Source organism: Onychostoma macrolepis, chromosome 20, assembly GCF_012432095.1.
Source record: "Onychostoma macrolepis isolate SWU-2019 chromosome 20, ASM1243209v1, whole genome shotgun sequence".
Taxonomy (NCBI): domain Eukaryota; kingdom Metazoa; phylum Chordata; class Actinopteri; order Cypriniformes; family Cyprinidae; genus Onychostoma; species Onychostoma macrolepis.
In genome coordinates this window covers 15981413-17026484 of record NC_081174.1, presented here as the reverse complement: position 1 = coordinate 17026484, position 1045072 = coordinate 15981413, and the positions used below count along the sequence as shown (strand labels likewise).

The 1045072-nt window shown below is 37.2% G+C and overlaps 49 protein-coding genes, 1 long non-coding RNA gene and 2 pseudogenes across 112 annotated transcripts; 29 read left to right on the top strand and 23 right to left on the bottom strand.

Moving 5' to 3' along the window:
* The first annotated feature begins 12969 nt into the window (after window positions 1-12969).
* exoc2 (exocyst complex component 2) lies at window positions 12970-39285 on the top strand. Its single transcript, XM_058756771.1, has 28 exons — window positions 12970-13085; window positions 15698-15826; window positions 16689-16865; window positions 17303-17429; window positions 18338-18451; window positions 18529-18653; window positions 21014-21094; window positions 21710-21855; window positions 22873-22954; window positions 23083-23185; window positions 23985-24103; window positions 26221-26325; window positions 26741-26865; window positions 26971-27039; window positions 27667-27824; window positions 28437-28558; window positions 29315-29376; window positions 29474-29554; window positions 29647-29706; window positions 29793-29854; window positions 30309-30375; window positions 32355-32471; window positions 33782-33923; window positions 36786-36841; window positions 36990-37112; window positions 37224-37285; window positions 37388-37447; window positions 38540-39285. The coding sequence occupies exons 2-28, from the start codon at window positions 15709-15711 to the stop codon at window positions 38631-38633; spliced, it is 2757 nt and encodes a 918-aa protein (XP_058612754.1). The 5' UTR covers window positions 12970-13085; window positions 15698-15708; the 3' UTR covers window positions 38634-39285.
* A 1684-nt stretch (window positions 39286-40969) lies between these two features.
* On the bottom strand, window positions 40970-46884 carry irf4b (interferon regulatory factor 4b). 3 transcript variants are annotated; one of them, XM_058756674.1, is made up of 9 exons: window positions 46595-46884; window positions 46227-46424; window positions 45416-45638; window positions 45238-45323; window positions 45057-45159; window positions 44864-44971; window positions 43416-43748; window positions 42353-42465; window positions 40970-42255 (listed from the first exon to the last, which is right to left on the bottom strand). In XM_058756674.1, the coding sequence occupies exons 2-9, from the start codon at window positions 46422-46424 to the stop codon at window positions 42088-42090; spliced, it is 1332 nt and encodes a 443-aa protein (XP_058612657.1). In that variant the 5' UTR covers window positions 46595-46884; the 3' UTR covers window positions 40970-42087. The 3 variants fall into 3 exon arrangements, with proteins under 3 accessions (XP_058612657.1, XP_058612656.1, XP_058612658.1); XM_058756673.1 differs by having other exon boundaries at window positions 40971-42255; window positions 46568-46881; XM_058756675.1 differs by having other exon boundaries at window positions 40973-42255; window positions 45452-45638; window positions 46568-46876.
* Window positions 46885-51826: 4942 nt separating this feature from the next.
* On the top strand, window positions 51827-58317 carry si:dkey-25e12.3 (adenosine 5'-monophosphoramidase HINT3). 2 transcript variants are annotated; one of them, XM_058756676.1, is made up of 5 exons: window positions 51827-52261; window positions 53196-53313; window positions 53611-53683; window positions 53768-53888; window positions 57382-58317. In XM_058756676.1, the coding sequence occupies exons 1-5, from the start codon at window positions 52139-52141 to the stop codon at window positions 57460-57462; spliced, it is 516 nt and encodes a 171-aa protein (XP_058612659.1). In that variant the 5' UTR covers window positions 51827-52138; the 3' UTR covers window positions 57463-58317. The 2 variants fall into 2 exon arrangements, with proteins under 2 accessions (XP_058612659.1, XP_058612660.1); XM_058756677.1 differs by having other exon boundaries at window positions 51829-52261; window positions 53614-53683; window positions 57382-58316.
* Window positions 58318-58840: 523 nt separating this feature from the next.
* On the bottom strand, window positions 58841-61593 carry stx11b.1 (syntaxin 11b, tandem duplicate 1). 2 transcript variants are annotated; one of them, XM_058756200.1, is made up of 2 exons: window positions 61027-61593; window positions 58841-60298 (listed from the first exon to the last, which is right to left on the bottom strand). In XM_058756200.1, exon 2 carries the CDS (start codon window positions 60291-60293, stop codon window positions 59406-59408), a length of 888 nt encoding a protein of 295 aa, XP_058612183.1. In that variant the 5' UTR covers window positions 60294-60298; window positions 61027-61593; the 3' UTR covers window positions 58841-59405. The 2 variants fall into 2 exon arrangements, with proteins under 2 accessions (XP_058612183.1, XP_058612184.1); XM_058756201.1 differs by lacking the exon at window positions 61027-61593 and adding an exon at window positions 60420-61016.
* A 278-nt stretch (window positions 61594-61871) lies between these two features.
* stx11b.2 (syntaxin 11b, tandem duplicate 2) lies at window positions 61872-64308 on the top strand. The gene is made up of 2 exons (XM_058756245.1): window positions 61872-62027; window positions 62583-64308. The coding sequence occupies exon 2, from the start codon at window positions 62598-62600 to the stop codon at window positions 63471-63473; it is 876 nt and encodes a 291-aa protein (XP_058612228.1). The 5' UTR covers window positions 61872-62027; window positions 62583-62597; the 3' UTR covers window positions 63474-64308.
* Window positions 64309-64955: 647 nt separating this feature from the next.
* On the top strand, window positions 64956-101958 carry mthfd1l (methylenetetrahydrofolate dehydrogenase (NADP+ dependent) 1 like). 2 transcript variants are annotated; one of them, XM_058756496.1, is made up of 28 exons: window positions 64956-65331; window positions 66986-67070; window positions 67344-67394; window positions 67572-67625; window positions 67706-67830; window positions 68884-68984; window positions 70950-71086; window positions 71232-71343; window positions 71737-71819; window positions 72664-72761; window positions 72886-73059; window positions 74288-74424; window positions 75162-75208; window positions 75676-75783; window positions 75963-76037; window positions 76796-76898; window positions 78904-78980; window positions 79893-80033; window positions 81244-81312; window positions 86120-86231; window positions 92307-92446; window positions 92559-92600; window positions 93392-93492; window positions 95149-95326; window positions 95850-95957; window positions 96498-96650; window positions 101536-101660; window positions 101809-101958. In XM_058756496.1, exons 1-27 carry the CDS (start codon window positions 65093-65095, stop codon window positions 101623-101625), a joined length of 2940 nt encoding a protein of 979 aa, XP_058612479.1. In that variant the 5' UTR covers window positions 64956-65092; the 3' UTR covers window positions 101626-101660; window positions 101809-101958. The 2 variants fall into 2 exon arrangements, with proteins under 2 accessions (XP_058612479.1, XP_058612480.1); XM_058756497.1 differs by having other exon boundaries at window positions 65133-65269.
* Window positions 101959-105933: 3975 nt separating this feature from the next.
* Window positions 105934-144614, top strand: akap12b (A kinase (PRKA) anchor protein 12b). Of its 2 annotated transcripts, XM_058755021.1 has the most exons (4): window positions 105934-106239; window positions 126257-126359; window positions 136314-141020; window positions 142810-144614. In XM_058755021.1, the coding sequence occupies exons 1-3, from the start codon at window positions 106129-106131 to the stop codon at window positions 141014-141016; spliced, it is 4917 nt and encodes a 1638-aa protein (XP_058611004.1). In that variant the 5' UTR covers window positions 105934-106128; the 3' UTR covers window positions 141017-141020; window positions 142810-144614. The 2 variants fall into 2 exon arrangements, with proteins under 2 accessions (XP_058611004.1, XP_058611005.1); XM_058755022.1 differs by lacking the exons at window positions 105934-106239; window positions 126257-126359 and adding an exon at window positions 132716-132982.
* A 259-nt stretch (window positions 144615-144873) lies between these two features.
* zbtb2b (zinc finger and BTB domain containing 2b) lies at window positions 144874-154728 on the bottom strand. The gene is made up of 3 exons (XM_058755023.1): window positions 154147-154728; window positions 151539-151719; window positions 144874-148193 (listed from the first exon to the last, which is right to left on the bottom strand). Exons 2-3 carry the CDS (start codon window positions 151709-151711, stop codon window positions 146765-146767), a joined length of 1602 nt encoding a protein of 533 aa, XP_058611006.1. The 5' UTR covers window positions 151712-151719; window positions 154147-154728; the 3' UTR covers window positions 144874-146764.
* Window positions 154729-157176: 2448 nt separating this feature from the next.
* armt1 (acidic residue methyltransferase 1) lies at window positions 157177-164203 on the top strand. Its single transcript, XM_058755669.1, has 5 exons — window positions 157177-157429; window positions 157940-158045; window positions 158169-158410; window positions 159324-159489; window positions 162407-164203. The coding sequence occupies exons 1-5, from the start codon at window positions 157377-157379 to the stop codon at window positions 163184-163186; spliced, it is 1347 nt and encodes a 448-aa protein (XP_058611652.1). The 5' UTR covers window positions 157177-157376; the 3' UTR covers window positions 163187-164203.
* A 152-nt stretch (window positions 164204-164355) lies between these two features.
* On the top strand, window positions 164356-186459 carry esr1 (estrogen receptor 1). Its single transcript, XM_058755668.1, is given in 12 exon segments — window positions 164356-166629; window positions 166632-166652; window positions 166655-167087; window positions 173921-174138; window positions 176337-176453; window positions 182200-182214; window positions 182217-182537; window positions 183338-183476; window positions 184514-184647; window positions 185193-185376; window positions 185495-185711; window positions 185713-186459. Coding segments are annotated over 12 exon segments (1986 nt in total). The 5' UTR covers window positions 164356-166607; the 3' UTR covers window positions 185878-186459.
* A 2347-nt stretch (window positions 186460-188806) lies between these two features.
* Window positions 188807-336075, bottom strand: syne1a (spectrin repeat containing, nuclear envelope 1a). 3 transcript variants are annotated; one of them, XM_058755665.1, is made up of 146 exons: window positions 335843-336075; window positions 318758-318819; window positions 311669-311764; window positions 311015-311098; window positions 309082-309102; window positions 307003-307095; window positions 306689-306867; window positions 306357-306553; window positions 304873-304982; window positions 304611-304649; window positions 303466-303573; window positions 302042-302179; window positions 301660-301824; window positions 301407-301519; window positions 301110-301278; window positions 300790-300886; window positions 299447-299643; window positions 299198-299362; window positions 298826-298975; window positions 295596-295739; window positions 295045-295194; window positions 294689-294847; window positions 293828-293992; window positions 293614-293748; window positions 293362-293520; window positions 293072-293280; window positions 291064-291136; window positions 290793-290957; window positions 290395-290538; window positions 290083-290178; window positions 288233-288373; window positions 287987-288147; window positions 285865-286015; window positions 285496-285723; window positions 285296-285394; window positions 284440-284627; window positions 284207-284330; window positions 283930-284096; window positions 283461-283614; window positions 282740-283365; window positions 280769-280948; window positions 280218-280368; window positions 279962-280126; window positions 278835-279017; window positions 278626-278727; window positions 278304-278507; window positions 277875-278082; window positions 276618-276730; window positions 276192-276397; window positions 273017-273178; window positions 272615-272888; window positions 272127-272299; window positions 271170-271479; window positions 270903-271067; window positions 267984-268343; window positions 266759-266895; window positions 265220-265397; window positions 262560-262742; window positions 261757-261900; window positions 260557-260712; window positions 259117-259281; window positions 258805-258977; window positions 258512-258665; window positions 258197-258340; window positions 256451-256615; window positions 256029-256346; window positions 255776-255931; window positions 254200-254370; window positions 251982-252308; window positions 249713-249865; window positions 248969-249136; window positions 248599-248775; window positions 246775-246921; window positions 246533-246658; window positions 245960-246136; window positions 245132-245397; window positions 242842-245005; window positions 242398-242735; window positions 242094-242238; window positions 241787-241996; window positions 240399-240679; window positions 239905-240070; window positions 239631-239786; window positions 239237-239389; window positions 238537-238719; window positions 238265-238402; window positions 237977-238162; window positions 233833-233955; window positions 229693-229875; window positions 229228-229371; window positions 227718-227921; window positions 226339-226473; window positions 223723-223845; window positions 223479-223640; window positions 222992-223192; window positions 222361-222534; window positions 220544-220735; window positions 219708-219839; window positions 217814-217914; window positions 217529-217685; window positions 216952-217071; window positions 216663-216821; window positions 216355-216573; window positions 216147-216248; window positions 215934-216053; window positions 215627-215827; window positions 215120-215293; window positions 214885-215016; window positions 214192-214388; window positions 213923-214055; window positions 213649-213831; window positions 213387-213536; window positions 213096-213272; window positions 212632-212787; window positions 212336-212491; window positions 212055-212225; window positions 211831-211964; window positions 211556-211739; window positions 211196-211378; window positions 210287-210433; window positions 210055-210209; window positions 209804-209951; window positions 209140-209234; window positions 208826-209060; window positions 208547-208741; window positions 206792-206917; window positions 205328-205483; window positions 204601-204759; window positions 204239-204405; window positions 199820-199982; window positions 199121-199308; window positions 198138-198288; window positions 197621-197803; window positions 197085-197222; window positions 196481-196672; window positions 196079-196379; window positions 195891-195959; window positions 194635-194738; window positions 194416-194542; window positions 194119-194330; window positions 192875-193075; window positions 192288-192416; window positions 191748-191960; window positions 191511-191603; window positions 190918-190976; window positions 188807-189724 (listed from the first exon to the last, which is right to left on the bottom strand). In XM_058755665.1, the coding sequence occupies exons 1-146, from the start codon at window positions 335907-335909 to the stop codon at window positions 189463-189465; spliced, it is 26199 nt and encodes an 8732-aa protein (XP_058611648.1). In that variant the 5' UTR covers window positions 335910-336075; the 3' UTR covers window positions 188807-189462. The 3 variants fall into 3 exon arrangements, with proteins under 3 accessions (XP_058611648.1, XP_058611649.1, XP_058611650.1); XM_058755666.1 differs by lacking the exon at window positions 195891-195959; XM_058755667.1 differs by lacking the exon at window positions 304611-304649.
* A 2448-nt stretch (window positions 336076-338523) lies between these two features.
* On the top strand, window positions 338524-342028 carry myct1a (myc target 1a). 2 transcript variants are annotated; one of them, XM_058756147.1, is made up of 2 exons: window positions 338524-338872; window positions 340692-342028. In XM_058756147.1, the coding sequence occupies exons 1-2, from the start codon at window positions 338818-338820 to the stop codon at window positions 341276-341278; spliced, it is 642 nt and encodes a 213-aa protein (XP_058612130.1). In that variant the 5' UTR covers window positions 338524-338817; the 3' UTR covers window positions 341279-342028. The 2 variants fall into 2 exon arrangements, with proteins under 2 accessions (XP_058612130.1, XP_058612131.1); XM_058756148.1 differs by lacking the exon at window positions 338524-338872 and adding an exon at window positions 340190-340387.
* Window positions 342029-342736: 708 nt separating this feature from the next.
* On the top strand, window positions 342737-351785 carry serac1 (serine active site containing 1). Of its 2 annotated transcripts, XM_058755287.1 has the most exons (17): window positions 342737-342852; window positions 343161-343387; window positions 344139-344175; window positions 344373-344515; window positions 344854-344943; window positions 345977-346108; window positions 346304-346425; window positions 346510-346638; window positions 346988-347101; window positions 347320-347482; window positions 347562-347712; window positions 348117-348258; window positions 348396-348496; window positions 348600-348697; window positions 350464-350646; window positions 350765-350908; window positions 351021-351785. In XM_058755287.1, the coding sequence occupies exons 2-17, from the start codon at window positions 343297-343299 to the stop codon at window positions 351155-351157; spliced, it is 1977 nt and encodes a 658-aa protein (XP_058611270.1). In that variant the 5' UTR covers window positions 342737-342852; window positions 343161-343296; the 3' UTR covers window positions 351158-351785. The 2 variants fall into 2 exon arrangements, with proteins under 2 accessions (XP_058611270.1, XP_058611269.1); XM_058755286.1 differs by having other exon boundaries at window positions 342752-343387.
* Window positions 351786-351824: 39 nt separating this feature from the next.
* Window positions 351825-353245, top strand: gtf2h5 (general transcription factor IIH, polypeptide 5). Of its 2 annotated transcripts, none has more exons than XM_058755291.1 (3): window positions 351825-351973; window positions 352130-352215; window positions 352643-353245. In XM_058755291.1, exons 2-3 carry the CDS (start codon window positions 352181-352183, stop codon window positions 352821-352823), a joined length of 216 nt encoding a protein of 71 aa, XP_058611274.1. In that variant the 5' UTR covers window positions 351825-351973; window positions 352130-352180; the 3' UTR covers window positions 352824-353245. The 2 variants fall into 2 exon arrangements, with proteins under 2 accessions (XP_058611274.1, XP_058611276.1); XM_058755293.1 differs by having other exon boundaries at window positions 351893-351973; window positions 352110-352215.
* A 590-nt stretch (window positions 353246-353835) lies between these two features.
* Window positions 353836-361581, top strand: si:dkey-12h9.6 (macoilin). Its single transcript, XM_058755288.1, has 11 exons — window positions 353836-354287; window positions 355557-355698; window positions 355905-356031; window positions 356160-356283; window positions 356398-356567; window positions 356999-357428; window positions 357565-357723; window positions 358404-358574; window positions 358794-358920; window positions 360048-360222; window positions 360403-361581. The coding sequence occupies exons 1-11, from the start codon at window positions 354211-354213 to the stop codon at window positions 360588-360590; spliced, it is 1890 nt and encodes a 629-aa protein (XP_058611271.1). The 5' UTR covers window positions 353836-354210; the 3' UTR covers window positions 360591-361581.
* A 209-nt stretch (window positions 361582-361790) lies between these two features.
* nrbp1 (nuclear receptor binding protein 1) lies at window positions 361791-373438 on the bottom strand. 2 transcript variants are annotated; one of them, XM_058755289.1, is made up of 18 exons: window positions 373232-373438; window positions 372627-372710; window positions 371537-371860; window positions 371326-371448; window positions 369583-369684; window positions 369406-369495; window positions 369024-369064; window positions 368532-368791; window positions 368372-368430; window positions 368192-368290; window positions 367091-367223; window positions 366895-366982; window positions 366736-366786; window positions 366453-366588; window positions 366191-366244; window positions 366040-366103; window positions 365445-365500; window positions 361791-363455 (listed from the first exon to the last, which is right to left on the bottom strand). In XM_058755289.1, the coding sequence occupies exons 3-18, from the start codon at window positions 371771-371773 to the stop codon at window positions 363360-363362; spliced, it is 1689 nt and encodes a 562-aa protein (XP_058611272.1). In that variant the 5' UTR covers window positions 371774-371860; window positions 372627-372710; window positions 373232-373438; the 3' UTR covers window positions 361791-363359. The 2 variants fall into 2 exon arrangements, with proteins under 2 accessions (XP_058611272.1, XP_058611273.1); XM_058755290.1 differs by having other exon boundaries at window positions 368532-368615; window positions 368697-368791; window positions 372627-373428.
* A 936-nt stretch (window positions 373439-374374) lies between these two features.
* capn3b (calpain 3b) lies at window positions 374375-388252 on the top strand. 2 transcript variants are annotated; one of them, XM_058756091.1, is made up of 21 exons: window positions 374375-375210; window positions 376311-376380; window positions 377514-377632; window positions 377718-377851; window positions 377996-378164; window positions 379081-379164; window positions 379513-379676; window positions 379804-379964; window positions 380311-380468; window positions 380826-380837; window positions 381138-381346; window positions 382140-382173; window positions 385552-385575; window positions 386077-386145; window positions 386225-386282; window positions 386350-386414; window positions 387048-387116; window positions 387227-387305; window positions 387398-387514; window positions 387646-387704; window positions 387863-388252. In XM_058756091.1, exons 1-21 carry the CDS (start codon window positions 374929-374931, stop codon window positions 387887-387889), a joined length of 2163 nt encoding a protein of 720 aa, XP_058612074.1. In that variant the 5' UTR covers window positions 374375-374928; the 3' UTR covers window positions 387890-388252. The 2 variants fall into 2 exon arrangements, with proteins under 2 accessions (XP_058612074.1, XP_058612076.1); XM_058756093.1 differs by lacking the exons at window positions 374375-375210; window positions 376311-376380; window positions 377514-377632; ... (3 more) ...; window positions 379513-379676; window positions 379804-379964 and having other exon boundaries at window positions 380338-380468; window positions 380826-380882.
* On the bottom strand, window positions 387750-393828 carry znf106b (zinc finger protein 106b). 2 transcript variants are annotated; one of them, XM_058756094.1, is made up of 12 exons: window positions 393379-393828; window positions 392835-392896; window positions 392544-392753; window positions 392317-392392; window positions 391913-391974; window positions 391238-391435; window positions 390472-391095; window positions 390035-390284; window positions 389897-389948; window positions 389456-389604; window positions 389156-389216; window positions 387751-388987 (listed from the first exon to the last, which is right to left on the bottom strand). In XM_058756094.1, the coding sequence occupies exons 1-12, from the start codon at window positions 393460-393462 to the stop codon at window positions 388950-388952; spliced, it is 1866 nt and encodes a 621-aa protein (XP_058612077.1). In that variant the 5' UTR covers window positions 393463-393828; the 3' UTR covers window positions 387751-388949. The 2 variants fall into 2 exon arrangements, with proteins under 2 accessions (XP_058612078.1, XP_058612077.1); XM_058756095.1 differs by lacking the exon at window positions 391238-391435 and having other exon boundaries at window positions 387750-388987.
* Window positions 393829-394380: 552 nt separating this feature from the next.
* churc1 (churchill domain containing 1) lies at window positions 394381-396304 on the top strand. Its single transcript, XM_058756523.1, has 4 exons — window positions 394381-394537; window positions 394881-395016; window positions 395089-395159; window positions 395282-396304. The coding sequence occupies exons 1-4, from the start codon at window positions 394499-394501 to the stop codon at window positions 395372-395374; spliced, it is 339 nt and encodes a 112-aa protein (XP_058612506.1). The 5' UTR covers window positions 394381-394498; the 3' UTR covers window positions 395375-396304.
* Window positions 396305-396348: 44 nt separating this feature from the next.
* ttbk2b (tau tubulin kinase 2b) lies at window positions 396349-409226 on the bottom strand. Its single transcript, XM_058756522.1, has 15 exons — window positions 409000-409226; window positions 407209-407349; window positions 406171-406318; window positions 405897-405970; window positions 405638-405778; window positions 405403-405507; window positions 404769-404834; window positions 404566-404658; window positions 404369-404494; window positions 404126-404283; window positions 403842-404037; window positions 402693-402904; window positions 402149-402602; window positions 400581-401200; window positions 396349-398147 (listed from the first exon to the last, which is right to left on the bottom strand). Exons 2-15 carry the CDS (start codon window positions 407275-407277, stop codon window positions 397823-397825), a joined length of 2787 nt encoding a protein of 928 aa, XP_058612505.1. The 5' UTR covers window positions 407278-407349; window positions 409000-409226; the 3' UTR covers window positions 396349-397822.
* A 231-nt stretch (window positions 409227-409457) lies between these two features.
* On the bottom strand, window positions 409458-414382 carry slc35f6 (solute carrier family 35 member F6). Its single transcript, XM_058755929.1, has 6 exons — window positions 414151-414382; window positions 412880-412952; window positions 412446-412617; window positions 411995-412210; window positions 411716-411826; window positions 409458-410988 (listed from the first exon to the last, which is right to left on the bottom strand). Exons 1-6 carry the CDS (start codon window positions 414225-414227, stop codon window positions 410510-410512), a joined length of 1128 nt encoding a protein of 375 aa, XP_058611912.1. The 5' UTR covers window positions 414228-414382; the 3' UTR covers window positions 409458-410509.
* A 4503-nt stretch (window positions 414383-418885) lies between these two features.
* mideasa (mitotic deacetylase associated SANT domain protein a) lies at window positions 418886-437283 on the top strand. Its single transcript, XM_058755230.1, has 13 exons — window positions 418886-419332; window positions 420380-421952; window positions 423015-423245; window positions 423722-424034; window positions 425221-425287; window positions 425371-425513; window positions 425626-425729; window positions 426441-426516; window positions 426684-426772; window positions 426865-426987; window positions 427221-427337; window positions 427499-427710; window positions 436281-437283. The coding sequence occupies exons 2-13, from the start codon at window positions 420609-420611 to the stop codon at window positions 436513-436515; spliced, it is 3054 nt and encodes a 1017-aa protein (XP_058611213.1). The 5' UTR covers window positions 418886-419332; window positions 420380-420608; the 3' UTR covers window positions 436516-437283.
* Window positions 437284-437385: 102 nt separating this feature from the next.
* On the bottom strand, window positions 437386-447046 carry zgc:153896 (uncharacterized protein LOC569930 homolog). Of its 5 annotated transcripts, none has more exons than XM_058755240.1 (6): window positions 446910-447046; window positions 440437-440564; window positions 439343-439488; window positions 438136-438762; window positions 437628-437859; window positions 437386-437525 (listed from the first exon to the last, which is right to left on the bottom strand). In XM_058755240.1, the coding sequence occupies exons 2-6, from the start codon at window positions 440468-440470 to the stop codon at window positions 437452-437454; spliced, it is 1113 nt and encodes a 370-aa protein (XP_058611223.1). In that variant the 5' UTR covers window positions 440471-440564; window positions 446910-447046; the 3' UTR covers window positions 437386-437451. The 5 variants fall into 5 exon arrangements, with proteins under 5 accessions (XP_058611223.1, XP_058611220.1, XP_058611222.1 ...); XM_058755237.1 differs by having other exon boundaries at window positions 440437-440686; window positions 446910-447041; XM_058755239.1 differs by having other exon boundaries at window positions 446899-447038.
* exoc1 (exocyst complex component 1) lies at window positions 441186-460020 on the top strand. Of its 6 annotated transcripts, XM_058755231.1 has the most exons (21): window positions 441186-441342; window positions 441977-442108; window positions 442198-442328; window positions 446956-447115; window positions 447407-447424; window positions 448040-448227; window positions 448730-448957; window positions 450144-450276; window positions 450370-450479; window positions 450662-450730; window positions 451903-452052; window positions 453214-453322; window positions 454775-454819; window positions 455340-455503; window positions 455871-455972; window positions 456057-456130; window positions 456225-456453; window positions 456541-456724; window positions 457663-457862; window positions 458024-458218; window positions 458320-460020. In XM_058755231.1, exons 2-21 carry the CDS (start codon window positions 441985-441987, stop codon window positions 458470-458472), a joined length of 2766 nt encoding a protein of 921 aa, XP_058611214.1. In that variant the 5' UTR covers window positions 441186-441342; window positions 441977-441984; the 3' UTR covers window positions 458473-460020. The 6 variants fall into 6 exon arrangements, with proteins under 6 accessions (XP_058611214.1, XP_058611215.1, XP_058611217.1 ...); XM_058755232.1 differs by lacking the exon at window positions 447407-447424; XM_058755234.1 differs by lacking the exon at window positions 450662-450730.
* A 3525-nt stretch (window positions 460021-463545) lies between these two features.
* Window positions 463546-468118, top strand: chst14 (carbohydrate (N-acetylgalactosamine 4-0) sulfotransferase 14). Its single transcript, XM_058756225.1, has 2 exons — window positions 463546-464408; window positions 466112-468118. Exons 1-2 carry the CDS (start codon window positions 464136-464138, stop codon window positions 466937-466939), a joined length of 1101 nt encoding a protein of 366 aa, XP_058612208.1. The 5' UTR covers window positions 463546-464135; the 3' UTR covers window positions 466940-468118.
* A 767-nt stretch (window positions 468119-468885) lies between these two features.
* Window positions 468886-486865, bottom strand: cep135 (centrosomal protein 135). 3 transcript variants are annotated; one of them, XM_058756203.1, is made up of 26 exons: window positions 486493-486862; window positions 485974-486115; window positions 482699-482889; window positions 482443-482610; window positions 482202-482346; window positions 481651-481735; window positions 481165-481293; window positions 480808-481023; window positions 480276-480341; window positions 479259-479409; window positions 478913-479145; window positions 477846-477998; window positions 477595-477735; window positions 477276-477353; window positions 476464-476615; window positions 476194-476309; window positions 475627-475781; window positions 475409-475464; window positions 475143-475311; window positions 474871-474981; window positions 472881-473066; window positions 472596-472805; window positions 472296-472498; window positions 470874-470978; window positions 470390-470545; window positions 468886-469480 (listed from the first exon to the last, which is right to left on the bottom strand). In XM_058756203.1, exons 2-26 carry the CDS (start codon window positions 486090-486092, stop codon window positions 469459-469461), a joined length of 3516 nt encoding a protein of 1171 aa, XP_058612186.1. In that variant the 5' UTR covers window positions 486093-486115; window positions 486493-486862; the 3' UTR covers window positions 468886-469458. The 3 variants fall into 3 exon arrangements, 2 of the variants coding, with proteins under 2 accessions (XP_058612186.1, XP_058612187.1); XR_009267619.1 differs by lacking the exon at window positions 468886-469480 and adding an exon at window positions 471171-471309 and having other exon boundaries at window positions 470528-470545; window positions 486493-486865; XM_058756204.1 differs by lacking the exon at window positions 468886-469480 and having other exon boundaries at window positions 470386-470545; window positions 486493-486863.
* Window positions 486866-487734: 869 nt separating this feature from the next.
* Window positions 487735-517419, top strand: cracd (capping protein inhibiting regulator of actin dynamics). Of its 5 annotated transcripts, none has more exons than XM_058756211.1 (10): window positions 487736-487984; window positions 502469-504987; window positions 506032-506200; window positions 506352-506481; window positions 506706-506867; window positions 507496-507702; window positions 508014-510321; window positions 510860-511050; window positions 511353-511512; window positions 515630-517419. In XM_058756211.1, exons 4-10 carry the CDS (start codon window positions 506440-506442, stop codon window positions 515788-515790), a joined length of 3231 nt encoding a protein of 1076 aa, XP_058612194.1. In that variant the 5' UTR covers window positions 487736-487984; window positions 502469-504987; window positions 506032-506200; window positions 506352-506439; the 3' UTR covers window positions 515791-517419. The 5 variants fall into 5 exon arrangements, with proteins under 5 accessions (XP_058612198.1, XP_058612196.1, XP_058612194.1 ...); XM_058756212.1 differs by lacking the exon at window positions 487736-487984 and having other exon boundaries at window positions 502480-504276; window positions 504859-504987; XM_058756215.1 differs by lacking the exons at window positions 502469-504987; window positions 515630-517419 and adding an exon at window positions 513011-513120 and having other exon boundaries at window positions 487735-487984.
* Window positions 517420-517468: 49 nt separating this feature from the next.
* aasdh (aminoadipate-semialdehyde dehydrogenase) lies at window positions 517469-525386 on the bottom strand. Of its 4 annotated transcripts, none has more exons than XM_058756207.1 (15): window positions 525018-525386; window positions 524837-524901; window positions 524603-524723; window positions 524247-524509; window positions 523862-524054; window positions 522908-523149; window positions 522470-522576; window positions 521845-522017; window positions 521412-521727; window positions 520819-520937; window positions 519597-520461; window positions 519245-519408; window positions 518705-518830; window positions 518386-518517; window positions 517469-518046 (listed from the first exon to the last, which is right to left on the bottom strand). In XM_058756207.1, the coding sequence occupies exons 1-15, from the start codon at window positions 525048-525050 to the stop codon at window positions 517603-517605; spliced, it is 3363 nt and encodes a 1120-aa protein (XP_058612190.1). In that variant the 5' UTR covers window positions 525051-525386; the 3' UTR covers window positions 517469-517602. The 4 variants fall into 4 exon arrangements, with proteins under 4 accessions (XP_058612190.1, XP_058612191.1, XP_058612192.1 ...); XM_058756208.1 differs by having other exon boundaries at window positions 525120-525385; XM_058756209.1 differs by having other exon boundaries at window positions 524820-524901; window positions 525120-525384.
* A 271-nt stretch (window positions 525387-525657) lies between these two features.
* On the top strand, window positions 525658-529817 carry si:dkeyp-117h8.4 (uncharacterized protein LOC572032 homolog). Its single transcript, XM_058756222.1, has 10 exons — window positions 525658-525864; window positions 526032-526098; window positions 526250-526302; window positions 526607-526637; window positions 526749-526774; window positions 526869-526938; window positions 527135-528687; window positions 528847-528880; window positions 528996-529047; window positions 529524-529817. The coding sequence occupies exons 1-10, from the start codon at window positions 525781-525783 to the stop codon at window positions 529561-529563; spliced, it is 2010 nt and encodes a 669-aa protein (XP_058612205.1). The 5' UTR covers window positions 525658-525780; the 3' UTR covers window positions 529564-529817.
* A 22-nt stretch (window positions 529818-529839) lies between these two features.
* On the bottom strand, window positions 529840-540650 carry ppat (phosphoribosyl pyrophosphate amidotransferase). The gene is made up of 11 exons (XM_058756223.1): window positions 540515-540650; window positions 533857-533923; window positions 533516-533722; window positions 533303-533415; window positions 533028-533173; window positions 532843-532915; window positions 532573-532724; window positions 531148-531275; window positions 530834-531055; window positions 530627-530747; window positions 529840-530492 (listed from the first exon to the last, which is right to left on the bottom strand). The coding sequence occupies exons 1-11, from the start codon at window positions 540640-540642 to the stop codon at window positions 530329-530331; spliced, it is 1521 nt and encodes a 506-aa protein (XP_058612206.1). The 5' UTR covers window positions 540643-540650; the 3' UTR covers window positions 529840-530328.
* On the top strand, window positions 535395-546602 carry paics (phosphoribosylaminoimidazole carboxylase, phosphoribosylaminoimidazole succinocarboxamide synthetase). Of its 6 annotated transcripts, none has more exons than XM_058756217.1 (15): window positions 535395-536152; window positions 536828-537217; window positions 537308-537376; window positions 537476-538204; window positions 538824-538901; window positions 539305-539480; window positions 541249-541285; window positions 542051-542248; window positions 543194-543372; window positions 543507-543686; window positions 543812-543925; window positions 544158-544241; window positions 545079-545259; window positions 545455-545613; window positions 546268-546602. In XM_058756217.1, exons 1-15 carry the CDS (start codon window positions 535774-535776, stop codon window positions 546432-546434), a joined length of 3120 nt encoding a protein of 1039 aa, XP_058612200.1. In that variant the 5' UTR covers window positions 535395-535773; the 3' UTR covers window positions 546435-546602. The 6 variants fall into 6 exon arrangements, with proteins under 6 accessions (XP_058612200.1, XP_058612199.1, XP_058612201.1 ...); XM_058756216.1 differs by having other exon boundaries at window positions 537467-538204; XM_058756218.1 differs by lacking the exon at window positions 537308-537376 and having other exon boundaries at window positions 537467-538204.
* Window positions 546603-548728: 2126 nt separating this feature from the next.
* Window positions 548729-557999, bottom strand: LOC131526778 (cytochrome P450 2J4-like). The gene is made up of 9 exons (XM_058755269.1): window positions 557755-557999; window positions 550829-550991; window positions 550588-550737; window positions 550351-550511; window positions 550089-550265; window positions 549854-549995; window positions 549585-549772; window positions 549320-549461; window positions 548729-549206 (listed from the first exon to the last, which is right to left on the bottom strand). The coding sequence occupies exons 1-9, from the start codon at window positions 557944-557946 to the stop codon at window positions 549031-549033; spliced, it is 1491 nt and encodes a 496-aa protein (XP_058611252.1). The 5' UTR covers window positions 557947-557999; the 3' UTR covers window positions 548729-549030.
* A 2048-nt stretch (window positions 558000-560047) lies between these two features.
* Window positions 560048-565506, bottom strand: LOC131526780 (cytochrome P450 2J4-like; annotated as a pseudogene).
* On the bottom strand, window positions 564554-573179 carry LOC131526777 (cytochrome P450 2J3-like). The gene is made up of 9 exons (XM_058755268.1): window positions 572618-573179; window positions 572319-572481; window positions 572034-572183; window positions 571767-571927; window positions 571506-571682; window positions 570969-571110; window positions 570692-570879; window positions 568298-568439; window positions 564554-567800 (listed from the first exon to the last, which is right to left on the bottom strand). Exons 1-9 carry the CDS (start codon window positions 572807-572809, stop codon window positions 567625-567627), a joined length of 1491 nt encoding a protein of 496 aa, XP_058611251.1. The 5' UTR covers window positions 572810-573179; the 3' UTR covers window positions 564554-567624.
* Window positions 573180-575090: 1911 nt separating this feature from the next.
* Window positions 575091-590020, bottom strand: LOC131526775 (cytochrome P450 2J4-like). 3 transcript variants are annotated; one of them, XM_058755262.1, is made up of 11 exons: window positions 589817-590020; window positions 589502-589664; window positions 586382-586531; window positions 586104-586264; window positions 585839-586015; window positions 585605-585746; window positions 585319-585506; window positions 585038-585179; window positions 584209-584304; window positions 577436-583390; window positions 575091-576859 (listed from the first exon to the last, which is right to left on the bottom strand). In XM_058755262.1, exons 1-10 carry the CDS (start codon window positions 590006-590008, stop codon window positions 583302-583304), a joined length of 1500 nt encoding a protein of 499 aa, XP_058611245.1. In that variant the 5' UTR covers window positions 590009-590020; the 3' UTR covers window positions 575091-576859; window positions 577436-583301. The 3 variants fall into 3 exon arrangements, with proteins under 3 accessions (XP_058611245.1, XP_058611244.1, XP_058611243.1); XM_058755261.1 differs by lacking the exons at window positions 584209-584304; window positions 585038-585179; window positions 585319-585506; ... (4 more) ...; window positions 589502-589664; window positions 589817-590020 and having other exon boundaries at window positions 577436-577624; window positions 578419-584133; XM_058755260.1 differs by lacking the exons at window positions 584209-584304; window positions 585038-585179; window positions 585319-585506; ... (4 more) ...; window positions 589502-589664; window positions 589817-590020 and having other exon boundaries at window positions 577436-584133.
* Window positions 590021-590706: 686 nt separating this feature from the next.
* Window positions 590707-592511, bottom strand: LOC131526614 (cytochrome P450 2J2-like; annotated as a pseudogene).
* A 1412-nt stretch (window positions 592512-593923) lies between these two features.
* Window positions 593924-604297, bottom strand: LOC131526776 (cytochrome P450 2J2). Of its 4 annotated transcripts, none has more exons than XM_058755265.1 (10): window positions 603902-604297; window positions 599886-600153; window positions 599598-599760; window positions 599369-599521; window positions 596633-596793; window positions 596328-596504; window positions 596023-596164; window positions 595646-595833; window positions 595165-595306; window positions 593924-595065 (listed from the first exon to the last, which is right to left on the bottom strand). In XM_058755265.1, exons 2-10 carry the CDS (start codon window positions 600093-600095, stop codon window positions 594890-594892), a joined length of 1512 nt encoding a protein of 503 aa, XP_058611248.1. In that variant the 5' UTR covers window positions 600096-600153; window positions 603902-604297; the 3' UTR covers window positions 593924-594889. The 4 variants fall into 4 exon arrangements, with proteins under 4 accessions (XP_058611248.1, XP_058611249.1, XP_058611246.1 ...); XM_058755266.1 differs by having other exon boundaries at window positions 599886-600058; window positions 603979-604297; XM_058755263.1 differs by lacking the exon at window positions 603902-604297 and adding an exon at window positions 601083-602132 and having other exon boundaries at window positions 599886-600058.
* Window positions 600141-613399, top strand: LOC131526779 (cytochrome P450 2J2-like). Of its 5 annotated transcripts, none has more exons than XR_009267534.1 (11): window positions 605477-605819; window positions 605957-606119; window positions 606229-606378; window positions 606487-606644; window positions 606746-606922; window positions 606996-607137; window positions 607312-607499; window positions 607576-607717; window positions 607861-608013; window positions 608845-608986; window positions 609078-613399. XR_009267534.1 is itself a non-coding variant. In XM_058755272.1 (10 exons), the coding sequence occupies exons 3-10, from the start codon at window positions 606032-606034 to the stop codon at window positions 608034-608036; spliced, it is 1221 nt and encodes a 406-aa protein (XP_058611255.1). In that variant the 5' UTR covers window positions 600141-600422; window positions 605716-605819; window positions 605957-606031; the 3' UTR covers window positions 608037-608322. The 5 variants fall into 5 exon arrangements, 3 of the variants coding, with proteins under 3 accessions (XP_058611255.1, XP_058611254.1, XP_058611253.1); XR_009267533.1 differs by having other exon boundaries at window positions 609073-613398; XM_058755272.1 differs by lacking the exons at window positions 608845-608986; window positions 609078-613399 and adding an exon at window positions 600141-600422 and having other exon boundaries at window positions 605716-605819; window positions 607861-608322.
* Window positions 613400-616052: 2653 nt separating this feature from the next.
* LOC131527162 (cytochrome P450 2J2-like) lies at window positions 616053-619864 on the top strand. 4 transcript variants are annotated; one of them, XM_058756044.1, is made up of 11 exons: window positions 616053-616928; window positions 617219-617314; window positions 617475-617562; window positions 617746-617908; window positions 618022-618171; window positions 618272-618429; window positions 618536-618712; window positions 618762-618927; window positions 619014-619201; window positions 619285-619426; window positions 619663-619864. In XM_058756044.1, the coding sequence occupies exons 2-11, from the start codon at window positions 617262-617264 to the stop codon at window positions 619836-619838; spliced, it is 1461 nt and encodes a 486-aa protein (XP_058612027.1). In that variant the 5' UTR covers window positions 616053-616928; window positions 617219-617261; the 3' UTR covers window positions 619839-619864. The 4 variants fall into 4 exon arrangements, with proteins under 4 accessions (XP_058612027.1, XP_058612025.1, XP_058612028.1 ...); XM_058756042.1 differs by having other exon boundaries at window positions 616053-617314; XM_058756045.1 differs by lacking the exon at window positions 617219-617314 and having other exon boundaries at window positions 616055-616928.
* Window positions 619865-622045: 2181 nt separating this feature from the next.
* Window positions 622046-625347, top strand: LOC131527163 (cytochrome P450 2J2). Of its 2 annotated transcripts, none has more exons than XM_058756047.1 (9): window positions 622046-622673; window positions 622861-623023; window positions 623181-623330; window positions 623716-623876; window positions 624022-624198; window positions 624316-624457; window positions 624574-624758; window positions 624904-625045; window positions 625166-625347. In XM_058756047.1, exons 1-9 carry the CDS (start codon window positions 622491-622493, stop codon window positions 625339-625341), a joined length of 1479 nt encoding a protein of 492 aa, XP_058612030.1. In that variant the 5' UTR covers window positions 622046-622490; the 3' UTR covers window positions 625342-625347. The 2 variants fall into 2 exon arrangements, with proteins under 2 accessions (XP_058612030.1, XP_058612029.1); XM_058756046.1 differs by having other exon boundaries at window positions 622834-623023.
* A 6943-nt stretch (window positions 625348-632290) lies between these two features.
* Window positions 632291-636856, top strand: LOC131527164 (cytochrome P450 2J4). The gene is made up of 9 exons (XM_058756048.1): window positions 632291-632617; window positions 632926-633088; window positions 633354-633506; window positions 633588-633748; window positions 634244-634420; window positions 634535-634676; window positions 635233-635420; window positions 635596-635737; window positions 636226-636856. The coding sequence occupies exons 1-9, from the start codon at window positions 632426-632428 to the stop codon at window positions 636399-636401; spliced, it is 1494 nt and encodes a 497-aa protein (XP_058612031.1). The 5' UTR covers window positions 632291-632425; the 3' UTR covers window positions 636402-636856.
* hook1 (hook microtubule-tethering protein 1) lies at window positions 632532-652813 on the bottom strand. Of its 4 annotated transcripts, none has more exons than XM_058756039.1 (23): window positions 652548-652795; window positions 650946-651031; window positions 650344-650416; window positions 650202-650252; window positions 649834-649966; window positions 649645-649712; window positions 647879-647941; window positions 647143-647226; window positions 643719-643882; window positions 643390-643530; window positions 643097-643298; window positions 642897-643007; window positions 642729-642816; window positions 642304-642370; window positions 641667-641807; window positions 641490-641577; window positions 641305-641336; window positions 641121-641203; window positions 640856-640956; window positions 640441-640542; window positions 640229-640297; window positions 638608-638706; window positions 632532-632670 (listed from the first exon to the last, which is right to left on the bottom strand). In XM_058756039.1, exons 1-23 carry the CDS (start codon window positions 652590-652592, stop codon window positions 632665-632667), a joined length of 2097 nt encoding a protein of 698 aa, XP_058612022.1. In that variant the 5' UTR covers window positions 652593-652795; the 3' UTR covers window positions 632532-632664. The 4 variants fall into 4 exon arrangements, with proteins under 4 accessions (XP_058612022.1, XP_058612023.1, XP_058612020.1 ...); XM_058756040.1 differs by having other exon boundaries at window positions 632535-632670; window positions 638555-638706; window positions 652658-652813; XM_058756037.1 differs by having other exon boundaries at window positions 632535-632670; window positions 638555-638706.
* On the top strand, window positions 651615-658930 carry si:dkey-183n20.15 (RING-HC_RNF170 domain-containing protein). Of its 2 annotated transcripts, none has more exons than XM_058756050.1 (7): window positions 651615-652455; window positions 654880-654970; window positions 655927-655993; window positions 656373-656418; window positions 657331-657404; window positions 657887-657997; window positions 658464-658930. In XM_058756050.1, the coding sequence occupies exons 1-7, from the start codon at window positions 652323-652325 to the stop codon at window positions 658767-658769; spliced, it is 828 nt and encodes a 275-aa protein (XP_058612033.1). In that variant the 5' UTR covers window positions 651615-652322; the 3' UTR covers window positions 658770-658930. The 2 variants fall into 2 exon arrangements, with proteins under 2 accessions (XP_058612033.1, XP_058612032.1); XM_058756049.1 differs by having other exon boundaries at window positions 651621-652455; window positions 656331-656418.
* Window positions 658931-659130: 200 nt separating this feature from the next.
* Window positions 659131-678145, bottom strand: pfas (phosphoribosylformylglycinamidine synthase). Its single transcript, XM_058756036.1, has 29 exons — window positions 678019-678145; window positions 677163-677290; window positions 675691-675823; window positions 675491-675596; window positions 675194-675392; window positions 672030-672135; window positions 671798-671938; window positions 671589-671713; window positions 670961-671089; window positions 670741-670872; window positions 670424-670552; window positions 669912-669985; window positions 669634-669790; window positions 669487-669548; window positions 669240-669401; window positions 669051-669155; window positions 668713-668844; window positions 668169-668399; window positions 665813-665993; window positions 664782-664865; window positions 664512-664667; window positions 664168-664287; window positions 663466-663611; window positions 663128-663335; window positions 662950-663041; window positions 662631-662745; window positions 662233-662379; window positions 661969-662109; window positions 659131-660195 (listed from the first exon to the last, which is right to left on the bottom strand). Exons 2-29 carry the CDS (start codon window positions 677284-677286, stop codon window positions 659888-659890), a joined length of 3945 nt encoding a protein of 1314 aa, XP_058612019.1. The 5' UTR covers window positions 677287-677290; window positions 678019-678145; the 3' UTR covers window positions 659131-659887.
* A 1937-nt stretch (window positions 678146-680082) lies between these two features.
* On the top strand, window positions 680083-682457 carry mrpl19 (mitochondrial ribosomal protein L19). Its single transcript, XM_058756096.1, has 6 exons — window positions 680083-680238; window positions 680456-680573; window positions 681012-681130; window positions 681224-681358; window positions 681663-681844; window positions 681965-682457. Exons 1-6 carry the CDS (start codon window positions 680163-680165, stop codon window positions 682184-682186), a joined length of 852 nt encoding a protein of 283 aa, XP_058612079.1. The 5' UTR covers window positions 680083-680162; the 3' UTR covers window positions 682187-682457.
* A 1345-nt stretch (window positions 682458-683802) lies between these two features.
* itsn2a (intersectin 2a) lies at window positions 683803-730820 on the top strand. 4 transcript variants are annotated; one of them, XM_058756284.1, is made up of 39 exons: window positions 683803-683980; window positions 701877-701937; window positions 706253-706345; window positions 706759-706822; window positions 707426-707589; window positions 708511-708636; window positions 708826-708886; window positions 710666-710808; window positions 710905-710968; window positions 711333-711470; window positions 711553-711647; window positions 712404-712699; window positions 714721-714858; window positions 714972-715112; window positions 715684-715765; window positions 715885-716024; window positions 717790-717956; window positions 718340-718611; window positions 719909-720030; window positions 720122-720285; window positions 721739-721811; window positions 721979-722157; window positions 722549-722604; window positions 722729-722895; window positions 723033-723066; window positions 723168-723289; window positions 723473-723569; window positions 723703-723894; window positions 725491-725612; window positions 725736-725842; window positions 727003-727186; window positions 727532-727630; window positions 728252-728419; window positions 728528-728737; window positions 728852-728973; window positions 729174-729256; window positions 729344-729427; window positions 730403-730576; window positions 730663-730820. In XM_058756284.1, exons 2-39 carry the CDS (start codon window positions 701931-701933, stop codon window positions 730818-730820), a joined length of 4908 nt encoding a protein of 1635 aa, XP_058612267.1. In that variant the 5' UTR covers window positions 683803-683980; window positions 701877-701930. The 4 variants fall into 4 exon arrangements, with proteins under 4 accessions (XP_058612267.1, XP_058612266.1, XP_058612264.1 ...); XM_058756283.1 differs by having other exon boundaries at window positions 683804-683980; window positions 708445-708636; window positions 722549-722592; XM_058756281.1 differs by having other exon boundaries at window positions 683804-683980; window positions 708445-708636.
* Window positions 730821-731895: 1075 nt separating this feature from the next.
* Window positions 731896-737621, bottom strand: fam228a (family with sequence similarity 228 member A). Of its 2 annotated transcripts, none has more exons than XM_058756287.1 (8): window positions 737294-737621; window positions 734159-734300; window positions 733997-734074; window positions 733721-733915; window positions 732726-732806; window positions 732519-732606; window positions 732221-732365; window positions 731896-732119 (listed from the first exon to the last, which is right to left on the bottom strand). In XM_058756287.1, the coding sequence occupies exons 2-8, from the start codon at window positions 734225-734227 to the stop codon at window positions 732047-732049; spliced, it is 729 nt and encodes a 242-aa protein (XP_058612270.1). In that variant the 5' UTR covers window positions 734228-734300; window positions 737294-737621; the 3' UTR covers window positions 731896-732046. The 2 variants fall into 2 exon arrangements, with proteins under 2 accessions (XP_058612270.1, XP_058612269.1); XM_058756286.1 differs by lacking the exon at window positions 737294-737621 and adding an exon at window positions 736272-737018 and having other exon boundaries at window positions 731982-732119.
* Window positions 737622-740283: 2662 nt separating this feature from the next.
* On the top strand, window positions 740284-745991 carry LOC131527498 (uncharacterized). 2 transcript variants are annotated; one of them, XM_058756640.1, is made up of 7 exons: window positions 740284-740325; window positions 743164-743216; window positions 743317-743344; window positions 743440-743790; window positions 744037-744162; window positions 744400-744611; window positions 745858-745991. In XM_058756640.1, the coding sequence occupies exons 1-7, from the start codon at window positions 740306-740308 to the stop codon at window positions 745947-745949; spliced, it is 882 nt and encodes a 293-aa protein (XP_058612623.1). In that variant the 5' UTR covers window positions 740284-740305; the 3' UTR covers window positions 745950-745991. The 2 variants fall into 2 exon arrangements, with proteins under 2 accessions (XP_058612623.1, XP_058612622.1); XM_058756639.1 differs by having other exon boundaries at window positions 744034-744162.
* Window positions 745992-747408: 1417 nt separating this feature from the next.
* Window positions 747409-767216, top strand: LOC131527563 (uncharacterized). Its single transcript, XR_009267678.1, has 4 exons — window positions 747409-747502; window positions 761004-761077; window positions 763520-763670; window positions 764061-767216. It is a non-coding gene; the product is annotated as an uncharacterized LOC131527563 (long non-coding RNA).
* ccn2a (cellular communication network factor 2a) lies at window positions 748515-751287 on the bottom strand. Its single transcript, XM_058756759.1, has 5 exons — window positions 750971-751287; window positions 750598-750814; window positions 750254-750505; window positions 749856-750067; window positions 748515-749731 (listed from the first exon to the last, which is right to left on the bottom strand). The coding sequence occupies exons 1-5, from the start codon at window positions 751028-751030 to the stop codon at window positions 749435-749437; spliced, it is 1038 nt and encodes a 345-aa protein (XP_058612742.1). The 5' UTR covers window positions 751031-751287; the 3' UTR covers window positions 748515-749434.
* Window positions 767217-783516: 16300 nt separating the features above from the next.
* On the bottom strand, window positions 783517-807667 carry moxd1 (monooxygenase, DBH-like 1). 2 transcript variants are annotated; one of them, XM_058756132.1, is made up of 12 exons: window positions 807233-807667; window positions 805820-805966; window positions 805381-805548; window positions 804847-804930; window positions 800721-800903; window positions 800546-800648; window positions 799159-799325; window positions 798107-798298; window positions 797218-797277; window positions 788725-788867; window positions 784616-784784; window positions 783517-784459 (listed from the first exon to the last, which is right to left on the bottom strand). In XM_058756132.1, exons 1-12 carry the CDS (start codon window positions 807500-807502, stop codon window positions 784298-784300), a joined length of 1848 nt encoding a protein of 615 aa, XP_058612115.1. In that variant the 5' UTR covers window positions 807503-807667; the 3' UTR covers window positions 783517-784297. The 2 variants fall into 2 exon arrangements, with proteins under 2 accessions (XP_058612115.1, XP_058612117.1); XM_058756134.1 differs by having other exon boundaries at window positions 800724-800903.
* Window positions 807668-958063: 150396 nt separating this feature from the next.
* epha7 (eph receptor A7) lies at window positions 958064-1041322 on the top strand. Of its 3 annotated transcripts, none has more exons than XM_058755676.1 (17): window positions 958064-958250; window positions 959672-959736; window positions 961093-961762; window positions 976969-977124; window positions 985481-985816; window positions 1019462-1019586; window positions 1021289-1021475; window positions 1023079-1023187; window positions 1024022-1024077; window positions 1027693-1027806; window positions 1028259-1028444; window positions 1032727-1032788; window positions 1032990-1033199; window positions 1033420-1033569; window positions 1036101-1036294; window positions 1037518-1037673; window positions 1037949-1041322. In XM_058755676.1, exons 1-17 carry the CDS (start codon window positions 958157-958159, stop codon window positions 1038061-1038063), a joined length of 2985 nt encoding a protein of 994 aa, XP_058611659.1. In that variant the 5' UTR covers window positions 958064-958156; the 3' UTR covers window positions 1038064-1041322. The 3 variants fall into 3 exon arrangements, with proteins under 3 accessions (XP_058611659.1, XP_058611657.1, XP_058611658.1); XM_058755674.1 differs by having other exon boundaries at window positions 1027681-1027806; XM_058755675.1 differs by having other exon boundaries at window positions 1021289-1021463; window positions 1027681-1027806; window positions 1037949-1041321.
* Window positions 1041323-1045072: the final 3750 nt, after the last annotated feature.

Here is a 1045072-nt window from a genome sequence, read left to right as displayed (position 1 = left end):
AAACCGCTGGCAACAAACTGTACACCACTAAATGAAAATGTCCAAATTGGGCCCAATTAGTCATTTTCTCTCCCCGGTGTCATGTGACTCGTTAGTGTTAAAAGGTCTCAGGTGTGAATGGGGAGAAGGTGTGTTAAATTTGGTGTTATCGTTCTCACTCTCTCATACTGGTCACTGGAAGTTCAACATGGCACCTCATGGCAAAGAACTCTCTGAGGATCTGAAAAAAAAGAATTGTTGCTCTACATAAAGATGGCGTAGGCTATAAGAAGATTGCAAAGTCCCTGAAACTGAGCTGCAGCATGGTGGCCAAGACCATACAGCGGTTTAACAGGACAGGTTCCACTCAGAACAGGCCTCACCATGGTCGACCAAAGAAGTTGAGTGCATGTGCTCAGCGTCATATCCAGAGTTTGTGTTTGGGAAATAGACGTATGAGTGCTGCCAGCATTGCTGCAGAGGTTGAAGGGGTGGGGGGTCAGCCTGTCAGTGCTCAGACCATAAGCCGCACACTGCATCAAATTGGTCTGCATGGCTGTCGTCCCAGAAAGAAGCCTCTTCTAAAGATGATGCACAAGAAAGCCCGCAAACAGTTTGCTGAAGACAAGCAGACTAAGACTAAGATAAACTTATTTGGTTCAGATGGTGTCAAGCGTGTGTGGCTGCAACCAGGTGAGAAGTACAAAGACAAGTGTGTCTTGCCTACAGTCAAGCATGGTGGTGGGAGTGTCATGGTCTGGGGCTGCATGAGTGCACTGGGGAGCTACAGTTCATTGAGGGAACCATGAATGCCAACATGTACTGTGACATACTGAAGCAGTGTTGGCAGTAGTCCAACATGATAACGACCCCAAACACACCTCCAAGATGACCACTGCCTTGCTAAAGAAGCTGAGGGTAAAGGTGATGGACTGGCCAAGCATGTCTCCAGAGCTAAACCCTATTGAGCATCTGTGGGGCATCCTCAAACGGAAGGTGGAGGAGCACAAGGTCTCTAACATCCACCAGCTCCGTGATGTCGTCATGGATGAGTGGAAGAGGACTCCAGTGGCAACCTGTGAAGCTCTGGTGAACTCCATGCCCAAGAGGGTTAAGGCAGTGCTGGAAAATAATGGTGGCCACACAAAATATTGACACTGAGGGGTGTACTCACTTTTGTGGCCAGCGGTTTATACATTAATGGCTGTGTGTCGAGTTATTTTGAGGGGACAGCAAATTTACACTGTTATACAAGCTGTACACTCACTACTTTACATTGTAGCAAAGTGTCATTTCTTCAGTGTTGTCACATGAAAATATATAATAAAATATTTACAAAAATGTGAGGGGTGTACTCACTTCTGTGAGATACTGTAGAGATAGATAGATAGATAGATAGATAGATAGATAGATTCTTTATTGAGTAATGAAAAGTGTTTTTGTCAACTAGCCTTTTAACCATTAGTTCACCCACAATAGGTCTCATTCTTGGCAGCATCTCATAAGCCATTTCAGCACTTCCAAATAAATAATATTCCTGGCTGTTATGGTCTTTTCACATCTCAAGCACCATCCCTTAGTCCTTTTTCTCTTAAAGTGCTTTTCTCATTATTGTAATCGCTGTTTGTGTAAATTTGCTGGCAGCAGTTGAAACAGGGCTTGTAAACAAACCTTGAGCATTTACAAAGCTATCGTTTTATCACTTCATTCCTGCTTTTCGTCTTTTAAAGGATTACGTGAGGGTATTAAAGAGGAAAGTTTTCAATCACTTCTGTCCTCTTCTTTCTGTTTAAGCTCTTCAAGCAGAAATTACTGATAAAATCCATGTTTGAAGGAGGGTTGCCAAATCTTTTTAAATTGCACAGTTGTTTGAGTGTTATTGTCATGTTGCAGAACATTTATTCTCCAGTCAGATCTTCAATGTTAATTAAATGAAAATAAAGATATTATTCAAAAATACAAGTTAGCATTTTTGTAGTTAGTAGTTGTATTAGCAAAAAAGTGAAATGCTAACTTATGATTTTAAATATAACACATGGTACATTTTATGAATCATTATATATCAGATGGACAAACGTGATAAACAATTTCTGAATAAAGATGTGGTACACGAAAGCTCCAATTTCAATTACCTTTAAAAATAGCAAGCACTCTGCAATATTCCGGCACTTGCACAACACTACAGTGATAAGATAAAATACAGGAGTTTGTGACATGTACTTTAGGAAAAGGACACTTGTTGTCTGAATATTAGCGATTATGTTTATTATTGTTTATTTGCATATTTCAAAGCAATGTTGGCATTGTATTTGTTCAGTTGTTGCAAATATAGTTTGCCATAATTTGTTAAAAAAAAGAATAAATATTAAATAAAAATAAATATATTGGTGAATTTTACTGTATAGCATTTTTGTTATACCGTTTTATAGTGTGTGTGTGTGTGTGTGTGTGTGTGTGTGTGTATATGTAAGTTGTGTAGGCCTATCTAAGTTCAAGGCCAATGAGGAACATGAATCATGAAGATTATTGAACTTTTGAGAAAAAAAAGACCTATAATACACAAAGCTTTCCTGAAATAGATACATACGCCATACGCACACATCACTACGCAAACATGGCCTGACAGACACAAGCCCTGACTAGTTTTATTATCAGTCAGCTGGCCACTGGCTGTCATTCATTTCCAGTGCATAAAGCTTCAGCATGAAGTCAGTCATTATTATTCAAAGTCCTGTATAAATGCAGCTAATCAGAGGGAAAGATAAACACACAGAGTATAGCAGTGTGCTCGTAAAGTTATGTAAACATGCTGATTAGGGTATAATGAGAGATAAGGATACGGGTGTTGAATTGATTTTGATTTCTTTGTATGATTTATATATTTATTACCAAAGGGCAGACAAATAAACCAAGCTTTGTTAAACCCATTTTCTTAAAAAATCATAAACCTTAAAGCCTTCTAGGTTAAACGTTACTTCAGTTACCTTAGCTTTATTTGGCTTTATATGACAATGGGTGTGTTTTGTGTCTTAACTCAGTTAATTTCTCTTCCTCAGCGCACATTTGTCAGATTAATCATTTTATTAGTTGATTAATTGCGCCCGTAATATTTCCACCGCTGTGACACAATCACATTAACCTGTTCTACATTCTAAAGGTCTCACTTCTATCTAAACCCAAAGGTTATGAATGGTCTTATTCAACTCCAACCAGACTGATCTCTTAACCCCAGAGGTCCGAGAGTGATTTCTGTTTAGTTCAGTCTGAATTGGACCTCCTCTAACCATTGTAGCAGGTAAAAACGACCGACATCAGACTACACAGAGAGCATCCATGATTTTTTTTTCACAGAAATGTGTACATTTATGATCTTAAATTCATTTATTTATTCATAAATGTATGGTAATCGCCGTTCTGCCCATCACAGCAGTGCTTTACCCTCAATCTCTGCCCCATTGGACTCGTGGTACTTCAGTTCCTGGTTTTAGATGAGAGGCAGGGTGACAGTGATTGATGAGTGGAGGTTTCAACATAGTAATGTACTAATTATGTCTCAGCAACGTCATTTTTACTATTCTAGCTCCTTGTCCTTAACTGACCAATGTCCAGACACGTCGGCAACTATGAACATGCCACAAAACCGTCAAACAGAAATTTGAGCGGAAATTGACAAATATGACAAAGTGACAGTTTTAAAAAATACTAGTGAAGTTGAGTAGTACATGTTTATGGAACTGGGTGGCAGGATGGCTTAAAGTGTGTGTTTGTGCTTACATGCAGAAATGAGCATTTACAGGAAGTTTATTGTCGCTACATCTATTTCTTTTTGTGTATCTGGGATCGGCTCCTGTTTAGGTAATAACTTACTGTGTAATCCTGAAGGCAGGTGACTCTGTGGAGCAGCCGCTCACACACACACATACATTTTCTATCTCCCCCCACTTTCTTTCTGTCTCTCGCACATTTCAGGATTAGACTGAACTGCTGCATAATCCACTACTTTTCTTTTATTCACTGGTGTCTTTTAAAAAGCACAAAAGAAATGATAGACTGCATGCAAATGATGCGTGTTTGTCATTTCATATGCATTACCATATGTGGTTGGAGGTTAATATTTTCATTTGAAATTGAGGTAAAGTAGGTTAAGAAAAATTCATAATGTTAAATATTAATTTTATTTTGTTAGTAGTAACATGTGACCCTGGACCACAAAACCAGTCATAAGGGTCAATTTTTCGAAATTGAGATTTATACATCATCTGAAAGCTGAATAAATAAGCTTTCCATTGATGTATGGTTTGTTAGGATCGAACAATATTTGGCCGAGATACAACTATTTGAAAATCTGGAATCTGAGGGTGCAAAAAAATCAAAATACTGAGAAAATCATCTTTAAAGTTGTCCAAATTAAGTCCTAAGCAATGCATATTACTAATCAAAAATTAAGTTTTGATATATTTACAGTAGGAAATTTACAAAATATCTTCATGGAACATGATCTTTACTTAATATCCTAATGATTTTTGGCATAAAAGAAAAATCTATAATTTTGACCCATACAGTGTATTGTATATGGCTATTGCTACAAATATACCCCAGCGACTTAAGACTGGTTTTGTGGTCCAGGGTCACATATAATGTTAATATTAATGAAAAATATAATCTTCATATGAGCTATATTGTTTTAAAAAGGTGTGAGAAATTAATTTTATATCTAATTTTTCAAAGTGCAAAATAGTGAACAATTCATGCAAATATACTGTATTATTGTAATCACCTTAAATGGTTTCTACTTAGGTTATTTTGACTTCAAAATCACTTTTTTTTAACCACTGGACTGTGATTTATTGAGGCTTTCACTGCTGTTCATTATCAGCAATCACTTTCATCAGAAGTCGTGTAAGCAATGATGTCAGATCATTATGTACATCAGGGGAAACATTTCCTCATTTAAAAACTGTGGTAACGTTTACAGACTCAAACTTTTCCAATAAAAATAGAAAGGAGACACTTGAGGTAAAGTTAAAATTAGATTCAGAAACACTAAATGCCCTTTAACTAACAGCCCACACCTTTTTTTTAAAAAAAAAAAAAGGTTCTTTATTGGCATCAGTTCTATGAATTATCTTTAAAATCAATGGAAACATGGGGAACCAAAAATGAACCTTCTATGACATGCAAAACACACTTTTTTTGGAATCTTTATTTTTAAAAGTGCAAAAGGATAATATAATATAATATAATATAATATAATATAATATAATATAATATCACACGAGTAGAAGTGAGATATGGCTGTATATCTCCACGGCTGTGATTCGGCCGTAGGTAATCACAGCCGTGGCGATATACAGCCATATCTCACGTCTACGAGTGTGATATTGTGTTTATACAACAGTTCAACGGCACTAGTGTGTAAATAATTTAGAAACAACAACGGAGTATCTTTAAAAGCCCCCCTTTTGTGCAGAACTACTTTCTTCCGCCACGGATTTAAATCTGAAATTGACAGTTTAACAGCTGATCCCCAGTTTCCATTACTAATTCCAAAACATCACTTTAGAGCTAGTAACGAAGGAACTTTGAGTTGCTTCTTTGAAAGCTTTGTATTACTGTAGTAAAAGCTTGTTGTATATTATGTAAAATAAGCATTATGAAATAGAGATGGGCTGAGCGACTGTAATTACCTGCATCTGATACAGGCATCTCATTCTCAGTCTTTGTCGTAATGTCAATATCCTTTCATTGATTTCTGATGATGGCGCTCCTCAGTGCATTTGTTAGCTGCGTCAAGCTGTTGTTGTAAGTAAAAATATCTTCCGTTTAGAAAAGCGTTTAATTTCAAAGTAAAAGTCTTTACTGCAGCGCTGACTCATGAAAATAGTCTGTCACTATTAAATGGCGGAACAATGTAACTAAAATCTAAAAACAATGTAACTCATTGGAACAAATAATAGTTTAATGAGACCAAGGACTGGCCGTCAAATTTACCCAACATGAATTTATATCTCGTGTTTTTTAACCACTATAGAGACATCAGAGCCAGCGGTAAATTCCAGAAGATCTGGCCGCGGTGAGGCGCTCTCTGCGGGTGTAATGAGCGCTGAACTGCCGCTGAACCGCTTGAGATCCAGTCTCCGAAAACGTTGAAGCACATTTTCAAATAGACCTTATCTCTATTAACAAACCACATATTTTAAGTCCAAGCAAGCATATTCTCGCCTAAAAAATCCTTAAAACTGCATTCCGTGACATAAAACAGTATTATTTTTCAATTATAGTGGATTTGGGCGTCCGCCATGACACTAGATAGACAAAACATAGAAAGACCCGGCTAGAACAAGCGGAGTGATACAAAATTGTGAACGGGCGTTCCTGTAGCGATACCAGTACAATATCTCACGGTTCTAAACCAATCAGATTTGAGAACCAGAACAAACTGTTGTATAAAATATTATATTATGTAATATTATATAATATAAATAATAATAGATTTAGTATACTTTTTTTTTTTTTTTGCATATATAATGCATATAAAATTTATGTTTATATATATATGCAAAAAACACAGATGGCACAGAGTACAAAAGTCATGACAAATATAAAGCACTGCCTGTAAAAACGGTTGTGTAATGTTACAAATGGAAAAATATATGCACTCACGGGGAACGGTGTTAGGAACAACAGACATGTAATTTAAATCCTGAAATTCAACTTGACAGTTAGTCCAGGACAGAGATGGAATGAGACACAAACACCTCTAACAAAGGGAGGGAGCTTTATATCAGTTAGAGACATCTTATCTCTGCATTCAAATGTGCGTTTCATGAGTAACAACTCATTTTAAGACACGCTAGCTGCCCACACTCCCTGTAATTATTGATGAGACGTTGGAAAAAAGAGAGAGGGAAAGCAAGAGATTGAATGAATGGGGTGAGAAGGAGCAAAAAGACTCACAAATCCCTGAATAACTTTAGTTTGAATAAGACTGCAGATGTTTGTTACGCTGCAGCTGATCATGCTGTCTTTGAAGTGGAACGGACTTGAAATGAGTGGCACTGAATTGAACTGACGTGCATTCTGAGGGAGTGAATTAAACTGCATTTAAGAGACAGAGAGCGAGAGGCTGTGTTGCGTGCATGACACACAGTGTTGGAATGTGGGCCGCAGGCTCTGTACAGCCATCTATGTGAACTTTTGTAAACAAACTTATAGCAGGAGAGCAACCAGACCACACACAAACACACACACATTACCATAAACACAGATATGAAAGCAGTGCTAGGATAACAGATGAAAACAAGACTTTCCAAAGACAAAAAAGACTCTTCATATATTTTAAAAACTTAATTTGATGGTAGTAGTATTTGCACACAACTATGCTATCTATCGTACAACAATATATCTGTGTAAGCTTTCTCATAAATCTTTTAAAGGGCATTTACTGAATGATGCGATTGTGAGATTAGTTCACACTGTAGTCTTTGATTGACATTCTATATGTGGATGGTGCTTTCAAATATACCATTAAATAAATTTAAAAAATATTAATTTGTTTAACCTAACACTGGCTTGTTGAATCAGTTAATGCTAGTTATACACACATATGGTAACACTTTACAATAAGGTTCCATTTGATAACTATATTTAATGTTTTAACAAACAATGAGCAATACATTTGTTACAGTATTTATTAGTCCTTGTTAACATTAACAATAATACAACTGTTCATTGTTAGTCTTAGATCAGGTCCATAAAATAACATTAATAGATACTTTTTAGAAGTATTTTCAAAATCCCTTTCATTTTTCATTATTAGTTTATGTTAACTAATGTAGTTTACTAATATTAACAAATGGAACATTATTGTAAAGTGTTACCATACATATTTCTTAATTAATTTATTCATTTAATTTCAAATATTAAATTATTTTTTTTTATTACTGTTATTAAAGTATTATTATGAATATTAATTCATAATTTAAAAATTATAAAAGACAAAAGGTATAATATTTATTTATTTATTTTAAAGGTTGCAAAATAAAAACAAATTTAAAGTCATTGTCTAATTTAAGAAGAATCAATATGTATATATATCCATATCAATATTTTATTTAATTTTTGTTTTATTTCAAAATGCTAATGTTAAAATAAATATTAAAATAAAATAAACTGTAAAAATGCTAACAATTTTCTTTTGTGGGTTGGGTTTGATTTATAGTCTGTAATTATCATTAGCATTATGTGAAACCATTGAAGTCTATGATATGTACTCATTTAGACAGGCATGTGAACGTGTTTGTGTGTGAGTTATGATTTAGGTATTCTTTGGTAATCATTACTGTGACTAATGTATACCTGGAACACCATTACCCCAACAATCCTGTTCTTACTGTGGTTATGAAACCATATTAGGCAATGCAAATTTCTACTCTTTCATTTCCTGTTAGATGAGGGAAAAGAGTTCAAGGTAATTAAAGCAATGGAGAAGATTGATTCTCAATTTACATAGTCCCACATTGTCCTTTATTACATCCCACTGGAAGAACTCAAAACACACACACTTTATATGCCCACACAGATCCTGTTCAGCAGAAACATACACCACATTTATAAACCCTAACCATCTTACATTAATACGTATTTTCAAAGTGGTGCAAAATAGAAATATCAAATATTAACTTTTTGGATTTTCTTCACATTTTTACCTCTTTATTTTGATATAAAGGAGGGTTTGTTGTGATAAACAAGGTTTGCAGGATGCATAAAAGTTTTCAGCATAAACGTTTTACGAATGAATCTCAACATAATCAGCATCACATTTGTTCCGATTTGTTCATTAGTTCATGTAATTTACATTTGCCTTGATTTGCATCCAGCCGTTTATCCCGCTGTCACCAGCTCGTCTCAGAAGCGTTCCTATCTGTTCTCCCTCAGGTCACACACACACAAAGTTGGGGAACAATGTGTCATAAGCATTTCCATGTCCTGCTGGATGTTCCCATAACCTGCACCACAGGCCTCTTTGATATTACAGAGGGTCTACAGAGTCATGTCATTTCCATCCTCTGCATGCACTGTATACGTGGACAGTGGAGTGTCTTTTATTTATGTCAAGCAATTGGCTTTTCAGCTATCATCCCGTATTTGTGTGTGTGTGTGTGTGTGTGTGTGTGTTCTGTATGTTGCGATGTGACAGCCTGCAGGTGAATCAGAGTTCAGATGTTGTCTCTGCTCTAGTGAATGCAGAAGGTGAGCAAGGTATGAGTGGGTTGACACATCAATCAGGTTTATATTGGCATTAAAATACTAAGTGATTTACACAGAGTGGGTGGAGATAAAATCTCAGTCTTACAGAGAGAAAAAAGAAAGAGAAACAGACAGTGTAGCGGTAAGCAAATATTTAGCAAAAGCAATAAGCTATACAATTACAAAAACACTTCAAATTATATATATTTTTTTGGTCACACTTTATTTTAAGGATCAATTCTCGCCATTAACAAACCAGTATACATCTTTTGTTTCAAGAAACTCCTAATTTGCTGCTTATTAATAGTTAGTAAGTTAAGTTTAGGTATTGATTAGGGATGTAACATGGCCATGCAAAATATGTGCTTTACAAGTACTAATAAACAGCCAATATGTTAATAATAGGCATAATAAGCAGCTAGTGAGAATTGGTCCCTATACTAAAGTGTTACAATTTTTTTCAGTAATAATATATTAAGCCATATAAACAATAGCTGATATAGTTTAGGTTATAAACAACACTTTATGTTTAGATTATAATTTTTATTAGTGAATAATGTTTCGGCTACTATTGCAATAAAATATCGTTTTATATATATAATATCTATATATAACAATATATATATATATATATATATAAATAATATATACTTTATATATATATATATATATATATATATATATATATATATATATATTCTAACAGAAAGTACAGTATGTGCAGCTTATACAGAAGTTCCATGAGAGAGGTTGAAATAAAGGAGAGAGTTTGTTAAAGCAGTAAGGTAGAGATGAATGGGGACCCCTCCTCTTCTCTTTCTCTGCAGCACAGGATGTCTTTTATCCACCCTTTCCAAGAGGATCAAAAGCCCGTTAAAACTGACCCCTATGTATTTTTCTCTCACACACGTAGTTTCCTCTGTCAGGTACCCCTTTTATCAACATTGTGGAAATGAACCCCTATTTCCTTTTTTAATGCTTAGTTCATTACTCACGCACACACTTATACATTAGGATTATACAATTAGATGAATGTCCTGCCAAATTCAAACACCCTATTTACGCTAAACTTCCTCTAGCTCATAAATTCAGAACACCGACTGTAAACAGGTTAGGTCTGCTTGTGTAAATATAGAACTGTATAACCTTGTAAATAAGTCTTCAGTGTAGGTCATATATTACATTTCCGTGTGATATTTTGCTGTCAGACAGAAAGCAAACCAATCACTCATATTTTACGCATTTTAAGAGAATTCTTTTCACGTGTTGTGAAAAGCAGTAGCCTAGTTTTTATGACTGTACGCACATATGGCATGCGTATGATTTAGAATAACTGCTCAGCAATCTCTGCTTTTGTAGCGCCCCCAGCTGGTCAAGATTGGCACATACATTACATTTAATACTTGTAAATAGACAAAATATTTCAGTTCTACATAGAACATTTTATTTCTACTTTTCCACTGCTACCCAGAAATTAGAGATGTGTACATTATGTTAATATGTGCCACATTTAATATCTTCATGCTTTCATTTTATTTTTTACTTTAATTCACTTAATTGTTATCTATTTTAATGGAAACAATATTGACATAACATACAATAATTAAATATTACCCTAGGTGTTCAGTGATTAGTGTGTGTTAACACAATTTCAAAAATAGGAAACAAATTATATACAATATAGCAATAAACCACAAATGTATCTTGCTGGTGTAGTATTCTATAAGTCAAATTATACAGAATATTTACAAATAAATTACCTTTGCAAATAAAATACAATTTACTAATACATATAGATTATGAATAACTGAAGAAAAATAGCAAACTATTCAAATGCATATAACCAAACTTTTGAATTGCCTGTTGGCTTGACCAGAAAGAGACCAGGAAGCCCTACAAAAATCTCTGTTAAATGATTTTAAAACGGTTTTTAGTGCTATAGGATCTTATCTTCTTATGTACAGTATCAATGCAACTTATTCAATTTACTGTGCTATGCAGTTAATCAAGACGTCAAGAGCTCAAAATAATGTTATTACAGTAACAGTGCTCTGTGAGAGTAATGTTTAGGTGTGTGTGTAATAGGAAGCCTATTCACAGTATTTCCTGTGCTGGCTCAGGACCCATGGGAACACACTGACGAACACATTCAAGCAGAACAATAATGCAGAAAAATTTCATTCTTCTGCCCCCATCGTGTGTACTCAGTGCCATCAGAATATGAAAGTGAATTTTAAAAAACACTTTTTAACCAGAAATTACCACGAGTCAGCGCTAATTCATAACCTGGTCAAAAATGATATTTCCCTGTTATTCACTCTGTATTATTTGTCCGTTGCACTCTCACTCTGTACCATACTGTTGTTTTTGGTCATTTTGAGGCCTTATTGCTGTGTTGTGACCCATGGTGTAGTAATTGCCACTTTCATATCAGGAATGTGGAGCCATCATCAGCAGTGGGTAAGCTGAACAAACAAACAGTCGAGATCTTATGTGAGTTATCTTATTTTACTAACATTTTCTCTGTTAATTAGCTAGATGGATCTTTGGCGGTGGCCCTCTTGAGAAAATAGCCAAGGCTACATGACGTGTTTACAATGTTGAACATCCCCTGTGGTGCCGTCACACGCAACACAGCGCACTGAGGCCGCAGAAAGTCAGATTGGATTTGATTCCTCAGATTAGTTCAGAATGATTGAAAAATTGACGTTCCCAAGAGCCCGAAAGGCCTTATCTGAGGGAAAGTATCTCTGCCGTGCACTATTTAAGGAGATAAGAGAGGGCATAATGGTGTACGGTGCTTGGGTGGTCTGTGTTGTGTGGTGTTATGGTGCGGCGCTTTCCCAGAACAAGTGGAAGTAACGCCATATGCATTGTGAAAATGGTTCATAATCTACATGTGACCTCACAGGATGACTTTGATGTGAAACTTTGTGTAATTGAAATACAATTAGTTAAATTGAGTGCTGCATCATAGCTTGCAACTCAAAGTAAAATCTGGAGCATGATGTTATATAGGCCTATTATATGAAATGATTAATAACTTTCAAATTATAAACAAAACATTATTTGAATTTGAATTGTTCATTCAAAAAACTAGAAATTTCATGAAAGATGTTCATGCTTATTTTAATGAACATATTATTAAAATAAGTTGCCTTACCAGAACCATCTATCTATCTATCTATCTATCTATCTATCTATCTATCTATCTATCTATCTATCTATCTATCTATCCCTTGTTTACATTGTGTATATTACCATTTACATAAAAATTAAGATTTTATACATATTTAATGATGATTAATTTAAAATACTAAATAACTTTAATGCGCAACGTTTCGGTCAGAAGACAGCTACGAAACGTTGCATATTAAAATTATTTAGCAAGTTACGAAGCAAGTTCGATTGGTGAAGATTTTTCATTCTTTTGTTTTATTTTGAACTTATATTCGACACATCTACAATAGATTCGGTGCGAGGTACTATATATATATATTATGATGGTAAAAATTAAAAGTGTTAAAATGTTGAAAGTGCTATGTTTTAGCTTTCTGCCACTCACTCATTCTCCAGAAACAAAATTTTCCAGCAAACATCAACCGTTCAGATAATCAGTCTCTTCTTTTTCACTGCACTGTCATTTGTAGGCATTTACACTTTTAAAATAAAGAAGAACTAGCCTACCATATGTCTTAAAATTACATTGCACTTCACACATCTACACTCAATAAGATGCATTATTCATGCACTGTCATGTGATTCGTCGTGTGGGCGGAGCCGCAGCGTCTAAACCGGAACTGTTTTTCAGGGGAAAGAGGTGTTGTATAGAGATTCTCTCCACTGCTTTTACTACTGTAAGTAATCACAATGTTTTGTTCTACCTTGCTTTGCGGATGATAAAGCAGGGTTCTTATTATGTGGAAAAGCTATTGTCTCAATAAATTCGTTGTCGTCTGCTCTGCTTGTAATTTCTGTCAGATTGTTTTTAGCATTAGCCAGCTATTGTCATCTGTCAGAGCTGCTGTTTATGTTCATGTTTTGTCTGACAGCCTCACCGTCATGTATGTAAATTAGTTTGTATTTATCTTCAATGAGTTATGTATTTTATCTTTGTAAATATTCATGTTTGTTCTAATTAATGAGGATAAACTGCTTGTTAACACTCACCGTAAAGTTCATTACATTGTAAGTAACTCATCACACACACATCTGCAATATTATAAATCCTTAATCCAGTTTGCATGCATAATAATTTTAGCTAAGTAATAGCGTATAAATCAAATTTGACTTGACTGGAGTCTGATAACTAGATATACTTATGTGTAATCAGTATCATTTGTTTAATTTGGTTTGATTTCATTTCTATGAGAGATCTAACATCTTGTTTTGTTTTGGGGGCTTAAAGCAAAATGAGCATTCAGACATGTTCTGTTTGTGCTTTTCTTCTGTCTCATCTTCAGTTATGTGTTTTTCATGATTGTCAGTGTTAAATAATAGCAGCAACTTAAAATGCAACCCAGGGCCCATCATGATTTGCAAGAGCTCAGTTTTCTTTTGAAGTATTATTATAGCTGAAATCATAATGTAAATTGAAATCAGATTATAGCTACATTATTAATAATAGTTAATTATCCTTTTTTATGTGTTGATTATTGAATGCATGTTTTCTATTTTTGCTGTTTGGTGTTTACTGGCTTCGGCTTTTAGAGACTTGGGTAAAGTTGGTTTTATATTGGCACATTCGGACTTCTGCATTCAATTACTTTGTTAACCACAATACATTGGACATTCAGCGGACATTCGCAAGTATGACATTAATACTTACTTGCCCATTTTGATCAATTGTGAAAAAAATTTAGTAGGTTGACAATGATGTTGCTGATTAGAATTTGCAAAAAATAACTTTATTGCATGTATAATTAGAAAGTTATTGAAAGCAGAAATGTGTGAATGTTGCGAATGTGCCAATATAAAACCAATTTTACCCAAGTCCTTTAGAGATTATACTCCCTGCTGCAGTAAACGCTGCAAATCTATTTAACATGTCTTGCAAACACAAACTTGCAGTTAATTAATAAAATTCTTGCTGATAAAATAAGATCATAATTATTTATATCATGGCCAATATTTAAAATGTATACTATTGTGTCTAATAAAAGCCCTAAGTAGTCATTTTGTAAATGTTGAAAAATTATATGCAGTCAGCAGTATGATGCTCTCATGTTAAATAGTTTGTTCAAGCTCCTGCTATTACATGTCAAGTGTTAATTTCTCCTGCTGAGAGAGTGTGTGCTGTAGGAGGGGGGTCACTGTGTTTATGAAGGGGGCTGAGTGTTGATAGGACGGTGCTTAGTAATTTGTCTGAGACGAGCTGTTATTCCATAGAGACTCTTAGGTGTCAATCATCTAAGCAGTCAATCATTCCCAAATGTCGCCACACAGAAGTGTTTGTGTGTGTGTGTGTGTGTGTGTGTGTGTGTGTGACTTTACTATTTTCATTTCTATCAGATTTTGTTGTAATTGAGCAGTAGACATTTTTTTAAAGTTAAAATGTAATCCTTTTATTGGGTTGTTTTGTGATTCGTTTTTTCCCCCACCCTTTCTTTCTTTCTTTCTTTCTCTCCCACTGATTTTTGGTTTGTCGAGTAATAATAAAAAAAATAATGATAAAAAAAATCCCAAGCTACTTAATAGATTGTATTTTTCCCATTGTCTTAATTTATTTTTTTAATTGATCGTTGTCACCCTGACATTGCTGGGACACTTTTGAGTCTTAAATTAAAACATGCTCATCATAAAAGAAGTGTATTTAAATCATAGTATTCATGAATTGTATTTTAATGAACATCCAGACAAAACCAAAACAGGGCACCATTGACCTATATAATTTATAAGGACAATTTCACTCTTTCCCAAAATATTGGCATCACCATAAAATCTCTGCAGTGAATATACATGTCAGACACCCAGTTTATTTTACTGCTAGACGCGGCAAGACGTCTTCTGAATCTGCACTGTGGACTTTGAGGTCAGCTGTAGAACTCAACCATCACCCTGTTCCCCTTTAGCTCTCTCTCTGGCCCATGCCAGAGACCACACAGATGCAGAAACACACCCTCCCAGACCACACAGAGTCAGTCATGGGGTCTTGCATGCAAACCGCCCTGGAGCTGTCAGTCTTGTTCTCCGTGTGGGTGTTTGTATAAGAGAGAGTGTGTCTGTGACAGTGCAAAAGCCACAGAAAAAATGCCTTGATTGCTGAGCTACTAGTCATATTGTATATAATGTTGCATCTCCGAACAGTAACACATTCGCTCTGTGTGAGCCGGATGGGTAGATTTATTTGTTCATGTCTAACAGTCTTTAAATGCACTGAACGTGCTGAATGTTTAATGTGTCGCCTTCAGCAGTTATGAGAATGTCTCCTGAGCCTAAACAAAACTCTGTTTACCTGTGTCTCACCTAGGTGTGTGAAGGATGTCTCGTGCACGCCAGCCTCCTTTGGTGACTGGCATCTCACCCAACGAGGGCGCGCCGTGGACCAAAGTCACTATTCGTGGAGAGAACCTGGGCACTGGACACAATGACCTCATAGGTAATACACATGGACATTTGAACAAACATACACTAGCGTTCAAAGGTTTGGGGTCATTAAGCTTTTTTTTTTTTCTTTTTTTTAAGAAATTAATGTTTTTATTCAGCAAGGGTACATTAAATTGATTGTAAGTGACAGTAAAGACATGTTGCAAAAATGTTATGTTATTTTAAATATTCTATTTATCAGAATGGTTTTCAACTTTGATAATAATAAGTAATAGTGATAATAATCATAATAAAAACTTTTTAAAAAATGTTAATAATATAAAAAAAACAATTTTAAAAATGAAATAAATGCAGTCATTGTGAGCACAAGAGACATCTTAGAAAAACATTTAAAAATCTTATCGACCCCAAACTTCTGAACACTTAAATTCAGACATTTTCTTAATTTCACACATTTTCTTCTAATTTAGCAAAGTGAAAAAAAACCATGGAACTGTTAAAATGAATGTCTTCATACAGAAATTTAATTTTAAATTTACAGAAGTTTAGATGCTTCATAATATTTTATTATGAGTCTGCAACTCAGTGAATCTGTGAAGCAAGAGGTGAAACTAAATTCTAAGCAAAAATCTGTATTTTTTATTCTTAGCTATATTAAACACAGATCTTTTTTCTTTTTTGTAATTAAGCAGCAAAAACAAACAAACAAACAAAAAAACAGACAGTACAGTCCGATGTTCACAAAGCTGATCTACAATATAATAATTTGTTTGTTTTTTTAACGGGCCTGGATGGTCACATCAGATTAGATCGGCACTCTGAGTAAGATGTCATTAAGGACCTGAACTGAGGCAAATTTGGCCACTTTATTGACTTCCTTTTTCTCTTGGTCTTTGTCTGTCTCTGTCTGTCAGGTCTGTCTATCTGTGGTCATAACTGTTTGCTGACAGCAGAATGGATGTCTGCTAGTAAGATAGTGTGTCGAGTGGGTCCTGCTAAAGATGACAAGGGCGAGATTATCGTTACCACCAAGAGCGGAGGCCGAGGGACGTCCACGGTCTCCTTCAAACTGCTCAAACCCGAGAGGATCGGTGAGCCACACACTCAAACTCACGTATACACACTCTGTGCATGTTTACAAAGCTCAATCCTACAACCAATTATGCTTAACCCTGACAAGTTGTAAGGTCACGTAAACACATTAACTGTGCCCTTTCATTGCGTAAAGATCTGCTTAATCAAAAAACAATTGCCACACATTTTTATACCAACTGAAATCAGTTTATTTTTTGATGTCAAATAAAAAAAAAAATTATGATAATTTCGGATCTCATGTAAACTTGTTTTTTTTTTTGCAGTATCAGCATATTATTGTGCATGTAAACACTCTCAATGTCTGTTATAGGCAAAATCACAATTTCGGTTTGATTTGATTACACACTCCTTAAATGTACACATATGCTCTTTGAAGACTGCAATGGATTTTAAGCACTCAACCAATGAGTATGTGCATGTTTTTTGTGTTTAGGCATTCTGGATCAGTCTGCGGTCTGGGTTGATGAGTTGAATTACTATGACATGAGGACCGATCGCAACAAAGGAATCTCTCCTCTCTCGCTGAGGCCGGCCAACCCTTTGGGCATCGAAATAGACAAGTAACGAAACATTCACAATTGAGTTTGTGTTGTCCTCTTATAAACTCACAAAGTAGTAAATTTACACCTACAACTAAGCACATGCATTGCTGTGCTCGACTTACACACGTGTGCTTCATTTCTGACTGTCCTTTTAAAACACACACTCACATAGACCAAAACAAATGCATATCCTCACACACTTCACCCAAAAAGCACTGCCCTGTGTTTATAGAAGTAGACTGCTGTGTTTATAAGGAAGGAGGTTCAGCAGAAAGTAGAAACGGCCCATTGTGTGTATGTCTTCTACCTGGGTGATGTCATTGGTACACCATTTCCTTAGATAGGAAGTGAATCTCTTCCTTTCCCTGACCCTGCAGCTCCTCTAACATTTACTTATTTGGATCTGTATATTCAGTCAAATGAGACATTACACTACATCTCAAAAGTTTGGGGTGAAAAGGTTTTGTAATGTTTTTTAAAACCTTTATCTTATACTCACCAAGTCTGCATTTATTTGATTAAAGATACAGTAAAACAGTAATTTGTGGAATATTATTACAATTTAATATGATCTATTAATAACATTTAATATATTTTAAATGTAATGTGTTGGCAAAGCTGAAATCTTTCTAATATGCCAATTATTGTATTTCTTTCAATAATTAAATCTTACTGTACCCAAACCTTTCAGCGGTGTATGAGTCATATGTATTTCATCAGTCTATTCTGTGTGACACATCAAAAGACGCAGTGGGTAGGCGTTTGCAGTGCTGTTTATATGTGGACAGATCTGGTTTGTGCTCTGTCTGGTTTTCTCTATGGTCTGTTGTGTGGTAAAGCAGATGGCCTATGATCTGTGATGTTTTCATGATGGGTCTTTATAGATCAGCTGTGTGGGTGTCTAACTCTTGTCTTTTGTTTTTCAGAGGGAAGGTTCCTCTGAAGGATCTGGAGAACATGTTCACTGGTATGAGTGGAGACTTCACTAGCGAGAATTTCTCTGCCACCTGGTATCTCATCGAGAACCATTCTTCAACCAGGTTGGTCAATATACCATTTGTTAATCTGCCGAAATAGATTTGTGTGTGATGTGGTGTTATGTTTGTTGCTGTTGTAGCTTTGAGCAACTGCGTCTGGCTGTGGGAAATCTTAAGAAACAGGCCAGTAAGAAGAATGAGGGCAGTCTGGCCTATGTGAAAGGAGGTCTCAGCACTTTCTTTGAGGCTCAGGATGCTCTTGCAGGTATGCGTGCTTGGTGTGTGCATTTAAAAACATATAAACACAACCTTAAATAATTAAGTAGCCGCAAGTAAAGACAACATAAAATGGCTTTCTTGTGTTTGACTGAAGGAAACAGAAGCAGTTTTGAGGGAAACAGAACAGTGTGTGGGAAGTAATATAGGGTGGGACTGGATTGTGTCCATGAGGGTTTTGTTGCCTTTAGGTCATGCTGGAATCATTGTGTTAAAATTACTCATCCCGTGAATACAATGTTGTAATGACCATTGGGAAGCATAGGATCTCCTTTGAGTTCCTTTTTGAGTTGATTGGAATTAAAGACTGGGAGAAAAATTGGAATTGATCATAATACAGTATAGTTTTCTGGACTTTTTGGACACGTTTTGTGGACTTCTGGTAAAGAATTGCAAAGCTTGCCAGAAAACATTGAGATTACCAAAACGTCAGTGAAATTATGGTTTAAAATACACACTGTTTTTCTGCTATCTTGGAAGTCCTCTGAGGAATATAATCTTGTTCTGATAGAAACATTTGTGATTGCGACACATTTTTTTTCCACAAAGAAAGTTATTTTGAATACTGAATACTTTTTGACAACTCACTGAGTTGGTGCCTGTATTAAGAAATAAAGTACAGCCTATTTAGACAATATGAATACTAGCTCTGCCGTTTAACCAAATTTTTTTTTTTCCACTTCTTGCGTCATTGTACACAGGTGTATGTGTCTCTACTCAGACTGCTCTCATCAGAGGTCAATGTCACCATGCCGATTCTATTTTCAAATCTGTCTGTGTGTGTAGGACTTGTCTCGGGTCACTTGTCTCGAGTCAAACAGAAGAGCTATTCTTAGCACTGCATGTCCATGTGATTGACAGGCATGGGGACGGATAACAAGGCGTGGTTGTCATAATGTTTAGATGAGGTTGTAATAAGGTTGTCATTGTGCTGAGAGGAAACGAGAGCAGCAAACGGAAGCTGCACTGATTCCCAGAGAAGACTCCCAAAACTTACCAGGCAGAAGTCAAAACATACCTCAGAGACAGAGGAAGCGTACCACACAGCATTCCGGACCCCGGGGGGAGCCGGAGGTTAGCTCTGACGTCATTGTGTACAGAAGTCTCCCAAATCCAGATGTGGAGAGAGAAAATAGACTTCATTTAGGTCTTTGTGCAAAGGTTTATCTTCCAGTTTAAAGGCACTCTGTAATATATATACATATGATCTGTTTGCATCCCCTTAAAAAGTCTTAAAATGTCTCAAATTCAGTTTTATCAAATTTAAGGTCAAAACGTCTTAAATGGTATTACACAAGTTGTAATTATCATTTAGGAGATTTTAAATTTGGGGCAGAAGAAAAGGAATTATACAGTCTAATGTGATTATTAAACTTCAAAAGGCTGTGATTAAATTAAATTATTGTGAGCGCTACACATTCAAAGGCAAAACGCTGCGCTGTTGTAGGTTCTACAGGCTTGTGGTTTCAGAGCAGTTTGCAATCAGTGAATACTGCACATTTATGCCAAGTGATTATATATGGTCTACTGTTGATGAATTATGACAGTGTTTACGTTATGGGGTTTATATTGTAAAATGTTGTAGGTGGTTGCAAGAGTTCTTATTCTATTTGTAGTTTGGAGTAGTAATGCATAGACAATTCAAAATAAGAGTATATTTTGCAATTGTTTAGAATTAAAACTCCTGAATTATTCACAAAATCTTTATTATTGTTATTATTTGTAATTTGGTTACAAAAAAAAGTTGTATCCAGCTCTTTATTCAACAATGTCTTTTAGCTTCTCTTTGGGCTGCAGAAAGTCACAGTAAGGAGAGACTAAGAACATTATTTAACACATTCAATAAATAGGTTTCTCGTTAATGCATTATTATCAAATCAGCAAAATCTAATATTAGTTGACCTCCCAAATTATATGTAATCTTGCAGTTACCCTGTTTTGCTGATAAGCAGTGGTAAGTCTTCATTGAATGTATGTGGTCTGTTTAATTAATTGAATTACGTGATTTATTTTGAGATTGTATAGATTTGTTCTGTATGGACATACAGTATGAAAAGGTTTAGTTTAAAAAACTGCATATACCCAGTGTTTGTTAAGACGTAATTGTAAGTGATACGTAATACGTAAGTGTAATATAAAGTTCAAAAGAACAACATTTATTTGAAAAGAAAATCTTTTGTTATATTATAAATGTCTTTACTGTCACTTTGATAAATTTTTTTGCATCCTTGTTGAATACAAGTATTATTTCTTTTAAAAAAAAAAGACTGACCCCAAACTTTTGAGCAGTAGTTCAGATGCTCTCAAACATTAATTTTTTTTTCTCTCTCTCCCACTTTCTACATCTAGCTATCCATCAGAAGCTTGAATCGGATGGCACTGAGAAGGTGGAGGGCTCTATGACCCAGCGACTAGAGAACGTCCTTAACAGTAAGACATAAAACTAAACACATGCTCAAAATCACACACGATTACACAAAGCAGCTAAATTTAGGATCAGACTTGCATATGCATTCTCTTTAGACCATCAAAGCCACACATTTCACACAGACCTCGGCGTGGTTCTGTGAGTGCGTCTGCGTGTGTTCGAGTCCACTCATATCCCAATCATATCTCCATGTCAATTCTCTCATGTGACGGTAGGTCAATAAACACGCTCGTTTCCTGCGCGCCGCACAAATAAACCAGTCACACACTGACATGCTTTCATCGCCAACCCCTCCTCATCCTCCTCACCACCCATCTTTACAAGTACATTTAGATGTATGTTCTTACCAAAGCCACTTACTGCCTTTGACTCTCAGCCAATCACAAACAGACTCAATGGTGGAAAAAAGGCTGGTCAGACTTTTATAGTGGTCAGGGGGCTGGTTCTTATTAAATCTGGCCAAGGGAATCCAGAATAGCTCTGACCACCCAAGAAGAGGGAGCACAAGAGATCTTGAATTTAGTTCAAACCGAGTGAGGATGATTAAACCACTTTTTATCAGCTGTTGTCCTTCTACACCCTTTTCTCATCTCTTTCCATTTACTCATTCCTCTCAGGAGCAAGTGAAACTGCTGACACCCTGTTTCAAGAAGTGTTGGGCAGAAAGGACAAGGCCGACTCCACACGCAACGCTCTCAATGTCCTCCAGAGATTCAAATTTCTATTTAACCTGCCACTCAACATAGAACGCAACATCCAGAAGGTGGCATCCTCCATACATATACATATACACAGCTTTTTTTCTCTAATGCTTTCTCCTACACACTACCGTTCAACAGTTTGGGTACAGGGATATTTGGGATATTTATTTAATTCATATATTTATTCAGTAAGGACACATTAAATTGATCAAAAGTGGCAGTAAAGAATTCTATATTGTTGCAAAAATTTTTATACATGCCGTTCCTTTGAAAGTTTATCAAAGGATGAATGTATCACAGTTTCCACCAAAATATTAAGCATCACAATTGTTTTCAATATTGATGATAGTAAAAAAAGGTTTGTTTCTTGAATACCAAATTCGGCATATTAGAATGATTTCTGAAGAATTTGACACTGACGACTGAAGTAATGGCTGCTGAATATAATAGTAAATTAATTTTAAATAGAATATTAAAATAGAAAACAGTTATTTTAAATTGTAATAGTGTTATTATCACAAAATGTGACCCTGGAGAACAAAACCAGTCATAAGTAGCACAGGTATATTTGTAGCAATAGCCAAAAATACATTGTATGGGTCAACATTATCGATTTTTCTTTTATGCCAAAAAGTAAAAATCATATTCTATAAAGATATTTTGTTTCCTACCATAAATATATTAAAACTTAATTTTTAATTAGTAATATGCATTGCTAAGAACTTCATTTGGACAACTTTAAAGTTTTTTTTTTTGCACCCTGATTCCAGATTTTCAAATAGTTGCATCTCAACCAAATATTGTCCTATCCTAACAAACCATACATCAATGGAAAGCTTATTTATTTGTTTTTATTTTACTCATTTTCAAAAAATTGGTCCAGTTTTGTGGTCCAGGGTCACATATTTCACAAGTATTATGAAGTATTTTTGATCAGAAAACTGCAGCAGAAGTGACTTCTTTTAAAAACATTGCAAAATCTTACCATCCCCAAACTTTTGAACGGTAGTATATACACTGTATAAATATGATCTCTGAATGTTAAACTGACTGTGTATATGTGTATGTTTTCCTTCCAGGGCGATTATGACGTTGTTATCAATGATTATGAGAAGGCCAAATCTCTGTTTGGGAACACAGAGGTCCCAGTCTTTAAGAAAGGTGATCTGAGCTTCATTGATAATGGCTGATAACATATGTTAATGTGACACGCATCCTCTTTTATACATTCACATTAGCTGGAGTGCTGTGTAAATGTTAAGAAGGATCGTCTGCGTATGTGTTTGTAGTGTATTCGGAGGTGGAGACGCGGATAGATGCCCTGAGGAAACTGCTTTTGGATAAACTTCTGGAGACGCCATCCACTCTACATGATCAGAAACGCTATATCAGGTGTGTGACACAAGCGACTTGAACTGAAACAGCAGTGACACAAATTTAAGAAAAGCTTAAATTATGAGTGCAGACTCACATTATTCATCACCTGTGACAGGGGTTTTTATGCTATTTGATGCCAAGGACCCTCAAATATGAAAAAATAAAAAATATAAATCAAGTAAAAAGACCCATACTGTGTGAGAAAGTAAAATCAAAAATGTTCATTTTAACTATAAATATTGATTTATTATAACATATTCACTACTGTTCAAATGTTTTGCATGTTTTCCTAGGCTGCATTTATTTGATCAAAACATTTATAAGGTAAAAACAGTAATATTGAGAAATATTATTATAATTTAATTTGTTGTTGTTGTTTTTGAATATATTTTTAAATGTAATTTATTCCTGTGATGCAAAGCTGAATTATCAGCATCATTACTCCAGTCTTCAGTGTCACATGATCCTTCAGAAATAATAATAATAATTCTTATTATTATCACTGTTGAAAACATTTTTTTCAAGATTGTTTGATGAATAGAAAGATTACAAGAAAAGCGTATTTGAAATAGAAAATGAAGTAGTCTTTCCTGTCACTTTTTGATCCTTCCTGAATAAAAGTATTAATTTCTTTATCAAAATGTCCAACTGACCCTTAGCCTTTGAACGGTAGTGTAAATATTTTATACTTAATTATTTATCTTAGGTAATTACATTCCCTGCCTTACATGAACTGTCATTGTGAGAGGGGTTTAAGGGGGTCCTGTAAAGGACAGTTATATTGATCTAATGATTTTCTCCCATTTTACTCAAGATATCTGTCAGATCTACATGCTCCAGGTGACCCAGCATGGCAGTGTATAGTCGCTCAACACAAGTGGATCCTGCAGCTGATGCAAAACTGTAAAGAAGATTTTATCAAAGAGCAGAAAGGTACACACACACGCAGCTAGTCTGAAATAAATTGATGGTTCCTCTTTGGCTCCGAAGAGTGAAAGCAGTGTGTGTGTTCTGCCCTGTGTGTGTGTGTGTGTGTGTGTGTGTTTAGATAGAGAGCAGCCCGTGTGTGGTCTGGTCATGACCCTATAGAGAACAGGAAGTCCACAGAGCTCTATAGTGTGGCAGAGCTGAGGGGGGGGGTTTGCTGTAGAGAGAGACAGACATCGGGGAATACAAGAAGAGAGAGGAGCATAGATAAACACAGGAGATGATTGGACACCTGGATCAACACCAGCACTCATTTTTTACCTAAACAAAGAGAGTAAATGTCCAAGTGGCTGAATGGTATACATCTTTATCTGTGAGAGAGAAACATGACATGTGTACACTATCTGGACATATTGAGTGTTTCAAACTATAGCAACAATTTAATCAAGACTCAGGAAGAGCCGCAGAAAGACCTTTAGTGCCATCTACTGTCAGAGAAGAGCTACTGCACCCTACTTACCAGTTGGTCTTTGCTTGGCAGAGCTGGGTAGTAACTGATTACATGTAATCTGGATTACGTAATCAGATTCCAAAAATTAAGTACTTGTAATTAGAGTTTAAAATACATTTTAAAATACCCGTAATCAGACTATAGTTACTTTTTTTATGGATTACATGATTACATATTATTCACACAATAGCAATAAATTATTCAGATTCTCCCTAATTTCTCTTTATCATCTTTTAAATTTTCCTTTCTAAAATAGCCTACCGATTATATACATTCAGAAAGTCCAGTTTTGTGGACATTCACACATAGACTAGTCATTAGTAAGGTGGCGATACAGCATTTGACCACTGGATTTACAAAAATCATTTCAGGTTTAAGATAGGTTTCAACATTGCATCAACTACTGATGAACACATTCATTTTTATTTGAATTATCACTCAGGGTTTTTTTTAACCATGTATTATTATGCCTTTTGGAAGGCTTTTGTCTTTCAAACTCATTAAAATGCATTTATTCACATTATTTTTTATTTACATGTAATACAGGCATTCACTGCAGCGGCCGTTAGAATCTCCGGATCTCATAGAAATCTGAGGCTAGACCAGCCAATGCGCATGCACGGTTATAAGCACGTTATGACTGTGCATGCGCATTGTCTGGTCTAACCTGAAAAATAAGCTTTTTAAATGCTATTTGAACATAAGAAACAACATTCATGGGTCAATTAATTTCAGATTTTTGTTGCTGATTTGACATGTGTAATTTAATTGCGAGTTCAGCGGGCAGTTTTTGAGATTTCAGGATTCGTCTTGTATGAGCTGCCTGGAGGCATTGCAAATATGGCCGCCGAGTGAAGAGACTTTCTTTGAAAGGGACTTTGTTTTAAAATTATTTATTTTAATTTTAATTTTTTTATGATTTAATTAATTGTTAGCTTTTCATTAAACTCATAAACCCCCTGCAGTTCCTTTACGAACCCTAGTTTGGGAAACCTTGATGTAATAATGTTTAATACACTTCATGTTGTAAATTACAATGAATGAATTACAATATCTTTGCATTTTTTACGTCATTATGGTACAAGATAATCCCATTTAAATCAATGTGATAAACGAGTTAGGTCAAAAGTAATCTAAAAGTAATCCAAAAGTAATCTGATTATATTACCTAAAATGTGTAATGTAATGGATTGCGTTACTGACTAAAATTTTTGTCATGTAATCTGGAATCAGTAACGGATTACAATTTGTAAGTAATCTACCCAGCTCTGTTTGCTGGTAACCAAAAGGTTGTAGATTTGAACCTTACCACTGGGCGACTGTCCTATGATAAGTATTTTGAAAGTCACTCAAATCACAGCGAAAGAAAAAAAAATGGTGTAGACCTCAAATCACCTCGACCAGTGTTTCCCCATGAGCAAAGCTCAAATTTGCTTTCATCAACATCAGACCAGAAATGTTTCTTTTGATTCGAGCATGAATTGTCACTCTTAACTGACTGACATATCGTCCATGTAATGGGTTAACCGAAACCCTTTACTTTTATAAATGTGATTCATTTGTTAAACGCTGACATCTGTAGATGAACATTCATTGTGTCTCTCTGTGTTAGTGGGTGGTGTCAGTTTAGAGATGGATCGGTCCTCAGCTCTGAACAGGATCAGCCTCTCAGCTCCGGTGAAGAGAGGAGGCAGCTTCCAGACACCTAAAGATGACTGTGAGTACAATAACAGAATGATTAACATGATTAACTATTTTTTTGTGTGTGTAATTGAATGTTTTCTGAAAAATGCAGCTTTGCCATCAAATGCATAAAGTATGTTTTTAATTATATTAAAATAGAAAACAGGTATTGTATTAAAATTTCACAATATAATTGTTTTTACTGTTTTTAACCTGTTGAGCATAAGATACTTCTTTTAAAAATTTTATATGGAAAATGTTCTGATTTGCTGTGATTTTGTTGCATTTGTGCTGAATTTCGCATTCAGTTGTCAAAAATGATTTGATGTTTGAAACTGTGCCTAGTTAGGAAGAGTTGTGAAATTCATAGAAAGATCATTGTCAGCTGTTTCATTTCAGAAGCAGAATACAGCTGTCTTCGTAATATTATATCATACATATTTTCTCAGCGTGGCACTATAAGAGCCCTCAGCAGGTGAGGTTTGTGGAGAAGCTCTCAGACGTGGTTATCAGCCAGCTGCCCAACTTCTGGAAACTCTGGATCTCTTACGTCAACGGCAGCCTGTTCAGTGAGGTAGATGCACGGACAAATACTCAGGAGTGTTAGAAACAAGGGCTAGTATAATTCTGTTTTGATTGCATACACATTGACTCTTGTTGACTGTGTTGTCTTGGACAGACGGGAGAGAAGTCTGGTCAGGTGGAGAAGTTAAAGAAGAACGCCCGGCAAAGACAGAATGACTTTAAGGTCAGTAAAGCAGCTGTAATGGTTTTGTGCTTGTAGTCTGGAGATTAAGAGTGTGCACGTGAACCACTAGGATTTAAGACTAATGATGCACCAAAAGTTCTGAAACCGAAAATATTTGGCCCAAAAATTAATTTTCAGTTTCGGCTGAAACCGTTTAGAGGGCTGAAATCATTGACTGAAACTGTGGTGTATAATCTGTGTTTCTTCCATACCACATTTTGACTGTGTCAGTGTTTGTTTCATGTACAGAACAGGTGATGATATGTGTGGGCACTAGGGCTGGATTGACAATATAAAAATATAAATTTCTGTTCATTTTCATTTTGATGAACCAAGATCTTAGTTATAGCATGGAATAATCATGAATTAACATAAGTAGGTATGTCGAAAATCACAATATTTATATTTACTCAGCCTGTTGTCTTGAAAATATCTTTTTTTATAGTCACCATGTAAATATTTAAATTTCAAATTTTAAGTAGAAGCATAAGTATATCATTACAAAGTTGATATAAATATTGCCTTTTGTGCAATTTAAGTGTTTGTATATAACTCCGCTTTTATATGAGTGTTGATTTGGTAAGTGCTATTTTCTTTGCATAATAGGTTTGGCACATTTGTGTTTAGGGCATGATTGAGGAAGTGACCCGTCGTTTGGTGCAGTTGGTTCGAGGGGCTCTGTTACCCTCCTCTCTTACTGAGCTGCAGCTGAGGCAGTATGGAGGCTGGGACACCAAAACCCCTCTCAGTGGAGCCTGGCTCACTCAGGTCATCCACACCGTCAGGTATGTGAGCAAGTTTGTAGTAGAAATGTAGCAATTAGTAATCGGTCAAAATTAAAATTCATGGACTTCTGTAGACTTAAAAGGATAGTTCACCCATAATTGAAAATATTGTCATCATTTACTTACCATCGTGTCGTTCCAAACCTGCACGGCTTGCTCTCTTCTGTGGTTAACACAAAAGAAAATATTTTGAGAACTGTGTTGTTTTTTTGTGCATACTGTGAATGATTACCAACATTTTTTTTATATATATATATTTTTATTTGCACAAAAGAAAGACAATTATGGGTAAACTTTAAGCAAGTTTGTTGTGCTATTGCGTTCATCTGTTTCATGTAAACTTGAATTGTAAAACAACTAGTTTTTTTCCAATTCAGTCATCTTCATCATTTGCATTAGATCCAGCTAAACCAGCAACATTGCAAATGCAGGCTGCTGTTTTTTTATGTCACTGATTCTGTTATTAAATGTTAAAGTACTGGTTTATTTTGTCATTTTCAGCCTTTTTTTCACTTTCAGTGGCAGAAATTTTGGTCAATCCTTAGTAGGAAGGATTTTTGTTCATTCTTTCCTTGTATTTTCAAATAAAGCTCATTTGATTTTCTCTCTTAGGTTAAGTCATGAAGCTCTGTCAGCTTTAGAGATTCCTAATGACCTGCTGCAGGTGATTCAGGATTTAATGCAGGACCTGCGTGTGCACTGCCTGCTGACCACACTGCAGCACACCGAAGAGGGTAAAACTATTCACTGGGCTTTTGTGAACGTCTTGGTTTCATTTTAGGCAAACAATGGCAAATGAGATTTCTGAAAAGTTCTACAGAATATGTGATTAAAATGACTTGCAGATAAGGTTATTGGTCAGCACTGATCATCTCAAGATGGACTGGTTTAAATATCAGTCTGTCACTTATGTTGATTGCTCCAGATGAAAACAACAGAGGGAGCTCTAGAGCTCTCAACTAAATGTATTTTCATTCAAGTTCAGTATAAACAGCTCATTAGTCATTTTAGGGTTGTATCAAAATGGCTCTAGTCAACTATAGTTTTATTCACAGAATTAACCATAGATATATTGGCAAACACTAGCTAGTCAACATCTGCAGCAGTATAAACTACATTTTTAGTAGCCAAACAGAATATTTTCAAAACCTCACCAAATTGCAGAAATCCCTGAATCTTCTCTTTTTTTTAGCAAAATACTGCTGTGAACTCTGCTGTCTATCACTAGGATTTTGACTTTTTTTTTTTTTTTTTTTTTTTATAAATTAGGATGGTTTATTTTGTGTTTATGTATGTATGGTATATGGTATTTTGCTGTAAATTTGTAAGTTTGTTTTGTTGTAATAGCTAATAGCCAACTATAGACCAGCTGTTCGAGTTAAAAGTAGTTTCCTTAGTACTGATGTTGAGAGAATGGGAGAAGAGTTTTAATGTTTTGATTTAATGGTATTGATTATTTAATATTGATTCAACTTTGGGGTTTTTTTTAGACGTAAAGAGACTTGCAGAAAAAGAAGACTGGGTTGTGGACAATGAAGGAATCACATCACTGGTACATGTTTTATACTTTTATTATATTTTATCTAGTTTATTTCATTCTAAAAAAGTGAAGATCAAAGACCTAAGGATACATGGTGTGTCTGTTTCAGCCAGCCCAGTTTGAGCAGTGTATGGTTCAGATGCTGCAGTCTCTAAAGGAGCCGATGGAATGTAAACCCGGAGAGATCAATGTACAAATATTCACACAACACTCATCCTCTGCCCTTCCACTGCAGATTATATGGAGAGTAATCAGAAATATTTGTGTTTTTTTTGTCCTCAGATCTTTAATCTGGATGTGGTTCAGGACAAAGCTTGTGAACAGTGTGTTTCTATCATGAAGGTAGTGTGCTGTTTTCTGTGTATGTTGGGATTTGTAAATATAATCATGCTGTATAAAAAGAATTTGTATGTTTCTGCTTGGTTTAGGTCTTCATTAAGTGCCTTGAACAGCTCAGCACCAAGACTGATGGAGACATCGATACCTCTCAGTGAGATTCATTTTATATAAAGTTCATTATATATGAAAATTATACCATTTCAACAGTAATTTTGATTTAATTTTCAAATCTCAGGTGGTGTAAAATTCAGTAAAAATATTTGTTAAAATATATACAGGAAAAAATATATTTTATAAAATTATTTAAAAATATATATATATATTCTGTCTCTTAATTTTCTTGTTATATGACACCTAGTTGGCTTCCTACATGCTTGTTATGCCACGCTTACTTTGATTTAGCAAACAGGTGTTTTTCAAATGTGTGTGTGTGTGTGTGTGTGTGTGTGTATATATATATATATATATATATATATATATATATATATATATATATATATATATATATATATATATATATATATATATATATATATATATGTAATCTTTAGGCTGAATGTTTAAGTTTACAGTGGGAGTATAATATCAAGGTCTTTCTCTTTCAGTTTGTCTGTGGACTTGGCTTCACCTGATCTTTTTGGAAGCATCCAAGAAGACTTCAGTTCAAAACCAGTAAGGCCATCTTACCTGATTTCCAACTTTGTCCGTGTCCATCTTGTCTTTCTCTCTATTCACGCTAATAATGCATATTAAAAAAATTACTGTTCTATAAAAATACATGCAGGTGATTTAAGTATTCATATAAAATACAAATGAATTGTGGCCTAGCAGTTAGCACATCAAGCTGTGGTGCTCATATGGAGAGCCAGGTTTGAATCTGACTTGTGTTGAGTAATCATTACATTCCTCCTTCTTCATTTTTTTTTGATAATACACTTTCACTGTCAACATAATATCAATAAATGGCCACATAAATAAAATGCAGTATGTGTGGACTGCAGAGTTGGATGTCACTGTAAGCAACAGGATATTAGTGTACGGAGAATAGGAAGTGAGTGTAGATAACAGCTGCCTTCACGCTGCTCTGACATGTTCAGCTCCTCACCTTATTTTAAACGATTAGTCACTGACTGAAATCCAAATAACACTGTGGATGTGTAGTATCGGAACTAGAGTCACAGTAGTACTGAAAGCTGAAAACCTTATAGATGAAAAGATGGAGAAAGAGAGAGAGAGAGAGAGAGAAAACCAGGTAATGAGGCCATGTGTTTAAAAAATTATCAAAACGAAACCTTGTTGATTGAAGATATTCACAGACCTCAAGTAACCTTGAAGTGCTTCCTCCCTTCATTTAATCCGTTCCTTTGTGCTTATTCAGTAATGCTGTATGTATGTGTGTATGTGTGTGTGTGTGTGTGTGTGTGTATGTGTGTGTGCAGAAATGCTTGAGTAAAAGTTTAAACCACAGAAATAGAGTTTACAGTAACCCCAAGGTAGATTTAAAATGGCTTAATTACTTTACTTTAGATACAAAATATCAAAATAAATAAGCATTAAAATGCCAGGCATCATCTAAGAACAAACTTCAGTTTTTTTCAAGCCAATTGTTTTAGCAATTACTTTTGCAACTAACTGGTCATGAAGGGGTATTTTTAGTGTCCATATGAAGTCACTTCCCTTACGTTTGCACAGGTGTCCTAGCAGAGCAGCCACAGGTGTACTTCATCACATCAAATATGTACATGTTCCACTAATATTTGGCAACCAGAAAGTATGCAAATATTTTCTGTGCAGATGTTGAACTGTACATATGCTTTGTAATTTGAAATGTGACATTTTGGTTAAAATATTTGCACTATATTTCAAATAAATGCCATTTGCCATAAATCACTTTAATCATAAAGTGCAAAAAAAAAAAAAAAAAATTTCCCCCCAAATGCCTCGTATATATTTTGTTGTTGTGTGTGTTATTTATTAGTTCTAAAGAACCTTTTCCTGAGAAAACATCCTGTGTTCCGTTATGGATGCCTTTGTCACAGTTTCCATCTGCAACACAGCAAACATTCAAACATCACGCACAAGAGTCATGTGTTGTGAAAAACAGCAGCTTTCTCCTCAGAGAGCACAATGCAGCAGCCGCTCACATGGGGTTTCCCCTAGCCTGCAGTGGAAGGGCTGCAGGTTTCCCCTCTATCACTCTTTTTTTTCTCTATTTTACTCTCTCTCTCCTTCACAGACTGCTTTATGGTTAAGTAAAGGCACAAATGTACCCAATCATATCTGTAATAGTATTGCTTCACACACTCTTAGACTATTTCTTGCTATTTCTTGCTCATGTGTGTGTGTGTATATGTACAAGTTAGGGGTTAGTAGTATTTTTTAAAAGTCTCTTATGCTCACCAAGGCTGCATTTATTGGATCATAAATACAGTAAAAACAGTCATATTATGAAGTGTTATTGCAATTTAAAATAACTTGTTTTCTATTTGAAAATATTTTTCAAAAATATAATTTTAACTTGTGATGGCAAAGCTCCAATCTTAAGTGTCACATGATCCTTCAGAAATCATTCTAATACAACTTATTGCAAAAATCTCTCTATGTATGTTTATTGTAACAGTTGCTGTGTGTGTTTGTTCTGCCCCATGTAGGAGCAACGTCTCCTCATCATCCTGAGTAACTGTCAGTATCTGGAGAGACATACATTTCTCAATCTGGCTGAGCACCTCGAGAAGAACGGCTTCACCACTGCAGAGAAGATCATCAGGGTACAAAGACACATGCACACTTCCCTTTTACTCCAGTCCACAGTTGGCATTTTCTTTTTTCTAAGTGATAACAGATGTGTTTCCAATTTATGTATCTTTTACTGAAGTGAGAATGACTCACTTAGATTAAGGAGAAGCTCAAGGGTTTTTCGTAGCGGCATTGCACACACTCACCCTAAGTGGCTTTTGCGCCGTGCAGAGGAGAGGGTGAAGCCCTCACGAAAGGTTATGGTTGGCCTTTCCAGTAAATGCAGATGGTTTTGATGCAGATCGTAGTGAATCAGTGTGATGGGCTCAAAGGGTTTGTGTAGATCAGTGAAGTGCAATGAGAACACACTTTGCATTGCTCTTTTCTGAGAGATTTAACTCTGAATAAGAGCTTGATGACTCATGGGAGAGGTTTATTACGTGATCATAAAGTGATTCTGACATATCTATCTTAGTACAGACAAGAAAAAAAGCATTGATTATTAATTGTGCATTAAAGTCATTTTCAAAGTCATTTAGAGCTGCATCACTATTGTTAATTATGATAAAGGATTTGAATAAACCCTTTACTCTAAAATAAGGTTTACACTGACAGTGACCGTTAGCAGAGCAGCAGCTACCAATGACAGTGCAGAAAGGGATCTGCCTGATAGAGTTGGACACCGCGGTTGATCTACCTACTACAAACCAGCAGCTCAGAGAACCGGCCCTGATTTAATCGCTGAATTTTAAACCGCAGCTTTAGAATTCTGCAAAATCTGCAAATGGGGTAAGAAAAATAAAATAAAGTTACTTAATTTTAAAGCAAAATTCAGGAATCGGGAATTGGGTTATTTGTGCAAAACCAGGAACTGCATAGCAACACAACAGAACACTCAGAACACCAAATAACAACAATCTTGCAACCATGCACAAACTGCATGGACAAGGCTTTTTCATTTTCTTCAAAATATGTCAAAGTCTAGTTAAAAATGTATTTTTAAAACAGCATTTGGACTACTACTCAGAGAAGATTGACATTCATCTGTCAGGACAGATGTCCATCTCTGGTTTTTACTGAGTTCCCAGAGATTTTGTCCCCTTTTGAGATGGTGCTTTCCATTCTGGTTTTTGAGGACTTCCCTAAAGTTCAACACACATCAGAATGATGGACATGCATGAGTGGTCTCTACTCATTCTGCAACAAAGTGTGTGATGAGCAGTGATCGTGTGTGATTTTAATGGTTACTTAAGGTCACATGCACTTCTGTGTTACAGGAGAGAATCTTGTATGGCCAGTGGTTTGTGATTAAACTGAATGAATGCATGCTCATGTTCTTCAGGTCAGCATAGAGGCGTTGAGACAGCTGGATGAATATCTGTTTGAGACATATGTCGAGAAAAAATCCGATCCTATCGTCGGCTCTCTGGAGCCTGGCATCTATGCAGGATACTTTGACTGGAAGGACTGCCTGCCACCTACAGGTAACACACACCTCAATCACGTAACCTGCATGTTGACAACACTCTGTGGACGTTTCTAGAAGACTTTGTCTGTTTGAAACACCATCACCATGGAGATGGTACTAATAGAGAAAGTTCCACAGACACTTTTGCTAGTCTTGATTCTGCAGTTTCAGTCTGCCATCATTGCTTTTATATCAGTTTCAGTCATGATTGTGTGTGTGTGTGTGTGTGTGTGTGTGTGTGTGGTGTGTATCTTTAGTATGATTGGGTCTGTTGGTGCATACTTGACTAAATGCTATTGGTTATGTGAATCATTTGTGAACTTACAAGAACTTGTCCTGCTTATGAGACATTATAAGAAGAACTTGTTGAACTGTGTAAAACCAACCCACTACACTTCACCACTGCTCTGATTTAGCTCCCAATCAGTTTGAAAAATCATTTTCTTTAGCTCCAAAATAGACAAACAAATGTTCTAAATACTTTTATTCAGCAAGGATGCATTATATTAATCAAAAATCACAGTGAGACATGTTGCAAAAGTTTTGTTTCAAATACAGTGGTGTGAAAAAGTGTTGGCCCCCTTCCTGATTTTAAAATTTTTTGCATATTTGTCACACTTGAAAGATTCAGATCATCAAACAAATTTTAATATTGCACAAAGATAATGCAAGTAAATTTAATAAATTTTCATTTATTAAGGGAAAAAAGCTGTCCAAACCTACCTGGCCCTACGTGAAAAATGAATTGTCCCCTCCTATTAAATCATGAAAGAACTGTGATTAACCACATTATTTTAGAAAGCTGAGTTAAATTTCACTAGCCAAACCCAGGCCTGATTACTGCCAGACCTGTTGAATCAAGAAATCACTTAAATAGAACCTGCCTGACAAAGTGAAGCACGCTTAAAGAGCAATACATCATTCCGCGATCTTAAGAAATTCATAAACAGATGAGAAACAAAATAGTTTACATGAATCAGTCTGGAAAGGGTTATAAAGCCATTTCTAAGGCTTTGGGACTCCAGCAAACCATGGTCAGAGTCATTATCCACAAATGGAGAAAACTTGGAACAGTGGTGAACCTTCCCAGGAGTGGCCGGCCTACCAAAATTACTCCAAGAGCACAAAGACGACTCATCCAGGAGGTCATAAAAGAACCCAGAACAACATCTAAAGAACTGCAGGCCTCACTTGCCTCAATTAAGGTCAGTGTTCATGATTCAACAATAAGAAAGAGACTGGGCAAAAACAGCATCCATGGGAGAGTTCCAAGGCAAAAGCCATTGCTGGCCAAAAACAATACAAAGGCTCGTCTCACATTTGCCAAAAAATATCTTGATTATCCCCAAGACTTTTGGGCAAATATTCTGTGGACTGATGCGACAAAAGGTGAATGTTTTGGAAGGTGTGTGTCCCGTTACATCTGGCGTAAAACCAACACAGCATTTCATAAAAAGAACATCATATCAACAGTCAAACATGGTGGGGGTAGTGTGATAGTCTGAGGCTGCTTTGCAGCTTCAGAACCTGGATGACTTGCCATAATTGATGGAACCATGAATTCTACACTCTAAGAAAATCCTGAAGGAGAATGTCCGGCCCTCTGTTCGTGACCTCAAGCTGAAGCGAACTTGGGTTATGTAGCAGGACAATGATCCAAAACACAGCAGCAAGTCCACCTCTGAATGTCTCAAGAAAAACAAAATGAAGACTTTGGAGTGGCCTAATCAAAGTCCTGACCTGAATCCTATTGAGATGCTGTGGCATGACCTTAAAAAGGCGGTTCATGCTCGAAAACCCTCCAATGTGGCTGAATTACAACAATTCTGCAAAGAAGAGTGGGCCAAAATTCCTCCACAGCGATGTGAAAGACTCATTGCCAGTTATCGCAAACGCTTGATTGCAGTTGTTGCTGCTAAGGGTGGCACAACCAGTTATTCGGTTTAGGGGGCAAGCACTTTTTCACACAGGGCCATGTGGGTTTGGATTTTGTTTTCCCTTCATAATACAAAACTTAATTTAAAAACTGCATGTTGTGTTTACTTGTGTTATCTTTGATTAATATTTAAATTTGTTTGATGATCTGAAACATTAAAGTGTGACAAACATGCAAAAAAAAATAAAAATCAGGAAGGGGGCCAACACTTTTTCACACCACTGTATATAAATGTTGTTCATAACAATTTCATCAAAGAATCCGTTTCGACAAAATATTTAACTGTTTTTAACATTTGATATCTAAAAGAAATGTTTCCTGAGCACCAAATCAGCATATTAGAATGATTTCTGAAGGATCATGTGACACTGAAGACTGGAGTAATGTTGCTGAAAATTCAGCTTTTCCATCACAGGAATAATTACACTTTAAAGTATATTAAAATAGAACAGGTGCTTTAAATTGTAATCATATTTCACAATATTAATGTTTTTCTGTATCAGATAAGTGAACCTGGGTGAGCATAAGAGACCTGTCCAAAATAGTAAAAGAATCTTACTCACACCAAACTTTTGAACTGTAGTGAAATATTCTCTTTGAAATAATAATTATAATGGTCTTACAGAGCAAATATTTTTGTAATGGTAAAATAATATAAGTTTGGTTCTTTTAATTGCTCCTTAAAAATCATGTGATTTATATTATTAAGCATTGCATGGTATTTAATACCACTAGAGTGACTTATAAATTTGGATTTCACACATAGAGAACCAAGAAGTGGTTACTTTAACAGTGCAAAGAAAGTAAATAAACAAACATTTGAAATATGTTAAAGGGGATTATTTTGCTTGACCTCAGTATGGAGTATGTTAGACTTCTGACAAAAGAGAAGCTGATAAGACTCATTGATCTACCTTTTATTATTCTCTCTTTCTGACTCAGGTGTGAGGAGTTACTTGAAGGAGGCTTTGGTCAGCATTATCTCTGTTCATGCTGAGGTGAGATTCTCAAACCTTCAGTCGACAAATCACTCGTCTTTGCTTTAAAAGATACGCTGTTATCTTACACCTTAAGAATGCCACAGCAGCCATATTGGTGAAGTTAATAGACAGAGTCTCCAAGAATCTCTGTTTTTTGCTCTTTCAGGTTTTCACGGTTTCCAAGGAGCTGGTTCCTCGTGTTTTATCAAAGATCATTGAGGCTGTAGCTGAAGAAATGAGCCGTCTGATGCAGTGTGTGTCCTCCTTTAGTAAAAATGGTGCACTACAGGTACAAGTCACACCTCCCTCATATACACTTATCAGGACAGTTAGCATTTGATCTTAAGGTATTGAAACCCACATCTTCATTTTTCACCATCATTAATATTTTTCTGGTTAGGCTCGTTTGGAAATCTCTGCACTGCTAGACGCCATAGAGCCATTCCTCACATCAGAGAGTCGGTAAGATAAAAAAACTCGTTCAACACAGATGTCTTACTACCATTAAAACCAAAAAGTGTTAGTATAATGTGGGTGTGTGATGTTGTCTCATATGTGTCTCAGCACTAGTTTTAAGCAGGCATTGGAAGCTTTACCACAGCTACAGAGTGGAGCTGACAAGAAGTAAGTTATCACAGTAACATTAGCATTTATTTTAAACGCATGTTAGTCATCAGAGATGATGATAATTAGCGCTGAGCTCAAATGTCATGACATGACGTCCAAGTGTTCGGTTTACTCTTATTTTAGATGATGGGAACATCCTGGTATTTAAATTTTTCTCACATGCTACTGATAAATTGCCATGTGTTTGACCACTTTGAGGGTGTAAATTATAAATAGCTGAGCAAGTCCTGATAATATAAATCACTTAAAAGTATGAAACTGTATGAAAGCATGGCTTTCTCCGTAGTGACTGACTTGCACTGAAAGTGGCCTGTGTTAAGATGCGAAATTGCATTTTAAATGGGCTGAAGATTGTAAACAGATCAGTAATGTTTTGGATTGCATGCCATCATTTTCCAGCCAAAGTGTGTTTATGAATTTATAGCTGTTACGGAGTTATGTAAGTTGTAACACTACCAGATATAACTGCCGGTTAAAAAAAAGTTGACTTACAGATTCAAGCAAATACATATTTTAACACACACTAACGTTCAAAAGTTTGGGGTTGGAATTTTTTTTTTTTCATGTTTTTAAAGGAAGTCTCGTATTCTCATTAAATACTTTATTTAATCAAAATACATTTATATTATTATTATTATTATTATACTTCTGTCAATACTACCATCAATATATGTTTTTAAATATAAATGTAATTTATTCCTGTGATGGCAAAGCTAAATCTTTAGTGTCTTCAGTGTCACATGATCCTTCAGAAATCATACTGATTGCTGATGCTGATTTCATGCTCAAGAAACATTTCTAATTATTATAATACTGTTGAAAACAATTGAGCTGCTTAATGTTTTAGTGGAAACCAGGACACATTTTGTTCAAGATTTTCTGGTGAAATATAAAAGAAAATCAGAATTGAGTGGGTGTCCTGGCACAGTAGTGCTTATTTGAATATAGTGTCTCAGACTTGATAATTTATTCAACTTGCAAATAAGTACAGATGTCTTTTAGTGATGATTTTGTTTATTGAGGTTAAGTTTGGCTTGTTTAATAGTTTCCCATTTTTTTTCTAATACGTCCCTCTCTCTCTTTTCTCAGGCTCTTGGAGGAGCTACTGAATAAGTTTAAGAGTAGCATGAAGCTACAGCTTAACTGCTTCAAGCCTGCCTCTTTTCAGCCTGTGAAACGATAAGCCTTCACAAAACCCCAACATTTCAACAGCGCCTCTTCGTTGTAACACTAAGACACCATTTCAGTTTTAAAAACATTAAGAACCATGAAAAGTCAATATAGTGCCATTAATCTAGCCTTTTCTACTTGTTTTTGTCAGCATGTAGCAGCCTGTTGTACTGCCTTTTTGTCCACCTTAATGACCAAAATAAATCTATGTGCTCTTACACAGAGTGGGTTTTCTGCAAACGTTGATGTGCAAGACAGTTGCTAGAGTAATTGCCAGGTTTGTGTATTTGTGTGTGTGTGTGAGAGAGATAGTCTTGGCAAGAGTTTTGCTCTTGGTGGATGAAACTGTTGAGTTCTGAAATGACTCTTGTTCTCATTTTTATTAAGAGAGTCGTTTTATGTTGAAGTCTAGTACGACCACACGATCAGCGATTCATGCACACACCCTGACTAGTGTCAGACGGAAAGATACACACCCTGCCCCTCCTTGGCAACGCAGGGGTTATTTTACCTGTCCCAGGAGGAAGTGTTCAGTATTGGGAGCTGTCCGTTGCTGTAAACTGCTATTAAATGCCGGGTAACCCAGCATTGGCATGTGGTTTAGGAGTTTTAATATATAACTGACTATAATACAAGAGCACAGGCTGCCATCATAAACTCTCTACAATGATCTGAATATTTGTTTTTACCTTTGTCGTCTCATAACTCATTCCGCTATTTGTGTGAACCTGAAAATTTGTTGTGAAATGACGCAAACATAGCTTTTTCCCAACAGTGTTTTTTGTTGATTTCTATTCTTCTAAATTTAGAGCACTTAACACCCACTCATTTAAGGGAAGCAATTTGACAGAACAGCATCAAAGCCACGTGCGGCACCAGGTGAAAGAGTGGGTGTACTGATCTCAGGCTGTACAGCTTAAGGGAAGTTTTTAATGATTGCACCTTTCCGCTCTGTAGGCAGCGGAAAATTATCCAAAACATGTTTGTGTAATTGAGAGCTGTAAGCCCATAAACAGTGGAAAACTCGAAGAATTTTTGTTTATGTAAAACATCTCGAAAATTTCTAAGAATGTCCCATACATCCCAAAGTGAGCAGTCTCACCCTATAGCATAGTTTCAAGACTTTTTTCAACCTGATTAGTTACTTTACATCGGAATTAGGCCAATCAGTTTTCAATTTCACGTAGTACACAACATTGTTCATTATAGCTTTAAGGGCAACAAAACAACAAGCAATGAGGCATTCTGGCTGTTTTCATTGAGAAGGAAGAATAAAATATACTTCTGTCAGTCTGCCTCTTCCTCTGTGATGTCATCAAGTTGAGACTGCCCGCTCCATCCTGTCTCCAAACCACAAACACCATCCTGTGTGTGTGCTGTCACTTGCTCACACACCCTGTCTATATTCTCTGCAGATAACATATTGCTTCTGCTCAATGTAAACGAGGGCTTGACGTCCCACCAGATCCACACACGTTCATGGGGATTCCAGTGTTTGTAGTGGGGGCTAAAAGTATTCCCCTTCTGTGTTTTACAAAGGCTTAGCTTAGTTAACCACAGTCAGCCCACCAGTGATGGAGAGGCTCAGGCAAATTATGTCCAATTCTGTTTAGAAAGAATCCTCTCTAGTAGAGGTGAACTTAAAAGCAAAATTAGTGGAAAAGAGAAAAACAGTGCTATAATTTTGAGATTCAATATTGTTCAAAAGTTTAGGGTCGGTAAGATTTTTTCATGTTTTTGAAAGAAGTCACCAAGGCTGCATTTATTTGACCCAAAATATAATAAAAACTTTAAAGGGATAGTTCACCCAAAAATGAAAATTCTGTCATTAATTACTCACCCTCATGTCATTCCAAAACCGTAAGACCTTTGTTCATCTTCGGAACACAAATTTAGATATTATTTTTATGAAATCCAAGAGCTTTCTGACCCTCCATTTTGTTTTCTTTGCACACAAAAAGTACCACTGATGTCACATGGAGTATTTTAATGATGTCCTTACTACCTTTCTGGGCCTTGATCATGGTAGGACCCTTGCTGTCTATGGAGGGTCAGAAAGTTCTCGGATTTCATCAAAAATATCTTAATTTGTGTTCAGAAGATGAATGAAGGTCTTATTATTGCAATTTAGTATAGCCGTTTTCTATTTGAATAGATTTTTAAAAATGTAATTTATTCTTGAGATGGCAAAGCTGAATTTGCAGTAGCTATTGCTCCAGTTTTTGGGGTCACATGATCTTTCAGAAATCATTTTAATATGGTGATTTGGTAATGAAGACATTTCTTATCGTTATCATCATTGAAAACAGTTGTGCTGCTTAATATTTTAGGTGTGATTTTTACCCTGTACAGGTCAGGAATCAGAGCACATGCACTCATTTTTCTACATTTTTTTTTTTTATTATTAAAACCAAAGTTGTCATCAATGTTGAGGCATTTCAATAACATAAAAGAGCAAAAGTAGTGGAATAAAAAAGTAGAACATTGTCAGAATTGTACACAAAATTTTTTATAAAAGAACTGCAATTTGAAAACAAAGGTTTTTTCTAAATGCATAGCCTATATACATCAAATTCTTTGGCTTTTATATTCTGAATGCAGCTCAAACACAAATGTTGCAAGAAACAAACACAGCTAATATTCACACTTTACATTCTTTTGTCATGTCAGCCCACACATTTGACGGTATGCCGACATAATACAATCATTCATCCTTGTGAGTTGTACACACATTTACGTCTTTCTCAGTATTAAACATGACAACGGTCTTGCATCTGATGTCGTCTGTTATCGCTCCAGATTATCCAGGTATAATATCCCGAGAGGCTTCCAAAATTTACCTTTTACACTTTAGCTTACAAGACTTGGGCGATTTTTACAGTTAACCCAGGGTTAACAGGCCTGTTTAAAGCTTGTTTAAACTTCATCCTGGGTTAACATTTTGTCCTGGGTTTTTAAGTTTTAGATTTTTCACTGTACATATTTAAACCTTGGGTTAACAATCTTGTTCGCACATTGATTGGACAAGTATGGCACTTGTTGAGCATGTAAAGTCTTTCAATAACTGCTTGTCCATCATCTGTTCATAAGCAAAGCTTTGTAACCCTGAGTTAAAAATGGCGCTAACCTCCTTTCAAAATTACAAGAAAATGAAAATTCTGTCATTTACTCACCCTCATTTCATGCTAAACCTGTATAAAAGCAGTTTTAGAAATGTCTTTTTTGTCAATACAATAGAAGTCAATGGGTTGTTTGGTTCTCAATGTTCTTCAAAATACCTTATTTTATGTTCCACAGAAGATGGAAATCTTACAGGTTTGGAACAACATGAGGGTGAGTAAATGATGACAGAATCTTTTTTCTTTTTTTGTGAACTATCCCTTTAACCCAGGATTAAAACTTGCTTTAACCCTGGGTTAAACAAGATGATGATCCAGGATTAAGTGCGAAGTGACAAGCCACCAGAGTCAGTTTTGAGGGCCACTGTTAGGGAGATGCGTGATGACTCTGTGGTAGTCTTGGGTCGGGGAGAGGGTGTGTTCAGCAGGCAGGTGTGAAAGCTCATGGCTGCGGATGTAGTTCATGCTGCCGGGATGACTGAGGAAAAGAAGCTGACGAGCAAACAGTGGCTCAACCTGTGACATGATGACAAAAGCAAATTAAGATGACATGAATATCATTTATGTTTTGTTCATAACTTTATCGGTATTACAAGGAACCAAAGAAATGTACCTGCACTGTGAAGGTCCTTCTTGGTCTTTGAGCATCGGTGCTCTCATCCTCAAAGAATAGCAGGACTTGAGAACATGGAGCAGGACGAGCGTGCAGGGCGTAACTCTGCAACTCTACAGAAGATATGGAGGAGGACACATTTTAATCGCATCCAATGACAGGTGAGAACTTCAGCAATACAATCCAGGACTCTTTAATGAACAGGTGTTTCAAAAGAACAGTATTTATTTCAAATAGAAAACATTTGCAATATTAGAAATGTCTTAAATATATCTTTGTTAATTGAATGCATAAAACTGCTGAATAAAAGTATCAATTCCGTTAAAAACAAAATCATACTGACCCCAAACTTTTGAATGTCTGTATAAAATGTGTTAGGTTACTCAGATTAATGGTCATTCAAAATGATAAAATCTTAAACTATTATCCTGAATCTTGAATATTTAAGTACATCCTCGTTACAAAGTGTTTATTTGTGAATGGCATGTAATTGAACGTTTCTTAAGCCATTGGGTAAAGTATAATATGATCTTATCACTTCCTGTAATACAGATTTTGTTTCTCATTCTCCATTTGCTTTCCATACTATGAGCTTTAGGTGTAATGTGGCCCATGTGATTTCTGTGGTATTTGAGTCGTGTTCATATGCTGGAAAGTTTTGTGAGAATCACAACAATCAGTGAATCTATGACAGAAGGTGGGCGTGAATGAGTTGTAACTCATAGATGACTGACTGAGTGACTGTCACTAAATATCAACCCACAGATAATGTGACACACTATTTACTGTAAAAGTTTTTTGACGTGTTTGTTTACAGTAAAATGTGTGTATTTTGGAGATGTGCAAATGTGATGTATACAAACAGAGAATTAATAGACCGTTATAAAGATTTACCATAAATGACTGTCAGCGTTTACTGAAAACGATGAGTGATGAAGTAACCTGTTCATGTATTTATTTATTTTCTGCTTGTTTTCCAATGAATGGCATCAGATCATTTATCATAATCTTAGTGTAATTAACCTCAGATGCCTTATACGTGAATATGTTCCTATGCTCTAACCTGTTATGAACAGATGAGTGTCCAGCAGTTTGCAGTTCTGCTCTCTCTCCAGCTTGTTGGGCTTGTCGGTAGGTGGTGCGTGAGCTCCCTCCCAGTACACCCTGCAGGGGCAGCGGCGGCGGGCGTAGAGCCCGTCAGGGGCCATCCAGAGTATAACGCCACGCTCCAGAGATGCCCCTTCGGCATGAGGGAGTTCAATCAGCTCTGGGGCCCCGGGTGAAGAGTACGCCTGTCCCTCTCTGCTAGGCCCCAGCTGACAGCCTTCTGGACTACTCACTGTTACCTCTCGCACCAGACTTTCCCGGTAAAACACCACCACATGTAGGCGGTAATCTATTTGAGAAGAAGATCAAATTAAATAAACACTTCGATGACCTGGCATCATCTTAACGCTCAATTAATAACTTTTTAAACACAATTTGATAAAGCAGCAGTCACTCTAGTCTTTTTTTGTATTAATATAAGAGGCTTTGTTTGCTTTTTAGGGTGACTTTTTAACATTTTGTCAAATGAAAAATAGCATTTTGGCTAATTCTGGCACATTTGCAGTAATGTTCATTAATGTGCATTGCCCATGTAAACAAATAAACTTGAACATACACAATACAGACACTTTAATGGCTGTAGTATGATGTCATACTACGCCATACATACGTCTTTTTAAAAAACGTAATTCAGCATATATAGAAATATGCAGTCTACTCCACTGTACTGCAATCCTGCACATTTAATACACCATGACGTATCACTCTTCTATTGGTCACATGTCTTCACGTGATATAAATTCACAGGTCAGAGTTCACCAAACTTATATTTTGGGATGCAGCGGAATTCAAATGAGCTTGCATTTCAGGTCTCCCATATTTGCATGCATTTGAATGGAATTCAATGGAACGCCTCTTGTGATCACCTCCTACCACCGTTAAAGTCGGAATGAAATTAAATTTCATCTATTTTCTAAATGCATATTATTGATTTTATTGAATGATTCATTCATTCTTTTTTTTTGACCACATAATTTCTTATTAAAATTTCATAAATTGTCTGGTAAAAACTTCTCTCTGTATTCTACACCATGTATTCTGGACTTTTGCAACTGTTTAGTCTTAAACACCTTTCTTACAATCCAAATTTGCACTTTGCCTCCTTCCAGTCAACAACTGATGGATAGAACCAAGCCCCTGTTCTACATTTTTGATAATCTGCTTCATTCAAAATATGGAAGAATAGATCAGTTGCTACTTCTGTTACACTGTGACTTTAAATCTTTAGTAGCAATCTTTAGTCAAAATATAAATTTTTCATTCAGTACATCATAATGTTGTGATTCCTAAATGAATTTGTAGTACTTAAAATGACTGATTTTAGTTCTGTCTCTACTACTTAAAGATCAATCCACCTACCCGGATTGAGCCTGTCACTGTCTCTGTGTGTTTATAATTATGTACCTGAGAGGGCCACTGCCTCAGCAGATCTCATGCTGGTGTCCAGGGTGAAGGGTGATGGCTGTGGATCAGATGCATTGCAACTGTAGAAAGAGCCACTGAACTGGTACCCTGCACATACAGAAATATGTCAATGCAATTGCATGCTATCTGAACTTGCAGTAGTTGTACTTTCTCTCTCAAACACACAAAGTACCAGGTTCCCAGCGTGAAGTGTAGGGACTCTGGCTGTAAGGGATCTCAGATAGGGTTGAGTAATCCCTCCATCCTCTGTCTGCTGGAGAAAGATAGTTGCACACCTGTAATGACAAGCACATATGGTGATCTGAAGTGCAAAGATAGGAACGCACAAATCAAAGATTGTGTTTGATTCTAACCTGAGATGGAGCTGGTGCATAGGTTGGGTGTATTGGATAACTGGGTGAGCTTGAATTGGACTGTGAATCTTCAAGAGATCTGGGTCCTGCAACATTAAAATATTTTTTTTTTGGTTGTTTGTTTTCATCACATCTAAAAAGTATTTAATAGACAAATGGCAGCAAACAGCTGTTCTACCGCTTGATGTCATTTGATGTTTTTCTTCTTCCTTGCCTTTTTTGGATCCTTCCGGAACAATCCTATAAACTTTATAGGGGTCTGATATGTCAAGCTGACTGCGCTCCACAAGCTCCTCAAAGTCGTTGCTCTTGTTAAGAGCACATCGAAGACGTGTTTTCCAAGTTGGTGGGTCAGGTTTGTCAATACCCTCCCGGTGCTTGCCTTTGAATAGGGCCCAAGCCTGCAGGAAAGCCAATATATGGGTCAATGTTATACTAGGATGCCCTTTTTTTTTTTTCAAGAAATCTAGTTTAAATTACACGTGGCAAGTTTCTAGAAAAGTAACCTTGGTTTTGTGTTGGTTTCATACATTTTTCAAAGATTTTTTTATTTATAGATGTGGTGTGACCATTTCCTTAGTACTTAATTGTTGCTTTCAAAAAAAAACGTTTTCAAACATATTTTAGTAAGGTAATATTATTTAACAAAAACTGAATTTTTGAATCCTGAATAAGACGTTTGACCTGTAGAAAAAAACGTACTTTCTCATAAATAGTGATTATGCAAACACTGCACTACTTAATGATTTCAGCCTTGTAATGAGATTTTGACTCCAAACAGTAGACATTTTTTTAGGCACCACAGAAATGTAAAAAAAAACTATTTGAATTCGACAACGTTAAGAATTGAATTTGAATGTATTTTTATAACACAAATGAACGATCACGTACTGTATGCACTGTATGCAATATTATTAAAATCACATGAGAGCTTTACTGACGCTGCATGTGTCTGTGTCATGTGTCCTCAACGTTCATCCTGACTGTACCTTGAAGAGCGCAGCATCCTCATCCCTGTTGTAGTCCTGTTTGCCCGCGTGCTTCCACGGAATCCGAAAGATACTCTTCTCCTCGTTCTCCCACACGAGTCCAGGGTATTTTCCGGTGTCCACCTGCTCTATCAGCCATTGACGCAACTTTCCGTTACCGGAGCCCCCCGCCATCGAGCGCTCTTCATCTGAACACATCTGAAAGCAAAAGCGTATATAATTCAGCTTTTTTAAAATTTGGCACTACTAAATTAAATGTAAAAACCAATATGGTTAAAGCTAGTAGTTAAACAAATAACTAAAAATGCAGGAAGTCTGAATTGAAAAAGACATATGCCTACTGCAGAAAGTACAGGAGCGCGTGCTACCCTCTTTCAGAGCTTTCGAGTTTTGAAATGTGTCAGTAACGTAGTTCAGCTTTCGACCGCGACTTTTCTTCAGTCTTTTGCATTGACAGAGGGGCGGAGCGTTCATCCACGCACCTGCAGCGCGCGTGAGATATGACGGACGTCCCGTAAGCACGCGGGGCTTCACATCATGATGTCTAGCCCACGCGCTGCAGCGGGACTTTTGGCGTTTAATAAAAGAATTTTAATTTCTTTGAATTCGGTGACGTTGAAATGTCAGCTGTTTGTTATAGATATAGCCTAAGTGTGATTTGTGCGTTCAAGTCTTGACTAGATTCTAAAGTGGGCACAACTACATAGAGACACGTGTGGGCTCGTTGAATAATACAAAGCATCCATCAACCGATAAAATGGGAGAGAGAAAAAAGAAAATCTAGGTAAATTCTGAAATATATTAATACATCGTACTGATTTGTTTATGGTAATGGTGAATTCTGGTGAAGTGGGACGCTTTATTTACCGTTGAAACATGTTCCAGATGGTTAGCCCCTCACATAATACCATTTAAACTACTGTATTGCCGTTCTTTTAAACAACGCATTTTTATCATATTTTAATCTGATTGTGTGCCATAGAAATATATTAGTCCTACCACAAACTAACCATCACATATTGCTATTTTATAACGTTAACATGATTTGCCGCATAAGGCCATTTTACGAGCTATATATAGTGTTTGAGCTGTTTTCCGTCATCCGAAAGCTTAAAAGTTATGTAAAATTTTGGTCTCAGTGGAATTCCTCAGTAAGCCTGATCTCTGTCTATTTGTAGCCAACAGAGGGCAGTAACGGGCCACTCTAAAAAAGCAAGCCAGCTTTGCAATCCAGAAGTTTCCGGGGGGCGCTACTGTAAAAAAGAACATGGGTAAAACTTCCGGTGAGGCGGCGGAAGTAGTATACCAATTGTATTTTATGTGCTAATTAGCGAAGAGGCTAAGCCTGCGTACCAATGTGCATACTATCCACCCTATCTGCCCTAAATAGTATTGAAAATTACTAATGTCACACAGAATTTAGGATGGATAGTATGCACATTGGGACGCAGGGTAAGTTTTTTCAGGTCTTTTCCACTGTCGGAGCCAGTGTTTTAAACGGGCCGGGCGGGGCCAATAACCTCAGACCTGTTTTACAATAATAAGTGCTACATTGACTAATTAGTTTGTGTCAGGATAGGGGTTATGCGTAACACACTTCCGTATTCTGCTAACCAGGTCTCCTTGCTTCCGGTTCACGCGTTTTGCAAATGCCCTGTTAAATATGAAGCTGTTTTACTCAAGATGCCTTCAAAGTAGACACTAAAGATAATCATTACCAATGTCCATCACATATGTGGATTGATATATAAAAGTTTTTTATTTTTATTATTTTCAGTAACATTTATATATAAAAGTCGAATAAAACGTCAACAATAAAAACATCTAGCTAATTTAACTGATTACCTTAAAAGTCCATTGATATCGCCATTATTTAATACTGCTATTAATACGTTCTCCGACAAGCGGAAGCGATGAGACCTGTTTTCCGGGTTTGGTCAGGTGACGTTCGACATATACCCTATTGATAACTAGTCACACAGAAATAAAGTGGTATTTACTGTTATTTCACAAAAGAAAGACACACACAGCCTAGTCGCGTTTGTTTCTGTTTATTTTAGTCACAGACAGTTTAGATCTACATCACATTTAGAAGATGCGGTCGTATTTACTATGTTTACCATGGTAATGCGTGCATAGTCTTTTGCATCGCATATTTCTGCTTTGCTGTTAATCTACATCAGATCCCACACAGAAGTCATTTCAAACACTTACTGCAGCCTGAAAGTGTGTTTTGAGCTAAAATTATTTTACAAGTCTTTAATGTTTATGTTAGCTGGTAACTACAGATGCTGGTCATACAATTAGAATATCATCAAAAAGTTGATTTATTTCACTAATTCCATTCAAAAAGTGAAACTTGTATATTATATTCATTCATTACACACAGACTGATATATTTCAAATGTTTATTTCTTTTCATTTTGATGACTATAACTGACAACTAAGGAAAATCCCAAATTCAGTATCTCAGAAAATTAGAATATTTACATTTGAGTTTCAATTAATGACCATCCCTACAGTATAAATTCTGGGTATCTCTTGTTCTTTGAAACCACAATAATGGGGAAGACTGCTGACTTGGCAATGATCCAGAAGACGAACATTGACGCCCTCCACAAAGAGGGTAAGTCACAGAGGGTCATTACTGAAAGGTGTGGCTGTTTACAGAGTGCTGTATCAAAGCATATTAAATGCAAAGTTGACTGGAAGGAAGAATTTGGGTAGGAAAAGGTGCACAAGCAACAGGGATGACTGCAAGCTTGAGAATACTGTCAAGCAAAGCTGATTCAAACACTTGTGAGAGCTTCACAAGGAGTGGACTGAAGCTGCAGTCAGTGCATCAAGAGTCACCACGCTCAGACGTCTTCAGGAAAAGGGCTACCAAGCCACTTCTGAACCAGAAACATCGTCAGAAACGTCTTACCTGATCTGTGGAGAAAAAGAACTGGACTGTTGCTCAGTGGTCCAAAGTCCTCTTTTCAGATGAAAGTAAATTTTGCATTTCATTTGGAAATCAAGGTCCCAGAGTCTGGAGGAAGAGTGGAGAGGCACAGAATCCATGTTGCTTGAAGTCCAGTGTGAAGTTTCCACAGTCAGTGATGATTTGGGCTGCCATGTCATCTGCTGGTGTTGGTTCGCTGTGTTTTCTGAAGTCCACAGTCAACGCAGCCATATACCAGGAAGTTTTAGAGCACTTCATGCATCCTGCTGCTGACCAACTTTATGGCGATGCAGATTTCATTTTCCAACAGGACTTGGCACCTGCACACAGTGCCAAAGCAACCAGTATCTGGTTTAAGGACCATGGTATCCCTGTTCTTAATTGGCCAGCAAACTCGCCTGACCTTATCCTCATAGAAAATCTATGGGGTATTGTGAAGAGGAAGATGCGATATGCCAGACCCAACAATGCAGAAGAGCTGAAGGCCACTATCAGAGCAACCTGGGCTCATAACACCTGAGCAGTGCCACAGACTGATCGACTCCATGCCACGCCGCATTGCTGCAGTAATTCAGGCAAAAGGAGCCCCAACTAAGTATTGAGTGCTGTACATGCTCATACTTTTCATGTTCATATTTTTCAGTTGGCCAAGAATTCTAAAAACCATTTTTGTATTGGTCTTAGGTACGGTAATATTCTAATTTTCTGAGATACTGAATTTGGGATTTTCCTTAGTTGTCAGTTATAATCATCAAAATTAAAAGAAATAAACATTTGAAATATATCAGTATGTGTGTAATGAATGAATATAATATACAAGTTTCACTTTTTGAATGGAATTAGTGAAATAAATCAACTGTTTGATGATATTCTAATTATATGACCAGCACCTGTATATGAAATGATCCGCGGCGCTGACGCTCTCCACACGCGGAGAAACTCCGACAGTCCCGCTTGTTTACTTCGAACTGAAGACACTCTCACTTTTGACGCAAGGCCTCATGGGGCGTAGGAAACTTGTGGTATTTTAAAATGAAGAATTTTCATCCTACACAAGACATTTTCATTCAGTAATAGTGGGAGAATATGCTTAGATGGGTTCATTTCTGGTTCACACTGTCATAACACTGCCACAAATAAAAAAAGATATATTAAAGTTTGCTGTCTGATATTGACTGAGTCTTTCAATATATTGAAATGAATCCAGCATATCAAGGTATGAGGGAACTTGTAACCTTTCTTTGCCAAAACAAAAATTAACTGATAAATAATTATAATTAAAAAAAATTGAAGAAATGTAGGCCTGAATATTATTTTAGGCTTAGCTTGGGCTAAACCAGTTAAATCGTGATATAAGATATGAAAGCCTGTGAAAAATTGTCACATGGCAGTCAAAATTTACAATGAATAGTACAAAGGGGATTGCTGGCACAATTCTTTTACTTCATCTGATGGTATGGAACTTTTCAGCTTTTTTTCTTGTGTCGTTTGAAATTCAAATTCAATCTCTGAAATGTTTTATCATGCCTTCATCATCTATTTTGGCTACTTTTCAAAACACTTAAACAAAACACACTTTTTTTTTTTTTACCCATGTCCCAGATCCAGACATTCCAATAGAGAATTATGTTATTATATGTTTTAAACTATAATCCAAAATGATAATAAATTAGGCTACTTTAATTGGCCTATATTATTATTATTATTATTTATTTATTTGTATTTTTTTAGCAAAATAACAAGTTAAATAAGATGTGGGGGAAGACACCTAACACATGTGGATTTACTTTCAAAATGTAACATATAAGTTTAGCATGTGCCTGATGGTGATGTATCAGGCAATGTGTTATTACAGGAAATAAATAGAAACATTTGCTAATTTAGTTGTTATTGCACAAAATGTAAAATATTAAAGGAGGGATAACCCCCCAACTTTTTTTTATGTCATTAATATAAATCATATTTGAAATTGAATTTTGAATTTAGCAAGGGTGTCTAAAATATCTAATTCATGAAAATAATAGGCTAATATTAAATAATAATATAAAATAATAATTAATTCCACAAATTACAATAACTATTAAATTAAAAAATAATAACACTAGTAACAACCCTAGTCCCTTCTGTGCCAGTTCTGGTATCATTTGATCTTTTTCCTTTAAAATGAAAACTATAATTTTACTAAAACTAAAAATATACTCCACAAATCCAAAAACACTGATATATCCATTAGATCAATCAACCTCAAAACTGTTTCAACTGTCTAAATCTCAAATGTTGGTAGATTAGAAAAACAAACAAAAAAACAGCATAGCTATTCATCAAAAGTGCTGAGATGAGATTTCGAGCCATATGTGATCAAGAGAAAAATTAAGATGAACAGAACATATTTATAGCTATTGTGCGTCAATAAACATAGTTAGTAGGCGTATTAAATAAACTTGAGCGTGTAAAAATCATCCTGGCTAAAAGTGTCCATAGCTGAAGAGAAACAATAAGTTGAAACTCAAAACTATGAAACCTCCGACCCTAGTGACGTAATGTAAAAAAAAGAAAAGAGGCAGCGGCCATATAGTTTACACGTTTGTTTGCTTTGATATTTTATTATTACTACTGTAACCTGGAGCGCTCTCTTTGTCATAAAACAGTTGAGTATTTGATATAGTGTTTAATTACTTTATTATCTTCTTAATCAACAACAAAGAACACGGCGTGATTATAAGCGTTGTCATTGACTAGACACGAATAATTTATTAGGACAAACAAACGCTGATCAGTTGTTTTAGTAATTCTGACACGACCTGAAAGCAGGCCTATTTTGTAATCTGCACTGTGGGCGTTATAAATGAGCTCATATGTTATTGTGTTAAATGAACGTTAAACAGTTTTAACACGGAAGAACATATGGCATAATTAAAGGGAGCTTGAGGGATCAGTAGTTTCATTTGTCCCGAACACTAGTCTGTGAATGGCTGGAGAAAAGTGTGCCTCTGATGATAAGCAGGATTCTTCTGAAGACTGCAGGGAAGAGACTTGTATTTTCTGTAAAATCGCAAACAGAGACGATCCATCCACTGAGATATTGGCGGAAGTAAGTTGATCTTTATCGACTTGATTTCTTGTTGTCTGGGTAGCTTAACTTCAAAGGTGAATTAGGTAAATTCGCTCCTCTTTCTACATTATAATATTCGGCCTATAGCCTATATTTGACAGTTCTTCAAGAGTTCATTATAGTCATCATTCAACTTGAAGGAAGAAAGATGAACAGGGAAGGAAATAATCAAGATTTGTTCCGTCGAGAATAGTTCTGTGATACACGAAGCGCTTTATATAGAGGACAAACTGTTCTCGATGTATTTATTTCTATACTGACATTATTAATGAGTCATTTAGAGGTTCTCATTCAAATGACATAAAAAGTACAGCGGCAGTAGAGCTTTCCTTTCACTTTCTGTAATAACACGATTGCAGGCTTTTATTGGAAAGGAGGAAGAGCTTTAGGGAAAAAAAAGGTAAATGCTGTTAACTAATATGGTATATGATTATGAAATATGAAAAAGAAGCAAATATAGTCATTTAATATTCATAATAAAACAATTTTTTGACGTCCTCAAAATGGGCAAGTGGCATGAAATTGTCCTTATCTCAAAAATATCTTTAAAGAGTCATAACTTCTGCTGTGATCTCAGGAGGGTGTAGTCGTTCCACCCTAGTCATTTGAATTTGAATCACTACGGTACGCCTATAATAAGTGTTTATATTCGGACTATGTTAGACTGGTTCGGGTGGGTACCGCCGCGGAGTAGCCCGGAAGGGAGAAGTAGCTCCGGCAACAATGTTCTTCCGCAGCTTTAAGTCATTTACATTGTGAAGTGTGTTACTTTGAACTATTACAAAACAAATTCACAATGTTTCCCCTCTGTAACATACAATAATAATAAATGATTTTAACATAATTAGTATCATATACTCTTAATGCCAAGGTAAAGAAAAATGTAATGCGCTTTTCTTTTCTTTTTTTACAGGATGAGGACATTGTTTGTTTCCAAGACATTGATCCAGGTGCACCTCATCACTACCTGGTTATACCAAAGAAACATATCCATAGCTGTTTGTCACTCCAAACAGATGATATAAATCTTGGTAAGATGATGGGTGTGCATTTGATTATTAAATTGTGTATTACTGTTTTGTGAATGGCTTTTGTATTTCTAGCCAGCAGAAGGTATTGAGAAGTATTGATCTCTGGTTTATTTAGCTTATTTTTAGACTGATTATATATTGATTATCGTGATGATATTAATAGACAATATAATTGCAATACAATTAACAAGCAATACCGTACTGAAGACAGGGCTGATGTTTCAATTAATTGATTTACAATATTTACATACAGTGATTAAATGGGATTTTCAATAATCTGAATGTTATTATCCTAAGCAGTGAAGAAGATGGCATATATGGGAAGAGATGTACTGAAAGCCAAGAATGTCACAAATTTGGAAGACATCAGGTTTGAAGACAACACTACTGTCATATTAATCAAACATTTATTTGGATGAAGCAGTTATTAATTGAGAACATGACTATATTTCAGTCTAGGTTTCCATGTGCCTCCATATATCACTGTCCCCCACCTGCACCTCCATGTTCTAGCACCTTTTAGTCAGCTGTTTAGATGGGCGATAGGCAAGCACACTTCCTTCTGGTACCTCACTGTGAGTAAACTAAAGATGTTTCAAGCATTTCTTTGATTACACTTGGTTGTACAGTAATGGTCAGGATTATTGTCACCCTTGGTAAATATGATCAAAGAAGGCTGTGAAAATTAATCTGCATTGTTAATCCTTTTGATCTTTTATTTAAAAAATATGGATTAAGAAATATCATAAGAAATATCATTATGAAATAAATGTTTTTCTCTAATACATGTTGGACACAATTATTGGCACCCCTAGAAATTCTTATGAGTAAAATATCTCTGAAGTATATTCCCATTCATATTCACAATTTTGAGCACTCCAGGGTGATTATGAACATCCAGCCATGGCTTCCTGTTTCACAGAAATATAAATAGGAGGGGAAACAAAGCCCAAATTATCTTAATCATCCAAAACAGTGAGAAAAAACAAAAAATATATTTCTGATGTGCAGTAAAAGATAATTGAGCTTCACAAATTAGTGAAGTGGCTTTAAGAAAAGAGCTAGAGCAGTGAAAATTCCCATTTCCACCATCAGGGCAATAATTAAGAATTTCCAGTCAACATAAAATGTTACGAAACTGCCTGGAAGAGGATGTGTGTCTATATCGTCCTAATGCACGGTGAGAAGGAGAGTTTGAGTGGCTAAAGACTCTACAAGGACCACAGCTGGAGAATTGCAGAAAATAGTTGAGTCTCGGGGTCAGAAAACCTTTAAAAAAAAAAGTCAAACAGTACCTACATCACCACATGTTGTTTGGGAGGGTTTCAAGAAAAATTCTCCTCGCTCATCCAAGAACATACTACAGAATATTCAGTTATCAGACACGACTGGAACTTCACATAGGACTGGCTTCTATGGTCAGATGAAACTAAAAAATGAGCTTTTTAGCAGCAAATCTCAAGATGGGTTTGGTGAACACAGGGATAAAAAGTACCCCATGTGTACAATGAAATATACTGCTGTATTTTTGATGTTGTGGGCCTATATTTCTGCTGGAGGTCCTGGACATCTTGATTAGACACATGGCATCATCAATTCTATCAAACACCAACAGATAAAAAATCAATAAGTGACTGACTCTGTTAGAAATCTTATAATGGGCTATGTTTGGATCTTCCAACCGTACAATAATCCAAACACAAACCTCAAAAACAACACAAAAATGGGTCACTGAGCACAAAACCAAGCTTCTGCTGGCCATTCCAGTCCTCTGACCTGAACCCTGTAGAAAATGAGTGGCGTGAACTGAAGAGAAGAAGCACCAACATGGAGCTGGGAATCTAAAGGGTCTGGAGTGATTCTGGATGAAGGAATGGTCTCTGATCTCTTGTCAGGTGTTCTCTAACCTCATCAGGCATCATAGGAGAAAATATAAAGCTGTTAAACTGGCAAATGGAGGTTTCAAGAAGTATTGAATAAAAGGGTGCCGTTAATTGTGGCCGATGTGTATTAGAGAAAAACATTTACCGTATTGACCCGAATATAAGACGATGTTTTTTTCTTGAAAATACTTATGAAAAAACGCGGTCGTCTTATATTCGGGGTCTAGGCTTTGACATGTCAGTAATACACCCACAACAACAGGTGGCGCCAAAAACACATAAAACGAGTGTGCTATGAAATATGTAATGTAATGTGTGTTGAAAAGATCGCAAGTGAAAACAAAAGAAAAAGAAAAGCTTACAGCGGCACGAGTCGTGACTCGTGTTTGTTTGTCGGTCTTGTTAAGCCGGGCTCACACTGTGCGATTTTTTAAAAGTCCTTTAGGATTGTACTTGTCAGACTGTACGAACATGATGATCATGTCACACTATGGGATCTCAGTTGTCATTAATGTCAGACTGTACGACAGTCAAGACACGTTAAAAACGGCTGCGCACAAGAAAACTTGTCCGGAGTTTTACATTATAAACCTATACACGTCCAGTGGCCGCGAACTGCACTGCACACGGGACCGAAATGTTGGCTGTCATGAAAAGTGTACGAACGGCGGTAATACCGGCGTGTTTAAGAAGAATAGTGTATATATTCATACACACGCAGATGAAAACAGCGGCGCAACCAGTGTTTATATAAAAAAGAAACATATCAGATGAATTCCGTGAGCGGAGAACGGGAGCGCCGGAATTTATGGCTGAGAGAATAATTCTCTAGCATTAATTCTGCTCATAGCTTGCCTTGAAAAACGGAGACAGATTGACATCCATCGTAGGGGTAGTCACACTGCAGGACTGTTTGCCAAATCTTCTGACACTGCCAGAATTTCGTCGGAGGTGAAATTTGATCGCAACGGCCATTAATCGGCTGTCGGTGAACATGTCAAACCAGCGATCAAAGACTACGGATTTTAGCCTAGGATTATAGGAATCTTTTAGGATTTTCAAAATTTGTCCCAGACGACCAAATCGTGGCCAAAATCGCACAGTGTGAGCCGGGCTTTAGTGGCGCCGGCTACAAACGCAGTTAAAGTTAAAGTGATGAGTAATGAAGTTGGGCTCAGGTTGTTGTGCTGTGGGATGTGTTTCACATACATTTATTTATTTGTGGCGACCCGCCACGATATCAAAACGGACCGATTTTCCAAATGTCTTCGTTGAATAAACATGAGCACGTAATGCACGTTTAAAAATCAAAACGAGGCGCGGGTGTTTTTATATCACTGTATTTCTGAAGGAACACTGTCTTTAGAAAATGTTCGATGTCATTTTCATTTCATCTAGCAAGTTATATGCCTGATAAAGCAGCGTTTGTAAGCTCAGCGCTGCTTTGTGTAACGTACAGCCCAAGCCGTTTCTGGGGAAACCTCTAGTTCTCCCGCTTTAAAGCGCCTCCTGCTGGCAGAGGATGAGTTTGCATTTTTGATAAGTCCGTCCAAGTAGTTATCGCTGCATCTCAGTCCGTCTGATTTACGCAGCAAACATATTTTGCTTGTTATCAAAACATAATCTACTAGCTGTTGTTACTGATTGTATTTGGATGTCTACCGGAAGTTAAGTTAGGGCCACAAAAGCGCGCATGCGCAGTAATGTTTGTTTATGTTGTTGCCGTTGAAACCGTCTCAAAAAAGTGTATATTTTTCAATGTCATTGTTAGTACATTTTACCAGTATTTACCATACTTTCAAAACAAAAATTAAAATAGGAAAAATATGCAATTTGAAAATAATTTAAGAAAAATGTTTTACAGAGAAAGAGAAAAAAAAAAAAAGATTTAGATTTCAAAAAGCCTTTTTCCGAAAGGTACATCTGGAAAAAGTGGGGTCGTCTTATAATCAGGGTCGTCTTATATTCTGGACAATACGGTATTTCATAATATTTCCCCCATTTTAAATTCTTAATATCCAATGAAAGTTTAGATTTTTGTGAAATTTTTAAATAAAAGATCAAAAGGATTAACAATGCAGATTAGGGTGCCAATAATTCTGACCACTACTGTATATGAATTTATAAAGTTTTAACAATTCATCATGATATCTCTTTTTGTGTGTGTGTGTTTTCTTTCTTAAAGGAGGAGAAGCTGATTCAGAAACTGACGGAGAATAAAAAAGAAAAAAGGAAAGGGCATGTAACAGTTGCATGCCGCCATTAGCTATGTGAGCCTTATTACTGAACTAAAAAACTTGAAATCACAAGGCACTTTAGTGAAGATCAGTAGTCATTGTTTTTTTCTTTCTCATTGTTTGGTTAGAGCCTTAAAAGCCTGCCATTTAACTTTATTTTTATATTTTTAATATAAAAACCAGGATGGTATCCTTAAAACTGACAATCATTTAACTGACAATTTTTAAGTGTAATAAGATCAATAATGTCTAATGTTATTAAATGAATGGAAATGTTGATTTTTGTGTAATTGATTATTTATGTTTGTACACATTCTACATGCTATATTGTGAAAGATTTCATTTATCATACAGTGAGCCATCAACACATTCATAGTCACACCCAGGGGTGTCGCTGGGAGGGGCCCAGAACAATGGTCTCTGGGGTCAGAATCCCCCCATCCCCCTGAACATGATTTTGAGGAGGCCCAGAAAAAATCAGTGCAGTGGGCCCAGAAATCCTAGCGACATCACTGGTCACACCATTATGTTTTCTTCAGTGTTCATGCTCATGCACTTTACATTTTGATCAGAGGGGCACATCCTGTCCATGCGTGCAGTTCTTGGCATGGACAAAGGTTAAACAGACTTGCAATTCAATCATCGAAACATGGGAGCATGGATCAATAACAACTTGACCATCTAACACCAACTCTCTTCGATTTCTATTCTATCTATGCTTTATTCTTTGTATTTTATATTTATTATTAAAAAAGAAAAAACTTGTGCTGCATTAGACCATCCGAGACCTGTCACATCACTTACATATTGTTGCACTTTTGTTGGTTTGATTGCTTCTATTGTCCTCATTTTAAGTCACTTTGCATCTGATAATGCTTAAATGTAAATGTAAATAAAAGATTGTTTTCCATAAGTTTCCAGTAGATCACATCTGTGGCAAGTATGGTATTTGTCAGGAACAAGGAAATGTTCCTCGTTTTATATCCAAATAGCTTTAAAATCTGTAAGCTGTTAAAAATAGATGACAGTTTAAGCAAAGTAAAATGTATAATTCATCAGTGTGACAAGGCAGTCATAATAGCACAGTCAACACATTTATCTTAAAGTAGCCTACTTAAAAACCCTAGACTGTTATTTTCTGTTTCCTCATTCTAGCTAAGGCAAACTAAAAAGAGTGAAAATGTTTTATTTGTTGATGATATTGTATATATATCCAGTTGACTCATAAAGATGAAAGAATAGCCTTATGTATTAAAAATAATTCATTAAAGATTTGTAATATATTGTTGGCCTACCTATCAACAAGAATATTTTCTGATAATCCAGTATACTAATTACATTTGAAAAACCATAAAGACCCAACCATTTTGCCACATGCAATTAATTTAATAATAAAGACAAAGCAAGTAAGAATTATATAAGATCTTTTATTTAGCTGATATTGCTTCAGAAAAACTAATTGGCTGAAAAAACAGTGATCAACTTGCACTGAAAACATGGCAAAACATGGCAAATGCTTCATATTCCGGATTATTTAATGTAAAAAGGTCTAGAAAGTGCGTATTCAGTTCAGCCGCATTAGAATGATGAAAGATATAATAATGTAAATTATGTTAATAAATTATAGCCTATGCATATGTTGCAATATTACACAATTTCTAGCATTTACATATATGTTTACAAGTTTCAAACTGCAAATGAAAAGGCATTTTTTTATGAAGGCAAATAGCAAGGACTGTATGTTGTGAAGTTGAGAAGACTGTCTTTCTTTGGTTTGTTTTAGCTGTTTAATTTGCTGTCATATGTTATTGTTCACTTCAGTAGCATCAGGTTTAATGATCGCTCAGAGAGCTTAGTTTTGGAAAACTATGGTCCTTTTCCCTACATATATCTGGCTACCCATTTTTAAAATGATAAACTGAAAAACAAAAGTCAGCCCTCCATTGCACAAGTCCTCACTGTTCAAAATCACTCAAGTTTTAGCGCATGGAAAGCATCCACAGAACATTTTCTTGAATGGGTTGTTACTGTCATGTCTCTTGGCCTGTCCCAGTTTGATAAGGACTTCACCAAGCATAGCATCTGTTTTCTGAACATTGTTTAAGATGTAGTCTGTCATGGGTCCTTGTTCCTCTACAAGCATAGCCACATCCATGAACACTTCATGAAGGCTCTGGAGTCGGCTTTCTAAATCCAGCAGGTCGCGATGTCGGCTCTCAATCTGGTTGAGCGCTGAACGAGCCGTCTTCCCTTCTGACATGACGTTATCGTTGAAGATGTTCCACTGACCATTCTCCAGCATCTCCTCAATCTGGTCACCTGTCACCTCTCGGCCCACAATCTCCATTTGCCTTTGAATATGACGCTTGCACGATTCTTTGTGATCCATCTCAGCATCATTGTACTCTGTCATTGCATCTCGGAAGCTGTTGCTTAGGGTGGCGTACTGTGTTCGGGCGATTCTCGCCACAGCTGAGTTGATGCCATTCTCCTCTTCAAGCTCTTTGGCGTGGGCGTCCATTTTTTGTAGACGTGCCAGAACGTCCTGTCCACGGGTCTTGATGTTTCCTACGATGACATTGGCATCATGCTTTACGTGAGTTGTACGAGTCGGTTCGCTAAGTATGCGTGTGTTTTGGTCCCTGAGACGCTTCACCTCCAGGCGGATGAGCTGAATCTCACGTCTAGTGTCTTGAGCCTCATCGAGCACAGTGTCCATCTCATCACTGTTGTCAAAAATGATTGCCTGTTGGCTGAAATCCTCCTCCAGGTCCACATTGCTGAAGGAGTCTGATTTCACCTCCTCTAGCTGGGTTTTAGACTCTGAAATGGTCTGAAGATGATCCAATCTGTCCCTCATGATTGCTAGAGGGGAGAATGAACGGAAAAGGACACTCAGTGCCACCAGAGGTGATAGAAAATATGTGATCTGAAGTAGGCTAAACAATCTAAAACAATATAGCATAATGATAACGTTCATATTTACATCATTATCCCTCATGTAGTCCTTGTTTTCAAGAATAAAATCATTTTCATTCCTTGTGTACCTTCTGAAACTGACTGTAAAAGGGGGAGATAATACTTCCTTTTCAACACTGAAAAAGTCACACGTCTAACAAGTTCATCTGCGAAACTATTTCTGACTGGCGTCACTCACCAAACAAGTTTGAATGGATTGAATTGATAGTTCAGCTTTTGTTTCTTTACATATGGTGTTCTTTTCAATTGTTTTACTATGAAACGTATAAATAAGATAGCTAAAAATATCGAACATCGAACAAAAATAGCTTTACAATTTACAAGATAAATGCATTAACCTGTCTCTTCCAACTTCTCAAAAATCTTTTAAGATTTAAAGATTAAGTTTCTCAAGCCAGCATTTTACCATTTGTTTCATTATAAAACAATGTTGTATAGGCTATATTTTCAAGCATTTTACATTTTTACACTAACAGCATTCGAACGAATGTATTTAGGCCTATTACAGGAATAGCCTAATTATCCATAAATCAGTAAAGTAGAAGGGATGAGCTGGAAAAAAAAAGATGAAAAGAAAGAAGGAAACTCATTGGCATTCTCTACAAAGTACTTACCTTATGTTTTTGTCCAAAATTATGAGCACTTCTGTCGATATGTCATCTCAAGGCTGCAGCTGCAAGGAATGCGCGTTCCAGGGCGTAACTGTGACGCCAAACCTGTTCGCTGAATAGAATGTCAGACGTGAGTCTCAGCGACACTTGACATAATCTCTGTTTTGCGAAACGGGACCGAGTACGATGCCTTCTTTATGTCTTCCATGTCGTATAATACATTTAATTAAAACAAATTGTGAAGCCTAATATTGGGCCCTGACTTGCACAAATGTTTGCAAAGTCAAGGATTAAAACGTTTGAGCAACTTCGAGCTTTAATTTACTGAGTGTAGGTTATAGTTGACAGAAAGTAGATGATTCGCCTGTGTAACTAAAGAAATTAAACTGAAATTTTCTTCACTAAAAAATGTAAGGGGCAAAACAGAAAACCAAATATTTTCTTCCAATAGCCTAAATATAATTAATTGTAGCCTAATAATTAATTAAATTATTAGCATATAATAACCAACTGGTCGGGGAATGTGCATATTGGTTGTTTATACTAAATATGTTTTGTTTTTTCTTCTGTTTTCTTATCTGCCTTTCTCAATTAATCTGGCTATCCTCTGTACGTTAAACAACACGACCAGCGCAATTGCAGTAGACTTAAAATGTAGCCTACATCCATTAATATTAACATTAAAAAGAAAAAAAAGAAAAAAAGATGAGTGTTTTATTTACAATAAAAAAGAACATTGAGTAGGCTACACGTTCCCTCAGTTCTTATCGCATCTGAAGTGTCTCGTCTCTGCTGCCCCCTGTCGGACACACCTGACTGATCTCTTCACACCTGACTTGGGGCGGGGTCTGTGTGTTGTGTCATCACGTACGCGCGGTGTTGGACAAGAAGAGGTGAAATAATGTAAATGTGATTTTTATTTTTCTTGGACAGATAATAGCGTGATTTTCGGAACCTGCAAAGCGGATTTTGCAAAGATTACACAGAGAAGGACATAATTTAAGGTAGGCCTATTTGTAGAGTAGCCTATTTGTGTTGCCAAGCATTAAACGTAGGTCAGGTGTAATTAAAGAGTTTAAAACATTTTCTCCAGTGATGCGATGCCTATGTCAAGTCTGATTGTACGTATTTGGGATAATATTTGGTTGACGCTTTTTTATGTAGCTACTAAATCAATAAACTCTTTTTTTCCCCTTTATTTATTGAGTATAACTAAATACAGTTAATAAAAATGCGGTTTTTGCCTTCTGTTCAAATTATATAAAATGCATGATAATGAGGCAGAGTCTAATAGAAAACGTAAGGAGAGTAAAAGAAAACTTTTATTTTTAAACGTGGACTTACAAACAAGTCTATCTTGTCTGACAGGTTTTTAGTGACACAAGTGTACTTTTCCACAAGTCAAAACATTCTTACATGTGGGTTACGTCTGTTTTTTTTTAGAATTGTTTTTTTGTTGTTACCCATATATAGCCAACTGTATATTTTACCGGCTGCTGTTTTATGTGTGTTCGCTTTGTAATGAATTTATAGACCAAACATGTTTTAAACTTTTTCAGTTCAATATTCCAGTCATGAGGGACAGACTTGGACATCTCCAGGCAGTATCACTGTCTAATGGCACTGCAGCAGACCATGAAACTGCCCAAGCTCTCTCTCCATCAGAAAACACAGACTATGTTGACCCTCCTCAGGACCCCAGCACCAACCCTGACATGGAAGCTGTCTTTGATGAGGCACAGGAGGCTCGCCGTCAGATTCAGTACATCCGCCTGGAAGTTAAGCGTCTCAGGGAGCGAAACTCGCATATTTTTACAGGCACAGTCTGCTCTAGTGCTTCTAATACCTGTGACTCTAATGCTATTGCAGCTGACATCAAAACTCGTGGACAGGAGATGCTCGTGCACCTTCGCAAGATGGATTCCCACAGGAAAGAGTTAGAGGGAAAGTATGGCGTCAATTCACCGGTGACGAGAATCGCCCGAACACAGTACGCCAGCTTAAGCAACAGTTTCCGTGATGCCATGGTGGAGTACAATGACGCTGAGATGAGCCATAGGGAGTCCTGCAAGGCGTATATTCAACGGCAGATGGAGATTGTGGGCCGAGAGGTCACAGGTGACCAGATCGAAGAGATGTTGGAGAGCGGTCAGTGGAACATCTTCAGTGAGAACATGGTTTCAGAAGGTAAAACGGCACAGTCTGCACTCATCCAGATCGAGAGCCGACATACGGAACTGCTACAGTTGGAGAGACGCATTCAGAGCCTTCATGAGGTTTTTCTGGATGTGGCCATGTTAGTAGAAGAGCAGAATTCAATGATAGACTACATTCACACCAATGTTCAGTCAACTGAGATGGAGGTCAGGGACGTCCTTGTGAAGCTGGAGCGAGCCAAGAGACATGATAGGAGCAATCCGTTTAAGAAAATGTTCTTCCGGAAACGATGACATGGACACAGATATCACAATGTCAAAAAATGCATACTAAGTAATCAGCTTTTTTTGTTTATTTTATAATTTTTTGTTCCTATTCCTTATTTTTGCTAATTTATATTCATCTTTGTGTGTGTGGGGGTTGAAACCCGAAGTATCTCAAATATTTACATTTTGTTTATTATAAACATGCATTTTTACAGCTTGCAGTTGTGGCAAATAACTCATTTTGTGCCTTTGGAGATTTGGAAATCCTTTTTTCTGTGGTTTGCCCTTCATCAAGTGTTTATTCTTATGTAAAATATATCTTGTCAATATAACTGTAAATTTTTTAGATAAGTTAGGTATTGGATGATGGTTAGTTGTAATGGATTCAACTATTTCATGTGTACACAAATGTTTTATCAGCTATGTCTCATTTGGTGTGCATTCATTCAAAGTTTTGTAGCATATGTCATAAATTAGAGTGTAATTTTGTTACCCTAATTAGATCCCATGTGCCCACCTCGTGTGAAACGTGATGTCCCCTGCTCACAACTATTAAAATAACACATGCCAAGATACAAAAAACTTTTCTGACTATATTGTAAAGAAAGTTGCTAAAAGGATGTTGCTATATAATACTTTGTTAAAATTTTGTTCCAGGGACAACTGTGTAATGTATGGTGATGCGTAATAAACAGGAAGATGTAATGTAAATTCTGTTCTGTTGACCCATACACTTCTGTTCAAAGGTTTGGGGTCAGACTTATTTTTTTGAAAGAAATTAATACTTTTATTAAGCAATGATGCATTCAATTAATCAAAGGTAACAGTAAACACATAAATAATTGTTTAAAAGATTTTTATTTCCAATAAATGCTATTTAAAAAAATCTTTTTTTTTTACTTTATTCTTATCAAAGCATATTAAAAAATGTATCACGGTTTCCACTAAACATTAAGCAGCACAACTGTTTTCTACATTGATAATAAGAAATGTTTCTTGAGCAGCAAATCAGCATGTTAAAATGATTTCTGAAAGACCATGTGACACTTTAGACCTGTGTAATGGCTGCTGAAAATTCATCTCATCTCATCTCAGGAAAAAATACATTTGGGTAACACTTTATTTTAAGGTGTCCTTGTTATACATGTTACATATACTTACTATTATAATAACAATTAATTATGCATAATTACATGCAAGTAACCCTAAACCAAACCCACTTATCACTTATTAAAACAACAAAACATATTTTTTTATTTTATAAAAAAAAAAAAAGGTCACACTTACATATAGGTATTTTTTTAAATATAAGTACATTAATTCAAATGTAAGTACATAGTAGTTAAGGCCACCTAATATAAAGTGGGACCAAAAAAATAAAAAATACTAATCTGTAATACGGATTTGTAAAGAGAGAGAAAATAAGGTTACGAAAAGAGTTGCCCAATGCCATGTGAGTAATTTGTCTTGCTCAGACTTGTAATAATTATTCAGGCGTTTCCTCTTTGGCTGCAGTACGCGCGCTCGCGCAGTCGCTCTGTCTGGCACGCACGCGCTAGTCCAGCTCTGCTCAAGATCACCTGAGCATCAGACCAGACACCACTGTGCTTAGACCCCAGACCCGGTGGACGTTTTCTAGGGGAAAGATGAGACTGTCGGTCGCTTTTCGCCATGCACATCGGAGCCACGCCAGTATACGACGATCAAGAGCGGGTGTCAAAGTATTAAACTCTGAGAAAAGACTCACAACGTTACCTGATAACAGCGCGGTTTCTTATCCATGGGTTCGGGAAGCTAGTTCGACCAGCGGCACAAATGAAACGGTAACGAGTTTTAAAAGTCATCCACGAAAAAACGATGGACCGCTGTGTGAAAGTGCTGTTTGGTAAGAATAAAACACACGCTATAAAGTCTCTAAACCTAAATGCGACACAACTTTTATTTTCTAAAACACGCTGAATGACTTTTGTGATTGTAACAGTTTGGTTCTAAAATATCATAAAATAACAGTTTGGACTGAAATATCTATTGTCTTGGCGTTGATTTGTTTCCACGTGCTACCGGTGTCTGGCCGCCAGCTGATGTAACTTCTGCCTCCCATTAGTCTTCGTCTATACACCCTTTTTAATATGAACTGTGTTGTGTGCTAATTCAGCTGCATATTATCATTGTGTTACTGTATGAATTCAAGTTTTCTTTTGTTTTAACTAAGGCTGAAAACATGTCGTTATTTGTAGGTCAGTGTTACAGTGTATGTGTGCGATCACGATACCGACATTATTTACAGATTCATACAGTCAGTAGCTATGCGTAATATAGGATTTTGCTACATTTAAAACAGGAAAAGCTTATTTTTTAAAAGACATGGGAGTATTGTAACACAGGTTGAGTTATAACACCATTTTTGAAAATATATTGCTACACCAGTGAAATCTCTGTCGTACACGACGACCATCTCCAGTGTGACATGTTGTAAGACTATAGAAGTAGAATGCAATATAAAGAATTTACAGGACCCAATTTAATTAAATGGGTATTATAGTAAAGCTTTCAAAAAACGGAGTTACACTAATTGAACTGTGTTACCACAGTCTCCCCTGAAAGTCTTTAACAGATGAAAACTGTGTGGAACTTGTGTATCATTGCCCAATCAAACCCTACAAGTGAACCCTATGCATCTTTTTGATGTCTGTAAACAGAGTCAAAGGTCAGGTATCTGCTACAGAGGGTTAAAATAATCAGTAAAGATGCCTTTGCTGCCAGCCTTACAAAGGATGCTTACAGTGATGCAATAGACTCCACGATAACACAAGACAAGATAAGTTAAATCTGCTGCTAGTCAAAATGTGTTGGCCAACCTGCTTAAAATTATTATAATCAGCTGAGCGAATAAGACTGATCACTATTTATTTATTTTGCCTTTATTGCTTTCTGTCATAGTTAAAAACTGAGCACCAGTCTAGTTATGATTTGTGTGGAAGAGATGCCAGTATAAAAGTTTTAAACCTCATCTGGGCAGGCACAGGGAGAACTTGTCTTTAAGTGTTAAGAGAGGTTGAAGATCTACTTGGCTGTGGAAGTAAAAAAAAAAAAAAAACCTTTCTTTTTGTTTATAGTAGCAATCATTGTGTTAATATTAATGATACACGTTTCGGTCTAAAACTTGCAGCTAATGCTGTGCTTCTATCTGAGGTTCCTAGTCTGTATTTCAGAGAATAAAAACTAAAAAGCAGTCAAGAACAGGCAAATGGAAATGATGGAGTGCTGTTTAATACATGGTTAAAATTGATTTTTTCCTACAGTGCAGTCAGGGATAGATAACCGAGTTGTTTAAAATGTGTATCAGCTTCATAAGCTTGATAAGTAAAAAAATTAAAATAAATAATAATAATAATAAAAACTAATGTTGTACTAATTGTATTGGATGTGTCTTATGTTCATTCAATGAAAAGTTTTGTTCTCTAAGTGGAAGTTAATGAACATGCATGTTCTATGTGCTTCGTTGTTAAATATGCACTCTGTGTCCATCTCATTTACAGTGACATTATTCAGAGGAGCAGAGAGGAGCTCAAAGCTATCAGAGAAACCAACCCAGGCCTCAAACCTACACTGGCTATCATACAGGTGTGTCTTTGTGTTTAGACCAGGGGTGTCAAACTCAGTTCCTAGAGGGCCACAGCCCTGCAGAGTTTAGCTCCAACATTAATTAAACACACCTGATCCAGCTAATCACATCCTTCAGGCTAATTTGAAAACTAGATGGTTTGTGTGTTGGATCAGGGTTGGAACTAAACTCTGCAGGGCTGCGGCACCCCTGGTTTAGATAAAAAGTGTGTATCTGGTGCTATGTGAATGAATCTGAGACACTAAAAGCTGGTTTGCTTTTACTTATGATAGGCTGGTGAAGATGACGGTTTGCTGGAGGTGAATAAGAAAATGGCTGGAAAGGTATAACTGTTTTGTCTTCCCTTCTGTTCAACATACAATAAATAAATACAAATAACACTAATCTTTAGATTATACTTTTACGTTACATTTTAGTAGATGTTTTGCTATCGATAAGATTAATGGGAAAATTAATAGCTTATGCAGTGTTATATACCTGCTGATTTTGTATCCACATAGATCGGCTTGAACGTTATGCAGATTTGTCTTCCACACCAGTGCACAGAGGAAGAGGTCAGTGATGCTGCAAATTCTGAAAAGCAAATTAGAGTTGCTTTTTTGATTAAACAGAAACTATCCTCTTTATTCTGCAGGTGACTGAGGAGATCTTGAGATTAAATGAGGATTCTCGTGTTCATGGCATGTTTTTACACCTTCCTCAGTCCTTCCTCTCCAAAAGTGTCCGTAATGCCATCAAGCCACAGAAAGATGTGGATGGGTAAGCTACAGTTTTTACAGTTCACTATTTGTGTGTAACCAAAAATAAAAATAATAGTGCCAATGGTGGTTGATTTGAGAATTTTCTAGCTATGAATGTTTCCCATCTGCCATGATATTGTATGGTATATGTAAGGGATAGATAATCAACGGCTAGCCGTGCATTAAAGGATTGGTTGCATCCGCGAAGTGCATTTAAAATCCTTTAATGCACGGCTAGCCGTTGGTTATCCCACTTATTCCATGGTCATTTGCCAAGTTATAGACAAGTTAAAACTAGTATTGCTCTTTGCAGTGCAATATTTGTGCGGAAGGGTAAAAATTATGGTTATTTTCGTCAATTACGGCTCGTTAGATGGTAGCGCTAGCATTCTGCCCACTTCAAATCAGACACAGAGATGAAACAGTGCAGTAAGATCACATTTATTTGAATGTATTATAGCATTTATTTGAATTAATTATCGATCGAGAGAGAAATAGAGAGAGAGAGAGATGCAACTGTGTGTACGCGTTTGCACGTCTCTCTACAAACAATCAAGCCGTGTTTAGTTACTTCAAGAATAGCGAGTTTACCACCTCGTTGCTGAGGAATATAATGTAGCGATCTAGTATCTCTAGGCTATTTTATTAATAAGTCACGGGGCAGCGTTGACAAGTTTGTTTGAGTGTGTGTGTGCAGCGCAATCTGCGATCTCTAACCTCTCTCTCTGTGTGTGTGTGTGTGTGTGTGAGTGATGTGTGTGGGTTTGTGTGCATCAATTAAAGCAGCGCATTAATTTGGAACGGTGATTAAACTGACTTGGAACTACCTGTGCATTAAACGGTTTTAATGCATACCTGCCAGCCAATCAGAATCGAGTATTCAGACAGACCGTGGAATAAATTAAAAATAATTGTATTCTTATGACAGGGATATTCATTGTAGGATACTTTAAAATGTATTATAGATACATTTACTTTATTTAATTGAATAAAGTACAACAAGAAGTGTAATTTTGGGGTAGAAACTGAATGTTTTCCACACAACGTCACATAGGCCTATATGTGTTTGCAGGGTCTCTGATCTTAATGTTGGCCGTGTGGTGTTGGGGGATCAGAGAGACGGCTTTGCTTCACCTGTAGCTGGAGCTGTGCTGGAGATTCTTGCCAGGCACGGTGTGTATCTGTTTGTTTATGCATTTCGGCATACAGTATGTTATTACATTTGCATTCAAAAGGTGAAATGTTTCATAAACACTGCTAATTATACTGAATGGAGTACTAAGCAAATATCCATATTTATATGGGCCATTCTACAGAATTGGTGAAAACTGGTGTCCCACAACCAAAAAACACATTTAAAAAGCGTTTAAGTATTCAAATCTTAGATGTTTATTAAGATCCTTCTATTATCTATTGAAACCCACAATGATATTTAAAATATTAGTAAGCTTATGATATATAAAATCATCATTTAATGGGTACTTTCAGTTGGGAGGTGGCTGTCCCACAGTAATTGAGCTAGGTTCAAAAGTATCACTACTGAAACATTTAGTGGAGTTTTGGTTGACATATTTGTTTTTTGGTTGTTATCCCATAGAATTGTCACTACCGAAACATGTCATCATTGTTTCGGTAGTAACAAAAGGGAACACACAATCCTCATATTTGGGGAAAATAAACTAAATTTTAGTACAGTTATGCAATTTTTTTTTTTTTTTTATTTTAGTATGCGAGTTAAAATTCTATAATGTGATGTGGTTGCTACCAAAGCATTACGGTTACTACCGAAAATGTGCCGTCACTATCGAAACATGGGATGTTTTGTCAAAAATAAAGTATACTGAATTATCAACTAAGATGTTATGATAGTTTTTGGTTCAATGTATATTCAAACTAATGAATCCTTAACTTTGAAATCAGTGTGATCAACTTCTTGCCTTTTACAAAGAAAAATTGTATTCAAAATACAACAAATCTCATAAATTACACTTGAAATATTGGAAAAAAGTAAAATATTATATAAAAGTAAAAAAGGAAAAAATATTGATTTACCTCTAAAAAATTTTTTTTTTTTTTTTTTAATAAAATAGCCAAAAAATATATTTACAATCTAGATGTAAGCAAAATCTAATATAACCCTTCTAATTAAATTGTTTTATTTATTTATTTTATTTATTTGACGTGTGGCCAAGTATGGTGACCCATACTCAGAATTTGTGCTCTGCATTTAACCCATCCAAGTGCACACACACTTGGGCAGCCAATGCTGCAGTGCCCGGGGAGCAGCTGGGGGTTTGGTACCTTGCTCAAGGGTCTTACTTCATTCGTGGTATTGTTGGTATTATTATTACTGTGTTTCGATAGTGACCAATTTGGGGAGAGGACAAATATTCCAAAACTTTGTGAAAATACAATATGAGAATTAACTGCACAGTTACTAGAAATGTGTACCTTGGATATTATACAATATGCATACAAATGTTTTGGAAAAATACACATTTTTTTCAAGACATTTCCAACTCTGACTTTAGACCAATTCTGTAGAATGTCCCATATATCTATATATTAAAAATATCCTCCGAAAATTGAATGTACACTACCTTTCAAAAGTATATGGGGTCTGTAAGTTTATTTATTTTATTTTTTAATGAATTTAATTTATTTATAAATATTATTGCAATATAAAATAGCTGTTTTCTATTTTAATATATTTTAATACATAATTTATTCTTGTGATGCAAAGCTGAATTTTCAGCAGCCTTCAGTGTCACACAATCCTTCAGAAATCATTCTAATATGCTGATTTGGTGTTCAAGAAACATTTTATTATTGTAAATGTTGAAAACAGCTGTCCTGCTTAATATTTTTGTGGAAACCATGATACTTTTTTCAGTATAGAGAGAGTTTTTATTTTAAATAGGATTTTATTTTTTTTGTAACATTATAAATGCCTTTGCTGTCAATTTTGATCAATGTGTGCTTGCTGAATAAGTGTTAATTTCTGTCCAAAAATATCTTACCTCAGATTTTAGAATGCTAGTTGTTTTATTGTAGCATAACGTAATGTTGAGTTTATGGTGAATTGATTAGAGCCAGTTTAAATATACAGTATTTACTTTTTTTGTAACACTCCTTTAGATGCCCCATTGATTGGTAAGATGGCAGTGCTGGTGGGTGTTGAGGGACCCCTGAAGGCAACTCTTCAATTTTTGTTGCAAAACAATGGCATGATGGTGCAAACCTGCCAGTGGAGCTCAAAGCACTTGCAAAAACAGGTAAATTGATAACTGGGAGATTTATTTTTCAGGTCAGTTTTAGGTGTAGTTTGCTATTTTCAGCAGCAGAGGGCAATGCTGCTTTGTTTCAGGAGGGACATCTGGATAAATCATATCAGGCATACACTAACTTTCTTTCTTTCAGGTCATGGTTTCGGATGTGGTGATTTTGTTAGAGACCGACCACAAGGGCCTCCCACCCACTTGGTTAAGACCGGGTGTGGCAGTCATCAACCTCAGCTCAGCCCTAATGGAAGGTATATTTCTTCAAAGTAAAGATATTAAGCTTGGCATTCATTATAACAACTGATTTTTACTTTGCTAAAATAAAACGTATAGATCCCTCCCTCATCCCTTCCTTACTTGAGAAGTTCCATTTGAGAATCGAGGAAGCTATTATAATTGTAGTTCCATGGATGTGAAAGACAAGCATGTGATTCCTCTGAAGCCGATTAAGTTTGGCACGCAGTTTTCTCCACCTTTCATTACCTGCCATCTCCAGGAGATCTTAATGGATATAGAGGCCCATGCTATTTCCTCCATAACCCACAAATTCCATTAGTGTGGGAACATAATAAGACACCACTAATTGTATTTCCTTAGATGCTCAGTCCGGGCCAACTTTTCATACTTGTGATCTTATTTCCTAGAACACCCTGACAGCTGGGAGCACAGGGCTGAAGCTGAATCTGGTGCAGGAGTTGGGCCTCTAAGTGCTGCGCTAAGAATGCAGGTGAGAGGCCTGTTGTTGTTTCTTCTTTCTATTCAAGTCTTTAAAATAGGATAGGTTATTCTATCAATTTAATATAAAACCTTAAGAACCTGTGATTTACCAATTTAAAGATTAATTTATTTGACAGTTATAACTATTATTTGTAGTTTTATAAAGGTGCATTTTTTTAATACACACACTACCATTCAAAAGTTGGGAATAAGTTTTTATTTTTTAAAGGGGATCACCAAGGCTGCGTTTATCTGATCAATAAATAAATACTGTCAAATACATATAGTCAGTAATATTGTAAAATATTATTCCAATTTGAACTAATTGTTTTCTATTTGAATATATTTTAAAATGTAATTTATTCCTGGCATGGCAAAGCTGAATTTTCAGCAGGCATTATTCCAGTGTCACATGATCCCTCAGAAATCCTTATGATATGCTGGTTTGAAAAACTGATCATTCTTACAGCAGAATTAAGTTTTGTTTGCATCATTGAAACATTAATTTGATTTGAATTTGGTGCTCAATAAACTATTATTATTATTATCATTGTTGAAAACAGTTGTGCTGCTTAATATTTTTGTGCAGACAGGGTTTCAGGATTCTTCAATAAATAGAAAGTTGAAAAGAACTGCTTTTATTTGATATTGAAGTCTTTTGTAACATTATAAAAATCTTTGTCACTTTTGTTCAATTCTGAATGGTAGTGTTATACCAAATCAAATAGTCATTGCCAGTATGTTTTTTGTAGTTTATATTTGTGCACAGTTTGTGTACATAATTATTATGCAATGAGTGAAGTTGTCATTTTGAAGTGTTCACTGAGATGATTGTAGCTGTTGTGATCTGCCAGCATGTAGTGAGGAGCAGCAGGAGGTGGATACAAGAACAGCAGTACCAGCCATGGAGGCTCTGCCCACTAAAGCTCCAACCACTTTCACCTGTGCCTAGGTACGAGCAGCCTTGCCTTTTAGTTTCTACAGAATATGCATCACTCAGACCTTTTCTTGTTCATTTGTGCACGGAGCTAATTGGTCTTTCCATCTTTCTTTTTGCATGTTTCTGTAACCCTCAGTGATATAGAGATCTCCAGGGCACAGACTCCCAAACCCATATCCCAGCTGGCTCAGGAGATTGGACTGCTTCCAGAGGAGCTGGAGGCCTACGGGAAGACCAAAGCCAAAGTCCAGTTGTCCCTCCTCAACCGCCTCCAACATCAGCCTAATGGCAAATATGTCCTGGTGGCAGGGTGTGACATCAGTTTTTACTTTCATTGAAGTTTAATTAATCTCATATTACTTATTTAAGGGTGTGTTTATGCTTGGAAGGTTTAGTTTAATTTGATTGGTTTGGTTTTTACAGCAGATCTTTGTTTGCATGCAAGAATTCCTGGCAATATTTTGACTCATATGCATATTTCATAAGCTTTTTTTAGTGAGTTTTAAGCTGGTAGAAATACCACTATATATATATATATATATGTACACGCATGCAACGAGCACAATTAGTCTGACACTAAGCATTGTGTTGGATATTTGGTCTTTTTTTTTTTTTTTTTTTAATAAAGCTATCTAATCAGGTTATCACCTTATCCTTATGCTTTTTGTTTTGTATCTTTAGATTCAGTCTTAAAAAATGAATGAATGCCGAGCTAACCAGGACTAAATGTTTTTTGGTTCAGACCAAAAGAACTAAAAGATCCAAAGTACATGTGTGAACACACCCTGAAATGATACAATACGAAAGTAATGATACACATTTTTATTGAACAACGAAGTTGAACCAAAACTGTATTGACTTAATTTGTTGAACAGGTTTTAATCTGTCAATTTGAAGACACTGGAATCTTTTTCATCAGTTAATGGCAGATAGATTGATCATTTTTGCATTGAAATAACTTAAATAAGAGAAATGGGTTTAAACTTCAGGTCAATGTTTGTATGTTTTCACGCTCACGTCCGTGTACACGTTTGTACTCTGCCTCTAAATTCCTAGAGAGAGTGATTGGTGGGCCCAGGGATCTTATCTACTGCTGGCTCTTGAACCCACCAGAAGCCTCCCTTTCATCCGTGTGTGTGAAGCGTGGCTCGGTCAGTTCCAAATGGGGCCCAGGGTCTCTTTCATGTGTGTGGGGAATGCGCAGACCCCTGGCTTTATCAGCAGCCCCTTCCCTCTCCCCTTAACTCTCCTTCTTTAAGTCTCGCTCTTTGTTCTGCCTACAGACGCTGTGAAGCAGCACTGCCCTCCCCACCCAGCCTACTCAATTACTGTCAGCCACTGGCATGCCTTTACTGCGCTGCCAAAAGAGCCGCTCCACAAAGACTGAGGGAGAGGGTTTATGCCGGCAGTCTAATGTAGTGAGATCAGGGAAAACGAAAAGAGAAAGGCAGAAGAATGAATAGATGTATAGTCACAACCTTCTCCCTTTAAATGTGGGAAAGCATGTGTTGTTGATGTTCTCTGTCTATGTTTTTCAGTATAACTCCCACCCCCCTGGGTGAGGGGAAGAGTACAGTGACCATAGGTCTTGTCCAGGCCCTGTCCGCTCATCTAAAGCTCAACTCTTTTGCTTGCCTGCGACAGCCTTCCCAGGGCCCAACGTTTGGTGTCAAAGGTGTGTTTTTGTGTGTTTGCTTTACCTTAGTTTAATATTGTAGTATATAGATAACAATAAGTACCGGAACAACATTTCAGGGAATCACAGATGCACTTCCTGTAGGTTGCTCCAAAATGTAGGCATTATATTTATGCAACTTTCTAAGATGCACTCATTTTAAGGCACTGTAACTTGTCCTTTGTAGAATAGGCAATCCCAAAATGCCCTGCAATGAGTTCAGTAAAACAAATAAATCCAAGATGGTGGAAAAGGAGAGAAATGTTAATCTAAATTTATCAGTACTGAAAAAGAATTAAAAATGAAATTAGACAGTTAATTATTGAAATAAAATGTAATTTGAATTTATTGTAAATATACAAATAAAAATATACTTTGTGTATGTATATATATATATATATATATATATATATATATATATAGACACACTGTATTTTTAAATTCATAATGTAATTTTATTATAATTACAATTTATCTATATTTATATATGCATGCTTTTTATATATTTATTTATAGTTTATCTATGGATATATGTATAAATATAGAGTATGTAGAGTTTCAAACCAGTCATTTGTAATGTTTTATGATAGTTAGGATGCTGCTTATTTAGGCAGTGCACAGCGAGGCAGTTCACTAGATTTTGGCTCGAGCTCATGTCTGGCTTTATCAGACGTATTGTCTTGTGTTTTCATTGCTGTGTGTTTGTCAGCCTGCTTCATTATTTCATCTCCCTGCAGGAGGAGCGGCGGGTGGGGGATATGCGCAGGTCATTCCTATGGAGGAGGTGAGTGACTACAGACATCCTGTCTCCCGCTATCACAAAGCCCTTTCCCTAGTATGCCACAACTGATGACAGCCCTTAAAAAACTCACACAGCCATTGAGACCAAGTCAAATAAAGTACAATGTCCAAAACTCTGAGATCACTGGTGAAAATGTTTTGGGTTTGTTAAAAATTCTAATTGAATTTTTTTTCTCATTACCAATAAATATTAGCATATCATTTTGAAAAATTTCAATGGAAAAATAACGTAATTTGTTATATGATACGTCCGAGTAACAGCATGCATGAAAATAATAAGGCTTTTTATTTCTAATTTTATATTATGTTTTTAATCCCATATTTTCTGTGATCTCAGACTTTTGGACAACACTGAATGTGTTTGTGTGTATGTGTGAGAGCAGATACTGTCTTTATCAGAAGCTTCAGAAAACAGCTTGCTCACTCTGTCACTTTATTTTTTCCATTCAGTTTAATCTCCACCTCACAGGAGACATCCACGCTATAACTGCAGCCAATAATCTAGTGGCGGCAGCTATTGATGCCCGCATTCTCCATGAAGCTACTCAATCAGACAAGGTAAACAACTGCAATCATAATGTTTTGATTTCACACAGAACGGTTTCCCTTGGATTTAATATTATGATTCATCAATAGTTAGTGTGTCATGAAAGAGTATTCTTTCTGATTCAGTAATAGCATATATCACTTCCTAATGCTTTAAGTATTCAGCTATAAGTTGTTTTTGTGTCTTTTAGGCCCTGTACAGCAGACTAGTGCCGTCTGTTAATGGCGTGAGATGTTTCTCTCCTATACAGATGGATCGCCTACAAGTAAGTCCGGACAAGACTTTGTACCTCTGACCTTCATTGGTCTTGGAAAGAAAAAATTTAAATGTGTGATTTTTAGACCTGGAAAAAGTATTTTGGTGGCCAATATATAGAACGCCATAGGACTTATCCAATAAATGGGAACCCTGAAGAACATTCACCTCTTAACACATCTGGAAAACAAAAAATGTGGAATCCACATTGTGGACAACGGGGAGGTAAAAATGTTGAGAAATTTGGAAGCAGTACATCAGATAACCAACAGGGGTCCTCATGCAGCTACTGCGAAAATGAGCAATTCTTGCTTATAAGGCTGTAATTCACAGCAAATCTAGCTGTTAACGTGGTTCACTCTTTTTGTTTAAGTAAACAAGTCAAGTGTTGTGTTATGTTGGCTGTGACACAGATAAGCTGAGAGACTCCTCTAAACACAAACTGTTTATGTTTGCTCAGGACAGGCTGGGTTGACTTACATTTTGGAAAGGCAAAGTTGGTAAATTTACAAGCGACGGCCAGTGATTCAGAGAGAAATCTAATTAAAAAGATAGTCTGAAAGATATTTATGATTGTACTGGGGCCTCCAATAGCAAAATATTTGCAATTTGGGAAAAATCTCCTAAATTATTCTTCTGAGTCAAGGCCAAAACTAACTGCAGTAATGAAAGTGCTTTAATAGTAGGTTTGTTTCATATGAATGAACAGCTTTTTCATCATAATAATCATTGCACTTGTATCTGTCTCTTCCTCACCTGTGTTTTCAGCGTCTTGGAATAAACAAATCTGACCCCAGTGACCTCACAACAGAAGAGGTCAGGGCATTTGTCCGTCTTGACCTTGACCCTGAGAAGGTCACATGGCAGAGAGGTAGGAGCTTGAGCAATTTAGATTTGATTTAGCTTTACTGTTCTGCATATGGTACATTCTTACAAGAATCCCTCAATGCCTGATGAGTAACAGAAAGAGATTTAGAGATTGTGGTACAGGATATGTGATGTATAAGACAGTGAGCTGAAGCATGCAAGATGATGACACAATATGTGGCCACTGGAATGCGATTGCCAGATTTGACTCTTCTGTTTGAATTGGCCAGTGGGAAAGCGCTATAAACTAGCCATGTCGTTACATCTGAGAGCAATTTTTGAGAACTAGTCCCTCCTGAACACATGCAATAACGAGTCTACTCTTCGCACCTGGAAGGCATGCCAAATGTAGACCTTCTGCTTTTGGTTATTTGGTTATGGCGCAGTGCCGTCTGATAGCTGCGATCACTGGGGGAAGAGATTCATCTGGATTGGGGTGTTTCCCGTTTTACTCATGGCCGCCTGGGAACATCTGTTGCCTTTAGCCCTACATTCAGAAGACAGTGCTGCAGTGACTGATGGGATATTTACTCTGTCGGTTCAAAAGTGCACACTAAGATGAGGGGCCTGGAAGATTAAGAACAGTTTTACATCTCTCTCCCGCTGCGAATGCGAATTTCTGTGTGTCAGAGAGGGTCTGACAATCCGTACAACTTTCTCAAAGTGACGTTCATTAATGTAATGCTTAAACCATTAAGGTTTCCCATGGTCCATTATGGGAAGATATCATTGTGAATAATGATCCTCGGACTACATTATCATGGTCTTTCCTTGTTTATTAATCACTCTTCAGATGAAACGTTTTGGCTGTGCTGTATGTTATGCTGTACTTCATGTACACCGTGTTCTCACGGATGGATGAATTGAAACCGATACTCAAGAGGAATACGAGAGACAGCCAGAAAGCAGACTAAACCACTGTTGTAATTTTTGTTGCCCATGACATGTTTAAAATGAGGCTTATAATAATTGTTCTGTTTCTATGAGAAAATACCAGAGGGTTGAATTCTTTCCCTTCCAACTTCCTGGCCCTTAGGGAGTTGTGTTTGTCTCATACTGTACCCTCCTACATTCAGCTTGGCTGCAAGAAAAAAAAAAACACAAATGCAAAAAGTCTTTGAGGAATGCATGCTTATTGCAAGGTTATGGTTTTGCTTGGAGTCCATCCCTCTGGGTCTCTTTAGGTCATTGGTTTTTGGGATTCATTAGATTGCCTCATACGTCTCCTCAGCAGTGACTGCAAAATCTGTTCAGCTTGCAGCACTTAGCATCCAGCTGAGTTCCCTCATGACGTGATTCTCTCCAGCCATTGTCTTCAAACACAACTCTGCTACACTTGAGCCAACCAATGTGATGTTATCGCAACCTCATGAAAAAAAATATTGCTTTATTAGGAAAAAAAAAAAAAAATCCTATGTCTTGAAATGTTTCAATTGCGGTAGGAAAAATTCACCCAGATATGAGAATTGTCATTGTGTCAACCTGTTTGACACAAATTACATTTTTTTCAATGCTATTGGACCGTTCACTCATTGAGGAACTTTGTCCTTCATACTTCACTCTCATTCCTCAAATAGTTATTGCCAGTATGTTGTTTTTTTTTTTTTTTTTTTGTAGTTTATATTTGTGCACAGTTTGTGTACATAATTATGCAATGAGTGAAGTTGTCATTTTGAAGTGTTCACTGAGATGATTGTAGCTGTTGTGATCTGCCAGCATGTAGTCAGGAGCAGCAGGAGGAGTTTATAATAGTGCACCAATCATGTTGACTACTTCTATGGTGCTTTTACAGTATGTCCTTTTATAGCTTGAAAGCTTTGTAGGATTTACAATAAATGGGAAGCAAAGTACATCCTTAATTTCTCCTTCGTCATACAGGTTAGAAATGACATGAGAATGAGTAAGTGACCACACAATTTATTTTTGGGTGAACTACCCTAAGGTAGAAGCACAGGCTTTTGATTCTTTATTCTGTTTTCTCTTAACACATGTTTTCCTCTTTCAAATAGTTGTTGATACCAATGACCGATTTCTGCGTAAGATCACTGTTGGCCAGGCTAACACAGAAAAAGGCCATTCTCGCCAGGTACGTGCTTCAAACTTCTGATTCTATTAACCAACATTTAAATGTGATGTGTGTTACACAGTGTAGAAGTTTTGTCACTTTTCCTCAGTGATTATTTATCTCTCATTCTCCATCCCTCTCTCATTTTTATGTATATTTCCCTTAACTGGAATCTGTTAAGTCTTTCAGTATGTCAACGGCCATCAGAATGAATGACTTTTAAACCAAATCAAGCAGATAACAGACTGTTTCCCATTGAGGTGCACACTAAGTAAAAGCAAATGTTTCATAAAGGCGTTACTGCACACATACTGTAGCAAAGACCCTCTGAGCTGGTCTGCTGTTTGTCTCCCTCCCTCTGTACCAAAACCACTGAAATGTGCACTACAGCCTTGTACTTTTGTTCTTGAGCAACATACAGTATACTATAATGTATGTGTATTTTGGAAAGACAGTAGAAGCAAGTGTGTGTGTTTGAAATTTAAAAAAGCACTGAAGCATGTTTCCTCAGCCTTTGCAAACATTTACTTAAGGTAGATCATCTCAGCAATTAGGGTGCTGTAAATGCAAGTTAAATGGCAAGTAATGATGACACAAGTGGTGTGTATTAAGCGGCCCATCTCTCCAGATAGGGCATCTGGCCACCACTCCTGTGCTCCCAGCTGTTTTATTGGGGGAGTATTTATTAGCTGAGAGTTAAACCAGGACAGCTCGGTTTTTTTACTCCAGCTGGAGTTGTCTTGGACACATGTGGGAGCAGTTTACTGTATGTGATAAAGAACCAGACTTGGCAGATGTTGCGTGTCTGTGTTTCTGACAAATCTCTCCACTGTCTATATCGTGACGACTCATTTTGATGGAAATCACCTAAATCATCACTGTAATATGTTTGTGTGCTGGTCAGTATGTGATCTTCCCCTCTCGTTTTTACAGACCCAGTTTGATATTGCGGTGGCCAGCGAGATCATGGCTATCCTTGCTCTGACAGATGGACTGGCTGATATGCGGGCCAGACTGGGACGTATGGTTGTGGGTAGCAGCAGAAATGGCCAGCCGATCACTACAGATGACTTGGTGTGTGTGTGTGTGTGTGTGAGAGAGAGAGAGAGAGAAAGAAAGAGAGAGCGAGCACTGTTAAAGGGATAGTTCACCCAAAAATGAAAATTCTGTCATTAATTACTCACCCTTATGTTGTTCCAAACCTGTAAGACCTTTGTTCATCTTCGGAAAACAAATTAAAATATTTTTGATGAAATCTGAGAGCTCTCTGACCCTCCATAGACAGCAAGGGAACTACCATGTTCAAGGTCCTGAAAGGTAGTAAGGACATCATTAAAATAGTCCATGTGACAACAGTGGTTCAACCTTAACTTGAACAATTTTAAAATATCATAGACTATTTTATCGATGTCCTACGTTTCTGGGGTTTGAACGTGTCAGTTGCGTTGCTGTCTATGCAGGGTCAGACAGCTCTCAGATTTCATCAAAAATATCTTAATTTGTGTAACAAAGATGAACGAAAGTCTTGCATATGAGGGCAAGTCATTAATGACAACTTTCATTTTGGGTGAACTATCCCTTTAACTACTTATAAATTGAGCAAAAGTCACATTAAAATTTCTTTCAAATTAATGATGTTTTTGAAATATCTATTCATAAGAAGCATAATTTTTTCCAAAATAAACACTGTTTTCCATTCAAGACTGGCATAATCGCTGCTGAAAATTCAGCTTTGCCATCATAGGGATAAATTACATTTTAAAATGTTATAATAAAAACAATTATTTTAAATGGTAATATTTAACAATATTACAGTTTTTACTGTATTTTTGATCAAATGCTGTCTTGGTGAGTGTAAGAGACTTTGTATTTTTTTTTTTTTTTAACTAAAACTTAAAAAAAAAAATCTTATCTATAAACTTACACTGTGTGTATATAAACAATGATTACTAAATATTTTTAATTTATATTTAGATATAATTAAAATATAATGTTCATGTTGTCTACATTCCAAAAACAGCAGTGTGAATCTTCACAAAATATTGAAATTATTGTGAATATATGTAAACCTATGCAATATTTAAATCTAAGTTAAATGTAAATGATGTGTATTCGTATAAAACTTGCACTGTAAGCAATATGAAAAAACAGGATATTTAGTTGTTAATCGCAAATCATCAGTCAATTTCATGACTGTGACAGACTAACAGCCCTATCATAGAAACATTTGACAACTGCTATGAACAATATATTCTGATATTTCTTTGCTCTTTGGTTTTCTTAGGGTGTAACCGGGGCTTTGGCAGTCCTCATGAAAGATGCTATCAAACCCACACTGATGCAGACACTGGAGGTGAGACCTCTTCCCTGTTCCTGCACCCCAAACTCTCAGTATCTTTTACACAGTCGCTCGCTTGTGTGCTATTTTTCTTATTCTGTCTCCCACACACATGCACACATAACTGTCCTATCTTGATGGAAACTCCCAAACTTGATACTCTCAGCGTTGGTGAAGTGATAGGATATTCGAGGTATGACACAAGAAAACACACACTCATACAGTAACACATGCACATCTGGTTTTGATTTTGGCTCAGTAGGAGTGTGTCTCTGTCTTTCACTATCACACCCTGAACACCACGAGAAAACTGGAAATGAGAAATAGACAGTGGTGAAAAGCCTGATTGTTGGAATGCCTTTCATCTTTATGGTTTTAAAACATGCTAATGACTAGTGATTGATGTTTGGTGTGTACAGGCGTATGTTTTTGCATGTGAGATGCACAAAAGCTGCAAGTTTGTAGAGAGGGCCACAGAATTGCTTTGTGAAACCTTTCCTGCCTGGTTTCCTGTTTCTCTTGTGAGGAGGAATCGTATCAGAACGAACCAGGCAACAAAGGGTTGTGGGAATATTCTATTTTCATGGTGCTATAATGTCCCTGTTGGGATTGGGATGTATGCGAGTGTATGTGTGTGAAAGAGTGAGAGAGGAAGTGTGTGAATGACTGAACAAGAGGACGTGCATGTCTTCACAGATGGATCTAAGCCTGTTTGATAAAGACTAAAGATGTGAGATTTGTCGATTGTTAGGAGAAAATGTGTCATTAGCTGCACTTGATGGACAAAATTGTCCCCAGAAGTTGTCTAAATGTAACAACCTTCCTTAGTTTAGACATTCAAGGACTTCCTAAATATTTCTTCACTTCGCTATAAAAATGTGAGGAGTATTTTTTCATGGGTAGGGTTAGTCTTTAGTATTCGTAGTTTTACTGTTTTTATTTATATTTATATATATATATATATATATATATATAAAACAGTATGCTTCTATTTAGATTTGCTTGGCCAAGTAAACCACTTGTTTTTGTATATATGCATATACATATACACTAATGTTCAAAGGGGTCAGTAAAAGAGTACTTTCATTCAAAATGATGCATTAAAGTGCCTATATTATGGATTTTTGAAAATTACCTTTCATGCAGTGTGTAACATAGCTCTAAGTGAATGAAAACATCCTGCAAAGTTTTAAATCTGAAAGTGCACCGTGTAAGAAGTTATTGTCTCTCAAAAGAAAGAGTCGACTCTGAATCATAGAAACGAGTCATTTTTAAAACGAATCCCAAGCCATTTCATGTTGACGTCAACATGAAACATTAGCATATTGCCCGCCTACTTGTGCGTGCAGACCCAGGAAAACTTGATTTTCGCTTTGGTCTGAATGAAAATGCAAATTCATTTTTTGCCACTGAGTGCTGCTTTTGGAGCATTAAAAATAGCTGTTTCCCCGGTAACGGCTTTACACAAAGCAGCACTGCTCACAAACACTAATGGACCAATTACCGCAGATTAGAGTCACGCAAAGGAGGGGTTAGGAAAAATGAATCATTGAGTGAATTATTTGGGAGTCGTTGAGCAAATAAGGTAAAAATAAATAAAAATGTTTTTTGACCTTGCATGCATGTCAACCTGTTGTTGGGGACTCCCAAACCCAAAATATGAACCTTTCATAACCCATAATAGGGGCACTTTAAATTGATCAAAAGTAATGACTTTTACATTGTTACATAAAGTTTCCTTTTCAAATATAAGCTGTTCTTTTGAATTAATCAGATCTGCCATAGTTTCTACAAAAAAAAAAAAATTATAATGTAGCACACAGTTTTTTTCCGCATTGATAATGATTGAGAATGATTTATTCAGCTTCAGATGATTTATATACCATCACAGGAATAAATGACATTTTAAAACGGTGTATTGTATATAGTGTATTGACCCAATATTTTGTTACATGTGTGCATTGGTGTTGATACATTTACAAAACTATTAATAAAGTTATTATTACTATTAATAAGAATAATTAAATCAATGTACTAGTTAAAAATATTGGAAGTCATACAGAGTCAATAGCAAGAATATCAGGACAAGCATCAAAATAAGATCATTTTTGCCTATTAAATAAGCAAAACCACCCTGTTCCCTTTCACTGTGCTCACTTGGTTTTTCCTGTTTTCTAACTTTCCTGGCATTGGCATGTCGAATCTCTTCTCTTTTCCACACTCACAGGGCAAAGGGCTCCAATCTTTCCTATTCCTTTTTTTTTTTTTTTTTTTTGATAATATAGTTTTTTTTATTTCTGCAAAACTTTTCCAGAGGACAGTTCACTGGAAAACCATACACTCTCTTTCCATTCACAGTCACACATAAAGACCATCACTCGTGCTTTCATATCGACTTGTTGATAGGCTGCCAGATATGTCCACTTTGTGAGCAAATTTGATGCAGTAAATTGATTTGTTGAATTTTTTGCAAATGGAGCAAAGTTCCTTGACCTTTAGAATGATTGATTTGGTTGTTTTTAAACCTGGTAAAAGTATTTAGGTTATAATGAGCTACACATTGTCAAAATCAATGTACAGTTTTATGTTTATCACATTTCTTAAATGCTTGTAGATCAAAACCTCAAATAAATGCAGAACACATTACTGTTTTGTTCAACAACGGGGGAAAAAACCCAAAACGTAGTGATAGTAGAAAATGTAGACTATCACAAACTAAATACCAAAATACAAACTAATCGATTTGATTAAATGAAGCACTCAATATACCTCTGGCAGGCTTGTGTAGCTAATAAGATCATGTCTCAAAATGAACTTGGTTCACTCACCTCACTTGACTCATTTTTGGCCTTTTGAGTCTTAAAGGTGGTGTGTTAATTAATGTAGAATATTTTGTAATGTTTAGTATATATCAGCACATGCAGAGGCGGTGAATGAAGGATGCTAGGATGTAGTAGGGCTGCAACAACGAATCGATAAAAATCGATTACTAAAAGCGTTGGCAACGAATTTCATAATCGATTCGTTGTGTCGCGCGACGCGGAGACGTTTGATTATTAAAAAAAAAAAAAAAAAAAACTTTAGTTGAGCGCGGAGCGGAGTGAACACACTCGGTCTCTCTCGCGCACGGATGCTAGCAGAGTTTGGCGCCTCATAAATAAAAAACAAAAAGTAAAAAAAAAACAAAAAAAAACGAGCGGAGGTAGAGGAAAGATACATGGCGGAGGCAGAGAAATCCGTGCGACCCAAGTCATCCAAGGTGTGGGAGCAGGGGCGGCGTTTGCGTATGGCAGAGTATGGCAGTTGCCATACCCTAGCCCAGTCAGGTGCTGTGAAAAATTATCCAAACTTGAGTCGCTTATAATTCGTTTTTATTATTTTAAATCAGAGAGTTTTAAAAATAGTAAACCAATGATAAGCATTAAAATAACTTGTCAGTAAAACTTCGTAACGCCATTGGATCATCGAGCTCTCAGCGAGACCTCGTAACTTCACCCGCCTCCGTTCAGATTGACGCGCGCACAGCCTGGAGAAGATGAGATCTCTGCTTTTTCGCAATGCAAGGGTGAATAAATAATTGGTGTTTGAATAGTACAGCGTTTTCTTTACTCAAACACTATGTCAGTAAAGGATAATGTTTTTGTGTGTTTGAAGAGTGGAGAAGAATTAGTTATTTGCTGTCTATATACGTTTTAAATATCCTGTGCATTATGTGCATAAGCGCTTAATTTGAGATTTTGGCCAAGTGTATTAAACAACAAGAAAAACTAAGCGCCCATATAGCTACAATCAAAGTTATATAACCTGTAAAGTTGATGAAAGCATAATGCACTTAATGCACTTATGCACTGCATAACAGTTACAGCCGTTCTAACGACAGACAAAACACTCCATCTCCGTCATTCTCTGGTCAAAAACATTATTAACTCCATTTGAGCTTGATTTTCATATAATGTTAAGTGCAGGTGTCTGATACAATACCAACGCTAACGACGCAGTGTTGTTAAATTATTAAATTTTTGCACTCCCAAAAAGTCTATATATTTGGCAGATGTAAAGCATACATGTGTATGTTTTTGTGTTAGTCCATTTTATTTTATTTTATTATTATTATAACAGCTCAGGGATGTTCAAGGAGCAACATGTTTGTGCACTTTCTAAAGATTTTAGTTCTGTTTTTGAATAAAGGGTTGGAAATGAATGCTTTTTTTGTTTTGTTTTTTAATCCGATTCATCGATTAATCGAAAAAATAATCGACAGATTAATCGATTATTAAAATAATCGTTAGTTGCAGCCCTAGGATGTAGTGATAAAAGTTTAGGTAAATAAAGGAAGGTGGTCTCGTTCCATTTGATGGAGAGCTCCTTTTTTTTTAACAGGTTTTGCATCCTTTTCCTGAATTGAAATGACTTCACCATCACTCCATTCTTTGTTTTGTATGTACTCCCTTTTCCATCTTCCTGCACTCTCTCCTTCCTGTCCCTTCAGCTGCCAGTGTCACTTTTCAGTGTTTGGGAAGTTACCGAGGACCTCAGGGTCATCAGTTCAAAACTCATATTTTCACAGAGCTTTAAATGCTTTCTGGCTCTTGATGATGAAACCGACTTGTATAAATTTTATTTGTTAGCACCATTTTATATTCAGCAACAATAAAATCTATGTATGTTTTACACAAAATTGACCACTTAAATCCTACATCCAGCTCTTAATTTAAAATTTTTACAGTAAACTTGAGGCACAGGTGCTAATGTGTGATATTTTGAGATGCAGGTGTGACTTGAATGATTTGCATTGATGTTGTTTATGTCTTTGTCATGTCAGGGCACTCCAGTGTTTGTGCATGCTGGACCTTTTGCTAACATCGCCCATGGAAACTCCTCTGTCTTGGCAGACAAGTTGGCTCTTAAACTAGTTGGAGAAGAGGGATTTGTTGGTGAGTGCAGACACGTACAGTATACACACACACACACACACACACACACACACAAACAAACACATTCGGTAGCGCACACACTGCATCTGCTTTTTATAGTCATACATTCATTGACCAGAGCCAAAGGCTATGTTGGGGGTAAGTTAGAACAACAACAGTAGAGTTGTTCTCTGGTTCAAACCAGACTCCTGCTTACAAAGAACTGGCGTCATGCAAAATTCGATGCCCCCCACATCAATCTTATTATGCTTGAACCACAAAAGGGAGCCGTTTGTAATGCATGTTTAAAAACACATTCATCATATCTTGGTCTAATAAAATAGCCTTTTAAAAATTGTGATTCTCTGTATATAAATCTATAAACTTTATTTTAAGCGATGTAGTCCTGTTTTTCTGAAATTTAATGAATTAAATTTAGAATAGAATTTACATGATTTTTATATGGTACTTAAAATATATTGTTAAAGGATATGTAAAACATTACGGTTTAGAAGTTAATACGATTTTTTTGGTTTGTTTTTGAAAAGCCCTATATATGATATTTGATCAAAACCACATTAATTTTGAAATGTATTCAATTAGGAAAGTTATTTTAAATGTAATTTGTGATGAAGGCTGAATTTTATTCAACCATTTCTCCAGTCTTTAATGTCACATGTTCTAATATATATAATATCATTCTAATATATTGATCTGGTGCTCAAGAAGCATTTCTTATTATCAATGTTGAAAACGGTTGTGCTGCTTAATATTTTTGTGGAAACCATGATACACTTTTATGGGAAAGTTTATAGGTTTTTTTTTTTTTTTTAATTAATTTTTTTAATGTCTTTACTGTCACTTTTGATCAATTCAATGCATTCTTGCTGAAAAAATAATTTCTTAAAAAAAAAAAAACTTATCCCAAGGTTTGACTCACAAGTAGCAAGTAGCAACTTGCATTAGAGTATTTTCTAGACTTAAAGGCTAATCAGTGTTAGACTAAGTGGTATGTCTTAGTAGCTACTTGGCTAGTGGAATGCTAAACTCTTGGGGGCGGGGGGACTGGTTTAATTTAACCATTTATAGCTTTGGTTATATAAAATGTGACCATTTAGGATGTTAATTGACAATTTTTACGTAGTTATGACGACTTTCAAATTGAAGGGAAATAATATTCTATAAGGATATAGAATTTGTCTCAAAATACTGGATTCTTTATTAAATGTTATTTATTTATTTATTAAAAGCTGAACCCAACTAATCCTCTCAGTGTCAACACACCTGAACATACGTGCCTTGCAAGACACACACACACACACACACACATTCACTCACTCTCTCACACACACACACACACACACACACACGCTCACTATCTTGCCATCTCTCCTTCACTTTATCACTTCCTCTCTCCATTTTGCTCTCATTCCTTTGCTCCTCTCTATCCTTTTTATTCTCTATCCCTCCCCTGCCCAGCGACATGCCCCAGACACTAAAAGAATGCTGGGAATGGCGGAGGCCCTGTGGTCCACACTAAGAGCAGTGCAAGCTTCGCCCCCTCATTTAAGGACAAGCTGAAGTGTGTGAGCCCAAGAAAACACTGCCTACCAAACTAAGCCAAGCTGTGCTGAGTTACAGCTTCTAGAATTTCAGATACTTTTTGTTACGCCTGAGTTTCTGCCAGCATGTAAATAGTAAATTCTTCTGAAAGGGCTGCATGATTAATCTAAATATTACCAAAATCACAATATGGCTTGTTTTTATCAAGTTGCAAAGGCTGTGGTTTAATTAAACATATGTGCTGCATATTGTAGAGTGAAGCGCGGCACTGCGTTTTTATTCACACGTAGCTCATAACACTGTTTCAGCATCTCAACAGCTCGGTTCATAGCAACTGCTGCTCCATCTCTGTATCTCCTCTGCCAGCTATCTTCCCACACTTTTAATGAGAAGTCTTTATAAACTGGCTGTTGACAACAATGAAAGCTATTTTCCTTCAAAATAAAATAAATTTCTTCACTTTCAAATGTTAAACCATAAAATTAAGACAAATAATAAATATAAAATATTGTGATAAATATAAATATTGTAATTTTACAGCAGCACTTAATTTTTTGTTTTACAGTGAAATATTAAAACAGTAATAATAATAGTCATTATTATATCTTATTACATCTTTTTGAGCAATCACAATTCGATTTGTTTTTTTTCCTTCCCTCTCGAATTGTGCAGCCCTAGAAACGTTACCAGAGGCCCCTGTGGAGGACAGTAAAAAATGAATTGTTTGATTTACTGTATTACGAAAGACAAGCAGCTCAGAAGTCCATATTAGACTTGGAGCATCAGCCTCAACAAACAGCAGGAATGCTAGGAGTTGTTGACTTTTGTGAAATATCAGTGAAGGAGGGGGACATGTGTATACGTTACCTGATGCCAAGGTATGTGAGGTATGTAGTGTTTTTGCTGTGGGTGAGAGGGAGAACGCTGCCTATCAGCTGATTATACACAACAGAAGTGCTTCACAGGAAAACCACCGCAGTACTCAGGAATACCAGAGCAGCATGTTAGTAACCTTTAGTCTACTCAAACCAAAATCACTGCGCCCATGCCTCAGACTCACAGATAGTGTGATAACTGAATTCTTTGAAAGTTCCTGAAGGGCAATTACAATCTCCCGCCTCACATTAGAGCCCTGCACGGGCCTCAAATTTAGGCCCTAGCCCGGCCCTGGCCCGAGATGCTCAGGCCCTAGCCCGGCCCGTGTCCGACAGTTTAACAGAATTACCGACCCGAGCCCGTCTTTTTTTTTTTCCCCTTCTCCCAAAACGGCTCATATTTCAGCTATTAAAATAGTTCAGTTTTGTATGTAATGGCAAAGTGATTATATATATTTTTTTCTTTTTAAAAAATTTTTTATTATTAAGTTCATTTTGAAAAACGTTTGGAGCATTTTTTGTTCGTTAAACAAGTTATTTATTTCTTAAAGTAACGACCAAGCAGCCAGCGGCAGACCGGCAGGCTGATCATAGCATGTTTGATCAATTTAGCCTTCTCAAATCATCACGACTTGCCTAAAATAAAATCTATAGATATACTAAAACAGTTCAAGCATATAACAATGTTTAAAGGTTAAACCTAGATAAATGTGCGGAGAACAGAAGCTAAAGCGCAGGACATGGAGGCACCAGCGCAATAAATTGCATTTTATTTTCCAATGGAAACAACTTAAAATAGGCCGTAATGTTTGCTCATAAAGGTAAGAGTACTACATCATTCGGAACTGTAAAGGGTCTACTTCTATTTGTGTGCACTCACAATATCAACAAAACGTCGTGCTTTTAAGAAAACGATACGCTTTCTGCCGTCTCTTCTTGAACAGGATCGCTTCACAAAAATGAACCGAAAGTCAGCGAATACATGCCTCACAGACATGATAAATATATCTATAGAAAGCTTTAAATTACTACTTAACGAAATAAATCAAATCGAAAACAAAAACTCATTCATTATAATCATAATCCGTGAAAATGCACTTCTCTCTAAAGGCGCGTCTAATGAGGATATGGATCCACACTGATGCAACACTGACACAGAAAACAATTCATAAGTAATTCAAATATCTCCTTACTATTTCCCTGGGACATAGTCATGGTGATTACTTTTGCTGGGGCTTTACGGCAAGCTTTATTGCGTGTATTTGAACGCAGAACAGCTGCGCTGACGGCGCGATCGCTGCTGCTGGACACTAAACACCGTCGACGGTCTCGTGTTTCCACCAGCGCGGCAATTTTTTTCATCACTAATTGATAATAAGAATAATTCCTTACATTTATATAGCGCTTTTCTAAGCACTTGGCTTAGACATTGATGGATGTCTAAAATATAAAAATAAGGAGAAAACTAAAACAGGCCCGGCCCTCGTCTGAACTATGACGTGAAAATTGGCCCGAAGCCCGGGCCTAGGGACGTAAAAAAGTCGGGGCCCGTCGGGCCCGGGCCGAAATGCAGGGCTCTACCTCACATTGCCTTTGTGAATCTGTACCTGACTGGTGTGTGGGCGACACGAGGCCTGGTGATGTACACTCATTCAGAGCGAGTCTCATTTATGGTGGTTTAGTTTATTTCAGCATCTGGTCGTCCCAAGGTCATGAGCACTGCCTCAGGATATTCTGTGGTTTTTGGCCTGTTTCACACAAACACACAGATTGTGCTTTCATATGTGTTTCTTCTGTGACTCTATACACAAAATAAAATGATTTCTGAGTTATTAAAATGAGTATTATATGGTTGTCAGTATTATACAGTTGGAAACAGGCCATTTAATTTTGCCTCCTTTTCATCCTTCCTTCCTTTCTAAACCTACCTTCCTTGTTTCTTTTCCTTCCTAAATAATGACTTTTTCCCTAAACATTACTACCTTCCTTTTTCCTGTACATACTGTACTTACCTACCTTCCTTCCTTTGTGAACATGCCTTCCTTCCTAAACATACTTTCCTACCTTACTTTCTTCCTCCTTCCTTAAACATTCCATCCTTCTTTCTAAACATGTATTCCTTTATTCATTCCTTCCTTAACTTGTCTTACTGCATTCTGTCTTTCCTTCCTAAACATAGAAATGTTTCTTTCAGTGCATGAATATCTTTCTTCCTTTCTATCTATCTTGCTGCTTCTTTTCTTCTTTCTTTACTAATTATTCCTTCCTTCTGTCCTAAATATACCTTCTCTCCCCTAAACTTATTCAGCTTCCTTTGACATGCTGTCAAAATGAAAGCATGAGATTTCTTAAATTCTGTTTAAACGTTCGTGACCCTGGACCACAAAACCAGTTATAAGTAGCACGGGTATATTTGTAGCAATAGCCAACAGTACATTGTATAGGTCAAAATTATATTTTTTATTAATTCCAAAAATCAATATTAAGTAAAGATCATGTTCCATGAAAATATTTTGTAAATATATTACCATAAATATCAAAACTTAAGTTCTTAGCAATGCATATTACTAATCAAAAGTTAATTTGGACAACTTTAAAGGCAATTTTCTCAATATTTAGATTTTTTTTTTTTTTTTTTACACCCTCGGATTCCAGATTTTCAAATAGTTGTATCTCAACCAAATATTGTCCTGTCCTAACAAACCATACATCAATGGAAAACGTATTTATTCAGCTTTCAGATGATGTATAAATCTCAATTTCAAAGAATTGACCCTTATGACTGGTTTTGTTGTCCAGGGTCACATTTGTGCATCTTTTCCTCTTATGGCAATTTAAAGTACCTAAAAAGTTAACTGTAGGTGACTGAGACCTGATGCGTGTGCGACTGAACAAAAGACTTATCTTCACGAGATTACCTTCGCTCAAAACTAAATACCAGACCGCCACACACACAAACACACACTCACACAAACATGCAGAGCCTCTGAAAATGTGCCAGATCTCTCTGGTGGAAATAACAACATTACCCTTACCATTCCCTCCTGCTCCAAAAGCCTGGGAAGTAGCACAGGAAGCAGCACAGGAAGCTCGTAGGGTTCTGGGAAAAAAGGATACGTAGAAATACTCCACACATGCTTGCTGTTCAATGGCACATACACGCATTAATATTGACTAGTTCAAACACAAACAGTAGATGTCTCTCCTACACAAAACAAACAATACTTGCAGGGAAAAGGAAAATATAGTGAAGAATAGTTGAAAACTTCTTAACAGAGCAGTTTGTGATCATGTTTTGTACACCGCTGGCAGCACTTCAGTGTAATGTTCTATTGATCATTCATTCAAGATGACAGTAGCATATATGGGGCGCTTACATGATCAGCCTTAAATGATATAATTATATCCTAATCATGAATGAATGCCACTAACTCTCTCTGGAATGCAGGGACAATTAGATTACTGTATAACTGTAGGTTGCTTTTGTGTACGTGTGAGAAAGCATGTGTGAGTGATGTGCTCTAATCCGGCTCTGTGCAATAATAATGATACAGAATACAGAATGTTTGTTTACTTGCACAATAGAGCAGTTTATATATTAAGATCTTATTTGCAAAAGCTCTCAACAATTTGTTTAATTTCCTTCTTCCCTGCTCAGTGACGGAGGCTGGCTTTGGTGCGGACATTGGCATGGAGAAGTTCTTCAACATTAAATGTCGAACATCTGGGCTGAAGCCTGATGTTGTGGTGCTTGTAGCCACTGTACGGGCTCTGAAGATGCACGGAGGTGGACCAAATGTAAGTGTGTGTGTAGCTGTGCAAATATTAACACATCCCTTCATATTTCTGACTGCTTTAAAAATACATTTCTCATATTTACTACTTTTTATATTTACTGTATATTTGAAAGGTTACAGCTGGTGTACCGCTGCCTAAAGAATATATCAATGAGGTAAGCAATGTTTATTTCCCAATCTTATGTCAAATGACTTTTTTAATTTATTTTTTTTAAATTATGTACTATCCTACTCCAACAATAAGTGGCGATGTTGCTCCCCAAAGGCAGGATGAAAATAAAGAGGGTTGGAAGGAGGTAGGGGTGTAAATAAATGGGTGTCTGCCTCCACCTCATTCAGACAGAGGCCCAGAACACATCATCTCCACCCCCTACAGCTCCCTTCTTCCTCCCTAATGTGGTTTGTGTTATTCAATTAACAGGGTAAATACAATCTGTGTTGTTGAAGCTAGAGACACAGAGGCGTAATGGGAGATGTAGTCTAAGAAATACCGTACCTGCTTTTCATCAGTCTCTAAAGCAACCCCAGCTGAGAAAATAACTCAAGTGCTTAAGCTAATTGTGTGGTTCTGTAATGAGAAACAGAAAGCACCAAAGCATGTCTCCTGAGCTTTGGATCGCTATTCTCTGAGACTGGTTCTGCTTCATGAGTGACAAGTTAGTTGGAAAAAAGAGCAGGAAGTTTCCTCTGGAAAGCTCAGCTGGTGGGATGACGTTCTCCAAGACAAACCGACTCATCCTTCTAATGAAGACCCTGATTAACCATTCAGAACCAACTTTTTATTAGATTTTAATGCTTTCCGTTTTTTGTCTAGATGATAATTTTATCTAAAATGTTCTTATTTAAAATCTTTCAAATTAAATCTTAATTAGATTTAAGCCTAAAATTTAGAGACTAATTTTTTTTCTTCTTTTTTTAAATATCCATGTTTACTTTTTTCTGTCAGAATTTGCAGCTGGTTGCAGATGGCTGCAGTAACCTGAAGAAGCAGATTCAGATCACTCATCTCTTTGGAGTCCCTGTGGTTGTTGCTTTGAATGTCTTCAAGTAAGAATAGGTCTATCTGAAAAACCCATACTGCAACATGCATTTTCTTCCCAAAACATGAAAAAATTTATTGAAAATCATGGTTCATTAAACCATTTAAAAAAGCAATGGTTGATGTAAACCAGAATATCAAGATGTAAAGGGATAGTTCACCCAAAATTGAAAATTTGATGTTTATCTGCTTACCCTCAGGGCATCCAAGATGTAGATTCTTCAGTAGAACACAAACAAAGATTTTTAACTCAAACCGTTGCAGTATGTCTGTCCTATAATGCCAGTCAATGGGCACACAATCTTTGAGAGAAAAAAAAAAACATGCACACACAAATCCAAATTAAACCTTGTGGCTTGTGACGATATATTGATGTCCTAAGACACAAAACGATCGGTTTGTACGAGAAACCGAACAGTATTTATATCATTTTTTACCTCTGATACACCGCAATGTCCAACCATCCTGAGCTCATCCATAACATCCGGCGCATGACACGTCAACGGCTCTGGAACATAGATATATATGTAGATCCTTAGTATGGCGGCTCATAGAAACCGTCGCTAATGAGGCATCTATGTATACATATCTATGTGCCAGAGCAGGTTGGCGCGTCACGCACTGGATGTTGTGACAGACGGACATTGAGGTTTATCAGAGGTAAAAAATTATATAAATACTGTTCAGTTTCTCGCACAAACCGATCGTTTCGTGTCTTAGGACATCAATGTATCGTCAAGAGCCGCAAGGTTTAATTTTTATTTGTGTGTGCATGTTTTTTTTTTCTCCCAAAGATTGTGTGCCCATTGACTGGCATTATAGGACCAACAGACTGCAACGGTTTGAGTTAAAAATCTTCGTTTGTGTTCTACTGAAGAAACAAAGTCACCTACATCTTGGATGCCCTGAGGGTAAACAGATAAACATCAGATTTTCATTTTTGGGTGAACTATCCCTTTAATTACTCACCCTCATGTGGTTCCAAACTTGTAAGACCTTCATTCCTTTAACGACTTTATTCAACAATTTCTTCTCTTCCGTGTCAGTCTTTGACGTGCTTTCCCGACAGTACCACAATGCATGTGTGTGCATTCCTCTTCTTGCAAACAAAGCACGGAACACTGGCTCCTGCATGCATCGTGGTACTGTCGTAAACGTGCGTCCAAGACTGACGTACAGTCATTATTTTAGTTTTCTTTGCACACAAAAAGTATTCTCGTGGCTTCGTAAAATTATGGTTGAACCACTGATGTCACATGGACCGTTTTAACACTGCCTTTGCAACCTTTCTGGGCCTTGAATGTGTCAGTTGCGTTGTTGTCTACGCAGGTAGACAGGTAAAGCTCTCGGATTTCATCAGAAATATCTTAATTTGTGTTCTGAAGATGAACGAAGGTCTTAAAGGTTTGGAACGACATGAGGGTGAGTAATCAACGACAAAATTTTCATTTCTGGGTGAACTATCCCTTTAAAGAGAGTGTCTGATCAAAAACAGCAACAGATGGTGTCCAAATTGAGCTTATTTGCACTTGGGGTGTGTATTTCCAGCAGGTCTGGAAGGTTTTTTTCCCCACTTTTTGATTAATGACTATATTTAGCCAAAGTGTTGTTTACCCTGTGATATTTGGATTTTCCTTGACAATGACATTTCTCTTTCTGTGAAGGGCTGACACTCAAGCAGAGCTCGACCTGGTGTGTTGCATCGCAGAGGCTTCTGGGGCCTCTGCTGCTGTGCAGTGTCATCATTGGTCCAGAGGTGGGCGGGGCTCTGTGGAGCTGGCGCAGGCTGTGAAGAAAGTTGCATCTCAGAACAACCATTTCCAATTCCTGTACAATCTGCAGGTGAGGCCAGGCAAAATTATTTGTGTAAAAAAAAATAAAAAATACTACAAACCTTTAAAGTAAACATTGAGCTTAGATAAAACACGAATCCCCACTAAGACAGAGCAAACTGACACTGATGGGTGGTTTAAACATGATCATATCTTGTACGATGAGCTAAGTGTTGCTCCCATTGCGTGTATGTCAGGTTGAGGTGGGGGGCTGTAAGGCCATCAGCTGGTTTGAGTTAACCTTTGAGTTTTGGAGGTTGTGACTTTGATTAAGTGATGCTATGAAAGGCGCGGTAATCTCTGCTCTTGGCTTCGCCTGTCCTCTATTATCCTATTAGCAGTCTGGACACTTGCTATTCCAACCTTCTACACAAAGAACTGGCTGGGGGGATTTTATGACCACCAGATAGGCAGAAGCTATGTTTTAGAGCTGAAAATTTAATTGTTTGAATATTAAATGGTTTTTTTTCATTTACCATACATCCTTTACTTTTGTTCTGTTAAATAAGCCATGTGTTTTTGTTTTTTTACAGGATTCTATTGTAGAGAAAATTCGGACCATTGCACAGAAGGTTTATGGTGCTGATGACATTGAGCTTTCACCTGAGGCTCAAGCTAAGATTGATTACTACAATCAACAGGTGAGAAGGCTGTACATTGCCACTGAACATAAAAAAATGCACATCATTTTGATATTTGAGCTTTAATTTAAATAATAAAGGCTATATAAATATTTTTTTAACCTTTTAATATTCAATATTTATGTCTTATTTTAACTTATATGCACCAATATAACAATACATAATTTAAAAAAAATACAGTATTTATCTTTATATACTTCATATACAAGAAGGTAATTTTGAATGAATTGTTTGAAACTGGTGGTTTGAACTGATTCATAGAAATCTGCCAAGTCTAATGACATTTACGATGTCAAAGAATTTTAATGCTTGTATTTGTTCACCAAGTTTCACCATCTTCTGATGTTTGATGTTTAAAAATGTTTCATGAGCTGTGTGCTCAATGATATTAAGTAGTTAGATAATCTTGGCCCAATGGGTTTGAATTGCATTCAGTGAAGCAGTGCATCTCACAACCTAACGGCCAATGGATGTCAAGAGCCCAGAGCCAATGATGTGCATGTCTCTTGTGGATATTAACTGTCTGTGAATCTCTCACAGGGTTTTGGTGCTCTTCCTATCTGCATGGCCAAGACCCACCTGTCTCTCTCTCATATGCCTGAGAAAAAAGGTGTTCCCACCGGTTTTATCCTGCCGATCAGAGACATCCGCGCCAGCATCGGGGCAGGCTTTATCTACCCTTTAGTTGGAACCGTAAGTGATTATTCTTGAAATCTGATGGAAGCTCATCTTATTCCATTCTTTTCCTTTCTATCTACATATCCACACTTTCCTTCCATATATATTTGATGCCATCCACTACCTCTTCACATTGCTTTCTTTTATTACTTCCTTTGCTGGTAAGTAAAAGTTTCAGTTACTAATAGGATCCAGTATTACGGTTGAACCTATGATCTATGACCTTGTTAGGGCTTTTAAAAACAGCACTCATGCCAAAGTCTTCTGCCTTTTATGTTTTTGCTCTCTAAAAGCCAATATTGCCTGGCCTAAGGCAGATATATCTCTCTGTCTGAATTCCTGACAATGTTTGGTCAAGGTAGTTTTCATTTAATGAGAAGTCTATTGGATTCACAATGAAACCTGTGAGACGGTTTGATTAAGTCCTGTGAAAACAGCCCTTGGAGCATGTGTGTTTCTTTTTTTGGGGGGGGGGATGTATGAAGCAAGATTCTTTATTCTCCAATTTTGTTTTTGCATTTTAAATGTATAAATTAAAAACATTTATAAACATGCATGGAAATGAATGTAAAAATTTTAAATCGGTTAGACTGATTAAAATAGGTTAAATGTGATCATTTTGATTTGATATTTTGTGTGGTGCTATCAATATATTGCTTTGTTTGAGCATCCTGACCAGCTGGATTTTGCGTCACATTATAGAGCCCCAGTTTGATCGAGCCAGCATTTTTGTATCTTTTTGTCGTTGTGTGTTTTGTTGGCTGGGTGAGGCTTAAGGAAGGAAGCTCATTTCCGGGTTGAGAGTGAGGTCCTGGCTGCAGAGTGGGGTCAGGGTCGGGGTGAGGTGTCTGTTGTGCGGCATGCTGGGAGATGGGTGACTGTGACCCAGCCCCTCCGGTCTGACCACCGCTCTGTCCCCTTTCATCTCCATGGGCCTGCTGCGGGACACACGGCCAGCGCACATGACCTCTCACCTTCAACCCGTCTCAGAATTTACTGCCAGTGCTTTGAACTTCAGTGTAATCTCTTCATCTCTGTGCTGTTCTGTTTTTCTTTTTCTTTCCTCAAATCTATCCTTATTTTCGCTTGCTTGATTGCAAACACAGTCAGATTTTAATGAGTCAGTGCTTCAATTTTAATGGATTAGTTCACTTCCCCCATTTGATCCAAGATGTTCATGTTTATCTGTCTTCAAAGAAATCAAGGTTTTTGAGGAAAACATTCCAGGATTTGTCTCCATATAGTGGACTTCAGTGGTGGCCAATGGGTTGAAGGTCCGAATTGCAGTTTCAGTGCAGCTTCAAAGGGTTCTCCAGCCAAGGAATGAGGGTCTTATCTAGTGAAATGATCGGTTGTTTTCTTAAACCAATAAAAATGTATATACTTTTTAACCACACATGCTCGTATTGCACCAGCCCGACCTCACGCATTACGTAATCACGTTGGAAAGATCACGCGTAACGTAGGCGGAAGTACCAACCCAGTGTTTACAAAGAGAATGTGCAAAAAAAGTCAGACGGCCTACAAAAAAAACCCACCATGATGTCGGACGATTTTGAAGTTGGAGGAGAAAATGAGGTGGAGTTTTTTGGCCTACCCTACCTTTTTGAACCAAAGTTCACAGACAAAGAACTGACTGATTACATAATGTGTGAAGTCAAGCATGCGCATCGCAGAGCTAGTGCAAGATGAGCATTTATGGTTAAAAATTATATATATAATTTATTTTTATTTTTTTGGAAAATGACCAATCATTTTGCCAGATAAGACCCCTATTCCTCAGCTGGGATCGTGTAGAGCCTTTTGAAGCTGCATTGAAACTGCAATTCGGACCTTCAACGCATTGGCTGCCATTGTAGTTCACTATATGGGGAAAAATACTGGAATGTTTTCCTCAAAAACCTTCATTTCTTTGTGACAAGACAGAACGACATGAACATCTTGGATCACATGGGGTGAGTAAATTATAAGAATTTTTATTCTGGAAGTGAATTTATCGTTTAAGGTGCTGGTTTTTCCAAATATTAATTAATTGCAGCATAATAACTAATTAATAATTAATAAGTTTACCATACAAGAAAGTCTGAAATTAGATTGGTAATTATTTTTTATTTTTAAACTACGGTTTCAAAGTTTAGGGTCGGTAAGTTTTTGTTTTTTTTATAAAGAAGCCTCTAGCATTATTTGATCAAAAGTACAGTAAAAACAGTAATGTTGTAAAGAGTAATTGTGATTTGTGAGTTAATTTTACATTTAAAATAATGGTTTTCTATTTTAAAATGTAATTTATTATATGATGGCAAAGTTCAAATCTTATAGCAAACCGCTACTAAAAAGATTGTGTTTTTATAAACACGTCTCCTGTCTTTACATCATAGTCAACTTACATTTTAAATGGCATGTAATCATTATACAAGTCATATCTGTTCCAATCATTTCATCACATTACTGTGTGGCTCAGGCTACAAGACAGGTGTGTGTCATTCTGCCTGTTACTTTCATTGCTAGGCCCTGAGGGACAAAACAGGCATGGGGGGTTACAGGAGGAAGTAACTGATGTCATGCACCAGATATGTGAGGGAGGGGTCAGCCAGAGAACAATGGGACTCAACGGATCTTAGCTTCCATTCAGCTCAGGAAATTTATTGCCCAAATCCGTGTCTGCTGTAAGCTGCACAATGAATTCCTGATGATACTGCTGGAAGGCTTATGGTGTTTTGGCAACCTGACCACACTGACGTGAACACATCAACAGCAGACTGGTGCAAAGAGCATGTTCAGTAGAAAGTATAAACAGATACAATGGGCTGTGGTAAGGAAAACATGGCCCATTTGAACCAAGTGTTCAAATGAATTAAGTTTCCATTTGTTCTTGAACGGTGACTACATAATGGAGTATTGTGTATGGAAATAATTGTGGGAATTTTTTAGCTTAATGTAGAATCGCAACTAGATTTTCAGTTTATTTGCATGGCAATTCTCATATGACGGCATGAAGTGAACTCTTTAACCTAAAGGAAAAAACAAACTGCTGAAGTACAGATTTGTATCTTGGTCAATAACTGAATCCCTTGTATGTTTATTGGCACCGAAGACATCTCAACACCACACAGGCAAGTGGGTGACCTTTTAAGGGAAATTGCTGAGACCGTGTTGCATTTGATTTACTCTTTATGCACCATAGGTGCATTGACACCCACTGTATTGTTTTCATCATCTGAATACTTATTCTGAATTTGAATTCATCTTCTTCTGCAGAAAGGTTGTGAAGTCTGTCTCAGAGATAGGGGGAGGGTCAGAGCTTCAATCTGACCAATCTGGGTTCAGTCTCTTGGGCTTTTGACAACAGTTTGGCATATTGCATTGAAACTCCAAAGTAATTTCTACCCTCTGCCATAAGGGTACTTAAGCAAATTGGAAGAAAGTGCCCTTTATTGGTAAGAAGTTTGTACAGTTGCTAAGTATGTCCAACATTTGAATAATTTGGACATAGTCCCAACCCTGGTCTGTTTTACATTCTTTGGGTCATATTCAAATTCAAAGTTGATTTATCCAATCTGTGGAGATTTACCCATTAGTACAGCCACATTGTGGTGTCATGCTGTGGACTATACCTTTTGTCAGTTTGCCTTTTTTTTTTTTAAATATGTAGAATGAAAAAAACTGAATAGTCAGAATTAGCTCAAATTAGTCAACTGGTTCACCTTATCTTTCTATAAGGAAGTTAATTTATTCTAATAAGCTATAAAACAGCTCCTGGGTTGTCATGCATGAGAGGAATCTTTCTCTAAAATATTTAAAGCTCTGCTTGCTGTGATGAGGATTTGTTCTAAGAAAAGATAGAGGGTTGGGATGGATGATGTCTGTCTTCATTCTCAGAACATGAAAACAAATGTTAATCAGTCATGAGAAATTGCAGCTGAAGCATTTCAGATTGATAACGTCCATGGCATTTTGGATCTTTATATCAGAGACCTCTATGAAAATGATAGTTTTCATTCTCTGGGCAAGGTGAAATTGCTGGATAAACGATGTACTATTTTCTCTCTCTTTTTCTGTTGTGGTCTCTCTCTTTTTTTTTAATGATAATTTAATTAAGATAATTCATTTCTTTTGCCTGGGTCTCACATGTGTGCCAGTCACTTGATTTTAATCTGTGGTATTTTTAAGGTTGTTTGTTTTTTCTTTTATATATTCAATTGGTTTGACTGCTGGCTATAGATTTTGTTGTTAGGGAATTAAAAGGATTAAAATTATTAAAAGTAAAATGTAAAGGTCATCCTAAGTCTGCATACTTTTTAAAACTGAGTGAATATTAATTACTTATACACTGACCTGTTAACATTTGCTAAATCCATGTTTAATTCCTATTCTGATCCTAAAATCTTCAGGCATCTTTGTTTTATCACAATAGCAATAGACGCAACAGTTTCAAAATGATGGCAAAATTGGGGGCTACTAAGGACCACTAATGTCTCTTTAAAAAAAAAAACTGCATGCATTAGGTGATAAATCTGGTTTTAGTGGTTCTAGCATTAGATTCTGTTTGTAATTGAGATTTATATGCCAGAGAAGTCATTTGGAGATAACAAGGTTTGTCTAGAATAGATGTTTGGGAGGTTTGTTAAATGTGCTGTAACATCTTTGAAACCAGCTCTTTAATAAAAATGAATTTATGATCTTGAAGCTAAATGAATCTAAAGGACATGGACTAATTTAATCACTCGTTTATTTATGAAAACAAACTGTATCAGTTATAGTCCTCTAAGTGCCTAAACTTCATTCAACAAACCTTTAGTTCACACAGACTCTTTTAATGTGTGCTGTGATGTTTTGTTTGCAAAAATATTTACTGGCTATCAAAATGTTTCTTGTACACTGAATTATACGTTTCTTTCAGATGAGCACCATGCCAGGCTTGCCTACACGACCCTGTTTCTATGACATTGACCTTGATCCTGTGACGGGGGAGATAAAAGGACTCTTCTGAAGACATTTCTACAGTCCCACACATGCTTTTGACCAGTAAGAACACAATTAAGAGTGATGGAACAATGACTTTTTGTTTTTGTGTTTTGCTAATGCCACTCAACAAAAAGGTCAGATTTGATTGAATCTTCCAACTCTCTCCTCTAATATCGTTCTCCTCTTTCTTGCTTTCTCCCATTCTTAGGTGTTCCTCAGTGTCCGTGTAGGCCTCCATTCATATGCCACTGATTACAGCTCATCCACTTCCTTCTAGCAATGAAACTACTGAGTGTTAGATCGACAAACATTCCTTCTCATTTGTTTTGCACTTTTTTTTTTTTTTTTTTTTTTTTTTTTTTTAACCAAATTTAACTCCTAAATCTTAGATATTTCATGAATTTTATACTTAGCAGTAGCTTCTTGTTTTCCTAAAATTTAATTTAATTTTTAGTTGTTAGTTTGGAGAGTTTTGAGTTTTAGGCTTTACATTTAATTTTTCTTTCTGTAAACACTTCTGTTTACATAGTGTTTTAATGTTTACAATTTAATGACGCACAAAAGCTTTTAAACTCATTCTATGTAGCTAAACATTCCATTAATGCTTTAATATTTCTGTCTTAAATGTTTCAGATTACCTATGGAATATGGTAACAGTATTCAAGCAAACTCCATTTCTTTTCTTTTTATCTGAATACTGCTACTATTCTCCTTGTGTAACATTAAACCGTTTCAGATGTTTGTTATAGCCAAATATGCCATGAATCTTAAGTCTGAGGTGCTTTTATTTAGACACTACACAAAACAAAATTACAAGTGGTGTTAGTGGTTTGACACCTGTGTTCTCTCTCTCTCTCTCTCTCTCTCTCTCTGTCTGTTGTAAATGACATAACTGTACAAGTGTTGCATAGATCTCTACCTGTGAATGCACATTTTCAGCATGCACGTGGGTACATGGCAGAAAGTCTTGTTTTAGATGTTCCACTGTTATCTGTTATTCTGAGTCTTAAACTACGGTGTGCTACGTGAGTAAAGAAGAATTCCATTGACTGTTGTAATAGTTATGTATGCTCTCAAACCTGTATTTTCCCAGTGATGATAGCTTCTACAGTGAAAAAGGCAGTCAGAACAAGACGACTGGCCAGACAAAAATAAAACAACAGTACTGAACATTTTCATTCACTTCATTTTTATCAATGGGCCACTTTTACCAAACATTTAATGGTTCAGCATTCATTGTGTGTGTGTAAATGAGTGTGTGAGGGAATGCATTAGTGATGTGTGCACATGTATGAACGAGTCATTGAATCACTAACCCATATTGTGAAGTCAGACTGTGTGTCCACAAAGATGAAATTCCTCTAGATTTCTTGCTCTTTTATTAGGATAAAGAGCTGTGATGTATTAAACAGTTGCAGACGACTGACCCCCACAGGATCTTTCCATTCTTTTGCCTCTACAGGATGCAGTCCCATCAGAGACACCCTGTGAGGGCAGCAGTACTCATTCACACCCCTTTCAAAGAGAGGCCTGTTGCTTCTGTCATTGAAGACACCCATAATTAGCTGACCAGCTCATCTTGACGTTTACTCAAATACTCACACACAAAAACTTGTACCCCCGGTTTAAACTAGTCCCAGACTAAAATGCATGTTTAAGCTGTCTCAACTGAAAATATCTTGCTCTGACATATCTTAAAATATGTCAGTGTCATTGTTCTGTGTCAAGATGCACACCTTAATGTTTTCTTCTAAGGCGTTTTTGTAAAACTTGCTTAAATATCTTAATTTAACTAGGGCCTAGTCCTGGCTTAAGTTAAGCCCCGTTTGTGAAACTGGCCGTAGTCTCTTGTACTTCTAATCTCTTGCCTTATGGAGTTTTTTTTCTTTTGGGTACCCAAAATGAATGGCCAGTAGTCCAGGGTGTTATTGTTCCTTTTATTTTTATTTTTCCCCCCATGTAAAAAAAACAAATAGATTGTGTGCTTTAAAAGAGGGGAAAGTAATTATTTTATTATTTAGTGCATTTTTTTTTTATTGCTGCTATAGTGACTGCTGCCCTTTTGACCTTTTGTAGGGCTTTTTACTGCTTTATTTAATGCATTTCACCCAATACACTACGGTTCAAAAGTGGGGGTTGGGGTTGGTAAGATTTTGTAATGTGTTTGAATGTTTCTTATACACACCAATGCTGCATTTAATCGATCATAAGTACAGTAAAACAGTAATACTATAAAATTTTATAATTTTCAGCAGGCGGTACTACAGTCTTCAGTGACACATGATCCAATATGCTGATTAAAACATTTCTTATCAATGTTCATAAACAGTTGTGCTGCTAAGTATTTTGGAAAACATGATACATTTTTAAGGATTGTCTGATGAATAGAAAGTTCAAAAGAACAGCATTTATTTGAAATGGAAATTCTTTTCTAACAATATCAATGCCTCACTTGCTTTCACTTTAAAAAAAAAAAAATTGTAGTGACCTCAAACGTTTGAATGGTATTATATAATAATAACATTATGTATCATTTTGGTTATTACAGCATCAGCCTGTTAGCTTAACAAATACTGGGAACTTTCAATTAGTTGTACTGAGTCTTTAACGTCAGTCCTTTTTAGAGGCAATTTATAAAGTTTGTGTCTATGTCAAGAATTTCAAATCAGTCGTTTTAATTAGGTTATGTTGTCTGGGTCACAAAGATGCTGATTAAATTATTTTAGGGCTGTTCTTCGGTGACATTTAGACAAAATCTGGCAATTCAAGCACCAATTATTTTGATTCTTTTTTTTATTTGCCTCATTTAGCATTAGCTAAAAGGCAGATTAGTCATTATTTACTAATAACTGTAATTGCTTTGGATTTCAGCTTATTTGTCGTTGGGCCTCATTCTGCACCAAGTGTCCATAAAGTTATAACTGAACATCAAAATTATGATTTTGAATCACTTGGACATGCGAGGGATCACACTGGGCAAAGTCAGTGTTACTTAATTCAATTGCAGTGTGAAAGTATTACGATACAATCTGAACCTTGATGTAATTAGGAGTCTACAACCTACAAAGTGTTAGATATAAGTTAATCACTGCTCTAAGTAATAAGAGTTTTTTTGAGGACAAAAAATCAAAAAAAGTCCCTTACACTCAGTACAGGTCATGACCTGAGCTTTTTTGCTTATGTCTTTTTAAATTATGGATTTAACAATGTGCTCAAAACACCACTTCTCTTAACACCACAAACTACTGCCTCTAAATATGGTCTGGGTATTTCTGAAAGGCAAACATGTCTTCAGTCCATTCTTTAAATGTTTTTCCCTCTTTTATTATAGCACAAGTTATCCTATAACAATGACCAAACTTTCACCTAGCACAGCATATAGGCATTTACAGGAATGGTCTTTGCTTAACATAAACCTATAACCAAATTACCTTAACCTAATGCATAATGCATTTGGTTGTCTTAAACTGCTTAAGAAAACTGAATGCATTATATATTTTAATCTTAATTCTTACACTAGGTGTTGTTTACGTCTTTACACACAGAGCCAGTGGATCGTGCCACCACGAGGTGGCTTGTGCAAACTTGGTTGTGATTCGCAAGTGGCCTGTAATTTACGCATTTAAAGCTTCTAAGCAAAATGCCTTGGAGCACATCCAAACATGCAATTAACAGAGAGAAAGAGGGACCTCACTGCACGGTTGGTTTAGATGCATGCATGTGGACGCAAACTTCAGTGCCCTCTTAATTTGAGATTTCCTGCGGGACACGTTCCATTGGGCTGTTTTTCTGTGGAGGCCCATCCGGCACCCAATGTTGACATTCCCACTGTCTGTAAATAAAACCAGGGCTTAAGCTTTAATATTTTTATTACTGCAGCTGCATGACATTGTAAAATTAATGGTTCTGCATACTTTTAATTTTACTAAGAGAGGCAGGTGCTGTATTAAAAATCTTAACATTCTATGAAATTTCATGAGCAGTTTAAATGAAAATCAAGCATATAGTTTATAATGAGCACATTTTGTTCTCAAAAATGTTTTCTAGGGGTAGGGAAACTGGGGGTGTTGTAAGACATTTTGCTACTGTAACTGTACTGTGAGTTGTAATACTAACAGAAAATGTTTTCAGTTAGTTATTTTTATTAGTCAAATTAAATTTTCATTTTATTTTAATTATTTAAGAATTATATCAGCTTATAAACCAGACAGAATTGTAAATTCTAAATCTAGAATTATCTCGGAGGCTGTTAGCCATATTCAGTTTGTAATTGTGTAAACTGATGGTGTTGCACTCCCAGGTCTCTCTGGTTTGATGCTGTGTGTAAGGCGTGTCTGGCTGCTCTCCATGTGATACTGATGGGAGGAGGGCTCCTAAAAGTGAACCTACAGACCCGTTTCAACACTTTCCAAAGCAGACAACCCTCGGGACGGACTGCAGGGCGCATTTACTCGGGCTGTTGGATACCTACTTCCTTTTGAACGCTCGTTATTTGACTAAGAGTGGGGAAACAGCGACGTTATTCACCATGGGAGCGACACCATCCGTGCAGCGGGACGCGATGAGCCCTGAAGATGCGCCAGAGGACATCGGCGCGGAGCTCAGCGACACTCAGGATGGAGAAAACGTAGACGGCAAGGTAACACTGCGCTTGAAAAGTAATATTGTCGCTCTGATGTGACGTGTTGGGTGTGTGTGGGTAAAAGAGGGGTAAAACCCTGAACATGCTCATCTAATTATCCCTATTCGGGACCCCTTGAGTCAGATGTGTGGCGCAGCTAGTTATTGAGCTTTGCTTTATGTAAACACCTGATACCTCTGACAGCTGTGACTGCGCTGAGGGCTTTTGTGATTCGCCTCAGCAGGTAGGCTATTCGAGAAAACGTTGAAACGTGTTTGCTTATGTCTATTCCTAGAGCTTTTCTTTTAGTTTAATAAGTAGATTTGCAGTGATGCAGTCAGATTGACTCCACCGGTTATTACAGCAGAAGTGCGACACTTTTTTTGGTCCAGACAACAACATGGGATATCGTCAGGGAAAATAAATTTGAGATATGACTGCATTTCTATCCCAATAGACACAATTCTTCATGATGAAGGTGCATGTTCTCAAGATTTTATGACATAGTGAGTCAGGTATATCCGCCTGGTTGGGCTCATTAGTGTTTGAATATGTTTGCTTGATATCATACTAGTAGTTCTGCTTCTGAATATATCGTTAACATTCAAAAGCAGTAGTACTGTCATACTGATTATTAAACATGTTGATATTAAATATCACAACAAGTGTGATGATACATTTATTCGGGTGCTCTAAAGAAGACGTTAGAGTTTATAGAGGGCATAGAGTTAAACTTTGGTAAGTTAATTACGTTATATTTTAGTAGCCTATAGATTCAACTTTTCTTACTCTTTGTGAGTTGCTAAACAACAAATGGACTGGAATAGTTTGTGATTGGAGCAACAGCAATTTCCCCTTCTTTCTTCTGTAATCACTGTGTTCCATTTCCCATGTGCTGATGAGAGAAACCCTACTCTGAGTGATCCTGGAGCAAGAAAAAAGATTTTGACAAATTGGTGGCTGATTTGTATGAAGTTGTATAATCACATCTGTACTTTTTCATACAATCTGCTTATTTCCCAATGAAGGTTAGGTTCAGGTGTGGACCTTCATGCTAACCATTTTTTGTTGTTGTTGTTGTTGTTAAAACGATGTTTTTTTTTGCAAATCAAATTGTACACATTCATAAGAAATCGCCACCTTACAAAACAGTTTTGTTTTTTTCATGAGATTGGGTTGGCTCCAACCAATATGGGACTTTTTCACTCTTGCGTGATGCCTTACCTAATTTAGAGACACAAATTTGCACTATGCTGTTATTTCTTGTCATGTGCCAAATCATGGGATGCATAACTTACACTTTGGCGTTATATTGCTTCAAAGAGCTATGTATCAAAATGACAGGACAATGTAGCAAGCAGAAGCCATGCAGAAAACTCAGGGCTTTACCAAGAATCAGGATGATTTTTGACAGAAACTGACCATCTTATACTATGATTTATTATACAATTACATCATTTTAAGAGATGCTTGAGTGAGTCTTAAAAGTAATAGTTAATTTGAATATGAATACCGCCTCATGTCATTCCAAACTCGTATGACATTGCTTTTTCTTTAGAACACAAAGAAAGATATTTTAAAAAATGCTGGTAACCAAATAGTTTTGTTTACCATTTAAAAACACAGAAACATTTGGTAACTCTGTAACCTACAATCCTATGATAATTCCATCCGGTGTTAACTCGATCAAATCCCATATTGATCACATTAATTATTTAAAAAGCACTTTTACAAAAAAAACAACAACATAGGAAACATTATTGACAAAGCCATTACAGAGATGATTCCAGTGTATTAGTTTTACATATTTGGAAGTGGAAAGCATATTTGCTGTAAATGTTCTTGTACATACCAGTACATTCAGCCTTCTGAAGCTGAGACGATATTAACTGTTGTAGGTTGTTCATTTATTTATTTTGCCAAAGAGATCAGCACAACAACAACATTAACTTAAACAAGATTAACTTAAACCTAAATTAGCGTAAACCTTATACAACAGACCACAGCTTGTTTTAGGAGAGATAGCCTATGTATAGAAATATGATGGGGCACATTTTGTTCCTGAAAAGGGTTACAATTCTGTTCAAAGAAGATACAAACAAGACAATGACCTTACATTTTGTTTTCTCCCAACATTCCATACTTCTTCTTCAGCTGTTTAGTTTCTGTGAAGTGCATGATGATTGTCTGACCAGCTTAGCTTGCATACAGTATGTGCCTTTTTTTAACAGGCGAACCTGAGGGAATAAACATGTAACTGTTGGAACAAGACACAAAAAGCCCTCTTAAACCCATCCAGTTTTGTGACTTTTCTGAATTCTGTGTAAATCTAAATCTAGACTGAAACATGTCGAAACGTGTGTGTGGAATATTCAAAATTCGGGTGTTTGTTATTTATCAGATAAGGACCATTGAACAGGTGTGGTCTGGCAAGACACAAGAGACTGCCCTGTCAACAGTGTATGTGTGTGTGCGCTTTAGAAATACAACTATGCTGTGTATACAGCGTTTGTGTGAGGTGCCCTACTGGAGATGTGGTTGATAAACATCCTCTCTGGCGCGCATAGGAATTTTAGTAATTTCTCTCTTTCGCACACACTCACGCTATCTAAAAATGGGTCAAAACATACACGAGTTTGAGCACCTACTTAGACATCCCCTCACATTTGAACATTTCCTCCCCCTGAAATGCCTCCAAAACACTCACTTTGTTAAAAAACCAATAGGGGCTGAGCCTCAGCTCTCGACTCTTTTCAGACTGTTTGCTGTGGATTCCCAAGACCCAATTGCAAACATAAACTCACAATAATGCCTATGTTTCCCTTACTATGAGAGACACACTCAGGCCTTTTTCCAAACCAACAATGCACTGATTGACAAGTTCATAAACACCCTTTAGTTGCGATTATCTGAAGTAGATTCACACTATTCAAAGCCTGAAAACACTCGAAACCTGCGATTAGCTTGTGTAAACTTATTTAACTTTATTAAGAATGGTATAAAACCCTTTACATGTCAGAGCCATAATGAGAGAGGGGTGGTGTGGGAGCGTTTGCAATCAGATAAGAGCCTCATAAAGGATGGGACCCGAGAAGAGGGGGGAGGAGTGGAGAACGAAGAGAACAGAGGGCCCATTTAGGATGGGCTGGAGGACAGGTCCCGGGGCAGAGGGGTGCTGTGTGTGCATCGGCCCGAAGAAAGAGAACTAGAGAGAGGGAGAGAGTGATGCAGGGAGGGGGACGTGGGAGGAAAGTTGCTGGTTTGAATGGGAACATATCACGTAGAAAGAGTGAAAGAGAGGGCACTAGGAGGGAAAACAAGTAGATGGATAATTAGCATGTGCTTTGCTGCTGGAGGTGACGAGAACAGTAAAGATGAGAAACGGAGAGAGAGGGATATGTTTTTCGTTTTGCACGTGAAAGAAATTAGAAAAACATGAGATGTCATGCTGACTCTTGTGTGGTCATATTGAATACAGGTAGTGTTGAGAAGTGAGATTTTCATTTTTCAATCATTAAGGTGAAAACCATACTGTGAAAGACATAGCAAAGATGAACGCGCATTGATAGGTGGTTCAATTGTACATAAATCCTGTGAAATTCAGTTTTTCCGTTCATACAAAATGGTCGTTGGTACTAATCTCAACTCAACTTACAATAAAACTTTGTTTTTATTAAACAAAAAAACATGTAAACTTTAACACAAAGGTTCAACGTGATAGCATTTATTCTAACTGCTTATTAATAGTTAGTAAGGTAGTTGTTAAGTTTAGGTTTTGGGTAGGATTAGGGATGTAGAATATGATCACGCAGAATATGTGCTTTATAAGTACTAATAAACAACCAATATGTTAATAATAGGTATGCTTAAAAGTGTTACCAAATGTTGTTCATTGTTCATGATACCTAATCAGCAGTTTTTGACTCTCCAGTCATAGCATTCGTTAATTTCAAATGCCTTCGATCACACTGACTTGAGATCAGTGACTGAGGTTCAGTCCTATGGTCAGAGGATCTGATCCAGGATCAGATGATGAGTGAAAACAGGGACTGGAGTCAAATATTATGCAGTGTAGGATGTGATAGACATGCATGCAGACATCAGGGAATCAGTGGTTAATGAGGGTTTGGCAATGGTGGCCTATCAGGCTGTTTGCTCCACCGTCCCATTCACACTAATGCACCAGAGTGGTGGTGGGGACTTCCTGAGGTTAGACTGCAGGGAGGAATTTGTTAAATGGCTCAGTTAGTTGGAAAAGTTGTCTGTTCAGCTGATCTGGATATTTAATATATAAAATAATAATAATTTAATAAATTAGTCTTGTGATTATTATTTGTCACACTTTAAGGTTCAAATTTAATGAGTGTAAGCATCTGCTGGCCACTTGGATGTATACATTCAATGCATTGTCATATGACAGTTTTGAAATGCAGTAAGGGAAAGTGTATGAAAAGACCATTAGTCTTTTATTAGAGGAAAGAGGGAGGCACTTAAAGTAATTCACTTAGATGAAGGATGCAGATGGAGAGTGAGCTGTCATCAGCCAGAGAGAGGGAGAGTGGAAGAGAAGAAAGAAATAGATGAGTGAAGGGTGGGCTGGGGGAAATCTATTTACATATAATGTCAGGTTTAGGAAAACAGATTTTCTTGAGTCTTTTTTTAGTAGTTATAATCCATTTATGAGGTGTTTAGTGAGTGTTTATAGTTTGTTGTTGGGTAATTACATCAGTTATTAAAGGGACCACCCTGTTTTCAACTTCCTGTCCAGAAAAGGGAATTAGAGGAGGCATGATGCTTATGAAGTTACTTCCTGTTTAAAGATCCAGTTATTCTTCTGATTATGTGTTATTTAGAGCAGAGTTTAAGCTATTTTTAAAACATTTAACTCATTTACACATAGAGCTTGTCTGTGTCTTGACAGGTCTGTTCTCAGAGGCACATGACGGATGCTGGCAGAAGCTAATGTGGAATTATAGACGCAACGTTTATAAATATTTCACACCATAAAAACCTAGCTATAGACATAATAAAATATATATAGTACATATATCTAAAAATTGATATTGTAATTAAAAGAAATTAGTACTTTAATTCAGAAAAGAAAGACATTTGCAGTGTTACAAAATATTTCTATATCAAATACATGCCGTTCTTTTGAACTTCTTGAGAATTCTGTATCATAAAAATTTATATTGTTTCCACAAAAAAAGACAAAAAACAAATCAAGCAGTACAACTATTTTCAATATGCTAATAATATAATAATAATACGAAAATTTTTGTCAGATTAACATATTTGATTAATTTCTGAGACATTATGTGACACTGAAGACTGGAGTTATGGCTGCTGAAAATTCAGCTTTGCCATCACAGGAATATATTACATTTCAAAACATATTCAAATAGAAAACAATTATTTTAAATTGTAATACACAGTAGTATTGTTTTTACTGAATTTTCAATCATATAAAAGCACCCTTGGTGGAGTATGAGACTTCAAAAACATAAAAAATTTTGTGTGTGTATTCATTGAATTCTTTGCTAATGTTTTCTTTTGTTTGTTTTGTACAGAAAAGGAGTCGGTGAAGCTTTGAACCAAATTTGTGTTTAGAAATACAGTCTTTTCACTCATTCTGACCCTGCCAGTGCCATCTCAATTTCCCTCTCTCTGTCTCATTGGCTCTCTCCAATTAGAATGGACCTGTTAATATGGGTCAAAATAGAAGGGTTCTATTTTCGCCAGCCAACTCTCACTGTCCTCCTCCATCACATTAACTCTCTTTTTTGTTTCAAGCCCCCTCCTCCCCTCTCTCCCTCTTTAGAAGTAAATTTGGCCTCATAAAATGTTAATAAGTGCCAGAGTTACATAAAAACACAGTCTTCCAGAATAGAAAAAACAGAGGCCAATGAGGGCAAAGGTAGAAAGAAGAGACCGTTTATAATACATGAGACATATCATCTTTAATTAACAATATGGAGCAAACAAATGTTTCTGTGTTCCTCGGGTTTCACTCTTTTTCTCAAGTAAACAAGCAATTTCATCGTGTTTCCTTATCTTCTGAGTTACTCTTCACTGGCGATGGGCATGTGCTGATAAAAGTAAAGCGCTCTCCTTGTGGAGATCCCAGACTAAGTGCTTTCATCAGGAGCCAGCATCAATAACGTTTCATTACTGCCCTGCCAGAAAAAGACAATCCCTGTCAGGCGTTTACTTTTGTCTGCACTTCACAGCTCAAGAAACCTATTGTGCTTCTGAACAAGAACTAAAGGCTCCTAGATGTGCTGTCTTCACAGCTTATTACAAATGTAGTGAAGACTATCGACTTATATATAGCTCATTTGAAGATAAACATCATCCGGAAGTTTCACCAGGATGGATTCTGAAAGTCTTTTGGATGTGAATGTGAATCCTCAAGCACAGGTGATTGAATGCTTTTGAATATATTTAGGCTTTTTTTTTAAATGACTTACAATTGTGGGTTAAATTTTTGGCATCCTCGTGCATATTGAACAAATCTATGAACAAAGGAAGATGCTGTGTAATGCTGTTCTTTTCTCTGGAAATTGGATTGGTCTGGCAGATTGTGCTGTCCAGCTGGTCCTGAGCTGTTTGCATGCTAGTTTTATTGCTTAGTAATGTTGATTGCATGGTTTTAGCTGATGTCATAACTGTTGTTTCTAGGCAGACACAGCCTCCACATTTTTTACAAGGCAATTTTTTAAACTGTACGCAACAGTCATAAATCCTCTATTCTGTTCAATGTTTTGTTATGCATGTAGCAATTAGCCTTTGGATCAAAGAGATTATGCAAATACAGACACTCCCACACAGGGTAATAATGATGACGTCAACAAAATTAGGCAGAAGCCACAATCAGTGGATGGTACTGGATGTAATGTCATCACAGACAGGAACCACTCCCATACAAATGAACCTCAAAACAGATGATCTGATATGTGTTTGTTCCTGAAAAAGAAGAGATGACTGCTCTTTTGTTTCAGCAATTTAACATTGCTTTTACCTCTTGTAAAAAGCATTTCCTAATGACGTTGACCGCAATAATGCATAATAAATCATGGAGAAGAGGCATATCTGTGTAGTCAGATTCGTGAGAATTGCGCCATGCATTTGTGTTTAGCACAGATTTTTGTGTTTATGACTTATTTGCATAATACCCTTAGTGAATCTGGTGCAAAAATGCAGATATTATCTGCAAATAAACAATGTTATATGAGGGCACATTTCAGTCTTAATTTCCTTTAATGTAGCATTTTTCTCATTTCTGAATCTATTGAGTTTTAACAGTGTGGGTGAGCTTTATCTGTGCCCCTTTGGGTGATGTAGTTCAGTGAGTTTATTGAGATGTAGTAATTCAAGTGTGGATTCCATTTGCCAGGGAGTCATAGGGCTTTGTCAGGTTTGTCTTCCTACTCTCCTAACAGCCCTTAAATCTGACCAAAATGTATCCGTCATAACAATCTTGGCAGGTGTAAAGGCTTCCTAATGAATCTGTTTATTCACATTAAAGAACAGAGTCCTGCTATGCGAGTTAAGAGTGAATGATATTTGTACCAGCTGTTTGTGGAGTTTTCGTCATGATCCCCTAGCAACTGATTTCTAATCACTGATGAAAGGATTTGGATGATACAGGGAGTTTGATAGCAGAGTGTAACTGTGCTGGCTGTGTCTGAGTAAAATCAATATTGGAAATGGGCCCTAGAATCCATTTAAGTCATGGGAAAGCATCACTAATGGATAATAACTATGACTCTGTGTTTGTGTGTAAATGGTGTTACAACCTCTAAGACCACCATGGTGAAGTGGTTTGTTTAGACAGTGTACTATGTCTATGAGAAAAGTTACTTTTGGTGTAGCTGTAGATTTGAGTAATTATTTATTTCTTTTGGTATGTAAAACTTTATGTACACAGAATCACTTAAAACTGTTTACGAAGTACCTTACAGAAGACACATACATAAACGTTCACAAATACATAAAGAAGCAGATTCAAAAACAGAGTGAGAAAAAAATATACATAAAAAACATTAGAAAATGGAATGAAAAAGAATTTGATTAATTGGGGAAAACAACTAATTGAATCAGCTGTTTGGGTCTTGGAACCATAAGTTTTTTTGGTATGAATATGTTAGCCTTAAGGTTATCTATAAGCTAATGTGCTCCAAAAAACGACAAAATTCACATTTAGATGATATTATCATTCAAAACAAATCAATGGTCAATGATTTTTATCAGTTGTGATGTAAAGGAAATGCTATTGGCTATTTTAAAAAGGGGCAGAGCTGTTTGATATGCTCCACCTCGTCTTCCTGTTTTGCACTTCAATGGACCTTTAAACTCACGTTTAAATTGCATATTTCAAATCAACATCTAAATCTTACATTACCTGTTGTTTCTTATGCTCAGATAGCTTTCAAAGGGGTGGTTGATTGCAATTTCACTTTTTTAATGTTAGTTAGTGTGTAATGTTGCTGTTTGAGCATAAACAATATCTGCAAAGTTGCAGCGCTGAAAGTTCAATGCAAACAGAGATATCGTCTTTTAAAATTCTGGATGTTTAATGCCTACAAAAATGGCTGGTAAGGGACTACAACGAACTACTTCCTGGGTCTGATACGTCATGCGAACATGTAAGGAAGGGGGCAAGGCCATGCTGCGCTGCTTTAGAGAAGAGGAAGAGAAAACTAGGGGTGCACGTAAAAATCTATTCATATATGAATCGCGATTCTGTCTTCTAACGATTCTAATGAATTCACAAGTTTCAAAATTAATGTTCTAAAACTGCCGTTCTTAATACTGTTCCTCGCGTCCCCTGCTCTGCATCTCTCTCTCTCTCTCTCTCTCTCTCTCTCTCTCATTCAGATCGTCAGATCAGCTCCAACAACTGTTCCAATTATACATTTTCACATAGCAATGAGAAGCGTTATACATGGACGCGTGTGCGGTTGCCGTACTGTATTAAAGCTTTAATCAGAATAAAACCATATATTAAAAGCTAACATAAGCAGTAGCATAATAACAGCGTATCTAAAAGTATGAGACAACAAACAAACAAACATACCATTAAGAGCCGTGCTTGCACAGGTTCTGCGCGATCCTCTTCACTAATATCCTCTGCGTCTCAATCGGGCTCAAATTGATAAGCAATATAGACGACGCCATTGTTTACAATACAACCTGAGCACATGCCGCTGAGCTGAGGGGCGGGACATTTAGACGCACGCTCGGCGGTTTAGTGAATCACAACACACTGAGCCAGCTAACCAATCAGAGCCCATCACGTATTTCTGAGGGAGGGGCTTCATGAAAACAGGAAATAATCAATTATATGAAAAATAATGCGTTTTTTAAAAAACGAAGCATGAACACATGTTAAACTGCACCTCATAAACACAATCAAGCCTAGAAAAAAACCCAGTAAACCACCCCTTTAAAAAAGCACATATTTCAGGTTGATCCAGCCAATGTGCATTTCCAGTCCCAAGCGTGCATCTCAGTATGGTGTTTCTATAGGATCTGGAGCTTCTAACGCCAGCTGCAGTGACTTTATCGATTAATGATTGGACCTTTTATTTAGAAGGTAGGATTTACTCCACCATATTTTGTGTTACACTTTCTCCTATTCACAGGAATATGAGTGAACCATCTTGGTATGTTTGCAGTTGTTGATGATTAATGGGTTAAACAATAAAAGGACTTAGAATGGAGCCTGGGGGGACACCACAAGACATCACATTGCATGCTATTGTAATCATTCCACAGTTCACAAGCCTCCAGTTTGATATTGTTACTATGTTGTTTGTGACTTTGGGTTTGCAAGACAGCTAAACATATGAGGAAGCCAGAGGAGGAGTTAAGGACTTCCTGTTTCAGGCACATGCGCTGTTTCTCATTCACTGCAGTGCAGAGTCTCATCAGCTTAGCGCTGTACCTAAAATAACCAGATGCTGTCCTCTCTCTCTCACACACACACACATATACACGCACACATACACCCTCTCTCTTTTTCTTTCTCTCAGAGGACAGAATAACCTTTCTTCATCCTTGAATGACAAATCATGACTCATGCCTCTTGACAAACTGCTGTGATCCCTATTTCTGGTAAAGGTGCATATGTTTCTGTATATGAGAGTGTGGAGGGTGGAAGTTAGAAAGCACGTATCAAATTTGTAAGCGTCCAAGGAGAGTTGTAAAATCTCAGCACAATCATGTATTGATTGAAAGATCATATATTGCTCTGGCTAACCGCCATGCCAGGACATTTAGAAATGTTATCTTCAGATCTATACAGGTAGTTTGATTATATAGAAAGTCCTATAAGTAAACAGCGATTTGCATTTTCTGGCCTTATTAGAGATGATAGGGATGGACTGTTATCACTGGCTGAGTAAGAAGAAAATATGCAAGATTCATATGCAAGGTTTATGAAAAAAGAGATGCTCATAGGTCAAAGGAGATATTATATAGCTCATATTAGTTCAGGTACTAGTTTAGATGTAAATAACATTTAAAGATGTAGTTCACCCAAAATTTCCGTCATTATTTATTTACTCACTCTCATGTTGTTTCAAACCTGTATGACTTGCTTTCTAATGTGCAACACAAAAGAATATATTTTGAAAAAATGTTGGCAACCAAACAGTTTTGTATGGACAAAAAACACTGAGACATTTATCAAAATATATTTTTTATGTTCCACAGAAGGAAAAAAGGGATGGCACAATTTTCATTTTTGGTTGAATTATCCCCTTTAGGCAGAGGTGGGTAGTAACGAGTTACATTTACTTCGTTACATTTACTTGAGTAAATTTTTTGGGCAACTAATACTTTTAGAGTATATTTAAAAATGGGTACTTTTACTCTTACTCGAGTACATTTTTAGTGAAAAAACGGTACTTTTACTTCGTTACTGTGGGCGACGCCCTCTCGTTATTTTATCTTAATGCAATACAAGTTAAAAATCCTTCGATTTATTCCAAGCGCCGTCTACTTTTTCTGGGCAATGAGCGATGCCCGTTCGCGAATGATTCATTCTTTTGAGTCAATTCTGTTCAAGGCTTGATCAAACCAGTTGGCAAACCAGTGAATCGGTTCGCGAATCAGTTTGAATGATTCGTTCAGTTCCCTGCCGCACGCGCTGAGTCGTCTGAAGCGGTTCTCACTCAGAGTTGTAACATCAAGAGCGTTGAAGACATGGCTTTGGATCTACAGTCAGTTGAAAGCGAATCTGCAAAGGCTGGTTTGCTAGCTACGAAGATCTTTATTAGATGAACACCGCGTGTGCTGTCGGTTCCACAGGTATAGATTCGATTACAATACACGATACCATGACATTACCAGTTTGTTGTACATGTACCTTACACATTAAATACATTGTATAATTTATTCATTAAATAAGCTGTCACAGAGTATGAAATAAACACCCGCCAAACCCGCGTTAGTTCCAGGAGGAATGCCTTGCCCAGACACAATTAATATTGATATTTTCACAATATTTACGCTTGCAGAAATAAAGGCTACATTTGTTTACATTTTGCAGAACAGACGGAAGAAGATCCGTCAATGTGCATTTGTTTCGTTATGTTCAGATGTTCTGTAGCGGTCATGTGAGGAGTTTTCACTCTTCTCCGAGGTTATATACATTTATAATACATAATTAAACTTTAAAATATAATTTAATTTAACTCAGTGATGCAAATCAGAATTTGTATCAGCTGTTACTTCAGTTTTCAGAGTCATATGATCATTCAAATATATTGATTTATCGTTGTTGAAAAAAACAAAAACAAAAAAACAGCATATGCTGGTTAGGTATGTTTTGAGGCTGGGATGCTGGTTTATATATCTAAATAAAAATATAGTATAATCAGTATATGATCCAAAGTAACTAGTAACTGACTACTTGAGTAGTTTTTTTATCCGATACTTTTTTACTCTTACTCAAGTAACTATTCAGACTATTACTTTTACTTTTACTTGAGTAAATATTTCTTCAAGTACTTTTACTTTTACTTGAGTACAGTTTTTGGGTACTCTACCCACCTCTGCCTTTAGGGTTTTTTTTTTTAAAGCGTTTGTGAATGTGCATGTCTCCACCAAATTTGGTCATATGCCTCTACCAAAGTAACATTGTTAAGGCATAAAATAAAATCAGGCAGCATGTGATAATCACTATAAGCTCAGTTCCTTTGTCTAAAAACAATTCTGTATCTTTTTTGGTTGGATAACAACATCATGTGGCTGTTGGCGGCAGTGGGGGAACTAATTTCCCTGGTGTTGTATCTAATCTTCGCATGTCTCCTGAGAAAAAGCACTTTGTGTCTGTGCAACAACAGACGGGAAATGTCATTTGAAAGTGTAAGGGAAAGTGCATTAAAAACACTGTATAGTTTGTCAGTTGGTTAGAACAGTAGCAAGTTGACAGATGAGTTAAAAGCAGGTTTTGTAGGACCCTAGTAACAGCATTTTAGTGTAGAATTTTCTTATTGAAACATTGTTCGTGTATTAAGTGAACTATCCCTTATTTCTGCAGTGATTTAACCGATCCATTTTCACTATCTCCACCAGATCCTAACTTGAATCTCTTCAAAATAACAGGAGAGTCACGTCTGAACTCTTCCTTTCTCCTTATGATCTGAATCACAGGAGGACCCTTGGGATAGAGCGAGAGGAGGAGGTTTATTGTTTCAGACGGACTGTGGGGGGTTGAATCTGGGACGGTCCGGCTGATCTGCCAGAGACACAGGGAGGTCCTGTCCTATCACATTGATGTTTGCTCATGAGGGTGGCCTTAGTGACAGCTGTTTGAGGAGTGGAAGGAACAGAAGACTCCCAGTATCGGCAGGAGACAAATAGGGGGTCAGGAAAATCAGGAAAACGCACGGTGGGGTGGCTTGCAGCTTGGAAGACTCCGCACGGACATTTATATGTACAAGTTCCTGGAATTTGTAACAAAATCGCTCCTTTTTTGTATATTGCCCCAAGCCAGTGCCAAAAAATAAATTCCTCCTCCATCAAATGAGAAGTAAAGAATTCACTGCATATGTTTCCATGAAACAAACAAATCTGAAGCCAACATGAAGTAAGTTTTAGCAGAGCGAGCATTTAATCCCTAGCCGCCTTGCAGATATGTGATTTATCAAGTCTGGGTGAAGAAATGCAAAGCTGCCACTATGCTATTTGTAAATGTGAAGCTCAAATGCCATAAATTTGCCACAGGCTAATAAGTGTAGACAAGAGATGATATGTTTGTCTGCCTTTGAAGCCAAAGATTTTTCCCTTCATTGAGTGAGAAACGGACAGTTTGGTGTGTGGCACTCTGGTTCTGATTCAGACTTTTAGAAGGTTGATGATTTGTGGACCTCAAGGACCATTGTGTTCTCAAGCAGTGTAACTGATTCAAATCGACTCGCATGTACATTTGATATGATTAGGCGTGTAAGGGTGCAGTATATTTCGGTGGCCTATTTGTCAGGATCAAGTTGTAAGCACTAGCCTGTTAAAACACTGGGGCAGTTTACCACAGTAATACTACACTGGTGTAGATTATTTGTGAAGTAAGTGACTTAACTGAGAGAGACTGAGGTTTTCTGTGTGTTGCCAGAAGCTGATAGTTTCACATCTGTGTTTGTGTCGAATGAGATGATGCATGCAGTTTGTTGTCTCTGAGGCTCCAATACTGAATATGTGTTACTGGAGTGTGTATGTGTGCTTAACCCCCTACGCAAAGCATGTCTTTTTCTCTCATGCTGGATGAGTAGTTTACTGTTTCAAAATTCAGCTGGAATTTTGAGCAGATGAAGTTAAATAAGATGAATATGTGCAATTTGTGTACATCAAAAACAGCTAAATTGTGTGTTGTCTCCATGACTGCCTCACTAAGTAAATCTTCTCCATAAAGCTGCTGACAATCATTGATATTAATTAAATTTAGATGCCAAAAACGGAAATTATTTAGCCATTTTGCCCTAAATCAATAGTAAATAAAAGTGTCACATTTTGGATCCCATTGACTTTTATCATATGGCAGGTCTTTAAAACAGTGGTGTGTCAGAGAAAAGAAGCATGCAAAATGTGCAGTGTTGGGGTGCCTCCAGGACCAGGGTTGGGAACCACTGCTTTAACCCTTGTGCATCAATAAAAAAAAGTTACACTTAGGTCCATAGTGGACAAAAATGTCCATGTCAAAAAACGGTCATAAAAATCGGAAGCTTGGGAGCACAGTTAAGTTTGGTCTCATTTTAAAGAAGACCCATGGCAGATTATCATTGAAGTAAAAAAAAGTTTAAAAAATGAAACCAAAAAAAAGTTATAGAAGTTTAAGTTTATGAAAATGCTTTATGAACAATATTTTATATAAAATATATATTTTATGTTACATGTTGAACTCTAAACCTGCTAGAAAATCAAAGCCATAAATCTAAACAAGTTGTGTTCCAAATTTGAGGTTGATATCTCAAAAAATTAGCTTTCAGTAAGATTTTGTTTGGGCACAGTACCAAACGTTCCCCATTAGATGCAAGCAAAACTCTGCTGGTGCATACAGTGCTTGAATTTGTGATTTACAGTAGAGTTTTTCTTTCTCAAATATTACAAGCACACACACACAATTTTTTTTTATGACACGCATACAAACCACACTCAGACATCTATACCAACACATCCACACAATTATAGCTGCATTATTTATCCAATTGGCTCTATAATATGCAGAAGCAGAAAACAGGAATAAAAGGGAGTATTTGCTTTATAGACCGTTTATAGACCAAACCTGAAAAAATGGCACCATCTGGTAAAAAATAGTAAAAAAAAAAAAAAATGTATAGCCTTGCCAACAGAATGAAAGCCTATTAACAAAAATTGCATCATTTTACAGTTAAACGGCACTGCGATTTTAAAAATAGCAGTTTTAATGGGTTTCAATGGAGACATTTTTGTCCAAAAGGTGCTGAGTGGTTCACTTTTTTTTTTTGTACCTAGTGTAAAATAGATTTATTAAAGGAAATGAGGGTGGAATATTAAAATTCCAGTAAAAATAGACACCTGAGCCAAAATCTATGCAATTAGCATTAACACAGGCAAAATTATCAAAAACAAAAAACAAAACTAAAATGGACAAAAATATCCATAATGGTTAAAATACCTTTTTTTGTGATCTGTTGAATTTCCTTTTGCCAATGAACTATGTCTTTAATAATGAAGCAGTGTGCTAACTAAGCAATAGGTGAAAGCGAGATAGCAGGAGGATACAGTGAGCCACAGTTGGATGGCTTATAGTTTGTTGTATCAGGGAGGTTTATTTTCTCAACTGGGAGGTTTGTGTTTGGGGCATAAACAATCAAGCATCCATCATGAGATCTCAAAAGCCAACCTCAATTTCAGTTTCTCTGCAAGCAGATTACAATACAGCAAAAGCAAGCAATGAGGGTAACAGTCACTAACAAAACTTCAGAGTGGAGATCATATCCCAGCTGGGACAATTGAGCAATATGGATTCAGTTCATTGACTTTGGTCTATTATGATTCACTGTTGCTCATAATGTGCCTAAAATGTTTATCATCCCTCTGACATCAGAATTTGTAAGCTTAACTTCAAAAGTTTTAGGGTCAATATTCAGCTAAATGTCAAACCTCATTACACAAAACACTGTTTCACCCGTAGTAATCAGCATTACTGGAATAGCTTTCCTTGTGGTAATCGAATTGCTTAGACTAGAGGGACAGTTCACCCAAAAGTAAAAATTCTGTCATTATTTACTCACACTCATGTTGTTCCAAACCTGTATGACTTTATTTCTGTGTAACATAAAAGATATTTTAAAAAATTGTATGGGGAAAAAAAAACCTCTGAGACAATTTTCAAATGACCGTGTCCACAGAAGAAAGTAAGTAATGCAAGTTTGAAATGACATGGATGAGTAAATGAAGACAGAATTATTGGGTGAACTATCCCTTACAGTAAGAGCACTTAGCTCCTCAATTTCAGTTTATCTGGACCTGTCTGCTTCAACCATCAGCTGCTGATTTTGGATCTAAAGTCTTCTATCATGTTTCGTTTCCACACTCTCCGAACTCACCACCGGAGTCCCACAGGGTTCGGTATTCTGACCGTTATTGTTGTCTGTCTACAGCTTGATTAGTACATGACATGTTTTCTCTTATCACTTCTATAATGATGATACACAGCTTTACATCTAATATTCCCTTTTCGTCTGAAGAAGTGATCTCAGTCTGCATCTCTGACCTCTCTGAACTTGGAAAGTTTCTCATAATTACCTCATCTACTGCTGCTCTCCCCTCTCCATCCTTACAATTGGCAGAATTAGATTCAAACTTATTTTTCTGGCCTACAGTACAGGAAAATGCAGGCCTCCTTTTAGATACAGGCAGTGACTGAATCTTACATCAGGCACATAAATCTTTGTGTAAAACTAGTCCTCCATGTGTCCATCTAGGTTAGGAAACTTCTCTATTCTTGTCTTCCAGTGTTGAAATGGCATCCTGTAAATACAGCTGTAACTAGTATAGTATAACTCTTACTGACAGGGCTACAGCAGTCTTCTGACAAATACTTTAAAATTAAAATATGCCCTTAAAACTAACTAAATTAGCCAAAAATAGATATTCTGTAAGTTTGATGTTATTATTAGGGGTGTATGCTAGTTGTTGCTGTAAGGTTCTTGATGTAAATCAAACAATGATGATGATCCATCTGTCCTCTCCTGTTTCTCTATGTGATACAGTCCTCATCAGCAAGGGGTCAAAGGGCAGAGGTTAACAGGCATGGATAAACCATGACCCTCAAGGGGATTTTTATTGCCCTGTGTCAGGTGTATCGTAGGTATGACTTTATGAATGTGTACAGTTGGGTTCAAGTCTTAGACTTCTGGTGAAAATGCTGCTATTTTGAACTTTTCTCATTTGCTACCATTTTTTCTTCACAGATTATATTACCAGTATCACAATTAGAGTTAAAAATAAACATGAATTTAGAATGTATTTTGAGTGTAATGAGTGTATTTTCCGAAAGCTAGAACTTGTAGCTTTGCGTATTTGTCACTTATATCCTCTCTGGACCTCTCACAGTGTATGTGACAATCCAGTTATCATGTTATGCATGCATTTAAGATCTGGAGTCACATATCATGGTTACAGCAACATTATGAATGTTGCTGGCATACATTTACTAGTCTGGGCTTTCAGTTTAATGAGCTATATAAGGATTTGATATACTGTAGTTCACACCCTGTTTAAGGCCTTTTTAACACTATAATTCATCTTAAGGTGTTTAAATTGGCGTTTAAGAGACTGAGGACACAAGTTCAGGTATTCTGCGAAATCTGAATTATTTAACTGTTCATACCAAGAGGCCAAGGTTTGTCCATTGAAGTTTCATTATTCATTACGTAACAAAAATAAAAGATACATACACACACACACACTTTTATATATATATATATATATATATCAGTCTCATACACTGATCACTTATATGGGCTCCATCTGTCGGTGGGCATTTTAAATCCATAAGTATGTCAGTTTTGTAAACTTTAACAGTCCAAAATGTTATGGACACCAAAAGACTCTTGAAAACTTTACATTATTTTTGTTCTATTAATGTACAGTATAAATATACTGAAAAAGCAGAGCACAAGGCCAGTCACAAATCTCATTCGTGACAGCACACACACACTCACACCTGATGTCACACCTCTGTGCAAACCTTCCACCCACAAGTGTGTGGTGCCATAAAGATAAATTGTGTTTACCTTTAGTTATTTCAGATAAACAACTGTCACACTTAAACACACTCACACTCTTGTCAGCTTTTTGTTGGTTGAACAGTTGTTAAATGTCCCGGTTGAGTTACGATCTTAGTAAAGGACCAAATGTGTCACCACCAGTGGGCTCAGACATTGCTCAGAAACCACACAGCTGGCCAATCAGCCAGATACATTTAAAAATAGCAAGAATTGTTTAGCCTAATTTATTAACAGTCATTTTCTTGTCAATTTTCTGTCTTCACAACTGGCATAAAACCTTCCTGGTTGGATCAGTATGGTGATCTTATTTTCAGCTTAAAAATGTGCAGTAGATATCAGACACCCAATTGTCTAAAAGCTCTGCATGGATTTGATCAAGAAAACGGCATGCTGAAATATTAAGTAAACAACTCACAATAGATGACGTGATGTTATATAAATACTTCAGTCTCTCATTAAATTACTTTAGCGCTTGTGTACTGTGTTACAGTCCTCTCTTCAATAAATATACTGTGGAGAACTGATTTTCATAGTTTATACATTATTGCCAAATATGGAAACATAAGTGCCCATTTCTTTCAGTAATCAAATTTTTTGTGATATTGGCAACTAAACATGAAAACTTTATGGGGACATTTGGACAAAAAGAGAAAATCTTATTGAATGAATTGAAAAACATACGGATTCACACCTGTTATGTACACTACCCTTAAAGTTTGGGGTGGTGCTATTTTTATTTTATTTTTTTAAAGAACTCTCTATATCACTAAGGCTGCATTTATTTGATCAAAAATACAGTAAAATTGTGAAATATTATTGTATTTTAAAAAACTCTTTCTATTTTAATATATTTTAAAATGTAATTTATTCATGTCATGGTAAAGTTGAATTTTCAGCAGCCATTACTCCAGTCTTCAGTTGTACATATTTGGTGCGTAAATAACATTTCTTATTATCAGTGTCGAAAACAGTTGTACTGCTTAATATTTTTGTGGAAATAAAATTATACATTGTAAATGTCTTGGCTTTCACTTTTCACTTCACTGTATAAAAGCATTAATTTCCTTAATAAAAAAAAATTAAAATAAAAAATCTTACTGACCCAAAACTAAAAAGCTATGGTAGGGGAATTTGGGTGGAGTTGCCCCCATCGGCCTGGAATTCTGTGAAGGGGTCTCGGAATGTGGAGAATGACTGTTATGAGATAGGCCTGGTGGTCAGAGGCCTGGATGGGTTAAAGGGACACCTGCTGGACCACTGTCAAAGCTGGAATAGGTTTGAGTCTTCTTGCTCATGTTTATTTCTGCCTCTAAACAGAAAATTTCGTAATGTAATTGCATTGCTCACATATTTTCCTACGGTTCCACAAGAGAGTCCTTTGTGATTCCTATTACTTTTCTATTATTAGTCTGAAGCCTAATTGACCTTTAACTTAATAGTACTATGCTGCTCAGAGAGGAAAGTGTTTCTGATATGATGTGTTGTAAAGTCTCTGATTCCTGTTTTCTCCGAAGGTTTATGGAATTCAAAAGCCAAGCTGAGAGTATAAAATAAAGGGTGAAAAAACCCTAGATAATCTATATCTAAGAAAATATCTAACAAACATTTATTATGGTTAACCTTTCAGAAAGCCATTGGTGGACTATATGGGTGCTATTTAGATTACAGTCCTGTCCAGCAGTGCTGACTGGATCCAAAATGTGATCGACAGCCCACAGTTGAGAACTGCGACATTCTGCCATCACTGAAATATTTAGTGTATCCGAGGGAATTGTGAATGCTTGGTTATGTGAATACACTACCCATCTGACTGACTCAGGAATTTGGACAATCTACGTTTGAATCTTTCTAATCTGTCTTATTCTATGACTGTCTTAAATTTGGCTGAAATTAAAACCATGAACTGTCAAATCCTCATCTTTAACTGAGTTTTTTCCTGCACCTGTTTTAACACTTCACTTTAGTACAAAAGAGATTTTTTTAAATCTAACTCCCCTAACTTTTCAACAATACTATACATTGTAATGTGAATGTTTTTTGTTTTTTTTATTAAGAACACATTTGGTTATTCATATATGACAAAATCCAAACTCAGAACAAGCTAAGGGTACGACTGAGCAAAGCCTGGTGAGAAATAATTGCAATATATCATAATTTTGCATAGCTCCACACTAAATTGTATCATCAAACCTTTGCCAAAAAGATTGTTACAATTCTAACTCTTCATGTCTCTCTCTTCTGTCTTTCTGTTTTAGCCTCTTCAGAAGAATGGACAGATCTCCATTTCCAGTCTTAATGGGAAGACAGATGATCAGACAGAGTATAATGGCCACACAGAGGAGAACCCACCGGTTGACGGTATGTGCTCGAACATTGTGTGTATATATCACTCTCATATCTTTATTACCGTGTCTGTGTGCGTGGTATGACAATGACTGACACTAATAGTGGGCCGCCTCCCAGCATCAGGGGTCTCTGTGTGTGTGAGGCTTTAGATGTGATCTTTATCTTTTTATCTGTGTGCCCTCTTTCCCCTACTGATCCTTCTCATAATCCCCAGCAATCCTGAAGACGAGAACACCTACATAGAGTCTGCAGTGAGTGGACACCAACATAGTCCCCTAACCATGGTCTGTGAGAAGACTCTAGGGCAATAATGCATACCATGTTTATTTTTATTAGTTTTTTTGTGTTCCTTTCTTGCTTTTCAACTTTCAAAGAGAGACCACCGAGATGCTTCCCCTCAATAATATTTAGCAAGCCATGACCTAGCTGACCCCTTAAAGACGTGTATGTTTTTAATAAGCTAGCCTCATAGCATGTATATAAATCTTAGGTGTCTTTAAATTTGGAGGTCAAATCAATCACACACTTTGCTGGAATTTCATCATGAATAAAATGAAAAAAAGGAAGGCATATTGAAGAATAGCAAAATTATTGTATATATTGAGCCATGAATCTGTGCGGAATGGAATGCAATTTGCATTTTCATAAATATTCTTGAATATAAAATGAGTAATGGTTTTAGTAGTGTATCATATAGTTTTCAAAGGTTAGTATGACAAATAGTGATTCAAGTAGTAAATTCTCAAGCTTAGAAAGAAATTAGTACTTTTGATTAAGAGACCAAAAATTAAGTCATTTACTCAAATTTGCACCCTAACTTTTACTGACTTGTTGATGTTCATAACAGCAGTAGCAATAACCGATTCGTGAATGAATCATTCAGAAAATATCAAACCTAAATTAATTGTTTGTTCGCAAATCTGACATTGCAATTTCTCTCATAAACATTATGTATTATTGTATAAAATGTATCAAAGCAAGAACAAAAGAAAGATTGACAGAAAGCAAAAATAGTTTCTCTTCTGTGCCACATCTGACAGTGTAAACATATATTTACACACAAATAAAACCTGTTTCCTATTGTTGTGGCTGTGGATGCAGTGAGGCATTATGTATATGCAAGTCTCAAGCATGACAATACCAGGACAAGCCCTTGAAACGCTCCCAAAATGCCTCAATACTGGCTTTATTTAATCTGCATGATTAATGCTGTAATGCCAGCCAAGAGTATTTAGCCATAATTTTCTAGCATGCTCAGTGCAGCCATTTATTTTCTCCAGCATCCCCAGAGTACCAGAAAAACCCCTGGAACGTTTTATAGAAACATACTGGGAGACTAATGTGTGTAAAATGAATGTGTTGATATATCTGTCTGTTCTCCATTGTTAAGAAACCTCCCAAAATATGATGCTGTCGGGTTTTAGTGCAACTTTACAATGGAAACCATGTACACAGAGTCAGATAAAGACAGATGAGAGAGAAGTATGATTATTTTGGTGTCCACGCTGCCAAAAATGAAGAAAAAAAAAAAAAAACTGCCGGTATTGTGCAATGTCTCCCCAGCCAAAATCAACAAAGAAGAAAATAGTGCTCTCGATATTAAAAACACATACGTTTTACAATTTCCTTTTCAATTTTGACTACGCCTGGCTTTTCAAATGTTCATGAGTACACACCCTTACAAGCTCACTCATTCACATGATTATACTAATGCACAACAGAAAATTACAAACACAGATTTACTTGCCTGACCTACATGTACAGACATGCAACAGTTACATGTATACAAAAGTTTGCAAATGAATTAAGTTCTCCCACCCACCCTCTTACACACACACAAGCTGACTGCCAGGCGTTTAGGAGGCGGCGACGTGAGTGAGTCCAGAGAGTGAGCTCAACCATTATCTCATACACAGTCCTCCCCCACCGAGCCAAGTGTGTGCGTGTGTGTGTTTTTACTCTGATTAGCATATGAGTCTGTGTTCCATATCAAACATGTTTTAACAGGCTGTACATGATTATCTGTTTATCTTCGAAATTCAGTCCTGCTGGTATATGTGTGTCCCTTTACTGTATATTTTCTTTTTGCTATCCATATGTGTGTTTGACCTATTTCTGTGGAATTGTGTCCACAGAGAGCTCCGCCTCTGAGATTGTTTATAATTGCTTCAGATTTTTTTATTGGTGTTTAGAATTTGAATCCAAAAGGGTGATTTGATTTTGACTGTGTGTGTGTGTGTGTGTGTGGTCAGCAATTCACTTCTTAGAATGTCTTTTCCAGAGCTGCAGTATGATTTGAGGTCCGATTCCTGGAAAATTATGAACATATTTTTATTTTGATTAAGCACTTGTTTTCTAGTTTAAAATAAAAACTATTCAGGTCAGCGTCTTTTGAAGCCACATACAATTTGCACTGATTTCTTGTGTTGAGATTTATTAGTAACTTGGGATTTTCTTGATTGAGTAAACATCTGATACTACGAGTATGTTTCAGTAAAACTTGTGCTGTTGATCAGAGAAACACACAGATGAGGAAAGTTGAGATGGCATGAGAATGGAATGTGTGAAGTGTGGAGCGATGAAGGGTTTGGCAGAAAGAGAAAACCACAGGGAGAGTGTGAATATGTGTTTGATTAAGTGTAATTTAATTCCTTTAATTTGCAGCAATAAAAGTGTATAAATGAAAAGAAATAAAGAGTTTTCCCTGTGAAAGCATTAAAAGAGTCTAGTTTCATTATTGTTTGGCTGTTAAACATTCATCCTGACTGTGGATATTGACAAAAGGATATTGAAAGTGAGATTTGGTCTGGGTAGACGGGGAATACGTAGGTCAGACAATCAAATGTTGGCTTGATGTTTTACATTACAACATGTTTACATGGAATCTCCCAGACCACTGGGTGATTAATAAGAAATGTGATTGTCACATATTGTGTCATTGAGATAAGTTATGTCATGAACTAGTAGTTTGCCAATCATATATTCAGAGCTGGGTAGTAACTGATTACATGTAATCTGGATTACGTAATCAGATTCCAAAAATTAAGTACTTGTAATTAGAGTAAGTTACATTTTAAAATACTCGTAATCAGACTACAGTTACTTTTTTATTGATTACATGATTACATATTGTTCACACAATAGCAATAAATTATTTATAATTTATTGATTCTCTCTTAATTCCTCTTTTTATCTTTTCAATTTTCCTTTCTAAAATAGTCCACCGCTTATATTCACTCCAGAAATTCCAGTTTTGTGGACATTCACTCAGAGATCAGTCATTAGTCAGGTGGCGACACAGCATTCGACCAATGGATTTACAAAAATCATTTCAGGTTTAAGATGGGTTTCAACATTGCATCAACTACTGATGAACACATTCATTTTTATTTGAATTATCACTCAATAGGTTATTTAACCATGTATTATTATGTATTATTGGAAGGCTTTTGTCTTTCAAACTCATTAAAATGCACAAATTCTTGTTTTTACTTATTTGCTGACATTCTCTAACTTTTTGTCATCTGAACCTAACTTTGTCATCTTTCACCTAATATATTTACTTTAAAGGGGTGGTCAATCAGCAATTCTGTAAAAGACAATATCTCCATTTGCATTGAACTTTGCATATGTTGTTTATGCTCATAGTGAGCACTGTTTTCAACATTAAGAAGAAGAAATGTTTCTTGAGTATTAAATCAGCACATTAAAATGATTTCTGAAGGGTCATGTGACAATGTCTGCTGAAAATTTAGCTTTGCCATCACAGGAATAAACTAGTCTTCAAAACATTTTAAAAACTGTTACCGACCAAAAACGTTTGAGTGGAAGTTTACAGTATATTGCGGTATCAATTACTGTATGTAGGTACACCAAATGGACCACAACCGTGAGGTGAATTGTGATGTCACGGGTACAAGTTGTACCTAGCACTGTGACAGCTCATGGAGTAGTTATGCACTATCAATAATCTGAGTCATTGTCATAGTGTCCTTTCTGAAAAGTGACGAATTAGCCCAGTGAAAGAAAATGACCTAATAGCGAAGGAAACTGGTGAGGGCAGAGGAAGCAATGACGCAAAAGAATGAGCGTATTTCCTGCACAGCATTCCTCAGCTTCCTCTATCCATAGAAAGCAAAGGAAACAGGAAGAATAAAATGAGGAAAGCTTGATATAGAGATGTAGAGATGGAGGAAGGTACAAAATGCAGAGATGCCGTTTTAAAGATAATCTAGTGAGCGAAATCAGGTGAAAGTATAAAGCTGGAGACTGCTGGAGAGTTAGAGACAGTCGTCTGATCCTGGCCAGATCTTCACACAGCTCTCATTTCCTTTTCCTCCCATTATTTCGACATCATCTTCCTGGCCCAAGCAATGCGTGCACAGATGAGGGCGTGTGTATGTGGAAGTGTGTGCGTACGTGTGTGAGTTGGGGTCTGCAATGATGTCGCAGCATCCCCTGCAAGCCCCCAGGCCAGCGGGAAGCCCACTTCCACATGTTCCCAGCCAAAACAGACCACCAACTGCTCACGCTTCTGTGTTTGATCACGTTTCCCTGATGCAAGAGATAACATGGATGTCGTTCTGGGTATCAGTTTCACCATGACTGTGATTAGCTGTTGGTATTTTATCACATCTTACCACATCAGACTGGAATAGGCCATCTGTGTTAGTTGTCTTCATGGCCAAATCCTCAAATATGACTCAGCTTATAAGTGATGCATTCAGGAAGAAGTAGAGTACAAGCTTCCTCTTTTGAGGAATGTCCATTACAGTAGGAAGGGAGTGACTCACACTGTCTTTAGTGTGAGAGAGTATGTGCTTATTGAATTCCACTCCTATGGAGTCACTGGGGGCAAAAAGCCTTTCCCATATATCAAATCCCTCTGATCTGTGCCCCATGTCTCTGTCTGTTACTATAGATCACAATAAAGTCTGAGGACGGCTATTCAAGAAGAATTTGCCCTACTTGTCCCCTCTAGCTTTGCACCCAAAGACTTAATGTCTAGCACTGCAGTCCAGTAACTTAAAACATCACAATAACATAGCAATCAAATAATTTGAGTACAACTAATGTTGTGGTAAAGTGACTAATACAGAAAGAGCTTTTGGTTTAGTTAGGACAGAGAAAATACCAATCTTAACCAGATCCAGACCAAACTAGATTAGAGTTGTTATCACCCACTTAGAAGAAGATTTTAGCTGGAATTCACACATTCCATGAGAACAATGGCAAGGTGCGAGATGTCTGATTAGACCCTTGTATGCTGAGGAATCTCACTGGTATTCTTCAGCCATCCTCCTTCAGCAAAACGTGAATGAAATAAGCTGCCTCAGTTTACACTTTGGACGAACCATTAGCACTGTAGAGTGCCAGCCTCATTACATTAGCATTCCACTAGCTAGTCTGGGAAGCAAATTTGAAATAGAAAGTCACTTTATTTGCTAACTTTTCAATTAAAAACAAGAACAGATCATTTTATTAAATGTATTTTAAAATAACAGAAGGTCAGCATATGTTGACACGCAGGTCCAAAATTCACTAATGTAGGTAAAATTGGCTTTTTTAAATAAAGAGGAGTTATACAGTTTCTCTTGATGGCTACAAGATACTGCAACACCATGTATGGTGTAAATTAGATTGTGTTAAAAATCTTTTTTATTGTCCAAAACTCTATGTGACAATATACAGTATGTGACTATACTGTATGTGGAGTATTCACCACAGTAAGCCACTAAACTGTAAATAATGAAATCATGATGTGTTGTCTTCTTGTTTTTGTGACAGGTTTGTCAAAGCAATGGCAATAAAATTAAAAAACAAAAATGTGAAACAGTTTTGGTTGGTATTTAGGCCCATGGACTGAGAGGAGATACAAAGAGTGAGCTTGGTAGAGTCAGAGGGAGAAGCAGCAGAGAGATAAGATGCAGGAGAACATATTGTGAAGGTCCTCATTTCACCCTTGTACATTTTATGTGTCATATTGATCTGCTGCCTTGGACGAGAGAGGGGAAGGGGAGATGGAGCTCTGTTTAACATCATGTACAGAAATGCCTTTGATAACTTGAGTAATTTTCCCTCCCTTCACACACACACACACACACACACACACACACAAACATGCATATTTTAACTATGTCTTGACAATTTCTGTCATTTTGAACAGGGAAAGAAAAAGTTGTGTAAAGAAATGTTAGAGTTTGAGTGAGTAGGTGGAGGGGGAAGGAAGACGGAAACTCATTCAGTAGAGAGGGTCAGAGAACAGCTGAAAAGCTGTGGAGGAGGAGGAGGAGTGGGGGGTTTGGGGGGGAATGGGTGGGGTGGTCCCACATAGGACATGTGTCAGTGTCTGTTGAAATGTGTGTTACCCACCCGTTCCCCTCATTCTCACCCAGAAACTCAGAAGAGGAGACGCCTGGCTTCAACACAAGCTCACAGGACAGAGAAAGAGAGGGAAACGAGTGTAGCCTTAAAGCCTATCAGCTGATCGTAGTCTAAGAGGAAGCAAGACTTTTACAAGAAGGGAGTTCAAAAGGCATCACTGTCAGCGAAAGTTAAACAGCAATACTTTTTCTTTTTTTTTCTGAAAGTAATTGCAAAAGTTTCTGAAATGCTTGGGACAATAACTCTAACAGGTAAGATGCATCTTAAATCTATGACTTGATGAAGTTGAGGCATATCATGGTTATTAGGGGACAGTGGGGGGAAGTAATAATTAAGGTGGTTTGTGTAGGAAATTCTTGACATTTTGATTATTACTATTATTGGGTTAAATTACAAATCTGTTATTCAGTAATCAGTTAAATTTGTGGACAAATTCAAATATCGTTTGCCTGATCTGTTGCTTGTGGCATCATAGAGGGCAATGTTGTTAAATACTGTTTAATATCTGTTTTTATGAGAAAATATTTAATTGTAAGTAATTAATTGCTTTCACTTATATATCTCCGCATTCTTGTGTGTATGTGTTTAAATATTTTGCATTTCATTAAGCCTTAGAACATATGAAACACCAAGGATTCCTTAAAAGTTTCAGTGTTTTTTTGACAGTGATGCTTAGAGTAGTGAAGTCATATCTGTAGTCTGTTAATGTGAAGCATTAACGTTTAAGTATGGGAGACCAACCTGAACCTTAGAAGGATTTATCTCATGTAGTATGAGAAAACAGTACAGTTGGTGGTTTTATACATGTACTGTATAGAATTCTTGGAAATGTTCAGATCTGATGGGCTTCAGTGGTCTCAGATGTCCTTCTTTTTAGGAATTTTAATGACTTTTTAAGCCCCTCAGATCTTAGTCAGGGTTCTCGAGAGGTGGTGTGGGTGTATGGAATTGATTACCTGCTGCACATGACTTCAGAGAGTGTTTTGATTAGCTGGGAATGTTTATTAGGATTTTGTGCGGATGTACTTATATTTATGTTTATGTCCGTTTAATCCATTTTTTCCTTTTTTCCAACTGGCTTAAATTTCATGTATGCAGAACATTGCAGGTTTACTTATTCACCACTACCCACTTCCAAAAGTGGATATTGATAGTAAAAGTAATGGAATCTGGATTGTTTCTTGATTTACATCTATGTCAAAGGGAATCACTAAAGTGTAGTTATTTAGTGTGGGAGGTGGGGTAGTTGGCCTGGTAGGGGTCCGACAGTCAGTCTGCTGCTGATTCTTCCTGTAACTTCCCTAAACTCACAGACTTCACTAATGAACAGCCTGTATTTGCATGTAACAGCAAGGGGTAGGGGATTGTTGACCATTACCTCAGACCCATCTCAACAAACATCCACCCCTCCCCCGTCTTTCTAGACTATCACACCACTGTGATTTCAGATGGCATTTGCTCCCACCCATTCCAAAATGCTCACCCACAGTTCCACACTTTAACAGCCACAACAGACACGCTATCAAATTCCTTGGCTCGAGTTTCCCCAGTCTGAGCCACCATTGAGACAAAGGCAAATGTAGGGCGACTGGTGGTTTCACCAAGCCTTTGACCCATTTTGTCTTTCATACTCGTGTAAAAATACATTTGCACATATACAGTGCCTCCCTGTCTCCAGCTGTGTGAGGCAACAGCAGTGTGTCTTTTTGCATAAAAATGTGTGTCCTTCATAGTTAAAACATTACTACAGTGTAAGAAGAAACCTCCTGGAATGTACCCAAAGGAGATGTTTGTCAAATAATGTCATTTTTTTATGGCAGGTTTTTAGTTTAATTGTATTTGCGGGTCTCTTTCTAAATGTTTGCCTAATTACTATACTACTCTGACATTTTGATCCCAACTTTACATTTTTTCGAACACATCTGCACAACCGGGAATGTTTAAACTACAAGAATTGCTAATTGTTTTGCTAATCAGTCTTCCATATCACCAAGACTGAGAAAGTTCTATCTGTCATTCTATATGGCTTCCCATAATGCCCTTTTCCCATTTTACAACAAGGATTTTCATCATGGTAGTTTAAGTTTCAGGATGGACAATAGTGTGGGCCCCCCACCCCTTTTAGCCAAAGCAGGAAAAAACCAGGGGCCCATTGTGAGACAAAGAGGACAACACAATACAGTCTTCCTAAGCTGAAGTTTAGAATTTGGTTTGGTCTGTGGGGGGGATGGTTTGTTCTATTGTAGGGGGATGGGGATGCCATTTCATCCCTGTACCACATTGAACTGTGGGATTTGGTTTGTTCTTCACTAAATTTAAAGCATACATTGAAAACACAGAGCTTCTTTTTTGTTTTAAACCAACAAAAAATGGACTGATAAATGTAAGCGAGTGACCACAACAGCATAAAGCGCATCAATATTTTATTTTAATGACTGTCTGTTGTCCTAAGAATCTGATATGATGGCAGGCCGTAAATATAGGCCATTCCTGTTATTTTCAAGGTTAGGGTAATCAGTCCAAGACTTCACCAGTCACATAAAAAAGAAATCATTCTAGAACAATTTATAAATCATTTTGATCCCTGGCTTTAGTTGTTTTGGTAGATAAATGGTTTGTTGCCCCTTTATCTCGGCCTGTGTCATACAAGTGTATAGGAATCCAAGTAATGTGATATCCATGCATTAAAAATGCTTGGAATTTGTTTTTAAAGTCACTGGGTGGGTTTCAGACCCCAGAGCAAGAGCAAGCAGAGCCAGATGTGAACAGTCCCTTGCTAGGTTGGATGTCAAAGGAAAACTGGGCCTCTAGGAGGCTCACACTACATGCGAACTCGACTCCCTCTTCCTAGCCCCACACCCTCAAAACCAACCCACTCTTGTCAAAACACAGATAGGCAAGGGGGGAATTCGAGACATTATGAGTGTTTGTTCTCTTGTTTATCCCACCTGTTGCAATTTTATTTCATTTTGTCTTTGGAAGCTTAAGAACTGGGCAGATATACAGGCTTAATGAAGACATGTTTGCTGTGCTTTATTAAATAAGGTCAATTTCATAGTCCAAACGTTTGGCAACATAGCCTGCATAACTGTGAAGCTTACAAAATGGAAATTTCCCCTGGTTGCCTTGATGTTAAATATTGTCATCATTCCCTAGCTTATAATTTTTTTGTTGGTGCTCACAAGAAAGAGACCAGAAAATATAAACTTAATATCAAATTGCCATCATATGCCTGATTAAATCTGTACAGGGGTGAAAATGTTTTTGCAGGTTTTCTAGAAATGTGGCTCTGATTTCCTTCAATTGCCACAGCCCTCCATCTTGAAATAATTATATCATTAGATCATGTATTTTGCTTTTATAACTCTTAACTTGTTTTTCTACTCTTAGTCCTGTTGAGAACTGGCTATCCATTAGAGACAAATTAGTTTTATAAGACTTTATGAGTGTTATGATATTTAATGAATGATGATGAGTTGATTTATGCTATTTCATAAGTGTGAACTTGGGTAACTTGAAATACTGTAATTGAAATAAATATACTAAAAACTTTACTAAAACTTTGCGTATTTTTCGTTACAGTTGGCCAGACGGAAACCATCACCCAAAAAGAAGACAGCCCTGAAACAATTGAGGTTCATCAAGAAGAGGTTGCCCCTCAGGTTAATGGAGAGAAAGGAGACGATTCTGCAAATGCAGATGAAATTACAACCACAGAAGAGAAGGCAGTAGAGGAAAAACAAGAGGAGGCCAATGAGGTGGGCTTCAAGAAGATCTTCCGTTTCGTTGGATTCAAGTTCACACTGAAGAAAGACAAGAATGAGAAGACTGAGCCTGTGCAACTGCTGACAGTGAAGGAAGCAGAGAGTGGTGCAGATGAAACTTCTGAGGAAAAGAAAGAGGAATCTGCAACAGAGGAAGACAAATCTATGGAAGACAAATCACCAGAAACTACAGAAAAAGAGCAAGAGGCCACGACTGAAGAGGTGACTGATAAGGCAGAAGAACCAGCAGACCAAACTGTAGTTGATGCCCCATCAGAGACTGATGAAAAGGTCAGTGAGGAGGTGACTGAAAAATCTGGTGAAGAAATGGGGACAATATCAGAGAAAGAACCAGACCCAGAAGCGCCAGCTGAATCGCCCACAAGTCCACCCTCTCAAGAGACACAGAGTCCCTTTAAGAGATTTTTCACTCAGGGAATCTTTTCTAACCTGCGGAAGAAGGCAAGCTTCAAAAAGCCCAAAGATGAGGAACAGGTCAAGGAAAAGTCTGCAGAGGAGGACATTAAGGAAACTGAGGAGACAGTAGAGGGTGTTATTGAGGGTACAGAGGAACCTAAAGTGGATGCAGAGAAAGAACCATCTGAGGGTGAGCAGATAGAGAAACCTTCAGAAAAGGCTGACACTAAAGCTGAAATGACAACTGAAACAACTTCCACTGAGACGGAAGAGCCACAAGAACTTAAAGTAGAAGCTGAGGCTACAAGTGAAGCTGAAACTCTGACTCAGACTGAGACTGCTGAAGCTCCAGCTGCTGAAACTGCTGTTGAAGCTCAACCCACCGATGATTCAAAACCAACAAGTGACAAGCCAGATGTTTCAGAAGCAGCGACAACTGAAGCTGAAATCCTGTCATCTCAGGAGAAATCCAAGGCTCAGGGAAGCCCACTTAAGAAGCTGTTTACAGGAGCAGGGCTAAAAAAGCTGTCATCCAAAAAGCAGAAGAATAAAAAAGAAGCAGAGTCAAAGCAGACAGAATCAAGTGAACCAGTTGTTGAAAACATCCAGTCATCCACTGAGTCAGCTGAGCCCCAGAAACCTGACAGCGGAGCATCTTCTCCAGAAGAATCTGGTGAGCATCTTGTAGGGGAGGTACCTCAAGCTGAGGTGGCTCAAGCTGAGGTGGCTCAAGCCGAGGTGGCTCAAGCTGAGGTGGCTCAAGCTGCAGAGACTGAGGGTGAACCAGTCACTTCTGACAGTGAGAAGAAGAAAGATGGAATTTTACCTTGGTCCTCTTTCAAAAAACTAGTCACTCCAAAAAAACGTGTCAAAAGGCCTTCTGAGAGCGAAGATGAAGCACCTGGAGACAAACCCAAATCTTCTACCCTATCTTCAACTGAGAGTGCTGTATTTGATGAGAAAACTGATGAGCCTAAACCTTCTGAAGAGGTACCATCTGAGTCTAAAGAAGAGTCACAGGCTGAATCAAAGGCTGAGCCAAAAGTTGAAAAGCCTGAACCAGCTGCAGAGGAACCAAAAAGAAAAATGGATACATCTGTGTCCTGGGAAGCCCTTATTTGCGTGGGGTCAGCTAAAAAAAGGGCCAGAAAGATTTCTGATTCTGATGATGAAGAACCTAAGATTGAGGAAGAAGTGCAGCAGTCAGGAGAAGAGCAGACAAAGACCGCTGAGTCCCCTCTTGTAAGCTCTGGTGAAGCTGATCATGAGAATTTGGCTTCTTCACCTGAACCAGAAGAAGAACTTGTGTCTACCTGGGAATCTTTCAAGAGGCTGGTAACCCACAGAAAGAAACCTAAAGCAGAAGACAAGTCTGATGAAGCCTCGGGTGCCGAACATACAACCTCTGACAGTGAAGCCCCCAAAGAAGAATCCTCTTTCTCTTTGAGGAAACTGATTCCACGCAGGAAGAAGAAATCTGATGGTAAACAAGAGCAGATCTCTTCTGACATTGGCTCTGCAGAGGATGATTCTGACACTCCAGCTGTGGTCCCTCTTTCAGAATATGACAATGAACCAGCTGCAGAAGTTGCGGTTAAGACAGAGGAAGTGAAGCAAGAATCTGCACTAGTCACCCAGGCAAAAACCTCAGCTGAGGATAGATCACCATCTTGGATCTCAACCACTGTGGAAAATGTTGAGGATGAGACAGAGGGAAAGCAGTTGAGTGACATACCCGAAGAAGGAGACACAGCTGCCACACCCAAATCGACTGATAACACTATTGCAGAAGACATTATTGAGCTTACTTCAGAAGCTGTTACGGCCCTTGAACAAGTAGAGGAGACTGAAATGGTTTCTGCTGCATCCCGTGTTACAGCATCACCAGTTACATCAGGTGAGACAACTCCTGTCCCAGGTGATGGTGTAGAGAAGAAGGCCGATGTAGTACTACAAGAAGCTGTGGAAACTATCAGTGTTACCACAAGTGCCATGGCTTTCACCATGACTAAGGAACAGGAAGAAGTAGTTGCAGTCACCACTGATGCTCTTTTGGTCGAGTCAGCTATCAAGGAAGAGAAAACAGTTTTGGTTGCACATGAGAAAACAGAGGCAACTACTGTTTGCACTGGCCTTGACACTAGTGAAATAAAGGTGGTGGTAGAAGAAAGCCTCACTCAGAAGCCTTCGGTGGAGTCGGTAACAATTGTTAGCCAGGTGCTTGTCACAGAGTTGGCTGTTGAAGACAAAACACAGGAGCCTGAACAGGCCAGTATGGCTGAGGATGAGGTTCATGAGGCTCAGATGAGTGGAGGTCAGACAGAGCTCAAAGAAAATGCAGTTGAGGAGAAAGCACAGTTTGAAGAGATAAAGGAGACACCTGAAGCTGAGACTGTGACTGCTCTCCAAGAAGTAGCAGCAGTCAAAGTAGCGCTCATCAATGCTGTACAACAGGAACCAGAGTTTCTTGAAGAGCCGGTGGTGGCAGAAAAATCCCCTCAGGTTGTGGCTGCAGGTCCTGTGGAACCAACTGTTGAAGAGTCGGTCTGTGCCCAAACTGTAGAAGTCACTGAAGTTGCTGTTGCTGAAGGTGAGAAAGTGCAAGAACTGGAGGATGTTAATGAAGCTAAAGCCACAGTTGAGGTAGCGTCTGTGGAGGGAGTTTCCATGGCTGTAACAGAGGAGGTCATGGCAACCCTTCCAGAGGTGCCTGCTTCTCAAACTGCTGGGTCTACAGAAGATCCCATTCCTATTGTAGCTGCCACTGAAGAATTTGCAGTCATCAAAGAGACTGTTTGTGTTACAAGCTCAACATCTGAGACAACAGAATCCTATTCAGCAGATCTAACTTGTGAAACTGTTATGGAAAAGGTTCTTCTTGCTCTTCCCGCAGATGACCACAAAATCCAGGTTAAAGTGAATGATGCTGAGGTTAGCTCTACTCAAGAAGCTGTTGAGAGAAGCTTAAAAGTAACCTCAACGAAAGATAGTGTGGTGGTTGAAGAAGTTATTGAGAATGTGAAAGAAGAGACTGAAGTGATCCAGGCAACCTTAGTAACAGAAGCAGAAATAATTGAGAAACAGAGCAGTGTTATTGTGCAAGAGGTCATTCAAAATGTTGTAGAGAACCTTGCTGAGGCACATGCAGAACAAAAAGTGTCTACTGAGAAGGTAGAAAGCTGTACCACATCAGTCGATGTCAAATTTGAAGAGGCCCCAGTGGTTTCTGGAATGATTGAGGAAAAAACCTCAACAGAAGTCGTTTCGGAGGAAAAAGCTCCACTAGAAACAAGCCCAGAGAAGCCAAAAGCACCTGATGCATCAGAGATCAAAGATGATGATGAACAAACTCGCATTGTTACTGAGAAACCAATGAAAACAGTCAACGGCACCATCCTGATTACAGAAACAGTCACGGTTTCTATCACAGATGAAATCCAACCTCAAAATGAGGAGGTTGCCACAGTCTCTGTGGAAGATGTGCATCATGAAACAGAGGTAACAAAAAGTGAAGTCGAACTTAAGCAAGCAGAAGAGAAAAAGCTTAGCGGGACAACAGAAAGTGAAGAAGGAAAAAGTCAAGTTGAATCACGCCCCAAGGAAGTGCCAACAGAAATCCAGCAAGAGACACAAGCTTCAGAGGTTTCAGAAGCCATACCAGGAGAAAAGATGACAGAAACATCTGTTATAGATGCAATTCAAGACCAGATTGTGGCTGAGCAGTGTCAAATGGCACTGGAGGCACAGATTGAGACTGCACAGGAATTTAATGTTGGTGTCATAAATGTCATAAATGCAGATGATGTACCTGTTCAAAACACTGAGACAAACATGAAAGAAGAAAGTTCAGAGGGCCAGGAATCAGTAGAAGAAAAGCCTCAAAAAGACTTGGAAGAACCTCAAACGGAGGTTTCAACACAGGACACGACAAACCAGGGAGAGTCAAGAGATCCAGACTGTCAAAAGACAGATGCTAAAAATGTACCTGCCAAACTGGAGACCGCTACTGAGAAGACAGCAAATGCCATTGCAGTGGAGGAGGTGATGGAGGAGGTCGGGAATGAGATCGAGCCAGTCTCCTCAGAGGTTCACACAGTGTCATGAGCAGGTTAGCCTTTATTAATTTAATGAAACTGATCATTTTATTTTTATTTTTATAAACGTAAAGCAAAGCAGTTATATAAAAAATATAACAACATTTCTAAAGGTAGTTTTGTCCATCAAAGAAAGTTCCACATTCCTTATCACAGTTTTTGCATGGTGCTCTTTTAAAAATCTCAATGGATCTTAATTTTATTAGGGGTAGATTTCCATTTGGAGAGATGAAAAAGCTTTTGTTCCATGTACCAGTAACCAAGGGACCTTCGATATCAAAGCAGGAATGCCGCTGCCTGACCCTTCACTTTGTATGCTGGGTCTTAAAGGGAAGCCGTGTGAAGAGAGATGAACTTGTGGTGAAAGACCGAGTATAATTCCCCACCCCCTCCCTAATGGACTCTCTTACTCTCTTCCACTCATCAAAGCCTTCAATATGTAGTTAGAGAACCAATTCATCTGATAAGATACACTGTATGATCAAATACAACCCTTAGAAGTGTCATATCAGCATATGAGCAGAGAGAATAATACTTAATTGCAAGATTTATTTTTTTCAGTAGTTGAAGCCTTGGAGAGTTAAATAGTCTTATACAGTACTTCATTTAGTACTTCATGCCAGTTTTCCCAAGAAATTCTTATTATAGAATACTGGCTTATAACATTTGAAGGGTAATACTACATTACAGTTAGTAGATTTACACATGCAGTTATAATTGAGCTACACTCTCAGAAATAAAGGTACAAAAGCTGTCACTGGGGTGGTACCTTTTCAAAGGTACATGTTTGTACCTAAAGGGTCCATTTTGGTACTTTAAAGGTACATATTAGTACTTAAAGTGTACATATTTGAACCTAATAGGTACAAAAGTGTACCTTTTGAAAAGGTACCGCCCCAGTGACAGCTTTTGTACCTTTATTTCTGAGAGTGTACATCACGTTTTTGTGTAGTCAAACTACAGTCTTCATCTGTCCTTTAAATATTTGATTAAAATAAATAAACATATATTTGAAGGGTTAAATGCATGTTGCACGCTACCTGTCTTTCGGAGGATGTGCACAGTGCTGAGGCCAATTGTAGTTAGATTAATATTTTTACATGCTTAACGAAGCCAAGCTATGCTTGCATTACTAAGTCTGTTAGTACGACTGTGTTTACATGATATTTTAAAAAGATGAATTATTGTATTAGTCTGACCTGTCAAAGACATGTAAACATTATCCTCATGACACATATTATGGTTTAAAATGGTTATTCGCATTTGCTTTAAAAAAAAAACAAACAAACAAAAAAACAAGTGCCCTAATGTAAAGCGTGACCAAAAGAAGGAAGGGGATGAGAGAAGAGACCTGGGTGTGTCTGATAAATGTTTGATGAGTGCTAATGCAGCACTGCAGTAGAGCAGAGGCTGGTGAAATATAGCATCACAGCATGAGCTTTGGTGCACTGCTCACTCTCTTCTCTCTCTCTCTCTCTCTCTCTCTGTGCCCCCTTTGCCTTGGTTACTTGTGCTGAGTCATACAAACAGAGCAAGACAGTGGTTGGAGGCACAGAAGATGCAGTGCAGATGGAAAGAGCCATTAATGTGAAATAATGGGTGGCAAAGTATCATAATAGGATAGTAGCTTGTCATCCTAATTGATTAAAGAGCTGTGAGAAAAGAGTGCATATTGCAGTTTTGAAATAGCATTTGAATTAGCATTAGCAGAATTAGCATCGTTCATGAGTAACATATTGCAAACAAAATGCTGATGTGCTAGAATTGTTCTTTTTCCTCACCATTTTCCTTTTTGTCTTGCAGTCTGCATGTAAAAAGTGGTCACATGACTGGGGCACAGAGCTTTCCGGAAAGCAAGAAGTGAGTGGCAGCCATGGAGGACACTAAGAGACGGTGCTCTGTACCAACTCCCAGAGCAAGAGACTCTAGGCCAATCTCCCTTCTCTCTTTCTCTTTTAATCCATCCATTCATCCCTCTTACCCTTTTTCCAAATTCCCCATAACTCTCAGCTGCCATATCACGAGGTCTCTCGCCTCACTGGACTCATTGAGGGATGTCCCCTACTCCCAATTTCCTGTATTTTGCCAAACTGCATCAGATGCCATTTTCCCACCTGTAACTTTTTGTGATGAACATTTTCTTTTTTTATTAGTTGTCAGCAGTCTGTCGAATGGAGAGTTTATCTATGTGTGGTTCTTGTCTGAGCGTATGTGTGTCTGTGGTGTTGCAGTAGGAGGGTTGTTTTTTGTATATTGTATTTATATCTAACATATTCTCTCAACCCTCTCAAACCGTCTAAAACAACCATTTAAATCATTATCATGCTGGTGTAAAACTACAAAATACTTAGACGAGTAATTTTAACAAACATGGTACAGATACACCCGCTATAGCTATAGCAAATGAAAATGTGCATAATGTGCTGTGGCTGTAATGTGAAAATGAGGTAAAATTCAGTGAACTCTGAAACACAATATCCAGCCATTATCATCTCCATTCTCACTGTAGATATACCACTTCTTTGTCCCTTACTGTGAAATGTTCTTTTTGTTATGTATATTTATCATGTACAATCACGATGAATGATTTCACCATTAATGTGTGACATTTGAGATTTTAAGAGTCTGATGTTCAATTTGATTTGCTTTTAGTGGTACCCTGTGAAAATAGATGATCACGATGATAACAAACGCCTGCATGACTAGGGAACGTTTAGAAAAGGACATGTTATTGTCCTCAACGTACATGTGCACATCACTGTTTAACAGCCTTAGCGAATGCATGTTTCAACACCAAAAATGCACCTGAGGTTAAAAGAAAATTGTGAGATAATTGTGCGAGGAGAATTGTATTAATGCCATGTATTGGTAAACTCTCCAACACAGGCTACGCGTGGTTTTAATTCACAGATATGTGGGTATTCAGAAATATAGTATAGAATAGTTTTCGCATTCCTAATCTCTGTATCAAGGACTGTTATTTCTTTGAAAGACGTGGTAGATGCCTTATTGTCAGTCTCTTTGAAATGAGTATATTATAGCCATACATGCAGACAGGGTTTAAAGGAAAGCATTTCAAAATCAAATGTAAATGAGTGGCAGTTGTGTATTTGGATGAAGATGGTGGCAAATCGTAAAGGAAAATTTAGTACAAGTAAAATCAGGTCTTTGAACTCTAACAAAGAGTTTTTTTTTTTGTTTTTTTTAATGAAAATACATATGCCAAAATTCGAGCAGTCGAAATGTGTACTGGTTAACGTTCAGAAAGCCTGCAAATGACAGACTGCACAGGGTGCATTATCTTGAATAAAAAAATAAAATAAAAACAGCTTTGCTACTAGTCACGCTTTGAATGAACAGCTCACTCACATTCTTTTCTTAGCTTTTTATAATACAGTCTACTGTGAAGCTCCTTTAACATTTGTACAAATTGTATACCTGTGTACCTTAAGTCATATTGTAATATTAACAAATAACCAATGAAAGCATTAAGGAATGTTATATACCAGTAGCATGAGCCTCACCTCTTTTTGTATTCTTCAAGCTGTTAATAGTATGGATTCAAAATCATGTCTATATTTCATTCAAATAAAGCTAGTGTAAATCAAGCTCGCCTTTTCATTGCCGTCTGTTCTGTTTGTGTGTATTGCTAAGTGTTGTGGGGATAGAGAAAATGCAAACTAAGTATAACTGAATTGGCATAAGATAAATGCTAGTAATATTTAAGCAGAGTTACAGTTCATTAAATTGTGTAGAGGCACCACGTAAAAAACCCAATGGTGCCATCTTGTGGCTCATAAAAAAATAAAAATAAAAACTTAACCCAAGCTTTTGAACAGTGGTGTATATTAAGGAACTAAACACACATTTCAAAAACATAAGGATTTATTATCGTTATTCACAATGAAAATGCAAAGGAAGTATTTTTTCCAGAGACAACTCTTCATGTTCCTGAGGAGCGAGAGATCACAGTATGCTTGCCTTGGCTTTGGGGTTTGTGCGTGTGAGGGGGCACTTTACCCCTTCCTCCCTAAAACTGTCTCAAAGAGTAACAACTTGCATATGTACAAATAATAAAGAGTTGTAACAACACTACAGGAAAAAAGGCATGACATCGCCTGATGTATGATTACAAATAAGAAAAATTAACATTACAGTTTAAAAAAAACCCCATCCTTGTAACAAAATGAAGCAAATGGTCATTCCTGGGCTCTAATTAACTATTCAGTAGTAACTTAACTCACAGTGCTCTTACAATAAATTCCTACAAGGTCTTTACAAAGAGAAAGATGGAAGAAATATTTAGCACTGAATGTAAATCACCCTGGCTGTAAATGACAGACGTTTCCTGATGTAGCACAAGTATATTGATAAAAGTAGTCAGGGATCTTTAGTAGAAATCAGTGCTTTTACAGCATGACCTCGCTGTCAGTTTCATTAAAACAAAGACAGCCAATGCAGAGATGACAAACAAACACACACTTGTGCTACACTATAATGGATAATATTCTACAGTAAATACATTGAACAATATACAACCTCTGAGATTATAAAATTCTTTGTAAATAAAGCACTGTACATAAAATTAGAAAAGTTATATAAAACTCAAAAATAAGGAATTTAAGAGCATATTCAAGCAAATCATTTCATGGCAAAACTAAGTTGGCAAACAGTGACAGAAATATCTCCCTTCAAGCAATGTTATATACAGGTGTACGATTGGCCACAGTGTTTTCTAAATTCACACACAGGAACAACTTTAACTAAACACACAGCACAACTGTAAACATGTTGAACCACAATGAGAGCAACACTCAGATTGGTGATGAGCTGCTGCCACCAACCAATTTAACAGCAGGGACGTTTATCATTTAGGTGGCATTGGCACGAAAAAAGCACTGTAACAAACTGACAAAAGTGGATAATTAGGCAAATATATCGTGGCGTGGGTCACATTAACAATATAAGTGATGTTCGACAGGTAATCTGGCACTGCATGAAGGTTATCTACAATTACACCTTGCTCTTGCTAACAAAGCATGTAATGAGAAATTAGAAACAGCGTCAGAAAGAAAAACTTTGAGATCTGTGTAACTCCTCGGAGGCACTGGAAGATAAAGTTGACTTTGATCCTCGACCCTTTGATGCAAATTTCAGGTAAGTCTGATATTGCATGTCTGAAACCGGTTGAGGTAGTGAATACTCATCCTAAACCAGGACCCACATTTAGCTGCTCAGAAAATGACATTTCTTTTCATTTTCAAAAGAAATTTTGGTGTTGTACCCATGAACTAATCATTTTGTGGCTTTAATATATTAAATATTCCATCGAGTTACAAATCCAACCTAATGAGGTCTACGTCTGATCTGCACTGTGACAAACGCAGGATTTCAGCAGTTCACTACATCCTTTTCCTGTAGACCGTTAGGCAGAGGAAGAGCTTTAACCGCAACACAAACTACAAATGACCCGAGTAACCAATAACACCCTTGAAAATAATACAGAATGAAGCAGGAATTTGACGTGTTGGACTAAACCTACTGTGAATCTGTTATAAATATAGTAAATGAATGCGTGAGTGTTAAAAACAACAAAAAAAAAGCAGAAAGTAGAACTTTTCAGTAGAAGTAAAATTCCCAGAAAAAAGAAACAGTATAACAGAATTTTCCATCTGTAGCTTAACTTCTGATCATAATTTACCCACAAATGTAATACAATTTTTTAAAAAACAATACTCTGAAGTGGATGAATGTGAAGCTATTCCACAAAGACTTCCTCAGTTTTGATGGGCGTTACCAATGGCCCACCGTTGGATGAATCCGAGCCTTCGTCTTTGGCCAGGCTGTCACTGTTCAGCCCACTGATGCCCATTTCTGCAGCCACTGCGCCCGAAAGCACACCCTGGTTGAAGCACAGGTGCTTGATCACCTCATTGGGGCTGGAAAAGGTCATTTCACACACATTGCATTTGTACGGTCTACCAGAAGAGCCGAGAAACAGCGCCTCCATTTGGCTGGAGTCGTCCGCGGCACACAGCTCCATGCTCTGTCGGTCCACCATGGTGTACGCTGGCTCCGAGCCCAGATTCATGCAAACATGCCGCGCCGCCTGGTTGGCCCGACAGAAGCTCTTGCCGCAGGCGCTACAGCGGTACGGCTTTCCCGTATGGATGTACATGTGCTCTCTCCAGTGGCTCTTCTGGATGAACTTGCGGCCACAAGTGGAGCACTCATATTTCCTCCGCTTCACTTCCCGCTCCATGTCAGCCGCACCCTCTAGGTTGTCGATATCAGCGATATCGGACGGCGGTGGCGTGTCCGCCTGGGGCTGAGCCGTGCACAGGCTCGGGACAGGCATGGCGGTTTCAGGATGTGGCGAGTCTTTGGAGTATAGATGTTGCTCGCTGTCACTAGCAGCGTCCACGATGATGGGAGTGGCTGCGCCAGCTTCGCTGCTTCGGAGGACTTCCTCCACCTCTGGCGTGGCGGCACCTCCAGTCAGCATTGGGGAAGCTGCACCGACAGACTCTAACACCAGGGGGAGCATAGCCTGGGTGTGAAGAAGCAGGTGCTCTCGTAAGGCTCCTCGCTGGGTAAAGCGGCCCCCGCAGACGTGGCACGTATAATGCTTCCTCAAAGAGGAACTTCTTCTCATGATGCTGGGCTTCACATGCAGAATGGTGTTGGCGCTCAGGGAGCAAGACGGGGCCTCACCTGCAGATGTTTCCATCTCGCCACCTTCCCTCATAAACTGACTGATGCTCGCCGACGCTTCTACCTCTGCTTCTGACAGAGCTTGCCTGTGCTTGGATACAGGCCTCGTCAGTGAGGTAGCTTTGTTTGTGGTAACGCACTTCCCATCAAGCATACCGCCACCTTCCAAGTCGAACGGCGAAGAGAGATGCGTTCTCGCCGAGAGGCGGTTTGGGAGCGTGGCCTGTTGGTCTGATATCTGAATGCCATAAAGAGAGGATGACAGGGGAAGGCTGACCTCAGGATGTGCCTGAGCAGCATGGCTTGCCAGACTTGCCTCCTGAATGAGAGGGTACGCATGGAGGAACTTGACGCCCTGCTCCAGGCGAGCCGGGTCGATAAGCTGCGTCGCCAGTTTTCCGGTGTACATCAGATTGAGGAGGTAGCTGAAGATGTCGGGCTGAATGTCAGCAGGCTTTAAGCGAACACAGTCACTGGTTGAGAGGATAAAGAAACAGATTCAATGTTGAAAACCAATGTTTATTATATAAAAGTGATTTAATACCCATTTAGCTTATTAGAGCACATTTTCATGACAAATTACCCTTCGAAAACAAAATAGAGAAATTAGATAGACAGATAGATAGAGAAAAAAAAATACATATAATCAATAACTCCATCTGTTTGTGTCAGTTACAGTGCCCTCCACTACTATTGGCACCCTCGGTAAATATGAGCAAAGGCGGCTGTGAAAATAAATCTGCATGGTTTATCCTTTTGAGCTTTCATTCAAAACAATTCACAAAATTCTAACCTACCGTTGAACTAAAACAATTGAAACTATTGTAAAACAAATCTCATGATTTTTTCTCATGTTTTTCTCCAATGCATGTTGGCCACAATTATTGGCAACCCTAGAAATTCTTGTGAGTAAAATATCTCTGAAGTATATTCCCATTCATATTTACATTTTTTAGCACACCAGGGTGACTAGGAGCATGAAATTGTCCAGCCATGACTTCCTGTTCCACAGGATTATAAATATGAGGAACACAAAGTCCAAATTCCCTTAATCATCCATCACAAGGAGTAAAACCAAAGAATATAGCTCTGATGTGCAAAACAAGATTGTTGAGCTTCACAAAATAGAAAGTGGCTGTAAGAAAAGAGCTAAAGCATTGAAAATCCCCATGTCCACCATCAGGGCAATAATTAAGAGGCTCCAAATCAACTAAAAAGGTTACAAATCTGCCTGGAAGAGGATGTGTCTATATCGTCCTAATGCACAGTGAGAAGGAGAGTTTGGGTGGCCAAAGACTCTCCAAGGATCACAGCTGGAGAATTGCAGATTAGTTGAGTCTTGGGGTCAGAAAGCCTAAAAAACAAAAAACAAAAAAACAAACAGCCTCTACATCACCACGTTGTTTGGGAGGGTTTCACAAAAATTCTCCTCGCTCATCCAAAAACAAACTCCAGAATATTCAGTTGGAACTTCAAATGGCACTGGCTTCTATGGTCAGATGAAACTTTATTTAAAAATAAATTAAAAAAATAAAGAGAGAAAGAGCTTTTTGGCAGCAAACCTACCAGCTGTTAGTACAAACAGGGATTTAAAAAATAAAAATAAAAACAACTATACCTGACTGTCTCTGTTAGAAATCTTATAATGGGCCATGGTTGGATCTTCCATCAGGACAATAATCAATAACAAACATCAAAATCAACACAAAATGCAGTAGCCCCTCACTGCAGAACAAAAGATCCAGGGTGCGGAGTTGGATCCACATCCAGGGGGTGGAGATTGGTAGGTTTAGGGGTGGAGATGGGTAGGTTTATGGATCAGGGGGTGGAGACGAGTAGGTTTAGGTCTATGTAAGGTGGGAGGAGTTGGATCTAGATCCAACTCCACCCCCTGGATCTTGTGTTCTGCAGTGAGGACCATCTCCAAAAATGTGTCACCAAACACAAAAATGAAGCTTTTGCCATGGCAGTCCCAGTCCTCTGACCTGAACCCTGTAGAAAATGAGTGGGGTGAACTGAAGCGAAGAAGCACCAACATGGAGCTGGGAATCTGAAGGATCTGGAGATATTCTGGATGAAGGAATGGTCTCTGATCACTTATCAGGTGTTCTCCAAACTCTTCAGACATTATGAGAAAACTCAAGAGCTGTTATCTTGGGAAAAGGACATTGCAATAATTGGGCGCCAATACCTGTGGCCAACATGATCTAGAGAAAGCAATTATTTCACAATGAGATTTCCCCCCCACCCCCACTTTCAGTGTTTGAAACTTTTGGGCTGTTACCAAGCAAATGAAATCAGTATCAACAAAATTCATCTTTACAATACAGAGGAAACACAGAAGCTGCATCTGAAGTGGCATTTAGATGCATTTACACACGGTTTAATGCAAGACATGAATGCATTTAACCTGCAATAACAAATGCATAAATCATGTTTTGATATTAAACACAAAACATTAAATACCATATTTGAAATTTAAATAATAAAAGATACTTTGAATGTGAAAATAAAAATCGCCAGCAGGTGGCAGCAAGTAACTGTTAATAAGAGAGTCAGCGATTGAACCGAATCATTCAAACAGTTGATTCATTCAGGAACAGAACGCTCTAATGTTGCTCAGAGACGCAAAACAGTGCTGTGGCTGTGTTTGGGGTGATTTTTGTTGTCGAAATAAAGCAAAAACAGGAAATACGGTGTCTAAAACGCAAGTCTCTTAATTAACCTTGTTTATTGAACTGTTGTAAAAAAATAAATAAATAAAAAAAAAAAATATCTCACAATTGTAATCATGGTCATTTGATTGGAGTGTTATTTTTCGTTATTCTTCGTGTGAAATTTATTAACTAGGCTATATGAAGTGGTACAAAATAGCCTATATACATTTTCTGCCCCCATGAGTGAAAGTGCAGTGAAAGAACACACTCCACGCACGCGCACTAGTCTAGACTTCACGTAACGTATTCCTGCACTCTGAGGGTGTGTTTTGAATGTTTTTTGCAAAATTCTCAATGTCAAATAGCACATCATTTAAACAACAATTGTGATATTAATCACAGACGATATATATCGCACACCCCTACTTCACACTATGATTGCTTTCAGTCTGAGGATATAAAACATGTCCATAGACAGTAAGGCTACTTCCATGATCAAGGCACAGAAAGTAGTAAGGACATCATTAAAATAATCCATGTGACATCAGTGGTTCAACCGTTACTTTACGAAGCTACGAGAATACTTTGTGCGCAAAAAAACAAAATGACAACTTTATTCAACAATTCTTCTCCTCCAGATCACCCTAGTGCCATTTTGGAGAGTATCACAACATGTTCTACATCAGCAGCACCACGCACATGCGATGTTTACGTGCAGAGAAAAGCACGTGCATGCATCATGATACATCAGAAATATTGAATAAAGTCATTATTTTAGTTTTCTTTGCACACAAAAAGCATTCTAGTAGCTTCGTAAAATTACAGTTGAACCACTGATGTCACATGGACTATTTTAACGATGTCCTTACTACATTTCTGGGTCTGGGAACATCTCAGTTGCATTGCTGTCTATGCAGGAGCAAAGAACTCTCGGATTTCATCAAAAATATCTTAATTTGTCTTCCGAAGATGAACAAATGTCTTACAGCTTTGGAATGACATGAGGGTGATTGATTAATGACAGAATTTTCATTTTTGGGTGAATTATCCCTTTAATATTGGCCATTTATTAGATATAATAATTATTACCAGCTTACCATATCAACACAACCGGAGTTCAAGCACAAAATGGACTTTAAAAATCACGCATAAAGCGGTTACCTGTCCTGGTGTATAAATAGCATTCTGAAGTAGTTTGAGAATGCAGCCAGTACGGCCTTGTGTGCTTTGAAAAAGACATCGCCGATGGCGACCGTGCAGTCACACAGGAAGCCAAACTCCCTCTGTGCGTTGAGCTGCTGCAGAAGGATAAGACCATGATTGGCCAACTCCATACTTCCACCTACACAGAAAGGGCCAGAGATGACAGTCAACTTCCTGTCTACTACAGACCACAATGCACAAAAAAAAGACTGAGTGAAAGAAGGCTGTTAAGTTGTCTGTTGATACGGACTTAAACAGCAGTGAACCGCCGAAAATATGAATCCAACACTGTAAAACCAAACAATAAGCTAAATTCTATGATACATTTAGAATATGAATATTATAAATAGTAGGCTACTATTTCTCCTTATGGGTTTGTTTACATTTTTAACCCCAAGTCTAACACTTTGGCACACAGCCCTTCCCCCCATGATTTGTGCAACTAAAATGAACTGTGTTGCTTGTTGGGAAGGTGTGCAGTTACTTTAAGTGATATGATTTAATTACAGTGCTTTTAAAGCAGTCCATACAGAGCTTTTAAGGCACAGCATTTCATTTATTTTGCTATGTTCTTTATACTGGCAAATCTACTTCCCACTCATATTTAAGACTAAGCAATTCCTATTGATCAAGCTGAAGGAAGGCTTTGTTGATTATGCATTCAAGACATTTACAAACAGAATGACTCTAAATGGAGTGGGGTTTTTTATATTCTCCCAAGATATATCTTCAAATATTTGAGACCTCTAATAATCCAATAACAAATAATCATTTTTTTTTCTTCTTTTTATTCTGGAGCGAAAAATAACAGAGGAGAAAACACAAGTATATTATCTGAATAAGACTTGATTCTGATTTTATTTAAGACAACTAACTGGTTAGACAGCATAAAAACAGTCAAACTACCATGAGATCTCAACATTGTAACCCTGACAACAGGGTCCCAAAAGAGCAGTCAGATCCAGCCAAGGGCCAAACATCTGAGGCAACCTTTGAACACTGAACCCCGAGGTTATTAACCCTTGTCTACCAGAACCAGCTCAGCAGCCTCTATGCCTTGAATGTCCATTACCCTAAAGGTCAATCACAGGCTTTGTATCACATGACTCGCTCTTCAGGCAGCATTCCTGAGGCTACTTCCTCTTAACCCCTCGAGTAGAGAACGGTCTACAAGCCCACAAAGCCTACAGACTCCCTACAATGTCACGTAGCGGTGCGTAAAGACTGCAAAACAGGGATTTCTTAACAATAGTTCAAGTTTAGCCAGCTCCTTTCAATCGTCCAATCGCACACGTGATTTTGGAATATACTGACACCTACTGGCCTGGACGTATGAAGTATGTTGCTGCTCACACCGAAGCAGTTTTTTTTCTCTTTTATTTTGTTCATTTTTCTCTGTCGGATCCAATCCTAGAATAAGCTATTAAATAAACTGACCAGCTATGAGGTGAATCACAATATTTCGAACTTTGATTTGAATGGATTCCACAAGGGAAAGAACTGAGGCACTGAAAATGACATTTAATTAAAAACCAAGGGGGAAACTATTGTGAGATAGATAATTATTATTATTTATTGCAATGCAAATACTTAAGTATTTCTCTGAAAGCAATTCTCTGGTGGACATTTCCATTGTTGACCTGATGCGTATATATAATAAATAACGATTATTTATTAAAAAACAGCTCACAGTTGAGAGAAGTTATTGTTAAAGATCATTTCCCATATGGAGAAAAAGCATGGGGTTTTTAGTTCCAGAAAGACTGTTGCCCACTACTGTTCATTACATGTGGTCATGTGATGTCAACATGGCAGCACTTATGAGGAAGTAGAATAAAACAGCCATTTCTGTAAGACTGATGTGTCAGAATTTCTAATATAATTAAAGTCTGTTAAATTCTTTTTGTGCAAAACGATTTTAATTAGATAAACTTATTGAGTGGAGCTTTATTGAGTCACCCAGCATTCAATTTGTTGGAATATGCAAACAGTGACATGACAGATTTTATCCACGTACATTTATAAACGGTTTACAGGGGTTTCCTGGTACCTAAATATTATACATATATATAACTTCGCAGTTCCTCAAACAGAGATACACGTCTAAGCCAAAGCATTCGCCACAGCTTCGACTTGTTCTCATTGTGGGTTTGTAAACTTGCTCCTCCCACTACGGAGACACGTGGAACGGACAGATCTCCCGCAGAGACCGACCACTTCCGCAATCTGTTTTTCTTCGCAAATAGAAAATAAACCGTCAAAAACTGAAATGCGATGACTGATACGATCACGCGCAAACGCTCCCTGCTCGATCAGCACATGATCCAACGACCTTATCGTGAACGCAGCCGAAAATTCACAACAATAACAGCGATATAAACCCAGAACGGAGCTTAGCGAGCATCAGGAACGAGAAGCAAAAATAAACGGAGCTTCGTGAAACGGACACACACACACACAAACGGGGGAAGGGGTGGTCACCGAATAAATAAACTAAACGAAAATCAACAGATACAGAAATTAAGCAGTAAATGATAAAAGTGGATGGGTGTAAACACACACGTACCTTTCCTCCGCTTGAGTGTGTGGAGTTGGGCGAGTTGTTGTCTGTTACCGGGGGACTTGTCCGTTGGGCTCGCAGCTGCTCTGTTCCTCTCAAACGCAGCATTGGCGGCGATGGTCGTCGGTGTTTTCCGGTCGGGTTACGTTACAATCACATGACTGTCTAAAAGGGCTTAAAAACAGCGGTTGTAAAACCCACTTCCCTGGGATGCCAAAACAAACGGTCTTTGGCGCTACGAGCCGCCAAATGAGTGCACTGGTGAACGTTATGGGTGTCGTTCTCCTCATGTGTTCACGGTGCGGCGGAGATGAATGTTGAGCAATCATTCAGGGGCGACGATCGTTGGTGAACGTTACACATAAACGGATTTTAGTTGAGTTGGATAGCCGTAGGTCACGCTACCCACCCCCACAAGAAGATAACGTATCGAGACAGATACACGCAGAAGGGCTATTTGCATTTCAGTTGACAGACTGCACTTTTACAGCCAAGAGAAATGGGCTCACGAAAAATGCGCGCACTATTTGGAGCGCGATGATTTCACACCCACAGGCTGCAATAAACTTAATGAGGCTTATTATTGGTTTAAATACATAATACATATAATCAGTATTAAACGTTTTTCATCAATATATATTTATTCATGTATCCTTTGGGTAAAAACGATATAAATATATTAAAACATTTAATAAATGTATATTGAAATATATAACCAGACACACAAACGATTCTTTATTTATTCATTCACGCATTAATTAGTAAATTAATAAATATGTGACTACAATTATTTTAAAATATTACATAAATTAAATAACAAAATTAATTAAAAATATGACTGACTTGGATGGGTTATTTATTTAGTTTTTAATTAAATATTTGCAGGTTAGGGTTTCCCGTGTTTTTATGTATTTGCAACAAATTTTATTAAACATTGTTTTTAAAATGGTATTTTTCACTTTTACTGAGTATTTCAAATGATAAAAAGATACTTTTTTATTTTTATACCACAAGACAATTAATTATAAATATGCCGAATAAAAATGTTTCCTTTTAGTCCCAGAACGACTATCCTTTTTATGTTCTCAGTAATCAATTCATTTATTTTAATGTAAATTAAAAGTAACTACAAGGATCATCCTGACCTTTGAGCCTTTTCATGTTTTTTTTTCCATTAGCTATATTTTAATGAAAGTGATTTAAATGCATTTAGCCTTTAAATAGCTACATTTAGTTGTAAAAGCAATTTAATTTCCCTAAAATCGTTTTAAGAATCATTAGCTGCGAAAATCATTGCATTGGTTCCATTCTAACAATTCAAGTGAAGCTGGACATGATTTAAAATAATAAAAGTATTTTCCTTTTTACTTTGCTTGTGTCCAGAGTTTCTAAGCTTTCACTACACTAAGGAGAACAGGATGTGAGCTGGCTTGACCAAGCCTGCTAGAGATATCAGGAAATGAATGACACAGGGAAATAACATGAACAAATACAAGAATTGTAAGAAAATGACAAGAACATATATTAAGACTAGTCTACAACAACCTGGAAGTTTAAGAAAGCAAAATGAGGATGCCAGCTTCGAGTTGTGGGTTTGCAAAAAAAGAACAAGGAAAGGGAAGTTGGGGGGTGGTGCCTGTCTCTATACAGAAAGTAAGCTGTGTGTTAGGGCCATGTGGTCTGGTGGGGAGATAAAGGCATCTGGGACTATGGTTTCTGTTTCTAATTTTCCGAAAATCACATTAGCATCATTAAATATGGTTTAGTTATAATTACTGCTGCTGTCTGGAGACAGAATAATAAAATGTTACTGGTTTAGAAATTAGTATAATATCCATATCAAGCAAGCAACATTTTCAGTACATGCAGATTAGATATATAATACAAACCTGACTTATCTTTTTTAAGCCAATGACAGTAAATCAGTAACAGCCCCTTAAATCCTTAATATGGAGGTCCATGAAAAGGTCATCCTGAGATAGTACTAGATATAGTTTAAAATAAAAATACTAATACTAAGCTGATTCTTTCTGGTCTTTTCTGGATAAGCTATTGTTTAGCTGTGTGGCCAGCTGGTAACCCAGTTTGATTAGCTGAAAGTGCCCAAAAATCCTTTAAAATCAGCCAACAGATCAGGCTGGGACCAGCTACAAACCATCTGGTTAAGATGTTTTCTTTTCACCAGTGCAGGCTTATTCAAATTGAATTGATGTTAAATTAAATAGAAAATGCAGCTTTGAATGCCAGGTTAATTTTAACAAACACTATCTGAATATTGTCATATGCAGTGTTGGGCAGTAACTAGTTACTAGTAACTTAGTTTACTGTAATAATATTACTTTTTTCAGTAACTAGTAGAGTAACTAATTACTAATAAGATTTTAGTAATAATATTACAGTTACCATCCATAAAACAGCTTAGCATTACATCCCACCCACATCCCTCTGATCAGCATTTGGTACATTATATTACTATAATTAAAAATTTTTGGAAAATTAAACAGTTTCTTACAAACTTATGTGATTTGATTAAATACATAATGAAATATAATCGTATATGGGTAACGGAGAAATTACAATTAGCTTCAAGCTACACATGACAATTAATGAGATAAATACAACACTTCTACTTGAATGTCACTATCAATCACTATTGAGTGTTTGTAATAACTTCTGACTGCAATCCAATGTGGATTTTGGTCAAATGATGAGGCAGAAATATGTTGTTAGTAACATTCTAGAAGAATTTGATCTGGAAGATACACAGTTACAAGTTCTGTGGGGCGTGAAGAAAAAGTAATGTAACTCGTAGTGTAACTAATTACTGTTGCCAGAAAGTAATAAGTAAAGTAACAATATTACTTTTGAAAGGTGTAACTAGTAATGAGTAATATATTACATTCTTTGAGTAACTAGCCCAATACTGGTCATATGTCTGATACCGTGTGTTTGTATGGACAACATGTCTCATAGACCGCGTTTCTTCGCATGGCCACTAGAGGACAGTAGTGTCAAAGATAAAGCGATGTCGACATCTAAAGTTGGCCAATGATTCCTCATAAGACAACAAATAACATGCTAATGTGTGTAATTGTAGGTGTCCCCACGATATGCGAGCAAAGGACACAGAGAGTATTAAATTATTTTAACCCTTCACATTACATTGTGAATTGGTCACCGATCGTTCTCAAATAAAGTTTGTTGAAAATCTCTTCTAGTCCTTCCTGTTTGCAAAGATGGAGGCAGAGGGAATATTGGCCCCGCTGTCACTCTCTGCTAAGTTTGAGGGGTATGTTTTTATGATCATAGATATGCTTTGATGCTTCACTGTTGATGTCGTTTATATGAAAATAGGCTACGGCTTGAAATTTATCGTCTGTTTACATGTTCAGTTATAACGAATGTTTGCTGCATTTAGTCAAATAGGCAGGTCTTATAATCTTGTCAATGGCTGTGTTTCAAAACAACCCAGAGATCTGTCTACCTAAACTGCATTTATGGGCAACATTGGCAGTTTCAAGTGATGTACTGTCGAAACTCGCATATAATGCCTGTCTAGAAATGCAGTCTGTACAGTTGACAAACCAGCTTTCGAGACACATTCATTTCATTGGTCACGCGCTGCTGCTGGATGTGGATGTAATGACAATGACATAACCAACCACTGTAATCACCTAGTAATGGATTTTACTTATTGACTTATTCCTCAAGTTACTAGTGCTAGTGAAACCTATTTACATCTAAAATGTAAAATGAAACACAATTTACATCTAAAATGTTTAATATTCCCCATTTCTAGGTCCTTCGCCTATCTGACTGTGAGAGACCGACTCCCAACCATACTCACAAAAGTGATAGACACGTTACACCGCAATAAAGACAATTTCTTCAAAGAATATGGAGAGGTATATATGATCTTTGCTTTTTTATATTTAGCAGTGTTATATTTTCATGTTATTCATAAAATAAAACAGGCCTGCCTGTACTTGTTTTCCCAGGTTTAACTTCTATATAATGTGTTTTCTCAGGAGGGGATCCAGGCAGAGAAGACGGCCATCTCCTTCCTGTCCAAGCTGAGGAATGAACTGCTGACAGACAAACCTGTGCTGTCTCTGACTGATAAGGCTGAGGACTCCGAGGCCTGGAATGAATACATGCGAAGACAGCAGGACCTGATGGAAGACGGGAGCCCTGTCAGCTGGTTCAAGTCACCATGGCTCTATGTGGAGTGTTACATGTACCGGAGGATCCAAGAGGCTCTGTATATGAAGTAAGGCAAATCAGCTTACTCCATACGTTATGAGCAAGCAAAAATTCAGTGAAATTATTACTGTGGCTTTTTTCACAATTTAATTATATTCAAATTACCTTAAAGTTAACTGAACCTTTATCGTTTAATAGTAAAAAGTAAACTTTGTTTTCTATATAATTAATTAATAATATATTCAATCATTAAAATGTCATCTTAGTACATTGAGAAATCAGTTTTACTTAAAGGATGTAGTATCTTAAAGTTACGTAAATGTAACTAATAGTAAAAAGTTTTTTTTTTTTCAACAATACTGAATAATTATAAAAACAAATTAAATCACAATTTTCTCAGGTTTTCTCAACCAGACTATGTAAGCCTCTTAAGACACACAAAGTATTATCAAATCTAATAATGTAAATTTAATGTTTGTTATATAATAACAATGATATAATACAGCTATAAATTATTTTATTATGAAGAGAGATGTGTTGTTTTAAGTGGTTACTATTGAGATATCTCTTCACATGGTCATATGGCAATTACTTTTACAATTTAAACGGCATTAATTAGGTATTTAAAACAAGTTAAATTCATGGGTAAAATCAGCAATAAGAAAGAAAGTTCTTTTAATAAGAGGACAGATTTGTAACAGGAAGACCAATTAAATATGTACAGGTCTATATGAATTGAAAGGTACGACTTGCCTTAGAAATGCTATAGTGTTGCAATTGATGAAGTAGTTTACATCATTTTTATAGCCGTTAAAATTAAAGGCACTGATGGTCATTTAAAATGCTATCTTAAATGTGCTTTAAGTATTTTTGTAATTAATAATAATAATTTAATAATTAACCAAGATTAATTGGACTCTCCATGTTGCATTGGTATATTTTGAATTGTTTAAATGACTTGTTTCATTTTGTTTCCAAAGTCCACCGATGGATAAGTTTGACGTGTTTAAGGAGGGAAAAACGCAGAGCTTCTTCGAATCTCAACAAGCCATTATATCCCTCTGTACATACCTTCAGGAGCTCATCACCAACATGGAGAACATGACTGAGGTTCAGCTGCGAGACAACTTTCTCAAGTTACTCCAAGTTAGTGTCTCCATGATCTTAGCTGCAGTGTATAATGATCCTTGCTACTAAAAACAATTGTTATTGGGACATTGGGCCTCATTTATCAATCTAACGTAGAAGCGAGCGCAGATCCATGCGCACAAATCCGCTTACGACAGAGTTCACGTGTGATTCATGAAACATTCGTACAATCGTACGAATGATCGTATGTTGATAAATGTGGCGGCAGAAAACATTCATCATTTGAATATCACGCCCCTAAAAACACCCCGGTTTAGAAGCCTCGCCCTAGAGTTTACGACAAGGAGAAACAAAACCCGGTCAAAAAATATTTTACTCAAATAAAAGTACCATTACATTAATGAAATTTGACTTAAGTACAAGTAAAAGTACCAGTCTAAAAATCTACTCCAGTAAAAGTAAAAAGTAGCTCATTTAAAATTTACTCGGAGTAAAAATTACTTAGTTACTTTTTAACAGTGGGAGGGATGCAAAAATGGGATAGGCCACAGGTGTCAAACTCAGTTCCTGGAGGGCCACAGCCCTACACAGTATAGATAACCCTAATTAAACACATCTGATCCAGCTAATCTAATCATTTAGGCTTATTTGAAAACTACATTATATGTGTATTGGAGCAGGGCTGGAACTAAACTCTGCAGGGCTGCGGCCCTCCAGGAACTGAGTTTGACACCCCTGGGATAGGCCTATAAATCTCAAACTAGTTATTTTTTAATTAAATGAATCAGTTATTTAGAATAATAAGACATTTGGGCTGTTACCAGGCAAATTAAATCAATATCAACAAAATTCATCTTTGCAGTGCAGAGGAAACACAGAAGCTGAAGTGGCATTTAGATGTATTTACACACTGTTTAATTCAGGACATGAATGCATTTAACCTGCAGTTACAAATGCAGAAATAATGTTTTGATATATAAGACATAAAATGTTGAATACTCATTTGAAATTATAAAAAAAAAAAATCTAAAGATACTTTAAATGTGAAATTAAAACCACCAGTAGGTGTCACCAAGTCACTGTTAATAAGCGAGTCATTTAGACTGAACCGAATCATTTTAACAGTTGATTCATTCAGGAACGAAACACCGTCATTGCTCAGAGACGCAAAACAGTGCTGTGGCTGTGTTTGGGATTATTTTTGTTGTCGAAATAGAGCAAAAACAGGAAATATGGTGTCTAAAAATTAATTTAAAAAAAAATCTATATGTAATCATGTTGAGTTTTGAAGAAAACGTCACTCTTCGTGTGATATTGATCTACTATATGAAATTATATAAATACATTTTCTGCCTCTATATCTTCAATTTTGTGATCATATGATGCATTTTAACAGACTGAATCACGCAGTCAAAATGCGCGCGCACACTAGTCTTATCTACTAGACTTCACGGCACTCTGTAGGAGTGTTTTGTTTTTGCCTAAATACTGATCATGTCAAATCGCACATCGCTAAAACAACAATTACGATATTATCGCACAACCTGCACCACTGTCTTTTTGGCTAATTTGTGCAAAACCTTTTGCTAAACTGCCAAAGCTTCATTTTAACCACCAATGCAATGATGCAAGTATTTACCTTTCCTCTACATGCTTGCGAAGGGTTGATGTCCAGATTTTATAAGCAGCTAGTTTGGTCTCCCTAGACATACACAGCTTACACTGCATAATAGAGCATAATCATGGCCAGGGGTTCACTTCATTTCCTTCAAGTTCAACTTAAGCAAAATACGACGGTGTTTGGTTTTCAGCTGGGTCTGCACCATTAACGCCTGTCTTGTCCGTCTTCATCTTTCTTCTGATTTTAGCGCCAGTTTGTTCTTCTGCCCGTTAGTTACTGCAGTAAGGGAGCGATTTTTTTTTTTTTTTTTAACTCAGTAGTTAATGTGTTTTAAAATGTAGCAAAGTACAATACTTAAAACAAAACATACTTAAAAAGTAGAAGTACACAAAAACTAATTTGTTACTTTCCACCTCTGGTAACTGCAAATAATTACATTATTTTTTTATGTATATTAAATACCGGCAAATTTAAGGAAAACTTTACAAACATTATTTAGCCTATTTAGTTCCTTTCAGTCCTATAGGCTACTTGTTGCACAGTTTTTACCCTTTTGGTTAATCTGTTAATTATATTATAGCCTATTATATATTTTGTGTGGTCCTATTTCTTTTATTCCTTTTATAGACTTAATTTCAGTTTTTCTCCGTTCACAGAAGTACTGCAGGTGCATGATGTGACAGTTGAATCCTCATGGTCTGTTGTTTACGCATATAAAGTTAAAGCCCTGTGTGTATAATATATATATATATATATATATATATATATGTATGTATGTATGTAAAAATATAAAAAATAAAAAAGACATTCTAATCTTATAATGAGCTTCGGTTGAAAATAACCTAAATGGAAAAAAAAAAAACCTGTCATTCTACAATTCTCCACCAGATTTACTACGCTGCGCGCAAGTTCAGGTAACTCAAAAACTTGCGTGCACGAGCTGAGACCAGACGTGAGATTTGATCGTAGCCACCGCTCGCGTCCATATTGATAAATTCCAAGTTTTGTGTTGAAAGGACCATACCCCAATTTTCTGTCGCACGTTCGTTTTGTAAATGAGGCCCATTATGTTTATATGACATCAGAACACAACATCAAAAACTAGGAAAATCTTGTTTGCATGGAGATGGAAGATTCTAATTGAGTTCAGTGAGCCATAACCATAAGCTTAAAGAGTCACATCTTTAATTTAGAACAGAGAATCTTGTTACCCAAATGACATCCAGTTTGTGGTGCCAAGTAACATGCCTAGGGGTGGCTACTGTTTTCAACATGCGCTTGTGTACTTTACTGATATTACAATGTTGGTGATAGTGTAATGTCACATAATCTGGTTTACGGTGTATTTTGAAGGTCTCTCTGTGGGGAAACAAGTGTGATCTGTCCATCTCTGCCGGTCAGGACAACTCTCAAAAGTCCAGTCCCATCGATTCTCTTCCTGATCTCCAGCGCTTCATCCTAGTGGATGACTCCAGCATGGTTTGGTCTACGCTGGTTGCTGCTCAAGGAGCCGGATCCTCTGGGATGAAGCATGCCAGAGTGGACATTATTTTAGACAATGCTGCTTTTGAGCTCGTTACCGATCTAGTCCTTGCTGACTTTCTTGTTTCTGCCGGACTAGCCAAGCAAATCCGATTTCATGGCAAGTCCATCCCGTGGTTTGTCTCAGACGTCACCAAACAAGACTTTGAGTGGACCATCATGCAGACCATGGCAGCCAATCACAAGTGGATGTCAGCCAGTGGTGTCCAATGGAAGCATTTCATGAAGGAGGGTACATGGTCCTACCATGACCACTCTTTTTGGACCTTGCCCCATGAGTTCTGTGATATGGCAGTGGATGCAGCTGATCTCTACAGCACTCTCCAGGGCTCTGATCTGATTCTCTTCAAAGGAGACCTTAACTACCGGAAGCTTACTGGAGATAGGAAATGGGAGCACATGGTTGCGTTTGATCAAGCGCTGAGGGGGTTCCAGCCTGCCCCTCTCTGCAGTCTCAGGACACTGAAGGCTGATGTTCAGGTGGGCTTACAGCCAGGCCAGGCCGAGAAGCTCGGCTCTCAAGATCCAGACTGGATGACTAATGGCAAATATGCTGTGGTTCAGTTTTCCAGTCCATGCAGAGAACAGTAGGGTCATTTTTAAAGAAAAGAGAGTTGAGCCAAGAAGAAAGAGATGAAGGAATTAAATGCACTGAAGATGCTGGTTTAGTTATCGATATGCCAAACAAATGTGTTGTTGTTTTATATTTGCTTGTATAACAGTTAACAGTTGGTTGCAAGCAAATCACGTAATGAATCCAACCGATTCAGCATATCAAACAATGAAATTAATCTTAAACTAAATAATGTCCTTGTTGACAATCTTTTGATTACAGTATAAGATTTTCTGTTTGCACTGCTGATCTGTATTGTGTTAGAAGTACAGTTACTTAAAAATACAGATGTAAACATGGCAAAAATCATAAGAATCCATACATGTTGTTTGGTATGATACACAGTAAATAAAGAAGATACTGAACCTGAATTGTAACTTCTAGTTAAATGCAATTGACCAAAACACCTTCAGAATAGTGAGAAAGGTATATTTCAGTGCATTTCAGGCTAAAAATGTGCAGTATATAGATTTTTTTTTTCTTTCAGATGTACTAATTTATGGGCTTTGCATAGAGTGCATAATTGAAAATAACCTATTAAAGAGAACTTTTTTTAATAAAACAATTCTAGTAGGGTAATTGCAACATGGAATTAATGAGGGAACAGAATGTAAAGGGATTTGAATTGCTGTCCAATTATTATTATTATTTTTTATTTTAAACAAAACACAAATTCACAATGATTTACTAATGTCATCATAAGGAAATACATTTGCTTTCTGGCTGGTAAAAAATACTGGTCATACATATCTCAGAGAATTATTGTTGTTTACAGTTTGGATTGACTAGCACTCTTCAAAGCAAGTTTACAAGGTTTTCCAGTGTCTGTTGGGATGGAAATTGCACCATGATGATTTATTGTACCTTATTTATGAGCATGCCGTTGCTGGAAACAGATGTTAGTCAGGATACCGTGTGTATGTACTCGCACTTGTTAAAATGATAACTGTTCTGAAAATTGTATGCCACTGAATAAAGTTTAGGGGAAAAAACTATTTCTCTTTTAAATGAAACTCTTATAATTTAACAGTTATAGTTTAACAATTAGTTTTAGAGATTCAATTCATTTCTTTTTATAAATGAGTATTTTCTCATGTTCTTTTTCTTCCTGAGTCATCATACGCTGGCAGAAGTGTTCCTGGTATGGGCTCATGCTGCTTGTTGATTTATCCTTTGAGAGCGCAATTTGTTTACTTTCACAGTATGTTTTCTTTGTGTGTGTGTGTGTGTGTGTGTGTGTGTGTGTGTTTGGATGCTTTCTGGGTCTTCCAAGGAGCCTTGCCTCCATTCTACAGAGCAAAGAAACGAGTCCAAAAAAAACAAAGAATTGATGTTACGTAATAATCATGTGAATGCTATCTTTTTGTGTTTAGGGGTCAGCGGAGGACTGTGTACATGCTGTTTTTCCTGAAAATCAAGGCCATGGATTTGGTCTTTGAACTGTTCTAGTTCTCTTACAGCAAGAGCTAAACGCAAAAGTAGACATAAAGATTTCAGCTGGCCTTGTTGTTTTTATCAGAAACCTGCGGGCAGCAGATTGAGACACGTACATTTTGCATACATCATACACACTGCATCACATAAAAGGTTATAAATACAGTTTGTTTAATTTTAAGATATATGTTGTAAAAGAACATAGCTAATAATCAGCATGTTATAATTTAATGCATTAGCAGACATTTTGTTTTGAGGACAGTGCTGCATATATTTTAATTAGAAGAACAAATTATTAAAAATAAAAATATATCCACTACTTGGGATTGTCCTAAATTTGTAAGATTCAGTAAGATTTTTTAAATGTTTTTTTTTTTTTTTAAGAATTCTCTCTTTTCACAAAGGCTGCATTTATTTGATCAAAAACAGGCTACAGTAAGAGTGTAATATTGTCAGATATTATTACAATTTAATACATATATATTTTTTAAACCTTTAAACTGTAATTTCCTGTGATGGCAAATCTGAATTTTCAGCATCATTACTCCAGTCTCGGTGTCACATGACCCTTCAGAAATCATTCTAATATGCTGCTTTGGTGTTGACAGTTGTGCTGCTTAATCATTTTGTCGAAACCTTGATACTTTTCCCCAGGGTTCTTTGATGAATAGAAAGTTTAAATGAAGAAACTTTATTTGAAATAGAAATCTTGTAACATTACTGAACAATTTATGCACCCTTTCTGAGTTAAAAGAATTTATGTATATTTTAGCACACAGTTAGACAGTATTACTAAGTCAGTAAAAAATACTAATAATGTTCCCTTTTAAAAAGAGAAATCAAAACTCAATTACTCAAGCTTCCAATGCGGCATTTAATGAAGAGCACCGACACCTACACACTTTCCATTTCAGCTTTAAATAGCTGCCAGTACAGAGAAATGATTAGGATCAAACAGACTTGTTTGTCCCTTGTGAGCTGAACAATATTTCATTCCCTTATTTAACCTTTTGCAAAAATCTTTCAACAAATGTAATCAAATCTTTGAAGTATAATTTCCGATGGGGAGAGCATGTAAAATGGTTTTAAAACACATCACCTGTAAAATCCAAAGTTTTGGCAAGTGAATCAGGCGGTGACCTCCTATCTCTTGTTTACCTGGTTGCCATGACCTGCTCTGAAGAGTGACCGCCAATATCGACCTGGCTGTCTTTAATTTGTTTACCTCCTTTTTTTTTTTTTTTTTTTGTAAAAGCCACAGACAGTGAAAGCAAGATGGACACAGGAAGTCAGAGATACATCAGCGAGGGGATGCATTCAGGCTACTTGTGATGGGGCTAAACTTTGAAATCAGAGGACTGGTTTGAATTTTGGTAAGGACTACATAAAGGAGTTAATAACTGATTCTAGTCTTTTTAGTTTCCACGAGAAACAGTATTCCATGTGTCTATTGCTCTAGTGGTTTATAATCAAGCATTTCTTTCTATTATTAGTAGTTTCAGTTGAGTTTCCTGTCCTCTCTTTCCTGTTTAATAGAAAATGATCTCACATCAGACTTGACATCTTGTACAGTTGCTCGTATTTTATCCTTCCTTAAGTGTAGTAATATTTAAGGCTACAATAAGGCATTTTTGTTAGAATAGTAGTTTTAGAGACTGAAAAAAAGAAAGAGATGAAAAATATAAAAAAGGTTATTTTAAGAAAGAAAGAGAAGGAAAAGTAGCCTCACATATCTTAGAAAAACATCACACTTTGTCCTTTCAGCTCAAGGCGGACTGGAGGAGAGAGGAAGGTTTTTTTTGTTTTGTTTTTTGGAGGAGTAGGCAGAACAGTGGGGCGGAAGCAAACAGAACAAGGGGGAGAGAGTTTGAGAAAGACAGTGGAAGGTAAAAAAAAAAGACTGAGCTTAAAAAAGACAGAAACGGTCTTTTGGTGGTTGCTTGTGAACAGATATTACCTTAAGTCATGCTGGCTGCGTGTGTGTTTCCATGGTGATGTCTGGAGGGCAGACTGAGAGGTTTCTGGTGCCAGGCAGCGACACAAGACCAGCCCGAGCCCGGAGAGAGAAGACCTGGAGGGACTTTCCTTACCACCCGCTGTCCATAAACTCTCGCCTATGTACCCTAAGGAGGAGCACAGTGCGGGGGGGATCAGTTCCTCTGTCAACTATCTTGATGGAGCCTATGAGTTCCCAAACCCCACACAGACCTACGGCACCTCATCACCCACCGAGCCTGCCTCGGTCGGATACTACCCGGCTCCCCCCGACCCCCAAGCGCCCCCTGCTGAAGAACATCTGCAGACCTTAGGCACCGGATCCGGCAGTCCTCTCATGTTTGCACCCTCCAGCCCTCAGTTGTCCCCGTACCTGAACCATCATGGGGGACACCACTCGACCCACCAGGTGTCCTACTACCTGGACAGCCCTTCTAACACCGTCTACAGGTCAGTTCAGCTTTAAATACGAGCTCTGGTAGGTGAAGATTTCAAACTGAAGTTTTGAATGAACAATTTACAAGCTCATGAATTTATTATACACAACTTTAAGAGATATATTGGATTCAAGACATTTTATAGTCATTGAGGTTTTTGGCTCTTAATAGCACGTTTCTATCGCTATTTTCATGGTGAAATCCAGGTTAAACTAAAATAGTTGAAAATAAACTATTTTAGATGATTAAGATTATAAAAGAGACATGAAAATATTGCCAGGTGTCCAGTTAATCAGATGAGGTGGTTCTGGAGGTCATTTACACCCGATTTCTGATTCATCGAGGCATGTTTGGTTTAGCACTCAAATCTTGCTTGGATACAAGGTTCAATTTTACAAACAACACCTTACACACACAAAGCCTGGTGAAACAATCCTGGCACATTGTACACTTATACATTTTGTGAACAGGTTTAATTTATATACAAACCATAATAATAAATTGATGTAATAAATTGAGTACCATTATTAGCCAACACCTGAACATTTAAACTAATCTGTTTTTTGTTTTATTTTTAGTTTTACAATATTTCAAATGTGTTTCATGTATTTCTTAAACATCTTTTTACAGTAAACATCTTTTTAATGTGCATAATGGGTTATGGCTATAGATTTGTGAACATGTTTAATTTATATACAAACCATAATAATAAATTGATGTAATAAATTGAGTACCATTATTAGCCAACACCTGAACATTTAAACTAATCTGTTTTTTTTGTTTGTTTTTTTTGTTTTACAATATTTCAAATGTAAAATATATGGTAAAACAAATGTGTTTCATGTATTTCTTAAACATCTTTTTACAGTAAACATCTTTTTAATGTGCATAATGGGTTATGGCTATAGATTTGTGGGTTGTGTATGACCAACATTTAATGCTAAATGGTCTTGATGGCATTTGTTTTCTTTTTGAATTGAAGAAAACATTTATTACTTCATATTACAGTGGTTTACACATTTTTCCCCCCCTACAGGGCACGTTGAGTGCTCTCTGACTAATTATGGTTTATTTTATTTGTTGTTATTTTATGTTCTAGGTTTTGTGCTGTTACTTATTAGAATTTCTTGACTTCTTGGAAAGAAGAAGGTTAGGATTTTGAACATTTGCAGAGCCTGTGATCAAATTCTGTCTCTAGACCTTGAGAAAAGTACAACTAGCGAAAACAACAGTGGTACTGTCTGAACACACAGGGAGTACATTTTTTTTTTACTTTCAGAAGAACTGAAAGGAGATCTGGTAATGATCACAGTTCACAGTTAATGGATTAAAGGGCACCTATTATGCCCTTTTTACAAGATGTAATATTGGTCCTGGGTGTCCCCAGAATGTGTCTGTGAAGTTTCAGCCCAAAATACCCAACAGATCATTTATTATAACAGCTGGAAAATGTCATTTTTGGGGTGTGTCTAAAAAAAGAGCTTATTTGGAGAGTATGGCTTTAAATGCAAATGAGCTGCATATTCCCGCCCAGTCTCCAGAAGAGGGCGTCGCGTATACGTCTCTCACTGCATTGCATATCTGCAGCAATAAACAGCCGGTATAACCAACATAACTGAGAGCGAGAGAACCGGTGTTTGGCCGTACATATGGGAAGTCAAATGCACTGAAAGTGGGACAACAGCACGATGTTACAGAGCTTGCGCTGGGCTGACCATTCATCGGCGCGGATCAATGGAGCCAGCCGCGCGACCCCTACTGGAGCAGCCCCAGAGTGCGCCCTGGAGGATGGGGTCGCTCCGCCCACCCCCAATTTCATTGGCTTATAATACAGCAGATCTTATTGGTGTAGACCAGGGCTATTCAATTAACTTCATTTGAGGGCCGGATTATCGAATTTAACATTTGAAGGGGGCCAAGGGGGTGGGGGGCCGTCGCGATCTTTTTCTGGGGGGCCTATAAAATTGGAAATTAAATTTAAATGCATATTCAGCAGTAAAATTAACTAATATTACCAACAGTAGCATCTATAAAAGGTTAACATTAGTGCTGTCTGCCATTCAATAAAAAAAAAAAAATCACGCATTTCTGTAATTAATTTTAAAAATGTGACTAAATGTGACTAGTCATATAATTGAGTTGTCATATTTTCACACTGAACTTCCAAATTAATATAGAAACAACAAAGATGGTATATTTTAAATTGTGTTCAATGCAGGGGCGGATCTACCGGGGTGGCACGGGGTGGCAACTGCCACCCTAAGAAAAAGATGTGCCACCCCACCTGCCACCCCAGAATTATCACAGAATAAAATATAAATGTAAGCAGTGCTTCATGTGCTACTTTTCAGCCGCGGCGATGACAGCGCGCGATGGTGCACTATGGTTGCACGCGCACGCAGCGCGCCCAGTGTAGTCGGTTTCATTAACAAATGACTCTTATGAACCGGTTCTTTTTGATTCGAAAACACAAAGCGCAGCCCATAACGAATTGTTTTTACATTTGTTCGTGAATCAGATACTGCTTCTCGGTTTATTCAGAAATCCTCTGAGAAATCTAATCCCGTCCGGATGTGTCTGAGATTCATCCCGTAATTGTTTGGTGATCTGATTCTCTGATCGCTCGCGCCACTTTCATCAGATATAGAGGCCTTTCTGCCATATCGGACGAAACAATAACATGCAATCAATAAGAAGATGCCGATCACGAAAACCAATAGCAGAGTTAGGTAAGAATCTTGTATTGCAGTTTTCTCGATTGTTAATAACTGATTTTAGTTGGCCCATTTTCCCAAATCATTCATTCAGTTCTCAAAACAAAGACACGTTTCTCAAAAAGTTTAACAATGAGTAAGTTAAACATTAGGCAGCAAAACTGATGACACTAATCAGAATCTGCATCCTAACAACAGAGAGAAGAGAGCATTCGGTATAATTACAGTACAGTACCAGTACATTAGATGATGGAAATTTCCATATTCTATATGTACAGTAAACTGCTGCACATGTTGTACACCTTCAAACGTGTGACTGTCAAATTTTATTTGTAATCATTTTTCATGTGTAGCTACTGCATGTTTGCAGAACTGAGAAATGACTGCCTAGAGATATAGTCTTGTGTCAGGAGACCAGGAAACTACTGTATACTGTAATGAAATTTGACCAAATGTGCAGAGGATGCTGAATTTACTTATTTTTATTGTTTACTGTACTTTAGGCCTATGTGGTGCATACCAAGTTCATATACAATTCTTTTTCATCTACTATACTAGTGTTTTTCCATCTACTGCAAAATTACTTTACAGTAGTAAAATGAAAATGATCTGTTCCCCAAAGTTCATTGATGAATTATTATTATTATTATCTGTAATTTAATTTCTGTTGTATACTGTAACAGACATTGAGCTGCAATAATAATGCCTGAATCCTAAGAGTTTTTTTAAGTGTTATTGATCTCATGAGTGTTCACTGGGCAGGAAAGTCATCTGTGTATTTGAATTGTAAGTATTTAAGAATACCTGTAATAACTAGATTGAAAAGTTTGAATGACACATTTATGCTGGCTTGTCTTAAATTCTTGTTTAAGAAACATAAATAGTTTGGTCAGTTAGATGTTCTAGATGTTTGCTAAAATGTTTCTAGTTGGTTGCTAGGTTATTCTGGGTGGTTGCTAGGCTCTTGCAGTTGCTGGGGTGTTGCTAGACTATTGATAGTGTGTTTTGGGTGATTACAGACATTCCCACCTCTGGTAATAACAGAAAATCAAACATTGTTTTCAAAACTGATCCAGTTTCAATGCTTTCTTATTATTGCATTTCTTTCTAATGTTAGGAAATTCAAAAGTGTTACTCTTAAGCTTGCACTAAAACATGATTTATACCATCTAAGTAGCCTATGCAATATTAATAGAACCGCTTAAGTTCAGAAACATTTATAACCTGTTGAAGTTTTTTATATTGTGTATTGACTTGGTGCCATGATGGATATTGAAATGTTATTTATTTTTCATTTTAAACAGTATAGATGATTACTTAATGGTAATGCAATATTTGTGAACAACTGTGCATGTCAGACAATCAATCCCCAAAAACTATGGATTGGAGCTTGCTTTGGTGTTGCCACCCCTCATAGACCCCATGCCACCCTAAAAATTATTTTCTAGATCCGCCCCTGGTTTAATGGCATCTTTTTACTAGCCTATTGTTAATGGAGAAGTATCATTGATATTTTATATATTTATATTTATTTTAAAGAACAACTGCGGTGACAAATAAGACAATAATACCAGAGTCCATCAGCGTGAACTGGGGTTTTATGTGTGGATAATAGGAATAAAAACCTTGCTGAAACAATATATATTATATTTATTATACAATATTATATTTTATTTTTATTTTTTATTATTATTTATTTTTTTTGCATATAGACCTATTTTAAATGTTTTTGTTTACTAAAACAGCTGTTACTAAATCTGACCTACAGAAAATATTATTATTAATGTGCTTTAGTGCGTATTTAAGCAATAAATGTTAATTTCTCTGCAACATTTTTATATATACTTTTATATATAGGCTATATGCACAAATTAAATGACTGGTTTTATGGCTCGAAAGAACCAGGAATCACTGTACTATATTAGGCCTGCTGATTTTAGATTTTTAGTAGTTATTATAGTCTTTAATAAATAAAAACTATTAATCACAGAGAAAGTCTCTTTTACTCATTAAAAGTGCTCACGTATCTATTGCACAGATTTACAGCTCTGAGTGATTTAATATTCGATAGTTATGCAGGTCTGTATGGGTACAATCTAAATTCATCCCGTACACAGATTAGAACACACACGCACACACACACACACACACACACACACACACACACACACGACTGTGTGGATACATAAATAATTGGATTTTTAATATCTGATGTCACGGACACTTATTTACTATAAGATAGGAACAGAGGCGGACAAAGTACACAACTTCCTTACTTGAGTGAAAGTACAGATACCACTGGTCAAATACTACTCCACTACAAATGAAAGTTGTAAAGAAAATTTTTTACTTAAAGGTGCTGTATGTAGGATTGACACCGAGTGGTTGAACTAAAACATTTTATTAGCACTTTATAACCTACAAGTTTGTGCGGCATTGAGCAACTTTGGCTATAACACATCTCTTTAAACAACAAAAAACGGTTGCGCGTTAAAACTTAAAATCAGCCACTTATGTTCCTGTTTGTCCATCTCTAAAATAGCCTACAGTAAATTATCATAATTTGCGTATAAAATCCCAATTTAGTGCTGATCCGCGGCCTGCCGATCCTCAAGGAAATATGAATGAAGCCTATTCAGCCTGAAGAACCCGGAGGTGCCATCGCCAAGAGTTTACTTGTAAACAATGACTTCTTCAGACTAAAATTACCATGGTTACTAAACAGATAATAATTAAGATAGGCCTATGATTCTAGAGTTAGCACATGATATTTCTGTAATATGGCCAAATCAATTACAAAATCGTACACAAAGGAATGCGCATGCTCGGATCTACACCAATAAGATTTGCCGTGTTATAAACCAATGGAATTGGGGGTGGGCGGAGCGACACGTGTCGCGAAGTCCGCGTATTATACGCGACTTTGGGCTTCTTTTTTTGTAAAGTTGCGGGAAAAAATCCCTGGTCGCGGGTTGCGGTTTTTTGGGCTTATTTTTAAAAATATGGTCGCTTGTTATGGAAATCTGACAAGCAACTTAGCTTTTTTATTTATGTTCGCCTATATTCTCCAATGCATTGATTGACAATCGTTCAGATTGCACACTGGAGTACTTGCGCTACTGAACGAATCTCAAAAGCATGGCGCTGATCAGTTAAAAATACTTAATGTATGCACACAAATACCATTAAAACGCTAAGCACTATAAAGTCATGACATTCACAAAGGAATCTGGAGTGATACACGTATTTAGGTAGATTTTGAGGTGCATTACCTTGAAAAATGAAAGTAATCCACAGCGTCCTCAGCAGCTAAGATGTTGGGAGAAAATGAAGACTCTTATGTTCAATCTTACATCCAAACACAGAGCACCAGGATTGCTTGCGAGACATTGTAGAGGTTACAGCTGCTGGAGAGCGGAGAAAATGAAGGACAGGGTAACGGCTGAGGGCAGAAACTATAGCAACACAGGGCTGTCAATCAACTGCCGTGGCTCCGCCCTCCGAAATGTGACGTCACACTGCGGTGAGAGTCAAAACGGCAGGCCTAGTGAGACTGACTTTGTTTAAAGGGGATTAAAATCATCAAATTCATCCACTGCTTTAGGCAGCTTGGGGAACCCAGTTATCATCTGATGACATTGGACAGCACTGCAGTTCAATTTTGAGGTTATGCAATAAATCTGTTGGATATCAGAATTAAACATAAAATAAATATTTACAAACACTGGAACAAGAGGTCAGAAGGAAATGGGGATGGTCACACTTGTCCCGTTTGGAGTCACGTACATATTCTCCTTGGATATTACAAATTTGTATCTAAAGATATTTTATATACATGGTCTATAATTTATGTTTATTTATTTATAGGAATGCACAGTTTTGTGGTACCATAACGGTTATCGGACGATATTAGGGATTTTTAAAATTATTTTCCATATCTGCCAGTGGTGGATATTTAATTGTGCATTTCCTCTATTTTAACATTTATATGCTCACTTGAAGTTCATCTTAAAGTGAAAAATTCACTTGCCACTATTAAACTAACTGATTTTAGATTTTTCTCTGCTGTGGTGAGTTATCCTGGTTTCTATCATCCACTCTATATTGACATTTGACTTTTTTCTGTCTGTAGGTCCAGTGTTGTGTGTTCTCAGCAGGCAGGTGTTGGTTTGTGTGAGGATCTGTGCAGTGCCACTGACAGACAGGAGTTGTACTCCGGATCAAGAGGAGGGTTTGATTCAGAGAAGGAGACGCGCTTCTGTGCAGTGTGCAGTGACTATGCGTCTGGCTATCATTATGGAGTGTGGTCCTGTGAGGGATGCAAAGCTTTCTTCAAGAGAAGCATTCAAGGTAACCAGTCTGTTACACGCACATTCTTGCTGTTCCGAATATCAGTGTGACTATGACTATGCCACTGTCGCCACCTACTGGCGTATCGATGTAAGAAAGAGTCCCCTAAAATACCTACAATAATTTAATGCACAGACAGAAACTTTTTGAGTGGGGAATTGCTTAGCTTGCTTAAGAAACAAAAAAAGACACAAAACTTGAGTGCAACGGGCAAACATGTCTAGCCTAGCGCATGTTTACGTATAGAAAATCATGGAAAACGCGTTCTGTGTTTAGTGAACAGCTCCTCAGTGCAGTTAGATCGCCACTCAAGTCAATCAAATTCGAGGAACTAAACTGCCGTAAATTAGAGTAATGAGCTTTATTATGATGCAGCCGTAAAACTAGTATCAGAGATTTTAAGCACACTTGCTTATCTGATTGTGTTTTAGTAGCCTATTTAGTCTATACATGCACCTAACAACAACCATTTCATAATTTTTAATAGGCATCTGATAATTATCAGCGTATTAGGTCTGCAATACCAAAAACAAATTAGCCTAATTAATTCTTGGGAAAGTGGTCATTTAGTGCATACATAGTTTTCTCAGTCCAAATATGTGTCCAAAAATATATGGGTGCTGGCAAAAAGAAAGATAATTTGATTATCTTAGATTTTCTAATAGTAATTTTCAAGTCAAGCCCTTATGCTTTCAAATATAATTTCAGATGTGTGAATGTATGCCACAAATAATCATCCTTGCATGTTCCCTACTGTCCTTCCTTTTAAAGTAGAAAAAGGTGAAAATCGAAGTCTCCCATGTGCTAGATCTGATGAGAGGCTGCCTGATATGTACAATGGAAGCACACGGATGTTTCTGCTCGCACCTTATTTGCAGTTCAGTATTGCGTTGGAAGGGGGTGCGGATCTGGGTGGGTTTGGTGAGATGAGAGGCCGGGTAGATGTTTTGAGCTTGACCTTGACATGCAAGCTCCTGATGAGCTCTTTCCTGGGGCAGGTAACTGCTGCTGATTTTAACTGCTATTCTAGTGAGTAAAACTGAGCAGAAAACTGGAGGAAAATGACTGTAAGTGTGTACCAGACAAATGGGTTTTAGGACACACTGGGTGAGGGGAATTACAGTAAGTATAAGGGAGTGCAGAATGATAGACAGCCAAGATGTTTAGGAGAGACAGACCATCAGGACAGGAAGGCAGAGAGAAGAGCAAATAAATACATTTTGGATTTGGGTTTCACAAAGGATTTTTTTAAAAGTAGCCTATATATAATTTAATTTGCTTATATATATATACAGTTGTTTAATATAATATGATCCCTGCAATAAAATGTTACAATTCAGATCCCTATACTCACAGTCTTTAATACATTTTTTAAATAAAAAATTTACTTTAAAGAATCCTGTGGAGCCAGTGCTTACTTTCTTATGTAAATTCATGTAAAATTTACTTTCACTGTAAAAAAAAATACATCTAAAATATACATGATATAAACAACACATATAATATAATTAATGTAATATAAACTACATAAAAAGACATATTAAAATAACTTGCCCATCAGAAAAAAATGTTATTGCTGAATCCTGATATATGTTTTTCCTGAGTGAGCTGTCATTTGGTGGATACTGTTTTAGGCATTTGTGATTGTTAAAGCGATTTTGTTGAGCAATAGTTTCAGGGAGTAACCTGAGTCTTTCTAAAGGACTCAGTGGTGATTTGCTCTCTACAGTTTCCAGGTCATCTGTGCTGGCCACCCAAAATAGCTTATTAACCTAAAATGTGTTTACAACCATTATCTTGTTCACATCTAAATTTTCATGTTTTGGATTCTCTGTTGTAGAATATGTCATTATGTGCATGGTTTTATACAGTGGTTTGGATGTCAGGGTGTATGTGTTTTTGTGTAGGTCTGTGACATTTCTGGCTGAGACACAATCATCTAATTTAAAATTTCATTTGGAGCGCTGGAACAGCATGTACCTGCTCTCAGCGCTTAATCAGATCCAAGGCCGTTGATGCGCTGCACTGCACTCTTTGTTGCTTCTGACGGAACAGTATTTACATATCGCTAATACAAAGTTAAAAAAGGAAAACATCCCTGAAAGCTGATCTTAAAAAAATACTTTACTGTTTAAGCAAGAATTCAAGGGTAAAACAATGATCAAAAACAAGCCCTACTTTTTTTTTTCTGCCTCTAGGTCACAATGACTATGTTTGTCCGGCAACCAACCAGTGCACTATTGACAGAAACCGCAGGAAGAGCTGCCAAGCATGCAGACTACGCAAGTGCTATGAAGTAGGCATGATGAAAGGAGGTACATAAAGATTTCTCTTTCTCTCTCTCTCTTTATGTCTCACATACACATATATGCATCTGTCATGATCTCCCACATTTAAAGCAGCATCTAGAGTAGAGTTTCCCCTACTTTTGTCTAGGGTTGGGCAACATTCCGAATTTAATAATGGACTCCTTTTCAATTAATCAACTGCCGTGGCTCCGCCCTCCGAAATGTGACGTCACACTGCGGTGAGAGTCAAAACGGCAGGCCTAGTGAGACTGACTTTGTTTAAAGGGGATTAAAATCATCAAATTCATCCACTGCTTTAGGCAGCTTGGGGAACCCAGTTATCATCTGATGACATTGGACAGCACTGCAGTTCAATTTTGAGGTTATGCAATAAATCTGTTGGATATCAGAATTAAACATAAAATAAATATTTACAAACACTGGAACAAGAGGTCAGAAGGAAATGGGGATGGTCACACTTGTCCCGTTTGGAGTCACGTACATATTCTCCTTGGATATTACAAATTTGTATCTAAAGATATTTTATATACATGGTCTATAATTTATGTTTATTTATTTATAGGAATGCACAGTTTTATGGTACCATAACGGTTATCGGACGATATTAGGGATTTTTAAAATTATTTTCCATATCTGCCAGTGGTGGATATTTAATTGTGCATTTCCTTTTAACATTTATATGCTCACTTGAAGTTCATCTTAAAGTGAAAAATTCACTTGCCACTATTAAACTAACTGATTTTAGATTTTTCTCTGCTGTGGTGAGTTATCCTGGTTTCTATCATCCACTCAATTATCAGCGTATTAGGTCTGCAATACCAAAAACAAATTAGCCTAAATAATTCTTGGGAAAGAGGTAATTTAGTGCAATATGTGTAAATTTGAATGGAATTGGCCACAACAGTGAATGATTACTTTATGTACTATTACTTATTTTATACTATTTTATTTATTAAACCTTTTCCATCTTGGTTAATGTTAGTTTCTTCATCTGTGTGACAGAGATAGAAATTAAATAAACATTTAATTTATATTTAATGTATTAAATCTTATGTATATTTTACTATTTATAATTAATAATATGTAAAATATTAAATACAAATTTGTAAAGTAGCTTTTCCATGTTAATTGTTAAGGGATAATTCAAAATGAAAAAAAGGAATAAAAAAAAAATCCCCATCGTTTGAAATACAGAAATAATTCACACTGAAAACAAATACTTAAAAAATAATTTATGTAAATGTTTTTTAATTTCATTCCATTTTTATTCTACTCAAATTCAGTGCTGCATCCTGTTAGTTTAAATGAAATTAAATTTTAAAGGTTCTCTTTTTAATTCTGAATAGTGCATAATCAGACCATGACAAGCTTGCCCTAGTGAAAAATGAATTACATTCATTTCATGCTAAGTATACTACAAATACATTTACATATTTATGTACTTAATAAAAGCAATTGTACTTTTAGTATTCTAAACTGGTATACTTTAAGTCTGCTAAATTGGAATAACTAATTTTGTACTTAATGCACTTGTTGTTCAGTCATTTTAGACCAAAAAAAAAAAAAAGTCTGGAAATTTTAAAAATCATTATTCATTGGAATGGTATGAAACTCTGTGACTTTTATGTCACTTTTTTTTGATTTTCATAATTTTTTCCACTAGGAGGAACAAATCTGCCTCAATTCAATGGATTTTAAATACTTTTGCTTTATTTTTAACTTAAATACTGCATTAATTGAAAAACTATTTTACGTTTTACATTTTATACAGAAAATAGTCCACAATTTAGATATGAATATTGATTAGTAATATGAAATACAATCAAAATGCTAAATATTAAAGAAAAAAAAACCTCCACTGTGTCCCAAGCCCTTGAGGTTGGACCACTGGTTTCTCGGGGTGACTTGCGCTGGTTCTCAGCACCCTGCCCCGGTGCCTCTCTTCCCGGAGGTGCATGGGGAGCTTACCAGGTCGTGGACGGCACCTTTTACTGCCAGAAACTGACCTGCTAGCTCCTCCTCCCTGCAGCTAGGAGGTATACGAGGGTCCCCCCGGTGGAGCGGTCGGTTGCAGTGCAGTTGTGTCCTAATACCACCTCCGCCCAGCAGGGCAAACCGTGCCTCCCCTTCCAGGCCTGTAGGTACTCGTCTGGTCTGACTGGCGATGCTATGTGGCCTGTGGAGAAGCTGCCTCCTCCTTACACTACGGTGTTACTGCAGGTTCTTCAGGATAAAAGCACTGAGGGACCTGCATGAGGGTGGTCACGATCTGAAAGTTCTGAAAGAGCTCTGAACCGCAACTGACCTTGCACTCCAAGCGATGAAGGTCACCGCAAGTTCTTTGGATCGTGCGATGTCCACACTTGCCGTCGAGGAGCATCACCCCTGGCTGTGTCTGGTCGACATAGGGATGCCGGCAAAGTTCGGTTCCTCAAGGTCCCTGTGTCCCAGACTGGCTTTTTTGGCAACGCAGTCGAGAACACGGAAGACTCCATCCCCAGACGGTCCAGCTGATTTGGAGACGTTTCGGAGTCGCTCAGGTAGACCTATTTGCATCTCTAGAGACTTCTCACTGCCAGTTGTTTTACTCCCTGACCGAGGGAACACTCGGCACAGATGCACTGGCACACAGCTGGCCATGGGGCCTTTGCAAGTATGCGTTTCCCCCAGTGAGCACTGTGCAAGATCAGGGAGGACAGGGAGCAGGTCCTGCTCGTGGCGCCTTACTGGCCCACTCGGACTTGGTTCCCAGAACTGATGCTCCTCGTGACAGCCCCTCCTTGGCAGATTCCTCTGAGGAAGGATCTACTGACTCAGAGACGGGGCACCCTCTGGCACTCGCGTCCAGACCTCTGGAAACTTCATGTCTGGTTCCTGGACAGGACGCGGAGGTTCTAGGTGACCTACCCCAAAAGGTAGTTGACACCATCACTTCGGCGAGAGCACCATCTATGAGACACACTTGCGCCTTGAAGTGGAACATGTTCATCGAATGGTGCTTTTCTCACCGAGAAGACCCCCGGAAGTGCCTGATCAGAGTCGTGCTGTCCTTTCTGCAGCAAGGGTTGGAGCGAAGGCTGTCTCCCAACACCCTTAAAGTCTATGTGGCTGCGACTGCTGCCAACCACGACCCTGTGGAAGGGAAGTCGGTGGGGAAGCATGACCAGGGGCCGGATTCACGAAAATCTTCTTAAGAAATAAGTTAAGAAATTTCTTAAGATAAATTCCACACTTACAAAGAATGTTCGTAAGTGCAATTCTTGAAAAATTCTTAATAAGTTCTCAAATATATTCTTAAGAACATCTTAATTTTTTTCTTAAGAAGAAAATGACAGTCTTTATCTGAGTGAAAACATGATGCACTGATAAACTCACTGCGCTTCCTGCAGATTACCATATAATAATCATAATAAGCACAGCACACTCTTTTTGTCGCGACTTTGACTGGCGCTCAGCTTCACGTTTTTAATGCGCCATTTTTGAACAGCCTGTCTGTCTCAAGCTGCAGCGATCTGTTTCATTCGTTTTTGTGCTGTGCTTTTGCGCTCTCATCCGAGTGAATGCTTCCGGTTTGTGTGTCCGCGCTGCTACAACTAACGCATACTGTGTATCGGCGCATTCATATGCGCTGCATACTGCCAAAGATTATGTCGTATTTATAGGCTAAAATAAAAGCGTCCAATTAAAGCTTCCTATCTGACTCGTTTTTGTAGAGTTGCTACTGAGTTTTGAAGTCAGAAAAATAGGCTAGTCACACATAGGCTAGTCATTCATGACCGATCATTGTTTACATTATCAGTCATCGCTGTCACTTCAGAAAACTCGCGCACATCCCTATTAATAGTCCTACTATGTATTATATGTAGCTAATGTTGTTGTAATGCTTAAATATAACAATTAATTTGAAATAACCCAATAAATTTATTAAATAATTCTTACTGTTTTGGATTTAAGACAAGTCTGGGGCTGTCCTAAATTTAAGAAGTTATTTACGATGATTTTCAAGATTCTTTTCAAGAATTTGAATTCTTCTTAGGTTTTGTCTTAAAAACAAAAGATAAGAATATTCTTAAGAAGAATTTTTGGGAATACAAAATATTCTTAACTTTTTTCTTAAGTTAAAAAATAAGAAGAAAATGGCAGTTAAGAAGAAATTTCTTCTTAAGAATGTTTTGTGAATCCGGCCCCTGGTTATCAGGTTCCTTAGGGGAGCGAGAAGGCTAAATCCTCCACGGCCCCCCTCTATACCCTCTTGGGACCTGTCTCTAGTGCTCAGAGCACTACAGCAGGGCCCATTTGAGCCTTTGCAGACAGTTGAGCTGAAGTTCCTCTCAATGAAAACTCTGCTCCTGTTGGCATTGGCCTCTGCCTCCATCAAGAGGGTAGGGGACCTGCACGCATTTTCGGTCGACGATTCATGCCTAGAGTTTGGGCCGGCTGACTTCCAGGTAATCCTGAGGCCCCGGTCCGGCTATGTGCCCAAGGTTCCCACTGCTCCCTTTAGGGATCAGGTGGTGAGCCTGCAAGCGCTGCCCCTGGAGGAGGCAGACCCAGCCCTAGCTTTGCTTTGTCCCGTCCGAGCATTGAGATGCTACGTAGACAGAACGCAAAGCTTCAGGGCCTCAGACCAGCTCTTTGTCTATCACGGAGTCCGGCAGAAGGGGAATGCCGTCTCTAAGCAGAGGATGGCCCACTGGATAGTGTATGCCATCACCCTGGCTTATCAGGCACAGGGTGTGCCCTGCCCGTTCAGGTTGAGAGCTCACTCTACTAGAAGTGTTGCATCCTCCTGGGCGCTGGCTCGTGGTGCCTCGCTGGCAGATATTTGTAGAGCTGCGGGCTGGGCGACCCCCAATTCGTTCGCTAGATTCTATAGCCTTTGTGTGGAGCCGGTATCCTCCTGTGTTCTCACCTCAAACGGGTAGAAGCACTGAGTGACTCAGGCTTTGGGTCAGCTTGCTAAAACTGCTCCAGAGTACTAAGCTCCTCTGTCCCCTCGGCACCAGGTCCTCAGTCGATGAATCCGTGAGAACCGGTAGAGGGCTGGGTTCCATATGTAAAGACCTAATGGATCCCATATGTGTAATTCCACGGTATAACTCCAGAGTCCTTGTTTCCCCAGCAACTTCTGCTATTTTTCTTAGAGGGTTACAATCACCTCTAATCTTCCATATGCACCTAAACGGTTGTTCATATGTGTAAGTACTTCTGAACCTCCTTCGGGAAGGATGGAACGGGTACGTCCAAGTGGAACGTGTACGTTTGCCAATGTTATCCAGTCTTATTGAGTGGGTTGTGCCATAGCAACAGTAACTGGTCTTCTTGTGGTAAGCCCCTACCTACGCCAAAAAGAAGGGGCGCAGGAGGCTTCCACAGGACACTGGAAAGGGCAGTATCCATGGTCCTTTGGTAGGGATCTCAATTCATCGTCACCGACGTGACTCGGAGTGACCGACTGAAAGGGAACGTCTCGATTACATATATAACCCTCATTCCCTGAAGGAGGGAATGGAGATGTCACGTCCCGTCGCCACGGCTTCGGTACAGAACACATTTACTGACACATTGTCAGTAAATGTGTTAATAGATTTGATCTATACTTAATATGAAATAAAATGTTTTTTTTTATAAAATATATTACTTTTTGCTAGGGTGTTCACATGTACTGCACAGTCTTTCATTTTTCTCTGTTGTCAAAGATTTTGAAAAAAGGATATAATAAAAGTAATAACCTGCATGTTTTCCATTGCAGGTATTCGTAAGGACCGTGGGGCCGCACTATCAGGCGTGACAGGAGGAGGAGCGCTAATGAAGATCGTGTCAAGTGCTACAGTGAGCAGTCAAGCCACAACTGTCTGAGAACAGCTCCTCCGCAGGACAGGAGGAAGAAGAGCAGTGGTGGTGTGGTCAGCACTTTATGCATGCCTCCTGACCAGGTGCTGGTGTTGCTTCTGGGGGCAGAGCCGCCGGCCGTCTGCTCACGACAGAAACACAGCCGCCCGTACACCGAGATCACCATGATGTCCCTGCTCACAAACATGGCTGACAAAGAACTCGTCCACATGATCGCCTGGGCTAAGAAAGTACCAGGTAAAACCCTTTCAAAGATCAATTAAAGTTGCTTTAACTGAGAGTGCAACATCACGGAAGGGGGTTTTAAATCAGAAGAAATCACTTCTAGGAATAGAACCCCTGGTGACAGCCTTGCCAGTTTTTGTAACCGTGGCAGCAGGTTTCGACAGCACAGGTGGCAGAGATTCAAATGACAAGGTCACAGGCGAGAAGGTAAAGAAGATAGGTGTTATTACAGTGATCTGTGCTGCGCCTCGGCCTGATTTGGCCTCCAGCTGAGATTGCACACATTAAAAGACCTGCTGGGAGTTTTAAGGGAGCCATTATACAGTATCTGAGGTTCAGATGTCTTAATTAACCCTCCTCAGAGAAGGAAACAATTTTAACTCATGAGATACAGCGGATAAAACTTACAACCCTAAAAATTTCAGGTTCCATAATTATTTACCGGAAGGTGGTAATCTTCACTCTTCTAACCCTCTTATACATCACCAAGGAAGATCATTTCAATAATAGGCAAGAAATATGCTGTAATGTGATGAATCATTTTACTAATAGCACTAGTATTAAATGTGATTTGCAACCCATCCTTGTGCTACTGACTTGAATGTCAACACGATCTTTCAGAAATCATTCTAAATGCTGATTTGGTGCTCAAGAACATTTCTTATAATCTTTTAATTAATTTACTTTCATTTCTGAGCACTTTAATGCATCCTTGCTTACTAAATGTGATAATTTCTTCTAAAAACAAAATTTGATTGACCCCAAATTAGTGAACAGTAGTGTATGAAGCATGATGTCTCTGTTCTGCCCAGGCTTCCAGGATCTCTCTCTGCACGATCAGGTTCAGTTGTTGGAGAGCTCTTGGCTGGAGGTGTTGATGATCGGCCTCATATGGAGGTCTATTCATTCACCTGGAAAACTCATCTTTGCTCAGGATCTCATCCTCGATAGGTACTGGATGTTCTGCACTTCCTCTTGTAGACCACTGTAAAACAAGTATTGCCACTTTTTTTCTATACTTTCATATTGGAACAACTCATTTAGTGAGGCTATAATAATAATTTTAAAAAAAATTATCTCACCTTTAACATTTCTTATATTCATCTAGTCAGACATGGAAAAGTGCAACCATGCTTTGAAAACACATTCAATTGTTTTGATTACATTTAGCCTCACTTGACTGTTAAGAATAATGGAAATGCACTAACATGCCGTGACAGAAACCCGCGGGGACACCTGTTAAACTCTAATGAAACTCACGACTTTATTTTAGTCTCAGGCAATCTTACTTGATACTGATGCTGTGAGGGTGATTGTGGGCTTTTTGAGATGTCATACTGACCTGATGCATTCCCTCTGCATGTGCTTATTTTTTGCCTCAATTTCATAAAGAACATTAAGTTGCATGTGGTTTTGTCCCCTTGCAGACAGGATATGGCCCAGCAGAGGGACCTGCCTCATAAAATGAGATTAAATGATTATGAAACGAAAACTAGATTGTTAAAAAGGATGTGAACTATTTACCAGAGTTACCAGAGAGCTCCTCTTCAGAAGACCATGTCACAAGTAGATAGTAATTAGGACCCGGTTGGGAACAGGCTCTTTAAAGGGCTTCTGAAGAACAGTGTCATCACTGACTAAGGCAATACCAATCTAATCAAAACCAGCATCCGTAAAAAGTAAAGAGTGGTGAGCTTGGCGGTTTAATAAAGCATCCTGGAGGATGAAGGAGAAACGATGAGTAAAAATTTGGATGGGACTGAAAAGACAATATGGCTGAATGCGAGAAAGGAAGGAGCCTGTTAATATAGGATAAGAACTGATGAAAGACAGATGATCTACAGAGAGTCCATTAGAGGTCCAGTCTTTAAGTAAACAACATATTCAGTGTTTACAGCTTCACTAGAGGAGGTGGGGGAAAAACAGGGCTATTTTAAGGCACATACACAATCTCCTAGCATGGATAAAGTGCTGGTCTACCTCTACAGGAGCGAAGGAGAATGTGTTGAGGGGATGGCTGAGATTTTCGACATGCTCTTGGCGACTGTGGCTCGCTTCCGTAGTCTCAAGCTCAAGCTGGAGGAGTTTGTATGTCTCAAAGCCATCATACTTCTCAATTCTGGTGAGTCTGCAAGTCACAGAGAGTGAATGAACTTGGTGATTTGAGTACTTTGGAAATAAAATACACTTTGGAGCTTCCAGTGGTATTATATTATTAAATGCTCCCTGGAATATTTGATTCTGACTGGTCAGTCATGTAGGATTCAATTCACCCACACAATCCCATCAACCTTCAATATGTGATCAAAAACTTAGCAGAGCTTTTCTAAGCCAGTTAACGCTATGCTAAGCTAGTAGGATACACTGTAAAACACACAAAAGGTATTTAATTTGAGCTTTTTGTTGTATGTAATTAAAACATTTAATGAACAGTATTTACCACAAAATAAACCACTTCAGAATCCTTTATTTTGGAATCTCTTACTTATTTAACATACACTTCGATTCAAAAGCTTGGGGTCTGTATGATTTTTTTTTAATAGAAATCTTTCATATCATTATAAGTGTCTTTAATATATCCTATGTGTAACAACTCTAAACATGTCTTAAGTGTCAGTTAATGTGTAACGCTTTAATGGTTATTGCTTATATTTTCTGTCTGGTCAGGTGCATTTTCATTCTGCTCCAGTCCAGTGGAGCCCTTGATGGACAGCTTCATGGTGCAGTGCATGCTGGACAACATCACTGATGCCCTCATTTACTGCATCAGTAAATCGGGTGCCTCGCTGCAGCTGCAGGCCCGCCGACAGGCCCAGCTCCTGCTGCTGCTCTCACACATCAGACACATGAGGTAAAGAACAAAAAAATGATTAACACAAATATAATTTCATACACACTACCATTCAAAACAAAAAAACACTGCTTATATTACAGTTATGCATATTATATCTGCTTTCTTTTTTTGAAAGCAACAAAGGAATGGAGCACTTATACCGAATGAAATGTAAGAATCGAGTCCCGCTGTATGACCTTTTGTTGGAGATGCTAGATGCCCAGCGATTCCATTCTTCAGGAAAGGTGCAGCGAGCGTGGGCACAGAGTGAGAAAGACCCCCAGTCTACACCCACAACCAGCAGCAGCAGCCCCTCCAGAGGTCCTGGGACCATGCTGTCCAACATTGCCTGTCACGACCAGAGTCCAGACCCCTGAGCTGTGTACAATCCAGCAACTGAAGAATGTGAAGACTGTGAAGCAGTCAGTGTTAATCTGTCTAATAGTGTTTGAAGGTGGAATTGAAGTCTCTCCTTGTGCCTTATCAAAGTCCACTTTAGATTCTGGAAGACCCATGTAGAAATTAACCCGTTAAAAATGAAAAGAAAAAATGTGAAGAAATTAAAAAATGTGTTGTTGTTGATGTGAAGAAATTTAACCCCGTTAAAAATGTAAAGACATATCTGTAGAAACGGACAGGTTAAGTCTTCAAATAACTTAAACTTACTTAAAGGGTTAGTTCACCCAATAATGAAAATTAGCCTGTGTTTTACCCTCAAAGCATCCTAGGTGTATATGACTTTCTTCTTTCAGATGAATCCAATCAGAGTTATGTTAAAATTTGTCCTGGCCCCTCCAAGCCATACAATAGGGTAAGCGGGTGCTTTTTGTCAATGGTTCAGAAGACGTGAAATAAAGTGCGCGCATCTGCGTCATCCGCCTGGACTGCTTCCGCATATGACAGTCAGCAGAAGTAACAAAAAAGTTTATTATGTTTGAAATATGGATATTTATCTAACAAAAACACGTGGATTCGCTACAGGAGACCTTTATTCACCCCCTGGAGCCGTGTGAGGCACATTTTATTATGGATGCGTGCACTTTATTTCACGTCTTCTAAACTGTTGACAAAAAGCACCCGCTTCCCCCTTTGAAAGGCTTGGAGGGGCCAGGACAATTTTTAACATAACTCTGATTGGATTCATCTGAAAGAAGAAAGTCATATACACCTAGGATGCTTTGAGGGTAAAACACAGGCTAATTTTCATTTTTGGGTGAACTAACGTTAACCCTTTTAAGGTACAATATGTAAGATTTTCGTAATAAAATATCCAAAAACTACTTGCACAGTGTTATATATTTTATGCAGTTGGGTAACGTTATTTATGTTATTCCAAAAGTTCCCAAGGATTTGTAAATCCAGAGAAATTCCAGTTTCCCTGGTCATACAATCAGTGAGGTAACATCTGCATATCCTCAGTTTCAGTTTGTAGAAACTATGGCAACACACAGAAACAAATACTGTGGTATAGTTAAACTAAATCCATTATGTTTGTCGCAAATGAAATGAAAAGTGTTGACCGCAGCATTAAATTTAGATCTGCTCAATGTTGCGCCATGATTTTTTACTGCGTTTTTAGTGTTGTGCATTATAACCAATCACACACGAATCTGTTGAGTTTATGAATGCAGTGGCCAATCAGAGGCGTTCAGATGAGTTTTTTGTTCACTGCACGCGCTGGCTGACTGAATTCAGCTCTCACGCGAATTCTCTCATCATAAACAACAAAGTGCAGATGTACATGTATGGTGTAAGATATCCATCCATAAAACCGTGTATAGAGAGCTTTACAAGGGGAGTTTTTTGAGAGTGCTTAAAAGACATGTCACTCGTATTGCTTTGAATTGGGGGGAAATGCAACGCATGGCCGCTCAATCGCAGAAAGCCCCGCCTTCTGAATGAAAGAGCCAATCGCTAATCGGTAAACTCAGCGCGTGACTGCAGCTGCAGTTAGAAGTCCCGGTTGCTATAGAAACAGTCAGCGTTCTGAGACATGCGCACTGGCTGATTTAACCTGAAAAATGAGCTTTTTATAACGCTATTTGAGCAAAAGAAACAACATTTATGACACAGTTGTTGTCCGATTTCATATGAAATTTAATTGTAAACTTAGTGAACAGTTTGGGAGATTTTGATGTTTCCCCATACAAAGTGATAGCAGCTGCACTTGCATGCCCGAGAGGCGTTTCAAAGATGGCCGCCGAGTGACATGACTTGTCTTGACTTAAGTCAGTCATAATGTTCTTTGACAGTGTAAATGTTCTTTGCTTGCATCCTCTGTATAATTTATTCGCTGTTTGAATAACTATGGAAGCTACAGGTAATAAAAAAATTAATTCATTACCTCATCCGTGAACATCCTCCTTCCTAGCGTCATCAAACTTCGCCTTTATTGTTTTGAAAATGCGACCTCTAGTGGTGAAGACTTACATATTGTACCTTTTAAGCTAAACGAACAAAAAAATTAAAAGGAAAAAAAAACCAATCACGAGCAGGTGGCTTGTGAAGTACATCATAAACTAGCATTTCTGACTGACATCACAGATTGACAGAGGAATGTCAATGTAACGTCACCTGTTTTTAATACAGAAATTTAATAATCCTTGGTAACTAAAATTTAAGCTTTAGTTACCAAGGATTATTAAGTAACTGTAGTGGTGTGTTACCTTAAATGTAGAAGAACCGAAGAACTTCATATTGCAGCATGTGTAACACGTTTTTCCATGTTACTATTATTATATGCATTATAGCAATAACAATAAGTATGTATAATTACAAGCAGCGCTTAATATAAAAAACTGAATATAAATTCTTAATATAAAACAAACTGAAAACAGGAGAAAAGTTACTCTTGGAAAAAAACAAAATGATGTGATATATTCTCGCAATCAGCGATGTACTTATCAATAAAAATTCTATTGTTCTATTTTTAATATGTTAAATAAGTAATTTTAACTCAAATTGGGGGGGATATGCTCACTGATTATTGGTGACATAAGTGGCATCTTTGCTTATTGGTTGGTTAATATGACAAAAATGTTGCATCCTATTTTTGCTGTGTTAAAGTGCTGTAATTGTAATTGGTTTTATGGCAATGTTAAGTGACATGTAAATGCTGATTTTTATAAGCATTGTGAAGGCTTGAAATGAATAACGGCCTATAACCACTGGTACACATTCAATGCAAGAACTGACACTGACTGCCTCACACTAGATTGCCAGATTTTTCCTCAAATCTGTGAATGTGTTTGCTCATAGTTCAGTAGACTTGTACATTTATCAGCTATTACATTTGATACTTGAATGTTATGATTTGCACAGTATCAGTACCTAAATTTGAAAATGTTAATTTGTTTGACTTAATTATAAAGGACAGTTTTTAAAAAAAAGTCACTTTAAAATGATACTTTTAACTAAACATAATGGGCAGACTAGCTGTATTTATATATATATTAAATGAAAAGATGTGTCTTTATTGTCAGCATTAGCAAACTGTACATACATAAATAGGCATAGACATTGTAATCATAATGTTTTTGTCACACTGTCATAACACACAAATTAAGATACAGTAAGTAGATAACGGTAATAAAAAGCACGCGTCTCTCATAGAGCTACATCAGTGACTGTTTTACATTTCTGGACAAAAAAAAAGTAACTCCATGCCATGAAATAAAAATAAAATTTGAATTGCCATGCAAAATTTTATTTAAATAATATTCAAAATAACTTTTTTCTACAATTTTAAATAATAAAAAAATAAAAATAAAACACTTTCCTTAGCCTAAGCAAATAATTTTGGCCATTTTCTTGGACGGTATAAGTGCAGTACCTTATGCTTATGTCAGTGCTGTTAAGTACATAATTATATACGATTTCATAGTTTTTCCTCTGTTTCCTGGGGACAGAAACGGTTAATCAGTTTGGCTGTCCAACACTAGTCTACATTGCGATGAGTTCAATAGTACACTGTTTAGTGAAAATGAAATTAGCAGCAGTAACTGTACAGGAACAGGAACAATCAGCTTTGGCTAACACTAGTCCATTCTGTGTCCTGCAGTGTAATATGAAGCAGATGAAGGCATTAGTAAAGTCTCCTCCCGCTCATACAGGCGGTGGGCCGTTGGTGTAGCGGAGCATGGGATGAAAAGACCGGGCAAAATTGTTTGCGTGGGCACAACTGTAATCCTGCTCAGTCATGGGCACCAGACAGGTCAGGCCCACTATGAGCAGCAGTAGGAGCTGCAGTGGCAGAGCCGCCCGGAGCACTCGCAGCAGAAAGGGCTGGCAGCGAGCCACAGCAGCGCCACCTTGTGACGCGGAGGAACCAGAGCGAGACGAAACGCAGCCAGAACCGCTGGGCAACCTACAAAACATCATAACAAAACATCAGAACGAACGGATAAACGATAATGACACACACAGAAATGTTGCGAGTAGCACAGAACTTCTACTATACAGTTTATCATGCGAGGGTATCCTTTTAAATCAGTGCTGTTATCGTTAACTAAAACTATTCAAAACTGTTGTTGTGAAATAAAAGTAAGAAAATTTGAAATATTGCTTTGGCAACTAACTAAAATAAGTTTAAGTTAATGTACTAAAATAACTAAAAACTAAAGCTATATAGAAATAATGATGTAAACAGACTAAAAATACTAAAATATTAAAAAAGCTATTCCAGAATATAATATAATATACTTTTCTCAACCCAAGGACACTTGCACTGACAACTCAATTCCCATCCACCTTAAAAAAAAGTTTTTGGTATTTGCATATATTGATAAAATTAGTCACTTACTGATAGATGTCCATGTTTTATGGACAAACTGCACACATAAATATTTTGTTTTTGGACAGATTTCACTTCCATCAAAGACAGTTCCATATTTTGTAATACTTCATAATATATTTCATTAAGAAGTCACAACAAACATGATATAATGCTTAACAAATCAGCAGTTCATGTGCATCTAAATATGAAAATATGAAGTTTCACAGCATTTCTATCTATTTATTATAAATTGAACAATACTTTGTTAAGCATTACATACATGTTATGCTTGTTAATGTTGTTAATGAAAGGTATTAGAAAGTTTTACACAATATGGCTGCTTTTCTGTATTTTCGCTAATTTTGCTATAAGGCAGAGATGAGTGTGAGAGCATCACAATGAATTGTTTGCACAAACCAAAATATAAAACTGCAAAAAACAATGAAAGCAACCAAAAATTACATGGTCTGGAAAATGACTAATAAATTTCAGTATTTTCACATGGCATCAAGAATGGAGAAATATGATGGACGCATCAGGATTTTGAACATAGTTCAAAGGACACAAAGTTACATTGTTAGACTCAATATTATGTTCTTGGGGGAAAATAACACATAAGATTACTAAGAATCCTTGACTAGGAAACTAAACAAATTAATTTCCTAAAACTCGAGTGGACTCCCTCCGCAGAGGCTCTGGCCTCTGATCTGAATGCTTCTGATGGTATGGATCTGGAATGAGTTCCATCATCCCCCCCTGCATTCTAAAGCGCGAGAGACAGGTACCTGTGACGTGGAAGTCTGGCTGAGGATCCTGGTTCTGACACACTACAATTGCCTCGTAGCTGTTGTGCAATGAGCAAAAGGAAGGGAGGGGTAAAAGAAAGAAAGAATGTTTCAGTCCAGCAAATAAAGACAAAGCTTGTGGTGACAAGCAGAGACACATAGCCAGGCCATCAGTATAATCACAAACCAGTAACAACAAAACAAAAGGCAGCAGCAAAATAGGTGGCAATGACAAAAAAATAAAAATCTTGCAAGGTGCAAGAAACCTGGCTTTCCACACAGATACCTTCAAACAAATCCACAAAAATTGAGCATGGATCGATTTAATTTAAAAGCATGTCTGAAAAGTAAAGCCAGTGTTTCTTGTATAAATTTCATAAGAAGTAAAGCACTTCCACAAACCAACATATTTACAGGGGGATGAGGAAGTGAGCAAATATTCCAGGGGATTTTGTCAGTGAGGAATATTAAATTGGAACCAACATTTCAAAAAATATTCCCCTGTTATAAGCTCAACCGCCTCACTTTAGCAGGACAGTGACTTTCATGGCATGCCCGAAACAATATCAAAAAAGGAAGAGGAGATGCATTACCGATTGTCGTTTAGTGGAAACGCTGACCTCTGAAACAGGACTGACTGATCCAGAAGTATCTGCGTCATCCGTAACAGACCAGAGGGACGCATCCTGTGAGTTGGGTGAAGATCTGAGATTTAGCTTTGAGATGGATGGATATTTTGGACAATGTCTAATGTTGCTTTTTTATCTGTTAAAACTGAACAAATGGCCGGTAAAGAAATGAATAAATAATGGATGTGCTTGTAGACTGACCTGTCTGTTCCCAGAAGCCTGGAGCTCTTTTTCTAGCAGTTCCAGGTCGGTGGCCACAGCTTTCAGGAGCAGGCGCAGACGGTTCCCGATGACATGCACCCTCTCCTGGGCCTCCAGACACTCGCTGCCATGTGACTGCACCAGCAGCTGCCCTGAGAGCTCCTGCAAACTGTCCACCTTCTGCTCAGTCTCCAACAGCTCCCGCTGGATTTGCTGCAGGCAAATGTGTGTCAATATAGATTCACTTGGTAAAATGAACCATTTGTTTCTAATACATTTTAAAACCATTTTGACAATGGACGAACTCAAATTTCCTTAATGGAATGCTGGGTTAAAGTACAGTAGATGGCAAAAAAAGCAAGTGAACACTGTCCAACCAGACATACTGTTTTTTTTTTTAAATAGATTTTACAACATACAATGATGCTGGTTGCTCTATTCTTCATCTCTGATTCTGCATACAGTATAGGGTGAGCAGGAGGCAAAATATGTATTCAGCCCATATCCATCCATACCAAAAAGCAGTGACTTCACAGGTACCTTTAGTGCTCTGTAATGAGCTTGAAGTGTATGCCGATCTAGCCCCGATGCAATTGGGATAATCTCATTTCTCCGACGGTCGATGTTTTCCAGCCAGAGAAGAAGACCATGACTCAGCTCATGAAACTCCTGTAGAAAAAAGCAAAAGTTTGAGAGAATGACAGTATCTGCCTCTGTGCGTTTAATTTAATCACAATACCATTCAAAAGTTTGGAATTGGGAAGTTTTTGTCATGTTTTTGAAAGAAGTCTCAAGTATTTACTTGATCAAAATATTTTGAAAAATTTTAAATAACGGTTTTCTATTATAATATATTGTAAAATGGAATTTACTCCTGCGATGGCAAAGCTGAATTTTCAGCAGCCATTACTCAAGTCAAGTGTTTTTCAAATTGTTGAAAACTGCTGCTTACTACTTTTCTGGAAACAGATTCTTTTATGAATATAAAGTTTAAAAAACAGCATTTATTTGAAATAGAAGTTTGTTGGAACATTACAAATGTCTTTGTCACTTTTGATCAATACAATGCATCCTTGCTAAATAAAAATATTAATTGTCATAGATGTAGGTGATGTCTGTGTATGTACCTGACACTGCATCAGAGCATCTTGAAGTGCTGTTCTCCAATCCTTAAGTGATTTTCCCAGTCGATCCCAGCGTGTGTTCATCTGCTTCAGTTTCGCATTGAGAACCTGGCTCTCCTCTGAGTCTGACTGGAGTAGTGTAACACTATTTAAGTTGATGGACAGTACTTTGGACTTATGGGAATCCATTGCCTTCTGTAACTCCTGTTGAGTCACAAGAGCGAAGCTTTTGTTAGAAATTTGTGTGTTGGTTTTAGAGACTGCATTGTGTTACCTAGAAATGATGTGTAGTTAGGTGCAAATGAATCTCATTTTGATTCATCTCTGTTGTTAAATTGCTCTGAAGGGAAGGTTCACTTGCAGCCTTTGGACTATATACACATCTGTTTTAGTTTGTGTGCAAGTAAAAATAACTGGTGAAATCGGATGCCCTCAGATTTTAACTCTGTATGTGGGTCAGCGGGATGCTGTGGATTTCCTCTGGTTTATTTCTGTTGCTGACATCCTGCCTGATTTGAAATGTCAGTTTTACAGTGTAGACGTCTAACCCACATATGGAGCTGCCAGCGCCAAATGTATCTGTTTACAGCTTGGGCATGGTTAACTATTATATTTACAGTAATATGAAATAGTACGTCTGTACTTTTAGCAATAAAGCAAAGAGAGGAAATCAAATTTTCAATAAGTTTTTGGGGATTTCAGGTAACATGAGCACAATGACTCGCCAGAAATTTAGAAAAGTTTGACTGTATGCCAATGAGTAAGGCTAATTCACTTATCGGTCCTATTGGTTTTTCTAATAGGCTTTTAGAATAGCAGTTCTTTATGTTGTAGAACGGGAAAGTCCATGTAAGTAGTGTTAACCACAGACCTTAAATCGTAAACTGCTTTTTTTCTTTTTTTTTAAAAAACCCATTAGCTATTCCAGAGGGAATCCATAGCAAAATAGCCTTCGGGTTGGTTCATGACTAAACAGCCTGATTAGACGTGTAACAAGGTCATGTGACAATAATGTTGTTGGTTATGTTGAAATGGTTCAAATATTTTAATTCTCCTCTGGGTTTTAGGACTACAAACAGAACAGCTCTGTAAATCTCAATTGTGATGATTTTCAAAAGCTATGGCCAGTTGTGCAGCCCATCAACAGCATTAATAGAGAAACACTTACTAAATCACTCAGCAAATATGCACAAACACAAATTCACATGTACAAATATATTACTGTAAACCAAGTAGGCAACACAAACCTTGAGTTTTCTAATTCTCTGCTCAATAGTGTGTATATCTGCACTAAGATTTTCCCCTCTTAGTTCTTCTAACTCCACCTCAGCCTGGCCGAGCCACGCCTCCATGGCATTCAGGTCAGAGGTCATCTTTTGCAATAGCACCAGGTCTTCTCTCTCTTTGTGATCTGAATCAGCAGACTGGGCCTGGATCAGCTCCCAACGCTCAATGACACCTGAAATATGACAATTACCATAATAGCATCGAATTCAAATATACACATGTACTCAGCAGTCGCAGTGTTTCAGTGCTGGACTAACCTGTGCTCTGTGTCTCTGTGTTATCAGGGTTGCTCAGGCCTGACAGGTTGTCCTCTTCCTCCTCCAGCTCCCCCTCAACCCTCCTGACCGCTTTCAGACTGCCACGGCAATCATCCATTAGCCTCATCTGTGCAGAGCAAACAAACTAATCAAACTTACTGCCAACATACTGCCACTCCAGACTAAACTAACTGAGCGGCACACTGAATCTGTACTCACATAGCCCATGTAAGAGGTGTCGTGGCCACCCATAGTGCCATCTGTCTCCTGGAGGCTGTAGCGGCTGGTGTCCATCATATTGTCTAATAATCGAACTGCTTCACCTGCAGGAATTCATGTAAAGATTAACGTGGGATGTCACATGACCGCCTTTAAAATAAGGATCATTCTGACATATAGTCATTCTTTGATCACATTGTGAGTGTATTAGGAGTTTTGTAAAGCTTTAAAACATGTTAAGTTTTAATCACGCTATTCGTTGAAAATGGAATGTGAATATTATACATTATTTGTTTTATATGCAACATATTTTCAGTTATAACAATGAATTATAAAATATCAAAAGTATCAATGTCAGTGTTGACTGTTACATGTTGGAATGAATAGGCGCTTGTAAAACCATGCAGTGGTCTTGTGGCATGCATGTGGTTCCAACAATAGAAGTTACATCACCTTATATATTTTTTGTAATAAATAAATACTTCTATTCAGCAAGGTGCATTAATTTGATGAAAAGTGACAGTGAAAACATTTAAAATTTGACAAAAGATATCTGAAAATGCTGTTCTTTCTAACCATCTATTCATCAAAGAATTCTGAAAAAAGTATTTCGGTTTCCATTAAAATATTAAGAAGCACAACCTGTTTCAACACTGATAATAAATGTTTCTTAGGAATCAAATCAGCATTTAGAATGATTTCTGAAGAATCATGTGACACTGAGGACTGGAGTAATGATGCTGACAATTCAGTTTTGCCATTAAAGTAATAAATTACATCTTAAAATAAATTAAAATAGAAAACAGTTATTTTAAATTGCAATGTTTCACAATATTACTGTATTTTCGATTAAATAAATGCATCCTTGGCGAGCACAAGAAATTTTAAGAGACTTAAATAGATCTAAAAAAATCTTTGGGTTTTAGCTCCTCTACTGAAGTTGTTGAAGTCAATACAATATCTCATGAACTATTTCCACTGGACTACACTTGGAATCTCTTGTTTTTCTCATCAAATTCTTAACTCAATTCTCTTTTGGTTTATTTTCATGAAGGTGCTTTAAAAATTCTTTTAAAAACATTTTTCTCATCGAATGCCGATTAGTATCGTTTGATTTTAGAAAGATTTTAAAGTTGGAAAACGCAATAGACCAGATCTGTCAGAATTTTTGCAATGCATTTTTTTAGAATTCATGCAATACGATAGCATGCAGTGTAGTTTAGAATTAATTTAGCATGCCATAACTTATTGCCTACCAGAGGAGGACCTCAATGTGTTTTCTGTTAATTTTATATAAGCTTCAGGGCTCTCAGGAATCACTACGTCTGTTGAAAAAGAGATACACAACAAAAAATACCAACAGTTTACAGAGAAGACCTGGTCAGCGTGGTGGACACTCAGGTGGAGCATTATCTCATGAACATCCTTCTGGTCAAACACTCACCTGTAAGTGCTGCAGTGGCCAAACACAGTAACTCCTCATCCTCATCTTTTTGTCTGCCCCGTTGTGCAGACATAGTATGGCCCATGGGGTCCAGGTCATAGTCGTGGTCCCATTCCAGAGGGATGGAGTCTACACTGGCAGGGGTGTCCCGGCCCGAGCCGTTTGTGCGAATAGGAGCAGTGCCAGCCGAAGGTGGTCTGCTAGATGTCTGGGACATGGCACCATCCTCACCCCACTGAAGATCTGAGAGGTCACCTGACTCGAATTCACGATCTGAGCCTTCACATTCATCATCGGTTAGCTGCGAGTGAGAGGCAGCATAAAGGTGAGAGCCACCTTTACATAGGCAAAGCAAAAGCTGAGACAAACAAGAGTGCATGCATGTCTGAAGTTGTGTCTTACCGGCAGGCGCGTGAGTTTCCGGTAGTAGCGCTCCACCCGACCAAACACCTCCCTACAGTATCTCTGCAGCTCATCCAGCTCCTCCTCTATGACAGCAGCATCCAGAGGCTCACTCTTCTCCATCAGCACCTCCCCCTGCCCAAACACACTCTCCATCTTCCCCATGTTCAGACTGATCTCCTGCTGGAACGCCTGCGAAGCACAAGTGTTCACAAGTAAAGTGACAAGTAATTTTGAATAAAATTTAAAAGTAAATGTTCTACAGAACAAGTAAAAATGATTCTTCTTGAGCGTTTCATAGGTCTAAAATACATATCATGCATGTTAGTGAATTGTCAATGTATAAAACTACATTTATTTTTTGGCTATAATGAATATTCAAATTTACACTCAAATATACTCAAACATTTGCCTGTCTGGTTTAAGAACATGCATTTTTGTGCAATTATTTTGACTGGACAGTATAAGGACAGACAGGAAATAATGGATTAGGACTGGGACTCAAACTCAAGTCACCCCGAAGCACTGCTCTGCCATATGTTGGAGTGCTGTTCATATTTTTTTTTAAATGTAAATTGTTCATGTATGCTCACACAGCCATTACCTTTAGTTGTTTGATCTTGGCCTGAACATCACACTCTGAGAAATGCTCAATGTTGGTGAGCTGCAGGTCCATCTCAGTCAGCCATACCAGAATACCATCTCGGGCTGTTTCAAACTCTTCTCGCTGACCAATGAAATGCTACAGGACAAAAGAAGAACAAGTCAATCATGCTGCTTCTGTACGTAGTTTAGGTTCTGCATCAACAATGATTCCTACAGAGGTTCCGAATATATAAGTATAAACACAGTAAGTTATTACTTCAGACTTCAGTGTCACTTGATTCTTCAGAAATCATTCTAATATGCTGTTTTGGTTAATTTCCTATTATTTCAAAGTTGAAAATATTTGTGCTGCTTAATATTTTTGAGAAATTCTTGAATGAATAGTTGGTTTGAAAGAGCAGCATTTATTTGAAATAGAAATATTTTGTAACTTAATAAATGTCTTTACTGTCACTTAATGAATTTAATGTGTCCATGCTGAATAGTTAAAAAAAAAAAAAACGGTAGTGTATATGATATAACTGATAATATCACCTTGAGTCTGCGCAAGATGGCAGCTACTCTCCTCTGTAGTACATCCCAGCGTCGGTTCCCATCATGCACCATCTGTCGTAGATGGCAGGATGAGTCTGTGCGGTTCTCACGTGCCAGCCTTCGATATTGCTTATTGATCAGCTCCAGCTGGGTCAGACACTCCTGTACCTGCCTCTGAAATGCCTGTGATTCAAATAACACCATTACACTGTGCAAACAAAATATTAAATTCACACACATAACTGGAAAACCTGAAAACAACCTAAAAAAAATCATGATTTAGCATTTATTGTAGTCATCAACGACACTTTACAAATGATAAAAGACAGAAGGTTGAAGTAGACTGCACTGTCGCCATTGGATGCCAGCAGTGTCCTTTTTTCCTGCAACAGTATTCTTGTTACTTATCTTACTTACTTACTTTGTTACTTGTCTTTTTGTATTCAGGCCCTATTCACAATTATCCTCTTGACTCACTACCTCAACCTTATTAACCCTCTCTGTGAAATCTGAGTACCTCAAACTTCTTGAGCTCCTCTTTAGCGATGGTATACAGCACTCCAGAGGAGTTGGGCAGAGCTGCTGTCCTCTCTGACACTTTTAGCCACTCTTCAAAACGGGAGTAATCATCCAGAAACTTCTGCCACAACCTCCACGTCTCCTCAATCCTGCAAAAACACATACAGTGAGTTTCAAACACATACATAGTCCAGTATATCTACTTGGAAATATAATTGTACAATATCATTCAGGGGGCTTACTAAAAATACTTTATTTAAAAAAGACAGCTGTTAAACAGTTCATCATGTGCTGAAGTCAACTCTGATTTCACCTGTATACACCGAGTCAGCTGGCATGACACTTGCTCTCACACCTGTTCCTCTGGTGGCCTGATTCGACTAAATAGCTCATTTTCAGCTCACAAATACATTTTTCTTACCTTTACAGAATTCAATTCGTGAACTGCAGTCTTCATTAGTATATACTGTTCAAATTTTTTTTAAAAACACTTTATTTTAGGGTCTCTTAACTAGTTGCTAATTAGCATGCATAATAATAGAATATTAGCCATTTATTAGTAGTAATTAAGCACATATTAATGCCATTCTACATGACCTTATTCTCCATACCTAAACCTACCCAACACCTAAACTTAACAACTACTGCACTAACTATTAATAAGCAGCAAATTAGGAGTTTATTGAGGGAAAAGTCATAGTTAATGGTTAAAAAGTGTTCCCTATTCTAAAGTGTTACCGAAGTTTCTTATGATGCAAAGCTGCATTTATTCCTGTGATGCCAAAGCTGATTTGGTGCTTATTATTAATGTTGAAAACGGTTGTCACATTTGATCACTTTAAAGTATCCTTGCTGAAAAAACTATTTTCTTTCTAAAAAACCTTACTGAACCCAAAACTTTTAAACGTTAATGTACTTTTACACAAAAACCAATGAGTATATTTTCTAGTGCATCAATTTACTTATGAATCACACACTCACTTAAGCCTCCTCTCCATGGCAATAGCACAGATGTTTCTCCAGCGACGATCGAGGCCGCGTGTGGCCTGCTGGATGGATTCACACTCGGTCTCTGTGGCACAGGCGTCACAGTCATGCAGCAGCACCTCACACAGGTTCAGCACTGACGCCACACCTGTGCTGTGCTTCTCAATGTCGCGCTGCAGATCCTGCACAGAGATAGTAGACTTCAGCTGAGCTTCTCACGACATCTGACATTTTAATCATCTTGGCTGTTTCTATTTCATTTCAGTTTATTAGGCAGAGGAGCTTGTGGTCATGCATTTCTCTATAAATGTGTTTCATCTTGTTGCATTATCAGTTCTAAAAATGTTTGCCTAACATTGATTCTTTACAATAATAATTTGTCTCTGATGCAGAAAGAGGCTGATATGTGCTGGCTGGTGCTGGCTAAAGTAAGGACACGTTGTGATACTGAAACAGTAAGTAGGTCATCGACTGAGCCAGATGAAGTCAAGTTCTTATTTTGACTTTTCAGCAGGGCTCTCAGGATTAAACTCTCTGAATTACTTTTTAATACTAGTTTTCAATATATACTAAGAAATGTTTGTGTTTGTACAAAATTACATGTTTATTGAGCTTTCATAAGACTTACTATACTGACAGACTTTTATGTGACCATATGTAAATTCATGTCTTTTCTGTGTGTTTGTGGGTTACCTGTTGCTGGTTGAGTTTTCTTTGGATCTCATGTGCGTCACATGTTTCATAGACGATGGGTCGTGAGAGTTCAGTCTCGACGTGAGCCAGCCAGGAGCGCAAACTGCTCATGTTCTTATCTAGCTGCTGCACGGCCACCAGTGTCTCCCGCAACTTCTTTACCCTACAGACCCCAGAGGCAGAGTACAGAGATTGTATTAACATCACATACTGCGAAAAGTGTAATTAATCTGCAAGTGTAATTAGGCTATATGAACCAGGACTGTGCAGTGCAAACATCTTAATGTTTAGTCAAAGCAACTTGAGATCAGAATGAAATTTGCTTTTCAAGAATAAGAAATTTTGGGATGTACACTCCTTATTAATTTTCTTTTGTGAACTAGGACTTTTATACTATTGATGTCTTTCGATAAGATAGCATTTTAATTTAGACGTAGCCCAAAACAAAGACAAAACTACTTCTGATAGTTTATTATTATTTTAAAGAATAAATAAATAATCATTATTAATTAATAGTAATGTATATTATGTTAATATAATAGTATTATAATAGTTTTTAATTGTATTTATATTTGCCAACAATAAATTAATTCTGAATATCAGTTACTGGACATTTAAAGAAAAATAATTAGTATCGCAACAGTCATGAAAATACAAAATCAGTTCACCACTACTTTCATCACAGCATAATTAGCTAAAAATAATGCTTATACAATAATACTGCTTATAATAGCATAGCAACATGATTCTCTAGCATCTATTTAAATGTTTTCAGTGTAAATATAAACATACAGTTTACATATATACTATAAGTAAAGCATTTGCATTACATTGTCCAATTTCAATAGTAGATTTATGAAGTTACTTTGTCACTTGTTAACTGATGTACTGTAAGGTCAAGGTGTCTTGCATATATAACAATATAAGCAGAGGTAGAATGCAATCCAATGGTGTCAGAGTTTCCTAGAAATCCTGAATGTGCCTAAAAATATAGAATCACATGCTCAATGCAGTGCCACTAACACTCACTCACACACACATACCAGCATAGCATGTTTCAGCTGTGCCATCATTCCAGATCTAGATCTCAGAAAAATGTCTTATCTCAGACTGAATGTGAAGCAAAGAGCACAGATGCAGAGTGGACACGTTTCAACTTCTACTAACTTTGATTGAAACTTTGGTGTATGCTTTAGGCAGTTAGCCAAAACACAGACATTGTTTGACCTGGTGAGATAAAGCCCTCATGTAACCCTGGTATGTTAACAGTTCAGTGTGAATGTGCTTCAAGCTACATTCCTAAAGCACAAAGACACACTGAAACTGAACCCACCGCAACAGCAACAGAAGGTCAAAAAATACAACATGGTATAGCGTTTTCTCCATTTAACCAACTAAAACTTTCAGTGAAATTATTGGGCAATCACATATGTGAAGCAATGACAAGCTTCACTTAAGCATCTCAAAATACATATTTCACCCAAATAAACTAATAAACTACATTTCAGACACTTCGCCATGAGACGTGTCTAAGTATGAGAAAAATCACAATACATGGGAACTTCCTGCATTAAAATTAAATTGCATTACAAGAGAATCTGTAATATGTAAATGATAAGTGGATAAATGTTTTCCTGCCTGTTAATGTCGCAGTCACACTCTGGCAGATCTGAGTCCTTTCCAGGGCTTCCTGCCATGTTATCAGTGCCCATATCCAGCACCATTGGGCCTAATTTTCTCGATCAAGTGTCCCAGAAGAAAGAAAAACTTCCACCCTGTCAAAATTCCCCTTCTCTTTCGTCTGAACAACAAAGTGACCAGGCTTTCTCTAGTCCCCAGGTTAGTGTGTGGGGTGTCTAAGCATGTGTGTGTGTGTGTGTGTGTGTGTGTGTGTGAAGTGCAGGCATGAGCAGCTGGGAGTGACAAATACTGCTGTGGCTAAAATAAGATGACAGTCATTAGCATGTGCTGATCAGAGGACTGGAATGTGTGTGTCGGTCATTATTCATATAAACAAACACTGAAAAAATTATTTTTATTTTATTTTATTTTGATTAATTAAAATAAAAATAAAGAATATTAAGAGGAAAAACTAAGAAAATGGTAAACAATAGCAACATTTCTTTAGTTTTAAAGAAAAAAAGCTTAAAGCTTTTTAAAGTAGTCTATTATTGTTGATTTTTGTTAAATCAGTGTTCATACTCCACTGTCTTATTATTTACAGCGTTGTTCTAACCTTTGTTGAAACCAATTACCAAACCAAATTAGAAACCAATTACCAGTTCCAATTGAGTATTCAATATTAATTGTATTAATTTCAACTCATTTACTCACTCTACCAATTTAAAAGTAAACTAAACAAAAGGAAAATAAAGTAACAATGAAATTATCTTTGTGCAAGAGCAACATCAGTTGTTGCGGGGTGACCCCGAATAGTCGAAGATTCGATGCTTCGATAGGAGGAGGGTGCTCAATGTCTGATTTCACATTGAACTACCGGTTTTCTCCCAATAAGTTAATATACAGCTATTAAGATAATGCTGTAAATAAGAATCTGAAAAGAAAGAAGCTTTAAATAAATATTGTAACGTGCGTGAATAAATCCAACCACCCCTATAGATTTAAGTTTCACTTTCCATAATGCGTGACCGACAGAGGAGCATCTTGGCGGCATGGATTTAAAAAACTTAACAAGACTCAAACTGACACAGGCAGAGTGAAAAACTGGATTTTTTCGATCAGGTAGGGTACAAGTGATTTCAAAACATTTCAGCCGGTTTATATACAGTATATCGTGTAGCCTATGTATTATTTATCTCGTATAAGATGCATTCGGTTGAGTTACGCTGCAGTAAAGCGCTTGTAGTATACGGTGATTATCTCTTCAGCACGCAGCGCTGTACAAACAACAATGCAGAATATTAATATCTATAACTGGGACTGTCATATACATGACATTATAATGAGAACACTATTATGATAAAACGCTGTGAATTTTTAGAGTTTAGTTGCCGGTTTCTGCACATTGTTGCGTGAAGAATCCGCACAGATACATTCATGCATTTGGGCATTTTGTACAGATAGCCTATAAGTCGTATAATATTAACGTTATGTTGTATAAATAACGAAGCATATTCTATATGAGATAAATGATGAGTTGATTAAAAACCTGCTATCAAATGCTTCATTCTACTGGTCATCTTCAGCACGCGCAGCTCAAAACAGAAATGCAGAACATTAATAACTACTGTCATATACATAACGTTATAATGAGAGCACTGTTGTAAAAAATGTTGTGAATTTTAGGGTTTCGCTGTCGTTTAATTTTAACTATCTTTTAATCAAAACTTTAAATATTTTGTATCTGCGAGGCGTCCATTACATATTTTCCCTGTGTGTTAACGTCAGTAATTATGACTGTCAAATGTCTAACTTGACTCTTGGTAATGTATTTTGCCCCGCCCCCAAATATATGGTTCGACTATCAGTCGACTATCGGCAAGATTCGAAAATTCTTAGTCAAGGACACCCCTAGTTGTTGCACAGGTTATATTAAGAAAAATGTAAATTGCTAAATTAAAAATGACTAAATTAGAAATCCAAAATACTTCGGGAACAAATTTGTACCCAAAAGTGAGTTAAACTTTCTTTTAGAGATATCCTCATTAGTATAAATAGTATAAAAATAAAGTAAATAAGAGTTTTTTTATTTGTAAAAATGCAGTAAGTTTTCTGTTAGGGTTAGGTTATAGTATTTATGACTAACTGCATTTAAAAACAATATAAATTGGAATGCCATGCATTTAGAAAGGCAAGTAAATGTGTGTGAGAGAAAGGGTGTGTCAGTATTTGAAATATGTTTGCTTGTGAACAGTGTGGATACTTTTCCTTGAGCAAAATCTCTGCGGTTAGCTCTTTAATTTAATCGAAATAAAAGCAGGTCAATCTATTACACTTCGAGAAAACTCAAGACTGCAGCTGTCACACAGAGCTAATGAGCACATGAGTGAGAGTGCGAGAGAGAGGATGACACTCTCACACACTGGCCACAGTGAAATCAACACCACACATGTGAGAAGCTTTCAGTCCTGACTGCAGGCAACTCGACTTCACCAGTTATATCCAGAGACATCATGGTGTCATGTTTAAGATGCTGGTGCAAAATATTTCCTTTCCACCCACGGTCCATTAGCACAAGGAACATGCTCAATTCATGCCCCAATTTCTATAGATGACACTCTGCAAAAGAACTGACTGATCTTTCGAGAATTTAGTTTTTTATTTCTGAAATACAATATTCTTTTTTTAAAAATAATGGACTTTAGTTCTATAAAAGACACATAAAAGGCACGACTGTACATGTAAAACAGTTGTACAACAATAGGTACAACGCCATGCAATATCATTTGAAAGACTCACCTAGCTTCTATAAGGTCAAGCAGATGCTGCCAGCGTTCATTGACTTTGCTGAGTTTGTATTGGATTTCTGCAGCTTTGCTTTCATGGCTGGCCTGAGCCAATCTCTCCCCCATCTGTTCCAGCTGATGCTTGTTCTCCTTGGCCACTGAGATCTCTTCCTGATAGTCCTGATAACAAAGAGATTGCGTTTTTTTTAGCTGAATACAAGAATTTGGGTAGATTGTTTTTCACATATTCACTGAAATGAGCAATAATAAAAAAAAATGTTTTAGAGATACGTTTTAGAGTTCAATGGGATGATTATTTATCAATTTATTGATTTCATAAGAAACAAATATGTTGTGATTGTGTGTTAATTTCACCTTCCTGAGTTTCTCAATCATCTCCTCAATGGTGATGTCGCCGTTCTGTGAGACCTTGCTCTCCATTTGTGTCAGCCACTCACACAGCTCTTTGTTTTTCTCATTGAACACGGCCCACTCGTTCAGCCTCTCGCTCAATTGCTGCCTGCGCAGAGACAGCTACAGGGATGACAGACAATGATCAATTACTGAGTACAGAGTACGATTAAAAGAAGGATGTCACGGGCGATGAAAGAAGGTGCAAAAAGGTTGATGAGCAAAATGAGAAAATGAAGATGTCAGATGGACAGGTGATACTTTAGTGTCATGCACCTTCCTTCTTTCTCATGGTCCTTTCTTTACTAAGAGACATCAGGGATTAAGAGGCACATTATCATTGCAATCCTTTATATTATGTTGTCCAGAGCAAATAAGGAGCCATCAAGAACTTTGATTCAACAACAGCATTAATTCTCTGTAAGTTTTGTGAGCGAATGCAAAAATCAATCTTTATCTATTGAATTTAACTATTTTTTTTAAAGTTGCTCAAAATCCAAATCAGTGCATCCCTTTCATTATCTGACAATGAAAACTTGCAGTTTTTTTAATGTAATGTGCCTCCACATCTGAGCTTGTTCCTACTGCTTCTATCTCACAAAATGCCTGTGCTTATGGCAGACAGCTGTGCATAGAATGTGTTATGGTGTAAAACAAATGTAAAGGGACAGACTGATGTGTATGTTTGTACCTGGTGACAGGTCTCCTCCCACTGTCTCTGGAGTAATATAAGTCTCTCCTGTAGGACTGTGAGGTCATCAGCAGTGAGGCCGCTGGAGAGAGACTCCCTCAGAATACACAGGCCGGCCACATCATCAGCCCAGCCTTCAATACTGCTCTCCAATTCCTATCACACATACAAACATACATTTATGAACACATCAGAAATAAAATAAAATTTAAGATAAGATTTAAAAATAAAATACATAAAATTATATACAGTAAAATATAGTAAAAGTAAGTTCAAACTGTAACTGTTGAAAATAAAATTTCAGGACAAAGTTTTTGGATTTAAAATAAATAAATATACAAAAACATACAAAACCCCTGTAAAATATTAAAATAAAATAATTAAATTTCAATGGAGCTGAAATATTTTAAATTAAAGTTAAAATTGAATAATCTAAACTAGAGTTCAAAAGGTAAATATTGTAAACAAAATAAGTAAGAAAATAAAGAAAAAAAATTAAATTAAAAATTAAATAAAAAGGAAAAGTAAAATAATTATAATCTTAAAAATAAATTAATTTGTTTAAAAATAAAATAGATTCGGTCCTTAACCCTACCCCTACCAAGCCAAAATAAAATAATAAAATATTTACTAAGACTGCTGGTTACATTTATCTAAAACTGAAGAATATTGACTGCACATATTCTTCCCCTAACACACAGTAAAAACCAAAAGACCTTAATTGCATTTATATTGATATTTGTTGATATTCATATCTCTGCTAGCATTCACAGCAAGTTACACTGTATACTCCTAATATAGAGATGGTATGTGACTCACAGATAACAACGGTCAACAAGTAATTAAGCACACAATAAACGCATAAGTGATCTCTGTATCGAGAGATAATTTGAATAGAAACAAGCTGTATATATTTTGCTGTGTTTTGTTTTTTTTGGCTGCTGCGCAAGCACTTCTTATTAAAGCTCAGCGTCTCTGCTAACATGCATGGTTTAGCATGATTAGCATGCACCTCAACTTCCTTCCCTCAGGCAAAGTCAAAGAGACTCTTGCTGACAGTCCAGGTCACACAGTCCAGAGTAGGTTGATGTTACTTTCACACACTTTCTGCAATACTGCACACACTCTCTGCAACATCACGTGTGAAAAATCAACCCTCCTTTGCAGATAAAAAATTCAGCAGAGTGTCAGGGCATCACATACACACACACACACACACACACACACACATTCTGCAAGAAGCATGCAAGAGTATTAATAATGCAGTGGTTGACAGCAGCAGACTGCACAAACCAATCATTATCTGAACTGTCGAGATACTGTTGCTTTATCACTACAAATCTGGTCAGGAAATTGTGTTTAATACTTTAGCTCAAATAATAAGAAAGTTACTCAGATGTTGCTGAAGCAACGCGCATCTAAATGGTCATAGGACACAAGATGAGTCAGATTTTGTTTATGTACCTTGCAGCGAATCTGTTCTGTGTGCAGCTCCTCATGGTGGTCGGGTAAAGGCACAGAGAGCTTTTGCTTAAAGTCCCTCAGCTTCACGTGCGATGCAGCAATTCCTTTTTCACACTGATCCCAGTCCTGCACACATAGCCAGAAAAAAAAAAGTGAAATCATGAGAAAGAGCGAGCATGATAAATAAATGCTTATGCCAGTATAATCTGCACATTAAACACAATTATGTATCTTAGAAAAATTTACCTTAGCCATTTTTAAGCTTTAATGCAACATTCTTATTACAATACTTCAGGAAAAGTGAGAAAGAGATGTTCAGAGATCATCACATTTTTAATGAGGAACATAATAGAGAACGTCATATGTAACCAATTTTTTATTTAAACATGGGCAGAGCAAAGGGTCATGGTCCTGAGACACAAGAGAGACAGATAATCATGCAGAGATAAAGCAGTGAGGTACCTTCTATCATGTAATCCGAGAAAACAGGGATGTGGAAGAGAGAGGAAGAGAGAGAGACAGAGGCCGAAGGAAAGAGGAGCCATTTTCCTTTTGCAATCCAAAATTGTTGTCTGTGCCCCAGTGTGCTGCGTCAAAATGGAGCGTATGACTGGCTGTCCCTGCTGCCCTGTGTTGGCAGCGCAGCACCGCAGCACCGCTCGGACTCCCTCCCGCGTCCTGCCTCCTACAGTACTGAAGATACTTCTCTCGCCTTCAGTTCCCTCGCTGCCTCTTTCTCCCGTTCTCTCTCTTTCATCCCTCTCACACGCACTCACACATTCTCTCACTCTCGTTATGCTAGCTCGCCTCTATTTGCTCTGTAAGGTCAGATGCAAAGTCCTTTACTGTCTCTTTCTTTTAGGAAAAGAACTTTGAACATGAGATCCACTTATAGGTTTGAGAATGGTCGGTTCATATATAAATTTTTTTTTTTTTAAGTTTCTAGATTATTCAACAATTCAGCTTTGTTTCTGTATTTCTGATATTTGTAGTGCAAAATAGCTTTCAAAGTAATCCCTGATTTCACTAAAACAAAATAACCAAGAACATTTAAACAACAGAACAATCTGATCCTGAACATCTGTCTATAGACACACCCCATTAAAATCTATAGAAGATGTTGTACTATAAAAATCCTAAACTGTAACACATCGTACAAACAACCAGAAAACACTGCAACAAGTACATCTGCAACAATGAAACAGCACGTCATATATAAAAAGTAGGCTCCAAAAGTCTGAGACTACATTGAAAATGTTTTTTAAAACTAAAAACAAAAGCCTGAATATATATTTTTTTAGGATTTAAAATCAATTAATTTAAAATATTATAGGTTACTATTTATAGGTTGTTAATCAAATACAATAAAATTATTATATAAAATTTACACTCACATTGTTGTAATAATACAGTTAGTAACAAAAAATAAACTTCAATTAAATTAGTAAAAATACTTGCAAAATAGAAGCATTTTTACGAGTGGTCTCAAAATTTGATCCTATTATACATAATCATACATGTGCAAAAACCAACCAACTTACAGGAAAACACATTCATCTAAAAGAAATTACCCAACAAATGCAAATAATCAGCTGAAATGACTCAACAAAGATTTGCTACCATCTGGAAATAATGAACTTCCTCCAAACAGCAAAAGTCATGTAGTGCTTGTATTTTGTCAATGATACGAACTACTAAATCTAGCAAATAAGCAACCAGACAAACAGCAAGTGCACGCATTTACTCTTAACTCACCCTTAGCAAAGAGAGCAGTTCTTTCTTCCTCTCGTCGAGACGGATGTTGATGGTCCTCCAGCGCTCCTGCACATCAGTCAGTTCAGTGTGAAGCGAGGCCTCCGCTCTGGCATCAGCCCACAGGAGGAGTTGCCTCCCGGCCTCCACCGTGAGGATGTAGCTGCCCTGTTGCCTCTGGAGCACACGCTCCTTTAGCTGGGTGGAGAGAAGGGGACATCCAGGGTACTTCAGACTAATTGCAGGAAGCCATTATTTCTACTTTAATGTAAATATCTTTACCTGTATGTGGTCTAACATGCCACGGATCTGCTGTAGTGCTACTGTTGACCCTTGTTGTTGCTCCTCTGGTTCCATTGACACTTCTTGCAGCCAATGACGCAGTTTCTCTATCAGCTCTGTGTACCGCTGCCACTGCCGAACCAAACTGTCAATAATCCCCCGTCTTTGCTGGGCCCGCCTGACCACACCTTGCCACTGGTTACTAAGCAGTGCCAGTTTCAAGCCAAATTCATCCCTTTTGGCCGAGAGAAAAAAAAGAGAGTCACTACTAGTATGAATGAAAGAAGAAGAAGAAACAAGTAAACAAATGTTACCTGTCTTCCACTTGTCCCTGATTCAGGAGCTGATGTCCATCATTGATGATAGAGTATAGAATTTGTTGTCGGCTAAACATGTCTGCTTGGAATAGCTATCCACACACACACACAAAAAAAAGAGTAAAGCAGTTGTAAAAGTAGGTAATTAAACTATGACCCAATTTTGTTAATTTTTAAACTGAAAAATCTTATTAATATAGCCATCTTATGAAGGTTTCACCACAAATTTGCATTGAGTTTTGAAATAATAACTGAATATTGACACAGAAAAAATGCTTGGGACAAAATTGTCTTAATAAGAATAATAAATGTTTCTTGAGCAGCAAATCAGCATATTAAGAATGATTTCTGAAGGATCACGTAACACTGGAGCCTGGCGTATAATGGCTGCTGAAAATTCAGCTTTGCCATCACAGGAATAAATTACATTTTAAAATATATTAAAACAGAAAACAGTTATTTTAAATTGTAATAATGTTTCAAAATATTACAGTTTTACTGTATTTTTGATCAAATAAATGCAGCCTTGATGAGCATAAGAGACTTCTTTCAAAAACTTCTAGAAAATCTTGTTGACCCCAAACTTTTTGAATGGTAATGTAAATGCAGCTTTTCATTTGAGTTATAGTTATTCTAAAAAAGTATTTTTTTTAATCAGTACCTCATGCTCTCTCTGCTGGTCTAGCAGGCTCTGGTAGTTTCCAGAGATCTCAGCGGCCAGTTTCTCTTCTGTTTGGGTAAGGAAGGTCATCCAAGCATCACACTTCTCCAAGAAGGTCTGTCTTTGCAATACCAGGGCTTGCAGTTTACTGCACATACACAGAGATGCAGACAACAGAATATTACACACTTCTAGAGGAGAAAAATTGAAGAATTGAAAATCTACCATAGATCAACAGTAAACACACATACCTGAATCTCTCTATCGTGCGAGCAGAGTTAGACGACCAGCTCCTGTTTAGATTCTGCAGACGCTTGATTTCATTATCGTTGAGGGGAAGCTGATAACCCAACTCATTCAAACGTTCCAAATCAGGAGAAAGACTGCTCAGCTTTAACATTTGGGTCTACAGGCACACATACATATGAAAAAGTTCAGAAGTGTTTATACAACCCTATAATTTTACAGGAAAACAAATTTCACCTTAAGTTTTTCCATGTGTTCCTGCACAGATGAGATATCTGGAGAACCGATTGGGTCTGGTTCCTTCAGAACCTTCTCAGCTTCTTCTGACCAGTGGCTCAGAGAATGTAACTCCTTACTAAACCTCTCATAGTCCCTCATACCCACCTTGAGGACAGGAAAGAGAAAAAAAAACAACACATTTACACTTGACAAGCTTTACAGTCTGGCAGCTGTGAAAGTGACAAAATGATAGTCGCACATGAAAGAGTGTCAAAACTATGAAAGGATAGTGTGAAAATTATTTTATTAAAAACAATATATTTAATTTAAAATACATACTACCATTTGAAGGTTTGGGGTCAAGAAGATTTATTTATTTATTTTTGAAGGAAATAAATACTTTTATTTAGCAAGGAAGCATTAAATTGATCAAAAATAACAGTAAGGTTTAACATAATGTTACAAAAGATTTCTATTTTAAATAAATGCTGTTCTTTTGAATATTCTATTAATCTAAGAATCCTGAAATAAATTCTACTAAAATATTAAGTAGATAATAAAAATAAATGTTTCTTCAGCACTAAATCAGCATACAGTATAATAATGATTTCTAAAGGATCATATGATACTGAAGACTGGAGTAATGGCTAGTGAAAATTCAGTTTTACAATCACAGGAATAAATTATATTTTAAAATACATTAAAATAGATAACTTATTTTAAATTGTAAAAATTTTTCACAGTATTTCTGTTTCTACTGCATTTTTCAATCAATTTTGCATCCTTGGTGAGCATAAGGGATCCAAACATCAAATAATCTTACCCCAACTTTTTAACAGCAGTCTATATTTTATTAAAATAAATGTGTGAAAACTGTATAAATGTTCTGCGTCTGTGTGCACAAGGTAAAATCTGAATCATCTGAACCTCTAGCAGAGACTGCTGTCTTTGGAGGGTATGTCCAACTGTTGCTAATCGCTGAGAGAGTGACAGGTGGTCTGTATGGAAGGTTGTCATGGCAGAGGGGTCCACTTGTTGCCTCAGCTGCTCTGAAAACTCATCCAGCTGCTGCAGGACAGACTCTACGGATCCCTCAGTCGACATAAGGCCCTGCACAAATACCAGTTTTACAAAGAGGAATACTATGGCCCTTGCTAAAAGGCTTTCACAACAGCACACAGTTGTCAGAATTAGCAATAGCTTACATACTTTTGGGTCGCTAACATAATCCAAGCATGCAAACATTTAAAAGACTTCCAAACCCATCATGCATTGATAAATCCACACCTTCACTTCCTGTTCTGTGACGTCCCTGTGGGTGGTGCTCTTGAGCAGCTGTTCCACCTGATCCTCTAGTTTCTGGATGTTAGTGCTGCTCTGAGCATGAAGTGCTTTGTAATGCTGCCACAGTAGCAGCAGGCTCTTACTTCTCCTCAGCTGATCTGAGATCTGCTCCAGCAGCGTGTTCCACCTGACAGCAGATCAGTAGAAGATCAATGATTTCCTAAACACTTTGTACTGATCAGTGTCTTTATTAGTTACTAGAAGTTTCTGAAACTCACCTGAGATTTACATCACCCAGTGCTGTGTTGAGTGAATCGCTCACTGTGGGATGACAATCCCTCAGCAGCTGTTGCGTTATGGAGCCCAGTTTCCGTAAACTGCTCTCCTGTTTCTCCAACTCGTCTTGTAAACTCTGAGACGTACAAAAAACAGTGGTGATTATAGGTTCTTTCTCGATATAATGCTAATAAAAGCTCATTCGTGTTTTGCGGCAGACTAGCACCTCAAGGTTCTCCACTTGAACCTGCACAGCTTCTGGGGAGCCAGTGAGAAGACACAGACGAGAGATGGTGTAACGTCCCTCCATCAGGTAGCCCTGAATCTCCTCATATGCTTGTTTATACAGAGTCCACTGCTCTAGCACTGACCGGAGACCGACCGTCTGCTGCCCGATCTGCAATAACACACAAATCTCATTTAGGACTGATAATCAGCGTTTTGGTGAAAATTATGAACAGTATCGAAATGAAGATTACAAAACTAGATGCATTAGGTGAAACATACCATGTGATCCAGATTGGCCCAAGACTGGTTTAGACCTTTTAGAGTGTCCATAATAACAGAGCCGGCCTCGCCTTTCTTATCCTGAATTAATAAGCATCCTTTCTCTTCAGCCTTCTCCAGATCTTTCTCTTTCTCCTTTACCAACACTTCCATTTCCTAGCATACAAAGACAGAGACAGATCAATATTTCAAAACAAATCACAGAATATTTCTGGATTATCTATGTAATCTTTACTCATGAATCCATATACTGTGCATTATGTAGTAGAGCCTAACAACTAGGGTGCAGTACCTACCTGACAATCTTTGAGTGCATTCTGGGCTGAGGAAACATCCTCAATCCTGTGCTTCTTTTTGAGTTTCTCTTCCTGTACACTAAACCAGGTCTTCAAGGTCTGAACCACGTTCTCATACTCTAACCAGCTTTCAAGCAGACCCTCTAAAACCTGAATCTGAGAAACACAAATGACACCAGTTTGATATACGATAAAAATTAAAGGTAAACGACACAAAAAGATCAAAAAGTCACAGTCTACTTGTAAAAACACTTATGTTTAGCATTACTTTATTTTTTATTGCTTACTTTTTATTACTTTTATTATTTTTACATTATAAATTACATTATCATAAAAATTGAAAAATTGGTATGAATTTCTGTCTTAGTATTTGATTTGTCCCATATTTTCACACAAAGTTCACACAAAAGCTGATATTCCATGTTTTCCACACAATGTGAGAATTTTCTACATTTATGCCTAACCTTCTCTGTAACGAGTCCCTGCAGTATCTGCCAGCGGCGGTTCATGGCCCCAAGACGCTCAGCAAAGTCTGTTTTGTCACTGCGTTTCCCCTCCACATCCTGACTGCTGATTTGCAGAACTGATTGATTCACAAAGTCCACCGTCAGCTGCTTACAGGACAGGTCAATCCGAAAACCCTGTTGAGAGGAGTAAATAAAGAAAAAGAGAGATTTGGTGTCTTGAGTATGAAGTACTAAATGAATAATGATATGGTTTATTATTTCAAAAGTCTTGAAGAATTTTTTTGCTACCTTGTATTTTTGAAGGTACATTTGCACAGCTTCGGATCCCACTGCCCCCATGATCTTCTGCTTATCCTCTTGGATGATATTCTCCATGAGGGATATCCAGCTCATTAGCTCAGTTATTGCATGACGGGATGGCAGCTTCTCCATCTGCAGCTGTTGATCAGAACAGGAATGCTATGATTAGCATAGCCACGTGAGCCTGTTCATTTCTGCATAGCCCTCCTTAACTGAAAATAGGCAGTGCAATCAGTCCTAGTCATCATACCTGGTGTAGTTTCTCCTGGACCACAGGGATACGAGTGAGAAGATCAGCCCATTGCGTGTCTACCTGGGCCAAGTTTGCCCTGAGAGCTGCCGTGTCCACTTTCTTCAACCGGAGAAGCTGATTCCCCTGGCTCTGAACTGAGGCACGCAAAGAAGACTTGGCGTCTACCTCTTTGGAGAACTCCTGCAAATATAGAGACGATATAGAGTGTGGCTATGAGATCTCAAATGAGACCTAAGGCTATTTTAGCAGGACATTTAATAGCTGTTCCTACCAGAAAGGCATGAAGATGGTCTCTGACGGTCTCTAGCTCTTGAGGTACCGTAACAGACTGAGTGCTCCAGAACTCCAGGCGGTCTAGTGCCGAACTCAGCCATTGGCTAAGTTCAGCTGACTCGCTCTGATACCTACAATAAAATATGAAGAGAACATGTGATGTCAGTAAAAACATGCATACATGGACACAACCACACACATTGGTTTCTTGTAAGTTGATTTCTTTCTTAATGAAGCAGACACAGAGAAAGTGATCAGATCACAGACCTAATCCAGTGTTTGAGGGTGGAGTCCAGTCGGTGCAGTTCTTTATTGATTTTGGTGGTGGTGCTGAGCCAGTGGTCCCCCAGCTGAGTGAGCTGAGTCTCCAGCTCTGAGCAGGATACATGTAAAAGCAGCCTCTTTCCATCCTCCAACAACTTATACAACTGCTGCTGCCGCTCAGAGAGACTGGCCTTCAAACGCTACAGAGAGAGTGAGACAGTTTTAGATTGCAGATTTAAATTCTAGATTTTTCTGCATTTCTAATATCTACTGCATTTCGAAAATTTGTGCACATTAAGTTTTTTTTTTTTGAAAGAAATTAATACTTTTATTCAGCAAAGAGCCATTAAACAGATCAAGTGACAGTAAGCTTGAAACAAACGATTTCTATTTTAGAGTAAAAAACCTTACCAACCCCAATCCTCCAAACCATAATGTAATAATATACCAAGCTATAATGAAGTTTAATTTTCCTTCCTTAAATTTAAATTCACATTACAATTAGGTATCCTGTTTGCTAATTCATATTAACTTTAAGTAATTCAAAGTAATTTGAGTAATTCAAAAGGCATTCTGAATTGTATTTCTAATACTGTACAAAACATGCAATACAGATAAAATATGTAATGTTTGTAATGTAAAATCATGGTTGGCGTTGTATGAATATTATGGTGTAACAGTGTGATGGAGCTGTACCTGATACAGAGCAATTCTATCGCTCAATCTGTCCTCCGTCTCCTCCACCAGGCCTACACTGGGGATGTTGCTTTCCACTGCCTCCAGCTGTCGGTACAGGGCCTGATAGTCACCCACCAACCTGCTCCACCACTGATGCCACAAAACACAACAGTTATTCACTTCATATGCACTGTACTCTGTGATTATAATTTGCATCTTGTATGCAAATAAAGAAACACAAATCCACACACACCTCCAAGATGCCCTCCAGCTCCACTCCTCGTTTGTGAGCCTGTTTAAGTACAGCCTGGGCCTGAGCCACAGTCTCTTCCAAGCTCTGGACCTCCCTCTGCACCACCAACCCACTGACCTGCCTGAAGAAGGCCTGTGTCAGAACGACATGCGTCTCTAGCCCCTGGAAAAACTCCTGCAGAAAGAGACAAGAGAACATGAGTCCATGCTCATCAAAAGGGAACAAAACATGAATATATAATCAGTCATTTCATAAAGTGGTATTGATGGAACGGACATTCACTTTCTTGAGAGCATTTGACTGCATGAGACGAGAGTCTTCAATATTTTTGTTCTTCTTTCCTTAAAACGAAAGACTATATATTTTATATGTGTAAAGGTTTGGGGTCGGTAATGTTTTCTTTAATGTCTCTTACGCTCACCAAGGCTCCATTTATTTGATCAAAAATACAGTAAAAATAGTAATATAGTAAAAATGTCCAGACACTGTTGCAATACACTGCTGTACCTTGTGTTTATCTAGGAGAATCTGAACCTCAATCACTGATCCCACTTTCATCTTCTGATCAGCAGCCATTTTGTCCTGGGCGGTGTCCAGCAGATCTACCAGGTCTTGTAAAGCTCTCTCATACTGAGCCTTTAGAACCAAACTCTGGTTCAGCCCACTCCGCTTGGAGCCCACCATCTCCACCAGCTCTTCATAAGCATCCTGCACAGCAAAACACAAGTTCAAGCGGAAAGTCAAATGAAAGACATGAAATCAGTAACTGTAATTGTTGTTATTAAACCAAACTGCAGGGGAGAGATGTGTGTACCTGTAGTTTCAGCAGCTCTTGAGTGCAGAGCTGGTTGGGCTGCAATGTCTCTCCTCTGTTCCTCATCTCAGAAACTTTCAGTTCAAATTCCCTCAAACTGTCCTCCGCTTCTGCTAGAATCTGTTTACATTGAATATTCACTTTCATAGTAAATTAACAGTTTTGCTTGGGGTCATGCAATTATATCTATGTCATTCTGAATGTGTGTCTGACCTCCATCTGTTTAGAAGCGGGCCGATCCACAGCCGCGTTCATTTTCTGCAAAAGCTGGTACTTGGAGTCACTGAGTGCTGCAAGCAACAGCCTCAACTCAGTCTAAGGAATAGACAAAAAGGAAAATTCATATGTGAGATAAAGAGCAAGAGAGAAAAAAAACAATATAATGACTAAAAACAAAAACAAAGATACAAGCAACATATACCTGGAAAACAGTGAGTTCCTGCAGCTTGTCTTTCATGGTGTCACATCTCTGTTCCAGCACTGTGTCCAGCAGCTTCAGTCTCCCTTCCAAACCACCTAACACTTCCTCAACCAAAACACTTTCTCCACGTTCTCCATCCCATAGCTGCTCTGTTCCTCCGAGCACATCCCGACATTTACACACCTCCTCGTTGACATTCTTTACCTCCTTATTTAAACTCTGAAGAAAGCAGAGAAGAAAGTCAAAGAGTGTCAATGTTTCTTATAACAGAAATAGTTTAAGACTCCAGTAAAATGACTATGTCTGACCTCTAGATGGCCCAGGTGAGTCTCTGAGTCATCAGATAGTAATATTGGGCCAGATACAACCTCATTTTCAGCATTGTCCAGCCAGGAGGAAGCTGACGAAACCGCCTCATAGAGAGCTCTCTTCAGAGCATGAGCACGCTTACTGTCAGCGCCACTTGTCTGTGGGAAGACATAAATAAATTACTATCTGCAAAAAAAATCCTTACTCGTTATAGTAAAACAAAATTCTGGTTCAGTTTAACATCCTGTTCTTAAAGAATAAGTAAATAAAAATAATTAGTGGCAGTACCTGAGGCAAGTCCTCCAAATCTTGGCTGAAGCCTTCAAACAGACTTCGTGGAGACAGGATATCCTGACTCAGTTGCTCTCCTCTGAAAACTCCACAGGGGCTAGATACCGGCTGGTATAGCTAAGAGATATATAATCATTATAATTGTGCTCTTGCAAACTATTCTAGCTCAAACTCTCAGGGATAATGTTTTTTAAATAAAGATTGAAAGAGTTGTTGGAAGCTTAATTGTGACGTTTATAGCCTACATTTTGCTTTTTACTTCTAGCAATTGTAATTAGGTTTCAAAATTCATGAAAATTATAGAATTTGTCATGATGAAAAAAATGTGTAAGAATCATAAAGTTTTGTTGGTCACAGAGCCTATTTCCTGCAATAATCCAAAAGCCAATAGGAAAATCTTTTTGGGTTTTTGTCAAGGGAACCTTGGTGATCCTTACTTCAGGGTTTACCTACAAAAATGTCATCACTGCAGCCCTCTATTAGGGGAGGGAACTGATCAGATATAACAGACCATCCTCAAACCTCTAACATTAAAAAACAAAGCTAGGTTATAGTGTTGTAGTTGATTATGTACCGTGTTACATGGCGCCTGCTCCATTGTGTTTAGTGACAGCTGCAGTTTGTTGGTAAGGTCTTTGCTCAGGTTCTCCCATCTGACTCTCATCTGATCGTCTGTGCTCATGCTCTCAGGCCACTGACCAGCATCCCCTTCAGAAAGTTCTGCAGGAGACCTACATAATGAAGAAAGCTCATTATGAGTCTGTGCCGTACACCCTTGTCCTTGTCTTTCATAAATGACAAACAGCTTGCAAGACAAAGATATAAACATGTAAATGATGTCCAACAGTGAAGTAACTACCTTTCTCCATTAGGTGTTGTTCGCTGTGAGAGAATCTCCTCTCCTCTAGATGCTACAGACTGCAGTAACTTCTTCTGTTCGCCAAGCTGCTCCTCTAATTCCTGCATTATATATAAGAACTGATGCTGAAAAAAATCCAAGTAGCTTCTAGCTCATAGAATAACAAAATATTTTTTTTTACCTAAATATTTTAAGATATACAGTGAGGAAAATAAGTATTTGAACACCCTGCTATTTTGCAAGTTCTCCCACTTAGAAATCATGGAGGGGTCTGAAATTGTCATCATAGGTGCATGTCCACTGTGAGAGACATAATCTAAAAAAAAAAATCCAGAAATCACAATGTATGATTTTTTAACTATTTATTTGTATGATACAGCTGCAAATAAGTATTTGAACACCTGAGAAAATCAATGTTAATATTTGGTACAGTAGCCTTTGTTTGCAATTACAGAGGTCAAACGTTTCCTGTAGTTTTTCACCAGGTTTGCACACACTGCAGGAGGGATTTTGGCCCACTCCTCCACACAGATCTTCTCTAGATCAGTCAGGTTTCTGGCCTGTCGCTGAGAAACACGGAGTTTGAGCTCCCTCAAAGATTCTCTATTGGGTTTAGGTCTGGAGACTGGCTAGGCCACGCCAGAACCTTGATATGCTTCTTACAGAGCCACTCCTTGGTTATCCTGGCTGTGTGCTTGGTCATTGTCATGTTGGAAGACCCAGCCTCGACCCATCTTCAATGCTCTAACTGAGGGAAGGAGGTTGTTCCCCAAAATCTCGCAATACATGGCCCCGGTCATCCTCTCCTTAATACAGTGCAGTCGCCCTGTCCCATGTGCAGAAAAACACCCCAAAGCATGATGCTACCACCCCATGCTTCACAGTAGGGATGGTGTTCTTGGGATGGTACTCATCATTCTTCTTCCTCCAAACACGTTTAGTGGAATTATGACCAAAAGTTATATTTTGGTCTCATCTGACCACATGACTTTCTCCCATGACTCCTCTGGATCATCCAAATGGTCATTGGCAAACTTAAGTCGGGCCTGGACATGTGCTGGTTTAAGCAGGGGAACCTTCCATGCCATGCATGATTTCAAACCATGACGTCTTAGTGTATTACCAACAGTAACCTTGGAAGCGGTGGTCCCAGCTCTTTTCAGGTCATTGACCAGCTCCTCCCGTGTAGTTCTGGGCTGATTTCTCACCTTTCTTAGGATCATTGAGACCCCACGAGGTGAGATCTTGCATGGAGCCCCAGTCCGAGGGAGATTGACAGTCATGTTTAGCTTCTTCCATTTTCTAATGATTGCTCCAACAGTGGACCTTTTTCACCAAGCTGCTTGGCAATTTCCCGTAGCCCTTTCCAGCCTTGTGGAGGTGTACAATTTTGTCTCTAGTGTCTTTGGACAGCTCTTTGGTCTTGGCCATGTTAGTAGTTGGATTCTTACTGATTGTATGGGGTGGACAGGTGTCTTTATGCAGCTAACGACCTCAAACAGGTGCATCTAATTTAGGATAATAAATGGAGTGGAGGTGGACATTTTAAAGGCAGACTAACAGGTCTTTGAGGGTCAGAATTCTAGCTGATAGACAGGTGTTCAAATACTTATTTGCAGCTGTATCATACAAATAAATAGTTAAAAAATCATACATTGTGATTTCTGGATTTTTTTTTTTAGATTATGTCTCTCACAGTGGACATGCACCTACGATGACAATTTCAGACCCCTCCATGATTTCTAAGTGGGAGAACTTGCAAAATAGCAGGGTGTTCAAATACTTATTTTCCTCACTGTAATATTTTAAGACTGTGTCAGTATCAGCATACATTATTCTAGTTAAGCTGATTAATATCATGTTATTGCTCAATGGTAGATGTTTGATTGTCTACCCTCTGTCTTTGCACTGTGTCTTGATGCTGTTGGTTGCGTGTGGATCGCGCCTGACTGAGCCAATCCATCATATTGGGGCTCTGAGAGAGAGACGAGTCTGATTCAATGTCCTCCTGCTCCTGAAGTGAGCCCTTATAAACAAATAGATAGAAAGTTAAAGATATTAATGTTTAACAAATTTGCTGTGGTAATGATTTTTATTTATTTATTTATTTTTTTAATATGTAAAAAGTATTTAAAATGGATTAAATCTATAAATTATAAAATTCTGCCCATTATTATTGAACAAAAATATCAAGTACAAATTTCTGTTTGGTGAAAATAATTTATAGAAGGTGTCATAGAATTTCTTGGAAACACACACACACACACACACAAAGTTAAACATCTTTTCAGCAAGTAGAGGTTAAAGGTCAATCATGACTGACAATAGGAAATGGAGTCAAATCAGCTTGCATCAGGCTTTTACATGTCACCAACATGTCTCATTCAAAAGAGCTGGGCAAAAATTCTAGACTTGCCCCACAATTTGTAAAAGGTCTTTGTTTCAGATAGATGTTGCTGGAGAGCAATGGAACGTCTTTCATAACAATGAACAGCGCTTGGCATTCTTCTGTCCTGCTGTCCACAAAGCAGCCATTGAGACGAGGATGTGCTTTTTAGTGTTTTTGGTGGTATGTGTTCAAATGTACCGACTGACGTCAGTGACCTCCAATTGTTCTTATACTAAGCATTCAGACCTTTGGCATTTTCTGTCATTCTACAAAATTATAGTTCTTGGGTAGCTCATCCGTCAAGGAATGTTGCTTTGAGAAGTTAAAGTGGTATCCCTCACCTGGATGTGGGTCTGTTTGTCTTGGAGGATGCGCTGTAACTCCAGCAGGCTGGATTTGAGGCTGTACAGTTTGAGGGAGAGCTGCTCAGCGTCACCCCGTGTGCCGGCCTTACCCTCCATCAGCAAACTCTCACTGTGCACTGACAGCTCGGACAGACACAGCACCTTCTGCTCGATCTCCAGTAACATGTTCTAGACCAGGAACAAAAGATCAGAAGACTAAATTGCTTTGCTTAGAAATGATTCAGCAGTGTGAATATTTTAGCTGCTATTAACAATAAATTAAACACTTTTAAATAACTTAATTACATTTTATGAACATTAATGAGATTGAATGAACATAATCAGGATTTGGGCTTGGTTAACCTATTCTTTTCAAGTTGATTTCAGAAACATGTGAAACATCCTCTTGTCTTCTCATCTTAAGGAACAAAGCTCTTTTAAGTGCTATCATCATAAATACAAACAACAAAACCTTCATATGTGACCCTGGACCACAAAACCAGTCTTAAGTCACTGGGGTATATTTGTAGCAATAGCCAAAAATACATTGTATGGGTCAAAATGATTGATTTTTCTTTAATGCCAAAAATCATTAGGACATTAAGTAAAGATCATGTTCCATGAAGATATTTTGTAAATGTCCTACTGTAAATATATCAAAACTTAATTTTTGATTAGTAATATGCATTGCTAAGAACTTCATTTGGACAATTTTAAAGGCAATTTTCTCAATATTTTGATTTTTTTGCACCCTCAGATTCCAGATCTTCAAATAGCTGTATCTCAGCCAAATATTGTCCTATCATAACAAGCTTATTTATTCAGCTTTCAGAGGATGTAGAAGTCTCAATTTCGAAAAATTGACCCTTATGACTGGTTTTGTGGTGCAAGGTCACATATGGGTTTAACATTAAGATAAAAAAACTACATTTAATTTAACTAAATAGATTTGTTCGCTAGATAATCAGATACATGTAAAACCACAACAGAAGGTATTTGAAAAAATGCGTAAACAGGAGCGTGTGTATGCAGTGACTGATAATCTTCTTAAGCTGCTTAACCTAGTCTTTAGACATCTAGATCTTTACCACACTACATGTGCACTAGTCCAGAAAAGTTAGCATACTACTAAGAAACTAAACAATCAATACACTTTTTTAATTTTGTGGTGGGCCTGCAGGGTAGCTGGAACTGAATGCTGGTTAATAGTGGAGAGAGCCAGTAGCATTCAATGAGGAATGAGCAAACATTAACGGCAGTAAGCTAAAGGTCAGGGCCACCCTGACTTCTCACAAAGAATCTAACTTTCAGGTTAAAGGTTAACTTGATCCCTATAGCCCTTTAATCAAAACACAAAAGACACACGTGTGTGTATGCCACTGTGTCTCCTTGAAAAAATGCAGACATTCACCGTGGGACGTCCCATGACTGCAGGGAAGAAAAAGCCCCCTAATCCTAATGAGCAACAGAACGGGACAAAACCCACACAGCTAATCAGATTTACTTGCAGCCCACTCTAGTGAATCCAGACATTATCAGCCAGCAGAATCCGATGAATTGACTGTTTATCTGCCACTGAAAATCTATGAATCTATCAATGAATCAATCTATCAATAAAGACTAAGGATTTTCAAAAACTATACAAGTGAAATTGATAATCTACAATAAAATGAAATAAATTACTACAGTGCAGATTAAGCAAATAAATCAGTATTTTATTAATTATTTGTTTATTGATAAAGTTGTTTCTTTGCAATGGACATGATTATATATTGATGATTGTACTGACATATTTCCTAGGCCTAGTCTCTTACCTGGCAGTCAATCAGCTGTTCCTCCATGTCCATGTCCTGTGGGTGTGGCTGGAGAGTGGAGGTCAGTGTGGCACGTGTGCTGAGCAGCCAGTTGTCAAGCTCCTCTGCCTCACTATGATAACGCTGCAGCGCTTGTTCCTGCCTCTGTTCTTCTAACTGCTCGCTTAATCGCTCCTGCAGGACAGAGAATTGCACAAAATCAGACCTATATCAAGTACAATATGTCATATGGGTATAAAATAAGTTGTTTCATGTTGAGTCTTCTTGAGCCTAATAAGGCCAGTGAAGACAAATCTCATAGTATTGCCACTGTTGCAAAATAAGTGTGATACCACCAGTTTGTTATGTGTTATTCCTCTATTCTTTCTCTTTAATTATTGGCTCCTGGGAATTAGTTTAGGCTTGTCTGTCATTTGCTTTATAATCTGCAATTAGTGGTTTTAAGTAGATATATGTCCTGATAGTTAAACCAAAAGACTAAAATAATTACTAGGACTAATTACTAATTTGAAATTCCCAACATCTGCTAAACAACAGTACATAAAATAATCAAAACAGCATGCCAAAATCTTTTTTTTGCTACTATTTATCAACCGTCTCCATTTCTCTGCATGCTATTACTCCTGCTCACCTCCAAAAGTTGGCGCTTTCCGGAGGCCTTCATGTGGATGGTGGCCATGCGTTCTCCTAGCACAGTGAGGGTTGACTGCAGGGCCAGCTGGTCTCCGGCATCTGCCTCCAAACTGTCCTCATCCAACTGTAGCTCTTGGGAGAAGCAGGCCTGCAGTGCACTGATCTCATCCTGGAGCATTAGGATCTCATCCATCAAAGCCTGAGGAACAACCAGGAACCAGGAAACGGCTTTAGTTTAATTCGGGTTTCATTAGAAAGTTGATTTGCTCTAGTTGTAAACAGTAAAGCTACATTAAAGGCTAAATGTCACAGAAAGGGAGATACTTCTAGGTAAGAGATTAGTTTTAGACACAGGAGAAGTTGGTAATCTAGAGGGTAACCCTGTCCTCTGTCTCGTATCATTAGTCCAGCTGTAGGCTTGAGTTTTTATGTGATCTAGCTTTAGTGCGGTCATCTTGCTTCATCTGATCCTCTGTCTCTCTCACCTGGTGGGCGGCCATCTGGCTCTCAGGACTCTTACTTGGCTCCAAGCCTTCATTTAGTGCGGTCTCAATGGACTCCATCTTTGTGGAGACAGATTGCAGGGTCTCCTGATAGTGCTGCTGCCTCTCCAGAGCTTCATATAGGCTCTTCTGCTTCTCACTGATCTGTAAAGAAATGTACTGTATGTTAACCAACATAAGAAGTGATTTGGATTTTGTAATGCGAGAAGCATCTATGGATATTTACCACATTCTTCAAAGTCTCCCATGAGCGCTGTAGGTCGTCTAGGTTAGCTGAGGCAGCTGACTCCATGGAGGGGTCATAAAGCTCCTGTAGTGGAGCTCTGCTTAAAGGAGCTCGCCCTGAACCCTACAAAAGACGTTACATCAGGAGAGTGTGTGCATGCATGCATAAATAATAAACAAAATTGTGCTGGTCATCTTTAAATACAGCAAAACGGTAGTGATACTTATGTGGGTTTCTGCCTGAATGTTTCAGATGTTGCACTCGTGCCCAGTAATGATTATACCAAATGGTTAACCACGTGTTTGCCAGATGCTTAAACACATAAAGAATCTATGCTAACCAAAACATCTTTGTCACTCCCTCGGGCCATGTTCAAACCTGTGTCAACTACAGCTCATTACATGTGTATATGAACATTATAAAAGACAAAAAAGTCACTTCAGAATGAAATCAGAGATAGTTCTCTCCTCAAGAAAGTCAGCAGAAGAATAGAGCTTCCCACACCTTTTGACAAATTAATTCATGAATTTATCATTATTATTTAAAAACTGTTTCATATACATTTGAAGGTAATTTACGTTTCTAAGGCACGTTTTTTAAAAACACTTGTACAAATGTCTCCAAAAGGTCCAAAACATTAATTATATCTCTATTAAAGAGTTTGAGGTCAGTAAGATTTTTTCCAATTTCAAATAAATGCTGTTCTTTTTAACTTTATATTCATCAAAGAATCCTGAAATAAATGTATCACTGTTTGCACAAAAAATATTAAGCAGCACAACTGTTTTCAACATTGACAATAAGAAATGTTTCTTAAAGGGGTCATATGATGCTTTTTCGAAGATCATTATTTTGTGCATTTGGTGTAACAGAATATGTTGACATGCTTTAATGTCCAAAAAACACATTATTTTTCAAATACTGTACATTATTGTAGGTCCTCTATGCCCCGCCTCTCTCAAACCCTTCATTTTCTACAAAGTCCCTCCTTCCGACAAGCGCAGTCCGCTCTGATTGGACAACTGGCACATTGCATTGTGATTGGCCGAACACCACAAGCACTCGTCAGAAATGCAACGGCCCTTTCCATAATTGCAAGCTTCAGCTTTCAAAATAAAAGTAAAGACAGTTAATAATGTCCGTAGCTTTACCATCAGTTCAAGCCTGAGAGGGGAACAGAGTTGCGTGACAGACACAGTGATGATGCTCGAATGTGTTTGCACACAAGCCGCGATTAAGACAGCTGACTCCACTGTGATGTGACCCTCTCTCTCTCTCTCTCACACACACACACACAAGCCGCGATTAAGATAGCTGATGTGCTGTGATGTGATCCTGTCTCTCTCTCTCCCCATTTGAACAGTCAATAGCAAATACTTAAATTAATAACAAAACATACATACAGTCGCTGATTCAGAAGCACCAGATTGTCATAGCAAAGTCAGAATTACCTCCTCTCCTAGGTTCACGAAATGGTCGTCCATAAAATGCGTTGTGATAACATCTGGGTTGTGCTGTTCTGTTGTAAGTAATCTTAATGATTCCTAAATGCATCTACTTTCGGAAGGCCAAATAAAGTGCTTTTGCTTTCACATAGAAGCACACAGCGTCTCCCTGACACAGCTGCATCAACACTACTGCGGTTACTGAAACCACGGCTTCTTTCTTTGCGTGAACATTTGGGCGGCATTACGCAAATATTTCCACATCGTGACGTAGACATGTGGGGGAGTGTTTGAATGAGCCGTTTTAAGGGGGCGTGGCAGAGTCTTAACTTTGATAAAGAATATCTTGAAATCGCATCATATGACCCCTTTAAGAACCAAATCAGCATATTCAAATGATTTATGAAGGATCTTGTGACACTGAAGACTGGAGTAATGGCTGCAGAAAATTCAGTTTTTAAAAAATTGTAAGTGTAAACAGTTATTTTAAATTGTAAAAATACTTCACAATATTACTGATTTACGGCAACCCCTATCTGTTGAACAGTGATGAATATACAGTATTATATAGCATAATATACACAATATATATATTTTTTAGAAATTTCCTTTAGAACTGATCAAATCTGAAGTGTGCAATTTCTGCATCACTAGTTGAACGAAGTGAAAAAGGCAAAAAATAGTAACTACTAAATGCTCCTATCTACCATTGGTAGACAAACCGATACTGTTATCCAGCCCTAAGACCATTTCTTAATTCAATGCTGCTGTATTGGGCTGGTTGAAAAGCTCAAACGAGAAATGTTTTGAAAACACTGAAGAGTCACAGTGTTTACACTTTTCAAGGAAATCAACCTACAGATGTCTTGCTTAGAATTGTATCTGCATATTAAGATGAGATAGGAGGTATTTTAAGATTTCATTCTACATTTCCAGAGGAAAAGGGGAAAAAAATCAAATTTTTCAGATATTTCCAAGTTTTACATGATTGTGGGAACCCTCAGACTAACATTTGCATTCAAATCAAGAACGGAGCAGTGGCTACTGTATAAAAGTGATTGGTTAAGTTTAAATTGAGTTCAATTAGGTTAGTGGCTGATCAGGGATAAGTTGATTAAATGTGATAAGGTTGGCAAGAGCTAGCAAGGTGTGGGTTAGAGCCATGGGGTACCTGAGAGGTGTCAGCGTTAGGCCCGGGTGAGGGCGATCTGCAGGCGGGGGGAGAGGAGACCTCGCTGTTGGTGCCCTCCTCACCAGACTCCTCTGTGACCGGGGAGAGGAGAGTATGACAACGGCCTGCTGTCATCTGACCATTCAAGGGCAAAAGAGGCAGAGGAAGAAAGAGAAAGAAAGATGCATAAACAGTGAAACAGGAGTAAAGCACCAAAAGAAGAAGAAAACCAGAGGAAGAATATTAGGGTGCTGGAAAAAGTACACTAGCGCTAAAGTTTGGGGCTGGTTATAATTTTTAAAAATGTTTTTTGAAAGAAGTCTCTCATGTTCACCAAGGCTGCAATTTATACGGTGAAAACAGAAAAGTGTAATATATTCCTGTGATGGCAAAGCTGATTGTCAGCAGCCATGACTCTAGTCTTTAGTGTCACATGATCCTTCAGAAATCATTCTAATATACTGATTTGTGCTCAAGAAACATTTCTTATTATTATAAAAGTAAAAAAAAAAAAAAACAGTTGTGTGCTTAATATTTTTGTGGAAACCGTGACACATTTTTCAGGATTTTTTGATGAATAGAGAACAGCATTTATTTGAAACAGGATTTTTTTTTATTATAAATGTCTTAACTGTCTTTGATCTGAATGCACCCTTGCTGAATAAAAGATTTCATTCCTTGACCCCAAACTTGCAGTAGCGTATATTTCCATTTGATTCTGACAGGAAGTCCTGATTCAAGCAGAAAATCTGAATAAGATCCTGCAAAGCAGCACCACAGAATTACAGACAGACCACATTTATTAAGAGTAGCCATGACTAAGCCCTTCACAGACCTCTCGTCATGATAAAGGAATGAACCCAGTCAGGAAACAGGGCAGAGGATACGCACAGACTCACTGTAAAAATACAATAAGATGGCATACAATAATGTATTGTGCTTGCCTGCATAAACTAAAGTAATCTGAACCATGGAAGCGCTCCACCATTAGGCTAAATTTAGATCTAGATACAATGACTGCTGAACTACTGCAAAGCTACACCCCTTTCTCTGTAAGTCAGTACGGACTGAGCGACACAGCTGTAGCTGAACTGTTGGCGGTTAATGTGGAATCCGGCCCTGATCATGACTGACGCAACGAAGGGAAACCATTCGGCCCAAATAAAGACAAACTAATGTTGACAAAGTCAAGGCCAACTAACACCCTCATCCTGTTTCCTCTTCTGGCAACAAACAACAGCAGGGATACACAATGTAAAGGCACATACAACCCTGTGGGAGAAATAAGAGACCCATGGGATGCTGTCTGACAGTGAAAGAAAAAAGAGCACCCAGCGCACCCCACCCAGCCCTAACATGTGTAAGTATAAATCACTCACCATGACAACAGAGGGGTGTGCTGGTGGGTGTTTGGGCATCTCTTCCTCCTCATCCTCCAGCTCCTCTAACCCGTCAGAGAGTCCATCGACTTCGCTGACTGTCAGCAGCATGGTAGCATGTTTGGCTTTCACTGTCAACATCTTACACTTGGAGTTCAAGGCCGAGATCTGCTCCTGGTATCCTTTTATCTTCAGGGCCAGTTCCTGTCACAATGACACATTACATTATTATTCCACCGTGGTTGGTCCAAATATATGCGTCCTGGATTAAGTCCCATAGATGAGGAGTGAAAAAGGGGTTAATGCAGAGAGCGGCACCGGCGAGCTGAGCTGAGAAATTCCCCCTCTCTGTCTGTTTGCAGTAGAAAAAACGGCACAGACGAGCAATCGCTCAGTCAGAGGCATTTTGAGCTTGTAGCCAATCAGAGCGCTGTGGGAGAAGGCCGACAAGCCAAGCCTTCGGGCAACGGCGAACGTGATTGGCACAGAGCTCGGCCAACTGGAGAGAGTGGGAGGGGAGTAGAGAGAGGAAGAACACTCCCTCCCCCAAACCGGCCAACTCACACTCATACACACACAAAGACCTCAAGAACAGGAAATGAGCTCACTGTGAGGGGCTATTCCACCCCCTCCTGTTTACTTCTTTTCCTTCCTTCCCCTCACTTCCTCGCTTTCCACCAATCCCGAAGCTGTTTTCCTGACAAACAAAGGAACTGGGCGCGAGCGTGAGACTGAGAGGGGAGGAAGGGGGCTCACATTACAGATTTTGTACGGCCCGTGGAGTCCCCCTCCCGGCGTTCTCTCTCTTTAACTGTCATTCTTTTGCAAACACACAGACAGGCCAGTCTCTGGTAATGAGTTCATGTGTGAGAAAGCTGCAGCTGCAGCACTAGGCTCTGCAGAGGAAAATAACCCTGGGTGATAAAGCCACAGCTGCCACCTCAACTTAAGTAAGATCTACTAATAAAACACAAGGACATGAGATTCAGTACAGGTTTAGGTTTATTTTTATTTGGTGTTTAAACTGGCCCTTGCCTTTAGGGCTGCCCAAATTAAACAAAATAAGAAATATTACTATTTTAGACGTCCTTCAATCATTAAACCATCTTGATGAATTGTGCAGCCCTATTCGCCTTCATGTGTGTGAAAGTGTTTGTGTGTGCAAATGTAAAGAAACAGGCCAAAAGGGCATGAGAGAAAGACAGAATTTGATTTCACACAGGACAATACAGACTGAGGTCAAAGATCGAAGAACTACCTTTACACCCATTGAGAGCACTTTAGGAATTTATGGCCTGAGTCATTCCAGCCGAATGTAGGTCGACTAGCAAAGCAAAATGGTGAGTGATAGCTTAGACAACATGCCTGCAATGAATTGTGAGACTGACTGATGCACCAAGCAGGAATGATCATAACAGATATCACTGCTTATTTAAAGAAACAGTGTTTAAAATTGAAAATTTATATTTGCAAAAATATAAAAGTATGAAAGAAGGATGTCCTTCCTCACCTCATGATGTTGTATCTGTGTCTGAAGCTCATGTATGTTTCCTGTGGCAACAGGGCGGTCCTGAATAACACGGTGTGCTTCTTCAATAAGTCTTTGTAGGTTCTTAACTTCCTGTTCGTATTGCTCATACTGCACCATGGCCTCCTGGGGAAATGTGAAGAGAGATGCTAAATGAGCCATTAAAACCACAAGTGCTAAGCCCAGATGAATCCCATGACCATGCTATATGAAACTATACAGATAAACAGAAGGGGAAATTTTACACTTCTGTTGGATTTTATATTTCCATTTATAATGTTAGTAGCTTAAAGTTAGCAGTACCTTTACAATGGGGTCAAAATGACCAATTTTTTTTCTAACAATTGTTTTTTCATTTCAGCATAAAGGTTTAAGTGAAAGCTTGAATTAAAAAAACAAATATCAATATCTTTATCTAAGAATATGTTGCAATCTGTGTGTGGATACCTGTAATATATTGCACTGTTGAATGGTATTGTGTTGGAGTTGGCTGCTCTCTTGCTGCAGACTCTGTGCAGTAACACATAGCGGTAAAGCTGCAATCACATCCTCTGGCAGCCGGAGGGCACTCTGACACATCTGCATAGCCTGTACCTGCTGCTTGAGACCCTCCATCTCTGACAACAGCAGCTGAGCAACAAATATTCAACATTGGTTTGATGGTATCAGTAATAAAAACAGTACATGTGATTTTCTTGTCAGTACACAGAAAATTAGATTTTTTTTGTATTAATTTTTTCTACTGCTGTCAAACAATTAAGTTTTTGTTTACATAATATATATGTGTGTGTACTGTGTATGTTTATTATGTATATATAAAAACACACACATACAGCATATATTTTGAAAATATTTACATGTATTTACATGTATATACAGTATCTCACAGAAGTGAGTACACCCCTCACATATTTGTAAATATTTTATTATATCTTTTCATGTGACAACACTGAAGAAATGACACTTTGCTATAAAGTAAAGTAGTGAGTGTACAGCTTGTATAACAGTGTAAATTTGCTGTCCCCTCAAAATAACTCAACACACAGCCATTAATGTCTAAACCGCTGGCCACAAAAGTGAGTACACCCCTAAGTGAAAATGTCCAAATTGGGCCCAATTAGCCATTTTCTCTCCCCGACTCATTAGTGTTACAAGGTCTCAGGTGTGAATGGGGAGCAGGTGTGTTAAATTTGGTGTTATCGCTCTCACTCTCTCATACTGGTCACTGGAAGTTCAACATGGCACCTCATGGCAAAGAACTCTCTGAGAATTGTTGCTCTACATAAAGACGGTGTAGGCTATAAGAAGATTGCCAAGACCCTGAAACTGAGCTGCAGCACGGTGGCCAAGACCATACAGCGGTTTAACTGGACAGGTTCCACTCAGAACAGGCCTCACCATAGTCGATCAAAGAAGTTGAGTGCCCGTGCTCAGCATCATATCCAGAGGTTGTGTTTGGGAAATAGACGTATAAGTGCTGCCAGCATTGCTGCAGAGGTTGAAGGGGTGGGGGGTCAGCCTGTCAGTGCTCAGACCATACGCCGCACACTGCATCAAATTGGTCTGCATGGCTGTCGTCCCAGAAGGAAGCCTCTTCTAAAGATGATGCACAAGAAAGCCCGCAAACAGTTTGCTGAAGACAAGCAGACTAAAGACATGGATTACTGGAACCATGTCCTGTGGTCTGATGAGACCAAGATAAACTTATTTGGTTCAGATGGTGTCAAGCGTGTGTGGCGGCAACCAGGTGAGGAGTGCAAAGACAAGTGTGTCTTGCCTACAGTCAAGCATGGTGGTGGGAGAGTCATGGTCTGGGGCTGCATGAGTGCACTGGGGAGCTACAGTTCATTGAGGGAACCATGAATGTCAACATGTACTGTAACATACTGAAGCAGAGCATGATCCCCTCCCTTCTATTTCAACATGATAATGATCCCAAACACACCTCCAAGATGACCACTGCCTTGATAAAGAAGCTGAGGGTAAAGGTGATGGACTGGCCAAGCATATCTCCAGACCTAAACCCTATTGAGCATCTGTGGGGCATCCTCAAACGGAAGGTGGAGGAGCGCAAGGTCTCTAACATCCACCAGCTCCGTGATGTCGTCATGGAGGAGTGGAAGAGGACTCCAGTGGCAACCTGTGAAGCGCTGGTGAATTCCATGCCCAAGAGGGTTAAGGCAGTGCTGGAAAATAATGGTGGCCACACAAAATATTGACACTTTGGGCTCAATTTGGACATTTTCACTTAGGGGTGTACTCACTTTTGTGGCCAGCGGTTTAGACATTAATGGCTGTGTGTTGAGTTATTTTGAGGGGATAGCAAATTTACACTGTTATACAAGCTGTACACTCACTACTTTACATTGTAGCAAAGTGTCATTTCTTCAGTGTTGTCACATGAAAAGATATAATAAAATATTTACAAAAATGTGAGGGGTGTACTCACTTCTGTGAGATACCGTATTTATATTCATATAAATTATATAATGTATACATATTTAATATATAAACAACATATTTTTCTTAAATATATGCATGCATGTGTCTGTATTTATATATAAACAATAAATATACACACACATACAGTATATTATGTAAACAAAAACCTTTATTTTGGAAGCGATTAATCATGATTAATCGTTTGACAGCACTAATTTTTTCATTACTAAATAGTATTTTGGTCTTGAAAAATATTGAAACCTTCTTAAAGCAAAACTATCTAAAAATAGACTTGTTTTCAAAAAACAGATCTTGAATTAAGAATTTTTCTTATATTGTTTCCTTTTTAATGCATAACTCAAACTATTTTTTTTTTATATTTATGATTTAAACAGGAAAACAAACTTCATAAAATAAATATTTTCTTAATAATAAAGAGCTTTAAATATTTTTACTTGCAAAAAGAATAACTGGATAAAAATACTGAAAAAAACAACAACTAATAATTAAGACAATTCTTTTTTGTGTATAATTGTACAGATGTATTGCATTTGTTTCTGATAGTACAGGTATAAGATACAGTATCTCACAAAAGTGAGTACACCCCTCACATTTCAGCAAAAATTTTAGTATATCTTCTCAAGGGACAATACTACACAAATTAAACTTGCATATATTTTAGAGTAGTCAATGTGCAGCTTGTATAGAAGTACAAATTTACTGTCCTCTAAATATAACTCAACATATAGCCATTATTGTTCAAATAACTGGCAACAAAAATGAGTACACCCTAAGTGAACATGTCAAAACTGTGTCCAAAGTGTCAATATTTTGTAGGGGTACCATTATTATCTAGCACTGCCTTAATCCTCCTGGGCTTGGAATTCACCAGAGCTGCGCAGGTTGTTGCTGGCGTCCTCTTCCACTCCAACATAATGACATCACAGAGCTGTTGGATGTTAGACACATGCTTCCGTTTGAGGATGCCCCACAGGTGTTTAATAGGGTTCAGATCTGGAGACATACTTGGCCACTCCATCACCTTCACCTTCATCAGCAAGGGAGTTGTCATCTTGGCGGTGTGTTTAGGGTCGTTATTATGTTGGAAAACTGCCGTTCGGCCCAGTTTCTGAATGGAGGGCATTATGTTCTGCGTCAGTATGTCACAGTACATGTTGGAATCTATGTTTCCCTCAATGAACCTCAGCTCCCCAGTACCAGCAGCACTCATGCAGCCCCAGACCATGATGAATGAATGAATGAATGAATGAATGAATGATGCATTTATATAGCGCTTTATTGTGTATTGCTGTACACCCAAAGCGCTTTACAATCATGTGGGGGTCCCTTCTCAACCACCACCAGTGTGCAGCATCCACTTGGATGATGCGACGGCAGCCACAGGACAACGGCGCCAGTGCGCTCACCACACACCAGCTACAGGTGGAGAAGAGAGAGAGTCATAGAGCCAATCAAGTGGATGGGGATTATTAGGAGGCCATGATTGACAAGGGCCAGTGGCGGGAATTTGGCCAGGATGCTACCACCACCATGCTTGACTGTAGGCAAGATAAAATTTTCTTGGTACTCCTCACCAGGGCGTCACCACACATGCTGGACACCATCTGAGTCAAAAAGTTTACCTTAGACACATCAGACCACAGGACATGGTTCCAGTAATTCATGCTCTTGGCCAGGTTGTCTTCAGAAAACTGTTTGCAGGCTTTTTTGTGAGCCAGCTTCAGAAGAGGCTCCCTTCTGGGATGACGGCCATGCAAACCGACTTGTTGCAGTGTGCTGCGTATGGTCTGAACACTGACAAGTTGACCTTCCGCTTCTGCAACCTCTAAAGCAATGCTGGCAGCACTCATGCGTCTGTTTTTTGAAGCCAGCTTCTGCACCTGACGCACAGCACAAGGACTCAACTTCTTTTCAGAGGACAGTAAATCTGTACTGCTATACAAGTTGCACATTGACTACTCTAAAATATATCCAAGTTTAATTTCTATAGGATTATCCCTTGAAAAGATATAATGATTGCCGAAATGTGAGGGGTGTACTCACTTTTGTGAGATACTGTAAATGAGATAAATCGGAGGAATGAAGAAATGTATTAGTACAAGTTATTAAGAGTGATGGGTGTACCTGTCTTTGAGCCAGCTGTTCTCTGAGACTGAGACGTGCCAGATCAGGGGAGGCTAGAGTCTCCTGGACTCTCTCTATGGACTGATGGAGGCTCTTCACATCACTCTCCAGTCTCCCCAAGTCCTAAACAGAGAAAGACAAACAATAACATTATTATGTTCATCCCAAAGTCAATTTGGTTTTACAAAGACAAATATCTGTATATTTTATTGAATATTACATTGAGTATTTAGCAAGAATTACAGTCATGGCCAAAAATATTAGCACCCTTGGTAAATATGATCAAAGAAGGTTGTGAAAATTAATCTGCATTGTTAATCCTTTTGCTCTTTTATTAAAAAAATTCACAAAAATCTAACCTTTCATTGGATAATAAGAATTTAAAATGGGGGGAAATATCATTATGAAATAAATGTTTTTCTCAAATACACATTGGACACAATTATTGGCACCCCTAGAAATTCTTATGAGTAAAATATCTCTGAAGTATATTCCCATTCATATTCACAATTCCGAGCACTCCAGGGTGATTATGAACATGAAATTATCCAGCCATGGCTTCCTGTTTCACAGAAATATAAATAGGATGGAAAACAAAGCCGAATTCCCTTAATCATCCATAACAATGAGAAAAACCAAAGAATATATTTCTGATGTGCAGCAAAAGATAATTGAGCTTCACAAATTAGTGAAGTTGCTTTAAGAAATTCATTCTGGATGAGGGAATGGTCTCTGATCTCTTGTCAGGTGTTCTCTAACCTCATCAGGCATTATAGGAGAAAATTTAGAGCTGTTAAACTGGCAAATGGAGGTTTCAAGAAGTATTGAATAAAAGGGTGCCGTTAATTGTGACCAATATGTATAAGAGAAAAACATTTATTTCATAATGATATTTCCCCTCATTTTAAATTCTTATCATCCAATGAAAGGTTAGAATTTTGTGAATTTTTAAAATAAAAGATCAAAAGGATTAACAATGCAGATTCATTTTCATTGATCATATTTACCAAGGGTGCCGATATTTTTGGCCATGACTGTACATGCTTTCATAGTGTGTAACTTCAAGCAGCAACAAACCAGATTGCAAAAATAAAAAACTAAATTTTTTAAAGGATTCAAAACACTCTTCCAGGCTGGCATTCAACAGACAAATAGATAGTTCCACTATATACAGTGGGGCAAAAAAGTATTTAGTCAGCCACCAATTGTGCAAGTTCTCCCACAAGATGAGAGAGGCCTGTAATTTTCATCATAGGTATACCTCAACTATGAGAGACAAAATGAGGAAAAAACAAATCCATAAAATCACATTGTAGGATTTTTAAAGAATTTATTTGCAAATTATGGTGGAAAATAAGTATTTGGTCAATAACAAAATTTAATCTCAATACTTTGTTATATACCCTTTGTTGGCAATGACAGAGGTCAAACGTTTTCTGTAAGTCTTCACAAGGTTTTCACACACTGTTGCTGGTATTTTGGCCCATTCCTCCATGCAGATCTCCTCTAGAGCAGTAATGTTTTGGGGCTGTCGCTGGGCAACACGGACTTTCAACTCCCTCCAAAGATTTTTGATGTGGTTGAGATCTGGAGACTGGCTAGGCCACTCCAGGACCTTGAAATGCTTCTTACGAAGCCACTCCTTCGTTGCCCGGGCGGTGTGTTTGGGATCATTGTCATGCTGAAAGACCCAGCCACATTTCATCTTCAATGCCCTTGCTGATGGAAGGAGGTTTTCACTCCACAACTCACGATACATGGCCCCATTCATTCTTTCATTTACACGGATCAGTCGTCCTGGTCCCTTTGCAGAAAAACAGCCCCAAAGCATGATGTTTCCACCCCCATGCTTCACAGTAGGTATGGTGTTCTTTGGATGCAACTCAGCATTCTTACTCCTCCAAACACGACAAGTTGAGTTTTTACTATTTTGGTTTCATCTGACCATATGACATTCTCCCAATCCTCTTCTGGATCATCCAAATGCTCTCTAGCAAACTTCAGACGGGCCCAGACATGTACTGGCTTAAGCAGGGGAACACGTCTGGCACTGCAGGATTTGAGGCCTTTGTTACTTTGGTCCCAGCTCTCTGCAGGTCATTCACTAGGTCCCCCCGTGTGTTTCTGGGATTTTTGCTCACAGTTCTTGTGATCATTTTGACCCCACGGGGTGAGATCTTGCGTGGAGCCCCAGATCGAGGGAGATTATCAGTGGTCTTTTATGTCTTCCATTTTCTAATAATTGCTCCCACAGCAATTATTGTTCTTCACACCAAGCTGCTTACCTATTGCAGATTCAGTCTTCCCAGCCTGGTGCAGGTCTACAATTTTGTTTCTGGTGTCCTTTGACAGCTCTTTGGTCTTGGCCATGGTGGAGTTTGGAGTTGGACTGTTTGAGGTTGTGGACAGGTGTCTTTTATACTGATAACGAGTTCAAACAGATGCCATTAATACAGGTAACGAGTGGAGGACAGAGGAGCCTCTTAAAGAAGAAGTTACAGGTCTGTGAGAGCCAGAAATCTTGCTTGTTTGTAGGTGACCAAATACTTATTTTACCGAGGAATGTACCAATTAATTCTTTAAAAATCCTACAATGTGATTTTCTGGATTTTTTTCCCCCATTTTGTCTCTCATAGTTGAGCTATACCTATGATGAAAATTACAGGCCTCTCTCATCTTTTTAAGTGGGAGAACTTGCACAATTGGTGGCTGACTAAATACTTTTTTGCCCCACTGTATATGTATATATATGTGTATATCATAAAAGGGGAAGAAAGGAGAATGATAAAGAAGCCTGTAAGGGTGGTGCTATGCTAAACAGGGTATTGATATATCAGCATTAGGCAGTATAACCACCTGGTTGATTAACAGAAGTGCTAGCTCCCCCTTGTGCCGCTTCAATATAGCTATCGTGATTTTGACTTCGGCTATTAAAAAAACCTACTTCAGTCCACAGCACCACTAATTCAACAGTCAGACTGCAGGTTAAATCATGTGGGGACCCAGAACCTGAGGAGTTACTGAGATCACAACCCTGATAAATCACCACAGGGCTCCTGAACAAGACACTAAAGCTCTTTCACTTCAGAGTGATTTACTTCACAGAACGTCTGCTAAATGACAAGACTTAAGCCCAAAGAATACGAGCAGCTCAAGTGGGCCTAAAATTGTATAAAATGGAACTTTAAACCAAATCAATGTAGTTCTCTAGTGAACATTGAATAAAATACAGAGCACAGGCACTATTTGGCAAAATTCCACAGTATGGTCCTAGTTCTGCAGTAAAGAAGGAGAACAAGGATAAAGAATAAAAAAAAAAAAAAAAAAAAAAAACTGACATGCACAACTATATAGGAAATATGTTTCATGGGACAATAGTTAATTATATACTATACTACTACTATAGATTATAAAAAAAGTATTTGACTGCAGAATTCCAGAGACATAATAAGTAAAATACATAAGTCATCTTGCAAAATCTCTATACCATTACACACACAAAACCTGAAGAGTGAGTCGTACAATTACTCATTTAAACATTTGCTGAAACCTTTAAATTTTAAAATGAAAAGTTATAAATCTGCTCTCTAATAAAAAAATGGAAGCACATAATTAATCTAATTTCTTTATGGCACGATGCCAGTTATATAGTTATGGTATGCATTAAGCCAGACAATCTATGAGGACTAATTCATGGGCACAAATTTCATTCACATTACTGATTGCATGGTTTAACATAAACCTATAAAACAATGTTAAGTTAAAGCAGTGTTGTAAACATACAGCAATCTAATGAACAGACATCAATTATGTCTACCAAAGAAGATGATGAAGAATTACACTGCTAATTTAACTGGCCACTAGATGGCAATGTTTTTCTAAAATACAGCAGACATGAAGCTTGAACCAGACTGAGGCAGTGATAGTGCAGTTTTTTTTTTCTTTTAATTTTCTAAGATGATATAAGAATAAAACGATTTGTAAAAATCATCATGAAGGTGTTTACAAGACTGAAAATGAGGCACTGAGCCTTTACCCATACTTTTATACAGCATGACACATCACAGAAAAAATATTAACTATAGCCACTGCAATACTCTTTTTATATTACTTTTATGTAGTGCGACATGCTGCTATGTATTACCTTGGCTGCGTCTTGTAGCATCAGGAGTCTTGTTTTGGCTCTCTGCTGCAGCTCTTCAGCATGTCTGCTCAGTTCTGCCACCTGCTGGTGGAGAGCATCTGTCTGAACCACCTCCCCCAGCAGTCTCACCCTCTCCACCAGACCCTCAAACTCTCCTTGGAGATCTTGCCACTCTTGCAATAAGGCCTGATTGAAATATATCACAAAATAACATTACATTTCTACCTCAACAGCTATTGAAAATTCAGAAAAATTGTGGTCTGATCTGGCTAAAGCGAGTGTCACCACCTGATGGGTTCTGATCTGCTCCTGCATCTGAAAGGCTGGACTCCACATGATGTTGGCTGACACCACAGTCTCTGCTTTTTCTGTCCAGTTGAGAGTTAACGTCAGCATTTCATTAAATTCTTCAAAGTTCTTTTCTGCCTAAAATAGAGAAAAAGACCAATTTGTTGAATGCATTTTATTTAAAAAAAATGATCAAATTTGAAGATGAAGTGTCAACAAACAGAACTGCAAAAATAATAATTGTTTTCAACCAGGTTTCTCCAAATGCTGACCTTCTGAAGGCTTGTGGTCCTTCCCTCCGCCAGTCGGCTGGTCTGAGCATGAAGCTCAGTCAGTTTACTCAGGCTGGAGCCCAGCTGTTTGGCTAGGAGAGGATTTTGCTCACCAAACTCCTGCACCGCCACATCTAGCTCAGACAGAGCACGACCACACTCCTCAAGCTCCTCAAATAGAGTCTGGATTAATAGAGAAAGAAAATGGCAGAGAAAAATATGTTTTAAGCTGTAAAAATGCAATGATGAAAGTGTTGTAAGAAATAAACATTTTTGGCAATTTAAATAAGCTGAAATAAAATGTAATTTAAATATTAGATGAAAAAACAGTTTCAAAAAAATGTTAGAAATGTTGCATTAGCAAATAATTTAAATAAATAAGTTAAAGTACTAAAATGACAAACTAAAACAAAATAAAGCTAAATATATACATTTAATTAATTTAAAAAATAATTTCTAATTTTCCAAACATAAAAATTGAAAAAACTAAAATTACAAACTAATTTAAAATATTAATAATATTAATAATAACATCAGAACACTAAATAACACTGCCTTGTTATGAATTCCACTCATCGTGATATATTAGGCTGCGCAGAAGTCATTCTGAAGCACACTTCTGTCATCATTTACACTGTGCACTTCAGTAATCAGGGCAGAGTCTGTACCACAGCTTCCAAAGACTGTGCTGTATTCATACCTCTGTCTCATCTTTAGCCTCCTCAACATCCACAGCCTTCTGCTTGAGTTTCAAAGAGATGAGTTTGACTTTCTTTGAGATATTCTGAAGTCTGGAGTTAAAGTCTTCTTTAATATCTCTGCTGTGTTGGACCTCTCTTTCCCGTGCCTGCACCTGAGCAAAGGAGAAATTAATAGGAAAGTTATAAAGAGACAATACCTATGTTCTGTAGTTAAAATCAATACCAGTTAATGGTTTTCTGTTCTTTCTTTTAAATCAAATTAGGCTGGTCAGGCTGCATTTACATTGCAATGCCTACTGCAAGATCTTACATTTTTTACATGCTTACATTAATCCCTTAACAGAATTCACTTGGTACATATATTCTTGTCATTTCTAGTATGAATGAAGGTACCTGATCTTCTGCAGAACCCAGAGCCAGTGTAACCTCTGCCAGCTGGGTGCTGATCTCTGAAGGAAGGATGGCATTGAGGTCCTGGTATTTCATCTGCTGACAATCTGCAATCTGCTCAAGGTTCTGGCGGTGAGACCGCATGCCTCCATGAGCATTCTAGCAGATACCACAAAAACATACCATACTTATCATGAGCGAATTAAACTGGGTTGTAGGATGTTAGAATGCGAGTACTATCTGCATCTCCTCCACTGTATAAGGTGATTTGCAGTACCTCCAGGTCAGTAAGCAGGTTATCCAGGTCTGCTGTGGGGCTCAGCAGCAGCCCCTGGGTGTCCTGAATCCAGCCTTTCAGCAGGCCCAACTCCCTCACCACTTCCTCTCTCTCCCGCAGCTCCACCTGCACCTGCTGTCTGCTAGCACACACCTGCTGCAACAGACTGAGGAGAAAAGGGATGCAAAAAATACATATTATGCAAATGATTGAAGATGTAAAAGCAAATGACAGAAAAGTAGGGTTGGAAATGTTTCAAAAAATTCCTGGAAATAGTTTCATCACATTTGGTTTGGTTAACTTTTCTTCAACATCTGCATTTTTCTGCAAATGTTTTCAAGTATTAATTAAACATTCACGGAACTAAAGAAGTTGTCTCTATAATTTTACAACTACAACATTTAGTGGATTTATTACCTGCTCTTGAGCAGTAAGACGGATAGAATGACAGATAGAAGAGACACAGAGACAGACAGATTGATAGATATTCATACTTGTCATATTTCTCCTGAATGCTCTGAATTTCCAGCAGACATGGATTGTCTTGGTTGTGTTTACTGTCTGTGGTGGATGCAGAGGCATGAGGATGGAGAAACAGGTTGAGCACATGGTGTCTGAGCAGGGTCAGGGCGCTGCTCTCTCTCTCTACCTCTCGACTGAAGGAATCGTGGTACTCCAGAAGGCTCTGCAGGGCTGCCATACTAGAGGCTTTTTCCACCATGTTGTCAGGAACACGACTGTGCAGGTCCTCACAGGCAGCCTGCATTTTCTCCAGCTAATCACAGAGAGATGTGGAATGGGTTACTCCAACAGATTCTACTGCTGTTAATATGTGCTATAACATTGTCATGCTATAACATTTATTTTATTGCAAAAAACAATGCAAAATAAATAAATAAAATGTTTTTCTTGTTCTTTTTATCTGTATTTTTTGTAATATTTAAATGTTCGGTTGCCATGTCAGTGATGTTACAAGTTTTGAACGTTCATTCAGATTCATGTTGAGTTTTAGATTCAATCAAAAGTGAGTTATTAAGAATTAATGCAGAGTAATTTACTCCTAATTTTTCATTCACTGAATGAAAGAAGGTTTGGATATCAGTAACTGGTCACAAAACAGCAGCTATCAGGACATCAAGGAACTCTTAATAATGAATTACTGTTGAAACAGATGAAAAAAGCATAACACTCCTCTCTTTGTGCTACATGCAGCTTTGCAAGCAACTGACTCATTCTTACTGAGTGATGTCATATCCTCAGCTGAACAATGAAACAGGCTTAGGTCACAAAGAAACTACACAGAATTAGTGTGCACTGCCAAAAATAAACAAGAAACAGTTACTGCTAACATGCTACTAATATGGCTTTTTTCTTCAATAATCTTTTGTATATTATTCATGTTCTATAATCATATACACATAAAGAAGTACATATAGTGAGTTACACAGCATATCCCTCCATCAATGATGTCATTTCCTGAGATTGCAGCAGAGATTTATGGGAGAAGTGGTGAGTTGGCAACTTCCATGTTGGGCTATTTTTGTATGGACTGTCATTGCCAAGCATTACATCATTCTCAGGCCATTGCCGGCAACTGATGCTCTTGTCTGATCGCAGAACCACAGCCAAGATTTATTCAGCTCTACTACAGGTTCTCACTGCTTACAGAATACTGTTTTTCTTTTCTTTTGGTCTGTTAGTTTACTTAGAAATATGCTATTTGGGCATCTAACAATAATTTTATGGCATTTTATCTGCTTAGCAATCAAGTATTGATTTGAACTATTGCATTTGTTTGATTACATTCTCTGAAGTGAAGAATCGTATAAGAGCATCTTAGTATAATGAGTTGAGAATATCTGTCCCTGGTAAGTTTCCCTACCTTCTCCCTGGTGCATCTCCAGTTATGTGCAGAGTCCTGGAGGGCTTTCACCTGAGCTCGAGCAACACTGAGCAACCGAGTCCACCGATGGCTCAGTGAACAGACTGACCGAGAAGTAGTGTCTTTTATGGCAGGCTGATCAAACTGTGCTGCTTTTTTTTTCAGGCCATTCAGTGCATCTTCAAGACTCTGAACTTGTGACTCAATATTCTGTAGAATAAATGGAAGCAATAGGAAATATTTAGAAAAACTGCAATATATCAATGTATTAGGAGTTTGACAAGGAAAGAAATGCTTAGTCATAGACCTGGTATAAACAAAGCTTGTCTTCAGCTTCTTGTTCAGAGTTTGCTCTGGCAGTTGTGAATTCCGTCAACCTTTTCTCAACTTCATTCATCTGCCGGATAACTTCATCTGTTTCATCTTGAAAGGATCTCCACTGAGTTATGCTTCTAACAGAGAAATAAAGCAAGTGTGTGCAACAGTTGTAAAAAGAAAATAGATATCAATGTCTGTAAATCATGTTGTTAACATGAATAAGGCAGATACAAGTTTGGGTCTTGTGCACCTGATTTAAATCTATTTAAATGTCAAAACCTCATTAGCATTACCGTTGCAAGTTGTCTTGATGTTGTTTTAGCTGCTCAAAGACCTCTGTTCCCTTGTGATAAGAATCCTCACAATGTTGCTGGATTTGCTTCATTACAGTAGGGCTCAAAAAGTCACCCATTTCAGGTACTAGACCTTGCATTTCTTGCATCGTACATTTGACAGTTTGTTCCCGGCCTGTTAGATTCTTTAAGTCCTTGAGGCAGTCTGAAATTTTCTCCAGGTCTACCTCTTGTGGGGCATACTCAAGCAGAGCACCAGCGTCCTCAAACCACTGCTGGATGGATTGTAAGGAATGGTGGTATCTCTGGAGCAGAGACAGAATAGTCTGCAAGGCCACCTGAGGATACACATTACAGTTTAAAGAAACATTAATGCCAACTTCAGTATTTCATTATTCAGTTTAGAAAACATGGGCAAACTCTCAGGTATTAATAATACCTTACCTGTTTGGTGTTGACAGCTTGTTGAAGATCATCCTTCAGCTTTGAAATATCCATTAGAGTGGTTTCAAAGAGTTTTGGAAATGGCTTTTGGTCGTTGACGTACTTCTGTTTTTCTTCATTAGTCATATATTCTAATAATCTAAACCTAGATTTCATTTGTTCTTGAAGTGCTGACAGTGACCTGACCTCCTCCTGCACAATTTCAATTTTTGCTTCTTCAAACATTAATGGATATCTTAATCGATCCCTAAGACTCTTGAGCCAGTCTATTGATACTTTAATATCAGTTTGAAGATCCTTATTTCCCCTAAAACCTCTCTCACATTCTTCTATGTGTGCATTAATCTTTTGCTTTAGAGTTAGTAGTTGTTCCTCTCTGAAGATAACCTGAGTCTTAAGGGTCTTTGAGTCAAAGTGCTGATTGAGGTCATCATTTTGTGCTTTGAGACCCTCTGGATAGGAACTAACCTCTTTAAGACATTTTGATAGGTTGTGTAGAGTAGATAATCTGTCCATGGCATCTGCCTCCTCATCTCCTTTGGAGTCAAATTTGCCAAGCTGTTCCTTAAATCTAGTAATGCTATAGTCCATTTTCTCAATAACTGCTCGATGGTCATTTAATATTTTTAATGTTTTCCTTAATTCTTTCATCTTACACTCGATCTGCTGGTTAAGACTGCCGTGGAGATGAACTAGTTGGTCAATGATTTCAGGAGCATATGGCTGACCAGTGATAAGGAAATCCTGAGTTTTAACCCTAAGATCTTTCATTCCCTGAAAGAGATTTGCAAGACCTTTCATGAGATCTTCATAACTGCTGTGCAATCTCTCTCCCTCTTCTACACTTTGGTTGGCTGACTTCATCTCTAAACTATCACACTTCTCCTGAAGTTCCTTCAAAGCTTTTCGAGTGACATCGATGAGGGACTCAAACTCCCTGCGCTCCAAAAGCACTTGTTGGATCCTGTCACGTTTCTCTCTGATCAACAACAGCATGCCATTATATTGTTGTGGAAGGCCATTAAGTTTCTCATCTAGGTAGCAGTGGTCGACCTCATTTAAGGTGGGAAGAATCTCCTGTCCTGCCCTTTGGACGATGAGCAAAAGGTTTTCATACTCTGAAGCATGATCAAGAAGCTGTTGGTATTCTGTCAACTGGTTCTGAAGCTCCTCATCATTGCCGCTCAGGTCAATAATTGGAAATGTAGCTACCTCTGCTTGTTTTAGCCACTCGCAGATCCTGTCAAGGTCCACTTTAAAGTACTTTCGAATGACTAGTGCTTTCTCCAGATGCTGCAGATGCTCCGTGCTCTTCTGAAAGGAAGCCTCGTAGGTAACTTGCAACTCCTCCAGCTTCTGAAGGGTCTCCTTCTTCTCCTCGTTGGTGGCATCCTTCACTAATTCTCTTCCTTGTACCCAAAGAGACGTGAGCTCCACCTGATATGCTCTTAGGCTGCTGGTAAAATTCTTACAAGTTGACACCTGCTTGTGCAGTACATTTGGTAGGAGTGCGACATGATCATCTGCAAGAGCCCTTTGCTCTTGCTTCCTGATCCATTCAGCTGCTCTGTCGAGGGCTTGTAGGAACTGCGTTCGTTCTGTAAACACTTTGCTGAGGCTTTTACGATACTGAGCAGCCTTAGTTCCAAGCGATTCTATTTCTGCCTGTGCTTCCTGGACCAAAGTCTGCAGTTTCCTCCTTTCATTAAGACCTAGGCGAGAGGAAAGACTATTGGCATCTGTCATGGCCTCTGCCAGAAGCTTCTGTTTGGCCTCCAATTCTGCACAAAAGCTCAAGTGATCAAACAGAAAGCTTTGGGCCAAATCTGGAGGGGGGCTGGTCTTGAGAACCTCAGACAGGGATGGCTGCTGCAACTCAGCCCACTCCTGAGTCTCCCGCAAATGGTCCTCGATTTGACTGAGTTCTTCCAGTGTTTGGGCTGAATCTTGTATTTTCTGCTGGACAAGCGATTCCACCTGGGTCCAACGTTGCTCCAGGTAACCCACCTGCTCCTTAACCAGGTCTCTGTCTTCTAAGCTCAGACGAGGCAGGATCCCGTGCCTATTATTTCTTAGGTCATCAAGCACACATCTCTGGTCCTGCAGGTCTGTGGATAACTTCTTTAAGGCATCCAGACACTCAGTTGTGCTCTCAATATCTCCCCTAGAAAAGATTTAGTGCTTTTGTGAACAAAGAGAAGAATGACTGACAATAATGTCTAAAGAACAACACATGGCAACTATCAAAAATAAATATGGTGTGCAAAATTTGAAAGGAAATGTTGCATGCCTGGCCAATTGATCCCATTTCTTGGACAGCTGGTCAAACAACTCCTCCACCATACAAATGCAGTCATGATAGTCCCCGCTCCTCTGTAGATCCTCCTCTTTCTGTTCCAGCAGCTGTGCAGCCTGTCTGCCCAGATCCAGCCAAGCACAGCGCAGCCGCCCAACTTCCATAAGCTCAGGGGACTCCTGACCAGCCGTTAGCCTATTGATGCTCTCTCTCAGCTGGGTCAGATCAACCTGCCTGGCTCGCATCTCCTGGATAAAATCCTTTGTGGCATGAAATATGGGGTGTTATTAATAAATACTGCCTGTCTTTATTTGATATCCTGCCAAATGGACAGCTCTGGATGACACCCTCTGTCACTGGCAGAGAGTGAGCTTTGAGGTAATTGGGGTTTTCATTCAATCTATTGTTGACAATTCTCAGCACATCCAGAGATGGTAATATGTGCTATTTTTCACACACAATGAAAGGGTCTGCCTGGACGCTGTTATTACAGGCACTGACAAATCAATTCACACATCTATAATTACACCCAGACGAGTAATCTGGGGAGAAATCTTTATTAATGAATTTTGATGCTTCCTGCCAGGAAATGTAAGAGAGGGCAAAGCTCACCAGAGCTTTCAGCAATACATAATAGACTGCATCTGATTAACTGATATACTGTACAGATAATGTACAAAACTTGTGCATAAGGTATTAATGTAATATAAAATTTGCTGTAGTGTTTTTCAAAAATCTCATATAACCCATGGTTCATACAAATAGGTAATCATTTTTGCTGTCTTCTAATGGCTGTCATCTGGACACAAAGCTGTCGCTTACCTGAGCCTGGTCCAGCTGGTTCTGAGCAACCTTTGGCTCAAGCTCAGCTGGCCTCCTTAACATGCTCCGAAGGAGTTGTTCAGCCTCAAGAAGACGACACTCAAGGTTGGAACGCAAGTCTTTGATCTCTCTCCAGTTATCTGCTAGTTCTTGAGATTCCAGCATTCTCTCCTCGATCTGCATTGTGTGGAAAGCATCTCTAAATATTTTCCAACCAAATCTATGGGTTTTGTGATGTATTTTCATATTTTCAAATTGAAAGTCTGGGTATGGGACAATCTTAAATCAATAAAACCTACACAAACATCTTTTGAAAAGTAGCAAAAAGACATTGTAAAAAGATTTACAGATTTTATGTAAGGAAAATTGGTTATGTTAAATAAAAAACAAACCCTGAAATGAGATGGGAGGGGAAATGCAAAGTTTTTCTGGGGAATGCAAAAGCAATAAAACTATTTTTTCCTCCTATCATCCTTTAGGAGCTCCATATAAAAGTGCCTGTAGTTGAAGAAGCAACTAAAACCTGAAGTTAGAAGACTTTAATGTATTCTTAAAATTCTATTTATCACTCACCTGAAGTTTGACCTGCTGTATCTCAGCAGCCGTCTCTCGTACCTTCTCATCAGAAAGATCACAGGTGGAGCACACCAGCTGCAAATAGGTACTAGCCTGTTCCTGCAGAGTTCGTTCCTGCTTCATCTGACGGGATATTAAGAGACCCCCCGAGAAGAATTGATGATAGAGTCCGGCTTTCTTATATCAACTTCATTGTGCCACTTTTGTGTACATGCACAAAGCAACATAAAAAAGTATACCTGTGCTAGCGCCTCCTTTAGGCAGAGTGGTGCATGTGCAGGAAGCTGTATCTCCTCTTGTACATTTGAAAGCCATGTCTGACACTGTTGCAACGTATCCCGCAGACTAACATGCTTCTGCAGTTCCCGATCCAGACTCTGATACACCTGCACACACAGACAAATTTTGCCTCAAGACTCAAAATAACCACACTGCATGAAGTAGCCAAAAGTAATTGGCTAAAACTGAAACAATACCACTTGCAGAAGCCATAACTGAGCCAATTCAAAATGTAACATTTAAATTATGCACCTCAAAGGATATTTTAAGTAATCCTAAACTGTATAAAACAGGAACAGCATGACTCTGACATATTTGAGGAGCAAAACAGAAAACGACATGAGTGGGGCATACGGTTAACCATGCTAAATCGGGTCAACATAAAGCAAAGCCCATTTGACAGGTGTTGAATGCTCTGGCATCCCTAATCCCGTGAGCAGAAAAGCTGACGCTGATTGACATTCTTAATTCACGAGCCCTCGCGGGGGGCAGGCAACGACAGGCTTGCTTTGGCAGACGGCAGGAGTTGGCAGAGCACATGCAGACTGAGGAACTCATTGACCAGACTGCCAGGTGGCGGGATTTACCGGATGGCATTGTTCTGGCAAGGTTGGCACAAGATGTTGGTACGGGGTATAAACTAGCAAACCAGAAGGGAGGGGTTTTATCAATGTCTCGGCTTGTTTTGATGGAATTGGACTTGATGGGCAAAATAAAACTGGCATGGGGAAGAGGGCGAGGTATTAATAGACTGGGTGGTTTGCTCAGAGAGTGACTGAGCAGGCAATGTGTCAGATGGCAGAGAGTAGTTGCCATATTAGGGGTGCGTGTGATTAGGGTTCTTAGAGGAAAGCAGGTGGCAGCTTTTGGTAGGATACTGCTAGAGCTGGAGTAGGGGGGAGATAGTGATTTGCAAAGGGGGGTATATGTGCTCACTTTCATTGCCATGGGCTTTAATGATACGCTTTCATGGAGAAATGATTTCTTAGTGCCTCCTGATGGGTCTCCTTGTAATGACACTGGCACGCAGAAGTCAAAATGTCAAGTACATTTCATTGCCAGAAGTCCCTAGTTTATTGACTGCTTAGTAAGGGTTGTTTAATCTGATTTAAAAGACAAATACACTGAAAGGAGAATTTTGTCAGCACTTTAATGGACCTGTGCAACTAGGAAGCCAGGCAGGGTGGATTAAAATAATCAGGAGGTTCTGGAAGAGTGGCAGAAAGCTGGCACACGCTTGAGCTTGCTGCTGGAACAAAGCTTTGATGTGAGCAGAGGGACAATAAACAATGACACCAGCACAATGACTGGAAATCATACAATTAATGAGCACTAAAACTTCAAAATTGCAATATAGGAGAATTTACTGGAAATAACGGATAATAAATCAATAAATAAATATTATTATTCACCGTTTATTAAATTATTATTATAATATAATATAAATAAAACTGAAATGCACTAAAAATGCACTAAAACTCTCTTGTCATTTTCAACCAAGCCAGAGGCATTTAAAAAAATTTCATGAGTTGTTAACTATCCATGACCTCCGCCCCCATGTGGTTGATAGGACATAATTGGCTGCTTTTTAACAGCTAGTTGATGTTTGCAGATATTTTTACAGGCCAATAACGGATGCACCACTGTGTCCATCGTTAAAAGTCACATAACCACACTCCTGCTTATATTAACTGTAAGTCTTTATATACTGTTGTAGGTCTATATGCACAGTAAACATCGGCACAATGCTGGTCTTGTGCTGGTGTGTTGGCAAGTAAACTCACACGCTGGGCAGTGCTGCAGATGGCAGAGTAGCTGTCTCTTGCTCCCTGCTGGTGGTTCTGAATTTGCTGGCGAAGCCGAGCCTGGAGGCGCTCGCTGCAGCCGGACAACAGCTCCTCTCCCTTTTCCTTAAGTGTAGCCAAACGCTCCTCAAAACCCGCTATCTCCTCCATAATAGCCTGAGATTAGACAATATGTGCAAACATAAATTTAAACAAAAGGTTCTCCTACTAATAGCTTTATATTTTTGTGAATACCAATATTAACTGAAACTGTAATGACAACATTTTTTTATGTGGGTAAACAAAATGCAGATGTGTGTTTGGTTATTTATAGGGTTCTGCTCTTCTGTGAAGCTTTGTGATTTGTCACCTTATGTCTGGCTAGCTGCTGAGTGGCAGCTTCCAGGCCACCGCCTGATGACGGGTCAGGAGTCACCATCCTGCTGGACATCTGCAACAGCCAACGCTCAATTTCTTGTAGATCTTTGTGGTACGCTTCCTGTTTCTTCACCTGGGCCTCCAATCTGTGAACGTGGGTCTGAGGAAATATATTTAAATTACAGAAATGATCAAGACATTTGCAAGCACTCACACTGAAGCACATATATAAACACACAGCTGGAAACTCTCATGCTATAAGGAGCTTCTGACAGCTGCAAGCATGAGATGAATTATTTGAAAGTGAGTATTCATGGCACTGATTGCAGGGTTAATGGATGCCTTCTTGGAGGAAATAGCACATAAAGCCTCCAAATTAATATTCAAAAGCTTAAAAGGGAAATAATCTACACATTCATAGCAATTTGTTTCTCCCCACTCTTTATAATTTGCAATTTAGTTTTAAATGATTCTGTATGTATATGACTGTTACTCTTCCAAATTGCTAAAGCAAGCACTGATATGTAAATGTTGGAGGTCATACATTAATGTTCTGATATCACAGCATGTTTTAAATTACCCATTTTACTGATTAGAGTCTATAACATGCTGGGTGGACTTAGCAGTAAGTGGGGTGCATTATGTACATTAGCATATGTAACTATTTCACAACAGCAAATGTTTTCTATGTTATGCTGCATTTAAAAGATTGCTTTTGTAGTGTTTGTGAGCACACCCTTGCTGAGCCACACAGCTCCTGGTAGTCCGCCTGTAGTCTGGTCATGTTGTCTGTGATGGAAGGGGAGTGGAGGAGGGTCAGCAGAGTTTCTCCTTTCTCTAGCACAAAGCTCACGGCAGAATCTCGGGATAGCAACGTCTGCTCTACAGCCTGGACACAACAGAACAATGAATACAGATACACAGACATACATGGATTATTCCGCAAGGACACATTAAACTGATCAAAAGTGAACACTTGTGCATTGTTAAAAGATTTCTATTTCTAATAAATGCTGTTCTTTTGAACTTCAAATTTATTGAAAAATCCAGAAACAAAATATTTCATGATTTCCACAAAAATACTAAGCAACACAATTGTTTTCAACATAGAAAATAAGACATGTCAGTAACACTTTAGTATAGGGACCAATTCTCACTATTAACTAGTTGCTTATTAGCATGCTTATTACTAACATATTGGATGTTAATTAGTGCTTATAAAGCACATATTCTGCATCCCTAATCCTACCCAATACATAAACTTAACAACTACCTTACTAACTATTAATAAGCAGCAAATTAGGAGTGACTGAAATGTCACTTGAGCACCAAATTAGCATATTAGAATTATTTCTGAAGCATCATTAAGGACCAGGCTGCTGAAAATTCAATTTTGCCATCACAGCCATAAATGACATTTTATTATAATAATAAAGAGTTATTTAAATTTTTCTATATTTCAAAATATTACTGTTTTCTAGGGCTGCAACTAACGATTATTTTAATAATCGATTAATCTGTCGATTATTTTTTCGATTAATCGATGAATCGGATTTAAAAAAAAAAAGCATTCATTTCCAACCCTTTATTCAAAAACAGAACTAAAATCTTTAGAAAGTGCACAAACATGTTGCTCCTTGAACATCCCTGAGCTGTTATAATAATAATAGGGGGGGGGGGGGGGGGGTGCAAAAAATTAAATAATTTAACAACACTGCGTCGTTAGCGTTGGTATTGTATCAGACACCTGCACTTAACATTATATGAAAATCAAGCTCAAATGGAGTTAATAATGTTTTTGACCAGAGAATGACGGAGATGGAGTGTTTTGTCTGTCGTTAGAACGGCTGTAACTGTTATGCAGTGCATAAGTGCATTAAGTGCATTATGCTTTCATCAACTTTTACAGGTTATATAACTTTGATTGTAGCTATATGGGCGCTTAGTTTTTTCTTGTTGTTTAATACACTTGGCCAAAATCTCAAATTAAGCGCTTATGCACATAATGCACAGGATATTTAAAACGTATATAGACAGCAAATAACTAATTCTTCTCCACTCTTCAAACACACAAAAACATTATCCTTTACTGACATAGTGTTTGAGTAAAGAAAACGCTGTACTATTCAAACACCAATTATTTATTCACCCTTGCATTGCGAAAAAGCAGAGATCTCATCTTCTCCAGGCTGTGCGCGCGTCAATCTGAACGGAGGCGGGTGAAGTTACGAGGTCTCGCTGAGAGCTCGATGATCCAATGGCGTTACGAAGTTTTACTGACAAGTTATTTTAATGCTTATCATTGGTTTACTATTTTTAAAACTCTCTGATTTAAAATAATAAAACGAATTATAAGCGACTCAAGTTTGGATAATTTTTCACAGCACCTGACTGGGCTAGGGTATGGCAACTGCCATACTCTGCCATACGCAAACGCCGCCCCTGCTCCCACACCTTGGATGACTTGGGTCGCACGGATTTCTCTGCCTCCGCCATGTATCTTTCCTCTACCTCCGCTCGTTTTTTTTTTACTTTTTGTTTTTTATTTATGAGGCGCCAAACTCTAGCACTCTAGCAAAAAGCTAGCATCCGTGCGCGAGAGAGACCGAGTGTGTTCACTTCGCTCCGCGCTCAACTAAAGTTTTTTTTTTTTAATAATCAAACGTCTCCGCGTCGCGCGACACAACGAATCGATTATGAAATTCGTTGCCAACGCTTTTAGTAATCGATTTTTATCGATTTAATCGATTCGTTGTTGCAGCCCTACTGTTTTCTGTATTTTGCAGCCTTCATGAGCAAAAGTGACTTAATATAAAACTGATTTATATATATGTATATTACATATATTTTTAAATTACAGTATATACATATCTTAATGCTTGCAAAAGATCATTGACAACCCTACTGATTTTAAAAGTGACAAGGGGGACTACCACTTTTGTTGACAGAGCTAGTCACAAGTACAGATTTCATATCGGTTAAAGACTGTAAAACAAATCACCTACCTTGTACTTGTTCAGCTGGGCTTTCCTCTGGTAAAGTTCTGCTTTGGGTTCAACAGTAGAACAGAGAAGAGCTCGAGTCTCCCTAAGCCACTGCATTTGGCTCTTGTAGCGCTCTTGGAAATCTTTATAGAGCACTATGCTCCTTTCCAGGGTTGCATGCTCTTCCTGTAGCCCCAGAATAAGCTCTTCGAGCTGTGATCGGCCTGTTTGCACTTCCCTCTCTAGCCTGGATGCTCCAGGGTCATCCAAAAAGGAAACGGCCTGCTCTGCACTCTCTCGAAGTGTTTTAAGCAGGCTGTGACCTTGATCCATGTCCCCCTGTAGAGACTGTGGGGTGAGAGAGTCTTTTAAACAACGAATGAAAGGGTACAAAAAGAACAACAATAATAAACAAACAAAAATCAATAATTTAATGAGCCACAGGAAAGATATTTATGCCTTCCCCAGTGTGCAACCAAGACAAGTATAGAATTTCCTGTTTCTGACAGCTTCTGATCCCCTCTATTCACATGGAGCTTCAGGTTTTTAGAACGCTCCTCTGAAGTGGACTTTTCTGATGGGTACTTTGAAGCCTGCCAGGCTCCTGACACCTGTGTGTGCAGACCCAGTGAGGCCCCAGTTAGAGATATGAGAGGAAGACCCAATTACCCAGGCCTTAAATGGGACTGCCGCAGCGGGGTTTCCCCGGCAACGACCGCACTCAGCCCCTCCTACTCCTTTACCTTTAAGCGGGAAGCTTCTCTATATGATATCAGCCTCTTGTCTCTACAAAGAGCAGTACATGAGAGCTGGACAGCTGGATTTGGAGCTACTGCTGCGGTACTGACAGAGAAAGCAGCCTCAGTGTTTTAATGACCATCTTCACACACAAATAAGGAAATGAGAAGTTAGTGATGCGAAGAGGTGTAGGATCCAAGGATAATTGGGTAAAGAAATATGATCTAGTGATAGAAATGTACACTTAATTGGCTGTTTATTATTCACAAATACATGCATCTATACCATTGACATTACCATTTAATGGAGTGGGTGCACATAAAACACAGATAGCCTCTATATGACTTTTCTATTAACATCTGTGTGGCGCTATTGATCTTGACAAGATTATATGCATCAAATGAGTAGTATATGTATATGTGTGTAAAGGAAGAGTGTGCTATGTGATGTTGAAACCGCAAGGGCATTGCATCAATTACACAGTCTGTGCCAGCAGGTTCCACAGACAGACCGTTCCTTCATCTCTGCTATCACAGTGGGGGAGTGTGTGAAGTGGCTGTGTGCGTGTGTGCACGTAGGGTGCGATCACGCTAAAGCTTTCTTTTGCTTTGTGTAGTAGACATATTGATCATATCCTTAAGAAGACAAAGAGACTCATACATGTGCACACATAGAGACACACCAGCTCTTACGATCTCAAATATGAGTGCAAAACTGTGCCAGGCCCACTGAGAGTCCTAGTCTGTGGTGTGTGTGTGTGTGTGTGTAATTTTATCAGGCCAAATCAATAGCTGTTAAACCACAGGATAAAAAGGGGTGACAGTTTCATCTGTTCATCTGATCCTTCAACTCTTAAAAGGAAAAAATAAAACCCTGTAGAAGCGTCTATTAAAATGTTTTGTTCTTTTAATCTTAATTATTTTCATGATTTCATATATATATATATATATATATGAGTGATATGATATATATTAGTGCTGTCAAACGATTAATCACGATTAACCGCATCCAAAATAAAAGTTTTTGCTTGCATAATATATCTGTGTGTTCTGTGTATATTTATTATGTATATATAAATACACACACATACAGCATATATTTTGAAAATATTTACATGTATTTACATGTCTATATTTATATTCATATAATTTATATTATAAATAAATATATTTAATATATAATCATAACATATTTTTATGAAATATACACATGCATGTGTGTGTATTTACATATACATAATAAATATACACAGTAGACATACATTACGTAAACAAAAACTTTTATTTTGGATGCGATTAATCATGATTAATCGTTTGACAGCACTAATATATATATATATATATATATATATATATACACACACACACACACACACACACATACGTATATATATAAAATATATATAATTTTTTTCTCCCCTGTGGGTTTGAGTCCCTTTTGTATGTAAAATTTACATGGACATGCTATGTACAGTAACATTTGTGTTTTCACTAGGCCATACCTCTAGCCTCTTCATCTTCTTTTCCATTGTAATGCGATCGAGAGCCTCTGTCCTTTCGGTAACGATTTTGAAATTCTTCCTCGCAGTGCTCAACCAATCAGAGAAGGTCTTGAGAGCATTTTGAGCCTCTGTGATGTTCTGCATCTCTTCCTGGAGCTGTTTGAGTGTATCCTGAATGACGGAAGTATAAATCAAAAGGCTCATTGTCAAGAACGCTCGCAATTCTGTCTCATCAGCATGAAGTGTTTTGATTGATCCAATGCCGCACACTCGCTAGCATTCACCGCTGGGGGCTTGAGGCTAAGCTATTTTGCCGCATTCTTCACTTGACATGCAGATCCCTCATGCACGTGGCACCAATTAACGCTTTTGCGCTGTGCTGCGTGCACACCTATCTGCAGAGACGTAATAGCTCTTGACTGCAGTGCATGTGGCGGCCTGTTGTTTCTCACAGAATAATTACACGCGCTATTCAGTGTCGCAGCCAGGGTGTGTGTGCATGTTAGAGAGAAGTGGGCAGGAAGGAGAGGTGTTACAGCAAGTGTTAAAAACAATTCTGCTGCTACGACAAAAGCAGCAGCACAGATTGATGGGCAAGATTGAATCCTATATTGTTTAATTACAAGCTAAGGTCTCAATGTGGGCGAGACATTGATTTTTCTAGTGTGTAGGTTTTTTTTTTTTTTTGTCATCACAGAGGGTCACAGGAGCTGGTTTACCAGGTTGGACAACTTCCAATCTTTAGATGGCTGAGAAATTAGACTCATCAGTGTGCTTTGGCAGCAAAGTGAGAGGTGAGTCAATGACACCAGGTTCTATTAAAAGAAACGTCATTGTAGAAACAGTAGAAATTTCAAGTAGAAATTTAAATTAAACTGAAAATGTTTCATTATTTAGCCAATTTTAATACTTAATTTTAAGTTCTTGTCATTTTGTTATATGTATTTTTATTATTAGATTGTATTTTTATCGGCTTGGTTTTTATTCCTGTACATTTCATTTATTTTATATCAGTTTTAGTAATTATATCAGTTAGTTGCCAAGACAACATTTCTAATATTCATTTACATTTTTTAAGTTTTATTTTATTTAATTTTTTATTTCAGCTTCATTTCAATAAAAAAAAAATCAACAGTATCAGTTGTAGTTAACAATAACACTGGGAAAGAGATTGAGCGAGGATTTGGGGAGAAAATTGAGAGATCCTCAGCGTAAACCAGAGGAATAATTAGTGGGATATTGTTCAACCCATGCAAAATAAGGTGCCCAGATTGTAAAACCACAGCGTCTGTTGTATTTTTCACACTGCAAGAGCAGAATTAAAAAAAACAATAAACAATCCAAGAACCTGCAATATGAATATGAATGTCATGTGTCTCTATAATTAACAGGACAATTCAAACACCAACTGATAAAAAAAAGTGATGGAAAATGATTACATTTAGAAAATATTTATTTTATGCACATTATTTGTGAAAAATTAGTAAAAAGACATGGGCAGCATACTGAATGATGCTGCATACTTTCCTGAAATAATCAAGTACATAAACATTGCAAATGCACAAGGCTGACTTGCCTGTATCTGTAGAAGCAAGGCATGGTAGCGGGCAGTGAGCTGGGTAACCCTGGTACTGATCCGACCACTGACATGAGCATCCTCGACGACTTGCTGTGCAAGAGTACTAAGGCCTTCCACCTCGGCCTGACGTTGAGCAGCCTCAATCTGCCACCTCTGAAGTAAGGGAATGATGGAAAAAGGTCAACATATTTACATGAAACCAGAGTACTATAAATCTGAAACCATCAGGCAGAAGTATAATGCATCATACCTTAAGGTGTTGAAGCTGGGCCTCCTTTGCAGTGACATCAGAGCGACGGTGGCTTCTCACCTTAACTTTGAGCTCTATGTCAACCAGCCACTGGTCTAAGCTTTGGAATAAACCTTCAAGTTGCTGAACCCTTGCGAGGGCCTGCTCCACCTGGACTTTGGTCTCACCGAGCCGGTCTTGGTACCCCTGCCATTCCGTCTGTGCTGTTTCCAGAGCCCGATCCTCAATTTGAGGGGCACCCCATGGAATGACTCTCTCTCGACTGGCAAGAACTGAGCTGAGCAAGTTATGTCCCTTAGGGCAATGTGACTGGAGCATCTGGAGATGTTATTAGACAGAAAGAGCAAAAAGTAAAGATTAGGTAGTGCAGAATATTTCTTTCCTATAATATTAAAGCCGTAAAAAAATCGTGTTATATTAACCTGCAGTTCTTTTAACGTGTTCTCCAGAGCATTTACATCTTCATCCAGGGGTGAGAGGAGGGCCAAACTGTTCTGCTCCTGCTCCAGCCAGTCTTCAAACATGTGCAGCCCACGCTGGTACTCTTGATGGAGCAGAACCAATTCTTCTGCCTTACTGACAGCAGCCTGAAACACCAGCAGAGAATATTATTTCAAATTTATTCCACAATAAGTGGAAACAGAGTAAAAACAGAGCCTAACACTTTTTTAGCTGTTTGGTTTTAGAAGTATTTCTCCCATTCTTTTTCTCCATAGAGATAAAAAACTTCAATAAAGAGTTTTGAGCCACAAACCACATCAACTAGATCCATATATATATATAGTTCATGTGCAATCCTGGAAGGTCACTGCTTAGCTCTTTGGCCGCAAATTCATTTTCCATGGTAACAGAAACTTCTCTGATTGCTGAATGATCTTTTCAGGGTTATATTTGGTGTAGCTCTTCACTGGAAATTTGGTTATTACATTTTTTTTTATTGTAAATCATCCTGATTTATGGCTTCTACAAAAACATTGCTCATTGTAGGTCTGTGTTGAAATTAGTGCTGGGCGGTATACCGGTTCATACCGAATACCGGTGTTTATTTTTCTTATGATATGAATTTTTAAAATACCGCAATACCGGTGTTATTTAAATAACGTTCGGAACGCGACACACTGTTTGAGAGGGGTCTCTTTTCACTATTGCATTGTGGCAAGAACACAGCTGTATGTGTTACTAAGCGTGAAAGTTCTGAAGCTGTAAACTAGTAGAACGTGATGACACAGAAGGACTCATCCACAATATCCACCGCGCGCCGCCACCAGCTCCCGCGACTCACACACACGAGCGTGATTTTAGCACTATATTTAGCAACTTTCAGACCCTTTTAGCGGCTTTTATTCCATAGAATATACAAACTGACAAACCTAGCGAATGTTTTGGATAAATCTTAGCTATGGTTCAGTTGGAAGATGTCGCCAGTGCTGCCCCGCGAGCGCGAGATCTGACTCCCGGCGCAGCGTCGCGTCTCTCTGCGTCTGTTCTGTGCAGCGAGCGGCAGAGAAGCACCGCATTCATTTGGCCGTACCGCGACTGTTTGGAATTATAAATATGAGCATAGTTCGTCTGTTAATATTATGCACTTTTTTTTTTAGTTTACTCAGACGCAGGCAGTGCGCTGCATGAGACAAAAAAGTAATATAGCCAAAACCACCGCATATAGCCGCTCTTTAGTATAACGTTAGATGCATGTTGATTTTATCAGACGATGTCGCGATTATAAATGAGAATGACTCCTGGTTAACATGTATTAATGGGTCGTGTTTAGTCACTATTTAGTGTGGAATTTTTCTACAATATTCGCTCATCATGACAGTAAAATAGGGCATTCTAAGTCAATCTACTGCAGTTTTTCCTCTCTCAATCAGTAGAAAATGTGGTTAACACCCGATCATGCATGAAAAAAATAAATACCGTCATATACCGTGAAACCGGTATAATTTTGAAAAATACCGTGATATACATTTTTGGTCATACCGCCCAGCACTAGTTGAAATATTTATGTTATTGTTAAAAATCAATTTCCCTGTCAGCAGGACTCCACTGTTGCACTCCATAACCACTGGTTGGTTTCATCATTTTAGTTTGTGCTGAATAATTCTTCTTGACCACTCAAAAAAAATGTAAGCACTGGTCTGCTGCCTAGTTTGACATCCTTGGCTTACCTTGGCTTTGTCTTTAATGGCTGTATATCTCTCACTGAGTTTCTGGATCTCCTGTTGGGTGGCTGTATGTTCAGTCATGTTGGAACCCTTGGTTGCAATGGTCTCTAAAGGGCTAGAGTGGCTAAGCACTTCCTCATAGAGGAGCTGTACAGAACATAGCAATTAAAGTAATTAATACTTTGAGATTTCAATTTCAATCTCAGAACTGTAAGAATATACAACTGTAACCTAAATAACAAATCCAGTATAAAATAATAATATTATAATCATATTATATATGCTTGTGCAAGTATGCATATGAAAAGTATTAATTACTTTGGCACGGCCTAGATTGGCTGTCTTGTCCCTCATTTCTGCGTAGTGTTTGTCGGAGTTTCCGAGGCTCTCTTCTACTCGCTCCATCCAGCACTCAAACTGACTGACATCTTCCTGGTAACTGGTCCAGTGTGACAACGCACCTTCCAGCTGGCTGTAAATGCGACACATAAACGAGACATCTACGGCTTCCACATAGACACCTGATGAACACGTATCTGAGGAAATGCTCAGACAAAAGCACTGAAGAAGAGATAAATAAACACAGAGTGATAGACAGAGACTTTTCTGACCTTTTGCACTGTATGGATGTTGACAAGAGTGATTCCCAGGAGTCTTTGAGGTCCTGGATCTGCTTGCGAACCACTGGTACACCCTCAGCCGAGGTGTTCCTCTGGACAGACTCCCCTCTGGTGATGAGCATCTTCAGTTGGATTTCTCTCCCCTGACAAGCGGCCAGTAAAGTCTGTAATCAATCAGAAATCCTATTATACACTCAACATGTACAAATAAAACTTACAAACTAATTCACGAAAGCCAAATCCCTTGAAGGTTGTCCTTAAGATTTAGCAACAGTAAAATGTGTATAATAAATGAGGATGTACCTCAAGCTGGCCCATTCTGGTGATAAGCACACTCTTGTCAGATGTGGGGCATCTGCAGGTCTTGAGGACCCGTTGGGACTCTGAAACCCAGTTCTGAAGTTCCTGAAGGCCCTGTGAAAAAAGCTGATGCTCCCCCACAACTCGTTCTACCCTTGACACTTTCTCCTGCAGAAGGGGGTGAGAGAAGTCAAGACTAGAGTAAAAGACTGGACAAATGAAATCTATTACTTACACAGGTGTCTGTACGGATGCACATTAATGATACCATATCGGTTATCAGCTCATATCAGAGATTTTTAAGTTTATTGTTATCTAACAGTTGGATATTTAATTGTGCATATTTCCTAATTTTACACTTAGATTACCTTTTGCAGTGATCTAATGCTCACTTTTTTTAATAACATTTATTATGTTTTGTTAATATTACATGTTATTTAGCAAATGTCAAAATAAATATACATTTTTCATACTGTACATTATCATGTTGCAATGCCTAAATTCACTTGCAGCAGTGTAGTTTTTAGTGTTTTATTTTAATATACATTAATAAAATAATACAGAGTTTTAATATAAAACATTTATTGGTTATTTGGCCATAACATGGAAAGAATTATTGGCATTAGTCTGAAATGTAATATCAATGCATCCCTAAGTAAATTAGTATAGAATTAGCTTTTTTATAAAGTACACAAACTTTCAAAAGTTTGGAGTTGGTCAGATTTTTTAATGTTTAAAAGATAATCTTTCAAAGAAAATGCTGCATTAATTTGATCAAAAATAGAGTAAAAGAAAATCACAATTTGAAATGACTGTTTTCTATATTAATATATTTTACAATTTAGATATGCTGCTTAATATTTTTGTGGAAACCATGACACATTTTCCTTCAGGATTCTGTGATGAATTGAAAGTTTAAAAGAACAGCATTTATTTAAAAAGAGAAGTTCTTTTGCAACATTAATGACTTTACTATCACTTCAATTTAATTGATCAATTTAATGCCTCCTTGCTAAAAAAAAAAATATTAATTCATTTTTAAAAAAAATCATACTGACTGCAAACTTTTAAATGATAGTGTAGACAATCAGTCAAGAAAATAGAAACAAATTTAATTGATCCGAACTACTGAGAAAAGAAATGCACAAATGCAACAAACGACTTTCTCCAAAATTCAAAGCATATCAATAGAATCTTACCACTATCAGTTAGCAGTTTATATAGAAAACCTTAAGACTATAGAAACTGAACAGTCTCCAAGACTTAAAACAAACCTGTTACCGAGAGTTAAATAAACAATGAAAAATGTAAAGCAAATAGTAACTCTCCTAATAGATCTCAACAGGCCATTAATAATGAGCTCATCTTCCATCACTATCAGCGGTAACGATGAAAGAGTAAACAGAGGACTGATAAGGTAAACAGACAGGTAAAGGAGGTTACCTTAATCAGGTTGCTCAAGGCCAAGTAGCATGCGGCTAGCTGGCAGACCCGATGCACAAAGCTCTTCCCAGCACCCTGACCCTCCCAGAGGCCATGTGCTCGCCCTCTCAGCTCTGCCAGTTCAGACTCTCTGGAGCGCATCTCCTCCAGCAGCGTCTGAGGGTGTGCAAGCAGGGGTCACGAGGCAAGCAGGGGTCACAGAAGAATAAAGACGAATGTTCATGCCATGAAAAACCACACTAAAAGCCAACATGAGCTTTTGAACATATCGATTGAGATGGACAAGTCACATTCTCCAAACAACAAACAAGTTTTACTAAACACACTTAATACATCAGGGCACAAAAGACCACCACAAGGAAATTTCTTGCTTCTTTTCTCTAGATGGAAAAAGAGCAGACTGTGAAATTGTCAGTTAGGCAGACACAGTTCATGATAATAGAGTCTATCATGTTGGGTGCACTCTGGGGATAAAGGGATTAAGAGGGAAAGTGGGTAAAAGCAGGGGAAGGGGAAGATGGGAGGGGATGGATAATCACTCAGAGGACCTCCACACACTGTACAGATACACTGTTGGAAATGTAATTGCCAACAGAGCAGACAAAAGGGCCCAGCAGGTGACAAAGCAATACAAAAATAGAGATGAAAGATCTTGTGATAAGGCAAAAATAGAAATGTTTATCTTTACAACCTCTATTCTACATTCATATTATTGTCAAATTGTTCATTGGGGGTTTTGTTCTTTGAGTGCAGTTGGAGAGCGAGAAATTAATTGCATGTCAGCTTAATCCTCAATTGTGGCAAAAAGCTTGACTCAGCGGAATCATCAGTGACAGACATGGTTTATTTCATTATCTCCAGCAGATCCTACTTCTGTTCAACTCATTTAATTGAGCTTAAGTACTGCAAAATCCACTGCCACAGTTAGCTGATTTCATCTGATCATTTAATTACATGTTTAAAAAGCTAGATTATGTTCAAAAGACATGAAAAGAAGAAAAATGTATTTTTAATAGTCTCCAAATGTTTAATGCATAATCCATTGATCATAAATCAAATGTTCTTCTGTCAACTAATTAAATTACACTGATTTTCAAGGTACAGTCAGTGAGGACTGGAATCTTAATAGTAGTGAGTGATTTCATTGTGGCAGCTCTTATGAGTAAGTATAAATAAGTCAATAAGACTATCTAGGTTTACCTGAAGTTTAGAGAGCTCTAGTCTTTTGGCAGGCAGGTCATGGAGGCGAGCGCTGCTCTCCTGCACACTGATCTCAGTCCTGTTCAGCCAGTCTTGAAGGGGTTCCACACTCGCCTCAAAGTCCTGCATCTGAGACTGCAAGACCTAAAAGTACATATTCATAGATGTTACACATGTTCCTTAAGCTGTATATGGTTTTTAATTTATAAATAAAATAAAATAAAACGGTCCAATTCTTGCCATTAACAAACCACTAACTACGTCTTTTGCCTCAATAAACTCCTAATTTTCTGCTTATTAATAGTTAGTAAGGTAGTTGTTAAGTTTAGGTATCGGGTAGGATTAGAGATTGTAGAATGTAGAATATGGTCATGCAGAATATGTGCTTTATAAGCACTAATAAACAGCCAATATGTTAATAATAGGCATGCTAATAAACAACTAGTTAATAGTGAGAACTGGTCCCTATACTAAAGTGTTAAAAATAAAATAAAATAAAATAAAATAAAATAAAATAAAATAAAATAAAATAAAATAAAATAAAATAAAATAAAATAAAATAAAATAAAATAAAATAAAATAAAATAAAATAAAATAAAATAAAATAAAATAAAATAAAATAATTTTAGAGACACTTTTACTTATTAAAAATGTAAAGTGAGCAGGGTATTAAAATAGTAATATGCAGAGATGTCTTTAAAAAATTCACTCTACTCTACTCAGCTAACTCTACTAATAAAATAAAAAAACATATATACACGAAATACATAGAAACGTATGTACTCATCTCTATGCAGCTATACCTGTAAGGCCGTCTCTCTTCTCTGTAAGCTGTCCATCAGGCTCTTCCAGTCATCTTTGGCTGCATTTGCTTTGGTCCTGATCGCCTCCACTCTGTCAGCAGGCACCACGCTACTAAGCTGCTCTCCATAGGTCAGGACAGCGTTCAGTCTGGTCTGGCCCTGCTCCTTGTCACTTTTGAACTCCTGTGGAGCAGAATGAGCAAGACGTCAGCCACACAGACACAAGTAGACTATCACAGAGCAGAGGGCAGCAAGTGCAATGAGTCACGTCCAGACATTGACAGGCACCCAGCAGGGATCTCCCACCATCTGTGAGGCGTGCACATCCCATCTTTTTTCCGTCTTTCTCCACTCAAACGGTACAGATGCAATTATGTATGACCCAAAGCATGTCTGCCGCTGTGTTGGTGGTTCAGGGCAGTAAGCCATGCGGAAACATTGTTCCACATTTGAAATGTATTTGATGGTAAATAAAAAATGAGAAGCGTTGTTTCCATCTTTCATTCTCAGTAACCCTGTTCCACTTCTTTCTTCATATCTCTCCTTTTTTTATTGTTGTACATGACCTATGCTACATCTAGGCCCACACAGAATCTGTGCTGATTTGTGCTTTTTTTCTCTGCTGATTGTGGGAAAAATATCTGCAGTATTCTGTGGAATGAATTTATGTATGGAGACAAATGCTAAAAAGAGCTTGATCTGGTTTTGCTTCAGGACCCAGATTTTTCATTGGACGGCAAGTGGTGACCCAAAACAGTGCCAAAATTAGCGTAAAAATGGAATTTTAATGGTTTCATGGTCTCAGCAGCTAAATATTTTCCACACTAACCACACACTGTGGTCAAAACAAATAACGTTTACCCTCATTGCAAGTGAACTTGTATTTAGTCTTGGTGGTGAGGACATGTCATGTAACCTGTTCATGTTGGTATCTGCCTAATGTGACTAGCTAGCTGTGACAGAGGAATTTGTAGCAAAACACAGATTGGACTGTTAAGCCTTCTGTGTTCATAACAAAAGAGACAGACAGTAAATGTATTACCCTTTCTTTTTAAAGGTGGGGTAAGCGATTTCTGGTAGCCAATGTTGATATTTGAAATCACCAAAACAAACACGCCCTACCCTAAAAGGGTCTCGCCCCTAATTTGATAGCTCCGCCCCACACATATGTACGTAACCCAGGCAACGATTAGTTCTGTGGAACAAAGCAAAACCAATGTTACACCGTGTCTACACCGGACGCGAGCGGTGCGACAAAATACGACTGAAGTCATTATAATCAGTGATGCTGTTTACACTGAATGCTGCGCAGCGCGACAAATCCCCGACAGAAAACTGCTGCCAAGTTCTATTTATGACCTGCTGACACAAATTTCAAATGATTTTCAACGGTCGCTTTATCGCGTCCAGTCTAGGCAGACTTTAGCTGTTGGTGGCGCAGCGCATCCAGTGTAGACACAGTGTTACTCACCTATCGGGAAGAAACAAAGCAACCTCGGCATCCGATCGCAGGCCTTGCGCTCCCCGAGTTCTCTCCAGCGCTGGAAAGCTGATCCGATATTTACAAGGGTCCTACTTCTTGCCTTATCGTTCCGCAGACGTTTTTCTCTTTTGTTTTTTATCCGCCATTTCTATCTTTCTGTCGCTCCGCTCAGCTCATCCTGTGCACTGAAAGCACTCTCCTCCACATCATGAGTAGACACGCCCCTTACTGCTGATTGGCTACAAGTTTGTTTTGGTACTCGGCCCCGACTCAGTTTTCTAAAGCGTTTTTTAAAAATGACATACCCCACCTTTAAGGCTGAAAAATTAATGTCACTACATTGCAAAAATATCTTTTTTAAATAAAATATAATAATAAAACAAATTACAGTTCAAACTGTAACTGCTCAAAATAAATATATTAAATAAATAAATTGTAAGAAGTACAAAATGAAATAAATTATAATAAAACAAAACAAATTGTAACATAAAAATATAAAGAGAAAATTTTCCGTATTTACATGATACAGTATTTCTGATGTACCGTGAACAGAAGGTTAACAAAACAAAACAAAATCCATCAGGCACATGGACCCTGAAGATTTTGATGTCCACAACAAAAGATACCAAAAGGTTTTTTACTTCCTTTTAGGCTAACATGGTAAATTGCATTTTATTATTTCCATTATTATTTTATCCGGACAGACCAGTGACCCATTTTTGGGTCACAACTGAACAGTTAAGAATCACTGACAATGACACTATTATGGGAAGATAGAAATAAAAAGCCAAAATATTTAAGAAATGAAATTTGAGATATTTTCGATAATCTGCAGAACTCTCAGGTGATTTCCGTCCAGGTCTAACTATGTCTCTTTCATCATAGCTATACATCATTACTGTGCATTTTCCCTGCACTCTCATGGGTTTTCTGCCGTGCTAATTGAAGTCATAAATAGACCAGTCTGGCACATCCTTGGCTGAATAGTGGCCTCATAAACTGGCCCATGGGACATAAGAATGGGCTATCATTTTATCAAATTCTGGCTACTTTTACATGACAGGAATAGAGACAACCTGCTGTGGCCTGGCAATGGCTATGTTCCAGGAATCTTGAAATTTGCCCAGTTAGGATGAGGCCTCCTGGACAGAGTACTGTCCACAACCATTCCACTCACCTGGATCCGCTGGAGAGCGATGGAAGCATCCTGGATGCTATGAGGGGAGTCAAAGCATTTGGCGGTAGAGATGTTGGCATTGACCATCCACTGCCGGAAGTCATGCAGAGAAGAACGGAAGCGTTGTTCCAGCAGCTTCTCCTTATTCTGACATTCCCGGGAGGCTCGTAAGCTTAGGCTAGGGAGGAAGATGCACAGAGCGGTATTAGAAAAGGAAAGGGTGAAAAAGGGGGATGGAGGTTAAAATGGGTGAGTGTAGGGGGGCCGATAGCGCAAGGTGAGCAGACATCTGTTTCAATGACAGGTTCTCTCAGAGGGAGATTTTGGGTATCAGAAAGTGAAAACGCAGCAGAACCTGCACACAAAAACATACACTAGCATGTCTGCACACAGATACACACTCACATACACGAATGCGGATGAGGTTAAAGTGGGCAGTGGAGGGAAGATAAGCATGTTTTTTGCTGCTATACCTGAAAAGCATGCTAACGAGGCAAAGCCTGCTGTCATGACAGGTGCTCTCAGCTGAAACGTTCACTTTAGATGCAGCGCTATGAGGTGCAATATATCACAACCATTCATTCACCTCAGTGCACTAAATTTCTGTGTAAATGCATTCCGTTAATTAAATATAGCATGTGTATTTAATATACAAAACAAACAATTAAATATTTATTTATTCATGAATGAATGAATAAACCAATAGAAAAAACTAAAAGAATGTTTTTTACATTTTCAAAACAAACAAAACAATATTTGCATTAATTTACCATTTTTAAAATTAATTTCTCTATTAATTTATAATAATATTCTTGCATTTATTTTCAATGTTATAGTTTTATAAATTATATTTGCTTTATTATTAATATTATTATTTTAAATGAGTTTTTTCTGGTAAACACACTGTTTTTACAAAATCTTTAAGGTCAATAAACACTGTAAATAAAACGGCTGAATAAATGTTTTTACATTTTCACAAAATGTAGGCCTCAATTTATTTATTTTTATTTATTTATTATATGCATTACTTGCTGTATAAATGTATAATACATAATTTATAATTTATTATAGAATTTTATAATACATATAATATATTTTTATTTTCAAAGCTAAAAACCTGTTATTTTGTTATTTTTATAAATTATTAAATTAAATAAATATAAAATAATATTACTTATTAGATACTAGAATAAATAAATAGCATTTTATATTTTTTAATTTGAATTAATTTTTTAGCTTTACATTATTATAAATTATTTGCTTCTTATTTTTAATATGTTCTCTGCATGTCAGCATACAGTTTTTACAATGTCCAAAATCTTTTAGGTCAATAAACCTTACAACAATTAAACCAACCACATGCTGTAAGCAGTGGAGATATTTATGGGAAGCTCTGTATGAAACATCCATCTTCTACTTGTCTACAAAGGCCAAACAAACTTTCAAGGAATGGACAGCTAAACAAAACCAGGTGGTGACCATTTGACTTCAAAAACCTTTAACCTCATGCATATGCGTTCATGTCAGCGGCACACTCACCTGTTGTGTAGCTTGATGAGAGCGCTGACTCTGTCCGACTGTGGACCCAGATCGCTGGAAAACCCACACAACTCATTGAGCTGCGCCTTCAGCTTCTCCTCCATAACTTCAGCTGTCTGAAGCCCCTCCAGAACACCCTGACAAACACACACAAACACACACAGCAGGGGTGAGTGTCAACGCACCGGACACACTAGACACCTAAAATCTCATTTATCAGCTTCTTCATGCACAGTTGTGCACACACACACACACACACACACACACACACACATTTGAGCATTAACACACAGCTCCATTCAACTCCAAGACAGGGCTTCTTACAAAAGCATTTCTGTTCTTCAACGAGTCCAGGAAGCCTTCCCACTTCTCCGAACATGCCTGAGATTATACAGAACCAAAGTGGTGCCTCTCTCTCTGTGCTTCCACCCTCCCCCTGACCCTCTCTTTAAAAACAAGAGGGAAATGCTTCCCTGACTTCCCCCTATAGAACACTTCCTCCCTCAATCTCTCTCCTCCTCTTCCTTCTCTCACTCCTCCCTGTCTTCCACTTCGCACGCCGCAGTTCTCCCTCTCTTTCACACTCTTCAGCGGCTCTCATTCACTCTTCCTCGGCTTTGACATGTTCTCTCGTTAGCGTTCCCACTCTTTCTCTCTCCCTCCCTTTCACATTCTCCCCTCCTTCCTCCCCGCCTCCTCTCCTCTTCTCTCTCCCGGTGGGAGTCAGCTGTCAGATGTTGAGGAGCTTGAGCCGCGCAAACGAGCGTGTAACACAAACAAGTCCGGACACCGGAAACACGGGATGAGAGAAAGTACAAAAAAAAGAAGGAAACATTGAGGGACTTGAGGAAAAACGGAAGAAAAGGAGGAGGAAAAATCTGCAAATTTTTTTAATTATCTGAGCAGCAAGAAGCAGATGGAAGTATAAACAACCTCAGCAGCAGGAAAACATATTAGGACTCACTGTAGTTTATGAGAAAGAGCCAGACATAACGAAAGCAGACAAACAAGAGAGGAAAGGGAGAAAAGATATGCTCTGCACTATATAAATATTATGTTCTGGCTATAACCTTGTAAATGAGTGTATTGATAATAAATGATAAAATTCTTCACCAAACTGTGTGACTTTCCAAACAGTACGTGTGAGAGCTTACATAATATACACTGTAATTAAATAGCATTTACCTTATACACTCCCCCTTCCCTCTTCATCTTTCTCAATTACCTTGGCGACCGTCCATCCCTCCACCGCCGCAGCTCCGCTATTCCTCCGCTCGGCGCTGCTCAGTCCCTCGCTCCACTCCTTCAGCTGGCCCTCCAGCTTCTCCATTTCTCCCTCCAACTGCGCTGTCAGCCGTGTCTGCTCCCGCTCGGCCCCTGTCGCCGCGGCAACGGCGGTCTCGAGGGCGTCGCGAGCTCGTAGCGAAGCTCCCTCCCACTGGTGCAGCGCTCGCGCCAGCGCCGCCACTTCTCCATCCATCAGCTCGCAGCCCGCCGCCGCCGTGTGCCTTCCGGCTCTCTCCGCGCTCAGCCGCACGCGCCGCAGCCGCTCGCGCCCCTCGTACGCGCCGCGCTCCAGCAGCTCCTGGAGGAGGGAGGGAGGGAGATGGAGAGAGGGAGGGTAAAGTTGCTACGGAAACTGCGGCATCGGTGGCTGCTCGTTATCCAAGTACTGCTGCCGCCGCTCGTGATTCTGAGACTGACTGACTGTTCAAGCGTGCTAAAAACTCTCACATCGGATCTGTTCCTCACGCTTCAGAGGATAAACTCTCCTGTCTGCCACCTCCCTATTTTTTTTATTCGTCTTAATTACCATAATTTTCCTACATGAACATCTAGGCCTACTTGTTTACTTAGTCTAAGCAATTGGAAATCCATTCATTCATTCATTCATTCAGTAATGATAATATCCAATGTAAAATACATTTTTTAATAAATTATGTTTATTATATATATAGCTATTAATAAATGAAATTAAATGTTAGTTAAATAAACAAAATTAAAATTAAATACAATACCAGTGCAGAAAGTTGCAGTTTTAAAAATACAAAACAAAAATGAATAAAAGTGTAATATTAATTAATATTAATTAAACAAAAGATCAAGAAGATTAAAGTGTAAAATAATCATTTATACGTTCAATAGGAAAACAAAATATAAGTGACCCTGGACCACAAAAAGGGTCAATTTAAAAAAAAAAATTGAGTACATCATCTGAAATTTTGTTAGGATCGGACAATATTTGGCCGATATACAACTATTTGAAAATCTGGAATCTGAGGGTGCAAAAAAATCTAAATATTGAGAAAATCGCATTTAAAGTTGTCCAAATGAAGTTCTTAGCCATGTATATAGCTTATCAAAAATTACGTTTTGATATATTTACGGTAGTAAATTTACAAAATATCTTCATGGAACATGATCTTTACTTAATATCCAAATGATTTTTGGCATGAAAGAAAAATTGATCATTTTGACCCATACAATGTATTGTACATGAGCTGTAACCTCTCATCATCAAAAGTAAAACAAAAAAACTTTTGAAATGTTTACTTTACATGTAATGAATCTAGAATATATGAAAGTTTCACTTTTTGAAATAAGTTACAATAAAAAAAATCACTTTTTCCACAATATTCAAATTTTTGGAGATGCACTTGTATACCCGCATGACTTAAGACTGGTTTTGTGGTCCAGGGTCACATATGCATTTTTATTTATTTTCGTCATCAACCATACAAAAATATTATGATAGATCATAAAAAATTGAAAAGCAAATATAACCAATTTATTTCAGGCATAACAGCTTTCCACACAAAGTTAAGCTTGTTCTAAAAAACCTTTATGTTCATTGTTCAGTGATAAACAGATGGCATTTTAAGGTGATGATCCCTTAAAAAATAAACCACAGCTTTAAAGGTAAAGAGATGGAAGCACTTATTTGAATATAATTTATTTAAAGTGCTGCTGTGCAGTCTTATTATCCTTTATCGCATCTACCACTCTCTCATTCTTCCTGACTGGCATTGATTATCCAGGGAGAAACGTGCAAACAGCATAGAAATTTCCCACCAATTTCCCCTTCACCCCCTTTCTTAACGCCTCTTATTGCTCTCTCAGTGCCTCTGGTACTTTTCTCTCATTTTCTTTCTCATCAAACACACACCCTGTGTTATGGAGATTTTCTTTCTCATCAAACATGCACACAAAGTGTTATGGAGATAAGCAGACAGTATAATGAGCTAATCAGCACAGAAATATTGCAGATCCATAACAACTGTAAAATCTAAGCATCTGCATCCATTGATTTGTAGTCCTGTGAGAGCATGTAGTACAGAAACTCTGACCTTGGAATGAAGCACACAGTTCTTTTCTCTACTCACATACATGTGCATACATTCGACTTTTTTTTCACTAATTACACTATTTTGGGGAATTCGGTATTGCAGCACTTCTTTGTTGTTGCATTTCTCTTCATCTGACGGTCATTTAAATAAAAGTTTCTGCAAACTGGATCATTTAAACTGTAAATTGTGTATGTGTATAAAGCTGTTGTATGTTGACTGGCAGCTGTTGCAGTACAATTTCTCTCATGGGGTTAATAAAAACTGATATCTCTCTATCTATTTATACACACTCACATTCACATAATCATATGTGCAGATGAAATGCAATTATGCATTCATATCATCAGTGTCTCACATAATTTGACGTGCAGTCTCACACCATCTGATCTGCTTCAAAGAATGTATTTGTTCATTTCACACCATTCACAGTGAAAGATGATGTTTGTAAATGAGTAAAAAACAATTTGCAGGTTCGTTCTATCATTTTCCACAGAGGTTGTTGAAAAACCCTCAGAGAGAAGACAAGCTTGTTCACAAAAAAATGAAGTGTTTAATAAATGTGTAAAAGCTTTGCAGAATTATGAAAATGGAATGAAGTGTATTTAAATTGCATGCTTATTTTATACAGATGTGGACTTCATTAAACATAATGCAAATGAGAGTCTGACACAAAATAACATGTTCAGTGATATGACATGCTATACTACATTTTTCAGTTTTAAAGATAAAGGTAAAAAGATTTAGGATAAAACTGACCAATTAATTTTTAAATATATTCTTTCATTTAATTATCTTACCCGAACTTCAGTCAATTTCCGACTTAAGGTTGGCGAGTCACCGGATGGGTCAGAGCATTGCTGAAGCTCCTCCCCTACCACCATTAGCCAATCAGTGAGCTCCCTGATTGTTTCCATGTACTTCTTATGTTCAAGAACAACGTCCTCTGACAATCTGACTCTCTCCTAAATAACATAAAATATTAATTAACTCATTTAAATTTTAATATAAACACTCTCGATAACTATTACACTACAACTATCCACTAGACATAAACAATACTTCACCTCAGCTGCAGCTTTGACATCCTCAAACTGTGCCCTGAGGAGAACCATTTCTTCCTCCTTAAAGACGGGGTCACCGGTGCGTTTGTAAAGTTCAGCCGCACTCTCCTCCAGATAGCACAGAGCTCCCTGGTGGTCCTCCACATCTGATGACAGCAAGCGCAGTCTCTCCAACTGCTTTCGTTTCTCCCTGAGTCCAAGCTGGGGCTCAAGAGGACCTTTAACCTCCAGCCCTACTCCCTCCAGCCATCTCTGTAGCTGTGCACGAGACTCCACGAACAAATCCCACTGATTAACGGTCCATTCCAATCGACTAAAACACAAAGGAGCGATAAGAGGAAGAAAGATACATGACCTTTAAAAAAATATTTTTATATTTTATATTCTTACCATTTTTACAGTATATATTATTCAGTATATTAAGCAAGATATAATGATAAATAGAATGACAGAACAATAGATAGACAGACAGACAGACAGACAGATAGACAGATAGATAGATAGATAGATAGATAGATAGATAGATAGATAGATAGATAGATAGATAGATAGATAGATAGATAGATAGATAGATAGATAGACATTTTGACAATTCTGCAGCATGAACCCCATTATCAAACCATGACCGAATTATTTAGCAGATAATTAGAAAAAACAGCTCCATCATTAGACCCTTGGTGTAAATTGAAAATGATAGAGCCAGATAATAACTTGGTTACCATAGTGATGATGAGTTTAATTGAATAAAAGCACAGGTGCCTGGCACCTGCAGTCAAGCACACTTACTAATTTAAAAACAGACCACTATGCTCCCACTCTTATCACTCTTGACCAAAAATACCTTAATGGCCCTGGTAATTATATTCCTATTGATGTTTCCATTATTTTCATTTAAATGCAACTATCAATTGACCTAAACTTCTGCAATGATGGTCATTTAACAAGTTACCAACAGGTTACCTGTGGCAGCTCATAGCTCTCAAAAGCAGTGCCGCCCATGCGTCTTCAACTTCCTGAAGCTTAGAGCAAATCACTCCTCGTTCCACTTCTCCACAGCTCTTGATGACCAGCTCTGCCTTCCCGGCCGCCATGTTGAGCTTTACCTCGCCCTCTCCTTTCATAAGCAGGATATCCTGGATGAGAGGAAACAAACAAAAGTCACAGCGACTGTACAGATCAGCCATTCTAAAAATATTGCTTCCCCTTAAACAATATTGGGGAAATGTCAGTTGAGTGTTACATGTAAACCATATTTCATGGATGACAGGACAAAAATGGCCAAAAATACATAAGATGGTATATAAAAATACAGCTTATTTTACATTAAATAATAATATTGAAATACAAATTATATTTTTATGACCTTATACAAAAATGATGTCTTTTCTTCAAAAACCCCTGTTTTAGATCACAAAATGTGCGGATTCCTACAATTCTTCTGCATTTACCTGTGCTCGCTCAAGTTTCTCTTCCACCTCCTTTTTATTCCCCTCCGTGTTCTCCAGTTTCTCTAACTTCCTTTCAACATCCTTCAGCCAGGTTTCCACCGCCTTTAGTGCTTCTTCAAATGCCTGGTACTCCTGCAGGCTGCGGAGTCGACTCCTGGCCTCCTGCAGCAAAGCCTCGTGGTTTGAGAGCAACTCTGCTGCCACACCATTCTCTGATCTAGATCCTCTCTCTGTTATGGTGATAGAGGACTGACACAGACGCTCAAGAGAAGCCCTGTGAAAGAAAAGATAAAGGTGGCTCAGATTTATTTGTGATGGATACACAAACACGCACACAAGAATAAATCACTTATATCTGGAACATTCTCCTCACACACATGCACATAGACTGTCCATATGTACCTCCTCATCAGCAGCTCTCTGTGGATTTCTTCCACTCTTCTCAGCTCTTCTGAGCAGTTGGGGGCTGCAGATTGACTCTCACCCCACAGAGGAGCATCTGTCTTTAGCCTCACCTCCAGATGTTGCAGCCAGTCGCTCAGTTCCACCACACGAGTTTCATACCTTAATAAGACCAATGATACTATTAATACCTTAATAAGACCAATAAACACTATAATAGTATTACTACAATAATACTATTATAGTAATTTTATTTACCTTAAAATACTATAAAATCTGACACACTGATTTAATTTCCATTCACAGTACAGTACATGGATGGTTAAATAGGTTATTGTCACATTGTACCACATTATAGGCTATGATATTGTGAAAGGGGTAATGCAATTGTAAACTGTAAATATCATGATGTTATGTAACAGGATCATTCCTACTATGTATTAAATTTTCAAGTCCCCATCATATGTCTTAACATATTGTCTAAAATAGTGGTTCTCAACAAGGGGGGCCTAATAAGTCTTAAAGTTGTAAAAATGGCCAAAAATACAGGGGATAAGGAGTGGTACAAAAATATGGCTTGCAATTTTACATTAAAAAAAATTATATTTTATGACTGTATACAAAAGCAGCACATCAATCTTTTTTTTTTTTTAATTTAATGCTGGAAAAAAAAACACAAAATAAAGATGTAATTAAACTGACATCATATTTTGAGTTTATTTATTTTTATCACAACAGAAGTACAAGAGGTACAGCACATATAAGTTTAGATAGGAGAGCCTTTCGTTATTGTCTCGGACAAAGTGGGGGCCTTGAAGTTAAAAAGAACCACTGGTCTAAAATATATTTAAAAGATGCAAATCATAATTATTCTTTGTCACAATATCATAATTAGGTGAACATGGGGGAATTTTAAATTATTTCACTATTTTGACTTGAGCAGATGTTACAATTTCTTGCCATTTGCACAGGTGTTGTACACCCCAACTTCAAAAACTGATTATTTATTAATAAATACTGCAGGTGTTTCTTCTTCTCAATTTGTTCAAGCTAACTGAAATTTTAACAGAACATTTTTATCTTGGGTATATTGTTTTATAATATATATATATATATATATATATATATATATATATATATATATATATACACACATATATATATATATAAGTTCACCTCAATCGCACTTTACATCCTGTTTCCTTTTGTAATACATTTTAAATAACAAAACCAGGTCCTAAATTACATCAGCCTCCAGGAAGTTACATCACTTAGGTAGGAAAAACAGCAAAGAATAGCAAAGAATTTGATGAATTCTGTGGTTTGTCTCACTCAGAAAACATTCCACCCTGATTGATTTAATTACAGAAAACTGAAAACACTTCAAATGATGAATTTGATAAGCAATTCCTAACTTTAGCTCTCAAGATGCAGTCACATTTACTGCTTCTGTGTGAAATACAGGATTAATGATGACAAAATAAACATAAAAATAAAAAATCTATATATCTATATATATATATATATCTATATATCTATATATATATATATATATATATATATATATATATATATATATATATATATATATATATCTATATATATATGTATATATATATATATATATATATATATATATATATATATATATATATATGTATATATATATATATATATATATATATATATATATATATATATATATATATATATATATATATATATATATATATATATATATATATATATATATATATTAGGGTGTCCCCGACTAAGGATTTTCATAGTCGAATTGGAATTTTCGAATCATGCCGATAGTCGACTCATAGTCAAATCATATATTTGGGGGCGGGGCAAAATACATTACCAAGAATCAAGTCAGACATTCCACAGTCATAAATACACAGGGAAAATGTGTAACGGACGCCTTGCAGATACAAACGGGGTAAATTATGTTTTATGTTTTGATTAAAATATAGTTAACATTAAACGTCAGCGAAACCCTTAAGAATTCACAACATTTTTTTTTACAATACATGCTGAAGAGGACCAGTAGCATGAAGCAGCAGGTTTTTAATAAATGGGATTTAACTCATTTATCTCACATAGAATACGCTTCGTTATTTATATAGCATAACGTTAATATTACCACTTATAGGCTATCTGCACAAAATGCCTGGAATGCACATGAACGGCTCTGAATGAACTCCTTTTGTGAACGCGTTCTTCACGCAATAACATGCAGAAACACAACTAAACACTAAAAAAAAATCACAGCGTTTTATTATAATAATGTTCTCATTATAATGCTATGTACAATATATGACAGTGCCAGTCATAGTTATTAATATTCTGCATTGTTGTCCTGCTCGCACCGCGCTCTGAAGAGATAATCGCCGTACCACAATGAAGCGCTTTACTGCAGCGTAACTCAACCAAATGCATCTTATACGAGATATACACGATACAAATAAACCGACTGAAACGTTTTGAAATCACTTATACCCCACCTGATCGAAAAAAAATCCAGTCTTTCACTCTGCCTGTGTCAATTTGAGTCTTGTTGAAGATTTAAATCCCTGCCGCCAAGAATGCTCCTCTGTCGGTGACGGATTAGAAAACGAAACTTAAATCTATAGGGGAAGTTAAAGATTTAACGCACCTTAAAATATTTATTTAAAGCTTCTTTCTTTTAAGATTCTTATTTACAGCATTATCATAATAGACAAAATGGCATGATAATAATAACACCCCGCGAATATTCGACTGAGAGATTGGGAGTCGAATCAGGATCCTCGAATCAAAGCATCGAATCGTCGACTATTCGGGACACCCTAATATATATATATATATATATATATATATATATATATTTTTTTTTTTTTTATGTTTATTTTGTCATCATTAATCATATATATATATATATATATATATATATATATATATATATATATATAAACATCCCTGAATAACTGCCTTCCAAACAGGTAATTTTATTATATTGAAGGGTTATGTTATATAAAACTGGCAAACCCAAAACTACACTACAAAAACCATAAAACTACAAAACAAGGATTTTGGATTTTTTGCACTATTGCAATATAAATTTAGTAAATAATCAAGATATAATGAATATGTCTGTGCTTAGATCGTAGACTCAGAGAGCACAACTTACCCATTCAATAGGTTGGCACTTTCCTCCAGGGCCCGTATGCACTGTCGGCATTCCATAACAAATGAATCCAAGGCATACTGACAAGAGTCCATTTGCTCCTGTATGCTTCCAGTCCCACATTTGCTGAGGTGCAAGAGGAGTCTCTCTCCATCCTCACAAACCCAAGCCAAACGCTCCTCACCCTCCATGACTTCCTCTACTGCTGTCTAAAAATGAGGGGATAAATGAATCCTATTACATGCGGGACAGAATGAACCATTGTTATTAATAATGTTAAATGGCTCCTAATCCCAAATTTCAAATCCGGAATAATCCCCTATTAGTTGGAGGTCTGAAATCATTGTTTCACTACTGATTGGTAGTTGCCTTATTGCTATGTTCTGGTGCAATGTTTTATTACATGAGTCATTTGTTGTATGACGCTACCTTAAGCTTTTGTTGCTTGGCTGAAATAGCAACAGCATCTCCTGTTTGCTCAAAGCAGTCCTCAATTCCATCCCTCAACTCAGACAGCCAACAGTGAAAAGCATGTGCTTTCTCTAGCAGAAGGAGAGACAGAAAGAGAATGACAGTTCATAAGAAGACGTATATGTGAGCTCTTGCTGCATGCGGACAGATGGACTGTGTAGGTGTGTATGGATGGAACAGCTCTCTGTTGTCTTAGTAACCAGCCTCAACCAATTCCACCGGGAGCAGTCATAATGTCAGTGGGAGAGGCAGCATCTGAGGCACAGGTGTGTGGCAGTCATGTTTTTAGGAAGAGCCGTGCGGTATCATTTCAATCAAACATAAATAAATAAAATATCTATAATAAACTATTCATGAGCCATTTTAATAGCAAGTGGCTTAAAAATCCCATCTGTAGTCTTAGTTTACTTATAACTGACAAGTACACTCGTTCAAAAGTTTGGGGTATTTTTTTTATAAATTAATTTAATTAACTTTTTTTTCAGCAAAGACACACTAAATTGATCAGAAGTGACAGTAAATACTATAAATGTTGTTCTTTTGAATTTAAATTCATCAAAGAATACTAAGGAAGAACGGTTCCCAAAAATAGGTGTGCTGCTTGATGTTTTCAACATTAATAATAAAACAATTATTTGTTGAGCACCACATTAGCATATTAGAATGATTTCTGAAGGATCATGTTACACTAAAGACTGGAGTAATTAAAATATAGCTTTGGCATTTCAGAAATACTGTAAATTACATTTTAAAATACATTAAAATACAAAACAGTTGTTTTAAATTGCAATTATATTACATAACATTGCACATATATTACTGTTTATAATATACAATACTGTTTTATTGCATTTTAATCAAATACATGCATCCTGGGTGAGTATGAGAGACGTCTTTCAAAAACATTTAAAAAATTCAAACCTTGATAGTGTGCATTTGATCATTTAATTAATATTAAATATATTACTATTGGTCAAACTTTATTTTAAGGTTCAATTCTCACCATTAAAAAAATCATTGCCTCAATAAACTCCTAATTTGCTGCTTATCAATAGCTAGTAAGGTCATGCACAATATGTGCTTTATAAGCACTAATAAACAGCCAATGTGTTAATAATAGGCATGCTAATAAGCAACTGAGAATTGGTCCCTATAATAAATTGTTAGTTTAACTTTACTATTCATTCATTTCTTATTATTTACTGTTGCACTCACCATTGAAGCACTGCAGAAGAGCATCCTGAAGAGACCCCAGGATCTGGCTGCGGCGTTGTGTCACTTCCTCATTCCTCTTGACCAGGTGGGAGACAGCGTCACCCAACAGGGTCAGGTGCTGAGTTGGATACGTTCTACACAGTGCTCTGAGAGACTCACTCGCTACATCCAGACTCACTTCTAACTGCTTCTGTGACCTCTCAACCTCCTAACAGAACGGAGAAAAAAACAGGGTGTATCATTTTTAATTGAATGTTACATGCTAATAAAGACCCTTGAAGACTCCCACTTGAAATGAACTGGTGGGCTGGATAAATCATTGGGAATTTCATCATAATATTTGACTTGTATTGTGTATACCAGTTTAGCTTAGCCTACTTAGCTGAATTCTGCCTTGGTATTTAAATAAAATTCAGCCAATTCACTAACCTTGATCTTAACAAAATTCTCTGGGTCAGAGGATGATGAAAACTCTGATAGCGAGTCCTCTGAGGTCTTCAGCTGCTCTGAAATCTGGGAAATTAGGTCTTGAAGCTGCTGCCTCTGGGAGTTGAAGTCTTTATACATGCCTTTGGTCTGTTCATACACCTCTGCAGCATGGGAAATCTGCTTCCTCAGATCTGCAGCCATCACCTCAAAAGAGCAAGAACACGTGCTAGTTTACCAGTGGCCATGAATTGCAGTGTGTTTTTAATCTCTTTACATTCTAGATGATGAAACGGCACGTGTCACAACCACTGCTGATGATTACCTGCAGTTCAGTGTGTATGTGCTGGGTTTTCATCAGTTCCTGCAGCTGTGTCATCTTTGCCTGCAAGGTCTTCAGTTCATCTTCCTTATTATCCAACTCCAGCTGTACAAACACAGAAATCCTGGTTCTTATTTTAACATATTTTAGTATTTTGTCATGTTATGGTTTCTTTTACAAAGTTAAATTTGCATTGGCTAAATAGATCTCACCTTGAACTCAGAGAGGTGTTCTTCCATGTCATGAGTGGAGAGGAGACTGGCAGCTCCCTCACTGAGCTCACTGACAGAGATGGCACTCCAACACTCGATGTCATTGGCCATTTTATTAATGTCATTCCACAGCTCAAGAGAGCGAGTGTAAAGACTGGTGTCTGCATCCATCTTCTCAGAGATCTGCACAATAATGAACCATAAGTGCATCGTGTACATAATATGGTGTAAACAATAAAAAGAACACAGTTGAATGAGTAAGACGCTCATTTCACCAGCAGAAAAAGGGGTGCATATATTTCACTTCTACATCACCATCCAGGCAATATATGTCTAGAATTTTCTTTGTACTTAGAATACCTACTACTTTATCTATGCTTGTAGATTTTAGTGCTTTACGTTTCTTTCTTTTTCTTTATTTCTTTCTTCCAATCAATACCACCCTTTTATCTGAACTGTTATTTGTTTTTTGTATCATGTTTATGACTACGTTTGTACATTTCAGTGCTTCAGCTTTCTTTCTTTCTTTCTCTCTCTTTATTTCTTTCTTTCCATCTATACCACCCTTTTATCTGAACTGTTATTTGTTTTTTGTTTATTTGTTTTTTGTATCATGTTTATGACTACGTTTGTACATTTCAGTGCTTCAAATTTCTTTCTTTCTTTCTTCCTTTCTTTCTGTCTTTTCATCAATACTTTCATTTTATCAGAATTGTTTTTTTTTTTTGTACCATAAAAACGATAAATAAATGATAAATATAAAGAATAAAGTATGCATTGATACTGCAATTCTGGCCAGTATCAAAAAGACAATATCTGTATGACAACCAATAAATGGTCAATATCATAAATCTATTTTTTTTTTACAATATCGAAATTAAGAAATGTGATTAAGAAGTGCCTATTCTCAATGTTCTCATTAAATTGTTACACAGTCATTTGCAAGAGCAATCATTCCTAATGACCAATTCAAGTTTTCAAATGAGCATATTTAACATGTTTGACGATAGGAAACGCTTCCCCTGATTTGATACATCCCTGCCTCAAGTTATTTCATAAAGTCATGGGGACTAAACCAAGCATGCCAAATGATGTCTAATGAAAGGCATTTACTGTAATGCACTCACATTCAGCCACTGATCAACAAGGGCATCTATTTCCGTGGTGACATTTTCACTCTGAACGCTTTCCTCTGGAAGCTTCTTCAATACGCCGGTCAGGTGTTTTCCTGAACCAATGAGATTATTCAGGTCCTCCTTAGTGGCTGCCAACTCTGGCCTCACCGCTTCCAGCTGAGCAAACAGAGATAACCTTATTACCTGTGTGCTTGTTATCATAATCTAAATCTGTTGTTTAATAGGTGGCACACACTGAAGCACTAACCCGTGACAGAGCTCTGCGAATATCCTCTGGGTTGTGTGGGTCCGAGTGGGCCACTGTGATGGCATGAGCTCTCTCTACGACCGAGCTGATCCTGGTCCTCAGGGTCTGATATTCCCTACAGAGCTCCAGCAGGTTTGCACAAAGGTCATGGCTGTACGGGCACAAACACAAACAGCCGAGTCTCAGATTTTAGGCACGAAGCGAGGGAAACGTCAATAGGGCTTTGCAAACACGCACTGCAGTCTTGGCAATAGCTCAAAACACTCTCCCCTTTCTTCAGTTTCTTTAATCCAAAGGATAATCTATTTAGAGATTCACCCACATATCCATCAAACAACGCACACACAATAAGCCACATTTAAATCGCATTTAAACATGGCAACAGTCGCACCCTGTCAAAACACCCATCCATCAATACACTGGCCCAGTCCAGCCTCTCCCTCCCATAAGTCATCCATATCAAGTTCAATTTGACAAACCATTCATCTATCCAAACATACTAAGTTTCAATGGGAACTTGGTGTATAAGGCTTGGATAGTGAAATACTCACTCCTCCACAATAATTGCCCGAATCCTCTCCCAGGTGGACTGGACCAAGGCTACGTCCCGCTGGGCTTCCCCTGCCAGCTCAGAGTCTCTGTGAGCCAGTTGTTCTCCTCTTTCTCCCAACCACAGCTGACTGTGCTGCAGGGCTTGGAGCTCCTCTTCCAACTGCTTCAGCAACCACAACCTGAAAAGAAAACACAGAAAATTATGACACAGAAAACTTACAAATCTCATACATTTGCTCACAGTAATCAACTAAATGGTTCAATACAAAGTCTACACTTTATATTGTATATGAATACTTCTAAATATACATATTATTCTAAAACATATAAATTAAATATAAAATTACTATAACTAATATATATATATATATATATATATATATATATATATATATATATATATATATATACACATACATATACACACACACACCAGGGTTATTATAGTTTTTTCATTAAAATCATAAAAAATGTAATTACTAGAAATTAGTTTTACTTTATGTATTACAATTACTAAAACTGTACCTAAAATGAAAATGAAAATGGAAAATAATTTGTTTAACTATATAATAATAATAATAATTATTATTATTATTATTAACAATATATAATCTATAAATAATAGGACAAATATATTATTTGCACAGTATTATTTATTGTATATATTTACATTACACTTAAGAAAACACATGAAACGCCAGAGTTCAAATTTAATATATAGAAATTATATAAAATATATATTATAAATTTCATAAAACTGACGTTTGAAGTGTTTATTTTGGTCAAGGTCTTTTGCTGATGTTTTGACAAATTTGTCTTGCAAATGCGATGTGGACATGATGCACTGTTCATTATCTCTGAAACATTTTGAACCCTGTTTACACCTCTATTTCTGTACAGTATGCAATGCAGTGCTGTCCAATTGTAATCATACTCAAAATCGATTTTAATACCAGATACTAGTGGTGCAACGGATTACAAAACTCATGGTTCAGATCATACTACGGATTTTGAGTCAAGGATCGGATCATTTTTCGGATCAGCAAAAAAAAAAAAAGTTTGCTTTTCATTTATTACTAAAAGCTTACTTTAAGTACTTCTATACCCCAGCAGAAACTACTAGCTTAACTACTAAAGTCAGTAATACAACAAGAACAATTGCACAAATTCCAAGCTGTACAGCCTACATAAAATTATAGGCTATATAAAGACAATGACAATATAGTATTCAGGTGCAGAAATGTAATAATTAAGTGTAAAACAACAAGATAATGCTTACTGCATAAGTTAAATACAGATTAATCTTTGTTAAAGCTGTGGTGTTGTTTGATTAGCAGACAAGTCGGAAGTAGGCATTTCTAGGCTGCTGTCTCTTTAAGACTAAATGCACACAGCGTCTCGTTCCCTCGAGGAACTGGGGTTACATACGTAACCTAAGACATTTTTTCTTAGTCAGTTGTATACATTAACTTAAGACATGGACATAACCTACTGTGTTTACCAGAATACTTGCCAAAACGGGTATTTTCACATAACTTTGTGTGTGTGTGTGTGTGTGTGTGTGTGTGTGTGTGTGAATCCATCCTTTGAGGCGTTGCCTGAAACGCGGTTTCTGAATCGCGCCGCTCTCTCTCTCTCTCTGCACGCTTCGGGTGTGTGCGGCAGCGGCTGAGCGCAGAAAACGGCGTGCCAGTCCCGATTCGATTTCTCCTTCATCCGAATGATTTGAAATTGCTTGAATGTGTAAATTGGTAAACATGTGCAAATGATAACTTTCAGTCTATACTGGTTGAACTTAACAGTTAATCCGCGAATCACATGCGTGCCGAACCGTGGGGACTGGTCCATACAGATCACGGATCATCTACGAACCGTTGCACCCCTACCGGATACTAAATACCAGCCATATCAGAACTGGTGTGAAAAGGCCCTAAAGACAGTAATGGCATGGAAAACATAAGTGCCTGTACCTCTGTTGAAAGGCATGCGTGCTGGCTTCTGTAGGCCATGGTAAATTGGCTCTGTCTTCCAGCTTTGCCAGACTCCCAAGCAGCAGCTCCTTCCGTCCCCTAAAGCAACTCCACATGGTTGCTAGTGCCTCTGCCTCACTCTGCTTTGTCCCAATGCTTCTCTGAAGCACCTGCACGCTCAACGCAACATCATCCACCAGCCCTCTGCAGGATGTTCTTTCCTCTTCTGCCCCCTGTAAATGAAAATGTGCTTTGTTCAGGATGATATCCAGGCTAATGGCCTGCACCTCCAGACAAGCTAACTCCTTGGTAAGGTCCCCAAGTTCCTGATTTATTTCCCTGACTTTGGAGTCATCCCAGCTCCCTCTTCCTTCAACAGCATCCTGGAATGTCTGTAGAGAGGTTCTGGCTTTATTGTAGGTCTCACAGAAGTCTTTTAGTTTGAGTAGAGCTTCATCTCGATGCTCTACTAAACTCTGAGCTTCACTGAAGAGTTGAAGGCAGTCTTCCTTCCTGGTCTGGAGATGCTGCAGGTCTTCTGGGGCTAAAGATGGGCAGAGGGCATCTATATTTGGCTGTAAGGCCTCCAGTGAGCTTCCCTGGGTCTGAAGGGACATCTTGTCCTCCTTTTAACAATTAGAGAAAACAGATACTTATTTATTTTTCAATTTAGACATGAAAGGATGATGATTGGATGATATACTATTAAGACATAATGTACCTTGGTTTTGGAATCAGTAGACTGTAGATCAGTGATGCTGACTTTGCAAGTGCTTTGAATGTGCCTGAGGAAGTTCTCACTCCACTGAGTCAGAGCAAGCGAGATCTGACTGAACTGCTCCAACTTAGAAAGATGGGACTGAAGTTCTCGAATCCTGAAAATACAAAATTAAAGGTCAGCTCCCACCCATCCATATTAAAGCAATATGCAAATGAAACCATGTAAAATATGCAGTAAGAAACATACTGTATTTTACAAAGAATTTTTGATCAACTAAATGCAGCCTTGGTGAGCATAAGAGATGCTTTCAAACTTTTGAACCTTGATTTACTATGTGCCAATGCTAATGCTAGGCAGGTCCTAATGTGAAACATCCTCATTACAGACAGACTTCGCATATACCCCCATGAATATTTTATGAGTACATCAGCAAACAGGCCTAAAAACCCAAAAATGATGTTTTTAGTACCTGAGTGGTATAGAGGTACTGAGAGAACACCACCTCTCCTCCAGGTTACAGTGAAGATCTCTAAGCTCTGCGATCCTTTCCTCTGAGGCCGAAGAGTACAGAGACTCTGCACGGGTCTCCAAACTTTCCAACAAAGCCTCCTGAGAGGGAACTTCTGACTGCATGTCCTGGTACATCATATGAAAAAAAAATGATGGGTTATTTGCCATTAAAGACACAGAGTACCACATTTAAAAAAAAAAAAAAGGAACCAAGAGTGTTAAAAAAAAAAAATCACCTGCAGCATCTGAAGCTGGCTGTGTAGCTTCACATTGTCTGTGGTCAGGTATGGAGAATCTGAACTGCATAGAGATTCGCACCTGTTCAACCAGGACTGCAAAAGGGAGAGATCTCTCTCATATCTAAAAACCAAAGAGTCAAAACATTGCGTTTTACATTACAGTTTTAATTTGTGTAACAAAGACCTCTTTCAACACACACTACGTAACAAATATACATCCAAACACATGCCTTTGCCACAGAGTCAACAGGTTTTCCAGTTTTGATTGTTTTTCAGTGGCTTGCTGGCTATGTAATTTGTGAGCTTGCTGAAGGTCAGCCACAGCTTTCTCCAGCCGTCCGCCATCAGACAGCCTTCTCCAGCCCAGACTCAGAGACATCAGTCTGGGCCCCAGCTGCTGTAGATGTTGCACTACATCCTGAGAATGAAAGAAATGCAGTTTGTGTCACAACAATGTTACTCAAGCAGACTCAGGGGCCTTTAAATAAACATATTTTTTAAAAACAACAGTTAAGAGAAACTTAACTGTATATGGTCTTGAATAGGGGTCTCATACTTATGGCCCACAGGCCAAATTTGGGGATTTGGGGCCTTTCAAGTGTAAATAGTTTATCCTTTAAGCCAGTCTGCAAATTGATTTTACTTTCTGTGTTTTGGTTTAGTCCTCAATAGTCTCTTAAGGATTATTAAACAGCAGTCAATATATTTTTCCACATGGCTTATTATAAAACACAAAGATGAACTGAAGCTGTATCCTAGGAGACGGCAACAAACAGACATTCCGCAGCTAATCCTTAATTTTATTTATCTGACTGAAATAAAATGTAATATTCACAAACATCATACTGTACATGTGAACTGACTGGTATATATATTTTAGTCCTTTTCCATTTTAAAGAATTTCTGACCAATACATCAAAATTAGAATGTGATGATTATATAAATAATGGTATTTGTTGAAGCTCTTGGCTAGTGGCCCCAGATTTGAGTTTGACACCCCTGGTCAATATGTACAGTGTACATGGTACGGAGATTGTTTTATTTAGGTCTTTAAGTCATCTGTTCCCAAACACATGTAATACTAACCATATGTTCATGGAGAGTTTTATATGTCATTGATGCTGATGTACATGAAGTAACTGGTACATTCAGTTTTTCCTGTAGTCCATTCAGGAAACATTCCACCTAAGGTGCATGAAAACATTGAGAAACACACATCTAGAATGGCTTAAATAATATATCAATTCAGAGGAGTAGATAGAGCCATGTACTGTATGTAGTGTCACCTCATTGATATCTTGGATAAATTGTTTTGTATTTTTCAAGCTAGAGTGAAGCTCTGCTTCTTGTTGCTCCACACTGTTCTTAAACTCCTCCCGGTATCTTCCAATCTGCATCAGACGTGCTTTAATTCGCCCTGCCTCATTCGGTGTGACGAAATGAATTAAGGTCTGAAACTCTGCCTCCAATCGGCTAAAGATGTCCATCTTCTCCTCTAAGCCCTCCTTCAGCATCTAAGAATGAGCAAAAACAACGAGGAGACATCATTCACAGAGCGCTAAATGAAACCTATCATGTTGTCTGGTTAATTTGGTTATGTTTATTAAGTTACAGTCTTCTGATCCAGGTTTACAACATCCATTATCTCCGTTTACCTCCACAGTGTGTATCTGCTCATCCAGGTTGGCAGAGGTTCTGCTGAAAGCTTCAAGCTCCTTCTTACTATCACAGACCCAAGAGAAGAAAGCCTCAGACTCGCGGCTGAAACCTTGCCACCATCTGTGCATCATCTCCAGATCTGACAAGCTATTGGAACAGAGACAAACAGGAAAGAAACACCACTTGTGAAAAAGAACTATACTTTAGAAGAATATAATTAAGTGCAAACTGAATGTAATGTTTTCAGACACTTAATTGCATGTTATTTACAATATATATTAAATGCATTTAGTTGACTAACGAGTGTTTTTTACATACTTAAATAGAATTTTATTTTTAAATACATTTTTTAAATACAGTTTTATGTGTCATTTCATAATTACACCGGTCCCACTTTATATTAGGTGGCCTTAACTACTATGTACTTACATTTAAATTAATCATTTGGTACAATGCACTTATTGTGTACATACATGTTATTACATTGCACATATTTTTAAAAATACCTATATGTAATTACATCTGTAATTAATTTCTGTAATTACATATAGAATTACACTGTTGACCCATCCCTTAAACCTACCCATACCACCAACCCTGTCCTTAACCTTACCTGTATCCCACCTCAATAGCAGCAGGAGTGTTTTGCAATACAATATGAACACAATAAGTACACTGTACTTATTTTTTGATGTAAGTACATAGTAGTTAAGGCCACCTAATATAAAGTGTGACCATTACACCTATTGTACAGAGCACTAGCAACCATGTGGACTGCCAAATGTACTAACAAGCATACCATAAATGGCAATCTGAAATATACTTTAATGTAATTTTTATTAAAAACTGTGTTATGTTAAGTCATGTCATGACATGTATTTAAATATATTTGTAATTACACATTTGTAATAAAGCTGCAATGTAGTACTAAAATCAACAAATTACAAATTATCTAAAAATTAAAATGAACTTGAATCCAGTAATATTCTACAGTTAATTTTTTTAAAAAATAGTTTACATGTGCTTTAGTATGTTTAGTAACATAATGATGGTACATTTAAGTAAAGCCCCCGCCCCCCTTGAAGGCCAAGTTAATTTTATTTTATTTTATTTTCTCTATAGCGCCAGACCACAAAAGAAGTCATTCAATGTTACCTTCCCTATAGAACAGGTCTATACCTTGTTCTTTTATTAAACAAACTAAATAGCCTTGTGTTATTTATCTTATTTACACGACGGCATGTCATTTCTGTCTCTGTTACATGGTCGCGCTCTCTATATCGAGCGCACAGCGGAGTTCCGCCCCGGTTCGCACACACACACGCACACAAACGTAAGCGCACACACAAGTGAGCACACTCCCACTCGTATTTGTAGATATTAAGCCGCAAAACGTCTATTTAAATATGACTTCTGCGTGTCTCTGTGTTAATGTATGGCGCAGACGCTCGGGTTTGTTTACTCATACAGAAGCGCGCAACGCTTGCGGTGATATTAACGTCTATCGTCTCATTAAATGAGGACATAAATACATGAACAACATCTCCAGAACTGCTCTGAGAGTCACTTCATGAGCATTCGAGCGTTTCATTTGAGAAAAACTATCCTCGTTATATCACATAAACAAAAATGTAAAGGTATTCACGGCAACCCGTCAAAATAAAAGTTCGGTTTCACTTGAAGACATTGGGCAGAACGTAATAGGCTACTACTACTAAAACTATTAAAACCTTATCTTTAAGGAATAATCATACAATGTGTTCAATGTTATTATCAATATTAAATCCCCTTTATTTTTATGTAGGGGAAAAAAACGGAAACCCCCCCAAAAGCCATAAACCTAGGGGAAACACTGCATAGTCATGAAAGTGCTCTGCACACAGCGTTTGATAGCATTTGTACACTTTGTCTGCATTATTTATCACCCAATTTACTAGAAGATTTGATCAGAATGAGATAACATTGAAAATATGCCCAAAAATATAACAATTCTAGGTGAGGTTGTTGAAAATGCAGCAGACTGCTACAATCTGACATAACTGAAAAGGAAATATTCTTGAATTGTACAGTACATGTATATACAGTAGACACAGAAACTTTGACTTAATTCTGTCTTACATTTTCCTGAGGCTGGCCTGTATCTCCTGCAGTCTCTCGTTTGTGGACTGGGCCTGATCCTGTAGTAAGGACTGATTCTGAGAACCAAGTTTAATATCGGCTGCCTTCTTCACCAGGGACTCAACTCTTACAGCAAACATGTTACCCTGCTCATGAAGCTCCTAAACAAACACACACAGATATGAGTATTATTCTCAGCCCAAACTTCATTAAACAAACTACTACATTTTCTGTCTGTGCTCTCACTTTAACATTTTTCATTTCAATCTTGAGGTTGTCCAGGCTGCTGAAGATAAGCTCCCTCTGCAGGACAGGACTAACAAGACACACAAACTGCCAGATGGCCTCTCTCTCCACGTCAAACTCCTGCCATGCACTCACAGTGACCTAATGACCAATGAGAATCACACATTACTATACCATTTCACCACAAAGTGTTGTAGAGGTGAAACCAACTGAAAGTAATTGAGTGATTACATTTCTTGCAGTTTTTCATGTTGCATTACAGGCTTACACTTTATGCATAAACAGTATGCATGCGCTTGAACAGTTGCCAAACAGTAATGATTGTCTGCTGGAAACAAGCTCGGCCCTCTGAAGAAAGGGGCATTTAAAGGTCTTTTTGATTCCAAGGAACCCCCATCGTTCACACTAACATTCAAAGTGCCCATGACTTTTCCAGTTGTTTGTGATTTACTGGATAAAGTATAAGGTTATTTGTTTATTTTACATTTATTTTATTTATTTATTTATTTTTACAATTTCTACTTAATAAAAAAATATTTTAGAGCTTGGCACAACTAAAAAATTAGATTTAGGTTCTAATACTTTTCGAATATTTTACACAATACACTAGAAATATCAACAGAAATAAATTATCAAACATAATTAAATATATATATATATATATATATATATACACATACATACAGTCATGTATATACAGTTGAGGTCAAAAGTTTACATCCCCATTTCAGAATCTGCAAAATGTTAATTATTTTACCCAAATAAGAGTGATCATACAAAATGCATGTTATTGTTTATTTAGTATTGTCCTGAATAAGATATTTCACATAAAAGATGTTTACATATAGTCCACAAGAGAAAATAATAGTTGAATTCTAAAAATAACCCCGTTCAAAAGTTTACATCCCCTTGATTCTTAAAGGGATACTCCATCCCAAAATGAAAATTTTGTCATTAATCACATACCCCCAAGTCGTTCCAAACCCGTAAAACCTTCATTCGTCTTCGGAACACAATTTTATATATTTTAGATGAAAACTGGGAGGCTCGTGAATGTCCCATTGACTGCATAGTGAATTGCACTGTCAAGGTCCATAAAAGTATGAAAGATGTCGTCAAAACAGTCCATCTGCCATCAGAATCTGCCAAGACGAATGAAGCTTTTACAGGTTTGGAACGACATGAGGGTAAGTGATTAATGACAAAATTTTCATTTTGGGGTGGAGTATCCCCTTAATACTGTGTTGTTACCTGAATGATCCACAGCTGTTTTTTTGTTTAGTGATAGTTGTTCATGAGTCCCTTGTTTGTCCTGAACAGTTAGACTGCCTGCTGTTCTTCAGAAAAATCCTTCAGGTCACACAAATTCTTTGGTTTTCCAGCATTTTTGTGTATTTGAACCCTTTCCGACAATGACTGTATGATTTTGAGATCCATCTTTTCACACTGAGGACAACTGAGGGACTCATATGCAACTATTACAGAAGGTTCGAACACTCATTAATGCTCCAGGAGGAAAAAAGATGCATTAAGAGCCAGGGAGTGAAAACTTTTGAACAGAATGGATGTGTGTACATTTTTCTTATTCTGCCTAAATATCATATTTTTTTCATTTAGTACTGCCTTTCAGAGGCTACAGAAGATAGTTACATGTTTCCAAGAAGACTAAATACGTTCAATTTACCCTGATTTTCAAATTCAAAAAGTTTTCACCCCCCAGTGAAAGCTGTTAAGCTATAAGCTAAAATATGGAAATCTTTCTGATAAGTTTTTACAGAGACTTCCGGGGGATTAAAACAAATTATAATATGGCCTATGTATAAATATCATTACTTGACTGAAAGCATTACCTGCAGGTGTTTCTCATGAGCTGCCCAGTCTTCTTTACAGAAATGACCTTGAGAACGGAGATCTGTCTCTTTTTTGTGCTGGGTTTTCATATTTTGCTATGTACACACCATGAAAGGGTGAGAAAGACAAGAGCAAGAAAAGAAAATGGAAGGGGAAGACAAAAATAAAATAAATGATTCTGAGATTTTCCCCCTTGGAATATCATGCATGACAAAGAGTCACTTATTCACAGCAATCAGATTAGCAAATAAAATCGATGAGCAGATTCATCATGTCTATTGCATTATGTGTGTCAACAAAATGAATTCTACCTGGTGAATGAGAAGCAGCTGTTTGGCCTCTGTTACATTCTCTGCGTTCAGTATTCTTCTGTGTTCCTGTGTCTGGATCACCACCTCATTATTTACCTCCTCTCCAGTCTTTATGTTCCCTTCATTGACCAATGGAGTCGGATCCTGAGAAAACAGTAAAAGAGTCTAACCCTGACCATGCAAAAAATCTTCAGATCAAAATATTATAAACAGTAATGCCACAGATATCTGTGCAATGCAAAGTTCCTGTAGATGATATGCAAAAATGGAAAATTATATTCCAATAGCCATATATTAACATTTGCATAACATTGTCTTTTGCATACATTTCCTTTCAAAAGCAAACATGGCATTTATGGCCAATGAGCGCAAACGAAGACATGAAGACCACCCTTCACCTCAGACAGAGACAGCAGCAGGGCAGAAAACTGTTGTGAGAGTTTATCAAGAGCAGCTCTCTGTGTGTGAACCTCACTCTCAGGACTTATGTCCTCCAGGACAGCGAGATGAGCTTTGAGATAGTCCAGAGTCTCGCCCTGAGCCTTTACCGACCGACGCTGCATCTGCAGAGGGAGGAAGAGAGAGGTCAGCTGAAGTCACACAGCAGACAGTGGTCACATATACAGTATGCAGATGAGCATTAATCATGTAGATTTGGGGTGAGCTTACCTGGACAGAGGAGATTTCAGCATCACTCTGAGTTGTCTGCTGGGAAAGAAGCCATCCAGATAGTTCACTGAACCTGGAGCACAGCACAAAAAAAAAAAAAATCCTGAAAATTTCAAACAACCTGATCACCAGCATATGTTGTCCCTTGTGAGAAAGTGCACTTAATTCAAATTTTACATGCATTTGAATAAAAAGTACACTTTAATGACTGCTTCTTAACACACTTAAGTACACTTATAAAAAAAGTGCATTTTATAATAATGTCAAATTAATAATTTTAAAGTACATTTTAAATACTTATGTTTTAATAATCTTATGTCATACACATTTGTTATTGACACACTTTTTTCACATACGTATGTATACTAAATACAGTGTGTGTGTGTGTGTGTATATATAGGCTATTTGTGATGCGCGGATGAGCTAAAACGTCACCCGAATCCGCAGCTTCAAATAAATTATCCACCCGCCGAATTTTAAAACAGCAATTTCCAGGCCTGTAAAGTTTTGGAAAAATAAATAAACCCAGAAAGTTTTGGAAAAGTCATGTTTCACAATTCTATGTACAGATTATGCTTAATCAGGTCCTGAATTTCGGTGCGTGATTGCACATATATTCCCACAGCTTTCGACTTTAAAATGAGGGAAATTCCTGCAAAACATTTATTCAATAGAGCGTGTAAGTTAGATGAGTAAATAAATTCACACAACCAGTCATTTGAAAACAGCGTGAGTGATTCAGCTGTACCGCGTCTTCTCTCTTTGACCTTCTCTTCACATCGGTGCATCTAGTGCTGCTGCACGCTGCGATACAAGACTTTAGCTCACGTTTCAGTGCAGTTGACAGAATTGTCAATTGCCTAATCGGTCATTGTTGCTTCGTCACAGAAATGTATTATTTGCATGTCTTTTTAAGTCTTTCGGTACTCGTGCGCTCCAGAGGCGCTTTTCTGTGCGCTGCAGTCACATCCAAAGCGCGCGCTGCGAAAAAACAAATAAAGCTTGTTGCGCTTAAGTAGCCAAATACACACAAAATAACGTCAAAATGGTCGTCCTGGCGAGTATCCTCATAAGCATTGTCGGTTTTGTCTTAAATTGCAAAAGAAAACACATATGTATAAGTATTGGATCTGTGAAACAGGTCTTGTGACAACAGCCTAATATAGTTGTGCCGTCTGTCATTAATGTTAATCAAACAACAAAAGACAGAAGAAATCCCTCACTGCTCTTGACTAAATAATGTTTTGTTGAATAACTTTAATATGTTGATTTACAGTTTATTCAATTTCTGTATCCTATTTAAAACATGTTCATATTTTAGAATATGTAGTTAATATTTGCATGATTAATGATTTTTCTTATCCACCCGCAAATAATCCAAATGCAATATTTTATTACACGACCCACCCGACCCGCAGATTATCCGCAGCGCCTGCGGATGTAACCGCCATCCACGCATCACTAATATATATATATATATATATATATATATAGAGAGAGAGAGAGAGAGAGAGAGTGTGTGTGAGTATAATATAGTATAGTATACTAGGAACAATTAAAGTACTTGATTATAATTTTAACTATAGTGTGTTATTTTATGTTATTATATTCAAAGTTAAAATATTTTATAGAAGCATATTATATAAATACTAAATTGCAAGTTCATCATTATAAATGTATAATTAAAAATAAGAATTTTAATTTAAATACACTGCATACAACATTTAATAGAAATGACATTAAATACATTTTATTTTACAATAAATACTATATTCAGCAGTATACTTTAATATAATTAATTATAATTGCATAAAAAAATTACAGATACAAATCTAAAAAAGAGCCTTGCTTAAGTATGTCAAAAATCACTCTAAAGTTCAGCTCTAAAGTACATTTCAATTTTTTTTAAACTATTTTACTTTTTAAATTTAATTGCAACTAACAAGCAACATGGACAGAATTCAATCTGTAATGTGTCCCAATTTGAAATGTAATATTTGCATCTCACCTGGCATGCCACTCTCTCCATTTATCTGGGTGCTGTTGTAGTCTCAAGTGTGTTCGTTCTACTAAACCCCTGACCTCCGAAAGATGACCTCTGGTCTCCTCCAGCATCTGATGGCCCATGTCATTCTCTGGAAGATCCTGACAGAGATGCTCCATTGTCTTTAGTCGCTTCTCACAAGCAGAAAGTGGGTTTTTCTGTCTGAAAAAGGCCTATAAATACACATAAATAAATGTTAATATTTTTAATGAAATGTAACTTGAACGATCTTTTCTTCATCTGTTGTATCTCACCCTGTGTTCTTTGATCATTCTTTCACTGCCGGCTGTGAGCAGGGCCTTGTCCTCCCTTTTCAGCTCTACCCGACACTCCTGTAGCATGGCCATCACTAAACGCCTCTCTGTTTCCACCCGGAGTCTGAGCAGATGGGATGGGGCCTCGGCTTGAATGTCCTGGTAGAAAGAAAATGCATCATGATTAATCCTTTAGGAGAAGTTCCTGTTAAACTGTCTTCATTTTCATCTTTTTTTAACCTTTCAACTGACCTTCCATTGCTTGTGCAGTCGTCTGACCGTGTCCCGCAGACTCTGCTGGTCTTCCTCAGAGATGATATCAGTGAGGTCATCACACGCCTTTAAATAAGCACTTAAAATGTGTTGGTCTAGTCGCCCAAAGAACTCCTGAGCAAATAATTACACACTTAATTAGAGAAACAGGACAAGTTAAATATGTTTGAAGGGTAAGACATTATCGACGTACATTATGTTTGCGGAACAGCTCATCTGCTTCTCCCCTTTCCTTTAAACAGGCCTGGCCCACGCGCAGTGCCTTCTCCAGGTCAGCACGAGACTCTTCATATCTCCGCATGAGGTTGCCATTAGTCTCTGCCACCTGCCTCCATTCTAAAGCCTCCTGCATCAGAGCCTGACCAGAGCAGAACACATTTACTCTATTAGCTCTGTAGTTGATAAACAAATTCAAACTAGAGAGAACACAAGCAAGAGTTAGAGATTTTCCACTTTGTGAGGCTGCAGAGGTAAGGATTTTCAGTGAATGATGCCTTAAATTTTGTATGACTTCAGAAGACTTGGATTGCAGCACAAGAGTCATATGGAATATGTACTTTTACAGTGCTTTATGTATGTATGTGCTTTATTTATGTATTTATATATATATATATATATATATATATATATATATATATATATATATATATATATATATATATATATATTATTATTTTATTTATTTTATTACACACACAGACATATGGCTCTTTACAAATAATAAAAACTTATTGTATTTATTTATTTATTTATTCATTTGTTTATTTATTTATCCTTCAAAACGCATGATCCTTCAGAAATAATTCCATTATTCTGATCTGATGCTCTCTTATTTTATCAACATTGAAAACAGCTGTATTGTTTAATATTTCTGGGGAAAAGATGATTCTTTGATTAATAGAAAGTTGAAAAGAACAGCCTTTATTTGAAACCGATATATTCTGTAACATTAAAAATTTATTTACTTTTTTTAAAAACAACTTGCTGAATAAAAGAAAAACTTTTGAATGGTAGTGTATGAAAATTTTATTGCACATCTGTAATGTAGTCCAACCTGTGCAGTGGTCTGAATCTCGGTTACTCTGTTCTGCAGGAACGACATGTCAAAATTGTGTAGAGATTTCGCACAGCACAGCGCCCTCTGTAGGGACAGGTAACTGCGTTCCATAGCACAAACGCAACGCTTACAGGTCTGCTGCTGAGTTTGTAGCTCCTGCCAAAAAAATTAAAATTGAAATAAATACAGAGATCAATTCTAGTTCACACAGATACAGCCAGGGACCTTTCCCCTACTGAATCCTTGAGGGATTACAGAAGACAGGCCCTTATTTTTTGTCAGATCATTACTACTTCACCACACTGTATTCTTCATGGTTCAATAATCTTTTTCTCCCAGTGGTCTGTACTGACCTGGCACATTTCCTGGTTGTGTTGCTGTGTGATGATGTGTCCAGCATGCTCCGCTGTCTGGTAGAAAGCTGAGATTTGTTTCTCTAACTCCTCTAACAGAGGAAATAGAGCCTGGCACTCCCTCAAAATTAAAGGACACTTTTCTTTCAGCTGTGAGGATACAAACAAACAATCAGACAACATTTATTCTCAGACATGTTTTCTCCTGAAAATGACAATTCTGTGATTTATTCACCCTTATATTGTTGCAAACTTATGTGATTTTGTTTTTATTTGGTGGAACACAGAATCAGATATTTAGCAGAATGTTCATGCTATTCTTTTCCATATAATGAAGGTGAATGGTGACCAGAGGCTGTCCAGCTCTAACACTGAGAGAAAGTACCATAAAGTGGTCCAAAAGAAAGAAAGCCTGTGATCACCATCATACTGAAAAGACTAGTGTGAATGCTCCTGCTAAATGTCTGATTCTGTGTTCCACCAAAAGAAAACAACACTAGAACTTTTCAGATGGAAATGATAACATAATATTGTGCAAACATTGTGCAAACCTGATGGAGCTGAGCTTCTGCAGTTGTTATAGAAGAAAGTGCTTTAGTTCCGCTACCACGAACAGAGTCTTTGGCCAGAATCTGTGCAGAGCGAGCAGCCGCCTTATACTGTGCTTCCACACCAGGCAGCCTGTGCTTGATGTCCTACAATGCATGTGAAATTATATCAGAAAGCTTAGGTGAACTCAAATGAACTGAACTGGCATAACAGTCTTGCATTTATCATTTCTCTGTGGCCACATACAGAAAAAAAGTATTAAAGGGTACATCAGATGCAAAATTCACTTTTACATGGTGTTTGAACATAAATGTGTGTTGGCAGTGTGTGTACACAACCACCCTATAATGATAAAAATCCACCCAGTGCTTTTTTTTTTTTTTAAATCCCCATAAATAATAAACTCTTTCTCAGATCAAGCTGTTCACAGATTCTTGGCAGTGTGATGTACTTTTGGCAGGCCCCTCCCATGACTGTTGATTGACACTAGAGTTTTACCACTGACCTGCCCTGAGTGAGTTGTCATCAGTCTGCCATTGTTTGGACGCCGGAGCAGGTATAGACAAGAATGTCTCCTAAGTGATTGAAGTGTATTGTTGTTGGATGTAATAATGAGTATAAGCAGTCATCATTTACTCCCGACATCTGAGCTGCTGAAGATGCAGTGGATTACTTTTGTTTTTGAAGTGAATGCGCCCCCTGATGTACCTAAATGTGTCTATGTTCGCGCAAATCATTTGTGATCCAGCTTCACCTCCAAAAGAAGTGAGTATAAGGTTTTTATAATCTTTGCCAATCGCCTTTCCTAATAATGTGCTAGTTAGCAAGTTCCATGACAAAAGCGGCTAAAGTTCACAGCCTCAGAGAACAGCTCGTCACCCTACGTAAGAGAGGGCAGGGTGAGCAGAGCTCATTAGCATTTAAAGGGACATGCACCGAAATGGGTCACAGTAAACAACACATTCTCATTCCCAACTCGTCACATATTGACGCTTGGTCAGGACCCCTTTAGCGTCACCTTTTGATGTGCAGGGTCCTCCGCTGTTTTCAGTTGTTTGTCTTTATTTAATGGTTTGCATGCATTTGTAAAAAATAGAAATCATTTTATATAAATTTATACTTTCATTAGAGCACCTAACCCCACCACTACCCTAAACCTACCCATTTCTGAACAATATAAAACACATAACAGGCAAATATAAGTGCAGTCACAGGTATTTATCGCAAAAACTGACCATAAACAAGCAGTATAAAAGCATTACAAACAAGTCGTGTTGCATTCCAAGTCTTCTGAAGCCATACAATGTCTTTATGGTTTTAATCGCTGAAAATGATCCTGCTTCGTTAACGCGTTCACATCTCATTCAAAAAGATACTCCCGACCACAGCATGACACAATCGGTCACGAGACACAAAAGACCCAATAGCATTTCACAACCAAGGCTGATGTAAGGCTTCTTCTGGCAGCATTTTTTAAAATTTGCGCAACCGCACAGACTGCAGCACACAGGATGAACTTTACAGCAGGACGGAGACGGCGATCGTGTCTAATCCTCTCACAAATCAATTGTTTTGCCTCAGAAGACTTGGAATATTAATACTTTTTTGAATAAATTATGATGGTAGTTGTATCTGCCTGTTATATCCTGTGTTTTATTGACAAATGGTAGGTTTAAGGGCAGGGGTTTGGTTATGTGCTCATAAATGTGTAAATAGTGTAATATAAATAAAACTGTTGTGACTGTTTACACTGAAAAATCACACCACAACATATATGCAATAATGGCAATATTATTACTCAATATATAATTTAATCATGAATTCCCAGTACTTTTCGCATCTGCATATTGACGCCCAGGGTTTCTTATTTAAAGCGACGAAGGACCCTGCACATAGAAAAAGGACGCTAAAGGGGTACCCTGTGCATCAGAAAGTGACACCAAGGGGTCCTGACCAAGCGTCAATATGTGACAAGTTGGGAGTGAGAACACGTAGCTGTGAACAGAGTTGTTTTTGACAAAAAAGGGTGTTGTTTTACACTACCAATTTTAAAGGGGTTTCTGATTGCGATTTCACTTTTTTAACATTAGTTAGTATGTAATATTGCTGTTTGAGCATAAACAATATCTGCAAAGTTGTGGCGCTGAAAGTTCAATGCAAAAAGAGATATGTCTTTTAGTTAGTTTAATGCCTACAAAAACGGATTGTAGGGACTACAACGAGTTACTTCCCGGGTCCGTTACATCACAAACCCAGATAAACCCCACCTTCGGGAACATGTAACGAAGGGGGCGAGGCCATGTTGTGCTGCTTTAGAGAAGAGGAAGAGAAAACTAGGGGTGCACGTAAAAATGTATTCATATATGAATTGCGATTCTGTCTTCTAACGATTCTAATGAATTCACAAGTTTCAAAATCAATGTTCTAAAGCAGCGGTTAGAACCTGTTCCTTGCATCCCTCTTCTTCAGATCGTCAGGTCAGCTCCAACAAACTGTTCCAATTATACACTTATTTTTACATAGCAATGAGAAGCGTTATACATGAATGCGCGTGCGTTTGCTGTGCTGTACTAAAGCCTTAATCAGGATAAAACCGTATATTAAAAGCTAACAGAAGCAGTAGCACTTACAAATAACAGGGTATCTAAAAGTATGAACCAACAACAAAAAAAAAAAAAAACCATACCATTAAGAGCCGTGCTTGCACAGGTTCTGCGTGATCCTCTTCACTAATATCCTCTGCGTCTCAATCGGGCTCAAATTGATAAGCAATATAGACGAAGCCATTGTTTACAATACAACTGGAGCACATGCCGCTGAGCTGAGGGGCGGGACATTTAGACGCGCACTAGAGGCAGTTTAGCCAATCACAACACACTGGACCAGCTAACCAATCTGAGCCCATCACATATTTCTGAGGGAGGAGCTTCATAAAACCAGGAAATAATCAGAGCGTTTATCAGAGAAGGGACAGAGCGGTGTAGAATAAAAGTAAATTATGTGAAAAATAATGCGTTTTTTAACAAACGGAAGCATGAACACATGTTTGACTGCAGCCCATGAACACAATCAAGCCTAGAAAAAAAAAAACTGTCAACCACCCTTTTAACCAAAGTATGTTATAGACTTTTCATGAAGACCCTAAATAATCATAACAACTTGTGGAAAATGGGCATCTGATGTCCCCTTTAACAACACATTCCAAATACAGTAATTGTTGAATCCTCTTTACCTCAACATCCTGCGTAAAGGCTTTGACATCCAACAATGACACTTGAAGAGGCGAGGAAAGTTTGGTAATGGAAGTGTCCAGAAACTCTTGTATGTCTAAGCTGACGTCCTGGTGCATCCTCACATTATGAGTCTCAGGAAGACGAGCATACTGTGAAGAGAGAAAAACAGAGTTTATAATTAAAGAAATTAGTCACTTAAACATGAACTCCATATGACTTTCTTTCCTCCACGAAACACAAAATTAATTATTTATAGCAGTTCTGACATTAAAGAAAGAAACAAAGGCATAAAGATTCAGTGAAAGAATTTACATTTTTGGGTGAACCATCTCTTTAAACATTGTCTTTAAGATGTGAACAAGCTTGTTTACCTGTTTGACCTTCAGAAAGAGTTCCCTCCATCTTCCATTGAGAAGCAGGAGCTGATGCTTTATGTCACGTGTCACTGTTTCATCACAGGTCTCAATCAGAAAGTTTCCTGCATCATTCATAGCAGCATGCTGGTCCATCCAGTGCGGAAGATTACGAAAAAACTCCTAGAGGAACAAAAGAGAATGAGAATGTCCTATAAACACAGCCCTACTAGTTATTTTCATATACAGTATGGGGATATGTCTCACCCGCTTGGTGTTCTCAGGTTGTCTGAGAGCCCCCTGAGCGTCCTCCAGCCAGGCCTGCAATGAGGCCACGCAACTGTTGTACCTCAGCCAGTTACACTGCACCTCCTCCAGCATAGACCTTACGCTTCGCACCTCCACCGACAGACTCCTCCACTGATCAGACACCTCTCGCAGGAAGAGCTTTACCACTCCCTCAACTACAATGTCAAAACATAAACATACAAAAGCAGAGCAGATTCATGAAAGTATTAATAAATACAGTCCTTGATGTCAACAACAAGTATTTAACCTTCCCTTTTAAAAGTTAATTATTATTGCTATCTATTAGCATTGCAGAGATAATATACAGTGTAATTTTAGTATTTTTACAGTAAATGCTATTATAGTTTTTATTAATATTTTAATATCTAATATTTATATTTTTTTTTCTATAACAGGACATAACATCTCCTGTCTGTGATGCTTTTAGAACAGACCCATGACCCAATTTTGTGTTGCGACCTGTTTTTATACAGTCTATGGTTGCGACCCACCAGTTGAGAATCACTGCACTAGATCACAACGATAAGATGTGATTGGCTTCTGGGAGATATATTTTGTGATCTTCCAATCACACTTCAGATATATAACACAAAGACCACCTCTATGTTGAGATTGCCTTAGGCACGAACAAAGCAACATGTTGGCAGTCTATTGCCCAGAGAAACCCAATTAGAATACAGTATCTGCACTAATGGACTGGAATTCCCTTTTGAGCTCTGTGCCTGGGAAAACCTCATTTACCAGTGGCCCGAGGAGAAGGGCATGAGCGTAGAAGGAGAAAGAAAAACCAAAAGGAAAGAGCAAGAATGAAACACAGAGAGAGACAGAGACAGCAGGAAGATGCTACAGGCACAGAGACTGATTGACTTCTGAGTCCGCAAGGATTAAACTCACTGAGGGTGAAACGAGGCTTCTATCATTCTGCCCTCTGGACACTGAGATGGTGAAATGTTAAGCATTTTCTCTAAAAAAAAACTGTGCCTTTATCTGCACAGCCATGATATGATTTCTACATTACAAATATATTTTTTGATTCACCCAAGGCCGCCACTACTGCTAAAATTCATGAGCCCTTCTTCCCTGTGTACCTCCTTCTTTTATCCAGGAAAACATATTTTTCCATATTTAATGATTCTCGTATAAAGTGATGAGAAAAAGAAGTAATTGCACAGTGAAACCATGATGAAACTGCAAAATCATTGCTAAAAGTTGTAGTGCTGTTACCAAGCTTCCATTTAGCAGAACCATAGGCATACATGCATACATATAAAGCACATCATTGTTCAGTATATGAAGCATACCTGAGCTGTCTGCTTTAATGTAGAGCTCAGCTGCGTTTATAAGAGCCTGGTGGCTGGATTCATACTTCTCAAAGAACTGCTGCCCCTCCACAAAAGACTACAGAAGCAGAGAATGAACACAAGCTTAGATCTATTAATTGTGGAATCAAAGCATAAAGTCAAGTAATAAGTATCTTAGGATATACTGAATGTGATGGAATTGACTCAGAAATGATTATGTATGAAAACATGTTTGCATAGTTAGGCAATGGAGGAGCTAAGAGAAGAATAAAAAAAGCAGTTAAACAGTCTCTTGCAATGTCTCTGACTTGAAAACTTACACCATAGCTTTGTAGCAAAAGCTCCATTGATTCCAGTCGGCCGTATTTAATTATCCAGGATTTGAGCTTGGACTCAGCAAGTGTCAAAAATGCCAGCATAGAGTATTTTGACTCCCAGAATTCCAGTTTGCTCAAGTGAACATGGGAGGAGGTAGATATGTAGTTTAATCTGAAAGCAGTTAAATAAAAGCAGGTTAATAATATAACATAATATAAAATTTTATTTATAGCCATTGCAAATTTAATTTTAAATTCTATTATAAATTGAATCTCTGTAGAATCTGTTATGATGTTTACCTCTCTGCCATGTCTTGCAGTTGTTCCATGGGAATGGGGACATTATTAACACATCTGTCTCTGTGTATTAACTGCAAGGTCTGCTTGTGTCTTTCAAGAAGCCTTAAGATCTCCTACACAATAAAACAGATAAATGTAAGACTCAGAATTCATTTTAAAGGAAGCAAGTGAAGTTTAATGGATTCTCATTCATCCATTCTCCAATACACCATAAATATTCATACAGAAAAACAGATTTCTTTTACTTTTTTACCTGGTCGTGCAGTCGCTTTTTGTGAATGGCTTTGGCGGTCTCGTCATGGGCTTGCTGAGGGACCAGTTCCTCTCGTAGGATCTTCTCTGCTTGATGTAACCACACTCCAACTTCACCCAAAGGATGAGGCAAACCACTATCCAGCTGTAGGTGCCAATCCAAAAACTGCAGCAAGAAAAATACCACATAAACTGTTTTTTTATGTCACAAGAACAATTGTGTGGACTTTTTTGTGGACTTATTTTCACTAAATCTGAATGTCCTCAAAGGTAAGAAATTATTAAGTGTTTCATAAATAAAGTAAATGGACTAGGATTAGAGTTAGACTATTTATTATTATTAGCTTCATATAAATATAATACAAATTTATGGTGTATCTGACCCTTGCAGACAGTCTCTCCCAGGCTTGTTTGACCAGAGCCTGATCTGCAGTCAGCTTGCCGTCCTTCTGAGTGGACTGAATGCATGTTTCCACTTGTCTTCTCTGCACCTCAAACTGTACACGATAACGCTTGAATGTCTGAGAGAAAGAGAGAGCGAGCGAGTGAGTGAAAGAAAGAGAGAACTACAGGAAACTGAACTACTCAAATTCTGAATATTCAAATAATGTCCAATGTAAAGCTAACAGGAGAAAGCAAGATAACCCAGCCTGTCCAAAAAATGACAAAGCAAGAGAAAGAGAAAAAGAGAGACATGCCAATAGCTGAAAAAGAATTTAAACAGCCAAATTGCACATGCATGTATTCATGCAATAATGGGCTCCAATTTTCCACTTTCTCTCTACCCATGCGGTCTCTGCTAGAGCTCTGCTTCTTCTGAATATGGAACATGTCCGTGGGCGCTACAGAAAGCAACAGACGTCGCTCACTGGTGTGTAGTGCCCATGATTATGAGAGAAACGAGTGCTCTCAGCTCTAATGTATATTAGCATTGTCTGCATGCGTATATGGGAGTGTGCTGAGTTTTAAGCAACCGGTGTTTTGTCTGGGATCTACCATATTTTTCAAATTTTTCCATTTTTCTAACACAGAGTATACACACAGTGGTGTCCAAAATCTGAGACCACTGTGAAAATGTCACATCATGCCTGACAATATATACTACTGGTTAAAAGTTTGGGGTCAATACATTTTTTTAAAATCTTTTCAAACAGTAACAGTAATATTGTAAAATTATATTATTTAACATATTTGTTTTATATAAAAAAAAAAAAAAAAAAAAAAATATATATATATATATATATATATATATATATATATATATATTCCTTTTCTTTTCTGTAGACATTACTCCAGTGTTCAGTGTGATTCTTCAGAAATCTAATATGCTGATTTGATGCTTAATAAACATTTCTCCTTATTTCGTAATTTTTTAGTTAATAAATTACAGCATAGCTTGATAAAATGGTTATTCAGACATAACCAAAGAATGACTCACCTTTTATTGAGGAATCTATTTGTGAACTTAGTAATGGCTTTGAACAATTTGCTGATTGAATCAGTCTGATTTGGTTCATAAGAGTCATTTCTTCTTTGCATGAAAGAGTCATTTGTAAGAAAATCTGAAATTCATGCTAGTCATTATTTAAGGTAAAAACAGTAGTATTAAATTTCATAAAAAAATGAAGTATTTTTACCTACAGTCTAGACTTCTGAACCCTTCTGTATATCAGCCACACTGCTGTCTTGGATATCGGTATGAACAGTGGCCATTTAACCACTCAGGCATTGGGCATCCAATTGATATCATGTATTGTCTACTACATTGCTTTCAGCCAATAGGTTCTGACTGACATCCTGAGCTCACCTGGTACTGTACAGCGAGACTTCCTCCATCCCTCTGGGCTTGAGCACAGTCTCTCTCGAACTGATCTACCCACGCTTTCAGCTCCCTCAGTGTCTTACGATGCTCTCTCTGAGAGACAAAAAGAGTGCCGAGTTAGTTAGGATTGTAGAAACAAGACAAAAAGTAAACATTTGCGCAGATTTAAGGCCCTTGGGGAGCTCTACACTCATCATTTGCTTACCTAAAGTAATTTAATGCAGTTTAAACCCCCGACTCAGTACAATTTTGCAGTTCAAACATGCATCACTAATGCCACATTTATAAATCCAACGCAGATTCTGCACTCATGCTGTTTGCAGAGTTCCTCTCCTTCATTGTACGGATCTGCCCCAAACCTCTCCACGGGGGAGCAAGAAATCAGCTCTGCGGGGCAGATACTAATCATTTTACACACATTTACCCTCCCTATTACGAATTAGGAACAAGAGCGAGAAAGTGAGAGCAGTGTTCAGCTAATTCTAATGAAATTAAGCCTATTCTTCCGGCGCTCATCACACATTTTGGCATCCTCCATGAGGCAATGCCTTTGGGTCATCAAAATGATTATATCATGACCTTGCCAACGTCTGCCGCGTGTTCTCCTCCCCGCCTCCCCGAAACTAATGCTGTCACAGGCATACAATGCCCTGAAATATTAAAACCTACATTGTCTCAGTTTAAATGTGTAACAAAGAGGTGAAAATGGTTCAAATTACAGTGACTTTGAAACACGCGCAGACGGTGGCATGAGGGAACTAAGGGTTTCTACAAAAGGACCAGGTGGTGACAGGATCAATTCAGCGCTTCAACTTGGTTATGAACCATTATTATTTTTTAAAGACTGCTACTAATGCTAATCATCAGGTTATCGGTATCAACACAAAGCCAAAGGTCGTTATTGTCATGTAAATGTCAACCAGTTGTAATGCAAATATAATAGCAAAGGGAGTAAAATTATACCGGGCATATCAAAGGCGTACAATGCCATACGACATCCGCGCCGTGCCGCTCATGATGAAAAGGAAGGCAAAATTCCACTGAAAGGATTTTAAACTACATGGCACAGCAGCAGCAGCAGGTGGAAACAGTCAAAGCAGGCATAATGTGTTTTATACAAGCAAACGTACCTCTAACATTTCTTCAATGGCTCGAGGAGCAAGATAAAACTTGAGACAGAAAGGGATGCACGTAAACAACAAAACAGAGGGAGGAGTATAAAGAGAGAAATAAAGTGTAAGAAAATGGTAAGTTAGAGAGACGTGAATCCACAAAACAGACAGACTGTTGATAGTGGTCATTTAACAGAGTAAAGAGCATCAGACCATGAGACAAACAGTGAATGGAAAGCTGGTTGAAGTATAGTTGTAGGATGAGAAATATTTATAGTACCTCCTCTTGTTGCTGCCCTATCTCTGTCTCTTGGCGATCTGGGTGATGCTTCAGAAACTGTGCCACATATGTCATGATGGACTTCTCATCTGGCTTATCCACATCCACATCTAAATCACATTAAAGAAGATTCAAATGTACAGTAATTTCACAATTTTCAACAAAATTAAAACAAAATACAGGTTCTGCAATGAACACCCTGTGTTTCAGATGAGGCCCTAATAACCCTAACTCTATTCAAAAGCTTCCTTTCTTTTGTCATCCCCTTTTGTTGAAATTTTTACCCACTCATTGTGGTTCATTGTTCTGTGGCTAATTTGATTTAATTGATTTTTTCAGTCACAGTCATTTCCTTTTAGCTTTACCTCCCGTCTCCTGTTTTTGTGCATCCATACATTAACATTTAGCTTTAACACACCTTGAAATTACCTACTCAAATTTCAAAGATTATATATGCAAAATATGTTTTTTGGTGTATTTTGAAAATGATACCAGGTGGTAATTGCAACTTTTGAGAATGCTATAGCAAGAATCTGAAACATTTCTTACACATTTGCCATGATTCTTTATTTTCTGTTTCCAGTCTTTAAGATCTAATTTATAGATCTTTGGTCTCAAACTCCACTACATATTACATAAACCTACGATACCATTAAAATGCTACGCTACCATTGTTTTTTAAAGAAATCGCTTTTGCTCACAAAACTGCATTTATTTGGTCAAAGATAAATACATAAATACAGTAATATTGTGAAAGATTAATACAATTTAAAACAACTCTTTTCTATTTGAATGCATTTTAATTGATGGCAAACCTGAATTTTCAGCAGCCATTATTTCAGTCTTCAGGGTCACAGTATCCTTCAGAAATCATTCTAATATCCCGATTTGATGCTCAAGAAATATTTCTTAATATTATCAGTGTTGAAAATGGTTGTGCTGCTTAATACTTTTGTGCAATTGTAAGAATTTTGTGCAATGTCTAAAAAACGCCGATCATCAAATCGATACGGTCTGGCAGAGGTTTCACTGATGGTTACCTTTACAAAAGAACCATGCCTGACAATGTCCCTTGACTTACCATTTACTATTTGTTCAGTCAGCTTTACCGTGGCTAATGGGCCACCAATTGTTTAAATGTCAAACTTGATTTGTCAGACTCCTGTAGGAAGCATGAGGAAGCTCAGATGGCGTCTAGGAGGTCAAGGACTTAACCCCTCCATTAAAAATTAATCAATCATATCCTCTGTGAGTGGCATGCTGCTAATTAGAATTTAAGCATTTGGTGCTTAGAGCCTTGTGCAACACAATTTGAAAGTACACAGTCAAAAAAACAAACTAGGTCTGTCTGTTACTATGTACAAACCAGCATATTTGTGGATTAACATCAAAAACAGACTCTGCCTCAAATTACTCATGATTTGGACCAAAAACTGCAAACATGAAACATTATATATTCAGTTTTTCTGTATGACTGGTATCACCTTCAGGGTCAAGCAATCGTGGGATGCCCAGTTCTCTCTCAGCCAAAGAGAAGGCCTCTTCTAGGTTATCCCTGTTGGGTCTCCTCCAAACACGTTCCATGTTAACCAGATGGGGTTGCAAAGCAAAGATGACAGCATGAAAAGCCACCCCTGTGCGCCAGCTGGGGCCAAAGTCCTTCACATCCAGACCCAATCTCCTGTAAACACACGCATACGTATGTACATTATGTCAAAACCCAGGAAGAATGCAGTCATATGCTTTACTTAGGGAAATGGGATTAAAGAACAATATATTCATTCAATGCCTTGCACAGGCATAATACAGTTCTTACTTAGTTGCTGTGGTCTGCACCCATTTGAGCAGGGCTCTCTTGGCCCCGCCCTGAAAAGAAAGGCGGGGCTTGCGTTTGACAGGTGGGCTGCTGGTCTCAGTGCTGTTGGAGCTTTCCACTGATGAATTGCTGCTAGATTGAGGTTGCAGGGCTGGTAGATGACTGGTGAGCTCCTCAATCTGAACAACAAGATGCAGAGGAAGTGTTGAAAATGTTATTAACTAATCTGTTATTTTGTTAAATTATAGAAACTTAAAGATATTATTGTTGAAGAATGGTTGAAATATTTATGGAAATTACTCTAATATTTTTACCTGGAAATATAAGATGATGGTCCATATCAACCCCAGCACAATCGAGGGTCTGCCGTCTACCACATCTGTTGTGTTGATGTTAACTAATTTAATCTGTTAAGCAATAAATAAATAAATAAATAAAAAAGAAAAACTGTCATTATTTACTCACCCTCCTGTCACTTCAATTCTTTTGTTAACACATATTAAAAGTAAATAATGAATGCACTGTAAAAAGTGATAAGTTGACTTAACTTAAAAAATCGAGGAAACCCGCTGCCTTAAAATTATTAAGTACATAATAATTTTTTAAAAAGTTAAGTGAACTTGACAATTCAATTAACTTATTTTTTTAATTATCATTTACTTAAAAATTTTAAAGGTCCCATAGCATGAAAATTTCACTTTATGAGGTTTTTTAACATTAATATGAGTTACCCTAGCCTGCCTATAGTCCCCCAGTGGCTAGAAATGGCGATAGGTGTAAACCGAGGCCTGGGTGTCCTGCTTCGCCTTTGAGAAAATGAAAGCTCAGATGGCCCAATCTGGAATCTTCCCTTTATGTCGTCATACGGGGAAAGGTTACCTCCCCTTTCTCTGCTTTGCCTGCCCATGAGAAAATGAGCTACTACCGTGCGAGGCGAGCACAATATTTTTTTTTCCTCGAGAGACATCATGGCTTGCAAACGAGCGAAGCATGGCAGTTGCTCAGTGTTTGGATGTACAAATGAACACCAAAGTATTTTTTTAGTTCCTTCATCCGAGCCTATGGCTAGCATTAGCTACATGATAATAACTGTAACAGCATACATAAACAAACCAACTAAAGTACCGTATCCAGACACTATATTTTAAACTAACCATTCGGAGACATCCTGCTGTAGCCACTGATTTGCAAATTCTTCATCCTGTGCTTCTCCATCCGGATCAGATTCTGGGTCAAACTGAAAAGCTTGAACGACTGCGTGTCTACGAGCCATTGCGATACATCCACTGTCAACATTAGCGCATGGTAGCGCAAGCTGGTTAAGACCACACACCCACCCTCCACCTTGCCCCGCCTCTCTCCTCCTCATTAGCATTTAAAGCTAGACACAGAAATGGCACGTCCTAAGGAAATCTCATTGTGGGACTGGCTCGTAGTGACTGAAATTCTGCACCAAGGCTGAATTTCGGGAAAGAGACTTCAGATACAGTACTAGGGACCACTTAGGCCTATATAAAAGCATCCAAAAAGCAGCATGTCATGGGACCTTTAAGGCAACGGGTTTCCTCAATTTTTTTAAGTTAAGTCAACTTATCACTTTTTACAGTGTGGCTATCAGGCAAGATTTTCAGTGAATACTGACTAAAGTTTATTGCAAGCTATCGTTGAAGTATACTAAATTACTAAGAATAAAACTGAAATAAATATAAATGAAAGTTAAATAGAAATATTTAAAAAAAACTAATCAAACAAAAATTATTAATATTAAATTATAATTAAAATGAAAACTGTAAATATAACAATAAAATAAAGCTGATTCAAAATATCAACACACTATGGAAGCCCGTTTCTGCCACTGAATAAAAAAAATAAAAAAAGGTTATTGTGACTTTTTTTCACAGAATTGCGAGATATAAACTCATAATTTTGAGTTAAAGTCCAGTTTTGAGGGGGAAAAAAAGTCTGATATGTTCTCAGAATTGCGAGTTTATATCTCGCAGTTCTGACTTTATTTCTCAGAATTCTGAGAAAAAAAGTCAGAATTGTGAGATAAAAAGTCGCAATAACCTTTTTTATTTTTTATTCAGTGGTGGAAACGGGCTTCCATAATACACACTAACATTGTATATAAAATATTCTAATATGGAGGAGGGCAGCTCAAAATCCTTTTGTATTCCTTGAACAACAGCAAGTCATACAGGTTTGAAATGAAATGAGGGTAAATAAGCACAGAATTCTTTATTTTTTATTTTTAGGATGCTGATTTTGCTATCACTTTTATCAAGTCAATTCTTAATTCAAGGTTACATTTGGAGAGATCCTGTTTTTAGAAAATGATAATGTCAATCATATGTCAATGACATATAGACAGTCAAAAGAAAGGTCACACTAACCGGAGATCCTCTGTAGGCCGACTGAAATGGTGACAAAACAAAAAGGAGAAAGAAAGAGGAAGAAGAATAGAGGTCATTACATGCTGTTAACAAAAGTGTGTCCCATCAACTGAAGGACAGGTGATAAGAAGCCTCAGCTCTGTGATAACCTAAAACCCTTCAGTGACAGACACTGCACACATGCACCTATTGTTATAAACACACCAAGGCACGTGTACTAAAAACCAGCCACACATATAAGTCGAAAGAATGAAAAATTCACGCAAAAATACACAATCATAACATCCACTTACTTAAAAAAAAGCCCATTAATTTAAAATATTGCGTCCCATATTGCACATAAAAGTACACTTCAGCATAATACAAAACAGTTCTGTACTCTGGTTTCTCCCACTGTGCTCCACAGGGAATAGAGAGAGATGAGAGAGGGATGACAGAGACAGATAAGATGGTGAAAGACTGTAGCTTACGAAATGAATCCTCAGCTTCTTGAGAGATCAGATACGCAGACAGACAGACCACCTCAGGAGTGGGAGGCTTAGCTCAGCTTCATTCACTGACAGGCTGTATAATTACAGTCTGAAGCACAGCTATACAGTAAATGAAATATCTGTGCTTCTCCCAAGAGAGATGATATGAAAAAATACCCTGTTTATAAAAGGGGAAAAAAATGGGCCCCATTTCAAATCCCCATGGTTTTACTTTAAAATTTTAGACAATGACAGCAAACCTCTTCTTTTTATCTATTTTAACAGTGCTACATTAAAATGAACTTTTGAGTGGTCATATATTGATATGACCATTAAACCGTATACGCTACCTTTCAAAGGTTTAGGGTTGGTAAGAATTTGTATGTTTTTTTTAAAGAGGTCTCTTATGCTCACCAAGGCATTCATTTGAAAACACATTAATATTGTGTAGTATTATTACAAATTAAAATAACTGTGTTCAATTTGAAAATATTTAAGTGATGACAAAGCTGAATTTTCTGCAGTTTTCAGTGTAATGTAATCATCTATAATCATCAGAAATGATTATAATATGCTGATTTGGTGCTCAAGAAACATTTATTAGTAGTAGTAGTAGTAATGTTGAAAACAGTTGTGCTGCTTACATTTTTTTACAAAACTGTGATAATTTATTTCAGGGTTCTATGATGAACAGAAACATTACTTAAAAAACGAAATTTATTTGAAACGAAAATCTTTTGTAACATTATAAATGTTGTTACTGTCATTTTTAATTAATTTAATTATTTAATTGATTGAATTTATCTTTGCTTAATTAAAATATTCAAATATATACAATTTTAAATATATGCACACAAACACACACAGAAACATATATGTATATATATATTTGTTTGTTTTTTTTCTTTGTTTTTTTTTTGTGTGTGTGCATGTATTTTGTATTGTATTGTCTGTTATAATGCCCTTTTCACAATAGGGTAATAATTTAGGGATTTATTTTGTGAAAATGCCTGGCTGACTGTACATTAATTAGTCCATTTGTTCAGCTTTGGCAACCACAGACAGAGAGACTGTATGTGGAAAGCTCAGCGCCACATGTGAGGCACCAGAGACAGATTTATTTTAAGTTAACTCAGGACTAAACCTCAACAAGGAGAATGATTTCAGTCTGACGTGTCAACATCCCCTCATAAATCTATTCTGAGCCATGTAGCATGTTCTAATTAATCCATAAATCCTTCATTTGTCGGTGATTTGAATGAAACAATTTCTCAGTTAGAATGAGAATTAAACATGAAATGAAGAACGGGGTTTTCCTTCTCTTTGTCTCTTGTGAGACAGTGTTGTAAAGCAAGAGAGCAGTATCAGAGCAGAGCGGGGAAGAGGTTGTGTAGGTCAGACTGAGTGGTTATGACCTGGAGCTGTACACCTGAGCAAAGTACTCTGGGAATGGACTGCCTTACCCTCCTGCCCTCCAGAAACTTCAGTGCTCTTCCCACGTTAGCAACCCAGTGGATCCTCCTCAGCTTGCGGCCCTGTTCACATGGCTGTCAGATGGGAGAAGACAGTGGAAAATGTAAACACCCAGCAAGGAACGGGGAGAAAGATATGAAAACAAACAGAAAGAGAGAGCAAGAAAGCAGACGAGCAGGATAGTTATATATAAATAATACAGAGAAACAGAGAATACAAAGATGAGACCAAATAGATTGCAAGAGAGAAAAGTAAAAAAGAAAAGTAAAAAAGAAAAGAAAAAAATCAAAGGGCCATGTGCCACTTGCTATATTGATTGTTACAGCACTGCAAAGACCTGAGGCACCACTAGCCTTATGGGATTGTTCACTGAGAGTGTGGGTATTCATATGTGTGTGTGTGTGAGTAAGTGAGCGCTAATAATGTGCGGTGAACACACTGTTTTTTTTGGTAATATAGTCTTGTATTGTTTGCTACCATTTAAAAACAATTTAAAAACAATGTTCATTCTATATTACAGAAATTTAAATCTAACTGGGACAATGATGCTTGATACCGTAAAAGTCATTTGTACAGCTGTTAAGTAACTTTGAATAACAAAGGAAAATTAAATACCAAAACAACCAAAAGTGCATTTTTCTTACCAGTTTGTGACCAGACAGGACTTCAAGAAGAGCTAACAACATCACTCCATCTTTCACATCTTCAAAGAGATCAGAGACCACTAAAGGAGGATTACGCTGGGGAGGGAAAACAATCCAGTGATGATTTGACATTTTACTTCAAACTATTTAGACATCTATAATGTTCAACAGACAGACAGAACAATAGACAGAGAGAATGACAGATAGAAGGACAGAAAAAACAGCAGAGATAGAATGATCCAACAGAAAGAATGATAGATAGAACAAAACAGAACGATAGAATAATAGATAGAATGACAGATAGAATGAAAAAATGATAGATAAAGCGACAGACAGAAAGAATGACAGACAGATAGAATGATAGAATGACTGATGGAATGAAACATAGAACAAAAGATAGAATGAAAAAATCATAGAACAATAGATAGAATGAAAAAATTATAGAACAATAGATAGAAAGATAATTAGAATGACAGACGGATAGAACGATAGAATGACTAATGGAACGAAAGGTTATAGAACAAAAATTATAGAAAAATTATAGAACAGACAGATACAACAATAGACAGATAGAATAACAGAATTATAGAATTATAGATAGATAGATAGATAGATAGATAGATAGATAGATAGATAGATAGATAGATAGATAGATAGATAGATAGATAGATAGATAGATAGATAGATAGATAGATAGATAGATAGATAGATAGAACAATTGAATATTAGAATGTTAAATAAAATTATACATGGATAGATATAACGACAGACAGATAGAACGATAGAACGATAGAACGATAGATAGATAGATAGATAGATAGATAGATAGATAGATAGATAGATAGATAGATAGATAGATAGATAGATAGATAGACAGATAGATAGATAGATAGATAGATAGATAGATAGATAGATAGATAGATAGAACAATTGAATATTAGAATGCTAAATAAAATGATTGATGATAGATAGAACAATAGAGCGATAGATAGAACGATAAAACGATAGATAGAACGATAAAACGATAGATAGATAGAACAATTGAATATTAGAATGCTAAATAAAATTATACATGGATAGATATAACGACAGACAAATAGAACGATAGAACGATAGACAGACAGATAGATAGATAGATAGATAGATAGATAGATAGATAGATAGATAGATAGATAGATAGATAGATAGATAGATAGATAGATAGATAGATAGATAGATAGATAGATAGATAGATAGATAGATAGATGTGACGTGAGTTTGAATGAGCTTTACAGATTAAATCCAGTGAATATTAGTGTTGTCAGGCAGTGACAGTCGTGAGTTTAAGAAGCATCTGAAAAGCCTGAGTAAAAGTGCTGATTCTGGAGACGACACAGTCTGACCCGATGAAGCCCCTCCACTAATCCATCCACACAGCCTCTCTTTACCCGGACGACACATCTAGGATTTCTCTTAAGACAGCAGTCACATGACTGGGATTTGGAGAGGAAAGCAGCCGGGTGGCAAAGTCATTCATGAGGAGATTAATATGAAACAGTGAAAGTGAGTGTGTATGTGTGTGTGTGTGTGTGTGCGTGTGTGAGAGAGAGATGTAGAGGGGGTGGGGACTTATATTTCAAAAACACGGCAAAATAGAGAGAGAAAAAAAGTAGTTTAAGAGTGAAAGTGAACGATTTCAAGAGAAACGGCTGTGGGATGACCTTAATTAGAGGCAGAAAGGGGAAGTGAGTGATGTTTTTAAAAGATTAATTTTTGAAGTATTTTTGAGAGAGCAGGGGGAGGAATTGCTAAGATATTCTAATTAGCTCTAAATAATTCAAAAGCTAATTGGATAAAATCACCTTATAGGATATTACATTAAAACGAGGCACTTTGAGTAATTATGCAACTAATGAAAATAAGAGGAAAAAAACACAAAGGCACAACCAGCAGGGCTTAACAAACTAATTATCTGTGTCTGGTTATTACTGATGGAAATAGATTGTCACGGCAGGCGCTGCTGATGTATTCAGCGGAGTGACAGCGTTTGGCTACGGTAGCTGCATGTTCTGTGCAACCCAATCAAAGTTCATGTGAACATACAAACGCCTGAGGGCCACTCGAACTGTTTTCAATATCAGTCAGAGACCAGAGAGACACTGTTAGGGGGCAGAGACGAGTTCAATTAAGGTTGAGAGTAGGTCACGGCTTAATATCGTACAACTGCACTTTTTAAAATCATGCAATAACATCAAAAATCAGATCTAGATTTATTTGATAGATTTATTTTAATAATGGGGTTCAATCAATATTGGACCCCACTGACTTTCACTGTATGGAAAATCAAATCAAGTACCAAAGTAAAAATAAAATAAAATAAAAATAAAAATAAAATAAAATACAGGTGAGAACAACATAAGAGTGAGTAAAGAGATGACAGTTAAAGTAGGGACATTTTGTTAATAAAATTAAATACTTGACTTTTATATTGTCACTGTAGCCAAAACAAAATATTTTAAAATTTTATTTGAAAAATATTTACTTTGTAGTATGACATTTTCCTACCTACTAGACATACAACAATGAAAAAAATTTTTAGTTCAGAATGATTTGTACAGCCCTTTTAACAGTGAATAAACTTTAACAATCAATATAATTAACTTCATCTTTATTATAATCTACCTCAAAATTAACATTAAATATTGACTGTCCTAAAATACATTTTATATTTGTGTTTCTTTTTCACTCAAACTTTCCATGGACCCTCTAGCATAAATGTGCATCCCCATAAATTATTATGAAAGTACAGAGCTCTTCTAAAGCAACTAAGGAGAAGATTACAGAGAACCGCACAGATTCCTTAACTGAGGGACCGTCTAGAAAGCAGTGGGTGCAGTTTATGAATCTGTGGGTACAAATGACAAAATTGAGGTTGCTGCTTACTAATCTGTGAGCACTGATTGTTAAATTGAGGTTACAGTTTGTGAATCTGTGTGCACTGATTACTGAATTTCATAATACAGAAAGAAACCTGATGTATGTCTAGCGACAAAGCAGGTGCAGGCAGCGGGGTGTCCGGGCGGCTGCTGTGTGCTGCTCACCCATGCTAACTGTCAAACACATGAGAAACGAGCTCATCTTCAATATTGGGCATGCCATAATTAAGCCCTAACCCTGTCTGAGAGGATTTGTCAAAATTGAAATGGAGGTGGCTTCTTACGCATTCCCTTTCTTTCAATCGCACTCCTCTCTCTCTCTCTCTCTCGGTCTCTAGTGGCTAATCAAGTTGAAGCTCTTAGGCAGATTAGCGCTTCAGTCCTGCCTCTCTGATGTCCTTCAAATTTGCAAGCACATGCATGAGTAAAGAGACCCGAGGCACTATGTGTCCTGTGATGGTATCTTTTAATGAATGGTTTGGAGTATGAGGATTTTGGTAAATCTTTTAATGCAATGCTGATCAATTCTGTGGGAATTGATTATTGGGTTGAACCAGGATCTTGGTTTAAGGCTGAGCAGTTGAGCATCTTGTAAGAAGTTTGCACCTTTTCAATTTTATCAGATGTGCACAGCGTGTTCTCTGTGAGTTAAAGAAACAGTTCACCCTAAAATGAATCATGTAGTTCCGAATCAGTTTGAATTGCTTTTGCACGTAGAACACAAAAGGAGAAATTTTGAAAGCATGTACCTTGTCCATACAATTACACTGAAAAAGGACGAGAGGTTTCAAGCCTAAAACATAAATTTATTAATTAGTAAATTTGTGGTCCATACACTTTTATAATAAATTTAAGCGTGCTATGTTTCAAGTCTACCAAAGTCATATCTTCAAATGAGAAACAAACCGAAATTATTCACTAACAATCTTCCCCTCCAGTGAACTCCAGTGAGTTCCAGAGACTGATTCATATACGAATCATTCAGAATGGTTCTTTGAACTGGATCAACTGAATTATTAAAAAGATCTGGCTCAAATGAATGATTCTTTCATGAAACCACTATCCATTCATTTTCCTCTTGTGTTCCACAGTTCCAAAAAATCCTGTTTGAAATTAGATTAAAGAGAAAAAAGAGACAGTATTTTCATTTTTGGACAACATAGCCAATGGTAATAATAAGCATATATTCCTATATATGAGGAGTGAGATACAGCCATAACGCAGGAACATGTTCAAATGTTAATGCTTCACTGAATACTGCAAACTCTGCAAAGCACAGTAATATGAAAACCTTCCAGTGGGCATTTATGTTCTGTCAACATACAAAAGGCTGTAAGGCCTCAATGCAACATCTCCATCACTCACTACTAGTGAAACTGACTAACAGACCTAATTTAGTCTGTACACCTAATTACATTTCATTATCTATCATGGACCTGTGGGCGTATTCTCTAATACTCTATTGATACTTCTATAAAGGAATGAGAGGAGCGATAGAAGCGGTGTGTAATTCTCATTCTGTGTTATCAGGATTATCATACACATGCTAGGAATTAATCCGAAGCCTTTGGGCTATGAATTATGGAGCTGGAAAATCACTGCAGATGATTTGCATTAGCGATTTGGTGGAGGGCTAGAGAGATATTTTGACCAGAAACACCTGAAACCCAAATGTAAACCTGCTTGAAACAGTGATCACTAAAATAACACATACAGTTTCTCTTCAGTCTAAAATCATCCTGTCAACAATATAAGAGTCACACTGATTTCCTGCTATTTGGCACATGCATTCTCAAACTTCTCCCTCAAATACTTGAGAGTGCTGTCACCAAGGCAACATCATTCAGCAGCAGGATGAGGTTAAAGGGCAACAGCAAAGAAGTGGGAACAGCAGGTGCCAGGGATGGCGTGGTGATATTCGGCTATTGAACAAATGATTTGGATTTACAAGATACAATGAATGTAATTGATTCTGACAGATGTAGAACCAGTTCAAATAGTTCTCTATTTGCAATTTTAATTAGACGATCTCCATTTCTGTCCTTCCTGCACAAACATTTCATTAAAAATGTCTCGTCTATTGAAGCAATAGGATCATGTCACATCTCTTTCATACAATAGGATTGCAGGTCCAAGTTAATACGTATACGGCAAGGTTTTATTTTCATCTCTTCAATGCAGTCCACTGAAAGCAACATCTTGATTTGATCCAGATAAAATTTTCTTTTATAATTTTGCCTTTAATAAACTATCACAGAAAAAAAATTATTCACAAATTTATCTCAATTTAAATTTAATTAATTTAACAAATAATACAATTTATATAAAATTAAAAATGTTGGCAACTAACTGAAATACATAAGTTTAAGATGTAAAATGACTAAAAATGAAATAAAAATAAATTACAGCTAAATAATATATTATTTTAAAATATATTTAAAAATATGTAAAAGTTTGGGATCAGTAAGATTCAGTAAGAAGTTTCCTATGCTCATCAAGACTGCATTTATTTAATAAAAAATACAGAAAAACTGTGAAATATTATTGCAATTTAAAACAACAGTTTTCTATTTTAATATACTTTAAAATATAATTTATTCCTGTGAAGCAGAGCTGAATTTCCTGCATCATAACTCCAGTCTACAGTGTCACATGATCCTTCAGAAATCATTCTAACATGCTGATTTATAATCAATGTTGCAAACAGTTTTTTGGGACCTGTGATATTTTTTTCCAGGATTCTTTGATAAACAAAAAGTTAAAAAGAAGTGTTTATTCAAAATAGAAATGTTGTGTTACAATATACACTACTATTAAAAGTTTAGGGTCAGTAAATGTTTTTCTTTTTTTAAGAAATTAATACTTTTATTCAGCAAAGATGTGTAAAACGGATAAAAAGTGATAGTAAAGACTTACATTGTTAGAAAAGATTTCTGTTTTGAATAAATGCTGTTCTTTTTACAGCATGTTTGTACATACTAAACAAATAATACTAAAACAACACTACAGCATAAAAACAAAGGCTAAACAAAATTATGTACTAGAATTTAATGTAAACTATATCTGCCTATACAGAGTGTTTATACACCAGAAAGCATCTATCCATGCAGTAGCTGTTTAAAAAGGAGCGGAAACACTAAACTTGAGGATTCCTGTCAGAGAAGTAATCAAAGCATGAACTAATTCATAAGACTGTCATCTTGAAGCACACTGATGCTGTGAATCTCACTGCCAACTCTAACTGACAGGTCCTATATGTCCATGACAGATGGTAATGAGCAAACAGATAAATAAATAACGGCTAGGGAGCATACGAACGTCAAATCTTCTGCGGTTAACATTTTACGCTGAAGAGGCACTGGTGTGCAACCTAATACAAAATGCCACGTCAAGATGTATTCCCCACAGATTGATATTTCAAATGAATTTCCTGCTCCTCGTCACAGAAGATTAGCCAAGTCAGGTCTTGGTGATCATACTGGAATTATCTGGAGTGGCGGCTAATTAAAAAAATGGCTTGACCAGTCACTCTTTACACACAAATCAATAAGCCATCAAGCTATTATTACATGCATATCATGGGGCCAAATGCTTGTGTGCTGTTTGTCATGCAAATTTATACAAGCACCTGTCATTGGGTAAGCTTTTAATAATGTCCCTATTGTGATAATAGAAATTTTAATGATTTAACTGAATATTTTGGGTTCAATACAAGTTAAGATCAACTGGCAGCACTTGTGACAATATGCTGATTAAAAAAACATATATATTGTAATTTTAAGCCTTCTTTTCTTAAAAAGTTTTTAAATGTAATGTAAATTGTAAATTCCTGTTCTGTTAAGTCCAAGAAGCAGTTTTATTGTAAGTACAATATTACACAAGACTGTGACACAGCATCTTTTTCATTACATAATGCTGTACTGTTGCATAGCTGTCTATAGGTAAATCCTGTCAGCAGACTGACTGTACCCTGGTAGAATGAGGCACAGTAATTTAAAGAGGAGATTAAAGTGTATGTTCAAGTTGGACCTGGACTGGTGCCACCAGTCTTGTGACAGATTAATTCTGCACTTTAGAGAGAAGTGGATATAACAGGCTTCAGATGCTTTTTTTTTTCTCTCACACATGAATGGATGTACGTTGGTTCAGAAATCTCACACATGACTCGGCTCACCTTTGCTAGATGAGAGTTGATCCATTTTGTGAATGTTCGCTTCTGCACAGCTTCCTGCTCATCTAAAGGAAAAACAAAACACACCAGAATCCTGATTAACAAAACTGATCTTAAATCTTAAACAAAACATGAGACACTACTATATGACCCATCAAGAATCACAATAAAAGCCAGTTCTTTTTTATTTTGACTAGGGATGCACGATATTGGAATTTTGCCGATAACCGATATACCGATATTTTTCAACTCATTTTGGCTCATATTTCCGATAGCCGATGCCGATACTGATATAATTCCTTTTGTTTGGAAAAAACACCAAGTCTCTCCTGTGCAGAAATTATAAGCAAATTATTATTAATTTTGGTTAGTTTTTAACAAGAACTTTTTTGTTTGAATTAAATAAACAACAATGAAGTTCTTTTAGAATGACAGTACATCAAAGATTTGAAAATAACTATAAATAACCTATTTTCAATCGCTGCAATTTTTTTCAGAAAGATGCAGTGGTAAACTTAAAATTTTATTTTAAGATTTAACATTTGTAAATGGTCTAAAGCAAGAGTTGTAAAGATTCTGAAAATCTTTTATATCTTCTGACTCACAGCCTGTATGTACGTATGGAGACATGGCAATGTTTACGCGGCACGATGCAACGCGACGCGTAAAAAGACCGTATGAGTCATTATAATCAGTAATTATGTCCTCTCTGACTACGTTTACATGGACATCAGTAATCTAATTATTTACCTTATTCTGAATAAGACAATATTATGATTAAGGTGTTTACATGAGTTGCTTTTAGAATAATCCTTTCATGTTCCTGTTTTACATGATTTAGTACATAGATCGATTAATGGCATGCGTCATTACGTCACCACGCGACGCTATCCGACGTCTCCTCCAGAATTTCAAGTATAAACATAGTTCGTCTTTGTGATGATGCCATATACAGTTTTGGGTGTTTCATTTTTAATTTTATGAAAGCTTCATGTGCAGTTAATTATTTGTACGTGCATACAGACGACGGCAGTGTTGAAGCTCTTTTATTTGCCGTCAAACGGTTGATCGCTGCCGTGTGTGTATCCTGTCGCAAAATGCGGCGAAAAGTCCTACACGACAGTAATAGTATGATTAAGGTGTTTACATGTCTGTACTTCAATAATGCGACTAAAATAGGAGTACTCCACATGTCTTAATTCGATTTGTGTTTACTTCGATTATGACTTTAGCCGGATTAAGGTAATCAAAAATCTCTGTTTACATGATAGACTCTTAATCAGAATATTGTCTTAATCGTATTAAAATCGGAGTATTGATGTCCATGTAAACATACGGACTGAATGCAACAAATGCCTCGTTTATAATGGGATTTATTGTTTTAGTCTCACGCTTGAGGTATTCAGCCAATCACAAAGCACTGGATAGCTGGCCAATCAGACTACGCCTCGCTTCTTAGAACCATAGACATAATATACGTAGACGCCTCATAGACTGACGCTGCCTATTGGAGCTGACGTACAGTGCGGCTGCCATCTTGGATGGGTCTCCAATTTCTACTGAGGAATGTGTATCCCCAACTACAATAATCATAACTCCCCGAATTTTTACCGGATTTTCACACGGTTTGGTTTGTTACAAATGGCAAAGATTTAGTTATGATACAGGACGCTGTCACACATTGAAAAATACGTGCTTTCATGCTAAAATACTTTGTATTATGCTCTTTAACAAAGACATATGGTAGGCTATGGCATATTGATAAATGCATAAATTAATGAATTTTATATTTTAATAAAGAAACAAGTTTGATTGTTCATTTGAATTTATTTCTCTCTCTCTCTCTCGCACACACTCACACACACTCACTCACTCACTCACACACACACGTGAAAAGAACTTAAAATAATAGTGGAAACAACTTAAAATATGCCATAATGTTTGCTCATAAAGGTAAGAGTAATACATCATTCGGAACTGTAAAGGGTCTACTTTTATTTGAGTGCATTCACAATATCAAAAAAATGTTGTGCTTTTATTAAAATAAACAGGAAAACAGAGGATGCGCTTGCCGTCTCGTCTTGAATAGGAGCGCTTCACAATGATGAACCGAAACTCAACGAATTGAGTCACAAAATATGATAAATATATCTATAGAAATCTTTAAATTACTACTTTAAAACAAAATAATTCAAATCGAAAACAAAAACTCTTTCATTATGTAATCCGTAAAGATGCATTTCTCTCTAAAGGCACGTCCAATGAGGAGATGGCGAGTCATTTTTCATCACAGTCTAAAATATAAAAATAAGGAAAAGCCTAAAACAGGCGCGATTATATTTTTACGTTGCTCTGCTCTTAATTCCTTAACATTTAAAGGATTTTCTGCAACGTAATTTTGTCTGCATGATATGTGAATCCTTTATTAGCCTATTTTTTAATCCATGCAGCAAAATGCTTTAAAAACAGCTTTACAAATTACTTTATTGCATTCCAGATGATTTTAAAGAACTTTAAAACTTTAGTCTTTAGAACTTTAGTCTGAGCGCTCATGGTACGCACAGTGCGTACAGCTGTGCACCCTGCAGGCGCCACTGACCACAAATGACACAAGCATGAAATGATGGTTCTCAGTTCCTAATTGGGTTTCTGCAATGTGCTCCCCGAGTAAGAACACATCCTCTGAAGGTTGAAGAACAGAAAAAAACAGCAAGAGAAAATGAGAGAGAGTACCAGTTCCTGCCATAATAATGTTACACGTAAGTAAAGTTAGTTAAGATGACATAATATTATAAACGGTAAAATAACCAAAATTATTGTTCAATCTTATTTGTGAAAGGTAATCCCACGCGATCTGGTATCTGCGCGGGTTATTGCAACAGTAAACTGCACAAAATACGGGCATAAATTGCTCGCTCTCCGTTGACTCCGGTGCTAGCGTAGAGTGAGGAGACCCAACCAATATGGCGGCGACGCTGGATTACCTTCCAGCATGTCATGAGGTGTCTACGTATATTACATCTATGCTTAGAACAATGAGCTTTGTAAAAATCGACGCGTTTCAGAAAGGTGGAGCATAGAGGAGCAACAACAATGTACAGTATGTGGAAAATAATGTGTTTTTTGAACCTTAAACCGCATAAACACATGGCATTACACCAAATACACAAAATAATGTTCATATGCAACAGTCTAAATATTATTTGTGTTTGCTTTCATTTTATTAGAAGTAGGCCAACAGCGCCCCCTACGAAATTAAGACTCCTTACTGAGCGGACATTAGGACCCGGGGGAGGCTGCAGCTGCAAGTGCTATTACTGTTTACTCTATCACACCGAACATGTCATTCTGTATGTGCTTTCTAAATGCAGCATCCAAAACAGTGAATCTAATCATCATTCAGGCAAAACTTTGCTTCAAGAATGAGCAACACTGCTGACTGATCTAATCGCTAGCACACCCTGAGCACATGAGAGTTAATGTATTCCTCTTATTGGCAAGATATATCGGCATAATTTTTCATATCGGGCCGATGCCGATATTTACATTTAAAGCCATTATCGGCCGATTCCGATATTGGTCCGATAATATCGTGCATCCCTAATTTTGACTGTTCATTTTGACCAAAATATATGTATATTTTCTTTCAAAATACACTGAATATGTTTTGAAAAACATTTCTATATTTAGTTATTGGCTCTATAATATATAAAATGAACTGCTAAATAACACAATGTCGTGTGTTTCTCTAGAAGAAAATTACTTATACATTAATTAACTGTACACTAAATATACATAACCTTTTTCATTCTCATGTGAGCAACATATTTTAAATGTTATACATAGTTATACACAGCACAAAAATAATTAATTTTTTTTATTAAAATTAAGTTTAGACCATTTAGATGTAATAAATAATAATAATACATTCATAATGCATTATGGTTTTTAGAGTCCAGTGATTTTTATCATGGGTTAAGAATATAGGTTATGAATATTGGCATTTTTCAGTCATAAAACATCTAAACATAAAAATAACATGTATCATATTGGTTCAAAACAATAATACTTAAATACAGCCAAAAAATGTATAGACACATTAAGTGGGACCCCTCATAACAAGGCCCAGAAAAACACTGAATTTGAGGGTCGCCGTGACATTTACTTAAATCTTCTGAGCAATTAAAAAACACAGAAATTAGTTTTGTAATTTTTTAAAGAGCAGACACAACAGAATAAACCATTTGTCTGAGGAGATAAGGTAAACCCAAGGTTTACCCAATTTTTACAAGCTCACTCACAACAATATTTCCTACTGTATCCTGTAAGCAGATGAAAGCAGCATAAACATGTCAATCTCGAAACAAAAGATCCAGCCCTGATTTCTGAACTGCAAGGTGACAGTAATATCCTTTCCCCTAACAGTTATATCAGCAAGAGATGACAACTGATGCAGAGCCAACATCTTTAATGAAAGCACTGTCTGATGGATTACACTGAAGCCGGTCACTATGTCACACACCGCCTGTGTGTGTGTGCGCGTTTTTGTGACAAATGAGGACATAAATTTGTATAATGACAAAGGTGTGACATAGGTATTACAAGGAGAAGGTGACTTTTCAGGACATTACCCCATGTCCCCACTTTTCAAAACGCTTATAAATCACACAGAATGGAGTGTATTGAAAATCTGAAATAGCACAAGTTTCCTGTAAGGGGTAGGTTTAGGTGTAGGGCAATAGCACATACAGTTTGTACAGTATAAAAACCATTATGCCTGTGGGATGTCCCCACTTTTCACAAAAACGAACATGCGTGTGTGTAAGAAGGGGACCAGGCTCATGCATAATGCAGACCACATGTGCCACTGTCATTTGTGCTAAAAATCTAGTATTTTGTGAATTAATAGTTCGATCAAGTCTGTTTCAGAGCTAAAGCAATCAAATATTGATGAGAAGAGGAGTATGATAGATGGCAACAGAAAAGATTTGCAGCTGCATTGGTGTGTGTGTGTTAGAGAGAGACAGAGTGTGCCCAGCCCACCATCATAAGGACAGGGTGACTTTGAGCGGGAAACACAGATGCAAACTCACTGTATGTGCATCTGACACATATACACCCACAAAACATCCCCACTGCACCAATATAACAATAACCAGGCATCTTTTTTCAAATTCTTAATTAAATTTCCAAAATAACCACGATTAATCAACACTTCCTTGACTGTCTCTCTTGCACAGTCAGAAATGATCCACAGCACATCCAAGAACCTGCTGAGCTCCCCTACAGATGACTGTCATTGCCAAAAATCGAAGTTATAAACAAAACAAAGATTACTGGAGAACGTTTTACACGAAAATGCTATTTCATTCTTTCGAACTCAGAATTTCACTATTAATTCAATGTTATTAGCTGTTTCTTTGTAATTAATTGTGAAATTAACTACCAATTTCTAACTGAAAATTATTTACTTTTTTTTTTTTACTGCATAGAAGCACAAAAACAGTCAGATATTCTGTCAAATATGCAAAGTATTTCATATAAAATGTGCAAATCACTTAGAAGCACATGTCCATCATTGACACCAGATGCATTCGTAAATCTCTTACCATGCAGGTGTCGAGAAACCCCTTGCACTAAGTTGAGGGATGTGCCAGACTTCTTTTTGGCAGCTATATCCTCCCATCGTCTTGGCACCTTGCCCTTGACATCCATACCCAGAATGCCTTTGTGATCCTAAGTTCATGAAGAGCACATCCACCTGTGATGGTCAAAGGTCAACTACTCTTGACCTTCCTCTTGAGGAGCTTTTGATGTTGCTTGTCAATACAGAGGAAGACCTTCATGTGCCTCTTCTTTAGATTCCCTATCTCACCATACAACGTAAGTAATCAGAATGAAAAACTGTCTATGTCCTTCCAACGTAATAGAAGAAAGTGGGAATGTGTGCATGTGTGCAGCACCGGTCTCAACATCCTTCTGTCTTTACACTCTCTGCAGGAACGATTCCTCTTGTAACTCCAGCCAATCGTTTGTATGGGAATGTGTGACGTCATCACAGATCTGAGCGTATGACGGGAGGGGGAGTGGTGTGCGTGTATGTGTTGTGAGTCACATAGCCTGCCAGTACGCACACTCTTTAAAGACCGAACCGGGCAGGACGTGCTCGGCACTGAAATTCCCCAAGATCAGCTGAATTTTCTCTCTCCTCCCACTCCATGTATTGGATTCTAGGGTTTAGGAAAAGCCACTGGCCTGAGCTGATTAACTTTGCCTGAAAACACTGCTCGATCTGATTTAGCGCTCCCAGCGGCTTTATAAAGCTCCTAGAACAGCCCTCCACTGCTAAATGTATTATTGAGACGCAACGGGGCCTTTTATGTCACATTGTGCTATAAACAAACAAGCTGTATCGCTGGGTTTGTAATATCCATGAAATTAATATTTTAGAATGAAATACAGGTTGTATCTTGGCTTGAGATGTATGAAAGAAATATTTTATAGAAGAGTGAAAACTAGCCCCACTCCATTGTTGCAGGTTTTGAAAATAAAGATAAGAGAAAATGGAAAAGCCTGGGGAAAATGATAATCTTTAAAATTATGATAGTTTCATTAATCACGGGTATAATTTTCTCCTTTATTCGTCTCCTCCCAAAAGGGTTTTTAATGATGGAAGTCATTAATATCAAATGGCTCCTGTCATATGCTATCAGTCTCCACTTATCTTCACTTCTCAAGCCTTGAATCTGTCCTGCAAAATCTTTAATGAAAATCTCTCTCTGACAGGTATATGCATGTATTTATTTTATATAATTATTATAAAATTTAGAATGAAGCAGTAAAGCAGTTGCAGTAAACATGTCAGTATATGTGTGGTCTGCTACATGTATTTATATATTTTTAGTGGCTAATGTTCTCTGCTGACAGAAGATTTGACTTGGTAAGGAATTAATATATATATGTGTGTATATATTTATTGTACTGTACACATATATTGATATGGAGCCAGCAATGCTTTGCTGTGGACGTGACTAGTCTCTGTCCATGGTACTGAACTAAACTCTGGGTTTGCACTGAGAAAAACCCATCATCACTCCATCAAAACAAAAGAAAACAAGCCCGGAAAACAAGAATAGCATATTTGAATACTGTAAAACTGAGAATAAAAGATATTTATCCATATTTATATACGATACAGCCAAGTCATATCTGGAGGTGATGCTATAGTAGCCCCTTTAAGGCTAAAGAACACATGAGAGAGACAAAAGACAGCATTTTAGAAAGGCATTCATTCTCAACATGGGATTCTGAGTTATTAAAAGACGGTTGTGTGAAGGCTGAGGGCTATTCTGGACTAAAGATCTGCAGAGGTTAGAGTACAAACAGATGCTGGGTTAGTGTGCCTAATACCTGAGGCTATCCAGCTAACCTCATGGGTCCCCCTTTCTAATGCTCGAAAAAGACAGACTCCATGTACAGAAAGAAAGAAAGAACGAAAGAAAGAAAGAAAGAAAGAGAGAGAGAGAGAAAGAAAAGGCATTACACCACCTAGTGGTGTGCTTAAGAACTCAAATATACATTGTTATATTGTTGTTGAGGCTTCAGTGTAGAGGAAGCTGTGCAGCCTCACTAACTGTAAATGTAGCACTCTCTACCTGGTGATTTCCCAAGAGACATTTTTATTCTATGCTTGGCAATGAATTTCCTTTTTGTTATTTATGAATGTACACATAATAATTGACTAAAGAAAACGTGCCTCTTAACCCTTCTGTGCGGTATTCATCATTTAATTGTAGTTCTATTTTTAAATTTGAACAGGATGCAATTTTAATTCTTAAGTTATTCAAATGAACTGAAATTAAAAAGTGTCTCAAGACAAAGAAAGTTTGTCAAGATAAACATCGAATGATCATTGTTTATATGACTTACAGTAAATTTTTCATCATTTTATTATATCAGTGCATTTCATGAATATTTTTTAGAACCTGCTGAATTTATTTACATTCCACTTCCTGTAGATTGTGAATTCCACTCTAATTCCAAAACACTGAGTTGAAAGAGAGTTTAAATTCTGAATTTCACACAATCACTTACCACACTTACAATCACAGGTTTCAAAATATACATCTATGGATCTCCATTTGACTCCTAAAAGACCTACTTTTAGATGTACATGACCTATTTTTAACAATGTAAAACTGGGAAAAGTAATTAGAATTAAATCACAAATAACCCTAAACTGTTTTATTCCATCACACGTGTAGTGAATCAAGTCTCTCTTTTCCATCAATGCCCAATTCCACCCGTCACTACAGCAACAACTCTTTCTACACATATGGCCATTATTTATATCTCTGGCCGGTGAGTGTGGCTATTAGCACTTCACTCTCACTGAAAACAGAAGTCTTGAGAGCGTCTCCCCTCCCGCGCTTATCCATTCAGACATCTGAATCTTTCAAATGCGAATAATTCTACATCGGCTCCAACCCCTAATGCTGCCAAATTAGCATTACTAATTACAGTCCAAAGACACAAATGATTTTATGAATAACTCAAGATGATTATTATAAGGGAACTTCCTCTCCTGTGGTTTCAGATAATTTGTGCTCTTGACAAGACAGATGTGTACACAATACACCTCAAATTTGGACAATGTCTAGACGTATTCAATGAAATAAAGAAAAATCGCTTCAAAAGTCAATCACTTTTTCAAGGCTTAGCAAATTTACTTTATTTGGGTCATATGTATTTATTCGTTCATTTGTTTGTTTTAACATTTATTTTAATATAGACTTGAATATTTCATTTTAGCTTATTTTATTTTTATATTAAGTCAAGTGCTTTTATCCCGACTGTTCAAAGATAAATAAAAATACAACAAATAAACTAATAAAATAATTTAAACTAAATAAAGTTTTTAAAAAATACAAGTAAACAAATAAACTAAATAAAATGTAAAAAATAAAAACAACAAATAAAATAAGAAATACAAATAAATAAGCAAAAAAATAGAAAGAAAGAAAAAAAGAAAGAAAGAAAGAAACTGTGATATAGTGCTTTAGTGGCCACTAGCTCTCAGCGGATGCCAATCATGCTATCTGAAGTGTATTAAAAGATCTCCTGTTGGCTTGTGTAATGAAATGATGTTGTGGTCAGGAACAGGGCAGAAGTAGGTCAGACAGTCTAAGCTTTTCATCCACTTTGAGAAATTCTGAACCATCCCCACATATACTACCCACATAGAAAATCATTCTGTCTTATTGTACATGGTCTGCATTACAATATAATTCAGACACACTGATTAAGTATAGAGGCTCAGTATTTGCATACTCAGGTTATCAATAGAGCCCACATTCTGACTTAGATTACACTGAAGCAATCAAAGGTGTACTCACATGCCACAAATCAGGCAACAGTGCAGATTTGATCTACTTCAGAAGGTGAACTGATGCCCAGCTGACCTTCAGGATTTGACACAGCTTGCTAGAGGCAAAGTGTCACATTGGCTTTTAGTGACCAGTTGTGATACTGGCTGAATAAAGCAGCCAAGGTCAACCTGCTCCTGAAAGATAAGATAGTCACGTATCATGAGGATTCTTGCTCTGTCTGCAGGCCATTGTAAGTGTCACAGCTGTTTCCACTAGCTAAATGAGAAGTTAAGCACAATCTAACAGCACATCTAATCAGTTAAGGTCTGTGTTGGTCACACACAATTGCCAATGCAATATCCCCGTCATAAACAATCAATCAGTCCCTCGTCCCAGAATGGCCATAACCCATAGCAGCTGCAAAGAGAACACTCAGGAGCGCCCTTGAACCTAAAACAAGTGTAATCACAAGCCCACTAATGTTTGGGGTCAGTAACATACATTTTAATGTTTTTGAAGGAAGGAAGTCTCTTATGCTCACTAAGAGACTGTATTTATTTGATCAAAAACAGTAATATTGTGAAATATTATTACAATTTAAATAACTGTTTTCTGATTTCATATGTTTAAAATATAATACATTCATGTGATGGCAAAGCTGAATTTTCAGCAGCATTACTCCAGTCTTCAGTGTCACATGATCTTTCAGAAATTATTCCATGCTGATTTGGATCTCAAGAACATTTCTATTATTATCAATGTTGAAAACAGTTGTGATGCTTAATATTTGGTGGAAACCTTTTTTTCAGGATTCCTTGAAAGTTCAAAACAACAGCATTTAGATGAAACAGAGATATTTCCTAACCTTATGTTTACTGACACTTTTAATCAATATAATGCAATCTAGCTCAATAAAAGTATACATTTCTTTAAAAAAAAATGTTTCTCACTCCAAACTTTTGAACAGTAGTTTACATACCAAGTGCTATTTGGGTTAATTTTGAGATATTTTGATTGTCGAACTAAACACCCCCCTCCCACAAACAATTATCTTCGTGCGATCAGAAATGACTCTATACATCAAAATGTGATAATCTGTCATTTTCTTTCCTTAGCTCTCAAACAGATGTACTTGACCAGAAAAAGGCTTTGGCTCAAGTAGGCTCCTGTTTTTTGGGGGGGTTTTTTTAGTGGAACAGTGCTTATGTCTAATGGACATGTCAATGGACCTTGTATTGTATGGGTGCCGCCTCAGTGATTGTGATCCATCACTCTGACTGGCAGCTGAGTCAAGATTACAATGCCATTGGTAACAACAGCTTCCTGAGAGCTTCCAGGAAAAGACCAGTGTGGGACCAAAAGCCTAATCTCTGTATATCATTAACATAATTCTTTAAAAAAGACCATATTCTTGACCATGTCAATTATATTTTCATAAAAACACTCATCATTTATTTTCAAATGACCATTTATCTGAAAGCCTCAGAGTCAGGTTTGGAACAATATGAGGGTGAGTACATAATGACAAAAATAAATTTTTGGGTCATCTATGTCTTTAATTTTATTGCACACAGCATCTGTTTTGTTCTTTGCTGACCTACAGCACCTTGTTTTGTGTTTCCACCTCTATTGTATTACGTCTTTGTGCAGCTCAGGGCTGAAATAGAATGCTGAGTCTGTATGGTGAAATGGAAAGAGAGAGAGAGATGAGGGAGACACTGATGGAGTAGGACTGCATCCACAGGAGCTCACAGCTCCACGGTGTTCAAGGTGACCGTCTGTGCTCGTGTTGGTCAGTAGAGAATGGGCCGGTTTCTGCCATATCTGGCACATCATTACACAGCCATTGTGGCAGAGTGCCAGAACTGACCCATTTCTCTCCCTCTCTTTCTGTCCTGCTCCATTTCTGTTTGGCACTGTGCCAGCAGTGGTGTGAGTAGACTTAAAGAGAGAGAGCTGGAGCACATGAGATGACCTCCATGTGCCTCTTTATGTCTTTCTCTGTGCATGTGGAGAATGCAGTCTTTTAGAAGTGTAGTTCAGCTAGAAGTGCACTTAACATTGTCATTTATTCACCCTCATACAACTTTTTCTTCTGTGGAACACAAAAGGAGAAATTCTGAAGAATGTGCTGGTTGCTTTTTTCCACTCAGTTACAATAAAAGAAGATCTGGAGCTTTCAAAAAGCATCAAAAGCATCAAAAGAGGTAACTCGAAACCAATTTAAATTTTTGAGAATTTAACATGTAAATGAAGCATTCTGGTGCACTCTGACAACAAAATAAAAGAAAAAGACAACATATGCTTCAAGTAAAAAAAGCACATTTATACCACAAACTTTTTGGACAGTGCAACTCTCTTGTCATCGGTGTTCATACTTCTCTTTGTGAGTAGTGGAGTAATTTATTTTTGCAAATTTTAATGTTCACATTAGAGTGCGCATACTATCAACAAACTCCATCTTTTCACTGCAGAGGAAACAGAAGATGCATCTGAAGTGGCATTAGATGTATTTACACAGACTGTTTGATGAAGTTGAGGTGCCGCTTACACAAAATTTAAAATGCATAAATAATTTTATAAGATTAATGTTTAAAATATTTTTGAACACACAAGTTAAAAATGTTGGGAAAAATGCAATACTTTAAAATATGAAACCAACCAGTAGATGGCGGTAAATTACTGTTTTAATGAGCGAGTTAATCATTCAAACGGCTGATTCATTCAAAAACGAGGCAAGTGACTACTGTCTTTATGAATAGGTTACTGAATCATTGACTCACTTGATTCGTGGATTCATTCAGTATCAAAACACCGCTGTGTTGCTGGGAGAAACAAAACAGTTCTGCTGTGGCTTTGATTGAAAGTTCGTCAGCGAACTTGAGCAAAATCAATCAATATTGTATGACATATTGCAAACTTTGTGTCTGCTTAACTCACAATGAAGAATTTCCACGCCGACGACATGTTTACATGCGGATGTGAGCGTAGTGTGCCATCAAAACAGACCGGCTGTGAGATGAGGTGTGTTCGATTTGAAGCTGCACCGCGCACGCGCAGTCCAATCTGACATCAAAGTACCGCGGGAGCGATTCGAAAGCATGCGGAGCCATCAGGTGTGTTCGATTTCATGCGGCGCCATGAAAACCGATCGGCGGCAGACTTGAAGAAGTGCATGCCGGTTAGAAAATTTGTCCGACTTGAACCGGCGCCGACGCCACGTCACTGTCACGTGTGGCATCAAAGTACGTTTTGAGAGCAGCCAGCTGACTCAGCCAGCGCAGTTTCTCCAGAGCCACTGTGAATGATTTACAGATCCTGAGCACCACTGACAAGCATCTGATCTTGTAAAATGTGTGGTAAGTACTGCCACTCCATAGTATAAACAGAGCATGTGCAATCGAATCTCGAAAGTGAAAGTGAAACAAAACGCGATCATGCATTGGAAAGCAGTGCATTTTCCTGATGCCGGCATTTTATATACAGTATAATTACCCAACGATATAACTGTGCGAGAAAGTACTGAAATATATTTTTTCCTCCCTGTGTTTCCTTCCTGCTATGTGAGGTACTGAAATTAGCTGCACTGTGAAACAATCAGAGCAGAGCTCAACATTATTATTCATGACCCTTCCAAATAAGGTAAAAACAGACCATTTCATTGTACAGACAAATCCTAGGGTTGTAAATGGAAATGTAAAACCGTTTCTGGAGTTTTTTGCCCTTACCTAAGCCACATACCTTCTATGTAGATATCAGAGAACAATTTAAAATACTGTATCAATGCATTCTATGGCACCTTTAACAACAGGCATAAAAGAACAATTAAGTAGCACAGGTATAGCAATAGCCAACTTCAGCCGGACAACTTTAAAGGCGATTTTCTGTTTTGTTTTTTATTTTATTTTTTTGCAACGTCAGATTCCAGATTTTCAAATAGTTGTATCTCAGCCAAATATTTTTTTTGTATCGACTTTTCCAGTAATGACAACAGAAAGTGCTAAGTAAATACATATTTTAAGAGACTATTGACTGTAGTTTAACTACACTTTTAAATTGAGTAACTTGTAGTTTGACAAACTACAGTTACAAACTAACTTCCCCATCAGTGCACACATCAATCACAGAGGGGAAAAAATGCAAATGCAGAAGAGTGTGACCCATTCCCCAGATATTTGTGAAGCTCATTTCAGCCCACCAGCATGTAGATGGAGAAGTGGTCTTGTGACCGCCTACACGATGACCACTGAAAAACACTGAAATATAGGACATACGCAGAGAAGAGGCGTTTCTGTCTGGATAACGAGAGATAATAAATAGCATAATTCCTTAGCATATGGAAAGATTTTTAGCCTGGGAGGGCTTCAAAGCAGACTCGCCGTTTTCTGCCATATGGTGCCACTAATTGCTGTTATTTTAACAACCTGCCACTGTTTGGATGTGAGGTACTGTATCCAAAAAAAAAGAGGACAAAGGAAGAAACAAGGCATAGACATTATATATGCCAGTTACTGTTACATATGGGGTCATTTGAATATAAGTACATGCAAATGTCTTGCAGTAATTTATATGAATGAACTGAATATATGTTTATATATTTAAATGTATATATTATTTTACTGTATTATTTATTTTTTAGATTATTTTTTGTCTGTTTTATTGCAGCAGAGTTAAATAAATAATTAAATAATTTGTTTTATTACCTGCATTCTTTGTCAGTACACCCTGATCTAACTAAACTCATGACATGCCATGATTAATAGGAATAAACAAGATCTCAAGGGTAACTAATGTGGCCCGTGTGTAAGCGTTCAGTGCCTGCATGTTCTCCCATTACGAAAACAGGTGCTCATTAGCAAGACTTTCCTTCTCTGTTTTCAGAAATAAAACAAGAAATTTAAATGATGCTTTAAAATGTTTTGATCCCAATGAATATTGCTGCTGATGAGCTCTTTGTTTAAGGCAGGAAGGGAAGCTCTCAGTGTCACACTTGCACACACAGAAATGGTAATCTAATCTGATCAAAGCAAGGGATCAAATTGGTCTGATTAGCAACTCTAATCTGCTCACTCAGGAGGAGGGAGAAAACTCAACTCAAGTGCAAAATGAATGTTGAATGTTACATTTATGCAAAAAATGCAAGACTAGAAAAAAGGATTATGTATAGGCTACATTACATTTGATCTTCATATTCAGACAAACAAATAGGGGTTTCTCCTCAATGGCTACCTAATCTTCACACATACAGCGTCATGTATTGAACTCCATTGACTTTTTTCCCTGACTGACAGTGTTTTTGTCTTACCCAAAGTAGCTGATGTCTTACTATTTATAGAGCCTATAGTATTCAAATATGATAACGAAATGATTGACTATTCTCTCTAAAATACATAATAAAGCTACTTTAAAGAGGTGACAATTTTTTTCTTAAAGCAGTATCGTGATGTGACAGCTTTACCACTGCTGTTTCATATTAGGCATGAACGCATACACATGAGCATGTCATTAGGGCTGTGTTTCCTGCTCTGCCTTAATTTTGCAACCAATGAGGCGTAAGAAAGTAATGGCATACTGAATAACATACTTATTTAGCATCACATGATTCATTCCCCCCACAAGCATCTTTACACACCATCAATCTGGTCTGACACTCAACACACTGCTCTACTTCTGGTTTCTAGGGCGACCAAAGCTTAAGCCTACAACATGTTACCTACAGAAAATACAGTATAATGTGCAACAGTGTTACAGTTTAAACAGCAGATGACTATATCATGATCATCCTCAGACTGATAGTGGGTACAACATCTTATCTTATGTGTCTTTTCAATGGATATGAAGGAGAAGACAAGCATATTATGTAGTAATAATAAGTGGTTAAAACAATTATACATAATATGCTAGTTTATCTCTCAGAACTCTGCAACTCTGGAACAGAAAGTTCTTAAAGGGACAGTTCACCTAAACCTTTAATTCAATAGTCATCATTTTCTAACATTCATATACTTTTTCTTCTATGAAAAAAAAAAAGCAAAACTTTTGAGATGTCAACTTGAAAAACACCACAACCAGATCACTGAATCAGTGATTTAAAGGGATAGTTCAACCAAAAATGTAAATTCTGTCATTAAGTACTCACCCTCATGTTGTTGCAAACCTGTAAGACCTTCGTTCATCTTTGGAACACAAATCATTAAGATATTTTTGATTAAATCCGAAAGCTTTCTGACCCTCCATAGACAGCAGTGTCAGTGCATACGTCTTGGTACTCATCATGGTGATTAAATTAAATTAAATTAGATTCAATTAAATTACTTCATATTAACTTAAGCATAAAATAATTTTTTTTTTGCCTTGGCAACTAACTGAAATTAAGTGAAATACAATTAAGCTAAAGTACTAAAATTACTAAAATTAAAACTGAAATAAAATAATTAATTAAAGCTACACAGAAATATTAAAAATGACAAAATTACTCAAATTTAAACTGAAGTTAAAATGAAAACTGATTCAAAGTATTAATAAATATTATAATAGTACATAAATAATACAAAAAAAACCCCACTGAACTTCATTTAAAAGATCCAAAATTCATCGAAAAGATCCATTTATGAATTGAATATCAAATAAGAAGCAACAAAGAAGGGTTGGGGAAAATGTTTGTTTGTCTGAATGTGAACAAATTTCTATTTACTAAATCACACAAAGTGGTCTAACGTCTTCAGACAAAATACTGTGCATGAGTCATTTGGATAACTTTTGAATACTGAAATCTTCTGTCCCTATTTATCCTTATTGCATGAAGAAAAATGTCTCCAAAATCTCTCTATGTGTGTTCTACAAAAAAAAATCAAGTTTTTTTACAGATTTGAAAGAGCATGAGAGTAAGTAAACAATGATATTTTGAATTTTGTTATTAAACCATTACTTAAAACACAATAAAATGCTATGACAGAGCATTTCATAATCACTGTGATTTACTTTAGAGGTGGAACGCTGTACCTTGTTTATTGCAGAATGAACTACACACCTCCACAGTCAGCTCTTCTGCTCTTAAACCCTCTCTTTCTTCATTCCTGCTGTCTCTCTCTAGGCAATTCTTCATCCTAATCTCATTTCTCCATTCATTCACTCTCTCTCTCTGCCTCTGATTCAATCTTAAAAGTGGTACACACAAAGGGCACACAAGCACTACAATCCAGGTCAATAACAAACTGACCAAAGATGCTCTAACACACTAGCTTTCAGTGGCTAATCTAAAGAGCATCTATATTTTTAAACTATTTAAACTTCTGAAAAATGAGACTGAAAGTGCATCCACATAAACACAAACAAACTCTCCTCAAGTGCCAGGACAGAAAGTCTCCCCAAGGATGATTTTGCAACAGGAGACGTCATAAGCACCGCAAAGCATCAATCGGAAACCATGCGTAAACTTTGCATGCGGCTGTGAAAATCCTGGCAATTGCATCACACGTCTCACAACACACAGCTGCAGAGAGATGTACAGTACTGACCCCGGGCAGGCAAATAACAGAATCACACTGATTCATAGGTGCAGACATCAAACAAAACATGCACAGACATCACAATCCAAGTTAGAATCCATTCAGAAGTCATTTCAGCCTTTAAAGAAACTGACATCTTGAGTACGTTTATGCTGTGTCATCCTACACAGTGGCGAGGTCACCTTTAAGAGAAAGCATGCGTAAGCACCTACCCTGCAGCCTCTGCATCTCATTGGCAATCTCCCTGTCTGAACGGCCATAGCGCTGAGCAGATGCCATTCCACTGATTCCAAGTCAGTGGTGCTGATGCAGATCAGCAGATGCGGCTCCACCCGACACTTCTCCAGTGATCCAGGATCAGCTGAAGTCTACATGAAAAGCGTAATTGTTTTCAATCAGCGCATGCCATGCAAACATACGGTTTCTTTCCTCCCCTTGAAGTTCTGTGGCTTCTGCAGGAAGCAGCCTCTTCCCTTTGCACTCTCTCTCTCTCTCTCTCTCTCTCTCTTTCTGCCTCTCACACTCTACTGTAGGCATCAACATAAGTTTTCACTGCCACCTTGTGTCCAATCAGAGTGCAGATCTCAAGTGCAGTCCAATAGTGAGGCCCGAATCTTACTTTAGCAAAGCCAGACAACATCACTCTAAGTGATTCGATTAAAACGTGTTACATGTCTGAGCTTCCGCTCATGGAAAATGCAAAAGATGTTGGAATATGGCGTATCTCAAGCGTGGGACTCTATTAAGTGAAATTCAAGAGGAGCAGTTAAAGCTCTCATACCAGAGACACGCTGTTATGCTTTTCACTTCCATTACCGGTTCAATCACACACATGCATGTTATAGGAAAAAAAGCAAAGTGAAATGCCTGACTGGAGCATTAAGCTCGGGATTCAGAGACCACTCTGCTGAGTCTGCAGGTTTTCAAACAGCGATGCTTAGCAATGACCTCTACACGGTCACTGCAGATGGATGTGAGAGAGAGAGCACAGTGTGAAGTTACTGACACAAGTCCTTGTGCGCAGAGGATCTTATGTTATTCTCGTTCCCTCACCTTCTCCAAGGAGTCACCGTGAAGCCTCTGTATCCTACGTCATTTTGAAGAACCCATTAGACGACAAACTGCTCAGCATCGCACATCAACATTTTGCTAAATGTTTTCCTGGGAATAAATAAAAAAGAAAGAGATGGTTTCATGCTGATAAGCAAACAAACAAACCAATTAGCAAATAGGATCAAGAATGGTGATGTCCAGGGTATTATTTGAAATGAAAATCAGATCAAATCTAAATTCAGCCTGAAATGCTGTTATGCTGCAACATGTTCTCTAAAGAGTAACAGAGCCATCTGCTGTTCATCAAGAGAAGATGGGTAGGAGAGGATAGGATATAAGACTTACAGCAGCATAAATCACAGAATACACAATACAAGGAGAAAAAAAGAAAAAGACAATGTGGAAAAATATACACTGCACTACAAGGGAAAAAAAAAAAGATTTTAATGTATTTTCTTTTGAAATACTACATTTTTATAAATGTTATTTTTTTAAATAATAAAATAAAATAAAATAGTCCCAAACATGAACTAGGCATGTTTTTTTTGGCACAGGTTATTTTAATGGAAAAAACGCAATAGGCTGGAAATAAAGTGTAATGTATACTTCAGACCTGTGTATTGCAACAGCTGATATCTGCACTCCACAGCACAAAGCAACAATGAGAGGAAATGTGAGTATAGGGCCTGTCCCGCTCCTCCCAGACCAGTGGCTCTGTCCTAAAATCCTGTGCTATCTACTGTTCTTAATCACTAACCTCCAGATACCCTTAATGAACACTATGAAGGAAAGAACACAGCTCTCGCAGAGGTGAAAGTGGTCTGGTTCGGGGAAAAATCCTGCTTTCTGCAAAACGTTTTTGCAAAAGTTAGCCTGGTCAGGATAATCCAGCACAGAGCTGGCACTCTACATGGAAAATCTGAAGCATTGTGATGACCAGCACGACTAGAGCAGACAAAATGAAACAGTAAAATCTCAAAAAATCTTGGAAATTGTGTTATGAAATACACAGGAAAAATGCAAGGGTTTCATCTGTTTGGACTTGGTTTCCTGTGCTGGAATCCTGAAAGAATTCTGGATGCTTTTTAAGTGCTTCAGCTGCCATGGCTATGTTGACAGTGGTTATGTGTGGAAAAGATATCACAAAAAATGAACACATGAGAATAATTAAATATTATTTTTTTCATGATATTTTTATATTGTATTGTATATTATGTTATTATACAACACACTACAGTTCAAAGTTTGGGGTCAGTATTTTTTTCTAAGAAATTAACACTTCTATTTAGCAAGAACACATTAAATTGATCAAAGTGACAGTAACGATATTTATAATGTTACAAAAGATGTATAAATGCTGTTCTTTTGCAATGAATGCTGAACAAATGCATAACTGAGTGATAAAAATTCAGCTTTGCTATCATTAAAATTAATAAAATGTTCAAATATTTTTATATATTTTTAAATAATACTATTTTTATTAATAAAGTATAATAATAATCATTTAAAGTAATTATGTTCCACAATATTACTGTTTTTACTGTATTCTTGAACAGAGGATGAAATGAATTGTGTAGCTCTTTGCCACTGCAAACTGGCAAAATGCCATCAGTCGTGATACGGAACGGTATAGCCTACATTGTTCATGCCAAGTGTCTGCAAGTGAAAAGGAAATAAGGAGAAGTAAAATATGATGAATTTTGGCCAGGGGAAAGGGGACAAATGATAGGAGCAAATGATTTCACATACACCTTGACTCTCCTCCTCTTTGTACCCTCCTCCCTTTCCTCTCCATCCCACAGGAACTCTGGTCTGCGTAGATAAGAACAGCCTGCTGCTAATTTTAAGCAGGAAAGGCAGGAAATGTGAAGTGAAGACTTTGCTTTTCCACAAACAACAGAGTAGCAACCTCGGCCTTGGAGAGGATCCTGTGTGCCGCAGTGCTGAGCAGTCTGGGACTGAAAAAGAGACACAAACAGAGAGAAAGTGAGAGAGGAGGGTCCCTGGAATTGAGGAGTTGGATAGACACAGAGAGAGACACAAGAAAAAGTTAAAAGGAAGAGTGAAAGAACGAAAGATTTGGAGGGGAGAGACTGTGTCCTCTCTCATCTCCCCTGTATCTCTGGAGGGAGCTATGGCAGATAACAGCACTCATCCTTTTGTGGAGATACTGGAGTCCTTCGGATTGAGTAAGATATTTTAAAATCTTTACACACTTTCTAAAGAGTTCTCTCTCACATACACACAAATTAACTCGCAGTGTAACAAAGTCAACTTTGTACTTCTAAACAAATCTGGAGAGTGTAGAAAATGCTGTGTCGAGTCTTTTAAGAAACAGAAATGCAGACTGTAGTAACTAGTGGCAAAAGATATTGGCAAAAGTGGTCCATAAAAAAAAAACAACACCGCCAGTGTGCAGCTTTTTCCATTCGGTCTTTCCAAATGTCATTTCCAGATGATCCTTCACTCTGGACTGTGATTCCTTTCACCTAGGGAGAAAATTGCATATAAACATCCACATTATTTTACGCACAAGTCTCTAAAGAGTTTTTGATGTCATATTCTCATAATACTAATAATAATCTGTAGAATAGTTAAGTGCTGCGGTTAAAAATGGCTGTTTCAAATCAAAACTTGCCTGCTTCAATCAAATACATTACAAAAACAACACTGGCTCCTATCTATGAATAATTATACTCTTTTTAAAACTTAAAACTTAAAATCTAAAGCCAAAATTCTCACTCAAAGGACTGTCAGTTTCAAAGGACCTTAAATGGCCTGTGCCAGATAGAAGTCCTGTGTGCTAATGAAGCTGGCATTTCTGTAGACAATGGAATGCCATAACAGGAAGCTTCCTAAAATGCAAACTATTTAATTCATTTAACTGTAAAAGATAAGAAAACATTGGGTGCGCCTTCTATTGTGGAATTTGTCCCCGCCCACCTTGAGTTGTCAGGATAGGCGCTCCTGACTGACCTTCGATCTCCTGATAGTTAGCCTACTCCTTAATGATCCTACAGAGTTAAGCATTTCTGTCATTGGAGTAGAACGCCGTCAACACTTCATTAGCTATTTGAAATATATAAAAACCTTGTTCAAGGATTACATGGAACCAAACGTTTAACAGCACGTTCCATAAAAAATAAAACAGAAGCGAATTATACAAGACTGGTCGACATGTTAAAGTCATTTATGTTCGTCTCCCGCTATGCAAACTGTATTTTGGCGCCCCTAGCGCAGTTTGCCAAACTGCGTCAAGCATCTTAAAAATTAAATGTTTACATGATACCGTCCAAAACTGTAATTTAGGGGATTCACTCAAGTATTTAAATGCGGTTGTCATTCCTAAAAATGTACAGTGTTAGCCTGTAATGGGGTTTAAGGGAACATTAAATTATTTTATAATTATTTATAGCAGCCTACAATAACAATGCAGAGAACACGTTTTTGCATTTTTCTTAGTTGCTTTTTCCATTGTTTTTCTATGTAAACATCGGTAAACATTACCGCTACGTTAGACGGTGTTCGACCGTTGCAATGTCTCCCATGTTTGAAGCGACACGGCGTTCTAAAAATGTAGCGATCAAAGTGACTTAAAAGTTGTTGTTTTTTAAGTTTAAAAAAAAAAAAAAAACACTGACATTTTTAGTAATTTCACTGCCCTGTGTTTTGCATTTTTAATGTGCTTTGACGAATTTTAGGAGGTAAACATAGCAGCAGGAGCTTCATCAAGATCAGTTTCCCTGGTAACATAAGCAAAATTTTGCTTTGGTATCCACTATTTTTGACCAAAGTGATATTACAGCAGCGACGATTACAAGACTTATGTTCGGCAATTTTAATAAAACCACCATCGACATGTTTTGTCCTTGTGTTTTGTTTATGTTACAAAGGTTTCAGAGCTTGCTCTTAAAATGTTGCCAAGTCCACTTATTATAAGTAACTCTGTAGCCACAGAGTGTTTGCTTAAAAATATGTTTTAACCACTTATTTCTTTTCTTCTTCCAGGGGATGTGATTCTGGCCTTCTGTCTTTCTATGGTTGTTGGTCTTCTGCTGGGAGCTCTGGTCTATATGATCTTGACCTGGATGTCTCGTCGACGAGCTTCAGCCACCATCACTCGTGTACCCATCCACCAGTCCCGCTCCACCACCCGTTCATCCTCGCCACGCTCTCGGCCAGGCTACAGTCGACACAGCAGCGGCTACGACCGACGCAGCAACAACAGTCTGGCTAGCGCTGCCTTCTCCTTTCATCGGCAAACCTCATCCTCACCGATAGACTATGGTGACTCACCGGGCCGCAAGTCGAGCTTCCGGGCCTCTACTTTTCATCCTCTTCTCCAGTGTAGCCAGATAGCTCGTGAGGCAGAAGAGGGTGCCCAGGGCAGCCTGCCACGGACCCCCACTCTCACTACCAACCCTGGGGCGGCTGGCTCCACCAGCACTGTCAGTTCCATGGTCACTCCACCCCGGGCCAGAAACAGGCCGGATTCCTTCTGGGGCAACAGCAATCTAAGGGGCTTTCATGCAGGCCAGACTCCACCACCTGCCTATGAGAGCATCATACGAGCCTATCAGGAGACAACCACGTGAAGGAAGAGGAAAAGCTACAGTGATGGAGGAAGATAAATCTATTAATAGACTTGGACTAGAAAATTGGACAGCTAAAAGCAATATGGATGTCCGGCATCTTAAAACATGGCCAGTTTTCAATGTGTGTATATTTGCATATTTCTGTTTGTTTGTATTCTGTTAAAAAATAAAGGTTCTTTATTGGCATCTATGGTTCCATGAGGAACCATCCAGGGAACCTTCCATTGAACGAAAAGTTATGTTCTTCTCACTAAGAAAAGAAAATGTTCTTCTAAGAACTGTTCCATGAAAGGTTCTTTGGGGAACCAAAAGATAGTTCTTTTATGGCATTATTGTGAAAACCTCTTTTTGGAATCTTTATTTTGTGCGAGGTCAATAAGAAATACTTAAAGAGAATGTTTGAAAGAGAGAGTGAGATGACTTTTTGGTTTCTACAGGTCTGCTTTATTGATTTGTAAAGACAAAAGACCTATATTTTTACAGGGAGAGAATATGTTTGTAAAGAGTGAGAGAGAAGAAAACGTGATAAACAGAGAGAGAGAGAGAAAGTAAGATATTGAAGGTCGTAATAAGCATGGGGACAAATCTGAGAGCATTACCGATCTCGATTGCAAACACTAATTTAAAATCATTTAGCACCAAACTCAATAGTTGTGTATTTATTGATTTGTTTTCTGTGAACTCTAGTCTTTTGGAATCATTGTATTTCTCAATGCAATTGTACTCAGAAAAATAAACTGACACAATACATTTTGCAATAGCTTTTTGCATCTGCATGTTTTAATTCTTCATAGAAAGTGTTATACACTTACCATAAAATGAATATAGTTCACTCATAATTTAAATTATGTCTTTATTTAACCATCTTTATGTTGCCATCACTTTATTCGCCACAGAAGAAAGTCAGTCACTGGTTTGAAACATAAATAATGACAGTATTTTCATTTTTGGGTGAACAATTCTTTTAATTTGTCCATTTTAGAGAGCTACACGTGTCCATGATCAAATACTGAAAACGAGACAGGGGTACTAGTTGAAAACGGTTGAGGAATGAACAGACCAAGGACAAAGGTGTTACAGAAGATTTAGAGCACACACATCCTGGAAGTGACCTGGCATCCTTCACACCCACCGGTAAGTGGTGAATTTCCCTGACAAGAGGAAGGAATTGCCTCAGCAGGTTAAAATGTATGCTAACTGTGCCATCTGCACTTTGACAGTGACAGATAGGTTTCCTCTAGGTTTGCACAAGTGTAAAAATATATCATTAAAAATTATACAAATGTGTTTACGTCCTTCTAGTGTTCTGCAATATTACAGTTAAATTTATATAGAGGTTTGGTGAAGATAGAATGATTTATTTTCCTGCTAAACAAGGTAGGGGTAATTACACTAAACAATGTGTGTGCGCATTAGAGTATTACGGTACACGTGACACACTGATATTTGCGTTACTTACGGCAATGACGCTCTACGTTGATGTACGTTCAATCTGAAAACAGTTCCTGTTTATATTTGCTGTCAAAAGTGGATTTTCATACCGCGTTCATTGGAAGGAACTTCTGATTTTATAGGTAAAATGCACATTTAACGTACAGTTTCAGTCGTTAAATGTCAATCTTGGGCGCAGAGAATGCATTTCGCTAGAATAAGTTACTAACGTTACCCAACTAACGTTAACTCGGCATTTTAGATACAAGCCGACTGTTTATTATACCATATCAAATGAGGAATTAACATAAAATTAAGATATTTTAGAGCAGTATCAATATCTGCAGTCTCTTTATGTAAAGATGTAACTTATGTTGACTGTTTTAAAAACAGCTGACAGTGACTCTGCTGGCATGTCATGATTTCACCACCTCTTTTCTTAATTTTGTAGTATTTAGGTTATTATAATCGACGTGAGAAGATTACTTTAATTGCCAGCAGTCATAAACAGTGGGCATACATGTCTCACCGGCCCTCTGGCCAACATTAACGTGTGCATCGTCGGATTTCTGCTCGTGAAGCCGTCAATGTCTGCGTCCGCCCTGCGAATGATCCGCGTCCGGAGGCTGAGCACCACCGGACCTGCTGTGAAGAGAGCACTGCCATGGAGAGACCTTAGTAAGACTCTGAACCTACTTTATGCTGCATTTATGGTCTTGGAAGGCAGTTCACTTTTTGAAACCGCTTTAATGTGGTTTTGGCCACGAATACTTGCCATATAGAATATATAAAATAAAATTTGTAGTTATTGAAAAACTTACCGTTCAAAAGGGGTCTATGAGATTTTTTAAAAAGAAAATTATACTTTTATTTAGCAAGGATGCGTTGAAGTGACAGTAAAAATATGGTAATGTTACAAAAATAATCGATAATGTTTTCAAAAGATTCCTGTTTCAAATAAATTTGTTATTTCTATTCATCAGAGTATCCTGAAAAAATATTAAGCAGCACAACTGTTTTCAATATTGATAATAATAATAATAATAAAAAAATTAAAAAAAATTGAGCCCCAAATCAGCATATTAGAATGATTTCTGAAGGATCATGTGACACTGAAAACTGGAGTGTTTACTGCTGAAAATTCAGCTTTGCCATCACAGGAATAAATTACATTTAAACTATATTCTAATAGAAAACAGTTATTTTACATAACTGTATGATCATTTGATCAAATAAATGCAGCATTGTGCAGCAAAAAAAATTTACCCCCAAACTCTTGAACGGTAGCATATATATACCATAAATTAAAAATATATGTATTTTTTGTCCTATTAATTACCTCATATAGTTCATAAATTGACAGATTTATTCTGAATGGTTGACTGAATAATTCTGAATGCTGGTCTTCATCTCTTTTTTTTGTCTTCAGGAAAAATAGCAAAAGTGACCGGAGCAATAGTATTGGGGTGGGTTTATTATTATTTTTTATTATTATTTTATTTTTTATTTTTTACATTTATTTAACAAGCCAAATTATATTATACAGTATCATGCAGCACATACACAGAGAATGTCAGTGGAAGCAGCTGTTAAAAATGATATAAACCAGGTTTGTTACCCTTTCCAGAAACACATTCTGACTCTATCAAGTTTGCTTACACAGAGGCTGTGTTTTCATCACATACGAGGCGGTTACTCTGAACCAGGCCGTCACTATCGACACCAGTGCCATACTACAGGAGAAGCACAAGTCCTACATCTACCTGACTCACACCACTAATAGGGAACAGGAGAGCCTTGCTTCTGGTACATTCTGGAATCTTTACCACTTGTGTGTGTTTGTGCTTGAGAGAGTGTGTAAACATCAGTGAGCCAAAAGATTCATTTGCATTTACATTTATTCCTCGAAAGCAACTTGCAACTGAGGAATACTACACCATAAACGATTCAACCTTTTTTTTTTGCTGGACCTTTATATTTATGCCTTAGTTTAGATTAGATTCGATTTTTGCTAGTATATTGTAGATGTATTGTTTGAGATTTTGCACAATTAGACATTAAAACAGCCCATTCATGTATTCTGTTTTACAGTTAATGTATACAAACTTATTGATTGCCCACAACAGACATTATTTCTTTTCTAGGCTTCACTATCAAGACCAGGAAGGAACTTCATAAAGCAGCTAGAAAGTTTCTTGAAATTTCATCAAGAGTTCTTCTTCGCCCATTGGATGGTGAGTAATTTCATCTCTATTTGATGGCATTGACAAGTCTTGGTGCCTGTTTTAAAATATTGAAAGTAAATATTTGCTGACAGTAGGCGCTGTGTCAAACAGCATGGTTATATTCAAGGACATGCTTAGAAAAACCACTTGGGGACAGTATGGTTATTGCATCTCAGGAAACATCTGCTTTCTGTTAACTTGACAGTATTTTTGACCTAGATGTCACCTGTATCTGCACAAAGAGGAACTGACATGGAATGTTGTTCTGGTTTAAATATGCCAGGTATCTTACTGTCTGTTCTGTTCTTCTAAATATGGAATCTAATACACTCTGATTTTTGTTAATTGCAGCATACATGGCACCAGGTTTGAGGCTGAATAGTAGTTTATAATATATACTACTTGTGAAAAGTTTGGGGTCAGTAAGATTATTTTTTAGAAAAATAAACAAACAAAAAAACATTGAAAATCTTATTGACTCTAAACGTTAATGGTAGTGCACATTTAGAATAAAAAGTTTAGCAGAGTGAGCAATCGCAGTAGACTGATATACTATAGAAAAATGTGTAGAGAGATGATCAGAAGTCCTGTACTCCCCCTATGTTTAACTGAAGGCATCTGTTTCCATTTGACTTTTGCCCCCCCAAAAAAAAACCCTCTTCATATCAACTTTTCATATCATAGACTTCATATTAAATCGTGATTTTTACATAATTTACATTAGACCGGCCCCATCTATCACTGCATTTAAATCCTATCTTAAGACATGTCTGTTCCTCCGGCTTTTACCATTAATTAAGTATGTTATTTTGGGTCTCTCTTGTATTAAGCTGATTTTCTATTGCTTGTTTATTTTGTTTTAATTTCTCTATCTTGTTCCCTTTTAATTCATTGGTATTCTTTTATTCATTGTACAGCACTTTGGTAAACCTCGGTCGAGTTTAAATGTTCTCTATAAATAAACATTGATTAGTCATTTCTAGTACGTCTCTGTGTTTGCAATTATGTGAAATAAGCATATGTTGATGTTTGTTTATATCAGAGCATCTCAGTCATCTAGACGCAGACCCTCATGAATGTGCGCTATGGGTGCTGCTGAAGAAAACCCGCTCTGCCGACCGGGCCGTTAGACAGCAGGCGGTACAGGAACTGGCCCAGAATCACCACTGGCAGGGTAAGAGATGACAGCACACTTATTCAGTCTTCAATCTTATTCAGACTTTTGTCATTAATATAAAATGTCAAGTTCTGCTGACTTTACTGAAAACTTGCTCTTTTTCTTGCTCAACAAAACCTATTTGTATTGCGCAGACTCTTTTGCCTACCAAAGAAAAACACTTCAATGTAACTCTGAATGGTCTTTTGTCAGATTATCAGTACCAGACTGCAGCACAGGCAGTAGATCAGCGCACAGCTGTGGCTCTCGCCCGCATATCTAATGTGGACCAGCGCTTCTTTCTCCCTCCACCTCCACTGCCGCACACTGACGATGTGGGTAGCTATCGTTCAGACAAAAGCCAAATTGAACTGCTGTGCAATGTCAGATATCTGTGCTAATGTTATGTGCATTTATAGGATATATCGATAGAGGATGGGCTTAGGCAGTTACTGGCATCTCTGCCCCAGTCGGAGGTGGATCAGTGTGTGCAGTACTTCACCTCTCTGGCATTAAGAGAGAGCAGCCAATCACTAGCCTCTCAACGGGTGAGACATACATAAACTATAGAGTGCAACAGTTCCTAATGGTTCCAAATAAGAATCTATTCTTTTTCTCCACAGTTTGTTTAACAATAACCTTCGCTCTCAAACTGCCTAAATATTTGTGTATATTTATTTATCCCTCAGAAAGTATTCTTTCGAATACTTTTTGGCTTTGTAATATTGTGATTCACCATGTACCAAGTAATTTTTAAAATCCCTATGGGAAAATGAATGGAAAAAACACTTCTGGAATCATGGACCCTGAAAAAGTGTTTAAGCACCATTGTACTTCATTTAATCAAATTTATATTTGATTGTGCCACTCTGTTAGCTGTGCATTTTGTGATTATAGGGAGGGCTATGGTGTTTCGGAGGAAATGGGTTGCCCTATGCTCAAAGCCTGACTTCCACCCCCTCTGAGAAGGTGGAGACGTTCTGCCTGCAGGCCCTGGTGCAGCACTCAAAGGTGAAGATTTACAAATTCTGCACAGGAACATGTATTTGTGTAGCAAGGAAGTAAGCAATGATCAAAGAAAACAGGATGCTTGTGTGTGTTGAGTGATGTTTTGTAGATATTCTTTATGTGTACCTTCAGTTGATCAGTTTTAATCAAAATCTTGACTTCAGCAAATTGTTGATAATAAACGAATCTATTCAAAGCATTTAATTGTTCTTTGTTCACAGGTCCAAAGTCATTGTGACCACATTGTTGCTAATGGAGGACTGCAGCTCTTGCAAAGAGTTTACCAGCTTCGCAGAGACTCTCCGAAAATTCAGCGCAACATTGTGCGAATTATTGGAAATCTCGCCCTGAATGAGAGCTTGCACACTGCCATAGTACAGTCAGGTTAGCTTTATATTTTTGAATAACTGATTTTATGTTGAAAAAGATTAGTTCTTTATTCTCTGTTGTGGTTGACCTTTAGGTTGGGTGACTGTCCTGGCTGAGATGATCCAGTCACCACACATCATGCAGGCATCTCATGCTGCCCGTGCTTTAGCCAATTTGGACAGAGATGCAGTAAGGCAAAAGTACCAGGATGGTGTTTACATATTGCACCCACAATGCCGCACTAAGTATGCATGCTTATATGAACTTCCTCTTATGCTCACCAAATCTGCATTTATTTGATCAAAATACAGTAAAATAGTAATATTGTGAAATATTTAAATAACTGTTTTTATTGTAATATATGTTAAAATGTAATTTATTCGTGTGAATAAAAGCTGAATTTTCAGCAGTCTTCAGTGTCACATGATCCTTAAGAAATCATTCTGATATGCTGATTTGCTGCTCAAGAAACATCTTATTATCAATGTTCAAAAGTATTGTGCTGCTGAATATTTGTGGGAAATCTGTTGTAACATTATAAAAGTCTTTGCTGTAACTTTTGATCAGTTTAATGCATCTTTGCCGAATATGTCTGAAAATGCCTTTTGTTTAGTGAGGATTAATTATGTTTTCCATCCTTTATATTCAGTCAGCCAATCAAAGCCGATGTTCTCTTTGTGCACGGCCTCTTGGGAGCAGCTTTTAAAACTTGGCGTCAAAAAGACCTTGATGTGACGGATGATGACAAGGTGGAAGGGGTTCGAGATGACTACACTGAATGCTGGCCCAAGGTCATCATTTTGTTTTTAAAAGAACCTTATGAGTACCCAAATATTACTTGCAGTGTAATGGCATTACAGGGCCTCAGAGGTATTTTGAAAGTTTGGCTGAAGTCTAAAGTCAGCAAATGTTTTTGCATTTTCCACAGTCGTGGTTGGCTGCAGACTGTCCAAACCTCAGAATCCTGTCTGTTGAGTATGACACCCATTTAAGTGACTGGAAGGCTAAGTGTCCTGCTGAAAACCAAAGGTAAACAGTAAATTTTTGATGTGTGCTGTGCATTACTAAATTATCTTAACTCAACATAGCATACCAAATATCCATGTTTGTCCCTGATTTTTGTGTTAAACAGGAAGTCCTTGGCCTACAGAAGTCAGGAACTGCTGAGGAAATTGAAGGATGCAGGTGTAGGGGACAGGCCTGTGGTCTGGGTAGCCCACAGTATGGGAGGTTAGTCCATAGTGGGTCTTAGAATAACCAGCACCCAACTATAGACCCTTTTTCTGTTAGTAAACATTGTGACGTTTTTCTGTGGGCGGGGCTTAGCTGGAGGCAGAAAGATTCCACTGGCCGCTTCAATAACGCTAGCTATGAAGTTTGTTTACCTTGTTTTTTTAACAATGGCTGGAGAAAATCCGATTTTACCTGCATATGTAAGGTCACTCACTGTGCAGGACCATGATTGTTATTTTAATAAGTTAACTTTAACGGACAAAATCAGATTGGCTGACCCTCTGCTCATTGATGGACGATCTGACAGGATTAACATTACCTCCGATTGAGTGACTCGTTAGAGAAACCTAACGAGTAGTAAAGAGAAACTCACCTGTGTCTATCTAGTCATGAAGATGTACATATATTTCAACTATTTTTACAGCTAATGTTGATACGTGAGAATGAACTGGGCCAAAATACAAAAAGTAAGTTAAACATTCAATGTGATGGATAGGCCTATATTATTTGAAGATGTATGTATCATGGCCAAATAGTTATTTTAAAGTATATACATCCTGTAAATTATTTAAGTTAAGTTTACAATACTTTACATACAGTACATGTGATGGAAGATGTGAGGAAGAATAGTTTCTAGAAATAAAAATTCCAGAAATTAATTTTGAACTTTCTGTATTTGATTATTCTTTCTTACTAAGTTCTTAGAAAGTCCAGCCACTATCACAACAATATATATTACAGATGATTAAGCATATACATCATCAGTTTGTTGTTTTACACACATGCACACAGACATTATTTCATAGTTGTGAGATGCATAAGAAATCTTTAGACACGTAACACAAACCATAATCCATAACAACAAAAGACAATACTTTATAATACTTTATTTAACCTTTTCTGATAAGAAGTGTGCGCTGCAAACGTGAGCATTTTTGATGATAGTTTCTGTCCAGTCCGCTCGTTTTATCTCATTTAAACACAGCTGTCGTCGGTTTTTTGTCTGGGAGTGGCAGCAGGTAGGCTATGTGTTAAAATTTCAAATTGGAGCCTGTACTATGTCGATTCTTGCGTCCAACATCACAAGAAGATGATATTTTAAGCTCCTTATGTAGCCAAATCTGCGCTGGTTTGAATGGGCCGCCTCCAGTTTTCCTTTTGTTTTGCCTCCAGCTAGCGCTGCGACTTAATCGTGACGTCGGCGCAAAAAGGGTCTATAAGAGGAATTTTTTAATCTTCCTACATCATATTTTTGTAGTCTGGTCCACAAAACCAGTCATAAGGGTCAATTTTTCGAAATTGAGATTTATAGGATAGGACAATATTTGACCGAGATACAACTATTTGAAAATCTGGAATCTGAGGGTGCAAAAAAAATCTAAATACTGAGAAAATTGCCTTTTAAAGCTGTACAAAAATTAAGTTCTTAGCTATGTATATTACTATTTAAGAAGTTTTGATATTTATGGTAGGAAATTAACAAAATATCTTCATGGAACATGATCTTTACTTAATATCCTAATGATTTTTGGAATAAAAGAAAAATCAATAATTCTTTTAGTTATTGCTACAAATATACCCGTGCTACTTAAGACTACAAAAATGTAATTTTAGTTTCAACAGGAAGTTTAATATTCATTTTAGAGGTTTAATAATCTCACAAGGCCATATTGTGATTTCAGTATTTTAATTAATTGTGCAGCCCTGTTTGTACTGTAGCTAAAAAATCCATTTGTAACTCTAAATCAAAACTTGTGTCACAGGTTTACTTGTGAAAAAGATGCTCTTAGATGCCTCTAAAGATCCTGATCTTAGTCCACTGATCAAGAACACAAAGGGAATTCTATTCTACAGCGTTCCTCATCACGGCACATTCATGGCAGAGTATTCTGTAAATGCCCGATACCTCCTTTTTCCCTCCATTGAAGTAAAAGAACTATGTAGAGGTATAATGTGATTTATTTTTGTTCCCTAAATATTAATACAATATTAATTCCTCCTGTTAAGATTAAGATTTTAAATCTAATTTGCACATAATTTTTCTGTTCACCTGTTTCGCCTCAGACTCTCCAGCGTTACGGGACTTGAATGAAAATTTCCTGAACATTGCAAAGGAACAAGAGTTCAAGGTCCTTAGCTTTGCAGAATCTCTGCCAACCTACATTGGGCCGATGCTCAAAATATCGGTAGTTCCATCGCAGTCAGCAGGTAGGTCAGAATAATTGAACAAGCAGCATCGTCATGTATCATTTTTACATAACAATTGACGGTTTTAGGTACCTGCTATCAGAAAGCTAAAATTCTCCTGTTTCTCTTTCAGATCTGGGTATTGGGAACCTCATCCAGGTGGACGTTGATCACCTCAACATCTGCAAGCCAGAAAAAAAGAACTCATTTCTCTATAAACATACTTTACAGTTTATTCGGGATGCTCTTGGAGGACAGAGAATTAAGTGAACTCTAAGTCCACAATCCAAAACCAGTCTCTTGCCATTTCATTGCCTCTTGAGGGTTCAACAATTACATTTTAAAAGATAGTGTTATGTGTTAATAGTGTTAGAAGGAAGTTCTAAAATTGCAACTGGATTTTTTGTTTGTTTTTCAGTCAAGCCAATATGAATATGCTTTTTGTTAAAACCTCTGGGTTTAACTTTTAATGTGTTTCGCCCACTTCACCGTCGCCTTGTACTGTATTTCATTTCAGTAATTTGGAATGAGCAATTTTTGGCATTTATTTTAACTGAAAGCTATAACAAATTGAAACGAGTATCAAGTATATTATGTTTAAAATATCAATGCATATTTTAAAAATCATAGAAAGTCCATTTTATTTATAGTATTTATTTTTCTTGGAAGAAGCTGAAAACTAGCCTTGTCTTAACTCACCAGCCTTCTTTGTATCCCTACCTCAGACTCACAGGTTGGTACTGATCCTGGCTGTAATTTGCCACTCTTTTTGTACTAATGGATTAATTGTAGTACTTGCATTGGACCACACTACATTTATTTTGATGTTGAGTATGTACAAGACACAATTACTGCCAAATCTTTATCACACTGAATAAAGTTTTGTGTTCTAACTTTATATTCCACTTAAATCATATACAGTACTTGTACTATAGCTATACTATGCTCCAGGCCAGCAGAGTGCAGTAGAGCTCACAGATCGAACATAGTCTGTTAGTAGAGGAAGACCATTGTTAGCAGACGGTGGACACTGTAGGATTAGAACAAATTGACCACTGACAGATAAACACAACAAAAAACAAACATGTAAGAATGATTTTTGATACGTGATTTGCGAATATATGTTTGGAGATACGCACAGTATGTGAAATGTTTGTAACGATTACAAACATTCACGGTAACGTTAACCTGCTAACTTTTTGTTATTATTTCTAATGTTCAGAACAATTTTGCCTTTTGTAGATACATAGGCTTTAACTGAAGAACCAGAAGTGTTAACACATCCCGTCCAAAATGGTTAATGTCTTGAAAGGAGTTCTCGTTGAATGGTAAGTTTTACATATAACGATTTAAAGGTGCATTCAGTATTTTTTTCTCTGATTAAAATTTTTAAATTAGAAATAAACAATAATTAAAAAAAAAAAAAAATCAATGTGAAGTTATAGAAGTTATAGTAGATGAAGAGATAAGTAGTCCGTTTTAGTTTACATGGAGCGGGTCGCCACATAAGTTAACATCGGGTGACCAGCAGAGGTACCATTCACTTGAGCTTGGAACCGCTTGTATACTTGCTTGCGGAATCAATCTATTAATATTTGTGGTTGACTGACTAGAGTATGTTACCTGTAACTGAAAACTTTGGCACAAGGTGTAAAAAAAAAAAAATAATAATAATAATATATGAGTGCACTTTTAAAATAAAATCACACAGCAGTGCACAATAATTTATGATTCTTCTTTGAAAATATGAAACAGTGACCCAGCTATGAAGCAATTTCTTCTATATCTGGATGAGACGTCGGCATTGGGGAAGAAATTTATAATCCAGGATTTGGATGACACGCATGTTTTCATCCTAGCTGAAGTTGTGCAGATTCTCCAGGAGCGAGTAGGAGAACTGATGGACCAGAATTCATTCCCCATCACCCAGAAATAAATGTCTGAATCTGACAGCAGACCTTACAATCTGTGGGAGCAGATGGATGTGGAGATTCTTTCAGCACAATTGCACAAACACAGATTTAACTGAAATATATAGATGACTGGCTACCAAGATGATGCCTGTTATCCTTGTTTTAGTTCGACTGTTGCATACATTTTTCATCTGACAGAATTATATGTTTTATGTTGCATATGTTTCAAAGACAGCTTCTTGAATCTTTGCTGTGTTCTGACAATATGGTCAATGAATTCTGTTTTGCATGGAAAATGGCATTAGCTGCAGAAAGTAAAAATTAATGTTTTTTTTTTTCAGCATTTCAAAATTGTACACAAATTGAAAGCAGATGGTTGAAGACAGTGTGATTTATATACATGCATAATAACAAGCATCAAATTAAAAAAAACTTAAAAAACAAATGTTCTCAATATGTGCTTAATTTGTTTCCTGGATACATTATAATTAGCCTTAAAAATTAGAAGACTGCTGTATTGATAAGTGCCAGTTTGTAAAATTCCAAGCTCCCTTTTCTGTTTATTCTCTTTCTAGTGAAAAACCAGCTCAAGCCACCTGCACAAGGGTATGATAGGATAGCATTTAGACAACTGAGATGTGTCTGTAATCAGGATATTGGTGAAAGACTTTACCTTGTGTGGGAGAAGAAACCGCAAAATCAAAATAGTGAACAGCATTATATTTCCAAAATATCCAGCATGTTTTGATTAAGGAAGGGAAAGTGGTGTGATGCACTCTTGGAAGTACCTAGTAGTTCACCTAGTAAAACTGACTGGCTATACAACGCCACTATCTGAAAATAAGGTGCCATTTCCTCTTTTAAGAAGACCATCATGTGGAAGTAAGAGGAAGTGTTATTTTGTGTCAGATCTATAGCTTTGTAGTGTTACATCCAGTTTATTTTATCACCCAACAATACAGCTATGATATAGATCTATCTATATGTCTCTGTCTGTCCGTGTGAGCCTAATCAAAGTAATACAAATAGAAGAGCTGCAGCTGTTTATTATTTAAAATGGTCAGTGCACTATGATTTGGACAGCCTCATAACAACCGTTTGAAATTCATGAAAAAAAAAAAAAATCAATGAATCATTGATTTTGATTAAAATTGAAACCGCATCTATCTATCATTGGCCACGATGTCTTTGCAACATTTTCCCGAGTCTCTTGTTCTCCAGACAGCGCAGATGTACTTCCACGCACCTCGTCGTGGCGCTGGGTTCTGTGTGAAGTTCTCGAGCGTGCGCACATCCACCTCCACTAACGCACAAAGCGCTTCTGCTCAGGTTACTGTAAATGAGACCTCCAGTCTTACTACAATTACCTGTTTAATGGACTAAATAGCCAGGAGGACCAGAAGCCATAATATGAAGAAACGCTACATGGATATAGGCAGGCTACGGAAAATGAAAAAGATTAAACTCACAGAGAAGATTTCCGAAAGGTATGACACCGCGCGCGCTGCTTTGTTGTTTTGTTATTGCTCTTATTCGTTTTCACCTGAATGGCTCGCGCTTGACTATTCATTGCGCGCTGAACGGATTGACGCAAACAATAAACAACCAGCATCTCCCGATGTGATAACAAATCGGGGTTTAATTTCGAGCCAATGCTCGCTGTGATTTAATGGATGCATACAAGGCCGAATCTACAACATTTCGTTTAAAACAGTACAGCGGGTCATGTTGCTAACAAAATATTTGAATAACAAAAATATCCTCCAATTGAATTTAGCGTTGCATATTAAGAAATCCTACAGTATTTTATTATTTCATTTTCTGGTATTAGTAAACCTATAGCTATTATTAATGTGATTTGATGCAGCGTCAGCTAACAAGTAGTCATGTTATTTCTTCATGACAATACGATGGACTGAAAAACAGACTGTCTGAAAACACAGACAAACTGACAAGGGCCTCTGACTAGACAATATGCGCGCAGGAATGTCGTTTATGTAAGTCATTTTTCTCAGGGATTATTTTGCTGTACCTTAAATTATACATATTTATCAATTTAATTGTTGGTGCATTTTGTATTTTATCAGGTTCGCTGATTGCAGACTATTGTTTCTAGTGAGGTAAACACACGACAGTGTAGTCTGAACGGACCCCGTCTCTTATTTATATAGTGTAGTGACCTGGACAATAGCCTCCTGTGTTTATACGCTTCATAGTGCAATGAACGTGCGCAGATTTCTCCTGAAACGGGTTCTTGTTCTTTAAATAGCCATGGCAACACTGTAGATTCGACGTTTAGGTGCTGATGCAGAAGATGAAATGTTGCCATGGTTACCAAACACAAAGGGATGTGTGGAGCGCAGAAAGCCTGAACAAAGGAATGGAGCACAATGGACTGTGCGACCAAAACATGGATTGTAACGTCTTCAAGAACTTACTTTCTGCGCCTTTACATCTCACGTACATGCTTGTTCATTTTTCGTTTGAAATACAGAAAATATTTTTTGTCTTCTTGTCAGCATGAAGTTATTAAAAAAAAAAAGTATACGTTAAACACAGAGAACGCGCGTTTTGTAGTTGTATAAGGACTTCTGTTTTGACTTTAGAAAGATGCATTTTTATTTTATATAGTTATCATAATTGGATATTATACTTAATTAAAAATAGTTCACATAATTGCAGCTGTAACATTGATGACATTTTCTTAAAAAAAAAAACAGTCTAATGGTAAGTCATTTTAAATGTCCTGTTTTCAGCGCGTACTCTGTTCTGAAGTTCATGATCGTCTGGATGCTGGTGCTATTAGCTGACTTTGTTCTGGAGTTCAGACTGGAATACCTGTGGCCATGCTGGCTCTTTCTAGGGACCGTCTACACCACATTTCACTGTCACGGACTGGTAGGCAATTTTCTGCTCTGCACATGCAGCTGTATTGTTTGCTTTTAAAATAATAACAACCCCATCTATCATTACAAATGAATTTTCTTGCTCCATTTTTCATTATGTTGTGTTCCTGCATTTTTTTTCCTTTTTTTTTTTTCCATTTCATATTTACAAAGAAAAAATAGATATTAAACCAACAAACCTCTGCTTTTCTATTACAGGCCATCTGTGTTGTTTTCGTGTGTGCAGCATTTACCCTGGACTTATTCTGTTTCATTTTTGTACCCTTACACTGGCTGTTTTTTGCAGCCAGCACATATGTCTTACTCAACTATATGTGGCATACAGGTGAGCCCTAAACGCTTTTAATCAGGTTGCCATTTAATTAACACTTACAGAGTCACTGTGCATTTGGAAGTATTATGGATAAAAACAATATATGCATTCATTTACATATATGCATTATTTATTTGCAGAAAAGGGAATCTGTATGTCAACTGTGACATTATGGATACTTTTAGTGTATATGGAGGCTTCTCTACGGTTGCGGGACCTGAAAAGCCCTCATGCAAATCTGTCCCATCTATTTGCTGCACACTGGTAGGTTCTGATTGGCAATTTATTTTAGAGCTGAATGTAATATGGGGTTTTAAATTAACACTAATTTTACCAGCTGTACTATAATTTAACACAAGCTATTATTATTTCTTCCAGCATTGGTTATCCACTAGTGTATATGGGATTTGATGCAACATGCTACTTCTCCAGTATGTTTAAGCTGCGCACTCAGAAATCAGTTCAGAGTGAGAATGACCTCCACATGGATCTCCTGCAACAATCCCTACCTCCTTACATGCACCTGTACCCAAAATTGTGGATGGAAGGTATGTATAATTTCTTTTAACGTACCATGTAATATGTAGCTATCTTTCTAAAACGTTCAATAGTTTAAAGGGATAGTTCACCCAAAAATGAATTACTCACCCTCATGTCATTCCAAACTGTAAGATCTTCTTTCATCTTCGGAAAAACAAATTAAGATATTTGTGATGAAACGCGAGAGCTCTCTGACCCTCCATAGACAGCAAAACAATTGACACTTTCAAGGCCCAGGAACATAGTAAGGACGTTGTTAAAATAGTCCATGTGACATCAGGTTCAACCATAATGTTATGAAGCTACGAGAATACTTTTTATGTGCAAAGAAAACCAAAAAACCAAAAACTTTATTCAACAATTTCTTCTCTTCCGTGTCAGTCTTCGATGAAGTTAATGAAGTTGAAAATATAAAATTGTGTCAAATGTCTTTATACAGATCCCAAATATAAGGTGGCCAAATCTAGGCCGGCGCAATACCAGTGTCCATCCGATTCCATCACCTCAGAGGACAAACAAAACATGGAAGACTGCCTTCAAATCCACAGACTTCCTGCGAGAACCGAAAGAGACACAAATCCACAAACCCCAGGACCCAAGCACCGTGGAGGTGAACTTCATTTGGACTCTACGTCCATGCTAGAAATGACTGAAAACCTACCTCAGGAGGATCAGAGCAGTAAAGCTCAAAGACCCTCCAAGAGCTCCTTGCCTAAAGTGCATCGAGGTTCAGTGAACATCCCTAACAGCAAAGGGGAGAAGAGGCAGAAAGCCCCCAAAGCCATCAACACAATAGGGGACTCTGCTGAAAGGTGCTCGTCAAACATCTCCCCAAGTCCCCCGAACCCACATGCCGAGCAGATGCTGAAGTATGTTTATGTTATTTCATTTCTATGTACACTGATTCAGCTCAAAATTCATATGTTTGCAAAAGTGTAATAGGCTGTGGAAGATGGTTAATGAATTTCGAGTACATTTACACTGTGATCTCCATCTGCTCCACAGGCTGGAACAAGAAATGAGGAAGCTGAAGGGAGAGCTGCAGGCGAGCAGACAGAGCGAGCAGGAGCTGCGCAGTCACATTTGTAATCTGACCAACAGTGAACACAGTCTGCGCCCTGAAGTCTCTCTGCTCAGACATGCAAATGAACTGCTGCAAAACAAGTGAGTCCTCTGATCTCTTCCTGTTGGTCTTGGCATTAGTGATCTGGGTTGATGTTAGGTTACGCTGCTTGACGTTCACTGATGTTTGTGTTTATATATATATATATATATATATCAATCAAACATATGGGTGTTTCTTACTTAACATTTTAATAGTTTTCCGCCTTTTATGTATAGACTGTATTGTTTGACCTTTTGTCTTAGACTTTTAAACTTAAACTATGAAAATCCATCATATATTTCAAATACATGCTTTTCTTTTGAATCCTACAAAATTATTAGTTTTGACAAAAATATTAAGCAGTACAACTGTTTTCAACATTTATGATAATAAGAAATGTTTCTTGAGCAGCATATCAACTTATTAAAATGATTTCTGATGGATCACGTGACCCTGAAAACTGGAGTGATGGCTGCTGAAGATTCAGCTTTGCCATCACAGAAATAAACTTTAAAATATATTAAAATAGAAAACAGTATATGATTTTTGATCATATAAAGGCAGCCTTGCTGAGCATAAGAGACTTCTTTCAACATCATTAAAAAAATCTGTGTATATTACAAATGAATGATGTGCTTTAAAGGTGACTGAAAGCTCATGCTTTTCTTACCGTAAGAGTAAGTGCAACTTGACAAATCTAATGCTGTTCCTTTAAATTCTGTGGTGCTCTGCTGTGCAGGATTCAATGTCTCACAAAATCCAGACAGAAGGACAAACAAAACTGTTCCTTGCTGGAAAAGAAAATCAGAATGGAAACAGAGGCTCGAGTTGCAGTAGAAAAACAACTTGCAGAAGTCAGAGCCCAAAAATTTGATGAAGCAACGATTTTACTTCGGAGCGCATCACACAGGTAATTGTATTAATAAAGCAATAGTGCAAGAGGCATACATATATTAATCTTGTAAATTTTTGGATTTCAGTCACTAATGATGCTTAATCTGTGTCTTTGAGACTAGGTCAAAATGCCCTGCTTTTTAATTATGGTTATAATTGGCAGTAGAATTCTTAATGCAAAATAGCAATGACAAAATAAACCTGTAAAATGTTGTATTTTTTCCATCCACTATAGGCAAGAACACAGTGAAACTCAAATGTTGAGGAAAAAAGCTAAAGATCTAGACTCAGAGTACAAACAACTACAGCTGGAATATCAGGAGAAAGAAAATCGAATGATAGCTCTAGAGAATGAAGTGGAGGTAAAGGACGCGGCTCATAGATCTGTTCAGTTACATACTGCATTGAATAGATGTGATGTGCTGGATGTTTGTGATTCATAGTTTTATGTTCTTCATGTTCTGACACGTGGATCTAGTAGCTTGCTGTCTGTGGTGTTCAGCCTGTGGCTTTTTTCTTTTCTTTTTTTTTTTGGTTGGTGTGGGTGAAAGTTTCTGTGCCAAATGCTGATTCGGAGGTTTTTTCTTTTGTTGTCATTATTTCTTGTTCCTCGCCCAGTTTAAATGCCGTTATATTGCCATCTGCTATGTAAACCATGCCAAAACAGAAACCACATCTTTCAGAAACCATTGTGCAACCTGAGAATTTTTGTATCATGATGAATTTAACGAGCTTTTGAACAATGGGTTCTTATTTATTGGAAAGCATTTTCAATTTTTTGTTTTGTTTTGTTTTGGAATTGACAGAGTAACGCAAGTATGAAGGGAATTAAACTTTGCTGGACAAAAAAATTGTAGACTTTTTCCAATAGCTGGAAAGAAACATTTAAAACAACTGTAGGTAAGGTTTTTTTTTTTTTTTAACCTTGAAATGTATGTTCTGGGAGTTTGGTGAGTGGGTACCAAATTCCGCGAAAATGGTGGATTGCTTTACGACAGCATCAAATAATAATAAACGTGCTATTCAGTGTAATTACGACAGTCAATTCCACTCATTTAACTGTAGGGGGCTCTAAAGTCACAAAAATACACAAAACTACATACAGTTGCTTTAAAGAAGAAGCACAAATAATAAATAAATCCCTTGGTACTTTATCGAATGTAAAAAGTAGTGTGTCAATTGAGTTGGATACCCATAATGGAAGTCAACAGGGACTGAAACTGTTTGGTCACAAACATTCAGCAGAAGAAAGTCATACAGGTTTGGATCAACATGAGGCTGAGTATGATGACAAAATTGTCATTTTTGGCTGAACTATCCCTTTAAGCATTTTAGGGTTGAAAGCACAATTATTTGGAACTAGACAGATGGGATTCAAATGTTCACCTGAATCATTCATAATCACCCAAATCTTTCATATCACCTTTATTTTGTACTGTTTTGCTCTGTTCCTGTCTCATATGTGCAATATTCTCTTGCTCCTCCCCAGACCCTCCAGAGGAACAGATGCACGGAGCAGGAAGCGGACGCTTTGCTCTCAGCTCTCTCCTCCTTGCAGGACAAGGCTCAGCATCTAGAGTACAACCTGAGTGCAGAAACCCGTCTCAAGCTAGACCTCTTCTCTGCACTCGGAGATGCACGCAGACAGCTGGAGATAGCGCAAGGTTCATCTCATTTCAAATCATGCCAGTTATGCAAGACTATACAAGACTTATATGGCAATTTTTATTTTTTTTATCTAGGAACACACAATATATTGGTAACATATAGGCCGGTTTTAGAATTTTTCCCCCCAAACTTATCTTCATGAGTCTGTTTTGATTTTTTTATGTCTTTCTTTACAGTTAAAATTCTGAAACAAGACCACGAGGTCAAAGAAATGAAACAGAAGCTTGCTGAAGCGATGGCCGTGGCTCCAGGTATGTCATACATGGCCCCCAGGTCCTCTATGCCTCAGTACCTCAAGTTCTTCAACTCTGAGCGCTACATGCTGAATCCCAGAGCACTCATGTACCAGTGTCTTAAGAAATAAGACCAGCGAGGACAAATCGGACGGGACGGCTTTTGAAGGATTGTTTTGACTTGACATTCGAAACACGAGGACATCTCTGCTTCAAGGTTTGCCCAAAAACTTTGCCTTTTGACAATGCCAACAGCCTCTGGTGCGTCTACGGCTGTGTTTACTGATTTCAGCAGAGACACTGAGGCCGCTTATAGGTGACCTTGCTTTGAGATTCTTTCCAGATGAAATCAAAGTTGACTGTAAATATATTGTTGACCAGCGGATGACCATCGAATGCTGAGCAAACCGCTGCAAGCTGCGTAAACGGCAAGATATCAGTATAATAAAAAGTGTGAACTTGATGAGGAGCACAGTTTATCATGAGGACAGGATATCCTGTGTTGGGTTTCAAATGAAGAGGCTCTTCTTCAGCCATGACAATAACAGGCCAATGCCTCACTTGGTCATTCTGTGCCTCATTATTTATGTGAATTCAATTTATATAACAAGCCAATATCAAACGTAAGTCAGTATGTGAATATTCAAGTGCTTTGTACCGTTTTGTATTCTTTTTACATTACACACGTTACAACAGAAGTGACCAACACCCAAAAAAAAAATACAAAATAAAATAAAACGTTTGTAGGTTTTCATGTTTCTGAAATTGTTGCCTTTTTTATGTATCAATGGGATGTTTTTTATGAGAAGTTTATTTTTCTGGCTTGACATACTTTTTTTTTTTTTTTTTCTTCCTAAACCAAAATGAAATAATGGTTTAATTTTGTAATTCTACTTGTTGGTCTGCATGCCAATTTATGTAAACTGATTGTTTTGAGAAAAAAAAAAAAAAGATTTTGATGTCTAATTGTGCATTTGTGCAAGGGCTGTTTTCTTCCAATAATTCTGGAAGCAGTAATAAAGTCATTTTCAATGATAATCTTGTATTCTTTTCCATATGACTGTGACACGAGACTTAAAGTTCTGTCATAATTTACTCACCCCTTTTTTTTTTTTTTTTTTTTAACCAAACCTATATGAAGTGAAAGCTAATGCAGTTCAGTGTCATCCACTAACTTTACTGTATGTACAGTATTCCACAGAAGAAGAAAAAAATAAGCCACATGGGTTTAGAATGACATGAGGGTGAATAAAAAAATGACAGAATTTATCTTTTTGGGTGAACTATTCCTTTTAATATTATACTTAGGAGCTGAAATGAAAGACAAAGAATAGAAGTACTCAGTATCTCATCTTAATATCATTGAATGGTGCAAATTGAAAAGATTTAACCGAGTAAAAGCAGTTATGAGTTTCTCAATGTTTTGCATGAGACAAACGAGGCAATTCAAAATGATTCTGGGCATTAGCTTCCTCCCGTTAGACAGATCAAACAGAGAGGGATTGATACAAAGCATGTTGTTTCTTTCAAAACAAGCACAGAATGAATCATCCATTTAAAATTGTTCTAATTTGTCACTGCTGGTCTGCATTAACAAAAAAAAAAAGCATTGTTTGTTGTGTGCTTTTCAATGTTTCAGGCATCAATTCCACTCCGATATCTGAAGCAATTTGCAATTCAAACCATTACATAATTAAAAAGAAACAAGCAACAATTATCAATCAGAAGAAAACTAGAATTTCTCAGTTGTTAAACTGCATTTCATGCATCGTTTCAAATTAGCTGCTTGTAACAGATGTTGATGTACCATCGAGGTGAATATGAAATTTATTGCCATCAACAAAACAAATCAGTGCAAACTGCTCACTTGGGCTGAAATGATGCTACCACCAGAAACCCTCAGAGTTTTGATAGACTGCAAATATGTTACAGTATACTAGCATGCAGACCAGTTGACATAGAAAACACTACAGGATCTGCTCAATGAAAAAAGGAATAATACAATGTGTTTGTCAGTCTATGGGTCTTCTGAATATGGATTGATTGTGTCTGTTGAAGGCACATTTTAACACGTCTGGTGCACTGGAGGTCTTTTCTTTATACTGAAACTCATAACTGTGTCACATACAGGGAAAACAGACAAGTCAAACCAAGTGCCCTTCGCTTAGAAACCATTCAAATGAAAACTTACAGCATACATTCACAGGTAATGAAGGAAAAAAAACCAGCCGCCACAATGATGAAAGTGAAACGCGCTTCAAGATAGACCATACACATATAGATAAATAATCTGTTTGCTTTTTTCAATGTTTCGAGAACCCCTTTCCTTTCACAGTCGATGTAGATCTTGCATTGCAGACCAAAGTTAACCACAATTAACGTGTGCCTTAAAAGGTAAAAAGACAGTGTTATTTGGTAATCTCAAAATAACACCGTAACGCATTCCTCTTACAGTAAAAAAGAATAAATGAATGATTGAAAGGGTGAATAAAAGATCATGAAATATGCATGTGATGTGCCTAAAGAAAAAAGATTTGCTAAAGTGCAAATCAGAAGTAACCCATCCCACACATACTGTAAGCAAAAACATTCCAAAATACAGCTCATAATACTGATTTAAATAATAAGAGTCATTTTTTCTTCTTTTAAAACAGAGAAGCAGACTGCTACACTGACAGAATAAATGTACACGGGAACCATCAGCCAACACTTTTCCACCACCTAAAGCCGTGTGAAGAACAGAGCGCAGGGGTGCTTTTCTTTCTGAGGCTCAGTTCGAGGCGTTCTGATCCCTCCCTACAAAACTCACACATGATCCTCTGAGTGATGAAGCGCTAGAGTCCCGTCCCGTGCATGAAGATAAAGGATGGTGGAGAGGAGCTGGCAGATTTGACCCTCTGCTATGAGGAAACGGTTACAGGATTCAGAGAGCCGTTACGGCTGTAGAATCTAGAGAACGCCTCCTCCAGCACAGTGGTGAGACGTGGCTGATCCCCCTTGACAGATCCAGAAAAAAAAAAAAAGAAGTTTAAAACAAAGTGGCACCAGAAAAAAAAAAGAAAAAGAACACTTTTTAAAATTTAAACAGAATATTAAAAAACTAACTAAATAAATCAACTAAAAGAGTGCAAAGCACATCTGAAATCTCAGGTAGATCAAATGGAATTGAATTCCTAGATGTATAGATCAAATAAATAATTGAAACAAAAAGGAACAATGCCACAGAAAGTGGCTGTAAAAAGCTGAATTAACTACTGTGCAGGGTCAGGTATTAAAGGCAGAGAGAGATGAAACAGGAAAAAATGCTAGCGTTACACAGATGGTACAGTAGCATTCCTTACAAAAGTGCCAAATCTGACAGATGACAATATCAAAGAGATGAACAGAGAATTCCTTGCTTATGGTCAAGAAAGAGCATGAACTGCTCATTAAGACTGGAGGGAAAACCTCTTTAAAATGAAGAAAACTGGCCGTGAACTGCAGAAAATAGTTGTAATGGAACTACCTAACAAAAGGCCATGGTGGTGCAGATGAAAAAGCTGCCGTAAGCTAATTTGCACTAGCGTTATAGTGCCAAGATCTACTGCGGTATTCTCTGTGAGAGGTCTGGTCCTGGTTTGTGCATTAACAAAGAAAGTTTTCATGTCTGTTTTTTGAGTACACCTCATCCACCGACTCTACTCTGTGTACTGTTCTTCTGATTAGCTCACATTGTCTTTTCTTACGCTTCCAGGAATCAGTCACAGCTGATCCAAACATTTCCTAAAACAACTGAATTATTGATTGGAAACATTTTATGAATGCTGGCACTGACTAGTGCTTCGTAAATTTGAACCTGTGACAAATGTTTAAAAATAAGCCTAGAACATTGTGTGATCTCACTAATAATGGCTAAACACAGTAACCATGCCAACAATAAAACTTAAGAAAAAAAAAATCCCTTGAACGTTTTTCCTCACACTCCATTATCTTTAAATCATTCCTGTGACACATGAGTTTAGCTCCATTATATACGACATATTAAACTACACCACCATTCAAAAGTTTGGGATCTGTAAGTTTTTTTTTTTTAATGATGTTGAAAACATTACCAAGGCTGCAACTATTGATCTAAAAGTACAGTTAGAAAAAAAAAAAAAGATAATATTGTCTCTAAAAACACGCCACTCTACTTAAAAGAACTTAAACTCCATCTTCTTGCATTTTTTCCTATTCCACTGCCAGCGTCACATCTTTGTCAACACAAAAGCGCATTCTGTGCGAATGGCACCTAGCGATATATTCTACTTCTGGTCCTTCACAGAGGGCGTCACACGTTAGCGGTTAATTACGTGTGCCGACATGCAGTTGGATCATTCTTTTCTCTTTACTGTTAACATTGGCATATTGTTAGTCTAGTAATATTTCTATTCAAAATTGTGATTCCTTGATTTATAAAGAATAAAATTGTGGCAAAACATTAAATTAGAATTAATTGATAAAATCAGAAAAATCGCTCAGCCCTATGTCCACCTTAACCCATTTAATCCCACTGCTCACAATAGTGACCGTAAAAAAGTTTGTCATTCATAAAGCTCCAAGGTTTTTTTTATGTATAGTAGTAACCATAGAATGTGACGAAACCGTTTAAAATGGGTTAATAACTAGGCTGAGATATGTAAGAATTTTGATGACTGCAGAAATAATTTAATTTCAGTATACACATTATCCCACCGGTCACAATTGTAAAAAATAATTGATTATTTCAAGAGGTTACTAATGACATTTTGATATCTGAGAAAAATTTGTGATTAAATGGGATTTAATATTATTGTGGTGATATGAAGCAGGGATACATTTTATTTTGATTAATAGAAAGAAAGGAACTGAATTAATCTGAAACTGAAATCTATTGTAACATGACGTCTTTACTGTAACTTATTAAAAAGGTAATTTCTTTCAAAAAGGATGGAAGTGTATATTACATCTTGAGTTAAACATCTTACCTCACTAATGAAGCCAAGCTGGACCAATTCTACCGCCAACTCCTGTACATTCTCATCTAAAACACAGAACCAATACTCCGTTGTCACAACTAGTCAACATGCTGCTGATAGAAAAGTGCCATATGTTAACAGTCATAATTCCAATCTGAACCTGATGCACTTCAGTGTAATTATTTCATAATTCACAAATAAGAACAAAAAGAACACTAGACCAGAAACATTATGCAGGTACATAAATTTGATTGAAGGCACATGGTCAATGTAAATTGCTTAATTAACAGAATCTTGCATTTTTGTGGTAGTAATAAACTTCTGTGTAGGATTAAATCAGATGTGCATTCAGGTAGCTAGCTATAAACATGCTGACAGTTCAACTAACTCAGTAAGCTTCTTGATTCTGAGCAACTTGACTTGAAAGAGAAAACCAACTGAGTTGATGCCCATTATAGCTGCGTCTCTTGCAGCTGAGAATGCAAACGCATACTCGTGCTTCATTCTGACATTTCAGAACACAACGGCATGTGAAATCAAGCTGTGTAGCTGGAAGCGTTTACCATGCTTGTGTAGTGTGTTTGGGGCCTGATAAAGTACTCACTTGGTGCCAAATCACAACTCAAGTGTCGGTTCAGCTTATCTTCCAGTTTTAGCAGTAAGGTCAGCTATAAAAAGAGCAGAGAGGAGATATAAACACAGAATTATCGTCTAACTTCAAAGTCTTTACAGCAATAAGCAGGAAAAAGGCTTACATGATGTTTTGCTCCTTCCTCCACAGGCTCGATGTTGCACTGCATTTGCACAACCTTAAAGGAGAGAGATTGTTTAAAACAAACATATGATACTAAATGACTGCAAATCCTGTTGACTTTGACTGTAACCACCCATCTAGGTTTGTCTGAGAGGGAAGTAGTAATACGGCACACAGAGACAGCGGGGGAAGGTGAGAAAACTCTGATTTATTCTTAATCATTGATAGTCGGTTACTGTCTCTTAAATCAGTCCATTTCTCACCTTCCTGGTCTCCAGCTCCGCAGGCTCAGGCGTAGGCGTTTTGACAGAGGGTGGCACGATGGGGGACTTGACAGCCTCTTGCTGAGGCTGCTGTGGGCAGGGCATGCCAAAGGCAGTCAGCGGATAGATCCCGTTCCTACATCACGAGAACCAAGAGCACGTGTCAATATTATATTTGTGCTTGTTTGAACATTGTGCCTGCTTTCTTAATATATGAATCTGGCCCAACTAGTTTCTTTTTTTTTTTAATTGGCAAGATTTAGATTATTATTTTTTAGCTCACCTCACATCTTCAAGAAACTTGTCAAGCTCCAAAGCAGGAAACTGTGAGAGTCTTATGGAAAAAGAGACAGGATTACAGAAGCCATTTACGTGGCATGACAGCTTATTTGAAACCCAAATCCAAACACAAGGCACAAATGAATCACAGGAGACGACTCACTTTAGTTGGACCTCTTTCCTTTCCATAATGACCTGGTTGGGGTCCATGTTCTTGGTCATTTCCTCTAAAGCATTTTCAGGGATCATATCTAGAAGCCAAAAGGGAAAATGGTTTCAATGTGTTTAGTTTCATTGTATTCCATTCATGAAGCTGACATTAAATGAAATGTCTGAATGATAATGAGCTCATGACTCACGCTGGTGACTGACGATACAATGTGCAGCCAATAGTTTCAAAAGAGGCACTTCAAACAGAGCTTGATGGAAAAGCAGCTCTCTGGCTGTGGGCCTCTTACTGGGGTCCACCTCCAGACACTTCTGAATAAACTCCTAAAACATACACACACACAGAAACATGACATCACATCCATTAGTACATACGTATTAAGAATAACATTATGTTGAAAAGTTGATCGGCTCTTACAGACACAGTCACCTATGGGGGTGTGTGGAGAAAAAAAAAAAAAAATGGTTTTTACAATATTTAACCATAAATTCTTAAAGGGAGGAGGGAACCATTTCAGGTGGTCAGGTGCTATGTTATGCTACCATACGCCTAATTCTTTATATCTCAGATATACTGCAACACTCAGATTTACTGGTGGATATTTGTGATTGTTATCAAAAGTTTAGTTGGATACATGCAACATCATATACTAGTGTGGGGGAAACAATCTAACTGAACTTACAAATTACTTATTTTATTTTTAATCTGAAAAGCCTGTTCCACATTCCAAATGCATCTCATCTTACAGAATTTCTCAATTATTCAATTGTGAATAAAAAAAACAAACAAAAAAAACAATTGTACAACTTTCACTACCATGTAAAGGTTCGAGTCCATAATTCAAAGAATGGATTAAAAGGATTTTAAAAAAAACATGACATTTATAATGTTACAAAAAAAGTTTCATATAAATATGGTTCTTCTGAACTTTCTAGTCATCAAAAATCCTGAAAAAAAAAAATTCATAAAAAATAAGTTCACAAAAAAAAAGGTTTTCATAAAAATACTAAGCTGCAGAAGTGTTTTCAATAACAATAATAAATGTTTCTTGAGTAGCAAATAAATATATCATAATAATTTATATATAATATCATAATAAAGACTCGAGTAATGGCTGCTGAAATTCAAAAGAGAAAAGTAGTTATTTTATATTATAATATTTCACAATATTAAAATTACTGTATTTTTAATCAAATAAATGCAGCCTTGCTGAGCGTAAAAGACTGGCCCCATTTGAACAGTAGCCAATCTTTGAATGCAAATAATTTAAGTACTGACAATCTATACTCACTCTCTGCAGTGGGTCCTCCAGAGACAGGATGGCACTATTAATGGCTTCTTGTGACACATATGAGGACTCTCCATTACTTTGGATTTCCAGCACAGCCATCTAAAACAGTGGGGAGAAAATCCTGAATCACTGGTCTGGTCAGTCCGATACCCTGACGAATGATCAACAAACAGCACTCACCTCTAAGGCGCACATTCCAAAGGAATAGATGTCCACGGCTGTAGTGACACTGGCAACAGCTGAAGTGGATGAAGGGAAAAAGCGCAAATTGTACAAAGCCATTTTTTACTTAAGTGCATTAAAACAAAACTGAAGAATGGGTTTTAAAACCTAGTTTTACCTGCATACTCTGGAGCAAAGAAGTGCAAACTCTTCTGTTCCTCCCGACATGTTTTCACATGGTTATTAATGGTGTCTGGGGCCACTACAAAAAGACAGAAAACATCAGCAACAATAATAAAATGTGTAACATTTAAACAGTCATACTCAGTGTGCTTCATCCCACCCGAGCCGATTTTGATGAGTCCATTGTGCTGTATGAAAATGGTGTCACAGGTCAGGTTCCCGTGGATAATGGGAGGTTCACATGAATGCAGATAGCTGAAGGAAGAACGGTGAGAAATGTGAGTGTAATAGGAGCTCTCCATGAGACTTATAGTGGAACATCAAAGCAAAAAGAAATGGATAGCTATAAAAGTCACAGGAAACATTCCAGTAACCAATGAGGAATTTGGGTCAACATTTCCAAATTATATATCCACATTACTGGTAAACATCTTAGTATTTGGAAAAAAAAAAAAAAAAAGAGAGAGAGAGAGAAAAGTACACACACCTTAAGGCAGATAATATCTGAGTGCACCAGCGTTTCCATGCCTAGAAGAGTCCCAGAGAGAGTTAATGGCATTGAGAAAACAAGTCTGATGTTATACTACAGCAGGCTACTTCATTAATCCCAACTAAGGAAATAATGCGTTTTGTTTTTACGATGTCCTATATTTGAAATCACTAGTATTGTACCAAAACGCTACTAGCAAATAGTACTCGCTCTCTAAAAAATATCATTCAGAGTTTTAAACAAATCAGAGTTGGACCATACAGATCAACCATGACTAACATTCAAGCAAGTAATTTAAGACAAAAAATATGTATTAGTCTGCAGTGCATTATGTCTTAGCAGCTTTTTGGTCTATTTATATAAATATATATTAAGCTACCTTTTCATTCATGGTCTTATGATTCTTCTTTGTCTTCTTTAGAAACTGCTTCAGGCTCCCAGAAGACATGTACTCTGTGATGAAAATAACCTGAAGGGGGTGAAAAAAAAGAAAGAAAAAAAGATTAAACTCCAAAAGTGGGACATTTTTTTATATTTTTGTTGTTGCGTTTCATACCCTGGCTCTGTTCTCCTTCACATCTGCCCAGTACTTGTGAAACTTTACTATATTCACATGTTCCAGCTGGATGAGGTTATCAAACACCGCCTTGACTTTTTCCTGAGAAATATAAAAAGAAAATTAAATTAATTTAACCTTGAGGGAGCTGTTTGACAAAAATGTAACATTACATCTTGACTTTGAGAGGAACAGGTTATTATAATATAATACTGAACTCTCACTTTATTATTTCATTATACAATAACAAAGTTATTTAAAAGATCAAGGGAAAAACTACATTGCTTTTAATAGCTGGACTCACTGCACTAGTCACGTGTGTTTATGGGAAATGCAATCAGCAGTGTAGACGGCAAAGCCTGTCAAAACGCAACCTCTAAAATTACTTATTGAATTCCACGAAGAGTATCTGCCAAGCAGAGCGGAGTGCAATATGTGGACGGGCCAAACAGATGGCTGTCCACGACTCTATGCCAGGCATTAATGAATCGAGTTTGATTAAAAGCGCTCACAGGCAATGACAGAGTGAAGTATGCTATATTAGAAAGAGAAGAATGACCTTTTAAATTTTTCAACACTTAAGAGATAGTTACATAACCACGGAGAATGCTTTTCTTTCAATACTTTTCATAAGTAGCTGAAGGCTCTGAGCGAGATTGCCTTTTCCATAAAGGCTTGGCAGCAAACAGGTCAGACCACTTTATGTAAGGAGCTTACACCCAAGAAATGAAGGTAAGCACACTCATTCTGTGAAGCAATCACGCTGTCCTAACACTCATAGTTAAATACTCGTTGGTATTGCTAATTCACAGCTTAACATGTTAGTAAGCAAGAACACAGGAAGCAAAACAGTTGAATCTGTGGCCATGTATGGAAATAATAAATCACCGGTGAACTTTCACACCAGAATGCTCACATCACGTGTTTAAATAAGCATTCAACAGCAAACTCTGTTCATTCATACTGGTTACAACTAAGATCAACATTATATCAAAACTGACCCGATTTACTTTATTGCATGTTCCTTATAAACAGTAAGATTTTTTTTTATTTTTATTTTTAAGAAATCTGCCCAAGGCTGCATATTTGATCAAAAAATACAGTAAAGAGTTTAATGTTGTCAAATATTACTACAATATAAAATAACTTTTCTACTTTAATATTTTTAAAATGCAAACCTGAATTTTTAGCAGCCATTCAGTCACATGATCCTATAAAAAACTAATATGCTGCTTTGATGCTCAAGAAAAAATATTCTCATTATTATCAAAGTTTTCAACCGTTGTGCCGCTTAATATGTTAGTGGAAACTTTTTTCAGTATTCTTTGATGAATAGAGTACAACATAACAATTTATTTCAAACAGAAATCTTTTATAATCGTCTTTACTATCAGTTTTGATCAACTGAATGCATCCTTGCTAAAAAAAAAAAAAAAAGTCTGACGCTAGACTTTGTAATCTTCATCTGAAACAACTTTTCATCACAATGACATTATTTAGGTGCATGCTATTTGACTTGTTAAAACAGATATGAAAGCAGGTTTTAGCAAACTTGCATTCAATCTGATTCCAATCTGGTATGGAACTGACGCATAAAATCAAGTCACACCCCACATTTCTTTAATGAATGTCATTGAAGTTTCAGCCGTTATTTCAGAAAGAAGACTCAGACTTGACAACTACCCGTCACTGCAAACCTCTCACACAGAAACAACAAAGCAGGCACAAAATTAGTAGTTTTACCTCTTGTAGTTTGAAGTTCTTCCTTTCAGAAAACATGACCTCATTCCACACCACCTCCACACCTTCCTCGGTGTCCATGGCAAGATAAGCATTGTCGATACCTGGGACGTTGCGCTGGTTAACCTGTTGAGGAAAGGAACATTATCAATGAATAATTTCTTCAATTTTGATCCATTCTTTACACAAAGCTATTGAAAGACTTGGAATGTACCTCTTCTCTCCGTTTCTGCCAGCGTCCACAGGGGCTTTCCTCCAGAATCTCAGATTCATCTTCGCTCTCCTCCTCCTCATCCTCAGTTGCAGGTGGTGCAGGCTGTGTTACTGTGGACACCGGAGGAGACACCGATGAAACCCCCTGGCCGGTAGGTGGCGAGGCTGTGGACTCAGACTTCGTGTCCATAGTGGATGCAGGGGCAGGTGTGGCGCTCTGCTTTCCTTCTTCTGACATCACTGACTGATAACTGACAGCCCTGTCCTGAACCGCCACACAGAAGACGACTGGGTGACTCACACCTCAAAGGCAGGAGGCAGAGAGCTGCAAAATTAAGAGTGATTCATCACAAGGAGTATAAACAATAGTCATAAACAGTATATGTATTTAAGATCAAAACAAAATATTACTTTTAATGAATGAAATACATCGTCACAACTTTTATGATTCAGTTAACAGCTTTTTTTCCTCCTTCAGCCAGTACCTCATAAAGACTGCAATCACAAAGCTAGCTATTAAAATATATAAAAAAATACTTTTTATTGTTTTGTTGATTTTCCTGATAGTTTTCTCTGACCTGAAAATGAATGAAGATAACTAAACAAAATACAGGTAAAGTGAGCCATACATTACACTTTTCAGGTTAACTGTCATATTCCCATGTAAATTATGGATTTTGAATGTGCCCAAATCTCAAATGAAAGGTAACCAGCAAAACATTCACCCTGAAACACTAAAAACCTTAAACTAACAACTTCAAATGAAGGATAAATCTAAACAACAGCAGAAACTGAACTGAATCATTTCAACAGTCAACTCAGTGTCACTGTGGCAGTTTCAATTAAAACTAAGGTCATTTTGACCTCCAAAACAGTACAAGACTGTAACAGCTGCTGAGGCATGAACAGACACACGCATTTGTAATGTTTACATCATTTCTCTCTCCTCAGTCCTGTCCTCAATTCACCCCAGGCCTCAGTGTATATTCAAGCATTCAAAACATACTACGCCGACTATCCCACCTCACTGATAAGAAACAAACACAACACACTGCTCCCCATCATATAAACTGCAATGTTGATTATCTTACTTTAGTCTATCCTGAGATGAGCGGCGACGCCAGCTCGCCGGAAGCAGCTAGTCGGTGGAAGTTGAGGACACAGAGGAGGAAAATCTTCAGACAAGGAGAAAAAATGATAAATCCTCAAACAATATGAGTCCGTGTAGGGGTGTAGCTGTCGAGAGGAGAGTTAGTGGTCCACAGAGATTTCAAGATATGAAATGACTGTCCAATTTCCCCTTTGCCGACTCGCGAGTGAGAAGCTAGCAGCGCAGCTCCGCGGCCTCCGGAGCCTTCGAGATTGTTATATCTGAGAAAAAGACTTCCTTGGACGATATGATAAACGTTAAATAAAATAATCAAAATATCAAAACTTTCCGGTCAGCAAAATCAGCTAAAACAGAAACAAATATTACTAGTTGTGTCAGATCTGATGCGTTTAGTCAGATAGCCGCGGATGCTACACTCCCGGATATTTGCGTTCTTCACTGAAGTCCTCACAGAACGATCTGTTTCTCCCGTAACACTTAAATATTACGACACGAATGGACTCGAATTAATTAAACACCGATATCCCTGAAAAAGCTACAGGTAAATGGCGACAGCTCCGAGTTTTGTGGTGCGCTGTTGCTTACTCCTGTATGAACCGCTCTGTGGTTTATAACGCGAATGAAAAGCTGGACCGAGTTCACACAGCGCCACCTGCTGGACGACCTCATCCTGACACCTTCACAGCTCGGGATTTAACCCTCGGTGACCGATGGGATGGGGAGAAAATAACACATGTATTCGTTCATCCTTTGTATATTAATTCACTACATATAGAGAAAGATTATTAAATATTATGCATTTATGATATGATATATGATACGTTTGGCCTATTTACGCTTAGTTTACATCAGGCACACTAAAATCTGGCTCGCGAAATCCGCTTTCCTGCAGAGTTTAGCTCTAACCCTAATCAATCACACCTGAGCATGCTAATCAGTGTCTTCAGGATCATTAGAAAATCACAGGTAGGTGAGTTTGATCAGGGTTGGAGCTAAACTCTGCAGGAAAGTGGATCTCGCGAGCCAGATTTGAGGATAACTGGTTTACATGGATATGATCGTACAAAGAACACCTCTAAATACATTTTGTATAATGCAACTTTATGTCCTATAGGACTCATTCATTCATTCATTCATTCATTTACATTCTTCAAACTATTTGCAAAGACTATAGAGAGACTTTGCTATTTGTCCTCTGTAAAATCATGGGGTATTTATATATTTATTTTAATTTGTCCAAACCACTTGTTTTCTGTTGATTTATTTGATTGATTGATTGATTAAGTGCGAAATGACAATAAGGTATGAAGAGTATGGCAGATTTCTTCAGAAAAATTTAACTTAAAGGGATAGTTCACCCAAAAATGAAAATTTGATGTTTATCTGATTACCCCCAGGGCATCCAAGATGTAGGTGACTTTGTTTCTTCAGTAGAACACAAACGAAGATTTTTAACTCAAACCATTGCAATCTGTCAGTCATATAATGGCAGTCAATGGGATCCACGGCTTTGAGAGACAAAAAAACATACACAGACAAAACCAAATTAAACCCTGCGGCTCGTGGCAATACATTGAGATCTTAAGACAGGAAACAATCGGTCTTTGCAAGAAACTGAACAGTATTTATATCATTTTTTACCTCTGATCCACCGCAATGTCCAACTGTCCTGAGCGCGTTCAGGGATGAGAAAATGAGAAATGTATAATTTCTGAATATATAAAATATACAACGTGTATATTAGATATTGTAGCTGTATTAAAAGTAAATAGAAATTTTAAGTATGTGTTAACTTTAAAATTTCCATGAAAGAGAATTTACTTTTTAACACCTGCATGTTCATCTGTAAACATCTGTAGAAATATACATTCGGATTTGTGGTACAGTGCTCTGGGGTTTTACTTTTCTAATCTTTGACTGGACCTCTGTTATTCCCATTATCTGCATTGGAAATGTCTGAGGTCACCAGCTGGGAATCATGCCCCCATTAGACAAGCAGAAAGAGAGAAACCCTCACGTCCCTGTAGGAGGCCTATAAATAGAGTTAGCTTCCAAGAGGAACAGGGAAAAGTTGCAAGCACATGTGAGCATGTGTGCATGTGTGTGAACCGGTGTAGAGCATTTGCCTTAGCGTGAGTGTTTATTTGTGTACATGACCAGGGGTGTGCCTCCACCAGAATATAAAGGAACTGAGGAGTGAAATAAGGATTGAGCTATCTCGGATATTGATACTGAGCCCTATTTATTCATCGCTTCTTTGGCATCTGTCATCAAATAGCAATATGGCAGAAGAACAGAAGTTCTCAGAAACATCTGTCCAACTGACTGAAGCTGCTCCACAGACTGTGGGCAGTGGTTTTACTGCCCAGGGAAACATTTATTCAGCCATTTTAAGCCGCAACGAGACTGTTAAAGATGCTAGGCGTCTCAAGGACTTTCAGGAGCTCAGAGACAAATACTTCCTTAAGAAAGTGCTATTTGAAGACCCACTGTTCCCTGCCCAGGATTCCTCTCTCTTTTACAGTGAAAAGTTCCCTCTAAAGCTTCAATGGAAGCGCCCGTCGGTGAGTGACCTATAGGTGGCACTGTGCATGAGATCAGTTCTGACCCTCTGTGGAACAGAGATGTTGTTTGGATAAAATGATAATAAAATTTCTGCAGTTCTGCATGGGGATATTTTCTTCTTGGCTAATTCAAAATTCAACATTTATTTTAATGTAATGTAATATAATGTAATTTAATGTAATTTAATTTGATTTGATTTGATTTTAATAAATTAAATATTTTTAATTTAGTTTCAGTTTAGTTTCAGTTTTTCAGTTGGTTTTATATATCTAAGCAACAATCAGTTTCTTTTGTTTTCAGTTGCTATCTGAATTGACAGCATGAGATAAGATATTTTTTGCAGGCATGCCATTAGAATGTGGCAGGGTTTCTGTTGTGTGTGTGTGTGTGTGTTGGGGACATGGCTGCGATTTAGCACGCTCTGGAGTCTCAGGCAGCTGACTTGCCAAATCATGCATGCTATGTTGTGCCAGTGCTTAATAATGGACTTGTGTCAATAGGTTTGATATGTGGCTATATTTTCTCATCATCACTATTAAATAATGCATATGAAGATGTTGAAGTAGCATCTTGTTTTTAAAGTATAGAAATGTGTCATGCATTTGCATTAGTGTCCTAGGTGGATATTTATGTGGTGTTTTTTGTCAGTCCATCTCATGCAACTTATAAGAGGTTGACCTAATTGTTTTGAATGATGTGTCACAGACATTTACTAGCCTCACTTCATTATACTGCTTCAGAGAATCAGGTTACTGGTCGTTAAATCAATTTTTGGATTGGTGCTTCAAAAAGTCAGTCACGCATTTTCATATGCATTTACTGACAGTTTAAAAATCATGAGAAGGATTTACATACTGTACATTATCGTGACTTGACCTCTTTTGAGATGCTGCTCATAAAAACGTGCTAGCGAAGTTCCGGTCAGCAAACTTTATGACCCATGGACAGCTGCTGAATTTCTGTGGTGGTGCTGATCTTCACAGATCTTCACAGATATAGTCATATTCTTTTTCTGAAGCTAGTAGGAGTCTAAAAATACAGTTATTATGTAAAATATTTTTATAACAGTTACAAATATATGATTCTCTTTCCTAAACAGGAAATTTGTAGCAATCCACAGTTCATTCTTGGGGGAGCCAACAGGACAGATATCTGCCAAGGAGACCTGGGTATGAAAGTGTAAATGCATGACATTCTAAATACATAAAAATACATAATGTGTCTGGGGATGCACCAATATAAAATTTTAAGGTAATATCGATAAGCAAATAATTATTTTTCTGTCATGGTCTTATGAATGGCCGATATTAAAAATCATTTTATAAACAAAAAACTAAAATCAACCAATTTAAATGCTAAATGTATTTAGGCACAGCATGAAAATTAGATATCCGTTTTGAAATTTGCCAAAGATTACTTACATTTAGATTACTAAAGGTAATAACTACATAGCACCTGCTCGTGACCTGCATACAGGGATTTCCTTTCCTCTCAGCGTATCCAAATACTCTGTTGGAAAATAGATCGGTTGCGTGACACAGAAGGGTTGAAGAAATGAATAAAGTGTCTGCTGTGGTATCTGTGTTGCGGTGCTGTGTTCCACAGAGGCATCCAGTGAATGCAAGAGGCGCAAAGGCCTTCATTTCTGCACCTGTAGAGTGTACAGCTTTGTATACCAAAGGATTTTCAGTTATTTCTTTTTTAAACTTAAACCTTTTGATTTGTTTTTCATGAGCAATACTGCATTATTTATTTGTTTATTTAGATTTTTATTTTATTTTTTTAACTTTGATAAAGGTGAGTCCACTATTTTAAATAATGAAAGCGAATGTGTACTGCATAAGTACAACTTATGCGTAATGCATTATATTCCAAGCATAAAATATTTTTATATTGTACAAGATCTAACTGAATTGATATCTTGATATCTAATATCTTGAAGTGTCTTGAGGAGTGTTATGCTGAACTCTGTCCAAAACTATGGCATTTTTCAAATTGTATTATACAATTATTATGTATGTAGTTTCATTATTTTATTTCTAAATATCTAAATATTTTAGATATTTACTAATATGTTTCTGTGTATTGCTAATATTGTATTTGTATGACCATTAAAATGAACTAATGACTTAAAAATGTTGATTAAAAGGTGGTGCAAACCCCTAAAACAATGGGTTACAGCAAATATTTAAATTTTTACCTTACATTTCTATGTTGAAAATAAAATGTCACATATATTTAATAAAAAAATATGTGTTGTAATGCTTAAACCTTATTTCCGGTGATATATTAACATCTGCAGGAGACTGCTGGCTGCTGGCTGCAATTGCTTGCCTGACCCTTAATGATATAGTCCTGAAGAGGGTGGTTCCTCATGACCAGAGCTTCACTGAAAACTATGCTGGCATTTTCCATTTCCAGGTATGAGCATCAAACCATATGGACCATCCTTTACTGTCTGATGAATAAAGCACAAACTTAACTCACTGTTTGTCTATTCTTCTAGTTCTGGCGCTATGGGGAGTGGGTGGATGTGGTTGTGGATGATCGACTTCCTACATACAAAAACCAGTTGGTGTTCACCAGGTCTGGACAGAAGAATGAATTTTGGAGTGCTCTTCTGGAGAAGGCATATGCAAAGTAATTTTTTTGTTTATTTGTTTAAAAAGTAACACCATAATACTTTGTCATTGCAGGCCTGTTTATGCTTTTCTATATATCCTTAGTGTGTGTCAAAAATCAGTCCAAGGTGCTAAATGTGATGGTTTGACTTCTGGATCCTAGACTTCACGGCTCTTATGAGGCTTTAAAGGGAGGAAACTCACTGGAAGCGATGGAGGACTTCACTGGAGGAGTAACTGAGTTCTATGAGATTACAGAGGCCCCGAAGGAGCTGTACAACATCATGAGAAAGGCTCTGAAGAGAGGGTCCCTCATGAGCTGTGCCATAGATGTACGTATTCTAAATGAACTGCATGCTGTTCTAGTTAATACCAGCTGAATCTGATAAATATATCTGATGCTTCTCTGTGTGTGCTGTATCTAAAATGTACTAACTATTGAGCTTATCTGTGTTTGTTTGCACATTTCAGATAGACTGTCATTTTTTAGTCAGTCTTTCTGCAGGTTACATCAATATGCCAGTAGGTGGCAGCAAACGAGTCCTTCGTTCAAATGATTTGTTCAAAAAGCACGATGATTAATTTAAGAAGGAAAAAAATGACTGGCTGCATTAATTAGTTTCCAAAAGTAATTAGTTTGTGTCCGTTAAAAAAAAAAAAATCGAAATAGTATGAATGTGTAAAGTGTGAATGTAATTCGGACATTTTACATTCGTTATTTTGTCATTGTCATGTGACCTAGCAGCGTCAGTTGGCTTATGGGATAGTAAAGTGTCTATCAGATGTGCACTTTTACTGTTTTATGAGTAATATAAATTCGGTCATAATACTCATCTCACATACTGTGTTTCATCTACTGCCTAGTAGGGAAGTATGAAATTTTGAATGCAGCCACTGTCTGTAACGAGTCATTGAATCAACCATTCAAAGGATTTATTCAAATACAATGATTATTTCAGGAACTTAACCCTAGTATGTTTTGTTTGCTCAGAAATGTGAAATGGTTGATTGCTTGGGGCAAGTTTTGAACTATTTTCATTGGCGAAGCAAAAATAAACTGTGAAGTAAAAAAAAATTCTGAAATGATTGAACTGTTATCCATCACACTCCAACTCTTGCTCATGTGATATTGATTAATTATATAATTAACTGATATTACATAACCTATATAATGAAGCATTTTAATAAAAACTGCTGCATTATTGTGATATTAATGTGATGCCATTCCATTTTGCTTCTTCTGCACAGGTTTTGGTTCCAACTGCTCAAAGGACTAAAACAGCATCCGGACTTGTGACAGGCCATGCATATTCAATCACTGGAGTCGAGCAGGTGGGCTTGTCATGTAATCCAGCACTTGTATCGAACCTCACAATACAGAGCATTGTGTGAGGATGCATGCAGTTAGTGTTATTTTAGTATCATTGAGTATCATACTGTTATAGTTTTATTAATATTTTAATATTATTCATATTTTTTATATTGTTTTAATTTTATTTAATTATTATTATTATTTTGGAAATATTGCCTAGGAAACTACATTAAAAATAGTTTTTTATATTTTATTTTATTTTACTTCAAGTAATGAATTATTATTATTATTATTTTATGTTTTAGTTTTAACCCTGGTCTTAGCATCAGCTACATCTTTCAATGCAATAGCAAAAACCTTGTTCACAGGGTAAACGTAAGGATGGTAAAGACCTTATGATCCGTCTGGTTCGTGTGCGAGACCCCTGGGGAGTTGCCCCTCCTCCTGCCTGTAAGTCTAATGACTGGGCTGCACTAGCCACATCTGAGCAAGACAAGGAGAGACTCCGGCCTACAGAGCAAGGGGAGTTCTGGTTAGTTCGCAGCTTTATGAGTCCATCAGGCTTCCAGAAAATCTCAAACAGTCTATTACACTTCATTTAATGCTCATAAATGGAAGCCGGTAACTCTTATCATTTTGCTGATTTTTCTTCAATCAAGGATGTGCTTTGAGGAGTTTAAGAAGAACTTCACCAAACTGGAGATCTGTAATCTCACCCCAGACACTCTTGAGGATGACCAGATGCTCAAGTGGAATGTGACCATACATGAGGGCCGATGGGTGAAAGGCTGCTCTGCTGGTGGCTGCAGAAACTTTCCGGGTATCTAGTATTTTCTTGCAAAATTGTAGAATTGTTTGCCTTCATGAGATGGTTTCATAAGCACCTTACATTAACAATACTGATATTTTTCATGGATATGTGGCTTATACAATATATATATATATATATATATATATATATATATATATATAATTTTATTTTAGATTTGCCATTTTCATGGTTTAAGTTTTTTTAATATTTATTTTATTTTATTTCAGCAAATTTATATTTAATTTCTAGTAATGGAAATGTTTTTATGGTTTTTACTTGTTTTATTTATTTATTTGGAAATAAAAAAGTTTAAACATAATTTCACAATAATCCCTTTCGGTCCATTTGATCACAGATACATACTGGACAAACCCTCAGTTCCACCTGGTTCTTCCGGAGGCGGACTTGAAAGAGAAGACCTGCACGGTGGTGGTGGCATTAATGCAGATGGGCAGAAGAAAAGAGCGCTGCTCAGGTGCCACCCTACACAACATTGGGTTCGCCATCTATGAGGTGCGATCAATTAAACACACCCTCAGTACAAAGAACATTTCAACATACACTAGTACACACATAATCAACACTCTTTATTGGCAAATATGGTTCCATAAAGAACCTTTGACATCCATAGAACCTTTCAAATGCGCAAAACATTCTTTATAGTGGAAAAAAGGTCCTTCAGGTTATGTTATTCACACTAAAAACTGAGAACTGTTCACTGGAAGGTTCTTCTATGGCATTGGTGTGAAAGCCCCTTTTTGGAACCTTAATTTTTAGACTAAATATGCAAGGCTAAAGTTAGTTATTTTTCAGTTAATTTCCATGGTTTCTGATTTATTTCAACACTGTTTTACCCACTGTCTTTCCCAGGTTCCTAAAGAGGTATAACATCATGAAGAGACCGCAATGATGACATCATATATCAGCGTGACTGCATTTAAACAGACACATCTTTGTTGATTGCTAGTACTTCATAAAATTTAAGACTTTTAAAAGTTGTGATTTTAGGTCTGGAATACTATTTCTAAATAGAATACAGATTTTTCTCAGCTATAAAATATTTATTTAAATTGGTTGGACCACAAATAATAAGGAACAACTTGATCATTAGTAATAAATAAATAAAAATAAAGTCACATATTTCGTTGCCTTGAAATGTTCTATTTGCTATCCTGATTTTAGATGAAGGGCAACCAACAGCAGCTGCCAAAGGATTTCTTCCTGTATAATGCTTCCACAGCTCGCTGCAAGTCTTACGTTAACATGCGTGAGGTGACGGAGCGTTTCTGCCTGAAACCGGGCGAGTATGTCATCATTCCATCCACCTTCGATCCCCACAAGGAGTCTGAGTTTCTGCTCAGAGTCTTCTCTGAGAGCAGGAGCACCTCAGAGTGAGTCTTAACATTGATTATGCACGTCAAATCAGTCATTATAATAATATTGACCAGTATTAATTACCAATACATCATTAGTTTAGTTATATAAATAAATATGTGACCCTGGACCACAAAACCAGTCTTAAGTCGCTTGGGTATATTTGTAGCAATAGCCAAAAATACATTGTATGGGTCAAAATGATTGATTTTTCTTTTATGCCAAAAATCATTAAGACATTAAGTAAAGATCATGTTCCATGAAGATATATTGTAAATTTCCTTCTGTAAATATATCAAAACTTCATTTTTGATCAGTAATATGCATTGCTAAGAATTTAATTTGGACAACTTTAAAGGCGATTTTCTCAGTATTTTGATTTTTTTTGCACCCTCAGATTCCAGTTTTTCAAATAGTTGTATCTCGGCCAAATAAATATTGTCCTACCCTAACAAACCATACATTAATGGAAAGCTTATTTATTCAGCTTTCAGATGATGTATAAGTCTCAATTTCGAAAAATTGACCCTTATGACTGGTTTTGTGGTCCAGGGTCACATATATTAACATATTTGTATGATTGTGTGTGTGTGTATATATATATATATATATATATATATATATATATATATATAAAATGCTTCATATACAAATGTACATATATGTATCTGTTATTCTAAAGACTTTTCAATGAAAAGTTATTAAGTGTTTCAAATTTAAGCTCTTGTTACAGTCAGATATGTTTTTAAAAGAACCTCTTGACCTGCTAATGCCCCTGTGTTTGGCTGACAGCTGCATGTTTTCTCTCAGGGTTATAGATGCGGAGATTGAGGTGGAGCCTGTGGTGAGTCTACACCTGTCTCTGTCTGTCTGTCATGTTCTATGCTACCTCATACTTCATCCTGTCTCCATGCTTGTCTATAAATCATTACGTCAAGTGGTTTGGTCTCTCGAATGTAGTAGATCATTAATTTAGTGCAACCGAAATCTAAAGTAGCTAGGCAGGGCCGGATTATCCATAGACGGGATTGGGCGAGTGCCCTGGGGCACCAGCCAATAGGGGGGCACCAAGTGATTATGATAATGACAAGACCTTTAAAATATTTTTCATGTTTTGTATATATTATTTTGCTTGAAGAGATAAAGATGCATAGAAAATTAACAGTTAATGATACAATATATGCAGAGAGAATATCAAATATATGCACGCATATAAAGAATTGCGATTGGGTCAGGTCACAATGTATTTGCCCCCTCCCCCAGTCAGAGTCGAGCATATTTATTCTCAAATGGATAGGCAGCATCAACTTGGCGGTTGTGTGAAACGTAAATTTAAAAAAAGAGAAAATATCACAACACATATCCAGGGCTATACAGGTGCTGGTCATATAATTAGAATATCATCAAAAAGTTGATTTATTTCACTAATTCCATTCAAAAAGTGAAACTTGTATATTATATTCATTCATTACACACAGACTGATATATTTCAAATGTTTATTTCTTTTAATTTTGATGATTAGAGCTTACAGCTCATGAAAGTCAAAAATCAGTATCTCAAAATATTAGAATATTACTTAAGACCAATACAAAGAAAGGATTTTTAGAAATCTTGGCCAACTGAAAAGTATGAAAATGAAAAGTATGAGCATGTACAGCACTCAATACTTAGTTGGGGCTCCTTTTGCCTGAATTACTGCAGCAATGCGGCATGGCATGGAGTCGATCAGTCTGTGGCACTGCTCAGGTGTTATGAGAGCCCAGGTTGCTCTGATAGTGGCCTTCAGCTCATCTGCATTGTTGGGTCTGGTGTCTCTCATCTTCCTCTTGACAATACCCCATAGATTCTCTATGGGGCTCAGGTCAGGCGAGTTTGCTGGCCAATCAAGCACAGTAACACCATGGTCACTGAACCAGCTTTTGGTAGCTTTGGCAGTGTGGGCAGGTGCCAAGTCCTGCTGGAAAATGAAATCAGCATCTCCATAAAGCTTGTCAACAGAAGGAAGCATGAAGTGCTCTAAAATTTCCTGGTAGATGGCTGCGTTGACTGTGGACATCAGAAAACACAGTGGACCAACACCAGCAGATGACATGGCAGCCCAAATCATCACTGACTGTGGAAACTTCACACTGGACTCCACTCTTCCTTCAGACTCTGGGACCTTGATTTCCAAATGAAATGTAACATTTACTTTCATCTGAAAAGAGGACTTTGGACCACTGAGCAACAGTCCAGTTCCTTTTCTCCACAGCCCAGTTAAGATGCTTCTGACGTTGTCTCTGGTTCAGAAGTGGCTTGGTAGCCCTTTTCCTGAAGACGTCTGAGCGTGGTGACTCTTGATGCACTGACTCCAGCTTCAGTTCTCTCCTTGTGAAGCTCTCCCAAGTGTTTGAATCAGCTTTGCTTGACTGTATTCTCAAGCTTGCGGTCATCCCTGTTGCTTGTGCACCTTTTCCTACCCAAATTCTTCCTTCCAGTCAACTTTGCATTTAATATGCTTTAATACAGCACTCTGTAAACAGCCACACCTTTCAGTAATGACCTTCTGTGACTTACCCTCTTTGTGGAGGGTGTCAATGTTCGTCTTCTGGATCATTGCCAAGTCAGCAGTCTTCCCCATTATTGTGGTTTCAAAGAACAAGAGTTACCCAGAATTTATACTGTAGGGATGGTCATTTATTCAAACTCAAATGTAAATATTCTAATATTTTGAGATACTGATTTTTGACTTTCATGAGCTGTAAGCTCTAATCACCAAAATTAAAAGAAATAAACATTTGAAATATATCAGTCTGTGTGTAATGAATGAATATAATATACAAGTTTCACTTTTTGAATGGAATTAGTGAAATAAATCAACTTTTTGATGATATTCGAATTATATGACCAGCACCTGTACAGTGCGACAGAAAAGTACAAAAAATATTTAGGAGCACCTGTGCGACTAACCCGATCAGCATAGGCTATTTGTGTTTGTGCTGAGAGGAGCTTCAAAGATTTCTACTTGCGTGTTTGTGCAGCGGTGAGTAATGTATCGCTATCGCAGACATATATGTTGATTCCTTGAATGCAATGTTAATCAGAATCCACTCACTGCTCAAAATACTTTTGTTCATTGCTGAGTTATGCAAGCTCACAAATCCTCTCCAAAACAAAGTGTAGACAGGGTGTAAATAAGAGATTCGTTGTGCAGTGTAGAGAGCTTCATTGATTATAATGGAGCTTTGTGAGATTGCGATGAACTGAAGTGAGTGACAGCTTTTAAAGATTATTAAAGGAGTTTGTAGATGTGATATTAAATTAATACAACAGTTCAATGAACAATAAGTTAATATAAAGTGATGTACATTGTATGACTTTAACAATATTGCTTGATTTTGCTCTATTTAGTCAAGGAAAATAGTTTCAAACAGGTCACAGCTGAGCCGCTGCGCCTCTCCATTCAAACACAGAGGTGTTTCATTTATGAATGAACCTGGGTTTTTAAATGAATCTAGTGAGTCAGTGATTCAGTTACCCATTCATAAAGACGGTCACTTGCTTCGTTCCTGAATGAATCAGCCGTTCAAACGAATCAGTTGAATGAATGATTCAGTGAAAAAAAATCAGTGACTTGCCACCACCTGCTGCCAGTTTTATTTTTATGTTTAAAGTGTCATTTCAGTTATTTAAATCATTTCAATCAAATAATAGTTCTATATTCAAAATGTTATATTTAAAACATTGATCTCACAACATTATGAATTTAAAACATCCATTCCACCTCTGAGCATCTGTAAATGTCTGTAAATTTACCAACATGCCACTTTTGTGTTCTTCTGTGCCACCTTTGTAGTGCAAACTAATTTTGTTAATATTGATTTCTTTTGATTAGTAACTTATTCTTATTATTCTACCTGTTCTTATTCTTTTTTTTTATTATTAGAAATTATGGGAAAATATAAATTTTTGAATTTGACTATGACATACCTTTAATACAATTAAGGGAAACAATTGGCATTACAAAAAAAATGCCCCTGTAAATCACTTCAAGGAGTCAAATATTACCTTGTAATGAATGGGAAGGCTAAGGGGGTTACCTTCAAATGCGGTCACCCTAGGGCACTACACTGTGTTAATCCGGGCCTGTAGCTAGGTCAGTTTTTTCTTCCTCTGCATAATCACAAAAGAGAATAAAAAAGATATTTTTATATCTAATGTTTCACTTTCTTATACCAACAGACGGATGTCAAGAAGAAAATCAAGGTAAATATGGAAATAAGATTAAGATGTTCCATCAGTTTCTTTCCTTTCCTGATTGATATTCTATGTCAGCCCATGTCAGATGATAGAAAGGATTAAAAAACAAAGATGGAAAAGGAGATGAAAAATCATTGTGATGTGATGTTCTGTTAATTGGCTGCACTGCTGTAGACATTCAGCTCTGTTTTCATCTTCAGTTCTGCTTCGGTAATGACAAACAGCATGTGCACAGCATGAGCTGGTACAGTATGTCAAAACTATAATTCATAATGACATTCAAAATCATAATAACCACAAAACTGACTTGTTTTGATGTAATTGTACAGCCACAGAAAAGGAAAAATGTAAAATCTCTGATCTTATAGACCACTTATAAACAAAGATAAAGTGGATTTGCTCTATAAAGAAAATAAATATAAACACTGAACTATTTAAAGGCACATGCACACATATTTAGCTAATTTAGTTTTTATACATTCAGTATTTCTTATTTCTCGTGTTTAGCCATTTGAGGAGGAGGAGACTGAAGAGGAAAAGCAGTTCAGAGCCATCTTTCAGCAGATAGCTGGAGACGTGAGTGCAGTTATGGAAATGAACTTTTGAATGCCATATTCACTTCACACTATCATTGTGACTCTGTTTCTTATTGCAGGACATGCAGATTAATGCCAATGAACTCAGAACTGTCCTTAATAGAGTGGTTTGCAAACGTGAGTAAAATCTTATTGTCTGCCATGGATTCTCTTATTTTGATAATCTATCCCTTTCTTTCCCCAGATAAAGAGTTGAAAACAGAGGGTTTCAGTCTGGAGAGCTGCAGAAGTATGATTGCACTTATGGATGTATCCTTCACTGTGCATTATGGGGAAAATGTATGTACTGTATGCTCAAACTCTAGCTCACTCATTTTCGTATTATTTGTAATAATAATAATAATAATTAGACATTAAAATTTGGTAGTAAAACATGTTGCACATTCTATTGGTCCAGACTGCAGAGATATGCATTTTGTAAAACTTTTGCAACTGTTCTTTATTACTTAATTAGAAACACCACAATAATTAAATTGTATTGTCCGTTAGGAAGTTACTTTAAAATGCAAAGTATTGAAAATCAAAAGAAAGCTCTCTAAACACTTGCAAAAGTGTGTCCCATAGGGTAATGAAAAGTTCTACACACACTTGTGGTCTTCATGTCCACTTGAGCCAAATACAGGAATATACGTCAAGTAAGTAGACAAGTGGTCAAGTGCAAAGAGTGCAAGTGCAGGTATTTGGACAGGCCCTATGCATCCCTCTCCCATCTTCCTCTCTGTAGATTGAAATTACTTGCTGCAAGCATGTGAACAGTGCCCCTTGTGGCTTGGATGATTTGTCACAAATTGTTTTGTCATTTCAAGTTCAAAATTTGTCACATGAATGATGGCACAAATCTGTACAAAAACTCAGAAATGTAACTTAACCACGACACCTAAGACTGATGGGACAGGCCACCTAAACCTGCAAGAGTTTAAACACTTATGGAACAAAATTAAAAAGTGGAAGGTATGCTATTGTTTTTGCCTTTATAAAGCAGGTCCCGTCATGTTCATGTTTGTAATACACTGTATTAGTTAAAGCCATAGACACATGGTTTCTCTGTACATTTGTTTCAGCTGGTGTTCACACATTATGATACAGACAAATCCAGTACGATCAGCAGTTTTGAGATGAGGAACGCTCTTACTGAAGCAGGTCAGGCAGTCAGACGTCGTTATTTAACTTGTAATTTGATGATATACACATTTTTATTAGGCTGATCCCTGAGATATTTCTCTGTACCTCAGGTTTTCAACTCAACAATCAGCTGTATGACATTATTTGTATGCGATACGCCAATGAACACATGGAGCTGGATTTCGACAGCTACATTAGCTGCTTAGTGCGACTCGAGGGAATGTTCAGTAAGTGTCTTTTCTGTTCAGACATATTCTTCTTCTAAAGTACCATTACGTTCATTCAGGCATTGCAGCCAAGATTTTGAAATGAGACTTTGTAGTAAAAGATACTTGTAGTAAAAGAGATTCTTCTGCAGGGGCATTCAGAGCCTTTGACAGGGATGGAGATGGCATTATCAAGCTCAATGTTTTTGAGGTGAGCAGCATCATTTTTTTTCTTCATTTGTTTATTGAATATTAACAGAATAAAGATCAACAAGCAGCATGATTTTTAAACATATTTGTATTATTCTTTGTACTGATCACTGCTATTTACACTCTAACAAGTTCCTGTTTTCTACACTATATACACAGTGGCTTCAACTGACCATGTATGCCTAAAGACACAAACCCAGAGGTTAGCCTGGTGGAAAGCGAATGGTCTTTTCCCATTTTCAACTTCCATTAAGTGGAGAAAGGTCTGGATCTGAATCGATTGTACTGAACACCACTGCAGCTTCTTTCTTCAGCAAATGCTGGTCTAGAACAAACTGGATTGATTATGAGCCACTGAATGGACCATGACAGCTCATTTATGTCTTGTAAAAAGCACTTCGGCTATCCCTTTAAGGTGACAGAATGTTGTCATATTAAATGTCATGCCTAAAATGGCACTCATTTGAACCCATCCTTGTAAAATGTGTGTGCTACTGTGCAACTGTAAATAATTCAACTGAATAAAGAGTCCAACACTGCACTGTTCTATTCCAGTTGTTACCATAGCCATGATTTGCAAAGCATAAACAAACATAATAGTACAACAGATGTGTGTCATGACTGCAAGCAAAAGACAAACATATGATTAACCTCGAGTATGAACAAAGTTTCTTTTGCTGGAGTAGCAAGAACACAGATGATAAAAACAATGTTTTGAGCATTTTAAAATATTATTCAGATTCCTGTGAATAAAACAACTATAAACCTCTGAGAGCAAGTCCGAATGAATATGTTAGCATGTAGTCTTGTAAGCAATATTAATTGCTGTTCTGAAAATCTTTTAACTGACCTGAATCTTCAGATGGATGGAAGCTTTGCTGGACTCTGTAACATCTCCTCATTCAAAATTGTAGGCAAGCAAACTTGTTTTTTTTACATGTCAAGATAGAAATCACATTTGATCATGCCAGAATAAGAGCAAAAAATTTTTTTTTTCTTTTAGTAATTTTCTGCATCTGTCTGATCAAATTAACGCATAATCCAATGTGATCTGCCATAAAACTAGAGTTGAAGTCTGTTCTAACGGTGCAGTTATGGGCTCTGCAATGCAGTACTTGCTCACAGAGCTCAATTTTGTGCACTGAGAGGTAGGTCCAGCATCAGATACTTCTGGGAGTGGGTCCTGTGTTGCAGCTGCTCTCTGAGGCTCATTTGACCAATCCTTCCTCAGAGGTTCACGCAGCTGTCAAGATTCATGTAGCACCTCCTGCTGGTCACCAGGATCTGGCAAAACATTTCAAGCACAAACAATGATTATAAATTATTATAAACATGCATAATTACATATATAATATTACGTATTAATCTCAGTCTTAAAATAAATAAAAAATATGTTGTTAGTTAATGAGTTGAACTGAATAAATATATTACAGATGTTACAAGAGCTCTTACTCTTCATATCCTGCAGAATCTTTATGCGCTGTGCCCTGAGCGAGGCCATTTCTGAGGTTACCTGACAACAGAGGAGTTTATATTGTTTGAAAATAATGATTAATTACATGATTAATGTATTCATTGTACAATTTACAGTATAATATATATAGTGCGTTATACAATTTAGGAGTATAATTGTAGTATAAATTGGCTACAGAAAAGAAAACTGGGGAAAAATTTCTTTGTCTTACTATAAGCAAAGCTGCTCATGAAGTATGTAAAGAGCTTGTTATGCAGATTAATAGAACAGCCATGTACCTCTTGTTTAACAGCTAGCAGACGCTGAACTTCTATGTATGCGCTCTGCAGGGTGGAGTACGCCTGGAACAGCTGCTCACCTACATTCTCCAAAGAGCTGGTTAACTCCTCTTCTTTCAAAGACAGCGATATCAACTTATTCACTTTTCCTGAGAATCATATACACACAGAAGAACGTTATGACATGTACTAGTGTGTTACTGGAAGAGACACTGCTGAATTATCAGTTACAGCTGGTTTAACATCTATTAAATAATTAATGACTAATTTGTAGTATATGAAACAAGGATATTTTAACACATTTCACTTATTCTTCTAACAAAATTTAAAATAGGAAATCTAAATTAGCATTTTTTTGATAAATAAAATAAAAATAATTCCATTCAAAATTGATTTAAGTAAGAAATGTTAATTAAAGCTATAATAAAATTGAATACTCACGTTTTCTGGATATTTTGTTGTTTGTCTCAGGATTCAGATCATGTGAATCGTCCTGTAAAATGAATAAAACTCTATGAAACATTTCTATGAACTCCAGTTAATTTTATTTGATACAACTTCACTCTAAAACTCTTTTACTTGTCTTCTTTTCTGGGTTTTCTGGACGTTGCAGGAGATGGCTTCAAAGCTGCTGTGATGCTCCAGTGATGTTTCTCCCTGTTCAGTCTCACACTCATTTGATTGGTTTTTCTGAACATGCGCAGTATGAGGCCGAACGTTTTCGACGATCTCCAACTCATTTTCTGAAGCCTGGCTTTCGAACACCTTAGCCAGGGCAGACGCAGGTGGAAGGGAATCTGCGTATGGTTCTTGTCCACTCATGCATTCTCTAGGGAAAAAAAGATGTTAAGGAGATCATAGTTTAAATGTTAGAGACAACAGATCTTCATCTAAGGTTAGGAAGACTTTTAAGACTGAAACATGCTCTTGGATCCAATTTTATGGCTAACTCTCAAGAGACTATAAAAGAATGAGTGTCAAAGAATTTAAGCAAATAAAACTCAGAATTTATTCACCTGGTCATGCCCTGTTCACTCAGTGATGCCGCTCTGTTTACTTTCAACGTAGACTTTTTGGAACGAGTGTGTAGTGGAGGATTAAGAACAACAGCTTCATTCCCAGTTGCTGCCTTCTGTGTTAAACAGACTCCCATTGCTGCTGTCAAGTTGGGTATGTTGGCCTCCATCCTGCTTTGAACCAGTCCAGGGGCACATGTTGGCTCAGCAGCAGCACCATCTTCAGTTTCTGGAGTTAGGTCGTTCACAGAAACATCTGTACCTTTTCCATCAGGGTTGGGTCGAGTGCCATGAGCAGACATTTCTTGAGGAATATTTTCTGATGGTCTCTCAAGACGAGGCCTTTTCACAAGTGGCCCATCTGATCTGTCCATATCAACTATGCTCTCTTGTCTCTGTGAAGGCAGGTTATGCTGGATAGATGCTGGATAGTCGTTTTGATTTTCCCAAAAGGACATGAAATGGCATGATGGTGGCAACTGGTCAGCTTCGAACTCCTCATTCACCATGAAAGGTGTTGTATAACGCTTGTGCTCAGCTCTGCTCCTTGTCTGAATTAACCTCATTGTCTTCCGCCTTTTTGCTTCTTTCCACTTCTCTAATCTCTCTTTCTTTTTCATAAATCTAACAAGAAAGAAACAACAGGTCTTACAGCACAAAACTAATGCTATTTACCAAATAACTGACAAACACAAATGCATTTGAATAATTCAAAAGATGTATAATTAAACATATAACCACATGAATGAGCTGACAATGAGCTTACTTTTCTTGTTCTCTTTGGGCACAAAGGTCTTTAAGCTCATTAAATTCAACACTGTAGTCCACTGTTTTTTTTCCAAGTATTCTATTCTTCGTCAAATCCGATAGCTTCATTTTGTGATATTGCGTGGAAACATGCTCTTTAAATGCTGCTATTCCTGTCACAGTCATTTCGCAGGCCCAACACTTATGCTCGTGTTCACTGTTAAACGAAAACCATATATTTGACATTGCATTAATAAAGATGGAGTTCAGCTTGTAATCACTTACTCTTGTGCCCTTTTTCCATGGAAGTCAAAAGGAGTTATTAAGCAGAATGTCTAAGAGGCTTACGTGGCTCTTTTTGGAAGCTTCACCAAGGCTGCATTTATTTGATCAAAAATCATTCTAATATGCTGATTTGCTGCTTAAGAAAGATTTCATATTATCATCGATGTTGAAAACAGTTTTTCTGCTAAACATTTTTTTGTGGAAACTGTCATATATTTGTTTCAGGATTCTTTGATGAATAGAAAGTTCAAAAGAACACCATATATTTTGAAATAGAAATCTTTTGTAAGATCATAAAAGTCTTTCCTGTCCATTTTTAAACAATGAGTAAATGATAAAATAATTTTCATTTCTGTGTGAACTTTCTTTTAAAGCAGGGCATGACACACAACATTTTTTAGTTCCATACCTGCCCTTCAACTGCTCAACTGTCTGACGGTGGATTAAACTGTGCATATGTTTGTCCCACTCCTGTTACAACAAAGGCAAAGTTCATTATAAAAGAATAGATCTATATCCATAGCCATAATGTGGCTAAACATTACAGCCTAAAATGACCCTAAAACATTCCATTTGGGAAAGCAAACGCCAATGAGTTATAGGTCCACCATTACACCATACACAAAAGCATTTCTTACAGATAATATGATTTTAATTCTCTGAAAAATGATAAAGCTGAACATTGTAGGCTCCATCCAACATTGTTTCTCTCATAGAGAAGGTAATACTGTCCTGTACATTATTAACTCTACCATTTATACTTTGATTTACTCTACTTCTACTATTACTCTACCAAAACACAAAATTACTGACCTGTTCAGGAAAACGATGAAAGCAGATAGAACATTTGTCCAGATCTTTTTGTTCTTTGCTCTTTTCATCTTTGGATCTAGTACACAAACAAATGATTATTGATAAAATAATAAGCAAAACTCATTTTAAACCGTAAATGTATCTAAATTTAACAGCATTACTTTTCAAAAACATGTATTATTAACAATACAGATAGATGTATTTAATGTATAAGGTAACAAACTTACCCGTCTTGCTCTCTTAGACCAAAAAGGGATTCTAGTTCATTATCAGTCAGGTCAATATTGTAGTCCGGTTTAAAAGATTTTCTTTTACGTCTTTTATTTTGGTTTAGTTTAAACAGATTTTGTGTGTGATTGCGGTCGGCAATATGCTCCTTGTACTGCTCTAGTCCCATCACAGACACATTACATGCCCAACACTTATGCAGCTGTTCACTGCAACAACAAAAGTGCTTATTTCAGATTACTTTATATTGCTGAGAAAGACATGATAATCAGTTCAGTGTAATTCCATACCTGCCCTTGATCTTCTCAATTGCTTCATGGTGGAGATAAGAATGCATATGCATATCTATAAACTGTAAAAACAAAATATATACATTTAATCAAGTAGTGAGAGGCATAACTGAAAACACATCGTTTTCATGCAATGTCTTCATTCTGAACTTCCTCTCCACTGAGTATTGCATTGCATTTAATATATTAAAAAATATACCAAATATTTTGATGACTCATCCTGCACTCACTCGTGTTGTCCAATCAAATATCTACAATGCCCTGCCCCGTTATAGCATCTGCAACAAACTAGCAAATACCTAATGGTTCATGGCTATGCCATAAAAATCTAAAACGCAAAAGGGTGCGGGGTCCTTCGATATAACCTGCACACACACACACACACACACACACACACAAAAAGGCTAAACGATATTTATTGTGTTTTTAATGTATCCAAAGCAACTAAAGTGGCCATACCCTGTTTAAGGACGCAGCAGAGAACAACAAATAATAAGATTAAAACATCCAATTGCTTCAAATAGAAATAGTTAAACAAACAAACCTTTTGTCCGTACTGCTGACCGCAGATAAAACATCTAATGTTATTGCCAAAGTTACCGTTGGTTTTCTTGGTCTTTTTACTCATCGTTGTGGTGTTTCTGAACGTAAATGAAAGAAACCCAGCCGGAATTTCTCGTTCACAGTCACTACGGACACAATGTTTTGAGTTACAAAATAGAGCTAGCAATTATATTTATAAATTTGAATCGATGCTAGGCATTCAGAGCATTCGCTCTAGCTGGAAGAGTCCTGTCATGAACATTAATCAGGCCACCCACAGTTAATCACAAACTGAGAGATCACTGACCAATTTTATATCAATCTTAAGAGATAACAGTTACAAAGACAGTCCTTTCAAAAAGACAGTTTCTACGAGTTTTCAGTGTGTTGCAAATGCCCGTCCACGTGTTTGCTGAATCAGACCGTGTTGACTGGATAGTGTTGCCAGATCTTGTAAAAACCCTCTATTAAGTGTACAATATGCAAATTCTCTGATCAAAATAAGTCCAAACAAGCGATTCTAATAATTTTATTTAAATAAGACTAAAAAAATCTTTCGGAAAATGTATGTTGGGAAAGTGTAATTCGTGACTTTACACGTTTATAAACGACTTTTCGTTCATTTTCTGCAGACATGGCAACACAGCTGTAAGCACAGACTGCTCTTGCACTGACACGGAAATCGCGAGAACTGGAGAATGCTTCCTAGTGGTGTGGCTGCAATTCATTTTACAATTAATTAAAAGAATATTATGTTCAGTTTATGTTACTGAACAATTCTGGTGCAAATCTGCTAAAAGTATGTATATGTGCAAAATGCACATAAATAATTAAAACATTTCACTTTAGCCCTTACAGTCAAAATGCTATAAAATGGTTTGAGCTCCTTGTAATGTGGAGTTTACTGTAGAAATGATTTTGCCCCGCTCTCATTTATTTATTTACTCGCTTTCAAAGTCATTATTAGCTGTAATATCAGACGTGATGAATGCACCGATGGAGGCACTACACTAAAGATCGTACAGAGAATTCACCGAAGAAGAAGAAGACGAACACGGAAGCGTCTCAGTCAGTGTTTCTAATCTGTACTGTATATATTAGTTTTATTTGTCTGATACGAAATGTGTGCTGGTTGTGTGCAGAAACAGTATCCTGACAGGGTGAGTTCATGATCAATGCCGAATCCTTCTGCTATTACTTGCTATATGCTCCTTTAATGCCACTAACGTGAATAGAGGCAAATGCAGCGCTGGTTGTTCTTTTCCAGCCAAAGTTGAATATCACTGCACCCGTGTGCTGAATACTTCAAAAAAATTCTTCTTGGAACCCAACTGTACTTACATTAGGCATTTACCTCTTTCTAAAAATTTCATTTGATGTCACGATGTTTGGGCTGTTTATGTTGTGTGCATAAATAAATGAATATTTTTTTGACTGTTCGACTCCTTATATTTTTGCTTGTAACTCCATTTAAGGTGTTTATTTCCTGTCTTCTGTGCATAGGGTCATACCTGTCTGGAAAATGGGTCATATCTTATGAACTTTCTCAGCTGCGCTAACTGTCACCAGCGGGACTTTGTGCTGATCAGCGATAAGACGATGGTGAATGAAGATGAAGAGGAGATTGTCACTTACCTGCGTGAGTCACGTGACTTTAGTGTATGTAAATATTCTGTAAAATTTGTCATCAGTAACTTTTGCTTTTTCTCAGATATGTGCAAGAACTGTGATCATGTCATAGCCAGACACGAGTACACCTTCACTGTGGTGGATGACTATCAGGTGAGCCCTGCCCTCAATACCAAAAGTTTAAAACTTTTATAAATACTAAAATGTGGGGCAAATAAATACGTTTTTTGTTTGTTTTGTACTTTTCTTTTCTTATTTGTTATTCAATTTTGCAGGAATACACAATGTTGTGCATGCTGTGTGGAAAAGCAGAGGATTCCATCAGTGTGCTGCCAGACGATCCCAGACAAACAGCGCCTCTGTTCTAGAGTATTTGCCCAGACGCAGAGACAGGGAATTGACTTCTTTGTCAAGAGCACGGTTATGCATGATGGAGGGAGTCATAACACATGCAACATTTTATATACACTTAGCACTGGAGAACGACATGCTGTCACGTTAAATCCAGAAGAATATACCGCAGAATTCATTGTGCTCTTTGTTTCTACTGCTTCAGGAGAGGCTCTTAGGTTCATGGCACAGCTCTGACTCATAAAACAAATATTAAACCTTATTAGGAATCGCTTGCATTTATCTGATGCTCATCCTGTGTTTGATTCACTCAAAGTGTACGGAACCCCCGTTTCTGCTAAATAGAAAAATGAAAAAGATGATTGCAAAATTTGATCTCACAATTCAAGACTTTTTTTCTTGCAATTTTGAGAAGAAAAAAAATGCAGAATTGTGAGACATAAACCCATAATTGCAAGAAAGTCTGTTTTTTCTGTTTTCTGCTACGTTATAAAAAATAGACTTTTTATGTCACAATTCAGATGTTTTTTCCAAATTTTGAGATAAAAAGTTGCAGTTACCTTGTCTATTTCATTCCATGGCAGAAACAAGCTCCCGTAAAAGTGTTATTTTATTTCCCTTGCTAAAATGCTTTCTCTTATCCCATCTTAATATGCACAAAGGAATATCTGTTTGACTGACCAAGAAAGGTTAGGTTTGAGTGGATTATCAGTCTGTTAACCACAGACAGGATTTTTGTTTCTATGCAGTACTTAGATATACATAAGTCAAGAATGTATTAGACAGATAAAATATGTTTAAAATGGTACATACAAGAAAGAAAAAGAAAAAAAACAGATTCCTGCTTATTACTGATACTTACATTTAAAGTAAATGTCTTACTGTATTTCCAGTGTTAATGCAACAAAAATATTTTGTATGCTTTAAATAAACTATGAAACAATGCATTTTATGTTTATTAAGCTAATGACAGCATAATATTGTCACAATATCAAGCATCAAGTACTTAAGAGTACTTATTTATTCCATTGATATGAATACATATACATTCCAACATGGTAACTTTTGCATGATTGAAATGTTTGTTAGCAAAATACAGTACATGAAGCATGAGGTGGAATTTCTTTTTCTTAATATATTTATATCTATATACAGTTCAGGTTATGTACAATTCTTAAGATAAACCATCTGTTGTACCAAAGTATAGTTGTGGGCCTATACTGATGCTTTTAAAGTAAAAGTACTTCCAGAGGACAAAATAGACGATCCAGAACAAAACAACTATTCTAGCTGCACAGCACACAATGAAGTCGTGGAAATGACTCGGTAGCTACAATCCCTTTCTTTGTACATCACATGGGTCTCGCACTCCTCAGACAACTTTCAATAAATGCCATGATGGAGAATTCAATCCCAAAAACCACAGAAGCGTCTTGGCATCAGCAGCCAACTCATCAAACAGACATCTTGCTGATGTATTCAAGTAATATGGTAATGGGACTATAGTGTTTAAATCAACAGTTCCTTTAAGGGTCACTGTATTGTATTGTATTGTTTCACTGCAATATATTGGTAAGTTTCTTACTGATGTTGTGACTATTTACAGGGATCGTTGGTATGATATTGCAGGCATGGAAGAGATTATACTTGGCAATTGCAAGGTTGCTGACCCTTAATGTGATGGCGAATTCAGTCAGTAGCAAGTAATAAAGCTACATCATCAGGTACGTAACCACATCCAATAAATAAATAAATACATTCTATAGATGATACAGTTTACAGTACATACATTCCCTGAAATACATATATACACATGCTTGCTTGTACCAGATGTACCTATACGTGAATGATATTACACTGTATAGATATCTATCTGTTGAAACCTTTAACGCTTTGACCAATGATTGAAAAACAGAAAAATGATAAAATATGTAAGCTAGAGTATCTTTAGTGTCTACAAAACATGCATCTGTTTGACAGAATACAATGAGTTACTAAGTGCAGCCCCATTGTTTTCAGATTTCAAACATTCTCACTGATAGTAACTGATGGTTAATGTTCAAAATCTGACATATGTAAGGTGGTATGTATACCAGAAAGTGCAAAAAACATGAAAAAGTAAACAGATCATTTACATAGCAAAAAGAAAAAGAATATATGGCACAAACTATATAGAATATAAAAAAAATAAAATTGATTGCAATGAAATTACATGGGGCAATCTGTTTAGAAGAAATTTACATGGCTTCACTGGAACATTTAGCATGTTAATAATTCACGTTTTTCAAAAATGTCCAAAACATGATGCTTTCAAGTAATCACAACCAACTGGCAAATACCTGGTCCTTTATCGCTCTACTTATCAAAACACCACTTGTAAAAACGCTACAGTTCATCAAACGCTACTTTTGAAACCGGTTGTCAAATTACTGACAACTCACGCCATCAGTTACAAGCTTTTCTCTTTATTTGCTCATTTTGGTTGTGGTTTTGCTCTCAGGACTTCCTGGGGAAGCTCTGACTCTGGGGCAGAACCCTGACCCGTGATTTACTGTTAAGTCACTGATTCGAGGAGGCGGGGAGGCCGAGCAGCTACTTGGTGACTGGCTGTGACCCCCCTCAAAACGGGAAGGTGAGGAGCTTAACGAGCGCTGCAGAGAGGAGGCGGTGGTGCGTTGGTAACGTGAGGTGCTGACGGCCAGTCCTCCTCGCTCCTGCATGAGCTGAGAGAGGTTGTCCAAGAGGTCCGCGTCACCGGTGCTGCTTGCACGAATGCGGTAGCGTCTGCGTCTGAAAAGACAATAACATTCAATATCACACTGATCATGTAGACGTATATTTAGGGATTGGACTACATTGGTTGTGCTCGCATTAGACTGGTCACGTTGTATGTTTCTGATTCACTTAAAAGAACCAGCTATTTCAAACTCTTCATTAAAAGAACCAAAGTTGTCCATTTCAAAAATCGGACTGCACTGGTTGTCCTGTATGTTTTTGACTCACTAAAAAAGAACAGCTTCATAAAAGTCAACTGTTCATGAATCAGATTACATTGCTTGTTACATACATGTCTTCAAATTTACTAAAAAGAAATTGCTCATTTGTTTGTGAATCAGACTACACTGGTTGTGCTCTATGTTTTTGATTCACTAAAAAGAATGGGTTCATAAGTATGGAAGTATATGTGTAGCAATATTCTATTTGAAATGTAATATGCAAAATGGCAATGCATATTACATTTGTTTGTGAATTGGACAACCCTGTTCATCTCGTATGTCTTGGATTCACTAAAAAGAGCAGGTTTTAGTAAGTCAAGGTAAGAGTCATTTGTTCATGAATTGACTACAAATTGGTCACACTGTATGTTTTTGATTTGCTTAAAAGAACCAGTTATTTAAAACTCTTCATTAAAAGAACCAAAGCCATCCATTTGAAGATTCAGACTACACTGGTTGTTCTGTATGTTTTTGATTCACTAAAAAAAAAGCACAGGTTCATAAGTATGGAAGTATATGTGTAGCAAAATTCTATTTGAAATGTAATATGCAAAATGGCAATGCAATATAGATAATTGGCAATGTATTTAAATTTACATTTTCCCATTCATGTGTGCAACATTTAGTGCAGATTGAAAATGAAAATTCAATTATATCATTTAAATTTGCCATTTTCTACACTAGTCTTAATATGCAAATTAAAAACATATTTGAAAATTTGCAAAATGAAAATGTATTACCCAAATTGATTAGATATGTTTAACATGTCTAAGCAAAAACCGCAGCAAAATTATCATTTAAATGCTGTTTTTCCTAAATGCATCTAGACTTAGGGGTAGGACACTTGGGATTGCATTTTCATCGTGATACTGCGTGATAATTGTAGCAAAATGCAATGAGAGTTTCAAAATGTATTCTGAGCCAAATGCGCAGCAAAAGGGTAGCAAAACGGTGATTTTAATGTCTTTTTTCTTTCTTAAAGGGGACCTATTATGTAAAAATCACTTTTATAAGGTGTTTGAACACACCAACTCATTTTTTTTTTAAAACCAATAAATCATGACCAATCTCTCCAAACGAGCTGTTTCAGATTCTCCCTCTGTTCACGTCACCGAGGGGAAAAAGTCCCGCCTATTTGTGACGCTCTCTGTCCTATTAGCATAAACACAGCCCTAAGTGAGAAGCTGAGGTCCGCCAAAGTGGCTTTACAAGCATTGTGCTTTGGGATGCACTAATAAACATAGGAGTCGCCATAAACTCCCCCATCTGAGCTGAGGACACTGTGGTTAAATTAAATTTTCGAAAGAAATATCCCAGAAAAAAATCGGTAAAGTCCCCTAAATCTTTAGGAATCAATACCAACGCTTCGTGCGCGAACATCAGCTCCAGACAAAGTAAGTATCACGTGTTTGTTTTCCAAATTGCCTTTCTGAAAGAGCTTCTTTTTAGGAAAAAACAGCATTTAAATTATATAGATTACATATCTAGTCAATTTGGGTAATACATTTTAATTTTAATTTTGCAACTTGAAAATGTAAAAAATGGCAAATTTAAATGATATAATTGAATTTTCATTTTCATTTTGCACTAAATGTTGCACATATGAATGGGAAAATGTAAATTTAAATACAGAAATATATTGCCATTTTCCATATTGCATTGCCATTTCACATATTACATTTCAAATAGAATTTTGCTACACATATACTTCCATACATAAGAGTCAATTGTTCATGAATCAGATTACACTGCCTGCGTTCTGTCTTTGATTCACTAAAAAGAATGGGTTCATAAGATTAATTTGTTTGTGAACCAGACTACACTTGCTGAACTATATGTTTTGGATTCAGTAAAAAAAGAACTGGTTCATAAGAGTCATTTATTCATGAATCAAATTACACTGATCACACTCACTGTATTTGATTCACTAAAATGATCCAGCTCATAATAGTCATATGTTTGTAAATGGGACAACTCTGTTCATCTCATATGTCTTGGATTCACTAAAAAGAAAGGTTTGTAAGAATCATTTGTTCATGAATTGACTAAAAAATTGCTCACTCTGGATGTTTTTTATTCTCTAAAAAGAACCAGCTTAAAAGAGTGTTCATGGTCTATGACGGTTGTTTTGTTTTTGCATGCAGCCCTTAAAGATACAACTCAATACACTGACACAGGGACCCTTCTAACTTAGTACATGATTCTAATACATTCTTTCTCCTCTCACCTGTTCTCGCCACCTGTGCGAAGGGGCGGTTTGCCTGGTGGCGGCCGTGGAATAAATCGTGCAGATAGCTGATCCGGCACTAGTGTGGGGCTTATGGGTCTTGGTATTTTACTCTTGCTCGACACAGGTCCTGAGGAGGAAGACAGAGAGAGTGGCTCCTCCACCTGCCAGTCCAACCCTCGAGGGCCAGTGGGGAAGGTGAACTTGTCGCGCAGCAGCGCTGAGGGGAAGTGCTCACATGACAGCGACAGAGACGGAGAAAGTGGAGCTGGAAAACACCTACGGGTTGGAGAGTCCGGGTCACGGATGGGGATGCGACTGGCTCGGGGTGAGAGTTCACGAGGTGATGCCGGAGCTGCATCAACACTGTGTCCAGCCGTCTCACCCTGGTTGGGGGTTGAAGAAGGCCCACCGTCAGGACAGCCCGAGTCGCTCTCCACATCCTTGTCAGAGGCCTTGACAGGGATAATGTTTTCATCTGGCTTGTTAGGGCTTTTAGAGGGTGAAATAGGTGGCACGTGGTTGTGCTCTTTTTCTGCAGGGCCTGATGGATTGTCAGGCTGAGAGTCGTCTCCTGTCTTCTGCTGAGACTGAACTGGCTGTAGCACTGCCTTGGATGACTGTGAGGGGAATAACATTAAGATACAGGACATTATAAATGGAGCTCTGCAGGGAAAAAGTCTTATACATTTGTTTTTCTTAGTGGTATCATAATCTGCTGAGCTCTGGTGAGATTTTCTGAGCTTGGAGCTTTGTGTCAGCTTCACTTTCAGTCTATTGATGTTTTTGATACACAGTAATGTATAAATCCAAGTTGCTGGCCAAAATCCGAGACATAGTAATGTTGCAGTGAAACCACTGCAGTGCACCCATAAACAATCACTGCTTACTGCTACAGTTTTCAATACACAATCATACAGTGGTGGCCAAAATTGTTAGAACACTTAGCATATTTAAGAGGTTTCAGTTGTTTTTGTTGAATTGGCCATTACAATACTCATAAAACTAACCGCAACTACCTGCGACGGAAGGAATCTGCTGGAACACTGAAAATAATGGAATGGCCCCCTCAAAGTCCGGACCTCAACCCCAAATTTGGGGCAAGTTGGAAAATAAATTGAGCAGTTTTCAAAGGAAAGCTTTTGGATTGAGTTGCAGAGGGCATGGGATAATATTAGTGTTGAAGTTCTCAGGAAATATATTGACATTATGCCAGAGAGATCTGCTGCTGTAATTGCTGCAAAACATGGACATACCAAAATATTAAAGTTAAAAATGGATAAAAACAGTACGACTCACTTCATCTGATATTTGTTGTACTCAGAGCAACCATCAGCATGTTTCATGAACATTATGAAATGAAATCATGTTTTGGAAGCAAAAAAAAGTCAATATTTTCAGATCTGTCAGGTGTTCTAACAATTTTGGACATAATTACAGTATTATGTAAAAATGAATGACCAGGAATGTTGTCATAATATAATCGTTGTCACACAATTCCTGCTGTATATCTCACAATGTGACCTTAATTGTTTAGAAATGCTAATACATCTATATCAGAAACTGACCTGCTCAAGATGAGTCCTGCTTAGAACTACTGACCCAGGCTGTACTGTGGGTAGTCTTCTTAATCCAGAAAGGCCTATCACTCCAGGCAAACCTGGTAGTCGGGCGAATGGAGGTCCAGTGTGGCAGATGCCTGTGTGGAATTCTGCTGAACCACTCAGACTGCTAGCGCGCTGAGGCAAGGGGTCAGACCAGGTGCGAGGGAGGGCGAGGGGGCTGGAGGAGCGTGGTGAGATCCCTGAGCGTTCCTCCTCATCCGGTTTAGATCCTGCTGAACCGCTACCGCCCTCAAGCTCCACTAGGACCCACTCCTGTGAGTCACCCTCTTGTGGGACGGGGCTGAGGTTGACGGCAACGTAACCGCTGCTGGCCGCACCCTCCTCATCCTCCAACGAGCCCTGCTCGATCCGACAGACAGACCTGTCTTGGGGCAGACCCGGACGTTGCTTTCCTAAACTAATAAGATGAAGAAGGAGAAGTGGTTATGATGTTTTTAGAGACCAAATCACATTTATAAGGAAGAATATTAGGATTTTGTTTACTGACTAGGCCTCAAGGAAGCGTTCAATGGTGGGTTTGGGTTCAGGGGTCAGTCTTTTGTCTAGCCCCATGCTTTGACTATGGCGCATCCTTCTCAGTAGAGGAGCAACACGGTCGATGAGCAAGGTCTCTGAGCGCACACGTCTCGGAGAGCCCTGGATGGAGCCACTGTTGGGGCTCTGGTTGCCCTCTTTGCTTCGCTCCTCTTCACTAGCCACCTGAATCAGAAACACAAGCTCCAACTAAAACACTATACTTGCAAACTCCAGACTGGCAAAAAAGGTGATGGGTGGGGTATAAGTAACAATAGGCCTACTCTTTTAAATCTTCAAAAAAAAAAAAAAAAAAAAAATGGAGCAATTGAAATCATTCTGGAAATGTTTGATATTAGAATAGAAATATATGTTGTTTAGGTAGCAACATTGTTTTGAAACATCAATGTCCATCCTAAACTGTAAAATGACTATAAAAACTATGATTTAAACAACTTTTCAATTCAAATAATACAAGTTTTGACAAAATAAAGTTTTATGAAATGATAAACCCAAAATTTCAGTTGTATATTATATATATATATATTTGGTCTACAAAAACAGCAGACAAAATGGCAAATTAGCTAAATTAAAATGCTAATTTTTCTCAAAGTAGGTGGGAGAGCAGAAATATGGTGGTTACCTCAGTTACCACAAGTTGACTTGTACAAGTCAAGTCACCTTTATTTAGTGTTTTACATAATACAGGCTGTTTCAAAGCAGTTTATAGTTACAAACAGGAAAATAACAGTATCAATGATGCAAACTTTATCAAACATGAGTCGAATTCAAATTTTGGTGTAAAGTACTTCTAAAAAGACAACAGTCTTTATTTAGCTCATAGCTATTTAACTGTTGGTTCAGTTCAGTTCAATAACTGTGAAGTTCATAAATTATGAAACAAGTTAAATTCAACTATAAGCTACTTTACACAAGACAACAGTGTCTTTATTCAACTCCAGTCAGTTCAGAGTTGATAACAGCGTCGATGAAATAAATAAAAATTTTATTATATACATTTTATTCAGCTATGCTTATAAACACTGCTTTATTAGGTATCAAGTCATTTTGCTGAAAAGTGACAAGTTTGCAGGAATGTCAGTGACAGAGTGATGAATAGTACCTTTCTGATTAGAGGCTGAACGTGGTTGAGGTTTCGGTCGCGGCTGTGCTCCATATCCTCCCAGACATCCGCTCCCTGTGCAGGCTGCATTGGGATGGGGGCGCAATTATCAGCCTCACTGAGGCGCTCACCCTGAAGGACGTCTTCTGTGTTCTCACGCTGCAGATCGCCCGGGATCACGGAGGCATTGGCCATGCTAGAATGAAATATATTCATTTAACCATGTAGACTTCAAACAGTTTATACAGAGACTCATTGAATCACTGCAGATGCTGGATATCTACCCCAAATATGCCGGTGTGAGGCGGGTCAACTGCTGGGCTGTAGTTGCCAGGGTTCCAACAATAAGTGTGTCCTCTGAATCTGTTCTTTCCCAGTCATATGGATCATTTTCCACCACATTGCAGCTCTTCATGCTGTTGTCAAAGACTGACATCAGGAGCTGCAACACAATGAGAGAGCATTGTGTTAGTGATTGTCTACATTTACAAAATCTATGGTCAAGAAAGGCTAAAAAAGTTCAGTACCTGATAATCCGGTTTAGTGTAGTAGTCCAGGTTGGAGATATGGTCAAGAAAAATGCTAAACTCATCTGGGAGTTGTTTGAGCATGAGGCGATGGTTGTACGTCTCCTTCATATTTCCGACTTGTTCCTGTATTGATGGCAGGACTGAGAACAGCAAACCTCTTATCTACAGAAAATTATGATCAGAGCAGAACTTACTTTATCTTTGATTTTTCTCCAGGGTAGCTGACCCATCATGAACTCCACAAGCATATAAAATAAAGACCACAGGTCATCATGTCGACCCATTTCCTTTAAAAAAAAAATATTTTAGTGAAACATGAATAAGTAATGACCTGCTATGTATAAGAAACCTGACCGGCATCTGCCACTGGCTTGAGAATGTAAGAGAGAGAAGTTACCCTATTCTTGTGAGCATTAACTGAAGCATAACGGACGGTCCCTCTGAATCCTGCCACTGGACGAGGCTTTAGACAAAAAAAAAAAAGAGAAGACATAAGTAAACATACAGAAACACATTACCGGAATAATTTACCCCAAAATGAAAATTGTCAAAATTCTGACATCGAAATTTAAGCCAGTTTTCATTTAAAAATCTTGACTTCCCTTTTTTTGGTGCATTCATGAGAGTTTGAGACATAACAATTCATGAACAAATCATTTAAACCAGTTTTGTGAACCAGATCAACTAATTAAAAAAAACGTATTTAAAAGATCCATTCAATTTACAAATTGTACATCACTATTTTTCTCATGAAATATGAATTACGATTTAAATTTGGTGCTGTATGACTTTGTGTCCTTTTTAAATCGTGAAATCTTCAGTCCCTAAGCACTGTATTTGCAAAAAGCAATTCTTCAGTAATTGCTTGAAATTTCTACTTTTGTGCTCCACGGAACAAATACAGTCAAATAAGTTTGGAAAGATTGTGAGTAAATGACTGAATTTTCATTTTGGGGTGAACTGTCCATTTACGTAACACTAACATGAAATTTCATAAACATAAGCTTTAAAAGACTTCGGTGATTACTTACTGGACGGACTTCTTGACATGAGTTTGTAAATTGGCGTGCCAACCCGAAATCAAGCATATAACAGGTTCGGCACGTACTGGCAAGTCGACCCATTGCGAAGTTAGACTATTTGAGAAAAAAAAAAGATTAATGACTAGTTTATATAGTCTAAAAAGGAATAATGAGGCCCTGTTAAACATGTGCTTTTACGCCCAGGGCTGTCTGTGAGGGAGCACACACTGTACAGCACTCTTACAGGTTTGATGTCTCTGTGCAGGAAGCCCACAGAGTGGATGCTCTCGATGGCTTCTAAGATTTGTCGGCCCAGCCTGAGTGTGGTGGAGATGCTGAAGGTGCCGCGGCTCATGTTGCGTCGAAGGTCTGCCAAGTTCCTTCCCTGCAGATCAATGGACAAACATCACTTCAGGTGACTGAAATCAGGGTTGTTCTGTTACTCTTGAGTTGCGATAACATCCATAAATTTAGAAACAAGAATAAATCATTTGATGCCCTACCTGAAGCTCCATAACCACATAGTTGAAGCGGTCATTGCGTCCACAGCCAACAAAACGACAAACATGGTCTTTACCTATGAAATGGATCAAGGCAAAAATGGTTAATGTTATACAAATCCATATATATTTTTAAGTAATATTCCCCTTGTGTTTGGAAATGTATGATTGCCCATAGAGTAGAAAACACAGTGCAAAATGACTGCTCAAATAGGGTTTTCATGCTTGTTTTTATATACATTAATGAGCATCTTAAATATCTTATGTTCATTTTTACCCTGAAGTCTTTTCAAAACTGCTACTTCCATCTTAAGGACCTGTTTGGGTTGCTGGGCAGACTCCACTTTCAAAGCCACACTGACTTGGCTCACCTGGTCCAGGACTTCATAGATCTCACCAAAACCACCCCCACCAATTTTCTTCAACTAGTTAGGAAAGAGAAATTTTTAATGAATGACTACTGTGCAAAACTTTTTGGCCGATGTTTTTGGAAGTCTCTTATCCTCACCAAGGTTGCATTTATTCATTAAAATCACAGTAATATTGCAAAATATTATCAGTAATCATCAGTAATGTACTTTAAAATGTATTCCTGTGATGACCAAGCTTAATTTTCAGCAGCCATTACTTCAGTCTTCACTCTTTAGTGTCACATAATCCTTCAGAAATAATTCTGATTTGCTGATTTGGTGCTCAAGAAACATTTCTTATTATCAATGTTGAAAACAGTCATGCAGCTTTACATTTTTGTGGAATCTGTGATGCATTTTGCTTCTTAGGATTCTTTGATGAATAAAAAGTGCAAAAGAACAGAATTTGTGTCACTTTTGATCAATTTGATGCATCATTGCTGAATAAAAATATACATTTTTCAAAAAGAAAAAAAAACATATTTTGACCACAAACCTTTGAACAGTGATGCACTGTATATATTTTTTTCCTGCTATAATTGAGTAGACAGCTTTCAAACTTGTGTCAGAGAACAGATGTTACAATAGTTCTGTTCAGGCATGAAATACTGTCTTGAAAAAATGTCCTAGCAAAACAACACTTTTGTCATGAAATAAAATGCTGTGTCTTGTGACTATTTGTCAGCATGCTGTACAGTTTTCTGTGCTGATGTCAGCACTGCTCAACACACCTGCAGTGTATCGTTTGACTGAGCTCAAAAGAAAAAAAAAAACTCCTTGCCTGAGTGGAAGTTTACATGAAAGAATCTGACAGCTATCAGAACATCTCTACAAAACTAACAGTGAGTATTTGAATAGCGCTGAAGCCTTGTCCTCCTAAATACAGCTCCAACAAAACAACTCACCACTCTCCATCGCTCCCGGACCATGCTCCCAACAGCCAAGATATCAGTCTGCTCTCCGGGCCCACTCATCCTGAGGCTCAAGAGTGGACTGAGCACACTCAGAGAAGATCTACACCTCACATCAGTGAGCTCGGGTCCTCGCTGAAAAGATTAGAAAAAACAGATCTGTAGATTTGAAAAATGCTTCATTTAGTTGGACCTGCACGGTTACATCAGAAATGAAAGGCTCTAGAGACGTTTGCAGACATAAGGGAGATTTACCTACAGGGCTGTAGACAAGACAAAAATAATGAAAAATGCACTTTATTGGCTCCATCCATATACTTAAGAAGGCCTTCTGTGAAGGCACCCAAACTACAAGAATCTGACCTGTCCTAAGGTTGTCTTTTGAGCAGAATAGGTAAGATCTGTAGAAGAACCCGTCCTGATTCTTTTTATGACTGTCACTGCTAGGGTGCAGAAACTAAAGGAGCTAAATACAGTCAAATCCTTAAGGAACAGGCTTACTGTAGGCCTGAAACAAGAATAAAATTCACTATATCTGCAAGACAGTGACTCAGGGAAACATAAACTGTATATCTACATCACAAAGACTACAAAATACTATCTTGTATGAATGTTTAGTTATAAGACAGAGAACCTGATGTCAATGATAAAATAAAAATGCAGTCATTACTATTTGCTAAGAGGCTAAATTAAACATTCTGCAAGTCATGTACACATCTGTTGGAGTGGTAAATATGAGCATTATTTTGAGCAAAATATTTTTCTGTATATTATGCATGTATGTATGTATGTATATTGTGTGTTTTATACTTATTGCACACACTGTCAAAGTCTTATACTGTCATTTTCTTTGACTGCTGTGCTGGTGAATTATGAATTACATGAATTGTCGCACCAGTTTTTATGGTGTATTGACAATTAAAATCAATTATTATTATTATTTATTTTTACTAATTACTAACATTTTGACACACACAAAACTGTTTTAGTAATAAATCTAGAATGTCTAAAAGATATATACACATGTAAAACAATTTAAATTTAATATAGTTTAAGTGTTTTGTTTTGATTTTTATATGCATAAATATGCAATTTGCATATAACATAATTTACCTGTAGATTTTACATTTGAATAAATTTGAATTTGAGCACAAAAACATTATAGTTTAAAATATAACAACTTATTGCCTGTGTCTTTTAAAAAGGACTATTAAAAGGCTTTTTACTCGAGCTTTAATCTGTACTGTATTAGCAATACTATCATTTCCCCCCCCACCAGTCAGAACTGATGGATGACAGTCCAAAGCAACTGCCATACTAGCTGCATGCAGTTCTGTTTTTAATAAGGATCATCTTAAGGATGGCTGCAGCTGGCCTGTTACATGTCTTTATTAGCTGGCTGTGTTACTGAATTTTTATGCTAACATCCACAAGCTATGCTGAAAACTGCCGCTGTCTTGTAGATGTTGGTTGAGGCGTTCTTCGTCCTTTCCGCAACCAGTGATAACAGAGAGAGACATAGGACACGGGCTAGCTAAAGCTAAAGCATCAGCCAGAGCCAAAACACTAAAACAAAAAAAGCGCAATGAAGCGACACCGCGCCAGCTAATTAGCTAAACTGAACAAAGCCACCGCAACATACGGCTAGTACTGAACATACGGTTGCCAGGTTACACAACGGCAACGCAAGGTTGTGACAGCTGTAATCCCGCTAATAATGCGGACTAACGTTAGCTCGCTAAACGGACTGCACGCGTTCATTCAGGGACCCGGTGTGTTCATTACCTCTGTCTGCAGCGGCGGTCCAAGATGTTTCCGAAGACTTCAAAACATCTTTTTTTTGCTCTATAGGCCATGATGATATAAAATGTTGGACATGATAATCCCATAACGTTTTGAAACACAAAATAACGACTGAAGTTCGCGTTATTTGCCTCACTTCTCACAACAGCAGCGGCAGCGACGACCGAGCAAGCGGACCGATCTGTGACGTCACATCTCGTCGTACGGGTTTGATCCCAAACATCGTTTGGAATAATCACATGAATAAATAATTTAATAAATAAATAATATTTACATTTTTAGTTGTTAACAATTTAATACGGACTCAACATTTACTAATACATTATTAAATCCAAAATCTGTATCTCTTCGAATCCCTTATGCACAGCTGTATTTAACAACCGTTACCGTTAAAAAAGAATGAATAGTGCACGTTATGTATTGCCAAAGTCCCTTTAAGTGCTTTTTTATTCTATAGTCTTTGACATTGCTCATTGTCAGTTAGTTAGTTAACGGATATTTATTGTATAGTGTTACCATTTTTATAATTATTATTGATTGCCATTGTTTTAAACTTTGCGTTTGGATATAGCTAATGCTAACACGCTGAACATTTGTTACTAGTGTATGTAAAGATTTTACATTTACATCTTGTTCGCATATTTTCATTGTGGAATTACGCAGGTCAAACATTAGTTAGGTAATCAATAAAAGGGTTGTTACACATAATTAGATATGTGACACAGACATTACTTGTAATTAATCTAATATAATCTAATAGTCACTGAGTGAAACAGTTCTTTCCTCTTCATGTTTTCATTAACAACAAACAAATGCATCCACAATGTACAACCAAGAATGTGAAAGGAATTTATACATTTATGCAGAGGACAGATTTGTGAAATGAAACAGATGTCAGATGTCTTCTAGTAGAAACTATACTGTTTTTGAAACTAGGGTTCCTTGTGTATTACTCTAAAAAAGAAAAGAAAAAAATCAAACATTGTGATATTTACTGGCAGTAAACACAGCGACACTTCCATATTTTTATAAACCAAATATACATGGACTAACAGAAGATTTTCTTGTCAGTACACAATACCCGTTTCACAGATCACTAAAAATATTACTCAAATAAAATGGTTAGAGAAATAATCTTCTCCCAACAACAGCACATCACGTAAACAAAAACAAATGGTTTTGAAACCTTTAAACCACAGAATTAAAAACTTTAAAATATTATTTTTGGCATTAAAATCATGTAAAACTGATTCCCTTTCCTTAAGTAAAAATATGCATTCAACCATTTTAAAATCTAAGCACAACTGTCCTTTTTTTTAAACAGTTGAGACATGCCCACAAAAATGGCTGTACGCAATAAGTAGTGATGGTTCCCAAGTGTTGAATCAAAATCTAAAACAATACTAAAATGTGAATCTTTCTTAAAATGGAAATAACAGTTAAAACTGAAGAAAAGGCTGCCCACAAAGCATTTAATTTTTAAAGTCCAATATTAGCTCTCATTTTCAGCTTTTCCTGCACCAAGCAGTCTCTCTCTCTCTGGGGCTTCTCCCTCCTCTGCTCTCTGCTCTCCAGGGCAGCAGGGCATTTTGGCCATCAAGGGCTTGTGGAGTCCATTGTATAGTGCTGTACCCACGAGTAGGATGATGAAGCCTAAGATCTGTAGGCCTTGAAATACCTCCCAACCCAGCAGTAAACTCATGACCCAGATGACCAGAGTACGCAGACTGTCCAGCACCATGCGAGTAGTGGCACTTATTTCCTTGGTGACACTGATGCCGGCGAAGTTAAAGAAGGCGATGCTCACGGTGTTGCCCAGCAGTGCCAGTAAAATAAGGGGTTTATGGCCAATCTGACAGAAGGCGTCCAATGCGTCTTCAAGGACCTGCCGTGGGTTGTCTGCAAAACTTCCCACATGGATGAAGAACATTGGGATGAGTAGCAAAGAGAGGATGACAAATCCGAAAAAACCTAAGAAAGAGAGAAAAGACAACTAAGCCACTGAGAATTAGACCAGTCACAGAAGTTTTGCTAAACTGATCTTTTTTTTTTTTTTTTAATAATCAAAATTGCCTGTTTGACAGTAGATGTTCATCATTAACACGGCATATTTGACTGAATTTTTCTGATTTCACAGTAACAATGATTGGGGAGGATTGAGAGTAAAACAACATCGGATATTCAGCCGCTGCTTCAAGTCAGAAAACATAATCAGTCATTTGTAACGGCATTGACAGATAAGTTAATCACAGATTTTTGTGGGAGCTAAGATAAAAAATGGAGGTCTCCTAAATGGGGTTTAGCAAACACCTATAGTAATGACAACATTAATTCTAAGCCAATCAGCATTGTTTGTTTCATTAAATCTATACTACCTTTGATTTAATCTTTTTAACAGTTAGCCTTTTCTAGCAATTGATCATACACAATAAAGACTAAATAAATAAATACATGTTGGTCTTTTGAACTTTCTCTTCAACTAAAAAAAGAAAGCATCACGATTTTTATTGGAGACTTCTTTCAAAAACATAAAAAAATTTTTTTTAAATCTAACTGGCCCGAAACTTTTAAACTGTAATTTCTGACATAAGATAAATTCCTATCATTATCATTATGACAACATTATTAATACATAGCATTAATATACTTGGACTAAACTAGTTATTGGCTTTATATGTCACTACATTAAAAACTTTACCTTCAGTCCCAACAGCCTTCAGTGGATGCACATTGTGCTTGTAAACAAACTTCTCCTCCAGGACCATCTGGACTGCAACAATAATCTGTGCCATGATGATCAAAAGGTCCCCTATAAAACAAAATCAATAGAAAATCAGTCCAGTCAGATAAAGATGCAAGATAAAATCAAATAAAGAAAAACTCCTGATATCCAGCCTTCGAGAAGGTTTTCTGATTTATAAAAGACAAATAATCATTACATATGATTAAAATCGTTCAGCAGCAGGTAACTACTGACCTGTGAGAACCTCACTGAGCTTATGGGAGTCATCCCTATGGCCATTCAGAAAGTCAGCCAGGCCAACCACCACCAGACCAAGGATGGTGACTAGGATCCCAATCCACTGGCTGGGCTGTAGCCGCCGTCCTAAAAACGCTACAGACAACAGTCCAGTGAAGATGATCACAGCTCCTCGCAGCATCTGGAAACTGGAGGCACTGGTCATGTTCAGTGCTAGAGAAAGAAAACACAAGTACAGATCCCGTTTAAGTCAATCCAAGAATAAAAAGAATGGATGTTTCAGCTATTATAAATTGAAACTTGTCTATATATAGTAAGATAATACACATTGTTCATTTACTTATAGTGCTGTCACAGTAACGATACAAGTCTGGTTGTAAATCAGTGAACCTTCCCTTTAAGAACTAAAGACTATTGACACAATTTACTTCGCATATTGGATACTCACCAACATACATGATGGATGTTCCCAACATGTCACAAAGGGCAGGGGGGAGGAAAAGCAGGGGGTTGAAACTTTGGCCCGGAATCATCGTGGGCTCAGGTTTGCGCCGATCATGACAAAGGAGAATGTGGAAAACCACCAGACAGGACAACTCTCCCAAAAACATTCCCACAGCCTGGAAGGGAGAGATGAGGAGATGTGTGGTGAAGAAAGGAGTCTTTTATTTTATTATTAAGATGCATGCAGGAAAAGTAACAGAGATGGGGAAAAGTGATGTGAAGAGAAGGACAAGGAGCCAAAACCAGTTCTCACTTTGACAAAACATAAATAACACTTTCAGTTCTCCGTTTCCATAGAAGTACTGAAAACAATGAACCGAGAGGAAAGTTTGATGTGAATGGTGTGTTGTTATTTTGAGGACTGATGAATATCATTACCTGAACAAAAGGGTGGGAGAAGGCATGATTTGGGGAACCATTACATCCAGGTGCAGAGAACATATCAGCCCATCTAGGAGATGAACAGATTCAGGTCATTAAACGTGTCATTTTCCAATATTACAATTCATCCAACTTAATGTGTATTAATATGCAGTATAACAATAAATAAGGCACTCATAGCAATCACTGACTAAAAGATAACTGAAGTTTGGGACTGCACACAAATCTCTTTGTCCAAACCGTAATGGCTATTGAATGTAATCAGGAAGCTTGTTATATTTGTACATAATTATTATATTTAATTATGATAATTATAATGAGCATTTCTCTATATCAAATCACACTACACACTAAAACCTATGACATTAAAAATGTAAAATCAGTCTTTCATCTGCCAGTCACTATAAGTTTAATAAGTAACTATGCACATGGGACACTAATGCCATTTTTTACAACCATGAAATGACAATGTGTGACTGACATAAAGCCTCATGATGAAGAAAAGTCTTTAACAACTCTTTCTTTGGATTTAACTATTCGACTTGATTGATTTTTATAAAAAATGGTTATAAATAGAAGTGATTATGGCACTGTAAAATCCGAATGTACAAATAATGAAGTGTTAAAACAGAGATGAATCATCATCAACACGAGTGTCAGTTTTTCAGCAGACACTGGGTGAAGTGTGGTATCAAATACCGTCTGCCTAGAAACATCAAGCTTCTGTTTTAGATACAAAGCTGTATCAATTTACAAGTTACTTAACAGTATTTGCAACAGACATCTCGACTTGGACTACCTAATTCTGATTGTAAGATGTTTACTGCTGCGATTGCACTATTGACTAATAGTCACAAGGGTTTTGGTGGCAGAATTGCTGATTTTGCAGCATCAACATGTCACGACACGTCGGATCATCACAATTGCAAGTGAGTCGTCTAATCATCTTGACCAGAAATGTTCGATTTTCATCTTCGTCTGTATATATTAAGTGCATACATTAGTACTGAAGGACAAAGGGAAAATTACCATCTTTCTTTCATCTAATTTTTGCTCACATTATTTAACATATAACATGTGCAAATTCTCCTTTGGAGATAATAAAATTACACGCCTTCACAAAATAATAAGGTCACGGCGTACAGTTTTGTAAAAGAAAACGTGAAAGCATTCTACCCTATTAGTAGAGACAGAAGTTCGGGCAACTAATAAAAGTAAGCAATAATCGCATGTAAACAAACACCATCTAGCGCGTGCGTGCTACTTACTTTGCGGATAGTGTGTTAATAGAGCCTGTGATGAGCATCATAGCGGCGAGTAAAAGCTGATATTTTGTCCAAGCCATGGCGAGTGTGGGACTGAGTGACCGCGAACATCAGACTCTCAAACTGTCTTGAGATGTGTCTTTCTTGCTGATGATAAGTACAGCTATCTGAACAGGTCGTTCCCCTGTATGCAAATCACATGATTGCGATCATGTGACACACCAGCTGACGCGCTATTTCCGCACATTTTCAATGTAGAGGTGAACTGATGTGAATCATATATGAGCAGCCAAGCAATCAATGCGGGATCAGAACACAGTAATTTGAGAAAAATTATGTATAACGTTTACTACGATGTGTCTGTTTCCTGACTTGATTTCCTGAGTTGGTAAAATAAATATTAATAAAACGGATATATTTTACTTTACAGTATTAGAAATAGCTTTTAGCTGAAAACCTTTATTTAATTTCAGAATATTATACAGTGAATTCTTATAAAAGATTTCTTCATTCCAGATGTTTTTTGTGTTATATGTTTGGATATGTTGGAATGTGAGTCATTGAATCTTTTACTTCAATTCGTTAAAAACAAGTCTGCCCCTTTTTTTCTTGTTATAAACAAAAACATTTAGTTGGTGAGCATATTTTTTGTTCACTAACACGTTTTGTCTCTAGACTGCAAGGTTGTCCAAGAGGTCTTACTGTAAAACTGTTCTCTTCTGACTGCCATTATCAGTCTCTCTCAATTTTCCCTTTTTTGAAAGTCGTGAAAACACTATCGTGTTTTTATTTTGCTATTTTGAGCAAATGGGAATGCAAAAATAAATAAATAAATAAATTGTGGTACTCGCTCATTGCTCTCGAAGTTAACCCAACTATGACGATGAAATGTGAAAAAGGTCCATTATGGGTCCGATCTTCACAAGAGACTTCAAGGAATGAAAATGAATCATGAAGATGAATTAAAATGATTCGCCCACTTAAAGAAACAATATTAAAATAAGATTCATATTTTTATTCAATATACATGTTGTGGCAAGCCAAAACATAATTTAAATCATAGCATCGGGGCGTGTCACAGGTGTTTCGACACGTGGCATACCTGCCGAATCTGCGTTTGATTGACAGGGTCGGAAACAAATCACACATCTGTGTCAACCTAACTCCCACAAAGTATAAAAGTGGAGTTAACTCATCTTCACTTCGTAGGTTTTTGTGAGAGGAGAAAGATTTTGCAATATAGTGATATTTATAGTGTAATTTGGTTAATTATATTTAGGCTAGATTAAAAGTTATTATTAAGATATTGATAGATGGGTCATTCTATAATTAAGGTACATTTCAAGTCCATTGGTTGTATTTATCATTTTTACTGAATATTCACTTCAAGCAATGATCACTTTTATATTTGGGCACATTCCTCTTTATTTCATGCATAAAAGTCAACCAGTTCCAAAAGTTAATTAGGAGAAAATGCATATGCTGTACTGGAAATAACAGTTTTTGTGCTGTCCGATTTGCTAAAAGTCAAGTTTTGCCTTTCAAATTAACACTACAATACATGTTTTTGTATATTATTTTCATCATTATTTGTTAAAAAATAATCATTAAAACAAGGCAAATGTATTTTAAAAACTAATTCACTTGTTTATATCTATTAAATTATTAACTTTGTGTGTGTCCGAGAAATCTTTGTCAACTGTGTTACCCATTGACAAAACCCCTATAAATCAGCAATGGTTTGTTCCAAAGTCACATGTCCAACATCATGTGATGTCACGACCTTCAGTGGCGGGAATTTTAAATACAGTGTGGTAAGTTTCTACTCCTCCTCTTCAATTTTTAATCATTATTATTGTCTACACATAGAGTAGATGAATTGCTCATCAACTGTGTTATCAACATGGTCGTGTGTACTTACTTTAGATATTATATTTACAAAAATGTAGATAAAATGTATAAAAACACTAGTTGATCAAGGTAATGTGGGGACATGTTCAAGGTCTACAGTTAGCACAAGGCCCTAAAATGGAAGAAATGTCAACTGTGTTACCCATCAAGTGTAACACAGTTGACAGGGATTAACACGGTTGACAATGTTGGCTGGGTTTCTTGTCATAGTTTATGCCTATATTGAGTATTGTTGATAAAAACATACATTAACTATTGTTATAACACAGGAATGACATGGTAAAATATGAACAAGTGTAATTACATAGTAATAGTTATTTTATAAAAACATGTGATTCACATTAAGGGATTAATTTAACTAATCTTAACACTATAATATTATCTATATATTGCACTGAATAAATCATTACACTCGATTAAAGGAGCATTCCATAGCTTTTCAGCAAAATCTATATTATCTCCAGAAATATACATATATCAACAAACAAGGATTTCATGAAGTATGGTTCATTTTTATATGATTTCATGGTTTGGAATGGTGGGTTTCTGCTGACATTTATTTAATGTGATCCCTATCAAGCAAGGTTGAAAAACTATAAAGTGCTCTTAATCTTGTTTTAGGGAAATTATGTTATCTGCTGCAGAGAAGCAGCGCCAGTACAGGGCTCGGCGTGATGCTGATCCTGAGAGAAGGGCTGCGTATTTACAAAAACATAGACTGTTTTGTGAATGAGACTAATGTAGTATTAACAGCATTTTTTAAAGTTTTTGTTTGTTTTCTCCATTGTTTCAAGAGAGTTAATTAATTACTTGTTGCTGACACTTGTCAAAATAAAAAGGTTTTATTTTAAAGAAAGGTTTCTCTTTTTCTCCTAATGCATCCTGTCAACCGTGTTACTTCTGTCAACTGTGTTACTTTATCTGTCAATTGTGTTACGTGTGATTTTTGTGTCATAAATCTTTAATTGTAGGCAAAATTTTTATAAAAATTATAAAAAGGACATCTCTAGAGTGAACAGTATTACATAAAGACGTTGAATAACTCTAGATTCAGTGTAATGGAGAATTATGTTGAAAAAATATCCATCCTTGATGATAGTATACCAAAGAATATCCTTTATTCAGTTTAAAATTCATATTTTTTAAATCAGTTAGACATACAACCTCAAAACCCCTGGTGAATAGACTCAATAACTTTCAAACAAATGTTTTATCATATGTGTAGTACTTCATTTATTTCTTCTATGACACCACTTTTGTCTGTAACACAGTTGACAAAACAATGAATCAAATATTTATTTTAATTTAAATATTTAAAAAGTAATTTGAGCTTAAGCTTGGCAACTAATGAATTTAGAACAATATGGGGGTATATTATGGAAACAACTAGATTATTTTGCAGAAAAGCACACTGATTTCTTCACTTTTTTGTTGACCTGAAATGTACCCCTAATTATAGAATGACCCAGATAGGCTATAGACATTGACAGATAATTAGGATAAATATACTGATACATTCATATAGGCATACATATACGTTCAAATAAGTTAGATAGTGACACGCACAGCAAGTTAGAGATAGGATATCATTGGCTAGTTGATACATAGATTATTTCATATTGATAGATTACATAATAATGGAAGCTCAACGCAAGAGATGCCGTGCATCTGTGGTGTGGGAGCATTTTCATTTGGAAACACAAAATAAAGTGAGATGTATGTATTGTGATAGGCAGCTAGCCTACTGTAATAATACATCATCCATGATGAGCCATTTGAGGAGCACACATCCTGCCCTTTTGGGGGGTGCAGACTGCAGAGGATGGTAACATTGTCCCTGTACCTAGGCCTGCTATTGACACTGCTGGGCCATCTAAGCAAGGTATGCATTGTATGAAATCTAATTCAGATCACAAAGTGTTGAGACACTGTTTAGAAAATCCATATTTTTAAATAAAAATCTATATATGTAAAAAAAGAAAAAAGAAAAAAAAAGTCAGACATTGTGGCTTGATGACTTTTATTAATGTTCATTTTTCATGACCAGAATAACATTTATTCACAAAGAGTTCGTTCAGATGTCAGACCGATGTTTAAACACATTACAATAACAGAACAACAAAAACACAAAGTTTAAATGCTTATTATAATTATATGAACTACTGCTTCACCCTGGATTCGACACCAAGGTGACAGCATTCCAGTCGAGAACACTAACCACGCCCCCAAATCACTTGATGGAGCGATAAACACAACATACATTATAATTAGTCAATTCGCCTAACTGCTTCTCTGTCGAAGCTGTTTCAGAGCAATACTTGAAAATGAGCACTAGGTGTCACCACATTTACTTCGACTGTTTCAGTGTTTCACGAAGCCTCGCTCTGCCCACCACTAGTTTAAGGATTTAATGTTAAAATGACTTGCCACATGTCAGTGTATTAAGTTAGGTACACAAGGTGACGCTGTTTACCTGAAGTCTCTTTCTCATTGCTTGAATGTGGTATATTTGTGTGGTAGAGCTTGATGGATTACAATTATAGGTTCGGAATTATATAGAGAACCAAGATGGTTGTTGTTGTTTTTTTTGCATGTCAACATGCATTTTTAACATGAATGTGATGACACTGTCAACACATCGTGCAATATATCTCGAAGTCATAAAAAGTGAAAGTGTATAATACATTCTATAATAGAATGTATAATATAATACAAATGTAAAATTCCCCTGTTTCAGTTGGGTTCACTAATTAAATATTACACATTCCAGCAGTGCGCGAGAAGTTCCTTCCGTCCAATCACAGCGTGCGCTTTTGCGCCTTGTATCGCCTCGCCTTCAATCCGAAACTCGCTGATTGGCTGCGTCATTGCGAATTGTTTTGTTGATAAATAACTTTGATAGATTGATTATTTTTCAAGAGGATCCTCGAACTCTGCACGTCCTGCAAACAGTATCGGTAAAATTGCGCTTAAACAGCAGAATGTAAACAGGAAAACAGGTTTGGCGACTACAGCTGAAGAGTTCAAATGTGCTCGGATACCAAAAGTTGTTAAATCTGTCAGCCTACATGTTGGAAAGGCCTCTCGATGCATTGTGACATGGTATTTTAGCGTATCAAATGTGCGCACTTTACGACAGTCTGCATTGTTCGTAGTGTGTGTATATGGTCATGCACGCTGTTGACTTTGCCCAGGGTTGGAACAGTTTTGTAAGGTGCTGTCACCCGAATTTGAAAAGTAAGGAAGGAGGACGTCAATGCCATATTGCAACAGTGTAAGTACGCTACAGTTTTAATCTGTTTTCATACACGACCTGTCGTTCAATAAACCAAGAAACGCAAAGTGCACACATACTGATACTTTGTCGTCTTACAGGGAAGTAAGTAGTGCCGTTTGCTTTGATGTGCAGCATTGATTCTACGTGTGTTTTTTTATATAACAAATGTTTTCATAGTAGTTGCTAGTTTGGGAGGGGTCACCAATGGGCTGAAAAGTAGTTCTGCTTGTTCTCTCTCTCCTGTATTCTTTCCCCATCTCACTCTCCCTTTCCCTCTTCACTTCCTGTAATTCTTGTTGTCTTGCATCGCACTTTTCATGCCCCTCCCGTTCTGTCTGCTCTTGCCTTCTGTATTTGTGTTTGTCAAGTTTCCTGGTTTTAGGCCACTATGTTCCTTCTCTACGCACAGGTCTTACCAAACAGACATACATTAATGATGCAAAAGGAATTATTTGCATTTAGTTGCCAGGTCAGGTTTGACATGCTATGGCCTGTTTTTTTTAATTGGTGATCTGAAATTTATTTTTTCTATTTATTATTCATATGCACTGTTGTGTTGCTATAAAAATTAGATTTGATTATTTAGGTGCCAGCAATGACATTCTGGGTTACAAATAAGAGCATCCATGATAAATAAGTGTATACATATGTACTCTTTTTGTTTTATTTTTAAGAAAAGTTTAATTTAATGTTTTTTTATTAAGTTTTGGGATGTTGGTTTCCTGATGAGACTTTGAGGACAGTTGTTTTACCCTAACATTTTGAATTTTATGCCCCCCATAAATATTAAAGTTAATTTTAATTCAGAAACTAAAATCATCATTATGGAGCCCCTAAGGGAAAGTAATGATGAAAAAAGTGAGATTTAAACATTATATTTCAATGCTTATGCATTTACAGTTGTGTGCCCCTAGAAACTGTTCACCCGCTATGTTTTTTCATTTTCTTTTTGTCTTTTTGTTTATTTTGCATATAATGCAGACCTCATTATACTCCTATTGTGATTAAGTTTAAAACCTTACTCTGTCTTTCTCTCCTTTTTAGAACATTTCCTGTGACTGAGGAATGACTGAGGTTTTAAATATTTACACCACCTTTATACTGCAGTTTAGAAGCAAGAAGGGAGGTGGGGCTCCTAGACCCCACAAAATCTTTCATGTGCTCTGCTCTGTAAAACTTTTTTTTTCTCATCCGGCCTTGTGATAGGCTTACTTAAAACTGAAGTGTTGAATGCCCCAGGTTTTTACTTGTCTTATAGTTTCACACAATTGCCATGAGTCTTTCTCCACACCAGAGAGGAACCATAAACAGTATTAGCAAGCAGAATGTTGAAGCCATTGGTGAAACAATGCAGCATTCAGGAGATCTCTTCTACAACGTAGGCGCTCCCTCCTTGGAGCAAACTCACAGCAGCCCAGAGGTTTTGGTGGATTCTAGCCCTGAAGTCCAGAGCGTTTACAAATCTGATCAGGTCCGGGGCCATTTTCAGCAATCAGGACCAGTAAAGTGGACGCCTCAAAACCCAATGCAGACCACGACTTGGTTTCAGGGTGTCCCGAACCTGAATAAGTGGTCACAGAACTTTGGACCTTCTCTAGGTGGTATGGATGACCCAAGAGCCTTTCACAAAAGTCATGAAATGGAGGCTGTTAAGTTGGAGAAGCATTCACCAAGTCCCTCACAGTCCTACACAGACACTGCTCACATTCCCGGGGGGGAATGGGACCATCACACGATGGCAGCCGTGCATCATGCTCAATATCAGGTGCTCCCACAAGGTCACAGACCTGCAGACCTCCAGTATCAGCCTCAGGGAATGCATCACGATATGTCCGACTCTACTCTGCAACCCTTCCAGTTGGCTTTCGGACCTACCAAGCAACCACAGGCGCCTGGTTTCCAACAAGTCTTCCAAGGCAACAATGCATCTTTAAATATGAATTATAACGAGAAGCAGAAATCGAAACAGCAGATCTTGCAGTTGCAACAGCAGCAGCTGCATCGCCAGCATCAGATGCAACAGCTGCAGCAAATGCATCAGTTGCAGCAGCAACAACAACAACAACAACAACAACAGCAGCAGCAGCATCAAATGCAACAGCAGCAGCGGCTGCATCAAATGCAACAGCAATACCAGCTGCAACAGATGCAGCAGCAGCAACTGCAACAGCATGCACAAGGTTTTCAACAGCCAGAGACTGTAGAAAAGCAGCGAGTCAAACAAGAAATTGAGTTACAGGATCTAGCCAGTACTCGGGTGAAAACGGATTCAAGTCAGACCCAGCTCACCATCCCTCAAACACAACATCCTATTCCTCAGGGAGCAAATTATCAGGAATCGGGTCCTGCAGAGGCCACTCCAGAACTCCGGGAGACCCAAACCAAACGTCAGGTACCCCCTCGCCGCTCTCGACGGCTTTCCAAAGATGGAGTCTCTCCTCAAGGCAACCAGACATCCAAGGACAAGCTTTCTGCTCAGAATGGAGGAGTTGGTGGAGTTCAAGGACCCGCAGTGGGGGTCATCCAAAGCACTCCGAGACGACGGAGGGCCTCAAAGGAGATCAACCTTGAGACTCTTGCTCAAAAGGCTTCAGAGATGGAATTTTTGCCAGCAAAGGTGAGCTTATTTCTTTGGAAATCCATTTGAAGTGTATTTTTACAACAGTGGAATAGCAGAAATCTGTTTTAATATTAATTGTAACATATTAGAACATACTGGGCTGGAAATAATATGCTGATATGGTGCTCAGGAAACATTTTCTGTTATTATCAATAATAAAAACAGTTGTGCTAATTTAATATTTTTGTGTAAACCGTGATACATTTTTTTTTTTTCAGGATTCTTTGATGCATAGTAATTTTAAAACAACAGCATTTATTTGAAATAAATGTCTTTACTGTCACTTTTAAAAATGTGTCATTGCTGAATAGAAGTATTTATTTCAAACCGGTTATCTTACTGACCACAAACTTAGGTTAGCATGCATTAAATATATGCTGGTATGTTTTGCTGCTTTGATGGTCTCCTAAGTTGTTTTTGTTGTTTAAACCAGCTAGTGAATTAGCTCATTCAAAACCTAAAAATTTCCATTGCTGACTAGTAAGAAATTGAAACTGGGTAAAACGTGTCACCAGCTTTATAACTAATCAAACTATAAAAGTAAATATTACAGTACAAACTCAGATCAGAGCAGTGTTTTCTATCAAGCTTCCCCAATCATGTACAGTGGAGTTTATGGAGTTATTGAGCATTGTAAAGCAGTCTGGTGAGTGGCTGCGTGGCTGCATGTCTGCACACCTTCACATTCCACACTCTCTCAAAATCCATTCAGTTGGATTTGGGAGGGGCCGATTCACCAAGCCCTATTTGCTAACATCTATCTGATCCAAGCCTCAAAACAAGACGTTTATGGTATGAATTTATTCTTTAAAATGTCATAGACTTCAGATATGTCAGTGTACAGTAACAGGGCAGAGACAGCTCGATTTGTTTGAGATGGTTGTTTAAAAAAAAAAAATAACTTAACCTGTTTTTTAGGGCAGAGTAACTCATCTAGCTCTATGACCCACTTAAACGCTGCCGGTTGCTTACACACACTTTTATTTGTGCTTCTCTATCCTTTGTTTTTCTCTTCTCCATTTATATTTTATTCTGTCTTTTTCTATCTTCACTTAATAGTTTGAGGACGTTACCCCTGGTAGACCAGCTGGTATGGCACCCCTAGTCATCCCAGTCTCGGTGCCAGTTCAGAAAGGTCAAATGGAAGCACCGGGCAGCTGGACACAGCTGGATAATGTTCGACATCCCTCCGAGATTTCACATCAACAAAACCACCCTGATCGTAAACCCTCAGTTATTGTAGCACGGCGGCACTCAGTAAAGAACTCCGCATCTGAGAGCTTCATTCAGGTTAATCCACTTATTATCAGAATACTTTTGTGCGTTGGGTTTGTTAGTGGTTGGCACCTATAGGACTAAACCGCTTTATCAATATGTAGTTGTAGTGTGTGACGATGTTCCTCTGTCTGTATATGCCACTGACATGCGTTGTTTTTCCCCCCTTTTCCATAAAAATAATGCTGTAATTTATGCTAGAGCTGTTTGTAGTAATTTAATTCAGCATCTTTATGCAATCACAAGCTGCTTTTGATTAAACAGCAAGAGATTTCGGTAACATTTTACAATAAGGTTGTCAAAACCCCCAAAACTAGGGGTTGCTTATTTTGGGCTTATTTTTCTGACCGTGACGCTTATTTCTAAAACATCTCAAATGATTTTCATGTTGATGTTATGCTTTTTTCCACACTGGAAGTGTACTTTAAACTGTTTGGGACTTTTAAAAATAGTTGTTAAAATATCTGTTCTGCCATTTATGTTTAAATCAGGGTAAAGGGCAAGAGGACAAATCCAAGCGCCGCCCACGTCCCGAGCCTCTGGTCATACCTCAACCGTGCACATTCATCACCCCTTCTGTTTACTCCAGCATCACTCCTTACCAGAGCAATCTGCGCTCCCCATTACGCCTGCTAGACCATGCCAGTATCATCCCGCCATACACCCCTCCACCCATTCTTTCACCTGTGCGTGAAGGCTCTGGGCTGTACTTCTCTGCTGTCCTCTCTTCTATGGCAGCAGGCAGCCAGGTCCTGCCACCTCCATTCACACCCCGCAGCACCACTCGAAGTTTGCTACATTCAAGTGCGTTCCATATCTTTTTGTTTTAAAGGACTTTTTGTATTAGTAATGATTTACAGTAAGGTTTTAAACATTTGCTAATGTCATATGGTAAACTACCTATAAGAAATAGTTTCTTTCAGCATTTATTCATCTAGTTTCATGTTCATTTACAGTATAAACACAGTATTGTTCATTGATGGTTCATAATGTTTTTAACAGAACTTTTAGTAATTAGAAGGCATTCATGTATTTAAAATAATGACAAATGTCATTAATATAATGCATTATTAGTTCATATTAACTATTGTTAACTTAAATGGAAACTTATTGTAAAGTGTAACCTTTTTAACCTTCACTCTTTGTTTATTCATACATATTAATAGATAAAGAAATTAATATTAATTAGATATCCTGAACCATCAATAAACTGGACATTTACAGAGCATTTATTAATCATTAATGTAAATTTACAGTATAAATGCACTATTATTTATTATTTCATGTTCACAATGCATTAACTAATTTTAATTTAAATAAAACTTGTTGTAAAAAATCTATTAGTATACCCTAGTAAAAAAGTAATATATTTAAAATACAAAATACATTTCATACTAATAGTTCAAATCTATTAACAAATTTACTGACATATCACTCGAGACTTACTGATTTAGAAATTCTAATTACACTTTATTTGGAGTATCACTTGTGCACAATGCACATTTCTTAATATTAAGACTAAAAAGTGTTTTAGTATCATTAAAATTTGTTGTTCCAATTTAGCATTGCAGGGTATTTTTAAAAATCCATAAATATGTAAATGTATTTGTAGTATACTTGGCAAGAAATAAATATTTCAAATACATTTTAGTATTTATTTTTCACTAGGATATGTAAAAATAAAACTAGATAAATAAAAGCTGTAAGTGTATTGTTTATTAGTTAATGCATCTTACAACATATTGTATCATGAACTAATAATGTTAACAAATTGTTAACGTGTTGTGTATTATTATTATTATTATTATTATTATTAGTTTGTTAAATAATTACTTATACAGCCTTAATGTAAAACGTTATGTTTTTTCACTATTTGCTTATTTGTGTTTATTCTCAGTTAATAAATTGAAAAGGGTAAATGAATTGTAGTTCATCATTGGCATGATTAATTTCTATATCTCTCTTGCTGACTTTATTTTCTGCACTTTAGGCAGTTCTGAAATCACCCCTCCTGCACTCTCAGTGATTGGAGAAGCAACGCCTGTCAGCCTAGAACCGTGAGTATTTATTTAAAAATTAGCTATTCATCACAGTCACTGTCCACTTTTCTAATATATTCTCTCTCTTTTGCACATTTTAGGCGCATAAACATCGGCTCTCAGTATCAGGCAGAAATTCCAGAACTATTGGATGGAACACTGGCCCTAAAGGACCAGCATAAAGCCACTTTGGTCTGGCTCCCTAATTCACAGGCTGATTCTACACCCTCCCAGGATACAAGACGTAACTTATCTTAAGACTGCATTGATGTAGCTGAGGTTTACCAGCTGCATATAACACAGACATATGTCTCGCATACTTCCATTCCAATCCTTCCATTCCCATTATTTTCCAGTTGATGACCTGATGAACCTGGTCTGCTCCAGTGTCATGTATGGAGGAGGAACCAACCCAGAGCTAGCGATGCACTGCCTGCATGAGTCCAGAGGGGATGTCATGGTGAGCACAGTTAAATATACACTGAAAAATGTCTGACTTAAGACATCTAAAAATCACATTGACACCAGTTAGGAAAAATGTTAGTTCACAAATGTGCTTTTAATATTTTGTCAAATGTAATGAAATTCAAACACTTAGACTACAACTCATAAGTTTGGTACGAGTAGTGTTTTATGCTCTTAAAGGTGCATTTATTTAATAACAAATACAGTAAAACTCTAATATTGTGAAATATGATTACAATCTAAAAGAACTGTTTTCAGTTTTAATATATTTTAAAATGTTGTTTATTCCTGTGGTGGCAAAAGATGTCTTCAGTGTTGCATGATCCTTCAGAAATCATTGTGATATCCTGATTTGATGCACAGGAAAAATGTCTTATTATCAGTTCTGAAAACTGTTGTGCTGCTTAATATATTTGTGGAAAATGTGATACATTGATGAATAGAAAGTTCAAAAGCATTTATTTGAAATGATAGAAATCTTTTGTAACATTGTAAAAGTTTTAGTTTTCTTTTTAATTTAAAGTTAAAATTTTATGCATCCTTGCTGAAACAAGTATTCATTTCTTTAAAAAAAAAATCTTAATAACTCCAAACATTTGAACAGTAGTAGAAGCATCTAAAAGTATCCAAATACTTGTTGGGGCCGTTGTATATGATGCATATATATGTTTTCAGGATAAACTAAAAATTTATTTTGACTCTGTAGGAAGCTCTGGAAATGATGTTGATGAAGAATCCCATCTTCTCCAAGAACCACCATCTGGCGAACTACCACTACGCAGGTAGAAATTCATTTACATCTAATTGCAGGGCTCACTGTGTTCACTTAGAAATATTAAAAATGATTCAGCATGCTGTGACTGTAAATGGATAGTATTGCAATGCAGCAGAATGTTTGTAATGTTGTATGGTGGATAGAAAGAACTTGATGTCCCTTGAATATTGGCAGGATCAGACTGCTGGACTGTGGATGAAAAACGATACTACAACAAGGGAATTTCTGCTTACAGGAAAGATTTCTTCATGGTGCAAAAACTGGTATCTAGTCTTTTTTGTTTACAGGTCATATATTAATTCATATAAATCAAATTTCCCCTTTTTAAGGTTACATTGTGTTTCTATTTTGGCAGGTGAGGAGTAAAACAGTGGCACAGTGTGTGGAGTTCTACTACACCTATAAGAAACGAGCAAAGGTTGGCCGCAATGGCACATATACATATGGACCTTTAGAGCCAGAGGATAACATCCCTGTGGTAAAGGCTATTACTGCTTACTGCTTTTAGACATTGTTTTGACTAAAGAGCTAATAGCACATGTACAGTAAATGAATCATTTATTAATTTACATCTGAAAAGAGAATTTTTATGAATGATTACAAAATCTGTGCTAAAACAATCTGTACAATGTGATACATGAGTGCTGGTCATACTTGCCTTATGAGATTTTCATTGTTAGATCATCTGTCTGTTCTTTTATCTCTAACAAGATTAAAGTGAAACAAGAAGAAGATATGCAGAATGATAGCAGACAACAGGAAGGAACTCTGGACAATGTCAATAACGGTCTACAAAATTTGACCAAAACACTTCAGGACATTAAGAATGTGAGTATTTGGATTGAAAGCATTCTCTTGTTTGTATATAAATATAGCAAATACATCATGAAGCCATCATGTTTCTCTGGGCTGGAATATTAAATGTCCAGTTAAGAATTCAAATGAATTGCTAAATCTGATTGCATGGTTGTGTTTACTCATCCATCCAGGAGAGGGCAGATGTGGCTCATGAAGACCAGAAGAACAGCTCTGCGGAAGAGTCTTCTGGCCAGATGCCAGCACCTCAACCCTCCTTCAAAACTCCTTCCCCTGCACCTCCAAAGCCTCACTCTGACAGTACGGGGAAGAAAAACAGGACCTCAACTGGCAACAAAAGTCAGGGAGAGCCAGAGGGTATTTTCCCTTGCAAGAAGTGCAGCAGGTGAGTCAGTTTTTATATAACAGTATGTGTCTTTGAATTTCTACTCATTAAATTTGAAGCAACCCAGCTTGTCTTAGTTGCATTTACTTCAAAAGACAGTTGAGAACAGTTTTGTTCCAGAGGTTTCTTAGCAGTTGCACCTATGTGAGAGTATACACTATCCTGTATTCATCTTACTCTTATCTAAGATAAGAGTAAGAATTCTGCTCACTGTACTCTCTATCTCTGATCTCCAATATAATTTCTCTGAAATATTGAAAGTAATATTTCAAGTCCTCAGTGTTAATATTATCATCACAATTAGGCTATTCAAATATTTTAGTATTTTATTTTAATATTTCAGTAACATACACATGTGGTCAGAATTGTTGGTTAAAATAAATGTGCATCGTTAATCCTTTTGATCTTTTATTTTTAAAAATCACAAAATACACGTTGGACACAATTATTGGCACCCCTATAAATTCTTATGAGTAAAATATCTCTGTATATTCCCATTCATATTCACAATTTTGAGCACACCAGCGTAATTATTAACATGAAATTATCCAGCCATGGCTTCCTGTTTCACAGAAATTTAAATGGGAGGGAAAACAAAACAAGGGCCAAATTCCAAATTAATCATCCATCACAATGAGAAAAACCAAAGAATATATTTTTGATTTGCAGCAAAAGATAATTGAGCTTCTCAAATTAGTGAAGCGGCTTTAAGAAAAGAGCTAGAGCAGTGAAAATTCCCATTTCCACCATCAGGGCGATTAATTAGGAAGTTCCAATCAACAGAAAATGTTATGAATCTGCCTGGAAGAGGACGTGTGTCTATATCGTCCCAATGCACAGTGAGAAGGAGAGTTTGAGTGGCTAAAGACTCTCCAAGGACCACAGCTGGAGAATTGCAGAAAATAGTTGAGTCTCGGGGTCAGAAAGCCTTAAAAAAAAATTTGTCAAAGAAGCACCTACATCATCACATGTTGTTTGGGAGGGTTTCAAGAAAAGAAAATGCTTTCACCAAAAAATAAACTCCAGCAAATTCAGTTGTCAGACACGACTGGAACTTCACATGGGACTGGCTTCTATGGTCAGATGTAACAAAACATTTTGGTTTTTAGCAGCAAACACTCAAGATGGGTTTGGTGAACACAGGGATAAAAAGTACCCCATGTGTGCAATGAAATATACTGCTGTATTTTTGATGTTGTGGGCCTATATTTCTGCTGGAGGTCCTGGACATCTTGATTAGACACATGGCATCATCAATTCTATCAAACACCAACAGATAAAAAAATCAATAAGTGACTGACTCTGTTATAATGGGCCATGTTTGGATCTTCCAACCGGACAATAATCCAAAAACAAACCTTAAAAACAACACATAAATGGGTCACTGAACACAAAACCAAGCTTCTGCTGGCCATTCCAGTCCTCTGACCTGAACCCTGTAGAAAATGAGTGGTGAACTGAAGAGAAGAATCACCAACATGGAGCTGGGAATCTAAAGGGTCTGGAGTGATTCTGGATGAAGGAATGGTCTCTGATCTCTTGTCAGGTGTTCTCTAACCTCATCAGGCATCATAGGAGAAAACTCCTATACTATTTTGGCAAATGGAGGTTTACAAAAGTATTGAATAAAAGTGTACCGTTAATTGTGTCCAGTGTGTATTAGAGAAAAACATTTATTTCATAATGATATTTTCCCCCCTTTTTAAATTCTTATTCTCCAATGAAAGGTTTGATTTGTGTGAATTTTTTAAATAATAGATCAAAAGGATTAACAATACAGATTTATTTCCACAGCCTTCTTTGATCATATTTACCAAGGGTACCAACAATTCTGACCACATGTGTATATGATGGTAATGTCCCAATATTATAACATCTAGACGGTGTTTTTTTCTCCACATTACTTAACATATCAATATTTTCATATCAGCATATTGTTATTATTACAGTTATTAATATGAATTGTTTTATAATAATAAATTATATTACCATTCAGTATTTCAAAATAAAATTGTTTAATTAATAATAAGATCCTAATATTTGACCCTGGACCACAAAACCAGTCTTAAGTCGCTGGGGTATATTTGTAGCAATAGCCAAAAATACATTGTATGGGTCAAAATGATCAATTTTTCTTTTATGCCAAAAATCATTAGGATATTAAGTAAAGATTTTGTCCATGGAGATATTTTGTAAATTTCTTACATAAACGTAACTTAATTTTTGATTAGTAATATGCATTGCTAAGAACTTAATTTGGACAACTTTAAAGATGATTTTCTCAGTATTTAGATTTTTTTGCACCCTCAGATTCCATTTTTTTAAATAGTTGTATCTCAGCCAAATATTGTCCGATCCTAACAAACCATACATCAGTGGAAAGCTTATTTATATGATGTATAAATCTCAATTTTGAAAAATTGACACTTAAGACTGGTTTTGTGGTCCAGGGTCACATATAATAACATCTAAACAGTGATAATATATAATTGATTTAATAGTGTTAATTGAAATTATTAAAATTAATGTTAATATTATTACAATTCTATATTTTAATATTAAATACAATACTTTATCAAACTCATTGGTCTGAGGTGACACAAAAATTCAGCAAACAACATGACAGCTCTAAATGTTTTTAGAGATATTTAATTTTAGTGATATTTAAAATGATCTGTAAGGACAAGTGCTTTTTAAATTTGCTTATGCTTTGATTAATTCCTATATTCATACCATTCACTCTAGTTTTTTTGCTAGTCATTGACTTTGTTTTTTTTAGCATACAGTGGGTACGGAAAGTATTCAGACCCCCTTAAATTTTTCACTCTTTGTTATATTGCAGCCATTTGCTAAAATCATTTAAGTTCATTTTTTTCTCATTAATGTACAAACAGCACCCCATATTGACAGAAAAACACAGAATTGTTGACATTTTTGCAGATTTATTAAAAAAGAAAAACTGAAATATCACATGGTCCTAAGTATTCAGACCCTTTGCTCAGTATTTAGTAGAAGCACCCTTTTCATCTAATACAGCCATGAGTCTTTTTGGGAAAGATGCAACAAGTTTTTCACACCTGGATTTGGGGATCCTCTGCCATTCCTCCTTACAGATCCTCTCCAGTTCTGTCAGGTTGGATGGTAAACGTTGGTGGACAGCCATTTTTAGGTCTCTCCAGAGATGCTCAATTGGGTTTTAGTCAGGGCTCTGGCTGGGCCATTCAAGAACAGTCACGGAGTTGTTGTGAAGCCACTCCTTCGTTATTTTAGCTGTGTGCTTAGGGTCATTGTCTTGTTGGAAGGCAAGGCAAGTTTATTTATATAGCACATTTCATACACGGTGGTAATTCAAAGTGCTTTACATAAAAGGAAGTGAAATAGTCATTAAAAATAATAATAAGGAATTAAAAATAATAATCACAACAATAAAAACAAAGTGATTTTAAAGGGGTCATATAATGGTACATGCACTTTTACAAGTTGATTGTACTGAAATGTGTGTTAGCAGTGCCTGTACACAACCATCATAAAATGATAAAAAATCCATCCAGTGTTTTTTTTTTTTTAATCTCCTTATTTGTTTGACGCCACACGGTCGGACGCCCCTCCCACGATGGTTGATTGACAGCAGTGTTTCAACACAGACCCGCCCTTGCTCGTGAGCGAGCTGTCAATCATGGTCCGCGCGTCATTGTTGATATACGCTGGAGCTGTCTATGGGTGCTTTCACACCTGCCTCATTTAGTTCGGTTGAATCGTACCAGAGTTCGTTTTCCCTCTTGGTGCGGTTCGTTTGGGCAGGTGAGAATGCAGCGGGTGCGCACCAAAAGCGGACCAAACAAGCGTACCGAGACCCAGCTGAAGAGGTGGTCTCGGTCTGTTTCCAAACGAACTCTGGTACGGTTCGTTTAAGGTGTGAATATGAACCGGCCTCGATCCGATCCAATTGCAGAAAGCACGCTCAGAAAACACACAGCTCGCGCATGTAGTGCTGTTGTTTGCATTTCAATCGCTTAAATCACTTGTTTTCAAACCGCAATGCTTAAAAACGCGTGCCAATTATGAGTTTTCGTGACCATAGCGCCCACAGCAAGGTGACATGAGCGCACTAAATAGGCTAAAGCTTGCCGCAAAGCCCCAGCAAAAGTTACAATGAATGTGTCTGGGGAAATAGTAAGGAGATATTTGAATTATTTATTAATAAACTAGTGTTTTCTGAGTCAGTGTCACAAAGATGAAGTTAAAAATCCTGACTGCGTCTCCTCATTGGACACGCCTTTAGAAAGAAATGCATCTTTACGGATAATGAAAGAGTTTTTGTTTTGGATATGATTTATTTCGTTTTGTAGTAATTCAAAGCTTTCTATAGATATATTCATCATGTCTGTAAGTTACAGTTCATTTTTGACGGGAAGCGCATCCTATTAGTTTTCTTTATTTTAGAAGAGCACGTTTTCTTGATATTGTGAGTGCACAAATAAAAATATACCCTTTACAGTTCCGAACGATGTATTATTATTACCTTTATGAGCAACAATTACGGCGTATATGATGTTCTGAAGCGCGCTTCAGCTTCCACTCTCCGCACAAACGATCGGATATGCGCCTAGCGCACATTTATCTAGGTTAAATGTTTAAACTAACATTTTGATATGCTTTGAGCATTTCATATCTATAGATTTTATTTTTGGCAAATCGTAATTACAACATTGTATGACATTGTCTCATATATGATGTTCATAAGTTGCTTCATATTGCGTTTTTATCTCATGACAGCAAATCAGTAAAATAATAAAAATTGCACTACGAAAGATCTCCATGATTAGCCTGTTTTTGCACTTCCTGTTTTTCCCTGCTTGAGAATTTCTGTCCAACGAACGGATGACCTTAGCACACGTGTGGTTTTGTTTACAATTTCTGGTTCATTTGCAAAAAGGGCAGTGTGAAAGCGAACCGCACCAAAAAAAAAAATAATAATTTCTATTTGGTCCGGACCAAAGCAAGTGAACTATCGGACTTTCCTGGTGTGAATACACCCTATGAGCAGAATGGCGTCTAAGCGATTGTGGTGTTCTGTTCTCGGGTGCAATAATGAACACAGCAGTCATTTTGATGTTCCTAAGTCCGAACCGCTGAAGACACATGGCTGAGTTTTGCTTTTGAAGGGAATATTCCCCACGAGCAACGTCAATGTTTTCATGTTTGAGCGAATCATTTTTCACCAGACTGCTTTATAAATGAAGGTCAGTATAAAGCTGGTTTTGCTAAGAAGCTGCTCCTGAAAAAAGAATCGGTACCAACTATTCGTGTTCCTGCTGAACCTCCAGAAGAAGTGAGTGTAACGTTTAATTAACCTTTATATTAATCTTTATATTAATCTTTGCAAATCGCTAGCACGCTTTAGGATGTATGTGGCTAATGTTTACATTCAGGGTACATGCATGTTTTCTATTTACGACGTTCTCAATATAATTAATAATCCCACGTTTATAATGAACAAAACGTTATGGTTATTGTGTTATTACAAACTGTGTACGCAGGTATTAAAGTTAACATGATAACACTACACTAAGCTTACTTTTGTAGATGGTTTATAACGGTGTCTGTTAAGAAGTAATGTAAAAAATTTAAACAAATAAAAAACAGTTATAACTGCATGAAAATTAATGGTTTCCGCCCTGAGAGTTGTACCTAACACTGCATAGATAACGTTGCGCATCACTGACAAGCCTACATTTACCGAATTTATTTTTCATGACCATTAGCTGTAACATCAATCTGTCAATGAACTAACGTATCAGTAAACACATAGCGTTCGTATCTCACTACTCTACCTGACAGTACACACAAAAATAGATAAAAGTGACATTACGTTAACCAACCATTCAGAAACGTCCCGTTCTAGCCTTAATTGTCGAACTTCTTCGGGGCCGTCATCCTGTTCCGGGTCCGACTCCGGTTCGAATTGATACGGTTGCACAGTATCCTCAGAGACTCCCGCTGCCATTCTTCAAAATATACCCTCAACTGTTGTCAAGGCAACACTCCACATGTGTTGTGTCAAAAACGCCCCACAGAACAGAGGGGCGGGGCGAGCAAAGCTCATTAGCATTTAAAACACACACTAAAACGGTGTGCTAAAAACAGAGCTGTTTTTGAGCAGGTAAAATGAGTGTTTTCTTACAATACTAATGAGAATTTTTAATTAAAGTATATTACAAACTTTCAATTTAGACCCTAAAGAATCATATTAGCTTGTACAAAAATGGCATTATATGACCCCTTTAAAAATTGATTTAAAAATAATTTTAAACATTTAAGAATAGAAAATGATTATACATAGTGCAATCAGTTCGGCTGTAGCACAGTGCTCATTCAACAAATGCACAGCTAAACAGAGATGAGTTTTGAGTCTGGATTTAAATGTGGCTAATGTTTTAGCACATCTGATCTCTTCTGGAAGCTGGTTCCAACTGCGGGCGGCATAATGGCTAAAAGCAGACTCCCCTTGTTTTGTGTAAACCCTTGGTATTTCTAACTGACTCGATCCTAATGATCTGAGTGGTCTGTTAGGTTTATATTCAGTGAGCATATCTCCAATGTATTTAGGTCCTAGGCCATTTAGAGATTTATAAACGAGTAAAAGTACTTTAAAATCAATCCTAAATGTAACTGGAAACCAGTGTAAGGACATGAGTACTGGTGTGATATGCTCAAATTTTCTGGTTCTAGTCAGAATCCTGGCAGCAGCGTTCTGGATGAGCTGCAGCTGTCTAATGGTCTTCTTTGGAAGGCCAGTGAGGAGACCATTACAATAATCCACCCTGCTGGTGATAAAGGCATGAACAAGTTTCTCTAAGTCTTGACTGGAAACAAAACATCTAATTCTTGCAATGTTTTTGAGATGATAGTATGCTGATTTAGTTACTGCTTTGACATGACTACTAAAACTAAGGTCTGTCTCCAGAGTCACCCCAAGATTTTTGACTTGGTTTTTAGTTGATTGACCCCTAGAGTCAAGGTATGCATTCACCTTGAGAACTTCATCTTTGTTTCCAAATACAATGACTTCAGTTTTCTCCTTGTTTAACTGAAGAAAGTTCTGGCACATCCAACAGTTTATTTCATCAATGCATTGGCAGAGGGAGTCAATGGGGCTATAGTCATTTGGAGATAAGGCTAGGTAAATCTGGGTATCATCAGCATAGCTGTGATAGGCAATTTGGTTCTTCCTCATTATTTGACTTAGTGGGAGCATATACAGGCTAAACAAGAGTGGTGCAAGAATTGAGCCTTGTGGGACTCCGCATGTCATGGACGTCCACTTAGACTTATGCTCTCCTATACTCGCATAATAACGTCTCCCTTCTAAGTATGACCTGAACCATTTGAGTAGGTAGGTAAACCTGAGTTGGAAGGTAAACCTTCGGCCCAGTCTGAGGTCCTGAGCACTCTGGAGAAGGTTTTCGTCCAGGATATCCCTGTACTTGGCCGCATTCATCTTTCCCTCGATTGCAACCAGTCGTCCTGTCCCTGCAGCTGGAAAACACCCCCACAGCATGATGCTGCCACCACCATGCTTCACTGTTGGGACTGTATTGGACAGGTGATGAGCAGTGCCTGGTTTTCTCCATACATACCGCTTAGAATTAAGGCCAAAGAGTTATATCTTGGTCTCATCAGACCAGAGAATCTTATTCAGGTGTTTTTTAGCAAACTCCATGCGGGCTTTCATGTGTCTTGCACTGAGGAGAGGCTTCCGTCAGGCCACTCTGCCATAAAGCCCCGACTGGTGGAGGGTTGCAGTGATGGTTGACTTTCTACAACTTTCTCCCATCTCCCGACTGCATCTCTGGAGCTCAGCCACAGTGATCTTTGGGTTCTTCTTTACCTCTCTCACCAAGGCTCTTCTCCCCCGATAGCTCAGTTTGTCCGGACGGCCAGCTCTAGGAAGGATTCTGGTCGTCCCAAATGTCTTCCATTTAAGGATTATGGAGGCCATTGTGCTCTTAGGAACCTTAAGTGCAGCAGAAATTTTTTTGTAACCTTGGCCAGATCTGTGCCTTGCCACAATTCGGTCTCTGAGCTCTTCAGGCAGTTCCTTTGACCTCATGATTCTCATTTGCTCTGACATGCACTGTGAGCTGTAAGGTCTTATATAGACAGGTGTGTGGCTTTCCTAATCAAGTCCAATCAGTATAATCAAACACAGCTGGACTCAAATGAAGGTGTAGAACCATCTCAAGGATGATCAGAAGAAATGGACAGCACCTGAGTTAAATATATGAGTGTCACAGCAAAGGGTCTGAATACTTAGGACCATGTGATATTTCAGTTTTTCTTTTTTAATAAATCTGCAAAAATGTCAACAATTCTGTGTTTTTCTGTCAATATGGGGTGCTGTGTGTACATTGAGGAAAATAAATTAACTTAAATGATTTTAGCAAATGGCTGCAATATAACAAAGAGTGAAAAATTTAAGGGGGTCTGAATACTTTCCGTACCCACTGTATGTAAAGCAGTTTCTTCATTTATAGCAACTTGATTTATAATGAGGTCTGTATATGCAGGGTGTTCTATAAGGTGAAGAGTCGCAGCGCTCACATGAAGAGTCACGCCGAGCAGGAGAGGAAGGCAGCAGCACAATGCCAAAGAGAAGAGGAGGAGCGGGCCGCTAAGGCACGGCAGGAGATGTTAGAGGCAGCAAGGAGGAAGGAGGCACAAAGAGGAGGGCAAGAAGAAAGTAGTGGAGCTGAGGAAAGCTCAGTAGAGCTGGATGATGAGCAGGATGAGGACTGGCATTGAGAAAGTACATGACTCTTTTAGTACTCTTCTTTAGTACCAGTTGGTACCAAAAATGTGCAAAAACTTGTGCATCCCAGTTAAGGGCAGTTGGGATGTTTGAAAAGATAAAGGTGTCTGAATTGCCTTGTACCTTTTACCAAAATTTTATAAGAACTTTCCTTTGGTATATATTTTTAAAAAGTGCAGATGTATGTCAGTTTAGCTTCATGAAAACAATGATACAGTAAATATGATAACAAATGTAAAAAGGTTTGCTAAACCTGGTTTGATTTTGATCAAAATACCTGAACAAATTTTGTTTGCATTCAGTGAGGCTGTATTTTTTTTAAACCTGTTAATGTTATATACACACAGTAATATGTAATCAAGAACACAAACTAAAATTCCCCCTCATGTACCTATGGCTAATTTCAATTAAATATCTCTTGTGCATGAAATGTATATAATTCTTAGAAATATATATGTTGACCCCTGTGTATTATACTGTATACAATATTGATGCTGTTGTGTGTGTTTTTCAGTACTCTAAACTTAAAAGAATGTGTATTTATGTTTTTGAATGCACTTAAAGGGAAGTGGAATACGTGGGATTAAGGGATTTTTATAAAACTCACATGTAAATAAATTCTGAAGTTTAGCAAATCACAAATACATTTTCAACATATAGATCACATTTTTTTACACTTTGCTTGATCACCATGCTTAATATTTGCTATATTTCATAAATGTGTGCACAATAAAAACAAACTTCCAGTATAAACTTGTATTATATTACTTTATATAATAAAGATGAAAGGAAAAAGGTCAGTTATCACCATCACATTCAGCACTGGAAGAAGTCTTTGTTTAATAGGCATTTGTGATTGTCGTATTCTTAGTTTAAATGTATTCTGGGCTTGATGATTGCTACAAACTAGTTATTTTTGGCAAATCTCTTCAAATTAAGGTTAAGATAATTATCATTAGTACCAGAAGGCTAAAAGACACTTTGATTCTTCCACTGCTCCCACCTGCAAAAAAGAACAGTTAATGTCATTAATTGGGTAATACATTTTCTTAAAATTCTAGCAGGTAGAAAAAGCTAAATGGTTAAAATAATCTTTTAGACTTACCAGTATCAGCGTTATCCACTAGCATGTCTTTGGTGTCACTGAGACTTCCGTTGTTTGCTTCTGGAACTACACCCAACAGCTTACACATCAATGGATAGATGCTGACACTGTCAAATGGCTCAGCCAAGAAATTGTCCCTAAAGTCTGGCCCAAAGGCTCGAAAGATCATTTTCATATCCATTTCCTCATTACTGAATCCATGATCTCCTTTGTTGATATGCAAAATGATCCTCTGCACAAACAGCGAACAAAAAGTTAGAGTAGAAGACGGACTGTTTAATAAGTTCACTCTACCTCTATACATAACTTCAAGTACTTTATATGTAAAAGTACAAGTACTTTTGAATGGTTTTGTATATTATTTAGATATATTTATTGATATTTTAGACTGTAAACTGACTAAATAATGTGAAGCTACATAATTAGCATGTTTGACTACAATATTTTATTATTTGAGCTTTCAAGCAACTGGCTAAATTGAGTGATATTTATTTTCAAAGATACTTACAGAGTTGATATTGAAGCCCAGGTCAGCCAGAAGGACAATGGGTTGAATTCTCTCATGTTTGCGTATGTGAAAGTGTTCTGGTATCTCTTCTTTCTTATAGACTGTCAGATTGGGATGTGCGTTCTTCAGGGCATCATAAACTTCCTGTTCGTTGCCCTCCCTAGGTGTGATCATGCCAAACCCACCGTAGTCGAGCAGGTCAAAGCGGGTTAGATTAAATAAACTCATGTAATTGCTAAGTTTTATCTCATTAACCTTACTAGCCATTTTAATAGTAGTCATGCCATGGTCTGAGGTCAGGATGACGTTAAGGTGATCAGTCAAACCATTTTTGTGAATTGCCTCCCTGAGGTAGCCAATAGTGCGGTCGATCTGTTCAATGATCTTTATTCTCTCTGGGGTTTCGGGGCCGAAAGCGTGACCCACGTTATCTGGTTCTCCATAGTAAAGCGTAACAAAGTCAAAGTCCTCTTTTGTGAACCATCCCATCACAGTGTCGATGTTCTGCTGCCACCCTGTCTCGTTGTCATCAGGTTGCCCATGATCTTCCACCAGAAAACGATCCACAGCTTGGCCACTGTAATTCACTCCTCCACCAGGGTAGAAAAAAGATGCTGTTTTCAGACCCTTGGAAATATATAGGAGACATTATTGGAGAAGAGCAGTATGGTATTGTTTGTTAATTCATTTACAATGAGGAATGCTTTTACTGGACATATTTACATACACTGTAAAGAAAATTTGTGAAATTTATGGTAAAGCAACAAACAACAACAGCTGTGGTTGTCAGACCATTACAATAACAAATTGGACATACATTTTCAGTAAAAAAGCATATATTTGATTAACTGAAATAGTTATTATACAGTACCAACCTACTGAAGTACGAAAATCTGTTTTGTACCTTTATAATACATTGATAATCAGCAAAACACGGGGAAAAGAGAAAGCGACATGATAAATCAAGTTCTTCACAAGCTTTTCCACAAGCTGAGCTAAGTACTATATATAATTGCTATATAAAGTGCACACAAATACTAAACACCAAACATAACACTAAAATAATGCAATAAATATTAATTTAACAACATAAAACCCTAATGTACATAGCTGATGAGAAAAGAAAGAAAATAAAAGTTTTTTTCAATGAAAAACCACCAAATGTGAAGTGTCACACAAGGAATTCTGGGAATGTCAGTAAGTTCACCTGATTTTGGGCTGTTATCCACAGGGGCAAAGCGCCATTATCCCACCATTCTGATCTTTTCAGTGTTGCCTTGTGGGGAACTCTCAGGCCAGTTTTATCATTAAACATCAGGTTATGGACGACACCGTGATCCTCTATCCATCTCCCTGAAGAAAAGATTAAGATACAATCATACTGATATGTAATATAAGTATACATTTAACATTGAAAATTGGATTCAGTTAGATCAACCAATACATTTCTGTGGTCAAATAGTGTATTTAAATAAACTAAGATTACTTGTGATTGGCAGTGTGCATGTAAACCCACATTTCTTAATACTCTTATGTTATACATGACTCGATACACATAATGTCAAGAACTGTAAACTGGCCACTGAGCAAGATTTATGAACAAGGAACATTGATTATGTTAATAATCTCGAAGTTGGAGCTTGTACTAACTTTGCACATGTCATTTAATGAGGCTGAGGTAATTGGCCCAGTAAGTGTGTGCTCAGCAGCTCTCAGAAGACAGCTTGAGACTTTGAACATCGTGATATTGCAGACTAGACAAGAATATGTACATTAACACAGAGCAAACTATGGTGAAGCAGGTGCATGAATTTATGCACTTTTATTTATTTATTTGTTTTCAAAAATTATATTAAATATAAAAATTGTATTTAAATGTATACAATACATTAATTAGTATATATATATATATTCTTTACTAAGTTATATTTTTATTTAAAATGTATTACATGTGTCATTTATATATTTTTATATATTCGTATTCATTAAATTATTATTTATTCAGTATTATTAAAATTCATTAAAACATCATAAATTAATTAAGTTATTTGAAGTTTGAGTTATTTCTATCGGTGTCTATTTTTTTACTGATGCAAAACATGCAGTGATACTCTAATCAGATCAAATCATAAGAGAAGTTTACATCAGCCACTGATTTAAATGTCATAATATTCAGTATGGATGAATTAGGCATTTGAACATGTGTTAGAGCTTCTGTTTGGTTCTTTTTTTGTCTGTAAGTGTGTGTTCTGACTACACACAAGCCAATCAGATATAAATAAGCAGAGAGTCGAGCCTTACCAGTAATAGTTGTAAAGTGTGATGGAGATGTCATGGTGATCGCTGGGGGATTTATGTATTTTGCCTTGACTCCTTCTTTAACTAGTTTGTCCAGATTTGGTGTGTTCACATCTTGGTCATAATCCCATCTGAAACCATCAAAGGAGATCAGCAGCAACTTATTATACGTCCTCTTTTTGGACAGGGGTTTAGTGCTCACACAGAGACACAAGGCCAGCACCAGCAGAAGTTCTGACTTCATCTTGAGACGCTGTTAAGCAGAGTGAAAATCAGCAAAAGCTGAACCTGGTTTTATAAGCATTATCGGGGCACTGATAAGACAATCTATTTTCTGTAGTACTCAGTTTATTGCCAAACCAACCTACATTTCCACTGTGTGAATAAATGATAAATTCTAAAACAAATCTGAATGCACTGTATTGAAAAGTGTAAAAGTTTTTTTTTTTTTTTACTTTTATTATTACCATCCACACACAAGTCAGTTCCCTTTTTACAGTTTGCATTTTTGACCCACATGGGCCATAAGAGGGTTTATCTTAAGAGATACGGATAGAGCTGACAAACTGTATGGGTGATATGCTTAGAGCTCTGATTTATTATTGATAATCAGTTTATGTTATCTTTATATGCACACAAGATCTACTGAATTAAAATCATTATCAAATATATCGTGGCTTGCGATTGTTCCATAATAATAATGACAATACACAACATTGAATTAAGGGACTTTTACTGTAAAAAACACTAACCGGAAGCAGGAAGTTTACAGTTTTCGTTTCCACACTGCTCTCAGGGCTGGGTCCCTGACAGCTGATGTGATATTCAGAAAAAAAGCTTTTAATTTTAACAAATACAAGTTAAAGCGTTAGAGGAGGCATTTTCGTCGCTCAGTTGGATAAACTTAAGGTAAGATTCGACTAACGTCGCGGTTTATTAGCTTCCCGAAAAGGCCACTGCGTTGTTTACTGTGTCAGCTGACCTTTATTCATAAAACAATCGGTGTTACTATAACAATAAAGAAATCTTCATCTATATGAATGAAGAACATAGATTTAAACAATCGTCACGAACTCTGCATTTAAGAAAAGTATTAACGTTACTCTGCAACTGACGGTATTCACGTATTATTTTGATGTGTCATGTTAATGAATAATTATAATATTCATATACTGTGGTATTTACATGGGATCACCATGGTAGATTCTAGTACAGTTCTGTGAATGAAGGGAAAATTTATCTTTGAGTCTACATGAATAAAATTGAATTAATTTGATCTTTTAATTTTAGTAAACACCTTTGTTTGCCTGCATGCTTCAGCCAAGTTTGTAATGTCTTATTGTGTCTTGTATACTTGACTATCGTTGTAAACTGACAGATGACAGATGAAGTATCTGCTATAATCTGACATTTTTTAAATATTTTGCATACCAAAGAATACTCTTTTGAATTACTTGGACAGAGTCAACGAGCAGAAGCCCTTTTCAGCTTACATTTGTTTAGTGAAAACAAATGTAATGAGCAATTGTGCTTTTAATTTCAGGAATAAACATGACTGCCATCAAGCACGCCCTTCAGAGGGATATTTTCACCCCCAATGACGAGCGTCTGCTGAGCATCGTCAATGTCTGCAAGGCAGGGAAAAAGAAAAAGAACTGTTTCCTGTGTGCCACAGGTAGAGACACAGATCCATGTCAGAGAATGTCCATAAACATTCTTTTATTGTTTTATTTTACCTCTGTCAATTCTGTTTATCATCTTTAGTGACTACAGAGCGCCCAGTGCAGGTGAAGGTGGTGAAAGTGAAGAAGTCAGATAAAGGAGATTTCTATAAGAGACAGATGGCATGGGAACTACGGGACCTGACAGAGGTTGATGCCAAAGATGCCAATAAGGTCAGAGGTCATATGTGAAACATTCAATTCAGACATGAAATAAAGCTCAGTAATAAAATAACTATTACTAAATATTATGGATGCATAATATTACCTGTTTCAGGTTGCTTGTTGGATAATATTGGATACATTGTTATTTTAGTATTATATTATAGGCTATATATAAAAGTATTTATTATATAAACTTCAATATTTATTAATATTGATTAATATGTTCTTTTGTCCTATATATATATATATATATATATATATATATATATATATATATATATATATATATATATATATATATATATATATATATATATATTATACATATATACACACACACACACACATACAAATATATATATATATAAAATGTATATGTATATAGTGCCCTCCATAAGTATTGGAACAGTGAAGACAAAATTGTTCTGTTGGCTGTGGTGTCAAGACATTTGCAAATATGATGAAAAGATGAACATGAGACAAAACTACAGAATGTCACATTTTATTATTAGCTGTTTCAACACATACATGTTTTACCAAATAAAAAGAACAGCACTTTTAGAGTTCATCCCACTCATTGATGTGAGCATAAGTATTGGGACAGTTGAACATAAGGCAGATATAAAAGATTAAAAGCTATTATTTAGTTGCAGATCCCTTGCGCACAATCACAGCAGTGAGTCTGGGACCCATAGACATCACCAGACTCTTGGTCTCATCCTTTGAAATGCTTTTCCCAGCCTTTAATGCAGCCAATTCCAACTGTTGCTTGTTTTGGGGAGTTTCTGCCTTTACTCTCCTCTTCAGCTGGTGAAATTCATGTTCAATCGGATTTAAATCTGGAGATTGACTTGGGCAATCTAAGACTTTACATTTCTTTGCCCTGATTAATTCCTTGACTGAACTTGCAGGGTGTTTTGGGTCATTGTCCTGATGCAATATGAAGCACTTCCCAATGAATCTGGTGGAATATTCTTGAATATTGGTAGGCAAGATGGTTTTGTACTCTTCCAAATTCATTCTGCTACTGTCATCATACATTAAGTCATCAGTAAAGTTGAGAGGGCCTGTTCCAGAGGCAGCCATGCATGCCCATGCCATGACACCACCTCCACCATGCTTTACAGATGAGGCTGTATGCTTGGGATCATTGCAGTTCCCTTTTTTTCTCCACATTTTTGCTTTCCCATCACTTCGATAAAGGTTCATCTTTGTCTCATCGGTCCATAAACACGGTTCCAAAACTCTTCTGGCTCACCTTGGTGCTTTTTTGCAAACTCTAATCTTGCCTTTCTATTTTTGGAGCTGGTCAGAGGTTTGTATCTTGCTGTGTAGCATCTGTTATTCTGTGTCAAAGTCTCCTGAGGACAGTAGATTGTCAGAGCATCACCCCAGCTTTCTGGAAGTTGTTGCTGATTTTACAGACACGTCTTTTAGGGTTCATTTTCACAGCTTTTATGATTTGTCTGTCATCAACTACTGTTGTTTTCTCAGCCGATCAGGTAGTTGTTGGTTGCTGGTGTCACTGGTGGTTTCCAAACTCTTGATTTCTCCATGCCCTTTGTTTTTGCTAGAGCTCTAAGTGACTTCCTCTTTTCTTTTAGCATCCAAATTGCTTGCTTTTCTCTCAAAGTCAGCTCCCTCATCTTCATCCTGGTTTGTGTGTGTCATCATCAAATGCAAGATTCAGAATACAGAAGTAATGGATATAACTGATACGACACATTCCCTGTTTTTAATATCTGAAGAATTAATGCAACAGGACACAGCTGATCACTTAGAAAGACCTGTGAGGCAACTCAGCCATATCCATATCATAAGCCACAGCCATATCACCCTGCAGCCCAAGACCGGTTGCCCATGGAAGCTAAGCAGGGCTGAGCCTGGTCAGTACCTGGATGGGAGACCTCCTGGGAAAACTAGGTAGCTGTTGGTAGAGGTGTTAGTGAGGCCAGCAGGGGGTGCTCACCCTGCAGTCTGTGTGGGTCCTAACGCCCCAGTATAGTGACGGGGACACTATACTGTAAAAAGCACCGTCTTTCGGATGAGATGTTAAACCGAGGTCCTGACTCTCTGTGGTCATTAAAAATCCCATGACACTCATCGTAAAGAGTAGGGGTGTAACCCCGGTGTCCTGGCCAAATTCCCTCCACTGGCCCTTGTCTATCATGGCCTCCTAATAATCCCCATCCACTTGATTGGCTCTATCTCTCTCTCCTCTCCACCTGTAGCTGGTGTGCGGTGAGCGCACTGGCGCCGTTGTCCTGTGGCTGCCGTCGCATCATCCAAGTGGATGCTGCACACTGGTAGTGGTTGAGAAGGGACCCCCCACATGATTGTAAAGCGCTTTGGGTGTATTGCTATACACAATAAAGCGCTATATAAATGCCTCTAAAAAAAAAAAAAAAAAAAAACTGTTCCAATACTTATGCTCACATCAGAAAGGGGAAGAAACTCTAAAAGTGCTGAACTTCTTAGCTGGTAAAACATCTATGTGTTGAATCACCCAATAATAAAATGTGACATTCTGTAGTTTTGTCTCATATTCATCTTTTAATCATATTTGTAAATGTCTTGACTCCACAGCCGACTGTTTACTGTTCCAATACTTTTGGAGGGCACTGTGTATATATATATATATATATATATACATATATATATATATATATATATATACATATATATATATATATATATATATATATATATATATATATATATTAGTGTTGTCAAAAGACCCGGTACTTCGGTACCAAGTCGGTACTAAAAAGTGAAAACGCCACGGTACCAGGTTTTTTAAGTACCGGTGGTACCGAGTACCGTCAACCCGGTTCTTGACGCCAGACGGCCCGATGATTTCCGCGATGCAGAAAACGCGGACGGAATCTCGGAATCCAGTTATAAAAACGGAATTTACAGTTTAGCACGGAATGTCACGGAGTTTGTCAAAGTTTGGATGAATTAATCAAAAGTAGGTCATTGCACTTAAATCAAATCGAGACGTGGACTAGTATCTGTAAATATTAAGCTGCAAAAGTCGATTCAAATATGAATCCCGCATGTTCTGCGAGTCTCTGTGTGAGTGAATGAATGGCAGAGACGCGCGGTTTTTTCTTTTTTTTACTACATACACTGAAGCGCGCCCGATGCTCGCGGTGATTCATCATCTGCCGTCTCAATGAGGACATAGATACATAAACAACATCTACAGAACTGCTCTGAGAGTCCCCTCGCGAGCATTTTATCGTTTCATTGAGTAAAACCAGCGTCATATCATATAGCTACACAGAAATGTAAAGGTATTCACGGCAACCCGTCAAAATAAAAGTTCATCTTAAAGACATTGTGCCAGAAATATAATTTTATATATATATAATTTTTTTTTACATTTATTTAAATTTTTTTTTTTTAAAGAAGTCACAATATTTCTTCCATATTTTAATTTTAATAGTAAATCCCCTTTATTTACCAAAATAATACAATGTGTTTCAATTTAATTAATTAAAAGACAAATTAAATTTGGGTGAAACTTGTTTACTGTTTTTCATACTTTTATTACTTGCGGAAAAACTTGAAACACAATTTAAATAAAGTATAAAGAATGGCATTGATTTTTGTACATTTTTATTTTTGTTTGACTTTATTAAAAATAGTGTTTTTTTTTTAATTAGCATGTGGTACCGAAATTAGTACCGAGAACCGTGGATTTTGACTGGTATCGGTACCGAATACTGAAATTTTGGTACCGTGACAACACTAATATATATATATATATATATATATATATATATGCACACACACACACACATACACACGCATATACATACATACATACATTATGGCATGCCATTCAGGAAGATTTGAGTATATGGAATGGAATGAAACTTGATTATATGGAATGAAAGTTTGAATATATTGAATGAAAGTATGAATATATGGAATGAAACTTGAATATATTGAATGGAAGTCTGAACGTATGGAATGAAACTTGAATATATGAAATGAAAGTATGAATATATAGAATAAAAGTTTGAATATATGGAATGAAATTTGAATATATGGAATGAAAGTTTGAATATATAGAATAAAAGTTTGAATATATGGGACGAAACTTGAATTGGGTGGATGATTGACATTAAAGAGTATGTATTGTGAATGGTATCTTACTGGTAAAAAAAAAAGGAACACTTGCTTGTGTGAACAGCACATTTGTGTAGTTCTGTAGTAATCTACATCGATGCCATTTTTGTCGACAAATAAAAATGAGATGAAAATTCCCAGTCAGAAATTACGTCCAGTGTGATAGACGTGCACATATGAATTGTAACGTTCTGATCTAACCGCGGGAAAACTCTGCGCTGTTGCATGTTCTACAGGCTCGAACAACAGTGCTTCGAACTGATTCAGAGCGGTTTGCAATAAATGAATAGCACACATTTATGACAGGCAACTGCTTATGAACTAATGCTGATTAATTGTAGCGATTTTTACTTTACAATGTTTATATGTTAATGTGTTTTAGACGGTTGTAAGAATGCATATTTATGGAAATTGGGGTAACATGAAAATAATGATCGACCTGGAATCAACCTGAATTTACGGAGTACGGTAAATCCTGTACTTCTCCATCCTTCAGGAGAATCCAGAGTTTGACCTTCATTTTGAGAAGGTTTATCGGTGGGTGGCGAGCAGCACCGCAGAGAAGAATTCGTTCATCTCGTGTATCTGGAAGCTGAACCAGCGCTACCTTCGGAAGAAAGTGGAGTTTGTAAACGTCAGTCCACAGCTGCTGGAAGGTGTGGCTCACTACTGCTCCTGGTGTTGTGGGACTGTAATAGCATGTTGTTAAACTACCAGTGTGTTCCTAATATGTAATTCTAATATGTAAGACAAAAAGTCTTTAAAGCTTGAATGTATAACTATTACATTTTCAGTGGTAGGAACTCAAACTAGTTTCTGTTTTCCTGTGGCTAGTGCTCTCTCTGTCTTTTTCTGAACTCTTTGGGATTGTGCAGTGTGTCTTTTTGAGTGTCCCTTAATGCTTTAACCTGATCTCTGCTGTTCTCTCTAAATCTCTCACTGGCCAGAGCTTCCTAAAGCTGAAGGTTTGTATGCTGTTTTTTCTTCCATCTTTCATCCTCCTCCAGTCCTGCTGTTGTTTCCCCTTCATTAATTGTCTTTCTTTCTTCACATTAATTCATTTGCTTAGTCTCACAGTTATCTGGGAACATTTACCCACTGCTCACTCTCTAGATTGTGTTTGTGTACATGTGGTACTTACATTGCATTTATGGAGTAGTTTAATTCATGTACTCATATGCACACATACACTACCATTCAAAAGTTTGGATATGTTTTCTGAAAGAAGTCTCTTATGGTCAACAAGGCTGTATTTATTTAATCAAAAATACAGTAAAAATAGTAATATTGTGAAAAATTGTTACAATCTTTCTCTTATGTAATGTCATTCTATTATAATCTGACAATTTTTCTATTATATTTAAACATGTAATTTATGCATGTAATGGCAAAGCTACATTTTCAAAATTCAAAAGAACAGCATTTATTTGGATTATAAAAGTCTTTACTGTCATATAACATGTAGTTTCTTTAAAAGAAGAAGTCTTGCTGACACCAGACTTTTGAATGGTAGCATATACATTAATAAACATTTGAGGTTAATAAGAGCAGTTTTTTCATGTGTCTTTCCTTCTTCTCAGAGTCAGTCCCGAGTGGAGAGAGTCAGAGTGTTGCAGGGGGAGATGAGGATGCTCTGGATGATTACCAGGAGTTGAACACCCGTGAGGAGCAGGACATTGAGAGCATGATGGAGGTCTGCGAGTACGCCATTTCCAACGCAGAGGCCTTTGCTGAGAAACTGTCCCGTGAGCTACATGTTCTAGATGGGGTGAGTTTGTTTAATCTTTCCTAAAGTAAAACACTGCTGTGTTAGCACTAGACATAGTGCCAAGTATTGATTTCACCTGTCATCAGGAGTTTATAATTAACTTTATCTATATTGAACTAAGTGCAATAATTATCTAACGGTCAAGGTAAATGTGGATTGAAGTCTGTTTGATTAGGGAATAGCGGTTTATATTGCGTAGTCTTATTATTGTTTGACAGTCATATCAAAGATAAAACAAGGCTTATTTTTATTTTTTTAAAGATTTATTTTTGGCATTTTTGCCTTTTATTTTGATAGGACAGATCAGATATGACAGGAAGCGAAGTGGGAGAGAGAGATGGGGGCGGGTTTGAAAAAGGTCCTCTGGTCGGGATTCAAACACGGGACACCCGAAGCACAATGGCGCTGTATGTCGGCGTGCTGCCCACTAGGCTATCGGCACAGACAAAACAAGGCCTATTTTTGTTATCGTGAAGAGTAATCTCTGTTCTTCTCTGCTCAGGCTAACATCCAGTCCATCATGGCCTCTGAGAAGCAGGTGAACATCCTGATGCAGCTGCTGGATCAGGCTCTGGCAGAGGTGGACAACATCGAGGGGAAGTTGCTCAGTTATGAGGAGATGCTGCAGAGCGTAAAAGAACAGATGGACCAGATTTCCCAGAGCAACCGTCTCATCCAGATCAGCAACACCAACAATGGCAAACTACTGGATGAGATCCAGTTCCTCGTGGTATGTTGGGACACGGTAGAGATAGATCCCAGAAAACTTTCCTTTGTTGAGTGGAACACAGTATTAACAAAAGAATTCTAGATAAACTAGTTGATCTCACTAATCAACTAGCTGGTTGGTGGACGACTAGTCGACCATTGTGACCCATCAGTAACTGCCCCTTTAGAAATTCCAACCAGAATTTAGGTGCTCGGCAGCTCTGTTGCCTGTGGTGGACTCTTACCACCTTTATTTCAGGTGGACTCAGACTTGCAACTAACAAGGCTAATAAATTTAATATGTCTTGACTATTTGTGACCCTGGGCCACAAAACCAGTCATAAGTCGCTGGGGTATATTTGTAGCAATAGCCAAAAATGCATTGTATGAGTCAAAATTATTGATTTTTCTTTTATGCCAAAAATCATTAGGACATTAATAAAGATCATGTTCCTTGAAGATATATTGTAAATTTCCTATTGTAAAGTAATATGCATTGTTAAGGACTTCATTTGTACAGCTTTAAAGGCGATTTTCTCAAAATGTTTATTTTTTTTGCACCTTCAGATTCCAGATTTTCAAATAGTTGTATCTCAGCCAAATATTGTGCTGACAAACCATACATCAATGGAAAGCTTATTTATTCAGCTTTCAGATGATGTATAAATCTCAATTTCGAAAGATTGACCCTTATGACTGGTTTTGTGGTCCAGGGTCATGTTTAATTATGTGATATGCGTACATACATATTCCTTATAACACTTCCACTTCCAATCTTTTATTGAAAGCTGTATAAAATAAGGGATTCCAAAACTTTTTGTCAGAAAAAAACCTTTGACCTCAAATGTTCACTGGAAGTATCACTGAGATTTTAAGTTACACAACACATTAGTATGTTCAAAGTTCTCTGATGATGGTTAATGGTCGCATGACCTGCAGGCAAACAAAAAATATGTGTTTTATTTGGATTTGTTTTTATTCTAAAATTATTTGTTAATTTGACTTTTTTTTTCTATTTAATTAATTATTAGCTTTTCATAAAGCACCTACAATTCCTCCACAGACCCCCGTTTGGGAAACACTGTAGTAAATTATAAATATAATTAATTTTATTTTGCTTAATTGTGGCATAATTCTTTTTTTTTTTATTATCTGAAATTCTGTCTATAATTATCTCTCTTAATATTTTTGTATTTTTTCCATGATAGAACTACATGGATCTATCAAAAGGGCACATCAAGGCTTTGCAGGAAGGAGATTTATCTTCTCCTAAGGGTATCGAGGCCTGCATCAACGCTTCTGAGGCTCTGTCACAGTGCATGAACGTAGCGCTCAAACCAGGTGCTGCTCTCAAACTTCACCCACTGTGTGAAAACAGCACTTCGAGTTGTCCATGAGCAGCATTAATCATGTTTGTGTGATGTTCCGTTACAGGCCATGATAAGCTGATGGCAGTCAAGCAGCAGCAGCATCTGTTTTCTGAGCTCAGAGACACTTTTGCCCGACGTCTCACCAACCATCTCAACAACGTGTTTGTGCACCAGGTAACATTATTACACATGTTCCAGGTAAAGAACACGTACAAATTACATATATGAGGAGTGTTAGGCTTTCTTTCTTTTATCTGCCTCTGTCTGATTGATTCTCTCTCCTGTGTTCCTGTTTGGCCACCAGCCGTGTCTCTCTATATCACTTTACTTCACTGTGCTCTCTGTTCCTCTGTCAGTTCAACCACTTCAGTCACTTCAAAATGACCATCCCTCAGTTCTATAGGTCGTCCTGTCTGTCACTCCCTGTGAGTACGCCCACTCCAGCACCCTGTTTGACCCGCCCACTCTTAACAGTCACGCAACTCCACTTCTTTAGACCTAACTGTCTCATCAATGCTTCTTTCTCTTCATGGAAACATTCCGTTTAAGCATGTTCATGGTGATGTAGTCCAGACATTCTCATCTTAGGGTTTCTAAGATGATCGCCCCATAACCCTCCCAGCCAACATCATTCTCGTGTTAGTAGCTGTTGATTTTGTCCCCTGAAGATATAAAGGGGTCTTCATTGCCTTGTTTTGCTCACTCTCCGTTGGAATTGTGAGGTGCTCGTGAGAAGAAATGGCCTGGTCAGCATGCAGTTCCTGCAGTGTTTGCTTTTATGATGTGGATGTTTCATAGATGCATTGAGAAGGAACTGCTTGACTGTGAGAATAGCACTACTGTCGGTTTTGTGGCAGTGTTCATGGATTTGTGAGGTTTGGTGATTTTTGACCAACTAATTACTTTTTGAGCTTGACGTCACTGTAATATAACAGCGACCTTTTTTGTGGGAGTAGAACTGGGGGTTTATACAGATTTTCTCTCTCTCTCTATATATATATACAGGACAGTGTTTTAGTCTGATTCACTGAGTAACTTGTATTTTTTTAAACTATTCGTTTAACACCTTTTTTAGAATCATACTGTAAGTTTTTAGTTAACTGAAGAACCAGCTCATCGTCATCATTTGTAAATCAGACCTCACTGCTCACGTTGATTCACTAAAGAACTGGTTCGTAAGAGTCATTTGTTCATAATCAGACTGCACTGTTAACTATATACTGAAAAGAACCTGTTTAAAAGACTCATTTTTTCCATGAATTAGATGCTTTTTGCGCTCAGCCCACAAGGACTGCTCAAGAGAAAGATGTTTTTGCCATTATTTTGCATCAGTACCAATTGCATCACATTCAATACGGATTGTGAACAGATGTTCGCAACGCAAATGTGATTTGTAAAATGTTTTAACACAGCTACTAAAAAAAAAAGCCATAAAGCAAACAAATGCCAAATTTATTTTTGGAAAATCTGTATTTTTACCCAGCTCTATGTGGGAGTGAGAGTGTGTGTGTGTTTTCCATAATATTAACTTGTGGACAGTGAACTTTTTTCATACTGAGTTTCCACTCACTGAGTGTGTCTGTGTTTGTGTGTGTAGGGACACGATCAGAGCTCCACACTGTCCCAGCACACAGCTGAGCTGACACTACCCAAACACAGCCCTCTGCACAGAGACCTGCTCAGATACGCCAAACTCATGGAGTGGCTGAAGAACACCCAGAGAGAGAAATATGAGGGTCTTTCCAGGGTAAGTGTTTATCACTTACATCACTGTTCTGATATCACAGTAATTGTTATCATGACGGATGTCAGACACCATTAGGGTTTGAAAGCAATCAGTCACGTTTGTACAAGTTGTTCTATCTTGATAAAGTCATAAAGTGAATGTATACTCCAATCGTAAACCGTGTGACAAAAGTCAAGGACAAAAACATTATTAAATACTGTAACATTATTAAATTACCTACCACTGCAGATTATTACCATTATAGCATTCCAATATCTCAATATCCATAGCTTCTGAGTGAAAGGATGTTTAATAAAAAAAATGTAGGGTGGGATTTTATTTAACACTCCTCTTGAAAAAAGTGTGTTGCATACACATCAGAATGCCAGAGTAAATGTGAAAATGAACACATATTATAGGCAGACAGTAGTGATTCAGAATAAGACAAACATTTGAAAGATGGATTCATGATGTACTTGCTCATTATATCAATTTAGTAAATTTTGATCAAAAAAGTTACATAGTGTACCTTTAATAAGACATTAACAGTCTCATTATATGTTTTAACCGTTTGACAGTTACAATCACCAACAGTAATCACAGCTAAAAAAACTCTGTTATCATTTATGACCACGGACACAGTACCCTTATGATTAGTTACAGTAACCATTAAAATGCCATAATAATAATGCTGCAATATCTTATCCTGATGTCCTCTGAGAGCCAGTGGTTTTGCTTTTGAAATGGCAAAGCCTTAGTACAGGAAAATAGCAGTTATATTTAATTTTAGCTCTCCTCAGACTTAATAGTACTGTTGATATTATTCTACAAACATTAGACCAAGGGCAAGGCCATATTTAAGAGTTTAGTCAGAGCGATTAGTCCTTTTCTGCTCATCGCTCAGTGCTAATCTGATTCCCAAATGTTTTAGATGCATTTATCTCTGCCCTCTATTATTAAATTGTCTTTAAAATCCAAATGTGATGGCAGACGTGGCCTGGATGTTGCTGTGTGTGCTCTGGCAGATTGGATTTGTGTCCGGTTCCCAGTCCTGTTCTCTCTGTCTGGCTCACTCACTGTTATTTCCTGTGATCTTTCTGCCTTCCTCTAAATGAGAAAAATGCTGACAAATAAAAAATCTAAATTTGGTCAAATTGCTGATCTTCCCTTATGTTTTTATAGACCTATGTGGATTACATGACCCGACTGTATGAGCGGGAAATTAAGGACTTCTTTGAAGTGGCAAAGATCAAAATGGCAGGCACTAGTAAGGATGGGAAAGGAAAATTCGGTAAGACCTCAAAAAAAACTTTTTTTTTTTTTTTTAATTTGTTTATTAGGAAACCTACTCTTGGAAAGGGATTTTTGTCCATGCTGTTTCTTCAGTCTCCTGTATGTCTTGTGTATGCTATGTTAAGTGTTGTCTTTGTGTGTGTGCCGTTTGTAATATATGTGTTTTTTCTTACACTAATGTTAAACTACATGACAAACATAGTTTCAACAGAGCTGAACTGAAATGATTCAACAGTTCTCTAGTAAAATCATTGAGATGTCAGTCATTGCTTGTCTCTGATATGATGGTGTGCAATGTCATGTTTTCATTGTAATGTTTTGACATGTGCTGCAAGGCCCACAGTGTGTGTACTATTACACGTGGCAATAAATGCATACTAGAGGCACGACAACCAAAATATTCTGTGGGGGAAAAAACCCTGAATACATAAGATTTCAGGATGATTAGAACAGTGTAGTGCATTTCTCAGAATACTTCCAAATGGTATAAAGAGAGACTTTTTTATTGTCTTTTTTTATTCTGTATTTTCGTAAAGAGTAGGGGTGTAACCCCGGTGTCCTGGCCAAAGTCCTGCCACTGGCCCTTATCAATTATGGCCTCCTAATAATCCCCATCCACTTGATTGGCTCTATCTCTCTCTCCTCTCCACCTGTAGCTGGTGTGTGGTGAGCGCACTGGCGCCGTTGTCCTGTGGCTGCCGTCGCATCATCCAAGTGGATGCTGCACACTGGTGGTGGTTGAGGAGAGACCCCCCACATGATTGTAAAGCGCTTTGGGTGTATAGCAATACACAATAAAAGCGCTATATAAATGCTTAATTCATTCATTCATTCATTTTTAGATGTGTTATATATGTATGGTATTTATTTATATGTATCTTCTTTTTGGAAACTAGGGTTGGGCATTTTTTCCACACCATTAGCACAAAATACGACTTTGTGTTAAGTTAAAAAAACAACAACAGCAATAGTACTTTAAAAAATATCATATCCATCCCTCATTCCATTTTGCACCATTGAACTGTTTTTATTTCTGATGACTGCAATGTCATATTAAATCAAATTAATATATTAGGCCATTTTTGACATGTTTGCATATAATTATAACAGGAAGTTGTCATTTCCAAGTACTCTGTTACTTGTTGCCCATCCCTATTGGAAACATTTAAACCTGCTTACGCTGTTACACTTCCAGGTGTTAGTAAGATGTTCCTCTTGTTTCAAAAGCTTTCATTAGCAGCCTAATTCTCAGCTTTTTCCTCCACGTGATGAAATAAAATGAGCTTTTTGTTTCCAAATGGCCAAAGAGCCCAAAGTCTAAATTCAGCCACTGCAGTGCATGTCATATTTGAAAACTTTGACCTTTAACCCCTAACTCTGGCACCATGCTGCATGTTGTAAGCCTAACGTGTCTCTGTCTCTGATGCCTGCCTTTCTAACCGGCCTCCAGCCACGCTTCCGCGGAAAGAGAGTGCTCTCAAACAGGAGACGGAGAGTAAGTATCAGTGCCACATGCCATGCCTATCCCATAATGCCTTGCTTCCTCTTAGTCAAAGGGCATCTCTTCCTCATAAGCACAGTAAACCATTATCTTAACTTCAGTTTCAGTGTTTCATGGATATGCAAAACATGTTTACAATCTCTTTTTAAGCTTGACTTAACAAGCACTGTTTTATGGACTTCATCTTAACTTATTCACTTTTTCTCAATCAAAACTAACCTCAAACATGTCTACCAATTTATCAGATATTAAAATCTTTAATATTAACGCATCAGTGATTAAAGGGGAGATTGGTTGTTTAATCAGACCATAAAGCTTCTGTGATCTGTACGAGATTTTTAGTAGTTGGGTTGCATGTATGTTATGACCCCTTTCAGATCAACATGTACTTTACAAGGTAAGGTTAATAACCCATATAGATGAGGTGATTTTAATATAAATCAAGTACAACTGACTTGTATGTTTTAAATCCAGTTCACGTGCTGACGGTTTCTCCTCTGATGGTGTCTCTCAGGCCTGCATGGGAGCTCTGGGAAGCTTACAGGCTCCACGTCAAGTCTGAATAAACTCGCTGTGAGCAGCTCCAACAGCAGGCGCTCTCAGTCGTCTTCTCTGCTTGATATGGGCAACATGTCCGCCTCTGACCTGGATGTAGCAGACAGGACCAGGTTTGATAAGGTGCGCCACCGCTAAATGTGACTTAATGCTGAAACTTGTTGTCCAAAAAGTATAATCATATACACTGATGTTCAAATGTTTGGGGTCAATTTAATGCTTTTAATCATGCATTAATTTGATCAAAAGTCTTATTATTAGAATGATTTCTAAAGGATCATGTGACACTGATAACATAAATAATGGCTGCTAAAAGCTCAGCTTTGGCATCACGGGAGTTGAAAATAGAAAATAGTTCTTTTAAATTGTAATGTTTCACAATATTAGTTTTTGCTATATTTTAAATGCCTTGGTGAGCATTAAATCTTGCTAACCCTACACTTATGAACGATAGTGTACATTGAGGGCCCTTCTTTGTGTTGTTTTCTAGATCTTTGAGCAGGTTTTGAGTGAGCTAGAGCCGCTGTGTCTGGCTGAACAGGACTTTATCAGCAAGTTCTTCAAGCTGCAGCAAAATCCTACACTAGCTCAGGTGAGTATCAGATACAATACGGCTCAGATCTGTGAGTGTATTGTATTTATGTGTGATTTAATTATGTTATAAATCCCTCATTAGGCAGAGAATGTGGATGACAGCGATGGAATGGTTCACTCCAGACCCCCCAGTGAACACAGACATTCAATATCTGAGTGAGTGACCGTTCTCTTGAGCTCTCTTTATTTCATTCAAAGTTTGTTTTTAAGCAGATTACAAAAAATGATCATACATCCATTTCTCTTGCAGAAAGGACATGGTTCGGATGATGATGAATAAGATCTTTCAGAGCATCGAGACGGAGCTGAACAGTCTGATAGCTTTAGGTGATAAGATCGACAGCTTCAACTCTCTCTACATGCTGGTAAAGATGAGTCACCATGTCTGGACGGCCGAAAATGTTGATCCCGCGTCCTATCTCAGCACAACGCTGGGCAACGTGCTGGTCACTGTCAAGAGAAACTTTGATAAATGCATTGTAAGTGGAGCTCATGTCAAGCATTGTTTGATGTATTGCTGGTGAGACCAGTATTTAAATCCTCTGATGTGTTTGTTGCGGTTTTAGTCTGGACAGATTCGTCAGATGGAGGAGGTGAAGATTTCAAAGAAGAGTAAAGTGGGCATCCTGCCGTTTGTCACCGGCTTTGAGGAGTTTGCTAAGCTGGCTGAGGCTATTTTCCGAAACGCAGAAAGACGGGGTGATCTGGATAAAGCCTACATCAAACTCATCAGAGCTGTCTTCAATAACGGTGAGGATCATCATAATCTCATACATTTCTTTATTCATCGCTAGTTGTGAGAATGTGCAAGAAGCCCTAAATTTCTTGAAATGCTGCTTTTAGATTTTTTTTAAACAAGATAAAGAAAGCATGATAGTGTGATTAGTGCTCATGATAGTGAGCATTATTTCTATACTTATACACACATTATTTATTATTATTTTGCATTTTTCCAAATATTTGTTATTTTTATATACAGATCAAAATATAAATATTATTTCAAGATATTATATTTGCAGATTAGTTCATTTTCATTTCTTTAAGTTTTAGTAATTTTTGTGCTTTTGTCATTTTTATTAGTTTTTAAATATTTCTATATAGTTTTAATATTTTTATTTCGGTTTTAGTCATTTTAGTTCTTCAGCTTCAACATATTGCACTACGGCAACATTTCTAAGTTTTTCATCTAATTATTTATATTTTATTTCAGTTTTAATCCAGTCACTGAAAACCAATAACAACACTGTTAAGAACCATCCATTAATAGAGAATGTGACATTGATTTGATTAGTTTTTAAATATTTCTATAGTTTTAATATTTTTTTTCGATTTTAGTCATTTTGGTTCTTCAGCTTAAACATATTGCACTACGGCAACATTTTTAAGTTTTTCATCTAATTTTTTTATATTTTATTTCAGCTTATTTGAAACTGAAAACAAATAACAACAGTGTTAAGAACCATCCATTAACAGAGAATGTAACTCATTCTTCATGTACATTTTTAGCGATTGAGGTTCTGCTTTAGTTTTAATGGATAGGACAGAAGCATTGGGCAGAGAGAGCAAAGGACCTCGAGACAGTTGCGCTATATATCGGCGCACTCACCACGAGGCTATTGGCACCGACCTCTTTTGTTTTTAACATTCTTGTTCATCTGATTGGTCTCTTTCTATTTGCATATCCATAGTGGAGAAAGTGGCCAACGAGAGTCAGAAGACTCCACGTGATGTGGTGATGATGGAGAACTTCCACCATATCTTCTCAACACTGTCCAGCCTCAAGATCTCCTGTCTAGAGGCAGAGAGGAAGGAGGCCAAGCACAAATACACAGAACACCTGCAGTCCTACGTCATCAACTCACTGGGCCAACCGCTTGAGAAACTTAATGTAAGCCAAATCTTTATGGAAACCAGGATTGAGCAGTATTACAGTAGAACATAAATCACAATTTTAGAAATTAAACTAAAATGTGTTTGGACTATTAATGTAAATGGATTCTTCAGCCTTTATGTTTATGGACCATTTTTAATTTTCTCTCTGTTTTGCAGCACTTCTTTGAGGGAGTGGAGGCGCGTGTAGCTCAGGGTGTCCGTGAAGAGGAAGTGAGCTACCAACTGGCATTCAATAAACAGGAATTGCGTAAGGTTATCAAAGAATACCCTGGGAAGGAGGTGAAAAAGGGCCTGGACAACCTCTACAAGAAGGTGGATAAGCACCTATGTGAAGAGGAGAATCTGTTACAGGTGAATAAAACGAGGAAAATAACATTAAATGGCTAAATTTAATAGCATTTCAAATGTTTTTGAGATTCTTGAGTGTTAATGAATTTTGTTCTGTCCACTAGGTCGTGTGGCACTCCATGCAAGACGAGTTCATTCGGCAATACAAGCACTTTGAGGGCTTGATAAACCGCTGCTACCCGGGGTCTGGAATCACTATGGAGTTCACCATTCAAGACATGTTGGAGTACTTCTCCAGTATCGCTCAGTCCCACTAAAACAGGAAGCTGAATAATTGTGAGATTGTGCTAGAGTGAAAAGAAAAGTGCTGTGTGTGAGAGAGAAAGAGAATGAATGCTTATATTGTGTGTATATATATATATATATATTACAGTGCAGATTTGCTTGTAATGTTGTGTCATAACTAACACTGGAACCCTGTTTGTAACATGCAACTTGAGTTTCTGTTGTTACGGATTTCATTACTTTTTTTTTTAACTAAAATTGCTTTATAACACATTAGTATAGTGAATCGCATACGACTGAACTTTCTCATTACTTATACATAACCTCAACACTAAAAATGTGTGGCTGATTTTTCATGCACATGAATGCTGATGAGTATCAGCACATTAAAAAAAAGGCCTGGAGTCATGTAAAAAAATAAAATAAAAATAAAGCATACTTTTGAAAGTAAATTTTCTTTTCTTCTTGTAATTTATTGTGATAAAAATTGATTATAAAACAGATAATTGTCTATTCACACACACACACACACACACACAAAAACTATAACATAAGTAACAATAATATAATATTAGCGTCCACACCAATGGACCATAACATTAAGGTGTTGGATATTCTGATGTTTTTATTGTTCCTCAGTTAAAAATAACTGCTCTGAAACTAATTCTTTATCTTCATCATTGTGGTGTGGAACGCCCCACTGAAGCCTGTTCACACAGAGGATAAAACATTAAAGTTATAACAGTCATTCTGTCTGTAAGGATAGGTGAGTCCAAGCTATAACAATAACGGCACAGGGCTGCAATCACTTTTAATCACAAAAACATTGTTAGCAAATCACAACTCGACTGAAGTTCACAAAAAGCTCGAGCATTTAAAGCGGCAGGCAAGTTTATGTAATGGACGATTTGAATGCACGACGTGGAGGCATTCAAATCGTTTAATGCACAGCTAGCCGTTGATTATCCCATTTATGCCATGGTCATTTGCCAGCATTCACATATTAAAGATGTTAATAATATTTGCACTACAATATTTGACCGGAACGATAAAAATGACGGTTATTTTCGTCTGTATTACCAAAGTCTTTGGTATTACTATTGAACTGTCACTGTATGTTACTATGGTTACCAATGTTTATAGGAAGCGCATTCATATAGAACGTGATTAAACTGACCTGACACTACCTGTGCAGTTAAACGAATTTAATCAACGGCCTGCCAGCCAATCAGAATCGAGTATTCAGACAGACGTTCAAGTACTCCAGTGTGCAATCTGAACGATTGGGGCGGGGCGACACGTGTCGCTCCGCCCACCCCCAATTCCATTGGTTTATAACACGGCAAATCTTATTGGTGTAGATCCGAGCATGTGCATTCCTTTGTGTACGATTTTGTATTTAATTTGGCCATATTACAGAAATAATATGTGCATACTCTAGAATCATAGGCCTATCTTAATTATTATAGTAACCATGGTAATTTTTTGTTGTTTAAAGAGAGTTATAGCCAAAGTTGCTCAATGCATTACAAACTTGTAGGTTATAAAGTGCTAATAAAATGTTTTCATGGCAAGCTCAATGTTTCCTTGTTTATATCTTAATAAAATATTTGAGCCTATATTGATTCTCTTAGTTTTTAAAGGTTCCTATCTTATAGTAAATAAGTGTCAGTGACATCAGATATTAAAAATCCAATTATTTATGTATCCACACCGTCCTGTGTGTGTGTGTGTGTGTGTGTGTGTGTGTGCGTGTGTGTGTGTTCTAATCTGTGTACGGGAGGAATTTAGATCGTACCCATACAGACCTGCATAACTATCGAATATTAAATCACTCAGAGCTGTAAATCTGTGCAGTACATAAGTGAGCACTTTTAATGAGTAAAAGAGACTTTCTCTGTGATTAATTTTTTTTTTTTTCATTTATTAAAGACTATAATAACTACTAAAAATTTAAAATCAGTAGGCCTAATATAGTACAGTGATTCCTGGTTATTTTTAAAGGATTGAGCCATAAAACCAGTAATTGAATTTGTGCATATAGCCTATATATAAAAGTATAAATAAAAATGTTGCAGAGAAAATTAACATTTATTGCTTAAATACGCACTAAAGCACATTAATAATAATACTTGCTGTAGGTCAGATTTAATAACAGCTGTTTTAGTAAACAAAAACATTTAAAATAGGCCTATATGCAAAAAAAAATAATAATAATAATAAAAAATAAAAAAATAAAAAAAAAAATATATATATATATAGTTTCAGCAAGTTTTTTATTCCCATTATCCACACATAAAACCCCAGTTCACGCTGATGGACTATTTGGTATTATTGTCTTATTTGTCACCGCAGTTGTTCTTTAAAATAAAGCCATTTGCGGGTTTGTCCTATGTCTTACTGAACTACAGTGAATTATTATCATATCCTAAGTTTTTATCCACCGATCCTAAAATAAAGAATATTGGCTACATATAAATATACATTATACAAAACAGCTAAATCTCAAACAGTGGATCATTTTTATCAACATCGCCAGCTAAAACTGCTCAATGTTTAAGTATGTCTGCTTCGTGTACAGTGAAAAGTGCAATAATATCTGACTTCATTTAACATGCTACCCACCTGTTGAGATTGAGGACCACTATTTACATTCATCACACAGAAACATAATTAATATTTCTCATAGGTGAGGCTATTTGTAGCATAGGTAGGACAGGTCCGTAGCCAGCCTATTGAAAGGGGGGGGGTTATTTTTTTCAAAAAGTGGACCTTTTTGCAGTTTTTCTCCTTCTTTTGTATTTAATTATGAGGTTCAAATACTTCATTTCGGTGACCTTTTATGCACTAATTTGTGCTGGATTAGCTTGTTTGCTGGTATCTTAACAAGCACGCTTTTTGATGCACCTAAAATATTTACTGCATTGTTGTCAAATTGCTTCCTCGTGTAACACCTTTGTCAGTCCATACACAGTTCATAAGTTTAAAGACCACACTAACAACAGAATAGATTTAATGAACTTTACTGAAATATTAATATTAATTAATAATAATTCTTCTCATCATCATTTCTTGACTCTGTCAATGCCTCTCGCTACAGACATAACACTCTCACAGAGTTTATCACTTCATTTGTACTGACACTTCACACAATTGCTAGCAATGTGGTAAATCAAGGTAAATCACGCTAGAAACACGGTAAATCATAGTAAATAATACTACAGACCTGCAAACTCAAAAGTGCTGAAAAAGGTGACATGTTTACAAGTAATTTGTTGTAGGGGTGTCTGGGGCATTGTCCCCATGAGACTATGTTTATGATTTTAACCAAATGAAGCATTTTGGTGCATTCTGACAAGAAACATTTTGCTTCAATACATTTATTTAAAAATAAATAAAAGAAAACATTTATTGACACAATTTGATTCAATATTAAGTTGTGGCCTATCAGGTACAGTACATCGCAAATTTCTTCAAAGAAAAAAATATCTCTCAACTAATGCTGTAAACCATAAGGAACCCCAGTTGGTACATCATTCTAATATTAAAGGTTAAAAATTATTTATTTCTAGGCTACTTTATCTTTTTAAGCTTTATCTTTCATGTCAAATTCTTACATTTGATCAAATTCAGTTTTAATAATAAGGGCTGTTATCAATCAAATTAAATAATTTACACTGCAAGATTACAACTGTAATAAATAATTTATGAGATTGATGTTTAAACAAATGTAAAAACAACGACAACAACAACAACGACGACGACGATAGCCTACTTTTAAACATGAAACTAAACCGCCAATAGGTGGCGGCAAGTGACCGTCTTAATTCATTAATAGAGTCATTCATTAAAACGATTCGTTCAAAATGATGAATCATTCAATAACAAACACCGTGCTGAGTGTTGCTTTTCTTCTGTAACTTTTTTCGTTGGTGAAATAGAACAAAAACGTCAATATTGCGTCTAAATGGTAAGTGACTACATATTAGGCTACTTGTTTATTAAACTATAAATGCAATGTAACATTTGAAATCGTGATAATATTCAGTTGAACAGATCCCTTAGTTGTGTTACTTAACTCTCAGTCTATCATATATTATAAAACAAACCTCCACATTTTGAATTTTTACCTCTGTATTCTTCCAGATAATTTACCTCAAGCGGTCTGCTTTGAAGTTCTCAGAGGAATAAGGCGCACCGAAGGAGAAGCATTTCCATTGGCTCCAGTCTGCCGGTCTTGGCCAATCACAAAAGTCGATATTGCACAGCCAATATCACTGAATATCCCACTATGTTTTATTATTATAATTACGCTACGTTTATATGGCTATTATATTGTAGACTATTGAGTGGATAAAATATAGAAATCCTTTTAATTAATATATATATATATATATATATATATATATATATATATATATATATATATATATATATATATACCCCCATCATTCAGAGGCGATGCTTCTTCACCGTTGCTTTGAAAAGTGTATTGCGAGAACTCTCTCTGAACTGCACGCGCGGCACACACACATACGTCCAGCTACAATAATGTATCATATTAATTTGAAACAGCAACCCAGAATATTTGTCACAAGCATTGATTAAAACAATGATGACAATAATCACATGAAAAAAAAAAAAAACCCGACTTAAATTCTGGACCTTTGGCAGTGAGGGGGGGTTCGTTCGAACCACCCGAACCCCCCCTGCCTACGGGCTTGTAGGACTATATTATGGCCACGAATTAAGAATTTGTTCCCCAGACTGAATTCCTGAGCCGCTCATATTACACAGCTCTGTTCTGCCCGAAGCACTCGGAGATCCCGCCACCAAGCATATGATAGGAACTTAATCTAACTAATTCGCTATAAATAAATAAAAAAACCCACACATTTGCTAATTGATTCTAACTAAAATCGCTGTTGTTAGCACTTAATATTTCTGAAGTACAGTCAAACAGCGTAGATCATTCATAAAAACGTATATAAAAGAATGCTCGTGCGCAAACGTCGCTCTGCTGTATTACAAACCAATGAAATTGAAGGTGGGCGGAGCGACACGTGTCGCCCCACCTTAATGTGTCGCCCCGCCCCATCGTCCAGCTTGAGAGCGGTCTTTGAAAACTACGTTTTTATTAAACAACCCCCCCAATTATTTTCAATAATTAGCAACCGTTTTATAGGAGCGATAAGGCACGAGAGGCTGTGCGACTAAAGAACATATTAGTACCTTTCTATATTCATAATGCAGCAGCACACTTTTTGAGTGCATTTTTTCCCCTCTTATTTCACTTTTCGTTTAACGTTACATATGTAAATTTACAAAAGCTGGTAATTCCAGCTGCTTTTTGTTCAGTTTACAAAGCAACTCACAACGGAGATGCTGGAACTAGTTAGCGCCTTGATTAATGCATCTGTGTAATTTTTAAGCGATTAGTGTCCTGCATCAATCACGAGCAGGGAAGCTATGACTGAAGTTTCCCCAGAAATCTGTCTCCCCACCCCCATTGCTCAATACTTCATTTCCCATCATGCTCTCTTAGAAGGCTTTTTTTCCCTTTCTTTTCACAGAAAGCAGTGAAATCAGAAGTTGGTTGGCTGCTTCACTGAAGCGATGGACGTGTTTTGATCTGTCGGTATTTTAAGTCACTGAGCCTCAGTAACCGGGCTGACTTGTACGCATGTGATTCACTATGCCGGCTCGAAAGAAGGAGTGCGGGATTAAACGGGCGAGCGGATCCCTGATCCACTTCAGACCGCCAGTGAGCGCGACCACCGTTCGCCGACACTCCGCCGTCGTTCCGTCGGTGCTGACGTTCGCCGTGATCGTGGCATCCGGAGGCCTGTTGCTCATGATAGAGAAGGGAATGCTGAACAGCGTGCAGACTCCGCCGCCTCGCGCCAACGGGAAGAAAGTGGAGTACCGACCGAGGAACAGCGACGCGGCTGTGGACGTGGAGTCTCAGGTAAGGCAACGTTAGTCGAATAGAGACACAGGTTCGCTAGATTGTGAATAAACTGTGACTTTTTTTGAGAAACTCATAAATATTTTGATATGTTTGCTTGAAGTCATCAGACTTTCTTTGAGTTTCGCGAGTCTGAACAGCAATGGATTTTCACGAGAACTCGGGCTTCCTACATAGAGAGCATCTGGGGAGGTCCACAATTCAGTTCAATACAGTGTCCCCAATTATTACTTGGACAATTTAGCCACACGTATTAATGTTTAAACGGCGTTGCCTTGAATAACTTTAAATCTAAAACAAAGTGATTATTTTACACAAATAATGCACAAACTCGTGTTTCAAGCGAGGCATTTAATACAAATAAGTTTGGTAGGTTTTATAGGAAACGATAAATACACTTTTAAAACGTCAAAGGAGTATGTTGATATGTTGTTTGCCCAGCTAGTGCACAACTCTGAATACCTGGACAGAAAAGATAGAACAATTTATGGGGGAAAAAATTAATAAAAAGACACTTCAAGACACTCTAGTCAATGTTAATCCTCTCATTTGGTTTGTTAAACTTCTCAACATCTTATTGTCTGCTATTACACTTTCTTTCTGTACTGTTTGTGTATTTTAAAGCGTAAAATGGGATTATTGTACTGTCCTAATATGACTCCACTGGAGGATCTATGGATTTACTTAAAGTTGGTATGTGGAAAGCATCTTTGATGGAACAGAGAAACTCCATATTTCATTCCAGAAAATATTAAACAGCTGCTTACCTTCAAGGCAAGATATGAAATATGAAACTTGGGGCCAATTCTTTCAAGTTAAGATCCCTGCTGTGCTCTTGACAGAAGAGTACAATCACATGACAGTTCAGCTACCTTCTCTGATTAGATTTTGGTGTTGCTTATAGTAACCAGGAATTATTGTAAAGTTATTACACAGTTCATATTCAGTAGGTATATATATATATTTTTTTTTTGCAAAATGACAACTGAATATGTGAAGTGAACACGCTCTTATGCCGACAAGTCTTTAGTGTATGTATTTGTATATTTTGCAATATTTGAATGTTTTCTTCTTATGTATGTATCCTGAAAATGACTGACAAATTAGTTTTAAGTGCAGTTCACATGATGTTTGGACATCCAGTGGAATGTCCAGAGAAAATGTTCTGTTGTGTTGTTAATAAAACATTTTAATGTTTCATCTGCTTTTGGGTTGATGGAGAGATGTTTATAGAAATTGTGCTAGCTAAACATTGTTTGCTATTTTTATATGTAAATATTTTTTTTGGTAGTGTACATTAGGAGAAAATTCTATTTAGAGACCTTTTTAGTAAAGTCACTTTAAGAATATTTTGGTACACCATATTTCCATTTTTACAGGTTTCTCTGAAATATTTGATTCTGATTGGTCAGTTGCACCCATGCAGGGGTCAGATTTGCAACAGTGTCCACCCACTTTCAGTGGACAGAATTTTTCCCCCATAGCAGTTTTCAAGTCTTAAAGCATTACAAGCCATCATCCAAATCAACTAATCATCAATCAATGAATTTGTTCGGACACAGTTTAACTCTTGAGTTCTTGTCATATTTTATTACCATTTTCTATAGCGATTAAACTGTGATAATGTGAGAAATGTTGAAGGTGTCTGAAATTTTGGTTTGACTGTATATCGTTCTAAAGTCATATATGCATCTTTCCCCCAGATTGTACAAGAGATCCGCAATCGCACCATAAGATCGATGTGTGGTCAGAAGAACATGCCTCACAGCGTGTGGTCTCTCAGTCCGCTGCAGAGGAAGAGTCTCCTCCAGCACATACTGGTGAACGACGAGCATCGCTTCCTCTACTGCTACATCCCCAAAGTGGCCTGTTCCAACTGGAAACGAGTGCTGAAGGTGCTGAGTGGCGCGCTAGCCAACGTGGATGTCAAAGTGAAGATGGACCATCGCGCTGATTTGGTCTTTCTTTCTGACTTTCCGCCCGAAGAGATTCGCCATCGACTACGGCATTATTTTAAATTCATGTTCGTGCGAGAGCCGATGGCACGCTTGCTTTCAGCCTATCGCAACAAGTTTGGCGAAATTGAGGCGTATCAGCGAAAATACGGTGCGGAGATCATACGCCGCTATAGAAAAGGCTACGCAAAGGATAAAAAAATAGCAGGGAACGACGTGACGTTCACCGAGTTTGTGCGTTATTTGCTCGACGAAGACCCGGAGCGAATGAACGAACACTGGATGCCCATCTACAACCTGTGCCAACCCTGCGCCATAGGATATGACTTCATAGGCTCGTACGAGAGGCTGGAGAGCGACGCCGCTTACGTGCTGGAGCGTGTCGGAGCGCCGCAACACGTACGCTTCCCTGAACGCCAAACATGGTACAAACCCGTTACCAAAGAAACGCTGCATTATTACTTATGCACTGTCCCACAGAAGTTTCTCAAAGAGCTCCTGCCCAAGTATATTTTGGACTTCTCTCTGTTCGGTTATCCTTTACCCAACACAACCACTGAATACTGCAGGCATTAACAAAGGCATTGGTTTATACCAGCTTTGTGAGACTGTCTATAATCGTTCAATATGTTAATATTTTAATACTTTAACAGTTTTTTTTTTTTTTTACCTGTACAGAATCGAAAATATATTTGAATATAAGCCTCAGTACAGTGTATTTGAGAGCTATTTAAGTTCAAACCACTATTTAAAACTGGAAATACTCGATCAGCTATTTTTATTCATGAGATGCAGTAGGGTGTCCATGTTAACGGGCATAAAATGAAGAACATTGTGCTGTGCGCAAGACTATTGTGAGAGTTTTATATTAGTAAGCACAAGCTTCCACCATTTTTTCACTTGTCATTGCAGTATTAAAGGTTCCAGTGTTTTTCTTTTTGGTTATTTGGATAATCATTACCTCTGCGGTCACCCTTATGATGTTGCTGATTAATCCTTTTACAAAATGAAGTGTGAAACCCATAGAGAGAAAATGAGTCTCTAAGTAGCATTTGAGGCTGGATCTGTATCTACTGAATTGTGTTGCGAGCGTGTTGAGTTTCATCCGAACAAAACAAATATTTCTGACCACAAACTTGAACCCTTCCCCATCTGCCACTTCCTCTGAAAAGATGAGACTCTGAGTTGAATCCCTTAAGAGATTACGAGGAATGCAGTTTCACATCCAAAAGCAGAAGTACTGTACAATGAGGAAATAAAAAAAATCTTTGAAATCCACAAGCTGGATTTCTTCGGATAATGTTTTTTCTTGGTCTGAACATAATATTTATATTAAAGAAAGCCAGTAACACAAGCATAATGGTGATTTAAATCCTACCGAAAAACGAGAAAAAGTGGGAGATGTGAAAGCTCATATGACGCCCAAAAGGTCAGTCTGGATAATACACAGGGATACCAGGAAATCAATTTAGGGGCTGTTCACATCAAGAACTACAACGATAACTACATCCATAAAGTATTAAAAATCGTTGTGTATAAGAATAGCAAAGAAGATCAACAATATTGTTGATTCACTTTTCAGAGCATTTCTAATCAGAGGTTATGATTAGATTGTGGGATGTTATGATTGGTTATCAGCCCAGCTAACAGTTTTTGGTTCTCATAACACTCTGGGAATGTTAATTTTTGTTAGAAAAATAACCAACAGAGAATATTACCAGAATGAGAAAACGTGAAGTTAGGAAATGTTCTGTGTTTGCTGAGAGGGTGTATTGGTCGTTGGGTTCTGAGTGGTTTCTAATGCATTGCCAAGCAGTTAAGGGCCGTTCACACACAACGCATTTTTCCATTTTCCATGTAAACAGCTCATTAGTGAACAGCTCATTAGTGAACAGCTCATTAGGGTGTTGTGGGTAGCTGCTTGCAAGTCAAGAGCTGAGAACTCATATATTATATATTTTTACTGGTTATTCCACTTATGGCTGAGTTTTTTTTTTTTTTGATGGCTAACAAAACAGTCGTTTGACAATAGCACACGTCAGTAAACCCCCTCATTCATGTAGCAAATAGTGTAGAATGAGTTACATACCAATGTTATACTTGCCATTGATGACCACAGCTTAGCAAGTATCACTAATTAAAATGCAAGTTAAAAAGAAACATGAGAAACATTCAAAATAAAGAGAAATGTTCAGCACAACTCAGAGTTACAGATATTACATGCTGTTAACAGCATCAAATAAAAGCTAAAAGAAAAAACAACAATTCAGGAAGGCATGCTGAATAATCATTGTACTCCAGAATATCAAAGGCATTCTTATGGATTTTTCTACTATTTTGTAAGGAAAAAAGAACAGTGACTGATTTCTCATCAGACCAAATGGAATGTCACTCTGATATCCAAACACACAAAAAAATTATTACATTAATATTAATAAGAGTACACAGTGCCAAGGGTAAATACTAAACCTGAAACAGATTATATTAAAAACTATTCATGTTTATTCATAAGTTAATTAGTCAACATAAGATCTATTATACATACATACACATATAACAGGTTGAAGTGGTAGTGTGACATTAACACAGCCCTGAGTAACATGGCCATATCAACTTCTGAAGACCTCTTTGGTCTCTTTTTGGCATTGCCAATTCATTTCACATCTCATTTCAGGCATGTTTTAGATCAATTTTACCCTTAAGTGTAACTTGTTATTAAAGGTCTGGCATGTAAGGATGATAAAATATAAAATACATCAAGTGCTACAAGCTGCCTCATTTTCCTTTCACAAATCTAAAACTATTAAGAACAATAATGACAATACAACTACTGTAAAACAATTTCTTTCAAGTTATTACAAAGTGTATAAATTAACAAAAGACACTGCTCTACATTTTGGCTTTGGTGGCATAATTTTTCCTTTGACCTTATAGATATATAAGTACTTCCCTTTTACAAGCCCAAGGAAATATCTTCTGGACTGATCTCGGAGACATTTCTGGTGCAGCACAATGTATCCTCAGAACCGACTAAACACAAGAATCTTCCACACTGTTCAGTGAAAATGGGACAGGCTGAATCATTTCCTTCACCGCTACTCCTTAAAGCTCACACTTCTAAAAAATGTAAAGTAAATGGGTTAATTTAAATCATATACGGAAGCCTGTTTCCGCCACTGAATAAAAAAATAAAAATGTAACTGCGACTTCTCGCAATTCTGACTTTTAGAATTCTGAGGTAAACTCACAATTGCAAGTTATAGTCAGAATTGCAAGTTGTAAACTTTGAGATATAAACAAGATAAAAGATAAACAATTCTGAGAAATGAAGTCAGAATTGCTAGATTTAAACTCGCAATTGTAAGAAAAGTCAGAATTTCGAGATTAACCTTGCAATTGCAAGAAAAAAAGTGTCATCTTTTATATCTCGCAATTCTGACTTTATGTCTTGCAATTGCAAGTTTATATCCTGCTATTCTGAGAAAAAAAAAAAATATATATATATATCTAAAACTATTCGACTAACTTGCAATTACAAGTTCATGAGCCAGTTGCATGAACTGTTTAGACTAGTCTTAAAAAAAATTAGTCTTTTTTTTTTCTTCAAGACTGGTCATAACTTTTGAAATTCAGTTATGAAAAGGTAGATTGGTCTTATTTGTATTGGAAAAGTAAGACTGATTACCCCTTGGCAACTGCTAGTTGGTCAAACAAGTTCTTAAGACAGTCTTAACAGGGTGGATAAGTTTATGCAACTGGCCCCATATCTCACAATTCTGTGGAAAAAAAAGTCAGAATTGCGAGTAGCCTATGCATCACACAATTCTGGGAAATAAAGTCTGAATTGCAAGATGTAAACTCACAATTGCAAGAAAAAAAAAAAAGAGTCAGAATTGTGAGATAAAGGTCGCAATTACCTTTATTTTTTATTCAGTGGCGGAAACGGCCTTCCATAAATATCATACAAGAACTGATATCTGCTGCACATAAATGATATTACACAAGCAGTTTTTAGGCAATACTCACTTTTCTGGAATTTTGTCTATGGAGTGCTCTGGTGTGCGGAGGATGGAGCGCTCAGGAGAAGCAGGCCGGGGACTGAGAGAGGTGCTGAGAGGGGAGGAGCTCCGCAGCGAAGAGAAAGATAAGCCCTGTCTGCGCATTTCCTGCACAGCTCTCTCCCTACCACAGAAAAACACAGCCACACATCAACAAACATCTGACAAAACAACATACCAAGATCACAGCAGCCACATACTCAAAAGAAAATTCAAGTTACTAAAATAGTTGTGTAATTAAAAATGAATTCTTTTACTTAATATTTGCCTCATTCATTTATATACTTTATAGAGTATTGAGCCCTTAACTTAGCATCATGCTAATCTAAAACACTTTTTTTGTTTGGATATATTGTTAATGTAGATGTAGAATGTTTCAAATGGGTCACTTACAATACATTCAATCATGGTTAGGCAGCTCACTAGGTTTTGTAATAAAGCCAAGGTCTAACCTTTCAAAGCGCTCAGTGGTTAGCTGCCTCTTGAGGACGTCCATTTCTGTCTGTAGCTGAGACACTTTTCCACGCAGCTGAGTTACCTCTCTAGCATGACCAGCCCTACAAATAAACACATTTTGAGATCTTGGAAGAAAGGGCAAAAATATTTTTATAACCAGTTTAGTATTAGTAGTATTAGTATTATCAGTATTAGTTTTAAACTGTGGGGTGAATTAAGACATCCTCATCTGATTGAGATCTGTTTGTTCCAAACGCTGCTATCAGTGATCGCCATGGCAACTGCACACTTACACTAGGCAACACTGTTGAGAAACTGCTTGTTGTTGGAGGAAAGCAACATTGAACGGACTCTTTATGCACCCTTAAAGAGGACACAGTCCTCTGTGTTTGCCAATGGCAAATGCTTCACACAGTTTTGTGTAACAGACTGCTAGGAAACAATAATAAACACACATATGAAGAGTTCATTTGTAAAAACAGAAATCTCAGTTTTTTAAAAATTTTCAAAAATCATGTTTTTTCATTGTGCATTCCAATTAATCAAACTGCAGTTGGGTTATTTTGATTAGGTTAAAAGTAACTTAAAAATACAGCTAACAAAACAATAAAAACATGATAACAATAAAAAACATGTTATCTGTTTTTGCAAATAAACTTCATATATAAATATATATATATATATAAATAAGAGAGAGAGAAAGAGAGATCCGATGTTTTAGAACTTTGTTAAAAACAACCATGTAGTTTGCTCCCCTCTAAATGACTGGGTGAGGTTTGTGTGCATCCATCCATTAGCCAATGATCCCTCCTTCCTTTCTCTCGGTGCTCTGAAGTGCATATCTAACCTCATCCCACACTTTCTACGTTACAGCCTATGTCAGTAAGGCTGAAACTACCATTTTGACCGTTTTTTAAATTTTTCTTTGATTAAACATTTCACAAAGCCAATTTTCCTGTTTTGAATTTTGACAAGTATTTTATTATTAAAAACCAAATATAAATGCATTATGCATGCTATACTGTGTGTGCAAAACAGTAAAATATAAATACTACATTATATACTGCATATAGCTTTCTGCATTATCAAAAAACATTACTACTCTAAAACAACAGGACAGTTTGTGTTACATTTAAAATTGCTTTTAACTCTTGATGATGTGTCAGTGAAAACATGCAAATTGGCAGCCTTCAATTCAGCTTTCAATAAATTAAAATAAATTTGACAGTTTTAATACTGTTTGTCAAAGCTTTTATTGTATTTTTCATCAAATAAATTTAGCTTCAGATAGCATCAAATAGTTTCAGAAACACTTCAAAAACAAACATTTACCAAGCAACTTACAAACTTTTGAAAGGTAGTGTAACAGTCTCAATAGCGTTATAAATGGGCCTTTTGCCCACTGTTTTTCCACTTACGTTTTGCTGTCAGCAAGAGTCAGGCGGTCCTTCAGCACTTTGAGCTCAGACTCTTTCTCACTGGCACTCAGGTGTGTCTGAAACTCCTTCTGTCGATTGGTTGAGAGCAGTATCTCTAGATTGCGTACTGTCAGCCGCTCGCTGGCCAGCTGCTTTTTCAGAAGCTCTGCCTCAGAGCGCACATCTTCCAGTTCACCCGTCACCTGAGGTTGACATTCAAAGGTTAGTGTTGGTTACTTGCATATTTGCTCATTTTCAAACCCTTTTTAAAGACTTAGTAGGATGACGTGTGCGTCTTACTCTTTCCAGCTCCATGCTCTTAGCCGTCAGCTGGCGAACAGTGAGCTCTTTGCTGGAGTCGAGTTTGACGCACAGTTCTCTGACAGAAGCCAGATCTTCCAACACTGAGGCTTTCTCAGCTCGAGCCGCCTGGATCTCCTCTTCCAAACGAGACATTGCCCGTGCCAGCGACGACACCTGAGCTTCATATGCTTGCAGAGCGTTCAAGTGCTGAAGGAAAACAGAGGCGATGAGGCAATGAAAAACAGCCTTTAGTGCGCTCCTCATGCCCAGAGTCACTCATACCTCCTGTATCTCTCTGTCCTGCAGTGAGACTCTCTCTCGGAGGTGTCTGCGCTCTGTGTCAGATGAGAGCAGCTCCAGTCTGATAGAGTTGTTTAGCCCCTCAGCCTGCTGCAGCTTCAGCTCTCTATCCTCCGACTCTGTGTGGATGGTCCGGAAACGCTCCAGCATGTCTCTGTTTTCCTGTTCCTATACACAACATATCTGATAAAATCGACACTTCATACTTAAAATTGGAACGGTCACAAAATGAATCTGCACTGAATTTTAACTCTGCATTTTATTTATTTATTTATTTATTTTTAAAGTTAATGTAGTATTTTCATCACCTACTTTAATTTTCCTGGGAAAAATAGTTTGAGATCAATAATTACATATTGTATGTATTATTAATGTGCATTGTCCCTGATTAAATAAATGAAATTAATGAATGAATGAATGTTTATGTCCACTCTATCGAGTCTAAGTGACCAACAGGGTGGACATTTTGGAACAACGACAGAGTGGACATTTTGAGCTTCAGCATATTAGCTTACAACAAACTGTGACTAGCTGTTTATTTAGTCTGGTTGTTGAAGAGAATTTGGTATATTTAAACTTACATATTTTGAAAATACTGTATTCTAATCACTTCTGGCATATTTTATGCCGACAGGGTGGACATGTTAAACTTAGGAAAAGCAAGTAAGCAAACTCAGACAAAGAAAATTTGTCAACTGAAAAGTCACCAACTTATTCACCTCAGCGGTTGAAATTCCTGCCACTGAGGAGACAAAAAATCTGTTGTCCTGATGTCACTAAAGGGGATGGCCTTTTCTTAAATGGGCGGCTTTCCCAACACGACAGGTTGGACAGCCATTCAAGGGACATGGACAAACTCTTCTTTTTTTATTAAATAAAAATATAATTATGACCAAATGATCAATACACTCAAATTGAGTTTAACAAAAAATTTACAAAATATTAATAGAGGACAAAAAATTTTAATTTTATGATTTGACTCTATTCTACTCTCAATCAAATTTAATGAGCAGTGCATGGGACATAGCAAAATAACACACATCCTCTTACACAAAACTAAGAAAAATCTAGAAAATGTATCTAAAGAGCCAAGTAATGCTTTTGTTATGAATATAATAACTTAGCCTAATATAACACACAAAAATCTGCAACACAAAAAAGCCAAATCTGCAACACAGGTTCCCAATAGTGTGCACTCTACTGATTTCAGATGATTAGCAAAAGTACAGCAAAACCGATTGTTGGAGAATTTCAGAGCTCATGAAAGTATAAGGTGAGGAGAAACTGACTTAAGCCCCCTTCATTGAACATACTGTAGCCTATATTTAGGCTGATGTTAAAATCACATTATTAAAATTACTTCAGACACTTTTAAGGGGTGAAGGAACAAATAAATATAAATACACAGAATGTGATATTGTCTCTTGTGCAGACAATCCCCACACATACATTATATGGCCTTCATACAGCAACAGGATCATAAGATGAGTTGCTTCATTCATCCCTTATCGACACTAGCTGTTGGGCTGAGTGAGCATGGACATGTCATTGGGGTTATGAAGTGGCGTCCTCTTTCAAAGGTTTCATCCAGTTAGTTTATATGGGCATGTATGTGTGAAAATCACTTTTAACATGTTTCAAACATGTTGTAGATGGAATTAAGAACCTAGCCAGTGTACTTTCTTAACGATGAATATATATATTTCATCCTTCCCCAAATGCATTTGTAAAAAGTATAGTATTTTACAAATGAATTTGTAGTGCACTAAGTTTGTGCTTGATGAAAGCATGAAATAACTGCATTTAGAATGTATTTTCAGTTAGTACAGACGTCAATCCATTTTTAGTATACTTATCATGAAATAAATATATTTTAAATACAATTAAGTACATTTATCTTTCACTAGAGTGAACATTGGCGTTTTTTAATAAAATTACTTATTTTTGGTGTTTTTTCCTCTCCATTTCTCACCTTGGCAGCCATCATGCTTTCTATCCGTGCCACTTCTGAGATATACGAGTGAACCCTGAGCTTCAGTTCATCCCTCTCATTCAGAGCTTCCTGCATCTCTGCGTGCACCGCCTGGAGAAAGGACCACAAGAACGTGATTATGCATGCATATGAAGTTCACTGGTCACAGATGGTCATGTGAAAAAAATTGGGTTTATTTTTACCATTTGGATGAGGTGGGAGAAGAAAAACCAAGGAAAAGAGGAGAGGTCTATTGGTGTGGATGTATGCACCTGGTTTTCTCTGGTCATAGTCGCCAGATCGTCCTGTAACCTGCGGTTCTCTCTCAGCGCGACCTCTCTGTCTCGACTGATGGCTGAGAGCTCCTCTTGTGATTGGTCCAGCTGTCTGCGCAGACTAGCAATTTCCCTCTCTCGACTGCTCAACGTCACCTTCAGCTGACTGAAATACATGACACATGAGATTCAAGGCCTTCTATTCTTCTGAGAAACATCTATGAGAAACATCTCATCATCCTAAAAACATTCATATTACTTACTCCAGGGAGTTCTCCAAGGCTGTGACTGTAAGCCGGACTTCCAAAAGAGTTTTTTCCTGTAGAGCAAAACCAACTTTATAAAGCAGTACCACAGCAATTTTCATGATTTAATGATTCCAGCTGTTTATCTTCTGTACAAATATTACAAAACATTAGGTGTTGGGAACAGGGCTGCAATAAGACATCCCCTCATACTGTGTGTCATGTATCAGCAGTACCTTCCTGTGGATCTCCTCTTGTAGCAGCACCATACTCTCAGTCTTCTGGTCCACAGCATCCTGCAGGGAGTCTTTCTCTCGGTCTAGAGAGGCTATTGTGCTCTGCAGAGCTGCAACCTCATCCTTCTTAGATGAACCGTGTCTACTCAGATCAGCTACACAAAAAACACAGCGATCAAAATCTTCTTTCTACATAAGGAAATTTACAGCTGTACAGTGAAAGGATGTCATGATACATAATTTTCAAATGTATCTCATTAACACAAAACTAATATGCTAGATGTGGATATGCTTGATTTGGTGTTGAAACATTATTATCAATATATTTACTTATTAATTTGAAACAATGGCATATTACCTTAAAGCATTTCTCAATTAGTTAGATAATACTGTAAGAGCAATGTGTTGGCTAGATAAGTAAAGATACTTCTGACAAGCCTAACACAGAGAGAGACAGATGCATGAGAGAAAACAGGAAGGAAGAGACAGAACAGCTAATAAATAGATAAAGATGTGCACTTGAGAAAATTAAAAGAGTTCAATACAAGACACTGTTCTGACACACACCGATTTTCTCTTCTAGTTTGTCGATCTGTTGGTGAGCTGCCTGCAGTTCATTGGTCTTGACAGATAATCTGTGCTGAACATCTGAGAGAGACTGCTCCATCTGCTCCTGCAGAAGCCTAAACGCACACACACACACACACACATATATGTGAAATATCAAGTAGATTTAGAATTTTGGTTACAACTGCTGGCACTTATTTAAGCACAACCAAGACAGGCAGAAATGTCTGCTACAAAAACAAACAAACACACACACACACACACACACACCTGAGTGCACAGCTCTCGGCTCTCTGCTGTGTGGCCTCTTCTACATTTTGTAGCAGCACCGCTGACCGAGCCTTCAGCTCCTTCTCAACAGCAACATGGCTCTCCTTCAGCACAGACACCCGAGCACGCAGATCAGCCCTCTCTCTTTCCAGCTACACACACAGTAATGTATCACAATATGATTTTTTTTTAAAACCTAAGAATAACCATAGGGCAAATTCATTAGTGAGCATTACTTTGCCCTACCCACAATGAGGTGCATTGCATTGCTGTCATATGTTTTTTTTTTTTTAATCCTACATCAATCTAAACATTACTGGCCCCAGAAGGTTACCCTCATAACATACAATCAAAACCTGTTTATAGCTTTTAGGTTGTTGCGAATAAGTTTTGCGTCAAATATCCAAATGGGTTTAATCCAAGTTTACTTTAACTCAGGTGCTGTTTTTCAGTGTGCCACTTGGGGGGTGGGAAATGAAAAATATGTGCAGAAAGTATTCTGCTATTAATATAATAAGTACAATACAATTTTTATGCATGAGAGCAATTCAGGTCTCATAATAAGTAAGAAAAACTTCCCACCCAGGATCAAATGATCAAAAATAGCAAATTACAAATGTATAGTTCAAAAAAGTGGCTTTTGGAAGGGATTCAGTAGCTCACAGTCATTTTTAACAACCCTACAAGTACTGTCCCCTTCCTGCAGTGCCCGTCAAGACATCTGGAATTAGCCCATAAGTATTCAGACATGACAAAACACACTGGTAATGTTTGTGAAACTATAAACGGTGCAAGCTCTGTTAGTGTAGTACCATCTCAATGGTGTTCTCCAGGTCAAGAATCCTGATCTCCTCCTGTTCTCGGTCTGTCAGAGCTGTGCTCTGTGCAACCTGCAAAGTCCGAAAGAAGATTTATCTTGGCAACTCTCCCTTTAACAAACAGCTATATCACTCAACCTACAAGTGAACTACAGTTTAGAAGTGCTGTGTGGAATTTCAAACACACAACTCTAACCACAGAAAACTGCTTGCATACACTTAGCAGCTATTTATGGTCTGCTATAAAAAAAAAAAAAAACTCAATTTGTAAACAAACACAAATGCACACGCAGGCGCGCACACACACACACACCTTAAGTCTGTCTCTAAGTGCGTCTCTCTCGGCAGTAACTCTCTGGAGTTCAGCTTCAGTCTGTTCCCTGTCATCTCTGATCCTGTGCTGGAGTTCAGAGGACTCAAGCTCCCTTTGGACACATCTCAGCTCCTCCTGAGCCTATATTTAAAACACACGCACAACTTTAAAGGAAAACAACTAGATGTGTCTTATCTTAAAGGGATACTCCACCTCTAGATGTGGCTTATTTTAAAGGGATTTCTTCTCACCTGCTGGTACTGAGAGCTGAGCTGGTCTCTCTCTGCAGTCAGTAATTTAACTCTGGTCTGGATGTCCTCCATGTGTTTCTCAAAGCCCAGCAGCACCGACTGTAGCTCATCCCTCTCCTTCAGTGCATGTGAAAGCTCTGCGTCGCCATCTCTCTAGAAATACAAAAACAGCCACTTGTTTCCCAGTGAGGTGTGATGTAATCATGTTGTTTTGGTATATTTGGTAACTACTTTCTAAAATAATTGTTTAAGCATTAAAGAGTCAATCAGTAAAATGTGCACAAAAATGCAGCCTTGTTACAAAATCAGTTATGATGTATAAAATAAAGGTAATAAGGAAATAATATGCATAAAATATATAACTATAATTTAAAAAATATATATATTTTTCATATATATTCATATATATTTCTTTTTTTATTCAATTTTCATTGGCTTTTATATTTAGAAAATTTAGCAAATCATTATTTATTTAAAACAAAAGGTATATTTGTAAATAAGAAGCTTATTACATTTCATCCAGGTGTCCTTATGTTAAAGGGACAGTTCACCCAAAAATGAAAATTCTGTCATTAATTATTCACCCTCATGTGGTTCTAAACTCGCAAGACCTTCGTTCATCTTCGAAACACAACTGAAGATATTTTTGATTAAATCTGAGAGCTTTCTGACCCTGCATAGACAGCAAGGGTACTACCACCATCAAGGCCCAGAAACGTAGTAAAGATTTCGTTAAAAAAATAGTCCATGTGACATCAGTGGTTCAACCGTAATTTAATGACGCTACGAGAATACTTTTTGTGCGCAAAGAAACAAAATAACGACTTTATTCATCAATTTGTGTTCCGAAGAAGAACGAACCACATGAGGGTGAGTAATTAATGACAGAATTTTTGCTTTTGTGTGAACTGTCCCTTCAGCAAAATTTAGAAAAACTACATACTAGCATGGTGCTGCATTATGAGTGCAGATCTTGGAAGAACGATTAAAACTGTGTAATCTGAATTTCACTCCCTGCTTAAACCACATATCTAGTTGTAATTACAGAAGTAAATGTCAGCTCCAACCTTTCCGTGCCAGCTGCCTCTTCCTCTGGGGCTCCTCCCCCTGCCTGGACTAGGGGTGGGGCTTTTGTCTGTCCTGCCCCTAAGCAGCCGGTATCGCTCCAGCTCCTGTTTGTAGTAATTCCTTTCCTCCTCTAAACTTTTCACAAAGCCATCCAGACGGGATGGAGACTGCTCCTTGCCACACATCCCATGCCTTGCACGCATCCGCTCCAATTCTAGAATCATCTCCTTATCTGAAACAAGCACAGTACCAAAATCAGGTGAATGACAAACCACATATGCAAACACCGCACACACACACACCACTCCACCTGCAAATAAAACATAGAGCAGTGTTACATCTCACCAGCCTGCGTCATTGCTTCTACTTTATCCTGAAGTCTCTTTTTGTCTGCTTCCAGAAAGTGTATCAGGCCCTCCATCTTGTCATTCTGTTCTTGAAGATCAAGCAGCTGATCCCTCAGACGGTCTTTCACGTGATCTCCCTCTGCCATATCCTGCAACAAAAATTATTATTATTTTTTTTCACTGAATCTCACCCAAATCACAGTTATAATAATGCATTGGGTGGCGCTGTGGACATAACCTGATGAGTGGCGATGGTATATGTTTCAAATTATTTATTGGTCATTATGATTTTTTTTTTTTTTTTTGGCGATTTTGCCTTTTACTTCATAGGACAGTAGTAGACAGGAAACGAAGTTGGAGAGAGAGAGAGGGGGGGGGGGGGACGGGATCAGGAAAGGTCCGCAAGCCGGGACTCGAACACAGGACACCCGAGGCGCAGCGGTGCTACATGTTGATACGCTGCCCCCAAGGCTATCGGCACCGACATGATTTTTAATTGGTCGTTTTTTTCTTCTTTAATTAATAAATACAGTTTATTATGTTGTATTATCTTTGATTTTTCATTGTATTATTGCATTCTGTGAAATGAAATGCCTAGTTTCTGATTTTTTTTTTTTATAAATGTTATTTACAATGCATAGCTTTAATTTATAACTTAATTTTCACATAAACATGGAGACATTTTTATTTGTGTGTTAAGATTATTCACCTGCAAAATTACTCGAAATTCCCATTCCTAAATACCACTATTCAAGCACTCTAAAGGCCAGTAATAAAGAGTGAGATATCTGGAACAGCTACATGAAGAAGTACTTCCTTATAGTCAGGAATCTTTTAATAGATGTTGTAAAGTATTTACCCAAAGATGGTAAACAAAAACATAAGCTTTATATCCAGAAGCTATACTGAACTATCCATGTCATGTCAGGCCACACAGAATAAATGTGCTGTTCTGAACCAGATGGTTAATTTAACAGCTCACTTCACATGCTGCTGTGTGGACCCATGCACATACCCGTCTTAACGTAGCGATGACCTCCTCCAGGTTCTCAAGCTCCCTCTGTTGACGCTGAATCTCTTTCTAGAGATAGAAACAGGGCTAGTGTAAGTATCGCTGCATAAAGCTAAATATTTAAGTACTTAAAATATTAAACACACTGAGACCAAAAATTAGCATTATAATCATTAGTTTACCAAGTATTAAATAGCAATAAACATTAAAATATACGAGTATTAAAATTATTTCAAAATGTATGATTCTCTGCATATAAAATGCCATCTAATATTACTGAAATGCACTTGTCTATGTGACTGCCCTAGGCTCTTTAAGCAATACAATTTTAAGCAATAAAAAGGCAAAAAAATGCTTAAATCACTTATATACAGCAACGTTAATCCAGTATTATTCATTTTATATAATTAGACTTCACACAACTACAGTGTGTTAATCCATCCAGTTTAATTCCAGTTTACACCTTCAGAGAAGAACTGAGGCTTAATTTATTTCTTTAAAAAGTTGATCACAAGCATAGACCCCACTGATTCACCTTGGCCTCTTGCAGCTCCATGTCAGCAGTCTCTAGAACCATCTCTTTGTCTTTCTCTAGCTGCTGGGCGAGCTGGTCTATCTCAGTGAGCTCCTGACACAGCTCTTGATTTCGAGCACTCAGATCAGCCACCTCACTGGACACGGTCTTCTTCCTCTGCTGCAGTCCGTCAATTCTCTGTTCCAGGGATCTGTTGGTCTCCTGCAGATACTCTATCTGAGAGAGGAAATGATTTGTTATTATAGGGTTATTACAGGGTTAGCATCTACCTGGAGATAAACACCTATAAACGCATAAAGTCAGTCAGATAATCTACCAGATGAAGTAAATGCAATTATTAGAGGAATATCCATTTACCTGCAGGTTCAGATGAGCAATAAGTTTTTCATTACTGATGTTTTGAGCCTCCAGAGAGATGATATCATTTGGTCGACCACCATCCAGAGCTCGATTCAGACGCTCAATCTCTTTATCTCGCTCTTCCACCTGTACACACAGCATGACAAAAATTTCTAAGGGTGCATGTTATGAATAAAGGCATTAACACAGTTAAAATGTAATAAACAACTGAGACAGTATTATTTTAGTAATAACTTTGACAGTTCTGAATACCCATACATGTGGTCTCCTGAAGGATGTTGCAAAAAGAGTATTAAACAAGTCTAAGGAGGGCTCTTATTTCCACTTTAACAACTATAATCATGCTCTCATTCTCACCAGACAATGAGGTAGCAGCTCATGTAAAACAATTTGTTTCCTGAAATATTAAAATAGCACCTCAGAATAAGCAATCAAACTATATAAATAATTAAATTAGATAAGTTTAAGTGTGTGCATGCTTACCTGAGTGTTTAGATGTTTGATTCCTGCCTGCGCTCTCTCCATGTCAAGCTTCAGCTGTGCCACTTCTTTCTGAAGCTCCTGAATCCTAGCACAAAGAGTCATAATTGTTTTATTATTATAAAAGCTGTAAAAGTTATTTAAATAATTTTATTTATTTATTTATATTTATAAACACTGTTTTTATAATAACAAAATTATTACAGGCCTTATATTAAGTTTAAAATGTTTACTATATGTTACAACTGGGCTAAATTTGTAAAACAAATGTGCAACAGATTAAATATTTAAATGTCACAAAATAATATATATATATTATATATATTTACATTGCAAAATTTATTTAGATTTTTATATTTATAGCATTTATTATAATAATGTGTTAGAATCTGTGCTATCAAAATTAATGCAGTAACTCATGCAAATTAATTAAATGTTTAAATATTGCTTTTTTTCTTTTCTTTCCTTAAGAAACACTTAATGTCTGCCCTTCAAATGCATTAATTACAAAACAATTGATTTATCATGATTCTGTTTTGTTTCCTTCCCCACACCTGTCATCAGCCACCTGAAGAAGGTCAGCGATGTAAGGATCATCTGGTTGTGCCACAGATGAAGGGAAGGGGCCACTGGAGGGTGGGAGGAGTTCATCTATCTGCATCCGCTGACGTCTAAAAGGGATTGATCGTTTCTTCCCTCCTAATTAAATTAGTCATTGATCATAAATTGCTAAACTGTAACATAAACAGACACAGATGAATATCATAGCTGCAATGTTAAATAAAATGTACCAACCTGGTGTCTGAACAACAGCTTGCATGTTCTTCTCCTGGAGCTGTAGGATACGCTCTGTCTTAGCTTTGCTGTCCTGCTCAAGAGACCGGACTTTGTGCACATACTGATTATTGAGGAATTTCAGATCTGAGGTTTCATGGTCCAGTTTCCTGATGAACGCTTTCAGCTCTGTTAATGGAAAAAATATTATTATAACCATTCCCTTTAGGTCAAATTTGTTTGCAACAGGATTTGAGGCATTAAACTGAACGCATACCCCTGCTGATCCGATCCTTCTCCTCTCTCAGTTTCAACAGCCCAAGGTGCAGTTCATTGTTTTCTTTGACTAGCCGGGCATTTTCAGCTTTATATGGCTCCAGAACAGCATCGACATTTCGACTTTCTTTTTCCGTCTTTCCTGCAGCAAGCTTGGCATTTCTGAGACTCTCTGTGGTGTGGACAAGGTCACTGAGATATAAATGAAAACAGAATGATTATGCTCCAATGAAATCATGTTTCACATCTTAAATACATTAATAAAATGTATGTCATGTTTCATTTTTATTATTTCCATAAGCTAGATAAAATGAACACACATGTTCAGCCATTTTGGAACTGTTATGATGAACATTTTCTTGCCCCATTAGGCCAGTGTTGCAATGTCACAATCTAATAATCATGTATGTGTGTTTTTATTCCACCAAAAAATGTAAATATTCGGTTTTGTGTGATAGTTTTGTGAATTGTTATTTACAAATGACTTAAAAGCATAATTGACATACAAACCCGATTCCAAAAAAGTTGGGACACTGTACAAATTGTGAATAAAAACAGAATGCAATGATGTGGAAGTTTCAAATTTCAATATTTTATTCAGAATACAACATAGATGACATATCAAATGTTTAAACTGAGAAAATGTATCATTTTAAGGGAAAAATAAGTTGATTTTAAATTTCATGGCATCAACACATCTCAAAAAAGCTGGGACAAGGCCATGTTTACCACTGTGTGGCATCCCCTCTTCTTTTTATAACAGTCTGCAAACGTCTAGGGACTGAGGAGACAAGTTGCTCAAGTTTAGGAATAGGAATGTTGTCCCATTCTTGTCTAATACAGGCTTCTAGTTGCTCAACTGTCTTAGGTCTTCTTTGTCGCATCTTCCTCTTTATGATGCGCCAAATGTTTTCTATGGGTGAAAGATCTGGACTGCAGGCTGGCCATTTCAGTACCCGGATCCTTCTTCTACGCAGCCATGATGTTGTAATTGATGCAGTATGTGGTCTGGCATTGTCATGTTGGAAAATGCAAGGTCTGCCCTGAAAGAGACGACGTCTGGATGGGAGCATATGTTGTTCTAGAACTTGGATATACCTTTCAGCATTGATGGTGCCTTTCCAGATGTGTAACCTGCCCATGCCACACGCACTCATGCAACATTTTGATTCGTCTGACCACAGAACAGTTTTCCACAGTCCATTTTAAATGAGCCTTGGCCCAGAGAAAACGCCTGCGCTTCTGGATCATGTTTAGATATGGCTTCTTTTTTGACCTACAGATTTTTAGCCAGCAACGGTGAATGGCACGGTGGATTGTGTTCACCGACAATGTTTTCTGGAAGTATTCCTGAGCCCATGTTGCGATTTCCATTACAGTAGCATTCCTGTATGTGATGTAGTGCCGTCTAAGGGCCCGAAGATCACGGGCATCCAGTATGGTTTTCCGGCCTTGACCCTTACGCACAGAGATTGTTCCAGATTCTCTGAATCTTTGGATGATATTATGCACTGTAGATGATGATAACTTCAAACTCTTTGCAATTTTTCTCTGAGAAACTCCTTTCTGATATTGCTCCACTATTTTTCACCGCAGCATTGGGGGAATTGGTGATCCTCTTCCCATCTTGACTTCTGAGAGACACTGCCACTCTGAGAGGCTCTTTTTATACCCAATCATGTTACCAATTGACCTAATAAGTTGCAAATTGGTCCTCCAGCTGTTCCTTATATGTACATTTAACTTTTCCGGCCTCTTATTGCTACCTGTCCCAACTTTTTTGGAATGTGTAGCTCTCATGAAATCCAAAATGAGCCAATATTTGGCATGACATTTCAAAATGTCTCACTTTCAACTTTTGATTTGTTATCTATATTCTATCGTGAATAAAATATAAGTTTATGAGATTTGTAAATTATTGCATTCCTTTTTTATTCACAATTTGTACAGTGTCCCAACTTTTTTGGAATCGGGTTTGTATATATATATATATATATATTAGGGGTGTCAACGTTAACGCATGTGATTAATAAAAAAATTAACACGTTAATATTTTTTTAACGCAAATTAACCGTTTAATAAGGTTTGACCCCAACTTCTTCCCGTCATCGCAGCGCAGAAGGTTATCTATCATTGTGTGATGAGGGTACAGCACCAGTGTTGCCAGGGCAGCGGCACAAGTGGGCTATTTTGAAAATACAGTCGCGGGAAAAAATTACAGAGCCGTGGGTTGTGGTTTTTTGTGCTACTTTTATAATGTACCGCGGCCGCCGAAAGTGTATATAGACAAATTAAAATAGACCCTTTTACTAATGTGTATTATACTTGGAATGTATCCCTGGCAACTTAAGAACGGAGAGACGGTTGTAACATCACAAACAATGTGAGTTTAAGCCGGAGCAGCAGAAATAAACATGACAACAGCCACTATAGATTATATAAGATAATAAACACACGATTAAGATAGGATATTTGTATATGATTTTCTTGAGATGATTGTGTACATCTGAAATGCTAATTTGTGCAGCGATATAAAAGGCTATAAATAGCATATTTTAACAACAGTAAACGACCAAATTCCACATGTGATCGCAAAAGGAAGTTATTACAAACACTCGATGGTGGTTTGAAGTGAGTTCTGAGTAAAAGTGTACTATTAATCTCATAAATTGACTTATGAAGCATGATGCTAATATTATCTCTAATGCAGCTGCAGAACAGGTCCAATTCTTCTTCATAATGCATTTTGTCATAATACTTCATGTAAGGTCGCAAGAAATGTTTTGTTGTATTTATTTAGAAATACTTTTTAGTTGATAGTAGTTGATAATAGTTGGGTAAATGTATATTGGGATTGAAGCAATGTGGCTTGGTAAACGTTGTATTGCCAGTATAAAGGCTGATAATGGCTGAATAAAAACAAAAGAATAATAAGGATTATGTCTCATACCTGGCGGAAGTGTGAAAGGTTCTGTTTCCTTAAACTAGTTTGTCATGCATTTCTTTTTCAACACATTTACAGGTAAATCCTAGTATTTTAAAATTGCGATTAATCATGATTAATCACATTCCATGACTGTGATTAACGCGATTAAATTTTTTAATCGATTGACAGCACTAATATATTTACTTTATTTTTTCAAACAGATAAAAAGGTAATGATTTTCTGTGCCAGGGAAAATAAAAGCAGGGCAAGAGAATCTAAACTAGTGACCCAGATGACTAAAATCTTTATTGGTGTATAGTTCAGCATGAATAATAACACTGCATATTCACCTGAAGAGTTTCTCGACCAGTGGCAGGCTCTCAATGGCTAGTGGCTGTCTGTAGCCCAGCTGATCCAAACGCTTCCGCAGATTGATAAACTTCCGCTCGGCGCTGGTCGTCATTGTCATTCAACACAAATACACGCTCCACTCTACATACACACAGAGCACTAGTTAGTTTTATATCTTTATTTTATACTGTAAACATTTATTAAACAGACTTTAAGGAGATCCGTCGCTTGTGTTCCAAAATCTAGTGAGCTGCCAAACTGGGGAGTGTTTCTCAGAAGCTACTATGGTCGCAAGTTTCGTCGATACCAACAGAGTTCAACAGAACATGCAACCATAGATGCTTTTGGGAAACAAACCCCTAGACAGCACTTTTGGACGGCACTGTGAATGTTTGATAACTGTCTAACGTTAGGTAGGTTAAGTTACGTTAGGCAGTTCACTTTCAAAACACGACCATAAAGCTACAATAATTAATTTAATATTACAAACATACACAATTTTCACAAAACATACTTACTCTGACGCCTGTTGTTGTTTACGTAAACTGTCGATTTGTCTTCGGAGGGCAGTTTGCTGCATTAGCCTCAGTCTTCATTCTGCAGTATTCATAACACTAACATTAGCAGCGTCTCTGGCCCACGGAAATAAAGCTTCTCTCCTCAGGGGGAATACGACAATTAACCCTCAAAGTCTGCTTGCTGTTCGTTGTTTGGGTGCTTCTCCTCGGTGCTTTCATAGTGTGAAACTGTTTTGAGGTTAGCTAAGCATCAGTCTACTGCAGATATCCTCCCCTCCCCACGGTGAACGGTCTTCCGGTGGCGGTAAAGCTGTTTGAAAATGGCGCCGAGGAGAAGGAGAGACCAGTCCTGCTCATTCCCATCATTGAAACTGCGCCATCTGGTGGAGACTGCGTGAAACGACAGATACAAGTGGTTACAAATACTGTGTGTGACCCTGGACCACAAAACCAGTCACAAGTAGCACAGGTATATTTGTATCAATAGCCAATATAATACCTGTAGTTTGGTACAGCTGTTTTTATTACAGTATTCTAATTTTTATAGCAGACTACTAATATAAATTGCATATGAATATCAGTTGGCAGTCACTGTCCAATAATATGAATTAGTAAGTTGATATTTGATAGTTGTTGATAGTAAGTTGATAGTTTTATTATCAACGGCACAGAGAAACAATTTAATTGGATTCACTTTGAGAACGATTTTTTTTTCCAGCTGATGAACGATAAAAACACTGACAGCCAATCAGAATGCACGCATTTTAAACTCAAGCATTTAAAGTGACAGACGACAAAGTGCGGCACAGGCTTATAATAAACATAATGTTGTCGTTCGTTGGTATTTTTTATTTTTTAGAATCTGTTGTCCGGACGCTGAAATAGTTGTTATTCATAATAGTTATCGTTCTTGGTTTGAACAGGTCTGACAGATGTTTAAACTTATGTCTTGTGAATTCATATAGAATAATTTTATATTATGTTTCTCAAAAGTGCTGTAGGCCTATATTTAGGTGTAAAGCCTTTTTAATTAGCAAAAAATACTGAGGGCAATTCTTTCAATCTCTGTAATTCTTTCAGACCGTGGCCTGCATTTAGAGGCTTGTGCAGCATTCATTAAATTAAAAGGGTGTATATTTAGAAACAGAAATGTTAGCGCAGAAAGCTCTGTTTTTATTGTGTGAACGGCCTCTGCCACACCCTCGTGTTTCACGTGCAGCTGGGTGAGAAGCAGCGCCTCCGCGCGCACTGAATGCTTACGGAACTGTCGCGAGGAGGAGGCGAGCACTCGCAGCATCAGCAACACACACATCCACACACACACGCACACACGCACACGCACACACACACACACACGCACACACACATACACAAAGAGGTCAGCTTGTGTGCTGCGACTTGAATGGAAGATAACCGAGTGCCGCGAGACACAATAAAGGAACCATAGGACCTGATCGCAGTGCCGTGCCGTGCCGTCACAGACGCTGGAGAGGTAGGAGACGATCAAACATTTGTTTGAACTGCATAGCTTTGTCGGTGATACTGACCTTGTCATATAGCCCATCTTCCAAAATCCACCATTCTTCACAGATGTGTGTGCAGCTGGGGAGGCATGAAGATGTCTTGGGCTGCATTTGGCGTTGAAATGCATGATATAAGATCTGTCATTGTGTAGAAAACGCCGTCGATACGTTTGCATCATCACATCAATCTGCCCCCTCCATATGTTGCCTTTTATTAGCCTATTTATGAATGACAGTCGTTTTGATTAGGTGATGCTGTGGATTACTTATATACGTCCGCAAGAGTCGTCAGTCATTCATAATATGCTTACGGGAACTGGTGCAGGCAATTGATGGTGCCCTGAGCTTTAGTGTCGTTTTCTCTCACGATGCATACCTGCCACAATGCATGCTTTTGTGGCAAAAGATGCCATCGATAGCATTGCTCGTTCCTACAAACGACGTGATGGCTAGTTACTATTTAAATAACACAAATATACATGCACTGATACGCTTTATTATCATTACTTAAAGCAAGAGAGGCGTCAATACTCATTATACCAAGAATATTTTTAATAGACAGTGTCTGGCCTAATTTTTCATCTTTTATCATGACGTAACGATGATGTAATGCCTAACTGTAAATTGAATTTCAGTTTTGTTTCTTTGTTGTGTTTGCTATCAGGTCCACACTATTTAAACACCCTGATGTGGTGTACATGCATGAGTTGTTTATTGCGTATCTAACATTGCTCTTATATTGTTGAAGGCTCACTAATGTGAGGATGATAGTGTCAATAACACGCACATAAACCTTACACTTACTATATAAGATTAGGATTTTATTCTCACTTTATACATAACTCATGAATGAATGGATGAATTGATGGTTTTTCATTGGATTTACAGACAGATGATGATATTCAGCAGTCTTAGCTGTAATTATGTGTTTTCTTGCATGGAAATGAAATTTAATCAAAGTAATTTCACTCTGAATTGCTTGGCTCACATGCTTTTAGGATTAGGGATGCACTGGTATTACAATTTATGACTAAATATGATAAACTGAGAAGTATTTAAACTATTTTGTAAAAATGAAAATCAATAATAAAACAAATGAAACACTGAATACTAAACACAAATGAATTTAGACATTACAACATTTTAATTTACAGCATTAAATATTCATATATTCATTCAGATTAGCCAAAGATTACATTTAACCATGTTATTAAATTATTAGCATTTTCAAAATTAACTTTTGGTGAGTGTTAGATGAAGGTAGGAATGTAAAAAATAGTGGAAATGAACATGCACAATTCAATCCCATATTGACTAAAGAAAACCTAATGGCCAGTAACCAATATGGTATATTATGCATTCCTATCAATGGTTGAAAACCAAAAATTGACTTAGTTATGAAATCATAATTTAAACTGAAAGGTCATGAATCCTCAATGGAAAAATCGAAATATCTGACAAAATATTATATTAAAAATGGAACATATTATTAAAACACACTGGATTAGCACATAAAATCAGCGTGAAGAAACAAGGAGAAATGTTCTTTAAATGCACAAAATTTACAGCTACACACGCAAGCTACCTTACTCCTCGTTGAATTTGACATTCTTGGGCCTGCCATTTGAAAGGTAAAAATGTCCATTTTTATGACATGAAACAGCCTCAGAAGTTCCCACTGTTGACCTCAGTTTGAGGGCATGTTCCTCTTATTCACCCTGGAGATTTGTGTGTTCAAGTAGAGGAAACCAGAGAAACTGCTCCCTAGGCTACCTCCCACTGTAAATAATTCATGAAAAGGCCAATTAATATTAATCCATAAAAAGTACTGCGTCAATACAAGTTGACCAGTGAAGGGGAAAGGCCTTGTGTGTTTGACTGGAGTGTCTATGCTTTTGTTGGTGCGACAGACGATCCCACAGCATAATCTGAATAAGGTTACACATCTTTAGACAACAGTGGGTGTGCCTTAAGCATGCTGGACTTTATATGATGTTATTTTCCACCACAATATGACCTAATTAAACCCACTTTAGTATGCTCACGGATTGGACGTGACAGACATTGGCCCCAAAACATTATGTGGTATAACATTGCCCTCTAGTGTAGTACGACACAGATAGACAATAGTAATACAGAGTTATCCATTGATCCCTAGAGGAATTCATATTGCCTTTGGCTGCAGACATTAAAATAGATGGGCATCGATAGTCACTATCAAACAGTGCCTTAATAGGCACTTATAGAGTAACATTACCCTCAGATATAAGGTAACACAATCTGCACTTTGGTATCATTAGAAATGATTTTTCATAAGCAGAGATGTACATTTGAAAACATCACATGAAGTAAGACGTGTTACATCTGAACTGAGAAATACAATTGAATGCATGTATGAAATCAGGAAAATGTTGCCTAGACACTAGAACACAACATTGCTGACATGTAGGTCAGTCAATTAGTCGGGGCAAGTAGCGTTTTACATGCAGTTGAGGTTAAAAGCTTCAGAGTTCAGTTGGTTTTCTGTCCTTATTAGTGTAAACTAGACGATTTTTGCATATTTAACATGCTTATACTTTTATGTTGTTAAGTTTTTGAATTAAACCCTTACATCTATCTGAATAATTTCATAATTAATAATGAATTATCATTTAATAATTCATCTGAAGGAATGTTGCTTTGACTAAGGGTGTGTTTACACTTGTAGTTCGGGTCTCTTGGCTCTTTTGGTCCGGACCAAAAAAGAAAATGATACATTTAGTTCTGGTTCGTTTAGCGTCCCCACTGTCATTTTTAACACAGAACTTTCAGATACAAAACAAATGACATAAGAATAAAGTCACAATCTGATCGGACAGCTTTTATGACGTATATGTATGTGTACTGTACATATGGTGGTATTTTTACCAGCTTATAACTCACAAAGAGCACAAACAGCAGGAATTCCTCCATTGCACTGAGATCTGCTGCAAGGAGATGGCTGTTCCAGTGCCTGTACAGAACTGTAATGGTAATACCCATGACAAGAAGAAACAGGTATGCTTGAGCATTTTGTACTTGTGACATCACTTCTTGTTTTCGGGTTTATTTAAGTGTCTTTGATCAGCGTTGCATTCATATATCAGTTAAACCGCACCAAAGTTTGTTTGCAAGTGGAATGAGACCCCCTGAAAAGGTGGGTCTCGTTCTGCATGTTTGTTGTGCACCAGGGTTCACACTTATTCAAACGAACCGCACTAGCAGTGTAATCACCCAGGTGAAAAACAAGTACACTTCCATAATGTACTTAAAGTGCTCTATTTTCACGCACTAATTTTGTACTTAATATACTAAAAACGATTCTTTAGAATATGAACTAAAATGCACTTTTAACATACTATCTCTGCATTTAAAAAATGTATTTAGTTACCACTTGTAGCTCACTTGAACCTGTATCTTTCATACACTAGTACATACTACAAGTGGTAACTAAATACATTTTTTAAATGCAGAGATAGTATGTTAAAAGTGCATTTTAGTTCATATTCATTGTGTCTCAAAATAGCACAGTTGAGTACACTTAGATGATCTTAAGTTTATCTTAAGAAGTACTAAAGAATCATTTTTAGTATATTAAGTACAAAATTAGTGTGCAAAAATAAGTACATTATGGAAGTACACTTGTTTTTCACCTGCGCACTCCAGTTCATTTTAATCGAACCAAACCTGCCAAGGGTAAACACACCCTAAGACTGGTGTGGAGGACCAGACATGCACACAAAACTATTGGCCTGAATCTCAAGTAGCTGAACAAAATCAGTACAGAGCACTGTTAACAATGACACTGCACAAATTTCTGTACAAAAAGAGGGATATTGTAATATCTAGACACAAGAACAGAGGGGTTAGAAAAACAGACTGACAAAACAAAGACCAGATTTGTCCGATTCTAATGGATTGCGATATTCTGACATGCAGATGCTTTTTTTATTTGTTCTGAATAAAAACAGAGGGACCGCATATATGTGTGTGTGTTTGATCGAGACTGCGACAGGACACAGTTAGGAAATCTGTGTCTGTCAGGGCACACACTGTAATTACATTACCTGGTTCAACCCAGTTCCTCCTCTCATTTTAATCAGCAACACTGTATGCTGTAAGTAAGACGTTTTAGCTGCGCTATTATAGCTGCTGCCCCACAGCAATAATTTCAACGTTAAAGCATCTCTAATTTCACCCAAACCACAAAGTCATGTTGTACAGAAAATATCTTTCCAGAACACAGGTCGGTCCTTGGGTACACAAAACTTTGACCTCCGATACAATTACAATGCAGTGGCAAGACTTTGAATTTTCTGGTCCGGACTAGTTAGTGCTGGTTTGGTGCTGGTCTTGTACACATAGGCTCTCTATCAGCAAAAGGAGTGATAGTCTTTATCGTGTAGCTGGTTGACTAAAAACATGTTGCTAGTTAAAAAGCCTGGTGGAAACACTAAAAAAAATATATAGTTTTGTCATTATATTTCATTTTTAATTATTTTCTCTTACTGAATAACAGGATTCAGCATTCTTTCCATATTCTAAACACATATGGGTGAGAAATTATATGATTGTTTTTCTATTTTTAGCATACTGCTAAAATAATGTAATACTATGCTTAAAAACTTTTGAAATACCACAAATGTGTCACGTCTTTAAGTGTTTACCTTAAGCACCTTGGTTCTGTGCTAATGTGATAACAGGTTCATTAATAAGTTTATATAGATAGATAGATAATGGCAAAACCTGCATTTGTTATTTTTATGTGACCACACTGTACTATCAAGTTGATAAATGATTAACGACTGACTGGAAATCACATTTCCAACATATCAATTAAAACTGAGACCATAAAGTTGTTCTCGGTGGATTCATATTCTATAGTTAGAGATCACTGGAGGCCATGTGTTTTATTGGAGTGGGCTGCTGGTCTTGGCCTGTTCTTCTGCAGATCTTGAAAGGTAATGTTTTGAGATTGAATCTGATTCCTCGATGATTCCCTTCTGTGTCTGTTCTGTGGGAGTTTTTATTAAACGCCAATATTCACTGCCAGAGTGAGTCACTACAGTCTCTGAAGTTTAACACATCCTTCCAGTGCAGGCTATTCTGAATCTCGAAACACCTTCAAGATAATGAACTTATTTTTAGAACTGAAAACAAACAATTGAAAGTAGCAATGTTGAAGTGGCAGCGTACAATTCCCACACCACTGATGCAATAATGACTGTTTCCAAATAAATACTACACATTTCTCCCTGCCCCCATCTATCATTGTTCAACCAAGAACTCCTGCTCCACACGCTGATATGCTGGACTCAGAAGGTTTGTCTAGCAAGCTAGTTTGCAAGTGGTTTACTAACAGATGTCTCTCCACATTAAACTGAGACAGGAAAATTGATTTTTACATCAAGAAAACTGCACACATCAGCTTATAGGGTCTAAATACTTTTGCAAGGTATTGCATGTTCAGTTTATTAGTAAATATAGATATGTTCACATGTTAACATTTGTAACCATTTATGCTAACTGCTAAGTGTTCTTGTCCTTTGAGACTGCATTTTATCCTATAAGATCTATAATAACTTTCCAGTAACAAGGAACATTTACATAAGTAATATTGAACAGCGAATTTTGACTGGGTGCAACATGAGGGGCAGGCAAGGTGTGAAATTTTATATAACTCCTCCCCGAACTTCCCACTGCCCTGTATCGTGCTCTCTCATCATCTGTAGGTCATCAGCGATGTATTTTTCAGTCAGAACTCATTTCACACAGCAGGATTTTGAATCACCGACAGGTCCAGATATTTAGCATGCCAAATATTTCATGGGCGATTCTCTCAGATTGCGTCTTTGATAATTCACACTGCACCATTGTCACTCATGTGAACAAGCATTGATTTGCCTCTGGATTTGTTAACCATTTTGCAAAAACTGTCAGGGAGTGAATATCGGGGCTAAAATCATGCAGTGTAAACTCGGCATAACTTGTAAAGACAGTCTGCTCCTTCACTCCTATGAATCAGCGTTGTTGAACAAATAGGTTAGGGAATGATTACTGGAGACTTACTGGTGTGACAGGAAGATTCACCTAAACCTAACCCCACCACTGATGCAAAGACAGACAGTCTGGAACATCAAACAGAGTGATACAAACCGTGAAAAGTCCCTGTTTATATCCATTTATATTAGCACTTCTTGACCAGTCAGATTTGAGAACCAGAACTAACTTAATTATAATTAATCAGAACCTACTTCACATTAAGTGCCTTTCACTAATCATTTGATAAAATGCACTTATTTCATGTAATTACGTTTGTAATTAATTTCTATTACCCTTAACCCACTTATAAGCCTATCCCCACCACAAAACCTTACCTGTATCCCACTTTAAAGAGAATGCGCGTTGAAGACTGAAGACAGTAAAGTCGATATTTTGGGAGTTTTTTGCTTCATAAAATTAAGGTTAAACCACTGATGTCACATGGACTATTTTAACAATGTTCTTATTACCTTTCTGGGCCTTTAACGTGGTAGTTACATTGCTGTCTATGCAGGGTCAGAAAGCTCTCGAATTTTATCAAAAATATCTTAATTTGTGTTCCGAAGATGAACAAAGGTCTTATGGGTTTGAAACGGCATGAGGGTGAGTAATGACAGAATTTTCATCTTTGGGTGAACTATCCCTTTAATCGCAGCAAAAGTGTTTTAAAATACAGCATGAACTCGATTAGTACATTGAATTTGTTTTTGACACAAGTACATAGGAAAGACACGTAATATAAACTGGGATCATTCATCATGCCAACTAAACTAAAATGTATGTACTACTTTTTTATATAATACTATAATGTAATGATGTGCGTTATATACATCTACTTTTGTATTTGATGTTGATTTAACTTTATAAGTGACAGCCATTAAGGTTCTGATTGAGAATGTTAATTAAGTAATAGATTCAACTTAAATGCATGATGTGCTGTGTTTTATATGGTTAGAAAATTAGTAAGTCTACTTCAAATTGCTCCTTAATAATAAAGTTAATTCGTGACACTGGAGACAGGTAGCAGTTTCTGTCGCTATTGATCACCACATGTCTTTATTCAGTTAATGGAGGCCCTTGTTCTTTGAAATTGTTTTAACACAATACACACACGCATCCTCACATACGCTGACAAACAAGCTTACAGTCACAGTCTTTGTGTGTGTTGGGCAGTTTGAAATGATCAATGCATGTCTGTTCTTCTTGCCCCTGGTAAGCTGGCCAATGAACAAAGTGTCATTCTGTGAGCAGCAACAGAGACGTCAGTATGAACCAGCACACTACCTCACCATCATCACCCACTTTCTCCTCTCTCAAACACATTCTAGGATTGTTTTCAGCCACATGTGTAAACACATCTCAGGCATAGGCCACTAAGCTCTCACATAGGACATCATGCAAACAAAAATCCCACGAGGAGCACACAAAAACATACATTGTAAGAGTTTTATGGCAGTATGAATATGCATACCATCATTTTTCACACTGTATTCAATAATGGAGATGTTTGTGAATTCATCATTCATCGCAGATATATGCGTCCTCATGTTCGCACTACAACACACACAGTTATAAGCATTCTTGAGTTCTCTGTGCACCTGTGCAATGTGACACCTGACTCTAGGTAATAGCGTAGCTCCACAGTAACAGCAGGCAAGTGGAACAGCTACACATTCATACACGCATACATTCTAGCCTCTTACCCAGATAAATCGACAACCAGGTAAGCCTTTATTCTTGCGTACACCTTCGACCATATATGCGATAAAGTGTTTGTTTTTTTTGCGTAATGCATGCGGCATGATAGCGTTAAACACAGTAGGCCTCTGTTCATGGAACTGCCATTATCTCTCGCCAGCTCCACATCCTCAAAGGCTCATTGTGTCTGTCTTATTGCATGCATTGTAATGAAAATAAATGTATGCACATTCAATGATAACAGTGTGTTAGAACCAAGGGTCAATAGCTTTTTGTTTATTTTGGTGTAAAATATAATATATGTGTGTAAAATTGACCTTTTTGTATAGAATTTTTTAAATACAGTTTTATTTTAATAGTTATTTTAATAGTCATGAAATGCATCATGTTTGTGTGTGTAGGTACACAATGTATCACATGATTACGCTACAATTCTTGTTATGAATGTTTCCTTCTTTTGTAGTTGTTTCAGACCTCACACTTATATCTTTGTTCCTTTTATCTTTATATATGGTATTTAAAACTTTGGGGTCAGTAAGATCTTGATTATTTTTTGAAGGAAATACTTTTTTTCAGCAAGGAGGCATTTGTATTGATCAAAGTGACAGTAAAGACATTTATAATGTTGAAAGAATTCAAATAAATGCTGTTCTTTTGAACTTTCTGTTTACCAAAGAATCTTCAAAAATTGTATCACATGCAAGTAACACAGCTGTTTTCAACATCATTAATAATAATAAATGTCAAAGCAAATGATCATATTAGAATGATTTCTGAAGGATTGTGTGACACTGAAGACTGGAGTAATTGTTTCCCAATATTACTGTGTTTTTGATTAAATAAATGCCACCTTGATGACCATAAGAGACTTCTTTCAAAAACATTACTGAACCTAGATGTTTGAACAGTAGTGTATATAAATAATAATTCATTTAATAATTTAGACCAAAATGAAATTCTACCTTTATGCATTACAGAATCATCGTTTTTCAAAACAGCCTAGACTAGCACCTTGCAGATTCACATAACCAACCTTCTGCACAGTTTTTTTTTTCAATCCTACATAAATGACTTGGAGAAAGAGAGAAGGGCTGACTAAAGAGCTTGCTCATGTCTGTGACTGCAGACTGAGTACTGAGACAAAGTAGTTGCATAAAATGTCTATTTGGCGGATCAGGAGGCTACTGAAGTGGTGTAGTGTTAAAGTAGTGTTTAAAATCATTATTTGCCATATATATTATATACTTAATATATATGTTATATTATAAGGGATAGTGGGACTCGTTGTCACATGGGGAAGTTGCCACAATGGCCATACTGTATATTTCATTAATTAGGTTTTTACAATTTGTACTAAAGCTTGTTTGTTTGCAGTTGTTTGTGTGTCAGATTCAAATTCTTAAATCTTAAAATAAATAATTTTTATGAATTGTGTCCTTCAAACAAAAAGAGTCAACTATTTATTTGAACAAAGTTGAACTATGTTCTAGACATTTTTATAGAGTATTCAAAAAAGATATGTTGGGGCAATTTGTGATGTTTTATATGTTATAATGTAATATAATTTGATATTTTCATTTATACTACAATATTTTACATGTATATTTAGTTGAAGGTTAACCCACAAAGTGCTGTATGTTTTTCCTGGGTAATATTGTTCAAGGTGGGTATTGAAATTGACTTTGAATCAACGTAAAAAGTGTGACAACTAGCCCCGGTTCCTATTTATATTACTGCAAGTTACACAGGGTTCAGTTCATAAGAGTAATGTTTGGATCAGAATTGCCTGGTTCATAATGTTGAAGTCGAGCTTTGAAAGGCAATCCTAAAATCCAATGAGGTCTTATGGGCTATTGATGAAAGATCTGTGTTCATCTGATCTCCATAACCATCATTCATCCAGAACCAACACAATTAGATTTATTAGCCTTCATACTTCAATAAAGACTTTTAAGATATGGCATGCTATTATTACTATATTTAATAGAGCTCTATAAGCTGTGATTCAATGGTTTTGTTATATTTTTCCCTAAAGCACCAAGGAGCAGCGACAGAGCTTTGTAAATCAAGGTGCAGAAGGTTGAATCCATGTTCCCTAAGGTTTTCCTTCAGTGGTGTGCAGCTCTTTCCAGCTGCGCGGCTGAACTAGGTAAAAGTGTGCTTTTGTGCTCAGTAAGCACAGGCAGCTAGGCAAGCTTTGCTATACGCTGTGCAGTCAGCCATCCCATTTTGCTTCAGTGATTTCTAGCTGTTCCTTCAAGCCGTTCCATTGTACAAGTGAAGCTAGCTTGCTATCATAATAATATACGGCCCTTCGTGCAAAACAAGAACATTTCACCCCTGATACTTAATGCATTACATGTGATTTGCTTAATGTGCAGGCATTACTGACAGCCTCAAGCCCTGTGTTATGTATTTAGGCTAGAATCACAGCTACGCAGCCCGTCTTTATTTAAAAATGCCCACTCTGACCATCATCCTATAGTATCTAATGCAGCTCTGCTGTGCCTTTCGTTCTGTGTAGACAAAATGCTACATCAGAACCACCCTAAATGTTGCTGTTGTCATAGCAATAACCACACATGTTGTGTTCTATTAGCTGTGCATGAGAATCAACACAGAAGGCAACATTATGCTAAAAAAATGGCCATGAACAATGTTGTAAAATTGTGATTCCTGTGTAAATGCATTTATGTTGCCTCTAGGCCACATTGCAAACATTGTATATTCTGCTTCAAATGCTCTATGCCTCTTTTGTGGAAAGATTGCTTAATCAATGCTAATTCTTCTAAGACAGCATCTGGAAAGTCTGCTATTAAGGCAAGGTTAACTTCACAAAGCAATATCAAAAACAGTTCATTTACACTACTGTTCAAATACACTGCTGTTCAGGTTTTTTTTGAAAGAAATTGCTTTCAGAACATGAAATCGCTCTCCAATGCTGCATTTATTTGATCCAATATACAGAAAAAATTAATTTTGTGAATTGTATTTTTTTACAATTGAAAATAACTGTTTTCTATTTGAATATATTTTAAAATGTAATTTATTCTTGTGATGGTGAAGCTGAATTTTTCAGCAGCCATTACTCCAGTCTTCAGTATCACATGATCTTTCAGAAATCATTCTAATATGCTGATTTGGTGCTAATTTACTTTCACTTTTGATCAATTAAATGCATCATTGTTAAATAAAAATATTAATTTCTTCTGTTTGAACAGTATTGTATTTAGCCTTAGTGACTAACTTTAGCTGTTAGCCGCTGCAGCAGATCACTAGCGGTGCTACTTCATCTTTCATAAATTTTATTTGCAGTATTTAAGAACACTCAGTGGGTGTGTCATCTTGGTTTTACAATCCATTTATAAGGGTCATTATGGTATCTACGATGACTTATAATAATGACTCGCATAGCTTTTAGGTTCAGGAGTTACAGGGGCACCATTCCAGGAATCCACTTACATATTATAGCCCACTGGTTTGGTCAAATAGAGGCAGGTATGGGGTAGAAATGTTTGTAATGATGGTTAGAGCTGCTCTTTGTGATATAGCCTAGTAGTGAGGTCAGTCTGTACCTTTAAACATCAGCAGTGGGTTAAATTAGCGATGTAGCAGCTAGAGCTAACTTACTGCAGCGCTGCTGCTGCCTTTTCTGTTTGTCTTTTCAATGTCCTGCTGCAGTGCATGTGGCTGCGACTTGCGCTTTTAGCCATCATTATTTTGTCTGGAGCTTCTATGCACACAACACAAGCATCATTGGCTAATATGTGCATGTGTACCATAACATGACAAACACGCACACAGTTTCGACCGTGTGCACACTTGTGTCGCCGTCTCAGATGCATGTGCACAAACACATCTGGACCAGAATCAAAAACAGACAAGCTTTTTTTGTCACAGCTGAGCCTGCTTAGACAGAGAGAGACTTTCAGGATGACCCTGTGAGCCGTTAGAGGACACTGTCTTCTCATACAAAGAGAAACAACACAATTGCACATAAAGAGGATGCAAGTTTGCTGTGTTTAACAGTTAGTGCAACACTGTGCTGCCAAAAGGTTTTTGTCTGCCAAAAGGAATACAGGCTTGGAATGTGTTTTGATAACCAACGACATTTTAAATCTTGGCATTTTGTGTCCTGGCATTCCGAATGAACGCATGTAAAAATCAGAGCAGCAATATGGAACAATAAAACCTAATTTGGGGAACTTTAGTGCTTAATTAAAATGATATTATGCATGAGAATTTGAATGGATTCTGTGGTAATCTGTTAACAAAACAATTCACATTTTTGCTTTTTTAATATGCTGATTTGCAGTAACTTGTATGGGGATCCATTAACATAAGATGGTAGAAAAAGTGCTTCTTAAATAGCCATTAATTTCGACTGCTGAGCAAGCACATATCTGATGTGATAATGCACTCTACTGTACCTATATGGAGGTAGAGTGCTTACTACAAACAACTGTGATTCACAGACACAATACTTTGCAGTTTCATCTATCTATCTATCTATCTATCATATATTTTTTTTTATTTCAGTTCTTTTTATTTTTATTTCAGTTCAGTCATTTTAGTAATTCAACTCAAACTTGTTTCAGTAAATTGCCAAAATTGCAATTTTCATTTTTTTTTTTTACATTTTCATCTAATATTTTCATCTATTTAATATACAGTTTTAGTTTTACTTTTAGTGGACAATAACACTGCCACAGCCTACTGTAAAAAGACAATAAATTATGTTTGTCTGTATGAAGACCCTAGTAAAAAAGCAATTTAAATTTAAAATACATTTATTTTATACTAAGTATAGTTCAAATCTACTAACATATTTACTGACATATCGCTCGAGACTTACCGATATAAAATTTATCATTAACCTTTATTTAGAGTATTACCTGTGCACAATACACATTTCTTAATATTAAACCTGAAATGTGTTTTAATGTCACTATTGATGAGGATCGTATGATCTTTGAATAATATTGGTCTTTAAATGCAAGATATTTAAAGTCTACCTAAAGTGTACTTGCAATAGTTTAGTTGGACCTCAACACTACTTCTGCACAATTAAAGTGCACTAAGCACAAAATTAGTTGTTCCAGTTTAGCAGACTTTAAGTATACCAAAAGTACAATTTCAGGGTATTTTTATTAAGTACATAAATATGTAAATGTATTTGTCATATACTTAGCATGAAATAAATGTATTTCAAATAAATCTCAAAATATTTCAAATACATTTTATTATATTCATTTTTCACTAGGGGAGTCCATTTTCTTTTTAGCACATGGCATTATTTTCTATCTATATTAGAATTGTATATAAATTAGAAGTATTGTTCACAGATTGTTCATACAGTCAGCTGATCATTATGAAAAAACAGAAACAAAAAAACAAATCCAAACAGGGTTGTCAGGAGGGTTGTCTTATGTTATCCTGAAGGGATTTATTTTGCAATAATGAGCAGATGATTGTAATAGCCCATTTATAGGCTACTAAATAAAATAAAAACTAAACAAATAAAATGGACATTGAATATTTAAGTTGCAATAGTTGTAGAGGCATTACAGATAGATATGACATTATATAACACAGCTATATAAGAGAAGTCAGGTACATAGCAAACAAAGAAAACAATATGTTTGTGTGCATTTTTATCAATCATGGTAGCAGTACATTATTAAATTATAACCAAAAAGCATGGCCTTACACAGCCATATCACCCTGCAGCCCAAGACCGGTTGCCCATGGAAGCTAACCAGGGCTGAGCCTGGGAGAACTAGGTTGCTGTTGGAAGAGGTGTTAGTGAGGCCAGCAGGGGGTGCTCACCCTACAGTCTGTGTGGGTCCTAACGCCCCAGTATAGTGACGGGGACACTATACTGTAAAAAAGCACAGTCTTTCGGATGAGATGTTAAACCGAGGTCCTGACTCTCTGTGGTCATTAAAAATCCCATGACACTCATCGTAAAGAGTAGGGGTGTAACCCCGGTGTCCTGGCCAAATTCCCTCCACTGGCCCTTGTCTATCATGGCTTCCCAATAATCCCCATCCACTTGATTGGCTCTATGACTCTCTCTCCTCTCCACCTGTAGCTGGTGTGTGGTGAGCGCACTGGCGCCGTTGTCCTGTGGCTGCCGTCGCATCATCCAAGTGGATGCTGCACACTGGTGGTGGTTGAGAAGAGACCCCCCACATGATTGTAAAGCGCTTTGGGTGTATTGCAATACACATTAAAGCGCTATATAAATGCATTCATTCATATATCCAGACTCAGATGCAGTCCCCTTAGTATAAGGTTGTGATATGTCTGAAACATGAGGAATTTTGTTCTTCAATTCTTAGCAAATTCCCACTGAGAAAAGACAAAGAGATGGTCGTGTTATTCGCAAACAAGCAATTGCAAAAATATAAACCCAGGACTAAAAGCAGACTAGACTGTGTACAAGCACAAACAGACTATGATGACAATAAAAACAGAGGTCAAGCATTTGAAAAAAAAGGGCCAAGAAGCACCAAGAAGGAAAATAAGGAAAAGCAATACAAGTATCTCATGATCTCTGTAAGCCTTTCTATCTCCTATTATTGTCATCATGTCCTTCCATTTTCTTTTCAGACTTGCACACACAAACCAAACACATCAATGAGGAAAATACCTCTGTGTTCACACTTATCCCCCCTCTACCCTTGCTGCAGACAAAGCCCGTCGTAACCATGACGACGGACAGTAAGGAGGTTAAGCTCGACGCGCGGGTAGAGGTAATAGTATCTGAAGGCCCAGGTAAACAAAAACAGAGTGAGGATCTTTGCAAACGGCCTGCTCTTAAAGTGACAGTGACTAGATGCCACAAAACGTCAGTGCTGTCTCTTTAAGAACTGTGTGGTGTGGGCACAAAAACAAAAAGTATTGTGTGCTGTGTCTACATGCATGAGCCTGTGTGTCTTTAAAGGAAAGTTCACTCAAAAATTACAATTCTGTCAGTTTTTACTCACCCGCATTTCTTTAAAAACCTGTATGATTTTTTTCTTCTGTGGAACACAAAAGGAGAAATATTATAGATTTTCTTTGAAGTTGTTTTACATGCCATTACAATGAAAGAGGATGGGAAAACAGTGGATATCAAGCTTCAAAAAGGATGCAAAACCACCACAAAAGTGGTTCAAAACTTGAGCTAGATTTGGACTAGAACTTTCAAGACATAGCAAATTAATTTACAATGCAATAAGAGTTGAATGCCAAAATTTTTCATCGTAAACTTTGATCTGTTGGCTTCAGAAGTCACACGAACCACTTTTATGGTGCTTTTGTTCACTTTTTGTCCCTGGTCCTTATTCACTACAATTGCATGCAGCAGAGTGACCATCACATTCTCCAAAATTTCACCTTTTTCCCTGGGAACAATGAGAGTCATACAGATTTGAAACAACATGAGAGTGAGTAAATAATTTTCATTTCTGTGTGAATTATTCCTTAAAATATGACTTAATCACGTGTTGTTGTCCAGGGTTTACACACCTTTTCGAGTGAACCTTGTGCCCTCAAATTTTATAACCTCATTTAACTTAACATTAATATATCTCACGTGTAACTTATTTCATGCTTCCTCAGTACAGCTGAAGTGTGGCATGCTTTAGTTTGAGCTTGTTTCTTTATGTTGTTATAGATGTAGACCCATGTGTTCTCACAATCAATTACACTGCTGACAAAAGGAACAGTGCCAATTATGTTGTTAGGATAAATATATCAATTAATCATGCACTAATACTGAAATTTGGAGTGTGAGGGGAACAGGTTTAGGTGGGACAAAAAACAAGTTACTGGTTTTGCTGCGCTAGTGAGGAACATTGTACGACAAGAGTGCGAGGAGCAAGGTTGAGTATTCTTATGTTGTCAAGTGGGATGGACGTGTGTTTTAGCTTTTGTGAAGAAGTGAGGGGGACAGTCAGGTCTGAGTGAATTTATTTAGCAGTACTGACACTCATAGGAGCAGGTAGGCTGTGTTTGAGTGTATAGTGGTTGTAGTATGGAGGAGTGCAAGGGAGACACATTGAGGGCTGTTTCTCTGGCTGAGTGGTGTCCACTCACATCATATGCCTCAGTGATTGAGGACGCCTGCAGCACTGCATTGTGGGCCAGAGAAATGGAGTAGTAGCAGCTGGGAACAGACTGTGACTTGGATGAGGCTTTGAGAGGGAAATGACGAGACAAAATATGAGAAATCATAAAATCATCCAGTCATATATGCTCGTAAAGCAGTAAACTCTGGAACGGTAATAACTTCAGGAATTCGCATCAGAACAACAATAGAAGCGGTCACTGACGGCAGGTACCAAATGTCTTACTTTCTTTGTTATTGTGCCATTGTGTTTTGAGCAACAACACTTACTTACTGTGTAACTCCACACTACTTTCCACTTTTAGCCTGTAACAGATCCACGCTGATCTCACGCTGAGTGGCCCTGTCACCCCAGCCATTTCATTTGGAGCTCCTACAACACAGAGAGTCAGTCGCACACACTCTTGAGTCTTCATACACACAAACATCCATAAAAACAGAAAATACAGTCTGGAGATGTTTTGCTCTTGGCTAGTGGCGTGCTTATGGTGTACTTATAATACCTTCAGAAGGACCAAAAAGGAACCTGTAGGCTTTGTACACACATTATAATGTTACAGAATATTCCTATTTCATATAAATGCTGATCTTTGTGAACTTTTCTATTCATCAAAGAATCCTGAAAAAATCTTAAGCAGCATGACTGTTTTCACCATTAATAAGAAGAATTGTTCCTTAAGACCAAATTAGCATATTATAATTTTTTTCTGAATAATCATGTGAAAGTGCAGCTTTGTCATCAGAATAAATTGTATTTTTAATTAATCTTTGATCAAATAAACACAGCCTCGGTGAGACTTCTTTCAAAAACATTAAAAAAATCTTACAGGCCACAAACTGTCGATCAATAGTGTATATAGCTAATATTTTATTTGACATGTTTTAGATGTAATTTTATTTATAAACAGTGTTTTTGAGCTACTCTTATCTCCGTAGTGTTTATGATTCCTAATAACTTTCTAATCTCAGGAAGTGGAGCTACACTCTTTACAAATCAAAGGTCCCTTGCCTTATCATTGGTTTAATGCCGTTACATGGGAACCGTATGATTCAGTCATGCCAGCGACACTTTGCACCTGCAGATTTCCACTTTAATTGGTAGGTTGAGAATTATTCTATAAATGTTTTCTGTATGATTATTTTGGGTTGTTTTTTTTGGGAATTAGTGTAAAAGTTGCCGTTTGATTGTTGGTCATGAAGCTCAGATTATATCCTCAGTGTGTATGTTATCAGAAGTAACTGATGGGAAAGAAAGTAGCTTGTTTAGCATTAAGCAAAACCTACAACCCAGTAGAGGTTAAATGATTTGTATACCACCTTTCACAATACATATCCATCTGAACATTTAAAAAAAAAAACCTCCAGGGAAGCTGTGATTTTAGAGTAGATTTAGAGGAACCTACAATATCCCCCTGTGATACTGACCCTGAAAAATCTGCACAATATACAAGATGCTCAGTTGTTTATTCATGTAGACTGAAGTATTATTTGAGTCGTCTATTTGGGTACTTTAAAAGTTTTGCGGGTGCTGCATCAATTGTGTCCAATCGTGTGGATCACAGGGCTCACATTGATGTAAAATGTGTGAGAGGTTTAAAGTTTATCTACAGTATGTAGCTTGAAAAACCAGATGCATTTAAATTTGTTCAAGTCACATCTTGTATGCATTTGAGTGGCTGGATTGCTGTCTTTTCATAATTGTAAATACATGAAGTGTAAATACCCCCAAAGTGTTTTCAGTAAAGCATGTAAAACTCCTCTCTTCTCAAAACTAACCCTAACCTTATTACTGACAACAGCTTTATATAAAAGTGCGTCTTTAGCAGATGGCTTCTAATTGTTGGCTTTTTCTTTTTTCTGTGATGCCTTTTCAAGATCATATGGATTTATAGGATCTCAACATTACTGGATGTTTAAACAGGACATCTGGTCACCATAATTATAAAAGCCTGTCTTAGGACAAGGTCTTACCCCCAGTATAACCTGATTCCATAGCCTCTGATCTATTCTGGTCCTCCATTTCATGGACATTAATTACAAATGCTCACATTTTTGTACATACTAAAGTAAACTGTATGGTTATTGCTACTTATTGACTATTTATCACGTTTCCTTGCCCCCACCGACCCCACTTTTTACCAGAGCGGCGACGGCAGGGCAAATTCCAGCCATTCCGGCGTCTATTTGGGAAGAAGAAAAGGAGGGAAGCAGAACGTGGGTTTGAGGGATCTGAACTTAAACCTAGCCATTCCACTGATGATGTTTGCAACGGGGTGGTCTCAGTTAAGGAGGAAAATGATGAGTGTCTAAGGTAAAACTTTATAACCATTTTAGCTAGGTCCGCCTTGTATACAAAATATATTGCTTTAATTTTAGATGCTGAGTTTATTTGTTGAATTGTGTACTGAAAATATTAATAGAAATGTTCTAATTAAACAGTGTGTTAACATCTATGTTCACAGGGAGTTAAACACCCTAGGGTCCAGAGCTTTTTCACACGAGAGTGTATTTATCCCAGAGGACTCAGAGAAGACATATCCAGGACAGACAATGTCCCAGGAGAACGTTTCAGACAAAGTTAGGGACATTCAGGTGAGACTTTTCACACAAACTGTATAATTAAAAATGTTCATATGCCCACAATTACGTCTTGCACCAAACTTCACTAACACAATTTTCATATAAGCATTGCACCAAATTTATACAATTTTATGTTGGTATCTTTAGGACTTAATGTTTGCAATTCCTCTAATTTGACTAACAAGGCAGCAAAACAAAAGAAGTAGATTTTCTTTACTCTATGCTTTTGTTGACAGAGGCAAATTGGACATAATATAAAATTTGGTCAGAGACTTCCTTCACTTAGAAAGAGCGAGGGAGATGAAGGTAGCTCAGATGAAGAAGAGGTACCACAAAGTCCACTGAGGGTTCTTGCTCAGGTGGAGAATGAACCACCAGAGACCGAAACCAAGGAAAAAGTAAGTTAATCTCCAAATTATTATCCACTACTTACATAAATGCTGTGTCAGTCAAAGTTTATATATTAGCTTTGATCATTTATATGGACTGTTAAAAATCACTGCGCTGGAGATGGTCCTCACTGCAGAACACAAGATCCAGGGGGCGTGGTTGGATCTAGATCCAACTCCTCCCACCTTACATATACCTAAACCTACCCATCTCCACCCCCTGATCCCTGAACCTACCCATCTCCACCCCTAAACCTACCCGTCTCCACCCCCTGATCCCTGAACCTACCCATCTCCACCCCTAAACCTACCATCTCCACCCCCTAGATGTGGATCCAACCCCACCCCCTGGATCTTTGTTCTGCAGTGAGTGGCTACTGTTTTAGAGAGTAATGTTATAAGACAGATTACCTCACTTGCAAAAATGTACATTTATGCATTTGGCAGGCACTTTTATTGAAAGCAACTTTTAGTGCATTTAAGATATACATTTTGTCAGTAACCTTGTTGCTAATGGCATACTCTAGTTAAGCTGTAGGAAACTGTCAGACTGTGAATACATTGATTCCCCATACATATAACATGCTTTCTGCGCGGCAAAGTCACAAAATTGTTTGTGTTTTTGCTTAACAATTAGGCTGTCAGCCATGACACGGTCCAGCACAGAACTCCAGTCAAATCCCCACGCACCAAGCGCCCACCTCCCCCTGGCACAATTGAGTCCATCAATCTCGATGCTGTCCCTCAGTCTGTCTCACGCTTGGACAACACTGCTGCCAAACATAAACTGTCTGTCAAACCGAAGAACCAGAGGGTGTCACGCAAACACCGAAGGTTCACACAGGTAAAGAGAAAGGTGTTCATTAAAATGTGAATAGTGTCTATTGGGATAGTTTTTATATGTGAAGATGTGTTAAAGAGATCACGGAAAAATTTAAATTCAGTCATCAGTTTACTCACCCTCTGATGTTCCAAACCTGTATGATTTGAGAAACACAAAAGTCAATATTTTGATTAATGTTTCAACTGTGTTTGTCCATACAATGTCAGTAGGGTCTAAAACAACACTGGATTAAAATGAAATAATTCAGTGAACTATCCCTTTGAAGAATATAATTTAAAGGCAATAACTTCTGTAAATTTAACATATTTCAGGAGTTTCACGAAGAGGATCTCTCTGAAATGCAAGAGGAATCTGAAACACAAAAAGATGAAGAAGTCTTTGATTTGTCAAGAGAGGACTATAACATTATCCATAGAAGCAAAGAGGATTATGAACCCACTGAGAAATCGATGAGGCGACGATTTCACGAGGAGGAGCTAGAACGCCTTGAGCTTCAGAGAAGGGAACAAGAGGAAGAGAGAAAGATGGAGGAACAACGGAGGAGAATCGAGGAGCAGAGGCTAGAAGAAGAAAAGCGGCGCAGACAGGAAGAAGAAAGGCTGCAAAAGGAGGAAGAGGAGAGGAAGCAACGAGAAGAAGAGGCGAGGAAAGAAATAGAAGAGGAAGAAAGAAGGAGAGAAGAGGAAGAGCGAAAAAGGCAAGAGGAGGAAAGAGTGAGGAAAGAGGAAGAGGAAAGAAGAGCAGAGGAGGAGAGAAGGCAGCAGGAACTTGAGGCGGAGCGTCTTCGTCTGGAAGAGGAAAGAAACAGGGAGCAGGAGGAGAGAAGAAGAAAAGAGGAGGCGGCGGCAGAACAACGTAGGATTCAAGAGTTAGAGGAGAAACGGCAGAGAGAGGAAGAGCAACGCCTCCGTGAGGAGGAAAGGAGCCGACAAGAGGAGGCTGAGAGGAAAAGACTAGAGGAGGAGGAGGAAAGAAAGAGGCAACAGCAAGAGGAGAAAGCTGGGGCTACTGACCCAGAATGGAAAAGAAAAGCAGAGGAACTGAGATGGAGAGAGATGGAGGAGAGACAGAGACCCTTCACTTTTAAGGTCTCTTCAGGCGAGAAGCAGATACTATTCCAGAAGGTCAACCTCACTCCTGTTACTCCATCAACTGGCCAACAGGGTGAAACAACAGCTGAAACCAGGGAGGGATCCAAAGCTTCTTCACCAGGATGCACAGATTCACCAACTCTGTCTTCATCTCTTTATGTCCCACATACTGCAATTCTTGTGACAGGAGCCCAACTTTGTGGAACAGCAGTCAATCTCGATCAGATCAAGGACACGGCCTGCAAGTCCCTTCTTGGCCTTTCGGAAGGCAAAAAGGCCATGGGCACTCCTCCAACTAAGAGCAAGACTTCTCCAGATCGTAAATCTGGAAAAACCAAATCCTTATACGAGTCTTCCTTATCTGCAGACCAATCCAACGCTGCAGTCCTGGCAGAATGGGCAAGTATCCGATCCAAAATTTTTAAAGGTGCTGAGGACGGAAAATATCCAGAATACCCAGATCAGAGTCGCAGGCCAATAAGTGAGGATCTAAATACAGTGCCATTCTCTCACACCAACCTCAGGAAAACCATGTCAGCCAGTGCTAAGTTTTCAATCACACCAGCTAGAAAGAAATTTGCTGATTCCAACAGGAACTCAGAGAGTTTTGGTCAGGAAGACAAAGAAGGTGTGAAAATAGAATCACCATCGACGGAAACTCCCTGTGTCCAAAAATCAGAGTTGCCCTCTTTAGGTACCAAGGTCCAGAACAGGGGAAGCAAAGTTGTCCGCATTGCAGATAGTGCTGAAGAATGCATGTTTGCCAAAGACCTCCCCTCCTTCCTTGTTCCCAGTCCGCCACATGGATCTCCCAAGTCACAGAGGTCCGAGACTGGATCCCCAAGTCAGGCAGAATCAGAAGACTTGGAAGCAAAGAATGAAGGGGATCAGAAGGATCAGAGTGGTGATGAGCGGCCCTCACCTTTTGGAATCAAGTTGAGAAGAACCAACTACTCGCTTCGCTTTCACAATGAACAATCTGCAGAGAAGAGGAAAAAAAGGTACAGTGCAGGAGACAGTTTTGAAGGTGTCCCAGTGCCCCTCACATCCATTGACCAAGACTCTGACACTTCTACACTCTCTGAAAAGTCTAGCCCTGTTTCTCCGCAACAAGAGATTAGTGGATTTCGAACCGCTGCAGCACCCAGTAAAGAATCTCGTAGTAAGTTTAGCAGAAATTCTCTCCCTTTGGCACGCACTGAAGGTGACAACTTTGTCCCCAAGCCTCCACTTTACCAAAAACCAGCTACCTCCCCCAAACCATCTGAAGGTGCCACACCTCCACTCTCTCCTCTCCCGAAACCTGGCAGAAGGACTTTGGGAGACATGATTTCACAAAGGACAGGGCAAGCAGAACAGGTAGATACTGAGCAGAGCAGTGATCATAAGGAAGAAGTTGCAGCATGTCTACCATCCCAAAAAAACGGACAAGGAGAGGAGGAGCTTAAAGAAAAGAAGTCATTTTTTCCATCCATCAGCATCCCATGGAGAGAAAAAACAGATCGCAGGACAGAACTCATTAAAAAAGGTTGGAAATACTCAAGCACTGTAGAGCTATCTTCACAATTATAATGTTTGCGAAGCATCAATTTATTTATATTCCTTAAACTTCTACCACGTTCAAGGTTCAGAAAGGTAGTAAGGACATTGTAAAAATAGTCCATGTGACAGTGGATGAACCATAATTTTATGAAGCTACAAGAATTCTTTTTGTGTGCAGTGAAAACAAAAATAACTTTATTCAAAAATTATTGTCTTCCGTGTCTGTTGACGCGTATTCTTGAGAGTACCGCAACCCATGGTGCTGCTGACTAAGGAACAATGCATCGTGGTACTCTCTTGAATGGCGGCAGAGACTGAGCCGGAAGAGAAGAAATCGTTGAATAAAGTAGTTATTTTGGTTTTTTAAATTTGTTTGAATTGTTTTTTTGTGTTTTTTTTTTTTGTGTGAACTATCCCTTTAATGTTATTCTTGTAGACAGTACAACAGAGGAGTAGAAGACTCTAAAATGCTTTCTAGTCTTGCTTGTCAATTTGACACCTTCTGCATTTCTTCTCCTTCACAGAAAAACCCTCTCTGCAGGCCAGGCACTCTCTGGACAGCTCACGGACACAGGAGAAAGAGACAGGACCACTTTGGATCACTTTGGCACTGCAAAAACAGAAAGGCTTCAGAGAACAGCAGCAAAACCGAGAGGATAGGAGGAGCCAGAGAGAAGCTAAGCTGGCTGAGAAACAGACTAAGGACAGAGATAGTGTATGTATACATTATTAATATAACCACACAATCTATTATTATTAACTAGCTACACTGTTGGTACTATATGTAAAATTGTAATAACAGTGAGTTTTAACCAGCTGCAATGCAATATAATGCAACAAGCAATAACAGCTTTCCCTTTTACATAAATTTTACCAGCCACGACAAGTAACATTTTATTGATCACTTGTTTTCTACTTCTGTGGTGTTGTGCTGGGTAACCTTGTCCTTTAGGAAATCTCGCTGGTCCAAAATCTTGCTCCATATAACTACAATATGGTGTTGTTTATCTCTGAAAGGCTGGAATGGTCAGTCCCACAGAGGTTAAGAGCAGTGGAAGTTCCAGCCCTCCCAAACATCAAACAACAGATGAGAATAAGAGACCAGACACACTCCTGGCTCGTTTTGAACGACGTGACAACTTGAAGAAAGCCAATACCTTGCCCAGCTCAGTCACAGGTAAAAAAAATGTATTTGATTAAAGGATTAGTTAACTTCCAGAAAAAAAAATTCCTGATAATTTACTCCAAGATGTTCATGTCTTTTTTTCTTCAGTTAAAAAGAAGTTAAAGGAGACCTATTATGCCCATTTTTACAATATGTAATATACGTCTCTGATGTCCCCAGAATGTGTCTGTGAAGTTTCAGCTCAAAATATCCCTCAGATCATTTATTATATCATTTTACAAATGCCTATTTTGAGTGGAAGCAAAAACACACAGTTTTTTGTACCGGTCTCTTTAAATGCAAATGAGCTACAGCTCCCTTTTCCAGAATAGAGCTGCGCCATTACAGCTCGTACCTGCTAAAAAACATCTGTTTTGGTTCTGATTATCATGTTTATCATGCTGAAATCATGCGTTTTAAACCATACAGTCATGGCCAAAAATATCAGCACCCTTGGTAAATATGATCAAAGAAGGCTGTGAAAATGAATCTGCATTGTTAATCCTTTTGATCTTTTGTAAAAAAATCACAAAAATCTAATCTTTCATTGGATAATAAGAATTTAAAATGGGGGAAATCGTCCATTTGTCCAACCCTCTTGGTCTAATTTAGGCGTAAACACTTGCGGTGATATATATGATAACCAGGGCCTCTGTTCATTTCAGACATTAAGAACCAAGTTTTGTTTATCAGCATCCGCATATTTTGTCTTTCTTCAATTACGCTCTGCTCTCAAGGCGTATGGAGTCCTTGGGCATCTCCCATTTTCTCTCATCCTATGCGGGATTGGATTGCACCATCTTTTGGTCGGCCATCTGTTTCCTTAATGTATAATATAATTATTGATTGCATTACAAAACATCTTTCTATTCAATCTATTTGGGATAGGAAATTATCTGACCTTTATATATCTGTCGACTGGGAGAAAGTGTGGTCTAACCTCAGCTTAACATCTAAAAACTTGGCTCATCGTCTTATTCACTTCAAAGTCATCCATAGAGCATACATAGCTCCTTACAAAAGATTCAAAATGAAACTACAACCAAATTTTAACTGCCATATATGTAATACTGCATCATCAGGTACTTTTCTTCATATGTTTTGTCCTATCGTCATTAATCTATGGACACATGTAAACCTGGTTTTATCCTCCTTACTACAAATTGATTGCTTTGCTAACCCAAGTTTGTGTCTTCTTAATGATGATTCTGGTCTCTGTATAAGCTTAATACAAAAGAGAATGTTGTTTGCTGGTTTTACGGCTGCGAAGAAGACAATAATACAGAACTGGTTTACACCGCACGTGTGGAAAAACATATTGGATCCATAGCCTCCTGAAAATAGTGACTTGTGAATGTACAACAGCGCGAATTAATGGGGCCAAGCCCACTACTATTGATGCTCAGCAGTGTTTTTCCTTTAACATACTTGATTATATAAAGGAATGACTTGTTTTGTTTTTTCTTTTTTCCCTCCCTCTCTCTCTTCCTTTTGACTGGACTCTTTAAAGTATTGATTATATGTCTGTTGTTTTATTTTGAATGGATGTTGTGATGTTGTGTGTAAAAAAAAAAAAAAACAATAAAAAGTTGATAAAAAATGGGGGGAAATATCATTATGAAATAAATGTTTTTCTCAAATACACATTGGACACAATTATTGGCACCCCTAGAAATTCTTATGAGTAAAATATCTCTGAAGTATATTCCCATTCATATTCACAATTCTGAGCACTCCAGGGTGATTATGAACATGAAATTAGGCTGAAATCCAGCCATGGCTTCCTGTTTCACAGAAATATAAATAGGAGGGAAAACAAAGCCCGAATTCCCTTAATCATCCATAACAATGAGAAAAACCAAAGAATATATTTCTGATGTGCAGCAAAATATAATTGAGCTTCACAAATTAGTGAAGTGGCTTTAAGAAAAGAGCTAGAGCAGTGAAAATTCCCATTTCCACCATCAGGGCAATAATTAAGAATTTCCAATCAACATAAAATGTTACGAAACAGCCTGGAAGATGACATGTGTCTATATCATCCTAATGCACGGTGAGAAGGAAAGTTTGAGTGGCTAAAGACTCTCCAAGGACCACAGCTGGAGAACTGCAGAAAATAGTTGAGTCTCGGGGTCAGAAAGCCTTAAAAAAAAAAGTCAAACAACACCTACATCACCACATGTTGTTTGGGAGGGTTTCAAGAAAAATTCTCCTAGCTCATCCAAAAACAAACTCCAGCATATTCAGTTATCAGACACGACTGGAACTTCACATGGGACTGGCTTCTATGGTCAGATGAAACTAAAAAATGAGCTTTTTAGCAGCAAACACTCAAGATGGGTTTGGTTAACACAGGGATAAAAAGTACCCCATGTGTACAATGAAATATACTGCTGTATTTTTGATGTTGTGGGCCTATATTTCTGCTGGAGGTCCTGGACATCTTGATTAGACACATGGCATCATCAATTCTATCAAACACCAACAGATAAAAAAATCAATAAGTGACTGACTCTGTTAGAAATCTTATAATGGGCTATGTTTGGATCTTCCAACCGTACAATAATCCAAACACAAACCTCAAAAACAACACAAAAATGGGTCACTGAGCATAAAACCAAGCTTCTGCTGGCCATTCCAGTCCTCTGACCTGAACCCTGCAGAAAATGAGTGGGGTGAACTGAAGAGAAGAAGCACCAACATGGAGCTGGGAATCTAAAGGGTCTGGATTGATTCTGGATGAAGGAATGGTCTCTGATCTCTTGTCAGGTGTTCTCTAACCTCATCAGGCATTATAGGAGAAAATTTAGAGCTGTTAAACTGGCAAATGGAGGTTTCAAAAAGTATTGAATAAAAGGGTGCTGTGAATTGTGGCCAATATGTATTAGAGAAAAACATTTATTTCATAATGATATTTCCCCTCATTTTAAATTCTTATTATCCAATGAAAGGTTAGATATTTGTGAATTTTTTTAAATAAAAGATCAAAAGGATTAACAATGCCGATTCATTTTCACAGCCTTCTTTGATCATATTTACCAAGGGTGCCGATATTTTTGGCCATGACTGTATTAGTTTAAACTTCTGATATACGGTATTCTGAGTGCACACATCCGAAGCACATGGACAGAAAGCAGCTGTCACAACATGTGAGTACTAAACTAAGTTCTCATTCACACAAATTTACGTTAAAAACACCCGAGTTACAAAAACAGTCGGTTATGTCTCTGTAAAGGTAAACAGCTGGGAAAGAAATCACATGTTTATTTTAGATCTGTGTGGCAGCAGCAATATACAGTAAATAAATCAATAAATCACTGCTCTCTTGTCTCCTCTGAGGCTGGGAATCTAAACAGTGTTCTGTGTTCGTCCGTGCAGCCAACGACAGAACGGTTAGCATGTTTTGCTCAAACATTCGCCATGGCATTAGAACTGGTATACCGTTGTCGCTTGCAAAATCAAAATGACGGCGCCATGGGTGGAAACTTATAGATTATGGGGCGGTAATATTATAATGAGATACCTTTGCAAAACCTTTTTCATGTTTCTTTGGTTGGTAGATGCACCGGGGACCTGATTATAGCACTTAAAACCTGGAAAAGTCATATTTTCATGATATGTCACCTTAATATGTCAGATAAGACCCTTATTCCTCGGCTGGGATCATGTAGAGCCCTTTAAAGCTGCATTGAAACTGTAATTCAGACCTTCGACCCGTTGGCCACCATTTCAGTCCACTATATGGAGAAAAATCCTGGAATGTTTTCCTCAAAAACACTCATTTCTTTTTGACTGAAGAAAGAAAGACATGAACATCTTGGATGACATGGGGGTGGAGTCAATCATCAGGAAACTTTTAATCTGGAAGTGAACTAATCCTTTAAATTTCCCTTTAGTAGCTTTATATGGGGGTTGTTTTTGGTAACCTCGTATCTTATGCTCAGTTGTTATTTAGGCTTTGTTATTTCTTACATATACATTCCCCTAGCTGAAATGCAACTGACATCAGAGTGGGATTTAGACATGGTTCCCATCATGAAGTGATGCTTTTACAACATCTAACAACAACAAAAGCATAAAAGAGCCATCTCTAAGTCTTTATAGTGATTTTCTTTCTTTCTTTCGACAGTTGAAATTACAGACTCTACACCATCTCCGCCAGCAACTAAAGATGTGACAAAGCGCTTCCCTCCTGGTGACACTACCCAGGTTTCTACTGAGCCTGCGTGGCTTGCCCTAGCAAAGCGTAAGGCCAAAGCCTGGAGTGACTGTCCACAGATCATCAAGTGATCCATTGCTGCTGACCAGTGAAAAAGCAAATAAATCATCTCCTTCATCCACATCACTTTGTCATCACAGCACCCCAGCTCACCTCTTGCTCTGAACAAAAAGTCTATAATTTACTTTCTAGCATTTCAGAATATTTGGTATTTTAGTGACAAAATATTGTACCAATAATCAGATTCACTAAGGATAAACAATTACATCAACCCATCCGTCCGGTTTTCAATATACTGGATTATTGCAACAACATGCATCAAAAGTATATTTACTCATCTGTGTCATAGCCAATCAAACAAGCCCTATAATCTTCAGAGAAGTTGCAGCCCTTCATATCTTTGAAGTTGCCAGTGGTTAACAGTGTATATACACAATGCATGTCGAACTGTTGATTCTAGATATTACTAAAACAATATGAGTGGTTCACATTAAGTACAAATGTAACATTTCAAGTAAAACAAGAAGGTGTGTTATTGCTTTGGTGATAAATCTGGGAAGCAGTTCAAGGGCTAATAATAACACAGCTGATGAAACCTTCACAAATTCCACTCCTCGCTCCCACAAGCATGTAAATCAGAAACGGCTTTGCAATTTTTCTTTTTTTCCATGTATACACTCAAATGAATTGACACTCATAGACCTTGCCGATGGACAGACGTTGTCACTTTTTTTATTTCTTAACTTATTATATTTGATATCTTGGCAAAGTAAAAAGATCTTCACTGTGTCCGTGACAACTGTGAGTACCTTCATTTTAACTATTGCTAAAACTCATCATGGTAATGACACGTCAGCACTGTTTACTCATGTAATTAACTAACAATGAATTTTTCCTTCAAGTTTCCATGACATCATAGTATATATATATATATATATATATATATATATATGCGCACTTGAGCCATGCTGTCAACTGATGAAAAATCTACTTCTTGCAGTGTCTATACCCGCCTGTTTCTGTAGAATTGGTTGCCTGGGATCCACCTGCTTGCTGTAACATAAACAATGCTATCCTGGCATAGCGTGTGCTAGCATCTCCTTTACCGCTAAATAGCAAAACCTGCATCACGGCTGATGGGAGATCAGTGTTTCAAATGCAACGGCCCAGGGTGGAGGGGAGTAAGTACAAGAGGTCTAGCCAATGGAAATATCCTTAACAAAAAAGGAAGCATTTCTAGTGAGAGAACGAACGGACTATTAACGGACATCACCACTACGTCCTTGAATAAGGCAGCTAACCCTAGATCGCTCCAGGGGGATTGTCCTTGTAGGTGAAGTTGCTCTGGATAAAAAGCGTCTGCTAAATGATGGTTATTAAACGGAAGCCTTGATCTCTCAGCAGAGCCACTGACTCAACTATCTAATGTAATGTTGTATGTATGTAGGTATGTATGTATGTATAGAAGTGAAATGAAGCGGACTGTATTCCTTTGGAGATCTCCTGGACTGCAGTCACGTCACTTTGTTTTTACATTGGTCGTGTGCAATAGTGTAGCGTAAACAGTGTTGTATGTGATATAAAACAAAAAGTTTGTTGATAATTGCACTTTTTTTTTTGTTCCACTTTAGAAAAACCCATTACAGAAAAAGTGACACAAATGTTATGAAATATGTAGAGAAAATTAAAGGAAGCTGTTTGAACACGGTGGACTGAAACTCCTGTTTTAGCACAAAAGCAAACATGAACATTAATGCTAAAATCATTTATGTATTTTGCAAGATATGTACATATAATACATAATGAATATATCCATGTATTTTTTAATAGACGCTTTTGGGAGTCACCCATAAAACACTCATCCAGTTGCATATTGTGATTAATCACTGTTTGGTCAGTTCTAGACAGTAAACATAATCATTGCGACACCCCACCACTAACTTATGCCCCCATACAACAGGAGAGGAAAAAAGCTCGCCTGGCAATGACAAGGTGGCCTTCAGTGTGCCAGTTTCTCCATCTAAAATCCACACCTTTCCATCAGTGGAGCACACAGCCACTAGTGTCCTCAAACCCCATGGATCACCATCAAACACAAAGGGAGTAGAGAACACCTTGCCTGTGGTATGGAACTGCCACAGTAATGACCCATTATCACCATTTATACAGTATACATGACCGTCATGTGACCCACATGTGACTGTGTGATTGGATAATGTTGATGTGCTTCTGCTGGGTGTTGTAGAAACCTGCTCATTAGTCCAAAATATCAAAGAGGAAATGCATGGCGATGAGAAGATTGGTCCTTTAGTGGAGAATTCCCATAACTGCAAAATAATGGAATAAAAATCAAACTTTGGTGCACAACATGCAATCAAATAACTCAAAATCAATGGAGGCATTCTCATAATCATCTGTAATTAAACTGTAATATTACTGGATTACATATGAAGAGTAAAAGAATATTGCCATAAGCCTCTTTTTAATTAGCTAAAAATAAGGTTTGAAAAATGAGTGCAATATGCATGGTAGAATAACAAAGTGTTGTTGTTTATTGCTCTACCTGTGAAGACCATAATTATGAAAAATAAGAATTAAAATCGTGATTAAAGTCATGTATATTTAATTTATCATCTCTTAGAGCAACTTTTCCTTTTTCCTCTCACCATATCTCCAGAATGGCTTATTCCAATAATTTTTCCATTTACTGAACCAATGAAGACAGAGGAATCAGAGCAGCAAGGAGATGAGAAAAACGGGACACTGCTGGAATATGTCCACAAGAGTTTTCCACTGTCCTGGACAAACAATTAATGGAGAATGACAAGACAAATGTTAGCCTTTAAACATGACCTCTGATCTTACAGTATATACTTCATTCTTAAGACCTTTCATATCAGAGAAGTTGGTTTATAAGCTTTGAAACTTAAACACTCAATACTAATATGTCTTTTTCACTCTAATGAAGATGGAACATTTACTTACTGGATCGAGACAGTGCAGATTCCCTCCCAGAGTACTACAGTATAACTGTCTAGGAGACGAGTGGATGCAAGGGGATGAAAACACTGCACCTCCACCACAATAGTGCTGCCATATACAAGTCTTAGCCTGGGAGAAATAGAGACAAGTGTTTGAAATGTCAAGGGAATATGCAAGAACATATTTACAAAAAACAGAGTACAACTAGTGTTAACTAAAACAAACTATTAAAAATATATTTCTTAACTGAAATATAAATATCATACTCAAACGTAAAACTTCTATGAAAATTGAAATAAAACAAGTTACTAAACTAAAACTGAAATGAAAAGCTTAACGGAAATATATATTTTTAAATTAATAAAAATAAAAATACACATAAGAAATTACTAAAACACAATTAAAATGAAAACTGAAAAATAAACGCTACATAAAGATATGAATAAACACTATAATAGTATATTAATAATACTTTAACAACAATGATTAGCACTACAGAAATATAATTAACCAAAATTGAGAAGTATTTCTCTTGTATATTACCAGTGGGTCTAATGCATAAACAAAGCCATCATGGGACCCTGTGAACATCAGCCCAGTTTTAGGGTCTACAGTAGGGGAACTTTTCACCACATCCCCAGTCTCAAACGTCCACACAGTGTCCCCACATGAAACATCCAAGAAATATATCTGTCTGTCATAGCAGCCTGAGAAAAAGGGTCAAACTCAGGTTACAAATGTGGATGACAAAAAAATTGATGAATAAATTTAAACCTGAAATCCCTTAGGTTCTGCTTGTAGTCAACCCCCAGTAGCTAAATCAGTAACAACCTCATTATAACCATGTTAGTTCCCTTAATTAAATTAAGCATTCCTTTTAAAATCAAGTACAAACCAACTGCTACAAGGCTTCCGCATTTGGAAACGGCAGCTGAAGACTCCAGTCGATCTCCAAGGATACGCTCCCAGATGACCTTTCCATTGGACAGGTCAAGAGCCTGCAGTCTGTGCGAGTGAGAGCCAATGAACACAGTGGTCCAGTCAGGACCCACCAGCAGTACTGGAGAGGCATCCACACACCTGCCTGTGTCTGAGCTCCAGATGACCCGCAGGCCCAGCGGCAGGACATCAGAACGGTCTTCTCCTGAACCATCACCTGGGCTCTTACTGACAAGTAATGTCTCAGTAACTTCTTGAGGAACATGGTGTTCTGTGATCTTTTTAATAGCAGGATTTTCCTGAGATATATTATGAAGTTCATGTGAGAGATTAGATATTAAACTGTCTTCAGAAGTATTTGTCACAGTAAGCTTGCTCCCGTTTGTTCCTAGTGCATCTGAGAAGTTTTTCTCTTCCATTTTCCGAAAACAACCCCAATCAATAACTTCGCCAGCTCGTCTCACAACTACAAATCCCATAGTCCTTCTCACTGAGGGAACTACAAAACCCACTGTGCTTTCTGTAGCATTCACTGTGCTCATTTCCTTCTGTTGTCTTTTGGGTGAAACTATAGAGCCTGAATCATCCAGCATTCTCTTCTTTGATGGCTGGATTGCATTGTTATGTGTTTCTGTCATGACGTGGCTAACCACATCTGAGAAAGAGCCATCTAATATGACCTCCAGCAGGCCCACAGAGGTTGTCCCCATGGCAACAGTGATCTCATCACAGAGACGCAGGGCCTGAAGGGAGTCTCCTCCACTTAACATGAAGTGTGCATCTTCCTCAACCGCTACATCATTTGGCAGGCCAAGACATTCCTATAATACACAGACAAACACACAATGGCGGTATCACTCAGCAGGCAATGGGAAAGATATTATTTAAGAAATACCTCCATGTGTCAAACAATTAGAATGGTAACACTTCAGTATAGGGACCAATTCTCACTATTTATTAGCACTTACAAAGCACATATCCTGCATTATCATATTCTATTCTACATCCCTAATCCTACCCAATACCTGAATTTAACAACTACCTTACTAAGGAGTAATTAGGAGTTTATTGAAGCAAAATTTGTAGCTAATAATTAATAGCAAGAATTGGACCTTAAAATAAACTGTGACTATTAGGATTAGTACATTTTGTGCAAAATGAGTAAATGCTATTTATACCTTCCATAGGGTCTGTAACTTCAGTCTCACAGATTCAAGTTCTTTCCATACAGTTTGTGTATTTTTATCTTGTTTTTGAGTGTCACACATCTTCATCAATTCACCAATGGCTATTTTACCTAAAAATACATGCAACACGAATATAAAAATGACTGAAATCTATGACCACAATGAAAACACATTCATAGCAAGGCCAAAGCTTAATGAAACAATGTATTATACCTGTGAATGAAATGTATATAAAAACATTCATATATAAATTTGTATTTTTGTATATAACAATGTATAATTTAAAAAAAGGATAAATGCATAAATGGTTAGTAGTAGCATAAAAGGTTAATTCAAATTTAAATTAATTAATTATATTATGATTGGTGGACATGAATTAAACTATTAGCGGTACCTCAAAGGACAATAACTAACTATAACAATGGCGATAAAGATATGGTTTTAAAAATCATTCTAAATTTATAAGAATAGCAGAGTTCACACCACAGCTTTAACAGCAATTCCTAATATAATTATTGTTAAAGCTATCTTTATAGTTTTCGTTCTTAGTATGCACAGGCCTTCAGAGGATGGTGCTCACTTGCCATGAGAGGTGAGTGGAAGAGCAGGGATGAAGAATATCATGTCTGGAATGCTGTGACTGGCCAAAAGCTGTGATAACCTCTGGCGAATCTCTCCTTCAATAACTCTGAGTGAGGGGGAGGTGGAGTTTCTTGAGACTGTGACGGTGGTGAGGTCTTCAGAGGACTGTGTAGAATGTTGGAAAGGTTTTTGATGAGAAAATTCAGAGGATGAAAGGGTTCCGGGTTGACCCGATGTGAGCACTATAAATGCCAGCAGCCTGTCACCCTCACTCAGGCTAACTGCACACGCCTCCACCTGAGGCAAATTCTCAATGATCTGAGCACAGAAAGAAATCAGTACATAAGATCATATATGTACCTTTAAATACTCTTAGATTTTATTATAAACGCATGCCAAAGTTGTTACATGACACATGGGTCATTTATCACCTACCTGCTGCAAGGCATCTAGGTGTACCCTCTGACCAAAACGTTTGATGAGCCGGTCCTTCCTGCCCAGGAAATACATATGGGAATCACGCACCTCCACCCAGTCACCTGTAGCACGCATTGTTCCCTCAACTACAGTTTCTTCATCATCAAGCAGACACACCCTCTCTTGACCACCTACATAAAATGACAAAAATTCACTGTACAAACACAAAAAGTAAGTACACTACCATTCACAAGTTTGGGGTCAGTAGGATTTTTATTATAAATTATTACTTTTATAGAGCAAGGATAAAACCCATGTCCTTTGAACTTTCTACTTATCATAGAATCCAGTAACAAATTTACCACAAAAATATTAAGCAGCACAGCTGTTTTCAACATTGATGAAAATAAGAAATGTTTCTTGAGCAGCAAATCAGTATATTCAAATTATTTCTGAAGGATCATGTGACACTGAAGACTGAAGTAAAGGCTACTGAAAATTCAGATTTACCATCACAAGAATAAATTATACTTTAAAATATATTAAAATTGAAAACAGTTATTAAAAGCCATAAAAAATATTTCACGATTTTACTGTTTTAACTGTATTTTTTTTTTAACTCTTTCAGACAATTGTACTATACCAATGAACAGCTGTCCTTCTCCTTCAGTGACGAGACGCCCTGTCTCATCTCTCACCTCCATTACCGTATCCAACATCGGCTCTCCAAGGGGCACAAATTGATCAGTTCTTTAAAATAATACATATGATATGATATGTAAACAAACAATGCATTACAAGAAATGGTTAAATAATAATAATAATTTAGCAATATTGTTTTATGTCAATTCAAAATAAAGCAGAATACTTTCTCTATAGACTGTTAATATGACTGTTTTTGTGGCTGATGTGTCACTCTTACTAGAGTGTTATTTTAGTATTATTATTTTACATACTATTAGAGTTTTTAATAAATATTTTGAATTAGCTTTTATATTTACAGTTTTCATTAAAAATGTGTTTAATTTTTAGTAATTTTGTGATGCGTTTGTCATTTTATTAGATTCTGCGTGTCTCTCACATGTCCTCCAAGCACAGGTGTTCATCTGGGACTTTGTAACAGCTTGCCCAGCAAGAAACTTCTGTGGTGCCGTAAAGATTACAGATGTGTGTGCTATTGCCTTCCTGCCTCCAGCTCTTGATAAGACTTGGACATGGACATGGTTCTCCTCCAAAAGCCAATAACCTCAGGGGTGAATTAGCACTAAGCACCTCCTCCTGAAGGACACACCTTCCAAAACGCCTCACAAGAGTGGGAGTGGCCTGGAAAGAATTAAAAGTCAATTATAATATTTTAGTATAGAACAGTACTATATGTTGTGTATGTCATCTCGGACATTTACTGACACATAGTGGTGTGGAGGAAGCATGCCAATGCCAGAGAAATGTTATTCATGATCAGATGTGATTAACTAAACTGCCCATTGATGTCACATGGACTATTTTAACAATGTCCTTACTACGTCTCTGGGCCTTGAATGTGGTAGTTCCCTTGCTGTCTAATGTAGGGTCAGAAAGCTCTCGGATTTCATCAAAAATATCTTAATTTGTGTTCCGAAGATGAATGAAGGTCTTACGAGTTTGGAACATCATGAGGTTGAGTAATAAATGACAGAATTGTCATTTTTGGGTGAACTATACCTTTTAGAACTGTTGTGTGAAATTCTGAGTGATGCAAAACATGTTACACTCAAATATTGAAAACAAATTGTTGGTGCATGTAGATAAATTAACAAATGCCAAAGAACACACTCATTATCTCTGTAATCTGCATAATGCAGAAATTTCAGCTCACTACACCCACTACCAATGTTGATTACAGCACCATCATATCCTCCTCACAGCGTGTACACATTCACGAGAAAGATAAATAGACAGATGACGTGATTTGATTATTCAAATCTCTAATTATAGGCTGTCACAACCAGGAGTCTGTCCCACGACTGATGGTTCAGTGAGGGATAAAGTTACTTGCCTGTAAGACTGTTGTTTTATTTCGTTTAAACAGCACATTTGCAAGTCTGCGTGGCATCTTTTTAACCGCTGAGGGGACAATTAGGAGACACGCTCCGCAGGACAGGGCCAAAAAGACCTCCACCACAGAGGGGTCAAAGGTTAATGGAGAGGACAGTAATACAACATCTTCTGCAGTCATCTTAAAGACAGATCTGTTGAGAAAGTATTTTTAAAAAAAGATTTATTTATTTTTATGAATTCTATCCTCCAGTTTCAACACAATATTTTGGCTATAGCTGTCAGGTAAACAAGTGAACGCATTAAGACCACATTGTCATACATTCAGGTTAAAATAAACTACATAATAAAAGCACATTTGAACTAAAAGTTGAATGTGTTCTTACCTTAAATGTGTAATATTAGGCACAATACACCTGTGTGGGACCTTCACTATTTTTGGAAGCCCTGTTGTTCCGGATGTGTGCAAAACATAAGCTAAAGGCTCCCTCTTTTGTTTGTCTTTGGTCATAGCAGAGCTGGAACGCTGATCGGACATTTGAATGTTTGCGTCCTGCTCACTTTGTATTTTTATTAAAGTGAGCCTATGTGAAGACAATGTTACACATATTTCCAGGGATAGCAGGTTGGAATATGCTCTCTGGAATTGCTGTTGGTTATGAAACAGCAATATTAGTAATAATATATAATGACTAATATAATACAATATAATATAATATAATGTTATTAAATATATACCTACATTAAGCAGTTCGTTTTGTAATAAACAGTATTTCAGTCTGCACTTCTTTATCATTCTCAGGTTGCACAAAGGTGGTGATGCAGGATCAAGAGGTACATATGCAGCAGGAAACTGCAGAATACTGTTCAGAGGAGAAAATATTTTAATTATATGCACTAAACGACAAGACATTTGTTTAGTGTAATAATTAGATACTAGAATAACATGCAACACGCACTGCATAACTAATCGTACCCAACAATCCAGGCAGGAAGGAGGACATCTGCATGGCAGAATAACCCTATGGTACCATCATGTTTCTGAACAGAGATGCGCAAGTGTCCAGTTAATTCATTTGCGAGGGAAATAACTTCATCATATGTCAAGCAGACGCGCGCTGCAATGCTGCTGTCGAACGCGACAGCTGTTTTATTACCATGAGCACGCGCTGCCTGGTGCACCAATTCATGAAGCAATTTTGCTGTCATATCTGAGCGAAAATGATATTAAATCATAAGAAAGGAAAACTGCAACGTACATTTTCCATATATTTCCATCAGTTTAGGAGCGCCTGTTTTGCAAACTAGCCATAACCAACTCATGAACGAATTTGAGTCGAATGCTTTTTGAACCGGTTCACAAAGGTTTGAACGACTCGTTCACGAATCAGACTGAATCGCGTCAATTGTTCTGTCCGAGCGGTTCTCATTAATGTAAACATCGATTTTCTTAAGATAACAGATGTAAATTTTTGTTTTGTTTGATGTAAAAGCAAAGTATATTTAAGTTCTAAATTACTTTATGTGCTGAATCAAGGCTGCAACAAGTATCTAGGGCACATTATATTATAATATACCACTTTTTCTTTTTAAAATAAAACGTAATCGCAAAACAGAAATAAACAGTCATTTGTGCCCATAAAATTGCAGAGAACCACATGGACAAAGAATCTCTTTTGTGCCTGCTTTTTGAAACGAATTGTTCAAAAGAACCGATTCGTGGAAATGACTCGGACATCCCATTTGACAAATTCGCGCTTTAAGATGACGTTTCGTGTTGCTTGACAGAACGTCCAATCACAGCTCGATTTTTTACTCGCGGAAAAAATTTGAAAGTCCAGGCGAGCCGCTGGCTAAGTGCAAAATCTCTGTTTATGTTGGTCAAATAAATTGGTTTGCAATCGATTGTGTTGATGCAACATGTCTGCAAAACCTTTATATGCAGATCAATTCAAGAGAAATGACGATGTGTTCAGAAACACGATGGAAGCAATTTTTCAGAAGGTAATGTAACGTAACGTTAGTGTTACAGCAAATGTACGAACGTTTAAGATGAAGTATATGTATTGGCGCACGTCTTACCGAATGTTATGTTTCTAAAAAAACAACTGTACCGAATCCATGTAGTAACGTGTATCTTTAACAAAGCATGTTTATTGCGTCTTTTATAGTATTCCTGTCTAAATGATCCTGGGATAGACGTCTGTCTGAAAACAATGACCTGCAGGACTGGGAGAGGTGAGCCAAAATATCCAAATTAAAAACTGATATCTGAGCATTTCTTCTCCCTGAGTGGGTTAGGTTAAAAATAAAAATAAAATAAATGTTATGTTGTTTTCACCTAAAGATTCAGATTATTTTTCTGAGTTTGTGTATTATGTGACTACAGGTCCTGTGCCCATTGACAGTGCAGAGGGAGAACGTGAGTTGGAAGCATTAAAGGTGAGAGACATTATTGTATATATAACCAAGAAAATGCATATCTAAATGAATATTTTCTGAAATATTTAGATTTTGTTTATTTAATAATCATGGACATAATAAATTCCTAATGTAAATAAGATGTTGGTGTTCTTCAGTAGTATGTAAAAATGATAGTATGAGTATGATTAATACACAAGTTTACATTTGCTTTGACCTAAAATGTGAGTTTTTTTTTTCTTTTCTTTTTCTTTTCTTAGACCAGATGTGTGTACATTTGCACAATGGTTGTATTGGAAAATTACATTTCTTTTCTTATATGCAGACTCGAGTTAAAGCAGACTATTCAATGAGGGGTAAGGAACATGATTTTGTTAGTTTAGGTAGTAATTGCTATCAGTTGTTTTGAGTATAATACCGTATGTCCTTATTTCTCATGCTTAATCTTTTTGTCTTGTATTTTATAGAGTTTGAGGATCAGGAGAATGATCAGGTAGTAAAAAGAAAATAATAGTGTTAAAAAGCACAAAAAGTAAAAAAAAAAAAAAAATCAATTTTTTTTACTTGTATTTTGTTTTTCCCACCAGTTTCAGATGGATGTGTCAGGGGTCACTGAGGATGATGGCTCAGGTCAAAAGGAAAACAAGGAAAATCTGTGTAAGCAATATTTAAATACATTTAAAACAAACAAGTAACCCTGCACTTTAGCACAAAATTAACATTTCAGTTAGTATTTCTGTTGTTTACAGTAAAATATTTATGAACTACACACTGTATGTTCTTTTGTTCATTTATGAGCTGACGTTCATTTTGGAGCTGACATCAAAGTCATGTCTCAATGATAATCTTCTAGGGCACGGAGGTGAATCATTCCTCTCCATGACTCTGAATAACACATCTCCTGAATCTCTGTGGGGTGAACCGTCTCCATCTGAAGAAGAGGATGAAGAACTGGAGAAAACACTGAGCAGCCATGGAAGTACCCTCCTGGATGTCTATCCCAGCATGCTCAACCAGATCGGTGAAGCATACCGGCGACAGCACGTGACTGATACGGCGAGGGCCGTGGTGCAGAAGTACTGCCGCAAACACTGGCAAGCCGGCCCGACGCATCGCAACACATCCTTTAAGAACAGACACAACTGCACTCTGAACAAAACAACAGAGATCTCCTTTACCAGTCAAAGTCCAGTTCGAAGAAACATTAGCCACTGTTTCAAGAGCAGCGACAAACTTCAACATTTGCTGAAGAACAAACCAAGGTCTTCGCCACTCAAAAATTCATCCTGCGAGGCCAGTGCCTGTTTTTACTCACCCAGGAGGAACGGCGCGGACATGAGCGGTGTGACGGATGAGTGTTCATGGACTGATTTGCATTCAACCAGTAAACCTGCTCGTGTGATTGACTTATCCACACCTCCACATTCAGGTTCCCACTCATTTAGTGACCAATCTCCAGATCTGGACCAAACCTATGATGTTGGACCAACATCCCATGCTGTTCCAGCCTCATCGGTCCTTAGTTCTCCACGACAAAGCAGAGCAGATCTGTCTCTAATCGAAGAGAGAGGAATATCAGTCACCTCCAGACCTTCCTCATTGGACAAAGACTGTTTCAGGGACCACATACACTCTCCTGTACCCTCCCCGCAGCGCGGTCTCATTGGTGTTTTGTCTCCTAGTGGGAAAAGCAGCTTCAGACCTAGTGTGCTGAACATGGAAAGACAATTAAATACAACAGCAAGTCCAAAACAAAGGTCTCCTGTTCACCATGTATCCCATTCTGAGGTCCTCAGATCTCCTTACGGTGTCAAACAGGTGCCGTTGTCATCACCCTGGCGGTCTGTTTATGACCACCCTGACCGAAGCTTATCCAAGGTGGAGAAACCATCGCATTTTACTCCATCCAACCGTCAACGCTCTCTTTCTGGCCCCCAGTCCACTAACTCTTTCAGTGATCCGCAGATTGATGCCGAGTTCAGAAAGCTGTATCACCACTTCATCTGTCGTGGCACATCATCACCGTGTCCTTCCTCCCAGTGTCACCTGTGTGAGAGACACATGAAGGAGACATCCCGAAGCCCCAGCCTTTCCTCCTCCAGCATGTCTGCTCTCGCTCTGACACCCCTGAGGGCCAAGCTCAAGAAACGTCGCCGTCAGCCTGAAGTGGAAGAGTCACTCCGATTCAAACGCTTCCGAGAGAGTCGTTCTCCACTTAAACATCTCCAGCTGAGAGACCAATATATGAGCCCTGGCATGTCAGAACCTACTGAAGACAAACACACCTGGGATAGAGCCGTCCTGCTGCAGTGCCCCAGTCCACGGTTCCTCAGGGGCACCGGAAACCTCAGGAGAATCAGGGAGGCTAAATTAAGCATGCAAATGAACCCACGTGCTTTGTCTTGGGTAAGAGCATTATTGATTTCAAATTTACATTCAAGTTTTTGATCTAATATTTATTTCCTTTTAATGGTATTTCAGTTAACAAAAATAATTTTTAATAGTTTAACAAAAACAAGATTTATTTATGCAGTAAAACAATGATTTCTCAACTTGCTTTTGCAGAGAGATGCCCCAAGCGGAGTCCATCTAGTGGAGGGTGTGTAGTCACATTTTAATTTCTTAAAAATATACTTGCTCTGCATCATCAAGGCCTATGTATCTTGCTTACAGATATTACAAAATGTTAACTCATCAGTATTTTATTTCAACAGCTGTGTCACCCATGAGACTGCTTAATCAGGGTACCTCTTCACTCTCTCCTAGGTAATTTGAGCACAAAGTACTATCAGTTCATTTCTTACAGATTTCATTTTAACTAGTTCATATGACTTTTTCTAGGTATGTACCAATATAAAAATTCTGTCTAATAAAGTTGAGATTTAAAATGTTATTTACACCTATTTTGCATAAATTTAACCAAAACTAATAACTTTGAAAGTTATAAACAGTGAATTTGGGCATTACAATATATGCACAATAATAATAAAGAAAAAGCACATCTAACAGTGTTATCAAATTATTGTTTTAAAGATGAACTTTTAGCAAAATAAGCATACACGTAAATATAAAAAAATAGACAAAATCTCCAATACTGGCCAAGAACCAACATGGTAATATATTGTGCATTTCTGAAATTTTCTTAGTTTTTCCTGAAATATAAAATCTGTGTTTTGTTATTTGGGAATGATCAGATATTCTTTTAGTATCCAACACTGTGATTAAGAATCTGTTTTCTTCAGTCTCTCCAGGAGGCGACTGCAGTACAGTTTCCTGCAATGATGAGCTTTCCTGCATGCATCCCTTGTAACCCATCATTTGTGGGATAAACAGTATATATTGCAACTATATAAAGTTAACCTAGTCAAAAAGCATGGGATTGCAATGTGTAGACACATTGCTGAAAATTCAGTAGTCCTGTTTTCTTGTTTGAAATATTTCCATTACTTTCTCGTGTTTTAATATGATCAATTTTAATAGAGCCCAGTGTTGTTTTTAAACAAGTGTCTTAAGTACATGTGCATTGATGAATATGTTTGGCTGTAAATAATTCAAATGTTTTGTTTCAACATTTTTTAATAAACATATGTGCATTTCACAGACAGATTTTCATTTTGTGCGTTCTTGAGGACTAACAAAAAAGCAAGACAATCTGTTTCTTTAAGAACGGCTGGTAAAGCTCACATTGATTGAGAAACAAAACGTGATCAAAAGTAAGAAAATAGTTGAGAAGCTTACATGGATACTGAAACAGATCTAATAAAATATTTACAAGATAGTGTTTTTACTAGACAAGAATCTTAACCAAGCTAGCTATTTGAAATCTGACAGCAACAGGAATGCTTTTAATGCAACTCTTAAAAGGAAAATTGAAAAATGCTTGGAATGTTTTAATTTGAATTCTAACACAGTATATAGCCTGCCTTATGACATTTACAACTACAACAAATGTTAAAGCAGCACCACAGTTTTAATTCCGGTGATATCAAAAGAAAAACAAAAAACTATTCTATATAGAAATTAATAGACATTTATGTGGGCCGAAATTCACCACTCCAGCTCCACTGGGTATTTTCCTGTGAGACAGGCTGTGCAATGACCAAATCTAGTAGTCTTAGTGCTGATCCTCTCATCTTTCCCATGTGATTCTATTCCACCTTGAACAGCAGATACCAGGCCTTCAACTGACAGATAACGGACACTCGTAGCACCTGTTCAAAGCAAAGAAAATATAATTACCAATTACATTTTTCAGTTTTCAGATGGGAAGTGTTTTTATATTTTCATAATTTATGTATTCATTACAAAACCTTAGCGATTAAGCAAATCTCTGCTCCTGACTTACCAATATAACCCGCTATATCTTCAAACTCTGGTTTATTAGCAATTAGCTCCTCTTTGGTAGGAATGTTAATGCCCATGTAGCATGGGAACCGGATTGGAGGTGATGCAACTCGAATGTGGACCTGTGTCATGTGACATCACAAAGACACTGTTGGTTAAAACAGATCAAAGCCATAAACATACAGTACTGATTCAAATATATTTTTACCTCTGTTGCACCTGCTTCCTTCAGCAGTTTAATAATAGGGGAGATGGTGTTGCCCCTCACAATGGAATCATCGATAAGCACCACTCGTTTGCCAGCAAAGTTATCAGTCAACGCCCCAAACTTCTTGGCAACTCCAAGCTGGCGTAAGCGAGTGTTTGGTTGAATGAATGTTCTGCCCACGTAGCGGTTCTTACACAGCACCTCTACATACGGAAGGCCAGACTGAGAAAGAGACAGAATGTAAAATTTAGTAAGAGCACAACATGAACCAATAAAGCATTAAGACTGATGTGTACAGCATCATTATTACTCACTTCTTGTGCGTATCCTAATGCTGCAGGTGTGGCTGATTCTGGAACAGTGCTCACTACATCAGCATCAGTGGGAGACTCAATGGCTAACTGCCGTCCACAGCGCTGCCTCACTGTATATACCATCTGACCTGTAAGACAGAAAAACCCCCACAAAAACACTTATTTCACCTATTACTACATGTCATAATTTTAATATTTACTACCGTTGATTTTTGTGGTCAGTAAGATTTTGTTTTTGAAAGAACTGTTTTAATAAACTTTTAACATTTTATTTTAAAATAGTTTATTTCTGTGACAGTAAAGCTGAATTTTCAGCAGCCATTACTCCAGTCTTCAGTGTCACATGATGATCCTTCAGAAATCATTCTAATATTCTAATATGCTGATTTGCTGCTCATGAAATATTTATTGTTACCAATGTTGAGAATGGTTGTGCTGCTTAATATTTTAATGGAAACCAGGTTATGTCTTTTAATTTTTTTAAAATCAAGATTCTTTGATAAACAGACTGTTTATAAGTACAGTAGTTGTTTGAAATAGAATTCTTACAAATGTTAACCGTCTTGGTTAATTCACTGCTGGCAAGATGAGTTTTCAATTAAAAACTGTCTAGCGTTTTTTAATTTTTAAAATTTTTTATAGGGGCCTAGAGAAAATAGAGCAAAAGGCCTGCTGTGTTCCCTTTTGTTAAAAAGTAGTGGTGCCACGATAAATCGATTCGTGGATCGATTATTTGATTTTCCGAATGCATCGTGATTCTCTCTTGAATCGATTCTGAGCTTAGTTTTTAACAGCAGATGGCACTGCGTACTTTAGAAATCGCCGTACTCTGATTGCTTGCAGATCCTTACACAAACACCTCTTAAATTTAAAATTATCATTCATTAAGTTTGAAAAGGTTCAAGTGAATTACCAGTGTTCACAGTGGCCTGTGTTTACATTACTCTCATGTCATAAAAGCCGAGGTGCAAGTACATTTAACCACTTAAATTACTCAGTTGAACACACAACTGCTCTTATTCGTGAGCATTTAAGTGTGCAGTTAAAAACTAGGCAAGAGCGCCCTCAGCTTTTAAAAACTACGCTCAGAATCGATTCCAGAGAGAATCATGATGCATTCAGAAAACTGCAGAATCGATCCATGGGTACAGAAACGTCAACACCCATAGTGAACCGTGCTTGATCTGACTATCTGTGAGCTGGGATGGACATTTACTGAAAAATAAACCAGGAGATCTGAGTGCAGGAAACATGTAGAAAGTGTACAGCTGGTTCATTTACATTACTACCGACATCTGTAACAATACAAGGTGGTTGAAAGTCTTAATGACCCCAATCATTTGGTTTAACCCAAACATTACGGTTATATCTCAATCTTTCCTTTCACTCAAAACATAAGAATGATTTTAAACATTATGAACTTGCCTTCAAATATGGAGTCTGGCCTGGCAAAGTAAACATACTCAAATATGCAGAAGGCAGGAGGGTCTCCTTCTGGCCGTGGGACAACACTTAGGCTCTTCACTCCGTTTTTAGAGATCTGGACAATCTCTCCAGGCTGTACTTCACGATAATACCTAACAACAGAAAAATTAAAACACATACACATTAAACAAACTGACAAAAAAAGATGGAAGTGTATAGATAGCGAAAGTGAGTAATCAAAGCATTTCTGTTGGAATGATGTGAACATACTTTGCACCAATGGACTGGAAGCTGCAGGACTCAGAAGAGACCACCCAGCCTTCTGTGTCTGCTTCTCCAGCACCTACAGGATAGAAAAAACAAAACAAGTTTAGCACCATCCTAGACCTAAGGTACAGCACCGACAGGCCACATGCACCCCCTGCAGCCCTTTCCCTCACTGCTGAATCACACACCTGAGCTGTGTAGTTTGGAGATGGGTACTAGACGTCCAATAGATAGAGGCCTGTTTCCATAGGGGTCTCTCACAGCATAGATTACATCTTTATACATAACTAGCAATGAGTATGATGTAGGCGTCTCTGTCATCAGATTCTTTATGCTAAGAAAAACAAACAAAAATACATAAAAATTAAGACTGCAGAAGTAGACTTCATTTTGCAATCATTAATACTGACAGGGTTTAACAAGTGGTGACCCAATCAGATGGGGAAGGACATGCAGAACATACCGAGCCACCCAATCAGGAGTATCTAGCTCCTCCATGGGTGGAGTCAAAGCAAGGAGCTGGGTAATAAGTTCACTGTCTGAGCTGGTGGAGAGGCCAACGCCATGGCGCATAACCTACAACACACAAATACTTTATATCAAATAGAAAAAACCTCCTCTCTTCCCCCGAGACTCTATGTGGAGTCTCATGTAATCCCTATGAATCAAAGCCCACCTTTTTGCGCAGAGCAGAGGCATTGACCAGTTCTCCATTGTGTGCCACTGCAATCTTGCCATGAAGCGTGTCTACCACAAAAGGCTGGCAGTTCTGCAGCTCTGAAATGCCCGTAGTGGAGTAACGCGTGTGTCCGATGCCTAGGTTGCCATTGCGCAGCTTCAGCAAATCCTCTGCTTTAAAAGCTGTATTCACTAAACCCATGCCCTGTGAGAGGCAATTATGTCAGGCATGTCTAATCTTGCATTCATTGCCGTATGTTGAAATGTGTTGGCCCATGGGACAGGAACAAATCATGTTTGAGAGGAAGATGCTGTGTTATTCCTAGTAGCCTACATTACCTTCAGGGTGGTGTATGTCGGTGGGTTTGTTCCAGTACTCGTGACCATTCCAGCACTCTCCTGACCCCTATTGAACAAAGAGTATTGTAAAAGAGTTTCTCCCCCCTCCTCCTCCCCTCCTCATTAATGATCTACAATAAATTATGCAGATTTAGCACTTGTTTAACACAAACATACAAAGACATACCAATCAAAAATGTGGTGTCGATTGATTTTTTTTAAAATATAATTTTATTCAGTAAGGACACATTAAATGATTAACAACAACAACAACAACAACAACCAAACAAAAACACAGTAAAAACATTTAAGGATAAAAAAAAAATGCTGGCATTTTTCTCTTCATTAAAGATCCTGAAATTATTTTCACAATATTTTAACAATAAGAAGAAATGTTTCTTGAGCAGCAACTATCAACATATAAGAATGATTTCTGAAGGATCATGTGACACTGATTACAGCTGAAAATTCATGTGACGACAAAACTGAATTTTCAGCTGTAATCAGCGTCACATGATCCTTCAGAAATCATTCTTATATGTTGATAGTTCCCAAATCTTTTGAAAGATAATACATACTGTCACCTAGAGATGTGGAGGAGGCATCACACAAATTTATTTATTTATTAATCGCTGATAACATAAGAATGATCCGTCCTACACGTAACGCGACAGGATTCCAGCGACAAGCAATTTGTCCGTCCACACCAGACCCCCATCAGAAGCGCAGAAGCACACTGCACTCCCAACGAAATGGACAAGTTTATAAATTTAATTTATTAGTATATTAGTATATAGCATTAACGTACATCTTATTTTCAAGATCTGAGGTAAACTATATCTGTTGTTGTTTTCAGTATGGCTATAAAGGTAACAAAATGATATTCAAACTCACATTAGACATGTTTAACTTTGAATAAAGCACATAATCAGTAACCGAGATTAGTTTGAATGTTGTTGTTCCAGCCGCGACGTCGCGGAAATAGAAACCGTTTTTAAAATAGAAATTTCGCGCATCGCGGCCGCTGCTAGTTAGGACAAAACCTCTGATTAACATTAAATGAATTAACATGGATATATGCCTTTTATCGCGTGTAGGTAGGACACATGTGAATGTGCATCATTTTAAACAGATTTACTATTAATTTCTTGATGTGCTAAACTTTTTGAATAAAGGAATGTACCTTTAATAATAATTAAAAAAATGCAGCTATTAAGACGGTGTTTGTTGAAGAAGTGATATTGCATGTGATAATCCAGTAGAAAACATGTCTTTGCAAGACTAGAGTCTGAATAGAGAATGTGTCCCTCCCATTCTTCCCCTTTGCTATTTTACACCAACAAAATGAAAATCAAGCCAAATCTGTTTTTATGAGTGAATGACTGCACAGAGAGTGTGACTAAAGCAGATCAAACTGGTTTATGTGAAGCAGTTAGGCAGAGAATGAGAATGAGAGAGGGGGGAGGGGGAATTAGAGCAAGCATGAGAGAGAGAGAGAGAGAGAGAGAGAGAGAGAGAGAGAGAGAGAGAGAGAGAGAAAAGGAGACAGAAAGCATGAGGGAAAGCATAGACAGTTCACCACAAAGATGTGACCAAATAATCACAAAAGACATTCAAAATAGACACGTTAGCACAGCCAAACGCCTCTGAGCCCTTTCCACGTGTCTTATTGAGTAAGATCGACGCAGCAAGTGCAGCTCATTCGCCAAGCCACTTCTCACATTTCTTCCCTGGCCCTCCCCCGCCGCACGCAGCTTAAGCCAGTCATGTGGCTGTTCTCTGTCACGTGGCTGTTCCTAACTGGCTCAGTCGTCTGGTTGCCTTGGACACTGAGCTTAAAGTCAACAGGGAGGGGGAGCAGAGAGGATAAAGGCAGAGGCGAACAAACAGAAGCCATTTCTAGGCAAGCTTAGAAACATGGAGCCTGAAACAGACCAACAAAGGCATGCTGGGGAGGACAAGAGGCAGAGGGACACAGCTGGACACTGGAGAGGAGAGGAAGTGAAAGCTCTGCTTTCGGTGTGGAGGGAGAGACAAGCCTGGGAAGAAGAAGAAAGCAGGGCCAAGTATGAGGCCATCTCAAGCCGTCTGAGAGAGCTTGGGGTGTGTAGGGACTGGCTTGATTGTAAGGCCCAGAGTAGGAGCATGGCTCTTCCAGACTGGAGGCCTACGCAGACCGTCTACAAACACTCTTCTGCAGATAGCAGGCCGCCGACCCAAAGGCCTTACGTGGCAGATGAAGAGCCAACAGCTGCCAGAAGAGAGGAGCCTGCTTCACTGCCAGCTCTTCAGGAAGGTAACAATCACAAGAGTAACAAAGCTACAACATTTTTGGATGAAGCATTCAAGTTACAATTGGATTTTTGCTCCCTTTTGATATTTTATATGTAGCTTGCATAATTAAGTAATTACAATAATATAAAGTGATAATATATCATTTAAAAAAGTAAAAGTAACTTTCATTCTACAACAACAATGGTTTCAACCAGGGGGGCAGGGCCCACTAGGGGTCCTCCAAATGACTTAAAAATTAAAAAATAAATAATTTTTATATTAATTCCCCCCTCGATGACAATTTTCTAGACATGTCAAACACTAAAACAATTTAGTGGGTAGAAATTGTGAGTAAAAAATTCTTATCCTTAATTTTCATCCAGAACAAAAATAAAATAAAATAAAAATATTCACAAACAACTGGAAGAGCTATGCACCTGAATTTTGTTGTGGTCTATTAAGGGCCTTATAGTCAAAACCAAACAAAATCCTGGTGGATTTTAAAAACAAGCCAAGTCTGACTTATCAGTTGATTTGGTTCAAAATAAGTCAGACTAACTGAAATAAGCCTGGCTTATTTGGTAAACTTGTTTTATGAAACAGGCCCCAGGTGGGTGTATAAATCCAGCCCCTATTGTTTATACTAAATACTAATGTTGCCAAACCTGTTTTCAAGCGAAAACCAATTTACTTCCAGGACTGGAAGGAGGACGGCACTGGTCTGACAAGGAGGTTCGGGCACTCCTTACTGTTTGGGCTGACAAGGAGGTTCACAAACAGCTCCAACGCTCCCACAGAAACAAGGCCATCTTCCAGGAGATGGCACGTCGGCTGGAACGGCAGCACGGCGTGGTGCGAGACTGGAGACAGTGCCGCACCAAATACAAGAACATGAAATATGACTACAAAGTCAGCAAGAGTCAAGGCCGGCCAATAAGGTTCTTTGCTGAGCTTGATGCTATAATGCAGGGCAAAGACATTGAGGGTGGATTTGAAGAGGACGAGTCGTCTAGGAACGTACCAGACAGGGACCAGGTGGCCATGAGGCGTGAACCTGTCGAAGAACAGGTTATTAAGATCGATGACGGTAAGATTTGTGTTATTAATTACAACAAAACAGTGATGGTACAAGTTCGCCATTAAGTTCACCTCCTGCATCTTCATGCCTTTCATTAAGATGAAAGTCTGGCAGAGATGCAAACAATAATGAATGCTGCCACTCATCCACTGATTGCAAGAGAGACAGGTGAGTTCTGATATAAACGGAAATGTTCAATGTTGTTTCAACATCTTCAGCTTTTTAAAAAAAAACTCTAAAAACTGGTTTCTGCTTCAGCGACAACAGCAGCAGCCACAAACGAAATGAACATAATCACAGTGCACGACTCGGGCAGAAATTGGAGTGAGGAAGAGGTGGCTGCACTGCTTCAGATCTGGGCCGAAGAAGGGATTCAGCGACAGCTACAGGGCTCAACCAGAAACAAAGACATATTCGTGCAGATTTCACGCAGGCTTCTTCAGCAGGGCGTGGAAAGGGACTGGAAACAGTGTCGTACCAAGTACAAAAACCTGAAGTACCTCTACCGTTCTCTGCAGAGAGGAAAAGCCGATATCGGAGATCCTCGCCGTGTCATGAGATTTTATGAACAGCTGGATGCCCTTTTGTCCAAGCCTCCTAGAAGTCGACTGAGCTATGCCAAGTTTTCTGACACAAACAATTTACTGAGAAACTCTAGGCTGTTTACTCCACCAACATTTGAGGAGCACTCCATGGGTGGACTTCCACAGGAGGACAATGACATTGTTGCGGTTAGATATGACCAGCCACCCATAGATGAGGCCACTTTGAGATCTCCTGCCATTTCTGCAAGGGTCTTTCAGAACCAAGTTGAGACCGAAGGCATTTTAACAAGACCAGAGAAAGTGTCAAATGTTGAATATGGGATGCCTGAAATGAATGCCACGATTGTGAGGTCAACTGGCAGCCCTCAGATAGAATATGAACAGCATGTCTCCTCTGACTCCATCACAGCTGTTATATACGACGACGGTCATAAGTACAGAAGGATCCCAGGTAATACAATTAATTACACCAGTGGTTCTCAACTGGTTTTGCATCGGATTTGACATCATGTGGTGGCCCAAAGCATGACCAAATTTTTTTTATCATATAAAAGTAAACTAAATGAAAAGTGAAATAACAGTTCTTAAAATTAAACACATGTAACATGGATTTTATTTATTTTAATATTTTTAAGACAATAATACACTGGATCGATACATTGATTCAATTCTTGAATCCATATTTATTGTAGTCCAAGTTATATTTTATTTTAAGTGGCAATGTTTTGTCTGTGGGTTTTGAAAATGAGTGAATGTTTGAGGATGATGCAACCAATCCATGTTGCATTTTCTGACAGATGAATTTGTAAAATGATACAAAGCCTCTGACGTCAGCATCACAAGATATGGGAAGATTTTTTTCTCCCTTAAACAAGAAGGCCTATTTATTTTGTTATACTAATTACACAATGTTGCATTTTATTATTTGCACTTAGTATTATTTCTTCCTCTGCTCATAGCGACACTATTTTTTACTCACGGCCCACCAGTTGAGAACCACTGACTTATTATCCTTTTAAATTAAACGTTTTGTGTTTTTCTCAATATGTGTGCATACATTTCCAATGTAGACAGCAGTGACCCATCATACACAAGTGGAGAGCATGCCACGGCTACCAAAGGAAGAAAGAGGAAAGCTGCAGATGAAGGTTTTCCATTATTTTCTCCTCATAGAGACATACTCAAATTTGTAATGAACAGAGTGAGAATCTTGTGACTTCAGTTTGACTAATAGAATCAAGATAGGAACAAGAGCACATTCATAGGATACACAGACAGCATATCAAAACAGATGAAAATGATTTAATTTTTATACAATACAACAGTGGTGAACAATCCTGAACTTTTCTGTCATCGGAATGTCAAAAGAAAGGGAATAAGGATGGAACTAAGAGTCATTACACTATAATAAAATAAAATATATTGATTACTGAAAATATATTAGGCTAATTATAAAATTCAGTCTCTATTATTATAGTTTTTTGACAAAAGAAGCATATTAAGAAATTGTCAGTGAACAAACACCCATATAACACTATATCTTGCGTTTAGGGGATCGCTTGCTTTGTAAACAGTTTCATCAGAGCACCGATGATGGGGAAAGCAGCACAGACTGGTCTGAGAATATAGACTTCCAATGCAAAGAAGAGGAGGATCAATACATTCCGATCATGGAGATCACCTCTGTGTGTTCAATGGCATCTAATGCAATCACGTCTGAACAATCGGTGAGACGGCAGTACAATAGAAGTCTATTGATCTGTGATTCAACTGCATAGCTGCAGGGTATTGCATGTGTGCTTCTTAACGATGAGCTATATCAGCATGTGTAGTACTACGTAACAGTAAGAGAACAGAGCAGGCAATTGTAAAAGTTGCACCTAAGTGAATTATGCATGTTCATGATAAAGAGCACTACATTATTAGCTTGCATTCCATGCAAACCATATGTGAAACAAGGGTTTCATTTAATGTCAGTGTTTTCTAACAGGGAAGATTTCCAACCACAAGGAGATCCATGCAGAAAAAAAACAACTTAAACCAACCTAGAGATTATCTGCTGGCCTTAACTGGAGTAAACTGGTCTTTCAGTCTGACCATCTGAAAACTGCCCAAAACCCCTCAAAAATCAGCCTGACCAGACTGGGAGAACAGCTAAAACAAGCACGCTTAGACATCCCCAGTAAGGATATATAAATCATGTGACATAATGCATCCTATATATGTTTTAAAATTCCAAAAAGACAATATTAACATAAAATAATAAATATATTCAAAAAAAAAAAAAAGTGAAAATGTGGTACAGTAACGTACAATCTATTAAGATTTGTAGAAGGTCACGATTAAAATAAAGCTTTCTGAATATTGGGCTACCCAGATTGACTGGGGTCAGGGGTGGGTGGTCCTTGTGTCTGACCAGGCTGAAAAAACCTGATTTAAACACAATATACTTGCGTAGTCTCTAGGTGAGATGCAAATTAGTTAAAATAGATCCCTGCTGAAAAAAACCAAAACAAAAAAAACCAAACATTTTAAACCAATCTAATATGCTTTGCGAGTCTTCGTTGGTTTACGATGGTCTTCTTCCACCTCACCCCCTTTAAAATCCAACAGAACTGCATAGCCAGGTTGGGAAACCAGAAAGTTATATTTTTCAGGAAGGATGATCTTAAAATGTTTATTCTATAGTAATGGTCTCAAACAATAACTCCACAATAAAAGTCACCACTAGGAACCAGCACATTAGCAGCAGCACACTTACCTGTGCTGCAAAGCAACAAGTCCAAGTGTCAAAATCTGCGCGACCTCCAGTTGTGTTGTCCATTCTCCCGCTGCCACACAGCCGAACACCCCGCATTCCTCCCCAATGCCCGACTCCTCAAACTCCATGTCCTCCTCTCTGAGGCGAGCAGAATGGGTTTGTATTGTTAGCGTGTATTTCCACGCTGGCTGGAGTCACTCGAAGCACCACGTGGTTCCTCGGAACATGCGGCGGAGGATCTGGCAACACAAAAGCTCGCATGAACAAAAACTCCAGCTCTGAAGTCAAAGTTACAGGAGATGAAAAAATAGTAAAGTGTTTTGGAAAAAATAGCAAGTTTTGTCCAATCAATAACTTAAAACGTACAAAGTCTGGTAGGTCAATTGTGACGAATGCGATCAATGTCTTGCGCAACGCGCCCTAACTTCACTGTAACTTTAGTTCGCAAAAGTTTAGGATGACTTCTTCTAAATAATATCAATAGATAAGTCTTTTGTCTTTTAAAGTATGCAGATTAAGATTTTGCCCACGTGGTGAAGATGGCATTACTCTGATTGGCGTTTATGAATCGGCAGAGTGTCGTAACGCGTTGCTCTTGTGAAAATAAATGAGTTGAGGCTCACTCCTGCGGGACGCGCTTTATATCAGCCTCTCTCTGAAGTCCAAGTAGTTATTGAAACGTTTGCCTCAAATCCAGCGACACAGAATAATCAAGTTTCTATTCATTTTTGCAGGAAAAACGAAGCTCAACAAAAATGTCGAACACAACAGGTAAGTTTGGTTTCATTTGTCTAGCGTTACTTTTATTTCTCTCCTCGCCATGTTTTACTGCTGTGCAGTTGCGCAGTGAATAAAAATGTACCCATACGGCGGGAATGAATACTTCAGCTCTTTTGTCAAACAGAATCCGTAACATTACTAGAGGTGATATGGTAGTATAAGTATTTTCAGCCAAGCTAAATCAGAATATGGGTCAATGTCAAGTCTGTAGAAATAAAAAAAAAAAATAATCTAGTTTAAATCACGTGAGAAGTTTTTAGAGATTTTCTGTTGGTGTTTTTGTTTTTAAAATAATAAAAGGATGTAATGACTCTGGAGGAGTGGAGAAGAAATTACTAAAATAAAATGCTTTCCTTTAAAAAACACTTTTTACAAAGTAAGTCTCTTTTTAAATCATAGAAGTTTCCTAGTCTATTTGTCCTCAACACATGTCTTTTCATAATAAGATATGTGACATTTAAAATAAAAAATAAAAAAAGTTTCTGAAAAAAAATAATAATAATTACATGTGTTGGTTATGCCACACTGATTTTGTTTCGGTGTACCCCCCCCTCCCCCAATATCAGTATTACATATAATTATATTAGTATAATATTAAATAGATTGACATTTGACAGAGAGATTACATTTTTTTTAAGAGCAAATCAGCATAATGTCATATGTACTTGTTCACTATAATTTGCAGTGATTTACATCTCAAAGTCACATACATTGGCATCAATTAATGTGTATTGCTGCCTTTGTTTTTATTTGTAGAATTGAAACTAGGTCAAAAACTGAACGAGGGTAAGACCAAGCAGATCTTTGAGCTTGTGGATGAGTCGGGTCATGTTCTGGTCCAGTCTAAAGATCAGATCACAGCGGGCAATGCGGTTCGGAAGGATCAGATGGAGGGCAAAGCAGCTATTGCCAACAAGACCACCAGCTGTGTGTTCAAACTTCTACAGGATGCTGGTGAGATTTCCTTTCTGTTGATTTATATTTATTTCATCTTTGGGCAAGCTGGTTAATTTATTTGCACAAATAATATTCATTCAAAATGATGGACTGTACTGTAAACAGGCAAGTAAGTAGTGTTGGTCCATAATAACATGATGTCTATTAAATAAAAATTCAGCAATGAAATAAATCTAGTTGAAGACATTCATGAGGTAGGCTCAAATTCAAAGTTGCAAGAGGTCTCTGGAGCAGTGGTTTTCAAACCTGTCCTGGAGGCACCCCTGCCCTGCACATTTTGTATGTCTCCCTTATCTAACACACCTGATTCAACTCATCAGCTCGTTAGTAGAGACTGCAAGACCTGAATTGGGTGTGTCTGTTAAGGGAGACATACAAAATGTGCAGGGCAGGGGTGCCTCCAGGACAGGTTTGAAAAAAAACTTGCTCCTGGGGACCCACAGCTCTGCACATTTTGCACGTCTCCCTAATTTACACACCTGATTCAGATCATCAGCTCATTAGGAAAGAGCTCCATGAACTCAAATGAGTGTGTCAGATAAGGGAGACATGCAAAATGTGCAGAGCAGTGGGTCCCGAGGAACAGGATTGAAAATCACTGCTCTAGAGGACATTTACTTTTAAAATAGTTGCCACAACCTCAGCAATTTTACTGAATTAAAGTTGGTGTGTACACCATGTGCAACTCCTGATGAAGGTTTTACTCTGGGGAAATGACTGCCTTGTGACAGCCACGCTTCCTTTAATTAAACTGAATATTACACACATGCTTGCTGTGTTCAGGCTATTAAGAGTGCTGTCCCAGTTTCACTGTGTGAAAGCATGTGTCTTTGTCATACTTATACTCCGCACAGTCAGTGTATCACTGTACTCTGCTGGAAAATGCCATTAAATGCCAATAATTTTCGCACACAGTAATGCGAATCTACCACTGTCTTTCAGGTTTTAAGACTGCATTTGTCAGGCAGCATTCTGAGACTGCTTTTGTGGCGTCTCGATGTGAGATGATACCCATTGAGTGGGTGTGCAGACGGATAGCCACAGGCTCCTTCCTCAAACGCAACCCTGGGGTCAAAGAGGGATACCGCTTCTCTCCTCTAAAAATGGAGATGTTCTTTAAGGTGAGGTTTTGTTATTTAGAAATAAAGTTGTTGAGAAAGTTTTGTTATCCATGACATTTCAAAGTAATGTCATGCCATTTCACATATTTCCCAAATTGATGCCCTCACTTTCTCTTCCATTGTTCTTTCTTCAGGATGATGCCAATAATGACCCTCAGTGGTCAGAGGAGCAGCTTTTGGCAGCTGGTTTTGAGCTGGCAGGTTTGACTATTGGGCGCTGTGAGGTGGACATCATGAGCAAAAGCACGGTGGCCATTTTTGAAGTCCTGGAGAAGGCTTGGGCCACACAGGACTGCACGCTGGTGGATATGAAAGTAAGAAACTTAAATGTATTGGGCTAACGCTTTTGAAGGTAGTTTGTTCGTGTAACTGGTGGTAGTGACATTTTGCTACTATTGACTCCTACAGTACGTTTAATGTCCATAAACTTTAATTTTAGATTGAATTTGGTGTGAATGTGACCACTAAAGAGATAGTGTTGGCTGATGTGATTGACAACGACTCTTGGAGGCTCTGGCCTGCTGGGGATCGCAGCCAGCAGAAAGACAAACAGGTAAATAACCAAACACCAATGCATATCAGGCATGAAAAGGATTTACACAACTTCTTTACTGGAGTAAAACTAGCAGCCACTGAGAGTTTGGTATTAATTCTGAGGAAACCGATGTCCTTCTGCTATTATCATGATCTTTCCAGGAACATGCTGATTGCAGAGAATTAACTAACTTCTAGTGTGATCTATACGAGCATGACTCTGCTGTTGACTCATGGTGTTCTTTGTGAAGGTGTACCGTGACCTGAAAGAAGTCACTCCTGAGGCCATGCAGATGGTGAAGAGGAACTTTGAGTGGGTTGCAGAGCGAGTCAAGGTACAATGTTTTACAAAATGATTGTTTTTATTGTGTTTGTTAGTTACATTTCTACACTTTATGCAAAAAGGATAGATGTAGTTTAGGGATATAGTTCACAGTTTTTCTCCATTCGTATTAAAACGGCATGAAGTCAGCCGTTCACCAAAAATTCACCTTTTCTCATTTTTAAATGCATTTTGTTGATCTTATTTTGAGTGATTCATTTGTACATATACAAACATATGCACAAATGAACAGTTAAATATAATTTTTTTTTTTGTTTTCTTCATTTAGTCCGCTTAAATGTCACCCCCTTAAAGCTTGCATTCATTTGCCTGTGCAACCAATCATATAACCAAGTCTCCGCCCTTTTTTCTGTCTTTTTTGATAATTCATTACACTTGCATGTATGTTACAGTATGGAAGAAAATATCTGCCACTAGTCTGCTTCATCACAACTTTAAACAAGATTCTCACTTATTAAAAGTTGACTGCAGTCAATTTCACTTATCATAACCCACGTCAAGAAGCTTGAACATTAATATAGAGCTCTGTGACATTGTGCTATCAGGCTTTCACCCCATTAACCTCTGAACACCGTGATGACCCCACCATCTCTATTCCTCTAGTAAAGTCTTTCACAACATCTAAATGCATTTTTTTTCCCAGTTTGAATGAATCCCATCAGCTTTCCTGACTAAAAATTTTACTTTAGATAGGATTCCTAATAGATTAAAGAGATGATTGTTTTGTTATTGTCAGTGACGACACAATGCTTGATATCACAAAAATGCTATTTTTGTGGAGGATCCTATCTGAAACAATGGTGACTGATGAGAATCTGTGTGTGTATAGCTGCTTCTGGAGTCACAGGCAAAAGGAAGGGTTGTAGTTCTAATGGGCTCTACTTCAGATGTGGCACACTGTGAGAAGATCCGTAAGGCTTGTGGCTCTTATGGCATTCCCTGCCACCTTAGAGTCACCTCTGCCCATAAAGGCCCTGATGAGACACTCCGCATCAAAGCTGAATACGAGGGTATGACCAAACACAACTAACACTAAGAACAGAATGTCCTTTCTACAGATTTAAAAAAATAAAATAAAATAATACTGTTAATTACAGTGGTTAATGTTTTAAACATCAATATTTTAATCCAGAACACTTTGTGTAGAGTAGGTTTATTGCATAATTGAATAACTAATTACATCTATCAATTTTTTTTCTTCTCAGGTGATGGTGTACCCACCATCTTTGTTGCAGTGGCAGGCAGAAGTAATGGCTTGGGTCCTGTGATGTCAGGAAACACTGCGTATCCGGTTATTAACTGTCCTCCTATTACCCCCGACTGGGGTGCTCAGGACATTTGGTCATCTCTTCGCATGCCTAGCGGTACAGATCGATTTAAATGTCATTAAATCTCTTTAAACATGATGTGATTATCTGTTTGTAATAAGATTACAATGGAGTCAGTCAAAAATACAGTAAAAACAGTAATATTATGAAATAATATTACAATTTAAAATAACTTTTCTATTTTAACAGAAAATGTAAAACTTTTCCTTAATATTATCATTGAAAACATTTGCTTAATTTTGTGGAAACTGTGATACGTTTTTTCACAAGTTTTTGATGAATAGAAAGTTCAAAATAACCGTAATTATTTGAAATAGAAATCTTTGTAATATTGTAAATGTCTTTACTGACCCTTCTGAGAATCCTGTGAGAGAACTTTTTTTTTTATTCTTATTCAGTTAACTCATTTGAGAATTTTACCAAAGTTATGCCAAATACAGTTTTAGCAAAAATAAATAGTAAAAGACCTGATATAATTTGGTCATTTTTCTTGCCATGAAAATAGCCATAGAACCTCTCATGGTGTTAAAAACAAACAAACTGACCCTTCTGAGCAATTTAATGGGTCCTTTTCAAATAAAAGTGTTTTTATGTGTATTATTATTATGTTAAATCTTACTGACCCCAAACGTTTGAGTGATAGTGTACAGTGCAGTAAAACTAAACATTCTGTCATTCTTACTCTTTTAGGTCTGGGTTGCACCACGGTTCTTTCTCCAGAAGCTGCTGCTCAGTTTGCAGCTCAGATCCTGGGTCTTAATGACCATTTGGTTTGGGCCAGACTTAGAGCATCCATGTTGAACACCTGGGTCTCCCTGAAGCAGGCTGACAAGAAGCTGCAAGAGTGCAGCCTGTAATAAACCAGCATTTTCATTCCATTCAACCGCTTTGTACATTTCTGCTTACATTTTTGTATGCACCTGTCATTGCCTTTAATCAAGCCTATGTGAAATGCTGACTTGGAGCTTATTTGCAATAATACCATTTCAGGTGTACATTACGTCAATAAACATTCCTCAGTTACATTTGTCTTGGTGGTGGTTGTACTCAGCAAAAATGAAAACATAATAAAAGGCAAGGGTGTGATAAACGCTCTTAAATAATTTGACCCTGGACCACAAAATCAGTCATAAATAGCACGGATAGGCTATATTTGTAGCAAAAAAATCATTAGGATATTAAGTAAAGATCATGCTCCATTTAGGTATTTTGTCAATTTCCTACTGTAAATATATCAAAACTTAATTTTTGATAAGTAATATGCATTGCTAAGAACTTAATTTGGACAACTTTAAAGGCAGTTTTCTAAATATTTCGATTTTTTTTGCACCCTTAGATTCCAGTTACAAATCATAGGTCAATGGAAAGCTTATTTATTCAGGCTTCAGATGACATAAATTTCAATTTCAAAACATTTACTGGTTTTGTGGTCCAGGGTCAAATTTGTGACTGTATCCTATATCCAAAATTCACAAAAAGTGTGCCTGTTATATGAAACAGTGTGAACCCTTGTGGAAAAAAAAACTATGATTACTTTTGAAAAAAGTATGATTGACAGATAACTGCTCAACTTAAAGGCGGGAAACGCGGAACAGCTCAAAGACTTCCAACAGCTCCATGAAATGTACGTGTCCTCTGCTTGTAAAGTAAACCTACACTAAACGCTTAGTGAACAGCGCCATCTAAGTCTCAGCTTTCGACATTACATCTGTGTCGGTGTTGCGTTTAACAGTAAAAACTGACTCATTAGCATATCCGTATGATTATAGGTTTTCCAATATCCGCAGATTTACAGGTTTGCCTACTGAACGTTATCTGGTCCAGATTTGATTCAGTTTCAACTTCAAGTAGTCAAAAGATCAATGATTTGGACTTCGATTCGAATTCATTCGGTGTGCTCTTATCCGTTGCGCCGTGGGGGAAGACGAACCGTTCGAATTAATGTACGGAGACCATGTTAGACGCTTGATCTTTACTTTTTGTTATGATTTCGATTGATTTTTGCTTGGTGCAATGCTGAAAAGTTGCTGTGTGGCGTTCTGTACCTCTAATAAGTAAAAAATAAAAACCCGATCTGAAGATTTATATACTGCCGAATAAACTGACAGAGGTAGCACATCTGAGCGGGTAGCACACAACATCAGAACTCCGACAGCAGTTATTATGGATATACAACGTATGAAACATATCAAGCTTAATATTCATATTTATATGCACTCCAGATAGACTAGACCACTTCAATGACCTGTCATTAGTCCCGTCCAGTTCTGATGGGGCTTACAGCAACCCTCCTTCACATCAAATAAATGTCACTCCCTGATATTTGGTGATTTAAATGTCATATTAAAACATTTATTTCATATTATTATATACAATCCCTTACGAAAATTAACAATGGTATTACTATAGTAAATGTAGGCTATAGTAGGCTAACCGTGTTTTTTGGGCGTTTTTATTACCAGTTGTAGCTAACCACAGTTTTACTACAAATACCATAACTATGGTTAGTGTAGCAAAACACGTTTGATGATTTTTTTTTTTTTTGGTTGTAACCACGGTTGATTTTCGTAAGGGATATTTTAAATCTTTTTTTTATGGCATGTATTTGTGAAAATTATTAGGCTATACGTTTAGCACACACCACATAATGTGCATTTCAAGGCACTTCAGTAGACCTTTAATGTTACCTGTTTTGTCAATGTTAAAATTATTTTTAATATATAAATAAAAAGTATGACAGGCTTTTACTCTAGTCTTTATCACTTTATTAAGATTAAGAAAAACAAAACGACTAATGTTTACTTTCACAAGCCGTCACGTATAGGCTTGTAACAGTTAGCTGTCTCTTGCCTGGAGACTCAATCAGGTAAAAAAAAGAATCGGGAAACGACACCTCTGGCCTCTTCGTTGGGTCGTTTGTCCAGTCACAGATACCGTACGGACAGTCCGACACAATACGGCTCAGTTTTTCGATGTACCGTGCTCAGTCGAGCAGCAGAAACGATTTTATGTACACCATTCTGGGTCAACACCATGCTTTTCCAATGAGGGGGAAACGTTCGTTTTCCCCCACGCTGACTCCGCCCACACAGCTATGACACCACACCGACCAAGTCGATAGTTCAACTGAAATGAACTATAATTGAATGAATAAGAGTTGTTTAAAGCTTTTATTGATCTTATTTGTTGAGTGTATAAGTGTGCATTTAAAATGCTAAAGTTGAGTAAATTGTAGGTGTCCAAACAAATCAAAAAGTAACACAGGATTTATAGATTTATTTTTCTTACCATTTATGACTTGTATTCATAATCTTTTTTATGAATACAAGTTATTCGTAAATATTTTTTGTATTATACTTTTTAAACCACCATATGACCAAACATCCAACCAACCAATAAATAGCTAAAATGCATCATGTTGGCAACCAAACCTACATGTTTTGGGTTTTTGTTTTAGCGTGGCACTGCACATAATTCGTATGGTTGAGGACATAGAGTGGCCCCCAGTTTAAAATCCAAGCTGGGCTCCACACCCGCTGGTGAAGAGAAAGTGAAGCGCTGCAGCAGAGAGGAGAAAAAGAGGAATAGCTCCATCCGTGCCAGTTGCTCCCCAAGACACACTCTCTTTCCTGAAATTAGAAAAAAAGATGGGTAATCATAATGGTATTCTTTTTATAGGGGCTTGTAAAGAACTGTAAACATATGTTTGTAGTAGTTTCATGGAAGCAGAGTTGTCCTGTACCTAGAGAAAAAGGTAAAAAGGCATCTCTTCTCCTGAATTTGCCGTCAGCATCCAGGAAATGATCCGGGTTGAAAGAGTGAGGCGTTTCCCACTCAGACTCATCAAAAAGCACCGATGTCAAATTGCCGGTCACTATTGTGCCCTGCAAAAGTAAAATGATACTTTTACTATGCTTAAACTGATAGATTCTAAACATAAACATCAATTACAAAAATGTAATCGCTTAAATTCACATTTTTAGTGCACGATACATCACTAGGCCAACCTTAGGAATAGAGTATGTTCCTATCTGAGTATCTTCCACAGTAGCCCGGACCACATTTATTGGGATAATATTTCCAATTCTCTGTATCTCATGAATGACAGCATTGGTGTAGGGCATGCTGTCCTTGTCTGATAAAGATGGCTGTCGTGACCCTCCCACAACACGATCAATCTCCTCCTGAACTTTGGCTGAAGATACAAAGTAGAGATGTGTGAGCATATCTTACATTGTATGTGCATATGATTCAGTTGCTCACAATCAGCTCTCACCCTGTATCTCAGGATATTTCATCATGTAGAGAAGACCCCAGTAGAGAGTGGTGGAGGTGGTCTCAGTTCCTGCTACAAACAGATCCAGACTACAGATGCACAAGTTCTCCACATCAAACCCAGCGGCTGTGTCGTCTTTAAGCTAAACAACATGATTGAGAGGCATTTCAATTCAGTTACATTAATATTACCAGAGCATTCCACTTACTGATGGCCCCCTAAAAAAGGGTCTTACTTTTTCCATCTCAGCGAGGAAGCAGTCAATGTAGTCTCGAGGATTTGATGGATCATAATCTACTCTGTGTGCATTCACTTTCTCTCGAACAAAGTCAATCACCTCTTGCCACAGAGTAAAAATTTTCTTGTGTGGTCCAGGCACTCGCCGCATGAGCCATGGGAACATGTTATAAAGCTAAAGAAAGAAGAACAAGAAGCAGCTGAGCAGTGAAAGGGGGGAAAGTTAATATATAAAAATGTTAAAATGTAAAAATGTTTACTTGAGCCCAGATGCCTCCTTCCAGATACACAGCTTCATTGATGTTCTTCAGCAGAGACTGGAAGTCATTGTCACTGTACTCAAATCGATGACCAAACACAAGCACACAGATCACATTTGCGACAGCGTTGTTCAGCAGTAAGCGGGGGCCAAATGGTCGACCTGGAGCAGAAGGTGTTAATTTCCGATTTTAAATGTCATTTTCAATTGTTTTCAATAAACAAACCTCAGTAAATACCTTGTTCATTTGAAATAGCCTCATTCATAAAGGTACATTCAAGAGTGATGGACGGCTCCAGGCTTTTCTTTCCCAACCCGAAGTTCCTTAGAGTTGAGAGTGCAAATCTCCTCTGTTGCTTCCATTTATACCCACTGGCAGCAACTAAACCTGATCACAAAACAGACTCTTTACAGTTAATTGATTACTGATCATTTATGGTGAAATGTTAAATGACCAGTTTAACATTCAGATGACTTACCTTTGTCTCCAACGATTTCATAAAATAAAGGTAACATAGGTCGATCAGCGAGGTTGTCACCTTGTTGTAAATACACCTCCTTCACGAGTTTATACCCATCCAACACAACGATTCTTGGTCCAAGAATTTTAAGGCTGAAAATCTTGCCATATTTTTCTGCAAACTGTAAAATATGATTTGTCAGAACCGGAGCTCCTGAAATGATTCAGCATACTAATATCTACAATTTAGAAATTAACTTCTTTATGCTTTATTCAGACCGCTTAATTCTTAATTCTTAATGCTTAACTGCTCAATTACATGTTTAGGATATTGCATTACATAGCCTAACCCTAATTTTCATTATTATAAATATGAGAAACATAAGTCTGTGGGAACGTGAAATATTAACAGGTGTTACTGAGTCACAACCCGAGTTAGTTATGTCTATATCAGTTTTACAACCGTAATTGTATTATGTTGTGGAGTCCGATAGCTCTCCTAAAGAAATCTAATTACTGGCATAAAGTTGGTTTGACATTGGACATTCGATATTCGCATATTTAGGGACGTCTCTAAAGTTACATGCGATATTGGTATACACTTTTCTAACTTCAATAGCATACGAGCAGAATGACTTACAACAGAATGGTCACAACAGAAACTGTAAACTGTTCGTCTACATGTCAGCTATAATGCACACCTTTTACATTTTAGATATTTATTAAAATAAACTGTAAATCATTTGTAAAAATTTCTATTTTTCACTACCGTATGGGCTCAAATGCAAAGTATGCCATAATTTAAAGCTCAATAGCATTTGAGCAGAATGACTTACAGTCATAAAAACAACTGTAAACTGTTCGTCTAGGTGTAAACTGTAATATACACCTTTTGCATTTTTTACATTTATTAAAATAAACTGTAAATCATATGTAAAAACTGCTATTTTTCTCTACCGAATGGGCTCAAATGCATAATATGCCATAATTTAAAGCTCAATAGCATTTGAGAATGACTTACAGTCATAAAACAAACTGTAAACTGTTCATCTAGGTGTCAACTATAATGCACATCTTTTACATTTTTGATATTTATTAAAATCTACTGTAAATCATATGTAAAAATTGCTATTTTTCACTACCGAATTGGCTCAAATACAAAAATATGCCATAATTTAAAGTTCAATAGCATTTGAGGAGAATGATTACAGTCATAACACAAACTGTAAACTGTTCGTCTAGGTGTCAACTATAATGCACACCTTTTACATTTTTGATATTTATTAAAATAAAGTGTAAATCATTTGTTAAAAAATTATTTTTTTCAGTACCAAATGCGCTCAAACGCAAATTTAAAGCTCAATAGCATTTGAGCAGAATGACTTACAGTCATAAAACAACTGTAAACTGTTCATCTAAGTGTAAACTGTATTGCACACCTTTTACATTTTTGATATTTATTAAAATAAACTGTAAATCATATTTAAAAATCTAACGAATGGGCTCAAATGCAAAATATGCCATAATTTAAAGCTCAATAGCATTTGAGGAGAATGAATTACAGTCATAACACAAACTGTAAACTGTTCATCTAGGTGTCAACTATAATGACTCCAGAGTGGGGGTTCAATCTTCAACTGACCTGCCAGTGGCTGGCAGTATGTCTTAGCAAGTTTCAGCAACCGTAAATTTTTGCCAGATTTTGTGTTTTGTGCTTGATTTCTTATTGTGAACCTGTTCAGTTCTTTACTTTTACATGGTCGATGTTTTAGAGGATTTTAGCCGATTAAAGTGTTTAAATGGCCGTGATCCCAACTGGCAGCTGATTGTCGCTTCCACTGGCTGCTCAGTCAGACAGCTGCAAGAGCGCTCCGTGTTATAACGCGTTCCCTTATTCCAAGGAATTCTAATAATTTTATTCCCCTAGCTACAGTGGAAGGAGAGCAAAACAAATAAATCTGCCATAAATCAATGGTTCCCGATAGTGTACTGCCAGCTGCCAGGCAGCCACTGGCAGGTCACGTGACCTATCAGTGGCAGCTCCTGCCAGCCACGCTCAACCACTCAGCCACTGTGGCGCTGCGAGTATAACGCGTTCACTCTTGGTTGGTGGCAGCAGCCAGTCTGATTCCGTGACCTGCCAGTGGCTGGCTGGCAGCTTCAGGCAGTCGCTGTAGATCTGCGAGTATAACGCCTATCCTATCACTGTCACTGCAAGGAAATACACTATTTTGTTATGAATATATTTTTATGAATGAATGAATGAATGATGCATTTATATAGCGCTTTATTGTGTATTGCCGTACACCCAAAGCGCTTTACAATTTATGACTGTTTTTTTTTTTTTTTGGATGATTGACGTTTTAGGTTTTTTCCCCCAATTAAAGCAGTGAAATTAAAGTGATCGTGGCTGGTCATTCTGATTTGTATGGATAGTGACAGTAGTTGTGAGGATATTAGATTTATGTATGTAATAAGACTTGTTATGCAATAATGTAAAGCATAAAAAAATACCTATTAAAAAAAGTGAATTATCCCAATAACATTAATCTTTCTCATAAAGTAATTTCAGCGACAACAGGACAAACTGCAATGCTTTTTAATAATTCAATAAAAGAAAGACAACTTAAAATTGTAAAATCACGGAGCACAGACATTATCAGTGTTTTACAAAAATAAAGATTATTTACAAATAAAATCAAGGAAAAAAAATAGTTTACAAATAAATTATAACACACACACATATACATATATATATATATATATACAGTGCCCTCCAAAAGTATTGGAACAGTGAAGACAAAATAGTTCCGTTCTGTGGAGTCAAGACATTGGCAAATGAAAAGATGAATATGAGACAAAACTACAGAATGTCACATTTTATTATTAGCCATTTCAACACATACATTTTTTACCAAATAAAAAGAACAGCACTTTCAGAGTTCATCCCACTCATTTGATGTGAGCATAAGTATTGGGACAGTTGAACATAAGGCAGATATAAAAGATTAAAAGCTATTATTTAGTTGCAGATCCCTTGCGCACAATCACAGCAGTGAGTCTGGGACCCATAGACATCACCAGACTCTTGGTCTCATCCTTTGAAATGCTTTTCCCAGCCTTTAATGCAGCCAATTCCAATTGTTGCTTGTTTTGGGGAGTTTCTGCCTTTACTCTCCTCTTCAGCTGGTGAAATTCATGTTCAATCGGATTTAAATCTGGAGATTGACTTGGGCAATCTAAGACTTTAAATTTTTTTGCCCTGATAAACTCCTTGACTGAACTTGCAGGGTGTTTTGGGTCATTGTCCTGATGCAATATGAAGCACTTCCCAATGAATCTGGTGGAATATTCTTGAATATTGGTAGGCAAGATGGTTTTGTACTCTTCCAAATTCATTCTGCTACTGTCATCATTCATTAAGTCATCAGTAAAGTTGAGAGGGCCTGTTCCAGAGACACATGCATGCCCATGCCATGACACCACCTCCACCATGCTTTACAGATGAGGCTGTATGCTTGGGATCATTGCAGTTCCCTTTTTTTCTCCACATTTTTGCTTTCCCATCACTTCAATAAAGGTTCATCTTTGTCTCATCGGTCCATAAACACAGTTCCAAAACTCTTCTGGCTCACCTTGGTGCTTTTTTGCAAACTCTAATCTTGCCTTTCTATTTTTGGAGCTGGTCAGAGGTTTGTATCTTGCTGTGTAGCATCTGTTATTCTGTGTCAAAGTCTCCCGAGGACAGTAGATTGTCAGAGCATCACCCCAGCTTTCTGGAAGTTGTTGGTGATTTTACAGACACATCTTTTAGGGTTCATTTTCACAGCTTTTATGATTTGTCTGTCATCAACTACTGTTGTTTTCTCAGCCGATCAGGTAGTTGTTGGTTGCTGGTGTCACTGGTGGTTTCCAAACTCTTGATTTCTCCATGCCCTTTGTTTTTGCTGTAGCTCTAATTGATTTCCTCTTTTCTTTTAGCATCCAAATTGCTTGATTTTCTCTCAAAGTCAGCTCCTTCATCTTCATCCTGGTTTGTGTGTGTCATCATCGAATGTAAGATTCAGAATACAGAAGTAATGGATATAACTGATACGACACATTCCCTGCTTTTAATATCTGAAGAATTAATGCAACAGGACACAGCTGATCACTTAGAAAGACCTGTGAGGCAACTGTTCTAATACTTATGCTCACATCAGAAAGGGGAAGAAACTCTAAAAGTGCTGAACTTCTTAGCTGGTAAAACATCTATGTGTTGAATCACCCAATAATAAAATGTGACATTCTGTAGTTTTGTCTCATATTCATCTTTTAATCATATTTGTAAATGTCTTGACTCCACAGCCAACAGAGCAATTTTGTCTTTACTGTTCCAATACTTTTGTAGGGCACTGTTCAATATATATTCAATATATATATTGCTTGTAGCACTTAAAACTGTTATTCCACACAGTATCCAGCAACAAAGGCCATTTCCGCTGGAATCTGTGGAACCCCTCTGTCTTTCTGAGAATCAGAATCAACGTCAGTAAGCAACCAAGTCGTGACCAATGTCATTTGGGCACTTTAATTGGGATAAACCCACCTAAAACCAAGAATAGAGTCATATGAATATATTCATAATAACAAATTAATGTATGTCCTTGCAAGCAAGAGTGAACGCGTTATACTCGCAGCGCCACAGTGGCTGAGTGGTTGAGCGTGGCTGGCAGGAGCTGCCACTGATAGGTCACGTGACCTGCCAGTGGCTGCCTGGCAGCTGGCAGTACACTATCGGGAACCATTGATTTATGGCAGATTTATTTGTTTTGCTCTCCTTCCACTGTAGCTAGGGTAATAAAATTATTAGAATTCCTTGGAATAAGGGAACGCGTTATAACACGGAGCGCTCTTGCAGCTGTCTGACTGAGCAGCCAGTGGAAGCGACAATCAGCTGCCAGTTGGGATCACGGCCATTTAAACACTTTAATCGGCTAAAATCCTCTAAAACATCGACCATGTAAAAGTAAAGAACTGAACAGGTTCACAATAAGAAATCAAGCACAAAACACAAAATCTGGCAAAAATGTATGGTTGCTGAAACTTGCTAAGACATACTGCCAGCCACTGAACCCCTACTGTGACTCCAAGTCATTCTCCTCAAATGCTATTGAGCTTTAAACTATGGCATATTTTGCATTTGAGCCCATTCGTTAGTGAAAAAATAGAATATTTAATAAATGATTTACAGTTTATTTTAATAAACACCAAAAATGTAAAAGCTGTGCATTATAGTTGACACCTAGATGTACTGTTTACAGTTGTTTTTGTGACTGTAAGTCATTCTGTTCAAATGCTATTGAAGTTAGAAAAGTGTATACCAATATCGCATGAAACTTTAGAGACGGTCCCAACTTTATGCCGTGAATGAGAATGTGACGTAACGCCGCGTAGAATTCTGGGAAACTGCTTTGTTTATCCGCCATATTTGTGGGATAGCGCTGCCTTTCCGCTATTGAGTTTAGGGCAGTATTTGATGTTTTTGTCGTGATTGTGAAAAATGTCACCATTGTATGCCATTCATGCTGCATCGAGAATTGCAATAGTAACTCTGATCATCGTTCTGAGAGAAAACTGGATAAAACAGTATGTTTTTTCGCCTTTTTTCTATGTGTAAACACATCAAACGAAGCAGGTCGCAGAGAAGACGCCGAATAGTAAATCTGTTAATGTCACTGATTAAACCCACTGCCTCTCACTCAAGAAAAGAATCACATTTCTGAGTGTTTTTGAAAGATTTGATTTTGTTGGTTTAATAATTAACGTTACCTTCTTTGCGAGTATGACTCGCTTGTGAATTAGCAGAACTTGAACAGGGGACTTTCTAAACTGCTTAAAGTGGCTTAATGTACCAAGACAGTGATAAAGACAAAATTGTAAAGCATATACTATGTGCAGATACGCATATAAGCTCAAAATGTGAACGCAACGGGTTTATTTACGTTTAGCATTTTCCTCTCATAAGAACAAATGCACCGAGACAGTGATAGTAAAAGAAAATATTCTGTACACACCTTACTAATCATAATCATAATGTGCAGAAAAACAGATGAGCCCCAAAATATGAACATTAAATATCACTGTCTTAATCCATAAGCGCTTTCTACATTACGATTTTCTAAAGGCAGGAAAACGCTTAACGTTTAAACATGTCGCGTTAATATTCTGGCTCACCTGCATGTCTTTTAGCATCACTGTCTTAGTACATTAAACCAGCATTTAAAAATGCTACAAAACTGTTCCCAAGCTCCTAAGGATTTGATTTTGCTTGTCATTTGCTGAAATAAATATAAAAAGTACAGCGAGTTTGTGACTGTTCGCTGAATGTGACCCACAAACTCTGATTCTCCTCCGTGGCGTGGAAAAATGAATATTTATAATAACAACAATTATACTTTATCATTTAAAAAAAAAGTTTCCAACAAAGAAATGGATCGACGTCTGTCAGCTTGCTGAACAAACACTTAATTTGGATAATTTAATATGACGGCTGCAGCAGCAGCGAGCGTCCAGCGGGTGACACTGTTTTCACGGTAATCAGATCAACATTGTAAATGAAATTCTACAAAACCTAAGAGAAAAAAAATCTAATTATCATGCAACGCGACAAATTAGCTTCTCTTCCCTGCAAACGATACAACGAAGAATTAATTATTGCTTAACTTAAAGGCAAAAAGATAAGCAGTTATCCATATAGAGAATGAGAAGTAACCATGGGAACGGACAGCGTATCCTGCTAATATGGCGGCGCCTTCCCGAAATGCGGAGTGAAAAGACTGTGACGTAATCCTCATTCTCTATACTTTTCGACTCGATTAAACGCTGTTTGCAGTCAGTAACCACTATTTTGCATTTTCAGATTTATTTAGTTTAGCTAAAACAGTTAGCTGGAATTGTATTTACCTCTGAGAACTGAAGATGAATCCTCCTGATGTCGATATGATGAAGGTCTCCAATAATCGGTAAAGACCATGGTCCAGGAGGAAAGTTCTTTGGCGCTTTATTTCTGATGTAATCACTCAGCAGTAAAAACACACACGAAAATATCAAAATACTCTTGATATCGACCCACTCGTAAAGGTGCAACAGGTTCATGACTGGCCCTTCTTGGATAGGTCAGGTGAGAACAGATAAGGAGGTCGGAACCAGGAAGCTCTAGTGGGCAGGGTTCAAATGGGTTGTACAAATGGACTGTACAGTCTTTCATTGGATAAGAGTGTTCACGTACAGCTTTTTCAAATACATTAGCCTGTTTAAATAAATAAATAAAAATAAAACGTTTTTTCAGTACATCCATGATATTTCCATGTTCCACTTTTAAGACGTATCACCTAGCCACAACCTACAGATCCCACAACACAAACATAACATTCACAACTAAACTAAATATTATAAACATCAGAGCAACCATAGACATGTTTAAATGTATCTTTATTATAACAATTTTCTCTTATGTTACACAATTATTCACTTTTTTACATGTTTAAAAAATAAACACCATTTCATTGTTCTCATATAAAGTAGGCCTACACAATACCTCATGAACACCCCAAATTTCTACAAACTTTGGTAAACAGTCCACAGAGAGAGAGAGAGAGATGAGAGCAGATGGACTACAAGAAAGCTAAAGTTTTACTCTACAACCGGTTCAATGCAAGTTACAGATACAGCAACGGCTGACAGGCTAAACCAGGCCAAACCAGGCCAACCACTAAAACTGGCCAAAGCAGACTTAAAGGAATGGGCCACATTCTGCAAACCCCTCTGCTGTTTTTAAGATTATGTCACAAATAACAACCAGAAAGACTAATAAATATTATAAAAAATTCTGCATGGCAGTGACAGAAGTTAACAACAAGTAGGCCTACACGGTGTCATATATGCCAAAAACAGTAAAACAAGTCGAGACGAGCGTTTAAGTGTTGTTAAACAATTTTAGGAAAGGTAGAGTTTGACAAAGTTAAATAAAAAGAAAAAGTCGAGCATCTTGCGTCGATCTATAAAACAAAAAGTATCAGACACGTTTGTTCTGTCACTCAGAAGAGACCCTGCAAACAAGCCTGCCAGTGCTAAGGGGCCAACGTTTTGCCAATGAGCAAATTCTCAGGGGCCCTGCACTGGCAGCCCTAAGTAGGCCCGTAAAGGGCCAGTTCAGGCTTGTTTGCAGGTTTTTTAGACCATTCCAGTGTCTTTCTGTTACGGCTTGGAGATGTTGCCTATTCCACTCGGAGCTAGGCCCCTCCCAAATGTCCAGTGCTTTTATGTCGTGCATCCAGTAGATGTCCTCTGACTGCTGTGTTCAATTTCGCCACAAATTCTGGTTTAGATGTTTTATGTAGGCTTGTATGTTTTTTCCAAGTCATTTCATAGCTATTTATCAAGTAATGTTCTTCCATTGTCCCCCAATGATTTCTTTGCTGTCTCCTTCGTCGTCTACTTCTCTGTAGCATTTGGGTGTGATTAAGAAATTATGACCGACCACTTATAGTTTAGTTTTATTTATCCATCCTTATCATTAGTTCATTAGTATCATTATCATTAGTATCAAATGGAGACTTTAGATTTTGAAATAGCAAGTTTTGTCTTTAACGAGAGTGCAGTTTTTGCTTATAGTTATAAAGAAAGAATGACTCCATCACCAACCCATAAGTTTATTAAATACTTAAACTTAAAAGTTTATCCCCAAAAGGGATAGTCCACCCAAAAATGAAATCATCACATAGGCCTATACCCTTAAGTTGTTTCAAACCTGTAGTTTCTATCTTCTGTGGAACATAAAATATTTTGAAGAATGTTGGTAACTGAATGGTAGTCCCCCACAGACTTTGAGAGTATTGGCATACAGCATACATTTATATTAGGTTAAATAATTAATCAGGGTAGTTACAGGAAAAGTATTTGTTGTTTACTTGGAGAACATAAGTTTTGTTTATTTCTACTAATTTATTTTCATTTCTGATGACACAAATCCAATATGTTATTTACAAATCAACACCCAAGCAACCAGTCAAAAGCTAAAAAGGACTGCTGTGTCCTGATCAAAACATCCTTGTATTAGAATCCAAACCAAACCTTTCAGAGCTTTATTTATTTATTTACTTTTTACAAAACCATTTAAATGACTGAAAATTACCATTACAATAATCTGTACATAGGGCCAAAAGTACTGCATCAACATATTTGTTTTTTGCTTGTTTTAGCGTGGCACTGTACACAATTCATATAGCTGGGGACAGTGAGTTCCCCCCCATTTTAAAATCCAAGCTGGGCTCCACACCTGCTGGTGAAGAGAAAGTGAAGCGCTGCAGCAGAGAGGAGAAAAAAAGAAACAGCTCCATCCGTGACAGTTGCTCCCCAAGACTTACTCTCTCTCCTAAAAAAAATAACAGAAAATACTTTGTATTTTGCATGGATCACTCCTTAAGATATATATTTCATACTTTAACAGTTAAAGTATATTTATATTTTAATTCAGTTTATATTAAATCCAAATTGTAAATATAAACCTGGAGATTACATTGTGGAAACACAGTCTTTCTATACCTAGAGAAAAAGGTAAAAAGGCATCTCTCCTGAATTTGCCCTCAGCATCCAGGAAGTGACCCGGGTTGAAAGAGTGAGGCGTCTCCCACTCAGACTCATCAAAAAGCACCGATGTCAAATTGCTAATCACTGGTGTACACAGCAACTGATGCAATTTCCATAAATACACAGTGCTTTAAACACGAGGCCCACCTTTGGAATAGAGTATTCTTCTAGCTGAGTATCTTCTACAGTAATTCGAACCACATTTATTGGGACTATATTTCCAATTCTCTGTATCTCATGAATGACAGCATTGGTGTAGGGCATGCTGTCCTTGTCTGATAAAGATGGCTGCCGTGACCCTCCCACAACACGATCAATCTCCTCCTGAACTTTGTCTTCAGATACAAAATAGAGATTGTCCAAGACAAAATTTTTAAGAGATTGCATATGTGTGAGCATAGATAACTTTTTCCTCACAATAAGCTCTCACCCTGTAGAGAGTGGTGGAGGTGGTCGCAGTTTACGCTGCAAACAGATCCAGAGTACAGATGCACAAGTTCTCCACATCAAACCCTGCAGCTGTGTCGTCTTTAAGCTAAACAACATGAATGAGGGCAATTATAACATAACTTCTACAAGCATACCAGAGCATTCTTGTACCAGCACACTATCTGACGCTCCCCTAGTAAGAAAGGTTCTTACTTTTTCCATCTCAGCGAGGAAGCAGTCAATGTAGTCTCAAGGATTTGATGGATCATAATCCACTCTGTGTGCATTCATTTTCTCTCAAACAAAGTCAATCACCTTGTTCAACAGAAGAAATAATTTGTGGTGTGGTCCAGGCACTCGCCGCATGAGCCATGGGAAGGAGTTGTAGACAACAGGCAAAACTGGCTAAATACAAAATGTCATTTAGTACAGTTTATTATTTTAAACACAGTATGTGTCTATTTGCACTACCCAATGAAAATGTGAAAACGTTTACTTGAGCCCAGATGCTTCCTTCTAGATATAAAGTCTCATTGAAATTCTTTAACAGAGACTGGAAGTCATTGTCACTGTACTCAAATTGAGTACCAAACACAAGGGCACAGATCACATTTGAGACAGCGTTGTTCAGCAGTAAGCGAGGGTCAAATGGTCGACCTAGAACAGTACAAGTTCATATATTATGCTTCCAAATTTCAAATATTATGTTGACACACATCATTCAGTACATACTTTGTTCATTCAAAAAGGCATCATTCAGAAAGGCACATTCAAGATAGATGGACAGCTCCAGGCTTTTCTTTCTCAATCCGAAGGTCCGAAGAGTTGAAAGTGCAAATCTCCTCAAATTACCCACTGGCACCAATTAAACCTGTTCATAAAACAGACCTCTTACATTTGAGGTTTAACTATGCTTACGGTGAGGAAAAATAATTATTTGATCCCGTGCTGATTTTGTACGTTTGCCCACTGACAAAGAAATGATCAGTCTATAATTTTAATGGTAGGTTTATTTGAACAGTGAGAGACAGAATAACAACAAAAAAATCCAGAAAAACGCATTTCAAAAAAGTTATAAATTGATTTGCATTTTAATGAGTCAAATACAGTCATGACCAAAAATATCGGCACCCTTGGTAAATATGATCAGAGGAGGCTGTGAAAATTAATCTGCATTGTTAATCCTTTTGATCTTTTATTTTTAAAATTCATAAAAATCTAACCTTTCATTGGATAATAACAATTTCAAATGGGGGGAAATTTCATTATGAAATAAATGTTTTTCTCTAATACACATTGGCCACAATTAACGGCACCCTTTTATTCAATACTTTTTGAAACCTCCATTTGCCAGTTTAACAGCTCTACATTTTCTCCTATAATGCCTGATGAGGTTAGAGAACACCTGACAAGAGATCAGAGACCATTCCCTCATCCAGAATCAATGAGTGTTTGGTGAGAGTGTTTGCTGCTAAAAAGCTCATTTTTTAGTTTCATCTAACCATAGAAGCCAGTCCCATTTGAAGTTCCAGTCGTGTCTGATAACTGAATATGCTGGAGTTTGATTTTAGATGAGGTAGGAGAATGTTTCTTGAAACCCTCCCAAACAACATGTGGTGATGTAGGTACTGTTTGACAATTTTTTTTTTAAGGTTTTCTGACCCCGAGACTCAACTATTTTCTGTAATTCTCCAGCTGTGGTCCTTGTAGAGTCTTTAGCCACTCAAACTCTCCTTCTCACTGTGCATTAGGACGATACAGACATGCATCCTCTTCCAGGCAGTTTCGTAACATTTTATGTTGATTGGAAATTCTTAATTATCACCCTGATGGTGGAAATGGGAATTTTCACTGCTCTAGCTCTTTTCTTAAAGCTACTTCACTAATTTGTGAAGCTCAATTATCTTTTGCTGCTCATCAGAAATATATTCTTTGGTTTTTCTCATTGTGATGGATGATTAAGGGAATTTGGGCTTTGTTTTTATATTTATTTATTTATGAATTTATATTTATATTTCTGTGAAACAGGAAGCCATGGCTGGATAATTTCATGTTCATAATCACCCTGGAGTGCTCAGAATTGTGAATATGAATGGGAATATACTTCAGAGATATTTTACTCATAAGAATTTCTAGGGGTGCCGATAATTGTGTCCAACGTGTATTTGAGAAAACATTTATTTCATAATGATATTCCCCCATTTTAAATTCTTATTATCTAATGAAAGGTTAGATTTTTGTGAATTTTAAAAATAAAAGATCAAAAGGATTAACAATGCAGATAAATTTTCACATCCTTCTTTGATCATATATACAAAGGGTGCCGATATTTTTGGGCATGACTGTAAGTATTTGACCCCTTCGCAAAACATGACTTAGTACTTGGTGGCAAAACCCTGGTTGGCAATCACAGAGGTCAGACGTCTCTTGTAGTTGGCCACCAGATTTGCACACATCTCAGGAGGGATTTTATCCCACTCCTCTTTGCAGATCCTCTCCAAGTCATTAAGGTTTCGAGGCTGACATTTGGCAACTCAAACCTTCAGCTCCCTCCACACATTTTCTATGGGATTAAGGTCTGGAGACTGGCTAGGCCACTCCAGGACCTTAATGTGCTTCTTCTTGAGCCACCCCTTTGTTGCCTTGGCCATGTGTTTTGGGTCATTGTCATGCTGGAATACCCATCCATGACCCATTTTCAATGCCCTGGTCCTGACAGTACATGGCCCCATTCATCATCCCTTTGATGCAGTTCAGTTGTCCTGTCCCCTTTGCAGAAAAACACCCCCAAAGCATACTGTTTCCACCTCTGTTTGATGGTGGGGATGGTGTTCTTGGGGTCATAGGCAGCATTCCTCCTCCTCCAAACACAGCGAGTTGAGTTAATGCCAAAGAGCTTGATTTTGGTCTCATCTGACCACAACATTTTCACCCAGTTCTCCTCTGAATCATTGGCAAACTTCAGACGGGCCTGTACATGTGCTTTCTTGAGCAGGGGGACCTTGCGGGTGCTGCAGGATTTCAGTCCTTCACTGCATAGTGTGTTACCAATTGTTTTCTTGGTGACTATGGTCCCAGCTGCCTTGAGATCATTGACAAGATCCTCCCGTGTAGTTCTGGGCTGATTCCTCACCGTTCTCATGATCATTGAAACTCCACGAGGTGAGATCTTGCATGAAGCCCCAGACCGAGGGAGATTGACTGTAATTTTGTATTTCTACCATTTGCGAATAATCGCACCAACTGTTGTCACCTTCTCACCAAGCTGCTTGGCGATGGTCTTGTAGCCCATTCCAGCCTTGTGTAGGTCTACAATCTTGTCCCTGACATCCTTGGACAGCTCTTTGGTCTTGGCCATGGTGGAGAGTTTGGAATCTGATTGATTGATTGCTTCTGTGGACAGGCTGTCTTTTATACAGGTAACTATGGTAGGAATTTTCTGCCAATTTTAAATAAATCAATTTAATTATAAAAATGAAAACCAGATTAACATTTTCATTAAAGAAAACTATACGCAAAATGTGCCAAAATTGAACATTTTTATTTTCGCTGTGACAATGCATTTTCCCTGACAAACTGAAAAATAAAATGCAATTGGTGATTGGACATTTAATTTGCACTGCAATCTCGAGGCAAAGCTGTCAATCTTAAAATGAAAAGGTAAATGTGAAAAAGAAAATGCAAATCCAGTTTATACAAATTTTTTTTATTAATGCTCACGCAATAATAGTGACACAATTCAAATAAAAATGTAAAGTTTATTTCACAGTTTTCATTTTCAAAGTCAACTTGTATGCAATGCAAATTCTATGCTGATCAATCCCTTCATAGAATGCAAGTTCCTTTGAAGCAGCAGATTAACAACATATTTATTAATTCACATCCAGTGTCAGGCTTACTTTTAGTATGAATCAATGGCTAACCATTTATGGTGAAAAATTTAAACCACCAGTTAAACATTCTTATGTTAGACTGACCTTTGTACCCAGTGATGTCATAAAATAAAGGTAACATCGGTCGATCAGCAAGGTTGTCACCCTGATATATACACCTCCTTCACAAGTTTATATCCATCCAACACAACAATTCTTGTTCCAAAAAGCCTAATGTTGAAAACCTTGCCATATTTTTCAGCAAACTGCAAACTGGTTTGAAAATTAACAAACGTTAGAGATAGTTTCAAATAATTAACATGCTGTGTATACAGCTGACTAATCCAAGCAATTCAATTCGAGGTCAAGCAATGCAATCTGAGGCTTTAGTTGCACTTTTATTCTGCATTGTTTTTAGTAAACATGTTTAATTAAAATCATGAATTGAGTATCAACATCACTTGTCTTGTCCATTATCGTGATTCTACGATAAGCCTAATGCAGTTTAAAGCTCCTATAACCGGTACGTCTTTGCGTTTCACAGCGAGAATGAATTGTAGCCGGAATGTTTACCTTTAAAAACTGAAGATGAATCTATTGTGTGATCGATATGATGAATGTGTAATCGGTAAAGACTCTGGTCCAGGAGGGAAGTTTTTCGGCACTTTATTTCTATACAATCACTCAGCAATAAAAATACACACGAAAATTTCAAAATAGTCTTGAAATCGAGCCACTCATAAAGGTGCAGAAGATCCATGACTGACACTTAGTAAAGCAAATGAACAAAGTACTGTTGTTGTACAAGTATCGTCGCTGTCTTGCACAATTCTGGCACAAATTCATTCTGACCTATTGTATTATCAGTATAATGTGAAAGCCAGCGTTTCTAAGTAATATTCTTTTTATTTTATAGGATAGCTTGTAACAGTGATTTTGACCACACAAAGTGAATAACTAATCAAACACACATGATTTAACTCGTCAGCTAGTTAGTAGACCTAAAATAAGCATGTCAGATAAGAGTTTTCAAAGTGCATCCAAAATGTGCAGTGTTAAAGCTACTTCAGGAACAATGTAGAGAAATTTTGTCAATTCTGTATATTGAAATTAAAGAAATATAACAACGGGGCAAACTCTGGTCCTAGAGAGCCGCAGTCCTGCAGAGTTCAACTCCACAATGAGAAAAACCAAAGAATATATTTCTGATGTGCAGCAAAAGATAATTGAGCTTCTCAAATTAAAAAGTGGCTTTAAGAAAATAGCTAGAGCAGTGAAAATTCCTATTTCCAATCAACAGAAAATGTTATGAATCTGCCTGGAAGAGGACATGTGTCTATATCGTCCTAATTCACGGTGAGAAGGAGAGTTTGAGTGGCTAAAGACTCTCCAAGGATCAAACACGTAATAGTCTTAGTCTTTCAATTTTTAAATCGTGCCTTAAAACTCATTTTTTTAGATTAGCCTATCCTGAGTGATTTTATTTAGGTTATTGTGTATTGATTTTTTTTGTATTATTGTTTGTGTTGTTGTTTTTTCCCTTTGTTTAATTGTGTATTTTATTATTGTAAGGTGTCCTTGAGTGTCTTGAAAGGCGCCCACAAATAAAATGAATTATTATTATTATTATTAAACATCACCTACATCACCACATGTTGTTTGGGAGGGTTTCAAGAAAAAAAAAATCAAGAAAAGAAAATGCTTTCACCAAAGAACAATCTCCAGCATATTCAGTTATCAGACACGACTGGAACTTCAAATGGGACTGGCTTCTATGATCAGATGTAACTAAATATTTAGCTTTTTAGCAGCAAACACTCAAGATTGGTTTGGTGAACACAGGGATACAGACACATGGCATCACTGATTCTATCAAATACCAACAGATAAAAAAATCAATAAGTGACTGACTCCTGAAATCTTATAATGGGCCATGTTTGGATCTTCCAACCGGACAATAATCCAAAAACAAACCTTAAAAAACAACACAAAAATGGGTCACTGGGCACAAAACCAAGCTTCTGCTACGGCCATTTCAGTTCCCTGACCTTTGATCATATTTACCAAAGGTACCAACAATTCTGACCACATGTGTATATATATATATATATATATATACACACACACATACAGTGTATACATAAGCAATACATAAACACATATTTGTTTGAATTGCTTTTCTAAATACGTAGGTGTCCAGTCTCGGTCCTGGAGGGCCACTGTCCTGCAGAGTTTAGCCCCAACCCTAATTAAACCAAAGTCCCTTTCAAGGAAAGTCTGTTCATTCGGCCGCCATATTTGCAATGCCTCCGGACAGCTCAAACATAGACCAAGTCCTATCTAAATTAACGGGGGAATCCTGAAATCTCAAAAACTGCTCACTGAACTTGCGATTAAATAACATATTTCAAGTCAGCAACAAAATCTGAAATGAACTGCCCCAGGAATGTTGTTTCTTATGCTCAAATAGCATTTAAAAAGCTTATTTTTCAGGTTAGACCAGCCAATGCACATGCGTAGTTCCAACGCGCTTATGACTGCGCAATTTGCGCATGCGCATCGGCTGCTAGCCTCCGGTTTCTATGGGAACTGGAGCTTCTAACGGCTGCTGCAGTGACGCAATGATTTACCAATCAACAACTGATTCTTTCATTTAGAAGGCGGGACTATCCCGCCATATTGCGGGTTGCAGTTTCTCCCATTCATAAGTATAGGAGTGAACCGTCTTTGTATTTCTATAGTCTTTGATTAAATGCACCTGATCCAGCTAATTTAGGTCTTTCATACTATAAAGTATAACTTTCAGGCAGATGTGTTCAGGTAAATGTTGGAGCTAAACTATCCAGGACACTGGCCCTCCGGACCAAGTTTGGGCACCCCTGACTTAACGTGACACTGCACATAATTTATATGGTTGGGGACATCGAGTGGTCCCCAGTTTGTAATCTAAGCTGGGCTCCACACCCGCTGGTGAAGAGAAAGTGAAGCGCTGCAGCAGAGAGGAGAAAAAGAGGAACAGCTCCATCCGTGCCAGTTGCTCCCCAAGACACACTCTCTTTCCTGAAATTAGAAAGCAGAGAAAGTACCTCGTATATGCCTTGCAATTCTGCAAAGTAAATAGGGAATTAATCGTATTCTGATATCAATATTGTTGTGTGGGGGGAAAAAAAAAATCAATTTTAATATGCTAATTTCCCATGAAGTTTCTACTGAGCCCCTAAACAGACACTGGGATTGAAAAAATATGATGGGAGGAAAAACTATATTTAAATGCTTATGCAAGCAAAGGCAAAATTTGGCAGGACTGCAAAACTTTTGTGAGAAACTGCTAAAGTTTTTTTGTGAGTGATCAAAGTTTTTCAGGGTAACAGCATAGGCCTAATTATAATTTTTCCTCCCATCTCATATTTTTTTCCATTATCATGTCTCCTTTGGTGCTCCATACACTTTAAATTTTTTTGTAGGGCTTTGGGAAATTAAGCTTGGCTATCTGCAGCACAACAATGGAAATTGTCAAAATAGACAAGCTTATTACAAGAAAGCAGAGTTTTTTATACCTAGAGAAAAAGGTAAAAAGGCATCTCTCCTCCTGAATTTGCCCTCGGCATCCAGGAAGTGACCCGGGTTGAAAGAGTGAGGCGTCTCCCACTCAGACTCATCAAACAGCACTGATGTCAAACTGCCGATCACAGCTGTGCCCTAAAGAAACAAAATGTTTATCAAGGACTATAGTAGCAATGTTCCAGCTTTAGTCTATCAATTTAAATATATGTTTTAAGGTGGGTTTTGAAATCTTGTAATGAAGAAAGATCACAAATGTGTTTGTGAATAGAATTCCAGAGTGTGGGGTCAGAGGCACAAAACGCTCGTCCACCAAACAATGCTAATTTGTGGTGTGGAATTAACAGTAGACCAGTATCAGAAGTATCAGAAGTATCAGTATCAGAAGAACTGGGGAGTAAGTGTGAATAAGATCAGAAATACACAGAGGGGCAAGATCATGATGTGCTTTGTAGGTGATGAGGAGTATCTTGTAATGAATACGATAACGGACAGGTAGCCAATGAAGTCTGTGTAGAATGGGAGTAATGTGAGAAGATTTCTTTGAAAAAGTGAGAACCCTAGCTGCAGAATTCTGGATATGTTGGAGCTTATTTATTGTTGTGTTTGGTAGACCATAGAAAAGAGAATTACAGTCCAGTCGAGAAGTAATGAAGGCATGAACCAGTGTCTCAGCATCATTGAGAGGTGAAAGAAGGCAGATTTAGTGAGAGAAGAAATGTGAAGTAGGAAGGAGAGAGAGGAGTCAAAGATTATACACAGATTTTTAAATGGAATTAATGAAATTGATTTTTAGATTAGAATACTGTGAGAGATCATGTCAAAAGCAGAGGAAAGATATAACAGAATTAAAATGCTAATGGAGCCTGAGTTAGTGGCCATAAGGAGGTCATTGACAACCTTAGGAAGTGCTTTCTCAGTGCTGTGAAGTGTGAGAAAACCGGACTGAAAGCATTCATAGATGTTATGAGATGACAAATACGACTGAAGTTGAGCAGCAACAACTTTTTCAAGTAGCTCTGAAAGAAGTGGAAGATTTGAGATTGGTCTGTAATTGGCCGTATCAGAGGGGTCAAGGCCGGGTTTCTTGAAGACTGGTGTGACAGCAGCAGTTTTTAATTGAAGAGGAACAGCACCAGTACTGAGAAGTTGAGAAATGAGAAGTGAAATAGGCAGCGAGATAACAGTCAGCAGTGGAAAAAAAAAGACTGCAATCAAAAAACAAACAAACAAAAAATGTTACTGAAGATGAGAAAACTTTTTTAAAGCAAGCAAAGCAAACTGCACACATCAGGTGTTGAATAAAAGAAAAGGAATGCATAGAAATCTCTTTGTAATGAATTCTTGCATAAATTCTTGCAATCAGCTGTTGTTGTCAGTTTTAAAAAATTTGTATTATTATTATTATTATTTATTATGTCATACATAAAGCTCTGTTTTAGAGATAGAGAAAGAGACAGAGAGAGAGAGAGAGTCATAGTCAGAATTATACTGGGACCCTTAGAAAATATGATCAACGAAGTTTGTGAAAATAAACCTGTATGTGTGACCTTTTGATCTTTCAAAAAAAGTAAATAAAAACAATTATAAATAAATAAATAAAAAGATCTAACTTTTCAATAAAATCACATTATGAAATCAGGCATTATAGGAGAGACTCATAGCTGTTAAACTGGCAACAGGAGGTTGCAAAAAGTATTGAATAAAAGGGTGCCATTAATTGTGGCCGATGTGTATTAGAGAAAAACACTTCTTTTAAAATGAGATTTCCCTTCGTTTCCATTTTACTTCTATGAAAGGTTAGGTTTCTGTTTTTTTTTTTTATAAAAAAATCAAAATGGTTAACAGTGCAGATTTATTTTCACATTTGTTCATATCTACCAAGGGTGCCAATAATTTTGATATATAAAGACTGGAAACACAACCTTAATCTGAAGTTAAACCTGCCTCCTGGTAGGTTTAATTTAAGCCTCAATTTAGTCCTTAAGTAGCTCTGGTCTTCCTTCAGGAAATCAGCCTATTCAATTCTAGACTAGACTAAATCTAAGACTATTTAAAACCATGACAGAGAAAGCAGATTTCTGTTAATCTGATTTAAAGGGCCATTTTAGTCTAGGACTAGGCTTAATATCTGTCCGTGAAATCACCCCAGAGAGTTTAAATCAGTGGTGTCCATTCCTGCTCCTGTCCTGCAGAGTTTAGCTTCAACAGTAATTAAACACACCGAAACCAGCTAATCCAGGATTTGCGTAGCTCCAGGAATGTGGCTGGGAACCACTGCTCTACTAGAAACTTTTATGGAGGTGTGTTGGAACAGGTTGAAGCTAAACTCTAAATTGTTCCAATGTCCACAGACAAACAGTGCTCTACATTTACTAGTCCTATTTTACCTTTGGAATAAAGTATGTTCCTATCTGAGTATCTTCCACAGTAGCCCGGGGCAAATTTAAAGGGACAATATTTCCAATCCTCTGTATTTCATGAATGACAGCATTGGTGTAGGGCATGTTGTCCTTGTCTGATAAAGATGGCTGTCGTGACCCTCCCACAACACGATCAATCTCCTCCTGAACTTTGGCTGAAGATACAAAGTAGAGATAGTACAAGACAAAATTCTGAGAAATTGTGTGTGTGCGCATACATTACTTTTTCTCACAATAACCTCACTTTGTATCTCAGGATATTTCATCATGTAGAGAAGACCCCAGTAGAGAGTGGTGGAGGTTGTCTCAGTTCCCGCTACAAACAGATCCAGACTACAGATGCACAAGTTCTCCACATCAAACCCAGCGGCTGTGTCGTCTTTAAGCTAAACAACATGATTGAGAGGATTTCAATTCAATGGCCATTCATTATTATACTTCAGATCTTTTTATTGGTCTTTTGTGTGACAATATAGATGATATTATGAGAAATAATGATAACAAGGTGAACAATAAGATATTGTCCATTATTAATCCCTTCCACAATCCCCTCATTCATAAAAAATAAATAAAAATAAATAATTTAATTAATTAATTAATACCAAGTGAAATAAAATAGATACATACAATTAACCAATTTCTCAGTAAATAACCAAAAAAAAAAAAAAACTTCCTAAGAGATGACAAATATTACATGTTGCCAGTTACAGGTGCACAAAGCCATTCGTTATTATAACCAGAGCATTCAATTTTCTGACACTGGATTAAGAAAGGGTCTTACTTTTTCCATCTCAGCAAGAAAGCAGTCAATGTAGTCTCGAAGATTTGATTGATCATAATCCACTCTGTGTAGATTCACCTTCTCTTGAACAAAGTCAATCACCTCCTGCCACAGAGTAAACATTTTCTTGTGCGGTCCAGGCACTCGCCGCATAAGTGATGGGAACATGTTATAAAGCTAAAGAAAAAAGAACAAGAAGCAGATGAGCAGTGAAGATACTAAATATAGAAAAATTTAAGCTAAAATGCTGAAAATGTTTACTTGAACACTGAAGCTTCCTTCCAAATACATAGCCTCATTGATGTTCTTCAGCAGAGACTGGAAGTCATTGTCACTGTACTCAAATCGATGACCAAACACAAGCACACAGATCACATTTGAGACAGAGTTGTTCAGCAGTAAGCGAGGATCAAAGGGTCGACCTGGAAATGTTGCCATGATTACTGTGACATAACCATGCTTGTGCTTGTAGAATAACAAGGTTAGTTTCAGTTCTTTTCATTCCAAGAACATCTGTAGCCTACATACTGTGCTCATTTGAAATGGCCTCATTCAGAAATGTACATTCAAGATGGATGGACGGCTCCAGACTTTTCTTTCCCAATCCAAAGTTTCGAAGAGTTGAGAGTGCAAATCTCCTCTGTTGCTTCCATTTATACCCACTGGAGCCACCTAAACCTGTTTACAACACATTTAAACAAGATTTTCCCACTTCACTTTGTTCACAATATATTTGAAAAGAACATTTAAGTTGTTCTTATTCTCTCTTATGTCGAAACCACCAGTGCAGTATTTTGATTATCCAAAACTGACCTTTGTCTCCAAAGATGTCATAAATCATTGGTAACATGGGTCGATCCACGAGGATTTCGCCTTGTTGTACATACATTTCCTTCACTCTTTTGTACCCGTTCAACACAACAATTCTTAGTCCGAAAAATCGAATGCTTAAAACGTCTCCATATCTTTCTGCAAACTGAAAATATAATTTGAAAACGAACACGTGCTACTAAAATAGTTTAAATACTGTTGAATTTCAGGACACTTTCATCTTCGCAAAGTGTTTCACCCTTACACATCCAAACAAGAATACAAATTGTAGGCCTATTTACCTTTGCCAACTGCAGATGAATCTTCGTATGATCGATATGATGAAGGTGTCCAATAATCGGTAAAGACCATGGTCCAGGAGGAAAGTTCTTCGGAGCTTTATTTCTGACATAATCACTCAGCAATAGAAACACAAACAAAAATATCAAAGTAGTCTTGATATCGACCCACTCGTAAACACGCAGCAGGTCCATAGTGGATTTTTTTTAAATTATTGTTGGCAGGTTCAATATCTGATTTTATGTAGCTTACTAGAGAAAGCTTTGACGCGCTATCGCAGCGCTTCATGCGTAAGGGACCGTCTGACAATTCCACCGACTGGGTTAAACGTCCAGTGTATTTTAATTAAAGTAACTTTTAACATTTATAAGAACACATGCTTAAACTGTAAAGCTTGTTAACAGGTGAGACTTATGTTCCTTCATATATACAGTACACAATTATGTTCACAAAAAAAAACTACTGTAAGTACCCAAAAGACAAAATGGTCCTCACTGCAGAACACAAGATCCAGGGGGCGAGATTGGATCCAGATCCAAATCCTCCCATCTTAAATATACCTAAACCTACCCGTCTCCACCCCCTGATCCCTAAACACACCCATCTCCACACCTAAGCCTACCATCTCCACCCCCTAGATGTGGATTCCACCCCGCCCCCTGGACCTTTGTTCTGCAGTGAGGGGCTACTGGAAAAGGCTGTTCATAGACTTGAAGCCTACATTCCTTCCTAGTGTCCAGACTGATTGTAAATCACCAGAAGGTTTTTTTTTAATGTTCCAAAGATTGTAGTACATTCTTACAAGACTAAGTTACTACAGGTGATATTTTGCGAAATCTCCCTTACTGTACATGCAGTACACAAATAGTTTCATGAAAAATGACTGTAATTTACCTGAAAGGGTTTTTAATGTTCCAAAGGTTGTAGTACTTTCCTAGTGGCCAGACAGACTCACTACAGGCATGATTTTGCCAATAGCTCCATTACTGTATGTACATTACACAAATACTTTATGAAATAAAAATTACAGTAATATACCAGTATATTTTTTTCATGTTCAAAACGTTGTAGTAGGTTTGGAATATGAAAAACCCTTTTGGTGAATTACTGTAATTTTTTCATGACAATATTTGTGGACAGTAAGGGAGATATTGGAAGTATTGCCTAAGGAGCGATATTAGTAAAATATAGTCAGCCAGTTTCAAGGGTCAGAGCAGTAGGCCTATACTATAGTTATGGAGGACATATTAAGTACTTAACTGAATTAAGTAGAACTCATTCCTGTAACCCTTCATTTAAACAACAACAAAAACTATATTAGTGATCATTAAAAAAAAAACTGAATTTGTTCAAAGTATTTATGCTGAGTATATATATTTATTTTCTATATGTATGTATATATATATATATATATATATATATAGGTCCATATGTATTTGGACACAGGCACAATTTGTATTATTTTAGCTGCTGACCAAAACATATTCAAGTTACAGTTATATAATGAATATGGGCTGTCATTTGAGGGTATTCTCATCAAAATTGGAGGAAAGGTTAAGGAATTATAGATCTTTAATATGTACCTCCCCCCTTTTTCAAGGGACCATAATTGGACAATTGACTCAAAAGCTGTTTCATGGACAGGCGTGGGCTATTCTTTCATTATTTCTACATAAATTAAGCAGGTAAAAGGTCTGGAGTTGATTCTAAATGTGCTATTTGCATTTGGAAGCTGTTCCTGTGAACCCACATTATGCAGTCAAAGGTACAAGTGAAACAGACAATTGTTAAGCTTCAAAAATAAAACAAATCCATTAGAGAGATAGCAGGAACCTTCAAAATTTGGCCAAATTAACAGTTTGGTACATTCTGAGAAAAAAAGAATGCACTGGTGAGCTCAGCAACACAAAAAGGCCTGGACGTCCACAGAGGACAACAGTGGTGGATGATCGGAAGATCCTCTCCATTAGGTAGGCGTGTCACTGTCAAAGTCTACAATCAAGAGAAGACTTCACAAGAGCAAATACAGAGGATTCACCACAAGGTGCAAACAAAGCCAGATTAGAATGGATGATGACCCACAAGCAGAAAGCTGCAGTAAAAGCTTGACAAAGCATCACAAAGGAGGAAGTCTCTGGTGATGTCCATGAGTTCTAGACTAAAGGCAGTCGTTGACTAAAAAGGATTCTCAACAAAATATTAAAAATGAACATTTTATTTATGATTATATTTATTTGTCCAATGACATTTGAGCCCCTGAAAATGGGGGGACTGTATAAAAATGGTTGTAATTCCTAAGCATTTTATGTTATATTTTTGTTCAACCCCTTGAATGAAATCTTAAAGTCTGCTCTTCAATTTCATCTTAATTGTTGTATTTTTAATTCTGTTGTGGTGGCATACAGAGCCGAAATTATGAAAATTGTATATATAAATATATACATATATATATATATATATATATATATATATATATAAAATAGGCTATCTTATTTAAACAACCCAAACTATATACAGTCATGGCCAAAAATATCGGCACCCTTGCAATTCTGTCAGAAAATGCAACACTTCTCTCAGAAAATTGTTCCAATTGCAAATGTTTTGCTACTCACATGCTTATTGTTTTTGTTTGCACTGCAACAACACAAAAAAACAGAGAAGAAAAGTCAAACTTAATAAAATTTCACACAGAACTAAAAAATGGACTGGACAAAATTATTGGCACCTTGTCAAAATTGTAAGAAATAATTGCTTTTCAAGCAAGTGATGCTCCTGTAATTTGTATTTAGACACACCTGTGGCAAGTAACAGGTGTGGGCAATATAGTAATCACACTTGCAACCAGTTAAAATTGAGAAAAGTTGACTCAACCTTTGTGTTGTGTCACACTGAGCATGGAGAAAAGAAAGAAATGTAAAGAGTTGTCTGTGGATTTGAGAGAAATTTTTTTGGAAAAACACGGACAATCTCAAGGCTACAAGTCTATCTCCAAAGATCTTAATGTCCCTGTGTATATTAACTTGAAAAGCAGAATGACATATTTTTTTGTGGAACTGATCAAAATTATATGAGTTTATGATTAAAACCAAAAACAAATATCTGTCAATGGGCTCAGAAAAATTATTGTAATTCAAAAGGAAAACAAGTTCTATCGACATATTCTTTCTTGATTTAAGTATAAAATAACTTAATTTTGTTAGATTTTTCAAGAATTTAATGTTCAGAATTTCATTGGTCAAATCATTATGTAAGCCCACTACAGAGATCAGATCAGATATATCACATCAAATTATACATAGACCTTAATTAGGTTAGATGCCATATTAAATTAAATATGGATGGAATCTTGGATGTGAGGAATAGACTTCCAGTCTTTACAATGGTATGCATTGTATAGATATTGTAATTTTCACAACTTATGACTTTTAAAACTGTTTTATGGAGTTTTTGGAAAGATGTTTTGTCAGCTGAACAATTGGTATGTTGTACAATCCACTGAATGCATGTACTTCTATCTCTCACAGCTTTGTTTTCATTCCTGTCAATAATTAATGGTGCTAGCCTGACTAGGTCCATTGTAAAATATAAAAATATACATTGCATCACAATTTATCAAATACTTCAGTTCCTTACTTTGTGTCTCATAAACATAAACAATCAATGATCACATATTTGAATTAATTGCTTCTCTTAACGTGGCATTGCACATAATTTATATGGTAAGGGACATCGATGCTGGGCTCCACACCCGCTGGTGAAGAGAAAGTGAAGCGCTGCAGCAGAGAGGAGAAAAAGAGGAACAGCTCCATCCGTGCCAGTTGCTCCCCAAGACACACTCTCTTTCCTAAAATTAGTAACAAAGAGAAAATATCTTGTATATGTCTTGCACTTCTGAAAAATACATAGAGAAATAATTGTATTCCAATAACAAATATTGTGGCATGGGGAAAAAATCATTCAATTTTAATAGGCTAATTTCCTATGAAACAAGTTTCTACTGAGCCCCTAAACAGACATGGGGATGAAAAAAAATATGAGGTGGGAGGAAAAATGCAAAAAATTTTGGGTAACGCAAGTTTTCTATACCTAGAGAAAAAGGTAAAAGGCATGATACTCCCCTCGAGTTGAATCAAAGGCTCAGGTCGTTCTTGGTTTTAACAGAGATTTATTCGGACACGAGTCTGTAGTGTGTCTTGTACATTCTAGTCTTGCATCCCTTTTATGTCCCAACAATGCCGTCAGAACTACGAAAGGAAATACCGGTACATAAAACTTAAATTAACCCTCTAAAAGTAGTGTTTACACATAATAACGAACGAAATATACATAAAAACGAATAAATAAGGTGCACATTCAACACATAAGAAAATACACTTAATTGGCTAATTATACATTAACACACGGTCACCTTACACATGTTCACATTCGGCAAAGCAATAAACACGATAAAACACATACCTCTTTGGCCTCTCTAACTCAAGAGGAATAAACTTAGAGGGTTACAGTTTCTTCTTCTTAAACAAAAACCAATATAACTTCTTACAGGCGTAACTCTTACAGACATGTTACTAGTGCAGCACCTCGTGTGGCTATTCTACTTGTAGTGCACCAGAAAAAATATCCTGATGGCAACAATTAAATAATTCCCAAGCTAAACAAAGGAGAAATAGGTTCCCCCCTTTTTCTATAGTTTTAGTTGAATAATATGAAATGAATTGACATGTATTAACAATATATATATATATATATATATATATATATATATATATATTACTTATTTATTCTAATGATTACTCTGAACATTTGAACTATTTATTGACCTTTTAACTATAAAGTGCATATTATGAACTGAAATATATGAGAGTTGCCTCTGACGGCAGCTACAAGGCATCTCTCTTCCTGAATTTGCCCTCAGCATCCAGGAAATGACCCGGGTTGAAAGATTTAGGCGTCTCCCACTCTGACTCAGCAAACAGCACTGATGTCAAATTGCCAATCACAGCTGTGCCCTAAAGAAACAAAATGTTTATCAAGGACTAGTAAAAATGTACCAGCTTTTAGTTTCAAATCAGTGGTGTCCATTCCTGCTCCTGTCCTGCAGAGTTTAGCTTCAACAGTAATTAAACACACATAAACCAGCTAATCCAAGTCTTGCTAGTTCCAGGAATGTGGCTGGGAACTGTTGGGGAATAACAGTTAAAACCCAAAGGACCAGGTGTGGTTGAATGAAGGCAAGGAGTCAAGAGATGTGTTACAATTGAAGAAATTTACTGAAGAAATAGTTTGCGGTTTCAGGCAGGAGTCAGCTTTAACAGTCTCAATGGAGTTTGTCGGCCGCTCTGTGTACAATTCAAAATCACCAACAATTATACCCTGACAGAGGATGCTAATTGCATCAATGCACAAGTCAGCAAAATTCTGATTGGTTCCAAAACCTAGATAAACTTAGACAGTTTTCACATATGGACATAAACGTTTCAAGCATATCTCCAAATGATTATTGCAGGCATCAGCAAATGAAGAAGAAGACACCTCAGCTCGGATCAGGATGGCGGCAGGAGACAGTCTTCTCATCTAACACAGAGAATAGATGCCGACACACACACACACACATACACACCGAGACCTTATCTGCATCTCAAGGTTTTCTAGCTTCTAGCGAGCATCTTATCAGTATGGTTAGTTACACACATACTATGCAGCCATCGATCTTGGAGAATAGAAATACAGGATACAACAGGATTTTTAATATCTGTTATTCAACATCTAAATATCACAGTTCTCTTGGTCACTCGTAGCTCACGTAGATGGTAGGTCATCCTGAGCCCCTTAGCATGGCCTTGTGACCCTAAGGAAAGAATACACTCAGCATGTGTTCACACCTTTTACTCTGACCACTTCTAAAAAGGATATATGCACACTTCAGTCTATACGAATATAGACGGCTCTACTTCTTAAGTCAATCATCAAACAATCTGGGAGGCTAAATATTGATTAATAACTTGATTAATAATCACACAATATATATCAATAAAATAATTAATATCAGAAGGAAGGATATGGTCAGATCGGCATCCACTCCATCCTCTCCTTCTGTCCCCCGTTTTAGAGTATGGAGTCCAATACTCCACGTCTGGTCTACCAAGTGAGGTCGCTACGGAAGGTGGAGTAGTGATGCATGTTTCCTTGACGGGTCACAATTTGTCTCTTCACCCTATCATGGACATGCTGGATACTATTTAATCCAATCACCATGCTTAGGGCTCTCCCAACCCTTCCACTCACAACAGGGTGTTGATGTCATCCTTCGTCAGCTGCTGCAGACTGTTTGCCAACTTCCGTAGTCGCAGCTCCTCCTCCATCTCCTCCATCACATCGCTCGTCATTGATTTGAAATCGTGCCCAAGCGTGTGTTTGTGAGCAGCTTAAGTATCTGGTGTCTTGTGTGCAGTACCACTTTCTGGTGCGTGACGATCTCCTCTGTTGCTTTCACGGCCCATTCAGCACAGTCACAAATCAGCAAGCATGGATGCTGTCCGGTCATGGAAACGGGGATCGGCGTAAAGTAGTACCCCACCTTACCGTACGAAGTCCTTCCAGGAACACGCTGATCCAGGGCAGCCGAGTAGGATTTCTCCCCCACCCAGGTTCACAGATGGAAGGCCCTGCGGGCATCTGCATGTCTAAGTGCAGGACAAGAAGAAAGAGTCTCTTTGATACTCACAAACGCCTCCTCCATCTCCTCTGTCCATTCGCTTCTGTGAGGGGCTTAGAAAGTTCAGTGTACAAAGTCCTTTAGACATTAGCAATGTCCAAAGCAGTAAAATAGCAATGCTCAGATCCAATCTCATTCAAAATTGTGGCTGGGTTGGCCACCAGGGGGTGCACTTTCGTAGTAACTGCATTCAAGGCTGTATAGTCAATTGTCAAACGCCAGCTCCCATCAGGCTTTTTGACTGGCCACATAGGCGAGTTAGTGGGAGATGAACAAGGCACAACAATCCCCCGTTTATGTAGCTCGTCAACAATCTTTCAGCTCCTAAACGAGCATAATTTTTCAAAGGATATTGGCATTTGGCATCATGCATGGGACCTGGGATGCTGAGTGGCTGAATTTTAGCATTACCACAATCAAATTTATCTTTAGCCCAAACATCAGGAAATTTGGAAATAATGTATTTCCATTCAGGTCTAGTTTCTGTTATATTTACAGCACTTACAGTTTCAGCCACCGCGCATCCAGCTCCATGGTGTGGCCTGGCACGAGATAAGCAAATTACTTCATTGCAGCCGAGCACGAGCTTATCTGTTGAAAGCAAAACATCAGATAATCAGATAATTCAGAATGTTAACATCAATTATAGTTCCCACAGTGTTTTTCCCAACCCAGAATTCAGCCCAAAATACTTTATGAGAGTCTGCAAGAGAAAGAGGGACAGGAACAGATTTATGATACATTTCTTTGCCATTCAATCCTTCAATGTACATGAAATCAGAAGTAGTTTCTCAAGCAATATTTGTGATGCTAACTTGAGCCCCAGTATTGATTAATGCTATACATTGCCGGCCTCCTAACGGCGCATGAATATAAGGTCTAGGGTCAGTTACATCACAGGAACCGGAGGCCGCTGACCCCTAGTCCCCCAACAGTTTCTTCAGCCTCATGATGTCACTGTCAGACAAGGATTGGCCGATTTTTCTGTCTGTCACTTCTACCTTTCTTCCCTTGAAATGGAGGCAAGATAGCTTTACACTGGTTATACAGATGGCCAATCCTGTTACATTTACTACATCTTAGTGGGCCGTTTGTACAATTACGGCTGATGTGGCCTGCTTGGCTGCAGTTATGACACACTTTAACCTTGGGTGGATTTGTTTCCGCTTCAGCAACGGCAGCAACAGCTACGGGGGTTGCACCTGGTTCACTCTGCAGACGGCTCCAAATCACTGCGCTCCACTGTAGCAGAGAGTACCAATTTGGAATGTTAACAGAACCAGAAATGAGCAGATCCCTATATCGCTTAGACAGTCCGCTTATGGCGGATTCAATGATAATTGCGGAATCATAATCTTCATTGTTATTATTTGCAGCACAGTCATTTTCATAAGCAGCACGAAAACGTTCAACATACTCTAAGGGACTTTCATTAGGCCTTTGTTTAATTTGGGTCACACTAGTCCAAGGAAAAGATCCCCTCCCCAACAGGTCTTGCACCTGTTCTTTGTATTCTCTATATGCCTGACAATACTCAGCCCAATCATCAGGAACAAGGGGGTCAACTCTGATAGCCTGAACTCTGCTTAATTTACTGTGTGGCACAAGCGTTTCTACCATATACTGCACATCTGCTATTCCTAAATTCTGCTGTCTAGCCACAGCCTCTAGTTTATCCCACAAAACTTTGTTTGGGCTAAACAGTTCGAAATGTTCTATGCCAGTAACCAAATGGTTTTTCTCAGCGGCTGTAAGTCTAGTCCACTCCCCTCTCTCAAATCCTGTCCCCATTTTAGTGTTTCTCTGGTCATCAGCAACACCTCTAATGGGCGCAGGGAAGGCCCTCCCTCTGGAAGGGGCTCCACTCCACCCTGGGGGAGAGAGTGAGACCTCTGTGTTCTCAGCCTTTTTGTCAACATTTGCATGTGGCATAGAAAGCTCGGGGGTGTCTGGATAAGGGGGCGGCGCCCCAGCAATAGCTGCATCCAGTAACCTTCTAGCAATACTGTAAGGCGAATCAATCTGGTTCTCAGTCTGTGTCTGTGGCGCGGAGCCTGTCATGGCTGCGGCCTGCACAGTCAGAGAGGAGAGATCAGGAGCAGTGGGGATAGACACAGTTGGAATCACATTACATGTTTCAGCTTTCTCTGCCTTTTTAAAGACAACAGATAACCCTTTGCTAAAACCACTCAGATCCTTCCCCATTTCAATTCCAGAAATCTCAGCCACTTTATCACAATTAGCACTCAAATCTTTCCAGCATTCAACTACCTCTGGAATTGTGCCATCTTCTGTTAAGGGAATTCCTCCCTGTTTACAAATCCATGAATAAGCACACACAGCTAAGAATTTATGCTTCTCTGGTTCTTTCTTAGACTGTAGCCATTCTAACTGCTTTTCTGCTTTCCAGTCAGAATCAAACCCCTGACTAACCATTCGTTTGATGAGTTCAGAGAATTTCTTTGAAGTCAAAGTTTCAGAGCAGATCTGCTTACAGAGCTTGCCCTGGTCTGTTTCAACAAAATCTGTTTTTGTAGGCGGCTTGTTACTTTTGCCAGCCATATTTATTTTTGTGATTTTTATGTCACAATTGAAGCCCTCGAGATATGCTAGCAGCAATCAAAAATCGAGGTATCAAGGCAATGACTTATTAAACAATGGCTTAACTTCTGCGTCTGAAATTGCAAAGTATTCCTGACAACACCTGTCCAGTCCAAATAGGATAAAATATTTTTTTTGCAATTTCGGGGTTATTCCCGATGCTTTCCCTTAGCCTATATATCTATATAGTCATATGTGCACATATAAATGATCATTATTTATTTATAACAGTAATTTTGGGTATTTTGTTCCCTAACCACTGACCTGACCTATTCACTAAAGCTTGGGGCGCCCCTGTCTGTAATGGTGGGAGTCGAGAGTTGGAAGAGCGATTTTCGACTAGAACCCCTTCTAAAGCGTCTTACATTTTCTATGGCTCTCAATGCCACAAATGCACTTTTGCCTCTACGGCTCTTAGTGCCTAGTGACTGTGCACACCTCTCAATATCTCAAATCCAAGTCTATCTCTAAGACCTATAGATGTGCACTCGTACACCTTTACAGTCACAAGGTAACTTAACGTAACAGGTGTACCGTAATTGTGACACCAGTTTTCTCAAAACAACTTCACATAGAAGTCTGGTGTCCTCCACTCACGTCTGAGCGAGTTTACCATTCTTCCCTCTCTCGTACCCCCTCCGCTCACAGACAGTCCATAACCAGAAATAATAATATTACATAATTTACTTTATTATTTATAAATTACTAAAATCTTTCCTACCTTGGTTTGTTGATTGATCAGGGATGTCACCAAAGAACGACTGCCCATGGATCCTCCACCATTTAACAGTTGGGGAATAACAGTTAAAACCCAAAGGACCACGTGTGGTTGAATGAAGGCAAGGAGTCAAGAGATTCGTTTCAATTGAAGAAATTTACTGAAGAAATAGTTTGCGGTTTCAGGCAGGAGTCAGCTTTAACAGTCTCAATGGAGTTCGTCGGCCGCTCTGCGTACAATTCAAAATCACCAACAATTATACCCTGACAGAGGATGCTAATTGCATCAATGCACAAGTCAGCAAAATTCTGATTGGTTCCAAAACCTAGATAAACTTAGACAGTTTTCACATATGGACGTAAAATTTCAAGCATATCTCCAAATGATTATTGCAGGCATCAGCAAATGAAGAAGAAGACACCTCAGCTCGGATCAGGATGGCGGCAGGAGACAGTCTTCTCATCTAACACAGAGAATAGATGCCGACACACACACACACACATACATACACACAGAGACCTTATCTGCATCTCAAGGTTTTCTAGCTTCTAGCGAGCATCTTATCAGTATGGTTAGTTACACACATACTATACAGCCATTAATCTTGCAGAATAGAAATACAGGATACAACAGGATTTTTAATATCTGTTATTCAACATCTAAATATCACAGTTCTCTTGGTCACTCGTAGCTCACGTAGATGGTAGGTCATCCTGAGCCCCTTAGCATGGCCTTGTAACCCTAAGGAAAGAATACACTCAGCATGTGTTCACACCTTTTACTCTGACCACTTCTAAAAAGGATATATGCACACTTCAGTCTATACGAATATAGATGGCTCTACTTCTTAAGTCAATCATCAAACAATCTGGGAGGCTAAATACTGATCAATAACTTGATTAATAATCACACAATATATATTAATAAAATAATTAATATCAGAAGGAAGGATATGGTCAGATCGGCATCCACTTCATCCTCTCCTTCAGAACCATTGCTCTACTAGAAACTTTCATTGGTGTGTTGGAACAGGAAAATTAACAGTTTTGTCCAGAAACATAAAATTACAGCCTGTGCTTTTTTTTTTAGGTTTGATTTTTTTATTTTATATTTAGATTTGATGTTTGAAATTGAATGATTTTTAAAAATCCTTATACAGTAATTTCATTGGTCAAATAAGTATGGAAAGGTCTATAGTAAAATAAAAAATATTATACTTTGTATCAAAAATTTATCAAATTTACATTTCAGTGAACAGACAATCCCCCTGGAGTAGACTGGTTTTAAGGGCAGAAAGCTGATAGCTCACACATCTTGGGTTTTGAATCAAAATCCTCTGGGTTACCAGCCCTGATTTTTACCCACTGAGCCACTCTGCCCATTCCCACAACTTTTCCAAAAAAAAAATGGATACATATTCTCTCTGTATGGCTCATAAACACACACAAACGATAGTCACATATTTGTTAATTGCTTGTCTTAGCGTAGCACTGCACATAATTTATATGGTAAGGGACATCGAGTGGTCCCCAGTCTGTAATCCAAGCTGGGCTCCACACCTGCTGGTGAAGAGAAAGTGAAGCGCTGCAGCAGAGAGGAGAAAAAGAGGAACAGCTCCATCCGTGCCAGTTGCTCTCCAGGACACACTCTCTTTCCTGAAATTAGATACAAAGAGAAAATACCTCGTATATGCCATGCACTTCTGCAAAGTAAATATGCAAATAACTGTATTCCAATATCAAATATTGTGGTATGGAAGAAAAAAAAGTTAAATTTTATTATGCAAATCTCACATGAAAGCATGTTTCTACGGTGCCCCTAAAAGGGCCCTTGTGAGGTGTGAGGAAAAATTATATTTCAAAGCTTTTGTGTTCTCCCAAGAAACTTTGCATTCACTCGCAGAACTTTTGTGTTCCCCAATAAATCAATATATTTCAATGATTTTGTTAGTGAACAAACACAAAAGTTTAGCAAACTAGCGCAAAGTTTCTCGGGGGAACACAAATTTTTGCGAGCTCAGCATGAATGAAATATAATTATTCCTCTAACATGTCCCCTTTGGTGCTTCATACATTTCTGCTTCAAAGTAAAAAAAACTAAAGTAAACATAAAACACGAAAAAACATAAGGGTATAGTGAGAACAGTTTTTTGTGAGAACTGCAAGAAATAGTCACAAATGTAATAAAAAAGGTAATATTTGTTACAATAATATTAAATAGTTGTACTAAAGTCTGATTTTTTTGTTTACATGGAGAACGACTTCCATTTAATTCACTTTACTCAAAAAGGGTAACTTTTTGTGGGGCTAAGGGAAATTCAACTTTACAGCACAACAATGAAAACTGTCAAAATATATCAGCTGATTACTATAAAACACAGTTCTGTACCTAGAGAAAAAGGTAAAAAGGCATCTCTCTTTCTCAATTTGCCCTCAGCATCCAGGAAATGACCCGGGTTAAAAGAGTGAGGCGTCTCCCACTCAGACTCATCAAACAGCACTGATGTCAAACTGCCGATCACAGCTGTGCCCTAAATCAAAACGAATCAAAATGTTTACCTGGACCAGAGATGACTTAGCAATTTTAGTCTATCAATCAATCCCAGGCAGTCTAAATTGTCCCAGTGTCCATAAATATACAGTGTTCTACATCTGCTATTCCTACTGTACCTTTGGAATAGAGTATGTTCCTATCTGAGTATCTTCCACAGTAGCCCGAGGCAAATTTAATGGGGCAATATTTCCAATTCTCTGTATTTCATGAATGACAGCATTGGTGTATGGCATGTTGTCCTTGTCTGATAAAGATGGCTGCCGTGACCCTCCCACAACACGATCAATCTCCTCCTGAACTTTGGCTGAAGATACAAAGTAGAGATAGTACAAGACAAAATTGAGTGTGAGACTATTACTTTTTATGTGCATATAAATGCAATTTCTTCTAACAAACTCTCACCCTGTATCTCAGGATATTTCATCATGTAGAGAAGACCCCAGTAGAGAGTGGTGGAGGTGGTCTCAGTTCCCGCTACAAACAGATCCAGACTACAGATGCACAAGTTCTCCACATCAAACCCAGCGGCAGTGTCGTCTTTAAGCTAAACAACATGATTGAAAGGCATTCAATAGCCATACATTATTATAACCAGAGCATTAAATTTACTGACACCGGCTTAAGAAGGGGTCTTACTTTTTCCATTTCAGCAAGGAAGCAGTCAATGTAGTCTCGAGGATTTGATTGATCATAATCTACTCTGTGTGCATTCACTTTCTCTCGAACAAAGTCAATCACCTTCTGCCACAGAACAAATGATTTTTTGTGTGGTCCAGGCACTCGCCGCATGAGCCATGGGAACATGTTATACAGCTATAGAAAGAAGAACAATAGGCTTCAGCTGAGCAATAAAGAGGCTAAAGAGAGCAAAATTTACTTTTTAAAATGTGAAAATGTTTACTTGAGCCCAGACTCTTCCATCCAGAAACATAGCCTCATTGATATTCTTCAGCAGAGACTGGAAGTCATTGTCACTGTACTCAAATCGATGACCAAACACAAGCACACAGATCACATTTGAGACAGCATTGTTCAGCAGGATTTGAGGGTTAAAGGGTTGACCTGGAAATGTTATAATGATAACTGTAAAATAAATCACATTGTGCTTCCAATTCTAAATGTTTATAGAATAACAAGGTTAGTTTCAGTTCTTTTCATTCCACAAATTTCAGTTCATACCGTGCTCATTTGAAATGGCCTCATTCAGAAATGTACATTCAAGATGAATGGATGGCTCCAGGCTTTTCTTTCCCAATCCAAAGTTTCGAAGAGTTGATAGTGCAAATCTCCTCTGTTGCTTCCATTTATACCCACTGGCAACAACTAAACCTGATCACAACACATTTAAATAAGACTTTCCCATTTCTCACTCTTAACCACAAGTACTGACCTCAAAACAATTATATATATATACAGGTGCATCTCAATAAATTAGAATGTCGTGAAAAAGTTCATTTTTTCTGGTAACTTATTTCAAAAAGTGAAACTTTCATATATTTTAGATTCATTACATGTAAAGTAAAACATTTGAAAAGTTTTTTTTTTGTTTTAATTTTGATGATTAGAGCTTACAGCTCATGAAAGTCAAAAATCAGTATCTCAAAATCTTATAATATTATAAGAGTTTCAATAAATGACCATCCATACAGTATAAATTCTGGGTATCTCTTTTTCTTTGAAACCACAATAATGGGGAAGACTGCTGACTTGGCAATGATCCAGAAGACGAACATTGACACCCTCCATAAAGAGGGTAAGTCACAGAGGGTCATTACTGAAAGGTGTGGCTGTTTACAGAGTGCTGTATCAAAGCATATTAAATGCAAAGTTGACTGGAAGGAAGAATTTGGGTAGGAAAAGGTGCACAAGCAACAGGGATGACCTCAAGCTTGAGAATACAGTCAATCAAAGCTGATTAAAACACTTGGGAGAGCTTCACAAGGAGTGGACTGAAGCTGGAGTCAGTGCATCAAGAGTCACCACGCTCAGACGTCTTCAGGAAAAGGGCTACCCAGAATCCATGTTGCTTGAAGTCCAGTGTGAAGTTTCCACAGTCAGTGATGATTTGAGCTGCCATGTCATCTGCTGGTGTTGGTCCACTGTTTTCTGAAGTCCACAGTCAACGCAGCCATCTACCAGGAAATTTTAGAGCACTTCATGCTTCCTTCTGCTGACAAGCTTTATGGAGATGCTGATTTCATTTTCCAGCAGGACTTGGCACCTGCCCACACTGCCAAAGGTACCAAAAGCTGGTTCAATGACCATGGTGTTACTGTGCTTGATTGGCCGGCAAACTCACCTGACCTTAACCCCATAGAGAATCTATGGGGTATTGTCAAGAAGAAGATGAGAGACACCAGACCCAACAATGCAGATGACCTGAAGGCCACTGTCAAAGAAACCTGGGTTTCCATACCACCTCAGCAGTGCCATAAACTGATCACCTCCATGCCACGCCGAGTTGAGGCAGTAATTAAAGCAAAAGGAGCCCCTACCAAGTACTGAGTACATGTACAGTAAATGTACATACTTTCCAGAAGGCCAACAATTCACTAAAAATGTTTTTTTTATTGGTCTTATGAAGTATTCTAATTTGTTGAGATAGTGAATTGATGGGTTTTTGTTAAATGTGAGCCAAAATCATCACAATTAAAAGAACCAAAGACTTAAACTACTTCAGTCTGTGTGCATTGAATTTATTTAATACACGAGTTTCACAATTTGAGTTGAATTACTGAAATAAATGAACTTTTCCACGACATTCTAATTTATTGAGATGCACCTGTATATATATACAGAGCTGGGTAGTAACTGATGACATGTAATCTGGATTACGTAATCAGATTCCAAAAATTAAGTAATTGTAATTAGAGTAAGTTACATTTTAAAATACTCGTAATCAGATTACAGTTACTTTTTTATGGATTACATGATTATTCACACAATAGCAAATAAAATAGTCTACCGATTATATACATATTATATATGTATATAGTGCAGTTTTGTAGACTAGTCATTAGTCAGGTGGCGACAATATTTGACCACTGGATTTACAAAAATCATTTCAGGTTTAAGAAAGGTTTCAACATTACTGATGAACACATTCATTTTTATTTGAATTATTACTCTATAGGTTTTTTAACCATGTATTATTAATTATAACTAAGAAATAACGTGAATATGTGCATTTTAATTAGTTACATGTAATGCAGGCATTCCAAAACTTTTTGTCATCTAAACTTTATTCACCCTATATTCACCCTAAATATATAGTTACCCCTGAGATTTTAAAATAAATATTTCAATAATTAAGTATCGCATTTGCATGTTCAAGGTTTCTTTGATGTTGATTAATGATCACATGGCATGCAGGTAACTAAAAATGTTTCATCTTTTTTAGTAAGTGTTTTATTTAAAACAAAGACTATAGAAATACAAAGACGGTTCACTCCTATACTTATGAATGGGAGAAACTGCAACGCACAATATGGAGGAATAGTCCCACCATCTAAATGAAAGAGCCAAATTTCCCATAGAAACCTGACTAGACCAGCCAATGCACATGCGCAAGTCATAAGCACATTGGAACTACGCATGTGCATTGGCTGGTCTAGCCTGAAAAATAAGCTTTTTAAACGCTATTTGAGCATAAGAAACAACATTCATGGGGCAATTAATTTCAGATTTTTGTTGCTGATTTGACATATGTAATTTAATTGTGAGTTCAGCGAGCAGTTTTTGAGATTTCAGGATTCCCCGGAGGCGTTGCAAATATGGCCACGGAGTGAGGAGACTTTCCTCGAAAGCGAGTTTGTTTTCAAATGATTTATTTTCATTTTCATTTTTTATTATTTAATTCATTGTCAGCTTTTCATTAAACTCACAACCACCCTGCAGTTAACTGTATGAACCCTAGTTTGGGAAACCTTGATGTAATATGTTTAATGCACTTCATGTTATAAATTACAATGAATGGAACAAGTTGTCTTACATCATACAAGATAATGTTATTTAAATCAATGTGATAAACGAGTTAAATCAAAAGTAATCTAAAAGTAATCTGATTATATTACCTAAAATGTGTAATGTAAGGGATTACGTTACTGACTACAATTTTTTGTCATGTAATCTGGAATCAGTAAGGGATTACAATTTGTAAGTAATCTACCCAGCTCTGTATATATATATATATACTTTGTGTGTGTGTGTTTCATGGCCTCAATCCAAGTTTGAATTCACAGCTGCCAGTTTATATTGAAATCATCATTCAGTATTTTAAACTTTATTTACAAAACTGACCTTTGTCTTCGGCCATGTCATAAATCATAGGAAGCACAGGTCGACCAGCGAGGTTGTCGCCTTGTTGTAGATAGACCTCCTTAACTCTTTTGTACCCGTTCAACATAACAATTCTTGGTCCGAGAAATCGAATGCTTAAAATGTCTCCATATTTTTCTGCAAACTTGAAAATATGGTTTAAAAAAAATTAACATATTTAATACAGAAATCGTTTAAAAATACTGCTCAATTTCCATTCACTTCCATTTTCGCAAAGATGATACTCCGCATTACCGTCACAGACAAGAATACAATTACAGATTGTAGGCTATTTACCTTTGCCACCTGAAGATGAATCTTGTTGTGATTAATATGATGAAGGTCTCCAATAATCGGCAAAGACCATGGTCCAGGAGGAAAGTTTTTCGGCGCTTTATTTTTTATATAATCAGCCAGCAACAAAAAAACACAAGAAAATAACAAAATGGTCTTGATGTCGAGCCACTCGTAAACACGCAGCAGATCCATGGTCAGGTCGTATTGAGAGATTGGGTCGACGATAGCTTAACTTCTCCAAAACCCACCCACTCCAGGACAAACCCTCCCAAACATTCACTGCCAGAACAATGTGATGTAACCTCCTTAAAACTAAACCGTAACAAAAATTATACAAATAAATCGATTTCCCAGACAGGAGAAAACTACAACAGAAAAACAGATCAAAACATGGCAAATAGAAAATTAGCAAATATAACCAAAAATGTTTCTACCCAAACAAGTAGAAAATATTAATATGAAAAACTGCAAACGAGTCATTAAATTAATTAACAGACCCTATGACCTTATCCCAGGAATCACAAATGGTTTCTTCGTTATCTTTGTCAACAGCAAAAAAAATAAATTAAAAAAAGGACAAAAAAGAAAGAAATTGCAGCACTTCAAAAAGGTATGGTTTTCCTCACTTTTCATATTTTTAACTAATCAGATACAATGACATATATCAAATTATACACTGCGTTGCAAATAAAACATGCATCATAATTTTTTTCAAATACTTTCTTATCCCATTAACACCACATTTTAGTAAACAGACAATTCCCATGGAGTAGCCTGATTTTATGGGCAGAAAACTGGTAGCTCTAGAATCCCCACATCTCGGGTTTTGAATCAAGAACTCTGGGATGCCAGCCCTGATCTCTACCCACTGAGCCACTTCACAGTTACACTTAATTACCGTCAATGACCATTCCCACAAATTTCCAAAAGTAACTGGATACATATTCTCTCTGTACATGTCTCACAAACACCCACACCCCATAATCACGTTTGTGTGAATTGCTTGTCTTAACGTGACATTGCACATAATTTATATGGTAAGGGACATCGAGTGGTCCCCACTTTGTAATCCAAGCTGGGCTCCACACCTGCTGGTGAAGAAAAAGTGAAGCGCTGCAGCAGAGAGGAGAAAAAGAGGAACAGCTCCATCCGTGCCAGTTGCTCCCCAAGACACACTCTCTTTCCTGAAAATCAAATACAAACAAACTTTCTCCTATAAGAAACAACCTATATTCTACGAGTCTGAATCACTAGATTGTTAACTCAAAATATGGATCTATTTTATAGGAACAAGAAATTAAACTTTGCTTTTTACAATATAATACACAATCATCAATGTATTAATGTGGATGGCAAGAAATTAGATTACCCCTGTAACTAGAGAAAAAGGTAAAAAGGCATCTCTTCTCCTGAATTTGCCCTCAGCATCCAGGAAATGACCCGGGTTGAAAGAGTGAGGCGTCTCCCACTCAGACTCATCAAAAAGCACCGATGTCAAACTGCAGATCACAGCTGTGCTCTAAAGAAACAAAAGAGATTAGACTATCTGTCTTCACTTAAGGGTCACACTAAGACAATAATATGCTTACTAAATTTTTGAAACAAAATGTAATATATGTTGTTTCAATAACATTTCTTTAATATTTAAAAAATATCAAATATTTATTTTTAAAAGAAATAAAGAAAATCATATGTAATGCCACGGTGTAACCACTGGATACATACATACACACATATATATAAGCCAAAAGATGTGTCATCTTTTGGCTTATTTATATATATATATATATATATATATATATATATATATATATAAAAATAAATAAAAGGCTGTGTATTATTGTTGTGATCAAAGACCACCAGAGGGTTAAACACCCTAAACACAAACTCTCAAAAATTAAGACTATCTACAGGCCCTATGGATAAACAATTTCAGTCTATCTGTCAAACAGATACAGTCATTCAAAATGGCTAGGCCAACCTTGGGAATAAAGTATTTTCCTACCTGGGTTTCTTTCACAGTAGCCCGGACCAAATTTAGTGGGACTGTATTTCCAATCCTCTGTATCTCATGAATGACAGCATTGGTGTAGGGCATGTTGTCCTTGTCTGATAAAGATGGCTGTCGTGACCCTCCCACAACACGATCAATCTCCTCCTGAACTTTGGCTGAAGATACAAAGCAAAGATAGAGTATATGAGCATATATATTTTGAGTATAATGTACATATAGTGAGTATACATTCATTTTTATGTGCATACCTCATTTCTTATAATAAGGTTCACCTTGTATCTCAGGATATTTAATCATGTAGAGAAGACCCCAGCACAGCGTGGTGGAGGCGGTCTCAGTTCCCCCAATAAACAGATCCAAAGTGCTGAAGCACAAAGTCTCCTCATCAAACCCAGCATTTGTGTCATCTTTTGGCTAAACATGATGAATGAGAACAACTGTAATGTAATCTCTTTTTGAGTGCATACCGGAGCATTTCTATACCAGCATGCTTATTAACACCCCACAAGAAAGGGTCTTACTTTTTCCATTTCAGCAAGGAAGCAGTCAATGTAGTCTCGAGGATTTGATGGATCAAAATCCACTCTGTGTGCATTCACCTTCCCTTGAATAAAGTTCCCGCCACAGAGTAATCATTTTCTGGTGAGGCCCAGGCACTCGCCGCATGAGCCATGGGAACATGTTATAAAGCTAAAGAAAGTAAAACAGAGCATGGTAGTAGAGCATGGCGCTAGCAACGCCAAGATCATGGGTTCGATTCCCAGGGATCGATAAAATGAGCTGATAAAATGTAAAAACTGTAACTTGAATGCAATGTAAGTCGCTTTGGATAAAAGCGTCTGCTAAATGCATAAATGTAAATGGATAAAACATATCTATACACAATACAGTTTGATTGTATTCTGATCATGTGTGTTCTGATAATATTTGGATCATTTGTTAAGATGTTTAAATTCAAATATTAAGATCCTGGTGAATGTAAATGGACAGAAGTAACAATTGCTTTATTTCTTAATTTAACTGTTTTTAAGTTACCCTGGTACCATAGCAGATGCACAGCAGACATACTGTTCTGAGATGAGAGAAAATAGATCATTTGTGTTCCAGTGATATATCAAAATACTTAAATGTGAATCTTGAATAAAAGGTTTATAAACAATAACATACTCACTGTTTGTTTTAATACAGTAATTGATTGATTCAAAGTATTTGATAGTTAAAATGACTACAAATTCAGGTTTTCGTCACCATCGTCAGATGTGTCAACTCTGTCAGGTCTGTCACCTCCGTCAGATGAATATTTTGATAATATTTCATTATGATTCTTAATATTTGTTGTGGAATTGTTGGTCATGTGTGAAAGTGTAATCTGTCTGCTAACACGAGAATGTGTTTTGAAATGTTAAAAACTTAGATAAAGTTATATTACACAGTCCAAGGTAAAAAGCACATTTTGATTAAAAAAAATATATATATTGAAAAGGTAGGAGGTTGCATCAAAGCATAGCTCAGTAGCTTAGTACATAGGCTACATAAATGTAGTTTCTTTTGCCTGTTTTGTCCCACTTTGCCCCAAGAATCAGTGAGCTGACAAATTATGGTGAAAAGTTAACCACTAATTTTTTATCATGATTGACTGACCTTTGTCTCCAAAGAGGTCATAAAATATGGGTAACTTGGGTCGATCAGCCAGGGTGTCGCCTTCTGCTAGATAGACCTCTTGCACTGTTTTGTACCCGATCAGGACAACAATTCTTGGTCCGAGAATTCGAATGCTTAAGATATATCTCAAAAACGCAGCACCCCTGAAAGAGAGAGAGAGAGAGAGAGAGAGAGAGAGATGCGATGGCGTTCTGATCGAATAGAAGTCAATGGAGGAGATGCTTCAAGTTCACTTCAGCGCTATCGGTGCACACGCGATCTACTGACGAGACTGTAATATTGCCTATTATACATATATATATATATATATATGATATGTTAATTATAAAGCGTTAATATAAGTAATAAATAAGGTAATATTCTAGAATGGTTATTATATTTATTTTATTGGCATATATAACAGTTGCATATATAAATTATAAAACATAAGACAAGGTAATGTTTAATTTATTATATTAAAAATATTTATTACATTTTATATAATCATCTCACACATGGATCTGCATTTTTTATAATGTTTTTCTATAATAAAAATACTTATCTGATATGACTTAATTTATAATTAGCATCAAACAAACAATATAATTCTTATTTTCAAGGATTAAAGATTAAATGGGAAAAAAAAAGAAAAATTATTTCACAACCATCTATTAGTTGGCGATATGGACTAAGCATGTAAATGACCATTGAACAAAAGAAGAAGAAAGAAACATTTTTTCTTAGCGTCCATTTCCATAGTGACTCGTCGATTCGTCGCTCTGTTGAGAATGTCTTGAGTTTTAACCAGGAACATACTCTGAGTTAAATGAACTTACTCCCGGACGTGTTTTTGGAACCACATACCTTGAGTAAGCAAGGTTTGGGGTTAATCAACCGAAAGTTCAGGGTTTAACTGAAGGCAAGTTAACCGTGCTTTCTGGAATACACCTCAGGTTCATTTGTCGACTAGAAGCTGCAGTTTTACTTAGTTATTATAGATCATTTTGAACAATCTCAGATGAAGAAACAGTGATATTCCACAATGTTAATACAGTGCACTGATGTAAAATCTATAGTGCTGTCAAATGATTAATTACATCTAAAATATTTTTTTGTTTGCATAATATGTGTTCTGTGTATATTTATTATGTATATATAAATACACACATAGTATATATTTTGAAAATATTTACATGTCTGTCTATATTTATTTATTTATTCATAATTTATATTATAAATAAATATATTTCATATATAAAAATAACATTTCTGAAATATATAAATGCGTGTGTGTGTATTTATATATACATAATAAATATACACAGTACACATACATATATCATGTAAACAAAAACTTTTATTTTGGATGCGATTAATCACGATTAATCGTTTGACAGCACTAAAAATGTATAAATCAATCAACGAGGAGTGAAGCATATTCTAAATGGCTTTGGGGAGAGTGTCATTCCAAATTTGAATTCCAAGCTTGTTTGCGTTCCCTCTGGAGGAGACAGAGTGTAGGATTGTAGAAATGATGTGAAGAAGAGAAAGAGCTCCATACGGGCAAGCGATTCTCCTGGACAAGAGCGTTTTCCTTGGGAGGACAAAATAAAATCTCAAAACAAACCTCAAGATTATCTCATGATTTAACATATGTCTAATAAAATGTTTACCTGAAAAAAAACCAGCTCACCTGCCGAGAAAGGAATAAAAGCTTCAGGTTTTTCAAACTCGCCTTGAGTGTTAAGAAAATTGTGTGGGTCAAATGAATGTGGAGTCTTCCACTTGGTCTGCTCAAACAGTACTGATGTCAGGTTAGGAATGATCTGTGTACCCTTAATGTAGAATAAAAACATTTCAGATGATGAAATACTGACATCAATTAGGGATTAACATAAAAGATTCCATGTTGCATATAATGTACTTTTAAACTTAATTTGAACACATTTAAAATAATATAGAAGTCTGATTTGGTTGGTAGGTAGTTAGTTAAGCTCGAACTGGAATGGCATGTCAGCAGCTGAGGATATTCTCATGACAAGATCTGTGTTAATAATACCAATAAATACATTAAAATTACACAAGGCTCTGATATGGTAAGTATTTGGTATGTTGATGCAAAGTCAGCTGTGTCATAGTTATGAAGCTTTACCGAGTTTTGGCATTCATCTCACCTTTGGAATGAAATATCCTTCCAATATTGTGTCTTCATTGGTCATTCTTGGCACACTAAGGGGCACAACATTGCCCATTCTCTGGACCTCATGGATAACGGCATCGGTGTACGGCATGCTGGATCTGTCATCCATGATGGGTCGACGTGACCGTCCAACTACTTTGTCTATTTCTTCTTGAACCTTTTCTGAATGTGTTAATATGACATTCAATGTCAAAATTCCATAATATTCATCTAACAAATGTAACTACATAGGGGAAGTATGCAGTCTAATTGGCTTATGATCCATATCAGTTTAGGATGTGTCTTTAATTTGCACTTTTGCATGGACAAAATTTAAATTTACAGTTGACTTGTAATCTGGACCGTTTTTACCTTGGATTTCTTGGTATTTCATCATGTATACAAAGGCCCACAGTAGAGTGGTAGATGTGGTCTCAGTTCCTGCCACAAACAAATCAAGTACAGCGTACTGCAGACCCTCTTCATGAAACCCTGCTTCCAGATCATCTTTCCTCTATAAAGCACAGACATTACAATCAGCATATGTAGGTTAGTAAATGAGTGGAATATTTCTACATGTTTAACAAATATGTTGTTTGCTAACAAAAGCATCATGTGTTTATAAAAAATCTTTATTTTTTTATATTTTCATATGCTGTGACAGAGAATGATAGTACCTTCTGAATCTCAGTAAGATAGCAGTCTATAAAATCTCTGGGTGAGGAGGGGTCCCAGTCTGCATAATGCTTGTCCACCTCTTCCTTAATAAAAGCACGAACTTGATGGAAGCAGGAAAACAGGTCTTTATGAGGTCCCGGGAGGAGGTCCATAACCCAAGGGAAAACACTGTAAAGCTATAATGGACAAGTAGCAGGTCAGCTTGGGTGGGCACCTTTATTTTTTTAGTTAAGTTTTCAAATAATGCACTTTGTTTAGTTTACTATATCTTTTCATCTCATCTTCAGAATGAACATATTAGTACCTGTATCCACACAGACGTTTGTAGTTTAAGGGCTTTAGATATTAGACCGAGCATGTTCAGAAACCTTTGGTCAGTGTATTCAAACCTCTTGCCAAATACCATGGAGCAGATGATGTTGGAGACAGCATTGTTAATAAAGTAATGAGGGTCGAATGGCAGCCCTAATAAAATACAAGGCAGGTGAAGCTAGTTTCAGTTTCAAAGTACATTTTTACTTTTTTTTTTTGCATGTTAACAGAGGTTGTCCATGTGTTGCAATGCAGCTGCTTAAGGAGTTCTGAGTCCTAGTGCTGGTTGCATAAACTGAGGTTACTCATCAAATTTTTTTCTTCGTCATGTCAGTTACATAAAAAGGTAGATTGGTCTAATTTGAATCCAAAATGTAAGACTGATTACCACTTGGTTAACTGCTAGCTGATCAAACTAGTTCTTAAAAAACAGTCTTAAAATGTGGCTATGTTTATGCCACTGGCCCCTGAGTAGTTTTAAGTGCATTGCTTTGCAACTACTAGGGTGTTGCTAGGTGGTTGCTTAATAGACCATATCAAAAGAGTCCATCTGCAAGTCTCTTATGATATTTTTGTCCCTACATATGGCTTGTGTTCTTACCTCTCTAGTACTCTTTACTTAGGGATTAAACATGGTAAACAAGAAGACATTTAAAAAAAAAAAAAAATGAATACTATATATTGTCAATAATATGTATTCCTTTATATTTTGAGGGGATTTCATGGTGCTAGGCAATATTCAGCACTAAATTATGCAACATTTTTTCTATATAAAATGACACAAGCATTAGAAAAAAACATCAATATTTAAGTTAAAAATGTATCAATCAGTGTTTAAATTTTACATTTATAATGCATGGAAGACAGACTGGTGCCATCTGGTGGAAGAACTAATATATATACACATATATATATATATATATATATATATATACACAGTGGGTACGGAAAGTATTCAGACCCCCTTAAATTTTTCACTCTTTGTTATATTGCAGCCATTTGATCAAATATTTAAGTTCATTTTTTTTCGTCATTAATGTACACACAGCACCATATTGACAGAATTTTTTTTGCAGATTTATTAAAAAAGAAAAACTGAAATATCACATGGCCCTAAGTATTCAGACCCTTTGCTGTGACACTCATATATTTAACTCAGGTGCTGTCCATTTCTTCTGATCATCCTTGAGATGGTTCTACACCTTCATTTGAGTCCAGCTGTGTTTGATTATACTGATTGGACTTGATTAGGAAAGCCACACACCTGTCTATATAAGACCTTACAGCTCACAGTGCATGTCAGAGCAAATGAGAATCTTGAGGTCAAAGGAACTGCCTGAAGAGCTCAGAGACCGAATTGTGGCAAGGCACAGATCTGGCCAAGGTTAAAAAAAAATTTCTGCTGCACTTAAGGTTCCTAAGAGCACAGTGGCCTCCATAATCCTTAAATGGAAGGCGTTTGGGACGACCAGAACCCTTCCTAGAGCTGGCCGTCCGCCAAACTGAGCTATCGGGGAGAAGAGCCCAAAGATCACTGTGGCTGAGCTCCAGAGATGCAGTCGGGAGATGGGAGAAAGTTGTAGAAAGTCAACCATCACTGCAGCCCTCCACCAGTCGGGGCTTTATGGCAGAGTGGCCCGACGGAAGCCTCTCCTCAGTGCAAGACACATGAAAGCCCGCATGGAGTTTGCTAAAAAACACCTGAAGGACTCCAAGATGGTGAGAAATAAGATTCTCTGGTCTGATGAGACCAAGATATAACTCTTTGGCCTTAATTCTAAGCGGTATGTATGGAGAAAACCAGGCACTGCTCATCACCTGTCCAATACAGTCCCAACAGTGAAGCATGGTGGTGGCAGCATCATGCTGTGGGGGTGTTTTTCAGCTGCAGGGACAGGACGACTGGTTGCAATCGAGGGAAAGATGAAAGCGGCCAAGTACAGGGATATCCTGGACGAAAACCTTCTCCAGAGTGCTCAGGACCTCAGACTGGGCCGAAGGTTTTCCTTCCAACAAGACAATGACCCTAAGCACACAGCTAAAATAACGAAGGAGTGGCTTCACAACAACTCCGTGACTGTTCTTGAATGGCCCAGCCAGAGCCCTGACTTAAACCCAATTGAGCATCTCTGGAGAGACCTAAAACTGGAGAGGATCTGCAAGGAGGAATGGCAGAGGATCCCCAAATCCAGGTGTGAAAAACTTGCATCTTTCCCAAAAAGACTCATGGCTGTATTAGATCAAAAGGGTGCTTCTACTAAATACTGAGAAAAGGGTCTGAATACTTAGGACCATGTGATATTTCAGTTTTTCTTTTTTAATAAATCTGCAAAAATGTCAACAATTCTGTGTTTTTCTGTCAATATGGGGTGCTGTGTGTACATTGAGGAAAAAAATGGGAATTTTTAAAACTTAAATGATTTTAGCAAATGGCTGCAATATAACTAAGAGTGAAAAATGTAAGGGGTTATATACACACACATATACATATATTCCACACAAACATTCATTTTTGTGCAAACTATCCTTTTAACTGTAATACTCAAGTTTAGGGGTTTACAACAGTAATACCACAAGGGGTTAGAAATGCTTATCAGTGTTCATATAACTAAAACCTGCAAAAATATAATGCAGAATTCTGACAATAACAAACCAAAAAGCATGATAAACCTAAATATAAGTCAGGTTCTGATTCTTAGCATCACAATAATGCTGCTACTGTACTTACCATTGGTATCCATGATGGTCTGGTGCAGGAATTTGTATTCTTCCATGATGATGACTTCCAGGCTCCTCTTTCCCACACCAAAGTATTTAAGAGTACTTAGAGTGAAACGCCTCTGTTGCTTCCAGCTGTAGCCATTATTGAAGGTTACACCTGCTGCCAGACATTACAGAATATGATAGATGAGAGTTAGAATGTATTTTAATGGTATTTTCCCAACATTAATGTGTACCTTGGCACTTGATTATTCTTTTGAGCACATCATTGGTTGGACGGCCTGTGAAAATGTTTGCTTGATCAATAAGGGCTTTCTTGACCATGCTGTAGGTATTCACAACAACAGTGTTTAAGCTTCCCAGACGCAAGCTGAAAATGTTGCCATAGTGGTCTGACAACTGCAAGAAAAGAGTTAATATGGAGAAAAACTGTAAAAATGTTTAACATAATCAGGGTTACAGGGCTTAAGATTTCAGACCTCATTCAGACTTAAAAATCACAACAACAATAGGCTGTGAATTACCTTAGTTAAATAAATATGTGGTTGTGTAGTATCCAGGTTGTAAACATTCCCAATTAAGGGGAGAGGTGTGGGTCCAGGGGGATACTTTCTAGGCTTTCTGTTTCTCAGCTGGTACGAGATCAGCAGAAAGATGACGAACAACAGACAAACAGTCCCTGCATCTGTCCACTGCACTGAGGATAAAGACAACAAAATGTTCTCCAAGACCATTTTCACGCGTTTATCTCCTTTATTCTGCACTGTGAAACGTAACTACGCGAAATGTTACTTCCGGGTCGGGAACGCTGTGCGCGTTTGGCTGCCGCTCTGTACCTGGACTGCTTTTTTTGTATGTTTTCACCCCTCTGCTGGACTAATTTTGTTTTGTTTTTTTGTTTTTGTTTCGTCTACTCCACCTCTTATTGTTGGCGCTTTTGGACCTGTCTTTGGACTTGGCAAGTGATACTAATGAACTTTGGTACTTTTAAGTTCTGCCACCCGGCCGCTGCGAGCTCTCTGCCCTGTTACGTTTTCCACGGTGTCTGGTTCATCGGCTGGGTGAGTTACCGCTCGCTCTGTCTGTTGTGCTGTATAAGTTACTACTGCTCGCTATTTGGGTGTGCTGCTTCCCATTTAGTTTGCAGTTTCTGTGATGTGACGTTCGGGCTTGGCTAACGTGGCTTTCACTCTGGTTGGCAATAGTACCATAATGCCTCGGGCAATAGCTTTCCTTTTTTGCTTTGTCTCTTTCCTTTTGCCTATAATGGAGTTTGAATATACATCGTCTCAGTTAAAAACTCTGAACTGTCGCTCGCGCCTCGACCCGGCGATGAATGACTACTGTCGGCGGCTAGGGATTCTCCGACGTCCTCGATATTTACATCGCTCCCCACGTATCTTCATGCATAGCTCTCGCTCTAAGCCTGATGCTCTTCCATGCATCTGGTCTGACCGTCGGAAATCATCCAAACCAAGTGCATCCCCTACTAACAGCTCATCACATCGCTCTCTAATTCATCTCACTGGTAACAACTGTCAGCTAACATCGTCGTCAAATTCATCTGCCTCGTACTGTCATGCTGCTCTTTTGAACTGTCGGTCCATCTCGGATAAAGCCCCTTACCTCAACGAACTCATAACTGACAATAAGCTTGACTTTTTGTTTCTCACGGAAACTTGGCAAGTTCCTGATGACTTCCTGCAGTTAAACATACTCACGCCATATGGATATAAGCAGTTGTCCAGGCCACGACTGCATGGTAAAGGGGGTGGTCTCGCTGTCATCTACCGTGATAATCTCCGTATCACACAACTCGACTTCCACGACACCGATACATTTGAATATATGGTTCTGAAGGCTGACTCTCTTACTATCATTCTACTCTATCGTCCTCCCAAAGCATTTTCAAACTTTTTTTCCCAACTTAGTGAACTGTTAACCCTTGCCTGCTCCATGTCTTCTCCTGTTCTCCTGCTTGGTGACTTTAATATACATGTTGATGTTGTTTGCTCTAACACCACTCAACTACTGTCTGTTTTTGATTGTTTTAGTTTGTCTCAGCATGTTAATTTTCCTACTCATTCTCATGGTCATATCCTTGATTTGATCTGTACCTCAGGTGTTGGTATTTGTTCCATCTCTTCCTCTGATACTGGTATCTCTGATCATAAACTCATAGACTTTCACTTTAGTTTGCCTATACATGATAAATCTGCAAAGACTGTTATATCCTACCGTAATTGTAATAATGTTGACGTCACATCATTTTGTTCCTCTATTGCTTCCTCTAATCTTTCTGATGTTTTTGATTTATCTTCTCCTTCACTGATTCTTTCAAATTTTAACTCCATATTATCTGATATTTTGTCTGTACATGCTCCTGTTAAGACTAGAACTGTTCCTTCTACTCATACTTCTCCCTGGTTTACCCCCGACCTTCACATCCTCAAGAGCTCCGGTCGACGGCTTGAACGTCTCTATAGGAAAACTGGCCTCACTGTTCATCACCAAGCCTTTCTTGAACATCTCAAAAATTACAAATCTGCCTTACACTTAGCACGCTCTAGTTTTGTTTCTGCCATGATTAATAAAGCTAGTAACAGACCAAAAGCACTATTCGACACAGTAAATAAACTTACCAAACTCCCACCTAATGATACTGCAGGTTCAGCTGAATTCTGCTACTCCTTTCTAAATCATCTTCTAGACAAGACGGCTGCCGTCCACCAGGGCTTTTCGAACAGCACTATCAACTTTAACTTTGAGCCTAATCCTCTGGTCATTCCCTATCCTACTTCTCTCTTACTAATCCTTCCTCTGTCTCTGAGCTTATTTCAAATCCAACTCCTCTACCTGTCGACTAGACCCAGCTCCTACTTCTCTCTTAAAACAGTGTCATTCGGTAATTTCTGCACCTATCTCTCATTTCATAAATGCTTCGCTTGTCACTACTACTTTTCCTCAGTCACTTAAAATCGCTGCAGTTACCCCGGTTCTCAAAAAACCCAATCTCGATCCGTCAGTTTTATCCAATTATCGTCCCATTTCAAACTTGCCATTTGTTGCTAAATTACTGGAAAGTACTGTAGCAGCCCAGCTTCGGTCCTTCCTAGTGGCAAATAATTTCTTTGATCCATTTCAGTCAGGCTTCCGTCCAAAACATAGTACAGAAACTGCCCTTGTAAAGGTAGTTAATGATTTATTACTCTCTTGCGATACCGGCTCTCTATCGTTACTTCTGTTACTAGACCTCAGTTCTGCCTTTGACACTATCTCTCATGATTTACTCATCTCTCGACTTTCGGCTGTGGGTATATCTGGTACTGCTCTTTCCTGGTTCTCTTCATATCTATATGATAGACACTTTTACATTTCTGCTCGGGATTTCAGATCCCCTACTGCCCCCCTGAAACAAGGCGTCCCCCAGGGTTCCGTTCTGGGGCCTTTGCTGTTTATTATTTACATTTTACCACTGGGTCAGATACTACAGCGTCACGGCTTTAGCTATCATTTTATGCTGATGACATCCAAATCTACACGTCATGCAGGCCTTCCCTATCCACCCAAATCGACAAAATTTCTGTTTGCGTGCAGGATATTAAAACTTGGCTTAACTCTAATTTTCTGAAACTAAATATGGAAAAAACCGAGATCATCATCATTGGTACTCCTGCACTTACCACCAAAGTTCCGCTGACTTTACTTGTGATATTACTGGCACTCTAATCACTCCATCTAGTATCGTCAGAAATCTCGGTGTTATGTTTGACCCATCTCTTTCATTTCAGTATCATATTAACTCTCTCTCTAAATTGGCATTTTTTCACTTACGACGAATTGTCCAGCTCCGTCCTTTCATAAGTACCAAAGATGCAGAAACTCTCATTCACGCTTTTGTCTCATCTCGTCTCGATTACTGTAATGCCCTCTTCATTGGCTTGCCAGCTACCACTATTGCTAGATTACAGTATATTCAAAACTCAGCCGCTCGTATTCTCACTCGCACCAAGCGTTCAGCCCACATCACCCCTATTCTAGCTGATCTGCACTGGCTACCAGTGGCCTATCGCATCAAGTTTAAAATTATCCTGCTTACTTTTAAAGCCTTGAATGGTCTGGCTCCTTACTATCTCTGCAATCTGCTCCACCCTATTCTCCACCACGTTCATTGCGGTCCTCTGATTCTCGCCTTCTCACCATCCCTCGATATCGCCTCTCTTCCATGGGGGGCAGATCGTTCAGTGTTGTTGCCCCTAAATTATGGAACTCTCTACCCAGATCACTCTGTCTTGCCAATAGCCTGTCTGAATTTAAATCGCTGCTCAAAACTCACTTGTTTTCAGAATGTTATCTTTCTTAGTTAACCTCTGTTTACTTTGTTTTATGTTGTATATTACTCTTTGGATTTCTGATGTTGTTTTCTTTCTGTTTATTGTTCGATGTTTTCCTCCCATTTCTGATGTTTATTGTAAAGTGTCCTTGAGCTCTGGAAAGGCGCTATATAAATAAAACTTATTATTATTATTATTATTATTACGCTTAAAGTTGTTTACTTCCTGGTTTCCGTTTGTTTTGTATGACAAAAACATGACCTGTAATAAACTTTCCCAACACCTGCCATTCGGAGAGATCTGGGGTCCTTTCTTCGAGCCTCGCTTAATACATCTGAGATGATTTAAAAGATGCCAGATCTTCAAATCCTGATAACTGATCTCTGGCTAATTTGGTTCTTTAAACGAATTTGCGTATTAGATTAAAATATCTGGATTAAATTGTCTAAGATTACTGCGCGTTCTCGTGTTCCCCGAAAAGGGCAGATGTATCGATCCTCGAAACCACGATCAGCAATGCAGCGATTGGCTGGCGGCAAGACAGCAACGTAATGACATCATATCATTAAAAAAAACACCTGATGAAAAACTTGACAAATTTCTGGACTTTTATAAGGAAACAGCCAAGCGAACAAAAATACATAAATGTTATAATAGATAAATGAAATGTGCACTGTTTTTAATTTCTTTGTAATTTTTTTTACATGATTCCCAGCTATTTATATTCATGATTTCTAGTATTTGTACAGGCTTGAGGCTTTACATTTTTATGTCAATGTTGTAATTAGCAATTCATTTAATTTTATATTTGAAGTAAATTTCTTATGTGACACTGACAGCATTAATTAAAGTTTAGAGATCCAGTTATCTGCATCTCTGCGCTCCATCAAGCCACTCCCATAATAGCTGTCATCACTCAAATTAACGATTCAGAATTTATAGCATGCGTGTAAGACTCCAATACAATTATAAAGTAATTATTTCATCACTAATAAATCTTTCAATGAGTAAAACTGGCTGTGTCTATAGTATTATAGACTACACAACATCGTTATATTATATTATTATATTGTTATATTATTTTCAAATTAATTTTTAAATTATTATTATTTTAAATTATTGTCCCTGGATCAGTAGGGTACTCTTGTAATAAAGTAGCGGTGGCTAGGACAGCTTTTAAGTATCAATTCTGCTTAAAAAGATGCAATCTAATCCTGTTTACATGAAATAAACCTGCTCCCGAGCAGGTTTAATTTTACTGACCTGTTGCTATGACCTACGAAGAATGGACCCCTGAACTAGACTTGAAGGCTGACCAAATAAAGAAATAATCGTGATTAAAAGACTCATTCACAAACACACAAAACATCCACACACTATTACTATGTAACCTGCAGAAAAGACCACAACTAATCAGTGATTAATTTATTTATAATGAATTTAAAAGAAGCTAAATTAAATGGCTAGTGGGGCACAAGATACTTTCTGAAAATGACCTGATAGGCCCTACTTCAGTTCTGAGCTAACAATTCGTCAGATTCACTCTTTAACACTGTTTTGAAATAGGAAATGATTGTCAAGTATATGAAATACAAGGTAATTGTTATATAGCCTATTATCTCATGTTCTTAAAGATTCTCTTGACAAATGTAGGCTATGTGTTCAAAATATTTATAGGCTACATAGCTAGTAGTAGGGGTCTGTTTCTCTCTCCTTCCTGGAATATTTCTCCACGCCTTTCCTGCAGTGTTTAGATTTTTCAGGAGGAGGGCCTCCGTAAACATGGAGAGGGGTCTGCAGTCGCTGAGTGAAAGGCGGGGCCAGTTGCCTCGCCTGAAGAACGTCGACCCTGTTTCCCTGTCTAGCTTAAAAATTTACCAACTGCAGAATCCAGCACTTAATACTCTCTGACAACGGGAACGTGCTATTTGCTTCAACACCATGATTTTGCATTTTATATATGAAAGCTTTGATTTTAAAAGCTGGATCATTTTAAGCTTTGTTTTACTGCTTCTTGTAGATATCATCAAATATAGGAATCCTTCCAGTTTCCCCCCAGGACCCTGGCCTCTACCATTCCTGGGAAATGTCTTCACTGAGATAGATTTTAGGAACGTGAATAAGGTAGGAGGAAATTGCATACTTTGTTTATTTACATGCCAATTTATGTTCTTTTTAGACAGAATTGTTTCTTGATTAAAAACAGTCGGTGGAAATATTATCAGGTTGTCTTTAATACCTGTTAATATTTTGAATTTCAGTTGGCTGAAGTCTATGGGGCCATATTCAGCTTAAGAGTGGGCAGTGAGAAAATTATAATTGTTTCTGGATATAAAATGGTAAAGGAGGCACTCATTACTCAGATCGATAGTTTTGTTGACCGTCCAAATGTCCCTCTGTTTCACAAAGTTTTTAAGGGAATTGGTAAGTACACTGACCATAATGACCTTTATGCTTAAAATTACGGTTCATTATTCACTCAAATAGTACCCATTTAGGTATTGAAATTCTTTCATTCATTCATATTATGAAGGTACGATACTGAGTAATGGTTACCTGTGGCGGATGCATAGGAAGTTTGCTGTCTCCCATTTGCGGACCTTTGGAGATGGGAAAAAAAGCCTTGAGCTTAGAATCCAACAAGAATGTGTCCACCTATGCAATGCTTTTAGGGCAGAAAAGGGTATGGTCTAAATGTCTGGAGAATTTTTATGAATAGAATAAAAATGATTTGGAGATAAAAATGAATATATATACACTTATACATAAACAACATTTTATTTTCAAACAGGACCTTTTAATCCCATGGTCACCTTAAACAGTGCTGTCTCAAATATCATCTCCTGCTTAATATTTGGACAACGCTTTGACTATCATGATGAATATTATCAACAAATTCTGCGTCTTGACACTGAATGCATTCAGTTAATAGGCTCTCCTAGAGCACAGGTACTGATTCATAACAGCATCCTTAGACACTACTTTCATAACCTGTGAGTTAATTATAATAAAAAAAAATTATTCATCACTCATTATGCCATCTTTTACAGCTGTATAATGTGTGTCCTTGGCTCTTGGAATACTTACCTGGCCCCCATCAGACTATTTTTTCCAACTATAAGCAAATAACAGACTTCTTGAGAGGAGAGATCATTAAACACAGAGAGGACTGGGACCCTTCAAACCCACGTGACTTAATAGACAACTACCTGACTGAGATGGAAAAGGTAACTAAAGTGGGATTTATTTTAATAAGCTTTTAAAATAAGAGAGTTTTAGCATATATTTCCACTTTTGCAGAAAAAGAGTGACCCCGAGGCTGGTTTTAACATTGAAGGATTAGTGGTGACTTGTCTAGATCTGATTGAGGCTGGGACAGAAACCGCAACCACAACATTGCGCTGGGGTCTGCTTTTTATGATGAAGTTCCCAGAAATCCAAGGTAAGTATTGATTGCCAAAGCAGGAATAATCATTGTTGTGTTGTTCTTTTGAAGCATGTAGGTTATATGTCATCTTTAAGTTAGCTTGGAAATGCATCAGGTCCAGGAGCTTTCCATGAATAAGCTTATCTAAAACCCACACATTATATAAGTAGTATTATATTTCCCTTTCAGAAAAGGTGCAGGCAGAGATAGACAGGGTGATTGGACAGTCGCGTCAGCCCTGTTTGGCTGACAGAGTTGATATGCCCTACACTGAGGCTGTTATCCATGAGATGCAAAGATTTGGAGATGTTGTTCCGCTGGGATTCCCTAAAAAAGCTGTGAAAGACACAAAACTAGGGGATTACTTCATTCCTAAGGTATGAATTCTATTCTATTCTATTTAGAGTAGGGGTCCTGTCTAGAATAGTGAAGTTTTCATTCTCTCTTTATTAGGGGACATCTATTACAGTAAACCTGTCTTCAGTCCTGCATGATCCAAATGAATGGGAGACACCAGACACCTTTAACCCAGGACACTTCCTGAATGAAAATGGACAGTTTCGGAAAAGAGATGCGTTCCTGCCATTTTCAGCAGGTAATGTGCAAACATATCATCTGATGACTTCTCAAAAAGTGATATGCTTGTGTTTAATCCTTTTTATTGACTTCGGGTGAGTAAACGATATTTGTCCGTGCCACATTATGATTTTAACTTCAGCTGATGGCATCTGCTCACAGGTAAGCGAGCGTGTTTGGGAGAGCAGCTGGCTCGTCAGGAGCTTTTCTTATACTTCACCTCTCTGCTGCAGCAATTCACCATCTCCAAATGTCCAGGAGAGGAACCCAGTTTGGAGGGAGAGATATGGTTCACATATGCTCCTGCTCCCTACCGTATGTGTCTGTCCTCACGTTAGGCCTAAATGTTTTTTGTAGCATGTTTACGAATATCTGCTATGATAGAGTGTCTATTATGTAAGTGTTCATTCTTTGTTACCATTAAGTAGGCTTCACGGTAGTGGTTTATCTTCACAATGATTTAATACTAATACCTACAGTATTTGTCCTGATGTACAAATGTATGTCATATATTACAGCATGCATATCTAATGTATTAATAAAAGTTGTATACTGTGTATAATTTGCTGTGTTCTTTTGATGTAAATAAATCACAACTGGGCAAATCATTTGCCACAATACATATCTCTGTTTTCAAAATGAAGCATCATTGCAATAGTCATGCATGTTACTTAGGTTCAAGTTAATAATTCACCCTTGTACTCTGTAATGAGCTTGCAATTATTGTACATATTAAAATGTAACAAAGTATATGAAAGCACAGTTTAGAAAAACTGTGTAAAGTAAAGTAAAAAGACAAGCCAAATGATATAACTCTAAGTACATGTATGATTAAAGCAGAAAGAAAATAATAACAAAGTTTGAAAAACCTCTAGGCAAATGTACACATGTCAGGCAGAACTGTGATGTTGCCTATGGAATACTTACCTGGCCCCTACCAGACAATTTTTTCTAACTATAAGCAAATAACAGACTTCCTGAGAGGAGAGATCATTAAACATAGAGAGGACTGGGACCCTTCAAACCCACGTGACTTTATAGACAATTACCTGACTGATATGGAAAATGTAAAGTAATAAAAGGTGGAATTTTCTTTTTGAAATTGAATTTTGAATAATTCAGTACTTTCTTTTTTATTTTTCACAGAAAAAGAGTGACCCCGAGGCTGGTTTTAACATAGAAGGGTTAGTGATATCTTGCTTAGACATGATTGAGGCCGGGACAGAGACCTCTGCTTCTACATTATGCTGGGGTCTGCTTTTTATGATCAAATATCCAGAAATACAGAGTGAGTCTGGTTTTAATTTTTCAAAGAATCTACATATTGTCACCACATTGTCACCACTTAATGACTAACTTGTATTTCCCATTTAGAAAAGGTCCAGGAAGAGATAGACAGGGTTATTGGACAGTCACGTAAACCCTGTTTGGCTGACAGAGTTGACATACCCTACACTGAGGCTGTAATCCATGAGATTCATAGACTTGGCAATGTTGTTCCACTGGATATAGTAATATACACTCTAAATACAACCCAGCGCTGGGTAAAATATGGACGAACCCAGCGATTGGGTTGTTAAGACACAGCGGTTGGATTACTGCCCAGAAGGTTGGGTTAAACATTTAACCCAACTGTTGGTTGAAAACAACCCAGCATGTGTTCAGTCCAATATTTACCCAGCACTGGGTTGTATTTAACCCAGCATTTTTTAGAGTGTAGTATATAATAGATGCTTAAGAGATGCTTATCTGCCTTTTTTAGCAGGTATTTTCTAAACATTTACATGTAACTTCTCAGTGTGTGATTTGCTTGTAATTATCTTTTTGTGGACAAGTACAGAAGAACAAAACTAGCACACACATTTGAAACTTATTGTACCTAACTATACTGAAGTGAATTAACAGGGCAATATGCTTTTATAAATGAATAAAAAACTAATGCTGTATAATTTAATCAGTGAAATTTTTTTCTGACAACAAAAAACAATGAATGGTTTTGAATGAATGAACTTTCAGGCTGTTATCCAACAAAAACAACTAACCAATTCACTGAATTTGGTGAGTTGTTTTTCTTTGACTTCACAATGCTTCAAATGAGAAAGGATATTTAGGATGAACTGACTTGAATGAATATAGTGAATGAATGAAAATGGATATTAAAATCAGTCTTGCTCGTGCTTCTCGTTATACTCTGATACTCATAGTTTGTTACTGGAAAATATTACTACAGTACTTAGAAAACAGCTGAACTTCTGTCATGCTAGTGAGGCTGTTGAAAAAATTTACCTTGGTTAATATAATGTCATTATAGTCTTGCTATATAAGTCGGCCCAGAGCGCCATTTCATCAGAATCTTCTCCTTCAGCGACGAGACCATCTCTTCGCTGACTCTGCAAGAAGCCGAAGAAAAAGAAGCTTACCTGCTCTACACTGCTCCCGCCGTCGAATCCAGCCCCGGCAGTGGACAATTTCCCCTACGGCCATCCGGCAAGGAAAAAAGTTGGACGCGAGTGGCCTGGTTTCCTTCGGCGCGTCTGAGAAGCAGATAGTCATCGACGAGACCGTGTCTTTGACGGCATCTGACGCTGACGAGTGGGCGTGTTCCAGCGAGGAGCCCGACGCTCCCCCTCTATCTCAGTCTGCGCGGCCCAGCATAGACTTGGAGCTGATCCGTGTTCTCACACGTGCTGTGGAGGAACTAGACCTGGAGTGGTCGTCCCGGAAGAGCCCGCCCCCGGCCTTCTCCATGAGTGGTTCCTCATGAGTCATCGTCAGCATTCCTCACGACAGCGACCTGCTCCGTTCATGCCAGAGGTCCACGAGGAGCTCACTAAAACCTGGTGAGCTCCTTAGTCGGCGTGTGTGAACTCCTCTACTGCAGCATCTCCCACCACTGTTGACGTGCTGAGGAAAAGGGGTATTCCAAGCTCCCCCCTCTCAAGGAGGCGGTGGCTGCACACCTGCTTCCGCCGACGAGCCGTAGATTGAAGATGGCAACGCATCCTTCAAAGCCCTGCAGGATGACGTCAGCGCTTGCCAACAGAGCCCATGCAGCGGCTGGCCAGGCCGGTTCAGCCCTGCATACCATGTCCGTGCTCCAAGTGTTTCAGGCCAAACTTCTCCGTGACAAGGCACGTTCTCGGAACTCCGAATGGCCACGGATTTGGCTCTGCGTGCTACCAAGGCAAGTGGGCAAGGCCATGGCCAACCTGGTGGTGCTGGAGCGCCACCTGTGGCTGAACCTAACGGACATCAGGGACACCGAGAAAATGACCTTTCTCGATTCCCTGGTTTCGCCCAAAGGGCTCTTCAGTCCAGAGTGCTTCAAGCCGGTGCTTCAGCAGCGCCCCAGATTGGAAAAGAAGTACCCCTTCCCCAAGCGTCAGGGCCCACATCCTCGTGTAACACTGGATCCTGGGCCTCAGAAGCTGTCCTGATCTGCATGCGGAGAGGAAGAGGAGAGGGATAATTCTTGCATGATGCCGGAATCCCCTCAAAGACAGCTCGCAGTTATTCCCCACCCCTTCGAATGCCTCTGAGTGGTGGAGGTGTTTTAACGGGGCACATCCTGTCATTTCAGTGTGTGCCCCAAACTACCGCTGTGATAGCGGACCCACATACAATAAAGAGTGGGCATCTTTCAAGCTGGGGACCTAGCGTCCCCTCAAAGCATTTCAGAGGATGCTCGGCTTCATGGCCGCTGCCTCCTCAGTCATTCCTCCGGGCCTGCTGCATATGCGGCCCCTCCAATATTGGCTAAAATCCCGCTTTCCGTCCCACGCCTGGCGCCTGGGCGGCGCTCATGTCAAGGTAACCCGCCGCTGCCTCAAAGCTGTGACCCCTTGGACAACTTCTCGCCTATTTCAGTCAGACGTTCAGCTGGGTCGAGGGCAATCCGGCGTACGGCTCCTGGACGACCCACGAGCGACGCCTGCATATCAACGGCCTCGAAATGATGGCTGTTTGTCTGGCCCTGAAGACCTTCCTGCCAGCCTTAAAGGGACATCATGTCCCAGCCTACATCAACCACCAAGGTCACGTCCCCTTCACAGGATGACTCGACGTCTCCTACTTTGGGCACAGAAAGAATTCTTCTCACTACGAGTGGTTCATGTGCCGGGCAGACTGAACCAAGGAGCGGATATGTTGTCAAGAGACAATGTAGCTCCGGGGGAAAAGAGACTACATCCCCAGACGTTTCAGATGATTTGGTCAGTTTTCGGCCAGGCAGAGGTAGACCTCTTCGCCTCCGAACACAACTGTCACTGCCCAACCTATTTCTCAAAGCAGCGGGATGCTCTGGCCCACGACTGGCCCAACACCCGTCTGTATGCATTCCCTCCGATTGCCCTGCTGCCCCATCTTATTAGGGCGAATCAGAGAAACAAAATGCTCTTTCGTGGCCCCCCTCTGGAGGAACCAAGTTTGGTTCCCAGAGATGATCCAGTTGCTGTCTGCAGCACCGTGGTCAATACCACTGAGGAGAGATCTTCTCTCGCAAGCGCAGGGCAAGATTTGGCATCCCCAGCTGGAACTGCGGAGCCTTCATGTCTGGCCACTCAACGGGAGTCTGATCGACTCCCAACTAGAGTCACTAATACCATTTTAGAGGCCAGAGTTCTGTCTACACGGCGCCTCTATGCCCTTAAGTGGTCAGTCTTCAGCGACTGGTGTTCAGCACATAATCGATTTCATGTGACACCCCTTCCACGCTCAAGGTCTATATGGCAGCCATCGCGGTGAATCATTCTCTCGAGGCTGGCCGGACTATTGGCATAAATGAGTTGGTTAAGTTCCTTAGAGGTGCTCGGCGGTTAAATCCTCCCCGCCCTAAGACTGTACCGACCTGGGATTTATCTATAGTCCTCAGGGCCCTCAAGGGTCCACCCTTTGAGCCACTTCAAACAGCTGGCTTAAGGGTCATGACACTCAAAACCGCTCTGCTTTTGGCCCTAGCAACCGTCAAGCGAGTGGGTGACTTACAAGCCCTGTCTGTCAGTGCTTCCTGTCTTGAGTTCGGACCCAACGACTGTAAGGTCGTTCTTCAGCCGTGCAACGGCTATGTACCAAAGGCGCTCACAACTCCGTTCAGAGCCCAGGTTATCTCCCTTCTAGCCCTCCCTGCAACGGATGGTGATCAGGGGCCTAACCTGCTATGCCCAGTTCGAGCAATGCGAGTATACTTTGAGCGTTCTAAGTCATGTAGACAGTCAGAACAGCTCTTTGTGTGCTTTGGAGGCCGCTCTAAAGGGCTGCCGGTCACAAAGCAAAGGCTATCTCATTGGATAGTAGAGGCTATCACCCTAGCCTATGCCTCAGCAGGCGTACTGGGCCCTATAGGTGTGAGGGCCCACTCCACAAGAGGAATGGCCTCCTCCTGGGCCTGGTCCAGCGGAATCTCCATTGGGGAGATCTGTGCGGCCGCTGGCTGGTCGTCGCCGTCTACCTTTATTAGATTCTACAGGTTGGACGTCCCTGCCCAGGTGCTATCTGCTTAATGCTACTCCCCCCAGTGGATGCTGGATGCATTCCCCAAAGCAGTCGTCAATGATGACGCAACAGGAGTTACCTTTCGATGCTCACATAACCTCGGTTCCCTGAGATAAGGGAACGAGCATTGTGTAACTGGCCATGCTGTAGCTGCACACGAATTGATGGCTGTTGCTTCAGTCGTTGATTCTGATGAAATGGCGCTCTGGGCTGACTTATACAGCAAGAGCCCCCACGGGCTCAAGCACCATTGGTTTGTGCAGTTACACAAATGTTAACCAATCTTGCTTCAGTAAGAGAGTAAACAGGAGTTTCCCCAAAGCATTCGTCAATGACGACGCAACGGGAACCGAGGTTACGTGAGTAACCGGAGCGTTTTCTCTTGTTAATGCCACAATGTGATTTTTAATTTTGCATTATGGCATCTGCTCACAGGTAAGCGAGCGTGTTTGGGAGAGCAGCTGGCTCATCATGTGATCTTCCTGTTCGTCACCTCTCTGCCTCTCAGTTTGGAGGGAGAGATATGATTCACATATGCTCCTGCTCCATACCGTATATGTGTGTCCTCACGTTAGACCAAAAGTCAGTAAAATTAGATATAAACTATTTAGATTTAGTATTGTCTTGATGATTATCTTTTATGTCAGCATTATTTCCATATTTTTCAAAATGCTAAATTGTTGCAATGTTGCAAACTTGGTTTTAAAATATAAATATATCAGTGCATGTAAAGATTTTGATGTATAAAATGTACATGTATTGATATACATATTAATGCACTATGTAAATGATTTACAGATGTGTAAATAATCATATTTGTCATGTAAATAAATTACACTTTGGTTGAAAATTTGTCACATGAAATATCTCTTTTTTTAAATAGATAAATATAGATGAATAGAATTGTTTAGTTTTAAAAAGGCAAATTCTTAGAGTTACAGAGTAAAGGAATGTTTACAGATTCATTACTAACAACAGCTGGGGTATTATGCAGTGGTGTAGTGGAGGGTATACGCAGGTATACGGCGTATACCCACTTCTTTATCAGTCGAGATTCTGTATACCCACTTCTAAATCCTGGTGCACGTCCTGCACTAGCCAAATCATGACAGTCCAGCATATGAGTAACTAATACAATCGTATGTGAATAAATGCAAATATTCTCTAAAAACATCCAGTAAAGACAGTGATGCGGTCAGGAACGAGACGCAAACACTCTCATGCAGTGTATGTTTCATTTATAGGCTACTCGAAGCCGGATGGCACTCGCGCAGAAAGTCCAAATCGGCCTCGTAGAAGTAGCTACTAACTTACGAGTCACGACGTGCAAGAATCCAGCTATCGCTGTAGCCAAAGATATCTCTACTGTTGCAAAGCTGAATAAAAAGAAACGTTAAGAATGTAAACACATGATTGCAACTATATGGTTTATCTGTGTTTTTCAAGTCATCTCCAGGTAATAAAAAAGCATCTGATTCTGAATAATGCAGTGCTAATTGATAGCATTTATTACACTTGGCAATAGATAGGCTACTAGGCTACAAAATATATATTCTGCCTTATTCTGTGATAAACATGGGGAAAAAATGTAGTATATAGGCTAAACAAATCATAAAATTGTCATTAGGAAAATACAGGAAAAATATTATAAATTATATAATATTATATAACTATATAATAGTCAAGCAGTGTATTTGATTTCTCAGCCAATTAAAAGCAAGAGGGAATAATTAATAAATAATAATAATTGTAATAAAACCTGTCAATTAGACAAAAAAGTTATCATATTTGACATTTCTGTCCCCCTCACTTCTGAAATGATTGAGAATCACGATTGTTTTGTTTGTTTCAAATGGAGATCATAATTCTCCCACAATTCTGAACAGACAACTAAACAAAATAGCATGCAATTTACTAGAGGTTCTGACAAAATGTCAGTTGCTGCAGTCTATTTATATTTGTTTATTTATTTTAATTATTTATTGCTAAATCTGCACCTCTTCTGTGGATAATATTATTTTCATATGATCCTTACTCAAGCAGCAGAAGTTAAGTGACAGTGTGCAAATATTACAATAGTGAACTAAATATGCAAAACTAGTTTTACATGTCACTGTTTATGACACAGGTCGGTTCATCCTTTGCCGGGTCATTTGAAAAAAAAAAAAAAATTGGGGGCATATATTAAGAGTATACCCACTTTTCCAGGCACCACTACACCACTGGTATTATGTAACTTGCTGGGGCCCCAGAACCATGAAAGGCCTCTTCCTCTTGTAGTCTCAAACACTGAGTGTAAAGACTACACATAGCAGGGACAAACTCCTATTTAGATTCAGTGTGTGTGCTAGGAGGATGTGCAGGAGGTCCGCATTAATTTGTCCCTTTTTAACAAGTTTGTTTGTTTAATCAACCCTTGCTACTAAATTTTTAAAGTATTTATTGTACCCAGTGTTAAAAAGTGTGATAAAGTTTACACTTACAAACCTCTCAGACTGAAAATGGAGAGGCACATATTAGGCCTGTAGTACATTTCACAACATCTCTTGAGAGAACAAGAGGAAGAGAGCAAAACAAAGGTGTCTTATTACCTCCCCAAACTTCTCAGCTACTTATTCATTCCATGTATACGAAATGTATATGAAAAAAGATAAAAAGCAGTGAAATCGTATTTCTGTATGTACATCAGTGGCGTTCCGTCCATATAAGCTGCGAATGCGCCGCATACCCAGGCCGTCTGAGAGAATGAGTTTACGGGCTAATTAATATAAACATGATTATAAGTTGATCCCTTGTCATTTGAGATGTGACTTACAGCTTAATAAAGTGTTGGGAATATATATGTAAAATTATTTATTTGACAAACAACGGTCATTTTCTGTAAATCTACGTGAGTGACGGAAGCTTCCGGGTAAGCGGATTCTCCGCAGCTTTGGCGCCTCCGCTCCGCTCTGTGGCTGTGACTCGTCAGGATTGCTGCGCGTTCTCAGTGATTTGCTGGTATGCGCGTGATTTCATGCACTTCAAGCGCTCGCCCAAGCGGGAAAATGCGCTGTTACTGCCAGATCTCGATTGCCGAAAATTACATTGTGTTTGATGCAAAACTGACTCGACTAAATCATATGCAAAAAAACATCATAACTGTATATTTTCATGCTTTCTCAAGCAAAGCAAATTTTCAAAGTCCACACATTGCTGGTCATAGACAATGTTGAAGACGTTATTGTCAACAAGTGGTAAATAATAAAAAAAAGGTTTATAAAAATGTATTAAAATTTTTTAATAACAAACATCAGGAAAAAAATAAGAAACAATACCTTTGTTTTCCGTATTGTGTCGCTTACAGTTAAAGTCCTTCTCTGATTTTATTGTTGTTTGCAACGTTACTTGGCAATATTATTATTATTATTAATAATAATATTTTATTTATTTTATTTGTATTTTCATGGTCTATTATTGGAGTAGTGTCACCCGGGTTGGAATTTTAACTCCTATTCACTGGGAATAAAAAAATAAATGAATAAATAAATAGCCTAAATAAAATAAAATAAAATAATAATTCAGTCTATGCAGAGACGTATAGAGCGGGGGAATCCCCCATCTCCCCACCCTCTGAATATTACGTTTAAACGTTATTTGGCGGTTTTTACTTGGGAAAAGCAGCTAGTTTTCTAGCATTGGAATAACTAAACCTGAAACTATAGACGAAGGATTGGAGATTAATTTCATTTACAAATAAAGTAGGAATGTGCATACTTTTAAATCGACACCTACCACGGTGTCTTCTTTGAGTGTGTTTTAAAAACGATGAGGAGAGGGGGGAGGGGGTGTGGTCTTAATCTTAGTACTCAGCATACCCGGTTAAAAAGGTCACCGCTTGCCACTGATGTAAATGTATGATTAAAGCTGCTTGTTTGAAAAACCTCCAGATTTTGTAGACATGTCAGGCAGGACTGTAAATGTTGTCCATGTGTTTGTAATAACTTGTTCTTATCTTTAAACTTTTACTTTGATAAATGTGTTTCCATAGGGTTCTGTTGTCCAACTTCGTAGAATCTGGAGTGCCTTATGTAATGTCTCTCTACTCCTCCCCTCCAGTATTTACATTTCCCAGTCCTATGCAAAAGTACGTATAAATAAAGACCACTGAGTTCCAATAAGACAAAGCGAACCTGTCACTTCCATACCACTATGATCCTGCACTTGATCTATGACAGCTTTGATTTTAAAAGCTGGATCATTTTATTTTTTGGATTTCTTCTCCTTGCTGATATTATCAAAAATAGGAATCCCTCAAATTTCCCTCCAGGACCCTGGCCTCTGCCATTCCTGGGAACTGTCTTCACTAAGATGGATTTTAGGACTATGAATAAGGTGGGAGCTAAATTCATGTTTTCTTTAAATTTTTTTATTTGCATGTCTGTTAGTTTAGTGTCAAGTCTGTCAGCTTTTAGAGATGGTTTCATTTATTGTCCTGTTTCTGGACTTAGAAAATATTTGAGCTATTAATGTTCCTAATTGATATAAACAAAATAAAATAAATATTTTCAATTTCAGTTGGCTGAAGTCTACGGAAACGTATTCAGCTTAAGAGTGGGCAGTGAGAAAATGGTAGTCGTGACGGGATATAAAATGGTAAAGGAGGCCCTCATTACTCAGAATGACAGTTTTGTTGAGCGTCCAAATGTCCCTCTGTTTCACAAAGTTTATAAGGGAACTGGTATGTACACTAACCACAATTACCTTTATGGCTAAATTAAACCAATTTTATTCTCAAAAGGAGCTGGTTATTTATTACCGATAATCAAGTTTCATCTTCATGGCATTATGTAGGTTTAACAATGAGTAATGGATACCGGTGGCGGACACATAGGAAGTTTGGTGGCCTCCATTTGCGGATGTTTGGAGAGGAGAAGAAAATCCTTGAGCACAGCATCCAGCAAGAGTCTGTCTACCTTTGTGATGCCTTTAAGACAGAAAAGGGTATGGTGTAAAAGTCTCACTAACTAGAGAATTTTAGTTCATTGGAGCAAAGTGCAAATTAAGTGCAAATTAAGAAATATCCATGGTTTCTCCTAAACAGGACTTTTCAACCCTATGATCATCTTAAACGGTGCTGTCTCAAATACCGTTGCCTGTTTGACATTTGGACAACGCTTTGACTATCATGATGAATATTATCAAAGAATCCTGCGTCTTGACAATGAATGTGTTCAATTAGCAGGCACTCATAGAGCACAGGTACTGATTCATGACAGCATCCTTAGACACTACTTTCATATCCTGTTAGTTAATTATGATTAAAAATCTGTATTAACCATTAACTAGCCTATGTCATCTTTTACAGCTGTATAATGTGTGTCCTTGGCTCTTGGAATACTTACCTGGTCCCCATCAGACTATGTTTTCAAACTATAAGCAAATAACAGACTTCCTGAGAGGAGAGATCATTAAACATAGAGAGGACTGGGACCCTTCAAACCCACGTGACTTTATAGACAACTACCTGACTGAGATGGAAAAGGTACAGTAAGTAAAGGTGGGATTCAAAATGAGAATTTTGAATAATTCAGTACTTTCTTTTTTTTTTTTCACAGAAAAAGAGTGACCCCAAGGCTGGTTTTAACATTGAAGGGTTAGTGATATCCTGTTTAGACATGATTGAGGCCGGGACAGAGACCTCTGCTTCTACATTACGCTGGGGTCTGCTTTTTATGATCAAATATCCAGAAATACAGAGTGAGTCTGGTTTGAATTTTTCAAAGAATCTACATATTGTCACCACATTGTCACCACTTAATGACTAACTTGTGTTTCCCATTCAGAAAAGGTGCAGGCAGAGATAGACAGGGTTGTTGGACAGTCGCGTCAGCCCTGTTTGGCTGACAGAGTTGATATGCCCTACACTGAGGCTGTTATCCATGAGATGCAAAGATTTGGAGATGTTGTTCCGCTGGGATTCCCTAAAAGATCTGCTAAAGACACAACACTAGGAGGATTCTTCATTCCTAAGGTATGAATTCTATTCTATTCTATAGACTATTAGTCATTGTTGATTGCTGCACAAATCAGTAGCTTTGATGCTTTCGTTTTTAGGGCACCTCTATTTCAACAAACCTGTCTTCAGTACTGCATGATCCAAATGAATGGGAGACACCAGACACCTTTAACCCAGGACACTTCCTGAATGAAAATGGCCAGTTTCGGAAAAGAGATGCTTTCCTGCCTTTTTCAGCAGGTAATGTTTTATAAACATTTACATGTAACATCTCGGTGTGTGAATTGCTTGCAATGATCTTTTTGTGGACAAGTACAGAAGAACAAAACTAGCACACACATTTGAAAACTACACTGAAGCGAATTAAGATGGCAATATGCTTTTATAAATGAATGAAAAACTAATGCTATAATGTATAATTTAATTAGTGACGTTTTTTTCTGACAACAAAAACATTGAGTGGTTTCTGCTCACAGGTAAGCGAGCGTGTTTGGGAGAGCAGCTGGCTCGTCAGGTGATCTTCCTGTTCTTCACCTCTCTGCTGCAGCAATTCACCTTCTCCAAATGTCCAGGAGAGGAACCCAGTTTGGAGGGAGAGGTATGGTTCACAAATGTTCCTTCTCCATACCGTATGTGTGTGTCCTCACGTTAGAACAATACAAAGCCAGTAAGATTAGATATAAAGTATGCTTTCTGATATGTGTTTCTGGATGATTAGCATTTCCAAATTTTTCAAAATGCAATATTGTTGCAATGTTGTAAACATGATTTTAATGTATAAATGCAAATGTATCAGTACATGTATGAATGATTTTGATGTATTAAATGTACATGTATTGATACCTGTGTTAATGCTCTGTGTAAATGATTTACGGATGTGTAAATAAATCATACTTCAGTTGAAAATTTGTCACATGAAACATCTCTTTTTTTTTTTAAGACAGATAAATATAGATAAATAGAATTGTTTCATTTAAATATTATGTATTAAGTATTACTTTAACTAGAACAGAGTAAAGGAATGTTTCACAGTCACGGATACATTACTAACAACAGCTGGGGTATTATGTAACTTGCTGGGGCCCCAGAACCATGAAAGGCCTCGTCCTCTTGTAGTCTCAAACACTGAGTGTAAAGACTACACATAGCAGGGACAAACTCCTATTTAGATTCAGCGTGTGTGCTTGTAGGACAAATATCCCTCTCTGATGTGCAGGAGGTCCGCATTAATTTGTACCTTTTTAATGAGTTTGTTTGATCAATCAACACTTGCTACTGAATAAAAAAAAATAAAAATAGTGTAGAAAGAATTTCTACTCAAAAATTGCTAGTACATTTCACAAATAATTACAAAGAAATGGCAAGTAACACATTTAATTAAACATGTAAGAAGAAAGACTGAAATAGTATTTTCAGACTTTTTGAAGTTTGAAATTTATTTACTTTTCTGCTTAGCAATACTGAGATTACTGAATTATAGCAGAAAGTACATTGAAAGATAAAATTGCAAGAAAAAAACAAAATACCTGAGAAATATAAAAACTAAATTTTCAAAACAAATTCAATCATACTACTCTAAAAAATAATAAAAGATATACATTTGCACATATATACATATATGTCTGTCCATACATAAGTAAAATATACATCCATTCACACATGCACATAAAAGGTTTTGAAATATACCAGTGCAACTGCAAAAAGGACCCTAAGCATCCACATTACATTCACTGAAGAGTTTAATACCAAAAGGAACGGTAGAACTAGCATAACGTTTTGTCCTTGCTTTGAATAATGTCAAATTGCTTTGCTTCCTAAGAAGCCAACCAGTTTTTTCAGCCCTGGTTGGTGGAAAAAGATCATGAAGGGGATGATCATACTGGGCCATCTCTTGTATTCATTTGATGGTGGCTTGTTTTCTCCGACCTTGTAGATCAGGTAGATGTATTGATGTGTTGGTAAATCTCTCAATGATTTGTTGTGCCCTCTTTTGCATGCTTTCCAGCAAAGCTGCTTGCTTTTTTGTGCAACCAACTAACAGCACATTTGCATACTCCAGACAGGGTCTGATCAAGGAGCAATACATACTGACTAAATCATCAGCTGAAGCTCCATGTTTTGCAAAAACTGCCAAAAAGTGAAGTCGCTGAGATGCCTTTTTTACACACTCGTCAACGTGATAATTTCCATTGAACTGATTGCCAAGATAATACCCTAGGCATTTTAACTGTAATACCACATGAACCTCCTGACTTCCCAGTATAAGTGGTGGTGGATGTATTGAATGTTTTGCTAAACATATCCTTATTTCGACAGATTTGTTTCCATTTAAGAGCATGTTGTTATTTTGTGCCCAAGTTTCCAAAGCAAGTGTGTCCATTTCCATCTTTTTGTCTGTTTCTATGTCTTTTAACTTTACAGCTCGTGATATACCAATATCATCTGCATAAACTGTGCCCAGTGTATCACCAAAAATGATTCACGGGTTGACATATTAAGTAAAAACAGATATGGTGACAACTCCACCTTGGGGAACCCCTGACGTCACAACTTTCCATTCACTGCTTCTACAGTACCGTTTGTAACCACAGTACATAATTTTTATTTTTACAGTGTATTAATTGTACCCAGTGTTAAAAAGTGTGATAAAGTTTACACTTACAAACCTCTCAGACTGAAAATGGAAAGGCACAAATTAGGCCTGTAGTACATTTCACAACATCTCTTGAGAGAATAAGAGGAAGAGAGCAAAACAAGGGTGTCTTATTACCTGCCCAACCCTCTCAACTACTTATTCATTTAGGAACAAAGGCCCTGTAGAGGCAAGTGCCTATAAGCATTCATACATTACACACATTTATATTATGTTGTAGCTGTAGTGTCATGTACTGTTATGCATTAAGAAACATGTTGTCCAACTAAAACACTTTAGCATTGTTACGATTGCACTGCTGTCTGCATTGCGTGCACATGGCTTATCTCTTCAGTCTCATGTTGTTCAACTGTGCAGTTCTGTCATTATTTATGACCTGTTCCTGGTAGAGATTCTTTTGGAATGTAGAAGGTTCTCACAGAGGCTGAACTGGGGCTCTGTTTTTGTTGGAAACTACAAACACTGATTACATAACAGTTAAATAATGACTCCCACACTGCTCGTTTGGCTCCTTGCTGCTGAGACCCACATTAACTCTCTATTTTCAGATAAATAGTGCACGTACATTTCCTCACATACACCCTATTCACAACAGCCTGGCTAAAATAAGTCGGTTTACTTCAGAGTCGTCGGCTGCCCATAGAATCAGCCATGATTTTATATTCCCTATATGAGTGCCTGGACTTTAAAAGCTTTTTGTTTTTGATTTGTTTACTGCTGCTGCTTATAGATTTGATCAGGCATAAAAATCCAGCAAATTTTCCACCGGGACCCTGGCCGTTACCCATCCTAGGAAATGTCTTCACTAATGTTAACTATAAAACTGTAGACCAGGTGAGGCACTCATGAATTTATTACAACACTGAAATAATTACTCATTTAATATACAATATAACAATAATATTATTATTGTTTATATTAATATATATTTTTAAATTAAGTAAATATAGAATGCCATGTTTTTTTTGTATTTTCACATGTGCTACTTGATTAGGTAGCCTTTTTATTTTTATTTTTCCAGCTGATTGAGAAGTATGGGACCATCTTCAGTGTCAGAAATGGAAATGATAAAATAGTGTACGTGTCTGGGTTTAAAACGGTGAAGGATGTTTTGATCACTCAAGGGGAAACCTTCACTGACCGCCCTGTTTCGCATTTATTTGACACACTTTACAAAGGAAGAGGTAAGTGACTATAATAAGCAAAGTGTTCTTGCTCAATAGGTGCAAATTATGTGATGCAAATTATTTTGAGTATAGAAAAACATCCTCACTGATTGTACAGCAGGTCTAAACACAATTTTCTTCCATCGTCTTTGACACTGACCCCTGACCAAGAAAGGATTGTCCTTTAACAATGGCTACTCATGGAGGAAGCAACAGCAGTTTTCCTCGAGTCACCTGAAAAACTTCGGAGAGGGGAGGAAGACTCTAGAAGAACATATTCATCGAGAGTGCTACTTCCTGTGTGGAGCCTTTAAAGAAGAGCAGGGTAAGAACACATCTACAGTTTTTTATTGAATCTATGTTCCATAAGGAACCTTTAACATCCATGGAACAATGCACAAAAGGTCTTTTTATACTGGAAAAAGGTTCTTTAGATAATTGAAATATACTTTAATCTAATAACAACATCGTTCTTTTGAGAACTGTTCACTGCAAGGTTCTTTGGGGAAGCCAAAATTGTACTTCTAAGGCATCATTGTGAAAACTCCCTTTTGGAACCTTTGTTTTAAGAGTGTAATCACACTTTAATATGTAGAACAGTTTTCAATAGCCTACAGTTTATCATTTCAAAAAACATTTCTGAAGTGTCTTATACCAAAATATTCAGCAAATATTCATGATTCTGTCATTGTTTTGACCTTGTTGCACAGGCTGCCCATTTAACCCTCTGGTCAAAGTCAACAACGCAGTGGCTAATGTCATTGGTAGCCTGGTGTTCGGCCATCGATATGAGTATGATGATGTTGATTTCCAGAAGCGTCTACAAATGAGCGCAGAGTCAGTGTTTCTTACAGGATCTGTGTGGAACCAGGTAGCATCCACTGAAAATACAACATTTAAAAAAGCACTTAAAAAATGTTCACATAATATAACACTTGTGTTTAGTGAATGATTTTGTTTAAATATATGTGTGCAAAACACATGGAGATTACTCATCATTTTTCTTTTTTTTTAAGTTGTATGATGCCTTCCCAGGTATAATGAAATGGTTGCCAGGACCTCATCAGACAATAATCTCAAACTATCAAGAGTTAGCAAACTTCCTGAAAGAAAAGGTGGAGCAACACAGACAAGACTGGGACAGCAACAATCCCAGAGATTATATCGATGCCTACCTGACAGAAACAGAGAAGGTAAAACATAGTAACATAATTTGGAGCAGGTGACGTACCCAAGAATATTACTGAATTAATTGGATTCCTGAACAAATGCTACTTATTCATGTCCTTGTGCTTCATTTGGGGCCTTAGAGGAAGAACGACACAGAGGCAGGATTTAACATTGAGAGTCTGGTGTGGTGCATGGTAGACTTGTTTGAGGGCGGAACTGAAACAACGACCAACACACTCCGATGGGCTCTGCTTTACATGATCAAGTACCCTGATATTCAAGGTACAATAATATTATGTACTTAAGTAACACCAACAGTAAAAACAGACAAAACAGCTTTACTACTTATTGTGCATTGTTGTATCTTGACAATGTTCTCAAAATGTTTCCTTAACTAGAGAAGGTCAGAGCAGAGATTGACCAGGTGATTGGCTCCCGTCCACCTACTCTGTCCGATAAGGCAAACATGCATTTCACCAATGCTTTTATTCATGAGGTTCTCAGAAAAGCAAACCTTGTGCCTCTAAATATGGCTAGGACTGCAAGAAAGGACACAACTCTGGGAGGCTATTTTATACCAAAGGTAAAAGAAGAATAGTGTTTATTGTTTAACATTTAAATGTCTTACATTTTAATTGTGAATATTCTATATATAAAATAATACTAATATATTTTATTAGTTTTGAATAACACTTTATTATTATGACAACTTCCTGTACTGTACTAAGGGGACTGTGATGATCACTAATCTGACATCAGTGCTGTATGACAAACATGAATGGGAAACACCAGACACCTTTAACCCTGGACACTTTCTAGACTCTGAAGGCCAGTTCTGCAGGAGAAATGCCTTCTTCGCCTTCTCAGCAGGTACGGTTCATCCACTGCCTAATTCTGCTGTACCTTAATCAGTTTGAAACCATACATGTAAAACAAAAGACTGCAAAATATATATTTCAGCAAAGTAATTCAACTGTGATGGATTGACAGGCAAAAGGCAGTGTCCAGGAGAGCACCTGGCTCACATGGAGCTGTTCATCTTACTTGCCATCCTCTTGCAGACCTTCAGGTTCAGCCCTCCTCCTGGTGAGGAGCCCAGTCTGGAGAGCCAGGTGGGCTTCACACAAGCCCCTTTGCCATACAAGCTCTGTGCTCATCTGAGATAAAGGGAGCCAAATCCTGCTGAGGATATGCACTGCTTCAGTGATGCGGTGTATGCAGTATAGCAACTTCTGTGCGAGAAGTATCACCCATAGCAGATTGAGTGTTGAGGAAAGTTACTTTAAAAAGTAATGCATTACAATACTGTTACTTCCTAAAAAAGTAACTAATTACATTACTTAGTCTACTTTTTATGGAAAGTAATGTGTTAGTTTTGAGTTACTTTTTAAATCAGGGCAGGGCTTGCTTGTTTGTTTTTAATATCAAAAATTTATTTTACAAATGTAAAAGCCCTTTCACACCAAGTGAAATGAGTACGCCTCAAGGAAAAGTAAATTCATGTCTGTATTCATGATTGTTTTTATTAATTTTGAGGAATACTAAATCTGTTTTTGTGCAGGTGAGATGAGTAAATGCATGTTCACATTTAGTCTAGAACTACACAGTAACATCATGTTCACATGATGCACTTGCCTCTGCACTTACTCCCGATTTCTCTCAACATGGCAACACAAGGGCTGTCATGCGAAACAAAGTAACGTCTCGGTTACGTATGTAACACTCGTTCCCTGAAGGAGGGAACGGATACGTCACGTCGAGTGACCGACGAATTGGGATCTCGCTTAGAGAGACCAATCCACTTCGAGTGTAACTAAACGAGCCAATGCACATTGGCATGCGCTTATTGCATCCAGCTGCCGCTGATCACAGCGTGAGTATAAGTAGGCAGCAGGTGCAGCGCATATTCAGGTTTTCGCTGAGGAGCCGAGCCGGTGACCCGGCCGCTCAGCGGTGGTACAGCAGCCGTGGCCACGGGACGTGACGTGACGTCTCCGTTCCCTCCTTCAGGGAATGAGGGTTACATACATAACCGAGACGTTCCCTTTCAGTCGGTCACTCCGAGTCACGTCGGGTGACCGACGAATTGGGATCCCTACCAAAGGGCCACGGATACTGCCCCTTCCAGTGTCTTGTGGAAGCCTCCTGCGCCCCTACTTTTTGGCGTAGGTCAGGGCTCACCACAAGAAGACCAGCTACTGTTGCTATGGCACTACCCACTCAGTAAGACTGGATAACACTGGGAAACGTACCCATTCCACTTGGAACAGGAACGCTGCGGAAGCCCAACCTTCCCGAAGGAGGTTCAGAAGCACTTACACATATAACAACCGCTTAGGTGAATATGGAAGATTAGAGGTAGACTGTAGCCTCTTGGGTAATGGCAGGAAGTCTGCCCGGGGAAACACGGGCTCTGAGGCTATACCGTGGACTTACACATATGGGATCCAATTAGGTCTCTACATATGGAACCCAGCCCTCTACCGGTTCTCACGGATTCATCGAGTGAGGGCCTGGCGCCAGACGTTCCGCCACGTCTGGCTACCGAGGGGACGGAGGAGCTCGACAGGGTCTACTAACGGACTCTCTGGAGCAGTTTTAGCAAGCCGACCCGAAACCGGGGCCTCTCGGTGCTTCTACCCGTTTGAGGTGAGAACAGAGGAGGAAACCGGTTCCACACGGAGGCTATAGAATCTAGCGAACGTGTTAGGGGTCGCCCAGCCCGCAGCTCTACAAATGTCTGCCAGCGAGGCGCCACGAGGCAGCGCCCAGGAGGATGCAATACTTCTAGTAGAGTGAGCTCTCAACCTGAACGGGCAGGGCACACTCTGTGCCTGATAAGCCAGGGTGATGGCGTCCACTATCCAGTGGGCCATCCTCTGCTTAGAGATGGCATTCCCCTTCTGCCGGCCTCCGTGACAAACAAAGAGCTGGTCTGAGGTCTTGAAGCTTTGCGTCCTGTCAACGTAGCATCTCAATGCCCGTACGGAACAAAGCAAAGCTAGGGCTGGGTCTGCCTCCTCCGAGGGCAACGCTTGCAGGCTCACCTGGTCCCTGAAGGGAGTAGTGGGAACCTTGGGCACATAGCCAGGCCAGGGCCTCAGGGTTTCCTGGGCGTCCGCTGGCCCAAACTCTAGGCACGAATCGTCGACCGAAAATGCGTGCAGGTCCCCTACCCTCTTGATGGAGGCCAATGCAAGCAGGAGCAGAGTCTTCATTGAAAGAAACTTCAGCTAGACTGTCTGCAAAGGCTCAAATGGGCCCTGCTGTAGTGCTCTGAGCACTAGAGACAGGTCCCAAGAGGGTATAGAGGGGGGCCGTGGGGGATTTAACCTTCTGGCCCCCCTAAGGAACCTGATGACCAAGTCATGCTTCACCACCGACTTCCCTTCCACGGGGTCGTGGTTGGCAGCAATCGCAGTCACATAGACTTTAAGGGTGGAGGGAGATAGCCTTCGCTCCAACCCTTGCTGCAAGAAGGACAGCACAACTCTGATCGGGCACTTCCGGGGGGGTCTTCTTGGTGAGAAGAACACCATTCGACGAACAGGTTCCACTTCAAGGCGTAAGCATGTCTTGTAGACGGTGCTCTCGCCGAAGTGATGGTGTCAACTACCTCCTGGGGTAGGTCACCTAGAACCTCCGCGTCCCGTCCAGGGACCAGACATGAAGTTTCCAGAGGTCTGGACGCGGGTGCCATAAGGTGCCCCGTCTCTGAGTCAGTAGATCCTTCCTCAGAGGAATCTGCCAAGGAGGGGCTGTCACGAGGAGCATCAGTTCCGGGAACCAAGTCCGAGTGGGCCAGTACGGCACCACGAGCAGGACCTGCTTCTCGTCCTCCCTGATCTTGCACAGTGTCTGTGCGAGAAGGCTCACTGGGGGAAACGCATACTTGCGAAGGCCCCGCGGCCAGCTGTGTGCCAGTGCGTCAGTGCCGAGTGTTCCCTCGGTCAGGGAGTAAAACAACTGGCAATGAGAGGTCTCTAGAGAAGCGAACAGGTCTACCTGAGCGAGTCCGAAACGTCTCCAATCAGCTGGACCGTCTGGGGATGGAGTCTCCACTCTCCGGGGAGCGCAGCTCGTGACAGCTTGTTGGCTGCCCGGTTGAGCAAGCCCGGAATGTGAATGGCCCGAAGGTAGTTGAGAATGCGAACGCCCTGTTCTCTCAGGGGAACAAGGGCTGCTTCCGTAAATTTCGTGAAGCCACGGGGCAACAGGGACAGCCCGAAGGGCAGGACCTTGTACCGATATGCCTGTCCCTCGAACGCAAACCGCAGGAATGGCCTGTGGCGCGGAAGGATCGACACATGGAAGTACGCGTCCTTCAGGTCGATCGCTGCAGACCAATCTCTGGGACAGATGCACCCGAAGATGCGTTTCTGCGTGAGCATCTTGAACGGAAGTTTGTGAAGGGCCCCGTTCAAGACGCGCAGATCCAAGATTGGTCTCAACCCACCGCCTTTCTTGGGTACAATGAAGTAAGGGCTGTAAAACCCCGTCCTCATATCGGCTGGAGGGACCGGCTCTATCGCATCCTTCGCCAGTAGGACTGCGATCTCTGCACGAAAGACAGGAGCATCTGCCGCCTTCACTGAAGTGAAGTGGACGCCCCTGAACTTGGGAGGACGCCGGGCGAACTGAATCGCATAGCCGAGACTGATGGTCTGGCGGAGCCAACGAGACGAACTGGGAAGCGCTAGCCAGGCTCCCAAAAATCGCACAAGTGGCACCAACGGAACCACCGTTGTACCCGCTGTGGGGCAGCGAAGGGGAACGCAGGGACCGGGCTCGGGCGTCTCGTTGCCGGTCTGAGGCGGGGTCAGCGTGTGTGTAACACCAACCTGCGTTCTGGCAGAGGGTGCGTGCGTGAGTAGTACGATTGATCGCACTCTCGAACTGCCCACAGCTGCTCACTGGCGAGAGAGGGGGCTGAGTGTGGTACAGTGTTGGTCCGTCCATGATTTTTCATGCCCTTTTGGGACCCAGAGACAGAGACAACCGCCTCTTGTCGAGGTTTGTCTTTTTTTTTTTTTTTTTTTTGAAAAAGATTTCTCCTCCCAGCCCTCCTCTGGGGGAGGGAGAGGTGCATCCACCATCTCCCGAAGGCGACGAGCAGGCTAGGGCGCTGCAGCCAGCGGACGGGTGAGGCAGCAGCTGCCCGCCGGGGCAGGACATGTTGGATTGCCTCAGTCTGCTCTTGTGCAGCCGAGAACTGCTGGGCCACGTTCTCGACTGCGTCGCCGAAGAGGCCAGTCTGGGACACAGGTACCTTGAGGAACCGAACTTTGTCTGTGTCCCTATGTCAACCAGACACAGCCAGAGATGGCGCTCCTGGACCACAAGTGTGGACATCGCATGACCCAGAGACCGCGCAGTTACCTTCATCGCTCGTAGCGCGAGGTCAGTAGCGGTACAAAGCTCTTTCAGAACTTCCGGATTGTGACCACCCTCGTGCATGTCCCCCAGTGCTTTTAGCCTGAAGAACCTGCAGTAACGCCGTAGCGTAAGGTGGAGGCAGCTTCTCCACAGGCCACATAAGCATCGCCAGACAGACCAGACGAATACCTTCAGGCCCGGAAGAGGAGGCACGGTTTGCCCTGCTGGGTGGAGGCGGTATTAGGACACAACTGCATCGCAACCGACCGCTCCACTGGGGGGACCCCCGTATACCCCCTAGCTGCACCACCATCGAGGGTGGTGAGGGAGGAGGATCTAACAGGTCGGTTTCTGGCAGTAAAAGTTGCCATCCACGACCTGGTAAGCTCCCCATGCACCTCCGGGAAGAAAGGCACCGGGGCAGGGTGCTGAGAACCAGCACAAGCTACCCCGAGAACCAGTCGTCCAACCCTCTCAGCGGCCCGGGAAAGCATAGCTGCCATTTCCGGGTCTGATTCAGGCATTGCCACTGCCGGAGCAGCAGCGCAACCGAATCTTCTTTCCCCAGGAAGCTCCGGCTCACCCTCCGATGTAGCGATCGACATCCGGTCGTCGGAAGGAGCACCAAGGATACTGCTGGTTCGCTCCGCCAGCATGTTCCATTGGCAGCTCACTGGTTTCGGAGCGCAAGAGGAGCGATGGTCCCTCGAGGATTGGTTCCCTGGAGGGTTTGCCACCACTGTAATCCTCAGACCACCCGTGCAACCGCCTGAAGTAGTCCTCGCCTGTCTGCAGCCAGAACGAGAGCTAGATCGAGGCAGAGGCGACAGGGCTCCGCCCCTTTGTCGAGGTAACGGAGCCTGGCCCGCAACTCCAAGATGATCACCTTCCCAATGAGAAGATGAGTCATCCACAAACGCCACCTCAGCGTGCTTACTGCCCAGGCACGTGAGGCAGCGATCGTGACCATCACCGGCGCCAGGTAACGACCGCATCCAGAAACGCACGGATGACACGTTGTCTGTAGCAAGACCCAACTTGTCTTTACAAAGACGTAACGTCAAGTTTGCCAGATGCAACGTCGTCTTTAAAAAGACGCACCCGTGAATGCTCTTTTAGGGAAAAAGCTCTTTTAGCGTGCTGAAGCGCACAGGGGAGATGGTCGCCTGCAACACAAACAGGGGGTAGTGCAACCTGATGTGTGCAATCCACTGGACACGGGAAGAACCACCGCCGCTGTAGCGCCGACGTGACTCGGAGTGACCGACTGAAAGGGAACTGGAGTTACTTATTTGAAAAAGTAACTCAGATATTTCCTTCTAAATTAAAAAGTAATGTGTTACTTTACTAGTTACTTAAAAAGTAATCTGATTACATAACTTTTGTAATGCGTTACCCCAACACTGCAAACAAATACAAGTGAACATTATGCCTGGAAATTCCAAATACTACTGTTTTTTTTTTTGTGTGTGTGTGTCCAACCATTACATAGATTATGATCTGTACTATAAACACAGGAAATGTGCTCTGGCCTTAAACACTTTCCTCCAGTCTACACATTGAAAGAATTTGTTCTGTCTGGAAACAGAACATTTGTTAGAATGTGGGAACTTTTATTAGAACCTGTTTAGCTCTTTATGCATTATTACTTTCCCTCCCACATCTATTGATTATGCATAACTTTTAAAACGTTATGAATATGTGCTTGCCATCCTCTTATTACTTCTGTATGGTGCCACACCTTTGATATACATGATGACTAGATGTTTCCCCCTTCTTTGTGATTGCTTAATGTGTGTGCTTTGTTTATATTATTATATAGTTTAATGTTATATTTGCTGTGTTTTTGACCAAATAAATGTTTCATGTGGGCATAAGAGAGTTTTTTTTTCAAAACATTAAACATATACATACATACATATATATACATACACACACAGAATAGTTATGTTTCTATCATTTTATTATTTACCTTTACCCCGTCTACCTGTATTGAAGAATTGAGTCATGTATCTGTGATTTTTGCAATTTTTCTATTACCTTATTTTCAAATCTAGACATGTAACCTTTCCCTGAGTGATCATTAGTGAACTTTGCTGACTGATTTAAAAGCTATAAAACATGAATTCAATGCCATGTACACTCTCAGAAAAAAAAAATTGGGCAGTACTACTTAAAAAGGCACTAATATACACTTCAGGTACTAATACGTACTTTTTAAGTGATAATGTGTACGTTTAAGGTACTGATATTAAGGGGTAAATAATTTACAAAAATGTACCTTTTATTTTTTGTGCCTTTGGATACTGCCCCAGTGATAGCTTTGTATGGAAAGTATTTTGAACAAATCAGGTTATACTAATCTTGTCCTCTATTCAAATATGCTATCAGGTTTCTGAACTGAGTAAAGCAATATGCTATTAATTCACCATTTTACATATTGATGTATTATCTGTCAATGACCATAACCTCCTAAACTTGCAGTATGAACAGCATCACAGCCAAGCCTTCATGTGTTTTGCATTAACATCGTTTGTCCTCTATTTACACTGCAAAAAGTCTAAGGCAAAAGTCAAGCTCGGTTAAAAATGAACCTGCAAGGCATAAACTCCAATAGTCCACCTCATTGCATGTTCTACTCATTAATTAAATCTGAGGAAGATTTCCCATTAAAATTGATGAACATATTATCTGACACACATTTGACACTCAAACATCTCTTAAACAACAAGAGCTGTTTAATCCATCAAGATCTTGTTGTAAATCCGAGTCCATTTTCTGTTACAGCTATTGAGCCAGATGTGAGGGGAGTGGACAAAGGCTGCCTGTTCAACATAGATTCTGCAAACCTCACATTTTCCTTCTTTGCCCGTCATGGCGTTAACTGCAGTTCTCGAGATTCTTGATTTTAAGGGACTACTGGTCTTCGTAGTGGCTCTTCTCTTGGTGGCAGATTACGTGAAGAACAGAAACCCACCGAATTACCCACCCAGCCCTTTCTCTCTTCCGCTCCTAGGAAACGTCTTCAATGTTGACTCCAGGGAGCCACATATATATCTGACAAAGGTGAGCAGACATATAGACACTTCTGGGTTGATAGGACAGGACTCTATTCAAATCTAAGAAAAAAAAACAAAAAAAACAAAAACTGTGATATAAGAGATTGCATGATAGTGCATATCGCTTTTACTTAAATATTATATATATATATATATATACACACACTTACTAAAAACTTCATAACAGTGGTTAAAATGGTGCATGTCTTTTAGATCACGCTTGCAGTTTGCTGACAAAAAATATTTATGAACCCAATGATTTGCATTAGTTCCAGTCACATGCTTCAAGCTTCTGAAATGTTGTTTTCCTCACAGCTAGGCCACGCCTACAACAATATATTCAGTCTGCGATTAGGAAGAGATAAAGTGGTCTTCATTACTGGTTATAAACTGGTGAAGGAGGCCCTGGTAACTCAAGCTGAAAACTTTGTGGATCGGCCCTACAGTCCAGTGCTATCACGAGTCTATTCGGGCAATGGTAGGTCAAATGGTTAGGACCTATCAAAAAAGCATTGTTTATTGTGAATCTGAAGAAGCAAGCCCCCTTTATTAACAAAAGATAAACATTCCTTTAAATTGTGAAACTCAAGTAGTTACATCATTTGGATCTGTTATTTATTTCTAAAATAAATATTTAAAAAAGTATTTGTAACTGTCCCAAACTCTTTAGACTTGTCCTACAGCTTGGAAAAAGGTTGCAAATAGAAAATAACACAGCTCGTACAATATTTGTGTCCGGACAGCTGGACTCTTCTTCAGTAATGGTGAAATATGGAAGAAGCAACGACGCTTTGCTATGTCAACACTGAGGAACTTTGGGTTGGGAAAGAAAACAATGGAGCTGGCCATCTGTGAAGAGAGCCGCTTCTTGCTAGATGAGATTGACAATCAGAAAGGTACACAATACCTGGTTTGCATGTATATAAGAATCAATATAAGGTTAACAACAGGACTCATTTAGTTTTTGTCCTTCTCAGGATTTGCTTTTGACCCAACAATCCTGTTCAACAATGCTGTTTCCAATATCATCTGTCAAATGGTATTCGGCCAGAGATTTGATTATGCAGATCACCAGTTCAGGACAATGCTAAAATATATATCTAAAAACATTCAATTAGAGGGCTCCATTTGGGGCCAGGTAAATACATTTTTTTCTCTCTTTCTGATAATTGTCCTTTATGTCATACAGTTGGGCTGGGAGATATTTTACTATTTTTGAATAAATTCTGGGAAAGAACTAATTAAAGAAGAAGACTGTTTTGTGAAATTTGTGAAACATAATTTTAAAGAAATAGTTCACTGAAAATGAAAATCTGCTCACCCTTAGGCCATCTAAGATGTAGACGAGTTTGTTTCTTCATCAGAACAAATTTGGAGAAATGTAGCAGTATATCATGTGCTTCCAAATAGATCCTCTGCAGTGAATGGGTGCCGTCAGAAAGATCCATTGTTGAGCAACTGATGCCTGTTTTCTCCTAATTTGTTCTGAAGAAACAAACTCCTCTACATCTTGGACAATTGTTTTTTTTTGGGGGGGGGGGGGGTGAAATATTCCTTCAAATATCTATTCATAATTAATTCTGGTCATGCAGCACTACAGACACAAAAGTAAATAAAAGTGTTTTTCCTTCAGCTCTACGAAGCATTTCCAGCCATCATGAAGCATCTTCCTGGGGCGCACAATGACATGTTCAGTAACTACAAATTATTGCAAGCCTTTGTTAAAGAGGTTGTTGTCAAACACAAGGCCAAACTGGATCCCTCAGAGCCTCGGGACTACATCGACAGCTTCCTAATTGAGATGATGCAGGTAATACAACTATTAAAATGACAGGAGAACTTCAAACTAGCCTATTTCACTTGCATTCATTTGTAGGAATACAGCAGCTTTACTTTAAATTTTACTTCTTCCATCCCTGAACAGAAGCCACATGAAACAACAGACGGTTTTGATGAAGAGAACATTGTTCCATGTGTTCTAGACCTGTTTCTAGCCGGGACTGAAACTTCATTCACCACATTATGTTGGGGTCTCATATACCTCATCACTTACCCAGAAGTACAAGGTAAAAAAAAAAAAAAACACTCTTTAAAGAATCTATGCATAATACATAGATAACTAACATTTGAATTTATGGTATTAATTGTACAGTGCATTCAGAAAGTATTCAGACCGCCTTCAACTTTTTTCAATTTTATGTTGCAGCCTGATACTACAATTGTTTAAATTCACTTTTTTTCTCATTGATCTACACTCCGTACCTCATAATGACAAAGTGAAAACAGAATTTTAGAAATGTCTGTAAAATTATTAAAAAGAAAAAACTGAAATAATCACATTTACATAAGTATTCAGTTGAAGCACCTTTGGCAGCAATTACGGCCTCAAGTCTTTTTGGGTATGATGGTCTGAATACTTATGTAAATGTGATATTTCAGATTTTTCTTTTTAAAAATGTACAGACATTTCTAAAATTCTGTTTTCACTTTGTCATTATGAAGTACGGAGTGTAGATTAATGAGAGAAAAAAATAATAATTTAAACAACTGTAGGATCAGGCTGCAATATAACAAAATTGAAAAAAGTGAAGGGGGTCTGAATATTTTCTGAATGCACTGTAGAAAAAGTCCAGGAGGAGATAGACAGAGTGATTGGACGCTCAAGGGAGCCGAGTATAGCCGACAAGGCCAACATGCCCTATACTGAAGCTGTCCTCCATGAGATCCTGAGATTTGGAGACATTGTACCAATGAATGGCTTACGGGTGGCTCACAAAGACACAACCATTGGAGGGTGCTTCATCCCAAAGGTGAGCAATACTCAGTTAATTTATTTAGCTAACATTAAAATCATCAATATGCTCCTATTGTAAAAATTACATCACTTCCAAAAGAGATTAATTTGGCTGATTGACAAAATGGGATCAATGGTATAATTTGTCACAATATGAAGCCTAACTCTTCCTATTTTATTGTTTCAACCAGGGTACAGCAATTTTACCCATACTGCACTCTGTTCTCTTTGATGAGAATGAATGGGAGACACCCTACAAGTTTAATCCTGGACACTTTTTAGACAAAGAGGGCAAGTTTGTGAGGCGGGATGCATTCATGCCCTTTTCTGCAGGTAAAGTGAAAACAGAAGTACAAAAAGAGACTTTATTATGAATTATTTACACTACCATTCAAAGGTTTGGAGTCAGTAAGGCTTTTTTTCAGAAAGAACGCATTAAATGAATCAGAGTGACTTTAAAGACTTTTATATTGTTACAAAAGTTTCTATTTAAAATAATCAGTTCTTTTGAACTCTCTATACCTCAAGGAATCCTAAAAAATGTATTGCATTTTCCACAAAAATATTAAGCAGCACAATATCATCCAAATCGTCATATTAGAATGACTTGTGAAGGATCATGTGAAACTGAAGACTGAAATAACGAATGCTTAAATTATTAATTATTAAATTCTAAAAAATATTTCACAATATTTGTTTTTGCTGTATTTTGAACAAATAAATACAGCGTTTCTGAAAAAATAAAATTTTCAACAACAACAATAATAATAATAATAAAAGCTTATTTACATTAACATCTCCCCACTCTGTCTCTCTCACAGGAAAGAGGGTCTGTTTGGGGGAGCAGCTCGCTAGAACGGAACTCTTCCTGTTCTTTGTCATTTTATTCAGAAAATTTCGATTTTCAGCTGCAGAGGGTGAGAAACTCAACCTTGATGGAGTGATAGGAGTAACGCGCACCCCACACCCCTTCAAGATCCATGCAACGACACGCTGAACAAACCATACTCGCTATGAGAATTCTTCTCATAGCAGTAATTCAACATTATAAAAAAAAGTTATATAATACACATATTAATTAATATGACATTGTGTCTATTTAACATGCCTAAGAAAACAGATCAGTGGAGATTATGGCCTTTCATTTGCCAACTAACTTCTTGTTTGATTAACGGGTGTGAGGGAATACAGCTTTAGTTCCCATATCAAACCTGCACAAACTTGCTTAGTAATGCCTAGTTTACAAAAACTAATAGTGTTGGATGAACATTGCCCTAGAAAAAAAGAGAGAAAAGGTCATTGCGACAAGTTAAACATTATAGAATCATCTACCTGTTGGCACTGATTTCAGATGAAGGGGATGAAGTTCAAGTTTTTTAGGTGACAGATAAAGATATTACGTCAGCAAACATAAGCAAGTTTTGCTGTGATAATAAACAATGTTGAAATCCATATGGTCACGTCACAATTTGTTTGCGTTGAATTTTTTGTGTGCCCTCTCAAGGCTGAGGAAATATTGCCGCCTCCATTTGTATTGGCTGGATTTCAGATCATTAAAACAAGCATTTTAGTGTGTATTCATGTGAAGGCAAATGCTACCCGTACATAATATAACATATAAAGATGTTTTGTTTTCATATATTTCATTTATTCAAATTAAAATAAAATCTGTGTGTGTAATTTCAGCACCATTAGTGACACGCAGCGGGAAATGTTTAAATTAGTCGCCATCTAGTGGTGAGACTTGAGTAAAAACTTCAACCTTGAGGTCATTAAAACGCAAGGAGGCAGTACTGCAAAACAAACTTTAGTGTTTATTGATCACATGTAAATGAAGGCTGCAAGTGCTCTTTAACTCCAAATATTACTCTAATACCATATGAATCCAATCTTATTATTTATCATCTCTCACAAACAATGACAGTGCTCATAAAATTGAGTACACAAATTTAAGAGTTCTTCCTTGGAACACATCATACATAAATATTAGCATTTACCCATCACAGGCCAAAAAGCCTAGTTGAATAAAACACCAGAAAAGACAAATCAGAACCGCAATGATTAACCTTACCATTTAAAACAGAATTAATAGTACTGTATATCTCCCAACATACACAGAGTGTGTTTTATTCGAAAAGCAACAGCTAGTCTATTAGCAGATAGCTCAGTCAGGTCAACCTAAGCAGGAGCAGATTTTCACAATACAGCAAAAGCCATTTCACAATGCAGCTATGTTTTACAAGTCACGCATGTATATTTAAAGAGTGGCGTACAACACATTCAAAGCCGTCACAGCGGTTTGCTATGGCCTGCTATAATTCTGTGCTGGTGTTTAAATCCTGATACTTGAGGTCTTCACACAGACAGGAAACATTAAGTAGATAAAAAAGGCCCTTCTGCTTGTTAAAAGAGCATGCAAGAGTCCTATCACAGTCAACTAATATAAAATACCATAACCGACTGAATGAAGCACCTGGATTCAGATTTAATCAATTACAGTGATTATACGCATGTCTTTTTAAATGTACACATTAATGTAGTTTCAATGCATGTTGTTGTTGTTTGCGAAAGTCACTGTAATAAGAACAAACTAAGAACTCTGGTGTCCAGCACCAAATACATTATCATCCTGATCGATGGATTTTGATTGGCTAGGGCAAAATGTTTAGTCTGCATATGCTTTCAATGTTTCATATGACATACCAGCGCGATTACAAATATATTCCACGGCTGCATAGTGTATCGTTGGAAGTTATTTCTAGCAAAAGCATGCATGCTACCATTACACGATGCATTAAATGCATTTCTTCCCGCACAATCTGAGTGAGCTTGACAAAAGATTGACCTGTGACCTTTAGTATGGATGCTGGTTCAGAAGTGACCCTGCTGCAGACTGTTACAGGTGCTTGTTGAAAAAGACTGCTACTGTACATAACTGTGTGCTGATTGAGTAACCTTCATCAGAGTTCAGCCCCTTATGTACATTATTAAACGTGTGTAACTGTAGAGAGTGATCACATGGGGACACGCTAATGTTCATCATGGCATGCTTGTCCCCTTGTTTAGAATGTACTTAAGGTCACTTGAGTGTACATGTGAGGGAAAGGAGGAGAAGAGCAGGAAGCTGGGAGGTACTGTGGAAAAGTTTACTTGGAAGAAGTGGCAGGCACATTGATGGACGTGGTGCGCCGGGCATTGGTCACCTGACGTTGCTGAGCCAGGAAGGACTGGCCGGGCGGCACTTGAGAGTTGGATCGCCCGCTAAGCCGTGAATCGATTGCCAGCTTCTGGAAGTTCAAACTCTGTGTTTTGAACAATATGACAAAAAGAAAATTTCAGAACATAAAGCAAATTACTGCAGACTGTTTCTTTTAAAGTTTTAGATATTTCAAGACATCTATTTCAATTTAAACTATCAAATAATAGGGACATTTTTAAGTGACATTCCATAAAGGTATAGTTCACCCAAAAATGAATTCTGTCATCATTTACTCACCTGTTACTTGTTTGTTGAACACAAAAGAAGCTATTTTGAAGAATGTTGGTAACCAAATAGGTGATGGTAGCCAATATCGCCAATATATGTCTAGTCTAGGGCTGCACGATATTGGAAAAAACTCACATTGTGATATTTTGTATTTCTGCGATATATATTGCGATATGAAAAAAAAAAAAAAAACTCCAGATGACTTGAAAAGCTCTATTTGGAAAAAAAATATTGTAGATGAGTAAATCAGCATAGAAAAATGAACAAATTACAAACATAGATAAATATAATAGAACAAAGATATAAAATAAATAAACAGTGCTTTATATTTTTTCCAGTAAGTCTAACAGTATTCAGGTATACTGGTTGAATAATCAAATGTAAAATAACACTGTATAAATTAAATCTAATAAATCTGTTAAAGCTACAAAAGTGATTTTTCTCTGTGTTTTGCTGTTTGATTAACATTCATGACACTGAAAGCCTTAGGAACATTAAACTGCTGTGAGCCTATACTATCCATTTTCTTTATCAATTTTTTACCTTCACCTAAGCTATAAGCAACTGTGTTTACAAGGATACTTGCAGAGACATGCATTTTGACAGTTTCGCGTGTATGTGTCATTTCAGGCACAAATAGACACGGAACTGAATGGAATTCAGTGTTCACATATATCTGAGTGACTCTCACCGTGTCTACAAAGGGCGCTGACAAAATACAATAGAACCCATTATAATCAGTGATGCCGTCTACACTGGATGCGGCGCGACACGGCAAATCCTTGCGAGGAAATCCCTCATTCTTTTTATGACGTACTGACACAAAGTTCAAAGGATTTGCAACGGTCGCTTTTTCGCGTCCAGTGAAGACAGTGCGTCGCGGGGTGGCGTGATGCGATAGCTGTCGCGAAAACGATCAGTATAAATATAACGGTCAGTATACTAAAAATCGCACATCCTGCGATGTGACTATCGCGGATGTGCATATCGCGATATCGATGCTGAAACGATATATCGTGCAGCCCTAGTCTAGTCTATAGCTACTTTCAACTGTTTGGTTACAAACATCCTTCAAAATGGCTTCTTTGGGTTCAGCAGAACAAAGAAACTCTTACAGGTTTGGAACAAAAAGAGGGTAATGTAAATTATGACAATTTTTGTTTTTGCGTGAACTGTCCCCTTGTATAAATAAATTATTCTTATATTATCTTTAATTGCAGCACCTTAAATGAAAATATACAAACAAATAAAAAGCGCACAGAATCTTAAATCAAAATAAATAACAGCATCTTTAATTTACACTGTACATTATAAACTTTTGAGTCCTTTCACTGTACCTTATTATACCAAGCTGTCACAATTAACTTCTCCTCATATTCCCTCAGTTTGGCCTGCTCACACTCCCGCTGAGTAAAGAAGAGAAAATGAGAACAGACATGAGTGAAAAGAGAAAGAAACAACAAAAATAATTCAATTGTGAGTGAGAAAGTAAATCTGAAATTGCTAGATGTAAATAACATGTAAAACAGAGAAGAGATGGCTGCTCTACCTCCAGAGCAATGATCTTCTTCTCTTTCTCAGAGAGCTGCACTTTCAGTGACTGAATCTCAGCTGAGGCTGGATGTAGCTTGGGATCCAGAGCTCGAATCACCTTAGAAATGCACAATATGATGAATAATCATTGGAATATATGAGTAATAACTCTATGTTATAATAAGGCATGTAAAAGAGCGTAATATTATGCAAGAATGCGTATAAGAATGCACAGGTTAAACTTGTGGTTATTTGATGTGCAGAGTATGACAGAACGTATCAAGTTTTGATCAGCTCTTAATTTTACACGATTCAATAACATGAAAATATTGAGGACTTTAAAATGCCTACAAAACTGTAACAGACCAGAGGATAAGACAGTCAGTGGTAAAGTAGGCTATGTATTTAAGAGCTGAAGTTAATGTAAGTACATCACGGGCTTTCTCCAGGTACATCTTGTATCGATCCTCCATAGCCTTCATGTCCTCATCTTTCTTCTTCAGTGCTGCAACCAGTTCATCCATCTTCACACCTGAAAGTGACATTTATCTCTAAAACTGAGAGGAACTTTAAAGATTTTTTCTTTTTTGACTTAAAGAGAATCATAACATCTAGATCATGGACATCAAAGTTTACAGTTTGACACAAAGTTGATGGTTTGAGTGGGTGAGTGTGACTCGAAAGTTAAAGGCTAACTGGTTTGAGCAGCATCTGGCTGGAGGTCCTCCAACAGCTCTTTCTTCTTCATAATTTCATCTTGTGCTTCATTCAGTCGCACCCTGGAGAAAAAAAAAAACATAACAACGATCCATTTCAGAAAGATGCTCATACATAGCTAAAACAACAAAGAAATCAAATTTGATTAAATGTCTAAACTTACATATGAGCATCCAGCTTCCTTTTCAGATGAGACTACATGAAAGCAAACATACAATGCGACTTTTTAATGAAAAGTACTACTTCCAGAATGAAATCAAACACTAGATAATTTGCAAAGCACATGCTCATGTATCACTGACAAAAATGTGCAAAAACAGCACCACCAAGTGGCTCAAACACACTTACATCTTCAGGTTTGGATCCTTGTGTCTGCAAGGCCTTCTGCAGATCCTCTACTTGCTGCTGGAGCTCACTGATTCTTTCTCTGTTTAATCTTAATACACAAACAACACATGTTCATATGTAGAAAATCTACTGTATAGTTCGGTAAGTTTATATTTGATGTATTATGTCAATCTGTACCTGTTCTCAGTGTCCAGTTGGCTGCGTCCGCGCCGGGCCTCCTCCAGCTGCTCCTGCAGCTCAGTTATGCGCTGGTTCTCTGACTCCTCCTGCTGCAGCCGCAACATCTTGGTCTCATGCTGCAGACGAATGAACCTCTCCCTGGAGAAGCAGAAATACACATCAACATATACAAAATACATGTATTTATACAACAACGATAGCGAAGATTTTATATGCACTAGGTGTATGTGAATCACAAAGACATTAGGTTCAGAATACTAGTCTTGCTATTCACCTTCTGTGTGAAGTGTGATGTTAAAAACAGTAGTAAACGCACTCATTTGATCAGACTACCAAATATGAAGACATTTCTGCACAAAATTAATATCAACTTTCCACTCAAAGAATCTTAAAAAAAGATCACATTTTCCACAAAACTATTACACAGCACAACTGTTTTCAACATTGATAATAATAAGAAATGTTACTCGAGTACCAAATCAGCACATTAGAATGATCTCTGAAGGATCACGTGACACTCAAGACTGGAGTAATGGATGTTACGAAAAACAACTTTGTAAATGGCATTTTAAAATCTGTTAAATTAGGAAAAAATGTGCAAATCTGTATGCTTTACTTCCTATATATAACATACCTGTACTCAATGGGCAATATCTCAGCTGCCAGGTTATCATGGCTTGGACTTCCTGTTTGATACTTTCCTGTGAAGTGTGAAATAAGCACACCTTCAAGTTTAATAACATCTCCTAAACTAAATTTTCAGTTTGTGTTTACTGAGCTGTGAAGTGACCCAGACAGATCACTTGAGGTGGGCTCAAGGCTGCACTGTGGTCAGAATATAAATCTAACAGGCTGTACTGCCTCTGAACTAGCAGATTTTCATTTGCTTGAATTTAAATTGGCTATGCCAAACGAATTACAGGAGTGGAGGAACTGTTATCGCTCTCAGCAGAGCCCATCTGCACTGATTCATAGCTGTGAGCAACAGTCTTCATTCAAATGCAATCTTTTTCTAGCAGCACATGGCACTATCTCCAGGTGTGGTATCTGCAAACAAACCTGCTTGTAATAGCTGCTCCTGTTGGGCCTGAGTGCATCGCAGCTCTTCATTAGTCTCTCTGAGAGTGTCCCGCTCAATGCTGATCCTCTGATGAATCACACACAAACACAACTGTCACAAGGTTTTGGCACGTGTATGAGCACTTGCAGGTGAATATGTCTGTCTACCTCTTTCTCCTTTAGTAAAGCATCATATTTCTCCTGAAATTTCTTCATCTCGAAAGCCAGGTTATCAGCCCTACGGGACTCGTCAGACAGTTTCCTGTGGAGCTCCTGACCCTGAAGTTCCAAAAACAATGTAGTGTTTATCTTTTACCTCATCACCTTTCTCATATTTCCTAAAAATAGAACTGCTAGCACGTTTATACCTGTCTCTTGTATGTCTCTAACTGAGCTCTTGCAGCATTAGCTTTGCGTAGCTCCTCTTCAAGGCTGACTGTGTTGTGCATGTAGGTCATGTTCTTCTCCTCCAAAACTTTCACTTGGCGTCTGAGGTCACTTAGATCTTCTAACTTCTTCCTGTACGTCTCAACAGAGGCCTCTAGCTTGACTGCCCTGTCAGAGCAGCTCCTAAACAAACAAATCAATCATAAAGACTTCCCAAAACACCCAAAGAGGATACTGGAAAAAGCTTCTTGTTAAAATATGACCCGGCACACACCTTAATATGTCTAATTCATCTTTAAGCGATCGCGACTCCTCAGCCAGGCTGGTCAGTTCATCGTTACGATGCTGAAGCTCCACTAGTTGTTTCTCCAGCTCTTCACAGTGGATGCGGTAATCATCTTTAGCTGCCTCAAGCCTGGTTATTACACACATACACACACTTTCATTATTTACATTGCATGCTATTTCAAACTGAGACATTCTACCAACGCTTGGCTCATTATTTCAATGCTTGTCTACTTATGTTGCTGATGTTCTGAATATTGTTGTGGATGCATATCAAGCAAGTTTCAAACAATATTTGGCCAGTTACACTGTCTCTACCTGAAGTTATCCTCCTGAAACTGCTCTAACTGTAGTTGTAGCTGGCTGTGCTTCCTCCCTGATGGAGTGCTGGGGTCATCAAAAGTATCAAGCTGACTGGCTCGATCAGTCAAGAGGTCATTTTCTGCCAGGAGGCTGTTCCTTTCCTCTTGTAGCATTGTCACCTGTTTAAATGGCAAAAAGGTCAAACATCAGGGCTTTCTGGAAAACCTGATGTTTACTATGTAAAGACATGAATGACCTACAATACATACGGCAGGTATGGCATATTTGAACACCGGACTGTATGTAGAGTTGTACTGTATAATGTACACTACCGTTCAAATGTTTGGGGTCAGCATCTTATGCCCACCAAAGCTGCATTTAATTGATAAAAAATACTGTAAGAATTATTACAATTTAAAACATTTTAAAATGTAATTTATTCCTGAGATGGCAAAGCTGTATTTTCAACAGCCATTGATCCAGCCTTCACGTCACATGATCTTTCAGAAACCATTTGAATATGCGGAGAAACACTTCTTAATATTACATAAAAATGTTTGTGGAACATGTGGTACATTTTTACATTAAAAATACATTTACTGTCACTTTTGATCAATTTAATGCATCCTTGCTGAATAAATTAATTACTTTCTTGAAAAATCTTGCTGACCTCAAACTTTTGAATGGTAGTGTATATATAGAGCAGGGGTACTCAAGTTCAGAGGCCAAGAGGGCCGCATTTAAACTACATACGATGCGAAGGGCCACAAATTACAATTTGCATCATCAGACTTTATTTAAGACAATATTTGCAGATTTACTGATTTAGAAACACAGTTTTATCTGTCCTTATCTTGTCCTTGTCCTATTTAAAATAAGACTGAGCAAAAAAATAAATAAATAAATAAAAAATTATATATAATTTTTTTTTTAAGAGTAAAAATCTGGAACAAAAAATTGGATTAAAAGTTTATTTTGCTATATTGAACAGAGTAGCCTGTTGACCAAACTCAAAATGCTAAAACTAAAAACATTCTTGAGCAAACATAGCACAAAGTACTTTAGAAAGAAATATAGTTTTTATAGATATCACTATTCTCCCACCATGATTCTGAAAAATAAAAATAACATGTCATTTACTAGAGTTTCTAGAAAAAAAATTGCTGCTGTCTATTTATTGAATGCAATATTCAACGAACTGATAAAAAGTTAAACAAATGATTCATGACTTGCTCAAAGACTTCACTTCAATGTTTTTTGAACGAATCTCAGTTTAAGTCTTGTCTCCAGCTGCTGGCGTTACTTTGTAATTGATACAATCTTTATTTGAAGCATCGTCACTTTCAAAAAGGTGATTTATTTAATTTTGATCGCTTCTGCAGACAGCAGTGTTTATATCCGAACTATAGACTTTTATTCCATTACTTCTGTGATTATTTGAATGTTTATAACACAGAAATAACGACACAAAAGACTTTGTAAAGATGTTTAAAGTAAACTGCTCTCTCTGGATCAGCGGCAGCAGATTTGAACGTTACATTGTGATTTAAGGCTTTAATAGACAATCCTGTCATTTATGAACAAGATTTCGTGGGTGATTGAATCTGTTCGCGATCTGACTATTTATTTAAATATCCAACAGTATACGACAATAAACATACGACACGACAATATATGGTTTAACTGTGTTCTTCAAGCCATCTCTGGTATTTTCATAATGAAGTATATTTATAATTCAATGATAATCGACATTGCTTTTACCGTATATATTATCTGCCTTGTTCTGTGACAAAAACCACACAACAGCTCACAAAATGAAGTTACTTCAAACACTCGACTGATGTTGTGGAGTAAAATCATGTTGTCCTCTTTTGTTGGACAACGCTTCTCTTTTAAGTTGTTTGGGGCATCGTGCCGCGCGCTTGCTGAGATCGAGCAGCTTTTACTACTGCGATTGTATAGGCTACATTTAATAAAAAAATTAAAAATTAAAACTTCCTAATATTTTGAGAGCAAACTGTAATAAAAATACATTAATCTTCAGCATGACGCGGGCCACAAAATTAATGCCTGTTGAGTACCCCTGCTATAGAGCACGATGTAAAGATTTTTGAAAAATTATATTACCGTATATTGAATTATAACAGATTATAAGTAGATTTGCATTTTAAAAACATTGTGCTGCCCCACTACTTACCACAAAAGGAATTAAAACAGTTTACGAAAAAAAAAAAACACTTTCAAAACTAACTAAACATTAAATAATTTATCCATTATTATAGTTGTGTATATACACAAACTCCAAATTGATGCAGTTTTATATTTAATTTGCAAATTAAATGAAACAAATCCACTGTTAATGTTAAGCATGTTAAACCTCCCACACCCCAACAGCAAATGCATTTTATTCTTGTTTTAGAGTGTGCGCCAATATATAACCCAGTAATTTCAGCTCTGAATCCATGAGCTCTTTTTGCCACACAAAACCCCCAGATAAGACCAATTTTTCAGTGGTTAGATTGGTTAGTGGCAACGCAGTGTTTTAGTTTTAGTTAGGCTAGGTTGCCATGCATCTGTTTAGACTTACCTCTTCTAGGTCATGGATACTTTTACAACTCAATCTGTCAAGAATCAGCAACACATGAATTTCCCATTTATGTGCATCGGAAAATTAACATAGCAGTTCAAATCCTGCAAATGACCTTTAAATGTACCATGTTGACCACAATTTCCAAAAGGGAAATATATACCTAAAAATGTTATGAAATACTGTACATGACAGATTATTTCTTTGGAAAGCTAAAACACATCAGCCTCTGCAGAGACAAACAAAAAATACTTGCACTCAAAGGCAAAATCTGTTGAATGAACAGAACAGCAGAAATCAGAAATGCTGTTCACTGAGTTGACACTTACAGTCTGCAAACACAGCCACTAAAAAAAAAAAAATGCTGTCTCTGGATTTCTTTGACCAATGCCTTTTTTTTTTTATGTAGGCAGCTTGTAAATATTTCAGCACCTGTGTATATTCATATCTAAAACAAGTAATAATAGTAACTATTTACGTACCATTTTGGTTTCGATGCATGAACAATTTTTGCCACAATCTTACTTAAGGCTGTCACAAAAGTATCAATAGTTGTCAAGCAGCTTTATTGCGGAATTGAGTTCATAACTTATAAATTTTGCTACAATGACATGGTTATTGAACTGAAATGAATAATGACACTGCTTTTTTTGTAAAGCTGCTTTACAACTGAAATTGAAGTCATTTCATAACTGATGAATTTTAACACTAATTTTACCTGTTTATTACTGTAAGCTGCTTTGAAATCTGTATTATATAAATTGTGACTTGACTTTTAACATTGCTAATATTCTTGTATCTTTGTTAATACAAAGCCCTTTGACAGCTGTTTTATTGAAACTAGAATCTCACCTGCATGTCGAGCTCCTGACAGCGCTGAGCCAACTCTTCTTTCTCTGCCATGACTTCAGTCAGACCCTCCAAGGCTTTCTTTAACTACCAAAAAACCACCATCACTAAAGAACACTACAAGATACTACATTTAACAACAATATCAACACTCTGATGTTCTCACACTGACACTGTTGTAAGAAATTATAGTCTGCCTCGACCTAGCTTCCACTCCAAATTGTGTATTAAACTATACACCTTTCCCTACAAAGAGCTTAATTATCATAGCGATAGTTCTTTCCATTTAAAAGATATGCAAATAGTATCTCCGGAGTGATAATTCATCACTTATAGTGTGGGAATGGCAGTAGGCCATCAAGAGCAATCTGCTGACCAAACGGGTACATGAAACAACTGATAGGGATTCTGTTTAATCTTATCACCCTAACATTTGGTTGTTCCCATCTGAAAGTCTACCAAAGATGTGGGAACGGAAGGCTATCACTTTCATTGTTATCCGCAATTTACATTTAAAACGAAACTTCATTTACATGTTGAGCGGGAAGATGAACGTAATACAGTATAAAATGTTTGAGCTTAGGATGTTGGGGATTCATTTAGACTCCGCTGAATCTGAAGTGCTATTTGTACTTTGTCACTGCTACGCTGTAATAAAAGATTATTTTTCATCAAGATCTTCGACGTCCTCATCACTTTTTCTTACACTGTGGTGATGTTATATGTCTGTATTTCTTACCTGTTGTTCAAAATCTCCAGGATGTTCTGTTCCTAACTGAGACACAGTCTCCTTGTTCATAAGCTGTAATCAATATAAAAAGCTTTGAAATTAATTTTTTCTTTTATAAAGAAAATATATACAGTGGTGTGAAAAAGTGTTGGCCCCCTTCCTGATTTTTTTATTTTTTTGCATGTTTGGCACACTTTAATGTTTCAGATCATCAAACAAATTTAAATATTAATCTAAGATAACATGCAGTTTTTAAATGAAGTTTTTTATTATGAAGAGAAAACAAAATCCAAACCCACATGGCCCTGTGTGAAAAAGTGCTTGCCCCCTAAACCACAAGGTTGTGCCACCCTTTGCAGCAACAACTGCAATCAAGCGTTTGCGATAACTTGCAATGAGTCTGTTACAGCGCTGTGGAGGAATTTTGGCCCAATCTTCTTTGCAGAATTGTTGTAATTCAGCCATAATGAAGGGTTTTCGAGCATGACCCGCCTTTTTAAGGTCATGCCATAGCATCTCAATAGGATTCAGGTCAGGACTTTGATTAGGCCACTCCAAAGTCTTCATTTTGTTTTTCTTCAGCCATTCAGAGGTGGACTTGCTGCTGTGTTTTGGATCATTTTCCTGCTGCAGAACCCAAGTTCGCTTCAGCTTGAGGTCACGAACACAGAGCCGGACATTCTCCTTCAGGATTTTCTGATAGAGTGCAGAATTCATGTTTCCATCAATTATGGCAAGTCATCCAGGTTCTGAAGCTGCAAAGCAGCCTCAGACTATCACACTACCCCCACCATGTTTGACTGTTGATATGATGTTCTTTTTATGAAATGCTGTGTTGGTTTTACGCCAGGTGTAACGGGACACACACCTTCCAAAAAGTTCAACTTTTGTCGCATCAGTCCACAGAATATTTGCCCAAAAGTCTTGGGGATAATCAAGATATTTTTTGGCAAATGTGAGACAAGCCTTTGTGCTGTTTTTGGTCAGCAATGGCTTTTGCCTTGGAACTCTCCCATGGATGCTGTTTTTGCCCAGTCTCTTTCTTATTGTTGAATCATGAACACTGACCTTAATTAAGGAAAGTCCTCACCTGCAGTTCTTTAGATGTTGTTCTGGGTTCTTTTATGACCTCCTGGATGAGTCGTCTTTGTGCTCTTGGAGTAATTTTGGTAGGCCGGCCACTCCTGGGGAGGTTCACCACTGTTCCAAGTTTTCTCCATTTGTGGATAATGGCTCTGACCATGGTTTGCTGGTGTCCCAAAGCCTTAGAAATGGCTTTATAACCCTTTCCAGACTGATACATGTAAACTATTTTGTTTCTCATCTGTTTATGAATTTCTTAAGATCGCGGAATGATGTGTTGCTCTTTAAACATGCTTCACTTTGTCAGGCAGGTTCTATTTAAGTGATTTCTTGATTCAACAGGTCTGGCAGTAATCAGGCCTAGGTTTGGCTAGTGAAATTTAACTCAGCTTTCTAAAATAATGTGGTTAATCACAGTTCTTTCATGATTTAATAGGACAGGGCAATTAATTTTTCACGTAGGGCCAGGTAGGTTTGGACAGCTTTTTTCCCTTAATAAATGAGATCATCATTTAAAAACTGCATTTTGTATTTACTTGCATTATCTTTGTGTAATATTAAAATTTGTTTGATGATCTGAATCTTTTAAGTGTGACAAATATGCAAAAAATGTAAAAATCAGGAAGGGGGACAACACTTTTTCACACCACTGTAAATGACCACTTAAAACACCTGAATAAAATGAATCTGACCTCCTGAATAGCAGTCATCACCACATGCTGTACAGATTCCTCCAAAGTCATGATAACCTGGATATACTCTGAACAACAAAACAATCTAACAAGGTTAAAATAATGAAATATATATGCATCACCAGGAAAATAGCAGTAAATAATGATATGGAGTGAACTAAGGTTTGGGTGAACTATCCATTTAAATACCTTGTTTCCTGTCACATTTGACTGCACACCCCAGGATGAGCTGTAGGAGGCGTCCCAGCTCTACCTGATCAGACTGCTCTACCACACGCAGCAGATCAGGCAGTGGGAAATCTGCGATCTTCTGAGCCAAAGCCTGAACACAAAGTGATCAGAACACATACTCATTATTAGAACGAATCAGTTTAAGCATGATTATTGTATATTTGAAATAAATTATGAAAAAAATAGAGAAAAATTGCAGGGATTAACACAGTTATACAATTAAACCCGCCCAACAATTACACATTCATGTGACTGTAGGCATGTGTGAATTCAGAATGCTTTGTGTCAGATGAAAGAAGAAAATTCTAAAACACTGTGTCATTTACCTCATTATAATAATCAACAATCATCTGCAGGATCTTTTTGAGATTGTTCATCTGTAAAAATGGAGAGAAACAAAGACACTAGCTTTGACTAACACATTAAATTTGATTTAAGCACCAAGGCGTAAAAGAAAAATAAGCCTACCTTGAGTCTCACATTATCTCCAACATCCTCTTTAATGCGGGCTAGCCAGCTCTCATTGAACCATGAGGGATCTCTGTAATTTAAATATATCGATCAGTGCAGCACAGTCTTATCTAATTCAGATACTTTCAGATGCTTTCATTCAGGTCAGTTGGCAAAATCAAATCAAATACATTTTGTTCTTATCCCATCCTGCTTTAATATAATCAGAATTACATCACACTCTCAGGCTCTCTGATAACAATATAGAAATTTCACTAAGTTTGAATGTTTATTCAAAAAAAAAAAGTGTTTTAGGTAATATGACTCTGAGGACTACCCACAACCCAATGCAAGTCATAAAATATTCACACACTGACAAGCTGAGATATAAATCTGTAATGCTGACCTGGAAAAAACTAATCTGATTAAGTAGAGCAAGGAGGAAAACAAAAAATAGGGGCAATTGAGAAATGTATAACACAGTTAAGTATGAAAGAATGAGTCAAAGAAACACTGCAGTAGTAGTACATGGCACTAGCAATGTTGAAGTCATGGGTAATGAAATAAATAAAAGCGTTGGACAAAAGCATCTGCCAGTGAATAAATGTAAACATACTTACATCTGATGTAGAGCCTGAGACATGGCTGCCCCTGAGGTCAGATCCTCCACTGTCTTACAGGGGGCTGCAGTTTTGAAGGTTTGCAGCTGAGGCATATACAAAAAAAGAAAACAAACACAAACAGTACTATAATAAACAATGATAAACTACAAAAAAATGCATTACAACAGGAGTTCCCAAACTTTTTTTGTCCACTGAACCACCTCATATGTAAAATTTTACTTTATTTTGAATAACAGTTGCGTAGTCATTCTGACACTGAGAGGATTTTCTTTTCCCTGAAAATGCTAGTTAATGTTCGTATTGGTCTAAAGCTTATTAACTTTGCTCCCACAGGGTATAACAACATCCTAAATATTGATTCCTTGATTGACTGATTGATCATTTTTGCACTTTAAAAAAGAAGAAAGTGCTAACTGAAAGAAAACAAAGTGACAAAAACATTAAATCCAAGCAATTCTTTTTAATGTGAACACCAAATTTGGAAAGAGCATTTTCAGCACAGCACAAAGATGAATTTTACATTTGTCAAGCCTCATTTGGGAAACCCTGCATTACTACAATAAAAGGTTTTCAAAATCGCTACTGCTGCAGCATGATAGAACATTTAATAGAAAATCCTGGAGGTTTTGTACATTTCAGTTTTGTCATCCAATCTGCTTTGACATAGCATATAGCACTCTGACTAAAGAAAAATACAATTAACATGAACAAAACGCTCCATCATTTTGTTAAGGTATATATTTACTAAAGATATTTTTATAAACTCCAATGACTTACATATAGGCTATATTACATAAAATACGCACATTTGGGTGCGTAGTTCTAATGTATGAAACATCGCTACAGAAATGACACTCTGGGATACTAGCAAACAAACAAATAATGTATTTAAAATGTGCCATATTTTCAGGTAACCATTATAAGCAGGGCCATGCCATTCATCGCAGCAGAATGAATGAAAATACTGTATTATAGAGACACCACAGGTTTAGAGAATATGATTTTGAGAGTTTTCTTTTGCAAACTATTCAGAAAGGGGCCTTGGTGTAAACGCAATGTAAACACAGCCATGGATCAGAGCCAAATACAGAGAATCGCGAGCACGCGCCGCATGCAATCACACACCGCAGTCAAAAATCAAAACGCCATCATATTAAACTGAGACAGGGAATATCTGATTGCATAAAACACATTCCACAAATACTCTAGCTAACCAGATTAGACGCCCAAATCGGATGAGGATGGAGTTGGCTGTGACTGTTGGTGTTGTTTACAGTTAGTGTTGTCTAACAGCATTCTTCTGAGTCTGGTTTGTCTTTATTATGAATTTTGTATATATTGGTGTCGCGTGTTGGACGGGTGCCGCTTGGAGAAATGAGAATTTTTAACGTTGTAATGATGCACCGCAGACCCCGTTTGGTTTACAAGAGCAAGTGCACACATCTAAAGGTCTTATTTCCGGTATTTTTGGACCATGGTGCCCGAAGGAAACGACTACCTGCGACAGGTAACGCTATCGTCAAGGATCTGACCGCAGTTAAACGATTCCTGATTCCAGTGACCTTTAAAACTAAACTAAACTAAAAGATAGGATCTTACCCAAATAATCAGGCTCTCGCACAGCACCGTTTTATTTAAATCCATATCTCCTCAGTGCTATCGGGCAAATATTTCCGTCCACCTGTCAACAATGCGCTTCCCCTTCCTACCTGCGTGTGTATTTGCCCAGCGCTCACCAGCGCTACGTTCACGTCTATTGCGTCTACGCACTAATTGATACGTAAAGGCTTCGTGAATGTCCGCCGCGGATACAGCGCGTGCTGCGTTGATAAGGATTGGGGGATTGACGGGATCAAGAGTGGAACAGCAAGAAATAAAACACCAATGGTGTATTGAGCTCAGGACACCGTGTAGCCAATCAAAACAGAGATCCGAGGAGACTGGCAGAGCAGAGAATACGGATCATGTGGTATAAAGCGTTTGGTTTCCACGCTATGGAAGTGAATGTAAAATAGCCTACAATGTGTTACAAAATACTGTCAAATTTATCATCAAAATGCCCTATATTCACCCAAATAAGCACTTAAAAATATTTAGCCTTAAAAACATTAAGCTTATAAGGATTGACTCACTGTTACAAGATGATCAGCTGGGACCATCTTGGACCAGCAACAAACCAAAGGTGGTCAATCTGAAATATAGCCTACTGTAGTAGCTGGTCATCTAAAAAATTATCACCATGATCATCTTTTACTAGCTGTGACTAGCAAGAAACTATTCAATCATGTTCCAAGTCATGTAAATCATTATCATTTTTCAGTGCTTATTGGGTAAATCTGACAATTTTTTATTTGTTTTAATGTAGTTATTTTTGCTTGGCATTTCATAGGGACATTCACTTTATGCACAGATGCTTAATGATCAACAGCTCCCAAAGAAAGCTTTTTTTTTTTTTTTTTGAAAAAGAAGCCATTTGTTTATTTTATTGCCACTGCCACTTATACAAATATGAGTTAAGCTACTCTAATGGAACAGAATAATGACTGAACCTTCAAATTAACTTCAGTTAGTAAAAAAAAAAAAAAAAAAAAGTTAAAAAAAATAAAATTGAGTTGAAATAAGGATGTACATACTTGTACATGTACATAGATTTACACAGATTTATGTTTTTTGTCGTTAAACATTAAACATTAACGTCTCTCAAGCTTTTTATTACCTTTTTGTAATAAAAACATGCGATAAGATTGTGATGTGAAGTCACATGCGTTTACCCAGTATGGGATGAGCACATGTGGGAATACTTCATATACAAAATAAGAGACATATTAGTGCCTTTATTTCAAACAGTTGTATAATATAAAGAGATAATAATCGATAGAAACAGAAGTAAAAATAAACTGCATTCCATTAAAGTTTAGATAAACTCTTACCTTTATTTACTCTATTTATCATTTCACCATAAAGCCACATTTGATAACATTAAAACATATACTTAAGCTCAATGGATATGCCAGTCAGAAATAAGCTAAAAATTAATTTTCTATTTCGTCTTCAACCTGTTAAGCACATGGGACAGCGCAACTGGTGGCAGTATTCCTTGACTGACATGACACTGGACTTTAAACCATGACAGCCTTCAGAATCTCATTTGGGCCATGGGTCTTTAACCCACCCCTATGCCATCAAGGCCCTTGTGGATCAACAGCTGCTATTTTCAGCCACAACGACCTTGCGGTTTAGGCAAAAATGAGAAAAGTAAATATTAGCTTGAGAAATTTTTAGCATTAAGCTCCAGGGCAAACGCACTGATATGGAGCCAATTTGGAAGTGGGGTGACTAATAAGTTACAAAAGCTGTCTTTTCAAAAAAAGAATATTGATAGATATAAGAAACTTATAAATAACCTACACATGATACACTCTATTTGAGGGTCAACGTGTAATATAATAAGCCTATAGTATTAGTATAGTATTAAAGCAGGTGTAGATTGTTTTAACCTGCTGGATTGCCCTGGTTATTATTGTCCCATGCTGCTCAGTAAAATGCATTTCTTTTGTCATCCATATGGGACAGCGTAGATTGTGTAAAGTTACAGTAAACCATTGACAGGTTAACCAGACACCTAACCTACTTAAAATAGGAGGAGACTTACAACCTGTGTCTTTGAACCTATGATAGTGGTCACATGACAAAAATACAACACTGGAGACCGAGAAAATGGCCAATGGGTTTGTTCAGTGCAAATAAAGTCAATAAACACATTTTCACATGCATTAACATATTGCAGTGGCCGGTAAGTTTGCAAGCAAGTTTCCTAAATTTCGAAAATCCAACAGGAAATCATTGTAGTTACCTAATCTCCAAAAAAGGGGACTGATGCCCTGGTTAATGATTAACCCGTCTGTCAAATTTACTGTGTACAATGCACTAGTGAGAAAGCATTCCAGTCTTTGCCTTGCACGAGAGAAAGCAACTGAATTACGAACAAGAAACATGCCCACCAGCCACAGCTTCCACAACAGGTGAGAGAGACAAACTATTTGTGTTAGATTTGTATTAATTATGTTTCATGCACATTTTTGTGCCCAGTAATCCAATCTGAAACTGTCTGCTGTGTAAGCTGAATGTTTAAATGCTGCCATTGGAAAATTTTGTCTGATTATATAAAGCTATATTGAAACATTTTAACGATATGCAGCATTATTCATTTGATAAATAATTAAATATTTATATATAGCTATACATGTATTATGATGAAGTGTGTCCTGAGACTGCAAGTTAACTGTGTTATGGTATTGTAGGGCAATAAAAGGCACCACACAGACATGAAATATTATGACGTCAGTCTAACTTTATTCAATTCTAAACTGAACTCGCAGTCTTGCAATTCTCAAATACTTTCACATGGGATCATTTGCACAATGTTGTGTTGTTTTAAAGACATAAGATGCTGCATAAGATAGCATAACAGCAGGATATCAAGCTATAATAAGATGCAAATATAGTTATTTTCATATCAAAGGCAAATGTTAGTTCAGTACTGACATATTTCAGAGGCTGATGTACTTTAAGGCTGTCTGATGTTGCGTTATCTGGTGTGAGTAAAACACACAGGTGTGTCAGATGGCTAAATTTAGATTTCGTACGTGCTCTTCCAGACTTAGTCAGCCTACTCATTGATAAAAAGTGTAATCAATTTTGTACAGAAAAAAGCGAGTTGAGATGAATAAATGTTTTTATTCTAATGAAGAGAAATTAGGTATTTTTTTTATACAGCTTACTCAGAATTTCAAAAGAAAATCTGTAAGCTGTAATGATACTGTAATGAAGATGTTTCAACTCACCTTGCCCATATGATGACGATGACCTTATAAACTCTAGTCCTGCATTGTGATTTGAAGTCTCTCAGTTCAACAGAATGGCTGAACATAAAATCCACAGTATTGCATTTTAATAACTTCATCTCTCACTTTTGAAGGTCCTCTCTGCTCTCAAAGATAAGGAGTCAAGGCCAGCCACACAATCCTCACGTGAACAAAAAAGAGGTGAATACACATTCCCACACACACATTATGCACTGGCCTCCAAAAGTCTGAGACTACTAGAAAAATTATTATATTGTGTATTGCATTTCATTATTTATAATTAAATGCAGCATTTTTAATTAGAAATGTCTACTTCAGTAAAATACTGCAATACTATAAAATCAAACATTATCCTAGAAATAAATGACACCTGCAACAGAGCAATATTTGTATAAAATTTCATTTATCATTTATTACTTAAAAAAAAAAAAGAAAAAAAAAAAAAAATAGTATTACTCTAAGAACTTGGAAAAGTGAATATGAATCCAGATTTATAATCTTAATTTCATGCTTGCAGGATTTTGATCACTGGGACAATCACTGTCCCGTCTGTTTACAGATCGCCAGCTATCCCGTAGAGACCAACTGCGGGCATCTTTTCTGTGGTGCGTATCAACCTACTTAAAACACATCACTGCAAAAAAAGAAAAAAAGAGAAGTATTTGCATATACAGTATCCCATTTCAGTGTTTTACAATGTTAATCATCATGCTGGTTCACTTTGGCTGAAGGTGCTTTAGACTAATATAACTGGGGAACTGTGAGAGAGCAGATGGTCAATTACACCCCAAGCACTGAACACTTACCCAGTCATGTGACTCTACAGTGTTGTATATGGAGTTTAATATTATACTGTTGCCATAGTTACGATAGCTGAGCCTCTCACCTGACCCAGATCACATGAACACACACTCAGATAGGGAATATTTGTAGATTTATGTTAATAGTAAACTACAAGGTTAATACAAAATTCGAAACTGTTCATAATTCTTGCACCACACGCACTTTAAATAAGCACATTAAAGAGACTAAAATAATGAGCAGCAAAGATAATACAAGTAATAAAAATTATACAGAAAAATTATACCTTCATAATTTGAAGGTTGGTATGTGCTGATACACATGCATGTCCCTTTTAGTTTTGATTACCTGTTCAGTATTTATTATTATTATTCCTTCTAGTCACGTTAACTCTACTAAATATATATAAAAAGTAGCGAATCTGAGCAGATACTTTAAATACTTGCTATTGAAAAAAAAAAAAAAAATTCATTGAATATGTCCAGATTTACCTGAATCAAAACATTTTTGTGTGGTTTTAACATGATGTGAATGGTGGAATCCAAATGACATTTCTGAATCACTGAAGCCAATGCATTTCAGTGGAAAAGCACATTTATTTTTATTTATCTGATAAAAATAGTTTAGAATATAACAACACATTTCTGGCACATGGCACTAGGCACATGGTGAAGGAGAGGCCCACGCTTATCTGTCTTCTGTCTCTTTCCCTCTAGCACCATGTCTGATATCTTACTGGAAACATTGCTCTTGGTTAGATGCCATCAGCTGTCCTTTGTGCAGACAGACGGTAAGAGATTTCTTAGCTGATGCATGCTTCTCGAAGAAAAGAAAGACAAATAAATGCATTTTATTGTATATTTTAGTTGTGAATAAAATGTTTTTTCTTTCTTAAATCTTACCCTAAATGTTTAAATGGTAGTGAGTGATAATTTTCTGCAAAACTATTAAGCTGCACAACTGTTTTCAACATTGACAATAATAATTAATGTTTCTTAAGGAACCAAATCAGCATATTAGAATGATTTCTCAAGGGTAATGTGACACTAAAGACTGGAGTAATGGTTGTTGAATATAGCTATACCATCACAGGAATAAATTACAGTTTAAAGGATTTTAAAATAGAAAACAGCCATTTTAAATTGTATTAATGTCACAATTACTGTATATGTGTGTGTATATATTATATTATATAATATATATATATATATATATATACAGAAGAGGTAAAGCTCTCATTTTATTTGTCTTTTATCATTTCTTTATTCTCAGGTGAATAAGATGCGTCATCTCTTCAGAGAGACCAGAACTGACTGTAAAGAGACAGAAGTGCTCAAACATGTCAGAGACTATAACAAGCGCTACTCTGGAGCACCAAGACAGGTACAAACATTAGCTTAAAGTTGGCCTAAAGCAATAATGTATATATTGTACATGCCATATGTCAGACTGAAATCATATCAGTTAGTTTTTTTGTGAAGTCAGACTGACACACAATGCGATTGTAGCTACTGTAAAGCTCCCAAAGACAGGTGACGGCTGACTTGAAAAACTACATTATATAACCATTCGTTGTGTTGACAAACTTGTGCCACTGCCAGTAAATTGGTACAATTACCATTATTACTTCTCAACAGAGAGTTTATCATTTTATTTGCTCACGTCACCACACCTATTTTAGTTCTTGATGCCACAAAGGTTGTGAAACGTCAGGCCAGGAAGGACATTGTTTCCTACAGTTGGAAGACACCTACAGACATGTTTTTATTGTTCAGATACGCAGCACACGCTGATATCTCACGTGCTAGGTCATATGCTACAATATGATTGTCATCTTTTCCTTTTTTAGGTAAAGGATTACCTGTGCGATACACCCCTCTTCCTGCTCTTTCTGGTGCGATGGCTGGGGAACATGAGCGGCCTGGTGTGGCTGTTTCTCTTGAGGGTGGCTGTCTGTGGATTTGGCGCTGCCATGTCTTTGGCCTTCCCACTGGAGACTCTTCCTGGGCCACTGAGCAGTGTGCTGGGCATGCTGGATGATTTTGTAGTGGTCTTCCTTCTCCTCATCTGCATTATTAACATCAACCAGCAGATGGGGCCGCAGAGGACAAGAACGCACTCGGTCACGCAGGGTGTGCTGACCGACACGTTGTAGATGACAGTGATGATGTGCTTACTAGCATGTTGAAATTACACTAATCAACCTTGTTGGCAAAGGTTAACAGTGTTATGGCCTGCTGCACTTTGATCTTATTGAACATGGATTTTCAATGACGATGTGTCTAGAATAGACATACAGCACTAAATGAGATGAGTGGTGTTCTGATGTTTTACAAACAGCAATTTAAGGTGTTTTATTAAAGACAGATTGTATATAATAAATGTAAAGTGGTTTTGTAAATATGCAAGTTTCTAATAAATATTTATATATATAAATTTATTTGTTTTTTATGGTGTCTGAATACTTGATTCTAGCTATGCAATCACATACACACACACACACACTTTATTAAATGCTTTGAATTTAATGCTTTGAAGTGTGTTTGCAGTGTTTCATCAATAAAAACTTGTTGAATGATAATTTCAGTAATGTATATTTTCCTTTTTTAAATAAACAAATGGTGATAATGCAATTCAAATAGCACATAAATGTATAGTGTATGTTTCATCAATAAAACTTTTCTCAGTGCAAAGTTAATTTCTGGAATGTATATTTTGGATTTTTAAGTGAAAAATCGTGATAATCAGCCATTAAATTTTAATTACATCTCAAAAATGCTAAAATGAATTTAGACGTTTATGTTGAGGCATCAGTTTTCAGCAGATTCTACATGTTAATTCTACTTGAATACAAACTAAATCTGTATGTAGGAATGTAAGATTTCAAAAAGTCAGTCTAAGAAAATTCAAATTTTTTTTAAACAAGAATCTTAAAGGAGTAGTTCACCCAAAAATGAACATTCTGTCATTCACTTACCCTCATGTCATTTTAAACCATATTAAGAATGTTGATAACCAAATAATTTTGGTTCCCATTGACTTTCATTGTATGGACAAAAAATACAATGCAAGTCAATGGGAACCAAAACCGTGTGCCTATCAACATTCTTCAAAATACTGTATTTTTGGGTTCAGCAGAAGAAAGATGCATACAGGTTTAAAATGACATGAGGGTGAGTAAATTATGACAATTTTTTGGGTGAACTATCCCTTTAAGTTGTCTAGTTGGTCTATTTGTTTAGTTGTCTATCACAACTGTACAGTAACATATCTCTATGAGCTCTGACACCAGACTGCTGCATTACGGAACATGCTAAGCCACGGTGAGGCCTTCAGTGATTCCCTGAGGTGCTGAGGGGCCCAAGCCCACTGCCAGCCCAGCACAGCCCTCTCTGGATGGGGCATCATAGCCAGGTGACGGCCATCTGCTGAGCAGATGCCTGCCACGCCTTGTGCAGAACCGTTGGGGTTCATGGGATAGATTTCAGTCGGGGTTCCCGAATCATCCACATAACGCAGAGGAGCCAAAGAGGCACCGATCAGCTTCTTCTGAGCCTCAGGAGAACGAAACTGCATCAGACCTGTAGAACAAAAGAGAGGAGTTTTTAAAGTCTGTGTGAACCGGAAATTGCTGCAACTTTATTTCAGTGTAGTGACATATTTCCAACTGAAACGGAATGTTGAATAGAGGGTGGGGTTTAATTTTAGCCCTCCTCCTCTCCGTCTCTCACTAACAGTTGGAGGGGTGTGGTTTGCCCAAGCCGTCAAACTGACGTCATCAGAGAAGGCATGCCATTCCACAGCGGAAGCAAATGTTCAGATTTTGATTAAAGATCACCAAGACAAACAATTTATTTTTTTTTTTTCAGTGGATTAACTTGCATGGATTAATTGTTCTCCTCAAGACTAGCAATGTGCGCTAACAAAGTAAATAAAGTCAATTTTGATTTCATTTCATTTCATGAGGACTTTTGATTTCAAAATGTCACTCAATAGGAACACATACTGTTGAGTTTTTGCCTTTTTATACTGGTCAACACAGAGATCTAACTATAAGCCGAAATGATGCCTCTATCTAACAATACACCCAACAAGTTTACAGTGCATAAGTTTTGGGATTTAAAAAATAAATGTAAAAATAAACCTTTTAACACAAACTAGCAGTTTAATGTTGATTAAAAAATTTATTTAAAAATAAAACATTTTAACTTATAGTTATACAGTATAATTGTTGTTCCAAGCGAACCGTACCGTTACCAAAACGTGACGTGTAAACTCTGCTGATCACTGATTGGCCAGAGAAAATCGTCACTGAACTTGCGATACGAGACACAACAGACCCGCTAGGGATCGAGTGCAACCGTTTTTAATGAGCGCACCTTTTTTTAAACAACAAAAAAAAAAAGAAAAAAAAAAAGGCTGTTTCGTTGTCTGTTGAGGAAGTACAGACGTTCCTCTCGCTGATAGCCGAGGAGCGGATCCAGCGAGAGCTGGAAATTAAAACGTTTTTCAGGACTCATGGCAGTAGAGGCGGCGTAACTATAACGACATGTGCATAATCCCACCCACTCTAAAGCAGTACTAAACAGCAGTGGAAACACAAGCCAAACCGAGCCGTGCCATACTGAGCTGTGCCAAGCAGAGTCGTACCGCACAGTGGAAAAGCGCTATTATTGGGCCTGGATTTATTTTCCCAAAAGGACAATGACCCTAAACATTCTTCTAACTATTGCTTGAACTACCTGCAAGGGAAAGAAACAATGAAAATGATGGACTGGCCCCCTCAAAGTCCAGACCTCAAACTCATCGAGGAAATTTGGGGCGAGTTGGAAAAATAAACTGGACAGATCTATTGTACATTCAAAGGAAAGCCTTTGGCTTGAGTTGCAGAAAGCATGGGATAACATTAGTGTTGAAGTTCTCAGGAAATATATTGACACTATGCCAGAGAGATGTGCTGCTGTAATTGCTGCTGTAAAAGGTGGACACACCAAATATAAAAACAGTTTGACTCACTTAATCTGATATTTGTTGTGCTCAGAGCAACCACCTGCATGTTTCATGAACATTATAAAAATCAAATCATGTTTTGGAGGCAAAAAAAAAGAAAAGAAAAGAGGCCAATATTTTCAGATCTGTCAGGTGTTCTAATCATTTTGGCCACCACTGTATTCATGATGAAAATAATTATTCAAAAGTATAAAATAATTTATAATGAAAAAAAATATATATATTGAAGAGTGTTTTTTTTTAAACTATATTAAATAGTTTTTCCTTATTTTTCTAGTGGTCTCAGATTTGCAGTAGAAGTAAATGCACTTGTCAAGTAAAGTGTCACAATGAACATTTCTAACCTTCTCCATGAGCGACCCAAACGCCCAGAGCAGATCCCTCCATTCCCTTAAGCATGATGGCCGGAGAGGGCAGGATACCTACACTCACAAACCTCGATTCGAACCGACCAGACTTATTATGGGTCAGAGTAACATCAGAACCTACAACAGAAATGAATGATTAATAAAAAAATATTTACTTTATAAAAATAAAAAGAACAATTAAATTTTTGAAGCTGTTGTTGGTATTTACATATGGATGAAACTAAAAGGTTTCTCTCTCACCTCCATCCTCTCTTTCACCCACCCAGCCCAGCAAAGCCATGAGCTGACATCCGTTACACACTCCTAGACTCAGCGTGTCATCACGATTGCGGAAGCGCTCAAACTCCTCACGAGCTTTGGGGTTAAAGGTCACTGTGGCAGCCCACCCTGATGAATAAGAAAAAGTCAAAGCTTTTGATCATCAGCTGGAGAACAAGCGCTAGGACCCAGTCATTTTCAGTATGCAGAGTGGCAAGGCCAGTACTTAATAACCTATGACCTGAGTCACAAATCTAAGGTCATATGAACATTCAATGGTGGGGATGAGTTAATGCTTGTTATCATTATATAGCAGAACTAACATAGAGTTCAGCAGTGATATGTAAGATTGCTCCAACATGCAATAGTGTGATTTTCACCTTTAGCTGACCCCAGCACATCTGCATAGCTAAAACCACCCACAAACACCACAGCTCGGAAGGGGTCAAGGGTTATGGAGCCTGAGCACAGGTCCTGCATTGTGACATCCCACACCTACAGATCATACAAGAAAAAAGATCAAATGTCATAATTAATTCAAATCAGCCTTGTTAGCAGTTAAAATTAAAAAGTTTAAAAGCAAACAAGCAGAATTTGTGCTATTAGTGAACAAACATCATCCCTAAATTCTTTTAATAAATTGACTACAAACACATATATTTAAAAACACGAATCTTTAATCTTTCTTTGTGTCTTTACCTCGAATCCAGCCATGAACAGAGAAGCAGACATCTCCCTGTCTCCGTTACTGCCTTCCTCTCTCACAACAGCTGCGCAAAGTTTCTCTGAAGCTGAAACACAAGTCAAATATTTTACATACAGGTCAAGTATGAATACGGGAAAGATTCACGATTGTGAAATGGGATCATGGTCTCACAGAGCTCTTTAATGATGGGTGTTTGGGAGGGGTCAAAGGTGAGCTTGAGGTACTGCTGGGTGCGAGAAGCAAGCCCTTCTTCTTCCTCTTGGACACACAGTGGATTAGCCTGCAGTCGCTCCAGCTGAAAACTAGTGCTTTCCCATATCGCCCTAAGTGTGGGTAGACGCTCATTCAGCACTTCCTGTCCACACAGACTCACTCTGACCTACAAGACAGTGTGGAGAAGAAATTAGCAGTTAGTGAATGCTTTCTTTTTAATCACTGAGGTCCAATAATATTCCACTGAGCGCCATTAATCCATGCATATGTATTTAGGCAAAAAGAACTCTGCTCACCCTGGCATCAGGTCCAAAACCAGAAGTTTTGCCAATTCTGTGACAGACGAGACCAGCATCTGTGTATCTCTGACAGACAGTCGATGCATTACTCTCACACACCTCCAAAACCAGACCAAGCTCCTCTGAAAAAAGAGCCTCCATCACTGAAAGAGAGGAATGAGGAGAGACATGAGGAAATATCTATATCCAAGCTGAAAATGTAATCTCATAAAAAATTTGAAAAATTGCAAAAACAAATTAAATCAGAATTATTGAATGTGCAGAATGTGCTCAAGCATACAAAACTACAACTATCAAAAAACATTTTCATTAATTCATTAATAGTATTTTACGGTCATATATTTAATAAAAGATAATGTCTCACCAAGGATAAAAATCTCACAATAAGGATGTACACAGAAAAGTGACTAGTTGATTATATAGATAAATTTATTTTTATTTTTTTTAAATAAAGGCTAATTCAAAATATTAAAATCAATACTATAATAGCACATAAATAATACCAAAAAATGTTTCCCCAGACAAATGTAACAACTAAAAATATTCACCTCAAATCATTGTAAGCGTTTTTTATGTGAATAAATATGTTTAAAATGTGTGCGCATGTTGGTATTTTCTATGTAGACTGTGATGAAAATGTGGATGGAAACTGGCTTATGATGGCTGGCACAAGTTTTTTTTAAATTTTTTATTACCAACCATCAATGCCTTCTAAAGGCAAGTCCACGTCTATCCCACGATTCCCTGCAAAGGCCATCTCCAGCAGACAGGAAATGAACCCTCCATCACTGACATCATGTCCTGCAGTCAGCAGTTGATCTGCAATATAAAGTTAAAAATCAACAGATTGTGTAGAGATAAAATGCTGCGGTGGTTTGAGAATCAAATAATAGGACAGCAAAGTCCGGGAGGAGTAAAAACTGTTCCTAGATCAGTTTATAGATTTTTTTTTTTTTTTTTTAAACTGTGGAGCGTAGGAAGAATGGTGTTATTAATGTATCAACATATAAGAAGAAGTAAAAAAAATATTATAACATACTGACCCTGAATCAATGTCTGTGTTGTGTTGAAGCAAGCAGAGAGTTTGTCTGGCTGATCCAGATCTGGGCTGCAGTCTCCAAGTTGTCTGTAACACTGAGCTAGAGCCGAGCCGCCCAGCCTGTATTTACCTGAGCTCACAGGTACATACAGAAGCACACCTGAAAAAGGAAGAGAGTGCATGTGAGAGTTGTACACACTAGTACTGTATATACTAGCAGAAATGTAAGAATGATATATGAGAGGTTAAAGGTGCTAAAAGATTCAGGATTAACCTTTGCCATCAGGGTTGTCCAGGTCAGGGGTCACAATGGCTGTGATATCAGGACACACAGCATACACAGAGATAACCAGAGAGCCTAAAACACATGGAGAGCGACAAATGCATGCAGGCAATGGCTTATCTACTGTAGAACAAAATAAAGAAAGAAAAACGCATACAACTAGGTATGTGTAAGGGCAAATATCTAGTTGAGTACTAGTGACCCCGACTGTAGTAAAAGTAGCACGGAGTTACGAAAATGTATCTTTGCTCGCTGTACGCAACAACGAAATGTTTTTCCTCACTGAATCCATCACAGTTCCAACTGAATGCATTAGGTGGTGCTATGGATGCGTGACATCAATGTGATGAAAGATAAATGGCATGTACTTTCAGATGCATCAAAGTTAAAAATTTTAATTAAATGCTTTTAATTCTTACAAAATATTATATATAGTATATTTATTACATAAACATTTTATATATAAAAGACACTACTGTTCAGAAGTTTGGGGTTGGTAAGAATTTTCAGTCTCTTAACCAAGGCAAAACATTATTATAATTTAAAATAACTACTTCCTATCGGAATATATTTTAAAATGTAATTTATTCCTGTGATGGCAAAGCTGAATTTAGCATTTAATAAAAATTAAGCAGAACTGTTTGCAACATTGATTATAAATGCCATTTATGATCAATGTTGAAAACAGTTCTGCTTAATATTTTTGTGGAAACTGCGTTTTACATTTTATTACAGGATTCTCAGATGAATACAATTTCAAAGAGAGTTCAAAAGAACAGCATTTATTTGAAAAATATTTTTTTAACAAATGCCTTTACTGCAACTTTTGATCAATTTAATGAATCCAAGTTAAAGTATTCGTTTAGCAATAAAAACGTATCTTACTAACCTCAAACTTTTAAACAGAGCATAAAACGTGTGACAAACTCAAGCTATAATTTATGATTAGTCACTTTCACACTTTTGTGTGTTAGAAGAATCGAATTGTCCATCCCCAATTCAGACATGCATTAAACAAGTACCTGGGGCCTTAACAGTTTCTCCACTGACACGTGCAGCCATGCTGAGTGAATCTTTTCCTCCATCCACAGCCACTCCCAGCTGACCCATCACCTCACACATGGCCTGACACGCCTCCCACAGGCATGCTCCCTCTCCAGGCAGCTTAGCAGCCCACATCCAGTTACCGCTGCACTTTACATCCTGAGAAGATATGCATAGATATCCTTAGGTGACAAGTGAGAGTTTATTTATGGATGTGTATTTGTTTTGTTTTTATTCTGCCACGTACAATGCTTTGGCAATATGTATCCAAGTATGTCATACCAATAAAGCAATATGAATTGAATTGAATTGAGTGTGGGTTGTTTTCTTTCTTCAAATTACATGCATTCGATAACTTAATTTTTCATACAAAAATGAAAATTCTGTCATTAATTACTCACCCTCATGTCGTTCCGAACCATAATCACTTTATTAATCTTCGGAACACAAATTAAGATATTTTTGATGAAATCCGAGAGCTTTCTGACCCTGGACAGACAACAACAGAACTACCACGTTCAAGACCCAGAATGATAGTCTAGAGGTTGACTGATTCATCGGTTTTGCCAATTAATCGGCACCGATATATGATTGCCACAACTATCGGTTATCGGCAAAAATCCATGCCGATAGTTTTCCGGTTTGCAACTGTTGCTGGAGTGGCTGAGAATGGTCCGCTGGCATTATACAGTACGAGAGCGGCCTCTAGAGGCGGAAATCACTGACGGCACGTGTTGTTTATTTTGACACGTGACACTGCGCGTTGCACAGAGCGGGAAACTCCAGACGCGCATTTAAATACAGCGGACAGAAAAGCCTGCAGCGGAACAGAGCGCCATTCACATAGTTTTCTATTAAATTACATTATATTTGTCCCAAATCGTTGTGAATGTATAATGACTTCACCCTAGGCTATAAATTATGTATTGTGTATTTTTCAGCAAAACGTTTGTCTTTCTGTGGCTCTAATAAAGTTGGTATGCTTCATAGAAAGCTGTAATAGATCGCGCATTCTCTTTCCGCTTGCTCTGTTTTTTTAAACACCGAACTTCAAACTCATTTATGCTGCATTGTTCATTCTTGAAGCAAACTTATGTCTCTTTGGTGATTAAATAAATTGTTTTAGACCTCCACTTGAATTGAACGCAATGGTGTGTGTGTGTGAGATACCTCTGAGTTCTCCTAGACGCAGCGCTGCGCTTTTGCCCGGTGTGTGACTAACTTTTTTTTGGTTTTTTTTGATTAGATAATTATCAAGTGTTAAAAAATAGAAGCAAATAAAGTGTGAGTACACATACAATATCCATATGTGTGTAATTTTAATGCTATGGCCTTGTGTAGGTATTTAAAGTTGGCCATCTTTAAGCATGATTGTTGAAATTAAATGGAAACACTTAACAAAAAGAGTCCATTTGTAGCATTAATGAAAACTGTAGAAGTATTGTTCCTTGTTAGAGTGTTTTCATTTCAACATTCACTATTAGCTACTAATAGGCTACACTTTTAAATTTTAAAGTTTCTTCTTTTAACATTAGCAAACTATGAAATAACTTTAATGATCAATATAATAAATAATATTAATATTTTTATTCATTTACAAAGTATGGTTCAGTACTGTTGCTGCTTTTTTGTTTTTTTAAATAGTAAAGCACTAGCTCTCTTTCAGTATCCAATTTGAAAACTATTGGTTGATTAATCAGTATCGGCCAGTGTGGTCCAACCTAGCTATCGGTATCAGTAAAATCCACTATCGGTCGACCTCTAGTAAGAACATTGTTAAAATAGTCCATGTGACATCAGTGATTCAACCTAAATTTCATGAAGCTACAAGAATATTTTGTGTGTGGAAATAAAATAAAAATAACTTTATTCAGCAATTTCTTCTCTTCTGCGTCATTCTACGATGCGCGTTCACGACACTACAATGATGCATGCGTGTGGTGCTGCTGATGCAGGAGCCGGCGTTCTGACATAGAACACACATGTGCTGCATCTTGTTTACAAGCAGAGGAAAGCACACGCATGCGTCGTGGTACTGCCCTGAACACACATCGAAGACTGACACAGAAGAAGAAATTGGTTGAATAAAGTTATTTGTTTTCTTTGCACACAAAAAGTACTCTCGTAGCTTCATGAAATTAAGATTGAACCACTGATGTCACATACCTTTCTGGGCCTTGAACGTGGTAGTTGCATTGCTGTTTATGGAGGATCAGAAAGCTCTCTGATTTCATCAAAAATATCTTATTTGTGTTCTGAAGATTAATGAAAGTATTTTAATTTTTTGGATGAACTATCCCTTTAACATGTTCAAAAATGCAAAGGCTTCTTCACCTTGAGAGCAGACACTTTTGCAAACACCAGGTTAGTGAGAGCTTCTCCCACAGCCATACGAGCCCCAGCTGCTGGTGACACCAGCCCTTTGATTGGCTGCTCGCCTATCGCCGTGGCTGCACCCTGGAGGCTGAACGGAGACAGGGCAACAACAGCTACATCAGCCAGTGGAGTGTGAAGAGGACCCACACACTGTTGCTGAGCAACCAGACCAGTCACAGATCGATCAACCTGGAACAGAGGGGTTTATTTGAGGTAAAATGGATTGCATTTGATTTTCCAATTCCTTTGTACTGCCTGTATATTAGATAAAACACTTAATTGATTAAATATTTAAATACAATTGTCAAAAAACTAAATTAAGTTTAAGATGGCAAGATAACAATACATTGTATCGTCTGGATATATCTGGAAGTGTATAAATTTGGTTTACTCAGAACAGACCTGTAACCTATTTCTGGCCTACCAGCTGTGTACCACTGCAATATTCAACTACGCAAAAGTCATATATTATTATCCATGTTTTAAGCAGCGAGTATAGTACCTTGTTGGTGAGGTAGCGCTTACTGGCCACTGCAGGCAACCGGAGAACTCTTTCCAGAGCTGGAAGAACAGAAAGACCCACAGGAAGAGAGAGAGGCTGCAGAGACACAGCCATGCGCTCCAATGCAAACTCCTAAAACGACACGTAGACCTGACTGAGTGGAAAGCAACATAAAAATAAATCCAAAAAGCATAATTCAATCATTTAAATTTGGGTGACTAGACACTGCAGTACAAAAATCAGCCAAGAGAGGGTGCACTGTACCACAATTTCTAACTTTGTCAAATTTCTTAATCAAGTCTTGAGCAGATTTAGGCCATGTCTGGTAAAGTTTAAACCTTTTGTGGCATCTTTCCCAGGACCCAATCCAGCTCCAGATCCACAGGGCACCGGCCACTATCAAGCCCATCGGTCTGTTTACACAGGTCATCCACCAACATAATCTAAAGAGCAATACATGTACATGAGCATGTGTCAAGAAGTGTCCCACAATATATTTTTAGCTACAAAAAGATAGTTTGACTCGCCTTGCCATCACCAGTTATCTTGCCCACAAAGTCGACAGGACATTTCTCCCTCTGACACACCCTCTTGAGAAAGCTCCGGTCAGAGGGGCGGAGCAACAGAGCATTACTCTCTTGATACTCCGCCCCCCACAGCTCCAAAACACTGAGGGTGGGGTCACCTCTCTGAGCATAAAGGTAAAATACGTATATGAAATATTTTGACATAAAAAAGAAGATCAAAATGTTTTATTAAAAGTCTTTATCTCACCTTAAACTTGCTAGTATAGATAATGGCACCAGCAGGCTCACTCAGCTCCTTTAACACATTACCTACACAAATAACAAGATGTTTTTATACATTTTAACACATTTGTGTTGTTGAGTAGGGAAATACTGAACTTAAAATCAGCCGTACCATTGCCCCCAGCACCCTGGTCATGAATGCTGCAGATGGGGTTTCCTTCCTCTCGCTCCAGGCAGGCCCTGAGAGCCCTGTTCATTTTTTGCTCCATTTCAGCATCTCCTCTTTGAACTGCTCCAAGATCCCTGGCACTGGAGTTATCACCTTGAACCTACAATAATACATACACACGTACGCATTAAGTTGCATCATTGCACAGTCTCTGTTAACACAAAAAACCCTGAACTTTAGAGCAGCTTGTATATTAATTTCATTTAGAAATTTTTGTGTACCTGTACAGAAGAGGCAGCTCCTCCACCAACACCGATCCTGTATACAGGACCTCCAATTTTCACCACCTCCATACCTGCCCAGGACAAGAGAAAAAAAGTGGAGGAATGAATAAAGAGAAAAAGCTGTTTGTATAGAATATCATGCAGTTTGTTTTTTCAACAACTTTTATTCAACAAGGATGCATTAAAAGAATCAAATGGCAGTAAAGACATTTATAATGTTAAAAGATTTATATTCCAAATAAATACTATTCTTTTGAACTGACAATTGTGTTATGGTTTCCACAAAACGGCAGTAACTGTTTTCAGCACTGATAATAATAAAAAAAATGATTCTTGAGCACCAAAATCAGAACCTTAGGATGATATCTGAAAGATCATGTGACAATGAAGACTGGAGTAATGGCTGCTGAAAATTCAGCTTTGCCACTACAGAAATAAATAAATCCATTTCTAAATGGAAATTCTGAAACAAATTATGGTGCATTAGGTATATATTATTTCTTGTGTACCTGGTGAAGCCTGTTCTTTCTTCACATGCTGGTCCTCAATAGATCCTAGCCCACCGCTGAACATGATCGGCTTGATCCACTCTCGTCGCTCACCGTTAGCCAAACGCATCCCAAAGGAACGAGCAAAGCCTTAATGGGCAAGAAAAGTAAACAACTATAGATACAAGCTAATATCCGATCCACTCTCGTCGCTCACCGTTAGCCAAACGCATCCCAAAGGAACGAGCAAAGCCTTAATGGGCAAGAAAAGTAAACAACTATAGATACAAGCTAATATCCGCAAATAAACAGATGGCTATTGTCCTGTTATATTTCACCTGCTAGAACTGGCTCCCCAAACTTATTTCCGTAGTCAGAGGCTCCGTCACTGGCCTCTATGGCCACCTGGAGTGGAGGAGCAAAGCTGGACGGGTACTCCAACCCTTCCTCCTCCCACGGGAGCACAAACCCTGAGAAGAGAAAAGATCCAGATATGGGAAAGTTTGCTTACAAAACAAAATATGGCAAAGAATGAACTGAGCTGAGTTTTAGCCTTACCTGGGATATGCAGGTTGCCGAAGCAGTACCCAGCAGTACCTGCGATCACATGCCCACCCTTTCCAGCACTCTGCACATCTCTGATTCGCCCACCGGTACCTGTGGTGGCTCCACTGAATGGAGCAACACCTGGGCATAATAAAAGAGCATTTTATGACTCATATATAAACATTATTATTGTAGTTATTGTTAACTAAAACTTAAAAAATAAAATAAAAATAAATTCATTAGGTGAAAAAAAGCTGAAATAAAATATATTGCACAAAATAAAATACATTTATGCGACAGGAATATTTTCAAAATCAAAAAAGACAAGCACAAAATTATGAAAGATTTATTGAACTTATTTTAAGAAATTAAAATAAACTGAAAATATACAAACAAAAGCTAATTCTAGATATAAAAATACTGTAATAGTATATAAATAATACTCTTACTAGAACATAACACTGTTCAGTGCGTTATATTATTAAAATATAAGCAAAAAATATTTGAATACTTCAATGATACAATTGCTTATTGATCATGCCGTCAGTAAAAACCATTTTAATTCTCATCAGAATTAATTTAGGTTGGCCTCTACACATTTGTACATAGGCAAGCAGGTTAAATATATTTAGGATCAGACCGGTGGGGAAGTTGTGCGTCTCTGCAGTGAAGATGACGTGTCTGGTAGCATGTCGGGTTTTATATGGACTGGCCTGCGCAGGGTTTGTGGGATACATACACTCCATCTCCATGCCTTCAATGCCACTTAAAACACACAAGAACCACATATTGAGCTATTCTGCCCAAGAGCTGTTCAAGTGGGTTGACTTTCACAGTGAAGCATCTAACCTGCTGTTGTCACAGAATTTGATGACATTGTTCTGGTTGCTATGGTGCTGAGTGCCCATAATAAGACTAAAGAGTGTCTCCTTCTGCTCATCTCCATCAATGATCATTCGCCCTCGGAAGAACCAGTGGCGGCTGTGCTCACTGCAGGACAGAGAAAGCATGAAATTGTCATTGTACATGTTATTGCAGATAAAAGATATCCTTTGGTGTTTATTCTCTGGAGAGCACACACCTGTTGGACTGAGCCAGATCAAAGCATTCTACACTGGTGGGATTCCTTTTCACCCTCTGGAAAAGTGCAGTGTAGTAGTCCAGATCCCAAGAGTCAAATGCCAACCCTGCTCATACATGCAGAAATAGAGAGACAGACAAAAAGCAACCAGATAAATATGGGAAGAAGAAAAAGTTAATCAGAAATGGATGCAAAAACAAAATATACTAAACTGACCCTTGCTAGCCTCCTCCTCACTTGGTTACTGCTGCTAACTCAGACAAGTTTCACAGAACATCCTGTCCACCTTATTTTTCAACGCAGAAGTAAGCCAATTTCTGTGAACGTGCGAGACGTCCGGTTCATTAGCCATGATAGGGAAATAACGAGAGGAATAACAAAGTGAAGTAAACAGTAAAGCTGTTTACACTACAAACCAGTTCATAATTAAGATAATATATTAAAACTAGATAGTAAAGTTTGGATAAAAACTAAGTTGGCTTGAAAAAGCCTAGCCAGAAAGTTATAAACATAATTACAAGTTATAAAATTACTGTAAGTGAACAAAACTGTTCTTAATGCATTTACTATTGTATAAACTGTTACGTTTGATAATAATAATAACATTAATACTTAAAAAAAATTAACTGTTTAAAAAAATAAGTGCTATTGTAGGTGACAGAAACAAATCTGTACTGCTTTTTTGGGTCATTTAAGTAAAATTGCAGTTAAAACTCAAAACTATAAACTTTTGTTCAAACATTTGATGAAGGTAAGAATTTAATACAATAAAAACTGTAACATTGTGAAATATCACTGCAATTTAAAACATGTTTTATTTTTTTATATATATTTGAATATATCTTGAAATATAATTTCTTTCTGCAATGGCAAATCTGAATTTTCAGCATCATTACTCCAGTCTTCAGAGTCACATGATCCTTTAGAAATCATTCTAATATGCTGATTTGGTGCTAAAAAAAACATTTCTTATTATTATCAATGTTGAAAACAGTTGTGCTGCTTAACACAAAGTTCAAAAGAACAGCACAACTTTTATTATTTTAGAATGTAAACACCTTTAATGTAATTTTTGATCAATTTAATATGGCCTTGACTCCTTGTAAGTATTAATTTCTTTAAAAAATAATAAATCTAACTGACCCTAAACTATTAAACGGTAGTGTACATCAAAGAACAAAACCTTGTCTGAGAAAATGGTCAAACTTAGTGAAAGGCCAATTCTATGTAGAAAAACTATTCTGACCAATTCTCAAAACAGAAAAGCGTTTACATTTTAATGGACTGTTAAGGATGTCAGGTGATTGTTTTATTTCTAACCCAGTAGGCTTTCATTAATCTGAGATGTAGGCAGTGAGCTTTGGTGTAACCCACCAGATTACGGTCTCTCATAGTCATTCATTCTTTCCTTTCACACACCTCGTGATCTAATCAAATAGGCCCCTCTTATCTTGTGACATCTACTCTTCCTATAATCATGTTAAGCCTCATGTGACCTTAAAATACTGGATTTGTAGAAGAGAGAGTTGCAGATCTCATGACTGAATACTGCCTACACACAGTTTGTTTAAGCAGTTGATTAAATCATTTTTCAAATATTTCAGTCTTTTTAGTCTTTAAGAATAATGTCATTTTCATGTTATTCTGCTACTGGTTTTATATCCTTGTACTCGTAATGCAATGGTAAAATCATAAGACGACAGCATCAGATGGTTATACTAGTACTTAACAGATATGGGAATTTTCCCATATTTTTCCACTTCTGTTAATTTGCCAATGGGATGATGTGGATAGTGTCTTAAAGACCAACTATAGGTTGTTTGCAATCACGTGATTTTGATGACGCGCGAAATGCAGCTGGAGGGCAGGAAGTGATTTTTCTCCATAGGAATCAGTAGCAGAAACTCAAAATGCCTGTGTTTTGTGTTGTTTATGGATGCTCAAATCGGTCAAACTGAGAAAACACAAGAGCTTTTATAGTGTACGAAAATGTGTTGTTCATAAGGGTGAGGGAAGTCAAGAAATTGACTGAAAAACGCAGGAAAACTGGCTTGTAAACCTGCGACTGCGGTCGGGAGGAGCGAGTTGGATAATGCTTGTATGTGCAAATGGTTAATATAAGATATAATAATTGTGACGGGAGGAGCCAACGACAGACACAGTGGGTGTGGCGTCAGGCCTCGGAGAGGCTTTTATTAAACAAAAACAATAAAATAAAGTGTCCAAGGGGGAAAAAAAGTGTCCAAAAGAAACAGGGGGTCGGGTGTCCTCGTCGTGCTGCGGGGCTTGTGAAGGAGGGCAGTGTTCTGGAAGGGAGGGTCCAGGTAAGGGGCGGAGTCCGGCAAGTGCCCCCGCTCGGGTCCGGGGCGCGAGGGGCAGCGGCTTCATCCTCTCTTTTGTAGTCACTCCTGACACTTTGCTGCATACAGGGTTTGAGTACGTTGGTTCTAGCAGCACGTAAAGCAAAACTTTTATTCAACTTCTGAATTGTTTATAGTCTAGAAAGCGAGTAAATAGCGCTTCTATATAATCACTAAAAAACTGTCACTAACTTCAATTTATTGCAATCTCACAATGTTCCGTTATAATCAATGAAGGTCTCTGAACTGCAAATAATATCTTTTTTACATCGTGTCTACATGTGGCATTTAGCATTGAGTGAATTCTGACTGTCTCACTCTGAATGCCTGAGAGTTGGCAGCCCTGGATTATGTATTTATATCTGTATTAATATCTTAATATATTATTATATCTTATATTAACCATTTGCACACACGAGCATTATCCGACTCGCTCCTCCCGACCGCAGACGCAGGTTTTTCAGTCAATTTCTTGACTTTTCCTCCCTTATGAACAATACATTTTCGTACACGATAAAATATCCTTGTGTTTTCTCGGCTTGACCGATTTGAGCATCCATAAACAATGCAAAACACAGGCATCTTGAGTTTATGCTACTGATTCCTATGGAGAAAAATCACTTCTGCCCTGCAGCTGCATTTCGCACCTCAGCAATGACTTCATGTGCAAACAACCTTTTGGCTGATTATTCTGTCTCTCGGTAACACCACGGTACTCCAAGCTAAATATTCTCATCATCAAGTGTTTTTTTTAATTTTTTTATATAGAGGAAATATGGTTCAGACTACAAAAACATCTCTTACCAAGTTCATCATTGGCCTTCTCTAAGGCAGCACGACCTTGTCCTAGAATGTCCACCTCAAATACTTCCTGTGGCCGAATATCAACAGCAAACGACGCGATTGGCTGGGAGTAAACGCATTCGGTCATAGTGTCATACAAGCAGTTAATCAGTCTCTCCATCTGTCTGTCCTTCAGTACACCATTACGTCCTTCCTGGGGCTAGATGGTGATGAAAAAGTACATTATTTTTAATCAAAATGAGTGGAAAAAAAAAATCTCACTGAAAATATAAAGCTATTTAAAGCTAGTCTCCTGACCTTGATCAAATGCCTGCGGGAGAGCTCCACTCTCGTCACCCGGCTCAGACCTGCGCTTTGGCAGATGGACACTGCATTGGTGGACCAAGCAGTGGAGAAGTTCAACCTAAAAAGGTCAAGATATAATTGAAACACGTGATGTGAGTTATAATAAAGATCACAATGCCATACCATCATGATAAGACGGTGGTAGAGGTTACCTGGGTCCAATCTCCACCAGTCTTGCCCCATCCTCTGGTTTTAAAGTAGGCTCCTCAGACAGACTGACAGAATAAGGAGGACTGAACAACCAGCACAAAATACCTTTATGCTCCACACTCAAAGAGTCAGAGCCTTGGAGAGAAAGAAATGAAGGTGAGATGACAAAGATGAAGAAAGACACTACTGGATGAGAACAACACTTGAACAAAACTGAGCCACATGATGACATTATTGCTTTCCTTAGATCTGCTTTATAGCTGAATTTAATTTGTTTCATAATTGATCAACTCTGCAACAATGACAGTTATTGAACTAAACTGCATCAACACTGAACTGACTTAAGCTGAAATAGATTTGCTTCATAAGCGAGTTGAATAATGACTATTGTCTTTTTTAGAGCTGCTTTACAGTTGAAAATATTTTCATTTCACTAGTGAAGAACTTTGCAACATTAAAGTAGTGGTTGACTGTTTTTTTTCTTGACTTTATTGTGTTTATGGGGTGCAGTCTAACATGTGGTAATGCTTCGTTTGTTAAAAAAACGCATTATTTTTCACAAAATTTACTATCATTCCACACCGTTCTGTCACTTCTCCCCTAAACACGCTGATAATTTCCTGCTTTTACGAAGCCCCTCCCTCAGAAATACACGATGGGCTCTGATTGGTTAGCTGGCCCAGTGTGTTGTGATTGGCTAAACCGCCTCTAGAGCACGTTTTTTGTTTGTTGTTGTCTCATACTTTTAGATACGCTGTTATTTGTAAATGCTATTGCTTCTGTTAGCTTTTAATATACGGTTTTATTCCGATTAAAGCTTTAATACAGTACGGCAACGGCACGCACGTCCATGTATAACGCTTCTCGTAGCTACAGTATGTGAAAATAAGTGTATTCACTGAGTTGATGATCTGAATGAGAGAGAGAGACAGAGAGAGAAAGAGATGCAGAGCAGGGCTACATGAGCAACACTATTAAGAACCGATGCTAGAACATTGGTTTTGAAACTTGTGAATCCATTAGAATCATTAGAAGACAGAATCACGATTTATATATTAATTACGTGCAACCCTAGTTTTCTCTTCCTCTTCTTTAAAGCAGCGCAGCATGGCCTCGCCCCCTTTGCTGTGTGTTCCCAGGGGCGGGGTTTATGTAAAATTCTGGGTTCTTGACGTAACAGACCCGGGAAGTAACTCGTTGTAGTCCCTTACCAGTCATTTTTGTAGGCATTAAACTGCCAGAATTTTAAAAGACGATATCTCCGTTTGCATCGAACTTTCAGCTTCGTAACTTTGCAGATATTGTTTATGCTCAAACAGCAACATTACACACTAACTAACGTTAAAAAAGTGATATCGCAATCAACCACCCCTTTAAATATTATTATTTTCCTTTTATTACGGCTTTGAAACAATCTGTATTGTAAATTGCAATGTAAATAAATTATTGCTTTTTCTATACAATATTCTCTCACCGTCCAGCTCTACATTGTAACAAAGCTCTGTTGTTATTGTGACATCTGGATACAGTTGTGCGATCCTTTGTATGACTCGACCCTTCCTGGTCTCCTCTCTTCTGTAGAGCCGCACGACAGGCATGATCCTGAAAGAAAGACAGAAAGAAAATATCCATAACTAGTGCTGCATACTTTCTTTCACGAGATGGTCCTCACTGCAGAACACAAGATCCAGGGGGCGAGGTTGGATCCAAATATATATATGTACACCTAAACCCACCCATCTCCACCCCCTAGATGTGGATCCAATCCCACCCCCTGGATCTTTGATCTGCAGTGAGGGACTTTCACTGTGCATACTGGGGCATAATAGGGAAAGCATTTCCTGACTTACCTTAAATTCATCAGCAATTAATAAAAACAACAACAACTCAGCTTAGTCAGTCAGTCTACTAGTAATGATTGGATTCTACGGGGAATAAGGGATGAACTAAGTCTGGGGTTAAACAAATAATTTGTGGATTGCATCACAATGCAGACAATCACAGCCTAGTCAGAGGTCACCCATTCAGATAAAAGAAAAGTGCTATTAAAAGGTCAACTTAATTTAAATGGCACGAATAAATGAATAATACCACGACAAACACTTTTAGTATGCACTGTTAACAATAAGGAGTCATTTACTAATAAGTAACGTTACTAACTGAACACAGAAGTTTGTCGAAAAGTTACTAACAGCCTGCGAGTTGTTTACTAACTTTTTTCGATGCATATTACATCACAGTCATTAACAATAAATACTGTAATGATAACTTAGCAAAACAAGTAAGTTTATAACCTCTCTCTGCTTCAAAATGGTAAGCAAGTATCTTACTTGACGGTTGCTCGCGTTGTCCGTTGGTAGACTCGTCAGATGCGTGATGATGTTGACCACAGCAGACGCCACTCAGACCCACGTGCGTCAGTGGATTAAACACGAACCTTCCGCCACAAGGACCAGCCTCTCTGCGCATGCGCACATATCTGTGCTTGAATAGATAGTAGGTACTATAGTGTAATTTTACTTATTTTTACTCTATATTATGATATTTACTGAATATGGTATTACCTTACTTAAAATATGATGTATGATCATGAAAGCAATTCATATACTGACTAATATGCTGAATTATTCCAATACTAGATGTCTGTGACGAACTAGATTGTGAAGAAGCCATCCATTGTGCAGTACTGGTGTGGGAACAGAACCATAAGGGGAACATTTTTAAGGTTGAAAGTAATACAAAACAACACCACTGTTTCATGAGAAAGCACAGAGAGAGTCTATCCCATAGGCTTTTGAATACTGGTGTTTTTCCATTTTAGTGTGAACTAATTAAATGTTGCAGATTTGATGTAACCATTTTTATGTAATCATTTTAATGTAACCATTTTGGTGTAGCCATTTTGATGTAGCCATTCTTAAACAATGGTGGATCTGTCCAAATCCCACCAATAAAAATAGGCCAAATGGGCTGGTGATAAATTGTAGCAATACCAGACAGATTTGGTTAGTAAAAAGGTATAAAAAAGATGTATGGACAGACATAGAATTAGAAGTAGTGAATGAGGCGGCTGTCTTCTCGGCTTTGTTACTTTGTTTAATAAAGTCTTATTTTGGCATCTGAAACTCTGCTTTTTGAGCTTCTCTGACTCCATTGAAGAAATCTACTCTCTCGAGCCACGACAGTACCCATAGAAATGAACATACTGATAAATGAGGGCCAAGCTTATGAAACGGGGTTCAGTAATGTACCAGAAAATGTTGAGCATGTCATTTTGTGGTGTAATAAATATAGTGCAGAGAGGATAATTTTACGTGACAAGATGTACGGATTAAAACGTGGATGGAATTTGGAAGGGATTTTAGGAAGGAATGAGAAAATGAGGGATTGTTGTAAGGCTCTATTTCTTTTTCTAAGAAATACAGGATTAGATAAGAAAATATAGGTAGGTTATAATTTAAAAGGAAAGTAATAAAGAGGAAGTAAAGAAGAAAAGAAGGGAAAAGGGGAAAGAAAGGGAAAAGAAGGAAAAGGGAAGGAAATAAGGAAATATATAAAGGTTTATTTTATTTTATTTTATTATTATTATTATTGTTTTTTTTTAAACTAAAGTATGTAAAACCCTGATGTTACACACTCCTGTACAGTAGGTGGCGGCATGCACCTATAAAAGCTGGTTTGCGCTCCGCCATTAAACTAAAAGAAGAAGAAGCGGGGTTCATTTAGACTATAGACATATGATTTAGACCACTTCAAATGAAAATTCGGGGGTCATAGATTTGCCATACATGGGGGTGGGTAGTTGGGCACTAGGACGGTCTAATACAGGGATCCTCAAATCTGGCCCACGACGAGATCCACTTTCCTGCAGAGTTTAGCCTCTAACCCTAATCAAACACACCTGAGCATGCTAATCATTGTCTTCAAGATCATTAGAAAATCACAGGGAGTTTGATAAGGGTTGAAGTTAAACTCTGCAGCAGATTTGCCCTCCAGGGAAAGATTTGAGGAACCCTGGTCTAATATGAATTTTTTTAAATTATATTATTCGTAGTCACACAATAATTTTTCAAATTTGCTATATTAATTTTACTCATGTTTAGAGCGCCAAAGATTTAACATAAAAATAATTTATACTGTATATATATTTTTTTAGTTTTCACATCATCCCAAGTAGGTCTCTGCAGCAAAGTAATGGGAGTTACCAGATCGGGGCGTATTTTGACCATGTTACTTGATTGGCTGACGTCATAGTGACGGTAGGTTTAGGGGTGGGGTTAGGTCAGGGGGATCATTTTGATTGCATGATTTAGAAACACCCAGCAGCTTGAAAATGCCTAGCAATTCAGAAACACCCACTTTTGCTCTGCAGAGACCTCAATCTCCATCATCCAGCCAGTCACAGTCATCGTTGTTGAGTTTGAACAGCCAATCAGAATGTTTCTTGTACACACTCCTCTGTCAGAGGTCGAACATGGCGGCGTGCACAAGGAGGACGAGAGAAATTATGGGCTTGCTACGAATTTTAAGACATTTCCCTCAGAACGAACGTATGTTACCGTGTTTTATATTCCCCATTACCAAGTCCATATTAGATGGTAATAACAGAAAAGACCACTAATGAGACGATCATTAAAACAATCATCTGCTAAAGTGAATAGCTCTGTGATGGTTTATAGAGTTGACCGTCCGTTGTAATGAATAAATGAACTATTACTGATACCTAACATGATTTGTACACATACACAGTATTTATTTTATCCCCAGGACTTCTGTCGACGTCTGTACTGAGGCACACTGCAGCGTCAGATGGACCTCCACAATTCTCTCCTCCAACCAAACCAGTTATCATAGACAAAACACAGAAAGAAGCATCTCTGCGATGGTATGTGTGGTGTTGTTGGGTAAATGCATATGATTATGTTTTAGTTTACACCTGCCAGCTTCTTTAGAAAAGGTTTATTGGAACCTGTCGCTCAATCTGCATGGTAACATGAATAAATGACATGTAGTTTGCAACATTTGTAGTTATATGAATGATTGTTAAAAATATTTTTTTATCAAGACTGTAACTATGTTAAAGGGACAATGAAAGAAATATTTAATAAAACTACAATTTACTGTAGTCAATTTGAGCTATTTGCATATAATATTTTTATTTTAAAATATGCAAAAAAAAAATTTTTCCAATTCAAAATGCCAAAATTTGACAATGTTTGCGTAACTGGATATTACTGTTAGCTTTTTAATATTTCTGTCATAAAACTTTCATTAGTAACATGTTTCATGATTCAGTTGATTTACAAAATAAATGTCTGATTAGGTTTTTGAGTCCAGAGTTCATCCCTCCTCGTCAGCGCACAAACCCTGTGAAATTTTCAATGGAACGGAAAGACATGATACAGAGACGGAAGGTTCTCAACATTCCAGAGTTTTACGTTGGTAAGAAATGCTGATGATTATAACGCACTGCAAGACTGCAAAAAATGTCCCTCTCTGTTCCTCTTCAAATATTCTCGTTATTGTTTCATGTAGGCAGTATTTTAGCAGTGACCGTGACTGATCCTCATGTGAACGGGAACTTGAATCGCTTTGTTGGAATCTGCATTCAGCGCTCTGGAAAAGGATTGGGTGCTACTTGTATACTTCGGAATATTGTTGATGGCCAAGGTAAAACTTGTAACATTTAATTTTATTTTGTTTTAGTTTCGTTGCATTATTTGTTCTGTAGTGCTGCAACTATAATATAAAAACCAAAATGCTAGAATAAAAAGTGGCTTTTAGTACAATGATTAAAATACATAATTGACAGATTAATTGATTATCAACATAATCAACAGTTGCAAACCTACTGTTCTGATTTTTACTGGTTCCACTTAATCATAATATCCACTATGCATGGAATCTAATGCTTTTTGACTTTTGTTGCCATTTTGTTATCAATTTCATAGTAATAAGTTTTTGTTCACTGTAGGAGTGGAGATATGCTATGAATTGTACAATCCACGTATGCGTAAGATTGAAGTGTTGAAGCTGGAGAAGAGACTGGACGACAATCTCATGTACTTGAGAGATGCTCTTCCTGAGTACAGCTCTTTCGACCTTGACATGCAACCTGTCCATTATGAGATAACAGGAGACATTCCAGTCAATCCGGTAAGGCATTCTAGTAAAACATTTCTCATCTGTAACATTCCGTAATGATACATTGTACACCTACTGTGGTTAGCCACTAAATTGAAAGGTTTCATGTCTGTTTCTCTCTTTCTCTTGTAGTTAAAAGTAAAAATGATGCCAAAGCCGTGGTCTAAACGTTGGGAGCGCCCCAAGTTTAACATTAAGGGTATCCGCTTTGACTTATGTTTGACCCCGGAGATGATGGAGCATGCTCAGAAGTGGGCAGAACCGTGGAGGCCATACGATATGCTAAAGGAGTATGACACATCTAGTCTAGAGGAGCAGATCCTCAAGGAGGTACAGGAAAACTTCAGAAAGTGAACAGTCCATAAAAACCACTTCCAGCCTGGACAGAGACGATCCCTTTGAAGGGACATGAGGCTGAGGTGACACCTTTAAAGATGCTGAAAAGATCTGACTTTGGTGAGACATGCTGATGTGGTTCTGGGGTTTGCCTCAAAATGGATTCTGGAGATACATTCAGATGATTACATATGATACAACGGAACATTTCATGTGTGTGTACTTTACATGCTTCTCACCAGCTCAACCGCTGATGCTTATCTACAAATAATTAAAATAATTGCAATTATTTGTTTGCTGTTGTTTTTCATCTTATGTTTGTGCCATTAATGTCTGCAAATGCAGTTGTGTATGCAGTGATCCTGCTGCCTTGCAATTAGTCACTCTGAGCAATAGAGGGCAGCAGAGAACACTCCAAAAATATTAATTGATATCTGAATAGCAAATAATTATAACTTAATATTATATTCAAAAGTAATGAAATTGATTAAAGTTATTTCATGTAGTCTAATTTTGCAGTTGTTTACAGTTTGAAAATAAATTGCACTACCATTCAAGATTTTTATTTTTTTAAAGAGATTAATACTTTTATTCAGCAAGGATGCATTAAATTGATGAAAAGTGACAGTAAACCACATTTATAATGTTATATAAGATTTTGACTTTAAATAAATGCTGTTTTTTTAGCGTTTTTAATCAAAGAATCATAAAAAATCATATTTAGTTATTTAGCAGACGCTTTTATCCAAAGCGACTTAGAAATGAGGACAATGAAAGCAATCAAAATCAACAAAAGAGCAACGATATGCAACACATATTTTTAAATTGCATTTATTCAAATAGGATACTTTTATAATATTTCTTAATATTAATGTTTTTACCATTTCTTTTCTTGTCTTTTTTAATCAAATAAATGGAGCCTTGGGGAAACATTTAAATATCTTACCGACCCCAAGCTTTTGAATCGTGTATATGAAAATGAGGAGGCAGTTTTTGGCTGTTTTCTACATGGAATGATATTAGTAGAGAAATTGAGACTTAGATTATATAAACCCAGTTTTTTTTTTTATATCACCCAGTTATTTGTATGTATAGGTTAAAGGCTATTGAAGAGTAAAATGCATATTCATTTACTCTATGCTATAGAGTAAATGAATGTTTATTTCTTCTTTAATAGTCTAGAAGTCAATATACGTTTAATATTCATATAATAGCTGAGTAAAACAACTTAAATCAGCATGATAAGATGGCTTTAGAGTGGTTTTTCTGGGCACTTTTCAACCCAAAGCCTAACTAAACCCAGGCTGGGACAGCAGCAGGCGAATTTAGGCTGGTTTAGTATGTTTTTCAGGGGAGTGTTTTAATACAAAATTCGCAACGTCTTGAAATACAGCTCTGCTCGCTGAACATCTCGAGAAACTCCACTTAAACAAAGGGGTGCGCAGATTTTCATTTCAGTGACTTCTAATGTCCAGGCGTGCTATTTCAGTTCAGACCCTCCGCTCGATATTTTTAATCCACAGCGGGAACTAGTCACATTATTTTAGTGACATGGTATTTTGTCCTAATCCTCGTGCACATCTGTGCGCGCGAAGCTCCGCCCAGCCTGCTGTTGTGAGTGACGTCAGCCCTATCACTTGTGGATAGTGAACCGACGCCGCAGTCAGCGATCTGCAGTGAGCAGGTACAGCCGATCCTTCACCTGGATACCAAAACCACTCGGCGCCAGTTATCCGAGGACATTTCCGGTTACGCTGGCTCTGTTTTTATGAAATCACAATAACACTGTCGTTCTCTTTCGCGATATGCACGGTAAGCGTATATCTTTTGCAGTTCCCTATAGGATAGCTACTCTATTGTGATGCTTGCAATAAGGTTGGCGTCTGTTGTGAATATAACATTTGTTAGTATTCTGTATGTTCAACGTTTAATGAGCATTTTTTTTAGACGCTTAATCATTTTGTCCGAGAGAAAAGAGCGCAGTTTCGGAACAAAAGCCCGTAACGTGTTCGAGAAGGAGCGGAATCGCTGTCATTGATTTCAATCACATAACGGACAAACTTGTTGTGCAGGTTGTGAACTTATACAGCAACTCAATCCGGCTTAAGCTCTATAATAAGATGAAACATAAGAGCTGGATCATTGTAAGTGTTTCCCAGCGGGACGCTGAAAGTGTCGTCAGAGATGCAACACACCTGTCCCACTAGTGCACCTGCCTCCAGGATACCTGTCTACAATGACCATAGAAAACATACTTTTAGTTACATAACCAATGCCTCGTGTATTTGCTAAATTAACGCTTAGTTTAGAGTTCATGTTACGTGGATGTTAATATAATTAACCTGAATAATTTTTATTCAGTATTAAAGTTATATTTTTCACTTATGTTTAGCACTTGTTGTGGAGTTAAAACACTAGTTTTGGTTGTGAAACAACAAACAGAAAAGATTTATTAAATTTTTTTCATGAGTAATTTAAAAAAAGAGATATTTTCACAGTCAGTTAAAAATTATTTTAACATTAAACTTGCCACTGTTGCCAGCATTTTATGGTATTTTGTATTATTATGTAGACAGATAGATAGGTACTTTTGTACTTTTAACGTATTTACTTATTTTTGCTTTTTTCTGTTATTATTGTCTCATCCAGATATTCAGGACCAAAATATTACATTTGGTCCCTAAATCAGCCTGTGAAAAACAATACTGTTTGCCCCCTAATATATATATCGGGTGGATTGTGTCATGTGAAGGCATGTATTTAGAGTTAAGATGTTAAGATCAGCTATGAATTAATTCTTATTTTGTACTACATATCCCAACCAGCCCTGAAACTAATGTAGTTTGATCATTCAATGAGGTGCTATTAGTTAATGTGTTTATTAACAGTGAGCAATACATTTGTTTTAGTTTTCATGGTAATGTTAGTTCATCTCAGCTCTTTTAAATAATATAAAAAAATACAGCTTTTAATTATAATGTAGTAGTAAATGTTGAAATTATCATTAACTAAGATTAATAAATGCTTTAGAAAGATTTTCAATTGTTAGTTAATGTTAACAAAATAGAGCCCTGTTGTAAAAGGATCAAGAGGGCCAACCCCACTTTGTGACACCTGTGAGTCAGAAAAGAAACATGTACCAACCAACATCGGTTTCATCATGACGTTCATTAGTATTACTCAGAACTTACTCGTAAGATTACCCTGTAATGTGAAGTGTGACCCAGGCTGTTTCCTTTGAAGTTTTGTAGATTCACAGACTGTTGTAGAAGTAGGTTATGTAGTTTGTGCCAACCGCCATATATTCTCATAGCTCTCTCCCTCCAAGGCTAGCGCTGTTAATCAAAGCACAGAGGCTACAATCTGTTTCGGCTCTTGCATCCTCTCGGTATGTGGGGCATGGGCCAGTCGCAGTAGTAAATAACCTGCGTGATGAATGGATGAGTCTGGTCATGGGAAATATGCTAACCATCATTTCTTTCTCTTATCGGTACGGTGATAAATTCACCACTGTGAAATACGTCAATATGGCTACATTTATTATCGTCAGTTGTTAATTTGCTGACAGACTTGGCTTTGTATGTAATGATCTTGGGTGGCAATCGGTTATTTTGTTTTAAAAGCATCAGTGGTCGGATTCTCCAGATTTTTGAAGCCTTTGTGTAAATGTCAGTGGAATTTATACCGTATTGTGATTGTTCTTGAAAAACGTAAATCCTTTGCTAGTCAGAATTGTGCTGACATCATATGCATATGCAGGCAAGGCCTTTATCTAAAGCATCTATGCAGATGGCATAATTTCCTGCAAGATTAATAGTGGAAATGTTCATACAAGATGCATCATATTGCTGTGTACACTATCGTTTGGGGTCAGTAAGATTTTTTGGTTTGTTTGTTTTAAAATAAATTAACACTTTTATTCAGCAAGGATGCAATTCTTTTGATCTTGCTGTTCACCAAAGAATCCTGATAAAAATGTATCTGTTTCCACAACAATATTAAGCAGAATAACTGTTTTAAACATTGATAATAATAAGAAATGTTTCTTGAGCACCAAATCAGCATATTAGACTGATTTCTGAAGGATCACTTGACACTGAAAACTGAAGTAATGGCTGCTGAAAATTCAGATTTGCATCACAGGATTAAATTACATTTTTAAATATATTCAAATAGAACACAGTTATTTTAAATTGCAATAATATTTCCACAATATTACTGTGTTTACCGCATTTTGATCAAATAAATGCAGTGTTAGAAAGCATAAGAGGCTTCATTCAAAACCATTAAAAAATCTTACTGATCCCAAACTTTTGAATGCACTGATGAAAATGAATTAAAATATTGTGAATTTGACTTCAAAATGAATTGACATCATCTCAGGCAGAGATGTCATTTGCAGGCAGTTTGAAGTAAGTGCCTAATATAAGTGTGTGTGTGGATGGTTGACGTGGCATGCTTTCTTGAGTTTCATATCTCATTCGCAAGATTTTTCACTCTTGAATGTCAGCCACCCCATGTTCTGTGCGAGTACTGGTGTGTGTGTGTGCACGAATGTCCCAGTGGGAACAGGGTGGAGTGCCCCAGAAATATGCCATATATGTCACACACACACAGAGGATTGCTTCCTACTAGAGGATGTTGGCTGCCCTAAATACCAATAGGAGTGTGTGTGTGTGTGAGTTTAAGAGAGAGATATAAAGAGGAGAGAAAGGGATAAAGAAAGGGAATGAAATGGTGTGTTGTGACAATGTGTCCTCAAAACACTTTTTAATATAATCAAATCTGCGAGAGTCAAATTCTCTTGCATCATCCAGAATCTCGTACTGTGAATATCAATCGAGTTACCGAGTTACAGTTACAAAACTTCCCTACTGTTCTTGTTCACCTTCAAATATAAAAAGTTTCTCTAAGCTTGTTGTGCACCTCTGTTAAGGGAAAAAAAAAATTCTGTGTGGAATAAGAATAATGGACGTGCCTCTCTGAACTTAAAAAGATGTTTGCAAGTTGGATGGTGGACTTGAGTAAAATGAAGTGCAGTAGAGAAGACAAGTGGTTCCTTGAACGTGCACTTTCAAGAGAACGTGGCCCCCGCCTTCTGTGCCACTGTTTATACGGACACATACACTGTGAACTGTGAGGAAAAAGTGTGCTAAAGGGAACCGAAGCACAAGCGTTATTTGTGTAACTCCACTTTAGATGTGTGTTGGTGATAAAAGATGAGAGGTATAAGATCTGCTGCTGCAGCTCTCCTGCCTGCATTACAATTAATAAGAAAAGTGTACAGAAATGCAGTTGGAGTACCAGCGGCCTGTCATGTTAAGACAAATTCCCTTCCAGTCCGTTAATTTCATATGTCAGCCGTCTTGATAACAATATTTGGCAGCCTTTTTTTATGTGAGTAATGGAGATGTTCAATACAAACTGTATTAATCGTCTCTGTATGAACAACTCATTTTTGTCTCAAGTTTTCTGTTGTTACTACCATCATGTAGGTGGTACATTATTTTCCAAAACGATAGCGCTTTAACCTTTTAGCTCCACTTACCAGACATTTCATTTTAGATCTGCAACAACCAATGTAATAAAATGCTGCTAGATTCACGGCCTATTTCTATATCTATTTCAGGTAAAATTCATCACGCTTTTACTGAAAATCACTGGACATTTAACTGTAAAAGTGTCACAAAATGAGCAAGAACCATTGCAATATCATTTAACAAAAACATTTTTTTGAGCTAGTGGGTTCCCACTGGTATTTTTAACATGGTTTTTGAAAAGCTTTTATTAGTATTATTATGTATTTGAGTAAAATATAGTCTGTAAAACATGAATTACACAGTAATATCTTAAACCTGTTTTTTTTTTAAGCTGCTGTGTTGTTTAAAAAATTTGCTAACCAGTTTCAACTACCACAAAATTCTGAGCTGGTGTTTTTGACAAATCGTGCATGTACAATAGCAACATCTTAACGTTTTAAAACACACAGTGTTTTCAAATTTCATGGTTAAGGTATGCGTTTTGAGTGAAATTAGTGTTGTAAACCTGTCTTCAAAAAGTATTAACCACAGCCCTGTTGAAAAAACCAGGGTATGCTGGTTAGGTGGGTTTTGAAACATGGATGCTGGTATAAGCTGGTCCTCAGTTGGTCGTGTGCTGGTCCTAAGCAACTGGCTCCTGCTCAGGACCAGCTTAGGACCAACACATTACAATCTTAAACCAGCTCATGACCAGCTTAAACGAGCTAAGGACCAGCTTAAACCAGCTCAACCCAGCATCCATGCTTCAAAACCTAACCAGCAGATGCAGTTTTTTTCAATAAGGAGAGCTTATTTATTCAGTTAAAACCATGAGGAAACCCATGGCGAATTAGCCTCCCATTAGCGAATTAGCCCCAAATCTTTTTAATGGGGATAAAAACAGAAATCTTCAAAACGAAAATATGTAGTTTCAACGGCGACAATAACTTCTGAAAATCTGAAAACATAAAAGTAGTATTCATAGAATTAGCATTCATTGAATTAGCATTCATTTAGCTGCCTCACTTTTCACCTGTGGATACGTTGTTTATTTTGCCAGCTTCTGGAGATAAATAGGAGTCTGCTAATCCTACAGATAATATAGAGATTTGCCACTCTGTTTTAATTTGTGTTTGTGTTTTGCTGTCCACTTTCACCTCTGCAGCATCATTCAGTGCACTCTCTGAATGGCTAGTGTGGTCTCTGCTGGCATGTTTCATATGCTTGTTTCCTGTGTGGACAGAGGAGTCCTTATTCCCCTTCTTTGCACAAAGCATGCTGGGTAGTACACTCAGAACAGACATGTGCTGTGTGAGGAGAGTGATATGTTGAATGCTGATTTGCCAGTGCCGCAGGTGTCCATCACTAACATTTCAAGGGACATTTGTATGTGGCTGTGCAAGATGAAGTGAAGTACAAGGACGGGACAGACAGTCCTTTGGCAAAATGAAAGAGAGAGGAAGGTTTTTGGGAGAACTCACACTGGTAGAATTTAGTGTTATCTGTTGTTTCTGATATGAGTGTTGCTGAATGTGAGGTTTGGGGCTGTTTTGACTGAAGATTTTTGGGTGGGGTGGCGTGTTAGTGTGTTTGTCTATGAAAAGGATAAAGTATACAGGAGAGCTTATATCATGTTCCATGGCTTGAAGGCTCAGACTCTGTTTGTAACGCCAACTCTAGTCTGACACATACAGAAACACATTCACACTGCATGCATAATAGTGATATTGTCCATACTGACACAAATGAGGAAGCGTTCTAGGTAATAAATGACAATTAAAGGCTTTCTAGTACCCCACAGTAAGACTCAATACCCAATTCAATACTCCTTTTGAGAACAACCAGAAATGTATCTCATTTAGCATGCTTGAAGTAGTCATTATTACACTTTCAAACAATCAATGCTGTGGGTAAAAAATAGACTCAGCAAGTAGCTTCATCTCTGAATTGGACATTTAATTAAAGATATTTAATGTTGAGAAAATAGTAAATATACACATAAATATACATCATATAGGCATATGAAATATTAAATATTTGTGTGTATGTAGATACAGTATATATGAACAAGTGTAATTTTTATAATTGTTGACAGCCTTAAAGGGATCCCGGGGTATTAAGACATGTGTAGCTTAATATAATGTAAATGATGTGTCTCATTTAAATATGTAGTAAAAAACCCATTAAAATGTATGTTATTTAAAAAAAATCTACATCGTTTTTGGACTGTGGGGTGAGCTCGGTGAGCTACTGGCGCTTATTTCTATCCACCTTTTTCTTGATGTAAAAATGGGCGCGGCCATTTGTAAATTCTATGGGTCTAGCTTCCGGTCTCATCTGCATCCAGCTATTTTTAACTGTACAAAACAGTTCATTTTGCTGCTTGATATTGAAAATTAGTGTGGCTTATCATAGGGCGACAAGAGAAGCAATGTAAGACTTCACTGCTTTCCTAGCGATAAGAGGAGAAAAGAATGGGATGCCTGTGGACGAATAAAACTTCCTAAAGACCCGCTTCTTTTTCCTCTCCACTTTAGCCCTGATGCCTCTGAGTCTTTTAGTAGACCACAGCTACTGAAAGAGCTTACAAACGGCTGAGACAAGAAACGCTAGATGCCATCTGTTAGGATGTAAACATGCCGACGCTAGTCATAACACGCGGCCGCTTGAGGAGTTTCTCAGCGCGGATGTCCCTCGAGATCCGGGGCGTTTATACTCCTTGTGCCAAAATCAGTGTTGTATCTGGTCGAATCAGGGTATCTTCCGTTCATCTCTGCATGTGGGCGGGAATAAAACGCCCCTTTCCGCTGATTGGTCAACCAAACATTAAACCGTGCCATCATTAGTTCTTCCGCAGTTCTGCGCAGCAGAAAACAGTCCTGCTGCTACAGTTGTATGCATTCTTAACGCGTTTATTGCAACTATATTTAATTATTTTCTCACCAAACTAACAAATAGCTAAGAATAGCCCATACTGGGGCAGAGCCAATAGACGGCTTACTTCTGTAGGGGCATAATTTCGGCAACCTGTGTGAGAAATAAGTTATTAAAAAAGTTATAAGTTATTATTTTCTCATAGTTAATATTAATTAATTCACATCTGTACTCATAGCTACCCCGTAGCCTACATCTTTGGCACATCGCCTGTTTTATTGAGCTGAGTTTTGGACAAGAGATGAAGTTGAAATTATATAGATATGTAAAGATATGACATTATTTCATATCAGTGTAGTATATGGTCTTATTCTATTTTTATTTTAATTGGTTTTCATTGTTATATTTTAGGAGTAATGTTAGCCGTTAGCCATTTGTTAGGTTGTTGTTTGGTTGTTTGATGAGAGAGTGATAAAAGTTGCAATAAACGCGTTACGAATTATACAACTGTAGCAGCAGGACTGTTTTCTGCTGCGCAGAACTGCGGAAGAACTAATGACAGCACAATCATCGGAAAGGGGCGTTTTATTCCTGCCCACATGCAGAGATCAATAATTCAAGCTGTTTATTCATTTTCTAGCCCTGAATGTAAAAACGGAAAATCAAGCATAATTCATGTTTTTTTAGTTGTTTTTGAAAAAGAACCGTTTCCTTATTTTTCTGTTATTAATATTAAATTAAAAAACGAATGAACGGAAGATACCCTGATTTTGGTTGGTATTGCAAAGTCAATTTTTAATTTTACGCAAAATGCGCTGTGTTGTTCTGTCTTGTTTTCTCCCTATCTTTCCAAATCACTACAATCTGCAGAATGCGATACAGTTGCCCAACCAATCACAGCGCACCATTCCACGCATTGTAGACAGTAATGGCGGCACTTAGAATACACCCAGCATCCTAGTTTTCCTCATCTACTTTGTACTTTGTGACCAACAAACAAACAAAAAAATTAGGGCTGCACGAGAAATAGCATGTAATTGTCATGAGCATCTCGTCAGTAAAGCTGGTGTTGTGCCCATTTTCGACCCCTGCCAAATTATTACCCCCTCTCGTTGAAATCTCCACCTGATTGCCTAATCCTAACCCCACCCCTAATCCTAACCCCTCCCCCACACCTAACCCTAAACCTACCAATACTAGGGGGGTAATAATCCGGCGGGGGTCAGAATTGGGCACAACACCGGTTCTGTGATAAGTAGTAAATCTCCATCACGTGCTTTCAGATGGAGCGGCATTTAATACACAGAGCCGTAGATCACTGACAAGCTACTCAATATCGCGTTCATAATCGCAGATGAATCGCATTCGATTATGAGTGCGATATTGCATAGCAAGTGTAAGTGTTTTTATTAATGCCATTCATGTTTTTGTTATTACAGCGTATAGTACTAGTCAACTAAATGAATGTAACATGGCAAAGACGAATGCACTTTTGGAAGTTGAATGTAAGGGAAATGTCATTTTGGAATTTCTGTGGTCTAATGTGATAGGCCTATTTTTGTTCATGTTCTTGTTCATGATGAAATTTTCTATTATTGTTGTAATTAATTTATAGCATTAACAAGATGACCCATTGAATTCATTTTGGGAGCGAAGACTGATTGAATGTATTTTTAGTCCAGTGCCTGTATATAAGATTAGTATCGACCAAGTTCAGAGGCTGTCATATGTGGATCAATTTACTTTGTTGTGTATTTTCAACAGTTTCAATATGAAAAATAACTTTTATATTGATTCAGTGGATTTATTGCATTTTGGAAACAACAACAACAAAAAACGTGTCATGAATTTATTGCATTTTGGGAAAGAAATAATCAGTTTTTTAAATAAATCTTTGAGAATCAAAATCTGGATTTGAATTTTTAATTTTATTATAACCTAAAGATGCTATGTCAAAGTTTGAAACAGAAAATAGTGGTTTTCATCTTGCCACTTTCTTGGTAAAGAAAACACCTTTTTACTCAAATTACTCAAAATGGATTTATAGCGTTTTGGAACCAAACTCTTGATATTATTGATTAATAATTACTATATATAGTTTCATGATAATAATCTTTATTTGATATGTACATTCAGGTTTCATTTTATTGGTTCCCACAAATCCATGACCTTGGTACCAATGCATTACTTAGGAATACACCATAAAATATATAGTAGCTGCCTCTTTTTGTCTGTACTATCTAACGAAACCCCTTGGTTGTTATAAAGAGACTTACTGATTCAGAGAAGGAGCGGTTTCTAACTTTATGTCTCTCTGTCTTTGTAGTGATCAGTTTTTGTATCTGTGCAGCCCGAATCTCAAGTAATGTTTTCTCAGAGCTTCGGGGAGACATATTTGTGTGAGTGTAAATAGAAATGTTGCTGCTGCCCATCTTAAATGTATTGCACTAAAACTGTGAGACTCACAGTGACTTTAATTTCAGTTAGAAAGAGCATTGCATAGATGAATGCGGGGATTCACTCCAAATTATCATTCTGTGTATGGATTTTAAGAGCCATTCCCGAAATCACAGAGTCTGGCTTTTGAAGTAAACTACTGTCAAGACAAGAGAGGCAATAAACTAACAGTGTTACTTGTGTTAACATTTGATTGATCCTGTGTGAATTCGGATATAGAATGTGGTTGTCACTCATAGAATAGGATTAAGCACTCAGAATAAGAGTGACAGTATTTAGCTGCAGTGTGTACGTGGCCAGAAAAAGCAAGAGAGGTATATTAGAGTTACTCTAATAAACATGGATCTGCAGGCTGTGCTATAAGATCACTGATGTACGAAGTCCTCTCTTCTCCTCTCCTCTCCTCTCCTCTTCTCTCGTCTCATCTCTGCAGCATTAGACAGAGAGACCCAATTTAATATTCAATCTAGTTTAGTCTACATGAGAACAGTGAAATTGAGAATGGAATTTAGAGAGCAGTTTTTAATAAGCAATTCATCCTGGGTCCATTACACCTCTGAACCTCTCATCCACATCCCGAGCCTCTCTAGAGCACAAGTTGTTCTAGAAATCCTCACTGCGAAGCAGCAAAATTTCTGAATTAAATAATAGAAATGACTCCCTCCCTGATTCCCATAAACACTCCAGTTATAGTGAACATCGTGTCTGAATGGACTGTGGATGATATTTGCTTGTCTGTGCGGCTTTATGCAAATTATGTGGTGGATTATATAAAGCTGATTTAGAAATGAATCAGAGTATTCCCTCTGTTCAACTAGTAATGACATGCAAATGTCAGGTATTGACTATGTGCATGGAAGTGAGCTAAGAATTCCATGACTTTGTGTTTTTTTCTTTGACCTTTAGTTTTTGGCTTTTCTTTTTTGTACACATTTAACAAAAGTTGAACAGCCACTTTAGCTTTGAACATCATATTTAAATTTTAATATCTCTCTTATACTCTTTCTAATATGTTATAGGGAAGTTTTTCTGCAGATATTACCCAGAGCCTTGGATTTGAAATTTAATTATGACTTTCTCTTTTTCCTAAAGATAAGTATTTTAAGTTGAATGATAAATGGAAACTGGAAATCCCTTTTTTTATCTTTTAGTTTTAGCGTTGCCAACAGAGAAACTGGAGTGTATATTCATTTTAATTCCCTTATATTGACCACTGTAAGAAAATCTCAGTTTAGGCCCTGAATGAAATAATTGGGTTAAATTGAATAGGAAAAATGTTTGTCTGTGTATGTAGGTATGTGGATGTGGTCTGTATACGTGTGTGTGTGTGTGTTAAAGGACTTTGTCTTCGTAACTGAGATCCACTTCACATTTCTGTCATCTTAACTCCACTAGCTTGATGACTTTCCTGTTTAACTGTGCATGTTAGTGTGTGATACAAAATGAAAATGTATCACAAAAATGAAAATTCTGTCATTAATTACTCACCCTCATGCCGTTCCAAACCTGTAAGACCTTTGTTAATCTTTCGAACACAAATTAAGATATTTTTGATGAAATCCGAGAGCTTTCTGATCCTGCATAGACAGCAAGGGAACTACCACGTTGAAGGCCCAGAAAGGTAGTAAGGACATTGTTAAAATAGCTCGTGTGACGTCAGTCAACCTTAATTTTTTTGAATCTGTGAGAATATTTTTTGTGCGCAAAGAAAACCAAAATAATGACTTTATTCAACAATTTCTATTCTTCCGTGTCAGTCTTCGATGCACATTCGCAAGAGGAAATTGTTGAATAAAGTTATTTTTGCTTTCTTTGCGCACAAAGTATTCTCGTAGCTAGGGCTATAATAATTGTTTAATCTAACAATTATTACAATGACTAATCAACTAATCGTCGATTACTTCACAGATTAATCAGTAGGCTTTGTTCTATTATTCAGCTTTTTTACGATTAGTGAAAATATTGAATTATACTTATTCTAACTAATAAATAAGGCAATCACTTCAGCTCTTGAAAATTTAATTTATTGCTATTGTATTTTTTACAATACAAATATTTGGCACACAAAATGAGATGACAGACAGAGAGATATTCTCATTCACCATTTAATTAACTGTATGAAAAAGCAACTCATAATTCTGCCAAACAACTCCTTTTGTAAGTCATATGAATATGAAACAAAATAATAGCAAGTGATAAGACTTTCCTATCCTGAAAACTATCCTGAGCTAGATTAAGCTTTAATCTATGCAAATCAAACTATCACTTTAATGTAATAAAGTTTTTTTTTTTACATATTTATTAATTTTTGCATTCACTAATAAAAATATTTTATCATTAGATTGCTCTACAATGGGTAGCTGCTTTATAACAGAAAATCAAGATGTAATTCTAACTGAAAGCGTCACTGACACTGTTTTTTCATGTTTAATACTGTAAAGCTGCTTGCTTTAAATAAATCTCACATATAAAGCACTACATAAATAAACATGATGTGACTGGAGTCCCGATTGCAGAGCTCATGCAAACATACACACATTGCTATGATAAGATGCTTTCTTAACTCTCACCGCTGTCATTTTTGTTGTGTGTCTATTTAATTTTTGAGACAAAAGTGTGCACCACATACATAGCAGTGTCTGGTTCAGCTGTGTTTACTGTGTCTGGTTCAGCTGTGTGACTCTCATAAACCATGTTTGTCGTCTTCTCTTGAACTGCATCCGGGAGGGCTGAATTACAGTCTTGCACTACAGCGTCACACTGGTCAAACTGCGTTATAGCAGGCCCTTACATTTATAGGTCAAATGAGGTCAAATTACTATTCGACAACAAAAATATTTGTCGACAATTATTTATTGCTGACGTTATCGATAATGTCGACTAATTGATTCAGCCCTATTCGTAGCTTCATAAAATTACAGTGGAACCACTGATGTCACATGGACTATTTTAACGATGTCCTTACTACCTTTCTTGGCCTTGAACGTCGTAGTTGCGTTATTATCTATGCAGGGTCAGAAAGCTCTTGGAGTTCATCAAAAATTTGTTTTCTGAAGATTAACGAAGTTCTTACGGGTTTGCAACGACATGTGGGTGACCAATTAATGACAGAATTTAAATTTTTTGGGTGAACTATCCCTTTACGACAAAGAGATAATTGCTATTACAGTGAATATTAATAATGATCACTTATTTTTTTTAGTGTTATTATTATTTAAAGCAGGTATTCAGTGAGGTGTTTGGACAGAAGGTAAAATATGAAATGCGAAGTACAGCAAAGTAAAAGACTGAAGAGCATTCTTATGTAGTAAAAGCAATCACAGCAGCCTAAAGAGGTTTGGAGTTTCAGTGTGTGTGAATGTGTGAGAACCCAGTCCAAACCACAGATCCTGTCTGTCTCAGCTTTCAGCTCTTTAATCTATCCATCAGTCTATTAACCCTCCATTTATTGATCTGTAATGGACTCTTTATTTGCACACAACAGATTAGGGGACGAGAAGCCTGGGTCACATCTTCAGTCTCATTACCTCCAGTTTTCCTCTCTTCTGCCTCAAATGGCAATTTCAAGAGTGTCAGCGCATATTAAGATGAATGCTACAAAGACATTATAACTTAGTGGGTTTTTAAGCATTTCCACAGTCTGAATTAAATACTTTTACTATTATTATTATTGCTGATTTTAAAAAGTTTGATATGCCACAATGCATTCCTTTGACTTTGGAAATGTTTTATAATTAGCAATAAGATCAATCACAGCACATGTGATGGATGGATTTAAGGTCAAACATAAGCTTTTGATTCGACCTCATGACATGAAACCTGAGATGAACAGAGGCCTTTATATCTGATCCCTTCATTTACACTGTAATGATACTGTTAACCTCTGTAGTCTGCAGAAATGAATGATACTGTGCTGTTCATGAATCATATTCGGAGATATCGCTCTAAGCACATAAGCCTCGGTACTGCTTAATGCAAAACTGATGATGCTCTCTTCTTCATTCGCATTATAAATTAGATAGGACAATGAAGTCTAGACACAAAGTAATGGGAGAAGAGAGAGGAAAACTTCGAAAAGGACCTCTAGCAGGGACTCAAATTTGGGTTACTTTTTATTAAAGCAGTTAGACTTCAGAAAAAGGAGTGGAACTTGTAGATCTTTTGCACTGTGCTGTTTTGCATAGTTTATTCTGTTTATTCTGTTGGGTGACATTTTTGACTCAAGTAACTTGCTGTTATTGCATTGCAGCCTGCTGGTGAAGAGGTAATAAAGGTACCGTATACTGTTGTAATGGTGTGAAATCATGTGCTGTCTAAAATGTGATTTACACATAAAAGCATAGATAATCCAGCAGTCAATGCTATTACAGAGCTCTGATTCTCCTGGGAGCCATAAGCAGCACAACACAGTGCAATGCAATAATGCAGGGCTGTTTTGTAAGTGTGGACCCGCTAAGCTGTTTGTGGCATTGTAGGTTAAGATTGTTGTGCTAAGCAGACAAAAATTCACAAAAAAGCACTATGACATGTGAAAGTTTTTGTCAGTGATTTAATGCTAAATATAACTGAAATTCCTACTGTGAAAGCAAAGCGATTGTTGCAGTGTGAGCTATGATGATCTGTTTCTAACAAAGAATGATTGTAATAACTATGATAATTTATCAGAATCAGAATGAATCAGAATGAGCTTTTATTGCCAGGTATGTTTACACATACGAGGAATTTGTTTTTGTGACAGAAGCTTCCACAGTGCAACAGAATGACAGCGACAGAACAAAAAACACAGATAATAAAAAGAAGATAAAAAAAATAGAACAAGTAAATAAGGAATAAAAATATACAAATTGACAATTGTATGTACAGGTATATAACAATAGACAGTTGTATGTACAGGTATATTATGTGCAAATTGAAATGTAGACTAAGTATGTGTGTTAAGTAAGTATAAGTATAAGTATAAGATAAGTAAGTGTATAAGTGTATAAATAGTGTGTGTTCCACAATTATTGTCAGGTGTTCATGAGGGAAGAAACTGTTCCTGTGCCTGGCCGTTCTGGTGCTCAGAGCTCTGTAGTACCGACCAGACTGCAACAGTTCAAAGAGGGAGTGTGGATGTGAGGGGTCCAGAGTGATTTTGCCAGCCATTTTGCTCACTCTGGATGAGTACAGTTCTTGGAGAGTGGGGAGGGTTGTACCAATGATTCACTCAGCAGTCCGGACTACCCTCTGTAGTCTTCTGAGATCAGATTTGGTAGCTTTGGTAGATGTGCAGAGGACGGATTCAATGATGGCGGAGTAGAACTGTTTCAGCAGCTCCTGTGGCAGGTTGAACTTCCTCAGCTGCCGAAGGAAGTACAACATCTGCTGGGCCTTTTTAACAAGTAATGAGTCTATGTGAATGTCCCACTTCAGGTCCTGAGAAATTGTGGTGCCCAGGAACCTGAATGACTCCACTGCAGTCACAGTGCTGTTCATGATGGTGAGTGGGGGGAGTGCAGGGGGGTTTCTCCTGAAGTCCACGGTCCAAGTCCAAAGTTTTGAGCGTGTTGAGCTCCAGGTTGTTAAGACTGCACCAGACAGCCAGCTTCTTAACCTCCTGTCTGTAAGCAGACTCGTCACCGTCCTGAATGAGGCCGATGAGTGTGGTGTCGTCTGCAAACTTCAGGAGCTTGACAGAGAGGTCTTTAGATGTGCAGTCGTTGGTGTACAGGGATAATAGCAGTGGGGAGAGAACACATCCCTGAGGGGCACCAGTGCTGATTATGCGGGTGCTGGATGTGTATTTTCCCAGCCTCACTAGCTGCTGCCTGTCTGTCAGGAAGCTGGTGATCCACTGACAGACGGAGGTGGGCACGGAGAGCTGAGTTAATTTGGGCAGGAGGAGGTTTGAAATGATAGTGTTAAAGGCCGAGCTGAAGTCCACAAACAGGATCCTCACATAAGTCCTTGGTCTGTTTAGATGTTGCAGAACATAATGCAGTCCCATGTTGACTGCATCGTCCACAGACCTGTTTGCTCTGTAGGCAAACTGAAGAGGATCCAGTAAGGGTCCAGTAATGTCCTTCAGGTGGGCCAGCACCAGTTTTTCAAAAGACTTCATGACCACAGACGTTAGAGCCACAGGCCTGTAGTCATTTAGTCTTGTAATTTTGGATTTCTTTGGGATGGGGATGATGGTGGAGCGTTTGAAGCATGAAGGGACTTCGCACAGCTCCAGTGATCTGTTGAAGATCTGTGTGAAGATGGGGGCCAGCTGGTCAGCACAGGATTTCAGACAGACTGGTGTCACACAATCTGGGCCTGGTGCTTTTTTCCTTTTCTGCTTCCGGAAGACCTGACGCACATCATCTTCGCTGATCTGAAGTGCAGGTGTGGGGGAGAGGGGGGTTGCTGGAGGTATTAATGGTTGTGTGGAGAGGTGTTCAGGGCGGGTATGGGCTGTTTTTTCAAACCTGCAGTAGAACTCATTCAGATCGTCTGCCAGTTGTTGATTCTCCACGGTGCTGGGGGATGGTGTCTTGTAGATGGTGATCTCTTTCAGACCTTTCCACACTGATGCTGAGTCGCTGGAAGAGAATTTAATCCTTATTTTTTCAGAATAATTCCTCTTTGCCACTCTGATCTCCTTTTCCAGTGTGTATTTGGCCTGTTTATACAAGACTTTGTTCCCCTTCCTGTAAGCATCATCTTTGGCCTGACGGAGCTGTCTGAGTTTTGCAGTGAACCACGGTTTGTCGTTGTTGTAGGTTAAATGAGTCCTGGTAGGAATGCACATGTCTTCACAGAAACTGATATAAGATGTTACAGTCTCTGTGAGCTCGTCCAAATAATATTTATTAATATTAGAGTAAATGTAAAGCTTACACTGCAATAAGAATTGATTTTAGGCCTCTAAACCTTTTCATATAGTAGCTGTGTGAAGGTTTTTTTTAAATTAGCAATTAGTCAACTAATTTCTGAGCCATTAAGCCAATCAAATTCAAAGATGCAAGAACTAATTCTTATCTTTGAATTTGATTGGCCTAATGACTCAGAAACTGAGCTTTACTTATAATACTAAATACAGAGATCTGTAGGACATCAGAAGTGAGTATTTGTGGTGCATAGCATGTTCTCAACCAAATGATAATCAGATATTTGCTGCCTGGATGTAGCAGACTGATCTAACAGTATTAGAGCAAATGAGCAGGAAGAGGTTTGTGCGCTACTTGAGTCACTGGCAGGCAAGACCTAATTAGAAGTTGAAAAAGTAGATTCAAACACTCCCAATACTGCAGGAAAATTTGCTGACAGCTAAAGTGCAGAGATGTGCTAATTTGTATACTAATGCACTCTAGCATAACAGAGCAGTTACTGAAAGATGCAATATTTTATCTCTCACTTCTGAGTGGATAATAACCGAGCCGCACCACTACTGCCTCCCCCATAGCAGTGGCTCAGCTGAAAAACTGCCAATCCGTTTGAAAACATTCCAATGTCTTCCATTTAAAAACAAAAGATAAGTTATGGAATTTGAACTTAAATCAACTATGTGAAAATGGCTCTAAAGTAACCGTTCGACAGACTGATGCTGAACTGTTTAAATGTCTTTTTCTTTGAGAATGCTACAAAAAAATGCAGTTAACACTAATAATCACTGTAACTTATGGATTACTTTTTCATAAATCTGTATGTTGCCTGAAATTAGCCTATGCAAACTGTCAAGTATATAAATATAAAATAGGTAAACTAATTTGAAGTACTTCCACACATTGCCTTAAGCTGCATGTGCTGTCTTATCCTGACATTATCCTGTAATGTCACTGACTAAATCACCTTCCAACATTTTTTAGTGTTTGTACACATGAAACTTTCTCACACTGGTGACAGTTTAACTAGGAAGAATCTGTGTCTATGCAGGTTAAGTTTAGGCAAAATGAAAACAGTTAAACTGCAGTACATGCAATATAGATTATGAAACTAAATTTTTGGGATTGACTTTTACTGACTGTTTGGGGTCAGTTTAATTTTTATTTATTTATTTTTTTTTTTTAATGAATACATTTATTTAGCAAGGATGCATTGAATTGATCACTGTTTGACCACACAATATACCTTTTTTGCCATTTTTAACAATCTAGGAGACTTTGAAAGCGTTAAGATTTGTGACTGAAATGCATGCAGCACATAAAACAATTTGTGTATGAAAAAAGGACTATATAGTATTTAGAGTACACTTAGAGCACTTCAAGGACCGACAACCTGCTGCTGTGTGAATAGCTATAGCCACTAAAACTCTCACCCTTATTGGACTTCTAGATTTTTCCAGTAAGTGTTTAAATGGGCTCAGACCTCCTCAGCTGTAATGAGAGTTTGTGTTTCCCTTGTGTTTGTTCAATCTGTCCATGGAGCACCGACTCAGATGTAGCTTTGAGACGCAGGGCTGATTTCCCAGAAAGAGCTTTAGAGCGAAGACAGAGACGAACAATCGCTTTGCATTAGGAGAAAACGCTCTGGCACAATCAATATCCTGTTTGTGTGTGAGTGTGTGATGGTGGACTGGGGACATGGCTTGTTGTGTGTGTGTGTGTTTGTGTGTGTGTGCTATGGCAAACAACATTATTGAGTATAAGAGGAAAATGGATCGAAACAATGGCCAAAATATTCAAGAGCAGCTGAGAAGAGGTGCATCTCCTTTTGTCCATCCTTTAAAAGCCCTCTTTTCCATTCTCATTACTCTCTACTTGTTCTCTTCTTCCAATTTAATCCTTTTCACTTGTTCACAGTCTCTCTCTTGCTTCACCTCTTTCTATTCCCATCATAGTGTGTCCTCTGTTGCTTGTCTGCATGTAAAATCCTCTCTCTCTCTGTTTCTCCAGATGAGTATTAGCCAGCCGGTCGAGTAGAGGGTCCCTCACATCCCACCTGCAGTCATGAATGGTAAGAACACAGCTCTTTTGTGTGTCAGGAGCATGGATTTTCTTTAAATCCCATTATCATTTACTCACCCTCATGTCTTTTAAAACCCATATAGCTTTCTATCTTCTGTGGAACACAAAAGGAGATGTGTAGGAAAACGCTCAAGCTGCTCTTTTCCACACAATGAAAGTAAATGTTCACCACGACTGCCAAGACTTGACTTTTGATGAATAACTTAAATTTCACTTCATTTTTCATAGAGATCTGTCATATGGCTTCAGACATCTTGGAATATAGTCATATGAACCATTTTTATGACCCTTTTATTGTGGAGCTTGACAGCGTCTGGTCTTCATACACTTTCATTATAGAAGAGAGCAGCTCTGGCGGTCTACTAAATATCTTATGTGTTCTGCAAAAGAAAGTCAGATTTGGAACAACACAGGCTTGAGTAAATGATGACAGAAGTTTTCATTTTGGTTGAACTATCCCTTTAAAAGGATGAAAAGGCTGTGGAGAAAATTCAGACGCGGCTCATTTGGCTTGTTGTGTGCTGAATCACTACAGAGTAGTTCATTAGCAGAGCTGCACTGTAAGTTCTTGTGTTGTAGTCTTCTAAGACTGAACAGACTCTTATGATGTTGTTATCAGAATGTTCACATTTTTTAGATTCAGCGCAGGGTTTGTACAGAACACACCCAGCTGAAAGCTAATGACTGCTTCCTTGTTTATATAGGGATAGACTAATATTTGCTAAACTCTATAAAGGATTTTGACTGTTTTGTATTTTTTATATTTGCTGCACTTTCATAAAAAACACTTTTAAAAAAATGACCTTGAGGAGGTACCTTTTGTAGGTAAGTAGGTGTAATATTTTTGTAAGTGTTAATATTTTTAATAAAATAAAATAAGGTAAAAAGTTTAAGACGTAATAAATCAACGTCAATTAATTTGAATTTTACAACATGGAGCACATTTGTAGGTTAAAGAAATTCAAAAAAATTTATCACGAATGAATAATTATGCATATGTTAGACGTAGACCTCGCTCTCGTGGCGTATGTTGGATAATTCTGTCCAATAATTCTATCTGCATAAACACCGCCCCTTACAATCAAATGCAAGCTTTTTGATATGCCTCCATCCAATAAAAAAAACTATGATTTGGACCAAGTCCCTGCCAAGTCCCATTTTTTTTCTTCTTAATAATCCATTTCACTTGGATGTATGTCTCTATGCAGAAGAGAAGATCTGTCACTACTTCTGTTACATCGCAACTGTGGTGGCACCATTCTACAGTGATGCTAAAGCATAGTTATACCATGGTGCTTTGAATTATTACTGAATTATACCATCATACTGAATTACTATAATATTCATATTTAATAGTTTTTACATGGTGCTTCATAGAATGTCATAGTTTTATCATGGTATACTTTATTACTTTAAAAAAGAAGGCATTGAAAGATACTTTGATTAAAAGAGCCAAACAAATTCTGTGCAATAAATGTATCCATTTGTGTCCAAAAACTCGGTAACACCTTTATACTTGTTTGTGAGTGAAATCTGAAGGAGCCTTTTAGATGTACTGATTGAGACACCAGTCTGATGTGGTTCATGCAGCTCTCGCTAAGGTTTTAATAAAATATTTAGCTTTCAGTCGAAGATAAGCTGGAGAAAGAGAGCAGGCAGGGTGAGTGGAGTTTATTTAATATCTTGGGTGTGTTTTGATGTGTGACTTTAAAGTGAAGCAAAATTGAAGTATTTATTCTTTAGCTACAATTTCCTGACTTTAAGAAAATCCCAGGAGGGATTTTTGTTGAAGGCAGCATCATGGTGGTGGTAAAAGTAGGAAAGCTGAGGTTGCAGGTTGGTTGGTTCCTGGCATAAGTCATATTTGTGTAAATGGCTATATAGGCTGAAGCTAAATTGCTACATCATCCCAAATAAATGCAAATTTCAGCACTGTGAGGAACAATTTGGATGATTTTAGGAATGTGTTCTTTGTGTGTGTGTGTCTGTGAGCTTATTTTGTCTCTGTGAATACTTTCATTCATTTGTTTATGTATATGTGTGTAGTGGTTAATCCCCTTAGTGCTTTTGGGAAAGAGTTGCCTCTTCACAGTTGAATCAACCTGGAAGTGCACAGTGAGAAACAGATATTGTTTGCTTATAATGTTTGGTATTTTTGGATGCTTTCTATGCTTCTGTAAATTACAAATATCAGTTGGGATGTTAAATTTGCGTAGTTGTTTCTGTCTGAGCGCTAATGCTAAATAAGCACAAAAGCAAACCTGCTACATCTTCAAAACAGAGAAACACTTACTCTTACCTCTTTAATTGGGCCTGAATTAGTAATAAACCTCAAGTACATGCTTCGCTGTGTGGCCTGGAGGGATTAAAATTTCCCAAAGGAGCACCTGAATACACCATCACACAGGCTCCCTGATTCCCACACTGACACAGTCCGTTGCCACGTTTCAATGTTAGGAGACCTGATTGTGGAACCGCTTGTCCATGAATACTGTGTAAAATGTATTCATGCTTCTGCTTCATGAGCTGTGTCCCAACAATTCCATGTGTCCTGGGTTCTGTTTTTAGGCTCACTAACTTAACATTGCGTATCCTCAGTGTCCTTGTCGTTACTGCCTCTGGTATCATATGTGCTTCACAATCGAATGACATTGCAGAGGAAAAATGCTGTTGCTTTGTTATTGTTATGCAAATTGTTTTAGCAAATCAGCCGACAGTATGTCTGTTTTACAATGTAAAATATTTTTTAATTGTTGTTCAGAACATTTCATATTCACCAAGACATTGGCTCCCATAAGGTGATGACCAGATTCATGTAAAATAAAACAAAACTGCTATTAAAGACTATTAAACTACTGATATTACTAGTCATGTGAGTGAACGTGATTTCAAACATATTCAAAGTACTACTGATTTCTTTAGAGCTTAATCTTTTTTTAATCTAGTGCTACTAGTTTGTTGATAGTTGGACTAATTGCTCCTTTTTTGTCTTAAAAAGTAGCCCCATTTTCCTGAAGTAAAGGCTGATTATCTCAAACTGTCAAACAGTTTATCTTTTGTTAAATGAGCTCAATTTTTCTGAAGAAAGACATCACATGAATTCACAGACCTGCGCTTAATTAATCATGATGGCCTTTTTCAGAATCCTAGCTCTGCTGACAATGCAGGAAACGTGAGCTGAAAGTAGTTTGTTTCCTCCCCAGAGAGAAAGAGAGGCTGAGAAAGAAAGAATGAACAAGAGGGTGTGTTAACATTTGCCCCATTATTTCATTAAAGGAATAGTTCACCCAAGAATTAAAATGAGCTGAAAACGTACACTCCCTCAGGCCATCCAAGATGTAGATGAGTTTGTTTCTTCTTTGGAACAGATTTGGAGAAATTTAGCATCACTTGATATCCTTTTGATCCTCTGCAGTGAATGGGTGCCGTCAGAATGAGAGTCCAAACATCTAATAAAAACATCACAATAATCCACAAAACTACATATTTCTAATAAACAAATTCATTTTTGAGACATTTTTAACTTCAGACAGTTGCTTTTAGTTAAACTGTAAGTCCTCTATAATAATGCTTTCTGCTTTCTCCAGTGAAAAAATTGTCTCATCTGAAACAGGAGAGAAATATGCACAGATCAATTTTCTGCTGGTATTTTGGCCAGCAGAAATGGTTTACAGTTAAAATTCCTTAATGAGGATTTATTTCTTACAAACATGCAGCTTTTCACTTCACAAGACTGAATTTTCAATTCTGGATGAACTATTCCCTCAACTAAATAAAGTTCCTTTTTGAAGGAAACCACATAGTCAGAGCTGCTACTCAGCTGTATTTTTCAAATCAAGTACTGTCTGCACCTATTAAGAGCAGAGCCAAAACACCAGCAGGTGATAAAAGGCTTGTCTTCAGCACTCTGTGTGAAAGCTGTGTTGAGATTGACTCACTTTGAGCATGTTAAGTGGAGCAGGTTGTTATTGGACACTGACATTTTTGATAGATCTTTGCCTGCTGTCTCTGCGAGACATCATGGTTTACAATAAATACTAAATAATTATTAATGGTGCTGTCATCCCATTAAAATATGTAAAATATGCAGCCTCTCTCCAGCCAGACATCTCTAATGCCTGGATCACACAAGCCAACAGTCTTTGTCAAAGAAACAGACAATCTCGCAGAGAACTGGCAGGAACTTTAAGACCCAGAAAGGAGAAAAACAACAGCTGATCCAGGATGAGATTTGAGAAGACAGAACATAATAATCAAAAGAAATAAAATTTCTTTCACTTTCTCTGTCCCTCTCATTGTCGCAGGTGGTTTTAATATTTGGGCTATAACTCCAGAAGAGAGGGGGAAACATGACAAACAGTTTGACTCTCTGGCTCCCACTCTGGGTTGTTTGTCAGGTAAGAGCACACACATACATACACTACTGTTCATGTTTGGTATCAGGAAGAATTTTGATACTTTTTGAAAAATATGTATAATTTTACTCAGCAAGGACACATTAAATTCATCAAAAAAATCCTGAAATTTATTTATCAAGGTACTTGAGCAGCAAATCATGATTTTAGAATGATTTCTGGAGGATCATGTGACTCTGAAGCCTGCAGTAGTGGTTACTGAAAATTCAGCTTTGTCATCACAGGAATAAAGCAAAATTTGAAATATATTAAAATAGCAAACTGATATTTTAAGTTGTAATGTTATTTTACAATATTTATGTAGCATATATGACACCCAAAACTTTTGAAAGGTAGTGTATGAACATTCAAATTATGCTCTATATACAGTGCATGTAACTTTTCTTTCTTTCTAGGAGATCAAGCACGAAAGTTCTTCCTACAATCTGGTCTTCCCACAGCAATCCTAGCAGACATCTGGTAAGTATACACACATGTACACACACCCTTAATGTACATACAGACTTAATCCGGTTTCTCTGTTTTTCAGATGACTGTATAACCCTTCCCATTTCTTTCCCAAAAATGTATTCAATTTTTAGATCATTTAAGAAGCACTTTCACTAGTGGCACTTAGTATTTTTGACCCCATTGATATCTGTGTATTCCTGTGTGGTTGTGTTTGCTGTTGAAGGGCTGGATATATCATAATAAAATTGAATGTGAATTGAATGTTGAAATGAATGTGTGTGGGACAATTTGCATCTCTGGAGGGTGGTGGTTTCCAAAAGTAACCTCTTCCTGTCTGTGGTTAGTCTACTGGTGTAAACACTGTCGCCCAGCCACAAACAGGATGTAGATTTACTGATGCAGGATACAGAATGTCTGATTTGAGTTTATAGCGTTTGCTTGTTCTAAAATTCTCGTTCATAAATAAATATAGTGGCATAACAAAGATCTGAGCTCATAATAATGCTGCTCAGTCATCACAAACCAACTTCTGTGTTTTTCCGTGGGGATTTTACTAGCAATTAGCGCTCTGTAAGCCACTTTTGATGAGAATGGCTGCTTCCTTTATTTCAGGGCATTGGCGGATATAGGAAAGGATGGGAAGATGGACAGATTGGAGTTCTCCATTGCAATGAAACTAATTAAACTGCAGCTGCAGGGTCAACCCCTCCCGTCCAGCCTGCCAATCATCATGAAGCAGACGCCTACCCCTGCTATGACATCATCATCACGCTTTGGTATGAGTTAATAGCTGGTTATTTAACGCCATGTGAGGTTTGTTTGCTGTGTTAACAAGTTTATTGAGCCTCATACTACAGGTTGGGACACTCATCTATCTATCTATCTATCTATCTATCTATCTATCTATCTATCTATCTATCTATCTATCTATCTATCTATCTATCTATCTATCTATCTATCTATCTATCTGTCTGTCTGTCTGTCTGTCTGTCTATCTGTCTATCTGTCTATCTTATGAATAAATATTACTTAAATATTATAATATTTTTAATATTGTAAACTTGAAACTTAAGTGAAAATTAGAAATGTTGTCTTGGCAACTAATTGAATAATGTTAAGTTGAAGTACAAAAATGACTAAAACTGAAATCAAAATAAACTAAAGCAATATAGAAGTACAAAAAATTAAACAAAAGTTAATTAAAATATGAATAAATATTATAATAGTATATTAATAATAAGAAAATTGCATTTAAATAGAATACAAATAAAATAAAGAAAGAAAATAAATAAACAAACATTTACAAATAAAACACTAAAATCAAAAATAATTTTGAATACTACATGTGAATATTTTATATTTAACATGATATTTAACATTGTATCTACTGATTATTGCATATAACAGTGTTATTAAATTATTTAAATATTTTTAAAATGATTCTAAACTGAGCGTTAGATGAAGGCAAAAGAAATGTAAAAACAGCATAAATGAGCATGAACAGCTAAATATCCAATATACAGTTAAATGTGATATTGACACAAATTAATAAAAAAATCAGCTGACAATCAATGTGATACCAGTATATCGCATTGAAATGACCTCATATAATCTGGCTTTGATTTTTTCAGGTATGGGCTCCATGCCAAATCTGTCTGCCATGTCAGTGATGCCCATCCTAACTCCCATCTCTGCAGCCCCTGCTATGACCCCTTTGGTTCCTGTGCCCACCCTGATGTCAGGACCATTGCCTCAGATGCCCAACTCTCTCAGTGTGCCAGCTTTACCTAACGGCAATGCAGCTCTCCTCACACCAGCACTAGGTACTGTAACACCTTCTATCTTAAATTCATGCGCAAACCACCATATCACACAGATGTGCATTCAGTATGCATGTACTATTAAATATATATGCAATGAGACTCAAGCATTGATATATTGCATAATCTATAACTCAGTTACAAAGATTGCATGTGCTTTAAGTAATTCTCTTTCTTCTGTTATCTTTTCAGCATTCCCAGTCTCCAGTGGATTGAGTAAATCTCACTCGCTCTTGGACCTTGGCTCTAGCAGGTGCAAAACATGCTTACTAAGTTCAATGCCCATGTTTGTATTGGAATTGGGTGCAATATCTGTTGCATGCAAGTGTTTGAGTGTTTGTTTCAGTGATAGCTAAAAAAGACAGTGATTTTCTTAGAACTGTGCTCTGAGACACCCTGTTACTCTGGGCTTGTTTTGCCAGCACTAGATGTTTGTAGTAAATAAGAGTGTGTTTGCTGACAGAGTGCTTGAATAGCACAGCTGTCTCCTTGTATCTTAATAGGATCTTGTTAGGGTTCCTCCGAGAGCCATCCAACCTCCACATGGTTGTACAGAAGCCTGTAATAAACCCACTAATTTCTGCTCAGTGCCTGTTTAAAATGAATTCGGGTCTAGGGCTGTGCAGTACATCTAATATACACAATATATTCAGGATGATTATCCAGGCGATATAGAATTAAGCAACATAATGTATGTTGCAATCATTTTAATGCTCTTTTTATTTAGCCATAAACTTGCCTAATTTTCCATTTCCATGAAATCTGTACATTTCAAAGAATCATTTCAAAATGTAACTGCAAGTCACTTGTGCCATCACTCAGAAATGTTTATAGAAATGTTTCAGTGAAAGTATATGTTGAGTAATTAAATATCAAATATTGATGTTTATATTCATGCAGTGTTTTTACAATACATATGAATTACAATGATTAAATATTATTCTATAGGTGAACTAGATTTTTACTGTTATTTTTTTAGTTATTGTATAAAATGAATTCATTATATTAAAGGAGAAGTTTATCAAAATAATGAAAATGTACTCACTCTCAGGCAATCCAAGATGTAGATGAGTTTGTTTCTTCATCTGAACAGATTTTGATAAATTTAGCATTACATCATTTGTAACTAATGGATCCTCTGCAGTGAATGGGTGCTGTCAGAATGAGAATGCAAACAGCTGATAAAAACATCACAATAATTCATAAGTTACCCACATGTCTCTACCAGGTCTGGTTTATTTACTGGGTCTAGGGCAGAATATTATCAAAAAAGTGAAAAATGTATATTTTTGGCCATACTGCTCAGCCTTATTTTGTCTGTGTGTGTCCACCCATGTGTGCAAATATGTTTGGGTTAGTTTGTAAGTGTATTAGCCAGTCACCAGGATGATATCTCACTCTGAACCTCTCATCCTGTTCTGTCTATCATTCCAGCCCATGCCGAACTGCAGAATGCTGCTGAATCCTGTTAGAGTTATCTCAGAATATTTAAAAATCAGTAAACTGACAGCAGAGTCAGAATACTGCGGATTTGCTCATAATTATGAGTTTTAATTATGATTTTAATGGTCCCGGTAGTGGTAATTACTGCACTAACAAGGATTCAGCAAATGTTGCTCTGTCATATCAATTATTAAAAGAATGATGTCACAGCAGAATCTCACAGCACTAAAAGAAAAGCTGATCTTGCAGCTAGCCTGAGACCAGTTGTCTGTGTTTTATGATGGTCTCTAGGTTATTGATTCATGAGAGGATTATATTAGTGTTAATGAGCAGCTGCTAAATGGAGCTCATTTGAAAAGAATTTGGCATGCAAATGCAATTTCTGGAATTAAGAGTGCAGATTTGGAGAATGAAGAGGATCTATATTTAGAATTAGTTAATGCATTCAAGAAAACCATACATTCAGTAATTAGGTGCAACCTAAAACCTTAATCAGTAAGTTTATTTATTGAAAAAAGCATTACATACAGTATTAAATGGTCACTTTTATAGAAAAGCATACTGATAATTTATTTCTAAATTTCCACAGTTCTAACTCTTCCTCCACCACCTCTCTTGCGAGTAATTCCCCCAAAATGAATGCATCTGATTGGGCGGTGCCTCAGTCGTCCCGTCTGAAATACCGACAGCAGTTCAACAGCCTAGACAAGCTGATGAGCGGATACCTGTCAGGTGAGTGTGTGTTTGTAGGCAATGGTAGTGTTTGCGTATGATAGCATCTCTGCATGCATACGTGTCATGCATTAACACTTTTGTGTTTATTTGAAGGTCCCCAGGTCAGAAATGCCCTCATAGCATCAAACCTCACGCAAACTCAGCTTGCCACCATATGGTGAGTTCAAGAAACACTGTACTCATCATATGAAACACTCGTTAATCTCATGAAGAACATGTTTTGATGACATTATTTGCATACATATCCCCCCCTTGCATTGTTTAATACAAAAAATTGTGTCAAATAGGCAGAAACTTGTTGAAGAAAGACTATGCATTAATCACTTAAACCCTGGATCACACTGTATTGCTCGAAGCGGTGTGTTAAACACCTACTTCCACAGTGTTGCGTCTGCTGTTTAGGTGCCAGTTGGATAATTAGGACCTAATTCATCTATTAAACATTTGAAATGCTTCCAGGTTAATCACAAATGTGTGTGCTTGTGGGTGGGTACATTATGTGTATATATCTCTGTCTTCAGGGCTCTTGCTGATGTAGATCGTGATGGGCAGTTGAGAGCGGAAGAGTTTATTCTAGCAATGCACCTGGTTGATATGGCCAAGACTGGGCGGCCCTTACCTCTGACTCTACCTCCTGATCTTGTGCCACCTTCAGTCAGGTAAGACACACACAGACCAGCCCATGGAATGAGTAAGTTATGGAAAAGACTGTTTATTATGTGAGTGTGTGTTTGTTTTCAGACAAGCGAAGTCATGTGACCTGCTGAACGGACCTGTTTCTTTGATTAACACTGAGCTGATTGAGCCAGAACATCAACAGAAAAGCAAGAGTAATGGTATTTGCATATACATATACTATACATACTAGTGGCCAATAGATTTTTGGCTTCCAATATATTGCATATATACTATATAATATATATGATATATTTAAAATGCATTTTAATTATGCTATTTGAGCTATATACAGAATTGCTCAATTTAAAAATACATTTATTAATCAAAAGTGTGTGTTGCATTTTAATCCTGATCTAGAAAAACATGCATTTAGTACCTTATTAATGTGTTTACCTATTTCATTATGCTCACATTGCAAAGCCATTAAAAGTAATCATTATCTATGTGGAAGGTTATCATCATGATCCTTCAGAAATCATTCTAATATGTTGATTTGGTGCTCAAGAAACATTTCTTATTCTTATCAATGTTGAAAACGGTTGTGCTGCTTAATATTTTCATGGAAACTGTGATATTTTTTAGGATTATATAATGAATAGAAAGTTCAAAAGAACAGCATTTATTTGAATTTTTGTTGTAACATTATGAATATCTTTACTGTCACTTTTGATTGATTTAATGCATCCTTGATGAATAAATTATGCAAAACAAACAACACACTGTCCTCATTTCTACACTGTATTGTAATTGATCTTTATTGCTGATTCAGCTGAACAGTCTCATTTGAGTTTGTGTTTAGATAAAATGCCTTAGATATAACCTTTTTTTAATACACTTTTCTGTTCTGTATTATATTATTTTTATTGTGTTGACTTTGATAACACTTACCTCACCTTTCTGTCTGTCTTTGTCAGTGTCATTTGAGGATAAACTAAAGGAAAATTTCCAGAGAGGAAATGCAGAGCTGGAAAAACGGCGTCTGGCTCTGCAGGAGGAACGACAGAGAGAGGAGGAAAGGAGGAGAGAAGAGGAGAGACAAGAGGAGGAGAGGAGACGACAGAAGGAGAGGGAGGAAAGAGAACGAAAGGAGAAAGAAGCCCGGGAGTTGGAGCTGAGGAGACAGAGGGAGGAGGAGAGGAGGATAGAGAGGCAGAGAGAGCTGGAGCGACAGAGAGAAGAAGAAAGACTGAAAGAATTAGAGCGACAAGAGGCAAGTGGAGCATGCAAGGGCAGACAGAGGTTGAACGACCATTAGAATATTACAGCAAAGCCTTCCGTTTTTTTCACACGCAGACATTTTGAATGAATAAATTGTTTATACACTTGGGCTATCAAAAAAACTAAATCATGATTCATTTCATGAAGGTTTGTAGTTAATATATTTTCTTTGTGAACTGAGCCAGTATCTTTTTCCTTTAAATATGTTAAGCAAATATGTTGAGTGTTTTATACAGTTTTTTGTTTAGTGTACAAGAATATGTACAAAATATAATACAAAAAAAATTATTAATTATATATATAGATATATAAAACCTTTTTTTAACACTGCTTATATATATATATATATATATATATATGTACACATAAACAGCTCTATAAATAGCATAAATTAATTTACATGTACATATAAATTTACTTAATTTGCATAAAAATATAATGAAATCAATTGTTAAAATATTAAATTAAAGAGCAAGCAAAAGCACGCACATCGTGCTCGACTAAGAAATAAGTAGAAACATTTTTTAAATGTAAAGTCGGCAAAAATGTATTTAAAAAACTTTCGCATAGCGTGTGACATTTCGAGCATGCAGGCTCTTCATCAGATAAAATATTAAAATATTAAGTTAGTAATATAGTGGTTAACCCTTAAAAATGCAAGAGTGGAAAATGATAAGCAAAAAATTATTTCATGTCATTTTGTTATATCATCTGGACTTTAGTAAAACATATCCAAAATAATTTTTGAAATATCTTATATATTTTGGATTTTATGAGTTGTGTCTCCCAGTCCACGTTGAATTTATTTTGAAATCGGACCTTGTGTTACCATGAAAATGGTATTTTAAATTCTTTTAGCGAGGCCTAGAAGGCTCTTCCCTAAGGGCCCCTGGCCCTGGAATGCGATTTCTACTGAGGGGGATCTGCTCTCCTTGATGCGATTTATATCCCCCCATCCACCCCCCACCCCACTTCTGAGATATTTTTTTTTATCAAAGGGCTCCCCCTTGTATTTTATGTGTTTTCTGTGACTTCTGTGTATTTTCTACACCTCCCATAACCACCAATGGGGAACGCCAAACACCCCACCCCACCCCTCACACACACACCACCCCATAATGAAAGAACCAGAACTGGGGGCACAATTTACCTTGTGTCACCATTCATTGTCAATACTGAGGATAATCCTTTTTTTATTCCCAAAGCAGGCAGTGTGTCTCAGGAGATAAGCATACTTCAAAATGCATATGAACAACATATGACTTAATTTTCTTTTTCAACATTTCAAGAGAATGTTCAGAATTAATACTAATAGTTGTATTGCATTTTTTTGCTGAAAAAAGTAAGATTAATATATGCCTACTTCCTACATTTTCTGAATGTCCAGCGGACATGTTGGCTTTAGGTCATACTAACAAAACGAGCACAGAAAATTTGAACCAAGTGATGTGACCCTCATAGTCCAAACAACCTCAACTATGATAATGATAACAGTATTGGATGAAGAATTCTTCCTCGTACCTCCTACAAGAGACTGAAGAGTATGTATCTCGTGGAGCACGTTGCCTGTTTTAGGGTTAATTAAATAACACATAAAATAAAAAAAACACAAATCTTAAATTATTATTATAAATCTAAAAACTTGCGGTTGTTAATTAATAATTATTGTAATTAATGTACTCTTTCATGACAAAGTTTAATACTTCTCTAATGCTGCCTGCATTTCATTACACAAGCAAAATGTATGGGTTGATCACCTGTCCTGGTGGTCTTTAGAAATCGTAAAGAACAGAATGTAACTGTTGTAATATCAAAAGTAGGAAATTAGGTTAATTGCTTTAAAAATGTAATGGTGTTAGATGAGTTAACCCTAATATATACTGTACCAGTGGAGTGGTTCCTCGCCCTAGGAAAAATGATGGGAGCATAATTACGTAGTATATTCATGTCAGAATGAGTGATTAGACCGTACATCTGTTGATTAACCTCTCCTTCTCTTTATCGCTCTCTCAGGAAGCGGATCGACAGAGGCGGATGGAATGGGAGAAGAGTAAACGAGTGGAGCTTCAGACACAGAGAGAAAAAGAGCAGAGTGACATACAGAGGCTTAAAGACAGGAAGAGGAGTCTCGAGATGGAGCTGGAGGCGGTGGTCAGATTGCCATTTCTTCTATTTCTTTTCTTCTTCATTATACCTGTTCCTCATCCAGCCTCATACACCCTATGACTGGGGAATGATGATTATATTACATTTTCGTGTCCTAGGGTAACAAGCATAAGCAGATCTCTGACAGGCTGCGGGACGCCAAGAGTAAGAGGCAGATCCAGAGGACCGAGCTAGACCTTATCGATCAGAAGAGAGAGAGTCGTATTACGGATATCAATTCCCTACAGTTGCAGTTTGAGGTAGATTATGTTTTTGTTTCATGAATAACATTGCATTCTTTATTTATTTATTTTTTTACTACTGTGTAAAAGTGTGTGATTTTTTTTTTTTTTGTAAGAAATTTATTTTTATTCAGCAAGGATGCATTTAATGGATCAAAAGTGACATTTATAATGGTACAAAAAAACTTTTTCAAATAAATGCTGTTCTCTTACCCTTTCCATTTATTAGTGAATCCTGAAAAATCATGGTGTCCACAAAAAAAATATTAAGCAGCACAACTGTTTTCAACGTTGATAATAATAAGAAATGTTTCTTGAGCAGAAAATCAGCATATTAGAATGATTTCTGAAGGATCACGTGACACTAATGACTGCTGAAAATTCAGCAATGTATCACATTTTAAAATATATTCAAATAGAAAACATTTTTCATTTGCAATTAATTTCACAATATTACTGTTTCTACTGTATTTTTAAACAAATACTGTAAATGCCACCATGGTGAGCATAAGAGACTTCTTTCAAATACATTAAAAAATCTTTAAAATAAATGAATGAAATAGTAGCCTATATGAATGTGTTTTTGCAGGAAATTCAGAGGCAGCTGAGTTGTCTTGGTCCTGAGAAGCAGCAACTGACAGAGAGACTTCTACATCTTACCCAAAACAACTGTGAGCACTCTCATAGTTGACTAATTTCAACTGTGTCCATTTCATCCCTCTTGAATTCGAGGCCTGGGAACATTGACGTTTTTATGTCCTTCTTTCTCTCATTCTTTTTCCCCTTTCAGGTCCTTTGATAAATGATGTGAAACACAGTTTGTCCGAGAAAGATCTGAGCTGTCGGAAGCTGAAGGAGCAGCTGGATGTTTTGGAGAGAGAGACCACTGCGAAACTCTCACAAATGGAGCAGTACAACAGAGAAATCAAGGTCAGTGGCTTCTCTTACATTCCCAGTGTAAACCTCAACAACATTTAAAGTGCCGTGTTTTGATTAAAGCTAATGTGGACTTTGGGTGGGGGTTTGCTCTCTTCGAATTTATTTTAAACCTTAATGTCCCTGTGAGGGACTCGCTAGTTCGCTGTTCTCTATGTTCCTGTGATTAAAACCTACAGCTCAACTCCCAGCCCTGAAGGCAGAGGATTGAGCACTTCATTACACACTAACGTTCACACAGTTCACACTACTAAAGAAAACTCAACACAAACACTATCACTAACACACTTACTGCACCGGCTGGTCGGATCGGAAACCCGAGCATTATACATGTGGTAATCAGCTATTGTTCAGTATACGTCTAATGTTTTCTGCTCCAAGCCTTTCTTTTTTTCTTTCTTTTTGCCCACTTTATCGTTTTCTTTCCTCCAACTGTATCTCTCCTCTTTCTTCTCTTCCTCTTTTCCCCCGGCTGACTTTATAGTTTGTAGAAATGGATGACTGTGTGCTTCAAGGACTCCTCTCTTTGCTGGGCTGCCTAACCAATCTCTTCCTTCTAATAAAGGTTGACCTGTCTTTATCTTTCCTTTACTCACACTCATCTCAAAACCGCCTGCCTTTCATTCATTTCACCTTTCGCCCCAGTTGATGAATGAAGTCTCACTTTACCCATAGTATACTGAAATGAACTTCAATGTCTGATCTCATGACCTCATAACATCTTTGTGTCTGTGCCATTTAATCACCTCATAATGGTGTCATTAATTACACTAAAGATTTCTGCTCACTGCCTAAAAACTAAAAAAAGAAATGAGATTTTAGTTTTTAATGTTTGAAATATTTATTTTTCTATAACTAGTTTATGTGTAAGCAGCAATAAAGCCAGGATCTAAAGAGTTAAACAATTGTTAAGCTTCAAGAGAAAATCTTTTTTTTTTTTTGCTTCTAACTTTGTGAAAACATGTTAAACATGTAATTTCCATATATATATATTCAGCTTTGCCACCACAGAAATAAATTAAATTTTTAAATGTATTAAAATGCAAAACATTTATTTTAAATTGTAACAATATTTCACAATATTGCTGTATTTAATGCATTTTTAAAATAAATGTTTATCATATGTGACCCTGGACCACAAAACCAGTCTTAAGTCGCTGGGGTATATTTGTAGCAATAGTCAAAAATACATTGTATGGGTCAAAATGATACATTTTTCTTTTATGCCAAAAATTCTTAGGACATTAAGTAAAGATCATGTTCCATGAAGATATTTTGTAAATTTCTTACTGTAAATATATCAAAACTTCATTTTTGATATGTAATATGCATTGCTAAGAACTTCATTTGGACAGCTTTAAAGGCGATTTTCTCAATACTTTGATTTTTTTGCACCCTCAGATTCCAGATTTTCAAATAGTTGTATCTCAGCCAAATATTGTCCAATCCTAACAAACCATACATCAATGGAAAGCGTATTTATTCAGCTTTCAGATGATGCATAAATCAAATTGACCCTTATGACTGGTTTTGTGGTCCAGGGTCACATATTTATATATTATATTTATGAAATAACATTAATGGAACAGATAATTTATAGGAGCTCAGTATCACTCAATAGTGGTAGTTTATGTTAATTTTGGCAGTCAGTAAATCTGGCATAATGCAATACCACATACTGTGTATTTGAACCTGTACCATATTATTCTAAGTTTTGTTATGTTGTATGTGTTAAAGAATTGTGTGGGTAACATTGTAGGACTTGAGACAGAGGCAGAGCCAGCAGCAGGACGTCCTAGAGCAGCTCAGGAGGGTGAGATCTGAGAAACTCAAAGAGCTACAGAGACATAGGAAAGAGGAGGAGGAGAGGAAGAGGAAGAAAGAGGAGGAGGAGAGGAAGAGGAAGAAAGAGGAGGAGGCTGCCAGGTAAAATTTTAATTTCACACACAGACATGCATATTTATCAAGCCATCTACAGAGTTCCCAAGTAAATGAACAACATGGAAATATTAAGTTGCTATATAGTTGAGATATATAAGCTTTTAAAAAATCATGTAAATTTCTGTAAATATTTTATAGTTTTGAAGAATATATTTTAGTTTGTTTTTATAGTTATGCTCAGTTTAGGTTCTGGTTTGTAAAAAAAAAAAAACCCTTTAGTTCATTTATCGCCCATGTTTCTCCATACAGTTTTCTTCAGTATCAGATTTCTGTGCTTGTGATATTTTTCATCAAATATTCCCCCTAATATGGCTAGATTGAACACCCACTCTTTTACCCTCTCAGTATTTTGCTCATGTGTACATTAGACAGGCGAAGCTGGAGCAGGAGCGTCTGGAGCAGGAGGAAGCAGAGCGTCAGAGGATGCTTGCCCAGGAGCGAGAAGCCAAACTCAGGGAAGAACAGCAGCGTCAGGCCCAAGTCCGACTTCAGGAAGCCCAGGAGCAGGCGCGAGAGAAAGAAGAGAAGAGGAGGGCAGAGGAGAGAGAGAGGGAGGAGAAGGAGAGAGAAGAGAGAGAAAGGAATGAACTGGCTCTACACACTCAGCCCTCCATGACATACAATAGCACAGAGAACAAAAGTGAGTGTGTCTGTGTGTGTGTGTGTGTGTGTGTGTGTGTGTGTGTGTGTGTGTGTGTGTGTGTGTGAGTGGGTGAGGTGCTTTGCTAAAGCTTAAAAACGGCTTGTATTCATCCACATGGCCATGAATATTATGTTTTCATTATATTCATTGTAATCAGTGTCGTTACTCTCACGGCTTCATGATTCACTTTAATTACCTGCCATTAATTATCCGAGTTAATATAACAGACTCCACTAGAATGTGAGTGTTTTGAGAGAAGGAGGGTAATAGGCTGCTAAACATAGAGTTTCATATAGTATATGTTTATGTATATTTTAATTTCACATAATACTCTGAACTCACACTGTGTTCTGTGTCTTAAAGGAATAGTTCGCCCCAAAATGAAAATTTTGTAATCATTTACTCACCCTCGTGTTGTTCCAAACCTGTATGAGTTTCTTTCTTACAGTATGTTGAACACAAAATAAGATATTTTGAAGAATGCTGGTAATCAAACAGTTGATGGTCCTCATTGACTTCCATTGAATTTTTTCCCTACTATGGAAGTCAATGGGGACAAACAACTGTTTAGTTCTTCAAAATATCTTCTTTTGTGTTCAACATACTGTAAGAAAGAAACTCATACAGGTTTGGAACAACACGAGGGTGAGTAAATGATGACAAAATTTTCACTTTGGGGTGAACTATTCCTTTAATACTTATTTAAACAATGTCTTATTATGTTTATTATAATGTTACTTCGGGGATAATTCACCCAAAATAGAAAATCCTGTCATCTTTTTCTCACTCTATTGAAACACAAGAAGAAAACATGTGAATTACTGGTCACTCTTTTCCATAAAACATGTGCGCTAGTCTTCTGAATTCTGTTTGAGAAACAGACTCAAATTTAAGCAATTAAAGGTAGTCATATTTATTATTTATTGATTTAATATGGACTTCTAAATGAACTTGAGAACCAGATCAGTCCGATATGTGAATGAATCATTCAGACCAGTTTGTAAACCAGTGTTTCACTCACGTCTTAGAATTTAACAATAATTACTAATGACGTAAAAATATAGCTTACATTTATATACAAATACATTATACATTATACAAAACTACTAAACTGAATCTAAAATAAAATAGTCTGTTACGCTCAGAAAGTATTATGATAGATATATAATGATGTTTGCTGATGTGGGCTTTCTGTTATGAAGATATTTTTATTTATTGAAATATGCATCTGTAAATGTGCCGAATGGTTGTGAGATGGTTGTTTTATGGTTCTAAGGTGATTATTTTTTTGCAGGCTTGCAGCCAGTGGTGACTTCTGAAGCTACATGTGCTGCCCTCACCACCTACAGAGCTCTCTATCCCTTCACAGCACGCAACTCTGACGAGCTCACGCTGGAGGCAGACTGTCTGATCGAGGTTCTGTGCATATGTCAACACATTCACTCACGCAGTTGTAATTTTACTCAATTCAAGTACACATATAATTTGGATTCCTGTGGATCCACAGGTGGATGAATCAACAGTTAGGGAGACCGGCTGGCTGTATGGGAGTTACCGTGGTAACAGCGGCTGGTTTCCAGAGAGTTATGCTGAGAGATGCAGTAAAGACACTCAGACTGAACGGACTGCAGCCGATTCACAATCCGCAGCACCCTCTACCAACTACCCTGGGTATGGCACTAAAACTGCTCTATTATCACTCTAATAAATGCTGGCTTAAAAACAATCCAAGTTGGGTTAAACATGGACAAACCCAGCTATTGGGTTGTTTTGACTGTTGGGTTAAATGATTGACCAACCTGTTGGGTAGTTTTACTTAACTCAACTGTTGTTTAAAAATTACTATATGACTGGCTTAAAATGAACCCAAAAATTAGGAAATTGGAAAATTCAAAATCAGACACATAATTACTAGAGGCATCAGTAGCTAATAATCAAAAGGTGAACATTATATTAATAAGCAATTTATAATAGGTTTATTATTTAATTGAACTTATTAATAAATGTTCATTTCCAACCAATTTTGGTTTCATTTTAAGCAAGAAATATAGTCATTTTTAAACAATAGTTGAGTTAAATAAAACTACCCAGCAGGGTGATCAAACATTTAACCCAATCACTGGGCTTGTCCATATTTAACCCAACTTGGGCTGTTTTTAATGCTTTTAATGTGTTTTTTTTTAATCAGAGAAAACATCCTTTTCAATCTTTCATCTATTGTAGCCCAGTAGTCAAGTCAAGTCAAGTCACCTTTATTTATATAGCGCTTTTAACAATACAGATTGTGTCAAAGCACTTAACAGTATCAAATCGGAGGATAGAGTGTCAGTAATGTATAATGATCAGATTAAACACTCAATTTTCAGTTAATGGCATTCCAGTAGATTCAAATGTAGTAATGTTATTATTGAAGCTACACACAAAAACAAGTTAAACATAATCAAGGGTTTTTTCCACGCTAAAGGAAAAATAAGAGAAAATTTAAAAAATATTTTTTTAGTTACATGCCCAAATATAACAAGAAACAGCAATATATTTTTACTAACACCATTTCACTATTCCCTAGAAAATGTCATAGAGACTGCAATGAAAAGTAATGACGATCAAATGTTTGAACTGATTCACTGATTGTGACTGTTTGTGATTCATGGAAATTAATGGAATTTACAACAGACAAAGAAGTATTGGAAAACTATTCAAATCAAACTTAATGGCCAAATAAAAATATATTACAGCCACAATCTCAATATTCACAATGTTATATAACAATTTTATATAACAACAATATTCAACACAAATATATTGTGAATATTTGATTTATTGCCCAGCCTTATTACTTACATTGTTTTGATGAGCGTCACATGTTGCCAAAAAAGCAGTGTCAGTATGTGTCAGACATTCCGAAAAAAGAGTCAGATGCAGTCGTTTAGACTGACTATTCCTAATCAGTGAGTGTGAAACACCTTCGTCAGAGATTCTGCAACATTCGGTAGGTGTGACATGATCCTTGACGGCTATGTAGCTGGTGGGATGTGATCTTAACAGACTAACTTATATTTGTTGGTTTAGGGTTGTAATGCATTTATTTTTGATGAATGAAGTCCTTTAAAATCCTTTTTCCCAGAATTCCTCGTGTGGACATAGAAGGACCAACACCAACACACACACCAGTGTCTTCAAACACACAGCACTCACAGGTTGGCATATGTGAATATACACAGACGCACCATATATGATATATCTCACATACAACGTTGTTTTTTTGATCACTGGGAGGAATATGATAAATGACAGGAATATGACCATCATGATACTCTGATCATTGTCCCTGCACATCATTTTTTCTGTGTTTTTTGTGCAATAGGCTGTAGCTCTGTGTGAATGGAGCGCTAAGACCGACAGTCACCTGGGCTTCTCTAAAGATGACGTGATCACGGTTCTGGAGAAGCAGGAGAACTGGTGCTACGGAGAGCTCAGCGACCGCCGGGGCTGGTTCCCTTGCTCATATGTCTCCATGGTTATCACCAATAACACACAGACAGAGTAAGAAATGGGATACCTATCACTTAACCTCATAAACAGCATTTAACACATTTTAGATGTCATAATAATATGTCATAATTTTATTGTTCCTGGCAGCTTAAAGTATTAGTACCATATAAAGGTCAAAACTATTTAAAAATTATTTTAAGATGTGCTCTTATTTGAGAAACGGCAAGGATGATTGTAACATTTAATTAAACTATGTATTTAATTCAGTATATACATTTAGATGGTAGTATTACTCTGTTTCTTTGAACAAAAGCTAGATTTGTGCTACTCTGCATGCAAGGTTTGAATGAAACTTTGAATGAAATTATTGATTTAATTAGTAGCCAATAAATATATGCTAGTAACAAACCTAAAGCTTTCGTGTTGTTTGTGTCTCTTCTAGGCCGTTATATTCTACTGTGGATGAGACTGAACTTTCAGATTCTGGTCTGTTTGAGGGTGGGGAGTCTGTTTATGTTTTTATACAACCGCCTCTAGTCATTCAGACGAGATATTATGACATTAAATTGAATCGTCATTTCAGAGGTTTTTGTCATGGTTCTATTTGTTTTGATCTTATTAGAGTATGTGGCTCTGTACACATATGAGAGTCCAGAGTCAGGTGACCTGACGTTCTGTGCGGAGGATGTTGTCCTGGTAACAGAGAAGGAAGGAGAATGGTGGAGAGGGTGCATCGGTGACCAGTCTGGCCTCTTCCCTTCCAACTATGTTAAACCCAAAGAGCCTGACGTATGCATATTCAGATCATGTTCATTTTAATTATTATAATGAGTATAATGTTCTTTGGCAGAGAAAGGTTTTAAAGAGATTAGATTTAGATTGGTGTGTATTTTGACAATGATGTGCTCACTGTGTTATCAATTTAGACCGCCAATCCTGGAGTTCTCGGTAAAAAACCAGGTGAGATTTCAGATTTGAGTTCAATCACACAGAAACAAAAATCAAGGCTGGTTGTTTCACATTTTAGACATTATTAATTTGCCATCTTCATTGGTCTTCAGAGATCGCTCAGGTGACTACGGCCAATGCTGCCGCAAAACCAGAACAACTGAGTCTGACACCTGGTCAGCTGATCGTGGTGCTGCATAAGAACTCTAACAGCTGGTGGCTGGGTGAACTACAGGTTAGTACTGTATATCACATAACCAGACTTAACCTAACCACAGGACAGCATCTGCTTATAGTGCAATGTTTACATTTTAGATAGATAGACAGACAGTGACAGTTTCATAGCTTTGTATAAAAACAATAGAACTCAATGGCAAATCACCAGTTTTTAAAAACTAACAAATGTGTGTGTTTATAGGCACGGGGTAAAAAGCGTAAAAAGGGCTGGTTCCACTCCTCTAATGTCAGATTACTGGAGGCCAACAGCGGCAAAATAACTCCTGCATCTCAACCATGTAAGATACACACACACACTCTTTCATTCACACTCTTTTGTATGTGGTTGTATGTATGTGTTGTTTTCCCTCCTCTGTCCCATTCTGCTCCATCCATCCATTCTAGCTGTCTTTTCTGCTCTTCCCCCTGTAGTGTGTCAGGTTATTGCAATGTATGACTACAAAGCAGCCAATAAGGATGAGATGAGCTTCCAAAAAGGTCAGCTGATCACCGTACTCAACAAGGACAACCCTGACTGGTGGAAAGGAGAGGTCACTGGGGTCATAGGGCTGTTTCCAACTAATTATGTGAAGATGACCACAGAATGTGATCCCAGCCAGCAATGTGAGTATTATGAGAGTTACTTGATAAGTTCCTGTTACCACATCAGAGTTCAGAGTTGTTTGTTTATAAGGCAAAGGTGGGGAAAATATAAGCTGAAATGGATTAAATTAATTGTGTTGGAAATAACCTTTTAAAAAGATGTTTGACTTATAGAAATAGGACAGAGACTTTTTGACCGTAGCCTTTCTTTCTTTCTTTCTTTCTTTCTTTCTTTCTTTCTTTCTTTCTTTCTTTCTTTCTTTCTTCCTTTCTTTCCAACAAGTTCTAATATATTCTCCATCCATCTCTTCATTATTCATTCTCTCCTCTGCCCTTATCTACTCTCTTCCACCCTTTTTCCACGTCATTCGCCTCATCTGTGTTTTATTGTAGGATGATAGCTCTGGCCCCTCCTTCTTCTTCCTCCTCTCTTTTCTGGGCCAATCAGAACACTGCTCTGGTCCAGGAAGCAGCCTCAAGACTGACTAGATTTGTTTGGATTTAACCCCTCCTCTTCTACTATTTCTGTTTAGACTTGACTTAAATCACAATGGATCCCATGAGTTTACCTCCACTGGCTTTAGGACATATTTTTCTTACTGTTTAATTGGGAGATGTTTAATCAGGAAAAGATATCACTTGCTTCTTTTCTGTTTATTTTAAGAAGTGACATGAATTAAAGGGGCCATATCATGAGTGACTGAATTTCTCTTGATCTTTTTTGAAATAAAAATTCTTATGTATTTCAAATCTAAACTTACAAACAAACACATTTTTTTAAATTAAGCTACAAAAATGGCCCATTATGAAATCCTTAATTTCTGTTTTAATCATAACCAGAAAAATTGACTATTCAGTAAATTGACTAAATTGATCTCTTCAGTGTTCAGTAACTTGATCTGCCCAGTCCTGGTGAGGTAACAGAAAAACCAGCAATTAAAGTTGTGATTTTTAAAATTGTGATTTAAAAAAATCAAAGCATTTCAGTCTGTTTGATTTTTATTTAATTGTATTTTTTTGAACCCCAACAGCAAATATGTATCCCAATGTGCCAGATAATTATTTATTGCATCAATAGCTGAAGATCATATTTGATAGCAACTAAAACAACTTGTTTATTTTTAAAATGAAAAACATGACTAAGAAATACACAAAATATTCGCACAAAAACCTTAACTAATATTATAGATGGACCACAGGGTAAAGAATGAATAATAAAACATATATGACGTGGCCCCTTTAAAGTGAACTACCCTTTAATTCAGCGCTGTTCATCAGCACAATCATATATTTGTATATCACAGGAATGTTAGTTTGCCTCTGCGTGTTTAAATGTAGTCAAAGGAACTGATGACCAGCAACACATGTTGCCCTCATACTTGACCAGCTATGCAGCCAGCTAACAGTCGTGACCTTAGAGATCTTAGAGAGTTCGCTCTGAATGTCATAACCTTTGCTCTGGATGCATTTTTGTATGGAAAGTATTCACAATTATATGAAGCAGAATTTCACAAATAAAGTTTTTAATTGTGAGATGCTGTAGTGATGTGTTTGCTGATGGGTGCATGTGCATGTGTGGCTTGTCCTGCGTGTGTGTGTGTGTGTGTGTGTGTGTAGGGTGTGCTGATCTGCTCAGTTTAGACTCTATGTGCACTGAGGACAGGAAGAGGCAAGGCTACATCCATGAGCTCATTCAGACAGAAGAGTCCTATCTGGAGGACCTGGAACTGGCACTAGAGGTGAACTAACAGCTGCATCAACAATATATGTTAGATATTCACTTTTGGAAAGTAATGCTATTTGTTTGGACTCTTAAGTTACAAAAATATGTTCACTTGTTTCCTGTGTTTATGAATATTCAGGTGTTCTATAAGCCAATGGCAGAGTCAGGGCGGCTGACGGAGGCTGAGATGAGCATGATCTTTGTGAACTGGCAGGAACTGATCATGTGCAGCACCAAACTCCTAAAGTGAGTCAACACTGACTGCTAGAGTCCGTCTGGTGAATTGCAAGTGGCACCTGGTGAATGTTCAGTGTCTGGTTTGAATTTATTAGTTCATATTTCAGTTCTATTTGGTGTTTGCATGATTAGTGTGTTAAGGGCTTCTGGAGAACCATTTATGTTACACTTAGGACTATCAACTAGCAACCAATGGATGCAAATAAAAAATGAAAGAAGTCAATACAAGTCAATACTATATATATACTGTGTATATATATATATATATATATATATATATATAATTGTATTTACATTTTCTCTTAATTTGAATTGAATTTATTGAAAGGATAGCCCCTTGAGATGTGAAATCTCATTTTCAAGGAGGTCCTAAAAACAAAAACTAAATATTACAACATAAGATTTAAATGAAAATAAATATTTTCATATATTTTCATAGTGTAAATATTTTATTTGAATGAAAATAAAGTCTCATTAAGTTTAAAATATATATTTAAAATAATGTAAAATATTACATTAAAAATAGCTACAAGTAAAAAAGATTTTTTTATTAAAAAAACTACAGTAGAGAAAAATATTACATTAGCAACAAAACAGTAAAAAGATTACATAATATTATAATCATAATATAAAAATAATTACAATACAGTAAAAATTATTGCATTAAAAATAGCTACAATAATACAGTAAAAAGCATATTTAATGTATAATAGTTTTTGTCACTACAAGTGGAGTGGCTAAAAGTGTTTCTCTAATAGTTCATATCATATTTCAAGTACATTTTGATTCCAAGACAAGCAAAAGCAAATGTATTCAGTGTATACTATGTATGTTCAAAGAGGGATGATACCGTAACATTTAAGTGAGACAATTGTTACTGGGTGTGGAACAGATCAAAGATGACACTGAAAAGTAGTACATTTCAGAAGACTTTACTGGACACATTGTGTGGAAGTGTACAAATAATTATTAAATGAAAGAGAATATAAAATTAAGCACAAAGGAAAAAACAGGCGTGTCACCCAAATCAAAGAAATAAACAAAACAAAACAATCCTTATAACTAACCTCTAAACTGACTAACAAAAAATAAATAAATATGAAAATAAAACCGAACTCTTTGGCGTATATGACGCCCTAATTAAGGTGATATCTTGTGTGTTTTTTCAGAGCTCTGCGTGTCCGTAAGAAGATGGCTGGAGAGCGGATGCCGGTGCAGGTGGTGGGTGATATTCTGTCCTCAGAGCTCTCTCACATGCAGGCCTATATTCGCTTCTGCAGCTGCCAGCTCAATGCTGCGGCCCTGCTGCAGCAGAAAACAGACAAGTCACCCGACTTCAAACTCTTCCTGAAGGTACAGTAAATGGACTTCAGTACTTTCTAGTAACAGAAAAACAGCACACATTTTTACATTCTACTGCTAGTTAACCCTAGTCTGTAGGTTATTTAAACAGTGAATAGTATAACAGTAAAATATATATATTTTTTTACAATAAATAAATTTGTTCTAGTGTTGTTTTGCTGCTTGATCAGTGTACTGAAGCAAAACCAGTTGTACATTTTCCACAGTAGTCCACAAGATGGTGGTGTTGATTACTACGCTCTCGTGGAATACCGTGGATGAATTCACTGTTGATAGCGAAAAGACATTATTTAGACTCTTTTCCCTCTCTTCATTGTGTCTTTATCTTCTTCATAGAAAATTGCCAGTAATTACCGCTGTAAAGGAATGCCACTATCCAGCTTCCTCCTGAAACCCATGCAGAGAATCACACGCTACCCGCTGCTGATCAAGAACGTACGAAAAGTGGCTCCTACAGACATCAACTATGGAAAATTGAACAATAGAATGATAAGAGAAATAGCAGCTATTACAGAAAGTCAGAGGAAATAGGAAGTAAAGAAAAAAAATAAGATTATGAAAGAAAAGAAATAGGCTATATGAGCAAATTTATTAAAGATAAGATAATTAAATAGACAATATATATATTATATACACACACACACACATTTAAATCAAAAGTTTGGTTTCCTAAGATTAAAAAAAAGGAATTAATACTTTAAATCATCGAAGACATTAAACTGATCAAAGGTGGCAGTTAAGACTTTAACACTGTTTAAATTTTTCACTGTTTCTTCAGTTAACTCTGAAAAAAAGTATACATAATAAAAAATGTTTCCACATAAAAAATAGTGTACTGTATATGGAATAACTAAATTGATCAACATTAATACAGTAATATTGCATTATTATTATTATTAGTTGTAGTAGTAGTATTAACATAAGTGATAGAGTGAAAAATGTAATAAATATTAGCAAAACGTTTTTAAAATGTTTACATTTCTTTAATTCAGCAATATACATGGTGTTTATTTAGGCAAATCATTTGTTTGTTGTTTCTGAAATCTGATGGTATAGATTCTGGAGAATACCGCTTCAACTCATGCAGATCACACAAACCTGGAGGCGGCACTGGAGCAGGCCGAGGAGTTGTGCTCACAGGTGAACGAGGGTGTGAGAGAGCAGGAAAACTCTGACCGGCTGGAATGGATCCAGAACCGTGTGCTGTGTGATGGAGTCATCGAGGTGAGATCACTGCAGGAGAGCTGCTGTTGACCTCTTAGTGTAAAACAACAGCTTTTATTATGTGTTATGGTATTTATGAAAATATTTTGTGTAATATTCTCATTTTAGCACCTCGTTTTTAACTCTCTGACGAACTGCCTGGGCCCTCGAAAACTGCTGCACAGCGGCAAACTACATAAGACCAAGAGCAACAAGGAGCTTTGGGCCTTCCTGTTTAACGACTTCCTGCTCCTCACCTACACCTCCAAACAGTTCTCATCTGGGCCTGACAAACTCTTCAACCCCAACTCGAACGCACAGTACAAGATGTATAAAACGGTAAAGCAACATGACTGGTGTCCATCAGGGGCTTGTATTTAGCTGCATTACATTGTTTTGTGTTAAACTCTTTGTAAAATGTCCCTCTCTAGCACTCTGTCTCTCTTATTCTAGCCAGTGTTTCTGAATGAGGTCTTGGTCAAAATGCCCTCGGACCCTTCCAGTGATGATCCAGCTTTTCACATCTCACACATTGATCGCGTTTACACTCTTAAGGCTGACACCATTAATGAGAGGTACACATACTGTACACACGTTCAAGCTCAAATGTTCAGATAAAGGTCTAAAGCTGCAATCATACACGCACACGATCCACTGAACTTCAAGTAAAATAAAGGCTATAAAACATTCAGTTTAGAGTATAAAGCAAAAATACTCATTTATTACAGTGAATATCTGTTGTACAAGAGTATTGATCATTTTCTTGTTAAATTAGGACTACATGGGTACAGAAGATCAAAGCAGCATCTGACCTCTTCATAGAGACTGAGAAGCTGAAAAGAGAGAAGGCATACCAAGGTTGGGATTTTTTGGATGACTATTAAGAGGCAAAGTCAATGTGATTGAATGCAGCTTTAATGAGAAAAGCCTGTGTATGTTGTTTAGCTCGCTCGCAGAAGAACAGTGGAATCGGGCGACTGTTAGTAACGGTCCTGGAGGCCACAGAGTTGAAGCCCTGCAAACCAAATGGTTAGAACAAACACACACACACACACACACACACACACACACACACACACACAATCTGGGCTTAATTCACACAAACATCCCAGTCACTTCATTAATCATTGACGTCAGGGGTTATTATAGTTTTTAATTTGTACGTTTTTTTAAACTAATTTTAAGTTTGTATTTTTAATTCAGTTTAATAATTTTTTTTGTGTGTGTTTTCTAGTTTCATTGTTTGTAGTTTTAACTTTATTGTTTTAACAAGCATTATTTTAAAATGTTTAAAAATGGTGCTACATTTCACAGCAAAATCTTATTATCTAATGGCATTTTCATTTTTAATGCAGATTAGTTGTAAAGGTTTCAAGTTTTAGAATATACAAAAACTAGTCTTGAAGTTGAGTATTTTCATTATTTTAAGCATAGACCTCACAAAACCTTAATATTTCTCAGAAATAAGATGAAATAAGATTATATAATATTAAAACTATTTATAAAATATACACATTTTCTTTCTTTTTCTCTTTCTGCAATATATTTCATATTTATTTTAAAATTTTGCTTAAATTATTCTTATCTTTAAAATATACTATATTTAAAAAAATGATGCATTTTAGTTTTTTTTTTCTTTGTTTGTTCCAGCTGAATAAGAATCATATCAAAATTAATATTTCCATTCTTATTTTAAGCATGAACTTAAGTAAATTTCTCTGAAAATAAAACATAATATCTTACTTCTATACATTTTGGCAAATACATTTCATCCAGATTGACTTAAATTGCGCTAAAGGAATACATTTGCTCATTTCCTCCATTCCTTGGGAATTAAACCCATGACATTGGCATTGCTAACTGTATGTACTGCAGGAAGCTGTTTGTACAGTATATGCCATTGTTTTGCTCCTCTAGTTAATTTATCTAGTTTTAAGGATGTTTAGATATTAATACTGGAGAACAAGCCAAAAATACTGAGTAGGAAATGATGTGTGTTTATAGGGAAGAGTAACCCATACTGTGAGCTAACCATGGGCGCACAGTGCTACACGTCCCGCCATCAGCCCGACACGCTCAACCCCAAATGGAACTTCAACTGCCACTTCTTCATCAGAGACCTGTATCAGGACGTGCTCTGCCTCACCATCTTTGAGAGGGACCAGTTCTCTCCAGATGGTGGGCTTCTACGTGGCACCACACACACTAAATATACATACACAAAATCATATGAATTTCTTTAACAGATTGTGCTTTCAATACAGATTTTCTAGGTCGTACTGAAGCTCCTGTAGCAACAATAAAGAAGGATCAAGATGGTAAAGGTCCACTTGTACGGCGTCTGCTGCTTCATGAAGTTCCAACTGGAGAGGTCAAAGTGCGACTTGACCTGCAGCTCTACGATCAAACACCTCACCCGTGAACTCTACATCTGTTTCATTAGCACTACAACATTAAACAGATCATTTAACAAAAGTTTATTCATTAGTGTTCATTTTTAAAAGTATGGGAATGATCCTGTACACTTTTGATATGAAAAAGGTGAACCACTTAACAGATGTTTACATGCAGTGAAATAGAAGCAGGTAGTCTCATATTTACTCTCACACATGCTTGATGTTGTATAATGGAGAACACTGGGTAATAACATGATGATTTGTTTGGGATAGGAACTGGTTTGTACTTCGAAGTTAGGGTTAATAGATTTTATTTTACTGTACTGCCTTAATCCGAACACATTATGTACGGTAGCTTCCTATGTATAAATAGACTAAAATGATGTTACTGAACTTGCTGAAATTCAGTCATTTGTAGATTCCACTAATCCAATCATACATGTGCTTCCTTAACCTGTTCCCGGAGCCCTTCAGCGCATGTTTAATTGTTTTATTATTAAATACTGAAACACAGTTTTAAAAACAATGTATTTAATTATATAAAGACCAAATTATATATAATGTTGAAATTGTGTGACAAACACAAATTATGCTTTAAATTCTTAATTGTACAAATTTAGGGTAGATTTATAAATTCTTTAAGAATGTATAATATGGGTCTTATGGTTTTCCATTGATGATTTTAATAACAGCATTTGGCTTTAACAGACTGGATCTGGATGTTGTACATTTGAGTTGTTGATGATGAATGTCAAAAGTTTGTGTGTTATTTGTTTAATGCATAATTGTATAAACGTCTATAGGAATAGATTATTGTATAGGTTTGGGTACAATTCATATACACCAAAGACAAAAATAAAAAACAGAATGTTAGTTAACAATGCTTATCTTAAAGTAACTGTTTTCTACTTATTGTTTGTTTTGATATTTTCTCTATAAATGTATTCTCTTTTTATTTCACCAAAAAAAGAAAAACATTTTCATAGGCAAAAGTGTGGAACCATAAAAGATTCTGTAGTGTGCACTATTCTTAATATATTTTTTTCAATATGGCTCTAACTACATTTGACCTTACAGTTTCCAGATATTGCACAACATAGAATATTCATTGTTCAATAAGCACTAGAGACATTACGCACTATACACCTCATTATTATTGCACTTTAATGGTATAACAAGCACCATTCTGAGTAATGGAAGACCCATGTGTATATACAAACTCATGTCAATAAGGCCCTAATGAACGCTGTCATCAACAACAGGACCAGCACTGAGGGAGGAAGCACCGTTCCTCTGCCAAAGCCGCATGTGGAGTGCACATACTCCTGAACAGTGAGAAATGACCTCAGTATTACTGGAACAGAAGCACTAGAAACATAATGACTGACACAAAAGCAGCTCAGATCAGTGAGCCTGAAGCAAGTACCTTGATTTAAACAGACTGCGGTTCTCCCAAAGTCTCTCTGAGGCAGTATCTCGGGTGGCTTTGGCACGTGAATGTTTACGGCTCTGCTGGGAAACAGGTGGACTCTGGAGAAGTTCCTCCACTTGTTGACGGCGATATACATGACCTAGAATACACAGGTTAAAGGTAATAGCAAAAGCCATTTTGTTTACCTCGTGTTTCAATGAATTCCCCTCAAAGTAAACCCCAAAGAAGTTCAGTAGCCTGGTCATGAATAACAGCAAATGGATTTGTAAAACTAATTATTAGTTGACAGCACCTGTTTGGCAGCGAAGTATTGCTGTCTTTTCTTTAATCCTGGCTCGTGACTGAAGAGACAGGGGATCCTCCAATGTTGGGGTGGAAATCTGCACAGAAAAGCACAGAATTTTTTTTAATCCTTCACTAAATCAACTGCATACCATTGTTAATGCATTTTGTTTAGTTGTTTAACTATTAACATTAAAAAGAATATGATATGACTCACTTTACGATGATGTGGTGTGTTGAAATGGTACAGGAAGGGGTTGTACTCCAGAGGATCATAACTCTCTAGAAACACAAAACCCTGAAAACACAAAATACATTTTAGTTATTAGGGAGGTTTTGGAAATACCGCAGTTTTCCATAATTTTCATGTGTTTCGATCATAAATTGATCAAATGTTGTTTATTGACTTTTTGAGTTATTCCATGACAGTAATAGGCCTAGTAATAATCTTTGCTGGAGTGTGCTGAATTCAAAAATATTGTATGTGTTTAACCTTAGATATATTCTGTTAAAACAATGTTTTTATGAATATTTTTAAAAGGATCATTTTTAGCATTTTTATCTGTAATTATAGAAATTATATTTAAAAAATATAATATTTCTCAAATTGGAATGATAAAGTGTATTCATCTTCTCATTCATTGTTGGGGAAGGTTACTTTTAAAAATAATGCATTACGATATTGTGTTACTCCATAAAAATACAGTAACTAATTGCATTACTTAGTTACTTTTTATGGAAAGTAATGCATTACGTTACTTTTACGTTTTTTGTCACCTGAGCTGGGACTGCTTATACATTTTTAATAAAAAAAAAAACAAGAAGTTATATTTTTGGCAATAAATGAAATGAAATTAATAAGCGTTAGCCTGAAGGACGGGCACAGGAGAGGTGTCAGTGAATAAATGGAAATACAAAGTAACTTGCATTACTTCTTTAAAAATAAATAAAGTATTACTTTACTAGTTACTTGAAAAAAAGTAATCTGATTACATAACTCACGTTACTTGTTATGCGTTATTCACATTAACAAGTTTTTTATTCATGCTTGATACGATTAATCAAGTTTAACATATGTCTTGTAACAAGAAAATAGACAGAATTATTTTTTTCTACTATAACAAAAAGTTATATTATTGATATTTATATTGTTAACTGCATTTCTGTACTTTAACAGTACGGTTATTTTAGCTTCTAATACTGTACCTGTACCTTAGCATTACAGTAGTTGATGTAGTGTGCATGCATGCTCCTCATCTTCTGTGTCTCAGTGTAGCCATGGTGTGTAAAATGTTGCTCAATGCTCTGCTGTACCGGCAGCCACACACTCTGTGTCCAGCGCTTATGGAGCAGTTTACGTTTCCTCAGGTCCAATGTGCCTCTGTGAGTGAGGTAGTGATCCAGATTCTGAAACGGACACACACACAAACACAAATGATTCTGAGGTAACAGAAAGATTAAAGTCTGAAAGGCCACACAAAATATTACCTTTATGAATCCAGCCTCCGTCTCCAGCAGCGGCTGTATAATGGCAACAACTTCTTGCTGCTCAGAGTATAATTGTTCCTGCAGGTGAACAGATAGTGAGTTGGGTGAGAGTGCAACATTTATATAATATGTGGTCAGTTTGTATTGCAAATGTGGGTGTACCTGTAGTTGTTTTTTGGAGCTGAGAGAAAGGGTATGTTGCATGTCATCTGCAGTCTTTGTATGTGCCATTGTGCTGGTAGGTCGGAGATTGTATTTGAATTTCCAGTCTGACAAGTTCACTGATAGCAGCCGTTTGAAGACACTATAGCCACAAAAACAACAACACGGACATTTATAGCACTGTTGGAAATTTAGAAAAAACAGTCATTATTCACCTAACATAGATTAATTAGTTTAATTCTAAAATCCAATAATATTCTGCTGAATATGCCATATAAAGCCTACCGTAGCATATTTTAGCATTCAAGGCCTCTAAATGATCAACCTGATTAAAATTTTGCTGAAAAAGCTGTTGAACACAATTTACTATGCCTTTTGTCAACTGATTGATAGTTTACACTTTTTAGAAAAGCAAATGGCCTTTTATCTAGAATTCTAGAAACGTCCCCCCTTCTGGTGTCTTTTTGCTGTGAAATCTACAGATTTTTATTTCATTTCATTTATTTATATAGCACAAATAAACACACTGTGCTTTACAGAGTATAAAAGTAAGATACAAGATAAAAAAGAAAGAAAGCAATAAGACATAATGAGAATAAAACATAATTAAGAATTGCTAAATGCTCGGGCCAGAAGATAAGATTTTAACTTCGATTTAAATTCATGTACAGAGGACAGGGATATTATTCCAGAGCCTAGGTTTAATAACAGCAAACGCACAATGGCCTCTTGACTTCAGTCATGTTTGAGGCTGAGCTAGAGAGTAACTGTTTGTGGACCGTAGACACCTGCCTGATGTGTTCAGATTTAAAAGTTCAAACAGGTATGAGGGTGCAAGACTCTATGATGTACCGGCAAACAGTTTAGAGCTATTAAAATAGGTGTAACATTTACGGACTCCAGTTAGAAATCTGGCTGCAGCGTTTTGAACCATTTGAAGCCTTGTAATAGAGGACTGGGAAATTCCAGCATATAAAGAATTACAATAGAAGAATTTATAAAGTAAACATAATAACTTTTTTATTTTTAATATCTGATTACCCCTACATCATTTTTCATAAAAATCATTTTAAAAAGTATCAAATATGATACATTAGGCTTTAGAAGCACATGGTTGTAGACCTTTCTAATCATCATTATATTGCATTGCCTTTTATGTTTTTCCCGACGGTTAAAACTACAGTTTTGTTTAGAAAACTAATCATTTAAATATTACTAAGACATAATTGGGAGATACATATCGAGATAGAGAGAATAATAACTGATATTTCTATACATTTTATGTTAGTAGTCTGCTATACTGTTACAAAGATGACATTGCTTTACATTACAAGCTATGCAAATGCTATGAAAACTAGGAATATTTGTATAACTTACAATTTGTTTGAATGTATGTGATGTCTATCCCTCTGGAAAGAGTAATATTAAGATGTATACTTTGAATATTATGTATTCTGTTGTTTACGTTTGAGATTTACGCAATAAAAAAAAATAAAAAAGAAGCCTAAAGTGGGCGGAGATGACCGCCGCCATCTTATGCATTTTATCTTATCTTTTGGCCATATAAGCAACTGCACCAAATTGCATTTTCTTTTTTTTTTGTTCAGTTTGGGCCTCTGAATAAACCTCCATATTTTCCTATATCACACTATTTGAGCCATAAAAGCATGGTGCATCAAATGTGCACCTTAATAAAACAAAAATATAAAACATAAAAAAACATATGCAAACTTTTTTGTTTTAATTAAAAAAAAAAATACATTGTCTAAAGTTTCAATAAACTGTTTCATTTAAGTCAAGTCAAGTCAAGTCACCTTTATTTATATAGCGCTTTTAACAATACAGATTTAACAAAAAAAAAAAATATATATATTATTTCATATGCCAGGCTTTACTGCAACGAACATCTCAATATTTCCTCCTTAACGTAGTGACACAGTGACATTAGAATGACTCATTTTAGAATATTAGAAAATAATTATTCAGCTGGAACAACCACAGTCAGTTTACTCCTATTGTAAGCTTAATTTGACTTAATAAATTTCATCTCCATTTATATCAAAGTGTAATGAGGCTGTGACATCACAGGGAGGTTGCTTTCAGTGAGTGTAACCTGAAGTGCAGCATCTAATTCCCAATGGCTTTCAGCACAGAACACCCTGACACCTCTCTGTAGTCTGTACATGCAGGGAAGAAAGAAAAGGTATCCATGCATGAAGTCCTGAGCATGTAGAGTGCTGAAAGACTCCACCTGGCAGGACCACCCACACAGAGATAACTAATCTAGAAAGGACAATTAACAGCCTTTTACTAAATGGCAAATGAAAAGCAAACTGTCACAATCAGCACACACAAGGGAAGCGAGGAGACTCAAAATACCCGTCTTTAATTAAATCCAGAAAGGGTAACACACAGCAGGGAAGAGACACACAGGAACAAGACATCGACATTAATACCGGACACGAGACTCAGGGAAACACAGGGTTTATAAACTAAACGTAAACGAGAGGAATAATCAAACACAGGTGGGACATAATTAACTGATAATGAAACAATAAATACAGGAACAGGAACCAAACCAAATATGGGCATACAAGAGGTAAAACAAAGTCAAGGGGAGCACGAGACAGAAAACCACAAGACAAGACAGGACACAGGGCTGACGCAAACAACATTTCATTGTAATTTCAAGCCAAAGTGCCTGCACGTATCTTCAAGGCAGTCCCAAAGAATGTTCTCCACCATAAATAAGAACTTGTAATGACTTATTATGTTGGGTTGGGCAAGTGTTTCCTATATTCAGACAAACAGATCAAGCTTGCCTCATTGTACCTGTCTGATAAATAATTAGTAAGCAGCAGCTTCAGGTTTAATCACTCTGAAAACAAAAATAAAACAACTGCTTTATTAAAGATTTAAAAAGGTTTAATACGGCCAACTGTATTAAAACGGGTTCTCTCAAATTATTTGCTGTCACTCAGTAAATATGAGAACCAGATGAGAACATAAACATAAATGTGAAAACTATGCAAGCAAATTAATGATGAGTGATGGGGTATCTGTGGACTTTACCCTACTAGTACAGTCATTGAAATGAAACATAAATTGGTACACATATTTAATGTTCATACTCACGGCGTCGTCGAAATGATGCAGAAAGCAGCAGCACGCACCGATTCTGTTAGCTGCTGCGCGCCCCTTGTGTTGCCATGGTCACGGCTCTCAAACTCAAAGCAATCGTGAGCGCGCTCCTATTATTATTATTTTCATAGCGTGTCTACCTTTTAACAAAGCACTGTAAGCAATAACGATTAAAACATCTAACTGCCAGATTCCCAGTGTCCTACCTATAATTATTTTCTCTGTACAAATACAAATCTTTAAAGCCAGTTTTCTAAGTTTCGCACTAGCGAGTTTCACACTCTGGAGCAGAGCGCGCGGCAATCCACCTGTCACTCAAGTGGCCACGCCCTTAATTATGCAGAACTTTAAGGCTTAATATAATTTAAAAGGATGAGTTATAAAAACATTCACCCCCTCACAGTTGTCACGAAAGGCAAAATTAGCTATATAGACCAAAATAATTTTTTGTACCAGGCTGTAAACGTTTTTTTCTGCTGTAAAGTTGGGCATTTTAACATGGTGAGTCTATGGGATTGACTCCCTTTTGGAGCCAGCCTCCAGCGGCCAGTCGATGAATTGCAGTTTTAATCACTTCCGTGTTGGTTTCACTAGAGGGAGCGGGAGGTTGCTGCTTGTTAAATATGCACAAAAGGACACTTGATATTAGCCTAGTTGTTGTGCGTTATAAATAAATTTTCTGTATCTTATTGTAATGAAATAAATTATACAGCCTGGAAGTCGAAAACAGAGAAGATAAACCTTTAAATGGTTTAAATGGAGCAGTTTGTTAGATCGCGATCTCTCTCATTTGTTTGTCTAATGAAGTGCCAACAGATATAGAAGTAGACAATAAACGCGGCAGACTTAAATGGACAGTAAAACAAAGGCAGAATACCGTCTAACTCCAGGCTGGCACAGTATTGACGAACGAATGCAAACATATGCAGAGCACCGTAACTTAATTTGAGCGTTCAAAAACAAAATCAAAGAGCGGTAACTGATGTTATACTGTGTTCTGCCTTGGTTTCTCCGGGGCTTTTCTCCATGATACTTAACACATGATAAAGGAGGTCATTAATGTAATAACTCATTTTCGACCAAAAACGAAATTATGGTGTTTTGTCTTTGCATGACCGGCGTGATTTCAGCTCAGCTTCACCCACGTCCCGCCTTTTTGCCCATTTTCGATTGTCCGGGAGTGACGCGCGGTGACGCGCTTCCAAGATGGCGGCGGTCAGCTCCGCCCACTTTAGGCTTCAAAAATCATAGATATATATATAAACACTAGATACCTCGTACGCGCTGTTGGCCAATGGAGGTCGACGTCCGCACACGGCGGCCATCTTGCCACAGGGTGCTCGCTCACTCGTAACATTGTGTTGTATGAAGCATGTACTTTTTAAATAACCATAACTTGCAAAATGCAAGTACAATTGTACAATACAACTATGATGCCGGAAGTGACTCCGCCTTAGGAGATCTAGTGTTTATATATATATCTATGTCAAAAATGCTCTTCAGAAACCTACGAGTGACGTCACGGACACTACGTCCATTTTTTTTCCAGTCTATTATATTTAATAAGGTGGCCAACCGCTCCATGTGAGAGGGAATTGCCCTGTATTTAAGGGATAGTTCACCCAAAAATGAAAATTCTGTCATCATTTACTCACCCTCAAGTAGTTCCAAACCTGTATGAATTTCTTTGTTCTGCTGAACACAAAGGAAGATATTTTGAAGAAAGTTTATGGAAGTCAATGTTGCCCCAAAACAGCCTGGTTACAAACTTTCTTCAAAATATCTTCCTTTCCTGAAAAAAGTTCAGTATGAAAGCCATACTGCTGGTGTTTGATGTAATTTTTAGATAGAAATAGACAGTAGCCTATAGGCTACAATTAGAAATTAGTAGGCTACTGTAGTAATTAGGCTCAATATTTGCTTATAGTTCTCAAACTGTCTCTATTTTGCTGTAAATCATTAAATGGTTACTTTAGAAATCTGTAAGAAATCAGTTTTGTGAGGTACCTCCATTTGCAAATTCTGCCTGCAGAGGCACCGGCTCTAAAGGCAGCAAGGCAGCTTTCTGATGCAGCCATATAAAATTATAATTATAAAATCATACAATAATAAAATCTAGGACCAGAGTGGCTTCAGCAGGAAGCCCTCTGGGACCAGAGAGGTTGACCAGCCATGGACACCAGCTCTGGCTGAAACACTGGGGCAGCCTTGGCTGTAACTTCTTTGGCAGCCATGGCATGAATCACTGGGAAGCTTTGAACCTTTGACCCTGCTACAACAGAGAGTTCTGGAACTGTCGCAGGTTCTGGGGTTGCAGCAGCAAGAACATTCAGACCGGGACAAGAAGCTCTGGGCCCAGGGAACTCTGGAAAGGTATCCAGTCAAGTAATCTCTGTGGAGCCTATGACTCTGACTTCAGCCGGTTCTGGAACAGCAGCATCAGGAACCTTTAGGATGGCCTTTACAGTGTTTACTGGAGCGGCCCTGACACGATCATTGGGACACATTTTGTCTGTGGCAGAAACCTTTGGAGCAGCATCGAAGGACCTCTTGAACCAGCGAAGCTATGAAATGGGTATCCACTGCTAATGTGCAAAAGATAATGAAAACAGAATAAAAAAAAAAAAATCAACTTTGATGCTTGATTGGTGAATTATGCCAAGCCCACAACACACAGTGGTTTAAGAAGGGTTTGCTGACTCCCCCTAGTGGGCCCCTGGTCCCATTTTTGAGAACTGTTGGTTTAAGCCCCTCTTTTACTTCTCAGCAGAGAGTGAAAATCATGAAACACTAGACAGCAATGACAATCCTGACAATGAACAACTCAAGTGCACACAATATGTAAATACAGAGAATAGATTATGAAAATCAAACTTGTATTGGCTCTTTGTGATATTATCGGTATGCGGTACACGTTTGAGTCATACCTGCCATGTGACTAAAAAAAAACGAGTTTGTACTTCCGGAGCAACTCTCCTGTTCACGTCAAACAAAACGCTCTATGACATGGAATCCAAGATGTTAATGTAAGTATAAACATTACCTTTCTGAAAAGTCAAAGTAACAGTAGATGCTTACAGTAGATCCTACATCATTATACTACAGCTGTATTGTTGAAAAAATTACATATTGCTTAGGGCAAACTAAACAATGTGCATTCAGCATGCTTAGTGTATAGAGAGCAGTTTTCCGTAGTCAAAACAAATGAAAAGAGACTTTCATTATCAGTGTTGGCCTAGTCAGTGTTGGGCACGCTACTTGGAAAATGTAGTGAGCTAAGCTAACAGTTACTCTTCTTTAAATGAAGCTTAACTACACTAAAGCTACAGCCCTGGGAAATGTAGCAAGCTAAGCTACGGCAACATGGCAAAAGTAGTTTACTACATCCAAGCTATTTAAAAAAAATTTTTTTTAAATTCTATTGAACCAACATCATACCAAGTCAATGCTCTCTCAGTGATCAATAAAACTGTCAGTCAAGCAGATAGACAGGCATGTTCAGTTTAATTGTTTATTCAACAGCTGTTCCAAACCAATTTGGCAACATAATCAGTATCAAATGCAGGGCCGGATTGACCTCAAATTGTGACATGGGCAAAATACATTTTTGCTGTCGGCCGGAAACCTCCTATTGGTAGTTGGTATTGTGGCTTTATTGTATACAGATACATTTATATAAATGGTAACACTTCACAATAAGATTCAGTAGTTAAGATTAATTAACTAGTGTTAACATGAACTAAGAATGAACAATACTTCTGCAGCATTTATCTTAATGTTAATTTCAACATTTACTAACGCATTATTAAAATCCAAAGTTGTTTGTTAACAATTTTTAATGCACTGTGAACTAACATGAACTACCAATGAACGACTGTATTTTCATTAACTAACATTAACAAAGATTAATAAATACTGTAACAAATGTATTTTAATGAAATCGTTTTGTATAGTGTTACCATATAGATGTTTAGGCCTACAGATAGGCGATGTTTATTTGCATCGTTGCATGTGTCATTAGATATTAATATAAACATTTCACCAAAATCAAGTTCAAATATGAAGCTTTTTGACCAGCGAATGTTTTTTTTTCGTGTCCCGTTTCCCCAGTTTCCTGTCATTATGTGGGCGTTCAGTTTTTTTCTGTTATTTGGCCAAAGTATCATATTATGAAAGATTCAGCGCTTCGCACGAGCTATTTGGCTGTGACTCGACAACAAATGCTAGAGAAACTCTTCTCCACTCCTCAAAAACAAAAAACAAACAAACAAAAAAAGCATTAGCCTTTATAAATAGTGTTTTTTGAGTAAAAAACCGTTGTACTTATTCAATCAACAGTTCCCTATCTGTCGGTCACTACGAGTTATGTCGTGACGACATAGGGGATTTACTTGGGAGCCCCTATGTCGTCACGACATAACGTCTCCGTTCCCTCCATCAGGGAACGAGGGTTACGTACGTAACCGAGACGTTCTTTATTTAGCTTCAGATAGCAAACAAGCTGAGATGCTCTAAACTGCGCGCCGCACTTCATTGACGAAAGAGGCGGGAGGAATAATGAGGTTTGACTGACAGCTTGAGGAGCCAATGGCGTTACGAGCTTTAGTGTCTGTGACGTCACTTACTGATCCAGGATCAGTGATCCGTAGCAGTTATATTTCTGATTTGAGCTTGAGTTTCAGAATGCTTTCTTTGGAAAATGTAACGTTAGCTTTTGTTGACGCTACCGCGCTACTTGATCAAAAAAAGAGCTAAACTACCGAAAAGCTATTTGATTCAGAAAGCAGTGACGCTACCGCCACGCTACTGAGAAATGTAGTTAAACTAGTAGCGTCACTACTTGTAGCGACGCTACTGCCCATCACTGGGCCTAGTTACTCAAAGAATGTAATATATTACTCATTACTAGTTACTCCTTTCAAAAGTAATATTGTTACTTTACTTATTACTTTCTGGCAACAGTAATTAGTTACACTACGAGTTACATTACTTTTTTCTTCATGCCCCACAGAACTTGTAACTGTATCTTCCAGATAAAATTCTTCTAGAATATTACTAACAACATATTTCTGCCTCATCATTTGACCAAAATCCACATTGGATCGCAGTCAGAAGTTATTACAAACACTCAATAGTGATTGATGGCATTCAAGTAGAAGTGTTGTATATTAATTGTCATGTGTAGCTTGAAGTAATTTTTCCGTTACCCATATGTGTTTAAATTTCGTTATGTATTTTATTAAATCACATGAGTTTGTAAAAAACTGTTTAATTTTCCAAAAATATTTTAAATTATATTAATATAATGTACCACATGCTGATCAGAGTAAAGTAAAGCCACAACTTACACAACAGATCTTTTTTTCCCCTGACAAAATCAATATAATGCTATATTTCTATCTGCTGAATGTAAGCTTTTCCATATTCCAAGCTTGCCTGCTGCGCTGGGGACATCGCATGCATGTGCGAGTCATGAAAATCATGAAAAAATAAGAATTATTCTAGGAATTATTTGATTGTTAGATTTTAAATCAGCGGGGTTGAGGCATTAAAAGTAACTAAGCTATCTTATGGAAAGTAACTGTAATATTATTACTGAAATCTTATTAGTAATTAGTTACACTACTAGTTACTGCAAAAAGTAATATTATTACAGTAACTAAATTACTAGTAACTAGTTACTGCCCAACACTGTTCATTATCAATATAAAATGGAACTAACTTTTTGCTTCTTAAGCAGATAAAGATTCAGGAGAAAGTTTTCACTGATATTCATTGATTTTTTATTCCACTAAAATTCTTCTTGAAGACTTTTATTTGATTCCTTCAAAAAGTGTGAACACTGTGCTTACTTTTTCTAATAGATATGATTTGTTTTCCTGGATACCAAAAGAATACAATAAACTCTTAAGAAAAGGTATGAAACGACACCAGCCATATCAAATAAGTATGCTATTAGGACTAAATAATGTAAATAAATACTACATTAAATATGAACTCTTGCTTTTTTCTTACAGCCGATGAATTGGTGAAGATTGTGTCAAGGTCAGAGTTGTAAATTAATGGTAAAAAGTTGTCTTTCTATTAGTATCAATTCTTATCTCATTACTTGTGCTAAAATAGTACCTTTTTTTCCTTAGGCTTGAATGTTGGCCCAATATCTACGCCATCTATTTGAAAGATTATGGTCAATTTGGCCCAATCGAGTTCATTAACACATGTGTTCCTGATTCATATTTGATGGCCTTATACATTTGCTATATTCATCATGACCATATTGCATCTCTTTTCAACTCTTTTGAAAAGCTGAGGGCACCTATGGTCTTCTTAAGAGCTAGAATGTATAATGAGGCCAAAGCATCTTGGTTATTTTGGTGTAACGTCACTGTGAAAAATACTGAAAACTACAAGTATGTAACAGATGCTTGGAGTAACCCAAATGATCATTTACACATGTTTGATGAACTTATAGTGAGCAACAACAATCTGAGGTAATTGCATTTCCTATTTTTCCCATCTCTGAACTAGCACCTCTGAAATGAAATCAATATTTCTGGAATACTTGAGATTTTCATCACATAAAAGTGTACAGTATAAGAACACACTGTTGAATTAACTGAAACATATTTATAGATTAAGTATACTCTATGGTATGCTCAACTTTAGTTTACCTTACTGAACCTAGTGAGCCAACATGAGCCACATCATTTAACTTTATTCTTTTCTCTAACCAGCAGATTTGAACGTCTTGGCAATGTGCATGCCCTGGGTTTCAGTGATCTGCATCCTTTGCTTATTCTAGTGGAAATAAATCCGGCAATGGATACAGCGCCACCCCTATACATTGATGACGATTATGACAGGTAAAGGCAACAAATTATTTTACACTGGTTCTCAAACTTTTTTTTTGACCCAGTGCAATCAGTACCACAACACCTGCCATATCAGATTTTGCAAGTGACTGTTTCTTGGTCAAGCTGTTTTTCTGTTTTCGCACTGTACAGACCTATACAAACTACCTACTGTACCTACCTAGAAAAGTAAAATTAAAGATTTGCATAACACCTCCACTGAAACTTTTTTAACGGCTTTTCTTTAAGGTCTTTTGAACTTCAGTTTTTGCTGATGACGAGGACATCCCTCCCTAGTCATTTGATTGTGGGGTTAAACATATTTGATCGATGGGTTCTCTATGATAACTCAAAGTTACCATATGATCCTTTTAACCCCAAGAATGCTGATTTTAGAGGAGATTTCACCATCCTGCTTATTGCCTATGTTAATATAGCACAAGATCACCATTACAGAGAAGGTATGTTTATTGATCATTTCACTGCACTGTCAGACAAAAAGGTTCTTAAACTTAAACTTTAGGGGTACAATAGCCCTAAAAGACACATTTTAGAGCAGTGGTTTTCAATCCTGGTCCTGGGGAAAACTGCTCTGCACATTTTGTATGTCTCCCTTATTTGACACACTCGCCTAATGAGCTTGTGATCTGAATCAGGTTCAATAAGGGAGACATAGGCTACAAAATCTGCTGAGCGGTGGGTCCACAGAACAAGGATTGAAAGCCACTGCCTTAAGCCAGGTGCACACTGCACGATTTATAAGACTTCTTTACGATTGTTGCTTGTCAGTCTGTACGAACATGATGAGCATGTCACACTGTGGGATCTCAGTTGTCATTATGTCAGACTACAGTCAAGACGTGTTAAAAACGGGTGCGTGCAAGAAAACTTGCCCATATCAACCCATACACATGACTCGAGTTGCATTGCATGCGGGGCTGAAATGTTACTATCATGAAAAGTCTACAAATGGCAGCGATACAGGTGAATTTAAAGAAGATGCTGTAAGCAGCACTACACAGTACACACTCACATGAAAACAGCAGTGCAACTGGTGTTTGTCATAGCAAAGGAAAGCCGGGCACACACTGTACAATTTTGGCCATGATTTGGCTCTCTGAGACAAATTTTGCAAATCCTAAAAGATTCCGCCGATCAGCTGATTAATGGCCGTCGCGGTCAAATTTTACCACCAATGAAATTCTGGCAGTGTCAAAAGATTTGGTGCACAGTCCTGCAGTGTGACTTCTCCTGCGACGGATGTCAAATTGTCTTTGTTATCAGGACAAGCCATGATCAGAATTAATGCTTGAGATTTCTTCTAACCCCCACCGCTCAGAATTCCTATGATATGTTGCCTTTGCTATGATAAACACAGGTTGCACCACTGTTTTCATGTCGCGTGTAGTGCTGCTTATAGGCTACTATCTTCTTAAATACGCCGGTATTGCCGCCATTCATAAACTTTTCAAAATGACAGGTATAATGAGACTGATTTGGTTTATTGGGGATTAAAAAATAAGTTGTGGGTGGATTTTTATCATTGTATGTATACATAATATTCATACTTAGCCTACCTGAAGTCTGCATTGGTCCAGTTTTCACATTTAATACCTACAGTTTCATAGTTCAATGAAAAGAATTTTAAAATGATAGTTGAATCAGTACTGTAGAGTCTCATGTGTGATTTTGTGTTCTTTTTACCAGTGCCATTCGAACTTCGTGAAGAGAGACACTATGGGACCATTCCTTTTGATTTGTCCCATGGCTCTAACAACCAAAAGGAACACTCTGATTGAGCACGTTTCATGATTTAAGTAAATAAAAAAATACAAAATAAATATGGTTTGGTTGTGGCTTGGCTTGGTTGTGTAATGTTTCTGAGTATTAACCCAAATAAAGCATGTGAAGAAGAAAGTTCACAAGGAGTTTTAATAAACACATGAAACAAAGCAATACACTACACAATACTATAAGACCCAACCTAGAAGAAAGAGAACTAAGGGCTTAAATAAACAAACTAATCAGAAACCATAGCAACTAATAAGAAAATGGAACACAGGCAAACAGACACAGGGAAAACAAGACACAATAAAGAAACAGAACAGCACAGAACATACTGTTAACTGTCACAGCTTGATTAATAGATTAATGTAACACATTGTACAAAAGTAGTAAGAAATACAGTAGAACAAGTTTACATCATGACATAGAATGACGTATTGTAAGGCCAGTTTACAGATTTAGGTTAAAATAAGCTTTATTAACCCTATGAAGCCTAATGTATCATATTTGATATGCAAATTTACATGGCCCCTAAATTATGATTATTTGTACATCTCTCAATCATTATGCCCCCGCCCCACACACAGAAAAAGTAAACAATCAAACAAAACCTACTATCCTTTGATCTTAAAACTAAGCTTTTAAATATAATCTTACCAAGACATAATTCAGAGATGTAGATTGACAAATGATATGCATTTATGAGGTCTTATAAGCTATGAGAATTTCATTTTACTTTTTGGCCATATAAATATCAGCAGCTGCACCTAATTGTATATTTTTGCTGTTCGGGCCTCTGAATAAAAATGTTTGTTTTTTCTCTCCTCTATGAAATCAATTTTCTTCTATAGGCCTATATATCAAATTTACTAGGTATTACAAAAACTCCAAAAAGAATTAAAGCCATGAACAAAAAGACAAAGGTACAAGACTGAGTACTTAGCGTCTTTAGCATAATGAACTACGCAGTCCATAAAGCATTGTGAAAGTTGTAATCAAATACAGTATAATAAATCTATTGCTTTATGAAGATTTATTATCTGCATAAAATGCAAAATATTTCCCTGTATTATTTGTAAAGTTAAATATACAGAAATGCAGGTTGTTTGAGATTGTAGGGATCTAATTCGATTATATCTTTCACAATAGCTACTGCATCTGTAAAAGTATAGGCTATATAATAGATCAGTGGATCTTCATTTATGTAGTTTTATTTGCATTCTATATTTTTTTGGTGCATAATAATTGTCTATCAAACGCGATTTTTAGCCTGTTTATTTATTTATTTTTATTTTTAATACAGTGACTTCTATAGAATCATTTACCAACTTGCTCATGGTAGGTCTGTCCTGAAAGTTATATACAATTGTTTTTATTTCATTTCTCAAGTACATCCATCCAGTCTGCATATGAATACAAATACGTTACTACTACAGTCGATGCGCTAGATGGCGCTCATTCTACATTTTACTTCAATGGTTTGTTTGCAAATCCAAATGATGGAGTAAATGTGACTTTGTGTGGTGTCCTCGTCATTTGGAAAATTGTTCCAAAAACAAGCAATTAGGTAAGTTTTTTATTGATTTATTTATTATTATTTATAAAAAAAAAAAAAAATGGAAAAGGTGTGTGTATGTTTTCTCGTAGCCAGCAGAGATGTTTTGTCAACATTAGTCGTGACTACAGTTTTATTCTTTAACAATGTTCATTGGACCTCATTAAAAGAGCTCAGGCTCCTCTGTAGCACTTACAGCCTCTTAAACAGTGGCTCCACATTTTTTGTTCTTGTCCTTTCTTAAAACCATTTACCATCACTTGTTTACAACTTACTGTAAACTTGACCAAAGGTTTACCTTGTCTCTTACACTCTGTGTTTCCATGATTCTTTGTTTTTCCTCTTTTGCACTTTGCACTCTGCAAATAACGGTCTTTTGAATTTTCTATTCATCAAATGATACTGAAAGAACCCTTTCCACAAAAAAAAAAAAAAAAATTAAGCAGCACAACTGTTTTCAATTTTGATAATAATAAGAAATGTTACTCAAGCATCAGATCAGCATATTACATTGATTTCTAAAGAATAATGTGGATAGCTTCTGAAAATTTAGCTTAAATAAATTAAAATAAAAAGCTTTTTTAAAATTGTAATAATATTTCACAGAATTACTGTATTTCTATATTTACTGTATTACTATATTTCTGTCAAACTCTAACAAATCTTGCTGACCCAAACTTTTGAATGGTAGTGTATATCAGTTGTGTTGTATTAATATGTTTATATTATGAAATAGCTGTGCACATGAGAGTCTCTATATATTAATGTCTGTTTTATACATTATCTATATATGTACTGTGGGTGTATGCATATGTCACGACCATGTGTGTGGTCTTGATGGACCGCACACAATGCAGCTGTGTGGTTTGCAGAGGTGAAGTGAAAAGTGGCATCGAAGTAAGTGTGAAAATGATAGGCTTTGGAGAAAACATAGTGGTGTTTACGTGTGATTGACATCAGGTGTCCAGTTACCATTAGAAGAGACTCTTATATCAGGGTGAAAATGACTCAAAAGATAACAATGTTTATATAAAAAATATAATATTTTATTTAAACCTACAAAAGTGAAAACATGTAACATTTTGGTCACACTTCTCAATAAAATATTGGACAAACTGTAAGAACAACAGTCAAGTCAGCACATGAAGCTATTATTAAACATGGTGAAGCAAGAAAATAAGAAAGACATCAAATGCTTTGAATTTAAATTAACTTAAGCTGTACAAAATATGTACATTATTTACAGCTTTCAAAAAAATAGACACTGTACTAAAAAAAAAAAAAGAATGAAGCTACAATTCATCCAGTCTTTTTGACAGGGGTACTGACGCTCTCCCATCAGGAGGGGCCAGACAGTCGAAGTCAAACTCTCAGTGCTATATTAACCTTCATAGATCTTGGCCAAACTTCATGTCTCGGTTCAGCTCAATCAAACTCTGAGCTGACAAAATCAACTAAAACATAAGAGCACATCAGTTTCTCTCTGTCTCTTTCTTCCGCCTTCTCTCGGCTTGGTGAGGCAATTAGCTTCTGGGGTTAAAAGCTGCCTTCCGTTTCTTACTATTTTTGCTCTCAGAATCTGAATCTGCCCACCACATTTTAGGGGAGGGGCTTGGCGTCATCTGCCAATCAGTGACATTGGGCGTCACAGAGTCGGACTATAGTGCAGTATTGTTTTTTAGGGGCGTCCGAACAGAGCCCGGTCATTTTACAATCCCCACCCCCTAGCCTTAGACATCCACCTTGACAAATGAATACACATACAGCATATAAATCCAGAGTCCACGTACAAGATACAGGCACATACACGCAAAAAGACGTAAAATGAAAGCAACAAACCGTAAAAAGAAAAACAAGTACTTTGTGCTGAGATATGAGATGGATATCTGTTCGATTCAAGTGGACAGTCACTGCCTGGAACTCCTTGGCATTGCTGCCGCTGTCTTACGCCATGTCACCGACCATCTTCTTGTAGTACATGGACTCAAAGATGTCGTTCTCCCCAGGGCAGTTGTAGTGGCATGCGCATGTCTTGATGAACATCATCTGCTTCTTCATGACTTGGCCGTCGGGGCACTTGAACTCCATGGGCAAGGTGGCGGTTCTGTGAGGGGTGCAGCAGCGACCGTCTGTGCAAACGCCGCAGAACTTGGGCCTGTAAGACTTGGTAGTGGTGCAGCCAGAAATCTCAAACTTCATGGGTTTGGAGACACGTGGGGTGCGGATGCACTTCTTCCCTTTCTGTAAAGACCAGAAAGTAAAGAACGAAAAATTAGCCAGCAAGTTCTGTGATGTCTCATCATGCGCCAATGGAACCAAGAGTGAGCTGCACTGTGATTGGTTAGGGAGGTAAGTTGCTGCTTACCCTGATTTTCTCCTCCAAGTGTGACTCGCAGGGGCGGACCATGCAGAGGCGGGACTGCTTCTCAAGACGGCATTCGCGGTTGTCATTGGTGACACGGGTAGAGATTCCCAATCCGCAAGTCTTGGAGCATGCGCTCCATTCTGTGGTCTGAACCAGGCAGTTATCTCTCATCATGGAGGGATCGGGCCCATATGTCTCCTCCTCTCTGTAAGCTACAAGACAAGACAAGATGTTACTCAACACATTCCTTCCAGCAGCATGATGTCATCCTACTGTTCATATCATTACATCATCACACCAGAATTAATTCCAACCAGCATTCCTTAATGGAAACCATTACTGTGTCTGAATCACCACTTTGTCAATTCTGACTCAGGGAACAGTCGAGAAATGCTCACCTGCCAAAGCTGATCCCACAAAGGTGTTCTGATGAGGAGAGTCACACACCCACTCCTCGCAGCACTTCCCTGTGACCTTCACCCTGCGGGGCATAGGGCAGTCAGGGCTGGGGAGCCTGATGTCCATTCCACAGAGGGGCACGCACCCTACGGCGCCGTCCAGACACGTGCACTGGTATTTACAACTGCTCTGGAAGGACTCTCCACTGCGGTACACCATCCCGCTGAACACACAAGTGGCACCTTCTCTTGCTGTGGAACGGAGACAGAAGGTGGTTTACAACTCTGACTCAACTCAACAACTATAGATTCAATGTCTGTATGTCAACGGTCAAGATCCTTACCTGTGCAGACCCCAATGCGACGGTTGCTTGGGGAGCCGTAGTCACAGTAAAGGCCTTTATGGGGGTCGCAAACGTCTCGCTCTGTGCAAAGTTCGCCCAGTTGCTTGGCACACACCCGGCAGCACCCACAGATGTCCGGCACCAGGCTCACACCGGGCGAACACTGGGGTGGTACATCAGGGCATTGGCATTGTCCACTGCACTCCTGAGCCACAGCCTGAGGAATAAGACACATGTTCTTGTAAGACGTTGTACATCTGGTAAAAGTCTAAAGTTATAGTCTGCTCTTGCTAATTTTTAATAGCCTGGATCTCTAGATTCGTTTAAACAGGATAGTGGATTGTTCTCAAAATTGTGCATTAAAAGGACTTACCCATCCACAGAAAGTCAGGCACAGCAGAGCAATCACCCTTAGATTCATTCCAGAAAACATGATGACCTCTTCTTTCCAATCTCTTTTAAAAAAGAAAAATCTTCTTTTGGGATCCTACAACGTCTTGCCGCTGTAACACAGTCTTCTCTTCAGATTTGATCAAGGCGATCTCGTTGTGTAGTCTCCAGTTCCTCCTGATCGTGTCGAGTGAAAGCTAGAGATTAGCTTCGGTATGAAGTTTAGGCTGAGCCGTGTCGAGTGACTGTTGCTTCTCTCTGGAGGACTTGTAGTGTTCTGATTCTCCAGCAGCAGCTGAGCTACCTTTATACACGCTGTGCTGCGGTGGACTGCCTCCACCTCAATGGAACGCTGGATAAACATGGGCATTCCTGGCATTCTTTCCTAGTTTCCTGCCCCCCCTCCACTCTCCACTCCCCTCTCCCCCTCCACTAAACCTGCACCCACTGCCATCCTACATTCCTGGGCTGTCACATAGCAAAATAAAAGTGCAGTCTTGGCATTACCTTGCGTTGCTTGGTGGTAGTTTAAGCAATTTGTCTTAGAGATAAATGTCTGCATGTTTTTCAGATTTAATAAGACTAGATTTTCGCCTTCAATGTCTTGTTCTTTAAATAACTATGTGGTGATTGACAGTTGATGATAATGACAGTGTTAGTTTATTAGTGGCTGATATGCATCAGTTAAAAGACAATTCATCTACAGTATAAATGAACATCATTATTTAAGGCTGGTCAGTATTTACTCACCTTCATGTCTTTTCCAAATTCTTTTTTTCTGAGAAATTTAAAAGAAGACATGTAAATACAGTATATGATTTTTTTTTTTTGGCTATACAGTGAAAGTCAGTGGCATCTTATGTTGTTTTAGACCCCACTGACTTTCAATATAAAAGTTCTTAAAAAAATATATATTTTATAAATAAATTCATACAGGTTTAGAACAAAATGAGAGCTTTTTGACACAATTTTAATTTCTTAGTGAAATAACGTACAAAAAATGCTAAACATATATGATGAATATGTTTATTCTGAATTCTTTGTGATGTATTAATATTATTAGATTTGCATAAAGCACTTTTTGCACATCTTACATAAGTTTTCTTTTGGCACTGGGTCTCTGTCTGGATTCTGACCAACTGCTTTAATCAGAGTGTTTTTCTGGAATTGTATACTTTCACCTGGCTAATAACGTTTAGTCAGCTGTGTGTTTTACAGTGCAGGTGCGATTCTATTTTGCGCCTTCAGACAGCAGACAGAGCACAGACAGAAAGGCAGCAGGAAAGTGGCTAGACTGTAGCGTTTGTATATATTTAAAAAAAAAAAAAAAAAAAAAAAGAAGAAGAAGGATCCCCAGACTCCTCTCCTCACTCTTATGAAAGGGAGCACTACCTCATGCCAGCCAGCGAATCGGAAATGAAAAACTCCCAGAGAAGAAACGGGAGGTGAAGGAATGTTATCCCCCTGCCAGCAGACATACTGTTACTACATGCACACAGTCTCAGAGGAAGACTTGCCTTATATGGGAATCTTCACTCTAGGCTCTCTTGTTGCCCCCTCCTCCCACCCTCCTGCTCATTCTCTTGTCCACTCTCTTTCCCTCTAGTCTGGAAACAGTGTTGCCGGTGTTGAGAATTGTAATGTGCCCCATCTGTCAACAACCTCTCATTCCAGCTGGGCTGAAAGCTGCTGCCACCCCCCTCCAACCCCCTTACAGATGAGATTATGATCATTATGATGCTAGATGTAGGCCTACAATAAAATGCTGATAATAAAAAGTTATTATTTTTTTTTTTTATTAATACACATACAATTTATTATAAAATACAATTTATTATTATCCATATAATTTATTTATAATTTAATTTTAAATGGCAGTTTACTGTGCTTATATGAGCAGGGTCAGTGTGAGACTGTAACTGCTGTATTATAACTAAATCGTACATTTTATGAATTCATACTGTAGCTCATCCGCATTAATTTTTTTTTCTATCAATTTGATGATAGAAAAAATAGATATTTGTTCTGGCACATATTAAAAGACATTTGCTAAAAATTACATTTAGCATTTTGTTTTAATGGTAAAGTACAGTTTGACTGAATCGAATGGGCCAGCAACGTTTTTTTCTTGAACCCTGATGAGATTCTGAAATTGTTGCCTGGCTTTTCAAGTCAAAATGAACAGATAAAGGTGTTTACATCCATGAGCATAAATCTACATATGATGATCAGGGTTTGTCTTTTACTGTTTTTGAGCTTCATCAGATGAAAGAACATGTTCAATCAGATTATACACTCTTAACGTACATATTATGTGGTTAATATACGCATAATATCTTACTGAGTGTCAGTCATTAACAATGTGCTGTGCGTGTGTTGGTCTGTGCAAATTTTTCTGTGGCCGAGCTGGATGGACTGTGCCCACAGTCTGGCGGCTAAATAAACATAGCTGTGTGTGGCGCAATTCAGGTGTGTGTAAGAATCGCGTTCTTACCTTCGTACTCTGCATTAAGCTCTTTTAGTGCCTGCAGCTACATTCCTGCCTCAATGAAGCAAAGATAAATACTTTCAGCTCTGCTAAACTTTAATGTCATGCTTACTACCTCCCTAGGAGGATGAAGGAGGACTGAAACTTTACCACCAACAGAATATTTCAGAAACAACTTTCTGCCAGCTCTTTGAACAGAAGAATATCTGTAACCCCCCTCATAGAGTTTATTCGAGCTGGCACACTGCTCTAAAAGAAGATGATGGAAAAGCTGACGATGTTGTAAAACAGTTGGGAGGTGAAAAAGGTAACTGTTTAAAGAGTGGGCTGGATAACTGGCGGTTAAAGGTGGCTGTAAATGACGACCCGATTCTAAAACTGGTAAGAGTGACGCAAACAGCAAACAGGACTAAATTTGGCCAGCTAAGACAGTATGCATGTATCAGTCGCTGAGAAAGGTCAAAGGTCACTATCTAATGATGTAATGGAAAAGACTCCCGGCATTAGGGAAATGAAAACCCGTTGACAAGTTACTGAGGTGTGTGTTCACATGACTTCATTTCACTTTCCTCCCAAGACGCGTAGGGTCAGGAGGCAGGTGGGTGTTCTGCACATAATTTGGAGCCTGTTTATTGTTCTCTAGACAAAAGCGAACAAAGCTTGAATACTTCAGAGCCATATTCTGGCTGCCAGAAGCAATTTTCCATCGCTACAAAATTCCAACATCCCATTTTCTTTCTGTCTGGACAGCTCCCAGACCAGTTAATTTGAGTGCTCAGATTACCAATGTTCAACCAAAATATGCCTCTATACAGTACTGGTGTTTTTACCCAAACCAAGTCTTTGTTTTGGACTGGCTCTTTGTCTAGTCTAATGTGATTGGTGAAAAGTGATTGGATCCATCCAAAGAACAAACAAGGATGTTTGAATATACTTGTAGAGATCATGTATCAAGATAATTGCACAGAAGGCTGAAAAGATGGAAAACAGGCCTGCTTTGACTACAGTCTACAGAATTTCACAAATAACCCTGTTGAAAAATCCAGCATATTAGGTATGTTTTGAAGCATGGCTGCTGGTTTGAGCTGGTTTAAGCTGGTCCTTAGCTGGTCATGAGCTGGTTTAAGCTGGTCATGTGCTGATCCTGAGCAAGAGCTAGTTGCTTAGGACCAGCTTAGGACCAGCACATGACCAGCTAAGAACCAGTTTAAACCAGCTAAGGACCAGCTTAAAGCAGCTCAAACCAGCAGCCATGCTTCAAAACATACCTAACCAGCATATGCTGGTTTTTCAACAGGGAATAGTTTGGATTCTATTGGATATTTTTTGCAATTTTGTTATCCTATCAAATTCAGAAACTGTACATATACAACACACTGTGTTTATGTAACACACAAATAAACCACTCCCATACACAAATGTTCCTATTCAACAGAAACAATTTGGTCATACATGTCTTCAGGTTTGTGGCTTTTGACAAGGGCTTTAGCAAGGATCAAAAAAGGAGTAATAATGTTTGTAAGGGTAAAGACTGGAAATGAAGCAGTTGGAAATCCTATGTTGTGGTTTCTTAAGTCACTTCCTGATCAGAGCTTCTTATGTCCGGCTGGCGAGGTGGTGGTGGTAGAGGGATGCCCTCATTTGCTTGGTTGTTGTGCTGCAGAGGTTTTTGCGGCCACATTCCTGTGGGATTCAGTGGAGCATTCCTCATGGGATTTTCCTCGCGCCCATGCATCTCTCATTTCTCCTCTAGTTACATCATCAGCTCTCCTCTCCGCCCATCCTATCTGCGATGATGCCATAGTTGAAGCCTTGTGGTCAGTCAACAAATATGATGGCAAATTGTGTACTTTTTGTAAAATTGTATAGAATTCATTAAATATACCTATACATTTTATGTGTGATAGAAAAGCATTTCTACAAAAGAGACTACTATGGGTTCAGTGGGTTCACATGTGTTGAAGGTTCAAGCCTTGATGAAGTATGCTAACTTTATGTTTATAGAAATGCCAAAAATGATCCATATTTTCCAACCTGCCTCACGGTATTTGAACCACAACAATCCACAAAGTCTTCTGTGGGATTGACCATATGGAAGGCATAAAATCCACATTTAACACCTCTGCTGCACAAGCGTTTTTTTTCCAGTGTAACATTAATCATAATTCAGGGGACAAGCATAATTTTTTCAGCAGAGTGGGGTGATTGTAACTGTATTGATTTGAGTATTGCAAGTATCAGCAGATACCAAATAATCAACCATCATAAATGAAGGGTAATTGATTATTACACGATTACATCTCAGTTTGCATGTTTGATTGCTTTTGCTTGATCAAACTGTACTGCTGAGGGATTTAATGTAACAACAGAAATTAGACTTGTTGCATCACATATTTCAGTGTAAAAAGTCTCATCATTAAAAGGCTCAAGCAGCTATAAGTGCTGAACCATAAAATAAACTCTAAGAAAGATTCTTTGCCCCTCAATCTGCCACCCCATCTAAAGCGGCTGCCTCTATAATTGGCTTCTGGCTGGCCGTTAAAAGAATGTTCCGCACTTTGAAACTTCAAACTGACCCTCCCTCAGCCTCAGTTTAAATACCACATGCGGCAGACACGGCAAACGGAGTTAATGGTGGTTACGGGCTGCAGTTTTGGCCCTTTGAAATGGTGCGGCTGGGTCAGACTGCATTGATTCAAAGTCCAGACTGGCCCGAGCCCACCGTACAACATCACATGTCTAGAAGCAAAAACCCACAACGCTCATTAGATCATTTAGGGTAGTCTGAGAGCAAAAAATGTAGAAATTGGGTCCCTCAGAAAGGGTTGCTTGATTTATGAGACAAGTAAAGGGGCATGATGGGGTGGGTGGGTTGTGGAAAAGGCTATCAAGGATTGAGTGTTTTGTTTTGTTTGAAACTTAAAGGATGGAATGTGGTGGGAAACAGTGGTTGATTTGTTGAAAGGTTTGATCTGAGTGAGGAAGCTGGAATATGTGCAAACCAGTCAAGTTTCATCTGCGCCACAAGCCCATTTTTGAAGGTGTCTAATGTTACCAGCAACTAAATGAAGCATTGGGTTTAGATCAGAACTTGAGAAAATCTGAGATGTTTTTTCCATCTTTTTCATAGCCTGGATAACAGTAGCCAATAAACTTAACAGTGGCAACTAAGCTCTTGTTTCTAGAGGTCTTGGACTATAGTAACCATCTGTTTGTATTTAGTTCAGTTTTACTTAGGGACGCTTGTACACTATACTTAACTGCATTTGTCAGTATCACGAGTAGTACAATTGTTTTTAAAATGTTGTAAATCACTTAATATTCATGTTTCAAAAGACAATGACCCTTTATATAGCTCTAGTGTAGTTACAGTAGTTAAACTGCTTTTATCTTGGTTATGGTGATAAATATGATCATGGTCAGTAAACATTTAAGGTTTTTTTCAAGCGAAAACAGAACATCTAAGGAAGAGTTGTGGTCTTCTGTGTGTTCTTGTACGATTTACAGCAGAGAGAAAGTCTCCACAGTAACAGAACTAAGCCTGTGCAATTTTGTGCTGTCCACCAATCACACTGAGTGATATTCCATACGGCCGCCTGACTGACTTTACTCAGTTTATTGAGTCCTCTCTTCTCCTGGAATTCAGGTCGTGGTTTGAACGCTGTCACGACAAAGAACAATTATCCAAATATAGGACTCTGAACAGCCCATTCCCCTAGACATACACCAACATTACTGTTTTACCAGACAACGCCAAGGTATGCATCTCCTCCTGCCCCCACAGAGCTGTTACTAGAACCTTCTATAGATGTGGCTCCATATTTTCAATCTCTCAGAGAGATTGGCTGTTTGCAGAAGCCTCTGCAAACTTCATGCCAATAGTATTGCTTTGTCCTTATGTGGCATCTGAAGCTGTGTGTATTTAGACACCGATAATGAGACTTAAAAAGGTCATAACAGACTGAGATCTGTGACTGAAAGACGCTTTTACAAGAAGATCAATTTTGTACCAGTGAACTCTATACATTTATAGGCTGTTTCCCAGTCTTTGGTCTAATGATCTTCTAAATTGGACAGCGATTGGCTATTTATGGAAAGAGAGACTTACTGTATAGATACAGGTAAATTAAACTTAAAATAATTCATTTGAATGTAACTTCAGGAAAGACTATGGCATTCTTTATTTAAATTTAGTGGCTAAAAAATATGTATGCTGTAACCAGACTTAAATGCATACACCATTGTTCCAAAGTTTGATGTTTTTTTTTTTTTTTTAAGTCTCTCATGCTCACCAAGGATGCATTTATTTGATCAAAAATACTGTAAAAATTTAATATTGTGAAATATTGTTAATATTTTAAATAGGAAATAAGTGTTTTATATTTTATTATATTTTATAATGTCATTTATTTCTGTGATGGCTCATTACTCCAGTCTTCGGTGTCACATGATACTTCAGAAATCATTCTAATATGCTGATTTACTGCTCAGTAAACATTTATAATAAAAAAAAATAATAATAGAAGTGCATCCTTGCTGAGTAAAAAAGTACCTATTTGATATTTTTTGTATTTAGTGCAATGATACTGGTAAGTAATTAGAAGTTAACTGCAGTGCATACAGTATTTGCTGTCCGTTTCTCTCTGCTAGCTGTTATATAATTGCTCTTTGTGGATCTTCATTTAGATGTGTAATGTTGGCCTTCTAGAGTGTGTTCAGAGAGCAAAGGGTGGACGTCTGTGGCAGCGGCCATGAAAAGCTCTGATTCATGTGACCAGTACAGGACAGAGTTTCAGTGCCAACACAAGCAGAATAGGAATGTTACCCCAAAACAGGGCGAAAATAGTAGACGGGTGACACACAAAAACACACATCTCTCAGCCACAAACTCAGGTCTGATGCATCCGTACCTGACAGTTAAAATAACAAACAATGAAGGTCAGTAAAATGTGGCATAACACAACCACATCAGTCAAAAAGAACATGCAAAACAGCTAAGTTAGCAACACATCACAGCCTATTTAACACAGCATATACAAACTCACACATTGTAGTCTTTTAAAGTCTATTTGCCCAAAATGGAGATTAGCAAAACAGCGCAGTCCCACAGGTAACGGTAACATGGCGAATGAGGAGTATTTTCCAGTATTATCCCCACTTATAATCAAGCAGAAAGTCTGAATAACAGACATGTTATGAGTCAGAACAGTGCAGAGGTGAGGTTAGGAAAGAGTGAAAGTGTCTGCTCATTCGGTGAGGAATCTATCACTGTTAGCTTACTGTCCGCTACTGTGCATTCACCTCACAAACATGATCGTTCAACAGTCTTCAGCTGCATTTTCCTGATGATTCATGGCTCAGCTGCATCATTCAGCAGTTTGTGTAAAGGAATGTTCCAGGTTCAACACAAGCTAATGTCTATCCACTCATGCTAAATGCTAACTAGCTTAATTATCACGCAAAAACATGTGTTTTAAGCCAAGCGCAAAATAAAAAGTACCAAAATGTAGCTTGTGCCTGATGTTGAAAGTATTAGTACACTTAAGCCATATTTAATGACTTTGCATTATTTAACAAGTAGTTGTTAATTATATTGTAATAAAATGTATAGTTATAAAATTTATATAAACTTTTATAGTTATAAAATTTGAAATTTATAGTTTTTTTAAAAATAAATAAATAAATTAAGAGTTATTTATTATTATTTAAAGGTGTAATGGTGTTTCAATAATAGTTTTCATGGTTGTACTGTACCATTCTTACCAGATAATTCCACCCCTGCTGAAAAAACAATAGGCACTTAAAATTTGTAATGGTTTTACTGGTTATAATGGGACTTGACTTATAATTGGTTTTAATGGAAACTCTAATGGACCCTGTGGGTTTCTACTGGTAACTGGTTGCCTTCTGTTGGTTGTTTAAAACCACTAAATCCTAATGGAATATGTCCCAACACACACTACAGGAAACAATTTTTCAAATGCTTTTAATGGTTAAAAATTGATGGTTTGTAATGTTTGTAATGTTTGTAAACCATTAGAATTTCTGCGATGGTTTCTATTGTTTTTTTCAGCAGGGACGTAAATAGCACTTTTGCAAATCATGTTTCCTTGCATGATATCCCTTTTTAGTATTGTATCAAATGAAAGTTAGCAGGTTTACTGGCTTTAAACTGTCATAGCATTCGTTGAAAGCCTGAATGCATGGAACTTTGTTAAAACAATTCTTGTGGCTATACTTTCAAGACAGTGTGATGTAAATATACATAATATATGTAAACGTATTAAAAGTACAACTACTGTTGCATCTGATTTGTCAGTTTTGAGATCTAAGATGTATTCCTCTTAATAATTCACTTTTGTTTTACATGCTAGTGCACTCGATTATTCAGAGCCAGGTTTGTTCTGTCTTGTTTAATCAATATGGATGCAATAAAATGCCTAAAGGATCTGTGGTTAACTTTTTTATTCACAATCAGATCAGACTTTGTGTGTTACAGAATGGGTTTGCTTTGAAACTCCAAATACAGGATGTGCACAAAAAAAGCTTTGTCTTTATTTTAGCAGTATTGCTTGTGGTGAATCCCTCATTGGAAAGGCATCTTATTCAGCTCGGGCCGTCTTTGTGCTTAACTTTCCCTTAAAAGGCAATTCATGTGGGTTCATGGGCAGGATTGCTTCCATGGCAAAGATTACTGTTCTGTACAAAAGAAGACACACAGTGTTATCCGCTCAGGACATTATCGAATGAAAACAGAATGTCGAATACGGAGGTGACGTCAAGAACATGAAAAAAAAACAGTTGCAGTTGTCTTTGTGATGGCTCAGACCTAGATCATTATGCTTGCTGCTATAGCTTGCAACTCATGTTTGTGGAAAAAATATTAAAGCAAATATTACATAGGTGCCCAAAAAAAGAGATGTTTTCCAGACAACTGTCGAGTCTTGACCTACTAACAACACGTCCAATCTAACACGCTACCCTGCCAGATGTCAACCCTACAGTCTCTGTTTTCTTTCAATGTCTTCAGTCATCTATAACTACTTGCATGCCACCTTCAGACATTGAGTTGCAGAGTAGGTCACGATCGTTCAGTCTTCCTGGCTCCAAAAAAGAACCTCTTTCCTCTCTCTCTTTCTTTCAAGTTCTCCAATTTGCCCAGGTGTTAACTTCATTTGGCATTCAATAGACTGCATGAAAATAAGAGAGACGGAAACTTGACTTCCTTTCATTTATTTGTGTAATTTGCCTCGTTCGTTTAGAAGTGAGGAAGCCGTGTACCCAAACAGTCATTATCCGTCTTTCATAAGCCGACATCGGTTGTTTGCTTTTTGGTGATTTAACAGGAATACCATTTTCTCTCTCTTTCTCGTTGTAATTTGGCAAGTACTCCTAACTGATTTCCTGAAAACGCTTTGAGCACTGCTGGTCAAATCTACCTTTTTTGTTTCATTATGTGCCAAGGTAAATGTTTTATTCATAGGGAGTGTGATTTAACTGTTTTTTTTTACCATTTTTTCCAAAACAGGTGTTTCATAGCGTGATACGCCGCTATCCTTCCCAATTTTACTGCGCCTGATCCAAAGATATCAAAGGAACCTGGTATGTTGTTTTTTTCCCCAATGAATATTTAGTTCAAAACATTGCATTCACCTAGTAAATTCATGTGGCTTTGCCTTTCCTGAAGGAACTGTCAGAGTCTGACAGCCTAAAACGACCTACAGGTGTTATGGCTTATTTACTTAATGGTCACAGTCAGACTTTGAATAACATTCACTTCTCACTTCAAATGCGTTCAGGTATGTTAACAGTAAAGAAATTATATATATATATATATATATATATATATATATATATATATATATATATATATATATATATTTTAATACCTTCAAATTATATTAGAATTTATTAATTATATTAGAATTATAATTGATATTCAGCGGTTATTTTTATTTTTATTTTTTATTTATTTTAAATGGGAAATAATTTAAGCAATAACCTTATTGACTAATAATATGTGGAACATTAAAATATTACAGAAAACAAACTCATTCTTCAATTGACTGAATTATTTTTACAATTTTTATTATTTTTTTATAATTTGAAGAAAAAGAAAAGGAAGAGAAGAACTGTTTCAGAATTCAGAGTCAACTGTCCTCAAAAGATAAGCTCTATTTTGGGTTTAAGGGATGTGTGTGCTCATATCAAACAGCTACACTCTGTAATTGAGGGTTTGCTTTTTATTAGGAAGTGTGAGTATGCCATAAAGATACATTTGTAGAGGACACAGTCAATGAGTAAACAACCCTTAATGTCATTGTTCATAAAGCGTATCATGTTTATTTTCAGTAATGGAAGTACTAGCAATTAGGCCTTGTAAAGCTTCAAACACATATACAAGATAATTAACATGCTTTGTGCAGAATAAATGGTTTTATATAGCCCTTGTGAGAAAAACACACACATGATAAATTGCATATGACATCTACAGTACACAGATACTCTCACTTTAGTGACATTATGCATTTGCTATGGCTTCCTGCTTATATCATGCATAGTTATGACAATACAATAAAAATCTCAGTTATATCATGCTTAAAGCTTGGCAGAACTTCAACCCAGTGTTACACAATGACATCATGCTTTAATAGCCATGTCAGCATTAAACATCTGAAACTAGTCGTCCCACTCTCACAGGAACGCTGCTGGACACCTTCCGAATCTTTCTCAGACTGAAAATCATAAGAGCAAGAAAAACCGACACCTATTTAGTCTATGCAGCTGACCCAAATCTGATACAGATGCTGATTCAGATGTTGAACTTTATTAGCTGATGCTGCACATTTGTACCAGTGCTCAGATTAGAGCTCCACCTCACTGCTGCTGAATCAGACGAGATGTGATAGTCCAAAACCCAGACCTGTGGAAAGAGAAGACAGGCTTGATTGTGTGTCTTAAGGGTGTAACCGGGTGAAAGTCTTAATGCAGTGTGGTCACTCAGCCTTGACTGATCATGAGCCTTTGAAAAACGGTATTGCATAGCACGTTTTCTGCAAAATAACAAACACCCAGAGACCCGCCCTTGAGTTTTTGGAGTCATTGTCCAAGTATGCTGGAAAATGGCTTTTCATAGGCTTTGTAATAGTTTTGTTTTGAACACACTCATTCCAGTGGTAATATCACCTCTCAGATCTTCCTGGCAATGTCTGATTAACTCCAGCTCATACTGACCATCAGCATACTTTGAAGATTTCCAAAGGCAAAACAGGAAAGTTGAAAGACTTGAACGAACATAATTTAGCTCCTGATATCAAAACATTTAAGGTGCAGTCAAATTTTCGGTCCATTTCACAGCAAAAAGTATCATTGTTTATTGTCAGTTTGTAGCAATGTATTAAGCACAGCTCACACAGAAGTCACTTTCCAGCCAAGCAGCTTTCTGTTGGTCAGAAATCTTGGATAATCTTTCACCCTCTTGCAAAATTCTCATTCTCATGGATTTCTATTGAAAATTCACAGAACAATGGTAAATGTGACCTTTTGAAAGTTACGTTCAATGTGTGTTCATTGGTTACATGATAAACTATTGCTGCATGATGAACATTGGGTTTGTACTTGAGTTTGTGGGTCTTAATTTACAAATTACTAACAAATTAAGTGAAATGCGAGATGTAATCATATGGCTCTGTAATTGAATAATTGTAGATAATTATAGACATAGATGCTAGTTATAGAATTAACTCCCCATCAGATCTAAATGTGTGACATAAATTATAGGTTTCATGTCTTAATTTAGTTCTGGAGGCTGCATTTTTGCCTCCAAAAATAGATATGTGGACAATTCATGGTTATTTGAATAGAAAATGGAAAAGTCGATCATATAGCAGTAATGTGGTTTTAATAAAAAATAAGTAATAGGATAATTCTGATGTTAGATAATAGTGGATAAGTTGTTATGTAATACTGAAGTCATTTTATGACTAAAGCATTAGTTTCCCCACTGCTCTTCATGTTGTTGTTTTTTTTGTTTTTTCTTCCTAGAATGGAAAGGTTCTAAATATATTGTGTCTCAAGGAAGTCAAACGTTCCACCTGATGAGTGAAGTTTCATCACATGCACTGAGATGAGGAAAGCTCTTTTGACACATTGCATTTGACCCGGGGTTTTGGAGGTCAGTCATGTTTAGCCACAGGTGCGTTTTCCCTCACAGTCAAACAAAGCTGAATAATTATGTGCACACTCACATTGCTGTGAATTTAGACCTCAACAAAACTTCCTTCTCATAAATGTTTGTTAAAACCCAGCTGAAGTGTCATAACCATTGAATCATTTGACTTATTTGAGTAAAACTGATTATCTTTCATAATTATTTATGTAAAGCTTTTTGTGTGTGTGTAAAAGAATTCATTGATTCAAATGCACGAATTTGGTCAGTCCAAAAAAATGTAATTACATTTGAATTAATTAATAAGTAATACTAATAATACATATAATGCATTTTTTAAAAGTCTCCTGAGACTGTCATGTAAGTGAATCTGTCATTTATACAGCTTGGCTCTGATTATTTGTGTTGCTTTTTCAGCAAAAGCCAGGGACAAAGGAAAAGATTATATAAACGGGTGGATTACATGGCCTGTTTGGAATCTGGATCTATCTGGCTGATGTGTCTGGCAGACACCCATTTGGATGCAGAGCAGTATTGTCTGTGTCAGTGAAGGAGCCCCTGAGAGCAGCACTGTCTGTCTGAGCATGACTCATACTAAACAATATGCTTTTACCTTCACTAAACCTACGCCACGGGCTAGTCAGTGGTCTGCAAAAATCAAACCCCCCTGAGTTCCTCCTACAGTCTCATCAAAATCTATCATTGTGCTCTACAGTATGTTCTTCCTCTTTTTCTCTCTGAGAATTTGGAGTCTAGTGAAGATCCAGGAGAGAAAGTAATGTAGTTCAAATGAATATGTGACAGTGGATGTCACAACTGAGCGCTAAAGCTACAAGTAGTGCTAATATGACCCTACGATTTAAAAGCAACTCATAAAACCAGTATGTTTTTTTAATCTTAGGGCCTCATGAAGGAGTTTTTCTCCCTCCAGCAAGATTTAACCTATGGCACTTAGGTGAGAGTTACGTAAAATTTGCGTGAGCTTGTGAAAAGCAGGTCTGTTTTCTATTTAGGATCTCCCATGGTTCAATCAAATTGGCTTTTTTCTTGCGTGCATATATGTGTAATGGTGCTAAAAGCCTGAGATTTATGCTCTGGAAATAGCTCAAAATGATGTGAAGCTTTAGGGTTGGACACAGTTTGTCCTGTTCTTGATGGCTGGTGACAGTTCAGCAGATTTTTTAAAAACAATTAGCAAATGAGGAATTTTGAAGGTATTGAGATCATTGAGTTCAGTGCGCCTTGTTGTCTACAGGTAGTTGTCTTTGTATTCTTAGTAGTAGTTTTTGTATAGGAAGCGAGACGTGGTTTATGTGTTGATTTGTTTGTAACAGAGGATTGGAAACGTGTACATATGGAGGGTTTAAAGAGGGTTGACTGTATGTTGCTGGGTACTGACTTGGCTATGTGATTGTATAGTGATGCAGGGGGTCCTGTTGCTCAGGATCCACACTGAGGGCCTACTGTATTCACTGGCTCCAGCCCCAGAATTCCCCTGTGTCCAGGCATTCCAACACCTATGCTTTTGAACATTCTGGAAAGTTGCTAAAACCTTTATAGGCAAGTTTTTTTTAAAGAAGGAAAATAAGATGTTGTGTGAAATAAGATTCTCGTGAACCCTCAACCTTTTTTCTTTTTTAAGAGTGGTGTTCCCTACCTTGCCTATCACTTTGTATCCATGTAATGGATATATTATAAACAACATTAATTGCATACATCAGTAATTTTTGAAGACGAAGATAATTCATAGCTTTGATTACACATTGAAAAAGTGGATTTAGAAGTCAATCGGTGTAAACTAATAAAATTTGTTTTCATTAACTGAATGCTAGAATAAAATAATGTAAATATTATATGAAAAACTTAAACTCAGTGTCAACTAACTAAAATGTTTAAGTACTAAAATGACTAAAACTAAAATAAAGCTAAAAAGTAATTTTATGCGTAACTTGTCTTTATCAGACCATTTACTTTTGACATTTTAGTGAGACGGGGGTTTTACACTTTCTCATGTTTGGTCCTGATGACGTCTGAAGTGATGTTAGTACACTGCATGTGTGTTTGCTCTCCACTCATTCTCACAGCTCGCTGTTGACTTCTCTCACCGTAAACTCACTCACACAGTCATCCATCCACAGGCCAGACAGAATCAGAGGGAATGTTAATAAAAGGCTTAAGCTGGATTTCCGATACAATTACAAATCATGCTCTTAAGAACATATTAACTTGCGTTGGACATTACTTAATAAAGCAATGCTTGTTTCCCAAGCCAGCATGTCGATCACTCGGTATTACAGTAGATAGGACTTGATGCTGTTCGATTAATATTTGTTCATGTAATGGAGGTCCAGCCCCGGGTTAGGTCCATACTGTAGAGTCTCCTGATCTTGAGACACGTCTGGAATCCCTATATCCTTTCCATCTCGCTATGTCTGGTACCTCAGGGTCTCTGTTTCTGAGTAAGCATTGGGCCGTAGCCTTCGCTCCTGTCAGAGGGAAGCAGAGGAACCGGTCGGTGAGAGCTGGCAGTGTGTCAGGCGGCACTGTTTCCAGCTGCTGTTGCTGAAGAAAAACGAGACTCTGGAAATAAAACCAGACAGACCCAAGTGCCTTAATAACTCACAGCAGGGCCTACAGGGAAAAAAATAACAGAAAAAAAATATATAGAAGGGAGACGGAGACTGAGGCATGGCCTGATAGCAAATTATATGAAGGAAAATAGCAAGCAGTGTTTATGTTTCAGAATTTGAAAACACATTTTACAGGATCTTGGTGTGTTACAGCCTTTTAATTTTACCAGCCAGCAAATTCATTTTAACATTTGACATGATGTAAAGACAATAATGTCATGGTTTGACTGACAGGTCAAATTTAAATAAAAAGCAAAAGAAAGAAACGTTGGCACTCTACTCTGCCAGTTGCTTCTAATTTGCACAGGTATTTTTTTCCCCCTCGTATGTCATTTCTTTATGTGTTTTCAAACGGAAGGAAATTTTAGCTCACACGGTCAGCTATATTACAGAAATACTATAGCAGATGAAGTTAAAGGTATAGTTTGCCCAGAAATTAAAATTGTCATCAATTGCACACTTTCATGTCATTCCAAACTGTATGATTTTATTTTATTTTTTTCTTGTGGAACACAGAAAAATATATTTTGAAAAATGTGCTGGTTGCTCTTTTCTGTGCAAATACAGTGCATGTGGATTGGGGCTTTTAAGATTCAAAAAGGACATGACAGTACATAAAAGTAACAAAAGTATTGCATACTACTTGAACACTATATTTAAGGTCTGCTGAAGTTCAACCATAGCTTTGTGTTAGAAACAGAACAGAGTCAGCGAGTTAAACTTGAGAAATCAAATCCAATTTGTGAATGAGTCATTCAGGTTTTGTGAACTGAATCAACTGATTTGTTGCGAAGATCTGATTTAAAAGAATGATCCGTTCAGAAATCAGACATCACTACTTATTACATGAACTTACCAAAGAGAGTTAGGGCAGATACCAAGATCACACTAACCTATCATATGATTTTTGATATTCATATGATATGATCATATGAATTTTGCAGTGAACCATGCATTATACATTTTTTATATATTTTGAATTTATATAGCATTATTTATTCAGTAATGGCAAAGAAGATGAATGTATTAATTCTCTTAAACTCTACTGTATAAAATGCATACATTCACACTCTTAGGACCCTCAAAATCATTGTGTGTTTACATGAGTGAGAATAAAGTGCAGACATATCTTAAATCTAGTCTGTGTGGTTTGCATGACCTGTTTGGGTGTCAGTAGTAGAGTTTCGCTCGTGCTATGGCACGATATGTTTGTGCAGGTGTGGAACGGCCCATAGGAGGAATTTCCTGCCTTATGGGAAGCTTAGAGCTGTGTGGCGTACGGCTAGACTGCTTTAACGACCCAGCACTCCTCACACACCCCTCATTGAGCACTTCCACACCATTCACTCAACACTTCCTCACCTTCAACACAGGTTAAAGGTCACAGATGAAACTTTTAGACTGCCTCTGTGATCTGTAAACACCTGAATATATCACATACTCTCTCACATGAGGATTTCTTGGACTGCACACATATGCAACGATTTCTATAAACCATACATACAGTATACACTATTCACATTCATATTCTATCTATCTATCTATCTATCTATCTATCTATCTATCTATCTATCTATCTATCTATCTATCTATCTATCTATCTATCTATCTATCTATCTATCTATCTATCTATCTATCTATCTATCTATCTATCTATCTACACTGTAAAAAAAAGTTTCGTAGTTTTCTGGCAGCTGTGGTTGCCAGAATAATTTTGTAAAAAATACAGAAAAACTGTAAACACATTTACAGAACAAAACTGTAAAATTTACAGTATAAAACTGTAATTTACAAACAGGGAAATTTGAATGTAAACCACCAAATTAAACAACACACACTGCTATTAAAATCTGTTTTGTACCTTTAACATACTGACAACCACCATAATAAAAAGAGGTGGTAAAAGAGAAAGCCACATGAAGAATCATGTAGCTTCGCCACAAGCAGAAGTATATACTAACATATAGAAGGTGCACAGGGTCATTCATGCAAACACAAAACACCATCATGGTAACACACATGATACTTAAATAATGCAATAAACTTTCATTTAACAACAGAAGATGTAACATAAAGCCCAAATGTACATAACTGATAACAAAAACTATTAAAAAACATGATTATTTGAACAAAATACTTTCAAATGTGGAGTGTCACGCAGGGAATTTTGGGAATATCAGTTTACAGTTTTTGACTGTAAATTATACATTGATTTGTTATTTTTACTTCTAAAAACTGTTCAATTAACAGCATTTTACTGTAAAATTACATGAAATGTCTGGTTAGATCTTTTACAGTATTACCCTGTATATAGTACAGGAACTCACTGTTAACATATTAACAGTTTTTTTCAGTAGCGTTTTTACAAAATTTTACAGTTAAAATTACACTTATTTTTTACAGTGTATATACCTATCTCCTCTGCCTATAATTCTATATTTCATTCTACCTGTCCAAAGCTCTGCCTATTGTTCTACCGTACCTGTCTGTCAGTCATCCATCAATTAATTTGTCCGTCCGTCCATCTATCCATCTTTCCGCATCTATCTGCATCTTTCTGTCTGTCTGCTTATTGTTCTATCGGTCTATCTTTTATGTTCTATCCATCGTTCTGTCTGTACATTTATCTGCCTATCTGACACTTTGCCTATTTTTCTACCTATCGTTTGTGTATCTGTCAGTCCAACTATCTATCCATCTGTCTGTCTGTTAGTCATTCTATCCATCCATCCATCCATCCATCCATCCATTGTTTGATTGTATTTGTCGTTCATTATTTCTGTTGTTCATTGTTTCTGTCATTCACTGTTTTTGTTGTTAATTGTATCCATAAAGCCTATGAACTTTCAAACATCATAGATTTTTAAACTTTTTTACTTTTAAAGTTGTCTTGACCAAACTTATCTCTTCTAGTTAAATTATGCATATTTATGCATAATTTAAAAAAAATGTAAATTCATTTAATCTCATTATATTTAAATTCTCCAAACTGTTTGCTAACTCAATTCAAAGTTTCACATCGTTTTTAAATGCAGAAATGCACAAACCTGTTTAAATTAATGCACAACTGTGTTTTTATCTTCAGATGGACATCCATAGTCTTAGAAACAGATGAGGGCAAGAATGGAAGAAAAGAGAGGGAACTCAGCAGGGGAGGTCGAAACAGACTAATAAAAATAAAGAAGAGATTCCTCAGTCAGTCAGCTGAATCTAAACAGAGCTATTTTTAGAGTCTTAAGACCCCAAGGCATCAGCTGTCTATGAATGAACAGTTCCTGCTCACATCCGTTACATCACTAACCTGACCTGAAACCATCAGCCCACACAGAGGATGCACAACAGATGTCTGCTTCTGTCTGCTGCAGCATGTGTATATGTTACCGTCTGTTTCAGCAACCTGCAGCAAAATCATTATAGAATGATTAATATATCGCTGCTGGTGGTAAGTTGGTTGCATACTAAACTGCAGGTCCGGCTGTTTTACATGACTGATTGAATAATAACAGGGAATTGCTGCTTTGGTTTTATCCTGAAACCATATATCGGAATATGACTGGCAATAGTGCTAATGCCAGAGTGCATATGTGGGATTGCGTCTGTTGGTCATTTTGCCTAATAGCAGTATGCATTTTAGTATCTATGTAAACCTGTGTGTGGTATGATGACGCAGAGATCGAATGTGAGCAGGAAGGCCACAGCATGAGCCTTGAGTGTGTAGTGATGCCAACAAGAGAAATGTTTGACAAACAGATTAAAGTTACTTTATATAAAAGTTCATGCAGGCCAAACCACTGTTGTTGTCATATTAGCACTATGCTGTCCTTTTAGTTACTTATTTCTCCTAAGCATGTCACAAGTTACTAAGCAACAGTTCCAAGAACATGCTGGAGGTCTTGAGGCCTCCTCAGCCACACACGGCGGCGGTGGGTGGCGGAAATAACCACCAAAGAAGTCGTCTCGCTCACACACTTGCAAAAGCAAGGACACGGGGAGGCCGCGGTGCAGATGTTGGGTCTTCTTGAACTGTCTGTACCAGTACATTTCCGCTGTGCTGTTATTAGTAACATGGCCATTACGAAGACACAGTGTGTGTGGGTTTGCATCATGGTTATTCTGCTTTGTGTCAAAAGTTCAGGCCTTCGGGTCACTCAAACACATTTAGATTGTCATGATGCAATGACACATGTATTTTTGTGAGCTCAAGTAGGTCAGATTCAGAGAATGACCAGATAGCACTCTGAACTTATGCACTTAGCTGTTGTAATGCAATGACGTTACTCTCTTGCATTGTGCTGGTCGTTTTTGGTTTGGCACTCGAGGTTCATATATCAGCCACTATCTGGAGCTGAAGAAAGATTTTGCTATAAGAACACAAATGGCAATTTTGAAAGGTCAGGGCACAGAAGTAAGGCAAACCAGTCTATTTTTACCATTAATATAGTAAAGATTACATTTGCACTTTGAGATAATTTTAAAAAATACAGTAACACTTTACAGTAGACATTCTATTAACAGCAAGTAACTTTGCAACTACAATACGTCAACAAGCAGTTGTAGCTAGTTGTTATAGCTATAGTTAGTAGAATGTCTAAAGACTTTGAAGACTATCAAAATAAAGTGTAACCAAGAATACAAATAAACTACTTGACATACAATAAATTAAGGCATAGTGTAAGTGTGTGTGTGTGTATAAATAAATAAATAAATAAATAATTAATAATTTAAAAAATATATATACAGGTGTGTTTTTTTTTTTTTTCCACAGCTACTTTGTGTGTGTGTGTGTATCCACCTCCATGTTGAAGTCATTGTTTCAGAGGTGCACACCTTGAATAGAGGTCAGCAGAAAACTTGGGAAATACCCTCTCTGCATCCTCTGAAACTTGTGCATTTCAGATTTATATCTCAGTGCCTGGGGATCAAGATAAAAAGGCGGCTAGAAGTCAGGTCTGGGTCTCATTTCTTTTGAGTTTAATAACTAGAGCCCTGGGAAGAGGGTGAGAATATAAAAACAGTCATGCCGTGAGTTCACCACCACTCATTCGCCCAGCCTATAGTCTGATCCCTGAGCTTGTAAACCACCGTATGTTACTGAAACACATAACTTTCATCTGGGAACTCCTGGGGCCTGCACCTCATTCAGCAATGTTACAGAGTCTCTATGGCACAGAACAACTCCCAGTTTCAGACATGCAGTGAAAAATGTTCAAAATCCTCTTCGAAACAAATCAAGATGCTTAGGTTTATAGTTTAGTGCCAAATCGCTCAGCTAACCATTAAAAGACTTCAAGGCCTGGCGAAGTTTGACAAACAACGTCCAGACAAGGACTTATTTTTGCCAGGTTAAATCACACAAGTTTTAAATGACCAGGAGGCCTACAGAATTGAAAAACCTCATTATACTTTTTGTCTAGTGTGTAAAGGCCAGTGTATTCACAACAAGACTAAATATTCTTTCAGACCAAATAAAAAAAAGAGTATATAGTATACTCTAGAGCAGGGGTCACCAAACTTGATCCTGGAGGGCCGGTGTCCTGCAGAGTTTAGCTCAACTTGCCTCAACACACCTGCCTGCAAGTTTCAAGTATACCTAGTAAGACCTTGATTAGCTGGTTCGGGTGTATTTAATTAGGGTTGAGCTAAACTCTGCAGGACACCGGCCCTCCAGGACCAAGTCTGGTGACCCCCGCTCTAGAGCATATATATATAATATGTATGTAATCCAGACAAACTACATCCGTCATGTTATAGTATGTGACCTACAGCATCAGATGTGTCGCCTAACTGCCATACAACTCCTCTCCCATGGCCTTATGGGAAAGTAAATGCTGTATTGTATTTTTGTAAATTTAGTTTTCTTTTTAATTTTATTTAAAGTTTTAGTAATTCGTTTTTAAATCATTTTAAATATCTATATACTTGCAGTGTTAGTTTTAGTTATTTTAGTACATTATAGTATAGTACAATAACATTTATTTTTATTTATTTGATTGTTTTCAAGGTCGTACTGTATGTTTTTGATTTAGGTAATGAACAGGGTGTATAATGTTGAATAAACACTGACCCGGCCTGATAAGCTCAGACAGGACAGGCCCCAGTGGGCAAACATAAGCATGCAGGGCCTGAGTTTGTTTTTGACATAATAAATTCCTTTTTTTTTTTTACATTTTGGCACAATGGGGTAAAAATCTTCATAGTAAATGCCAGGACTGTTTGCACTACAGCGTGTATTGTTTGTCCAGAAAGGGGACATTCCGACTTTGGGAGAGTGATTTACAGCCTCCCTGTGTGGACACTTTACCTCTGCTCTCTCTGATAGGCAGAAAAGAGAAAAAAAACCAACAATCTTTTATGGGCTATTTTAATCTCTAAAAACATGTTTTCTCCCACACGTTCATTTCCAGAGATAACCGTGCGTTCAATAACTCTGCAACCTCTTGACCCCGAGTTCCTGAAAAATACATGTAGTGCCTGATCTGACTAAATCAGATGGGAGTACATTACATAGCCAGATGAAAAACAAGTAGCTAACACATTTTTGTGGACTTAGTTTTTTCTTTATAAATCAAGGGGTTTAATTTATCATACTCTTTGTGGAATGAAACCCAATTGAGGTTCTCCCGTGATTAGAGTACGTGCTGTTTCAAACGTCTTTGGCGCAATGCTGAATGGAAAGCTTTGGAAATGGGATAATTCTCCGCATCGCAGTGCACACAGTCACAGCGTGGACAAAAAGCCCTGCATTCTTTAATCATAGATCGGTTAGTCACCGTTCCAAGTATTAGCCCCACTTAATGCAGTTCAAATAAAACAAACAGACTGCTTCCAGGATGTGCAGACACTCACACACACATACCCTGCTATTATTATGGCAGAACTCGAGAGGGGGTGAAGTCATTGTAATTGTTTAGGCTGCCAAAGATGAACTGAGGAAGAGAGGTATGTGACGTTAAGGCGTATATCATGGGTGAAGTTTAAAACAGGCCTTGCATCTGAGCAACTCTGTTTAGATGTCATTCAATAGTTATTCACTGCCCCAGACACCTCGGATAGCAACAATTCCATCGCCAGATGTCTGCGTTTATTTCAAAGGCGCAGAGAAGCAATACATCTTACATGTGACTTTACAGAAAATAAACTAGGAAGTCATACTCCATAAGTAATCAGGATTAGGAAAGATTATGTACTTTCCAAAGTGCATAAGATTTTATTGTGAGTTATATAATCAAATCAGTCTACACACATTTACTGTCAACTTTTAATTCATGTATTTTAATTTCTGTGAATTTTAATGTATTTTTTTTATCTTATTCCTATTACATTGCTTGTCATGATATTTATATATACAGTATATATATATATATATATATATAGTGCTGTAAAATCCAAAATAAACACATAATAAATATACACAGTACACACACATAGATTATATACACAAAAACTTTTATTTTGGATGCGATTAATCACGATTAATCGTTTGACAGCACTAATATACATATATTTTTTATAAACTTTCTTAGATAACATAATTAGTTTATTGCAACATGCCAAATACACCCACAGATTAGTTAAATGCATGAAAGATGATTCAGGTTGGGTTAATTATGATTTATTTATTTATTTTTTAATCCTAATTATATGCAAAGGTGTATATGTGTGTATAAATTATATGTTCACCTTGGATAACTCTTGGTATCTCTCCAGCTTCCGGAGTCTATCCGTCAGTGAATGACCCGCATTAGGCCCGACAGGGGCCCTCTAATCATTTTCTCGTGTTCAAGATTTAAAGGAGATTTTTTCAAAATATGAGGGCATTAAAGGTTAGAAAACACTCTGTTTCCGAGAACCGACTTTTTACTGCATAAGGTTGACTAATTTTTTTCCCCTCACACTGCTTCATTGTTTTAAGGAAATTTAAACTACTGTAATAATCCCACAATGTTACCCATACCACACGCAACATCCGTGAGAGCTCTGAAATGTCACACGGCTTTCTCCTCATCACCTCTGGAGCTGTTAAAAGCAGGCCACCATATTCACTGCAGCTAAACTTGAACTTCGAAATTAAAGGCAAACATTTTCCTATTTCTAATTTTACTTCATACGGTTCACAGGATTAACTGTGACAGCTAGACAAACTCCAATAGTACATACTGTATTGAAAAATGTCAAAGAAAATAAACAGGTCCTGCATGCTGCAGGACAAACAACCCCAGAATTCCAGAGCGATCTGGTGTACTGTGTGGTCAGTGAACGGTTACAAAGAGCCCCTGTGTCTGTGAGGGTGGTGAAACGGGGCCCTACGAACATTCCAGCGGACATAAGAAGGCTTCTCTCTCTACGGCCGTTCGAGCGGCTGTTTTCGTAAGCTACTTTAGAATGTTTGCGCAACTGCTGTTGACCACTTTATTAAAAATATCTTTTGATGCTGAAGCTATGTCCAGCAGTGGGGTCAGCTCAAACTGGTTTGCGAGGAGAAACAACGCTTTGTGGCGAATGAACGAAGCGTCTGTAAATAGGCCGGTTCACAACTACGGTTTGAGCTCAGGGAGCATTTTTGCGATCCATCCCTGTTTGCCCAGGATATAAGTGAGACGTACAGTATTCACACACTCTCACCTGTTGAATTCACGCATAATGCCACCTCACTTCCTCAGACACGCAATTGTGATCTCTCGAGCCCGTCTGCTTTTCTGTTAATCTGTCTGGACGGAGGTAAGAGAGATGGAAAACAACCACAAAACGGAAACGGAGTAGCCTGCGTGAGTTTGGAGGCGTTACATGACGAAAGTAACAGTATGCTGTGAGTCAATAAATGCTATGCTGTGGGGGAATCTGTGTGTGTGAGTGTGAGAGAGTGCGTCCATCTGGGAACCATGAATATGTGTTATTAGAACAGGGCTCTTTGGAAAGCTCAGGGGTCACAAAGAAGCTTTAGTGTTTGATTTGACTGACTTTAAAATTTTATATATATTTTTTTATTTAAATTTATTGCACATTTTCATAAAAAAAAAAAAACCAACAACTTAATTTCACTGGATTGTTTGCCTTTTTATTTGGAACTTGATGGATGCAAACCGAAACAGTATGAATGATAAGTTGTATGAATATAGTGTTATCAGTACAGATTTGCTACCAGACATGTCACAACAAATGACACGCCACTAAGCGGTGCTGTATTAATGGGATTTTTGTTTAGAATAAGATGTTGTGCTTAATAAGAGGCATCTGATATGTGTGAGATGGACATAGAAAACAACTTCTTTCTGTCTGGCTTCAGTGTAGTCAGGTTGACCTTTGACCTCTGATCTCTTAGTCAGTCCGTTATTCTCCATATAACTACCCCTACAGACCTAGACACAGGATGTAACTGAAGCAATAGAATAGAATAGAATAGAATAGGACAGGAATTTCCTAATTTCTAGGAGATGCATGTGCTTCTCATGTGCAAACACATGTTTGATCTTTTTTTGACTGGAAGGAATCATGGTCTAAAGCCCTATGCGGACGGGACTAGTTTTACAGGGGGTCATTAGAGAAATTTGTGCCTCACAGACGTACTTTGCGATTTTAATCCCGTCCGAATCTGCCACGTCTGTGTTTTTCTCACATGACCTTTATATAATTCCAGAGCAAATTACCTACTGTTTTTCGGCAAACTCAGCAATCCTCTGAGAAAACGAATCCTGTCCGAATGCGAATGTCTGTGATTGCAAACGATATTTTTTTTCAAATAAAAAAATAAAAGTTAAACTAATGTAACTTCACATTAACCATGCTTTTGCTATACTAGCCATATAGCTTCACCATGGTATTTGTAGTAAAACTTTGGCTAAACTATCAATCCGAATGACTTGCCTGTACACAATGCACGCATGAGTGCGTGATCCTTGCGACGCCCAGATGTCCAAAACAGACCCGCCCACCTCTAATCTTAAGGCTAGAAATCTGTGCCCATCATACACCACACAATTTTCAGGAATTTGTCAACTCTGACATCCCAAAACCTGCAGACTGGCTTTGACTTTCAGTCACTAACGTTGACTCCTCGAGACTACAATCTAGGCCAAAAATCTGGGAATCCGACAAACAGTGCTGTTGCTCTACGGGCGTCCCAAGTTCGAATCCCAACTCAAGGCCAACATCATTCTCCCACTTTGCTTCCTGTCAGCTCTGATCTTTCCTATCATAATAAAGGCAAAAATGCCAAAAAATAAATCTTACAGAAGAAGAAAAAAACAAAAAAATAAAAAAAACTGGGAAAAAGTTGTATAGTGTATTCCAGATGTACAAGGAATATTTTACCCAAAATAAAAAAAGGTCAATAAAAATAAATCTTTTTCATACAGTTAGGAAAATGGTGTCCAAGAATCTTAGACTTAAATTTCAGTTTCTTTCTCACAGAAAGCTATTGTATGGCTTCAAACACAGAATATAGTGCAAGCATATAAACGTATAATCTTTTATTTTTTTCCCCATTCTTTTTTAAACTTTTTTAAACAAAATCAGAGTGAGCAAATGATGACAGCAATTTCATTTTTGGCTGAACTGTCTTTTTAAAGCATATTCCTGGTCAAGGCAGTGCTGTGTCTGGCCTAATGTTAGAGGCAGTTCTTACCATGATGGAGAACAGGAAAAGGAAAAGTGGTATTTGTTAATATTGCCCCAAGGCACTGAACTCAGGGCATTTGGGTCCTGAGTCTGAAAGTGATATTGTCTGGAAGTGGAAAGTAAGCAGGTTTTGCACTGACAACAGCTCAGCAGCGCTCTGTGTTTTGAGTTTCCACCATGCGATTTTAACAACAAACAGTGTCTGCTGACATGGTAACATGGGCCGTAATGGTTTACTCTGGCAAAGTTGATGTCACTCACTTGGCAGGGTGGACCTGATTTACATCACTCATTTCTATCCATTTTTCTGTTTGCTTTGACGCAATATGCCGTGATTTCTTCTGGCACTATGTGGTGCAGTCCAGCCAGCTGAACATGAAATACACGAGTCATTTAACTTCCTAATCCAAGATAAATTCCAATGCTGAGTCCTCCGAATAAGATACAATGAAACGATGCCATCCAACATGTTTATTCTGGACAGGCCTCCAGCCAGAAGGGAAAAGGACAGGTGAAAGGAAATGTTTGCCGTCAGTCGTGTGCGTCACTAGCGTTGGCACATCAAATGCTCCACATTCCTTGCAGACCTGAGAGGAATCCTGACCATCCCGAGGCCATGTTGCCAGACTCAAAAACACTGTGGAGTAGACTAACCCTCGTCCTAAACTTAACTCAGATGTCCCGTCCTTCAAGTATCGAGGCTTGAGGCCTGAGGCAAGATGTGAACTGTATTTTTTACAGAGCTCAAATATGCCCTTTCATGAGCAAACACATAGCATCTGCACACATGGAGCTGCTACAACACGGACAGTGCGATCGCTCCAAAGTAAAGTTTGCATTCCATGGAGGTTTTGATGAATTTGACAGAATGTGTTGTGGAGGAGCCCCTTGAATCCACCCGTAAACGAATCCTAGCTGGAACCGTTTTATTGGGCAGTAGAGGAATGTACGTTTCAAACTAGAGTTGTAGCTTTTTGGTTTGCAGTTATTTCCTCTCCCTCCGGATAAAGATAAATACAGAAATGTATTTCCCGTGGGCTGGCACAGTGTCTAAAAATATGGCTGGCAGAACACTCTGGTACATTTGGCCCAGCTCTCAGAGGGATTCTGACAGGAATCAAAGACAAATGAAACTGGGCATGAATTCTGCTCTCAATTCCACAGTGAAAAGAAGTAAAAAAAACCCCAACATATTATTTATATTGTAAATTATTATATATATATATATATATATTTTTTTTAATTTCTGTTTTATTAAGTATTATTTTTATATTGCAATAGCAACACTGGATGTACTGCATTAAAAATAACAAAGAATGATCAAATAAAACTTAAATTATTTTAATGCAGATAAATATACAGATAAAATGGTATGGACACATTTAAAGGGATAGTTCACCCAAAAATTAATTATTCACCCTCATGTCGTTCCAAACCCCAAAGACTTTCGAAAAAGAAAAGAATATATATATATTGGTATGGTAGTGCATGAACTGTGTGTGTTATGGTATGTGTGTTGGAGCAGGGTTGGAACTAAACTCTGCAGGGCTGCAGCCCTCCAGGAACTGAGTTTGACACCCCTGCCTTAGACTATGATTTCTTCCAGTCAGAAGAGATCAAACATGTTTGATATTTTGAGCTGATTTTAGAACACATAATATGATCATTTGTCATGCATCTCCTAGAAATTAGGTAAATGCTTCTTTCAAGAGTTTGTTGTGTTTTAAACGACTTAAGCTATTCTATTCTATTCTATTCTATTCTATTCTATCATGTCCTGTGTCTAGGTCTGTAGGGGTAGTTATATGGAGAATAACGGACAGACTAAGGGATCAGAGGTGAAAGGTCAACCTGACTACACTGAAGTCAGACAGAAGTTGTTTTCTATGTCCATCTCACACATAGTGCATGTAATTTTTTATGTTATGTCTGAAATCAAATATAAAAAATTTGTGTTCTAAAGATGAATGAATGTCTTACACGGTTTGGAAAGACATGAGGGTGAGTAATTATGACATAATTTTTATATTTTGGTGAACTATCCTTAAGCTAGCTAGACTAGGGAAACTAGCTTAACCAGCTAATTAGGTTGGTCTAAGGCAGGGGTCACCAAACTTGTTCCTGGAGGGCCGGTGTCCTGCAGAGTTTAGCTCCAACCCTAATCAAACACATCTGAACCAGCTAATCAAGGTCTTGCTTGGTATACTTCAAACTTCAAGGCAGGTGTGTTGAGGCAAGTTGGAGCTAAACTCTGCAGGACACCGGCCCTGCAGGACCGAGTGTGGTCTAAGGCAGCAGTTCCCAATCGCAGTCCTCGCAACCCATCCCAAATCCGCGAATTAATAAAACCTCAACAGATTTCCCCTGCTTAGGGAGTAGGGAGCAATGAACACTGTGTAGGGACCATGTCAGTCGGAACACAGTTCATGCACGTAGCACTTTTAAGGAGCTGATGATCTGAATCAGGTGTGTTAACTAAACGAGACATGCAAAATATGCAGAGCAGGGGGACGCCAGGATTGGGATAGGGAACCACTGGTCTAAGGTGTTTTTTTTTTTTTTTTTTCAACAGGACCATTTACAGGAAAACGTTAAAAAAAAACGTAAAAAGTTTGGTTTTAGGTCTATAGAGGAATATTTAGGTCAGTGTGCTCCCAGACTACAGTACTCTGGTTACATTCTAAACGCTGACCTCGGCTCAAATTCCTAACAGTGGGTTTTACCTCAGCGACAGTAGTTTGGAGCATGTGCAGTGCCTCAAAGCTTCTCATTTGATTTCATAGTCATATAATTAGATAAATCTAATGTGTTATAAGCTTCTGAGGATGCTGAATGAATATGACATCTATTTTAAGCAAACAGTCTTAGTCATTTATCGTTCAGGGATGAATTCCAGTAATGCTTCGACTATTTTGTAACATAGTTGAACTTTAAAATAACACATAGAATATTTTTATCTGGTTATTCTGAGTTTTAGCGACATGAATTACTGGCAGAATAAAAAAGTACATGAGCGGGGACAGAATGTACTAAAGGAGCAGATGGGATTTGTCATTTACAAGCGTATTTTAGCAAAGGACTTTGAATGGAAAAAAAAAAAAAAAAAAAATTGCTTTAAATGACGCAGATGTTACAAGCCAACTAATAAAAGGCAGACTTGGTGCATAAGTCAGAAAACCAGTAAACAATCTTTAAATATTTGAATCCACTTGCTCATAGTACTACCATGTTATTTGGACATTTGCCATTTAAGAAAGCAATAAAAATAGAATAGTACTAATTATATACCATTGTATTCAAATGGTACACCAACATACTTAAAAAGATCGTGGTAAATGTCCAAAACCATGGTATCACGTCCAAAAAACACAGTGGAACCTTTTTTTTAATATATTAACAATGTATCATGTCAATATATGTTGACATGTTGGTAGGACATGTCAATATAGGTTTATACATAAAACATAGAAACACGAGGCTGTAAACACTTAGTGAACACTTTTCATTATCCTCCAAATCAGACAAGAGAACATCTCTGTGTTTAGAGATCTCTGCGACAGAAAGGAACCAGTAAGAAGTTTCCATCGCTGGCAAACACTGCCCTCTGCTGGCTATTATGGGAATTATCTAAAATAGCGTGAAGCTACACAAAATGCCCAAAAATCTTATGTCAGGTTTTCAGTCGTTCACAAAATTTAAAATATTAAGAATTTATCAATAATAACGTCAACAACATTACTATTACAAACTGTTTTCAAGCCAAACAGTTGGTAGGACATGCATTTTTAAAACCATAGAGGTCAGCAAAGTTTTATATAAAGCCTTAGTCAAAATGGAAACAAAACCAACAGGAAGTTGTCTTGGCAGTACAGGATGTGTTAGCTTTCTCGTTACCTTGCCATATTCTCAACTGTCTGTGATGTTCCATTACAAGAATCTAAACCTCAGTTAAAGTTCAGCTCAGACTGTAAGACTCCCAAACATGACTTTTTCAACTAATCCTCTCTACTTTATATAACTCAGTTTAGGCCACAGTACAAACAATAACTCAACCACAAATACTGTACATGTTTAAAAATTCTGTCTTTTAATCCTTGTTTCTTTACATTAGTTGAGATTTTGGACACCATCTAAGCATCTGTGGTTCCTGTGATGTGGCTAAACTGATGAAGATCGGTTTTCCCACACCAAAGCCTGGAAAGTCTCAGTCACAAAAACTCTTTCAGCTCCAGCTGACAAGAAGAAGTAGTGTAGTCCCAAACCAAAGGCTATTGTACTTGTATTACATCAGTGACTTCCTCTCCTAAACTCTGCTATGACCGCAACCTCCTATAGCAGGCCGTTAACTATTAAGACCCATGATGCCTGGCTGCTGTTTTCCATATGCCTATTATAATATGACTAAACACACTAACATAAAAGGCATGAGGTATAAAAGACATTCTTTGGAAAAGAAAGAAAAAGAAGTGAGATCATACTTCCTCTTTTTTCATTCTCAGGTTGTCAATTGTGGTACAGTACACAACTAGCCCTTCATTAGAGCCATCATGGGCTAAGCTGGAAACAGTAAACAAATAACAAATCTTACCGCTCTTGAAGAACATCTTGGGGCTGGTAGGAAAGAGTTAGGAATGAGGGACTGAGGGAAGGACACCGGTCTGTGGCATTCTCGAGCACACATTGGCACATTTTTGCCGTGTTGGTGTGTGCGAGAGTGAGAGAGCCTGGAGGCCTTAACAAGAGATGTTCCGTGCTGTACCAGGGACTCCTAGGCGGTAACAGTGGGCTTACAGTACCCCGCTGTAACACTGGATAAATCTACTGCGAGCCTTCAGAACAATCACATCCCTTCAGCTTCAACTTCACCATCTCAAATACAGTGGAGATCAAATTAGAGAACAATCTATAAATACTTGATTTTTTCTGAAATATTGTTAATCTTCATCACTCAAAATTCAGAGTATCCGATGTTGGAATACCACTGTTCTACTAACATTTGATAAAATGTACAAGGAAAACACGTAGATTGTAAAAGATGTATTTATTTTGTGATCAAAATTAACAGTAACCTCTGTAGCATAGAAGATTAAAATAAAATTTTGGAGGGTTACAGCTGTCAGAAATTAGTAGGAAGTTTAGAGGCCCTTGCTTTCAATAACTTCAGCACATCTGCAGCGACAGGACATCACTAGTTTCTCACACAGCTCTAGTGTGATCTTGGTCCACTCTTCTACTCTCCTCCACAGTTCAGTGTCTGTAGTGGGTTTCTTAGCCATAACTTTGTCGCCAATGATTTTCCAGAGAATTTCAGCTGGGTTTAGATCAGGACACTGGCCCAACCGTTTCATTATTTCAATGTTTTCAGCTTCAAGGAACTGCTTTACCCATTCTGCATTGTGACAGGAGTATTATCTTGCAGCGAAGGAACTGCATGTTGCTGAAGGAGTTTCTGATAAACATTTGCATTCACCCTGACATGAAGGTGTATAAGAGGCCCAACTCCTGCTGAAGAAAACATCTCCCAAAGCATGACAATTTCTCCTCCATCTTCACTGACTTCTTTATGCACTTGGGCTTCAGTCTTTCCCCAGTTTGTCGACAAACATAATGTTCCCCATCAGACCCAAATAAATTAAACTTGCTCTCATCACTAATGTGAACCTGGACCAGTTCTCCTCTCTCCACATAACATCCTCCTCAGCAAAGGCTTGGTCACTGCAGAGTGGGCTTTCAGTTCAAATTCTCTTAAACATGCTGAGACAGATTCTTACCCTGTTCATCGCTGAACTGGCAAGCAATTCCAGCTGCAGTGTTGAACCAATTCCCCATTGAGAGTCTCCAAATTGTGCTGTCTTCTCATTCATTTGTCTTGCGTAGACGACCAGCCTTATTGGGGAACATGAATGAATGAGCATCATTGTAAACCTGCAATATTCGAGAAATCACAGATTTGGAATGATAAAATTCTCTTGCAGTGGCTGAAAGGGTCATCCCTTTGGCCTTCATCTAGACCACCTCTTGTTGCAGGATTTCTGTCATCTTACAATCTCAGTGAAAATTAGAGGAATGCTATTGGGTTTATCATAATTAAGGAAATTTGCAACAGGTGCCAGATTAACACCAATAATTTGTATCTGTAAGTGTTCTCTAATTTTGATCAGTTCTTTTTAAAATATTTCATTAAAGTTTTTTATACTGTGCTTCAGAATACAATTAATTTATGAAATTCAAAATAGGACTAAGCAATGACCTTGAAATTTAGGAAATTGTAGGTTGTTCTCTAATTTTGAACTCCACTTTAACTGTTAAATACATCCTAACTAGTTCTAGTCTTGAAGAAGAGACTGTGTAAGACATTCAACATTCGTAAAATGTTCTCCTTTTCTATTATATGAAAGAATAATTTTCATTTTGGATGAACAAAACCTTAAAAGCAAACAAGCAAGTAAACTAAATTAAATAATGCAAAGAAAGCACAATAAACATGTTTACCTAACATACATGTGTAATATAAAATGCCATTACTCTTTTCATTAAAAACTCCAGCTACAAATACAGTAAAAAGTCTCTAAATATTTACAAGAAATAAACATTTATTGCTTAAAAAGACATAGACAGCATATAAAATGTAATGGTTTTGAATATAATGCCAGCATTCCTTTATGAAACACACATTTAGCTTATAATGAGAGGAACACAGTTCGCAGAGCTCTGGACTGAATGCATTTGCATGTGTTAGACAGTGACTTTTTAAATGCATTTTTCACTTTTTTAACTTTTAATAAAACTACCAGTGCGACTTGAAAAATTTACACCACTTCTGAGGAAGCCTGCATGACAGTGCTCATAAAGAAGTTTTGACTGTTTTTGTTCTTACAATAAAAGTCAATGGGGTACAACACAACAGTGGAACTCATTGACTTTAAATGAATATACAAAAATATATTCCACAGAAGAATGTCATACAGAGCTGGAATGACATAAGAATGAGTAAATGATGACAAAATGTTAATTTTTGGGTGGACTATCCCTTTAACCCCCAAGCCATAAATTGTGGTGTACTGGAGTGTGACAGCCTATTTCAAACATGTGGTGAGATTATTAAGATTTACAACTATGGTGAAAAATTTGTTAGAGAGGCTGTCAAGACCGTAGTATCTGCTAAACAAGGATATTCCATGTGAAGCATGTATGATGCCTACAGTACATCCTACATGAATACAGCACAGTTGTGATCAGTGTTAGTGATAAACTTGATTTAGGCTAAGCAAGAGTGAGTCACACAGTGCAGTTACTCTATAGTATCTGCAAGATGTAAATGTTGAGCATCACTGTTTCTGGGAAACACTAGGCCTGATGGAAACCTGCTGTATGTATGTTTATGAGTGGGGGCTGAGATGACTGCAGACATTAGAGGTGTAAGCAGGTCTGTAGTATTAGCAAAAGACATGCAGTGAGGAGCAGAGCGAGGGAGCATCCACATTGAATCCCTGAGACATTCCTACAGGCCACGACAGCAGCCGACGTCTTCTCTGACTTCAGCTCTGGAGGAGAGATGATCACCCCTTGAATCTAATAGAGACAGAAAGAAGAACTTGAATCAGCTTTCTGATGTGGAACAGTTAAAAAACTTGGGGTCAGTAAGAAGTCTGTCATGCTCACCAAGGATGCATTTATTCGCATATGCATATATAGAAAATAGACCCCTGTGTAATCAAAATCACTCACCGACCACTCATCCTGACCAATCTTGGAGCAACGAACGTTCATGGGGAGTTTGCGTACTATGTCGTTGAATGCTTTCCCTCTCTTCCTCGTCCACTTGTACTTGTCCATGGCCTCCGTGAAGGAGAGGTTGCTGTATTTCTTAGGACTCTTAATCACAAAGGGCCAAGTTCTTCAAAGAGCAAAAGAGGTAGTTTGATACAGTACATTTAATTAATATCACAACCTTACTTGCAAAGCAATATAGATTTTGATAGTGTTTTCTATGGAGCTTTCAAGCTTCAAAAAGGATGCAAAGCACCTGAAAAGTACCATAAAATGTGTTTATATATAAATTTAGAGACACTTTTGTCCATATTACACTCTTAAAAATAAAGGTACTTCACAATGCCATAGAAGAACCTTTTTGTCTAAATGGTTCTATAAACAACCTTTAACATCTGAGGAACACTGTAAAAAATGACCGTGATTTTAACGGTAAAAAACTGTGAAAATGCTACAGTAAAAACCTGTTAAATGGTTAACGGTAAGTTCTCCTAATATATACGGTGAAAAACTGTACTAGACATTTCAGACAATTTTACAGTGAAATACCATTTTTGGAAGTGGAAAAGAATGTAAAATTTACAGGGAAAAACCGTAGATTGACATTCCCAGAATTCCCTGCGTTGCATTTCAAATTGGATGTTTTTTCTTTTAAATAACTATGTTTCTTCTTAGTTTTTTCTTATCAGTTATGTTTATTAGGGTTGTATATTACATCTAATGTTGTTAAATTAATGTTTATTGCATATTTCAGTTTATATATACTTCTATATATGTTATTATTTAAAAGCTGCTTGTGATGGGCTTTGGTTCATCATGTGACTTTCTCATCACCACCTGCATTTGGTGGTTATCAGTGCATTACAAAGGTACAAAACAGATTTCAGTACTTCAATAGGTTGGTATATTAACATTATATCATTTAATGAAATTATGGTATTTAACTGTAAATGTGGATAAAAAAGTTAAAACTGTAAAGCCTAAAATGTTGCTATCGTATTTTTTTACGGAAGAATTCCGGCAACCACAGCTGCTGTTTTTTTACCGTAAATTTTACGGAATTGTTTTTACAGTGAACCTTTCTGTTTCACAAAAGGTTCTTTGTGACGAAAGAAGGTTTTTCAGATTATAAAAAGGTAAGAAAGAGATGGTTCTTTAAAGAACCTTTGACTGAATGGTTCTTTGTGGAACCAAAAATGGTTCTTAGGCATCGCTGTGAAGAACCTTTTAAGCACCTTTATTTTTAAGAGTGTACTCTTTTGAATTTTGAATTCAAATGATAGAAATGAACTGATGATCTTATTGGTTTGTTCATGAAAGAAGTGTGGTCTGATCATTTTAAATGGATCTTTTAATGAACTGACTGATCTGTAAATGAATAATGATTTATTCAGATTTTTAATGGACACTTTGAACCACTTTTATGATACTTTTCAGATGATTCTGTTTACTGGAAGCTTCAATTTTTATGCACAGTACAGAAAAATGGAAAATCAGCACAAATTGTGTTTCATAGAAGAAAGTCACACAGGTTATTCTCAGCTAGACATATTAAAACAAATATCATAGTTCACATTAATTCAGGTATGTATATTCAAACTCCTTTTTAGCAGTTTTAATTTTTTTAAGTGCAAATGAGTAAATAATCTGCTTTTGTAAATAAAGGTAATAATTCATCTTCCTAGCTATTCTGATACTTAACAGACTTAATCTGAGAAATGAAATGAAAAAGATAGCATTTTTAAATGTTTATTTGGTACCATTTACTACATTCCTCACAACATATATGATGGTTTGAGTGTCATTAATTTACTGACTGATCAAAGATAATCCTGAGGCAACTATATCTGCTCAATGTGCTTTTTATGCATGTGTGAGTGTGTGTTTGGTGATCGAAAGACAGAGGGCGCTTGGGGCAGAGCTTTGAAACTAAATCTGTTTAGAGTTGCCAGGTCTATCCCTTTATAATCCCCCTTATTCCAGCATCTGAGCACAATACTGCTCTGAGCCTCAGGGGGTCGAATAAACACACTCCACCAGCAGGGCTCTTCAGATGTTCTTCATTTATAGACGTACACACACACCCACGTCCATCCAAAACACACATTCGCCTGCTCACACGCGAAATCACAAACAAACATGTGCGGACATAACAAACCACACATCTCTCTTTCTCTATACAAAGCAGCAAAAGGAATCTGTACAAAACATCAGCAGCTCAGCAGACGCCCACAGAACCGGTGAGTCGCAGCTGCTTTGAGACATGAACCTCCCTTAAAACTCATACAGTATATCTTTAGATTTATACTGTGGCTGCGATAACATCTCAAAGAGCTAGTTCTGCCCAAAACTAGCCAAGATGTATTTATCTTTCTAGATGACTGTTGGAGAACCACCATGTATGAATGTGTTGCTAACATAATGGGTTATACAACAGTGGTGTTATAATGACCACAGATGTCATGTTTAGCACAACTAAAATTCCAGAAACATGTGAAAGGAGAGAAGTCTTTAAGATTGATGGATTTATTTAGTTTTATCTCAAATTACAAGAGGGATGAACAAGATTTGATCCCATGTGTCTGACGGCCTTATGGTTTCAGGGTGTCTTTCTTTTTCAGCTCTCTTAGAATGAGACAAACACATTTTACAATGACCATTCCAGATGTAGCTGTGGGTCGGACAAACAATTTGTACTTTCTGATGGGAGCAAGATGGCACATCTTCTTGTAAAGCTCTTGTGCTGACATGACAACCAGAACATTTGGATAAGTGAAAACATTTATCCTCATTTGCTCATCCAGTGAGCCATCAATCAATCGCTGTTAAGCTATTTATGGGTCTATGATAGTGACGCCGGTCTTATGTGAGCAGTCATTGGAAGGTCTCCCATTTCACAGAATTGTTTCAAGTTGGTTTCATTTAGATGAACTTTTCATACTTGAACTTTCTTTCCATTGTTTTACTTCTCCCATTGTTTCTGTTTTCTTTTGTTTCATAACCTACTGTATGTCCCACAGTTCTCTTTTTTATATATCTGTAGCTTTCTGCTTATTACTGTACCTCCTTTTGTCATTTCAAATTTTATTTTAAAGGAGCTGTAAGTGAGCTGTTCTGGAACTTAGACTGAAGCTCGGAGTATCCAGCTTAACCTAAGAGCGGTACAAAAACAATCCGTTATGCTGCTTGATATTGCAAACTGTATATGTTATATTATTTTCATTTATCATCATAATCTTAAACAAACTCGTTTGCAGCACAAATAGCTTTATGGTTTACTAGACTCAAAAATCGGGCCACGTGTGTACTGTGATGATGATGAACTTCACATCACACACATTGTAAGCATACCCTAGTGTACGTGTAAAAACATAAGTATACTTGGGGCTTTACAGTGGAATGCAGAGGCTTTCGAAGTAGTTTCAAAATATTCCATTTGAACGCATACTCCATGTGCGTGATAGAAAAAGTTTCATCTTTGTCCAGTGTCTGCGTTATTTCTCTCCAGAAGTTATGTCCAATAAAATTGCCTTTGTACACAGTTAACCTAAAGTTGTGGAGATCTCTTAACTCTCTCCCACAATCGCTCGTAAACATGGTCATCTATTGTTGTTGCCGTCTCCATTAGTTTGTTGTTGTCATTCCATCTCATCTGTTTCTTTTTTAGACTGTGAAACAATAGCCTGGGAAAGTGTTGCCACCTTGCGGATCAACCAATTAGTTAAAAAAGGCACATGTGTGAGTCCTTTGATTTGCAAAACAAAACAAAAAAAAATCTGATTTTTGCAGTTTACAGAGTCTCAGGCACAGAGACATATCTGATATTTCAGGATGAAATATACAGTCATTGGGATATTTTTGGACTGATGTTGCATTAAATCACTTACAGCACCTTTAACATGAACATAATATAAAATTGGGTATATACAGGGATGTTCATAATAATGAGATAAAACAATTAAGTCATACTACAGCACCATGTGCGTATTCATCATTATGAGGCTAATATGTGTATTTGCCACTAACAAAAAAAAAAACCCTTCAATGAAGTGGTTTCTCAGACTTACGTAACAGGCTCCTGGATCTCTTTGACCCCAATGAATTTAAGCTGGCCGGTGATTTCTGGTAAACTTTCACACCTGGCTAGATTGACCCTGGGGTAGTACAGCAGATATGACAAACACATCTCATCCCGTGTACTAAGACCTCCCTGTAGGAAAAAAAAAAAAAATCCACATTACTAGGGTCAAGACCTTGAAATACTACACTGACATAATGCATCTGAATCACTTTTACAGCCAGAGGCCTGTGACAAATTATTCCCAGTACTGAGCAAAGCTGAACTGACATGCACAGTGCAGCAAATATATCTTGATCTCTCTAATATGAATCCAAAACACCAGCGATTTGGCCCTGATGTTTATGGATTGTGGACAGTCTACAGAGAAAAAGCAGCTCAGCTCAGCTCAGCCTATCAGGAGTGCAGCTCCTGGCTGCATGTGTACTGGAAAACGTCAGCAGCTGGATCCGTCTCCAGAGACCTGCAGCTCCAGAGATATATTGTTTAGCCAAAAGAGCATGCAGTCTTTCACAGACTGGCTAGGAAAAAAAAAAAAAAAGAGATTCAAAGGCATTTTTCTAATAGAGCTGTTCAGTTTGTAGTCCTAAAATGTGGAAAAGGATTTGCATTGTCGTACAGTGGGTTCCTTCTGAATAGTTTTTAGAATGTTTAATTAATATAAATAATTTTAGTTTTTTGTGTGTAAATGTTTTTGTTGCTAGTAAGTTGATATGGTACATTTGGACTACAATGGTTGAGCAGTCAAGCATGTAAACTGCCATCCTTATGGTAATTATTATTAGCAACTTACATTTTTAAAAGACATAACAGGTTAACTATTCATAATTGAGCTAATTTGTAATTTAAACCTGTAAGACCTTCGTTCATCTTCGGAACACAAATTAAGATATTTTTTATGGAATCTGAGAGCTCTCTGACCCTCCATAGACAGCAGTGATATTACCACGATCAATGCACAGAAATGTAGCAAGGACATTGGTAAAATAGTCCATGTGATATCAGGGGTTCAACCGTAATTTTAACAACATAACAATAATAAACCGTAACAATAATAACATAATTTATTCAGCAATTCTTCTCCCCGAGTTATCGTCTTCCGCCATTTTGGAGTACCCCAGAACGTAAACAACGCTGATTACGTTCAGCATGCGCGAAGGTCTTGTGGGTTTGGAATGACATGAGGGTGAGTAATTAATTACATTTTTGGGTGAACTAACCCTTTAATATATTGTTTATGTTCAACAGAAGAAAGAAACTCAGTCACACAGGTTTGGAATGACATTAAAGGGCACGTATTATGCAAAATTTACTTTTACATGTTGTTTGAGCATAAATGTGTGTTGACAGTGTGTGTACACATCCACCCTTAATAATAAAAATCCACCCGCTCCTTTTTTTTAATCCCCATTAATTAAAAAGTCTCAAAACTATTTTTAACAAACTTGTGTGCATTTGATAGTTTAAGCGCAATAAGACATTAAAGATATAAACTTAGTTTAGTACTCGCATGTCATGACAGCCGCTTTCTGCACTTGTTTCGGATGTGTGCTCTCAGAAAACCGTATATCAGAAGTTTAAACTGAAATGGCTTTATGTGATTTATGTGTGATAGAAACAATAATCAAAACCAAACAGATGTTTTTGATAGCATTATCTGAAGTAAGAGGTGTAAAGGCACAGCCCTATTCTGGAAAAGGGGGCGGGGACCAGCAGCTCATTTGCATTTAAAGATACATGTACGAAAACAGCCTATTTCTGCTTCCACTTAAAATAGGCATTATAAATGATCTGTGGGGTATTTTGAGCTGAAAATACATCAACACATTCTAGGGACACCTGAGGCCAGTACTGCCGCTCCCTATACACAGAGTACGCAGTTTGTGTAGGGCACCAACTCCCAGGGTGGCACTCAGTTGGTCAAAAAACAAAAACGTGATGCGCCATTCCCTCATCTGCGCCTGCTCGCACCTCATGTTTGCGGCTGAATGCAAATGATCATAATTGATGGACAACTATGCCCGTGAAAAGACTACAGCAATGCGGCGCAAAAAAAAGAAGAAGATGAAAACGAAGCCCGTGCATCACTTTCAGGCACATTCATAATACTGTGAAATTTTTTGGCTGTTGACGTTAATAACGTGTTTTCATGTCGGTAATATTATACCACCAACAATGCATATAACAATCTCCCTGAGTTTCCATGTTCCCTTGCAAAAATTAGCCATAGTTTTAACACGAATAAAACCAAAAATCATGGTTCTTGTAGCCATGGTAACCGCAAATTAACCATGGTTTTGTTACTTCAAATAATATCATGTTCATCAATATTTATACAAAGAAGTTTTATAATAATATATATATACAGTGGGGGAAAAAATTATTTGATCCCGTGCTGATTTTGTATGTTTGCCCACTGACAAAGAAATGATCAGTCTATAATTTTAATGGTAGGTTTATTTTAACAGTGAGAGACAGAATAACAACAACAACAAAAAAACCCCCACAAACATGCATTTCAAAAAAAGTTATAAATTAATTTGCATTTTAATGAGTGAAATAAGTATTTGACCACTTCGCAAAGCACTTGGTGGCAAAACCCTTGTTTGGCAATCACAGAGGTCAGACGTCTCTTGTAGTTGGCCAACAGGTTTGCACACATCTCAGGAGGGATTTTGTCACACTCCTCTTTGCAGATCCTCTCCAAGTCATTAAGGTTTCAAGGCTGACGTTTGGCAACTCGAACCTTCAGCTCCCTCCACAGATTTTCTATGGGATTAAGGTCTGGAGACTGGCTAGGCCACTCCAGGACCTTAATGTGCTTCTTCTTGAGCCACTCCTTTGTTGCCTTGGCCGTGTGTTTTGGGTCATTGTCATGCTGGAATACCCATCCATGACGAATACCCATTTCAATGCCCTGGCTGGCTTCAATGCCCTGGCCCTGACGGTACATGGTCCTGTCCATCGCCTGTTTGATGCAGTTCAGTTGTCCTGTCCCCTTAGCAGAAAAACACCCCCAAAGCATAATGTTTCCACCTCTATGTTTGACGGTGGGGATTGTGTTCTTGGGGTCATAGGCAGCATTCCTCCTCCTCCAAACATGGCGAAATGAGTTGATGCCAAAGAGCTTGATTTTGGTCTCATCTGACCACAACACTTTCACCCAGTTCTCCTCTGAATCATTGGCAAACTTCAGACGGGCTGTACATGTGCTTTCTTGAGCAGGGGGACCTTGCGGGTGCTGCAGGATTTCAGTCCTTCACTGCATAGTGTGTTACCAATTGTTTTCTTGGTGACTATGGTCCCAGCTGCCTTGAGATCATTGACAAGATCCTCCCGTGTAGTTCTGGGCTGATTCCTCACCGTTCTTATGATCATTGAAACTCCACGAGGTGAGATCTTGCATGAAGCCCCAGACTGAAGGAGATTGACAGTTATTTTGTGTTTCTTCCATTTGCGAATAATCGCACTAACTGTTGTCACCTTCTCACCAAGCTGCTTGGCGATGGTCTTGTAGCCCATTCCAGCCTTGTGTAGGTCTACAGTCTTGTCCCTGACATCCTTGGACAGCTCTTTGGTCTTGGCCATGGTGGAGAGTTTGGAATCTGATTGATTGATTGCTTCCGTGGACAGGTTGTCTTTTATACAGGTAACAAACTGAGATTAGGAGCACTCCCTTCAAGAGAGTGCTCCTAATCTCAGCTCCTTACCTGTATAAAAAACACCTGGGAGCCAGAAATCTTGCTGATGGATAGGGGATAAAATACTTATTTCACTCATTAAAATGCAAATCAATGTAAAACGTTTTTGAAATGCGTTTTTCTGGACTTTTTTTTTGTTATTCTGTCTCTCACTGTTAAAATAAACCTACCATTAAAATTATAGACTGATCATTTCTTTGTCAGTGGGCAAACATACAAAATCAGCAGGGGATCAAATAATCCCCCCCCCCACTATATATATAAAAAAACAGACCTAAGCCAACAACAGCCTTTAAAATGACTTAAAATGCATTATATAAAAACAATGAGGCAATAATGATTGGTTAATTAATAGTTATATGGTTTCATTGATAAATACTGTTAAAATAATGTAATACATAATAAATAATTTATGTACATTACATGTTATTACAAATGCCTGCAAAGGGAGCCAAAGGCCTGGTAATTGCTGCTGTTATACTTACAGGACGATCAAGTCCTTGTTTAATAGGCTATTGACCAAACATTTCATTCAAATATCCACTTGATCTTTAATTTTTGGCCACCTTTTTGCTATAGATGACACAGCCTCTATAATTTCTTCAACAAAAAACATGTGGACATCACAACTCTTACAAAAATTAACCATGGTTTATTGTAGTAAAACTGCTTAATTTCCTTTTTGCGTGATTTCTGAATGCATGAGACTATAAAATCAGTCAGATAACTGTATTAATAAAGTCAGGTAACTGTCTAGAGCTACAATTGAAATTTGTGAATAATACAATTTAATTACTATTTATTTATTTACTTTTATATTTTATTAAAGTTCTGTTTTGATCCTTATAGGCTAGATGTTTTTTTTGTTTTTTTTTAAACTTCCGTAATATTTGAGGGAGGGGGCACAACAATATAATTCTGCTTAGGGCACCCATTTGGCCAGCAGCGGCCCTGCCTGAGACTTATATTACATCTTGCAGAAAGGGGCATAATAGGGGCAAATCAGGCTGCTCCCACAACAAGACCGTCTTACCATAGACCTGCCCTGAGTGAGCTGTCATCAATCCGCCATTGTGTCAACTCTGGTGCAGGGGAAGACAAGATGTCTCAGATTAAGTGATTGAGGCATTTTGTTGTAGGATGTAATAATGAATATAGCAGTCGTCATTTACTCCCGACAGCCGCTGAAGACGCAGAGGATTAACGTTACTTTCATTTTGAAAGGAATGCAATGATCCCGATCTTCCTAAATGCGTCTTTAACCATCCAAGGATTTTTTTTTGCAAAAAAATATTTAGCCTTTAAAACATTTACGATATACAGGTGCATCTCAATAAATTAGAATGTCGTGGAAAAGTTCATTTATTTCAGTAATTCAACTCAAATTGTGAAACTTGTGTATTAAATAAATTCAATGCACACAGACTGAAGTAGTTTAAGTCTTTGGTTCTTTTAATTGTGATGATTTTGGCTCACATTTAACAAAAACCCACCAATTCACTCAACAAATTAGAATATTGTGACATGCCAATCAGCTAATCAACTCAAAACACCTGCAAAGGTTTCCTGAGCCTTCAAAATGGTGTCTCAGTTTGGTTCACTAGGCGACACAATCATGGGGAAGACTGCTGATCTGACAGTTGTCCAGAAGACAATCATTGACACCCTTCACAAGGAGGGTAAGTCACAAACATTCATTGCCAAAGAAGCTGGCTGTTCACAGAGTGCTGTATTCAAGCATGTTAACAGAAAGTTGAGTGGAAGGAAAAAGTGTGGAAGAAAAAGATGCACAACCAACCGAGAGAACCTCAGCCTTATGAGGATTGTCAAGCAAAATCGATTCAAGAATTTGGGTGAACTTCACAAGGAATGGACTGAGGCTGGGGTCAAGGCATCAAGAGCCACCACACACAGACGTGTCAAGGAATTTGGCTACAGTTGTCCTCTCCTGAACCACAGACAACATCAGAGGCGTCTTACCTGGGCTAAGGAGAAGAAGAACTGGACTGTTGCCCAGTGGTCCAAAGTTCTCTTTTCAGATGAGAGCAAGTTTTGTATTTCATTTGGAAACCAAGGTCCTAGAGTCTGGAGGAAGGGTGGAGAAGCTCATAGCCCAAGTTGCTTGAAGTCCAGTGTTAAGTTTCCACAGTCTGTGATGATTTGGAGTGCAATGTCATCTGCTGGTGTTGGTCCATTGTGTTTTTTGAAAACCAAAGTCACTGCACCCGTTTACCAAGAAATTTTTGGAGCACTTCATGCTTCCTTCTGCTGACCAGCTTTTTAAAGAAGCTGATTTCATTTTCCAGCAGGACTTGGCACCTGCCCACACTGCCAAAAGCAGCAAAAGTTGGTTAAATGACCATGGTGTTGGCCCCTACCAAGTATTGAGTACATATACAGTAAATGAACATACTTTCCAGAAGGCATACAATTCACTAAAAATGTTTTTTTTTATTGGTCTTATGAAGTATTCTAATTTGTTGAGATAGTGAATTGGTGGGTTTTTGTTAAATGTGAGCCAAAATCATCACAATTAAAAGAACCAAAGACTTAAACTACTTCAGTCTGTGTGCATTGAATTTATTTAATACACAAGTTTCACAATTTGAGTTGAATTACTGAAATAAATGAACTTTTCCACGACATTCTAATTTATTGAGATGCACCTGTAGCTGATGGAAATGCCAATTATCAATAAAATTTCTCGTGTGTCGACACAATCTTTTTCCATTTAACTTTAGTGTATAAATTCCATATCGAATTCCATATATGTGGTGTGACATGACAGAATTAGCCTATAGGAAGCGTCCGTGTTCATGGTGTTACTCACGTTAAAGCACCGTTTCCCTGTAGTTCAAAAGTGCATTAAACCATATTCATATTACATCTAAAATTATTTTATACATGGTAAGAAAAAGACAAGTTACCTCTCAAACATACTTATCTTAATTTGATGTTCCTTTAGTAGGCTAGCCTACATTTACATTCTTTTTTTTACAGTGCACTGTTCAGTTTAAATAGCCTGTAGTCCGTGCCTTTCAGCTTGACCACCATACCCCCGTGATATTATGACAAGCACATTTTGTTTTACATGGATATTGGAACGTGAAGTACAAAAGTTTAAGCTAATTCGTTTTGGCTTGTTAGCTTCTTATATTTTTATTCTTGTTTTGTTCTGAGTTCTTTCTACCGTTAAATTTAAAGGATTTGTTGTGGAGTGAGGGGAAATAAAATAGCATGTTTTTTCAATATGTTTGGCTGACTGTATTTTTTTAATATGACAATGAACAGGCTGCGTTGTCGTCAGTAGGCAAATGCTTAACTGTGCGTGTGAGGCGCCGGCACGATCACTTGACACCACTTTTCTTTCATTTTGTTAATTCATTAATTATTCAGAAAAATATATTTTGCATATGGGCCTATTTCTTTTATATATAATAGCTTATGTTTTTCTCCGTTCGCGGAAGTGCTGCAGATGCGTGATGTGCATGTGAATCCTCACGTTCATGTTGTTTATGCTGCTTTTTGCATGTATAAAATTAATCCCTGCAAAACAAATTTAGGTGTTTTTAATAGGTCACAGCCACCTATCAATTTAAATTTTATTTAATTGTAATTTAATATAATCTTGTTGGTTAATGATTAATATGGCTTAACGACTGTCGGTTAGGAGAAATAAAATAACTGAAATGAACATTCCTATTTCCTATAAACATTAATCAGAAAAATAATAATAATACAACTGCACCTGTTTATGATTATTGCTTGATTAAGTAGCCAATCTATCTAACAGTCTATAACAAAGTACAAAAAAAAAAAAAAAACTCATGAAACTTGTTAGGCTAATAAAAATAATTTTATGTAGGCCTATACAATTTAATAACAGGCTATTTTGTTTCAATTGGATGAAGAACAGGCTACTAGCAATAGGATAAATTATGTATGGAAACAGCTCAAGGGCAATTTTTTTTTGTGATACACCAAAAGTTATGTGACAATTCGTTTTTAGGTTTTTTCACGTACACCATTTTATCGGTAAAAGGCCAGTTGGATAGAAACAGGCTGTAGACAGGAAATTTCACAAAGTTTTTTTAACGCATATTCTCTTTGTCGATAACAAAACAGAGCAAAAACTGGATGGAAACATGATTTATGTTTGTGCGAATCATTCGTGATCCAGCTTCATCTACAGAAGAAGTGAGTATAAGGTTTTTTTTTTTTTAGGAATCTTTGCAAATTGCCTTTCCTAATAATGTGCTAGTTAGCCAGTTTTGCGGCTGAAGTTTAAAGTCTGCTCGTCACCCCATGGAAGAGAGGGGCGGGGTCAGCAGAGCTCATTAGTATTTAAAGCAACATGGACTAAAATGGCTTGATGAAAACAGAGCTGATTTTGACAGGGTAAAGAAGGTGTTTTTTTACACTACCATTGAGAAATTTTAACCAAAGTATGTTATAGATTTTATATTAAGACCCTAAAGAATCATGTCAACCGGAAAATGGGCATCCGATGACCCCTTTAAGGATGAGCAAATCAAGACAGAATTTTGATTTTTGGGTGAACTAAGTTGGTGAATGAAATGAGAAATGGCCTACAAATCAGACATCATGACTGAACAACTGAACTGAACAGTTTGACTAAGCTTGCTGTTAACCAGGATTTCTATCATGAATAACTCTATAATTGGTGTAATTCACAAGAAAACCTAGCCAAACTATATGACACAAATCTATGTAATTGCTGTTAGTAAAAGCATACAAGGCTTTAGAAGCCTTAATCTTACCCAGGTCATGTTCATTCTGCCTTTAGTGTTGTATCTACATTCAGTGATTAGAGAATCCCCCTGGTGACAGAAAAACATGTCGGTTAACACACAGATATTAAAAGCGAATTACAAAAAACATTTGCTTATCAATTATGCTCACTGTTGGATGCTTGCCAAACAGAATAGGCCATTGAAACTCATTTGAGTATAAACTGTTAAAACCTGGCTGACTGTTATCACACAACAGAACAGGACAACAAGTCACAACTCACACATGAGTCACCTCTCGCCTGTGGGCACTTTTAAACACACACCAGTCCTGCAGATGCACAGTGTGTGCTCTTTACATGTTGAATTTATTACACTACTCTTAGGTAATACAAAGTGCTTGGCTATGGCTGAGACACTGGAGCAGATAATGATAATTGCTCTATTCTTTACTGCTAAAACACTACCAATCCCTCAGCTATAAACTCAGAGCACTGAAAACAATCTAAAGACTTTAGTCAGAGTAAACAGCATATTTAATTTGACCCAAACAAGACTGTGAGGGATAAAAGCCCTTACATCTAAATTTAATAACCCATGTTTTCTGGAGTTCATACAAGGCCTGGAAATTTTTGAGAACAGATTTTATTGTTTAACCACTATTGACACCCAGGTACACACCACTCTGACATATTGAACAGACTGTACTTATGTCCTTCAGACAGCCACACATTTTGACCTTTTGATTTTTCCATTAATTTTCCAAGCCTAGAATTCACCATTTTGAAATTCCCTGCTTATTTCTAGGTTTTCCATAAATCGGTTAAACATAAACTGTGAGGTTCACTGTATCTGATGATTAATTTCACCCTCAGATGGAGCAATGATGATTATGAAACTGAAATGGACTCTGACTGACAGGCAGGACGATCCTCTCCTGGCTGAGCGGCTGGAACTCCTGGAAGTTGAAATCAAACTGATCGTCTGAGGCTAGTGGCTGGAGCTCGACCTGCTGGCGGAAATGTCTGGCTCTGATAGCCCGTCCTGCCAGGTGAGCATGGAGCAGAACTGCAAACACATGAATTCCACTGGGCATCTCGCTGTCTAATGACTTACAGGAAGAGAGACACATGTTATTATACTTTTTTCAATCTGGATTTAGAGAAACTTGCACTAGCATTCAAATGTTAGGAATTACCAAGACATTTAAAAAAAAGAAAAAGTTTTTGAAGACAATTATTGCTTGTAATTTGATTTAAATAATAATTTAAAAAAACTATTAAAAATATTTATTTTTTTATACACTACCATTACACCACCATGTGTATACTATTTTTATACACTACCAATTAATACCTTTATTCAGCAAGTATGCATTAAATTGATAAAAAATGACAGTAAAGATATTTATAATGAAACAAAAGATTGGATTGAAAAAATAAATGGTGGTCATCAGAAATCCTATAAATATTATCATAGGATTATTATCATAATTTCCTCTGCAGTATTAAAGAGCACAAGTGTTTCAAACATTGATAATAATAAGAAAAGTCACTTCAGCAGAAAATCAGCCTATTAGAATGATTTCTGAAAAATCATGTTAGACTGAAAACTGGAGTAATGGATGCTGAAAATTCAGCTTTGCCATTATAGGAATCAGTGCCATTTTAAATATATTAAAAATGTTTTATTATTTTAAATTGTAATAATATTAAACAATAATATCATTTTTACTTTATTTTGATCAAATAGATACAGTCTTGGCGAGCATAAAATACTTTTAGAACAGAGTTTATTTATATAAATAGTCATTTGTAATAATATGCAATTAACTGTAATTTAATGCATACTGAGTCTTTCATAGTGATTACAAATGTTTCAGTAGTAGTGTAGGTATCAAATAAGAACTTATAAAGTGTAAATGGAGTGTAACCACAATAATTCCTGTGTTTTTTTTTTGTGCAGTCCCACCTCTTGGAGACACTCCTGTGTGCAGTGTCCTTCTGTAATATAATCCTGCATGCCTGGGGGCAGCATGTGGTAGAGACTGACCCACACTCCTGTCTCGATGACCCCAGCATCATAGCGCCTCAGGCTGGGGCTGTAGTACAGACGCAGGCCTGAACTGTCCACTATCCCTGTGGTGAGACCAAAACTCTGAGAAGCTCAGACTCAAACCGTACAGAAAAGCTCATTATTTAATAGCAGAAAATCACTGTAATCTACCATGGAGACCATACTGATCACTTAACAGATACTCAAACAGATACATAAAAAACATTAACAAAAAGTCACAGGAAATAACTGTAGTAATTCTCTAGTTGTGCTAAATTATGTCACTTAGGGCAGCAAGTGAGTCAGGTTTTAAACTGTTAGTTTAAACTGTTTGGGTTAGTTCACCCAAAAATGAAAATTAGCCCATGTTTTACTCACCCTCAAGTCATCCTTATGAAGGACTTTCTTCTTTCAGACAAATCTAATCGGGGTTATATTAAAAATTATCTTTGCTCTTCCAAGCTTTATAATGGCAGTGGGTGGGTGTTTTTATCAACAGTCCAAAAGAAGTGCAATAAAGCGCATCCATCCATAATACAACATGCCTCACACGGCTCCAGGGGTGAATAAAAGCCTCCTGTAGCGAAACAATGCATTTTTGTAAGAAAAATATCCATTTTTAAAACGTTATAAACACTTTTCTCTCACTTCTGCTAACTGCCATATGTGCAAGCTGTTCCGGGCGGATGACGTAGGATGTATGCGCAGTGCACGCGCCTCTGAGATATGCTAGTCTCGCGAGTTTGTTTACAGGAGCAAAGGAAGCAAAGTTTCCTTACTTTAGCAAAGGAAAACCTGTCTCCTCGTGGCTTATATCGAACTCCTCTGACATTTTTCTTTACAAATCCACGTTTCACTCTTTCCTCTGTGCTTCCGCGTTCGTCACTAATCACCGCCGCATGCGCTATGCCTACGTCATCCGCCCAGAATGGCTTCTGCGTACAACAGTTAGCGTAAGTGAGAGAAAAGTGTTTATAATGTTTTAAATATGGATATTTTTTCTACAAAAAAGCATTGATTAGCTACAGGAGGCCTTTATTCACCCCGCGAGCTGTTTGAGGCATGTTTTTTTTTTGGATGGAAGCGCTTTATTGCACTTCTTTTGGAATGTTGAAAAAAACACCCACTCACTGCCATTATAAAGCTTGGAAGAGCAAGGACAAGTTTTAACATAACTCCAAATGGATTAGTCGGAAAGAAGAAAGTCATATTCACCTAGGATGCCTTGAGGTTGAGTAAAACATGGGCTAATTTTCATTTTTGGGTGAACTAACCCTTTAAAGTTTATCATAACGTACAGTACCTCTTTGTAAAGATGGGTTATCAAAGTGAATCTCCATTTGTACATAGACTGGGTCTATTGAGGTTCCCATAGACATTCCAACATGAGGAGGGTAGGTGAAGCCCTGCAAGGGATAAAATTCTATTCAACATCTGAAACTTTTTATTATTAGAATGAATATGAACTCATGAAATACCACCTCTCCCCCAATAGCCCACGCAAACAGGACGGTTTCACAGGTGAAGAAGGAGTCTGGCATATTTGGATGGTAGCATTCATGTCCTCTGTCGATCTCACTCTTGTTCAGATTGCTGTCGCACTGGTAGAGCAGAATGTGATGAACCAGGTTCTCATGACCCTTCTGAATCTTTGGCTCTATCTGAAAACAACAACAAACAGAGAGGAATATGAATAGCTGCGCTGTGTGCTCTCAGGATTGAATTGAGAATGCCTTTTGTATTCCAAATTCTGTGTATGAATTTGAACAAAGATAGTATGCAGAATTGTTAGAATTTTAATTTAAAGAATTGAAATGGTATTAAAATCAAATAGGTAAAATGGTAAAACTGCTCAATATATCATTTATAGTTATAGACTGAATCTGAAAATTGTATCATAAATGTCAATGAATATGTCAAACAATGTGGTAAACATTTTGTGTTGCTGTTTGTTAAAATGATCTCTTTTTATGGCTATATTAATATATGGCTAAATTTTGTTACAAGTGTTGTACTTGTAATATGCATATCAGAGAATGAACAGACATAATTAATCCAAATTGTTTATATTTGTTCACAAAGTTCAAGTAAATTGTCTTCTGGTTACACCAATTCAAATTCTACTTCAACAACAAATTATTACATAAAATCTGAATTTAAACTAACCCTGATTAATATTTAGTTAATGTACATTAACATTCAAAAGTTTGGGGTTTGTAAGACTTTTAAATGTTTTTAAAGAAGTCTCTCATACTCACCCATGGTGTATTTTGATCAAAAATACAGTAAAAAGGTGTTAGTGTGAATTATTATTACAATTAAAAATATTTATTTTCTATTTGTATTCTGTTTTAATTTGTTTTCCTGTGATGGCAAAACTGAATTTATTTTCAGAATTAATAACGATATCTTTACTGTCACTTTTGATTTAATGTGACCTGCTTATTAAAAGTAGTAATTTCTTAAAATAAACCTTACTAACAACAAACTTTTGAACAGAATGTAGTGAAAGTATTGCTTTAATGAATCTGAGAAGTTATTTTCTTTAATCCAATACAAGAACACTGGTCCAAGCTTTGATAAAGGGATCAGCCATACAGATTTGATAAAAGTAGGTTATCTTTTTAAACCACTCTATTTTGATCCTCTACAAGAAAATCTCTCTCTCTCTCTGTGTGTGTGTGTGTGTGTGGATTGTTGAGCTAAAACTAGCTTGGATATCTCTGGAATAGGAAGTGGGGATTTTAGTATTATTTTTCTCCTCACAGTGGGCTTCTTCTGTCGGAACTGGAATTCTAAATAAAAGCATATCCAACAGAGTGAACTGTGTCCTTCTCTTCCAGGGGTCTCTGCCTGAAGCAGTGGGACCCAGGGCCAAACAGTGGCTGAATAAATATTCAAACATTCCTTTATTTCCCTTCCACCTCCTCTTTTTTACCCATTCGGAGCCATTTTGTTTTGAAGTCCCAAAATCTAATGAACATAGATTGTGTAGTAGTATTCTGTTGTTTTTAACCAATAACATGTTTGATCCATCCATCTAAATCCATCACAGATTCAGATCTTACCATCCTTATAATGCTACTGTTGTCATTATACTGCAATACAGCAAACAGTATGATTTTATGCACAAGGCTGTATCAATGTCACTCAAATGGATGCTTTAAAAGATGCAGCAACATTCTCTGTGTTTTGTCACTGAGAAGTCACTAACATTGCTCGCAATCTGGGGTATTCTAGTAAATTGCTCATCACAGAGCCCAGAAAATGAGCTGGATGACAAACATTTGTGACAATTACCACAAGCACAAGCCAAATTTACTGTAAGTATGTGTGTGTGTATTTGCACGGGCCGATTTACGGATTTATTCTTAGTAAATCATCTGCAATATGCCAAAGCAAATAAAGTACACTGAAAAAAAGAAAAGAAAAAGATTAATAGAGCACATTTACAAGCCTTTATACTTCAAAATTTCAAGCTTAATTCAATGTGTTTCTTTGTAATTGTGAAATTTACTATCAATTTCTGAGTGGAATTTGCTTTAAAGTAAATCCTATACCTTTTTTCATTGCAACTTTTATTTGGGATCTCAGGAGCACTATACTGTATAAAGTACACCCAGACAGCCTCTTCTGGCATCACTAGCATGAGGTTTTTGACTGAATAAGGACAGTGACAATATGGCCTGAATATAGACAGTGAGTGCACAGTGTCTGGAAAATCTGCTCCTGTTTGACAGTTCAACATCTGCTCCATGAAACTGAGTGGGGACAGAGTAGGAAACATCCAGACACTGCTGTGGTTATGGGGCAGCTGTTGGCATCTGACTAACACAGCCTTGAGCTTTCCGAATGCCAGGCTACTGTATGTAGAGAGGACAGGAAAAGAGGGCAAAGAGGGGTCACAATAATTATTCACTAGCTGGTTTCAACTGATTTGTGTTCAGCTGATATTAATGAAAGGTTAAATGGAGGCAAAATGTAATATCTAACTCAAACATGATCCCAAGCAATATTTAGGCCACGATTAAAGTGCATCTAGTGAATGTCAGAATGTGTCAGTGTGCACTTGTCTGTACGTTTCATCATCTTGTGAAACACGGAATACACACAAGTCTATTCACTGTAGAGTCTTTGTATCCGGTGCATTACATACTGAACACTGCAGCAAACTAAATGGGTTACATTCATACCGTGAGCTGCTCACTTCTGCATGTGCAGCGCTTATGTTTTCGCTAAAAATGTGGAGCTGTAGCCATAGCGATGAATTCATGTAGATGAATGCATGCCTGTCTTTCCACAGCTGAATTTTACATGGGCACGAACTGGTGACTACAACAATTAAATTAAATTAAAGGTTAGTGCATCTGAAAAATTAGCCTGAAAGGATGATGCTTAATTGTAGTATTTTATCATATGATTAAAGTACCTATTCTGCCTCTAATTAAGAAAACTTGAAAAGCTTAGTTACGGGAAGACTCTTTCATCTGGGTCAGAGAGTATAATTTCAAAAAACATGTCTGATCTACAAATAGCAGCTGCAAAAGACAATAATAAGCAGGTGAGACAAAAAAAGAAGCTGAAGGACAGAGAGAGACAGAAAGAGATCTAAACCGATGCAGGTGACAAGATACTGTAGAGAAGTAAAAACCACCATATGAGGTAAAACATACCATGTTTTGAAATGAAATCATATACGAGGAATCTAATTTATGTTTTAAACATATTTAGAAAATATAGTGTCCAACATAGTAACAACAGTAACAAAAAATGGTGACGCTATTTATTCAGTAACATGAAATACATACTTAAACCAAAACTGTGTTCAGCTTTCACACTGATCACAGATTTGGATCCTCTCTGTCTTATATTGTACAGTTTTTCAATTTTATTCTCATGAATCAGTTCACGCATAAACGGTCATCTCGCTCTCATACTGCATGTAGTGTTGGAAAAATCTGATTCATTCTAGTGAATTATAAACAGTCCTTTCTTATATGATGCTGTCACAGCCTGGTTGCAAATGAAGTTGAGAGATTGAATCTAAGCACAGCAATTTAGTTGTATATACACAAACTCCAAAACTGGAACAGAACAGAACAAGCAGGTTACACGCAAAGACAACTGACAGTGAACAGAAGAAAACACAGGGCTTATACTTATAATGAAACACACAAATCAAACAGATGCAGACACTAATCAAATCAATGGGTAACTACAATAAACTATTGGCGGGAAAGTAGGAACAAAGGAAACTAGGTCAAACAACATACATATACAGAACATACATGCGACATTGTATTGTAAAGTTTGATTAATTCTTGTGAATTGTTTGCAGTGGTCCTCCTTCACATATTATTCGAGGAAATCTGTTCATCCAGAAATGAACAGATTCACAAAAATGATTCACCAATTTGAGTTGTTAGTTATTGTTATTGTCCCAGGAAATATATATTTTAGTGTAGTTACTTTTTAAAAACAGAAGCTTGACTGAAGTTTAACTGCTTCGTATGATTCATGACTTGAATGAATTTAAATGTTTTAAAATATTAGGAATTGATTATGATGAGCATTCTTGAAAATGTAAAGAGTTTTATTACTCACTCTGATTATATGATGTTTTTTCTTCAGCTCTGGAAATTTAAAGATCTGACACCAGTATGTTGTATCCTTGTGCGGTACAGGAACCTACAATATTTGAACATGTTAACAAATTTATAGATAAAAGATTTGCATCAGTTACAAAACAGTTAAATGTAGCATTTAGACAGCAACAAACACAAGTATTCCATTGTGGACTGGAGAGCACGGACGTTTTATTAATCCCATTTCCTGTTTTTTCCCTATTCAATGCTGAGTATTTGTTATGTGGTTGTAAATATGTACACTCTTATAAAATCTGGTGTTTGGCAGTATCCCACAAGCATAAAAGGGGCCTTGTTTTCATTCAAAAGACCCAATCAGGAAGCAAAAGGGTCTGTATTTAAAAAGGATTCATATGTAACCACAAGGACCTTGATTCCTAAGCACGCAAAAATAGATGAAACGGTAGGTATAACACTGCCTAGGGCTAAGCCGTTCTCTGTCACTCCTAGCTCATCAAACGCTCCAGCAGTCTGCTGAATGCACTTTCCTCACCTCCTTGTTTTGAAGGTCAAAGAAAGCTGTTCCTGCTGGGATGCTGGAGCTGGTTCCAGGGTTGAGTAATCGCAGACTCTTTCTGCCTCTGTTCGTCCCGTGGTAGACTGGTCCTGACATTCCCACGTCCTCCGCGTGGAACGCCCAGATCACTCTCACTGTACTGCCCTGGGCATTGACCAATTTTGGGTAATTGTAGACTTAAGTGCAAAAGACTGTCTATACAAGTAATAATTTGACAACATTTTGGGGAAGTGAGTTTATTTAACTCCTTAATAAAACACCGTACTATTATTTCCCCTGAACAAATGGCAGTGTGCTAAAATTACAACCAAGAGTTCAAAAAATGGCTCCAAAAAAAGCTGGTTACAGACACTGCCCCTGATGGTTCTTTCAGACTTACGGAGCAAGATGTAATAACGCATGTAGTCAAACCTACCGTAATGACTTTGTCATTGTCATCACAGGTCTGGAGGTTTCTGCTGAAAGCCAGAACAGTATGTGTGTTATTCTCTCTGCCGTACAGCAGCTGGTAGCTCTGCAGCACATCTTTATGGACCTTTCTGTTTGAGTCTGTATAGTAGTCCTAAGCAGAGTGAGGAGGAACGAAGTTAGTCCATCTCAGGTTTGAATCAGAAAAGAAGCTATTTTTAAGGAGTACTGGAATCATGTGAGTAAATACATGTGCGTGTGGTCACATTTGATAACCTTTGCTCAAAATGTTTGGTTAGCTGCACTGGCAAATGTCCTATTTGTTTCCAATACATTCAGACACCATTATGAATATGTTTTGGATCAAAAGACGTCATGACTCATGCTTACAAAACTGAAACAGAAATGTATTGATATAAATGAGCCTTCATTACACAATGCTGATGAATAGTGCTGTGTTGAAATCTAATCATAAACTTCTATTGTATACATCAGCTAGATGGAGATTAGTGTGCAGAGAATATACAACAGTGTGGATGTACTGAAATATTTCGCTGCTTGCATTTGAAACAGTATTGTTTATATGAGTGCTCTCTGAATAAAATCCAGGTCACAACAGGGCAGCTGATTGTAGTCAGGTCAGTGGGTCAGTGGATGATCTCATTGCAGTAGATTTCAATTGCAGATTTAAATCTTCGAAAGTGGTCTTGGAGGGTGGATATAAATATAATTTTATAACAAACTCTATGAACATTGCATGTTTAAGATTCCCATTTATAGTAAAAAATGATGGAAGTCAACTAAAAATGACAAATTATAACAATAATAAATATCGTTTTTTTCCGACCACTACCATGTTCTGATAATATACAGAATATGCATTTAATTTCTGCTTTATCGACACCCAATAAATAAATAATAATAATTACATGGATAATTATGCAAAGTTGTTTTGTGATTCAAAGCAGTGCAAATTATTTTTGAATGAATGCCTGTAAAAAGTTGAGCAATTAATATATAAATCATATATAACTTTATTAGTTATATATTCTGCATGTGGAGTGTGACCTGTGTATTTTCTGATGAATGCACAGTGACATTATGGGACAGTAAAACAAACAAACAAACAAAAAAACATTATTTATTCTTACAATTATTGTTATATAGTTAAATAGAAGAAAAGATTATCCAAAACAGATCCATACCAAACATTTTTGTTAAAAAAAAAAACCCAAATAAGACTCAAATGACTTAAATAAATTCAGTACTTAAAACAGAAATAATAATAATCAATCCAGCCCAACATTTACAGAGATCAAATGCAGCAGACTGATTTTAAATTGTGAGTCAGAGTTCTCTAACTGTATAATCAGCGTTGAATGTGAGATGCATTCAAACCCAAAGGTGCGTGCACACTTACCAGCAGATATGGACTTCCGTTGAGCACACCACCTATCACAATATCAGACGAGGACATCGCACCGGTCGGCGACAAACCGAATCCTATATATCCTTTCGTTTCCACTTCTACTTCAAAAGTTATCGTGGACTCGTCAAATCCCCACTTAATGTTGTATCTCCCATCCGCATCTAGTGCAGCTGAATGAACGAATCGTGTCCCATGTGAGCATGCCGAACAGAAGAGTGAAGTTAAGAAAACTAGAGCGCAAAGAGGCTGATTTTCAGACATATCGAGCTTAATCGCAAACAACACCGACTGCACTCAAGGACGCTTTTTATCCATAGAGCAGTTTATGGAAATATGCAACTTCCGAGGGCAAGAGTGTTTGTTTGCTTTGGTGCATTGGAGGCGAATGATCCTTTCAAGCGCTGGCAGCCTCCCACCGCTGAACTGTTGGAACTTGTGTGATTTCCCTTTGATGTGGAAAGACATGTAGAGCTGAACACCGTGCGAGCGCGATCAAGCAACTGCCGTGCGGTCATTAGAATCAACGGCGTGATTACAATAGGCTACACTGTTAAATCTGTGTAATGTATCGTGTTTCAAGTACAAGGTGAAGAACCATTTGAATGTTTGGTGACTTAACGTTGTTTAAATAAAATCCTGCTTCGCTGAGGAGCTTTATTTTGCTCTGTTATACACTTTAATTAAAACATTTAATAACCTAATTAATGTCTTCATAAGTAAGTGAAAATGTAGCCTTAAGCTTATCTACTCTATACTATGCAAAAAGAAATACTTCAGATGAGTAGGATGTCAGCATGTGTAGTATTTATAGTATGAGAAGAACAATACCTGGATGACCTCTAATACAGTGGTGGAGAGGGGTCTCATGATCCAGGGGGGCCTTAACAAGCATTAAATAAGCCAAAAACAATGAAAAGTCAAGATGTCTATTTTAATTTACTTTTTAATTCCCTTAACTGTTTTTTTTTTTTTGAAGGATACCTGCTGTTATTTACATATGAGAAAGAATAATTGGTAACACTTTACAATAAGGTGTCATTTGTTAACATTAGTTAATGTATTAATTAACATGAACAAACAATGAACAATGCATTTATTACACTATTTATTAATCTTTGTTAATATTAGTTAATGAAAATACAGTTGTTCATTTTTTATTCATGTTAGTTCACAGTGCATTAACTAATGTTAACAAACACAACTTGTGATTTTATTAATGCATTAGTAAATGCTGAAATTAACATTAACTAAGATTAATAAATGCTGTAGAAGTATTGTTCATTCTTAGTTCATGTTAACTAATGAACTTTATTGTAAAGCGTTACCGAATAATTTCAAAAAGTGTAATAGGCCTGGATAAATTATGTAATTAATCTCTGATAACTCAATGGGCATTTTTACAATGGATATGTCAAGCACTAAATATTTTATTGGGTTGAAAAATATTTGTAATCACAAACAACTGAAAAAGTCATGGGATGTTCAAATATTGTTGTGGATGGTGACGTGCCTTGGAGTCAAAAAGGTTGGGAACCACTGCTTCATGCATCCAGTGAGATTCTGAAGTGTGCTTTACATATCACTTTGGTACAACAACTATGGAAACAGTGACTCATCTTAATTAAACTAGTTTAATTACTGTACCATGTGTTTTGTGTGAGAAAAAGGTGCACAAGTAGATCAAGTTTGGCAAGCTTTGTCAAGCTGCGAGCAGGTTCTATGTATAAAAGAGATAAAGAGATGAGAGAGATGTTCTTATTTTAAAATATTATCTTTGTTTGGAAGGTGCAAAGACATTTAGGCCTCCTAAAGACTTCGGGATGTTCCAAGTTATGACTTAAAAAAAAAAAAAAAATATATATATATATATATATATATATATATATATATATATGATTGACTCTGAGGGGTTTGGAGATCCTTGTTGATTTAGCCTACTAATGAAATACCATTAATTTTAAAAATACAGTTTCAAATGGCACCAGTTGTATGGCAATAAAAGCTTTATTCTGTTCTATTCCCTTCTATTCTATTCTACAAATCTAAGGTGTACATTTGTGACTGATGACTGCCATCTACTGGTAACAAAGCATATTATATTTTAAGAGAAATAAACACTTGTAATGACAATGTCCATCACATCCATCCATCCATCAAATCCTATTCAGGGTGATGACAAACACACATTTTGTGCTGTTTTAGATACATTATTGTTTACTTAATTTCTGGTCTGAATCTTAGAAATCTTAGACAAAGTACAAAGTATGAATGATTTCAGTAAATAGATAACTAGGGTGTTTTGTGTTTGACACCAACTAGTGGACAGAAAAATGTTAAGTGTGTGTTAGCTCAATGCTTGCTTTGGATGTTTAAGAATGCTGTTATGGAAACAGAGGCATAATATCAGAAATTGTATTTTGTTTAACAATTTCTTTTTGAAACACCTGAGGCTCATTTGTTTGTTGTGCCCCTCTCATTAATACCTTACATCCACAACAGCAGGGCCATCTTTTTTCATAGGCATTCCTGGGACCTGCTTTGTAGTTTCATCTAAAGACCCTAGAGGGCAGCAGAGGACAGGGATTATATAAATAGCATGAATAACATTAACGTTCCTAAACACCAAAATGTAGATATATATTTTTTACACTGTGGTAACACGTACCTTCATCCTAGTGGATGAGTTCAAACTCCCATGAGATCGGGATCCGACACAATTTTATTTTTACTTGCTGGGTAAGTATTCCTCAAATAGGTTTTTGTTCTGGTGGTCTTGCTGTTATGATCAGAATTGAGATTTATGCATTACTGACAAGTTACCATATTAAATTGAGATTCCATGACAAAGTATGTATTAAATATTTACTTTATGATACATCTTTATTACTTACTTCATAAAGCCTGCATGCACAAGTAGGCCTATATATAAATTTTCGAATTCACACCAAAATCTAAATAGGTATTTAGACATGTTTATAATTTAAATAGTTTAAATGGGCAATTTAGCTATTTGTGACCCTGGACCTCAAAACCAGTCTTAAGTCGCTGGGGTATATTTGTAACAATGGGTCAAAATTATAGATTTTTCTTTTATGCCAAAAATCATTAGGACATTAAATAAAGATCATGTTCCATGAAGATATTTTTGTAAATTTCCTACTGTAAATATATCAAAACTTAATTTTTGATTAGTAATATGCATTGCTAAGAACTTAATTTGGACAACTTTAAAGGCGATTTTCTCAATATTTTGATTTTTTTGCACCCTCAGATTCCAGATTTTCAAATATTTCCAAATATTGTCCTATCATGACAAACCATACATCAATGGACAGCTTATTTATTCAGCTTTCAGATGATGTATAAATCTCAATTTCGAAAAATTGACCCTTTTGACTGGTTTTGTGGTCCAGGGTCACATTTGGTGATGCTACAGATTATTTACTATCATGGTAAGTGTTGTTAACATGGTGTGTTATCATACTTATAATTAAGGGGTTTTAATGTGCGAACAAAGTTTTCTAGTCTTGATGTGTAATAGTGCTAATTCCAATAAGGTGGTGTTCAGATCTTGGAATGAAGCGTGAAATTGATTTTCTTTTGGAAATGTAGAACACTCCTCCGCCTAAGTTTCAAAGTTGTTAAAAAAACAACTTTCCTTAATTTCCTCACCAAGAATAAGTGTTAGAAAAAGTCTTTTAAAAAGTTACTCTTTTCTTCAAGTGATGCAGCTTTCCTCTCTGGAGGCCTCCAACAGTGTTCTGAGAGCTGTCATATTCCCATATATTAGGCCAATGGACATTACTGTATTTGTACAGCTATTTTATAGACCCTGTAAGTACTTTACGTCAAATGGGTGCTTTCAGTCGCATATAATATGCAGCATAATTGACTTCAGAAGCTTGTGCAGAGTTAAACTGCTGATAATGGCTTCTGACTACTCAGCTGAACTTTCAGTATATATCACATTGAAGATATTTAGCCTTCACCAGAAGCAGCTGCCCAGACTGAGATTAGCACACTGTCAGAAGCACATGGATGCATGCTGACCCATCCTTGTAAAATGAGCATATGGAATACATACTTTCAAACTGAGGAAAAAAAAAATGAAATGACATTTTCCAGTATAGATCTCAGAGATCTGCCCATGTTTCAAAAGCCTTAAGAACATACATATTGCATTTAAATAAATGTTAAAGATGTTATATATATATATATATATATATATATATATATATATATATATATATATAATATCTCCACAAGCAATAAATGACTAAATTAATATTTATAGTATTTAATTCAGGGCTTTTTGAGTTCCTACATCTTAAATTCTGACATAAAATATTATGTTTTGCATTATGGGAGACGTAGAGATCTGTCCATGTTTCACAATTATGAAATAAATGTGACCATGGACCACAAAACCAGTCACAAGGGTCAATTCTTTTAAATGGAGATTTATACATCATCTGACAGCTGACTAAATAAGTTTTCCATTGATGTATGGTTTGTTAGGACAGGACAATATTTGGTCGAGATACAACTATTTGAAAATCTGGAATCTGAGGGTGCAAAAAAATCGAATTGCCTTGAATTTCTTAGCAATGAATATTACGAATCAAAAATGAAGTTTTGATATATTTACGGTAGGAAATTTACAAAATATCTTCATGGAACATGATCTTTACTTAATATCCTAATGATTTTTGACCCAGACAATGTATTGTTGGCTATTTCTACAAATATACCCGTACTACTTATGTGCTCTTTTTACGTTTTGTGCTCCAGGGTCACAATTTTGAAAGTTAGAAGAATATTTTTCAGAATATATAAACTTTTAATAAATTATTTAAAAAAAATATAGCATTTATAAAAATATTATATATATTATATAGTATAATAAAATATTATATATATATATATAGCAAAATACAGGCTATTCTATTCAATATTTTCTGTATTAATTACCAATGGAAGTAGTGCTTATTGTATCTCTACATGCATTAAATAAGTTGTATGCCATGTAACTTCTACTGTTTAAATAAGTTTCAACATTTCAAGTATTTGAGTTTAAATCAGGACTATGAGTCTCTATACCTGCATCGGCATGGTTCCATAGAGACAGAGACTGAAGCAGTACCACTCCTCAACACTCAACACCTGCGTTTTCACTCATGCACATCACACACATGTAGCGCTGACTCACAGACAGACCCACTGCGGAGGGTTCAAAAGGTCTCTGAGGGCAGCCGAGCCTCTCTAAACATGCCTCCTGTCCTTGTGAGTTTCCATCTGATGAATCTTTCTGTTTGTTTTTGACTCTGTGTCTCACACTCGCTGTTCTCTTAGTCTCTCTGATGCTTTGCAGTCTGTCTGCATTACTGTCGTCCTCCTAGTGTTTCTCTCTCTCTCTCTCTCTCTCTCTCTTTCTCACCCCCTCTGATTAACCCTAGGCCCCTGCTGAGCTGACTGCCAGACGGAGCCATTTAATTTTCACTCGGATCCTTTTCATTTCTCTCCTCCAGGCATATCCCTCCATCACCTCAGAGTGGATAAAATACGAGCAGCTTTCAGGGGACACTCTCTCTGCGAGAGGAGACTCGGTCGCACAGCTTTCGTACGTGAAATGTGAGTTATGTATGAACTTTTTAATTTTTGTTGTCTTTTATAGTGTGTCACCATAAGCTACAGTTGTTTTAATGTTCAATCAACTTCATTTACCATCTGTTCCTCCTCGTATAATTGGAAATACCTGTGCATGCATTTCAGACTCTCCCACCCGATGAGACTCTCCTGAAAGTGTGTGATGTGAACAAAAGAATAAAGGATAAAAGAAATAAACTCATTTCAGTTACGCTAAAGAAACATTTGGTAATAAACCGATACAAAAAACATTAATTCTCCATCTGTGAGTTCTTTCATTTGGGCCACTCAAATGCTGAAACATCTAAACAATGGCTAGATTGGGCTGTTCAATGAGTGTGTATAAATGTTTACTATAGTACATCTTATGCTATGAGGTTTTATCACTGTGTCCACCTAGCAAATCAGCCAGGTCTAAAATAATGGGGTTTTGGATTTCACGCAGCATTAATCTGGCATGATTGCTGCACTTCTTTACTCATAGCCAGTAATGTTATTGTATTTTTGTGAATAAAAAGACAATATAATTTTATTTTATTGTGCAATTGAAAATTAAATGTTTATGTGCATTAGGCACCAAAACAATTTTGGCCATTGGACTGAAAGCACAAGCAAAGCCGTGCATGTCCTTCAGGCACACACACTGAGGACGTCACAGCCAGGCTGCTGTGCATCGCTCCAGTTGTGGGGTTAAGTGCCTTGTTCAAGCACAACACTGGCAGACGGACCACAACATGCTTCTGCCTGTTAGTTCACTCCCAACACCCTTTGCCAGCCCTGGAAAGCAGCAATTTTATGTTGATTTCCCCACCTAGTGATTCACTGACCACCTAGTGCATCAACATCTATCAAATCATATTAAAATCTTACACTTTAAAGGTCCATTCACACCTGGGATGATTACTATAATAATAACAATAGAAATATATAGTTCTGTCATGACAACTCTCGGAGGGACTGGCATGGTAATGTACATAACAATGTTAATGTATTTGGTCTTGGTGGAATAGATCTGTTACGCTGCTGCTGCTGCTGTGGCAGAGCAAGTACCGAGACTTTCTACTGCCAATACATCCACAACATGCTGCAGTGAGCATGTAAGAAATACTGCTGCTGCAAATATAACACATATGAATAACCCCATATAGCATACATGAGTCACCTCGTAGCAGGTCTATACTGGTGGAGCTGGGCAAGGTGGAGGGTTTCTGAAGTGAGCTGCCAAACTGCTACAGCAAACGAAAGCCGCACTTCCACATTTGGCCATTGTACTGCTGTTTGCAGTAATTGTGAGAAAATTAAGCACAAAATTAATTAGTCTTGAGGAAATGTCACATAAAAAGCAATATTAATATTATTAATATTAATATGTTTTTTTATAACATATACAAAAATGTTATGTTTACTAGAGTTAATACACACACACACACACACACACACACACGTTTGTTTTAGTGGTTTACGGGGACTCTCCATAGGCGTAATGGTTTTTATACTGTACAAACTGTATGTGCTATTGCCCTACACCAACCCTACACCTAAACCTACCCCTTACAGGAGACTGTCTGCATTAGATTAAAAAAAAACACGCCATTTAGTATGTTTTTTAAGCCTTTTGTTTTACGGGGACATAGGCATTGTCCTCATAAACCACCTTCAAATTGTAATACCTCTATCATACCCATGTTATTATATAAATTCTGTCCCCGTAAACCACAAAAAACAGTACACACACACACACACACACACACACACACACACACACACACACACACACACATAAATAAAGATTTTCCTACTACTATATAGTTTGCTATATGGGAATAATATACCAAAAGCTTTTAGGGAAATACATTGGCAGTAGACGTTCATTCAAGATTTCAAGGGGGATTAAAGTTACATCCCAATTTGTGTACTTGTGCACTATTCTATGCCACTTTGTAGTATAAATAGTATGTTCACATTGAAAATTCTAAAGAAGAAAGAATTTGCACAAAAAAACAACACCAAACAAACAAACAAACAAACAAACAAAAAACTGGATGATACATTTAATTCTTTGTCATTGCCTTGATACAGAGCCATGTTATACAGCAGTTTTAAGTCAACAGTGGTATTGTAAATATGCTCTATTTAGAGCCATAATTAGTATTCAGCAAGCGAAAGTGTGTAATATTAAGCTGTTCATGTTCAATACAATAAAAACAGCTTTTGTTATGCCATTGATATAGCCTTTATCTCATGTGAAAATGCATGCTTTCAAAGAGATAAGAACAACAATTATAGTGCACCTTTGAAGTTTTAATGTATAGGAGGGTTTATATAGGGAGTCTATGGTGTTACTAAAAGGATAACTTATGTTTACCATGTTCTTTTTAAAATTATGCTTAAGCAATATGCGTATTCTGTAAATTGACTTAGGTTGAAATTGTTCACTAAAAACAAATCTGCTCTGTACAATAAATAATGCATCTCTGTCTCCCTCTGCAGGCCCAGTGTAACAATACAAGCAGCACAATAGCAGGTGAGAGCACAGCAGCTGGAGAGGGAAGGAACATTAACACCCATACGCAAAACTGTTACTAGGTGTTCCCAGCTTTCTCCATTTAGAGATAATTATGTAATTGGTGTTAACACCGAGCCAACATCAGCACAATTTTTTCCCCCATTCCCTTCTCTCTGACACCTTCGTTCTGTAGCCTTCAGCTTGTGTTACTTTGTCATTGATCGCTTGTGACTGAGAATGAATTTTCCAGCATACTGCATACACGTATATGATAGAGTACAGACATGTGCATGAATCTAATTTGAGCTGTTTCCAGTGAATGGTCACTGTGTGACCCAGTAAGACCACCATGCTCCCTTAATCGAAAAATAAACTCCGGCTGAGAATTAGCCTTCAGGTGCTAATTACAGTCCTTCAGCTGCCCGCTGTCTCCTCTGAGGAGCTGCGAGCACGAGCTGAGTGAAAGAATAAATGCTTTCATAGTCCGCGCGTTCCTAAAGGAGACTACAGAGGCGGCACAATTGGTGGCTTTCACATAATTTCGCTAGTATGGTTAGGCAGCAAAGTGGCCATTGAGTGTGACTGATTTACATTCTGTGAAGTTGTTTCAAATGTTCATTATTCTGCTAAACCCATTGTTCTAGACGGAGAAAATAAACGGCACTTTATTACCTTAAATATTTAAGGGAACGCTACGGCAGCATTAAAGTGAGAAACCTTTGTCTTGGGGCGATTCATCTGCGTTACCCTTTTTCTAATCCTGAAGGCTGATATGAAATATTAATCGCTGCCTTTGAATATATGTCCTAACATTTACAGACGCCTGCATGTGGAGTGTTTTGCTGCGGATCAATTGTTTGAATGCCTCAAAAGCATTAAGTCAGATTATGAATAAATAAGAAGCAGAACTGATAAGGCGTCATTGCGCTAAAGGAGGGGCAAGAGTTCATGTGTCTAATTCTAGACTTCAAAGACTGCTGTGCCTTTTTCATGTGTAGACAGTCTTTCAAGAAATTAGGTCGAGTTTTCTCAGTGATTTAGAAATTAAGAGGGTGCCTCTTTGAAATATAATCACAGAGGAGAGCATGTAGAAACACATAACTTTCATTGGTTTTTGCACTTCATTTGCATATTAGGTCTACGGAGTTAACTAATCTGGGCTAGACTAATAGTGTCTCTAAAAACAGAGAGTAAAAACCAGAAATGCACTCAGTAATAATAATAATAATAATGTATGCCTTATGCTTAATTTTATATTAATAAATTATTCAATTAATAAATCAATATAGCTTATTCGTTGATGATATTCATGACAAATAACTATCAGATTTCTTTTGGTAGAAACACATGAATTTACCAGTTAACTAATCTGGGCTATAGTGTCTCTAAAACAGAGAGTAAAAACCCCAAATGTGCTCAATAATAATAATAATAATAATAATAATAATAATAATAATAATAATAATAATAATAATAATAATAACAATGCCTCCTGATTAATTTTGGATTAATACATTTTAACTTAATAAATGAAAATATTAAATAATTATCTTTAATATAGCTTATGTCTTCACATATGTCTTCTGTTTAATTTATATTAATAAATTAATCAAATAATAAATGAATATATTAAAAGATTATATTTATTCATGACAATTAAGCATCAGATTTTTGGGTACAACAAACTTTTATTGGTTTTGCTCGGTAATGTACACATTTGGCAATAATAATAATAATAATAATGTCTCCTGATTAATTTTGGATTAATACATTATTAACTTAATAAATTAAAATATTAAATAATTATATTTAATATATTTAATACTGCCAGATTTTTATTTATTTATTTTTGGTGGGATCACAAAAACTTACCATTGATCTTACTTTGTTACTTTAATTTCCATATTAAGCCAATAATACGAATACTACTACTACTACTAATAATGCATATATTATCTGTTAAATGCATATATCCAATTATGACACTTATTTTTATTCATTCAATTGTTTATTTGTTTATTTTATTTTTTTTTACAGAGTATTGTTTACAGATAGGTAACTTTAACATATCAAATGGTGCTAAAATGATTAATGAGGTTAAAATGGTTATTTGTTGCACATCTGAGTTTCCATTCAGCTTATACTACTGTCCTCCCACATCTACCCAGAAGTCAAGCTTTCTGCCTTTTATTACTAGTCATCCGCTGTATAGAGCTCATTGTGAGTGATGCTGATGGGAGGCACTGAGTTGTAGAAATGTGCTGCTAGGCCGACGCTGGTGTTCTCGAGGTGTGTGTGCGTGTAGGAGGGAGATAAGTTATGCAGGAGAAGTCGTTGTTTAGCACGGTGAAGCGCTCCACAGAGATCTATAGCAGCATGATGAGGAGATGAAATTAAGGTCAGCAACACCACAACTTTTCCTGTCACGAGAAAGATGCAGTGAATGGGTGGGGGAGAAAATGACTTAAACTGTCCCTAGATGTCTGCGTGGGAATCTGATTTCTGGAGTCATTAATTTTGTTCTCTAGCTATTAACACAGCTCAGTTATGAAGGGCTGAAGCTGCTGAATTATGTAAGGATACCTGGGATTTTCTCAATACCATAGCAGGAATTAATTTAATATTTGTTTTTGTTTTTTAACGTTCATGCTCAAAGAGAACGCTGCTGTCATTTACTAGGTCTAAAATCATAAATAACCTTTCATTTAATAACTGTCTCCACCGAATGTCTGCCGTTATGTCTGGTCCAGCATTTCTTTTTTGTCTTACGCACACCCACAGACTCACCAGTAGGGCCTAAGAGCTCAATTATTGACACCAAATGCATCAATAATGTGATAAATGAAAAATTTAACAAATGAAATTTTTTTGAAGCTGTGAGAAGCCAATAAAAGTGACTTCTGTCTTTATATATGATCTTCAAGTGTCATCCACATAAGCCATTAACTACAAAAAAAGTCATGTATTTTTGCAAACTAATAATTTAGAGTGCATCAACGTACTGTAGTCAAGTCAAGTCAAGTTGAGCTTTATTGTCATTCCGCTACATGCGGGGGCATACAGTGGAACGAAATGTCGTGCCTCACAGGACCACGGTGCTACATAAATACAGGCATACAACAATGGAGTAAGACAATATAAACCTATACACAACTATCCTACTGATAGATTTTGACTATAAATATACTATCTATAAAAAGTACCTATACAAACTAAAAAATACAAACTATACAAACTATACGAATGCTTCAGATAAATACTGTACATGTGCAAGGAGAAACATTGAGTTCAAGCAGCTGGCTGGGGAACAGTGCAGGATGATTTGTAGTGCATGAGCATGTAAACATACATATATTACTGAGTTCTTTTTGTGGGATTTGTGTACACACAGCAGTGTGTGTGAAAAGTGACTAGTGCGCATAGAGGAGGAGAGTGTGCTACTACAGGTGGTTTGTACAGGCCCACTCACCTGTGTGTAGCACACTTCAAATTGCACGTTACATGTTACAGGAGGTAGGGGTTTGTATGGGGGTTCAGAGAGGCGGGGTGATTTGAGATCAGGGCTCTCACAGCCTGGGGGAAAAAGCTGTTGAGCAGTCTGGCAGAGCGGGCTCTGATGCTCCGGTATCGTCTTCCTGATGGTAGAAGCTGGAAGAGACTGTGGGAGGGGTGTGGGGAGTCCTTCACGATACTGTTGGCTTTGCTGGAGCATCGTGTGAGGAAAATATCCAGGATGGAGGGGAGAGGGGCACCGATGATCCTTGCAGCGGTGTTCACTGTCCGCTGGAGGGTCTTGCGGTCTGCTGCAGTACAGTTCCCGTACCAGACAGTGATGCAGCTGGTCAGCACACTCTCAATGGTGCCCCTGTAGAAAGTGGTGAGGATGGGTGGAGGGAGACTTGCTCTTTTCAGCCGGCGGAGGAAGTGTAGGCGCTGTTGTGCCTTCTTGGAGAGTGACATGGTGTTGGTGGACCAGGTGAGATCCTCTGTGATGTGCACCCCTAGGAATTTAGTGCTGCTGACTCTCTCCACAGTCGAGCTGTCGATGGTCAGTGGGGGGTGATCAACGGTAGAGACTGTAAACCCTAATAAGTTGGCAGAACTTTGATGTTTTACTTCACAAGCATGTTAATCACAATTATATTACAATGTTGATTAAGATAACTTATACAATTTGATTGCATAAACATCATATTAACTCAAATCTTTTACTTCCAGCTAGCAATAGCACATGTAGCATGTGCAGGTATACATTCACACCATCCTTGATACAGCAACACTTTTCTTTTTAAAGTCAGTAAACAAATATTTCCTGAATATAATACGTGGTCAAGAGCCAGTTGTGATTCTCAGAAAGTGACTGAACATAAAAGGTAAAAAATTAACATTCATAAAGAATATATTATCTGCTGGACAGAGCTGAAATCACTGGCCTGCTCTAAATTCGTCACATCACACCACAATGCAATGAAAAATACAATGCAATGTCAAAAGTTGCAGTAGCTGCACTTTGATGAAAATCAACATCAATTTGTCACACCAGCTGCGATAAGAAAGCGTAAACACTAACTAGAGGTTGTACAAAATGACTGGCTCAAAAACTATTCTATTTTATGATGTATAGCAATTTTAGCCACTTTTTGGAAACATTTTAGCAAACGTGTGCATTTATCTCCAAGCAGAAAAAAATACACAATGTTCTTTCGATTGAACATTGTGTCTCTTGGCAATTAGATAGGTAAACTTAGATTGCATGGTCTGTTCTCATAGAAATGGATATAATTATGAATCAGGTGCACTGTTTCCCTGTGTTGGAAAAATATATGACTACAGACTAGTTTGAGGTGCTACGAGATAAAAATATCACGTCTCTGAGGTAGTTTTTCCGAAATCCTTCTGAGAATCAACATATCAAGTTGAAGTGAACACAAAACAGTCAGTATACCATACACTATCTCAGCTGTAGTGCAGTAGCTGAGAGAACTATGTTATCCTTCAGCAGGTTTTCTATAGGGACCGGCTATAGTCAGTTTATGACAGGGCTCTCAGGTTCAGCAAAACCGACATGTCTGGCAAGAGTACATTTTCCCCTTTCTTTCATTTAAGCTTATTTCATCTCTTTCCTCCTCTTCTTTCCCCCTGAAACTGTCAACCTGGTGTGGTCCAAAAGTGTTCTGAGAAGCCACTCAGGGTTTGATTGCCCTCAGCAGGGACAGCGTGCCGTAGCTTATCTGTCCGTTAACTGACAGTGAGAGAAGCCCACAGTAACAGATATCAGCTCCGTTACACCAAAGGAGCCCCAGGGGACACTGGCCGGTCAGTTCCACACATAGACCAGCCTCTCTGACACTATCCTGTGGAGACCACGGCACCTGTTACATACCTGTTTTGAGAACAGATGAAATTATAAACAGTGAATCTGACCAGTGATAGACTTTGGCTTACTGATTAAATTTGCCTAATTGTATCAGAAATTATATCGTATCATAGTTATGGGATTACTTCTACAGTATGTGAAGGAAAACACAAATCAAAATGTAATTTTGCAAGTTTAGAAGCACATCTGTCAAACTTCTGTGACAGGAACATAGAGGCAAAAAAGAGTAAAACATAATATGCTACGGCTGTAATTTTTCTTCCTATGACTTTTCTTCCTCCACAACGTGTCAAAAGTTTTTTTTTTCCTTAAGGCAATTTATCAAGAACAAGAGTTTCCTTCGTGTTTTGGTGGCATCAAAGCATTGGTGAGGGTTGATTCATAGTGATGTCCCAGCATGCAACTGTCAGTCTGAGGGGTTCTCTGCTGAGAGATCTCCTTGACTGGCCATCTGAATCCACAGGAGCATGTGCTGCCCGCTCTAGCCAACTTGACAGATAGCTGAGGTTTTCCATGGTGGAACTACTAATGTCTGGAGATGAGGTTAAGCCATGAAAAGAATTTAAATATTTATTTATTTTACTTATTTTACTGCATATAATATAATGCCACACACCATATGAGGGAAATGATTTATGTGAACAGATGTCGTGGGGTCTGGATGATAGCGTGTGAATTTGATTTTGTAGGTCAGTATTTTTTCCACCTTTATTGATTCTTTATGAATCCCACTGCCATTAAGGCTATAAACCAAAAATATCCTGCTTTTACCTTTATTATTAACCTTAATTTTGCATTAATATTAGTATTATTTGAGGCTATTTTTTTTAAACATTGTTTTTACAAACAAATAATGATAGTGTGAAGAGTTAAATTGCAAGTGGGATGTTTTTATATAATAAAAACATTCATCGTCTGATGAAGAGCTTTTAGGCTCGAAATGTCACCTGTGGTGAGAACATAAATAAATATTTTTCTACTTTTGGAGCTTTGGTGTGCCAACTTTGCTTTTCCTGTTTGAAAATGTTTTTATATAATACCTAAATAAAAATGATGAATAATAACAGATTTTAGACACACAATTGCAATTTTAATTTTTTTTTACGTTTTTTCCTCCAACAGAAATAGTTTGAAAAAATGTTACACATCATCAAGCAAAATGTGTTTTGTTCTTGAATTCATGTTTTTGAACAAATTGGTTGAATGAATGATTCATTGACACTGAATATGCTTTCCTACTACAGTATATAGGCGGGGGAAAAAAAGAGTACTAGGTACAAATTCCCAGTATTCATAAAACAGTAGACAAAAAGTATCTAAATGACCATTTACTTTTGACAAGATTTTGAAGTGCACAACCAGTGGACACTTTACTATACCATGAGGCCAGAGGAGATAATTGGTAAATGGCCAATGCAATCTCATGACCAATTCGTATGTATTTCACGAGGTGGCTAATTCGTACAAATTTTGGAAAGATTTGTGTGGACCCCAGTGACAGTAGGTTTAGAGGCAGGGGGGTTAGGGGTAGGTCATTCGTACAAATTCATATGAATTGGGTAACTTGTAAAATACGTACGACTTTGCAAGAATTAGCCATGAGATCGGGTTGCAAATGGCAGTGAAGCGATGCAACTGACGGTCACATGACAATGACAACCTGACAAATGTAGCACGTCTGGATTCATACTACACGTTTATACTAGACCTATATAGAACATATATTTTTAGTTGTCAAAGTACAAATTCAAAATGAATATCTTACTCAGTATGTGATTTTAGATGCAGGCATTATGTTTTTTGAGCGAATCTGTTGAGTGAATAATTTAAATGAGTCACTCTCTAGTTTTGTTCCTGCACAAATTGGTGTTTTTAATGAATCATTTGAGAGAATCATTTCACTCAAATAAAATGAAAGGTTCATACTCCTTCTGAAGTCACCACAAATGTTTTCTGAAATGCCATCTTAACGCACAATCTTAGATCTTAACTTCAAAATTTCTATTGCAAATTGCAAAACTACACAGACCAATGTCATATTAATTTTTCTCAAGTAGCTACATTCAACTTGGTTTAAAAAAAGGTAAAAGAGTGAATGAGAGAGGGATAGAAAGTAATAGAAAAAGAGAGAGAGACAGAGACAGAAAAAAAGAGATGACCAAAGCTGACATGTGTGAGTCATTTACATTCTGTTTCCGCTCAGGCCTCTGAGATGAAAATTAACTCCAACACCGAATTAATAAGACTCCAGTTAAGTCTGAGTGGCAGTCTGTTCTCTAGTAGCATGCAGCATTTAGGATCTATTTTATGCCCATGGCTGGACACCTTTATCAGCCATTACGCAGCCCAAATGTGCACCTCAGTAGGGTAGGGGCTTGATGCGGGGTGTTTTAGTTGCCTCCTGTGGGAAAATGTGAAAACACAGTGTATGAGATAAAGAGTCTGTGCTTTAGCCTGTGAGGATTTCATGAATTCTAAAGAAACTCATAATTTAACTTTTTTGTACAACATAGACTCATTGGAAAAATGTGCCCCTATGTACATTTTTGCAAAACTCCAAAACGTAACTACTGTAAACACACAATTTCCAGCTGAAATGAACTGTAGTGGCAGTTAAACACCAACAACTTTTATTCCTTTTCTCATAAATTCTGATTACTGGCGCAGATTATCAATAAATATTTTTGTATGGTTCCTTGCACAGACTATATTATGACTCAAAAACACTTTTCTCACAGTGCATTATTTGTAAAAGAATACATTTTGGCATTTGAATCACATAACCAGCTCCATATCTATGGTAAACTAGCTTGATAGCTCACCTGGTACAGCCTTGCACTTGCAATGCAGAGTGCTTGGGTATGGTTCTCATGAAACAGGAATATATGAGAACTCAAAAACTTGTAGAAGCAAGCTAAATTGGCATGGTTGCGTCATCAAATGTTTTTTTTATCACACGTTTGCTTTTGCTAACATTATCGGTTAAGTTTAGGGTTGAGTTTAGTATAAGTGGTATGTTATTTTCATGCAACAAAGCATTAACTCATTAGCGTCACTCACTGGATTTTTATTTTCAAACTGCCATGATACAACAACCAATATCATCAGCCAGATTCATGTTCATCTATAGTTTAGCATAAAATTTGCTTTTAGCAACACTCACTGGTCATTTCACTTTGAAAATGCCACAAAATGTGAAAGAAGCAACATAATATAATTATGAAGTGCTTTGCTGTGTCTAGAAAATCACATAATCTATTCTACCTCAGGGTGAACCTGAGCCTACATACTGTAAAAACGTTTTGGATCATCCACATGGTCACAATAGCGAATATACTTGCATCCTCCCTCCCCTTATGTTGACCCAGTGTTGTCTTGGGCTGTCAGAGGAGCCGCGGTCTTGAAAACAGTAGAGACTGGAATATGTGAGGTCTTTATGACATCATTAATCACTGTCACCCACACACAGCAGCAGAACCGTATCAATACCGCACAGAACAGCATATCTATGTTTGCCTTTACCTCTGTCTGCTGCAACATATTGCTGTCACATGTTGGACACAGTCAAAAGAACATTATATAATTTTCAGTTTGATTGGCGGAGCATTTGGCGATGCAGTTGCATTGTCAGATTGTATTGTAGGCAACAGAAAAGAATCTTTTCCGTCGATTATTCAAATGAGATCTGACACAAAAATCTTACATAAGTAAAGAGAATGGAAAGCAAAACTCGATATGTGTGGGAAGGCTGATTTCCTTTGAAGACTGCAAACCAACTATGCAAACAGCCTTTGGGTAGTACTATCCCTCATTTTAGCCATTATAAGTTTGACAATTTCTATACGCTGAAGTAAGACATACCATCACCTTCCTCAGAAACAGATGGGGAGGTTTCATGGCTTTAACACTACACAGACAGGTAAAGTGCAAAAGTGGATTTTTTTATTTTACAGCTCATGTTTATGCATGAGCAAGCATTAGATTTCATCCGTTAAGTCATATTCTGCTGTAAAAAATGAACAGGTTTAAAGATCTAGGAGTTTAAAAGTTAAAAACCCTCTGAGACAAGTCTTACCTTCAGTGGCCGGAAAGAGTTGGGAAAATCAGTCTAGCTTAATGACTGCAAGGCTGAAAAAACTCTCAGTACATCTGATTTACATTATATCCCATTATCTCCGGCTGTCCACTCAGCAGATATATTTCATCCCTGAGATCTCCTTTAAAACTCAGGAGGGGGGTATATTAGCCAAAATGAAGATTCAAAGCCAGCTGAGAGTCACTTTCAAATTATTGGACCCATTGCAGACATTTAAGCAGTGTGATGTTTTAATTTAAGCATAATTAACACAGCATTATTCTAAATTTGAGCTCTATGCAAATCTAATACAGCAAAATAATTGCACCAGCTAGAATAAAATATAAGGCAGCATTTTCATGCTGAAATGTAATATTACAAAGACAACAAGTTTTTCCCCATCAAAGTTAGAATGACTTTTACAAATAATTTAAAATGGATTGCCTAACAACGCCCCTTAGCTGTTATAAATTTACTGTAAACCATGGCTTCTTGGGGCTTATTGCTTTTATAAAACGGTTATTCCATATACGTAGTAAGGTTTCACAAAATAAAACAGAGCAAATAAAGTGTAATGATATAAATAAAAACAGTATTCTTCCACCAAACAATGTAGTTCCTCAGAAACAGTTGTGGTTGGAACAAAGTGGTTGCCAAGAAACACACAAAGTAAACAAAGATGTAGGTTTGTAGTGTAATTTACAACGGCTTCGAACACGGCTCAACCAATCAGAATCAAGGACTGGAACTATCCGTTTTATAAAAATGAAAGTGATATCATAACTAAAATCATTAACATGGACAGCCCTAAAAATAAAGTTTGTACAATATTTTTCTTAAATTGTCTTTGGCCCCCTAGTAGCCCCTTCTGGCCACCTGTACCAATATAGGGATACTACTACTACTATAATCTTTACTTGTATAGCATCTTTCATACAAGAAATGCTACTCAAAAAACAGTAACAAAGCTATGAATGACAAAATGAAGTAGGATGACAAATGATGTTAATGGCAGATTGTTGACATGTCACAAAAAGATGTCAAATGAGAAATTTTGACTACTAATCAGACCTTTTAAAACAATTTGGCCCCGTAATAGCATCTAATTTTTACACTGAAACTGAGTCAAATATGATCAATGGCATAGCTGTGTTCTAACCCATTTTTGTTAATGCTGCAATCTATTTTCATTTATTTCCAATTTGTTCAGAGCTCTCATCGACTTAATTAATGTTAACAGGAAACAAGTGCATATTTTTGCTGAGCCACGTGGTCCACAATTTAGCGGGACATCTGCCCACATGATTCATGACTGCACCGAACACACATATACAGTCATGTGCATTTACACACTCACACGGCTGGTGGGCAAAAGAGTTTAACTTTGCCTCAGCAGTGAGCAGAGGTTGCAGAGGGAGTGTGAAAAGTTCGTTTAGATTCATCAAGAAAAAAGAAAAATCCAGAACAAAGTATAAAGCTGCACACGCTCCTCCGGGACCTGTATCTTCCTCCTGATTTACATAAAGGTCTGTGCATCAAAAGTAGCGGATGCCCTTTTTAAAATATTAATGCACAGCTAGTTTCTCTCTCCCTCATTGCTTTGTAGCACCCTCTATCAAAGGCTATGTGTGAGAGAGGACAGGGAATACTGTGTGTGTGTGTTTCTGTCTGTTTGGGTACATCTGTGTTTAGTGTTCTTTCAGTTTTGGCCCATTTTCCATCGTCATTTTCACTGGCCGGCTTGGCAGCTACTCTGTGCGGCTTTCATTGTCACTCAGACAGCAGCCATTTCGCTTATCTTTCTGGAAGAAAATGAAACAGTCTAGTCTGGTTTAAAATGGAGTTAATGCAAGCATGAATGTATTGGACGGGTTGTTGTTATATAGGAACAGGGTGAAGAAGTCGGTTGTCTACATAAGCTGTGAAAAATGCAGCCACTGCAGTTTCGTAGAGTGCTCCATCTGAGAGCATTGATGAGTCACTGCGTTTCCTCACTTTGAGAAAGTTTGAGTCGTTTCTGACCCAAGAGGCACCACAGCAGGGGAAAAGTATAAACATTTGATTGTTGTTAAAGCAATAGCTACTTAAAAATGGAAAATAAAGTTATTTACACACCCTCCCGTCCTTCTAAACTTGTGTGACTGACTTTTTTCCATGGAACATAAAAGATGAATTTATAAGGAATATATTTGTAATATAATGAAGGTGAATGAAAACCAGAGCTGTCAGGCTGTAAAATAACAAAAACACCATGGGTCATTCACACAGAATGCAATACATAAGGTGCAATGCAGTGGAATGAAAAAAAAAAAAAAAACTACAAAAGACATCTTTTAACTTGAGCACCGCATTATTAGAATGCTGCGTCATGCAGGAGACGCGAATGAAACAGACAAACATGTCTGTTTAGCATGTTTACGTAGAAAACAACAGAAAAACAGTGCAGTGGTATGTAAAAATGTGAGAAACAGGGTGGTGGGATAAAAAAAAAACACAATGTCTAGAGATGCAAAGTAAATCAAACATTTTTTTAATTTGGGTGTCACTTTGTAGAACGCCATGAAGAACCTGCAAAAGATGCAAACACAACTGGCAAACACACCTGTCTAGCACATTTTACATAGAAAACATGTAGAAAACAATGGAACCAAATTTTTTTTTTTTAATTCATCATGTTTGCACAGAAAAGTGCCCAGTGTTTTGTGTGAAAGGCTCCTAAAAAGTATGATAAAAGTGGTCCATATGCCTTGTATTTGAGTTCTTTTTAAAGGGGTCATCGGATGCAAAATTCACTTTACAAGTTGTTTGAACATAAATGTGTTGGAAGTGTGTACACATCCATCCTATAATGATAAAATCCACCCAGTGTTTTTTTTAAATCTCTATTTTAAAATCCCCTTTCTCAGATCAGGCTGTTCTGAGATTCCTGTCAGAATGACATAGTTCTGTATAGGCCCTGAGTGAGCTGAGAGCTGTCTGTCATTCTATCGACTCCGGTGCAGGGGAAGACAAGATGTCTCCGATTAAGCGATTGAGGTTTTCTGTTGTTGGATGTAATAATGAACATAGCAGGCATCATTTACTCCCGACATCTGAGCCACTGAAGACACAGAGGATTAACGTTACTTTCGTTTTGAAGTGAATGCGCCGATCCCCGATCTGCCTAAATGCGTCTATGTTTGCGTGAATCATTCGTGATCCAGCTTCGTCTATAGAAGAAGTGAGTATAAGGGTTTTTTATGAATCTTTGCAAATCGCCTTTCCTAATAATGTGCTAGTTAGCCAGTTTCTCGGCTGAAGTTTACAGTCTGCTCGTCATGGAAGAGAGGGGCGGGGTCAGCAGACCTCATTAGCATTTAAAGCGACATGGACTAAAAAAAAGGCTTGCTGGAAACAGAGCTGATTTTGACAGGGTAAAAAAGGTGTTTTTTACACTACCATTGAGAAATTTTAACCAAAGTATATTATAGACTTATCATTAAGACCCTAAAGAATCATATCAACTTGTGGAAAATGGGCATTCGATGATCCCTTTAAGTCATACAGCCAAGAGACCAAAATTTACGTTGTTATTAAATGAAAATAAAAGTTCATGAGAGAAGCACTGTTGGATTCATGAACAGACCGCTGTTTTGTATTGAATCAGAAGCACCTTATTGATGCAGTGAACCAGTGTAAAAGCTTTGAAAGAAATCTTTAAAATGGCCGGATACTGAAATTATATTATACTGTTCTTCAAAAAAAAAAAGAAAAAAAAAAAGAAAGTCACACAGGTTTGGAACGACATGAGCGTGAGTAAATGACGACAAAATTTTCATTTTGAGTGAACTATCCCTTTAATCAAACAGCCCAACAGTAAACAAGCTCTCTGGCAGTAACTGCAGTAACATGTGTCATGGCTTGTGATCATATTTATGTTCTGTGCGGCACATTATCAGCATGGTTCTTGTTATAAATCTTTATTTTTGTTGTTGTTGTTTACATAGCACCTTCACATTTCTTTGGGCACAGTATGAATAGAGAGCAGCTTTGTCTTCTGCAGTGGAGGTAAAACAAGTTCAATTTGCAGTTTTTTGATGGGACACTGCTCTTGATGTTCACTTTCTCTCACACACAGACGATAAAACACAGTCACACACACACACGGACACAGCTGTTTCAATATCCTTAGGCTTTAAAGACAGGACATGAGAGGATTTGTGTTTGTGGGCAAGTACTGTTGTGTCCTTACACATCATACGTGATTGTTATTTTCGGTGTATGCTCAGAGGGAATAGCAATAAATCAAATTAAAAAGTAATTTCTCCCCAGTGGTCCTCCCCAAAGTCATTTCTGCTTCATTTTTCATCACATTACCTTAGTCATTTATCATGTTTTATTGTGGTCTGTGCAGTGGTCTGATTGGAGAAATATTAAACAAAGGTGTGTATGGAAGTCTACCTCATTAAATTGAGTAATTTTGTTACTCGATTATTTTTCCGAATTGGCCTATTTTCAAAAATGGCTAACAATATTACTGAGCACACAAAACCCTGTGAATCTTCCCAAATGCTACCCACTCAGAGACATTGATTGGGCTTCCTCATTCATTTATTTTCTACTCCATAAATACAACAGTACTCAATAATTATATTTTGCTCCGTGCGGCTGTATAGTCACATAACCCGCTTTAATATCTCACTGTAATTAGTTAAGCTCCCCTCCATCTGCTTCTAATTAAAAAAACAGGGGCTGTGTCACAGAACCGGTGTGAAACGCTGAGCAAAGGCTTGTTTACTGAGCCTTCAGCCTGATTCTCAAAGGTAGTTCTCAAAATGTAACTCTTTTATATGAGTTCTCTGGCAGACAAGTGTAGAAACAAACCACAAAGCTGTTTATGAAGTGTAACTCACTCTGATGACAGAGAAACTTGCTAGCGCCTACATTCCCCACCATAACCTCCCCGTATAATCTACTTGCCCATAAATGAAGACGTCCCTATAGTACAATACTGCACTCAAGGGACTGGAACTAAATAGGGCAGTTTGTAGATGACTTCAGCCAGATTTATTCTTTCAGTTTAGAACAGCATACTTGGCCAGCTATTAATCTACTGGTAAAGGGAGAGAGAATCAGTGCAGATACAACAACAAGTTTTTGTTCTTTGTGAACTTGTTTGGATGTTTGGAGTTTTCACATTATGCATAAATACAACAGCAAAAATATATTTGTGGTTTTTAATGTACTGTATATTCTGGTAATAATGATAAATAACGTGAGTCAATGATGTGACACTCGTTTTATTTGTCTGGATCTAATAATTAATTCAAATGCAATTTGTACACATCACTTGAATACACATAATGAAGAAAAAGCTCAGCAAAAGAATTAAAATCTTGGCATAATCTTATTATTTATTAGGAAAACATATTTTAACAAATCTTAAATGCTTAATGTTTAAGAACACCTAATCAAAGTCATGCAACCTGCAGAAGCAGCTGAAAATGGCATGTGTAATTCATTTAATATACAAATATTTTAATTTAAAAAAAAAAAAAAAAGATTAGTAAACATTTCATATGGTTTTTCAAAACCATATAACCAACATGAACACAAGAACGTGTGTTTTAAACTAGATTTGTATGAATATTTTTTCATGTAATTTTCCTCTGGATGATTCTGACTTTGATCTAAAATGTTTATTGCATTAACAACATCCTGTGACATTCTTCCACAGGCCTGTGGGTGCAAAGAAATGTCTAGCTCCAGAGTAATAAGGTAATTCATAAATAATAACTTACAGTAAATACACATTCAGGGTGATACATAAGAGATCATAATGAAGGAAAAAAACTGATTAAAAGTATTAAAATTCTTGAAAACCATATTAAGAAGTTTGGCATAATTATATTATTTATAAGGAAAAAATATTTTAACAAAATTTCAATGCTTATTAATATTTGAAAAACACCTAATCAAAATCATGCAACCTACATGCAGAAGCAGCTGTAAATTGTCATGAATAATTTATAATATATATATATATATATAAAATAAATAAATAAATAAAAACATTTTACCTTTTAAATATATTTTAAAAACTTTTTAAAATAATGATTAGGAAACATTTCTTAAAAATTGTTTTCCATAACCATATAACCAACATGAATACAAAAATTTGCATTTTAAACCAGATTTGTATGCATAATTTCTATGCCATTTTTCTCTGGATGATTCTGACTGTAAAGAGTTTAGTGCATTAACAATATCCTGTGACATTCTTCCATAGGCCTTCCAGCTCCAGAGTTCAGCTCCTACACTGGGCACTCAGTGGCCCTTGTCTATGCTGTTCATGAACCGCACCGCTTCAGCAAGTTTAGGTAATGTAATCTTTGATTGATTTTCCTCCCTTTTTTCAATAAAGTTTTAGCTGTGCTTCGGGGTGCAAACAGCGAAATGAAAAACTTTGCTTTGGCCACCTGCCTAATTACCTGTGTGCTTACCAGGTGATTTTTTTTGTTGTTGTTTGTTTGTTTCAGGGTTTGACAGTTAATTTCACAATATACAGCTTTTAAATAATTCTGAAGTTTGGGCAGAAAAGCAACAGCCTGGATCTCAGAGGGCCCATGCACCCAGTGAGATGCTGGGATGTATGGCCCTTCACTAGTGTTGAATTTCCTTAAGTTGGCTCCAAACTATACGTATTAAACAAAAAGTTTCTCCGTAGCCGTACCTCGCCGATCAGGGAGAATGTTCTGATCCAAGTGCATTGGACACGCTTACATGTGCAAGACCTTGAGCAGCACTCAGACTTGTGCCAGACTGGAATCTATTTCCACACCCAGAAGGTTCCAAAGCCCCTGGGAGAAGCAGCAAACCCAAGCCTGTGCTACTAGCTGCAGTCTGCTTCCCAGCCAGTCCCCCCGAGGCTCCTAATCATAGCTGCAAACCCAGGAATCAGGGTCAGTAAATGCAAAGCAGAATTTAACAGAACGAAACCCACAGCACCCCGGCAATCACATTCATTGCAGACTGACTCCTTTCTTTGCAGAGAGTCCCAGTATGGCTTGTTATGAGCCCAGTCTGCTTTGCATATATTTATGTAAACATAAAACCACTGCAGAGTTTTGAGACACAGTGATATTGTGAGGAAAGGAGCTTCGGATGTCTTTCCATTCTTCCACTGATGCAGATACAAGTCCCATTAGATCTGAAGATGTCAGCATATTTAAAGAGTAAAATGCTGCCGGACAGATGTTTTATTATTTTATTTCTTTGATCACAAAAAGTCTGTGGCATATACTATTGAAATTGTGTAATCAGAGAGTTTTGCTGGCCCTGTGATTACCAACAGTGCTTGGTGCCCGAGTTCATTATAACCCTGTCTCCTGCTCATTCTGATGTCAATTAAAAGGCCTTTTTTATACTTCGTTCCTCATCAATCAACATAGGGACTACATTAGCTTTCAGTCCATGCCATGCAACTCCATTCCAGATGATTTCCTCCCAATCTATCATGACAGGATCCACCAAGGTTTCTACTTTAAAGCTTTGGGTATTGGTTGCAATTTACAGCATTTCCTGCTGGGACACAGGCCCTTCCTGGGACTTCATGAGGAAGCAATTAGATACAAAGTGATGTAAATAAAGCCATAACAATGACTTAGGCTTGAAGGTATTGCATTGAGAGAAGAGGGTAAACACAGTTGAATTAGATTAAGGTTATTAGGGCCTACCTAGGTTTTAAAGAGGAAAATAATTTAATAAAAACAAGAAAAAGGAAACCATCGTTCATCGATCTTGTCATATAAGTAAAAATCAGCTTGTTTACATTTGCATCACATTGGATAAGCTTTCAGTGTTTACTGTTAAAAAAAAAAAATATATATATATTTTTTGAAATACTGAAGAAAATGTTCATTAGCAAAGTGTTTAATTTGGGCAATGAAAACTAGAGAAAAAATGTATATCATATATATATATATATCAATTTAATGATTTTAATTAAACCATACTGCTGACCATAAAACCATATTAGCAATACTATGTGTACACATAAAACAATACAGAAATATATGGTGAATGCTATTTAAAAAATAATTGATTGTTTTTTGTGCGTATGATTAAAGGGTTCATGAACTGATTAACCAAAATTCCCTTTATTTTTTGACATACTATAAGAGGTCATTGTACTATAAAAAAAAAAACATTCTGTAAGTTTCAGAGCCCAAAACTTTCTCGTTAGTCTAAAAATAGCTTATATTGAAGCCAATCTGCCAAAATGACAGGTTGTGGAATGTACAAATGTACGGTGATGTAATTGTGTGGCTAAACACCGCCTCCACAGAAGATCAACACCTGCTTCGACATCACTGCCTGTTTAGCCCCTCCCACCAATTCACAGATGTAGAAACCAAACAATAAAGATGTCTCTGAAGACAACAAGAAGCTGTGCAGTGCCAAGTTGTGGAAAAAGTCTTTTCATCGCTTTCCTTCTGATCCTAACATTAGGAAAGAGTAGAGGAACTTTATTTTTAATGAAGTTCCAGGCATGTCAGTAGAACTTGCTCTTTTGTTAACTTCATTTTACCACGGATTCATTTACAAACAAGGCAAAATTTGATGCAGAAACAGGACAGAAAATAGCCTATTACTTATAAATGATGATGTTTTTTGATGTAAAAATCTTGATCATAAGGATCCTCAGAGAACGGTACAAAATAATAAAAAAGGCATGACCCCTTTAATTAATGAGTGACTGGCATAAAGTTGAACTACCTGTATACTATAAAATCAGTCTATATAACAAAATGCAGAAGTCACGTGGACTGTCTTTATAATATCTTTCTTGTGGTTATAGTATTTGTCCTTTTTGGAGTTTGATAATCTCCTGTCATTTTATGGAGTACAGCTTCAATTGTGGAACAGAGTGTAAAAAATATTTTTATATTTTATGAAAAAACTGGGCCCCATGGGCCTGGGATGATGTAAGGGTAAGCAAATGATGACAGATTTATCATTTTTAGGTGAATTAACCTGTTAACTGGATGCTTCCTTTCAGGCACAGACCCGAAAAGGACATTTTAGGACAGACTTACTTTTTTTTTTTTTTTTTTAATTACTCAATATGATGAAATATTGAAGATATTTTCGTCGAAAGACAAAAACTATGAGAGAAAAAACTGTGAAAATGAACACTGCTGGAGGAGGAAACAATAGAGAAGTGCAGTTGCTCAAACACGTGTTTGCTTTAACGCTCAGTGTGTGCATTTTCATTGAAGTTGTTGTGTAACACAACAGTGCTTAGGGGAAACTTTCATTTGCAAAAAATGAGATCAAAACTCATCAGATCAATCAGCCACATCGAGCAACACAAGAACCCTGCTGTGGACGCAATGTCATGCACTAAAATGGCCACCAGCACACAGTGACACACAAACACCAGCTCACCCCATAGAGTGTTTTTCTTCTAGGCAGAGAGCACATTTGAGCGACTACAGTCAGGACACCCTAGCTTTGGAGTGACAAGTTTAGTCTTACTTTTTTTCCCGGAACAATGAGAGCTAGACAGCCTAACATACTATTCTTCTAATTTACCGTGTCCATGGCAACCAAGTGTTATTGCACAGCAGGTTACAAACTAAAAATATGTGGTACAGCTGAAAGCTCTTGGGATGAAAATGTGTAAAGAATAAGTAGAGCAACAATGAAGCAGAAAAAGGACACTGTGAGGTTAACGTCAGCTTTTTCTAAAACACAGACCTTCACCCTCTCTCACAAGTACAAATCAATTCATGTCCTGAACTCAACCCAGGGTTTACTGATTCCAGTGAGAGTAAATGAGGTCAAGGCCATGATATCTCATTTTTATTCATTTTATTCCTTATTAATGGGTGCTTGGATATACTTATAATACTGTATAGTTGTTTTTGTAAGCCAAACATTTTTATTTATTTATTTATTTTTATATTTATTTATCGAGCACAGGTAGTATTTTAACCTATTTTAACAAGGGCTGTCAATTTAATTACCATCATGTTATTTTTATTTAATAATGGTTTTAAATAGTGGCATTAATTTAATAACTGCTATGATTGGCTAATATTCACATACATACATACAGAGCTGTTCAAAAAGCTCAAAGTTCAAATGGTACTATATATATATATATATGAAGAGTTCAGATGCAAAAGCCTCTAAGTGCCATCTGAAATTTTCATCTTAAATGAGCATTTTTCTCACGCTCCTATGTTTAGGTTCAGTCATTTATAATTCAGGCAATGTATAAGTTCTTTTCTATGCAATTAAAGTGAAATAACTGAACATAATAATAGGAGCCTGATAAAAATGCTAATTTTAGAAGAAAATTTCAGACGGCACTTAGAGGCTTTTGCATCTGAACTCTTCATGTATATACAGTGTATATATATACTGTATATATATCTCTTTAGTGTCACATGATGCTTCAGAAATCGTTTTAATATGCTGATTTATAATCAATGTTGGAAACAGATGTGCTGCTTAATATTTTTGGGCACATGTGATGCTTTTTCAGGATTCTTTGATGAATAAAAAGTTAAAAAGAACAGTGTTTATTTATAGTAATTTATTTTTTTAAATAAATTAATACTTTTATTCAGCAAGGATGTGTTAAATGGATAAAAAGTGATAGTAAACATTTACATTAATAATATAAATCATGTGATAAAAGTGAACACAATTAATAATGCCCCTAACATGTGTAAATTCCTAAATGTGTTGTTTTCCTATTTGTGGTTCCACTTTCATTGTTTGTATCAATCTGCTTGTGTCTGTTCATTAGACACTTTCTGCAGGTTAGTTAGTAAGTGGCAACAAGTGAGTCTCTTAATCGCATATTTAACTGATTCATTCAAAAGGCTAATTCATTCAGAACAAAACAAGTGAGTAACTCATTAAATCATTAATTCAACTGACTTAATCAAAAACACTTGTCTGTCTTTATTAATAGATCATTGAATCATTAATTTAATGGAACTATTAAATCATCCATTCAACCAATTGTAAATGACTAAAATGTAAGTTACTCAATATTAACTTGTTTACTGAACTGCTGTATAAAAGCTATATCACACAATCATGCTTTCATATAATCACTGTGGCTATTATCTACTATAATGTGTTTTTAAATTAAACATTGAATTTACTGTCTGTTCTAATTTTCCCAACACTATATAAAATACACATGTTGTTCAGAGCTAATGAAAAGCAACATTTCTTATATCCCATCATCCCGAGCCGGGAGATGGTGAGAATGCCACGTTCAACATAGCTCAAAGGAAGTCATCCTGTGTTGAAGAGGTGCATATCTGCACGTTGCCTCTCTCGTCTTGTACCTTTAATGTGTGTTGTACCCTTAGGCCACTGGTGTGAAATTGACATTAATGAGAACAAATTGTCGGGAAGAGATACGGGGGTAAATTCCTCTTGACTTTTTAAACTCAGGTGAACTCCAGGTAACCTCTAGAAGTTGAACGCATTTGACAAGGCATTTTTCACAACTTCGTGACAATTCTGGCTGTCAGAAACCAGTCTGTGTCTGACGATGTAAAGTGCACAGATGACAAGACAAGACTCAATATTTAACGTCAAGATGCTATTTTATGGATGTTTTTGAGGGTCTGTTACAAGCAGCAGTTTTTATCCTCAAACTACTTAAGGCTGAAGAAAAAGAGAACAGCTCACAGTGAGTGAAACAAACCACACAGGTATGTATAGAAATCAACTGTCTCGCTCTGCCTCTCCATAAAAGAGTAAAAACTTCCTGTTACCCTGACATTTGAAGGGCCTGCTCCCTCAGAGGAATTAACTGATACCTATTTTCTGTCAGAGTCTTGCCAGAAAGAGTAACTGAGCACCCCCCGTTCAACCCACGTCTATATTTAGATCTCTCTCCACAGTACGACACGCATGCCAGTATCACACATTAGCAACAGCCTCCTGCTGTTTAGCTCTCTATGACTAGCAGATTGGATGTTTGTGAGAAGTACCCACTCATTAGCAAGTGATGGAGAGGAGGGTTACATGTGCAACTTTGCACTCAACTTCAAGATTCTGTCAGATGCTTTAACATGTTTTTTAACCAAATTAGAGACAAGCTAATTAATCAGATCCACTTTTATCAGGTGTAGAGCTGTATAACATGGTGTATGACGGCACTGGTTGTTAAAGTCAATATAGGGGAGATTGGGGCAGGTTGTCACATGGAGAAGCTGTCACAAGGATTTTAACTCATAACTGTGAGCTTTTGAGTCTGTTTTCTTTAGCTGTGGTTATCTTGGTTTTAAATTAAGGCTTTTTTTGTGAGGCTGCTTTTCATATCAAGTTGTCACATTGATATGTGAATGGTACAAGTGCTATATGCTGTATTATCATGCAATTTTACACATTGCATGAATTGCATTCATAAAAAATAGTTCTGAAATCAAAATGATGGAATGACAGATTTAATATTCAGTTTGTAGACGAGCTTAGACATTTTTGTGCATGCTATGAATTTTTTTTTCTTGTTTATGTACAAGTATATATACCTTTATACCCCCCCCCCCCACCATTCTGCTTTAAAAGATAAAACACTTTACAATAAGATCCCATTAGATCTTGATAGATAGATAGATAGATTATCATTCGTAATGTTTGTTAAATATTCATTGTTAATTAATAATATGAACACATACAACTTTTCATTTTATTAATGTATAAGTAAATTTTGAAATTAACATGAACGAAACTAATGAATGCTTTAGAAGTATTTTTCATTGTTAGTTCATGTCAACAAATGAACCTTATTGTTATTACCAAGGTATAAAATGAATGGATACATGGTTATGTAAATTGCTTTCTGTGATTTTAGCCTTTCTATCATTATAAATAATGTTAAAATTAGTATTATTATATTTATACCTATTATTATATTATTTGAACAAATAACAATGAGTACTGCAAGCAATGATTGCCGCCCAGCACCTAGATTAGCTGTGACAGTAGTTCTTATCGAGACACCCCAGACAGCTCTTGGTATTATAAAAGTGATCTAAATCAAACAGATTGACAGTGAAAGCTCCTTGATTGCATTACATGATATGACCCTCTTGAGCGCATGCTGGGCTGCTAGTGCTAATCAGATGCTACACAGTTTAGTTCTTGTAGCTGATCTGTTAACAAATAAAACACATTTTCTGTAAGCCGCCAAGCACAAGGAGTGAGGTGCCACTATCTACATGGCCGACAGAATGTTAGATTTTAACATTAGAGAACTAGAGTATTTTGCCTTGTTTTCCAGTAAAAAATTAAGTGTTATACCATTCTGATAAAGTCTAAAGAGAGAAAGAGAGAGAGAAATTGGGGTCTAAAAAGACCACCTTGACCAAGACTTGTTTGAATTGTGTATTCTTCTTAGTCAACTATAGCATTTCCTCCTTGTTAGGCGTGAATCATGTAAGCATTCAAAATCATGGCAATATTACATCCAAATCGTGTTTACTGATTAGTTTGAGTCTGTATAAGCAGACAAAGGGAGAAACTGCCATCCATCCCTTTAGATTCAGATGCTAATCTGCTTAAGCATCTCCTTGATAAGCATCAGAGCATCTTTCTCACACACTGTGGAACCATAGGACAGGCTCTAATTCTCCCTACCTGTGAAGCTCAGGACACACCTCATGTATTTATGGGTAGATTAAGTGAGTGTTTGAGCTCAGCGTGAGGTAACAGTGGGTACATAATAAAATACAGCACCGCTAACAATTTGCTTTAGAGCGTTAACATTATATGCTTGATCCCTGTGACACATTGTTTGGATTCACCATATGAAGGCATCTCCTCATTGTTCTGTTGGGGTTTAAAAAGTCTCCCAGAGCTTGCCCTGGGGTTGTGCTGGCCAGCAGGCGACTTCTGTTTTTCAGAGGTTTAACTGTCTTCCGTCTCGAGTCAAAACAGCTACTTAACTCAGTAACCTCTCTGGCTGTGAGGAATGGTAAGGAGATTCGGTTTGGTTTTGATAGGCTCAAAAGGAGGCTTAGCAAAGCTGCATTTCTTATTGTTTGAGCCTGAATGTGACAAATGAAATCTTAAAAAGTATTTTAAGTAAAATTGTGTTTGAGCCGTGACGTAATTGCGTCTCTCTAGAGTATTAGCTTTGCTGAGGTGATTTGATCTGGGGATTTATGTTTTATTAGTTTAAAGAAAATATTTTTCTGTCATGGTCGTGTTTTAAAGTATTACATCATCTTAACAATATTCTTGTTTTCCAGGAAACTTAATTTGACATGGGAGGTCCAGGGTGACATAATCCAACCCTTGACCTGTTTTCTAATTTTCTAAGTCTTCAGGCTGAATTCCAACTAAACAATGTGTTCTTCTTCCAAGATAAACCAAAAGCATTCTGCAGAATCATTCACAATATTATCCACAATGTCACGTTTCGTTGTAAGAGGTCAAACAGTGGATTATTGAAAAGTTGCTATGAGATTTAATCAATGATGCCTCAAATGGAAAAATCAGAATTGCAATAATGATGTCCATGTCAATAAGCCCAAAAGCACCTTTTTGTTATCTCAGCGAAGCATGTAAAGCCTGCTCTGGGATCAGACTCGAACCCCATACCTCTAAACCTCAGTCTGTACCCAAGTAGTTAAGAAATTGATGATCAGTTAAGAGCTTAGTGGCAGTGCTTGTCGAGCTACTCTAACCAAGTTACAAACGTAGGCTACTATAGGCTTTGAAAGCAAAATTTCACAGAAAAGCTACTTTATGATTTTATGATATAGAAGAAACAGCATTTTACCAGTTGACAAAAAAAAAAAAAAAGATTTTGGATCAATTCATTGCATTATACAAGTGTTCTGGTCTTCCTATCTGATGCGCCAGTAGGTGGAAATAACTGACAAGTCTCTATGAGTGAGTCATCTAGTCGATTCGTTCAACCGATTCGTTTAAACAGGAACGAAACAAGTGAGTCACTAATTATGGGATTGCATACTAGTATACTACTCTTATAAATACAAATACATAGGAGAAATAGTAATTACTATATTATACAATATTAATATGCTCTTTCGATATTCGAAATAACAGAATCAAAATTCATATTATTTAGTCACCGAGTGTCTTTATAAGTGAGTCATTGAATCATTCTCTAAACGATTCGTTCAAAAACACTGGTCCATTCAGACACGCCATTGCTGTGTTGCTCGCGCAGTGGTTAGACAACAGAGTGGACAACTGATAATATCTCAAATATAAGTTACTCAGTATTAATTCATTGTTTATTTAACTGTTGCAAACATGCTGTCGATCTCATGCGCACTTGCACAGAGAAACAATGTGTGAAAATCCTTGTGGAAGAACTTTAAAAAAAGAAAGAAAGAAAGAAAGAAAGAAAAAACAGCTCTAAAAAGACAACAACATACAACATGTGTATATTTTACCACAAATAACCTTACAAAATAGTAGAAATCAGAGGGTTGTTCTTTAATGACCACATGGACGTTCCATCACTCCACTAACAAGAAGATTCCAGTCGGTGAGTCTTCTCAAAGAGAGCTGAGATAGTTGGCAGTGATGCTTTGACAGGTGTGTGACATACATTTACCTTAACATACTGTTGAACAAAGGTGAATTCTGTGGCTTTGAGTCTAGCCACCTGGAGCAGTTCACGGGTGTCATGTAGCTCTCGTTGTCTTGCCAGCATGGAGGTCAGATGCTGTAGAGCATGGCATGAGCAATTTCACCTTGTCAAGTTGAGTACTGTCAGCTGGCACTATAGCTTGTTTTTGATTATGTGTGAAGCTTGGGCACTCATACAGCCTGGCATTACCCATAGCTGCTCTTGATATAGTTTTCAATGACTTTCATTAGGTCATGGCCTCCTAAACATCTCATTCGGTCGAGTTATTGTTATATCCCTCATGAGGCGTGAAATGGCTCTTCTGCATTATTTAGACATTACTGTGGAGTCCCCCAGGGCTCAATCCCTGCATATCTCCTGTTCAATCTGTATATGTTCCCACTAGGCCAAATAATAACAATAATGCGGATATGCTTATTGGATATAAACCCAATAGACCTCTTAGATCATTAGTGCCAGACTTTTGACTATCAACATAAAATCTGCTTTGCAGCTTATTCTGGCCAAAAACCACCCATATAGTCAGGACAAGGCTGTTTGACTGATATGTAAAACTAAAAATCTCACTTTTTGTCTTTAATGCACTATTTAGCGGCAGGTCCATCTGAAGTTGATGACATCACAATAGGCTGGCATTGAAATAACTCATAATGACACAAATCTCTGATAAAGGTTGCACATTAGCTAAAAATATATGTACAGTAGACCTTCAGATTTGCTGTAAGTCCAAAAGTAATAAACTCTGATTATTTCACAGACAACAACAGCTCTGCTAGTACAATGCTATTAGCTCTATAAATAGCTTTGTTGTTGAAAAGCAACTTGATTTCGAAAATAGCAATGCTAGTACCTCACTGTTGAGAAATAATGGGTCAGAATGTGAGAGAAGTCTTGTTTGAAAACTTTACAAAAAGTAAACTAAAAATAACATGATGATATTTATAATTATACAACACTATTGTTCAAAAATCTGGTGTTGGTAAGTTTTTTTTTTTATGTTTCTGAAAGTCTCACGAAGGCTGCGTTTATTTAATCAATAATATAGTAAAATTCTGAAATTGTGAAATATTATTGCATTTTAATATATTTATATGCGTTTTAATATATTTTAAAATGTATTTTATTCTTGTGATGACAAACTTTGATTTTCAGTAGCCATTACTCCAGTTTTCAATGTCACATGATCCTTCAGAAATCATTCTAATATGCTGATTTGGTGCTCAAGAAACTTTTTATTATTATTATTATCAATGTTAAACAGTTATCAGTTGTGCAGCTTAATATTTTTGTGGAAACCATGATCAGGATTCTTTGATGAATAGAAAGTTCAGAAGAACACCAATTATTTGAAATAGAAATCTTTTGTAACCTTCAACATGCCTTTAACTGTCTTTTGTTATCAATTGCTGAAGAAAATAATTTATATAAAAAAAAAATCTTACTGACCCCAAACTTTTGAACAGCTCTGTATATATTTAAAGTATTAAATTAATACAAGTAATAGAGTTTAAATGGTTACATTTCAAATGTAATATGACAAGCAGTAGTAAAGAAACTTTAATAAATTAAAAAATATAAAACGATTTTAGCATTAGGATTGTCAATTAAATATTAACAGAAAATAATCTCTAATTCTCTGCAGATACAGAAATGCAAATCTGTTCTATATAGCTCACATATACTTGTACAGTAATTCAGATTTTCAAAGCATGAAAAATGCCTGTTACATTAAAATGTTTATAAATATTGTTTTACTTGCATTTACTAGAAAAATAACAGATGTCTGTGAAATGATACCATGCTATCTGTCTCAGTGACAGTCTGTGTGGCCTAGCAGGTCATCATATGACAGGAAACGAGAGCAGAAAAAAAGACTGAGGAGAGAGATGGACGCTGACAGACATGACACTGACAGGAGGCACTGGAGTGCTGTAGCAGGTCCAACAAATGATAGAACAGACACGTCACCTTGGGAACTTTAGAAATGATGTTGTCATCGTTTAGAGCAGCTAAATTGTGAACCAGAGTTACCTCAAACCTGCAGTTATTCCAGTGGCTGAATTTGAAGAAAGTGTTTAGTCTTAAAAAGCAGTTTGGTGCATCAGTGTATGAGGTCATGACTGCAGATGTCTCATGTCCTGTCCTGTCCTGGGCGGTCTTCTGCAGATGGTGTTCACACTGAGGCTGCATGCTAAACTTATGCATCTCCACCAATGACGTGTTCACATTTGGCCCCCGCATCATAACCAGTATCCTCTGCCATTATCGACAGACAGCAGGATGTCTTAATCTCCTGCTATGCAGTGAGTGCTGTCTCTGGCAGTGAGGAAGACCAGGCGGCCGCCCCTGGCAGCCCATCATAGCCCTGTTTTGGGCCTGGCTGTGTGTAAACCTCACACCCCTGGGCAGCACTGAACTTCTGACCCGCGCTTGTCCTGGAGAGGTCTGTCAGTGCTGCTTTAATCCTTTAATCCCTTCACAAAGAATCATTCAAAACAAAAAAACACCTCGAACTACAACATAAAACCAACATTTATCCTTAATACACCATCCTTAAAGTAATGAGTCTATCTATCTATCTATCTATCTATCTATCTATCTATCTATCTATCTATCTATCTATCTATCTATCTATCTATCTATCTATCTATCTATCTATCTATCTATCTATCTATCTATCTATCTATCTATCTATCTATCTATCTATCTATCGCTCTATAGTTCTATAGTTCTATAGTTCTATCTATCGTTCTATCATTCTTTCATTCAATTGTTCAATCATTCTATCCTTCTATCATTCTATTTATCATTGTTTTTGTCATTCTATCGTTTTAATATCTATCTATCTATCTATCTATCTATCTATCTATCTATCTATCTATCTATCTATTCATCTATCTATCTATCTATCTATCTATCTATCTATCTATCTATCTATCTATCTATCTATCTATCTATCTATCTATCTATCTGTCTGTCTGTCTGTCTGTCTGTCTGTCTGTCTGTCTGTCATTCCATTGTTCAAATGTTCAATCATTCTATTGTTCTATTTGTCGTTGTTTTTGTCGTTCTATCTATCTATCTATCTATCTATCTATCTATCTATCTATCTATCTATCTATCTATCTATCTATCTATCTATCTATCTATCTATCTATCTATCTATCTATCTATCTATCTATCGTTCTATCGTTCTATCGTTCTATCTATCGTTCTATAGTTCTATAGTTCTATCTATCGTTCTATCATTCTTTCATTCAATTGTTCAATAATTCTATCCTTCTATCATTCTATTTATCATTGTTTTTGTCATTCTATCGTTTTAATATCTATCTATCTATCTATCTATCTATCTATCTATCTATCTATCTATCTATCTATCTATCTATCTATCTATCTATCTATCTATCTATCTATCTATCTATCTATCTATCTATCTATCTATCTGTCTGTCGCTCCATTGTTCAATTGTTCAATCATTCTATCCTTCTATCATTCTATCTATCTATCTATCTATCTATCTATCTATCTATCTATCTATCTATCTATCTATCTATCTATCTATCTATCTATCTATCTATCTATCTATCTATCTATCTATCTATCTGTCTGTCTGTCTGTCTGTCTGTCTGTCTGTCTGTCTGTCTGTCTGTCTATCTATCTATCTATCTATCTATCGTTCTATCATTCTTTCATTCAATTGTTCAATCATTCTATCCTTCTATCATTCTATTTATCGTTGTTTTGTCATTCTATCGTTTTAATATCTATCTATCTATCTATCTATCTATCTATCTATCTATCTATCTATCTATCTATCTATCTATCTATCTATCTATCTATCTATCTATCTATCTATCTATCTATCTATCTATCTATCTATAGTTCTATAGTTCTATCTGTCTGTCTGTCTGTCTGTCTGTTGTTCAAATGTTAAATCATTCTATTGTTCTATCTATCGTTGTATCGTTCTGTCTATTGTTCTATCTAGTGTTCTTTGTTTCTTTCTCTCTTTGTTTCTTTCTGTCTGTCTGACATTAAATATGATCATAGTTTTATCTATTTATATCTATCTATCTATCTATCTGTCTGTCTGTCTGTCTGTCTATCTATCTATCTATCTATCTATCTATCTATCTATCTATCTATCTATCTATCTATCTATCTATCTATCTATCTATCTATCTATCTATCTATCTATCTATCTATCTATCTATCTATCTATCTGTCTGTCTGTCTGTCGTTCCATTGTTCAAATGTTCAATCATTCTATTGTTCTATTTGTCGTTGTTTTTGTCGTTCTATCTATCTATCTATCTATCTATCTATCTATCTATCTATCTATCTATCTATCTATCTATCTATCTATCTATCTATCTATCTATCTATCTATCTATCTATCTATCTATCTATCGTTCTATCTATCATTCTATCGTTCTATCTATCGTTCTATCATTCTTTCATTCAATTGTTCAATCATTCTATCCTTCTATCATTCTATTTATCATTGTTTTTGTCATTCTATCGTTTTAATATCTATCTATCTATCTATCTATCTATCTATCTATCTATCTATCTATCTATCTATCTTTCTATCTATCTATCTATCTATCTATCTATCTATCTATCTATCTATATCTATCTATCTATCTATCTATCTATCTATCTATCGTTCTATCATTCTTTCATTCAATTGTTCAATCATTCTATCCTTCTATCATTCTATTTATCGTTGTTTTGTCATTCTATCGTTTTAATATCTATCTATCTATCTATCTATCTATCTATCTATCTATCTATCTATCTATCTATCTATCTATCTATCTATCTATCTATCTATCTATCTATCTATCTATCTATCTATCTATCTATCTATAGTTCTATAGTTCTATCTGTCTGTCTGTCTGTCTGTCTGTTGTTCAAATGTTAAATCATTCTATTGTTCTATCTATCGTTGTATCGTTCTGTCTATTGTTCTATCTAGTGTTCTTTGTTTCTTTCTCTCTTTGTTTCTTTCTGTCTGTCTGACATTAAATATGATCATAGTTTTATCTATTTATATCTATCTATCTATCTATCTGTCTGTCTGTCTGTCTGTCTATCTATCTATCTATCTATCTATCTATCTATCTATCTATCTATCTATCTATCTATCTATCTATCTATCTATCTATCTATCTATCTATCTATCTATCTATCTATCTATCTATCTATCTATCTGTCTGTCTGTCTGTCGCTCCATTGTTCAATTGTTCAATCATTCTATTGTTCTATCTATCGTTCTATAGTTCTATCTATCGTTGTATCGTTCTATCGTTCTATCTATCTATCTATCTATCTATCTATCTATCATCTATCTATCTATCTATCTATCTATCTATCTATCTATCTATCTATCTATCTATCTATCTATCTATCTATCTATCTATCTATCGTTCTATCTATCATTCTATCGTTCTATCTATCGTTCTATCATTCTTTCATTCAATTGTTCAATCATTCTATCCTTCTATCATTCTATTTATCATTGTTTTTGTCATTCTATCGTTTTAATATCTATCTATCTATCTATCTATCTATCTATCTATCTATCTATCTATCTATCTATCTATCTATCATCTATCTATCTATCTATCTATCTATCTATCTATCTATCTATCTATCTATCTATCTATCTATCTATCTATCTATCTATCGTTCTATCATTCTTTCATTCAATTGTTCAATCATTCTATCCTTCTATCATTCTATTTATCGTTGTTTTGTCATTCTATCGTTTTAATATCTATCTATCTATCTATCTATCTATCTATCTATCTATCTATCTATCTATCTATCTATCTATCTATCTATCTATCTATCTATCTATCTATCTATCTATAGTTCTATCTGTCTGTCTGTCTGTCTGTTGTTCAAATGTTAAATCATTCTATTGTTCTATCTATCGTTGTATCGTTCTATCGTTCTGTCTATTGTTCTATCTAGTGTTCTTTGTTTCTTTCTCTCTTTGTTTCTTTCTGTCTGTCTGACATTAAATATGATCATAGTTTTTTAATACTGAAAATTAGCTGTAATTTCATGGCCGAATGTGGCAGAAGCGAGTGAACTTTCTTTAGCTGCAGTTTACTGCCATCTGTTCTTGTGTCTGTCACTAGCTGACTGCATGTTGTGGCCACTGTGAGCTGAGAGATTCGAGAGGGGAACAGCACTCGTGCAAGTCATCAGCTAATCCCCCTCTCACAAACACTTACACACACACACTGACGAGAAACCTGATTTTAGTGTTAACTGATTTTGTTGTGTTGGCTCTATTCTCACATACAGGAGGCGGACGGGCAATAGAATGTAAGCTCCTATACAAAACAATTCCTGCATAATATCTGCTTAGCATTTGTGTCAACATTGAGAAAATAGCTATTTTTATTTTTCATTGAAATGTGCCATGCATATAGTGGAGAAAAAGAGTGTTTTTCCTTCTCTCTCACTTTCTCTCTTACTGATGTCATATTTATTTAGTCATCTTTCAGAGGCTGGGAGGCAGAAAAAGAGATTATGGTTGTTCCTCCGAGGATTGCTCCTCCTGCCAAACTTTCTTTCGTTGATTTTGCTCCACTGCCAAAGCAAGCCACTGATTGGACTGTCAGAGATATTTTCATACATCTTAATTTGCAAATTAGAGCATCTTCATTTGACGCCTGCAGCCATCAGCAAACAGATGTAGGCTAATCTTTTAATCAACAATACGCACAAATTTTGTTGTGTCCTTACAAATTCTAAACCAACATATTGAGATATCATGAATAAACCTGTTTGTGAATCTATCAGCATTTTTAAATCAAACAGAATGTTTAATGCACTGTTGCGGCCATATTTTGCAAACTAATCAAAAGACATGCAACTCAAGAACACAGTTGGGTTTTTTTTGGGGGGGAATAATTCTCACAACATTATCTTATATACTTTGTGACATTGAGCAGTGTTCATGATGTTTATACGTAGTGTGTGCAGTTTCATTCTCATTAAAGCATGAAAAATGAACCTCTGTGTGAAGCGTGTGTTCTGTACTGTAAGAGCTATGCGCTTCTCAAGATTTCTTTGTTACAACAGATTGCTTCACTAATATTGAATCATGTTTATGAAAAAAAAAAAAAAAAGAGAAACTGAATTAAAGGTAAACAGAGATTTTTTTGCGATCTTAATTCATGCACACAAACTTTAGAATATGCAGCTTTACATGCCATATCCAATTAATAAAATATGCTGTGAACCCCAGCAGCCTTCAGTGTATGAAATTATGCTGAAGAGAATTTCATATAGCCAGAAGCTCATTTGCTATTATTCTATCCATTATTAGACTAATTTGCAATTATGACTCACTGAAAAATGTGCATACTTATTTAAATAGAAAGCACTTTCTAGTTCCTCCTCCAGGCTGCTAAACCTATTCTTGCTTTAATCAAAGTGTGTACATCAAAGTTGAAGTCACACATCCCAAGCGAGACATTTATTTTTTGTGTCCTCACAAAGAACTGTGTACTAAAGAAGCGTTTGATGTCCAAATTGAATATAAATCCCATTCTGTATAGATAATTGCTGGGGAAGATGAAGAAAGTTATTTAAAGTTAGAGCATTAAAAGTGATTCATATTTAAAATCCAGCTGATGGAGACTAAGGATCACAGACAAACATGCTGACTTACGTTGCACAAAAAAAGTTGACTAAGGGCAGAAGTGTCACAGCTTAGCACCGATTCACATAGTTCCACTGGCTCACAAAACAAAGACTTTAAGAGCTGATAAATGTGAGCTCAGGGGACATAGTTGATTAAAATCTCCCTTCTTTCAGTTGTAATCTCTTTCAAGACTTTTGTCCTGACCAAGACGTTCTGTCCTGACCCAATGAAGCTGATATAATCACAACAACAGATCCCCTATATATGTTGGTGGTAAAATGAAAAAAGGAATCACTCTCCTGTTCTTCTTTTTACCACCAATATAGATTATGAATCATAGCAATGCGTGTTAGTTATGCATAAATATTGCATACTAGTTATGCAAATATAGAGCATATAGGTCAACGATGAGACATTCCATTTTGGTTCCTGCATTGAATTAAATTTACAAAAGTTATTTTATATACGTAGAAAACATATGCAAATACAGTGTTGTCTTCAATGTTTCAAATAATTTTTGTGAAAAAAAAAGTCCCATCGTCATTCAGCGTAACAGATATATTTATGTAATAATGAAATAACATACTTATTGTCGCATATATGTTTAGTTCCTGTTTTTCCTTATTTGGTTTAGTTCCTGTTCTAATTATTAATCATCGTTCGTTCTGTTTCACCTGTATTGATTAATCATCTCGTTTGCTCCTTTTGTTTGCCTGTCTTTATAAGCCATCAATTTCTGTTCACCCTTTGTCCTGGATTTATGTTATTGTATGGAATATGTGTGTTGATGCTGAGGAATTCTTCTGGCCTTTGTTTTGAAGTTAGAATTAAGGACTATTTACATTTACTCTATTGTCGTGTGCTTGACTACAACCACGAATCCGTGACACTTATTCTGGCCAGTACTTATTAAAAGATATAAAAGAGAAAGTGATCATACTAAATTATATTATTTTTATTGATTAAAAACCTCTTGCTGACAAATGGTTAAAGCCTAGAAGGAAAGTGGCAAAGATTGTTAAAGATTTAAAAGGACAGTTAATTAATTTTGAGGATGTGCTGTGATGCTTAAATTAGATTCCTTCTATAAATCATGCTAAAAAAAATGTATGATAGTCATTATTATTTTTTGTTTTTGCTCAGGGAAATACTTTGTATTTAAAGTCAAAATTTAATGCTGTATTTTACTTTTAAATGTTTAGTGTTTTGATGCTTGAAAAGCCCTGTTTGCCTTTGAATCATCATGTATAATTTGTATTTATTAAATTGTATTATTTTATATTACTTATATGAGACCACATACCCTCTATATATTTAACGTTAACTCTAAGCGTCCTTCTATCAGAAACGGAAAACAAACATGTACTTGACCTCTGGATGAACTCTGGTATGTTATGTAAAAAGTGTGCTGTTTGTTAATTTGAAATGCATGAGAACTGCTTTGGTGGTGCCATTGGCAGTAATCTGTCGCGTTTCCCTTTGCGTGTGTTCAAAGGCTTCCGTCAGACGAGCCATGGGGTACTGTCTGCGACGCCTTTATATCTACTGATTTTTACGCTTTGGAGATGAAAGGTCTTCATTAGAGGAAAAACAAAATGATAAGTATAATTATAGAGACAGTTGCCCAACAGAAGAGGGGAATGGAAAAGAGAATACAGGCTGCTGATGGTGATTACACTCCAGTCTAAACTCCAGAACGTGGATGTAAGAAGATATAGGTGTGAAATTGGTCTTCTGAAAGAACTCTTTATGAATAATTAAATTTGGTTATGTTTACGAACCAACACATCAAGCTTATCATGGTTATCTGTACTGTGTGTTTATCTGAAAAAAAAAAAAAAAAAAAGAATATATTGTGTTTAGATAACCGTAATTATCACGCAAAGTGTTGTTTTAACTTACCTCAAAAGTATATTTTATAAAAGCCTTTAAAACAGTACTGTACGTTTGTACCGCAAGCGTTACAATCTTGACTTCCTAAGCAATAATCTCAATAGCTTCAAGGCTGGGGTCATAGAGAGTGCTGCCAAAATGCTGTTTCCCAGACTAAAAGCAAAAATATCATGGTTTAAATTAACACGCTCTTTTTAAGTGCTTCTAAACGGATGCCAGGCTTGCAGCTTCATTTCGGCTCTGAATGATTTTAAAATGCATCTGACCCAGTTGGGTAGCAGAAAGAAAATAGCATAATCCCCCTCCCCCCTCATTATCTCAGGAGATAAGGTGTTATGCTCAAGGGTCTTTCTGCAGATATGCTTTCCCCCTCAATAACACCTTTCCAGTGTTTCAATTATGAACATGTCCACTCTTGATTGTCTAGTTAGAGGGGAAATATGATTTTCACATTACTGAGTGGGTTGGGCATATCTATTGATTTCTGGCATTTTCATGAAGAGAACATTTCTGTACCAACTTATGTGTTACATGCAGTACTTAGACATTCGTCCTTAATTAGCACCATTAGTTTTCCACCTAAAAATGCTGACTGAATGAAAAGATTGACCTGCTTGTAGCCTGCCTGATTAAATTACCTCACATTCAGGTCACGCTTACAAAAATAATATTCCTCATTAAGCAGCACACTCATCTTGTATTTATTACAAATATTGTGTCTTTTCTGTACTCTAACCTAACACAAATATATTTTGTACAAAAACAAGCAGAAATCACTCACTCACTTGCCCCCTTCAGATCTCACGTCATCTCCAGCCCTCCTATCGCTCTCAGAGAGGCTTCTGGGGAGCGGAAGTGATTAAGAACAGAGCGCCACTCCAACTGCTATTCTGAGTCTTTCTATCAGTAATAACGGAAAAGACTAACACATAAAGAGTGCTCTCCAGATGGCAGCCATTCTCTGGATATTTAAAGTGGATTTGTGTTATAAATGGGTGTTTTTGGCAGGTAAACCACGGAATGCTGTAAATTACTAGTAAATAAAATGGAGCATATCATATTTCAGCAGGCAAATTGATTAGGAATGTGTGGAATTGTACAGATTCAGTGTAAAGTTCACTAAAAGTTCAATGAGTGGTGTGACCAGGGTGTCATTAGGCTTGGTTACTGTTTCCATTTCTATAAAACAATAGTGTAATCAAAAAGTGTTTCTTGGTTCTCACAAGTGCATAAAATACACTTACAGCATTTCCTGCCGTAACATCGCAATCTACATTGTGAAATAGAGTCTCAATTCTTTTTAGTCAATCAAAAACATACAGCACAACCAGTGTAGTCCAATTTCTAAACAAACAAATGGTTCTCAAGAGTCGGTTCTTTTTTAGTAAGTCAAAAACATAACACTCTACGCTAAAGCAACTTTTCCACTTCACATGCGATTGTAACAATTCGCCCCCTACAGTACAGTACAGTACATTTTTCCTAGTTTTGATTTGTAACAGATTATCTGGTCTGGCGTTCACATATATGGCCTAACCACAAAAGTTTGTCAAAGATAGTGAAAAGGTGGCTTAACTTTGAGACTTATAAATATGGTTGCTGTCTGTCTGTTTATGCAAAGTTATAGATACACATTATGCACTTTGTCAGTACTACTGTCTGTATGAACATTAAAAAAAAATAAAAATAAAAATAATAATCTTAATGGAACCATTAGGGATGCAGAATCACAAAATGACCATATATGGCTCATCTGGTGCCTCAGGCAAGATAATAATAATAATAATAATAATAATAATAATAATAATAATAATAATAATAATAATAATAATAATAATAATAATAATAATAACTCTCTATACAAAGGCAAATATGCATTTGCTCATGCAGAATGAAGTGGAACTCCAATATATATAAATGTTTAAATGTTATTACTCAGTGAGATTTTCACCTTTTTTCTCGTCTGGACAGATATTCTAGCACTAAGCACAAAAACACTTTGCATAAGCACATGCACGCTTATCATAGAGACATTTGGAGCACCGAGGCTGAAGTGAGATTGGGTTCACAGCTGACGATCGGCCTGAGAGACTCCTCGCACTGATCCACCAGGAGAATAATTAGTCGAGCAAAGAGAGTGTACAATTGACTGAAGCGAAATTATTTCATTAGCTGTATTGAACCCATTCATTGTCCCTGTAGACTACATCTGAATTGAGGAGACAGAAAGAGTCAGTGGGAGAGAAAATCAAGTTGCTAAGCTGTCTGTCTGACTGACTGGAATTTTAAGGCATTCAATCTAATTCCATACTGCCAGGTATCAAAAAGCATTGGCAAAGGTACAGCCTGATTAATAATTCTCTCCCTGTCGGGAGTTGCAAGGTCTGTCCTTCAGAATCAGGGAAGCACAGCCTGACATGTTTGTTCAGCTTGAGTACAATGTAAAGAGGCGCTGGCTGTATTGCTGTATTGCTTATAAACATGATACTTTTGCCTTCAGGGTTTAAAGGATAAATTCACTGCTTTTCAACCAGCTTTGTATTGTTACAATGTCAGTAGTTTATGTAAATGTATCTGCACCCAGATATCACAGTTTATTTGGCAGCAAAAGTCTACCGAATGATATAGTGGACTTTTGACAGATCCAGGGCTTTTGTACAAAACAGGCTTCTGCATTTTTATATTCTTGACCACAGACAGTCAGATTGACAGAGAGGCATCACCAAAATCAAAAGTGCATTAGTGTTTTGCATAAGTTTTTGGCAAAAGGAAATTCCACAGCCCTCTTTTTGATTACAGTTGTGCTTGTTACAGTGTAATTATACATTTAAGTACTGAGCAATATAAATTAACTACATGTACTTACTTACTGTATGGTTAGGGTTAAGATTAAGGTTTGGCTTAGGGTCACTTGCATATTATGCATCATTTATTGTTATTATAATTGTGAGTACATGTATGTGTAACAAGGACAAATTCATGTAGCACAGATTTCAAACATTTTTTTTTCAAAGTTTTATTAAAAAGCGCATCCTGCCAGGAGCAAATTTCCATAACCATTGAATTATTATTATTATTTTTTTAAATTAAATGTTATTGCAGAAAGTGAACCTCATTGCCAACAAGTAAGTAAAAAAATATATTTGCAGGGAAATTTGTATATATGTTGAGGCAACATCATGCAACAAACGCATTTTTAAAAACTGTCATTACATTACTCTGAATGCTTTAGATTCAAGTGATTTACAAAATATTATGAATCAAATTTTTGATGGGTGAAAAATAAATGAAATTTATTTTGTTAGGGCAGCTCTTGAAAACAAGAATGTGCATCTTCTAGACAGTGCATTTTTTTAATGAAAATATTTGAAATTGACTGCCAGGATGTAGTGTACCAGAAAAAAAGAATTCAAGTCATCCATTCATTATTATTTTATTGCTATTCTGTACTTGCAATGTTTTTAAAAAATACATTGCACATTGTTACCACGTTACTGTGAGATAAAATTAAAAAGAAAGTAAAATAAATAAATAATCCCTCTTGGAAAACAAACAAATAATCTCTCTATAGAAAATAATAAATAAATAATTTCAAAACATAATCCTGTCATGGGAAACAAACAAACAATCCCTCTATTGAAAATAAATAAAGTAGTGGTGTCAAATTAGCGCGTTATCGAAGGCGATTAATTTTTTCAGTTTAACACGTTAAAAATATATACAACATATCAAAGCGCGAAATAAACTATATGCATGCCATGTTGTTGTCAGTTAAGTCATGATGTTACCAAAAAGGCGATTAAAGCTGCCTTAAAACTGTGCGTGCATGTATTTTATATGAATAACATTTATTATATTATATTTCATAGACATTCGAACATGTCTATGAAATGGTTTTCAAAACTGTCCTGGAGCAGCCCAGCAATGTCTCACTCTTCTAACACACCTGATTCAACTTGTCAGCTCATTAATAGAGACTTTATGACCTGAAGTGTGTCAGAAAAAGTAAAAAGAGTTGAGAGAAAATACAATGGACATGTCCATCGTGTCAGATCCGCGTCACATTCAGCAGCAGCAGCAGCATCTCTTAAAGAAATAGCAGCCAAAACAACCTAATAACCAGCTGTTGTGATGTCTATTAATCAAATGACAAAGAAAAAAAAAAAAGAGGAAAAAATTACTTTTATAGCTTTAAGGATTCATCTATATTTAATTTAGTATTTAGTGTTTGATAACTTCAGTTTCAATTTCTGTATATTTCTGCTGGAAGGGCACAGGTAAATATGACATTTATTATAATGGGTTTATGTGAAGATTGTTTTAAGTTCAAATAAATTAGAAGTTATTTTTTTAAAAGTCTAATAAATGTTAAATAATATCTCAATTATAATGTAATGTTGAATGGGGGCAATTTTATAGAGAAATCAGTATTGGTATCAGTGATACTGGCCTTCAGTCATAAAAAAAAGATGCCATTAAACACATATTAAAAACCATACTGTCTTTATGTTGTTTGTACATTAATTTGAAGATTGAATGTGAAATTATTGCAATATAAAAGTATATTTAAAAACTTTAATGTTAGTTGGGATTAATCGCGATTAATTTCAGAAAAATGTGCGATTGATTAGTGATTTTTTTTTAATCGACTGACAGCACTAAAATAAATAAAATAGTAAATAAATATATACATAATCCTTTTATGAAAACAAAATCAATCAATTAATCAGTTGATAAATAATGCATATGTTGCACAATAAGCTTAAATGTTGTAGGTAGACCACAAGTATTTTGTTTTTCCAAAGGCCAAGATTCAACTGTAAATCAGAAAAGACAAGTACACACACCCTATCAAAGAAAAGAAAAATCCAGCAAGCATAAAACTTCATTTGCTCCAGGAGGGGCATCCATGCATTAAACAATAGCGCTGTCTATTGGAGCTGTACGGCCTCTGTTTTGAAGTTATTTGTATGGAACAGGCGGAGCATTGTTGATTTTCCCTCTCCTCCTTTCAACTTTTCTGTCAGTGTTTAACTGTCTGGACACTCAGTTGGGAAAACGGGTCTTAATTCTTATTCAGAGTGGAATGACAGCTTAGAAGTTCAGAAGGTATACTTTAGTGCTCCCAAGACAGCACTTTCTCAGGCTTAACTTTATTACAGAACATTTCAAGTATATCATTTTCCCCTTGCCAAACTCTGCGGAGGTTCTAGGACTCCTCTCTGATGTCAAGGATTCCCACTAGGCCACTCAACTGAAGATGACACACAATAATTCATATTCAGACATTTAAAGACAAAGGCATACAGATTCACTGCAATGCATTCCAAACAAACCACTGGAGCAATCTCTTAACTGTTTGACTGTATCATTGGAAATCCAACTATTGAGCTATCCTTGTGTCTATTATCCCCACTTACATTAATGTCGGAATTCCATGTGTGATAAACAAAACAAACCATCCAGAAATAAATGTGAATGGCCTGCACAAATGGAATATGTCATTTTAGCTGTTTATGCCTCTTCATATGCACTCCTCTCTTTGCTTGCTTTTTTTTTTTTTTTGGTTGTAATGACATCTTTGGATGCAACCCAAGCAGATTATTTCATTAGACAACAAAGTAAACTGATTTTACAAATGATATTTTTGTTAGAGTACTGGTGTTTTGTCTTTATTTAGTTTTGAACTAAGCATTTAAATATCTTCCCTGTCATGTTGCAGTCATTGCGAGATGTACTTTTATTGCCTAATGTATGGACATTAAAAATAAGCTGGCATTCTCTTACGTAAACATATTTAATCTTGTAACTAATAGAGTAAAATCGTACTATATTCGTTCTCTGCCAGTTTTCACACTCCTTTTTCCGTATACTGAGAACTGGCATTAGTCCACTTTACCAACAGCTTTATCTTAATCCTCCTTTTCCTTCTTTTGAGGCCCTTGGACCAAATTCAGACTCTGTCTGCTCTAGGGGCATCATTGTGTGGATAGCCAAATGTTTTGACCCTCCTTTCTGTCTTTAAATGGATATGTAGGTAGGTCTGTGGTCAGGTCAGATGAAGTTTGGACCTTACAAATCATTATAATCCCTCTATGGAAACTGTCCAGGGGTGGAAAATAATCTTCTCTTCTAACCTTTTGGTTTGTTCTAAACTAAAAGAAAAATGTCCAAACAGAGAACAGACACATCTGCTGAAATTTTAGCTTCCAATGTCTATATGGTTGCTTTTTTAGATTTAGATTTTCCTGAAATGTTCAACATAAAATTCACATATACAATAGGCTGTGCATTAAAAAAAAAAAAAAAAATGGTTCTGTTCTTACTTAGGTGCAGAATATAAATATGTATACACTACCATTCAAAAATTTTGAATAATTAATAATATTAAGAAATGTTTCTCGAGCACCAAAATAAGCATATTAGAATGATTTCAGAAGGACCATGTGACCTGGAGTAATGATGCTAAAAAAATCAGCTTTGCCATCACAGAAATAAATTCCTTTTTAAAATATATTAACATAGAAAAGATTTATTTTAAATTATAATAATATTTCACAATATTACTGTTTTACTGTATATTTCTGTGTATGATATTTTATATTAATATATAATATTAAATAATTAAATCTAAATATATTGTGTGTGTTCACAACTGTTGAAATGTTTGGGACTGCTAAGATTGTTAACATATTTTTACAAAGTAATTTATTCCTGTGATGGCAAACTAGCATTTTCATCAGCCATTACTCCACATGATACTTCAGAAACCATTCTAATATGCTGTTTTGTTGCTCAAGAAACATTTTTCTTCTTCCTCATCTTCTCAAAATTTATATATTAATATTTGTTGAATGAATAAAATGACAGCATTTATTTGAAACAGAAATTTGATAAATGTATTTACTTTTAATCATTCTAATGCATCCTTGATAAATACAAATATTTCTTCTTAATAAATCTTACTAACCCCAAATTTTTGGATAGTAGTGTACAGTATATTGTACATATTGTCATTGATAAAATGTGTTGAATCAGCACTCAAATATTAAGACATAAATACCACTAATGGGCTGCCTGTCTGCAGTGATGTAAACCATGACCGCAAGGTGAACAGTGCCTCACCCAGTAGCTAAACACACACAGTCGGTTGATCATCAGATGGCCTTCGGGTCTGCCTCTAGGCCAGGCTGCCTGCCTGAGTCCCCTCACTGTCACTCAGCATCCCTCTGCAGGCTGATGGGAACACACTGCCAGCTGACACGCACCCATCTGACAGACGCAGATCATTCTGATTAAAGATGATTTTCACTTCCAGATCTTGACTTAAACATAGTCTGGCACTTAAGTGAAGTATATCATCTTTTTTTTTTCAAGTTTAAATACCTTCTATCCTAGTTTAATATGTGGAGACAACTTTAAGTAAGCCATTCGTAGGTTGACTTGAAAAGTATAAATGCTGCAGCTCTGCAGCACTCTCAAAATATTGCTCTTTTTGCTTGTGCAGTCAACTTTTGGCTCAGCCAAACTTATCTGTTTTAGCAAGCAAAATGAGTGTTTAGGAAACCTGTTCGAGAACAATTATTGTTTCATTATTTTTGCAGTTCCATTTGGTGCCACTAGTATAGCACAGAATTTACAGATAACATGAAGTTAATGAAAGGCATCGCACCATCTCGAGCAGGGAACACCTTGGACGAATGGCCAGTCGATCATATAATGTAATATTTTAAACCTAAATTATTAGAAATATGTGTACAGTACTGTTCAAAAGTTTGGGTTCGGTAAGATTGCAAAGCTGAATTTTCAGCAGTGAATATGCTGAGTTGGTGCTTAAGAAATATTTTTATTTATTATCAATGTTAAAAAATGTTGTGGACACAGTGATACATTATATATATATATATATATATATATATATATATATATATATATATATATATATATATTTAAAATCTTTGTAACATTCAAAATGCCACTTTTGATTGATTTAATGCATCTTAAAAACATATTACTGACCCCAAACTTTTGAACAGTATTATATTCACATGGCATTTACAGCTCAGGCGATTGGCTCAAAACAATCTGGCTTCTGAACTGAGCGCCCAAAATGGCATTTGTCCGAGTGTCCTGCTCAGTGAACTGTTTTTGAGATGAATATAGGAATGGTAAAAAATAACATCTTCATGTATATAGACCTTTTTACTTTCTATATATATATATATATATATATATATATATATATATAAAATACAAAATATTTCTCCCAAAATTATAATTGAACACGACTTCTTGGATAAAAATGTCCTTTTTATGTATAAAAAGCACCTCAAAAGACTAAACCTCATTTTAAATCAGTGAAGGGACCTGATACAGATAATAGCCCTCTTGTGCTCCTTTTGTTGTGAAATGGGAACATTCTTCACAATCAGACATAAAACAATCCCAGAGGAGCAATTATTTGGAACACTGAGCATGCAAATGCTCGGCAGGACATACCTGCCTTACAGAAATCCTACTGCTATTACCGGGGTAGATTTAGACTAATCTCCTGTACCGCTACTTCAGCTGCCACCGCTTTGAACAAATGTCAAATTAGTCAGTCAGTCAGGACATTTTTTACTTGTGCAGTACTGATATGGAAAGTGAGACCATTATGCATTGAGGAGGCAGAACTGCCATGTTGTTTAGAGTGAGAGCGTGTTTCCATAGTGACCTGCTCCATTTATACACATGGATGCATAAGGATACGTGCTGTTATTTACAAATTTATACATTGTGAGGCCTGGGGTGTCTCTTTGGCTGCTCATAGTCCCGAGGTTGAAACATGTCATGGTTTAGCAGTTTAACTAGAAGAAATCTTCACGTTCCTTCTGAGATCAGAGAGTGAGTCAGTGTGCTGTAGGCTAACTCTCACACGGCCTGCAAAAACAGCTGTCGAAACGTGAAAAAGCACTAATCAGAATTACAGCTTCATCTGCTCACTAATTTCCCAGTGACAGTGGAACGGGAATTTTTCATCCGTCTCCCTTATTATATCTTTGCTCCGAATCCGACACACAGTTTGTTCTCTTTCGATGCTTTAGAGAGGGTGGCGTATAGCCGCAACGTGTTCCCATGTTCAATAAAGACATCAACTTTCTCTCTTTCACCTTACACACCCTCATTCTTTACTCCCTCACCCGCCATCCCCCCATCTTTTTGTTGCGTTTTCTTGTGAAGTTGGCACACTTCAAAGCTCGCGGATTGACAGGGACGCAGACTAAAAGCTCCCATTCATCTAGCGGGTGGAATTAGGTTGCCGTCTCTCTCAAGCACTACTTCAGAAAGCAGCTCTCATCTCTTTAAATATCTGGCCTCTGCGTGACATCCTGGAAAGAGAGAGAAAGAGAACTAAAACTTCCTGCTAGGAGAAGCTGGTAAAAGAGGAAAAAAGTAAGTGTGAGGGGGAGTCGTATGGGTGCAAATTGCTATGATATTCCCCTGCAAATTTGTAAATGGGTGATGAATGTCAACAGAGATTCTTCTTTTGAGAGGCTGTTATGTGTGGGAATGTGAATAAAGAGAAAGGAAGAGGTACAAAGAGAAAACAAATGAGGAAGGGAGAGACACAGAGTGACAGATGCAAACCAGAGGGGGAATAGATTTGGAGGGGAATAGTAATGAATTTGGTTGCTTAACTGTTCCATTAAAGGGACAGTTTACCCAAAAATGACAATTGTCACCAATTACTCCCTCTCGTGTTTTACAAACCTGTGTGACTTTCTTTCATCTGTGCAATTCAAAAGAAGATATTAAAAAAAAAAAAAAAATCATACAATTGTAAGGACGACAACTGTAGCCAAAATGGTTTGGTTACCGACAACTTCAAAATATCCTTTTTTTTGTGTGTGCGTGTGTGTTCTGTATAGAAGAAAAAAAGTCAAATAGGTTTGAAATGACATTTACATTACATTTGCATTTAGTCATTTAGCAGACGCTTTTATCCAAAGCTACTTACAAATGAGGACAATGGAAGCAGTCAAAATCAAAAAAAGAGCAATGATATGCAAGTGCTATAACAAGTCTCAGGTAGCTTAACGCAGTACACGTAGCAAGGTTTTTTTTTTTTTTTAATTATATAATAAAAAGAAAACAGATAGAATAGAAAAAGAATAGAGCAAGGTAGTGTTAGAGGCCTTTTTTGCTTTTGTTATTTGTATAATAAATAAAAAGAAAACAAATAGATAGAATACAAAAAGATTAGAAAAGCTAGTGCTAGTTTTTTTTTTTTTTTAAGAATAGAATTAGATTAGAGAGAGCTAGAGGGTCAAATAAAGATGGAAGAGATGTGTTTTTAGCCATAAGGAAGAGTATGATTATTAGAGATAGTGATTATTTTAATAATTTGAAGAAATACTTGAGGAAAAGGGCAATATAAAATTGTTTAAATAGACCTTTTAGTGATTTGCATGGTTGCATTTTAGAGGTGCCATAAATGCAAATCCAGTATTTGGGCTGAACAACAATAGGCTAATATACAAAAACATGGTGAAAAAACTATTCATAAACTATTCAAAACTATTCAAAGGATTCACTACAAAATAACAAGCTCACATGTTTAATTATTTCGTGAGTCAGAGTACAAGGTTTGCATTGTATATTTTTGATTCATTAGAAAAGGCCTGACTCATAATCTTTCATTTGGCAGCCGGACCTTAATAGTTGTGCAGTATGCTTTTGATTCACTAAAATTGACTCATGAGAGTCATTTGTTCTCTGTCATCTCACTGCATGGTTAGACTTGATTTGGCAAATAAGCTCTGTTGTAGTATATTAGTACGGTGTTCTGTTCACATTGGTGGAAAATATGCTTTGAGAACCATTAAAGGAACAGAACCTCATTCGGTTCAGGTATTTTTAGTCAAGCTACATGGTTTAGCTCAATAGTGAGGACTCAAGTGCATTCTTGGATTCCCACAATTTCAGTAAGCATTTGAGGCAGGTGTCCTATTGGCTCTATTCAAACCCATGGGAAGGCATTCATAGATATTACACAGTCATTTAAAGACGCAGTGAGATGTATCTTCTCTGCCATTTTCTTTCTGGCATGCTTAAGTTTGGCACTAGACAAAATACAACTTTCTGGTTGCCAGTCCATTGGGCTTCACAGTAGTACATACACACACACACACACACACACACACACACACACACACACACACACACACACACACACACACACACACACACACACACAGGCACTCGCACTAATGTTCACAAAGCTTGGCTAGTTACCAGTCAGTAGCCCCTTGGTTGCACATCCCCAGGGCCAAGGACAGCAGAGCGGACAGCTGTCTCACAGTTTCATACCTTTTATGAAGTTCCCTCTAGAATCAATTGAGTGTACATTAAAACACTGATAACTTGGCGAGTGCAATTATCAGTTTGTTACGGCTGTATTCAAATAGAACTGGATGTGGGCGGGGCTTAAACCGGAAATGAGTCAAAACTTAATAAAAAGCCCATTTTTAGATGTAAATACATTAGATTTATAGTTTCTTTATAACAAACATGGCTTAATGTTTTTATAATCTTGATTTTATAATCTTCATGTAAAATAAAAGGGAAAATGCTTTTGTTTGAATCAGTAATATAACACGGTTTCTTTTTTTAAGCATTGACAGAAATTTCAAAAAGTGGAAAATATGTATGATATAGTTTCTTAATTTTCAAAAACAAACAAACAACAACAAAAAAAAGAACCCTCTTTTCATATTATTCTTGAGAAGTTATAGATATAAAGCAGCCATCCAATTTTAACTTGAATTCACATTGTTTGCATTGTAATTCATAAAGTTCACTAGTAGTTTGATTTCAGTAATATTAGCTTCAAAGACAAACCATCATATTAAATTTAGAATAATTATTATTAATGAAAAATAATTGTTCACCCTTGTCCTTGTTGGATAATCTGAATAACAATTGTTTATTTAAAGACATTATTCATCCTAATTCAGATTTTTCTCCTTTTTTCACACTGAAAAGAAAACAGACATTATCAAGCAAACTAATATAAAACTACATAGAGATGCCTAAACAATATTTCATTTCATTTCATTTGTCGTCTAGAATTAGTGTTAGCATTGCATCAGCTTGTCAGCTAACCAGATGGGCTGCATGCAAAACTGGGCACTTTTTATCAGGTATTATTCATACCTTGGTATTTAATTTTAGTAACTGTGCACCTGCCCTTGGTGCAACATATGCATTGTATTCAAATGACAAATGGTAGTCTTAGTATGGGATGGGGAAGTGTTATTGCAAAAGGAGGGGGGAGCGGAATTTCTCCATAGAGATTAAAGATGAAGCCCAATGAGCCCGAAGACAATCAGGGTGTTGTGACGGATGTGCTTTTATACTACGAACTGCAATTGCAGCGGCAATTACCAAGGCCTGATTACAGGACTAATTGGACACAACAGGGTAATTGTTACCACTAAAGCGTTGTTGGAGTGAGTGACAGTAATTGTAACACAGCGTTGGGTAGCTGCAGAGTTTAAAGTTGAGACAAGAGTCCTGAGGAGTGTTTGCCTATGTGTGTGTGTGTGTTTGGCTGTAAACCTTTATAAGGATACAGAGTGAGTTGTCAGTTGTTATGGATGGTTATAAATGTTGAGATGTGAAATTTGTGATGTCTAGTTCACAATTCACTGGCCTTTGAACAGCTTTTGATTGTCTGCTGTGTGATGAGTCCACTCAATCACAAGAGACTTCGAAACCTCACAAACTGTCACACGCATAGTAAAAGCTGACAGGCTGTAGTATTACGCTTCTGTCAGACTTTGCCTGTGGGCCCTCAGGTAAAAACAAGTTCATTCGATTTTATCATCTGGATACATCTCCGTTTTTTTTTTAAATTATTATAAATATTACAGTATATCAGTCATGCAGCTGATACAGCATTGAGTTACACTGGAAATGACTACTAGAGCAAGTCCAATGGACAGATATTTCCCAGATACATAGCATTTGCCTCCATATACACTTTCAGAAAGTGAATGTCTCTGTAGAATATGTTTGTTGTGCAGGAAGTTACCGATTCATTTTGATGCTAGTTCTATTGAACTTTTTCTGCCATATAGCCTTTTTTTCTGACCAGCAGTGAGGACACTGCCCCAAATCTGTTTTTTTTTTTTTTTTTTAAAGGAAAGAAAAAGGTTCTCTCAGGACAAATTAACAACCCAGTTAGTTATTTCTTGCTCTGTATCTTCCTAAAGTCAGCTGGAGTTTTCAACTCACATTGTGTACACAAACACACATTTATTTTTACTATAAATGATTCACTCCCTCATGACTCACCCACATATATTGTTCCAAACCTATATGACCTTTTTCCTTCTTTAGAACACGCGCACACGCATATGCAAACGCACGTGCACGTGCACGCGCACTCACACGCACACGCACACATTTTAATTTAATTAAAAGCATTTAAATTTAATGCTTGTTGAACAGTTAATGAGGACTGGAGCTTCACAGAGCTTGGAATCTCAGAAGCATTATAAAATAAAGTTGTTTTCCAAGTTAGTTTGTTAAGTAAGTGATTTGAACTTGACACTGGGAGCAGCATGATTTTTGAATGAACGATTTTGTAAACTGAATCATCTGATTTATTTAAAATATCTGATCCACAAGAATGATTTGTTTGTGAATCAGGCATCACTTGAATGTGTCAAGAGCAAAAGTGAATGAGCTATCATATGACTTCTGAAGACTTGGAATAATAGTGCACAAGATGTGTGAAGCAATTTTATGATACTTCTATGATTCTTTTTTGTTATTTTTGGGCTTGACAGCTACAGTCTTCATTTTAGGTTAGCATTACACTCCCCAGTGAAAAATAAATATACTAAAATGTATTTGAAATACATTTATTTCATGCTAAGTATACTACTAATACATTTACATATTTATGTACTTAATGAAAAATACCCTGCCATTGTAAATTAAGTATACTAAACTGGTATACTTAAAGTCTGCTAAATTGGGAACAACTGATTTTGTACTTAATACACTTTAATTGTGCAGAAGTAGTACCGAAGTATATTTGATTGTGCTAAAGTGGAACTATTGCAAGTATACTTTAGGTACACTTTAAATATCTTGCATTTAAGGCCAAAATTATTAAAAGATCATATAGTCCTCATCTGACATTAAAACACATTTTAGGCTTAATATAAAAAAATGTGTATTGTGCAATAATGAAATACTCCAAATAAAGTTTAATTATAATTTTTAAGCAGTAAGTCTCGAGCGATATGTCAGTAAATATGTTATTAGATTTCAAATATACTTAGTATGAAATGAATGTATTTTAAACAGTGTTGGGGGTAACGCATTACAAGTGAGTTACGTAATCAGATTACTTTTTTCAAGTAACTAGTAAAGTAACGCATTACTTTTTAATTTACAAGAAAATATCTGAGTTACTTTTTCAAAAAAGTAACGCCAGTTACTTTGTTTTCCCATTTATTGACTGACAGCTCTCCTGTCCCCATGTTGGGAGAAATCGGAAGTACAGAGGCGTTGTGTGTGCTGTGTGAACATGATGTTACTGTAGTTCTAGACTAAATGTGAATGCATTAATTCATCTCACTCGCAAAAAACAAACAAAAAAAAAAAAAAGATTTAGTATTCATCAAAATTAATTAAAACAGTAAAATGCAAGCCCAGAATATGACGCAAACCTGCAATAATTAAATGTTAAATAACACAAATGTATCCAATCCCATTTTATTAACCGATGTCTTTGCTGCTGGCCTTTGATGATCCAGTTCAACCATACTAATAAGCAAAAATGACTTTAGATAAACTAACAATTGTGCTTCATTGTTTTTTATTGCTGAAGAGTGTTGAACCTTTTTCTACTGTACAGACGTGAATTTACTTTTCCTTCAGCCTGAGGTTTATTCATTACACTTTTTGGTGTTAAAGTTTACATTTGCTATAAATAGAACTTCTTATATTAAAAACAAACAATCAAGCCCTGCTCATACTTAAAAAGTAACGCAAAAGTAACGCAAATGTAACGTAACGCATTATTTTCCAGAAAAAGTAACATAATTAGTTACTTTTTAGAGTAACACAATATTGTAATGCATTACTTTTAAAAGTAACTTTCCTCAGCACTGATTTTAAATATATTACTTTTTTTACTATGGCTAGCACAGATTTTTGTGTGTAAGCCATTCAAAATACAGTCACATTTTGGAACACACTACCTAGTGAACCTTTGTTTTCAAGCCCTCAAATCACTTGCGCATACATGGACAAAAATTGGCTTGCATGTGGACAGCGAGCCAGAGCAGAAAATGGACTAGAAAAGTATACCTTAGGCTGAAGCCATTTTCCTCATGGAGACCACAATCTGGATGATTTCAGGTTCTTTGTGGGCCACAGGCTACAGGAAATATCATGCACACAGTCACAGAAAGGTCTGGTTTTCCTGATATGTCTTCAGGTTATGTCACTTTGTTACCGGGGTCCTTCAGATGTCTCAATGCAGATGTGACTAGAATGAAATTGGGGCATCAGCACTCTGAGACAGTTAAAAAGGCAGTTCATTCCTCAGATGTAATCTGTTTCTCCGGGATCAAAGACTCAGGCAGGGCCCTGCTTCTCAGGCTCATGAGGGCGTTTTTGAGCCTGCTCTGTAGCTTAGAGAGAGATTACACTGGATTTAGCACTGATCTCCCACTCTCCCTATGCAAAACAACAAAACTCTGGCAGGTCCAGGGGTTGGGAGGGGGTTCGCGCCCTATTGTGGCTGGCTTACGGTAGGTATGCAAGACCGGGACCCAATATGACGAGATTTTGGGGCTCAGCTTTAAGGGCACTTTTCTTCTGGCCAGTCAATGGGATATCGGTAATATCCAGCTTGTTTTCTTGCTTCGTTTCTTAATCCTCTCACTAACAATAGGAACTGAAATCAGGAAATACATTCCTCTTTCCTTTTAGTCTAAAGGGAGATTTGTATTTGTGGATTTGCCCATAATTACAAGGGTGAATAGTAACAATGAAAGACTTTGTAGGTAGAGCATCATCTGCTGTGCCTCTATTATCAAGGGAGAAAACTTTTCGCTTATATCTTAACTGATTCCAGCTAATTTGGGTACTGAATTGCAAATAAAACCTCAGCGTAGGGGTCAGTAGAGGTGCCTGGTATGAGTAATGTCTCTGTTGAGAATAACTGGATGGAATTTGTGCTCTTAATTCAGAGAAACAAGAAACTCCTTTCACACACGATACTTCAGACTCTAAAGGTCACCTATCCAGGGACTTAGCTGGGTTTGGGCAATTAGTCATGTTTATTACTCTGAAAGACAATGGGATCTCCCTAAAGAAATGGGTGGAAATGGGTTTGGAGTGTACATCGTGAGATTTATCATTTGATTTCGCCTGGTTTTTCTTTTCTTCGTCCTCAGGTAGACATTTATCTTCATAAGTATTTCCTTAGTTGGCACTTTTTTTTAATTTACAGCTGATACGCTTTATTTGTGTTGACATAGGGCAGTTTTGAAAAACAACAGAGAGGCTGTGGTATAGCAAGCCATAACCTATAATATATTAAGCATATTATAGGATGCTCTCAGCGAGCGGAGCCAAGAAAATGATCATATCACACTCGGAAAGAACATTCCGGCTGATTATGATTCTGACATTATCAAGGGAAGCTTCTGGTGTTGTAGAGAACAACAGTACAAAGCATTGTGGGATTGCATGGGCGTTAATTATTCAAAAACTTTTCATTCACTGATTATCTATTTTAATGTCTTGTATCAGCCAAATGCAAAAGCAAAAAAAGGTCAAATCTAGATGTCTACAGACATGCACACCTGATTATTTTACTTTTAATGGTTTATAATGAAATGCAAAACCTAACTTTGCAAATAAAGCTAGAAAAAAACAAACAAACAAAAAAACACTATTCTCTCAATGTGATGAAAGTGCAATTTGATACAATCCAAGATTAATGGTTTTGATGAAGAGTTTCATTTAGTTTGTCTTTGTAAATAAAGCTGATTTTGTGTTGCTGCTAGTATGTTGACTGTGCGGAATTGTTGTGAGTGTCTCTGAGCTTCTGATTAGCAATGAAATCCATTACTGATAACACACAGTGGAACAACAATATGGAGGCATCCCAAGTATGAAGAATCAATTATTATGAATCTTGTTTCTAGATTGAGTTTTTAAAAAATGGATCTGTTTCTCGTGCCCCTTGCTGTTGAAATATTGATCATAGTAGTGCAAGTGCCAGTTTGTGTCTAATTAATTCTATTGATTGGCTCAGAGCATCATGGGTATTTTGACCGGCAGACAAAGTACTGTACTTAAGATTTTTTAGGAATAAAGAGTGTCATATTCTGTATAGGAATCAAAAGAAAGAGTTTCAGGGAGAAACACAAGCATAACTGGATCTGAACCCTCAAATATTGTGGCTTCAAAATATGACTATGCATCTTTGATTTCCTGCTTGCATATTCTGCACTCCCTTCCTAAGTCTAATTAGTGAAACGAACATAATATTTGTGTAGAAATACATCTGGGATATCAAAGTATGGGTACTGTGTCCCATAAATTCAGATTTGCAAGTGTGTGTTTATGTGCTGCATGTCTCTTGAGTCATCTGTTTGTCACTTTTGAGCAAGAAAACAACAAACTGTGAAAACATAATGTTCATACTTGATGCAGAAAAACAGCGGTCTGCTAGAGTGTCATGTCTACTGTAGCTTAAAATTTTAAATAGCTATTAAAAAGTTATTGAATGATCTAGATGACAGATCCACACTTGGTTTTTGGTGTTTGCAATCAAAATTAGGCAAGAGAATGTAATATAGCTTGATTTCTTAATAACGCACAAAAGTGAGACTCAAAAGTTTTGAACACTGCATTCAAGGATCTCTGGAGTAATGCATGCGCATCTATTTGCACAATAATTATCCGTTCTTTGATACAGATAAACTGGTATTGTTTTTTCTATCTGAGATCATAAGACAATTATCCATAAAACCATGACCATGCAAGTGGTGAAATAAATAAATTACAGTTAGGGCTGTCAATCAATTAAACACACTGATAAATTACTCAAACATACAGTACCACATATTTACTGTTATTGATAAATTAGGGTAAAGATTTAACCCTTTAACTTTAAGTTGTCATGAATGGTGTGTAGTTCAGACTTTGACCATTACATGTTTCACAGTTATTTCAGCATTTTCAACCATGACTATCAACATTTGGCAAGGCACATTGTCTGTATATGGGTCAGGAGAAATGTTTAATTGCTCTTTTATTTTTACAACTAATTATACTAAATTGAGAAGCCCTAATTTTCTGTCTTATTTTTAATGTAAGAATTGAGTCTGGTGTCATTCACTTCTAGTTATTTTAGTTGAACAAAAATAGCCTGCTATACTGCTTGATAATTGATATTTGTTATTATATTTATTTTGATGTATTATCATGGTCATGAAAACTGCTTTCTTTTGTAAATTGTTTTACTGTTTTGTTATTTTACTAGTCACTATAGCAGCTAATTAATTGGAAGAGTATAGAAGCCCGTTTCTGCCACTGAATAAAAAAAGAAAAAGTGTAATTGCAAATTTTATTGCACAGTTCTTTTTACCTTGGAATTGCTCATAATTTTCCCGCAAATTTTTACTTTTTTCTTGAAATTATGAGATATAAACTCACAATTCTGACTTTTTCATGCAAATGCAACTTTGTCACATGATTCTGACTTTATAACTTGCAATTGTGAGAAGAAAAAAGACAGAATTGCAAGTTTATATCACAAAAATGTGTCTTTTTTTCAGTGGATCTTGTCAAAAGGGAGGCTTATGGCATCAAGTTGAGTGACAGCAAGACGAATGACAAAGATAAGAAAATGCTTCACCTTTGCTAATCATTGTGACTGTTTTCCTAATGGAGACATTTAAGATGGCATTCCCAAAGGCAGACCTGCGTTAGTCTATGCATTAGGCCTGCTGATAACATTATCAAAGCATGCTATGGAATAAACAACAACATTAATGCTGCTGACACATAAAACACAAGACTGTGGTATGAGGATGATTAGCTGTAAACGAAAGCATGATAAAGCTCCTTTTATTTTGTCTGATGATTGAGCTGTGATATGCACATTTATGGAACGTAACAATTATTGGCCAATCAGACCGAGCAGATGAGATAAAGTGATTTCATTGTTGTTTCCATAAATCAAGCAGACTAATTAGGCTCTTTGGTTACAGACTGGCACGTATAGCTTTTAAATTTGCCGGAGAATAAAACATTACCAAACCAGCAGGACGCCACCAGTGCGTGAAGTCAGCCGTCCAATTGAAACTGGCTTTGATTTGCAAGTTGTCATGCTGACTTTGTAGGAAAGCTCTAAAGCATCACAGCATCACAATTAAAAAGCATCTGCTCTTGCAACAACAAAGGCTGTCAAAGATCTTACAACAAACTGTGATTTGCTCATTAATCACTTGTACAGGATGTTCACATTGTTTTTTGTGATCAGACTTTTGATGGAAAATTTTTTATTTTATTTGTTTATTTTATTTTACTTTATTTGATCAGTTTTGTCTGTCTTTGTTATTTGTCTGTCTTTATTATTTAAAGGGGTCAAATCATACATTTTTAAATATTTTATTTTATTATTCAATATTGCCATAAGGTGCACTTATAAAACTAGTGAAATACATTGAAAAACTACATTTTGCATCCTTAGATTGAATTTTTTTATGTTTTGTTGCTTTGCATTTAGAAAATAAGCGATTCGGATCTGATTGAGAGACTTTTATTCTGTTATACACAGGCTGTGGGTTTAAAATAGTTTTTTTCTACTCTATCCTTTGTCTGTGCAATCTGAGACATGTCTCATAAATGGATGAAGTCATACTGAAATGACTTGAAAAAGTTGCATTATTTTAGAATGAGCCGTTTTGTAATTTAATATATGGAATTCTGAAAGTTACAGTTTGATTTATTTAACACTTCAAGCATCCTTATCTCATAAGATATGACCCTTTAAGTGTCCAACATGAAGTTTTTATTGTCACATTCATTTAGCTATATTTTACATAATTATATTTCGCCATTCTTACCCGACATGTACTTCATTATCGGAAATAAAAGTAGTGTTTAGCCATTCCAACTCAAATTTGTTCTCCTAATGCATTACACAGCGTGATAAGTTATGGATGTTATATATGCATGAAACCGGCTGATTTTTATTGAATGTGAAAAGCCTTTTGTCAGTCCTGCTGGTGTAATTTACCCGCAGTAGAAATACCATCCTTCGGCAGTCTCTTGGTGATCTCTGGCTCTAAAACACTGAATAGATAAGACACAAACTACAATTTTTTCATGGAGCTGGCAGAGATGATCCAGGTGTTTATTTTAGGGTGAATAATTTATGTAACATTTGTCAATGGGAAAGGAAGGAAGCTCCCAGCATGCATCTCTCTCTCCTGCAGAGCTATTCCTGCGCCCTGATCTGACTAAAACACAGCTGGGTAATAATAACCATGCTCTTTCATAACCATGCTTCACATGCGCGCACACACACACACACACACACACACACACACACACACACTAACACACACAGAGATTGGATTTATGTTTGTTTGGCAAAGATTTTGAGGCACAATCTGAAACTTTGAAGATTAATAGAGTGAAATCTGCTAAAGGAAATGACTCTATTTCTTTAAATGCTGTTTTATATCCAATAGCAATTCATATAGTGTCCAAACACTGATATGCCTTCAAAAAATATATTACACACACACACACACACACACACACACAATAATATAATTTAGCATAATTAAAAACCAAATATTCAAATTATTTATAATCTTAAATGTATTTTAACAATAAAATATACAATACAGTACGTATTAAATATTTATTTATATTTTATTGTAGAGAAACATGCTAGTAGTTTCTTGACACCTGTGCTAAATATGAATGTTCTTCTTATTAAGTGATGAAGCATGAGGTTTAGTCAAATAAAGTTGTGTGTGGTATCAGTCAGTCTTTAAGTCTCTTTCTTTTTCTGCATGCAGAGTGTCAAGGTGCCTCTGTGTTGTGGCTCAGCTGGGAATTTTTTTTATTTTCTTAGTAATCTACAGGTCTGATGAAATATATTACATAAAAAATTGTCTTTGGCACATATTCAGCGCTCGTGCTATAGCTTTGAGCACAGTGCCAGCAGTATAATTTTGGTGAAAAGCAGAATTTGATGAAAGGTTTAACTGGCTTTACTGAATTCACAGCCCTCTTTGCACAGTGCTAAATCTCATCTATTCAGCCCTGACACATATCTTTCATTATAGTCGGAGTCAGACTTCAGACAAATATCTGTTTGCTTTGCATCAGCTGAGGAATAATGCAATGTTTACTGTAGGATTGGGGGATTTCATTCACTTTTTCATCCTTCAAACCAATGTAACAGACATGACTGATGTTCAGACACTTGTTAAGCTACATAAAATTGTGGTTACTCAGAAGCACATTATATGAGGACTTACTCTCAGCTTTACCTGCATTTGTTTATTTGGGTGTATGCTTGCTTAGCGTCTGTTTGTGTGCATAACTTAACCCTCCTCCTTCCCTTGTGTTTGCATATAATGTGTTAATCATATAGCAAGAAGGTTACATGCTGATAGACGACTAACATGCCTTTCAAATAAGCTTGGGGAGTCTCTTAATCTTTTTATTTTTTATTTTTTATTATTTATGCACGAATACCCGTGATTACTACTGAGATCATGTTGCAAAGTGAGAGCATTTTTAAAAATAACGTTTTTGTAAGTATGTTTTGTAAATGTTATTTCTTATGCTCACTCATTAAATTGATCATGCAAAATGCAATAAAAATACATGCAAAATGCAATAAAAATATACAATAAAAATTGAAAAAATATTGAAAAAATTGTGAAATATTATTACAATTTCAAATAACTGTTTTCTATTTTAATATGTTTTAAAATGTAATTTATTGATGTGATGGTAAAGCTGAATTTTGTGTGTACAAAATTGGAACTATTACACATTTTTCTTTTCAGGATTTTTTGTTGAATAGAAAATTCAGCTAAAAAAACATTTGTAACATTATACATGTCTTTACTGTTACTTTTTTTAAATTTTAAATCAATTTAAGGCATTCTTCCTGAATAAAAGTATTAATTAGTGGCTCAAAAATAATCAATCATGGTGGTATGTAACATCTCATCCTAAAGATCTGTCCACTGAAGGGTTAATATCAAAACATCCTCCACAACACGACAGCTGTTGTAGCACAGACGTTTCCTGACGTTTGACAGAGAGTTCAGTTTCATCTTCAGCTTATGCGGTCTGACTCTTATTATCCTTAATCTCAACCACAACTGCTGCTGTCAGTCTTGAGGAATCCAAACCGTGAGAGTGAAACGAGAAGAGACTGTCAGTGCGTGCGAGAGCGTGTGTGTGGAAGGAAATTGCTTTGTTTGCTATAATGCACCGGTCCCATGTGTAGAGTTTGGTGTTTTGTCATCGTGGGGTGTCAAAGGTCAAATCTGTCTGTAATACTTGGCATCCGTCTCCCTCATCACGTCATGGGGAAGTTCAGCTGAGAGGCGTTGAGATAGACAGCAAAAGCATTTACATCAGCAACAGACTGTGCATTTAAGGACATTAATCTTTCTCAAGTCTCGAGTTCCTGTTGATGCCTCAGGGCGACTCTTGTCATCGCCAGTGAGTTGTCAAAAGTGCGACTCTCTCTTGTTTCTCGGTTAAAGTGGGTGAGGTTGGTTTTCAATGCACCATGGAGGTTGAAGGAGTGAAAACACTCTCAATTTAGATGTCAGTGGAGTTGTGACAGTTTGAAAACGGATCTTGATGAATTAAAAAGGAGGATATAATAATTTATGTTACGAACAACAAAGCTTAAAGAAGGTTTTGTTTTGTTTTGTTTTGTTTTGGGAGCGAGAGATAATGTACTTATGCTTTTCTTTAGTGTCACATTTTAAACCAATAATGCTGACACCATCATGAACATATCTAGGCTTTAATAAAATATGGACAATATGGACTAATTTCCACCATGAAAAAAAGGTAATTGTGAACTTTTATTTCACAATTCAGAATGACAAGATTTAAAGTAAGAATTGCGAGATATAAACAGAATTTTGAATTTATAATTTGCATTTTTTTGAGTTTACATCTCACAATTTTTTTTCCCTTCACCACAAAATAAAATAAAATAAAATAAAATAATTATTAGACTTTGTATACCACAATTCTGATTACAACTTTTAATCTCAGGATTGCAAGAAATAAACTTCAATTCTGAATTAAAAAAAAAAAAAAGTCAGATTGTGAGTTTATGTCTTTGATTTTTTTTATTTTATCTTGCAATTCTGAGAAAAAAACAAAACAAAACTGAATTGTGAGATATAGATTCACAATTGCGCCAAATTAAAATGTACAATTTTCACACAACAACATGTAATAAATGTACAAATGCTACAATATTCCAGTATCACCTTTTAAACATAAAACTGCTCTGAAAATGTGTTTGCTTGTTAGTCAATGAAGGAAGTAGAAAATAAAACTTGAAATTAATCAATGAAATCACTTAAATCTTATTACTGTAGTGTGCAATGCTATATTATAAACTGAACAAACTATTTTATATTGTATAATGCACAAACTAGATTAAATTTCGTACATAGCTAAAGAGCATCAGTTAATATTGTACATGAAATATAGCCTATCTAGGATATGAGCAATTTAAAATATATTTTGCCCCCCAAAAAAACAAAACAAAACAAAACAAAACCAAAACATGCCTGTTAATTATTTGAGGCTACTGTAATATTGCAAGTTTTTTTTTTGTGCCTCTGCCACTGAATAAAAATAAATAATAATAATAATTAAAAAAAATAATTATGACTTTTTATCTCACAATTATTACTTTTTTTCTCTCTCAAAATTACGAATTTATGTCTCATAATTATGATTTTTCTTCTTAGGATTGCAAGAAATAAATAGCAATTCTGAAAAATATGAGAATTGTGAGTTTATGGCTCACAAATCTGACTTTATGTCTCGCAATTCTTAAGTCTTGTGAGATATAGATTCACAATTGCGAGAAAAAAGTCATAATTGTGAGATTAAAAAGTCGCAATTTCCTTTTTTCATTTTTCATCCCCGGCAGAAACAGGCTTCAATAGACTTTAGTTATTTTTCAAGGTCCTCGTCCTCACCAAGGACACCCTAGTTTATCCCCATCCACTTTCCTGTCCAGCAAAGTGCCAGTTTTACTCAATGAATACTGCTAATGCTAATCAGAGAGTACATCTCACAAGGTAATCTTCCATACTAAATATTCATAACGTCGCCGAGAGGCTTATTGTACTTAGAACATTGATTTGGGTTTGCACAGTTCCACACAATTTAAGAAAAGACCTGATTGGAATGTCAAAATACTCCTTCTCCATTACCGAAGTCTTGTCTTACTCAAGCAGAACTGATTTGAGCCTCCTGACTGATTGTATTGCTTGTGGTAAACATGCTCTGCTCCTCCATGTGCTTCAAATTGTCCTTTTGGTCGATGAGGATATTTGATTTTTTTGTGCTCACTAGTTCATTTAATTGTAATTTGGAGGAGATAATTGTGATCTACATTGCATATTACAAATTAAAATATATGCACAATTTTCACACAACAATATCTAATGTACATATACTACAATATTCCAGTATCACCTCTGCTCTGAAAACGTGTTAGTCTATGAAGGAAGTAGAGAATAAAATTTTAAATCAATCAGTCAAATCACTTAAAACTCATTACTGCAGTGTATAAAGCTAGATATTAAAAACTGGACAAACTATCTTTGCATGGGCATTAAATTTGTAACATAGCTAAAGGGCAACAGTTAATATTTTGTATGAAACTTATCTAGGATATGAGCCATAGTCTTTTTGTGCATGTGGGTATACAGTCAATTTGAAATATCTATCATGCAAGTAAAAATATATATTACTACAGTAAAAAAATAAATAATATTATGCAGTTTTAATCTCTTGAGGCTACTGTAATATTACAAGTTTATATTTCAGTAGGTTTTTTTTTTTTTTTTCAACAGTGGTGTCTGGTGAACAGTTTAATACTATTAGTGAGACCAATACTGAGACTATTTAGAAGTCAATTGCAGGAATTCCAACAGAGATGAAATGATGATGCAACTTTAACAACACAAATGCAATGCTGTGTGTTGCTAAAAAGATCAGAAAACTGTATACATGCTGGCTAGTCAGAATTATTAAAAAAGCATTAAAGGAAAAAGATCTACTGTAATGTGTAATTTTAGGGAAAGTGAAATCTGTCAGAAAGTGCGGGACATTAAGTGGCTGTCTTCAGAACTTTGTCGCATTACACACTACAGTTGCTATGAATTTAACCAGAAATTACTCTTATAGAACTATGAATTGAAAATGAATGGCTTAGCCTTAACTGTCAGTGTGAATTTGAAAATCATTAGGTACTAAGTAAAGATCATTCTGTGAAGATATTTTGTAAATTTCAAAATATATCAAAACTTAATTTTTGATTAGTAATATGCACTACTAATGACTTCATTTTGACAACTTTAAAGGCAATTTTCTCAATATTATTATTATTTTTTTTGCACCCTCAGTTTAAAACATTGACCCTTATGACTGGTTTTGTGGTCCAGGGTCACATATATATTTATAAAGCTTTAATTAGACTTACAGCATGTCATTTTCAATATATAAAATAATTTCCAAAACCACAGGATAGTTGCAGTTCTGGATGTGATGAGAAAGGTAAGCTAACCCCCCTCCTGCCAGTCTATAATCTGTACTGCTGTGAAATCATCCTCACCTATTTGTGACAATGAGGCCAACCACACATTTTTATTAAGAAAAGTAATTAAAAACAGATAACGTAAAATGAACCTTTTTACTTTAGTGCTTGCTGAAATTAAAACAATTTAAAAGAAGAAGATGAGGCAGTAGCTTCTCAGAAAATTTGAATAAATCATTTGCTGAATATAAATTGCAGGCTATACATCACACCCAAACATTTAGTTTGATCTGGACTATGGACTATGCTTTGATCTTGGAAATTTCAGAATGTTTTGATTGTAAAATAAATTGGAATGGCATTTATTTTGGTTTGTTAGAAGGTCAAATAAATATTTTATCTTTGGCTATGCAGATTTGTCGATTTAATGATGAACAACAACAGCGATAACCACGGGACAGTTTCAACAATTGAGATGATCGTAAAGGTCAGCTAACGCCCCACCTACCAGCCTATAATCAGCACTGCTGTGCAGTCATATCAACTTCAACCAGCCATTCAGTTGGAAAATAAATGTTTGTTTTTTTGTTAAATTTAATTTAAATGTATTATTATTTTTTTTACCCATAATATTACTCTGTGAGATACAGGTTTTGTTTGTATTTTGAACTGAAGCTCAGCACTGATATGAATATTGTGAATCATATTGTACAGTTGTACAGAGTTTGAGACAGATAAGATTCAGCTAAAACAGCTCAGACAGTTTGTTGATCAGAATAAATAAATAAGGTGGTTAACAATTGAAATCAACCAGAATGAGTTGCATTAAACTGTTGCATTTTACTTGAAGTACATTCAGAAGGTGGAATAATTGAGTGTCAAATATCTTGATGTATAATTCTGTTAAACACAACAATATAACTCATGGGATCTTTCCTAATTTTCACTTGCTTCAATTCCTATAAACACATTTGAAAGGTTAATTCTTTGCAAGCTAAAAATTCCATATTAACAAGCAATGTTTCAGTCAATCAGTCAACATGGAAGGAGCAAAAGAACAGCATACACTGCAAAACTCAAGCTTGTTTAATTTAGAGTATTGATCAAGCAATTAGTTTTCTTGTTATGGATAATGAGCAAATAATGTAGATATAATTGTGCCCACTATGTCTTGTTTCAAATCAATACACGTCACAGGCATAGATCAGTCACCACTTCCTGAGGCGAACTTGATTACATGACTACACAGTTTTGTAATAATGACCTGAATATTGCAATATGAAGACAATTGAAATGATTGTCAGTACCATTCCCAAAGTTTCATGCATTTTGACCACAGAAACTCAATAACATCAAGCTCAGTTTTATAGCACAGCACTTTTTGCGGTGTTAGATCGCAGATCATTAGAACAGCTGAAACTGGATTTCATTTCATGAAAATGTGAAAACTTTTGTACTGTTATGCGTCACTCGTATTGTTTTATTGATATTTGTTGTCCTCATGCTGACCAACAAAATGTACACATAAACAAATCTCTTGTTTCAGATCCAGCATTCAAATGCTTGAGGTTTTAACTTGATCTTGAGCAGATGTTTCAATTTATATCTCCAAAGAGAAGATACAACAGGCCTTCAAATGCATGATGAAAAACAAATGCACAGGTTCACCACACTGTTCAGCTTCACAATTGATTTTAATGGAAGAAAACTCGACTGGCAGGCCTGCGGTGACCCTGGGAGAACTGCTCGCCACGCTAACTCTGGTTCAGTGAGAGCAGTCATCTGTTAGTTATATTGATGTAGCGTTCCTGATTATGCTGTGTTGTCAATGGCATTTAATTCAACATATGCTGCACTCAACTACCTGTTTGCTCAGGACTTTTCCAAAGCTTGCCGATAATAATGACCATAGTAATGAACAGTATGCAGTGACAGTATTAATAACCCAGCACATTATAATTTGACTTTATATAGTTTGAGTCTGGCTTGCAACACTTCTTCCCATTATTTCCTGCCTTCTCTCCACTATTGAATTAAAACCGTCATTGTGTTTATCAACCATTCCTTCAGCATGATCAGTTGAATGATCTTTATTGCAGATTAAAACAGTGTAACATCTTTCAAACTCAGCTGTGAGTTTTAATAGGTTTCCTGAGGGTTTTTAGGTGGTGTACTTCTAAAAAACCTGCTCCACACACAAGGGGTCACAGTTTTCCTTCTGCTTTGTGAACTATATGTGGACAGAGGCATGTGTGAGTTTCTCTACGCACGTCCTGATATTGCCAAGTTAGACGTGGTCCTGGGTTAACATATTTTGTTGACCCTGGAACAACATTTTAATCCAAAAATATAATCTTAACCATATTTCTACACCTAAACCTAACCTTAGCCATGAATAATCACTAAAATCAGAGGAACTGATAGATGAATTACACTGATGTACAGGCACCAAACACTGATTGTAATCCTAAACTTCACAAAAATTATAAACTGGTTCTTCAGATCTGATTGGTTAATCACAATGTTGTTCCAAAGTCAACAAACATGTTGACCCAGGAACACGTCGCACTCGGCAATATCAGGTTGTGCTTTCTCTACATAGACACATTCATGCACACATACACTTTTATAATATCTCTAATATCTCTAATATTCACTTCATGAATAATGTAGATATAGTCGACTGTTCATTTTTACAGAATACAGAGTGATCAGAATGTGTAGAAATACATAAACATGCTTAAAAATGTGATTTATTTGTTTAATTAAATTAATATATTAGATTTAATATATAAAAAAGAGTGCAAATAAATAAATTATTATTTTACAAATAACTAATTAAAATATGCTTAAATATTTAAACTGAAAATTATTTTAATATGTACAAATAAATGCGTATGAATAAATAAATATATGCTTAAATATTAATTTGTATTTATTTATTTTTTAATGATTTCAGTGTGTGAGAAGAAATAAGTAACATATTATAACAGAACACAGAATGATCAGGATGTTTGTCACCCTAAAGGGGTTTATTTTGCATAAATAAGTACATAAATATATGCTTAGAACGATTTAATCAATGATTTAATATATAAAACAATATATATATATATATATATATATATATATATATATGAAAAGATTGGTTGGCAGGGTAAAATATTCAGTGAATGTCACAATTGACCAATAAGAATAAGTTGTTCAGTGTGCAGTAAACATAAATCATGTACAAATCTATCTCTTTCTTTTTGTCTCACGTAAGCTAGTTTCTGCCTTAAGGACAAACCGACATTCTCACTTATTTCTTTTAGTCATATGAGAATGTTTGCTGTACGATCTGATTATATCAGCAGTCTTGCAAACAATTTGGAGATGAGCTTTTAGATTAGATGTGACTTACGTCTGTCTGTCAGTGTACAAACATTATCTCTGGCGCTGCATGTCATTTATTCCTTCATCTCATCCCAATTTTATCCGCAGCAACAGACCAGCGACGGTCTGAAATAGCAAAAGATTTCTCATTCCTTTCTTCATTGCTTTTACAGAGAAGTCTCATGAATTTGCAAGTTATATATCTTTTCCTCCAATAGCGGTGCATGCGTCAAACTAACTCAGAGTGCCCACACAGTCTACATGCCCCATGATGCTGTTCGCAATGCTTTATGCTTCACAGTGGTGGGATTTTAATGTGCACCATGTAACAATTATGGTAAGAATACAGTGGGTCAGTGTGGGTTTGCATGTATGCAGTGGTGGTCCAAAGAGTCCGATGGGTGTGCGACTAGAGCAGAGACTGATATTATGCTCCTGTAATTCAGCTCGGGTGAATGAAATATGGATAAATAACAGTAAGAAAGCAGGGAGGAGTATCATTTGACATTTCTTCGACCCACCATAGAAGTGCAGCGCTCAGGAGAACCACATTCTCTTTAGATTCTTCCTCGTATTTTTCAGCCATGATGAATAGATCAATTTGCACTCTCTCATAGAGCTGAGATAATGACAAATGCAGAAGAGGGCTAAAAGCCGACAGTTCTGGGACACTAATGAAGCATTATATCATTTGATTGGGAAGCTGTGGGTTTGGGAAAAAAGAAAAGAAAAAAAAAAAAAAAGCTGTAGAAAATTCAGTTCATTTTGCGTCACAGTTGTGCTTAACTCTCATGTTCTGTTGAGATTGACTACTGCTTTTATGTTTAAGACTTTGAGGTGCTAAAGACTACAGTTAACCTCTTGTTTTTTTCATTCAAATTATTGGTAACACTTTAGGATCAATTCTCGCTGTTAACTAGTTGGTCTATTATTAACATATTGACAGTTTATTAGTACTTGTAAAGCATAAATTCTGCTTGATCATATTCTACATGCCTAATCCTACCCAATACCTTATAACAACCTTACTAACTATTAATAAGCAGCAAATTAGAAGTTTACCGAGGAAAAAGTCAGAGTTTATGGTTTGTTAATAGCGAGGATTGGATCTTAAAATAAAATGTTACCAAATTATTTTAATATGTTCATCTGACCTATTTAAAACCAAGGTAGATATTTATCTAATATATATTTATATAATTGGTATCAATTCTAATTGTATTGTTTAGTTGTGGTCAATATGACCCCAGAAAAAGCACATTGTAGAAAAATACAATAAAATAAATCACATGAGTGACAGAAGTATATATTTCTGCAGAGTTTACCAGTCAGAGAATCTGAAAATTCATTGCATTTATATATTTTTTTAGCTCTAACATATGTATGTATATATATATATATATATATATATATACTGTAAAAAGTGATAAGCTGACTTAACTTTAAAAAATTGAGGAAACCAGTTACCTTAAAATTATTAAGTAAATAATAATAGTAAAACAAAAAGTTAGGTGACAATTCACTTAAATTATTATTTTTTAAAATTATTATTTACTTGATAATTTTAAGGCAACAGGTTTCCTCAATTTTTTAAAGTTAAGTCAACATATCACTTTTTACAGTGTATACTCATGTTAGAGCTAAAAAAATATTCTAAGCTATTAAAATGGCCTCTGAGACCCCAAAGAAAACATGAATGTAAAAATCAAAACTATTTTTTTCTGTCATTTTTTTGTGCTATCTCTATTCTGTTTCCTTAGTCTTTTCTGTCTTGTATCCTGGTTCAAATTATGAGAGCTCAATAGAAAAGAAAAAAAAAAGCATGGCAGAATCTCTTGATGGCCCTAATGAAAATAGATGAGTGGATAAAATATATCGGACTGGACATGTGACAGTCCATTGTCTCTTCCCGTCACTGAGCAACAGCGTGTTCCACAGCTCACCTCTCAGGAAATGAAGTCGTCGCAGCTAACACGAAGCGTAATGACAGCAGACAGAGGGGAGCTCTCTCACTTTAGTTCTGCTTTTTATTTCCATTGAATAATGAGCTGATGGAGGGAACTGACAGAGAGAGGGGAGGGTTGAGAGGAATGATCCTCAACGTGCTCAGATTTAATCCATTTCTAGAAATATTCTTTGTGTGTGTCAGATGCTTATGCGGCACGGTTAGCTGTGGTTTTGATGCAAATTTCACTGTTATTAAAGTTCGGATGACACTTGAAACTTTATAGCTCATTTTCTAGAACAAACAAATGAAATTTAAATGTAAATAAATATGGGAGACTGGAGGTTTATCTTGGCAAGTCGGTTTCTGTATTCAGCAAAAATTTGGTGTAGAAACTATTTTTACTCAAAAATTGCTAAGTACATTAAAAATAATTACAAAGAAATGGCAAGTAACACACTGAATAAAACAAAATAGCACACTGAAATAGTATTTTCTTTTAAAACATACTCTAATAATCATTGTTTTATTTAGAATTTTGAAAAACATTGTAATATTAAACATTAAACATACTTTTGTTTAGCAAAATTTAAACAATAAAACAATTTTTAAATATTATTAAATTATTAAAATCATGTAAATATATTATATATTATATGTTTAATATTTATTTATTTTATAATAAATTCATAACATTAAAATTTATGTGAAAGCTTGCCCTGTACTGACATTTTTCAGAAAATCCCTTGTTTTGAAACTTTTACACCAATTACAAATGGACTTTTACTTATTAAATGCGCTCTATTCAATGTTCTTCTGGTTTTGATGACATTTTCGAAGTAATATTGCACAAGATTCTTCCACTCAAAAACCAAATCAATTCTTTAGAGGGATGAGTTATGAATTCAATACCCAAAACAATGCGGCACCCAGCATGCCCAAACCACACTTCCACTACAGTAATGTCAGTCGGAAAAACAGTCTGATTATTTTTCACGCCTGGAGCCAACAGAACCAGTCAAAGAATCTCTTTCCTCTCTCCAAACCGAGACCTTTCAACCCACTAGGATCTATGCAGCTATCCAAGCGGGTCAGAGGTCACAGCATGTAAAAATAGTAGCTTGACATCCATCCTCCCTGATTTATAATGCATGTCAATATCCAGAGCAGTTACTGAACACAGACTGCACAACACTCGGTGAGCACCGGCGGCATTGGCTCAGTGTATTCAGTTGGCCACAGTCCATCATCTGTGAGAAATAAAAGTCTCAAACAAGTCCAGCACTAGAGGCAGAGGGACGTGACATGATTATTAATGATTCCGCTTTTGTTTTAAGGGTGTTAATGATCACTGGCACACAACTAATGCTGTAAATGTTAACATGGATGACCACAAAGTGACCAGAGGGTTGTGAGGTGTTAAATCAAATTACCTTTATGGTGTACTTAAATGAACTATCCAAATGCATTTCATATCAATAAACATTTCTGAGTTGCCAAGGCAATCTGGGTGAAAGCAGCATGCCAAGTACAATGAAAATCCACTGTATTAGACTGTACTCACAGTAAATGTGACCTGCTCCATCTTTTTTTGTCTGTGTGTCATTTTGACATAAAAACGCATTTGGAGTTTTATGCACTGAATGAAAAGGAAACATCTCTGCCATCTAATGACATTTTATTTCAACCATTGTCAAGATATAATAATGGTGGCTGTAATAAAAACATGAGAAAATGTTTTTTTTTTGACAGTTAGGTGATTTATTCAAACATGCATTCAATAATTGAAATAAATAAATAAAAATAAATATATTATACATGTAGAAATACATTTATTAATTAGTGATATGCTTGCCTCAAAAGTTTTTTTTTTTTTTTTTAGCAAACTAACAAAATATTATAGACACTACATGACTTTTCTGAGGTAAATGTGTTTCTAGGTCATGTATTGTCCATAAGTGTTTTTTGGCACCTTTTTGCCACCGAAACACTAAATAGGCAATTACATAAGTCATCATACATTTCAGTAAGTTTTACTGCATCTGTCAACATAACTTCTGATATTCATTTATGTTTTTTGTGCTTTAACTAGTTTCTTGCATTCAAACTGTGGCAGCTATAGTGACCTTACACACCACTTTAAAGTGTCAAAATGACATTTAGCTTTGAATTTAGTAATAAAATGTGAGGCTTTATTTAACACAGTAGTTTATTTTAGTACAGTAAAATATAAAACGGTGTATTATACTGTAGTCACTTGCACAGGCTCATGGTGCAAAATGTTATCACGTTGCTTCTTGCATGTTTCGCAACAATTTCTATGTGAAATTGTCCAGTGGGTGGAGCTAAAATTGTGTTCAGTTTTGTCCTAAACAATGAATGTGAATCTGTAAACATTTTAATGCACTGGTTGTTGTATGCATTGCGGCAGTTGGGAAATTAAATATCCGGTTAGTGATGCTAAAAGTATAATCATGTTTGAAAATAACCACCTACACTAGCCTAAACTTAACTGATAGTGCAAATGAAAAATGAAAACTTATTTGCTGAAGCAGCCATGCCATTTTAGCTCCAGCTTTTTTTAACATTAAGCCCATCTGCTGCTAAAAAATGAGCACCTGTTGGCCCAATTCATTCTCGGTTGTTATGGTAACTTAAACATTGTTTTCTCATGTGAACACTGGTCATCATGACAGGTTTAAACCGCTGAGCTTGACAATTGTCATTTATGAGAAATGGAGCGGCGTGAAGACAGGCCTGAAATAGCAGGAGGGGGCCAGGCTTCTGTGCCCTGGATGAAACTGAGCCTCATCAATCAATGTCAAAGACTCTCATCAGGGATTCCAGCGAGCCATAGGTCCCGCCTTCCAGGGGGTATTAGAGAAGTGGTGGCCACTGTCAGTCCGTGTGTGTGGACACACCTCCTTTCTCAATGCTGTTTTGCAAGCAGTCATAATCAACTTTAAGGGAACACACATGCACATGCACCACCTTGATTCATCCTCAAGTATCTTGGCGTATATCAATACTGTACGTCATACGCCATTTAAGATTTCATGTTTCAACTATCTTTGACAGCAATTGATATCTGCTCATCAGAGAATGCAGAGAGTTCATAGAGAGGTGAACTTGTCTACAAAATATCTAAGAGCTGCATTATCTCCAACTTTTTTTTATTGTATTTCACAGTTAACAAAGGCCACATTTGAGTTATGACATCATTCCGTATCATTACACCGTTTGAAATTAGTGCGGATTTTATTTCATAACCAAGCTGGTCTCCCAGACTGGTCTGTTGGTTGGTTTTTAAAATGTTTTGGATACTTTTCTGCTGATCAGGCTTGAAAATCTGCTGCAATCGAATCAGTCAAGTTCACAAATAAATAATTTATTGAAATTTGAACCAGTTCAAATGATTCATTTAAAGAATTGCTTCAAAGGACTTATTTGTACATGGTTGATCAAAATGAGGAACATTTTTTAAATCTAATTGAGTTAAAAGTAATACGTAGCAGGCACAAAATGTCATAAGATGTTGATATTTGGTTAAATTTTGGTTACGACATCGGGTGACAAAAATTCAATGTCGATTGAACATCTAATGTCAATGTTAATTTCTAATCAGCTGACATTGATATTTGTCGCTTTTAGGTTGTGTAACCAAAATTCAACGTTAAGTCAACATCAAATTCTGACGTCAACCCGATTTTCATTCTCAACCAAAATGCAACGTCTGTCTGACGTCATATTGACGTCCTGTGCCTGCTGGGTATATAATGCTTTGGAATGTACAGGTGCATCTCAATAAATTAGAATGTCGTGGAAAAGTTCATTTACTGTATTTCAGTAATGTAACTCAAATTGTGAAACTCGTGTATTAAATAAATTCAATGCACACAGACTGAAGTAGTGTAAGTCTTTGTTTCTTTTAATTGTGATGATTTAGGCTCACATTTAACAAAAACCCACCAATTCACTATCTCAACAAATTAGAATACTTCATAAGACCAATAAAAAAAACATTTTTAGTGAATTGTTGGTCTTCTGGAAAGTATGTACTCAGTACTTGGTAGGGGCTCCTTTTGCTTTAATTACTGCCTCAATTTGGCGTGGCATGGAGGTGATCAGTTTGTGGCACTGCTGAGGTGGTATGGAAACCCAGGTTTCTTTGACAGTGGCCTTCAGCTCATCTGCATTGTTGGGTCTGGTGTCTCTCATCTTCCTCTTGACAATACCCCATAGATTCTCTATGGGGTTCAGATCAGGCAAGTTTGCTGGCCAGTCAAGCACACCAACACCATGGTCATTGAACCAGCTTTTGGTACCTTTGGCAGTGTGGGCAGGTGCCAAGTCCTGCTGGAAAAATGAAATCAGCATCTCCATAAAGCTTGTCAGTAGAAGGAAGCATGAAGTGCTCTAAAATTTCCTGGTAGATGGCTGCGTTGACTGTGGACTTCAGAAAACACAGTGGACCAACACCAGCAGATGACATGGCAGCTCAAATCATCACAGACTGTGGAAACTTCACATTGGACTTCAAGCAACATGGATTCTGTGCCTCTCCACTCTTCCTTCAGACTCTGGGACCTTGATTTCCAAATGAAATGCAAAATTTACTTTCATCTGAAAAGAGGACTTTGGACCACTGAGCAACAGTCCAATTCTTTTTCTCCACAGCCCAGGTAAGATGCTTCTGACGTTGTCTCTGCTTCAGAAGTGGCTTGGTAGCCCTTTTCCTGAAGATGTCTGAGCGTGGTGACTCTTGATGCACTGATACCAGCTTCAGTTCACTCCTTGTGAAGCTCTCACAAGTGTTTGAATCAGCTTTGCTTGACAGTATTCTCAAGCTTGCAGTCATCACTGTTGCTTGTGCACCTTTTCCTACCCAAATTCTTCCTTCCAGTCAACTTTGCATTTAATGTGCTTTGATACAGCACTCTGTAAACAGCCACACCTTTCAGTAATGACCCTCTGTGACTTACCCTCTTTATGGAGGGCGTCAATGATTGTCTTCTGGATCATTGCCAAGTAAACAGTCTTCTCCATTATTGTGGTTTCAAAGAACAAGAGATACCCGGAATTTATACTGTAGGGATGGTCACTTATTGAAACTCAAATGTAAATATTCTAATATTTTGAGATACTGATTTTTGACTTTCATGAGCTGTAAGCGCTAATCATCAAAATGAAAAAAAAAAAAAAAAAAACAACTTTTGAAACTTTACATGCAATGAATCTAAAATATATGAAAGTTTCACTTTTTGAAATAACTTACAAGAAAAAATGAACTTTTTCACGACATTCTAATTTATTGAGATGCACCTGTATAGTTTCTCAAAATGAAAAATATTCTGATAAGGAAAGATTGTTTATCATTGTTAGCCAGGTAATACTATCAAACAGAAAGTCTTAGGCTGGTTTAAGCTGTTTGTTTATTTCGTTTTAGAAGGGCAGGACTCTCCTTTATTGTATTTCAGTGAAGAACTCAGAATATTTAATAATGAGAAACGTATTGGAAACAGATGAACTTTGGGTGACAGCAGAATCAATCAATAGGTTAATATCAATACCTAGAGCGCTCCCTGAAATATAATTACATACATAAAAGTAAAACAAACAAATCTGTCCACTCTATGCTCCTGTTCAGAATGAAAAGCGAAATAGGATGGGTCCCTCTGGCACACAAAGAAAGATTCACATGTTATTAATTCATGATATCTACCATTTCCAACAGTTCAATAATAAATACCAAAAGAATGCACCAGGTCTGTCCGCTAAAACCCCACCCCTGTCCTCCTCCTCTCCCGTTCTGTGTGAAGAGCATAATAAAGAGAGGAAGAGCGGAGACAGGAGAAATGTCTTGACTTGGGCCTCAGTTGTACCCCATGGAGGGCTGGAGAATAGAGAGATGGCATCATCTCATGCATAATTTATGAGCGTATATTAACCCTGAGTGGAGCTGCTACATCAATCAAGACAACCTGCCATAACAGGATTTGTGTGTCTGTGTGTGTGGTAACCATTGCCATGTAAGGACAAAAAGTATATTAGTTTTGCTTTTTTCTTTCATGTGTTTTTATTTGTCCATGCTTACGGGAATGGATGTGCAAGAGTTTTGTTTTCACATGTGAAAGCACAACTAGAGATCATGGCATGTGTATATGGGTCAATGACACATGAGAGTGTTAGAATAAAGAATAGAAAAATCTAGTTAAAAACACATGTGCCAAGTTCTTAGAAAATCTCTTTTATTCATGTTGGCTTCATATGGTTTTGGAAAATGTATATTATTTTAAAGAAAAGACATGTGGTGTCACATCAAGTGGGAAAGATTTTATTTATTTATTTATTTTATGTGATACTTGTGACATTTTGATTTATTTATTATTTATTTTAATTTTATGTTGAAAACAACAACATAAAAGATCATGACAAGCTCAAAGGGATAGTTTTTGGGTGAACTATCCTTTTAAGGTTTTCTTTGACTTTTTTTTCTTCTATTAAGAATTCCACTCTTTCATTTTGTTTACCTGACTACACTCAAGGGTTATATGAAAATGTGAACTTCTTTATGTATTTTGGCCTTTCTTTAGTTACAAAGGACTACATAATCGTACATTATCAGAAATGAGAGAGGTAGGGGCTTATGAATGTTTGTCTATTGTTCAGTATGGCTAAATTAGCATTAATCTATTGTTTGTGGTTTGTGACTTTGCAGTTTTATGACAAGGGGCTCGGTCTGTCTGAAAGCTACTTGAGGTCATGTGCTTCGACTTGCCTCTGAATTAACCCACCCATCCACTTCAGCAGAACGCCTGGTAATACATGCGCTCTCCAGCCATCCGTCTCAAAACACCATCATCCACAAGACCTACAGATCCAGTGAAAAATTCATACTTATTATTATTTTTTATATAGTTGTGACAATTATGTAAGCAATTGTTTACTGTCTGAATCATGGGTGCACTCTGTTGTTCTCAGTGTCCTTCCATCATGGTATTGTCTTGTTTACGTGGGTTGGTGTTATGGGTGAGTTGATTGAGTCAGAGTTAAGCAGGCTTCAGCCCAATATATCACATTATCTCGCTAATGGGTGTATCTGAGCACAAGCACCTTGGCCAAGCATGAAGGAATAAAAAATGTATTCTTCGATTTTATTTATTTCTTAGTGCTGGAGCCTGAAATGCAGGAAAATGTTTTATTGATTGGTTTATAGGTATATGGGGCAGGCTTTTAGCACCCGAATACCATTCTTTTCTGACTTGTGCCTGTGTAAGGATGCATCTGAAGAAATGGAGTGAGATAATCACAGATAGAGGAGGAGTGAGAGAAAGAGAGAGAGGTCAGACAGGCAAGGAGAGAACTTGCCTTCTCTATATCTGTACTCGATAGCTCTCAAATCGTGTCAATTCTGACGAGTGTTTTTGCTCATAAATAAGGTCAATAAGGTCAAATTTTTACACGCAGGATGCAAAATTCAATTCCTAATGACCTGCTTAACTTATCCTCTTTGCTTAAAAAACTTCAGTGCATGATCAAAAATCCTATAATTTGCTTAAAGATGCATGATTATTATGTATATACAACAATTTATGTCTTACATCACAACAGAAGCTATAAATGGTCAACATAAAGATTTATCATTCATTTTTTTTTAGTTAGCTTGTAAGCTAACTCCTTAGCAGACTGTATTTGCATAACAATGGGGATTAGCCAGCTAGCTTAGCTACCACTGCTACAAACTCATAACTGTAATGGTATTTTGAATTGTATTCTTGACTTATTTCTTAATTTATTATTAAACGGTGTAGCTGCACAAAAACACTAAGCTTTTTGGTTTCGTCCCTCAGTCATTTTGGTACTTTGGTACTTTATTCCACATGAGTTCTGAAAGAAAAAAAAGACAGATATTTAGGCCTACTTTTGTTTACATTTTGTATGCCTTTATTTGAATCACTTTGAGTCCCATATTAGAGTTGGTCGGATTAGCATTCTTACTACCGTATTTGACTTTTTCTAAACGAAACCATGTGTTACATTGCAGTTACTTATAAGGCACCTTTCCACTAGCAAGTTACATTTAATTTACTCACCAAAACCCAATTTTAAAACTTGATGTTAATTTTCACAGAATCTGACCTTGACAAACACATTAGCTCTCTCCTTTGCTGCAATGTAGCGTCGGAAATGAAGTCTTTTCAAAGGCACGTTAAACTACAGGCCCTGCATACAAGCCACATTAGTGATTCAAAGCATTATTCAATAGAGTGAAAGGCTATTAACTCGGCTTTCTGGGACCGGTTCCAAGCCCGATCAGAATTCTGCTGCGGTTAAATCCCCACAAGAGTTTCTCAAACGGGGCCTGCCTCTTTCTTCCGCCCCACGCCGCCGCAGACGCGGGACATAATAACGTTATCCATGGTGGTCTTAGACTTAGATGGCTGTTTGTTTAACTGTATATTCATTGGCTGGTCCCTGATAACACCCGGGGCAGGCTCTCCACACGGCTTCCCCCGAATCAGGCAGGGAGGGGGACTGTTGCAGAGGAGACAATTGTTCCAATCTCCCAGGCTGGACACGGTGTGTACGCATGCAAGAGTGTGCGTGAGCAGCAAAGCCAAATTGACTTTAAAATACGTGACACGACTGGTGTGAGAGAGTGTCCAGAAGACAGTTGTGACACCAGATCCAGTCTAATTTAAATGTAGGTAGAGTAACCCTGCCTTCATATGCAGGTGATCCTGCTTCCCACTTCTGAAGTTGTAATTAGTATTGCACGTTCAAGTGCTTTGTGGTCGCAGAGAATAGGAAAGTGAACTGAGGTTCACTCAAACATACTTGCATAATTACCCACTCTCTCTCAAAAGAAAAAAAGCACTGGTTCATTTTAATAAATCACGGCATATAAAATCTTTTTTTCTCTTATTTTTGATCAATTAAATGTGTCCTTGCTGAATAAAATATTTAATTTCTTTAAAAAAGTTTTACTGACCTCAAACTTATTGTAAGAGTCGTATATCTTTTTATAATTTTATACTCATCCTCTTCTATATTATGTAAACTCATTTACATAAATGATGGTGTTTCTCAATTTATCTGTGGTATTTAGTATATTTGAACTGTTCAAAAGCCATTTAATACTATTTGAGGTCCATTTATAACTAATTATTATAACTTTAATGTTAATAGCTTTTAATAGCTTGTTGGGTCACACTTTATTTTAAGGTCCAATTTTCGCTATAAACAAACCATTAACTACAACTACATGCTATATCACAAGCTACATTTTCAGAGTGGTTTCCCCATCACCGATGATGCATCTGCACACTAACACTTCTAATCTAAATCAACTGTTGGTGAACTCTTACATGTTAAGCAAATGTTGAGGAACCTTGTATAATGCGTATTTAATCATGCCATGGTTTCGCCCTGTCAACAGTTTAATATAAACTCGTGTCTTTAATAATAGTCCATCACCATAACTCTTAACTGCACACAAACATATTGCTCTCGATGTCTCTCAAGTCTCTTGTGATTAAGTGTCTATTCGGCCTATGACCTGAATCCGTCACAGAGCTTCTTTTTGATTTATTCACTTTTTGATTCCTGAGCCCTGAAAAATAAAGGGAGTGAATTGTCGGATTGCTACTTCAGCCTTTCGAACGAAACGTTTGTCTTTGTCAGGTGGCTCCTGCAGGTCCTCTTGATGTTGGTGATATGTCAGATATAAATTTCTGCAGGGAGGTTTCGCAGAGCTGCCTCGTGCCCTTTGCACACAATTTTCAGTGCATTTTTTCCCCTGCAGCTTACATGGAGAATTTGATTCAGTCCCATTGCACTATATAGGTCAAAGAGCTAGTTATAATGTGTACATAAGGAAATGCTTAGAATAGGCACCTACTATATGCTGACTGTATAAAGCACTTATATGGCAGACATTACTAATGATACTTCTTTTGTGTTTAATATACCACAACTCTGTTCTACAAACTAACCTAGTGAGCTGCTTTCTGTCTATATACACACCCTCTAAAACATCCCATCAGCTGATTTCCATTCATAAGCTTTATTTATATTAATTGGAACTTTGCCTAATAAAGATCTAATTGGTCAAAGCATAACACTGATCAAATTAAAGTTGAAGGAAGAATATCAGTGCACTCCTCAGAACACACAGCTCAACTAATGCTCACAGAATTTAATCTCAAGAAAAATGAACTAGTTAAGTTTTGTCGAATTCGTACAATTGGTGTGGTACGAAAATGTATGATTTTAAAATAAATAAATAAATAAATAAGCATAAAAGCCCACCCTAAACCTCAGTGAGGTGTATGCAGTTCAGCAGCAGCTCAACAAAACATAAAATAATTACAAATCAGTGTTTAGTATAACTTCATTTAAATCCTTTATAGATTAGTATAGATCCATTTATATTTTTATAAATATTTTTTAATTTTAAATTTTTATATTAATTTTTTTCTGTGTCAACTCCGGTGCAGGGGAAGACAAGATTTCTCCGATTAAGCAATTGAGGTGTTTTGTTGTTGGATGTAATAATGACCATAGCAGTCGTCATTTACTCCTGACATCTGAGCTGCTGAAGACGCAGAGGATTAACATTACTTTCATTTTGAAGTGAATGCGCCGATCCCCGATCTGCCTAAATGCGTCTATGTTCGCATGAATCATTCGTTATCCAGCCTCACCTACAGAAGAAGTGAGTATAAGGGTATTTTATGAATCTTTGCAAATCGCCTTTCTTAATAATGTGCTAGTTAGCCAGTTTCGCGGCTGAAGTTTACAGTCTGCTCGTCACCCCACGGAAGAGAGGGGTGGGGTCAGCAGAGCTCATTAGCATTTAAAGCAACATGGATTAAAAAATTGCTTGCTGAAAACAGAGCTGATTTTGACAGGGTAAAGAAGGTGTTTTTCACACTACCATTGAGAAATTTTAACCAATGTTATAGACTTTTCATTAAGACCCTAAAGAATCATATTAACTTGTGGAAAATGGGCATCCGATGGTAAAATAGGATTAATAGTAAAACAAAATGCACCCTTGCAAAATAAACAGAATAAACACTAATATTTGGTGAAATTCCCTTATTATTCCCTTATTTGTACCACTTTAGGAGACAAAGCAAAGACACTTAATTTTTTTTTTTTTTTTTTTGCGAAAAGATACCTTGAGAAGAAAACAATGTATTAGCTTTTTGCAATGCATATTCAGTGCTTTAATTTGCGACAATAACGTAAAGTCTTATAATTATTTCCATTTCTCAGAAAATAATGACATTAAAAAAATGTATATTTGAAAAATAATTTTCAGTCACTTATCGGGCCTACAAATAATACAAACTACTGCCACACATACCATCAGTGTCCACCTCTGAATAGAATAAACCCCACTGTTATGAGCCTTGAACTTTGTCCATTCAGATCTATGCCCACTACTGAGAAGGCTGGCACTCTGTGTGACTGGGCTCTGACCCAGACACCCATCTGCCCTCTGTATGGGCACAAAGTTCATCCATGCCATCTAATTACCCACCAAACCAGCTGGATATGGAGAGAGAGAGAGAAATTTAGAGAGATACAACAGCACTAAAACTCCACAGAATGCCAATAGTCCTGCCCTGCTCTGCTAATGAGAAGTCTCCGAAATTATCCCATACTTTCTCTTTTATCAAGACACATTTGCTCCTCTCTGGCAGTTGAGCTATACGCTGGGCCCAGATGGTCGAGGCTGTGTCAACATCTTGAGCTTCATCCATCCAGCGAGTTCATTTATTGCATGGATGAGGCATGGATGCTAGTCAGTATGGCCGACATCTGTTAGAGGCCTTAAACCGGTGCTGGCGTATGCTTGATGCATGGCAACTTACCGGCTTTGCTGGTCATCGAGAATTCGTCGCAACATGCATGGCTTATCAGAATCTCATTAAGACACAAAAAAGCCAGTTTGCTACTCTTTAATTGCTATTTATACATTATTTTCATCTAACCAGGTTTTCTCTTTCGTCAAAAACTGTGTGAAAGAGCCTTGTTATGTTACTCTGACATTTTTCATTGCAATATAATTGCAAAAGCAAATCCGTCTTCTGTAGCTGTTAAACTGTCTTATTAGTGTCATATTCACAGCAAATAAGAGAACATGAGCGGCTATCAAAGTGCAAACTATACATGGATGTTTCTTCAAAAATGAGCTCTTTTGGCCCTGTGGACTTTTAGAAAATAAACTCTCGTAAAACACACTGTTCATATTCTCTAATTTGTCTACTAATATCCAGCAGTGTATACATGACATGCATCACATAGGAATTCTGTGTTTTATGTGTTTTCAACAGCTTCATGATGGGAAAGTCTGTGGTTAATAAAATGGCAGACTATTTTTGTCTTACTAAGTCCTAAGGATCATTTAAAAATGGAATATTAGATATTTTTTTATCCCCATTTCATCTCAAGATCTTCACTGACACTCTTGTCAAATACATTTTATAAAACCTGAGGGGTAAAATTGTTTGTTGTGGTGGAATTGACAACAACCAAGCCAAAAAAAAAAAAAAAAACTGGTATAATTTTCATACAATACATTTATTAAAATAGTTCATGACTAGTTCATGATATTATCATTTTAATGTTTTTTTTTTTTTTAAAGAAGTTTAAGATTGATGGAAGTGTAACACAAATTTAAAAGATACAAGAATACAAAAGACAAGATAAAGATAAAAAGTAATTTTATAGGAAATACTATTCAGAAGTCTAGTTTTTTTTATAAAGATCAACTCCTGGGACATAAACATGCCCAAAGTTGAATAAACAAAATATTTAATGTCATAGAAATATTATTTATGCACCTGATTTTTGTTTTGTTATTTAAGTTTTATATAATATTATAGTGTTTATGAATATTTGAATGAGCTTTTATTTTATTTTTATTTTAATTTCCGTTTTAGTCATTTACTTTTTATTATTATTAGTAAATATTTCCATTTACTTTTAATTTATTTGAGTTTTAGTTTTGGTAATTTTAGTACTTTAGTACTTATTTCATTTAATTGCCAGGCAAAGTTTAATCTTTACATAAAATACTTATATTTTGTTTATTTTAACAAACAGTCTTTAATAGTTTTAGTTTTAGTTAACATTGACACGGTTTACAACAGTGGTAAATCTGTAGCATAATAGAAATATTTTATTTTGGTCTAAACCTTCTCTGCATCTTTCATCGGACTAACAAAGGCTGCGGTGAGATGCGTCAGTTCTCATGAAAGCTCAACCCTCACACCGGTCTGTTTCCCAGATCTCATCTGCTGCGGTCTAAACCATAAACAAAGTGTAGGAATACGACTGTCTGTCTGATCCATCCAGCAAACTGCCTTATCAATCAGCCGAGAGTGTCAGGAAGCCAATGGGGACATCCTGCTCCCCCAATGCACTCGCAGTGTTTTGTGTAATGAAATCACGCCCCTCGTCACTCTCTGTATTTCCTGTGACGACCTCAGAGAGGAGTGTGTGCTGGTGTGTGTTTGTGACATTCACACAAGCGGCCAATCGTCCGTCACATCAATCAGCCCGGGCCTGTCCAGCAATCACTCAGCCGGCCGCCGGTGGCTCAGGCATCAATAAGCAGAGCTGACAGGCGGCTTGGATGGACTCTAACGGATCTCTCTCCTGTCTCCTCCCCTCCATGAAGTCCGGCCCAAAGAGAGGTGCCAGGCCTCTGCCACTCATTCGAATGAAGTCAAGCCCTCGGTGAGGCCCAGGCAGAGGACAAAAGACACACGGGCCGGCGGTGTGAAAAGAGATTAGCATTTCACAGATCGAGACTCAGAGCAGAGCCTCTGCTATTGTCTTTAAACACTCGGATGGAGTTTGTTTGTTTGTTTACTTGGCTGTTTCAATGGCAATTAGAACAATAAGGGCTGCCTCTTTCCCTCAGAGGAGTGCAAGTGGGAAAAGCTGTTTTTGTTTCTTTTGTGTTTGGTTTGTTTTCTTTGTCTTCGGATAGCATGTAAATCAAGAAATGTGAAATTTGATGCTTGTTAACTTTGTGTTCAGCTGCCATCAAAGTCCTTGAATAATCAGATGTTTTGTTATGGGAGTTTTTATGAAGGGAAATTGATAATCTGTACATCTTCAGGTTTTTGGAGCGGACCAGCATAGTCATATCATGGCCATTAGGAACGAAAACTTAAAAAAAAAAAAAAAAAAAAAAAAAGTCAAATAAAAATATATGAATAATATAATAATAATAACAATAAACTATAATAAAATAAAATATTAAAGGTCCAGTTAACCTGTATGAGTGCAGCTTTCAATACTGCCCAAAAGGTTAAAGGTTAAAATTAAAAGGTAATTGTGATTTTATATCTCACAATTACTGCTTGATTTCACATAATTTAATTTATGTTTCATAACTGTAAATTTATAAGTGCCAAAGACATTTCACAATATGACATTATTTTGTATTTTAAACTTTATTATGTATTTATTTAATTATTGAAGTGGACACATTCTTCTATAGTCTTATTTCCTGTATTGATGTACTTAATATTGAGACAGGAAGTTTGGACAGACATCGAATCTCCATTTTTATTTTATAACTAAATAACTAAATAAAACTAGTAACTTTCTAGTCAGTGGTTTAAGGGGCGGGACATTCTCATTCTAGAGAGAGTCTGATTGGACAAAAATCTGTGTAGTACAGGATGAGTCATACAAATATTTGCTCTGTTTTCCCACAAAAGATTTTAAGTGCATGTTTAAATGCATTCTAATAAAGTAATTAATACTTTTATTCACATTAAATTGATCCATAGTGACAGTAAAACATTTATAATGTTACAAACAATTTAAATTCTAAACGCTGTTCTTTTGAACTTTGAATTCTTCAAAGAATACAGAAAAATATTAAGCAGCACAGCTGTTTTCAGCATGGTTAATAATGAGAAATGTCTCTTGAGCGTCAAATTGGTATATTAGAATGATTTCTGAAGGATCATGTGACATTGGAGCAATGACTTTAAACTTAAGCTTATGTATTCAAATGTAAAACATTTTGTTTTAAATGGAGTGAAATTGTATAAACTATGACCCCAAAACTTTTGAACGGCAGTCATAATCTGCTAAAAGTGAAATTTGTCAACACTTTTGAGATCTTTCAACTGCCCTTGGACATTTTACAAGTAATGGATGATTTCCAAAACAAGAAATAATCTTTTCAGTAATGAGGACACATCAGACAGCTCCGTTAAACTATTAAAACCTACACTCAGACTGAACCAATGTATTCAAACTGCTCTGTTGAGAGTCTGAATGACACGCTTTAAGATCCAACAATAACAAATCTGCTCATGATTTCCCCGGTGACTCTTTCTTTCACCTCAGATAACCTCCTCTGGGAGGAAGTTCAGGAGATGAGCTGTGACTGAGGGTCTGTTCCCTCTCTTCCCACATCAGTGCTCTGCTCATGTGACAGTGACAGGCTCGCATGAAGAGTTCTGTGTCCATTCACAGGCCAGCAGGACAGAGAAGTGTTACATTAAATAGCGGCGCTCAAGCACCTGTGCTCGGCTGAGCGTTCGGCCCACCTCACAGCGCCCTGAAGCCACAGCAGTCAAGACTCCTGCATTGTGTGCTCTAGCCTCAGACAATGAACAAAAAGACTGGTGATTTCATTTAATTACAGACCACAACAGTTAATGGGTTCTTTAAAAGGATGTTCCAAAAAAAAAAAAACAGCTTTACAAATATCACCCACTGTTACAACCCAATGTTATACCAGTTTCAAAGGCTTTTTGTCTGTCTATCTATCTATCTATCTATCTATCTATCTATCTATCTGTAAAAATATTAATAGAATACTTAAGGTTTTCTATTTTATTATGTATTATATAAATTCAATTCCTTAATTTTAATATTAATTGTTGTCATGGCCAATATGCTGATTTGGTTCTCAAGAAACCTTTCTTATAATGGTCAATATTAAAAACAGTTGAGCTGCTTAATATTTTATATTTTTGTGAAAACTGATACCTTTTATCATAATTCTTTGATTTTTAACAATAATTCCCAATATTTCTTTTTTAAAAAACAATTTAACACATCCTTACAGAATAAAAGTATGAATTTATTTCAAAAAGAAAAGCCCCCAAACTTTTTCTATTTTGAATGAATGCTGTTCTTTTTAACTTTTTATTCATCAAAGAATCCTGAAAAATGTATCACAAGTTAAAAAGAAAATAAGCAGCACAACTGTTTTCAACATTGATAATAAATCAGCATATTAAAATGATTTCTGAATTATCATGCGACACTGAAGACGGGAGCCATGGCTGATAAAAAATGTCCAGGAATCAATTATATTTTAAAGTATATTAAAATAGATTTAAAATTTTAAATTGCAGTAATATTTTACAATATTACTGTTTTTTTCTGTATTGGCTTAGTTCATACTGCAGGCTAAAGTGGCCCAAATCCGACTTTTTTGCCCAAATGTGACCCATATCTGATTTTCTTACGACAGTCTGAACAGCACAAATCCGATTTTTTTCAAATCAGGCCCAGGCCACTTTCATATGTGGTCCTAAATCGGATACATATCCGATGTTTTGCAATGCGACTTCGGTCTGAACGGCCATGTCGCATTTCATGCGATTTTTACGTCATTGAAATGCGACAGACGTCACAATTCTGCGCTGGAGGAAATCATGCGCTCCTTCTTCTTAATATTCTTCTTCTTATCACTTCGTTATTTATGCTCCGTTTGCACATTAACTTAAAAATTGCTAAACACACGCTAACACGTGCAGCATACATTTTTATTTCCGCAAACACAGTGTGCTGCGTCCGACGTCAAGTCTTCTTCTGCGCATGCGGGTCACTTCAGGGCCGTATACGGTTCACACATGAGACTGATGGCAGTCGCATTTAAATGACAATGTGAACAACAGCGCAAAAAAATCGGATTTCAGCAAAAAATCCGATTTGAGCATTAAGACCTGCAGTGTGAACTAAGTAATAATATATATGCAGCTATATATATATCTTCATCAGAACCCTGGTCGAAAAACTTTGGGATTAAAGGAGTGGAACTAACTGTTTTATAAATGTACATCATTATACATAAATTCTAATGATGTAAATATGATGACTTAGAAGCTAAAAATCAAAGTAAATTAATATTCAGAAACTAACATGATACATACATATGTATGAGTACCATGCTGTAAATATGAATCATCTATGTTTACAAAGTTCTTGAATCTTGAACTGTAGTCCCTCTTCATCTCTTTTATGAATTTGATATAGAGATACTGTAACTCCTTAAGACCCACAGGCCTGCAGCCTCACCTCGTCTCTCACTCTCAGTGGGTTTTTCTTTTCGATCGCACAAGGCTAATTTGCAACCACAGCATCACTCTTCCAGAACAATGAAAGACAGAGCAGCCAGGCCAAACGGTTTGTGTTTGCTGGCCGAAGCTTTTGATGGCTGTCTTCACACACACTGACCCGTGTCCAAAGCTGGTGACTTTGTTAATCCACAGAACACATTAAACTGCTATTTATATAGAACACTGCTGATTTATTCATCTTTACCCATTTGTTTTTGTCTTTGACCTGCTAGTCTTCTCTTCCCAAGGTATTGGAATATAAACATGGTCATATGTTGTGCTTAAAACATATGCATAGGCAGCCTGTATCTTAGGAACTGTACTTTTGGGTCGAAGGTCCAATAACACAAAAGCTTAGTTTCTCTAGCACTTGTTTTGTATGTTGGTTTCAAATAAATAGTTCAAAACCCTCTAAAACTAGAATAATTTTTGTCATGTTTTTGTAGATAACACAATAAAATCATTTTGATTTTAAACAGAAAATTGAATTGTGTTCTCAGGACCAGTTCACATATGCTCACATTTTTATGCAGGCAAATTGTCAAATGTGTTTTAAATACTGTAATATTTAGTTTTAATTTAATGTAATTAATTTGATCACATTTATGTTGGCCAAAACAATGGTTTGAAAATTGGGTAACGCTTTAGAATACTGTTCCATCGTTAATGAATAACTACACAGGAACAAATGGCTAATGCACTATTAACATTTTAGTAACTACTATTAACTAACAATAAACTCTGATTAACAATTTATTAAGTAATAGTGCTAAGTTGAAACTGGTAGTTCACTATTAACTAACCAATAACTACTATTTTTTCATATATCCTGAGAACTCCTAAGAACTACTTTATACAGGTTCATAATTAATGTGAATTATGCATAATGAATAATTAATTCTAAAATGAAGATCATGGCAACCCACTAGTAATGACTCAAGTATTACCAAATCCTTCTAAAGGAACTACTAATTACTTGGATCAGTATTCTAAAGTGAAGATCACGGTAACCCATTAGTAATGATTTAAGTGTTACCAAATCTAGCTAAATGAATTACTAACCAGGACCTTACAAAAACCTCAAAAGTTTACAATGACTTCAGTAATTACTAGGGAGTTATCATGATCTTCACTTTAGAATACTGATCCAAATAATTAGTAGTTCCTTCTGAAGAATTTGGTAATACTTGAGTCATTACTAGTGGGTTACCATGACCTTTACTTTAGAATGAATTATACATTATGTATTATTCATATTAATTATCAACCTGTATACAGTAGTTCTTGGGGAGGTATGAAAAAAATAATAGTTACTGATTAGCTAATAGTGAACTACCACATTCAACTAAGCACTATTACTTACTAATTCATTAATCAGAGTTGCTTGTTAGTAACTAGTAGTTACTAGAGTGCTAATATTGCATTACTCATGTGTTCTTGTGTAGTTATTCATTAATGATGGAACAGTATTCTAAAGTGTTACCGAAAATTGTACTATTTAAATTTGACCTTAAAAAGTGTGACAACATGCTCCACTACTAGCTCTTTTCTTAGGCAATACCAGTAAAATGTTCAAAAAAAGAGTCTTGAGAATGTAGCTATAAGGGAACTACCCATTTTGCTGTTTATTTTATTTGTTTGCTTGTTTTCTGAAGAAGAAAAAAAAAAATCTGTTCCTTGTTCTACTTACAAAGGTCTGATGCTTGTGACATTCATATTAAAGCTGATTTTTATTTATTTTTTTGTACTGGATCACAGTGTTGGCCTGCGGGTGGGATGTGGACTTTGTACAAGCATATGGGGTTAATTAGAGGGACCTTGCTCCTGGATAAGGTTCAGTTGATCCACAATGGATACCTTCAGAATTGGTGGTCTGTGGCCATTTGGCAAGGCCAGATTAGCCAGGCTGTAGGGCTGCAAGATGTATCAGGTATCAGGTGTTGGCCAGCAAATGATCCAGGACAGAAGGAACAGTGAGACCAGACTGGTTGGTCAAGATTTCAGTTACCAGAAAATACAGATGGACAATGGAGTGAGAGAGAGAGGGAGATGGATAGGCATGAGAAATAACACAGAAAGAGACAAAGAGAGGGGGAAGTACAAGCCCACAATTTAAGCACATTACTCAAACAGATATGCACAATATACTTCCCAAAATGAAAATTCTGCCATCATTTACTCATCCTCATGTTGTTGTTATTTTTCTGTGAAACACAAAAAGAGAAATCTGAATGTAGTTAGTCGCTCTTTTCGTACAATCGAATGGAAAAAGAAGCTTTCAAGCTTCAAAAAGCACACAAAAGTACCATAAAAATATCATAAAGTCATCCATATGGCTTGTTTGCTTCTGAAGGACGTCTTCTGAAGTTGATAGCTTTTAGTGTGGGAAACAGACCCAAATTTGGTCATTATTGACTGAAAATCTTGATATTCATGATAGTTCGGTAACACTTTAGAATAGGGAACACTAATTCACTATTAACTATGACTATTCCCTCAATGAAGTCCTAATTTGCTGCTTACTAATAGTTAGTAAGGTAGTTGTTAAATTTAGGTATTGGGTAGGATTAGGGATGTAGAATAAGGTCATGTAGGATAAGGCATTAATATGCGTGTAATTAGTTCTAATAAATGGCTAATATTTTAGTAATATGCATGCTAATAAGCAACTAGTTAAGAGACCCTAAAATAAAATGTTACCGATAGTTCTTCTTACCGTCTTCAAGAAAGAAGTAAGGTCACACTTTATTTTAAGGTCCAATTCTTGCTATTAACAAACCATTCACTACAACTTTTGCCTTAATAAACTTCTAATTTCCTGCTTATTAATAGTTAGTAAGATAATTGTTACTGTAAGTTTAGGCATTGGGTAGGATTAGGGATGTAGAATATGATCATGCAGAATATTTGCTTCATAAGTACTAATAAACAGCCAGTATGTTATTAATAGGCATGTTAATAACCAACTATAGTGATAATTGGTCCCTATATTAAAGTGTTACCAGAAGTTCAATTCGTGAAATAATTTGATCAGTTGATAGGTTCATAAAAGTAATCCAATTGATTCATTCACAAAATTTTGGATTTGTTTCTCAAACTTAATGATCCAGCAGAGGGGGATATTAAAGTTAACAAATGACCTAAATTGAGTCCTGTATGATTATATGACTATAAGACATGGACTATAGTGCATACAAAATATGGACAAATTTTATAATACTTTTCTGCCACTTTTACATGCTTTTCAGGTTTTGAAAGGCCCCAAAGGGGTATAACTGCTTGCAAACATTTTTGTTTTTAGGTGAACTTTCCCCTTACTGGACTGTGCAAAACATGTCATGTCTTGCTGATGCTGTACAGTTAAGTCTTTTTTTCCTGGTGACCCTTTAATTAATTCAACCAGGCTACAGATATTTGCAGTCTTTTTCGTGAGGTCCCTACAGGGAAAGGTCTGCGCAGAATAACTAAAAACATCCACAGTAGCAGTAAATGTTATTTTTTCCCCCATTTGTGGTGAGCTAAATTCTTTAGTCAAAACTCCAAGCTTTAGTCAAACGAGGCCACATAATATTCTGCACATGCTCAGAGATCCAGCACAGGCTTACTGGTGTTGCATTTGAGGTAAACCTAATATAAAGTAAAATAGAATAATGTATTCCATGAGACGGCAGTAGAGGCTGAGAGCATGTTTTTGGACGGGGATCAGTTGGGAGACTGCGAATCTAAATAAAATGCACGGCCATGCCACGCTGTATGTAAATATCGCCTTCCAGTAATATGCGCCAGCATCTTTTCAAGTTCACATAAACAAGGGATTCATGATCTCTGGAGCTTTCAATGGCACAGAGCGTGTGGTGTTCTCTTACGAGAGCGTTTAAGAAACAAAGCTAATTCGAAAGTGACGTGCCGCTCGATGAACTGCCAAGCCGAGGGGTCCCTTTTTACGGCTCGCCGTCTCTCCTTGCCAACAAACTGTCAGAGACAAAAAAAGAAATAAAAGACTAAATAAAATTACCATTCTCTCTCGCTCGTGCTGCGACAAAAAGGCCTTTATTTTTTTTATTTTCAGCGGTGACCTTTCTCTTCCTCATGCATCTTTCATGTTCCTGCTGAAAACACCTTTGAGGGAAAAAAGGGCTTGGGAAGGAAGGAGAGAAAAAGAAAATGTCCCGCAGTGTACAGTACACACCTCTAAACCTCCATGTAGTCCTTCCGTGTATTTTCATTATGTGTCCGTACGCTGTGTGTGTGTGTGTGCATAAAAGAACAGAGTGTGTCGGAGTCTTCCGCTGGATCAGGTACAGCTCTCCCTTTCAAGCTTCCTCCATTTATGTCACCGCCGGTCCCCCGTCATCCCGACCCGACCCAGAAAAACTCAATATCCCGTAAAAGAATCTAAATGAAAAAGTGGCCCAGCCCCTGCAGGTAGAGATGGACCAGAGAGATATTCTGCTGGACTCTGTGACAATCCTGCAGGCTTGCATTCTGGGTAATGTCTCCACTTCCACCCCCACTTTCCGCCATGGGCAGCTTTGTCTCGGGATCACACGCTGTTCTAGGTGACCGCTCAGGAGATGCAGGGGCGCGGAATGCACTGCACTTCCCTGCTGACATTTAGATCTCTTTATTTTCCTCCGATTTTCAGTCCACCAAAAACAACTGGCCACCGCGAAGTGGGAAATGCCAGGGAGTCTGGCCTGGACATGGAGGGGGAGGAGGGTCTCGCTTTCTCATAGGGGGCGAGAGTGATGGAAAGCGCAAGAAGGCCCTCCAAAAAAGACCTACAACACATTTAGAAATGGTATATGCATTTTTGAGCGCGTGTTTGTCAGTGTCTGCGTGTGGGGACGGGAGGGGGCAAATGACCCTTGAGCTGGACGCAGTGTCCTCGTCTCAGGAATGAAAATATTTTCGGTTCAGAATGTGACAGCGATTCCCGTTAAGTTCTCTTTTGCTGTTGTTATGCTGGCCCATGGACGGACAGCACGCAGGGAGATTTATTGCCTTTCTTTGCCCTCGTCAGAACAATCCTGAACTGTAAATAACGCCGCTCTTATGATCTGCAGCTGTGCTGTCCAGACCAGAACAACGAGGACGGAGAACTTCCTGCTCAAAACAAAAGATGTAACTGAAGACAATATACACTGACAGCTGTTATGCTTGTCTGGTTTGACTTTGTATTAAAAGTATGGCTGTCAAATTAATAGTATAAACAATACATTTATGCCCTCTGACCCATAAGCAAATTCCATAATAATGAATTTTCCTACCAGTATAAATTGACCTCATAGATTGATTGCAAAATGGATCAATGTGGACTGTTGCCGTAATATACTTATGTTCAATGAAATGGAAATAAAACAACCAATATTTTGACTTTTAAAGACAGCTTTTGTCTTTTCAATAATTTACTCATCTGGTGAAATAAAGTGATGTCTTTATCTTTATTTGAGGGATTTTCTCAGCTAATGCATTAATATATGTTCGTGTAAGCAAAGAAAAACATTGAAATCCTAAAAAAACTGGACATTTTGAATTTTCACAGAACCTTCTCAAATGGGAACCTTAAGAAAATGTCTTTAGAACATAGAATTACTTATTACTAATTTAAGTACATTTTAAACAAATGACAACCCTATAAACATTGCAATATTTTACCTTGTGTATTGGGATTTAATTAGCTAAATGGATCATTGTGAACTGTTGGCCAGTAAAAGTTAAGTTAAAAGACTATTAAAAGTTTTTGTTTATTCAATGATTAACTCATCTGCCACAATAATATAATATCTTTGACTCATCTTCATTTAAGGGTTTTTCATAGCCCATTCTTAACATCAGAAGCTTGGTTAATCAGCATATCATCAAATTAATTGAATTATACTTTAACAGATTGACAGCTCTATAATTATTTTAGCTTGTGTTTTGGATCATTGTGGACTGTTGGCCAGTAATAAATTTATGTTCAATGAAATTAGTAAAATACACAAAATATTAGCCAGTTTTTGTCCATCTAGTGATTTACTCATCTGCCACAATAATGTAACATCTTGGACTTATCTTCATTTAAGGGCTTTTGGCATCAAATGCATTAATATGTGCAATTCATTTGGATTATTTTGATAAAACATTTTGCTAATAAAATTTATTTATCCAAAGCAAAACATTCTTAAACAATACAAAACTGGATATATATATATAAAACTTTCAAAGAACAGTAATAGAAATTCTAAGAAACATTTCTAGAACAATTTTTTTTAGCTGGGTTAATCAGCATATTATTGAATAATTGTAATCCATTTTTAACAGACTGACAGCCCTAGATGAAGAAAAGTGCTGTATGTTTTAACTTGTGCATTGGAGTTGATCAACAACCAATCAAAAGTGTAGCTCTTTATCCAGCTCATATCTTCAGTAAGGACAACAGCGCCAAGACACACAGCATTTTCCTGAAAGCAGTCTGGTATTAGTATAGAATGTTCTGAAATTGGCCATAATTAATAGCCAGATGTGTTGATTCTTCACTGGTGAATGGAAAATACACAGATGTGATCTTTCATTCCCACATCCATCACATGATGTTGATGATGTTGGCTAAGGACTTTACACACAATCTCACACACACAAATTATGAGGATTTATGCAATAGATACCTGGAGACTTGTTCTGAAAAAGAACTGCAGTATGAAGATTAAACTAAACACAAACAAACGAGTTAAAGGAGGGAAGAAAGCATAATAAAAATGAACATGCTGGAAATACCTCATATCCCTGGCCAAATACGCAACATTCAGTAAGAATTCAATCTTATCTCTCTAATCTACATTGAGACTTATATCTACACGTATAACTCAAAGACAGACAATAAAATACATTTTCCTAATGCATTAATGTAAAAATGATCTACGAGACTTAAATCTTCTGCAGTGTTTACAGTTGTGAGCTTCTCAACCCTGTTCCTCCAGATCCACCCACGCAATCCCTCTCCGACAGAGAAATTAATATGAAACAGAAACGAGAGCAACCATGGTGTGAGTGCGTTCGGACGAACTGAGCATCGAATTGCACTTCTCTTCTGCTTCGAGGGCAGCTCGGTTGACACGATGGCTTCCCAAGAATGCCTGCCATCTTGAGTGCTCTGCTGGCTGCCGGATTAGTTCATTCTATGTGTAATGTAAGCGCTGATGGAGCGCCCATTCACATTACCAAGTGAATCCTTCTCTCCACTCATATTTGCTGTGTTGACGCATTCATTCTATTATTTCAGTTTATCAATGAGGAGGAAAACGTCAGGGATGTGAATGACAGTCATACATGCAGCTGGTCTGGAAGACGGTCAGAATGTTCAGCAGATTGCTTTGTTGTTTACCTAAAATGTTTCCTACGAACGAAAACTAAGGTCATTAATTTGGTCTTCATGATTTGCTCAGAGCAGTGGAATATTTAACACTTTATAAAATTCATAAAGATGAGGGTTGATAGACTGAAAGTTTGTTCTTCTTACCCTATTGGCAAAAAAGCTTTTTTCTTGTTTTAAAGCAAATCATGTTTAGTTTTATGCTTACTATAAGAATAAAAATATTTGCCAGCAGGGTAGAAAAAAAACAGAATTCAAGATATTTTCTTTGAAAACAAGTCTTATCTTATAAAATGCTCCTCAAACAAATGTATCCTTGTTTTAATGTGAAATACAAAAATAAAATGAAGATGGTATGGTACAGTACAGTAGTGTAATATACACTACAGATCAAATGTTTTGGGGCAGGAAGATTTACGTTGTGAAGAAATTATTACTTTTATTCATCAAGGATGCAGTAAATTGATCAAAAGTGACCTTAAATACATGTATAATGTGAAAGATTTCTAGTTTACACTTTCCATTCATCAAATCCTGAAATGAATATATCACGATTTCCACAAAAATATTAAGCAGCTGCTGTTCTTTTCTGATAATAATTAGAAATGTATCTTTAGTACCAAATCTGCATATCAGAATGATTTCTGAAGGATTGTTTGACCTGAAGAGTGGAGAAAATTCAGCTTTGCCATCACAGAAATAAATTACATTTGAAAAAAAAAAAAAAAATTATTTTAAATTGTAACAGTATTACTGTTTTTACTTTTATTTTTGATGCAGCTTTGGTGAGCAAGAAAATATTACCGACTCAAAACTTTTGAACATTAGTGAAATATGTTAAAGCAAAGCAGTATAGTACAGTATGGTATTGTATAGTATAAAATAAAATAACATAGCTTAGCACAATACAGTACAATTTAGTAGTACTGACAGAACTGATATGTATTATAATTTAATAGATTAATAGACATCCACTCTACCTTCATACGAGTATTATTATACATAATTAAAATGATGTTAAAATGACTATACAGGTTTAACAGACCATGTAAATGGAGTTTTAGCTAGTGTTGATAAATAGAGAGCTTACCGTACAGGCCTTTTACTGTACCTCAAGGACAAAATGTAAGAGAAATCATGTGGAGTTTTCTGTACTGGAAACTAAGATGAATGATGCTCTTGAGGATGACAGGCAGGAATGTGCATACCTGAAAAGACCTTTTACATCTCATTTGCCGTCAGCCTGATAAGGCCCCATTTCACGGCCTGTTGAATGTGTGTGTGAAGCAGTAAGCATATCTGTGTGTGTCCAAAGTATGTAGGTGCTTATTTGTGTGTGTGTGTGTGTGTGTGTGTGTGTGTGTGTGTGTGTGTGTGTGTGTGTGTGTGTGTATCCACTGCTCTCCTCTTTCAACGCAAAGAAACAGAGAAACTTTTCTGTGGACAGACCCGTGGAGCTGCCGAATGGAGTCTGGTGATAGGATCGGTTTACCTTCACAAGCCTGGCTTTGTTATCCGATCTGCCGCACGCAGGGACACGAAGCAGAGTCAAACCCAGTTTAATTCACACAAGATGTCCAATCAGCACCATCCGTCATTATTACGTTCTTGCGTCCCCATATCCTGGTCCCTCAATAGCCCTAAATGAGACGGGATCCGGTTCTCCTTAGAGAAACCTCTGGTCCTGGCTTTATTTCTGCAAGTAAACACACACACACATAGACACATCAGCTTCGTTAAGTGGTTCCTTCGAGCGTAAAGAGCAGCGACGGCGTTGGGCCAGGCTTGGAGGAAGGTGATACCTGCTGTTTATCTATGCCAAGACTCGCAGTGCTGAGGCTGTAGAGGAAAATGAAGATTCTCACTCTGTTGTGGAAGTTCCTTTGTGTGTTTTCCTGCCTCGACATCCCCCTTCGTTTTCTCTCTTTCTGCATTCCCCTCTCCGCAGAGGTTGAGTTGTAATGATTGAAATGTGTGTGGATTCTCAGCATGCTTAGCGCTCATTATCAGACTAGATTCATCAGCGTCCACTCAGCAGACCCACTCGGCCGAAACAGCTGGCCCTCATTCCTAACCTAATAAGTCCACAAATATTCAGCTCAGTCCAAAATTCTGAAGTTCTGCTGTACTCATGAGAGATGCATACTGGGAGATTAATTTAAAAATGCGGTTAATGAATATTCCTTGAATAGTTAAATATAAAAGTCTTAAATATCCCATCACAGCCAGTAAGAAAGATCTTCATAATACTACAAACACCAAAAGAAGATTTCTACATATTCTATGCTTTGCTTTTTAGGGCGCTTTTATTTTAATTTTTTTCAGTGACGGCTGTATTAAAATAAAATAAAATCTTTATTCTTTATTTCAAATTCAGTTTTCTTAGCATTACATTAACTCATCTCAAACACTTAGTGTATCTGAATGAAGTAAACCCAAATATACCTGTATGTCAAAATAAAAGAGCTTGATTTTTTTTTTGCACTTAACTATTAATTAGCAGTAGCACACGCTATCATGCTAAATGTTCAGTCATATTAGTTTGCCCTCAACCTCAGCATAGCTAGGCCTCAACTCTTCATATAAGGTTTTTGCTAAAAAAAAAACATAAAAAAATCCTTCATTTATGTATTTACTTTCACTATCCAGTTCAATGCAAAGCAAGCAAGTTATTGTTTTAAACCGATTAGGTAAACTAACTGAATAGGATTAAATACATTCTGACAAGAATTGTGTTGTGTTATTCTCTTCTAAAATAAATTAAACAAGCCACAATTTCATTTGAAAAGGAAAAGAAAATTCATTAATTCATCTGCAAATTCATTCATAAAAAAAGAAACTGCCAAATACTGCACTCTACATAGCATTTTAAAAATGAAAATGCTTCTGACGGTCAGTGAAGATTTAAGACATGTAGCATTATTTCTATTGTTTTGGAAGTTGCTATCTTTGATATTAAACTATAATCACTGTCAATATGGTTGCAGATGTTGTTCACAGCAGTTGTGCAAAAAAAAAACTTTTTAGATCTACCACTTTATTATTCAGTTGTGAAGTGTGATTACATAAAATATAGTACAATTTTTCTTAATAGGCTGCATGATTTGCTGAAACAGTAGATTAGATAGATAGATAGATAGATAATGCTGAAAAACAAATTCCAGACAGATTTCTAGAAGTGGGTGAAAGTTGACCTAATAATTTTTCAAATTGCCTTATGGATTCTCAATAAAGGTCAAGCCTGCGATTTGAATAAGAAATTCAGGTTCAAGACTGAAACCAGCATCTTCTGCTCACAGTCAGCCCTACACACACTGAATACTTCAACATCAATAAAAACTTGTGTACTTCCCTAGATTTCCACTCTCAGAACACAAGCGCATAAACAACTGGAGTGCATTTCACTGCGAATGAGCCAGATAATATGACACAGTAGCCAACGAAAAAAAGAAAATGACAAAATCACAGGAAGAAAAGTGAGCGGTGGAGGGAGGGTGTGCGAATTAACGAAAGAATCAATCACAAACCCACATCTGATTATGTGAAGCGGACCATCAACACAACTCATGATCTCTCTCTGTCAACTCCATGGCCACATTAATCACGTCAGACATTGCCAAGCCAAACATTAGAATACTAATGATATTGGATTAGGGTTCAGAGACTGGATGCCTAGCAGGCTTGATTTCATTCATCGTACGAGAAGGGAAATACCGCGAGACAGAGCCCTGGGCTGGTGCAAGGTTATCCCCTCCTCTTTTCCCTCTCAATTCCCCCCGGTCCCCTAATTCGGCTAATACCGCTGGTTTCCAGGGATGTTATTAATCAATACAGTCCCTAATGAGACAAACAGCCTGGGGAAAGTCTACACCAGGGGGCCCCACCGCGACCCATCTTTTGTGTTTTAACTTCTTTCGCTTTTTTTTTTTTGGCCTTTCTAATCCACAAATCTTCTTTTTTCTCTCATTGGTAAAATTTGAGCCTCTATGCTTTGCTGAGAAGCTCCTGATTACTTTGACTCTCAATTTACATGTACGTCTCACCGCAACGATCCGCTTACTGGCATCCTTGCTTGCCTGATTGCTGTTTACTGGCGGCCCCATGACGATTGTGTGCAACGAGTGCTAACGGCCCTCTCGATCCCCTCGTAACGGTGCAATGTGTGTTTATTTGATGCCGTGCGGAACATGAAGAACGGCACCTGCAGTTCAAGCAGATACAGTTGCACTTGTGGTTGTTGTATCGGATGGGGGGTGCGGGGGGGGGGGGGGTGCGCGCGTGTGTTCTCTGATGTAGTGAGAGGGCTGCAAATATTTCAGAGGGGTTCAAAAGAACAAGGCCCTTTAATGTTAAGAACACAGCTGTGTTTACATAAATGCCATTAGAGAAAAAGGGAGAGGGTTAGAGACAGAGAGAAAAAACGACATGGATGGAATGACGTAATGAGCCTGGGGAAGAAGTGCAGGGTGACCTTTGACATCTCAACCCTGTTCAAGAAGGAGTGATGGCTCTTTTTTTTCTTGTCTTGTTAGAGCTGTCCACATAGCCGTGCAACATACCTTGTAACTCGGCACACCTGAGCAGGTGAATGAGGTGATGTGGAGGTCAGGCGCTCGCTTGTGTACTGTGGATGACACCGAGACGACAGAGAGATGTTTTGACATTGTGTCCAACTGGAGAAAAATAAATATTTCCTCTGGCATCAATGCAATCCAGGTACTGAAAAGAAGCGTACAGTGCAGAGGTTTTTTTGCTGTGATGAAAATGCATGCAAAAAATTACTGGTTGCTTAATAGTGGAACATTCGTTACAGCAGGCAAACAACACTGACTATTGTGAATAAACCAATCTATAATAAGCCTAATTTACATAAATTGAGGCGTGATTGCTCTGAAAAATGGCAATGGCTTAAATATTTAAATACTTGCAGCACAGTACTAGTTCAGCACATTTAGAGCATGTTAAACTAGATTATGGGTGGTTAGTAAATAAAACTAAAATATAATTTGCAAAAAGTAGTTCATGTGCCCCAGGGTACATGATGGGTGTATAAAAAGTATTTCAAAATAATTTATTTGTGTACCCATGAGAACGAAGCCATTGGGGCAAGCAAAACAAACAAACAAACGCATACAAAAAAAGGAAACTGATTTATTAAAATGGCCTTATTTAAGGTAAATAGTGGCTGTGTGTTAATATTTCATTTAATTTGAGTTAAATTGTGACCATGATTTAACTAAATTAAAACAAAGGAACAGATTAGTACAACATGGCCACGATTGAACTAAAATAAGAAATTATTTTCTTTCTTTATTTTATTTATTTATTTTTTGTCCATGATGTATTTTTGTCATGTGCAGGGTACGAGTGCTCCATAAGTTTTCATTACATTTACAGCATTCCTGTAGCTCAAACAGTAGAACAGTGTCGCTAAAAACGCTAAGATCATGAGTTTGATTCCTAAAGAATACAAGAACTGATAAAATTGTATACCTTCCTTTGGATAAAAGCATTTGTTAAAGTGCCCCTATTATGGGTTATGAAAGGTTCAAATATTGGTTTTGGGAGTCCCCAACAACAGGTTGACATGCATGCAAGGTCAAAAAAAAAACACTTTCATTGTCTTAAAATATGCATTTATTTTTTCCTTTTTTGCTCACGACTCCCAAACGGTTCGTTCAACGATTCATTTTCCCAAACCCCTCCCTTGCGTGACGCTAATATGCGGTGATTGGTCCGATGACCCAGTCTGTTGTGATTGGTCTACTGCGTGTAGCGCATGTCAAAAACGGAACGCCCATCGCCACTTAGCCCAGTAAGCCCACATGTAGCGTATGACGTGTTTAGCGTGTCACACTAACATAACGTTCAGTATGGGCCAATTGATCAGAAGAAAGGTGCCACTACTGGAGAGAGGAAGACAGCACAGCAGGTGAGTGAACAAATCAACACAAAGTCTTGTTTTCTGATTCAGTTTGATTTTGTATTAGGAAAAGATGTACTCTCAGCTTTTTGCTCAAAATGTGTGAATCACATAGGTAAACGGTTAATTGAAGTACAATAAATTATGATATCCACACTCTTGTTGGGGTTTTACAGGTACGTGGACTCAGCAGTTTGAACACTTTCAACTCAGCTGGAACAGATTCGCATACACTTATGCACAATAAAAGAATAAAATAAAGCTCTTGCAAAAATTCAACACTGTGCCAGATTTCTTGTAAAACAATTAAAGAAAAAAAATAGACTGTTTCCAAACAAAATATTGTGCTCAATAACTTGAACACCCCCAAAAATGTGATCAAATAGACATTCAGTTTGATTCAATATACAGAATGAAGTTCTGAATTTTCACTTTCAGTTGAAAATGAACCACGTTCTCCTCAAAACTCAATAGTCTGTCAAATCCTGGGCCTCTGATTCACATTGGATAGATTAATCCAGTTAACCTGAGTTCATGAATTGAATAGATGAGTTCAGAGAACTATTGATTCTTTTACAATAATTCAGGAACAGTTAATATCTTTCGTTGAGAAATCAAAAAGGAAAATAGAAAAAACAAGATGATCTCAATGAGTCCGAGTCCCGTTTGTCCAAAGGTAAAAGAAAGAATCCTCCTACCAGTTTGATGGCTCAAAACACAGTTCAGAGGAAACAGTTCCATGGGTGGCTCTCCATATACAAATTGCACCTCGTGCATCCAGCATAAATCAGGAAACTCACAGAAGAACTTGAATCTCACAAAAAACCCAGCCTTGTAGAAACAAGGCAGAACAATAATTAATCTTCGGTTTTCAAACAATTTCATCATCAAATCACATGTATACACTTCAAATAACACATTAACTCAACACTTTACCACTTATTGAACACATTGACACATAAATACCATACTTTATGATACTTTGTTAGCTCATTAGCATTTTCACACCTGTGCTAGCTTTAGCCAATGTTCTATCAACTTAAGCTGGCACGGCCTATATAAACACACCTCGTACCGATTCTCTATCAGAGTCAAGTTAATGTTTGAATTGTAACTCACCAAGGCAAGGAATTGATATATTTTCAAACAAGGAAGTTCATATGTGGCACTTTGATGCTCCGTGGGCCTGCATCGATCTGTTTCACAAGTCCTCGCCTCATCCGCTTCTTACTCCGGCAACAGCTCCTTCATGTTATAGCACCAGATCAGAAATCCTGTTTTTCTGTTGTATTCGATCACTTATCTCTAAATTGATCACTTACATGGAGGGGTTTGTAGATCGCTCCGTGTAGCTGCCTCGTCTCGCTCTCTCTAGCAAACCGAGAACTTTTTCTCACGCATTCAGCAATTAGCAGGTAGGCGGGGCTTAGTTCACTGCTGCTATTAACTCTTAAAGAGCTCATCACCACATTTAATCAGTGATTCCTTTCTGATTCTCCCTTAACTTATATCTATTATTGTTTTTCATTCCTTTCTTCATTACATTCTCACTGGTAGCCTGGGTTACCCGGGTTACACATAGCTAGGTGGTAAACACCCAAACAGCCATGGTATATGCGTTAGCCCAATGCAGAAACACATTGATAAAACACTGCAGTTTGTACACCAATGTATTGCTCTATTCTTTATCAGAACTGCAAATAATAACAACGACAAACATTCACTATTCATAGACACATTTCTAGACAACTGAGAGCAAGCAGATATTGCCAAAGTCTCTTTAAGGGTATTCTATAGGTAAGGAATAATTGACGACGGGCCGTTGGATTATTAGAAAATAACCGGTGGTGATGCGGTCACGACGCGAAGAGGAGTGGCCGTTACACCTCGGGTGTAAAATGCGTCGAACCTACGCAGAGACGCACAGGCCTGCGCCGTAACCTACGCCGTACCTGAGGTGCACCTCTCCAAAAATCTAACAGCGCGTCAATTCTACGCGGTAGGCAAGCGCTATGATTGGTCTGCTAGAACCCATCCCTCTGTATGCTCTTGAGTTTTGTGTGCGTTTATGAGCGCTGTAATATAGTTTAATGTTACACCTTCTTATTTAAAATAAAACAAAGAACAAGTGTCTTCTCCACAGGAATCCTATGGTGTTTGAGGGAGGGGAGGTTCAAGTTTTCCCAGGTCTGCGCGCGCAACAAGTGGGCGGGCTTAAATATGCTAATATTTTATGTTGACGTCACCTTGAAACAGCTAAAGATTCGTTTTAAAAATGACTCGTTTTCATGACTCGGAGTCGACTCTTTCTTTTGAAAGACAATAACTTTATACAAGGTGCACTTTTAGATTTAAAACTTTGCAGGATGTTTTCATTCACTTAGAGCTGTGTTACACACTGCATGAAAGGTAATTTTCAAAAATCCATAATAGGGGCACTTTAAATGTAAATGTAATTAATAATTTTTATGCAAACATATCTATTACCATGACAATTACCTTGAAAGTAAATAAAAATACAATTGTTAGTCATTGAATATTCATTAATGTTTGTTTATCCTCAAATTAATGTTTACTAAATTAATGTGACTTTTTAAATTAAATTATTAAACAAACAAGAAATCCCATCTGCAATTAGCTAAGAAGATAAAAAGGTTAATGATGAATTTTACATAAAAGAAGACAAGGAGGAAAACACAAAAGGAAACTGAAGATATGAACTCATAAATAGGAATTTTACCTCAAAACATGCATGAATGCAACGACATCTTTCATCCATTTGAGGAAAAGAATAATATTACAAAATGATTTAGCCTGTTTATAATTCACAGTGGGCCTTATGCTTAGTTATAAAATCTTTAGTAGGCATAAAAACCATCTGCACATAAACTTCCCCATAGACAGACAGATGACAGTAATTCAATAAGGGACAGCGAGGGCTTTTAAAGATTTTACTGAGGAAGGATTATTCTTCTTGGAGAACACAGAGAGAGCAGGGGAGAGAGTGAAGAAAAAACAGACAGGGACAGAAAGAAAGAGGGAGCATAAATCTGGACAAATAGGGAGACTAGAAGGTAAGCGGGTTGGAATCGATAAAACAAAACAAAAAAAAAGACAAACCTAGGGAGTCTAGGGAAGACAACCTGTGTAACATGGCTACTCAAATGGGCTATATGATGTAAAGGAATGTTGTATTAAAGAGAAGGACAGAGAAAGAGAGTGAGAACGGATTAAAATAATAGTTGTGTTAGCGTGTACGCTGACGCTTATTTTCTGTAGCCGTGTGTTTATTATCTATCCATTATGTCTTGCTGTGTTTGCACTGCTGAACTAAATGGCTTGACCGTGCCCCGCTGTCTATTGTATTGCTGAGGCCACAGTAACCCCCGACCACACACACACACACACACACACACACACACACACACACACACACACCATGCAGGTGCAGTGAAAGGGGCTAACAAACAGACTGATCTCTCATCTCTTCTATCTGTAGCCCATTCCAGCGGTGAGTGTGTGCCTTCATGTGTTAAATTGGCCGTACGCTGTCCTCCCTTTCCTCCCAGTGATCCTGATAAGGCATATTAACTCACACACAGGGGCAGACACACCGTTTTTTCCACACATACACGCTCACAATACCACTGTGATGTCATATACAGTATGCAACAAACAAACCTATAGATTAATCTACTCCAACCTACACAAACCTTAATTTTCTTTTTTAATATTTTAACACATTTTTGTTTCATTTATTTTCAGTGTTATTTCTAATAACATTAGAGAGAAGACTGGAAAAGTCAGATTTGAACACAAAATCAGTGTGTGTGTGTGTGTGTGTGTGTAAAAACCTATAGGCCAAGGCTCCAAGGTTTTGTTTTTGATTGCATATGCATTGCAATCATTGCCTCACCCTAATCATCTTCTTTTTATTTTTATAATAATAATTATTATTAATTTACATTTTTGGGCCATTGTGTAATTTTTAGAGGGAAGACACCGTAAACACACACACATATACAGTATATAACATTATTATTATTTTTTTTAATTAGCAAGTAAAAGAAAAATAATAATTAGATTGGGTTTTACAAGAAAATACCATTAGTCTTTCTACGTCAAACTTTTCTTGTTCAATTCAGTCTTACTAGTCTTTTCCTTGTAATTATTTGTAAAACTTACAAGCAATTTCTGAGTGAAAATGGTTTCAAAGTATATTCTACACCCATTTTTTTTTTCAGTGCAGGAATTGATGATTTTTCGATCACATACTGTATGTATTGCATTCATCTTCCCACTCTCTTCTTCTATCTTTTTTTTCCCTTTTTTTTATTTATTTTATTTTATTTTTTTATTTTTAGAGAAAGAATAAAATAGATGAGAAGAATAAAATCAGATTTTTTTTTAGACTTGTCACTTTTAGAGGGAAAATATGAAATGATAAGGTGGAAAAGTCAAATTCAAAGTCACATTTCCCATATGAGCACAAAATGTGTGCAAGCCACTAGGCCACGGCTCCTTTGTTTTCCAATTACATAAGCATTGCATTCATCTTGCCATCCTCATCTTCTTCTTCTTTTTTTGGCAGTCACTTTTATTTATAACAACAGCAAAGTGATGACAGGAAATGATAAGGAGGAAAAGTCACAATTCCTGCATCAACTCCATAAGTCATTAAGAACTTTTTGAACTAAGAACTAATGTCCTTTTTTGTTCTATTGTTTGTTACATTTTTAGCCGTCGTGTTACTTTAATTAGTAATGACAGCAATGAAAATGATGAGCAGGAAAAGTCAGATTCGAACTCACGATTCCCACATATGCTCCATTTGCGCACGAGCCACTAGGCCGCAGCTCTAAGGTTTTGTTTTCGATTGCATATGTATTGCATAGCTCCGAACAAATAACCACCCACATACAACACGGCGCACACACATACATCTCACCATCTCTGAAATGTTTTCCCCCTTGGCTTAGTCTGCATACTCAAGCACTGACAGCCCCTTCCAAACACCTCCTTGATACTTGGATATCTCTACACTATTACGTCACACACGTACACAATCGCACACACACAGACATGCCTCTCACTCACGGTCGGACTATGGTACTCATCTGTCTCGTTCACATCTTTCTTTCGGTTTCCAGAGCTTCCAGTCAAGGCAGATATCGGCTCTGCGAGGGGCTGAAGTCTCTCCAGTCTGCCTGGGTGTATTTTTAGAGCCTCAGCACCAGAAATACTCAGAGACTTGACAGTTTGAATGTGCACACAGGCTTTCAGAAAATGTTTATAAATTTCTCGAGCAATTTGGCAAGAACGACAGGACGTTGCCATGTAGCGAGTCAGAATAAATAAAGAAATAATCCCTCACAAAGCCAGAAACTCCAGACTGTTTCGGAACAGAGTAAAGATTTTCACACTTTGAGCATATAAAGCGCTCTCTGGGGATGGATAACATTAATATTTCAGATTTCATTGAGGAGAAATGGATTTTCTGTGTCGATCTATATAGTATCCTTAACGCAGGAACACTTGCATTAGTAAGCAAAAAGCGTCCAGGTAACTCTTATCCAAAGAAACAGCTGAAGCTGATTAATTTTCAGTCAACGGTGTAAGCGAAGACGAAATAGTAACGCATAAACATCTCCTTTCAGAGCTAAACGGCTGCTATAGCGCCACACTGCTTTTCAAATGATGTTGAATTGAGACATCATAAACAAAGCGACGCTGTCTGACAGGCCCACAATGGAAGCAGAGAGGCAAAGGACTATATCAGCAGACTCAAATATTGACTTTGAGACACATTAGCAAAACCGTTCACCCTCGGTCTAAAAAAACTCTCATTTAGGGTCTGCCATTTGGATGACCTTTTCCTCATTTGTATGTAAATCCCCTAATTACAATATCTAAAGTGTTTAACCCTCTGCCACACACCACGACAGATTACGACTTAGCGTGGAAACGTTCTGATTCAAACTTAGATCTGGGTGTCACACAACAGGTCACTAATTGGATATTATTTATTAAGAATTGCCTCTTAAGTGAAATGTAATGTAAAGTTTAATGAAAAAGCCTCCTTAATCCATCACAATTTGAATGAATTCTCCCCGACCAGCATTCAGTTATTCAGTTTTTCTTTTAATTTTTGTCTTTGGATGAAAATGTTCTTTAAATTTACTTAATATTTAATTTGCGGTATGAAATTTTTGTCATTAAGAACTAAAACATTATTTATATTACAATATTATAATTTATAATTTTATTTTATTTAAAAAAATTTAATATGTAATTTTATATTTGAATTTACATAGTCATTTAAACGTACGTCTACAGTTAAAAAGTTTGGGGTCAGTAAAAGTAAAAAAAAACAAACAAACACACGCACACACACACACACACACACACACACACGCACACACACACATATTTTAAAAATATATATATTCTCCAGTCTCCTATGCTCACCAAGGCTCAAAAATGCATTAAAAACAGTAATACTGTGATAAATTATTTCAATAAAAAATAACTGTTTTCTATTTTAGTACATTTATAATGTAATTTATTCCTGTGATGGCAAAGTTGAATTTTCAGCAGTCATTACTCCAGTCATCGGATCCTTCAGAAATCATTATAATATGCTGATTTGGTGCTCAGGAAACATTTCTTATTTTTATCAATTCTTAAAACAGTTGTGCTGCTTAATATTTTGTGGAAACTATGATCATTTGTTCAGGGTTCTTTGATAAACAGAAAGTTCAAAAGAACAGCATTTATTTGACATATAAATCTTTTGTAACAATGTAAACAGCTTTACCGCTTTTGATCAATTTAATGCATCCTTGCTGTATAAAAACAGTTATTTCTTTTAAGAAAACAACAAAAAATTATTACTGACCCCAAACTTTTGAACAGTGTTATATACATATGTAACATTAACAAAAAACAACATGTAAAAATGAAATGTAATGAAATTGTTCACTTAGCAGCATACATCTTTATTATTGTTACAAAAAAAAAAACTTTTTTTAACAAACATTTTTGTCTTTCACAACATTACAGTGTCATATATACCTTGACTTGCCAAAAACGGGGTCGTCCCGGATCTTGTTTTGGTGTGATAGCCGCAGTGGAACGCTGTACAGTACTCTCACACTCAGGAATGTCGGAGGTCAGTTCTCTCTGGCAACAAGGAGGGCAGAAAGTCACACTCTCCAGGGGTCCTTCCAAGAATAATTTGGCCACGAGGTTGAGTTTCACTGCAGTGGAATCACGGGAGGTTCGGGTCAAAGGGCTGTTTGAAGGGTAATAATCCATTAGAGCCCACATCACTCATATCTCACATATTTACAAACAACAAGGGTATCTAAAGTGAAGGTGGCAACTCCTGGTATACCTGAGCACTGATATGAAATAGCACACCACGAGCGCTATTCTTCTGGGGAATGAATACGAGCAGGCCGAGTTCACAAAGGGCTGAGGCTGGAAGAGAACAAACAGTAGGCTGCAAAAAGAGGCGCTTTTATTATAATTGAGAAATGAGCCTCGCCGTCTGGCCTTTACAGCTGGCCCGAGATGACTTACACTTGCGCTGAGGTAAAATGGTTTCATTTTGCATGTTTAAATTGCCTCCATTCTAATCTGTTTTCAAAGCCTGTCCCTTTAGCCTATCAGGTGAAATATTAATTGTCTGAGGGGGAGTGTGTGCCTATCAGGCTGAAATCAGAGCCTGTAGTTACTCCCTTCTGAAACAACAAAGGCTACGGCTTTTTTTTGCCCAAGCGATTGTTAGGGCAGCGTGACTGTAGGAAGTGAGAGGGGAGAGATTTATGTGTTTATATGAGTTGTCAGAGACGCATCATAATAACGCATCATTTCCTCAAAGCTCGCATGGACGGTGCCGTTAATTTGATATGTCATTTGCAGAGGTCAGATATTTGATATCTCGCATGCAGATGATTTAAAAGGTACGGGGCACTGAGCTGTAAACACTCAACCATAAATATCTGACCAATCATAAACACCTCATTAGAGCAAGTCATCAAGCCAGAATACTAAATATGAAACACTGCCATTATATTACATTATTAAAAGCACGTGCAGATTTAAACAACTGAGAACTTTTTTTGTAAACCTGGTTATTATGGCTATAATTTGTATATTAAAGCATAATTAGTATGCAAGCACCAGTGAACAGGCCACTTAACAATATTACACAATTCATGTTATGAGGGTGGCTTGGAAATATGATAAATACTTCTCATCAAATGATGTACACAAACTGTAATTACAAGACATCAAAAAGCTATTCAATGATTTTGGCATAATTGTTTCTTTCTTTTTTTTTCTTTTAAATTGGGCAACAATTTATTTAAAGACTTTATATATAATGCCTTATATACTGTATACATGTGTGTGTGTGTGTGTGTGTGTGTGTAATCGATTAATCGATTAACGATTAATCACATCCAAAAAAGTTTTGTTCACATAATATGTATGAGTGTACTGTGTATATTTATTATGTATATGAGGAAACCCGTTGCCTTAAAATGATTAAGTAAATAATAATTTAAAACTTGAATTGTCAAGTTCACTTAACTTTTTTTTTTTAATTATTATTTACTTAATCTTTTTAAGGCAACAGATTTCCTCTTTTTTTTAAGTTAAGTCAACTTATCACTTTTTACAGTGTACACACACATGCATGTATATATTTAAGAAAAATATGTTATGATTATATTTTAAATATACATATACAATATAAATTATATGAATATAAATATTATTAGAATATTCCTGTCAGTGGGTCTGTTAATATTTTAAAAGCTACGACTGAAGTTATATCCACCATCTGTAACTGAAGTAAATGGTCCGTCGTAACTCTCCAAACATAACATACTCCACAACACATAAATCACAACAAACTAACAAGACAAGCAAAGATACGCTGTGCGATTGCGCATGTTATATGCATGCGTGTCCCTACAGATTTGAACTCTACGCCACAACAGATTTTATCTCTGACATTTGACAAGGTAAAGGACACCCGAGATTAGTCTCTGGTGACCACGGGCATCAGTACCTGACAGAAAATACCATGCACATCTCGTTTCTTAGCGGGTCATCGGGCTAACCCGTCGACGAGCCCAGGAACTCAAAACGACTGGAGATGCCACTCTCATGGCAAAGAAACGGTTTGTGTTTTGCTCTGTCACAACGTGTCTGTAACATCCATTGTTGCAGACTGAAGAAACAGCGGGAATGACAGGAAAGAGCTCGGTGGGGCTTCTTCAAACTTACTGCAGCGTACGGAAAATTTTCGTGGATTGCCATTGATCGCTAAAACGTTGTGCCTTAGAAATAACTTGGAGAACATTTCCTGGAAGGCGTCCTCGTGAGCAAATCAATCTCACTCACACCGTGAGCCAACCTGGAGCAGTCAGCTTCAATTTCATTCACAATGCTTACCCGTCAACCTAGCTCTGTGTTCCCTATGCTGATAATTGAGGAACTTGTGTAAATTGCAAACAAAATTATATTTGCCCTTTTTGTCTTTCCATCAAGAGCCAACATAATGGCCTTATCTGAACATTTCTAATATAGTAATTCAAAGGCTTCTTTTTCTCCTTTCGTAGTCACTTATTAATTCCAGCAACTGGTGGCCATTTTTTAAACTAAACCACTTTTATGAGAACACTGAGATTGACAGTTTTGACATTGTTATTCTGTGTGGACAACAAAAGCCAAAAATGAGATTCCAGCTTGTCTTTAGTTTGTTGAGCTGACAGTGTGCAGTGAGAACAATTGTTGAATAGACGTGAAAGGGGTTTGGTGTGTGTGTGTGTGTGTGTGTGTGTGTGTGTGTGAGAGAGACAGTGGTGTTGTGGTGCGCCCCAGGGCCTGGCTAACTGCAAGAGGGGAAGCAGTGAAATTGCTGCACGGGAGATCAACAGTATCTGGTGTGAAACATGAACGTGTCTTCCAGGCTAAACTGAGATTTTCATGTTTCCTGTGGCCTGGGCGAGTAACAGAAACACATCACATACGCTCTTCTCCCCTTCAGCTATTCTCAATCAAGAGTAAAGGTAATCGTAAAAACTGAGGAAACTGCCTCTGCTCTGGGGAGAATGTAACACAGTTGGTACAACATTCAGCAGAATGACAGAAAATGGAAAAAGACTTTAAACATCTGTTATTGAAGATCCAGCTACTCCGGGGCGAATTCACTAAATAGTTGCGTCACTTTTGTGTATGGTATTTTGGCACAAAAAAAGTATTATAATCCATAAACACCCACAATCCAATTTAACCAGATGCTAAATGCACTATAATAGAGGTACAATGAGTAGTTAAGTCTTTATCAGTATTTTCAGGGAAAAACATGCTTGCTTTCTGTGCAAATTAAGCTTATTAAAGATTGTGCCTACAGTTAGTGGAACCAAATTTCCTTTAAAAGGTATGAATTTACACATTTCTTTTAAATGTTTGTGCGCATTAGAAGGCAATCACCAAATAATTATAAAATGATGCACCAGTGTTACAATTCTGGCTGATACAGTAACTAAGTTGTTGATTCAATACTCTTAGTTTACTTTTTTTAGTTACTTACTTTTTTATTCAAGACTAATAAAATATATATATATATAATTTACAGAATTGATATTTATTTTGAGATTTGCTAAATATTACATTTAATAAATATTAATGTTAATAAAAACAAGTGTTTTTAATTAAAGGGATTGTTCACCCAAAAATTTAAATTCTGTCATCTATCATCTCACCCTCATATCTTTTCAAATATCATATCTTTATATTAGGTGGCCTTAACTTCTATGTACTCACATTTAATTTAATCATTTGATTCAATGCACTTATGTGTACATGCATGTTTTTACATTGTACTTATATATTTTAAAAATACCTGCATGTAGTTACATCTGTAATTAATTTCTGTAATTACATTTATAATTACACTGTTGACCCATCCCTTACACCTTAACCCACCCTTAAACCTACCCATACCACCAAACCTGTCCCTAACCTTACGCGTATCCCACCTCGATAGCACCAAAAGTGTTTTGCAATACAATATGAACACAATAAGTACATTGTATTTAATTTTGATGTAAGTATATAGTAGTTAAGGCCACTTAATATAAAGTGGGACCCTTTTTTTCTCAGCTGAACTCATTGGTCACTAAAACAGTTTGGTAACTATTTGGTGAGTAAATGATGACATGCGTTTAATTTTTGGGTCAATTATGCCTTTAGTATGGTTAGATGATAAGGCATGTGCATATGCAATTAAATATCCAATATTAATTGATACAGATAAAATAACCAATTTGTTTCTGGTATGTAGTGCATCCCTACTGATTTGCATTAGTTCTTCAGTAAACAGGGGTTTAAAATGACTCAAATTGACGACACTATCAATGAACAATTTTTCCCAAAAGTGGATTTCCCCCAGTTTTAAGGCGGCAAATACTTAACGTCTGTTTTATATATTTATTTATTTATTTCCAGACTGTGTGCAAACATTCCTAACGTCTGTTTTTATTTCACAGTAGCTCAGGGGAAGTGTAATATTGACAGGGCAGGTGAGTAAACATACTAATCTTTCGATGATCAATACAGGATTCCAGTGTTTCTTTCTCTAAGTTCCTCCTCTCTCTAACCCTCTTCATATGTTTTCTGTCTCGTCTTTCTTTCTTTCTGTGGAGACCTGCTGCAGTATAGTGGCCTTGGGGACTGGATGAGGTGCCAGAGGCTCGTCTCTTCCTGACATCCAGAACAGATGCCTTATACTAACAAACACATGCGCCAGCCTCAGTCTCCTCAGAAAAACACCCTCACACTCTCTCTCACCTCACCAGCGATACTGACACTCCAGGAAGTCCCCTAAAGCCTGTGAATGTGCAGCTGGCACAGCGGGGAGGCCTCATCCCAAAGCTAATCTGGACAGGTGACGTGCAAAACAGCACAGCACCTCTGGACATGTTTCTACTTTATGTTGCTCTTTTCTAAATCCCACACTGAATGGCTCTTCTTTAAGTCTCTTGGCAGATATTCAGGGTCTCTGCACATGGATGTCACTCAAAAATGTAATGGATGACATGTTTTCTTTCAACTGCAAGTCTGAATTTATGTGGGAAGTACAAAGGGGCTACTTGAGTATGTTTAAATATGCTAATCATTAAATTTAGCTGAAAGACGAATGCACACAGTAGAGGACTTTGATGTCTATATTTACAACACACAGGTTCTTTTAAGATGTTCTTGTCTTTTGTTGTAGTTAACAACTGTTTGACCCTACGTTGTCTTAAAACATCGCTGGGAGTGTTTACACTTGGGTGCTTCGTGCATTTTTACTGCTGGGATGCATTCGAGATGGATAGGACCTCAGGAGATGGTTCAAGACCAGAGAAGTTCAATATTCACTACTAAGATTTGAACAAAATGAAGTCAGCAAGGATGCATTTATTTGATCAAAAATGACAAGTAAAGACTAATTATATATTATATTATACTATTTCAGATCCTATTTCAAAGAATCCTGGAAAAAAGTATCACAGTTTCCACAACAACAATACAAAAATAAACAAATAACAATAAATAAAAAAGAAAAAGAAAAAATTAAATAAATAAATAAATAAAATTAAAATAAACGATAATAAGACATGTTTCTTGAGCACCAAATCAGCATATAATAATTTCTGAATGATCATGTGACACTGAAGACTGGAATAATGACTGCTGAAAATTCAGCTTTGCCATCACAGGAACAAATTATATTTAAAAATATATATATAAAAAAAACAACAACAAAGAAAACAGTTATATTAATATTTCATATAACAATATTAAAGTTTTACTGTATTTTAATAAATGCAGATTTGGTGAGAAAAACCTTACCTAACCAAAAAAATCTTACCTACCCCTAAACACCACATTTCTGACCACATTTCATTTTTTTTTCTTTCCTTTATTGGAATCGGCTAATATTGAATATTTAATTGTGTTCTTTTTCGTCATCTAAAAATATAAACTTTAAAAACAATAATAAATTAATTAAAAACACTTTTAAATGCAAATCTCAAGCTGAATATACATTTTTTTCATGCTGATCCCTAAATTAACTTGTAACATTTAAAATGACTAATATAATTTTTTTACAGCTTTATTTTTCAGACAAAGTAATATGGAATATTAATATCAGCTGCTTATTATCATGACAAAAAATATGCTTATGAACACATTGCAATCAGACAGAAAGACAATATGGTTGTATCCCTATTGGCGACGGATACAAGATGTAACCCAACCAATTGTAAATGCATCTGATTGTTCTCTCAAACAAAACCAGCTCCAACACTGAAGTTCAGGAGCTCAAAGACAACAGGAAAATAAGGCACATAACAGCTGTTGCCTTTGGTAAAGCAATCATCAAAGCAATTTTTGCAATTTTTGCCACCTCCTGTTTGTAGTTTTTGTGAGCCACACTTCAGCACAAACATGTCAACGGCCCAAATACTGCTCACCTGATAACTTACATTCAAAGTACAAAATTTGAATTTATCAGGTTCGGCCAAAGTTCACAAAACCTCCAGAGGCCATAAAACAAGCCACAAGCACATTTAATAAATCTGCCATGAATGTGTTACACGCATCCTCCTTTAAAGCTGGGTTATTATTTAGTATCTAGCGTTATGGTTAAATTAAGAAGAGAAACAGGCGCAGCTTGCCTGCATTTTAATTATCCCCCTCTGCAGGCAAAATAAACCCACTTCTCATCCTCTGCCAAGTGGTCCACCACCTACAGGAAAGCAGCAATGCTTCAGTTCTGGAGAGAGCTGCTCAGCTCAGCTCCAGCTCCCAGAGTGCCACTGCAAATGTGACCTGCAGATGGGCGGGATGGAGTCGATGGTCTCTGGTGACAGTCGTGATGTTGTCGGCTAACAAAACACACAATGAAAAACACAGAGGAAGAATTAAAGCAGCCGGATAGTTCAATCTAATCACCTAAATGAGTGTGCAGAGACTTTTTGTGCATGTAATATTAAAATGCACTCCAGCATAGCAACACGACATCATTTGATACAACAAGCTGAGATTTTTGGGCAACAGTTGTGAGTTTAACAGAATAGGAAGACAAAAATCTCATTAAATGGACATCAAAGACTCAAGTTTCTTACATCTCATCTTCTTAGAAAAAACCCAAGTAATCTCTCATGTGTCTCCTCTAGAACACAAGTGCTGGGGAAGTGACTTTAAAATAACAGCTTGCCAACTCCAAGATACACATAATCTGATGTAGTTGAAGTACAGTCAAACTACTATTGTTTTGAAAACGTAGTTAGCTACACAAGCTTTAACATATACAGTATGATGTAGAATCACTGATTATTCATTTGAATAAACTGGACTGTCTGCAAAAGAGAGGGAGGACCATTTAGGAGTTGCTAGAATGAATGATTTGGACTGTTTAGTCCACTAATTAGTTGACTAAAATGAACAAAGCAGACTTTCCAGCATTACATGTTATTATCCCCTCAACTCAGACAATAAAAACAGCAATAAAGCAGTTGGTTGGACTATTGTGACTCGTTGAAAAAAGGGCCTGTTACCAGAAAAGCTACACTACTTCCAAAACAGATGAACTACTGGCATGCTACTGAAAATGGTAGTTCACAACACATCCCAAACCTTGCTAATGTTTGTCAAGACATACAGTGAGGAAAATAAGTATTTGAACATCCTGCTATTTTGCAAGTTCTCCCACTTAGAAATCATGGAGGGGTCTGAAATTGTCATCGTAGGTGCATGTCCACTGTGAGAGACATAATCTAAAAAAAAAAATCCAGAAATCACAATGTATGATTTTTTAACTATTTATTTGTATGATACAGCTGCAAATAAGTATTTGAACACCTGAGAAAATCAATGTTAATATTTGGTACAGTAGCCTTTGTTTGCAATTACAGAGGTCAAACGTTTCCTGTAGTTTTTCACCAGGTTTGCACACACTGCAGGAGGGATTTTGGCCCACTCCTCCACACAGATCTTCTCTAGATCAGTCAGGTTTCTGGCCTGTCGCTGAGAAACAGAGTTTGAGCTCCCTCCAAAGATTCTCTATTGGGTTTAGGTCTGGAGACTGGCTAGGCCACGCCAGAACCTTGATATGCTTCTTACAGAGCCACTCCTTGGTTATCCTGGCTGTGTGCTTCGGGTCATTGTCATGTTGGAAGACCCAGCCTCGACCCATCTTCAATGCTCTAACTGAGGGAAGGAGGTTGTTCCCCAAAATCTCGCAATACATGGCCCCGGTCATCCTCTCCTTAATACAGTGCAGTCGCCCTGTCCCATGTGCAGAAAAACACCCCCAAAGCATGATGCTACCACCCCCATGCTTCACAGTAGGGATGGTGTTCTTGGGATGGTACTCATCATTCTTCTTCCTCCAAACACGTTTAGTGGAATTATGACCAAAAAGTTCTATTTTGGTCTCATCTGACCACATGACTTTCTCCCATGACTCCTCTGGATCATCCAAATGGTCATTGGCAAACTTAAGTCGGGCCTGGACATGTGCTGGTTTAAGCAGGGGAACCTTCCGTGCCATGCATGATTTCAAACCACGACGAAACGGTGGTCCCAGCTCTTTTCAGGTCATTGACCAGCTCCTCCCGTGTAGTTCTGGGCTGATTTCTCACCTTTCTTAGGATCATTGAGACCCCACGAGGTGAGATCTTGCATGGAGCCCCAGTCCGAGGGAGATTGACAGTCATGTTTAGCTTCTTCCATTTTCTAATGATTGCTCCAACAGTGGACCTTTTTCACCAAGCTGCTTGGCAATTTCCCGTAGCCCTTTCCAGCCTTGTGGAGGTGTACAATTTTGTCTCTAGAGTCTTTGGACAGCTCTTTGGTCTTGGCCATGTTAGTAGTTGGATTCTTACTGATTGTATGGGGTGGACAGGTGTCTTTATGCAGCTAACGACCTCAAACAGGTGCATCTAATTTAGGATAATAAATGGAGTGGAGGTGGACATTTTAACGGCAGACTAACAGGTCTTTGAGGGTCAGAATTCTAGCTGATAGACAGGTGTTCAAATACTTATTTGCAGCTGTATCATACAAATAAATATTAAAAAAATCATACATTGTGATTTCTGGATTTTTTTTTTTTAGATTATGTCTCTCACAGTGGACATGCACCTACGATGACAATTTCAGACCCCTCCATGATTTCTAAGTGGGAGAACTTGCAAAATAGCAGGGTGTTCAAATACTTATTTTCCTCACTGTAATTATATGAACTTCTATATGAACTACAACATTTTTTTCCCCCAGGTAATCTTATTCTCCTAATGTTTTTATTTTTATTTTTTTATAAACATCCAAGACAGGGCTGATGTTAATAAGTACAACATATCTGTGAAATTTCAGAGCAACGAAAGCCAAAAAAATATTTTCCGCTGGGATTCTGTCATAATAACTTCCATGGCTATGTAGAAACATCTGCCCCCTTGTATTGCTTTAATAACAAAATGAGAATTCCCTCCCTCTTTTTGTCTTCACCTTGTAGGTGGAGTCTTTTTTTTAATAAGTTATCAATTGTGACCCAGCTGCTTGCTTGAGCCTGTGAGCTCTTGCACAAACATGTGCCTCACCATGTCGGAGCTTTTCAAGACAAAGGCAGAGCTAGAGGGAGCAGCAGAGGTCGGGCCTGAGTGCTTGTCTTGTTCTCCTTCTGTTTTAAGCTGATTCACAAGCATTCTAATCAGCTTAAGACCTCAGACGTCTCCCAAAACCTTTGAGAACCTGGCAGGCTCCTTAGATTCCCAGCATCTCCTTTCAGACGAAAATGCTCTCAGTTCCGCCTGGTTTGATAGAAACGTAACCCGCAAAAGTGTGTGCACGAGCGTTGGAGAGTATCTGCCGTCTGCACTCAGGTCGTCAGGTGTCATGTCAAGTTACACGGCTGGTCCAAATGTCTCTCTGCAGCACTTTGAAGAGCACTGCACGTTGGTGGCGGTTTAATTGATGGCTAAGAGGAGTCACAAAAGGGTGAGAGTCAAAGAGGGTGAATTATACTATGACTCAGTGCACTGCACACATATTTACACAGAGCCGACAGTAACGCAGTGCTCGAGTGTGACCTCGAGCACGGAAAATCCAATTCTTGATACTCTGTGAATTAAGAACTGTGACCATAGAAGAGCTTTTCACTCACAAGAGTTTATTATCTCATCCAGTCATATCTGCATTGAATTGAATCCTATAGCCATCAAAAGTTGTGCTGTTGATGCTTGGTTATTGCACATAGTGTTGTATTTCTATGTGCAACAGACTTCTACGTTCAGTAAAACAGGTCGCATCGCTTCCAGTTCATGTGCTTTGTTAACTATAGAGCTGTTTTACTCAAGATGCCTTCAAATGAGCTACCAAACATGAGCATGAGCAATGTCTACTGCATATGCAGATTGATATCTTTTTATTTTGTATTCTTCTCACTAACATTCAGATATTAAGATTGAATAAAACAGACAATAAAAAGAACTAGGTTAGCTGATTATCTTAAAGGTCCAAACATCACTGTCAGATCCCACTGCTGTTAACACTTTATCCAACAAGCAGATACGATGAGAGCTGTTTTTCTGTTTGTTCACTCAACGTTCAGCATAAAGCCTATTGTGGAGTCCAAAAACCCAGACAGCAACATGTGGGGCCAGATGTGGGCCAGATCTGGGCCGACACTGCTTGCTGTCTGGGAAATAGTGCAAGTGATATCATTAAGAGTATTAAGGAGGTTACCCAAAAAATGTAATCTGATTATTTTACCCGCAAACGAACTCAAAAACAAATGATCTTACTCGAAAATAAATTAACATTATTGATTACTTTAAAGTTATTTATAAAATCTCCTTAAAACCAATAGAAATGACAAATCTACACCTACAACAAATGTAAAACAGTTCACCCAGGTTTAAGTCCCGGGTTGTGGTATTTTCGATAAATTATGCCAACATTCCACTTTCCATGTTGTCCTATTTGAAAAAAGTAAAAAATATGGCAGAAATAAACTATGCCATATATAAATAGCAAAAAAATAAAATCTGACTGAACACCACAACAAAAATACATTTATTTCTTCGAATTTCAGTCTATTGAGTGGTTGTACGTTTTTGACAGAAACATAATAAATAAAGAATAAACTGTCCAATTGTAAAAGCATCTTTTTCAAACTAGATGGCAACTTTTATTGTAGATCTATTGGGTGTGTATTTGAATTATTATACTGTGCAAAAAAGGCTAATGTACAATACATGTTGGATGCTACTCAAAAACAGCATCAAAATTGAAATTGAAAAGAATTAAAAACACAGACATGCTCATTTTAGAAATTACAATGTAAAAATGAAACACAAGAAATGTGTGTGAATCAAGAAATGTGACCGTAAAATAGAACTGTAAGTGATTGGATGTGGAATTTAGCATATACATGGTAAACCATGTATTAAAATCATGCAGCTTTGCATGCAATAATCTGGTGTTGCGGTCCTACTCGCCCCACTCCGAGCGGGATTCGAACTGCGGTCTCCGGTGTGGGAGGCGGGGGCTCTAACAAGGAGGCTAAAAGCCACGACCTCAATAGTATCAGTCACTAGAGCGCCTCTTGAGATCAGGGGAGTGAGGTTTTACATGCACAGCACTTACCCGCTGGCCTCAGCTACACTCACCCCCCTAAACCTCACTCCCATCTGGGTCACGGCACCAATGTTGTGGTCCTACTCACCCTGCTCCAAGCAGGATTTGAACTGCAGTCTCTGGTGTGGGAAGCAGGCGCTCTAACAAGGAGGCTAAAGGCCACGGCCTCTAGCGTCAGTCGCTCGAGCGCCTCTTGAGATCAGGGGAGTGAGGTTTTACCTGCACAGCACTTACCCACTGGCCTCTGCAACATTGGCATTTGTCTATTTAAAACTTTCTTCTTGTTGTCTGGTAAAACTGGTATTTACAGAACAGTTGCTTTGTATTTTTTCCCCTACAACAGTTAGATCTACCTGCTTCATCACATTATACAAATGCATTCCTTTTTAACCTTGACTGGGAATACAAAGCTTTTTCATTTCCTCTTTTTCTTTCCACTATCAGTTATATCCGAGCAAGGGGCTACTTATCATGTAGCAGATAAGATTACATGCAAGAGTCTGAAACATTTATATCTTCAATTTGGATCCCACTATGGACTAAACCGGTAGCAGTGCTTTGGATAATGGTGTGGCTAATTTTTAACTGGTCATTTGCTGATCAATCAGCCGTCACGTTTTTAAAAAACCAGCTTGACCACTTATAGCTGGTTTGACCAGCTGGTAGACTTCTTGTTGTCAACTAATAGCCAGTTTGGACCTGCTAGAAACCAGCTACCTTGTTCCAGAAACACAGCTACTAGCTTAATCTGGATTTTCCAGCAGGTGAGGCCTCATTTATTAATTTACACCCTCTTGTCGTTGTTTATACACATATTGTCATGTCGGCAGTCTCAGTATTCAAGCCTCGGCCTGCTCAGCATTTACGCCAGTGTTCACTGACAGCACGCCTTTAAATTGCAGCGAGATCCTCCAGCCTCACACACACCAGCATACGACTATGGAATTCTAAGATGCGCGTCTGAGACAGGAAACAGCACTACGCCAGGCCCAGCGCTTGACGTGATGTCAGCCACAGTGACAGGCGGGTTTCGAAGCTCTGCGGGCTACAGACAGGCCAGCCTCAGCCCCTGACAGGATCTGTCTTTAGGGGAAAAGCCGCCTCTGTCCAGACGGTCCGGCAGCCTGACCTCTGTGCCCTTGTGCATGTTGTTTACCTTCAGAAGTTGGCACCCGGACAAACACGGGGCTCTGACTGGTCGGTCAGGGCTAGAGGCTGGAATTGACATGGCAGAAGGGGGTTGGAACACCTCGCTTCAGCCCACGGGTCCCCTTGGGTCTGCCAAAAATTGGAGGAGAGAAGTGCAGACCTACTGACCACAGGGTCAGCTCCGGCTCGCTACTGTTCTGCATTTGAGAATAGGAGAAAATCTATTTGGTATGACCGTGAGCTGGTGAACATTTTCAATAATTAGATCCATCACAATGAACAGAGCCTGCTGCTTTTGTCTCACCGGCTGCATTTACTTTGTCAACCATTTTAGATTTTTTTCTACTGGTTTTTGGCACAGATCAGTACAGAAGCATGTTTCTGCATCAGAGTAAAAAATAAAGCAGGTAACTGTTAGATAAAGAAAACAATACAAAATAAAGCTGTTGTGACAAAATGATTCTGAAAAATAATCAGATTTTTTTTTTTTCTCTTAGGTGGAAACAGGCTTTTTTCTTTTTTCTTTTTGCATTCAATTTGGCCCTTTTTCAAACATGGTTCTAAATCTGGTATGTATCTTAAATCTGCCCTTCTGACTCAAAGGAGTAATATAATTTTTTTTCCCATAATTTACCCATCCTAACGTCTTCCCAAGCCAATGCAGGTCTGGAATGACATGAGGGTGAGCAAATGATGACAGCATCTTAAGTTTTTTTGTGAATTATATTTTTCTAAATACTTGTGTTTGATTGGTTGCATTTTTTTTAATACCATAATGTGAATTTTACCATTTTATGTAATTACAGGTGAGTAATTGATGATAACATTTTTATTTTTAGGTTCATTATATTTTGTTAGTCTGAATACTAGTATCCGATGTTTGCAAATGTTTTTTTTTTTTCTTTTTCTTTTTTTTACCATTGTGTGAATAAGTATGAATAAAGTTTTTCACTAATTTTAGACAAATTATATTTTCAAAGTCTAAATAATAGTATCCTTTTTTATTTCATTGTGTACTATTGCAGGTAAGTAAATGATGACATGATTAAAATTTTTAGGTGAGTTATAATTTGTAAGCCTGAATACTAGTATCTGATTGTTTGCAAATTTGTTACTATTTTTACACGTTACATGATCTGAAATAAAATAATTACTTGGTGAACTCATGGGAGTTCCTAGCACATGTCCAGGAATGTGTGCGTATTTCCAGGAGGCCAGTTTGTGTGACCGGCACACCGACTTCACCTGTTCCTGGACCAGACCCCATACACTTTACTTCCCCGGCAAGGTAATCAATCAGCTGACTTATACAACTGTTCAAGCAAACGTTTTTCTGACCCGTTAAGATAAGATATTTCTGAAGAGATGCAAAATAATATATTCTGTGGCATTCACATGAACACTTGTGAGGAAAACTACTAAACAGGGAACTAGTTATTCCAAATATTGCTGTTGTCAGCCCAGTGCATCTTAGCAGGTCATTAATAAACACAGTCGGTTTCGTCTTAAGTGAATGTAAACAGATAAGACAAAATGCTACATGTGTGTCAAATTATCAGATGCGTGCATTAAGCATGCAGTTACAGACACTTTTTCACTATGTTTTATTAATCATATGGTTTTTCTTGTCTTTTTTTCTCTGCATATACAAATTGAAAGTAGCTTTATATCGGGCATGGGTGTCTTTTACAGTCTGAATACATTTGACCTGTCACTGGCTCAGGTTAAAGAGAATGGACAGCAATTACACACAAACCCACTCGGTTTTTCAGGTTTATGATCCATGCTTTAGATTCTCATGGGGAGCATTAACACATAAATTATTATGCAAAGTTATTCAATAGATGCATAATTATGCAAAGTCATTTTAAATGACAGCCAAGTCTGTGGCTTCGCGTTCATTGTATTGCAAATGCGGATGATGATTTTGTTATCTGTCTCTTGCTTAGCAACACCTGTTTAGTGTAATTAAAACAAACTTTGACATGGGATTTTGACTTGGCAATCAAGACAATCTTAAAGTGCGCTCAAAACTCGATAATGATGGCGTAATGGCTGCCCAAAGATGAATTTCCAAACATGCATTTTCAAGCCTTGACAAAGCTTCCATGGCTCCTGCCTCTCAGAGCGAGAGAATGAGCTGTAGAACAACTCACACAGCTTTGCTCTAGTTTAATGATTAAGTCTTTCTTTTACCTGAGGCAGCAAGCTACACAAACTAAGCAGTCACAGACAATGAGTCACTGAGAAATTGTTGGATTATGTTGTTTTTAGAGCAAACCCATTGTGATTCACCTTTTTGGCCTTCTCTGGCCATTCTATGAAAAATCAGTGGTATGTTTTACTGGAGTTCAATATATTAGTTAGCAAATCAGAAACTAGTTAAAGACATGTCTTGATTTTGTCAGTAAAATTATTTATTAACAAAGATTTTTATGTTAACAACAACAAGGATGAGATGAAAATTGTGTACCACATGGAAGCCCAATTCCACCACAGAATAACAAAAAGTAAAAAAGCTAACTGCTAATTTTTATTTCACAAGTTTTTTCTTGCAATTTTTTCTGCCACTTAACAGGGATTTTTTTTTAATGTTATTTGCTACATAATAAAAAAATAAAAAAGTGAATTGCATCTTTTTATCTCACACTTTTTTATCTCAGAATTGCAAGAAGAAAATCTTATATATCCTTATAAATCCTTATATATAATAAAGTAATTGTTTTTTTTGTTAAATCTCATATACTTATTTATATTTATTTATTTATTTATTCTATGGCTGAAACAGACCTCATATAATAGCATAAACATCATTATTAATTAAAAAAAAAAATTGAAATATATTATTAATGAAAATATCACAATTCAAAATAACACCATAAGATATTGACCATGCACTAACAATGTTTTTTGAAGAATATGATTTTTTTTTTTAAATCTAATAATAATGGATAATGTTAGGAATTGATCAACATTGCACAATCATGGCAAATGCTGAAACACTTTACTAACAGGTTAATTCTAATCAAGTTAACTCAAATGTAAAAATGCTCTTTCCATAACTCACTAAGACAAAATTGTTTCTCTGTTTTCTAGCACTGAAAAAGTTGTTAGCATTTTAAATCAGATTTTTCAAACATGACTTAATCTCATACCAGCACATGCCTTTTATTATCATCAGGCATCTGTCTTCATTACTTTTTAAATCCAATGCCTTCTAATAATCTATTTGTCAGCTTGAACAGAGTGAGAAATATGATCAGGGATTATGTCAGTTCTTTATGAATCAGTTGATTTTTTGTTTGGATAGAGAAATGCTTGATGTGCCTATAATGAACCGCAGCACTTAACAACTGCTCAAATATGCCATTTAATGTGGTATTCAAAGGCATACAGACATCCAAAAGAAGGGCCTTTTAGCACACAACCCCATGAACATTCTTGGCTCTCTCATCTACTGCAAGCTGCAAATGTAGTCCAAGTGTGAAACAGCATCTTTGAGAGTACATTCAGCGACATCTCTTTATGGCTTTCTGGGGGTGAAGCACAGTAAGCGAGAACAGAAATAAAGAGAAGTTTGATAATCCCACAGGCTAAACGGTAATGTAAGTTAAATCCGACCTAATAGCTCATACCCAGCTCTCAAAGGGTCAAAGTCAATAACCTATTACATGGATTAAAGGAGACCCTCCCTTTCACATACGGCTCTTCACCAGCCAACAAATAGCTTCTGATTTTTATTCATTGGTTTCTATCACAGGGAGATAGTTGGTAAAGAATGTGTCAGAATCAATCTACGGTCAGATACAGAGACTCCAACGCATGCCAGTCCCATGCTGTTCACTTTAACACCAAACCCTCCACACACACAGAGAGAGAGACAGACAGAGCAAGAACTGAATGGAAGGAGCGAGAGAATTCCCATTCAGCTTACTATCTTATGTAACTAAGGACAGACCAGCGGTGAACACAATCCCAACAAAATCAGACAGTTGGTGAAATGCTGAAAAAAACCCTAGTTTAAAGAAATAGTTCACTCAAAAATAACAAATAAATAAATAAATAGATAAATTATATGATATTATGTGATATTATATATGTAATATATATGAAATCAGCTAAACCTGTATTAAGGGCTGTAAAGAGATGGACTAATGAAACAGAGCGGGTTTTACAAGCCTGTCTCAACCTTACTGATTAGAGTCTTTTTGAAGCTGCTGCCAATGATCTAGATGAGCTCACAGAGACTGTAACATCTTATATCAGTTTCTGTGAAGATATGCGCATTCCTACCAGGACTCATCTAACTTACAACAACGACAAACCGTGGTTCACTGCAAAACACAGGCAGCTCCGTCAGGCCAAAGAAGATGCTTACAGGAAGGGGGACAAAGTCTTGTATAAACAGGCCAAATGCACACTGGAAAAGGAGATCAGAGTGGCAAAGAGGAATTATTCTGAAAAAATAAGCATTCAATTCTCTTCCAGTGACTCAGCATCAGTGTAGAAAGGTCTGAAAGAGATCACCAACTACACCAACTACTACTGTGGAGAATCAACAACTGGCAGACGATCTGAATGAGTTCTACTGCAGGTTTGAAAAAACACCCCACACCAGCTCTGAACACCTCTCCACACAACCATGAATACCTCCAGCAACCCCCCTCTCCCCCACACCTGCACTTCAGATCAGCGAAGACGATGTGCGCCAGGCAGGGCTGGACTGGTAATCGGGCATTTTCCCGGTGAGCCGACGCACTGAATGGGCCGACAGAATTTTGTTTTAGTTTTTTTTGCCAAGGACCATCACGCAGGGACTACGAGCAGCCAGTGGCCCATTGGTTTGTCTCCTGTATTGACAGTGTAAACTACCCAATCACAATGCACTATAGACGGAGCCATGAAGTGTTTTGCTCCGCCTATATAAAGAACGCTTCACCCCAACTTCTTCCTCGTCGGCTTTTCCCACGTTTTCACAGCAGCTTCATCAAGAACAGGCTTGCTCTGCGGTGAGTGATGCGGCGTAAAGAGCCAGGCAGGAGGAGGAGAGGAGAGCAGTTGAATCGGTAAAGTGCTTGATGGGGACTTGCAACGGAGGCAGGCATCTATCCTAATGTGTTTGTGCGCCATGAGTGTAGAATACGTAAACACTTTTTAATAAAACGTAAATTCGTCCACCGTGATTTTTTGGCCAAGTCATGACAAGTGTGTTCATAGAGGTTTCCATGGGCCAATGCGAATAAATCTAGATTTAAATTCGAAAAGACACGATATTGTCAGACCTGACATTTTTTTTTTATTATCCAAAACAACTAGATGCAATGATACATATCTACATTACCAGTCAAAAGTTATTGAACAGTAAGATTTTGAATGTTTTTTTAAAGAATTGTCTTCTGCTCACCAAGCCTGCATTTATTTTATCCAAAATACAGCAAAAGCAGTAATATTGTGAAATATTTTTACTATTTAAAATAACTGCTTTCTATTTGAATATATTTTAAAATGTAATTTATTCCTGTGATCAAAGATGAATTTTTATTTTTATTTTATTATCTGTGTTTTTTGTTCTGTCGCTGTCATTCTGTTGCACTGTGGAAGCTTCGGTCATGAAAAAAAAACATACCTGGCAATAAAGCTCATTCTGATTCTGATTCTGATATATATACAGTGGGTACGGAAAGTATTCAGACCCCCTTAAATTCACTCTATGTTATATTGCAGCCATTTGCTAAAATCATTTAAGTTCATTTTTTTCCTCATTAATGTACACACAGCACCCCATATTGACAGAAAAACACAGAATTGTTGACATTTTTGCAGATTTATTAAAAAAGAAAAACAAATATCGCATGGTCCTAAGTATTCAGACTCTTTGCTGTGACACTCATATATTTAACTCAGGTGCTGTCCATTTCTTCTGATCATACTTGAGATGGTTCTACACCTTCATTTGAGTCCAGCTGTGTTTGATTATACTGATTAGACTTGATTAGGAAAGCCACACACCTGTCTATATAAGACGTTACAGCTCACAGTGCATGTCAGAGCAAATGAGAATCATGAGGTCAAAGGGCCTGAAGAGCTCAGAGACAGAATTGTGGCAAGGCACAGATCTGGCCAAGGTTACAAAAAGAATTCTGCTGCACTTAAGGTTCCTAAGAGCACAGTGGCTTCCATAATCCTTAAATGGAAGACGTTTGGGACGACCAGAATCCTTCCTAGAGCTGGCCGTCTGGCCAAACTGAGCTATTGGGGGAGAAGAGCCTTGGTGAGAGAGGTAAAGAAGAACCCAAAGATCACTGTGGCTGAGCTCCAGAGATGCAGTCGGGAGATGGGAGAAAGTTGTAGAAAGTCAATCATCACTGCAGCCCTCCACCAGTCGGGGCTTTATGGCAGAGTGGCCCGACGGAAGCCTCTCCTCAGTGCAAGACACATGAAAGCCCCTAGACTCCAAGATGGTGAGAAATAAGATTCTCTGGTCTGATGAGACCAAGATATAACTTTTTGGCCTTAATTCTAGGCGGTATGTGTGGAGAAAACAGGCACTGCTTATCACCTGTCCAATACAGTCCCAACAGTGAAGCATGGTGGTGGCAGCATCATGCTGTGGGGGTGTTTTTCAGCTGCAGGGACAGGATGACTGGTTGCAATCGAGGGAAAGATGAATGCGGCCAAGTACAGAATATCCTGGACGAAAACCTTCTCCAGAGTGCTCAGGACCTCAGACTGGGCCGAAGGTTTACCTTCCAACAAGACAATGACCCTAAGCACACAGCTAAAATAACGAAGGAGTGGCTTCACAACAACTCCGTGACTGTTCTTGAATGGCCCAGCCAGAGCCCTGACTTAAACCCAATTGCGCATCTCTGGAGAGACCTAAAAATGACTGTCCACCAATGTTTACCATCCAACCTGACAGAACTGGAGAGGATCTGTAAGGAGGAATGGCAGAGGATCCCCAAATCCAGGTGTGAAAAACTTGTTGCATCTTTCCCAAAAAGACTCATGGCTGTATTAGATGAAAAGGGTGTTTCTACTAAATACTGAGCAAAGGGTCTGAATACTTAGGACCATGTGATATTTCAGTTTTTCTTTTTTAATAAATCTGCAAAAACGTCAACAATTCTGTTTTTCTGTCAATATGGGGTGCTGTTTGTACATTAATGAAGAAAAAAAATTAACTTAAATGATTTGAGCAAATGGCTGCAATATAACAGAGTGAACAATTTAAGGGGGTCTGAATACTTTCCGTACCCACTGTATATTTTATATATATATATATATGAGAATGTGACTGGAGAAAGACTGATTTTACTGCAGTCAGAATTGAAATATTGAATTTTTATAGTGTTTTTAATTATTTTAATTATTTTAATTCCTGACTGAAGCCACATATTTAATACCTAAATTTAAATTAGTAAATTAGTACTCAAGTATCATTGAGTAATCACAGATTATATGCATATATGTGTGTGTGAATTTGGAAATCTAATTCATAACATTGCATTCAAGGTACACATTTTATAACTCAATGTTTCCCTGGGAATCAAACCCCATGGCTTTGGTGTTGCTAGTGCCATTTTTTTACTCTTGATATCGCATGTTCACATTAAGTTTCATTATTGCTTGTAGGTGGAAGTGTATGTAAAATAAATGTAATACTGTTTATATCACCTCTTTCACAAACTTTTAAAAATTCTTACTGACCCCAATATTTTACAGAATGATGATCACACACATATTCACTGAGTGACAGCTTGTTCCCTGTGAATTACAGTAACTGACAACACCAGACTTTTCAACAGGATAGAAACATTCACACAATGAAACCACAATTTGAATGGAAACAAGACCCCTCAGACCCCCCCATGGGACGATTCCACCTGGAGTGTTTGTTGAGTTTAGTATCATGGAGATATTAATTCATCTGAATTCTCATGAAAGTAGGACAGTAATCCCCAAGATTACACACTGTTATTTTCTAGCTGAGTTTAAGCTTCCAGTAATTACAAAAGCCTCTCAGACACAAACACAATATTGGGCTCCTGTAACTGTTTTATTGCACAAACAATATACTTCATTTGTGCAAACAGTTCATTGTCCACTGGGCTTGTAGTGGCCGATAATTGATTCATGTGGGTGATTTTCTTAAATGACTCACTGCTCTTCTGGGAAAGGTGCTACTATGGGCTAATTAAAGGAGGTGATTATTGCATAGCTACAATGGGATAGTCAGGTTGGGAAAGGGTTGCAGCGCATGCAAAGGTTAATGATTATCTTCTCCAACACTATAATGAGATCACTAATCACCTGAGGCAAGGAGAACTTCAATATGCTCCCACAACTAATATAAGTTTGCCTTGCTGAATCCAGATATCTTATCAAACAAACAAACCTAGCCTGATGTAAACATGTTCTTTGTCATTCTAAACTCCAAATTTAGGGGTGTTTACATTCACATGGGGATTTTGCTCCATGAGGGGTATAATGTATCCTTACATCCTGTTTACGACTGTCTGATGCTTTTTTTTTTTGTGAGATGAGTTAGAGATGAAAGGAGGAAACAGAACGAAGGAAAGTGTAAGATTCTGCAATGCTCCAAGCAGGAACTTCTCGGTAGAGTTGCGTCCACAGGAAAATAAAATACATTGATGCGCTTGAGTGAGAGCCAGGACTTGTGCCTGAAATAACAATCAAGCCGTCTGCATTTCTACCTGCAAACATGCACACCAGCCCAGATAGAACGAGCAACAGTGAGGCTCCAAGTCTTGACATAATCAAAACGGCACAGAAAGAGCTCGAGAGAATGCTAATTTTTGAATTTGGTAATGCTCAGAAATTGATTTTCTTTCGTAAAATGTCAGCAAAGAGCAGTCGGATTTGGGCAACCATGAGCGGAACTCGAATATTGGCACAGTTTCACAACCGCACTCGTATGAGCCAAAGGAAATGACAGGCTCCATTCGCCAACATCCCTCATAAATTGACACGACAAATAAGCTGGAAAATGAGAATGAAAATTCAGAGCTCAGAGCATTAGCCGGGGTTTGAGATGGAGTAAGAGCGCAAGATAGGAACCCTGGGGTTGGAAGATGGATGTAGACCGCTGAATGGGAGAATGTACCTTAGCGATTTCTACCTGCTGGGTCAGCTGACAGGAGGAGCTCTGTTTATGCAGTCCGCTTCCTCGACAGCCCCACCATGACTAGAGCAGCAGGACTCTCTAAACTACCAACGGATGCACAGATGGAGCATTGTTATGTACAGTCTCGGTGCTGTGTGTATAGCTACTGGTGGCCTACTATATGGCCTAATGGAGCAAGAGAGAGCTGGAAAATGGGATAATGACATATAAGAGAGTGTTCACGATAAGGAAAAATGAAAAATTGTTTTAAAAACTAGTTTAAAACAGTCCCAATTTCTACAAATTCATGCTTTCATGTTACTATTGTTATTAAAACGATCTTACTATCATGCAAAAATGTAGTAAAACATTAAAGGGGTGGTTTACTGCGATTTCACTTTTTTCATTTTAAATAGTGTGTAATGTTGCTGTTGGTGCATGAACAGTATCTGCAAAGTTGCTGTGCTGAAAGTTCAACGTCTTTTAAAAATCAGGAAGTTTAATGCCTACAAAAACGACTCATATGGGATTACAACGAGATACTTCCCGGGTTGCATACATAACAAATCCATCAATTTGTATCAGCCCCTCCCTCCGGAACATGCAAAAAAGGGGGCAAGGCCATGTCCTGCGGCTTTGTCGAAGAGGAAGCGTTATAGTGGAGAGTTGTAGCCATGCCGTCGAAACGGTGTTATTTTCACCCAGCTGTCAGGTCTTCTGTGTTCGGGCTTCCTACAGATGCTGTAGTTCGTCAACAATGGTTAAAATTTATGTTTGATTATGTTCCTGACAATTACAATCCTAATTTAGCTCTCTGTGCTGCGCATTTTACAGAAGACAGCTTCCAGAATCTACACTAGTTCAATGTCGGATTCACACAGAAACTATTACTAAAACATGGAGCAGTTCCAACTTTAAAACCAGAGGCAGCAGTTGTTGGGCCACAACCTGTAAGTAAAATTTCATAATTTTAAATGTATTTGCATGTATAATTTCAGACGTAATGTTTTAGTTTTGTCAAGGACGTAAACAAATGCCAACGCTGGCTTAGTTAGTTAAATGCTATTTCGTGTGTCTATGACAAACGCGTACAAACATTTTGGACCCGAATTTGTAATTATGTACTAATTTTATAAATGTATTTTCCATGTATACTTTATGACGTAATTTTTCGATTTGATCAAGAACGTAAACACAAGCCAACGTTGTTTGGTTATAGTAGCCAGCTAGTTCGATGCTATTTTGTGTGTATAAGACAAACGTGTACAAACTTCAAAAAATTATATGTAATCACAACAGCAAACTTCCATTCAGAAACATTTTGTAAGAGCCGTGCTTGCTGAAGTTCTGCTTGACTCTCTTCATTACCGCTTTCTGGGTCTAATTCTGGCTCAAACTGATACGGCAATATTGACACCATTATTTACATTTGACCGCAGCACATGCAACTGTCGCCCGTAAAGGTAATGGGTGTGAAGTTTCCGGACAATGTGCAGTACGCAGTTTAGCCAATCACACCGGCCCAACTAACCAATCTGAGCCCATTGCCTGTTTCTGAGGGAGTGGTTTCATAGAATCAGGAAGTCAACCGGTCGTTCAAATGACAGAGGAGAAAGCGGCTTACAATAAAGGTGAAATATATGAAAAACAAGGCGTTTTTTAACAAACGAGACACGAAGACATGTTATATTGCACCCCATAAACACAATCAAGCAAAGAAAAAAAGCAGTAAACCACCCCTTTAAGTAAACCTTTTTTATTATTATTTATCTTGAATACTAGAGTGATACTATTTCAGAAGATCTCCATTGCAAATAAATGCTGTTATTTTGAACTTTCTATTGTATTCAGCAAAGACACCTGAAAAAAATATTATGGTTCACCTTCCACCCCATAAAAAAAAATAAAAAATAAATAAAATAAATAAAAAACTTATTATTATTAAAATTATTATTTCTGGAGCACCAAATCAGCATATTCAAATGATTTCTGAAAGATCATGTGACACTAGAGTAATGACTGCTGAAAATATTTTAATATGTATTTTAAATACATAAAGTTTGTATTTTTTTAGATACATACAGTTTCTATGTGTATCTAAAATACAAAATATGTATTTTAGATACAAATAGAAAACTTATTTTAAATTGTAATATCATTTAAATATATTACTGTATTTACTGTGTATTTACTATATTTACTGCATTTTTGATAAAATAATTGCAGCCTTTAAAAATATATATATATATATTCTTATCAACCCCAAACCTTTGAATAGTAGTAGTTTTCATAAAGTTCATAATAATCATTATATTTTTTGCAGAGTCACATCACATGGCAATTTACAACTTGAACTAATCTTGCCGTGCCATAAGGAAGGAGAGGAGGAGAGAACGTATTCAGAAGTTTATTATGTGATATTTCATAAAATTTTGGAAATTTCATTGACCTTTACATATATTCATTAGGGTCTGTATGTACCATGCTTTTAATTTAGAAATTGTCCATCATGGAAGAGGTAATTCAGTTCAGTTCGTGTATAAATTGCATTTTTTTATTTTATTTTTTAAAAATAATAAATAAACAGAGAACAAAAACTGAGCATTGTGTCATTGATCCAAATACTTTTTTTTTTTTCAACTGAGCTGAAACTTACCAGGTTTTTCTAGATTAATTACCTGCTAAATACCTTCTCTCCTTCCTTTTTAAAACCTTATCAGCTTCTGCACCATTCACAACCTGAAAAACAGTGGCTACTTTCCAACAGGACACAGTTTCTGCCAAGCCTGAATTATCATACTTGCCAGAAGCGCTGCAAATTATTTACTATTTTCATTTGTTATGCTATAGCTATGTTCTTCAGAGTTTCCAGGGCAAGAAACTAATGGAGCGTTAATAGGTGGGCTAGGAATGAGCAGAGTATACCGTATAAATTGATAAATCTGTGAAGTCTCTCATATCTGTCGGATTGTTGAAACCTTGCCTCCAGTGGTCTGTAATAAAGACACAAGGGAGTATGATTATAAATAAGTCTCTTATATGCCATCACATGTATATATACAGATATAGATAGCTTTTTAGTAGTATGCTTTTTTTTTTTTGTGGCAGAGAAACCAAGCAAGTCATAATAATGTGTTGAACACCTTTTTGGCAGGTCTGGAGGTAAGGGAATTACTTTGTTTATAATAAAAATGAACATTTTATTCTAATGGTACAGGTCATAAATACACTTATGGGTGCATGTCTGTGTGTAGCTAATAAAAATTCTTCTGGTTTTACACTTTAATTTTATTTTAAATAGACCTAATTTAAAAACAGACAGCAAATCAATTTTAAATCTGAAAGATTTTTGCTCAGATGGTCAGAGTAAAATGTAATAGGAGAATATTTTTGAAAAATTGGTGCGGTGGTATAGCCTTTGAATCTTAATATCAATCCCACGCCAGTCTGATTTCAAATGTCCTTCAATGTTTTGTGGATCAGTGCTGGTTGAAAAGCATCTTTTCTACTGTTTATGTAGCTTCACATGCCACAAATTCCTCTCTTCACATAATATATCCAATTGTACTTGCTCAAAGAAGCATATCTGCAGTCTATCAACATTGTCATAAATTCATTGATCCAGATTCCTGCAATAACAGCAGATGATTTGATGTTAAAGGAATAGTTCAACCAAAAATGCTGTCACCATTTATTCACCCTCATGTCATTTCAAACCTGTATGACTTTCTTTGTTCTGCTGAACACAAAAAAGAAGGTATTTTTAAGAACATTGGGGTCCGAATATTGATTCTGCAATGACATGAGGATGAGTAAATGATGACAGAATATTCATCTTTGGGCGAACTATCCTCTTAAAGAGTGAAGATGATGATCACTGCACTATTTTGAGTGATCAAGCATGTCTGTTTTTAACACATGATCCGTGTTGTCACACAGCTTACAGCTGTTAGTGCAAGTATGTGACTGCAGTGCATCATGGGAAAGAATGGCGTGTCCTCTTGACAGCCTTTGCCTTTTCACAAGCGCAGGCAGAGTGGAGAGCAAAATGAATGCCGAAAGAGATTGCTATCAGGATCTGAAAGAACAGAAAAGTTCACAAATCAAAAATCTGAAAGAAACAAGATTGTTTTATGTTTTATGTTTTCTTTTTGCATGACTGCACATGGAACCAGACTCATGTGAAACTATATAAACATGAGGAGAGTGCTTAAAAGTGCTTGTTTTCATAGCAAAAACAAAGAACCCAAGGATGTACATTAACATTAGCAAATACGACCATGGCTGTTTGAGTATCTAACGTTATTTACAAAGACTTTTATTCATAAAATTCTTCATCCATCCTGTAGAAGTGTGACTTTTGCTAAGATTGAGGTCAGATATTCCACTTCATACCATCAAACGTATTGTTCGCTTACAGATTCAGCTTTGATAGGATGTTGTTTCTAAAGCATCCAGGGGAGTAAACACTCATCCAAACAAATCTATTTCCATTCTTTTTTCCTCACAGCCATCTAGAGATATTAAGTCAGGGATGTATGGGTGGTAAATGAGGCCTAATACCTGTCGCCGCATGTCAATCAAGTGTCACGATTTGACAGAAAGTACATTATCCTCCTGGCCTCTGAGGCTCGCGATGTCCGCGGCTCTAGGACGAAGATTCTAGAAGGGGAATGGCTGATGAGCTGTGAAAATGACTTATTAAGTTTTCAGATGCCATATCTGTTATGTCAGGGGAGCTGGATTTCAATTTAATAGCAAAAAAAAAGAAAAAAAGATTTTATACCTATTCAGAGGCAAAGTGCAAACTTTGAGGGCCTTTGTTATACATTGCCGGCGATGTTGAAGAGCTCTCGGAATAAGGAATAATTGCTAAACTTGCCCTCCATGACAACGAGCTCTCCGATTCCTCTGATGCTAAGTTATCCCTGGGAATTAAAACGATTTATTTTTCCTTTTTTTTATTTTTTTTTTGGAAGGCTTTGTGTCTCCCAGAGTGGCGGTTTCAGATTTCACGTGTTAAGTCAGAGATTTTAAGACGACATAAAGCACAATTGTTTCTTGATTTAATTATCTGATATCATTGTGCGGCCGATGCTTCTTCAATTAAATTCATGTTTGAAGCAGCTTTGCTACTCGCGGCCTGAACCGAGATCATTTTTCCAATCCCTATAAATCTCTTCCGTCCTCAAGGTCCGGCAGATTATTACTTTGCGGTGCCTGTCATCACTGACACATTTCTAGAACATTCTCCTCGTCATAAAACACAAATCTACTTTTAGATCAGAATAGCACCCAAGGCTGAGCTTTGAACGCGATTGGAACGTAATTTCTAGCATGTTCTTATGATAATAACATTACAATTATGTGTTCCAGTACATCACCTGAAGCTGTCTCAGCTATGTAAATAGTCAATGTTTGCCTGCATTGCTGCAAGGGCAAAAATACCCTATTAATAATTTAGCTGTGCAGCATACTGCACTTGCTACATCTTTTATGACTCATCATAACTAACTCTCTTAAGATTAGAATGAGTTTGAATGATGTGGGGATTAACACAAGGTTTCAATAATGTTTTTATTGACCAAAAGACTGTCTCTTATAATTTAACAACATAATGTACAGTACTGACATTTTGAAAGAACACACAATACATTGTGCAGAGAAACTCAGCAAGAAGTAATTACTGCACACCAGTACAGGCATGGACACCATTCAGAATTTATGATTTATTTACAATAGGGACTGTAAAATTAGCCATGTCCCAAGAATGAAAAAAAAAAAAAAAGTCCATAAATAAATGTTTCTTAAAAACACTACTAGCATATACTAATACAGCACATATTAATGTCTTATTCTACGTGACCATGTTCTAGATCCTTAACCCTATAGATAGATAGATAGATAGATAGCTTATTAAGTACAACCCTTACACACACACACATATATATATATATATATATATATATGTATGCATTTCTTGTTTTTAAAAAAAAAAAAAAATTTTTTTTTACCTCAAATCAGATTCAGGAATTATAGTTGGCTTTTCCTATTCAAACCTGTACACAATACCAGTGCTTCTGAAATGGAAACAAGCGGTTGTTTGTGCTTCCGTTGTGTTGAACACTTTCTGAGTAGGTTTAGAAAGCCGGACACTTACTGTATGTGGCACAGAGTGGGGTCAACACTGCCTATTTGTACACAGCAGTGTGTTTGGAATAAGCTTGGGAAAATGAGCTGCCAGCTAACTCGGATGTGACTCTGGAGTCTTCCTGTCAGCATCAGTATGTTATGCCCCACTGTGATGGAAAGTGGGGTGCAGAGAAGAGCAAACAGTGAAAACAACTTGTGAGGTGACAGGAGCAACAAAAACAGGAGAAAGAGTAAAAGAGCACTTCGTTTGGAAATGAGAGAGAAAGTGCGACTGAAAGAGAGGAAGAGGGGGTGAGGGAAGAGAAAAGTGAAGGAGAAGGACGAAGCGGAAGAGCACAAATGAAAGAGAAAGAGTATATTCAGCCGGCAGTCAGCGCTTTCACCTCCTCCTTTACCCTACAAAGAATTAACTGAATCAAAAGATGAAACAAGGCAGAGGAACTGGGATGTACGTGCTCCAATCCCTTCAAAGCTTACATAATCCCTCTTTTCTTTCCCTCAAGGAAATTTTACCTATGCTTAAAGTCAAAAGTCCATGTGGGCTCCTTAATGATGGAGATGACTCCAAACTTTGCTGAGAGCTGTTGGCATCTCATTATGAGCACTCAGACTATCAATAAGGGCTAAAGCAGTTCTCCTGCCCTCTCCCTCGCCTTCCTGCCTTCATTTTTGATCCAAAAAGATACAAAAATATTTGCTTTTGATGCTTTCTTTCTAAAGTTGGTATGAAAAGAAAACAACAAATTGGATTCTATGCCTGTTTATGACAGTTTCGTTCAATTGTTTTCTATGAAAAATGATTAATTAAAAAAAAAAAAAATCTCTACACAAAGATGGATTATAGACTGAGCCAATAGGAGTCATTGCCCCGGGGCATATGACTGCTAGGGGCCTCAAGCTTAGATTGGCACAATGTGAAGTAAATGAAGTTGGCACAGTGTGAAATAAACAAAGCACTTCTGAACATCTTATGACAGCTTTGATGTTGTATACTAGTTGTAGTACTCCTCTCTCTCTCTCTCTCTCTCTTTCTCTGTAAGCCTGCAGTTAATTTTTACAATGCTTGTGATTGTGGTATATACTGTATATACTGTAACCTTGATGCAAGGTGTAATGCTTCATATGTAATGTTTAATGTGTGTCTGTGTATGCACATACATCATATTTATATAATTTCTGCTTGTCTTGCAACAAGAGAGGCATCAAGCCTCAAAGCCTCACAGAACCGTAATCCATCTTTGGCTATACAGCATCACAACAACTGTAGAAACATCTGTTCCTGACATCTCCTGGATTTTCTTTTAACGCAGCTACAAAATCTGGAATTGAAATCAATGAGTGGCAAGTGCCAATGATCTGACACTTCAGCATCAAGCCAGCACTCCTTGGATAGTTTTGAAATCACTCGGGTATTGGGTTGTTTACTTTTTGGCATATTTTACCATGAATTAATGAATAAATAACAGCCAAAATGATATGAATAAACGATGAATAAAATTTCAGGTGCACAGGTTAATGACTGGATGTGGTATCATAAAAATATCAATTTACTTCTCTCAACCTACACGGAATGTTCTGATGAAATTCAAATTCAAATACAGATATACTATAAATATATTATTTTCACACAGTTGAATTAATAATGAAGTAATGATGTTGAGGTTGCTGTGGCATGTTTATTAGTGCCTGTCATCCTATTGCAAAAATGCTATATCTCAAAACATGTGCACGTATAATTGCCATTACTGCCAGTGGAATCCATACAGTGATTGTCAGTTGTCTTTTTTCCCTTCCAACTGACCATTCAGCTGACATCTCAAGGTTTGTATATCATCATGTCTTTATGATTTATCATCACTGCAACACTGCTGTTAAATTCTGTATGAGCTACAATCACCTATGTGCCAATGTTCACAAATCTACTCGGCAGCCATCTTAGAAAACCCACTGAGTAGCATTTCTATGCCTCCTATGTATTTGAATGAGGAGAGACTAAAATCTCCAAATTCTGTCTGTCAGTGTTACATTTAAATAACTTATTTCAAATCAAGATTATAAAAATTGTTTCATAAGTTGTGCTTCTATAGCTCAATTTTGAAAAACAAAACAAAATAATAATAAAATGATACATGGATAAATAATTATTATATATAATGCACATCCAAAAGTAAATAAACATACAATACCTCTATAAAAAATGTGATTGGCTGGTAACTGTGGGACAATAACCTCCATATTGAGCATTATGACTTCTCCCATTAATTTTCATACAAGTCGAACATCTCTTACTCTTATTGTGTCTCTGTATACAACCAAAGCAATGCATTGTGTAATGAGCCCATGTGAACATAACGACAGTCTTCAAAACCTGGATTGCTGGGAACCAACGTTGTTTGCTTTCATCACCACAGATGCTTGAGTGCATGTCATTAAATTGTGTGTGTGTGTGTGTGTGTTCAATGGCTTTCCCTAAAGTGAGCTCATTTGGGCCTGTGTTTTATGTCATTAGCCTCCTGATTGAACAATAATTGCTGAAGGTTTGTGGATCACTATTGGTTGTGCTTATGTGAAATTAAAAATCAATATGCTTCATATTTGCGACACGCCTCAAGGACAGCAAATTCACACCTATATTTCCCTCTCAGCCTGATAACGACAGCTGTTGTTATTGCATGATTTGAAGTTATTATGTTCATACATAATAAATTTAGCTAATAATTGTAGTCATAAAGTGAAACATATTGTGCTGGTTCGTAAGTCATGGGGGAGATTATATGAAGCCTTTAACGTCTTAACATGCAGCATATTTGCACAAACAAATTAGCATTAATTCCAAGGGAGTGATGTCTGGATAACACTGGAGGTGATGCAACGTGGCTGGTGGGTCACGGATCAGCAAATTGAGTACCGTCAGCATTTAAGGGCTGCCTGAGGCGGCTGGGTAACACTGAAATTATACACCTTTCTGCTAGCCATCCTTCACATTCAAACAGGGGCCACCGTCTACTATTTCACACCATGGAAAACCCACACGGGCTGTTTTCTCTCTCTCTTTCTCTCACGGCTGGTTGATTTATAAGAGTCGGCTGAGTAATGTTAGACCGTTGCTACATTTGGTTCATGCCGGTCTGCTGTACCTGGGCAGGAGGTTTGTTGAAAGGTAAGCTAAGATCTGTCTTATTTATGGCAGAACAGCTGGGCTGTGTTAAAGATCTGAAGAACATCAGTGCAGGACTGAATTGATACAAATGAACCATTGCGACAACATTTAATTCATGCTAATATAACTTAAACAACAGTTGTGATGAGGTATTTTGATGCTTAAAAAAACATAATACATCATCTTTTTGAAACATGTGGCTATGGAAGTGGTTTACCATCCTAAGGGAATAATGCATAAAATTCTCACATAAAATGAATTCTCCATTATACTATTAAAATGTCTCAGTAAGTGTTTTTACATTGCAGTTCTAATTGAGCTACAGCTAGTTTTTGCATAGTCAAGTTACGGTCTCCATCTGTCTGTCTGGATATACATTTTTAACACAAATTTTTAAAGGATTAGATACATGTTTCATGTCTCACCTAACTTTTGCAGCATGTGCTCAATGCAGAGGCCGATTCGAGCAAAGTGGAGCTACAATCACATTTTCCAGGTCTGATAGTTTACTGAGATCGAGAAAATGAGTATTTTACCTAAAGTGTGGTCAATAACATATGATTAACTATTGACAGTATATATAAAAATAGATTATTTACATATGAACAACTTTATAAATGTACACGTTTACAAATCCTAATTAATGCTGAATTGAGAGAATTAATCAGTTGATGCTATTTTTATAATATTTATATTTATTTTTTCAAATGCATTTGTTTACTATAGTTAACTATGTTGTTTACTTCTGAATTTCTGTGTGACTTCTGGTGCCAAATAGTTTCAAAGGATTACATAATGTTGACTCAAAAATGACCATAAAATACACCAAAAACGCAACATAAAATGATCATAAAAGTAATCAACTTTAATTGTGCACTCTAATTCAAATCTTCAGAATCCATATGCTTGCTTTTTGTGAGGAACAGACCCCAATCAACGCCCAATCAATCAGTCTTTAATCAACAATCTTCATTTCCATTCTCAGTAGTGACTGTAATAGTCAAATTCGAACTCAGATTCAGATTCAGATTCAGCCTCCTCAAAAAGCGTTACAAGGTTTTACGTCAGTGATATCAAATGCTCATTAGCTATCGTGTTCTTTGCCACCAATTGCGTCATGACGTTTTTGTCAATGTATGTGTTTGACCTTCATGGAGTGAATTAAGATAGGATATTTGACATCTTAAATTCTGCTGTGTACCTCACACAAAATTGTCATATACCATCAGAGTTGCTGCAAATGCGGCACACGCCACTTTGACTACTTTTTGACATTTTAACAACAAATAAATTGTGATTACACTTATGTGTCTCTATACTTAATTTATTTTTAAGAAATGGTACATTTTATTGCCTGTTTTTTTTTTTAAATATATTTTATACTCTTTGTACAGGTGATTATGTTTAGGTTTGGGGGTTTTGTTAAGGGGTCTAAAATATATTTATAAAACTGTAAAAATGTAAAACTATTAAAATATATTTATATATATATTTTTTTTTTTTTACTGTTCTAGCTGTAAATACATAAGAACTTCTACATTTTAGATGTTGTCAATATGACCATATTGTACATTTTATTATCTATTCAAATGTACAAAAAAAAAAAAAAAGATTTTGTATTTTGTACCTGTAAATGTTGTGTAGTAATACCTATGCATAAACATTGAAACCAGCTTGGATAGTTTGACTTTGCAAAAATCAGACTGGTGTAATTTCACTCAGACTAAAGCATTTACATGACATTTTAAAGAAGCCAAATTATTGCTTTAGTCTGACTGAAATCTGAAAAACTTTTAAAGTGCATGTAAACATGCCAAGCTACATCAAAGTCTCTTTCAAGGAAAGTCTGTTTACACAGCAGCCATATTTGCAACACCTCTGGGCAGCCAAGACCAACTCCAAGCCAAAATCCAAGACCAACATTCCACTTGAGGAAATACCAAAATTTCAAAAAATGCTTGCCAGACTCACATTTAAATACCATTAAATGTTGTTTCTTACAGTATATGCCTTATTAATGCTAATTGAGCAGATTTCAGGTTGGTCCAGCTGATTGTTGCAATGAAGTACAATGAAGCATTAAATTTACCAAGTGGTGATTGGCTCTTTTATTTAGAAGACGAAACTTGCACTTTCACCAATTCAAAAAAAATATGAGTGAACCGTCTTGTTATACAGTCTTTTGCTCCAGTCTTCCTTTATCATCAGTGCTAGGTGTTACCTTTAAGCTAAAAGGAATTTGTGTAGCTCTGCATGGTATGATATATGAGAAAGAGGTCTCATATCTGATCAACTGTAAATCACTCAACCAATTTTACTTTCCATTCCTTGCTTTCATCTCCATCGATCGTGAAGGGAGCAAGACAAGACACATGGGCGGGAATAAAATCTTTTTGTGTAGTCACCTTGATGAAAGTCCAGATTTCTGCTTGTGATTTTGAAAGCGTGAGCACTATTCATCTCCAGATGTGCGTGTCAGGCGCCTCCACACTTGCGTTTCAAGATGTGATTTGTCTGTTTATCCTGGGACTGAGTGGTAAGGTAGCATGCTAAGCTTGTAGAATGATATGAAAGGCCAAAATAGACATCATTAAACGGCCATAACCCTGCTTAGCTCTACATGCTGGACTAGCGTAGCAGGCTAGTGTGACTAACTCCGCGCAGCCATCTGGATGTCTTCATCTGTCAACTACAAAATCTGTGTACAACTATGCAAGTGTCCCTGTAGTCCGTACAGACCAGGAAACTGACACATAGGGAAATAGAGATAGTCATGTTGTTGACATGATAATCATGAGAGCAGTGCCTGTGGAATTATATAATTTGGACTGATTTTTTCCCCCCTCGTTTTTAATCTTTTCATAAACATATTTCATTTCAGGGTAAACTGAACAGCTCCCCATAAAGAGCTTATTTAAAGACACAGTTATACATAGCGCTTATACATGCCTGTGACGTGAATCCACAGTAACGCTGAGGCAGGACACGAGTCTTAAAGTCATCTGGGGAAGCTACATCTGACAAATAACTGCATTTAAAGTCAAACAGAGTATGTTTTACTTTCTAAATGACAGATAAACTCCCATGCTAGAAAAACTGCAGATTTCACTCTTTCACACACATTTTGAGCACAATACAAGCTGTGGTTAAAAGCTTAAATCAGTTTTGTTTGACTAATAATAATTCTCACATAAGAAACATGAGCAGGCTTTGGTTCTTCACTTTAATGAGTGCAGATCAATCAATGCATGGAGTTTATTGCCGCCTCTGGTGACAGACTCACATAGCTCAAGATTCAGGCAGTCCCTCTTCTGTCTCTGATTTGTACTGCATGGCGACTGTTGCTCTGTACATAATTAAATTACAGATAAAAAGAGCTTTGTTTTTCATGTTACTCCGACAATTAGTGGAGTTAAACAGCCTTGCTGTCTAAACTGACAGATCACTGCAACATGCTTTCACCGACACAAATGAGGTGTCATTGTCTTTCCTCTAGACAAACACTGTGGGAGTGACCTGCCACAATAGACGTTTGAAATTGATGCACATGTTAAATTTCATTAATTGTTCTTTTTGAAAAGGGTAAAAGAAGATATGATTAAATTCCCTCAGTTCGCTTTAGCCTGAAAAGTAATGGTTGCTTTTCGAAAATGTGTACAGTCTAAAGGGCAATCTATAATTGAAAAAGCTGGTGGGCTATTTGTGGTAGTGAGTCAAAAAATCTCAAAACTTATCTAGAACTTATATATATATTGTTGTTAGACTGGATATATTGCATTTGTATATGTATAACACAATATATAATTGGGTTTGTTTAATTTATTTATTAACACTATTTATTTATTTATTTAAAGTATATATATATATATATATATATATATACATACACACACACATGCAATTAGTAAGAATATGCATTTTGTCATAAATAAAATGAATATACATTACAGTTCAAAAGTAATGTTTTTAAAAGACATTTGCATTTATTCAATCAAATAAATACAATAAAAACAGTAATGATTTAAAATTGTAATAATACAACTCAAAAATTCAACTCTGCATTGAAATTTTAATTTATTCCTGTGATGGCAAAGCTGAATTTTCAGCAGCCTTCCATGCTTCAGTGTCACATGATCCTTCCAAAGTCATTCTAATATGCTGATTTGGAGCTCAAGTAATATTTCTTATTCTTATTAGTGTTAAAAACAGTTGTGCTGCTTCATATTTTTTGTGGAAAATGCAAGGAACAGCATTTATTTGAAATAGATTTTTTTTTTGTAACAATAATGTAAATTTCTTACTGTTACACTTTGTCATTGTAATGCATTTAATGTAGATCTTACTGACTCCAAACTCCAAAACTACCCTGCCTTTATACTGTATATCACATCAATTTACACAACCAGGTCTGCTGAGAAGCCCAAAAAAGTTTCCTAATCATTTTACAATTTAGAACATGTCTTAATACACATATAATACACAACACATAACCAATACAGGTCTAGATCTGTGATTACACCAGCAGACAATGTAAGGTGAATGTTAGTCAGCCCGCAACAATCCCTGAGTAATATTAAACACCCCCGATTTTGTCTGGATCTGTTGGGACACTATATTACTAACCTATAAAAAGGACTAAAAATTTCCCGCGAGTGCTCACCAAGCCCATCCGTCCAGCAAGCTTTCAGTCCCTCTGGATATTAAATCTCTGGGTGGTTTTCCCTTCAAGCCCTCAAAGAATCCAGACAGCCCGGCTGTGCTCCACCCAGCTTGAGCGAAGGGATCAGACCGACAGCCTGCCGCTCTGAAGGTGTTCCACTCTCATTATAAACAAGTGGAAAATATATATTATAGTATTTAATAGTACTTTTGGCCTGGCCTGCCATTTATTTCGGCTCAGTTGTTCAGCTGCTGCAGATTGACTGAGAAACTATTAAAAAAACATGCAGTCCTGAAGGAAAATAACAGAATAGGACGGCATGTTATTGCCTGCTGATGAAGAGATCTAGTCTAAACTCTTTGTGCTGTGAAAAAGCCACAAATAAATGCCAGAAAGATCAGACATAATAAGAACACCTAGAACAAGTCATGTCCTAGTTTTTTCACGCCTTCTTTGTTGGTTACAAGCACTTGAGTGTAGGCAGACATTTATAAATGTGGTCAATTCGCTCGTTTGAAGTGGTATCCCTTGAGGGTCATCGTGTTTGCCGCAGTTTTTGGAATAAAACTATTGCTTTTAAGTCCCAAACAAACATTTGTATGACCTCATAGTGGTGCACGACCACCACTTGAACAATGTAGGTAATTTCTAAAATATTGCTTTAGTAGTACACTTCACTCAACCTCTGCCATTTAATTTCAAATGAATTTTGGTAAAATGACAATAATGGTTAGTGTTATCACTGAAGGATGGTAATTCTTCTCAGGGAAGACACACTAAAGTCCTATTCAGAATGAAGTATCCTCTAAAATGATTAGCTCTTTGTGAGGGCTCAGCTAAGAGCTCTATGTGGAGTCAGGTATAACATCGCTTACGCAAACCGTCATCTCCATATGACTACTACAGTGTAATCCCAATTCAAACAAAAGAATTCAATTAACTGATGCCATGGCAACATGAAGCTGATGAGGACTCACTAATGTGGCTGCTAAAATGCAATATGAAGATTTGGGATTTTTTTCTTCTTCTTCTTCTTGGGTTAAACAAAAATGAAGAAAAGTGCAATTAGTATGTGAACAACCTGGAAAGCCTGGCGCTATCACTCGAGACTCAGCTGAATGAGAATGTTAATGAACATTTTGTTGATTATAAATATTCAAACATGAATTCATACATGCGTACATGGCTCGGTTTAATCCAGCTCAGACGATGATATTCACAAGAGCAAAACAAACTCTGAATATCTTGTCGTTTTCACACCCGTGTGGGTTGATTTGAACTAGTTTAAGATATAGGCTACTTAAGTATGTCCATCCAAAACATTACTAATTGAAGCTGCTTTAATAAGCCAATAATAAGCAACATGGAAATGTGCAACACAGGAGCGTGCATCAAGGGTAAAGAGGATTAGAAATCATTTGCATAATAAACAGGCCAAACAACAAAAAATAAATAAATAAGAAAACAGAAGTAAATAAACCTTGAAATGAGTCCTTGTCTACCTCCATCCATTTGTGATGCACAGAGTTTATTAATCAATATTTGGGGGGCATAATTACAGTTGTTTTACTCATTCTAGGAAATGGAGATTCATAAGTGACCTGTAACAAATGCATTATACGTTCAGGGGGTAATGAGGTCCCTTTCATGCTTTCATTTATCAGTGATTTGGCAAGTCATCTGAGCAGCAGGAAATTAACTTTACACTTTTTAATTGTGTTTTGTGTTTATCTCGATTCCTTGGCGCCGCTTAAAACCCCAGCAGCTCAATCTTCATGGTGAACGTTTCTTGAGCAGTAACGCATATAATGAATCAATGCATCCACACCCATTGCCCAGAATCAGCAGGGCACTTTCCTTCATTAGGTGACCTTCTAAAAAAACACAGCAGTCAATGTTTATCTGTGTTTGTCTGTCTCGATGTCTTTACCTAACAGACCTCCTGCCCTTCACTGGCCAATCAACGAGAGTTTCACTTTTATTTTCAGAAAACACTGTCAAAGAAATAACACTTGTGAAAAATCCTTGTTGTCTGTCAGTCATAAATGTCATGGAATATGAGGCCTGAATGAATAAATAAATAATAAAGCAATTAATGACTCGATAAAACAAATACTAACTGACACCAATAAATACTGAATAAATACTATCTAAATACTGATTAATTGTACTTGTTTCTTACTTTCTGTGTTTATTGTTAACTTAATTTTTACGCTTAGATTGATTTATTTTTAATTTCTAGGTTTGGACCTCAGTAATGGAATACACAGATATAGGCTATGGGAAACAACTAAGTCAAGAATTATGCTAAATTTGTAAATCATCGTTTTAACTTAATCTTTGTCTCTTTGGAGTACATTTGTACACAAAGCCTGGTTTTGTCAACTAATTAGTTAAAATCCTTCATTGTGAGTGTCTAGAGAGATACAAGCAAACGTAAAAGCAAATAATGTTCTCAGGTACACAAATAGCCTAAATTTTTATGTGAGATGTGAATTCTCTGGAAAATTGAAAAGAAAGAAAGAAAGAAATAATAATAATAAATTATCGATGTAATTCAAATGGTAATGTGCTGTTAGGTTAGTGACTAAACAAAGTCTTGACATTGCAAGCTATGAGTATGTGTTTCAAAAAGAGCTGCCAGACACTACAGGCACTATATGCATGATGAGGTTTGCTAAGGATTTATTTGCTGATGATGCAATGCTCTTCAATGACTTGGGAAAAATATAAACCTTTCCTCGGATGTCGTGACATGCTTGCCTGCCCAACCCAAGGTTCAAGTCTTATCTTGATAGAGTAGGCGTCCGTGAAAGTGGTGTTGCAGCAAGAGGTATCTCACCAGTTCTCAAAAGTTTGTTTTGATGTACTCACTGTTTTCACTTTTCATTTAACCCGTAGTGTTTTAAGTATTAACTTCCAGTACAGTAATTTTTCTTGATATAAAACGATTTTCTACATTGTCCAACAAAGTATTAATCTTAAAGTTTCTGAATGCCGTTGTCGGGTTTAGACTAAAATTGAGGATCCGCCTTCGCTTCAAGATGATTGGTCCGCGTTTTCCCACCGACAGCCTTTCGCGCGCCAAATGTGGGTGTGCTCTCTGTCAGTCAAGATGAGTGACACGCCGAATGCTCTAAGCCCCGCCTCTCAGCTGCCGATGCTATTTGAGTGAGAGACGGCTGTTTTATTCACCCAGAGCTGGTTGCCGGAGCGTCGTCAATGGGAAGGGAACGCCGCGTTGGAAAAAGCGCACACTGTTTATCCAACTTTCAACTGCACCATGGTTTGCACCTCAGTTTCGTGTTTATGGACTGTATTTTGCCTTCATTTATGTTTTTATGTGAACACTGGAATAGCACAGAACACAAGAGAGGGTGAGTGCTAAAGTTTCCTTCATTGCATCCTGACAGCGCGAGCGAGAGAACGAGCAAATCAGTAGTTAGAGCAGATACAGTATCGACAGTCTGACAGACAAACAGACAGATTTTTTATTATCACACATAAGACATCGATATACGCCTGACTGTTTTTCATATCATGAGTAGCCTATGTATTTCCTTGACGCACAGACTTTCGCTAATCAGACACGAAGACGATTTACAACTGCACATCGCAAATAAACATCATAGACAATATTATCTGGTTAAGCTTAATCCTCACAGCCCTGTATCTCCTCATTATCACGTTCTCATTTTATTGGAAAACACTACGTGCTTTCCATTTACTGCAAAGAGACAGCAGTAACACCAAACTTGAAAAAGATCTGCTTGATGTGCCTTTGTTAACCAACCGGGCAGTAGGGTATACAGTCATTTCTGCAACTTGACTGCAACATGTATCACGCTTATTATTTTAAAATAGGCTACTCATGGGATCAGCTTCAGGTAGTAGTAGGAAAGGATTTGTCCCGGATAGAAACCTCCTGCAGTAATTAAGCAATAGAAGTGCTTCTGTATTACCAAGTTATCGAGAGCAGATTTAGTATAAAGAGCAGTGTGTTTCTACCATGCATGTCTGCACTGCAAATATGTATATCACAAATCAACATCGACTATATTAGCTTCATATCGTCTAAGTCGAAGGTATGTGCCTCCTTTCTGAAATATTAAATTAAAGAATCATTCAATTCTGTAGCTATACGGTATATATAGATCCAGTTGATCTTATGGCTGTTTTCTGTAGTTCACTTAGATGTTTATTGATTACTGAACATACTCAATGACTAATTTATTTATCAAATTGATGTTATCTATTTTTTAAATTAAGGTTCTGATCTCAGTGAATGCCCTTTTGAGAGTTTTTTATTTACAATATTTAATCAAATTATTATTTTTATTATTTAACCAGCTCCTTTTAGTCATATGACCAGACAGAAACCAGATAACGCTTCAATGAAATGCATTTAAATAACAAAACAGCGATTAATTTCGCACGAGATGAAGTCGTTCTTAACCTGCGCTGCGCGCGCGCGTATCCGCGTAATATTCTTACGGTTCAAACGAAGGAACTTTACCGATTTCTCGATCTACACCAAAAGCGAAAGCGTGCCCGTCGGTTATATTGACACACGAACAGGTGTCGCACAGGTTTCAGAGGTGCGAGGTGCTTATTGCCAAAAATCTCCACCGCTGTCTGCTGAAAATGGGTCAAACTCGCGCGCTCTCTCACATTTGGTTTGTATCTGCGCTCGCTCGCGATGTAAAATGCTTCTGGAATATGAGCGAGATGTGTGACAAACATTAATCGCAATTAAAGATGCATTATTGTAAGTGTGCGCTTTATGTGTCGTCGGCAGTGATCCTGCTGGATTCAAAGGCGCAGCAGACAGAGCTGGAATGGATATCGTCTCCTCCAAGCGGGGTAAGCTGGAAACTTTACAACTTCTACTTTACAGCAAACATTTATGATTTTCACCTCTTCTGTAATGCGCTTACTGCTTGTAGTATTTTGAGTGCAACCTAAAATTATGTGGTGGCATAATGTGTTGTTCTTTTTTCAAGTGTAAGTCTTTGCACCACATCACAATGCTTCTAAAACGCTAAACAATGGATCATTTGGTTTTACTTTATTCGAAGGTGGTTTTGTTTCTTTTAAAAGTTGTTTGTCGATCCTAAACTGGTTTTTGGAAAAGGTTTAAAGGCGGCGTAAAATACAGACGCGTTTGTTTTGAAGTCGTCTAAGGCCAACAGAGTGATTTTCTGCTGAACTTAGTATACTAACTTGTTACATTCTTAATTATGATGGTTTGTTGTTTTTGTAAGTCTTAGGCGTTTTTAACAATTATTTAGAACATTAAATAATTCTGAAAACTAAAAAAAGTAACAGCAATTACAATTTGTACAATGGAGATTTTATGTTGTTAGTCATGTGATTTGAGTGCATTGAATCTTATTTTACTTTAAAAAATGTTTTCATCTTTGTAACAGCATATTTGGTTTTATTCATTTAACTAAATTTCTGTCAGTTCTGCTGACTTTTATGAGTTATAAACTTGCAGTCATTGAGGTAAAAGTATTATGTGTTTGTATAAATTAAAAACTTTTTTAATGAGTTAAAATGAATAATAACAGAAACCCAACTAACATGTGTCCAGCATAAATGGAATTTAAGCCCAGGTCAAAGTTGTTTAAAAGAAGTGCAGACAATTACTTTTGCTGGTGTAACCTAAAGTAGTCGGGTTAAGTCATATAAAATAATGTTTTTTACTGAATTAAAAGTGGTTAATTTTGATATCATCACACACTAGCGCACTTTTTTATTTTTTTTAGATGAACATTTTCATAATGGAGTTTATAAATGAAAACATTCTGACTGGTAGTGCACATTGTTACTATTGGGAATGAGGTAGCCTAATTTTTGCAATACATTTATTAGATAATTTTTTTTATGTGCTTATAAGTGTTTGTATTGATTGACATATACCAACAATTATCAGAACTGCGCATATAATTGCAGATCACTAAAAATAAATATTTTAAGTTAAAACACTCCACAAGACAGGCATTTCAAATTCTCGGTTTATGCAAAAGATGTGAAAAAATGAAGCACTTGGCTGCAGATGAATTCATGTAGATCATCTTATAGCAAGGAGTTGTGCATTTATTCACACAGAGGCCAGTTTTAACACGCTGTAAGATTCTCCCTTGCGGTTAGTTCTGAGCATTTTAGTACAGCACACAATATAATGATGATTAACTGCTTTTTACTTTTTCTCAGTGGGAAGAGATCAGCGGCTTGGATGAAAACTACACACCCATTCGCACATACCAGGTCTGCCAGGTCATGGAGCCAAATCAGAACAATTGGCTACGGACTAACTGGATTGAGAAGGGCGATGCCCAGAGGATTTTTGTGGAGCTGAAGTTTACCTTGAGGGATTGTAACAGCCTTCCAGGGGTGGTTGGCTCTTGCAAGGAGACGTTCAACTTGTACTACCAGGAAACCGACGTAGAGGTGGGCAGGAATATAAGGGAGAGTCAGTATGTGAAAATTGACACTATAGCCGCGGACGAGAGTTTCACTCAGGGTGACCTGGGGGAAAGAAAGATGAAGCTCAACACGGAGGTGCGTATAATCGGGCCCCTCTCCCGCCGAGGCTTCTACCTGGCCTTTCAGGATGTAGGTGCCTGCATCGCTTTGGTCTCCGTCAAAGTGTATTACAAGAAGTGTTGGTCGATTATTGAGAACCTGGCCACGTTCCCAGATACGGTGACAGGATCTGAGTTCTCGTCGCTGGTGGAAGTGGAGGGCACATGCGTCAGTGACGCAGAGGAGGAGGCCGACAACTCTCCCAAAATGCACTGCAGCGCTGAAGGAGAGTGGCTGGTACCCATTGGGAAATGTATATGCAAAGCTGGATTTCACCAGAAGGGAGATGCGTGTGAACGTGAGTACTTTATTTTCATTTGCACACATCTGTTGGCATGTATTAGAGTGCTGCTGATTAACCTTACGCGAGAAAGGACAATGAAGCAATTAATAAGTTATTATTATGTGTAAGACTCGCTTATGTGTCCATTTACCAAGGCAATCCTTGTTCCAATTGTTTGACTGAGTGCCCATGCATAGAATTATCCCAATGCGAGGTAATTCATCCGAATTACAGCAAAGCAATGCAATAACAATACAAACCATGCTGAAAAATACAAAGCAGACGACGAACAATTAATAAAAGAAAAGCAGAGTAAAAAAAAACATGCTTATTGGGCGGAGATAATAATGATGGATTAAATGTGGGGGCAAAAATCCTTGGCACAATAATTGGAATCCCTGTTAGTCATTTGATTTGTGGGCTCTTAATTTATAGCCTTATGCACGTTGACACTGGAATTAAATGATAACTAGCACTCCAGCCTTGCTCTCAGAAACAGCCCGCTCTCTTTCTTCTCCTCTCCTATTCTCTTTCCATTTGGCGCCGAGCCAAACCAATTGCTCGCAAATGACACCGCGTCCGGAGGAGGTTCAGCCCGTCGCCCGGTCCCTCTCTGGACCTTTCAAGTGACCCCGACAGAAAGAGAAAACAAACAGCGGAACCCCGGAGTTATTTAGGTAGTGTCCGAACCGGAAACACAATTACAGTCGCCTCTGATATACTCTGCAATTAAGACTAAAACACTCTCAGTGCCATCGCTGTCACTAATGGTGCTGAATATTGTTTTTTTGGCAGTCACATGACACATGATTAGGATCTGAGGGAGAGGACCTCTTGGTTTTGTGTGGTTGAAGTGGCCGTCCACCCTTTTTTCCGCCAATCTGGGTCACCTCCACATCTATAGATTATGAAGTGTGCAGACCAGTAATGATTTAACAGATATCTCCGGGAGGTTTGGATAGCTTTTATGCGGTGCACATACACGTCTGCATCATTAAGTTATCATGTAAAGGGTGCTTCAGAACACTATTATGTTATCAAAAGCTAAAATGGGCAAGGCTGCTTCACGCTGAGAGGTTGTTGCAAAGCTGAAAGCCATTTCAAAAGCCAGAAAGGGAGCAAAGGAGAAAGTTGATGGTGCTTCTATGTAATATGGGCTATTTGGCACACATTAAGCATAATAAAAGGATGTGTTTTATGTCTTTTTTACAATTCCACCCTTTTTTAACCTATTTAACATTCAAGAATTTTTACTCACTCAAAGCAAAAAATAAATAAATAAATAAAAGTGAAATTTGCATGCAACGCTGAACTCTCAGAAAGTCTCGGATGCTTTTTCAGAGAATTAATCGCTGTTCACAAAGCCATCTTACATTCCTCAAAAACAATGTTGTGTGTTTCTCTTCGAGCCGGCAACAAACAAACCCTGTCACCCAGTTAGATTCCTGCCCCCTTCCATTGTCACTTTATGAGTTGTGCGTCGCTCCTGGCATGAGTGGCTGTGATATTACCGCTGCAGTTAATCTAAATAAAATGAGCATGAGACTGCCGCATCAGCACTTCCTCTTAGCGATCCTCCCGATATTAAATTGCCTGTTCAGAGTTTCCCCCCGAGCACCAACCAGACTGAAAAATACTGGTGTGTTTTCCCCTTTTTCCGGAGAAACAGTAATTCAGTGCACGTTATCTGGGGCTGAAGGCCTGTGAGTGACAGGGGTCTTTTTAATATGGAAGACTGATCTTTCCAAGAGTATACAGCTCATGTTGCAGCTCTCACTGTCTTTTTCTTTCTCTTCCTCCCCTCAGGGGCTCGGCCAAGGCACTGTGACCCTGATGCCTTCAAAAGCTCCTGTTTTTACACCACCTTACCGTGTTCCGTTATAAAATCCGCACTATTTATATACACAAACAGACGCTCATGCATACGGGATAAAGTCTAAAATGTCTTGCATTAAAAATTGAGTGGGGTAACCTAAGGAGGGCCATGAAAATGTGTGTTTTGACCGTCTCGTTCATCAGATGCCTGATGGAGGATTGTGTGTCTTGCATTTCTTCCTCCCTTTTCTCTCTTCCTCTTCCTTTAAGTGGGCATTTGCACGACACACTCTTGCATCCGTTGGCACAGTATTTTAATTGCTTTCCAACGTAAACACAAGCTAAGCGGATGGTTTTGACTGTTGTGACAAGTCTTGAGCCATGAGTTCCATGTGTTTAGGATGCCACCAACTTTTAAAATGTCAAAATTCTAAAACTCTCTTTTGTGAACAGTCAACTCTTAAAGGGATAGTTCATCCAAAAATTTACATTTAATCATCAATTATTTTCTCTCTTCTGTAGAATACAAAATAAGCTATTTTGAAAAATATACTATGAATGTCAACTGTGTCCAATGACCCCATTGACTTCTACTTTTGTGTTCCACAGGAAAAAAAAAGAAAGTCATACAGGTTTGGAACAACATAAAATTTCACCCTCATTTTAGATGAACTATCCCATAACTTTTTCTTTCTCCGTCCCTTGCTCTCTACAACTCATTTCGTGGCACTCGTGGCTTCACTCCTTCCTGCTTTTCCAGAGATCCGCTCCTCACAGTTACAAGAATCAGTGTTATGAGTGTTGGAAAAAAAGCAATTTGAAGTGTTCAGCAGCATGCCAGAGTTTATTTGCATAGAGCTCAAGCAAAAATAGCGTCTATTCATTTGCGAAGCTCTGTTCAACAGTGGCTACTCAGAGAAAATGGAGACACTAAGTCCTTTGGAAGCAGAAAAAGAGTCCTTGTAGCAAGACATTGATCTCTTTGTTTTCGTTAAGCTTTTGCGAACAATCATTGGAATGTATGTTGCTCAGTCACGTCACGTCATGTTAATAACCGTATCTTGTCAAAAGAAATGCCTAATATTAACCGATAATTGACCTGCTCTTCCAGTTTGAGTTATTTACAAGGCAAGCCTCTGTTTATTATTCTAAGGGGAAAAAAAACAAGCTAGCATTGGCTAACATGCTAACAGGAGGAGGTACTGGCAACGGCAGGCGCTGACACCATCCATCTCCCAGATGTCAAATAGTTGGACAGAAGTTAGTCAAAGCCTGATGGATTGCCAGAACACAGAAGGAGGGCACTAGCTGTGGAGACAAGCTGCAGAAGTAAGCTGCAGAAGGGACGCAAGAGCAAGACCCAGGCTCAGTTAAGGCCATGCTTTGCATTTCAAATGATGCCACCAGGAGTTGGAGGCGGCCAGATTGTATAAAGCCCTGACACACAAGTGATTGATAAGGTGTGAAAGTAAAGGCTACAAATGGCCATCCGTTAGAGAACTGTAAGTGGGCTTAATTATTCAAACGGAGGCGAGTTCCTCAGGGAAGCCCGTTGGGTCTGAAGCTGTCAGGGTTAGAATCATCCACTGATGGATAATGGCCTTCTCGCCCGGCCAGGGTCTTGGAGAAGAGCGGCGTGCTTTCGGAGTACTGTTTGTTTTTCCCCCTCGGTTTTGTCAGATGGAAGGTGGCTTTGAACACAAGCGGAGCTGTCATTGTGTTGTGTCGTCAGTCAGGCCTGTCAGTTGGCGGCAGTCCAGTTATTGATGTGTTGTAGTGGCTTCATGTTCGCAATCAAATTTCCTGTTGTTTCATTGGATCAAAAAAAGTTCTTAAATAAATGTAAAATGTAAAATGATGAACAATTAACAAACTGTCGTTTATAATTAAAGCACTATATTCTCACTAGATTCTTATAAATACAATTATAAGACTCTTGACTGTGGATTTGAAAATTTGCTAAAGCACAAAAATAAAATAAAATAAAATAAAATAAAATAAAATAAAATAAAATAAAATAAAATAAAATAAAATAAAATAAAATAAAATAAAATAAAATAAAATAAAATAAAATAAAATAAAATAAAATAATAAAATAAAATAATAATTTATTCTCCGAGGTGGCATTCACACCACTTAAAAAAAAAAAAAAAAAAAAAAAAAACATGAAAAAAGAACACTGTGCAGTGTCAGCATTTCTGATTCTGGAACAAATGACTCTTTTCAACTGGTTCTTTTATTGAATCAATCCAAACAATTCATGAAATAGTCTTGAACTTACAGGCAACTTAGTGGTTTAACTCACTCAATGATTCATGTAGCTATTGCATGAATTCACTGACAGAACTGTGAGTCATTCTTTGATTTGATCTGATTAATAATAGTTTAATATTTAAACTAATTAATAATAGTTAATAAAGATACTGTACTTATTAAAAAAGTTGTGTTGTAAAATGTTATATTATTGGTTTATTGGTTATTGTCTAGCATAGAGAATAAAAGGTTGAATTGAATCAAGTGAGTGGAATACACAGCCTTTTGCAGCTGTTCTACACCAACTGATAGTCTAACAATTGTAAAGCATAAATATGTAGCGTTTAATTTGCGTCCCCTTGGATCTAGACCACAGCAGATAACTGTGATTAAACATGAGCATGGACAACAGCACTTCTGAACAACCATCTATTTCGAGCGATTCTGTAATTTGTCAACAAAGCTATTTGGCTCCTAAATGATCCATTATAGGAGCCAATGGCTCCCTTGTCATTTTCTGGAGTCCTGGTTGTGATATTAGCACAGTAAAAAAGGACATTTTCATACTAGAATAAGCCTCCTAAGACTTCCTTCCTTCCTTCTCTCTGTCTCTCTCTCCCTCTCTCTCTGTAAAGGAGAAAAGTGTGCAGTTATGTAATAAGTTATTGATTTTGCTCTTAGGGAGAGATTGAGCTGCTGAGTCTCCTGCTCTGCCGTTCTCCCAGAGGAGAGTCACTCTGACAACAGACCCTCCCTGATGCTCACTGAGTGTTAAGGCCTTCAACCTGGTCACATATCACTTTCACCCGGTCGCCTCGGGCCAAAGCTGCTCCGAACACACACACACACACAAATACGCACACGGCTGCTTTGTTGCTTTTAACACAGTGTCCGCTTGTCCAATTGCATCCATTAGTACGGATGAGCAGAGAGCAATTCGAAAAGAGAAGTGTGTGTGCCAGCGTTTAGGAAGCTAAAGGGGGTAAGCTGCCCATAGTGTGTGTATGCGTGCATAAAAGAGCGTTTGGTTGGGTGTGTCGAGCTAAAAAGACTAAGCCTATCAAAATCTGCTTGTGTGTGTGTGTGCATGCAAGGGTTGATGGAGATGTCGGGACCTGTTAGTGCTGCTGGAGTTGCGAGCAGGGCGGTTGCTGGTAGGGGGTCTTTGTTCAGAGGGGAAAGAAACCATAGAGCTGGCTCCTCAGGCAAGCCAAGGGTCAACTGCTCAGCTCATCCATCTTCCAGCCTGGCAGTGACCTGTCAGCTCAGCTGCTCACGTTACTAAGCAGAGCAGGCAGGCCTGCATTGTGCAAGCTGCTCTGTTTGCAACCATGTGTAAATGAAGTTAATATTCACTGACCCCATGCCCAGCCCGTGAGCGACCCCGGTGACACCACGGAAATCACAGCGTTACCAGCGAAATGACAAAGATTCCTGGCTATTCACATTGACTATTTATTTCGCATTGCTTCAGCGTTTTTGTTCCCGCTGTCAAAATATGTGCATTTGATATAGTGCCGCATTTCCCTGCTGAGTCAAAAAATAAAAATAAATAAATAAATGAAAAAAAAAGATTTCTCTGCTGAGTCACTTCAGCTTTATTGTGTTGAACTGAAGTTTTGCATTAAACATGACAAGAATTACGTGTTCAACGCTGTTGGGTCGAGGAAGCTCATGTTTTGCACTTTCCCATGTAAAAGCAAAGCTGAGTTTGTGTACAGTAAAAGACTAAAAGTTACAGGATCTTAAGGATAAGGATGTTAAGGATGTTGAGTGAATCAAATTTAATAGGCAAAACTTTGTATAAAGTACTTAGAAGAAATGTTTTATAATATATATTATTATGTAAATAGATAAGAAAAAAATTATTAAAAAATTATTTAAACTATTTAAAAATTAACACACACACACACACACACACACACACACACACACACACACACATATATATATATATATATATATATATAATGAAATGCTTATTTTTATTTGTACTTATATAATAATTTATTTCAGAATATAATTGCAGTTTAATTAACAAAAGCACTCATGGAAAAGGATTAAATTAATGATAATTTTTAAAATAAACATAAACCGTGTTTGTATAAGATACATCACTACTTTTACGATTGATCGAATCCAGAAAACAGAAAATGGCTGCTTATTTGTTATCTGATGTTTTGTGATAATATAAATAGGACAAAAAATTACAGAATGTTAAGGATGTTGAGTGAGTACAATTTAATAGGCAAAACTTTGTATACAGTACTTAGAAGAAATGTTTTATGATATGTATTACTTTATAAATAAATAAAAAAATAAACATTTTAATGTAAACGTAAAATTTTAAACTATATATATATATACACACACATTTTTATTATTTTAACATTTTTGTTATAACTGAAATGCTTATTTTTATTTGTACTTATATTATGATTTATTTCAGGATATAATTGCAGTTTAATTAACAGGATCACTCATGGAAAAGGATACAATTAATGAGAAGTTTTAAAATAAACATAAACCGCGTTTGCATAAAATACATCACTAATTTGATGTTTTTCGGAAGTCACAGTGTACTTTTACGATCGAATCCTCTGAGATCAATGTTTAAACAAATAGCGTGCTTATTGAAGCTTTCCAAATTCACATTCGAAATCGTTCCACATTCGCAGTGCTCTGCTGGGGCCGGGATGCTGTTTGTTAATGAGAAGCAGACTAAATTCTCTCCTGCTCATAAAATGAGATTAAGGAGAAGAAATGTCACACACACAGAGCGCTGTCTCTTAGCCAAGTTATTACTGAATGTAACTCAAAGTGAACACATTGTGCCAAAGAACAATCAATAAAATTAGAAAGTAATGCTGTTCTTCTACTTTTGTGGGGACAGCTACGAGCGGCACAGTAATCAAGACTACATGAAACGATCATTTGTCTGAGGAGATGATTATTGGAAGATAGAAATGTGAGCTGCATGTTAGTTTTTCATGGATCACCAACGGTGAGGCTGGGACTTGATTGAGTGCTGTATCATTCAGCCTCTATAGGGATAGAGCGTGGGTGGCTTTGGGTGTGCGTGGATGTGCGTTTGTTCAAATGGGTGTGCGTCCGTGCAGGTTTGGACAGGTCACGGCTGTGTTTGGCTTCATAATGAGGGACCTCTGCCGGTTTGCCATTGTGCGTTCACTTAGTCACCTCTGTCAGAGCTGCAAAGTCATCCAGACTGTGTGTCTCGGAGTGTGTGAGGAATAACTTGCTGATGGTGGAGGTTTGATTTAGATCCGATTAGCTATGGTCATAGTGTTCTTAAGAAGATCTTTTGCTTTTTATCTTTCAAGAAAAGACCACATTTTGGGGTTGTTACCACAGTGACAGCTGTGCTTCACTTCAGCACTTCATAAACACAAAGTCTTTGTTGAAATAAAAAGATTAAATAAAAGTTTAAGGGGGAGGAGCTAACTCAAGAGAGTTATGCTACAAACTGACATGTTTACATGCACTAATTTTTATCAAAACGAACAAATCCAATCCAATTTCAGATTCTTTCCAATCTGATTCACATTTTCAGAATTGTAGAGCCGAAGTCTTATCTAGGTGCAAGCAAACGTAGCTAATGATTTGTGGCATCGTTTGTTTAGTGTAAAAATTTCTTTGTTTTCCATTTGCTAATCAATGCAGTAAATCAGGCCAAATGACGTGGAAGGGGAAGTGCGGTTGCCTCAGGATATGCTTCCATTTTCTATTTTGCAATCAGCCGCAAACAAACGACCAGCATTTACACTTGGAAGGAAGCATTTCACCTGAGGCATTTTAAATTCTGGTGAAAGCCCAAAACCTTTTTTCCTAAAAGGCCGCTTTGTTCTAAAAGCGCTTCTTTTCACTGTAAAAGTGACATTTCATGTTTCCTTCTTTTCTGCTATCACAGAACATATCATGTGCCAGGAAAGCCATCTGGGCAGATGCTGTTTGGATGAGTTGAGCCGTTGTATTTAACTGAAATGGATCTCTCCCTTTTTTGGTCTGTTTAACAGCAATAACATTTTACAGATCCCTTCTTTCAGTATTTTGCCACAATTTTATGTCCATCCAGGCCGTATTTCGAGCGTAATCACATTTATTTGCAGTCTGCCTCACATGAGAAATGAGGAGCAAGTTGAAAGATCTCTTCTTGGCAGCGTCGATGTCCACCTCCAGCCAACACAAATGTGACTGTCAAAGCATAATGCATTCAGCAGTAATTGCAGAGATATAACGTTCCTGCCCTATTCTGTTTAAAATATACATGTAAAAGAGAAGCATTGTTGTGCCATTGTGTTGTGCACAAAAGATGCCATTGCATATGTTGTAAAATGTATTTAGCTTAGCGGCATGCAAATGATTTTAACAGCTGCTTTTCCCGAAGGTTTGTGCCAGAGCTTTTTCCTCAGTGTTTGTTTTTACCCTTTCACAACTACATTTGTTTTTTATTAGTGTTTCATTCATAGACCTAATTTTCCAAAGAAAAAAAAAAAACAGGTGATCTATTGTTAAAATGAGCATTTGTGGCACTGATGTGACTTATTTTTTTCTTTTTAAGCGAACAGCTGTTTTTTGGCACGATTCATGATGTTAACATTTTAACTATATTTAGGAGAGGAATCTGACAGGCTTTGATCTGTTCTTTCTTCACAAGTCTTTCTTGTTCCTCTCTGAGGGCTTCAGAGGGCATCCTGGTGTGTCCTTCAGCACAGTGTAAGAGAATGCTAATCTTCTCTTTGTTTCTGACGGAAAGCTACTTATCTCTCCTCCACACAGGTAGCTGCCATGAATGAGATTCTTGTCTGCATGTAAAGGAACACACCCCTAATCCAACCTGTTCGTTCCCAGTAATGCGTGGGGCACTGTGCGAATAGCGCCGAACAAGATCCATCTTTTAACATTTTAATCTGACATTTTCACAACCCTCTAATCCAACTTTTCGGCTTTTTTCTGTAACCGTTATGGCTCCTCGTCTCAGTCTAGCAGTTGTAGGAGAAATGCAAAGGCTACAGGGCCAAAACCGGACCCCATCCTGGTGTGTTGCTTTCTTGCTGCCTTTTGATTCTTCCCCTTTCCTTTGTACCCTCGGCCTGTTTCCTGGAGTTGGGTAGATTTCTAGCCCTCTTAGGGGGAAAGATTAAAATGCTTGCCACACAAGGGCTGACAGCATGGAAACAGGCTTTCTGTGAGTTTGAAAGGTTTTAGTTTCTCTCAGAGTGCTTTCATCAGGGTGGAAATAAAAGTATCTTTTGATGGCTACTTCTTTTCATAGCCAGAAAGTGCACTATTCATAATGCTAATCTTGTGTATTTACTTTTTTACAGCATGAGGCAGAGAAAAGTTTCACTATAATTAATGTAAGATAATTTCTATAACTCGCATAGATGCCCAGATGTCATCAGATAAACTATAGTTCTGAGCACTTCCAAGTAGTGTGATCACATACTAGCATGCTGCTTAATATATACTGCAGAAATGTTATTTGTGTGCTGTGCACAGTTTGAGCAAGTTCTATATGAAATATGCAGATGACCTACTGCATTTGCCAAAATGTGCAGTATACAACAGAGCACGCTGCATGAGATACTGCATCCCACAATGCAATGAGCTTGACTTGACCTTCCGTTACCAGTGTGATTGAATTTAATTAGTTGTTTTTTAAAACTCATTATTTGAATCGAATGTCAAATGTTTAGACATTTACCTATTTATTTCCAAGATGTTAGCAGGACGTCACTTATATACGATAATATATCGTATACGAGGTCATGTGACAATAAGGTGGCATAATACATAATACTAATACATAATATTCTATAAACTATTTCACTTACTATTAAAAGTCCTTTAAAAGTACTTATTATGGAAATAATACACTTTCAAATAATACTTGCTATCTAAATGCAACATTAACTGCATGTTATTGATTAAAGCATGACAAAACATTATAAAAATATTGCTAATTATTTAAAGTTTACTATAAAGTAAAACTTGAACAAATTAAAAAAACTACTGACTATTACCTTTTTTAAACATGTACTTGTGTGTTAAGAATTATTGTCATGAAAGTGTATTCTCTTGAGGTACAATTATGTGGCCTGTTTATTATCTGTAAGTACAGTTTTTTTTTTTTCAAATATATACTTTTAATACTTTTTACACCAAAAAATATATTACAAGTGCATATTCAATACAATTAAGCACACTTGTTTTTCAGTATAATGTGTGAACTTTGCAGTATTCTGTAAGTAGCAAACTACTGTTCCATTCTGAACATAGCCTGAGATCAGAAAATAATATACTGAGGTCTAAAAAGGGCAGTCCAGAAGTTTATAGGAAATTCATCGAAAGAAAGCCAACAAGAGAAAACAACTGACAGCACAAGACCAAGAGAAAAACCAGCACTTGCTTTAGGAAAGCCTGTGATTAGGACATTTCCTCACCCTCCCTAGAGGGAGGACTGTTAGAGAATTTCGTAGTCAATACGCTAATTTTAGACAAGTCAGCAGTCTGTGCAGTTCAGCTGGACATTGTCTTGAATTTTACCTCTGGGTTGCTATTACATCTCTCGACTAAGTCTTTAAAAATGAGGAGGGATTTATTGCTGCAAAGGCCAAAAATAGTGATAAAGCTGATTTTGAGGAAATCAGTATCTAAACCCTTCAGAAGTCTCGTTACAAATGTCTAGACATGCTTTTTGTGTGACTTTCTTGTGCAGAATACATATTAGAGATTGAGATATTATAGAGGCAAAGTCTTCCTGCATTATCAGTGCCATGTAAGAACCGCTGAGAGACCTGTTTTTTCCCCTTTAGCTGAACCAGAGGGCTTGACCACTGAAAGGTAAATTAGCGACACTGGCACTCGCTGCCTGCTAAAGACTGGGAGGAATGTCAGGCTGTTTTAATCTCTTTCTCTGTTGTTCTGTTTAACCTCAACCTGTGTTTCTAAGGGGCCGACTAATTTCTTTGTGCAGTAAATGAGGTTGCTGTTGCCTGCTCTGCGTGCCCATGTCAACAAGCACATCCCATTAGCTCGCCTTCATGCTAGTGGCAGCTCGAATAAAGCCTGTGCTCACCAAGTCCTTCAGGAAACTTTTTAAACCCGTCTAAGCTAGTGTTTTTCCTTTCCGTTTCACAATTTAGCAGCCAAGCGGTTATGTTGGCAGAACTTGTTTTCAATTCAGAGCTGAAATGGGCAGTTAAGTGGAGGATATCGTCTCAATGTCAGTTTCATAGATTGGTTAGCATGCTCTCAAGAGCCGCTGGCACACGGGGTCATGTAGCGCTAATTCAGTCATGATTACATGCTAGCAGACATTATGCAGCATGGCAGAAGGAGGCATAATTGGGCAAGCCTCATCTTTTTCTCCCACAGAAATAAAGCTGTCAGGAAGGGGAAAACAAAGCTATCATTTATCTCTGCGGTGGCGGGTTACTGCGTTAGCACAATGGTAGCGCGTTTTTTGACTAGTTCAGCGGCAGTATTTGCGCATCTGTGTTGGGAGGGCAGGAATTTGGGCCCCAGAAATGGCCGTGTTTGTGCATGTCACTCATGGTAAAACCAGAGAGGTGGAGTGGAGACAGGTTCTCAGGCGGGCCCCCGTGTCAATGCTACATTTGATTTGAGGCCTAATTTGCTGGTTGGTTGCTTGTGTAAACAACTCGGGGATACTTGGGCTTGTCAGACGCCGCAATAAACAAATCCTGATCACACGGATGTAAAAATAAACCGTCCCCGCTTCAGAGACGTAAAAAGCCATTCGAGTCGGCAGTCGAGAGTCCTCCTGTTTTGGTGATTTGCGATGGCGCTAATCTTAGTGTGTTCACGAGAGAGCCGCTGAGTGCCCACAGCCAGGCCTTGAGCTCTCGGGCTCAGGCGGGATCTTTTCCCCATACAGATCAGCTCAGAGCTGAAAACTAAAACTAACAGACACACCAGCCTACCAGGAAAATGGTTTCTATCTTTCCTGTCCTGTCCTGTTTCTTTTTTTTTTATCATCTTTTCATTCTTTCCCTTTCCCTTTCCTGTTCCCTTATCTCTACTGTTCCTTCTCATTTTCCCGTTCCTCAGCTTACCTTCCCTGTCCGTTTTCTTTTCTGTTTTGTCTTTACTTACTTTTTTGTTCCTTCTCTTGTTTATCTTCATTACCTGGCCTTTTCCTTTTCTTGTTCCTTTTGCTTGCGTTTCATGTTCCTGTACCTGTCTTTTTCCATTTACCTTTACCTTTACCTTTTCCTTTTCCTTTTCCTTTTCCTTTTCCTTCCTTCCATTCCCTTCCTTCCTTCCATTCCCTTCCCTTCCCTTCCATTCCATTCCTTTCCTTTCCTTTCCTTTCCTTTCCTTTCCTTTCCTTTCCTTTCCTTTCCTTTCCTTTCCTTTCCTTTCCTTTCCTTTCCTTTCCTTTCCTTTCCTTTCCTTTCCTTTCCTTTCCTTTCCTTTCCTTTCCTTTCCTTTCCTTTACTTTACTTTACTTTACCTTCCCTTCCCTTCATTTTCCTTTTCTGTTTTGTTCTTTTCTTACCTTTCTCGTACTTTCTCCTGTTTGTCTTCCTTATCTTTCCTTTTTCTTTTTTGTGTTCCTTTTCATTTTCTCGTTTCGTTTTCTGTCTTTGTACTTTTTCTTAGTTGTCGTCTTCTTTTTCCTATTTCTTTCTTACCTTTCCTTTTACCGGTTATTTTACTTTACTGTCCCTTCCTTTCCCCCCTGTATTTAGCATTTCCTTTTCCTGGTTCTTTTCCTGTTCATTTTCCCTCTCCTTCTTTTCTTCTCTTTTCCAATGGTTTGAAATCCCTTGTTCAGAGACAACACTGCATAAATATATGGAAAGGAATCTTAATACTGTATGTTTTGACACTACACATATATTGTTTAATATGTTTATTTTTATTTGTGGTGTAATTATTTAATTTACACAATGAAAAATGAGTCAAGACAATTAAATGTATCCTAAATGGACAAATACCTGAATACCATTAAACCATGGCTATTTCATGGTATGCTTTGCCAGCACCACCTCCTTACAACAAGAACTAGACTTGCTGCTTTCAATTACAAGTCCTCACTGGTTGAGAAAGATCCCAGATAAAATCACATCCCTTTCCTCCACTTCTCAGCCTCAGAAGGCTCTTGTTCTTTACGTTGCACAGCCACACCATGCCATGCTTCTGAGATAAATACACAGTGACAGGGCTTTCATGTAGCTGAAATGGGGATACCGTATCCCTCAGCCACCCCCATCTAAACTAGGTGGTGTTTAAAATGAGGAAATCGGCCGACCTCCTGTGCGATCTCCATTTTAGTCTTGTCACGGAAAGCTGCAGGATTTTTTCTCCTCTTTTTGAAGGCCTTGAAACAATAATGCAACTACTGAGATCTAAAAACTAGGCTTGGAATTGATAATCAGTAGTGTTGTGTCCCTGGTAATAATCATTAGAATGCATAGCTGTGAACAAAGTAATATTTATCCAGGGGATGCGGGCGTGGTTGGGGTTTAAGAAAAATCATGTGGGCCCGATTCCCTCTTTAGGCTGAAGGGGGTTTTAAGCAAACAGCTGCTAAGTGTGGATTAGTGGCTCTCAGCAGTGCCGACCAAAAGGCCAAACCGAAAATAGCTTATTTCTCTTTGCTTACTGATGTGAACTAGAAAATACCTCAGCCTGTGGAATCACCCCAGACTTGTTCTCTCTGCAGTTTTTTTTTTTTTTCCTTTTCAGAAGGTTAATTAACACCACCGTTTCTAGTGATGAATTATAAAGTCATGAAAAACTGAATAAAAAGGAAAAATCATTTTATTAGGTATTTAATGTTGTCTAATTATAATGCAAATAGTAATATATGATTATGGTGCTTCATTGGCAATTCAGCCCATATGTGCATATGAAATAAAGAGTGGGAGTAAATGACTCGTTGTCATTGGGACGTGTGAGGGTGATTCTTGTGCATAGCCTAAAGCGATCTGGCCCTAATTTCTGCTTTGTCTCTGATCCCTGGCTGCCTGCGGGATGTCCTTTTTTCCCTTCATAAAAGGTGAAATACTGAAATAATCCATTTAAGTTTCCTATTTTCCACAGTAACCTTGCCTCTAGGTCATTTCTGACTGCTAGAGGTGGTGTAAAGGCAAGCATGCTAGTGCTTTTGGGGTGATCAGGAATATTAGACCCCTGGTTGATGCAACATATGAGTGACTGTAATGTGTAGTGTGTGTTGTAATGACCCAGCAGAAAATGTTAGTGCTCAGAGTTTGATCTTTTCATATTGCTTAATGATTAATAATTTTTTTATGAATTGACTTGTGTCTTAAAACATCTTAGAAGAAAAAACAATTGTTGACAAAATTCCTGCTATAAACATTGCTATTTTTGTATTATGTACATATTATACATTTATTAATGTTTTGAATTAACTTTGATTTTTATATAATTAGTTTTTATTTTAATTCACTTTGAGTAATTTTGTTATGTGTTTTTGCCATTTTTATTAGCTACTGCATTTTTAAATGTATATATTTATCTTTAATTTATTTTTATTTCAGTTTAGTTTTAGTCATTTTAGTACTTCAAATTAAACTTAATTCCAGGTAGTTGCCAAGACAACATTTCAAACTTTTCGAAGTTAAATTATGTTTATTTTATTTTATTATTTTATTTTATTTTATTTTATTTTATTTTATTTTATTTTATTTTATTTTATTTTATTTTATTTTATTTTATTTTATTTTATTTTATTTTATTTTATTTTATTTTATTTTATTTTATTATTTTAAGTTTATTTATTAACTTCCAAGAATATGTTTTCTTAATTTTAGTTTTAGTTAACTATAATAGCACTGGCTGTAAATATAAAATTCATATGGTTTACATATCTCTGATCATTTGACTCATGGGAGAATTGAATTACTTTTACTACAAAATGACTTTTGATTGCAAATGTTGAGATCTCTTCTAAAACCCTAGAAGAGATACATATGATCATGGTCTGAGAATCTGAGAAAAAACAATTGAGATATTAAAGAGACATTTTTCTTTCTTTCTTATGAGAATGCTTAAGGGGCAGTCTGATCCAAACACTAGATGATACAAAATGTGAACACATGCTAATTCTCTCTCTCTTTCTCTCCATCACCATCCAGCCTGTGGTCGTGGATTCTACAAGTCTTCATCTCAGGATCTTCAGTGTTCCCGTTGTCCCGCACACAGTTATAATGACCGAGAGGGCTCATGGAGATGTGACTGTGAGGACGGCTATTATAGAGCCCTCTCTGACCCCCCATCTGTCGCCTGCACTAGTGAGTGAGACGTTTGTCAATCTTTGGTCTTCTTACTTTCCTTTCCTTGCCTTCCCTTCTATATGTGTCTTTATATCCACAAACTGACATATATCATTCCCAGTTCCAAGCAATTGTCTGTTTCCTGTCAGATGAAATTTTAATTACCAGAAGAGACAGGCATTGTATTTTGTATTTTGAGGAGCACTGTGGCAGTCCTGGCTCACTTGGTGCCCAAGGCAAAATAAGGAGAAAGAGAGGGGAAAAAAATGTTTTAACTGCTTAGTAGTTCTTACTTAATTTAAGTATGATACATGATAGTCTTACAGTATATTTACAGTATTAAAGTGTTACAGTATTTCTTTTGCATGATTTTTTTAATTTATTTTTTTTAAATAATAAAATCAACTTAACTCAAAAATCTGAGTGGGCAGGTGTTTGGATTCAGTTTGAATGTGCATAACGATTCCAGTAATTACAGTCGGAACAAACGGAAGTGGGTCTCAGCAGTTCTTTCCTCTCCTTCCCTCCCCTCTAATAACCACCTGTCCTCTTCTTTCCTCTCCTCGGCCATCTCTCTTTTTGAATAACACGCCTGTTCTACAGCCATTGATGACTTATTTACACAGGCCAGACAGGGGTGAAAAGAGGCGGGGAGGGAGATCAGGGCGAGTCGGTCTACCTGGAAATATGCTCAAGGACAGGTTCAATCAGGTAGAATCCCAGGATGTGCTTCACTTCCTGAAGACAAAGAGATGGAGAGAGTGCATTAAAGCAAGGAGTAGGGCTGTAAGATATTGGGAAAAAAAATCTATCTATCTATCTATCTATCTATCTATCTATCTATCTATCTATCTATCTATCTTGAGTCGCATCCTGAGTCCCTTTTGTTTTTTAATTATTGCACAAAGGCATATGATGATGATTTTGTTTTGGTTAACTGTGCTTTGATAGACAACAGAGAATGACAAATGAATTTGTGTAGATGAGAGAAACATATTAGACCCTAGCTGTGCTGTTGTGGATCAGGGCAGATGTGCAGCCTATCCTATGATGACACATATGCCATGCATTAATCATTCAACTAGGCTTTACCTCTACAGTATTTTCCAGTCTGTATCCACCCACATTTCTTCTTTCTTACAGTAACTCCCCCACATTTGTCTCACCGCTGCTTTCCAAAAGAGATGATCACACTAAAACACGCTAGTCTAATTGTTGCCAATTGCCCCCCAATCAGAGAACAGAGAAAACACAGGCCTCGAATTCACCACACAATTACCCGCGTCTCCGCTGCCTTCCTCTTTCTCTTTCCCTCCAAGTACACATCAGATCTGTTACTCCCCTGACCCGGTCTGGCTGTTGTTACTCTGTCTGGGCATGAAAACATTGACGTTGCTGAAAAATGCACGCAGAACGCAAGGATTAAGAGTCATGTAGTTTCTCGCAATGGCTTTTTCAGAGGGAAAATTAATGGTTAAGTCATATGAGTTGTACAATGTGGAAATGCAGTTATAATGACGACACAGGCCCTTAATGATTATGCATAAGTATACATGGTATATATATGTATATATATGTATATATATATATATATATATATATATATATATTAATTTTAATATATTATAAAAATATTAAATATTTTATATAAAAATATATAAAAATATATATATATATTTTTTAAAGAAATTAACTCTTTTATTCACAAAGAACACTAAATCAGTTTTTTGAACTCAGCATATGTGAATGATTTCTGAATGATTATGTGACACTGATGGCTGCTGAATTCAGCTTTGCATCACAAGAATAAATTACATTTTAAATATATATTCAAATATAATTTTTGTTTTTTTTGTAATAATATTTCACAGTATTACTGTTTTTACTGTATTTTTGATCAAACAAATGTAGCAATATTAAAAAATCTTACCAAACTTTTAGACAGTAGTGTAGAACGATATAGGTGACACCATGCATTGTTATATCACAAAGATATAATGTTAAAGAAGAAATCCAGATGCACAAAGAATTAAGGGAGGATTCTAAATCACAGTGAGTCATAAAGGATGTGGCAAGAGTTTGGGATAATAAGGATGTGACAGGAGGGAAAAAAATGCAAATCAAGGGGGTAAAACAAAAAACTTTTAACAAACATAAATCGCATCTCTTTTGAAGTGTCGTGCCTGCGAAATACTGTCCTCACCAGACTTGTCTTAATTATCTCGGGATTAAGTTATTGTGACCATCTGAATTGTCTGGGATGAAGATTTCTTTTTTGGGGATTTAAAGCCGCATGGAACTGAATGGTAATTGGGGGTGAATTTACATTCGCTGAATAAACACCCTGATGGACAGCTTTTTAAATGAGCGAGGTGTAAACCTACCGAATCTTAAGCTCTGTCAATACGCACTCAGCTCCTCAGAACACGGATTAAGAGCGGCCTTAATGAAATTCAGATTTTCAGAGTGAAAGGAATTAATATTCACTTGAAGAAAGGTCTGTCATTGCTGAAAGGAAGAAAAAAACAGCACAAAGTTTTTCACAAATATTCACTTATTTGAGATTTTTATCTACAGTACAAAATAATCCCAATGCCATGGCATAAATTCTCCCGGTTTACCACAACCTGTGAGGCGTCAAGATAAATGGGCGATACTTAGGCAAGCCTGCTGTGTTCGAGAGAAGTTTTTTCTTTTTAGATAGAACGAAAGAAGGGAGTTCTTGACAGCTTTCAGAGATGACATCAATCACCTGACAGCTGCGCATGGTGTCGGCACTAGCGAAAGTCTGGAAGGGGCGGTAGGAGGGTGGGACTTTGTGACAGAGAGAAAAAGAGGAAAAGGGAGAGCAGGAGACACTGAAAAAGTGAGAAAGAAAGTAAGAGAAAGTGAGAGCACATAACCTACATACTCTCTTTTCAGCTCTCTTCAAGCCCTGGAATCATCACCTCCATTCGTTGACGTGTCCCTGAGGGTGAGACTTTCCTTTTTCCCACAGTTGCTAAGGGACAGGAGTACAGTAATAAAACCAGCCTCTCTCGACCATCTCTCTCCGGCTCCATCCCTCAATCTACCCATGGTGCTTGGTACATGTAAGGCCAAAGTTCAGGTACCATGTTTGTAGATTAAGGATTAGTGGCTGGACTGTTTAAACACGGTTCAGAAGTAGCAGCCCTCTGGGACTCTCATTAGTGTGGTGAGTCTTAAAGGAATAGACACTCAAAAAATGAAATATCTCATTTACTCATCCTCATGTTATTCCAAACTGGTATGACTGTCTTTCTTCTGTGGCAAAAATCACTATAAATACAACCCGTATAGACACTACCTTTTAAAAATGTCGGGTTCAGTTTTTTTCTCTTCAGAAAGGATGCATTAAATTGATCAAAAGTCATAGTAAAGACTTTTTCATTGTTACAAAATAAATACTGTTCTTTTGAACATTTTATTAATCAAAAGTTTTTGATTTCCTCAAAAAAAAAAAAAATTAAGCAGAATTTTTTTTTTTTTTTTAACATTGATAATAATATGAAATATTCCTTGAGCAGCAAATCAGCTATTAGATTGATTTCTAAAGTATCATGTGACACTGAAGACTGGAGTAATGCCTGCTAAAAATTCAATTTTGCCATTACAGGAATAAAAAAAAAAAAAAAAAAAAAACATTTCACAATCTGTTTAAATAAAGCAATTATTTTAAATTGTAATAATATTTCTCAATGCTGGTGTTTTACTGTATTTTTGATCAAATAAATGCAGCCGTGGTAAGGATAAGAGACTTCGTTAAACACATTACAATATCTTTTGAATGGACGAGTATATACTATGTTTTTTGCTTATGTGCAACAAGCACACCGAAATTTAAGTCATTATTCACTCCAATATCGACTGCAAAATATATATAGTCAACAAAAATGTCATTACCTTTCATTAAATTGAAAATAGGATATTTGTTAAGATTCATCTTCTGTGTTCCACAGAAAAAAATAAAGTCATACAGGATTGGAACAGCTTGAGGGCGAGTGAATGACAAGCTTTTTGGGTGAATTATCCTTTATTAGGAGGAGTAGCACTAAGACAGCCAAGAGCTGCTCAATGTGCAGATAACAACTGGATTCCTGAGTTAAGCTCCAGTGCTGCTTGGCCTGAGACTTCAGGCTTCACACACACACGCACACGCACACACACACAAGATCAGCAGGTTGACCTAATTAACATTCTCTCACAGGAAAACAGCAAGGGTAAGAATCGTGAACACATTTCCTGATTTCAAACATGATTTTATTATTACTTTTTCGCATTCATTATCTCACTTTTTAGATTAGAAAGATATTCAGCTCCTTTACTTGTTAAAAATCACTGTTAGAAATGTCACTTGATCTCATCTGCCAGACTTTTGACTAAAGGCTTAAAGCGTGGTCCACATCGCAGCTCATTCTAACCAAGAACAGCCTACTTGGACAGGGTAAGACCTGCATATAAAGCGATCAATCACATTTTTTTTTCACACGCCATTTAAGAGCGGGTTTATCCAAATATATTATACCACAACAATAGACCGCTTTGGGAAAAAATCATTCAGATGGCAATGCCCTTTCCATGAAAAAATAGAAGAGAAGTTTGCAGTTTTGTGTGTAAATTTCATCAGATACTCAGTGAACAGTCTGTGGGCGGTTTGAGGCTATACAATCTATAAAGCGTGGTTAAAAAAAATCTTATTTTAAAAGAAGGTTCAAGGGGAAAGCAAAAACAACGAGTGTGAAAGAGCGCACACAGGCTTTAAGCAAACTTCATATCCATTAAAAGAATAGTTTGGTTTGTGGTGTAGAAAATCAAGCTGTCTGTGGCAGAAATTTGTCCCAGTTTCCCCCAGACTTCCTCTAGCGTCCCTGCAGAATCAGTCTCAAAGCAGACTGCAGAGGAGATGACAGATTACATATATAGAAACACATATGCGCTCGTGTGTGAAAGAGCAAATGAGAGCAGTAAACTCGGAGGGCATTTTGTTGTTAACCAGCAGACGATGACGCTCTCAACAGTGTATAAAAAAAAAGACGACTGCAGGACTCTCCAGATGCCAGATGTACACTCGACAGGAAAGTCTTGCTTTAGCCGTTTTCATTCTATACTCATTGTTTTCATCCTGGACTTAAAAAAAAAAAAAAGAAAAATAAATTCGAATAAAATATTTTCATAAATGTTCGATTGTGATTCCATGTATACAAAGAGATAAATTATACTATTTTTAATACATTATGCATTTGCCATATGCAAATGAAAATCATGTCGTTCCAAACCTGTAAGACCTTCATTCATCTTCGGAACACAAAATTAAGATTATTTCCATGTGACATCAGTGGTTCAACGTTGCGTTGTGATTCTGTCATGAACGTGCATCGACTGACATGGAAGATGGAAGACATTGTTGAATAAAGTTGCTATTTTTGTTTTCTTTGTGCGCACAAAGTATTCTTGTAGCTTCATAAAATTAAGGTTGAACCATTGACGTCACATGGGCTATTTTAATGATGTCCTTACTACCTTTCTGGGCCTTGAACGTGGTAGTTGCGTTGCTGTCTATGCAGGGTCAGAAAACTCGGATTTCATCAAAAATCTCTTAATTTGTGTTCCGAAGATGAACAAAGGTCTTATGGGTTTGGAACGCATGAGCGTGAGTAATAAATGACAGAATTTTCATTTTTGGGTGAACTATCCCTTTAAATATTTGCTTAGATATGTCTAAATCTTGAATTTGTTCTACGTTGAGATCAGGTGTGGTGCCTTGTGAGCCGTCTGAAACCACCATGCCTTCATACAAAAACATTGTGCATTAAGTGTTTGACGGACTGGGCAGTTTCGTACAAAGCTTCAAATCATGAAATTTGAACAACATCATGGATTGTTATTAGATTACAGTGCTTTTATTTAACGTTTTGTGAGAATTAAATCAATAGGACCTCTCCAGTAGTGATTCATCCCAGTGCTACCTTGTCGCTTGAATAGATATGCTCAATCACAGCTTGACTTGAGTCCCTTCCTGTCTCAGCTGTCCATTTAAAGATAAACAATCCCTTGATCTCTGCCACTCAAGAGCGGAATGAGAAGGCCCTGCCAAATAGAGCCATTAGTGTTATTATTATTCTTACAGGTAACCATAGAAATAGAATGCTAAAGTCTCAGGAGGATGAGTGTGTGTGTGTGTGTTTTGCGGCTCTCCCTGAGGGGAATGGAGTAGGAGGGACATCATTAGCATTAGTACGTGAAGTTGTGCTTGGAGCTTGAGAGATAGATACAGAGAAAAGAGAGATGGAGAGACGGACCACATCTCTTCACCTGCCACAGGTGGCCCTTTCATCTCCTCCGTTCACTCGTTCCCCTCCTACTTTGATGAATATGGATGGATGTGTGTGCCATTAGCTTTAATGAGGAGCAAACTTTAAGTGTCATATTAACCATTCGCACAATTCTAATGCTTGCTCTTTCCCCTCATTCATATGCATCGAGTGTTTTGTTAGTAAATGTCCGCAGTTTTGGCGACACACGACTTTGCGTTTTGTAGTGACAAATTACCTCGACATCACTTAGGTAAAAATGCAAACTTGATTTCAGAATGCCCAAAGTATATTATACAATATAGACAGTATTGAAGAGTTCAGATGCAATAGCCTCTAAGTGCCTTTTGAAATTTTCTTCTAAAATGAAAATTTTATCAAGCTCCTATGTGTAGGTTCAGTATTTTCACTTTGAGATTCTTTTCATTGCCATTAAAGTGAAATAACTGAACCTAAACATAGGAGTCTGATAAAAATGCTCATTTTAGAAGAAAATCTCGAATGGCACTTAGAGGCTTTTGCATCTTAACTCTTCGTATGCAAAATATAATGGTACCATATCATTTATCAGTTCATATTAGAGATACAGTATTTCATTTCCCTTTATTGGATGATATTTCATACTCAGTTACACTACTTTTACATTTAGATTACTTCTGCCATCCTCTAACACTCACTTAAAATTCATCTTTAAAATTAAAAAACTAAAATAATCTTTATTAAAATAATTTAATAATGCAGTTCAATGTAATCTTAAAAATTATTATGAATTTATTTTGAAGTTTAACAATGTCCATTTATCGATTATCCTCCAGAACATTTAAATATTACGACAAAAGTATAGATTTTAGTTTGAATGTTTTAGCTTTTATGCAAACAAAACAGTATAGGTGTAATATTGCCTAAAACTTGCAAATAGCATTTGAAATCTAATTATTATATTGTTATTATTTGTTTTTTGTTTTTGTGAACAGCTGTTTTTATAAATAATATGTAAAATCAATAAAAACTATCAGCAGATTTTGAATTCCTATGAGAGACGTCAGACGACATTTTCACCTCTTGCTAACATTTGCTATTTTTTAAACGCTCACCAGTTACTCTGTTGTCAATCCCACAATCCCTCTCATGAGCTCAGCTCCACTAGAGAACAGATTGAAAACGCCTATTCAGCTCCACACCAGTGGATATGTACAGGTCGCTATTTCACTTTCAGGTACAAAAATCGAACCTCTCCAAAACGGCAAACCCATGATGCAAGACCATCACAAAGACAAGTTCTAATAAAAGAGATATTGAACAGGCAGCGGCCCCATTATAAAAACATTAGGGTGATAAAAGTAAGGGCTTGGTGGTTGGATAAAAGTAGCAAAGTATAAATCATTGCTTTATGAGACGCGCCAGATTCCTTGGCACTGGCGGGGATTAGGGGATGATGGGTTGTTTTCCACTGTGGTCATCCGTCTGTGAGCTGGTTATTGTAGGCTGAGCGGAATCCTGCGCTGTTGCTATTGTCGGGGTGACAACTCGCTCATGATCTGACTCTTAAATTCTGGAAGTGACTCAGACTCACTGTCTTCCATGGCTTAGACTCCCTGTCACCCTGGCAGTCAAAAAAAAAAGTGTTTTGCCAATTGTATCACCTCTTTTCTTTCCACAGGAAACTCATAACTCCCTGGCTCAGTAATGAAACGCTACCGAGTAGATGAGTACCAAGGCGGTCTTATCTCAAGGTTTTCCAGTACCAAGGCGGTCTTATCTCAAGGTTTTCTACCTTGAAACAGTATCTCGTTGTTCACCGTTTCATTGTTTTGCTACATCCCTGGTCTACATCGACCTTGGCAGCGCTCAAGTTCAACTCCCCAGCATTCTTCAGCATAACATCTCTATGTATCTAGGTTACGGTATAATTGCATGTCAGGATTTGCCAAGGGCCCAGATTTCTCATATTTCCATGGTGTTTTTGTCTCGAGAAAAGACTAGAGTGCTATTAAATATAAGTCACATGTTTATCTAAGCATCCCCCTCTTTTCTTACTACAGGGCCACCATCAGCTCCTCAGAACCTGCTTTACAACATCAACCACACCACCGTCAGCCTAGAGTGGACCCCGCCGGCTGACACGGGCGGCCGTAACGACGTGACGTACCGGATTATATGCCGCCGCTGCACCTGGGAGCCGGAAGAGTGCTTTCCTTGCGGGAGCAATGTTGGCTTCTCGCCACAGCAGAGTGGATTAACGGACACCTACGTCACCATCACCGACCTGTTAGCGCACGCAAACTACACCTTTGAGGTCGAGGCTGTGAACGGCGTGTCCGACCTCAGCCGTACCCAGCGACTGTTTGCGGCCGTCAGCATCGCGACCAGCCAAGCAGGTAAGAGGTTTGGACTTCAGTGGCTATTCGGCTTAACACCATTCTGATGTGCTTTTGATGCTTTTTTACACTAGAGGGAAGTTCTGATGTTTTTCGTGTTGCTTGGTTGGACGGCACTCTCAACTCGAGGCTGTATAATTTCCAACTAGTGCATTCACGGTTCTGTACTCACCACCGTTGGGATAATTTAACAAATTATCTTGTAACCGTGTTTCTGCAGTTCATAATTTGTGGTTTTGTGGCGACGATATAGTGGTGAACAGCAACAGATGATAAATAATAGAAGTCACGCACAAGAATACCTCTCTCGTTTCCCCTTTAGTTGTTATTGTCTGCCAGAAGAACCGCCACCTTTAAATATCACTTACAGTCGCCATGGTTGACATTTCCGCAAGACTTGTTGAATTCTTGATAAATGATTTGAGCTTTCACTTTATCCCCTGAAATTAAATGGGTGGCAAATGCTAGCATTGGTGCTGAAGTCATGGCCGCAAACATTATTAGCTCGACGAGTGGTTGCCTGTCTTTGGCTCTCCCTCTTTCTCTCTTTCTCTCACGCTCGCTCTCTCTCGGGAGTTGGCCATAATTTAAGAGCTGTTTCTGAGACTGCACATGCTAGAGAAATGCATGTTTTTTAATGAACTATTTTTTATGGATCTGCAAAACAAGATTTCTCTTTCATGCCCAAGCATCCATGAAATACAATTTGCCTTCAAATGCATACTGGTTCTGGTCATTAACAAGAGGTTAGTAGACAGTGATAGCTTAGCACCACGCTTCAGCAACTAGCGCATAGACTGCAGTGTTGTTGTACGTGCACACATACAATATTTGCCTGTTTCGTTGTGAGTCTTTGTTGTTTAGAAAAGAGATCCCACTGTATCTGATATGTTACCTAGGGATGGTCATCCAACAACTGACTAGTTGATTAGTGAAGCTGACTTTTTCATCTAGATAATATATAATATTTTTATCTAGACATCTATAATGCAATATATAATATTAGAAATATAAATGTATTTTATCCAGTTTTTTTCATTTGCTAACAATAATAACAGTAATTTATGTAGACATATGTTGACTGGGTTATCAATATTTATTTGTTTATTTTGTTAGTCTAGAAAATATGTTGTCCAATATATACTATATGTGATCTAAAATATACATTATGTTCTATATATTTCTAAATGTATAATTTTAATATATAATTTATCTAGAAATTGTATAATATTTTATCTAGACATTTGTTGACTGTTTTATCTAGAAAATTTGTAATAATTATATCTAGATATGAATGCCCTGGTAAAAAAGGAATATATTTAAAATGCATTTATTTCATACTTAGTTCAAATCGCTCGAGACTGATATAAAAGTTATAATTAAACTTTATTTGGAGTACTACTTGTACACAATGCACATTTCTTAATATTAAGCCTAAAATGTGTTTTAATGTCACTGAGGATTGTATGATCTTTAATAAATACATGTCTTTAAATGCTAGATATTTAAAGTGTACCTGAAGTACTCTTGCAATAGTTCCACTTTATAACAATTAAATATATCTTTATTTGGACTTCAGCACTACTTCTGCACAATTAAAGTGCATTAAGCACAAAATTAGTTGTTCTAATTTAGCAGACTTTAAGTATACCAGTTCAGTATATTTAAATAAATACATTGTAGTATATTTATTTTTCACTGGGGTATGTTGTCTAGTTTATCTCCTTTTGTCTACAAAATATGTAAAATTATATATTTTAAATATGTAGTCCATTTTCTCTTTATCTAGATTATTATATGCTATTCTCATCTAGACACCATACTAAGTAAAGCACCTAAGATCTTCAAGACAGATATTTTTGGCTGTTGTGTCTCGAGAATCCTGCTTCCTGTTCCATTCTGTTGTGCTTAGTTCAGCTGTTTTGGAATGCAAGAATGTGTTTTATGTAAACACTGTCAAAGAAATACAAAAAAGGTTCTTTTTAATCTAGACCAATTAGTCATCCAGTCATTCAGGTAACTTACAGACTCGTTGATTCTGACAGTTTGTAGTTTTGTACATCCCTAGTGTTTCACCACCTGCATTCAAAACTCAAGCTCTCATTTGCATTTTTGTTGTTTTTATGGTTTGCAAACAAAACAAGGTCAGTGACAGGATAACACAAGCAGCTCATGCATGCACGTGTTCACAGAGAGATGAGGGAAGAGACACAGAGGGAGAGGCGATAATGACCGGCAGCCAGTAAAATGAGGGAGGAGCGGAGCCGAGGAGGAAGGGGAGAGGGGATGATGTATGTTTCATGACAGGGATCGTGACAGAGACACTCGCTGGAGTAAGGAGCCACAAGGACACACGGACACCTTGGTAGGTTAGGAGCAGAGAGAGAAAGCAAGATAAGGGACAGAGAGAGCGGGGGGATAGACCCTTGTCTCAAAGTGAGAGCCGGCCGTAATTATCTCTGGCATACTGACAACAGACAATTACACCAGCCACCCTGGGCAATATTTAGTCATTAGTTATTGTCAGATTGAGAAAATATATTAGTAAAGCCCTGTTTTCTGTAGTGCCAGTATTACCGGTTTCATTTTTCATGTCTTTCAATCTACAGAGTAGGCCAAAAATGATGAAAAATTTCCTATTTGAATGTGAGTAGATTCTAGCTATGGTTGACAATTCAACTAGTCTTCCAATGACAGGTTAGTCATTTAAGCCTCGTTCAGACTGTCAGCCCAAATCCGATTTTGTGCATATCTGGATGGAATCTGATTTGAATAACTGTCTAACTGACTGGTTTCTATGGCAATGTTGTTGCGTTATTAGGCCCATGCTAAAAATAACAAAAACAGCAATACAGTTTGCAAAACAGATGTTTCAACACTCAAAAAAGTGCGTATACTAGCAGTATATTGTCTTTTCCCACTTGACTTGCAGTTCGCAACAACACAAGCTTGTTTCTGCAAAAGCTTCTGACGTTTTTACGTTTTACGTGGTGTGAGAACATGAAAAAGCTACGCTAAATCCGATCTGACCGGTCAGTCTAAAACGGATTTCCAAGAATACGATTTGAATTGGATTGCAAACCACGTATGAATGTAGCTTTAGTGAGGTTGGCTCGTTTTGGATTTTCTCCTTTTTCTTTTAGTTTTGATATTTTATCATTAGCAACATAATTTAAATGAACATTTCTTTGCGCTTCATTCAGCTGATTTTGAATACAGGAATCCATCTTCTAAGTCCCTCTAAGAAATGCGTCTGATTGTGGTCAGGCAAATCTGTCTAATTATACAGGACTTCCAAATGGACAAATCAACTGCATGTCCTTGAGTCTAGCTTTGCATGTATCCACATTTGAATGAAAATGAAATGGTTGCCCACTCAATTACTCATATATTTAAAGATTCACCTTTAATAATTAAGCACAGGCTCCATTTGAATACAACAGGCTCACTGTGATGGCAAACCGATAGGAGCCCTGGACAATCAGCCCCTTGTTTAGAGCCGAGATGGAAAATTTAACCCTATCTGAGCATGCTCAATTCTCTGCTCGCCGGAGCCTTACAGGCACAATTTTACCCCTGGGTTACCACGGCAATGGATGACTACCTCATAATGGGCGAGAATGGAGCTTCCTGAAACAATAAGCTGCCAGCCGGTCAGACAGAGCAGGACACTCATTAACACTGATGAGTTTATCAAGGCCTTCAGAGTAGAAAAAAAATAGCATCTTTTAAGCTCTTCCCAAGTCTTATTACCTGGGGATGGATATCAGAAAGAGTATTAAGAGAGAGAACGGAAAGGTGAAGAGCATTTGGGGTGAGGAGCAAGAATTAAAATTGATCTAATGCACATTAATAAATACTTCTTTTTTTTTTTTATTCATCAGTTTTAGCCTTGTGGGCAGCGTGTCGAAATAGAGCGAATCCCAACTCGAGGACCTTTCCCGTTCCTGCTCTCACTTCACTTCCTGTCAGCTCTGATCTGTCCAATCATAATAAAGGCGAAAATGCCAAATATAAATCTTTAAAAAAAAAAAAAATCATCAGTTTTATTCGTATTATTCTTAAATAACCCTTCCCACCTCTGCTGATGAATTTGATAAAACAATTATTATATTACATGTTCAAAAGTTTGGGGTCATTATGATTTTTTAAATTTACTTTATTTATAAATTTTTTTAAAGAAATTAAATGCAAAAAAACACATTAAATTGATAAAAAAGTGACAGTAAAAACATTTATAATATATATAAAAAAATCAGTTTCATATAAATACTGTTCTTTTTGAACTTTCTATTCTTCAAAGAATCATGAAAAAATGTATCACGGATTCCACAAAAATATTAAGCAACATGACAAATGTTTTCAACATTGATAATAATAAGAAATGTTTCTTGAGCACTGAATCAGCATATTAGAATGAAGGATCATGTGACGCTGAAGGCTGCTGAAAATTCAGGTTTGCCATCGACAGAATAAATATATTAAAATAGAAAAGCTATTTTAAACTGTAATAATTTTACTGTGTTAATATTGACTGTTTTTACTGTCTATTGATCAAGTAAATACACCCTTAGTGAGCGGAGACACTTTAAAACGTAACAAAAAGAAAGTACTGACCCTGAACCTTTGAATGTTATATTGAGCTATACCTTTAACAGCAGAAAAGCACCAAAGAAAGACAAGGCAGAGAGAAAACCAGGGACGGATGAAAAGGAGGGGTGGGGGTGAGACCCTCTCCTCTCTCCTCTCTCATCTCTCGTCTCCATCTGCATGAGAATAAGTCGGTGCTTCAGGCACCAAGCGTAGGAGTAGAAACGGTAAGGACAGCAGAAAGCAAAGGTGCGGAGCCCGAATCCAGATGGCTATGCATCTGATGAGGAATTCAGGAATCCTCTCTTTAATTATCCTTCCACTACTGAGCGACACAATAAGCGACAAAAAGAGAGCAGAAGAAGGGATGTGTCCGTATGAGAGAGGGGGCTACTCAGAGTACTCATTGTTCCTCCAAAGCCTAATTACTTCCCTGCTCTCCATGAAATGGTTTTAAATAGCGACTGCTTCTGTATCGGCAGGTACAGATCATCACCATTTCTTTTTTTTAATGCTCTTTTTCCCTCCATTGACGCCCCTTGCCATCCCCCCTGCAGACAAATGTGAATTCTCTCTCTCTATTTAATGGCAATTCCTTTTTTCCTCTTTCTAGAGGACTGCATGGGAAGTTTGGTGAAGAGCATTTCAATCAGCATTCTATTGTCACTTGACATCTCTGTAGAGATGCCCTCGGATGCGTCTCTCTCACTCTCTCTCTCTCTCTCTCCTTCACTCGCTTCTCCTCTCTGTGTGTCGGTCTAAACAACACCCATTGTTCTTCCCAATGCTCTTGAGCGGAAATAGCTCAAAGAATAACCATTAATATTTATTCAGGAGAGTCCTTCTGAGGAAAACAGTGTGGAATCAGGCACCGAACAGCCCTTTCCACACCGCAGAATTCAGCAGCCAGATGTGAGACGCGTGTTTTAGATGCAAACAGCATGCGCGGTAAACAGAATCAAAGCGAGGGAAGGCGAGAAGCTGTGGAAATGGATTTTTAATGCTTAGGTTACATGTCAGAAGAGCACGATGTGCATGTTGCCCGCTGATAGCTCCCTCTGACTGTGGCCCACTCTGTCTAGGATGTTGCAAAGTGTTGCAAAGTTGTTTAAGTGTTTGATAGGGAAGCACATTAACCCTGTACTCCGCTACGCTGCTCTTATCTTCTGCCTTAAAGGGGAAATGGCTTTAAATAAGAAATTTTATTTGTTGAGGCACATGGATTCCATACGTAGCTCGGTTTTTCCAATGCTACTAGATTCCAGTCAGGTTATTTCCTCTCATCTTTCGAGGAGAACCGCTCTGTAGCTTGCACCGTACTTTGATCTCAAGAACCTTTGTGTTTCGAGCTGCATGACTGAAGTAAATAACAGAAAATGTTCTCTCTTTTTCAGGGCAGTCTGGTCGCATTAGCAGGAACTGTTTTGTTGCTCCACATATTTTAAAGTAAAAAAAAAAAACAACAACACTGCAACTGAGATCTTTTCTTTCCTAATGTGACATACAGCTTCTCGAACTAGAAAATATTAGGTGATTATTAGGTAAGGAATTGACTGGATCATTGTCATTTACTATTTTCTGTGATCTCAAGTAAGTGGCATATTGTATGTTTTTGATTAAAGAATACAAAGGTGCATTGATTTGAAATAATAATGATGTCCACAGATGAATCATTTCAAAAAACATTGCAATACTTCAAATGAAGCTGAACTCTGAGAACCCAAATGAGCTTGTTTTCTTCTGCAAGCTTCAAGCAACATCCAAATGTGTCGCGCCAAGCATTATAAAGTGCGAAAAAGCATTCTCATGCCCCAGACTGAAAGATGATCCTCCCGGTATTTCTCTCGTAATTAATACGGCCACTTTTTCGACACGCTATCACTGCAAAATGGATCCTGTTCAATACCCCTGAGAAGAATCACACTTTGGGGAACAATAAGTCCATTGATTGATCTCTGCAAAATCCTAATCTGTGGCAGGGACGTTAAACAGAATGGATTGATTGATTCCCGGGATTCCCAATCGGCCAGTGCTAGGTGGTGTAATTTTCTAGTTAAGCGGATCCCTCAAGCCTCTTTAGTAGCATTTGTATGCCGTTTTATGTTACCTGAGAGGCCTTTCTCTCTCTCTCCCTAGCCACTCTCTCTCTTTCTGTCTTTCCTCTTTTGGTAATTCCATCTGTGGTAATTTGATAAGAGCTGGACCGGTCGCTACAATTCAACAGCTGTGGTTAAATCGCTGGTGGTCTGGCTCACAGTGGCCTCGGCGGCCTTACTCTGGGCACTTAACCTGTGGCATTGTGCGGAATGCCTTGCGATTCGTCCGTCACCCAATCCGTCAGCAATGAATAATTTTCATGGAAGGTGCACTTTAATTACTTTCCCATTTAAATGGCATTGCGGTGGCCTATCTAGGTCATTAATCTCAGTGAGGATCCTGTTGCAAGCCTTTTATTGCTGGCAAACGAAGCCCCCCAAATCCCCCAGAATCTTCTCTGCTTGACTGACTGCAGACTCCCAGCAGCCACTGCTCCAGTGTGTCCTTCTGAACTGGCCACTGTCACGGAAGTGAGAGAGACAGACACAGAGAAAATGAAAGAGAGATCTACACTTGTCTCTCAGCATGAACGAGGGGATGGAGGGGAAGTTTGCCAACCACCTTGAAGGGACCTGTTGGATTGAATTTGAGCAGGACTTTCTAGCATCCAACAAGTAGAATCAATTGCATCTGGCTGTTCAGAGATTTACCAGATGAACCGTACTTAAAAGTACTTATAAGACTAATTTACAACAGCATTATGGTAATGTAGGGCTTTAAAAGCAATTTTAAAATACTAGTTACATTTTAAATAATTATTTTGATTTAAAAATAAGAAAATCCCTAAAATTACATATTGTGTCAGAGCAAATAATTAAATAGATACAATTATAAAAAAGTGAATAAATACATATTTTGCTGGTCCACTTTTTATAGGTAAATTGAAATTCCTACTTGTTTTTTTTTTGCACAGAGAATATATATTTTTTTTACAAGGAAAACTATTTCAGTCTTTCTACTTCAAAATTACAATGCATTGCTGTTTCTTTGTACTTGTTTACTAGTATTTAGAGTACATAATTCACTCATTTTTCATCATTTTTTCAGTGAGAGACTGAGGCAGGTAAGAAAAAGCATACCTTGTATGTATTTGGGTTCACTTCATTGTTCTGTGCCACTTATTCAAACTTCCCCTCCACCACCCTCTTGCTCAAAGTCATCTTTTCTCTCTGTCAGACGAGCGGATACCAACTCGCTCAATTATTTAGATTCCTGTGAGGCAAGCAACAAAGTTTTCAGACATGTCCCCCCCACCTCTTTTATCCCCTGCTTTTGCCATCAAATGCGTTGTCTCTATCTGAGCAAACGAGTATCAGACACTTTCCAAATTAGCATCAATCTTTTTCGAGTTCCAGGTGCCTACCATGCATAAAAGTTGGAGGCTTTAGTCTCCTTGTAATTGTCACCACCTTCTGAACTCTCTGAGACTTTTCACCTGAATGTCCTCAGATGTGCCGTCAGCAGAGAAATATAAATTGGAACAAAAATGGAAGCATCGCATAATGCTGGTGGCCTTCGTGGCGGGTGGTTATTAACGGCCAGTTCTAACTGACAGGCGTTAATTGAACATTCTGACTGGATAATTCATAGAGGCTTTGAGAAAACTGTTTCAGCTCACAATGAGTCTGATATAAAGAGGTTATGAGGATATTTTAAACCCAGAAGCAGTCAGGCACTTCTTAATAGGGTATTAGCACATGTTTTTTCTAGCATGAAGATGGAATACAAGAGGTAATGTGTATCTTATTTAGTTTTAAATATAATAATACTACATTTATATAGATATCTATATCCATTATATATATATATATATATATATATATATAAAAAAATAAAAAAAAATGTTAAAACACAATGCGACATAGGAAATAACAATAGCAAGTAGAAACATATGATGGATTTATATACACCCCCTCCCTCCCAATTTATGTTTCCATTTCTACTTCTAATTTTTTTATTTATTCATTATACTATTGGACTTTTGTGTTTTAACTGCTAGGCCACAGCTTCAACCTGACACATTATTTAGCCAAACATTTTGGAAAAAATTCACACATGCACACAGTTGCAATTACAAACAAACGCACCTGTGCCACTCTGTCCTCCTGTTTACATGCAACATGTGTCCTTGTGCTAGGCTGTTAGGGGTTAGAGTGTTTCATTTCCTGCTGCAGAAGGGTTGAATCATAGGGGAGGTACTGTGGTAGTTTGTGACTGAATTGAGATGTGTGTCAGCGGTGCCGAGAACAAACTCATCGCCTTAACAGCTCACACTTAAAATGTGTGACTGTGAGAGAGAAATTGCATGCATGTGCATTTAAATTGTGTGTGTGTGTGTGTGTGCTTGGATGTAAAATACAGCTGTAGAGCAGCAAATCCTTTAACCCTGTCTTTTGCCTGTGTGACAAGCACAAATCTGTGTGCCAAACTGAACAGCGGACTGGCACATCTGATATCGTACTTCCTTAGAACAGCCTTGTCAAGCTTGTCAAACACTCAAGGAATCATACATATACACACATTTTGGTGATAAGTAAGGAAAGGATCCTTATATTAAACGGTTGTCTGGAATTCTTGACTCTGATTGGTCAATTATAGCATTTGGCTGAAAATGTATTGTTGAACATACCTAAACTGTGCTAGTTTAACATCTCTCATATTAAGTCTCTCTTTTATCACATAATAATATAAATTCAGCTTAAATCAATATTTAATATAAAATTGTTTTACTTATTTTATTCTTGTACCAATAAGCTGATAATTATTTTCATGTTATGGATAATATTTAAATATAATACTATTTTGTTTAGAGAAATAAAAAATGAAAACATTCAAATCGGTTGTTTTAAATGGTACATTATATTGTACAGTATGAAAATTGTATTTGAGATCAGATTAATCGTAATATTACGAAACATCATAGCATCCCTTTTTTTAGGGACTGGCCCTTTTTTACTTGATTAAAGGCCAGAAGATGATGGAAAAGTTCTCCTTTTCCTCATTATTCTGTTGTTCATTGTCTCATCAACGCACCGTCTCCTGTGGAGAAGGAAACTAATTATGTCTTCATCCCTTCCTGTTCGCACCTCCTCCTATTCTCTCCATTAGCCAAAGAAATTCTAATGAGTTTTAGTCTAGCTACTTTTGGCATGGGAATAAGTGAAGGAGAATATAAACGTTCACTAGAATAAAATCGGAAAAAAGAAACATTTGTTCTACGATTGGCACCTGCACAGAATCGTCAACTTTTTTGACAACTTTTAGCTGTTTCCGAAGCATAACTTGATTTTTCATCTCTCACACCTGCTGGTTTCTGTAAGCTATATGTGATGGTAACACACACAGACACGCACATTCTGCCTCTCAGCCATATTGCTCTGGTGCCTTTTCATCAAAGCTGCAGGACGATATGAGGGCCATCTGCTCTCCTGGCTTTTAATGTTTATAGTATAAAACAACAATAAAAAGATTACAGCATCCACAGACTGAGTGAGAGGAATCTATTCGGCAGACAGATGGGGAACACAGCTGGACTGGACACCGGAAAAAAAGGGTAACAGGAGGCAGAGAGGATGCTGGGATGGTAGATAGTGACCATCAGCTTTGAAAAACTTATTTCTGTCTTATCCAACAGCAGGTGTTCTGTCATTGCAGTGGGCAGGAAAGGCTTGCTGCTTTTTGTTTAGGACAAGCTTTGTTTCGCCACAATTAAAATCATCTCTGTCACGTATGATATGGGCCAGGAGGCTCTTCTTTATCTTTTTGTGTCCATTTGTGTCTTTTTGGATTAGTTATCATGGCTCGGCAATAAGGAAGGTCTGATAGCCCGGAGCCAGCGTGAGAGTGTTTCGGGCCAGTTGAGGAAATTGTCACGCACCCCCCAAAAAGGTGTTTGTGTGTGTATACTGTATAAAGTAAAAAAAAAATGAAACACCAAAAACAAGCAAATGGTAATTAAATACATCGTTTTTTTGTTTGTTTTTTTGGTTTTTATTGCTTGCTTGATATATGAAAGATTTAAAATCTTTTAATTAAACATTTTTTAGCAAAAATAAGCAGAATATGTTAATAAATAAATACAAATATATTAATGCTGTCAAACGATCTATCTATCTATCTATCTATCTATCTATCTATCTATCTATCTATCTATCTATCTATCTATCTATCTATCTATCTATCTATCTATCTGTTTATTGTTTTGATATAGAAAAGATTAAAAATAACTTTTAAATAAACTATTTTTTTTAACCAAAAATTAGCAAAATATTAATAAATCAATAAATGCATTTTTGTTTTTGATATAGAAACGATTGAAACTTTTATTTGAAAAGTATTTACCAAAAACAAGCACAATGTAAATAAATGTATCTATTTCAGACAGACATAAGTTTTTGTTGTTGTTGTTAATTTTTTTTTTAGTGGGGGCAAGTGCAAATCTGAACTTAAACAGAAATAAAATCTCTCTTATTTTTGAGCCCTGGTTATGAAAACCAAGACACTTTAGTTAAATATTTAGCCTCATGTTTGAATTTGTAAATGGTACCAAACAAGGGCATTTGGCATAACCATATTGTATTGACAACCACGTGGAATGTACCTGTGCAGATTTGTGCAAAAGAACAATTTCAGACTCAGGGGAAATGCTCAGTTGTTTGCTCTTTTGTTGCTTTCTTACGTTTCCTTCTGGTTTATTTATAGAACTCGTTCCTTTTATACTTTCCTTTGCTGCAAGGAATTTTTTTTTCCTGACAGTACAGAGGAAAAAAACTGAAATTGTGAAAATGTAGAGTATTTTTTCTCCTGCTTTAGTGAAGAGCAGGCGCCCACTTTCACATGCAGTTAAAGCAAAACAAAACAAAACACAAACCGCCGCCTTTGTGTTGCTTTGTCTGTTTTTGCTGACCTTTCCTCTTTATCGGTAGAAAAGAAAGGATGGGGGATTCCGTGTGGTCTAGACAGGTGTGTTTCCTCTTTCAGAAAGATCACAGACTGTAAACAGGTTAAGCCCTTTACCCCTACCCTCGGTGACAGATGTGAACAAGATATATGAACATGTTGAAAAAAAATATATATATATTTAAATGTATTATATAGGGTAAGCGTACTTATTTAGCGCACCAAAATCTACATTGAGACATTTTTAGTGCACAAGATATTGGTTTCAGTACAAAAAAGTATGTTAAAATAAAATATTAATCTCTCACACAAAAATATTTAATTTTATTTTAAATGACAAAAGCATTTTAATTAAGATATACATTATTAAATAAAAAAAAAGTCTGGCTGTGCTCAATGGGTACATTGCTGTACCCTTTAAGCACACCCCTGTTCCCATTAAGCTCACATCATGTTTTAATAAAAAAATCTTGTTTATTTTAAGGAAAATTTTAAAGAATAATTGTAAAAATATATATTTTTTGAAGGTACAAAGTCAATCACAAAAAAACAGAACACTAAAATCAAGCAACAAAGGCATTTAATTTGATCAGTTATATATTCATAATGAAGTGTCATCTAAGCTCATTGCAACATCTAGACTAGTCCATGTTCAGCTAAGAAACGCATTCAAAAATCAAATAAAACAAACCAATAAAACATTTAATTAATGGGGATGAACACAGAAACTAGTCTCATTATGAAACCTCTTTTTAAGAAGATGTCAACTTATCTAGTCTCTTAAAGCTGGAATTCACTACACCATTTTTGCCCCGATTTTCCACAGATTTACAGTCTGGAGAAGTTGATGCTAGTTGGGAAAGGTCAGAGCCAGTCTGCAGATCTGAGTTGACAGAATCCATAGAAAATCGATTAACTTAACTTAAAGTGACAACCATCAGTTAATATTTAAAGTCTGTTTATGAAGTATTTACATAGACGTTCAATGTGAAGAACTTAAAGAGCACACTGAGCTTAACTGGAGCAGCAACAATTTTTAATACATTTCATGTAATATTAATTAAAATGACAGGATTTTGCTAAATAAATAGTCTAGGTCATGTATTAAGTTCATACATATTTTAATATGGACAACTATTATTAATAATATCTATGAAATTATACTTTTTCTTATTGATGTCACACTGAAGCTGTGTGATTTTCATAGTAGTGCACCCTTTAAGCTCGCCTTACAATAATATGAAATCTTTAAAAATTACAGCACTGTAAAATGACAGACCAGCAATAAACTGTAAATTTATCATTTATAATATTATGGATGTAAAAGTACAAGGCAGTAATGCCTGTGAATTAATATGTTAGCATAGCACACAATCTTATACAGCTAGTCAGCTAACTGTGTTCTGTAGCATCTGTGCTATGTTGCTAAAACTATCTTTTGGATCTAATGCAATTATTTCCCACATTCAAGTTCCAGGTTATAATATGCAAAAGTCTGAACATTAATCTCTTAATTTTACAATAAGTAGTGAAACTTACCCAAAATAAAGGTGTAAAAACAACTAAAAAACACACATTTAAAGGACTCCTCTTTTGGTGAAAGGTTTTAGGCAGCTTTCAAAATGGCCGCCAGACAGTGTGGACATATGGAGAACCATATCTCAGTGTGCAATGGTCTGATTGACTTGAAATTATAGGAGGTATATAGTAACAAACATATCAATTGGTTAAAACATCAAGCAGGATAATAAATAATTTTTTCGTTTTATAATCTGATCTCAAAAATGGAAGTGTGCTTAATGGGTACACGAGCTTAATAGGTACGTTTACCCTATCATAAATTATACATTGATTAAAAAAAGTATTAATTCCTTTTTAAATGTGGCTCTGGAAAGCGTCTCTCAAGTTTCTGGTTGCCAAAATGCCATAAATATCCCCCATTCAAGGGGAAATATAAGTATGGCAACAAACGAGCTTCCATACAACTTATTAACATCACTGATTCCATGAACCTGACCACCCAGTCTGATATCATTGATAGAAACGTTTCTTTAGGCAGGTGTGGGAACAGAGCAGGGGCATTGAAGGGCTTTTCTTACTCTTTTACCCCTAACTAATGGAAGAGGTGGCTGTGTTCAAATGAAGTGAAAACTTTTCCTATTTGCATAATAGAAAAGCAGCATCCTCCAATTAACTGCTGACAAAGTGGATTTAGTTCCCTTAAGAAAACAAGGCGAGAGCACAAAGAAAGGCCAAAGCTTTGTTCTAACCGTCATTGTGCTTGGAAAAGTTGGGGGCGGACTTGGTCACAATTTATTTAGCAAGCACTGGTTCCACACTTATGACCAGGCTCGCGACAAATCGCCAATTACAGTAAAGCTATTCAGTCCCTATATAGTGGCGGAGAAAATAGTAACACCTGTTAAGTTGTTACCCGCTAGAGTGGCCTGATCTATGTCTGTTTTTCTCTTGCTCTGTGTTCATTGTTACGAGGACCCGGTGTATGTTTAAAAGCCACAAGAGCTACAGTGATGGTGGTCTTTGTGTTCCGATTGGCCCAGTCTAAGACAGGGGGAGGGATTTTAGATTTGAAAGGCTATTGGTCTGGTTTAATAGTGAGGGATTACAGTAATTCAAGCCAATAAACAAAGACCAGACTAGAGCAGCTTCTTTTTTAAAGATGTGTACTTTGATTAATGATGCTTGTGTTAGGCGGACCACTTTTAGAGACAGCGCCATTAAGAGTGATTCACGGCATCGGATGCTGATTAGTTCCATATGGACGGAGAGTTCATTTGACCGGAAATTCACAGACATCTTTATGTCGTTCTGAGCTTCTGCATTTTTATGTATTGTCCATCTTTTCCAGGGTAAAAACGCAGAATTTTTTATCAAAGCTGGAGGTTTTGAATCTGGCTATTCTCCAGACTTTAATCAGACTTCAAAGGATCCGTGAGACCTCTCTATCCCCCCCCCACACCCTCACATCTCAATACTTTCCACTTGCTGTCCTCTCAAACGTATAGATGTACAGAGGGAGACAAAGAGAGCAGGAAGGGTAATGATTCATCTTACACACTGAGCAGCATTTTATTTGACTCGTCTACGGTTTTGACGTTTGAAGAAACCCGCAATAATGTCCTCCGCCGGTCAGCAGGGAAGTCTGGCTTTGATCCTAAATTAGAAAACATTATCCATTTAATGGAGCAATTTCAGCAAGTACCCTCAATAATTACTTAATGACACAAGGTATGTTATCTAGAGACCACCATTTTTATAGGACTATTTGTGGAGTTCTTCAAGTGAAGTAGCTCTAAGCCGACCTGAGCTGCACTTTGTGCTTCTGATGACCAGTCATTTCCTAATGTGATATTTCAATGTGAACTTTTCAGTAGTTTACTATGAATACGATGAATGCATTTATTCTAGTTGTGAATAATTACATTTATTCAGTTAAAAAAGTATGAATGTGAAACTGAAAGAAATTGTTTTTATTGATAAATATATAAATCTGGTTACTGTGTATAAATCAGTTTATTAGTACTATTAGAGAAAACTGTTTCATGTATGTATGATTGACCAAAATATTTTACTCTACATTTATAAGTTTTTTAAAAACGTGTAATCGAAATTGAAATTTTATATGCAAGTCAGATACATAATCTTAAATGTAGGCCTAAATAGATAATATTGCAGTTGATCGTACATCATTGTGGGGTTTTATGAAGTCAGACAGTTTAATAAGAAGCTGTGTTTCTCATAAAAACTGCTAGTAATAATAATGAATAACATAAATGCACTCGAAATGTGGAGTCCGTATCTAGTCCATTAGGAGAGATGGGCTTTAAAAGCTCACTTTTATTGTCTTCACTGACTCTGACTACTATATTAATATGATGCTGAGTTATTATGGAATAATGACGCTAGTGAAATTTGACGTTGAAGGCTTTCACGTTCTAGACCTATTAAAAACGTCAGATGCACTTCACTGCATTACTGAAAACTGGTACGGCGACTGTTTGCAGAAGCCGTGCGAAAACCAGTGAAATGGGGACAATACAGTTTTGCGAGTTGAAGATGAGAGTGAAGATAAGGCTTTCACATGCAAACTAGTAACGTCACATCAAAATGTTGTGTATCCAGAAATTATAACACAGACAAACTGTATATACGCATACTCATTTATATCAGTGATAGCTGGTACGTTTACCTCAAGAATAGCTTTCTGCCACACACGGGTCAGAGTTCAAGCTACCTGACTTAAAAGAGACCCCTTCCAGCAGCGAGATGAATGTTGCCACTGCTTTATCCATCAGAATATTGTTATTCTCATTTCATAAAAGTACAGAAAATAGGATTAGGGGCCAGCTATCCTGGGGGATGAGAGTCAACTGGCCCTCTCTTTTATCTCTGCACTGTGCGCTGGGAGCTTGGACTGCTCACAGGCACTTTCAATTGGAGCGATTAAGTCGGCTGAATCTGCAATGTACAGAACGAGATATGGAGATATGAAGGGACACAGGGAAGAGACAGGGGAATATGCTTTGCCGTCTGTCATCTGAAAGCCATGTTTGAGTTTCCTAGCAAAACGTTTTGGCCTAGAAAGCTGAGAATAAAGAGAGACATGAAAGGGAGAGGGAAAAAAAAATCTAAGTTTATATAATGGCGTCCAAAAGATCTGAGAATACATTGAAAGATAGCATTCAAGATTGAATTTAAACAGCGGTAAACAACATTTGGGAATTTGGGGAATCATGAAACAAAGAATTATGATTTCAACTGAATAAGAAATATATCACCTTTTCTACACTCTTTTATGGCACAGTGATTTTTGTTTATTTTAGTCATCGTTTTAGTCATTTTATTTATATTTTAAATCAGTTTTTATTTCCATTTTAATTTTAGTTCAAGTTTTTAGTTAGTTTAGTTAGTAGGTTTTTTTTGTTTTGTTTTTGTATGTCTATTAAATTTACATTTTTTATTTAAGTTTTAGTTATTTTAACACATCAAGCTAAACTAAATTATTATTATTTTTTAATTCCATTTAACGCTTATTTTATTTCAATAAGATCACATATGATTAAATAAGATCACATGCATTATTGAAATATAGTATTAAATATAAATGTTAACTGTTTTAATCTGTGTGTGTATATGTATATAATTTATTTCTCTTAAACTTTACTTGAGTAATAGATTTATTAAATAAAATTAAAACAAATAATTTTCATTGTCTTAGACCTGCGTACTCTATTGTATCAGTCATGTTTATTTACATGAAATACATTGTATTATTTTCAAGATTGCCTGTGACAACAAAACAAATATATTTTAATTTCATACAATTTTTTTATGTTAAAATATTGATTTATTTGAAAAAAAAACTTTTTTAACGTTTTAAACTTTTTAACTCTATTATATTTTCAAGGTTTCCTGTGAGTTCAAAACGAAAATGTTTTTTCGATTTGACTCATTTAGTGGGAAAGGGTGTAAGAGGAGAGTTCTGGTAAACCACAGCTGAGTAAGAGAGAGCTTTGTTTTAGCTTGTAGAGGATCCGTCAGCAGCGCTCAGGTTCTCACACTAAAGCGAGCCAGATGGATACTAGAATCCTCTTCTCTTCAGACAGAGAGAATAATCAGCTCTTTCTCACTCTGATCACCCTATTCTCAGGCCAGAGAGAACAAAACCGAAGAGAAGAATAAAAGCACTGAAATCAGCTTGAACTTTCAGCCCCCGCTGCATAGTACGGTTCCCTCGGACGTCTGTTTCCCAGAGGCAGAGTTAATTGGGCCATGAATCATTTCATTGGGACTAATGTAAACATCCTGTTAATTGATAACAAATCATCATTACAGGTGAGATCAAAACAGATCTACTGACCAACCACTAAAAACTCACATAGTCATTTTTTTTTTTTTCTAATAGGAAAGCCTCATTAACAAATCTGTTTGTTTCTGGTTCCATTTCAACTCGACATTAATCACAATCAACACAAGTTTCTGTTCGCTAACAGAACAGAGCAGTGGGTCTTTTTGGGCCTCATTATTTGTAATCCGATGGACCGTCTCCGCACAGTAATATCGCAGGCCAACAGAAGCAAGACCACTTGGAATAAATTTCAGGAGGCAATACATCTGTAAGCACCGACAAGGGCTTTGTCTAAACACGCTTAAAAAAGAAAGATGTGGCGGCTTTTCATACGCAGAAGGGATTCCTTCACGCTGGGTTCTGTGCGTCTGTAAAGAAGACGTCAAGTCCAGATGAGACATAAAAATTATAGGTCTGTTCACCTGCAATGACAGATACATGCAAACAAACATGATTCTCATCCGCATGACTCAGAAGTCTTGCGCAATGTTCGCCGCAGTGGCAGACGAACAGCTGGTGCTGGTGTGCGAGCGTGTCTGGAATTAGTTTAATGTTAGTTAAGATGACCTCCATCAAAGTCTGTTCACCGCAGCTCAGATGAACAAAACCAGATGCATCTCTAAACAAGCCAATTGTAATGTTGAGTCATCCATTTTGTCTGACTCTAATAACAAGGATTCTGCTCACAAGCAATTTGTCTGTTCACACCGAACATGAAAGTAGGGCGTGACGTGACACGGTCAATCACAAAACACAGCCAATAACAGCAGTTCTCTCTTTGATCGCGCTCGTACAACTGAAGAATGCAAACTAAGAACACATACCACATGGGATGCTTGGGATGGCCTTTTCCTGTGGAATTGGATGGATTTGTAACTTAATGTCTCTTTTCATCCATGTTTGATACATGAGGAGTTGTACGGTTTTGTGATTTACGCATGTTCAGTTGCGATCCAGAGAACCCAATGCTGTATGTGCAAAAATAAAAATTATGTTCACAATTGTCCTTTTAATAATAATAATAATAATAGGTATTATTATATTAAAATCCTTGTTTACTAGTAAAGCAAGATCCTATTTTACAATCAAATTCATTTAATATGTTTCATTAAAAATATGAATAATAATAACAACAACAAAATTTTGTTAATCACAATAAAAATCATTTGTAATTATTATTATCAATAATATTAATCATCATCATTATTGTTAGAAACATATTAAAGGAATTTGATTGTAAAAATAGAATCTTGATAAGAAGAAGAAATATTAATATCATCATCATCATTATTTCATTATTATTATCATTATTAATATTAGTATTATTATTATCCTAGTTTAATATAATGATACATTAAGATCCTATTTTGCCTTCAAATTCTTTCAAAATGTTTATGACTTAACATCATTATTATTAGAAACATATTAAAGGAATTTGATTGTAAAAATAGAATCTTGACGATAATAATAATAATAATATTAATATTATCCTACTTTAATATGATAATATATCAAGATCCTATTTTGCCTGAAAATTATTTTAATATGTTTGTGACTTAAATGTTAATATGTTTTATATGTTCCTGTTACACACATACAAAAAAAAACAACAACAACAAAAAACAAACAAACACGGCAAACGTTATTGCATCTTTAACCCTCTGTTTAAATGGTTAAAGAAAGTGTTACTTAAAATAAGCAGAACTAATATTAACAAGGTTTTTCTGGATCCAACTGATCGCACACACACGCACACACACACACACACACACTCACACACTGAACAGAAACATAAAACGTGTGCGTACACATTGTTTGGTATGTATCTGTTTGTTGCCAGGTGTTTTCGGCTGAATGAGTGCCTGTATGTTGAACACAAAACCTGAACGAATGCCACCGTATATCTGTGTGGAGTATTGGTGACAACAAGCAACCTAAGCAAATGTTCTCTCCATCACTAGCAGGATAACAAGAGGTCATTAAAAAGAGAGAGAGGGGCAAGAGCGGGGTCCACACTGTAGGTTGGAAAATAAATTTGGCCTCTTTGTGGAAGGAAAAAGTATTTTCTTTTGTTTGGTTTTTAGGCCCAGGCAGCCTCCTCTGTTTTTCATTTCATATTTTCTCAGGCTACAAGCGGAATTGGAGTGTTTGTTGAACAAGAGCAGTTCTTTCTTACCCTTCAATCTCTCATCTGTCTCTCTCTCATTTTCTCTACCTCTCTCACTCGCTTTGATGCCAATTTGGCTGGAGCGGAGCATGTCCAGGCTTTTGCAGATGTGTCCCTCTCCCTGCCTCTGATTGCAGCGTTCAGGCCAAATAAAACATCACATACAAGCCTATCTCTCTCTCTCTCTGCCTTTCTTCTCTTTCTCCTCATCACTCACCGTCTTAGAAAGCAGGCATGCAAAAAAGAAAGAGCATCCATCAGAATCGGAAGATCAGAAGAAGTGAGGAGGAGATTTTTGAGCCAAGTAGATTTTAAAAACGTAAAATGAAACTTAAAATGAAATACAGTTGTTCTGTATTTTTATATAAAAAGCTGTAATATAAGAATACTGTGTGTATATATATATATATATATATATATATATATATATATATATATATATATATATATATATTAGTGCTGTCAAACGATTAATCGTGATTAATCGCATCCAAAATAAAAGTTTTTGTTTATGTAATATATGTCTGTGAACTGTGTACATTTATTATGTATATATAAATACACATACAGGATATATTTTGAAAATATTTACATGTATATATTTATATTTGTATAATTTATATATAAATATATTTAATATAGAAATATAACATATTTTATATTAAATATATACATGCATGTGTATGTATTTATATATAATACATATACACAGTACACACACATATATATATATTATACATTATGTAAACAAAACATTTATTTTGGACATTTTAATAGTTTGACAGCACTAACACACACACACACACACACACACACACATATATATATATATATATATATATATATATATATATATATATATACAATACTGTATATCTATCTCTATCTCTCTCTCTCTCTCTAGAGATATAGATATATCAGGGTTTGACATTAAGCATTCTCATGTAAATTTGTCATTTACTTGTGAGAGAAAAAAAAAATTAATTGAGCTAAATATATAATTATTTATTGTAGTTATACAAAACACATTTAGTTTATTTAGTTAGACTCTTTCTTTTTAAATAAAATAATGAAAAAAATAATAAAGTGTGATAATACTATTATATTTTAAAATAAAAAGGAGTATTAATTACAAATACAATTATTTTATATTAAACTTAAAATAAATAATTGCTAATATTTACTTCTTTTTTATATATGAACTTACATTTAATTTTTTTTTAATTAGAGTTAATTAGCATAATAAGACATTTGGGCTGTTACCAAACAAATGAAATCAGGTATCAACAAAATTCATCTTTGCAATGCAGAGGAAACACAGAAGCTGCATCTGAAGTGGAATATATTTACCCACTGTTAATGCAGTTCTGAGGGACATGGAATGCTTTAATCTGCAGTTACAAATGAATAAATAATGTTTTGATTCCTAAAACGTTGAATACTGATATTTGAAATTATTAAAAAATAAAAACAAATACTGTAAATGTGAAATTAAAACCGCCAGTAGGTGGCATTAAGTCACTGTTAATAAGTGAGTCATTGCGATTGAACCGAATCATTTAAACGGTTGATTCATTCAGGAATGAAATGCCGTCATGTTGCTCAGAGACGCAAAACAGTGCTGTGGCTGTGTTTGGAATTATTTTTGTTGGTGAAATAGAGCAAAAACAGGAAATATGGTGTCTAAAACATGTCTTTTAATGTTAACTTCTTGATTATTGAACTGTTATAAAATCACATTTGTAATCGTGATGGTTTTTGGAGAAAAAAAAACGGTGCTTGATCTTCGTGTGATATTGTTTAACTATATGAAATTATATAAATATACATTTTCTGCCCCCATATCTTGAACTTTCTGATCATTCTTCATGCATTGTAATACTGAATCATGCAGTGAAACCTAGACGACTTTACATAATGCACTCTGTAGGTGTGTTTTGTTTGATTCTTGCAATATACTCGTTAAAACAACAATTACGAAATTATCGCAAACGATATATATCGCACACCCTTATAACAAAGGCTATATCATAAATAAAGGCAGTTATTATTGTTTTTGGTATTGACTTTTTCAAGTTACTTGTCCGATTGGGCAAGTAAATTTCTCTTTCACTTGCCCGTCCAAAACATTCACTTGTCCTGGACAAGCAGACAAGCATTAATGTCGAGCCGTGTATATAGATATATAAATATAGATATATATATATTTTTTTAATTCAGAATTAGAGCATCTGTGAGTCTAACCTTGTCATATTTGGATGTGTGTGATTTTGACTTTCCTTATGTGACTTAAGTCATTCTGCATTTTTTTTTGTTTTTTTGTTTTTTTAAGAAAGATCAATGACTGTGATTTTTGGTTTAGTCAGCTCTCGGTGAGTGACTAACCCTTGGCGGTCACACAAGCTTTAATCAGAGCCATGCATTTAACCAGTGAAAATACGGAAAGCGGAGCAGTGCATTTGGTTCCACCCATGTGGACGGCATCCAAACCTGTGATTAAAGAGCATATGAGGTCTGATTAATACAATCGTTTTGCTGATGACAGACGCTTTGGGATAATAAATTGCTATTTACGATAGCATCATTTTCCAAAGTGCTTGTGCAGTTTAGTTTGAGATTTTAAAATGTACTGTTCAGGTGCAAAATGTATGATTTATTCAGTGGAGGAAAAGGATGAATTCACCAAAAATCATTTACTTTTGTTATTCCAAACAGAATGACGCTTTCTTTCTTCTGTGGAACACAAAAGGAGCATTTTTAAAGAATCTTGCTTGTTTCCATACAATTACAATGAATGCAGAGTAGAGTTTTCAAGCACCTTAAAAGTCTGATAAAAGTTGTCTGTTTCTCATCCAAAGCCATCTTAGGAAAAAAAAAAAGTCATGCAGGTTTGAAATGACACAAGGTTGAATAAATGATAGGATTTTCATTTATGGGTGAACTGTTTCTTTAAGAAATAGTCAGAGGAACTGAACTTATGGTAAAACTAAGATAAGTGGCCTTGAATGCATGCAAAATCTAAAATAATAGCTTTTGCTATGTGCCTCTGACCCTGAAAAGCCCATCAGTTTAAAGCACAGCTTGTTTGGTGAATAATCTTAGCTTTTTCGGTTCCGCCGTGGCTCAGATATGCAATCAGCACGGCGTGTGAGTGTGAATGTGTTGCACGGGCCTGAGGCATTACTTTGACATTTCGCTGAGATGAGAAGGTTGAGGTCCTTCTGCCTGTTTAGTGAGCCCTTCAAATGCGAATCGTCACGCAGCCTCCGCTTTATTAAGACAAACGATAAAAAGCGCAGAGCGTGTTAACACTCAGAGAATGTCTTGTAGTCATGTTGCTTCTTGTATAGCCAAAGGTCAGGCTGGCAGCAGATAAACTGGAAGAGTGGGCTGAAATTGGCCTCTGTCCTAGGACGTTCATCCCTCATTTGGATTGCGTCGCTTCTGGGGTCGGCTGTTCGCTCCGATGGGCATTGTGGTCGGGATCATAGTATGAAACGCCCAGTGAGAGAGGGGTCTGTGGCATATTTTTATGATTACATCACAACCTTTAACCCCACCACTGCTTTCTGTGTTCCTGAAAAGTCTGTAATTAGAGTGAAGCTTGTTTGTGCATGCGTGTGTCTGTGTGTGTGTGCCTACTTAACCATATTTTGGGAACAAATTTGTGAGTTTAACCTGACCTGACCCTCTTTAAAGATATTCTCATTAGCAAAAGTGGTATACTGTATAAAAATGTAAACTTATAGGGTACTTATTTCAGCTTGTTAAAGATCAATTTAATAACAATAATAATATATATATATATATATATATATATATATATATATATATATACACACGCACACTGTGTATACATAGATAGATAGATAGATAGATAGATAGATAGATAGATGATAGATAGATAGATAGATAGATAGATAGATAGATAGATAGATAGAATTAAAATAAAATATAAAAAATGTAAACTTACTTATTTCAGAGAGTTGCCTTGACGTTTTTCATTTTTGTTTAATTTAACTTGACATGTTAAAATAGCTAAAACTAAATACACTAAAATGAATGTTTACAAAAAAAACTAAATAGAGACATTAAAAAATAATAAAAATGACAAACAAAATTTTTTTAAGCAAACTGATTTTTATTTTTTTAAACTGACATTAGAAAAAAAACTAAAACTATATTAGTATATCAGTGAGACTGAAATACCACTGGATAGGCTTACTGTTATAGTGTGGGTTAGATTATATTGCAGTGTTTATAACTAACTGCAAATAAAAACAATAGGAATCTATGCAATGTCCCCATTTAGATAGCTAAGTCAACGTGTGTTTGTAAGCACAGGCCAGTCTGAGCATGTGCAAACTTCCAGTGAAGTAAAAAAAAAAAAGCCTCCCAAACTCAATTCCATATTTTCAACCTTGTTATTTCCACAGAAATCCAGATCAAAGATGTTTTATGCAACCTCAAGCATTTGATTTTGATTGGTGATTTGCTGGTAAGTCACACGGGCGGCTCGTGGCAGCAGGTGGGGAGTGTAATGTCAGAAGCGGTCTGAGGGTTTTTCCTACGGAAGCTGCGGTGGAGTTGGGAATTGAACGTGGAGCGCTGATGTGTGTATTGCGGAGATGATGAGGTGCTTATTGGCTGAGGCCATCATGCTTGAGTGGAGGGGATGCTGGGTAGCCTGTTAAAATCCAGAGTGCTGTCTTTTCTAGCACATGGGAGTCAAGTCATAATCACACCATTTCTATTTCTTCTCTCTTCACCCACAGCGGAGACTCAGGGATGCGCACGGATGTCTCTCATTCTCTCCCTTAACCATTACTCATCTTAGGAAATGAGAACATAATTCCGCCGTTGCTTGTTTTGTAACGTCTCTGTGTTGATAATGGTTATTCATTGTGTTTGTGAATGTTATCTTCCAAATCTTTTTTGCTTTCTTATTAAGTCTTATTGACCAGATGTCTGGGTATTTGTATTACAGGAAATATGAGATAGCAGTAATGCACTACAGAGACCGAAAAGTAAGGGGAAACTTTTAACTGTGCCATACGAATCCTATTTAATATACAGTGAGGCCCAAAATACATTCAAGGTATAAATTACATTTAGAAGAAACAAAGCTTTGGGACTTTTAAAAGTGAGAAAGCAAAGAAACATTATGATGTAAAATGCATGCAAAATATTTCACATTTTGTTTGTGGGTGCATGTGCGTGCTGCTGCCATTAAAGCGAAAAGAGTGTCAAACTAAAGTACAAACTATATACTAGGACATTTTAAAAATCATGTTAATTTTTTAAAACTTCAACTCTTGACTAAAATTGCTATGCTGATAATATAAAGCCTGATAGAAGCATGTTCATTAGTGATTTCTGACATGTGGCAATCTTGGGTCAGTAATAGTGTATGATTAAATGCCAGTAAATGAATGGTTCTGATGCGGGTCAGGTGACTCTGTGTGTGGGGTCAGAAGGTGCATGGCTGATAATAGGCTGCCACTGCTGGACTTTAATTTATGTGAGGAAGTCTGGAGAGGGTCTTCACCAGCTTTGCTTTATCAGGCATTTCAGCATCTGCTACACGACTGAATGCCATTCCAAACTTACGACAGGCTCGCAGCACAGGACAGCTGGGCTGTTTATATGGACCCATGGCTGGAGAGACATGTGATCAAGGGCTATGAGCTGGATTGTCAGATCACTCCTCCTTCAGAGATATTAAATAAACCTGAAAAACCTTCTGCTGTTTTGTTTTGTTTTGTTTTGTTTTGGCTTCTGAGTAAAAAAATAAATATATAAATTTGACTTCATTATTTTAATTAATTAATTTATTTATTAATAATAAAAAAGCTAGATCAGATCAGACCTCCTTCAGATATTGAAGGCTCTGATAAATCGTTGTTTTTTTGTCTTCCTCCTTTTTGTTGTTTTGTTTTATTTGTTTGGTTTTGCCATTACATTTGACCTATTATTTTTATTTGTATAAATTTGACTTCATTATTTTAATTCATTTATTTATTAATTAAAAGAAGCTGGATCAGATCAGACCTCCTTCAGCGATATTAGAGTCTGATAAACCTTTTTTTCTGCTTGTTTAATTTTGTTTTGCTGCTTTCATTTTGCCTCTGACTAAAACAAATTGTCAATTTATTTTGACTTTATTATTTTAAACTCTTACTATTTATTTATTTAGCCTGCACACTCGCTCTGAGGGAGAAAGAGGCTTTCATGTTTTATTTTTTTTGTGTGTGTGTGTGTATTAATTTGTTTTTGTCCTGGACAGACTTTATATTTTACATTGTGATGCTGTCATTTGTATGTTTCAGAGCTTGTCCACATCTATAAGTGATTTTAATTAGTCATCTTTATTAATTGGCTCTGCCAAAGTCAGACTCCAGAATGAACAGCCTTTCTGCCTGGGTACAGTAGCAGCCTTTGAACTGGATTCCACTTCTCTCTACAGCCCTATATTCAAAATCCTGAGATCCAGCTATCCTAATAGCAAAAACACCCCTCTAAAGCAGAGGATGTGTCATAAGGGACTCTCAGAAGGAATTCTTGCCATTAGTATTCGAGAAGGACTGAAAGTGAGGAGGGAGAAGTGGGGAAAAAGCTTTCAGCTTTTCAAATATTCCAGCAAAATATTACAGGTTGTGAGACGAAAATGTTTCGGTTGCTTACATTTACATCATTTAAAGAAAAGACCAAGCAAACTAGACGTGACTAGACCCAAAACTGTACTTTATACTTTCAGATTCAACTGTAAGTGTGAGTTTCAGTGGCCTTTTCACTTCTAAAGCGTCTCACGGTTTGCCGAAAAGCTCGGGCTTTGATCCCTGAGAGAAATGAAAGCGTTACTTAGCAGCTTGAGCGGTTCCTGTGTGGAGCGCCAAATCGGAGCGTCCCCCTGGCCCCGCTCTAACTGAAAGTGACAAAGCTCTTGGTAACGGTGGTTGGGAAAGCACATTTCTGTTTGGTAGTGTGCAACGGGAGGACGCCGGGGCTGGGGGTCGAGGGACAGACAGCGAGCGAGAAAGGGAGAGACAGCACAAGACAGCAAAAGAGAAAACCTTGTCACGGCAATTCTGCCGGTTCCCTCAACATTCATCAAAAAGGCGGGCCATCATCTTCTACCTACTTTATTTTCTGAATCACTGAGCCTCTACTGACGGAGTGAATTCCCCTCTTCTTGCTTTCTTTCCCTTTCTGGCTTCTGTCTCTTTATTTCTCTCGGTTTTGTCCTCTCTTTCTCTTTCTCACTCAGTCTTTCTAATGCTTGCACTCAACTGCTGTATATGCGCTATCAACAGACTGAGTGAATAACCTTCACTGTAAGGCCAGTCCCAGCGCACACAGCCACGAGCAAATGATGATGTACTGTACATCAATGGTTTTCACCTGGTTTTACTTCAGGACCCAGATTTTACATTGGACTTAATTAAACAAAATTAAACAAAAACGTCCGTGAAAATCAAGTAATATTAGGTATATTATATAATATTTATTATATAATAAAATAAATAAACTCGAAAATATTTTAAAGTTGTTGAACTCATTTAAATTATTAGCCCGTTTAACATCTAACAGCATTTTCTCAGCTTTTTTATTTATTTATTTATTATAATTTTTTTGGTCGTAATTTTTGGGTCATGATGTACCAATTGAAAGCAACTTAAATAAATTACATTCACACACGATCTCATGTCTGAAACTCATTATGCAGGTTAGTCTAAATAAGCACACACACACACACACACACACACAGACCCTTTCCCTGGCCTTGTGAAGCAGTGGCAGACAGGAGGAACAAGAGGATATTCTCCTTCACACACACACATACACACTTTGTGGTAGCCAGGGGCAATAATGAGGCAGATCTAACACCCACGCTTTCTGTCTCCGTTCACATATTCATTTACACACTCTCACACACCGGTTCGGCCTCTCCTTGAGTTTTTTTTTTAATATTGTTCCGTCTCTTTCGTGGGCCTTTTTTCTTTTCCGGCTCAGAGTCAAAATGTCAAGCTAAGTAATGTTGATTACGTCAGCACTCGTTAGTGTCTGTCCGACGAGAGCTCTGTCGCCAATCTCGATGTTTTCATAGGTCTCTGGAAAAGCCGTCTGCGGGAGGCCCAGCCCTATTAAAGCCTAGCGCTCCAGCCGAGAGATGACCATAAATATAAAAAATATCCAACTAACGACAGGAATCTGTAGAGAGGACGTCCCTCCCACCCGTCTAACCCCCCAACCCGACATGTCTGCAGCATTTCTTTAGTCATGCGTCAAACTGCCCCACATTTAAAGCTACGTTGACTATTGTACCACCTTTAGAAAGTTTAAAATTCATCCCTGTTACTTTTTGTGCACTAATAATTGTGTTTAGGTTCTATGCTTCTACTGAAAAAAAAAAAGTAGTTGATCACATAAAATGACAGATCACAGCCAAGCAAGGTTATATATTTATTATAATATGTGACCCTGGACCACAAAACCAGTCATAAGTAGCACTGGTATATTTTTAGCAATAGCCATTGCATAGGTCAGAATGATCAATTTTTGTTTTATGCCAAAAATCATTAGGATATTAAGTGAAGATCGTGTTCCATGAAGATATTTTGTAAATTTCTACTGTAAATATATCAAAACGTAATTTTATATTAGTAATATGCATTGCTAAGAACTTAATTTGGACAACTTCAAAGGCGATTTTCTCAATATTTAGATTTTTTTTTTTTTTGCACCCTCAGATTCCAGATTTTCAAATAGATGCATCTCTGCCAAATATTGTGCTATCCTAACAAACCATGCACTTCTCTCTCCTCACACTGACCCTTACGACTGGTTTTGTCATCCAGGGTCACATATAATTTAGTTTAATTTAATATAATATTTATTTTTTTGTTTACCAGATTTATAAGATACTTCATATTTAATTATTTTAATTAACTAACTTTCAATACAAACTTTTACTAAAAGTATTTATTTATTTATTTAAAATAAATAAATGTTTTTCATCACCTTCTGTTAAATTGTGCTAAATAAATTACTGACTTGACTTTGTAACTGTAAACTTCATAGGCCCAACAATATTCTGAAATATTAATTTACGCAGTATTAAACTGCCCCAAACTTAAAGTTGTATCGAATATTGCAATGCTTAGAATGTTCAAAACTCATCCTAACAGTTTTTGTGCACTAATAATTTAGCCAGCTTACGGCCTAGCAGATGCCTCTGCCGAATGGTAGTATCAGCAATCGATCAAACAAACTCAGCGCCCACCTGCTTTACAGCAAACTAGTTAGAACCACTGGGCGAACGTTACATTGCCTCATTAATATTCAAGAGCCAGGCTGATAAGGTTTATAATGTGCTTCTCAGATCGTTCCTATGCCCTTGGCTAAAGCGAAACCTCCATTCTTCCATCTCAGGCTTCTGTCAAAGAACAGGAACTGCAATGCAGCACTTAAGAACGTGTTTGTGGCACCGTTTCAGTCGGCGTCTCTTGATAAGCGCTCAAAGTTATTCGATAGTTTTGAGGTGGATGAAAAGAAACCGTGGACGTGAGAGTGTCAGCCTTGACTTAAGTGGCTGGATAATTAAAATACTTCAAAGTTAATACTGCGCAAGCAAAGCGGAGAGAGAAAATGATTTCTGTTATATAATGCCATTCTAGCAATTTCAGAAACTCTAGAAACGCCACAGCCAGCCAACAGAGGGAAAGAGAGAAAGGAGCTGAGAGTATATAAAAACATCCATGCATAATGTATCCCTAATGTATTCTAATGCAGAACATGATAGACGCTTGCTTCTGCTTGAATTAACTTATGCATTAGGAGGCTCGAGAAGGTCACTAATATCTGCTTTTATGTCACCCAACCACTGCACACAAAACGTCCCCCCCCCCCCGTGCACAACTGCTTCAGGACAGACGGAACAATTATACGATTTTCTGCTGCGCTAGGCCCCTTTCGTGCGATAAAAGTGGGAGTGGGTTGACTCGCTCTGAGGTAAGCATGTCATTAATGGTTGTTATAGGGCAGTGGTTAAACATACCACGGGGAAGGTGCCACGGAGAGGGAGTGAGGGACACATTTCCTCCATATTAACACTGAACTCAGGGTCTCTCTTCCAGCTCACAGATTCGAGTCGATATGAGGGCTGTCACTACGCTCGATTCTCAATTACCCGGCTAGTTCTCAGTGGAGAGAGGGGATGGCAGCCGGTCCCACATTGCTGGAACGCGAGACTGCTATTTATGATGAAAGTTTGGACTTTGCCTTAAATGATGTCAAATTTGAAAAAAAAAAAAAAAAAAGTTTTTTTTGTGTTTTAGCTTTCATGAGAGGGATGTATTGAAAGTTATGGGCCAAATAAATTTATCTGTGGGCATATCAAATTGACTTTTGTGTATTGAAGAGCTTTTAAAAATGGTATGGTTGTTTGTTCTTAGAAGAAAGTTCTTATTTTGATGACTTAGACACCAAAAAAGAAAATTGCTTGATGAGGACAGTTTTCTATCTTTTCTAAAAGCTTCAAAACTCAAATTTTTGTAATAAATAAGATTAAATATGATTTTTATTTATTTAAGAATGTATTCAATTTTTTATTTGTTTAAAATTATTAGTTATAAGTGAAGGGACACATTATATATTGGCATCATAAGTTAATGCCCAATATTAGCTTTTTATTTATTTATTTATTTATGATCATTATCGGTTGATATCGTAGGCTATATTTAATTATTTATTCTAATTTCCTTTATTTTTACATTTAGATTACTTTTAGTAACACTTTTAACAAGATACCTAAATTAACAATTTAAAAATATATATATATTTATATTTATTTAGACAAAATTATCAGTTATCAGAAATAACCAATATAATCAATATAACTATCAATATCGGGCAGAATATCAGTTTACCTTTATACACTACTTATAGATGGCCTGTGATTTCACAGGGTTTTTAAGAACTTATTTCTTTTCTAGTTTCTCTACAAATACATCCACTTACTATTATTTGACTTTATGGTTAACAAGTGGCCACCACGGCTTGTCAAAACTAACAAACGTCTTTTACCCCAGGGCCAAAGTTTAGTGCTTTTGCAAGTAAACACAAGTAACTAACAGATTGACTTGTCAATGGAAATGTGCCTCGGAGAGCTCAAAAGCAGTGTACATGTGTTTGTATAGTGTAACTAGATTCAGAAGTCAGATATGGAAATAGATACACAAGAAGAATAACAAGAAAACACTTCATGTGGGAAAAGTAACTCCAGAGAAACAGTTACAACTTTTATTTCCCAGATCAGGTTAAAAGGAGCGAGGCTATTACTCCGAGAGATAGTCAAGCACCTCATACCCACTACTACAGAAGAAGCAGTCAGTTTGAAAGGGCCAAAAGATCCAATTACTCCAATACAACTGTTTCTGTGCCGTACAAGTGTGCTCTTTAAATTGCTATGTCCTGCCTGCATCGCCCCACTCCTCATGGGTAATTGACACTCTCTGCATACAATGAATGTGGACAGAGAGGAAAAACAAACAGATTCTGAGACGCTCGGACTGCTTTGACTACAGCTGAAAGTAGGAAATCACTCCTGTTCAAAAAAGCCAGCCTCTTCATCAGCACAGTTTCCAATCGAGTGAGTTTAAACACTTTGAGTATGTAACATCCCTAAATGCATCAGTACGATCACTGTGGTTTGGATTGAACAGCCTCGTAAAGAGAGCGAGGATTTTGGCTGCTGTTACAAATGAGCTTGTAGGCCGGCACAGTGTGGTGTGCGTTCATGTCTGAGTCGGTCTGGCCGACCTTCAGATCTGGATGGGAAATTAGATTGTTTTAGTTGGATTACACTAGATATGTCAAAACACAATCTGACTGTTGCGGTTTTGGATCTGTGCTGCCATCCGTGGTCCTGTAATGAGGTTTTAATCCTGGATCGCTCATTACCACGAGGTCAGCGCAAAACAAAATTCCGGGTCAAATGAGGTTGTGACCTTGAAACTTTGCCCTCGACGGATCACTGGGCAGGATACGGAGACGTGACCGCTTCTCTCGCTCTCTCCTGAGTTAAATTCCTCCCGAAGCCTAATTCTCGTTTCTCTTCCCTTCTACTTGAGGAAAGTCTTTTCTTACTTTAACAGACGTCCGTTGAGAATGGACACTCATTAATGGCGTATGCATGAACGCTACATTTCCATGCACTTCTTCCAGAACGTCCTTATTCGAAGGTTACCTTCGAACGGATCTTATTTCTGAAGTTATTAAAAACAAGGAATTTAATTTGGGTTAGCCACAAGCTTCTCGTTTTAATTCACACAGCATTTGGAAATAGTATACCGAGTCAACGTACAAAGTGTGCAATAACTTTGTAATTTAAAGAAAATTATGGCACACTGGAGAAGAAACTGTATAGGAGGCACACGTGGATCAGGAAGTGGTGCTAAAGGGAGGGAATACATGAGACGCCGGGAAAGTCAATGGCGGGGTTAGGGAACATTTCTCTAAAATGCGCTTCCGCATGTGTCGGCAGAATTAATTTGACTTAATTGACATTCATAAGCCAGACGTTGCAGTTTTACTCTAACTGGGATAAGGCTGTCTTCTGCTGTTTGCTCAGTAATTGAAATTTCCATTATGAGGTGTAAACATTTAGCAGCCACCAAGTGAATATTCATCAGCAGGAGCAGTAGTGACACAAGATTCTGTCTGTGTGCATTTGTGCCAGCCAGGTACTGAATTTGCATTAAAGCAAGGGAATAGGTTTTTTATGCGTATATGAATATATTAAGGTGCTGTTCGCTCAGTATGAGGTTGATTTGCCTTAGGTTGTTTTATCCAAACACCATCTAATACTATAAGTAATATTGTTCCCTATTATTGATATGTTTTTGTTAACAAGTGTTTAACGCATTATCTTAAATATTGGTAATTATTTGGCTTCCTGTTATTATTATTATTTTTTTTAAAGTTTACATTAATGTAGCTTTATATTGTAAGTATTAAATGTAAATCAATAAAAATATGAAATATTAAAGAGATAGTTCACTCAAAAATGACAATTTTGTCATTATTTGCTCACTCTCATGTCATTCCAAACCTATATGTGTTTCTTTCATATGTTGAATACAAAAGAAGATATTTTGAAGAATGCTGGTAATCAAGCAGTTGATGGCCCACATTATGTAATCAACAACTGTTTGGTTCTTCAAAATGCTTTAAAATATCTTCTTTTGTGTTCAACATAAAAAAAGAGACTTACACAGGTTTGGAACGACATGAGGGTGAGTAAATGAGGACAACATTTTCATTTTGGGGTGAACTATTCCTTTAAGCTTTGTAGAGATCAATGAATCAATTAATTAAATAAAGAAAGAAAGAAAATGCATGAAATCCCTAGTGAAAAATATAGTAAATACTAAAATGTTTTTGAAATACATTTATTTCATACTAAGTATACTACAAATACATTTAACTATTTATGTGCTTAATAAAATAATCTGCAATTGTACTTTTGGTATACTAAACTGCTATATTTAAAGTCTGCTAAATTGGAACAAATAATCATGCACTTAATGCACTTTAATTGTGCAGAAGTAGTGCTGAAGTCCAACTAAAGATATACTGAAGTATATTTAATTGTGCTAAAGCAGAAGTTTTATAAGCATACTTTAGGTACAATTTAAATATCTTGCATTGACTGATGCAAGACTGATATTATTCAAAGATCATACAATCCTCATCTGACATTAAAACACATGTTAGGCTTAATATTAAGAAATGTGCATTGTGTACAAGTAGAACTCCAAATAAAGTTTGGAGTTTGAATTGTTATATCAGTAAGTCTCGAGCGCTGTCAGTAACTATGTTAATAGATTTGAACTATACTTAGTATGAAATAAAGTTTTAAATATATTTCTTTTTTTACTATGGATGTCAATTACTATTTTGTTTTTAATTGTACTAGTTGAATTACTAAAAGTCAGTATCTTTCCTGTTTTCTTTCTTTCAGCCCCATCTCAAGTGAGTGAGGTGATAAAGGAGCGAGTTCAGCAGCACAGCGTTCAGCTCTCCTGGCAGGAACCAGAGCAGCCCAATGGCGTCATCACCGAATATGAGATCAAGTACTATGAGAAAGTGAGTACACACCACCTGCTCCAGAGCATAAGCTATTAATGAATATATGTCTGTGTGTTTCACAAAATGAAAGACAGAGAGAGACAACGACTGTGTGTCTACCTGTCTATCAGCATCCCTATTCCCATGCAACCCGTCCTATCCTGTATTTTCTTCTTTTTCATGATTTGCATTGTCTATGCACGAAACTTGCAGTCAAATGCTCCGGTCTGAGTGGATCCTTCCCCTCTAATTGCTATAATGAATGAGACACTCATAATATTTTAATTAGACTGACATCCTTCACCAATCCCACACAAACATACACATGACCGTCTCAGTTTACCACAGCCACACTCGTACAAGTCTAAGACCACTTGAGAAACACACACACACCAGACTTCGTCTGGTACTGTACCTGAGCATCTGTTCAATGAAAAACAACCCAAAAACAATCCCTTGCAGGCACGCACACGCCGCCACTAAAACATTAATCAGAATTGTACTCCCAAAAAAACATGAACACAAACACACATAATTTATTTCACCTCGGCTCAGTATCACCTCAGATGTGTTTTTCCTTGTTTTATAAAAGTATTCATTTATTTAAAAAAAAGTCTTACTGACCCCAAGGTTTTGACAGCAGTGACTTTCTTTATGAGTTTATATCTCAAAATTGTTACTGTACTTCATGTAATTTTTACTTTTTTTTTCTCAGAATTGTAACTCATTTATATAATCACAATATCTCAATGTGATATCTCAGTCTCAATCTTGTAATTGTCTCTTTATCTAATTTGTATAATTAATTAATTAATTATTCAATTAATTGCAACTTTATTTTTTGATAATTGCCACTGTTGTATCTCACAATTGCTTGTTTCTCTGACTTTATACCTTACAATTTATTTCTCACTTATCTGAAAATTACCTTATTCATTTTGTTATTGTAGTTTTTTTTTTTTAGTTTTTTTTTTTACTTTAAGGTTGAAATGAACAAAGATGGATTTTATGTTTGCTCTTAGCATGTGTTTTTAGCATTATGTTAAAGTTTTAGCTAGTTTTATAACTAAATTCATTATCTTAATACATTTCAAACATTTAAAGTAGAGAACTGATTTTTTCAGTTTTATTCTTATTATTATGAATTATTCTTAACATTATCTGAAAATAACTAAATTTATTATAAATGAATTAGTTTCAAACATAAAAAAAAAAAAAGCTGTAGTAGTAAACCGGTACAAACTGCTTCCTTTGTGTGTGTGTGTGTGTGTGCAAATGGGTGTGGGCAATATTAACCAAAAAAAGCATGGCGAAAAAATTCTACTAAAAATAGAACAGACATCTTTTGCATATCATTGGGACACACTAATCTTAACCTTGCGTACTATATAGGATGGATAGCATGCAAATTGGGATCAGCCGTATACTCTGTGTGGGTGTGCATGTGTTTGTGTTTCCTCAAGCTCTCTTTGACATTCCGATTGTAAATGAAGCACCGGCTCCTTGCAAACAGCTTGCTTCTGGTTACCTAGGTTACGGATGAAATACTGTGATATTGCCTCTGCTTGAACTCTTTGCATGTGAAAAAGGCCAAATGCTCCAGTACTCACTGCCAAACACTTCAGCGTAACCACTCCTCTCTGTAAAGAATTTGTACAATTTGTGCTTTTGATACCCTGTGACAAGATTGTTATTTTGTTTTCTTCTTTTGAACCTAAAGGACCAGAAGGATCGCATTTACTCCACCGTGAAGTCAAAGTCTACTTCAGCCACAGTCAATAATCTGAAGCCAAGCACAGCGTACATCTTTCAGATCCGAGCATTCACCGCCGCAGGATACGGCACTTTCGGTCCCAGAGTAGAGGTCACCACCAAGGAAGAATCCACTGGATCTGGTGAGCGAAACAGTATGTGAAACGGCTATTTTGAGCTATTTCTGAATCCATTTTTTGTTAATCGGGCATGCTAGTGTAGCTCTAAATTAGCAAGGTTTTGTATTAGGATCTATCCGATTACACTTAAAGGCAAGGTCCAGTTTCTTCCTGATAAAATCTCTGACCCAGACTGTTCCTAAGACATTGTGTATTTTCGATAAGATGTTGGTCAATGAGCGCAGTATTTTCAATTCGGAGAAACAAACCTAATGAGAAACAATCCAACCTGAATGTGTCATTGTTTCAAATGCAGGCCACTGTATTACCATCTGGGACTATTAAGCCCACTTTCAGAAACAGTAGAACCGTGCACTCAGCGAGACCCTAAAATAGAGCCAGCCCCTCCTCGCAGCAGAGAGAGGACGAAAAGGGGGTTACAACCGTCCCATGCTTTTTCAATGGAGCTTTGCTTTAAGCTATTCTACTGCCCCTTCTACCAAATAATTAATCAGGAATGCACAAATATTACAATTCTGAATGATTCCAGTAAACAGATCATTAAATGGCTGATTAAAAGTCTATATTATTTTGTGTAAATAAATTTGAAATAAAACACTAAAAACCACAGAGCCCAACACATGACATGCTGCATTAATCTGATCAAAAATATAATAAAAACAATAATCTCATAAAATATTGTTACAATTTAAAATAACTATTTTCTGTTAATTTGTAATTTTAAAATGTGATTGTTTTCCTGTCATGGTAAAGCTGAATTGTCTGCTGTCATCACTCCAATCATAATTGCAAATTGATAATTTGGTGGTCAAGAAACATCTTTTATTATAACAGAAACAGTGATATTTTTTTCTTTGAATAGAAAGTTTAAAAGAACAGCTTTTATTTGAAATAGAAATTTTTTGTAACAAAATAGTTAAGGCTAAAGTATACAAGTCAAGTAAGTGGTACTGCGCATGTGTCGAGCTCGTCCATGCGTGGTTGAGTATACTTTGAAAGCTGCGTGGGCACGGCTGTGCGCGAGACGGAACGGAACGCGGAAAGTGAAGTACACCCGGGCCTATAGGCTACATGATTTGGGGAAAAAAGCAGAAATTGTGAAGAATCTGTTCTTATGATTTATTAGTTGATTCTCACAATGTATTATTTAGTTTTGGTAAACCGTGGTCACGTTATACTGATTTGTTCAAAGAAATTATGAATTTGTTCCCTGGTTTTAATTAAATTGTTGCCACGATTTAACTAAATTAAAGCAAAGGAATGAAATAGTATAACGTGTCCAAAATTGAACTACATTTTTTTTTCGACCTATCTTTCTAAAAAATATATTTTTAAATATTTTACTTCAACAAGTGAATTTATGCATCCCAACGCATTTGTATGAAAATGGATATTAATTTTGAATTTGCTAAAAATTACATTCAATAACATTTTAGTTATTGAATGTTAGATGACAGAAAAGAAAAGGGAAATGAACATTAAATATTAAAACAAAATGATACATTAAAAAAAAAAATGTTAACAACGTGGTACCAATATATTGTGAAATCCTATATTTTATAAACAAACTTACAGGACTACAATTGACATCTTGTGTTTATTTGTGATTTAATTGCAGCTACAGTCATATCTAGTGAGCAGAATCCAGTCATCATCATTGCGGTGGTGGCAGTAGCCGGTACCATCATCCTGGTTTTCATGGTGTTCGGTTTCATCATAGGGAGAAGGTACGCTCTCGCGGCCCCCATTGACTCTCCGCTACTGTGAGTCTCGTACGCTCTCTCAGTTTGCCTTTCTGTCCCTCAAAGGCCACCATAGCTGTGGAGTTCACACCCTCGCCCACTTGCGTGTGATCACACCCACCCACCATCATGTTGTACACTGTGGAAATGTGACCTCTGATGCATTTTCCCCCTCGCAAGCTCATGCTGCTAGCATACACCCAGAATGGGATTCACAACTGCAAATCCTCCCTTCTCAGTCTCACCTTTTTTATCTGTTTGTCATGGTTGAATCAAGATCGCCAGTGTTTTTCCATCTGAAAACTTCACTCATGGTGTTTGTCATATTACTGGAGTAAACTAATTCCCATGAATCCTTCACAATCACCTATTGCTCTCCTGCATGTCCATTAGCACTGAATGCTCTGAATGCTTTGGTATTCCATATCAGTTAAATTCATTATGGAGTTATTTCCAGTCATCAGCTAGCAAGATAATTTCCAGAAATTCCAGATTGCAGATCATTTACTTATTCTCAGTGTTTATTTTTCCTAAACCTATTCATTCTGAAAGACAATTTGCCAGCACAAACACAAAAAAGAAAAGAAAAATCATCTAATTGATTAATTTATCTCAAAACCCATAGCTTGGAACAGAACGGAACAGGAATTCATGGCATTTCTATTCCGTTTCAAGAAAAACATTCTGATTAACATTTCCGATTTCACCATTTCTTCAGGTTTAGCTGAGGTGTATTGCCCTCAATAGCCCTGTTATGTTTGAAATCATACATCTGGTCACTGCAGGCCTTTAATTAGTTTCTTTTTGTTCCCTGTGTAGACACTGCGGCTACAGTAAGGCCGATCAGGAAGGGGACGAGGAGCTCTACTTTCAATGTGAGTGCCAGCTTTCATCAGCTCATTATACACACGCTCATCAGTGGTGCTCAGCCGCGCTCCTGGAGAACCGTCCTGCAGAGTTTAGTTCCAACTCTAATCAAACACCTGAACCAGCTAATCAAGGTCTTCGGGCTCACACTTGAAAATTACAGGCAGGTGTGTTAAAGCAGGACTGGAACTAAACTCTACAGGAGGGGAGGAGCAGGACTGAGCCACGCTGTACATCATTGATCATGTTCTGGTCAACCGTTACAGCTGTACCCTCTCATGAGCTCCAGTTTTGATGAAATATCTTGAACATTTGCTTTTTAGTTTAATGCTTTCAGCTAGCAATAAGAGTAGGGATGTACCGACATCGACATTCTGATTAATAATTGTTTTCATGTAATTATGTCATTTATTATTTATTTCAATTATTTCATGTCTGTAATTATTAATCTATAGCAGTGTCATTTTAATTGTTTTTATAGACTATAGTTTGTATTCATATTTTGAATTTGCTTATATTTTTATATTTTCAGTTTTAATTTAAATTTTAGTTTTACTAAATTGTAGTGCTTTATATGTATATGTTATATATATAGTTTTAGCGCATCAACTTACTCTATTTCAGTTAGTTGCTAAGTTTGTTGCAACTTTGAATAAATATTTGTAGAAATATAATTATAATACATGTTTATATAATAATACATATAATTTTTATATAAGATTTTGCATCTAGCAGACTTTTGCTGACAACTTTTGCTGACTTTTGACCACTTCGGGAGTTTTCTTAAAACTACTACAGATCAAACTTTCACATTTTTAGACCTCCACCCACAGACCGTTGGATAAATGCCAAACACCACGGCCCTTTTTCTCTGTTTTCTCTAGTCACGTAGCTTCGATTTCACAAATGTTTTCATGTTTCTCCTGCATTGACAGCCAAGTTTTACTAAAAGCCCATCTTTCCAGCTGTGAATCTCCCCTTAAGTAGTATAATAAGCCTGATCTATACTACTTTGTTAATAAAATAATGGACTGCTATTTAAGAGATGAGAAAGCAAATCCATTACACTTTTTTCCCCCTTAAAACCAGTGTTTGTTGGTGCCGATAGCCTCATGGACAGTGAGCCTATACATAGCGCCTTTTGCGCTTTGGGTGACCCGAGTTTGAGCCTCATCTCGCGGTCCTCTCCCAATCATTTCCCCCCTATCTTTCTCACCTTGTTTCCTGTCAATATATACTGTCCTATCCTAATAAAAAATCTAAATATTCTGTCTATGTCCACCAATAACTGTATGGACCCACAGTCGATGTTCTAAACTGTTACATAATCACAGAACTTGTCTAGCATCGCCTATGGTGTAAAAGCTAGGCCATAACCCTACAGAAACATCCAGATCTTCATCTAAAGAGAGCTTTCAGAGCTGTCAGCGTTACGATGTTCCTCTAGGTGCTTGACTTTTCTGGATTCTGAACCCCTGCACCCAGGCCTCTCGGCCAGTAAGATGTTTTCTCTCAGCAGTCCCTAATGAAGCCCCTGGAGATAGCGCTGGCGACGGCCTCCCTAGACTTGCTCTGCTAATGATCAGTGCTGTAGGCAAACTGCTGATTTGGAAACAAAGGTTCAAGGTGGCACAGCTTGCTTGTACAGGGGCAGCTCAACCTCGCTAGCGTTCTTGCCCACACGCTAAGGCTTACAGACTGCCATATTCTCGCCGCCGTGCAGCCTTGCCAAAAACAGCACCAGACGCTACAGACAACATCTGCTTATAAAGAGAACCTGCTCGGCTGTGCAAAAGCACAAGATGCTGGCTGCTTTGACAAAAGGCAGATAAGGTGTGCGCCGTACTCGTACGCCCAATTTGTTGCTCGTGTTGTGCGGGCAGCAGTGATAAACATGTTCTATCAGATTTACTGACAGCCTAGATGGACGAAGCAATTATAGCAGGCGAGAAGAAGGGAAATATCAGCTGTCGTAGCATATGAGTGGAGCACAATGCCGCCCGTTTGCTTATGTCGTCGCGTAGGCCGACACGGCCATGAAGGAGCTGGGGGATATTGGGAAAAAGCTCTCTCTCTGGTCCTCGACATTGCTTTTGTTGCAAATTAGTAATTTAATTACTCGTTAGCAACAGTCCATTTTAGTCGTTTTCATCCCAGCGTGATGTAGCCTATTAGTTTTTGCATCTCATTAAATTGAGCTTAATGTTGAAGTTGACAGGTAGCAATGTAATTATAGGATTTGATTAGATAGTAAAACTGGTTGAACACATTAATTGGGCCTAAATTGTTGTATATAGATAAAAGAAAGTCAAATATTGCTAAGAGGGCTTTATAATGTATTAATATAATTAGCGTTTTATTAATAATTTTATTAAAATAGTTATTGAAATAGATAATTTATTAACAATAAAAATATTTATTATAAATAATTAATAATACAATTCATTAATTAGTGGTGAATTCATAATAACAGTTATTAATATCTTAATAATAATTAATTATGTTAATAATAATACTATAATTGCTGAATGTTGTTGTTTTTAAATATTATATTTTATATATTAAAATATTATTATTAATAATAATAATAATAATAGTTTTACAATGCATAATTAATTAAGTGTTATTATTAGAATAATTCCTAATAATAATTATTAATACTGTGTTAATAATTAATACTGCTAATAGTAATAATACTATAATTGTTGTATTGTTGTTTTTAATTTAATATTTTATATATTTACTATTAAATATATGATATATTAAACTATAATAATAGCTTTTACAATGAATAATTAATTAATTAATGTTATTATTACAATAATTCATAATAACAATTATTAATAATATATGAATAATTAATACTGTTAATAATAGTACTATAATTGTTGAATGTTGTTATTTTATATAATTAAATATTTTACTATTAAAAATAATAATAGTTTTTACAGTGAATAAGTAATTAAATCAATGGCATTATTAAAAATATTTATAATAACATTGATATCTATTAATGATATTGATGTTAATACTGTATATATATATATACACACACACACACACACACACACACATATATATATATATATATATATATTTTTTTATTATTATTATTATTTTTTTTACTATGAATAATAAAAATAATCAAACTTAACATTGATAACTGCTAATAGTATTAATGTTAAGAAGACAAAAAAGAAGAAGAATAGTTTTGTGTTTGTAATAACTGTTAGTTTCATGGTCATATGCAGTGAAATGTTCTTTCTCGGCATTCAAACTAATAGTTCAGTCTTCTGAAACCCATTATCCAATGAGTGACAGCTACGAATGCTGCTGCCATGCTGTACGGCTAATACCCTTTCGGCTCCATTGTGAGAAGGTTAACAAGAAAATATAATAGCGCTTTCATGAAATATGTGGGAAAAATAAAAGCATAGGTTTTATTATTTGATGAAAGAGACCTTTTGACATGCTATCTTCCATCACAGTATGCTGTTTAGCCCACAGCCCCGCGCCTCTACCCTCCAGTAATCGCATCCGTCCATCAGGGGCTCTGTGTGTGTGCGGCATGCATATTTAATCGTAACAGTAATCCTCTTACCCTTCTACAGTTAAATTTCCAGGCACCAAAACCTACATTGACCCTGAAACCTACGAGGACCCGAACAGGGCTGTCCATCAGTTCGCAAAGGAGCTGGATGCCTCTTGCATTAAGATTGAGAGGGTTATCGGTGCAGGTGAGCTCTTCCCTTGTCTTCTCCGCTGCCTCGCTTTAGTCACACACCTCTCTCATTTATCACAATGACAACCAAATATTTACACTCTCGATAGCGGCCTGAGCATCTCTCTGGCCCCTTGTTATTGATAGCGCTGCTGTAGGATTGGTTTATAATTAATATGTCTTCTCTTAAGGCCAGGATGCACATAAATGCATCGCCATTGATGAATTGCTGCCGCATCGCGTTTAGTTACAAACCGTATAAGTGTGTTAGCGTGTCCTCTATATAGCATATCCAATTATCTGCTCTCTTGGTTGCACTCCCCTGTGTACTGATGCATAGCATCATATAATGCTGAATTCTGCAGCTGGTGTGACTGATATGTATGAAGCAGCACAGGTACATGCAATGGTGTCAAACGTGGCCCGGATCTCTGGAACTCAGCTTGCGGGTGGTTGTGTGCTTCACAGGAGAGTTTGGAGAGGTGTGCAGCGGACGACTGAAGCTGCCAGGAAAGAGGGACGTGTCGGTGGCCATAAAAACACTGAAAGTAGGCTATACTGAAAAACAAAGGCGGGACTTCTTGTGTGAGGCCAGCATAATGGGTCAGTTTGATCACCCCAATGTGGTCCATCTGGAGGGTGTCGTTACCAGAGGTGGGCAGCTTTGAATGCTAGAACTAGCTTAACCAACAAGACTTCCTTCTCTTGAAAAAAAAGTGTAATTAATTGTACTGAATGTGCACTTTTAGTGGTTATATTGGTATATTTGGTTATACTTTATGTGTCCTTGTTATAGTATAATTATACATTTAAGCACTGAGTAATATTAATTAACTACATGTACTTACTATATGGTTAGGGTTAGGATAAGGGTTTGGCTTAGGGTTACTTGCATTTATGCATAATTTATTGTTATTTTAATAGTAACAAGGACACATGAATATATAGAGAATATATATAAAATAAAGTGTTACCGTGTTTTTTAAAAACTGTAATTGAAGATAATATAATATCAATGAAATAAAAAGTCAATTAAGTGTATTTAAGTGCACTTAAGTTCACTTTCATGACTGTTTCTTGACGAGTACACTTTTAAAAAGTACATTTTTTAATATCAAATTGAAAGTTTTACTTAAAAAAAAAAAAGTAAAAAAAAAAAAAAAATTAAAACAATGATTTAAAATGTACTTTAAAGGAATAGTTCACCCCCAAAAAATGAAAATTCTGTCATTATTTACTCACTATTTGTCGTTCCAAAACCATAAGACTTTCGTTCATCTTCAGAACACAAATGTGACCATGGACGACAAAACCAGTCTTAAGTGTCAATTTTTCGAAATTGAGATTCATACATAATCTGGAAGCTGAATAGGCTTTCCATTGATGTATGGTTTGTTAGGATAGGGCAATATTTGGCCGAGATACAACTATTTGAAAATCTGGAATCTGAGGGTGCAAAAAAATCGCCTTTAAAGTTGTCCAAATGAAGTTCTTAGCAATGCATATTACTAATCAAAAATTAAGTTTTGATATATTTACGGTAAGAAATTTACAAAATATCTTCATGGAACATGATCTTTACTTAATATCCTAATGATTTTTGGCATAAAAGAAAAATTGATCATTTTGACCCATACAATGTATTTTTGGCTATTGCTACAAATATACCCCAGCGACTTAAGACTGGTTTTGTGGTCCAGGGTCACAAATTAGATATTTTAGATGAAATCCAAGAGCTTTCTGACACTGCATAGACAGCAATGCAACTGACACAATCAAGGCCCAGAAAGGTAGTAAGGACGTGGTTAAAATAGTCAGTAGTTCAACCCTAATGTTATGAAGCTACAAGAATAAGTTGTGGTACTCTCATGAATGTACATCGAAGACTGACACGGAAGAGAAGAAATTGTTGAATAAAATCATTATTTTTGTTTTCTTTGTGCACAAAAAGTATTTTTATAGCTTCATCAAATTAAGGAACCACTGATGTCACATGGACAATTTTAACAATGTTCTTACTACCTTTCTGGGCCTTGAACGTGTCAGTTCCGTGGCTGTCTATGAAAGCTGTCAGAAAGCTCTCGGATTTCATCAAAAATATCTTAATTTGCATTACAAAGATGAAAGAACGACATGAGGATGAGTAATTAATGGCATAATTTTCATTTTTGTTTGTTTGTTTGTTTGTTTTGATATGTTGACAAATTTACTAAAATGCATGTAAAGTTATTGATCATAATTTGCACTGTAGTGTTATTTGATATTGTATTTAAAGTAAATATACTAAAGTACAGCTTAATAACAAATGTTCAATCACAAATACATTTAAATACATGACATACAAGTTTTACTAGCAGTAACATTAATACTTGTCAGTACATTTTAACCATATTTCAAAGAGAATAGAAGTAATTATAAAATTGGCCATAAAAACACTGAAAGTAGGCTATACTGAAAAACAAAGGCGGACTTCTTGTGTGAGGCCAGCATAATGGGTCAGTTTGATCACCCCAATGTGGTCCATCTGGAGGGTGTCGTCACCAGAGGTGGGCAGCTTTGAATGCTAGAACTAGCTTAACCAACAAGACTTCCTTCTCTTGAAAAAAAAGTGTAATTAATTGTACTGAATGTGCACTTTTAGTGGTTATATTGGTATATTTGGTTATACTTTATGTGTCCTTGTTATAGTATAATTATACATTTAAGCACTGAGTAATATTAATTAACTACATGTACTTACTATATGGTTAGGGTTAGGATAAGGGTTTGGCTTAGGGTTACTTGCATTTATGCATAATTTATTGTTATTTTAATAGTAACAAGGACACATGAATATATAGAGAATATATATAAAATAAAGTGTTACCGTGTTTTTTAAAAACTGTAATTGAAGATAATATAATATCAATGAAATAAAAAGTCAATTAAGTGTATTTAAGTGCACTTAAGTTCACTTTCATGACTGTTTCTTGACGAGTACACTTTTAAAAAGTACATTTTGTAATATCAAATTGAAAGTTTTACTTAAAAAAAAAAAAGTTAAACAAAAAAAAAAAATTAAAACAATGATTTAAAATGTACTTTAAAGGAATAGTTCACCCCCAAAAAATGAAAATTCTGTCATTATTTACTCACTATTTGTCGTTCCAAAACCATAAGACTTTCGTTCATCTTCGGAACACAAATGTGACCATGGACGACAAAACCAGTCTTAAGTGTCAATTTTTCGAATTGAGATTCATACATAATCTGGAAGCTGAATAGGCTTTCCATTGATGTATGGTTTGTTAGGATAGGGCAATATTTGGCGAGATACAACTATTTGAAAATCTGGAATCTGAGGGTGCAAAAATCGCCTTTAAAGTTGTCCAAATGAAGTTCTTAGCAATGCATATTACTAATCAAAATGAAGTTTTGATATATTTACGGTAAGAAATTTACAAAATATCTTCATGGAACATGATCTTTACTTAATATCCTAATGATTTTTGGCATAAAAGAAAAATTGATCATTTTGACCCATACAATGTATTTTTGGCTATTGCTACAAATATACCCCAGCGACTTAAGACTGGTTTTGTGGTCCAGGGTCACAAATTAGATATTTTAGATGAAATCCAAGAACTTTCTGACACTGCATAGACAGCAATGCAACTGACACAATCAAGGCCCAGAAAGGTAGTAAGGACGTGGTTAAAATAGTCAGTAGTTCAACCCTAATGTTATGAAGCTACAAGAATAAGTTGTGGTACTCTCATGAATGTACATCAAGACTGACACGGAAGAGAAGAAATTGTTGAATAAAATCATTATTTTTGTTTTCTTTGTGCACAAAAAGTATTTTTATAGCTTCATCAAATTAAGGAACCACTGATGTCACATGGACAATTTTAACAATGTTCTTACTACCTTTCTGGGCCTTGAACGTGTCAGTTCCGTGGCTGTCTATGAAAGCTGTCAGAAAGCTCTCGGATTTCATCAAAAATATCTTAATTTGCATTACAAAGATGAAAGAACGACATGAGGATGAGTAATTAATGGCATAATTTTCATTTTTGTTTGTTTGTTTGTTTGTTTTGATATGTTGACAAATTTACTAAAATGCATGTAAAGTTATTGATCATAATTTGCACTGTAGTGTTATTTGATATTGTATTTAAAGTAAATATACTAAAGTACAGCTTAATAACAAATGTTCAATCACAAATACATTTAAATACATGACATACAAGTTTTACTAGCAGTAACATTAATACTTGTCAGTACATTTTAACCATATTTCAAAGAGAATAGAAGTAATTATAAAATTGCATATAAAGATGCACTTAAATCCTACATTAAAAAATCACTGTAGTGTTTAGCGGGTCAAAAAAAGCACTGTAATGTTTAACTAGTTGCATTTAATATGAATTTAAAGTATATTTAATTACATCAGCGATATATATATGCTAAAGTGTATTCCTTTTTCACAAAGGTTTGTCAAGAAATGAAAGGACACACATCAAAAATGACAAGGCCATTTGTAGTCCGATGAATGACATTATCTAAATCTGTTAGTCTGACTTTGCAAAAACCTGACTCGTGCGATTTCAGTCAGACTAAAGTGTTTACATGACATTTAAACAAGACAAATCATCATTTAAAGCGTACAATTAATCTTCTAAACGGAGAGTTATGACTTACCGTAAGTTCAGTTGTGAAGTCATATTGTTATGATTTGATCTTGTAATTTGGATAATATTATTTGTGGCTCAGGGTCATTTATTATTATTTTTGGAGAGTGTACACTCCAAAAGGGTTTATGAAAAGCCCGGACGACAGACTAAAGTGAATCTAGCGTTGTAGAATTGTCTGTGAATTGTTTCTCATTACTGCTTTTGTACAGTGTGTGTTGGCCGCACTTCACTTTAATGGAGTCTGTTCTTTGCTCTTTCAGGAAAACCAGTCATGATAGTAATTGAATACATGGAAAATGGCTCATTAGATGCATTCCTCAGGGTACGTATAAACCACCCTAGACAATCTGGTCAGTGAATACAATATCTTTTCTGTTCTGTTCATTACACCCACTGCGATTTACCATTTCATTGCTCATTCTCTGGCCGTGTTACTGTCAGCCCCCCCACGTGGTGGATGGAGCATGTGTCTGTTGCGCGCTGGTGATGGATAGACAACGTTTCTCTGTTTGTGCTTGCACAGAAACATGATGGGCAGTTCACAGTAATTCAGCTGGTGGGAATGCTGCGCGGCATCGCAGCCGGCATGAGATACCTCTCAGACATGGGCTACGTCCATCGCGATCTGGCAGCGCGAAACATCCTTGTCAACAGCAATCTCGTATGTAAAGTGTCCGACTTCGGCCTGTCCAGAGTGATTGACGACGATCCCGAAGCTGTCTACACAACGACGGTGAGTCAATTAAGCCGCTGTCTCATCCTACCTGCCTTGGAAGCCCACGGCGCTCTCAGAATAAACAAATCAATCCGTGCATCAGATAGGAGTACAAATATAGATACTGTCTGTGATGCATTGTGATGCTAGAATGGTACTGAACATCAATACAGTGCGTTTTAACTCTTTTTCTGGTTGATGCAGAGTTTACTGACTGTGAATTTTACTCACTAAACAGGGTGGAAAAATCCCAGTTCGGTGGACAGCAATGGAAGCCATCCAGTATCGTAAATTCACATCAGCTAGTGATGTATGGAGCTACGGGATCGTCATGTGGGAGGTCATGTCCTACGGAGAACGACCTTACTGGGACATGTCCAATCAAGATGTAAGTTACTGTTTTTGTACAGATTAATGTTTTGTACAATCAAATCAAATAGTTTCTGAATGTAATTATTTAAAAATTATATATAATATAATTATACAATGATTACAAATTGTATTATAGTACAAAATAATAAAATACAAATTAAATGCATATACAATTATAAAATAATTTATTAGTTATAATTGCACTAATGCATCAAGGCATACAGTATGTTGGTTCTGTGATCATGTTGTTTTAAATTCTTTCTACATTAGTTCATGTTTTTTTTAATGCAGCTATTATATATATTTGATCACTTTCAAACGTTTCATGCGGTGTAAATGAAAAAGTCAGAAACTACAATTCTTTCAACTTCATCAAGGCACTTTTAGAAGAAAAGACAGTTCTCTTGTTCGTTCAGCTTACTTTATAGTCTTGTAAAACCACAGCTTGCACCAAAAGGCCTATTTTTACTCTGTGAACAAAATCTGTAGGTATCCATGTATTAGGACAGTTAAGCACATCTGACACTTTGAATTTTCTAGCTGGATATCAACACAGGTGTCATGAGTGACCTTGTTTTAATGATATATTTTGAGCATTAAAAGGTTTAATGGATCTGCGGAAACGAATGGAGTGTTTTGCTTGTAGAATTCGTTTTTGTATTCTGCCTCACTTTCAACCTTTATAATGAGAAATGATAATGCGAGCCAAATTCATCATTAGCAGAGTTCAATCAATTCAAAGATATCTGCTTAGCCATGCAAAACCTTCTGAACGATCTGCGGGCCGAGCTTTTGTCTCAAAGAAATTGGGACAGCAAAGTGCCGTTCATCATTCTGATCACATGCGTGCAGGGTTTTCAAGTTGAAGCGGATTGAAATTCAGATATGGTCACGGCTAACGATATGTATGAGGGGAAGTGTTGTTAATCTGCCGCTGTATGTAGGCACTTGTCTTGTGTATGCAGATTCTTTGTCAAAATTACACAAGCTTGAACATCCTCAGAGAAGGTAAACAGTCCTTATCACTGAGACTAATGATGACTTGAAATTCTCTGCTCACTAGTGAACATTAGCTCTCAGTGGTAGTAGTTAGTAGCTCGGATCAGTCTTTAATGTTATTATTTTTTTAGGTTCGAACATTTGCCTCAGTGGAGTCTTGATACTTGTCAGGGCTCAACGTCAGATGTTTTTATACCCTTTTGAGGGGGAGGCGAACAACTCCTTGAGGGCTGCTAAAAAAGAAGGAAATATTTACATTTCTTCAACTCTTTCTGTTTTGACACTTTTCTTTCCGTAGCTCAAGCCTTGTTTGGAGAGACATGACAAGAATAGCAGATGAGGATTTGGGGAAAATAAACAGTCTGCTTCTACTATTCCTCGGGAGTAGACGAGGGGAAAAAATCATAGATCTGGACAAGCCTTTTCTCTGTTTAGTTTAGTCAACTCCGATTCAGCTGCTAGTTGTGAGTCCACATTTCTGAAAGTCTCTTTTGCTCATCACAGCTGCATTTATTTGATTAGAAATACAGTAAAAACAGTAATATTGTGAAATATTACGATTTAAATGTATTCCTGTGATGGCAAAGCTGAATTTTTACCAGCCATTACTCCAGTCTTCAGTGTCATGATGTTTCAGCATTATAATATGCTGATTTGGTGCTCAAGTAACATTTATTATTATTATTATTATTATTATTTATTTATTTATTTACAATTTTTATTATCAATGTTGAAAACAATAGTGCTGCTTAATATTTTGTGGAAACCATGATACATTTTTTTTTTCATTCATTTTTTTCCCAGGATTATTTCAGCATAAAGGTCAAAGAACAGCATTTACTGTCACTTTTGATCAATTAAATGCATCCATACTGAAAAAAAGAAATATTCTTTAAAAAAACAAAAACAACCCTACTGACACCAAACTTTTGAACGGTACTGTATATTTAGTATTCACACATAACTTAGACGCAAACTGCTGAGTGAGTAGAAGAACAGGTGGTTTTATTGTTTTATGATTCCTTTACATTCATAAACCCCAACATGTGGAGCCAGTCAACTGCACAGACACCCAAGTGCCAATGTGTTCATCTTTGGTTTAAACCGTAACCCTGTTTGCTAGAGTTAATTAGATAGACTCATGATAGTATGACAGTCACCAGCAGCTGTTGAACAGACGGCTTTTAGTGCGCTTGCCTCATTCACATCCAGTTTTAGCGGTGCCCTTTTCTTGCGCTCACGTGCCCTCCAATAACCAATGCAAGAATAATCACATCTGGTTAGCCCACTTTTCCCTGTGTTGTAGTTTGTAATGCTGGAGGTGAACCACAACAGATTTATCCAGCAAAGCTGCTGTTTACAGATGCCTGATTAAAGGATGAGCAAATGGAGAGCCGGAGGTGCAGGCAGGCTTTGTGTACATTTCGTTCTGGATGCTAATGGCTAAGCTACTCGGTTTTTCCTTGTCTTCTTGTGTCTCTGTCTCTGAAGCTGTTGGTTTTCTTTCACACATTTTCAAATTTTCCATCTCTCACTCTGATCTTGCAGGTCATAAAGGCTATAGAGGAGGGATATCGTCTTCCCGCCCCCATGGACTGCCCTCCTGGCCTCCATCAGCTCATGTTGGACTGCTGGCAGAAAGACCGAGCAGACCGGCCCAAATTCGACCAGATCGTCGGCATCCTGGACAAAATGATCCGCAATCCTAATACCTTAAAAACGCCAATGGGAACGTGTACACGGTGAGGATTCAGTATTTTTTTTTACTGCCTGCCGTTATCCATCTCTGCTCAAGGAAAATGATGCTGTTCATGGACCAGCTTTGCTTTTACGACATATGGCATTTGCTTGTTATGTTTTATACTCCTGCACCTCCCTGCAATGTCTTTGAGCCCTTTTATAGGTTCGCGAGTAAATTTGCGAACAATTCCATCTGTCCGGCATTTGATTTATCCGCTAGGGTTTACTGATGAAAGATAAATCCCAGGGAATCAATAAAGTGAAACAGCCTCCATGCCTTCATGTTCGATAACAAGGACTTTAAATCAATTGTCATAATGAGTGTTTGAGACTTTAAAGCCTTGTGGGAACTCCAGTCCCCAGTGTAGTATTAGACAGAGGAAGCAAGTGTGTTTACAATCACAACTGAAACCGTGTCTCACATTGACGATATGACCTTTAAAACTTAGGGAAGAAGCCCTTGGTCCACCTATCCATCTTTTACAAGTAATGCAAAGCAACAGTTCACTAAATCACTGCAATGTGAATACAATAAACCATGTGTCCTTGTCTGTAATCCATGTGAGTTAGGGTTTGCGGATACCAGTGAGATTTCATTATTCTCCGTTCCAACACCGCTGCAAGAATATTATGCTATTGAACACCTCCTATTTATTTAAAATGCTTATTAAATTAACAAATTAAACTTGAACAATGGCATGCAGCCTTCAAATATTTCTCAATTAAGTAAACATTCCAGTTTTTCAGCTTCAAGTTGTTCAAGTAATTGATTTAGACAAAGAAACTAATTACAAGCAGTAAAACAAATAAAAACAAAGGATGCAGACCAAGTTTGTTTTTATTATTTAAAAGCAGTATCAGCTATTCTAAAAATTCAGAAATTAAAAAAGAAAATACCAAAGTAATCAAAACAGTTTACATTATTAGCATTGTCTATACTGCATGATTCTGAAATATAATACATTGGCCAAGCAGTAGGCCAGGAAATTTAAATTAGTTGGGCAGTTTAGACCTCTTTTTTACCAAACTGAGAATTGTTTTCATGTTACGGATGTTAGCCAATGGCAGTGGTAATCTAAATGTACAAAATAAGGGGAAAGAGCATGTTTAGTACATTTGGCATAAAAGGTCAACTGAGGACAGTATCATATGCAAGAAGTATTATACTTAGAAATAGTGGTGCTGTGCCTTCATAACACTCATATTTGTCTCTTCTTTTCCTCAGACCCATAAGCCCACTGCTTGACCAGAACACTCCAGATTTCACCTCTTTTCGATTGGTCAGTGAGTGGTTGGAAGCCATCAAGATGGAGAGATACATAGACAGCTTCACAGCTGCCGGCTACAGCTCGCTCGAATCTGTCGCTAGAATGACTATCGAGTAAGAGTGCCTTGCTATGATCTTTCCTGCACACAGTCACGCTCTATAGAAACGCATGATCTTTCTAGGAGTAATTTCAGCCCTCAGCTCTCATTCACAATACCATCCTGACATTGCGCTGCATTTTAATCAGATCTCTTTGACTCATACTCAGACTCATCGTGTTATAGTTAATATGGCCTTTTCTCAGTTTCCTTTTGCTTCGGTAATGAAATACCTCTTGGGCGCTTCATGCTCCATTGCTGTGATTTATGAACGTTGTGTTTCTGCTTTAGGGATGTAATGAGTTTGGGAATCTCCTTGGTGGGCCATCAGAAGAAGATCATGAGCAGTATACAGACTATGAGAGCCCAGATGCTGCATCTTCACGGGACAGGCGTTCAAGTGTGATGGGCATCCGCAGTCCTTCCCAGTCGGATGAACCAGAACTCTCCAGGACAGCACCGCAAAGTGTGTGACAGCAAAAAAATATGAAAAAACAAATCAACAACAAAGAAAAAAACTTTCCGCACCCTTGCGGTGAGATTAATCTTCCAGAACTGGCAGAACAGAATCATTCCTTTGTTATTGGCGAAGGATTTTGGCGAAGGTGCTGGAAACCAAGAGACGGAGAGAAAAGGCAAACAGGCAAGAGAGAGAGAATCCTAAAGGGACAGTGACCTCTGGATGCTCTAAAGAACTCGTCACGTCATTGAGATGGAGCATTCGAGAGGAATTTTTATGCTTTGTACGGACTGTCATTATCGTCAAAAAAGGTTGATTTGCTCATAGTTGCTATAGATTTCACTGATTTCTTTTTTTTTTTTAATCAAGGGTGAATATAAAAACACGCAAATCCAGTTCATAAGGAGTGAATTTGCAGCGATTTCATTTGCTTTGGTTTGTAATATCCACATTAAGACAATGTGGGACGTTACTCTTCTACTCGATCGATTTGTGTTAGCTTGTTTTCTCGGATTGTGTTACGGAACTGACAACAGGGTAAAACGTCTCATCTGGATGGAAAGAGACAGAACCAGAGGCTGAAAGTCGACAGAGGAGGTTTGTCTTCTCCAGCCAGCACTATTTACATGAAGCTCTCTCCAGACTGAAGCATTGGCAGAGAGTCGGGCCGAGCCGGGCTTTTATATCAAGCAGAAATATCCCACCGCTTGGTTACGTGAAGCTCCTGAGAGTGGCTGGTTGTGTTTAAGAACCGCCCGAGTAGACGGTTAAGCATATTTTATGATCCTACATGACAATTCAGATGTGAATTAGTACAAAGAGAATTGCTAACCACTTCAGGTGGAGTTTTTTTAATGTAAGAACAACTATTACAGTGGCAATATTCTTTATAAGTTTATATTTACCACATGAATGGATTGATCAGTGCTGTTGTTGAATGTGTCCTTTTTAATATTGATATTATTTACCATGAATACATGTTTCCATAAAGATACACAAAAATGAAAAAAAAAAAAATAAAGTTAGGCTACTTTAATTTAATTGTTTCAGCAACAGTATCATTTTGGTTTAGAATCAGTTGGTTTCCTAGCAGGTGACTGACTTTAAAATCATACAATGTTGTGGTGTAAAGGAGTAATACTGCCTTAAAACAAGACAACTATTGCTCTTATTTTTAGGTACTTAGATACTTTGTGAGATCACAGCTGAGTTGGGGAGAGACTGACTAATATGAGCAATAATTTGAGGTGCTGTATAGACTTTTACTCACGTACTGCTTGGAAATCAGCAGCAGTGCTGTGAAATTTGATCAAAGAGAGTTGGTGAATTTATATACGAGGATCTCTTTCAGTGTGTTTCTTCCGCCCTTTTGTTGTGCTGAGCTCAAAGATGAGGTTTACGCTCAAGTTTTAGTGCCATAACAGCCTTCCACGCTCAACTGAATGTTTTGTTGACAAATAAATGTTACGCATTTTAGTGTTAAATACTTTTAAGGAGTACTGTAGACCTTTTATTAGCTGGGCTGCCACAAAACTCTACCGTTTTATTCAGCTTTGAGCTGAAGTAGTTTTGTTTTATTTACTATGAAACCTTAATTTGACACATTTTAAACACACACAACATGTTTTTCATTATTTTGGGGAGCCAATGCCATTTTAACCACAACAGCCGTGCCAACCTGTGGCATTTTTCTTGATTAGAAAGAGAGCGAAGGCGGAGCCGCTGGAGCGCCGCATGACTGGAGGATTTAGCCAAACGGTTGGCGCTTCAAAAAAGCCATCGTTTACCACGCCGTCTCCATTGTGAACCCAGCTGGTTTGTCTCATGCGGATCATATCGTAGCCTGGTTAGAGGCCCATCTCCGATCCGCTATCCTTCCATCTCGCTAACCTCAGCATTGAGCCCACGCCAGGCCTTTGAATTGAATGCAAGCGGAAAGGCTCTCGGTCAGCACAAACCTCCCGAGCTTCGGCAGTAGCTGCAGTTACTCAGATCAGCCTCCCTGCACGCTCTGATCTCACACTCCGGCCTCCCAGGGGCCCCTCGCAGGCCCTTACCCTCTCTGCTCGGATCCGGGGCCCTTGTAGAGACAGCAATTTGAGCCAATTTGAGATTAACGCCTGGATTCAATCAATCCCACATTGAGGCCACCCTACGGGTCAATGACAAATCTGTCAATTTTTTCTCCTTTTCTGCTTTGTGCCATTTTTAACTTTTCTGGTTTGATGGTAGCAGAGTTTTCAGTCAAGACGGTTTGTGCTGTGGATTGATTGAGTTCACGGTGCAGCAGGGTATTAAAGACTTCTCGAAAGACGCTAGAGAGCCCACCTAGACAAAAAGTGAAGTGGAATATTCCAAAGAAGTTCAGCACTGTTGATTGTGTCAGAGTAATCACAAACCAGAGGACAATTTGTACATGTTCTAGCTGTAAAACTTGTATATTTTATTTATAATTGTGTTTTTTTTTCTTTGTTTTTCACTTAAGTACTCTGTAGTGAGCTCATTGAAAATGCACTATATTTTTCTATCTCACATGCAGCTGATTCTCGTCACCCTCACTCTTTCAGTTGTACATAATTTCTCATTTAGGACCAAAGAGAGCTAATAGGTTTCCATTTTAGAAGAGTATTTTTAATTTCTTTTTCTCTTTTAGGTTGGAAAAATGTACAGTACAAATGAATTGTCGATTTATTATTTATTTTTCTGTGACAAGAGTATGGAGAGTATTCATTGGTCAAAAAAAAAGTATTTTCCCCAGTTGAGAAACTGTATGGTCATTTACCTAGACGATTTCTTGTTACATAGACCATTTTTTCTTTTGCTTTGTAACCTTTGTAATAGACTGTACATATATTTTTGGAAATATAATGCAATCTCTATAGTGGTGTCTGTGCCTTCGATTTCTGTTTCTCTATGTTTAACAGGGTTGCGCGCCATTCGGAACTGAATTTAAATCAATTCAATCTTACACATTATTATTAACACATTTAATTAACATACTTCAGATGACAACATGTCATGAAATGACACATAAATGTTGTTAATCCTTTTTTTTTACACTATTTGAGCACGCATCTCAGGACACTGGCTGTTTGCGAACTAGAGCTTCTAACGGATGCAATGACTTTACCGATTGGTGATTGGCTCTTTTATTTAGAAAGCGGGACTTATTCTGCCATAGCATGCATCCCACATTCTCCCATTTTCAGTAATATGAGTGAACTTTCTTGATATATGCAATCTTGTATTAAGGTAGAAAGCTGGATACCTAATTGCAATTTGAATTTGAAGGTGACGTAGTAGAATTTAAATTTCAATAAAAATGTAATAATGATCAATTTGACTGTGGAAATACCCACAAAAGATTTTTTAAAGCTATTTTTGTGTCAAATGAGAAAGTATCAAGTAGGCCTAGACATTACAAATTGTAGCTTTGATTCAACAAACAAATTATTACACACTACAACAGCCTAACATAAACTATGGAACATAAAATAAGATAATTTGAGAAACATCTCAGTATTGTTTGTTCACACAATGAAAGTCATCGGTAACCAAAACAGCTTTGTTACCAACAGACTTCAAAATACCTAAAGTAAAGTTCCACGAAAGAAAGGTTTGAAACAACATGAAGGTGAGTAAATGATGACAGAATTGTATTTTTTTGTGGTGAACTATACCTTTAATGATTTAATTATTGTTATTGTTATTGCTGTTGTTGTTGTTGTTATTCTTATTATTATAAATTAAATGATTCTATAAATAAGAAACTAAATCTGCCAGCAGGTGGCGGTAAATGTCATTCATTCGATTCGTTCAAACGGCTGATTCATTCAGGAATTAAGTAAATGGGACTTTGAATCATCGATTCACACGATTCGTTCATTTAGAAACTAAACACCGCTGTGCTGCTCGGAGACAGACAATTCTGCCTGGCTTTAAAGGTTATATGTTCTCTGCAAAACTGAGCAAAAACAGACAATATTGGCTTTAAAATACAACAAAATATCAACTTCTTATTTACTGAACTGTTGTATAAAATTACATTTAAACTCGTGATATTCGGAACAATCAGCACTTGTGTGATATTGCTCTCGCCGCTCCTGTGATATGATGATATAAATATGAGACAAAAACACAGGGGCATTTTTTTGCACAAATATCTTGAATTTTAGGGCATAACTGCATTTATGGAGTTGTTGCCCTGCATCATATTTCTCAACAGTCAACTGTATGAAATGTAAGATGATGTACGAGTCTGGGGGCGGGGCCAGTGCATTAACTGCATTCAAATATTGTAATCGCGTTATTTTTATTTTTTTTTATAACTAATTCATTAATGCATTAAACTGACAGCCCTAAAATCTACACATGAATGTGAGACACTTCTTCAATTCAGAATTTTGCACATCACACATTTTTGGTGATTTGAATGCGGTATTGTAACTCAAGTATTTTCCAACTGGCTTTTTGTGTGATTCAGCAAACACACAGGGAACAAGAGCTTATGTGACCCTTGAGAATTGTTTGGTCCCCTACTAAAGCGCTTTGACTTGAATATTAACATTATGTATTGACAAGACAGAGAGCAAAAGGAAGAGAGGGTAGGAGATTTGTTTGATGACCCAGCTCATGACAAGATCCTGGAAAGTGTCATTAAAAAGACATTACCCAAAGCCTCCAACATGGGAAAATTAAGCCACGGCCCCTTTGGGAGTTAAACAAAGAGGCCCTAATGGATTTATGAAGATTATATCTCTGCAGATTCTCTGATATTTATTTTATAAACTCGAGGGGAATCTTAACCTCATCGTGTCTCAATAGCTGTATACAAAAGACCCTGGACGAGCGAGGCCATTTCTCTGATGCCAGAACATCTCAAATCCCTGCTAATCTCACTTCCGTCAACAATTACCAGGCTGTTGTGCTCTTTTGATGGAAACACAACAGTACGAGTCATACCATGACATTTACTGTTTAGTGTTCGCTCAGTTGAGATTGTAATTCCAAAGAACAAAATAAAAGGGATCAAGATCCTGTAAACGACAAGCTTCTCGCAAGTAAGAAGAATTGAATGAAGGATTGCGACCTGCTGGTTTAGATGACTAATGTACACATTGCTCTATTTATTAGGCTATTCGAGGAACTCTGTGAGGGTCAATATCAAGTAAAATGTAAACTGCATGTAATGAAAAACTAGATTTGCTGAAACTCATTAGAATATTTTTGATAGCAAGTTGACTGAGAGCCAAATCAAGATGTTGCACAGCTGTTGTTTTAAGCCAGACATTGTTTGTGTGTTCGGTCCAATTTCACATTCTCCAAAGTGCATTACAGACTCAAGTTTCCTTGTCCTTTACACTAATAGACTCTGAGTTTCACCCAGAGTTTCAAACAACAGCCTTAGCAGGATTAAATTGATCAAAAGTGACAGTTTAAAAAATAACTAAATAAATGATGGTAATGTTACAGAATCATGCAAATGCTGTTAAATAATAATAATATTCATGGAAAAAAAATTAAATTACCATTCAAATCTATTAATAAACAGAAATTAATCAGCATTGATAATAATAAGAAATCAGCATATTAGAATTATTTTTGGAGGATTGTGTGACACTGAAGACTAGAGTAATGGCTGCTTTTCCGTCACAGAAATAAATTACATTTTAAAATAGTTTTTTTTAGTTATGTAATATTTCAAAATACAGTTGCAGTTTTACTGTAGCCTATTTTTGACCAAATAAATGCAGCCTCAGTGAGCATTAAAGACTTCTTTCATTTTTTACAATTTCTATTTTTAAATTATTTAAAATAACAAAATCTAATTATATGTTTTTTTAAATATAAAACAATATAAATATAACAAATTATAAATAACTAAATACATGAATTAACAGAAAAATTGAAAACAATACCTTTTAAAGCACAAGCTATAAGTCTGTTTTAGTCCCTTTTGCTCCTGCCATCATGATGATAGAAAGATTTGCCAGGTGTCATTCCCAATCTTCACTAATTGATGCACTTTTTGCAGGGATTGAGCACTGATCCGTGCCATATTCCCTCACACATCAAACACCTCACACAGATCTTCCACAGATTGTCAATTAAGAGCATGGCCTGTGAGTGTCTGTCTATCTGATATCTGAGTGTCCTGGCATCTATATAGAGGTGAGAAAGTGAGGCCAAACATTAGACACTGCTTACTGTGCTGTAGCGCAGACATGGAGGTATGTGTGTGTTTGACATTAATGAACGAGGGAGCTGTCGTATAGCGTTCATTCTGTCAGGTGTACAAGCACTACACGACTTGAACGCATTCAGATGTCAGCTTTCACTAATGAAAACAGCTCAGCGTGAAACCTGCTCAAAGTTTCCCAAGAGATTCAATCCAACTCGCTCTACAACACAACACAACACTAAGACACTGAAAGTTAGAATATGCTGTACTAAACACAGCTGCTTAGCAGTCATTCACTTTCATTAAAGGAATATTATGGGTTCAGTACAACTCAATCATTATATATATAATGTATATAATGTCAAACAGCACTGAAATTCTTTTTCCAATTGTCCCTCCTTTCTCTCTCTGTCTCTGTCTCTCTCTTTTTTTTTTTTTGTTAAGCAAAAATCTGGATTAGAGTGAGGCACTTACAATGGAAGTGAATGGGGCCAATATTTTAGTATGAAAATACTACAGTTTCAACAGTATGACCAATAGTATAATAGTATAATACTATATATATATATATATATATATGTATAAAACCAATAACTAATATAACTACTTTTGAACTATACTATAGTATTATACTATTGGCCATACTGTTGAAACTGAAGTATTTTCATGTTAAAATACTGGCACAAAAAAAAAAAAAAACATATATACATGTTATATATATGTTTTGTTGTTGTTGTTGTTGTTGTTTGGTGCTAATTAACATTATAATGCCTC

Coding starts and splice junctions, on each gene's coding strand:
- paics (XM_058756216.1), top strand. CDS start 535,774: ATGGAGCCTGAAACAGACCAACAAAGGCATGCTGGGGAGGACAAGAGG. Junction 537,218..537,307: donor GGTTATTAAGATCGATGACG/GTAAGATTTGTG, acceptor CCTTTCATTAAG/ATGAAAGTCTGGCAGAGATG. Junction 542,249..543,193: donor CAAACTTCTACAGGATGCTG/GTGAGATTTCCT, acceptor ACTGTCTTTCAG/GTTTTAAGACTGCATTTGTC.
- si:dkeyp-117h8.4 (XM_058756222.1), top strand. CDS start 525,781: ATGTCTGCAAAACCTTTATATGCAGATCAATTCAAGAGAAATGACGAT. Junction 526,775..526,868: donor AGGATCAGGAGAATGATCAG/GTAGTAAAAAGA, acceptor TTTTCCCACCAG/TTTCAGATGGATGTGTCAGG. Junction 528,688..528,846: donor ACCCACGTGCTTTGTCTTGG/GTAAGAGCATTA, acceptor TTGCTTTTGCAG/AGAGATGCCCCAAGCGGAGT.
- znf106b (XM_058756094.1), bottom strand. CDS start 393,462: ATGAGTAAAAAGACCAAGAAAACCAACGGTAACTTTGGCAATAACATT. Junction 390,285..390,471: donor AGTGAACAGGGCATGACCAG/GTGAATAAATTC, acceptor TTTTTTCCCTAG/AGAATGCATGAGTGGACAAG. Junction 389,605..389,896: donor CAACAAAATATCCAGAAAAC/GTGAGTATTCAA, acceptor TATGATTCTCAG/GAAAAGTGAATAAGTTGATA.
- myct1a (XM_058756147.1), top strand. CDS start 338,818: ATGGCAGATAACAGCACTCATCCTTTTGTGGAGATACTGGAGTCCTTC. Junction 338,873..340,691: donor ACTGGAGTCCTTCGGATTGA/GTAAGATATTTT, acceptor TTCTTCTTCCAG/GGGATGTGATTCTGGCCTTC.
- irf4b (XM_058756674.1), bottom strand. CDS start 46,424: ATGTGTTCAGATGAAGAGCGCTCGATGGCGGGGGGCTCCGGTAACGGA. Junction 44,972..45,056: donor CACTTCACGCTGGGAACCTG/GTACTTTGTGTG, acceptor CTGTATGTGCAG/GGTACCAGTTCAGTGGCTCT. Junction 42,256..42,352: donor GAAGGACCTTCACAGTGCAG/GTACATTTCTTT, acceptor ATCATGTCACAG/GTTGAGCCACTGTTTGCTCG.
- capn3b (XM_058756091.1), top strand. CDS start 374,929: ATGGCAGAAGAACAGAAGTTCTCAGAAACATCTGTCCAACTGACTGAA. Junction 381,347..382,139: donor GAGAGCAGGAGCACCTCAGA/GTGAGTCTTAAC, acceptor GTTTTCTCTCAG/GGTTATAGATGCGGAGATTG. Junction 385,576..386,076: donor ATGTCAAGAAGAAAATCAAG/GTAAATATGGAA, acceptor TCTCGTGTTTAG/CCATTTGAGGAGGAGGAGAC.
- fam228a (XM_058756286.1), bottom strand. Junction 732,366..732,518: donor AATACTTCGCTGCCAAACAG/GTGCTGTCAACT, acceptor TGTGTATTCTAG/GTCATGTATATCGCCGTCAA. Junction 732,120..732,220: donor CGCAGTCTGTTTAAATCAAG/GTACTTGCTTCA, acceptor CTCACTGTTCAG/GAGTATGTGCACTCCACATG.
- si:dkey-12h9.6 (XM_058755288.1), top strand. CDS start 354,211: ATGAAGAAACGCTACATGGATATAGGCAGGCTACGGAAAATGAAAAAG. Junction 354,288..355,556: donor ACAGAGAAGATTTCCGAAAG/GTATGACACCGC, acceptor TCCTGTTTTCAG/CGCGTACTCTGTTCTGAAGT. Junction 356,284..356,397: donor CATCTATTTGCTGCACACTG/GTAGGTTCTGAT, acceptor TATTTCTTCCAG/CATTGGTTATCCACTAGTGT.
- si:dkey-25e12.3 (XM_058756676.1), top strand. CDS start 52,139: ATGGCTGGAGAAAAGTGTGCCTCTGATGATAAGCAGGATTCTTCTGAA. Junction 52,262..53,195: donor CCACTGAGATATTGGCGGAA/GTAAGTTGATCT, acceptor CTTTTTTTACAG/GATGAGGACATTGTTTGTTT. Junction 53,889..57,381: donor CTTCCTTCTGGTACCTCACT/GTGAGTAAACTA, acceptor TCTTTCTTAAAG/GAGGAGAAGCTGATTCAGAA.
- gtf2h5 (XM_058755291.1), top strand. CDS start 352,181: ATGGTTAATGTCTTGAAAGGAGTTCTCGTTGAATG. Junction 352,216..352,642: donor AAAGGAGTTCTCGTTGAATG/GTAAGTTTTACA, acceptor AATATGAAACAG/TGACCCAGCTATGAAGCAAT.
- nrbp1 (XM_058755289.1), bottom strand. CDS start 371,773: ATGTCAGAAGAAGGAAAGCAGAGCGCCACACCTGCCCCTGCATCCACT. Junction 369,496..369,582: donor TGAAGGAGAACAGAGCCAGG/GTATGAAACGCA, acceptor CACCCCCTTCAG/GTTATTTTCATCACAGAGTA. Junction 368,291..368,371: donor TTGGAATGTGCGCCTTAGAG/GTGAGTGCTGTT, acceptor CCACTGTTTTAG/ATGGCTGTGCTGGAAATCCA.
- pfas (XM_058756036.1), bottom strand. CDS start 677,286: ATGCCTGTCGTGCGGCTCTACAGAAGAGAGGAGACCAGGAAGGGTCGA. Junction 664,866..665,812: donor AGAAACTGTTAAGGCCCCAG/GTACTTGTTTAA, acceptor CATGTGTTTTAG/GCTCTCTGGTTATCTCTGTG. Junction 660,196..661,968: donor TTGGGTCGCTCATGGAGAAG/GTTAGAAATGTT, acceptor TTTGTTCTACAG/GTCTGATGCAGTTTCGTTCT.
- itsn2a (XM_058756282.1), top strand. Junction 716,025..717,789: donor AGTACAACAGAGAAATCAAG/GTCAGTGGCTTC, acceptor GTAACATTGTAG/GACTTGAGACAGAGGCAGAG. Junction 723,067..723,167: donor AGTTCTCGGTAAAAAACCAG/GTGAGATTTCAG, acceptor ATTGGTCTTCAG/AGATCGCTCAGGTGACTACG.
- stx11b.2 (XM_058756245.1), top strand. CDS start 62,598: ATGAGGGACAGACTTGGACATCTCCAGGCAGTATCACTGTCTAATGGC.
- ppat (XM_058756223.1), bottom strand. CDS start 540,642: ATGGAGTTTGAGGAGTCGGGCATTGGGGAGGAATGCGGGGTGTTCGGC. Junction 533,174..533,302: donor ACTCCTGATTGGGTGGCTCG/GTATGTTCTGCA, acceptor TGTTTTTCTTAG/CATAAAGAATCTGATGACAG. Junction 532,916..533,027: donor CTCCAAACTACACAGCTCAG/GTGTGTGATTCA, acceptor TCTATCCTGTAG/GTGCTGGAGAAGCAGACACA.
- chst14 (XM_058756225.1), top strand. CDS start 464,136: ATGCCGGCTCGAAAGAAGGAGTGCGGGATTAAACGGGCGAGCGGATCC. Junction 464,409..466,111: donor CTGTGGACGTGGAGTCTCAG/GTAAGGCAACGT, acceptor TCTTTCCCCCAG/ATTGTACAAGAGATCCGCAA.
- slc35f6 (XM_058755929.1), bottom strand. CDS start 414,227: ATGGCTTGGACAAAATATCAGCTTTTACTCGCCGCTATGATGCTCATC. Junction 412,211..412,445: donor AACATCCATCATGTATGTTG/GTGAGTATCCAA, acceptor TTCTTTCTCTAG/CACTGAACATGACCAGTGCC. Junction 410,989..411,715: donor GAAGGCTGTTGGGACTGAAG/GTAAAGTTTTTA, acceptor TCTCTTTCTTAG/GTTTTTTCGGATTTGTCATC.
- akap12b (XM_058755021.1), top strand. CDS start 106,129: ATGGGAGCGACACCATCCGTGCAGCGGGACGCGATGAGCCCTGAAGAT. Junction 106,240..126,256: donor GAGAAAACGTAGACGGCAAG/GTAACACTGCGC, acceptor TTTCTGTTTTAG/CCTCTTCAGAAGAATGGACA. Junction 126,360..136,313: donor GGAGAACCCACCGGTTGACG/GTATGTGCTCGA, acceptor TTTTCGTTACAG/TTGGCCAGACGGAAACCATC.
- LOC131526775 (XM_058755260.1), bottom strand. CDS start 581,892: ATGGCTGGCAAAAGTAACAAGCCGCCTACAAAAACAGATTTTGTTGAA.
- LOC131526778 (XM_058755269.1), bottom strand. CDS start 557,946: ATGAACCTGTTGCACCTTTACGAGTGGGTCGATATCAAGAGTATTTTG. Junction 550,738..550,828: donor TGAAATCGTTGGAGACAAAG/GTAAGTCATCTG, acceptor TTTTGTGATCAG/GTTTAGTTGCTGCCAGTGGG. Junction 549,207..549,319: donor CTTTTTACCTTTTTCTCTAG/GTACAGGACAAC, acceptor TTCTAATTTCAG/GAAAGAGAGTGTGTCTTGGG.
- aasdh (XM_058756206.1), bottom strand. CDS start 525,069: ATGACAGCAAAATTGCTTCATGAATTGGTGCACCAGGCAGCGCGTGCT. Junction 523,150..523,861: donor ATAAAACAACAGTCTTACAG/GCAAGTAACTTT, acceptor AATTCTTTCCAG/GCCACTCCCACTCTTGTGAG. Junction 522,577..522,907: donor CACCTGTGCTTGGAGGACAT/GTGAGAGACACG, acceptor ATTATTTTAAAG/AACTGATCAATTTGTGCCCC.
- cep135 (XM_058756203.1), bottom strand. CDS start 486,092: ATGACAATGACGACCAGCGCCGAGCGGAAGTTTATCAATCTGCGGAAG. Junction 479,410..480,275: donor TCATCGCTACGTTAAGACGG/GTATGTGCATGG, acceptor TTTTTGTTGCAG/GATATGGCAGAGGGAGATCA. Junction 476,616..477,275: donor TGGAGAACACCATTGAGATG/GTACTACACTAA, acceptor CTGTGTGTGTAG/CTGGAAAGAGAGAGGGCTGA.
- syne1a (XM_058755665.1), bottom strand. CDS start 335,909: ATGGCATCTGCTCAGCGCTATGGCCGTTCAGACAGGGAGATTGCCAAT. Junction 288,148..288,232: donor TTGAAATGAAAAATGTTAAA/GTGAGAGCACAG, acceptor GTGTTTGTTTAG/GAGCTTCATGAGCAGGGTAA. Junction 214,056..214,191: donor ACCCTCAAACACTGGATTAG/GTCTGTGATCTG, acceptor ATTTTATTGTAG/GTATCAGAGCGAGTCAGCTG.
- LOC131527164 (XM_058756048.1), top strand. CDS start 632,426: ATGGCGTTAACTGCAGTTCTCGAGATTCTTGATTTTAAGGGACTACTG. Junction 634,677..635,232: donor CACTTACCCAGAAGTACAAG/GTAAAAAAAAAA, acceptor AATGCACTGTAG/AAAAAGTCCAGGAGGAGATA. Junction 635,738..636,225: donor ATTCATGCCCTTTTCTGCAG/GTAAAGTGAAAA, acceptor TCTCTCTCACAG/GAAAGAGGGTCTGTTTGGGG.
- armt1 (XM_058755669.1), top strand. CDS start 157,377: ATGGAGGCAGAGGGAATATTGGCCCCGCTGTCACTCTCTGCTAAGTTT. Junction 158,411..159,323: donor CAAGAGGCTCTGTATATGAA/GTAAGGCAAATC, acceptor TTGTTTCCAAAG/TCCACCGATGGATAAGTTTG. Junction 159,490..162,406: donor ACTTTCTCAAGTTACTCCAA/GTTAGTGTCTCC, acceptor TGTATTTTGAAG/GTCTCTCTGTGGGGAAACAA.
- LOC131527162 (XM_058756042.1), top strand. CDS start 617,205: ATGTGTTTCCATAGGGTTCTGTTGTCCAACTTCGTAGAATCTGGAGTG. Junction 619,202..619,284: donor GAGGATTCTTCATTCCTAAG/GTATGAATTCTA, acceptor TTTCGTTTTTAG/GGCACCTCTATTTCAACAAA. Junction 619,427..619,662: donor TTTCCTGCCTTTTTCAGCAG/GTAATGTTTTAT, acceptor TTCTGCTCACAG/GTAAGCGAGCGTGTTTGGGA.
- exoc1 (XM_058755231.1), top strand. CDS start 441,985: ATGACTGCCATCAAGCACGCCCTTCAGAGGGATATTTTCACCCCCAAT. Junction 448,228..448,729: donor AGCTACATGTTCTAGATGGG/GTGAGTTTGTTT, acceptor TTCTCTGCTCAG/GCTAACATCCAGTCCATCAT. Junction 456,131..456,224: donor CACAGACATTCAATATCTGA/GTGAGTGACCGT, acceptor TTTCTCTTGCAG/AAAGGACATGGTTCGGATGA.
- cracd (XM_058756210.1), top strand. CDS start 506,440: ATGTCCCAGGAGAACGTTTCAGACAAAGTTAGGGACATTCAG. Junction 506,868..507,495: donor AGACCGAAACCAAGGAAAAA/GTAAGTTAATCT, acceptor CTTAACAATTAG/GCTGTCAGCCATGACACGGT. Junction 507,703..508,013: donor AACACCGAAGGTTCACACAG/GTAAAGAGAAAG, acceptor AACATATTTCAG/GAGTTTCACGAAGAGGATCT.
- si:dkey-183n20.15 (XM_058756049.1), top strand. CDS start 652,323: ATGAGAATTTTTAACGTTGTAATGATGCACCGCAGACCCCGTTTGGTT. Junction 652,456..654,879: donor GAAACGACTACCTGCGACAG/GTAACGCTATCG, acceptor ACAATGCACTAG/TGAGAAAGCATTCCAGTCTT. Junction 657,998..658,463: donor ACTCTGGAGCACCAAGACAG/GTACAAACATTA, acceptor TTCCTTTTTTAG/GTAAAGGATTACCTGTGCGA.
- LOC131526779 (XM_058755270.1), top strand. CDS start 605,637: ATGATTTTGCATTTTATATATGAAAGCTTTGATTTTAAAAGCTGGATC. Junction 606,120..606,228: donor CAAAGTTTTTAAGGGAATTG/GTAAGTACACTG, acceptor CATATTATGAAG/GTACGATACTGAGTAATGGT. Junction 606,645..606,745: donor TAGGCTCTCCTAGAGCACAG/GTACTGATTCAT, acceptor CATCTTTTACAG/CTGTATAATGTGTGTCCTTG.
- mrpl19 (XM_058756096.1), top strand. CDS start 680,163: ATGGCGGCGTGCACAAGGAGGACGAGAGAAATTATGGGCTTGCTACGA. Junction 680,239..680,455: donor ACATTTCCCTCAGAACGAAC/GTATGTTACCGT, acceptor TTTTATCCCCAG/GACTTCTGTCGACGTCTGTA. Junction 681,359..681,662: donor GAATATTGTTGATGGCCAAG/GTAAAACTTGTA, acceptor TGTTCACTGTAG/GAGTGGAGATATGCTATGAA.
- churc1 (XM_058756523.1), top strand. CDS start 394,499: ATGTGTGCTGGTTGTGTGCAGAAACAGTATCCTGACAGG. Junction 395,017..395,088: donor GGAGATTGTCACTTACCTGC/GTGAGTCACGTG, acceptor GCTTTTTCTCAG/ATATGTGCAAGAACTGTGAT. Junction 395,160..395,281: donor CTGTGGTGGATGACTATCAG/GTGAGCCCTGCC, acceptor TCAATTTTGCAG/GAATACACAATGTTGTGCAT.
- mideasa (XM_058755230.1), top strand. CDS start 420,609: ATGAGTCTTTCTCCACACCAGAGAGGAACCATAAACAGTATTAGCAAG. Junction 426,773..426,864: donor TCTTCATGGTGCAAAAACTG/GTATCTAGTCTT, acceptor CTATTTTGGCAG/GTGAGGAGTAAAACAGTGGC. Junction 426,988..427,220: donor CAGAGGATAACATCCCTGTG/GTAAAGGCTATT, acceptor ATCTCTAACAAG/ATTAAAGTGAAACAAGAAGA.
- serac1 (XM_058755287.1), top strand. CDS start 343,297: ATGTCTGCGTCCGCCCTGCGAATGATCCGCGTCCGGAGGCTGAGCACC. Junction 347,102..347,319: donor CCCTGGTGCAGCACTCAAAG/GTGAAGATTTAC, acceptor CTTTGTTCACAG/GTCCAAAGTCATTGTGACCA. Junction 350,647..350,764: donor AGTAAAAGAACTATGTAGAG/GTATAATGTGAT, acceptor GTTTCGCCTCAG/ACTCTCCAGCGTTACGGGAC.
- exoc2 (XM_058756771.1), top strand. CDS start 15,709: ATGTCTCGTGCACGCCAGCCTCCTTTGGTGACTGGCATCTCACCCAAC. Junction 28,559..29,314: donor ACTGCAGCACACCGAAGAGG/GTAAAACTATTC, acceptor GGTTTTTTTTAG/ACGTAAAGAGACTTGCAGAA. Junction 36,842..36,989: donor TTATCTCTGTTCATGCTGAG/GTGAGATTCTCA, acceptor TTGCTCTTTCAG/GTTTTCACGGTTTCCAAGGA.
- ccn2a (XM_058756759.1), bottom strand. CDS start 751,030: ATGTTTTCTGGAATGAATCTAAGGGTGATTGCTCTGCTGTGCCTGACT. Junction 750,815..750,970: donor GCCTGACTTTCTGTGGATGG/GTAAGTCCTTTT, acceptor CTTATTCCTCAG/GCTGTGGCTCAGGAGTGCAG. Junction 750,506..750,597: donor TCGCATTGGGGTCTGCACAG/GTAAGGATCTTG, acceptor TCCGTTCCACAG/CAAGAGAAGGTGCCACTTGT.
- zgc:153896 (XM_058755237.1), bottom strand. CDS start 440,677: ATGAAGTCAGAACTTCTGCTGGTGCTGGCCTTGTGTCTCTGTGTGAGC. Junction 438,763..439,342: donor GGATAACAGCCCAAAATCAG/GTGAACTTACTG, acceptor TATATTTCCAAG/GGTCTGAAAACAGCATCTTT. Junction 437,526..437,627: donor AGTGGATAACGCTGATACTG/GTAAGTCTAAAA, acceptor TCTTTTTTGCAG/GTGGGAGCAGTGGAAGAATC.
- LOC131526777 (XM_058755268.1), bottom strand. CDS start 572,809: ATGGACCTGCTGCGTGTTTACGAGTGGGTCGATATCAAGACTACTTTG. Junction 572,482..572,617: donor TTCATCTGCAGTTGGCAAAG/GTAAATAGGCCT, acceptor TTATATTTTCAG/TTTGCAGAAAGATATGGAGA. Junction 567,801..568,297: donor CTTTTTACCTTTTTCTCTAG/GTATAAAAAACT, acceptor TTCTAATTTCAG/GAAAGAGAGTGTGTCTTGGG.
- stx11b.1 (XM_058756200.1), bottom strand. CDS start 60,293: ATGAGGGACAGATTGGATCATCTTCAGACCATTTCAGAGTCTAAAACC.
- epha7 (XM_058755674.1), top strand. CDS start 958,157: ATGGTTTGCACCTCAGTTTCGTGTTTATGGACTGTATTTTGCCTTCAT. Junction 961,763..976,968: donor GAAGGGAGATGCGTGTGAAC/GTGAGTACTTTA, acceptor ATCACCATCCAG/CCTGTGGTCGTGGATTCTAC. Junction 1,032,789..1,032,989: donor CATTAGATGCATTCCTCAGG/GTACGTATAAAC, acceptor GTGCTTGCACAG/AAACATGATGGGCAGTTCAC.
- mthfd1l (XM_058756496.1), top strand. CDS start 65,093: ATGAGACTGTCGGTCGCTTTTCGCCATGCACATCGGAGCCACGCCAGT. Junction 80,034..81,243: donor CGATCACTACAGATGACTTG/GTGTGTGTGTGT, acceptor TGGTTTTCTTAG/GGTGTAACCGGGGCTTTGGC. Junction 96,651..101,535: donor TCTACCCTTTAGTTGGAACC/GTAAGTGATTAT, acceptor CGTTTCTTTCAG/ATGAGCACCATGCCAGGCTT.
- LOC131527498 (XM_058756639.1), top strand. CDS start 740,306: ATGGAATCCAAGATGTTAAT. Junction 740,326..743,163: donor ATGGAATCCAAGATGTTAAT/GTAAGTATAAAC, acceptor TTTTTCTAATAG/ATATGATTTGTTTTCCTGGA. Junction 743,345..743,439: donor TTGGTGAAGATTGTGTCAAG/GTCAGAGTTGTA, acceptor TTTTTTCCTTAG/GCTTGAATGTTGGCCCAATA.
- moxd1 (XM_058756132.1), bottom strand. CDS start 807,502: ATGTCTGAAAATCAGCCTCTTTGCGCTCTAGTTTTCTTAACTTCACTC. Junction 804,931..805,380: donor TTGACCTTCAAAACAAGGAG/GTGAGGAAAGTG, acceptor CAAATATTGTAG/GTTCCTGTACCGCACAAGGA. Junction 798,299..799,158: donor CACAGGAGTGTCTCCAAGAG/GTGGGACTGCAC, acceptor TCTTCCTGTAAG/TCATTAGACAGCGAGATGCC.
- LOC131526776 (XM_058755263.1), bottom strand. CDS start 601,122: ATGCAGTCGTGGCCTGGACAACTGCTTATATCCATATGGC. Junction 599,522..599,597: donor AAGAATAATCAAGTGCCAAG/GTACACATTAAT, acceptor AATGTCTGGCAG/CAGGTGTAACCTTCAATAAT. Junction 595,307..595,645: donor AAGGATATTTCATTCCAAAG/GTGAGATGAATG, acceptor TTCTACATTAAG/GGTACACAGATCATTCCTAA.
- LOC131527163 (XM_058756046.1), top strand. CDS start 622,491: ATGATTTTATATTCCCTATATGAGTGCCTGGACTTTAAAAGCTTTTTG. Junction 624,759..624,903: donor GAGGCTATTTTATACCAAAG/GTAAAAGAAGAA, acceptor TACTGTACTAAG/GGGACTGTGATGATCACTAA. Junction 625,046..625,165: donor CTTCTTCGCCTTCTCAGCAG/GTACGGTTCATC, acceptor ATGGATTGACAG/GCAAAAGGCAGTGTCCAGGA.
- zbtb2b (XM_058755023.1), bottom strand. CDS start 151,711: ATGGAGTTGGCCAATCATGGTCTTATCCTTCTGCAGCAGCTCAACGCA. Junction 148,194..151,538: donor CTATTTATACACCAGGACAG/GTAACCGCTTTA, acceptor CCTCTCAACCAG/TGACTGTGTTCGCTTAAAGC.
- hook1 (XM_058756037.1), bottom strand. CDS start 652,592: ATGGATTTAAATAAAACGGTGCTGTGCGAGAGCCTGATTATTTGG. Junction 647,942..649,644: donor TGATGACTGCTATTCAGGAG/GTCAGATTCATT, acceptor TATTGATTACAG/CTTATGAACAAGGAGACTGT. Junction 647,227..647,878: donor CTGGAGATTTTGAACAACAG/GTAAGAAATACA, acceptor GTTTTTTGGTAG/TTAAAGAAAGCCTTGGAGGG.
- ttbk2b (XM_058756522.1), bottom strand. CDS start 407,277: ATGAGTGGGCCCGGAGAGCAGACTGATATCTTGGCTGTTGGGAGCATG. Junction 406,319..407,208: donor TCCGGGAGCGATGGAGAGTG/GTGAGTTGTTTT, acceptor TTTCCTAACTAG/TTGAAGAAAATTGGTGGGGG. Junction 404,659..404,768: donor TTAATGCTCACAAGAATAGG/GTAACTTCTCTC, acceptor TTTTTTTTAAAG/GAAATGGGTCGACATGATGA.